The sequence below is a fragment of the Nuphar pumila genome, chromosome 16 (genome assembly GCF_984573655.1).
Source record: "Nuphar pumila chromosome 16, dmNupPumi1.hap1.1, whole genome shotgun sequence".
NCBI lineage: Eukaryota > Viridiplantae > Streptophyta > Magnoliopsida > Nymphaeales > Nymphaeaceae > Nuphar > Nuphar pumila.
The window spans coordinates 53,568,504-54,721,936 of record NC_143264.1 but is presented as its reverse complement, the minus strand read 5'-3'; the positions used below and the strand labels follow the sequence as shown (position 1 = coordinate 54,721,936).

Genomic DNA, 1,153,433 nt, shown 5'->3' with positions numbered 1-1,153,433 from the left:
AATTACTACAGTAGTCATCTTTGGCAATGGTTCACAAAGAACCTCTGTAATCCTTCTCGACTATAGTAGTTCATTAAGAACTACTATAGTAGTTTTTCTTTCACAAGTGGTTCACAACGGACCACTAGATCCTTTCTTTTCTATGGTGGGCCATCAGGAACTACCTTATTTTAGACTGACTCATCTTGGACTAACCTGGTTCTTGATTTCATCCATTGAATACGCCTTTCTCATTCAACATAAACATAGTATCTGGTATTAGAATCAACACATTCATATACAATTCTGCTCTCAACAAAGTATTTTCTCCTACATTATGCTAATTCGTTTCTTTGCAGGGAAGTCATGGAAAATCATCTCGGATTAGAGAAGTTGTTTTCAAATTTCAACTTCAAAGATTGTAATAACTTAGATATCAATGAGAAATTCGTATTTCTAGCCTAAATTAGAATGAATGAACATTGTAAATATCATTGAATTACTTGTTTTTCATGCATTTTTATTTCTCAAATTCTCACCAATGGTGAAACACGAATGGCACGTGCACCATTTCGTAAGAGGTAATCGATACTAAGTCGATGATCCACATCAATGGCCATAGTCAGGGTGTGGACAAAACTTAGCATTTTTATCTTTTACAAAATAACATTGGATCCCCACTCGATCCATTTTCAAAATTCATCATATTTTACTAAAATATTTTCTTATTTTATCAGAATTTAACTTAAAATTAACTCAAAATATATACCAATGGCCATAGTCAGGGTATATTGAGGGTTAATTTCATTTTAAATTCTATAAAAGCACCAAAAAAATGTATTTTATTCTTCACTTGAATTTAAATGTGATTATTATATAATATATCCAATGACCATAGTCAGGGATATATTATATCTTCAATCTCATTCTTATTTCATTTAAAGAATGAAATAGCTTTTCAAAATCCAAATTCAAAACTTACTCAAATTCATTCATCATATAGGGTAGAATTACATCATATTTTTCAAAATTCTTTCAAAAATCCAAGTGATTTTGAACATCTTTTCTATTTTCCAAACCTATCTCAATTTCAAAGTCCAAATTTGACTTTGAAATTTCAAAATCACTTCACATTCAAACTTCAAAAAAATTCCAAACTCAATTCAAAACTCAAAATTCAATTTAACTTTGAAGTTTCTAAATTCATCTTCTGATTCAAAATCCAGTTTTTTCTTTAAAGCTTTGGATCAAAGTTGAGATTAACTTTGAATCTCAAAAACCCAAAACCAAAAATCAAATCCTAGTCTCAACTTGGATACAGATTTCCAAGTATAGGGCTCCATTCCACTTTGGATCTTCAATCACGGAACCAAATTCCATTTTCAAATCCTTATTCTACTCCGGATCTCCCATCATAGATCCAAAGTCCATTTAGGATTCAAATCCTTATTCTACTCCGGATCTCCCATCATAGATCCAAATTCCATTTAGGGTCCAAGCCCTTATTTCACTTTGGATCTCCAATCACATATCCAAATTCCATTCAGGATCCAGATCCTCATTCCACTTTGGGTCTCAGATTCAGATCCAAATTTCAATTCTTAGGATCCAAAACCCAATCCTATATTTGGATCTCAGACTTCAGATCCAAATCCATTCTAGGATCCAGATCCTCATTCTACCATTGGATCTCAGATTCGGATCCAAATTCCAATTCTTAGGATCCAGAATTCAATCCCTACTTTGGGTCTCAGATTCGGATCCAAATTCCAATTTCCTAGGATCCAGAATCCAATTCTACTTTGGATCTCAGACTTCAGATCCAATTCCCTCTTAGGATCCAGGGCCCAACCCTATCTTGGATCTCCAACTTCATGTCCCAATTCCATTCCAAATCTTGAATCTGATCCCATTCAAAATCCCAAAATCCAAATTCCACTTTAAATTCCAATTCTTAAAGCCAATTCCATTTCATTCAAAACAAGTTCCTATTTCGGACCCTAAATCCAAAATCAACTCAAAACTCTATTCAGAATCCAGAACTTGGATTCAGATTTCATCTTGAAATTCCAACTGTTACAAATCCCATTTCCTTTAGATTTCCCACATTTCCTTCTAAAATCAAAACTTCAAAAGTGGAATTCAATTCCATTCCAAATATTCATCCAAGTTCAAACTTATAAATTCAAAGTCCATTTATGACTTTGAAAAATTTCCTTCGTTCTCTTTTTATTTCAAGACTTCAAGATTAATTTTCAAATTCCAGATTTATTTTCCCAAGCCCCTGATTATTCTAAAAACTTAGAACTTTAATCTTAAGTTCTAAGTTAGAAAACATTTCTTCACTTTATCGGATTCACTTGGGATTTCTTCAAAACATTTTTTAAAAAAAGAGCATACATCTTTGCATTTGCACAAGCATGATTCATTGTGCATTTTAGACTTAGGATAAATACTTAGATAAATTCTTAGCAAAGCAAAAGGCATTAATTCGACCCTTGGTTCGATTACCCCTGGTAAAGGCGTCAGGAACGGTCGAACCTCGTACCGACGAGCGGATCCCGTCTCCCAGTTTTCCCGCAAATATTTCAAAAACGGAGGCGAGTTATTTCAAAATATTTTCAAAATTAAGGTCAAGTGAGACCCGCAAAAGAATTCCTCTTCTCTTCTCTTCTTTCTTTTTCTCTCTTTCTTTCCATCTTTTTATCTTTTTCCCTTCAAAAAGGAGGAAAATAAGAGCTTAGAAAGGAAAAGAGAAGGAAGAGAGAGAATATTACGAGAGGAAAATTTTTGCGATTGTTGCCCTCTATATTCTGGTCTCTGTGACTCCACTTATCCTCACAACAGTTGCTGAAGCAACGGTTGATGTAACATAACAAGCTTGCTTCAGCCGAACATACCCTTTTGAAGGAAAAAATACAGAGTTCTCAGGTTTGTTTGTGGGTCATAAGCTAGACTATTCTAAAGATCTTTAATGCTCAAAGTAGAACATCCATTTGAACTTCAGCTTCAACAAATGGGAACCCTGACGACCACAGCATTGATGTCCACTTGCTACCACTTCATTCACTGAAGTTACAGTATCATTTGCCCAAACTATTAAGATCGACCACTTTTGCGTAGTTGGGTTTACATATTCTATGCTCATTGTTTCTTAGCACAGCAGGGTTTTCAGAAGGCCAGATAAAATGAAGAGTTAGTACCGTGGTGGCATCCATATTCCAGTTTGCAGAAAACTCTTATATCTTCCAAACACCAGGTATTTTATACACGGTGGTTATTCACTTGTTTGTTATTTAGTTTAGTTGACTGTTTATTCCATGGACTGATTCACATTATTAGTTGTGATTCCGTCGATATAGACTAATGTTTTCCACAGTTTGTGGGCCAAATGTTTGATCCTCTCAGCTCATCAGCCCATTTGTTGATCACCTACTAGATACAACAGGCACCCCTTTCGTTATCCTGAGATCAAGATACAATTATAGATTCCCTGTTATTTGGAAAGCAAAGGATCTGCGGTATATAAATTACCTCAGCACAGATGCATGCTTCATCCTAAATTCTGGCGTGAAATAACTTTTGTTTGATTTCTGTTACAGTCTAATTGTAGGTCTGGTTTTGAAACGAATAAGCAAGATGTTTGATGAAATCCATGAATGCTATGTTCTGCCTAAGAGAATTAGAATCCTGCTGAAATAATTGCTTATATTTGCATCCAGAATATCAGCTGGTCGTGGTGATAAAGCCTTCTAGTCGTGGGATTTGGTAAGTACCCATCTTATTGAAAACTAACGGATGGCTGTGTGATTTTAACAAGTTGATCAATGCTAATGTCACAGCTATTTAGGAACACTAGCTACATCTCTGATGTGATGAATATATATGTTGCCTCTAGTATCTTGTTGCTCCACTATTGCCTGTTGATTGTTTTGTCAAAATTATATATATATATATATATATATATATATATATATATATATATATATATATATATATATATATATGTGTGTGTGTGTGTGCACATGGATATGTCCTGTTAAACCTCGATGATGCATGTTAAATCAAAAACACTGATCTCTGATTGCTGTCACAGGCGGTTAGCAATGCAATTGGTTTTTGCTAAGCAGTACGAACCCCTTGGAGAAGCATATTATCTATCCACCTTGTTAAACACCCATTGTCACCACGAAGCCTCTTGTTTCATCAGTACAAGCACCTTTCTCATCTCACAAACATAGCCAAAGACCCTGGTTCAGGATATGGTAACCTTCTTGAGTCATCACATCTGAAAGATTCAGTTTCAGAAGTTCAAAATGTCACTCATACAGTTACCTGCAGTACTCTTGAATTCTAATCTAGTTTTTTTTTTTTTTTTGCAAATTAAGTTCCTCTGTGAGTAGCTTTTCATCATCGGATGTTTTGGGAGCGTCAGTTACTCTCAGAATCAGATATTCAAAGAGAATCAAGCTTGTTTTCTCCAGACTTACCCCTAATTGGCTCATTGTGTGGTCTCAGCAGATTGGTTGACTTAGGAGTAAAAGGGGTCAACAAACTCTCGGGTGGTTATTGGGATGTTACCATTTTCCAAAAACTGAGGTCATGCTTGACCAGAAGGTATGGAGTACCTCCCCACCTCCCCTGTCGGAGCAGGTTTATGATTCTAGACCTGTGAGAGGAAGCTCAAACTCGGTAACCAGGTTATATGATGACAGAACTAATATGCTGGACCTGACTGCAAATTGAATTTATGTTACAGAAATGACTATTAAATTGCAGCATCCTTGCCATTTGTGATAACACACCACATTGAGCACTTTTAATATATCCCCACTCGTAAACATTTATGCTGTTATTCAAATGCATTTTGCTGAGTGTTTCTCAGTTTTGTATATTAACAATCTACTTAAATTCATTGGCTGTGAAATTTATTTTCATTAGTGGGTTAGCAATGTATTTACATTTATTAAATTGTTGAATTTAGCAATGCATTTTGCTAGTCATTAATTATTTTCAGTTATATATATATTTTTTTTTTTCATATCCCTTTTGCTAATCATTATACCCATCGTGTTTGGGCATGATAATAATACATGGTCACTATATTCTTTCTTTTCTATGGTGGTCCATCAAGAACCACCGTAGTTGCTACATGTTTCATGGTGGTTCACCATGAACCACCATGGCCCCTTTCATTTTATAACAATTTGTCAAAAATTACTACAGTAGTCATCTTTTGCAATGGTTCACAAAGAACCTCTGTAATCCTTCTCGACTATAGTAGTTCATTAAGAACTACTATAGTAGTTTTTCTTTCACAAGTGGTTCACAACGGACCACTAGATCCTTTCTTTTCTATGGTGGGCCATCAGGAACTACCTTATTTTAGACTGACTCATCTTGGACTAACCTGGTTCTTGATTTCATCCATTGAATACGCCTTTCTCATTCAACATAAACATAGTATCTGGTATTAGAATCAACACATTCATATACAATTCTGCTCTCAACAAAGTATTTTCTCCTACATTATGCTAATTCGTTTCTTTGCAGGGAAGTCATGGAAAATCATCTCGGATTAGAGAAGTTGTTTTCAAATTTCAACTTCAAAGATTGTAATAACTTAGATATCAATGAGAAATTCGTATTTCTAGCCTAAATTAGAATGAATGAACATTGTAAATATCATTGAATTACTTGTTTTTCATGCATTTTTATTTCTCAAATTCTCACCAATGGTGAAACACGAATGGCACGTGCACCATTTCGTAAGAGGTAATCGATACTAAGTCGATGATCCACATCAATGGCCATAGTCAGGGTGTGGACAAAACTTAGCATTTTTATCTTTTACAAAATAACATTGGATCCCCACTCGATCCATTTTCAAAATTCATCATATTTTACTAAAATATTTTCTTATTTTATCAGAATTTAACTTAAAATTAACTCAAAATATATACCAATGGCCATAGTCAAGGTATATTGAGGGTTAATTTCATTTTAAATTCTATAAAAGCACCAAAAAAATGTATTTTATTCTTCACTTGAATTTAAATGTGATTATTATATAATATATCCAATGACCATAGTCAGGGATATATTATATCTTCAATAACATTCTTATTTCATTTAAAGAATGAAATAGCTTTTCAAAATCCAAATTCAAAACTTACTCAAATTCATTCATCATATAGGGTAGAATTACATCATATTTTTCAAAATTCTTTCAAAAATCCAAGTGATTTTGAACATCTTTTCTATTTTCCAAACCTATCTCAATTTCAAAGTCCAAATTTGACTTTGAAATTTCAAAATCACTTCACATTCAAACTTCAAAAAAATTCCAAACTCAATTCAAAACTCAAAATTCAATTTAACTTTGAAGTTTCTAAATTCATCTTCTGATTCAAAATCCAGTTTTTTCTTCAAAGCTTTGGATCAAAGTTGAGATTAACTTTGAATCTCAAAAACCCAAAACCAAAAATCAAATCCTAGTCTCAACTTGGATACAGATTTCCAAGTATAGGGCTCCATTCCACTTTGGATCTTCAATCACGGAACCAAATTCCATTTTCAAATCCTTATTCTACTCCGGATCTCCCATCATAGATCCAAAGTCCATTTAGGATTCAAATCCTTATTCTACTCCGGATCTCCCATCATAGATCCAAATTCCATTTAGGGTCCAAGCCCTTATTTCACTTTGGATCTCCAATCACAGATCCAAATTCCATTCAGGATCCAGATCCTCATTCCACTTTGGGTCTCAGATTCAGATCCAAATTCCAATTCTTAGGATCCAGAACCCAATCCTATATTTGGATCTCAGACTTTAGATCCAAATCCATTCTAGGATCCAGATCCTCATTCTACCATTGGATCTCAGATTCGGATCCAAATTCCAATTCTTAGGATCCAGAATTCAATCCCTACTTTGGGTCTCAGATTCGGATCCAAATTCCAATTTCCTAGGATCCAGAATCCAATTCTACTTTGGATCTCAGACTTCAGATCCAATTCCCTCTTAGGATCCAGGGCCCAACCCTATCTTGGATCTCCAACTTCATGTCCCAATTCCATTCCAAATCTTGAATCTGATCCCTTTCAAAATCCCAAAATCCAAATTCCACTTTAAATTCCAATTCTTAAAGCCAATTCCATTTCATTCAAAACAAGTTCCTATTTCGGACCCTAAATCCAAAATCAACTCAAAACTCTATTCAGAATCCAGAACTTGGATTCGGATTTCATCTTGAAATTCCAACTGTTACAAATCCCATTTCCTTTAGATTTCCCACATTTCCTTCTAAAATCAAAACTTCAAAAGTGGAATTCAATTCCATTCCAAATATTCATCCAAGTTCAAACTTCTAAATTCAAAGTCCATTTATGACTTTGAAAAATTTCCTTCGTTCTCTTTTTATTTCAAGACTTCAAGATTAATTTTCAAATTCCAGATTTATTTTCCCAAGCCCCTGATTATTCTAAAAACTTAGAACTTTAATCTTAAGTTCTAAGTTAGAAAACATTTCTTCACTTTATCGGATTCACTTGGGATTTCTTCAAAACATTTTTTAAAAAAAGAGCATACATCTTTGCATTTGCACAAGCATGATTCATTGTGCATTTTAGACTTAGGATAAATACTTAGATAAATTCTTAGCAAAGCAAAAGGCATTAATTCGACCCTTGGTTCGATTACCCCTGGTAAAGGCGCCAGGAACGGTCGAACCTCGTACCGACGAGCGGATCCCGTCTCCCAGTTTTCCCGCAAATATTTCAAAAACGGAGGCGAGTTATTTCAAAATATTTTCAAAATTAAGGTCAAGTGAGACCCGCAAAAGAATTCCTCTTCTCTTCTCTTCTTTCTTTTTCTCTCTTTCTTTCCATCTTTTTATCTTTCTCCCTTCAAAAAGGAGGAAAATAAGAGCTTAGAAAGGAAAAGAGAAGGAAGAGAGAGAATATTACGAGAGGAAAATTTTTGCGATTGTTGCCCTCTATATTCTGGTCTCTGTGACTCCACTTATCCTCACAACAGTTGCTGAAGCAACGGTTGATGTAACATAACAAGCTTGCTTCAGCCGAACATACCCTTTTGAAGGAAAAAATACAGAGTTCTCAGGTTTGTTTGTGGGTCATAAGCTAGACTATTCTAAAGATCTTTAATGCTCAAAGTAGAACATCCATTTGAACTTCAGCTTCAACAAATGGGAACCCTGACGACCACAGCATTGATGTCCACTTGCTACCACTTCATTCACTGAAGTTACAGTATCATTTGCCCAAACTATTAAGATCGACCACTTTTGCGTAGTTGGGTTTACATATTCTATGCTCATTGTTTCTTAGCACAGCAGGGTTTTCAGAAGGCCAGATAAAATGAAGAGTTAGTACCGTGGTGGCATCCATATTCCAGTTTGCAGAAAACTCTTATATCTTCCAAACACCAGGTATTTTATACACGGTGGTTATTCACTTGTTTGTTATTTAGTTTAGTTGACTGTTTATTCCATGGACTGATTCACATTATTAGTTGTGATTCCGTCGATATAGACTAATGTTTTCCACAGTTTGTGGGCCAAATGTTTGATCCTCTCAGCTCATCAGCCCATTTGTTGATCACCTACTAGATACAACAGGCACCCCTTTCGTTATCCTGAGATCAAGATACAATTATAGATTCCCTGTTATTTGGAAAGCAAAGGATCTGCGGTATATAAATTACCTCAGCACAGATGCATGCTTTATCCTAAATTCTGGCGTGAAATAACTTTTGTTTGATTTCTGTTACAGTCTAATTGTAGGTCTGGTTTTGAAACGAATAAGCAAGATGTTTGATGAAATCCATGAATGCTATGTTCTGCCTAAGAGAATTAGAATCCTGCTGAAATAATTGCTTATATTTGCATCCAGAATATCAGCTGGTCGTGGTGATAAAGCTATCTAGTCGTGGGATTTGGTAAGTACCCATCTTATTGAAAACTAACGGATGGCTGTGTGATTTTAACAAGTTGATCAATGCTAATGTCACAGCTATTTAGGAACACTAGCTACATCTCTGATGTGATGAATATATATGTTGCCTCTAGTATCTTGTTGCTCCACTATTGCCTGTTGATTGTTTTGTCAAAATATATATATATATATATATATATATATATATATATATATATATATATATATATATATATATATATATATGTGTGTGTGTGTGTGCACATGGATATGTCCTGTTAAACCTCGATGATGCATGTTAAATCAAAAACACTGATCTCTGATTGCTGTCACAGGCGGTTAGCAATGCAATTGGTTTTTGCTAAGCAGTACGAACCCCTTGGAGAAGCATATTATCTATCCACCTTGTTAAACACCCATTGTCACCACGAAGCCTCTTGTTTCATCAGTACAAGCACCTTTCTCATCTCACAAACATAGCCAAAGACCCTGGTTCAGGATATGGTAACCTTTTTGAGTCATCACATCTGAAAGATTCAGTTTCAGAAGTTCAAAATGTCACTCATACAGTTACCTGCAGTACTCTTGAATTCTAATCTAGTTTTTTTTTTTTTTGCAAATTAAGTTCCTCTGTGAGTAGCTTTTCATCATCGGATGTTTTGGGAGCGTCAGTTACTCTCAGAATCAGATATTCAAAGAGAATCAAGCTTTTTTTCTCCAGACTTACCCCTAATCGGCTCATTGTGTGGTCTCAGCAGATTGGTTGACGTAGGAGTAAAAGGGGTCAACAAACTCTCGGGTGGTTATTGGGATGTTACCATTTTCCAAAAACTGAGGTCATGCTTGACCAGAAGGTATGGAGTACTTCCCCACCTGTAAGACCCATAATTTTTCAGTATCTTTCTGAAGAAATTCACGAGGCATTTTCAAGTAAAAATAGCATCTGAACCCGAAATACGAATCAGATCGATTTGTACGAGCCAGTTATACTTAAGATATTCGTCGCTTTGCGAATATATGCTCAAACACTCTAGAAGCCATAACTTCCTACCTAAACAAAATCAAAGGATTTCCTCGAGCCAACTTTCTTAGTTACGTCAATACGAAGAGAATGGTGTACTCAGAATTTTTCGGAAAAAAATCGCCGAAAACCCAAAATTTTTGCGGGACCCACAGAAATGTTGGTGGGACCCACAAAAATATTCCTTAGAAAATAACTTGTGGGACCCATAAAATATCCTATGGAAATATCTAGTGGGCCCCACCTCAAAAGGAACCTCCAGGAATTAAAATATAGCTCAGGGGTAAAAGGGGCATGGAAAAACCCAAGAGGAGGTGGGCTTGGGCTATAAATAGCCCTCCCCACTCTCTCTCTTCTCATAATTTCGACCCCCCTTCTCTCTCTTGCCTTCTCTCTCTCTCCAAAACCTCCCCTAGTGAGCCCAAGTGAGTCTGAGCCCACCTGACCTGGCCTGAACCCACCTGACCTGGTCTGAGCCTGCCTGACCTGGTCCTAGCTCACCTGACCTGGGTCTGAACCCACTTGACCTAGTCCTAACCTAGTTGACTTGACTTGAACCTAGTTGGGTTTAAAGTCAAAGTCAAAGTCCCTTTTTGTCCAGATTCCGGTTTGGATTTTTGAACCCAGACTTAGCCTACTTGAGCTGAGTTCGAACCTGCTGAACCCAGTTGACTTGGACTGAACCCTGTTTGGTTCAAACCACTTAGGTTGAGTAGCTTGACCTACTCTCCCTCTTTCTCAACTAAGTCAGCTTCATCTGACTTAGTCTGACCTCTCGAAGGAAGGCTCGAAGCCAAAGAAGCAACCCGGAGCCGTTTCTTCCACGATTTGAAGTAAGTTCGCTTCGTTGATCCATCTCTCTCAAGTATTTGATTGTTTGTATATAGAATATACTTTCTGAAGTAGTATCTTGCTTTAGTTCTTGGTTGAGCCCTCTAGGACGCTTCGGTGTTCACGCGCTCGCCTCGTAACTATCGTCGGATATATATGTTCGAATGCGCAGTATATGCGTTCTTCAAAAATAGTATCTAACCCTAGTTCTTGGTTGAGCCCTCTAGGACACTTCGGTGTTCACTCGCTCGCCTCGTAACTATCGTTGGATACAGATCTAGGTGTATATCTGCTGATTCTGCCGACGCGTCTTATATCGCACAGGCTATGTAATTTACCTTTGCCGTCGCGTCGTATGATGCCAAGGCTCCCTGTTTTCTGCACTTCCGATTACTGCACTTCCGATTATGCATTTACTTACGCCGTCGCGTCGAACAATGCCAAGGCTCCTGCTTTCTGCAATGTATTTACTTACGCCGTCGCGTCGAACGATGCCAAGGCTTCTGCTTTGTTATATATGTAGAATATTTCGTTCAGTTACACACCCTGAACAATAGTATATGCATTTCTTTACGCCGCCGCTGTATAAAGCACAGGCTTCTGCTTATACTACATATATAGCGCATAAATGAGCGTTCAAATGGAGATCAACTCCAAATCGCCCATGCGATTCCTTGACCGCTCCTCGTTCAAGATTCTGCTTGACGAATGAAGCCCCTATTGGAAAGGCTTCGCTTTTTGGCAAAATGCTCTTTACGTAAAGACTAAGTTAATTACGTATGGCCTGGCTATGGCCCAGGGTTCCTGCAACCTTGATGGATGCAAAGTACGCACAACGGTGCGCATCCATTTCCCGAATTAAGCGTGGTGATTTCCTACCAAAGAGGGGAGATGCTGCTGAAATGGATAAAAGAAACGCACACTTTCTCCGTAAAAGAGAGGAAGTGCTGCTAAAATTTCTGAAGAAGCTAAGATAGCTCAGAAAGAACGTAGCAGGATACTCTGACATATAGCAGAGTGCTACCCAGTTCATGGTTTGCCCTCTACAACGTAGAAGGGTTCGTCGCACCACTGCCGGTAGAGCAGGGGAGGTGCAGACGAAATGGTTGGCAGAAGAGCTGCCTGAACCAATGGAACGGCATAATGATGTCCGTTGATGGAACGATGCCAGATCGGCTCGTATCCTTGTGCCTACAAGGGCACCTTGCTCGTAAGGGCCGCTGAGCCGGAGTAGAGGTTGCGCCTTGGCTAGGTTTGGACTCGTTGCGTAAAAATACGCCGAGTAGCCGATCTATTTAGATCGAGTCATATGCATGCTCATTGAGAACGGTTACACAACCAGACTCGTAAGGGCCGAAGAGCCAGAGTGTGTTGTTTCCACCCAAAGAGGTGTGATGCTCGTGGTGGCCGAAGTGCCAAAGAGCGGTGTTCTGCATGCATATGAATAAGACTTAAGGTCGCACATACCCCGCGGTTGAAGATCGTGTTAGGGGTACCCCCTCAGTAATGACTGTGTTGGGGAAGACTGAATGGGGTCGGGTACATACTCCCGTAGTGCTGAAAGCACGGGCTGCCTAAATGGCATGCAGATTCTGTCCAAGTAATTGTAAGACTGGCAGACCCCTTCAGGAATTATGCTCACTGTGGAATGACAGTGATGGTATAGCCTTGAGTGACATGTATTTTACTTTGGACCTGATAGAGTCCACGATGGCCTCAGTCACTCATGGGTTTTGGGGTCGTGGTTATCCTTAAGATCTAAGGATTGAACCCAACTACTGCAAGTAGAGGATGCATCCGAATATGGGCCTAGTAGGATTGTCCCAGTTGAAACACACTGCCCTACTATGGATAGGGTCAACAGGCCTCTGGGGTATCTAAAATACATAGAATAATCAACCCCCAGAACGTCGCGTTGATGCCCGGACAATAGCTCTACCTGCGTACCAAAGGCGGGAGCGGTTAATTATCAAACAATGCATTAGTTCTAGGTACAGCGATGCTTTGAATGTATGAGTGGATGACGTGTTGAGTCAGTCCTGCATAACCTTTGTGAAGGTGTCATGTTCGGTATACTACTGGACCGATTGGGCAAAGACCCGTGTTGTATCCGCACGACTAAGCGAAGCTCGATGAGTTGTCCTTAGATGCGTGGGATACGGATGTGCCAAGTATGAAGACTTGAGCTAGACATCACTTTGAGACCCGGAAGAGGTCATGGCTAAGTCATGGAGACTTAAGCGGCTATTCAAATCACAGCCCTGAAAAGGCTTGCTCTAAGTCATGAGGACTCGAGCGGATGTTCAACTCATAGCCCTGAGGAGGCTCTTGCGATATACGCTAAGTCTTGGAGGCTTGAGCGTCGTTATTGCGCATTGCGACCCTGAGTGATCATTATTGTATTTGAGTTGAATGGATGTATGACTGCATGCTTACCAGACCATCAGTGGTTCTGACCCCGTTTTATGGGGATTTCAGGTGTTGAACCTGCGTGGCGATATGCGGAGCAAGGCGGCATCGAGTTCCAGGGTTTCTCTAGACAGAGTTGTACTGCTTCCTTTTTATTGAACCTACACTGCTTTTCTAAGCAGTGGTGTTGTAATAAACAAGTGGTTTTCGATAAATGGAATACTTTGGTGGTCAATGAGTTGCTTGGCCACATACCTGCAACGTGCTCGGAGTTTTCTAAAACTGACGACTCATTATCGTCTGATTCCACTGCTAAAAGCTTTTCTAAATTGCGCTGCAAAGAAAAAAAAAAAGAAATTCATGAAAATTTTAACTTAGCTTTGTTTTGGAAATCCGGGGCGTTACAGAATTGGTATCAGAGCATGAGTCTGAGAAACCTGGTTCAAGATCCGTCATGGTCCCGATATCGCACTGTAAGTATAAATTTTATACTTTCTCTGATTTGGGTGTATTTGTGTGAATAGATAAAATGGCTCTTAGGACAAGGAGAACCATGGCGAGCGAGGAGTCCCATACGCAGGACTTCCTCCTAGAGACACTCAACAGGCTTGTGTCTGCCATTCGTGAATCAAGGCAAACACCAGCCCCACCTCGCAATGAGAACCTTGGAGGAATAACATATGAAAGGTTCCTCAAACTCGACCCACCTGTTTTCATTGGTAGTGCCGATCCAGAGCTTGCAGAAAGCTGGATCGATGAAACAGAGCGGGCATTCCTGGTATTGGGAGTACCAGAGGATAGAAAGACTAACTTCGGCACATATAGGCTGAAGGATAATGCACGAAAGTGGTAGGATACCACTAAGCTTATCCAGTTCTCACAAGTCGAAGTCGTTCCTTGGACTGACTTTCGGAGAACTTTCTTGGATAACTACTTCCCGTTGCACTCCAGAAATAAGAAAAAGATGGAGTTTCTGGAACTAGAGCAGGGTGGTATGAGTCTTATCGACTATACTACCAAGTTTCAGAACCTTGAGCGGTACTGCTCTCGGTTATTCGATACTGACCAAGAGAGGGCCGATAAATATATCAATGGATTTCGGGAAGGGCTACGATCTCGAGTCATAACTAGCATGCCCCAAACATTTCAAGCCGCTGTGGCAGCAGCTTCAAAGATTAGTGCAGACTGGGAGCGATGCAAAGGGGTCGTAGTGAAGCGACCGGTAGCAAGTAATGGGAATAACAAGAGGACGTTCCCCGGTGGCCAAGAATCACGACCAACTTTTTATAAGAGGGATTTTCAGGAGAACAACTTTACTCCTCCGGCCGAGCGGCCATTACAGATGGTAGAAGCCAATCAGCCCTACCAACAGTCTAATTTTCGATGCCCGAGGTGTAGCTCAGATCATCCCGGAGGGGTTTGTCCTCGCGATACGGGAGGTTGCCTGTATTGCGGCAAACCCGGGTATCATGTAAGAGAATGCCGCAAGAAGGCCTCAGATCTTCAACGAAGAAATATGGGATCTGGAGGACCCTCTCAACAAATACAACAACAACGACTGCCACTACCCAGGTAGAGCAGAAACCTGTGGCAGGTCGTGTCTATGCGGTGACAGCCGAACAACTCACGGATAATGATCGTATCAAGGAATCTGAATACCTTGATAGATAGAGTTGTGTTGGGTAAGAAGCAATTGAAAGACAAGATCCAATGAATGCTTGAGACAAGTGGCTTATGACCTTGTGTACGGTCATCTGGATAGATATGTATCCTTGCTCTGTAAAGTAATTTTGGATTTGTCAAATAAAAATCTTAAGTGCTTATGCCCAAAATTTATGGCTATAGACCCCATGATTGAAAAATTAAGTTTGCGTAATTAGAACGTTAAAAGTTACTTAATAAAATAAACCATCGAGGAATTGTTCCCAAGAAGAGAGTCCTGTGAGGTTTTACATATTCAAGATCAGATCGTCTAGCCAGAGTGAGCCTGTGAGGGTATACAGCTCCGTGCGAGTGTATATGTTCCAAAATCAGTAGCTTAGCTAGTATGATTCTGTGAGGGTGTACTGATCCAATATCAGGTGAGTCTGACGAGGGCGAACCTGTGAGGAGGTACGTTTCCAATACCAGGTAGTCTGACAGGGGACTTATTCCAATATGGTTAATCTCTAGAAGAATGATCTGTGTGCACAAAATAGTTACACAGGATGGCTATGATAATAGCCGGTTGGAAGAACATTGATTCAACAAACTATCGTGGTTGTAGCATAATTTGAACTCAGATATGAGAAACATACCTCATTGATCACAAATCATGATATGAGGTTATGATTGGAATAAATGCGATGTTGAACTAAGTGAACAACATTATGAATCTAACATATGGGAGAAATATCCCGAGTTACGCACTTAGTACTCTTAACTGAATTTTGCGGACGAAATTCCTTTAAGGGGGTAACGATGTAAGACCCATAATTTTTCAGTATCTTTCTGAAGAAATTCACGAGGCATTTTCAAGTAAAAATAGCATCTGAACCCGAAATACGAATCAGATCGATTTGTACGAGCCAGTTATACTTAAGATATTCGTCGCTTTGCGAATATATGCTCAAACACTCTAGAAGCCATAACTTCCTACCTAAACGAAATCAAAGGATTTCCTCGAGCCAACTTTCTTAGTTACGTCAATACGAAGAGAATGGCGTACTCAGAATTTTTCGGAAAAAAATCGCCGAAAACCCAAAATTTTTGCGGGACCCACAGAAATGTTGGTGGAACCCACAGAAATATTCCTTAGAAAATATCTTGTGGGACCCACAAAATATCCTATGGAAATATCTAGTGGGCCCCACCTCAAAAGGAACCTCCAGGAATTAAAATATAGCTCAGGGGTAAAAGGGGCATGGAAAAACCCAAGAGGAGGTGGGCTTGGGCTATAAATAGCCCTCCCCACTCTCTCTCTTCTCATAATTTCGACCCCCCCTCTCTCTCTTGCCTTCTCTCTCTCTCCTAAACCTCCCCTAGTGAGCCCAAGTGAGTCTGAGCCCACCTGACCTGGCCTGAACCCACCTGACCTGGTCTGAGCCTGCCTGACCTGGTCCTAGCTCACCTGACCTGGGTCTGAACCCACTTGACCTAGTCCTAACCTAGTTGACTTGACTTGAACCTAGTTGGGTTTAAAGTCAAAGTCAAAGTCCCTTTTTGTCCAGATTCCGGTTTGGATTTCTGAACCCAGACTTAGCCTACTTGAGCTGAGTTCGAACCTGCTGAACCCAGTTGACTTGGACTGAACCCTGTTTGGTTCAAACCACTTAGGTTGAGTAGCTTGACCTACTCTCCCTCTTTCTTAACTAAGTCAGCTTCATCTGACTTAGTCTGACCTCTCGAAGGAAGGCTCGAAGCCAAAGAAGCAACGCGGAGCCGTTTCTTCCACGATTTGAAGTAAGTTCGCTTCGTTGATCCATCTCTCTCAAGTATTTGATTGTTTGTATATAGAATATACTTTCTGAAGTAGCATCTTGCTTTAGTTCTTGGTTGAGCCCTCTAGGACGCTTCGGTGTTCACGCGCTCGCCTCGTAACTATCGTCGGATATATATGTTCGAATGCGCAGTATATGCGTTCTTCAAAAATAGTATCTCACCCTAGTTCTTGGTTGATCCCTCTAGGACACTTCGGTGTTCACTCGCTCGCCTCGTAACTATCGTTGGATACAGATCTAGGTGTATATCTGCTGATTCTGCCGACGCGTCTTATATCGCACAGGCTATGTAATTTACCTTTGCCGTCGCGTCGTATGATGCCAAGGCTCCCTGTTTTCTGCACTTCCGATTACTGCACTTTCGATTATGCATTTACTTACGCCGTCGCGTCGAACGATGCCAAGGCTCCTGCTTTCTGCAATGTATTTACTTACGCCGTCGCGTCGAACGATGCCAAGGCTTCTGCTTTGTTATATATGTAGAATATTTCGTTCAGTTACACACCCTGAACAATAGTATATGCATTTCTTTACGCCGCCGCTGTATAAAGCACAGGCTTCTGCTTATACTACATATATAGCGCATAAATGAGCGTTCAAATGGAGATCAACTCCAAATCGCCCATGCGATTCCTTGACCGCTCCTCGTTCAAGATTCTGCTTGACGAATGAAGCCCCTATTGGAAAGGCTTCGCTTTTTGGCAAAATGCTCTTTACGTAAAGACTAAGTTAATTACGTATGGCCTGGCTATGGCCCAGGGTTCCTGCAACCTTGATGGATGCAAAGTACGCACAACGGTGCGCATCCATTTCCCGAATTAAGCGTGGCGATTTCCTACCAAAGAGGGGAGATGCTGCTGAAATGGATAAAAGAAACGCACGCTTTCTCCGTAAAAGAGAGGAAGTGCTGCTAAAATTTCTGAAGAAGCTAAGAATAGCTCAGAAAGAATGTAGCAGGATACTCTGACATATAGCAGAGTGCTACCCAGTTCATGGTTTGCCCTCTACAACGTAGAAGGGTTCGTCGCACCACTGCCGGTAGAGCAGGAGAGGTGCTGACGAAATGGTTGGCAGAAGAGCTGCCTGAACCAATGGAACGGCATAATGATGTCCGTTGATGGAACGATGCCAGATCGGCTCGTATCCTTGTGCCTACAAGGGCACCTTGCTCGTAAGGGCCGCTGAGCCGGAGTAGAGGTTGCGCCTTGGCTAGGTTTGGACTCGTTGCGTAAAAATACGCCGAGTAGCTGATCTATTTAGATCGAGTCATATGCATGCTCATTGAGAACGGTTACACAACCAGACTCGTAAGGGCCGAAGAGCCAGAGTGTGTTGTTTCCACCCAAAGAGGTGTGATGCTCGTGGTGGCCGAAGTGCCAAAGAGCGGTGTTCTGCATGCATATGAATAAGACTTAAGGTCGCACATACCCCGCGGTTGAAGATCGTGTTAGGGGTACCCCCTCAGTAATGACTGTGTTGGGGAAGACTGAATGGGGTCGGGTACATACTCCCGTAGTGCTGAAAGCACGGGCTGCCTAAATGGCATGCAGATTCTGTCCAAGTAATTGTAAGACTGGCAGACCCCTTCAGGAATTATGCTCACTGTGGAATGACAGTGATGGTATAGCCTTGAGTGACATGTATTTTACTTTGGACCTGATAGAGTCCACGATGGCCTCAGTCACTCATGGGTTTTGGGGTCGTGGTTATCCTTAAGATCTAAGGATTGAACCCAACTACTGCAAGTAGAGGATGCATCCGAATATGGGCCTAGTAGGATTCTCCCAGTTGAAACACACTGCCCTACTATGGATAGGGTCAACATGCCTCTGGGGTATCTAAAATACATAGAATAATCAACCCTCAGAACGTCGCGTTGATGCCCGGACAATAGCTCTACCTGCGTACCAAAGGCGGGAGCGGTTAATTATCAAACAATGCATTAGTTCTAGGTACAGCGATGCTTTGAATGTATGAGTGGATGACGTGTTGAGTCAGTCCTGCATAACCTTTGTGAAGGTGTCATGTTCGGTATACTACTGGACTGATTGGGCAAAGACCCGTGTTGTATCCGCACGACTAAGCGAAGCTCGAGGAGTTGTCCTTAGATGCGTGGGATACGGATGTGCCAAGTATGAAGACTTGAGCTAGACATCACTTTGAGACCCGGAAGAGGTCATGGCTAAGTCATGGAGACTTAAGCGGCTATTCAAATCACAGCCCTGAAAAGGCTTGCTCTAAGTCATGAGGACTCGAGCGGATGTTCAACTCATAGCCCTGAGGAGGCTCTTGCGATATACGCTAAGTCTTGGAGGCTTGAGCGTCGTTATTGCACATTGCGACCCTGAGTGATCATTATTGTATTTGAGTTGAATGGATGTATGACTGCATGCTTACCAGACCATCAGTGGTTCTCACCCCGTTTTATGGGGATTTCAGGTGTTGAACTTGCGTGGCGATATGCGGAGCAAGGCGGCATCGAGTTCCAAGGTTTCTCTAGACAGAGTTGTACTGCTTCCTTTTTATTGAACCTACACTGCTTTTCTAAGCAGTGGTGTTGTAATAAACAAGTGGTTTTCGATAAATGGAATACTTTGGTGGTCAATGAGTTGCTTGGCCACATACCTGCAACGTGCTCGGAGTTTTCTAAAACTGACGACTCATTATCGTCTGATTCCGCTGCTAAAAGCTTTTCTAAATTCCGCTGCAAAGAAAAAAAAAAGAAATTCATGAAAATTTTAACTTAGCTTTGTTTTGGAAATCCGGGGCGTTACACCACCTCCCCTGTCGGAGCAGGTTTATGATTCTAGACCTTTGAGAGGAAGCTCAAACTCGGTAACCAGGTTATATGATGACAGAACTAATATGCTGGACCTGACTGCAAATTGAATTTATGTTACAGAAATGACTATTAAATTGCAGCATCCTTGCCATTTGTGATAACACACCACATTCAGCACTTTTAATATATCCCCACTCGTAAACATTTATGCTGTTATTCAAATGCATTTTGCTGAGTGTTTCTCAGTTTTGTATATTAACAATCTACTTAAATTCATTGGCTGTGAAATTTATTTTCATTAGTGGGTTAGCAATGTATTTACATTTATTAAATTGTTGAATTTAGCAATGCATTTTGCTAGTCATTAATTATTTTCAGTTATATATATATTTTTTTTTCATATCCCTTTTGCTAATCATTATACCCATCGTGTTTGGGCATGATAATAATACATGGTCACTATATTCTTTCTTTTCTATGGTGGTCCATCAAGAACCACCATAGTTGCTACATGTTTCATGGTGGTTCACCATGAACCACCATGGCCCCTTTCATTTTATAACAATTTGTCAAAAATTACTACAGTAGTCATCTTTTGCAATGGTTCACAAAGAACCTCTGTAATCCTTCTCGACTATAGTAGTTCATTAAGAACTACTATAGTAGTTTTTCTTTCACAAGTGGTTCACAACGGACCACTAGATCCTTTCTTTTCTATGGTGGGCCATCAGGAACTACCTTATTTTAGACTGACTCATCTTGGACTAACCTGGTTCTTGATTTCATCCATTGAATACGCCTTTCTCATTCAACATAAACATAGTATCTGGTATTAGAATCAACACATTCATATACAATTCTGCTCTCAACAAAGTATTTTCTCCTACATTATGCTAATTCGTTTCTTTGCAGGGAAGTCATGGAAAATCATCTCGGATTAGAGAAGTTGTTTTCAAATTTCAACTTCAAAGATTGTAATAACTTAGATATCAATGAGAAATTCGTATTTCTAGCCTAAATTAGAATGAATGAACATTGTAAATATCATTGAATTACTTGTTTTTCATGCATTTTTATTTCTCAAATTCTCACCAATGGTGAAACACGAATGGCACGTGCACCATTTCGTAAGAGGTAATCGATACTAAGTCGATGATCCACATCAATGGCCATAGTCAGGGTGTGGACAAAACTTAGCATTTTTATCTTTTACAAAATAACATTGGATCCCCACTCGATCCATTTTCAAAATTCATCATATTTTACTAAAATATTTTCTTATTTTATCAGAATTTAACTTAAAATTAACTCAAAATATATACCAATGGCCATAGTCAGGGTATATTGAGGGTTAATTTCATTTTAAATTCTATAAAAGCACCAAAAAAATGTATTTTATTCTTCACTTGAATTTAAATGTGATTATTATATAATATATCCAATGACCATAGTCAGGGATATATTATATCTTCAATCTCATTCTTAATTCATTTAAAGAATGAAATAGCTTTTCAAAATCCAAATTCAAAACTTACTCAAATTCATTCATCATATAGGGTAGAATTACATCATATTTTTCAAAATTCTTTCAAAAATCCAAGTGATTTTGAACATCTTTTCTATTTTCCAAACCTATCTCAATTTCAAAGTCCAAATTTGACTTTGAAATTTCAAAATCACTTCACATTCAAACTTCAAAAAAATTCCAAACTCAATTCAAAACTCAAAATTCAATTTAACTTTGAAGTTTCTAAATTCATCTTCTGATTCAAAATCCAGTTTTTTCTTCAAAGCTTTGGATCAAAGTTGAGATTAACTTTGAATCTCAAAAACCCAAAACCAAAAATCAAATCCTAGTCTCAACTTGGATACAGATTTCCAAGTATAGGGCTCCATTCCACTTTGGATCTTCAATCACGGAACCAAATTCCATTTTCAAATCCTTATTCTACTCCGGATCTCCCATCATAGATCCAAAGTCCATTTAGGATTCAAATCTTTATTCTACTCCGGATCTCCCATCATAGATCCAAATTCCATTTAGGGTCCAAGCCCTTATTTCACTTTGGATCTTCAATCACAGATCCAAATTCCATTCAAAATCCAGATCCTCATTCCACTTTGGGTCTCAGATTCAGATCCAAATTCCAATTCTTAGGATCCAGAACCCAATCCTATATTTGGATCTCAGACTTCAGATCCAAATCCATTCTAGGATCCAGATCCTCATTCTACCATTGGATCTCAGATTCGGATCCAAATTCCAATTCTTAGGATCCAGAATTCAATCCCTACTTTGGGTCTCAGATTCGGATCCAAATTCCAATTTCCTAGGATCCAGAATCCAATTCTACTTTGGATCTCAGACTTCAGATCCAATTCCCTCTTAGGATCCAGGGCCCAACCCTATCTTGGATCTCCAACTTCATGTCCCAATTCCATTCCAAATCTTGAATCTGATCCCATTCAAAATCCCAAAATCCAAATTCCACTTTAAATTCCAATTCTTAAAGCCAATTCCATTTCATTCAAAACAAGTTCCTATTTCGAACCCTAAATCCAAAATCAACTCAAAACTCTATTCAGAATCCAGAACTTGGATTCGGATTTCATCTTGAAATTCCAACTGTTACAAATCCCATTTCCTTTAGATTTCCCACATTTCCTTCTAAAATCAAAACTTCAAAAGTGGAATTCAATTCCATTCCAAATATTCATCCAAGTTCAAACTTCTAAATTCAAAGTCCATTTATGACTTTGAAAAATTTCCTTCGTTCTCTTTTTATTTCAAGACTTCAAGATTAATTTTCAAATTCCAGATTTATTTTCCCAAGCCCCTGATTATTCTAAAAACTTAGAACTTTAATCTTAAGTTCTAAGTTAGAAAACATTTCTTCACTTTATCGGATTCACTTGGGATTTCTTCAAAACATTTTTTAAAAAAAGAGCATACATCTTTGCATTTGCACAAGCATGATTCATTGTGCATTTTAGACTTAGGATAAATACTTAGATAAATTCTTAGCAAAGCAAAAGGCATTAATTCGACCCTTGGTTCGATTACCCCTGGTAAAGGCGCCAGGAACGGTCGAACCTCGTACCGACGAGCGGATCCCGTCTCCCAGTTTTCCCGCAAATATTTCAAAAACGGAGGCGAGTTATTTCAAAATATTTTCAAAATTAAGGTCAAGTGAGACCCGCAAAAGAATTTCTCTTCTCTTCTTTCTTTTTCTCTCTTTCTTTCCATCTTTTTATCTTTTTCCCTTCAAAAAGGAGGAAAATAAGAGGTTAGAAAGGAAAAGAGAAGGAAGAGAGAGAATATTACGAGATGAAAATTTTTGCGATGATCACAGGTTTGGCGACCGTGATGGGACCCGTCTTCGTCCGGTTGAATCTATGCCTTTTCTTTTGCTTCGATATTATCTAAAGTCTTTATTCTTCATATGTCAGCTTCATTTCCATGCAAACCTTAGGAAGCCTAGATTCTGTCCTAAGCTGACATCATTGCATATAGGATCTAAGTATGGTTTGATAGGACCATATTGAGGAGATTATTCCATGTTCACATTAGACTTAGGTTTGAAATACAACTCTCCTCAATTTTTAGGGATTGAATGCAAAACAATGTATGCAAGTGTATGCTTCTCTTCATTTTAATCTATCTCTTTAGGACTTGCATTAGAGCCTTCTGATTTCTTGCATGTTGCACATTTTTTGAAAACCTCCTTACCTATATTGTCCCGGTCTTCACGTTGCTGGGCTGTCTCACTGAACCATAGTTCGGGAGAGAGCCTCACAACTGGACCACTTATTTGGGTTCGCGCCCCCCTACCACGTACCTAAGGGCCATAGTCCGAGGTATATCGGTAGGTGCTCAAGGATGTTGGGAAGCCGTTACCTTAAAACCGGAGAAATATTTCTATGCCACGTACTTCGAGCTTCGGCTTGGGTATATCGGCGTACCTTGATTGGAATCAGATGATTTGAACCCTAGAGTTAGGATTAAGGTCCTACAAGCCATTTCAAATATTGCATTTAGAGTCAGCCTTTAGGGAGTGCTGTATGCGCATCCTTGTTTATGCAGCTTTGGTTGTGTGATATTTCTCTTATTCTCTCATATATATGTATCAGACCCTTTTCAAAAACCCTGGGTGTATTATTCAAAACTTACCCTTATTTTCAAAAACCCCAGGTGTATATTTTTATCTACCTACATTTCTTTTTCTCTTTTAGATCAAATTTTCTTCAAAACCCTAGAAAATTCTTTTAAAATCTCCTCAATCTTTCAAAATTTCCAGGTCTATCCGTAAGTCCTACATTCTATCTGACTCTCTTCCTCTTTTTGCCTCAGTATCACTCCGATGGTATCCGAATCTCCCGATACTATCTTTCCTTGGGATCATGTCTTCTATCAAATAAGGGATGGAACCCCAGATCTGCGGGTCATCCAGTCTCGTCCTTTCTTCCCTCGGTGGTATTATTCTTGGTTCGCCACCTTCTCACGTATGTTCCCAGACCACTTGGATGACTGTGGGTTGGAAATGGCATCAGTGGTAGGCAAGCGAACTATCAACGGAGCTCTGATTCAGGCTATGGCAGAATGGTGGAATCCGCGTACCTGCACCTTCTGGTTCCCCTGGGGAGAGATGACTCTGCTGATGGACGAATTCAATGATATTATGGGATTGCCCGAACCAGCCGGTCAGCCAGATGATCCTGTCGAGCAGCAGTTTTTTATCAACATCAAAGGGGTGGATGTTCGAGAAGCCTTGGCCAGAGCAACAGGAGCAGATCTTGGCCTCTCACTGAAATTGGTGGAAATCAGTTCATCGACCTATTTGAACTATATCAAAAGTATGGAGCCTACAAAGAGGTTGACACTCTGTCTCGAGCAGCGAAGGACAGGATTCAACATGCCATGATCCTGTGTACAGTGGGGTTAGTTTTCTTCCAAGATGGTCAGAATTTCATAGATATCAGAGTCGCTCAACTCTTTCGAAGATGGGGAAATAAGCAGACCCGCCAACTTTCAGTCTCCATGGCCGCATTAGCCTTCCTTTACAGAGGCTTGGCTCGATTTGCTCTTGGGGAGACCATTCTGGTAGAAGGATGCACTTACGCCTTGCAGTCATGGTTCCTACGTCACGTTCCTTCGAAGGCCAATTCTTTCAGGTTCAACAGTAAGCAGCCGAAGACGGTCATCAAATGCCGAGCTCTGATCGAGAAGCTGCATCAGGAGGAGATCACCTGGGATTTCTTTGACAAAAGAGAGACTGCTCCTCGATACACTTATGCTCGTGACAAGCGCTACAAATTGATGGGCCCTTTCTTTTGTGTTGATTATCAGCCGGAACGATGTCTGAGGCAGTTTTCGCAGCGGCAAGTTCGTGCCAAAACCCGTTTCTCGACAGGCAATGTGTCAGAATTCAACCTGCGGTCGGATCAGTGGTCTGGGGCATATCATGTCGCAAAATATACCTGGAACTCCTTTATTTCTCTGTCTATATTTCCTGGACCAAATGTATCATCTGAATATCAGGAGTGGTGGCAAACTGTCTGTCCACCCTCTCTTTGTCTTTGAAAGTTAAAAATATCAATAAAATTTTACTTTTCTGGCAAAAAATGTTGTTCTCTATATTTTGTTTATAGCACAAATAAAAGTCACAAATTTTGGATGACGACCTAATCCCGGGAAAAAAGGATATTCCTTCCGCATTTCTTCAATATATCTTATCATGGTTGACGACCTCGCCTAGGTAACAAGGCACATTTCTCTGTTATCATCAAATGGTAACACAATTATCACAAATCATGTGATGACCCAATCCCGGGTAATGGGATAATCTCTTGAAATTGTCTACCAAATCCCCTTATTTCTTGCTTTCTCTCAAAGAAATTATGATTTTCAAAAAAGCTTCTCCATACTCTAACCATTCCCATATTCTGCAGGGAAGCTTAGGCATCTGAAAATGGTTCAGACAAGAGCTGATAAGAGGGCCGCTCAACCGCACAGTGACAGCGAATCAGAGGAGATGAATTCTCCGAGATTGTCCAAGAAGAATAACTCCGGGGATGAAAGCGACGTTGATCCGGCCATGTATCGGATCTTCCAAAAAATTATGACTAAGATGATGGCTGAGCAGGCCAAAGCTGCTCCCAAGAAGGCAGCTTCTAAGAGCAAAGCGAAGAAAAAGCCCATGAAGAAGCCAGTCAAGATCAGCAAGCAGAAGAAGCAGCGTGACAGTACTTCTGAGGATTCTGGGTCAGCAGGAGAAGTCTCTGAAGAAGAAGAACAGTTGATCTACATTCCAAAGCACCTGCGGCAGTCCAAGAGGCCAGTGGAAGAGCCAGTATCAGTAAACAAGCCCAAATATGGGGCCCCCGCAGAGGATTCAATTCAAGCTTTAACCAAGATAGTCAAGGACCTGAAAATCCGTGACAAAGGAAAGAGGTCGTACACCAGGCAGGATTTCTATCTCGGTTTAGAAGGGGACAAGGATCTGGAGAATCTCCCCCGGAAGTTCATCAAGTTTGACAGAACCGACGATCCAAAAGCCCATTTGGCAATGTTCTTCGCAGAATGTGCCCGGTTCAGTGAAGATAATCGCGCCCTTTTTCTTTGTTTTCCCCGCAGCCTGGACGGGATAGCAGCAAAGTGGTACGCTGAGCATGTCAATCCCATCGAACTGAGGGATTTCGACAAGGTTGTTAATATGTTCGTTGAACGCTTCCTGTTCAACACGGAGGCTCTGCCTACCCTGAACCACCTATGCAACTTGAAGCAAGAGCCCAACGAAAAGGTCAGGGATTTCATCCACAAGTGGAGGAGCATTTGCAATAAAATGAGAAATCCCATTTCTGAGGAGCACGCCCTCCAGGTCATCCTCAACAATTTCTGTCATCCCCTGAAAAGCCTCCTCTTCCCATATCCCTCTAAGTCCTTCATCGAGCTAACAGAGCGAGCCGAATGGCTCGAAATGGGGGTAGAAAATGGGATGTACGAAGGTGTCTCTTCGGCAAAGAACATCTTGGACCCGAAGAAGAAGGCCCATTTTACCTACTCCGCTGATATCCCCGAAGACCATCCGGGAAGTAGTAGCAGGAATGACAGTGGCAGCGGGTCGAAACCTGAGCAGAACAGGGGAAGAAAGGGCAAATTCTTTAAGAGCAATGACAAATCTCTCCCAACCGGTCCTCAACAAAAAGGGGACTTTCAAGAAAAACCAAAACACATCAATTGGAGCAAAGATAGGAAATTCACTCCTTTGGACCAGCCTTTGGAGAAAGTGCTGGAATACCTGCTGTCCCACGGGATGGTGAAGTTGCCCAAAATTTCGGATCCCCCAGTCTTCATGGGTAAGTACAGAGAACAATACTGCAAATTCCATAGAGCCATGGGGCATGATACAGAACACTGCTTCGTCTTGAAGCATTTGGTCCAAGACTGTATCGACAAAAGCATCCTCGTAGAAGATGAAGAGGAAGGCAAAATGGAAATATTGTCTGCTCCATTCCCGAAGCACTCGGCATCAACCATCTCCGAGCACTCTTTTCTCCCACAGAGTCATATCCACCCATGCTCTAGTGAAGAGCTAAAACTCCAGCACCAGGTAATGGTCCTACATCAGGATCAGCCTGTGTATCAGAAAATAGATATCTTCTCGCTTCTTGACCAAGCTGGTGTGCCAGTCAAGAATGAAAGAATTCAAATCTTCCCCAAGAGTTTTCTTAAGAAAGAAGCCTGCGCAGAGAAAGCAGAAACCTCTAAAGCAGCAGAGGAACAGGCTGATGGTTTCCAGAAGCCCATTACGGCACTCTCCAACATTTCCATCTTTGAATTAACTCATGATTCTCCCAAGCATCAGGAAAAGCTAGATGATCTACTAAGAAAGATCAAAGTAAAACCGGGCACCACGCCCGAAGATATGGCGCAGATTGTAAATCAAGCAATGACAAACGCGCCTATTACCTTTTCAGATGAGGACTTGCCTAAGCCTCATTCATTCCACAACAATGCATTATACATCATGGTCAGGACCAGGGGCATGACTGTCCCGCACGTACTTGTTGATGGGGGCAGCAGTCTGAATATTTGCCCAGAAATGACAGCGAAAGCATTGGGATTAAAAGAAGAAGAATATGTGCCTGATCCCATCACCATCTATGGCTTCGATAATCATGGGCAAACTGCCAAAGGCAAAGTCTTTTTGGAGATCTTCATCAATTACTCCGTGCACACGGTATTGTTCCATGTCGTCAATGTGCCGCCAACTTACAATCTGTTGTTGGGACGAACATGGATCCACAATGCCAATGTCGTTCCATCAACTCTTCACCAGTGCATCAAGTGGTCCAAGGGCGGCATGATTACTACTATCTTAGGCGAAGATCCTGAAGAAAGGCTGCCACAGCCGATGATTCCTCGACCGACATTTACAGCAGATATTCCAAGCATTCGAGAAGCAGATGAGATCAACCTCAGCGACAGTCTAGAGATGCTGAAACTGAAAGATGTCATGGAAGAGAAAAACATAGCAGCCACGGTCCAATGGCAGGGACCTTGTTTCTTCAAGTTAGGAGGGCGCATCAACTACGCCTCCTTCAAAGATCATCCCTTATTTCCTCAGTTTTCTAAAGCGAGAAAGGGATTCGATCTGTTGATAAAACATGGATACCAGCCATTCCGAGGCATGGGGAAAGATGAAGACGGCATGATAGAGCCCATCATTCCAGTTCGGCATGCGGACAGTTCAGGGTTGGGGTTCACCGGCCAGGATTCCAGCAAAAAGACAATTTTTGTCAAAGGAAACAAGTGAAGATGATGCCTTGGTTTTCCTGCTTTCTTTTATTCTCTTTTTATCTTGTAGGGACAATACAGTCCCATCTTTTGTTAAAGTCTTGTAAATACTTTACTTCAATCAATGAAAAATCAAAATTTTCTCTTCAAGTATCCATCAATTCCTTCTTATGCTTTGTCTGTGTCATTATTCTTTGCTTTATATAAAAAATTTGATTTGGCTCGTATATTTTCTCAAAACAACCTCTTTTGACATTTTCAGGACCTTTTAACTCCTGAATCAATGACAAGATTTGTTATCAATCCCAAGTATCTAAAATTGGCAAGGTTTCCTGAGATGAAAAACAGAGCAGAGGTCAGTCAGACAGCGGAACAGACTGAAGAGCCAGCTGAATTTGATTCCACTATCCAGGATTTGCCAGAATTTGCTCACATTCAGAAGCAGGATGAACCCTCATCTTTTGTTCAAGATCCAACCGAGGATATCAACATTGGGTCAGAAGATGATCCGAAGATTCTCAAAATCGGGTCGAGTCTAAGCGAAGTCGAAAAGGCTAGACTCATCCAATTCCTCAAAGAGCATCAGGAAGTATTCGCCTGGACTTACGAAGATATGCCAGGATTGGATATCAAGCTGGTTGAACATCGACTCAAGTTGAAACCGGAAGCCAGACCAATCAAGCAGAAACTGAGGAAATTAGACCCTCGAATTGAGCAGCAAGTCAAAGAAGGACTTGAAGATCTATTAAAAGCAGGCTTCATCCGGGCCATTGATTACCCAGATTGGTTGGCAAATATCGTGGCAGTCCCTAAAAAGAACGGAAAAGTTCGGATTTGCATCGATTTCAGGGATCTAAATAAGGCCACCGCGAAAGATGATTATCCACTTCCTAATATTGACCTGTTGATCGATAGCACAGCAAGTCATGCCATGTTTTATTTCATGGACGGATATTCAGGTTATAATCAGATTAAGTTGGTCGTTCGTGATCAGTCGAAGACTTCATTTACTACCCCATGGGGAACCTTCTGCTATACAGTGATGCCATTCGGGCTCAAAAATGCCAGGGCAACTTACCAAAGGGCGATGGCCGTCATTTTCCACGATCAAATGCACAAGAATATGGATGCATATGTGGATGACATTTTGGTTAAGTCTAAAGAAGAAGAGGATCACCTTGATGCTCTTAGTCAAGTTTTTGAAAGACTTATTCTTTACAAATTGAGACTTAACCCTCAGAAATGTGTTTTTGGAGTAGAGTCCGGCAAACTGCTCGGCTTTATTATCAGCAAGAAAGGGATCGAGGTGGATCCGGCTAAAGCAAAAGCCATTATTGACATGCCGCCTCCAACTAATCTGAGAGAACTGCGAAGACTTCAAGGGCGTATTCAGTATATTCGCAGGTTCATCTCCAATTTGGCTATGAGATGTGAACTTTTTAACCATTTGCTAAGAAAAGGAGTTAAATTTGAATGGGGATCAGAATGCCAGCTCTCGTTTGAGCGCATCAAGCAGTATCTCCTTAATCCACCAGTTTTGAAGTCGCCAAAGCTGGGAAAGCCTCTCTTGCTATACATTTCTGTCAATCAGAATGCCTGTGGTGGATTCCTCGCTCAGTATGAAGAAGGCAGCCTGATAGAGCACGCCATCTACTACGTGAGCAAAACATTCATTGATTATGAAAAGAAGTATTCTCAGATGGAGAAAACTTGTCTAGCTCTGGTCTGGATGTGCCAGAAATTGAGACATTACTTGTTGGCTTCTGAAATTAAGTTTCTTTCAAAGCTCAATCCGCTCAGATACATTCTTGAACAACCTTTTCTCACTGGATGAATCGCAAAGTGGCAAGTCCTGCTGATGCAATATGACTTAGAGTATGTTTCTCAAAAGTCGATTAAGGGCCAAGCGATCGCAGATCAGTTGGCAGATTTCCCTCTGACAGAAGAAATTAAAGCAGAAGATGATTTTCCTGATGAGCACATTTGTAATATACAACAGCCCCCAGTTTGGAACTTGTTCTTCGATGGCTCTAAAAACATGTCTGGCATCGGGATTGGAGTCCTGTTGATCACTCCAGAAAAAGAAATGATCCCTTATTCTCTCAAGCTTGGTTTCCAATGTACTCATAATATGGCCGAATATGAAGCTCTAATACAAGGCCTCAAGATTTTGAAGAATTTCAATGTCAAGAGAGTGCATGCCTTTGGTGATTCATTACTTGTTGTCAGTCAAGTTAACACTGAATGGCAAGTGAAAGATTCCAAATTAATTCCATATCAGAAGATCGTCTTAGCCCTTGTGGACAGCTTCAAAGAATTTCAGCTCAATCATATCAGAAGAGAGCACAATCAGATAGCCGATGGTTTAGCCAGTCTGGGCTCCATTCTATCCTTTAAAGATAGTGAGTCATGTTGTTCTTTCGAAGTTGGCAGACTCGAACAACCTGCTTTCGATTCAATTATGCAAGTAAACCAGGTCAATCAGAAAGAGAAGCCTTGGTATCAAAATATCAAGAATTTCATTGAGTCTGGTGAATTCCCACCAGAGATGCCAAAAAGGGAGCAACGCGCGATTCAGCGTATGTCTACCCGTTATTTCATTCTTGCCAATGTCCTCTACCGCCGTGGGTTCAGTTCTGAATATGCCAGATGTTTAGACAAAGAAGAAGCTATGGAAGTCATCCAAGAGGCACATGAAGGGATTTGTGGTGGTCATGTCGGCTATCAAACTCTCATCAAACAGATCGTTCGAGCAGGGTACTATTGGAACACCATGCAGCAGGACTGCCATCGATTTGTGCGAAAGTGGGTCAAGTGCCAATTGCACGCGCCTTACATTCATGCTCCGGCCACATATCTACAATCAGTTGTTTCTCCTTGGCCATTTTCTATGTGGGCTTTTGACGTTGTCGGCCCAATTACCCCTTCTGCTTCCAACGGCCACAAATACTTTCTGGCTGCGACAGAGTACTTCACAAAATGGGTTGAAGCTGTTACTCTACGCACAATAGAAGGCCGCCATGTGGTTTCTTTCATTCACAAGAACATTCTTTGCCGCTTCGGCATACCACATGACATTGTTTCAGACAATGGAACTCACTTTAAAAATGAGAGGATGAAAACCTTCTGTTCTAAATTCAGAATTTACCATCATTTCTCAGCTCCCTATTATCCTCAAGGGAATGGCCAAGCAGAAGCCACCAACAAGATCTTGATTCGTATTCTGAAAAGGACTGTGAAGACAGGTCGAGACTGGCATGAGAAGATTCATGACGCACTTTGGGCATATCGGACCACCATTCAGACTCCGACTAATGCCACTCCTTCAGAACTTGTTTACGGGACTGAAGTAGTATTGCCTCTCCATGTCCAAAAGCCCACTCTCAAATTCGCTTCTCTCATAGAATTGCCACTTGATCAGTATCAGCAGCAGAGATTGGTGCAGCTAGAGTTACTGGATGAAAAGAGGCTTAAAGCAGCAGAGCACGCTCAAGCTTATCGTCAGAGGATAGCTCGACATTATGCCAAGTCTGTCATTGAGAGAAAATTTCGAGTTAACGATTTGGTGCTCAAATCGACAACTCATCTCAAGCATCGACCACGGGGCAAGTGGTCACCCAATTGGGAAGGCCCTTATGTGGTTAAGGAAGCTTTGCCTCGCAATTCGTATCGTCTAATCAACGCAGATGGAGTGGAGATGCCAGATCCCATCAATGCTCTACATCTGAAGAAATATTATACCTAGAATTTTCATTCTAAAGCCTTTGTACTCTTCAAAGAGCCATTTTCAATAAAATAATGATCTTCTATCAATTCTTACATTTCTCTCCATGATACTGGGGCATTTTATTTTGATCTATAATCATCTTCTTTCATCATATGCAGGCAGGATTAGACAAAAAGCTTTTTTTCTCAAATTTTGTTAATTCTCATTTTGACCTTATGATCTTTATTTTCATTTCATTTGATTTACTTTTTGGTTTGAGCAAATGTTCTTCAAGCTATTGCTCATTTATGTCAAGTTTTAAACAAATTTTCGTCAATCTTATTAAAATTTTCATCTACCTTTATCTTTAAAATTTACCCCTTCAGGATAAGGGATAAACCTGATGCCTCCTTTCAATGAGGTATTCTTTTTATTATTTCCCCCGTTCAGGACAAGGGGACAAAATCCTGAAAGTCGGCCACATACAAATAAACTATGATGGTCCATTAATTTTTACCAAAGAAATCTTTATTTTTCTCAAAAATCCACTTTGTTTAGCTCATCTTTACAACCCGATCCTCGCACTAGGGTATTTCCATAAATCTCCAATCATATATTGGGCTCATTTGGAGGATCCAATCCTCGCACCAATAACTTTCTACATTTAATCTTTTGATCAAAATCCTTCATTCTACAAAATTCAAGTTCTGATTTAAAATCTCCCAAAAGCTGATGTATTCCAAAAACGTCCCAGTTTTACTGGTCAGGTATTTCAAACGTCCCAGTTTTTACTGGTCAGGTATTTCCGAAAAGATCCAACAATCTGTTGGTCATATATTTCAAAAGTTCCAGCTTCTCGTTGGTCAGGTATTTCAAACGTCCCAGCTTTTGCTGGTCATGTATTTCAAAAAGATCCAACACTCGTTGGGCATGTATTTCAAACGTTCTAGCTTCTTGCTGGTCAGGTATTTCAAACGTTCCAGCTTTTTGCTGGTCAGACCCAACACTCGTTGGTTATTTATTTCAAAAGTTCCAGCTTCTCGCTGGTCAAGTATTTCAAACGTCCCAGCTTTTTCTGGTCAGGTATTTCAAAAAGATCCAACACTCGTTGGGCATGTATTTCAAACGTTCTAGCTTCTTGCTGGTCAGGTATTTCAAACGTTCCAGCTTTTTGCTGGTCAGACCCAACACTCGTTTGTTATGTATTTCAAAAGTTCCAGCTTCTCGCTGGTCAAGTATTTCAAACGTCCCAGCTTTTGCTGGTCAGGTATTTCAAAAAGATCCAACACTCGTTGGGCATGTATTTCAAACGTTTCAGTTTCTTGCTGGTCAAGTATTTCAAATGTTCCAGCCTTTGCTGGTCAAGTATTTCCAAAAAAGATCCAACACTCGTTGGTCATATATTTCAAACGTTCCAGTTTTACGCTGGTCAGGTATTTCAAACGTTCCAGCTTTGCTGGTCATGTATCCCCAAAAAAGAACTCAGCTTTTGGTCATGAATTTTCAAAAGACCCAGCTCTCGCTGGTCATATATTTCAAAAAGTCCCAACTCATAATTCTCGAGCTCCCAAATCGACCTATTTTCCATAAATCAAACCTTCAGGTTGCAATTTCTTCATTCTCTCATTACCAAACCTTCGGGTTTCAATCTCTCAAAATCTATCATTTCCAAACCTTCATATCTCCAAATCTCTCAAGATTATCAATTCTCTGAACCTCTGGATACAATGTTTTCAAAAAAAAAAAAAAATCACCATTTTCTCAACCCTCGGGTTATAATCTCCCAATTTCTATCACTCTCAACCCTTTTATTAAAACCCAGTTTTTCATAACCATTTGTGTATTTCCCAAAAGACCCAACACTCGTTGGTCATGTATTTCCAAAATGTTCCAGCATCATTACTGGTCATGTATTTTAAATGTTCTAGTTTTACTGGTCAAGTATTCCAAAAATTTCCAGCTCCTCGCTGGTCACGTATTTCAAAAATTCCAGTTTTCGCTGGACAGGTATTTCAAAAAGATCTCAACATCTACTTGTCATGTATTCCAAAAGGTTCCAGCTTCGCTGGTCATGTATCTCGAAAAGGTTCCAGCTTTCGCTGGTCACGTATTTCAAAGGTTCCAGCTTTTGCTGGAAATGTATTTCAAAAGTCCCAACTTTTTGCTGGTCATGTATTTTCGGAATCGAAGATACAACTCAAGGTTTCATCAAAATCTATATTGAGTGATTATTTCACCAAGAATTCGTGAAAACTTTGCCAATTTGCTAAAAACATTTGTTGATTCTAAATGTTCTGACTGCACGAAAAGAATTTTCTCAGATTACCTCTTGTATTTCCTTTCAAAAGGTGAAACTTTTTGCGAAAAAGAGGTAAAATTCAAATCTTTTCCTGTTGATCAACCAAAAGGATGTAAGAAATATCCTCGATATGATCAATAAAAGAAATCTTCAATGATATTGAAAAGCCAGAAGCGAATTGATATTGATCTTGGCTATGGCACGTGTTTTAAAATGACTTTCTGGCAATCAGGCAGTGAAAATATCTGGAGTTATAAAAGAATCCACTCAACCCATATCTTCTCATTGTCGTTTAAAAAGTTGCAATCAAATATCCGCAAAAGGGATCTCTCAATTGTCGTCAAGATGAAGGCGAATTAAGCGAGTGGATCCCTGGGGCCAAAGAAGATTTGAAACATCTCCAAGATGACGGAGTTTGTGACGGATCCTTCCAGGGAAAGTTTGGATCACTGTTGAGATGAAGGCAGATGCAATGAATCTACCAACAAACCCTAAAAGATATTTGATTTCTGCTGTCATTTGAAGACCTTTTTGAGCCAATGTCATCACATATAATCCCTGAGAGAAAGAAGGATCGGAGCATCTCCAAGATGAAGGAGTTTGTGACGTACCCTTCCCTGAAAAAGAAGAGAGAAAAGTCAGGACATCCAAATGAAAGATGATGTGAAAAACCAAAGAAAGCCCAATGACTCAAAAGAGCGCAAAAAGATCATCGTGGGAAAACACCCAGATATCAAACTACCGAAGTTGCCAGAAGTCATCTTTTCTCGTGCAAAATTCTTTTATCAATATCTCTTCACTTCCTGCTTTTATGAAATTAAGAATATTTCTTTTATTCTCATATCAGGGAAATGGATAGCTTCATTGAAGAAAATCATCAGTGCTAAAATTTTGAATTTAACTCTTAAAACTGAAGAGTTAACCTCATTGAAGGAAATACTCTAGGTAAAAGAGAGAATATCTTTCGCACATACGTGCATATTTCCAAGCGTTTGAATCTACTATGATTTTATCTTATTGGCAAAATTTTCTAGTTATTCCAAGAATAAAATAAACATTCAATATCCATTTTGATGCAACCTAGCGTTGTTTATATTTCCAAAAAGAGTTACCTCTGAAGAAAGTATCTCTTCCTGTCCCATCATGGTTTTCTCATTGAAGAATTCCGTATGAACGACCCCACTCAGGATAAGGGTCAAACCCGAACCATTTGCGAAAGATCATTTAATTTCAAAAGCTATTTCAGTCTCGGCAATGTCCCATCCAGGTTAAGGGCTAAACCTGAATCATTGCAAAAAGAGTATCTTGTCTCACCCATGAGACCTGATCAAAATTTTCATTCCCCCACCATTTCAGAATTTCCATCTAAAAGTTCCATCACGATTTCCTCATTTTCAACCCAATCATATCATCTTCGAGGATTTCGCCTCCCCAAAACCATTCAGGATAAGGTTTCAAAGCCTAAAAAAACATGTTTTCAAAATAATTCTTCCACACCCAGTTCAGACCTGCTGACTGGGGCAGTTTCAAAATTTGGAGTGTTGTCTTTTCGACTAAGCTCGGCTCTCAACCGGCTTAGTAGCAAAGAGGGGCATCTGTGAACACCCCAAATTTTTCGAAATTTTGTAAAGATGACCCTTTTGCCCCTAACCTCGTTTTCTGAGAAAATCAAGTCATTTCTTCAGATTCTCTGAATTAAAATTCATATTGATATATTCAAAATCAACTCCGGATCCGAATCCAGCACTTTAAATCCATATTTCCTCAAAATCCGGATCAAAACCCATTTCTGAAGAAATTTTCTCAAAATAGCTTTGAAATTCTCAAAAAAAAAAAAATCCCTTTTGTAAATATTTTTACAAAAACACAAAAAAAAATTAGTTTTAAAATCTTTAACTTCTCGTAAAGCTTTAGGATTATTCTAAAAATACAAAAAATCGGAAAATAACATAAAAAACCAAAAAATTGGAAAAATTACAAGAAAAGCGAATGATTCTCAAGGTTTTTAGAAACTTCCTGCTGAAAACCTCAACTCTGAACTATTTTACAAAAATTTCTTTTTAAAGGGAGCCTCTTTTAGGAAATATCACAAAAATTCCAACAACCCGCTCCCGCGCTTCTTCCTTCTCCTCTCCACCGTCCGATTGCTAACAGTCGGCCTGTTCTTCCATCCTCCATCTCCAACGATTTTTTGTTCACGAACCTTCTCTCCCCTCTATAAAAAAAGAGGAACAATGGTAAGAGAGGGATCCATTTTTTTTCTGGTGCCGATCATTCCCCTCCACATTCCATTTTCTCTGATATTCCTTTCTTTTTTGGAGATCGATCTTTCTGCAAGAGCACCTCCCTTTTACCCATTACCGATCGAGTTTTCTCTGCAAAAGATCATTACAATCCACCTTCATCGAGTTGCCCGGTAAAATCCATCATCGACTTCATCCATCCAACCTCACTCGCTCACCTGGCAGCCATTTCACTTCGAAAAAGAAAAGAGAAAACATCAATCGGTGCTCCATCCCTCTGGTGCTTCCCCTTCAACCAACGGGAGATCGATCAGCGAAATCACAAAAAAAGAAAACTGAAGAACGATTCCTCTCCAAGGCATCACTTCTGTATTTGCCTAAAAGAACTTGAAATCTCTGCAAGAGACAGGTAAGAACATCTCTTCCATTTCCAATTCTCTGCAAATACTTTTTCATATTGTCGTTTTTTTTTATCATCTCCCGTTTGACTTTATATTCTAGTTTTAATCCATTTTTTTTTTACGCACTACAGAGTATGTGGGGTCGCTCATAGCGATGCCCACCTCTCTTGTGCAACAACCACGGAACAATCATGTTCCAACATATTGATCTCGTGCTTGCATTGCTATTTCTTTTCTATTTTCTATTTATTTTATTGATTTTTGATTTATATCTGAACGTTGTGGGGTTCATTCGTTGATTAGTTGGTTCAATCAGGTAATTCTTTAAATGGTTCATCTGATCCATTGATTTAATTCGTCCAATTGACATATTGGTTAGATATCTATCACACCATTACAGGACCGCTTCATGTTTCAGTTGAGTCACCTGTTACCATATATGTGTCACTATGATTCAAGGTTTGCATCCTGAATTTGACTTCATGTACCTCTTAGGCATGCCCCCCCCCCCCCCCTCCATATCCCATTTATCCACAACCTTGTCATACATCCAGTAATTTCTCTCTAAAGTCTCAACAAGTCCTACCTCAGAATGAATGATATCTATTGTGAATGTGATTTCAGTAGAATTCTAGAGGAATGATGCTAGAAAGGGGTATCATATCCCCTTAAGCTATCGGGTGGATTCTGACCTACGCTGGAAGAAGGGTCTCATGACATCCCTTGATGTCGTTGAGTCTATGTTTTGGGGTTTTGAACTCGCATATCTGTCATATCGTACCTGTTATATTAAGCTCATCCCTCATTTACTAGAAGCAGATGGCATACTTAGCCTTTACGTCTGAAGTATAAACATCATTCACATCTGATTATATTAAAGGAGTTAGCTCAAATACATGATGGAAAATGGTATTTTGGTGTTTCACTGTCAAGCACTGTTGACAATCTCATTAGAATAATCTCTGCTGTATCTCATTTTCTTTTCTTTATTTTTCTTTTTTTTTCTTTTGTCCTCTCTTTTTCCTCTTTTAATTCTCTGGATCCATTGAGTAATAGCAGCAGAAATGGTATGATAGTTGGTCATCCTGTTGTCCAAGTTGAAGCAGTGGGTGACTTTCATAGGCCAGACCATGGTTACATTGGCAATATAGATATGGAAATTCTTGGGAATATTCCAAGGGATAGGTAAATATACCTCAAACTTTAGCTGGTAATATGGGATTACAGGAACAATTAACGATGGGTCCATCTCTTCAGCGACCTCTTTCGGAAAATGGTGGGTTGAAAGAACGTTTCCCATGGGCTCCATTGTATATCCATTCCTGATCTCATATTTGAGAAGTTGCACTTTTTTGCCTGTAACATTTTTTTTTTTTACTTTTCTGATAATTCTGGTTGGCACCTTGTTCATTTGTATCATAATTCATTATCATTATGCGATTGTAATATGTCCCTGCACTAGCATCAGCCACTTTCCTGTACATGTAAATATATAGCGTTTGTCACCCTTCGTAACACATGTTGTAGCCATCAGCACCATCATGCCACTACACAATTACATCTTCCACATACTTCATTTGCTGCAAGTGGTACTGTTCACAGTCACCATCTGTTGGTACCAATTACATTCCCTCTTAGCACCAGTAATATCAATATGATATATCACTATAAGCCAAAACCCAACAAATAGGCCTCACAGTCATGAATAAATCCATTTGCCTGCAAATCTCAGACTCATATTTGGTCTGAAAATGCTGTGAAGTGATGCGTGTGAATGTCACCTGATAAGTCTGGTTTGTCTCCATGATGAACAAATTTTGGTCTCATGTTTTCTTAACTGTTTTCAAATAGATGTTTCTTTCTAAGATTCAGCAATGGTGGGTTTAATCGATAGATGGTGGATTAAAGGTGATTGGTTCATAAATATGTCATTACTAACATGGGCATGATTTAGAAGAAAACTTTATAGCCTGTAGCTGCAGGCAATCTGCGTTTTGTTGTTTCCTTTCTTTTCTCTTTGGTAGTACATTTTCAGTATCAATTATAGTCTTGTGGTACAGAGGCAATAACGCCTGTTTCATCTCCATATCACCTATGGGCCTTCTTATACCTACAACCTAGGCATCCCTTTAACCCCTTTTTTTTTTACTGTCGTAATTACAACAGTAGTCATACCTACATTTCTGTACTTGTGTCCACTACTGGCATAGTGTTTAGGTATCTTTCATAAACTGTACATGCCATAACAATCATCACTTACTGTTGTGTCCAGGACCCCCGCTTCCAGCAGCCTTCTTATCCCCTATACTTGCATATCTTCACTCTTTGCAAATATGGTTCACTAAGCCATTTTCATTGTATCTACAGCATCCCATTTGTTGTGTATTGGGCATCATATCGACCCTCCAGCTACTGCTCTTCCAACCTATTCATCTACCAACATTTCTCTACCAGATTCACTCTGTCACCTAGGCCACCATGGCATCAAGCCTCCCTAATTAGGTTAGGAGACACTTGATTTACTGCACCCTACAACATAGCCTTGCCACTGCCTCATTAGCTACTCCCTATCCTCCATCACCATTCCCGTTTTGTCACATCCCACCTTCATTCTCACCCACAGCAATGCGTGGCACTGCTGTAGTGTTTCACAGACTCATAGTAGTGCCTACGCACGACTGTGGTACTCTCTTTTGCATCTGCAGTCATGCCGGGTATTGTCACACCCTGTAACAAAAAAAAATGCCTATAACAACATTAAGGCATTGCTGTGGTTCACCTTTTCAAACGTGCTATACATTAGCTACCCTCATAACATTCAATCTTTTAGCAAATTTCTGCACAAAGTATGCAGTTTACCATCTTGTTGTTTCTCAAAGTCTTGTATATATTTCTCCTCACTTGCTCATGGTATCTATTCACATATATAAACATCTCTATATGCATATATACATTTTCTCGTAAGTAAAGAATGTGCAATGTGTCTCTTTAACCTTATATGACCTCTTAAATTAGAATTAGCATAAATCATCTATATTTGCATTCACAGCCTAGTTTCTACAATCTTCTTTTTTTTTTCTTCCTTTTGCTTGGTATTAATTCTTCTTATATGCAGGAACATCCAGAAGTGTTGATGTCCTTCTTAGATTAGGATTTCAAAATTCAGTTTAAATCATTGTAATAGCTAGATTGGAATAAGAATTTATCTTTCCTGCTTTAGGTAGAATGAACGAGCATTGTAAATATCATTGAATTACTCGTTTTTCATGCATTTTGCCTTTATTTGTCAAATTCTCACAAATGGGAACACGAATGGCACGTGCACCATTTCATAAAAGGTAAGTTAATTCTAAGTTGATGATTTACACCAACGGCCATAGTCGGGGTGTAAACAAGACTTAGTATTCTTATCTTTTATGAAATAATACTGGATCCACACTGGATCCTCTTTCAAAAATCATCATATTCTTCAAATATTTCCCCTTTTATCAGAATTTGACTTAAAATTAACTCAAAATATATACCAATGGCCATAGTCAGGGTATATTGAGGGTTGATTTCATTTTAAATTCTATAAAAGCACTAAAAATGTATTTTATTCTTCTTTTGAATTTAAATATAGATTATCATATAATACATTCAATGACCATAGTCAAGGATGTATTATATTTTCAATCTTATTTTAATTCATTTAAAGAATGAAATAGCTTTTCAAAGTCCAAATCTCAAAATTATTCAAATTCATTCATCATATAGGGTAAAATTGCATCATATTTTTCAAAATTCTTTCAGAAACCCAAGTGATTTTGAACATCTTTTCTATTTTCCAAACCTATCTCAATTTCAAAGTCCAATTTGACTTTGAAATTTCAAAATTATTTCATATTCAAACTTCAAATTTCCAAACTCAATTCAAAACTCAATTTCAAAGTTCAATTTAACTTTGAAGTTTCTAAATTCATCTTCTGGTTCTAAATCCAGTTTTCTTCAAAGTTTTAAATCAAAGTTGAGATTAACTTTGAATCTCAAAACCTTCTCAAGTTCAAATCTGGATCTTCAAAAATCCAGATCATCTTTAAAAGTCCTATTTTGGACTTCTCAAAAACCCAAATCCAAAATCGAATCCTAGTCTCAACTTGGATCCAGATTTCCAAGTATAGGACTCCATTCCACTTTGGATCTCCAATCACGGATCCAAATTCCATTTAGGATCCAGATTTCCAAGTATAGGACTCCATTCCACTTTGGATCTCCAATCACGGATCCAAATTCCATTTAGGATCCAGATCATCATTCCACTTTGGATCTCAGATTACAGATTCCATTTCTAGGATCCAGAATCCAATCTACTATTGGATCTCAGATTCAGATCCAAATTCCATTTCTAGGATCCAGAATCCAATCTACTATTGGATCTCAGATTCAGATCCAAATTCCATTTCTAGGATCCAGAATCCAATCTACTATTGGATCTCAGATTCAGATCCAAATTCCATTTTAGGATCCGGAACACAATTCTACTTTGGATCTCTGACTTCAGATCCAAATTCTTCTTAGGATCCAGAACCCAATTCTACTTTGGATCTCAGACTTCAGATCCAAATCCATTCTAGGATCCAGAATCCAACTCTACATTGGATTTTTAGATTTCAGATCCAAATCCATCTTAGGATCCAAAGTCCAACCCTGTCTTGGATCTCAGATTTCAGGTCCAAATACCATCTTGGATTCCAAATATTGAATCCAATTTCATTCAAAATTCCAAATCCAAATTCCACTTTAAATTCCAATTCTCGAAGCCAGTCCCATTCTTTCATTTCAAACCAAAGTTCCTATTTCAGATCCTAAATCCAAAAATCAACTCAAAACTCTATTCAGAATCCAGAATTTGGATTCGGATTTCATCTTGAAATTCCAACTGTTCCAAATCCCATTCCTCAATTCCTTTAGATCCCCCACATTTCTTTCTAACTTCAAAACTTCAAAGTTAGAATTCAATTCCATTCCAAATATTCATCCAAGTTCAAACTTCCAAATTCAAAGTCCATTTATAACTTTGAGATTTTCTTTCTTTCAGTTTCAGGATCATTTCTCTCAAAGATCCAAATTCATTTTCCTAAAGCTCTGATTATTCTAAAAACTTAGAACTTCAAATCTTAAGTTCTAAGTTAGAAAACATTTCTTCACTTTATCTGATTCACTTGGAAATTCTTCAAAATATTTTCAAAAAGAGCATACATCTTTGCATTTGCACAAGCATGATTCATTGTGCATTTTTAAGACTTAGGATAAATACTTAGATAATTTCTTAGCAAAGCAAAAGGCATTAATTTGACCCTTGGTCCGATTACCCCTGGTAAAGGCGCCAGGAACGGTCGAACCTCGTACCGACGAGCGGATCCCGTCTCCCAATTTTCCCGCAAATATTTCAAAAACGGAGGCGAGTTATTTCAAAATTTTTTAAATTAAGGTCAAGTGAGACCAGCAAAAGAGTTCCTCTTCTCTCCTCTTCTTTCTTTTCTCTTCTCTCTTTTCTTTCCGTTCTTTTTTTTTTCTCCCTTCAAAAAGGAGGAAAATAAGAGGTTGGAAAGAAAAAGAGAAGGAAGAGAGAGAACATGAGAGGAAAATTTTTGCGATGATCACAGAATGATAGTGACCACTTATGCAAAAATGGGGGAATAAAACATTACTAAAAACATAACACAATGTAGATATTGTTAAACTAAGTCATTCATTTACTTAAGTGCTGATTAACATAAGCCATTATCTACAAAATTGAACTATAATGTGATAATGAATATCGAGAATCCATAACTTTATACAGTGAATGCACATGTACGTTATATAGAACACATGCAGGCCAACAGAAACTCACCAAGGATATGCATTGGAGTGCACAGAAACTATGAGTTACCATGCAGGGAGTGTCGAGTTGCTGTTGATGATGAAAATGCAGCTAAAGAGGTGCGGCAGTAGGGCAACAGTGGGTGCCAGCATGGTGTGATGTATAATGGTGAGCACCTTCACCGATGTGCAGTGAGATGGATACTTGAGCAGTGAAAATGATGTTATCCTGTGGCATAATGAGGATATACAGGGGATGCAATAGTGTTGTGCTGAAGATACATGCAAAATGGTGTTGAAGTGGGAACATGCAGATGCTATACATTGGTGAAATGTATGTGATTGTGAGGATGCCTTACAGCAAAATGTTGTTGTAAAAAAAAAAAGGTATGTATTGTTATAGCAGAGTGAGATGCATTATTACCCTATTCATGACAGCATGTTAAAAATATCATCATCTGGGTAATTCCTATCAAGTATTAACAGATGATATATATATATATACATATATATATATATATATATATACATATATATATATATATGTGTGTGTATACATTTGGCAATAGTGAGCCGATGGGTACATGACAAATCAACTTCTGCAAAACAAGTTATTTGCGAAACAATGAATGTTGTGTCTGTAAACCATGTCAAATTGATCCAAGACAACCAACAACTTCACAAGAGATTCCCAGACCATGCATAATTAGGACTTAGTCTTATCTGGCCCACCTTCTAAAGAAAAAAAAAATCTTCAGTTTAGCATCATATCTTCTATCTTTTGTTCACCGCAAGCAATTTTGCTCATCAGTGATACTGATGGAATTCCCTTGGAATGTTCAAACGCAGGAACAAGATGAAAGATGGTTGTCAGCAGGTGGTACATGGACAATTTTAGCATATGTCCATTCAGATGGAGCCTTAGGGAGGCCTTCAAAGCCGCTGACATCTATTCACCTTAACAGGGATAGTCAATGTGTAACTCTTGCATAAAGGGTACAGGGGAAACCAAGCAGATTAAGACACATAATAGTAAACAAAATTAAACCGATGAATCAGGTGGAACACAGAACGTAAGCTTTTAGGCTATGTGCACTTAAACAAAGAGACGGGGGGGGGGGGGGGGGTACAGGACATAGGTAATATACATAGGCTGATGTTGAAGTAAGACTTAAACAAACCAGAGGAGACAAGCAATGAAACCCTACAATGCTGATATTATGGGTTAAAAAAAAGCATAGAAAACATGGGTCATGAAAATGAGGGAAATGGAAATTGAACTTGCAGCAGAAATATACATACGTGATGAAGCATAGATGGATATGCAAAACTACATCCTGACGAGAACTTATAAGATATAAATAATGACACAAAATGGTATCTCAAATAGCAATTCCAGCAAATCTGAACGATCCACATGGATAAGGAAGGAAAACAAGTACATACCAATCAACGAGGTGGACTACCAAAAGTGAAGTCAAGGCTAAAATGCCAAATGAGCAGATTTTTAACACCAAATAGGAACGAATGTAGTGTGTGTGGAAATTCCAGGACCCTCAGGTGCTGATTGCCAGATGATGCCAATCCTGAAAACATACAATCATTGTATTAGAAATGAGAAGGAAAATTTGCTGTGAAAGATACCCCTATTTCAGCCTGAAATTCACAGATATATATATATATATATATATATATATATATATATATATATATATATATATATATATATATATATATATATATATATATATATATATATATATATATATATTTTGAGAGAAAAGGAAAGAAAAAAAAAACTATGTTACTCATGACCACCTATGTTACTCAAATGCCAAGCTCGAGACCCATGTATTAAAAAAAATTTTTTTATCTGAAAATAGGAAATGATATCTCGCAAGTCCAACACATGAAACCGTCAGCGCCGATGAGATCCGATGAATAGTAATACAAAGGAATCTGCGCATAAAGGTGAGTAATGCGATAACAAGTTATGAATACGTACATGGTGAACTGAGAACAGTTCGGCTCTGAGAAGCCTAGATTGCATACATCTCAAACTCTTTTGGTAGGCTGATATCTTGGTGTTGAATCCACCAGCACGGGGATTGGATCAATGACCAAAACAACTTAATGGGTTGAATAAACAACCAACAGGTTATACTGAGTGATCTAAGTAAAAAATGAATTAATGGATCAAACAACAGTCGACAACTCCAACGCATGAACCTATCAAATAGATTTAAACAACAGCTAATGAACTGAAATCAATGGACTAACAAGAGGAGGGATCATTAGGCTTGACGATCAGTAAAACAACAAACAAATATAGATAGTGGGGATATCCCTCAGCATGTTAAAATCACAAAGAGATAATCAAAGGCAAAGGAGATGAAGCTGAATTTTCGAGGGAATCCTTGGCTCGAGACAGCCATTTGAGGCCATCTCATACCAACGGAATTTTAACAAATAATAATAAAAAAAAAGAAAAGAAAAGGGGTTAACCACTCGAAATGTCGGGGATTCAGGCATATCAAAGCCAAAGGAATATGACCTAGAAGCCATAAAACTTGCAGGTTCTTGCCATTTAACAATAATGTCGGTCCAAGTAAAAGTAAATATCCCCAAATGCCAGAAATCGCAATGCTAATAAAAAATAAATAAATAAAAAAAAGAAAGATCTCCAACGCTAAGGGCAGAGATCGTAATGTCAACAGGAAATATAAAAATCCTATGAAAACAAAGATGGGAATTAATGAGAAGATCAAATTGGGGTTTTAACTGAACCATAGGGAAGTGTCGAACCCGATAGCACGAGCCAAAGTAAATAGCCAAGCAAACTAAGGGAGTAACGATGGTAATATGACAGAGATATCGGAATTTAGGAAATTCCCTTTTACTATGGCACAAGAGAGAGATTGGTGTTGCTAAAGAGCAACCCAACTTCCCCAAAGGTGCGTAGACGGAGATCGAAAACGAAAAGGAAGGAAGTGGACAGAAAGCTAAAAAAAAATGAAAGAGGGAGAATACTCACCAAAGCACTGCAAAAACTCCAAAAAAAAAGAGGGCGGCGATGCCTGAACCTTGAGGAATGAAGACGGATGATGCTAACCAATGATGGATGGATTGCGAGAATGGATGGATTCCTTCCAATCTTTTTTTCTCCTCCCTTTTTTTTTTCTGCGTGCTTTCCTTTTAAAGGAGAAGGGGAGCCTTCGAGAGAGGGGAGAGTCTGTTGAGGATGAACGGGTGAGAGAGAGGCAAATGATCGAAGGGTCGACCCTTTTGGAAGGATCGAGAAGAAGCCTCTGTCAGAGATGAAGGGTAGATGGTTGCTCGTCGAGGGAAGAAGAAGAGGATCGAAGGGCAGAGATGGAGGATGTGATGGAGGTCGCACATGGGGCTGGCGGGGAAGCTTCGTGAAGGAGAGGGGTGTGCGAGTTTGTTGGAGATGGACGAAGGCGGAGGAAGTGAGATGATCGGAGGGTTCATGGAGGGGAAACGCACATGGGGATGGTCGGCCATGAAGGGTTTCGGTGAGAGGAAGAAGGAGACTGAGAGAGGGAGAGAGGCGGCTGAGGGAGGAAGGCGAGTTAGGGTTTTCAAAACCCTAACTCAACCCTTAAACCTTGAAAATTAGTTTTTTCAAAAAAAGGCCTCCTTTTCAAGTTTTTCTAAAAAGATGGTTAAAGGTGAGTTTTTCGGCGAAAATCTTCAAAAACCACGTAGTTTTTTCTAATTTCTTTGGTTTTTTTTGCATGATTTTTCCATTTTTTTGTATTTTTGGAACAAAATCTAAGTTTTTTACATGAAAACAAAGATTAAACACTAATTTTTTTTTATTTTACTGAGAAATATTTACAAAAGTATTTTTCTGAGAATTTTAGACCATTTCAGGGAAATTTCTTCAGAAGAATGGGTTTGGACCCAGGTTTTGAGAAAATATTCAAGTTTTGATACTCGAATCGAGAAATATAACGAGATGGATCCAAACGGATACCGGACGAAGTGTCTGAGCTTTTCAGAAAGTTATTTTTGATAATTTTGAGAATTTGATTGGATAATGAAGCTCAGATTTGGATTTTGATGTAGATCCGAATCCGAAATTGAGTCAGATATGTAAAATGAATTTAATTTCAACGAAATTTGAGAAACAAAATGGAATTTAGATTTAAAACTGACTGAATTACCCAAAGAATGGGGGAAAAGGGCAAAAAGGGGATATTTACAACATTTTGAAAAATTTGGGGTGTTCATAGTGAAACATGAATGGCACGTGCACCATTTCGTAAGAGGTAAATTAATACTAAGTTGATGATCCACATCAATGGCCATAGTCAGGGTGTGGACAAAACTTAGGATTTTTATCTTTTACGAAATAACACTGGATCCACACTGGATCCATTTTCAAAATTTATCATATTTCCTTAAATATTTTCTCCTTTTATTAGAATTTAACTTAAAATTGACTCAAAATATATACCAATGACCATAGTCAGGGTATATTGAGAGTTAATTTCATTTTAAATTCTATAAAAACACCAAATGTATTTTATTCTTCTCTTGAATTTAAATATAGATTATTATGTAATACATTCAATGACCATAGTCAAGGATGTATTATATCTTCAATCTTATTTCAAATTCATCTAAAGAATGGAATAGCTTTTCAAAATCCAAATTTCAAAAATTCAAATTCATTCATCATTTAGGATAGAACTGTATCACATTTTCAAAATTCCTTCTTCAAAAACTCCAAGTGATGTAAATATCTTCCTCAATCTATCTTTAATTCTTATAAAATCCAATTCATCCTTTTGTTTTCAAATTCAATTTCATTTTCGATCTCAAAGTTCAATTTAACTTTGAGATTTCAAAGTCATTTATATATTCAAATTCAAATCAGATTTCAAAGTTCAATTTGACTTTGAAATTCCAAATTTAAACTTTGAGATCCTTGATTCATTTTTCTAAAATTCAAATTCAAACTTCAAATCCAAGGTCAAAATTGACTTTGGGAATCATTTGTATATTCAAGATTCAATTTCTAAATTTCATTTTCCAAATTCAATTCAAACTTGGAAATTCTTGATTCATCTTCTAAATTCCAGATTCAAGCTTCAAATTCAAAATCCAATTTGACTTTGAAGTTCATTTTGTATAGTTCAAATTCAATTCCCAAATCAATTTTGGAAATTCCAAATCCAAAATCAGATCAATTTGGATCCAGTTTTCTAAAATACAATTCTACCTTTGGATCTTAAACTCCAGATCCAAAAGTACACCTTGAATTCCAGACCTTGGATCCAAATCCATCTTAGGATCCAGAGTCCAAATCTACATTGGATCTCAGACTTCAGATCCAAATCCATCTTAGGATCCAGAGTCCAGTTCTACTTTGGATCTCAGGTTTCAGATCCGAATCCATCATAGGATCCAGACTCCAACTCTACCATGGATCTCAGACTTCAGATCCAAACCCATCTTAGGATCCAGAGTCCAATTCTACATATTGGATCTCAGACTTCAGATCCAAATCCATCTTAGGATCCAAAATCCAATTTTAAGATTCTAAAACTCAAATCCATTTTCAAACCTAATCTGAATCTCTTTCCATTTCTATTTTAAATACCATTTGATTTTCTCAGATCCATTCTAAATTTCAAAACTTCAAAATCTAAATTCAAATTCCATCTAAGTATTCATTTCCTTTCCTAAATTCAAAGTTCAAATTCAAAGTCCATTTCTGACTTTGAAACTTCATTTTAAAGCTTTAAGTCATTCTTTCTCATTTATTCTTCCAATCCTGATTTACTTCAAAAACTTAGAACTCCTCTGATCTATCCCAAGTCCTAAAAGTTAGATTCAATCATTTCTTCACTCCCTTATCAAGTTCATCTCAGAATACTTGGAAATTTCTAAATCAATTTTCAAAAGAGCATACATCCTTGCATTGCACAAGTATGATTCTTTATGCATTTAGAGTTAGAATAAATTCTTAGATTATATTTAGGCAAAGCAAAAGGCACATATTCGATCCTTGGTTCGATTATCCCTGGTAAAGGTGCCAGGAACGGTCGAACCTCATACCGACGAGCGAATCCCGTCTCTCCATTTTCCCGCAAATATTTTCAAAACGGAGGCGAGTGATTTTCTAAATATTTTCAAATCAAGGTCAAGTGAAAACCCGCAAAAGAGTTCCTCTTCTCTCTTTCTTTCTTTTCTCTTCTCTCTCTCTTTTCTTTCTTTTATTTTTCTCCCTTCAAAAAGGAAGAAAATAGAGGTTAGAAAAGGGAAAGAGAAGGAAGAGAGAGACACCACAAGAGAGGAAAAATTTTGCGATGATCACAGCCGCTTAGTGCGTTAGTTAGGTAGAAACCCCAAAGTTAGGACGTGTGTTACATCGGTCTACTCCAAGGTGTACGCAATGGCTGACGATCATCAATTGATCCGTCCTTTGAGGGAGTACTTCATGCCAAATACGTATACTCCCGCCTCCTGCATCACGAGACCTAATGTAGGAGCGAGCCATTTTGAGATTAAGGCCAGTGTGATTCAAATGTTACCTTCGTTTTATGGCCTTAGCAATGAAGACCCATATCATCATCTCGACGAATTCCTTGAGATTTTCTCGACTGTGCGAATCAATAATTTTGGAGACGACGCTATGAGGTTGACTTTGTTTTCGTTCTCTCTCAAAGATAAAGCCAAGCACTGGCTAAAATCTCTTGAGATGGTTCGTATTACTACTTGGAAAGGAATGCAGCGCGAATTTCTTAAAAAGTACTTCCCAATTGGTAAAACAAATCAGTTCCGTAAAGCTATAACCAGTTTTTCTCAAATTGAGGGAGAACAGTTTCACGAGTCTTGGGAGAGATTGAAAGATCTTCTCCGCAAGTGTCCCCATCACCAGGTGCCTCGTTCGCAGTTGGTGCAGTATTTCTATGACGAGCTTACTAAGAAGCATCGTCAAATGGTTGATTCGTCTTGTAGGGGCACTTTTATGCTCAAGAGTGAGGACGAGGCGTGGTCTCTATTCGAGACCTTGAGTGAAAACACGATGCATCATACCTTGTCTTCACGGCTCGATAGGACTACATCTCTTTCTAGTGGTCCTAGGAAAATAGGGATTTCTGAAGTTGGGTCCGAGTTAGAATTGCGTATCAAGGTTGACCAGTTGACTAGGAAGTTAGATCAATTCCTAGCCAATTCTTCGAGAAGTCCAGTACAAAGAGTGTGTGAGCTATGTGCTAGCCCTGCACATTGTGTTTCGGATTGTCCGGCAGCGCCATTATATTCTGAATTCATTCAGGAGCAGGTGAATGCTGCCCAAGATTTCGCTAAACCCATGCCTGATTTATTTGCACCATCATATAACCCAGGTTGGCGAAACCAGTCCATTTCCCTATCCCATCAGCTGTCCCAGACACAGTATAGACCCAGTAACCCTTCACAAGGTTACTCGCATCCCATTTTTTCACAGGTTCATCCCCAGTCTAGTCTACCTTCTCTTCAGGAGCCCATTCCAAGTTTATCATTTCAGGAGAAGATGTTAGAAGCCTTTTTTGATATCAAGGCCACTCTTTGCTCCCATACGCAGTCAATAGCCAAGCTAGAGACTCAAATGGGACAGTTAGCTCAGACATTGGGTAGACAAAGTCAGGGGAACCTTCATAGTCAGTCTGTTGTCACATCCAAGGGAGAGGATTCCATGTCATTTGACTTGCAACCCACTGCTTCACATCATGAGCAAGTCAAATCTGTTACATCCCGTCAGTATGGGAAGGCGTGTCACCCCACTCAGGAATCGACTCATGAACCCCATATCATTTCTACTGACGAGTCGATCTCCATGATACCTCAACAGAAGGGGCCTGACCCACAGCATGCATTATCATCATATAAAGCCCCATTTTCTCAGCCTTTAGGATCACCAATTGTTTTTAGTAAGCAAGAGGTGCAGATGCAGAAGGTGCTTGACCAAGTCAAGCCTGATCATATTCACCACTTGTCTGAAGTTGCATTCATTGATAGTCAGTCGGTCCTAGACTCTCGATTCTTGACCAGTCTCTCAGATGAGACTAATCTCTGTTCTTCATGTCGAGAGAGTTATGATCCTACAGTTAGAGGTAGACGGGATGGAAACATAGTGCGTAGTGTCACAGATGACACTCTTTTCTTTATAGAGCCTCATTGAGCGATACTTCATGTCCATTGATCTCATGGACAATGAAGGATTTTTTCAGGGATCCATCTGGCTGGGGACATAAAACTTAGCGCTTTATGGGAGGCAACCCATATTTTGTACAGTATTACATTTGTTGTTAGGATTTGTAGATTTTTTTTTGTTTTATTTTTTGTTTTTTATCTCTTTCTATGAGTTTCATGTTTTGTCATGTATACATTGCATTCATAGAACGTGCATTTTTAATTCATGTCAGGTTATTCTACTCTTTTCCCTCATTTATTTCCTCTCATGTGCATTCACTTAGTTTCATATAAGCATGGGGGAGTGTCACTCGGACAGTGTCATTCAAGCATGGGGGAGGGTGTAGTTTGCACACCTTGATATTTCTGTTTACGTTCTTGCACATGTTTACACATCTCTCATGAAAAGTAGATTTTTAAAGAAAAAGTTTGAACTTATATGAATGTTATTTCAAATCTGATGTTTTTAGAGGATTTTTAAGCCCCACGAAATTTTTTTCTGACATAGATCTAAAAATTATGGTTGTTTATGAGAATTTCAAAGAAATGATGATAGATACATGTTAGAATTTATTTTGAATTACAAATATGAATATGCACAGTTCTATTTTTGAAAAACTAAGCAAATGAACAAAAGCGTAAAAAAAAGCTCAAAAGTGAAAAAAAGAAGCATGCGTTAGGTTGTTTGGATAATTCCATAATCCTTAGTAGATGGAACTTAGATGTAAGTTGAAACTTTTAATTCCATTTCGAAAAGGAGAGTGGAAAACTTCGTGATCCTAAGTAGCTGAGAACAGATACAAGTTGAAATGTTTGACTCTCATGTTATAAAGGTGAATGAAGGAAGTCACTTTTATGTCTTAGTTGATATCTTTTGGTACGCATTGCAAAAAGTATAGAAGATATTGACATTGCACAAGACATAAAAGAAGACCACACGCAAGCTATAAGAAAAGAATGAATACGCAAAAAGAAAAAGCGTGAAAAAAATAAAAAAATCGAGAAAAGAGCTGAAAAAGAGAAAAAAGTTCAGTGCTTAGAAGTGTGATTGAGAAAACCTGTGTAGAAAACATATGAGTGAGGATAAGTAAATAATAACTTGTTTTTATTGGATTTTCTAAGAATAAAACATAAATAATTGTGATATTTAGAAAAGTGAAAGAAATTCTTTTCTGTGGTGGTATATAAAAGACTTTAATTATATTTTGATTTTGAAATAACAGGAAATATTTGTGGAAATAAAGTCTTTGATTATCTACTACTTATGAGGATGTGTAATATTATGCATACATGACAGAGATGTTTGTGGGTAGCATCACTGCAAACCCTCATGAGACCTTACTCATCCACTGGGGTAACTCAGGGGTTGAAAGGGCTTGTTGCATGAGCTAAATGCAACCGTGATTCCTACGAAAGTGAGTTAGGTGATAGTTTGATTTCATGCATTTGTCTAGTTTGCTCGAGGACTAGCAAAACATAAGCATGGGGGTATTTGATCATGCATATATTTTAGGGTTATTTTATATAAAAAATATGCGTGATTTCATAAAAAAATGATTTAAAACCCAATTTTATGCTGGTTTTGAGTAATTGAGCTAAAATGAATTAAAATTAGAAAATGCTTGAAAAAGTAGCTTTATTTTGCAATTTAGTTAATAAAATAATTTTGGTTTTCTTTATAGAAAAGAAAAAAAATATATAGATTAGAATAGTTATATTTTTTAGAAAAAAATAATAATCAAATGAGGTTTTGAGGTTTTTAGCAAATAAAATCTTTTAAATAGTTTATTTTAGATTTTTGAAAAAAAAAAAATCAAACCATTACACTGTTTGTGATTTTTGAAAACTAAAAAAAAAAAATCTGAAAAAAAAATTATAATAACAAACCGGTTTAACCGGTTTTTTTTTTTTTAAAAAACTGAAAAAAATAATCACAAACCGGTTTAACCGGTTTGCAGTTCTTTCAAAACTAAAAAAAACAAACAACAACAAACCGGTGAACCGGTTTGTTTGCTGTTAAAAACCCAAAAACAAGAAAAAAATAGGCGTCTCCCCTGTAAGCCAGAACTTCCCTCTTTCCCCTCTCTTCCCTCTCTTCTCACCCGTCTCCATTGCCGGGTCTCCCTTTACCCCTTATTTTCCCTCTCTTTCTTCTTCCTCCTTTTCATCTTCCTCAATCCGGTGGTGGAGGTGCTTCAGTCCGGCGGCGGCATGTAGGTGGATGGCCATTCTTCCCTAATCCTTTCGGCTACGGTAAGATCTGTTTCTTCTTCTTCCGATCTGTTTCTTCCTATTCTTCTTCTCCTTTCTCTTCTCTTTTTCCTGTAATATTCTTCTTTTTCTGTTTGATTAGTCTGAATTCTTGTAACAGTCGATATAATGTTTGCTTTCAATTCCATCTTACATTTTAAATTCATCATACCTAGCATTAGCCTCTGAATTTTATGCATTGTGCTTTATTAGATTTCTTTTGTACATTATTTCTATTTTGTTTTTGTTTTTGTTTTTGTTTTTTTGTTTTTTTTTCTTTTTCTCTGTTTGTTGATTGTTTGTTGTTTTTGTGAAATATCAAAAAGTCGGTTCACTTTGATCTTCAAGCTGATGTGCTTTTGCTTCTATCAGTATGATTTTGTTAACTAAGCCAGAGTAATTAAGCATAATTCATTAGATCTGTGTGCATCCGTTGGATTTCAATTTTTTTTAGATTCCTTGATTTTAAAATCTGTCGCCCGATTCCAAAACATTTCTATAAATAGTTGATCGATCATCTGGATTGATATTTTTTTCTTCGGAGACAGATTTGTGATTTGTTACTTTGATCTGAATGTTTAAACTGATAATCTGATCTGAATGTCGTTTTAATCTGATTTTGAAGTTGTCGATACTCTGATTTGAAATTCCGGTTCATCGTGACCTGAATCTGTCATCGAATTTAATTCATTTTAGCAAGAATTAGTGCATCTAAATCATCTGGATTTGGATCGATTCTTTGTCCTGTTTTTGGTTCATCTGAATTTAGATCATCTGGATCATTTGACTGAGAAATCTAGCAAGTATTGTGTCCAAAGCTGATCGAATTTGATTTCTGGTTTTTGAACTTTGAAATGAGTTCGGTCTATCAGAATTATGTAATGTTTTGAGTTGATTAAAGATCTGATTTGTGATTAGTTGACCCGAATAATATTTGATGGATCATCTATTGGCTAAGTTTTTCGGTTAGTGATTACAGTGATGCTACTGATCGCTGTCACTGTTCAATGATCATCATTGCTGCTGGAATTTTTGGTGACCATTGATCACATGATCTCAGGATTTTAGGGTGAATGCCTAGATTATTTTTATGTTTACATTCTGGACTTGGTTTAAGTACTATCAGATTTTAGTGCACTATCCGACTTCTGATAATTGGGTGTTATCATTCGAGTTTTTCAGCTAGATGTTAGCTAGTATAATTGCTACTTCTTTCTCTGGTACTGCTCGTGTTCATTTAATTTGTGCAGGATTGCACGGGACTGGAGCGGAAGTGATTACGTGACACGAAGTACGAAGATAGAAGATTTTTACTTTTCAGTTTAGAATTAGGAATTTAATTGGGTTTGTAAATATTGCACTTTACGCCCTCTGCGAAGGGTATTCATTTGTTGTAATAGTTAGTTGTTTTTACCTTTCTTGAACATTTTACATTTCAATAATTCGGCAATAAAGGTTAGTTTAGATTTGTGTATTTAAATACGAAATATTCCCGTTCCCTGAGTTCGACCCGGTCTCATCCACTAGTGAGAACCGGTTTTTATTATTTAATGTCTGGTTTTCACATGTTTTACATATAAAAATCTTTTCAAAATTACAACGATTTAAAAGAAGACATCACCTGTCCACTGGTCTGCGGATGATACGGAGTGGTGAATCTATGATTGACAAAATATCTTCTCAGCAGAGAAGCTATATGTACATTCCTAAAATGCTTGCCACCATCGCTAATCATCGCACGTGGCACACCAAAACGACTGAAAATGTTGTGCTTAATGAACTTAAGCACCACTCTATGATCATTGGTCTTGGTTGCCACAGCTTCGACCCACTTGGACACATAATCAACCACCACAAGAATGTATAAATTTCCGAATGAAGGCGAAAATGGTCCCATGAAATCAATGCCCCAAACATCAAAAATCTCGACAATCAAGATCGGAAGCAAGGGCATCATGTCCCTCTTGGACATGTTCCCAATCTGCTGACATCAAATACATCTCCTGCAGAACTCATGAGCATCCCTGTGGAGTGTGGGCCAATAAAATCCAGACTGCAAAACCTTTCCAGCTGTCTTCTTACTGCTAAAATGCCCTCCACAAGCTAAAGAATGGGAAAAACTCAAAATGGACTCGTACTCTTCCTCCGGCACACATCTCCTGATGATCTGGTCTGCGCAATATCTGAACAACTCTGGTTCGTCCCAATAATAGTGCCTCACCTGAGATAGGAATCTCTCTCGCTCATTCTTATTCCAGTGCTCAGGTATCTGTCTCGAAACCAGATAGTTCACAATATCTGCAAACCAGGGTAATTGCGATGTCCTGACTGACATGATCTGCTCGTTGGGAAAAGAATCACTAATCGGCCTCTGATCCTGCGTGGTCTCCACGATCAGTCTAGAAAGGTGGTCTGCTACTACATTCTCGCTTCCCTTCTTATCTTGAATCTCGAGATCAAACTCCTGTAGTAGCAGAACCCAACAAATGAGTCTCGGTTTAGTATCTTTCTTATATTTCAATACAGCATGGTCAGAATAGACAACCACCTTCGAACCGAGCAAGTAGGACCTAAACTTGTCCAATGCGAATACTACAACAAGTAGCTCCTTCTCTGTCATGGTATAATTCATCTGAGCATCAGACAGAGTTCTACTTGCGTAGTAAATCACATAGGGTTTCCTATCAATCCGCTGTACTAATATAGCCCCCATAGCATAGACAGAAGCATCGCACATAATCTCAAATGGGAGTGTCCAATCCGGAGGTCTCAGAATGGGCACAGTAATCAAGGCCTCTTTGAGAATCTCAAAGGCCTTCATGCAATCCTCGCTAAAAACAAAGGGCTGGTCTTTCTCTAATAAAGTATAAAGCGGTTGAGAGATTTTGTTGAAATCTTTTATGAACCGCCTATAAAATCCTGCATGCCCTAAAAATGACCTAATTTGCCTCAGAGTGGTAGGTGAAGTCAAACGCGAAATGGATTCCACCTTCGCTCTGTCAACCTCAATGCCTCTCTTGGACATAATGTGTCTAAGCATAATCCCCTCCTGGACCATAAAATGACTCTTTTCCCAACTCAGGATAAGATTTGTCTCTTCACACCTACTAAGTACTCGAGTAAGTTTTTGGAGGCAATCTTCAAATGAAGAGCCATACACTGAAAAATCGTCCATGAAAACCTCCATAACATCATCTATCATGTTCGAGAAGATAGCAAGCATGCACCTCTGAAAAGTTGTTGGGGCATTGCAGAGCTCGAACGGCATACGTCTGAATGCGAAGGTGCCATAAGGACATGTAAATGTCATCTTCTCTTGGTCGTCAGGATGGACAGCTACTTGATTGTATCCTGAATATCTATCTAGAAAGCAATAGTAGCTCTGTCCCGCGAGTCTCTCTAATATCTGATCGATGAACGGCAACGGAAAATGATCTTTCCTAGTTGCCACGTTTAGCTTCCTATAATCGATGCAGACTCGCCATCCTGTAGTGGTCTTCATCAGAATTCTTTCACCCTTCTCGTTCTCCACAACAGTGAGTCCTGACTTCTTCGGTATAACTTGAATCGGACTAACCCACTGGCTATCAGAAATAGGGTAAATAATCCCGGCATCCAACCACTTCATTGTTGAGAAACTATATTTTGATGACACACAATATGATACACTGTCATATTTGATTTAATATAATATGATAATATGTCTTCTTGAAAAATGTTATATTATGACTGAATATGCTTTGCCATGTATCTAACGAGTATTTGATGCAAGGATATCTCACCTAAAAGGATGGAGACCTCCTGTTCAAGTACAGCCGTGGTGCAATCATACTTCTTGAAGAAAAAACTTGATGAGCCATGCATTCTTAAAGATCACCTAAAGAGATCGGCTTCCTCAAGATGAAGATTTTTTTCTTCTTTAGAGTCATATGTAACAGAACCTTCAGAAGCATGCATATTGCATATTACATACTTTATCATAAAAGTCACTCATTCCCAAAAGCTATATTTCATAAAAGTATACGAAAGTTTCAAAAAGCACCTTTTTGAAAACCAATAATTGTACCTTCTTACAAACCTTTATGGAAAAGGTATTTTGACATGATATATTAGCTCATGATTTCAAAGAGCAATAATTGTACCTTCTATCATGTATAAGACAACTTGAAAAGAAATAAAAAGAAATGATTTCAAGTATGTAAGAAAAAGACAAAACATAGAAATCGGCTAGACAAAGAAAAACAAATATAATATGTTTAGAAAAGACTTTAGTTACCTTTTTACAAGTCAAGAATGTCGACTTACTTAAAGTCATCATTCTCTTTGTAAAACATTTGATACCTCCTCTAAAAATCTTTTTAGAAATAACTATTTTAATCCCACTCAAGAATGTCGACTTGCTTAAAGTCTTCATTATCTCTGTAGACATTAAATAGCACATCATAAAGCAATTCTTGATATGACTATTTAGAAATAAAGATCTCAAAGCATTTATTGTACTTACACTCATTTAAGTAAAAAAGTGACAATTTCTAAATAAAATACTTAAGTACTACAAATCATTAATTAGAATAAAGACAAAACTACATGATGGCTTACACATCCAACGTTCAATGTGCTATTATAAGAAAAAGACTTTTTACATAAAATATATCATACCTAAAATATTATAACGACTAGTGTACCCCAAATACTACTTTTATGGAAAGAAGACTTTTTCGAAAATCCATAAAGATGTTTTTTGAAACGACTTGACATCTCACATCCCAAAAATACTATCATTTCAAAAAGGCAACGACTATTTTTCTAAGGCTATATAAACACAGTCAAATTAATTATTTCACAAGGACATGTGAGCTTACAACAAGAAAAATTCTTATTCGATATTTGAAAGAGAGCCTTGAAAAAGAAAAAGAAAAGAAAGAGAAAAAGTCAAGAATAACTCTTTGACAAAGAGTATCTTCTGAGTGAAAAGAACAGAACATTCTGAGAATCCTTCATTCGTGCATTCATATCATTCTAAAGGTTCTATAGGAAGTATTGTAAACTTTTTGTTATTCACGGTATTCCTTCTTCGTTGAAAGAAGTAGACCTCTGAGAAAGAGGGTGTTGTCCTTCTCTGTTGAGAGAAGAAGACCTCTGTGAAAGAGGGTGTGCTCCTTCTCTGTTGATAGAAGAAGACCTCTGTGAAAGAGGGTGTGCCTCTTCTCTATTGAGAGAAGAAGACCTCTGAGGAAAAAGGTGTTGTACTATTTATCCGGTAACTCGGATGTTATAGTGGAAAGCTCAAGTGGTTTGCTTGGGGACTAGATGTAGGTCAGGGTTTTGACCGAACCAGTATAAATTCTGTGTTTTATGTGTTGTGCCTTATTGCATTTTATTTTTAATTTATCGATCTATTTAGTATTTCACTATTCACCCACCCTCTAGTGAAATTTCATTTGGTATTTGAGTAGGTTTGCTGGTTTCGACATAACAAGTTTTCCAGCACAAATGGCATCTACCTTTTATACTCGTGATATTGAAGGTCAACACGCATCTCGTCCTCCTTTCTTCAACGGCTTCAACTATGGATACTGGAAATGCAGAATGGATATATTTCTCAAGTCCATAGATTTTGTTGTATGAAAAATTGTTGAGCATCCATACACATCTCCATCCGCAGACTATAGCTTATGGTCTGATGAAAAAAGAAAATGGAAAATCTAAATGCAAAGGCTATGAATGCCTTATATTGTGTCATTGATCAGAATGAATTCAACATAATATTCATTTGTGAATCTGCTTATGATATTTGGCATTCTTTAGAGGTTATTTATGAAGGAACCAACAAAGTAAAAGAAGCCAAAATCTCATCTCTGGTTCGAAAATATGAGATGTTCAAGATGAACAAAGATGAACTCATCAAAGAGATGTTTACTAGATTCACCAACATCACCAACGACCTGAAATCTCTCGGAGAAACCTATTCTCAGACAGATAAGGTGAAGAAAATCTTGAGATCTCTCACAACTGATTGGGAGAAAAAGACTACAGCTATTGAAGAAGCTCAACATTTATCCAAGCTTACCCTGGACGACTTAATAAGCAATCTTATGGCCTATGAAGTCCATATGAAGGAAAGAAGGGAAGAGAAACAATCTACAAAGAAAACTCTAGCCTTTTCTGCTCTTTCTGAGAATGAGGACTCAGAAAAAGAATCTGAAATTGAGCTACTCACCAGAAAATTCGAGCGCTTCATGAGAAAGAACCGGCTTCCAAATAAGCACAAGGAAAGAAAAGACTTTAAAGAAGATTCCATGTGCTATCAGTGTAATAAGCCAGGTCACTTGAGATGTGACTGTCCTCTTCTCAAAAGAAAATCCAAAACTGAGGAACCAAAGAAGAGGTTCTTCAAGAAAAAGGCTCTGCATGCTCAATGGGATGATTCAGAACCATCCACAAGTGAAGAGTCAAGTGATGATGAAGCTGAAACTGCCAACATGTGCTTCATGGAAGAAAGCTCTGTAAGTGAATCCCTTGACTTCTCCTTTGAAGATCTTCAAAATGCTTTTCAGGAACTTTTTGAAGAATCAAGAAAAACGATTCTCAAAAATAAATATTTGAAATCTGAAAATCTAGAGCTTATGTTGAAAAATGAAAAACTCAGTATTGAAAATTCTGAGTTACAAAAGAAAAATTTTCTGATTACTTCTAAAATCTCTTCTACTAGCTCCAAGACTAAAAATCTTCAAGTAGAAATTTCAGAATTAAAAAGTAAAACTGAGAACCTTATGAAAACGGTTTTCAAGTTTACTAAAGGAAAAGAGAACCTGGATAAACTCCTATCCTCTCAAAAAGTTTCTTTTTACAAGAATGGTATTGGCTACTCTCATTTTAACAAACCTTCTTGTATGAATCAAAAGACCACTTTTGTCAAAGGTTCTTCTGAACCTAAAAAGGAGTATTATTTTAATTCCTTGTACTCCTCTAAAGTTATAGACAAACCTAAATCAAAATGGATATGGGTTCTTAAGTCTAACAAAAAGGGACCCGATTGGGTACCACAAAGGATTTTTACTTTATATTTTGCAGGCTCCAAAAAAGAAGAACAAATGGATACTAGACAGTGGATGTTCAAAACATATGACAGAACATTCAGATCTTTTTGTTGTTCTTCATCATAAAGGAGGAACTGTCACCTTTGGAGATAACAACAAAGGTTTGATAATTGGTATTGGTAATATTGGCAACATTGATAAACCTCATATCAAAGATGTTCTCCTTGTTAAAGGCTTAAAACATAACCTTCTAAGTATAAGTCAAATGTGTGACACAGGTTATAATGTTAGCTTTAAACATGATGCATGTCTTATAGCAGACACCAACGAAAATATCATTTTAAAAGGTATAAGAAGAAATAATATATATGAATCATACCTAGAAAACATTATTGAACATTGCCTTATAGCTAATAATGACACTCAACATTTATGGCACATGAGAATGGGTCATGTCAACTCCAAATACATGTCTAAATTAGCTAAAAACAAGTTAGTACGTGGGTTACCTAAAATATCTTTTAAAAATGACTATTTTTGTGATGCATGTCAACTAGGAAAATTATCAAAATCATCTTTCAAATCAAAGGAGGAGGGTTGCGGTAGGATTGTGACAGCCCGGATAAAGGAGGAGGGTTGCGGTAGGCCTGTGACAGCCAGCATAAAAACTTTGTCATATCCTATGAAAATGAACCAATATGAGAATTTCGTTGGGGCGTTCCCTACTGAGCGGCGCGCTGTACTCTCTAGGCCCAGAGGCAGTGATAAATGGGCAAGGGTTGCTAGGTCGTCGCCCAGAAGCGACGCGTCACATCGGCACCCGGGTGTGGTGTCAAATAGGCAAGGGTTCCCTCACTTTGTTGGACGGGTGGGGGTAAAGAAGTTAGTCCAAGACCATAAAATTAGGTTAGCCACTTGGAACATAGGGTCTTTAACTGGTAAGTTGGTAGAGTTAGTAGATGTTATGTGTAGGAGAAAGATTGATATTTTATGTCTTCAAGAGACCAAATGGGTAGGTGAGAAAGCTAAAGTGGTAGAACCTTGGGGATATAAGATTTGGTATACAGGAATAAATAGGAATAGGAATGGAGTAGGGATTGTTATGAGTCGTCAGTTTATAGATAATGTAGTTGAGGTCCGTAGGAAGGGTGATAGAATTTTACTTATTAAATTAGTATTAGGTACGGATATTATTAATATTATTAGTGTTTATGCACCTCAAGTAGGTTTAGATGATTCCATTAAGCAGCAATTTTGGGAAGATTTAGATGGAGTAGTACAAGGGATATCTTATGGAGAAAAGCTTTTCAACGGCGGTGACCTTAATGAACATGTAGGCATTAGTAGGGATGGATTTGAGAGTATCCATGGAGGCTATGGTATAGGAGAAAGAAATGATAGTGGAGAAAGGATTTTAGATTTTTGTTTGTCCTATGATATGATCTTAGCAAACACTTGGTTTAGGAAGAGGGAGTCTCACCTAGTAACATTTAAAAGTGGGGTTAATACGAGTCAGATAGATTTTTTCCTACTTAGAAAGAGAGATAGGGGTTGTTGCATCGATTGTAAGGTTATACCGGGAGAAAGTGTAGCTACACAACATAGAGTCTTAATTTTAGATCTTAGAATTAGACAATGTCGCAAAAGGGATAGACATAGGATAGATCCTAGAATTAAGTGGTGGGCACTGAAAGGAGCTAAACAAGAAATGTTTGTAGAGCAGGTAGTTAAGGAAGCTAATTGGTGTCTCGAGGAGGATTCAGAATCAATGTGGAATAAGATAGCGGGTGGCATGAGAAAAGTGGCTAAGGAGGTATTGGGTGAGTCTAAAGGCGGTGCACCACTAGGTAAGGATACATCATGGTGGAACGAGGATGTCAAATTAGCTATTAAGGTTAAAAGAGAGTGTTATAGAAATCTAAGTAAGAGTCGTGATAATGAGAATTTGGAGAAGTATATGATAGCAAAGAAGAAAGCTAAAAAAGTTGTTCGAAATGCGAGGGCTAAAGTATATAAGGAGGTTTATGACAAGTTGGATACCAAAGAAGGCGAGAAGGATATTTATAGGCTTGCAAAGATGAGAGATAGGAAATCAAAGGATTTGGGTATGGTTAGATGTATCAAAGATGAAACGCAAAGGGTTTTAGTCAAAGATGAGGAGATTAAGGAGAGATGGAAAGATTATTATGATAAGCTATTTAATGATAGTCATGCTCAAGATCTTGGAGACTTCTCCATTCCTTTTGATGAGATTAATCGTGACTTCAATGCCAAGATTCAAAAAAAAGAAATTGCAGAGGCTTTGAAGAAAATGAAATCAAGAAGGGCAGTTGGCCCAGATGGTATACCTATCAAGGCTTGGAAATGCTTGGGAGAGAAAGGTTTAGAATGGTTGACAAATCTTTTTAACTTGATTTGGCGAACAAATAAGATGCCTAATGAGTGGAGGAAGAGTACTTTGGTGCCTTTATATAAGAATAAGGGTGATATACAAGATTGCACAAACTATCCTGGTATAAAACTCATGAGTCATACTATGAAACTTTGGGAGAGGGTGATTGAGTCTAGGTTGAGGAAGGTTGTCATGATATCGGAGAATCAATTTGGTTTTATGCCTAGAAGATCAACTATGGAAGTTATACATCTTCTTAGACAACTTATTGAAAGATATAGAGAGAGGAACAAAGATTTGCATTGGTTTTTATTGATTTAGAGAAGGCATACGATAGAGTACCTAGGGACGTTCTCTGGTGGACAATGATGAGGAAAGGTGTTTCTCTCAAGTACATTAGTATAATTAAAGATATGTATGAAGGAGTAGTAACCAATGTCCGCACTTGTGGAGGGGTGACAACCAATTTTCCGATAACGGTTGGGTTACATCAAGGATCTGCTTTAAGCCCTTTCCTATTTGCGATAGTGATGGATGAGCTTACGAGATCAATTCAAGAAAATGTACCGTGGTGTATGTTGTTTGCTGATGATATTGTTTTGATTGATGAGTCTAGAGCTGGGGTTAATGCTAAGTTAGAATTATGGAGACAGACATTGAAAGCTAGAGGTTTTAAGTTGAGTAAGAGTAAGACTGAATATATGGAATGTCGGTTTAGTAAGCAACGAAGTAGTGATGGGAGTGTAGTGAAGCTTGGTGAGCAAGAAATACCGGTGAATGATTATTTCAAATATTTGGGATCCATCATTCAAAAGTATGGAGAAATTGATGGAGATGTAAATCATAGGATAAAGGTTGGGTGGATGAAATGGAAAAGTGCAACTGGAGTGTTGTGCGATCGTAGAATGCCATTGTGGTTGAAGGGAAAGTTTTATAGGACGACTATTAGACCCGCTTTACTATATGGTACAGAATGTTGGGCTGCCAAGAGACATCATATTCAAAAAATGAGTGTAGTTGAGATGCGGATGCTTAGATGGATGTGTGGAAATACAATAAAAGATAAGATTCAGAACGAGGAGATACGTAAGAAGGTAGGTGTTGCGCCCATTGAAAATAAGATGTGAGAGAATCGTTTACGGTGGTTTGGACATATTCGGCGAAGGCCTAATGATGCTTCAGTTAGAAGGTTGGAGAAATGGGAAAATATATTAGTTAAAAGAGGTTGGGGTAGGCCTAGGAAGACTTGGATGGAGATGATAGGAAAGGATATGAATGCTTTGAACCTCACCGAGGACATGGCATTGGATAGAAATGATTGGAGGAAAAGGATTCATGTGGAAGACCCAAAATGAATTTCTTTTTTGGTTCATATCGCTGACCCCAATTGTTTTGGGATGAAGGCGTAGTTGTTGTTGTTTGTTGTATCTTTCAAATCAAAAAATATTGTTTCAAGTAAAAGACCTTTAGAGCTTCTCCACCTGGATCTTTTTGGCCCTTCTAGAGTAGCTAGTCTTAATCATAATAAATATGCTTTTGTCATTGTAGATGATTACTCAAGATTTACTTGGGTTATATTTTTGAAAAACAAAAGTGATACGTTTTGTGAATTTGAAATTTTATGTAAAAAGTTACAAAATGAAAAATCTTGTTCTATTATAAAAATCCGTAGTGACCATGGAGGAGAATTTGATAATGAACTTTTTATAAATTTTTGTAACTTGCATGGTATTTCTCATAACTTTGTCTTTCCTAGAGCTACACCTCAAAATGGTGTAGTAGAAAGAAAGAATAGAACCCTTCAGGAATCTGCTAGAACTATGCTCCAACATAATAATCTTGCTAAATCGTTTTGGGCAGAAGCTGTTAATACTGCATGTTATATAACAAATAGAGTTCTTATTAGGCCCTTATTAAATAAAACTCCTTATGAATTATTCTATGACAGAACGCCAAGAATAGACTATTTTAAAGTCTTTGGATGTAAATGCTTGTTATCATCGCAAAATTTTACTTTTGCAAATCAAACTGACCTTTGAAAAAGATTTTGAAAATAACTCGCCTCCGTTTTAAAATGCGGGAAAATTCCGTAGAATGGGACTCGCCTGTCGGTACGAGGTTCAACCGTTTCTGCCACCTTTAACAGGGGTAATTGAACCAAGGATCAATCTTATGCTCTACTCTATTCAACTTGTCTAAATCATATTCTAATTTCTAAATGCACATAGAATCAGGCATGTGCTATGAATTTTCAGAAAATGTATATTTGAAAACATGATGTTTGCTTTGAATGATCGAAATATTTAGAAAATGTAAATCTTGGAAATGATATCACATGAAAAATCGTGAATTGGGATTTGAAATGTACTTCTGAGAGAAGTAAAAATCGATTTTGAGGAACCCTTGACATTTGGTGCAAATCGATTCTGAGAAACTTGGTTTCTCTGAATTCAAACTTTGAAATTGAAATTCTAACTTAGAAAATTTGAATTTGGAACTTGGGAAATACTTGAAATATCATTGGCAAATCCATATTTTGAGAAAATCGATTTTTGAATAAGACTTAGAAAAATTTTGATTTTTCTAACTTCAAACTTTGAAATTGACTGCATAACTTGGAAAATTGAATTTATGAACTTGAGAAACACTTGAAATATTCTTTGAAATTCAATGCTTTTGGGAAAATCGATTTTGCTATAAGACTTAGGAGATTTTGAGGAATTCAATTTCCTTGACTTAGAATTTGAATTGGAATTGACAAATGCATGAAATGAATGAATATGAATTTGAGGATTTGAGAAATACTTTTTGTATTTTTGAGAAATGCAGTGCATTTTGAAGTTAGCCTAAGAGTGTAGGCTGAATATGGCTAATGTGAAGATCATAAATCTAGGTATCATTCGTATTCTGACTATGGCCATAAATACAAATTCCACCAAGTTTATAAACTTCATAAAAGCTAGTGCATGTGCCATTCGTGTAGACCATGGTGAGTTTGAATATGCATGAATCATTATCCATCACACATTGACATTAAAAAAAATAAACTATATGCAATGCAACCTAAGCTAAGCAGGAAATGTAAATTCTTATTCCAAAGTTTACATTTAGTTTACATCACTATTGAAATACATGAAAAATAAAATCTTCAATGTACCTGCAAAACTAGAAAACTTGGTTAGTGAATATATGTTGGCTTTTCTAGGTTTATGCAGTAATATCTAGAAATTACTGGATTTTGCTAGATATAAGCCTTTTCCTTGATTCCCTTAAATAAAAATGATAAAGATATGAAATCAAATTGAACAAATAATGAATATAAGATATGGAATTTCGAAATTGGGGTCAAAATGACCAAAATACCCCTAATAACAAGACTATGGCCTTGAAATTAGGGTTTTTAGAAAGATATTTTGATAAAATGCAAGTTTTGAAATTTGAATGGAATAAGCTAAGCTAAATATGATGTGACATGATTAAAAATATAGAAATTAGGGTTAAGGATTTCGAAATTGAGGTCAAATGACCAAATTGCCCCCGATAGCAAGACTATGGCCTTGAAATCAGGGTTTTCTGAAATAGATTTTGGTAAAAACTTAGGTTTTATGCACTAAATGAAATCAAATGAGCATCAAATTAAACCTAAATCATCCTAATATGATTTTGAACATGATTAAACCCTAAAAATATATGCTTATGCACGAAAATCCATTAATATCACAAAAAATATGATTTTAACAGTGTTTTTGGAATTCTTCGGGTACCCTGTTTTGCAATTTTATTAATTCATCCATCAATCGGATTCCAAAATTCATAAAATTCGGTACCTGAACTTGTTATAACCCTAATGTCGGATTGGAATTATAAAAATATTTTTTTTACATTGAATTAATCCGAAAATTGCATCAAACCCTAAAAATATGCTATTTTTGACCTAATTTATCAACCAGTTTCAATCCAAGACCCGAACCAGGGGCCAATCTCCATGAAAATTTATGAAATTTTACAAAGATTAACTAAAAATAAAAACAGAGATTTCCCAATTTACAGATCGGAAAAAAAATCTCCGGTTAGGGAGAAACCCTTCCGGCAATCTGAGCTAAAATATATCACTTTCAACAGGGATTAAAACGGCTACTTCAGATTGAAAATACAGACATAAATAGCACTTTTAAACAAAAATCTCTGAAATTTTAGTGGTGAACAGTAGACACAAAAATAAAAATACTTACTTTTTACAGATCATGAATCGAATCTGTGGTTTGGGATTTATGACTAACACAAGTCTGATCAGGGTTTTGGTAAACCCTAACGAGTTCTAAATTTAAAAACAGATTCTTTGAAAGAGAAAAGATACTAAACAGTGATAAAAAAATCCTAAAATTTCACAGCAGACAGATCTACTCAATGTGAATCCATAGCACTTTACAGATCTAAAATCGGATATAAGATGAGAGAAATATCATAACAGCAAGTTACCTTCTTGATTTTAACCATGATTTTAAAGCTTTAAAAACCCGATTTGATGTCTGATTTTTTTGACAGGGTTCCCGAAATCCAAAACCTCTGATTTTTCTACAGTAACTCAATAACTCATGCATGCATCACATATAAAAAAATCAGAAATAAACAATGAATACTTCAATCCGAAATAACATTATCTTTACTGTTCTAAACCTAAAACACACAGAAATTTAAGAAACTTGAAAAACCATGCATTAACTAATGTAAATCAATAAAATAAACCATAAAATAGTAAATAAAAATTATTTCTATGCTATATAACGTAAAACAAACATGAATAAACATAAAAAATAAAATAAAATCAGGGAATCAATGGCTGGAATTCAATATTACCTTTAAAACATAGATTTAACCCATGAAAAGGGTAAATAATGTATTTTATTGGTTAATAATGTAAAGAATCATGATTAAATCACTTTTAACGGATTAAAATCCCTGTAAATCACATAAAACAGGGTTAGATCACCTTCTTGGATCGTTCTTGCTGATTCTTGATGGTTCTTGAGGTTAAATCATGATTGATCTTCCATGAGGAGGGGTATCCAAGCCTAGATCTAGGTTTAGAACATTGAAATCATTAAATAAAATATGAAAAAGCAAAGGAATTCATACCTTGGAGTTGCAGCAATGGAGGAAGGGCTGGAGAGGAGAGAGAAGCTCCAAGAATTGAAGGTAAGTGAATAGTAAAAATCGTCCCCCCCTATGCTCCCTTTTATAATAAAAAAATTAGGTTTAGTCTTGGATTTTCAAATTACTTTTTTTGCCCTTTTTAAAACCTATCCAAAGTCATTAGGGCCCCCCTATGCTCCCTTTTTTTGCCCTTTTTAAAACTTTTTTTGCCCTTTTTTTAGAGACTCCTAATCCTAATTAACACCTAATGACACCCCTAATTAACCCTAGAGACTCCAAATGTGGTGCCACTTGGCACTTTCCACATTTGATTTTGAAAATCTTAATTAAAACCTTTAAAAACAATAGTTTGAAATCAAGTTTTTAGAAATGGGTTTTCAAAATGGATTTTGACTTTTCTAAATTTCTAAAACTAACCAAGACAATAACTTGACCTAGTTTAGCCCTGACTTACTCGAATATGGCGCCACCCCGAGTGGGCCCTACTTGAGTTTTTCAAAAAGCGATTTTAAAACTTGAAATTGAAGGAGTTTTCAAAAGGATTTTCAAAGACAAATTTCAAAGTTATAATTTTTGAAATGGCATAGGGTCCTAACTAGGTTAGAACTCCTCTGGATATGGTGCCAACTGAGTGGGCCCACATCGAATTTTAAAGAATTTTGAAATAAACACTGAAAATGGCTTTGAAAAGGGGTTAAAATTGACATTTGAAATTCAAGATCTTTGAAAATAGGGTCTCAAGCAAACTGGAACTCCGAGTTAGAGTCCTGAACTCTTAGGACTCTGAGATCTTAGATTTTAAAAGCCAAATGAAAGATTTTATCAAGAAATGATGAAATAAGTCAGAAAACACAGTCAGGGTTAGACTCCTAACTCGACCGAACTCTAAAATAGAGTTTTGAACTAACTAGACTCTGTAAAATGACCTAAATTTTGAAAATAATAAAAAAAACTGAAAATAGAAGTAAAACAGACTTCAAAACAGACTCCTGACTGGATTAGGACTCTGGGACAGAGTCCTGATCGGACTGAAACTTTCAAAACTTTGAGAAATTTGATGAATAGAGGAATTCAGAAGCGACACCACCTCAATGGGTCTCATCTGTGAATTGAAATCGATTAAAATTTGAATTTGAAATGAATCCAGATTGTTTTCTTGAGAAAATATTTCGAAATATAAAGTCCTGGGGTTGGAAAATGACAGAGTATTGAATAAAAACCCAGGTTTTGAAATTGATTTTGAAATAAAAGCTTTAAAATTCAAATCTGGATTGAATGTTTTGAAATAGGAGTGCTGGATCTCGAAAATGAGATGCAATGACATGCAATGCTATGCAATGCGATGGAATGATATGCAGAATACATGCAATGATATGCAATGATCTGTAATGACCTATGAAATGGACAAACACTGGATGAGGGTGAAAATTTGGGGTGTTTACAGATGCCCCTCTTTGCTGCTAAGCCGGTTAGAAGCCGAGCTTAGTGGCAAAGAAAACATACCAAATTTGAACCATAAAAAAATGCCCCAGTTAGATGAGTCTGATTGGGTATGAAAGAATTTATTCAAATGATGATGGTAGATATGAAATGGAGAATAAGGAGAAAATTTTACTTCAAAAAGAAATGAGATTCATGTTTTGCCCTTAACCTGGATGGGACGGGAAATACCTCGTATGGAACGAAGCTCAGGCTTAACCCTTAACCTGATTGGGAAATGAAATACCTCATCACGTGAGGCTCAGGTTTGTACCCTTGACCTGATTGGGTGGAAATGGAATACCTCATCAAAGGAGGCCCAGGTTTATACCCTTAACCTGATTGGGAAATGAATGGACGGGATCCTCGAAAGAAGAGACCGTGATGGAACCCTCGGATTTCCGCACAATGAATCCGATAGGGGTTTTGCAAAAGGAAGAAAATTGGGGTCCCTAAAGCTCGAAAAGGATTTGATTTTGTGCGCCTCATTGCTGAGACTAAATAACTTTTGAAATTGCCTTTTGCTGGAATTGGTGACTTAACCTCAAGCCGAAATTGGACTGTCTATGGTGGGACAGTGGGGACACAGGGAAGTGTGCGAATCTGAGAGCCCGTGCGCTCAGATTATACCAAAGAAGGGAAGGAATCTTGAAAACTCCCGTTATCAAGTCCTAAAAGGGATGGTGTCAGGATGCGCCAAAGATGAACCTCAAGCTCTCGCTTCATGCTAGGATAACTAGAAAATATTGTCAAAATGTTGAAAATTGTTGTTGATTCAAAATAATTGAAAATGATGCACTTTGTTTTGAAAGTATTCCCTCTTTTCTACCTGAAGTATTACTTCCGACTGGGCTTAACTTCGTAGAATCAAGATTCGAATTCAAATTGCTTGCGATTGACTTTCTTTCAAGGAAGCTATCAATTCCCTTGATATGGACGGAAAAGAAAGTATTCTTGATATTGCGAGAGCTATTGCTGAAAGAATATTGATAAAAGAATTTCACAAAATTAAAGAAGATTCTTGATAGATTCGGCAGTCTGATATCCTGGGATTCTTTTCTCATGATGATCTTTCTGCACTCTTTTTGACAGAATTGGAGCTCTCTTGGATTTTTGGGAATTACATCATCCTTCATTTTGGAGATGTCCTGACTTGTGAATCTATTGATCAATCTGTTCTTAAACAGACTAACAATGATGATGTTGAAAGTACATATTTATTCCTAGATAACACAACTAAATCTAATGAAGATGATCATCAAAGAACATTTGTTGAAATCAGAGATCATCCTCAAAAGCAGATTTTGGGTGACCTGACCAAGGGGGTTCAAACTAGAGCTCAACTGGAACGGATTGCAAACATGGCATTCATTTCGCAACTTGAACCAAAGAAGATTGATGAAGCCATCATCGATGAGTTTTGGATGCTAGCCATGACTGAAGAACTGAATCAATTCCAAAGAAATGATGTTTGGGATCTTGTACCAAGACCAAAGAATCATCAGATCATTGGGACAAGATGGATCTTCAGAAACAAGCTAGATGAAACAGGTAATGTTATAAGAAACAAGGCAAGACTAGTAGCTCAAGGATACAACCAGAAGGAAGGTATTGACTTTGATGAAACATTTGCTCCTGTTGCTAGACTTGAATCTATTAGAATGTTTTTAGCATATGCAAGCTATATGGATTTCAAACTATATCAAATGGATGTTAAAAGTGTTTTTCTAAATGGTTTTATAAATGAAGAAGTTTATGTAAAACAACCTCCAGGCTTTGAAAATGAACAATATCCAGATCATGTTTTCAAACTAAAATGTGCCTTATATGGATTAAAATAAGCACCTCGTGCTTGGTATGACAGACTCAAAACCTTTTTATTAAAAACTGGTTTTTCTGTAGGCAAAGCAGACTCTACTCTATTTGTGAAAAGAGTGAATAATCATACCCTAATTGTTCAAATTTATGTAGATGATATCATCTTTGGATCTACTAACAGCACTCTCTGTGAAGATTTTTCTAAGTCCATGTAGAAAGAATTTGAAATGAGTATGATGGGAGAACTCACCTACTTTCTTGGACTGCATATTAAGCAAACCAAGGATGGAGTCTTCATCAATCAATCTAAGTATGCTCATGAACTTCTGAAGAGGTTCATCATGAACTCAACTGCGTCAAAGAATACTCCTATGAGCACAACTACTGTTTTGGACAAAGATGAAGATAGTAAGTCTGTGGACACAAAGGTATACCGAGGTATGATAGGATCACTACTCTATTTAACTGCTAGCCGTCCAGATATCATGTTCAGTGTTTGCTTGTGTGCTAGATTTCAGTCAAATCCAAAAGAATCACATCTTAAAGCTGTAAAAAGAATAATGAGATATTTAAAAGACAGTTGATTTTGGATTATTTTATTCAAAATCTTCTACATTTGATTTAATCTCATACAGTGATGCTGACTTTGCTGGAAGTAAATCTGACAGAAAAAGCACAAGTGAAACATGTCATATGCTAGGGCACTCACTAGTTTCATGGTTCAGTAAGAAACAAAACTGTGTATCATTATCAACTACTCAAGCTGAATACATAGCTGCTAGCCTAGCATGCACTCAAGTCATCTGGATGAAACAAACCTTAAAAGATTTTGGTCTAAAATTTGAAAATACAACTATTTTATGCTATAATACTAGTGCTATAAATTTATCTAAAAATCCTATTTTACACTCATGAACTAAGCATATTCAAATAAGACACCACTTCTTAAGAGAACAAGTCTTAAACAACATAATTAAAGTCGAATTTATATCCACTAATCAACAGTTAGCAGACATCTTCACTAAACCTTTAAAACACGAATTAGAAGAGAATTAGGAATATGAAATTAAGTGACTTATAATTAATCACACTTATATGGATTAAAACATCTTATGAGTTCTTATAAAGTTTTTATTTTAAAACTGATTCCTTCTTATCGATCTTTTTCGTTTATATACATTTTCTTTAGAGTCAAACTGTGTCTCCATATTCACGTATACTCTAAACACATTCATTATGACACATTCTTTATGTCTTTTAACTTGTCATCTTTCAAGTACACATCAATAATAACTCCTTGTCCTATTTCCTTTCACACATATCCATAAGAACCATTTACATTAAGTAAAACTATCATGACATTATCCACATCACTCATCTCATAACACTTTTTATCAATTTTGTCTTTTTGTGAAAACCTCTCTTACGATAAGCTAGCCCATCTTCAACATGATATTGCATTACTCACTTATTTTATTAGACCTTTACTGATCATTTCTTTTTTTTTTCTTACATTCAAATGATATATCCCTTTTCATGACTTCCTTTCCTCCTATCAAGACACTTTACTAAACTTTATGTTAACAAACTTAAGTAAAGAATAGCATGATAAAACCACTTTATGAGAAATATTGCTTTTCAAACTTGAGTCATAATCCTTCTTATTTTTTTATTTTATTCACCACCTTTTTCAAAGTTAAGCTCTTCAATATTTCACGTATAAGTTTTACTATATCATCTTTTATATCATATCTTAAGTACAATCTATTCTTGTCCTTTCATCCTTCACACCTTTTATGAAAAACTATTATATAAACTCATTCTCGACAACTTCTCCTTCATTTTTTATTATTATTCTCATAAGTACTATTAGTACCACCCTTTCTTTTTCTCTTTCTCATACGAAGTAAGCCTCCATCCGTAACCATTAACCCCTTTACATTTTTAAAATTCATCTTTTTCAAAAACCATGAACTCCCTCCAAACGAGATTCATTAAAACCATGTCCTTTAAGCAAAACATCAATTCATGTCAATCATAACCTTACTTTATGTCATACATCTCATATCTAACCTGAAGTGGTTGTTGTCCTTTATGACTATTCTCACTCCTTCCATGCATATCCATAAAAACATTTCTTAAATAAGAAATTATTGCATCTCTCACTCATATATCCTTTTTGTCTTATTCCAAACTCCTTCTTCACGGATTTAGAATGCTTTCACCTAAAGTAAAAACATCATATAAAAAGTTTGTTTTATTAGGCCATTATTTCTTTCACTCTATAACAATCCTTACATCTCTTCACTTCCTCACACGAAAATCTTTGAAATCCATAGATTATTCACCTTCTTGACTTTATTCATTCATCACACATAAAGTCTAATAGGACACTCCATACTCAATACATGACATATCTCACAATTCGATAAACTCTCCCATAGTAAATTTTTCTCTATATAGAAAAATTATTTAAAACTATGTCCTTCTTGACATACATACTAATATAATACACTATCTTCCAAAAATTGATTTGATTTATCATTCACAAGCTACAACTCACGAATTTCCTTATTCAACTAAAATCTAAAAATCATTCACTTCAAACGTCATCCATTTCTTATCACAATTATTTTCTTCCTTCTATTTAATAGAGTGGTTCATCCCTCACCATTCCACTCGAATTTCACTATCCAAGCTATCTTCTTTCTAAGTTTCTATTCGACCAAAGTACTTGCAAATGGCATCCTCTACCGCATCCGACATTAACATGCTTGCAGCTTCGGAGTTGAGATTTCCAGATCTCATTCACACATATCACTCCATAAACTCCATGACCATTCAACCAGGCACGTTAGTTCATCTAGAAGACTTTCCTTCTTTTGATTTACAAACTTCTTTGTCTGAATTTATTCATGTTCTAGCCTCTCCAAAATTAATGCTCATCTATCCACATCTCATCAAAGTGTTATACACAAACCTTTCTGTTGACCATGATCACTCTACTATCACTTCCATGATTCATGGAAAAGTCTTCTCCTTCGACATATCTAAGTTAGGCCACATTCTGAACATATCTTCCTACGGGATTGAGCTCCCCCACATTGTTCCTCTCGACCAATCCGTGTTTAAGAAAGTCCTCCTCTCCACTCGCTCCACCCACTTTCTGTGGCATGAAAGCAACTTAAAGCCTCATGCTCTGTTGTTGTCCAAAATTCTTTCCTCCAATGTAGTCCCTAAGTTGCCCTCTAGGGGATTTATTGCCAATGAAATCTCTCTTCTTCTTTATGCAATCTTCTGTGCCTTTCTCATCAACTGGTCCAGTGTCATCTTCCATAACATGATTAACTTTCGTTCCTTTCACTCTCTTCCCTTCGGGTACTTCATCACCCTCATTCTTGAATTCTTCCAAATACCTCTTGCAACCGATGTCGTCTATCACTCCAACTGCACGTTTGATGACTCCTCTCTCCATGAGGAAGAGTCCTCTTACCTAAACTCTGACGACGATGGCCCTCAAGAAGCAGATCAAGCAACAACTTCTGACCTTGACATCTTCTTAGCACTTGTCAATGTCCAGAACACCCAGGATCTCCTTCTCAAGAGTCAAACTTCACTGCAAATCGGCCAAGATGCATTACTTAGGAAGTTTCACCCCTCATCCGGCTCAAAATGAACTCTTCATTCATGTCGTCTATAATAACTTTAACTACTTTTTTCCATTTGGTCTGTAATAACTCTACTTACTCTGATCCCCTCCTTTTTGTCCATGACAAAGGGGGAGAAAAACCTGTCTCCAACAGTGGAGAAAAATACTCTTTGACATTTTTCAATATTCTTATGATATTATTATTACTATGCATAATATTTTTTTTGATAGGGGGAGCATATTTTATCAACATAAAAAAGAGAGAGAATGTTGAAAAACTATATTTTGATGACACACAATATGATACACTGTCATATTTGATTTAATATGATATTATAATATGTCTTCTTGAAAAATGTTATATTATGACTGAATATGCTTTGCCATGTATCTAACGAGTATTTGATGCAAGGATATTTCACCCAAGAGGATGGAGACTTCCTGTTCAAGTACAACCGTGGTGCAATCATACTTCTTGAAGAAAAAACTTGATGAGCCATGCATTCTTAAAAATCATCTAAAGAGATCGGCTTCCTCAAGATGAAGATTTTTTTCTTCTTTAGAGTCATATGTAACAGAACCTTCAGAAGCATGCATATTTCATATTACATACTTTATCATAAAAGTCACTCATTCCCAAAAGCTATATTTCATAAAAGTATACGAAGTTTCAAAAAGCACCTTTTTGAAAACCAATAATTGTACCTTCTTACAAACCTTTATGGTAAAGGTATTTTGACATGATATATTAGCTCATGATTTCAAAGAGCAATAATTGTACCTTCTATCATGTATAAGACAACTTGAAAAAAAATAAAAAGGAATGATTTCAAGTATGTAAGAAAAAGACAAAACATAGAAATCGGCTAGACAAAGAAAAACAAATATAATATGTTTAGAAAAGACTTTAGTTACCTTTTTACAAGTCAAGAATGTCGACTTACTTAAAGTCATCATTCTCTTTGTAAAACATTTGATACCTCCTCTAAAAATCTTTTTAGAAATAACTATTTTAATCCCACTCAAGAATGTCGACTTGCTTAAAGTCTTCATTATCTCTGTAGACATTAAATAGCACATCATAAAGCAATTCTTGATATGACTATTTAGAAATAAAGATCTCAAAGCATTTATTGTACTTACACTCATTTAAGTAAAAAAGTGACAATTTCTAAATAAAATACTTAAGTACTACAAATCATTAATTAGAATAAAGACAAAACTACATGATGGCTTACACATCCAACGTTCAATGTACTATTATAAGAAAAAAACTTTTTACATAAAATATATCATACCTAAAATATTACAACGACTAGTGTACCCCAAATACTACTTTTATGGAAAGAAGACTTTTTCGAAAATCCATAAAGATATTTTTTGAAATGACTTGACATCTCACATCCCAAAAATACTATCATTTCAAAAAGGCAACGACTATTTTTCTAAGGCTATATAAACACAATCAAATTAATTATTTCACAAGGACATGTGAGCTTACAACAAGAAAAATTCCTATTCGATATTTGAAAGAGAGCCTTGAAAAAGAAAAAGAAAAGAAAGAGAAAAAGTCAAGAATAGCTCTTTGACAAAGAGTATCTTCTGAGTGAAAAGAACAGAACATTCTGAGAATCCTTCATTCGTGCATTCATATCATTCTAAAGGTTCTATAGGAAGTATTGTAAACTTTTTGTTATTCACTGTATTCCTTCTTTGTTGAAAGAAGTAGACCTCTGAGAAATAGGGTGTTGTCCTTCTCTGTTGAGAGAAGAAGACCTCTGTGAAAGAGGGTGTGCTCCTTCTCTATTGAGAGAAGAAGACCTCTGTGAAAGAGGGTGTGCCCCTTCTCTGTTGAGAGAAGAAGACCTCTGAGGAAGAGGGTGTTGTACTATTTATCCGGTAACTCGGATGTTATAGTGGAAAGCTCAAGTGGTTTGCTTGGGGACTAGATGTAGGTCAGGGTTTTGACCGAACCAGTATAAATTATGTGTTTTATGTGTTTTGCCTTATTGCATTTTATTTTTAATTTATCAATCTATTTAGTATTTTACTATTCACCCCCCCCCCCCCTCTAGTGGAATTTCATTCACCACCTCATTCTTCACCACTTCCTTCATGTTGGGATTTAACCTTCTCTACATATCCCTCACTGGCTTAACTTCCTCATCGCAATGGATTCTATGCATGCAGAATAAAGGATCAATCCCCTTCAAATCAGTCACTCCCCAGCCAATCGCTGCCTTGTGCTCTCGAAGAATAGTCAGCAATTTTTGTTCCTGCTCCTCAGTGAGCAGTGACGAGATGATCACAGACAAGGTCTTATCACCTCCAAGATATGCATACTTGAGTGAATCTGGTAAGGGTTTCAACTCAAGTTTCGGAGGAGACTCGATTGAAGATTTGGCGGGGGTCTCCGCAAGTGGTTGGAGAGGTTCAATGATAGCTCTCCAAGGTGGGAACTCTGACGACACTCTAGACACATCTACGCTAACTGCACAACTATTCTTCTCTATATGGTACAAATCTAATGAATCCTCAGTAATGTACAAATCGGGCTGCTCCTCCAATAACTCTTGTGCAATATCTACATGAAAGCAGTCCAAGTCTCCCGTTGGACCCATCACGACATTGAAAATATTCATCTTAACCTTCCTATTGCCGAATGAGAGATCCATGGCTCCGGTCATATAGTTGATACATGCATTGGCAGTCACCAAGAATGGTCTGCCCAAAATGATTGGAGTCTGGTGCTGACTATCCACTCCTTCCATATCGAGGATGATGAAATCGATGGGAAAATAGAAGTTATCCACCTTAACTAGCACATCCTCCAAGACACCTCTCGGTACCTTGACAGAACGATCTGCCAGCTGAAGTGTGATTAGAGTCGATCTCATCTCTCCTAGCCTGAAAGAATCATAGAAATATCTGGGCAGAATATTCACGCTTGCCCCAAGATCGAGCAATGCGCGTTCTATCCGGATGTTCCCTATCGTACAAGCAATGATGGGGGCTCCAGGATCCTTGAGCTTTGGTGGTGTCTGATGCTAAAGTACTGAACTCACTTGCTCCGTCAGATGGACCCTGTTAGGAACTCTCTCTCTGGATTTCCTCTTCTGCGTACATAGTTCCTTCAAGAATTTGGCATAAGCCGGCACCTGCTGAATCGCATCTAGCAAAAGCAGGTTGATCTGTACATGCTTGAAGATGTCAAGCATGTCCTGGATCTTTGTGCCCTGCTTTCCTCTGAATCCGAGAGACTCTAATGCTTTGGGATAGGGTGGTGGGGGAATATACATGGGTGGCTACTCCTCTTTGTGAGAAGGCTCACTCCCATCCTTCTTCGGAACTGAGGATGATGATGGTGAAGGAGATGATGGTGATGAAGATGGGGTTGATAATGATGGCTGAGCCGACGAAGGTGAAACACTGGTCTCTGGCTCCTCGATCCTCTCTCTACTCTCTCTGCTCTTGACGTGATACTCACGTCCACTCCTTAAGGTCATAACAGATTTGGCCTGCTGTTATGACTCAGCATGAAACAAGCCGCCAGTCATCTGGTCCTTGCCCTTCGGGTTCATGACAGCCTGGCTCGGCAACGTACCCTTGGGTCTCCTACTGATAGCCTCAGCTAATTGTCCCATTTGCGACTCTAACTTCGCAATGGACTACGTATGCGAACTCAATATCTGGCTACACTTCTCAAAGGCATTCTGATTAGAGGTTTTCACCTCTTGGAATGCCTGGAGAAGTCTCTCCTCAAAAGATGTCTGCGGGACAGACTGCTGCGGAATAGGGGGAGAAAATGAAGAGGATGACTAAGGATAACTCGGCCTCGGAAATGTCTGAGTAAATGATGGCAGTTGAGCTGGCTGAGAGGATGTAGGCATCTGAATGGAAGACTGTGGATTCTTCCATGAAAAATTGGGATGGTTACGCCGACCCGGATTATATGTAGAGGAGAATGGGTTGTTCTGTGGTCTGGCATAACCCTGGGCTACCTGAACTTGTTCTTGAACAAATTCAGGGTACTAAGCTGCCGAAGGGCACTCAGTAATCTCATGTGCCGGACTGGCACATAGAGTACTGTTATCATCGCAAAATTTTTACTTTTTGCGAGTCAAACTGACCTTTGAAAAAGATTTTGATAACTCGCCTCCGTTTTTAAAATGCGGGATTATTCCGAAGAATGGGACTCGCCTGTCGGTACGAGGTTCGACCGTTCCTGCCACCTTTAACAGGGCTAATCGAACCAAGGATCAATCTACTGTTCTGCTCTATTCAACTTGTCTAAATCATATTCTAATTTCTAAATGCACATAGAATCAGGCATGTGCTATGAATTTTCTGAAAATGCATATTTGAAAACATGATGTTTGCTTTGAATATTGAAAATAATTGGAAAACAAACTCTTTGAAAATCATGAATCAAGGTTGAGATACTGTATTTGAGAAAGTGAAAATCGATTTCTGAAGAATCTAGAGATTTTGTGAAAATCAATTTTGAGAAATGTGAAATAACTTTGGAAAACTTGATTTCTTTGAATTCAAACTTTGAAATTGAATATATAACTTGGAAAATCAAATTTGGAACTTGGGAAATACTTGAAATATCATTGGCAAATCCATATTTTGAGAAAATCGATTTTTGAATAAGATTTAGAGAATTTTGAGAAAATGATTTCTCTGAATTGAAATTTGAATTGGAATTGGCAAATGCATGAAATGAATGAATATGGATTTGAAATACTTGATTTTGAGGAATTGATAAAATCCTTTTTGTATTTTTGAGAAATTCAGTGCATTTTGAAATTAGCCTAAGAGTGTAGGCTGAATGTGGCTAATATGAAGATCATAAATCTAGATATCCTTCATATTCTGACTATGGCCATAAATACGAATTCCACCAAGTTTATAAACTTCATAAAAGCTAGTGTATGTGCCATTCGTGTAGACCATAGTGAGTTTGAATATGCATGAATCATCATCCATCACACATTAACATTATTTAAAAAAATAAACTATATGCAATGCTGCCTAAGCTAAGCAGGAAATGTAAATTCTTATTCCAAAGTTTAATTTAGTTTACATCACTATTGAAAATTAAATACATGAAAAATAAAGTCTTCAATGTACCTGCAAAACTAGAAAACTTTGTTAGAGATGATATGTTGGCTTTTCTAGATTTATCCAGCAATATCAGGAAATTGCTGGATTTTGCTAGATATAAGCCTTTTTGCCATGATTCCCTTAAATCAAAATGATGAAATATGAAATAAAATTGAATAAATAAGGAAGATAAGATATGAAATTTTGAAATTGGGGTCAAAATGACCAAAATACCCCTAATAACAAGACTATGGCCTTGAAATTAGGGTTTTCAGAAAGATATTCGATAAAATGCAAGTTTTTAAAATTCAAATGAAAATAAATCAAACCAAATATGATATGACATGATTAAAAATATGAAAATTAGGGTTAGGAATTTCGAAATTGAGGTCAAATGACCAAATTGCCCCTGATAGCAAGACTATGGCCTTGAAATCAGGGTTTTTACAAAATATTTTGGTAAAACTTAGGTTTTATGCACTAAATGAAACCAAATGAACATCAAATTTAACCTAAAATATCCTAATATGATTATGAATATGATTAAACCTTAAAAATATATGCTTATATACGAAAATCCAAGAATATCACAAATTTTGTGATTTTTGCAATGTTTTGGAATTCTTCGGGTGCCCTGTTTTGCAATTCAAGCCATTCAAGCATCAAACGGATTCTAAAAATCCTCAAAATTGGTACATGCACTTTTTATAACCCTAATATAAAATTAAAATTATAAAAATATTTTTTTGAAATTAAATTAATACGAAAATAGCATCAAACCCTAAAAATATGTTATTTTTGACCTAGTTCACCAACCAGTCTCAGTCCAAGACCCGAACCAGGGGTCAAATATCCATGAAAATCCATGAAATTGTACAGAGACTAAATAAGATATAAAACAGAGATTTCCCAATTTACAGATCGGAAAAATCATCTCCGGTTAGGGAGAAACATTTCCGGCAATCTGAGCTAAAATATATCACTTTTAACAGGGATTAAAACAGCTGTTTCAGATTGAAAATACAAACATAAATAGCAAACCTAAACAAAAATCTCTGAAATTTTAATAGTAAACATTAGACAGAAAAATAGCAATACTCACTTTTTACAGATCATGAATCGAATCTGTGGTTTGGGATTTATAAACAACACAAGTCAGATTAGGGTTTTGGTAAACCCTAACGAGTTTTAAATTGAAAATCAGAGTCTCTGACAAAGGAAAAATAATAAAAAGTAATAAAAAATTCTGAAAATTTCACAGTAGCTATATCTAGTCAATATGAATCCATGGCACATTACAGATCTAGAATCGGATATAAGATGAGAAAAATATCATCACAACAAGTTACCCTCTTGATTTTAACAACGATTTTAAAGTTTTAAAACCCCGATTTGATGTCTGATTTTTCTGATAGGGTTCCCGATGTTCAAAAACTCTGATTTTTTTACAGTAGATCAATAACATATGCATTCATCACATATAAAAAAATCAGAAATTAACAGCACATATTTTAATCCAAAACAGCATGCTCTTTTCTGTTCTAAACTAAAAAATACACAAAAATCTAAGAAACTTGGGAAACCATGCATTAACTAATGAAAAACAATAAAATAAACACTAAAACAGTAAAATAAAATTGATTTCTATGCTGGAAAACGTGTAATAAACATGAATAAGCAAATAAATAAATAAAATACAGGGAATCCATGGCTAAATATTGCTTTCACCTTTGAAATCATGGATTTAACCCATTTAATGGGTAAATCTCACGTTTCGTCAGTTAAGAACATGAAAAACGTACCTCTCATCGATTCTAATGGATTAGAATCCTTGAAATCACCCTCAAACTGAGTTAGATCATCTTCTTGGGTCTATTTTGGGGTTCTTGGATGAAATCCATGGTTAAATCCATGAACACAAGAGTTTCCATGGTGAAATCTATTGAAAAATCATAAAAAAACTAATAAAATAATATTAAATAAACTCACCTTGGGGCTGCAGCTGCAATGGAGGAAGGTGGAGGTGCTGGAGAGGAGAGAGAAGCCACGAAAATTTGAGAGAAAAAAGCTCCTTTTGACCTCTTTTAGTCCCCTATTTATAGGTTTTCAAAACCTCCTTAATTAGGGTTAATTAAGAGGTTTTTCATTTTTTCAGGACTCTTTCTAATAAATTCACTAAGGGCAACAATTTTTTGGAGAATTATAGCCTAAGTGGGACTCTAATTAATCCCTAATTAGCCCCTAACTAAACCTAGAAAACCCCCAAATGTGATGCCACTTGGCATCTTCCACATTTGGTTTTTTTTAAAACCTTTAAAAACACTAGTTTTAAAAACACTAGTTTTAAAAACTAAACTTCAAAATGGGTTTTCAAAATGATATTAACTCTTCTAAACCCCTAACACTAATCAAGACTCTGACTAAACCTAGTCTAGCCCTGACTTACTCGAATATGGCGCCACCCCGAGTGGGCCCTACTTGAGTTTTTCAAAAAGCGATTTTAAAACTTGAAATTGAAGGAGTTTTCAAAAGGAATTTCAAAAGCAATCTTAAAATTAGAATTTTTGAAATGGCATAGGGTTCTAACCAAGTCATACCTCCTCTGGATATGGTGCCAACTGAGTGGGCCCGCATCGAGTTTTGAAGAATTTTGAAATAAACACTGAAAATGGTTTTGAAAAGGGGTTAAAATCAGTATTTGAAATTCAAGATCTTTGAAAAATAGAGTCTCAGGCGAACTGGAACTCCGGGTTAGAGTCCTGAAATCTTAGGACTCTAAGATTTTGGGTTTTAAAAGCCAATAGAAAGGTTTTTGAAAGATTTTATCAGAAAATGGTGAAATGAGTTAAAAAAACACAGTCAGGGTTAGACTCCTAACTCGATCAGAACTCTGAAATAGAGTCCTGAACTAACTGGACTCTGCAAAATGACCTAATTTTTGAAAACAAATGGAAATAAATGAAAATGGAATAAAAACAGACTTCAAAACAAACTCCTGACTGGACTAGGACTCCGGGACAGAGTCCTGATCGGATTAAAACTCTAGATTTTTTTGGTATTTTCTGAAAAACAGTTGAAAGAACTTGTCAAAACAGTGAAAACAATAACGAATATTGGAATAAAACAGAGTTTTGATTCAATTGAGACTCTAAGGACAGAGTCCTGATTGAACTAGGACTCTGAGATTTTTGGATTTTCTGAGAAAACAAATGAGAGAATTTTGAAAAACAGTTAAAAACAGGATGAAATTGAATTTTGGTTCAGAGTCCTGATCTGATTAGGACTCTAAGAAAGAGTTCTGATTCGATCAGAAATCTAAGCATTTTGGTTTTTCTGGTAGGCAAATGATGAAATTTGGGCAAAGCTTTTGAAAACCAGTAAAAATGAAGTGAGAAAATCAATTTTGGATAGAGTCCTACTTCGATCAGGACTCTGGGGTAGAGTCCTGATTTGATCAGGACTCTGAGATAAAATCTCAGAATTTTGAAATTCTTTGATAAAAGTGTAATAGTTTTGGTAGATTGAAAGATTTCTAAAAGATTCTCTCAAAATTGAAATCAGGATCAGAGTCCTGATCCAACTAGGACTCTCTGAACAGAGTCCTGTTTTGACTAAAACTCTGAGTTTCTAACTCTTTTTGAAAGATTTTGAAAGATTTGATTGAAAATGGATAAAAATAGTTATAAAAGATTAGAGTCCCAATCCAATTGAAACTCTGAAGAAGAGTCCTGATCCGACTGGACTCTTGAAGAAGAGTCCTGATCCAACCAGGACTCTAAGATTTTGGCCAAAACAGAAGATTTTAAAAGGTTTTCTTCAAAGACAGGTAAAAAGGTAGTGAAAAGTAGAGTTTTGATCCGACTAAGACTCTGGAAAAAGAGTCATGATCCAATTAGGACTCTAAGATTTTTGAGATTTTTGATAAGTGAAGGAATCCAGAAGCGACACCACCTGAATGGGCCTCATCTGAGAATTAAAATCAATTAAAATTGAGTTTGAAATGAATCCAGATCGTTTTCTAAGGAAGTATTTCAAAATATAAGGTCCTGGGGGTTAGAAAATGACAGAATGTTGAATAAAAACCCAGGTTTTGAAATGGATTTTTGAAAGAAAAAGTTTTAAAACTCAAATCTGGATTAAATATTTTAAAAACAGGAGTGCTGGATCTCGAAAATGAGATGCAATGACATGCAATGCTATGCGATGCAATGAAATGGTATGCCGAATGCATGCAATGATATGCAATGACACATGAAATGTAAGTACTGGATGAGGGTGAAAATTTGGGGTGTTTACAGATGCCCCTCTTTGCTGCTAAGCCGGTTGAAAGCCGAGCTTAGTGGCAAAAAAAACACACCAAATTTGGATTATAAAAATGCCCCAGTTAGATAAATCTGACTGGGTATGAAAGGATTTATTCAAATGATGATGGTAGATATGAAATGGAGAATAAGGAGAAAAATTTATTTCAAAAGAAGTGAGATTCAGGTTTTGCCCTTAACCTGGATGGGACGGGAAATACCTCGTATGGAACGAAGCTCAGACTTAACCCTTAACCTGACCGGGTTGAAAATGGAATACCTCATCAAAGGAGGCTTAGGTTTGTACCCTTAACCTGATTGGGTGGAAAATGAAATACCTCATCAAACGAGGCCCAGGTTTATACCCTTAACCTGATTGGGCAGAAAATGGAATACCTCATCAAAGGAGGCCCAGGTTTATACCCTTAACCTGATTGGGCAGAAAATGGATGGAATCCTCGAAAGAAGAGACCGTGATGGAACCTTCGGATTTCCGCACAATGAATCCGATAGGGGTTTTGCAAAAGGAAGGAAATTGGGGTCCCTAAAGTTTGAAAAGGGATTGATTTTGGGCGCCTCATTGCTGAGACTAATTAACTTTTGAAATTGCCTTTTGCTGAAATTGGTGGCTTAACCTCAAGCCGAAATTGGACTGTCTATGGTGGGACAGTGGGGACACAGGGAAGTGTGCGAATCTGAGATTTCGTGCGCTCAGATTATACCAAAGAAGGGAAGGAATCTTGAAAACTCCCGTTATCAAGTCCTAAAAAGGGATAACAACTGATGTCAGGATGTACCAAAGATGAACCTCAAGCTCTCGCTTCATGCCAGGATAGCTAAAAAATATTGTCAAAATGTTGAAAATTGTTGTTGATTCAAAATAATTGAAAATAATGCACATTGTTTTGAAAGTATTCCCTCTTTTCTACCTGAAGTATTACCTCCGACTGGGCTTAACTCTGTAGAATCAAAATTCAAATTCAAATTGCTTGCGATTGACTTTCTTTCAAGGACGCTATCAATTTCCTTGATATGGACGGGAAAGAAAGTATTCTTGATATTGCGAGAGCTATTAGTGAAAGAATATTGATAAAAGAATTTCACAAAATTAAAGAGATTCTTGATAGATTTGGCAGTCTGATATCCTGGGATTCTTTTCTCATGATAATCTTTCTGCACTCTTTTTTTTAGCAGATTGGAGCTCTCTTGGATTTTTTTGGGAATTACATCATCCTTCATTTTGGAGATGTCCCGACTTTTCTCTCTCTTTTTTCTTGGGAAGGGTACGTCACAAACTCCTTCATCTCAGAGATGTTCCGATCCTTCTTTTCTCTCAGGGATTATCTTGATAGTTATTGGCTCATTGGTTGGGAATCTCTTGATGATAGCTGGAATCAAATATCTTTTAGGGTTTGTCGGTAGGCTCATCACACTCGCCTTCATCTCGACGGTGATCTGAACTTTCCCTGGAAGGATCCGTCACAAACTCCATCATCTTGGAGATGATCCAAATCTTCTTTGGCCCCGGGGGTCGACTCGCTTAATTCGCCTTCATCTTGACGATAATTGAGAGATCCCTTTTGCAGATATTTAATTGCAGCTTAGGTGATTGAGGAGATATGAAAATTGAGTGGATTTTTCTGTATCACCCAGGATATTTCGACTGCTTTATTTTTCAAGAATGGTCTTTAAAAATGTGCCATTGACTGCGATCAATATCAATCACTCATGGCTTTGCAACAACATTGAATTCTCTTTGCTGGCCATATCGCGGATTTATTTTTCATCCTTTTGGTTGGCCAATAAAAAGATTTTGAACTTTGAATCCTTTTTCGTGAAAGCATTGCCCTTTCGGAAGTAATAGTGGAGGTATTCTGAAGTAATAATTTTGTGCAATAAAGATTTTTGAAATCAACAAATATTTAATGACAAATTGGCAAAAATTTTCTTGAAATCCTTTGTGAAAGCGAGCATTTGAAGCACAACGCAACACATCCATGACAGAAATTCTCTTCTCTTTTCCCCAAAGGAGAAGATTCAAAAATTAGAATTGGGAATTACTCTTTTCTTCCCTGAAGAGGAGGTGTTTGCAAAATGAACTTTCTAAGAGAAATTAAGCTTTCGTCAAAACTTCCTAACATTAGGCTTCTCTTATGGAAAGGGGGCCGGAATTGGTGAGGTTGGTAAATTGGTCATGAAGGAACGAGTTCATCACACTCTCCCGGAAAAGAGGGTCCTTTATGATGAAATAGCCTAGTCTGAAATTATGGGGCCACAAGGAAAGCAAGCCTCCGTCGAGTCTCTCCCTATAAAAAGGGTTCCTTGTGTGAAATTTGGAATTTTGTTTTGCAAACGGTTCACAAAGACACGAGTCCCTTTAAACTCTCTCTGAAAAGGGGCTAAGTGAACGAATTGGATAGCATGCGAAAAGAGCAAGCTCCCTCGAACTCTCCCTATAAAAAGGGTCTCTCGCAAGAGAAAATAATTGAAATTGGGTATTGGGTGACTCAAAAGGGTCAAATTTTGGAAATTGGAATTTTGAAATTTGATATTTGAAATTGGACATTGGAAATTTGGAAATTGATAATTGAAAATTGGAAATTGATTGACCCGAAGGTCGAAATTGTGAATTGGTTTACCGAGAATGACATGGGTTCTATAGGGATTCAGCCTAAGAACGACATTGGTTCAATTGAGAACGGCATTGGTTCGATTGAGAACGACATTGGTTCAATTAAGAACAACATTGATTCACTGGGAACAACATGAGTTCAATAGGGATTCAGCCTAAGAACGACATTGGTTCAATTGAGAACAACAGTGGTTCACTGGGAACGACATGGGTTCAATAGGGATTCAGCCTAAGAACGACATTGGTTCAATTGAGAACAACCTTGGTCCCGCAAAGGTTCGACCTACGAACTATCAATTACATAGGAATTCAACCTAAGGATCATAGCTTAAGAAGGAATGATTCCAACTTGTGAGCTTTGAATGGACCAGGTGCTAAACTGGGTTTTTGAGGGAAGATTCGAATCGGAATTCAATTCTTCAAGGAAAACTAGATGAATTGGATTTTGAAAGACAATTCGAGTCGGAACTTGGATCTTCTAGACCAACTCGCAGGATAGTTTGAGTAGAAGTTCAAACTTGTAAAAGAAAGCTAAGCGAATTGGATTTGAAAAAAAATTCAAGTCGGAACATGGATTTGAAAGAAAATTCAAGTCGGAACTTGGATTTTCTAGACCAATTCTGAATTGGATTTGGAAGAAGATTCGAATCAGAGCTCGACTCTTCTAGACCAATTCTAGAATCTAGAGGAAAGAAAATTATACGAATTGGATTTGTAAGAAAATTCAAGTCGGAACTTTGATTTTTCTAGACCAATTCTGAATTGGATTTGGAAGAAGATTCGAATCGGAACTCGACTCTTCTAGACCAATTCTAGAATCGAGAGGAAAGAAAATTATACGAATTGAATTTGTAAGAAAATTCAAGTCGGAACTTGGATTTTCTAGACCAATTCTGAATTGGATTTGGAAGAAGATTCGAATCGGAACTCGACTCTTCTAGACCAATTCTAGAATCTAAAGGAAAGAAAATTATACGAATTGGATTTGTAAGAAAATTCAAGTCGGAACTTGGATTTTCTAGACCAATTCTGAATTGGATTTGGAAGAAGATTCGAATCGGAACTTGACTCTTCTAGACCAATTCTAGAATCTAGAGGAAAGAAAATTATACGAATTGGATTTGTAAGAAAATTCAAGTCGGAACTTGGACTTTCTAGACCAATTTTGAATTGGATTTGGAAGAAGATTCAAATCGGAACTTGACTCTTCTAGACCAATTCTAGAATCTAGAGGAAAGAAAATTATACGAATTGGATTTGTAAGAAAATTCAAGTGAGAATTTGGATTTTCTAGACCAATTCTGAATTGGATTTGGAAGAAGATTTGAATCGGAACTCGACTCTTCTAGACCAATTCTAGAATCTAGAGGAAAGAAAATTATACGAATTGGATTTGTAAGAAAATTCAAGTTGGAACTTGGATTTTCTAGACCAATTCTGAATTGGATTTGGAAGAAGATTCGAATCGGAACTTGACTCTTCTAGACCAATTCTAGAATCTAGAGGAAAGAAAATTATACGAATTGGATTTGTAAGAAAATTCAAGTCAGAACTTGGACTTTCTAGACCAATTCTGAATTGGATTTGGAAGAAGATTCGAATCGGAACTCGACTCTTCTAGACCAATTCAAGACATTTAAAGGAAAGAAAAGTTGATAAGTATAAAGATGACATTTGGGACTAGTTCAACTAGCACGAGCATCAGATTTTGGAAGAGTACCAGTACGAGCACTGGATTTTGAAAGATTACCAGTACGAGCACTGGATTTTAAATGGTTACCAGTACGAGCACTGGGTTTTAAATGATTACCAGTACGAGTACTGGGTTTTGAAATTTTACCAGAACGAACACTGGATTCTGAAGAATTACTAATTGATTTTGATGGAAAATTTTCAGTCTTCACCCTTATGACAACTTGGGCGACTGTCGGGGCCTCAGGATTTATCCCTTATCCTGAATGGGGAGTTCAATGCAAATTGATGTAGATGAATGCAGATGAATGCGAATGAATGCATGCAAATGCAAATGAATGTAAATGGGTGCACATGCGTGCAAAATGAGAGATTTGTTTGATCCTGCCTGCATACAGAAAGTTTTGAAGCCAATTTTCAAAATAATGCCCCAGTATAACTGGGGAGTGAGAGTTTGGATGAAAGGATAAGTAGTTGATATTTGATGAGAATTCTCTGAGAATAACGAGGTAAAAACTGACAATGAACTTCTTGGTTGATCAGAGAGGCACTTTGAAAAAGGTTACCCCTTATAAGAAGACATTTAAACATTTGCAAATGAGAAATATAAAAGATGACGCGAGGCCATAAGAAAGATTGACAAATTTATTAATGCATTGAAGAAGGAAATAACAAATTGATAGAAGAACTGGGACTACATTGTCCCTTCAAAATGACAAAATGATGAAAGTGACATAGTCTTGACATTGTCAAGTTTTAGAAAACTTGCTCAGGATGGTCGACTGGTATCTTCCTCATCTTCAATAAGAATATTCTTGTCGATGCAATCTTGAATGATATTCTTCAGGACAAAACAATTCTCAGTGTCATGTCCCACTGCCCGATGAAATTTGCAAAATTTTCCTTTGAATCTGCCCATGATTGTTGCGGGATCAGCTGCTTTAGGTAAACGGATCATATCTTTCGCGAGCATGTATTCCAAAACACTCTCTAGTGTCTGGTCCAAAGGGGTGAACTTTCGATCCGTACTCCAATCCTTGCGCTTTGGCTTTTCTTGATCTTTCTCTTTATACTGAGGACTAGATTGAAGATGCCTATCATTGTTGGAGAACTTTCCTTTTTGGCCCTTGGATCCCTCTGAATAGTGATCATGATTCTTTTTATTGCTTTTGCTATCATTGGCAGAAAGAGTGAAGTGAGCCTTCAGAGATTTTACTGTATCTTTCGCGAGCATGTATTCCAAAAAACTTTCAAATATTTGATCCAAAGGGGCCATCTTGCGGTCCTGATTTCGATCATCATGTTGTACCTCTTGCCGAGTGCTTGATTTCTGCTGAGACTTGGCAAAGACAGTCGACTGGTATTCTTTCTCACCCTTAACAAAGAAATTCTTGTCGATATAATCTTGGACGATATTCTTAAAGATGAAACAATGTTCAATATCGTGCCCCGTTGTTTGGTGGAATTTGCAGAAGCGGTCTTTCCATTTCCCTAGGGCGACCAGAGGATTAGCAATTCTTGGAAGCTTAACCATTCCTTTGCTCAGCATGTATTCAAGGACCTCTTCGAGGGGCTGATCTAGAGGAGTGAATTCGCGATCGTAACCCCAACCGTCATGTTTTTTCTTCTCTTTTTGTTGACTCAATTTTTCACTCTGCTTTAAAGATTTCTCTTTCTGACTTGTACGATTGCCTTTGTTATCCTTGCACCCCTCGCGGTGGGCCTTGACAGAATTTGTCTTTTTTGAATCTTGATCATCCTGACGGGAGTGATGCTCTTGTAGAAATCTTTGCTCGTGAAGACCTTCTTGCCCTTGTCGCAGGCCTGCAAATCTTTAATCCTTTTGCCATTTCCTTCAGCTGTGTTTGGACCGGATCATCCATTGCTTGATTTTTCAATTTATAGGTTGTCCCTTGCCTATGAGGAGATCTTTGAAGTGCTTGCCAGACTTCATACTCTTCATCAGTGCCACCTACCGATTCTGATTCATCAGATGCATCCTCGTGTTGGATATATTTCTTGGATAGTTTTAAAACTTTCTTGAATGACCGGCCTTTTGCCCTCTGCTTGACCTGGATCTTTTCTATACTAGCTTCAGCTTGTTCTGTCAACATTTTGGTCATCATCTCTTTGAACATAACATATATCTGAGGATCAACATCATCCTCTGCTTGCTGACCTTGACTTCTGACTGATCGGGGTGAGTCAATTTCCTCTTCTGAAGTGACTGAGTATGCAACGCCTTCAACTGATGAGGTTTTCTTTTCGGACCTTGTCTGACCCATCGAGTATCACAAATGCTCTCCTGAATGTTACTGATGCTCTCTGCAAGGTAGAAGTGATGATTAGGTTCTTCAAAGGAAATTTGATTGGAGAAAAATATTTGTCGAGAATTTTGATAGACAATTGAAATAATATCCCATTACTAGGGATTGAGTCATCGTTGGAATTACGACAATTGTGTTGCTATTCTTTGCAAAATAAACATCTGGAAATATGCCTTGTTAACTAGGCGAGGTCGTCAAACCAAGGTGAAATGTAGAATAAAGGAATTTTATTGAGGGGAAAAACATGATTTTATCAATAATACACTTGAGAAAGGGGAGGGGGTCAGACAATTTTCCACCATTCCGGATAATCAGAAGACACACGAGGGCCAAGAAAAATAGTAAGATTGACAAAGGAATCCCAGCCATGTCTGGCAGAATGGTATGCTCCGGACCACTGATCTGATGCGAGGTCGAATTCTGGCAGAACCCCTGCTAGTGGACGAATCTCTACACGCTTCTGCCTCTGAGAGAACTGCCTGACGTACCGCTCTGGATGATAGTATGCGCAGAAGAACGGGCCAAGTAGCCTGAACCGCTTGCCATAAGCGTAGGTATATCTGGGAGGCGCTTCCTGACGATCAAAGTAATCCCATACGACTTCTTCCTCCTAAAGGTTGTCGATCAAGAACCGGTATCGCACAACTGGCAAAATCTTTTTTCCATTGTATCTGAATGAACTGGCTCGGACTGGCACATGACGGAGGTACCAAGACTGCAAGGCATAGGTGCACCCTTCGACTAGGATCGACTCTCCGAGTGTGAAATGGGTCAACCCTCGGTATAGAAAGGCGAGTGCAGCCATGGCTATCGAGAGGCGGCTGGTCTGTCGACTTCCCCACCTCCTTAAAAGCTGAACTATTCTGATATCCATATAATTCCGTCCATCGGGAAAGAAAGCCAATCCCACCGTGCACAGAACCATTGCATGCTGAATTCTTTCTCGAGTTGTCCTGGACAACGAGCTGACTTCTACGAATGTCTCATACTGTTTGTAGATCTCGATCAGACTCACGTATTCATTTCCATCTTCTTCGATCTGTGGCCAAGACTTACGCCCTGTCATGCGAGCTAAAGCGTCTCGGGGGTCCAGACCCTTGACATTAATCAGAAACTGTTTGTCCAATGGATCTCCAGGCTGACCGACTGGCTCGGGCAATCCCATAATCTCTGAAAATTCATCTATCAACACCGTCATCTCGCCCCATGGGAACCAGAAGGTAGAAGTGCTCGGATTCCACCGCTCTGCTAGTGCATGGATCAAATTGCCGTTGACTGTCTGCTTTCCCACTGCGAACGCCAGTTCTAACCCACAATCGTCCAAGTGGTCCGGAAACATACGAAAGAAATTCTTGAACCATAAATAGTACCACCGGGGAAAGAAGGATCCGGTGCTGAAGACTCGATGCTCAGGAAGACTTTGTCGCACCTCGTAGGAGATGTGACCCTCAGGGAAGACTGAATCAAGCTGACTGGATGCCATCAGACTGGAAAACATGGAAAATTGGAATAAGACTTGGGAAAATACAGGAAATTTGAGGAAAATGCAGGTAGGATAAAAATAAAGCAGGAAATTTGAGATCCAGAAGACAGGAAAGATGGGAAATCACCTGGAGTTTTGAGGAAAATGGAGGAATTTTATGAAAATTGTCCAGGGTTTAATGAAATATAAGGAAGTACTTCATAAAATGAAGTATTTTGAAAACCGTCCAGGGTTTAAAACATGGACAGTACATGGACATGGATTGGGGATTTTTGGAAAAATCATCCAGTATTTTTTTAGAAAATTGAGAAAATATGGAAAATAAAAAGGACATGACTACAACACATTTAATCACATCCTGCACAAACAAGTATGCACATACAACATTCCCTAAAAGTTGACTCTAGATGCACAAATTTTGAAATGGCTGTAGGATCTTAATCCTAACTCTAAGGTTCAGATCAACTGTATCCAATCCAGTTATGCCTATATACTCGAGCCAAGGCCCGATGTACGTGGCATAAAATCAATTTCTCCGGTTCTAGGTTCAAGTTTCCCAACATCCTTGAGCACCTGCCGATATACGTTGGACTATGGCCCTTGGTACGTGGCAGGGGGGGTTTCACCCAAATAGGTGGCCCAGTTGTGAGGCTCTGTCCCGAACTATGGTTCTGGAAGAGAGCCCAGCAACGTGAAGACCGGGACAATATAGGTAGGGTGATTTTTGAAATATAAGCACATGCAAGAAAACAGAGGGCTCTAAGTCCTATAGAGATAGATTTTGAAAAAATTTGAAGAAGCAAACATTGTTTTCATACAATTCCTAAATTGAGGAGGGTTGTATTAGACCTAAGTCTATGTGAGCATGAAAATTTCCTCCTCAATATGGTCCTACCAAACCATACCTAGTCTATATGCATTCCATGTCAGCTTGGTTCAAGCCTAGGCTCCTAGGTTCACATGATAGCATAAATTAAAAGCTGACATTCCATGGAAATCGATTTTGACAATTTGAACTAAGTAGAGCATTAGATTGATCAGGCGAAGACAGGTCCCATCTCGGTCGCCAAACCTCTTATCATCGCAAAATTTTTACTTTTTGCGAGTCAAACTGACCTTTGAAAAAGATTTTGAAAATAACTCGCCTCCGTTTTTAAAATGCGGGATTATTCCGAAGAATGGGACTCGCCTGTCGGTACGAGGTTTGACCGTTCCTGCCACCTTTAACAGGGGTAATCGAACCAAGGATCAATCTACTGCTCTGCTCTATTCAACTTGTCTAAATCATATTCTAATTTCTAAATGCACATAGAATCAGGCATGTGCTATGAATTTTCTGAAAATGCATATTTGAAAACATGATGTTTGCTTTGAATATTGAGAATAATTGGAAAATAAACTCTTTGAAAATCATGAATCAAGGTTGAGATACTGTATTTGAGAAAGTGAAAATCGATTTCTGAAGAATCTAGAGATTTTGTGAAAATCAATTTTGAGAAATGTGAAATAACTTTGGAAAACTTGATTTCTTTGAATTCAAACTTTGAAATTGAATATATAACTTGGAAAATCAAATTTGGAACTTGGGAAATACTTGAAATATCATTGGCACATCCATATTTTGAGAAAATCGATTTTTGAATAAGATTTAGAGAATTTTGAGAAAATGATTTCTCTGAATTGAAATTTGAATTGGAATTGGCAAATGCATGAAATGAATGAATATGGATTTGAAATACTTGATTTTGAGGAATTGATAAAATCCTTTTTGTATTTTTGAGAAATGCAGCGCATTTTGAAATTAGCCTAAGAGTGCAGGCTGAATGTGGCTAATGTGAAGATCATAAATCTAGATATCCTTCATATTCTGACTATGGCCATAAATACGAATTCCACCAAGTTTATAAACTTCATAAAAGCTAGTGTATGTGCCATTCGTGTAGACCATAGTGAGTTTGAATATGCATGAATCATCATCCATCACACATTAACATTATTTAAAAAAATAAACTATATGCAATGCTGCCTAAGCTAAGCAGGAAATGTAAATTCTTATTCCAAAGTTTAATTTAGTTTACATCACTATTGAAAATTAAATACATGAAAAATAAAGTCTTCAATGTACCTGCAAAACTAGAAAACTTTGTTAGAGATGATATGTTGGCTTTTCTAGATTTATCCAGCAATATCAGGAAATTGCTGGATTTTGCTAGATATAAGCCTTTTTGCCATGATTCCCTTAAATCAAAATGATGAAATATGAAATAAAATTGAATAAATAAGGAAGATAAGATATGAAATTTTGAAATTGGGGTCAAAATGACCAAAATACCCCTAATAACAAGACTATGGCCTTGAAATTAGGGTTTTCAGAAAGATATTCGATAAAATGCAAGTTTTTAAAATTCAAATGAAAATAAATCAAACCAAATATGATATGACATGATTAAAAATATGAAAATTAGGGTTAGGAATTTCGAAATTGAGGTCAAATGACCAAATTGCCCTTGATAGCAAGACTATGGCCTTGAAATCAGGGTTTTTAGAAAATATTTTGGTAAAACTTAGGTTTTATGCACTAAATGAAACCAAATGAACATCAAATTTAACCTAAAGTATCCTAATATGATTATGAATATGATTAAACCCTAAAAATATATGCTTATATACGAAAATCCAAGAATATTACAAATTTTGTGATTTTTGCAGTGTTTTGGAATTCTTCGGGTGCCCTGTTTTGCAATTCAAGCCATTCAAGCATCAAACGGATTCTAAAAATCCTCAAAATTGGTACCTGCACTTTTTATAACCCTAATATAAAATTAAAATTATAAAAATATTTTTTTGAAATTAAATTAATCCGAAAATAGCATCAAACCCTAAAAATATGTTATTTTTGACCTAGTTCACCAACCAGTCTCAGTCCAAGACCCGAACCAGGGGTCAAATCTCCTCGAAAATCCATAAAATTTTACAGAGACTAACTAAGGTAGAAAACAGAGATTTCCCAATTTACAGATTGGAAAAATCATCTCCGGTTAGGGAGAAACCTTTCCCGCAATCTGAGCTAAAATATATCACTTTTAACAGGGATTAAAACAGCTGTTTCAGATTGAAAATACAAACATAAATAGCAAACCTAAACAAAAATATCTGAAATTTAAATAGTAAATATTAGACAGAAAAATAGCAATACTCACTTTTTATATATCATGAATCGGATCTGTGGTTTGGGATTTATAAACAACACAAGTCAGATTAGGGTTTTGGTAAACCCTAACGAGTTTTAAATTGAAAATCAGAGTCTCTGACAAAGTAAAAGTACTAAACAGTAATAAAAAATTCTGAAAATTTCACAGTATCTAGATCTAATCAATATGAATCCATGGCATATTACAGATCTAGAATCGAATATAAGATGAGAAAAATATCATCACAGCAAGTTACCCTCTTGATTTTAACAATGATTTTAAAGTTTTAAAAACCCGATTTGATGTCTGATTTTTCTGACAGGGTTCCCGACGTCCAAAAACTCTGATTTTTTTACAGTAGATCAATAACATATGCATGCATCACATATAAAAAAATCAGAAATTAACAGTACATATTTCAATCCAAAACAGCATACTCTTTTCTGTTCTAAACTAAAAAACACACAGAAATCTAAGAAACTTGGGAAACCATGCATTAACTAATGAAAAAAAATAAAATAAACACTAAAACAGTAAAGTAAAATTGATTTCTATGCTGGAAAACGTGTAATAAACATGAATAAGCAAAGAAATAAATAAAATACAGGGAATCCATGGCTGGATATTGCTTTCACCTTTGAAATCATGGATTTAACCCATTTAACGGGTAAATCTCACGTTTCGTCGGTTAAGAACATGAAAAACGTACCTCTCATCGATTCTAATGGATTAGAATCCTTGAAATCACCCTCAAACTGAGTTAGATCATCTTCTTGGGTCTATTTTGGGGTTCTTGGATGAAATCCATGGTTAAATCCATGAACACCAGAGTTTCCATGGTGAAATCTATTGAAAAATCATAAAAAAACTAATAAAATAATAATAAAATAATATTAAATAAACTCACCTTGGGGCTGCAGCTGCAATGGAGGAAGGTGGAGGTGCTGGAGAGGAGAGAGAAGCCACGAAAAATTGAGAAAAAAAGAGCTCCTTTTGACCTCTTGTAGTCCCCTATTTATAGGTTTTCAAAACCTCCTTAATTAGTGTTAATTAAGAGGTTTTTCATTTTTTCAGGACTCTTTCTAATAAATTCACTAAGGGCAACGATTTTTTGGAGAATTATAGCCTAAGTGGGACTCTAATTAATCCCTAATTAGCCCCTAACTAAACCTAGAAAACCCCCAAATGTGATGCCACTTGGCATCTTCCACATTTGGTTTTTTTTAAAACCTTTAAAAACACTACTTTTAAAAACACTAGTTTTAAAAACTAAACTTCAAAATGGGTTTTCAAAATGATATTAACTCTTCTAAACCCCTAACACTAATCAAGACTCTGACTAAACCTAGTCTAGCCCTGACTTACTCGAATATGGCGCCACCCCGAGTGGGCCCTACTTGAGTTTTTCAAAAAGCGATTTTAAAACTTGAAATTGAAGGAGTTTTCAAAAGGAATTTCAAAAGCAATCTTAAAATTAGAATTTTTGAAATGGCATAGCGTTCTAACCAAGTCATACCTCCTCTGGATATGGTGCCAACTGAGTGGGCCCGCATCGAGTTTTGAAGAATTTTGAAATAAACACTGAAAATGGTTTTGAAAAGGGGTTAAAATCAGTATTTGAAATTCAAGATCTTTGAAAAATAGAGTCTCAGGCGAACTGGAACTCCGGGTTAGAGTCCTGAAATCTTAGGACTCTAAGATTTTGGGTTTTAAAAGCCAATAGAAAGGTTTTTGAAAGATTTTATCAGAAAATGGTGAAATGAGTTAAAAAAACACAGTCAGGGTTAGACTCCTAACTCGATCAGAACTCTGAAATAGAGTCCTGAACTAACTGGACTCTGCAAAATGACCTAATTTTTGAAAACAAATGGAAATAAATGAAAATGGAATAAAAACAGACTTCAAAACAGACTCCTGACTGGACTAGGACTCCGGGACAGAGTCCTGATCGGATTAAAACTCTAGATTTTTTTGGTATTTTCTGAAAAACAGTTGAAAGAACTTGTCAAAACAGTGAAAACAATAACGAATATTGGAATAAAACAGAGTTTTGATTCAATTGAGACTCTAAGGACAGAGTCCTGATTGAACTAGGACTCTGAGATTTTTGGATTTTCTGAGAAAACAAATGAGAGAATTTTGAAAAACAGTTAAAAACAGGATGAAATTGAATTTTGGTTCAGAGTCCTAATCTGATTAGGACTCTAAGAAAGAGTTCTGATTCGATCAGAAATCTAAGCATTTTGGTTTTTCTGGTAGGCAAATGATGAAATTTGGGCAAAGCTTTTGAAAACCAGTAAAAATGAAGTGAGAAAATCAATTTTGGATAGAGTCCTACTTCGATCAGGACTCTGGGGTAGAGTCCTGATTTGATCAGGACTCTGAGATAAAATCTCAGAATTTTGAAATTCTTTGATAAAAGTGTAATAGTTTTGGTAGATTGAAAGATTTCTAAAAGATTCTCTCAAAATTGAAATCAGGATCAGAGTCCTGATCCAACTAGGACTCTCTGAACAGAGTCCTGTTTTGACTAAAACTCTGAGTTTCTAACTCTTTTTGAAAGATTTTGAAAGATTTGATTGAAAATGGATAAAAATAGTTATAAAAGATTAGAGTCCCAATCCAATTGAAACTCTGAAGAAGAGTCCTGATCCGACTGGACTCTTGAAGAAGAGTCCTGATCCAACCAGGACTCTAAGATTTTGGCCAAAACAGAAGATTTTAAAAGGTTTTCTTCAAAGACAGGTAAAAAGGTAGTGAAAAGTAGAGTTTTGATCCGACTAAGACTCTGGAAAAAGAGTCATGATCCAATTAGGACTCTAAGATTTTTGATAAGTGAAGGAATCCAGAAGCGACACCACCTAAATGGGCCTCATCTGAGAATTAAAATCAATTGAAATTGAGTTTGAAATGAATCCAGATCGTTTTCTAAGGAAGTATTTCAAAATATAAGGTCTTGGGGGTTAGAAAATGACAGAATGTTGAATAAAAACCCAGGTTTTGAAATGGATTTTTGAAAGAAAAAGTTTTAAAACTCAAATCTGGATTAAATATTTTAAAAACAGGAGTGCTGGATCTCGAAAATGAGATGCAATGAAATGGTATGCCGAATGCATGCAATGACACATGAAATGTAAGTACTGGATGAGGGTGAAAATTTGGGGTGTTTACAAGTACACACCTGCTGAGTAGTGGGTGGTCCTGAGAGAAGCTGGTCCAGCTTCTGAGCAATCATGTCTACCTTGCACTGTAGTGCAGTGTGATCATCGCAAAATTTTTCCTCTCTTTTGGTTTCTCTCTCTTCCTTCTCTTTCCCTTTTCTAACCTCTATTTTCCTCCTTTTTGAAGGGAGTGAAATAAAAGAAAGAAAAAGAGGGAGAGAAGAGAAAAGAAAGAAAGAGAGGAGAGGAACTCTTTTGCGCGGTCTCACTTGACCTTGATTTGAAAATATTTAGAAAGTAACTCGCCTCCGTTTTGAAAATTTGCGGGAAAAATGGAGAGACGGGATTCGCTCGTCGGTACGAGGTTCGACCGTTCCTGGCGCCTTTACCAAGGGTAATCGAACCAAGGATCGAATCGATGCCTTTTGCTTTGCCTAAATATAATCTAAGAATTTATTCTACCTCTAAATGCACAAAGAATCATGCTTGTGCAATGCAAGGATGTATGCTCTTTTTAAACTTTTGATTTAGAAATTTCCAAGTATTCTGAGATGAACTTGGTAAAGGAATGAAGAAATGATTGAATCTAACTTAGAACTTGAAATAGATCAGAGAAGTTCTAAGTTTTGAAGTAAATCAGAGTTGGAAAAACAAATCTTGACTTCGAGAAAGAATGATTTAAAGATTTGAAATAAAAGGAAATGAAGTTTCAAAGTCGGAAATGGATTTTGAATTTGATCTTGAATTTAGGAAAGGAAATGAATACTTGAGATGGGATTGAATTTTAGATTTTGAAGTTTGAAATTTAGAATGGATCTGAGAAAATCAATTGGTATTTGAGAATGGATTCAGAATAGATCCGAAAATGGAATTGAAATCTAGAATTTGGAATTGGATTCCGGATCCTAAACAGAATGGGATCCGAGATCCGGAATCTAAGATGGACTTGAGTTTTGGATCCTAGAGTGGATTTGGATCTGAAGTCTAAGATCCAAGGTGAAATTGGTTCTGGATCCTATGAGAGAATTGGATCTGAAGTCTAAGATCCAAAGTAGAGTTGGACTCTGGATCCTAAGATGGATTTGGATATGAAGTCTGAGATCCAATGTAGAGTTGGACTCTGGATCCTAAGATGGATTTGGATCTGAAGTCTGAGATCCAATATGAAATTGGAGTCTAGATCCTAAGGTGGATTTGGATCTGAAGTATGAGATCCAACGTAGAGTTGGACTCTGGATCCTAAGATGGAGAATTGGATCCGAAATCTAAGATCCAAAGTGAAATTGGTTCTGGATCCTATGAGAGAATTGGATCTGAAGTCTGAGATCCAAAAGTGGAATTGGAGTTAAATTCAGAAGATGAATCAAGAACTTCCAAGTTTAAATTGAACTTGGAAAAGGAAATTTAGAATTTTGAATATACAAACGAATTTCAGAGTCAAATTAGACCTTGAATTTTTGGAATTTAGAAGATGAATCAAGAATCTCAAAGTTAAATTGAACTTTGAGTTTGATTGGAGTTTTGAATATAAAATGAATTGGAACTTCAAAGTCAAATTGAACTTTGAAATCTGTTTTAAATTTGAATATAAAAATGACTTTGAAATCTCAAAGTTAAATTGAATTTTGAGATTGAAAATGAAATTGAATTTGGAAATGAAAGGATGAATTGGATTTTATAAAAATTGAAGATAGATTGAGGAAGATATTTACATTACTTGGAATTTTTGGCAAGAGAATTTTGAAAATATGATGCAGTTCTATCCTAAATGATGAATGAATTTAAAGAATTTGAATTTAGATTTTGAAAAGCTATCTTATTCTTGAACTGAATTAAAATAAGATTGATGATATAATATATCCCTGACTATGGTCATTGAATGTATTATATAATAATCTATATTTAAATTCAGGTGAAGAATAAGACACATTTGGTGCTTTTATAGAATTTAAAATGAAATTTACTCTCAATATACCCTGACTATGGCCATTGGTATATATTTTGAATTAATTTTAAGTTAAATTCTGATAAAAGAAGAAAAATATTTAGGGAAAATATGATGAATTTTGAAAACGGATCCAGTGTGGATCCAGTGTTATTTTGTTAAAGATAAAAATACTAAGTTTTGTCCACACCCTGACTATGGCCATTGATATGGATCATCAACTTAGGATTAATTTACCTCTTACGAAATAGTGCACGTGCCATTCGTGTTTCACCAATGTGAGATTTTGAGAAATAAAGAAAAAATGCATGAAGAACAAGTAATTCATAATGCTCATTCATTCTATCTAAAACAGGAAATGTAAATTCTCATTAAAATCTAACTATTATAATGCACAAAATTGAATTTACAACTCCAAATAATGATATTTTTCATATATTCCCTGTAAAACACTTGGTTAGTATGAAAATAGAAGAAAATTGCACATATCACATGGAGGTTAATGGTAAGATGCTTATATGCCAAGATATTTATGATATAGAATATGAGAGGTGATATATACGTATATGCTTATAGGTATATATATACGAATATATATGTATGCATGTATGTATATATATATACATATACGTATATATATACGCACATATATATATACATACATATATGTATATATATATATACCTGTACATATATCATATGTGGCTTATATATATATATATATAATATAGATGGATGTAATGGGAGTTGAAGCCGACAAGGTTGTCAATAAAAAAAAATATCATGGTGGGAAAACATGGGCATGAGATGCTTGTGGGATATTTACAGTAGTAAGAGAAGCCATTTGCAGTGGGTATACTCACCAATTCCACTGAGAAAATCTATTGTTGCTTATTGGAAGATGAGAAGGAAGTGATGATACAGTCGTACACTTATAGTTAAAAAGAGGGTTCAACAAGAGATCACAACAGTAGGTTGTGAATACTATGCTGTATGTTATGAGAATATGATGGTAAATAAAGAAATTTAAGATAAAATGCAACTGTGCTGGAAATGATAAGTGAGATATAATGTGAACTTTTAAGTGCAGAGAACAGGGGTATAGGTGACTGACGGGTTGGGTAACAGCAGAGTATTGGAAACTACTACTACAAGTGCAGTGTTTGATGGTTGTTGAAGGTAAGTGGATATAAGTAAAGGGGCTGACTGCTGGGTGCTACAACAATGAAGGTGGGGACAAGGTGTTGTCAACATGATGTGTACAGGCCACTGCAAATGGCACTTTAGCAGTGACTGACCATAAATATGGTCGAAGATGGATCTTGTTACACCATGACAGCTCTCGGGAACAACCAAGGTTCTCCCAAACATCACAGAAATTGTACAGGAGATAGGTCTGCCTCCTATTTTGTCGATGACATCTTACCCCACTTTCTCAAATTCATTCAATGAATAGCTTTCCAACGATCAGAAATAGTGCTCCCTTCTAAGTCAAATAGTGTTTCTGTAGCACTTCCTTGAAACAGATTATCAATTGAAGAAGAAACGCACAAGTAAGACAATAATGGTGGTGAGGAGGTGCGTGCTGTGAAGGGTGTAAATGTGAGATGAAGTGGGTGAAGGTGAAACGCATATACAGGACCATGATATATTCAAATATGAATTTACTATACAAATCAAAATTGAGTAACTGACCCTTTTAGCTTAGCCATTTCACATCTACCACCCCTGTAACCACCATCAAACCCCGGATTACTGATAACAAATCTCCTGTACCTGTATAATATGCACAATCTACTATGTAGCCCAACCATGCCATAGGACTGTGGTGGGATCTTCTACAAGGAGAGAAAAAAAATGACCAAGTAAATTCAGTTACACCATAATATGTAAAATATTTAGCCAACACAGTGTTTATTCCTGAGAAATAAGAACATCATCATATAATATGAGAGACCATCACGTTTATTGCAACAGAGAAATGAGACAAACAGATTTCAGCAATTCTCTGTCTTCTGAAGGTGCTTTCTAGAGAAAATTTTATTCCTACAACAATAACATCGATTTTAATATCAGTAAGCAGTTCTTTGTGCTAATACTCTATTCATGTGCATTCCCTGCTAACGAATCAGACAGGATCCCCAAAAAAATGGTGATAAAAATACTTCAAATCCATCAGGCGATCTGTAAGTTTGTAAGACAACAGACATATGAACGTGAAACTCTAAAAAAAAGGTGACATTCAAATTTCAAATATAATGATGAAACAACCTCCAAAGAGAAATTGCAGATAGGGACTTCGACACTATAAAGCTTCCCAAAAATCTGTAGGAACTTTTTGCAAGATCAGTTCATGACAGGTTTAATTTTACTGTACCTTTCAGATGTCCTGCAGAGGTATATATGAAGATGGGTTCAGGGTATCCCAAAAAAATATGTTCAGGACCAGGCTCATATCAGAGGACAGAATAGATAGCAGAGTGGAAGATGTAAATTGTAAACACATTTAACAGAGGCTTGTGGCCAGCTCAAACTCTCAGAGAGGAAGCACATTACTGTGAAACTTTCATGAATGAATTTAATTACTGGAATATACAGACTTATAAAGTACTGGCTGGTCACCAATAAGCAATGACGATCCCCCAAATCCAAACAAAAGCATTTGGGCTGTTACCAAAGCGAGCCTTGAGGACAATATAGGAATTCATAAGATGGATCATGCTTCCTAACTCACCAGAGATAGATACCATTTTGATCAACATGAGAGATTGCCAAAATATCCATATTAGGAGACAATGACAATGCAGTAATGGGCACATCAATGTGCATTGCATCTATCTGCCTGGCCAGGATGACATCCCATAATCTGAGACTTTCGTCCATACTCGCAGATAACAGCCATTTTCCATCTTCACTAAAACACAAATCAGTTATACGATCTGTATGACCCACAAATCTCTGAACCATTCGTACAGCAATGAAATCAAATAACCTTATGACAATATCATCTGCCAGTATGATAAACTGACAGAACCCAAAATGCAGAACAACAAGCAATATAGATAATGATCTAAGAGATAATCTTGGCAGCTGAATCATGAACCCCATCGATGATTACACAAAACTTTGAAGCATCCAGAAATGGATAAGCAGAATGGCGTTCAAATAAACAATCAGATGTGAAATTATAATAATAAAAAAATGAATGAAAAATACTAAGGATGAGCAAAAAGCCATCAGAAATTATGAACCTCGAAAGTAAGATGCTATGTTAAATCGATCATGCAACGAGTAGAAATTGAACATGCTAATAAAAAAAAAAAAGGACTGGAAATATCAATAAGACGCAGAGATTGTAAAGGGGGTGACATTTTGAGCCATCAAGCATGAGAATAACGAATTCAGTATCAAAAAAAAAAATTCAAGATCTATATTGCTTCATCGGGTCGGAATAAGATTCCGATGTAGGCAGGGAATAGGAAACAAAACAACAACAAACCAAAAAGAAAATGATGGAAGAAAAGGAAAAAAATAGAGAAAGGGGAAGAAAAAAAAAATTGTTGGAATAGACATTCCATTGATGTTGCATAGGATGGGTCGATCCTGCTATAGGCAGGCCGACCCACCATTTTGCCTAAAAAAAAAAAGAAAACCAGAAGAAATACAGGACAATATTATGAGAGGAAGAGAGGAATTTCAAAAAGAATTAGATAGGGCAAGGTTACTTACCTGTAACTTTCGAGATTGATTGATCCCTTTCTGTCGGTTGGGGAAGAGCCGAAACGAAAATGTGAAGGAGAGGAAGAACATGGTATCTTTGAAGCGAGTTGCAGAAGCTTCAGAGTGGTCGACCCCCTGTAGCTGTAGGGATTCTGAAGGAGGAAGGATAACCTTCTATAGAAGAGGCACTGTGAAGGAGGAGTCAATGGCAGCCGCTTGCTATCCTTATTTCTTGAGGGTTTTATTTCATTCTCTTAATCAGAGGGAACATCCGAGAACCGAAAGAAGAGATAAAGGGGAAGACAAGAATGAAGGGAGAAGGATCGAGGATTGATCGTGAAAGAGGGGTGCTGGGGTGATAACGGGTCGTTAGGGTTTTCATTGTATGGTTTCTTTATAGGGGAGAAGGAGGAGGTTCGGTTAAAGATGGGAGGTTGGAGATGAGGTTGTTGGTGATGGGTGGCCGAGAAAGAGGGTGGTTGGCCGATGGATGAAGAAGAGAGAGGGTTTGAGGAGAGGAGACATGGAGGGCTCGGCTGAGGGTTTCGAGTGTGAAAGAGAGGGGCATTGTCTTCCTCATTTGAAAACCCTAAAAGGAAGTTTTACAATGGACCCATTTTATTTTTAAAATTTTACAAAGAGGGGCTCGATTTTCAACAAAAGTGTTTTAAAAAAAGATTGTTTTGCAAAATGATGGTTTTCAAAAAAGAGGTTTTTCAAAAACTATTTTTTTTTGTTTCTTTTCTATTTACATTTTCCATTTTTTTTGTATTTTTGTAATAGAAAAACTAAGAATTTATGAAAACAAAGTTTAAACACTAAATTTTCATATTTTTCAAAGAAATATTTAAAAAAATGTTTTCTCGAGAATTTCAGGCCATTTTGGGGAAAATTTCTTCAGAAAAGGGGTTTGGACCCAAGTTTTGAGAACATGTTTGAGTTTTGAAACTCGAATTGAGAAATACAACTCGATGGATCCAAACGGATACCGGATGAAATGTCTGAGCCTTTCAAAAGTTATTTTTGATAATTCAATTTAAAAATGGGACAAAGAAGCTCAGATTTGGATCTTTTATCTGGATCCGGATCCGAAATTGAGTCAGATATACAAAATGAATTTAATTTCAGAAGGATTTGAGAAATAAAATGGAATTTAGATTTAAAACTGACTCAATTACCCAAAAAAATGAAGATAAAGGGCAAAAAGGGAATATTTACAGACTTTTGAAAAATTTGGGGTGTTCACAGAGGCCCCTCTTTGCTACTAAGCCGGTTGAAAGCCGAGCTTAGTGGCAAAGAAAACACTCCATATTTTGAAAAATGTCCCAGTCAGCAGATCTGAACTGGGTGTGGAAGAATTTGATTTAAAAGACATGGTTTTTCAGATTTAAAACTTTATCCTTGAATGACTTTGGGAGGACGAAATCCTCGACAATGATATGACTGAATGATAGAGATGAGGAAATCGTGGTGGGACTTTTGGGTGAAGATCCCGAAATGATGAAAGGTAAGAATTTAGATCAAGTCTCATGGGCTAGACAAAATCAGCTTCTCAGAATGACTCAGGTTTAGCCCTTAACCTGAATGGGACGAATATATCTCAAAATAACCTGAATGGGGAAAGGAATATGCGAGGACATTGATGGGACATTTTTATGAGAATGCCTTGTGAGATGAAGCTCAAATAGGATCCTGTCCTGGATGGATATACAAAGCATGGATTCCTCGATGGGAAGAACCGTGATAGGACTGGAGGAAAACACCTCGTCGAAACGAGACTCAGGTTTAACCCAAACCTGAAAAAGGAAGATACCTCGAGGGGCGAGGTTCAGGCTTAACCCTTAACCTGAAGGGGACGACCATACGGAATCCTCGAGCGAAGAGACCATGATGGGACCTTCGGAGTTTGGACGAACAAATCCGAAAGGGGTTTGCGAAAGGAGGAAGAAAAATGGGGTTCCCTAAAGCTTTGAAAAAGGGATGAACTTGGGCGTCTCATTACTGAGACTGAAATCGGCTTTTGAATTTAATGACCTCTCGCAGGAAGTACAGGTTTTGACCCTTAACTTGAGTGGGAACAACCATACAGATTTCTCGAAACCGTGATGGGACAGGAGAGATACTTCAACTGAATGGGGTAACTCTTTTGGAAGATATAAACAACGCTAAGTTGCACCAAAATGGATATTGAATATTTATTTCATTCTTAGAATATCTAGAAAATTTTTGCCAATAAGATAAATTTATAGTTGACTTCAATGCTTGAAAACGTGCACATGTGTGCAAAGATATTCCCTCTTTTACCCAGAGAATTTCCTCCAACGAGGTTAACCTCTCGGTTTTAAGAGTCAAATTCAAAATTTTAGCGGTGATGATTTTCTTCAAGGAAGTTATCCATTTCCTTGATATGAGAAGAGAAGAAATATTCTCAACTTCATAAAATCAAGTAGTGAAAAAGACAATGATAAAAGAATTTCGCATAAGAAAAGATAACTTCTGGCAATTTTGGCAGTTTGATATCTGGGTGTTTTCCCATGATGATCTTTCTTGCACTCTTTTTGAGTCATTGAGCTTTTTCGGGCTTTTACATCATCCTTCATTTGGATATGTCCTAACTTTTCTCTCTTTTTCATGGAAGGGTACGTCACAAACTCCTTCATCTCGGAGATGCTCTGATCCTTCATTTTATCTCAGGGATTATATGTGATGGTATTGGCTCAAAGGTCTTTAAATGATAGCTGAAATCAAATATCATTTAGGGTTTGTCGGTAGGTTCATCGCACTCGCCTTCATCTTGATGGTGATCTGAACTTTCCCTAGAAGGATCTTTCACAAACTCTTTCATCTTGGTAGATGATCCAAATCTTCTTTGTCCCCGGGGGTCTACTCGCTTAATTCGCCTTCATCTTGACGACAATTGAGAGATCCCTTTTGCAGATATTTGATTGCAACTTTAGAATGAGAAGATATGGATTAAGTGGGTTTTTTTGTAGCTCAGGATATTTCCACTGTCTGATTGCCAGAAAATCATCTTTAAACACGCGCCATAGCCATGATCAATATCAATTCATTTCTGGCTTTTCAACATCATTGAATATTTATTTCACTAATCATACCAAGGATATTTCTTTCATCCTTTTGGTTGATCAATAGGAAAAAGATTTGAATTTTACCTCTTTTTCACAAAAGTTTCACCTTTTATGAAGAAAATACTAGAGGTAATTTGAGGTAATTCTTTTGTGCAGTAAGATTTATTTGGAATCAACAAATATTTTTAGCAAATTGGCAAAGTTTTCATGACTTCTATGTGAAATATTTACTCAATATAGATTTTGATACGACCTTTAGTTGCAATTTATGATTTTGGACTTTCTGACCAGTAAAACTGAGATATTTCAGTTAACGACCAGCGAAGTAGCTGGAACCTTTCATTTAATGACCAATAAAAACTGGGACCTTTTATTTAACGACCAGAGAAGTTGCTGGAACCTTTTATTTAATGACCAGTAAAAACTGGGACCTTTCATTTAACGACCAGCAAAGTAGCTGGAACCTTTTATTTAATGACCAGTGAAAACTGGGACATTTCATTTAACGACCAACGAAGGAGTTGGAACATTTCATTTAACGACCAGTGAAAACTGGGACATTTCATTTAACGACCAACGAAGGAGTTGGAACATTTCATTTAATGACCAGCGAAGTAGCTGGGACATTTCATTTAGCGACCAACGAAGTAGCTGGAACATTTCATTTAACGACCAGCGAAGTAGCTGGGACATTTCATTTAGCGACCAGTGAAGTAGCTGGAACATTTCATTTAACGACCAGCAAAGTAGCTGGGACATTTCATTTAGCGACCAGCGAAGTAGCTGGAACATTTCATTTAACGACCAGCGAAGTAGCTGGGACATTTCATTTAGCGACCAGCGAAGTAGCTGGAACATTTCATTTAACGACCAGCGAAGTAGCTGGGACATTTCATTTAATCATTTAACGACCAACGAAGTAGCTGGGACATTTCATTTAATCATTTAACGACCAGCGAAGTAGCTGGGACATTTCATTTAATCATTTAACGACCAGCGAAGTAGCTGGAACATTTCATTTAATCATTTAACGACCAACGAAGTAGCTGGGACATTTCATTTAATCATTTAACGACCAGCGAAGTAGCTAGGACATTTCATTTAATCATTTAACGACCAGCGAAGTAGCTGGGACTTTTCATTTAATGACCTGATTTAAGTTTGAAACTTTTGAAAGACAACCAGTACGAGGACTGAACTTGATCTTTAGATTTAAAAACTTTAGCAAAATAACCAGTGCGAGCACCGGGTTTTTCCAACTGAGAGTCGGGAAAGAGACCGACATTCTTAAGATATTTAGAGATTGAAGCAGGAATGATTGTCGGGGTTTTAGGATTATCCCTTATCCTTAAGGGGAAATAGAAGATTTTATGAAGAGATAACCTAAGACTTGAATGTAGAAGGGATATGACAAGATTTAGAATTTATGATCTATGATTTAGATGGACCAGGTATGCAGTCCAATTTTCAGGATTAAACCCTTATCTTGACGAGGAATATAGAAAGAATAAACTTTGAGAAGACAGAAGGATATAGAACTTTGAAAAAAATGTAGAACATTTGAGGAAATTGATTTATTTTTGTAAAAAAGAATTCTCACAGGTAGCATGGTTGTCCCTATGAGTGATCTCAGGATTATCCCTTATCCTGAATGGGAAAAAGAATAGAATTTGAAGAGAAATTGATATAAATTTAGAAATCAATAAAGATCGATAAAACTTGTATTTGCAAAAAAAAAGAATTCTCATAGGTAGCATTGTTGCCCCTACGAGAGGTCTCAGGATTATCCCTTATCCTGGATGGGAAAAAGAATTTAAGGAATTTTAATAAAGAGAAATGGATATAAATTTAGAAAATCAATGAAGGTTGACGAAACTTGTATTTACAAAAGAATCCCCATAGGTAGCGTTATTGCTCCTACGAGGGGTCTCAGGATTTTCCCTTATCCTGAATGGGAAAAAGAATAGAATTTAAGAAAATTTAATGAAGGAAAATTGATATAAATCTAGAAAATTAACAAAGATTGACAAAACTTGTATTTGCAAAAGAATCCTCATAGGTAGCGTTATTGCTCCTACGAGGGGTTTCAGGATTATAACTTATCCTGAATGAGAAAACCTCGGACAACGAGGGTCAGGTTTATCCCTTAACCTGAGCGGGAAACACCTCGGACAACGAGGGTCAGGTTTTATCCCTTAACCTGAAAGGGTAGAAGAATTGATAAAATTTAATAGAATTGATGAAATATTGATAAACTTGATAAAACTTGATAAAATTGATGTAAACTTGATAAAAATGCGAATAAAATGAGTGAAACTGATGAAGATATCAAAATTAACTGAAGATTTACAAGATTTGAGAAAAAGGAGTTTTTCTGATCCTGCCTGCATATGGGATCTTGGAAGGAAAATGTTTATTTAAAAGATAAATGAGAAATCATTTTTTTTTTGGGAAGAAAATACACCACAAGAAGAATGATCAACGCGAGATCTGATCCTTTAAATCAAACATGAGAGATCATCATGAGGGTTAATTTTTTTTTTTTTAAGGCAATGGTTTGAAAAATCTAATTTTTGAAAAAGAAGATCAACACTGGGTCGGATTTCTAAAAACAACAGTTCGAAATAAGATCAATACAAGGGTTGACCTTTGAAGATAATGTTTAAAAATCAATCTTGGAAGATAAGACCGACACAGGGGTTGATCTTTGAATATAATGATTTAAAACCCATTTTTGGAAGATAAGATCAATGCAAGGATTGATCTTTGAATATGACGGTTTTGAAAAACCAAACTTGGAAGACAAGACCAACATAGGGGTTGATCTTTGACTATAATGATTTAAAATCAATTTTTGGAAGACGAGACCAATGCCAGGATTGATCTCTGAATATAACGTTTTGAAAAACCACTTTTTGGAAAATATGATCAACACAAGATTTGAGACCTATTTTGGAAGATAAGACCAACACAAGGGTTGATCCTTCAATGCGATGGTTCAAAACCTATTTTGGAAAACATGATCAACATGAGGGTTGATTTTTGACAAAGCTTGGACCGAAGAATATTTGAACTCTTTGGTCATAATGAAGACTTTTTGAATTTTCATGATTTTTCAAAAAGCCCTCATAGGTAATATCATTTCTCTCGTGAATGATGTCAGGATTGTCCCACATTCTGAAAAGAATAAAAATTTAAATGCCCCTGTATGGCAAAGAAGTATGGAATATAAAAGATATGAAGGAAATTTGACATTTTATTAATAAGCCAAAGTTTGATAACAAACTAAATATTTACAAGAACTTCGAAAAGAAAGGATTCAAAAAGACTGGGCTGACTTGCCTCTACAAGACAACTGACAAAAAGAGACGAAAGCAAAACAAAAACTTTGGCTTTATCAATTCTTTGAGTGGTCCGGGAATGGTTCTGTCAGGACTGCTGGCTGCTTTTCTTCCTCATCCTCGATCAACTCACTTCTGTCGATGCAGTCTTGTATCATGTGCTTGAGGACGAAACAGTGCTCTGTGTCGTGCCCCGTTGCCCTGTGGTATTTACAAAATTGGTCCTTGAATTTTCCCAACATTACGGGAGGATCTGCGATCTTAGGGAGTTTGATCATCCCGTGCTTCAAAAGGTAATTCATAATCACTTCTAGACTCTCAGATAACGGAGTGAAGACTCGATCTTTCTCCCACTTGATGTACTTGGGCTTCTCTTGAAGATCATCCTTTTGCTGAAGGCCGATTGGAAGCGGTTTATTATTGTTTTTAAAGGATCCCTCCTTCTGCCCCTTGTTCTGATCTACTCTCGGACCACTGCCACTGTTGTTCTTGTTTCCTTTACTGCTGCTGCCAAGATCATTGCAGAAGGCATCAACTGAATGAGTGAACTGCGCCTTCCTCTTCTGGTCTTGGACATTCTTGACCAGAGGCGTGCCCTCGTAAAGTCCGCTTTCTATTCCTGCTTCGAGCCATTCAGCTCGCTCAATCAACTTGATGAAGGATTTCGCCGGGGAAGTGGCGATGAGGCTCCTTATGGGCTGAGAGAAATTGTTGAGGATCACCTGCAATGCGTGTTCCTCAGGAATGGGTACCTTCATCTTATTACAGGTGCTTCTCCACCTATGAATGAAATCACCTGCTCTTTCATTCTCTCCTTGCTTCAGGTTGTAAAGATGATTTAATGTAGGTGAGGCTTCAGTGTTGAATAAGAAGCGCTCGATGAACAAATTTACTACCTTATCGAACTCTCGTAGTTCGATAGGATTCACATGATCGGCATACCATCTGGCTGCTACACCCTCCAGACTGCGGGGAAAGCAAATAAACAACGCTCTGTTGTCTTTTCTGAAACGACTGCACTCTGCATAAAATGTCTTCAAGTGGGCTTTAGGGTTGCCAGTCCTGTCAAATTTGAGAAACTTGCGGGGAAGATTCTCCAGGTTATCGTCCCCATCTATACCATCATAAAAATCTTTGCCGGTGTAGGTCTGCTTGCCCTTACCCTTGGCTTGAATATCCTTAATAGCTCGATTTATCTCCTTCATCTGCTTGCTCATCAGGTCCTCTACTGGAGCCCCAGACTTGGGCTTGTTGACGGATTCAGGCTCTTCTGCAGCTATTTTTATGGACTGCCTTGGAGGATTCTGTTTGTAAACAATCTGCTATTCTTCTTCCAATTCTTCCTCGACTGACTCTGATTCCTCAGAAGTAGTGTCTGGCTGTACCTTCTTCCTGATGATTCTGACTTGCTTCTTTACAGGCTTCTTCCTCAGCTTGCTTTTAGGAACTGCCTCTTTCAGCTTGGCCTCAGCTTGCTCTGACATCATCCTTGCCATCATCTTTTGGAACATATCATACATAGCGGGGTCAATGTCATCTTTCTTGTTCTGACTCTGTCCCCTGACTGATTTAGGAGAGCTTATCTCTTCCGCCTCACTGTCGCTGAGTTGAGGAACTGTTTCTTTTCCCGCTCTTGTTGTAACCATTTTTCAGATATCAACACTCTCTCTGTAAAGGAAAATGGAGGTTTTTTAGACCAAAGAAACTTTTGGAGAAGTTTTGAAAAGAGGAAGGATTTAGGTTAAAATCTAAAAATTATATCCCATTACTAGGGATCGAGTTGCCACAAAATTTGTGACAATTGTGTTGTTTACTCTGCGAGGGGGAGTAACCAAAAAAATATGAAAAGGAAAATATTATTTTGAAAAGGATATCTCTTGACGGAAAGAGATTTTTATGAAAATATAAACAAGAATATAAAAACAGAAGAAAATAAAAGGAAAAATGGAATTTGAGAATAAATGGTAAGGATTTAAAATTTTGAAGAACTTGCAGGCAGGATCAGAAGAATTTTTGAAGAAATTTTTAGAAGAAGAAGAAGAAGAAGAAGAGAAAGAAAAATACACCTGAGTTTTAAAACAAAGGAGAAATTTTGAAAATATATACCCAGGTTTTTGGAAAATATAAGGAAGATATAAAATATCACACAATCATAGATATACAAGCAAGGATGCGCAGACAACACTCCCTAAAGCTGACTCTATATACAATATTTGAAATGGCTTGTAGGACCTTAATCCTAACTCTAAGATTTATATCATCTGTTTGCAATTAAGGTACGCCGATATACTCAAGCTAAAGCTCGAAGTACGTGGCATATAAGATATCTCTCCGGTTCTAAGGTAAAGGCTTCCCAGCATCCTTGAGCACCTACCGATATACCTCGGACTATGGCCCTTAGGTACGTGGTAGGGGGGCGCGAACCCAAATAAGTGGTCCAGTTGTGAGGCTCTTTCCCGAACTATGGTTCAGTGAGACAGCCCAGCAACGTGAAGACCGGGACAATATAGGTAGGGATGTTTTCAAAAATATGATCAACATGCAATAAAATCAGAAGACTCTAATGCAAGTCCTAAAGAGATAGATTTAAATGAGAAGAAGCATACACTTGCATACATTGTTTGCATTCAATCCCTAGAATTGAGGAGAGTTGTATTTAAGACTTAAGTCTAATGTGAGCATGGATATAATCTCCTCAATATGGTCCTACCGAACCATACTTAGATCCTATATGCAATGATGTCAGCTTTAGGACAGAGTCTAGGCTCCTAAGGTTTGCATGAAAATGTAGCTGACATAAGTTAGAATAAAGTCTTAGATTATATAAAAGCAAAGCAAAGGCATAGATTCAACCGGACGAAGACGAAGTCCCATCATGATCGCCAAAACTGTGATCATCGCAAAAATTTTCCTCTCTTTTGGTTTCTCTCTCTTCCTTCTCTTTCTCTTTTCAAACTTCTATTTTCCTCCTTTTTGAAGGGAGTGAAATAAAAGAAAGAAAAAGAGGGAGAGAAGAGAAAAGAAAGAAAGAGAGGAGAGGAACTCTTTTGCACGGTCTCACTTGACCTTGATTTGAAAATATTTAGAAAGTAACTCGCCTCCGTTTTGAAAATTTACGGGAAAAATGGAGAGACGGGATTCACTCGTCGGTAGGAGGTTCGACCGTTCCTGGCACCTTAACCAAGGGTAATCAAACCAAGGATCGAATCGATGCCTTTTGCTTTGCCTAAATATAATCTAAGAATTTATTCTAACTCTAAATGCACAAAGAATCATGCTTGTGCAATGCAAGGATGTATGATCTTTTTGAACTTTTGATTTGGAAATTTCCAAGTATTCTGAGATGAACTTGGTAAAGGAATGAAGAAATGATTGAATCTAACTTAGAACTTGAAATAGATCAGAGAAGTTCTAAGTTTTGAAGTAAATCAGAGTTGGAAAAACAAATCTTGACTTCGAGAAAGAATGATTTAAAGATTTGAAATAAAAGGAAATGAAGTTTCAAAGTCGGAAATGGATTTTGAATTTGATCTTGAATTTAGGAAAGGAAATGAATACTTGAGATGGGATTGAATTTTAGATTTTGAAGTTTGAAATTTAGAATGGATCTGAGAAAATCAAATGGTATTTGAGAATGGATTCAGAATAGATCCGAAAATGGAATTGAAATCTAGAATTTGGAATTGGATTTCGGATCCTAAACAGAATGGGATCCGAGATTCGAAATCTAAGATGGACTTGAGTTCTGGATCCTATATTTCCCCCACTCAGGATAAGGGTCAAACCTGAACCATTTGCGAAAGATCATTTGATTTCAAAAGCTATTTCAGTCTCAGCAAAGAGACGCCCAATTTCTTCCCCTTTTCGAAGTTTTAGGGGCCCTATATTTCCTCCTTTCGTAAAAACCCCTTTCGGATTTGTTCATCCAAATTCCGAAGGTCCAATCGTGCTTCTCCATTTTTGAGAAACCTGTATGGTAGATTTCCCCCACTCAGGATAAGGGTCAAACCTGAACCATTTGCGAAAGATCATTTGATTTCAAAAGCTATTTTAGTCTCACCAAAGAGACGCCCAATTTCTTTCCCTTTTCGAAGCTTTAGGGACCCTATATTTCCTTCTTTCGCAAAAACCCCTTTCGGATTTGTTCGTCCAAATTCCGAAGGTCCCATCATGCTTTCTCCATTTTTGAGAAACCTGTATGGTAGATTTCCCCCACTCAAGATAAGGGTCAAACCTGAACCCCCTACAAGAGGTCATAGATTTCAAAAGCTATTTTAGTCTCAACAATGAGACGTCCAATTTCTTCCCCTTTTCAGAGCTTTAGGGAACCCTATATTTTCTTCCTCTCGTAAAATCCCTTTCGGATTTGTTCGACCAAGTTCCGAAGGTCCCATTATGGTTTCTCCATTTGAGAAATCCGTATGGTAGATTTCCTATTCAGGTTAAGAGTTAACTCGAAACCTCGCATCGCGAGGTATTTTCCTTTCAGGTTTGGGTTAAACCTGAGACTCATTCCAAAGAGATTCCTCGTTCTAACGAGATGTTTTCTTCCAATCCCATCACGATTCTTCCCATTAGGGAACCCATGTTTTGTATATCCATCTAGGATAGGATCCTACTTGAGCTTCATTTCACGAGACATTCTCCAAAAATGTCCCATCAATGTCCTCGCATATTCCTTTCCTCATTCAGGTTATTTTGAGATATATTCATCCCATCCAGGTTAAGGGCTAAACCTGAGTCATTCTGAAAAGCTGATTTTGTCTCGCCCACGAGACTTGATCTAAATTCTTACCTTTCATCATTTCGGGATCTTCACCCAAAAGTCCCATCACGGTCGCCAAAACTGTGATCGTCGCAAAATTTTTCCTCTCTTTTGGTTTCTCTCTCTTCCTTCTCTTTCCCTTTTCTAACCTCTATTTTTCTCCTTTTTGAAGGGAGTGAAATAAAAGAAAGAAAAAGAGGGAGAGAAGAGAAAAGAAAGAAAGAGAGGAGAGGAACTCTTTTGCGCGGTCTCACTTGACCTTGATTTGAAAATATTTAGAAAGTAACTCGCATCCGTTTTGAAAATTTGCATGAAAAATGGAGAGATGGGATTCGCTCATCGGTACGAGGTTCGACCGTTCCTGGCGCCTTTACCAAGGGTAATCGAACCAAGGATCGAATCGATGCCTTTTGCTTTGCCTAAATATAATCTAAGAATTTATTCTAACTCTGAATGCACAAAGAATCATGCTTGTGCAATGCAAGGATGTATGCTCTTTTTGAACTTTTGATTTAGAAATTTCCAAGTATTCTGAGATGAACTTGGTAAAGGAATGAAGAAATGATTGAATCTAACTTAGAACTTGAAATAGATCAGAGAAGTTCTAAGTTTTGAAGTAAATCAGAGTTGGAAAAACAAATCTTGACTTCGAGAAAGAATGATTTAAAGATTTGAAATAAAAGGAAATGAAGTTTCAAAGTCGGAAATGGATTTTGAATTTGATCTTGAATTTAGGAAAGGAAATGAATACTTGAGATGGGATTGAATTTTAGATTTTGAAGTTTGAAATTTAGAATGGATCTGAGAAAATCAAATGGTATTTGAGAATGGATTCAGAATAGATTCGAAAATGGAATTGAAATGTAGAATTTGGATTTGGATTTCGGATCCTAAACAGAATGGGATCCGAGATTCGAAATCTAAGATGGACTTGAGTTCTGGATCCTATATTTCCCCCACTCAGGATAAGGGTCAAACCTGAACCATTTGCGAAAGATCATTTGATTTCAAAAGCTATTTCAGTCTCAGCAAAGAGACGCCCAATTTCTTCCCCTTTTCGAAGTTTTAGGGGCCCTATATTTCCTCCTTTCGTAAAAACCCCTTTCGGATTTGTTCATCCAAATTCCGAAGGTCCAATCGTGCTTTCTCCATTTTTGAGAAACCTGTATGGTAGATTTCCCCCACTCAGGATAAGGGTCAAACCTGAACCATTTGCGAAAGATCATTTGATTTCAAAAGCTATTTTAGTCTCACCAAAGAGACGCCCAATTTCTTTCCCTTTTCGAAGCTTTAGGGACCCTATATTTCCTTCTTTCGCAAAAACCCCTTTCGGATTTGTTCGTCCAAATTCCGAAGGTCCCATCATGCTTTCTCCATTTTTGAGAAACCTGTAAGGTAGATTTCCCCCACTCAGGATAAGGGTCAAACCTGAACCCCCTACAAGAGGTCATAGATTTCAAAAGCTATTTTAGTCTCAACAATGAGACGTCCAATTTCTTCCCCTTTTCAGAGCTTTAGGGAACCCTATATTTTCTTCCTCTCGTAAAATCCCTTTCGGATTTGTTCGTCCAAGTTCCGAAGGTCCCATTATGGTTTCTCCATTTGAGAAATCCGTATGGTAGATTTCCTATTCAGGTTAAGAGTTAACTCGAAACGTCGCATCGCGAGGTATTTTCCTTTCAGGTTTGGGTTAAACCTGAGACTCATTCCAAAGAGATTCCTCGTTCTAACGAGATGTTTTCTTCCAATCCCATCACGATTCTTCCCATTAGGGAACCCATGTTTTGTATATCCATCTAGGATAGGATCCTACTTGAGCTTCATTTCACGAGACATTCGCCAAAATATCCCATCAATGTCCTTGCATATTCCTTTCCTCATTCAGGTTATTTTGAGATATATTCATCCCATCCAGGTTAAGGGCTAAACCTGAGTCATTCTGAAAAGCTGATTTTGTCTCGCCCACGAGACTTGATCTAAATTCTTACCTTTCATCATTTCGGGATCTTCACCCAAAAGTCCCATCACGGTCGCCAAAACTGTGATCGTCGCAAAATTTTTCCTCTCTTTTGGTTTCTCTCTCTTCCTTCTCTTTCCCTTTTCTAACCTCTATTTTCCTCCTTTTTGAAGGGAGTGAAATAAAAGAAAGAAAAAGAGGGAGAGAAGAGAAAAGAAAGAAAGAGAGGAGAGGAACTCTTTTGCGCGGTCTCACTTGACCTTGATTTGAAAATATTTAGAAAGTAACTCGCATCCGTTTTGAAAATTTGCATGAAAAATGGAGAGATGGGATTCGCTCATCGGTACGAGGTTCGACCGTTCCTGGCGCCTTTACCAAGGGTAATCGAACCAAGGATCGAATCGATGCCTTTTGCTTTGCCTAAATATAATCTAAGAATTTATTCTAACTCTGAATGCACAAAGAATCATGCTTGTGCAATGCAAGGATGTATGCTCTTTTTGAACTTTTGATTTAGAAATTTCCAAGTATTCTGAGATGAACTTGGTAAAGGAATGAAGAAATGATTGAATCTAACTTAGAACTTGAAATAGATCAGAGAAATTCTAAGTTTTGAAGTAAATCAGAGTTGGAAAAACAAATCTTGACTTCGAGAAAGAATGATTTAAAGATTTGAAATAAAAGGAAATGAAGTTTCAAAGTCGGAAATGGATTTTGAATTTGATCTTGAATTTAGGAAAGGAAATGAATACTTGAGATGGGATTGAATTTTAGATTTTGAAGTTTGAAATTTAGAATGGATCTGAGAAAATCAAATGGTATTTGAGAATGGATTCAGAATAGATTCGAAAATGGAATTGAAATCTAGAATTTGGATTTGGATTTCGGATCCTAAACAGAATGGGATCCGAGATTCGAAATCTAAGATGGACTTGAGTTCTGGATCCTATATTTCCCCCACTCAGGATAAGGGTCAAACCTGAACCATTTGCGAAAGATCATTTGATTTCAAAAGCTATTTCAGTCTCAGCAAAGAGACGCCCAATTTCTTCCCCTTTTCGAAGTTTTAGGGGCCCTATATTTCCTCCTTTCGCAAAAACCCCTTTCGGATTTGTTCATCCAAATTCCGAAGGTCCAATCGTGCTTTCTCCATTTTTGAGAAACCTGTATGGTAGATTTCCCCCACTCAGAATAAGGGTCAAACCTGAACCATTTGCGAAAGATCATTTGATTTCAAAAGCTATTTTAGTCTCACCAAAGAGACGCCCAATTTCTTCACCTTTTCGAAGCTTTAGGGACCCTATATTTCCTTCTTTCGCAAAAACCCCTTTCGGATTTGTTCGTCCAAATTCCGAAGGTCCCATCATGCTTTCTCCATTTTTGAGAAACCTGTATGGTAGATTTCCCCCACTCAGGATAAGGGTCAAACCTGAACCCCCTACAAGAGGTCATAGATTTCAAAAGCTATTTTAGTCTCAACAATGAGACGTCCAATTTCTTCCCCTTTTCAGAGCTTTAGGGAATCCTATATTTTCTTCCTCTCGTAAAATCCCTTTCGGATTTGTTCGTCCAAGTTCCAAAGGTCCCATTATGGTTTCTCCATTTGAGAAATCCGTATGGTAGATTTCCTATTCAGGTTAAGAGTTAACTCGAAACCTCGCATCGCGAGGTATTTTCCTTTCAGGTTTGGGTTAAACCTGAGACTCGTTCCAAAGAGATTCCTCGTTCTAACGAGATATTTTCTTCCAATCCCATCACGATTCTTCCCATTAGGGAACCCATGTTTTGTATATCCATCTAGGATAGGATCCTACTTGAGCTTCATTTCACGAGACATTCTCCAAAAATGTCCCATCAATGTCCTCGCATATTCCTTTCCCCATTCAGGTTATTTTGAGATATATTCATCCCATCCAGGTTAAGGGCTAAACCTGAGTCATTCTAAAAAGCTGATTTTGTCTTGCCCACGAGACTTGATCTAAATTCTTACCTTTCATCATTTCGGGATCTTCACCCAAAAGTCCCATCACGGTCGCCAAAACTGTGATCGTCGCAAAATTTTTCCTCTCTTTTGGTTTCTCTCTCTTCCTTCTCTTTCCCTTTTCTAACCTCTATTTTCCTCCTTTTTGAAGGGAGTGAAATAAAAGAAAGAAAAAGAGGGAGAGAAGAGAAAAGAAAGAAAGAGAGGAGAGGAACTCTTTTGCGCGGTCTCACTTGACCTTGATTTGAAAATATTTAGAAAGTAACTCGCATCCGTTTTGAAAATTTGCATGAAAAATGGAGAGATGGGATTCGCTCATCGGTACGAGGTTCAACCGTTCCTGGCGCCTTTACCAAGGGTAATCGAACCAAGGATCGAATCGATGCCTTTTGCTTTGCCTAAATATAATCTAAGAATTTATTCTAACTCTAAATGCACAAAGAATCATGCTTGTGCAATGCAAGGATGTATGCTCTTTTTGAACTTTTGATTTAGAAATTTCCAAGTATTCTGAGATGAACTTGGTAAAGGAATGAAGAAATGATTGAATCTAACTTAGAACTTGAAATAGATCAAAGAAGTTCTAAGTTTTGAAGTAAATCAGAGTTGGAAAAACAAATCTTGACTTCGAGAAAGAATGATTTAAAGATTTGAAATAAAAGGAAATGAAGTTTCAAAGTCGGAAATGGATTTTGAATTTGATCTTGAATTTAGGAAAGGAAATGAATACTTGAGATGGGATTGAATTTTAGATTTTGAAGTTTGAAATTTAGAATAGATCTGAGAAAATCAAATGGTATTTGAGAATGGATTCAGAATAGATCCGAAAATGGAATTGAAATCTAGAATTTGGAATTGGATTCCGGATCCTAAACAGAATGGGATCCGAGATTCGGAATCTAAGATGGACTTGAGTTTTGGATCCTAGAGTGGATTTGGATCTGAAGTCTAAGATCCAAGGTGAAATTGGTTCTGGATCCTATGAGAGAATTGGATCTGAAGTCTAAGATCCAAAGTAGAGTTGGACTCTGGATCCTAAGATGGATTTGGATCTAAAGTCTGAGATCCAATGTAGAGTTGGACTCTGGATCCTAAGATGGATTTGGATCTAAAGTCTGAGATCCAATATGAAATTGGAGTCTGGATCCTAAGGTGGATTTGGATCTGAAGTCTGAGATCCAACATAGAGTTGGACTCTGGATCCTAAGATGGAGAATTGGATCCGAAATCTAAGATCCAAAGTGAAATTGGTTCTGGATCCTATGAGAGAATTGGATCTGAAGTCTAAGATCCAAAAGTGGAATTGGAGTTACATTCAGAAGATGAATCAAGAACTTCCAAGTTTAAATTGAACTTGGAAAAGGAAATTTAGAATTTTGAATATACAAACGAATTTCAGAGTCAAATTAGACCTTGAATTTTTGGAATTTAGAAGATGAATCAAGAATCTCAAAGTTAAATTGAACTTTGAGTTTGATTGGAGTTTTGAATATAAAATGAATTGGAACTTCAAAGTCAAATTGAACTTTGAAATCTGTTTTAAATTTGAATATAAAAATGACTTTGAAATCTCAAAGTTAAATTGAATTTTGAGATTGAAAATGAAATTGAATTTGGAAATGAAAGGATGAATTGGATTTTATAAAAATTGAAGATAGATTGAGGAAGATATTTACATTACTTGGAATTTTTGGAAAGGGAATCTTGAAAATATGATGCCGTTCTGTCCTAAATGATGAATGAATTTAAAGAATTTGAATTTAGATTTTGAAAAGCTATCTTATTCTTGAACTTAATTAAAATAAGATTAAAGATATAATACATCCCTGACTATGGTCATTGAATGTATTATATAATAATCTATATTTAAATTCAGGTGAAGAATAAGACACATTTGGTGCTTTTATAGAATTTAAAATGAAATTTACTCTCAATATACCCTGACTATGGCCATTGGTATATATTTTGAATTAATTTTAAGTTAAATTCTGATAAAAGAAGAAAAATATTTAGGGAAAATATGATGAATTTTGAAAACGGATCCAGTGTGGATCTAGTGTTATTTTGTAAAAGATAAAAATACTAAGTTTTGTCCACACCCTGACTATGGCCATTGATATGGATCATCAACTTAGGATTAATTTACCTCTTACAAAATAGTGCACGTGCCATTCGTGTTTCACCAATGTGAGATTTTGAGAAATAAAGGAAAAATGCATGAAGAACAAGTAATTCATAATGCTCATTCATTCTATCTAAAATAGGAAATGTAATTTCTCATTAAAATCTAACTATTATAATGCACAAAATTGAATTTACAACTCCAAATAATGATATTTTTCATATATTCCCTGCAGAACACTTGGTTAGTATGAAAATTGCACATATCACATGGAGGTTAATGGTAAGATGCTTATATGCCAAGATATTTATGATTTAGAATATGAGAGGTGATATATACGTATATGCTTATTGGTATATATATATACGAATATATATGTATGCTTGTATGTATATATATATACATATACGTATATATATACGCACATATATATATATATATATACGTACATATATGTATATATATATATACCTGTACATGTATCATATGTGGCTTATATATATATATAATATAGATGGATGTAATGGGAGTTGAAGCCGACAAGGGTGTCAATAAAAAAAAATATCATGGTGGGAAAACATGGGCATGAGATGCTTGTGGGATATTTACAGTAGTAAGAGAAGCCATTTGCAGTGGGTATACTCACCAATTCCGCTGAGAAAATCTATTGTTGCTTATTGGAAGATGAGAAGGAAGTGATGATACAGTCGTACACTTATAGTTAAAAAGAGGGTTCAACAAGAGATCACAACAGTAGGTTGTGAATACTATGCTGTATGTTATGAGAATATGATGGTAAATAAAGAAATTTAAGATAAAATGCAATTGTGCTGGAAACGATAAGTGAGATATAATGTGAACTTTTAAGTGCAGAGAACAGGGGTATAGGTGACTGACGGGTTGGGTAAAAGCGGAGTATTGGAAACTACTGCTGCAAGTGCAGTGTTTGATGGTTGTTGAAGGTAAGTGGATATAAGTAAAGGGGCTCACTGCTGGGTGGTACAACAATGAAGGTGGGGACAAGGTGCTGTCAACATGATGTGTACAGGCCACTGCAAATGGCACTGTAGCAGTGACTGACCATAAAGATGGTCGAAGATGGATCTTGTTACACCATGACAGCTCTCAGGAACAACCAAGGTTCTCCCAAACATCACAAAAATTGTACAGGAGATAGGTCTGCCTCCTATTTTGTCGATGACATCTTACCCCACTTTCTCAAATTCATTCAATGAATAGCTTTCGAACGATCAGAAATAGTGCTCCCTTCTAAGTCAAATAGTGTTTCTGTAGCACTTCCTTGAAACAGATTATCAATTGAAGAAGAAACGACACAAGTAAGACAGTAATGGTGGTGAGGAGGTGCGTGCTGTGAAGGGTGTAAATGTGAGATGAAGTGGGTGAAGGTGAAACGCATATACAGGACCATGATATATTCAAATATGAATTTACTATACAAATCAAAACTGAGTAACTGACCCTTTTAGCTTAGCCATTTCACATCTACCACCCCTGTAACCACCATCAAACCCCGGATTACTGATAACAAATCTTCTGTACCTGTATAATATGCACAATCTACTATGTAGCCCAACCATGCCATAGGACTGTGGTGGGATCTTCTACAAGGAGAGAAAAAAAATGACCAAGTAAATTCAGTTACACCATAATATGTAAAATATTTAGCCAACACACTGTTTATTCCTGAGACATAAGAACATCATCATATAATATGAGAGACCATCACGTTTATTGCAACAGAGAAATGAGACAAACAGATTTCAGCAATTCCCTGTCTTCTGAAGGTGCTTTCTAGAGAAAATTTTATTCCTGCAACAATAACATCGATTTTAATATCAGTAAGCAGTTCTTGGTGCTAATACTCTATTCATGTGCATTCCCTGCTAACGAATCAGACAGGATCCCCAACAAAATGGTGATAAAAATACTTCAAATCCATCAGGCGATCTGTAAGTTTGTAAGACAACAGACATATGAACGTGAAACTCTAAAAAAAAAGGTGACATTCAAATTTCAAATATAATGATGAAACAACCTCCAAAGAGAAATTGCAGATAGGGACTTCGACACTATAAAGCTTCCCAAAAATCTGTAGGAACTTTTTGCAAGATCAGTTCATGACAGGTTTAATTTTACTGTACTTTTCAGTTGTCCTGCATAGGTATATATGAAGATGGGTTCAGGGTATCCCAAAAAAATATGTTCAGGACCAGGCTCATATCAGAGGACGAAATAGATAGCAGAGTGGAAGATGTAAATTGTAAACACATTTAACAGAGGCTTGTGGCCAGCTCAAACTCTCAGAGAGGAAGCACATTACTGTGAAACTTTCATGAATGAATTTAATTACTGGAATATACAGACTTATAAAGTACTGGCTGGTCACCAATAAGCAATGACGATCCCCCAAATCCAAACAAAAGCATTTGGGCTGTTACCAAAGCGAGCCTTGAGCAGAATACAGGAATTCATAAGATGGCTCATGCTTCCTAACTCACCAGAGATAGATACCATTTTGATCAACATGAGAGATAGCCAAAATATCCATATTAGGAGACAATGACAATGCAGTAATGGGCACATCAATGTGCATCGCATCTATCTGCCTGGCCAGGATGACATCCCATAATCTGAGACTTTCGTCCATACTCGCAGATAACAGCCATTTTCCATCTTCACTAAAACACAAATCAGTTATACGATCTGTATGACCCACAAATCTCTGAACCATTCGTACAACAATGAAATCAAATAACCTTATGACCATATCATCTGCCAGTATGATAAACTGACAGAACCCAAAATGCAGAACAACAAGCAATATAGATAATGATCTAAGAGATAATCTTGGCAGCTGAATCATGAACCCCATCGATGATTACACAAAACTTTGAAGCATCCAGAAATGGATAAGCAGAATGGCGTTCAAATAAACAATCAGATGTGAAATTATAATAATAAAAAAATGAATGAAAAATACTAAGGATGAGCAAAAAGCCATCAGAAATTATGAACCTCGAAAGTAAGATGCTATGTTAAATCGATCATGCAACGAGTAGAAATTGAACATGCTAATAAAAAAAAAAGGACTGGAAATATCAATAAGATGCAGAGATTGTAAAGGGGGTGACATTTTGAGCCATCAAGCTTGAGAATAACGAATTCAGTATCAAAAAAAAAAATTCAAGATCTATATTGCTTCATCGGGTCGGAATAAGATTCCGATGTAGGCAGGGAATAGGAAACAAAACAACAACAAACCAAAAAGAAAATGATGGAAGAAAAGGAAAAAAATAGAGAAAGGGGAAGAAAAAAAAAATGTTGGAATAGACATTCCATTGATGTTGCATAGGATGGGTCGATCCTGCTATAGGCAGGCCGACCCACCATTTTGCCTAAAAAAAAAAAGAAAACCAGAAGAAATACATGACGATATTATGAGAGGAAGAGAGGAATTTCAGAAAGAATTAGATAGGGCAAGGTTACTTACCTGTAACTTTCGAGATTGATCGATCCCTTTCTGTCGGTTGGGGAAGAGCAGAAACGAAAATGTGAAGGAGAGGAAGAACGTGGTATCTTTGAAGCGAGTTGCAGAAGCTTCAGAGTGGTCGACCCCCTGTAGCTGTAGGGATTCTGAAGGAGGAAGGATAACCTTCTGTAGAAGAGGCACCGTGAAGGAGGAGTCAATGGCAGCCGCTTGCTATCCTTCTTTCTTGAGGGTTTTATTTCATTCTCTTGATCAGAGGGAACATCCGAGAACCGAAAGAAGAGATAAAGGAAAAGACAAGAATGAAGGGAAAAGGGAGAAGGATCGAGGATTGATCGTGAAAGTGGGGTGCTGGGGTGTTAACGGGTCGTTAGGGTTTTCGTTGTATGGTTTCTTTATAGGGGAGAAGGAGGAGGTTCGGTTAAAGATGGGAGGTTGGAGATGAGGTTGTTGGTGATGGGTGGCCGAGAAAGAGGGTGGTTGGTCCGATGGATGAAGAAGAGAGAGGGTTTGAGGAGAGGAGACATGGAGGGCTCGACTGAGGGTTTCGAGAGTGAAAGAGAGGGGCATTGTCTTCCTCATTTGAAAACCCTAAAAGGAAGTTTTACAATGGACCCATTTTATTTTTAAAATTTTACAAAGTGGGGCTCGATTTTCAACAAAAGTGTTTTCAAAAAAGATTGTTTTGCAAAATGATGGTTTTCAAAAAAGAGGTTTTTCAAAAACTAATTTTTTTGTTTCTTTTCTATTTACATTTTCCATTTTTTTTTGTATTTTTGTAATAGAAAAACTAAGATTTTTTGAAAACAAAGTTTAAATACTAAATTTTCGTATTTTTCTGAGAAATATTTAAAAAAATGTTTTCTCGAGAATTTCAGGCAATTTTGGGGAAAATTTCTTCAGAAAAAGGGGTTTGGACCCAAGTTTTGAGAACATGTTCGAGTTTTGAAACTTGAATTGAGAAATACAACTTGATGGATCCAAACGGATACCGGACGAAATGTCTGAGCCTTTCAAAAGTTATTTTTGATAATTTTGAGAATTCAATTTAAAAATGGGACAAAGAAGCTCAGATTTGGATCTTTTATCTGGATCTGTATCCGAAATTGAGTCAGATATACAAAATGAATTTAATTTCAGAAGGATTTGAGAAATAAAATGGAATTTAGATTGAAAACTGACTCAATTACCCAAAAAAATGAAGATAAAGGGCAAAAAGGGAATATTTACAGACTTTTGAAAAATTTGGGGTGTTCACATGCAGTAGATGGACCAATCTCAAGAACACCAGCTTTCTTCTGAATGCTGGATGTGGCTCTATCCGAATGAGAGCTCGAAGCATGGTGGAGGGAATTCTCGGCCAATGTATTGAACAACCTCCATGCTTCATCCTTGCTCTTCAACATGAATATCCCCCCCGCATGAAGAGTCGATCATCTGACGATTCCTGTCAGACAATCCATCGTAAAAACTCTGCACCAGCTGTCATCTCGGCACCTGATGATGGAGACACTTCCTGAGTAGATCCTTCATTCTCTCCCAGGTCTCATGAAAATGCTCACCATCTAGCTTAAAGAAGCTAGTGATGGCTCGCCTATACTGGTTCGTACGACCAATGGGGAAATACTTTCGAAGGAACTCCTGTTGTAACTGATCCCAAGACCCTATCTCTACAGAATCTAAGGATTTTAGCCAATACTTGGCCTTGTCCTTCAAAGAAAACGGAAATAAGGTCAACCTCAAAGCATCATCATCAAAATTATGTATCTTCACAGTAGAACAAATCTCGAGGAATTCGTCTAAATGCCGGTAGGGATCCTTGTGACTAAGGCTATAAAAAGATGGGAGCTTCTGAATAATGCTGGCCTTAATCTCATAGTGATGTGCTTCTACATTGGGTCTCCGAATGCAGGATGCCTGAACATAATCTGTGGGAATGAAGTATTCCCTCAGAGGACGGGGAGGAACTGGAGGTGGAGCTGGAGGATCCATATCAGCCATTGTTGTCGAACTTCGAGGAGAATGTAAAATTCTCTCTAGGTTGTCAACGAATGGATGTAATGGGGTTCCTAGAGCTCGTCGCCCCTGCATACACTGGTACTAAGACCAGATATAAGCACACGACCTAAATCTAAACTAAAACTAAAACTAACACAGATACTAAAATGTCAATAACACAAATCACGACACTAATAAGCAAATATGCTAAACTATCTATGTCAGAACAAATAAATGAAATAACAAAGTAAGCTACTCTAATTTACTGAAAATGAAAAATACAGGAATTCACAAACTAAGTTTTTCTAAAACCCACCTGTCTAATCGCTCCTTGCAGAATAAAAATGCAGTGAATCCTAGAAAAACAGTACGTGAATCCTATATTTACTAACTATGTTAAGCCTATATTTACTTACTAATCCTACTAACTAGAAAGTAAAAATAACTAACTAACTAATTAAAACAGATTAATAAATCAAACTCTAAGAAATAATAGAAGTAATTTGCCATTCCTCGGCAATGGCACCAAAATTTGATTGATATTTTGGAAGTGGTATTTTTAAAGCAATATTTTTTAATAAAATCTTTGGAAAATCGTCAACCAAAAGTAAATAACTGACTTTCCACGAAGTGGTAAGTACGGGTCGAATCCACAGGGAACGGGAGTTACTCAAATATTTCTAAGAAATTTTATTTATTAATCAATAAACATTAGTTATAAGTACAATGTTAAAACAATTAAAAATTAACACTACAACTAATGAGAAAAGCTCTTCAGTCTTCTGTTGCACGCCAAGGGTATTTCTATCTTTTCGCCACTGCTCAACTTTCACACTTGGACAAGAATCCCTGGAAAAAGGTTATGCTTTTCAACCTAAAAATACAGCAAAATACAAAGTTAGTAACTAATTTAATGAAACTAAACTAAAATATAAATTAAACCTAATTCTAAAGAATTTAAACAAATAAAACCTAATTACTAATAAAATAATAAAAAAAATATCAAACTAATTGTAAAATCAATTAACCTAAGTCTAACAATGCTGGATGATGCAGATGCAGCACTAAAAATGCAGAAACTGATGAAAACAAATCGAAAATAACTAAAAGAATGAAATTACGAAACTACCCCTAACTAGTGCAAAATAGACTTCTGACAGCTCTTCAAAAATGACTATTTGATAGGGAAAATGAGGTCTTATTTTCTCGAAATTTGTTCTATTCTGTAACTGACAGATTCAAGAATCTGACAATTTTTACAGAATTAAAAAATGTTATCTGTAACTCCAGATATAAGTGTTCCAAAACTGGGAAAAATCAGGATATCGCAGGTCCCGAAATTTTAAAATCCGAAAAAGCGGTTTTCACAAAACGCTTAAAAATCAGACCAAACCAACTCGGATCGAGCTGAAATTCGGTCTGCAGACAGCTAACACACCAATAAAGTGAATAAAAAATAATATTTGAAAAACTCAAAATTTTTGCACATAAAATGATGACAGTGCGACAGGGCAAAAATCGGGTTTTGCTTTCAATGCACTATTCACTTTGTAAGTCTATTTTAAACACTATGAATGCAATCTATGTGAAATGCAGACCTAAATGATACTGAATGATAGTTTTTTATGCAGATGCTACTACTTAAATCAAATACAATGAACAATCACACATTAATGCAACACGGATTTCTAAAATCTAACTAATGTAAACAAATGAAACACTATACTAAATTATACTATATCTAATATGGGTTAAACTAAAGTCAAATAGATCACTAAAAACCAAAATGGGGCGGTTTTAGGATATGACTAGGACTAGGTTCACGCCACATCTGCTTGGGTTAACTAGTTTGACTAGGTTAGGTTGACTATCTTAGACACTGACTAATTTAGATACTTAAAATTAATACCTAATCAATTAAAACTAACACTAATGACTCCACTACTTACACGCCTAATATATAAAACCCTAGTTAAGTACTTCCTAAACAATAATCTTAATTACTAACCTAAGGTTAACACTATTACTAAAATGATTAAAACCTAATATTAATATTTATCTAAGTCAATATCAAAAAATAGACAAGGGAGTTACTAATTTTTCAAATCTGAAATTGGCAATTGTAGAACCTCCAAATTCGTCCAACTCAAAAAGATATTATTTTCATTAAAACCTTCTGAACCCAACTTGGAAACTTTGAATAATTTAATTCATTCAGCCATGTAGGGTCTACATGAATTGGTCTTTCCTTAAAAGCAACCACAATCTCAAAACTCTCTCTCTTAAATCTTTGACAATATTTTAGGAAAAGATTTTTGAAATTCAAGTTTGGTTTCCAAAAACGTCTAAAGGAGGGAAGGATCTCTCCTTAATGAGATTGAAAATCACTTTAGGAAATTGTGAAAGGAGAAACCGTCCAACACACAGAGGACTACACGGTTGTGACTTTCTAAAAAAAAAAATTGAAAATAAGCAAATCCTTTCTTAAAACCGTGGATACTCAGTTGGAAGGTAAATGAGATTTTCAAACTTGGTTTCTAAAAAGGTAAAAGAAAACTTCCTAGGCTGGACACCAACTTTCAACATTGCTTAAAATATAATCCACGAATTTGAGAAGACTCAAGATTGCCAAATTCGAATTCCATCAATTAATGACCCTTATCTAGAATTTGATTTACCATAAAGTAAAAAATCAATCTATTACTAAATCAATGTTTAATATCTAATGAATATCAACTAAAAAATGTGGAAAATATCATATACTAACAATAAAGGAAATAGCTCCTAATTCAAACTTACCAAATCTTTCACTAAAAACGTCCAAAGTAGCCAATACCTAATACAATTGTTATCATCGCAAAATTTTTCCCTCTTCCCTTTCCAGCGGAAGAGAGAAGAAAATGCTTTCGTGATTCAAACTTGACCGGATTTTGGAAATTGTTTTAAAATACTCGCCTCCGTTTTAAAAATTGCGGGAAAATCCATGGGATAGGGCTCGACCTGTCGGTACGAGGTTCGACCGTTCCTGCCGCCTTTAACAGAGGTAATCGAACCAAGGACCAAAATTGTGCTTGACTTAGTGAAATTATCGAAATTGTGTTCTATCCTAAATGCACAGAGAATTCAGGCATGTGCCATGAAATTTTGTAAAATGTAAGTTGGAAAAAGATGATGTGTGCTTAGAAAACATTTGGAGTTGTAAAGCATTTCTCAGAAAATCAATCTCTCAGGAAACTCAGATGAAAGGATTTGGAAATCACCAGAAAGTTTATGATGTTTTGGGAAAATCGTGAATGGATGAAAGTCCTGGGAAAATGGAGAAGGTTTTTTGAGAAAAGATGAATATTTGAAAAAGAAAATATTTATCAGGAAAACTCTGACTTTGAAAATTTTCTTAGAAAAATGATGGAAAATTTATAGGAAATATCTTTGGAGATGGAAAATCAAAACTTAGAAAATTGAAATCCTGAGAATCTTGTCTTTGAAATATCGGGAAATCAACTTTGATTCTTGAGAAAGATGAGAAATTCATTTTGAAAATGAATCTTAAGAAAATAACATTTTCAGGGAAAATCACGAGAAAAATTGACTTGGGAAATCCAACTTCGAAAATCTTCATAGTTTCTTGAGGAATCGATTTCCATGAAGTGAAAATTTCTTGAGAAAATCATGAGAAAAACAAATGATGCAGATGATTTGAATGAATGAATGCACTTTGAAAAGATTCTCTGAGAAATTTGTTGGAAAATGTGTATTAAGTCAAAATAAATTCTTCACATATTCTGACTGTGGCCATGAATATGTTCAGAGTTTATTTGAGTTAATTCACAATATTTTGAAAAATTGAAAATATGATGTGCATTTCGAAGATAGCCTAAGAGTGTAAGCTCAGTGTGACTAGTAGAAAGATGATGGATCTGGGTCTCGTCCATATTCCGACTAGGGCTGTAAATATGGACTCCACCGAGTCCATCAACTCTCTAAGAATTGGTGCATGTGCCATTCGTGTTCATCTACAGTGAATTTTTGAAAATTGAGATATATGAATCATAGAATCAGGATATTGCAGGAATCAAACTACATGAGATGCATCCTAATCTAAGTAGTAAAGTAAATATTATTCCAAGTTTGATTATTACATCTCTGACGTGAGTCAAAATAAATGAAATAAACAAAATACATAGCGTAAAAGAATCAACATCCTCCAGCTTTTCCTGCAAAATGAGAATTAGTACAAGATAACCAAAGAAATGGGTATATATATAATACATACAACAAAGATATACACGTGTATATATAAATGTTTGAATTTGTGCTAAATGACATATGATAATAAAGATGTATTTACAAAAAGAAAAGGAAAAAGAAAAATATATGTGATAACAAGTGCACTTGAAGATATCTCTATACATACATATATATATATGTATATATATATATATATATATATATATATATATATATATATATATATATATACGTATAATGAGAAAATATATATAAGAATTAGAATTTCATATATAATGGGTAAAATCAGAAAATACAGGTATATACAGTTTCTGTAGGTGATTTCACAAAGCCGTAATTCCCAAATTATAATATAATTTTCAGTAAAAATGGGTATGGAGCTTCCCTATATATCCATAACAAAGCATATAAAAGATGGTCAAGAAATCATGAACAGATATGGATATATTCGTTCATGAACATGACCAATTATCAAGACTGGGTACCAGCAGAAGAAGAGATGGGTAAGAATACAAAGGTGATCCTGTAAGTGATGGCTGTGAAGGGTGATAGGTGGAGGCTGTTAAGACAACACAATGATAGTGCTGGATCGTACATAGTATTGAAATATGAGCCTTGATGATGCTAGGGGTTAGAACTAGATGGATAAGGATGATGATGGTTGGGCATCAAAGACAAGAAATGACAAAAAGGAGAAAAAAAACATGATCAAAAGAATGCTGTCAAATGAAAACCATGCTGTAAAATGATTACAAGAATGTAAAACAACACACAGGACATTAAGAAAATGATCAAAAGAATAGAAAACAGGGAAAACAGGAAAATCGTGGAATGAAAGAAAGGAAATTGAAATTGTAGTCAAATGACAACAAGACATCGGAGCAAGGATTGAAACAATACATCAAAAATTGTAAAAAAAAATACAAAACAGAAATGTAGGCTGATGAAATCATTCAGGCATTGATGTCCAGACATAGCTTCATCAAACAGAAATTTAGCATTAAGCTAAACAAAACATGATCTCATGACTCACGCAGTGATGTCCAGACATAGCTTCATCAAACAGAAATTTAGCATTAAGCTAAACAAAGCATGATCTCATAACTCAGATGGTGACATCTAACCACAGCTTCATCAAACAGGAATTTTAGCATTAAGCTATATAAAGCATAATCACATAAATCAAATGGTGATGTCCAGCCATAGCTTCATCAAACAGGAATTTTGCATTAAGCTAAACAAAAACATGATCTCATAACTCAGATGGGGAATCAGAAGAAAAGCAAAGCCAGACCTATAGGCAGCAAGTGGGAGCCTTTCCTCTGCTGCTGGGCTGAATGAAATGGGAAAAACGCTGGGTTCTCTGCTATGTGGGCTGAAGGAAAAGGGAAGCAGCTGCTGGATCTCTGCTGCGGCTGGGCTTGTAGATCCCCCTACACCAAATAAAACTTGTCAGCAAGAATGTTCCATAATGTATGATTGATTTTCGCTGTTCTAAATCCTAATTCCTTAGCTTTGCGTTTTGTTCTGGATCGTTGGATGGCATGTTACGATTTGATTTCCTGTTTATATCAGATTTTCCTTTTACTTACTTTAATACGTATATTTGGTTGATCTCTTAGTTCTATTCTTTTCCTGATTATTCTCTGCATTGTGTTCACGATTATTTACCGACCTTTAGCATCTAATCCATGTCATCGATTGATTTTGCTGGATTTCCTTGTTATTATGTCATTTCAGTCAGATGATCATTTTATTCCATCTCATTCCATTTCTCATTTATGTTGAACATAGTCGTTTGTTAATAATCACTATGTTCTGCCTCAGTGGTTCTGAATGATCTCGTTGCGGCTGGAATCTAGAATCATGTTCTGCATATCCATCCATGTGATCCGGCTTAGATCAACGTTGCATCAGATAAGCTGAAACCGTTAACTTATTAACTGATGGTTGCGAGCTGAATCGCAAGGGTGTATGCTTTGTCTACAGATGATGGTCACGCTTGTCTTGAGTTAAAATTCCACATGTTTTGACATATGATTTATGACATACTTTTCCTTGATTAAATCGCACCATTCAGGTTACTAGATTTCTGGGGCTGGCACTGGTGTCGAGCTTGAACAAAAACACCTAGGTGTTGTGAATAGTAGTTAGATGGATGACATCAATTACCTGCCTTCAAAGGGGTAATTAATCGCAGATGCCTGATGAAATTGATCAAACTGGCTGGAAGATCTATCTGATAGATGGGAGAGGAGCAAATGTTTCCTCGTTGGGGTCATGTGTTATCATAATGAGGACTGAGCCACGACCCATCATAAAAATCACCACAATTCCTTTGATTGATTGTTTTGTATTTCCTTTTTTTTTTTTCGTTTCTGATTCATCTGGATGCAGGTACGAAATAAGTTTACGGCTTGCAGCAACCCTTGCTGCACTACATGTATGGTTCGGGAATATTTTTGAGGAGTTTACAGCTTACTTAGTGTTGATATGTATTCATACGCATAATTACAAGGTTATAGTGCATAATTAAGTATATTTTGACTATGCCTTGTGTTGTGGCTTGGAACGCGCGACCCGAAAATCGCGTAAATATACTGTGTAAGTAAGAAGTGCCTAATTCTGGATGAATTAACCTTTGAAATTTTGAGGTTTAATTTATAATATGTTTTTATAGTTTTTCCCAGAATTTGGGATTTATACGACGTAAAAACCTTGTCAGTGCATGTGAATTATGAGTTTTGGACCCGAAATTTTAATACGCTTAATTCTCGCAAATGAAAGGCAATTTCCTTAAAGGGCCTTGACCATTTTGTATTAATTGAGGTTAATTAGAGCACTAAATGATTTATCGGGATTTATCTAATATTTTAGTGTGTAAATTAAGCATTGTTTTGAAAGCACAAACATAGGCGATTTTAGATTTGGAGCGGATCTACTGGGAAAGGACCCAAATCCATTGAGCGCCCTCTCTAGTGGACACTCTTGGTCATGGTTGACCAGCTGTTCAAGGTTTGACCAGCTGGGTGGCACTTTTGAAATATTTTGCATGGCATTTGAAAAAGAGACCTTGATTGGCCATAGATCTTTTCAAAATAGCTCATGATGAAGCTTCATGAGGGGCGACTTTTTAGAAAAAGGAGCATGGGGCTGGCACCCCATGGTAGTTTTGTAAAGTTTTTAAACCTATTCAAATGATGGAAAACGATTGGGCATACGGAAGGGCAGCCCTTGTAATATTTCAAAATAATAAAGGCTCTCTTAAGTGGCATTTTTTAAAAGACTTTTTAAAAGTTCAAAAGACCAACATGCATTGGGTGTGGGCTGGCTATGGGGGGGCGTGGAGCACCCCAGCCGTCCATCACCTCTCTTTTAATCCTAACCATTCAATCTAAAAGACCTAACCTATTTATAGATTGAAGAGAGAGAAAGAGGAGACCTCTTGGGCATTTTTCCTTGGAGCTTCTCTCTCCTCCTCCCCTTCTTTCTCCTAAAACGTGAGTGAGTATGAGCACTTAGTTCCAGCTCCAGCTGTGAACCACATTACCTCTAGCTCCACTAAAGCCTCGTAGGTGAGACACTCCTACTTATGTCCATAAGTGTGGTTTCCAATGGAACATTTGGGTTTCTCCCATTATCGATTTTCTTGAGCTAGTTGTATGCATGTTGAATAGGGTTTCGTTTTGAGCAAGTTTACATGTTCATGCATTCAAGAGAGTTTCCTCTTTGCATACCTCATTGTAGGTTCGTTTGAGCAAGGGTATGGGTGTTTCTATGTTTTTCGTGAGCTACTACATGTTTAGCTTGAAATGGTGGATTTTAATGGTGTGCTTGCATGCATGGAGATTGTGTTTTCGTTTTGACACGATTGCATGTATTTTCGATGTGCAACGGAGTATAGGTACCAAGTAATCTTTCCTTTTGGGTTCGGTGTGTCTTTATTATCCTTTGCATGGCCATACGTTATTCCCAATTGGTTTGTTTGGTATGTAGCAGCCACGGTTGTGACCTGTTATGGCAGAAAACCGTGCTGCCAAGGCTTTCACTATTTTTCCTCTTCGGTTGGCAAGGAGGCACCGCTTCGGCCTAAGCCCAACAAACTCTCTATTCGGGTTCACCCTTGTTGGGTGCTGCTGGTTGAGGTCAAGCAGGCCGAGCCATGCTTGAGAGGCCCATTTTCCCCTTTGGTTTTGGCCTTGCGCTTTGAGTTGCCGGGCCATGAAGGCCACGACCTTTCATGGTTCCATTTTTTGCTTGGTCCATGTTCTTTTAATTTTCTTTTTTTCTGTATGTGGGAATTTGTCCAGGCTGCTGGACGTGTCCAGCAGCTAGTGACAAGATGTAAACACCCCAAATTTTCCTCCTTATTCAGTATTCATCCATTTCATGTGTCATTGCTTATCATTGCATGAATTCAACATATCATTTCATTGCATTGCATAGCATTGCATCTCATTTTCGAGATCCAACACTCTTGTTTTCAAAATATTTAATCCAGATTTGAGTTTTAAAACTTTTTCTTTCGAAATCAAATTTAAAACCTGGGTTTTTATTCAACATTCTGTCATTTTCCAACCCCCGGGACCTTACATTTCGAAATGTTTTCTCAGAAAACAATCTGGATTCATTTCAAACTCAATTTCAATTGATTTCAATTCTCAGATGAGGCCCATTTAGGTGATGTCGCTTCTGGATTCCTTCATTTATCAAAAATCTCAAAAATTTTAGAGTCCTAGTTGGATCAGGACTCTCTTCCCGGAGTCTTAGTCGGATTAAAACTCTAATTTTCACTACCTTTTTACCTGTCTTTGAAGAAAACCTTTCAAAATCTTCTTTTTTGGCCAAAATTTCAGAGTCCTAGTTGGATCAGGACTCTTCTTCAAAGAGTCTAGTCAGATCAGGACCCTTCTTCAGAGTTTCAATTGGATTGGGACTCTAATCTTTTACAGCTATTTTTATCCATTTTCAATCAAATCTTTCAAAATCTTTCAAAATGAGTCAGAAACTCAGAGTTTCAGTCAAAACAGGACTCTGTTCAGAGAGTCCTAGTTGGATCAGGATTCTGATCCTGATTTCAATTTTGAAAGAATCTTTCAGAAATCTTTCAATCTACCAAAACTATTACACTTTTATCAAAGAATTTTAAAATTCTGAGGTTTTATCTCAGAGTCCTGATCAAATCAGGACTCTACCCCAGAGTCCTGATCGAAGTAGGACTCTATCCAAAATTGATTTTTATACTTCATTTTCACTGGTTTTCAAAAGCTTTACCCAAATTTCATCATTTGCTTATCAGAAAACTAAAATTCTTAGAGTTCTGATCAAATCAGGACTCTTTCTCAGAGTCCTAATCAGATCAGGACTCTGGACCAAAACTTCAATTTTATCTTGTTTTTAACTGTTTTTCAAAATTCTCTCATTTGATCTCTCAGAAAATCCAAAAATCTGAGAGTCCTAGTTCAATTAGGACTTTGTCCCCAGAGTTTCAGTTGAATCAGAACTCTGTTTTATTCCAATATTTATTATTGTTTTTGTTGTTTTCACAAGTTCTTTCAACTGTTTTTCAGAAAATACCAAAAAAAAAACCTAGAGTTTCAGATCGATCAGGACTCTGTCCCGGAGTCCTAGTCCAGTCAGGAGTCTATTTTGAAGTCTTTTTTATTCTATTTTCATTTATTTTCATTTGTTTTTCAAAAATTAGGTCATTTTGTAGAGTCCAGTTAATTCAGGACTCTATTTTAGAGTTCTGATTGAGTTAGGATACTAACCCTGACAATATTTTCTGACTTATTTCATCATTTTTGATAAAATCTTTTCAGAAACTCCTTCATTTGGCTTTCAAAACCCAAAATCTCAGAGTCCTATAAATCCAGGACTCTAGCTCAGAGTTCCAGTTTGCTTAGAACTCTATTTTCAAAACTTTGAATTTCAACTATTGATTTTAACCCTTTTTTTACGCCATTTTTAGTATTTATTTCAAGTTTTTCAAAACTTCGATGTGGGGCCCACCCCGTTGGCGCCGTATCTAGAAGAGTTTTGACTCAGTCAAGACTCTGTACCATTTCAAAACTTTCAATCTCAAAGTCTACTTTTGAATCTCTTTTGAAAAAACTCTCATTTTCAAGTTTTAAAATCATTTTTGAAAATTCAAGTGGGGCCCACTCAGGGTGGCGCTACATTTGAAGAAGTCAAGGTTAGACTGTGGTTAGTCATTGTCCTAGTTAGGCTAGGGGTTTAGAGGAGTCAAAAGCAATTTTAAAAATCTATTTTATTTAAGTTTTAAACCATTGGTTTTTAAAGGTTTTAAATTCAAGTTTTTAAAACCAAATGTGGGTCCATACTAGGTGGTGCCACATTTGGACTTTTTAGGGTTTAATTAGGTGTTAATTAAGGTTTAGTTAGAGTTCATTTAGGGTTAGGAAACCACAAAAAATCGTCCTCTCTTGGTGGTTTTAGATAGAGTTTGAAAAAGTCAAAGTTAGGTATTAATTAGTCCTAATTACATGGGTTTTGAAAAACTATAAATAGGGGACCTAAAGGGGGTCAAAAGGGGCTCTTTTTCTCTCAAATTTTCGTGGCCTCTCTCTCCTCTCCAGCACCTCCACCTTCCTCCATTGCAGCTGCATCCCCAAGGTGAGTTATTTAATATTATTTTATTATTATTTATTAGTTTTTATGATTTTTCAATAGATTTCACCATGGAAACTCTTGTGTTCATGGATTTCATCCAAGAACCCCAAAATCAATTCAAGAAGATAATCTAACAATATTTCATGCTGTTTTTCATGATTCTAATCCATTAGAATCGTTTATTGCATTATTTTTTATATTATTAACCAATAAAACATGTGATTTACCCTTTTAATGGGTTAAATGAATGCTTTTAAAGGTAACATCAAATTCCAGCCATTGATTCCCTGTATTTTATTTATTTATTTGTTTATCAATGTTTATTACACATTTTACAGCATACAAATAATTTTTATTTTACTGTTTTAGTGTTTATTTTATTGTTTTTCATTAGTTAATGCATGTTTTCTCAAGTTTCTTAGATTTCTGTGTGTTTTTAGTTTAGAACAGAAAAGAGCATGCTGTTTTGGATTGAAATATTCACTGTTAATTTCTGATTTTTTTATATGTAATACATGCATATGTAAACGAACTACTGTAAAAAAATCAGAGTTTTTGGAATTCGGGAACCCTGTCAGAAAAATCAGACATCAAATCGGGTTTTTAAAGCTTTAAAATCATTATTAAAATCAGGAAGGTAACTTGATGAGATAATATTTTTTTTATCCTACATCCGATTTGAGATCTGTAAAATGACATGGATTCATATTAATTATATCTATCTACTGTAAAATTTTAAGATTTTTTGATATCTGTTTAGTATTTTTCCTTTGACAGAAAGTGTGATTTTAAATTTAAAACTCGTTAGGGTTTACCAAAAGCCTAATCAGACTTGTGTTATTCATAGATCCCAAACCACAGATCCGATTCATGATCTGTAAAACGTGAGTATTATTATTTTTCTATCTACTGTTTACTGTTAAAATTTCAGAAATTTTTTATTAGGTTTTCTATTTATGTCTGTATTTTCAATATGAAGTAGTTGTTTTAACCCATGTTAGGTTTGTTAGATTCTAGTTCAAATTGCCGGAAAGATTTCTCCCTAACCAAAGATGCTTTTTCCGATCTGTAAATTGGGAAATCTCTGTTTTTCTTTCTAGTTTATCTTTGTAAAAATTCAGAAGTTTTCATGGAGAATTGACCCCTGATTCGGGTCTAACTCTGAAACTGGTTGGTGACCTAGGTTAAAAATAGCTTATTTTAGGTTATTAATGCAATTTTCGGATTAAAATAATGTCAAAAAATTATTTTTGAAATTCCAATCTGATTTTAGGGTTATAATAAGTGTCTGTGCCAATTTTTGTGAAATTTAGAATTCATTTGATGTCTGAATTAATAAAATTGCAAAACATGATACTTGAAAGATCCAAAAACACTGATAAAATCACAATTTTGGTGATATTTCTTGATTTTCGTATATAATTTCATGTTTTTAGGGTTTACTCATATCTATAATCATATTAGGGTGTTTCATGTTTTATTTTGTGTTATTTCAATCATAAATCTCAAATTTTTATCAAAATCTATTTCAGAAAACACTGATTTCAAGGCCATAGTCTTGCTATTGGGGGCAATTTGGTCATTTGACCTCAATTTTGAAATTCTAAACCCTAATTTCCATATTTTTAATTATGTCACATCATATTTAGTTTGATTTATCTTCATTTGAATTTCAAAACTTGCATTTTATAAAATATCTTTCTGAAAACCCTGATTTCAAGGCCATAGTCTTGCTATCAGGGGTATTTTGGTCATTTTGACCCCAATTTCGAAATTTCATATCTTATATTTCATATTTATTCAATCTTATTTCATATTTTATCAATTTTTATTTAAGGGAATCATGGCAAAAAGGCTTATATCTAGCAAAATCCAGTAATTTCTAGATATTGCTGGATAAACCTAGAAAAGCCAACATATTTTCATTAACCAGTTTTTCTAGTTTTGCAAGGACATTGAAGACTTTATTTTCAGTCATTTAAATTCAATAGTTATGTAAATTAAATTAAATTTGGAATAAGAATTTAAATTTCAGCTTAGACTAGGATTGCATTGCATATAGTTTAATTCTGCAAATATTAAATGTCTGATGAATGCATCATTCATGCACATTTTCATAAATTCACTATGGTCTACACGAATGGCACATGCACTAGCTCTTATGGAGTTGACAAACTTGGTGGAATTTGTATTTATGGCCATAGTTAGAATACGAATGATACCCAGATTTGTAATCTTCGTATTAGCCACATTCAGCCTACACTCTTAGGCTAACTTCAAAAATGCACTGCATTTCTCAAAAATACAAAAAGATTTTCTCAATTCCTTAAAATCAAGACTTTCAAATCCATATTCATTCATTTCATTCATTGGCAAATTCCAATTTCAATTCAGAGAAATCGATTTTATCAAAAATTCTAAGTATTATTCAAAAATTGATTTTCTTAAAACATGGATTTTCCAATGATATTTCAAGTATTTTTCAAAGTTCCAAATTCGATTTTCTAAGTTATATTTTCAATTTCAAAGTTTGAATTTAAAGAAATCAAGTTTTCCAAAGTTATTTCACCTTTCTCAAAATCGATTTTCACAAAACCCTTATATTTCTTCAGAAATCGATTTTCATTTTCTTAAAAATAGTATCTCAATCATGATTCACAATTTTCAAAGAGTTTATTTTCCAAATATTTTCCAATCTTTGAAGCAAACATCATGTTTTCAAATATGCATTTTCAGAAATTCATAGCACATGCCTGATTCTTTGTGCATTAAGGAAATAGAATACGATTTAGACAAGTTGAGCAAAGCTAAGCATACAATTGATCCTTGGTTCAATTACCCCTGGTAAAGGCGCCAGGAACGGTTGAACCTCGTACCGACAGGCGAGTCCCATTCTTCGGAATTATTCTGCATTTTAAAACGGAGGCGAGTTATTTTCAAAATCTTTTTCAAAGGTCAGTTTGACTCGCAAAAAGTAAAAAAAGTTGCGATGATAAACAGGTTTGGCGACCGTGATGGGACCTGTCTTCGCCTGATCAATTGTGTACTTAACTTAGTTCAAATTGTCAAAATCGTGTTCCATGAAATGTCAGCTTTTATTTCATGATATCATGTGAACCTAGGAGCCTAGACTTGAACCCAGCTGACATGGAATGCATGTAGACTAGGCATGGTTTGGTAGGACCATATTGAGGATAATTATTCATGCTCACATAGACTTAGGTCTAATACAACCCACCTCAATCTAGGCTTAATTGAAAACAATGTTTGCTTCTTCAAATTTTTCAGAATCTCTATCTCTTTAGGTTTTAGAGCCTTCTGATTTTCTTGCATGTGATCATGTTTTCAAAAATCACCCTACCTATATTGTCTTGGTCTTCACGTTGTTGGGCTCTCTTCCAGAACCATAGTTCGGGACAGAGCCTCACAACTGGGCCACCTATTTGGGTGAAAACCCCCCTGCCACGTACCAAGGGCCATAGTCCAACGTATATCGGCAGGTGCTCAAGGATGTTGGAAAACTTGAACCTAGAACCAGAGAAATTGATTTTATGCCACGTACATCGAGCCTTGGCTTGAGTATATAGGCATAGCATGATTGGACACAGATGATCTGAACCTTAGAGTTAGGATTAAGGTCCTACAGCTATTTCAAAATTTGTGCATCTAGAGTCAGCTTTTAGGGAATGTTGTATGTGCATACTTGTTTGTGCAGAATGTGTTATAGTTATTTCCTTTGTTATTTTCCATATTTTCCCAATTTTCCAAAATACTGGATGGTTTTTCAGAAATCCCCAATCCATCTCCATGTATTGTCCATGTTTTAAACCCTGGACGATTTTCAAAATACTTCATTTTATGAAGTACTTCATTATATTTCATTAAACCCTGGACGATTTTCATAAAATTCCTCCATTTTCCTCAAAACTCTAAGTGATTTCCCATCTTTCCTGCCTTCTGGATCTCGAATTTTCTGCTTTATTTTTATCCTGCCTGCATTTTTCTCAAATTTCCTGTATTCTCTTGAGTCTTACTCCAATTTTCCATGTTTTCCAGTCCGAGGGCATCCAGTCAGCTTGATTCAGTCTTCCCTGAGGGTCACATCTCCTACGAGGTGCGACAAAGTCTTCCTGAACATCGAGTCCTCAGCACTGGATCCTTCATTGCCCGATGGTACTATTCATGGCTCAAGAACTTCTATCGTATGCTTTCAGACCATTTGGACGATTGTGGATTGGAACTGGCGTCCGCAGTGGGAAAGCAGACAGTCAACGACAATTTGATCCATGCACTAGCAGAACGGTGGAATCCAAGCACTTCTACTTTCTGGTTCCCATGGGGCGAGATGACAATGCTGATAGATGAATTTTCAGAAATTATGGGATTACCTGAGCCAGCTGGTCAGCCTTGAGATTCATTGGAGAAGCAGTTTCTGGTTAATGTCAAGGGTCTAGACTCTAAGGATGCTTTAGCTCGCATGACAGGACACAAATCTTGACCCTTGATCGAGGAAAATGGAAACGAATATGTGGACCTGCTCGAAATCTACAGACAGTATGGGACATTTGTGGAAGTCAGTTCCTTATCTTGAACAGCTCGAGAAAGAATTCAGCATGCGATGGTTCTATGCACGGTGAGATTAGCTTTCTTTCCCGATGGACGAAATTATATGGATATCAGAATAGTTCAGCTTCTAAGGAGATGGGGAAGTCGACAGACCAGTCGCCTCTCAATAGCCATGGCCGCACTTGCTTTTTTATACCGAGGGTTGACCCGCTTCACACTTGGAGAATCGATTTTAGTCGAAGGGTGCACTTACGCATTGCAATCTTGGTTCATCCGGCATGTGCCAGCCCGAGCCAGTTCATTCAGATATAACGGTGAAAAGCTTCTGCCAGTTGTGCGATACCGGTTCTTGATCGATAACCTTCAGACGAAAGAAGTCGTATGGGACTACTTTGATCATCAGGAATCACCTCTCAGATATACTTATGCATATGGCAAGCGATTCAGGCTACTTGGCCCATTCTTCTATGCATACTACCATCCAAAGAGGTGTGTCAGGCAGTTCTCTCAGAGACAGAAGCACATAGAGATTCGCCCATTATCATGGGTCTTGCCAGAGTTCGATCTCACATCAGATCAGTGGTCCGGAGCATACCATTCTGCCAGACATGGCTGGGATTCTTTTGTTACTCTCACTATTTTTCCTGGTCCTCGAGTGTCCTCTGATTATTAGGAGTGGTGGAAAATTGTCTGTCCCCCTCCCTTTTGTCAAGTGTATTAATAAAATCATATTTTCAATAAAATTCTTTTAATCTTCGTTTCATCTTGGTTTGACGACCTCGCCTAGGTAACAAGGCATATTTTCAGTTGTTTATAGCAGCACAATTGTCGTAACTCCAGCGACGACTCAATCCCTAATAATGGGATACTCTTTCAATTCTCTACCAAAATTCTCAACAAATATCTTCCTCCAACCCAATTTCTTTCAAAAGCCTAATCATCAGTTTTGCCTTGTAGAGAACACTAGTGACATTCAGAAGAATATTTGTGATATTCGATGGTTCATACAAGGTCCGGAAAGAAAACTACATCAGTTGAAGGCATCGCGTACTCAGTCGCGTCAGAAGAGGAAATGGACTCACCTCGTAGTCAGGGTTTGCAAGCAGAGGATGACGTGGATCTCCAGATGTACGTCATGTTTAAGAAAATGATGACCAAGATGCTGACAGAGCAAGCTGAAGCCAGTGCTGAATAGACTCAGATCAAACAGAAGGATAGGGGCAATGTAACGCCCCGGATTTCCAAAACAAAGCTAAGTTAAAATTTTCATAAATTTCTTTTTTTTTTCTTTGCAGCGGAATTTAGAAAAGCTTTTAGCAGCGAAATCAGACGATAATGAGTCGTCAGTTTTAGAAAACTTCGAGTACATTGCAGGTATGTGGCCAAGCAACTCATTGACCACCAAAGTGTTCCATTTTATCGAAAACCACATGTTTATTACAACACTACTGCTTAGAAAAGCAGTGTAGATTCAATAAAAAGGAAGCAATACAACTCTGTCTAGAGAAACCCTGGAACTCGATGCCGCCTTGCTCTGCATATCGCCACGCAGATACAACACCTGAAATCCCCATAAAACGGGGTCAGAACCACTGATGGTCTGGTAAGCATGCAGTCATACATCCATTCAACTCAAATACAATAATGACCACTCAGGGTCGCAATGCGCAATAACGACGCTCAAGCCTCCAAGACTTAGCGTATATCGCAGAAGCCTCCTCAGGGCTATGAGTTGAACATCCGCTCAAGTCTTCATGACTTAGAGCAAGCCTTTTCAGGGCTGTGATTTGAATAACCGCTTAAGTCTCCACGACTTAGCCATGACCTCTTTCGGGTCTCAAGTGATGTTTAGCTCAAGTCTTCATACTTGGCACATCTGTATCCCACGCATCTAAGGACAACTCCTCGAGCTTCGCTTAGTCGTGCAGATACAACACGGGTCTTTGCCCAGTCGGTCCAGTAGTATACCGAACATGACACCTTCACAAAGGTTATGCAGGACTGACTCAACAACGGTCATCCACGCATACATTCAAGCATCGCTGAACCAAAGCTAATGCATTGTTTCGATAATTAACCGCTCCCGCCTTTGGTACGCAGGTAGAGCTATTGTCCGGGCATCAACGCGACGTTCTGGGGGTTGATTATTTTATGTATTTTAGATACCCCAGAGGCCTGTTGACCCTATCCACAGTAGGGCAGTGTGTTTCAACTGGGAGAACCCTACTAGGCCCATATTCGGATGCATCCTCTACTTGCAGTAGTTGGGTTCAATCCTTAGATCTTAAGGATAACCACGACCCCAAAACCCATGAGTGACTGAGGCCATCGTGAACTCTATCAGGTCCAAAGTAAAATACATGTCACTCAAGGCTGTACCATCACTGTCATTCCATAGTGAGCATAATTCCTGAAGGGGTCTGTCAGTCTTACAATTACTTAGACAGAATCTGCATGTCATTTAGACAGCCCGTGCTTTTAGCACTACGGGAGTATGTACCCGACCCCATTCAGTCTGCCCCAACACAGTCATTACTGAGGGGGTACCCCTAACACGATTTTCAACCGCGGGGTATGTGCGACCTTAAGTCTTATTCATATGCATGCAAAACACCGCTCTTGGCACTTCGGCCACCACGAGCATCACACCTCTTTGGGTGGAAACAACACACTCTGGCTCTTCGACCCTTACGAGTCGGGTTGTGTAACCGTTCTCAATGAGCATGCATATGACTCGATCTAAATAGATCGGCTACTCGGCGTATTTTTACGCGATGAGTACAAACCTAGCCAAGGCGCAACCTCTACTCCGGCTCAGCGGCCCTTACGAGCAAGGTGCCCTTGTAGGCACAAGGATACGAGCCGATCTGGCATCGTTCCATCAACGGACATCATTATGCCGTTCAACTGGTTCCGGCAGCTCTTCTGCCGACCATTTCGTCAGCACCTCCCCTGCTCTATCGGCAGCAGTGCGACGAACCCTTCTATGTTTGTAGAAGGCAATACATGAACCGGGTAGCACCTTGCTATATGTCAGAGTATCCTGCTATGTTCTTTCTGAGCTATTCTTAGCTTCTTCAGAAATTTCAACAGGACTTCCTCTCTTTTACGGAGAAAGCGTGCGCTTCTTTTATCCATTTCAGCGGCATCTCCCCTCTTTGGTAGGAAATCGCCACGCTTAATTCGGGGAAATGGATGTGCACCGTTGTGCGTACTTTGCATCCATCAAGGTTGCAGGAACCCTGGGCCATAGCCAGGCCATACGTAATTGACTTAGTTTTTTTACGTAAAGAGCATTTGCCAAAAAGCGAAGCCTTTCCAATAGGGGCTTCATTCGTCAAGCAGAATCTTGAACGAGGAGCGGTCAGGGAATCGCATTGGCGATTTGGAGTTGATCTCCATTTGAATGCTCATTTATGCGCCATATATGTAGTATAAGCAGAAGCCTGTGCTTTATACAGCGGCGGCGTAAAGAAATGCATATACTATTGTTCAGGGTGTGTAACTGAATGAAATATTCTACATATATAACAAAACAGAAGCCTTGGCATCGTTCGACGCGACGGCGTAAGTAAATACATTGCAAAAAGTAGGAGCCTTGGCATCGTTCGACGCGACGGCGTAAGTAAATGCATAATCGGAAGTGCAGAAAACAGGGAGCCTTGGCATCATACGACGCGACGGCAAAGGTAAATTACATAGCCTGTGCAATATAGGACGCGTCGGCAGAATCAGCAGATATACACCTAGATCCGTATCCAATGATAGTTACGAGGCGAGCGAGTGAACACCGAAGTGTTCTGAAGGGCTCAACCAAGAACTAGGGCGAGATACCATTTTAAAAACGCATATACTGCGTATTTGAGCATAGATATATCCGACGATAGTTCCGAGACGAGCGGCTGAACACCGAAGTGTCCAAAAAGGGCTCAATCAAGAACTAAAGCAAGATACTACTTCAGAAAGTATATTCTATATACAAACAATCAAATACTTGAGAGAGATGGATCAACGAAGCGAACTTACTTCAAATCGTGGAAGAAACGGCTCCGGGTTGCTTCTTTGGCTTCGAGCCTTCCTTCGAGAGGTCAGACTAAGTCAGATGAAGCTGACTTAGTTGAGAAAGAGGTAGACTAGGTCAAGCTACTCAATCTAAGTGGTTTGAACCAAACAGGGTTCGGTCCAAGTCAACTGGGATCAGCAGGTTCGAGCTCAGCTCAAGTAGGCTAAGTCTGGGTTCAGAAATCCAAACCGGAATCTGGACAAAAAGGGACTTTGACTTTGACTTTAAACCCAACTAGGTTCAAGTCAAGTCAACTAGGTTAGGACTAGGTCAAGTGGGTTCAGACCCAGGTCAGGTGAGCTAGGACCAGGTCAGGCAGGCTCAGACCAGGTCAGGTGGGTTCAGGCCAAGTCAGGTGGGCTCAGACTCACTTGGGCTCACTAGGGGAGGTTTAGGAGAGAGAGAGAAGGCAAGAGAGAGAGGGGGGGTCGAAATTATGAGAAGAGAGAGAGTGGGGAGGGCTATTTATAGCCCAAGCCCACCTCCTCTTGGGTTTTTCCATGCCCCTTTTACCCCTGAGCTATATTTTAATTCCTGGAGGTTCCTTTTGAGGTGGGGCCCACTAGATATTTCCATAGGATATTTTGTGGGTCCCACAAGATATTTTCTGAGGAATATTTATGTGGGTCCCACCAACATTTCTGTGGGTCCCGCAAAAATTTCGGGTTTTCGGCGATTTTTTCCGAAAAATTCTGAGTACGCTATTTTCTTCATATTGACGTAACTAAGAAAGTTGGCTCGAGGAAATCCTTTGATTTCGTTTAGGTAGGAAGTTATGGCTTCTAGAGTGTTTGAGCATATATTCGCAAAGCGACGAATATCTTAAGTATAACTGGCTCGTACAAATCGATCTGATTCGTATTTCGGGTTCAGATGCTATTTTTACTTGAAAATGCCTCGTGAATTTCTTCAAAAAGATACTGAAAAATTATGGGTTTTACAGGCCACACGGCCAGGAATGTGAAAATCAGTAAAAAGCAGAATCATCATGAGGAAATGTCTGATGAGTTAGAATCAACAGATGATACTGACAAAGAGTATGAAAACAAGCAAGAATTCAAAAGGTCGACTCAGGGGCAGGGGTCGGCCTACAAATCCAAGAATCAGTCTGTTGACGACCCTATGCAGTCACAACTCAAAGATGTGATGAAGATGGTTAAGGATCTTCAAGCTCGTGACAAGGGCAAAAGAGTCTTTACAAGTGAAGACTTCTATGATGGACTGGATGGGGATGATGATCTTGACAATCTCCCCAAGAAATTTATCAAGTTTGACGGTTCAGGTGATCCAAAAGCACATCTCGCCCTATTCTTCGCAGAATGTTCCAGGTTCAAGAGGAACAATCGTGCCTTATTTCTCTGCTTTCCTCGCAGTTTGGAAGGTATCGCAGCAAAGTGGTACTCAGAGCACATTAATCTGATAGAACTGAAAGAGTTTGACAAAGTGGTCAATTTATTTATTGAGCGCTTTCTATTCAATGATGAAGCACTCCCGACTCTCAGTCATCTCTGCAGTCTGAGGCAGAAGGAAAACGAGATGGCCAGGGATTTCATTCATAGATAAAGATCCGCTTGCAATAAGATGCGTGAGCCAATAGCAGAAAGACACACACTAACTTTAATCCTGAGCAACTTCTCGCAACCTCTGAGGGGACTGATTTCTACATCTCCATCGAAGAGCTTCATAGAACTGACAGAACGAGCCGAATGGCTCGAGTTGAGTATGGAGAATGGATCTTATGAAGGTTTTATGTTTACAAAGAATAACAGTCAACAAGAATCAAAGAAGAAATCCCATTTTACCTACTCTGTCAGTAACAGCAAGAATCAAAACAAAGGAAATGGGAAAAATCACAGTCATGCTTCAGGAGGGTCAAATCCCAACAAAAGTGATAAAAAAGGAAAGTCGATTATTCAATATGATAGGCAGCCACAGCAGACCCTCGAACAGAGATCAATACCACAGGAAAAGCCGAAGCGGGAAGGATGGAGTTATAACCGCAAGTTTACTCCTCTAGACCAGTCCCTCGAGACAATATTAGAATATATGCTCGACAGTGATATGATTAAGCTTCCAAGGGTAGCTAACCCGCCAGTGGTTATGGGAAAAATGAAAGACAGATTCTGCAAGTTCCACCGAACTGTGGGACATGATACCGAGAACTGTTTCGTCCTCAAAAACATCATACAAGATTATATTGACAAAAATCTGTTGGTAGAAGGGGCTGAAGATGAGAAAATGGGAATTCTAAATCAACCTTTCTTGCAGCACTCAACAGCAATGATATCTGATCATCCCTTTCAGCCACAAGATCATATCCAGCCATGCCCTAGCAGCGATATCAAGGTACAGCATCAGGTATTAGTGTTGCATAAGGCCCAGTCCAGTTCTCAAAAGATGGACCTCGTTTCAGCATTCAGTAAGCTGAAAGTTTCGAGAGAGCCCGCTGGAGTATCTCCAGAGGTAGCCAAAAGAATGCCGTGGTTACCTAAGAGCTTTGTCAAATCTACTTTGGAAAAAGAGAGAACATCAGAAGAAAAGGTCGATACAGTGCAAAGACCAATCACTGCCCTCTCTAATATCCCTATCCTTGAGTTGGCACGTGCCTCTCCTAAGCATCAGCAAGTCCTGGATGATTTACCGCGAAAAATCAAGGTCAAGCCAGGCACCACACCTGAAGACATGGCTCAGATCGTTAATCAGGCCATGACCAATGGTCCCATAACCTTCTCAGATAAGGATCTGCCAAAACCTCACGCATTTCATAACAATGCCCTGTACATTGTAGTGCGAACCCGGGGAATGACTGTACCCCACGTGCTTGTAGATGGAGGCAGTAGCCTCAACATTTGTCCTGAAATGACTGCCAAGGCTCTGAGGATAAAAGAAGAAGAGTATACACCGGATCCGATCATCATTTATGTGTTCAATAATCATGGACAGACAGCAAAGGGAAAGATCTTCCTCCTAGAAATATTTATCAACTACTCTGTTCATACAATGCTTTTCCATGTCGTCAACGTGCCACCAACGTATAATCTTCTACTAGGAAGAACATGGATTCATAATGCCAACGCCATACCATCCACTCTGCATCAGTGCATCAAATGGTCTAAAGGTGGCATGATAACTACTGTTTTGGGGGAAGATCCTGAAGAGAGGCTACCTCAGCCTATGATCCCTAGGCCAACTTATACTGCTGATATTCCCAGCATTAGGGAAAGTGAAGAGGTTGTTCTCAGTGAAAGCCTTGAAATGCTAAAGTTAGAAGCAGCATCAGAGACAAACCACACAGCAGCGATGGTCCAATGGCAAGGACCACATTTCTTTAAGATTGGAGGTCGTCTCAATTACAGTACTTTCAAGGACCATCCTCTTTTCCTGCAGTTTGTTAGAACCAAGAAAGAGTTTGACCTGTTACTGAAGCATGGTTATCAGCCTTTCAAAGGATTGGGCAAGAACGGAGATGGCCGACTAGAGCCAGTGGTCCCTGATCATCATCCGCGCAGGGCAGGATTGGGATTCATGGGCAAAAGATCTCACAAAGATATTGTCTTCATTAAAGGGATCCATTAAAAATTTTCTACCATCTGTCTTTTCTATTTCATTCATTTGATTTCGGCAGTTTGTAGGAACAATGTCCCATTTCAGTTCATTTTAAATGTCTTTATTTCATTTCAAGTCTTCAATAAAGTTATCAATTTTTTCGTCTATCTGGATGTCATCTTTCTCTTATTCCTCTGCAATTTGTCTTCAAAATTCATTATTCTTATCTTTTTTATTCTCATGCAATTTATGTCATAGTGAATGAACTTTTTCTAAAAGCTATTCCTTTTCAAAAATTTCAGAATGTCTTCTCAATCGATAAAAAGATTAGTCATCAATCCTTCAATCCTATCGAAACCGGCAAAGATACATCAGGTCCGGGCAAGAGCAGAGGACAGTAAGGTCACAAAGCAGTCATAAGAAATGGCAGAATTTGATTCGTCGCTTCCAGAGTTGCCAGAATTTGCAGCGATTCAGAAACAAGATGAACCATCGACCCTAGTCCAGGATCCGACTCAGGACATCAATATTGGTTCAGAAAATAGTTCAAAAATTCTCAAGATCGGCACCAGCCTAAGTACAGATGAGAAGGAAAGGCTCATCGACTTTCTCAAGCAGTACCAAGAAGTATTCGCATGGACTTATGAAGATATGCCAGGTTTAGATCCTAAATTGGTGGAACATCGACTTGTTCTGAAGCCTGATGCGAAACCTGTTAAGCAGAAGTTAAGAAAAATGGATCCTCGAATCGAGCAACAGGTCAAGGAAGGACTTGAGGACTTGTTTAAAGCAGGATTCATTCGAGCAATAGATTATCCGGACTGGTTGGCAAATATCATTGCAGTTCCCAAGAAAAACGGCAAAGTGCGAATTTGTATTGACTTTCGCGATCTCAATAAAGCTACTCTGAAGGATGACTACCCACTCCCAAATATTGATCTCCTAGTTGATAGCACGGCTAGGCATGCCATGTTCTTCTTCATGGATGGATACTTTAGATATAATCAGATCAAGTTGGTCACTCGTGACCAATCCAAAACATCCTTCACTACGCCATGGGGCACTTTCTGTTATACAGTCATGCCGTTTGGGCTCAAGAATGCTGGGGCAACCTATCAACGTGCAATGGCTGTCATTTTCTATGATCAGATGCACAAGACTATGGATGCATACATTGATGACATCCTGGTCAAATCTAAAGAAGAAGAAGATCATATTGATGCTTTAAGTCAAGTCTTCAAGCGACTCATTCTTTACAAAATGAGACTCAATCCTCAGAAATGTGTCTTCGGGGTTGAATCAGGCAAATTGCTAGGCTTCTTGGTCAGCAAAAGGGGGATAGAAATGGATCCCGCTAAAGCAAAGGCCATCATTGACATGCCACCTCCAACTACTCTTAAGGAATTGCGTAGTCTTCAGGGACGTATGCAATCAATTCGGAGATTCATATACAACCTTGCCATGAGATGTGAACCTTTCAATCATCTACTCAGAAAAGGAGTGAAATTTGAATGGGGACCAGAGTGTCAGCAATCGTTTGAACGTATCAAGAAATATCTTCTTAATCCGCCCATTCTGAAGCCACCAGAATTGGGAAAGCCTCTTTTGCTATATGTTTCAGTTAACCAAGCCGCTTGTGGCGTATTCTTGGCACAGTATGAGGAAGGTAGTTTGATTAAACATACCATCTATTATGTAAGCAAGACTTTCGTTGATTACGAGAAGAAATATTCTCAGATAGAGAAGACATGCCTAGCACTGGTATGGATGTGTCAGAAGTTGAGACATTACCTGTTAGCATCGGAAGTCAAGATTCTCTCAAAACTTAATCCTCTCAAGTATATTCTCGAACAACTATTTCTCAGTGGACGGATTGCTAAGTGGCAAGTCCTGTTAATGCAGTATGATCTGGGGTATGTTTCTCAGCAATCTATCAAAGGCCAAGCAATTGCGGACCAATTGGCAGATTTTCCATTGGCAGAAGATGTTAAAATCGAGGATAGTTTTCCCGATGAGCGGATCTGTAATGTCCAACAATCCCCAGTTTGGAATCTATTTTTCGATGGATCCAAGAACATGGCCGGCTTAGGGATCAGAATCTTGCTGATCACACCAGAGAAAGAGATGATCCCCTTTTTTCTGAAACTGGATTTTCAATGTACCCATAATATGGCTGAGTATGAAGCTTTAATACAAGGTATGAGAATTTTGCAAGACTTCAATGTTAAGAGGGTACACACTTTCGGCGATTCATTGCTCGTAGTCAGCCAAGTCAAAGCTGAATGGCACGTAAAAGATCAGAAGCTGCTCCCTTACCAAAAGATCGTTTTAGCCCTGATCAACAATTTCGATGAATTTCAACTTTTTCATATCAAAAGAGAGTTTAATCAAATAGCTGACGGTTTGGCCAGCTTAGGCTCCATTATGTCTTTCAGAAATGGATAATCCTGTCGCTCTTTTGAAATCGGTAGACTTGACTAACCTGCCTTCGTTCTGGTAATGCAAGTCAACCAGGCGGAACAGAAAAAGAAGCCTTGGTACCAAGATATTAAAAACTTTATTGAAACTGGTGAGCTTCCACCAGAACTATCAAAGAAGGAGCAAAAAGCAATCCAACATATGTTCGCCCGCTATTTTATCCTTGCCAATGTTCTTTATTGTCGTGGGTTCAGTTCTGAGTATTCCAGGTGCTTAGACGAAGAAGAAGCCAAAGAAATCGTGCGAGAAGCGCATGAAGGTATTTGCGGTGGTCATGTCGGCTACCAAACCCTTGTTAAACAAATCATTCGGGCAAGATACTATTGGAGAACTATGCAGCAGGACTGCTATCGTTTTGTGAAGAAGTGTGTTCAATGTCAGATGCACGCACCTTCCATTCATGCGCCAGCCACGTACTTGCAATCAGTCATGTCTCCATGGCCATTTTCTATGTGGGCCTTCGACGTCATAGGACCCATCACTCCTTCAGCTTCTAATGGTCATAAATATTTTCTTGCCGCAACAGAGTATTTCACCAAATGGGTTGAAGCCGTCACTCTGCGTACAGTGGAAGGTCGACATGTAGTCTCGTTCATTCATAAGAACATTCTTTGTCGTTTTGGTATACCGCACGACATCGTGTCAGATAATGGTACTCATTTCAAGAATGAGAGAATGAAGATCTTTTGTTCAAAATTCAGAATTCATCATCATTTTTCAGCTCCTTATTATTCACAAGGAAATGGTCAGGCAGAAGCAACCAACAAGAGTTTGATTCGCATCTTGGAAAGAACCGTTGAGACGGGTCGTGATTGGCATGAGAAAATCCATGATGCACTTTGGGCATATCGAACTACCATTCGAACCCCAACCAATGCGACTCCTTCAGAACTTGTTTACGGGACTGAGGTGGTGTTACCTCTTCATGCTCAGAAGCTCGCCCTTAAGTTTACATCTCTTTTAGAGTGACCACTCGATCAGTATCAGCAACAGAGATTGGTATAGTTGGATTTACTCGATAAGAAAAGACTCAAAGCAGTAGAGCATGCTCAGTCTTATCGTTAGAGGATAGCAAGGCAATATGCCAAGTCAGTCATCGAAAGGACCAAGTTAATGACTTGGTCCTTAGATCAACGGCTCATCTCAAGCATCGTCCATGTGGAAAATGGTCACCAAACTGGGAAGGTACCTACGTGATGAAAGAAGCGTTGCCCCGTAATTCATATCGTCTAATTAATGCAGACGGGGTAGAACTATCCGACCCCATTAATGCTCGACATTTGAAGAAATTCTATACCTAGAAAATCTCTATTCTATCTTTTGTATTCTTTAAAAATTCCCTTCGATAAATGATCAATTATTCTTTTATCAAAATATCTCTCTTCCCCAGAATATACTGGGGCATTCTTGTTATAAAGTTGCCTTTAATTCAAAACAACCTGTGTGCAGACAGGATCAAATAAATCTCTCATTTTTCATGCATGCGCATCCATTTACATCATTTTGCATTCATTTGCATTTGCATGCATTCATATGCACCAAATTCATAAGGTTCCCATTCAGGATAAGGGATACAATCCTGAGACCCCGGCAAGTCGTCCGAGCCATCGTCAATTGATAACCTTCTAAAAATCTAGTGCTCGTACTGGCAATCTTTTTAAAATCCAGTGCTCGTACTGGTAATCTTCCAAAATCCAGTGCTCGTACTAGCAAACCTTTTAAAATCCAGTGCTCGTATAGGTATTCTTCCCAAATCCGGTGCTCGTGCTGATACTTTTCTAAAATCCTGTTGAAACTCTTTTGGTTTTCTTCCTAGTCAACGTTTCCAAACACAAAACATATTGGTCTAGTTTTCTTTCCTCTAAATGTCTTGAATTGGTCTAGAAGATCCGAGTTCCGACTCGAATTTTCTTCCAAATCCAATTCATCTAGTTTTCTTTCCTTCAAATGTCTTGAATTGGTCTAGAAGATCCGAGTTCCGACTCGAATTTTCTTCCAAATCCAATTAAGAATTGGTCTAGAAAATCAGAGTTCCGACTCGAATTTTCTTTCAAATCCAATTCGCTTAGCTTTCCTTTAAAAGTTCAAACTTCTACTCAAACTTTCCTGCAAATTTGGCAATTGGTCTAGAAGATCCGAGTTCCGACTCGAATTTTCTTCCAAATCCAATTCATCTAGTTTTCTTTCCTTCAAATGTCTTGAATTGGTCTAGAAGATCCGAGTTCCGACTCGAATTTTCTTCCAAATCCAATTCAGAATTGGTCTAGAAAATCAGAGTTCCGACTCAAATTTTCTTTCAAATCCAATTCGCTTAGCTTTCCTTTAAAAGTTCAAACTTCCACTCAAACTTTCCTGCAAATTTGGCAATTGGTCTAGAAGATCCGAGTTCCGACTCGAATTCTCTTTCAAAATCCAATTCATCTAGTCTTTCCTTGAAGATTTGAATTCCGATTCAAAGCTTCCGACGAACCCAGTTTTCCACTGGTCTGGTTAAATCCAATTTTCAAATTGGTTCTTTTATGAAATCCAACATCGTCTTGATTGCTTTACCAAATCTTGTGTTTGTGTTGATGATCTTTCAAAATCCAGTGCTCGTACTGGTAACCTTTTAAAATCCAGTGCTCGTACTGGTAACCTTTTAAAATCCAGTGCTCGTACTGGTAGTCTTTTAAAATCCAGTGCTCGTACAGGTATTTTATTAAAATTCGGTCTTCATACTGGTCGCAACATAAATCTGATATTAGGGTTCAGACTCAATGTTAATCTTCAAACCTGCGAACCAAACAATCTGTATCAGACCCTTGGGTCATTCCATTCTGTTAATCTGACATTCGGGTTGCCGATTTTGTCAGACCTCTAGTCATTCGTGTTATCAAGCAGTTCTTTGAGTTATCAAAATCAATCGTTAAGTACTTCTCTTGCGAGGGACCCTTTTTCCAGGGAGAGTTCAAGGGAGCTCGTTTCTTTTCGCATGTCTTTATTGTTTATTCGTTGAACCCCTTTTTCTAGGGAGAGTTTGAAGGGACTTGTGCTTCACGAACAGTTTGCAAAATAATCTTTATTGTCACGTAAGGAACCCTTTTTCCAAGGAGAGTTTCGACGGAAGCTCGTCCTCCTTGTAATCTTAAATGTCTTTTGTTAGGCCACTCCCATCATCGAGGACCCTTTTTCCAGGGAGAGTGTGATGGACTCGCTCCTCTGTGATATCCTTCCAATCTTTGTTAGCGGCCCCCTTTCTATAAGAGAAGCCTAGAAATAGGGAGTTTTGACAAAAGCTTAATTTCTCTTCGAAAGTTCGTTTTGCAAACGCCTCCTCTTCAGGGAAGAGAGGAGTATCTTTTTATTACCCGTTCAGGTAAGGGTCAAGCCTGAGTCTCTCTTTTGGGGAAAGGAGAAGAGAATCTAGCCACGGATGTGTCATTTAGATCTCAAGTGATTTCTTTCACCAAGGATTCCAAGAATATTTTGCCAATTTGTCATGAAAAATAGTTGTTGATCTCAAAATCTTTATTGCATAAAATTGTACCTCGAAATACCTTCAGTATTACTTCCGAAAGGACAAATCTTTCGCAAAAAAGGATTCAAAGTTCAAAATCTTTCTATTGGCCAACCAAGAGGATGAAGAATAAATCCGCGATATGGCCAACAAAGAAAATTCAACGTTGTTGCAAAGCCAGAAGTGATTGATATTGATCGCAGTCAATGGCATATTTTTAAAGATCATTCTTGGAAAATAAGCAGTCGAAATATCCTGGGTGATACAGAAAAATCCACTCAACCTTCATATCTCCTCAATCACCTAAGCTGCAATTAACTATCTGCAAAAGGGATCTATCAATTGTCGTCAAGATGAAGACGAATTATGCGAGTCGACCCCCGGGGCCAAAGAAGATTTGGATCATCTCCAAGATGACGGAGTTTGTGACGGATCCTTCCAGGGAAAGTCCAGATCACTGTCGAGATGAAGGCGAGTGTGAAGGACCTACCGACAAACCCTAAAAGATATTTAATTTCTGCTATCATCAAGAGATTCCCAACCAATGAGCCAATAATCGTCAAGATAATCCCTGAGAGAAAAGAAGGATCAGAACATCTCTAAGATGAAGGAGTTTGTGACGTACCCTTCCAAAAAAAAGAAAGAAAGAGAGAAAAGTCAGGACATCTCCAAAATGAAGGATGATGTAATTCCCGAAAAATCCAAGAGAGCTCCAATTCTGTCAAAAATAGTGCAGAAAGATCATCATGAGAAAAGAATCCCAGGATATCAGACTGCCGAATCTATCAAGAATCTTTAATTTTGTGAAATTCTTTTATCAATATCCTTTCACCAATAGCTCTCGCAATATCAAGAATATATTTTTTTCCGCCCATATCAAGGAAATTGATAGCTTCCTTGAGAGAAAGTCAAAGGCAATGATATTTGAATTTGAATCTTGATTCTTCAGAGTTAAGCCCAGTCGAAGGTAATACTTCAGGTAGACAAGAGAGAATATTTTTCATATATATGCTTATCATTCTTGAGTTAACCACAATTTTTATCTTATTAGCAATCTTTTCAAGTTATCCTGACATGAAGTGAGAGCTTGATGTCTATTTTGATGTATCCAGGCGTTGTTGTTATCCCTTTTAGGATCGGATGATGGGAGTCATCCAAGATCCTTCCCTTCTTGTTTTAATTTGAGCGCCTGGGCTCTCAGATTAGCACACTTCTCTGTGTTCCCCACTGTCCCACCATAGACAGTTCCCGTTCAGGTTAAGGGTTAAACCTGAATTTTTCTGCAAAAGGTCATCTGTCTTAAAAGCCATACAGTCTCAGCAATGAGACACCCAAGATCAATCCCTTTTCAAGCTTTAGGGAAACCCCCTTTCTTCCTTTTGCAAACTCCTCTCGGATTTATTGTGCAAAATTTGAAGGTCCCATCATGGTTTCTTCATTTGATGATTCCGTTTATCGTCCCCTTTCAGGTTAAGGGTTAAGCCTGAGCCTCGTTTTTCCATGAGGTATTGTCCCCTTTCAGGTTAAGGGTTAAGCCTGAACCTCATTTTTCCACGAGGTATCATCCCCTTTCAGGTTAAGGGTCAAGCCTGAACCTCATTTTTCCATGAGGTATCGTCCCCTTTCAGGTTAAGGGTTAAGCCTGACCCTCGTTTTTCTACGAGGTATCATCCCATTTCAGGTTAAGGGTTAAGCCTGAGCCTTATTTTTCTACGAGGTATCATCCCCTTTCAGGTTAAGGGTTAATCCTGAACCTCATTTTTCCACGAGGTATCATCCCCGATCAGGTCAAGGGGTAAAACCTGAGCCTCATTTTGATGAGGTATTTCATTTGTCGTCCCATCCAGGTTAAGGGCTAAGCCTGAGCCTCATTTTGATGAGGTAAATCTTCTTCTTTATTCTTTATGCTATATCTACCACCATCATTTGAACTCATTCTTTCATACCCAGTCAAATTTATCTAACTGGGGCATTTTTATAGTCTGAATTTGGTGTGTTTTTCTTTGCCACTAAGCTTGGTCTCTAACCGGCTTAGCAGCAAAGAGGGGCATCTGTAAACACCCCAAATTTTCCTCCTCATTCAGTATTCATCCATTTCATGTGTCATTGTTTATCATTGCATGAATTCAACATATCATTTCATTGCATTACATAGCATTGCATGTCCTTGCATCTCATTTTCGAGATCCAACACTCTTGTTTTCAAAATATTTAATCCAGATTTGAGTTTTAAAACTTTTTTTTTCGAAATCAATTTCAAAACCTGGGTTTTTATTCAACATTCTGTCATTTTCCAACCCCTGGGACCTTACATTTCGAAATATTTTCTTAGAAAACAATCTGGATTCATTTCAAACTCAATTTCAATTGATTTCAATTCTCAGATGAGGCCCATTTAGGTGATGTCGCTTCTGGATTCCTTCATTTATCAAAAATCTCAAAAATTTTAGAGTCCTAGTTGGATCAGGACTCTCTTTCCGGAGTCTTAGTCGGATCAAAACTCTAATTTTCACTACCTTTTTACCTGTCTTTGAAGAAAACCTTTCAAAATCTTATGTTTTGGCAAAAATTTCAGAGTCCTAGTTGGATCAGGACTCTTCTTTAAAGAGTCCAGTCGGATCAGGACTCTTCTTCAGAGTTTCAATTAGATTGGGACTCTAATCTTTTACAGCTATTTTTATCCATTTTCAATCAAATCTTTCAAAATGAGTCAGAAACTCAGAGTTTCAGTCAAAACAGGACTCTGTTCAGAGAGTCCTAGTTAGATCGGGATTCTGATCCTGATTTCAATTTTGAGAGAATCTTTCAGAAATCTTTCAATCTACCAAAACTATTACACTTTTATCAAAGAATTTTAAAATTCTGAGGTTTTATCTCAGAGTCCTGATCAAATCAGGACTCTACCCCAGAGTCCTGATCGAAGTAGGACTCTATCCAAAATTGATTTTTATACTTCATTTTCACTGGTTTTCAAAAGCTTTACCCAAATTTCATCCTTTGCTTATCAGAAAACTAAAATTCTTAGAGTTTTGATCGAATCAGGACTCTTTCTCAGAGTCCTAATCAGATCAGGACTCTGGACCAAAACTTCAAATTTATCATATTTTTAACTGTTTTTCAAAATTCTCTCATTTGATCTCTTAGAAAATCCAAAAATCTGAGAGTCCTAGTTCAATTAGGACTTTGTCCCCAGAGTTTCAGTTGAATCAGAACTCTGTTTTATTCCAATATTTATTATTGTTTTCGCTGTTTTCATAAGTTCTTTCAACTGTTTTTCAGAAAATACCAATAAAAAAAACTAGAGTTTCAGTCCGATCAAGACTCTGTCCCGGAGTCCTAGTCTAGTCAAGAGTCTGTTTTGAAGTCTGTTTTATTCCATTTTCATTTATTTTCATTTGTTTTTCAAAAATTAGGTCATTTTGTAGAGTCCAGTTAATTCAGGACTCTATTTCAGAGTTCTGATTGAGTTAGGAGTCTAACCCTGACAATATTTTCTGACTTATTTCATCATTTTTTATAAAATCTTTTCAAAAACTCCTTCATTTGGCTTTTAAAACCCAAAATCTCAGAGTCCTATAAATCCAGAACTCTAGCCCAGAGTTCCAGTTTGCTTAGAACTCTATTTTCAAAAATTTGAATTTCAACTGTTGATTTTAACCCTTTTTTTTACACCATTTTAGTATTTATTTCAAGTTTTTCAAAACTTCGATGTGGGGCCCACCCTGTTGGCGCCGTATCTAGAGGAGTTTTGACTCAGTCAAGACTCTGTACCATTTCAAAACTTTCAATCTCAAAGTCTACTTTTGAATCCATTTTACGGTTGGTGGTTAAAAAAATTCTTTGATCCTTCCAAAGAAGAAGAGTTCGGATGGTTTGCAGACGTCTTCTCTGATTACCGTCGCTGGGGTTGAAGGGTCTTTGATCAATCAAAAGGAAGGGTTGAAAGGTCTTTGATCGATCAAAAGGAAGGGAAGCACCAGGGAAAGGGGAATGACGATCAATGGAAGCTTGCTGGATGGCGACTAATGGATGCCCGAACTCGATGAGCGATGATTGATCAAAAAAGGCATAGGGAACATGTGAACAACCGATGCGAGAATGATAGATGATCCACCGTCCTTCCTGCAGTTTGCTTTTATAGGCGATGGAGGAAAGATCGAGAAGAGGGGTGGTTGGCGATCGACGGGTGAAGAAGGAATGAGGAGGATCGAAGGGTTGAGGAAGGATGGGGATTCCGTTGGAGATGAAGGGTGGATGGATCGATCGAGGGAAGGCGATGGAGGAAGTCGGTGATGGAGGGTTTCCAGAGGGTAGCGCAGGTTTGAGAGAGCCTCCACGATGCCTTTTTCAGAATTTTCAGTAAAAGGGCCTTTTAAGGAAGTTTTCTCAAGAAGAAAATTTCAAAGAAGGGAATCTAAGACCCATTTTTTTGTATTTTTTTTTTCTATTTTGATTTTTTTGCTCTTTTTCTTTGCATTTCCTATTTTTTGGTGTTTTTGAAATAAAAATTTCTAAAACTAAGGGATTTTTAAACTAAATTGATAAATATTTACAAAAGAAGGATTTTCTGAGAATTCAGGGTTATTTTTAGAAAAATTTCTTCAGAAAACGGGTTAGGATCCAAATTTTGAGAAAATATTCGAGTTTTTAACCTCGAAACAAGAGATACAGATCATCGAATCCAAACAGACACTGGATCGACTGTCTGAGCCTTTCATAAATTCTTTATGGTATATTTTACTAATTTAATTTTGAAAATTGGATAATGAGGCTCCATCCTGGATTTTGGCAGTGGATCCGGATCTAAAATCGAGTCAGGCATAAAAATTGATTTGATTCCAGTAAATCCGAGGAATAAACTGGATTTTTGTTGTAAAATGACTCAATTTTGTCAGAAAATGAGAATCAGGGGCAAAAGGGGAAATATTTACAAGATTTTGAAAAATTTGGGGTGTTCACATATACCCAAGGTTTGAAAAGGTTTAATATATAGGAGAATACAAGGAAACATCGCATAATCACAGCTGCATAAACAAAGATGCACATACAGCACTCCCTAAAGGCTGACTCTAAAATGCAATATTTTAAAATGGCTTGTAGGACCTTAATCCTAACTCTATGGTTCAGATCATCTGATTCCAATCAAGGTATGCTGATATACTCAAGCCGAAGCTCGAAGTACGTGGCATATAAAATATTTCTCTGGTTCTAAGGTAATGACTTCCCAATATCCTTGAGCACCTACCGATATACCTCAGACTATGGCCCTTAGGTACATGGTAAGAGGGCGCTAACCCAAATAAGTGGTCCAGTTGTGAGGCTCTTTTCCGAACTATGGTTCAGTGAGATAGCCCAGCAACGTAAAGACCGGGACAATATAGGTAGGGATGTTTTCGAAAACATGTTCAACATGCAATGAAATCAGAAATCTCTAATGCAAGTCCTAAAATAGATAGAATTAAAATAAAGAGAAGCATACACTTGCATACATTGTTTACATTTAATCCCTAGAATTGAGGAGAGTTGTATTTCACACCTAAGTTTAAGTAAATATGGAATAATCTCCTCAATATGGTCCTACCAAACCATACTTAAATCCTATATGCATTATGTCAGCTAGGACAAAGTCTAGGCTCCTAAGGTTTGCATGGAAATGAAGCTGACATTTGTAGAATAAAGACTTAGATAATATCAAATCAAAGCAAAAGGCAAAAATTCGATCGAACGGAGACTACGTCCCATCACGGTCGCCAACTTCTGTGATACAACAACAACAACAACAACTACGCCTTCATCCCAAAACAATTGGGGTCAGCGATATGAACCAAAAAAGAAATTCATTTTGGGTCTTCCACATGAATCCTTTTCCTCCAATCATTTCTATCCAACGCCATGTCCTCGGTGAGGTTCAAAGCATTCATATCCTTTCCTATCATCTCCATCCAAGTCTTCCTAGGCCTACCCCGACCTCTTTTAACTAATATATTTTCCCATTTCTCCAACCTTCTAACTGGAGCATCATTAGGCCTTCGCCGAATATGTCCAAACCACCGTAAACGATTCTCTCGCATCTTATTTTCAATGGGTGCAACACCTACCTTCTTACGTATCTCTTCGTTCCGAATCTTATCTTTTATTGTATTTCCACACATCCATCTAAGCATCCGCATCTCAGCTACACTCATTTTTTGAATATGATGTCTCTTGGCAGCCCAACATTCCGTACCATATAGTAAAGCGGGTCTAATAGTCGTCCTATAAAACTTTCCCTTCAACCGCAATGGCATTCTACGATCGCACAGCACTCCAGTAGCACTTTTCCATTTCATCCACCCAACCTTTATCCTATGATTTACATCTCCATCAATTTCTCCATACTTTTGAATGATGGATCCCAAATATTTGAAATAATCATTCACCGGTATATCTTGCTCACCAAGCTTCACTACACTCCCATCACTACTTCGTTGCTTACTAAACCGACATTCCATATATTCAGTCTTACTCTTACTCAACTTAAAACCTCTAGCTTCCAATGTCTGTCTCCATAATTCTAACTTAGCATTAACCCCAGCTCTAGACTCATCAATCAAAACAATATCATCAGCAAACAACATACACCACGGTACATTTTCTTGAATTGATCTCGTAAGCTCATCCATCACTATCGCAAATAGGAAAGGGCTTAAAGCAGATCCTTGATGTAACCCAACCGTTATCGGAAAATTGGTTGTCACCCCTCCACAAGTGCGGACATTGGTTACTACTCCTTCATACATATCTTTAATTATACTAATGTACTTGAGAGAAACACCTTTCTTCATCATTGTCCACCAGAGAACGTCCCTAGGTACTCTATCGTATGCTGTCTCTAAATCAATAAAAACCATATGCAAATCTTTGTTCCTCTCTCTATATCTTTCAATAAGTTGTCTAAGAAGATGTATAGCTTCCATAGTTGATCTTCCAGGCATAAAACCAAATTGATTCTCCGATATCATGACAACCTTCCTCAACCTAGACTCAATCACCCTCTCCCAAAGTTTCATAGTATGACTCATGAGTTTTATACCACGATAGTTTGTGCAATCTTGTATATCACCCTTATTCTTATATAAAGGCACCAAAGTACTCTTCCTCCACTCATTAGGCATCTTATTTGTTCGCCAAATCAAGTTAAAAAGATTTGTCAACCATTCTAAACCTTTCTCTCCCAAGCATTTCCAAGCCTCGATAGGTATACCATCTGGGCCAACTGCCCTTCTTGATTTCATTTTCTTCAAAGCCTCTGCAATTTCTTTCTTTTGAATCTTGCGCATGAAGTCACGATTTATCTCGTGAAAAGGAATGGAGAAGTCTCCAAGATCTTGAGCATGACTATCATTAAATAGCTTATCAAAATAATCTTTCCATCTCTCCTTAATCTCCTCATCTTTGACTAAAACCCTTTGTGTTTCATCTTTGATACATCTAACCATACCCAAATCCTTCGATTTCCTATCTCTCATCTTTGCAAGCCTATAAATATCCTTCTCGCCTTCTTTGGTATCCAACTTGTCATAAACCTCCTTATATACCTTAGCCCTCGCGTTTCGAACAACTTTTTTAGCTTCCTTCTTTGCTATCATATACTTCTCCAAATTCTCATTATCACGACTCTTACTTAGATTTCTATAACACTCTCTTTTAACCTTAATAGCTAATTTGACATCCTCGTTCCACCATGATGTATCCTTACCTAGTGGTGCACCGCCTTTAGACTCACCCAATACCTCCTTAGCTATTTTTCTCATACCACCCGCTATCTTATTCCACATTGATTCTGAATCCTCCTCGAGACACCAATCAACTTCCTTAACTACCTGCTCTACAAACATTCCTTGTTTAGCTCCTTTCAGTGCCCACCACCGCCAACTTCTGTGATAATTGCAAAATTTTTCCTCTTATTCCTCTTTTTCTTCTCTTCGCCTTTCTAGCCTCCATTCTCTTTTAAGGGGGAATAAAAGATAGAAAAGAAGAGATAAGAGAGAAGAAAGAAGAGAGAGGAACTCCTTTGCAAGGTTTCATTTGACCAAAGAAACGTTTTGAAAATCACTCACCTCCGTTTTTTTAAAATATTTACTGGAAAAATGGAGAGACAAGATTCGCTCGTTGGTACGAGGTTCGATCGTTCCTGGCGCCTTTACCAGAGGTAATCGAACCAAGGATCAAATTTATGCCTTTTGCTTTGAAAAAATATTATCTAAAAATTTATTCTAAGTCAACAAAATGCACAAAGAATCATGCTTATGCAATGCAAATGCAGAAATGTATGCTTTTGAGAAAATAGTTTAGAAATTTAGGATTTTCCAAGTGATTCTGAAATAAATTTGATAATGTAGTGAAGAAATGATTTGAAATTGATTTTGAAAAAGTTAGATTTTGAATCTAACTTGTTACGACAATGAAGCCATACATGATACTTCAAGTACAAGGTTTTGATGATGAGCAAGTGGAATCAACTGCATTTCAGCTAAGGCCATGAAGAAATTGAAGAATTCAGTGAAGAATCTTTGAAGACTAGTGTGCAAATGTTTAATTCATTAAAAGTCTTAGATTCTTGTAAGAGCCTTACTTAGAGTGCATATTTAGGTTGCATTTCACCTTAAAAGTCTTTAAAAAAACTTTTCTAAAAAGAACCCTCGTGAAAATCTTTTTTGAAAACTCTTTTCTTAAATTTTCATGTTTATTAGTCGACCAATAGACTTACCAGTCGACTAATCCTTTCGCGCCATATTTTATAAAAAGTCATTTTTGTCAAACTAGTCGACCGAAGGTTTTATCAGTCGACTGGACAAAATGTCTGTTTTCTGGAAAATTAGCAGCAGTCGACTAATGGTTTTATCAGTCGACTGAACAGAACATGTGTTTTCTGAAAATTTAGCAGCAGTCGACTAATGCTTTTTATCAGTCGACCAAATAGAATGTTTGTTTTTCAGAAGATTTTAGCAGCAGTCGACTAAAAGGTTTTTCAGTCTACTGATGATATTATCAGTCGACTAACTTTTCTCAAGTCGACTAAGTTTCAAAAGTTCAGATTTAAAAAACGGCTCGATTAACAGATCAGTCGACCGACGATAACTGTCAGTCTACTAATAACTAACTATTAGTCGACTAACTGATGTTTCAATCGACTAATTTTGTCGTTTTTCCTAAAACTTCAAAAAGGCGTATCTTTTCATTTTTCAAACGTTTTGATCGTTCGAAATAGACAGTTTTGACACCCTTTCATACCCTCAACGTATGGAAAACTTTAACTATAAATATGAGTGCATTGTACACTCAAAAACAACAAGAATTCAATCGATTTGAATCATTTACTTATTGCTTTTCACTCCTATTCATTCAAGTATTTGTTTTCTCACTCACGTGATATTTTCACTTCAGTTTTTCACTCAAATCACTTTGAGAGATAGTGAATTCGTGAGTAGAGTGTTTCAACAACCTCAAAAGCCAATTGCATCTCATTTGCATTCAAAAGGAAGGCTCATAGGTTGTATTGTAAGTTGTTATTTCTTTTCTGTAAAAAGAAGGACTCCTTGGTTTAAAGGAGTTGTTTGCTTTCAATAGGGTTGTTACTGAAAGTGGTACCAGTTATGGTCTGTGTGATCTTGTAGTTTACAAGGTTGATAGTGGATAATCTCAAGCGGGTTTTGCTTGGGGACTAGATGTAGGTCGGGTTAGACCGAACCAGGATAAAATCTTGTGTTCTTTGTGTGTTTGCTTTGAGATTTGCAAAATCCTTCAATATTCCGCAGACAATCTTTAAAAGCACTATTCACCCCCCCTCTAGTGCTCGTTGCCTCGATCCTAGTGCACTTTCATTTGGTATCAGAGCACAGGTTTGCTATTACTTTGATTTGACCATCATCTAGCATGGCAAGTACAACATCTCAGCACAAAGAAGGAAGCTTCTCTGTTCGTCCTCCTCTCTTCGACGGAACAAACTATGGATACTGGAAAGTAAGAATGACAATATTCTTGCAATCCATGGATCTCGATATCTGGAGAGTTGTTTCATAAAAGTACCAAACTCCATCAACTGATTTCAGCCGATGGACCGATGATGAAAAGAAGACTGCTTCACTGAATGCCAAAGCCATGAATGCATTGTACTGTGGCGTTGACAAGGTAGAGTTCAATCACATCTCTCAATGCTCTACAACAAATGAAATCTGGCATACTCTTCTCGTGACTCACGAAGGTACGTCAAAGGTAGAAGAATCTAATGAAGAAGTCGCCAACATGTGTTTTGTAGCACAAGAAGATTCAGTAAGTCAATTTGACTATGATGAGTTATTTGAAGCATTTAATGATTTATATGCTAAATTTAAGAGTCTTAGTTCTAAAAATAATAAGTTAAAAACTGAAAATTTAACTCTTGACTCTCAAAATAAAGTGTTACTTCAAAAAATAGAAGATCTCAAGAAGGAAAATTCTTGCCAAGCACTTGAGATAAAAGAAATTGGAGTTAGAACCAATCTCTTACAAAAAGAAATATCTAGTCTTAAAGAAAAGTCAAATGATCTTCTTTCTATAGTGACCAAATTCACAAATGGTCAAGAGAATCTAGAAAAACTTCTTGGTTCTCAAAGATGCTCGGTTAATAAAACCGGATTGGGATATAGCTTCTTTGATACTTAAAATAGACCAAACTATGTGGTAAAAAATCAAAGACATTATTCTCAACCTTTTGTTCATAAAACTAAACTTTCTAGAAATGCATCTAGATATGATTATTCTAGACATGTTTATTCTAAATCCTTTTATAGAAAGAATATTTATTATCAAAGGAAACCAAAATCCAAATGGATATGGGTTCCTAAGACTAACTCTCATGGACCCGAAAATAAAAAGGGGTCAAATGCTCTGTTTTCTGATTTTGTTGTAGGTACACAACATAAGGAGCAAATGGATATTGGACAACGGCTGTTCCAAACATATGACTGGAAGGCCGGAGTTATTTTCCACCCTCCAAAATAAGGATGGAGGAACCGTCACCTTTGGTGACAATAACAAGGGAAAAGTGATAGGTATTGGTAATATTGGTAATCCAAAATTTCCCTTGATAGAAAATGTTCTTTTAGTAGTTGGTTTAATGCATAAGTTAATCTATCAGTCAATTATGTGATAAAGGTTTTCATGTTTCTTTTAAAAATGATTTATGCTTAATTCCTGATTTTCAATCTAAAAAGATCATTTTTAAAGGTAAAAGAAGAAACAATGTGTATGAACTATATCTAGATGAATTACCCTCTTTTAATGAAAAATGTCTTATTGTTTTAAATGAAATTCAATGGTTATGGCACAAGAGACTTGGACATGTTAACTTTAAAATTATTTCAAAATTATCCAAGAATGATCTTGTAAGAGGCCTACCTAGAATACCATATAAAAAGCATCACTTATGTGATGCTTGTCAAAGAGGTAAACAAATCAAGAGTTCTTTTAAAGCTAAAGATATAGTTTTAACAAAACGTCCTCTTGAACTTTTACATTTAGATCTATTTGGACCATCTAGAATTCAAAGTTTGAATGGTAGCAAGTATGCTTTTGTTATAGTAGATGATTATTCTCGGTTTACATGGGTGATTTTTCTAAAAAGCAAAAATGATGCTTTTTCAGAATTTTCTAAACTTTGTAGAAGAATTACAAATGAAAAATCTACATCCATTATTAAAATTCGTAGTGATCATGGTGGTGAATTTGAAAATGAATCTTTTCTAAAGTTTTGTGATTTACATGGTATATCTCACAACTTTGCTTTTCCTAGAGCGGCTCCACAAAATGGAGTTGTTGAAAGAAAGAATAGAACTTTACAAGAATGTGCTAGAACCATGCTTCAAGATAAAAATTTACCAAAATACTTTTGGGATGAAGCAATTAATACAACATGTTATGTTCTAAACCGTGTTCTTATTCGACCAATTTTACATAAAACATGTTTTGAATTGTATTATGATCGTATACCAAAGATCTCATATTTCAAAATTTTTGGTAGTAAATGTTTCTTGTTAAATACCAAAGATAATCTTGATAAGTTTGATTCAAAATCAGATGAATCAATATTTCTTGGATATTCTTCTAGAAGTAAAGCATATCGTATTTTCAATAAAAGAACATATTGTATTGAAGAATCTTTACATGTTGCATTTGATGAGAATTGTGAGCAGGTTATACCTCTAAGTGAAGAAGAAGAAGCAATACTTCAAGAAGAACCCTTGATAGAGAATACTTTTCAAGAAAATATTCCTCTTCAACCAGTTTGGAAAGAAGTTCCTAATCATTCACATGAACAAGTTATTGGTAAAATAAAGAGTGGTGTCCAAACTAGAAGGCAGTTAGAAAAATATATTGCAAATGTTGCTTTCATATCTAAATTAGAACCAAAGAATATCAATGAGGCTTGTGTTGATGAATTTTGGATTTTGGCCATGTCTGAAGAACTTAACCAATTTACTAGGAATGATGTTTGGGATCTAGTTGATAGACCAAAGGATCATCCGGTAATTGGAACAAGATGGGTCTTCCGAAATAAGCTGGATGAAAATGGTGAAGTCATTCGTAACAAAGCAAGGCTAGTAGCACAAGGCTATAATCAAGAAGAAGGCATAGATTTTGATGAAACCTATGCACTAGTGGCTCGATTAGAGTCAATTCGAATGATGCTTGCATTTGCTAGTTACATGAACTTCAAGTTATATCAAATTGATGTTAAGAGTGCATTCTTAAATGGACACATCAATGAAGAAGTTTATGTAGAGCAACCTCTAGGCTTTGAAAATGAGAAATATCCAGAAAAAGTCTACAAATTGAAAAGAGCTTTGTATGGACTCAAACAAGCACCAAGAGCGTGGTATGAAAGACTACGAAATTTTTTAGAACAATCTGGTTTTTCCATTGGTCGGGTAGACTCCACTTTATTTATTAAAAATCTTAATTCAGATATTCTTATTGTGCAAATTTATGTTGATGACATAATCTTTGGTTCTACTAATGATTCTCTTTGTAAAGAATTTGCTAAGTCTATGCAGGAAGAGTTTGAAATGAGCTTGATGGGCGAATTAAACTACTTCCTTGGACTTCAAATAAAGCAAACTGAAGAAGGAATCTTCATCAATCAGGCTAAGTATACAAAAGAACTTCTCAAGAGATTTGGGATGGACTCATCAAAATCAAGAAGGAATCCTATGAGTACAACTACTTCTCTTGATAAAGATGAAAATGGTAAAAGTGTAGATACTAAGCTCTACAGAGGTATGATCGGATCTCTATTATACTTAATTGCTAGTCGACCTGATATTATGTTTAGTGTTTGTATGTGTGCAAGATTTTAAGCTAATCCAAAGGAATCTCATTTAACTGCAGTAAAACAAATTCTTCGTTACTTGAAAGATACTTCAGATTTCGGTTTGTTTTACCCAAAATCATCTTCCTTTGATTTAGTTTCATATAGTGATGCAGATTTTGCAGGAAGTAAATCTGATCGCAAGAGTACTAGTGGAACTTGTCATTTCTTAGGAAATTCCTTAGTCTCTTGGTTTAGTAAAAAGCAAAATTCAGTATCACTCTCAACAACTGAAGCAGAATATATAGCGGCTAGTTTAGCATGTTCACAAGTACTATAGATGAAACAAACCTTAAAAGATTTCAGTTTGAATTACTCCACAACAACTATTTATTGTGATAACACTAGTGCTATAAATCTTTCGAAAAATCCTATTCAGCACTCAAGAACTAAGCATATTGAAGTTAGACATCATTTTTTAAGAGATCATGTGTTAAAAGGAGATATTTCATTAAATTTTATTTCCACTAAAGAACAACATGCCGATATCTTCACTAAACCTCTTAAAAATGAAGATTTTATGAGAATTAGGAGAGAACTAGGTATTTGCTCATTTTTGGATTTATAAAAATGTTGATTTTTGAACAAAATCTCAAAATCGCACTATATTAGTCGACCGATAAAATTTTAGTCGACTGGTGTTTTAAATTTTGGAATGTATTGCACCATATTAGTCGACCGATATATTTCTAGTCGACTGATAATATTTTTAGAATGAGTCGCACATTCTTAGTCGACCGATAAAGATTTAGTCGACTAAAATTTTTTAAATTTTTAAATGAAGGGACCCGATACCCCTTGGATTTTTAAAACACCCGTTCTTTTTAAAATAAGCATTGTTTCACTTCGTTTTCGTATCTTTTCGTTTTTCTTAAAAACGAAAGCCTTAAAAACGAAAACCTTAAAAACGAAAACCCCTTTTGGTCTCTTTCCTCTCTCTCTCTTCCGAAAAACCCTCAGAGTGCCGTTCAATCCCATCTTTGCCAGGATTTTTCTTGCCGTGACAAGGAGACGCCGGAGTCTTCTGGTTGTGATCTTGAAACGCCGGAATCCTCTTACAGTAACTGGTGCATCTTCAAAACATGCTGGAACCCTCTTGTGTGACAGTGCATTGCCGGAATCCCCTTGTGGCCGACTTCTCACTCACCGTCAGCCATTGTATCCTTCTTTGGTTCTGTTTCACATCGCTGGACAGTGTTCTACTTCTGCCGGAAATCATTTGGAAGTCGTCATTGTTTTTGGTAACTCTATTTTTTTTACCATGCCTCGTACGAAGTCTGCATCTGCAAAAGGGTTGTAATATTTTAAACTTGTATCTCTATTTTGCTTATGCTATTTCTGCCCTTACTCTTTTTGATTCTGACAAAGGGGGAGAAAAAGATGATAGCAATTACATTATAGGAGATCTTGCATGAGAAATGCAAAATTAAGAGAAAAAGAAAGCTTTGAATGAATGTATTTCTAAATGCATGAAAATTTGATGAATGGAAATGCAAACCAATCAATATGTGATATATGTGCTTTAAATGTGCTAACTTTTAATGTTTTACAGCATATTGATAGGGGGAGTAAAATCTCCATCTATGCATCTAAATGCTTCATCTTTGATTAAGTTTGTCATCATAAAAAAGGGGGAGATTGTTACGACAATGAAGCCATACATGATACTTCAAGTACAAGGTTTTGATGATGAGCAAGTGGAATCAACTGCATTTCAACTAAGGCCATAAAGAAATTGAAGAATTCAGTGAAGAATCTTTGAAGACTAGTGTGCAAATGTTTAATTCATTAAAACTCTTAGATTCTTGTAAGAGCCTTACTTAGAGTGCATATTTAGGTTGCATTTTACCTTAAAAGTCTTTAGAAAAACTTTTCTAAAAAGAACCCTCATGAAAATCTTTTTTGAAAACTCTTTTCTTAAATTTTCATGTTTATTAGTCGACCAATAGACTTACCAGTCGACTAATTCTTTCGCGCCATATTTTATAAAAAGTCATTTTTGTCAAATTAGTCGACCAAAGGTTTTATCAGTCAACTAGACAAAATGTCTGTTTTCTGGAAAATTAGCAGCAGTCGACTAATGGTTTTATCAGTCAACTGAACAGAACATGTGTTTTCTGAAAATTTAGCAGCAGTCGACTAATGCTTTTTATCAGTCGACCGAACAAAATGTTTGTTTTTCAGAAGATTTTAGCAGCAGTCGACTAAAAGGTTTTTCAGTCTACTGATGATATTATCAGTCGACTAACTTTTCTCAAGTCGACTAAGTTTCAAAAGTTCAGATTTTCAAACGGCTCGATTAACAGATCAGTCGACCGACGATAACTGTCAGTCTACTAATAACTAACTATTAGTCGACTAACTGATGTTTCAGTCGACTAATTTTGTCGTTTTTCCTGAAACTTCAAAAAGGCGTATCTTTTCATTTTTCAAACGTTTTGATCGTTCGAAATAGACAGTTTTGACACCCTTTCATACCCTCAACGTATGGAAAACTTTAACTATAAATATGAGTGCATTGTACACTCAAAAACAACAAGAATTCAATCGATTTGAATCATTTACTTATTGCTTTTCACTCTTATTCATTCAAGTATTTGTTTTCTCACTCACGTGATATTTTCACTTCAGTTTTTCACTCAAATCACTTTGAGAGATAGTGAATTCATGAGTAGAGTGTTTCAACAACCTCAAAAGCCAATTGCATCTCATTTGCATTCAAAAGGAAGGCTCATAGGTTGTATTGTAAGTTGTTATTTCTTTTCTGTAAAAAGGACTCCTTGGTTTAAAGGAGTTGTTTGCTTTGAGTAGGGTTGTTACTGAAAGTGGGACCAGTTATGGTTTGTGTGATCTTGTAGTTTACAAGGTTGATAGTGGATAATCTCAAGCGAGTTTTGCTTGGGGACTGGATGTAGGTCGGGTTAGACCGAACTAGGATAAAATCTTGTGTTCTTTGTGTGTTTGCTTTGAGATTTGCAAAATCCTTCAATATTCCGCAGACAAATTTTAAAAGCACTATTCACCCCCCCTATAGTGCTCGTTGCCTCGATTCTAGTGCACTTTCATAACTCAGATTCTGAAATGGATCTGGAACAAGAGACTTGAAATTCCAAGTCTTGAAGTAATCAGAGATTTGAAACTAAGATAGAATTTTCGAAGTAATGATGAATTTTTAAAGTGAGAATGGACTTTGAATTTGAATGGATTGATTCTAAAAAAGGAATTCTTAATTTCAGAACCTGAAAGAGGAATTGAATTTTGGGTTTGGACTTTGAGAAATAGATTTGAATTTGGTTTTTGAAAAATGAGTTTTGGAAATAAAATTAGATTTGAAATCTAGAATGGAATTTTGATCTGAAATCTGGAATGGATTTTTGATCTGAAATCTGGCATTCAAGATGGCACTAAATCCGGAATCCTATTTTAAATTGGATTCGAAGTTTGGAATCCAAGATAGAATTGAGTCTGGGATCTGGAATCCTAAATGGAATTGGATCCGAAGTCTGGGATCCAAGATGAAATTGAATCCGAATTCTGAATCCTAAATGAAACTGGATCCGAAGTTTGTGATCCAAGATGGAGTTGAATCTGAAATTTGGAACCCTAAATAGGATTGGATCTGAAGTCTGGAATCCAAAAATGGAGTTGAATCTGAAATCTGGAATCCTAAATGGAACTGGATCTGAAGTCTGGGATCCAAGAATGGAGTTGAATCCGAAATCTGGAATCCTAAATGGAATTGGATCTGAAGTTCTGGGATCTAAAATGGAGTCAGATCCAAAGTTTGGAATCCTAAATGGAATTGGATTTGAAAACCCGAATCCAAGGCGAAAATTGGGTTTTAAATCTAGAAGCCAAGATGGAGATTGGAAATCTGAATCCAAGGTGGAACTGGGTTCTAAATCTAGAATCTAAGATGGAATTGGATTTTGAAAATCCAAATAGGACTTGTTGATGGATCTGGATTTTGGAAATCCAGATTTGAATTTAAAACTTAAGAAAAATCAGATTTTGAGATTCAGAATTAATCTCAAGACTTTGATTTTGAATTGAGAATCAAGACTCAATGAAAATAAAGGATAAACTTGATTTAAAGCTTGAGTTTTGAAATAAGAAAATGAACCAGGAATTGAACTTTGAAAATCGGATCCAAAATGCGAAATTGAATTTGAATTTGAATCCTGGAAATGAAAATGAATTTAAACTTTCAAAGTCGAATTGAACTTTAAAATTGGAAATTGAATTTGGAATATAGAAGTGAATCTGAATTTTCAAAGTCAAATGGGACTTTGAAATTGAATTTTTGAAATGAGATGGGAAGATGAATTGAAATAAAAATTGAAGATTGATTTGAGAAATGAAGAAGATATTTGAAGAATTATCTCAAAATCACTTGGATTTTGAAATAATATAAAAAAGAATTTTGAAAATATGATGTAATTCTATCCTAAATGATGAAATGAATTAAAGAATTTTGAAATTGAATTTGAAAAGCATATTTCATTCTTTAAGTGAATTGAAATAAGATTGAAGATATAATACATCCCTGACTATGGTCATTGGATGTATTATATAATAATCATATTTAAGTTCAAGTGAAGAATAAAATGCATTTTTGGTGCCTTTATAGAGTTTAAAATGAAATTAACTCTCAATATATCCTGACTATGGCCATTGATATATATTTTGAGTTAATTTTTGAGTTAAACTCTAATAAAGGAAGAAAATATTTAGAAAATATGATGATTTTTAAGAAGAGTTCCAGTCAGTGTTATTTTATAAAAGATGAAAACCATAAGTTTTGTTCACACCTTGACTATGGCCATTGATGCAAATCGTCAACTTAGGATTTAATCACCTCTTATTAGAATGGTGCACGTGCCATTCGTGTTTCCCACTTGTGATTTTTTTTTAAGAAAAAAAAGAAATAAAGAAAATGTTATGAAAATGTATAATCCTGGAGAATATGCATGCTCATACCTTCTAATCTAGTGCAAGGAATGTAAATTCTCATTATATCTAGCTATTACATCATTACAAAATTTCTAAATTTAAGAAGAAAATGACATCTCTTTATATATTCCCTGTTGAAGTCATCGATCCTGTAGCATGAGCAGCATAGTTTACAGGATGGTTGACTGAAAGTCATTAAAACCAGTTCATGAGAGCCCAGACAGATTCACAACCATAACCGATTTTCACAGCAACGTTGACATATAACCCTTGATGGTTTTGACAGTGATAATGAGTGTGAATGGACAGTAATGACTGCAATGTAGGAGGTGAAGTGAAGCTGATATATAGGTACTATAGTGATAGCATGAATATGTGTAGCAGCTATGTTAGCAACAACTTTGGCATTCTCACAGTGATGAGACTGTACAACAGCACATATATGTTGCGAAGCACTACAGCAAATGAAATCACAAGGCAAGTAGTGGATTGGAATATGTCACTGAGACTGTGACTGTATCAATACCTACAACTGGGCCTGTATTTGTTGCAGAGCTTGAGGCTGCATCTATGAAAGGTGAGTTGCTTATGTGATTTTGGCAGTTGTGGGGAGGGATAACAGAAGCAACAATAGGTGTGGTGTTGTAGGAACTGTAGCAACGCCCTGCATCACTGTGAGTGTTTGAAAACCATGGTAGTGCCTTGGCACTGCTGTGGTGAAACATTTACAGCAATGCTTTAGCATTGTTGTAAGTTTTGTGAAAAAACTATAGGGGAAAATAATGAGGTGGTGAAAATGGAAGGTAAATGCTACTGGTGATGGGTGCAGGGATTGTTAACAGGTAAAAATTGAGGGTGAATGTAAATGCTAAGTGGGTGTATAGCAACAATGGATTACTATGGGTTGAATGATGAAGTGGTGAGGCTTCTACAATTTGGAGGGGCTAGGCTGTAGGTGGCAACAACCAATGTGGTCAGGAGTTTTGATAGGTGCTGACAAAGGCAGGTAAGATGGTGCGCATAGGGGATATGCAAGGTGGAGTTGCTGGGATGGGTTTGGTTGTGGAAATGGTGCTGGAGAAGTAACAAAAAAAGAAATGCAGTGCAATGGTAATAGTAGAGACTATGATAGTGGAAATGCACAAGATGTTGTAATTGCAGTAAGTGTGTAATGTTGCTGTAATTGCAGCAATGAGGTGAAGCATAATGAAGTATATTAGATAGAGTGCTATTGGTTGCAGGTAGTGTAGATGAAGTGAGTAGGCGGTCTCAGCAGGTAAAAGGTGTCAATCGAATTGGAATCTAACAAAGCCAACGCCACTAACAGGAAATTTTATAAAATGTTGCTGTCGTGGCATGGTGTTATGACAGGTACTGGGTGTGCAACAGATGCAGTTAGCAGAAGGGTGTAGTGATGGTATGCTGTGTTGAGATGTATAGCAGTAGATGATATTCTTTGAAATATCCCTCCTTTGTTAAACTCTCTTAGAACACAAATGGCAGGTCATGGCTCCTCTGGATTTCAATTGCATCAAGACAGACTATGTTGATCATGGGGGGGAATCCTGATGGAAATCTCAAAACATTCATAGCCATTTACTAGATTTTATACAGTGGTAGCATGTCTAAAACGACTGTATTCAAAACAAAACATAATCTGTCTAAAACCATAGATATGGATTAGCAAGCATGCTTAGAGATATCAACATCGTGCAAAATTATCTATATATGGAATACTAAAAAAAAACATAACCCTTTAATTTTCTGATCTTAACTAACACAATAGCTATTTGCAACCACTGGGATTAAAACAAACCCAACCAGCAATCAAGGGGCGAACTTGACTTGGGATGAGAGCATGAAAATCAAGCCCCCCTTTTTATTATCACCTTCTAGCGAGAACATCAATTCTTTCAATGCAGGAATAATGCACAGAACGCAGGCATCTCAGAACTTATATAATTCAAACTTTCCTGTCATGAATTGGGCATTTTCGGGTTCTGACACGTCTCTGAGTATGTTCTTCTGTTCTGCGAATTTTTATTAGGATCACCATAAAAATTGAGGTAGGTAACTCTCAAACCCAAGACAGAGACATCTAATGCTTATTTTCCCATGATTCGATTAATTTATGGGCAACCTTTTTTTAAGGTGATCAATCATACTGACAAGGATTTTCACAACAATATCTTTCGAGTCATTTAGCACCCCCTGTTTACGCTATTTACAAACGTAAAACTCTTCACGATATTCATCCATAGAATGATATTGTGGCCTTACAATAGAATACAGGATAGGCATTTCAGATCAACGACTATATTATTACAACTGATGTCTTGAGACGAAGCCGAGGGTTGGACATCATTTCTCAACAGACCTTAGGTATAGGCATTTTGGAGCTAAGCGCAGACATAGACAGATGCTATAATTGCTAATTGCAGACTTAATTTATAAAACAATCCTGGTAATGGGATGCAAAATTACAGGAGGCCTACATTGCTAATGACTAGCAATGAACTTGATGGAATTGCAAAATGGCAGAGATTAAATGGGATGATGACGAAAGGGGCACAAAGCATAATACGCTGAGAAGACTTCAAAATACGAGATTAATGAGCAAAATGACCATAGTCAAAAGGAAAACCAGGAATATGAGATTGATTGAAATCCTTTGCAAAATGAACCCGATCTGATACTGGATCAGATCAGGTATCATTATGGAAAACATTTCAACAAAAAAATTGCGAAAATAGAAATAAAACTAAATTGAAATAGGTAGATAAAGTTATGTGGATGAAGGAAAGGAAATGATATCATATTGAAAATAAAATACAAAAAATGCTATAAGGAATTGCAAAGGGGCATTGGATTTAAACAACACTAACAAAGATTAGCATGAACAAAAGAAATTCGACAAAAAATAAATGGATAAACTGAAGACAAATATCAGAATCTCTCATTCCGTTACTATTTCACAAGGATTTGTTAAAGTTGCTATAGGCAATTCAACGTCGTCCAGGGTGCGTTAACGGGGGCCAAAACAGAAAAACCAGAAAAACAAGAGAGGCGAGGGGTACTCACCGTGGTTTCTGTAAGGATTCTTAAATACGAGGGGTACTCACCGTGGTTTCTGTAAGGATTCTTAAATAACCTCTTTAAAAGGGGGAAGAAATTTTGCATCAAAATTTCCTCCTGAGAACCCAAAGAGAATGCTAGGTGGAGGAAGAGGGGAAGAAGGGATCAGTGAAGAAGAAGGAAGGCGATGGTGAGAAAGGATTGATCGATCGGTCCAGACGCTAATGGATGAAGGACCCCCCTCCCTGCGGCCTCTCTTTATAACGAGAGGCCGTTACGATTCTTTCACTTCGGGTCTGAAAGTTTTAAAAAAATTTAGAAGAAAGGCTCATTTTCAAAAGTTTTCTTAAAAGAGGTTTTAAGCAAAAGATGGTTTTCGAAAAAGGAGTTTTGCACCATTCTTTTTGTATTTTTCTTTTCTATTTTTATTTTTATTTTTTTTCTTCATGTTTTCTGTATTTTTTTTTGGTATTTTTGAAATAAAAACTATGAAACTAAGGGAAAATAAGGGTTTTTAAGAACCATTTTTTAATTTTTGAGAAATATTTACAAAAGAAGGGTTTTCAGAGAATCCGGGTTTGATCTTTGGGAATTTCTTCAAAAAATGGGTTTAGATCCAGTTTTTGAGAAAATATTCGAGTTTTGAACCTTGAACTGAGAAACACAGATTAAATGGATCCAAACGGACACTAGATGGACTATCTAAGCCTTTTAGAAAATATTTTTAGTATTTTTATAATTTAGTTTAAAAATTGGGTAACTAGGCTCAAATTTGGATTTTGGTACTCGATCCAGATCCAAAATCGAGTCAGATATAAAAAATGGATTTGATTCCAGTAGTTTTGAGAAAAAAACTAGAATTTGGATTGAAATTGACTCAATTTTCTCAGAAAAAGGGGGTCAGGGGCAAAAAGAGAATATCTATAAAATTTTGAAAAATTTGGAGTGTTCACAAGAGTTCAATCGCATCTCTTAATGTTCCACAGCAAATGAAATTTGGCATACTCTGAAAGTGCACTAGGATCGAGGCAACGAGCACTAGAGGGGGGTGAATAGTGCTTTTAAAAAAAATTCTGTGGAATATAGAATGATTTTGCAAATCGAAAAGCAAACACACAAAGAACACAAGATTTTATCCAGGTTCGGTCTAACCCGACCTACATGCAGTCCCCAAGCAAAACCCGCTTGAGATTTTCCACTATCAACCTTGTAAACTACAAGATCACACAGACCATAACTGGTCCCACTTTCAGTAACAATCCTACTGAAAGCAAACAACTCCTTTAAACCAAGGAGTCCTTCTTTTTACAGAAAAGAAATAACAACTTACAATACAACCTATGAGCCTTCCTTTTGAATGCAAATGAGATGCAATTGGCTTTTGAGGTTGTTGAAACACTCTACTCACGAATTCACTATCTCTTAAAGTGATTTGAGTGAAAAACTGAAGTGAAAATATCACGTGAGTGAGAAAACAAATACTTGAATGAATAGGAGTGAAAAGCAATAAGTAAATGATTCAAATCAATTGAATTATTGTTGTTTCTCTGTGTTTTTGAGTGTAAAATGCACTCATATTTATAGTTAAAAGATTTCATACGTTGAGAGTATGAAAGGGTGTCAAAATAGTCCATTTTGAATGATCAAAATGTTTGAAAAATGAAAAGACACGCCTTTGTGAAGTTTCAGGAAAACGGCAAAATTAGTCGACTGAAACATTAGTTAGTCGACTAATAGTTAGTTATTAGTAGACTGACAGTTATCGTCGGTCGACTGATCTGTTAATCGAGCCATTTGAAAATCTGAATTTTTTGAAACTTAGTCGACTTGAGAAAAGTTAGTCGACTGATAATATCATCAGTAGACTGAAAAACCTTTTAGTCGACTGCTGCTAAAATCTTCTGAAAAACAAACATTCTGTTCGGTCGACTGATAAAAAGCATTAGTCGACTGCTGCTAAATTTTTTCAGAAAACACATGTTCTGTTCAGTCGACTGATAAAACCATTAGTCGACTGCTGCTAATTTTCCAGAAAACAGACATTCTGTCCAGTCGACTGATAAAATCTTCGGTCGAATAATTTGACAAGAATGACTTTTTAGAAAATATGGCGCGAAAGGATTAGTCGACTGATAAGTCTATTGGTCGACTAATAAACATGAAAATTTAAGAAAAGAGTTTTCTAAAAAGATTTTCAAAAGTGTTTCTTTTAGAAAAGTTTTTCTAAAGACTTTTAAGGTGAAATGCAACCTAAATATGCACTCTAAGTAAGGCTCTTACAAGAATCTAAGACTTTTAATGAATTAAACATTTGCACACTAGTCTTCAAAGATTCTTCACTGAATTCTTCAATTTCGTCATAGCCTTAGCTGAAATGCAGTTGATTCCACTTGCTCATCATCAAAACCTTGTACTTGAAGTATCATGTATGGCTTCATTGTCGTAACAATCTCCCCCTTTTTGATGATGACAAACTTAATCAAAGATGAAGCATTTAGATGCATAGATGGAGATTTTACTCCCCCTATCAATATGCTGCAAAACATTAAAAGTTAGCACATTTAAAGCACATATATCACATATTGATTGGTTTGCATTTTCATTCATCATTTCTTCATGCATTTAGAAATACATTCATTCAAGGCTTTCTTTTTATCTTAATTTTGCATTTCTCATGCAAGATCTCCTGCAATGTAATTGATATCATCTTTTTCTCAAGATCTCCTACAATTTCAATGTAATGCTATCTTTATCTTTTTTCTCCCCCTTTGTCAGAATAAAAAAGAGTAAGGGCAAAAATAGCATAAGCAAAATAGAGATACAAGTTTAAAAATATTACAACCCATAAAATATGTATTTCAAAGATCAAAGGTCAGAAAAGAGAGTTTAGCAAATCCTTAATGGCAGTTACATCCTTCTGAATTGAAGCAAGTTGTTGAGTCACATCTTCACGAAAAGTGTGTTGATGCAGCTCCAAAGCTTCCAGTCTCTGCATAACTTCATCATGGTCTTGATTTGTTGAAAATTTCTTTCTTTTTGCATAAGATGAAGGTGTCGCAGAAGGTGAAGGTTCAGAAATAGATGGTTCATTAGGATCAGATGGTTCAGTTTGATCAACCTTTAAAGGAGGCAGATATTTAATTTTCATTCTTTTAAAAATTGTTTGATCAAAGAACTCTTTTTGCTCAATGTATTTTTTATTTGTTAAAGGAACTTTGAAATGTCTAAAAATATGGGTTAAAAGACAACCATAAGGAAGAAATGGTTTTTGTTTCCACAAGTTTGTAAAATACACATTGGCAGTGGCCAAAATAATTAAAAAAGTAACAATTCTGTAAACTGAGCCAAAATAATCAAAAGTATCATATAAAAGAGGATTGCGAAGTAATCTTAGTGAAAAACCATGTCTTGAAGAAGGTATAGGAGGAGGAGAACCTAAACCTTTTGCAGATGCAGACTTCGTGCGAGGCATGGTTAAAAAAAATAGAGTTACCAAAAACAATGACGGCTTCCAAATGATTTCTGGCAGAAGTAGAACGCTGTCCGGCGATGTGAAACAGAACCAGAGGAGGATACAATGGCTGACGGCGAGTGAGAAGTCGGCCACAAGGGGATTCCGGCAATACACTGTCACGGCAAGAGAGTTCCAACGTGTTTCAAGATCACGAACAGAAGATTCCGGCGTCTCCCTGTTACGGTAAGAAAATCCCGGCGAAGATGGAGTCGAATGGCACTCCGAGGGTTTTTCGGAAGAGAGAGAGGCAAGAGAGAAAGAGGGGTTTTCGTTTTTAAGAAAAACGAAAAGGTACAAAGTGAAACGATGCCTTTTTTTAAAAAAAATGGGTTTTAAAACAAATCCAAGGGGTGTCGGGTCCCTTCATTTAAAAAGTTTTTTAAAAAAAAATTTAGTCGACTAAAACTTTATCGGTCGACTAAAAAGTGCGACTTATTCTAAAAATATCATCAGTCGACTAGAAATATATCGGTCGACTAACATGGTGCGATACATTCCAAAATATAAAACACCAGTCGACTAAAATTTTATCGGTCGACTAATATAGTGCGATTTTGAGATTTTGTTCAAAAATCAGCATTTTTATAAATCCAAAAACGAGCAAATACCTAATTCTCATAAAATCTTCATTTTTAAGAGGTTTAGTGAAGATATCGGCATGTTGTTCTTTAGTGGAAATAAAATTTAACGAAATATCTCCTTTTAACACATGATCTCTTAAAAAATGATGTCTAACTTCAATATGCTTAGTTCTTGAGTGCTGAATAGGATTTTTCGAAAGATTTATAGCACTAGTGTTATCACAATAAATAGTTGTTGTGGAGTAATTCAAACCAAAATCTTTTAAGGTCTGTTTCATCCAAAGTACTTGTGAACATGCTAAACTAGCCGCTATATATTCTGCTTCAGTTGTTGAGAGTGATACTGAATTTTGCTTTTTACTAAACCAGGAGACTAAGGAATTTCCTAAGAAATGACAAGTTTCACTAGTACTCTTGCGATCAGATTTACTTCCTGCAAAATCTGCATCACTATATGAAACTAAATCAAAGGAAGATGATTTTGGGTAAAACAAACCGAAATCTGAAGTATCTTTCAAATAACGAAGAATTTGTTTTACTGCAGTTAAATGAGATTCCTTTGGATTAGCTTGAAATCTTGCACACATACAAACACTAAACATAATATCAGGTCGACTAGCAGTTAAGTATAATAGAGATCCGATCATACCTCTGTAGAGCTTAGTATCTACACTTTTACCATTTTCATCTTTATCAAGAGAAGTAGTTGTACTCATAGGATTCCTTCTTGATTTCGATGAGTCCATCCCAAATCTCTTGAGAAGTTCTTTTGTATACTTAGCCTGATTGATGAAGATTCCTTCTTCAGTTTGCTTTATTTGAAGTCCAAGGAAGTAGTTTAATTTGCCCATCAAGCTCATTTCAAACTCTTCCTGCATAGCTTTAGCAAATTCTTTACAAAGAGAATCATTAGTAGAACCAAATATTATGTCATCAACATAAATTTGCACAATAAGAATATCTGAATTAAAATGTTTAATAAATAAAGTGGAGTCTACCCGACCAATGGAAAAACCAGATTGTTCTAGAAAATTTCGTAGTCTTTCATACCACGCTCTTGGTGCTTGTTTGAGTCCATACAAAGCTCTTTTCAATTTGTAGACTTTTTCTGGATATTTCTCATTTTCAAAGCCTGGAGGTTGCTCTACATAAACTTCTTCATTGATGTGTCCATTTAAGAATGCACTCTTAACATCAATTTGATATAACTTGAAGTTCATGTAACTAGCAAAAGCAAGCATCATTCGAATTGACTCTAATCGAGCCACTGGTGCATAGGTTTCATCAAAATCTATGCCTTCTTCTTGATTATAGCCTTGTGCTACTAGCCTTGCTTTGTTACGAATGACTTCACCATTTTCATCCAGCTTATTTCGGAAGACCCATCTTGTTCCAATTACCGGATGATCCTTTGGTCTATCAACTAGATCTCAAACATCATTCCTAGTGAATTGGTTAAGTTCTTCAGACATGGCTAAAAGCCAAAATTCATCATCACATGCCTCATTGATATTCTTTGGTTCTAATTTAGATATGAAAGCAACATTTGCAATATATTTTTCCAACTGCCTTCTAGTTTGGACACCACTCTTTATTTCACCAATAACTTGTTCATGTGGATGATTAGGAACTTCTTTCCAAACCGGTTGAAGAGGAATATTTTCTTGAGAAGTACTCTCTATCAAGGGTTCTTCTTGAAGTATTACTTCTTCTCCTTCGCTTAGAGGTATAACCTGCTCACAATTCTCAGCAAATGCAACATGTAAAGATTCTTCAATACAAGATGTTCTTTTATTGAAAATACGATATGCTTTACTTCTAGAAGAATATCCAAGAAATATTGATTCATCTGATTTTGAATCAAACCTTATCAAGATTATCTTTGGTATTTAACAAGAAACATTTACTACCAAAAATTTTGAAATATGAGATCTTTGGTATACAATCATAATATAATTCAAAACACGTTTTATGTAAAATTGGTCGAATAAGAACACGATTTAAGACATAACATGCTGTATTAATTGCTTCAGCCCAAAAGTATTTTGGTAAATTTTTATCTTGAAGCATGGTTCTAGCACATTCTTGCAAAGTTCTATTCTTTCTTTCAACAACTCCATTTTGTGGAGCCGCTCTAGGAAAAGCAAAGTTGTGAGATATACCATGTAAATCACAAAACTTTAGAAAAGATTCATTTTCAAATTCACCACCATGATCACTACGAATTTTAATAATAGATGTAGATTTTTCATTTGTAATTCTTCTACAAAGTTTAAAAAATTCTGAAAAAGCATCATTTTTGCTTTTTAGAAAAATCACCCATGTAAACCAAGAATAATCATCTACTATAACAAAAGCATACTTGCTACCATTCAAACTTTGAATTCTAGATGGTCCAAATAGATCTAAATGTAAAAGTTCAAGAGGACGTTTTGTTGAAACTATATCTTTTGCTTTAAAAGAACTCTTGATTTGTTTACCCCTTTGACAAGCATCATATAAGTGATCCTTTTTATATGGTATTCTAGGTAGGCCTCTTACAAGATCATTCTTGGATAATTTTGAAATAATTTTAAAGTTAACATGTCCAAGTCTCTTGTGCCATAACCATTGAATTTCATTTGAAACAATAAGACATTTTTCATTAAAAGAGGGTAATTCATCTAGATATAGTTCATACACATTGTTTCTTCTTTTACCTTTAAAAATGATCTTTTTAGATTGAAAATCAGAAATTAAGCATAAATCATTTTCAAAAGAAACATGAAAACCTTTATCACATAATTGACTGATAGATATTAAATTATGCATTAAACCATCTACTAAAAGAACATTTTCTATCAAGGGAAATTTTGGATTACCAATATTACCAATACCTATCACTTTTCCCTTGTTATTGTCACCAAAGGTGACGGTTCCTCCATCCTTATTTTGAAGGGTGGAAAATAACTTCGGCCTTCCAGTCATATGTTTGGAACAACCGCTGTCCAATATCCATTTGCTCCTTATGTTGTGTACCTACAACAAAATCAGAAAACAGAGCATTTGACCCCTTTCTATTTTCGGGTCCATGAGAGTTAGTCTTAGAAACCCATATCCATTTGGATTTTGGTTTCCTTTGATAATAGATATTCTTTTTATAAAAAGATTTAGAATAAACATTTCTAGAATAATCATATCTAGATGCATTTCTATTAGAACTAGAAAGTTTAGTTTTATGAACAAAAGGTTGAGAATAATGTCTTTGATTTTTCACCACATAGTTTGGTCTATTTTGAGTATCAAAGAAGCTATATCCCAATCCGGTTTTATTAACCGAGCATCTTTGAGAACCAAGAAGTTTTTCTAGATTCTCTTGACCATTTGTGAATTTGGTCACTATAGAAAGAAGATCATTTGACTTTTCTTTAAGACTAGATATTTCTTTTTGTAAGAGATTGGTTCTAACTCCAATTTCTTTTATCTCAAGTGCTTGGCAATAATTTTCCTTCTTGAGATCTTCTATTTCTTGAAGTAACACTTTATTTTGAGAGTCAAAAGTTAAATTTTCAGTTTTTAACTCTTTATTTTTAGAACTAAGACTCTTAAATTTAGCATATAAATCATTAAATGCTTCAAATAACTCATCATAGTCAAATTGACTTACCGAATCTTCTTGTGCTACAAAACACATGTTGGCGACTTCTTCATTAGATTCTTCTACCTTTGACGACCTTCGTGAGTCACGAGAAGAGTATGCCAGATTTCATTTGCTGTAGAGCATTGAGAGATGCGATTGAACTCTACCTTGTCAACGCCATAGTACAATGCATTCATGGCTTTGGCATTCAGTGAAGCAGTCTTCTTTTCATCATCGTCCATCGGCTGAAATCAGTTGATGGAGTTTGGTACTTTTCTGAAACAACTCTCCAGATATTGAGATCCATGGATTGCAAGAATATTGTCATTCTTACTTTCCAGTATCCATAGTTTGTTCCGTGGAAGAGAGGAGGACGAACAAAGGAGCTTCCTTCTTTGTGCTGAGATGTTGTAGTTGCCATGCTAGATGATGGTCAAATCAAAGTAATAGCAAACCTGTGCTCTGATACCAAATGAAAGTGCACTAGGATCGAGGCAACGAGCACTAGAGAGGGGGTGAATAGTGCTTTTAAAGATTGTCTGCGGAATATTGAAGGATTTTGCAAATCTCAAAGCAAACACACAAAGAACACAAGATTTTATCCTGGTTCGGTCTAACCCGACCTACATCTAGTCCCCAAGCAAAACCCGCTTGAGATTATCCACTATCAACCTTGTAAACTACAAGATCACACAGACCATAACTGGTACCACTTTCAGTAACAACCCTACTGAAAGCAAACAACTCCTTTAAACCAAGGAGTCCTTCTTTTTACAGAAAAGAAATAACAACTTACAATACAACCTATGAGCCTTCCTTTTGAATGCAAATGAGATGCAATTGGCTTTTGAGGTTGTTGAAACACTCTACTCACGAATTCACTATCTTTCAAAGTGATTTGAGTGAAAAACTAAAGTGAAAATATCACGTGAGTGAGAAAACAAATACTTGAATGAATATGAGTGAAAAGCAATAAGTAAATGATTCAAATCAATTGAATTCTTGTTGTTTCTCTGTGTTTTTTAGTGTAAAATGCACTCATATTTATAGTTAAAAGATTCCATACGTTGAGAGTATGAAAGGGTGTCAAAACAGTCCATTTTGAACGATCAAAATGTTTGAAAAATGAAAAGACACGCCTTTGTGAAGTTTCAGGAAAATGGCAAAATTAGTCGACTGAAACATCAGTTAGTCGACTAATAGTTAGTTATTAGTAGACTGACAGTTATCGTCGGTCGACTGATCTGTTAATCGAGTCGTTTGAAAATCTGAATTTTTTGAAACTTAGTCGACTTGAGAAAAGTTAGTCGACTGATAATATCATCAGTAGACTGAAAAACCTTTTAGTCGACTGCTGCTAAAATCTTCTGAAAAACAAACATTCTGTTCGGTCGACTGATAAAAAGCATTAGTCGATTGCTGCTAAATTTTTTCAGAAAACACATGTTCTGTTCAGTCGACTGATAAAACCATTAGTCGACTGCTGCTAATTTTCCAGAAAACAGACATTCTGTCCAGTCGACTGATAAAATCTTCGGTCGACTAATTTGACAAGAATGACTTTTTAGAAAATATGGCGCGAAAGGATTAGTCGACTGATAAGTCTATTGGTCGACTAATAAACATGAAAATTTAAGAAAAGAGTTTTCTAAAAAGATTTTCAAAAGTGTTTCTTTTAGAAAAGTTTTTCTAAAGACTTTTAAGGTGAAATGCAACCTAAATATGCACTCTAAGTAAGGCTCTTACAAGAATCTAAGACTTTTAATGAATTAAACATTTGCACACTAGTCTTCAAAGATTCTTCACTGAATTCTTCAATTTCTTCATAGCCTTAGCTGAAATGCAGTTGATTCCACTTGCTCATCATCAAAACCTTGTACTTGAAGTATCATGTATGGCTTCATTGTCATAACATACTCTTCTCGTTACTCATGAAGGTACGTCAAAGGTAAAGGAATCTAAGATTGCTTCTTTAGTTCATAAATTTGAATTATTTAAAATGAAGCAAAATGAGTCTATATTGGACATGGTAACAAGGATGACCGATATTACTAACACTCTAAAATCCCTTGGAAAAGAATATTCACAAGTGGATTTAGTTAGAAAACTCCTAAGGTGTTTAACTCTTTAATGAGAGAGAAAAACCACAGTAATAGAGGAAGCAAATGATTTAAACACCCTTTCTCTTGAATATTTGGTTGGTAACTTAATGGCATATGAAGTCCAACTTCATGATAAACAAGAAGAACCCAAGAAGAAATCTCTTGCTTTCAAGGCTACTTCTGACTCTGAAGATTCAGAAGAAGATAAAGATATTGCCCTCATCACAAGACAATTCAAAAGATTTATCAAAAAGAGAAGATTTCAAAGAAAAGTAAAGATAACAGATTCTACTAATCCTAATGAAGTCAAGTGCTTTAACTGCAAAAATGCAGAACACATCAAGAAAGATTGTCCTCTTCTCAAAATCAAGCCCAAGGACCAATTTAAGAAGAAAAAGGCATTTCAAGCAAGATGGGATGATAGTGACTCCTCTTTCGATAAAGAATCAAATGAAGAAGTCGCCAATATGTGCTTTGTAGCATAAGAAGACTCGGTAAGTCAATTTGAATATGATGATTTATTAGAAGCATTTAATGATTTATATGCTAAATTTAGGAGTCTAAGTTCTAAAAACAAAGAGTTAAAAACTGAAAATTCAACTCTTGACTCTCAAATCAAAGTGTTACTTCAAGAGATAGAAGATCTTGAGAAAGAAAACTCTTGTCAAACATTTGAGATAAAAGAAATTGAAATTAGAACCAATCTCTTACAAGAAGAAATAACAAGTCTAAGAGAAAAATCAAATGATCTTTTTTCTATAGTGACCAAATTCACTAATGGACAGGAAAATCTAGAAAGACTTCTTGGTTCTCAAAGATACTCGGTTAATAAAACCGGATTGGGATATAGCTTCTTTGATACTCAAAATAGACCAAACTATGTGGTGAAGAATCATAGACAAAATTCTCAAAGAACTCAATTTTCTAGTTATAATAGAAATGCATCTAATCATGGTACTTATAAAACTTATAAGCCTAGACATGATTACTCTAGAAATGCTAAATCTTTTTATAGAAAGAATATTTATTCTCAAAGAAAACCAAAATCCAAATGGATATGGGTTCATAAGACTAACTCTCATAGACCCAAAAATAGAAAAGGGTCAAATGCTTTGTCTTTCAATTTTGTTGTAGGTATGCAAAATAAGGAGCAAATGGATCTTGGACAGCGGTTGTTCTAAACATATGACTGGAAGGCCGAAGTTATTTTTCACCCTCCAAAGTAAGGACAGAGGAACCGTCACCTTTGATGACAATAACAAGAGAAAAGTAATCGGTATTGGTAACTTTGGTAATAAAAAATTTCCCTTTATAGAATATGTTCTTTTAGTAGATGGTTTAATGCATAATTTATTATCCATTAGTCAATTATGTGATAAAGGTTTTCTCGTTTCTTTTGAAAATGATTTATGCTTAATTTCTGATTTTCAATCTAAAAAGATCATTTTTAAAGGTAAAAGAATGAATAATGTATATGAACTTTATCTAGATGAGTTAGCCACTTTTAATGAAAAATGTCTTATCGCTTCAAATGAAATTCAATGGTTATGGCACAAGAGAATTGGACATGTTAACTTTAAAATAATTTCTAAGTTATCCAAGAATTATCTTGTTAGGGGCCTACCTAGAATACCATATAAGAGGGTTCACTTATGTGATGCTTGCCAAATGGGTAAACAAATCAAGAGTTCTTTTAAAGCAAAAGATATAGTTTCAACAAAACGTTCTCTTGAACTTTTACATTTAGATCTATTTGGACCATATAGAATTCAAAGTTTGAATGGTAGCAAGTATGCTTTTGTTATAGTAGATGATTATTCTCGATTTACTGTGAACACCCCAAATTTTTCAAAATGATTATTAACATTTTCCTTTTGCCCTTAACCCTCATTTTCTGACAAAATTGAGTCATTTTAAAACAAAACTTCATTTTATTTCTCGAATTTACTATAATCAAATCCATTTTTGATATATGACTCAATTTCGGATCTGGATCCAGTTCAGAATCCAAACACGTTGTTGGAGAAAAATTTCAGAAGTTTTCTCAGAAAATTCCTCTTTTCATAAATATTTCTCAAAAATACAAAAAAAAATAGTTTTGTCTCTCATATTGCTTAGGTTTTGGAGTTTTATTTCCAAAATAACAAAAAAAATAAAAAAATATCGAGAAAAAAAATCAAAATACAAAGAAAATTGCAAAAACCCCTTTTTGAGAAAGTTTTAGAACCTTCTTTTGAAAAACTGGAGAACCCTTTTTTTGAAAAAAAACACAAAAAAATTTTGCAAACGACCTCTTCCTCGCTCTTTTCTCTCTGTCTCGGGTTCCCTCTCACAATCTCACCTTCTCCATAGCCATCGCCCATCGCGCGCTCCCTTCCTAAACCCTCCATCGCCAACGACCACCACCTTTCATCTCCAACAGAAGCCCCTTCCCGATCCTTCTTCTCTCTCGTTAAAAAGGCACGGAAGGGGAAGGAGGCGGATCATCGATCACATTGAACGGGACCCCAATCATCATCCTCTTTTCCTCTCCCTTTTACCCATTTTCCTACTGCCCTTTGCAAAGAAGACCTGATCTGCCATTAAAGGAAATTTGGCCCTGCAAGAGTAACATCCGGAGGAGAAGCCGCCCGCCCCCCATAAACTCTGCAAACTGCGGTACCTCATCTGCAGTCGTTGAAGGGAGATCAACATCCTCTACAAACAAGGATTCTTGCAAAAATCCTGCAGTAATACAAAAAGAAGGATCCATCACCTCCTCTGGTTCCCGATTCCCCCTTTTCAAGTCAACAGGGTTACGATAAAAGAGAGTCCCCACAGTAGAAGAAGGAGCTCTCTCCTCCGATCTCCAAAATTTCTGCAAAACTAAGGTAAAAACTACTTCTCCCATTTTCTAAATTTTGTTTTTCCCCTTTCTGCAACCGTTGTAGTGTCGATCTGCTCATTGCAAAATCGACCTACACACATGCTACATCAAAAGGAATAATTATATTCCAACAGCCTTTCGTTCCTGCATGATGCATTTTGAATTTCTTTAATAATTTGGCATTAGTTCTTTGTTTGCATCTGTGTTTTCTCATAGCATTTTGTCTGATATTCTCTGATTCCTTGCATCTTCTGTTTTCATCTTTTCTTTTCGTTGCATCTCGTTGATTTTTTGTTTTATTTTTCCCCTTTCATTTTGATTTTCCTACGGATTCTCGACTTCCTCTCTACATTTCAATCTCCTATTTGTATATGGTGTTCATCTGATTGTGGATTTGAGATTGACCCCCTGTTTGGATGATGGTTGATCATCCTTCTGATGGCATTTCTTTTCAGTCTGCTGTTTTCTTTTAGTTTCGCTTATCTAACTCTGTTATAGTTGATTGACCATAATAGTTTCGAATGTCTATATTTCCTTAACAAATGATCCTTTATTTCAGCATTTCAATTTGTTTTACTTGCAATGTCTATTTCGATGCTGCTTGGATTTATATTTTCCTCTTTCAGACGATGCATTCTTTCTCATGGCATCATTGTCTGTGTTTTAGCTTTTATGTTCCATATTTCATCACGTTACTCTTTCCTTTCCTTCATCCATATGATGTTATATGTCTAGTTCAATTTAATTTCACACCTTGATTGTGTTTCGAGTTTCATATTGTCCAAGTTGATGATGTCTGAGTCTAGGAAATGCCAGTAACACTTCGAACACCCTCGGGCGGGCATGTGATAAGTGGTGCTCCAAATGCTTTCCAACAGCTATTTTTGTGAAAATCAAAATGCACTTCACTCCTCCTATGAGATATCAATGAATTTGATGGTTATGAACCTCCACAAGCAATAAACTCTCATCAGCATTTAAAACAGCATGCAACACTCAATTCTTGGGTGAGATTCTCATAATGGCTCTGTCTTTTGCATATTTATAATAAAAGGTCTGGTAAGTCTGCTTTCATCTCTATAGAATAATGTAATTGCTATAGAACGAGCAGCCACTGAAGGCAATGGCAGTGAGAAGTACATACAGGGATCAAAAGTGGCGAAAATCTTGTTACAAACTGAACAGACCAATGTTGGCTTCTATTGACCCTGGTAAACATCTACAATAACAGAATCGTTTTGAGCCTTGTGGTTTGCCCAGTATTCAGCGGCAATTTTTCTCATCAGTCCATCCACGATAAGAGCCAGAAGTTCCTAAGAATCAATGCTGGTTGTATCTACTGGACATAGGGGAGAAGCGAGCAAGCTCTACTTTGAATGCACATGGAGCAATTGGAAACCAACCAGATGCCCATAGCTTCCTCAATGATTCACCAAATGCAAATGCTAGCTCACCATCCATCTCCAAAGATTTTTTGTTCAGCCATGAAATTTTTTTTGTCTTCACCTTGGTCTTTTGATTCTCTGCAGGTTCTATTTACTTTGATGAAACCCACTTCATACCTGCTACCCCAAATCATCTTCATCCATTGTACTTACCTGTGCGCGTGGTCACTATTGCACCATTTACTACATTCACGCCCCAAACCATTTCTATATACAACACCTGTCACCACCAATGCACTTCCCTTCACACACTTCCAGCACATCCATTCACCTCATGTAACATCATATTTCCACTTAGCTCCACAGTGATCCATATTTTCTTGCAAAAGTGACTACTCACCATACACATTTCGCCGTAGCACGATGTGGCATCTACATACATTTCAGCATGTTCATTAGCCCATTATCATAGCATTTTATAATTGGAGCATCCACTGTATTTGTAACGCCCCGGATTTCCAAAACGAAGTTAAGTTAAAATTTTCATGAATTTCTTTTTTTTTTCTTTGCAGCGGAATTTAGAAAAGCTTTTAGCAGCGGAATCAGACAATAATGAGTCGTCAGTTTTAGAAAACTCCGAGGACGTTGCAGGTATGTGGCCAAGCAACTCATTGACCACCAAAGTGTTCCATTTTATCGAAAGCACATGTTTATTACAACACTACTGCTTAGAAAAGCAGTGAAGGTTCAATAAAAGGAAGCAGTACAACTCTGTCTAGAGAAACCCTGGAACTCGATGCCGCCTTGCTCCGCATATCACCAGCAGGTACAACACCTGAAATCTCCATGAAACGGGGTCAGAACCACTGATGGTCTGGTAAGCATGCAGTCATACATCCATTCAACTCAAGTACGATAATGACCACTCAGGGTCGCAATACGCAATAACGACGCTCAAGCCTCCAAGACTTAGCGTATATCGCAAGAGCCTCCGCAGGGCTATGAGTTGAACATCCGCTCAAGTCTTCATGACTTAGAGCAAGCCTTTTCAGGGCTGTGATTTGAATAACCGCTTAAGTCTCCACGACTTAGCCATGACCTCTTTCGGGTCTCAAGTGATGTCTAGCTCAAGTCTTCATACTTGGCACATCCGTATCCCACGCATCTAAGGACAACTCCTCAAGCTTCGCTTAGTCGTGCGGATACAACACGGGTCTTCGCCCAGTCGGTCCAGTAGTATACCGAACATGACACCTTCACAAAGGTTATGCAGGACTGACTCAACACGTCATCCACTCATACATTCAAAGCATCGTTGTACCTAGAACTAATGCATTGTTTGATAATTAACCGCTCCCGCCTTTGGTACGCAGGTAGAGCTATTGTCCGGGCATCAACGCGACGTTCTGGGGGTTGATTATTCTATGTATTTTAGATACCCCAGAGGCCTGTTGACCCTATCCATAGTAGGGCAGTGTGTTTCAACTGGGAGAACCCTACTAGGCCCATATTCGGATGCATCCTCTACTTGCAGTAGTTGGGTTCAATCCTTAGATCTTAAGGATAACCATGACCCCAAAACCCATGAGTGACTGAGGCCATCGTGGACTCTATCAGGTCCAAAGTAAAATACATGTCACTCAAGGCTGTACCATCACTGTCATTCCACAGTGAGCATAATTCCTGAAGGGGTCTGCCAGTCTTACAATTACTTGGACAGAATCTGCATGCCATTTAGGCAGCCTGTGCTTTCAGCACTACGGGAGTATGTACCCGACCCCATTCAGTCCGCCCCAACACAGTCATTACTGAGGGGGTACCCCTAACACGATTTTCAACCGCGGGGTATGTGCGACCTTAAGTCTTATTCATATGCATGCAGAACACCGCTCTTTGGCACTTCGGCCACCACGAGCATCACACCTCTTTGGGTGGAAACAACACACTCTGGCTTTTCGGCCCTTACGAGTCTGGTTGCGTAACCGTTCTCAATGAGCATGCATATGACTCGATCTAAATAGATCGGCTACTCGGCGTATTTTTACGCAACGAGTCCAAACCTAGCCAAGGCGCAACCTTTACTCCGGCTCAGCGGCCCTTACGAGCAAGGTGCCCTTGCAGGCACAAGGATACGAGCCGATCTGGCATCGTTCCATCAACGGACATCATTATGTCGTTCCATTGGTTCCGGCAGCTCTTCTGCCGACCATTTCGTCAGCACCTCCCCTGCTCTACTGGCAGTGGTGCAACGAACCCTTCTACGTTGTAGAGGGCAAACCATGAACTGGGTAGCACTCTGCTATATGTCAGAGTATCCTGCTACGCACTTTCTGAGCTATTCTTAGCTTCTTTAGAAATTTCAGCAGCACTTCCTCTCTTTTATGGAGAAAGCGTGCGTTTCTTTTATCCATTTCAGCGGCATCTTCCCTCTTTGGTAGGAAATCGCCACGCTTAATTCAGGAAAATGGATGCGCACCGTTGTGCGTACTTTGCATCCATCAAGGTTGCTGGAACCCTGGGCCATAGCCAGGCCATACGTAATTGACTTAGTTTTTACGTAAAGAGCATTTTGCCAAAAAGTGAAGCCTTTCCAATAGGGGCTTCATTCGTCAAGCAGAATCTTGAACGAGGAGCGGTCAGGGAATCGTATTGGCGATTTGGAGTTGATCTCCATTTGAACGCTCATAATACGCGTCATATATATAGTATAAGCAGAAGCTTGTGCTTTATACAGCGGCGGCGTAAAGAAATGCATATACTATTGTTCAGGGTGTGTAACTGAACGAAATATTCTACATATATAACAAAACAGAAGCCTTGGCATCGTTCGACGCGACGGCGTAAGTAAATACATTGCAGAAAGCAGGAGCCTTGGCATCGTTCGACGCGACGGCGTAAGTAAATGCATAATCGGAAGTGCAGTAATCGGAAGTGCAGAAAACAGGGAGCCTTGGCATCATACGATGCGACGACAAAGGTAAATTACATAGCCTGTGCGATATAAGACGCGTCGGCAGAATCAGCAGATATACACCTAGATCCGTATCCAACGATAGTTACGAGGCGAGCGAGTGAACACCGAAGTGTTCTAAAGGGCTCAACCAAGAACTAGGGCGAGATACCATTTTAAAAAAATGCATATACTGCGTGTTTGAACATAGATATATCCGACGATAGTTACGAGACGAGCGGGTGAACACCGAAGTGTCCAAAAAGGGCTCAATCAAGAACTAAAACAAGATACTACTTCAGAAAGTATATTCTATATACAAACAATCAAATACTTGAGAGAGATGAATCAATGAAGCGAACTTACTTCAAATTGTGGAAGAAACAGCTCCGGGTTGCTTCTTTGGCTTCAAACCTTCCTTCGAGAGGTCAGACTAAGTCAGATGAAGCTGACTTAGTTGGGAAAGAGGTAGAGCAGGTCAAGCTACTCAACCTAAGTGGTTTGAACCAAACAGGGTTCGATCCAAGTCAACTGGGTTCAGCAGGTTCGAACTCAGCTCAAGTAGGCTAAGTCTGGGTTCAGAAACCCAAACCAGAATCAAGACCAAAAAGGACTTTGACTTTGACTTTAAACCCAACTAGGTTCAAGTCAAGTCAACTGGGTTTGGACCAGGTCAAGTGGGTTCAGACCCAGGTTAGGTGGGTTAGGACCAGGTCAGGCAGGCTCAGGCTAAGTCAGGCAGGCTCAGACCAGGTCAGGTGGGCTCAGGTGGGCTAGGCTAGGTAGGGGAGGTTTAGGAGAGAGAGAGAAGGCAAGAGAGAGGGGGTCGATTTTTATGAGAAGAGAGAGAGTGGGGAGGGCTATTTATAGCCCAAGCCCACCTCCTCTTGGGTTTTTCCATGCCCCTTCTACCCCCTTGGCTTCTTTTTAATTCCAAGAGGTTCCTTGGTGTGGGGCCCACTTGGATATTCCATGGGATATTTTTGTGGGTCCCACCAGATATTTTCTGAGGAATATTTCTGTGGGTCCCACCAATATTTCCGTGGGTCCCGCAAGAATTTCGGGTTTTCGGCGATTTTTTTCCGAAAAATTCTGAGTACGCCATTCCCTTCGTATTGACGTAACTAAGAAAGTTGGCTCGCAGGAATCCTTTGATTTCGTTCAGGTAGGAAGTTATGGCTTCTAGAGGGTTTGAGCATATATTCGCGATTCGACGAATATCCTAAGTATAACTGGCTCGCAGGAATTGATTCGTTTCGCATTCTGAGAAAAATGCTATTTTTATCGGTAAATGCCTCATGAATTTTATTCAGATATTTTCTGAAAAATTGCGGGTCTTACATCATTACCCCCTTAAAGGAATTTCGTCCGCGAAATTCAGCTAAGAGTACAAGGTGAAGAATTATAGATATTTATCCCGCATATCCGATTCAGGCTGCCAAATGAAATCATCGATTCCATGATGCTGCCACCTCACTTTAACAAGTGGAATGACCTTCGTTCTTAGCACTTGCTCCCGGCGGTCTATGATCTCCACTGGCCTTTCTTCTACCGTCATATCTTCTCGAATGTCAATATCTTCATGTTGAATGACGTGAGAAGGATCGTGAACGTATTTACGAAGCATTGATACGTGAAATACATCATGTATTTGCGCGTATTGTGGTGGCAATGCTACTCGGTAGGCAGTCTCTCCGATTTGGCTCAAAACTTCGAAGGGACCAACGAATATGGGGCTGAGCTTCCCCTTCTTTCCAAAATGAAACACACTCTTGGTTGGAGAGACCTTGATAAAAACCTTATCTCCAACCGCAAAAGTGAGTTCCCTACGCCGCTGATCGGCGTAGCTCTTCTGTCGACTCTGAGCAGTCAGTAGCTTCTTTTTGATCATGTGGACCTGCTCAGTATAATGCTGCAACACAATGGGCGAGTCCAAGGTTCGCTCACCCACTTCACCCCAATGGATTGGTGATCGACAGGGTCGCCCGTACAAGGCTTCATACGGTGCCATCCCAATGCTAGCGTGGTGGCTATTATTATAAGCAAATTCAGCCAACGCTAGGTGGGAATCCCAATCACATTTCCATTCCAGCATACAGGCTCTTAGCATATCTTCAAGAGTCTGTATGGTTCGTTCTGATTGCCCATCTGTTTGGGGATGGAATGTTGTACTGAACTTGAGTTTCGTCCCCAGGGCTCTCTGAAGTTGCTCCCAAAAGTGAGAGGTGAACTTCGGGTCACGATCAGATATAATCGAAATCGACACTCCATGGAGTCTAACGATTTCCCGAATGTAGATCTCTGCCAATCGTTCAGTTGAGTATCGAGTGTTGATTGGCAGGAAGTGAGCAGACTTGGTGAGTCTGTCCACGATCACCCATATCGAATCGTGTTGTCTCTTGGATCGAGGCAATCCAACGATGAAATCCATCGTAATGCCTTCCCATTTCCATTCTGGAATCTCGATCCGTTGCATCTTTCCACCAAGTCGCTGATCTTCGATCTTAACTTGCTGGCAGATCAAACACTTCGAGACAAACGTAGCCACATCACGCTTCATACCCTTCCACCAGTACTTTCTCTGTAAATCTCGAAACATCTTCGTACCCCTAGGGTGGATAGTATATTTGCTACTATGGGCCTCCTGGAGTACGTCCTGTCTTAGCTCAGGGTTATTTGGAACCCAAATTCTTTCTTCCATCCATATTCCTTCATCTTCTTTCAAATGGAAGAAAGTGTCATCTTTTTCAGCACGAGCTTTCAATTCCAAGTACTGGGGATCCTTGAACTGTTCGGCTACGATGCGATCGAGGAACTCAATGTGGATCGTCAAACATGACATTTGGATTCTACCTGAATCAGCCAAAAATGGCTTCCACTTGACGAAATCCTCCATCAACTTCCATTGTCCAGTTAGGCTGGCCAGAGTGCCAACAGTCTTGCGACTAAGGGCATCTGCTACAACATTCGCCTTTCCAGGGTGATAGGAAAGCGTGAATTCATAGTCTTTAAGGAATTCCAGCCATCGCCGTTGCCGCATATTGAGTTCTTTTTGAGAAAAGAGGTATTTTAGGCTTTTATGGTCCGACATGACCTCAAATTTCTCTCCATACAGGTAGTGTCGCCAGATTTTAAGCGCGAACACTACCGCGGCAAGCTCAAGATCGTGGGTTGGATAATTTTTCTCATGGACTCTCAACTGTCGTGACGCATAGGCGATTACTTTGCCATGCTGCATCAACACACAACCCAAACCTGTTCCTGAGGCATCGGTATATGCCACGACGCCTCCCTGACCAGAAGGTAAGGTAAGGACAGGGGCAGTGGTAAGCCTCTGTTTGAGAACCTCAAAGCACTCCTTACACTGGTCAGTCCATTCAAACTTGACTCCCTTTTTAAGTAATTTCGTCATCGGTACGGCGATTCGGGAGAAGTCTTGTATGAACTTCCGATAATATCCGGCAAGTCCAAGGAAGCTACGGACCTCAGTGATATTTTCTGGCTGCTTCCAGTCCATCACAACTTCCACCTTCGCAGGATCCACTGCGATTCCATCTTTTGAGATCACATGACCAAGGAACATCACTTTATCTAGCCAGAATTCACATTTTGAAAACTTAGCATAGAGTTGGTTATCTTGAAGGGTTTTCAAGATGATTTTCAAGTGCTCCACGTGTTGTTCCTTGTTCTCAGAATATACGAGAATGTCATCAATAAAGACGATGACAAAGCTATCCAAATATGGTCTGAATATTCGGTTCATTAGATCCATAAAGGCAGCAGGCGCATTAGTGAGTCCGAAGGGCATTACTACGAACTCATAATGGCCATATCTCGTTCTGAAGGCAGTCTTAGGTATGTCCTCTTCCTTTACTCTGAGTTGATGGTACCCTGACCTGAGGTCGATCTTGGAGAACACCCTCGCTGTTCTGAGTTGATCAAATAAGTCCTCAATCCGAGGCAACGGGTACTTATTTTTAACAGTTGTCTGGTTAAGCATCCGATAATCGATGCATAACCGAAGGGATCCATCCTTCTTCTTTACAAACAGCACTGGGGCTCCCCACGGTGACACACTAGGACGGATGAACCCTTGTTCCATCAGTTCTTCCAACTGACACTTCAACTCACTGAGTTCAGCTGGCGCCTGTGATCATCGCAAAATTTTTCCTCTTTCGTTGTTTCTCTCTCTTCCTTCTCTTTTCCTTTTCTAACCCCTATTCTCCTCCTTTTTGACGGGAGAAGAATAAAAGAAAGAAAAGAAAGAGAAAAGAGAAGAGAAAAGAGAAGAGAGAGAGAAGAGGAACTCTTTTGCGGGTTTTCACTTGACCTAAATTTGAAAAATATTTAGCAAATAACTCACCTCCGTTTTGAAAATTTGCGGGAAAAAAATGGAGAGACGGGATTCGCTCGTCGGTACGAGGTTCGACCGTTCCTGGCGCCTTTACCAGGGGTAATCGAACCAAGGATCGAATCTATGCCTTTTGCTTTGCCTAAATATAATCTAAGAATTTATTCTAAGTCTAAAAGATGCACAAAGAATCATGCTTGTGCAATGCAAGGATGTATGCTCTTTTGAAAATTGATTTAGAAATTTCCAAGTATTCTGAGATGAACTCGGTAAAGGGATGAAGAAATGATTTAATCTAACTTAGAACTTGAGATAGATCAGAGGAGTTTTAAGTTTTTGAAGTAAATCAGGATCGGAAGAATAAATGAGAAAGAATGACTTGAAGCTTTGAAATGAAGTAAAATGAATTTTCAAAGTCAGAAATGGATTTTGAATTTGAACTTGAATTTATGAAAGGAAATGAATACTTGAGATGGAATTGAATTTAGATTTTTAAATTTGGAATGGATCCGAGATAATCAAATGGTATTTCAGGATAGAAATGGATTTAGGGAGTTTAGATAATATCTGAAAATGGGATTGGATTTGAAATCTGGAATTGGGAATGGAATTGGATCTAAAGATGGATTTAATATCTGAGATCTGATATAAAATTGGGTTCTGGATCCTAAGGTGGATTTGGATCTGAAGTCTGAGATCCGAATCTAGAATTGGGTTCTGGATCCTAGAATGGATTTGGATCTGAAGTCTGAGATCCAAAGTAGAATTGGTTTCTCGATCCTAGGATGGATTTTGGATTTGTAATTTGAGATCCAAGGTGAAGTTGGATTCTGGATCCTAACACGGAATTGGATCTGAAGTCTAAGATCCAAAGTGAAATTGGAATCTGGATCCTGAAGGGGAATTGGATCTAAAGTCCGAGATCTAGAAAGTGGAATTGGACTCTGGATCCTAAAGAGAAATTGGATCTGAAGTCTGAGATCCAATATGAGTGTTGAATCCTGGATCCTAAAATGGATTTGGAGTTAAATTCAGAAGATGAATCAAGAACTTCCAAGTTTAATTTGAACTTGAAAAATGATTTTTAGAAATTGAATCTTGAATATACAAATGAATTTCAAAGTTTAAATTGGATTTTAAATTTAAGATAGAATTTGGAATTTGAAATACAAGATGTTTCTGAAGTTTCAAAGTCAAATGGGACTTTGAAATTGAATTCTTGAATCCTTTTGAGAAATAGAATTGAATTTGAATTTATAAATAGGATTTGATCCGAGAAATGAAGGAAAGAATTACTTGTATTTATGAAAAAGAAATTTTAAAAATATGATGCAATTCTATCCTAAATGATGAATGAATTTAAATTTTTGAAATTGGATTTTAAAAAGCTATTCCATTCTTTAAATGAGTTAAAATAAGATTGAAGATATAATACATCCTCGACTATGGTCATTGAATGTATTATATAATAATCTATATTTAAACTCAGGTGAAGAATGAAACACATTTGGTGCTTTTATAGAATTTAAAATGAAATTAACTCTCAATATACCCTGACTATGGTCATTGGTATATATTTTGAATTAATTTTAGGTTAAATTCTGATAAAAGAAGAAATATTTAAGGAAAATATGATGAATTTTGAAAATGGATCCAGTGTGGATCCAGTGTTATTTCGGAAAAGATAAAAATACTAAGTTTTGTCCACACCCTGACTATGGCCATTGATATGGATCATCAACTTAGGATTAATTTACCTCTTACGAAATGGTGCACGTGCCATTCGTGTTTCACCATTTGTGAATTTTGAGAAATAAAGGAGAAAATATGAGAACAAGTAATTCATGGTATTTATAATGCTCATTTATTCTATCTAAACAGGAAATAAAAAATTCTCATTAAATGGGATTATTACAATTCTAAAAGAAATGGATAATAAAATCTCCTAATCCAAGAGCAAAGACAATTTTTCGCACTTACCTGCAAAACAAGAGGCAAAAAGGGACAAGGACAACATAACAGTTACGAAGAAAGGAAGTAAAGGTAGGATTTAGATGTATGAGATAAAAGAGAAGAAATGTACTTAAATGAGAAATAATGATATCATGAGATTGAAAATGTGATGATAGAAATGTATAGATGATAGAAATGTAAAATATGATAGCTTATGACAGTAATACTAATGTGATCTCTTTGATCATGTCATAACAAGATCAAATGTTTCAGATTTACTATGTTGTTAGGCGATGAACCTAGAATAATGTAAAATAACTAGACCATTCATTTTGCTCACTTCGACTCAACATTTGAAAGATCAAATAGACAATAGCTTTGCAAACAACAATTAATAGACCAGAAGTCAAACCGACAGATTCATTAGACATCAATCAACAGTTTAGAATGCCACAGTGAAAAGTTATAAATGTAATATCAATGATAAAAGTTAGAACTCAGAAAGTAAAAGGTCCTGAATATGACATCAAAACATTAACAACTAGAACTTAAACAATCAACAGGAATTTGACATTCAGTGAATCGATTAACGCAGAGGATTAGTTGATTTACTTTCAAAACAGTACTCACAGGAGATCTCCATAGATGATGTCTAATTAAGCCGGAAAACTCAACAGGTCAATGGTTATTCACGCCAGAGATCAATAAACAATTGATCAAACACTCAGATTGTTATCAATTTATCTGTAATGCTCTTTAAAATAATCGCTTATCAGTAATCACATGTTCAAACAGTGAGGATCCGATCATCAGGATGAATCCAGAGATAAATCATTCTGATAAAAACAGAGTAAAATCAAGTTATTATTTACAAGTGATCAAAACAGGATAATCCTAAATAATTCTGATAAAGAAACACAATTAAAATTTACCTGGGAAGAAATCCCCTTTGTCAGAGGTTGAATAGTTGGTTCAGACATTTAGGTAGTCGTTTGATCGAAATCAAATGATCGATCACTTAATACCAGGGATGAATCATAGTTATGATATTATCTCAATTGCAGACAATCAAATGGTCAATGCCAGATTTTAAACAAACGAATTTGGAAATGAAGCACAAATCTGGTTTCAAATGTCAAGTTGGAATTCAGATGATCGAGTGCTGGAGTCCCGACGATCATCGATCAAACAGCTTGCCGGCAATCAAATTACTACCCAGCAATATGCAAATAATCAATGGTTCAAGCTTTAATCAGACTCCTACCTATCAGAATTGATCCAGGAACCTGAGCGATGCTGAAGGAAACCCAAAGTCAAAAGGATTCTGGCAGAGGTCCGGTAATACTCACCGGAGATTGATGGAGCTGGTAGAAACTTCAGGCGTCCGATTCCAAATTTCTGATGGCCTTTAATCAGGTAGAATATTAACAAAATTCCAGCAGAACTCCGTTCAGGTTGATCCAAACTTCCATTTGAATCGGAGATCAGTAGATCTGGTGATCATACTGTCACCGGATTCCACCATTTTATCGCCGGAAATGAGTAATAAAACGATCAGATGATTGATTACTCTTTTACAAATCAGATTTCAGTCACTGGAAATCTCATGGTCAATCACTGGAATTCCATAACTTGATTATTATAAATCAGGTCTTTGATGAATTATAGACAATCAACCGAACATTGAAACAGTTGATCTGTTTTTCCCCTTTTGAAACAAATTTAGAAAACATTTGCCGGAAAGATCACCACTCGATCAATCGTTATGATTTTGCAATCTTATCTTCTAAACTTGTTACAGAAAATAGGATGTGCTAAAGTTAATACGCCTAATATGATTGGAATTAGAAGTTTTATGTACAAATTGCAGGAAATCAGATTGAAGAAAGAACAGGAAAGAAAGAAAAAAAAAAAACTTACCGATTTAGCTCCAATCGATCTTGGGAAGAGAGGGCTCCTCTATTTACCAACCGGATTTCTTTCTCTTATCAGAAGAGAAAAGATGGGGACCCCAGGGAAAAGAGAAGCCGTAGATACTTGATGCGAGAGGGGATCCTCCAGAGAAAAAGCTCCTCCTCAGAAGAGGCTCGGGTGCCTCTTCTTAAAGAAGATGGGAAGCCCGATGGTTGAAGATGGAGGGTAAAAAAATGAGAGGGTTGTTTTGAGATCAACGGTGGGAGAGAGAGAAAAGAAATGCGCGGGAGATGGTTGTTGGAGATTTTCTAAAATTCCCAGGGGGGGCTCCTTTTCAGAACTTTTCTAAAAAATGGTAAAAAAGGAGGGTTTTCTCGCAAAAATTCCATTTTTCAAGTTTTAAAACCCTTTGCTTCCCTCAATTTTTGTTTTTTTTGTATTGTTTTTTCCATTTTTTTGTATTTTTGTAGTAGAAAACTAAGATTTTAAAAGAAAACTAAGTTTTAACTACTATTTTTTTGTATTTTTCTGAGAAATATTTACAAAAGTATTTTTCTGAGAATTTTAATCCATTTCGAGAGAATTTCTTCAGAAAAAGGGGTTTTTGACCCAGGTTTTGAGAAAATGTTCGAGTTTTGACACTCGAGTCGAGAAATACAATGTGATGGATCCAAACGGATGTCGAATGGATTGTCCGAGCTATTTAAAGGCTTTTTTTGGTATTTTCTATAATTTTGATTTAAAATTTGAACAAGGAGACTCAGATTTGGATTTGAACAATGGATCCAGATCCAAAATCAATTTAAACATATGAAATGAATTTAATTTCAATAAAACTAGAGGAATGAACTGGAATTTAGATTTGAAATGACCCATTTGCTCAGAAAATGAATTTAGGGGTAAAAAGGGAATATTTAAAAGATTTTGAAAAATTTGGGGTGTTTACAGATGCCCCTCTTTGCTACTAAGCCGGTTGAGAGCCGAGCTTAGTGGCAAAGACAACACTCCAAATTTTGAAAATGCCCCAGTCAGCAGATCTGAACTGGGTGTGGAAGAATTTGATTTAAAAAACATGGTTTTTCAAATTTTATCCTTGGATGGCTTTTGGAAGACGAAATCCTCGAACGTGATATGACTGATTAGAAAATGAGGAAATCGTGATGGGACTTTGGGTGATGATACTGAAATGATGAAGGATAAGGATTTAGATCAAGTCTCGTGGGTGAGACAAGATCAGTTTTTTGGAATGACTCAGGTTTTAGCCCTAAACCTGGATGGGGCAAAGATATATCAAAATAATCTGAATGGGGAAAGGAATATATGAGGACTTTGATGGGACATTTTTTGAGAAAACGTCTCATGAGATAAAGCGCAAGTAGGATTTTATTCCGGATGGATATACAAAGCGTGGACTCCTTGATGGAAAGAGTCATGATGGGACTTGGGAGGAAACACCTCGTCAAAACGAGAAATTTCTTTAGAACGAGACTCAGGTTTAACCCAAACCTGAAAAAGGAAGATACCTCGATGCACGAGGTTCAGGCTTAACCCTTAACCTGAAGGGGACGACCATATGGAATCTCGAGTGAAGAGACCATGATGGGACCTTCGAAGTTTGGACGAACAAATCTGACAGGGGTTTGCGAAAGGAGGAAGGAAATGGGGTTCCCTAAAGCTTGAAAAAGGGATGAACTTGGGCGTCTCATTGCTGAGACTGAAACCAACTTTTGAATTTAATGATCTCTCGCAGGAAGTACAGTTTTTGACCCTTAACCTGAGTGGGAACAACCATACAGATTTCTCGAAACCGTGATGGGACAGGAGAGATACTTCAACTGAATGGGGTAACTCTTCTGGAAGATATAAACAACGCTAGGTTGCACCAAAAATGGATATCGAATATTTATTTCAGTCTTTAGAATATCTAGAAAATTTTGCCAATAAGATAAATTTATAGTTGACTTCAATGCTTGAAAATGTGCATATATGTGCAAAGATATCCCCTCTTTTACCTAGAGTATTTCCTCCAACGAGGTTAACTTCTCGGTCTTAAGAGTCAAATTCAAAATTTTAGCGCTGATGATTTTCTTCAAGGAAGTTATCAATTTTCTTGGTATGAGAAGAGAAGAAATATTCTCAATTTCATAAAAGCAAGTAGTGAAAAGACATTTGATAAAAGATATTTTGCATAAGAAAAGATGATTTCTGGCAATTTAGGCAGTTTGATATCTGAGTGTTTTCTCATGATGATCTTCTTGCACTCTTTTTGAGTCATTGGGCTTTTTCGGGCTTTTTACATCATCCTTCATTTTGGAGATGTCCTAAATTTTCTCTCTTTTTCAGGGAAGGGTACGTCACAAACTCCTTCATCTTGAAGATGTTCCGATCCTTCATTTTCTCAGGGATTATATATGATATTGGCTCAAAAGTCTTTAGATGATAGCTGGAATCAAATATCATTTAAGGTTTGTCGGTAGGTCCATCACACTCGCCTTCATCTCGACGGTGATCTGAACTTTCCCTGGAAGGATCCTTCACAAACTCCTTCATCTTGGTAGATGATCCAAATCTTCTTTGGCCCCGGGGGTCTACTCGCTTAATTCGCCTTCATCTTGACGACAATTGAGAGATCCCTTTTGCCGATATTTGATTGCAGCTTTAAACTGGATAAGGTGATATGGATTAAGTGGATTCTTTTATGGCTCAGGATATTTCCACTGTCTAATTGCCAGGAAATCATCTTTAAACATGCATCATAGCTATGATCAATATCAATTCGCTTCCGGCTTTTCAATGTCATCGAATATTTATTTCACTAATCATACCGAGGATATTTCTTTCATCTTTTTGGTTGATCACCAGGAAAAAGACTTGAATTTTACCTCTTTTTCGCAAAGAGTTTCACCTTTTATGAAGAAAATACTAGAGGTAATCCGAGGTAATTCTTTTGTGCAGTAAGATTTATTTGGAATCAACAAATATTTTTAGCAGATTGGCAAAGTTTTCATGACTTCTATGTGAAATATTTACTCAATATAGATTTTGATGCGACCTTTAGTTGCAATTTATGATTTTGGACATTCTGATCAGTAAAACTGGAACCTTTCATTTAACGACCAGCGAAGGAGCTGAAACCTTTCATTTAATGACTAGTGAAAACTGGGACATTTCATTTAACGACCAACGAAGGAGTTGGAACATTTTATTTAACGACCAACGAAGTAGCTGGAACATTTCATTTAGCGACCAGCGAAGTAGCTGGAACATTTCATTTAGCGACCAGCGAAGTAGCTGGAACATTTCATTTAATCATTTAACGACCAGCGAAATAGCTGGGACATTTCATTTAATCATTTAACGACCAACGAAGTAGCTGGGACATTTCATTTAATCATTTAACGACCAGCGAAGTAGCTGGGATATTTCATTTAATCATTTAACGACCAGCGAAGTAGCTGGGACATTTCATTTAATCATTTAACGACCAACGAAGTAGCTGGGACATTTCATTTAATCATTTAACGACCAACGAAGTAGCTGGGACATTTCATTTAATCATTTAACGACCAGCGAAGTAGCTGGGACATTTCATTTAATCATTTAACGACCAGCGAAGTAGCTGGGACATTTCATTTAATCATTTAACGACCTGATTTAAGATTGAGACTTTTGAAAGACAACCAATACGAGGACTGAACTTGATCTTTAGATTTAAAATCTTTAGCAAAATAACCAGTGCGAGCACTAGGTTTTCCAACTGAGAGTCGGGAAGGAGATCGGCCTATTTAAAATATTTAGAGATCGAAGCAACAAGAATGGTCGGGGTTTCAGGATTATCCCTTATCCTAAAGGGGAAATAGAATAGACATTTTGAAGAGAATTTAGAAAAAGAATGATTCAGGTTTATCCCTTAACCTGAAGGGGAAATATAAGATTTTATAAAGAGATAACCTGAGACTTGAATTTAGAAGGGGTATGACAAGATTTAGAATTTATAATCTATGATTTAGATGGACCAGGTATGTGACGGGGAATATAAAAAGAATAAACTTTGAGAAGAGAAAAGGATATAGAACTTTGAAAAAAAATGTAGAACATTTGAGAAAATTGATTTATTTTTGTAAAAAGAATTCTCACAGGTAGCATGGTTGCCCCTATGAGTGATCTCAGAATTATCCCTTGTCCTGAAATGGGAAGAAGAATAGAATTTAAAGAGAAATTGATATAAATTTAGAAATCAATAAAGATCGATAAAAACTTGTATTTGCAAAAAGAATTCTCATAGGTAGCATTGTTGCCCCTACGAGAGGTCTCAGGATTATCCCTTATCCTGAATGGGAAAAGAATAGGATTTAAGGAAAATTTAATGAAGGGAAATTTATATAAATCTAAAAAATCAACAAAGATTGGCAAAACTTGTATTTACAAAAGAATCCTCATAGGTGGCGTTATTGCTCCTACGAGGGGTTTCAGGATTTTCCCTTATCCTGAATGGGAAAAAGAATAGAATTTAAAGAGATTTAATGAAGGGGAATTGATATAAATCTAAAAAAAAAATCAACAAAGATTGACAAAACTTGTATTTACAAAAGAATCCTCATAGGTAGCGTTATTGCTCCTACGAGGGGTTTCAGGATTTTCCCTTATCCTGAATGGGAGAAAAATTTAAGAAAATTTAGCGAAGGCAAATTGATATAAATCTAGACAGTCAATTAAGATTAACAAAAACTTGTATTTACAAAAGAATCCTTATAGGTAGCGTTGTTGCTCCTACAAGGGGTTTCAGGATTATCCCTTATCCTGAATGGGAACACCTCGGACAACGAGGGTCAGGTTTATCCCTTAACCTGAAAGGGGCTACAAAGAATATTTAGAAAATACCTCATGGGAAAGAGGCATCAGGTTTATCCCTTAACCTGAAAGGGTGATGGATTGATAAAATTTAATGGATTTGAGGAAGTATTGATAAATTTGATAAAACTTGATAAAATTGATGTAGACTTGATAAAAATATGAATAAAATGAATGAAACTGATAAAGGTATCAAAATTAGCTGAAGATTTACAAGATTTGAGAAAAAAAAAGTTTTTCTGATCCTGCCTGCATATGGGATCTTGGAAGGAAAATGTTTATTTAAAAGATAAATGAGAAATCATTTTGGGAGAAGAAAATCCACCACAAGAAGAATGATCAGCGCGAGATTTGATCCTTTAAATCAAACATGAGAGATCATCATGAGGGTTAATTTTCGAAGGCAATGGTTTTGAATACCTAATTTTGAAGAAGAAGATCAACAATAGACCTGATTTCTAAAAAATAATAGTTTGAAATTGATAATAAGATCAATACCAGGGTTGATCTTTAAAGGTAATACTTAAAAACCAATCTTGGAAGATAAGACCAACACAGGGTCGATCTTTGAATATAATGATTTAAAACCCATTTTTGGAAGATAAGACCAATGCAATGATTGATCTTTGAATATGATGATTTATAACCCATTTTAAAAGATAAGAGCAACGCCAGGGTTGATCTTTGAAAAGTTTTGAGATCAATTTTGGAGGATAAGACCAACGCAAGGGTTGATCTTTTGAATAAAAAGATTTGAAATCTATTTTGGAAGATAAGATCAAATACAAGGATTGATCTTTGAATATAAAGGTTTTGAAATCCACTTTGAAAGATAAAGGTTGGTCTATAAAGATTTGAAATCCATTTTGAAAGATAAGACCAACACAAAGGTTGATCTTTGAATATAAAGATTTAAACTCCATTTTGAGAGATAAGATCAACACAAGGATTGATCTTTGAATATAAAAGTTTAAATTTCATTTTGGAAGATAAGACCAACACAAGGGTTGATCTTTCAATATAATGGTTTGAAAAACTTATTTTTGAAGACATGATCAACACGAGGGTTGATTTTTTTTGTCAAAGGTTAGACCAAGGAATATTTGAACTCTTTGGTCATAATGAAGATTTTTTTAAAATTTCATGATTTTTGAAAAAGCCCTCATAGGTAATATCATTTCTCTCATGAATGATGTCAGGATTGTCTCGCATTCTGAAAAGAACAGGAATTTAAATGCTCCAGTATAGCGAAAGAAGGAAGTATTTGAATAAAGAGAAATTGACATTTCATTGATAAGCAAAAGGTTCGATGACAACTGAATATTTACAAGAACTTGAAAAAGGAAAGGACTCATAGAAGACTGGGCTGACTAGCCCCTACAAGACAACTGACAAAAAGAGACAAAAGCAAACAAAAACTTTGGCTTTATCAATTCTTTGAGTGGTCCGGGAATGGTTCTGTCAGGACTGCTGGCTGCTTTTCTTCCTCGTCCTCTATCAGCTCACTTCTGTCAATGCAGTCTTGTATCATGTGCTTGAGGACGAAACAGTGCTCTGTGTCGTGCCCCGTTGCCCTATGGAACTTGCAGAATTGATCTTTGAATTTTCCCAACATTACAGGAGGATCTGCGATTTTAGGGAGTTTGATCATCCCGTGCTTCAAAAGGTAATTCATAATCACTTCTAAACTCTCAGATAACGGAGTGAAGACTCGATCTTTCTCCCACTTGATGTACTTGGGCTTCTCTTGAAGATCATCCTTTTGCTGAAGGCCAATTGGAAGCGGCTTATTATTGTTTTTAAAGGATCCCTCCTTCTGCCCCTTGTTCTGATCTACTCTCGGACCACTGCCACTGTTGGTCTTGTTTCCCTTGCTGTCGCTGCCAAGATTATTGCAGGAGGTATCAACTGAATGAGCAAATTGCGCCTTCTTCTTCTGGTCTTGGACATTCTTGACCAGAGGCGTGCCTTCGTAAAGTCCGTTTTCTATTCCTGCTTCGAGCCATTCAGCTCGCTCAATCAACTTGATGAAGGATTTCGCCGGGGAAGTGGCGATGAGGCTCCTTATGGGCTGAGAGAAAATGTTGAGGATCACCTGCAATGCGTGCTCCTCAGGAATGGGTACCTTCATTTTATTGCAGGTGCTTCTCCACCTGTGAATGAAATCACCTGGTCTCTCATTCTCTTCTTGCTTCAGGTTGTAAAGATGATTTAATGTAGGTGAGGCTTCAGTGTTGAATAAGAAGCGCTCGATGAACAGATTTACTACCTTATCGAACTCTCGTAGTTCGATAGGATTCACGTGATCAGCATACCATCTGGCTGCTATACCCTCCAGACTGCGGGGAAAACAGATGAATAAAGCCCTGTTATCTTTCCTGAAACGGCTGCACTCTGCATAAAATGTGGCCAGGTGGGCTTTAGGGTTGCCAGTCCCGTCAAATTTGAGAAACTTACGGGGAAGATTCTCCAAGTTATCATCCCCATCTAGACCATCATAAAAATCTTCGCCGGTGTAGGTCTGCTTGCCCTTACCCTTGGCTTGAATGTCCTTGATTGCTCGACTCATTTCCTTCATCTGCTTGCTCATCAGGTCCTCTGCTGGAGCCCCAGACTTGGCCTTGTTGACAGATTCAGGCTCTTCTGCAGCTATTTTTACGGACTGCTTTGGAGGATTCTGTCTGTAGAAATCTGCTCTTCCTCTTCTGACTCTTCCTCGACTGACTCTGATTCCTCAGAAGTAGTGTCTGGCTGCACCTTCTTTTTGATGATTCTGATTGTCTTTTTCACAGGCTTCTTCTTCAGCTTGCTATTAGGAGCTGCCTCTTTCAGCTTGGCCTCAGCTTGCTCCGACATCATCCTTGCCATCATCTTTTGGAACATGTCATACATAGCGGGGTCGATGTCATCTTTCTTGTTCTGACCCTGTCCCCTGACTGATTTAGGAGAGCTTATCTCTTCCGCCTCACTGTCGCTGAGTTGAGGAACTATTTCTTTTCCCCCTCTTGTAGTGACCATTTTTGAAATATCAGAACTCTCTGTGGAGGAAAAGTGGAGGTTTTTAGACCAAAGATACTTTTTGGAGATATTTTGACAAAGAGGAAGGATTTAGTTTGAAATTTAAAAAAATTGTATCCCATTACTAGGGATTGAGTCACCACAAGATTTGTGACAATTGCGCTGTTTACTCTACGAGGGAGAGTAACCAACTAAAGATATGAAGGAAGATACCATTTTGAAAAAGGATATCTCTTGACGGAAAGAGATTTTTATGAAAATATAAACAAGAATAAAAACAGAAGAAAATAAAAGGAAAAATGGAATTTGAGAATAAATGGTAAGGATTTAAAAAATTTGAAGAACTTGCAGGCAGGATCAGAAGAATTTGGAAGAATTTTTAGAAGAAGAAGAAGAAAAGGATAAAGAAAAATACACCTGGGTTTTAAAAATAAAGAGGACATTTTGAAACATATACCCAGGGTTTTGGAAAATATAAGGAAGATATAAAATATCACACAATCACAGATATACAAGCAAGGATATACAAACAACACTCCCTAAAGCTGACTCTATATGCAATATTTGAAATGGCTGATAGGACCTTAATCCTAACTCTAAGATTTATATCATCTGATTCCAATCAAGGTACGCTGATATACTCAAGCCGAAGCTCGAAGTACGTGGCATATAAAGTATTTACTCCGGTTCTAAGGTAAAGGCTTCCCAACATCCTTGAGCACCTACCGATATACCTCGGACTATGGCCCTTAGGTACGTGGTAGGGGGGCGCGAACCCAAATAAGTGATCCAGTTGTGAGGCTCTCTCCCGAACTATGGTTCAGTGAGACAGCCCAACAACGTGAAGACCGGGACAATATAGGTAGGGATGTTTTCAAAATATGATCAACATGCAATGAAATCAGAAGGCTCTAATGCAAGTCCTAAAGAGATAGATTTAAATAAAGAGAATCATACACTTGCATACATTGTTTTGCATTCAATCCCTAAAAATTGAGGAGAGTTGTATTTAAAACCTAAATCTAATGTGAACATGGAATATTCTCCTCAATATGGTCCTACCAAACCATACTTAGATCCTATATGCAATGATGTCAGCTTTAGGACAGAGTCTAGGCTCCTAAGGTTTGCATGAAAATGAAGCTGACATAGAAGAATAAAGACTTAGATAATATTAAAGCAAAGCAAAGGCATAGATTCAACCAGACAAAGATGAGTCCCATCACGATCGCCAAAACTGTGATCATCGCAAAATTTTTCCTCTTTCGTTGTTTCTCTCTCTTCCTTCTCTTTTCCTTTTCTAACCCCTATTCTCCTCCTTTTTGACGGGAGAAGAATAAAAGAAAGAAAAGAAAGAGAAAAGAGAAGAGAAAAGAAAGAGAGAGAGAAGAGGAACTCTTTTGCGGGTTTTCACTTGACCTAAATTTGAAAAATATTTAGCAAATAACTCGCCTCCGTTTTGAAAATTTGCGGGAAAAAAATGGAGAGACGGGATTCGCTCGTCGGTACGAGGTTCGACCGTTCCTGGCGCCTTTACCAGGGGTAATCGAACCAAGGATCGAATTTATGCCTTTTGCTTTGCCTAAATATAATCTAAGAATTTATTCCAAGTCTAAAAGATGCACAAAGAATCATGCTTGTGCAATGCAAGGATGTATGCTCTTTTGAAAATTGATTTAGAAATTTTCAAGTATTCTGAGATGAACTCGGTAAAGGGATGAAGAAATGATTTAATCAGGATCGGAAGAATAAATGAGAAAGAATGACTTGAAGCTTTGAAATGAAGTAAAATAAATTTTCAAAGTCAGAAATGGATTTTGAATTTGAACTTGAATTTATGAAAGGAAATGAATACTTGAGATGGAATTGAATTTAGATTTTTAAATTTGGAATGGATCCGAGATAATCAAATGGTATTTCAGGATAGAAATAGATTTAGGGAGTTTAGATAATATCTGAAAATGGGATTGGATTTGAAATCTGGAATTGGGAATGGAATTGGATCTAAAGATGGATTTAATATCTGAGATCTGATATAAAATTGGGTTCTGGATCCTAAGGTGGATTTGGATCTGAAGTCTGAGATCCGAATGTAGAATTGGGTTCTGGATCCTGGAATGGATTTGGATCTGAAGTCTGAGATCCAAAGTAGAATTGGTTTCCGGATCCTAGGATGGATTTTGGATTTGTAATTTGAGATCCAAGGTGAAGTTGGATTCTGGATCCTAACACGGAATTGGATCTGAAGTCTAAGATCCAAAGTGAAATTGGAATCTGGATCCTGAAGGGGAATTGGATCTAAAGTCCGAGATCTAGAAAGTGGAATTGGACTCTGGATCCTAAAGAGGAATTGGATCTGAAGTCTGAGATCCAATATGAGTGTTGAATCCTGGATCCTAAAATGGATTTGGAGTTAAATTCAGAAGATGAATCAAGAACTTCCAAGTTTAATTTGAACTTGGAAAATGATTTTTAGAAATTGAATCTTGAATATACAAATGAATTTCAAAGTTTAAATTGGATTTTAAATTTAAGATAGAATTTGGAATTTGAAATACAAGATGTTTCTTAAGTTTCAAAGTCAAATGGAACTTTGAAATTGAATTCTTGAATCCTTTTGAGAAATAGAATTGAATTTGAATTTATAAATAGGATTTGATCCGAGAAATGAAGGAAAGAATTACTTGTATTTATGAAAAAGAAATTTTAAAAATATGATGCAATTCTATCCTAAATGATGAATGAATTTAAATTTTTGAAATTGGATTTTAAAAAGCTATTCCATTCTTTAAATGAGTTAAAATAAGATTGAAGATATAATACATCCTTGACTATGGTCATTGAATGTATTATATAATAATCTATATTTAAACTCAAGTGAAGAATGAAACACATTTGGTGTTTTTATAGAATTTAAAATGAAATTAACTCTCAATATACCCTGACTATGGTCATTGGTATATATTTTGAATTAATTTTAGGTTAAATTCTGATAAAAGAAGAAATATTTAAGGAAAATATGATGAATTTTGAAAATGGATCCAGTGTGGATCCAGTGTTATTTCGGAAAAGATAAAAATACTAAGTTTTGTCCACACCCTGACTATGGCCATTGATATGGATCATCAACTTAGGATTAATTTACCTCTTACGAAATGGTGCACGTGCCATTCGTGTTTCACCATTTGTGAATTTTGAGAAATAAAGGAGAAAATATGAGAACAAATAATTCATGGTATTTATAATGCTCATTTATTCTATCTAAACAGGAAATAAAAAATTCTCATTAAATGGGATTATTACAATTCTAAAAGAAATGGATAATAAAATCTCCTAATCCAAGAGCAAAGACAATTTTTCGCACTTACCTGCAAAACAAGAGGCAAAAAGGGACAAGGACAACATAACAGTTACGAAGAAAGGAAGTAAAGGTAGGATTTAGATGTATGAGATAAAAGAGAAGAAATGTACTTAAATGAGAAATAATGATATCATGAGATTGAAAATGTGATGATAGAAATGTATAGATGATAGAAATGTAAAATATGATAGCTTATGACAGTAATACTAATGTGATCTCTTTGATCATGTCATAACAAGATCAAATGTTTCAGATTTACTATGTTGTTAGGCGATGAACCTAGAATAATGTAAAATAACTAGACCATTCATTTTGCTCACTTCGACTCAACATTTGAAAGATCAAATAGACAATAGCTTTGCAAACAACAATTAATAGACCAGAAGTCAAACCGACAGATTCATTAGACAGCAATCAACAGTTTAGAATGCCACAGTGAAAAGTTATAAATGTAATATCAATGATAAAAGTTAGAACTCAGAAAGTAAAAGGTCCTGAATATGACATCAAAACATTAACAACTAGAACTTAAACAATCAACAGGAATTTGACATTCAGTGAATCGATTAACGCAGAGGATTAGTTGATTTACTTTCAAAACAGTACTCACAGGAGATCTCCATAGATGATGTCTAATTAAGCCGGAAAACTCAACAGGTCAATGGTTATTCACGCCAGAGATCAATAAACAATTGATCAAACACTCAGATTGTTATCAATTTATCTGTAATGCTCTTTAAAATAACCGCTTATCAGTAATCACATGTTCAAACAGTGAGGATCCGATTATCAGGATGAATCCAGAGATAAATCATTCTGATAAAAACAGAGTAAAATCAAGTTATTATTTACAAGTGATCAAAACAGGATAATCCTAAATAATTCTGATAAAGAAACACAATTAAAATTTACCTGGGAAGAAATCCCCTTTGTCAGAGGTTGAATAGTTGGTTCAGACATTTAGGTAGTCGTTTGATCGAAATCAAATGATCGATCACTTAATACCAGGGATGAATCATAGTTATGATATTATCTCAATTACAGACAATCAAATGGTCAATGCCAGATTTTAAACAAACGAATTTGGAAATGAAGCACAAATCTGGTTTCAAATGTCAAGTTGGAATTCAGATGATCGAGTGCTGGAGTCCCGACGATCATCAATCAAACAGCTTGCCGGCAATCAAATTACCACCCAGCAATATGCAAATAATCAATGGTTCAAGCTTTAATCAGACTCCTACCTATCAGAATTGATCCAGGAACCTGAGCGATGCTGAAGGAAACCCAAAGTCAAAAGGATTCTGGCAGAGGTCCGGTAATACTCACCGGAGATTGATGGAGCTGGTAGAAACTTCAGGCGTCCGATTCCAATTTTCTGATGGCCTTTAATCAGGTAGAATATTAACAAAATTCCAGCAGAACTCCGTTCAGGTTGATCCAAACTTCCATTTGAATCGGAGATCAGTAGATCCGGTGATCATACTGTCACTGGATTCCACCATTTTATCGCCGGAAATGAGTAATAAAATGATCAGATGATCGATTACTCTTTTACAAATCAGATTTCAGTCACTGGAAATCTCATGGTCAATCATTGGAATTCCATAACTCGATTATTATAAATCAGGTCTTTGATGAATTATAGACAATCAACCGAACATTGAAACAGTTGATCTGTTTTTCCCCTTTTGAAACAAATTTAGAAAACATTTGCCGGAAAGATCACCACTCGATCAATCGTTATGATTTTGCAATCTTATCTTCTAAACTTGTTACAGAAAACAGGATGTGCTAAAGTTAATACGCCTAATATGATTGGAATTAGAAGTTTTATGTACAAATTGCAGGAAATCAGATTGAAGAAAGAACAGGAAAGAAAGAAAAAAAAAAAAACTTACCGGTTTAGCTCCAATCGATCTTGGGAAGAGAGGGCTCCTCTGTTTACCAACCGGATTTCTTTCTCTTATCAGAAGAGAAAAGATGGGGACCCCAGGGAAAAGAGAAGCCGTAGATACTTGATGCGAGAGGGGATCCTCCAGAGAAAAAGCTCCTCCTCAGAAGAGGCTCGGGTGCCTCTTCTTAAAGAAGATGGGAAGCCCGATGGTTGAAGATGGAGGGTAAAAAAATGAGAGGGTTGTTTTGAGATCAACGGTGGGAGAGAGAGAAAAGAAATGCGCGGGAGATGGTTGTTGGAGATTTTCTAAAATTCCCAGGGGGGGCTCCTTTTCAGAACTTTTCTAAAAAATGGTAAAAAAGGAGGGTTTTCTCGCAAAAATTCCATTTTTCAAGTTTTAAAACCCTTTGCTTCCCTCAATTTTTGTTTTTTTTGTATTGTTTTTTCCATTTTTTTGTATTTTTGTAGTAGAAAACTAAGATTTTAAAAGAAAACTAAGTTTTAACTACTATTTTTTTGTATTTTTCTGAGAAATATTTACAAAAGTATTTTTCTGAGAATTTTAATCCATTTCGAGAGAATTTCTTCAGAAAAAGGGGTTTTTGACCCAGGTTTTGAGAAAATGTTCAAGTTTTGACACTCGAGTCGAGAAATACAATGTGATGGATCCAAACGGATGTCGAATGGATTGCCCGAGCTATTTAAAGGCTATTTTTGGTATTTTCTATAATTTTGATTTAAAATTTGAACAAGGAGACTCAGATTTGGATTTGGACAATGGATCCAGATCCAAAATCAATTTAAAAGTATGAAATGAATTTAATTTCAATAAAACTAGAGGAATGAACTGGAATTTAGATTTGAAATGACCCATTTGCTCAGAAAATGAATTTAGGGGCAAAAAGGGAATATTTAAAAGATTTTGAAAAATTTGGGGTGTTTACAGCGCCATTCGATACGGGGCTTTGGATATCGGCGCTGTTCCAGGTAAGGATTGAATTCCAAATTCAACCTCACGAAGTGGCGGAAGTCCTGGCAATTCCTCAGGAAATACATTGGGAAACTCCCGTACCACTTCCAAACTCTCAACGGGTTGGTCGTTGGATCTTTCCACCGAGAGACTCAACAGGAAGGCCACACAACCCTTCCTAAGGTATTTTTGTACCTTAAGTGCTGATATGAGCCTTTTCTGTGGAACTGGTTTGGATAACCGGTACTCCATCTTAGGCAATCCGGGTCGAGATAGAATCACTCTGCCCTCGCGGCACAGAATCTTGGCATTATTCTGAGCCAACCAATTCATTCCCAGAATGACATCGTACTGTATCATATCGATCAGGATGGCGTCAGCAAGTGTTGCCCTGCTATCTCAATATCTAAATTTTTCACACACCGGATACATTTGGTGCGTGAACCCAACGGGTTATATACTTCGATCATTTTATCAATCGGTTGCACCGAGGCATGGAGTTGTTCGGTGAAATCGTCAGAGATGAACGTATGAGTAGCACCACAATCAAACAAGACGTAAGCTGCATGTCCATTAACAGGTACGGTGCCTTCAATCAGGTCACCATTTTCGACTTGTTCAGTCGTTACAGCGTATACACGACCTGCAGCAGGCCTTTGTTCTACTCTAGGTGGAGGTCGTTGAAACTGAGAACGTTGTGGCGCTGGTCGAGAGGGTCCGACAGATCCGACATTACTCCTCTGTTCATCTGCAGCCTTCTTGACGCAATCCCTTATAAAGTGGCCCATCTTGCCACAATACAAGCACCCACCAATGTCACGAGGACATGGCTTTCCAGGGTGGTTCATACGACACCTTGGGCAGCTGAAGTTAGACTGCTGACCATTCAGAGTTGGGTTCTGTCTTGGCCTCACGACTTGCTGAGTGTTGTTCCCTCCTTGGAACTTCTTCTTTTGAAAGGGTTGTCGTGAACCCTGGCCACTTAGGAACGTCCTTTTACGATTCCCACCATTCACTATGGGCTTCTTTGCTATGATCACTTTAGATCGCGCCCAATCCTCTTGGATTTTTGAAGCCGCTGCTACCGCAGCCTGAAAAGTCGAAGGCATGCTTGTTATCACTCGAGATCGCAGCCCTTCGCGCAGACCATTCACATATTTGTCGGCCCTTTCTTGGTCTGTTTCGAACAATCGAGAGCAGTAGCGCTCTAGATTCTAAAATTTGGTGGTATAGTCCATTAGACTCATACCGCCCTGTTCCAACTCCAGAAACTCCATCTTTTTCTTGTTTCTGGAATGCAACGGGAAGTAGTTATCCATAAAAGTCCTCCGAAAGTCAGTCCAAGGAATGACTTCGACTTGTGAGAACTAGATAAGTTTAGTGGTATCCCACCACTTCCGTGCATTATCTTTCAACCGATACGTGCCAAAGTTGGTCTTCTTTTCCTCTGGTACTCCCAGTACTGAGAAGGCACGTTCTGTCTCTTCGATCCAACTCTCCGTGAGCTCAGGATCGGCTCTGCCAATGAAAACTGGCGGGTCAAGCTTGAGGAACTTCTCATAAGTCACTCCTCCCAGGTGCTCGTTTCATGGTGCGACTGGTTCTGGCCTCGTTTCACAGATGGCTGTAACCAGGTTGTTGAGTGTCTCCAACAGGAATCCTTGCGTATGGGACTCCTCGCTTGGTATGGTTCTCCTCGTCGTAGGAGTCATTTATCTATGCACACACAAGCACTTGTTTTTAGTTTCTCGATGTATATATGGAAGTAAAAAGCTTTATTTACTTAATATACATCATATTTACACAAGCATCGCCTTAAACAAAACGTCACGCCGCATTGGCAGACTTTAGGCGTTGAAAAACTATATACATGAGTCTACTGACTCCAAAACATCACCAGTCTCTTTAAGACCTGGATTTCTTTGATGAAGACGAACTCAAAAAGGTCCATCTATTGCCACATGGCCTTGGAGCAGGCACTACTAGCTTTGGCTTGGGCGGCACTTCCGCACTAGCAAGCGAATATTGGGGATATATGAGGGACTCCAGTCCACTTTCCCAGTCAGCAAGATCAAGACTCTAGGAGTCTGGAATAATGATCGGCGAACAGAAAGAATCCCCTCTTTTGTTCCTGTCATTTAAGCTCGACGTATGTGATGCCGGATGGTAGCTTGGCGAGTGATAGACCTCCGCAGGGAAGTTCAAATCAAAATCCCTCAACCTTGGTAATTCATCAGAAGATGTTGGAGTATGGTTGCTCCCAACACTAGAGTGATGCGGTCCACTGACACGCGAAGTCTCATCCCTGAGACCCTTTGAAGCCCGCCGACCCATATCGGTGGTATATTTCCTTTGGCACTCGTTGGCGGAATGCCCATCTTCGCCACAGTATTGGCAGCCTTGGACTTCATACGGGCATATCCACTCATCGTGCATGACCTTGCAGCGATAGCAGTATCCACGCGAGTCATGAGTTGCCATCTATACAAAGATGCATCCAGATCAGAACAAAAGTATAAAAACATATACTTACAGTGCGATATCGGGACCATGACGGATCTTGAACCAGGTTTCTCAGACTCATACTCTGATACCAATTCTGTAACGCCCCGAATTTCCAAAACGAAGCTAAGTTAAAATTTTCATGAATTTCTTTTTTTTTCTTTGCAGCGGAATTTAGAAAAGCTTTTAGCAGCGGAATCAGACGATAATGAGTCGTCAGTTTTAGAAAACTCTGAGCACGTTGCAGGTATGTGGCCAAGCAACTCATTGACCACCAAAGTGTTCCATTTTATCAAAAGCACATGTTTATTACAACACTACTGCTTAGAAAAGCAGTGAAGGTTCAATAAAAGGAAGCAGTACAACTCTGTCTAGAGAAACCCTGGAACTCGATGCCGCCTTGCTCCGCATATCGCCACGCAGGTACAACACCTGAAATCCCCATGAAACGGGGTCAGAACTACTGATGGTCTGGTAAGCATGCAGTCATACATCCATTCAACTCAAGTACGATAATGACCACTCAAGGTCGCAATACGCAATAACGACGCTCAAGCCTCCAAGACTTAGCGTATATCGCAAGAGCCTCCGCAGGGCTATGAGTTGAACATCCGCTCAAGTCTTCATGACTTAGAGCAAGCCTTTTCAGGGCTGTGATTTGAATAACCGCTTAAGTCTCCACGACTTAGCCATAACCTCTTTCGGGTCTCAAGTGATGTCTAGCTCAAGTCTTCATACTTGGCACATCCGTATCCCACGCATCTAAGGACAACTCCTCGAGCTTCGCTTAGTCGTGCGGATACAACACGGGTCTTCGCCCAGTCGGTCCAGTAGTATACCGAACATGACACCTTCACAAAGGTTATGCAGGACAGACTCAACACGTCATCCACTCATACATTCAAAGCATCGTTGTACCTAGAACTAATGCATTGTTTGATAATTAACCGCTCCCGCCTTTGGTACGCAGGTAGAGCTATTGTTCGGGCATCAACGCGACGTTCTGGGGGTTGATTATTCTATGTATTTTAGATACCCCAGAGCCCTGCTGACCCTATCCATAGTAGGGCAGTGTGTTTCAACTAGGAGAACCCTACTAGGCCCATATTCGGATGCATCCTCTACTTGCAGTAGTTGGGTTCAATCCTTAGATCTTAAGGATAACCACAACCCCAAAACCCATGAGTGACTGAGGCCATCGTGGACTCTATCAGGTCCAAAGTAAAATACATGTCACTCAAGGCTGTACCATCACTGTCATTCCACAGTGAGCATAATTCCTGAAGGGGTCTGCCAGTCTTACAATTACTTGGACAGAATCTGCATGCCATTTAGGCAGCCCATGCTTTCAGCACTACGGGAGTATGTACCCGACCCCATTCAGTCTGCCCCAACACAGTCATTACTGAGGGGGTACCCCTAACACGATTTTCAACCGCGGGGTATGTGCGACCTTAAGTCTTATTCATATGCATGCAGAACACCGCTCTTTGGCACTTCGGCCACCACGAGCATCACACCTCTTTGGGTGGAAACAACACACTCTGGCTCTTCGGCCCTTACGAGTCTTGTTGTGTAACCGTTCTCAATGAGCATGCATATGACTCGATCTAAATAGATCGGCTACTCGGTGTATTTTTACGCAACGAGTCCAAACCTAGCCAAGGCGCAACCTTTACTCCGGCTCAGCGGCCCTTACGAGCAAGGTGCCCTTGCAGGCACAAGGATACGAGCCGATCTGGCATCGTTCCATCAACGGACATCACTATGCCGTTCCATTGGTTTCGGCATCTCTTCTACCGACCATTTCGTCAGCACCTCCCCTGCTCTACTGGCAGTGGTGCGACGAACCCTTCTACGTTGTAGAGGGCAAACCATGAACTGGGTAGCACTCTGCTATATGTCAGAGTATCCTGCTACGCTCTTTCTGAGCTATTCTTAGCTTCTTCAGAAATTTCAGCAGCACTTCCTCTCTTTTATGGAGAAAGCGTGTGTTTCTTTTATCCATTTCAGCGGCATCTTCCCTCTTTGGTAGGAAATCGCCACGCTTAATTCAGGGAAATGGATACGCACCGTTGTGCGTATTTTGCATCCATCAAGGTTGCAGGAACCCTAGGCCATAGCCAGGTCATACGTAATTGACTTAGTTTTTACGTAAAGAGCATTTTGCCAAAAAGTGAAGCCTTTCCAATAGAGGCTTCATTCGTCAAGCAGAATCTTGAACGAGGAGCGGTCAGGGAATCGTATTGGCGATTTGGAGTTGATCTCCAATTGAACGCTCATATTACGCGTCATATATATAGTATAAGCAGAAGCCTGTGCTTTATACAGCGGCGGCGTAAAGAAATGCATATACTATTGTTCAGGGTGTGTAACTGAACGAAATATTCTACATATATAACAAAACAGAAGCCTTGGCATCGTTCGACGCGACGGCGTAAGTAAATGCATAATCGGAAGTGCAGAAAACAGGGAGTCTTGGCATCATACGACGCGACGGCAAAGGTAAATTACATAGCCTGTGCGATATAAGACGCGTCGGCAGAATCAGCAGATATACACCTAGATCCGTATCCAACGATAGTTACGAGGTGAGCGGGTGAACACCAAAGTGTTCTAAAGGGCTCAACCAAGAACTAGGGCGAGATACCATTTTAAAAAAACGCATATACTGCGTGTTTGAACATAGATATATCCGACGATAGTTACTAGACGAGCGGGTGAACACCGAAGTGTCCAAAAAGGGCTCAATCAAGAACTAAAGCAAGATACTACTTCAGAAAGTATATTCTATATACAAACAATCAAATACTTGAGAGAGATGGATCAATGAAGCGAACTTACTTCAAATCGTGGAAGAAACGGCTTCGGGTTGCTTCTTTGGCTTTGAGCCTTCCTTCGAGAGGTCAGACTAAGTCAGATGAAGCTAACTTAGTTGAGAAAGAGGTAGAGCAGGTCAAGCTACTCAACCTAAGTGGTTTGAACCAAACAGGGTTCGATCCAAGTCAACTGGGTTCAGCAGGTTCGAACTCAGCTCAAGTAGGCTAAGTCTGGGTTCAGAAACTCAAACCAGAATCAGGACCAAAAGGGACTTTGACTTTAAACCCAACTAGGTTCAAGTCAAGTCAACTGGGTTTGGACCAGGTCAATTGGGTTCAGACCCAGGTCAGGTGGGTTAGGACCAGGTCAGGCAGGCTCAGGCTAAGTCAGGCAGGCTCAGACCAGGTCAGGTGGGCTCAGATGGGCTAGGCTAGGTAGGGGAGGTTTAGGAGAGAGAGAGAAGGCAAGAGAGAGAGGGGGTCGATTTTTATGAGAAGAGAGAGAGTGGGGAGGGCTATTTATAGCCCAAGCCCACCTCCTCTTGGGTTTTTCCATGCCCCTTCTACCCCCTTGGCTTCTTTTTAATTCCAAGAGGTTCCTTGGTGTGGGGCCCACTTGGATATTCCATGGGATATTTTTGTGGGTCCCACCAGATATTTTCTGAGGAATATTTCTGTGGGTCCCACCAATATTTTCGTGGGTCCCGCAAGAATTTCGGGTTTTCGGCAATTTTTTTCGAAAAATTCTGAGTACGCCATTCCCTTGGTATTGACGTAACTAAGAAAGTTGGCTCGCAGGAATCCTTTGATTTCGTTCAGGTAGGAAGTTATGGCTTCCAGAGTGTTTGAGCATATATTCGTGATTCGACGAATATCCTAAGTATAACTGGCTCGCAGGAATTGATTTGTTTCGCATTCTGAGAAAAATGCTATTTTTACCGGTAAATGCCTCATGAATTTTATTCAGATATTTTCTGAAAAATTGCGGGTCTTACAGTATTTGCCTTTACACCTATGTTTCACTGTATTTCCCTGCAACAACATCTAAGCACATGGAAAATAGCAATAGTCAATATTTGTATGGATTTTGGTGCTACATTCAATGTTTGTTTTATTTCCAGTTCGTGAAGTTCAATTATCATTTTGCTCATGTTAGCTGTGATTTAATGAAGATAATGGCACTTGTTGAAGATTCAATAGAATACAACTGCTATTATGAAAATGGTGAAATCTATAGAGATTAGTGTTAAATTTTATATATGCCTTTGTGTTAAACTGTGGAAATAAAGCAAGGTGGATGCAAGAATCATTTAGCACCATGGGTATTTCTATGTTCAGTAGTGTCATGCTTGTCAAACTTGCAGATGTAATAAACTTTTTCTAAAGTTTTTTTTTATGGTTTATTACTTCCAAATATTCCTTGCTCTCATGCTTGTTGGATTTCTTTGCATGGCTTCATCATCTTGCTGATTAATCATATTTTGAGTACCACTAGCAGTAGCTAGGCATATGACTCATAATCGCTATCATAAGGATCTTTATCAAGAATATCAGCAGATATATTTCATCCTCATATGCCTCTGATGCACTATCTATAGACAAGTCTTGTGCCAAAGGACAAGAGAGAATTTCGGCAGCCTCACCTGAGGAAACGAATAGAGGAATACCATTTGCACAGGTCTTCTGTGCTGCATCTAAAGCATTGTTATCAATTACAGATTTTTTTTTTAGCCACCGGTACCCCCAGTTGAGACATCACAACTTCATCACTACATGACCCCATATTCTGCAGTGAGTCATTAGAGGAATTAGAAGAATGAGATTCTGCACGAATGGATGCCTCTTCCACTTTCATGGTTCCCTTTTGAACATTCAGCTACTTCAGATTGACTTGTTCTACTCTTTCCCAACTTCTCTGAATTGTTTCCATCAAACAGTGAATTAGTAACCTGATCAACCAGAGAACCCACAGTGGCAAGTCCATTAGAATCATCAACATGGCTCCAGCTCTTCCATGATCACATAGTTGACATAAGAGATGGCTGGATGAAATGGTTCTCAACCGATATCAAAATTGATTAGCAGCTGACTTAAAGTTCAGAGATGGGGTTTTGATGATCTCATTTTCCCTTTTAAGAATCATGTTTGTCATCTCTGCAGCCGCTATAAAGTCATGATTTTATATTACTTTCTGCGTTGTCCATCATTTTATCTCCCTTGCTACACCAGCTACCATCATTTCCTGTACATTCATTACATGAATGTTGTATTCACACCTTGCTGCCTCTGTGCACAACACCACCTTGCCACTTGCACCGGCTGTATATTATCTTAATGACACACCTGTTATCACTGTTACCATGTGTCATCTACAGCCCCACCTCACTAACCATCACACCCACAACAACACTCTTCACTCATTATCAGTATCTTCACTCTCATGGCAAATGTCATTCATTTGCTAACACAATAAGTCACACATACTGAATATAAGCATATGTATATAAATATCATGCTTGGATATATATATGCACATGTATCTCCCTCTCTCTCTCTCTCTCTCTCTATCTATCTATCTATCTATCTATCTATCTATATATATATATATATATATATATATATATATATATACATATATATGTATATACATAGGTACTCCTTTCATTAGCCTAGAATGTACATCTTTCTTCATGTTATGAGCATTCCTTTACATATGTATTTTCCCCTGTAGCATGAATGCTTGCCTATACACTTCGTTAATCAATGTATATATCTGCATATGTTTCTCTCATTAGCATACGTACATATATCAGAGGTAAAGGCCACACTTAGCTATAAATATGCAATTTTGCCATGACATATTCCATATCTTTAGCCTATTGTTTTTACATTAACCTTGTTTTGCAGGGATATATAGAAAATGTTGATTTCCTCTCTTAAATTAGAATTCTATCATCCCAAATCTCCTTTCAATGATTGTAATAGCTAGATATAATGAAAATTTACATTCTTTGTCTTAGAATAGAATGCATAAGCATGTACATATCTTCTAGAATGGCTTGATTCATGACATTGTCCTCTTTTATTTCAAAACTATACAAATGGTGAAACACGAATGGCATATGCACCATTTTAATAAGAGGTGATTAAATCCTAAATTGATGATTTGCATCAATGGCCATAGTCAGGATGTGAACAAAACTTAGGATTTTCATCTTTTATGGAATAACATTGGATCCACACTGGATCTCTTTCCAAAAATCATCATATTTTTAAATATTTTCTTCTTTTATCAGGGTTTAAATTAAAATTAACTCAAAATATATCAATGGCCATAGTCAGGATGAGTTAATTTCATTTTAAACTCTATAAAAGCACCAAAATATGTTTTATTCTTCATCTGAATTTAAATATAGACTATTATATAATGCATTCAATGACCATATTCAGGAATGTATTATATCTTCAATCTTATTTTTAGTTCACCTAAAGAATGAAATATGCTTTTCAAATCAAAATTTCAAAATTCTTTAAATTCATTCATCATTTAGGATAGAACTGCATCATATTTTCAAAAATCCTTTTCAAAATCTAAGTGATCTTGAATATATCTTCAATTTCCATTTCAACTCATCAATTTTATTTCATTTCAAAAGTTCAAAATCCAAATTTAGAGTACAATTTGACTTTGGAATTTCAAATTCATTTTTGTATTCAAAATTCAATTTCCAATTCAAATTCAATTCAGTAATATCAAGAATTCAATTTCAAAGTTCAATTTAACTTTGAAATTCCTGATTCATCTTCTGATTCCAAATTCAAACTTTAAGTTTAAAGTCCAATTTGAATTTGAAATTCATTTGTATATTCAAAGCTTAATTTCTAAATTTCAAATTAAATTTCAAATTAAATTTCAAAGTTCAATTCAACTTTGGAATTCTAAATTTATTTTTAGGATTCAAATTCAAAATCAAATTAACATCTCAGATCTTCAAAGCTCAATTTAAACTTAGAAATTCCTGGTTCATCTTCTAAAATTTAAATCTTCAAAAATCCAATTCTAAAATTAGAATCCAACTCCATGTAGTGATCCAGATTTCTAAATCCAATCTTCATTGTGGATCCCAGACTTCGGATCCAATTCCATTTAGGATTCCAGAATTCAACTTCATTTTTGGATCCCAGACCTCGGATCCAATTCCATTTAGGATTCTAGAAATCAACTTCATTTTGGATCTCAAACTTTGGATCCAATTCCATTTAGGATTCTAGAACTTCAAACCTCATCTTTGGATTTCAGACTTCAGATCCAGATTCCATTTAGAATTCCAGACTTCAGATCCAAATCCTTTTAGGATTCTAGATTTTGGATCCAATCCCATTTAGGATTCCATATTTTAAAACCAAATCTATCTTGATTTCCAGACTTCAAAAACTAATTACATTTTTTTCATATCCCATCTAGAACCCAATTCTACTTTTCAAACTCAATTTGGATTTCTCATTTCAAACTTTGAATCTAGAATTCAATTCCATTTCAAATCTCATCCAGGTTCAAAATTCAAATTCAGAGTCCATTTCTGACTCTGAAAACTTCATTTCTCTTTCTCTGAGCTTCAAAATCATTCTTTTTCAAATCAAGATTTATTTTCCCAACTCTGATTATTTCAAAGACTTAGAACTTCAAACATCTTTTCAGATCTATCTCAAGTTCTAAGTTAGATTCAACTATTCAAAAATCATTTCGTCATTTCCATTATCACATTCACTTCAAAATCACTTGGAAAATCTCAGATTTCCAAAAGTATTTTCTCAAAAGCATACATTCCTACATTTGCATTACACAAGCATGATTCTCTGTGCATTTTTTTTGACTTAGAATACATTCTTAGATAATATTTAGGCAAAGCAAAAGGGCATAAATTCGATCCTTGGTTCGATTACCTCTGGTAAAGGCGCCAGGAACGGTCGAACCTCATACCGACGAGCGAATCCCGTCTCCCAATTTTTCCGCAAATATTTTCAAAATGGAGGCGAGTAATTTTTCTAAATATTTTCAAAATTAAGGTCAAGTGAGACCTTTGCAAAAGAGTTTCTCTCTTCTTTCTTTTATTTTTCTTCTCTCTACTTTTATGTCTTTTATTTTTCCCTTTCCAAAAAGGAGGAAATAGAGGTTAGAAAGGAAAAGAGAAGGAAGAGAGAGCAATACCAAGAGAAAAAAAAATTTGCGATGATCACAGAGTTGGCGACCGTGATGGGACCTGTCTCTGTTCGGTTGAATTTGTGTCTTTTGCTTTGCTTTAATATCATCTAAGTCTTTATTCTACAAATGTCAGCTTCATTTCCATGCAAACCTTAGGAGCCTAGACTCTGTCCTAGCTGACATACTGCATATAGGATCTAAGTATGGTTTGGTAGGACCATATTGAGGAGATTATTCCATGTTCACATTAGATTTAGGTCTGAAATACAATTCTCCTCAATTCTAGGGATTGAATGCATACAATGTAAGCAAGTGTATGCTTCTCTTCATTTAAAATTCTATCTCTTCAGGACTTGCATTAGAGCTTTCTGGTTTTATTTGCATGATGAACATGTTTCCGAAAACATCCCTACCCATATTGTCCCGGTCTTCACGTTGCTGGGCTGTCTCACTGAACCATAGTTCGGGAGAGAGCCTCACAACTGGACCACTTATTTGGGTTCGTGCTCCCCTACCACGTACATAAGGGCCATAGTCTGAGGTATATCAGTAGGCACTCAAGGATGTTGGGAAGCCATTACCTTAGAACCGAAGAAATATTTCTATGTCACGTACTTCGAGCTTCGGCTAGAGTATATCGGCATACCTTGATTGGAATCAAATGATCTGAACCATAGAGTTAGGATTAAGGTCCTACAAGCCATTTCAAATATTGCATTTAGAGTCAGCCTTTAGGGAGTGCTGCGTGCGCATCTTTGATTATGCGATGTTTCCTTGTATTCTTCTATATATCAAATGTAAGACCCGCAATTTTTCAGAAAATATCTGAATAAAATTCATGAGGCATTTACCGGTAAAAATAGCATTTTTCTCAGAATGCGAAACAAATCAATTCCTGCGAGCCAGTTATACTTAGGATATTCGTCGAATCGCGAATATATGCTCAAATCCTCTGGAAGCCATAACTTCCTACCTGAATGAAATCAAAGGATTCCTGCGAGCCAACTTTCTTAGTTACGTCAATACGAAGGGAATGGCATAGTCAGAATTTTTCGGAAAAAAAAATCGCCAGAAACCCGAAATTCTTGCGGGACCCACGGAAATATTGGTGGGACCCACAGAAATATTCCTCAGAAAATATCTGGTGGGACCCACAAAAATATCCCATGGAATATCCAAGTGGGCCCCACACCAAGGAACCTCTTGGAATTAAAAAGAAGCCAAGGGGGTAGAAGGGGCATGGAAAAACCCAAGAGGAGGTGGGATTGGGCTATAAATAGCCCTCCCCACTCTTTCTCTTCTCATAAAAATCGACCCCCCCTCTCTCTCTTGCCTTCTCTCTCTCTCCTAAACCTCCCCTACCTAGCCTAGCCCACCTGAGCCCACCTGACCTGGTCTGAGCCTGCCTGACTTAGCCTGAGCCTGCCTGACCTGGTCCTAACCCACCTGACCTGGGTCTGAACCCACTTGACCTGGTCCAAACCCAGTTGACTTGACTTGAACCTATTTGGGTTTAAAGTCAAAGTCAAAGTCAAAGTCCTTTTTGGTCCTGATTCCGGTTTGGGTTTCTGAACCCAGACTTAGCCTACTTGAGCTGAGTTCGAACCTGCTGAACCCAGTTGACTTGGATCGAACCCTGTTTGCTTCAAACCACTTAGGTTGAGTAGCTTGATGTAACGCCTCGGATTTCCAAAACAAAGCTAAGTTAAAATTTTTCATGAATTTCTTTTTTTTTTCTTTGCAGCGGAACTTACAAAAGCTTTTAGCAGCGGAATCAGACGATAATGAGTCGTCAGTTTTAGAAAACTCCGAGCACGTTGCAGGTATGTGGCCAAGCAACTCATTGACCACCAAAGTGTTCCATTTTATCTAAAACCACATGTTTATTACAACACTACTGCTTAGAAAAAGCAGTGTAGGTTCAATAAAAAGGAAGCAGTACAACTCTGTCTAGAGAAACCCTGGAACTCGATGCTGCCTTGCTCCGCATATCGCCACGTAGGTACAACACCTGAAATCCCCATAAAACGGGGTCAGAACCACTGATGGTCTGGTAAGCATGCAGTCATACATCCATTCCACTCAAGTACGATAATGACCACTAAGGGTCGCAATGCGCAATAACGACGCTCAAGCCTCCAAGACTTAGCGTATATCGCAAGAGCCTCCTCAGAGCTATGAGTTGAACATCCGCTCGAGTCTTCATGACTTAGAGCAAGCCTTTTCAGGGCTGTGATTTGAATAACCGCTTAAGTCTCCACGACTTAGCCATGACCTCTTCCGGGTCTCAAAGTGATGTCTAGCTCAAGTCTTCATACTTGGCACATCTGTATCCCACGCATCTAAGGACAACTCCTCGAGCTTCGCTTAGTCATGCGGATACAACACGGGTCTTTGCCCAGTCGGTCCAGTAGTATACCGAACATGACACATTCACAAAGGTTATGCAGGACTGACTCAACACGTCATTCACTCATACATTCAAAGCATCGCTGTACCAAGAACTAATGCATTGTTTGATAATTAACTACTCCCGCCTTTTGTACGCAGGTAGAGCTATTGTTCGGGCATCAACGCGACGTTCTGAGGGTTGATTATTCAATGTATTTTAGATACCCCAGAGGCCTGTTGACCCTATCCATAGTAGGGCAGTGTGTTTCAACTGGGAGAATCCTACTAGGCCCATATTCGGATGCATCCTCTACTTGCAGTAGTTGGGTTCAATCCTTAGATCTTAAGGATAACCACGACCCCAAAACCCATGAGTGACTGAGGCCATCGTGGACTCTATCAGGTCCAAAGTAAAATACATGTCACTCAAGGCTGTACCATCACTGTCATTCCACAATGAGCATAATTCCTGAAGGGGTCTGCCAGTCTTACAATTACTTAGACAGAATCTGCATGCCATTTAGGCAGCCCGTGCTTTCAGCACTACGGGAGTGTGTACCCGACCCCATTCAGTCCGCCCCAACACAGTCATTACTGAGGGGGTACCCCTAACACGATTTTCAACCGCGGGGTATGTGCGACCTTAAGTCTTATTCATATGCATGCAGAACACCGCTCTTGGCACTTCGGCCACCACGAGCATCACACCTATTTGGGTGGAAACAACACACTCTGGCTCTTCGGCCCTTACGAGTCTGGTTGTGTAACCGTTCTCAATGAGCATGCATATGACTCGATCTAAATTGATCGGCTACTCAGCGTATTTTTACGCGACGAGTACAAACCTAGCCAAGGCGCAACCTCTACTCCGGCTCAGCGGCCCTTACGAGCAAGGTGCCCTTGTAGGCACAAGGATACGAGCCGATCTGGCATCGTTCCATCAACGGACATCATTATGCCGTTCCATTGGTTCCGGCAGCTCTTCTGCCGACCATTTCGTCAGCACCTCCCCTGCTCTATCGGCAGCGGTGCGACGAACCCTTCTACGTTTGTAGAAGGCAATACATGAACCGGGTAGCACTCTGCTATATGTCAGAGTATCCTGCTACGTTCTTTTTGAGCTATTCTTAGCTTCTTCAGAAATTTCAGCAGCACTTCCTCTCTTTTACAGAGAAAGCGTGCGTTTCTTTTATCCATTTTAGCGGCATCTCCCCTCTTTGGTAGGAAATCGCCACGCTTAATTCGGGGAAATGGATGCGCACCGTTGTGCGTACTTTGCATCCATCAAGGTTGCAGGAACCCTGGGCCATAGCCAGGCCATACGTAATTGACTTAATTTTTACGTAAAGAGCATTTTGCCAAAAAGTGAAGCCTTTCCAATAGGGGCTTCATTCGTCAAGCAGAATCTTGAACGAGGAGCGGTCAGGGAATCGCATTGGCGATTTGGAGTTTGATCTCCATTTGAACGCTCATTTATGCGCTATATATGTAGTATAAGCAGAAGCCTGTGCTTTATACAGCGGCGGCGTAAAGAAATGCATATACTATTGTTCAGGGTGTGTAACTGAACGAAATATTCTACATATATAACAAAGCAGAAGCCTTGGCATCGTTCGACGCGACGGCGTAAGTAAATACATTGCAGAAAGCAGGAGCCTTGGCATCGTTCGACGCAACGGCGTAAGTAAATGCATAATCGAAAGTGCAGTAATCGGAAGTGCAGAAAACAGGGAGCCTTGGCATCATACGACGCGACGGCAAAGGTAAATTACATAGCCTGTGCGATATAGGACGCGTCGGCAGAATCAGCAGATATACACCTAGATCCGTATCCAACGATAGTTACGAGGCGAGCGGGTGAACACCGAAGTGTTCTGAAGGGCTCAACCAAAGAACTAGGGCGAGATACCATTTTGAAAACGCATATACTGCGTGTTTGAACATAGATATATCCGACGATAGTTACGAGATGAGCGGGTGAACACCGAAGTGTCCAAAAAGGGCTCAATCAAGAACTAAAGCAAGATACTACTTCAGAAAGTATATTCTATATACAAACAGTCAAATACTTGAGAGAGATGGATCAACGAAGCGAACTTACTTCAAATCGTGGAAGAAACGGCTCCGGGTTGCTTCTTTGGCTTGGAGCCTTCCTTCGAGAGGTCAGACTAAGTCAAATGAAGCTGACTTAGTTGAGAAAGAGGTAGAGCAGGTCAAGCTACTCAACCTAAGTGGTTTGAACCAAACAGGGTTCGATCCAAGTCAACTGGGTTCAGCAGGTTCGAACTCAGCTCAAGTAGGCTAAGTCTGGGTTCAGAAACCCAAACCGGAATCAGGACTAAAAAGGACTTTGACTTTGACTTTAAACCCAAATAGGTTCAAGTCAAGTCAACTGGGTTTGGACCAGGTCAAGTGGGTTCAGACCTAGGTCAGGTGGGTTAGGACCAGGTCAGGCAGGCTCAGGCTAAGTCAGGCAGGCTCAGACCAGGTCAGGTGGGCTAGGCTAGGTAGGGGAGGTTTAGGAGAGAGAGAGAAGGCAAGAGAGACAGAGGGGGTCGATTTTTATGTTTAGAGAGAGAGTGGGGAGGGCTATTTATAGCCCAAGCCCACCTCCTCTTGGGAATTTTTATCCCCCCCTTGCCCCCTTGGCTTCTTTTTAATTCCAAGAGGTTCCTTGGTGTGGGGCTCACTTGGATATTCCATGGGATATTTTTGTGGGTCCCACCAGATATTTTCTGAGGAATATTTCTGTGGGTCCCACCAATATTTTCGTGGGTCCCGCAAGAATTTCGGGTTTCCGACGATTTTTTTCCGAAAAATTCTAAGTACGCCATTCCCTTCGTATTGACGTAACTAAGAAAGTTGGCTCGCAGGAATCCTTTGATTTCATTCAGGTAGGAAGTTATGGCTTCCAGAGTGTTTGAGCATATATTCGCGATTCGACGAATATCCTAAGTATAACTGGCTCGCAGGAATTGATTCGTTTTGCATTCTGAGAAGAAATGCTATTTTTACCGGTAAATGCCTCATGAATTTTATTAAGATATTTTTTAAAAATTGTGGGTCTTACACTTGACCTGCTCTACCCCTTTCTCAACTAAGTCAGCTTCATCTGACTTAGTCTGACCTCTCGAAGGAAGGCTCGAAGCCAAAGAAGCAACCCGGAGCCGTTTCTTCCACGATTTGAAGTAAGTTCGCTTCGTTGATCCATCTCTCTCAAGTATTTGATTGTTTGTATATAGAATATACTTTCTGAAGTAGTATCTTGCTTTAGTTCTTGATTGAGCCCTTTTTGGACACTTCGGTGTTCACCCGCACGTCTCGTAACTATCGTCGGATATATCTATGTTCAAACACGCAGTATATGCGTTTTTAAAATGGTATCTCACCCTAGTTCTTGGTTGAGCCCTTCAGAACACTTCGGTGTTCACCCGCTCGCCTCATAACTATCGTTGGATACGGATCTAGGTGTATATTTGCTGATTCTGCCAACGCGTCTTATATCGCACAGGCTATGTAATTTACCTTTGTCGTCGCGTCGTATGATGCCAAGGCTCCCTGTTTTCTGCACTTCCGATTACTGCACTTTCGATTATGCATTTATTTATGCCATCGCGTCGAACGATGTCAAGGCTCCTGCTTTCTGCAATGTATTTACTTACGCTGTCACGTCGAACAATGCCAAGGCTTCTGTTTTGTTATATATGTAGAATATTTCATTCAATTACACACCCTGAACAATAGTATATGCATTTCTTTACGCCGCCGCTGTATAAAGCACAGGCTTCTGCTTATACTACATATATGACGCGTAATATGAGCGTTCAAATGGAGATCAACTCCAAATCGCCAATGCGATTCCCTGACCGCTCCTCGTTCAAGATTCTGCTTGACGAATGAAGCCCCTATTGGAAAGGCTTCACTTTTTGGCAAAATGCTCTTTACGTAAAAACTAAGTCAATTACGTATGGCCTGGCTATGGCCCAGGGTTCCTGCAACCTTGATGGATGCAAAGTACGCACAACGGTGCGCATCCATTTCCCCGAATTAAGCGTGGCGATTTCCTACCAAAGAGGGGAGATGCCGCTGAAATGGATAAAAGAAACGCACGCTTTCTCCGTAAAAGAGAGGAAGTGCTGCTGAAACTCCTGAAGAAGCTAAGAATAGCTCAGAAAGAACATAGCAGGATACTCTGACATATAGCAGAGTGCTACCTGGTTCATGTATTGCCTTCTACAAACGTAGAAGGGTTCGTCGCACCGCTGCCGATAGAGCAGGGGAGGTGCTGACGAAATGGTCGGCAGAAGAGCTGCCGGAATCAATGGAACGGCATAATGATGTCCGTTGATGGAACGATGCCAGATCGGCTCGTATCCTTGTGCCTACAAGGGCACCTTGCTCGTAAGGGCCGCTGAGCCAGAGTAGAGGTTGCTTCTTGCCTAGGTTTGTACTCGTCGCGTAAAAATACGCCGAGTAGCCGATCTATTTAGATCAAGTCATATGCGTGCTCATTGAGAACGGTTACACAACCAGACTCGTAAGGGCCGAAGAGCCAGAGTATGTTGTTTCCATCCAAAGAGGTCTGATGCTCGTGGTGGCCGAAGTGCCAAGAGCGGTGTTCTGCATGCATATGAATAAGACTTAAGGTCGCACATACCCCGCGGTTGAAAATCGTGTTAGGGGTACCCCCTCAGTAATGACTGTGTTGGGGCGGACTAAATGGGGTCGGGTACACACTCCCGTAGTGCTGAAAGCACGGGCTGCCTAAATGGCATGCAGATTCTGTCTAAGTAATTATAAGACTGGCAGACCCCTTCAGGAATTATGCTCACTGTGGAATGACAGTGATGGTACAACCTTGAGTGACATGTATTTAACTTTGGACCTGATAGAGTCCACGATGGCCTCAGTCACTCATGGGTTTTGGGGTCGTGGTTATCCTTAAGATCTAAGGATTGAACCCAACTACTGCAAGTAGAGGATGCATCCGAATATGGGCCTAGTAGGGTTCTCCCAGTTGAAACACACTGCCCTACTATGGATAGGGTCAACAGGCCTCTGGGGTATCTAAAATACATAGAATAATCAACCCCCAGAACGTCGCGTTGATGCCCGGACAATAGCTCTACCTACGTACCAAAGGCGGAGCGGTTAATTATCAAACAATGCATTAGTTCTAGGTACAGCGATGCTTTGAATGTATGAGTGGATGACGTGTTGAGTCAGTCCTGCATAACCTTTGTGAAGGTGTCATGTTCGGTATACTACTGGACCAACTGGGCGAAGACCCGTGTTGTATCCGCACGACTAAGTGAAGCTCGAGGAGTTGTCCTTAGATGCGTGGGATACGGATGTGCCAAGTATGAAGACTTGAGCTAGACATCACTTGAGACCCGAAAGAGGTCATGGCTAAGTCGTGGAGACTTAAGCGGTTATTCAAATCACAACCATGAAAAGGCTTGCTCTAAGTCACGAAGACTTGAGCGGATGTTCAACTCATAGCCCTGTGGAGGCTCTTGCGATATACGCTAAGTCTTGGAGGCTTGAGCGTCGTTATTGCGTATTGCGACCCTGAGTGGTCATTATCGTACTTGAGTTGAATGGATGTATGACTGCATGCTTACCAGACCATCAGTGGTTCTGACCCCGTTTCATGGGGATTTCAGGTGTTGTACCTGCGTGGCAATATGCGGAGCAAGGCAGCATCGAGTTTTAGGGTTTCTCTATACAGAGTTGTACTGCTTCCTTTTATTGAACCTTCACTGCTTTTCTAAGCAGTAGTGTTGTAATAAACATATGCTTTCGATAAAATGGAACACTTTGGTGGTCAATGAGTTGCTTGGCCACATACCTGCAACGTGCTCGGAGTTTTCTAAAACTGACGACTCATTATCGTCTGATTCCGCTGCTAAAAGCTTTTCTAAATTCCGCTGCAAAGAAAAAAAAAAGAAATTCATGAAAATTTTAACTTAGCTTCGTTTTGGAAATCCGAGGCATTACAGAATTGGTATCAGAGCATGAGTTTGAGAAACCTGGTTCAAGATCCATCATGGTCCTGATATCGCACTGTAAGTATATGTTTTTATACTTTTGTTCTGATCTGGGTGCATCTTTGTATAGATGGCAACTCATGACTCGCGTGGATACTGCTATCGCTGCAAGGTCATGCACGATGAGTGGATATGCCCGTATGAAGTCCAAGACTGCCAATACTGTGGCGAAGATGGGCATTCTGCCAACGAGTGCCAAAGGAAATATACCGCCGATATGGGTCGGCGGGCTTCAAAGGGTCTCAGGGATGAGACATCGCGTGTCAGTGGACCGCATCACTCTAGTGTTGGGAGCAACCATACCCCAACATCTTCTGATGAATTACCAAGGTTGAGGGATTTTGATTTGAACTTCCCTGCGAAGGTCTATCACTCGCCAAGCTACCATCCGGCATCACATACGTCGAGCTTAAACGGCAGGAACAAAAGAGGGGATTCTTTCTGTTCGCCGATCATTATTCCAGACTCCCAGAGTCTTGATCTTGCTGACTGGGAAAGTGGACTGGAGTCTCTCATATATCCCCAATATTCGCTTGCTAGTGCGAAAGTGCCGCCCAAGCCAAAGCTAGTAGTGCCTGATCCAAGGCCATGTGGCAATAGATGGACCTTTTTGAGTTCGTCTTCATCAAAGAAATCCAAGTCTTAAAGAGACTGGTGATGTTTTGGAGTCAGTAGACTAATGTATATAGTTTCTCAACGCCTAAAGTCTGCCAGTACGGCGTGACGTTTTGTTTAAGGCGATGCTTGTGTAAATATGATGTATATTAAGTAAATAAAGCTTTTTACTTCCATATATACATTGAGAAACTAAAAACAAGTGCTTGTGTGTGCATAGATAAATGGCTCCTACGACGAGGAGAACCATACCAAGCGAGGAGTCCCATACGCAAGGATTCCTGTTGGAGACACTCAACAACCTGGTTACAGCCATCCGTGAAACGAGGCCAGAACCAGTCGCACCACGAAACGAGCACCTGGGAGGAGTGACTTATGAGAAGTTCCTCAAGCTTGACCCGCCAGTTTTCATTGGCAGAGCCGATCCTCAGCTCGCGAAGAGTTGGATCGAAGAGACAGAATGTGCCTTCTCAGTACTGGGAGTACCAGAGGAAAAGAAGACCAACTTTGGCACGTATCGGTTGAAAGATAATGCACGGAAGTGGTGGGATACCACTAAACTTATCCAGTTCTCACAAGTCGAAGTCATTCCTTGGACTGACTTTCGGAGGACTTTTATGGATAACTACTTCCCGTTGCATTCCAGAAACAAGAAAAAGATGGAGTTTCTGGAGTTGGAACAGGGCGGTATGAGTCTAATGGACTATACCACCAAATTTCAGAATCTAGAGCACTACTGCTCTCGATTGTTCGAAACAGACCAAGAAAGGGCCGACAAATATGTGAATGGTCTGCGCGAAGGGCTGCGATCTCGAGTGATAACAAGCATGCCTTCGACTTTTCAGCCTGCGGTAGCAGCGGCTTCAAAAATCCAAGAGGATTGGGCGCGATCTAAAGTGATCATAGCAAAGAAGCCCATAGTGAATGGTGGGAATCGTAAAAGGGCGTTCCCAAGTGGCCAGGGTTCACGACAACCCTTTCAAAAGAAGAAGTTCCAAGGAGGGAACAACACTCAACAAGTCGTGAGGCAAAGACAGAACACAACTCTGAATGGTCAGCAGTCCAACTTCAGCTGCCCAAGGTGTCGTATGAACCACCCTGGAAAGCCATGTCCTCGTGACATTGGTGGGTGCTTGTATTGTGACAAGATAGGCCACTTTATAAGGGATTGCGTCAAGAAGGCTGTAGATGAACAGAGGAGTAATGCCGGATCTGCCAGACCCTCTCGACCAGCGCCACAACATTCTCAGTTTCAACGACCTCCACCTAGAGTAGAACAAAGGCCTGCTGCAGGTCGTGTATACGCTGTAACGACTGAACAAGTCGAAAATGGTGACCTGATTGAAGGCACCGTACCTGTTAATGGACATGCAGCTTACGTCTTGTTTGATTGTGGTGCTACTCATACGTTCATCTCTGACGATTTCACCGAACAGCTCCATGCCTCGGTGCAACCGATTGATAAAATGATCGAAGTATATAACCCGTTGGGTTCACGCACCAAATGTATCCGGTGTGTGAAAAATTTGGATATTGAGATAGCAGGGCAACACTTGCCTACTGACGCCATCCTGATCGATATGATACAGTACGATGTCATTCTGGGAATGAATTGGTTGGCTCAGAATAATGCCAAGATTCTGTGCCGCGAGGGCAGAGTGATTCTATCTCGACCCGGATTGCCTAAGATGGAGTACCGGTTATCCAAACCAGTTCCACAGAAAAGGCTCATATCAGCACTTAAGGTACAAAAATACCTTAGGAAGGGTTGTGTGGCCTTCCTGTTGAGTCTCTCGGTGGAAAAATCTAACGACCAACCCCTTTTGAGTTTGGAGGTGGTGCGGGAGTTTTCCGATGTGTTTCCTGAGGAATTGCCAGGACTTCCGCCACTTCGTGAGGTTGAATTTGGAATTCAATCCTTACCTGGAACAGCGCCGATATCCAAAGCCCCGTATCGAATGGCGCCAGCTGAACTCAGTGAGTTGAAGTGTCAGTTGGAATAACTGATGGAACAAGGGTTCATATGTCCTAGTGTGTCACCGTGGGGAGCCCCAGTGCTGTTTGTAAAGAAGAAGGATGGATCCCTTCGGTTATGCATCGATTATCGGATGCTTAACCAGGCAACTGTTAAAAATAAGTACCCGTTGCCTCGGATTGAGGACTTATTCGATCAACTCAGAACAGCGAGGGTGTTCTCCAAGATCGACCTTAGGTCTGGGTACCATCAGCTCAGAGTAAAGGAAGAGGATATACCCAAGACGGCCTTCAGAACGAGATACGGACATTATGAGTTCGTAGTAATGCCCTTCGGACTCACTAATGCGCCTGCTGCCTTTATGGATCTAATGAACCAGATATTCAGACCATATTTGGATAGCTTTGTCATCGTCTTTATTGATGACATTCTCGTATATTCTGAGAACAAGGAACAGCATGTGGAGCACTTGAAAATCGTCTTGAAAACCCTTCAAGATAACCAACTCTATGCTAAGTTTTCAAAATGTGAATTCTGGCTAGACAAAGTGATGTTCCTTGGTCATGTGATCTCAAAAGATGGAATCGCAGTGGATCCTGCGAAGGTGGAAGCTGTGATGGACTGGAAGCAGCCAGAAAATATCACTGAGGTCGGTAGCTTCCTTGGACTTGCCGGATATTATCAGAAGTTCATACAAGACTTCTCCCGAATCGTCGTACCGATGACAAAATTACTTAAAAAGAGAGTCAAGTTTGAATGGACTGACCAGTGTAAGGAGTGCTTTGAGGTTCTCAAACAGAGGCTTACCACTGCCCCTGTCCTTACCTTACCTTCTGGTCAGGGAGGCTTCGTGGCATATACCGATGCCTCAGGAACAGGTCTGGGTTGTGTGTTGATGCAGCATGGCAAAGTAATCGCCTATGCGTCACGACAGTTGAGAGTCCATGAGAAAAATTATCCAACCCACGATCTTGAGCTTGCCGCGGTAGTGTTCGCACTTAAAATTTGGCGACACTACCTTTATGGAGAGAAATTTGAGGTCATGTCGGACCATAAAAGCCTAAAATACCTCTTTTCTCAAAAAGAACTCAATATGCGGCAATGGCGATGGCTGGAATTCCTCAAAGACTATGAATTCACGCTTTCCTATCACCCTGGAAAGGCGAATGTTGTAGCAGATGCCCTTAGTCGCAAGACTGTTGGCACTCTGGCCAGCCTAACTGGACAATAGAAGTTGATGGAGGATTTCGTCAAGTGGAAGCCATTTTTGGCTGATTCAGGTAGAATCCAAATGTCATGTTTGATGATCCACATTGAGTTCCTCGATCGCATCGTAGCCGAACAGTTCAAGGATCCCCAGTACTTGGAATTGAAAGCTCGTGCTGAAAAAGATGACACTTTCTTCTATTTGAAAGAAGATGGAGGAATATGGATGGAAGAAAGAATTTGGGTTCCAAATAACCCTGAGCTAAGACAGGAAGTACTTCAGGAGGCCCATAGTAGCAAATATACTATCCACCCTGGGGGTACGAAGATGTTCCGAGATTTACAGAGAAAGTACTGGTGGAAGGTTATGAAGCGTGATGTGGCTACGTTTGTCTCGAAGTGTTTGATCTGCCAGCAAGTTAAGATCGAACATCAGCGACCTGGTGGAAAGATGCAACGGATCGAGATTCCAGAATGGAAATGGGAAAGCATTACGATGGATTTCATCGTTGGATTGCCTCGATCCAAGAGACAACACGATTCGATATGGGTGATCGTGGACAGACTCACCAAGTCTGCTCACTTCCTGCCAATCAACACTCGATACTCAACTGAACGATTGGCAGAGATCTACATTCGGGAAATCGTTAGACTCCATGGAGTGCCGATTTCGATTATATCTGATCGTGACCCGAAGTTCACCTCTCACTTTTGGGAGCAGCTTCAGAGAGCCCTGGGGACGAAACTCAAGTTCAGTACAGCATTCCATCCCCAAACAGATGGGCAATCAGAACGAACCATACAGACTCTTGAAGATATGCTAAGAGCCTGTATGCTGGAATGGAAAGGTGATTGAGATTCCCACCTAGCGTTGGCTGAATTTGCTTATGATAATAGCCACCACGCTAGCATTGGGATGGCACCGTATGAAGCCTTGTATGGGCGACCCTGTCGATCACCAATCCATTGGGGTGAAGTGGGTGAGCGAACCTTGGACTCGCCCATTGTGTTGCAGCATTATACTGAGCAGGTCCACATGATCAGAAAGAAGCTACTGACTGCTCAGAGTCGACAGAAGAGCTACGCCGATCAGCGGCGTAGGGAACTCACTTTTGCGGTTGGAGATAAGGTTTTTATCAAGGTCTCTCCAACCAAGATTGTGTTTCGTTTTGGAAAGAAGGGGAAGCTCAGCCCCAGATTCGTTGGTCCCTTCCAAGTTTTGAGCCGAATCAGAGAGACTGCCTACCGAGTAGCATTGCCACCACAATACGCGCAAATACATGATGTATTTCACGTATCAATGCTTCGTAAATACGTTCACGATCCTTCTCACGTCATTCAACATGAAGATATTGACATTCGAGAAGATATGACGGTAGAAGAAAGGCCAGTGGAGATCATAGACCGCAGGGAGCAAGTGCTAAGAACGAAGGTCATTCCACTTGTTAAAGTGAGTTGGCAGCATCATGGAATCGATGATTGCACTTGGGAGCCTGAATCGGATATGCGGGATAAATATCTACAATTCTTCACCTTGTACTCTTAGCTGAATTTCGCGGACGAAATTCCTTTAAGGGGGTAATGATGTAAGACCCGCAATTTTTCAGAAAATATCTGAATAAAATTCATGAGGCATTTACCGGTAAAAATAGCATTTTTCTCAGAATGCGAAACGAATCAATTCCTGCGAGTCAGTTATACTTAGGATATTCGTCGAATCGCGAATATATGCTCAAACCCTCTAGAAGCCATAACTTCCTACCTGAATGAAATCAAAGGATTCCTGCGAGCCAACTTTCTTAGTTACGTCAATACGAAGGGAATGGCATACTCAGAATTTTTCGGAAAAAAATCGCCGGAAACCTGAAATTCTTGCGGGACCCACGGAAATATTGGTGGGACCCACAGAAATATTCCTCAGAAAATATCTGGTGGGACCCACAAAAATATCCCATGGAATATCCAAGTGGGCCCCACACCAAGGAACCTCTTGGAATTAAAAAGAAGCCAAGGGGGAAAGAGGGGCATGGAAAAACCCAAGAGGAGGTGGGCTTGGGCTATAAATAGCCCTCCCCACTCTCTCTCTTGCCTTCTCTCTCTCTCCTAAACCTCCCCTTCCTAGCCTAGCCCACCTGAGCCCACCTGACCTGGTCTGAGCCTGTCTGACTTAGCCTGAGCCTGCCTGACCTGGTCCTAACCCACCTGACCTGGGTCTGAACCCACTTGACCTGGTCCAAACCCAGTTGACTTGACTTGAACCTAGTTGGGTTTAAAGTCAAAGTCAAAGTCCTTTTTGGTCCTGATTCCGGTTTGGGTTTCTGAACCCTGACTTAGCCTACTTGAGCTGAGTTCGAACCTGCTGAACCCACTTGACTTGGATCGAACCCTGTTTGGTTCAAACCACTTAAGTTGAGTAGCCTGACCTGCTCTACCTCTTTCTCAACTAAGTCAGCTTCATCTGACTTAGTCTGACCTCTCGAAGGAAGGCTCGAAGCCAAAGAAGCAACCCGGAGCCGTTTCTTCCACGATTTGAAGTAAGTTCGCTTCGTTGATCCATCTCTCTCAAGTATTTGATTGTTTGTATATAGAATATACTTGCTGAAGTAGTATCTTGCTTTAGTTCTTGATTGAGCCCTTTTTGGACACTTCGGTGTTCACCCGCTCGTCTCGTAACTATCGTCGGATATATCTATGTTCAAACACGCAGTATATGCGTTTTTAAAATGGTATCTCACCCTAGTTCTTGGTTGAGCCCTTCAGAAAACTTCGGTGTTCACCCGCTCGCCTCGTAACTATCGTTGGATACAGATCTAGGTGTATATCTGCTGATTCCGCCGACGCGTCTTATATCGCACAGGCAATGTAATTTACCTTTGCCGTCGCGTCGTATGATGCCAAGGCTCCCTGTTTTCTGCACTTCCGATTACTGCACTTCCGATTATGCATTTATTTATGCCATCACGTCGAACGATGCCAAGGCTCCTGCTTTCTGCAATGTATTTACTTACGCCGTCGCGTCGAACGATGCCAAGGCTTCTGTTTTGTTATATATGTAGAATATTTCGTTCAATTACACACCCTGAACAATAGTATATGCATTTCTTTACGCCGCCGCTGTATAAAGCACAGGCTTCTGCTTATACTACATATATGACGCGTAATATGAGCGTTCAAATGGAGATCAACTCCAAATCGCCAATGCGATTCCCTGACCGCTCCTCGTTCAAGATTCTGCTTGACGAATGAAGCCCCTATTGGAAAGGCTTCACTTTTTGGCAAAATGCTCTTTACGTAAAAACTAAGTCAATTACGTATGGCCTGGCTATGGACCAGGGTTCCTGCAACCTTGATGGATGCAAAGTACGCACAACGGTGCACATCCATTTCCCCGAATTAAGCGTGGCGATTTCCTACCAAAGAGGGGAGATGCCGCTGAAATGGATAAAAGAAACGCACGCTTTCTCCGTAAAAGAGAGGAAGTGCTGCTGAAACTCCTGAAGAAGCTAAGAATAGCTCAGAAAGAACATAGCAGGATACTCTGACATATAGCAGAGTGCTACCCGGTTCATGTATTGCCTTCTACAAACGTAGAAGGGTTCGTCGCACCGCTGCCGATAGAGCAGGGGAGGTGCTGACGAAATGGTCGGCAGAAGAGCTGCCGGAATCAATGGAACGGCATAATGATGTCCGTTGATGGAACGATGCCAGATCGGCTCGTATCCTTGTGCCTACAAGGGCACCTTGCTCGTAAGGGCCGCTGAGCCAGAGTAGAGGTTGCTTCTTGCCTAGGTTTGTACTCGTCGCGTAAAAATACGCCGAGTAGCCGATCTATTTAGATCAAGTTATATGCGTGCTCATTGAGAACGGTTACACAACCAGACTCGTAAGGGCCGAAGAGCCAGAGTATGTTGTTTCCACCCAAAGAGGTCTGATGCTCGTGGTGGCCGAAGTGCCAAGAGCGGTGTTCTGCATGCATATGAATAAGACTTAAGGTCGCACATACCCCGCGGTTGAAAATCGTGTTAGGGGTACCCCCTCAGTAATGACTGTGTTGGGGCGGACTAAATGGGGTCGGGTACACACTCCTGTAGTGCTGAAAGCACGGGCTGCCTAAATGGCATGCAGATTCTGTCTAAGTAATTATAAGACTGGCAGACCCCTTCAAGAATTATGCTCACTGTGGAATGACAGTGATGGTACAACCTTGAGTGACATGTATTTTACTTTGGACCTGATAGAGTCCACGATGGCCTCAGTCACTCATGGGTTTTGGGGTCGTGGTTATCCTTAAGATCTAAGGATTGAACCCAACTACTGCAAGTAGAGGATGCATCCGAATATGGGCCTAGTAGGGTTCTCCCAGTTGAAACACACTGCCCTACTATGGATAGGGTCAACAGGCCTCTGGGGTATCTAAAATACATAGAATAATCAACCCCCAGAACGTCGCGTTGATGCCCGGACAATAGCTCTACCTACGTACCAAAGGCGGGAGCGGTTAATTATCAAACAATGCATTAGTTCTAGGTACAGCGATGCTTTGAATGTATGAGTGGATGACGTGTTGAGTCAGTCCTGCATAACCTTTGTGAAGGTGTCATGTTCGGTATACTACTGGACCGACTGGGCGAAGACCCGTGTTGTATCCGCACGACTAAGCGAAGCTCAAGGAGTTGTCCTTAGCTGCGTGGGATACGGATGTGCCAAGTATGAAGACTTGAGCTAGACATCACTTGAGACCCGAAAGAGGTCCTGGCTAAGTCGTGGAGACTTAAGCGGTTATTCAAATCACAGCCCTGAAAAGGCTTGCTCTAAGTCACGAAGACTTGAGCGGATGTTCAACTCATAGCCCTGCGGAGGCTCTTGCGATATACGCTAAGTCTTGGAGGCTTGAGCGTCGTTATTGCGTATTGCGACCCTGAGTGGTCATTATCGTACTTGAGTTGAATGGATGTATGACTGCATGCTTACCAGACCATCAGTGGTTCTGACCCCGTTTCATGGGGATTTCAGGTGTTGTACCTGCGTGGCGATATGCGGAGCAAGGCGGCATCGAGTTTCAGGGTTTCTCTAGACAGAGTTGTACTGCTTCTTTTTATTGAACCTTCACTGCTTTTCTAAGCAGTAGTGTTGTAATAAACATGTGCTTTCGATAAAATGGAACACTTTGGTGGTCAATGAGTTGCTTGGCCACATACTTGCAACGTGCTCAGAGTTTTCTAAAACTGACGACTCATTATCATCTGATTCCGCTGCTAAAAGCTTTTCTAAATTCCGCTGCAAAAAAAAAAAAAAAAGAAATTCATGAAAATTTTAACTTAGCTTCGTTTTGAAAATCCGGGGCGTTACATCAAACCTCTTTTTTAAAACCCTGGGTATATTATTAAAAAATTCTCCTTATTTTCAGAAACCTCAGGTGTATATTTTCCTTTACCTACATTCTTTTTCTCTTTTATATCAAATTTTCTATAAAAACCCTAGAAATCCCTTTTCTAAATTTCCTTGATCTTTCAAAATTTCCAGGATTTATGTCTATCCTCTTCTTTTTCATCAAATGTCCATCTGTAAGTCCAGCATTCTATCTAAATTCTCCTCATTTTTTTCCTCAGTATCATTCTAATGGCATCCAATTCCCTTGATGATGTCCTTCTCAGAGATCATGTCTTCTATCAAATAAGGGATGGCGGATCTTCGGGTTATCTAGTCTTATTTCTTATTCTCTCGGTGGTATTATTCTTGGTTCGCCACCTTCTCGCGTATGTTCCCAGACCACTTGGATGACTGTGGATTGGAGATGGCATCGGCAGTGGGCAAGCAAACCATCAACGACAGTCTGATTCAGGCTATGGCAGAACGGTGGAACCCACGTACCTGCACATTTTGGTTTCCATGGGGAGAGATGACTCTACTAATGGACGAGTTCAGTGACATCATGGGATTGTCAGAGCCAGCTGGTCAGCCAGATGATCCGGTCGAGCAGCAATTCCTGATCAATGCCAAGGGGATAGATGTTCGAGAAGCATTAGCCAGAGCAACAGAGAGCAGATCTTGGCCTCTCACTGAGATCAACGGAAGTCAATTCATCGACCTGTTTGGGCTCTATCGCAAATATGGAGCCTACGAGGAAGTTGATACCTTGTGTCGAGCAGCGAAACAAAGAATCCAGCATGCCATGGTCCTATGCATAGTGGGATTAGCATTCTTTCAAGACGGTTAGAATTTCATCGATGTCAGAGTCGCCCAACTCTTTCGAAGATGGGGAAGCAAGCAGACCCATCAACTTTCAGTGTCCATGGCAGCTTTAGCCTTTCTCTATTGAGGCTTAGCTCGTTTCGCCCTTGGAAAGACCATTCTGGTAGAAGGATGCACTTATGATTTGCAGTCGTGGTTCCTGCGACATGTGCCATCAAAAGCCAGTTCCTTCAGGTTCAACAACAAAAAGCCAAAGTCTTCCATTCAGTATCGAGCTTCGATCGAGAGTCTGCATCAGAAGGAGATCCTTTGGGATTAGTTCGACAAACAAGAATCAGTTCCTCGCTACACTTATGCTCGTAGCAAGTGCTACAGACTGCTTGGTCCCTTCTTTTGTGTCGACTATCAGCCAAAGAGGTGTCTCAGACAGTTCTCGCAGTGGCAAGTTCACGCCAACACTCGCTTCCCGGCGGGTCACATACCAAAATTCGATCTGCAGTCGGATCAGTGGTCTGGGGCATACCATGTAACCAAATACACTTGGGATTCCTTCGTTCCTTTGTCTATATTTTATGGGTCCAATGTATCTTCTGAATATCGAGAATGGTGGCAAACTGTCTGCCCACCTTCACTTTGTATTTGAATTTGTCATCAATAAAGTTCAACTTTTGTTCTGTTAAAAAACTCTGTTTAGGCCAAAATTTTATTCTTTTGTTTTAAATAGTCACAATTCTTGTGACGACCTCATCCCTAGTGATGGGACATTCCTTCTATTCTTCTTCGAATATCTCTTATCATGATGGACAACCTCGCCTAGGTAATAAGGCGCATTTTTCGTTATCGCAAAATGGTAACACAATTATCACAAGCTTTGTGGTGACCCGATCCCTGGTGATGGGATAACCTGTTTAATTGTCTATCAATTTATTTGTTCTTGTCTTTTTTCAAAAAGTTGTGTTTTAAAAAGACTCTTCAGCACTCTAACCATTCCCTTATTTTGCAGAAATCATTGGCATTGTCAGAATGGTTCAGACAAGAGTTGAAAAGGAAACAGTACCTCAGCACAGTGACAATGAGATTGAAGCTATGGACTCTCCCAAGTCAGTTAGAGGGCAGGGTCAGAGCAAAGGCAATGACATCGACCCCGCTATGTACAGTCTGTTCCAGAAAATAATGGCAAAAATGATGTCAGAGCAAGCTGAGGCCAATCTCAAGAAGGCTGTTGCAAAAAGCAAACTGAAAAAGAAGGCCGTGAAAAAGCAAGTCAGGATTGTCAGAAAGAAAGTCCATCCTGACACTACTTCTGAGGAATCAGAATTAGCCGAGGAAGAATCAGAAGAGGAAGAGCAGTTTGTCTACAATCAGAATCCTCCGCGACAGTTTGTGAAGATCGCTGCAGAACCCGAATCGATAAACAAACCCATTCCAGTTGAGGATCCAATGCACGAGCAAATGAGAGAAATGACTCAGGCAATTAAGGACATCCAGGCCAAGAGAAAAGGAAAGCAGACCTATTCTGGTGAAGATTTCTATAATGGCCTAGACGGGGATGACAATCTAGAAAATCTCCCTCGCAAATTCCTCAAGTTTGTTGGAACAGACAATCCAAAGGCTCATTTGGCTACATTCTACGCAGAATGTAGTCGTTTCAGGAAAGACAACAGGGCATTATTCATTTGCTTTCCTCGAAGCTTAGAGGGAACAACGGCCAGATGTTATGCGGACCACATTGATCATGCATATATTTTAGGGATATTTCATATAAAAATATGCATTCACTTAGTTTCATAAGCATGGGGGAGTGCCACTGGGACAGTGTCATATAAGCATGGGGGAGGGTGTAGAATGCACACCTTGATATTTCTGTTTACGTTCTTGCACATGTTTACACATCTCTCATAAAAAGTAGATTTTTAAAGAAAGAGTTTGAACTTATATGAATGTTATTTCAAATCTGATGTTTTTAGAGGATTTTTAAGCCCCAAGAAATTTTTTTCTGACATAGATCTAAAAATTATGGTTGTTTATGTGGATTTCGAGGAAATGATGATAGATACATGTTAGAGTTTATTTTGAATCATAAATATGAATATGCACAGTTTTATTTTTGAAAAACTAAGCAAATGAACAAAAGCATAAAAATGAGCTCAAAAAGTGAGAAAAGCATGCGTTAGGTTGTTTGGATAATTCCACAATTCTTAGTAGATGGAATTTAGATGTAAGTTGAAACTTTTAATTCCATTTCCGAAAAGGAGAGTGGAAAACTTTGTGATCCTAAGTAACTGAGAACAGATACAAGTTGAAATATTTGACTCTCATGTTATAAAGGTGAATGAAGGAAGTCACTTTTATGTCTTAGTTGATATCTTTTGGGATGTATTGAAAAAGTATAGAAGATATTGACATTGCACAAGGCATAAAAGCAGACCACACGCAAGCTATATGAGAAAAATAAGTGCGCAAAAAGAAAAAGCGTGAAAAAATGAAAAAAAATCGGGAAATGAGCTGAAAAAGAGAGAAAAGTTCAGTGCTTAGAAGTGTGATTGAGAAAACCTGTGCAGAAAACATATGAGTGAGGATAAGTAAATAATAATATGTTTTATTGGATTTTCTAAGAATAAAACATAAATAATTGTGATATTTTAGAAAAGTGAAAGAAATTCTTTTCTGTGGTGGTGCATAAAAGACTCTAATTATATTTTGATTTTGAAATAACAGGAAATATTTGTGAAAACAAAGTCTTTAATTATTTACTAATTGTGAGGATGTGTAATATTATGCATACATGACAGAGATGTTTGTGGGTAGCATCACTGTAAACCCTCACGAGACCTTACTCGTCCACTGGGGTAACCGAGGGGTTGAAAGGGATTGTTGCATGAGCTAAATGCAACCGTGATTCCTACGAAAGTGAGTTAGGTGATAGTTTGATTTCTTGCATTTTTCCGGTTTGCTCGAGGACTAGCAAAACATAAGCATGGGGGTATTTGATCATGCATATATTTTAGGGATATTTCATATAAAAATATGCATGATTTCATGAGAAAATGATTTAAAAACCCAATTTTATGTTAGTTTCGAGTAAATATGCTAAAATGATTTAAAAATAGAAAATGCATGAAAAATAGTGTTATTTTACATTTTAATGCCTATTTTAGTGTTTGTCATAATTGTAGTTGTTTAGTTTTTGAAAATCATAAAAAAATTTAGATTTAGAATAGACTTAGTTTTTGTATTTTCTAAAACATAGTCATTTTGAGTTGCTTTGTAAATAACTTTTTGAAGAGAGGTTTTGAAATGGAATTCTTTGAAATAAGATGGACTTATGGAAAAACTTTCAAAATTATAAATACCATACGTAGGGGGAAGAGAGGCTTGTCTTCTCTTTTATGCTTTTGCCTTCTCTTCTAACCCTTCCCCTTCACCTTGTTTCTTTCCTCCTTCTTCTCCTTCTCCCTTGATCTCTCTTCTTTCTCAATCCGGTGGAGGCATCCAGCTACGGTAATGGCATATAGGAGGATTCCAACTCTTTTCTAATCCCTCCGGTAAGTGCTTCTTCTTCTTCTTCTTCTCTTCTTCTCTTCTTCTTCTTCTTCTTCTTCTCTTCTTCTTCTTCTTCTTCTTCTTCTTCTTCTTTTTCTTTTTTTTCTGAAATTTTCATTTTCATTTCTGTTAAGCATTCATAACTCATGATTAAAGAAATTTGAGTTAACTTCTTGTTTTTGTTTCAGTAATTGTTAGAATAGATTTTAAGTGTAGATCGTATTAATTTTTTCTCTTTAAATAAAAATAAAAATAAAAATAAAAAATGTTAAAACATCAAACGTGTTTTTTTTTAATCGATCAACCTGTAGCTTTTTCAGTTTTCTTAGAGTTGAAATCTTGATAAAACATCAGTTTTACAACAGTAAAAACGAAAAAATTGTTTCAGCAATCGGTGAATTCAAAATTTTCTACAGGAACTGACCTGAAATCTACCGCCGGAATTCAAAATTTTCTACAGAATCTTGATCGATCATCTGGATCGATTTTCAATTTTTTCGGCGATCGAATATAAGAATCCGATTGATTAATTGATCAAAAATCCTGTAGAGTTTTGATTTAATGGAATTGAGTCTGCTAATTCTTAATCGATCATCCGATCGAATGTCATTGGACTCCCGATGATTGAAGCGTGTTTTGTATGAGCCGTTGCCGGAGATTACTTTCAGCCGCCGGAACTTACTTTCAGTCGCCAGAATTCATCTTTAGCCTACTGAGAAGTTGCAGATCTGTAAGTTCTGCTAGAATCACCATTGCTTCTTCCGGTGGAGCCTTCTTCCGCTGTAATCCTGCCGGAATTCCCTGTGAAATTACAGATCGTTCCCTTCAGCTGGCCGGAATCCCTCTGCTATCCGGTAGGAGTTTAAAAGCAAACAAAAATCCTCTTCTGGTTGGAATCCCATTCTACTTCAGCCGAATTCCCTTCACATTCACTGTGAAAACCAGGAATCCGACGTTTTCCTGTCTAAGCTCTCTGTCCATTTGCCGAAACTTATATTGCCGCTGTTGTGAAAATTGATCGGATTTCTAGATTATTATTTCCATCCGATCAGAATATTGTTGATTGCTATGACTGTTAATGTTTTTCAGCGATTATTGTTTTGAAAGTCGATTGAATTAAATCAGAGGACTGAAGCAATTCCAGCTAATCAGAATTTTGTTAATGATTTGCATCTGATTGAATCCATTGCACTTTGCATAGGAGAATTAACATCATCAGAGGATAATACTTTGAAATCTGATCGATTGATCAAATTGCAGTTTACTAATTTTTCCAGCAATCAATTGTTTGGAATCTGAGTGATTGTTTAGATTTCAGCGAGTGAATATCTGAATTGGAATATCAACTGCCTGAATGTCAATTGAATTTCTGCAGTTTTAATCGGTTGTTACTATTTTCCGGCAAGTGTTACTCTTACTGATAGCCGTGTTGCTAAATTGGTTTGATCGGATATCCGGATCTGGTTTGAGATATCGAATTATCGGATGATAATGCTTTGCTGAATTTTTTTTTAGATATTACTTAACACTTAGATTACTTAGTGTGTTGATAGGAGATTACTTAGTTAATTGATTCACTCATTGTTAGATTACTTAGTTGTTAGTCATTTTGCTATAAAAAAAAATAGTTTAGTTAAGAAAGATAATTAGCATTATCAATTACTTTCCAATTAGTTAGTTTGAATTAATAAAAATAAAAAAATATATCATTTGCATTTAAAATTGTCATTTAGATTTCTTTAATGATTTCTTTCGTATTCTTAGCATTTAGTTAGTATATTCTATTTCTTCTTTTTCTGGTACTGCTCGTGTTTCGTTTGATTTGTGCAGGATTGCAAGGGAGTGGAGCTGAAGAGACTACGTGACACGAGGTGCAAGAATAGAAGAATTTTTACTTTTTAGTTTATAATTAGGAATTTTAATTGGGTTTGTAAATATTGCACTTTACGCCCTCTGCGAAGGGTATTCATTTGTTGTAATAGTTAGTTGTTTTTACTTTTCTTGAATATTTTACATTTCAAATAATTCGGCAATAAAGATTAGTTTAGATTTGTGTACTTGAATACGATATATTCCCGTTCCCTGAGTTCGACCCGGTCTCATCCACTAGTGAGAACCGGTTTTTATTATTTGATGTCTGGTTTTCACATGTTTTTCATTTAAAAATCTTTTCAAAATTACAACGATTTAAAAGAAGACATCAAATTTTTGGCGCCGTTACCGGGGAACGGCGTAATATTAGTATTCACTTTATTGCCTAGTGTTTGCTTTGCATTTAGGTTTAGAACCACGTATGTGCATATCTTAGAGAAGAGCTTACTTTTCTGCACAGCCCACCTATTAAGATTCCCTTAGATGTGACTGTGTATGATTGGTACCGTACACATAGATTTTATATTTCTTTGCATAATCTCTGTTATGTGTAACTACGTGGTGTTTGTTTAGTTTTTGTTGTTTTTAGTTTACTCGCTTTGTGGTTTGCGTGGTTTGGCCGCTTAGTGCGTTAGTTAGGTAGAAAACCCAAAGTTAGGACGTGAGCTACACCGGTCTACTCTAAGGTGTATGCAAGGGCGACGCTCACTTGACCCTGAGCTGGTAGAGTCGATTGAGGACCCCGAGTCCCTTATTAGAAGAGCCCAGAGATCTGCAACCATGGCTGAGAATCAGCAGATTACCCGTCCTCTGAGGGAGTATTTCATGCCCAACACTTACACTCCCGCCTCCTGCATCACAAGACCTGATGTAGGAGCAAACCATTTTGAGATAAAGGCCAGTGTGATCCAAATGTTACCCTCGTTTTATGGCCTTAGTAATGAAGACCCATATCGTCATCTAGATGATTTTTTAGAGATTTGCTCGACAGTGCGAATCAACAACTTTGGAGATGACGCGATGAGGTTGACCCTGTTCCCCTTCTCTCTGAAGGACAAAGCGAAGAGTTGGTTAAAATCATTAGATACTATTCGAATTACCACTTGAGAACATATGCAAAGAGAATTTTTAAAGAAATATTTCCCAATTGGTAAAACGAACCAGTTTCGTAAAGCGATAACCAATTTTTCCCAAATTGAGGGAGAACAGTTTCATGAGTCTTGGGAGAGATTGAAAGATCTTCTCCGCAAGTGTCCCCACCACCAGGTGCATCGCTGGCAACTGGTGCAATATTTCTATGACGGTCTTATTGAGAAGAATCGTCAAATGGTTGATGCCGCATGTGGGGGCACTTTCATGCTCAAGAGTGAGGATGAAGCGTGGTTGCTCTTTGAGACATTAAGCGAGAATTCGATGCACCACGCGACAGCTTCACGGTTCGATAGGGCTGCACCTGCACAAGATAGCATTAAGAAGGCAGGTATTTTCGAGTTAGGGATGAACCTTGAGTTGAGCAACAAGGTAGACCAACTGTCCCAGAAATTAGATCAGTTTTTGTTGGGTCCCTCCCCTGCCATGCAGGTGTGCGCGTTGTGTGCGAGTCCTGCACACCATGTCTTCGAGTGCCCAGTTGCGCCACAATATCCTGAGTTTGTCCAAGAGCAAGCTCAGATGGCTCAAAACTTCGCTAGGCCCGTACCTAATCCATTTTCCAACACTTATAACCCGGGCTGGCGAAATCATCCCAATTTCTCATGGCGCAACTCACAGATCCAACCCCCCAACCCTTCCCATAGTCAACCAAGTCAAGGCGGTTATGCGCCTGGATTTCAAAGATCCAGTTATCCCCAGTCCAACCTTTTTATACTCAACCCCAGTCTCATGAGCCTTTACATAGTCAATCTTTTGAGGATAAGATTTTGCAAGCTTTGAGCTCACATACCCAGTCTATTGCAAAATTAGAGACTCAAATGGGGCAGCTTGCCGAAGCACTTAGCAGGCGAAGTGAGGGGACATTACCTAGCCAGCCTATTGTCAACCCTAAGGGAAAGGAACCCATGCGTAGCTTGCATATGACTGATGCACATAAAGAGCAAGCTCAAGCAGTACCAAGCGAGGGAGACTGCAGAAGAAAGAGAGAACATAAGTGAAAAGCAGTCTGTCCCTAATAACTCACCTCAGGAAAGCGAGAAGGTTCTTCCATCTGAGCCTTCACCATCCTACATTCCCAAAGCCCCCTTTTCTGAGGCGTTAGAAAGACCAAGAGCATTAGGTAAGTCCGGAGTGAACATGCAAGAGATGCTTGAGATATTCAAGCACGTTCAGATAAACCTCCCCTTACTAGATGTTATTCAACAGGTCCCTGCATATGCAAAGTTCCTCAAAGAACTTTGTACGCAGAAAAGGAAGTCGAAGTCCCATGTGCAGAAAAAGATTTATTTAACCGGGCAGGTGAGCGCAGTATTGCAACATCAAACCCCACCTAAGCTCAAGGACCCAGGGACTCCTATCATCTCTTGCGTCATAGGAAACATCACTGTTGGGCGTGCATTGCTCGACCTTGGGGCAAGTGTTAACATCTTGCCGGGTTTCTTTTATGACCAATTTGGATTGAAAGAGATGAAACCTACACCTATGACTCTTCAGCTCGCAGATAGATCTATCAAGATCCCAAAAGGGATACTTGAAGATGTTTTAGTCAAGGTGGAGGATTGTTATTTCCCTGTCGACTTCGTGATATTAGATATGGAGGGAGTTGATAGTCCACAGCAGACTCCTATTATTCTCGGTCGCCCCTTCCTAGCTACCGCCAATGCGTGCATCAATTGCCGCACTGGTGCGATGGATGTGTCATTCGGAAATAGGAAGATACGGCTAAACATTTTTCGTGCTGCTATAGGGCCTACTGTTGAGGAGGCTTCTTTCGAGGTTGATGTCATTCAAGACCTCGTAGAAGCAGAATATGCTTGGTTATTGAGTGATCCACCTCATGAGGAGGATAAGGAATCACTAGAAGAGGATCACCTAGAATTACGTGAAAATCAGATAGGTGAGTTGAGTTGGATCGGGCACTTTGAGCCATTTAGAGGTAAACAGGATGCGAACATAGTGTGCAATGTCACTGATGACATTATTTTTCATAGAGAGCCCGATTGAGTCTGACTTCATGTCCATTGATCTCATGGACGATGAAGGATTTTTCCAGGGATCCGTCTGGCTGGGGACGTGAAACTTAGCGCTTTATGGGAGGCAACCCATATTCTGTACAGTTTTACATTTGTTAGGATTTGAAGATTTTATTTGGTTTTATTTTCCATTTTCTATTTTTTCATGAGTTTCAGGTTTTGTCATGTATACATTGCATTCATTACATTCATAGAACGTGTATTTTTAATTCATGTCAGGTTATTCTACTCTTTCCCTCATTTATTTCCTCTCATGTGCATTCACTTAGATTCATTCAAGCATGGGGGAGTGCCACTGGGACAGTGTCATATAAGCATGGGGGAGGGTGTAGAATGCACACCTTGATATTTCTGTTTACGTTCTTGCACATGTTTACACATCTCTCATAAACAGTAGATTTTTAAAGAAAGAGTTTGAACTTATATGAATGTTATTTCAAATCTGATGTTTTTAGAGGATTTTTAAGCCCCACGAAAATTTTTTCTGACATAGATCTAAAAATTATGGTTGTTCATGTGGATTTCGAGGAAATGATGATAGATACATGTTAGAGTTTATTTTGAATCATAAATATGAATATGCACAGTTTTATTTTTGAAAAACTAAGCAAATGAACAAAAGCATAAAAATGAGCTCAAAAAGTGAGAAAAGCATACATTAGGTTGTTTGGATAATTCCACAATTCTTAGTAGATGGAATTTAGATGTAAGTTGAAACTTTTAATTCCATTTCCGAAAAGGAGAGTGGAAAACTTTGTGATCCTAAGTAACTGAGAACAGATACAAGTTGAAATATTTGACTCTCATGTTATAAAGGTGAATGAAGGAAGTCACTTTTATGTCTTAGTTGATATCTTTTGGGATGTATTGAAAAAGTATAGAAGATATTGACATTGCACAAGGCATAAAAGCAGACCACACGCAAGCTATATGAGAAAAATAAGTGCGCAAAAAGAAAAAGCGTGAAAAAATGAAAAAAATCGGGAAATGAGCTGAAAAAGAGAGAAAAGTTCAGTGCTTAGAAGTGTGATTGAGAAAACCTGTGCAGAAAACATATGAGTGAGGATAAGTAAATAATAATATGTTTTATTGGATTTTCTAAGAATAAAACATAAATAATTGTGATATTTTAGAAAAGTGAAAGAAATTCTTTTCTGTGGTGGTGCATAAAAGACTCTAATTATATTTTGATTTTGAAATAACAGGAAATATTTGTGAAAACAAAGTCTTTAATTATTTACTAATTGTGAGGATGTGTAATATTATGCATACATGACAGAGATGTTTGTGGGTAGCATCACTGCAAACTCTCACGAGACCTTACTCGTCCACTAGGGTAACCCAGGGGTTGAAAGGGCTTGTTGCATGAGCTAAATGCAACCGTGATTCCTACGAAAGTGAGTTAGGTGATAGTTTGATTTCTTGCATTTTTCCGGTTTGCTCGAGGACTAGCAAAACATAAGCATGGGGGTATTTGATCATGCATATATTTTAGGGATATTTCATATAAAAATATGCATGATTTCATGAGAAAATGATTTAAAAACCCAATTTTATGTTAGTTTCGAGTAAATATGCTAAAATGATTTAAAAATAGAAAATGCATGAAAAATAGTGTTATTTTACATTTTAATGCCTATTTTAGTGTTTGTCATAATTGTAGTTGTTTAGTTTTTGAAAATCATAAAAAAATTTAGATTTAGAAGACTTAGTTTTTGTATTTTCTAAAACATAGTCATTTTGAGTTGCTTTGTAAATAACTTTTTGAAGAGAGGTTTTGAAATGGAATTCTTTGAAATAAGATGGACTTATGGAAAAACTTTCAAAATTATAAATACCATACGTAGGGGGAAGAGAGGCTTGTCTTCTCTTTTATGCTTTTGCCTTCTCTTCTAACCCTTCCCCTTCACCTTGTTTCTTTCCTCCTTCTTCTCCTTCTCCCTTGATCTCTCTTCTTTCTCAATCCGGTGGAGGCATCCAGCTACGGTAATGGCATATAGGAGGATTCCAACTCTTTTCTAATCCCTCCGGTAAGTGCTTCTTCTTCTTCTTCTTCTCTTCTTCTTCTTCTTCTTCTTCTCTTCTTCTTCTTCTTCTTCTTCTTCTTTTTCTGAAATTTTCATTTTCATTTCTGTTAAGCATTCATAACTCATGATTAAAGAAATTTGAGTTAACTTCTTGTTTTTGTTTCAGTAATTGTTAGAATAGATTTTAAGTGTAGATCGTATTAATTTTTTCTGTTTAAATAAAAATAAAAATAAAAATAAAAAATGTTAAAACATCAAACGTGTTTTTTTTTAATCGATCAACCTGTAGCTTTTTCAGTTTTCTTAGAGTTGAAATCTTGATAAAACATCAGTTTTACAACAGTAAAAACGAAAAAATTGTTTCAGCAATCGGTGAATTCAAAATTTTCTACAGGAACTGACCTGAAATCTACCGCCGGAATTCAAAATTTTCTACAGAATCTTGATCGATCATCTGGATCGATTTTCAATTTTTCCGGCGATCGAATATAAGAATCTGATTGATTAATTGATCAAAAATCCTGTAGAGTTTTGATTTAATGGAATTGAGTCTGCTAATTCTTAATCGATCATCCGATCGAATGTCATTGGACTCCCGATGATTGAAGCGTGTTTTGTATGAGCCGTTGCCGGAGATTACTTTCAGCCGCCGGAACTTACTTTCAGTCGCCAGAATTCATCTTTAGCCTACTGAGAAGTTGCAGATCTGTAAGTTCTGCTAGAATCACCATTGCTTCTTCCGGTGGAGCCTTCTTCCGCTGTAATCCTGCCGGAATTCCCTGTGAAATTACAGATCGTTCCCTTCAGCTGGCCGGAATCCCTCTGCTATCCGGTAGGAGTTTAAAAGCAAACAAAAATCCTCTTCTGGTTGGAATCCCATTCTACTTCAGCCGAATTCCCTTCACATTCACTGTGAAAACCAGGAATCCAACGTTTTCCTGTCTAAGCTCTCTGTCCATTTGCCGAAACTTATATTGCCGCTGTTGTGAAAATTGATCGGATTTCTAGATTATTATTTCCATCCAATCAGAATATTGTTGATTGCTATGACTGTTAATGTTTTTCAGCGATTATTGTTTTGAAAGTCGATTGAATTAAATCAAAGGACTGAAGCAATTCCAGCTAATCATAATTTTGTTAATGATTTGCATCTGATTGAATCCATTGCACTTTGCATAGGAGAATCAACATCATCAGAGGATAATACTTTGAAATCTGATCGATTGATCAAATTGCAGTTTACTAATTTTTCCAGCAATCAATTATTTGGAATCTGAGTGATTGTTAGATTTCAGCGAGTGAATATCTGAATATCTGAATTGGAATATCAACTGCCTAAATGTCAATTGAATTTCTGCAGTTTTAATCGGTTGTTACTATTTTCCGGCAAGTGTTACTCTTACTGATAGCCGTGTTGCTAAATTGGTTTGATCGGATATCCGGATCTGGTTTGAGATATCGAATTATCGGATGATAATGCTTTGCTGAATTTTTTTTAGATATTACTTAACACTTAGATTACTTAGTGTGTTGATAGGAGATTACTTAGTTAATTGATTCACTCATTGTTAGATTACTTAGTTGTTAGTCATTTTGCTATAAAAAAAAATAGTTTAGTTAAGAAAGATAATTAGCATTATCAATTACTTTCCAATTAGTTAGTTTGAATTAATAAAAATAAAAAAATATATCATTTGCATTTAAAATTGTCATTTAGATTTCTTTAATGATTTCTTTCATATTCTTAGCATTTAGTTAGTATATTCTATTTCTTCTTTTTCTGGTACTGCTCGTGTTTCGTTTGATTTGTGCAGGATTGCAAGGGAGTGGAGCTGAAGAGACTACGTGACACGAGGTGCAAGAATAGAAGAATTTTTACTTTTTAGTTTATAATTAGGAATTTTAATTGGGTTTGTAAATATTTCACTTTACGCTCTCTGCGAAGGGTATTCATTTGTTGTAATAGTTAGTTGTTTTTACTTTTCTTGAATATTTTACATTTCAAATAATTCGGCAATAAAGATTAGTTTAGATTTGTGTACTTGAATACGATATATTCCCGTTCCCTGAGTTCGACCCGGTCTCATCCACTAGTGAGAACCGGTTTTTATTATTTGATGTCTGGTTTTCACATGTTTTTCATTTAAAAATCTTTTCAAAATTACAACGATTTAAAAGAAGACATCACACATCAACCCTATCGAACTACGAGAGTTCGATAAAGTTGTGAAACTATTCATTGAGCGTTTCATGTTCAACATTGATGCCTCACCAACTCTCAACCATTTGTACAATTTGAAACAAAATGAGAATGAGAGAGCTGGCGAATTCATCCATAGGTGAAGGAGCACCTGTAACAAAATGAAAGTCCCCATCCCAGAGGAGCACGCCCTGCAAATTATCGTGAACAACTTTGCTCAGCCTCTAAGGAATCTAATCTCTACATCTCCGGCGAAATCATTCATTAAGCTGATTGAGAGAGCCGAATGGCTCAAAACAGGATTGAACAATGGCCTATATGAAGGTTACCCTTTCGTCCGAGGAAACCCTGAGCAGAAGAAGAAAGCACACGTTGCTTATTCTACAGATTTCTCAGGCCACAACAACAGTTCTGGCAGCAAGAAGAGCAAAAAAAATCGCAACAAGAATTCAGAGCACTCCAAGGCTGAAAGAACAAACTCTGCAGCCTCGAAAGGGAAATTTGTTAAGCCACAGCCCGTCCAGCCAGTACAGCAGCCTGAAGCAAGACAATAAGAGAAGCCAAAGCATGAAGGATGGAGTTATGATCGGGAATTCACTGCTTTGGAGCAATCCCGAGAAGACATCCTCGAATACATGCTATCAAAAGGGATGATTGTGAACACCCCAAATTTTTCAAAATGTTGTAAATATTTCCTTTTTGCCCCTGACCCCATTTTCTGGGTAATTGAGTCAGTTTTAAATCTAAATTCCAGTTCGTTTCTCAAGTTTTGCTGAAATTAAATTCATTTTATATATCTAACTCAATTTCGGATCCGGATCTAGATAAAAGATCCAAATCTGAGCTTCGTTGTCTAATTTTTTTCTTAAAATTACCAAAATAACCTTTTAAAAGGCTCAGACAGTTCATCTGGTATCCGTTTGGATCCATCGCGTTGTATTTCTCGATTCGAGTTTTAAAACTCGAACATTTTCTCAAAACTTAGGTCCAAACCCATTTTCTGAAGAAATTTCCCCAAGACAACCCAAACTTTTAGAAAACCCTTATTTTGTAAATCCTTATTTAGAAAACTTTTAGAAAAATTGCAAAAATGTGGTTTTCTAAAAACCCGTTTTAGAAAAGTGTTTTCTTTAGGAAACCCCTTTTGGAAAATCTCGGAAAAGCCCCCCCCCCCCGTAAACAAAATCCCCTATCACATGCCCTCTCATTCGAGAAACCCTCTCTCTCCATGGCGATCTCCCCTCTCACAGACCCTTCCTCTAGAAGGTTCCTGATCGCACACCCTCATCCGCCATCTTCCATCAACATCCACCCATGTGCTTACAACCTCCATCTCCTCCTCCCTAAACCCTTCATCTCTAACGGAAGCTCTTCTGGAGTTTTCCCCTTCTTCTTTAAAAGGAGGGATCCACCATCCATCTTGGGCATCAATTACGTCCATTGTTCGCCTTTGTCTAGTCTTCCATTTCTTCGTCTCGGGTTTTGAAAGCCACCCAACAACCAGAAGAGATCCTTCCATCCTTCGGCCCTCCTCAGTGGAATCTCAGCAACGAAGAATCCCTGTAACAAGAGACAAAAGGCATCTACAGTGGAGGGGAAGAGTTTGGCTCCCTCATTTAGGTTCTCTGCATAATCCAATAAGCCCATCCCCTTTCCTCTCTATTTTCTCTGAATCTCCCTTTTCTCCTATTTCAAATCTCTATTCACGCACCTTGGGTGGTATTGAATTGCTTATTGCAATTTCAAACCATCTCGCGCAACGGCAAATGGAAGTCCCAATTCCAACATTTTTTTTCTTTCTTCTTGTCTTTTCCTTTTGTTGTTCTGCTATTTCGCCTTTTTTTTTTGTTCACGGTTGCCAGATTCAATAGACCCTCATGGTTTGTTGGGATCTCAATACGATCCTCTCACTAATTCCCAACTTTACTTTCGGATTAGTTTTTTTTTTAGGATCTTGGGTTTTCCGTTTAATTTTTCTCTTTCATATACAAGTTGTTTCGTTTTGATTCCTGTTGGCATTATTATTTCAAACATTGGATCATTCGCTTTTGATTAAATCCTCATTATCATCTGGTTAAACCATAGGTCTGCAAGCTTCCTAGCTTCAGACCTGCGTTAAAGCCATATTCCCTGGTGTTTTCTCATTTTCTTTGTATAAATAGGATCCCTGTTTCATTACATTTTGCTGAGGAATCTACATCCAGGATCAATACAGCAAGAATGTTCCATAATGTATGATTGATTTTCGTTGTTCTAAATCCTAATTCCTTAGCTTTGCGTTTTGTTCTGGATCGTTAGATGGCATGTTACGATTTGATTTCCTGTTTATATCATATTTTCCTTTTACTTACTTTAATACGTATATTTGGTTGATCTCTTAGTTCTATTCTTTTCTTGATTATTCTCTGCATTATGTTCACGATTATTTACCGACCTTTAGCATCTAATCCATGTCATCGATTGATTTTGCTGGATTTCCTTGTTATTATGTCATTTCAGTCAGATGATCATTTTATTCCATCTCATTCCATTTCTGATTTATGTTGAACATAGTCGTTTGTTAATAATCTCTATGTTCTGCCTCGGTGGTTCTGAATGATCTCGTTGCGGCTGGAATCTAGAATCATGTTCCGCATATCCATCCATGTGATCCGGCTTAGATCAACGTTGCATCAGATAAGCTGAAACCGTTAACTTATTAACTGATGGTTGCAAGCTGAATCGCAGGGGTGTATGCTTTGTCTACATATGATGGTCACGCTTGTCTTGAGTTAAAATTCCACATGTTTTGACATATGATTTATGACATACTTTTCCTTGATTAAATCGCACCATTCAGGTTACTAGATTTCTGGGGCTGGGGCTGGCGCTGGTGTCGAGCTTGAACTAAAACACCTAGGTGTTGTGAATAGTAGTGAGATGGATGACATCGATTACCTGCCTTCAAAGGGGTAATTAATCGCAGATGCCTGATGAAATTGATCAAATTGGCTAGAAGATCTATCTGATAGATGGAAGAGGAGCAAATGTTTCCTCGTTGGGGTCATGTGTTATCATAATGAGGACTGAGCCACGATCCATCATAAAAATCACCACAATTCCTTTGATTGATTGTTTTGTATTTCCTTTTTTTTTTTTTTTTCGTTTCTGATTCATCTGGATGCAGGTACGAAATAAGTGATTACATCTTCAAAAGCTGTAGCCGAGTCTGTTGGTTGCTGAAAAAAAAGAGGAAAGGCTTATGGCACAACCTCTCCATAAAATTCACATCGCATCCACCTGAAATGTTCTAGTTCAGTGGGTCCAGGGAACACCTGGCAATACATTCGTTGTTCTGCAACAGATTCAAGTAAGTATTCGACGAGCTGTGTTAATGTCAGGGGAGATATTAGTCTGACTACAAGTCAATGCCCTTTGCCAATGAATCTATCATCTGTTTAGACAATGGGTTTGTTGTGATCACCTCCCAAAGTATCGCGGCAATATGACAACAATTTTTGTGAAGAATATTAGGTTGAGATAAACTGAAGTCCTTGCTCTTTTTGTGTTTCTGTGAAAGTTTGCCAATAGATGATGAATATAAGCATATATATATATATATCAACATATATATTTTGATAACGTTGATTGAGTTCATTTTATAAGTTGAATAAGTTCAATCTTTTACGTTTTTTTTAGTTTCCTCACATTTTACCCGTGTTGTTTTATCTCTGCCTTTAGGAATTAGTTTTATCAGGTCTATGAGTATTGGGTATTATATAATGGAGATTATCATTTTGGGCTTAGGTCTCAAACAACCAGTGGTTTTAAAACTGTAAACACCCCAAATTTTCACCCTTATCCAGTGCTTACATTTCATGTGTCATTGCTTATCATTGTATGAATTCAGCATATCATTGCATTGCATAGCATAGCATTGCATGTCATTACATCTCATCTTCGAGATCCAACACTCCTGTTTTCAAAATATTCAATCCAGATTTGAGTTTTAAAACTTTTCTTTCAAAAATCAATTTTTAAAACCTGGGTTTTTAATCAACATTGTGTCATTTGCCAACCCCCAGGACCTTATATTTTGAAGTATTTTCTCAGAAAACAATCTGGATTCATTTCAAACTCAATTTCAATTGATTTCAATTCTCAGATGAGACCCATTTAGGTGGTGTCGCTTCTGGATTCCTTCATTTATCAAAAATCTCAAAAAATTTAGAGTCCTAATTGGATCAGGACTCTTTTTCCAGAGTCCTAGTCGGATCAAAACTCTACTTTTCACTACCTTTTTACCTGTTTTCGGAGAAAACCTTTCAAAATCTTCTGTTTTGGCCAAAATCTTAGAGTCCTAGTTGGATCAGGACTCTTCTTCAAGAGTCCAATCGGATCAGGACTCTTCTTCAGAGTTTTAATCGGATTAGAACTCTAATCTTTCACAACCATTTTCAATCAAATATTTCAAAATCCTTCAAAATGAGTCAGAAACTCAGAGTTTTAGTCAAAACAGGACTCTGTTCAGAGAGTCCTAGTTGGATCAGGACTCCGATCCTGATTCCAAATTTTGAAAGAATCTTTCAAAAATCTTTTCATCTATCAAAATTGTTGCGCTTTTATCAAAGAATTTTAAAATTCTGAGGTTTTATCTCAAAGTCCTGATCAAATCAGGACTCTACCCCAGAGTCCTGATCGAAGTAGGATTCTATCCAAAATTGATTTTCTCACTTCATTTTCACTGGTTTTCAAAAGCTTTGCTTAAATTCCATCACTTACTTATTAGAAAATCCAACAATATAAGAGTCCTAGTTCAATCAGGACTCTGTTCTCAGAGTCTCAGTTGAATCAGAACTCTGGTTTATTCCAATATTTGTTATTATTTTAATTGTTTTCACAAGTTCTTTCAACTGTTTTTCAGAAAATACCAAAAAAATCTAGAGTTTTAGTCCGATCAGGACTCTGTCCCAGAGTCCCAGTCCCAGTCCAGTCAGGAGTCTGTTTTTATTCCATTTCCATTGTTTCCATTCGTTTTCAAAAAAATTAGGTCATTTTGCAGAGTCCAGTTAGTTCAGGACTCTATGTCAGAGTTCTGATCGAGTTAGGAGTCTAACCCTGACTGTATTTTCTGACTTGTTTCACCATTTTCTGATAAAATCTTTCAAAAAACCCTTCATTTGGCTTTTAAAATCCAAAATCTCAGAGTCCTATAAATCCAGGACTCTAGCCCAGAGTTCCAGTTTGCTTAGAACTCTATTTTTAAAACTTTGAATTTCAAATACTGATTTTAACCCCTTTTCAAAACCATTTTCAGTGTTTATTTCAAAATTCTTCAAAACTCGATGTGGGCCCACTCAGTTGGCACCATATTCAGAGGAGTTATGACTTGGTTAGAACCCTATGCCATTTCAAAAATTCTAATTTTAAGATTGCTTTTGAAAATCTTTTTGAAAACTCCTTCAATTTCAAGTTTTAAAATCGCTTTTTGAAAAACTCAAGTAGGGCCCACTCGGGGTGGCGCTATATTCGAGTAAGTCAGGGCTAGACTAGGGTTAGTCAGTGTCTTGGTTAGTGTTAGGGGTTTAGAAGAGTTAATATCATTTTGAAAACCCATTTTGAAGTTTAGTTTTTAAAACTAGTGTTTTTAAAGGTTTTTAAAGGTTTTTAAAAAAACCAAATGTGGAAGATGCCAAGTGGCATCACATTTGGGGGTTTTCTAGGTTTAGTTAGGGGCTAATTAGGGATTAATTAGAATCCCATCTAGGCTATAATTCTCCAAAAAATTGTTGCTCCCTTTATTGGATTTATTAGAAAGAGTTCTAAAAAAATAAAACTCCTTAATTAACCCTAATTAAGGAGGTTTTGAAAACCTATAAATAGGGGACTTCAAGAGGGCAAAAGGAGCTCTTTTTCTCTCAAATTTTCGTGGCCTCTCTCTCCTCTGCAGCACCTCCACCTTCCTCCATTGCAGCTGCAGCCCCAAGGTGAGTTTATTTAATATTATTTTATTATTATTTTATTAGTTTTTATGATTTTTCAATAGATTTCACCATGGAAACTCTTGTGTTCATGGATTTAACCATGGATTTCATCCAAGAACCCCAAAATCGACCCAAGAAGATGATCTAACTCAGTTTGAGGGTGATTTAAAGGATTCTAATCCATTAGAATCGATGAGAGGTACATTTTTCATGTTCTTAACCGACGAAACGTGAGATTTACCCGTTAAATGGGTTAAATCCATGATTTCAAAGGTGAAAGCAAATTTCAGCCACGGATTCCCTGTATTTTATTTTTTTATTTGCTTATTCATGTTTATTACACGTTTTCTTAGCATATAAATAATTTTTATTTACTGTTTTAGTGTTTATTTTATTGTTTTTTATTAGTTAATGCATATTTTCTCAAGTTTCTTAGATTTCTGTGTGTTTTTAGTTTAGAACAGAAAAGAGCACGCTGGTTTGGATTGAAATATGTGTTGTTAATTTCTGATTTTTTTATATGTGATGCATGCATATGTGATTGAACTACTGTAAAAAAATCAGAGATTTTGGATTTCGGGAACCCTGTCAGAAAAATCAGACACCAAATCGGGTTTTTAAAACTTTAAAATCGTTGTTAAAATCAGAAAGGTAACTTGCTGTGATGATATTTTTCTCATCTTATATTCGATTTGAGATCTGTAAAATGCCATGGATTCACGTTGATTAGGTCTATCGACTGTAAAATTTTCGGATTTTTTTACTACAGTGTAGTATTTTTCTTCTGTCAGAGAGTCTGATTTTCAATTTAAAACTCGTTAAGGTTTATCAAAACCCTAATCAGACTTGTGTTGTTTATAAATCCCAAACTACAGATCCGATTCATGATATGTAAAAAGTGAGTATTGTTATTTTTATGTCAAATATTCACTATTAAAATCTCAGATATTTTGAATGAGTTATGCTATTTATTCCGGAATTTTCAATTGAAAGTATCAGTTAGGACCAAAGTTAAAATCAATATATTCAAGTCCGGATTGTCGGATGGTGATCTCCCTGGTTTTAAAAGATTTTTCAGATCTGTAAAAAAGAAAAGTTCTGTTTTTTTGTCTATTTGTTTTCTGTAAAATTGCATAGTTTTCCATGGATGTTTGACCCCTGGTTCGGGTCTTGGACTAAGACTGGTTGGTGAACTAGGTCAAAATAGCATGTTTTTAGGGTTTGATGCTATTTTCGGATTAATTTAATGCCAAAAAAATATTTTTATAATTTTAATTTGATATTAGGGTTATAAAAAGTGCAGGTACCAATTTTGAGGATTTTTAGAATCCATTTGATGCTTGAATGGCTTGAATTGCAAAACAGGGCACCCGAAGAATTCCAGAACACTGCAAAAATCACAAAATTTGTGATATTCTTGGATTTTCGTGTATAAGCATATATTTTTAGGGTTTAATCATATTCATAATCATATTAGGATGCTTTAGGTTTAATTTTATGCTCATTTGATTTCATTTAGTGCATAAAACCTAAGTTTTACCAAAATTTATTTCAAAAAAACCCTGATTTCAAGGCCATAGTCTTGCTATCAGGGGTAGTTCGGTCATTTGACGTAAATTTCAAAATCCCTAACCCTAATTTTCATATTTTTGATCATGTCATATCATATTTGAGTTAATTTATCATTATTTGTATTTCAAAACTTGCATTTTATCCAAATATCTTTCTAAGAACCCTAATTTTAAGGCCATAGTCTTGTTATTAGGGGTATTTTGGTCATTTTGATCCCAATTTCGAAATTTCATATCTTATCTTTGTTATTTATTCAATTTTATTTCATATTTTATCAATTTTGATTTAAGGGAATCATGGAAAAGGCTTATATCTAGCAAAATCCAGTACTTTCTAGATATTACTGGATAAACCTAGAAAAGCCAACATATCATCATTAACAAAGTTTCCTAGTTTTGAAGGTACATTGAAGATTTTATTTTTCATGTATTTAAATTCAATAGTGATGTAAATTAAATTAAATTTGGAATAAGAATTTAAATTTCAGCTTAGACTAGGATTGCATTGCATATAGTTTAATTCTGCAAATATTAAATGTCTGATGAATGTATCATTCATGCACATTTTCATAAATTCACTATGGTCTACACGAATGGCACATACACTAGCTTTTATGAAGTTTATAAACTTGGTGGAATTTGTATTTATGGCCATAGTCAGAATACGAATGATACCCAGATTTGTAATCTTCGTATTAGCCACATTCAGCCTACACTATTAGGCTAATTTCAAAAAAATGCACTGCATTTCTCAAAAATACAAAAAGTATTTCTCAAATCCATATTCATTCATTTCATGCATTTGCCAATTCCAATTCGAATCTCAATTCAAAGAAGTTCATTTTCTCAAATTTTTCTAAGTCTTATTCTAAAATCGATTTTCTCAAAACTCTAAGTTTTAAAAATGATATTTCAAGTATTTCCCAAGTTCCAAATTCGATTTTCTAAGTTATATTTTCAATTTCAAAGTTTGAATTCAAAGAAATCAAGTTTTTCAAAGTTATTTCATATTTCTCAAAATCGATTTTCACAAAACCTCTAGATTCTTCAGAAATCGATTTTTACTTTTCTCAGAAGAACATTTCAAATCCCAATTCACGATTTTCCATGTGATATCTATTCTATATGTTTCAGTTATTCAAAGCAAACATCATGTTTTCAAATATGCATTTTCAGAAAATTCATAGCACATGCCTGATTCTTTGTGCATTTAGAAATTAGAATATGATTTAGACAAGTTGAATAGAGCAGAGCAGTAGATTGATCCTTGGTTCGAATACCCCTGTTAAAGGTGGCAGGAACGGTCGAACCTCGTACCGACAGGCGAGTCCCATTCTACGGAATTTTCCCGCATTTTAAAAATGGAGGCGAGTTATTTTCAAAAACTTTTCAAAGGTCAGTTTGATTTGCAAAAGTAAAATTTTGCGATGATAACAGGTTTGGCGACCGTGATGGGACCTGTCTTCGCCAGATCAATCTAATGCTTTGCTTAGTTCAAATTGTCAAAATCGATTTCCATGGAATGTCAGCTTTGCTTTATGATATCATGTGAACCTAGGAGCCTAGACCTGAACCCAGCTGACATGGAATGCATATAGACTAGGTATGGTTTGGTAGGACCATATTGAGGAGAATTATTCATGCTCACATAGACTTAGGTCTAATACAACCCTCCTCAATCTAGGTTTGATTGAAAATAATGTTTGTTTCTTCAAATATTTCAAAATTTCTATCTCTTTAGGACTTAGAGCCTTCTGATTTGATTGTATGTGCTCATATTTTTCAAAAACCACCCTACCTATATTGTCCCGGTCTTCACGTTGCTGGGCTCTTTTCCAGAACCATAGTTCGGGACAGAGCCTCACAACTGGGCCACTTATTTGGGTGAAAACCCCCCTGCCACGTACCAAGGGCCATAGTCCAACGTATATCGGCAGGTGCTCAAGGATGTTGGAAAACTTGAACCTAGAACTGGAGGAATTGATTTTATGCCACGTACATCTGGCCTTGGCTCGAGTATATAGGCATAACTGGATTGGATACAGTTGATCTGAACCTTAGAGTTAGGATTAAGGTCCTACAACCATTTCAAAATTTATGCATCTAGAGTCAGCTTTTAGGGAATGTTGTATGTGCATACTTGATTGTGTAGGATGTGTTTAAATGTGTTAAAGTCATTTCTTTTTTATTTTCCATATTTTCCCAATTTTCTAAAATACTGGACGATTTCCAATCCATGTCCATATACTGTCCATGTTTTAAACCCTGGATGATTTTCAAATACTCCATTTTATGAAATATTAAAACCCTGGACGATTTTCATAAAATTCCTCCATTTTCCTCAAAACTCCAGGTGATTTTCCATCCTTTCTCTCTTCTGGATCTCGAATTTCCTACTTTATTTTATCTTGCCTGCATTTTTTCAAAATCTCTATATTTTCCCAAGTCTTATTCCAAATTTTCCATGTTTTCTAGTCTATTCTTATGGCATCCAATCAACTCGATTCAGTCTTTTCGAGGGTCACATCTCCTACGAGGTGCAACAAAGTCTTTCTGAACATCGAGTCCTCAGCACCGGATCCTTCATTCCCCGGTGGTATTATTCCTGGCTCAAGAACTTCTCTCGTATGTTTCTGGACAATTTGGACGGTTGTGGGTTAGAACTGGCGTCCGCAGTGGGAAAGCAGACAGTCAACGTCAATTTGATCCATGCACTAGCAGAACGGTGGAATCCGAGCACTTCTACCTTCTGGTTTCCATGGGGAGAGATGACAGTACTGATAGATGAATTTTCAGAGATTATAGGATTGCCCGAGCCAGTCGGTCAGCCTGGAGATCCACTGGAGAAACAATTTTTGATTAAGGGTCTGGACCCTAAAGATGCTTTAGCTCGCATGACAGGACGTAAGTCGTGGCCCTTGATCGAGGAGGATGGAAATGAATATGTGGACCTGCTCGAAATCTACAAGAAATATGGAACATTTGCAGAGGTCAGCTCATTGTCCAGGACAGCTCTAGAGAGAATCCAGCACGCGATGGTTCTGTGCACGGTGGGATTAGCCTTCTTTCCTGATGGGCAGAATTATATAGATATCAGAATAGTTCAGCTTCTAAGGAGATGGGGAAGTTGACAGACCAGCCACCTCTCCATAGCCATGGCCGCACTCGCCTTTCTATACCGACGGTTGACTCGTTTCGCACTCGGAGAATCAATTCTAGTCGAAGGGTGCACCTACGCCCTGCAATCCTGGTTCCTCCAGCATGTACCAGCCCGAGCCAGTTCCTTTAGATACAATGGTAAAAAGCTTCTGCCAGTTGCGCGATACCGATTCTTGATCGACAACCTTCAGGAGGAAGAAGTCGTATGGGACTACTTTGATCGTCAGTTATCACCTCCCAGATATACTTACGCTTATGGCAACGGTTCAGGCTACTTGGCCCCTTCTTCTGCGCATACTATCATCCAGAGAGGCGTGTCAGGCAGTTCTCTCAGAGACAAAAACGTGTAGAGATTCGTCCACTATCGGGGGTCTTGCCAGAGTTCGATCTCACATCAGATCAGTGGTCCGGAGCATACCATTCTGCCAGACATGGCTGGGATTCCTTTATTACTCTTACTATTTTTCCTGGTCCTCGAGTGTCCTCTGATTATCAGGAGTGGTGGAAAATTGTCCGTCCCCCTCCCCTTTGTCGAGTCTATTATTAATAAAATCATGTCTTTTTTTTTCTTCAATAAAATTCTTTTAAATTTCATCCTATCTTGGTTTGACGACCTCGCCTAGGTAACAAGGCATATTTTTCAGTTGTTTATTTTTGCAAAGGAATAGCAGCACAATTATCGTAATCCCAGCGACGACTCAATCCCTAATAATGGGATACTCTTTCAATTGTCTACCAAAATTCTCAATAAATATTTTCCTCCAAACCAAATTTCCTTCAAAAACCTAATCAATCAGTTCTACCTTGCAGAGAGCATCAGAGACAAACCACACAACAACGATGGTCTAATGGCAAGGACCACATTTCTTTAAGATCGGAGGTCGTCTCGATTACAGTACTTTCAAAGACCATCCTCTTTTCCCGCAGTTTGTTAGAACCAAGAAAGGATTTGACCTATTACTGAAGCATGGTTATCAGCCTTTCAAAGGATTGGGCAAGAACGGAGATGGCCGGCTAGAGCCAGTGATCCCTGATCATCATCCGCGCAGAGCAGGACTAGGATTCATGGGCAAAAGATCTCACAAAAATATTGTCTTCATTAAAGGGATCCATTAAAAATTTTCTACCATCTGTCTTTTCTATTTCATTCATTTGATTTCTGCAGTTTGTAGGGACAATGTCCCATTTCAGCTCATTTTAAATGTCCTTATTTCATTTCAAGTCTTCAATAAAGTTATCAATTTTCTCGTCTATCTGGATGTCATCTTTCTCTTATTCTTCTGCAATTTATCTTCAAAATTCATTGTTCTTATCTTTTTTATTCTCATGCAATTTATGTTATAGTGAATGAACTTTTTCTAAAAGCTATTCCTTTTCAAAAATTTCAGAATGTCTTCTCAACCTATAAAAAGATTAGTCATCAATCCTTCAATCCTATCAAAACCGGCAAAGATACATCGGGTCCGGGTAAGAGCAGAGGACAGTAAGGTCACAAAGCAGTCAGAAGAAATGACAGAATTTGATTCGTCGCTTCCAGAGTTGCTAGAATTTGCAGCGATTCAGAAACAAGATGAACCATCGACCCTAGTCCAGGACCCGACTAAGGACATCAATATTGGTTCAGAAGATAGTCCGAAAACTCTCAAGATTGGTACCAGCCTAAGTATAGATGAGAAGGAAAGGCTCATTGACTTTCTCAAGCAGTACCAAGAAGTGTTCGCATGGACTTATGAAGATATGCCAGGTTTAGATCCTAAATTGGTGGAACATCGACTCGTTCTGAAGCCTGATGCGAAACCTGTTAAGCAGAAGTTAAGAAAAATGGATCCTCGAATCAAGAAACAGGTCAAGGAAGGACTTGAGGACTTGCTTAAAGCAGGATTCATCCGAGCAATAGATTATCCGGACTGGTTGGCAAATATTGTTGCAGTTCCCAAGAAAAATGGCAAAGTGCGAATTTGTATTGACTTTCGCGATCTCAATAAAGCTACTCCGAAGGATGACTATCCACTCCCAAATATTGACCTCCTAGTTGATAGCACGGTTGGGCATGCCATGTTCTTCTTCATGGACGGATACTCCGGATATAATCAGATCAAGTTAGCCGCTCGTGACCAATCCAAAACATCCTTCACTATGCCATGGGGCACTTTCTGTTATACAGTCATGCCGTTTGGGCTCAAGAATGCTGGGGCAACCTATCAGCGTGCAATGGCTGCCATTTTCCATGATCAGATGCACAAGACTATGGATGCATACGTTGATGACATCCTGGTCAAATCCAAAGAAGAAGAAGATCATATCGATGCTTTAAGTCAAGTCTTCAAGTGACTCATTCTTTACAAAATGAGACTCAATCCTCAGAAATGTGTCTTCGGGGTTGAATCAGGCAAATTGCTAGGCTTCTTGGTCAGCAAAAAGGGGATAGAAATGGATCCCGCTAAAGCAAAGGCCATCATTGACATGCCACCTCCAACTACTCTTAAGGAATTGCGTAGTCTTCAGGGACGCATGCAATCAATTCGGAGATTCATATCCAACCTTGCCATGAGATGTGAACCTTTCAATCATCTACTCAGAAAAGGAGTGAAATTTGAGTGGGGACCAGAGTGTCAGCAATCGTTTGAATGTATCAAGAAATATCTTCTTAATCCGCCCGTTCTGAAGCCACCAGAATTGGGAAAGCCTCTCTTGCTATATGTTTTAGTTAACCAAGCCGCTTGTGGTGGATTCTTGGCACAGTATGAGGAAGGCAGTTTGATTGAACATGCCATCTATTATGTAAGCAAGACCTTCATTGATTACGACAAGAAATATTCTCAGATAGAAAAGACATGCCTAGCACTAGTATGGATGTGTCAGAAGTTGAGACATTACTTGTTAGCATCAGAAGTCAAGATTCTCTCAAAACTTAATCCTCTCAAGTATATTCTCGAACAACCATTTCTCACTCGACGGATTGCTAAGTGGCAAGTCCTGTTAATGCAGTATGATCTGGGGTATGTTTCTCAGCAATCTATCAAAGATCAAGCAATTGCAGACCAATTGGCAGATTTTCCTTTAGCAGAAGATGTTAAAATCGAGGATAGTTTTCCCGATGAGCGGATCTGTAATGTTCAACAATCCCCAGTTTGGAATCTATTTTTCGATGGATCCAAGAACATGGCCGGCATAGGGGTCGGAATCTTGCTGATCACACCAGAGAAAGAGATGATCCCCTTTTCTCTGAAACTGGATTTTCAATGTACCCATAATATGGCTGAGTATGAAGCTTTAATACAAGGTATGAGAATTTTGCAAGACTTCAATGTTCAGAGGGTACACGCTTTCAGCGATTCATTGCTCGTCGTCAGCCAAGTCAAAGCTGAATGGCAGGTAAAAGATCAGAAGTTGCTCCCTTACCAAAAGATCGTTTTAGCCCTTATCAACAATTTCGAGGAATTTCAGCTTTTCCATATCAAAAGAGAGTTTAATCAAATAGCTGATGGTTTGGCCAGTTTGGGCTCCATTATGTCTTTCAGAAATGGATAATCATGTCGCTCTTTTGAAATCGGTAGACTTGACCAACCTGCCTTCGTTCCGGTAATGCAAGTCAACCAGGCGGAACAGAAAAAGAAGCCTTGGTACCAAGATATTAAAAACTTTATTGAAACTGGTGAGCTTCCACCAGAACTATCAAAGAAGGAGCAAAAAGCAATTCAGCATATGTCCGCTCGCTATTTTATCCTTGTCAATGTTCTTTATCGTCGTGGGTTCAGTTCTGAGTATTCGAGGTGCTTAGACGAAGAAGAAGCCAAAGAAATCATACGAGAAGCGCATGAAGGTATTTGCGGTGGTCATGTCGGCTACCAAACCCTTGCTAAACAAATCATTCGGGCAAGATACTATTGGAGAACCATGCAGCAAGACTGCTATCGTTTTGTGAAGAAGTTCGTTCAGTGTCAGATACACGCACCTTCCATCCATGCGCCAGCCACGTACTTGCAATCAGTCGTGTCTCCATGGCCATTTTCTATGTGGGCCTTCGACGTCGTAGGACCCATCTCTCCTTCAGCTTCTAATGGTCATAAATATTTCCTTGCCGCAACAGAGTATTTCACCAAATGGGTTGAAGCCGTCACTCTGCGTACAGTGGAAGGTCGACATGTAGTTTCGTTCATTCATAAGAACATTCTTTGTCGTTTCGGTATACCGCACGACATCGTGTCAGATAATGGTACTTATTTCAAGAATGAGAGAATGAAGATCTTTTGTTCAAAATTCAGAATTCATCATCATTTTTCAGCTCCTTATTATCTACAAGAAAATGGTCAGGCAGAAGCAACAAACAAGAGTTTGATTCGCATCTTGGAAAGAACCGTTGAGACGGGTCGTGATTGGCACGAGAAAATCCATGATGCACTTTGGGCATATCGAACTACCATTCGAACCCCAACCAATGCGACTCCTTCAGAACTTGTTTATGGGACTGAGGTGGTGTTACCCTTTCATGTTCAGAAGCCCGCCCTTAAGTTCGCATCTCTTTTAGAGTTACCACTCGATCAGTATCAGCAACAGAGATTGGTACAGTTAGATTTACTCGATGAGAAAAGACTCAAAGCAGCAGAGCACGCTCAGTCTTATCGTCAGAGGATAGCAAGGCAATATGCCAAGTCAGTCATCGAAAGGAGATTCCAAGTTAATGACTTGGTCCTTAGATCAACGGCTGTGATCATCGCAAAATTTTTCCTATTCTCTTGTGGTTTCTCTCTCTTCCTTCTCTTTTCCTTTTCTAACCTCTATTATCCTCCTTTTTGAAGGGAGAAGAATAAAAGAAAGAAAAGAGAAAGAGAAGAGAAAAGAAAGAAAGAAAGAGAGAAGAGGAACTTTTTCGAGGGTTTTCACTTGACCTTGATTTGAAAAGAATTTAGAAATTTAACTCGCCTCCGTTTCGAAAATTTGCGGGAAAAATGGAGAGATGGGATTCGCTCGTCGGTACGAGGTTCGACCGTTCCTGGCGCCTTTACCAGGGGTAATCGAACCAAGGATCAAATATATGCCTTTTGCTTTGCCTAAATATAATCTAAGAATTTATTCTAACTCTAAATGCACAAAGAATCATACTTGTGCAATGCAAGGATGTATGCTCTCTTTTGAAATATTTGATTTGGAAATTTTCAAGTATTCTGAGATGAAATTTGATGAGGGAGTGAAGGAATGATTGAATCCAACTTTAGAACTTGAGATAGATCAGAGGAGTTCTAAGTTTTTGAAGTAAATCAGAGTTGGTAAAATAAACGAGAAAGAATGACTTGAAGCCTTGAAATGAAAGGAAATGAAGTTTTAAAGTCAAAATCGATTTTAAATTTGAATTTGAATTTAGGAAAGGAAATGAATATTTGAGATGGAATTGAACTTGGATTTCTGAAGCTTGGGATGGATCTGAGATAATCAAATGGTATTTAGGAAAAAAAAATGGATTTAGGGAGTTCAGATGAGATCTGAAAATGGAATTGGATTTGAAATCTAGAATTGGGAATGGAGTTGGATCTAAAGATGGATTTAAGATCTGAGATCCGAGATAAAATTGGGTTCTGGATCCTAAGATGGATTTGGATTTGTAATTTGAGATCTAAGGTGAAGTTGGATTCTGGATCCTAACATGGATTTGGATCTGAAGTCTGATATCCAATGTAGAGTTGGATTTTGGATCCTAATATGGATTTTGGATCCTAATATGGATTTTGGATCTGAAGTCTGAGATCCAAAGTAGAGTTGGATTCTGGATCCTAACATGGATTTGGATCTGAAGTCTGAGATCCAAAGTGAAATTGGAGTCTGGGTCCTAAAGGAGAATTGGATCCGAAGTCTGAGATCCAAAAGTGGAATTGGACTCTGGATCCTAAAGAGGAATTGGATCTGAAGTCTGAGATCCGAAGTATAATTGGGTTCTGGATCCTGAGATGGATTTGGATCTGAAATCTGAGATCCAAAATGGAGTTGGACTCTGGATCCTAAAAGGGAATTGGATCTTGAAGTCTGAGATCCAATATGAGTGTTGAATCATGGATCCTAAAAGTGGATTTGGAGTTAAATTCAGAAGGTGAATGAAGAGTTCCCAAATTTGAATAAAATGAATTTTCAAGTCAAACTGGACTTTGAATTTGGGGCTTGAATTCGATTCTTAGAAGGTGAATCAAGGACCTCAAAGTTAAATTGAACTTTGAGTTGGATTGGAGTTGGAGTTTCAAAGTCAAATTGAACCTTAAAATCTGATTTGATTTTGAATATAAAATGAGTTTGAAATCTCAAAGTTTAAATTGAACTTTGAGATTTGAAAAATGAAATAGAATTTGAAAAATTGAAAGGATGAATTGGATTTACAGAGATTGAAGATTGATTGAAGAGGATATTAATATCACTTGGAGTTTTTGAAAAGGATTTTTTTTTAAAAAATATGATGCAATTCTATCCTATATGATGGATGAATTTAAATTTTTGAAATTGGATTTTGAAAAGCTATCTGATTCTTGAAATGAATTAAAATAAGACTGAAGATATAATACATCCTTGACTATGGTCATTGAATGTATTATATAATAATCTATATTTGAATTCAAAAGAAGAATAAAATACATTTGGTGCTTTTATAGAATTTAAAATGAAATTAACTCTCAATATATCCTGACTATGGCCATTGGTATATATTTTGGGTCAATTTTAAGTTATATTCTAATAAAAGGAGAAGATTTTTAAGGAAAATATAATGAATTTTTGAAAATGGATCCAGTGTGGATCCGACGTTATTTCGTAAAAGATAAAAATCCTAAGTTTTGTCCACACCCTGACTATGGCCATTGATGTGGATCATCAACTTAGGACTGATTTACCTCTTACGAAGTGGTGCACGTGCCATTCGTGTTTCACCCATGTGAGATTTTGAGAAATAAAGGGGAAAATGCATGAAGAACAAGTAATTCATGATATTTGCAATGCTCATTCATTCTATCTAAACAGGAAATGTAAATTCTCATTATATCTAGCTATTACAATACATGAAATCAAATATACAACTTTAAATGATGATATTTTCCACCCATTTCCTGCAAAAACACTTGGTCAGTAGAAGAAAGTGTCACCTTGACTTCAAAGATATAAAATGTGATGTTCATATGAACATATGGAAAATGATATATGCCTCTGTGTACATATGTATATACGTACATGTACACGTATATGTGCGTATATACATATATATAGTATAGATACATATGGCCCATATACCAAGTAGATGAAACCTGCCAACCATGCATATAATAAAATGTCTAAGAAGTGGCAGGGAGTGTTAATGAAAGTAGAGTTTGTGAAGGGAAGTTGTCATATGTTTGCTACGAAGGCAACAACCAATGGGGGAGACTGGGAAGCTATGACTGGAAATGTGGTTGATATGTAGGGATGCCAATGAATGTGGTTGTGGATTTTAGATAACTTGGAAAAGTCTGGCCGATTCCGAACCATATATGCCCACTTCCCTGGGTTACCTTCAGCTGAATTGGACTAGCTGAAGAAAATCGCAAACCCAACTGAATCCACAGGTTCAGATAAGGGCATAGTAGCATATTATGAACCAGATGGGTCCTGATCAACCAAAGATGAAACCTGCTGGAGGCTAACCACCAAGGAATGACTTAGTCAAAGAACCCTGAACCAGGTCTCTACTTGACTGAAGGTTGGCATCTTGGGACAAGCTGATGTCCCAAGGAGGTTTTGAGGGAATGTTATCAATTATCAGAAAACACATCAGATTCTACTATGAAGCAGTAGTGGCCAAAGCATATACTCTTCACCCCATGCTGATCGTCCAAGGCAACTCTACTTAACAATCAAAAGGACTGTTATGACAAACATAGTTGAATTCATGTTTGCAGTATCCCTATTGCTAGCACTATGACCTGCAGTGATATGCCAACAGAGACATTTACTGGTAGACCTGGAGACAGAGATATAGAAATATCGTGACGAGTATTCATCATACACCTGTATCTTAGAATGTCCATGAAACAATAAAGCAGATTAATGCAATCATACAGTTGGGACTAGGTGAAGATGGAACAACCCATGTAAAGCAATTGGCAAGTTAATTCAAACAAAAGGGAAAATGGGGGGAGATACAGGGTATCGTGGGATCATGTAATAGCAAAACACCCACTGAAAGATTGACTCCACATCACGATTTTATGTAATAAGGCATACACATGGTGAACCAGATCATAGTGATTCATATGGTGAACACTTGATTTCCTTAACATGATTGAAATAGGGAAATAATGCCAGCAAAATCTGTGCAAGAAGAAAAAGGAAACGAAAGAAAAAGAAAAAAAAAAAAACTGGGCACTATTACATATAATGCTACTAGATCAATTTTTCCTAAATTAGAGTTAAATCCTGAATGCATGGTAAGTAGGCATGATAGGGAAAAGGAAAATAAAGGGGCAGTTAATCCTCCTGATAGGCCTATGATTGTTCTCAACAACCACAGAAACAATGAAGTAAATATAGCTCCTCACGTGGTCTGTACAATGCACCATCATTTGTATGGCAAAAGGGTTCACCTGAACCGATGCCAAATTCTCTGAAACTCACTTACAGGAGATCTCTATCACAGACTGGGATTTTCCTGAGGTAAGTTACTAGCAAGAAATCACAGGATGGTGGATGGGTATCCACGGTGTTCCTTCACATAAGCATAAATGGATTTATAAATGATTTTTTTTTTAACAAGAAATGAATAATATAATAAAAAAAAAATCTCAAAAGGTTGGATAGTTCTCATTATCTTATCAGTAGAGTGACCAGAAAACCCATTAGAAACGCAATACCAAGGCTACTCTTTACCAGCATTCAGGTTTTAAGTAATAAAATGGTAATGTAGTGGCAAGCAAAATTCTGCAACAGAATCGCTCAACCATCGATGAGGTATAACAATGGTAAATGATTCTGATGAAACAATGTAACATGTTAGACTTATTGATGGACTGAGGCAAATGGATGGTATGCCATGGTAAACGATGGTTGAACTTGCTTAAGCAATGCTGCACCCTGGATGAGGGGTATGGGCGATGAAATGCAAGGCGAAGGAAAACATATGCAGACAAGACCACCTGAGGATTCACACTTAATGAGAAACTAAATTAAAAGGACTCAGAGCAAATACAAAGCAATGGATGAAACGAATTTCAACAGATCGCAGCATGAACTATGAACTATGGGACTGACAAGAAATCATGGTATAAACGAGAGTTTCACGATGGGATTGCTCCAAAACTACCAAACACTGAAACCAAACTTGAAATCCCATGGCAAATCAGGTGTAAACCTGATTGTGGCCATTTTATGTCACAGAGAACCATGAGGTGCTTACGTTCGTTGATTTTTAAATTGATCCGAACATGGATGCTTGAATGCCAACAAAACTTATCAATGACGTTAATACTGGAACAAATGAAGGTTTGAAAAAAAAAAAACGAGCGTACATGTATACATGATATGGGATGCAGTGGAATAAGACGTAAAGAAGAAACTATATTGAAACATGAGATCTGAATAAACAAAAGAAACAGTGAATTGAAAATCAGGGGGGCAATCACTAAAAAAAAAAAGAAAGGGGAAGAATGTAAGCCAACTAACGGCGAATATAAAACAGTAAATCTAACACAAAAGGAATTTCAAACAAGAAATCAGAAACCTGGAACAAGATAGACACATACAGGGATTTGAGAATCATCCTTCGTCTCATAGCGAAAGTCACAAGGGATTGGTAGAATGAAATTAATAAAATGCCCTGTTAAACATCCTCGACAAACTGAGTGAAACTCAGTAAGACTCCGTTTATGGTATTCAAATCCGACCCCGGCATCCAAACAAACTTGTCGAAGGATGATTCACCGGACATCAATTAAAAGTAGATGAAAGGAACACTTCCATGCATTTGATCCCTTGGAAATTGCTTGGTAATCCAGTGATTACCCAACTGAATACCAGGAATCATTATGCTTTAGAGGACAAAAAGAGAAAAAAAAAAAGTAATCTCAGACTGAACAGAACAGGAATTAAGTAAATGTAAAGTAAAATGAAAGACATAAATCATAAAGAAAAGAGGAATGGGAGTCTCGACTTAAACGAAGACAGAGACTAAATAAGTGCAAAATAAGATGAAAGACAAATATGATCAAGGGTTTCCTATGTTGGGATGTCGTGATCCCATTAATTTTGCACACGAGAGGGGTCGGTATTGCTACCAGCGAACCGAAGCCCTCAATGGTGCGTTAATGGGGGAAAAACGGGAAGACTTCAAAGAAAATCCAAAGAGGAATCAAAATGGAGTTTGAATGGCTACTTACCGAGATTCTATCGAAGTTCTGAAAGAGGGGCTTCTCTTCCTTCTGCGATGGAAGTCTCCTATTTCTGCAGGAGAGGAGGTGGCCGGTATGGATGAGCTGGATCAAATCGTCTGGTGGATCGAAGATTCGCCGCTGCAATAGATGCCTTGGATGAAGACTCGATGCTGAAGTTGATGAATCTTTTGCAGTTGATTATTCCTTCCGCCAATGGGGAGGATCAGGAAGAGGAGACGATAGGAAGGGACAAGGGAAGAAGGGTTGCAGAGGGATTGTGGGTGTCGATAATGGTTGCCAATGGGTTAATTCTCGATCCTTTTTCCCCTCCCTTTGCGCCTCTTTTATAGAGAGAAGAGGAAAGGTCTGGAAGCGGGGGCGACAGTTGGTAATCGAGGGTGGAGCGAGAGGGTAACTGATCCAAGGGTTAAGGATGCAGGGAGCTCAATGGGGAAGAGGGTTCTGGAAGGAGGACGGCGGTTTTTGCTTTGATGGACTGGGGCCAATGGGGATGATCGAAGGGGGATTCCATTGGCGATCAAGGGTGAGGAAGTGGAGGAGTTCGGTGATGAAGGGTTTGGAGGAGGTGGATTGCACATGGGGGGGGCTTTCCAGAGGATACGGTAGAGAAGGAGAAGGTTTTTGGGCCAGAAAAGGGGAAGCCCAGAGAGAGGTTTCGAGAGAGAGTGAACCGGGAGAGAGTGAACCGAGACAGAGAGAGAACCGGGATAGAGAAAGAAGCGATGAGAGAAAAAGGATCGTGAAGTTGTCATATTTTCCATTTTTTTTTTTTCAAAGAGTTTTAAACTGTATATTTTTTTTGATTTTTTTGTTGTTTTCTTCATTTTCTGATTTTTTTGTCATTTTGGAAATAAAATCCTAAAATTAAAAAAAAAAAATTGTATTTCACTGAGAAATATTTACAAAAGAAAGTTTTCAAGGCTATTTTGAGGAAATTTCTTCAGAAAATGGGTTTGGACCCAAGTTTTAAAAAAAAATGTTCGAGTTTTGAAACTCGACTCGAGAAACACAACATGATGGATTCAAACGAACACCGGACGAAGTGTCTGAGCTTTTCAAAAAGTTATTTTTGGAAATTTCGAGAATTTGATTTTAAACATTAGACCACAAAGCTTAGATTTGGATCTTTTATCTGGATCCGGATCCGAAATCGAGTCTGATTTATAAAATGAATTTAATTTCAATAAATCTTGAGAAATAAAGTGCAATTTGGATTTAAAACTGACTCAATTACCCAGAAAATGAAGATAAAGGGCAAAAGGAGAATATTTACAAACTTTGGAAAATTTTGGGGTGTTCACAGATGCCCCTCTTTGCTACTAAGTCGGTTGAAAGCCGAGCTTAGTGGCAAAGAAACACTCCAAATTTTGAAAAAAATGTTTCGGTTAGCCAACCTTAACTGTGCGTGGAAGAATTATTTTGAACATGACTTTTCAGGCTTAAAAACCTTATCCTGAATGGTTCCGGGGGGTGAAATCCTCGACAATTATACGATTGAATGATAAGAGTGTCCTCGTGATGGGACTTGTGGGCGAGGATCCCGCAGTGATGAAAGGTAAGAAATTAGATTAAGTCTCGTGGGTGAGACAAGATCAACTTTTGAAATGACTCAGGTTTAACCCTTAACCTGGATGGGAAAAAGATATATCAAGATAATTCGGATGGGGAAAGGAAACATAAACGGATCTCGATGGGACATTTTGAGAGAAATGTCTCATGAGATGAAACTCAAGGATGATCCTTTCCTGGATGGATATACAAAGAGCACGGATTCCTTTGTGGGGAAAACCATGATGGGACAAGAAGGATTACCTCGTCTAAACAAGGCTCAGGTTTAACCCAAACCTGAAAGGAAGGTGCCTCGCGAAGCGAGGTTCAGGCTTCGCCCTTATCCTGAGAGGGACGACCATACAAAATCTTTGAGTAAAGAAACTGTGATGGGACAACAAATGCATCGCCGAAGCGAGATTCAGGTTTAACCCTTGACCTGAGTGGGAGATGATGCAGAATCTTTGGATGAAGAAACCGTGATGGAACCTTCAGAATTTGGACGAACAAATCCGAAAGGGGTTTGCGAGAAGAGAAAATCAAGGGATTCCCTAAAGCTCAGAAAGGGGATGATCTTGGGCGCCTCATTGCTGAGACTAAAATCAGCTTTCTAAAAAAAGACGACCTCTCGCAGAAGGTTCGGGTGGTTACACCTCGAGGAGCGAGGCGACAGGTTTAATCCTTAGCCTGAATGGATACAGAATCCTCGAGGAGCGAGGAAAACTGTGATGGGCCTCTAGACTTTGCACAACAAGTCCAAGAGGGGTTTTCGCAAAAGGATAAAAATGGGGGTCCCTAAAACTTGAAAAGGGGTTGTTTTTGGGCGCCTCATTGCTGAGACTGAAAATAGCTTTTGACAATAACAGATCTTTTGCAAAAAGTTCAGGTTTGGCCCTTATCCTGAGCGGGAACTGTCCATGGCGGGACAGTGGGGAGCACAGGGAAGTGTGCGGATCCGAGAGCGCTCAGATCAGACGGAAGGGAAGGACTTTTCAGTCCTAAGGAGGGATGATGTCAGGATACGTCAAAACGATCTTCAAGTTCACACTTCATGTTGGGATAACTAGAAAATATTGCCAATAAGATGCCAAAAATTGTAGTTGATTCAGAATGATTGAATTGTGCTCATGTGTGAAAATATCACCTCTTTCTACCTAGAGTATTAGCTTCAATTGGGCTAACTCTGTAGATTTTTAGAACTAAAATTCAAATTTGTTGCTGTTGAGTTTCTTCAAAGAATATATCAATTTCCTTGATATGAAAGAGAGGAAACATTCTTAGCTTCATAAAAGCAATTAAGTGAAAAGACATTGATAAAGAATTTCACATAGATAAAGATGATTCTTTGATAGTTTCGGGCAGTTTGATATCCTGGGTATTTCCCATGATGATCTTTTGCACTGTTTTGAACCATGGATCTTTTCTGGTTTCTTTTACATCCTCCTTTATTTTGGAGATGTTCTGACTTTTCTCTCTTTTTCGAGGAAGGGTACGTCACAAACTCCTTCATCTTGGAGATGATCCGATCCTTCTTTTTCTTTCTCAGGGATTATGACATTGGCCCTAGGGTTGAGATCTATAAATAGTAGCGGAAATCAAATATCTTTTAGGGTTTGTCGGTAGGTTCATCGCATCCGCCTTCATCTTGGCGGTGCTCTGAACGTTCCCTGGAAGGATCCGTCACAAACTCCGTCATCTTGGAGATGTTTCAAATCTTCTTTGGCCCCGGGGGTCCACTCGCTTAATTCGTCTTCATCTTGACGACAATTGAGAGATCCCTTTTGCAGATATTTGATTTGCAGCTCAGACGACTGGGGAGATATGGATTGGGTAGGTTCTTTTTTACTGCCCAGGATATTTCCACTGTCTTACTGCCAAAGAATGGTCTTTAAGAATGTGCCATAGCTATGACCAATATCAATTCGCTCATGGCTTTTCAATATCGTTGAATTTTCCTTTTGCCGATCATATCGAAGATTTTTCTTCATCCTCTTGGTTGATCAACAGAAAAAGCTTGAATTCAGTTCTTATTTCGCAAAAGTCTTGCTCTTTTGGAAATAATACTAAAGGTAGTTTGAGATAATTCTTTGTGCGATGAAAACTTTGAGATCAACAATGACTTTTGATAGCAAATTGGTAACGTATTCTAGAAATCCTTGACGAAAGAAATCACTTGATATCGAATCGACATGTCTATGACAAAATTCTCCTCTCTTTTCCCCAAAAAGAGAGACTCAGGCTTAAGCCCTTACCTGAATGGGAAGTTGAAAATACTCCTCTCTTCCCTGAAAGAGGAGGTGTTTGCAAAACGGAACTTTCGAAGAGAAATTAAGTTTTCGTCAAAACTCCCTGTCTCTAGGCTTCTCTTATGGAAAGGCGGCCGAAAAACAAAGTTGAGAAAGTATCACAGAGGAACGAGTCCATCACACTCTCCCTAGAAGAGGGTCCTCTGTGAAGGGGTTGGCCAAAGATGATAAAAATAGGGGCCACAAAAGAAACGAGCTTCCGTCGAAGCCCTCCCTAGAAAAAGGGTTCTTTTGTGTAAAGTAGGTTGTTGTTTTGCAAACTGTTCACGAAGAAAACGAGTTCTTTCAAACTCTCCCTGGAAGAGGGTTCTTGCGAACGGAATATGGTTGCATGCGAAAGGAACGAGCTCCCTCGAACTCTCCCTGAAGAGGGTCCTTCGCCAGAGAAAAAGATTGATTTTTTTGATAAAATGATGACCTGGAGGTCGAAATTGAGAATTTAGAACCTGAAATGATGATGCTTGGTTAGCACACAGACTGAACCTGGAGGGCTAACTGATTAGTCAGCCAAACACTAGCGCAAGCGCTAGATGCACCAACACAAGCACTGGATTTCAAGAAGAAAGCCCTAGTACGAGCGCTGGGTTTTTGAAAAATGCGCACCAGTACGAGCATTGGATTTTCTAAAAGGAGGATTTGAAAAATGAGACCGACATTCGAAGATATTTGAGAATTGAGCGAGAATGATTGCCGGTGTTTCAGGATTATCCCTTATCCTGAAGGGGAAGAAATGAGTGAGTATGAAAACTTGAATTCACAATAATCTGTCCAATACGAGCATTGGAAAATGGAAGTTCAAGTCGGGACTTGAGGCTTTTTAAAAATATAAAAAAAAGGAAAATCTGAGTCGGAACCCGTTTTTTTTTTTTAAAATATAAGAAAGAAAGTGAGAATCGGGTTCGAAAACTCGAATTCTCAAAACAATGCATTGTCTAACATGAGCATTGGATTCAAAAGGAAGTTCAAGTTGGAACTTGAGACTTCAAAAATAAGAATATACAAAAAGGAAAATCCGAGTCGGAACCCGGTTTTTAAATACAAGAAAGAAAGTGAGAATCTGGTTCAAAAACTCGAATTCTCAAAAACAATGAATTGTCCAACACGAGCATTGGATTCAAAAGGAAGTTCAAGTCGGAACTTGAGACTTCAAAAATAAGAATATACAAAAGAAAAATCCGAGTCGGAACCCGATTTTTAAATACAAGAAAGAAAGTGAGAATCAGGTTCGAAAACTCGAATTCTCAAAACAAAGAATTGTCCAACACGAGCGTCGGATTCAAAAGGAAGTTCAAGTCGGAACTTGAGACTTCAAAAATAAGAATATACAAAAAGGAAAATCTGAGTCGGAACCCGGTTTTTAAATACAAGAAAGAAAGTGAGAATCTGGTTCGAAAACTCGAATTCTCAAAAACAATGAATTGTCCAACACGAGCATTGGATTCAAAAGGAAGTTCAAGTCGAAACTTGAGACTTCAAAAATAAGAATATACAAAAAGGAAAATCCGAGTCGGAACCCGGTTTTTAAATACAAGAAAGAAAGTGAGAATCGGGTTCGAAAACTCGAATTCTCAAAACAAAGAATTGTCCAACACGAGCGTCGGATTCAAAAGGAAGTTCAAGTCGGAACTTGAGACTTCAAAAATAAGAATATACAAAAAGGAAAATCCGAGTCGGAACCCGGTTTTTAAATACAAGAAAGAAAGTGAGAATCTGGTTCGAAAACTCGAATTCTCAAAAACAATGAATTGTCCAACACGAGCATTGGATTCAAAAGGAAGTTCAAGTCGGAACTTGAGACTTCAAAAATAAGAATATACAAAAAGGAAAATCCGAGTCGGAACCCAGTTTTTAAATACAAGAAAGAAAGTGAGAATCGGGTTCAAAAACTCGAATTCTCAAAACAAAGCACGAGCGTTGGATTCAAAAGGAAGTTCAAGTCGGAACTTGAGACTTCAAAAATAAGAATATACAAAAAGGAAACTCTGAGTCGGAACCCAGATGAGAAGGAGATAATTCCTACCCAAGAGTCGGATTGAAAGGATTGACAAAAAGCATGAATAGATTCCGCCGATTACAAAGATTTATTAAAGATTCTTGACCCAAGATGGTCTGAATTTTGATGACTTCAGGATTTTCCCTTATCCTGAAGAGGAATGAATAAAGGTTGGTATGAATTGAAAAGTTTATGGGAAGTAGTTCAGGTTTTAACCCTTAACCTGAAAGGGTTGTAAAATAAAAGATCGATAAAATTTAAAAGCTTGATAAAAACTTGATAAAACTTGACAAAATGATAAGAACGGATAACAAATCGATGAAAATTAAATCGGAAAATGAAATAGATGCAATTTTAAATAAAAATAGATTAACTGAAAAATTGATAAGTTTTTCAGAAAAAGAGTTCGTCTAATCCTGCCTGCATTATGATGAAGGAAAATAAGTATAGATCAAAATAAAATGCCCCAGTATTAGGGAGAGGAATGTGAGAATTTAATAGAAAATCGTCGCTTTATTGAGAGAGATTTTTGAAGAGTACAAAAGGCTAGGAATTTAAGTGTAAAATCTCTTCAAATGCAGGGCATTAATAGGATCTGGCAGTTCTACCCCATCTGCGTTGATCAGACGATAGGAATTGCGAGGCAATGCTTCTTTAACCACATAAGGGCCTTCCCAATTGGGTGACCACTTGCCTTTCGGCCGGTGCTTGAGATGAGCTGTCGATCTGAGCACAAGATCATTAACTCGAAACCTTCTCTCAATAACTGATTTGGCGTAGTGCCTAGCTATCCTCTGACGATAGGCCTGAGCGTGCTCTGCTGCCTTGAGTCTTTTCTCGTCTAATAGATCAAGCTGTACCAATCTCTGCTGCTGATACTGATCAAGCGGAAGTTCAATGAGTGACACAAACTTGAACGCGGACTATGAACATATAGAGGTAACACCACCTCCGTCCCATAAACAAGCTCTGAAGGCGTAGCATTGGTCGGGGTCCGAATGATGGTTCGGTATGCCCAAAGTGCATCGTGCATCTTCTCGTGCCAATCACGGCCCGTCTCCACAGTTCTTTCCAGAATGCGGATCAAAATCTTGTTGGTGGCCTCTGCCTGACCGTTCCCTTGGGGATAGTAAGGAGCTGAGAAGTGGTGATGAATCCCGAACTTCGAGTAGAAGGTCTTTATCTTCTCATTCTTGAAATGGCTGCCATTATCTGACACAATATCATGTGCGACGCCGAAGCGACAGAGAAGATTTTTATGAATAAATGAAACCACATGCCAGCCTTCTACTGTTCGCAGAGTTACAACCTCAACCCATTTGGTGAAGTATTCTGTAGCTGCGAGGAAGTATTTGTGGCCATTAGATGCAGAAGGAGTGATCGGACCCACCACGTCGAAGGCCCACATCGAAAAGGGCCAAGGAGAGACCACGGATTGCAAGTATGCGGCTGGCGCGTGAATGGAAGGCGCGTGCATCTGACATTTGACGCACTTCCTTACAAATTGATGGCAATCCTGCTGCATAGTTTTCCAGTAATACCCTGCATGGATAATCTGCTTGACGAGTGTTTGGTAGCTGGCGTGGCCACCACAAATTCCCTCGTGTGCCTCTTGGACAACTTCCAAAGCTTCATCCTTATCTAAGCATCTAGCATACTCAGAACTGAACCCACGACGGTAGAGAGTATTGGCAAGGATGAAATAGCGGACTGACATGCGTTGAATTGTATGTTATTCCCTTCTCGGCATGTCTGGTGGGAATTCACCAGTTTCGATAAAGCTTTTGATGTCTTGGTACCAAGGCTTTTCTTTCTGGGTGGCTTGGTTCACTTGTTCAGTTGGAATGTAGGCAGGTTGATCAAGTCTGCCGATCTCGAAGGAACAACAGGATTCACTGTCTTTGAAAGACAAAATAGAGCCTAAGCAGGCTAAGCCATCGGCTATGCGATTGTATTCCCTCTTGACATGATTGAGCTGAAATTCTTCAAGGTTGCCTATGAGGGCTAAGGCAATCTTCTGATAAGGGATTAACTTTGAATCCTTGACTTGCCATTCAGCATTAACTTGACTGACAACAAGTAATGAGTCGCCGAAGGCGTGTACTCTCTTGACATCAAAGCTTTGCAAAATTTTGAGGCCTTGTATTAGAGCTTCATACTCGGCCATGTTATGAGTACATTGGAAATTGAGCTTGAGGGAATAAGGGAGCATCTCCTTTTCAGGAGTGATCAACAAGATCCCAATCCCTATACCAGACATATTTCTGGCTCCATCAAAGAATAGAGTCCAAACTGGAGATTCCTGAATACTGCAAATTCGATCGTCAGGAAAATCATCTTCCGCTTTGATTTCTTCTGTTAACGGAAAATCTGCCAACTGATCTGCGATGGACTGACCCTTGACTGACTTCTGAGAAACATATTCCAGGTCATACTGCATCAGGAGGACTTGCCATTTCGCAATCCGTCCAGTAAGAAAAGGCTGCTCAAGGATGTACTTGAGAGGATTGAGCCTTGACAAAATTTTGATTTCTGATGCCAGGAGATAATGTCTCAGCTTCTGACACATCCATACTAAGGCTATACATGTCTTCTCCATCTGAGAATATTTCTTCTCATAATCGATGAAAGTCTTGCTGATGTAGTAGATGTCATGCTCAATCCGGCTGCCTTCCTCATACTGCGCAAGAAATCCGCCACAAGCATTGTGGTTGACAGAAATATACAAGAGCAGCGACTTTCCGAGTTCTGGTGGCTTCAGAACTGGTGGATTGAGAAGATACTTCTTGATGCGCTCAAATGAGAGCTGGCATTCTGATCCCCATTCAAATTTCACTTCTTTTCTTAATAAGTGATTGAAGGGCTCGCATCTCATGGCCAAATTTCAGATGAAACGTCGAATAGACTGAATGCGCCCCTGAAGGCTCCTTGATTCTTTGAGGTTGGTGGGAGGCGGCATGTCAATGATTGCCTTTGCCTTGGCAGGATCCACCTCTATGCCTTTCTTGCTGATCATGTAGCCAAGCAGCTTGCCTGACTCCACTCCGAAGACGCATTTTTGTGGATTGAGCCTCAGCTTGTAGAGAATAAGTCTTTCGAAGACTTGGCCGAGAGCATCAAGATGATCCTCTCCTTCTTTGGACTTGACCAGGATGTCATCCACATAGGCATCCATGTTTTTGTGCATCTGATCATGAAAGATCACTGCCATAGCCCTCTGATAGGTTGCCCCAGCATTCTTGAGTCCAAACGACATGACTGTATAGCAAAAGGTACCCCAAGGCGTGGTGAAGGAAGTTTTGGATTGGTCACGAGCGGCCAATTTGATTTGATTGTAGCCTAAGTATCCATCCATGAAGGAGAACATGGCATGGCCTGCCGTGCTATCGATCAGAAGATCGATATTGGGGAGTGAATAATCATCCTTTGGGGTGGCTTTATTCAGATCTCTGAAATCAATACAAATCCGAACTTTGCCATTCTTTTTGGGGACTGCCACAATGTTCGCCAACCAATCTGGGTATTCGATGGTCCGAATGAACCCTGCTTTTAATAACTCTTCAAGTCCTTCTTTAACTTGTGGTGCTACTCGAGGATCCATTTTTCTTAGTTTCTGCTTGATTGGTTTGCAATCCGGCTTCAACATATGGCGATGCTCGACTAACTTGGAGTCTAAACCTGGCATATCTTCATAAGTCCAAGCAAAAACTTCCTGATGCTGCTTGAGGAAGTAGATGAGCCTTTTCTTCTTATCTAAACTTAGACTGGAACCAATTTTGAGGATTCTTGGATCGTCTTCCGAACCAATATTGACATCCTCTGTTGGATCTTGAACTAATGGCGATGGTTCATCCTGCTTCTGAATGCTGGCAAATTCTGGCAAACCTTGAATTGTCGAGTCGAATTCTGCCAACTCTTCAATCTGCTCTGTCATTTTGCTGACTTCTGCCCTTGCCTTTGCTTTGCATGCTCTGGCTGGTTTATTTTGAAAAAGGTTGGTATTGATGACGAGCTTTTTGAACGATTTAGGAGCCATGATCCTGGCAATCCTGATAGCGAAAAAGAAGGCCTTTGAGAAAAAGGTAAAATGTTCGAAAAATAGCCTTTTGTAAAAAAAAACAGAGAATGACAACATAGATATGGATATAAGCAAAGAATTTGTGTACACCAAGATGAACAGAGCAAACAAACTTTTCCTTGATTGAGTGAACTTTGATATTTACAAGCGATTGTTTGAGAAAAAGAAAGAAACTGGGGCGGATCTTGCCCTTACAAGATGACAGAAAGGAAAGAGAACAGAAAACACTGGCATTGTCTTCATTACTGAGCTCCCTTGACGAAGATGGTCTTTCTGCCGGATGACTGACCTGTGAAACCCAAGCCTGTGCCGGTGTCATGCTGAGCAGGGACGATCGGCTCCAGGATGCCGTCTTCATCTTTGCCCAGGCCCCTGAAGGGCTGATACCCGTGCTTCATTAGGAGATCAAATCCTTTCCTTGATTTTGAGAATCGAGGAAACAGAGGGTGATCTTTAAATGAGGTGCAATCGAGGCGTCCTCCTAGCTTGAAGAAGCGAGGTCCCTGCCACTGAACAACTGCGGTGACATTTTCTGTTGGCTGGATTTCTTTCAAATTTAGCATATTCAGACTTTCACTCAGATCAATCTCTTCGGCTTCCCGGATGCTCGGGATGTCGGCAGTGAAAGTGGGACGGGGAATCATCGGCTGCGGGAGTCGTTCTTCCGGATCCTCTCCTAGGACCGTAGTGATCATGCCCCCCTTCGACCATTTGATGCACTGGTGCAGGGTTGATGGGACCGCATTGGCATTGTGGATCCAGGTGCGCCCCAGCAACAGATTGTATGTTGGCAGTACATTGACCACATGGAAGAGTACAATATGCACCGAATAGTTGATGAAGATCTCGAGAAATATCTTCCCCTTGGCTGTCTACCCATGGTTATCAAAACCGTAGATCGTGATCGGATCTGGGGTGTATTCCTCTTCTTTTAAACCCAACGCCTTGGCTGTCATTTCTGGACAGATATTTAGGCTGCTGCCTCCATCGACGAGCACATGAGGGACTGTCATGCCCCTGGTTCGTACTACTATGTATAGGGCATTGTTATGAAACGAATGAGGCTTTGGCAAATCCTCATCAGAAAAGGTGATCGGTGCGTTTGTCATGGCCTGATTGACGATTTGAGCCATGTCTTGCGGAGTGGTGCTAGGCTTGATTTTGATCTTTCTGAGCAGATCTTCTAGCACTTGCTGGTGCTCAGGTGAAGCGCGGGTCAGGTCCAAGATAGAGATGTTGGATAATGCAGTAATCGGCTTCTGAACTGACCCTGAAGCCTCTTCTTTCTTCGAAGCTGCCTTGATAAAGCGCTTCGGGATCCTGGGGACCACTTTGGTAATTTCTGTTGTTGCCTTTGTTGTTTTACTGGAAAATGCGGTGACATCCGCCCTCTTGGCGGAGGACTGTGCTTGGCGAAGGACTAGGACCTGATGTTGATCCTGAATGTCTTGCCTAGAACATGGTTGGATACTGCCTTGCAGAGAGAATGCCTGCTCTGTGATGACCGAAGCTGAATGTTTAGGGAATGGTTTGGACAAGATTTCTGGCTGCTGCTCATCCTCGTCCTCAATCAGCATGTTTTTGTCAATACAATCTTGAATGATGTTTTTGAGGACAAAACAGTGCTCGGTGTCGTGTCCGACAGTCCGATGGAACTTGCAGAATTTATCAGTCCATTTACCCATAGCGACGGGAGGATCCGCTACCTTGGGAAGTTTGATCATTCCTTTCGACATCATATATTCTAAGATGTCTTCGCGGGACTGCTCTAAAGCCAAAAATTCCCGATCATAGCTCCAACCTTCGTGCTTCGGCTTTGCTGGCTGCTTTGCTTCTGGCTGAGGCACTGATTGGACAGGCTGTGGCTTAACAAATTTTCCCTTCTGGGCTGCAGAGTTTGTTCTTTCGGCCCTGGGATGCCCTGAGTTCTTGCTGCGATTCTTCTTGCTTTTCTTTTTGCCGGAACCACTGCTGCCCTGATCTGTCAATCCTGCGGCATAGGCGACATGTGCCTTTTTCTTTTGGTCAGGATTTCCTCTGACAAAAGGATATTCTTCGTATAGACCATTGTCTAGGTCAGTCTCGAGCCACTCGGCTCTCTCAATCAATTTGATGAATGACTTGGCAGGCGAAGTGGAAATGAGGTTCCTTAAAGGCTGGGCGAAATTATTCAGAATAATCTGCAGGGCATGCTCCTCTGGGATGGGAACTTTCATTCTGTTACAGGTGCTTCTCCACCTGTGGATAAATTCGCTAGCTTTCTCATTCTCCATCTGTTTTAAATTGTACAGATGATTGAGGGTTGGTGAGGCTTCGACATTAAACATGAAGCGCTCAATGAACATGTTTACGACTTTATCGAACTCTCGTAGTTCGATAGGATTAATGTGGTCTGCATACCACCTGGCCGCTACCCCTTCTAGGCTGCGAGGAAAGCAGATGAATAACGCCCGATTATCTTTCCTGAAACGGCCGCATTCGGCATAAAAGGTGGCCAAATGAGCCTTGGGATTGCTTGTTCCGTCAAATTTAAGGAACTTGCGAGGGAGGTTTTCCAGATTGTCATCCCCATCTAGGCCATGGTAAAAATCTTCACCGGAGTAGGTCTGCTTGCCCTTGCTTTTGGCCTGGATATCCTTGATAGCCCGATTCATTTCTTTCATCTGCTCTTGCATTGGGTCATTAGCCGGAACAGACTTGTTGATTGATTCGGGCTCTACAGCGGTTTTTACAAACTGCGGTGGAGGATTCTGATAAACAAGTTGCTCTTCCTCTTCCGATTCCTCAACTGATTCTGCTTCTTCAGAAGTGGTGTCGGGCTGTACTTGCTTTCTAACAATCCTGACTGGCTTCTTTACAACCTTCTTCTTTGGCTTGATTTTGGAGCAGCTTCTTTCTGACTATCCTCGGCCTGCTCGGCCATCATTTTGGTCATCATTCTTTTGAACAGATTATACATGGCTGGATCTATATCATCTGCTTGATTCTGACTCTGTCCCCTGACTGATTTGGGGGAGTCCACCCCTCCGGCCTCATTGTCGCTGTGTTGAGGAACTGTTTCTTTTCCTGCCCTTGTTACAACCATTTTGCCAATGCCAGTGATTTCCTGTGTAGGTGAAAGGAATGGTTAGGGTTTGAAGGAAATTTTTGAAAATGCGATCTTTCTAAGGAAAAGACATGAAGGAAGGAATTGATAGACATTTTTAGATAAGTTATCCCTTCACCAGGGATTGGGTCATCACAAATTTTTGCAATGATGGCGAAAAAAATGCGCCTTATGACCTAGGCGAGGTCGTCTATCATGACGAGAGATAATCGAAGAAGGAATATATATAAAAAAAATGGGTCTCATCACTGGGGATGAGTTCGTAACTACATAAAACAAAGATAAGATTTGGCCATAAAAAGCTTTTTATCCGAACAAAAGTTTGCATTTTCACTAATGACAAAATTTAAATACAAAGAGAAGGTGGGCAGATAGTTTTCCACCATTCTCGATACTCTGATGATACATTAGGACCGGGAAATATAGACAAAGGAATAAAAGAGTCCCAAGTGTATTTGGCGACGTGGTATGCTCCAGACCACTGATCCGACCGTAGATCGAACTCTGGCATGCGGCCTGTTGGGAAACGAGTGTTGACACGAACCTGCCGCTGCGAAAACTGTCTGAGACATCTCTCTAGCTGATAGTCGACGCAGAAGAAAGGGCCGAGCAGTTTGTAGCACTTGTCACGAGCATAGGTGTAGCGAGGAACGGTCTCTCTTCTGTCGAAGAAATCCCAAACGATTTCCTCTTGATGCTGTTTCTCAATCAAGGCTCAATACTGGATGGCTGACTTTGGCTGCTTACTGCTGAATCTGAAAGAACTGGCTTTTGACGGCACATGTCGCAGGAACCACGACTGTAAGGCATACGTGCATCCTTCTACCAAAATGGTCTCTCCGAGGGCAAATCGAGCCAAACCTCTGTAGAGAAAAGCTAGAGCTGCCATGGATACTGAAAGCTGACGGGTCTGCTTGCTTCCCCATCTTCGAAAGAGTTGGGCGACTCTTATATCAATGAAATTCTGACCATCCTGAAAGAATGATAATCCTACTGTGCATAGGACCATGGCATGCTGAATTCTTTCTTTTGCTGCTCGAGATAAGGTATCAACTTCTTCGTAGGCCCCATATTTGTTGTAGAGTTCGAACAGATCGATGAACTGACTTCCGCTGATCTCTGTGAGAGGCCAGGATCTGCTCCCTGTAGCTCTGACCAATGCTTCTCGAACATCTACTCCTTTGACATTGATCAAGAATTGCTGCTCGACCGGATCATCTGGCTGGCCAGCTGGTTCTGGCAACCCCATGATGTCACTGAACTCGTCCATTAGCATAGTCATCTCTCCCCATGGAAACCAAAACGTGCAGGTACACGGGTTCCATCGCTTTGCCATAGCTTGAATCAGACTGCCGTTGATGGTTCGCTTGCCCACTGCCGATGCCATCTCCAATCCACAATCGTCCAAGTGGTCTGGGAACATACGCGAGAAGGCGGTGAACCAAGAATAGTACCACCGAGGGAAGAAGGTACGAGACTGGATGACCCGATGATCTGGGGTTCCATCCTTTATTTGATAGAAGACATGATCCCAAGGAAAGATAGCATCGGGAGATTCAGATGCCATCGGAGTGATACTGAGGCAAAAAAGGAAAAAGAGTCAGATAGTATGCAGGACTTACGGATAGACTTTTGATGATGGAAAAAAAAGGATAGACACAAATCCTGGAAATTTTCGAAAGATCAAGGGGCTCAGGAAAAGACTTTCCAGGGTTTTTAAGAAAAATTCTGACACAAAAGAGAAAAGAATGTAGGTAAAGGGAAAAGTATACACCTGGTGTTTTTGAAAAATAGAGGAAATTTTTTGAATAGTACACCCAGGGTTTAAAAGAGGTTGATATACATAGGAGAACACAAGAAAAACATTGCATAATCATAGCTGCATAAACAAGGATGCGCACACAGCACTCCCTAAAGGCTGACTCTATATGCAATATTTGAAACAGCTTGTAGGACCTTAATCCTAACTCTATGGTTCAGATCATCTGATTCCAATCAAGGTACGCCGATATACTCAAGCCGAAGCTCGAAGTACGTGGCATATAAGATATCTCTCCGGTTCTAAGGTAAGGGCTTCCCAACATCCTTGAGCACCTACCGATATACCTCAGACTATGGCCCTTAGGTACGTGGTAGGGGGGCGCAAACCCAAATAAATGGTCCAGTTGTGAGGCTCTCTCCCGAACTATGGTTCAGTAAGACAGCCCAGCAACGTGAAGACCGGGACAATATAGGTAGGGATGTTTTCAAAATATGATCAACATGCAATAAAATCAGAAGGCTCTAATGAAAGTCCTAAAGAGATAGATTTAAATAAAGAGAAGCATACACTTGCATACATTGTTTTGCATTCAATCCCTAAAATTGAGGAGAGTTGTATTTAAGACCTTAAGTCTAATGTGAACATGGATGTAATCTCCTCAATATGGTCCTACCAAACCATACTTAGATCCTATATGCAATGATGTCAGCTTAGGACAGAGTCTAGGCTCCTAAGGTTTGCATGGAAATGAAGCTGACATATGAAGAATAAAGACTTAGATTATATAAAAGCAAAGCCAAGGCATAATTCGACCAGACGGAGACGAGTCCCATCACGGTCGCCAAAACTGTGATCATCGCAAAATTTTTCCTATTCTCTTGTGGTTTCTATCTCTTCCTTCTCTTTTCCTTATCTAACCTCTATTCTCCTCCTTTTTGAAGGGAGAAGAATAAAAGAAAGAAAAGAGAAAGAGAAGAGAAAAGAAAGAAAGAAAGAGAGAAGAGGAACTTTTTTGCGGGTTTTCACTTGACCTTGATTTGAAAAGAATTTAGAAATTTAACTCGCCTCCGTTTCGAAAATTTGCAGGAAAAATGGAGAGACGGGATTCGCTCGTCGGTACGAGGTTCGACCGTTCCTGACGCCTTTACCAGGGGTAATCGAACCAAGGATCGAATCTATGCCTTTTGCTTTGCCTAAATATAATCTAAGAATTTATTCTAACTCTAAATGCACAAAGAATCATACTTGTACAATGCAAGGATGTATGCTCTCTTTTGAAAGATTTGATTTGGAAATTTCCAAGTATTCTGAGATGAAATTTGATGAGGGAGTGAAGGAATGATTGAATCCAACTTTAGAACTTGAGATAGATCAGAGGAGTTCTAAGTTTTTGAAGTAAATCAGAGTTGGGAAAATAAACGAGAAAGAATGACTTGAAGCCTTGAAATGAAAGGAAATGAAGTTTCAAAGTCAAAATCGATTTTAAATTTGAATTTGAATTTAGGAAAGGAAATGAATATTTGAGATGGAATTGAACTTGGATTTCTGAAGCTTGGGATGGATCTGAGATAATCAAATGGTATTTAGGAAAAAAAAAATGGATTTAGGGAGTTCAGATGAGATCTGAAAATGGAATTGGATTTGAAATCTAGAATTGGGAATGGAGTTGGATCTAAAGATGGATTTAAGATCTGAGATCTGAGATCCGAGATAAAATTGGGTTCTGGATCCTAAGATGGATTTGGATTTGTAATTTGAGATCTAAGGTGAAGTTGGATTCTGGATCCTAACATGGATTTGGATCTGAAGTCTGAGATCCAATGTAGAGTTGGATTTTGGATCCTAATATGGATTTTGGATCCTAATATGGATTTTGGATCTGAAGTCTGAGATCCAAAGTAGAGTTGGATTCTGGATCCTAACATGGATTTGGATCTGAATTCTGAGATCCAAAGTGAAATTGGAGTCTGGGTCCTAAAGGAGAATTGGATCCGAAGTCTGAGATCCAAAAGTGGAATTGGACTCTGGATCCTAAAGAGGAATTGGATCTGAAGTCTGAGATCCGAAGTATAATTGGGTTCTGGATCCTGAGATGGATTTGGATCTGAAATCTGAGATCCAAAATGGAGTTGGACTCTGGATCCTAAAAGGGAATTGGATCTTGAAGTCTGAGATCCAATATGAGTGTTGAATCATGGATCCTAAAAGTGGATTTGGAGTTAAATTCAGAAGGTGAATGAAGAGTTCCCAAATTTGAATAAAATGAATTTTCAAGTCAAACTGGACTTTGAATTTGGGGCTTGAATTCGATTCTTAGAAGGTGAATCAAGGACCTCAAAGTTAAATTGAACTTTGAGTTGGATTGGAGTTGGAATTTCAAAGTCAAATTGAACCTTGAAATCTGATTTGATTTTGAATATAAAATGAGTTTGAAATCTCAAAGTTTAAATTGAACTTTGAGATTTGAAAAATGAAATAGAATTTGAAAAATTGAAAGGATGAATTGGATTTACAGAGATTGAAGATTGATTGAAGAAGATATTAATATCACTTGGAGGTTTTGCAAAGAAATTTTTTTTAAAAAATATGATGCAATTCTATCCTATATGATGGATGAATTTAAATTTTTGAAATTGGATTTTGAAAAGCTATCTGATTCTTGAAATGAATTAAAATAAGACTGAAGATATAATACATCCTTGACTATGGTCATTGAATGTATTATATAATAATCTATATTTGAATTCAAAAGAAGAATAAAATACATTTGGTGCTTTTATAGAATTTAAAATGAAATTAACTCTCAATATACCCTGACTATGGCCATTGGTATATATTTTGGGTCAATTTTAAGTTATATTCTAATAAAAGGAGAAGATTTTTAAGGAAAATATGATGAATTTTTTAAAATGGATCCAGTGTGGATCCGGCGTTATTTCGTAAAAGATAAAAATCCTAAGTTTTGTCCACACCCTGACTATGGCCATTGATGTGGATCATTAACTTAGGACTGATTTACCTCTTACAAAGTGGTGCACGTGCCATTCGTGTTTCACCAATGTGAGATTTTGAGAAATAAAGGGAAAAATGCATGAAAAACAAGTAATTCATGATATTTGCAATGCTCATTCATTCTATCTAAAGCAGGAAATGTAAATTCTCATTATATCTAGCTATTACAATACATGAAATCAAATATACATCTTTAAATGATGATATTTTCCACCCATTTCCTGCAAAAACACTTGGTCAGTAGAAGAAAGTGTCACCTTGACTTCAAAGATATAAAATGTGATGTTCATATGAACATATGGAAAATGATATATGCCTCTGTGTACATATGTATATATGTACATGTACACGTATATGTGCGTATATACATATATATAGTATAGATACATATGGCCCATATACCAAGTAGATGAAACCTGCCAACCATGCATATAATAAAATGTCTAAGAAGTGGCAGGGAGTGTTAATGAAAGTAGAGTTTGTGAAGGGAAGTTGTCATATGTTTGCTATGAAGGCAACAGCCAATGGGGGAGACTGGGAAGCTATGACTGGAAATGGGGTTGATATGTAGGGATGCCAATGAATGTGGTTGTGGATTTTAGATAACTTGGAAAAGTCTGGCCGATTCCGAACCATATATGCCCACTTCCCTGGGTTACCTTCAGCTGAATTGGACTAGCTGAAGAAAATCGCAAACCCAACTGAATCCATAGATTCAGATAAGGGCAGAGTAGCATATTATGAACCAGATGGGTCCTGATCAACCAAAGATGAAACCTGCTGGAGGCTAACCACCAAGGAATGACTTAGTCAAAGAACCCTGAACCAGGTCTCTACTTGACTGAAGGTTGGCATCTTGGGACAAGCTGATGTCCCAAGGAGGTTTTGAGGGAATGTTATCAATTATCAGAAAACACATCAGATTCTACTATGAAGCAGTAGTGGCCAAAGCATATACTCTTCACCCCATGCTGATCGTCCAAGGCAACTCTACTTAACAATCAAAAGGACTGTTATGACAAACATAGTTGAATTCATGTTTGCAGTATCCCTATTGCTAGCACTATGACCTGCAGTGATATGCCAACAGAGACCTTTACTGGTAGACCTGGAGACAGAGATATAGAAATATCGTGACGAGTATTCATCATACACCTGTATCTTAGAATGTCCATGAAACAATAAAGCAGATTAATGCAATCATACAGTTGGGACTAGGTGAAGATGGAACAACCCATGTAAAGCAATTGGCAAGTTAATTCAAACAAAAGGGAAAATGGGGGGAGATACAGGGTATCGTGGGATCATGTAATAGCAAAACACCCACTGAAAGATTGACTCCACATCACGATTTTATGTAATAAGGCATACACATGGTGAACCAGCTCATAGTGATTCATATGGTGAACACTTGATTTCCTTAACATGATTGAAATAGGGAAATAATGCCAGCAAAATCTGTGCAAGAAGAAAAAGGAAACGAAAGAAAAAGAAAAAAAAAAAACTGGGCACTATTACATATAATGCTACTGGATCAATTTTTCCTAAATTAGAGTTAAATCCTGAATGCATGGTAAGTAGGCATGATAGGGAAAAGGAAAATAAAGGGGCAGTTAATCCTCCTGATAGGCCCATGATTGTTCTCAACAACCACAGGAACAATGAAGTAAATATAGCTCCTCATGTGGTCTGTACAATGCACCATCATTTGTATGGCAAAAGGGTTCACATGAACCGATGCCAAATTCTCTGAAACTCACTTACAGGAGATCTTTATCCCAGACTGGGATTTTCCTGAGGTAAGTTACTAGCAAGAAATCACAGGATGGTGGATGGGTATCCACGGTGTTCCTTCACATAAGCATAAATAGATTTATAAATGATTTTTTTTTTTAACAAGAAATGAATAATATAATAAAAAAAAAAAATCTCAAAAGGGTGGATAGTTCTCATTATCTTATCAGTAGAGTGACCAGAAAACCCATTAGAAACGCAATACCAAGGCTACTCTTTACCAGCATTCGGGTTTTAAGTAATAAAATGGTAATGTAGTGGCAAGCAAAATTCTGCAACAGAATCGCTTAACCATCGACGAGGTATAACAATGGTAAATGATTCTGATGAAACAATGTAACATGTTAGACTTATTGATGGACTGAGGCAAATGGATGGTATGCCATGGTAAACGATGGTTGAACCTGCTTAAGCAATGCTGCACCCTGGATGAGGGGTATGGGCGATGAAATGCAAGGCGAAGGAAAACATACGCAGACAAGACCACCTGAGGATTCACACTTAATGAGAAACTAAATTAAAAGGACTCAAAGCAAATACAAAGCAATGGATGAAACGAATTTCAACAGATCGCAGCATGAACTATGAACTATGGGACTGACAAGAAATCATGGTATAAACGAGAGTTTCACGATGGGATTGCACCAAAACTACCAAACACTGAAACCAAACTTGGAATCCCATGGCAAATCAGGTGTAAACCTGATTGTGGCCATTTTATGTCATAGAGAACCATGAGGTGCTTACGTTCATTGATTTTTAAATTGATCCGAACATGGATGCTTGAATGCCAACAAAACTTATCAATGAGGTTAATACTGGAACAAATGAAGGTTTGAAAAAAAAAAATGAGCGTACATGTATACATGATATGGGATGCAGTGGAATAAGACGTAAAGAAGAAACTATAGTGAAACATGAGATCTGAATAAACAAAAGAAATAGTGAATTGAAAATCAGGGGGGCAATCACTAAAAAAAAAAAGAAAGGGGAAGAATGTAAGCCAACTAACGGAGAATATAAAACAGTAAATCTAACACAAAAGGAATTTCAAACTAGAAATCAGAAACCTGGAACAAGATAGACACATACAGGGATTTGAGAATCATCCTTCGTCTCATAGCGAAAGTCACAAGGGATTGGTAGAATGAAATTAATAAAATGCCCTGTTAAACATCCTCGACAAACTGAGTGAAACTCAGTAAGACTCCGTTTATGGTATTCAAATCCGACCCCGGCATCCAAACAAACTTGTCGAAGGATGATTCACCGGACATCAATTAAAAGTAGATGAAAGGAACACTTCCATGCATTTGATCCCTTGGAAATTGCTTGGTAATCCAGTGATTACCCAACTGAATACCAGGAATCATTATGCTTTAGAGGACAAAAAGAGAAAAAAAAAAGTAATCTCAGACTGAACAGAACAGGAATTAAGTAAATGTAAAGTAAAACGAAAGACATAAATCGTAAAGAAAAGAGGAATGGGAGTCTCGACTTAAACGAAGACAGAGACTAAATAAGTGCAAAATAAGATGAAAGACAAATATGATCAAGGGTTTCCTGTGTTGGGATGTCGTGATCCCATTAATTTTGCACACGAGAGGGGTCGGTATTGCTACCAGCGAACCGAAGCACTCAATGGTGCGTTAATGGGGGAAAAACGGGAAGACTTCAAAGAAAATCCAAAGAGGAATCAAAATGGAGTTTGAATGGCTACTTACCGAGATTCTATCAAAGTTCTGAAAGAGGGGCTTCTCTTCCTTCTGCGATGGAAGTCTCCTATTTCTGCAGGAGAGGAGGTGGCCGGTATGGATGAGCTGGATCAAATCGTCTGGTGGATCGATGATTCGCCGCTGCAATAGATGCCTTGGATAAAGACTCGATGCTGAAGTTGATGAATCTTTTGCAGTTGATTATTCCTTCCGCCAATGGGGAGGATCAGGAAGAGGAGACGATAGGAAGGGACGAGGGACGAAGGGTTGCAGAGGGATTGTGGGTGTCGATAATGGTTGCCAATGGGTTAATTCTCGATCCTTTTTCCCCTCCCTTTGCGCCTCTTTTATAGAGAGAAGAGGAAAGGTCTGGAAGCGGGGGCGACAGTTGGTAATCGAGGGTGGAGCGAGAGGGTAACTGATCCAAGGGTTGAGGATGCTGGGAGCTCAATGGGGAAGAGGGTTCTGGAAGGAGGACGGCGGTTTTTGCTTTGACGGTGTAAGACCCGCAATTTTTCAGTATCTTTCTGAAGAAATTCACGAGGCATTTTCAAGTAAAAATAACATCTGAACCCGAAATACAAATCAGATCGATTTGTACGAACCAGTTATACTTGAGATATTCGTCGCTTTGCGAATATATGCTCAAACACTCTGGAAGCCATAACCTCTTAACTAAACAAAAACAAAGGATTTCCTCGAGCCAACTTTCTTAGTTACGTCAATACAAAGAGAATGGCGTACTCAGAATTTTTCGGAAAAAAAAATCGCCGGAAACCCGAAATTCTTGCGGGACCCACGGAAATATTGGTGGGACCCACAGAAATATTCCTCAGAAAATATCTTGTGGGACCCACAAAATATCCTATGGAAATATCTAGTGGGCCCCACCTCAAAAGGAACCTCCTTGAATTAAAATAAAGCTCAGGGGCAAAAGGGGGATAAAAATTCCCAAGAGGAGGTGGGCTTGGTCTATAAATAGCCCTCCCCACTCTCTCTCTTCTCATAAAAATCGACCCCCTCTCTCTCTTGCCTTCTCTCTCTCTCCTAAACCTCCCCTACCTAGCCTAGCCCACCTGAGCCCACCTGACCTGGTCTGAGCCTGCCTGACTTAGCCTGAGCCTGCCTGACCTGGTCCTAACCCACCTGACCTGGGTCTGAACCCACTTGACCTGGTCCAAACCCAGTTGATTTGACTTGAACCTAGTTGGGTTTAAAGTCAAAGTCAAAGTCCTTTTTGGTCCAGATTCCGGTTTGGATTTCTGAACCCAGACTTAGCCTACTTGAGCTGAGTTCGAACCTGCTGAACCCAGTTGACTTGGATCGAACCCTGTTTGGTTCAAACCACTTAGGTTGAGTAGCTTAACCTACTCTACCTCTTTCTCAACTAAGTCAGCTTCATCTGACTTAGTCTGACCTCTCGAAGGAAGGCTCGAAGCCAAAGAAGCAACCCGGAGCCGTTTCTTCCACGATTTGAAGTAAGTTCGCTTCGTTGATCCATCTCTCTCAAGTATTTGACTGTTTGTATATAGAATATACTTTCTGAAGTAGTATCTTGCTTTAGTTCTTGATTGAGCCCTTTTTGGACACTTCGGTGTTCACCCGCTCGTCTCGTAACTATCGTCGGATATATCTATGTTCAAACACGCAGTATATGCGTTCTTCAAAATGGTATCTCGCTTTAGTTCTTGGTTGAGCCCTTTAGGACACTTCGGTGTTCACCCGCTCGCCTCGTAACTATCGTTGGATGCGGATCTAGGTGTATATCTGGTGATTCTGCCGACGCGTCTTATATCGCACAGGCTATGTAATTTACCTTTGCCGTCGCGTCGTATGATGCCAAGGCTCCCTGCTTTCTGCACTTCCAATTATGCATTTACTTACGCCGTCGCGTCGAACGATGCCAAGGCTCCTGCTTTCTGCAATGTATTTACTTACGCCGTCGCGTCGAACGATGCCAAGGCTTTTGCTTTGTTATATATGTAGAATATTTCGTTCAGTTACACACCCTGAACAATAGTATATGCACAGGCTTCTGCTTATACTACATATATGGCGCATAAATGAGCGTTCAAATGGAGATCAACTCTAAATCGCCAATGCGATTCCTTGACCGCTCCTCGTTCAAAACTCTGCTTGACGAATGAAGCCCCTATTGGAAAGGCTTCGGTTTTTGGCAAAATGCTCTTTACGTAATGACTAAGCAAATTTCGTATGGCCTGGCTATGGCCAAGAGTTCCTGCAACCTTGATGGATGCAAAGTACGCACAACGGTGCGCATCCATTTCCCGAATTAAGCGTGGCGATTTCCTACCAAAGAGGGGAGATGCCGCTGAAATGGATAAAAGAAACGCACGCTTTCTCCGTAAAAGAGAGGAAGTGCTGCTGAAATTTCTGAAGAAGCTAAGAATAGCTCAGAAAGAACGTAGCAGGATACTCTGACATATAGCAGAGTGCTACCCAGTTCATGGTTTGCCCTCTACAACGTAGAAGGGTTCGTCGCACCACTGCCGGTAGAGCAGGGGAGGTGCTGACGAAATGGTTGGCAGAAGAGCTGCCGGAACCAATGGAACGGCATAATGATGTCCGTTGATGGAACGATGCCAGATCGGCTCGTATCCTTGTGCCTGCAAGGGCACCTTGCTCGTAAGGGCCGCTGAGCCGGAGTAGAGGTTGCGCCTTGGCTAGGTTTGGACTCGTTGCTTAAAAATACGCCGAGTAGCCGATCTATTTAGATCGAGTCATATGCATGCTCATTGAGAACGGTTACGCAACCAGACTCGTAAGGGCCGAAGAGCCAGAGTGTGTTGTTTCCACCCAAAGAGGTGTGATGCTCGTAGTGGCCGAAGTGCCAAAGAGCGGTGTTCTGCATGCATATGAATAAGACTTAAGGTCGCACATACCCCGCGGTTGAAAATCGTGTTAGGGGTACCCCCTCAGTAATGACTGTGTTGGGGCAGACTGAATGGGGTCGGGTACACACTCCCGTAGTGCTGAAAGCACGGGCTGCCTAAATGGCATGCAGATTCTGTCTAAGTAATTGTAAGACTGACAGACCCCTTCAGGAATTATGCTCACTGTGGAATGACAGTGATGGTACAACCTTGAGTGACATGTATTTTACTTTGGACCTGATAGAGTCCACGATGGCCTCAGTCACTCATGGGTTTTGGGGTCGTGGTTATCCTTAAGATCTAAGGATTGAACCCAACTACTGCAAGTAGAGGATGCATCCGAATATGGGCCTAGTAGGATTCTCCCAGTTGAAACACACTGTCCTACTATGGATAGGGTCAACAGGCCTCTGGGGTATCTAAAATACATAGAATAATCAACCCCCAGAACGTCGCGTTGATGCCCGGACAATAGCTCTACCTGCGTACCAAAGGCGGGAGCGGTTAATTATCAAACAATGCATTAGTTCTAGGTACAGCGATGCTTTGAATGTATGAGTGCATGACGTGTTGAGTCAGTCCTGCATAACCTTTGTGAAGGTGTCATGTTCGGTATACTATTGGACCGACTGGGCAAAGACCCGTGTTGTATCCGCACGACTAAGCGAAGCTCGAGGAGTTGTCCTTAGATGCGTGGGATACGGATGTGCCAAGTATGAAGACTTGAGCTAGACATCACTTTGAGACCCGGAAGAGGTCATGGCTAAGTCGTGGAGACTTAAGCGGCTATTCAAATCACAGCCCTGAAAAGGCTTGCTCTAAGTCATGAGGACTCGAGCGGATGTTCAACTCATAGCCCTGAGGAGGCTCTTGCGATATACGCTAAGTCTTGGAGGCTTGAGCGTCGTTAATGCGCATTGCGACCCTGAGTGGTCATTATCGTATTTGAGTTGAATGGATGTATGACTGCATGCTTACCAGACCATCAGTGGTTCTGACCCCGTTTTATGGGGATTTCAGGTGTTAAACCTGCGTGGCGATATGCGGAGCAAGGCGGCATCGAGTTCCAGGGTTTCTCTAGACAGAGTTGTACTGCTTCCTTTTATTGAACCTACACTGCTTTTCTAAGCAGTAGTGTTGTAATAAACATGAGTTTTCGATAAAATGGAACACCTTGGTGGTCAATGAATTGCTTGGCCACATACCTGCAACATGCTCAGAGTTTTCTAAAACCGACGACTCATTATCGTCTTATTCCGCTGCTAAAAGCTTTTCTAAGTTCCGCTGCAAAGAAAAAAAAAAGAAATTCATGAAAATTTTAACTTAGCTTTGTTTTGGAAATCCGGGGCGTTACAGAATTGGTATCAGAGCATGAGTCTGAGAAACCTGGTTCAAGATCCGTCGTGTTTGCGGTATCGCACTGTAAGTATAAATTTTATACTTTCTCTGATTTGGGTGTATTTGTGTGAATAGATAAAATGGCTCCTAGGACGAGGAGAACCATGCCGAGCGAGGAGTCCCATATGCAGGGCTTCCTCCTAGAGACACTCAACAGGCTTGTGTCTGCCATTCGTGAATCAAGGCAAGCACCAGCCCCACCTCGCAATGAGAACCTTGGAGGAATAACATATGAAAGGTTCCTCAAACTCGACCCACCTGTTTTCGTTGGCAGTGCCGATCCAGAGCTTGCAGAAAGTTGGATCGATGAAACAGAGCGGGCATTCCTGGTATTGGGAGTACCAGAGGATAGAAAGACTAACTTCGGCACATATAGGCTGAAGGATAATGCACGAAAGTGGTGGGATACCATTAAGCTTATCCAGTTCTCACAAGTCGAAGTCATTCCTTGGACTGACTTTCGGAGAACTTTCTTGGATAACTACTTCCCGTTGCACTCCAGAAATAAGAAAAAGATGGAGTTTCTGGAACTAGAGCAGGGTGGTATGAGTCTTATCGACTATACTACCAAGTTTCAGAACCTTGAGCAGTACTGCTCTCGGTTATTCGATACTGACCAAGAGAGGGCCGATAAATATATCAATGGATTTCGGGAAGGGCTACGATCTCGAGTCATAACTAGCATGCCCCAAACATTTCAAGCCGCTGTGGCAGCAGCTTCAAAGATTAGTGCAGACTGGGAGCGATGCAAAGGGGTCGTAGTAAAGCGACCGGTAGCAAGTAATGGGAACAACAAGAGGACGTTCCCCGGTGGCCAAGAATCACGACCAACTTTTTATAAGAGGGATTTTCAGGAGAACAACTTTACTCCACCAGCCGAGCGGCCATTACAGATGGTAGAAGCCAATCAGCCCTACCGACAGTCTAATTTTCGATGCCCGAAGTGTAGCTCAGATCACCCCGGAGGGGTTTGTCCTCGCGATACAGGGGGTTGCCTGTATTGCGGCAAACCAGGGCATCGTGTAACAGAATGCCGCAAGAAGGCCTCAGATCTTCAACGAAGAAATATGGGATCTGGAGGACCCTCTCAACAAATACAACAACAACGACTGCCACTACCCAGGATAGAGCAGAAACCTGTGGCAGGTCGTGTCTATGCGGTGACAGCCGAACAACTCACGGATAATGATCGTATCAAGGAATCTGAATACCTTGATAGATAGAGTTGTGTTGGGTAAGAAGCAATTGAAAGACAAGATCCAATGAATGCTTGAGACAAGTGGCTTATGACCTTGTGTACGGTCATCTGGATAGATATGTATCCTTGCTCTGTAAAGTAATTTTGGATTTGTCAAATAAAAATCTTAAGTGCTTATGCCCAAAATTTATGGCTATAGACCCCATGATTGAAAAATTAAGTTTGCGTAATTAGAACGTTAAAACTTACTTAATAAAATAAACCATCGAGGAATTGTTCCCAAGAAGAGAGTCCTGTGAGGTTTTACATATTCAAGATCAGATCGTCTAGCCAGAGTGAGCCTGTGAGGGTATACAGCTCCGTGCGAGTGTATATGATCCAAAATCAGTAGCTTAGCTAGTATGATTCTGTGAGGGTGTACTGATCCAATATCAGGTGAGTCTGACGAGGGCGAACCTGTGAGGAGGTACGTTTCCAATACTAGGTAGTCTGACAGGGGACTTATTCCAATATGGTTAATCTCTAGAAGAATGATCTATGTGTATGGAATAGTTACACAAGATGACTATATTGATAGCCGGTTGGAAGAACATTGATTCAACAAAACTATCGTGGTTGTAGCATAATTTGAACTCAGATATGAGAAGCATACCTCAATTGATCGAGAATCATGATATGAGGTTATGATTGAAATAAATATGATGTTGAACTAAGTGAATAACATTATGAATCTAACATATGGGAGAAATATCCCGAGTTACGCACTTAGTACACTTAACTGAATTTCGGGGACGAAATTCCTTTAAGGGGGTAATGATGTAAGACCCGCAATTTTTCAGTATCTTTCTGAAGAAATTCACGAGGCATTTTCAAGTAAAAATAACATCTGAACCCGAAATACAAATCAGATCGATTTGTACGAACCAGTTATACTTGAGATATTCGTCGCTTTGCGAATATATGCTCAAACACTCTGGAAGCCATAACCTCTTAACTAAACAAAAACAAAGGATTTACTCGAGCCAACTTTCTTAGTTACGTCAATACAAAGAGAATGGCGTACTCAGAATTTTTCGGAAAAAAAAATCGCCGGAAACCCGAAATTCTTGCGGGACCCACGGAAATATTGGTGGGACCCACAGAAATATTCCTCAGAAAATATCTTGTGGGACCCACAAAATATCCTATGGAAATATCTAGTGGGCCCCACCTCAAAAGGAACCTCCTTGAATTAAAATAAAGCTCAGGGGCAAAAGGGGGATAAAAATTCCCAAGAGGAGGTGGGCTTGGGCTATAAATAGCCCTCCCCACTCTCTCTCTTCTCATAAAAATCGACCCCCTCTCTCTCTTGCCTTCTCTCTCTCTCCTAAACCTCCCCTACCTAGCCTAGCCCACCTGAGCCCACCTGACCTGGTCTGAGCCTGCCTGACTTAGCCTGAGCCTGCCTGACCTGGTCCTAACCCACCTGACCTGGGTCTGAACCCACTTGACCTGGTCCAAACCCAGTTGACTTGACTTGAACCTAGTTGGGTTTAAAGTCAAAGTCAAAGTCCTTTTTGGTCCAGATTCCGGTTTGGATTTCTGAACCCAGACTTAGCCTACTTGAGCTGAGTTCGAACCTGCTGAACCCAGTTGACTTGGATCGAACCCTGTTTGGTTCAAACCACTTAGGTTGAGTAGCTTAACCTACTCTACCTCTTTCTCAACTAAGTCAGCTTCATCTGACTTAGTCTGACCTCTCGAAGGAAGGCTCGAAGCCAAAGAAGCAACCCGGAGCCGTTTCTTCCACGATTTGAAGTAAGTTCGCTTCGTTGATCCATCTCTCTCAAGTATTTGACTGTTTGTATATAGAATATACTTTCTGAAGTAGTATCTTGCTTTAGTTCTTGATTGAGCCCTTTTTGGACACTTCGGTGTTCACCCGCTCGTCTCGTAACTATCGTCGGATATATCTATGTTCAAACACGCAGTATATGCGTTCTTCAAAATGGTATCTCGCTTTAGTTCTTGGTTGAGCCCTTTAGGACACTTCAGTGTTCACCCGCTCGCCTCGTAACTATCGTTGGATGCGGATCTAGGTGTATATCTGCTGATTCTGCCGACACGTCTTATATCGCACAGGCTATGTAATTTACCTTTGCCGTCGCGTCGTATGATGCCAAGGCTCCCTGCTTTCTGCACTTCCGATTATGCATTTACTTACGCTGTCGCGTCGAACGATGCCAAGGCTCCTGCTTTCTGTAATGTATTTACTTACGCCGTCGCGTCGAACGATGCCAAGGCTTTTGCTTTGTTATATATGTAGAATATTTCGTTCAGTTACACACCCTGAACAATAGTATATGCATTTCTTTACGCCGCCACTGTATAAAGCACAGGCTTCTGCTTATACTACATATATGGCGCATAAATGAGCGTTCAAATGGAGATCAACTCCAAATCGCCAATGCGATTCCTTGACCGCTCCTCGTTCAAAACTCTGCTTGACGAATGAAGCCCCTATTGGAAAGGCTTCGGTTTTTGGCAAAATGCTCTTTACGTAATGACTAAGCCAATTTCGTATGGCCTGGCTATGGCCAAGGGTTCCTGCAACCTTGATGGATGCAAAGTACGCACAACGGTGCGCATCCATTTCCCGAATTAAGCGTGGCGATTTCCTACCAAAGAGGGGAGATGCCGCTGAAATGGATAAAAGAAACGCACGCTTTCTCCGTAAAAGAGAGGAAGTGCTGCTGAAATTTCTGAAGAAGCTAAGAATAGCTCAGAAAGAACGTAGCAGGATACTCTGACATATAGCAGAGTGCTACCCAGTTCATGGTTTGCCCTCTACAACGTAAAAGGGTTCGTCGCACCACTGCCGGTAGAGCAGGGGAGGTGCTGACGAAATGGTTGGCAGAAGAGCTGCCGGAACCAATGGAACGGCATAATGATGTCCGTTGATGGAACGATGCCAGATCGGCTCGTATCCTTGTGCCTGCAAGGGCACCTTGCTCGTAAGGGCCGCTGAGCCGGAGTAGAGGTTGCGCCTTGGCTAGGTTTGGACTCGTTGCGTAAAAATACGCCGAGTAGCCGATCTATTTAGATCGAGTCATATGCATGCTCATTGAGAACGGTTACGCAACCAGACTCGTAAGGGCCGAAGAGCCAGAGTGTGTTGTTTCCACCCAAAGAGGTGTGATGCTCGTGGTGGCCGAAGTGCCAAAGAGCGGTGTTCTGCATGCATATGAATAAGACTTAAGGTCGCACATACCCCGCGGTTGAAAATCGTGTTAGGGGTACCCCCTCAGTAATGACTGTGTTGGGGCAGACTGAATGGGGTCGGGTACACACTCCCGTAGTGCTGAAAGCACGGGCTGCCTAAATGGCATGCAGATTCTGTCTAAGTAATTGTAAGACTGGCAGACCCCTTCAGGAATTATGCTCACTGTGGAATGACAGTGATGGTACAGCCTTGAGTGACATGTATTTTACTTTGGACCTGATAGAGTCCACGATGGCCTCAGTCACTCATGGGTTTTGGGGTCGTGGTTATCCTTAAGATCTAAGGATTGAACCCAACTACTGCAAGTAGAGGATGCATCCGAATATGGGCCTAGTAGGATTCTCCCAGTTGAAACACACTGTCCTACTATGGATAGGGTCAACAGGCCTCTGGGGTATCTAAAATACATAGAATAATCAACCCCCAGAACGTCGCGTTGATGCCCGGACAATAGCTCTACCTGCGTACCAAAGGCGGGAGCGGTTAATTATCAAACAATGCATTAGTTCTAGGTACAGCGATGCTTTGAATGTATGAGTGGATGACGTGTTGAGTCAGTCCTGCATAACCTTTGTGAAGGTGTCATGTTCGGTATACTATTGGACCGACTGGGCAAAGACCCGTGTTGTATCCGCACGACTAAGCGAAGCTCGAGGAGTTGTCCTTAGATGCGTGGGATACGGATGTGCCAAGTATGAAGACTTGAGCTAGACATCACTTTGAGACCCGGAAGAGGTCATGGCTAAGTCGTGGAGACTTAAGCGGCTATTCAAATCACAACCCTGAAAAGGCTTGCTCTAAGTCATGAGGACTCGAGCGGATGTTCAACTCATAGCCCTGAGGAGGCTCTTGCGATATACGCTAAGTCTTGGAGGCTTGAGCGTCGTTAATGCGCATTGCGACCCTGAGTGGTCATTATCGTATTTGAGTTGAATGGATGTATGACTGCATGCTTACCAGACCATCAGTGGTTCTGACCCCGTTTTATGGGGATTTCAGGTGTTAAACCTGCGTGGCGATATGCGGAGCAAGGCGGCATCGAGTTCCAGGGTTTCTCTAGACAGAGTTGTACTGCTTCCTTTTATTGAACCTACACTGCTTTTCTAAGCAGTAGTGTTGTAATAAACATGAGTTTTCGATAAAATGGAACACCTTGGTGGTCAATGAATTGCTTGGCCACATACCTGCAACGTGCTCAGAGTTTTCTAAAACCGACGACTCATTATCGTCTTATTCCGCTGCTAAAAGCTTTTCTAAGTTCCGCTGCAAAGAAAAAAAAAAGAAATTCATGAAAATTTTAACTTAGCTTTGTTTTGGAAATCCGGGGCGTTACAGACGGACTGGGGCCAATGGGGATGATCGAAGGGGGATTCCATTGGCGATCAAGGGTGAGGAAGTGGAGGAGTTCGGTGATGAAGGATTTGGAGGAGGTGGATTGCACATGGGGGGGGCTTTCCAAAGGATTTGGTAGAGAAGGAGAAGGTTTTTGGGCCAGAAAAGGGGAAGCCCAGAGAGAGGTTTCGAGAGAGAGTGAACCGGGAGAGAGTGAACTGAGACAGAGAGAGAACCGGGATAGAGAAAGAAGCGATGAGAGAAAAAGGATCGTGAAGTTGTCATATTTTCCATTTTTTTTTTTCAAAGAGTTTTAAACTGTATATTTTTTTTGATTTTGTTGTTGTTTTCTTCATTTTCTGATTTTTTTGTCATTTTGGAAATACAACAACAACAACAACAACAACTACGCCTTCATCCCAAAACAATTGGGGTCAGCGATATGAACCAAAAAAGAAATTCATTTTGGGTCTTCCACATGAATCCTTTTCCTCCAATCATTTCTATCCAACGCCATGTCCTCAGTGAGGTTCAAAGCATTCATATCCTTTCCTATCATCTCCATCCAAGTCTTCCTAGGCCTACCCCGACCTCTTTTAACTAATATATTTTCCCATTTCTCCAACCTTCTAACTGGAGCATCATTAGGCCTTCGCCGAATATGTCCAAACCACCGTAAACGATTCTCTCGCATCTTATTTTCAATGGGTGCAACACCTACCTTCTTACGTATCTCTTCGTTCCGAATCTTATCTTTTATTGTATTTCCACACATCCATCTAAGCATCCGCATCTCAGCTACACTCATTTTTTGAATATGATGTCTCTTGGCAGCCCAACATTCCGTACCATATAGTAAAGCGGGTCTAATAGTCATCCTATAAAACTTTCCCTTCAACCGCAATGGCATTCTACGATCGCACAGCACTCCAGTAGCACTTTTCCATTTCATCCACCCAACCTTTATCCTATGATTTACATCTCCATCAATTTCTCCATACTTTTGAATGATGGATCCCAAATATTTGAAATAATCATTCACCGGTATATCTTGCTCACCAAGCTTCACTACACTCCCATCACTACTTCGTTGCTTACTAAACCGACATTCCATATATTCAGTCTTACTCTTACTCAACTTAAAACCTCTAGCTTCCAATGTATGTCTCCATAATTCCAATGTTTGTCATTTTGGAAATAAAATCCTAAAATTAAAAAAAAAAAAAAAATTGTATTTCACTGAGAAATATTTACAAAAGAAAGTTTTCAAGGCTATTTTGAGGAAATTTCTTCAGAAAATGGGTTTGGACCCAAGTTTTAAAAAAAAATGTTCGAGTTTTGAAACTCGACTCGAGAAACACAACATGATGGATTCAAACGAACACCGGACGAAGTGTCTGAGCTTTTCAAAAAGTTATTTTTGGAAATTTCGAGAATTTGATTTTAAACATTAGACCACGAAGCTTAGATTTGGATCTTTTATCTAGATCCGGATCCGAAATCGAGTCCGATTTATAAAATGAATTTAATTTCAATAAATCTTGAGAAATAAAGTGGAATTTGGATTTAAAACTGACTCAATTACCCAGAAAATGAAGATAAAGGGCAAAAGGAGAATATTTACAAACTTTGGAAAAATTTGGGGTGTTCACAACGGCTCATCTCAAGCATCGTCCACGTGGCAAATGGTCACCAAACTGGGAAGGTCCCTACGTGGTGAAAGAAGCGTTGCCCCGTAATTCATATCGTCTGATTAATGCAGACGGGGTAGAACTATCCGACCCCATTAATGCTCGACATCTGAAGAAATTCTATACCTAGAAAATCTCTATTCTATCTTTTGTATTCTTCAAAAATTCCTTTCAATAAATGATCAATTATTCTTTTGTCAAAATATCTCTCTTCCCCAGAATATACTGGGGCATTCTTGTTAAAGTTGCCTTTTATCCAAAGCAATCTGTGTGCAGGCAGGATCTAATAAATCTCTCATTTTGCACGCATGTGCACTCAATTGCATCCATTTGCATTTGCATGCATTCATTCGCATTCATCTGCATCAATTTGCATTGAATTTCCCATTCAGGATAAGGGATAAATCCTGAGACCCCGGCAAGTCGTCCAAGTCCTCGTCAATTGATGACCCTTCAAAACCCAGTGCTCGTACTGGTAATCCTTCAAAACCCAGTGCTCGTACTGGTAATCCTTTAAAACCCAGTGTTCGTACTGGTAATCTTTTAAAACCCAGTGCTCGTACTGGTAATCTTTTAAAACTCAGTGCTCGTACTGGTAATCTTTTAAAACCTAGTGCTCGTACTGGTAATCTTTTAAAACCCAGTGCTCGTACTGATAATCTTTTAAAACCCAGTGCTCGTACTGGTAATCTTTTAAAACCCAGTGCTCGTACTGATAACCTTTTAAAACCCAGTGCTCGTACTGGTAACCTTCAAAACCCAGTGCTCGTACTGGTAATCCTTCAAAATCCAGTGCTCGTATTGGTAATCCTTTAAAACCCAGTACTCGTACTGTTATTTTAATTCGGTCTTCATATTGGTCGCAACATGACTCTCACATTGGGGTTCAGACTCGATGTTAATCTTCAAACCTGCGAACCAAACAATCTGTATCAGACCCTTGGGTCGTTCCATTCTGTTAATCTGACATTCGGGTTGCCAATTTTGTCAGACCTCTAGTCATTCGTGTTATCAAGTAGTTCTTTGAGTTATCAAAAGCTATCAAAATCAATCGTCAAGTATTTCTCTTGCAAGGGACCCTTTTTCCAAAGAGAGTTCGAGGGAGCTCGTTTCTTTTCGCATGTCTTTATTGTTCGTTTGTTGAACCCCTTTTTCTAGGGAGAGTTTGAAGGGACTCGTGTTTCACGAACAGTTTGTAAAACAATCTTTATTGTCACACACGGAACCCTTTTTCCAGGGAGAGTTTCGACGGAAGCTCGTCCTCCTTGTATCCCTAAATGTCTTTTGTTAGGCCACCCCCGTCGTCGAGGACCCTTTTTCCAGGGAGAGTGTGATGGACTCGTTTCTCTATGATATCCTTTCAATCTTTGTTAGCGGCCCCCTTTCCATAAGAGAAGCCTAGAAATATGGAGTTTTGACGAAAACTCTATTTCTCTTCGAAAGTTCGTTTTGCAAACACCTCCTCTTTAGGGAAGAGAGGAGTATCTTTTGTTACCCGTTCAGGTAAGGGTCAAGCCTGAGTCTCTCCTTTGGGGAAAGGAGAGGAGAATCTAGCCACGGATGTGTCATTTAGATCTCAAGTGATTTCTTTCACCAAGGATTTGAGGAATATTTTGCCAATTTGTCATGAAAAATAGTTGTTGATCTCAAAATCTTTACTGCATAAAATTGTACCTCAGAATACCTTTAGTATTACTTCCGAAAGGACAAAGCTTTTGTGAAAAAGGATTCAAAATTCAAAATCTTTCTATTGGCCAACCAAAAGGATGAAGAATAAATCCGCGATATGGCCAGCAAAGAAAATTCAATGTTGTTGCAAAGCCATGAGTGATTGATATTGATCGCAGTCAATGGCACACTTTTTAAGATCATTCTTGGAAAATAAAAGCAGTCGAAATATCCTGAGTGATACAGAAAAATTCACTCAATCTCTATGTCTCCTCAATGACCTAAGCTGCAATTAAATATCTGCAAAAGGGATCTCTCAACTGTCGTCAAGATGAAGGCGAATTAGATGAGTCGACCCCTGGGGCCAAAGAAGATTTGGATAATCTCCAAGATGACGGAGTTTGCGACGGATCCTTCCAGGGAAAGTCCAGATCACCGTCGATATGAAGGCGAGTGTGATGGACCTACCGACAAATCCTAAAAGATATTTAATTTCTGCTATCATCAAGAGATTCCCAACCAATGAGCCAATAACCGTCAATATAATCCCTGAGAGAAAAGAAGGATCGGAACATCTCTGAGATGAAGGAGTTTGTGACGTACCCTTCCAAAAAAATAAAGAGAGAAAAAGCTAGGACATCTCCAAAATGAAGGATGATGTAATTCCCGAAAAATCCAAGAGAGCTCCAATTCTGTTAAAAAGAGAGTGTAGAAAGATCATCATGAGAAAAGAATCCCAGGATATCAGACTACCGAATCTATCAAGAATCTTCTTTAATTTTGTGAAATTCTTTTATCAATATCCTTTCACTAATAGCTCTTGCAATATCAAGAATACATTCTTTTCCGTCCATATCAAGGAAATTGATAGCCTCCTTGAAGGAAAGTCAATTGCAAGTAATTTGAATTCGAATCTTGATTCTACGAAGTTAAGTCCAATTGGAGGTAATACTTCAGGTAGAAAAGAGGGAATATTTTTCATATATATATATATATATATATATATATATATATGTGTGTGCTTATCATTCTTGAATTAACTACAATTTTTTATCTTATTGGCAATCTTTTCAAGTTATCCTGACATGAAGTGAGAACTTGATGTTTATTTTGATGTATCCAGGCGTTGTTGTTATCCCTTTTAGGATCGGATGATGGGAGTTGTCCAAGATCCTTCCCTTCTTGTTTTAATCTGAGTGCTTGGGCTCTCAGATTCGCACACTTCCCTGTGCTCCCCACTGTCCCACCATAGACAGTTCCCGTTCAGGTTAAGGGTTAAACCTGAATTTTTTGCAAAAAGGTCATCTGTCTTAAAAGCCATTCAGTCTCAGCAATGAGACATCCAAGATCAATCCCTTTTCAAGCTTTAGGGAACCCCCTTTCTTCCTTTTGCAAACCCCTCTCGGATTTATTGTGCAAAATTCGAAGGTCCCATCATGGTTTCTTCATTCGAGGACTCCGTATATCGTCCCCTTTCAGGTTAAGGGTTAAGCCTGAGCCTCGTTTTTCCACGAGGTATCGTCCCCTTTCAGGTTAAGGGTTAAGCCTGTGCCTCATTTTTCCACGAGGTATCGTCCCCTTTCAGGTTAAGGGTTAAGCCTGAGCCTCATTTTTCCATGAGGTATTGTCCCCTTTCAGGTTAAGGGTTAAGCCTGAGCCTCGTTTTTCCACGAGGTATCGTCCCCGTTCAGGTTAAGGGTTAAGCCTGAGCCTCGTTTTTCCACGAGGTATCGTCCCCTTTCAGGTCAAGGGGTTAAACCTGAGCCTCATTCTGATGAGGTATTTCATTTGTCGTCCCATCCAGGTTAAAGGCTAAGCCTGAGCCTCATTTCGATGAGGTGAATCTTCTTCTTTATTCTTTATGCTATATTTACCACCATCATTTGAACTAATTCTTTCATACCCAGTCAAATTCATCTAACTGGGGCATGTTTATAGTCTGAATTTGGTGTGTTTTTCTTTGCCACTAAGCTCGGCTTACAACCGGCTTAGTAGCAAAGAGGGGCATCTGTAAACACCCCAAATTTTCACCCTTATCCAGTGCTTACATTTCATGTGTCATTGCTTATCATTGCATGAATTCAGCATATCATTGCATTGCATAGCATAGCATTGCATGTCATTACATCTCATCTTCGAGATCCAACACTCCTGTTTTCAAAATATTCAATCCAGATTTGAGTTTTAAAACTTTTCTTTCAAAAATCAATTTTTAAAACCTGGGTTTTTAATCAACATTGTGTCATTTGCCAACCCCCAAGACCTTATATTTTGAAGTATTTTCTCAGAAAACAATCTGGATTCATTTCAAACTCAATTTCAATTGATTTCAATTCTCAGATGAGACCCATTTAGGTGGTGTCGCTTCTGGATTCCTTCATTTATCAAAAATCTCAAAAATTTTAGAGTCCTAATTGGATCAGGACTCTTTTTCCAGAGTCCTAGTCGGATCAAAACTCTACTTTTCACTACCTTTTTACCTGTTTTCGGAGAAAACCTTTCAAAATCTTCTGTTTTGGCCAAAATCTTAGAGTCCTAGTTGGATCAAGACTCTTCTTCAAGAGTCCAGTCGGATCATGACTCTTCTTCAGAGTTTTAATCGGATTAGAACTCTAATCTTTCACAACCATTTTCAATCAAATCTTTCAAAATCTTTCAAAATGAGTCAGAAACTCAGAGTTTTAGTCAAAATAGGACTCTGTTCAGAGAGTCCTAGTTGGATCAGGACTCCGATCCTGATTTTAAATTTTGAAAGAATCTTTCAAAAATCTTTTCATCTATCAAAATTGTTGCACTTTTATCAAAGAATTTTAAAATTCTGAGGTTTTATCTCAGAGTCCTGATCAAATCAGGACTCTACCCTAGAGTCCTGATCGAAGTAGGATTCTATCCAAAATTGATTTTCTCACTTCATTTTCACTGGTTTTCAAAAGCTTTGCTTAAATTCCATCACTTACTTATCAGAAAATCCAACAATATAAGAGTCCTAGTTCAATCAAGATTCTGTTCTCAGAGTCTCAGTTGAATCAGAACTCTGGTTTATTCAAATATTTGTTATTATTTTAATTGTTTTCACAAGTTCTTTCAACTGTTTTTCAGAAAATACCAAAAAAATCTAGAGTTTTAGTCCGATCAGGACTCTGTCCCAGAGTCCCAGTCCAGTCAGGAGTCTGTTTTTATTCCATTTCCATTGTTTCCATTCGTTTTCAAAAAAATTAGGTCATTTTGCAGAGTCCAGTTAGTTCAGGACTCTATGTCAGAGTTCTGATCGAGTTAGGAGTCTAACCCTGACTGTATTTTCTGACTTGTTTCACCATTTTCTGATAAAATCTTTCAAAAAACCCTTCATTTGGCTTTTAAAATTCAAAATCTCAGAGTCCTATAAATCCAAGAATCTAGCCCAGAGTTCCAGTTTGCTTAGAACTCTATTTTTAAAACTTTGAATTTCAAATACTGATTTTAACCCCTTTTCAAAACCATTTTCAGTGTTTATTTCAAAATTCTTCAAAACTTGATGTGGGCCCACTCAGTTGGCACCATATTCAGAGGAGTTATGACTTGGTTAGAACCCTATGCCATTTCAAAAATTCTAATTTTAAGATTGCTTTTGAAAATCTTTTTGAAAACTCCTTCAATTTCAAGTTTTAAAATCGCTTTTTGAAAAACTCAAGTAGGGCCCACTCGGGGTGGCGCTATATTCGAGTAAGTCAGGGCTAGACTAGGGTTAGTCAGTGTCTTGGTTAGTGTTAGGGGTTTAGAAGAGTTAATATCATTTTGAAAACCCATTTTGAAGTTTAGTTTTTAAAACTAGTGTTTTTAAAGATTTTTAAAGGTTTTTAAAAAAACCAAATGTGGAAGATGCCAAGTGGCATCACATTTGGGGGTTTTCTAGGTTTAGTTAGGGGCTAATTAGGGATTAATTAGAGTCCCACCTAGGCTATAATTCTCCAAAAAATCATTGCTGCCTTTATTGGATTTATTAGAAAGAGTTCTAAAAAAATAAAACTCCTTAATTAACCCTAATTAAGGAGGTTTTGAAAACCTATAAATAGGGGACTTCAAGAGGGCAAAAGAAGCTCTTTTTCTCTCAAATTTTCGTGGCCTCTCTCTCCTCTCCAGCACCTCCACCTTCCTCCATTGCAGCTGCAGCCCCAATGTGAGTTTATTTAATATTATTTTATTATTATTTTATTAGTTTTTATGATTTTTCAATAGATTTCACCATGGAAACTCTTGTGTTCATGGATTTAACCATGGATTTCATCCAAGAACCCCAAAATCGACCAAATAAGATGATCTAACTCAGTTTGAGGGTGATTTCAAGGATTCTAATCCATTAGAATCGATGAGAGGTACATTTTTCATGTTCTTAACCGACGAAACGTGAGATTTACCCGTTAAATGGGTTAAATCCATGATTTCAAAGGTGAAAGCAAATTTCAGCCATGGATTCCCTGTATTTTATTTTTTTATTTGCTTATTCATGTTTATTACACGTTTTCTTAGCATATAAATAATTTTTATTTACTATTTTAGTGTTTATTTTATTGTTTTTCATTAGTTAATGCATATTTTCTCAAGTTTCTTAGATTTCTGTGTGTTTTTAGTTTAGAACAGAAAAGAGCGTGCTGGTTTGGATTGAAATATGTGTTGTTAATTTCTGATTTTTTTATATGTGATGCATGCATATGTGATTGAACTACTGTAAAAAAATCAGAGATTTTAGATTTCGAGAACCCTGTCAGAAAAATCAGACACCAAATCGGGTTTTTAAAACTTTAAAATCGTTGTTAAAATCAGGAAGGTAACTTGCTGCGATGATATTTTTCTTATCCTATATCCGATTTGAGATCTGTAAAGTGTCATGGATTCATGTTGATTAGGTCTATCGACTGTGAAATTTTCGGATTTTTTTACTACTGTTTAGTATTTTTCCTCTGTCAGAGAGTCTGATTTTCAATTTAAAACTCGTTAAGGTTTATCAAAACCCTAATCAGACTTGTGTTGTTTATAAATCCCAAACTACAGATCCGATTCATGATCTGTAAAAAGTGAGTATTGTTATTTTTATGTCAAATATTCACTATTAAAAGCTCAGATATTTTGAATGAGTGCTGCTATTTATTTCGGAATTTTCAATTGAAAATATCAGTTAGGACCAAAGTTAAAATCAATATATTCAAGTCCGAATTGTCGGATGGGGATCTCCCTGGTTTTAAAAGAGTTTTCAGATCTGTAAAATAGAAAAGTTCTGTTTTTTTTTCTATTTGTTTTCTGTAAAATTGCAAAGATTTCCATGGAGGTTTGCCCCTGGTTCGGGTCTTGGACTGAGACTGGTTGGTGAACTAGGTCAAAAATAGCATATTTTTAGGGTTTGATGCTATTTTCGGATTAATTTAATGCCAAAAAAATATTTTTATAATTATAATTTGATATTAGGGTTATAAAAAGTGCAGGTACCAATTTTGAGGATTTTTACAATCCATTTGATGCTTGAATGGCTTGAATTGCAAAACAGGGCACCCGAAGAATTCCAAAACACTGCAAAAATCACAAAATTTATGATATTCTTGGATTTTCGTGTATAAACATATATTTTTAGGGTCTAATCATATTCATAATCATATTAGGATGCTTTAGGTTTAATTTGATGCTCATTTGATTTCATTTAATGCATAAAACCTAAGTTTTACCAAAATTTATTTCAAAAAAACCCTGATTTCAAGGCCATAGTCTTGCTATCAGGGGTAGTTTGGTCATTTGACCTAAATTTCAAAATCCTTAACCCTAATTTTCATATTTTTGATCATGTCATATCATATTTGAGTTAATTTATCATTATTTGTATTTCAAAACTTGCATTTTATCCAAATATCTTTCTAAAAACCCTAATTTTAAGGTCATAGTCTTGTTATTAGGGGTATTTTGGTCATTTTGACCCCAATTTCGAAATTTCATATCTTATCTTTGTTATTTATTCAATTTTATTTCATATTTTATCAATTTTGATTTAAGAAAATCATTGAAAAGGCTTATATCTAGCAAAATCCAGTAATTTCTAGATATTACTGGATAAACCTAGAAAAACCAACATATCATCATTAACAAAGTTTCCTAGTTTTGTTGGTACATTGAAGATTTTATTTTTCATGTATTTAAATTCAATAGTGATGTAAATTAAATTAAATTTGGAATAAGAATTTAAATTTCAGCTTAGACTAGGATTGCATTGCATATAGTTTAATTCTGCAAATATTAAATGTCTGATGAATGTATCATTCATGCACATTTTCATAAATTCACTATGGTCTACACGAATGGCACATACACTAGCTTTTATGAAGTTTATAAACTTGGTGGAATTTGTATTTATGGCCATAGTCAGAATACGAATGATACCCAGATTTGTAATCTTCGTATTAGCCACATTCAGCCTACACTATTAGGCTAACTTCAAAAAAATGCACTGCATTTCTCAAAAATACAAAAAGTATTTCTCAAATCCATATTCATTCATTTCATGCATTTGCCAATTCCAATTCGAATCTCAATTCAAAGAAGTTCATTTTCTCAAATTTTTCTAAGTCTTATTCTAAAATCGATTTTCTCAAAACTCTAAGTTTTCAAATGATATTTCAAGTATTTCCCAAGTTCCAAATTTGATTTTCTAAGTTATATTTTCAATTTCAAAGTTTGAATTCAAAGAAATCAAGTTTTTCAAAATTATTTCATATTTCTCAAAATCGATTTTCACAAAACCTCTAGATTCTTCAGAAATCGATTTTTACTTTTCTCAAAAGAACATTTCAAATCCCAATTCACGATTTTTCATGTGATATCTATTCTAAGTGTTTCAGTTATTCAAAGCAAACATCATGTTTTCAAATATGCATTTTCAGAAAATTCATAGCACATGCCTGATTCTTTGTTCATTTAGAAATTAGAATATGATTTAGACAAGTTGAATAGAGCAGAGCAGTAGATTGATCCTTGGTTCGATTACCCCTGTTAAAGGTGGCAGGAACGGTCGAACCTCATACCGACAGGCGAGTCCTATTCTACGGAATTTTCCCGCATTTTAAAAACGGAGGCGAGTTATTTTCAAAAACTTTTCAAAGGTCAGTTTGATTTGCAAAAGTAAAATTTTGCGATGATAACAAAAACATAAGTAGATGTATCTGTATGATTCACATGATCTTTCCTGCATAACCAGTATATTAATGCCCTTTAGGTAGCATTTGTAATCTCTGCTTATCTATGATTTCTGTGGAAAAGAAAGTGTGTCTGATAACTTTAACATGTTGGGAGATGATTTCAAGACTTGCCAAGATAAATATATACATGGCTGTGATAAGTTCGTAGGATGTTTTCTTTAAGTCTGAAAGTGTGTAAGTTTTTTTTTTTAGATATTATAGATGCAGATCTGGAAAATCCATAAGGTTTAATAAATTTTGAGAGAGCTTGAGTCTCGATTTATGTATCTGTGCACATTGTTGCTTGATTATTTCACTTCCTATATGCTATCACCCTTCACTGTTACTTGCTGCATTAGCATTTCAATGATTCATCTATGACTCTCATTTGTTCATCGGTCGTTTATTTAACTCAGTTGTTTAGCTCATTTATTATCTACTCAGCACATTCATTGTTTATCTAATTCACTGACTCATTTGTTATATGTCTGATTCTCTGTCATCTCTTATATCAAACTGCACATTTGCATTTTACTCACCTCATTCACTATAATGATATATCACATATGCATGCCTAGCGCTGAGCATTTACAATACCTTATGAATTATCATAGCTTCACATGCATTTGTTGTAACTTTATAAAGCAGTCCACGTACTGCTAAGGTTTCATTTGCATGCATAGCAGTCCATAGACTGCTATAATGTTGTTTGTATGCATAAACTGTCTATAGACTGCTAGGGATCTATTTGTATATAGCAGTCCATGAACTGTTACATTTCATTGACATACATGATAGCCCATAAATTACTATAGTTTACCTGCAGTCTCAGCAGCCTAAAGGCTATTGTTAGTTCGTTCGCACCCACAGTGGCTCTTGAGTTGCTGTAAACCCATTTATATGCACCAATAGCCCCTGAGTTGTTACGGCTTCACATGTACAAGTATTCTCCACTAACATAGGCATTTAGGTAATTCTTTGTACCTCTCTTCATGTATTGTATACAGGCATTGTATATGCATTTTTATTCTTTTATTTAGCATAAGTACATTCAAGCCAATGCATGAATATTCATATATTAGGCATTGGCATTGCATTCTCATTAACATGTGCATTTCCATCATGACTTAGATATAACCATAGGCATATTAACCTTAAAATACGATATTCTCAAACCTCCTTCTACATTCATCTTTTATCTTGTGTTAACTTTAAATGTTGCAGGAATTAGGTAGAAAAGGGATATGTTCTTTTTCTTAGCTTAGTAATTGTAATTTCTATTTCAAATTCAGACTTGTAATAGCTAGATATAATGAGAATCATTTACCATTCCTGTTTTAGATAGAATGAATGAACATATCATAAATTGCTTATTTTCATGCTTTTACCTTCATTTTCCCAAAATCTTCACAATGGTGAGACACGAATGTCACGTGCACCATTTTGTAAGAGGTAATTAATCCTAAGTTGATGATTTACATCAATGGCTATAGTCAGGATGTAAACAAAACTTAGAATTTTTATCTTTTATAAAATAAACACTGGATCCACACTGGATCCTTTTTAAAATTCATCATATTTTCTTTAAATATTTTTTTCTTTTATCAAAGTTTAATTTAAAATTAATTCAACATATATACCAATGGCCATAGTTAGGGTATATTGAGAATTAATTTCATTTTAAACTCTATAAAAGCACCAAAATGTATTTTATTCTTTAGTTGAATTTAGATATGATTATTATATAATACGTTCAATGACCATAGTCAGGAGTGTATTATATCATTAATCTTATTTACATTCATTTAAAGAATGAAATATGATTTTCAAAATCCAATTTCAAAATTATTTAAACTCATTCATCATTTAGGATAGAATTGCACCATATTTTCAAAATTTCCTTTTCAAAATTCCAAGTGATTCTTTTTCTTCATTTCTCAGATCAAATCTTATTTATAGATTCAAATTCAATTCTATCTCATTTCAAGATTTAAAAATTCAATTTCAAAGTCCAATTTGACTTTGAAATTTCAAAATCATTGTGTATTTAAAACTTCAAATTTCCAATTTAATTCAAAATTCAAGTTCAAAGTTTAATTTAAATTTTGAAGTTTATGATTCATCTTCAAAATCAAGTTTATCTTCCTATCTTCAAATTCAAAATCAAAATTTAAGATTGATTCTGAATCTCAAAACTTGACTCTTCCTAAAATTTAAAATTCAATTTGGGTTTTCAAAACCCAGATCCATCTTCAAAAGTCCCATTTGGACTTTCAAAATCAAAATTCAAAGTTAGAACCCAATCCCATCTTGGATTCCAGATCTTGGATCCAATTCCATCTTTAGGATCCAGAAATCCAACTTCATCTTGGATCTTAGATTTCAGATCCACAATCCATTTTAGGATCCAGAATCCAACTTTATCTTGAATCTTAGACTTCAGATCCACAATACATTTTAGGATCCAGAATCCAACTTCATCTTGGATCTTAGACTTCAGATCCATAATCCATTTGAGGATCCAGAATCCAATTTCACTTTGGTTCTCAGATTTCATATCCAAATTCCATTTAGGATTCAGAACCCAATTTCATCTTGGATCTCAGATTTCAGATCCAAATTCCATTCCAAATTTCGGATCCAATTCCACCTTGGATCTCAGACTTCAGATCCAAGTTCCATCTTGAATTCCAAATCTTGGATTCCAAATCTTGGATTCCAAATCTTGGATGCAATTCCATTTAAAATTCAGAATTCAACTTTATCATTGGATCTCAAATTTTAGATTAAATCCCCATTTAGGATTCTAAATCCATAATTCAATTTCATCTTGAATCTCAACTCTATTTAGAATCCAGACTTTGGATTCAAATTTCATCTTGAATTCCAGATTTCAAATCAACTTCTATTCTCAATTCTTAAATCCAATTTCATTTCATCCCAGATTTCAAAATCCAAGTTTTGATTCCCAAAAAATTCCAAAAACCAAATTCGTCTCTCAATTCTATTTGGATTTCTTAAATCTTACTCTGATTTCAAACTTTAAACTGAAATTCAAATCACATACCATCTCTATGCTGATTCAAAATCCTAATTCAAAGTCCATTTATGACTTTGAATTTCCCTTTCTTCTCATTTTATCTCAACTTCAAAACCATTTCTTTCAAAGTCAAGATCTGATTATTCCAAAAAAAAACTTAGAACTTTAAATCTTAACTTCTAAGTTAAAAACCATTTCTTCACTCCATTTATAAGAAATACTTGGAAATTTCCAAAATCATTTTCAAAAGAGCATACATCCTTGCATTGCACAAGCATGATTCTTTGTGCATCTAGACTTAGAATAAATTCTTAGATAATCTTTTAGCAAAGCAAAAGGCATGAATTCGATCCTTGGTTTGATTACTCCTGGTAAAGGCGTCAGGAACGGTCGAACCTCGTACCGACGAGTGAATCCCGTCTCTCCATTTTCCCGTAAATTTTCAAAATGAAGGCGAGTAACTTTCCAAATATTTTCAAATCAAGGTCAAGTGAGGCCCCGCAAAAGAGTTCCTCTTCTCTTTTCTTTTCTTTTCTCTTCTCTCTTCTTTTCTGTCTTTTCATTTCTCCCCTCAAAAGGGAGAAATAGAGGCCAGAAAGAAAAAAGAGAAGGAAGAGAGAGAAACCATAAGAGAGGAAATTTTTTGCGATGATCACAGTTTTGGCGATCGTGATGGAACCCGTCTTCGTCCGGTTGAATCTATGCCTTTGCTTTGCTTTGATATTATCTAAGTCTTTATTCTATAAATGTCAGCTGCATTTCCATGCAAACTTTAGGAGCCTAGACTCTGTCCTAAAGCTGACATCATTGCATATAGGATTTAAGTATGGTTTGGTAGAACCATATTGAGGAGATTATTCCATGTTCACATTGGACTTAGGTCTTAAATACAACTCTCCTCAATTCTAGGGATTGAATGCAAACAATGTATGCAAGTGTATGCTTCTTTTCATTTAAATTCTATCTCTTTAGGACTTGCATTAGAGCTTTTCTGGTTTTATCTGCATGTTGAACATGTTTTTAAAAACATCCCTACCTATATTGAACCGGTCTTCACGTTGCTGAGCTGTCTCACTGAACCATAGTTCGAGAGAGAGCCTCACAACTGAGCCACTTATTTGGGTTCGCGCCCCCCTACCACGTACCTAAGGGCCATAGTCCGAGGTATATCGGTAGGCGCTCAAGGATGTTGGGAAACCTTACATTAGAACCGAAGAATTATTTCTATGCCATGTACTTTGAGCTTCGGCTTGAGTATATTGGCATACCTTGATTGGAATCAGATGATCTGAACCATAGAGTTAGGATTAAGGTCCTACAAGCCATTTCAAAATATTACATTTAAAGTCAGCCTTTAGGGAGTGCTGTGTGCACATCTTTGTTTGTGCTGCTCCGATTGTGCGATGTTTCTTTGTATTCTCCTATATATATCAAACTTTCTCAAAACCCTGGGTATATTATTCAAAATTTCTTCTTATTTTCAAAAACCCCAGGTGTATATTTTTCCCTTTTCCTACATTTTTTTTTATCAAATTTTCTTTAAAAACCCTGAAAATTCTTTTTCTAAATCCCTTGATCTTTTAAAAAGTTCCAGGAGTTGTGTCTATCCTTTCTTTTATCAAGAGTCTATACGTAAGTCCTGCACTCTATCTAATTCTCTTCTTCTTTGCCTCAGTATCATTCCGATGGCATTCGATTCCCTCGATGTTGTCTTTCCCAGGGATCATATCTTCTATTAAATGAGGGATGAAATCCCGGATCATCGGGTCATCCAGTCTCATTCCTTCTTCCCTCGGTAGTATTATTCCTGGTTCACCACCTTCTCGCGTATGTTCCCAGACCACTTGGATGATTGTGGATTGAAGATGGCATCGACAGCGGGCAAGCGAACCATCAACGGCAGTCTGATTCAAGCTATGGCTGAACGATGGAACCCGCATACCTGCACGTTCTGGTTTCCATGGGGAGAGATGACTCTGCTAATGGACGAGTTCAGCGACATCATGGGATTGCCAGAGTTAGCTGGTCAGCCAGATGATCCGGTCGAGCAGCAATTCCTGATCAATGTCAAGGGAATAGACGTTCGAGAAGCATTAGCCAGAGCGACAGGGAGCAGATCTTGGCCTCTCACTGAGATCAACGAAAGTCAGTTCATCGACCTGTTCGGACTCTATCACAAGTAGGGAGCCTACGAGGAAGTTGACACCTTGTCCCGAGCAGCGAAAGAAAGAATTCAGCACTCCATGGTCTTATGCACAATAGGATTAGCGTTCTTTCAAGACGGTTAGAATTTCATTGATGTCAGAGTCGCCCAACTCTTTCGAAGATGGGGAAGCAAGCAGACCCGTCAGCTTTCAGTGTCCATGGTAGCTCTAGCCTTTCTCTACAGAGGCTTAGCTCGTTTTGCTCTCGGAGAAACCATTTTGGTGGAAGGATGCACGTATGCTTTGCAGTCTTGGTTCCTGCGACATGTGCCATCAAAAGTCAGTTCCTTCAGATTCAGCAACAAGAAGTCGAAGTCTGTTGTTCAGTATCAAACTTTGATTGAAAGTCTGCATCAAGAAGAGATCATTTGGGATTACTTCAGCAGGCAAGAATCAGTTCCTCGCTACACTTATGCTCGTAGCAAGCATTACAGATTGCTTGGCTCTTTCTTCTGTGTCGACTATCAGCCAGAGAGGTGTCTCAGACAGTTCTCGCAGCGACAGGTTTGTGTCAACACTCGCTTCCCGACGGGCCACATGCCAGAGTTCGATCTGCAGTCGGATCAGTGGTCTGAGGCATACCATGTAACCACATACACTTGGGACTCCTTCATTCCTTTGTCTGTGTTTCCTGGTCCTAATGTATCTTCAGAATATCGAGAATGGTGGCAAACTGTCTGCCCACCTTCTCTTTGTATTTAAATTTTTTCATCAATAAAAATGCAACTTTGTGTTCTGTTAAAAAGCTCTTTGTGGCCAAAATTTTATTCTTTTATTTTTTTTTATGTGGTCACGATCCTGTGATCATCGCAAATTTTTTTCTTACTTGTGGTTTCTCTCTCTTCCTTCTCTTTTCTTTTTCTAATCTCTATTTTCCTCCTTTTTGAAGGGAGAAAAATAAAAGACAGAAAGGAAAGAGAGAAGAGAAAAGAAGGGAAGAGAAGAGAAGAAGAGGAACTCTTTTGCGGGGTCTCACTTGACCTTAATTTGAAAATATTTAGAAAATTACTCGCCTCCATTTTGAAAATATTGCAGGAAAATGAAGAGACAGAATTCGCTCGTCGGTACGAGGTTCGACCGTTCCTGGCGCCTTTACCAAGGGTAATCGAACCAAGGATCAAATTTATGCCTTTTTGCTTTGCCTAAATATTATCTAAAAATTTAATTAAGTCTAAATGCACAAAGAATCATGCTTGTGCAATGCAAGGATGTATGCTCTTTTGAAAGATATTTTTGAAAAGTTCCCAAGTGTTAAAATAAAGTGAAGAAATGGTTTTTTAACTTAGAACTTAAGATTTAAAGTTCCAAGTTTTTGGAATAATTAGGGTTTGGGAAAATAAATTTTCATTTGAAAAGAATGATTTTGAAGCTGAGAAAAAAAAGGAAAAATAAGGAAATTTCAAAGTCAGAAGGTGGATTTTTTAACTTAGATTTAGGAGAAGAGATAAAATTTGAAATGGATTTTGAATTTTAAAATTTGAAATCAGGATGGATTTTGAGAGAATCATATGGTATTTAAAAATAGAAATGGATTTAGGAAGTTCAGATGAGATCTGAAGATGGAATTGGCTTTGAAATCTAGAATTGGGAATGGAATTGGATTCTGGATCCTGAAATGGAATTTGGATCCAAAAATGGATTTAGGATTTGAAATCTAAGAACATAGAGTTGAACTCTGGATCCTAAGATGGATTTTGGATCTGAAGTCTGAGATCCAGAATGAAGTTGAATTCTGGATCTAAATGGATTGTGGATCTGAAGCCTAAGATCCAAAAAGTGAAGATCATACTTTGAAATCTGGATCCAAGTTGGGATTAAAAAATCTAACTTCGGATTTGGATTCTGAAAGTCCAAATGGGACTTTTGAAGATGGATTTGGGTTTTGAAAACCAAGATAAAATTTTAAAACTTAGAAAAGGACTTGAATTTGGAATCAATCTCAAAACTTGGATTTTGAAGATAAGAGAATAAACTTGATTTTGAATTTAAAATCAGAAGATGGATAAGAGGTTTCAAAGTTACATTGAACTTTAAAAATTAAATTTTGAGATATTGAATTGAATTTGAATTTGAATTTGAATCTTAACAACGAATTTGGAATTTGATTTGAAAATTGAATTTTGAGTATACAAATGAATTTCAAAGTCAAATTGGACTTTGAATTTTAAAGTTTTGAATTGGGAATCAGAAGATGAATTAGAAATTTCAAAGTTTAAATTGAACTTTGAAATTTGATTTGAATTAGAATTTGAATTTTGGATATACAAATGAATTTCAAAGTCAAATTGGACTTCGAATTTAAGGTTAGAATCTGAAAATGATATTTGAATTTACAAGAGTTGAAAATTGATTCGAGAGGTGAAGAAGATATCTGAAGGAAGTCACTTGGATTTATGAAAAAGAATTTTGAAAATATGATGCAATTTTATCCTAAATGATGAATAAATTTGAAGAATTTTGAAATTGGATCTTGAAAGCCATATTTCATTCTTTACATGAATTGAAATAAGATTAAAAATATAATACATCCTTGACTATGGTCATTGCATGTATTATATAATAATCTATATTTAAATTCAGGTGAAGAATAAAACATATTTTGGTGCTTTTATAGAGTTTAAAATGAAATTAACTCTCAATATACCCTGACTATGGCCATTGATATATATTTTGAGTCAATTTTAAGTTAAACTCTGATAAAAGAAGAAAATATTCAAAAATATGATGATTTTTAGAAAAAGATCGAGTGTGGATCCAATGTTATTTCATAAAAGATGAAAATCCTAAGTCTTTTTCACATCCTGACTATGGCCATTGATGTAAATCATCAACTTAGGATTTAATCACCTCCTATAAAATGGTGCATGTGCCATTCGTGATCCCATTTGTGGATTTTTGATAAATAAAGAGAGAAATGATATGAAAACAGACAATTCATAATATTTACATGCTCATACATTCTATTCTAAGCTAGAAATGTAAATTTTCTCATTATAATCCAACTATTACAATTCTGAGATTAATATTTACAATTTCTAAGCTAAGAAGAAGTATGACATTTTTCATATATTTTCATGCAAAAGTAGAGTTAGCAGAAGATAACAGGCAATATATATATATATATATATATATATATAATAGATCTTAGAATTGTCATATTAAAACTAAAAGACATACCTAAAAATGTTCATTCCGATGAAGGATGGAAGTACTAGATGTGAAGCTTCAACTAAGATACACACACACACACACACACACACACACACACATATATATATATATATATATATATATATATATATATATATATATATATATATATATATATATATATATGGTATACCCTATATATATGAAGCTGATCTGGAGAAGGTGCTGCGACTGTACAAGAGCTGAAATATTATGGGATATGTAGATGGAGGTGGAACAGGGTCACAACAGATAGGGTTGAGTGCTTGTAGATGGGAAAGTATACAATAGGTGGAATAAAGGGAGGGGAAGGTTGATACCTATGTGCACATCTAAAGTGAAGCTATAGCAGTGTCTAAACACTGCTGTAGCTATGTGAAAGACTATCACAATGCATAGGCACTATTGTAGATGCATGAGGGGGGACAGCCATAAGAAATGGCACTGGAAATGAGCTCCCAGCAAATGACACATAGCGAGGTTTATGTATTGCCGCAACAATGAAAGGGGCATGTAGGTGTTTGAAGAGATAGCTATGAAGATTAAAACGGTACTGTAAGTATAGAAAGTGGTGGTACTTGTAAGATGAAAAAAAAATGGCTACAGCAAGGTGGAATAAGGGTGTCGTTATGTAACAGGTGGGATGATGATATGCTATGACATATGAAGAATGTGCAAGGGGAACATAGAAATTGCTGTGAAAGATGGTTGGCAGATGTGGAATGTGAAAGGTAGTGGCTGGTAGATATATAGAAATGTAGTGGGCATTACATAGCAAATGACATGTAGTGAAATTCAGGAAAACTATTTGGTGGAAGATGGGATGGGAGATAGTGACAACCATGGGTGCTGTGGCTGTGGGTTTAGGTGAATGAAATATGAGTGCTGGGAAGAGCTGAATGCGGGTTGACAACAATCACAGGTGATTGCAGCTACCAGAATATGTAAAGGGAATGAGAACAGAGATACCAAAGGGTGCAGATGCTGCCATGTGATGCCTGATGGCAGGTAATAGATAATAGTAATTGCAGCAAAAGCGAAGTGGAATGGGCACTGGGGGTGCTAAAAGCAGGATGCAGGAAATGATGATATGTAATAGGTGGCTGGAACTGGAATGTTGAAATGGCCTGTGATGAAGGGTACACAGGACCTTAATAGATTAGACTCACAGATTTAGCGAAGTGTTGGATCTACACACTGCTGGGCCTATACAGGCCTGGCCGTATGTAATGGACACAGTTGTGGGTTATATTGACCTCCAAAGGGGATAACAAGCCGTAGGGATGGTGACAATATGAGGTTGTGAAAACAACAAATGAGGTGTAATATGGTGGAGGTGATAAATGTAAGAGGGTGTGAAGCTTAATGTGTTATATACAAGTGAATTGATGATAGAAGCTAGTGATTATGGACGTTGGATTGCAGGTGCAACAGGGTAGTTGAGTGAAAACTTGCAAGAAATGCTGTTGGAGTATGCACACAGGGTGTATGCAGACTATGGGAGGTTGATGAATTTTATAACAGCAAAGCATAAGGTATGAAGTGGTGAGATGGTGTTGAAGTAATAGCAATGAGATCTGATATGCTCTACATGATGAGTACCCAGAGGTGAGTGCATAAATGTCAATATGATGACTATGTTGTGTGATGAATGTGAGTAATGGCATATGTAAACACCCCAAATTTTTCAAAATCTTTTAAATATTCTCTTTTTGCCCCTGATATCATTTTCTTAGCGATTGAGTCACTTTTAAATCTACATTTCAGTTCATTTCTCAAGTTTTACTAAAATTAAATTCATTTTATATATCTGACTTGATTACGGATCCGGATCCATTGTCCAGATCCAAATCTGAGTCTCGTTGCCCAACTTTTAAATTAAAATTACAGAAAATACCAAAAACAGTTTTTAAATAGCTCAGATAGTCCATCCGGCATCTGTTTGGATCCATCACGTTGTATTTCTCGATTCGAGTTTTAAAATCGAATATTTTCTCAAAACTTGGGTCCAAACCCATTTTCTGAAGAAATTTCCCCAAAAGATAAACCCAAATTCTCAGAAAATACTTCTTTGATAAATATTTATAAATTTTTGCCAAATTAATTTAAAAACCCTTTAGTTTTCAAAATTTTATAGAAAATGCAAGGAAAAAGAATAAAAAATTCAAAAATAGAAAAAGAAACTCGAAAAAAAATAGCTTTTAAACACCCTTTTTGGAAAAGAGAGCGAGAGAACCCCTGTTTTGAAATTTTGAAAACATAAAAGGCCAGCTTTTTAAAAAAAATCGAATTTAAGGGGGACCTCCTTTGAAAGAAACCTAACGGCCTCCTGTTATAAAACAGGAGGCGCATCTCCCCGATTGATCATCCATCTCCTACCCTTCCATGCGCATCTTCCTCTTCTACTCAATTTCTTCTTCCCCTGGTGTTCCTTCCCCCTCCACAGAAGAAGATCCTTCTTTCCTCCCTCAGGATTCCTCCAAAACTAAGGTAAGAAACCCCTTTCATTTGTGTTTTATTTCCTTCTTTTCTCTTCTCTTTTCTTATGGATTTCTTTTAATTTCAACGTATATCTAAAGCCTGATTTACCCTATATTCTCCTCCATCATCTAAAGTTTTAACCTCCAATGTCTAATTTTGTAGATGTTCGATGTTTTCTTTTTATTGAAATTGTTCCCTATGTATCGATGATCGACGATGCCTCGCAATGGCAGCGTCGATCCATCCAAGTTTACTCTTTCCCTTCTCCCTCTGTTTTACTTCTGATTTTTCTTTTTTTTCTTTTTTTTTTTATTTATTCTTTGATTTTTTTTCCATTAAAAGCATCCAAGTAATATCGGTTTGCTCATGGCAAAATCCGATTTAAAAACATGCGACAACAAGAGAATAATTCCAACATTCTTTTACTTTTGGCAATTTCCCTGATCCTCACGAGTTTAAGGTGAGTTCATTTTTTTTTTTTCTGCAGTTTATTCTGTGCTCATATTTGTATAATGCTATTTCTATCGTTTGCATGGTTTACTCTCTGTTTGGCTTTGTCTCATCCATATTCACTAATATATATATATATATATATATATATATATATATATATATATATATATATATATATATATATATATATATATATATTCGTTCATCTGTTTCTATCAATTCATTGCGTTAAACAATTTCATTCCTATGTTTCACTCCTCTCGCCTCACCATATGACGCCTATTTCTTTCCCATTTCTCTGTTCAAACTTCCATAATATTACAGGAATGTGTTGGTTTGCTGTGGTCTTTTCCATTTGTTCTTTTTTTTTTTTTGAGTAAAACGTCTGACCTGATCTAATATTAGATTAGGCTTTGCTCTAAGTAATCTTACGTTTTATCTGTTATTTGCATGGTGATATTCATCTTTTGTGCTTGGATTTCCTTGATGCAAAAGCAATCGGTATGCCCTAGCCCTATCCCAAACAGAAGACAAAAGAGAGGCAAAGGCACGATGATGCAATGAAAGTTTATAATCATCTGTAAGAGAGGATCTGTAGACAGGTACCAACCAAAAAAAAATAAAAATAAATATAAAGTAAAATAAAGCCAGATGCTAGATCCGTTAGCTGTGGAGATAATAGGGACTCAGAAGGTAATCTGTTTGCTGAATTTGAGTAAATCCTGAAGCAGAAGGTAACTTCCAAGGGTGCGTTTAATCATTTGTCAGGGTCTTTGCACTCAAGGACCACTGATTTTCTCAAGGTTGATGTAAAATGCAATCCTGATAAGAGTGACACAACTATTTGGGAATAATGATGATTTAATGTGAGAATCAGAGGGCGTTGGCAAACAGCCGTGTGATTGGGAACACATCAAATTCCCTTGTTCTCTCATCTGCATCTGATGATATTCGTGAGTTATTAACAGAGATTGCAGAAGATGTGCATGAACAGAGCGTTAACACATGGTTTTGCGTCTCAGAGTGAGATTTCAATGTTGAGCTCACTATTGTAAGGGCAATGGATATCATTGATCCCTGTTTGATTCTCTGATTAGATTTTTTTTTTGTCACATAGCATCTAGATATCTTTCTTTTTCTTTCTTTTGTCTTTATTGTTTAGAGCTTGTTATTTCATTAATTATTTCAGCATTCATCTATTTTCTTTCCATTTTGTTGTAATTACTTCACAGAATATAGGCTGTTGTATTTTCTGCATCAATTATTTGTTCCATTATAGGTAGCTCATGATATATCTTCATTTCCTTCACATCCTACCTCCAGCCTCACTTTTTCTGTAGAGTAGTTAGTTCAATCTTCATTGTTTTGTTGTTTCCTAAATATAATCTGTTCAAACTTCTGTATGGCAGGTGTGTATCATGAAAACAAGAATGCAGATATACTGTTATGAAATTTTTTTTTAGCTATATTCTCCATGCTTTCATAGATTCAGTGTTTTATTTCTCTCTTACTGTTAATTTGTGCATTTCTTTTCTTATAAATTCATTTAATATAACTTGTTCATTCCTGCATATCATATTCCCACCAAGCTGTCAAGTCTTGACAGCCCTGATAAATAGTCGGTTAGCCGAGAGCATGCATTGTACATATTCTTGCCGTTATGGTTAAGGAGGGCAATGATAAAACAGGCTAAAAGGTTGAGGCTTCAGAAGATGCTGATTGAATACTGTGAGAAGAGCAAGGCATCTAGCTCCTCTTCCATTGATGCAACCTCAATGAGACCAGTAGATGCTCATATAGTTCCATTTGCTTACAGCACCATCTCCAGGCCTTCTTGTAATTATCACCATATTAGCACTAGCTACACTTGTGCTCCGCAGCACAAACACTTGCCTTCCACACCATATCTGCGGCTTCTCATACCCAATCAACATCCACACTTCCACCTACAGCCTTACTCCACTTGCATTTATTACTTATCACCTAACATTACCCACTGCCCAACACATTGCCCTGTGCACAACCAGCCATCACCCACTTGCAGCAACCCTTGCTGCACTACATCACCATCACGTCCTATCATTGTAAAGGCAATTGCAGATTCACGACTGCTGCACTTATCTCCAGCCCTCACTCATTCAGCTCTCTGCAGCCACAGCCTTCCCTGCATCATCAGCATGCCATTCTCTTGTCATTCATCCACACACATCACTTGTCACAAGCACCTGAGGTGCACTACTTCCACAGCAACACTATTGTAAGAGCATAGGTTCTCATTTCATTACTACCCTTGTCATCCACCATTAGAAACTTACACAGCATTGCCAGTATGGCCTCATCCATATTGTTATTTCTACCTCCCCATATACATTTCACCCTTTTCTCCACCAGATATCACATAGAATTCTTCACATTCACAACAACACTTGTCTCTGTATATCTTCACTTTCAATAAATGCATGGCATTTATCTCACACCTTTTCACTTTCAAATACATTAATTCATTCATTTTTGCTGCTAAAGGTACTGTTCATTACAACCCTTTGCACTTAGCAGCAGAATTTCCTTAAAAACTATGTCTCTCATTCATTTGTACTGTTATTGCTCTCATTTCTGGACACCGGCAGCAGTGCTAGGCCCTGTCGCAGCCCTCATATATTCACAAGCAGTGCCAACCACTGCTGTGATTCCATTATCACTCTATCACTGCAGCCTCCCACCGTTACAGTACCAGTTGCGGTATATCTTACTGCACCTTCAGCACTGCCCATATTGCTTCTCCATTTACCTATAGCTGTAACACTCCATAACACCCTATTACATTATGACTGAAGCATCTGCATCTTCTGAACTCCCTTCACCATATTGTTTCATGATATCATTCACAACCTACTCCAACACCATGCTAACCGTCATATATAGCCATCTCCATTACCTGCTGAGTGCCTCCATTAGCACTTCGCATGCACATTTCTTCTTTTTCCACAATTGGGTTCAACAGCACTTCCATATATATACCTGCACGTAACTTTGTCATTTTGCCACCCATTGCATCCATCATTAGCCGAAAAGAACCTTGGTGAAAGCAGTCTCGTTATCAAGGAAGGAGTTCTGGATCCATTGTTGTCAGGAAGAGAAGAGTTGTTGAACTGATTTCATAAGAAATTCGATTCCTGGTGTATGATTACCTTGATCCATTGATCGGCTATTAAAATTTTCAGCTAAGGGTTGTCATGTGAAATACAATTATACAGGTTTGCAGAAACTCTTTAAGTGATTTTGAAGGTAACCCACTAGGTCATTGTGCTAGGGTATATCGATTTGAGATATATATCACCACTACCTACAACTCATTAGTTCATCTTCTCTCTCATGCTCTATATCTCTCTCTCTCTCTCTCTCTATATATATATATATATATATATATATATATATGTATATATATATATATATATATATATATATATGTATATATATATATATATATATATATATATATGTATATATACACTTATACATATGATATATGCATGTATATATATGTATGTATAGGCATATATATCATGTCTTCTATCTTTTCATCATTCATATCTTAATATATGAACATTTTCTTAGATATCCACATGATATATGCCATTCTTCTTCTATTTTCATATTAATCCAGTTTGTTTTGCAGGAAATATGAGGGGAATATCATCATTTGAGATTTGTATTTTCAAAATTCAAACCTTGTAATAAGTTAGGCCTTAATGAGAATTTACATTCCCTGTTTTAGATAGAATGAATGAGCATTGTAAATATCATGAATTGCTTGTTTTCATGCATTTTGCCTTTTATTTCTCAAATTCTCACAAATGGCAACACGAATGACACATGCACCATTTCGTAAGAGGTAATTAATTCTAAGTTGAGGATTTACATCAATTGCCATAGTCAGGATGTAAATAAAACTTAAGATTTTTATCTTTTATAAAATAACACTGGATCCACACAGGATCCTTTTCAAAATTCATCAATTTTCCTTAAATATTTTTTTCTTTTATCAGAATTTAACTTAAAATTAACTCAAAATATATACCAATGGCCATAGTCAGGGTATATTGAGATTTAATTTCATTTTAAATTCTATAGAAGCACCAAAAATGTATTTTATTCTTCTTTTGAATTTAAATATAGATTATTATATAATACATTCAATGACCACAATCAGGGATGTATTATATTTTCAATCTTATTTTAATTCATTTAAAGAATGGAATATGGTTTTCAAAATCCAATCTCAAAATTCTTAAAATTCATTCATCATTTAGGATAGAATTGCATCATATTTCCAAAATTCCCTTTTCAAAAACCCAAGTGATGTTAATATCTTCTTCAATCAATCTTCAATTCTTATAAAATCCTATTCATCTTTTCATTTTCAATTCTATTTATTTTCAATCTCAAAGTCCAATTTAACTTTGAGATTTCAAATTCATTTTATATTCAAAAATTCCAATTCAAATCAGATTTCAAAGTTCAATTTGACTTTGAAATTCCAAATTCATCTTATATTCAAAACTCCAATCAAATTCAAAGTTCAATTTAAACTTTGAAACCTCTGATTCATCTTCTCATTTGAAAATCAGGTTTATTTTTTTCTTAAAATCCAAGTTTTGAGATTGGTTCTGAATCTCAAGATTCAAGTCTTCTTCTAAGTTTTAAATTCAATCTGGGTTTTCAAAGACCCAGATCCATCTTCAAAGGCCCATTTTGGATTTTCAAAAGTCCAAAATCCAAAGTTAGAATTCAATCTCAATCCATTCTCAGGATCCAGAATCCAATGCCATTATGGATCTCAGACTTCAGATAAAAATTCCATTTTAAGGACCAGAATCCAATTCCACTTTGGATCTCAAGACTCCAGATCCAAATTACATCTCAGATTCCAGACCTTGAATCCAATTTTTCGTTTAGGATTCAGAATCCATCTCCACTTTTGGGATCTCAGACTTCAGATCCAATTTCATTTTAGGATCCAGAATTCAACTCTATCTTGGATCTTAGACTTCAGATCCAAAATCCATCTTAGGATTCAGAATCCAATTCCATCCTGGGTTCCAGATCTTGGATCCAATTCTATTTAGTATCTGGAATCCAATCTCATTCCCAATTCTAGATTTCAAATCTAAATTCCATTTTCAGACTTCATCCGAACTTCCTAAATCCATTTCTATTTTTAAATATCATTTGGATTTCTCAAATCCATCCTGATTCCAAATTTTAAATTCAATTCCATTTCAAATTTTATCTTTCCTTCTAAATCTAAGTTCAAAATTCATTTTCTGACTTTGAAATTTCCTTCCTTTTTCCTCAGCTTTAAATCAATCTTTCTCAAAAATCAAGATTTATTCTTCCAACTCTGATTTACTTCAAAGACTTAGAACTTCTCTGATCTATCTCAAGTTTTAAGTTAGATTTTACCATTCAAAAACCAATTCTTCACTCCATTATCAAATTCATCTCAGAATACTTGGAAATTTTCAAAACATTTTTCAAAAGAGCATACATCCTTGCATTGCACAAGCATGATTCTTTGTACATTTAGACTTAGGATAAATTCTTAGATAATATTTAGGCAAAGCAAAAGGCATAAATTCGATCCTTGGTTCGATTACTCCTGGTAAAGGCGCCAGGAACGGTCGAACCTCGTACCGACGAGCGAATCCCGTCTCTTTATTTTCCCGCAATATATTTCAAAACGGAGGCGAGTAATTTTCTAAATATTTTCAAATCAAGGTCAAGTGAGACCCCGCAAAAGAGTTCCTCTTCTCTCTTCTTTCTTTTTTTTTCTCTTCTCTCTTCTTTTTCTGTCTTTTATTTTTCTCCCTTCAAAAAAGAGGAAAATAGAGGCTAAAAAAGGAAAAGAGAAGAAAGAGAGAGAAACCACAAGAGAGAGGAAAACTTTTGCGATGATCACAGTTTTGGCGACCATGATGGGACTTCGTCTTCGTCCGGTTGAATCTATGCCTTTGCTTTGCTTTGATATTATCTAAGTCTTTATTCTATAAATGTCAGCTTTATTTCCATGCAAACCTTAGGAGCCTAGACTCTGTCGTAAGCTGACATCATTGCATATAGGATCTAAGTAAGGTTTGGTAGGACCATATTGAGGAGATTATTTCATGTTCACATTAGATTTAGGTCTGAAATACAACTCTCCTCAATTCTAGGGATTGAATGAAAACAATGTATGCAAGTGTATGCTTCTATTTCATTTAAATTCTATCTCTTTAGGACTTGCATTAGAGCCATTTGATTTCTTGCATGGTGAACATGTTTTTGAAAACATCCCTACCTATATTGTCTCGGTCTTCACGTTGCTGGGCTGTCTCATTGAACCATAGTTCGGGAGAGAGCCTCACAACTGGACCACTTATTTGGGTTCGCGCCCCCCTACCACGTACCTAAGGGCTATAGTCCGAGGTATATCGGTAGGTGCTCAAGGATATTGGGAAGCCATGACCTTAGAACTGGAGAGATATTTTTATGCCATGTACTTTGAGCTTCGGCTTGAGTATATCGACATACCTTGATTGGAATCAGATGATATAAATCTTAGAGTTAGGATTAAGGTCCTATCAACCATTTCAAATATTGCATTTAGAGTCAGCCTTAGGGAGCGCTGTTTTGTGTATCCTTGTTTGTATATTTGTGATTGTGTGATATTTTATATCTCTTATATTTTCCAAAACCCTGGGTATATATTATTCAAATTTTCCTTTTTTTTAATTTTTGAAACTCATGTGTATTTTTCCTTCTCTTCTTCTAAATTTCTTCAAAATTCTTCTGATCCTGCCTGCAAGTTCTTCAAATTTTAAATCTTTACCATTTATTCTCAAATTTCATTCTCTCTTATTTTCTTCTGATTTTATATTCTTGTTTATATTTTCATAAAAAACTCTTTCCGTCAAGAGATATCCTTTTTGATATTTTCTTTCATATTTTTAGTTGGTTACTCTCCCTCGTAGAGTAAACAACACAATTGTCACAAAATTTGTGGCGACTCAATCCTTAGTAATGGGATACAATTTTTAATAGACTTTAACCTAAATCCTTCCTTTTGTCAAAACTTCTTGAAAAAGTTTCTTTGGTCTAAAAATCTCCACTTTCCTCCACTGAGAGAGCGCTGATATTCAAAATGGTTCAGACCAGAGCTGGAAAAGAAACAGTTCCTCAATACAGCGACAGTGAGGCAGAAGGGATGAGCTTTCCTAAATCAGTCAGGGGACAGGGTCAGAACAGAAAAGATGACATCGACCCCGCTATGTATGATATGTTCCAAAAGATGATGGCAAGAATGATGTCGGAGCAAGCCGAGGCCAAGCTGAAAGAGGCAGTTCCTAAAAGAAAGTTGAGGAAGAAGCTTGTAAAGAAGCAAGTCAGAATCATCAGAAAGAAGGTACAACCAGACACCACTTCTGAGGAATCAGAGTCAGTCGAGGAAGAGTCAGAAGAGGAAGAGCAGATTGTCTACAAACAGAATCCTCTGAGGCAGTCTGTAAAAATAGCTGCAGAAGAGCCTAAATCCGTCAACAAGCTTAAATCTAAGACTCTAGCAAAGGACCCAATGAGCAAGCAGATGAAGGAGATGAATCGAGCAATTAAAGACATTCAAGCCAAGGGTAAGGGCAAACAGACCTACACCGGCGAGGATTTTTACGATGGTCTAGATGGGGATGATAATCTGGAGAACCTTCCTCGTAAATTTCTCAAGTTTGATGGAACTGACAACCCTAAAGCCCACTTAGCCATATTTTATGTAGAGTGCAGCTATTTCAGAAAAGACAACAGAGCGTTGTTTATTTGCTTTCCTCGCAGTCTGGAGGGTGTAGCAGCCAGATGGTATGCCGATCACATCAATCCTATCGAACTACGAGAGTTCGATAAAGTAGTAAATCTGTTCATCGAGCGCTTCATATTCAACACTGAAGCCTCACCTACATTAAATCATCTTTACAACCTGAAGCAAGGAGAAACTGAAAGAGCAGGTGATTTCATTCACAAGTGGAGAAGCACCTGTAATAAGATGAAGGTACCCATTCCAGAGGAGCACACATTGCAGGTAATCCTCAATAATTTCTCTCAGCCCATAAGGAGCCTCATCGCCACTTCCCCGAAGAAATCCTTCATCAAATTGATTAAGCGAGCCGAATGGCTCGAAGCAGAAATAGAAAGTGGGCTTTACGAGGGCATGCCTCTGGTCAAGAATATCCAAGACCAAAAAAAGAAGGCGCAGTTCGCTCATTCAGTTGATGCCTCCTGCAATAATCTTGGCAGTAGCAGCAAAGGAAACAAAAACAACAGTGGCAGTGGCCCGAAAATAGATCAGAGCAAGGGGCAGAAGGAGAGATCCTATAAGAACAATGACAAACCGCTTCCAATTGGCCTTCAGCAAAAGGGTGATCTTCAAGAGAAGCCCAAGTATATCAAGTGGGAGAAAGATCGAGTCTTCACCCCGTTAGCTCAAAGTTTAGAAGTGATTATGGATTACCTTTTAAAGCATGGGATGATCAAACTCCCTAAAATTTCCAGATCACTCCAAGAATTGAGGATGCCCAAGTTTTTCTGCGCTGTCATTTTCTTTTGTTAGTCATCTTGTAGGGGCAACTCAGCCCAGTCTTTTTGAATCCTTTCCTTTTAAAATTCTTGTAAATATTTAGTTTTGTTATCAGACCTTTTGCTTATCAATGAAATGTCAATTTCCTTTATATATCTTTTATATCCAATACTTCTTTTTTTCCTTTTCCATACTGGGGCATTTAAATTCTTGTTCTTTTCAAAATGCAGTACAATCCTGACATCATTTATGAGAGAAATGATATTACCTATGAAGGCTTTTCAAAAATCATGAAATTTTAAAAAAGTCTTCGTTATGACCAAAGTGTTTAAATATTCTTTGGTCCAACCTTTTGTCAAAAATCAACCCTCATGTTGATCATATTTTCAAAAATAAGTGTTTGAACCATTGCATTAAAAATTCAAAACTCGTGTTGATCCTATCTTCCAAGATCAGTTTCAAAACATTATATTCAAAGATCAACCCCTGTGTTGGTCTTATCTTCCAAAAATGGATCTCAAATCTTTATTCAAAGATCAACCCTTGTGTTGGTCTTATCTTCCAAAATGGATTTCAAATCTTTATATTCAAAGATCAACCCTTGTGTTGGTCTTATCTTCCAAAATGGGTTTCGAATCATTCAAAGATCAACCCCTGTGTTGATTATATTTTCAAAAAAATAAGTTTTTCGAACCATTGCATTGAAAATTCAACCATCGTGTTGATCCTATCTTCCAAAAATCAGTTTCGAAAGGTTATATTCAAAGATCAACCCTTGTGTTGATCCTATCTCCCAAGATCAGTTTCAAAACATTATATTCAAAGATCAACCCCTGTGTTGGTCTTGTCTTCCAAAATGGGTTTTAAATCATTATATTCAAAAGATCAACCCTTGTGTTGATCTTATCTTCCAAGATTGGTTTTTAAACATTTTATTCAAAGATCAACCCTTGTGTTGGTCTTATCTTCCAAGATTGATTTTAAAAATATCATATTCAAAAAATCAACCCTTGTGTTGATCTTATTTTGGACTGTTATTTTTATAAATTAGATCTATTGTTGATCTTCTTCTTCAAAAATAGGTTTTCAAACCATTGCCTTCAAAAATTGACCCTCATGATGATCTCTCATGTTTGATTTAAAGGATCAGATCTTGCGCTGATCATTCTTCTTGTGGTGGATTTTCTTCCCCAAAATGATTTCTCACTTATCTTTTAAATAAACATTTTCCTTTCCAGATCCCATATGCAGACAGGATCAGAAAAACTCCTTTTTCTCAAATCTTATAAATTTTGAGTTAATTTTGATATCTTTATCAGTTTCATTCATTTTATTCATATTTTTATCGATTTTTATCAAATTTTATCAATTTCTCCTCAATTCTATTAAATTTTATCAAGATCTGTGCCCTTTCAGGTTAAGGGATAAACCTGACCCTCGTTGTCCGAGGTGTTTCCCATTCAAGATAAGGGATAATCCTAAAACCCCTCATAGGAGCAATAATGCTACCTATGAGGATTCTTTTGTAAAGACAATTTTTCAATTCTTCCCGATTTTGTAAATGTTTATCAATTTCTCTTTTAAATTCCCCCAAAATTCTATTCTTTCAAATTACCCTTTCAGGTTAAGGGATAAACCTGATGCCTCTTTTCCCATGAGGTATTCTTTTATTCTTTGCCCGCTCAGATTAAGGGATAAACCTGACCCTCGTTGTTCGAGGTGTTCCCATTTAGGATAAGGGATAATCCTGAAAACCCTCATAGAAGCAACAATGCTATATGTGAGAATTCTTTAAAAAAAAAAACAAAATTTTCATAAATCTATTCAAATTTTCTCCACTTTTATAAATATTATTCTTTCCCACTCAGGATACGGGATGATCCTGTGATCACTCATAGGAGCAACAAATGCTACTTGTGAGAATTCTTTTTACAAAATAAATCAATTTCCTCATATTTTCTCCATTTTTATCAATTTTTAAATAAAATTCTATCTCCTTCTTCTCAAATATTATTCTTTCTTTTTTTTTCTTGTTCAGGATAAGGGGTTAATCCCGTAAATTGGATCGCATACCTGGTCTGTCTAAATCATAGATCATAAATTCTAAATCTTGTCATATCCCTTCTAAATTCAAGTCTCAGGTTATCTATTCACAAAATCTTCTATTTCCCCTTCAGGTTAAGGGATAAACCTGAATCATTTTTTCTAAATTCTCTTTAAATGTCTATTCTATTTTTCCCTTAAGGATAAGGGATAATTCTGAAACTTCGACAATCATTCCTGCTTCGATCTCTAAATGTCTTATAAATGCCTGTCTCCTTCCCGACTCTCAGTTGGAAAACCCAGTCCTCGCTCTGAACACCCCAAATTTTTCAAAATGTTGTAAATATCCCCTTTCTGCCCTTTGTCCCCATTTTCTGGGTAATTGAGTCAGTTTTAAATCTAAATCCCCTTTTGTTTCTAAAAATTTGGTTGAAATTAAATTCATTTTCCATATCTGACTCAATTTCGGATCCGGATCCATTATCAAAATCCAAATACTGAGCTTCATTATCCAATTTTAAATTAAATTCTCAAAATTACCAAAATAATCTTTTGAAAAGCTCAGACACTTCGTCCGGTATCCGTTTGGATCCATCGAGTTGTATTTCTCGATTCGAGGTTTAAAACTCGAACATTTCCTCAAAACCTGGGTCCAAACCCCTTTTTCTGAAGAAATTTTCCCCAAGATGGCCCAAAATTCTCGAGAAAACATTTTTAAATATTTCTTAGAAAAATACAAAATTTTAGTGTTTAAACTTTAAATCTTAGTTTTTCTATTACAAAAATACAAAAAAATGAAAAAATACAAAAAAATGAAAAAATACAAAAAAATTAGTTTTAATCCTTGTTTTCTTACAAACTTTAGGATTTTATTACAAAAATACAAAAAAATGAAAAAATACAAAAAAAATAGTTTTAATCCTTGTTTTCTTACAAACTTTAGCATTTTATTACAAAAATACAAAAAAATGAAAAAATACAAAAAAAATAGTTTTAATCCTTGTTTTCTTACAAACTTTAGGATTTTATTCTAAAAATACAAAAAAATGGAAAAATCATGCAAAAAATCAAAGAAATTAGGAAAAACTACGTGGTTTTTGAAAAACTTTTTCCGAAAAACTCACCTTTAACCACCCTTTTTAGGAAAACTTGAAAAGAAGGCCCCTTTTTTGGAAAAACCGATTTTTCGATGTTTAAAGATCAAGTTAGGGTTTTGAAAACCCTAACTCGCTTTCCCCCCTCACTTTCGCCTCTCTCCCTCCATGGCTGACCACCCCCATGTGCATCCCTCTTCTTCAGCCACCTTCGATCACCATGGCCTGGGGCCTCCTCCGTTTATCTTCAAACGGTCTCGCAGGCCTTCTGCCTTTCCATGCCAGCCCCATGTGCGATGTCAAGCTCCTCCCCTCTCACGGAACGGCTTCCCCATCCTCAACCCTCGATCAACAACAAACTGCCCTTCGATCGTCGATCGCCCCCATCAGCCTCAGCCCTCCTTCACCTTCAACTTCCCTCCACCTTCACGAAGCTTCCCCCAACAGCCCCATGTGCGACCTCCATCCAAAACCCTCCATCTCGCTCGATTACTTCCACCGTTGATCCTCAACCAACCTTCACCCTCTCGAGCCTTCCATTCTTCCTTTAAAGAGAGGCCTTCAGGCTCCCTGGAGGCATCGAGTTTTCTTTCATGGTCGCCCCATTCTTTTTTTTTAAGCTTTGAAATCACGCAACAGAACTTCAGCCTTCGGATGGTCTTGGCCTTTTCCCTTCAAACATCCAGCCTCTCATCCATCTAGTTTTACACCACCGATCAATTTCTTCCTCTAATATCGGTTTCACTCTGAGCAAGGAAGGACCTTTCTTCTGAAGCATCCGTCCATTCTCGTCATCAGACTGGGCCTCTGGAGGATCAATCACCTGCAGAATAAAGAGGAGGCTCTCCCCATCCTACAAAAACCCCTGCAGAACAAGGTGAGGATATCTCTAGCCCTCGTTTCTAATTTCTTTGGGATTTGCTTTCGTTTCTATCCCACCAAAGCACTGCCGTGGATGTCAGTTTTGTATATAACGAACACTGATCCATGTATATTGTGTGATAACAAACGGAATTCCCTCATTCCGACATTCCTTCTGTATTTCCCCCTTTTTATTTTGATCGATATACCCTGAATTTTGTTAGATTTTTTTTTTTTGTTAATCCTGTGTTTACTTCTGAATTCTACTTTCGATGGCCGATTTATGTTTAAGGTTAATTCCTCTGCTTACAATCTGAATTTGATTTCTTAGTGTTTTCTTGTCAATTCCATCGTCTTTCATAAATCATTTTTAGTTCCCCTCAGTTTTTCGCACATTCTGTCTTATGCTTCTTGCATCTCGGAAATATCCTCCTCTTTCCCCATTACGCACCATCACCCTAACTACCGTGTATTGGTTAGGAATTCGGTGGTTAGGTCGAGGTTGATCAGAAGGGAGGAAGGGTCGAATGTCAAAATTTTGTAAAATTCTAATACCCATTATGAAATAGATTCTATTATTTCAACTCTTTTTACCAAGGATCGCTCCTTTGGTTTGTCATAAGATTGGATTTATTCAAAGCTGGATATCACTGTGTATTCTATTTCCTGTTTTGGGTTTAAACTGTCAGCCATGGATGTCTCACTCACTCTGTTATCGCCTTTTCTTGCATGCTAAAAAAAAAATTATTTTTCTTTTTCTTCGTCTGCTTATATCATTTTGTCTTTCATTATAATTGGATCTCAGTGAGGGAAAGAATTTACGAAGTAGCTTGATTGGCGTTTCAGTGTGATCTGAGACATTTGAACTAATTCAGTGAGTCATCTTTTGAAGGTAGAATACCTTAGTAATCAAGTTAGCGTGGCTGTAGGTTATTAATATTTGTTCCCCTTGGTTGAACATTCATTTGCTATATTTGCTTTCTGATGAAACTTTAGAGGATACTTGAAGAGCAGTCGATCACTAACCGACCACCTGTTGTCCCCTTGAGGATGCAAATTTGGATTAAGTGAAAGTCTGAGTTAAAAAAAAAAAAAAAAAAAAAAAAAAAAATATGGAGTAACTCTTCAAATCAAATTTAGGTTTATGAAATACTTGCCAGACATCAGAAAATGTGCTGACCGAATTGTTAGGAAAAGTTTTCTGAGTTCTATGATGTGTATGAATTTACTATTTTCTCTCTTTCTGAAGATTTGAGAGTTTTTGTTTCAATGACTTCGTTTCATCCCTGCTAGATGGTTGTCGATTATTGGAATCATGAGAAATTATTGAATGCTGCCATGAAATTCCTACAATTACTGAAGTTCATTGATATCGAAGTCAAATTACACTATCAATCTTTCTTTTTTACATATCACTGGTTCATAAACGGGTCCCTGGATTCACTGCAAAGTTAGTGCCGTCGATTTTGAAGCTAGCATCTCCTTTTTGAAGTTGATCTCATGGATTCGTTTGAAGAATCGCCACCCATTTCTCGGTAAGTTGGTCGATCGCAGTGAGGCCATTCTCTTCAGGATCTACATGGTGGCTGCTTTGTTGTCTCTGTTATCAGACTTTACCTTGGTTTGTTCCCTCTAACGTTAATTTTGAAGATTAACAGTTTCTACAGCATGAGGTTTGTTTGGTCTATCTATATCTTTGGCTTTTGGAGAAATAGTATATGTGCTCTGCATCTCTGTAATATCTGTTAACAGGTAATCTAAGGTGTCATGGTATTCACCTGCCGTGTTACTCATGCATCTTGGACTTTGGCGTAATCCAAAGACTCCCCATGTGAAGGGAAGTCCTAAAATTTGATTCTGTGTCTCTAAAAAAAAAAAAAAAAGAAGAAAAAGAAAACTTTACCTTTCAAAAAATTGTTTTGTGTCGCACCCCAATCGACCTCAATTGCTGTTGCTTCATGCTTTGTCTAAATCATTGTTTTTTTTTTTTACAGGAAGTTCCCCGGTGTTTCAGATTGGGAGAAGTTTTTTTTTTGGGGGGGGGCAGTTGTATGGAATTCCTGTCAGCTGTACAGTGAATCAAGGCATCGTCTACTGAGGTTTGAAGTAATCCATTGAATTTTATCTGCCGAAATTTGTGATATTTCATATCTGTCAAAATATATTTGATCTTGCATAATGAATGAATATTTGAATATGTATGTCAAAGTATTATATTCGGATTTTAGTTACCATTCATTTTAGGTAAATATCATTCTTACTGATAGACACTTTATTAGAATCAGAGTTGATGCTTAAATCATTGAATTCAGCTCGGATAATAGATATTAGACCTGGAATGAAAGTCATCCTTTGAATCTTTGAATAAAATGCAGTCAATAGACTTGTTGAGTATTGAATTACTTAGTGTATACTGCCTGATAAGTCAGGATGGTTTGTATCAGCAGGTTAATGATTAAATTTAAAATCACAAAGGAATTAGCAGTAGGGGTGTTGGTCCTCATTGAAATAATCTGGGCTTGATAATCATGTTAATACATGTTGATGGTTACTCTAATATCAGTTAGCATTTGTTATTTTCAACAAATTGCATCAGTGATAGGGTCTTTGTCGATAATCAGGAACGGTCGGTTAATGTAAATATTAGCAATTAAACACCTAAACATTAGGATATGATACATCTTAACTGTATAATTGGTGCTATGTCTGCTACTTTCATACTCAGTTAAGTTTTCCCTGACTGATATTTCAGTCTGCTACGTGTATCATCGTCCTAAAGGATCTAATGACATCCCACTAGAGCCAGACAGATCTTTAGGTCGAAAACTCCTCAGCAGAATTCATTCATTTACAGTAAAAGCTCCCCAAACATCAATGGACATTAATGGAGAAACCTGTTAGAAAAACCCTCGTTTGATAGAATCAGTATTCATGGCGTTCCCAATCCACGTCCGGTCCTTAGCCGCAAGTAATACTAAGCCTACACATACCAGAGCAGCTACACTCACAGGGCTGTTACCCTGTTATATGTGCGCCCCCCCCCCCAGCATCACCACCCTACATGTTATATTCCCCGTATATACACCATAATAGCTGTTGTCAGCCCATTTAGTAGTATTCAGCAGTCTCCTAGTTGGATCTTTTGCATCTCCATGAAATCATATCTTGTATTCATAATAGTCCATAATTGCACCATTTGTATATAACATGATTTCTCTTTGCCCATGAATCTTTCAGCTAATTTGGATTTTGCAAGGAATGTGTGGAGGATGTTATTACTTGGATTTGAAAATGCAATTTTATATGTTGTAATAAGGTAGGACTTAATGAGAATTTACATCTTCTTGTTTTAGATAGAATGAATGAGCACCATAACCATCATGAATTGTTTGTTTTCATTTATTTTACTTTCATTTCTTAAATCTCACAATGATGAAACACGAATGGCACGTGCACCATTTTGTAAGAGGTAAATTAATCCTAAGTTGATGATCCATATCAATGGCCATAGTCAGGGTATGGACAAAACTTAGGATTTCTATCTTTTACGAAATAACACTGGATCCACACTGGATCCATTTTCAAAATTCATCATATTTCCTTAAATATTTTCTCCTTTTATTAGAATTTAACTTAAAATTGACTCAAAATATATACCAATGGCCATAGTCAGGGTATATTGAGAGTTAATTTCATTTTAAAGTCTATAAAAGCACCAAATGTATTTTATTCTTCTCTTGAATTTAAATATAGATTATTATATAATACATTCAATGACCATAGTCAAGGATGTATTATATCTTCAATCTTATTTTAATTCATCTAAAGAATGAAATAGCTTTTTCAAGATCCAATTTCAAAATTCTTCAAATTCATTCATCATTTAGGATAGAACTGCATCATATTTTCAAAATTTCTTTTTCAAAAACTCCAAGTAATGTAAATACCTTCCTCAATCTATCTTCAATCCTTCTCAAATCCAATTCATTCTTTCAATTTCCAAAATTCTATTTCATTTTCAAACCTCAAAGTTCAATCTAACTTTGAGATTTCAAACTCATTTTATATTCAAATCAGATTTCAAAGTTCAATTTAACTTTGAAATTCCAAATTCATTTATATTCAAAAATTCCAAATCAAATCCAAAGTTCAAATTAACTTTGAGATTCCTTCTATCTTCATTTCAAATTCCAAATTCAAAAATTCAAGACTTTGAAATTCGTTTGTATATTCGAATTCTAAATTTCAAGTTCAATTTTAAAAGTTCTTGATTCATCTTCTGGATTTAAATCCAATCCCTCTTTAGGATCCAGACCCCAAATTTCACTTTGGATCTTAGACTTCAGATCCAATTCCTCTTTAGGAATCAAAACTCCAAATTCCACTTTTGGATCTCAGACTTCAGATCCAATTTTCTTATAGGATCCAACACCAATTTCACTTTAGGATCTTAGACTTTAGATCCAAATCCATTCTAGGATCCAGAACCTAACTCTACATTGGATCTTAGACCTCAGATCCAAATCCATTTTTAGGATCCAGAACCCAATTTTATCTCGGATCTCAGATCTCAGATCTCAGATCTTAAATCCATCTTTAGATCCAACTCCATTCCCAATTCTAGATTTCAAATCCAATTCCATTTTCAGATCTTATCTGAACTCCCTAAATCAATTTATATTCTTAAATACCATTTGAGTTCCTCAATCTATTCCAAATTTCAAACTTCAGAAATCCAAATTCAATTCCCACTCAAGTGTTCATTTCCTTTCCTAAATTCAAGATTCAAATTCAAAGTCCATTTTGACTTTGAAACTTCATTTCAAAAGCTTCAAGTCTTTCTTTCTCATTTATTCTTCCAATCCTGATTTACTTCAAAAACTTAGAACTCCTCTGATCTATCTCAAGTTCTAAGTTAGATTAAAACATTTTCTTCACTCCTTTACCAAGTTCATCTCCGAATACTTGGAAATTTCCAAATCAATTTTCAAAAGGAGCATACATTTTTGCATTGCACAAGCATGATTCTTTGTGCATTTAGAGTTAGAATCAATTTTTAGATTATATTTAGGCAAAGCAAAAAGGCATGGATTCGATCCTTGGTTCGATTACCCCTGGTAAAGGCGCCAGGAACGGTCGAACCTCGTACCGACGAGCGAATCCCGTCTCTCCATTTTTCCCGCAAATTTTCAAAACGGAGGCGAGTTATTTTCTAAATATTTTTTAAATCAAGGTCAAGTGAAAACCCGCAAAAGAGTTCCTCTTCTCTTCTTCTTTCTTTTCTTTTCTCTTCTCTTTCTCTTTTCTTTCTTTTATTCTTCTCCCTTCAAAAAAAGGAGGAAAATAGAGGTTGGAAAAGGAAAAGAGAAGGAAGAGAGAGAAACAGAGAATAGGAAAAATTTTGCGATGATCACACTCGCATAGGGTTACTTCTTAAAATCTTCAAATCTAAAGACCAAGTCCATTCACAAAACTCAGTCCTCGTACTGGTTGTCTTTCAAAAGTTTCGAACTTAAATCAGGTCATTAAATGAAAAGTCTCAGCTACTTCGCTGGTCGTTAAATGATTAAATGAAAAGTCCCAGCTACTTCGTTGGTCATTAAATGATTAAATGAAAAGTCCCAGCTACTTCGTTGGTCGTTAAATGATTAAATGAAATGTCCCAGCTACTTCGCTGGTTGTTAAATGAAATGTCCCAGCTACTTCACTGGTCGTTAAATGAAAGGTCCCAGTTTTTATTGGTCATTAAATAAAAGGTTCCAGCTACTTCGCTGGTCGTTAAATGAAATGTCCCTGCTAATTCGTTGGTCGTTAAATGAAATGTCTCAGCTACTTCGCTGGTCGTTAAATGAAAGGTCCCAGTTTTTACTGGTCATTAAATGAAAGGTCCCAGTTTTTACTGGTCATTAAATGAAATGTCCCAGCTACTTCGTTGGTCGTTAAATGAAAGGTCCCAGTTTTTACTAGTCGTTAAATGAAAGGTTTCAGCTTCTTCGCTGGTCGTTAAATGAAAAGTCCCAATTTTACTGGTCAGAATGTCCAAAATCATAGATCCAACTCAAGGTCGCATCAAAATCTATATTGAGTGATTATTTCATACAGAATTCGTGAAAACTTTGCTGATTTGCTAAAAGTATTTGTTGATTCCAATAAATTTTACTGCACAAAAGAATTACCTCAGATTACCTCTAGTATTCTTTCCAAAAAGGTGAAACTTTTTGCGAAAGAGAGGTAAAATTCAAATCTTTTCCCTGTTGATCAACCAAAAGGATGAGATAAATATCCTCAGTATAATTGGCGAAAGAAAAATTCGATGACGTTGAAAAGCCAGAAGCAAATTGATATTGATCATGGCTATGACGCATGTTTAAAGATGATTTTCTGGCAATCAGACAGTGGAAATATCCTGAGCTACAAAAAGAATCCACTTAATCCATATCTTCTCATTTCTAAAGCTGCAATCAAATATCTGCAAAAGAGATCTCTCAATTGTCGTCAAGATGAAGGCGAATATGTGAGCAGACCCCTGGGGCCAAAGAAGATCTGGATCATCTACCGAGATGAAGGAGTTTGTGAAGGATCCTTTCAGGGAAAGTTCAGATCACCATCGAGATGAAGGCGAGTGTGATGAACCTACCGACAAACCCTAAATGATATTTGATTTCTGCTATCATCAATAGACCTTTTGAGCCAATATCATCAATAGAATCCCTGAGATAAAAGAAGGATCGAAACATCTCCAAGATGAAGGAGTTTGTGACTTACCCTTCCCTGAAAAAGAGAGAAAAGTCATGACATCTCCAAAATGAAGGATGATGTAAAAAGCCCAAAAAAGTTCAATGACTCAAAAAGAGTGCAAAAAGATTATCATGAGAAAACACTCAGATATCAAACTGCCAAAATTGCCAGAGATCATCTTTTCTTATGCAAAATATCTTTTATCAATATCTTTTTACTACTTACTTTTATGAAAGTGAGAATATTTCTTCTCTTCTCATATCAGGGAAATGGATAGCTTCCTTGAAGAAAGTCATCAGTGCTAAAATTTTGAATTTGACTCTTAAGACCAAGAGGTTAACCTCGTTGGGGGAAATACTCTGGGTAAAAGAGGGAATATCTTTGCACATATGTGCACATTTTCAAGCGTTGAAGTCAACTATAAATTTATCCTATTGGCAAAATTTTCTAGATATTCTAAGAATAAAATAAATATTCAATATCCATTTTGATGCAACCTAGCGTTGTTTATATCTTCCAGAAGAGTTACCCCATTCAGTTGAAGTATCTCTTCTGTCCCATCACGGTTTCGAGAAATCCGTATGGTTGTTCCCACTTAGGTTAAGGGTCAAAACCTGAATTCTCTACGAGAGGTCATTTGATTTCAAAAGCTATTTCATTCTCAGCAATGAGACGCCTCCAAATTATCCCTTTTTCAAAGCTTTAGAGAACCCCATTTCCTTCCATCTTTCGCAAAACCCCTTTCGGATTTGTTCATCCAAATTTCGAAGGTCCCATCATGGTTTCTTCGTTCGAGGATTCCATTTGGTCGTCCCCTTCAGGATAAGGGTTAAGCCTGAACCTCGCCCCTCGAGGTATCTTCCTTTTCAGATTTGGGTTAAACCTAAGTCTCGTTTCGATGAGATTCTGCATTTTTAATGAGGTGTTTCCTTCCAGTCCCATCATGGTTCTTCCCATCGAGGAATCTTTGCTTTGTACATCCATTCAGGACAGGATCCTACTTAAGCTTCATCTCACGAGACATTTTTCCAAAAATGTTCCATCAAGGTTCACTTTTATTCCATTCTCCATTCAGGTTATCTTGATATATCTTGGTCTCATCCAGGTTAAGGGCTAAACCTGAGTCGTTCCAAAAGTTGATCTTATCTCACCCATGAGACCTAATCAAAATTCTTATCTTTCATCATTTCGGGATCTTCACCAAAAGTTCCATCGCGATTTCCTCATTTTTGTTATCAAGTTATATCATTGTCGAGGATTTCGTCTCCCCAAGCCATTTAGGACAAGGCTTTAAGCCTGAAAAGCCATAATTCTTCCACACCCAGTTCAGATATGCTGACTGGGGCATTTTTCAAAATTTTGAGTGTTATCTTTGCCACTAAGCTTGGCTTTTTACTGGCTTAGTAGCAAAGAGGGGCATCTGTAAACACCCCAAATTTTTCAAAATCTTTTAAATATTCCCTTTTTGCCCCTGATATTATTTTTTGAGCGATTGAGTCACTTTTAAATCTACATTCCAGTTCATTTCTCAAGTTTTACTGAAATTAAATTCATTTTATATATCTGACTTGATTACGGATCCGGATCCATTGTACAGATCCAAATTTGAGTCTCATTGCCCAACTTTTAAATTAAAATTACAAAAATACCAAAAATAGTTTTTAAATAGCTCGGATAGTCCATCCGGCATCTGTTTGGATCCATCACGTTGTATTTCTCAATTTGAGTTTTAAAATCGAATATTTTCTCAAAACTTGGGTCCAAACCCATTTTCTGAAGAAATTTCCCCAAAAGACAAACCCAAATTCTCAGAAAATACTTCTTTGATAAATATTTATAATTTTTTGCCAAATTAATTTAAAAACCATTTAGTTTTCAAAATTTTATAGAAAATGCAAGGAAAAAGAATAAAAAATTCAAAAATAGAAATAGAAACTCAAAAAAAATAGCTTTTAAACACCCTTTTTGGAAAAGAGGGCGAGAGAACCCCTGTTTTGAAATTTTGAAAACATAAAAGGCCAGCTTTTTAAAAAAAAATGAATTTAAGGGGGGCCTCCTTTGAAAGAAACCTAACAACCTCCTCTTATAAAACAGGAGGCGCATCTCCCCGATTGATCATCCATCTCCTACCCTTCCATGCGCATCTTCCTCTTCTACTCAATTCCTTCTTCCCCTGGTGTTCCTTCCCCCTCCACAGAAAAAGATCCTTCTTTCCTCCCTCAGAATTCCTCCAAAACTAAGGTAAGAAGCCCCTTTCATTTCTGTTTTATTTCCTTCTTTTCTCTTCTCTTTTCTTATGAATTTCTTTTAATTTCAACGTATATCTAAAGCCTGATTTACCCTATATTCTCCTCCATCATCTACAGTTTTAACCTCCAATGTCTAATTCTGTAGATGTTCGATGTTTTCTTTTTATTGAAATTGTTCCCTATGTATCGATGATCGACGATGCCTCGCAATGGTATCGTCGATCCATCCAGGTTTACTCTTTCCCTTTTCCCTTTGTTTTACTTCTGATTTTTTTTTTCCCATTAAAAGCATCCATGTAATATCGGTTTGCTCATGGCAAAATCCGATTTACAAACATGCGACAACAAGAGAATAATTCCAACATTCTTTTACTTTTGGAAATTTCTCTGATCCTCACGAGTTTAAGGTGAGTTCATTTTTTTTTTCTTTTCTGCAGTTTATTCTGTGCTCATATTTGTATAATGCTATTTCTATCGTTCGTATGGTTTACTCTCTGTTTGGCTTTGTCTCATCCATATTCACTATATATATTCGTTCATCTATTTCTATCAATTCATTGTGTTAAACAATTTCATTCCTATGTTTCACTCCTCTCGCCTCACCATATGACGCCTATTTCTTTCCCATTTCTCTGTTCAAACTTCCATAATATTACAGGAATGTGTTGGTTTGCTGTGGTCTTTTCCATTTGTTCTTTTTTTTTTTTTGAGTAAAACGTCTGACCTGATCTAATATTAGATTAGGCTTTGCTCTAAGTAATCTTATGTTTTATCTGTCATTTGCATGGTGATATTCATCTTATGTGCTTGGATTTCCTTGATGCAAAAGCAATCGGTATGCCCTAGCCCTGTCCCAAACAGAAGACAAAAGAGAGGCAAAGGCACGATGATGCAATGAAAGTTTATAATCATCTGTAAGAGAGGATCTGTAGACAGGTACCAACCAAAAAAAAATAAAAATAAATATAAAGTAAAATAAAGCCAGATGCTAGATCCGTTAGCTGTGGAGATAATAGGGACTCAAAAGGTAATCTGTTTGCTGAATTTGAGTAAATCTTGAAGCAGAAGGTAACTTCCAAGGGTGCGTTTAATCATTTGTCAGGGTCTTTGCACTCAAGGACCACTGATTTTCTCAAGGTTGATGTAAAATGCAATCCTGATAAGAGTGACACAACTATCTGGGAATAATGATGATTTAATGTGAGAAGCAGAGGGCGTTGGCAAACAGCCGTGTGATTGGGAACACATCAAATTCCCTTGTTCTCTCATCTGCATCTGATGATATTCGTGAGTTATTAACAGAGATTGCAGAAGATGTGCATGAACAGAGCGTTAACACATGGTTCTGCGTTTTAGAGTGAGATTTCAATGTTGAGCTCACTACTGTAAGGGCAATGGATATCATTGATCCCTGTTTGATTCTCTTATTAGATTTTTTTTGTTTGTCACATAGCATCTAGATATCTTTCTTTTTCTTTCTTTTGTCTTTATTGTTTAGAGCTTGTTATTTCATTAATTATTTCAGCATTCATCTATTTTCTTTCCCTTTTGTTGTAATTACTTCACAGAATATAGGCTGTTGTATATTCTGCATCAATTATTTGTTCCATTGTAAGTTGCTCATGATATATCTTCGTTTCCTTCACATCCTACCTCCAGCCTCACTTTTTCTGTAGAGTAGTTAGTTCAATCTTCATTGTTTTGTTGTTTCCTAAATATAATTTTTTCAAACTTCTGTATGGCAGGTGTGTATCATGAAAACAAGAATGCAGATATACTGTTATGAAATTTTCTTTTAGCTATATTCTCCATGCTTTCATAGATTCAGTGTGTTATTTCTCTCTTACTGTTAATCTGTGCATTTCTTTTCTTATAAATTCATTTAATATAACTTGTTCATTCCTGCATATCATATTCCCACCAAGCTGTCAAGTCTTGACAGCCCTGATAAATAGTCGGTTAGCCGAGAGCATGCATTGTACATATTCTTGCTGTTATGGTTAAGGACGGAAATGTTAAAACAGGCTAAAAGGTTGAGGCTTCGGAAGATGCTGATTGAATACTGTGAGAAGAGCAAGGCATCTAGCTCCTCTTCCATTGATGCAACCTCAATGAGACCAGTAGATGCTCATTTTCAGTAGCAGTCAAGTAGGAGATCTAGCTTGGAGAGCCTTAAAACTGATGTGAACCAAAGACACAACCCACCTCACTGCTATAGTTCCATTTGCTTACAGCACCATCTCCAAGCCTTCTTGTAATTATCACCATATTAGCACCAGCTACACTTGTGCTCTGCAGCACAAACACTTGCCTTTTGTGTACAACACTCTGCACCACACCATATCTGTGGCTTCTCATACCCAATCAACATCCACACTTCCACCTACAGCCTTACTCCACATGCATTTATTACTTATCACCTAACATTACCCACTGCCCAGCACATTGCCTTGTGCACAACCAGCCATCACCCACTTGCAGCAACCCTTGCTGCACTACATGTAAGGTCCGGGAATATTTTTGAGGAGTTTATGGCTTACTTAGTGTTGATATGTATGCATACGCATAATTACAAGGTTATATTGCGTAATTAAGTATATTTTGACTATGCCTTGTGTTGTGGCTTGGAACGCGCGACCCGAAAATCGCGTAAATATACTGTGTAAGTAAGAAGTGCCTAATTCTGGATGAATTAACCTTTGAAATTTTGAGGTTTAATTTATAATATGTTTTTATAGTTTGTCCCCAAATTTGGGATTTATACGACGTAAAAACCTCGTCAGTGCATGTGAATTACGAGTTTTGGACCTGAAATTTTAATACGCTTAATTCTCGCAAACGAAAGGCAATTTCCTTAAAGGGCCTTGACCATTTTGTATTAATTGAGGTTAATTAGAGCACTAAATGATTTATCGGGATTTATCTAATATTTTAGTGCGTAAATTAAGCATTGTTTTGAAAGCACATACATAGGCGATTTTAGATTTGGAGCGGATCTACTGGGAAAGGACCCAAATCCATTGGGCGCCCTCTCTAGTGGACACTCTTGGTCATGGTTGACCAGCTGGTCAAGGTTTGACCAACTGGGTGGCACTTTTGAAATATTTTGCATGGCATTTGAAAAAGAGACCTTGATTGGCCATAGATCTTTTCAAAATAGCTCATGATGAAGCATCATGAGGGGCGACTTTTTAGAAAAAGGAGCATGGGGCTGGCACCCCATGGTAGTTTTGTAAAGTTTTTAAACCTCTTCAAATGCTGGAAAACGATTGGGCATACAGAAGGGCAGCCCTTGTAATATTTCAAAATAATAAAGGCTCTCTTAAGTGGCATTTTTTAAAAGACTTTTTAAAAGTTCAAAAGACCAACATGCATTGGGTGTGGGCTTGCTATGGGGGGGCATGGAGCACCCCAGCCATCCATCACCTCTCTTTTAATCCTAATCATTCAATCTAAAAGACCTAACCTATTTATAGATTGAAGAGAGAGAAAGAGGAGACCTCTTGGGCGTTTTTCCTTGGAGCTTCTCTCTCCTCCTCCCCTTCTTTCTCCTAAAACGTGAGTGAGTATAAGCACTTAGTTCCAGCTCCAGCCGTGAACCACATTACCTCTAGCTCCACTAAAGCCTCGTAGGTGAGACACTCCTACTTATGTCCATAAGTGTGGTTTCCAATGGAACATTTGGGTTTCTCCCATTATCGATTTTCTTGAGCTAGTTGTATGCATGTTGAATAGGGTTTCATTTTGAGCAAGTTTACATGTTCATGCATTCAAGAGAGTTTCCTCTTTGCATACCTCATTGTGGGTTCGTTTGAGCAAGGGTATGGGTGTTTCTATGTTTTTCGTGAGCTACTACATGTTTAGCTTGAAATGGTGGATTTTAATGGTGTGCTTGCATGCATGGAGATTGTGTTTTCGTTTTGACACGATTGCATGTATTTTCGATGTGCAACGGAGTATAGTTACCAAGTAATCTTTCCTTTTGGGTTCGGTGTGTCTTTATTATCCTTTGCACGGCCATACGTTATTCCCAATTGGTTTGTTTGGTATGTAGCAGCCACGATTGTGACCCGTTATGGCAGCAAACTGTGCTGCCAAGGCTTTCACTATTTTTCCTCTTCGGTTGGCAATGAGGCACCGCTTCGGCCTTAGCCCAGCAAACTCCCTATTCGGGTTCACCCTTGTTGGGTGCTGCTGGTTGAGGTCAAGCAGGCCGAGCCATACTTGAGAGGCCCGTTTTCCCCTTTGGTTTTGGCCTTGCGCTTTGAGTTGCTGGGCCATGAAGGCCACGACCTTTCATGGTTCCATTTTCTGCTTGGTCCATGTTCTTTTAATTTTCCTTTTTTCTGTACGTGGGAATTTGTCCAGGCTGCTGGACGTGTCCAGCAGCTAGTGACCAGACCGTTCCAGCCGAGCCACCTTCCTCTTCCTTTTTCCTTGTGGTGCGGCATGAGCATGGCCAAACCCACCAAACCGAGTGGGTGTGGGTCGGTTCGTTGTTTGGTTTGACATGGTCTGGACCAAAATGGTCCAGACCTGTCAAAGGCCGCCCCATGCAGGTTCATTTGGGGTGTTGCCCCTCTTTTACCTTTTCAGTTTTGGCGCCTTTGTGCCAACACCCAATCCGGGTGGTTGGTGCGTTAGCTCTGGCCTAACATGGCCTGGACTGGGTTCAGTCCAGACTTGTTAGAGGCCCCTAACCGAACCCAGTTTCGGTTCAGGACTCTTTTGTTTTGTGCCCAGCTTAGAGCTGGTGATGTTCGGGTTTGCCGCAGCCTGGCTGCAGTAAGTAGGCGCAGCTGGGAGCAAGCCAAAGGCTTGCATCCCTTTGTTTTGGTGGCAGCAGTGCCACGGTTTGGGTCTGGATATTAGTCCAGTCCCTACCCTTGGTAGTACAGCCCGTATGTGGGTTTGGACCAGTCGGTTCAGACCTGGGCCCTTGCCCTTTCTCGGCTATAGCCGATACGTATACGCGTGTGGGCTCTTTTTCCGAGCCCAGCACACCTAGCCCTATTATTTCGGCCTTGTAATAGGTTATTTTTGGTGCTTGGTGACAGCATAGTTGCTGTCTTCTTTTCGGTTTTGCAGCGCTGCCCAAAGCGGAGCTTGCATTATGAGGGTTGTGGTGCCTCATGGCGCCGGGTGTCTAGCGAGCTGGCCGACCCATGTCCAGCCTCCCTGACGCTTTAGTGCTAGACTTTTGACAGGCTTTGCGTGTAGTTAGCAAACCTTCGGGCTGCAGCCTATGGAGCTGCAAGGACACTCGTAGCACGGGGTCCAATACCTCTACGGTTTTGATTCGTTGCGTCGCAACGAATAGTGCGCACCGACCAAAGCAACATATGTATTTTTGGTTACGAATGTATAAAGTAATGCTGAATTCATCGTCATGGTGTGATGGACTCCTACTTGCGTATGTATGTTCGCTTTGCTATAGAATGCAATTTTCATGCTAATGGCACCCTATCAAAGGTTTCTAAATAAAATAAGAGGGTTTGCGTAGTTAAGGAATCATTGACTCATGTCAATGGAATAAGTATAGCATTGGCTATTCCCTTGCCATACGTAATTGACATTTTGACACCTTGTTTTATGCCTTTGTAAAATTAAGGTTTTTACGATAATGAGAGATTGACAACACTTCTCTTGTCCTATACGGCACGGCCAACCACGTGTCTGTTTATGCAATCATCACGAGTTAATGTTTGCAAGAGATCGTAACGAACTACGTACTATATAGGTTGATAAACCCATCAATACGGGTAATGTCAATACCTACTCTCATGCGTAGGTTTGTGTGGCATAGAACACAATATATAAATACATATATATATTCGCAAAACGAATACCTTGTTAAACACCTTCAAGTAAATGAGGTGTTACTTAGGTATGAAAACTCGGGCATATGTCATCGAATGGATGCTATCATCATATTCATTGTATTTGAATGCATGATTCAGTTTGACAAAGGTTAGTGTACTTTTCCCTACGTATGAAGGGAGTTTGAGGCACCCTTATGTATAGTCGCAGTCTTATGAGACTTATGCGACTGTTAGAACTCCTTGGCGAGTCCTGTTGCGGGCAATGGCCCCACTTAGCGAGATAAGCTCGCTTATGGTTGCGATGCATGGTTTTACAGACATTGGCACAGCTTGTGAGTCACGTGTCACCGTGACAAATGTTTCTACTATTCAATCATCGCGTGCAATGTTTGCATTGTCGTTAGTTTAGTTCTCGCACGTATGACACGATGCACATCCATGTCCACTGGTACCTGGACCCAGTTTACGATATAACATCAGTAACTTTTATGTTCTGTGATGCATACCTCTTCTTGGTGTTGAGACTATCCTTGATAGTTCTTTCTGGGTCAAACCCATTTGGTCCAGGGGATTCAGTCCCAGTAGTATGCGGATTTTCGGGACAGTGTGGCTGACTATCCCTCTTTGTCTCTTTCCTTAGTTAGACCCTTGTTGTGACTGATTTGCTTTCACCTCGATGTGGGAGCTGTCGCAGTTCGGCAGCATAGCCCAAATCGGGCATACGTGTGTACGCTTAGTGCCTTTTACATTAGTGTGGTTGGTATGGCGGCCGACTCCTTTTGGGAATTGTTCCAACACAACTGTTGGATTTTCTTCCCTTTCGTCCCGTTTTCCCACTTCGATAAAGAGCTTTGGACTGCAACCTATGGGGCTGCATCAGTGCCTACGAGACAAGTCCCGATGATCCTGTTGCCTAGGTCAGTACCGTAGTCTAGACCAACGGGCCACATAGGTTCGCATAGTAGTATCACCTTTATAGTTGTTTTGGAGACTTCATCCTTGTATTTTCGTAGTCCTTTGCACAAGATAGCTAGTTTACTAGCCGTACCTTCCCGATCGTACGGCGTAGATGCCGCTTTACCCTTTTACACTGACTGTCTTTGTCGCCGCCTGGATAGCAACAATAAGTAGTTGAACATGTATTTTGTTACGTGTGCGTTGTTATGTTAAATGCATCGGAGTTAGCACTCTCCGTTATGTGTGGTTCGCCAATGGTATAGCATAAGTAACGCTTGTGTATGATGCGATTCAGTGTAAACCAAGTAGAATCGTGTGCTCATTGGCTTGCATGAGGTAAGATTATCCGAATACATCGGTTCGATGATTCGATCACCTTGTCTTCGCCTAAGTGTTTATGACGCTTGGCTTTTGCACATTTTCCGATGTACATGTCCCTCGTTGTGTGGTTGTGGGATTCACGAGACTTGAGTGTTCGTACGACTATACTTGATCTATCCATGTCGTAGAACTCTATGGTGAGTTTTTCGAGCTATAGTCTCACCTTGCGAGATGAGCTTGCTTATATTAAAGATACATGCTTTGTATGTTGTCTTGATTTGTTCGAGAGCGGTTTTACAGTGGCCACATGTTTCTATCTGTCTCATCGTGAGGTACGTTGTTCTGTAATGTTGCATTAGCTTGATTGTGTACTTATCGTAGTCTGCACATGCGTGACTACTTGCACTTGAGGTTTACTTGCTTAGATCGTACTATTTCTTTGAAGAATGATACTTGTTCACACTTGATTGTTCAGTACACACTCGTGTTGTTTTGCCTTGTTGTGGATATGCGAGTGCCAATGTTAATGTTTTAGAGACAATGCTTATGTAATGAAATATTGATGAAAGATCATATGCATATGAATGTGTATTTGCTTGTACACTTAATGGTCTCTCAGAAGTGATATATGCAATGCCTCTTTGTTTATACTTGTGCAAAAGATAGAATCATGTGATACTCTTACACTTTGCACTTGGCACATCCTGACATAGTTATTGAGTAGAACGTACCCTGAGGAGGTACATTGCTTGAGGCTTTGGTAAGCGCACCACGTGCCCTTACTTCATGAAATGAAAAGACTGAACACCATAGGGTATGAATAATGATATGACTTGATATGGGCTCAGTTGGAGTCTTTGGGCAGTGGCCCTTTTGTTGTATGGAGTCTTGTGTGATATACCCTAAAACAGAAATGAATAATATGGTGTTATGACTGCTTTCATGAGCAGTGTGCTCTGTTGGCCGCGTGAGGCTGAGCACGTGAATGGGCAGGCCAAGTCCTCGTTTTGCGTACCTTGCGGGGACCACGAGGCAGATTCCTCATTATGAGGTATGACCGAACATGAGCCTTAAGAAAGATAAACCTGCTTCGCCCCATTCACAAAATGGTTCACCTTGGGAGAGGGTGGATGGTACAGCTCTGAGTGACTTGTCGTTACTACGACACATGTTTTGACAGGAGCCGTAGCACCCTTTGGCCTCCAGTCACTCAGAGTTAGGGAGGTCGAGGTTACCTTTTTAGGACCTCACTACTGCAGTAGTATGGATTGCAATCCTTGCCTATGCGAGTATTTTCTCCTAGCCATGTGCTGCTCGCATGAGGTTGACTCGGTCTGTAGCTTCCCCGGTTACCACACTTTAAGTTGAATAATAGACGCCGGGTGCATGTCTCACAGAATGCGAGGTTCCTTCGCGTACCCGAAGGAGTAATCAGAAGAACTTAAAGACTAACCAATCAGCTGACTTACTGTAGTTGTACTTTACTTGTTCTGTAGTCTGTGCTTCAGTTGCCATTCTTGTTCAGTTGTTACGTTGGTTGCCTTGTCGTTCAGTACTTGGTGCAGTTTGTTACGGCCTCTTGCGCCTGCTTTACAGTTAAATCAGTTGTTACTATAGTTGCTTGCTGTTGGTACTCATTACAGTTCAGATTGCCGTTTTAGTTACTGGTTGTACGTTTACTTTAGTTACTGGCTCGTTTCCAACACTTGTTACGGTTGCTACAGTTCGTACCTTTCAGTTGACTTGTACTTATCCCCCTCGTACTTACCTGATACTATTCACAGCACATTTGATTATTTATGTTCCTTGATGCATGCTTTACCATTTGATATGGATTATGAAATGAAGTAGCGTAGTTACTGTTCATGAATTCCTGCTAGTTACTTCCACTTATAGTTTTGTACTCTTGCTCGTGCTGTAACTACTTAATTATAGTAAATATGCATGCCATGTATAGCTTCGCTTCGTTTTCCACACTTTGGTATTTTGAGTTTGGTTTGTCTCACCAGCTCGAAAGAGTACTGACCCCGTTTTATGGGGATACAGGTTGCTTAGGCGTGTGATGGAGCTCGATGTGCTGCAGCAGACTTTGGACCCACACTTCTGACACTTGCTGGATCTTGGCAGTTCTGGTTTTTGTATAAGGAAAATGAGATTTGTACACTTTGTAAATGTATTAAATAAAAAGTTGTTTCATTTTCTGTTGTTCTCTACTGTGACCCGCCCAGAGTTTCCACTTGTTCTTCCCTTTCGGTTTTCCGCACTTGTGCTCTCTGGTTTTCAAAAAAAAAAAATTTAGAAATCCAAAGGATTTTTCATGTAGGGATTCTGGGGCGCCACAGTTATGGTATCAGAGCAGTGTTTTAAAAGAGTTAAAGAAGTGTGGTTCAAGTCTCTACAAGCAATCGACCATCACACTGTAAGTATTTCTAATTCAGTTCTGTTGTTTCATGACTTGTTCTGCTTGATTTGATAATTTTGTGTGCTTTTCGGGTGTCTTCCGAAGTAAGACCCAGTTTTGTGTTTAAGCCTCGTATATCGGGCTTAAGATATCGATTGTCGGAACCTAAGGGTTCATTCGCACTTGTGTAACTAGTTTCCCAAGCTGTTTCGAGTAGACTCTTGCGAGAGTTGAAGCTTTTGAGTTGGATTGAGGGGACTACTTGCGTGGTTCGCCCTTCTCGTTCCACATTGTATGGTGGGGACGATTTATTTATCGTAGCAAGGATCAAACTATTATCCTAGTCATGTTAAGCTTGAGATGACTTGTTTACGCATGCTTTTTGTAATGCTTATAGTGGCAGTGATAAATAGCATAGTGTGAATCTCCTTTATGATATGATTGTGTTGCTATCTGAATAAAATTATTGAGAGCATGCAACGGATGATTAGATCCAATGTGTGATTTTGGTTCATGGAACCTTGATTTAAGGAATGTGTGATTCCTTGTTCTGTTGTGCCATGTGAAGTGGTGTGATGCATGATGCTATGTTATGTGCCTAAACCCGTGTCAGTGGTTTCTGACCCTAAGTGCAGTCAACGATCTTGATCAATCAATTGCATTGATGTATCACTGCATATGTATCTGTGAGGGTAGGTATGACCAAGATCAGGTAATCCGACTAGCATGGTGAATCTCTGTGAGGAAACACTGTCCAAGACCGAGTAGCCGCGGAGCTGGTGAACTGTGAGGAAGTGTACTGACCAAGACCAGATAAGCCATCTAGGGCGGTAAATCCGTGTGAGGTTGTACGTTTCCCAGATCTGGCGATCCGATGAATAACTTGTGTGATTTTGGTCCTTCTGATATTGATGGATATAGCTAGTTGTGATCTATAAGTTGATCTTTCTAGCGATAGCGGCCTGATATGGTGTCACTCAAGATTGTTGAGGGAACATACTTGCTTGTTTTATTGTTGCCCAATTTTGTTGCAATGTGACTTTTGTTTGAAATGTGATGAATATTGTCCGATTATTTGTGTTGTGTGCTCATGATTTCTGTATGATTGTGGCGATTATTGCTTCGCGAGCATGGTTGATAGACCTACCGATTGATTTGTTGTGTCTTTTTGTCATGATAGATGACTCATAAGACTAGTTGCAACGATGTTTCGAGTGTTGTGAACAACCTTGCAGAGGTTGTGCAACAACAAACGGTAGCGATTCAACAGTTGGATGCGAATCTTCAGCGCGTAGCCCAAGATGGGCAGGATAATAGTGCAGAAACCTATAAGCTATCCATAGATTTGAATCTTCCTGCTTTTGAGAATGAGACATACCTCGAGACTGCCAAACCATTGATACATGAGAGAGAGCAGAAGCGCCAGAAAGTATCTCAGAACCGCCAGCGTAAGCGATCCCAATGATCATATGTCCAGCGAAAGCGACCGCAGCGACTAGAAGTTCAACGGAAGTGTCGACGATGCGACGTAGATCACCGTCTTGGAACTTGTCCTCTCTTCGATGGCAAGTGTTTCAAGTGTGGAAAACCTGGGCATGTTGCCAAGTTTTGTCCCCAAAAGTCTACGGGAGAGTTAGTTGTAGCCGATTAGGCGTTGTCAAACGAGATCTGACAATTTTGTTGTTACTCCTTGTTTTGCGATTTCGCGGACGAAATCCTTTTAAGGAGGGTAGGATGTAAGGTCCGGGAATATTTTTGAGGATTTTACGGCTTACTTAGTGTTGATATGTATGCATACGCATAATTACAAGGTTATACTGTGTAATTAAGTATATTTTGACAATGCCTTGTGTTGTGGCATGGAACGCGCGACCCGAAAATCGCGTAAATATACTGTGTAAGTAAGAAGTGCCTAATTCTGGATGAATTAACCTTTGAAATTTTGAGGTTTAATTAATAATATGTTTTTATAGTTTGTCCCCAAATTTGGGATTTATACGACGTAAAAACCTCGTCAGTGCATGTGAATTACGAGTTTTGGACCCGAAATTTTAATACGCTTAATTCTCGCAAACGAAAGGCATTTTCCTTAAAGGGCCTTGACCATTTTGTATTAATTGAGGTTAATTAGAGCACTAAATGATTTATCGGGATTTATCTAATATTTTAGTCTGTAAATTAAGCATTGTTTTGAAAGCACATACATAGGCGATTTTAGATTTGGAGCGGATCTACTGGGAAAGGACCCAAATCCATTGGGTGCCCTCTCTAGTGGACACTCTTGGTCATGGTTGACCAGCTGGTCAAGGCTTGACCAGCTGGGTGGCAGTTTTGAAATATTTTGCATGGCATTTGAAAAAGAGACCTTGATTGGCCATAGATCTTTTCAAAATAGCTCATGATGAAGCATCATGAGGGGCGACTTTTTAGAAAAAGGAGCATGGGGCTGGCACCACATGGTAGTTTTGTAAAGTTTTTAAACCTATTCAAATGCTGGAAAACGATTGGGCATACGGAAGGGCAGCCCTTGTAATATTTCAAAATAATAAAGGCTCTCTTAAGTGGCATTTTTTAAAAGACTTTTTAAAAGTTCAAAAGACCAACATGCATTGGGTGTGGGCAGGCTATGGGGGGGCATGGATGTAAACACCCCAAATTTTCGCTCACCTCCACGACATTTTCACCAAACATCATCATCCAGCCTTTTGAAATCGCCGGAGGGCAAAATGGTTATTTTCTGAGCCCGGACCTTGCAAAAGTCTAAATTTCATCTGCAACTCCCAAAAATTTCTCTATTTTTAGCTAAGATGTTCGAAATTTTATTCCTGACAGAAAACAGGAATCTCCAAGTCTTCGTTCAAGATTATATTGCATAAGACATGGCATTGCATATCATTGCATGAGCATCCCATATCACTGCACTGCACAGCATGTCATTTCGAGATCCAGAACTTTTGATTTCAAAATTTTCAATCCAGATTAGAATTTCAACTATTTTTAAAATCGATTTCAAAACCCTGGGTCTTCAAAATTATCAATTCTTCCCATTTTACCCCCAGGACTCTGAATTTCAAAATATTTTCTCAGGAAAACGATTTGGATAGTTTTCAATATGGATTTCAGCCACTTCACCTCAGATTTTGCCCTTTTGACAATTTCAAATATCTTCCTTTTACAAAATTGCCCTACAGGGGCCAACTCTTTTCAAAATTTTTGTTTTGCCAATTAGTCTAGGTGTTATGAAAATTCCAAAAAGAGGTTTTGTTGTCTTGTCTTTATAAAGAAGCAATGTGGGACCCACATTAAGGTGGTGTCACATAGGCTTTTCTTTTGAAAAACCTGAATTTTGAAAAAACCCAAAAATATAGGAGCCATGTCCCTTGGATTGGTGCCACTTGTCTTTTTCTCTCTCCTGCCATTTACCTGCCAAGGGTCAGCGTGGGGTTCACCTAGAGGTGGCACCACATGTCATTTTCTCTCTCCTTCCATCCTCCGACACGTGTCAGTGTGGGGGCCATCTTAAGATGCGCCACATGTCATTAGACATCCTCTTCATTTTATGCCACGTGTCAGTGTCCACCATCTTCACCCTGTGCCATGTGTCATTCCAAGGTCACCATGAGATGCCACGTGTCATGTGTTGTCCTGTTCACAAAAAGTAGAGCTTGTCTCCCCTGAGGTGGCACCATTTGAATTATGTCTCCTGCAAGTGACACATGTCACTCTCTCCTTTCCTTAGGAAAAGTAGATGACACATGTCACCCTCTGCTCTTCTCAGAAAAGCAAATGACACATGTCATTCTCTACTCTTCTCAGAAAAAGCAAATGACACATGTCATTCTTTGCTTTTCTCAGAAAAAGCAAATGACACATGTCATTCTCTGCTCTTCTTAGAAAAAGCAAATGACACATGTCATTCTCTGCTCTTCTTAGAAAAAGCAAATGACACATGTCATTCTCTGCTCTTCTTAGAAAAAGCAAATGACACATGTCATTCTCTGCTCTTCTTAGAAAAAGCAAATGACACATGTCATTTTCTGCCTCCTTCAGAAAAAGCAACAATTCAAATATTCAAACTCCAGGCTGAGGTGGCGCAAATCCTGAAGTCTCCTCCCTAAATTCATTTTTTGAGATGGTGCCACGTGTCCCTTTTCCTCCCTCTTGCCACATGTCATTGTAGGAGCCACCCTGAGATGGCGCAACATGTCAGTCTCTCCTTTCCTCTAGAAAAAGCAGAAATTTAAATTTTAAACTCTCTCTGAGGTGGCATCTTCTGCTTCCTCTGCTCCTACCTTCTGACACATGGCAGTGTGGAGCCACCCTGAGGTGGCGCCACATGGCAATCTCTCCTTCTTTTAGGAAAACCAAGCTTTGAATTTCAAACTCCAAGAAGACATCCTCTGAGGTGGCGCCATTTGGGAGACTTCTGCAGAGAAAATCAAGCAAGCTTTTTGAAAAATTCCAGATTCCCCTGCTGAGGTGTCTCACTCACAAAATTCTTATTTTTATTTTCTCAAAAAATCAAAATGGCATGCCCAGAGATGGGTCCACATGGAAGGTCCAGATTCACTGTGTTTGAATTTTGAAAATCTCCAAAATTTCTACAAATACCCTAGCCCATGCCCAGCTCAGGGGAGCCCTGTTTGAGAATTGAACTTCTGAATTCCATTTTCTTTCTTTCTTGGTTTCCTCTAGATTCATGCCCCTCTGGAGCCCATTGTCAAGGTAGTCGTTCATTTTGAAAGTTCAAAAACCGCAGGAGAACACAAGGTAAGCCCCTATTCCAATCGATTTCATCATGATTTGATTCGTGTTGTCGTTTGAAGAAAGAGCTCATCCGAGGGATGGATAGAGCTATTCTCATAAAACGACATATATAAAAATATTCAATTATGCTTCCTTGATGATTTTTAGCATTCATGCATTTATCTAAATTTAATTTGCATTTTATTTTATTAATTTAGCATGTTTCATGAGTTAATTAGGATTAATTTAACATTTATTTCAATTATGTTCAGTTTCAGTAGTTCTCTATTTCTGTCAGTCAGTCCACACGTCATTTCATGCATGTAATTTTTGTTAAAAAATCCAAACAAATCATAGAATTCTCCCTTAGGTGTCCCTAGAAATATTCAAAAAATTCGGAAGCATTTGAATTCGTTTATTGTGGTAAACGTTCAAAATGGCAAGTCGGATTTTGTTACCCGGGATGCATTTTAAAAACTCTTTTCCGACTTGTAAAATCAAGATCTCCCTCATGGGAGATCCGATTTTCGATCCGAAAAATGTTATGAACTCGATTAGATGTCTAGTTTTTAATTTGATTTTATTATGTTTTTATGATTTTTTGTAATATCTGAAAAAATCCGAGAGTTCGGGACACGTGTCAGAGCCTGATTTGGGCCTCTGAGATTTTGGATCGACTTAGGGCTATGAGTTCTCTTTGTGTGTTGCTCCAAATCCAAAACTGTAAAAAGTGAATGTTATGTCCGAGATGTCCTATGTTTGCATCTGAAAGCCTGTGATTTTTAGAATAGTTGGGACATCCGTTTCGGATTTTTCTTGTCAGTCACCTGTTTGGTCACATTTGTCTGTTCTGTCGATTTAGGAATAAAACGTTATATTTTTATCCATGTTTTTGTTGATCAAATGCCAAAGTCATAAACATGAAAGTTGTCTATATAGGTGTCGTGAGTAGCTCTGTTAAATATCAGAAATTTCCATGGCTGTTTTCCATTTTTTTAGCATTGTAAATTAAATTAGGTTGATTTTTACCTTCGTCAGAACACAATCCTTGTTACCGAATTCACCATGGCTCAAATCCTGAGGCTGTAAAAACCAAAAATGTTCCATTTCGGGTCCTTTAGCAGTCTGCAAAATATTAGAAGTTTTTATGGTGTAAATTGTGCATTATCATATTAAGCATTGCATTTGGTTCGGATCCGTAGGCGAAATCCACCCTTTTTAGGACTTTCTTTAAATTTTAGCATTCAAATCATATCATTTCGTAAATTTTAGCATTCTAGTCTGTTTATCAGAGTATGTATATGATTCATACCGAATTTGGTGTAATTTAGAATCTATTTGAGGTTCGGTTTAGCCATAATATCAAAACAGGGCCCCACGGGACCCGGATCCAAGCGAAAAACAAGCAAAATTCGTTATTTTGGATAAATTGCAAAATGTCAAATTGTGATTTTACAGTACTAATATGTTTAGCAGCATGTCATAATGTATCATACTGCATTTCATCATCATTTGATTCAATTTGAATTTCAAAATCTCAATTTTATCAAAATTTCCTTCAAATACCCTGATTTTAAAGGTATAACTTTAATTTTAGGGGTATTTTGGTCATTTTGACCTCAATTCTGAATTTCAAACAATTTTCTACTGAATTTCTTGCATTTCCACCATTTTCCTAAGAAAATTCTCAAAGTCCGAGTTTTCCCGAGAAGTGTTTCCCTTTTCAAATGTTCACCTTTTTCTCAAGAATCACTTCTATTTCGCCAGGACTTTCAACTATTCATGATTTTCCCACAACTTTATGAACTTTCCCAAGATTTTAAATCTTTTCCATCTGAGTTTTCTTGAGAAATTGATTTCCATCATTTGCCTTAGAACTATTTTCAACTCCAAAGCATTTTCCAAGCATACATCATGTTTTTCCAACTTCCATTTTCTAAAATCTCATAACACATGCCTGAATTCTCTGTGCATTTAGGATAGAACACAATTTCGATAATTTCACTAAGTCAAGCACAATTTTGGTCCTTGGTTCGATTACCCCTGTTAAAGGCGACAGGAATGGTCGAACCTCGTACCGACAGGTCGAGCCCCATCCCATGGATTTTCTCGCAATTTTCAAAACGGAGGAGAGTATTTCAAAAACAATTTTCAAAATCCGGTCAAGTTTGAATCGCGAAAGAGTTTCCCTTTCTCTTCCGCAAGGTAGGAAAGACGGGAAAAATTTTGCGACGAGAACAGGTTTGGGGACCGAGATGGGACTTGTCCTTGTCTGGTCAAAATTGTGCTTGACTTAGTTCAATTATCAAAATTATGTTCACAAAATGTGAGCTCTTTTACTTTTGATATCATATGAGCCTAGGAGCCTAGATTCTGACCTAGCTGACATTGACTGCATATAGACTAGGCATGGTTTGGTAGGATCAGATTGAGGAAATATTTTCATGCTCACATAGACTTAGGTCTAAATACAACTCTCCTCAATTTAGGATCTGAATGCAAACAATGTATGCTTCTTCAAAGTTTTCAAAAATCTATCTCTCTAGGATTTAGAGCCCTCTATTTCTTGCATGTGATCATTTTTCCAAACCTCCCTTACCTATCTTTACCCGGTCTTCACGTTGCTGGGCTCTCTTCCAGAACCCTAGTTCGGGACATAGCCTCACAACTGGGCCACCTATTTGGGTTAACACCCCCCTACCACGTACCACGGGCCACAGTCCGAAGTATATCGGTAGGCGCTCAAGGATGTTGGAAAACCTTACCTTAGAACCGGAGTTGAAATTATATGCCACGTACCTCGGATTTTGATTCGGGTATATCGGCATAACTGGATTGGACAAAGATAATCTGAACCTAGAGTTAGGATTAGGATCCTACATCTGTTTTCAAAATAATGCATCTAGAGTCAGCCTTTTAGGGAGTGTTGTATGTGCATAAATGTTTGTGCAGGATGTGATTGTTCGTATGTTACCTCTATTTTCTTACATTTTCCCAAAAATATTTTTCAAGTTTCCATATTTCTCACTTTTTCCTTTATTTTCTCAAACCCTGGATGATTTTCTCAAATATCCAATTTCTTTCAAAACTCCAGGTGATTTTCTATTCTCCCGTTCTACTGGATCTTGAATTTCCAGCTTCATTTTTATCCTACCTGCAATTTTCAAAAACCATATGTTTTCTCTCATTGGATTTTCAATCCTTTTGTCTATTTGCAAAATTCTTCACCTTATTTTCCTCATGCATACCTTGATTATTGTGGTGGAAATTATTTGCTCATTTGCCTTCTCCTTATTCTAAATCCGTTTGCGGATTATTTTTCCAAGAGATATCTCTTTCCTTTAAAATGGTGTTTTTCTCGTGGTTGACGACCTCACCTAGGTAACAAGGCACATTTTCCGTTGTTTTTTTCCCTTGCAAAAGAATGACAACACAATTGTCATAATCCTTATGACGACTCAACCCCTAGTAATGGGATACTCTTCCAATGGTCTACCATATTTTCCTCCAAAAATCCAAAAATTTTCCTCGAAATTTGATCATGTCTTTGCCCTGCAGAGAGCCTTCTTTAAATTTTATTCTCTCTTCCCAGTTACACTGGGGCATCTTTTGAAAATTTGTTTTCAAACATTCTGTATGCAGGCAGGATAAACCAATCTCTCATTTTGCATGTATATGCACCCACTTGCATTAATTTTGCATTCATTTACATTTCATGTGCATTTGCATTTCATTTTGTATTAAATTTGCATCCATTTTTTTTATTCCCCTTCAGGTTAAGGGATAAACCTGAGATTTCCCCTTCAGGTTAAGGGATAAACCTGAATCATTTTTCCATAATTCTTCAATTTTGACACTCGGGTCATTCAATTCTTCAATTTTGACCTCCAGGTCACCCAATTTCCAATTTTCAAATTACAAAAATTACGACCGCCAGGTCATCCAATTTTCATTCCCCTTCAGGTTAAGGGATAAACCTGAATCATTTTCCATGATTTCCCCAAAATTCTTCAATTTCTATTCATATTCCCCTTTAGGTTAAGGGATAAACCTGAATCATTTCCCATAATTCTTCGATTCCGACCTTTGGGTTATCCAATTTCCAATTTTTAAATTACCAAAATTCTCAATTTCGACCGCCAGGTCATCCAATTTCCATTCCCTGTTCAGGATAAGGGGATAATCCTGAAACCATTCATAGAAGCGATCCAACTCTCTATAATGGTTCTCGTTCTTCATTGAACTGATATTGTTCCCAGCGAACTGATAGTCGTTCTTCATTGAACTGATAGTGTTCCAAGCAAACTGATAGTCGTTCTTCATTGAACTGATAGTGTTCCAAGTGAACTGATAGTCGTTTTTCATTGAACTGATAGTGTTCTGTTATCATCGCAAAATTTTTTCCCCTCCCTTGCGAGAGAGAAACGAATTCCGCGAGTCAAACTCGACCAAAGTTTTGAAAATTGTTTTGAAAATTTACTCGCCTCCGTTTTGAAAATTTGCGGGAAAATTCCATGGAATGGGATCCGCCTGTCGGTACGAGGTTCAACCGTTCCTGGCGCCTTTACCAGGGGTAATTGAACCAAGGATCAATTACGTGCTTTAACTCGACTCAAATATCTAAATTATGCTCTATTTTTCCTAGAATGCACAAAGAATCAGGCTTGTGCTATGGAATTTTGAAAAAATGCAAGTTTGAGAAAATATGATGTTTGCTTTGGAAAATTGAAATGCATTTGAAAAATGATTGGAAAAGTGCTTGAAATTAGAATTCCTAGGAAAATTCTTGAACTTTATGGGAAATCAGAAATTTACATTGGAAAATAAATTCTCAGGAAAATTTGAACTTTAGAAAAACGATTTTTGAAATTTGGAATTGCTTTTCTGAGAAAATGGATTTGAGAATTCTAAGAAAATCTAAGAAATTCATTGGAAAATGACTTCTCAGGAAAACTAGAAAATATGAGAAAATCGATTTCTAAAAACTTGGGATTTTGAAATTTGGGAATTTGAAAACATAGGAAAATCTTGGTTTGAAATCGGGAAATGCTTTGAAATCTCTTTTGAAAACTCAGGATTTTGAGAAAATCAGATCCTGAGAAAGACTTGAAAATTCTTGAGAAAGCTGAATTTTCTGAAATTGAAATTGGAAAATGAATTTGAGAATAATGCAATTTGAATGATATGAATGAATGAATATGAATTTGAAAAGGGAATTTCGATTGAGAAATTGGGAAATCCTTTTAAAACTTTTAAAAAATGCAGTGCATTTTGAAGTTAGCCTATGTGTGTAGGCTGAATGTGGCTAATACGAAGATCATAAATCTTGGTTTTCTTCGTATTCTGACTATGGCCATAAATACGAATCCCACCGAGTTTATAAACTCCATAAGAGCTTGTGCACGTGCCATTCGTGTAAACCATGGTGAATTTGAAATAAATATGCATGAATCATACATCACATATTAAAATTTGCATAAATTAAACTATATGCAATGCAGCCCTATTCTAAGCAGAAAAGTAACTCTTATTCCAAATTATTACATTTGAGATTACATTGAATTGAAATAAAGAAAATAAAATCTAAGTCTTCTTTCTTGAATGTTCCTTGGGCTGGCTGAAGGTAAGCTATGGCAATGGTGTTACTATTAACTTGAAAAAGATGGAGGTTTTGCCGTCGTGAATGGAGGTGTGGCTTGGAGGATGTTGCTGCTACCAAATACTCAAACGTTTGGGAGAGAGGAGAAGTGGTGCTGCCTTGTTGCCAAGAAGGGTGGCTGACGTGAAGGAAGTGGCTGAAGCTGTGTTGAAGGTGGCTGCAGCTTGGTGCTCCCCTTTGGTGGCTGCCTTGATGCTGGAGATGGGCTGCAATGGAGGCTGTCAAGGAAGGGAGGCTGCTTTGGTTGGGCAATGATGGAGATGTGGCTGGAATAATGGCCTGCGGTGGTGCTAAGTGAGAGGAGTGGCTGCTGGTTGGTGCTCCCCTCCGGTGGCTGCTGCCTTGGCTGGAAGAAGTTGCTGGACTGCTTGAAGGAATGCTCAAAGTGCAGCAATGGAGACTGCAACCCAAAAGAGAGAGAGAGAGAGAGAGAGAGAGAGAGAGAGAGAGAGACGTCCCTTGAGATCAACCGTAGCTTCCTCTTTTGTTTTTTTTTTTGGTTTTCTTAACTTAGGGAAGATTATATCTTTCCCTAAGTTCTTAGCTTTAATTAGGGAAGGAAAGGAAAACAGCCTTTACGTGAATGGCTGGGCAAGAGGGAGGAAGGAAGGGAGAAAGGGAAGAAGGAAAGAAAGGGAAGAAAGAAGAAAAAGAAAAAGAAAAGGAAAGAAAGAAAAGGAGGGAAAAAGGAAAAGGGAAAGAAAAACATGGGGAAAAAAAATGGAAAGTGGGGCTGGAGGCTTGGGTGACCACCTTGTGGGTCCCACCTCCTCTCTAAAAAAAAATAAAAATAAAAAATAAATAAAAATCAATAAAAACAAAAAATAAACAAATAAAAAGAAGCATCTTTTTTTTTTTTTAATAAAATAAAAATGCAAATGAATGGGCCATCTCAGAGCGGGTCCAAATTTCAATTTTGAAATTCATTTTGAAGATTAGAGGGGTAAAATAGTCTTTTCAGAAAAATTTCCAGACGAAACGAGCTATTTTTGGCAGTTTTTGAAACAAGCTCGGATTTTGAAGTTCAATACCCCGTTGCGAAGCAAATCCAATGTAGAATTTAAAAATATAATTTTGAAAGAAATCCAGATTGTTTTTCTTGAGAAAATGCTTCCAAATCTATTTTTAGACAAAACGAGCTATTTTTGGTAGTTTTTGAAATGAGCTCGGATTTTGAAGTTCAATACCCCGTTGCGAAGCAAATCCAATGTAGAATTTAAAAATTTGATTTTGAAAGAAATCCAGATTATTTTTCTTGAGAAAATATTTCCAAATTTAGACTCCTGGGGTGAAAATGTCAATTTTGGAAACCTGAGGTTTGAAATTGATTTCTGAAAACTTTTAAAACTCAATCTGGATTGAAATTTATAAATCTGGAGTTTTGGACTTCGAAAATGAAATGAAATGTGATGAAATGTTATGAAATGCTGAGAAATGATATGAAATGATGAGAAATGACATGAAATGCTATGCAAAATGCTAACCCTGAATGAAGAATTTTGGATGTTAGACCCCGATTGACACTCGTACCAGTTCAAAAAGTGTTAAAATTGACAAAATTTGCAAAAATGGTTGAAGAAATGATTTTCGAGCTCTGCCAAGCTAGAGTAATGCTGAAAATTAGGGTTTGAGCTGGATTCAACTGAAATGAACTGGATTGAGCTGGGTTTTAGAGTTTCAGAACTCAAATGAACTCAACAAACACTGACTCAACTGACCTTTCCAACTGAATTTTCAAGAAAAGCTGCCATTTTTAGAGAAATGGTATGGAATGGTCATTGGAATGAAGTGAATTACGAACCTAAACTGTGTTTGAGCTAAAACAAAGGTCAGTAATACTGAGATGAACTAAAATCAAGTCTCAAACACTAACTCAACTGACTGAACTCGGCTCAATTTCAGCTGAAAGAGCTGAAATGGACTAAAATGGGCTCCTAGACACTTGGAAATGGTTTTGAACTGAAATTGGAGCACTTGAACTTCTGGTGAGCTCAAGTTAGACTCTGGGGAACATGACTGACTGGGAATGACTGACTTTGAGACAATTGGCTTGGATTCGAGTGAGAAATGAGCTCATTTTTGAAGAAATGATCCCATTTTGGCAGGAATGGTCAGAAATGAAAATGGTCTGTTCATTGTGAGCTCAGATGAGCTTGAGATGACTGATATTCTAACTGTCTTGAACTGACCAATGAGCTTGGTTGACTCCGACTGACTGGGGTCCGGGATGACCTAGGGGTAAAATGGTAATTTTCCTAATGAAAATGGGTAAAATGGTGCTTTTCTGAAACTGACTCGGGGTTTGACTCCTACACTGACCTAACAGGGTTGGCACTGAACAAGGAGGATTGTTTGAGAATGAGTGAGGAAAATTTGGGGTGTTTACATGTTCCAAGTGAACTGATAATCGTTCTTCATTGAACTGATAGTCGTTCTTAATTGAACTGATAGTGTTTCAAGCGAACTGATAGTCGTTCTTCATTGAACTGATAGTGTTCTAAGTGAACTGATAGTCGTTCTTCATTGAACTGATAGTGTTCCAAGCGAACTGATAGTCGTTCTTCATTGAACTGATAGTGTTCCCAAGTGAACTGATAGTCGTTCCTCATTTAACTGATAGTGTTCCAAGTGAACTGATAGTCGTTCTTCATTGAACTGATAGTGTTCCAAGTGAACTGATAGTCGTTCTTCATTGAACTGATAGTGTTCCAAGTGAACTGATAGTCGTCCTTCATTGAACTGATAGTGTTCCAAGCGAACTGATAGTTGTTCTTCATTGAACTGATAGTGTTCCAAGCGAACTGATAGTGGTTCTTCATTGAACTGATAGCGTTCTCAAGTGAACTGATAGTCGTTCTTCATCGAACTGATAGTGTTCCAAAGAACTGATAGTCGTTCTTAATTGAACTGATATTATTCCCACCGATGGTCGTTCTTAATTGAACTGATATTTTTCCCAGAGAACTGATAGTCGCCTCCTTTGGGGAAAAGAGAGGAGAATTTTTGTCATGGATGTATTGAGCCGAATTTCAAATACTCACTTTCACCAAGGATTTCAAGAAAATTGTGTCAATTTGTTAAATCAATTATTTGTTGATTTCAGAATCTTTACAGCACAAATCTTTATTTCAGTTTGCCTTTAGCATTACTTCCAAAAGAGCGAAGCTTTTGCGAAAAAAAGATTCAAAATTCAAATTCTTTCTATTGGCCGACCAAAAGGATGAAGGATAAATCCTCGATATGGCCAGAAAAGAAGATTCAATGTTAGTGAAAAGCCATGGATGATTGATATTGATCGCAGTCAATGGCACATTTTTAAAGACTATTCTAGAGAAAATGAGGCAGTGGAAATATCCTGAGTGCTAGAAAAGAGAGCATTTACCCAAGCCCCGTCTCCTCAAAATCACCTAAGCTGCAATTAAATATCCGCAAAAGGGATCTCTCACCTGTCGTCAAGATGAAGGCAAATTAGGCGAGTAGGCCCCCGGGGCCAAAGAAGATTCGAAACATCTCCAAGATGACGGAGTTTGTGACGGATCCTTCCAGGGAAAGTCCAAAGCACTGTCGAGATGAAGGCAGATGCAATGAACCTCTCGACAATCCCTAAAAGATATTTAATTTCAGCTATCATCCAAAAATCTCTAAACCCATGAGCCAACATTATCCAAGAAGGATCAAAACATCTCCAAGATGAAGGAGTTTGTGGCGTACCCTTCCCAAAAGAGAGCAAGAGAGGAAAAAGAAAGAGAGAAAAAGTCAGAACATCTCCAAAATGAAGGAGAATGTAGCCAAAACACCAGAGAGCCAAAAGAGTGCAAAAAGATGATCATGAGAGAAGCTCTCAGGATATCAAACTGCCAGATCTATCAAGAATTCTCTTTAAATTTGTGAAATTCTATTATCAATACTCTTTCATCAATTGCTTTCATAATATCAAATTCTCTTTCCTGCTCATATCAAGGAAATTGATAGCTTCCTTGAAGAAGGTCAATTGCAAGTAATTTGGGTTTCCAATCTCGATTCTACGAAGTGAACCTTGTTTGGAGGTAATGCTTTGGGTAGAAACAAAAAAGAATATCTTTGCAACCATGTGCAACATTTTAAAAAATTTTGAATCAACAGCAAAATTTTCAAAATTTCTAACATTTTGACAATATTTTCTAGCTATCCTGACGTGAAGTGAGAGCTTGATGTTCGTTTTCAATGCATCCAGACACCAATTTTAAATCTCTCTTAAGGACTTGACTCCTTCCCATCTTTGAGAGCATGAACTCTCAGATTGCACACTTCCCTGTGTCCCCACTGTCCCACCATAGACAGTCCCATTTCGGTTCGAGGTCGAACCACCAATCATTTCCCGTAAAAGGCAATTTCAAAAGCTATTTAGTCTCAGCAATGAGGCGCCCAAAATCAATCCCTTTTCAAGTTTTAGGGACCACATTTTCCTTCCTTTTGCAAAAATCCATGTCAGATTTATTGTGCAAAATCCGAAGGTTCCATCATGGTCTCTTCTTTGAGGATTCCATCCATTTTCCGCCCGATCAGGATAAGGGTACAAACTTGAGCCTCAATCAAAGAGGTATTTCATTTTCCGCCCGATCAGGATAAGGGTACACACCTGAGCCTCTGTCGAAGAGATATTCCATTTTCCGCCTGATCAGGATAAGGGTACAAACCTGAGCCTCAATCAAAGAGGTATTTCATTTTCCGCCCGATCAGGATAAAGGTACAAACCTGAGCCTCCGTCGAAGAGGTATTTTATTTTTCGCCCGATCAGGATAAGGGTACAAACCTGAGCCTCAATCAAAGAGGTATTTCATTTTTCGCCCGATCAGGATAAGGGTACAAACCTGAGCCTCAATCAAAGAGGTATTTCATTTTCCGCCCGATCAGGATAAGGGTACAAACCTGAGCCTCAATCAAAAAGATATTTCATCTTCCGTCCGATCAGTTTAAGGGTACAAACCTGAGTCTCATTTCGATGAGATATTCCATTCCCCAATCAGGTTAAGGGTTAAAACCTGAGCTTCGCTCCATGCGAGGTATTTCTGTCCCATCCAGGATAAGGGCAAAAACCTGAATTTCACTCTCACAGAGTGAATCTTTCCTCTTCATTTTCCATTTCATATCTACCATATTCATCGGGCTAATTTCTTCACACCCAGTCAGATTCTTTTAACTGGGGCATTTTTTTATGTATAGCCCAAATTTGGTGTGTTTTTCTTTGCCACTAAGCTCGGCCATGAGCCGGCTTAGTAGCAAAGAGGGGCATCTGTAAACACCCCAAATTTTCACTCACCTCCACGACATTTTCACCAAACATCATCATCCAGCCTTTTGAAATCGCCGAAGGGCAAATGGTCATTTTCTGAGCCCGGACCTTGCAAAAGTCTAAATTTCAACTGCAACTCCCAAAATTTCTCTATTTTTAACTCAGATGTTCAAAATTTTATTCCTGACAGAAAACAGAAATCTCCAAGTCTTGGTTCAAGATTATATTGCATAAGACATGGCATTGCATATCATTGCATGAGCATCCCATATCACTGCACTGCACAGCATGTTATTTCGAGATCCAGAACTCTTGATTTCAAAATTTTCAATCCAGATTAGAATTTCAACTATTTTTAAAATCGATTTCAAAACCCTGGGTCTTCAAAATTATCAATTCTTCCCATTTTATCCCCAGGACTCTGAATTTCAAAATATTTTCTCAGGAAAACGATCTGGATAGTTTTCAATATGGATTTCAGCCACTTCACCTTAGATTTTGCCCTTTTGACAATTTCAAATATCTTCCTTTTACAAAATTGCCCTACAGGGGCCAACTCTTTTCAAAATTTCTGTTTTGCCAATTAGTCCAGGTGTTATGAAAATTCCAAAAAGAGGTTTTGTTGTCTTGTCTTTATAAAGAAGCAATGTGGGACCCACATTAAGGTGGTGTCACATAGGCTTTTCTTTTGAAAAACCTGAATTTTGAAAAAACCCAAAAATATAGGAGCCTTGTCGCCTGGATTGGTGCCACTTGTCTTTTTCTCTCTCCTCCCATTTACCTGCCAAGGGTCAGCGTGGGGTTCACCTAGTGGTGGCACCACATGTCATTTTCTCTATCCTTCCATCCTCCGACACGTGTCAGTGTGGGGGCCATCTTAAGATGTCGCCACATGTCATTAGACATCCTCTTCATTTTATGCCACGTGTCAGTGTCCACCATCTTCACCCTACGCCATGTGTCATTCCAAGGTCACCATGAGATGCCACGTGTCATGTGTTATCCTGTTCACAAAAAGTAGAGCTTGTCTCCCCTGAGGTGGCACCATTTGAATTATGTCTCCTGCAAGTGACACATGTCACTCTCTCTTTTCCTTAGGAAAAGTAGATGACACATGTCACCCTTTGCTCTTCTCAGAAAAGCAAATGACACATGTCATTCTCTGCTCTTCTTAGAAAAAGCAAATGACACATGTCATTCTCTGCTCTTCTCAGAAAAAGCAAATGACACGTCATTCTCTGCTCTTCTTAGAAAAAGCAAATGACACATGTCATTCTCTGCTCTTCTCAGAAAAAGCAAATGACACATGTCATTCTCTGCTCTTCTTAGAAAAAGCAAATGACACATGTCATTCTCTGCTCTTCTTAGAAAAAGCAAATGACACATTTCATTTTCTGCCTCCTTCAGAAAAAGCAACAATTCAAATATTCAAACTCCAGGCTGAGGTGGTTGTGATCATCGCAAAATTTTTCTTCTCATGGTTTCTTTCTCTTCCTTCTCTTTCCCTTTTCTAACCTCTATTTTCCTCCTTTTTGAAGGGAGTAAAATAAAAGAAAGAGAGAAGAGAAAAGAAAGAAAGAGAAAAGAGGAACTCTTTTGCGGGTTTTCACTTGACCTTAATTTTGAAAATTTTTGAAATAACTCGCCTCCGTTTTTGAAATATTTACGGGAAAAATCGGGAGACGGGATCCGCTCGTCGGTACGAGGTTCGACCGTTCCTGGCGCCTTTACCAGGGGTAATCGAACCAAGGGTCGAATCTATGCCTTTTGCTTTGCCTAAATATAATCTAAGAATTTATTCTAACTCTAAAAAAAATGCACAAAGAATCATGCTTGTGCAATGCAAGAATGTATGCTCCTTTTGAAAGATGTTTTGAAAATTTCCAAGGGAATCTAATAAAGTGAAGACATGATTCCTAACTTTAGAACTTAAGATTAAAGTTCTAAGTTTTTAGAATAATCAAGAGTTTGGGAAAATAAATCTGGAATTCGGAAACTGATTTTGAAGTTTTGAGATAAAAGGAATTTTTCAAAGTCATAAATGGACTTTGAATCAGAAAAAAATGAAAATGGAATTGAATCAGGAGGAAAGGCAGAATTGGGAAATGTAATTGATTTAAAAGTTGAATTTTCAGGATGAAATCCGAATCCAAGTTCTGTATTCTGAATAGAGTTTTGAGTTGATTTTTTTGATTTTAGGATCTGAAATGGGAACTTGATCTGAAATCTGGAATGAAATGGAATTGGTTTAAAGTGAAATTTGGATTTTTGGAATTTTGAATGGAATCGGATTCAAGATTTGGAATCCAAGATGACATTTGGATCCGAAATCTAAGATTCAAGATAGGGTTGGACTATGGATCCCAAGATGGAATTGGATCTGAAGTCTGAAATCCAATGTAGGATTGGGTTCTGGATCCTAGAATGGATTTGGATCTAAAGTCTGAGATCCAATGTAGAATTGATTTCTAGATCCTAAGAATTGGAATTTGGATCTGAATCTGAGATCCAATGGTAGAATGAAGATATGGATCCTAAAAGAAATTTGGACCTATGATTGGAGATCCAAAGTGGAATAAGGATTTGGATCCTAAATGGAATTTGGATCCCTGATGGGAGATCCAAGGTGGAATAAGGATTTTGGATGGAATTCAGATCTGTGATGGGAGATCCAAAAATGGGATAAAGATTTGGATCCTAAATGGAATTTGGATCTGTGATGGGAGATCCAAAATGAGATAAGGATTTGGATCCTAAGAATTTGGAATTTGGATCTGAATCTGAGATCCAAAGCAGAGTTGGATTCTGAATCCTAAGAATTGGAATTTGGATCTGAATCTGAGATCCAAAGCAGAGTTGGATTCTGGATCCTAAGAATTGGATGTTGGATCTGAATCTGAGATCCAATGGAATGAGGATCTGTATCCTAAATGGAATTTGGATCTGCAACTGGAGATCCAAATGGAATGGAGTTTCATACTTGAAAATCTGGATCCAAGTTGAGACTAGGATTTGATTTTGGATTTGGGTTTTGAGAATTCCAAATAGGACCTTTAAAGATGGATCTGGGTTTTTAGAAACCCAAATTAAAACTTGAGATTCAAACCCAAACCTTGATTGAAGATAAGGGGGATGAATTTGATTTTGAAATCAGAAGATAACTTCAAAGTTAAATTGAACTTTGAATTTTTGAATTTTTGATTTGGAAATTTGAAATTTGAATATAAAATGATTTTGGAATTTCAAAGTCGAATTGGGATTTGAAATTGAATTTTTGAATATTGAAATGAAATAGAATTGGATTTGAATAAGATTTGATCTGAGAAATGAAGAGGGAGAATCACTTGGAATTTTGAAAAGGAAATTTTTGAAAATATGATGCAATTCTATCCTATATGATGAATGAATTTGAATAAGTTGAAATTGGATTTTGAAAAATCATATTTCATTCTTTAAATGAATTTAAATAAGACTAATGATATAATACACCCCTGACTATGGTCATTGAGTGTATTATATAATAGTCGTATCTAAATTCAAATGAAGGATAAGATATCTTTTTGGTGCTTTTATAGAATTTAAAATGAAATTAACCCTCAATATACCTTGACTATGGCCATTGGTATATATTTTGGGTTAATTTTAAGTTAAATTCTGATAAAAGAAGAAAATATTTAAGGAAAATATGATGAATTTTGAAAATGGATCCAGTGTTATTTTGTAAAAGATAAAAATGCTAAGTTTTGTCCACACCCTGACTATGGCCATTGATATGGATCATCAACTTAGTATCAATTACCTCTTACGAAATGGTGCACGTGCCATTCGTGTTCCACCATTGTGATAATTTTTGAGAAATAAAGAAAAGTGTATGAAAACAAACAATTCATGATATTCTACAATGCTCATTCATTCTACCTAAAGCAGGAAACATAATTTTTTATTCAAATCTAGCTATTACAACATGTGAAATCAAATTTTACAACTCTAACTAATAGCCTTTTCAACAGATTTCCTGCAAAACAACCTGATTAGTAATGAAAAGAGAAAGAAGATGTAAACACCCCAAATTTTCACTCACCTCCCCTATATCTCCACCAAACATCATCATTCAACCTATGAAATCGCCGGAGGGCAAAATGGTCATTTTCTGAGCCGGACCTTGCAAAAGTCCAAATTTCATCTGCAACTCTCAAAATTTCTCTAATTTTAACTCAGATGTTCAAGATTTTATTCCTGACAGGAGACAGACATCTCCAAGTCTTGATTCAAGATTGCATTGCATAAGACATGACATTGCATATCATTGCATGAGCATTTCAAATCACTGCACTGCACAGCATGTCATTTCGAGGTCCAGAACTCTCGATTTCAAAATCTTCAATCCAGATTAGAATTTCAACTCTTTTCAAAATTGATTTCAAAACCCTGGGTCTTCAAAATCATCAATTTTTCCCATTTTACCCCAGGACTCTGAATTTCAAAATATTTCCTCAGGAAAACAATCTGGATAGTTTTCAATATGGATTTCAGCCAATTCATCTCAGATTTTGCCATTTTGTCAACAATTTCAAATATCTCATTTTTACAAAATCACCCCACAAGAGCCAACTCTTTCCAAAAAATTTTTATTTTACCAATTATTCCAGATTTTATGAAAATTCCAAAAAAAGAAAAGGTTTTGTTATTTTATCCTTATTTCAGTAAATAAGCAATGTGGGACCCACATTGAGGTGGTGTCACACAAGCTTTCCTTTTGAAAATTTGAATTTTGAAAAACCCAAAAATATAGGAGCCTTGCCCCCTGGATTGGTGCCACTTGTCATTTCTCTCTCCTTCCATTTACATGCCATGTGTCAGCATAGGGTTTACCTAGAGTCGGTGCCACATGTCACCCTCCCTCTTCTACCACGTGTCAGTGTGGGGCTACCTTCAGAAGCCGCCACATGTCATCCCAATTATCTGCCATGTGTCAGTATCCATCCTGCGCCATGTGTCAATCCAAGATTACCAGGAGATGCCAAGTGTCATAGGTTGTCCTGTCTAGAAAAAGTGGAGCTTGTCTCCTCTGAGGTGGCGCCACTTGAAGTGTGTCTCCTGCAGGGGACACGTGTCAACCTCTCCCTCCTTCTAGAAAAGTAGCCTGACACATGTCTCTTCCTACTTTTCTCAGAAAAGTAGGAGACATGTGTCACTCCTAAATTCCTACAGAAAAGGTAGGCTTGTCTCCTCTGAGGTGGCGCCATCTGGAGAGTGTCTCCTGCAGAGGACACGTGGCAAGCTCTCATTTCCTCAGAAAAAGCAAGTGCCATGTGTCATTTCCTGCTTTCTTCAGAAAAACTAGAATTCAAAAGTTCAAAACTCCTCATAGGTGGCGAAAATCCTGAACTTCTACCTTTTTCATCTTGTCTGAGATGGCGCCACTTGGCTTGGCCCACCTTCTCTCCCCTATGCCACGTGTCATTCTCTGCTTCTTTCAGAAAAAGTAGAGGACACATGTCTTCTCCCTACCTCTTTCAGAAAAGTAGGAGACACATGTCACTCCTGGCCTTCTTCAGAAAAAGCAAACCATTTAAAATTCAAACAAGGCACTAGGTGGCAAAAATCCAGAGCTCTGATTTCCCAGATGGCCTATGAGAGCGCCACATGTCCCTTCCCTCCTTCTCATCCCTCTGCCACGTGTCATCTTCTGCTTCTTTCAGAAAAAGAAGGTGACACATGTCTCCTTCTCACTCCTTCAGAAAAAGTAGAGGACACATGTCCTCTCCCTACTTTTTTCAGAAAAGTAGGAGACACATGTCACTGCCCTCTTTTTCCTCCCTCTTGCCACATGGCATTGTAGGAGCCACCCTGAGGTGGCGCCACATGTCCATCCTCCATTCCTCCAGGGCCAACCTCCATTTGAAATTCGAATTCTCCTCTGAGGTGGCGCCATCTGAAGAACCTCCTCCAGCAGGCTGACACTTGGAACCATCCTGGACTGCCACATGTCCAGATCTCCTTTCACCAGAAAAAGCAAAATTCAAATTCCTCTGAGGTGGTGCCTTCTGAGCCCACTGCTCTGACCTTCTGACATGTGTCAAACACCTTTGAGGTGGCACTATTCCAGGACTCCACTTGGCTCCATTTTCATTTTTTATTTTATTTTTAATAAAGGTAGCCCACCATGAGGTGGCGCCACCTGAGGACTCCCTACAAAAAGTGAATTTGAAATTCAAACTCCAAGAGAGCACCCTCTGAGGTGGCGCCTTCTGGGAGTTCCCTGCAGAGAGAATCAAGCAAACTTTTGAAAAATTCCAAATTCCCCCTGCTGAGGTGTCTCACCCACAAAATTTCCATTTTCTTTTATTTTTCTCAAAATCAAAACACCTTTTGAGGTGGCGCCACCTGAGGGTTCCCTGCAAAAGACAAATTCGAATTTCAAACCCCTCAGATGACACCCCCTGAGATGGCGCCACATGGAGGGCTCAGATTGAGCCTGTTTGAATTTCAAATTTCTTCAGAAAAGTTATAAAAACAAGGCTCCATGCCCAAGAGAGGGAGATCTTTTTTTGGAGACCATTTTTTTGAACTGGAGAATTCGACCTAGCCTTCCTAACATCTGATTTTGAACCTTGGAAATTGTGCCCCCTTTGGCTCATTGGAGAAGGTGGAGTAAAGCTCGTGCAGTGGCCAATTCGATTCCAACAGAGGTCGATTTTTGTGAACCATCTGAAGCCCGGAGCGAAGAACGAAGGAAGCTCGTGATAGCTGCCCCTTTCAAAAGCTCCTACGCTGCGTAACGAAACAAGGTGCACTTCTTTTCCCCATTGATTTGATTCTATAATTCGAATCGGGAGTCGTTTGAAGAAAGAGCTCATCCGAGGGATGGATTGAGCTATTCTCATAAAACGACATATATCAAATGTTTCATTATGCTTCCTTGATGATTTTTAACATTCATGTAGTTAGCTAGGTTTAATTTGCATTTTATTTCATTCATTTAGTACATTTCATGAATTAATTTGGATTAATTTAGCCTTTATTTCAATTCTGCTTATTTTCAGTAGGTCTCTGTTTTTGTCAGTCAGTCCACACGTCATTTCATGCATTTGTTTTTTATTAAAAATCCCAATAAAATCACGGAATGCGCCCTTAGGTGTCCCTATAATTTTGCCAAAAATTCGGAGCCATTTGAATTTGTTTACTGTGGTAAACATTCAAAATGGCAAGTCGGGTTTTGTTACCCGGGATACGTTTTGAAAATCATTTGCCGACTTGTCAAATCGAGATATCCCTCATGGAAGATCCGATTTTCGATCCTAATGATGTTCTGAACTCGGGAGAATGTCTAGTTTTTAATATGCTTTTTTCAGATTTTTCGGATTTTTTTTATGTCTGACAAAAATCTGAGAGTTTGGGACACGTGTCAGAGCCTAATTTGGGCCTCTGAGATCTTGGATCGACTTAGGGCTATGGTTTATCTTTGTGTGTTGCTCCAAATCCAAAACTGTAAAAAGTGAAAGTTATGTCCGAGGTGTCCTATATTTGAATCTGAAAGACTGTAATTTTTAGAACAGTGTTGACCCTTCTTCGGATTTTTTTCGTCAGTCCCCTGTTTTGCTACATTTGTCTGTTCTGTTAGTTTAGGTAGAAATAGTTATATTTTTATCTGTGTTTCCGTTGATCAAATGCCAAAGTCATAAACATGAAAGTTGTTCATGTAGGTGTCTTGCATAACTCTGATTAATTTTATAAATTTCCATGGCCGTGTTTGTATTTATTTAGCATTTTTTATCAGATTAGTGTGATTTTTACCTCTGTCAGAACTAAATCTCTGTTATTGAACTCACCATGGCTCCAATACCGAAGCTATAAAAACAAAAAATGTTCCATTTCTTGTCTTTTAGCAGTCTGCAAAATAGCAGAAGTTTCCATGGTGTAAATCTTGCATTATCATATTAGGCATTGCATTTGGTTCGGATCCATAGGCAAAATCCATCATTTTTAGGACTTTCCTTGAATTTTAGCATTTAAATCATATCATTTCGTGATTTTTAGCATTCTAGGTTGTTCATCAGAGTGTTTAGATGCTTCATACCGAATTTGGTGCAATTTGGAATCCATTTGAGGTTCGGATCATCCATAATACCAAAATAGGGTCCCGCAGGACCCGGATCCAAGCGAAAACAAGCGAAAATCGTTATTTTTGATAAATTGCAAAATACCAAATTCTGATTTTACAGTCTTAATGTGTCTAGCAGCATGTCATCATATCTCTTACTGCATTTTATCATCATTTGATTCAATTTGAACTTCAAAATCTCAATTTTACCAAGTTTTCCTTCAAAAAACCCTGATTTTAAAGGTATAACTTTATAATTAGGGGTATTTTGGTCATTTTGACCACCATTCCGAACTTTAAACTATTTTCCACTGAATTCCCTGCATTTACATCATTTCAAATATCAAGGAAGCATGATCATAGGGTTTATATCCAATTAAATCCAATAATTTCATAATATTATTGGAAAATCTTGGAAAAACCCACATATTTGAGCTAACCTTATTTCAAGTTTGGCAGGGACATTCAAAAGAAGGAGCTGAAGTCTGCAAATTTCTTTTATTTTCATTTATTTAGTGATGTAATAATGTAAATTTTGGAATAAGAGAGTTAATTTCTGCTTAGACTAGGATGCATATCATATAGTTTGAATTTATGCAAATATCCTGCTTATGTGATGCATACATCTTATTTCAAAAGCACTATGGATGTTCACGAATGGCACGTGCACCAACTCTTAGGGAGTTGATGGACTCGGTGGGATCCATATTTACGGCCCTAGTCGGAATATGGACGAGACCCAGATCCATCATCTTTCTACTAGTCACATTGAGCCTACACTCTTAGGCTATCTTAAAATGGACATCATATTTCCAAAGTTTTCAAAATCATGTGCATCAAATCAACTAAATTCTGAACATATTCATGGCCACAGTCAGGATATGTGAAGGATTTATCTTGACTTAATGCATATTTTTTCAACAAATCTCTTAGAAAATCTTTTCAAAGTGCATTCATTCACTTATGTCATTTGCATCATAGAATCATTGATTTTCTCAAGATTTTCTTAAGAAAACTTCATTCTCAAGAAATCGATTTCTCAAGAAATTCTAAGGATTTTTCAAAATCGGTTTTCCAAAGACAAGTTTTTCCACAGTTTTCCCAGGAAAATGATATTTTCTTAAGATATTCAAAAGAGTTTTCCAATCTTTCTTCAAGATCCAAAATCGATTTCCAAGTATTTCAAAAGGTAAAATTCCCAGGATTTCGATTCCCCAAGTTTTGAATTTCCTTCTCCAATGAGTTTTCCTATAAATTTTCCGTCATTTTCCTAAGAAAACTCTCAAAGTCCAAGTTTTCCTAAGAAGTGTTTCCCTTTTCAAAAGGTTCATCTTTTCTCAAGAATCATTTCCATTTTCCCAAGATTTTCAACTATTTCTGATTTTTCCACATCTTTATAAGCTTTCTCATGTTTTCAAAAAACCCTTTTTTTCACATGAGTTTTCCTGAGAAATTGACTTTCATCTTTTTCCTAAGAGAATCTTTTCAACTCCAAATATTTTCCAAGCATACATCATGTTTTCCCAAGCTGCATTTTCCAAAATCTCATAGCACATGCCTGAATTCTCTGTGCATTTAGGATAGAACATAACTTTGATAATTTCTCTAAGTCAAGCACAATTTTGGTCCTTGGTTCGATTACCCCTGTTAAAGGCGGCAGGAACGGTCGAACCTCGTACCGACAGGTCGAGCCCCATCCCATGGATTTTCCCGCAATTTTCAAAAACGGAGGCGAGTATTTCAAAATAATTTCCAAAATCCGGTCAAGTTTGAAGCGCAAAAGCGTTTCCCCTCTCTCTCTTCCGCAAGGAAGGGAAGATGGGGGAAAAATTTCGCGACGATAACAGGTTTGGCGACCGTGATGGGACCTGTCCTTGTCTGACCTAAATTATGCTTGACTTAGTTCAATTATCAAAATTATGTTCATAAAATGTCAGCACTTTTACTTTCAATATCATGTGAGCCTAGGAGCCTAGATTCTGACCCAGCTGACATTAAATGCATATAGCTTAGGCATGGTTTGGTAGGACCATATTGAGGAGATATTTTCATGCTCACATAGACTTAGGTCTAAATACAATCCTCCTCAATTTAGGATCTGAATGCAAACAATGTATGCTTCTTCAAAATTTTCAAAATCTATCTCTCTAGGACTTAGAGCCCTCTATTTCTTGCATGTGATCATTTTTTCAAATCTCCATTACCTATCAATACCCGGTCTTCACGTTGCTGGGCTCTTTTCCAGAACCATAGTTCGGGACAGAGCCTCACAACTGGGCCAACTATTTGGGTTAACACCCCCCTACCACGTACCGCGGGCCACAGTCCGAAGTATATCGGTAGGCGCTCAAGGATGTTGGAAAACCTTACCTTAGAACCGGAGTTGAAATTCTATGCCACGTACCTCGGATTTCGATTCGGGTATATCGGCGTAACTGGATTGGACAAAGATGATCTGAACTTAGAGTTAGGATTAAGGTCCTACAACTGTTTTCAAATTGATGCATCTAGAGTCAGCCTTTTAGGGAGTGCTGAATATGCATAAATGTTTGTGCAGGATGTGATTGTATGTATGATTTTCTCAATTCTTTATATTTCCCTAATGTTTTTCAACTCATTAGGCCTTTTTCAAAATATCCTTATTTTCCACGAGATCTTTTCTCAAACCCTGGATAATTTTCTCAAATATCCAATTTCTTCCAAAACTCTAGGCGATTTTACATTCTATCTTTCTACTGGATCTCGAATTTCTAGCTGCATTTTTATCCTGCCTGCAAAATTTTTCAAAATTTCTCACATTTTCCTAAGTCTCATTCTGAGTCTTTCTCTGTTTTCAGTTCGATGGCATCCAGCCAAGTCGATCCTATCTTTCCTGAAGGTCACATCTCCTTCGAGGTGCGACAAGGTCGTCCTGAACATCGAGCCCTTAGCACCGGAACTTTCATTCCCCGGTGGTATTATTCTTGGCTAAAGAGCTTTTCCCGAATGTTCCCGGACCATTTGAGCGAGTGCGGATTAGAGCTGGCGTCGGCAGTCGGAAAGCAGACCATCAATGGCAACCTGATCCATGCAATGGAGGAGCGATGGAATCCTCGGACGTGTACCTTCTGGTTCCCGTGGGGAGAGATGACCGTTTTAATGGATGAATTTTCAGAAATCATGGGGTTGGCAGAACCAGCCGGTCAACCAGGAGACCCCTTAGAGCATCAATTCCTTATCAATGTCAAGGGTTTGGCCCCCGAGACTCCTTAGCTCGTATGACAGGCCGCCGATCTTGGCCCCTGATCCAGTTAGAAGGAGATGAATATGTTGACCTACTTGAGTTGTACCGCCAGTACGGGACCTTCGTCGAAGTCAGCTCGCTTTCAAGAACAGCCAAAGAAAAGATTCAGAATGCAATGGTTCTATGCACTGTAGGACTGTCCCTTTTCCCAGATGGACAGAACTACATGGACATCAGGATAATCCAACTTATGAGAAGATGGGGAAGTCGGCAAACCAATCGCCTCTCCATAGCCATGGCAGCGCTCGCCTTCCTATATCGAGGTCTGACTCGATTCTCACTTGGAGAATCCATTTTAGTTGAAGGATGCATCTACGCACTTCAGTCCTGGTTTTTCCAACACGTTCCAGCCCGAGCAAGCTCTTTCAGATACAATGGTCAAGAACTCCTTCCAGTGGCGCAGTACCGATCTACGATCAACAACATTCAAGAGGATGACGTTGTTTGGGACTATTTTGATCGGCAAATATCTCCTCCCAGATATACCTACGCTTATGGCAAGCGGTTCAAGTTGCTAGGACCATTCTTCTGCACTTACTACCAACCAGAGAGATGTGTTCGACAGTTCTCCCAGAGGCAGCAGTATGTCGAAGCCCGACTGTTATCAGGAGCTATGGCAGAGTTTGACCTCACTTTCGCACAATGGTCCGGGGCATATCATTCTGCCCGCTACGGCTGGGATTCCTTTGTCTCTCTTAAAATCTTTCCAGGTCCTAGAGTGTCTGCCGACTATCGTGAATGGTGGCAAATTGTTTGTCCCCCACCTCTTTGTCAAGATCAATAAAATCTTATTCTTCTCATTTTAATAAAATTCTCTTTCCTTCTATTGTGGTTTGACGACCTCGCCTAGGTAACAAGGCATATTTTCGTTGTTTATTTCTTTTGCAGAAGGAATGGCAACACAATTGTCGTGATTCCCACGACGACTCAGTCCCTAGTAATGGGACATCTTTTCCAAATTGTCTACCATATTTTCAGCAAATATTTCTTCCAAAAGCTAATTCCCTCATAATCTAATCAGGTCTTTGCCCTGTAGAGAGCATCCATATCATTTGATGGTTGAGACAAGATCAGGCAAAAGAACCACAGCATCCCAGTACTCGTCAGCCTCGGAAGAAGAGATGGGTTCCCCTCGGTCTGAGAAGAGTCAAGAGCAGCAGCAAGAGGACGATGGCATAGACCCTCAAATGTATGCCATGTTCAGAAAAATGATGAACAAAATGATGAATGAGCAGCCCGGGACCAGCTCAGAAAGAAATCCATTCAGAGAAAGGTTCCATGGTCGCAGGGGTAAGAAGGCTCCCAAGAAATAGATCCAACCAGAAGAGATTTCAGATGAATCAGATTCCACTGAAAACACAGATGAAGAATATGAGGTGCCTCCGGCATTTCAGAAGCGTGGCCAAAGTAAAAGCCGCAGATAAAAAAGCAGAGATAAAGAAGAGCCTTTGCAAGCGCAGTTTAAAGAAATGGCCCGAGTTGTCAAGGATCTCCAAGCCCGCGACAAGGGCAAGAAAGTCTTCACCAGTGAGGACTTCTATGACGGCTTAGAAGGGGATGACGATCTGGAGAATCTCCCTCGTAAATTCATCAAGTTCGATGGTTCTGGCGACCCAAAAGCTCATCTCGCCACATTCTTCGCAGAATGCTCGAGGTTCAGAAGGGATAACCGAGCATTGTTTCTATGCTTCCCCCGCAACTTGGAAGGAGTTGCAGCCAAGTGGTATGCTGAGCATATCAACCCCATCGAGCTCAAGGAGTTCGACAAAGTTGTAAATCTCTTTATTGAACGCTTCTTGTTCAACACAGAGGCGCTTCCTACATTAAGTCATCTCTGCAATTTAAGGCAGAATGAGAATGAAAAAGCACGGGACTTCATTCACAGGTGGAGATCAGCCTGTAATAAGATGAGAGATCCTATCTCGGAAAGGCATGCATTGTCCCTGAACCTCAACAATTTCTCGCAGCCGTTAAGAGGATTAATCTCCACAGCGCCGTCCAGGACCTTCATTGAGTTGACTGAACGAGCCGAATGGCTCGAGCTGAGTGTGGAAAATGGAGTCTATGAAGGCTTCACCTTTTCCAAGAGCAACTCCCATGGTGAGCAGAAGAAGAAAGCTCACTTCACTTATTCTGCTAACAACAACAACAAAGGCCGAAATCAGCACAAAGGGCAGAAGAAAGATTACTGCTAAAGCTCAGGCAGTTCGAACCACAAAGATCAGAAAGCAAAGCCTGCTCCTCAGTTCAGCAAGCCTCCTCAGCAGGATCAAGGGCCAAAACTGCGTGAGAAGACCAAACATGAAGGATGGAGTTACGACAGAAAGTTTACTCCTCTTGACCAATCACTCGAGGATGTGCTCGAGTACATGCTATCAAAAGAGATGGTCAAATTGCCCAGATTAGCCGATTCCCCTGTGCCCATGGGGAAATGGAAAGATCAGTTCTGCAAGTTCCACAGGACAGTGGGGCACAACACCGAGAACTGCTTTGTTCTCAAAAATATCGTACAAGATCTCATTGAAAAGAATCTATTGGTAGAAGGAGAAGAAGAAGAGAAAACGGACATTCTCAACCACCCCTTCCCTTCGCACACCACAGCAGTAGTGTCTGCACAACCATTTCTACCGCATGAGCATATCAAGCCATGTTCTGCGCAAGATCTCCAAGTTCAGCATCAGGTGACGGTGCTACGACAAGCAGCTCCAGATTCTAAGAAGATGGACTTAATTTCAGCATTCGGTAAAATGAAAGTTGCAGAAGCACCTGTGAAGTCAGTTCCCAAATCAAAAGGAACTCCTGACTTCTTCAAGCAAATCGTTAGACCAAGGCCAGAGAATTCAAGTCAGAAGACTCTGACCGCTCTATCCAATGTCTCCATCCTTGACTTGGCCAAGAATTCTAGCAAGCACCAGCAAGTACTGGATGATCTGCTCAGAAAAATCAAAGTTAAGCCCAGTACCACTCCAGAAGACATGGCACAGATTGTGAACTCTGCCATGACCAATGCACCAATCACTTTTTCAGATGAGGACCTTCCAAAGCCTCATTCCTTTCACAATAATGCTCTTTACATTGTCGTTCGGGTCAGAGGAATGACAGTACCGCATGTGTTGGTCGATGGAGGCAGTAGCCTCAATATTTGCCCTGAAATGACCGCAAAGGCATTAGGGATCAAGGATGAAGAATATATTCCGGATCCCATCACTATCTATGGGTTTGACAACCATGGTCAAACGGCAAAAGGGAAGATATTCCTGGAGGTGTTTATCAACTATTCAGTACATTCAGTGCTTTTTCACGTGGTTAACGTACCACCAACCTACAACTTGCTGCTCGGAAGGACATGGATTCACAATGCTAATGCAGTGCCTTCCACCCTACATCAATGCGTGAAGTGGTCAAAAGGTGGAATGATTACCACAATACTGGGAGAAGACCCAGAAGAAAGGCTCCCGCAGCCCATGATTCCTTGGCCATCATTCAATGCAGATATTCCCAGCATCAGGGAAAGTGAAGAGATCAATCTCGGGGAGAATCGAGAAATACTTCAGGCACTATCAGAGCCATCTCTGCACACAGTAGCCACGACACGATGGAAAGGTCCTCAATTCTTCAAGGTTGGAGGTCGAATCGACTACAGCACCATTAAGGATCATCCCTTGTTTCCTTAATTCATGAAGTCAAGAAAGGGATTCGATTTACTCCTGAAGCATGGCTATCAACCCTTCAAGGGACTCGGCAAGAATGATGATGGCCGCATCGAGCCAATGATCCAGAAACATTGTCCCCACAGGGCAGGACTGGGGTTCTCTGGAGGAAGCTCATCAAGGAAGACTGTTTTTGTCAAAGGGGCACAATGAAGACCATTTGTTATTTTCTTTCTATTCTTTTCCAAATAAGTGTCTCATTTTACCAATGTCATTGATCAATTCAATCAATAAAATTCCAAGTTTCTTTGTCTATCCGGATGCCATCTACTCCCTTTTTGTCTGTCTCATCATTTTTCAATGCCATTTTATGCATGGTTCTCTTCAAATGATTGCTTGTCTTACTATAGGCCGATTTGTCTGAACCAGATTTCTTCTCCAAAATTTCAGAATGACTTCTCGGACAATCAAGAAGCTCGTTCTCAATCCCAAGGCCTTTCAGAAGCCGACAGCAATTCACAGAATCAAAGCAAGCACCGGAAATGATAAGATTGCAAAGCAGTCAGATGATTCTGCCGAATATGATCAGTCTCTTCAGGAATTACCGGAGTTCGCCGCAGTTCAGAAGCAGGACGAACCATCTCCTCTAGTACAAGATCCAACTGAAGGTGTCAATATCGGTTCAGAGGAAGATCCAAAAATTCTCCAGATCGGAACCAGTCTGAGTTCAGAAGAAAAGAAAAGGCTTACAGATTTTCTCAAGCGGCATGAAGAAGCGTTCGCATGGACATATGAAGACATGCCGGGCTTAGACCCCAAATTAGTCGAACACCGTCTTGTCTTAAAGCCGGATGCTAAGCCAGTCAAGCAGAAGCTGAGAAAAATGGATCCCAGAATAGAACAACAAGTCAAGGAAGGACTCAAAGATTTGCTCAAAGCAGGATTTATTCGAGCTATTGACTACCCGGATTGGTTAGCCAATATCGTCGTTGTCCCAAAGAAAAGTGGCAAAGTGAGGATCTGCATAGACTTCAGAGACCTCAACAAGGCAACTCCGAAGGATGACTATCCACTTCCAAGCATCGATCTTCTAGTCGATAGCACGGCAGGACATGCCATGTTCTCTTTCATGGACGGATATTCCGGCTGCAATCAGATTAAGTTGGCCGCCCGCGACCAATCAAAAACTTCCTTCACTACGCCTTGGGGCACTTTCTGCTATACGGTTATGCCTTTTGGGCTCAAGAATGCTGGAGCAACGTATCAACGGGCAATGGCTGTCATCTTTCACGATCAGATGCGCAAAATCATGGATGCGTATGTTGATGATATTCTCGTGAAATCTAAAGAGGAAGAAGATCACCTCGAAGCACTTGATCAAGTCTTTAAAAGACTTATTCTTTACAAGTTAAGGCTTAACCCGCAAAAATGTGTCTTTGGAGTTGAGTCAGGCAAACTGTTGGGTTTTCTGGTAAGCAAAAAGGGAATTGAAGTTGACCCAGCCAAAGCAAAGGCTATCATTGATATGCCACCCCCGAAGAATCTCAAAGAACTACGTAGCCTTCAAGGACGTATGCAGTCAATCCGGCGATTCATTTCCAATTTGGCGATGAGATGTGAGCCTTTCAACCACTTACTCAGAAAAGGAGTTAAGTTCGAATGGGGACCAGAATGTCAGCAATCGTTCGATCGAATCAAGAAGTATCTTCTCAATCCTCCCATCTTGAAGCCGCCAGAATTGGGAAAACCTCTTTTATTATACATCTCAGTTAATCAAGTCGCATGCAGTGGGTTCTTGGCACAATACAAAGAAGGCAGCTTGATAGAGCACGCCATTTATTACGTGAGTAAGACTTTCATAGATTATGAAAAGAGATACCCTCAAATAAAGACGACCTGCCTAGCTCTGGTATGGATGTGTCAGAAGCTAAGACACTACCTGTTGGCATCAGAAGTCAAAATTTTGTCTAAACTCAATCCCCTCAAGTATATCTTAGAACAACCTTTCCTCAGCGGACGAGTCGCCAAATGGCAAGTCTTACTGATGCAGTATGACTTAGAATATGTCTCGCAGCAATCAATCAAAGGCCAAGCAATCGCAGATCAATTGGCGGATTTTCCTCTGGCCGAAGAAGTGAAAGCCGAAGATGACTTCCCTGATGAGCAGATTTGCAATATCCAGCAATTTCCAGTCTGGAATTTATTTTTCGACGGTTCTAAGAACATGGCCGGAATAGGCATCGGAATCTTATTAATCACTCCTGAGAAGGAGATGATTCCATTTTCTCTCAAGTTAGATTTTCAATGTACCCACAATATGGCTGAATATGAAGCCCTGATTCAAGGTTTAAAGATTCTACTAGATTTCAATGTTAAGAGAGTGCATGCCTACGGTGACTCATTACTCGTTGTCAATCAAGTTCGAGCCGAATGGCAAGTCAAAGATCAGAAGTTATTTCCCTATCAGAAAATTGTTTCAGCTCTCGTCAGCAAGTTCGAAGAATTTCAGTTATTTCACATCAAGAGAGATTTTAATCAAGTGGCCGATAGCCTAGCCAGTTTAGGCTCCATTATGGCATTCAAGAATGGAGAATCTTGTCGCTCTTTTGAAATTGGCAGACTTGACCAACCTGCTTTCATTCCAGCGGAACAGGTAAACCAGGCTGAGCAAAAGAAGAAGCCTTGGTATTACAACATCAAAACTTTCATAGAAACCGGTGAATTTCCTCCAGAACTCTCAAAGAAAGAGCAGCGAGCAGTCCAGCGTATGTCTACTCGATACTTTATTTTGGCCAATGTCCTCTATCGTCGTGGATTCAGTTCAGAGTATTCCAGATGTTTAGATGAAGATGAATCCAAAGAAGTCGTGCGAGAAGCACATGAAGGCATTTGTGGCGGCCACGTCGGCTACCAAACCCTTGTCAAGCAAATCATAAGAGCAGGGTACTACTGGAAGACTATGCAACAAGACTGTTATCATTATGTGAAGAAGTGTGTGCAATGTCAAATACACGCACCTTCTATCCATGCGCCAGCAACATATTTACAATCTGTTGTTTCTCCATGGCCGTTCTCCATGTGGGCCTTCGATGTTGTAGGTCCCATCACTCCTTCAGCTTCAAATGGCCATAAATACTTCCTTGCCGCAACAGAATACTTCACCAAGTGGGTAGAAGCCATCAGTCTCCGCACAGTAGAAGGCCGACACGTGGTCTCTTTTATTCACAAGAACATCCTTTGCCGTTTCGGCATCCCACATGACATTGTGTCAGACAACGACAGTCATTTCAAGAATGAAAAGATGAAGACATTCTGCTCAAAATTCAAGATCTATCACCATTTTTCAGCTCCATATTATCCTCAAGGGAATGGTCAGGTAGAGGCCACCAACAAGATTTTAATTCGTATCTTGGAGCGAACTGTGGAAACAGTCCGTGACTGGCATGAGAAGATCCACGATGCACTATGGGCCTATCGGACCACCATTTGTACACCAACAAATGCTACTCCATCAGAACTGGTCTATGGAACAGAAGTAGTATTGCCGCTACATGTTCAGAAGCCCGCTTTGAAATTTGTTTCACTTCTGCAATTACCTCTTGATCAATACCAGCAGCAGCGACTATTGCAACTAGACTTACTCGACGAGAGAAGGCTAAAAGCAGCAGAGCATGTTCAATCCTATCGCTAGAGAGTAGCCAGGCAATATGCGAAGTCTATCATCGAAAGAAGATTCAAAGTCAATGATTTAGTACTTCGATCCACAACTTATCTCAAGCATCGTCCTGGCGGCAAATGGTCGCCAAATTGGGAAGGTCCCTATGTTGTCAAAGAAGCATTACCCCGCAACTCATATCGGCTCATCAATGCCGATGGAGTAGAATTGCCACATCCTATTAATGCTCGACACTTGAAAAAGTTTTATACTTGAAACATTTATCCTTCTCTTGTAATCCTTCCTGTTTCCTTCAAATAATGATCCAACTTTCTTTCCCAGTTACACTGGGGCATTTTAAAATTTTGTTTTGTATGCAGGCAGGATATACAAATTCCTCATTTCATGCACATATGCATTCATATGCATCAACTCATATTCATTTGCATTCAATTGCATTAATAACAATCCGGTCGGTATTGGGATCTCAACAAACAGTCCCATCACAATTCCTAATGATCCAAAGATCATCGCCAATACTGAACCAAAACCCAGCACTCGAACTGGTATTATTTCAAAATCCAGCATTCAAGCTGGCACATTTTCAACTTTTTGGAAAACCGAGTTCCGACTCGGGTTTTTATTCAAATCATTTTCTTTTGTTGATCCGGGTTCCGACTTGTGATCTCTCTACTTTACTCGAGCCTTGACTCGAACAAATCATTTTCCTTTGTTGATCCGGGTTCCGACTCGTGATCTCTCTACTTTATTCAAGCCTTGACTCGAACCAATCATTTTCCTTTGTTGATCCGGGTTCCGACTCGAGATCTCTTCGAGCTTGTCATTCTCTTTTGTTGATCCGGGTTCTGACTCGTGATCTCATCACCTTACTCGAACCCTGAATTGAGTTCATCATTTTCTTTTGTTGATCCGGGTTCCGACTCGAGATCTCTTTATCTTATCCAAGCTCTAATTCAAGCATTTCATTTTCCTTTGTTGATCCGGGTTCCGACTCATGATCTCATTATCTTATTTGAGCTCTAACTTGAGCTCTTCATTTTCCTTTGTTGATCCGAGTTTCGACTCGAGATCTCTTTATTCACTCGAGCTCTGATTCGAGCTCTTCATTTTCTTTTGTTGATCCGGGTTCCGACTTGTGATCTCTCTACATCATTCGAGCTCAAAGGCGAGCTCTTCATTTTCTTTTGTTGATCCGGGTTCCGACTCGTGATCTCTTTATCTTACTCGAACTCTGATCTGAGCTCTTCATTTTCTTTTGTTGATCCGGGTTCCGACTCGTGATCTCTCTACATCACTCGAGTTCTGATTTGAGCTCTTTTTTTTTTTCTTGTTAATCCGGGTTCCGACTCGAGATCTCTTTACTCGAGCTCTTCATTTTCTTTAGTAATCCGAGTTCCGACTCGAGATCTCTTTATTCATTCGAGCTCAGATGCAAGCTCTTCATTTCTTTTATTAATCCGGGTTCCTACTCGAGATCTCTTTATTCAGTCAAGCCCAGATTCGAGCTTGTCATTTCTCTGTTGATCAGGGTTCCGACTCGTGATCTCATTACATCATTCGAGCTCTTCATTTTCTTTTGTTGATCCGGGTTCCGACTCGTGATCTCATTACATCATTCGAGCTCTAGTTCGAGCTCTTCCATTTTCTTTTGTTGATCTGGGTTCCGACTCGAGATCTCTTTAGTTACTCGAGCCTTGACTCGACTCTTCATTTTCTTTTGTTGATCCGGGTTCCGACTCGAGATTTCTCTATTTATTTGAGCTCAGATGCGAGCTCTTCATTCTCTTTTGTTGATTCGGGTTTCGACTCGTGATCTCTCTATTCATTTGAGCTCAGATGCGAGCTCTTCATTTTCCTTTGTTGATCCGAGTTCCGACTCATGATCTCTGTATTTTATTCGAGCTCTGACTCGAACTCATTATTCTCCTTTGTTAATCCAAGTAATTTCAATCATCAGGGTCCGTCAATTGCTCGAATTTGATATTTTGTCCTCCAAATTCCAATTTAAATCTTCAAATCAGGCAATTCTCCAATTTCGACCTCTGGGTCACCCAATTTTCAATTCTCAATTTCAATTACCAATCTCAATTTCGACCTTCGGGTCTATCAATTTCCAATTTTCGACCTTCGGGTCAATCAAACTCTCAATTTCGACCTTCGGGTCTATCAATTTCCAATTTTCGACCTTCGGGTCAATCAATTTCCAAATTTCGACCTTCGGGTCAATCAATTTCCAATCTTTGACCTTCATTTCCAAATTTCGACCTTTAGGTCAATCAATTCTCAATTTCGACCTTCGGGTCACCCAATTTTGACCTTTCGGTCAATCAATTCTCAATTTTGACCTTTTTGGTCAAATCAATTCTCAATTTCGACCGTCAGGTCATCCAAATTTGTGACCTTCGGGTCATTCAATTTTCAACAACCAATTTCCAATTTCCAGTTTCGACCTTCGGGTCAATCAATCTCAATATCCAATTTCAATCATTTTCTCTTGCGAAAGACCCTTTTTAGGGAGAGTTCGAGGGAGCTTGTTCTTTTCGCATGCTATCCAATTTGTTCACTTAGCCCCTTTCAGGGAGAGTTTGAAGGGACTCGTGCCTTTGTGAACCGTTTGCAAAACAATTTCCAATTTCACACGAGAAACCCTTTTTAAGGGACAGGCTCGATGGAGGCTCGCTTTTCTTGTGACCCCCCAATTTCATACTAGGCCATTTTTCGTCATGAAAGACCCTCTTTGCAGGGAGAGTGTGATGGACTCGTTTCTTTCATGACCCAATTTTCAGACCTCACTATTATCGGCCCCCTTTCCATAAGAGAAGCCTAATATTAGGGAGCTTTGACGAAAGCTCAATTTCTCTTCGAAAGTTCGTTTTGCAAACACCTCCTCTTTAGAGAAGAGAGGAGTATTTCCCATTTCCCATTCAGGTAAGGGCTAAGCCTGAGTCTCTCTTTTTGGGGAAAAAGAGAGGAGAATTTTCGTTACGGATGTATTGAGCCGGATTTCAAATACTCACTTTCACCAAGGATTTCAAGAAAATTTTGTCAAATTTGTCAATCAATTGTTGATTTCAGAATCTTTTATTGCACTAAATCTCTATCTCAATTTACCTTCAGCATCACTTCCAAAAGAGTGAAGCTTTTGCGAAAAGGGATTCAAACTTCAAATTCTTTCTATTGGCCAACCAAAAGGAGGAAGGATAAGTCCTCGATATGGCCAGAAAAGAAGATTCAATGTTATTAAAAAGTCATAGATGATTGATATTGATCGCAGTTATGGCACACCTTTAAGGATTATTCTTGTAAAGACAAGGCAGTGGAAATATCCTGAGCGCTAGAAAAGAGAGCATTTACCCAAGCCCCGTTTCCTCAAAATCACCTAAGCCGCAATTAAATATCCACAAAAGGGATCTCTCACCTGTCGTCAAGATGAAGACGAATTAGGCGAGTAGACCCCCGGGGCCAAAGAAGATTCGAAACATCTCCAAGATGACGGAGTTTGTGACGGATCCTTCCAGGGAAAGTCCAAAGCACTGTCGAGATGAAGGCAGATGCAATGAACCTCTCGACAATCCCTAAAAGATATTTAATTTCAGCTATCGCCCAAAGATCTCCGAACCCATCATCCAAGAAGGATCGAAACATCTCCAAGTTGAAGGAGTTTGTGACGTACCCTTCCCAAAAGAGAGAAAGAGAGGAAAAAGAAAGAGAGAAAAAGTAAGAGCATCTCCAAAATGAAGGAGAATATAGCCAAAAAATTCACAGAGAGCCAAGAGAGTGCAGAAAGACTATCATGAGAGAAGCTCTCAGGATATCAAACTGCCAGATCTATCAAGAATCCTCCTTAATCTTGTGAAATTCTATTATCAATATTCTTTCATCAATTGCTTTCATAATATCAAATTCTCTTTCCTGCTCATATCAAGGAAATTGATAACTTCCTTGAAGAAGGTCAATTGCAAGGAATTTGGATGCTAAATCTTGATTCTACGAAGTGAACCTTATTTGGAGGTAATGCTTTGGGTAGAAAAGAAAGAATATCTTTGCAAAAATGTGCAACATTTTCAAATATTTGGAATCAACAGCAAAATTTCCAACATTTTGACAATATTTTCTAGCTATCCTGACATGAAGTGAGAGCTTGATGTTCGTTTTCAATGCATCCTGACACCAATTTTAAATCCCTCCTAAGGACTTGATTCCTTCCCTTCTTTGAGAGCATGAACTCTCAGATTGCACACTTCCCTGTGTCCCCACTGTCCCACCATAGACAGTCCCATTTCGGCTTGAGGTTAAGCCACCAATTCCAGCAAAAGGCAATTTCAAAAGCTGATTTTAGTCTCAGCAATGAGATGCCCAAAACCAATCCCTTTTCAAGCTTTAGGGACCCCATTTTCCTTCCTTTTGCGAAACCCCTGTCGGATTTACTGTGCAAAATCCGAAGGTTCCATCATGGTCTCTTCTTTCGAGGATTCCATTCATTTTCCGCCCGATCAGGATAAGGGTACAAACCTGAGCCTCATTCAAAGAAGTATTCCATTTTCCGCCCGATCAGGATAAGGGTACAAACCTGAGCCTCTGCCAAAGAGGTATTTCATTTTCCGCCCGATCAGGATAAGGGTATAAACATGAGTCTCAATCAAAGAGGTATTTCATCTTCCGCCCAATCAGGTTAAGGGTACAAACCTGAGTCTCATTTCAATGAGATATTCCATCCGCCCAATCAGGTTAAGGGTACAAACCTGAGTCTCATTTCAATGAGATATTCCATCCCCCAATCAGGTTAAAGGGTCAAACCTGAGCTTCGTTCCATACGAAGCATTTTCTGTCCCATCCAGGGTAAAGGCATAAAACCTGAACTTTGCTCTCACAAAGCAAATCTTTCCTCTCCATTCTTCGCTTCATATCTACCATCTTCCTCAGGCTAATTTCTTCACACCCAGTCAGATCCTTCTAACTGGGGCATTTTTTTATGTATAGCCCAAATTTGATGTGTTTTTCTTTGCCACTAAGCTCGGCCATGAGCCGGCTTAGTAGCAAAGAGGGGCATCTGTAAACACCCCAAATTTTCACTCACCTCCCCTACATCTCCACCAAACATCATCATTCAACCTATGAAATCGCCGGAGGGCAAAATGGTCATTTTCTAAGCCGGACCTTGCAAAAGTCCAAATTTCATCTGCAACTCTCAAAATTTCTCTAATTTTAACTCAGATGTTCAAGATTTTATTCCTGACAGGAGACAGACATCTCCAAGTCTTGATTCAAGATTGCATTGCATAAGACATGACATTGCATATCATTGCATGAGCATTTCAAATCACTGCACTGCACAGCATGTCATTTCGAGGTCCAGAACTCTCGATTTCAAAATCTTCAATCCAGATTAGAATTTCAACTCTTTACAAAATTGATTTCAAAACCCTGGGTCTTCAAAATCATCAATTTTTCCCATTTTACCCCCAAGACTCTGAATTTCAAAATATTTCCTCAGGAAAACAATCTGGATAGTTTTCAATATGGATTTCAGCCAATTCATCTCAGATTTTGCCATTTTGTCAACAATTTCAAATATCTCATTTTTACAAAATCGCCCCACAAGGGCCAACTCTTTCCAAAAAAAATTTATTTTACCAATTATTCCAGATTTTATGAAAATTCCAAAAAAAGAAAAGGTTTTGTTATTTTATCCTTATTTCAGTAAATAAGCAATGTGGGACCCACACTGAGGTGGTGTCACACAAGCTTTCCTTTTGAAAATTTGAATTTTGAAAAACCCAAAAATATAGGAGCCTTGCCCCCTGGATTGGTGTCACTTGTCATTTCTCTCTCCTTACATTTACATGCCATGTGTCAGCATAGGGTTCACCTAGAGTCGGTGCCACATGTCACCCTCCCTCTTCTGCCACGTGTCAGTGTGGGGCTACCTTCAGAAGCCGCCACATGTCATCCCAATTATCAGCCATGTGTCAGTATCCATCCTGCGCCATGTGTCAATCCAAGATTACCAGGAGATGCCAAGTGTCATAGGTTGTCCTGTCTAGAAAAAGTGGAGCTTGTCTCCTCTGAGGTGGAGCCACTTGAAGTGTGTCTCCTGCAGGGGACACGTGTCAACCTCTCCCTCCTTCTAGAAAAGTAGCCTGACACATGTCTTTTCCTAGTTTTCTCAGAAAAGTAGGAGACATGTGTCACTCCTAAATTCCTACAGAAAAGGTAGGCTTGTCTCCTCTGAGGTGGCGCCATCTGGAGAGTGTCTCCTGCAGAGGACACGTGGCAAGCTCTCATTTCCTCAGAAAAAGCAAGTGCCATGTGTCATTTCCTGCTTTCTTCAGAAAAACTAGAATTCAAAAGTTCAAAACTCCTCATAGGTGGGGAAAATCCTGAACTTCTACCTTTTTCATCTTGTCTGAGATGGCGCCACATGGCTTGGCCCACCTTCTCTCCCCTCTGCCACGTGTCATTCTCTGCTTCTTTCAGAAAAAGTAGAGGACACATGTCTTCTTCCTACCTCTTTCAGAAAAGTAGGAGACACATGTCACTCCTGGCCTTCTTCAGAAAAATCAAACCATTTAAAATTCAAACAAGGCACTAGGTGGCGAAAATCCGGAGCTCTGATTTCCCAGATGGCCTATGAGAGCGCCACATGTCCCTTCCCTCCTTCTCATCCCTCTTCCACGTGTCATCTTCTGCTTCTTTCAGAAAAAGAAGGTAACACATGTCTCCTTCTCACTCCTTCAGAAAAAGTAGACGACACATGTCCTCTCCCTACTTTTTTCAGAAAAGTAGGAGACACATGTCATTGCCCTCTTTTTCCTCCCTCTTGCCACATGGCATTGTAGGAGCCACCTTGAGGTGGCGCCACATGTCCATCCTCCATTCCTCCAAGGCCAACCTCCATTTGAAATTCGAATTCTCCTCTGAGGTGGCGCCATCTGAAGAACCTCCTCCAGCAGGCTGACACTTGGAACCATCCTGGACTGCCACATGTCCAGATCTCCTTTCACCAGAAAAAGCAAAGATCAAATTCCTCTGAGGTGGCGCCTTTTGAGCCCACTGCTGTGACCTTCTGACATGTGTCAAACACCTTTGAGGTGGCACCATTCCAGGACTCCACTTGGCTCCATTTTCATTTTTTATTTTATTTTTAATAAAGGTAGCCCACCATGAGGTGGCACCACCTGAGGACTCCCTACAAAAAGTGAATTTGAAATTCAAACTCCAATAGAGCACCCTCTAAGGTGGCGCCTTCTGGGAGTTCCCTGCAGAGAGAATCAAGCAAACTTTTGAATAATTCCAAATTCCCCCTGCTGAGGTGTCTCACCCACAAAATTTCCATTTTCTTTTATTTTTCTCAAAATCAAAACACCTTTTGAGGTGGCGCCACCTGAGGGTTCTCTGCAAAAGACAAATTTGAAATTCAAACCCCTCAGATGACACCCTTTGAGATGGCGCCACATGGAGGGCTCAGATTGAGCCTGTTTGAATTTCAAATTTCTTCAGAAAAGTTATAAAAACAAGGCTCCACGCCCAAGAGAGGGAGCTCTTTTTTTGGAGACCATTTTTGTGAACTGGAGAATTCGACCTAGCCTTCCTAACATCTGATTTTGAACCTTGGAAATCGTGCCCCCTTTGGCTCATTGGAGAAGGTGGAGTAAAGCTCGTGCAGTGGCCAATTCGATTCCAACAGAGGTCGATTTTTGTGAACCATCTGAAGCCCGGAGCGAAGAACGAAGGAAGCTCGTGATAGCTGCCCCTTTCAAAAGCTCCTACGCTGCGTAACGAAACAAGGTGCACTTCTTTTCCCCATTGATTTGATTCTATAATTCGAATCGGGAGTCGTTTGAAGAAAGAGCTCATCCGAGGGATGGATTGAGCTATTCTCATAAAACGGCATATATCAAATGTTTCATTATGCTTCCTTGATGATTTTTAACATTCATGTAGTTAGATAGGTTTAATTTGCATTTTATTTCATTCATTTAGTGCATTTCATGAATTAATTAGGATTAATTTAGCCTTTATTTCAATTCTGCTTATTTTCAGTAGGTCTCTGTTTTTGTCAGTCAGTCCACACGTCATTTCATTCATTTGTTTTTTATTAAAAATCCCAAAAAAATCACGGAATGCGCCCTTAGGTGTCCTTATAATTTTGCCAAAAATTCGGAGCCATTTGAATTTGTTTACTGCGGTAAACATTCAAAATGGCAAGTCGGGTTTTGTTACCCGGGATACATTTTGAAAATCATTTTCCGACTTGTAAAATCGAGATATCCCTCATGGGAGATCCGATTTTCGATCCTAAAGATGTTCTGAACTCGAGAGAATGTCTAGTTTTTAATATGCTTTTTTCAGATTTTTATGATTTTTTTTATGTCTGAAAAAAATCCGAGAATTCGGGACACATGTCAGAGCCTAATTTGGGCCTCTGAGATCTTGGATCGACTTAGGGCTATGGTTTCTCTTTGTGTGTTGCTCCAAATCCAAAACTGTAAAAAGTGAAAGTTATGTCCAAGGTGTCCTCTATTTGAATCTGAAAGCCTGTAATTTTTAGAACAGTGTTGACCCCTGCTTTGGATTTTTTTTGTTAGTCTCCTGTTTTGCTACATTTGTCTGTTCTGTTAGTTTAGGCAAAAATAGTTATATTTTTATCTATGTTTCCGTTGATCAAATGCCAAAGTCATAAACATGAAAGTTGTTCATGTAGGTGTCGTGCATAACTCTGATTAATTTCATAAATTTCCATGGCCGTTTTTGTATTTATTTAGCATTTTTTATCAGATTAGTGTGATTTTTACCTCTGTCAGAACTAAATCTCTGTTATTGAACTCACCATGGCTCAAATCCCAAGGCTATAAAAACAAAAAATGTTCCATTTCGGGTATTTTAGAAGTCTACAAAATAGCAGAAGTTTCCATGGTGTAAATATTGCATTATCATATTAGGCATTGCATTTGGTTCGGATCCATAGGCAAAATCCATCATTTTTAGGACTTTCCTTGAATTTTAGCATTTAAATCATATCATTTTGTGATTTTTAGCATTCTAGGTTGTTCATCAGAGTGTTTAGATGCTTCATACCGAATTTGGTGCAATTTGGAATCCATTTGAGGTTCGTATCATCCATAATACCAAAATAGGGTCCCGCAGGACCCGGATCCAAGCGAAAACAAGCGAAAATCATTATTTTTGATAAATTGCAAAATACCAAATTCTGATTTTACAGTCTTAATGTGTCTAGCAGCATGTCATCATATCTCTTACTGCATTTTATCATCATTTGATTCAATTTGAACTTCAAAATCTCAATTTTACCAAGTTTTCCTTCAAAAAACCCTGATTTTAAAGGTATAACTTTATAATTAGGGGTATTTTGGTCATTTTGACCACCATTCCGAATTTCAAACTATTTTTCACTGAATTCCCTGCATTTACATCATTTCAAATATCAAGGAAGCATGATCATAGGGTTTATATCCAATTAAATCCAATAATTTCATAATATTATTGGAAAATCTTGGAAAAACCCACATATTTGAGCTAACCTTATTTCAAGTTTGGCAGGGACATTCAAAAGAAGGAGCTGAAGTCTGCAAATTTCTTTTATTTCCTTTATTTAGTGATGTAATAACGTAAATTTTGGAATAAGAGAGTTAATTTCTGCTTAGACTAGGATGCATATCATATAGTTTGAATTTATGCAAATATCCTGCTTATGTGATGCATACATCTTATTTCAAAAGCACTATGGATGTTCACGAATGGCATGTGCACCAACTCTTAGGGAGTTGATGGACTCGGTGGGATCCATATTTACGGCCCTAGTCGGAATATGGACGAGACCCAGATCCATCATCTTTCTACTAGTCACATTGAGCCTACACTCGTTGGCTATCTTAAAATGCACATCATATTTCCAAAGTTTTCAAAATCATGTGCATCAAATCAACTAAATTCTGAACATATTCATGGCCACAGTCAGGATATGTGAAGGATTTATCTTGACTTAATGCATATTTTTCCAACAAATCTCTTAGAAAATCTTTTCAAAGTGCATTCATTCACTTATGTCATTTGCATCATAGAATCATTGATTTTCTCAAGATTTTCTCAAGAAAACTTCATTCTCAAGAAATCGATTTCTCAAGAAATTCTAAGGATTTTTCAAAATCGGTTTTCCAAAGACAAGTTTTTCCACAGTTTTCCCAGGAAAATGATATTTTCTTAAGATATTCAAAAGAGTTTTCCAATCTTTCTTCAAGATCCAAAATCGATTTCCAAGTATTTCAAAAGGTAAAATTCCCAGGATTTCGATTCCCCAAGTTTTGAATTTCCTTCTCCAATGAGTTTTCCTATAAATTTTCCATCATTTTCCTAAGAAAACTCTCAAAGTCCAAGTTTTCCTAAGAAGTGTTTCCCTTTTCAAAAGGTTCATCTTTTCTCAAGAATCATTTCCATTTTCCCAAGATTTTCAACTATTTCTGATTTTTCCACATCTTTATAAGCTTTCTCATGTTTTCAAAAAACCCTTTTTTTCACATGAGTTTTCCTGAGAAATTGACTTTCATCTTTTTCCTAAGAGAATCTTTTCAACTCCAAATATTTTCCAAGCATAAATCATGTTTTCCCAAGCTGCATTTTCCAAAATCTCATAGCACATGCCTGAATTCTCTGTGCATTTAGGATAGAACATAACTTTGATAATTTCTCTAAGTCAAGCACAATTTTGGTCCTTGGTTCGATTACCCCTGTTAAAGGCGGCAGGAACGGTCGAACCTCGTACCGACAGGTCGAGCCCCATCCCATGGATTTTCCAGCAATTTTCAAAAACGGAGGCGAGTATTTCAAAATAATTTCCAAAATCCGGTCAAGTTTGAAGCGCGAAAGCGTTTCCCCTCTCTCTCTTCCGCAAGGAAGGGAAGACGGGGGAAAAATTTCGCGACGATAACTGAAGATAATATATATCGTATGGATGTTAATGGTAGAAAGGCTCATATAGCAAGATATTTACAATGAAAAGAATAAAAATGACATACATATCAACATGCTTACATATATATGTATATGTTTGAATAATAAAATATGAGATATATGAAAACCTTGCAGCTAAAACACCTAAAACTTTCTAAATCTGGAGTTGTAACATTCCTCACAAAGTTCTGCAGGTAGGATTAGATGCAAGCATCCATTACTGACCCTAATTCTATGCACAACTGCTGATACTACTGCACTACACACAGCTATAAGGTATTGACTGAGGATCCTTGCTGAAAATAAAAAACTACTCACAAGGCCATACTGATGAAGACATTATTCTGGAATGGAAGGACTGATGATTGCAGATTCTGCAAACCAAACTTAAATTTCAATTCTCATTTTAGAAAGAAAATACAAACCTTTTAACTCATCTGATAGCCCAGCAAGTGCTAAATATTGTGTCCAACTCTTGTTTAGAAATCTCCAAGTATGCCTACCAAGAGGACAGGAAGGGTTGCTCAGAGCTGGGAGCTCTGAGGTATGTATTAGAGCTGGAATTCCTTCTTCTAACATGGAACTTTACGCCAAAGAGCCAACCAAACCTAAATCTAAGTGCGAATGGAAGTGAGAATGTGCTGTGCTTAATGAAGGCATGGAATTGCAACGATTTTCGTGGAGTGCAGAAATTAAAGCCACAGTGGAGGGGGCTGTAAGTGTTGAATACAGTGGAATGACAATAAAAAATGAAGGGTACTAATATTTTATACAGCTGGTATTAAGGAAAGGTAGAGCCGGTTTAAGTGGCTGTGATAAACAGATGAAGACTTTGCTGCTATATGGTATAGTGGTGATGTGTAAGAAGTCACTGCTGTGAGCCTACAGGATGGGGCTACAGTGTACACTGTAAGCAATGTTATAGTGGATAGGGGTGAATGATATGGTTTGCAGGAAGTGCGAATGGTGGGAGTTATTGTAGCAGTGATGACATGAGATATTATCCTACGAACAATAGGTAATATCTACAAGCGAGATGGCTGGACAGCAAAGGTGTTGTGTACAGGAGACCATAGATGCTACTTGGAAGCAGTTGGGAACTGATAGTGAAGTGGGATGCTGTATAACATGCAGGGTATATGAAACATAGTATATGTTTGGAAATGATATATGGATCACATAGGTAAATAATACACCCAAGCTGAAACTATAGCAGTATATGCATAACTTATGGCACCCCTATATGCAGGAGATAAAGTTAGCGTGCAGGTGAAAAATGAATAGTGAATGACTAAAAGCGAATGCAAGGATGTTGTGTTTGATAAAGCAAGGTGATGACAGGTGGAGATGGATACAGTGATGGAAGCAACTGTGCTCAGGGGATATGCTAGTACAGAGAATGCATACAGAAGTTGATATGTAAATGCTCCAAGAAGGACCCTTATTTAGGAGTTTGTGAAAATGATCATTATAGCATGGCCAGTATGGCTCTAGACATCATCCTAGAACTAACCATCTCAACATTTCCCTTTAATGAATGAAAAAAAATCTCTAGCTGGCAAGGTGGTCGAGCCATCATAACAGTCACTTTTGCAAAATCGCAAATGCCTTTCTTCAACAAATTTATTGAAGGCAATATGAATCCAATCATGTTCTCTGCAACAAACCCTTTTCCTACTGCATATCAAATGTGTGAGAATGAAATGTGATTTCGTTAATTGTGTTGGTGTGTTGGGATTGGTTAAGATGGGGAGATACATATATATTCTGCAAAACAATGGGCACCAAGCATAACTAAAAAAAAAAAGAAAAGCAAGTGCAAAACATACCTGTAGTGGTCCGATCAAAAAAAAATCTAACCTTCTCTCCCCCTTTGATATCAAACGTTGAATGGTTATGCAGGCAAGCATGCTGGAGGGTGAAATAAAAGCAAAGCACCAGTGGCCGGCTTATGAAAACAGGGGCTTTCCCTGCAGCTTTAAGACTGCCATGCTATGAATACCTTAGTGATCCTAACAGCCTAATGTTCCATAGCAGCAACTTCTACTGCTGCAGGTATTTTTGCAGTAACTGGAGCTGAAAAATAGATAACGCTCCCAACACGGATTTGACCATGTGGCAAAACAAAAGGGAATGGGTTTCCCCTCTCTAAACCTCTGACTGGGAATTGCAAAAGTTCGGGCGATCTGGAGGTAATAGTGTACTTGTGTCAGGAGCGTGCAACTCCATATCAGAGCCTTTGACAACTGCAAGTCAAATTAATACACCTGAAATGCATCATTAGATATGCCATTTTGTGGTACATATGCTTAAACCTGGTAAATCTGCTCAAGTCAGCAGATAAACCTGCATCACGCATAACTTACCGACCTACTATCAACTATTTGATTGGGCAATTGCCAAATTGTCAATCTGACACTGCAACCAACACCATAGCTCCCTTATGTTGATTTCTCTTAAAAAAAAACGCCAAAATGTGGCAACTCATGACTAATGGGACACCCAGCCTCTGCACTATATTCCAGGGCAACTTTTCCTGTTTCTCTTAAATAATAATAAAAAAAACCTGTTGGTAGTGTTGCCATATAACCTGCTTCCGGAATGGGGAAGAACAGAGGAGAGGTAGATATCGGCATAGATACACTCAATCCACCACCCTTATGTATGCCCTTGCCAAAGAAATCTTGAATGAAAATAACGCTGATGACCACTTGTGATAGCTAAAGCTAACAAAAGTTTGTTTTGCAATGAAATAAATACAAAAAGCAAACAGAAATGAACGCAACACAGAGAATAATAGGGAAAGATGTAATTGATAGATCGATCAAACGTGGCCCGGAATAAGTAAGAAAGAAGAGAAAGAAAAAAAAAGAAAAGGTCTAATGCAAACTGAGAAATGGTATGTGATAAATCGTCCAAACAGTTAGAGAAAATGCATAGGAATGCGATGCAACACACAGAATAAAACAGGAGGAGCCAAAATGTACATTATAAACAATCTGAACGTAAGAAATTATAAGTGCTTGATGATCGATAACGAATAGAGGAAAAAGAAAAATGATGAGGACTTAAGCAAACTGAAGAAAAATTGCAACAAGAAGGAAAGGATGTTGGAATCTAGAGATTCCTATTGATGTCGCACAGAGATGGATTGACGTTGCACAGGCAACTCAATATCACCGATAGTGCATAACGAAATTCTAAATAGGGAAAACCAGAATAAATTGGAAATAATCGAAGGGAAAGAGAGCTACTTACTGAATTGCTTCACGCCAAAGGGGTCGGAGGAAGTGAGGCTTCTGATTTGCTTGTTTTCTAAAACTGAGAGCCCTTCGATCCAAAAAAAGAGAAAATGCTCGATAATGGGATGGATACCTCAGAAGATCAGGAGATAATCGATGTCTAAACAAAAACAATGAAACTGATGGATGGTAGAAGAGATGCCGATAAGGGATGCTTGAAGGGAAAAAGCCGATCTCAATGAAAATAATGGGTGAATGGGCGCTCTTGCAGAAAGACCAATCTCCAGGAAAATAAGGGATGCCGAGAAGAAGCTGGGAGGCCTCTTCTTAAAGGCGCTGTGGAGGGTTCGAGAATGGAGGTTGTTGTTGATCGAAGGCTGAGAGAGAGGGGAGGTTGTTGGAAGATCAACGGTGGTGCATTGAGAGAGAGCATGCGCGGGAAGGGTTCGTTAGGAATTCTCTGTTTTTTCCAAAAGGAGGCTTCCTTTTTAGGGAACTTTAAAAAAAAAATGGTTATAAAAATGAGGTTTTCAGAAAATTGTTTTAAAAAGATCTCAAAAAGTTCGAAAGTCACTCGTTTTCTTGTAACTTTTCTTTAGGTTTTTGTGTTGTTTCTCAATCAATTTTTTTTGTATTTTTATAATAAAATCCTAAAGTTTGTGAGAAAACAAAGGTTAAAACTAATTTTTTTGGTGTTTTTATAAAAATATCTACAAAAGGAGTTTTTCTGAGAACTCGAGACGATTTCTGAGAAAGTTTCTTCAGGAAGTGGATTTATATCCGGATTTTTAGGAAATATTCGAGGTTTTACAACCTCGAACTGAGAGATATAGGATTGTGAATCCGACAGAGTGCCAGATGAATTGCCCGAGCCATTTTAGAACTATTTTTGGTATTTTTGTAATTAATTTTGGAAATGGGACAACGGGGCTCAGATTTGGATTTAAGACACTGGGTTCAGACCCGGAGTTGAATTTGAGTATATCACTGTGGAATTTAATTCAGAAAATCTGAAGAATGACTGAAATTTAGCTTTGAAATCGCCTTGATTTTCTCAGAAGATGGAGTCAGGGGCGAAAGGGGTCATTTTGCAAATCTTTGAAAAATTTGGGGTGTTCACAGATGCCCCTCTTTGCTACTAAGCCGGTTGAGAGCCGAGCTTAGTGGCAAAGACAACACTCCAAATTTTGAAAATGCCCCAGTCAGCAGGTCTGAACTGGGTGTGGAAGAATTATTTTGAAAATATGGTTTTTCAGGCTTAGAACCTTATCCTGAATGGTTTTGGGAAGACGAAATCCTCGAAGATGATATGATTGAGTAGAAAATGAGGAAATCGTGATGGGATTTTAGATGAAAATTCTGAAATGGTGGGAAATGAGAATTTTGATCAGGTCTCGTGGGTGAGACAAGATACTCTTTTTGGAATGATTCGGGTTTAGCCCTTAACCTGGATGGGACGAAGATATATCAAAAATGAATTTGGAAATGAGGAAAGGAATACATGAGTACCTTGATGGGACATTTTGAAAAATGCCTTATGAAATGAAGCCCGAGTATGATCCTTCCTTGGATGAATGTATGAAGTATGGGTTCCTTGATGGGAGGAGCCATGATGAGACTGGAAGAAATCATCTCGTCCAAACGAGGAATCTCGTTGGAATGTGACTCAGGTTTAACTCAAACCTGCAAGGAAGATACCTCGCGAAGCGAGGTTCTGGGTTAACTCTTAATCTGGATAGGAAATCTACCATATGGGTTTCTCAGAAATGAAGAAAGCACGATGGGACCTTCGGAATTTGGACGAACAAATCCGAGAGGGGTTTTCGCGAAAGGAGGAAATATAGAGTCCCTAAAGCTTTGAAAAGGGAACGAAATTGGGCGTCTCATTGCTGAGACTGAAATAGCTTTTGAAATTAAATGATCTTTCGCAAATGGTTCAGGTTTGACCCTTATCCTCAGTGAGGGAAATCTACCATACAGGTTTCTCAAAAATGGAGAAAGCACGATGGGACCTTCGGAATTTGGACGAACAAATCCGAGAGGGGTTTTTGCGAAAGGAGGAAGTATAGAGTCCCTAAAGCTTTGAAAAGGGGAAAGAATTGGGCGTCTCATTGCTGAGACTGAAATAGCTTTTGAAATTATATGATCTTTCGCAAATGGTTCAGGTTTGACCCTTATCCTGAGTGAGGGAAATCTACCATACAGGTTTCTCAAAAATGAAGAAAGCACGATGGGACCTTCGGAATTTGGACGAACAAATCCGAGAGGGGTTTTTGCGAAAGGAGGAAATATAGACTCCCTAAAGCTTTGAAAAGGGGAAGGAATTGGGCGTCTCATTGCTGAGACTGAAATAGCTTTTGAAATCAAAGAATCTTTCGCAAATGGTTCAGGTTTGACCCTTATCCTGAGTGGGGGAAATCTACCATACAAGTTTCTCAAAAATGGAGAAACCATAATGGGACCTTCGGAATTTGGACGAACAAATCCGAGAGGGGTTTTTGCGAAAGGAGGAAATATAGAGTCCCTAAAGCTTTGAAAAGGGGAAGAAATTGGGTGTCTCATTGCTGAGACTGAAATAGCTTTTGAAATCAAAGAATCTTTCGCAAATGGTTCAGGTTTGACCCTTATCCTGAGTGGGGGAAATCTACCATACAGGTTTTTCAAAAATGGAGAAAACCATAATGGGACCTTCGGAATTTGGACGAACAAATCCGAGAGGGGTTTTTGTGAAAGGAGAAAATATAGAGTCCCTAAAGCTTTGGAAAGGGGAAGAAATTGGGCGTCTCATCGCTGAGACTGAAATAGCTTTTGAAATCAAAGAATCTTTCGCAAATGGTTCAGGTTTTACCCTTATCCTGAGTGGGTAATCCATACGGAATTCGTTAATGAGAAAACCGTGATGGGACAGGAAGAGATACTTCTTCTGAGGCAACTCTTTTTGGGAAATACAAACAACGCTAAGTTGCATCAAAATGAGTATTGAATGTTTATTTAATTCTTGGAATGGCTAGAAAATTTTGCCAATAAGATAAAATTATAGCTGATTCAAATGCTTGAAAATGTGCACGTATGTGCGAAAATATTCCCTCTTTTACCTAGAGTATTTCCTCCAATGAGGTTAACTCCTCAGTTTTAAGAGTCAAATTCAAAACTTTAGCGCTGATGATTTTCTTCAAGGAAGCTATCCATTTCTCTGATATGAGAATAAAAGAAATATTCTTAATTTCATAAAAGCAAGAAATGAAGAGATATTGATAAAAGAATTTTACATGAGAAAAGATGACTTCTGGCAACTTTGGCAGTTTGATATCTGGGTGTTTACCCTACGATGATCTTTTTGCACTCTTTTAGAGTCATTGGGCTTTCTCGGTCTTCCACATCATCTTTCATTTGGATGTCCTGACTTTTTCTCTTTTTCAGGGAAGGGTACGTCACAAACTCCTTCATCTTGGAGATGTTCTGATCCTTCTTTTATCTCAGGGATTCTATATGATATTGGCTCAAAAGGGTCTTTAGATATGGCTGAAATCAAATATCTTTTAGGGTTTGTCGGTAGGTTCATCGCACTCGCCTTCATCTTGACGGTGATCTGAACTTTCCCTGGAAGGATCTGTCACAAACTCCGTCATCTTGGAGATGTTTCGAATCTTCTTTGGCCCCGGGGATCTACTCGCTTAATTCGCCTTCATCTTGACGACAATCTTAAGACCCCTTTTGCGGACATTTGATTGCAACTTTTAAATGAATGAGAAGATATAGGTTGAGTGGATTCTTTTTATAGCTCAATATATTTCCACTGCCTGATTGACAGAAAGTCGTTTTAAAACATGCATCATAGCCAAGATCAATATCAATTCGCTTCTGGCTTTTCAACATCATCGAAGATTTCTTTTATTGATCATATCGAGGATATTTCTTACATCCTTTTGGTTGATCAACGGGAAAATATTTGAATTTTACCTCTTTTTCGCAAAAAGTTTCACCTTTTGAAAGGAAATACAGGAGGTAATCTGAGAAAATTCTTTTTGTGCAGTAAGATTATTTAGAATCAACAAATGCTTTTTAGCAAATTGGCAAAGTTTTCATGAATTTCTTGTGAAATAATCACTCAATATAGATTTTGATGAGACACTTAGCTGTAATTTAAAGAAATGGTGTAAGAATCAGACTGATGAAATACATTAGGTTTTAGAAATACCGACCAGTTTATGAGAAACTGGATTTTTGATAATCCCGACCAGTGAAAACACTGGATTTCAAATCCCGACCAGTGAAAAATACTGGATTTCAAATCCCGACCAGTTATGAAAACTGGATTTCGAATCCCGACCAGTGAAAAATACTGGATTTCAAATCCCGACCAGTTATGAAAACTGGATTTCAAATCCCGACCAGTGAAAAATACTGGATTTCAAATCCCGACCAGTTATGAAAACTGGATTTCAAATCCCGACCAGTAAAAATACTGGATTTCAAATCCCAACCAGTTATGAAAACTGGATTTCAAATCCCGACCAGTAAAAAATACTGGATTTCGAATCCCGACCAGTTATGAAAACTGGATTTCGAATCCCGACCATTTATGAAAACTGGATTTCAAATCCCGACCAGTGAAAAATACTGGATTTCAAATCCCGACCAGTTATGAAAACTGGATTTCAAATCCCGACCAGTGAAAAATACTGGATTTTTAATCCCGACCAGTTATGAAAACTGGATTTCAAATCTCGACCAGTGAAAAATACTGGATTTCAAATCCCGACCAGTGAAAAATACTGGATTTTAAATCCCGACCAGTGAAAAATACTGGATTTCAAAAATGAAGGATTTAATCTAATGGTTTGAAAGTGATTGAATTTGGGAGATTATAACCCGAGGGTTGAGAAAATGATAAGATTTTGAGGATATTACAACCGGAGGTTGGGAAACTGATAGAATTGTGAGATTGAAGATCTTGGAAATGATAGGATTGAGGAGTCGCACCCTAAGGGCTTGATCTTTTGGAATACATGACCAGTGGGAGCTGGATCTTTTGGAAGATATGACTAACGAGTGTTGGATCCTTTTGGAAATACATGATCAGCGAGATGCTGGATCTTTTGGAAATATATGACCAACGAGTGTTGGATCTTTTGGAAATACATGAAATTTTGAGAGATTTAAGTCAGAACTTGAATTTTTAGAAGGAGAAAGGTCTTTGGTCAGAAGACTGATTTTAAAAGGTTACCGGTGTGAGAACCGGGTTTTTCAAATGTGCTTTATATATGATTGAAAAGTTTAAAAAACAACCAGTGCGAGAACTGGGTTTTGAAGATGAGCTTAGATTTTCAAAATGAGTTTTTAGAAGATAATTCAGGATTTATCCCCTTATCCTGAACGGGGGAAATAATAAAAAGAATACCTCATTGAAAGGAGGCATCAGGTTTATCCCTTATCCTGAAAGGGTATTTTGAAGATAAAAGTAGAGGAAATTTTAATAAGATTGGAAAATTTGTTAAAACTTGACATAAACGAGCATTAGCTTGATGTAAATTTGATCAAAGCAAAATGAATCAAATGAAATGAAAAATAAAGATCACAAGACAAATTAAGAACTAACAAAATTTGAGGAGAAGAGCTTTTCGTCTAATCCTGCCTGCATATGATGGAAGGAGATGATTATAGATCAAAATAAAATGCCCCAGTATCATGGAGAAGAATGTAAGAATTGATAGAAGATCATTATTTTATTGAAATGGCTTTTTTGAATAGTACAAAGGCTTTAGAATGAACATTTCAGGTGTAAAACTTCTTCAAATGCAGAGCATTGATGGGATCTAGCATTTCCACTCCATCTGCGTTGATTAGACGATACGAATTGCGAGGAAGTGCTTCCTTAACCATATAAGGGCCTTCCCAATTGGGTGACCACTTGCCCCCTGGTCGGTGCTTGAGATGAGCTGTCGATCTGAGCACCAAATCGTTAACTTGAAATTTTCTCTCAATGACAGACTTGGCATAGTGTCGAGCTATCCTTTGTCGATAAGCTTGAGCATGCTCTGCTGCCTTGAGTCTCTTTTCATCCAGTAAATCTAACTGCACCAATCTCTGCTGCTGATACTGATCAAGTGACAATTCTATAAGAGAAGCGAATTTGAGAGCAGGCTTCTGGATATGGAGAGGTAACACCACTTCAGTCCCGTAAACAAGTTCTGAAGGAGTGGCATTAGTCGGAGTCTGAATAGTGGTCCGATATGCCCAAAGTGCGTCATGAATTTTCTAATGCCAATCTCGACCTGTCTTCACAGTCCTTTCCAAAATACGAATCAAGATCTTATTGGTAGCCTCTGCTTGGCCGTTCCCTTGAGGATAATAGGGAGCTGAGAAATGATGGGAAATTTTGAATTTAGAACAGAAGGTTTTCATTCTCTCATTCTTGAAATGGGTTCCATTATCTGAGACAATATCATGTGGTATGCCAAAGCGGCAAAGGATGTTCTTATGAATGAAAGAAACCACATGGCGGCCTTCTACTGTGCGTAGAGTAACAGCTTCAACCCATTTCGTGAAGTACTCTATCGCAGCCAGAAAGTATTTGTGGCCGTTGGAAGCAGAAGGGGTAATCGGGCCGACGACATCAAAAGCCCACATAGAAAATGGCCAAGGAGAAACAACTGATTGTAGACATGCGGCCGGAGCATGAATATAAGGTGCGTGCAATTGGCACTTGATGCACTTCTTCACAAATCTATGACAATCCTGCTGCATGGTATTCCAATAGTACCCTGCTTGAACGATCTGTTTGACGAGAGTTTGATAGCCGACATGGCCACCACAAATCCCTTCATGTGCTTCTTGGATAACTTCCATAGCTTCTTCTTTGTCTAAACATCTGGCATATTCAGAACTGAACCCACGGCGGTAGAGGACATTGGCCAGAATGAAATAACGAGTAGACATACGTTGAATCGCACGTTGCTCCCTTTTTGGCATCTCTGGTGGAAATTCACCAGACTCAATGAAATTTTTGATATTTTGGTACCAGGGCTTCTCCTTCTGATTGACCTGGTTTATTTGCATAGTTGAATCGAAAGCGGGTTGCTCGAGTCTGCCAACTTCAAAAGAACGACATGACTCACCATTTTTGAAGGATAGAATGGAGCCCAGACTGGCTAAACCATCAGCTATCTGATTATGCTCCCTTCTGATATGACTGAGCTGAAATTCTACGAAGCTGTCTACAAGAGCTAAGACGATCTTTTGATAAGGAATGAATTTGGAATCTTTCACTTGCCATTCAATGTTAACTTGACTGACAACAAGTAGTGAGTCACCAAAGGCATGTACTCTCTTGACATTGAAATTTTGCAGAATTTTGAGGCCTTGTATTAAAGCTTCATACTCGGCCATATTATGAGTACATTGGAAACCAAGCTGGAGAGAATAAGGGATCATTTCTTTTTCTGGAGTGATCAACAGGACTCCAATCCCGATGCCAGACATATTTTTAGAGCCATCGAAGAACATATTCCAAACTGGGGGCTGTTGGATATTATAGATGTGCTCATCAGGAAAATCATCCTCTGCTTTAATCTCTTCTGTCAGGGGAAAATCTGCCAACTGATCTGCGATCGCTTGGCCTTTAATTGACTTTTGAGAGACGTACTCTAAGTCATATTGCATCAGAAGGACTTGCCACTTTGCAATTCGTCCAGTGAGAAATAGTTGTTCTAAAATATATCTGAGAGGATTAAGCTTCGATAGGAATTTGATTTCAGAAGCCAATAGGTAATGCCTCAATTTCTGGCACATCCAGACCAGAGCTAGACAAGTTTTCTCCATCTGAGAATACTTCTTTTCATAATCAATGAATGTTTTGCTCACGTAGTAGATGGCATGCTCTATCAGACTGCCTTCTTCATACTGCGTGAGGAATCCACCACAAGCATTCTGATTGACTGAAATATATAGCAAGAGAGGCTTTTCCAGCTTAGGCGGCTTCAAAACTGGTGGATTAAGGAGATACTGCTTGATGCGCTCAAACGAGAGCTGACATTCTGATCCCCATTCAAATTTAACTCCTTTTCTTAGCAAATGGTTGAAAGGCTCGCATCTCATGGCCAGATTAGAGATGAATCTGCGAATAGACTGAATACGCCCTTGAAGGCTTCGCAGTTCCCTGAGATTAGTTGGAGGCGGCATGTCAATCATGGCTTTTGCTTTAGCTGGATTCACCTCAATCCCTTTCTTGCTGATAATGAAGCCGAGTAATTTGCCAGACTCAACTCCAAAAACACATTTCTGAGGGTTAAGTCTTAACTTGTAAAGAATAAGTCTTTCAAAAACTTGACTAAGAGCATCGAAGTGATCCTCTTCTTCTTTAGACTTTACCAGAATGTCATCCACATACGCATCCATATTCTTATGCATTTGATCATGGAAAATGATGGCCATCGCCCTTTGATAGGTTGCCCCGGCATTTTTGAGTCCAAATGGCATTACCGTATAGCAAAAAGTTCCCCATGGGGTAGTAAATGACGTCTTCGACTGATCACGAACGGCCAACTTGATCTGATTATAACCTGAATATCCGTCCATGAAGGAAAACATGGCATGACCTGTTGTGCTATCGATCAATAGGTCAATATTGGGAAGTGGATAATCATCTTTCGGGGTTGCCTTATTGAGATCCCTGAAATCGATGCAAATCCGAACTTTTCCGTTCTTTTTGGGGACTGCTACGATATTTGCCAACCAATCTAGATAATCAATGGCCCGGATGAAGCCTGCTTTCAATAAATCTTCAAGTCCTTCCTTGACTTGCTGCTCAATTCGAGGGTCTAACTTCCTCAGTTTCTGCTTGATTGGTCTGGCTTCTAGCTTCAATTTGAGTCGATGCTCAACCAGTTTGATATCCAATCCTGGCATATCTTCATAAGTCTAGGCGAATACTTCCTGATGCTTTTTGAGGATTTGGATGAGTCTAGCTTTTTCAACTTCGCTTAGACTTGATCCGATTTTGAGAATTTTCGGATCATCTTCCGACCCTATGTTGATATCCTCAGTTGGATCTTGAACTAAAGATGAGGGTTCATCCTGCTTCTGAATGTGAGCAAATTCTGGCAATTCCTGAATGGTGGAATCAAACTCGGTTGGCTCTTCGGTCTGTTCTACTGCCTGACTGACCTCTGTTCTGTCCTTCATCTCAGGAAATCTTGCCAATTTCAGATATTTGGGATTGATAACAAATCTTGTCATTGATTCAGGAGTTAATGGTCCTGTAAACGCAAAAAGAGGTTGTTTTTAAGAGAAAGTACGAGCCAAATCAAAATTTTTGTATAAATCAAGAGCAATGACATAGACAAAGTATGAGAAGGAAATGATAGATGCTCGAATATGAGAGAAAAAAAAAAGATTGATCTTTCATTGATTGAAGCAAAGTATTTACAAGACTCTGACAAAAGATGGGACTGTATTGTCCCTACAAGATTTAAACAAAGAAATGAAAAGAAAGCAGGAAAACTAAGGCATCATCTTCACTTGTTTCCTTTGACAAAAACTGTCTTTTTGCTGGAATCCTGGCCGGTGAACCCCAACCCTGAACTGTCCGCATGCCGAACTGGAATGATGGGCTCTATCATGCCGTCTTCATCTTTCCCCATGCCTCGGAATGGCTGGTATCCATGTTTTATCAGCAGATCAAATCCCTTTCTGGCTTTGGAGAACTGGGGGAATAAAGGGTGATCTTTGAAGGAGGCGTAATCAATGCGTCCTCCTAACTTGAAGAAACAAGGTCCCTGCCATCGGACCGTAGCTGCAACATTTTCCTCTTCCATGACATCTTTTAATTTTAGCATCTTCAGGCTATCACTAAGATTGATCTCATCTGCCTCTCGGATGCTGGGGATATCTGCTGTAAATGTGGGACGAGGAATCATAGGCTGTGGCAGCCTTTCTTCAGGGTCTTCGCCCAAAACAGTGGTAATCATTCCGCCCTTAGACCACTTTATGCATTGGTGGAGGGTCGACGGAACTGCATTGGCGTTGTGGATCCATGTTCGTCCTAACAACAAGTTGTAAGTCGGCGGCACATTGACGACATGGAATAATACTGTATGCACTGAGTAGTTTATGAAAATCTCTAAAAAGATTTTGCCTTTTGCAGTCTGCCCGTGATTATCAAAGCCGTAAATGGTGATAGGGTCAGGCACATATTCCTCTTCCTTCAATCCCAAGGCTTTTGCTGTCATCTCTGGGCAAATATTGAGGCTGCTGCCTCCATCAATGAGTACATGCAGGACAGTCATGCCCCAGGTCCTTACTACGATGTATAATGCATTGTTGTGGAATGAATGAGGCTTTGGCAAGTCCTCATCTGAAAAGGTAATAGGCGCGTTTGTCATTGCTTGATTTACAATCTGCGCCATGTCTTCGGGCGTGGTGCCCGACTTTACTTTGATCTTTCTTAGTAGATCATTGAGTTTTTCCTGATGCTGGGGAGAGTCGTGAGTCAACTCAAAAATGGAGATATTGGAGAGCGCTGTAATAGGCTTCTGAAGGCTTTTGGCCCGCTCTTCTGCTGCTTCTGAGGTTTCTGCTTCCTCTGTGCAGATCTCCTTTTTTACGAATCTCTTTGGAAAAACTTGGATTTTCCCATTTTCTACCGACGTATTTCTGATGTTTAAAAATGAGAGGATATCCCCTCTCAGAGATGCAGGCTGATCCTGGCGTAGAACCATTACCTGATGCTGCAGACTCATCTCCTCTTCGGAACAAGGATGTATGTGACTCTGTGGTAGGAAGGGATGTTCAGAAACGGTTGATGTGGAATGCTTTGGGAATGGGGCAGACAAGATGTCCATTTTGCCCTCTTCTTCATCCTCGATGAGGATGCTTTTATCAATGCAGTCCTGGATCAGATGCTTCAGGACGAAGCAATAGTCAGTGTCATGGCCCATTGCCCTGTGGAACTTGCAGTACTGTTCCTTAAATCTACCCATGAGCACTGGCGGATCTGCAACCTTGGGAAGTTTTACCATCCCGTGAGATAGCAAGTATTCCAGAATTTTCTCTAAAGGCTGGTCGAGGGGAGTAAACTTCCGATCCCTGCTCCAGTTTATATGTTTGGGCTTTTCTTGAAGGTCCCCCTTTTGTTGAGGACCGGCCGGAAGAGGCTTATCATTGTTCTTGAAGAATTTTCCTTTCCTTCCTCTGCTCTGCTCGGGCTTTGTGCCACTGCCACTACCCTGTTTACTGCTACTGCCGTGATCATCCCCTGGAACCTCGGGGGAGTAGGTGAAGTGTGCCTTCTTCTTTGGGTCTGGGATATTCTTGGCCAATGTGACACCTTCATACATTCCGTTCTCCACCCCCATCTCGAGCCATTCTGCTCGCTCTGTCAGTTCGATAAAGGATTTGGAGGGGTACGGAAAGAGGAGGCTTTTTAGAGGCTGGGAGAAGTTGTTAAGGATGACTTGGAGGGCATGTTCCTCAGAGATAGGGTTCCTCATTTTGTTGCAAAGGCTTCTCTATTTGTGAATGAAATCCTTGGCCTTCGCATTGGGCTCCTGTTTCAGGTTGCACAGGTGGTTCAGGGTGGGCAGAGCTTCTGTGTTGAATAAGAAGCGTTCAACGAACATGTTAACAACTTTGTCAAAATCCCTTAGTTCAATGGGATTGACGTGCTCGGCGTACCATTTGGCAGCTATCCCCTCCAGACTGCGGGGAAAACAGAGAAATAGGGCACGGTTCTCTTTGTTGAACCAGGCGCATTCTGCAAAGAACATGGCAAGATGGGCCTTGGGATCTCCGAATCCATCAAATTTAATGAATTTTTGGGGGAGGTTCTCCAAATTGATGTCTCCTTCCAAACCAAGATAGAAATCCTGCCTAGTGTATGACCTTTTCCCTTTATCCCGGACTTGCAGGTCTTTAACAATTTTGGTCAGTACTTGGATTGAGTCCTCTGCAGGGGCCCCATACTTGGGCTTATTCACTGACACAGGTTCTTCCACTGGCTTCTTTGATGATCGCAGATGCTTTGGGATGTAGATCAGCTGCTCTTCTTCAGAATTCTCTTCCGCTGACTCAGAATCTTCAGAAGTACTGTCACGCTGTACTTTCTGCTTGCTGATCTTAACGGGCTTTTTTATGGGCTTCTTTTTAGTCTTGGCTTTAGAAGCTGCCTTCTTTGGAGCCGCCTTAGCCTGCTCGGCCATCATTTTAGTCATCATTTTCTGGAAAACCCGGTACATGGCCGGATCAACATCACTCTCATCTCCGGAGTCATGTTTTTTGGAATGTCTAGGAGAATTCATCTCTTCTGGCTCGCTGTCACTGTGCTGTTGAGCAGCCCTCTTATCAGCCCTTGTCTGAACCATTTTCAGATGCCAAAGCTTTCCTGCAGAATATGGGAATGGTTAGAGTATGGAGAAGCTTTCAAAAATCATAATTTCTTTGAGAAAAAGCAAGAAATGAGGGGATTTGGTAGACAATTTCAAGAGATTATCCCATTACCCGGGATTGGGTCATCACACGATTTGTGATAATTGTGTTACCATTTGATGATAACAGAGAAATGTGCCTTGTTACCTAGGCGAGGTCGTCAACCATGATAAAATATTTTGAAGAAATGCGGAAGGAATATCCCTTTTACCCAGGATTTAGGTCGTCACCCAAAATTTGTGACTTTTGTTTGTGCTATAAACAAAAATACAGAAAACAACATTTTTGGCCAAAAAGTAAAATTTTTATTGATATTTTTTAACATTCAGAGACAGAGAGAAGGTGGGCAGACAGTTTGCCACCATTCTTGATATTCAGATGATACATTTGATCCAGGAAATATAGACAGAGAAATAAAGGAGTTCCAGGTATATTTAGCGACATGATATGCCCCAGACCACTGATCCGACTGCAGGTTGAATTCTGACACGTTACCTGTCGGAAAACGGGTGTTGGCACAGACCTGCCGCTGTGAAAAACTGCCTCAGACATCGTTCCGGCTGATAATCAACACAAAAGAAAGGTCCCATCAACTTGTAGCGCTTGTCACGAGCATAAGTGTATCGAGGAACAGTCTCTCTTCTGTCAAAGAAATCCCAGGTAATCTCCTCCCGATGCAGCTTCTCGATCAGAACTCTGCATTGGATGAGCGTCTTTGGCTGCTTACTGTTGAATCTGAAAGAATTGGCCTTCGAGGGAACGTGTCGCAGGAACCACGACTGCAGGGCGTAAGTGCATCCTTCTACCAGAATGGTCTCCCCGAGAGCAAATCGAGCCAAGCCTCTGTAAAGAAAGGCTAATGCGGCCATGGAGACTGAAAGTTGGCGGGTTTGCTTGCTTCCCCATCTTCGAAAGAGCTGAGCGACTCTGATATCTATGAAATTCTGACCATCTTGGAAGAAAGCTAACCCCACTGTACACAGAATCATGGCATGTTGAATCCTGTCCTTCGCTGCTCGAGACAAAGTGTCAACCTCTTTGTAGGCTCCATACTTTTGATATAGTTCGAAGAGGTCGATGAATTGATTTCCACCAATCTCAGTGAGAGGCCAGGATCTGCTCCCTGTTGCTCTGGACAAGGCTTCTCGAACATCTACCCCTTTGATGTTGATCAAAAACTGCTGCTCGACAGGATCATCTGGCTGACCAGCTGGTTCGGGCAATCCCATAATATCATTGAACTCATCCATTAGTAGAGTCATCTCTCCCCAAGAAAACCAGAATGTGCAGGTACGTGGATTCCACCGTTCTGCTATGGCTTGAATCAGGGCTCCATTGATGGTTCGCTTGCCTACCGCTGATGCCATCTCCAACCCACAGTCATCCAAGTGGTCTGGGAACATACGTGAGAAGGTGGCGAACCAAGAATAATACCACCGAGGGAAGAAAGGTCGAGACTGAATGACCCGCAGATTCGGGGGTCCATCCTGAATCTGATAGAAGACATGATCTTGGGGAAAGACAACATCGAGGGAATTTGACGCCATTGAGATGATACTGGGGTAAAGAAGGAACAAGGAGAATTAGATAAAATGCAGGACTTATGGATAGACTCTTTAAATGATCAAACCTGGAAATTTTTGAAGAGGTTGATGAAATTTTAAAGGAATTTTCCAGGGTTTTTGAAGAAAATTTGATCTAAAAGAAAAAAAGAAATGTAGGTAGAGAGAAATATACACCTGGGGTTTTTTAAAATAAGGGTAAGTTTTGAATAATACACCCAGGATTTTGAAAAAAAGGGTTTGATATGTATAAATAAGAGAATTATCATACAACTAAAGCTGCACAAACAAGGATGCGCATTCAGCACTCCCTAAAGGCTGACTCTAAATGCAATATTTTGAAATGGCTTGTAGGACCTTAATCCTAACTCTAGGGTTCAAATCATCTGATTCCAATCAAGATATGCCGGATATACCCAAGCCGAAGCTCGAAGTACGTGGCATAGAAATATTTCTCCGGTTCTAAGGTAATAGCTTCCCAACATCCTTGAGCACCTACCGATATACCTCGGACTATGGCCCTTAGGTACGTGGTAGGGGGGCGCAAACCCAAATAAGTGGTCCAGTTGTGAGGCTCTCTCCCGAACTATGGTTCAGTGAGACAACCCAGCAACGTGAAGACCGGGACAATATAGGTAAGGAGGTTTTCAAAATATGCTCAACATGCAAGAAATCAGATGGCTCTAATGCAAGTCCTAAAGAGATAGATTAAAATGAAGAGAAGCATACACTTGCATACATTGTTTAGCATTCAATCCCTAGAATTGAGGAGAGTTGTATTTAAGACCTAAGTCTAATGTGAGCATGGAATAATCCCCTCAATATGGTCCTACCAAACCATACTTAAATCCTATATGCAATGATGTCAGCTTAGGACAAAATCTAGGCTCCTAAGGGTTTGCATGGAAGTGAAGCTGACATATGTAGAATAAAGACTTAGATAATGTCAAAGCAAAAGAAAATGAATAATTCGACCGGACGAAGACGGGTCCCATCACAGTCGCCAAAACTGTGATCATCGCAAAATTTTTCTTCTCATGGTTTCTTTCTCTTCCTTCTCTTTCCCTTTTCTAACCTCTATTTTCCTCCTTTTTGAAGGGAGTAAAATAAAAGAAAGAAAAGAAAGAGAGAAGAGAAAAGAAAGAAAGAGAAAAGATGTAAGACCCATAATTTTTCAGTATCTTTCTGAAGAAATTCACGAGGCATTTTCAAGTAAAAATAGCATCTGAACCCGAAATACGAATCAGATCGATTGGTACGAGCCAGATATACTTAGGATATTCGTCGAATCGCGAATATATGCTCAAACACTCTGGAAGCCATAACTTCTTACCTGAATGAAATCAAAGGATTCCTGCGAGTCAACTTTCTTAGTTACGTCAATACGAAGGGAATGGCGTACTCAGAATTTTTCGGAAAAAAATCGCCGGAAACCCGAAATTCTTGCGGGACCCACGGAAATATTGGTGGGACCCACAGAAATATTCCTCAAAAAATATCTTGTGGGACCCACAAAATATCCTATGGAAATATCTAGTGGGCCCCACCTCAAAAGGAACCTCCTAGAATTAAAATAAAGCTCAGGGGCAAAAGGGGGATAAAAATTCCCAAGAGGAGGTGGGCTTGAGCTATAAATAGCCCTCCCCACTCTCTCTTCTCATAATTTCGACCCCCCCTCTCTCTCTTGCCTCCTCTCTCTCTCCTAAACCTCCCCTAGTGAGCCCAAGTGAGTCTGAGCCCACCTGACCTGGCCTGAACCCACCTGACCTGGTCTGAGCCTGCCTGACCTGGTCCTAGCTCACCTGACCTGGGTCTGAACCCACTTGACCTAGTCCAAACCTAGTTGACTTGACTTGAACCTAGTTGGGTTTAAAGTCAAAGTCAAAGTCTGTTTTGGTCCAGATTCCGGTTTGGATTTCTGAACCCAGACATAGCCTACTTGAGCTGAGTTCGAACCTGCTGAACCCAGTTGACTTGGATTGAACCCTGTTTGGTTCAAACCACTTAGGTTGAGTAGCTTGACCTACTCTCCCTCTTTCTCAACTAAGTCAGCTTCACCTGACTTAGTCTGACCTCTCGAAGGAAGGCTCAAAGCCAAAGAAGCAACCCGGAGCCATTTCTTCCTCGATTTGAAGTAAGTTCGCTTCGTTGATCCATCTCTCTCAAGTATTTGACTGTTTGTATATAGAATATACTTTCTGAAGCAGTATCTTGCTTTAGTTCTTGATTGAGCTCTTTTTGGACACTTCGGTGTTCACCCGCTCGTCTCGTAACTATCGTCGGATATATCTATGTTCAAACACGCAGTATATGCATTTTTAAAATGGTATCTCGCCCTAGTTCTTGGTTGAGCCATTCAGAACACTTCGGTGTTCACCCGCTCGCCTCGTAACTATCGTTGGATACGGATCTAGGTGTATATCTGCTGATTCTGCCGATGCGTCTTATATCGCACAGGCTATGTAATTTACCTTTGCCGTCGCGTCGTATGATGCCAAGGCTCCCTGTTTTCTGCACTTCTGATTACTGCACTTTCGATTATGCATTTACTTACGCCGTCGCGTCGAACGATGCCAAGGCTCCTGCTTTCTGCAATGTATTTACTTACGCCGTCGCGTCGAACGATGCCAAGGCTTCTGCTTTGTTATATATGTAGAATATTTTGTTCAGTTACACACCCTGAACAATAGTATATGCATTTCTTTACGCCGCCGCTGTATAAAGCACAAACTTCTGCTTATACTACATATGTAGCGCATAAATGAGCGTTCAAATGGAGATCAAACTCCAAATCGCCAATGCGATTCCCTGACCGCTCCTCGTTCAAGATTCTGCTTGACGAATGAAGCCCCTATTGGAAAGGCTTCACTTTTTGGCAAAATGCTCTTTACGTAAAAATTAAGTCAATTACGTATGGCCTGGCTATGGCCCAGGGTTCCTGCAACCTTGATGGATGCAAAGTACGCACAACGGTGCACATCCATTTCCCCGGATTAAGCGTGGCGATTTCCTACCAAAGAGGGGAGATGCCGCTGAAATGGATAAAAGAAACGCACGCTTTCTCCGTAAAAGAGAGGAAGTGCTGCTGAAATTTCTGAAGAAGCTAAGAATAGCTCAGAAAGAACGTAGCAGGATACTCTGACATATAGTAGAGTGCTACCCAGTTCATGGTTTGCCCTCTACAACGTAGAAGGGTTCGCCGCACCACTGTCGGTAGAGCAGGGGAGGTGCTGACGAAATGGTCGGCAGAAGAGCTGCCGGAACCAATGGAACGGCATAATGATGTCCGTTGATGGAACGATGCCAGATCGGCTCGTATCCTTGTGCCTGCAAGGGCACCTTGCTCGTAAGGGCCGCTGAGCCGGAGTAGAGGTTGCGCCTTGGCTAGGTTTGTACTCGTCGCGTAAAAATACGCCGAGTAGCCGATCTATTTAGATCGAGTCATATGCATGCTCATTGAGAACGGTTACGCAACCAGACTCGTAAGGGCCGAAGAGCCAGAGTGTGTAATTTCCACCCAAAGAGGTGTGATGCTCGTGGTGGCCGAAGTGCCAAAGAGCGGTGTTCTGCATGCATATGAATAAGACTTAAGGTCGCACATACCCCGCGGTTGAAAATCGTGTTAGGGGTACCCCCTCAGTAATGACTGTGTTGGGGCAGACTGAATGGGGTCGGGTACATACTCCCGTAGTGCTAAAAGCACGGGCTGCCTAAATGGCATGCAGATTCTGTCCAAGTAATTGTAAGACTGGCAGACCCCTTCAGGAATTATGCTCACTGTGGAATGACAGTGATGGTACAGCCTTGAGTGACATGTATTTTACTTTGGACCTGATAGAGTCCACGATGGTCTCAGTCACTCATGGGTTTTGGGGTCGTGGTTATCCTTAAGATCTAAGGATTGAACCCAACTACTGCAAGTAGAGGATGCATCCGAATATGGGCCTAGTAGGGTTCTCCCAGTTGAAACACACTGCCCTACTATGGATAGGGTCAACAGGCCTCTGGGGTATCTAAAATACATAGAATAATCAACCCCCAGAACGTCGCGTTGATGCCCGGACAATAGCTCTACCTGCGTACCAAAGGCGTGAGCGGTTAATTATCAAACAATGCATTAGTTCTAGGTACAACGATGCTTTGAATGTATGAGTGGATGACGTGTTGAGTCAGTCCTGCATAACCTTTGTGAAGGTGTCATGTTCGGTATACTACTGGACCGACTGGGCAAAGACCCGTGTTGTATCCGCACGACTAAGCGAAGCTCGAGGAGTTGTCCTTAGATGCGTGGGATACGGATGTGCCAAGTATGAAGACTTGAGCTAGACATCACTTTGAGACCCGGAAGAGGTCATGGCTAAGTCGTGGAGACTTATGCGGCTATTCAAATCACAGCCCTGAAAAGGCTTGCTCTAAATCATGTGGACTTGAGCGGATGTTCAACTCATAGCCCCGAGGAGGCTCTTGCGATATACGCTAAGTCTTGGAGGCTTGAGCGTCGTTATTGCGTATTGCGACCCTGAGTGGTCATTATTGTACTTGAGTTGAATGGATGTATGACTGCATGCTTACCAGACCATCAGTGGTTCTGACCCCGTTTAATGAGGATTTCAGGTGTTGGACCTGTGTGACGATATGCGGAGCAAGGCGGCATCGAGTTCCAGGGTTTCTCTAGACAGAGTTGTACTGCTTCCTTTTTATTGAACCTATACTGCTTTTCTAAGCAGTGATGTTGTATTAAACAAGTGGTTTTCGATAAAATGGAACACTTTGGTGGTCAATGAGTTGCTTGGCCACATACCTGCAACGTGCACGGGGTTTTCTAAAACTGACGACTCATTATCGTCTTATTCCGCTGCTAAAAGCTTTTCTAAGTTCCGCTGCAAAGAAAAGAAAAAAAAAAGAAATTCATGAAAATTTTAACTTAGCTTTGTTTTGGAAATCCGGGGCGTTACAAAAGAGGAACTCTTTTGCGGGTTTTCACTTGACCTTAATTTTGAAAATTTTTGAAATAACTCGCCTTCGTTTTTGAAATATTTGCGGGAAAAATCGGGAGACGGGATCTGCTCGTCGGTACGAGGTTCGACCATTTCTGGCGCCTTTACCAGGGGTAATCGAACCAAGGGTCGAATCTATGCCTTTTGCTTTGCCTAAATATAATCTAAGAATTTATTCTAACTCTAAAAAAAATGCACAAAGAATCATGCTTGTGCAATGCAAGAATGTATGCTCCTTTTGAAAGATGTTTTGAAAATTTCCAAGGGAATCTAATAAAGTGAAGAAATGATTCCTAACTTTAGAACTTAAGATTAAAGTTCTAAGTTTTTAGAATAATCAAGAGTTTGGGAAAATAAATCTGGAATTCGGAAACTGATTTTGAAGTTTTGAGATAAAAGGAATTTTTCAAAGTCATAAATGGACTTTGAATCAGAAAAAAATGAAAATGGAATTGAATCAGGAGGAAAGGCAGATATGGGAAATGTCATTGATTTAAAAGTTGAATTTTCAGGATGAAATCCGAATCCAAGTTCTGGATTCTGAATAGAGTTTTGAGTTGATTTTTTTGATTTTAGGATCTGAAATGGGAACTTGATCTGAAATCTGGAATGAAATGGAATTGGTTTAAAGTGAAATTTGGATTTTTGGAATTTTGAATGGAATCGGATTCAAGATTTGGAATCCAAGATGACATTTGGATCCGAAATCTGAGATTCAAGATAGGGTTGGACTATGGATCCCAAGATGGAATTGGATCTGAAGTCTGAAATCCAATGCAGGATTGAGTTCTGGATCCTAGAATGGATTTGGATCTAAAGTCTGAGATCCAATGTAGAATTGGTTTCTGGATCCTAAGAATTGGAATTTGGATCTGAATCTGAGATCCAATGGTAGAATGAGGATATGGATCCTAAAAGAAATTTGGACCTATGATTGGAGATCCAAAGTGGAATAAGGATTTGGATCCTAAATGGAATTTGGATCCCTGATGGGAGATCCAAGGTGGAATAAGGATTTTGGATGGAATTTGGATCTGTGATGGGAGATCCAAAAATGGGATAAAGATTTGGATCCTAAATGGAATTTGGATCTGTGATGGGAGATCCAAAATGAGATAAGGATTTGGATCCTAAGAATTTGGAATTTGGATCTGAATCTGAGATCCAAAGTAGAGTTGGATTCTGAATCCTAAGAATTGGAATTTGGATATGAATCTGAGATCCAAAGCAGAGTTGGATTCTGGATCCTAAGAATTGGATGTTGGATCTGAATCTGAGATCCAATGGAATGAGGATCTGTATCCTAAATGGAATTTGGATCTGCAACTGGAGATCCAAATGGAATGGAGTTTCATACTTGAAAATCTGGATCCAAGTTGAGACTAGGATTTGATTTTGGATTTGGGTTTTGAGAAGTCCAAATAGGACCTTTAAAGATGGATCTGGGTTTTTAGAAACCCAAATTAAAACTTGAGATTCAAACCCAAACCTTGATTGAAGATAAGGGGGATGAATTTGATTTTGAAATCAGAAGATAACTTCAAAGTTAAATTGAACTTTGAATTTTTGAATTTTTTATTTTGAAATTTGAAGTTTGAATATAAAATGATTTTGGAATTTCAAAGTCGAATTGGGATTTGAAATTGAATTTTTGAATATTGAAATGAAATAGAATTGGATTTAAATAAGATTTGATCTGAGAAATGAAGAGGGAGAATCACTTGGAATTTTGAAAAGGAAATTTTTGAAAATATGATGCAATTCTATCCTATATGATGAATGAATTTGAATAAGTTGAAATTGGATTTTGAAAAATCATATTTCATTCTTTAAATGAATTTAAATAAGACTAATGATATAATACACCCCTGACTATGGTCATTGAGTGTATTATATAATAGTCGTATCTAAATTCAAATGAAGGATAAGATATCTTTTTGGTGCTTTTATAGAATTTAAAATGAAATTAACCCTCAATATACCTTGACTATGGCCATTGGTATATATTTTGGGTTAATTTTAAGTTAAATTCTAATAAAAGAAGAAAATATTTAAGGAAAATATGATGAATTTTGAAAATGGATCCAGTGTTATTTTGTAAAAGATAAAAATGCTAAGTTTTGTCCACACCCTGACTATGGCCATTGATATGGATCATCAACTTAGTATCAATTACCTCTTACGAAATGGTGCACGTGCCATTCGTGTTCCACCATTGTGATAATTTTTGAGAAATAAAGAAAAGTGTATGAAAACAAACAATTCATGATATTCTACAATGCTCATTCATTCTACCTAAAGCAGGAAACATAAATTTTTATTCAAATCTAGCTATTACAACATGTGAAATCAAATTTTACAACTCTAACTAATAGCCTTTTCCACAGATTTCCTGCAAAACAACCTGATTAGTAATGAAAAGAGAAAGAAGATCATATATATTGTATGGATGTTAATGGTAGAAAGGCTCATATAGCAAGATATTTATAATGAAAAGAATAAAAATGACATACATATCAACATGCTTACATATATATGTATATGTTTGGATAATAAAATATGAGATATATGAAAACCTTGCAGCTAAAACACCTAAAACTTTCTAAATCTGGAGTTGTAACATTCCTCACAAAGTTCTGCAGGTAGGATTAGATGCAAGCATCCATTACTGACCCTAATTCTATGCACAACTGCTGATACTACTGCACTACACACAGCTATAAGGTATTGACTGATGATCCTTGCTGGAAAAAAAAAACTACTCACAAGGCCATACTGATGAAGACATTATTCTGGAACGGAAGGACTGATGATTGCAGATTCAGCAAACCAAACTTAAATTTCAATTCTCATTTTAGAAAGAAAATACAAACCTTTTAACTCATCCGATAGCCCAGCAAGTGCTAAATATTGTGTCCAACTCTTGTTTAGAAATCTCCAAGTATGCCTACCAGGAGGACAGGAAGGGTTGCTCAGAGCTGGGAGCTCTGAGGTATGTATTAGAGCTGGAATTCCTTCTTCTAACATGGAACTTTACGCCAAAGAGCCAACCAAACCTAAATCTAAGTGCGAATGGAAGTGAGAATGTGCTGTGCTTAATGAAGGCATGGAATTGCAACGATTTTCGTGGAGTGCAGAAATTAAAGCCACAGTGGAGGGGGCTATAAGTGTTGAATACAGTGGAATGACAATAAAGAATGAAGGGTACTAATATTTTATACAGCTGGTATTAATGAAAGGTAGAGCCGGTTTAAGTGGCTGTGATAAACAGATGAAGACTTTGCTGCTATATGGTATAGTGGTGATGTGTAAGAAGTCACTGCTGTGAGCCTACAGGATGGGGCTACAGTGTACACTGTAAGCAATGTTATAGTGGATAGGGGTGAATGATATGGTTTGCAGGAAGTGCGAATGGTGGGAGTTATTGTAGCAGTGATGACATGAGATATTATCCTACGAATAGTAGGTAATATCTACAAGCGAGATGGCTGGACAGCAAAGGTGTTGTGTACAGGAGACCATAGATGCTACTTGGAAGCAGTTGGGAACTGATAGTGAAGTGGGATGCTGTATAACATGCAGGGTATATGAAACATAGTATATGTTTGGAAATGATATATGGATCACATAGGTAAATAATACACCCAATCTGAAACTATAGCAGTATATGCATAACTTATGGCACCCCTATATGCAGGAGATAAAGTTAGCGTGCAGGTGAAAAATGAATAGTGAATGACTAAAAGCGAATGCAAGGATGTTGTGTTTGATAAAGCAAGGTGATGACAGGTGGAGATGGATACAGTGATGGAAGCAACTGTGCTCAGGGGATATGCTAGTACAGAGAATGCATACAGAAGTTGATATGTAAATGCTCCAAGAAGGACCCTTATTTAGGAGTTTGTGAAAATGATCATTATAGCATGGCCTGTATGGCTCTAGACATCATCCTAGAACTAACCATCTCAACATTTCCCTTTAATGAATGAAAAAAAATCTCTAGCTGGCAAGGTGGTCGAGCCATCATAACAGTCACTTTTGCAAAATCGCAAATGCTTTTCTTCAACAAATTTATTGAAGGCAATATGAATCCAATCATGTTCTCTTCAACAAACCCTTTTCCTACTGCATATCAAATGTGTGAGAATGAAATGTGATTTCGTTAATTGTGTTGGTGTGTTGGGATTGGTTAAGATGGGGAGATACATATATATTCTGCAAAACAATGGGCACCAAGCATAACTAAAAAAAAAAAGAAAAGCAAGTGCAAAACATACCTGTAGTGGTCCGATCAAAAAAAAATCTAACCTTCTCTCCCCCTTTGATATCAAACGTTGAATGGTTATGCAGGCAAGCATGCTGGAGGGTGAAATAAAAGCAAAGCACCAGTGGCCGGCTTATGAAAACAGGGGCTTTCCCTGCAGCTTTAAGACTGCCATGCTATGAATACCTTAGTGATCCTAACAGCCTAATGCTCCATAGCAGCAACTTCTACTGCTGCAAGTATTTTTGTAGTAACTGGAGCTGAAAAATAGATAACGCACCCAACAAGGATTTGACCATGTGGCAAAACAAAAGGGAATGGTTTCCCCTCTCTAAACCTCTGACTGGGAATTGCAAAAGTTCGGGCGATCTGGAGGTAATGGTGTACTTGTGTCAGGAGCGTGCAACTCCATACCAGAGCCTTTGACAACTGCAAGTCAAATTAATACACCTGAAATGCATCATTAGATATGCCATTTTGTGGTACATATGCTTAAACCTGGAAAATCTGCTCAAGCCAGCAGATAAACCTGCATCACGCATAACTTACCGACCTACTATCAACTATTTGATTGGGCAATTGCCAAATTGTCAATCTGACACTGCAACCAACACCATAGCTCCCTTATGTTGATTTCTCTTAAAAAAAAACGCCAAAATGTGGCAACTCATGACTAATGGGACACCCAGCCTCTGCACTATATTCCAGGGCAACTTTTCCTGTTTCTCTTAAATAATAATAAAAAAAACCTGTTGGTAGTGTTGCCATATAACCTGCTTCCGGAATGGGGAAGAACAGAGGAGAGGTAGATATCGGCATAGATACACTCAATCCACCACCCTTATGTATGCCCTTGCCAAAGAAATCTTGAATGAAAATAACGCTGATGACCACTTGTGATAGCTAAAGCTAACAAAAGTTTGTTTTGCAATGAAATAAATACAAAAAGCAAACAGAAATGAACGCAACACAGAGAATAATAGGGAAAGATGTAATTGATAGATCGATCAAACGTGGCCCGGAATAAGTAAGAAAGAAGAGAAAGAAAAAAAAAGAAAAAGTCTAATGCAAACTGAGAAATGGTATGTGATAAATCGTCCAAACAGTTAGAGAAAATGCATAGGAATGCGATGCAACACACAGAATAAAACAGGAGGAGCCAAAATGTACATTATAAACAATCTGAACGTAAGAAATTATAAGTGCTTGATGATCGATAACGAATAGAGGAAAAAGAAAAATGATGAGGACTTAAGCAAACTGAAGAAAAATTGCAACAAGAAGGAAAGGATGTTGGAATCTAGAGATTCCTATTGATGTCGCACAGGGATGGATTGACGTTGCACAGGCAACTCAATATCACCGATAGTGCAAAACGAAATTCTAAATAGGGAAAACCAGAATAAATTGGAAATAATCGAAGGGAAAGAGAGCTACTTACTGAATTGCTTCACGCCAAAGGGGTCGGAGGAAGTGAGGCTTCTGATTCGCTTGTTTTCTAAAACTGAGAGCCCTTCGATCCAAAAAAAGAGAAAATGCTCGATAATGGGATGGATACCTCAGAAGATCAGGAGATGATCGATGTCTAAAAAGAAACAATGAAACTGATGGATGGTAGAAGAGATGCCGATAAGGGATGCTTGAAGGGAAAAAGCCGATCTCAATGAAAATAATGGGTGAATGGGCGCTCTTGCAGAAAGACCAATCTCCAGGAAAATAAGGGATGCCGAGAAGAAGCTGGGAGGCCTCTTCTTAAAGGCGCTGTGGAGGGTTCGAGAATGGAGGTTGTTGTTGATCGAAGGCTGAGAGAGAGGGGAGGTTGTTGGAAGATCAACGGTGGTGCATTGAGAGAGAGCATGCGCGGGAAGGGTTCGTTAGGAATTCTCTGCTTTTTCCAAAAGGAGGCTTCCTTTTTAGGAAACTTTTAAAAAAAAATGGTTATAAAAATGAGGTTTTCAGAAAATTGTTTTAAAAAGATCTCAAAAAGTTCGAAAGTCACTCGTTTTCTTGTAACTTTTCTTTAGGTTTTTGTGTTGTTTCTCAATCAATTTTTTTTGTATTTTTATAATAAAATCCTAAAGTTTGTGAGAAAACAAAGGTTAAAACTAATTTTTTTGGTGTTTTTATAAAAATATCTACAAAAGGAGTTTTTCTGAGAACTCAAGACGATTTCTGAGAAAGTTTCTTCAAGAAGTGGATTTATATCCGGATTTTTAGGAAATATTCGAGGTTTTACAACCTCGAACTGAGAGATATAGGATTGTGAATCCGACAGAGTGCCAGATGAATTGGCCGAGCCATTTTAGAACTATTTTTGGTATTTTTGTAATTAATTTTGGAAATGGGACAACGGGGCTCAGATTTGGATTTAAGACACTGGGTTCAGACCCGGAGTTGAATTTGAGTATATCACTGTGGAATTTAATTCAGAAAATCTGAAGAATGACTGAAATTTAGCTTTGAAATCGCCTTGATTTTCTCAGAAGATGGAGTCAGGGGCGAAAGGGGTCATTTTGCAAATCTTTGAAAAATTTGGGGTGTTCACAGATGCCCCTCTTTGCTACTAAGCCGGTTGAGAGCCGAGCTTAGTGGCAAAGACAACACTCCAAATTTTGAAAATGCCCCAGTCAGCAGGTCTGAACTGGGTGTGGAAGAATTATTTTGAAAATATGGTTTTTCAGGCTTAGAACCTTATCCTGAATGGTTTTGGGAAGACGAAATCCTCGAAGATGATATGATTGAGTAGAAAATGAGGAAATCGTGATGGGATTTTAGATGAAAATTCTGAAATGGTGGGAAATGAGAATTTTGATCAGGTCTCGTGGGTGAGACAAGATACTCTTTTTGGAATGATTCGGGTTTAGCCCTTAACCTGGATGGGACGAATATATATCAAAAATGAATTTGGAAATGAGGAAAGGAATACATGAGTACCTTGATGGGACATTTTGAAAAATGCCTTATGAAATGAAGCCCGAGTATGATCCTTCCTTGGATGAATGTATGAAGTATGGGTTCCTTGATGGGAGGAGCCATGATGAGACTGGAAGAAATCATCTCGTCCAAACGAGGAATCTCGTTGGAATGTGACTCAGGTTTAACTCAAACCTGCAAGGAAGATACCTCGCGAAGCGAGGTTCTGGGTTAACTCTTAATCTGGATAGGAAATCTACCATATGGGTTTCTCAGAAATGAAGAAAGCACGATGGGACCTTCGGAATTTGGACGAACAAATCCGAGAGGGGTTTTCGCGAAAGGAGGAAATATAGAGTCCCTAAAGCTTTGAAAAGGGAAAGAAATTGGGCGTCTCATTGCTGAGACTGAAATAGCTTTTGAAATTAAATGATCTTTCGCAAATGGTTCAGGTTTGACCCTTATCCTCAGTGAGGGAAATCTACCATACAGGTTTCTCAAAAATGGAGAAAACCATAATGGGACCTTCGGAATTTGGACGAACAAATCCGAGAGGGGTTTTTGTGAAAGGAGAAAATATAGAGTCCCTAAAGCTTTGGAAAGGGGAAGAAATTGGGCGTCTCATCGCTGAGACTGAAATAGCTTTTGAAATCAAAGAATCTTTCGCAAATGGTTAAGGTTTTACCCTTATCCTGAGTGGGTAATCCATACGGAATTCGTTAATGAGAAAACCGTGATGGGACAGGAAGAGATACTTCTCCTGTTTACGGCCCTAGTTGGAATATGGACGAGACCCAGATCCATCATCTTTCTACTAGTCACTTTGAGCCTACACTCTTAGGCTATCTTAAAATGCACATCATATTTCTAATATTTTCAAAGTATTGTGCATTAAATCAATTAAACTCTGAACATATTCATGGCCACAGTCAGAATATGTGAAGGTTTTACTTTGATTTAATACACATTTTCCAACAAATTTCTTAGAAATCTTTCAAAGTGCATTCATTCACTCATATCATTTGCATCATGAAATCATTGGTTTTCCCATGATTTTCTAAATAAAACTTCTTTCTCAAAGAAATCGATTTCTCAAGAAACTATGAGTATTTTCCAAAATCGGTTTTCCCAAGTCAAGTTTTCACAGTTTTCCATGGAAACCAGTCTCTTAAGAAACTTCTAAGTTGGATTTCCATGATCAAAGTTTCCCTCGTTTTTCATTGGAAATGTTATTTTCTTAAGATTTTCAAAAAGAGTTTTTCAATCTTCCTCAAAAGATCAAAATCGATTTCCAAGTATTTCAAGGGTAAGATTCCCAAGATTCCAATTTCCCAAGTTCAGTTTTTCTTCTCCAATGAGTTTTCCTATAAACTTTCCACCATTTTCCTAAGAAAATTCTCAAAGTCCGAGTTTTCCCGAGAAGTGTTTCCCTTTTCAAATGTTCACCTTTTTCTCAAGAATCACATCTATTTTGCCAGGACTTTCAACTATTCATGATTTTCACACAACTTTATGAACTTTCCCGAGATTTCAAATCTTTTCCATCTGAGTTTTCTTGAGAAATTGATTTCCATCATTTGCCTTAGAACTATTTCCAAATCCAAAGCATTTTCCAAGCATACATCATGTTTTTCCAACTTCCATTTTCTAAAATCTCATAACACATGCCTGAATTCTCTGTGCATTTAGGATACAACACAATTTCGATAATTTCACTAAGTCAAGCACAATTTTGGTCCTTGGTTCGATTACTCCTGTTAAAGGTGGCAGGAATGGTTGAACCTTGTACCGACAGGTCGAGCCCCATCCCATGGATTTTCCCACAATTTTCAAAACGGAGGTGAGTATTTCAAAAACAATTTCCAAAATCCGGTCAAGTTTGAATCGCGAAAGAGTTTCCCTTTCTCTTCCGCAAGGTAGGAAAGACGGGAAAAATTTTGCAACGAGAACAGGTATGGCGACCGAGATGGGACTTGTCCTTGTCTGGTCAAAATTGTGCTTGACTTAGTTCAATTATCAAAATTATGTTCACAAAATGTCAGCTCTTTTACTTTTGATATCATATGAGCCTAGGAGCCTAGATTCTGACCTAGCTGACATTGACTGCATATAGACTAGGCATGGTTTGGTAGGACCAGATTGAGGAAATATTTTCATGCTCACATAGACTTAGGTCTAAATACAACTCTCCTCAATTTAGGATCTGAATGCAAACAATGTATGCTTCTTCAAAGTTTTCAAAAATCTATCTCTCTAGGATTTAGAGCCCTCTATTTCTTGCATGTGATCATTTTTCCAAACCTCCCTTACCTATCTTTACCCGGTCTTCACGTTGCTGGGCTCTCTTCCAGAACCCTAGTTCGGGACAGAGCCTCACAACTGGGCCACCTATTTGGGTTAACACCCCTCTACCACGTACCACGGGCCCTTACCTTAGAACCGGAGTTGAAATTATATGCCACGTACCTTGGATTTCGATTCGGGTATATCGGCATAACTGGATTGGACAAAGATAATCTGAACCTAGAGTTAGGATTAGGATCCTACATCTGTTTTCAAAATAATGCATCTAGAGTCAGCCTTTTAGGGAGTGCTGTATGTGCATAAATGTTTGTGCAGGATGTGATTGTTCGTATGTTACCTCTATTTTCTTACATTTTCCCAAAAATATTTTTCAAGTTTCCATATTTCTCACTTTTTCCTTTATTTTCTCAAACCCTGGCTGATTTTCTCAAATATCCAATTTCTTTCAAAACTCCAGGTGATTTTCTATTCTCCCGTTCTACTGGATCTTGAATTTCCAGCTTTATTTTTATCCTGCCTGCAATTTTCAAAAACCATATGTTTTCTCTCATTGGATTTTCAATCCTTTTGTCTATTTGCAAAATTCTTCCCCTTATTTTCCTCATGCATACATTGATTATTGTGGTGGAAATTATTTGCCCATTTGCCTTCTCCTTATTCTAAATCCGTTTGCGGATTATTTTTCCAAGAGATATCTCTTTCCTTTAAAATGGTATTTTTCTCGTGGTTGACGACCTCGCCTAGGTAACAAGGCACATTTTCCGTTGTTTATTTTCCTTGCAAAAGAATGGCAACACAATTGTCATAATCCTTATGACGACTCAACCCCTAGTACTGGGATACTCTTCCAATGGTCTACCATATTTTCCTCCAAAAATCCAAAAATTTTCCTCAAAATTTGATCATGTCTTTGCCCTGCAGAGAGCCTTCTTTAAATTTTATTCCCTCTTCCCAGTTACACTGGGGCATCTTTTGAAAATTTGTTTTCAAACATTCTGTATGCAGGCAGGATAAACCAATCTCTCATTTTGCATGTATATGCACCCACTTGCATTAATTTTGCATTCATTTACATTTCATGTGCATTTGCATTTCATTTTGCATTAAATCTGCATCTATTTTTTTTATTCCCTTTCAGATTAAGGGATAAACCTCAGATTTCCCCTTCAGGTTAAGGGATAAACCTGAATCATTTTTCCATAATTCTTCAATTTTGACACTCGGGTCATTCAATTCTTCAATTTCCACCTCCAGGTCACCCAATTTCCAATTTTCAAATTACAAAAATTTCGACCGCCAGGTCATCCAATTTTCATTCCCCTTCAGGTTAAGGGATAAACCTGAATCATTTTCCATAATTCTTTGATTCCGACCTTTGAGTCATCCAATTTCCAATTTTTAAATTACCAAAATTCTCAATTTCGACCGCCAGGTCATCCAATTTCCATTCCTCGTTCAGGATAAGGGGATAATCCTAAAACCATTCATAGAAGTGATCCAACTCTCTATAATGGTCCTCGTTCTTCATTGAACTGATATTGTTCCCAGCGAACTGATAGTCATTCTTCATTGAACTGATAGTGTTCCAAGCGAACTGATAGTCGTTCTTCATTGAACTGATAGTGTTCCAAGTAAACTGATAGTCGTTCTTCATTGAACTGATAGTGTTCCAAGTGAACTGATAATCGTTCTTCATTCAACTGATAGTGTTCTAAGTGAACTGATAGTCGTTCTTAATTGAACTGATAGTGTTCCAAGCGAACTGATAGTCGTTCTTCATTGAACTGATAGTGTTCTAAGTGAACTGATAGTCGTTCTTCATTGAACTGATAGTGTTCCAAGCGAACTGATAGTCGTTCTTCATTGAACTGATAGTGTTCCCAAGTGAACTGATAGTCGTTCTTCATTGAACTGATAGTGTTCCAAGTGAACTGATAGTCGTTCTTCATTGAACTGATAGTGTTCCAAGTGAACTGATAGTCGTTCTTCATTGAACTGATAGTGGTCCAAGCGAACTGATAATTGTTCTTCATTGAACTGATAGTGTTCCAAGCGAAGTGATAGTTGTTCTTCATTGAACTGATAGTCGTTCTTCATCGAACTGTTAGTCGTTCTTCATCGAACTGTTAGTCGTTCTTCATCGAACTGATAGTGTTCCAAAGAACTGATAGTCGTTCTTAATTGAACTGATATTATTCCCACCGATGGTCGTTCTTAATTGAACTAATATTGTTCCCAGAGAACTGATAGTCGCCTCCTTTGGGGAAAAGAGAGGAGAATTTTCGTCACGGATGTATTGAGCCGGATTTCAAATACTCACTTTCACCAAGGATTTCAAGAAAATTTTGTCAATTTGTCAAATCAATTATTTGTTGATTTCAGAATCTTTACGGCACAAATCTTTATTTCAGTTTGCCTTTAGCATTACTTCCAAAAGAGCGAAGCTTTTGCGAAAAAAAGATTCAAAATTCAAATTCTTTCTATTGGCCAACCAAAAGGATGAAGGATAAATCCTCGATATGGACAGAAAAGAAGATTCAATGTTAGTGAAAAGCCATGGATGATTGATATTGATCGCAGTCAATGGCACATTTTTAAAGACTATTCTTGAGAAAATGAGGCAGTGGAAATATCCTGAGTGCTAGAAAAGAGAGCATTTACCCAAGCCCCGTCTCCTTAAAATCACCTAAGCTGCAATTAAATATCCGCAAAAGGGATCTCTCACCTGTCGTCAAGATGAAGGCAAATTAGCCGAGTAGACCCCCGAGGCCAAAGAAGATTCGAAACATCTCCAAGATGACGGAGTTTTTGACGGATCCTTCCAGGGAAAGTCCAAAGCACTGTCGAGATGAAGGCAGATGCAATGAACCTCTCGACAATCCCTAAAAGATATTTAATTTCAGCTATCATCCAAAAATCTCTAAACCCATGAGCCAACATTATCCAAGAAGGATCGAAACATCTCCAAGATGAAGGAGTTTGTGGCGTACCCTTCCCAAAAGAGAGCAAGAGAGGAAAAAGAAAGAGAGAAAAAGTCATAACATTTCCAAAATGAAGGAGAATGTAGCCAAAACACCAGAGAGCCAAAAGAGTGCAAAAAGATTATCATGAGAGAAGCTCTCAGGATATCAAACTGCCAGATCTATCAAGAATTCTCTTTAAATTTGTGAAATTCTATTATCAATATTCTTTCATCAGTTGCTTTCATAATATCAAATTCTCTTTCCTGCTCATATCAAGGAAATTGATAGCTTCCTTGAAGAAGGTCAATTGCAAGTAATTTGGGTTTTCAATCTCGATTCTACGAAGTGAACCTTGTTTGGAGGTAATGCTTTGGGTAGAAAAAAAAAAGAATATCTTTGCAACCATGTGCAACATTTTAAAAAAATTTGAATCAACAGCAAAATTTTCAAAATTTCCAACAATTTGACAATATTTTCTAGCTATCCTGACGTGAAGTGAGAGCTTGATGTTCGTTTTCAATGCATCCAGACACCAATTTTAAATCCCTCTTAAGGACTTGATTCCTTCCCATCTTTGAGAGCATGAACTCTCAGATTGCACACTTCCTTGTGTCCCCACTGTCCCACTATAGACAGTCCCATTTCGGTTCGAGGTCGAACCACCAATCATTTCTTGCAAAAGGCAATTTCAAAAGCTATTTAGTCTCAGCAATGAGGCGCCCAAAATCAATCCCTTTTCAAGCTTTAGGGACCCCATTTTCCTTCCTTTTGCAAAAACCCCTGTCGGATTTATTATGCAAAATCCGAAGGTTCTATCATGGTCTCTTCTTTGAGGATTTCATCCATTTTCCGCCTGATCAGGATAAGGGTACAAACCTAAGCCTCAATCAAAGAGGTATTTCATTTTCCGCCCGATCAGGATAAAGGTACAAATCTGAGCCTCCGTCGAAGAGGTATTCCATTTTCCGCCCGATCACGATAAGGGTACAAACCTGAGCCTCAATCAAAGAGGTATTTCATTTTCCGCCCGATCAGGATAAGGGTACAAACCTGAGCCTCCGTCGAAGAGGTTTTTCATTTTCCGGCCGATCAGGATAAGGGTACAAACCTGAGCCTCAATAAAAAAGGTATTTCATTTTTCGCCCGATCAGGATAAGGGTACAAACCTGAGCCTCAATCAAAGAGGTATTTCATTTTCCGTCCGATCAGGATAAGGGTACAAACCTGAGCCTCAATCAAAGAGGTATTTCATCTTCCGCCCGATCAGGTTAAGGGTACAAACCTGAGTCTCATTTCGATGAGATATTCCATTCCCCAATCAGGTTAAGGGTTAAAACCTCAGCTTCGCTCCATGCGAGGTATTTCTGTCCCATCCAGGATAAGGGCAAAAACCTAAATTTCACTCTCACAGAGTGAATCTTTCCTCTTCATTTTCCATTTCATATCTACCATCTTCCCCGGGCTAATTTCTTCACACCCAGTCAGATCCTTCTAACTGGGGCATTTTTTTATGTATAGCCCAAATTTGGTGTGTTTTCCTTTGCCACTAAGCTCGGCCATGAGCCGGCTTTGTAGCAAAGAGGGGCATCTGTAAACACCCCAAATTTTCACTCACCTCCACGACATTTTCACCAAACATCATCATCCAGCCTTTTGAAATCGCTGGAGGGCAAAATGGTCATTTTCTGAGCCCGGACCTTGCAAAAGTCTAAATTTCATCTGCAACTCCCAATATTTCTCTATTTTTAGCTCAGATGTTCAAAATTTTATTCCTGACAGAAAACAGGAATCTCCAAGTCTTGGTTCAAGATTATATTGCATAAGACATGGCATTGCATATCATTGCATGAGCATCCCATATCACTGCACTGCACAGCATGTCATTTCGAGATCCAGAACTCTTGATTTCAAAATTTTCAATCTAGATTAGAATTTCAACTATTTTTAAAATCGATTTCAAAACCCTGGGTCTTCAAAATTATCAATTCTTCCCATTTTACCCCCAGGACTCTGAATTTCAAAATATTTTCTCAGGAAAACGATCTGGATAGTTTTCAATATGGATTTCAGCCACTTCACCTCAGATTTTGCCCTTTTGACAATTTCAAATTTCTTCCTTTTACAAAATTGCCCTACAGGGGCCAACTCTTTTCAAAATTTCTGTTTTGCCAATTAGTCCAGGTGTTATGAAAATTCCAAAAAGAGGTTTTGTTGTCTTGTCTTTATAAAGAAGCAATGTGGGACCCACATTAAGGTGGTGTCACATAGGCTTTTCTTTTGAAAAACCTGAATTTTGAAAAAACCCAAAAATATAGGAGCCTTGTCCCCTGGATTGGTGCCACTTGTCTTTTTCTCTCTCCTCCCATTTACCTGCCAAGGGTCACCGTGGGGTTCACCTAGAGGTGGCACCACATGTCATTTTCTCTCTCCTTCCATCCTCCGACACGTGTTAGTGTGGGGGCCATCTTAAGATGTCGCCACATGTCATTAGACATCCTCTTCATTTTATGCCACGTGTCAGTGTCCACCATCTTCACCATGAGATGCCACGTGTCATGTGTTGTCCTGTTCACAAAAAGTAGAGCTTGTCTCCCCTGAGGTGGCACCATTTGAATTATGTCTCCTGCAAGTGACACATGTCACTCTCTCCTTTCCTTAGGAAAAGTAGATGACACATGTCACCCTCTGCTCTTCTCAGAAAAGCAAATGACACATGTCATTCTCTGCTCTTCTCAGAAAAAGCAAATGACACATGTCATTCTCTGCTCTTCTCAGAAAAAGCAAATGACACATGTCATTCTCTGCTCTTCTTAGAAAAAGCAAATGACACATGTCATTCTCTGCTCTTCTCAGAAAAAGCAAATGACACATGTCATTCTCTGCTCTTCTTAGAAAAAGCAAATGACACATGTCATTCTCTGCTCTTCTTAGAAAAAGCAAATGTCACATGTCATTTTCTGCCTCCTTCAAAAAAAGCAACAATTCAAATATTCAAACTCCAGGCTGAGGTGGCGCAAATCCTGAAGTCTCCTCCCTAAATTCATTTTTTTAGATGGTGCCACGTGTCCCTTTCCCTCCTTTTCCTCCCTCTTGCCACATGTCATTGTAGGAGCCACCCTGAGATGGGGCTACATGTCAGTCTCTCCTTTCCTCTAAAAAAAGCAGAAATTTAAATTTCAAACTCTCTCTGAGGTGGCATCTTCTGCTTCCTCTGCTCCTACCTTCTGACACATGGTAGTGTGGAGCCACCCTGAGGTGGCGCCACATGGCAATCTCTCCTTCTTCCAGGAAAACCAAGCTTTGAATTCAAACTCCAAGAGGACATCCTCTGAGGTGGCACCATTTGGGAGACTCCTGCAGAGAAAATCAAGCAAGCTTTTTGAAAAATTCCAAATTCCCCTGATGAGGTGTCTCACTCACAAAATTCTTATTTTTATTTTCTTAAAAAATCAAAATGGCATGCCCTAAGATGGGTCCACATGGAAGGTCCAGATTCACTGTGTTTGAATTTTGAAAATCTCCAAAATTTCTACAAATACCCTAGCCCATGCCCAGCTCAGGGAGCCCTGTTTGAGAATTGAACTTCAGAATTCCATTTTCTTTCTTTCTTGGTTTCCTCTGGATTCACGCCCCTCTGGAGCCCATTGTCAAGGTAGTCATTCATTTCGGGAGTTTGAAAACCGCAGGAGAACATAAGGTAAGCCCCTATTCCAATCGATTTCATCATGATTTGATTCGTGTTGTCGTTTGAAGAAAGAGCTCATCCGAGGGATGGATCGAGCTATTCTCATAAAACGACATATATAAAAATATTCAATTATGCTTCCTTGATGATTTTTAGCATTCATGCATTTAGCTAAATTTAATTTTTATTTTATTTTGTTAATTTAGCATGTTTCATGAGTTAATTAGGATTAATTTAACATTTATTTCAATTTTGCTCAGTTTCAGTAGTTCTCTATTTATGTTAGTCAGTCCACACGTCATTTCATGCGTATAGGTTTTGTTAAAAAATCCAAAAAAAATCATGGAATGCGCCCTTAGGTGTCCCTAGAAATGTTCAAAAAATTTCGAAGCATTTGAATTCGTTTACTGCGGTAAACGTTCAAAATGGCAAGTCGGGTTTTGTTACCCGGGATGCGTTTTAAAAACTCTTTTCCGACCTGTAAAATCGAGATCTCCCTCTTGGGAGATCTGATTTTTTATCAGAAAGATGTTCTGAACTTAGGAGAATGTCTAGTTTTTAATATGATTTTATGAGATTTTTCTGATTTTTTATAATATCTGACAAAATCCGAGAGTCTGGGACATGTGTCAGAGCCTAATTTGGGCCTCTGAGATTTTGGATCGAATTAGGGCTATGGGTTCTCTTTGTGTGTTGCTCCAAATCCAAAACTGTAAAAAGTGAATGTTATGTCCGAGATGTACTCTGTATGCATCTGAAAGACTGTGATTTTTAGAACAGTTGGGACATCTGTTTCGGATTTTTCTTGTCAGTCACCTGTTTGGTCACATTTGTCTGTTCTGTCGATTTAGGAATAAAAAAGTTATATTTTTATCCATGTTTTTGTTGATCAAATGCCAAAGTCATGAACATTAAAGTTGTCTCTATAGGTGTCGTGAGTATCTCTGTTAAATATCAAAAATTTCCATGGCTGTTTTCCATTTTGTTAGCATTTTATATTAAATTAGGTTGATTTTTACCTCCGTCAGAACCAAATCCTTGTTATCGAATGCACAATGGCTCAAATCCCAAGGCTGTAAAAACCAAAAATGTTCCATTTCGAGTCCTTTAGCAGTCTGCAAAATATTAGAAGTTTTTATGGTGTAAATTTTGCATTATCATATTAAGCATTGCATTTGGTTCGGATCCGTAGGCGAAATCCACCCTTTTTAGGACTTTCTTTAAATTTTAGCATTCAAATCATATCATTTCGTGAATTTTAGCATTCTAGGTTGTTTATCAGAGTATGTAGATGCTTCATACCGAATTTGGTGTAATTTGGAATCCATTTGAGGTTCGGTTTAGCCATAATATCAAAATAGGGCCCCGCGGGACCCGGATCCAAGCGAAAAACAAGCGAAATTTGTTATTTTGGATAAATTGCAAAATGTCAAATTCTGATTTTACAGTCCTATTATGTTTAGCAGCATATCATAATGTATCATACTGCATTTCATCATCATTTGATTCAATTTGAATTTCAAAATCTCAATTTTATCAAAATTTCCTTCAAATACCCTGATTTTAAAGGTATAACTTTAATTATAGTGGTATTTTGGTCATTTTGACCCCAATTCCGAATTTCAAACTGTTTTCTACATAATTTCTTGCATTTACATCATTTCAAATATCAAGGAAGCATGAGAATGGGGTTTATATCCAATTAAATCCAATAATTTCATTATATTATTGGAAAATCTTGGAAAAACCCACATATTTGAGCTAACCCCATTTCAAGTTTGGCAGGGACATTCAAAAGAAGGAGCTGAAGTCTGCAATTTCCATTTATTTCATTTATTTAGTGATGTAAAAATGTAAATTTTGGAATAAGATTTTAATTTCCTGCTTAGACTAGGATGCATATCATATAGTTTAAATTTATGCAATATCCTGTTTCTATGATTCATGTATTTTATTTCAAAAGCACTATGGATGTTCACGAATGGCACGTGCACCAACTCTTAGGGAGTTGATGAACTCGGTGGAATCCATATTTACAGCCCTAGTCGGAATATGGACGAGACCCAGATCCATCATCTTTCTACTAGTCACATTGAGCCTACACTCTTAGGCTATCTTAAAATGCACATCATATTTCTAATATTTTCAAAGTATTGTGCATTAAATCAATTAAACTCTGAACATATTCATGGCCACAGTCAGAATATGTGAAGGTTTTACTTTGATTTAATACACATTTTCCAACAAATTTTTTAGAAATCTTTCAAAGTGCATTCATTCACTCATATCATTTGCATCATGAAATCATTGGTTTTCCCATGATTTTCTTAAGAAAACTTCATTCTCAAAGAAATCGATTTCTCAAGAAACTATGAGTATTTTCAAAAATCGGTTTTCCCAAGTCAAGTTTTCACAGTTTTCCATGGAAACCAGTCTCTCAAGAAACTTCTAAGTTGGATTTCCAAGATCAAAGTTTTCCTCATTTTTCCTTGGAAATGTTATTTTCTTAAGATTTTCAAAAAGAGTTTTTCAATCTTCCTCAAAGATCAAAATCGATTTCCAAGTATTTCAAGGGTAAGATTCCCAGGATTTCAATTTCCCAAGTTCAGTTTTTCTTCTCCAATGAGTTTTCCTATAAACTTTCCACCATTTTCCTAAGAAAATTCTCAAAGTCCGAGTTTTCCCGAGAAGTGTTTCCCTTTTCAAATGTTCACCTTTTTCTCAAGAATCACTTCTATTTTGCCAGGACTTTCAACTATTCATGATTTTCCCACAACTTTATGAACTTTCCCGAGATTTCAAATCTTTTCCATCTGAGTTTTCTTGAGAAATTGATTTCCATCATTTGCCTTGGAACTATTTTCAACTCCAAAGCATTTTCCAAGCATACATCATGTTTTTCCAACTTCCATTTTCTAAAATCTCATAACACATGCCTGAATTCTCTGTGCATTTAGGATAGAACACAATTTCGATAATTTCACTAAGTCAAGCACAATTTTGGTCCTTGGTTCGATTACCCCTGTTAAAGGCGGCAGGAATGGTCGAACCTCGTACCGACAGGTCGAGCCCCATCCCATGGATTTTCCCACAATTTTCAAAACGGAGGTGAGTATTTCAAAAACAATTTCCAAAATCCGGTCAAGTTTGAATCGCAAAAGAGTTTCCCTTTCTCTTCCGCAAGGTAGGAAAGACGGGAAAAATTTTGCGACGAGAACAGGTTTGGCGACCGAGATGGGACTTGTCCTTGTCTGGTCAAAATTGTGCTTGACTTAGTTCAATTATCAAAATTATGTTCACAAAATGTCAGCTCTTTTACTTTTGATATCATATGAGCCTAGCAGCCTAGATTCTGACATAGCTGACATTGACTGCATATAGACTAGGCATGGTTTGGTAGGACCAGATTGAGGAAATATTTTCATGCTCACATAGACTTAGGTCTAAATACAACTCTCCTCAATTTAGGATTTGAATGCAAACAATGTATGCTTCTTCAAAGTTTTCAAAAATCTATCTCTCTAGGATTTAGAGCCCTCTATTTCTTGCATGTGATCATTTTTCCAAACCTCCCTTACCTATCTTTACCCGGTCTTCACGTTGCTGGGCTCTCTTCCAGAACCCTAGTTCGGGACAGAGCCTCACAACTGGGCCACCTATTTGGGTTAACACCCCCTACCACGTACCACCGGCCATAGTCCGAAGTATATCGATAGGCGCTCAAGGATGTTGGAAAACCTTACCTTAGAACCAGAGTTGAAATTATATGCCACGTACCTTGGATTTCGATTCGGGTATATCGGCATAACTGGATTGGACAAAGATAATCTGAACCTAGACTTAGGATTAGGATCCTACATCTGTTTTCAAAATAATGCATCTAGAGTCAGCCTTTTAGGGAGTGCTGTATGTGCATAAATGTTTGTGCAGGATGTGATTGTTCGTATGTTACCTCTATTTTCTTACATTTTCCCAAAAATATTTTTCAAGTTTCCATATTTCTCACTTTTTCCTTTATTTTCTCAAACCCTGGATGATTTTCTCAAATATACAATTTCTTTCAAAACTCCAGGTGATTTTCTATTCTCCCATTCTACTAGATCTTGAATTTCCAGCTTTATTTTTATCCTGCCTGCAATTTTAAAAAACCATATGTTTTCTCTCATTGGATTTTCAATCCTTTTGTCTATTTGCAAAATTCTTCACCTTATTTTCCTCATGCATACATTGATTATTGTGGTGGAAATTATTTGCCCATTTGCCTTCTCCTTATTCTAAATCCGTTTGCGGATTATTTTTCCAAGAGATATCTCTTTCCTTTAAAATGGTGTTTTCCTCATGGTTGACGACCTCGCCTAGGTAACAAGGCTCATTTTCCGTTGTTTATTTCCCTTGCAAAAGAATGACAACAAAATTGTCATAATCCTTATGACGATTCAACCCCTAGTAATGGGATACTCTTCCAATGGTCTACCATATTTTCCTCAATATTTTCCTCCAAAAATCAAAAAATTTTCCTCGAAATTTGATCATGTCTTTGCCCTGCAGAGAGCCTTCTTTAAATTTTATTCCCTCTTCCCAGTTACACTGGGGCATCTTTTGAAAATTTGTTTTCAAACATTCTGTATGCAGGCAGGATAAACCAATCTCTCATTTTGCATGTATATGCACCCACTTGCATTAATTTTGCATTCATTTACATTTCATGTGCATTTGCATTTCATTTTGCATTAAATCTGCATCCATTTTTTTATTCCCCTTCAGGTTAAGGGATAAACCTCAGATTTCCCCTTCAGGTTATGGGATAAACCTGAATCATTTTTCCATAATTCTTCAATTTTGACACTCGGGTCATTCAATTCTTCAATTTCGACCTCCGGGTCACCCAATTTCCAATTTTCAAATTACAAAAATTTCAACCGCCAGGTCATCCAATTTTCATTCCCCTTCAGGTTAAGGGATAAACCTGAATCATTTTCCATGATTTCCCTAAAATTCTTCAATTTCTATTCATATTCCCCTTCAGGTTAAGGGATAAACCTGAATCATTTTCCATAATTCTTCGATTCCGACCTTTGGGTCATCCAATTTCCAATTTTTAAATTACCAAAATTCTCAATTTCGACCGCCAGGTCATCCAATTTCCATTCCCCGTTCAGGATAAGGGGATAATCCTGAAACCATTCATAGAAGCGATCCAACTCTCTATAATGGTCCTCGTTCTTCATTGAACTGATATTGTTCCCAGCGAACTGATAGTCGTTCTTCATTGAACTGATAGTGTTCCAAGCGAACTGATAGTCGTTCTTCATTGAACTGATAGTGTTCCAAGTGAACTGATAGTCGTTCTTCATTGAACTGATAGTGTTCCAAGTGAACTGATAATCGTTCTTCATTGAACTGATAGTGTTCCAAGTGAACTGATAGTCGTTCTTAATTGAACTGATAGTGTTCCAAGCGAACTGATAGTCGTTCTTCATTTAACTGATAGTGTTCTAAGTGAACTGATAGTCGTTCTTCATTGAACTGATAGTGTTCCAAGCGAACTGATAGTCGTTCTTCATTGAACTGATAGTGTTCCCAAGTGAACTGATAGTCGTTCTTCATTGAACTGATAGTGTTCCAAGTGAACTGATAGTCGTTTATCATTGAACTGATAGTGTTCCAAGTGAACTGATAGTCGTTCTTTATTGAACTGATAGTGTTCCAAGTGAACTGATAGTCGTTCTTCATTGAACTGATAGTGTTCCAAGCGAATTGATAGTTGTTCTTCATTGAACTGATAGTGTTCCAAGCGAACTGATAGTTGTTCTTCATTGAACTGATAGCGTTCTCAAGTGAACTGATAGTCGTTCTTCATCGAACTGATAGTCGTTCTTCATCGAACTGATAGTGTTCCAAAGAACTAATAGTCGTTCTTAATTGAACTGATATTATTCCCACCGATGGTCGTTCTTAATTGAACTGATATTGTTCCCAGAGAACTGATAGTCGCCTCCTTTGGGGAAAAGAGAGGCGAATTTTCGTTACGGATGTATTGAGCCGGATTTCAAATACTCACTTTCACCAAGGATTTCAAGAAAATTTTGTCAATTTGTCAAATCAATTATTTGTTGATTTCAGAATCTTTACGGCACAAATCTTTATTTCAGTTTTCCTTTAGCATTACTTCCAAAAGAGCGAAGCTTTTGCGAAAAAAACATTCAAAATTCAAATTCTTTCTATTGGCCAACCAAAAGGATGAAGGATAAATCCTCGATATGGACAGAAAAGAAGATTCAATGTTAGTGAAAAGCCATGGATGATTGATATTGATCGCAGTCAATGGCACATTTTTAAAGACTATTCTTGAGAAAATGAGGCAGTGGAAATATCCTGAGTGCTAGAAAAGAGAGCATTTACCCAAGCCCCGTCTCCTCAAAATCACCTAAGCTGCAATTAAATATCCGCAAAAGGGATCTCTCACCTGTCGTCAAGATGAAGGCAAATTAGCCGAGTAGACCCCCGAGGCCAAAGAAGATTCGAAACATCTCCTAGATGACGGAGTTTGTGACGGATCCTTCCAGGGAAAGTCCAAAGCACTGTCGAGATGAAGGCAGATGCAATGAACCTCTCGACAATCCCTAAAAGATATTTAATTTCAGCTATCATCCAAAAATCTCTAAACCCATGAGCCAACATTATCCAAGAAGGATCAAAACATCTCCAAGATGAAGGAGTTTGTGGCGTACCCTTCCCAAAAGAGAGCAAGAGAGGAAAAAGAAAGAGAGAAAAAGTCATAACATTTCCAAAATGAAGGAGAATGTAGCCAAAACACCAGAGAGCCAAAAGAGTGCAAAAAGATTATCATGAGAGAAGCTCTCAGGATATCAAATTGTGAAATTCTATTATCAATATTCTTTCATTAATTGCTTTCATAATATCAAATTCTCTTTCCTGCTCATATCAAGGAAATTGATAGCTTCCTTGAAGAAGGTCAATTGCAAGTAATTTGGGTTTTCAATCTCGATTCTACGAAGTGAACCTTGTTTGGAGGTAATGCTTTGGGTAGAAAAAAAAAAGAATATCTTTGCAACCATGTGCAACATTTCAAAAAAATTTGAATCAACATCAAAATTTTCAAAATTTCCAACATTTTGACAATATTTTCTAGCTATCCTGACGTGAAGTGAGAGCTTGATGTTCGTTTTCAATGCATCCAGACACCAATTTTAAATCCCTCTTAAGGACTTGATTCCTTCCCATCTTTGAGAGCATGAACTCTCAGATTGCACACTTCCCTGTGTCCCCACTGTCCCACCATAGACAGTCCCATTTCGGTTCGAGGTCGAACCACCAATCATTTCCCGCAAAAGGCAATTTCAAAAGCTATTTAGTCTCAGCAATGAGGCGCCCAAAATCAATCCCTTTTCAAGCTTTAGGGACCCCATTTTCCTTCCTTTTGCAAAAACCCCTGTCGGATTTATTGTGCAAAATCCGAAGGTTCCATCATGGTCTCTTCTTTGAGGATTCCATCCATTTTCCGCCTGATCAGGATAAGGGTACAAACCTGAGCCTCAATCAAAGAGGTATTTCATTTTCCGCCCGATCAGGATAAGGGTACAAACCTGAGCCTCCGTCGAAGAGGTATTCCATTTCCCGCCCGATCAGGATAAGGGTACAAACCTGAGCCTTAATCAAAGAGGTATTTCATTTTCCGCCCGATCAGGATAAGGGTACAAACTTGAGCCTCCGTCGAAGAGGTATTTTATTTTCCGCCCGATCAGAACAAGGGTACAAACCTGAGCCTCAATCAAAGAGGTATTTCATTTTTCGCCCGATCAAGATAAGGGTACAAACCTGAGCCTCAATCAAAAAGGTATTTCATTTTCCGCCCGATCAGGATAAGGGTACAAACCTGAGCCTCAATCAAAGAGGTATTTCTTCTTCCGCCCGATCAGTTTAAGGGTACAAACCTGAGTCTCATTTCGATGAGATATTCCATTCCCCAATCAGGTTAAGGGTTAAAACCTGAGCTTCGCTCCATGCGAGGTATTTCTGTCCCATCCAGGATAAGGGCAAAAACCTGAATGTCACTCTCACAGAGTGAATCTTTCCTCTTCATTTTCCATTTCATATATACCAGTCAGATCCAGTCAGATCCTTCTAATTGGGGCATTTTTTTATGTATAGCCCAAATTTGGTGTGTTTTTCTTTGCCACTAAGCTCGGCCATGAGCCGGCTTAGTAGCAAAGAGGGGCATCTGTAAACACCCCAAATTTTCACTCACCTCCATGACATTTTCACCAAACATCATCATCCAGCCTTTTGAAATCGCCGGAGGGCCAAATGGTCATTTTCTGAGCCCGAACCTTGCAAAAGTCTAAATTTCATCTGCAACTCCCAAAATTTCCCTATTTTTAACTCAGATGTTCAAAATTTTATTCCTGACAGAAAACAGGAATCTCCAAGTCTTGGTTCAAGATTATATTGCATAAGACATGGCATTGCATATCATTGCATGAGCATCCCATATCACTGCACTACACAATATGTCATTTCGAGATCCAGAACTCTTGATTTCAAAATTTTCAATCCAGATTAGAATTTCAACTATTTTTAAAATCGATTTCAAAACCCTGGGTCTTCAAAATTATCAATTCTTCTCAAAAAATCAAAATGGCATGCCTTGAGATGGGTCCACATGGAAGGTCCAGATTCACTGTGTTTGAAATTTGAAAATCTCTAAAATTTCTACAAATACCCTAGCCCATGCCCAGCTCAGGGGAGCCCTGTTTGAGAATTGAACTTCAGAATTCCATTTTCTTTCTTTCTTGGTTTCCTCTGGATTCACGCCCCTCTGGAGCCCATTGTCAAGGTAGTCGTTTATTTCAGGAGTTCGAAAACCGTAGGAGAACACAAGGTAAGCCCCTATTCCAATCGATTTCATCATGATTTGATTCATGTTGTCGTTTGAAGAAAGAGCTCATCCGAGGGATGGATCGAGCTATTCTCATAAAACAACATATATAAAAATATTCAATTATGGTTCCTTGATGATTTTTAGCATTCATGCATTTAGCTAAATTTAATTTGCATTTTATTTTGTTAATTTAGCATGTTTCATGAGTTAATTAGGATTAATTTAACATTTATCTCAATTCTGTTCAGTTTCAGTAGTTCTCTATTTCTGTCAGTCAGTCCACACGTCATTTCATGCGTGTAATTTTTGTTAAAAAATCCAAATAAATCATGGAATGCGCCCTTAGGTGTCCCTTGAAACGTTCAAAAAATACAGAAGCATTTGAATTCGTTTACTGTGGTAAATGTTCAAAATGGCAAGTCGGGTTTTGTTACCCGGGATGCGTTTTAAAAACTCTTTTTCGAATTGTAAAATCGAGATCTCCCTCATGGGAGATCTTATTTTTGATCCGAAAGATGTTCTGAACTCGAGAGGATGTATAGTTTTTAATCTGATTTTATGAGAGTTTTCTGATGTTTTGTAATATCTGACAAAATCCGAGAGTTCGGGACACGTGTCAGAGCCTGATTTGGGCCTCTGAGATTTTGGATCGACTTAGGGCTATGGGTTGTCTTTGTGTGTTGCTCCAAATCCAAAACTGTAAAAAGTGAATGTTATTTCCAAGATGTCTTCTGTTTTCATCTGAAAGCCTGTGATTTTTAGAACAGTTAGGACATCTGTTTCGGATTTTGCTTGTCAGTCACCTGTTTGGTCACATTTGTCTGTTCTGTTGATTTAGGAATAAAAAGTTATATTTTTATCCATGTTTCTGTTGATCAAATGCCAAAGTCATGAACCGGAAAGTTGTCCCTATAGGTGTCGTGAGTAGCTCTGTTAAATATTAGAAATTTCCATGGCTGTTTTTCATTTTGTTAGCATTTTATATTAAATTAGGTTGATTTTTACCTCCGTCAGAACCAAATCCTTGTTACCGAATTCACCATGGCTCAAATCCCGAGGCTGTAAAAACCAAAAATGTTCCATTTTGGGTCCTTTAGCAGTATGCAAAATATTAGAAGTTTTTATGGTGTAAATTGTGCATTATCATATTAAGCATTGCATTTGGTTCGGATCCGTAGGCGAAATCCACCCTTTTTAGGACTTTCTTTAAATTTTAGCATTCAAATCATATCATTTCGTGAATTTTATCATTCTAGGCTGTTTATCTGAGTATGTAGATGCTTCATACCGAATTTGGTGTAATTTGGAATCCATTTGAGGTTCGGTTTAGCCATAATATCAAAACAGGGCCCCGCGGGACCCGGATCCAAGCGAAAAACAAGCGAAATTCGTTATTTTGGATAAATTGCAAAATGTCAAATTCTGATTTTACAGTCCAAATATGTTTAGCAGCATGTCATAATGTATCATACTGCATTTCATCATCATTTGATTCAATTTGAATTTCAAAATCTCAATTTTATCAAAATTTCCTTCAAATACCCTGATTTTAAAGGTATAACTTTAATTTTAGGGGTATTTTGGTCATTTTGACCCCAATTCCGAATTTCAAACTATTTTCTACTGAGTTTCTTGCATTTACATCATTTCAAATATCAAGGAAGCATGAGAATGAGGTTTATATCCAATTAAATCCAATAATTTCATAATATTATTGGAAAATCTTGGAAAAACCAACATATTTGAGCTAACCCCATTTTAAGTTTGGCAGGGACATTCAAAAGAAGGAGCTGAAGTCTGCAATTTCCATTTATTTCATTTATTTAATGATGTATTAATGTAAATTTTGGAATAAGATTTTAATTTTCTGCTTAGACTAGGATGCATATCATATAGTTTAAATTTATGCAATATCCTGTTTCTATGATTCATGCATTTTATTTCAAAAGCACTATGGATGTTCACGAATGGCACGTGCACCAACTCTTAGGGAGTTGATGAACTCGGTGGAATCCATATTTACAGCCCTAGTCGGAATATGGACGAGACCCAGATCCATCATCTTTCTACTAGTCACATTGAGCCTACACTCTTAGGCTATCTTAAAATGCACATCATATTTCTAATATTTTCAAAGTATTGTGCATTAAATCAATTAAACTCTGAACATATTCATGGCCACAGTCAGAATATGTGAAGGTTTTACTTTGATTTAATACACATTTTCCAACAAATTTTTTAGAAATCTTTCAAAGTGCATTCATTCACTCATATCATTTGCATCATGAAATCATTGGTTTTCCCATGATTTTCTTAAGAAAACTTCATTCTCAAAGAAATCGATTTCTCAAGAAACTATGAGTATTTTCAAAAATCGGTTTTCCCAAGTCAAGTTTTCACAGTTTTCCATGGAAACCAGTCTCTCAAGAAACTTCTAAGTTGGATTTCCAAGATCAAAGTTTTCCTCATTTTTCCTTGGAAATGTTATTTTCTTAAGATTTTCAAAAAGAGTTTTTCAATCTTCCTCAAAGATCAAAATCGATTTCCAAGTATTTCAAGGGTAAGATTCCCAGGATTTCAATTTCCCAAGTTCAGTTTTTCTTCTCCAATGAGTTTTCTTATAAACTTTCCACCATTTTCCTAAGAAAATTCTCAAAGTCCGAGTTTTCCCGAGAAGTGTTTCCCTTTTCAAATGTTCACCTTTTTCTCAAGAATCACTTCTATTTTGCCAGGACTTTCAACTATTCATGATTTTCCCACAACTTTATGAACTTTCCTGAGATTTCAAATCTTTTCCATTTGAGTTTTCTTGAGAAATTGATTTCCATCATTTGCCTTAGAACTATTTCCAACTCCAAAGCATTTTCCAAGCATACATCATGTTTTTTCAACTTCCATTTTCTAAAATCTCATAACACATGCCTGAATTCTTTGTGCATTTAGGATAGAACACAATTTCGATAATTTCACTAAGTCAAGCACAATTTTGGTCCTTGGTTCAATTACCCCTGTTAAAGGCGGCAGGAATGGTCGAACCTCGTACCGACAGGTCGAGCCCCATCCCATGGATTTTCCCGCAATTTTCAAAACGGAGGCAAGTATTTCAAAAACAATTTCCAAAATTCGGTCAAGTTTGAATCGTGAAAGAGTTTCCCTTTCTCTTCCGCAAGGTAGGAAAGACGGGAAAAATTTTGCGACGATAACAATGGAGCACCTGAGCCGTCCATCACCTCTCTTTTAATCCTAACCATTCAATCTAAAAGACCTAACCTATTTATAGATTGAAGAGAGAGAAAGAGGAGACCTCTTGGGCGTTTTACCTTGGAGCTTCTCTCTCATCCTCCCCTTCTTTCTCCTAAAACGTGAGTGAGTATGAGCACTTAGTTCCAGCTCCAGCCGTGAACCACATTACCTCTAGCTCCACTAAAGCCTCGTAGGTGAGACACTCCTACTTATGTCCATAAGTGTGGTTTCCAATGGAACATTTGGGTTTCTCCCATTATCGATTTTCTTGAGCTAGTTGTATGCATGTTGAATAGGGTTTCGTTTTGAGCAAGTTTACATGTTCATGCATTCAAGAGAGTTTCCTCTTTGCATACCTCATTGTGGGTTCGTTTGAGCAAAGGGTATGGGTGTTTCTTTGTTTTTCAGGAGCTACTACATGTTTAGCTTGAAATGGTGGATTTTAATGGTGTGCTTGCATGCATGGAGATTGTGTTTTCGTTTTGACACGATTGCATGTATCTTCGATGTGCAACGGAGTATAGGTACCAAGTAATCTTTCCTTTTGGGTTCTGTGTGTCTTTATTATCCTTTGCACGGCCATACGTTATTCCCAATTGGTTTGTTTGGTATGTAGCAGCCACGGTTGTGACCCGTTATGGCAGCAAACCGTGCTGCCAAGGCTTTCACTATTTTTCCTCTTCGGTTGGCAATGAGGCACCGCTTCGGCCTAAGCCCAGCAAACTCCCTATTCGGGTTCACCCTTTTTGGGTGCTGCTGGTTGAGGTCAAGCATGCCGAGCCATGCTTGAGAGGCCCGTTTTCCCCTTTGGTTTTGGCCTTGCACTTTGAGTTGCTGGGCCATGAAGGCCACGACCTTTCATGGTTCCATTTTCTGCTCGGTCCATGTTCTTTTAATTTTCTTTTTTTCTATATGTGGGAATTTGTCCAGGCTGCTGGACGTGTCCAGCAGCTACTGATGAGATGTAAACACCCCAAATTTTCCTCCTTATTCAGTATTCATCCATTTCATGTGTCATTGCTTATCATTGCATGAATTCAACATATCATTTCATTGCATTGCATGCATTGCATGTCATTGCATTTCATTTTCGAGATTCAGCACTCTTATTTTCAAAATATTTAATCCAGATTTGAGTTTTAAAACTTTTTCTTTCGAAATCATTTTCAAAACCTGGGTTTTTATTCAACATTCTTTCATTTTCCAACCCCCGGGACCTTACATTTCGAAATGTTTTCTCAGAAAACAATCTGGATTCATTTCAAACTCAATTTCAATTGATTTCAATTCTCAGATGAGGCCCATTTAGGTGATGTCGCTTCTGGATTCCTTCATTTATCAAAAATCTCACAAATTTTAGAGTTCTAGTTGGATCAGGACTCTCTTTCCGGAGTCTTAGTCGGATTAAAACTCTAATTTTCACTACCTTTTTACCTGTCTTTAAAGAAAACCTTTCATAATCTTCTGTTTTGGCCAAAATTTCAGAGTCCTAGTTGGATCAGGACTCTTCTTCAAAGAGTCCAGTCGGATAAGGACTCTTCTTCAGAGTTTCAATTGGATTGGGACTCTAATCTTTCACAGCTATTTTTAGCCATTTTCAATCAAATCTTTCAAAATCTTTCAAAATGAGTCAGAAACTCAGAGTTTCAGTCAAAATAGGACTCTGTTCAGAGAGTCCTAGTTGGATCAGGATTCTGATCTTGATTTCAATTTTGAGAGAATCTTTCAGAAATCTTTCAATCTACCAAAACTATTACACTTTTATTAAAGAATTTTAAAATTCTGAGGTTTTATCTCAGAGTCCTGATCAAATCAGGACTCTACCCCAGAGTCCTGATCGAAGTAGGACTCTATCCAAAATTGATTTTTATACTTCATTTTCACTGGTTTTCAAAAGCTTTACCCAAATTTCATCATTTGCTTATCAGAAAACTAAAATTCTTAGAGTTCTGATCAAATCAGGACTCTTTCTCAGAGTCCTAATCAGATCAGGACTCTGAACCAAAACTTCAATTTTATCCTGTTTTTCAAAATTCTCTCATTTGATCTCTCAGAAAATCCAAAAATCTGAGAGTCCTAGTTCAATTAGGACTCTGCCCCCAGAGTTTCAGTTGAATCAGAACTCTGTTTTATTCCAATATTTATTATTGTTTTCGCTGTTTTCACAAGTTCTTTCAACTGTTTTTCAGAAAATACCAAAAAAAAAACCTAGAGTTTCAATTCGATTAGGACTCTGTCCCGGAGTCCTAGTCCAGTCAGGAGTCTGTTTTGAAGTCTGTTTTATTCTATTTTCATTTATTTTCATTTGTTTTTCAAAAATTAGGTCATTTTGTAGAGTCCAGTTAATTCAGGACTCTATTTCAGAGTTCTGATTGAGTTAGGAGTCTAACCCTGACAATATTTTCTGACTTATTTCATCATTTTTTATAAAATCTTTTCAGAAACTCCTTCATTTGGCTTTTAAAACCCAAAATCTCAGAGTCCTATAAATCCAAGACTCTAGCCCAGAGTTCCAGTTTGCTTAGAACTCTATTTTCAAAATTTTGAATTTCAACTGTTGATTTTAACCATTTTTTTTACGCCATTTTTAGTATTTATTTCAAGTTTTTCAAAACTTCGATGTGGGGCCCACCCCATTGGCGCCGTATCTAGAAGAGTTTTGACTCAGTCAAGACTCTGTACCATTTCAAAATTTTCAATCTCAAAGTCTACTTTTGAATCTCTTTTGAAAAACCTCTCATTTTTAAGTTTTAAAATCGTTTTTGAAAATTCAAGTGGGGCCCAATCGGGGTGGGGCTACATTTGAAGAAGTCAAGGTTAGACTGGGGTTAGTCATTGTCCTAGTTAGGCTAGGGGTTTAGAGGAGTCAAAAGCAATTTTAAAAATTCATTTTATTTAAGTTTTAAACCATTGGTTTTTAAAGGTTTTAAATTCAAGTATTTAAAACCAAATGTGGGTCCATACTAGATGGTGCCACATTTGGTCTTTTTAGGGTTTAATTAGGTGTTAATTAAGGTTTAATTAGAGTTCATTTACGGTTAGGAAACCACAAAAAATCGTCCTTCCTTGGTGGTTTTAGATAGAGTTTGAAAAAGTCAAAGTTAGGTATTAATTAGTCCTAATTACATAGGTTTTGAAAAACTATAAATAGGGGACCTAAAGGGGGTCAAAAGGGGCTCTTTTTCTCTCAAATTTTCGTGGACTCTCTCTCCTCTCCAGCACCTCCACCTTCCTCCATTGCAGCTGCATCCCCAAGGTAAGTTATTTAATATTATTTTATTATTTGTTATTAGTTTTTTATGATTTTTCAATAGATTTCACCATGGAAACTCTTGTGTTCATGGATTTAACCATGGATTTCATCCAAGAACCCCAAAATCAAATCAAGAAGATGATATAACTCTATTTCATGCTGTTTTTTCATGATTCTAATCCATTAGAATCGTTTATTGCATTATTTTTTATATTATTAATCGATAAAACATGTGATTTACCCTTTTAATGGGCTAAATCCATGCTTTTAAAGGTAACATCAAATTTCAGCCATTGATTCCCTGTATTTTATTTATTTATTTGTTTATCCCTGTTTATTACACGTTTTCCAGCATATAAATATTTTTTATTTTACTGTTTTAGTGTTTATTTTATTGTTTTTCATTAGTTAATGCATGTTTTCTCAAGTTTCTTAGATTTCTGTGTGTTTTTAGTTTAGAACAGAAAAGAGCATGCTGTTTAGGATTGAAATATTCACTGTTAATAGCTGATTTTTTTATATGTGATACATGCATATGTAAATGAACTACTGTAAAAAAATCAGAGTTTTTGGAATTCGGGAACTCTGTCAGAAAAATCAGACATCAAATCGGGTTTTTAAAGCTTTAAAATCGTTGTTAAAATCAGGAAGGTAACTTGATGAGATGATATTTTTCTCATCCTATATTCAATTTGAGATCTGTAAAGTGCCATGGATTCATATTAATTAGATCTATCTACTGTGAAAGTTTGAGATTTTTTGATATCTGTTTATTATTTTTCCTCTGACAGAAAGTGTGATTTTAAATTTAAAACTCGTTAGGGTTTACCAAAACCCTAATCAGACTTGTGTTATTCATAGATCCCAAACCAAAGATCTGATTCATGATCTGTAAAACGTGAGTATTATTATTTTTATGTCTACTATTTACTGTTAAAATTTCAGAAATTTTTGATTAATTTTTCTATTTATGTCTGTATTTTTATTCTGAAGTAGTTGTTTTAACCCCTGTTAGGTTTGTTAGATTCTAGTTCAGATTGCCGGAAGGCTTTCTCCCTAACCAAAGATGTTTTTTCCGATCTGTAAATTGGAAAATATCTATTTTTTTTTTTAGTTTATCTCTGTAAAAATTCAGAAGTTTTCATAGAAGATTGACCCCTGATTCGAGTCTAACTCTGAAACTGGTTGGTGACCTAGGTTAAAAATAGCTTATTTTAGGTTGTTAATGCATTTTTCGGATTACAATAATATCAAAAAATTATTTTTGCAATTCCAATCTGATTTTAGGGTTATAATAAGTGTCTGTGCCAATTTTTATGAAATTTAGAATTCATTTGATGTCTGAATTAATAAAATTGCAAAACAGGATACCTGAAAGATCCAAAAACACTGATAAAATCACAATTTTGGTGATATTTATTGATTTTCGTATATAATTTCATGTTTTTAGGATTTACTCATATCTAGAATCATATTAGGGTGTTTCATGTTTTATTTTGTGTTATTTCAATCATAAATCTCAAATTTTTATCAAAATCTATTTCAGAAAACCCTGATTTCAAGGCCATAGTCTTGCTATTGGGGGCAATTTGGTCATTTGACCTCAATTTCGAAATTCTAAACCCTAATTTACATATTTTTAATCATGTCACATCATATTTAGTTTGATTTATCTTCATTTGAATTTCAAAACTTGCATTTTATAAAATATCTTTCTGAAAACCCTGATTTCAAGGCCATAGTCTTGCTATCAGGGGTATTTTGGTCATTTTGACCCCAATTTCGAAATTTCATATCTTATCTTTCATATTTATTCAATCTTATTTCATATTTTATCAATTTTTATTTAAGGGAATCATGGCAAAAAGGCTTATATCTAGCAAAATCCAGTAATTTCTAGATATTGCTGGATAAACCTAGAAAAGCCAACATATTTTCATTAACCAGTTTTTCTAGTTTTGCAGGGACATTGAAGACTTTATTTTCAGTCATTTAAATTCAATAGTGATGTAAATTAAATTAAATTTGGAATAAGAATTTAAATTTCAGCTTAGACTAGGATTGCATTGTATATAGTTTAATTCTGCAAATATTAAATGTCTGATGAATGCATCATTCATGCACATTTTCATAAATTCACTATGGTCTACACGAATGGCACATGCACTAGCTCTTATGGAGTTGACAAACTTGGTGGAATTTGTATTTATGGCCATAGTCAGAATACGAATAATACCCAGATTTGTAATCTTCGTATTAGCCACATTCAGCCTACACTCTTAGGCTAACTTCAAAAATGCACTACATTTCTCAAAAATACAAAAAGATTTTCTCAATTCCTCAAAATCAAGACTTTCAAATCCATATTCATTCATTTCATTAATTGGCTAATTCCAATTTCAATTCAGAGAAATCGATTTTCTCAAAATTTCTAAGTATTATTCAAAAATTGATTTTCTTAAAACATGGATTTTCCAATGATATTTCAAGTATTTTTCAAAGTTCCAAATTTGATTTTCTAAGTTATATTTTCAATTTCAAAGTTCGAATTCAAAGAAATCAAGTTTTTCAAAGTTATTTCACCTTTTTCAAAATCGATTTTCACAAAATCCTTATATTTCTTCAGAAATCGATTTTCATTTTCTTAAAAACAGTATCTCAATCATGATTCACGATTTTCAAAGAGTTTATTTTCCAAATATTTTCCAATCTTTGAAGCAAACATCATGTTTTCAAATATGTATTTTCAGAAATTCATAGCACATACCTGATTCTTTGTGCATTTAGGAAATAGAATACGATTTAGACAAGTTGAGCAAAGCTAAGCATACAATTGATCCTTAGTTCAATTACCCCTGGTAAAGGCGCCAGGAACGGTTGAACCTCGTACCGACAGGCGAGTCCCATTCTTCGGAATTATCCTACATTTTAAAACGGAGGTGAGTTATTTTCAAAATCTTTTTCAAATATCAGTTTGACTCGCAAAAAGTAAAAAATTTTGCGATGATAAATAGGTTTGGCGACCGTGATGGGACCTGTCTTTGCCTGATCAATTGTGTGCTTAACTTAGTTCAAATTGTCAAAATCATGTTCCATGGATTGTCAGCTTTTATTTCATGATATCATGTGAACCTAGGAGCCTAGACTTGAACCCAGCTGACATGGAATGCATGTAGACTAGGCATGGTTTGGTAGGACCATATTGAGGAGAATTATTCATGCTCACATAGACTTAGTGTGATCATTGCAAAAATTTTCCTCTCTTGTGGTTTCTCTCTCTTCCTTCTCTTTTCCTTTTCTAACCTCTATTTTCCTCCTTTTTGAAGGGAGAAAAATAAAAGAAAGAAAAGAAAGAGAGAAGAGAAAAGAAGAGAAAGAAAGAGAAGAGGAACTCTTTTGCGGGTTTTCACTTGACCTTTATTTGAAAATATTTAGAAAATTACTCGCCTCCGTTTTAAAAATTTGCGGGAAAAATGGAGAGACGGGATTCGCTCATCGGTACGAGGTTCGACCGTTCCTGGCGCCTTTACTAGGGGTAATCAAACCAAGGATCGAATCTATGCCTTTTGCTTTGCCTAAATATAATCTAAGAATTTAATCTAACTCTAAATGCACAAAGAATCATGCTTGTACAATGTGAAGATGTATGCTATTTAAAAAAAACACATTTTAGAAAATTTCCAAGTGTTCTGAGATGAACTTGGTAAGGGAGTGAAGAAATGTTTGAATCTAACTTTAGAACTTGAGATAGATCAGAGAAGTTCTAAGTTTTTGAAATAAATCAGGATTAGAAGGATAAATCTTGATTTTGAGAAAGAATGATTTGATGTTTTGAAATGAAAGGAAAGGAAATTTCAAAGTCGGAAATGGACTTTGAATTTTGAACTTGAATTTAGGAAAGGAAATGAATACTTGAGATGGAATTGAATTTAGACCTTGAAGTTTGCAATTTAGAATGGATCTGAGAAAATTAAATGGTATTTAAGAATAGAAATGGAATTGAAATCTAGAATTGGAATTGGATTCTGGATCCTAAACAGAATGGGATCCGAGATTTGGAATCTAAGATGGACTTGGGTTCTGGATCCTAAAATGGAGTGGATCTGAAGTCTGAGATCCAAATGTAGAATTGGGTTCTTGATCCTAAGATGGGTTTTTGGATCTGAAGTCTAAGATCCAATGTGGAATTGGATTCAGGATCCTAAGATGAATTTGGATCTGAAGTCTGAGATCCGATGTAGAGTTGGACTCTGGATCCTAAGATGGATTTGGATCTGAAGTCTGAGATCCAATGTGAAATTGGATTCTGGATCATATAAGAAAATTGGATTTGAAGTCTAAGATCCAAAGTGAAATTGGATTCTGGATCATATAAGGAAATTGGATTTGAAGTCTAAGATCCAAAATGAAATTGGATTCTGGATCATAAAATTGGATTTGAAGTCTAAGATCCAAAGTGAAATTGGAGTCTGGATCCTAAGGAGGAATTGGATATGAAATCTGAGATCCAATTTGAGTGTTGAATCCTGGATCCTAAAATGAATTTGGAGTTAAATTCAGAAGGTGAACGAAGAGTTTCCAAATTTGAATAAAATGAATTTCCAAGTCAAATTGGACTTTGAATTTGGGACTTGAATTCGATTTTTAGAAGGTGAATTTGAGGACCTCAAAGTTAAATTGAACTTTGAGTTGGATTGGAGTTGGAGTTTCAAAGTCAAATTGAACCTTGAAATCTGATTTGATTTTGAATATAAAATCTCAAAGTTTAAATTGAACTTTGATATTGAAAAGTGAAATAGAATTTGAAAAATTGAAAGGATGAATTGGATTTACAGAGATTGAAGATTGATTGAAGAAGATATTAATATCACTTGGAGTTTTTGAAAAGGAATTTTGAAAATATGATGCAATTCTATCCTAAATGATGGATAAATTTAAATTTTTGAAATTGGATTTTGAAAAGCTATCTTATTCTTGAAATGAATTAAAATAAGACTGAAGATATAATACATCCCTGACTATGGTCATTGAATGTATTATATAATAATCTATATTTAAATTCAGGTGAAGAATAAAATACATTTGGTGCTTTTATAGAATTTAAAATGAAATGAACTCTCAATATACCCTGACTATGGCCATTGGTATATATTTTGAGTTAATTTTAAGTTAAATTCTTATAAAAGGAGAAAATATTTAAGGAAAATATGATGAGTTTTGGAAACGGATCCAGTGTGGATCCAGTGTTATTTCGTAAAAGATAAAAATCCTAAGTTTTGTCCACACCCTGACTATGGCCATTGATATGGATCATCAACTTAGTATTAATTTACCTCTTACGAAATGGTGCACGTGCCATTCGTGTTTCACCATTGTGAGATTTTGAGAAATAAAAAAAAAAAAAATGCATGAAGAACAAGTAATTCATGATATTTACAATGCTCATTCATTCTATCTAAAGCAGGAAATGTAAATTCTCATTCAGTCCTAACTTATTACAACAAATGAAATTGAATATACCACTCCCAGTAATGATATTTTCCATATATTCCCTGCAAAACACTCTAGTTAGCAAAATAGAATGTCACATCGATTTCGAAGATGCAGATGATGAGGTGCTCACATGCCATGGTATTTATGATGAAAAGATGGAAAATGGCATATACATATATATATATATATATATATTCATGCATATATGTATATATATATCCATATAGATAGGTACGTATATATGTACATATGTATATATTATGTAGGGCATATGCAATAGCTTATGAAATGTGAGATGTGGTAAGGGACTCTAGCAACGAATGATAAAGTGGGTAATGTAAAGTTGGTTATGAAGGTATGGACTGTAGCAATGAATATAATGTTACAGGGTGGCTGGAGTTGCAATAGATATATTTGAATATAAATGAGATATAGTTTAATCCATCTAATGTTGAATAACCAATGCATAGTACCATTATAAGGTGCCAAGTACCAATGCATGCTGCTTTATTCATATAGGAGTTAGAATTTCAGCAAATAAGTAATTGGAGCCAGCAAATTCTAGTGGGAAAGAGGAACTTCTCCAAGTTGCCCAATCACAAACATTGTCAACCATCATGGATTAATGAGCAACTATCTATTTATAAGTACGATTATCACACCATTGATTTCTGTAATGTTGCTCAAGACACTAATTTGGTTTTGATAGAGAGATTGCATAAAGCTTTGGGCTACAATCCAGTCTGTTTCAAATCTGGAAATTGTCCAACAATGAAGTTGATGCTAAACAAGGACAGATTCATGTTTTTTGTGTCACTGCTATCTGCAAGAGCAAGAGTGTCATAGTACCCAACTAGCACCTTCCATCCCCTGGGTATATGAACCCATCTGATGGATTCTCTCGATTCTTCTCAAGTGTACGTATCCTGATTTACAGTCAGTAAACAACCTACCTTTGTGGGGTAATTTTCAGCAATAGTTAACAAAGAACTTTTTGCAGAGCAAATATCCCCTGAATGCTAACAGGGTGCAGGGGCAAAGTAATGTACATGGAATTTATAGAAAATGGAGGCTGTGCATAGTGAGTATGAGCTAGTGATGACAGCCATGGGTGAGTGTGATTGTGGCAAAAATGATGATGAAATGGGGAACAGAATGCTTGCAATGTGGTGACAACAACGAGGTGTTGTAGGTGCATATAGTAGTGTGTGCAATGGGATGCTAGAGGCTTACGCTATTGGTAGATTTGGTACAGTGCTGAGAGCACAGTGGTGAAGCCTAATGGGTCATGCCTTGGTGATGAATACAGTAGATGAATGAAAAAGTCAGTGTGGGTTATATGATGAGAAGGTGCAGATGGAAGAGACGAGCTCACAAGCCTGCTATAGGTGGTGATACACACAAAACTGTGTACAGAGGGATGGTAGATGTGCTATGTGATGAAGTTGGAGAATGCCAATGTGCAGAAAAGTGCATATAGGTGGGGTGAATAATTTGTTTTGCAGAGGCAGGAAGCTTCCCACAAGAGCCTTGAGATGGCTATTTGGTATCCACACGATAATGAGATAGCCTGAAACAAGTGGATATCATGAAAATATCCATCTGTAGAATTATTATTCTATCAATGAGAGCATCTATTAGGTCTCAACCAGATTTTTATTGGTATTAATTCAATTAGATATATAAAAGGGGCGACCATTAATGACATAAAACATAGAGATGATATTGAATCCTTGAGTGTTACCTTGGTTATACCTGACTTTTCAGATCGACCTGTATGGCGTTGTCTGGTTATCTTGAAAGTTTTGTCCATGACCCTAAATGTTTAACCCCCATATCATTGCCGGATTGCTCAGAGCTTTGAAGGAGGGAGCTGAATTCTTCTTCTTTGCTGTAGAAGTCCTCTGCTATTATAACCCACGATGATGAATCCATTAGAGAAAATGTCGATGTCTTCAAGAAGATGGGGAATCGACCATGGATTCACAGGAGAAACTCAATGGTTTGAGGTGGAGAGGGAGGAGACAGATCAAGAAGAAGAGGATGGAGGGGTCGAAGATGGATCCCGAAGACCCTCTGCGCCTCCTGTTTTATAACAGGAGGCCGTTACATTTTTTACAAGGGAGGTCCAAAAAATCTTTTAAAAACTTTGAAAAGGGGTTCTCTGTTAAGAATTTTCTGGAAAGATGGCTTTAAGAGAGAGGGTTCTCAAAAACAAGGTTTCTAAATAATTTTCAAAAGAGGTTAACTGCATATTTTCTGAAATTTTTGGATTTTTCTTTGATTTTCTTATTTTTTTGTTCTTTTTCTTGAAATTTTAAACATATTTTTGTATTTTTGAAAACAAAACTCTAAAACTAAGAAAATTAATACTAATTTTACAAAATTTCAAAATATTCATAACAGAAAGGTTTTTCTGAAAATCAGGGTTATTTTGGAGAAATTTCATCAAAAGAATGGGTTTGGACCCAAGTATTGAGGAAATGTTTGAGTTTTGACACTCGAATCGAGAAATACAATGTGATGGATCCAAACGGATGTCGGATGGACTGTCCGAGCTATTTAAAAACTATTTTTTGGTATTTTCTATAATTTTAATTTAGAATTTGAACAATGAGACTCAGATATGGATCTGGACAATGGATCCAGATCCGAAATCAATTTAAACATATAAAATGAATTTAATTTAAGTAAAACTTGAGAAATGAACTGAAATTTAGATTTAAAAATGACTCATTTGCTAAAAAAATGAATTTAGGGGTAAGAAAGGAATATTTAAAAGATTTTGAAAAATTTGAGGTGTTCACAGATGCCCCTCTTTGCTACTAAGCCGGTTGAAAGTCGAGCTTAGTGGCAAAGAAAACACTCCAAATTTTGAAAAAAATGCCCCAGTCAGTAGATCTGAACTGGGTGTGGAAGAATTTGATTTAAAAGACATGGTTTTTCAGATTTAAAACTTTATCCTTGAATGACTTTTGAAAGACGAAATCCTCGAAAGTGATATGACTGAGTAGAAAATGAGGAAATCGTGATGGGACTTTGGGTGATGATCCCGAAATGATAGGAGTTTCGATCTAGTCTCATGGGTGAGACAAGATCAGCTTTTTTGAGTGACTCAGGTTTAGCCCTTAACCTGGATGGGACAAAGATATATCAAGATAATCTGAATGGGGAAAAAGGAATGTATAAGAACTTTGATGGGACATTTATGAGAGAAGGCCTTGTGAGATGAAGCTCAAGTAGGATTTTATTCCGGATGGATATACAAAGCATGGATTCCTCGATGGGAAGAATCATGATGGGACTGGAGGAAAACATCTCATCAAAACGAGGAACCTCGTCAAAACGAGACTCAGGTTTAACCAAAACCTGAAAAAGGAAGATACCTCGATGCACGAGGTTCAGGCTTAACCCTTAACCTGAAGGGAACGACCACATGGAATCCTCGAGTGAAGAGACCATGATGGGACCTTCGGAGTTTGGACGAACAAATCCGAAAGGGGTTTGCGAAAGGAGGAAGGAAATGGGGTTCCCTAAAGCTTGAAAAAGGGATGAACTTGGGCGTCTCATTGCTGAGACTGAAACCAACTTTTGAATTTAATGACCTCTCGCAGGAAGTACAGGTTTTGACCCTTAACCTGAGTGGGAACAACCATACGGATTTCTCGAAACCGTGATGGGACAGGAGATATACTTCAACTGAATGGGGTAACTCTTCTGGAAGATATAAACAACGCTAGGTTGCACCAAAAATGGATATCGAATATTTATTTCATTCTTTAGAATATCTAGAAAATTTTGCCAATAAGATAAATTTATAGTTGACTTCAACGCTTGAAAAATGTGTACATGTGTGCAAAGATATTCCCTTTTTTACCTAGAGTATTTCCTCCAACGAGGTTAACTTCTCAGTCTTAAGAGTCAAATTCAAAATTTTAGCGCTGATGATTTTCTTCAAGGAAGCTATCTATTTCCCTGATATAAGAAGAGAAGAAATATTCTCAATTTCATAAAAGCAAGTAGTGAAAAGACATTGATAAAATATATTTTGCATAAGAAAAGATGATTTCTGGCAATTTAGGCAGTTTGATATCTGAGTGTTTTCTCATGATGATCTTCTTGCACTCTTTTTGAGTGATTGGGCTTTTTCGGGCTTTTTACATCATCCTTCATTTTGGAGATGTCCTGACTTTTCTCTCTTTTTTCAGGGAAGGGTACGTCACAAACTCCTTCATCTCGGAGATGCTCTGATCCTTCTTTTTCTCAAGGATTATATTGGCTCAAAGGTCTTTAGATGATAGCTGAAATCAAATATCATTTAGGGTTTGTCAGTAGATCCATCACATCCGCCTTCATCTCGACGGTGATCCGAACTTTCCCTGGAAGGATCCGTCACAAACTCCGTCATCTTGGAGATGTTTCAAATCTTTCTTTGGCCCCGGGGGTCTACTCGCTTAATTCGCCTTCATCTTGACGACAATTGAGAGATCCCTTTTGCAGATATTTGATTGCATCTTTAAAATGGATAAGGAGATATGGATTGAGTGGATTCTTTTTATCGCTCAGGATATTTCCACTGTCTGATTGCCAGAAAATCATCTTTAAACATGCGTCAAAGCTATGATCAATATCAATTTGTTTATGGCTTTTCAACATCATTGAATATTTATTTCACTAATCATACCGAGGATATTTCTTTCATCCTTTTGGTTGATCAAATAGGGAATAGATTTGAATTTTACCTCTTTTTCACAAAAAGTTTCACCTTTTTTGGAAAGAAATACTAGAGGTAATCTAAGGTAATTTTTTTGTGCAATAAGAATATTGAAATCAACAAATACTTTTAGCAAATTGGCAAATTTTTCATGACTTCTATGTGAAATATTTACTCAATACAGATTTTGATGCGACCTTTAGTTGCAATTTCTGATTTTGGATATTCTGACCAGTGAACTGAGATATTTCATTTAACGACCAGCGAAGTAGCTGGAACCTTTTATTTAATGGCCAGTAAAAACTGGGACCTTTTATTTAATGACCACCGAAGTAGCTGGAACCTTTCATTTAATGACCAGCGAAGTAGCTGGGACATTTCATTTAACGACCAGCGAAGTAGCTGGGACATTTCATTTAACGACCAGCGAAGTAGCTGGGACATTTCATTTAACAACCAACGAAGGAGTTGGAACATTTCATTTAATGACCAGTAAAAATTGGGACCTTTCATTTAATGACCAGCGAAGTAGCTGGAACCTTTCATTTAATGACCAGCGAAGTAGCTGGGACATTTCATTTAACGACCAGCGAAGTAGCTGGGACATTTCATTTAACGACCAGCGAAGTAGCTGGGACATTTCATTTAACGACCAACGAAGGAGTTGGAACATTTCATTTAATGACCAGTAAAAACTGGGACCTTTCATTTAACGACCAGCAAAGTAGCTGGAACCTTTCATTTAGCGACCAGCGAAGTGGCTGGGACATTTCATTTAACGACCAACGAAGGAGTTGGAACATTTCATTTAACGACCAGCGAAGTAGCTGGGACATTTCATTTAATCATTTAACGACCAATGAAGTAGCTGGGACATTTCATTTAATCATTTAACGACCAGCGAAGTAGGTGGGACATTTCATTTAATCATTTAACGACCAGCGAAGTAGCTGGGACATTTCATTTAGTCATTTAACGACCAGCGAAGTAGCTGGGACATTTCATTTAGTCATTTAACGACCAACGAAGTAGCTGGGACATTTCATTTAGTCATTTAACGACCAGCGAAGTAGCTGGGACATTTCATTTAATCATTTAACGACTAACGAAGTAGCTGGGACATTTCATTTAATCATTTAATGACCAGCGAAGTAGCTAGGACATTTCATTTAATCATTTAACAACCAGCGAAGTAGCTGAGACATTTCATTTAATCATTTAACGACCAGCGAAGTAGCTGGGACATTTTTAACGTCCTGATTTAAGATTGAGACTTTTGAAAGACAACCAATACGAGGACTGAACTTGATCTTTAGATTTAAACACTTTAGCAAAATAACCAGTGAGAGCACCGGGTTTTTCCAACCGAGAGTCGGGAAGGAGATCGGCCTATTTAAGATATTTAGAGATCGAAGCAAGAAGAATGGCCGGGGTTTCAGGATTATCCTTTATCTTTAAGGGAAAATAGAATAGACTCTTGATGAGAATTTAGAAAGGAATGATTCAGGTTTACCCCTTGACCTGAAAGGGAAAAGAATATACATTTGATGAGAATTTAAGAAAAGAATGATTCAGGTTTATCCCTTAACATGAAGGGGAAATAGAAGATTTTATGAAGAGATAACCTAAGATTTGAATTTAGAAGGGATATGACAAGATTTAGAATTTATGATCTATGATTTAGATGGACCAGGTATGTGACGGGGGAATATAAAAAAAATAAACTTTGAGAAGACAAAAGGATATAGAAGTTTGAAAAAAATGTAGAACATTTGAGGAAAATTTGATTTTATTTTTGTAAAAAGAATTCTCACAGGTAGCATGGTTGCCCCTATGAGTGATCTCAGGATTATCCCTTATCCTGAAGGAGGAAAAGAATAGAATTTAAAGAGATTTAATGTAGGGAAATTCATATAAATCTAGAAAATCAACAAAGATTGACAAAACTTGTATTTACAAAAGAATCCTCATAGGTAGCGTTATTGCTCCTACGAGGGGTTTCAGGATTATCCCTTATCCTGAATGGGAACAAGAATAGAATTTAAGAAAATTTAGCGAAGGCAAATTGATATAAATCTAGAAAATCAATAAAGATTGGCAAAACTTGTATTTACAAAAGAATCCTCATAGGTAGCGTTATTGCTCCTACGAGGGGTCTCAGGATTTTCCCTTATCCTGAATGGGAGCACCTCGGACAACGAGGGTCAGGTTTATCCCTTAACCTGAGCGGGAACACCTCGGACAACGAGGGTCAGGTTTATCCCTTTACCTGAAAGGGGCACACCTCGGACAACGAGGATCAGGTTTATCCCTTAACCTGAAAGGGGCTACAAAGAATATTTAGAAAATACCTCATGGGAAAGAGGCACCAGGTTTATCCCTTAACCTGAAAGGGTGCAGAATGGATAAAATTGAATAGAATTGAGGAAATATTGATAAACTTAAAAATTGATGTAAACTTGATAAAAATATGAATAAAATGAATGAAATTGATGAAGATATCAAAATTAACTGAAGATTTACAAGATTTGAGAAAAGGAGTTTTTCTGATCCTGCCTGCATATGGGATCTTGGAAGGAAAATGTTTATTTAAAAGATAAATGAGAAATCATTTTGGGGAAGAAAAATCCACCACCAGAAGAATAATCAGCGCGAGATCTGATCCTTTAAATCAAACATGAGAGATCATCAAGAGGGTCAATTTTTGAAGGCAATGGTTTGAATACCTAATTTTGAAGAAGAAGATCAACAATAGATCTGATTTCTAAAAATAACAGTTCGAAATTGATAATAAGATCAACACAAGAGTTGATCTTTGAAGGTAATGCTTAAAAACCAATCTTGGAAGATAAGACCAACACAGGGTCAATCTTTGAATATAATGATTAAAAACCCATTTTTGGAAGATAAGATCAATGCAATGATTGATCTTTGAATATGATGATTTATAACCCATTTTAAAAGATAAGAACAACGCCAGGGTTGATCTTTGAAAAGTTTTGAGATCAATTTTGGAGGATAAGACCAACGCAAGGGTTGATCTTTTGAATAAAAAGATTTGAAATCCATTTTGGAAGATAAGATCAATACAAGGATTGATCTTTGAATATAAAGGTTTTGAAATCCACTGTGAAAGATAAGGGTTGATCTATAAAGATTTAAAATCCATTTTGAAAGATAAGACCAACACAAAGGTTGATCTTTGAATATAAAGATTTAAAATCCATTTTGAAAGATAAGATCAACACAAGGATTGATCTTTGAATATAAAAGTTTAAAATTCATTTTGGAAGATAAGACCAACACAAGGGTTGATCTTTCAATATAATGGTTTGAAAAACTTATTTTTGAAGACATGATCAACACGAGGGTTGATTTTTTGTCAAAGGTTGGACCAAGGAATATTTGAACTCTTTGGTCATAACGAAGATTTTTTTTAAAATTTCATGATTTTTAAAAAAGCCCTCATAGGTAATATCATTTCTCTTATGAATGATTTCAGGATTGCCCCGCATTCTGAAAAAGAACGGGAATTAAAATGCCCCAGTATGGCAAAGAGAAAAGAAGCATTGGATATAAAAGATATAAAGGAAATTGACATTTCATTTGATAAGCAAAGGTTTGATAACAACTGAATATTTACAAGAACTTAAAAAGGAAAAGGCTCATAGAAAACTGGGCTGACTAGCCCCTACAAGACAACTGACAAAAAGAGATGAAAGCAAAACAAAAAACTTTGGATTTATCAATTCTTTGAATGGTCCGGGAATGGTTCTGTTAGGACTGCTGGCTGCTTTTCTTCCTCGTCCTCTATCAGCTCACTTCTGTCAATGCAGTCTTGTATCATGTGCTTGAGGACGAAGCAGTGCTCTGTATCATGCCCCGTTGCCCTGTGGTACTTGCAGAATTGGTCCTTGAATTTTCCCAACATTACGGGAGGATCTGCGATCTTAGGGAGTGATCATCCCGTGCTTCAAAAGGTAATTCATAATCACTTCTAAACTCTCAGATAACGGAGTGAAGACTCGATCTTTCTCCTACTTGATGTATTTGGGCTTCTCTTGAAGATCACCCTTTTGCTGAAGGCCAATTGGAAGTAGTTTATCATTGTTTTTAAAGGATCTCTCCTTTTGCCCCTTGCCCTGACCTACTCTCGGACCGCTGTCATTGTTATTCTTATTTCCTTTGCTGCTACTGCCAAGATTATTGCAGGAGGCATCAATTGAATGAGCAAACTGTGCCTTCTTCTTTTGGTCTTGGACATTCTTGACCAGAGGCGTGCCCTCGTACAGTCCGCTTTCTATTCCTGCTTCGAGCCATTCAGCTCGCTCAATTAACTTGATGAAGGATTTCGCCAGGGAAGTGGCGATGAGGCTCCTTATGGGCTGAGAGAAATTGTTGAGGATCACCTGCAATGCGTGTTCCTCAGGAATAGGTACCTTCATCTTATTACAGATGCTTCTCCACCTGTGAATGAAATCATCTACTCTTTCAGTCTCTCCTTGCTTCAGGTTGTAAAGATGATTTAATGTAGGTGAGGCTTCAGTGTTGAATAAGAAGCGCTCGATAAACAAATTTACTACTTTATCGAACTCTCGTAGTTCGATAGGATTCACATGATCAGCATACCATCTGGCTGCTACACCCTCTAGACTGCAGGGAAAACAGATGAACAGAGCCCTGTTATCTTTCCTGAAACGGCTGCACTCTGCATAAAATGTGGCCAGGTGGGCTTTAGGGTTGCCAGTCCCGTCAAATTTGAGAAACTTGCGGGGAAGATTTTCCAAGTTATCATCCCCATCTAGACCATCATAGAAATCTTCACCGGTGTAGGTCTGCTTGCCCTTACCCTTGGCTTGAATGTCTTTAATAGCTCGATTCATCTCCTTCATCTGCTAGCTCATCAGGTCCTCTGCTGGAGCCGCAGACTTGGGCTTGTTGACGGATTCAGGATCTTCTGCAGCTATTTTTACGGACTGCCTTGGAGGATTCTGTTTGTAGACAATCTGCTCTTCCACTTCTGACTCTTCCTCGACTGACTCTGATTCCTCAGAAGCAGTGTTTGGCTGCACCTTCTTCCTGATGATTCTGACTTGCTTTTTCACAGGCTTCTTCTTCAGCTTGCTTTTAGGCACTGACTCTTTCAGCTTGGCCTCGGCTTGTTCTGACATCATCCTTGCCATCATCTTTTGGAACATATCGTACATAGCGTGGTCGATGTCATCTTTCTTGTTCTGACCCTGTCCTCTAACTGATTTAGGAGAGCTTATCTCTTCCGCCTCACTATCGCTGAGTTAAGGAACTGTTTCTTTTCCCCCTCTTGTCGTAACCATTTTTAAAATATCAGAGCTCCCTCTGTGGAGAAAAGAGGAGGTTTTTAGACCAAAGAAACTACTTGGAGAAATTTTGACAAGAGAAAGGATTTAGGTTGAAATCTAAAAAAATGTATCCCTTTACTAGGGATTGAGTATTGTGACAATTGCGCTGTTTACTCTACGAGGGAGAGTAACCAACTAAAATATGAAAGAAAATACCATTTCGAAAAGGATATCTCTCGACGGAAAGAGATTTTTATGGAAATATAAACAAGAATATAAAAACAGAAGAAAATAAAAGAAAAAATGGAATTTGAGAATAAATGGTAAGGATTTAAAATTTGAAGAACTTGCAGGCAGGATCAGAAGAATTTTTGAAGAAATGTAGAAGAAGAAGAAACCTGGGTTTTTAAAAACAAAAGAGGAAAATATATACATAAGAAGGATATACCCAGGGTTTTGGAAAATATAAGGAGGATATATATATACATAATATTATTCAATCACAGACATACAAGCAAGGATACACAAACAGCACTCCCTAAAGCTGACTCTATATGCAATATTTGAAATGGTAAATAGGATCTTAATCCTAACTCTAAGATTTAGATCATCTGATTCCAATCAAGGTACGCCGATATACCCAAGCCGAAGCTCGAAATACGTGGCATATAAGATATCTCTTCGGTTCTAAGGTAATGGCTTCCCAGCATCCTTGAGCACCTACCGATATACCTCGGACTATGGCCCTTAGGTACGTGGTAGGGGGGCACAAACCCAAATAAGTGGTCCAGTTGTGAGGCTCTCTCCCGAACTATGGTTCAGTGAGACAGCCCAGCAACGTGAAGACCGGGACAATATAGGTAGGGATGTTTTCAAAATATGATTAACATGCAATAAAATCAGAAGGCTCTAATGCAAGTCCTAAAGAGATAGATTTAAATGAAAAAGAAGCATACACTTGCATACATTGTTTACATTCAATCCCTAAAATTGAGGAGAGTTGTATTTAAGACCCAAATCTAATGTGAACATGGAATGTTCTCCTCAATATGGTCCTACCAAACCATACTTAGATCCTATATGCAATGATGTCAGCTTTAGGACAGAGTCTAGGCTCCTAAGGTTTGCATGAAAAATGTAGCTGACATATGTTAGAATAAAGACTTAGATTATATAAAAGCAAAGCAAAGGCATCAATTCGACCAGACGAAGACGAGTCCCATCACGGTCGCCAAAACTGTGATCATCGCAAAATTTTTCCTCTCTTGTGGTTTCTCTCTCTTCCTTCTCTTTTCCTTTTCTAACCTCTATTTTCCTCCTTTTTGAAGGGAGAAAAATAAAAGAAAGAAAAGAAAGAGAGAAGAGAAAAGAAGAGAAAGAAAGAGAAGAGGAACTCTTTTGCGGGTTTTCACTTGACCTTTATTTGAAAATATTTAGAAAATTACTCGCCTCCGTTTTGAAAATTTGCGGGAAAAATGGAAAGACGGGATTCGCTCGTCGGTACGAGGTTCGACCGTTCCTGGTGCCTTTACCAGGGGTAATCGAACCAAGGATCGAATCTATGCCTTTTGCTTTGCCTAAATATAATCTAAGAATTTAATCTAACTCTAAATGCACAAAGAATCATGCTTGTGCAATGTGAAGATGTATGCTATTTAAAAAAAAAACACATTTTAGAAAATTTCCAAGTGTTCTGAGATAAACTTGGTAAGGGAGTGAAGAAATGTTTGAATCTAACTTTAGAACTTGAGATAGATCAGAGAAGTTCTAAGTTTTTGAAATAAATCAGGATTGGAAGGATAAATCTTGATTTTGAGAAAGAATGATTTGAAGTTTTGAAATGAAAGAAAATGAAATTTCAAAGTCGGAAATGGACTTTGAATTTTGAACTTGAATTTAGGAAAGAAAATGAATACTTGAGATGGAATTGAATTTAGACCTTGAAGTTTGCAATTTAGAATGGATCTGAGAAAATTAAATGGTATTTAAGAATAGAAATGGAATTGAAATCTAGAATTGGAATTGGATTCTGGATCTTAAATAGAATGGGATCCGAGATTTGGAATCTAAGATGGACTTGGGTTCTGGATCCTAAAATGGAGTGGATCTGAAGTCTGAGATCCAAATGTAGAATTGGGTTCTTGATCCTAAGATGGGTTTTTGGATCTGAAGTCTAAGATCCAATGTGGAATTGGATTCAGGATCCTAAGATGAATTTGGATCTGAAGTCTGAGATCCGATGTAGAGTTGGACTCTAGATCCTAAGATGGATTTGGATCTGAAGTCTGAGATCCAATGTGAAATTGGATTCTGGATCATATAAGAAAATTGGATTTGAAGTCTAAGATCCAAAGTGAAATTGGATTCTGGATCATATAAGGAAATTGGATTTGAAGTCTAAGATCCAAAATGAAATTGGATTCTGGATCATAAAATTGGATCTGAAGTCTAAGATCCAAAGTGAAATTGGAGTCTAGATCCTAAGGAGGAATTGGATATGAAATCTGAGATCCAATTTGAGTGTTGAATCCTGGATCCTAAAATGAATTTGGAGTTAAATTCAGAAGGTGAACGAAGAGTTTCCAAATTTGAATAAAATGAATTTCCAAGTCAAATTGGACTTTGAATTTGGGACTTGAATTCGATTTTTAGAAGGTGAATTTGAGGACCTCAAAGTTAAATTGAACTTTGAGTTGGATTGGAGTTAGAGTTTCAAAGTCAAATTGAACCTTGAAATCTGATTTGATTTTGAATATAAAATGAATTTGAAATCTCAAAGTTTAAATTGAACTTTGATATTGAAAAGTGAAATAGAATTTGAAAAATTGAAAGGATGAATTGGATTTACAGAGATTGAAGATTTATTGAAGAAGATATTAATATCACTTGGAGTTTTTGAAAAGGAATTTTGAAAATATGATGCAATTCTATCCTATATAATGGATGAATTTAAATTTTTGAAATTGGATTTTGAAAAGCTATCTTATTCTTGAAATGAATTAAAATAAGACTAAAGATATAATACATCCCTGACTATGGTCATTGAATGTATTATATAATAATCTATATTTAAATTCAGGTGAAGAATAAAATACATTTGGTGCTTTTATAGAATTTAAAATGAAATGAACTCTCAATATACCCTGACTATGGCCATTGGTATATATTTTGAGTTAATTTTAAGTTAAATTCTTATAAAAGGAGAAAATATTTAAGGAAAATATGATGAGTTTTGGAAACGGATCCAGTGTGGATCCAGTGTTATTTCGTAAAAGATAAAAATCCTAAGTTTTGTCCACACCCTGACTATGGCCATTGATATGGATCATCAACTTAGTATTAATTTACCTCTTACGAAATGGTGCACGTGCCATTCGTGTTTCACCATTGTGAGATTTTGAGAAATAAAAAAAAAAAAAAAAATGCATGAAGAACAAGTAATTCATGATATTTACAATGCTCATTCATTCTATCTAAAGCAGGAAATGTAAATTCTCATTCAGTCCTAACTTATTACAACAGATGAAATTGAATATACCACTCCCAGTAATGATATTTTCCATATATTCCCTGCAAAACACTCAAGTTAGCAAAATAGAATTTCACATCGATTTCGAAGATGCAGATGATGAGGTGCTCACATGCCATGGTATTTATAATGAAAAGATGGAAAATGGCATATACATACATATATATTCATGCATATATGTATATGTATATCCATATAGATAGGTACGTATATATGTACATATGTATATATTATGTAGGGCATATGCAATAGCTTATGAAATGTGAGATGTGGTAAGGGACTCTAGCAACGAATGATAAAGTGGGTAATGTAAAGTTGGTTATGAAGGTATGGACTGTAGCAATGAATATAATATTACAGGGTGGCTGGAGTTGCAATAGATATATTTGAATATAAATGAGATATAGTTTAACCCATCTAATGTTGAATAACCAATGCATAGTACCATTATAAGGTGCCAAGTACCAATGCCTGCTGCTTTATTCATACAGGAGTTAGAATTTCAGCAAATAAGTAATTGGAGCCAGCAAATTCTAGTGGGAAAGAGGAACTTCTCCAAGTTGCCCAATCACAAACATTGTCAACCATCAGGGATTAATGAGCAACTATCTATTTATAAGTACGATTATCACACCATTGATTTCTGTAATGTTGCTCAAGACACTAATTTGGTTTTGATAGAGAGATTGCATAAAGCTTTGGGCTACAATCCAGTCTGTTTCAAATCTGGAAATTGTCCAACAATGAAGTTGATGCTAAACAAGGACAGATTCATGTTTTTTGTGTCACTGCTATCTGCAAGAGCAAGAGTGTCATAGTACCCAACTAGCACCTTCCATCCCCTGGGTATATGAACCCATCTGATGGATTCTCTCGATTCTTCGCAAGTGTACGCATCCTGATTTATAGTCAGTAAACAACCTACCTTTGTGGGGTAATTTTCAGCAATAGTTAACAAAGAACTTTTTGCAGAGCAAATATCCCCTGAATGCTAACAGGGTGCAGGGGCAAAGTAATGTACATGGAATTTATAGAAAATGGAGGCTGTGCATAGTGAGTATGAGCTAGTGATGACAGCCATGGGTGAGTGTGATTGTGGCAAAATGATGATGAAATGGGGAACCGGATGCTTGCAATGTGGTGATAGCAACAAGGTGCTGTAGGTGCATATAGTAGTGTGTGCAATGGGATGCTAGAGGCTTACGCTATTGGTAGATTTGGTAGAGTGTTGAGAGCACAGTGGTGAAGCCTAATGGGTCATGCCTTGGTGATGAATACAGTAGATGATTGAAAAAGTCAGTGTGGGTTATATGGTGAGAAGGTGCAGATGGAAGAGACGAACTCACAAGCCTGTTATAGGTGGTAATACACACAAAACTGTGTATAGAGGGATGGTAGATGTGCTATGTGATGAAGTTGGAGAATGCCAATGTGCAGAAAAGTGCATATAGGTGGGGTGAATAATTTGTTTTGCAGAGGCAAGAAGCTTCCCACGAGAGGCTTGAGATGGCTATTTGGTATCCACACGATAATGAGACAGCCTGAAACAAGTGGATATCATGAAAATATCCATCTGTAGAATTATTATTCTATCAATGAGAGCATCTATTAAGTCTCAGCCAGATTTTTATTGGTATTAATTCAATTAGATATATAAAAGGGGCGACCATTAATGACATAAAACATAGAGATGATATTGAATCCCTGAGTGTTACCTTGGTTATACCTGACTTTTCAGATCGACCTGTATGGTGTTGTCTGGTTATCTTCAAAGTTTTGTCCATGACCCTAAATGTTTAACCCCCATATCACTGCCAGATTGCTCAGAGCTTTGAAGGAGGGAGCTGAATTCTTCTTCTTTGCTGTAGAAGTCCTCTGCTATTATAACTCACGATGATGAATCCCTTAGAGAAAATGTCGATGTTTTCAAGAAGATGGGGAATCGACCATGGATTCACAGGAGAAACTCAATGGTTTGAGGTGGAGAGGGAGGAGACAGATCAAGAAGAAGAGGATGGAGGGGTAGAAGATGGATCCCGAAGACCCTCTGTGCCTCCTGTTTTATAACAGGAGGCCGTTACATTTTTTACAAGGGAGGTCCAAAAAATCTTTTAAAAACTTTGAAAAGGGGTTCTCTGTTAAGAATTTTCTGGAAAGATGGCTTTAAGAGAGAGGGTTCTCAAAAACATGGTTTCTAAATAATTTTCAAAAGAGATTAACTGCATATTTTCTGAAATTTTTGGATTTTTCTTCAATTTTCTTATTTTTTTGTTCTTTTTCTTGAAATTTTAAACATATTTTTGTATTTTTGAAAACAAAACTCTAAAACTAAGAAAATTAATACTAATTTTACAAAATTTCAAAATATTCATAACAGAAAGGTTTTTCTGAAAATCAGGGTTATTTTGGAGAAATTTCATCAGAAGAATGGGTTTGGACCCAAGTATTGAGGAAATGTTCGATTTTTGACACTCGAATCGAGAAATACAATGTAATGGATCCAAACGGATGTCGGATGGACTGTCCGAGCTATTTAAAAACTATTTTTTGGTATTTTCTATAATTTTAATTTAGAATTTGAACAATGAGACTCAGATTTGGATCTGGACAATGGATCCAGATCCGAAATCAATTTAAACATATAAAATGAATTTAATTTCAGTAAAACTTGAGAAATGAACTGAAATTTAGATTTAAAAATGACTCATTTGCTAAAAAAATGAATTTAGGGGTAAGAAAGGAATATTTAAAAGATTTTAAAAAATTTGGGGTGTTCACACTTAGGTCTAATACAACCCTCCTCAATCTAGGCTTAATTGAAAACAATGTTTGCTTCTTCAAATTTTTCAAAATCTCTATCTCTTTAGGTTTTAGAGCCTTCTGATTTTCTTGCATGTGATCATGTTTTCAAAAATCACCCTACCTATATTGTCCTGGTCTTCACGTTGCTGGGCTCTCTTCCAGAACCATAGTTCGGGACAGAGCCTCACAACTGGGCCACCTATTTGGGTGAAACCCCCCCTGCCATGTACCAAGGGCCATAGTCCAACGTATATCGACAGGTGCTCAAGGATGTTGGAAAACTTGAACCTAGAACCAGAGAAATTAATTTTATGCCACATACATCGAGCCTTGGCTTGAGTATATAGGCATAGCATGATTGGACACAGATGATCTGAACCTTAGAGTTAGGATTAAGGTCCTACAGCTATTTCAAAATTTGTGCATCTAGAGTCAGCTTTTAGGGAATGCTGTATGTGCATACTTGTTTGTGCAGAATATGTTATAGTTATTTCCTTTGTTATTTTCCATATTTTCCCAATTTTCCAAAATACTGGACGATTTTTCAGAAATCCCGAATCCATCTCCATGTACTGTCCATGTTTTAAACCCTGGACGATTTTCAAAATACTTCATTTTATAAAGTACTTCATTATATTTCATTAAACTTTGGACGATTTTCATAAAATTCCTCCATTTTCCTCAAAACTCCAAGTGATTTCTCATCTTTCCTATCTTCTGGATCTCGAATTTCCTGCTTTATTTTTATCCTGCCTGCATTTTTCTCAAATTTCATGTATTCTCTTGAGTCTTACTCCAATTTTTCATGTTTTCCAGTCTGATGGCATCCAGTCAGCTTGATTCAGTCTTCCCTGAGGGTCACATCTCCTACGAGGTGCGACAAAGTCTTTCTGAACATCGAGTCCTCAGCACCGGATCATTCATTCCCCGGTGGTACTATTCATGGCTCAAGAACTTCTATCGTATGTTTTCGGACCATTTGGACGATTGTGGATTGAAACTGGCATCCGCAGTGGGAAAGCAGACAGTCAACGGCAATTTGATCCATGCACTAGCAGAACGGTGGAATCCGAGCACTTCTACTTTCTGGTTCCCATGGGGCGAGATGACAGTGCTGATAGATGAATTTTCAGAAATTATGGGATTACCTGAGCCAGCTGGTCAGCCTGGAGATCCATTGGAGAAGCAGTTTCTGATTAATGTCAAGGGTCTGGACCCTAAGGATGCTTTAGCTCGCATGATAGGACGCAAATCTTGACCCTTGATCGAGGAAAATGGAAACGAATATGTGGACCTGCTCGAAATCTACAGACAGTATGAGACATTTGTGGAAGTCAGTTCCTTATCTCGAACAACTCAAGAAAGAATTCAGCATGTGATGGTTCTGTGCACGGTGGGATTAGCTTTCTTTCCCGATGGACGGAATTATATGGATATCAGAATAGTTCAGCTTCTAAGGAGATGGGAAAGTCGACAGACCAGCCGCCTCTCAATAGCCATGGCCGCACTTGCTTTTCTATACCGAGGGTTGACCCGCTTCACACTTGGAGAATCGATTTTAGTCGAAGGGTGCACTTATGCATTGCAGTCTTGGTTCCTCCGGCATGTGCCAGCCCGAGCCAGTTCATTCAGATATAACGGTGAAAAGCTTCTGCCAGTTGCGCGATACCGGTTCTTGATCGATAACCTTCAGGCGAAAGAAGTCGTATGGGACTACTTTGATCGTCAGGAATCACCTCCCAAATATACTTATGCATATGGCAAGCGATTCAGGCTACTTGGCACATTCTTCTGCGCATACTACCATCCAAAGTGGTGTGTCAGGAAGTTCTCTCAGAGACAGAAGCACATAGAGATTCCCCCATTATCAGGGGTCTTGCCAGAGTTCGATCTCACATCAGATCAGTGGTCCGGAGCATACCATTCTGCCAGACATGGCTGAGATTCTTTTGTTACTCTCACTATTTTTCCTGGTCCTCGAGTGTCCTCTGATTATTAGGAGTGGTGGAAAATTGTCAGTCCCCCTCCCTTTTGTCAAGTGTATTATTAAAATCATATTTTCAATAAAATTCCTTTAATCTTCATTTCATCTTGGTTTGACGACCTCGCCTAGGTAACAAGGCATATTTTCAGTTGTTTATAGCAGCGCAATTGTCGTAACTCCAACGACGACTCAATACCTAGTAATGGGATACTCTTTCAATTGTCTACCAAAATTCTCAACAAATATCTTCCTCCAACCCAATTTCTTTCAAAAGCCTAATCATCAGTTCTGCCTTGTAGAGAGCACCAGTGACATTCAGAAGAATATTTGTGATATTCGATGGTTCATACAAGGTCCGGAAAGAAAACCACATCAGTTGAAGGCATCACGTACTCAGTCGCATTAGAAGAGGAAATGGACTCACCCCGTAGTCAGGGTCAGCAAGCAAAGGATGACGTGGATCTCCAGATGTACGTCATGTTCAAGAAAATGATGACCAAGATGCTGGCAGAGCAAGCTGAAGCCAGTGCTGAACAGACTCAGATCAAACAGAAGGATAGGGGCCATGGTTGTACTTTTGGATGTGATATTTTTAAACAATATTTTTCAATGAAATACATGGGAAAATCGTCAACAAAAGATATAAAACCGACTTTCCACCGAAGTGGCGAGTACGGGTCGAATCCACAGGGAACAGGATATTTCTGAATTAATTCTAAAATAACACTTTATTAACATAAAAAGTTTACAATCTATGTCAATGTTTACAAATTACATTAAATAACATTCTAACTATGAAAATAAACTACAATATGCGGCTAAGTCTTCAGCAGGTCTCCAAGGGCAAAATTGTCTTTTCACATCAAGTGCAGTCGCACATCACAATTGAATTGCATCTGTAACCTGTTCTAACTTACCAACCTACATAATAAAAACACAAAGTCAGTAACTAAATCAATAATTAATCTAAATTACATCTACAACTATTTCTAAATTATTTCTAAATTAAACTATAGTTAAATTAAACATATAAAACTAAAGTTATACTAACTAAGTGAACTAACTAATCTAAGCAACTCTAATTACTCTAAATACTGTTAATATACTAACTACAATATTAGAAAACAGTAAAACTACACGAAATCAGACAAATAAGTAAAAGACTGTTTTGTCCCTAAGGAAGGCAAAAATGGATTCTGACAGCTTTTCGCAAAATAACTGTTTGAGGGGTCAAACAAATTTCAAAATTAGTCAAATCTCTTCTATTCTGTAAAAGACATATCCATGAAGCTGACACATTTTACAGAAGTGAAAAATACGTTCTGGATCTCCAGAACGAAGCGTTTCAAAATCAGGATAATTTGGGAAATCGCAGGACCCGAAATTTCAAAATCCGAAAAAGCTGTTTTCGTAATACGCTTAAAAACCAGACCAAATCAACTCGGATCGAGCTGAAATTTGGTCTTCAGACAGTTAACACACCAATGTGGAAAAAAGAAAAATAATATTCAGAAAACTCATGAAAAATCCACATGAAATAACTAGTGTACGATCGGGTAAAAATTAGGGTTTTGGTTCAGTGCACTATTCATCCCTTTGAATCCACAATTGACATTTGGACATTGAACCACATACAAAAACAGTCCTAACTGAACCTAACCTACTGTTAAACTACAGCAAACAATAACAATTAAACTAAGTTATAAAATCTAAGAAATAACCTAACCTAAACTCACTAATACTCTAAATAAGATACCTAAATAAATATAAACTCTAATTAAACCTAATGCATAATATCTAATATCACTAACTTAACTATCTATTCTAATATTAATTCTAACCAACTAAAACAACTACTAACCTACGGTTAGGCTAACTAGCTAAGATTACTCATTAACTAAATTAAACACTAATGATATTAACTAACTATCTAGGGTTAATTAATTAACTACAATTAGACACTAACTATTGTTAACCTAATAACTAGGGTTAGTCGACTAACTATAGTTAGTTAGGGCTAACTAAGGGAAATTAGGGTTACATAGGGTTTAGTTAAACTAATTACGGTTAGTACCTAAGGTTAGCTAAGGTCGACTAAGGGTAAACAATTAATTATGGTTAGATACCTAAAGTTAGTCTAACTAGGGTTAGTAGGGGCCGGTTAAGACTAACTAGGGTTAGGCTAACTAGACTAATGACTAACTATAGTTAGTTGACTAAGGTTACTAGGTTAATCGACTAATTAACTAGAGTTAGGTAAGGTTGGTCATTTGAGTTAAACTAGGGCTAACTATTGATAGGGTTTAACTACTAGGGTTGCTAACATTGACTAGGGTTAGTTTAATAACTATGGTTAGTCTAGGGGGTCGGTTTAGGATAACTAAGGTCGGTTAGGGTTAACTAAGGTCGGCTATGTTTGGGTAAGGGTTAACTATGGTTCGGATAAGGTGATTAGGATTAATTAAGGGTAAGGTTAGTCTAACTAACTATGCTTAGATTAGGGGGTCGGTTATGGATATGGAATTGAAATGGGTCCACGCCACCCTAGATTGGGGTAGTTACTATACTAATAACTAACTAGAGTTAGAATTAACTACTTAAGGTAGGGTCGACTAGGGTATTTGGGTTCTAACTAAGGTTTGTTCTAACTAGGGTTAGGTTTAACTAACTAGGGTTAGTCTAGGTGGCAGTTTTAGAATAGGATTTGAATAGGGTCCACGCCAACCTAGATTGATTTAATTAGGCTAATAACTAATTGATATTTCCTAATACACTAAAGTAAACCTAGATTAATTCCTAAATTAAATATACACTAGATTTAACACCTACCTAAATAGGTATACACGGTTTTTACAAACCTAATTTAATTCAATAACTTACTCTAATTAAATACACACGATTTTCTAAAATCTAATTCTAATGCTACATTACTAATTTAATTAACACCTAATTAATGCTAATTCAAATAACGAAAGTAGTAAATAAGGCTTTCAATGATAGACCACGAATTTGGTATGAGTTACCTCCTCTCATTATTGCCTTAATTGCACTTAGGAAAAGTGTTTGATTTCAGAAACCGTCCAACCATTTAAGACCCACACGTTTTTCCAAATTGGCATTAAAAGCTATTGAACCCATTTTGAAAACCTTCCAAAATAACAAGGCACGTTTTTGGGGTTAGCTTTAAATACACATTTCGAATTTCAAATCTTTCCCCAAAACGTGTAGACATAATTAGAAGGACCTTTGGAATTCCAAACTTTGAAAATGTAACTCATTTATAGCTGGGCTAGGAAATAGAAATTTCCTTAAATGCAATCCACAAATTTGAATGAAGGTCATCTCTTTTCTTAATTGCCTTAAATGCATATTGGGAAAGTGTAATTTTCAAAAACCGTCCAACTAATGATTCACACGTTTTTCCATTTTGGCATTAAAAGCAAGAGCCCTTTTTAAAATCTTCCCCAAAACGTGTCACATGATTTTTTGAGTTTGCTTTAAATGATAACTTAACACTTCAACTCTTGCCCTAAAAATCGTGTAGACCCTTTTAGAAAACCTAGGGAATTTGAAAAGGTTGCCTCATTGGAAAAAGATACTCATTTAAAACTTAGCTGGAAAATAGAACTTTCCCAAATTGAAATTCGTGGAATTGAAGGAGGTGCCTCATACCAAAACCGTTTTCTCAATACAATGACCACATTACCCCTTGACTAAAATCTACACTAATTTACATACCTAGACTAAAATAAAATTAATCTAACTAAATTAATATATATACAAATCAAACAAAGGGCATAAAGAGGAAACACGAAATGACTATCTAGCCTATTAAATCCTACACATAAGATTAAAACACTAAAGTAATGCTATACATTAAATTAAATTACTACATTAATACTAAATTACTTCAAACGAAAATTAAAGATTATAGCTATTCTAATGAACACATGCTTAACTTAATTACCAAAATACGTTAACCAATAATCTATGAACTGCTATCTACCAAAATTTACACTAACAATGAATTGCATACTATCTAATTTGAAATCTATAGTAAATTAACAACTAAAAATTATAAACTAAATACTCTAAACGAAATCTAATTTATATTCTAAATTAATACACGTTAAAACTGGAATTGTAAAACTAAAAAAACATGAAAACTAACCTACTATGATGTACAAAAAAATCAAAACAGAAAAACGTTAGATCAAGAACATAATGCAATCAACTCCCTAAATCTAAAATGAAAATACACCAACAACTAATATTACGACCAGATTAAATCTATTGACATCTAAACAAAAATTAATGAATCTAAACTAATCTAACAATATGCTGAACAAAAAATAGAAATCACAGAAATCGAATTCTAACAAACCCCTACAATCGGCTACTAAGAACAAAACAGAAATTCCATTATCTAAATCGACTCTTATGCTAAATCGACATAACTCTACAAAGTAATTTAACTACACAACTAAGCAAAATACAGAAAATGCTACAGCTGAATGAAATTAAAACTAAACACCATATAGAATCTATCTAAATAGCTATTCACCGAAATCAATCAAATGTTCTAGAATTCAAAAACGTCAACTACTAGAAAAGGACCTACATAATCTAATGCTAATAAGAACGCATTCAAACCTAAATACTAATAGCAGACTAATGGAGAAAACGCAGACATATGGCAGAAATTTTAGATAACACGCACACACCCAAAATAGACCAACGTTGGATGAAAAAAACATTATTTTAATAACACCAAAACCTAAACACTCTACATGCTGGTTTATGCATGAACAAAAGCTATTTTAAGGCTGACGAAAATACAGAAAAACACCACAAACAAAACTCACACACAAACTAGGTTTTAACTAGAAGCAATGGATGAGAAGACCTACCTCCAGGGAGATCCGAGGACTGAGGGGAAGAAGAGAAGAGCGGACTTTGCTTGACTCCATGCCACGAGGAACCTCGGTGATGCTGTCTAATCCTTTTGTTGTCTTCTTTGCAGGGATTCGCAAGTGGCAATGCTTCGGGGTTCAGAGCCGGCCGACCATGGAGGAGCGGAACCTCCACCATGATGGATACACTCCAGCTGCAGCTGCAAATAAACAAAACAAAAGTTAGTTTCAGCAGGGTGATAAGCAAGACAAGATCTGAAAAGAGAAGAAGGGGAGAAGAAAATGGCATCTCCATTGATTTGGCATGGCTTCCATAGCCAACCATGGATGAGGAAGAAGGCGGATGAGAGGGGAGGCTGGGTGGAAGGGGAGTTGAGCTAGAATCGTGCCTTTAGGGCACGAAAATCAAAGCAAAGACAGATGGAATGGGCGCCCCCTCTCCCTTTTGACGTTTTGGCTTCTTTTGGCTATTTTACAAAAACAGGTTTAAAATAAAAATATTTACTGGGCGCCTCATGTAGGAGGGGGTTTTTAGAAAATGTTTTTACAAAACTTAAGTGGGTTGGAGCTGGGTTGATTCCCTGTGTTTTGACCCAAATCCAGGATCCAAATGGGCGTCTGGATCCAAATCTCTCACATCAGATCCGATATTTGACCCGTTACACTGTAAATGCCATAATTCCTTCAAATTAACTCCGATTTTGATGAATTCGAACCAGAGCTCCCTAACATCATTATGCACCTAAGTATATGCTTTAAATCTATAGATGATGCATTTATGCAGTGAAATTGTATTAATAAAATGTGATATTTATGCATCATCAGGCCACACGGCCAGGAATGTGAAAATCAGTAAAAAGCAGAATCATCATGAGGAAATGTCTGATGAGTCAGAATCAGCAGATGATACTGACAAAGAGTATGAAAACAAGCAAGAATTCAAAAGGTTGACTCAGGGGCAGGGGTCGGCCTACAAATCCAAGAATCAGTCTGTTGACGACCCTACGCAGTCACAACTCAAAGATGTGATAAAGATGGTTAAGGATCTTCAAGCTCGTGACAAGGGAAAAAGAGTCTTTACAAGTGAAGACTTCTATGATGGACTGGATGGGGATGATGATCTTGACAATCTCCCCAAGAAATTTATCAAGTTTGACGGTTCAGGTGATCCAAAAGCACATCTCGCCCTATTCTTCGCAGAATGTTCCAGGTTCAAGAGGAACAATCGTGCCTTATTTCTCTGCTTTCCTCGCAGTTTGGAAGGTGTCGCAGCAAAGTGGTACTCAGAGCACATTAATCCGATAGAACTGAAAGAGTTCGACAAAGTGGTCAATTTATTTATTGAGCGCTTTCTATTCAATGCTAAAGCACTCCCGACTCTCAGTCATCTCTGCAGTCTGAGGCAGAAGGAAAATGAGAAGGCCAGGGATTTCATTCATAGATGAAGATCCGCTTGCAATAAGATGCGTGAGCCAATAGCAGAAAGACACGCACTATCTTTAATCCTGAGCAACTTCTCGCAACCTATGAGGGGACTGATTTCTACATCTCCATCGAAGAGCTTCATAGAACTGACAGAACGAGCCGAATGGCTCGAGTTGAGTATGGAGAACAGATCTTATGAAGGTTTTATGTTTACAAAGAATAACAGTCAACAAGAATCAAAGAAGAAAACCCATTTTACCTACTCTGCTAGTAACAGCAAGAATCAGAACATAGGAAATGGGAAAAAACACAGTCATGCCTCAGGAGGGTCAAATCCCAACAAAAGTGATCAGAAAGGCAAGTCGATTATTCAATATGATAGGCAGCCACAGCAGACCCTCGAACAGAGATCAAGACCACAGAAAAAGCCGAAGCGGGAAGGATGGAGTTATAACCGCAAGTTTACTCCTCTAGACCAGTCCCTCGAGACAGTATTAGAATATATGCTCGGCAGTGATATGATTAAGCTTCCAAGGGTAGCTGACCCGCCAGTGGTTAAGGGAAAAATGAAAGACAATTTCTGCAAGTTCCACGGAACTCTGGGACATGATACCGAGAACTGTTTCGTCCTCAAAAACATCATACAAGATTATATTGACAAAAATCTGTTGGTAGAAGGGGCTGAAGATGAGAAAATGGGAATTCTAAACCAGCCTTTCTTGTAGCACTCAACAATAATGATATCTGATCATCCCTTTGAGCCACAAGATCATATCCAGCCATGCCCTAGCAGCAATATCAAGGTACAACATCATGTATTAGTGTTGCATAAGGCCCAGTCCAGTTCTCAAAAGATGGACCTCGTTTCAGCATTCAGTAAGCTGAAAGTTTCGATAGAGCCCGCTGGAGTATCTCCAGAGGTAGCCAAAAGAATGCCGTGGTTACCCAAGAGCTTTGTCAAATCTACTTCGAAAAAAGAGAGAACATCAGAAGAAAAGGTCGATACAGTGCAAAAACCAATCACTGCCCTCTCTAATATCCCTATCTTTGAGTTGGCACGTGCCTCTCCTAAGCATCAACAAGTCTTGGACGATTTACCGCAAAAAATCAAGGTCAAGCCAGGCACCACACCTGAAGACATGGCTCAGATCGTTAATCAGGCCATGACCAATGCTCCCATAACCTTCTCAGATGAGGATCTGCCAAAACCTCACGCATTTCATAACAATGCCCTGTACATTGTAGTGCGAACCCAGGGAATGACTGTACCCCACGTGCTTGTAGATGGAGGCAGTAGCCTCAACATTTGTCCTGAAATGACTGCCAAGGCTCTGGGTATAAAAGAAGAAGAGTATACACCGGATCCGATCATCATTTATGGGTTCGATAATCATGGACAGACAGCAAAGGGAAAGATCTTCCTAGAAATATTTATCAACTACTCTATTCATACAGTGCTTTTCCATGTCGTCAATGTGCCACCAACGTATAATCTTCTACTGGGAAGAACATGGATTCATAATGCCAACGCCGTACCATCTACTCTGCATCAGTGCATCAAATGGTCTAAAGGTGGCATGATAACTACTGTTTTGGGGGAAGATCCTGAAGAGAGGCTACCTCAGCCTATGATCCCTAGGCCAACTTATACTGATGATATCCCTAGCATTAGGGAAAGTGAAGAGGTTGTTCTCAGCGAAAGCCTTGAAATGCTAAAGTTAGAAGCAGCATCAGAGACAAACCACACAGCAGCGATGGTCCAATGGCAAGGACCACATTTCTTTAAGATCAGAGGTTGTCTCGATTACAGTACTTTCAAGGACCATCCTCTTTTCCCGCAGTTTGTTAGAACCAAGAAAGGGTTTGACCTGTTACTGAAGCATGGTTATCAGCCTTTCAAAGGATTAGGCAAGAACGGAGATGGCCGACTAGAGCCAGTGGTCCCTGATCATCATCCGCGCAGGGCAGGATTGGGATTCATAGGCAAAAGATCTCACAAAAATATTGTCTTCATTAAAGGGATCCATTAAAAAATTTCTACCATCTGTCTTTTCTATTTCATTCATTTGATTTCGGCAGTTTGTAGGAACAAGGTCCCATTTCAGTTCATTTTAAATGTCTTCATTTCATTTCAAGTCTTCAATGAAGTTATCAATTTTCTCGTCTATCTGGATGTCATCTTTCTCTTATTCCTCTGCAATTTGTCTTCAAAATTCATTATTCTTATCTTTTTTATTCTCATGCAATTTATGTCATAGTAAATAAACTTTTTCTAAAAGCTATTCCTTTTCAAAAATTTCAGAATGTCTTCTCAACCGATAAAAAGATTAGTCATCAATCCTTCAATCCTATCGAAACCGGCAAAGATACATCGGGTCCGGGCAAGAGCAGAGGACAGTAAGGTCACAAAGCAGTCAGAAGAAATGGCAGAATTTGATTCGTCGCTTCCAGAGTTGCCAGAATTTGCAGCGATTCAAAAACAAGATGAACCATCGACCCTAGTCCAGGATCCGACTGAGGACATCAATATTGGTTCAGAAAATAGTCCGAAAATTCTCAAGATCGGCACCAGCCTAAGTACAAATGAGAAGGAAAGGCTCATCGACTTTCTTAAACAGTACCAAGAAGTATTTGCATGGACTTATGAAGATATGCCAGGTTTAGATCATAAATTGGTGGAACATCGACTCGTTCTGAAGCCTGATGTGAAACCTGTTAAGCAGAAGTTAAGAAAAATGGATCCTCGAATCGAGCAACAGGTCAAGGAAGGACTTGAGGACTTGCTTAAAGCAGGATTCATTCGAGCAATAGATTATCCGGACTGGTTGGCGAATATCGTTGCAGTTCCCAAGAAAAATGGCAAAGTGCGAATTTGTATTGACTTTCGCGATCTCAATAAAGCTACTTCGAAGGATGACTATCCACTCCCAAATATTGATCTCCTAGTTGATAGCACGGCTGGGCATGCCATGTTCTCCTTCATGGATGGATACTCTAGATATAATCAGATCAAGTTGGCCACTCGTGACCAATCCAAAACATCCTTCACTACGCCATGGGGCACTTTCTGTTATACAGTCATACCGTTTGGGCTCAAGAATGCTGGGGCAACCTATCAGCGTGCAATGGCTGTCATTTTCCATGATCAGATGCACAAGACTATGGATGCATACGTTGATGACATCCTGGTCAAATCCAAAGAAGAAGAAGATCATATTGATGCTTTAAGTCAAGTCTTCAAGCGACTCATTCTTTACAAAATGAGACTCAATCCTCAGAAATGTGTCTTCGGGGTTGAATCAGGCAAATTGCTAGGCTTCTTGGTCAGCAAAAAGGGGATAGAAATGGATCCCGCTAAAGCAAAGGCCATCATTGACATGCCACCTCCAACTACTCTTAAGGAATTGCGTAGTCTTCAGGGACGTATGCAATCAATTCGGAGATTCATATCTAACCTTGCCATGAGATGTGAACCTTTCAATCATCTACTCAGAAAAGGAGTGAAATTTGAATGGGGACCAGAGTGTCAGCAATCGTTTGAACGTATCAAGAAATATCTTCTTAATCCGCCCGTTCTAAAGCCACCAGAATTGGGAAAACCTCTTTTGCTATATGTTTCAGTTAACCAAGCCGCTTGTGGCGGATTCTTGGCACAGTATGAGGAAGGTAGTTTGATTGAACATGCCATCTATTATGTAAGCAAGACTTTCATTGATTACGAGAAGAAATATTCTCAGATAGAGAAGACATGCCTAGCACTGGTATGGATGTGTCAGAAGTTGAGACATTACCTGTTACCATCAGAAGTCAAGATTCTCTCAAAACTTAATCCTCTCAAGTATATTCTCGAACAACCATTTCTCAGTGGACGGATTGCTAAGTGGCAAGTCCTGTTAATGCAGTATGATCTGGGGTATGTTTCTCAGCAATCTATCAAAGGCCAAGCAATTGCGGACCAATTGGCAGATTTTCCTTTCGCAGAAGATGTTAAAATCGAGGATAGTTTTCCTGATGAGCGGATCTGTAATGTCCAACAATCCCCAGTTTGGAATCTATTTTTCGATGGATCCAAGAACATGGCTGGCATAGGGATCGGAATCTTGCTGATCACACCAGAGAAAGAGATGATCCCCTTTTCTCTGAAACTGGATTTTCAATGTACCCATAATATAGCTGAGTATGAAGCTTTAATACAAGGTATGAGAATTTTGCAAGACTTCAATGTTAAGAGGGTACACGCTTTCGGCGATTCATTGCTCGTAGTCAGCCAAGTCAAAGTTGAATGGCAGGTAAAAGATCAGAAGTTGCTCCCTTACCAAAAGATCGTTTTAGCCCTCATCAACAATTTCGATGAATTTCAACTTTTTCATATCAAAAGTGAGTTTAATCAAATAGCTGACGGTTTGGCCAGCTTAGGCTCCATTATGTCTTTTAGAAATGGAGAATCCTGTCGCTCTTTTGAAATCGGTAGACTTGACCAACCTGCCTTCATTCCGGTAATGCAAGTCAACCAGGCGGAACAGAAAAAGAAGCCTTGGTACCAAGATATTAAAAACTTTATTGAAACTGGTGAGCTTCCACCAGAACTATCAAAGAAGGAGCAAAAAACAATCCAGCATATGTCCGCTCGCTATTTTATCCTTGCCAATGTTCTTTATCGTCGTGGGTTCAGTTCTGAGTATTCCAGGTGCTTAGACAAAGAAGAAGCCAAAGAAATCGTGCGAGAAGCGCATGAAGGTATTTGTGGTGGTCATGTGTAAACACCCCAAATTTTCCACATCCATTCTCAAACAACCCCCCTCATGCAGTGCCAACCTTGTTAGGTCAGTGTAGGAGTCAAACCCTGAGTCAGTTTCAGAAAATCACCATTTTACCCATTTTCACTAGGAAAATTACCATTTTACCCCTAGGTCATCCCAGACCCCAGTCAGTCGGAGTCAACCAATCTCATTGGTGAGTTCAAAACATTTAGAATATCAGTCATTTCAAGCTCATTTGAAATCATAGTGAGAAAGCCATTTTCATTTCTGACCATTCCTGCCAAAATGGGATCATTTCTTCAGAAATGAGCTCATTTCTCACTCAAATCCAAACAAATTGTCTTTGAGTCAGTCATTCCCAGTCAGTCATGTTCCCCAGAGTCTAACTTGAGCTCACCAGGAGTTCAAGTGCTCCAGTTTCAGTTCAAAACCATTTCCAAGTGTCTAGGAGCCCATTTTAGTCCATTTTAGCCTTTTCAGCTGAAATTGAGCTGAGTTCAGCCAATTGAGCTAGTGTTCGCGCTTCGATTTTAGTTCATGTCAGTATTATTGACCTTTTTTTTAGCTCAAAGTCAGCTCAAGTTCGTAATTCACTTCACTCCAGTGACCATTCCGTACCATTTCTCTAAAAATGACAGCTTTTCTTGAAAATTCAGTCGGAAAGGTCAGTTGAGTCAGTGCCTGGTCAGTTCATTTGAGTTCTGAAACTCTAAAACTCAGCTCAATCCAGCTCATTTCAGTTCAATCCAGCTCGAACCTCAATTTTCAGTGTCACTCTGATCTAGTAGAGTCCCGAAAACCATTTCTTGAGCTATTTTGCAAATTTTATCAATTTTAATGCTTTTTAAACTGGTACAGCTGCCAATCGGGGTCTAACATCTAAAATTCTCCATTCAGGGTCTGCATTTCGCATGTCATTTCTCATCATTTCATATCATTTCTTAGCATTTCATAACATTTCATCACATTTCATTTCATTTTCGAAGTCCAGAACTCCAGTTTTATAAATTTCAATCCAGATTGAGTTTTAAAAGTTTTCAGAAATCAATTTCAAACCTCGGGTTTCCAAAATTGACATTTTCACCCCGGGAGTCTAAATTTGGAAATATTTTCTCAAGAAAAATAATCTGGATTTCTTTCAAAATCAAATTTTCAAGTTTTACACTGGATTTGCTTCGCAATGAGCTATTGAACTTCAAAATCCGAGCTCGTTTTAAAAACTGCCAAAAATAGCTCGTTTCGTCTAAAAATTTTCTAAAAAGACTATTTTACCCCTCTAATCGTCAAAATGAATTTCAAAATCAAAATTTGGACCCGCTCTGAGATGGCCCATTCATTTGCATTTCTATTTTATTCAAAAAAAAAAAATGCTTCTTTTTATTTGTTTTTATTGATTTTTATTTATTTATTATTATTATTATTAGTATTATTTTTTTTAGAGAGGTGGGACCCACAAGGTGGTTGCCCAAACCTCCAGCCCCATTTCTTTCTTTCTTTCCTTTTCCTTTTTCCCTCCTTTTCTTTCTTTCCTTTCTTTTTCCCTTTTCTTTCTTTTTCTTTCTTTTCTTCTTCCTTCTTTCTTTCCTTCTTCCCTTCCTTCCTCCCTTCCTTTCCATAGCCTCCAGCCATTCACGTATGGCTTTTCATAAAGGTCATTTGATATTATTAGAAACTTAGGTCTTAGTTGATTAAGACCTAAGTTAGCAAATACCAAAAAAAAAAAGAGGAAAAGAACGGCTCCTCTCCCATCTCACGCCTTTCTCCTATTCTCTCTCATATTCTCTCTCTTTACCTCCCTTCTTCTCTCCTTAGCTGCTACAGCCACAGCAGCCTTCCAACCTCTTTGAAGCTCCATGCCCAGCAGCTCCAGATCATCTTCAACCTCCGACATCCTCTTTGCAGCTGCAGCAACATTCAACCATCTTCTTCAGATACACTAGCTCCAGCCAGCTCTCCATTCCAGCCACCATCCTTGCCGCAGCCCACCTCCAAGATACTTGCTCCAGCCAACAGCCACCAGCCAACGGCTTCTTCCACCGGTTCCACTCTCACTGCTCCAGCCAACAGCCACGCCAAGGTGCAGCCATCTTCCACACAGCTTGCAGCCATCAAGGAGCAACTCCAACCATTGTTGCAGCTGACACCTTCCATTGCTCATCATCACCACCTCCAGTCGGCTCCTTTGCAACAAGACGCCCCAGCTACTCCCCTATTTGCCCCAACCTCCATCACTATTGAATCCTTGGTGAAGCTCCAACCGAGCCCCTCCTTCAACACATCAAGGTTCAGCCACAGCCACCATTTCCAAATCAGCTCCACCTTGCTTCAGCCGGTCTCCACCTGGAAGCACCATCCTCACCACCTTCAAACAGCCACCTCTTTGCCGATCCAAGGTAGGACCCTTAAGTCTGCTAAACTCTTCCGTTTGAGGTTAGATTTAATACTTTAGATTCGTTATTATTTATTTAGTCTCATTTCAAGCATCCCTCTATATCGAACATATGATTATTATGTGCGTGGGCTAAATAAGCGATAAAATCCATCCGTTCAATGGATTGGATCTTTCGTTTTGCAAGCCAACAACAAAAATAGTTTATGCCCTTTATTGGTTCTCATTTTTTATGTCATTTCATATTAAAATGTGCATTTAGGATAAGCTATCATTCGTTTTATACGTTTTATGGTTATTTAATTTAGGATTCATAAATTGTCATTTATATATAAAGTCCATGCATCATTTTATGTGAGTTTTTGCATTTAAAAAATTCTGTAAATTTTAGAGTAACTAGGTTTATATGTATTTGTTGTACTGTCGAAAATTTGATTCATTTTGTGTTTCGGAATCCATCTAAACCAATCAAATCCCAAACTGGGATTCTGTATTTCTGGAACTTTCAGTTTCTTCCTTAGCAGACTAAAACCTCCGGCACCACCATCGTGGGAGATTCGGATCATTCTCCAAAAATCACAGTAGATTCATGATTGAATCTACTAATGATCTGGAAATTTTGAGATTTTTCCAATTAGTTTTGACCTCTGTAAAAAATCGGATTTCTCAGACCCCTGGGAAAATATCGATTTTCTTTTGTCAGGGTATAGACAGACCTTAATGCACCAAGTCCATCCAATCTATAACCCTTCTGCAAAAACTTTCAACACGAAAGTTGTTCATAACATAATTTCCTATCATTTCCCAAAATTTGGGAATTTTTAGATCTGTTCCATTATTTTGCCCGGATTTTCTATTTCTGTCTAACAGATTCCAATGTCCAGAAATCTCAGAGATTTAGGTCTCTGATAACAGTATGGCCTTTTCCAAACCGTAACCCGAATCCCAATAGTGTCAAAATATCAAATCTTCCTCTGTTTGTCAGGGACATTTTCCCACAATTTCAGCCATTTTCCCATCTGTCTACCATTTGTACCACATTTTCTACCAAAACCTGTCTATTTCCTTCATTTACTAGAGTCGCCGGATTCCGATCCGACTTGCCGGAGTGGTACAGCTCCGACCATAGGTCAAAAACAGAAAGTGTAAAAGGCAAAAATCCTTGCTTTACTGTCCTCTGTCACCCCATAAAATTTGGGAAATTTTTATGGAAGTTTGATATCGTAAATCCCCTTTAGAATCAATATTTTAGGCAAAAATCATGAAATTTAGGGTTTTTACTTAAATTTCTATGTCTAAAAATACAAAAAAATTAGATTTTCGAGCTCCATTCTGTTTTTAGGGTTATTTTGGGGTGTCCATGCCAAATTTGGTTTAATTCCAAGTTCATTTGCTCCATGTGTTAGTTTATCTTTAAATTCAGAAGCGAAAATCAAGCGAAAATCAGGTTAAATTCAATATTTTGTGATATTTTCGCCATTTTAGGGTTTTTATCATGTACATAAGCATGTAAAATTGTATTAGGGTTAATTGCAATGTCCTTTGCATTTCATATTTTTCAATTTTGCAAAATTTATTTCAGAAAACCCTGGTTTCAAGGCCATAGTCTTGTTATCGGGGGTATTTTGGTCATTTTGACCATAATTTCGAAATTTCAATTTCTAATTTCATAAATTTTCATGCATATCATCATGTTTTATCATATTATGTTTGATTTATTTCATTTGATTTTCAAAATTCCAAAATTTATAAAAATTCTTTCAGAAAACCCTGATTTCAAGGTCATCAGGGGTATTTTGGTCATTTTGACCCCAATTTCGAATTTTCAAGTTTATTTTCAAAATTTATTCATTATTTATCATGTTTATATCAAATGGGGTATGATTTGGGGTTTATATCTGAATAATATCCGATAATTTCCCATATTTTCGGATAAATTCAGAAAAACCTACATTTTTGTGCTAACCTTGTTTTCTAGTTTTGCAGGAACATTCAAGAAGAAGACTTAGATTTTATTTTTCTTTTTATTTCAATTCAATGTAACATCAAATGTAATAATTTGGAATAAGAGTTACATTTCTGCTTAGAATAGGGTTGCATTGCATATAGTTTAATTTATGCAAAATTTTAATATGTGATGTATGATTCATGCACATTATTTCAAATTCAGTATGGTTTACACGAATGGCACGTGCACAAGCTTTTATGGAGTTTATAAACTCGGTGGGATTCGTATTTATGGCCATAGTCAGAATACGAAGAAAACCAAGATTTATGATCTTCGTATTAGCCACATTCAGCCTACACACTTAGGCTAACTTCAAAATGCACTGCATTTTTTTAAAGTTTTAAAAGGATTTCCCAATTCCTCAATGAAATTCCCTTTTCAAATTCATATTCATTCATTCATATCATTCAAATTGCATTATTTTCAAATTCATTTTTCTAATTTCAATTTTAGATAAATCAGTTTTCCCAAAAATTTCCAAGTTTCTCAGGATTGGATTTTCTCAGAATTCCAAACTTTCAAACGAGATTTCAAGGCATTTCCCAAGTTCAAATCAAGATTCTCCAATGTTAACATTCTCAAATTTCAAAAAAAAAATCCCAAGTTTTCAGAAATCGATTTTCTCAGAGTTCTCATGTTCTTGAGAATCCATTTTCCATTTCACAAGTCATTTTCCAATGAATTTCTTGATTTTCTCAGAATTCTCAAATCCATTTTTCTTAGAGAAAGCAAATTCCAAATCTCAAAAAAATCGATTTTTCAAAGTTCAAGTTTTCCTGAGAAAGCACTTTCCAATGCAAAATTCTGATTTCCAATAAAATTCAATGATTTTCCCAGGAATTCCATTTTCAAGCATTTTCCAGTCCTTTTCTAAATGCATTTCAATTTTCCAAAGCAAACATCATATTTTCTCAAACTTGCATTTTTAAAAATTTCATAGCACAAGCCTGATTCTTTGTGCATTCTAGGAAAAATAGAGCATAATTTAGCTATTTGAGTCGAGTTAAAGCACATAATTGATCCTTGGTTCAATTACCCCTGGTAAAGGCGCCAGGAACGGTTGAACCTCGTATCGACAGGCGGATCCCATTCCACGGAATTTTCCCGCAAATTTTCAAAACGGAGGCGAGTAATTTTCAAAACCATTTTCAAAACTTTGGTCGAGTTTGACTCGCAAAATTCATTTCTCTCTCGCAAGGGAGGGGAAAAATTTTGCGATGATAACAGGTTTGGCGACCGTGATGGGACCTGTCCTCGCCTGATCAATTATGTGCTTTAACTTAGCCCAATTGTCAAAATTATGTTCTATGAAATGTCAGCTTTAATTTCTGATATCATGTGAACCTAGGAGCCTAGACTTGAACCCAGCTGACATGGATTGCATGTAGACTAGGCATGGTTTGGTAGGACCATATTGAGGAGAATTATGCATGCTCACATAGACTTAGGTCTGAAATACAACACTCCTCAATCTAGGACTTGTATGAAAACAATGTTTGCTTCTTCAAAAGTTTTCAAAATTCTATCTCTTTAGGACTTAGAGCCTTCTGTTTGCCTGCATGTGATCATATTTCAAAAACCACCCCACCTATGTCTACCCGGTCTTCACGTTGCAGGGCTCTCTTCCAGAACCATAGTTCGGGACAGAGCCTCACAACTGGGCCACTTATTTGGGCTAACGCCCCCCTGCCACGTACCAAGGGCCATAGTCCAACGTATATCGGCAGGCGCTCAAGGATGTTGGGAAAACACAAGCCTAGACCCGGAGATGAGTTTTATGCCACGTACATCGAGCCTCGGCTCGAGTATATCGGCATAGCATGATTGGACACAGTTGATCTAAGCCTAGAGTCAGGATTAGGGTCCTAAAGCTCTTTCAAAATCAATGCATTTAGAGTTGGCTTCTTAGGGATTGCTGTATGTGCATAATTGTTTGTAATTGAATTTATGATATTCATTTTCGCCTTATTTTTCCCAATTTTTCCAAAATACCAAACAATTTTCCAAAATACCTCATTTTTCATCTTTTATGAAATATCTCCTTTTTCTCAAAAACCCTGGACGATTTTTCTAAATTATCCATCTTTTCCTTCAAAACTCCAGGAAATTTTCCATTCTTTCGTTCCTCTGGACTTCGAATTTCCAGCTTTCATTTTATCCTGCCTGCAATTTTCAAATTTCTTATATTTTTCCAAAGTCTAATTCCAGTCTTCTTGTCTTTCAGTCCAATGGCATCCAGTCAGCTCGATTCTGTTTTTCCTGAGGGTCACATCTCCTATGAGGTGCGACAAAGTCTTCCTGAGCATCGATCTCTTAGCACCGGACCCTTCTTCCCCCGGTGGTACTATGTCTGGTTCAAAAATTTCTCTCGTATGTTTTCGGACCACTTGAGCAATTGTGGTTTGGAATTGGCATCTGCAGTGGGAAAGTTGACAGTCAACGGCAATCTGATTCATGCACTGGCGGAGCGGTGGAATCCGCGCACTTGCACGTTCTGGTTCCCGTGGGGCGAGATGACAATACTGATGGATGAATTCTCAGAGATTATGGGACTGCCTGAGCCAGCCGGTCAGCCTGGAGATCCGTTAGAGCAGCAGTTTCTGATCAATGTCAAGGGTCTGGACCCCAAAGATGCCGTAGCTCGCATGACAGGGCGCAAGTCTTGGCCACTGATTAAAGAAAATGGGAATGAATACGTGAGTCTGATCGAGATCTACCGACAGTATGGAGAATTCGCAGAAGTCAGCTTGTTGTCCAGGACAGCTCGAGAGAGAATTCAGCATGCGATGGTTTTGTGTACTGTGGGACTTGCTTTCTTTCCAGATGGACAAAATTATGTGGATGTCAGAATAGTTCAACTTTTGAGAAGATGGGGAAGTCGACAGACCAGCCGTCTCTCGATAGCCATGGCCGCGCTTGCTTTTCTATACAGAGGACTGACCCGCTTCATACTTGGAGAGTCCATCTTAGTCGAGGGATGTACTTATGCTCTTCAATCTTGGTTCCTTCAGCATGTACCAACCAGAGCTAGTTCATTCAGATACAACGGTAAGGAGCTCCTTCCAGTTGCGCGGTACCGATTCCTGATCGACTATCTGCAGGAAGAAGAAGTGGTGTGGGACTATTTTGATCGAGAATTATCGCCTCCCAGATACACCTATGCATATGGCAAGAGATTCAAGTTGCTTGGTCCATTCTTCTGTGCTTACTATCATCCGGAGCGGTGTGTTCGACAGTTTTCTCAGAGACAGAAGCACATAGAGATGCGGCTGCTATCAGGAGTCTTGCCAGAGTTCGACCTTACATCAGCACAGTGGTCCGGAGCATACCATTCTGCCAGATATGGCTGGGACTCTTTTGTTACTCTTCCGCTTTTTCCCGGTCCTCGTGTCTCTGCTAGTTATAAAGAGTGGTGGCAAATTGTCTGTCCGCCCCCTCTTTCTCAAGTTTATTATTGATGCAATCATGTTTTCTTCCAATAAATAAAAATCTTGCAAATTCTTCAATTCTTGGTTTGACGACCTCGCCTAGGTAACAAGGCTTAAATTTTCAGTTGTTTATTTTCTTTGCAAAGGAATGACAACGCAATTGTCGTAATCCCCGCGACGACTCAATCCCTAGTAATGGGATATTCTTTCAAATTGTCTACCAAAATTCTCAGCGAATATTTTCTTCCAATCAAAATCTCTCTCAAAAGCCTAACCATCGATTTTGCCCTGCAGAGAGCATTCGTGACAGTCAATGGTTCAAACAAGGTCAGGGAAGAAGACTGCACCAGTCGAGGGAATCGCATATTCGACAGCTTCAGACGAAGAAATGGATTCCCCGCGCTCAGGCAAAAATCAAGGGCAACAGGTTGAGGATGACATTGATCCTCAAATGTATGCCATGTTTAAGAAGATGATGACTAAAATGCTGGCAGAACAAGCTGAAGCCAGTACAGAGAAAGCACAGGTGAAGCAAAAGACAAAAGGCCGGGCAGTCAAGAAAGCCTTGAAGATATCCAAGAAGCCTGCCCAGCATGTTGATGCAACTGATGAAGAGGAATCAGTGGAAGATTCAGATGAAGAGTTTGAGACCCATCAGGCATTCCGCAAGTCTACCCAGGGGCAGGGGTCAGCCCACAAATTCAAAGAGCAATCTCTCAATGACTCTGACCAGCCGCAGTTCAAAGATGTGGTCAGAATGCTTCGAGACTTGCAGGCCCGCGACAAGGGCAAGAAAGTCTTCACCAGCGAAGACTTCTATGATGGTTTGGATGGGGACGACAATCTCGAGAATCTCCCCAGAAAGTTTATCAAATTCGATGGTTCTGGCGATCCTAAAGCTCATCTCGCCATGTTCTTCGCTGAATGCTCCAGATTCAAACGAGACAATCGTGCACTTTTCCTATGTTTCCCTCGCAGTCTGGAGGGAACCACAGCTAAATGGTACTCGGAGCATGTGAATCCAATTGAGTTGAAGGAATTTGACAAAGTGGTAAACATGTTCATTGAGCGATTTCTCTTCAATGCTGAGGCACTTCCCACCCTCAGCCATCTTTGCGGCCTTAAACAGAGAGAAAATGAGAAGGCCAGAGATTTTATCCACCGATGGAGGTCAGCTTGCAACAAGATGAGGGACCCCATATCAGAGGTACATGCTTTGTCCCTAATTCTGAGTAACTTCTCACAGCCTCTAAGAGGTCTCATCTCTACTGCACCATCAAGGACATTCATTGAACTGACAGAGCGAGCCGAATGGCTCGAGCTGAGTATGGAAAATGGTTTCTATGAAGGTTTCACCTTTACTAAGAACAACGGCCAAACTGAGCAGAAGAAGAAGACTCACTTCACTCATTCTGTCAGAAATAATAATTGGAACCACTGTAAGGGGCAGATCAAAGATTTCTGTTATGGGGCAGGAAGTTCCAACAAGAACGATCAGAAAGGCAAGTCAGTGCCTCAATTCAATAAGCCACTTCAATTAGAACAGGGACCGAAGCCCCGAGAAAAAGTAAAGCATGAATGGTGGAGTTATGACAGGAAATTCACTCCACTAGACCAATCCCTCGAGACTGTGCTCGAGTATATGTTGACCAAGGAGATGGTCAAACTGCCTAGGCTGGCCGATCCCCCTGTTCCCATGGGAAAATTCAAAGATCAATTTTATAAATTTCACAGAACAGTGGGGCACAATACTGAGAACTGCTTCGTTCTCAAGAATATTGTTCAGGATCTCATCGACAAGAATCTTCTGGTAGAGGGTGCCAAAGATGAAAATATGGATATTCTAAAGAAACCCTTTCCCCATCATTCTACGACGGTCGTCTCTGAACAGCCTTTTCAGCCGCAGGAGCATATTAGGCCATGCTCTAAAAGGGATATGCAAGTCCAACATCAGGTCCTTGTGCTGCAGCAGGCTCAGTCCAAAGCTCAGAAAATGGATCTCATTGCAGCTTTTGGTAAAATGAAAGTATCTGATAAACCCACTGGGGTATCTCCTGAGGTGGCTAAAAGAATGCCATGGCTCTCTAAGCACTTTATTAAGCCCGCTCCGGAGAAAGGTGAGACATCGGCACCAAAGCCGATTACTGCATTATCCAATGTCTCAATCTTGGATTTAGCCCAAGCTTCCGCCAAGCACCAGCAAGTGTTGAATGATCTGTTGCGGAAAATCAAAGTGAAACCGAGCATAACTCCTGAAGACATGGCCCAGATAGTCAATCAGGCCATGACAAATGCTCCAATCACTTTCTCAGATGAAGATCTTTCTAAGCCGCATGTGTTTCACAACAACGCTTTGTATGTTGTGATTCGAGTTAGAGGAATGACTGTTCCTCATGTGCTGATAGATGGAGGCAGCAGCCTCAATATATGCCCAGAAATGACAGCCAAAGCTTTGGGCATTAGAGAAGAGGAATATATCCCAGACCCGATCACTATCTACGGGTTTGATAATCATGGCCAGACAGCTAAAGGGAAAGTTTTCTTGGAAATTTTCATTGACTACTCGGTCCACTCTTTCCTTTTTCATGTGGTCAACGTACCCCCAACGTATAATCTGTTGTTGGGACGACCGTGGATTCACAACACGAACGCGGTGCCGTCTACTTTGCATCAGTGTGTCAAGTGGTCAAAAGGTGGAATGATCACAACAGTCTTGGGTGAGGATCCGGAGAAGAGGCTTGCGCAACCCATGGTTCCTAGGCCCACTTTCACTACTGATATCCCTAGCATTAGGGGCATTGATGAGGTCAGCTTTGAAGAAAATTCGGGAATACTGCAGACGGCTGAACAACCAGCACATACAGTGGCCATGACTCGATGGAGAGGCCCACAGTTTTTCAAAATTGGAGGACGAATTGACTATAGTACATTCAAAGATCATCCACTGTTCTCCCAATTTATGAAGGCCAAAAAGGGATTTGATCTGTTAGTAAAGCATGGTTATCAGCCTTTTCAAGGCCTGGGAAAAAATGGGAATGGTCGTCTCGAGCCAGTAATTCCTCAGCACTATCCTCAGAGGGCCGGATTGGGCTTTAGTGGCAGAAGATCTCAGAAGGGCACTATCTTTATCAAAGGGACGCACTAAGGGCATCTGCTTGTCTTTCATTTCTATTCTTTTGTTTTCACATTTAGGATGATATCCCGTTTCATTTCAATCATTGTCCTCAATTCAATCTTTCAATAAAGTTGCAAATTTCCTTTGTCTATCTGGATGTCATTTGTCTCTTTACTTCTCGTTATCAAATCTTTGAAAATTTGCCATTATTCTTCTCTTTTATCTTTCAAATTATTTTCTTAACAAAAGTAATTTGTTTTATGATAGGAGATTTTCCTGAATCGATTTATTCTCCAATTTTCAGAATGTCTTCCCGATCTATCAAGAAGCTCGTTCTTAATCCAGAGGCCTTTTCAAAGCCAACAGTGATTCATCAGGTTAAAATAAGAGCAGAATGTAGTCAGATTACAAAGCAGTCAGAAGAACTTGCAGAATTTGATTCAGCTCTTCAAGAATTACCAGAATTTGCAGCAATTCAGAAACAAGATGAGCCATCATCCTTAGTTCAGGATCCGACTGAGGATATCAATATTGGATCAGAAGACGATCCTAAAATTCTCAAGATTGGCAGCAGTTTGAGCCCGGAAGAGAAAGAAAGGCTCACCCGTTTTCTCAAGCAACATGAAGAAGTGTTTGCGTGGACGTATGAGGACATGCCAGGTCTAGATACCAAATTGGTTGAGCATCGTCTCATCCTAAAACCAAATGTCAAGCCGGTTAAGCAGAAACTGAGAAAGATGGATCCTCGAGTGGAACAACAAGTTAAGGAAGGTCTAGAAGACCTACTCAAAGCAGGGTTCATTCGAACCATTGACTATCCAGATTGGCTAGCAAATATTGTTGCTGTTCCCAAGAAAAATGGTAAAGTTCGAATTTGCATCGACTTCAGAGATCTCAATAAAGCGACTCCTAAGGATGATTATCCACTTCCTAATATTGATCTTTTGATTGATAGCACAGCAGGTCACGCTATGTTCTCTTTTATGGATGGATATTCCGGATATAATCAGATCAAGTTGGCCGCTCGTGATCAGTCCAAGACATCTTTCACTACTCCTTGGGGCACTTTTTGTTATACAGTCATGCCATTTGGGCTTAAGAATGCTGGAGCCACTTATCAGCGTGCTATGGCCGTCATTTTCCATGATCAGATACACAAAATCATGGATGCCTATGTCGATGATATTCTGGTAAAATCCAAAGAAGAAGAAGATCACATCGAAACTCTCAATCAAGTTTTCAAGCGGCTCATTCTTTACAAGCTAAGACTCAATCCACAAAAATGTGTTTTTGGAGTCGAATCTGGCAAATTGTTAGGCTTCTAGTCAGCAAAAAGGGGATAGAAGTTGATCCCGCTAAGGCCAAAGCTATCATTGACATGTCTCCCCCGACTAATCTGAAAGAATTGCGTAGCCTTCAGGGACGCATGCAATCAATTCGGCGATTCATATCCAATTTGGCCATGAGATGTGAGCCTTTCAATCATTTGCTGAGGAAAGGAGTGAAATTCGAATGGGGACTAGAGTGTCAGCAATCGTTCGAACGCATCAAGAAATATTTGCTCAATCCTCCTGTGTTAAAGCCGCCAGAATTAGGGAAACCCCTACTGCTATACATTTCAGTTAATCAAGTGGCTTGTGGCGGATTCTTGGCGCAATACAAAAAAGGCAGTCTGGTAGAGCATGCCATTTACTATGTGAGTAAAACCTTCATTGATTATGAGAAGAAATACTCTCAGATAGAGAAGACATGTCTAGCTCTGGTTTGGATGTGTCAGAAATTGAGACACTATCTGTTGACATCTGAAGTCAAGATCCTATCCAAATTAAATCCTCTCAAGTATATTCTAGAGCAACCCTTCCTCAGTGGACGGATTGCCAAATGGCAGGTTTTATTGATGCAATACGATTTGGAATATGTCTCTCAGCAATCTATCAAGGGCCAAGCAATTGCAGATCAATTAGCAGATTTTCCTTTAGCAGAAGATGTTAAAATCGAGGATGATTTCCCCGATGAGCGGATCTGCAATATTCAACAATATCCAATTTGGAATTTATTCTTTGACGGTTCCAAGAATATGGCAGGCATAGGAATCGGGATTCTGTTGATCACACCTGAGAAGGAGATGATCCCCTTTTCTCTCAAATTAGATTTTCAGTGCACTCATAATATGGCCGAGTATGAAGCTTTGATACAAGGTCTGAAAATTCTACGAGACTTCAATGTCAAAAGAGTGCATGCTTATGGCGACTCTTTGCTCGTCGTCAATCAAGTTTTAGTTGAATGGCAAGTGAAGGATCAGAAGTTACTTCCTTATCAGAAGATCGTCTCAGCTCTTGTTAGCAATTTCGAAGAATTCCAACTTTTTCATGTCAAGAGAGATTTCAATCAAATTGCAGACAGTTTAGCCAATCTGGGATCCATCATGTCTTTCAGGAACGAAGAATCTTGTCGCTCCTTTGAAATTGGCAGACTTGATCAACCTGCTTTCGTCCCAGTAGAGCAGGTAAACCAGGCGGAGCAAAAGAAGAAGCCCTGGTATCATGACATCAAGAATTTCATTGAAACTGGCGAATTTCCTCCAGAACTCTCAAAGAAAGAGCGGCGAGCAATTCAGCGCATGTCTGCGCGATATTTTATTCTTGCTGACGTCCTTTATCGTCGTGGATTCAGCTCTGAATATTCTAGATGTTTGGACGAAGAAGAAGCCAAAGAAGTTGTGGAAGAAGCACATGAAGGTATCTGCGGTGGTCATGTTGGCTACCAAACTCTTGTCAAACAAATCATCCAAGCAGGCTATTACTGGAGAACTATGCAACAAGATTGTTATCATTTTGTGAAGAAGTGCGTTCAATGCCAGATGCATGCACCTTCCATTCATGCGCCAGCGACATATTTGCAATCTGTCGTCTCACCATGGCCATTTTCTATGTGGGCTTTTGATGTTGTTGGCCCCATTACTCCTTCTGCTTCAAATGGCCATAAATATTTTCTTGCTGCAACAGAATATTTTACTAAATGGGTAGAAGCAGTCACTCTACGCACAGTAGAAGGTCGACATGTGGTCTCGTTCATCCATAGGAATATCCTATGTCGTTTCGGCATACCACATGATATTGTGTCAGATAATGGCAGTCATTTCAAGAATGAGAAAATGAGGACTTTTTGTTTGAAGTTCAAAATTCATCATTTCTCCTCTCCTTATTATCCTCAAGGAAATGGCCAAGCAGAGGCCACCAATAAGATTTTGATTCGAATCCTGGAGCGAACTTTGGAAACAGGTCGTGACTGGCATGAGAAGATTCATGATGCATTGTGGGCATATCGAACCACCATTCGAACTCCAACTAATGCTACTCCGTCAGAACTTGTCGACGGAACCGAAGTAGTATTGCCTCTACATGTTCAGAAACCTGCTCTGAAATTTGCATCACTTCTCGAATTACCTCTTGATCAGTATCAGCAACAGCGGCTGGTACAGCTTGATTTGCTAGATGAAAGAAGACTCAGAGCAGCAGAGCACGCTCAATCATATCGTCAGAGGATAGCCAGACAATATGCAAAATCAGTCATTGAAAGAAAATTTCGAGTCAATGATCTAGTGCTCAGATCAACGGCTTATCTCAAGCACCGCCCAGGTGGCAAGTGGTCACCAAATTGGGAAGGTCCCTATGTTGTCAAAGAGGCATTACCTCGTAATTCATATCGGCTCATAAATGCTGATGGAGTGGAATTACCAGATCCCATCAATGCTCGGCATTTGAAAAAATTCTATACTTAAACCATGTCTTATTCTTTGTAATTCCTCCAAATTTTGTTCAATAATGGTTAAATTCTCCTTTCCCAGTTATACTGGGGCATTTTTTAAAATTTTTTTTTTTTTTATCTACAAATATCCTGTATGCAGGCAGGATAAACAAATCTCTCATTTTGCACGCATGTGCATTCATTTATATCATTTTCATATTTGCATACATTTGCATTCATTGGCATGCATTTGCATCAAGTTCGCTACCCATTCAGGATAAGGGATAATCCTGAGACCCCGACAATCATTCTCGTTACAATTCCCAAATACTTTAAGAGCATAAGTCTCTTTTAAAAATTCAAATTTCAAATTAAAAACAAGGTATATTTTCAAAACTCAGTGCTTGAACTGGTACAATTTTGAAAGCCAGTGCTCAAACTGGTACACTTCCAAAATCCAGTGCTCGAACTGATATATTTTTAAAATCCAATGTCTATGTTGACATATTTTCAAAACTCGATATTCATGTTGGTGTTCTTTCAAGATTGAGCGCTTGTGTTAGTGTCTCACTGGTGGGTCGTATCAGTCAACCTCTCGGGTTCAGTTTTTGTGCTGATCATTCATCAAAGTTCAAATTTCAATTACCAATTCGGCCCTCGAGCCACCCAATTTCCAAATTTCCAATTTCGACCTCCGGGTCAACCAATTTTCAAATTCGATCTTCGGGTCACTCAATTTCCCATTTTGACCTTCGGGTCAATCAATTTCCAAAATTTCCAATTTCGACCTTCGGGTCAATCAATTTCCCAATTTCCAATTTCCAATTTTTAAATTCCAAATTTCCAATTTCGACTTTTGGGTCAACCAATTTTGACCTTCGAGTCAATCAATTTCCAGTTTCCAAATATCAATTTCCAAATTTCCAAAATTTCAAATTTCAAATTTCAAATTTCAAATTTCAAATTTCAAAATTTCAAATTTTCCAAATTCCAATTTCATACCAATTCCAATCATTTCCTGTTGCGAGAGACCCTTTGTACAGGGAGAGTTCAAGGGAGCTCGTTCTTTTCGCATGCTATCCTTTGTTCACCTAGCCCCTTTTCAGGGAGAGTTTGAAGGGACTCATGTCTATGTGAACCGTTTGCAAAACAAATTTCCAATTTCATACAAGGAACCCTTAATTCAGGGAGAGCTTCGACGGAAGCTCGCTTTCCTTGTGACCGCAATTTCAAACTAGGCCATTTCATCATGAAGGACCCTCTTTTCAGGGAGAGTGTGATGGACTCGTTCCTTCATGACCAATTCACCGACCTCATCATTACCGGCCCCCTTTCCATAAGAGAAGCCTAATGTTAGGAAGTTTTGACGAAAGCTTAATTTCTCTTCGAAAGTTCGTTTTGCAAACACCTCCTCTTCAGGGAAGAGAGGAGTAATTTCTATTTCCAATGTCTGAATCTTCTCCTTTGGGGAAAGGAGAAGAAAATTTTTGTCATGGATGTGTTACGTTGTGCTTCAAATACTCGCTTCCACAAAGGATTTCAAGAAAATCTTGTCAATTTGTCATTAAATATTTGTTGATTTCAAAATTTTTATTGCACAAAAACATTACCTCAGAATACCTTCAGTATTATCTCTGAAAGGTCAAAGCTTTCGCAAAGAAGGATTCAAAATTCAAATTCTTTCTATTGGCCAACCAACAGATGAAGAATAAATCCTCGATATGGCTAGCAAAAGGAAATTCAATGTTGTTGCAAAACCATAAGTGATCGGTATTGATCGCAGTCAATGGCACATTTTTAAAGACCATTCTTGGAAAATAAAGCAGTCGAAATATCCTGGGTGATACAAAAAAATCCATTCAATCCCTATATCTCCTCAATCACCTAAGCTGCAATTAAATATCTGCAAAAGGGATCTCTCAATTGTCGTCAAGATGAAGGCGAATTAAGCGAGTCGACCCCCGGGGCCAAAGAAGATTTGGATCATCTCCAAGATGACGGAGTTTGTGACGGATCCTTCCAGGGAAAGTTCAGAGCACCGTCAAGATGAAGGCGACTGCGATGAGCCTCCCGACAAACCCTAAAGGATATTTAATTTCCGCTATCATCAAGAGATTTCCAACCAAAGAGCCAATAACCGTCAATATAATCCCTGAGAGAAAAGAAGGATCGAAGCATCTCTGAGATGAAGGAGTTTGTGACGTACCCTTCTAAAAAAAAAAAAAAAGAGAGAGAGAAAAGTCAAGACATCTCCAAAATGAAGGATGATGTAATCTCCAAAAACCCAAGAGAGCTCTAATTCTGCCAAAAAAAAAAAAAGAGTAGGCAGAAAGATCGTCATGAGAAAGAATTCTAGGATATCAGACTGCCAAATCTGCCAAAGAATCCTCTTTAAATTTTGTGAAATTCTATTATCAATATTCTTTCACAAATTGCTTTCACAATATCAAGAATACTCTCTTTTCTGCTCATATCAGGGAAATTGATAGCTTCCTTGAAAGAAAGCCAATTGCAAGCAATTTGAATTCGAATCTTGATTTTACGAAGTTAAGCCCAATCAGAGATAATACTTCAGGTAGAAAAGAGGGAATATTTTCAAAGCAATGTGCATCACTTTCAATTATTTCGAATCAACAATAATTTTCAACATTTTGATAATATTTTCTAGCTATCCTGGCGTGAAGCGAGAGCTTGAGGTTCATCTTTGGCGCATCCTGACATAAGTTGTTATCCCTTTTAAGGACTTGATAATGGGAGTTTTCAAGATTCCTTCCCTTCTGTTGGTATAATCTGAGCGCATGGGCTCTCAGATTCGCACACTTCCCTGTGTCCCCACTGTCCCACCATAGACAGTCCAATTTCGGCTTGAGGTTAAGCCACCAATCATTTTCTCGCAAAAGGTCACCAATTTCAAAAGTTATTTAGTCTCAGCAATGAGGCGCCCAAAATCAAACCCCTTTTCAAGCTTTAGGGACCCCAATTTCATCCTTTTGCAAAACCCCTATCGGATTCATTGTGCGGAAATCCGAAGGTTCCATCATGGTTTCTTCCTTCGAGGATTCTATTCATTTTTTGCCCAATCAGGATAAGGGTACAAACCTGAGCCTCCTTTGATGATGTATTTCATTTTCTACCCAATCAGGATAAGGGTACAAACCTGAGCCTCCTTTGATGAGGTATTTCATTTTTCCTCCCAATCAGGATAAGGGTACAAACCTGAGCCTCCTTTGATGAGGTATTTCATTCCCCGATCAGGTTGAGGGTTAAACCTGAGCTTCGTTTCTACACGAGGTATTTTCTGTCCCATCCAGATTAAGGGTAAAACCTGAATATCACTTCTTTTGAAGTAAATTCTTTCCTCTTCATTCTCCATTTCATATCTACCATTTTCATCAGGGTTAAATCTCTTCATATCCAGTCAGATCCTTCTAACTGGGGCATTTTTATAGCCCAAATTTGGTGTGTTTTTCTTTGCCACTAAGCTCGTCTTCAAGCCGGCTTAGTAGCAAAGAGGGGCATCTGTAAACACCCCAAATTTTCCACATCCATTCTCAAACAACCCCCCTCATGCAGTGCCAACCTTGTTAGGTCAGTGTAGGAGTCAAACCCTGAGTCAGTTTCAGAAAATCACCATTTTACCCATTTTCACTAGGAAAATTACCATTTTACCCCTAGGTCATCCCAGACACCAGTCAGTCGGAGTCAACCAATCTCATTGGTGAGTTCAAAACATTTAGAATATCAGTCATTTCAATCTCATTTGAAATCATAGTGAGAAAGCCATTTTCATTTCTGACCATTCCTGCCAAAATGGAATCATTTCTTCAGAAATGAGCTCATTTCTCACTCAAATCCAAACAAATTGTCTTTGAGTCAGTCATTCCCAGTCAGTCATGTTCCCCAGAGTCTAACTTGAGCTCACCAGGAGTTCAAGTGCTCCAGTTTCAGTTCAAAACCATTTCCAAGTGTCTAGGAGCCCATTTTAGTCCATTTTAGCCTTTTCAGCTGAAATTGAGCTGAGTTCAGCCAATTGAGCTAGTGTTCGCGCTTCGATTTTAGTTCATGTCAGTATTATTGACCTTTTTTTTAGCTCAAAGTCAGCTCAAGTTCGTAATTCACTTCACTCCAGTGACCATTCCGTACCATTTCTCTAAAAATGACAGCTTTTCTTGAAAATTCAGTCGGAAAGGTCAGTTGAGTCAGTGCCTGGTCAGTTCATTTGAGTTCTGAAACTCTAAAACTCAGCTCAATCCAGCTCATTTCAGTTCAATCCAGCTCGAACCTCAATTTTCAGTGTCACTCTGATCTAGTAGAGTCCCGAAAACCATTTCTTGAGCTATTTTGCAAATTTTATCAATTTTAATGCTTTTTAAACTGGTACAGCTGCCAATCGGGGTCTAACATCTAAAATTCTCCATTCAGGGTCTGCATTTCGCATGTCATTTCTCATCATTTCATATCATTTCTTAGCATTTCATAACATTTCATCACATTTCATTTCATTTTCGAAGTCCAGAACTCCAGTTTTATAAATTTCAATCCAGATTGAGTTTTAAAAGTTTTCAGAAATCAATTTCAAACCTCGGGTTTCCAAAATTGACATTTTCACCCCGGGAGTCTAAATTTGGAAATATTTTCTCAAGAAAAATAATCTGGATTTCTTTCAAAATCAAATTTTCAAGTTTTACACTGGATTTGCTTCGCAATGAGCTATTGAACTTCAAAATCCGAGCTCGTTTCAAAAACTGCCAAAAATAGCTCGTTTCGTCTAAAAATTTTCTAAAAAGACTATTTTACCCCTCTAATCGTCAAAATGAATTTCAAAATCAAAATTTGGACCCGCTCTGAGATGGCCCATTCATTTGCATTTCTATTTTATTCAAAAAAAAAAAAATGCTTCTTTTTATTTGTTTTTATTGATTTTTATTTATTTATTATTATTATTATTAGTATTATTTTTTTTAGAGAGGTGGGACCCACAAGGTGGTTGCCCAAACCTCCAGCCCCATTTCTTTCTTTCTTTCCTTTTCCTTTTTCCCTCCTTTTCTTTCTTTCCTTTCTTTTTCCCTTTTCTTTCTTTTTCTTTCTTTTCTTCTTCCTTCTTTCTTTCCTTCTTCCCTTCCTTCCTCCCTTCCTTTCCCTAGCCTCCAGCCATTCAGGTATGGCTTTTCATAAAGGTCATTTGATATTATTAGAAACTTAGGTCTTAGTTGATTAAGACCTAAGTTAGCAAATACCAAAAAAAAAAAGAGGAAAAGAATGGCTCCTCTCCCATCTCACGCCTCTCTCCTATTCTCTCTCATATTCTCTCTCTTTACCTCCCTTCTTCTCTCCTTAGCTGCTACAGCCACAGCAGCCTTCCAACCTCTTTGAAGCTCCATGCCCAGCAGCTCCAGATCATCTTCAACCTCCGACATCCTCTTTGCAGCTGCAGCAACATTCAACCATCTTCTTCAGATACTCTAGCTCCAGCCAGCTCTCCATTCCAGCCACCATCCTTGCCGCAGCCCACCTCCAAGATACTTGCTCCAGCCAACAGCCACCAGCCAACGGCTTCTTCCACCGGTTCCACTCTCACTGCTCCAGCCAACAGCCACGCCAAGGTGCAGCCATCTTCCACACAGCTTGCAGCCATCAAGGAGCAACTCCAACCATTGTTGCAGCTGACACCTTCCATTGCTCATCATCACCACCTCCAGTCGGCTCCTTTGCAACAAGACGCCCCAGCTACTCCCCTATTTGCCCCAACCTCCATCACTATTGAATCCTTGGTGAAGCTCCAACCGAGCCCCTCCTTCAACACATCAAGGTTCAGCCACAGCCACCATTTCCAAATCAGCTCCACCTTGCTTCAGCCGGTCTCCACCTGGAAGCACCATCCTCACCACCTTCAAACAGCCACCTCTTTGCCGATCCAAGGTAGGACCCTTAAGTCTGCTAAACTCTTCGGTTTGAGGTTAGATTTAATACTTTAGATTCGTTATTATTTATTTAGTCTCATTTCAAGCATCCCTCTATATCGAACATATGATTATTATGTGCGTGGGCTAAATAAGCGATAAAATCCATCCGTTCAATGGATTGGATCTTTCGTTTTGCAAGCCAACAACAAAAATAGTTTATGCCCTTTATTGGTTCTCATTTTTCATGTCATTTCATATTAAAATGTGCATTTAGGATAAGCTATCATTCGTTTTATACGTTTTATGGTTATTTAATTTAGGATTCATAAATTGTCATTTATATATAAAGTCCATGCATCATTTTATGTGAGTTTTTGCATTTAAAAAATTCTGTAAATTTTAGAGTAACTAGGTTTATATGTATTTGTTGTACTGTCAAAAATTTGATTCATTTTGTGTTTCGGAATCCATCTAAACCAATCAAATCCCAAACTGGGATTCTGTATTTCTGGAACTTTCAGTTTCTTCCTTAGCAGACTAAAACCTCCGGCACCACCATCGTGGGAGATTCGGATCATTCTCCAAAAATCACAGTAGATTCATGATTGAATCTACTAATGATCTGGAAATTTTGAGATTTTTCCAATTAGTTTTGACCTCTGTAAAAAATCGGATTTCTCAGACCCCTGGGAAAATATTGATTTTCTTTTGTCAGGGTATAGACAGACCTTAATGCACCAAGTCCATCCAATCTATAACCCTTCTGCAAAAACTTTCAACACGAAAGTTGTTCATAACATAATTTCCTGTCATTTCCCAAAATTTGGGAATTTTTAGATCTGTTCCATTATTTTTCCCGGATTTTCTATTTCTGTCTAACAGATTCCAATGTCCAGAAATCTCAGAGATTTAGGTCTCTGATAACAGTATGGCCTTTTCCAAACCGTAAGCCGAATCCCAATAGTGTCAAAATATCAAATCTTCCTCTGTTTGTCAGGGACATTTTCCCACAATTTCAGCCATTTTCCCATCTGTCTACCATTTTTACCACATTTTCTACCGAAACTTGTCTGTTTCCTTCATTTACTAGAGTCGCCGGATTCCGATCCGACTTGCCGGAGTGGTACAGCTCCGACCATAGGTCAAAAACAGAAAGTGTAAAAGGCAAAAATCCTTGCCTTACTGTCCTCTGTCACCCCATAAAATTTGGGAAATTTTTATGGAAGTTTGATATCCTAAATCCTCTTTAGAATCAATATTTTAGGCAAAAATCATGAAATTTAGGGTTTTTACTTAAATTTCTATGTCTAAAAATACAAAAAAATTAGATTTTCGAGCTCCATTCTGTTTTTAGGGTTATTTTGGGTGTCCATGCCAAATTTGGTTTAATTCCAAGTTCATTTGCTCCATGTGTTAGTTTATCTTTAAATTCAGAAGCGAAAATCAAGCGAAAATCAGGTTAAATTCAATATTTTGTGATATTTTTGCCATTTTAGGGTTTTTATCATGTACATAAGCATGTAAAATCGTATTAGGGTTAATTGCAATCTCCTTTGCATTTCATATTTTTCAATTTTGCAAAATTTATTTCAGAAAACCCTGGTTTCAAGGCCATAGTCTTGTTATCGGGGGTATTTTGGTCATTTTGACCATAATTTCGAAATTTCAATTTCTAATTTCATAAATTTTCATGCATATCATCATGTTTTATCATATTATGTTTGATTTATTTTATTTGATTTTCAAAATTCCAAAATTTATAAAAATTCTTTTAGAAAACCCTGATTTCAAGGTCATCAGGGGTATTTTGGTCATTTTGACCCCAATTTCGAATTTTCAAGTTTATTTTCAAAATTTATTCATTATTTATCATGTTTATATCAAATGGGGTATGATTTGGGGTTTATATCTGAATAATATCCGATAATTTCCCATATTTTCGGATAAATTCAGAAAAACCTACATTTTTGTGCTAACCTTGTTTTCTAGTTTTGCAGGAACATTCAAGAAGAAGACTTAGATTTTATTTTTCTTTTTATTTCAATTCAATGTAACATCAAATGTAATAATTTGGAATAAGAGTTACATTTCTGCTTAGAATAGGGTTGCATTGCATATAGTTTAATTTATGCAAAATTTTAATATGTGATGTATGATTCATGCACATTATTTCAAATTCAGTATGGTTTACACGAATGGCACGTGCACAAGCTTTTATGGAGTTTATAAACTCGGTGGGATTCGTATTTATGGCCATAGTCAGAATACGAAGAAAACCAAGATTTATGATCTTCGTATTAGCCACATTCAGCCTACACACAGGCTAACTTCAAAATGCACTGCATTTTTTTAAAGTTTTAAAAGGATTTCCCAATTCCTCAATGAAATTCCCTTTTCAAATTCATATTCATTCATTCATATCATTCAAATTGCATTATTTTCAAATTCATTTTTCTAATTTCAATTTTAGATAAATCAGTTTTCCCAAAAATTTCCAAGTTTCTCAGGATTGGATTTTCTCAGAATTCCAAACTTTCAAATGAGATTTCAAGGCATTTTCCAAGTTCAAATCAAGATTCTCCAATGTTAACATTCTCAAATTTCAAAAAAAAAATCCCAAGTTTTCAGAAATCGATTTTCTCAGAGTTCTCATGTTCTTGAGAATCCATTTTCCATTTCACAAGTCATTTTCCAATGAATTTCTTGATTTTCTCAGAATTCTCAAATCCATTTTTCTTAGAGAAAGCAAATTCCAAATCTCAAAAAAATCGATTTTTCAAAGTTCAAGTTTTCCTGAGAAAGCACTTTCCAAAGCAAAATTCTGATTTCCAATAAAATTCAATGATTTTCCCAGGAATTCCATTTTCAAGCATTTTCCAGTCCTTTTCTAAATGCATTTCAATTTTCCAAAGCAAACATCATATTTTCTCAAACTTGCATTTTTAAAAATTTCATAGCACAAGCCTGATTCTTTGTGCATTCTAGGAAAAATAGAGCATAATTTAGCTATTTGAGTCGAGTTAAAGCACATAATTGATCCTTGGTTCAATTACCCCTGGTAAAGGCGCCAGGAACGGTTGAACCTCGTATCGACAGGTGGATCCCATTCCACGGAATTTTCCCGCAAATTTTCAAAACGGAGGCGAGTAATTTTCAAAACCATTTTCAAAACTTTGGTCGAGTTTGACTCGCAAAATTCATTTCTCTCTCGCAAGGGAGGGGAAAAATTTTGCGATGATAACATCATGTCAGCTACCAAACCCTTCTTAAACAAATCATTCGGGCAGGATACTATTGGAGAACCATGCAGCAGGACTGCTATCGTTTTGTGAAGAAGTGCGTTCAACGTCAGATGCACGCACCTTTCATTCATGCTCCAGCCACGTACTTGCAATCAGTCGTGTCTCCATGGCCATTTTCTATGTGGGCCTTCGACGTCGTAGGACCCATCACTACTTCAGCTTCTAATGGTCATAAATATTTCCTTGCCGCAACAGAGTATTTCACCAAATGGGTTGAAGCCGTCACTCTGCGTACATTGGAAGGTCGACATGTAGTCTCGTTCATTCATAAGACATTCTTTGTTGTTTCGGTATACCGCACGACATCGTGTCATATAATGGTACTCATTTCAAGAATGAGAAAATGAAGATCTTTTGTTCAAAATTCAGAATTCATCATCATTTTTCAGCTCCTTATTATCCACAAGAAAATGGTCAGGCATAAGCAACCAACAAGAGTTTGATTCGCATCTTGGAAAGAACTGTTGAGACAGGTCGTGATTGGCACAAGAAAATCCATGATGCACTTTGGGCATATCAAACTACCATTCGAACCCCAACCAATGCGACTCCTTCAGAACTTGTTTACGGGACTGAGGTGGTGTTACCTCTTCATGTTCAGAAGCCCGCCCTTAAGTTTGCATCTCTTTTAGAGCTACCACTCGATCAGTATCAGCAACAGAGATTGGTATAGTTGGATTTACTCGATGAGAAAAGACTCAAAGCAGCAGAGCACGCTCAGTCTTATCATCAGAGGATAGCAAGGCAATATGCCAAGTTTGTCATCGAAAGAAGATTCCAAGTTAATGACTTGGTCCTTAGATCAACGGCTCATCTCAAGCATCGTCCACGTGGAAAATGGTCACCAAACTGGGAAGGTCCCTACGTGGTGAAAGAAGCGTTGCCCCGTAATTCATATCGTCTGATTAATGCAGACGGGGTAGAACTATCCGACCCCATTAATGCTCGACATTTGAAGAAATTCTATACCTAGAAAATCTCTATTCTATCTTTTGTATTCTTCAAAAATTCCCTTCAATAAATGATCAATTATTCTTTTATCAAAATATCTCTCTTCCCCAGAATATACCGGGGCATTCTTGTTATAAAGTTGCCTTTTATTCAAAACAACCTGTGTGCAGGCAGGATCAAATAAATCTCTCATTTAGCATGCATGCGCATACATTTACATCATTTTGCATTCATTTGCATTTGCATGCATTCATTCGCATTCATATGCACCAAATTCATAAGGTTCCCATTCAGGATAAGGGATAAAATCCTGAGACCCCGGCAAGTCGTCCGAGCCATCGTCAATTGATAACCTTCTAAAAATCAAGTGCTCATACTGGCAATCTTTTTAAAATCCAGTGCTCGTACTGGTAATCTTCCAAAATCCAGTGCTCGTACTGGCAATCTTTTAAAACCCAGTGCCTGTACTGGTGACTTTTTTTGAAAATCCAGTGCTCATACTGGAAACCTTTTAAAACTCAGTGCTCGTACTGGCAAACCTTTTAAAATCCAGTGCTCGTACAGGTATTCTTCCCAAATCCGGTGCTCGTGCTGATACTTTTCTAAATTCTTGTTGAAACTCTTTTGGTTTTCATCCTAGTCAACGTTTCCAAACACAAAACATATTGGTCTAGTTTTCTTTCCTCCAAATGTCTTGAATTGGTCTAGAAGATCCGAGTTCCGACTCGAATTTTCTTCCAAATCCAATTCATCTAGTTTTCTTTTCTTCAAATATCTTGAATTGGTCTAGAAGATTTGAGTTCCGACTCGAATTTTCTTCCAAATTCAATTCAGAATTGGTCTAGAAAATCAGAGTTCCGACTCGAATTTTCTTTCAAATCCAATTCGCTTAGCTTTCCTTTAAAAGTTTAAACTTCTACTCAAACTTTCTTGCAAATTTGGCAATTGGTCTAGAAGATCCGAGTTCCGACTCGAATTTTCTTCCAAATCCAATTCATCTAGTTTTCTTTCTTTCAAATGTCTTGAATTGGTCTAGAAGATCCGAGTTCCGACTCAAATTTTCTTCCAAATCCAATTCAGAATTGGTCTAGAAAATCAGAGTTCCGACTCGAATTTTCTTTCAAATCCAATTCGCTTAGCTTTCCTTTAAAAGTTCAAACTTCCACTTAAACTTTCATGCAAATTTGGCAATTGGTCTAGAAGATCCAAGTTCCGACTCGAATTCTCTTTCAAAATCCAATTCATCTAGTCTTTCCTTGAAGATTTGAATTTCGATTCAAAGCTTCCGACCAAACCCAGTTTTCCACTGGTCCGGTTAAATCCAATTTTCAAATTGGTTCTTTTATGAAATCCAACATCGTCTTGATTGCTTTACCAAATCTTGTGTTTGTATTGATGATCTTTCAAAATCCAGTGCTCGTACTGGTAACCTTTTAAAATCCAGTGCTCGTACTGGTAACCTTTTAAAATCCAGTGCTCGTACTGGTAGTCTTTTAAAATCCAGTGCTCGTACTGGTATTTTATTAAAATTCGGTCTTCATACTGGTCACAACATAAATCTCATATTGGGGTTCAGACTCAATGTTAATCTTCAAACCTGCGAACCAAACAATCTGTATCAGACCCTTGGGTCGTTCCATTCTGTTAATCTGACATTCTGGTTGCCGATTTTGTCAGCCCTCTAGTCATTCGTGTTATCAAGCAGTTCTTTGAGTTATCAAAATCAATCGTTAAGTACTTCTCTTGCGAGGGACCCTTTTTTCAGGGAGAGTTTGAGGGGGCTCGTTTCTTTTCGCTTGTCTTTATTGTTCGTTCGTTGAACCCCTTTTTCTAGGGAGAGTATGAAGGGAATCGTGCTTCACGAACAGTTTGCAAAATAATCTTTATTATCACGCAAGGAACCCTTTTTCCAGGGAGAGTTTCGACGGAAGCTCGTCCTCCTTGTAATCTTAAATGTCTTTTGTTAGGCCACCCCCGTCATCGAGGACCCTTTTTCCAGGGAGAGTGTGATGGACTCGCTCCTCTATGATATCCTTCCAATCTTTGTTAGCGGCCCCCTTTCTATAAGAGAAGCCTAGAAATAGGGAGTTTTGACGAAAGCTTAATTTCTCTTCGAAAGTTTGTTTTGCAAACACCTCCTCTTCAAGGAAGAGAGGAGTATTTTTTTATTACCCATTCAAGTAAGGGTCAAGCCTGAGTCTCTCCTTTGGGGAAAGGAAAGGAGAATCTAGCCACGGATGTGTCATTTAGATCTCAAGTGATTTCTTTCACCAAGGATTTCAAGAATATTTTGCAAATTTGTCATAAAAAATAGTTGTTGATCTCAAAATCTTTATTGCATAAAATTGTACCTCGAAATACCATCAGTATTACTTCCGAAAGGACAAAGCTTTCGCGAAAAAGGATTCAAAGTTCAAAATCTTTCTATTGGCCAACCAAGAGGATGAAGAATAAATCCGCGATATGGCCAGCAAAGAAAATTCAACGTTGTTGCAAAGCCAGAAGTGATTGATATTGATCGCAGTCAATGGCATATTTTTAAAGATCATTCTTGGAAAATAAGCAGTCGAAATATCCTGAGTGATATAGAAAAATCCACTCAACCTTCATATCTCCTCAATCACCTAAGCTGCAATTAACTATCTGCAAAAGGGATCTCTCAATTGTGGTCAAGATGAAGACAAATTATGCGAGTCGACCCCCGGGGCCAAAGAAGATTTGGATCATCTCCAAGATGACGAAGTTTGTGACGGATCCTTCCAGGAAAAGTCTAGATCACCGTCGAGATGAAGGAGAGTGTGATGGACCTACCGACAAACCCTAAAAGATATTTAATTTCTGCTATCATCAAGAGATTCTCAACCAATGAGCCAATAATCGTCAAGATAATCCTTGAGAGAAAAGAAGGATCGGAACATCTCTGAGATGAAGGAGTTTGTGACGTACCCTTCCAAAAAAAAAAAAAAGAGAGAAAAGTCAGGACATCTCCAAAATGAAGGATGATGTAATTCCCGAAAAATCCAAGAGAGCTCCAATTCTGTCAAAAAGAGTGCAGAAAGATCATCATGAGAAAAGAATCCCAGGATATCAGACTGTTGAATCTATCAAGAATCTTCTTTAATTTTGTGAATTTTTTTTATCAATATCCTTTCACCAATAGCGCTCGCAATATCAAGAATATATTCTTTTCCGCCCATATCAAGGAAATTGATAGCTTTCTTGAGAGAAAGTCAAAGGCAATGATATTTGAATTCGAATCTTGATTCTACGGAGTTAAGCTCAGTCGAAGGTAATACTTCAGGTAGACAAGAGGGAATATTTTTCATATATATGCTTATCATTCTTGAATTAACTACAATTTTTATCGTATTGACAATCTTTTCAAGTTATCCCGACATGAAGTGAGAGCTTGATGTCTATTTTGATGTATCCAGGCGTTGTTGTTATCCCTTTTAGGATCAGATGATGGGAGTCATCCAAGATCCTTCCCTTCTTGTTTTAATTTGAGCGCCTGGGCTCTCAGATTAGCACACTTCTCTGTGTTCCCCACTGTCCCACCATAGACAGTTCCCGTTCAGGTTAAGGGTTAAACCTTAATTTTTCTGCAAAAGGTCATCTGTCTTAAAAGTCATACAGTCTCAGCAATGAGACGCCCAAGATCAATCCCTTTTCAAGCTTTAGGGAAACCCCCTTTCTTCCTTTTGCAAACCCCTCTCGAATTTATTGTGCAAAATTCGAAGGTCCCACCATGGTTTCTTCATTTGCAGATTCCGTTTATCGTCCCCTTTCAGGTTAAGGGTTAAGCCTGAGCCTCGTTTTTCCACAAGGTATTGTCCCCTTTCAGGTTAAGGGTTAAGCCTGAACCTCATTTTTTCATGAGGTATCGTCCCCTTTCAGGTTAAGGGTCAAGCCTGAACCTCGTTTTTCCATGAGGTATCGTCCCCTTTCAGGTTAAGGGTTAAGCCTGAGCCTCATTTTTCTACGAGGTATCATCCCCTTTCAGGTTAAGGGTTAAGCCTGAGCCTCGTTTTTCTATGAGGTATCATCCCCTTTCAGGTTAAGGGTTAAGCCTGAACCTCATTTTTCCACTAGGTATCGTCCCCGATCAGGTCAAGGGGTAAAACCTGAGCCTCATTCTGATGAGGTATTTCATTTGTCGTCTCATCCAGGTTAAGGGCTAAGCCTGAGCCTCATTTCGATGAGGTAAATCTTCTTCTTTATTCTTTATGCTATATCTACCACCATCATTTGAACTAATTCTTTCATACCCAGTCAAATTTATCTAACTGGGGCATTTTTATAGTCTGAATTTGGTGTGTTTTTCTTTGCCACTAAGCTCGGCCTCTAACCGGCTTAGTAGCAAAGAGGGGCATCTGTAAACACCCCAAATTTTTCTCCTCATTTAGTATTCATCCATTTCATGTGTCATTGTCTATCATTGCATGAATTCAACATATCATTTCATTGCATTGCATAGCATTGCATGTCATTGCATCTCATTTTCGAGATCCAGCACTCTTGTTTTCAAAATATTTAATCCAGATTTGAGTTTTAAAACTTTTTCTTTCGAAATCAATTTCAAAACATGGGTTTTTATTCAACATTCTGTCATTTTCCAACCCCCAGGACCTTACATTTGGAAATGTTTTCTCAGAAAACAATCTGGATTCATTTCAAACTCAATTTCAATTGATTCCAATTCTCAGATGAGGCCCATTTAGGTGATGTCGCTTCTGGATTTCTTCATTTATCAAAAATCTCAAAAATTTTAGAGTCCTAGTTGGATCAGGACTCTCTTTCCGGAGTCTTAGTCGGATCAAAACTCTAATTTTCACTACCTTTTTACCTGTCTTTGAAGAAAACCTTTCAAAATCTTCTGTTTTAGCCAAAATTTCAGAGTCCTAGTTGGATCAGGACTCTTCTTCAAAGAGTCCAGTCGGATCAGGACTCTTCTTCAGAGTTTTAATTGGATTGGGACTCTAATCTTTTACAGCTATTTTTATCCATTTTCAATCAAATCTTTCAAAATGAGTCAGAAACTCAGAGTTTCAGTCAAAACAGGACTCTGTTCAGAGAGTCCTAGTTGGATCAGGATTCTGATCCTGATTTTAATTTTGAGAGAATCTTTCATAAATCTTTCAATCTACCAAAACTATTACACTTTTATCAAAGAATTTTAAAATTCTGAGGTTTTATCTCAGAGTCCTGATCAAATCAGGACTCTACCCCAGAGTCCTGATCGAAGTAGGACTCTATCCAAAATTGATTTTTATACTTCATTTTCACTGGTTTTCAAAAGCGTTACCCAAATTTCATCATTTGCTTATCAGAAAACTAAAATTCTTAGAGTTCTGATCGAATCAGGACTCTTTCTCAGAGTCCTAATCAGATCAGGACTCTGAACCAAAACCTCAATTTTATCCTGTTTTTAACTGTTTTTCAAAATTCTCTCATTTGATCTCTCACAAAATCCAAAAATCTGAGAGTCCTAGTTCAATTAGGACTCTGCCCCCAGAGTTTCAGTTGAATCAGAAATCTGTTTTATTCCAATATTTATTATTATTTTCGCTGTTTTCACAAGTTCTTTCAACTGTTTTTCAGAAAATACCAAAAAAAAAACCTAGAGTTTCAGTCCGATGAGGACTCTGTCACGGAGTCCTAGTCCAGTCAGGAGTCTGTTTTGAAGTCTGTTTTATTCTATTTTCATTTATTTTCATTTGTTTTTCAAAAATTAGGTCATTTGTAGAGTCCAGTTAATTCAGGACTCTATTTCAGAGTTCTGATTGAGTTAGGACTCTAACCCTGACAATATTTTCTGACTTATTTCATCATTTTTTATAAAATCTTTTCAGAAACTCCTTTATTTGGCTTTTAAAACCCAAAATCTCAGAGTCCTATAAATCCAGGACTCTAGCCCAGAGTTCCAGTTTGCTTAGAACTCTATTTTCAAAACTTTGAATTTCAACTATTGATTTTAACCCTTTTTTTACGCCATTTTAGTATTTATTTCAAGTTTTTCAAAACTTCAATGTGGGGCCCACCCCATTGGCGCCGTATCTAGAAGAGTTTTGACTCAGTCAAGACTCTGTACCATTTCAAAACTTTCAATCTTAAAGTCTACTTTTGAATCTCTTTTAAAAAACCTCTCATTTTCAAGTTTTCAAATCGTTTTTGAAAATTCAAGTGGGGCCCACTCGGGGTGGGGCTACATTTGAAGAAGTCAAGGTTAGACTGGGGTTAGTCATTGTCCTAGTTAGGCTAGGGGTTTAGAGGAGTCAAAAGCAATTTTAAAAATTCATTTTATTTAAGTTTTAAACCATTGGTTTTTAAAGGTTTTAAATTCAAGTTTTTAAAACCAAATATGGGTCCATACTAGGTGGTGCCACATTTGGACTTTTTAGGGTTTAATTAGGTGTTAATTAAGGTTTAGTTAGAGTTCATTTAGGGTTAGGAAACCACAAAAAATCGTCCTCCTTTGGTGGTTTTAGATAGAGTTTGAAAAAGTCAAAGTTAGGTATTAATTAGTCTTAATTACATGGGTTTTGAAAAACTATAAATAGGGGACCTAAAGGGGGTCAAAAGGGGCTCTTTTTCTCTCAAATTTTCGTGGCCTCTCTTTCCTCTCAAGAACCTCCACTTTCCTCCATTGCAGCTGCATCCCCAAGGTGAGTTATTTAATATTATTTTATTATTTGTTATTAGTTTTTTATGATTTTTCAATAGATTTCACCATGGAAACTCTTGTGTTCATGGATTTAACCATGGATTTCATCCAAGAACCCCAAAATCAATTCAAGAAGATGATCTAACTCTATTCCATGCTGTTTTCATGATTCTAATCCATTAGAATTGTTTATTGCATTATTTTTTATATTATTAACCGATAAAACATGTGATTTACCCTTTTAATGGGTTAAATCCATGCTTTTAAAGGTAACATCAAATTCCAGCCATTGATTCCCTGTATTTTATTTATTTATTTATTTAAACATGTTTATTACATGTTTTCCAGCATAGAAATAATTTTTATTTTACTGTTTTTGTGTTTATTTTATTGTTTATCATTAGTTAATGCATGTTTTCTCAAGTTTCTTAGATTTCTGTGTGTTTTTAGTTTAGAACAGAAAAAAGCATGCTGTTTTGGATTGAAATATTCACTGTTAATTTCTGATTTTTTTATATGTTATACATGCATATGTAAATGAACTACTGTAAAACAATCAGAGTTTTTGGATTTCGGGAACCCTGTCAGAAAAATCAGACATCAAATCGGGTTTTTAAAGCTTTAAAATCGTTGTTAAAATCAGGAAGGTAACTTGATGAGATGATATTTTTCTCATCCTATATTCGATTTGAGATCTGTAAAATGCCATGGATTCATATTAATTATATATATATACTGTGAAATTTTGATATTTTTTTATATCTGTTTAGTATTTTTCCTATGACAGAAAGTGTGATTTTAAATTTAAAACTCGTTAGGGTTTACCAAAACCCTAATCAGACTTGTGTTATTCATAGATCCCAAACCACAGATCCGATTCATGATCTGTAAAACGTGAGTATTATTATTTTTTTGTCTACTGTTTACTGTTAAAATTTCAGAAATTTTTTATTAAGTTTTCTATTTATGTCTGTATTTTCAATCTAAAGTAGTTGTTTTAACCCCCGTTAGGTTTGGTAGATTCTAGTTCAGATTGCCGGAAAAGTTTCTCCCTAACCGGAGATGTTTTTTCCAATCTGTAAATTGGAAAATTTCTGTTTTTATTTCTAGTTTATCTCTGTAAAAATTCAGAAGTTTTAATAGAGGATTGTCCCCTGATTCGGGTCTAACTCTGAAACTGGTTGGTGACCTAGGTTAAAAATAGCTTGTTTTAGGTTGTTAATGCAATTTTCAGATTAAAATAATGTCAAAAAATTATTTTTGCAATTCCAATATGATTTTAGGGTTATAATAAGTGTTTGTGCCAATTTTTATAAAATTTAGAATTCATTTGATATCTGAATTAATAAATTTGCAAAACAGGATACCTGAAAGATCCAAAAACACTGATAAAATCACAATTTTGGTGATATTTCTTGATTTTCGTATATAATTTCATGTTTTTAGGGTTTACTCATATCTAGAATCATATTAGGGTGTTTCATGTTTTATTTTGTGTTATTTCAATCATAAATCTCAAATTTTTATCAAAATCTATTTCAGAAAACCTTGATTTCAAGGCCATAGTCTTGCTATTGGGGGCAATTTGGTCATTTGACCTCAATTTCGAAATTCTAAACCCTAATTTCCATATTTTTAATCATGTCACATCATATTTAGTTTGATTTATCTTTATTTGAATTTCAAAACTTGCATTTTATAAAATATCTTTCTGAAAACCCTGATTTCAAGGCCATAGTCTTGCTATCAGGGGTATTTTGGTCATTTTGACCCCAATTTCGAAATTTCATATCTTATCTTTCATATTTATTCAATCTTATTTCATATTTTATCAATTTTTATTTAAGGGAATCATGGCAAAAAGGCTTATATCTAACAAAATCCAGTAATTTCTAGATATTGCTGGATAAACCTAGAAAAGCCAACATATTTTCATTAATCAGTTTTTCTAGTTTTGCAGGGACATTAAAGACTTTATTTTCAGTCATTTAAATTCAATAGTGATGTAAATTAAATTTGGAATAAAAATTTAAATTTCAGCTTAGACTAGGATTGCATTGCATATAGTTTAATTCTGCAAATATTAAATGTCTGATGAATGCATCATTCATGCACATTTTCATAAATTCACTATGGTCTACACGAATGGCACATGCACTAGCTCTTATGGAGTTGACAAACTTGGTGTAATTTGTATTTATGGCCATAGTCAGAATACGAATGATACCCAGATTTGTAATCTTCGTATTAGCCACATTCAGCCTACACTCTTAGGCTAACTTCAAAAATGCACTGCATTTCTCAAAAATACAAAAAAAAATTCTCAATTCCTCAAAATCAAGACTTTCAAATCCATATTCATTCATTTCATTAATTGGCAAATTCCAATTTCAATTCAGAGAAATCGATTTTCTCAAAATTTCTAAGTATTATTCAAAAATTGATTTTCTTAAAACATGGATTTTCCAATGATATTTCAAGTATTTTTCAAAGTTCCAAATTCGATTTTCTAAGTTATATTTTCAATTTCAAAGTTTGAATTCAAAGAAATCAAGTTTTCCAAAGTTATTTCACCTTTTTCAAAATCGATTTTCACAAAATCCTTATATTTCTTCAGAAATCGATTTTCATTTTCTTAAAAACAGTATCTCAATCATGATTCACGATTTTCAAAGAGTTTATTTTCCAAATATTTTCCAATCTTTGAAGCAAACATCATGTTTTCAAATATGCATTTTCAGAAATTCATAGCACATGCCTGATTCTTTGTGCATTTAGGAAATAGAATACGATTTAGACAAGTTGAGCAAAGCTAAGCATACAATTGAACCTTGGTTCAATTACCCCTGATAAAGGCGCCAAGAACGGTTGAACCTCATACTGACAGACAAGTCCCATTCTTCGAAATTATCCTGCATTTTAAAACGGAGGCGAGTTATTTTCAAAATCTTTTTCAAAGGTCAGTTTGACTCGCAAAAAGTAAAAATTTTGCGATGATAACACCAGACCGTTCCAACCAGGCCACCTTCCTCTTCCTTTTTCCTTGTGGTGCGGCATGAGCACGGCCAAACCGACTGGGTGTGGGTCGGTTCGTTGTTTGGTTTGACATGGTCTGGACCGAAATGGTCCAGACCTGTCAAAGGCCGCCCCATGCAGGTTCGTTTGGGGTGTTGCCCCTCTTTTACCTTTTCAGTTTTGGTGCCTTTGTGCCAACACCCAATCCGGGTGGTTGGTGCGTTAGCTCTGGCCTAACATGGCCTGGACTGGGTTCAGTCCAGACCTATTAGAGGCCCCTAACCGAACCCAGTTTCGGTTCAGGACTCTTTTGTTTTGTGCCCAGCTTAGAGCTGGTGATGTTCGGGTTTGCCGCAACCTGGCTGCAGTAAGTAGGCGCAGTTGGGAGCAAGCCAAAGGCCTGCACCCCATTGTTTTGGTGGCAGCATTGCCACGGTTTGGGTCTGGATATTAGTCCAGTCCCTACCCTTGGTAGTACAACCCGTATGTGGGTGTGGACCAGTCGGTCCAGACCTGGGCCCTTGCCCTTTTTCGGCTATAGCCGGTATGTATAAGCGTGCGGGCTCTTTTCCCGAGCCCAGCACACCTAGCCCTATTATTTCGGCCTTGTAATAGGTTATTTTTGGTGCTTGGTGACAGCATAGTTGCTATCTTCTTTTCGGTTTTGCAGCGCCCAAAGCGGGGCTTGCATTATGAGGGTTGTGGCGCCTCATGGCGCCGGGTGTCTAGTGAGCTGGCCGACCCATGTCCAGCCTCCCTGACGCTTTAGTGCTAGACTTTTGACAGCCTTTGCGTGTAGTTAGCAAACCTTCGGGCTGCAGCCTATGGAGCTGCAAGGACACTCGTAGCACGGGGTCCAATACCTCTACGGTTTTGATTCGTTGCGTCGCAACGAATAGTGCGCACCGACCAAAGCAACATATGTATTTTTTGTTACGAATGTATAAAGTAATGCTGAATTCATCGTCATGGTGTGATGGACTCCTACTTGCGTATGTATGTTCGCTTTGCTATAGAATGCGATTTTCATGCTAATGGCACCCTATCAAAGGTTTCTAAATAAAATAAGAGGGTTTGCGTAGTTAAGGAATCATTGACTCATGTCAATGGAATAAGTATAGCATTGGCTATTCCCTTGCCATACGTAATTGACATTTTGACACCTTGTTTTATGCCTTTGTAAAATTAAGGTTTTTACGATAATGAGAGATTGACAGCACTTCTCTTGTCCTATACGGCACGGCCAACCACGTGTCTGTTTATGCAATCATCACGAGTTAATGTTTGCAAGAGATCGTAAGGAACTACGTACTATATAGGTTGATAAACCCATCAATACGGGTAATGTCAATACCTACTCTCGTGCGTAGGTTTGTGTAAGACCCGTAATTTTTCAGAAAATATCTGAATAAAATTCATGAGGCATTTACCGGTAAAAATAACATTTCTTCTCAGAATGCAAAACGAATCAATTCCTGCGAGCCAGTTATACTTAGGATATTCGTCGAATCGCGAATATATGCTCAAACACTCTGGAAGCCATAACTTCCTACCTGAATGAAATCAAAGGATTCCTGCGAGCCAACTTTCTTAGTTACGTCAATACGAAGGGAATGGCGTACTCAGAATTTTTCGGAAAAAAATCGCCGGAAACCCGAAATTCTTGCAGAACCCACGGAAATATTGGTGGAACCCACAGAAATATTCCTCAGAAAATATCTGGTGGGACCCACAAAAATATCCCATGGAATATCCAAGTGGGCCCCACACCAAGGAACCTCTTGGAATTAAAAAGAAGCCAAGGGGGTAGAAGGGGGATGAAAATTCCCAAGAGGAGGTGGGCTTGGGCTATAAATAGCCCTCCCCACTCTCTCTCTTCTCATAAAATTCGACCCCCCTCTCTCTCTTGCCTTCTCTCTCTCTCCTAAACCTCCCCTACCTAGCCTAGCCCACCTGAGCCCACCTGACCTGGTCTGAGCCTGCCTGACTTAGCCTGAGCCTGCCTGACCTGGTCCTAACCCACCTGACCTGGGTCTGAACCCACTTGACCTGGTCCAAACCCAGTTGACTTGACTTGAACCCAGTTGGGTTTAAAGTCAAAGTCAAAGTCCTTTTTAAGCCTGATTCCGGTTTGGGTTTCTGAACCCAGACTTAGCCTACTTGAGCTGAGTTCGAACCTGCTGAACCCAGTTGACTTGGATCGAACCCTGTTTGGTTCAAACCACTTAGGTTGAGTAGCTTGACCTGCTCTACCTCTTTCTCAACTAAGTCAGCTTCATCTGACTTAGTCTGACCTCTTGAAGGAAGGCTCGAAGCCAAAGAAGCAACCCGGAGCCGTTTCTTCCACGATTTGAAGTAAGTTCGCTTCGTTGATCCATCTCTCTCAAGTATTTGACTGTTTGTATATAGAATATACTTTTTGAAGTAGTATCTTGCTTTAGTTCTTGATTGAGCCCTTTTTGGACACTTCGGTGTTCACCCGCTCGTCTCGTAACTATCGTCGGATATATCTATGTTCAAACACGCAGTATATGCGTTTTTAAAATGGTATCTCACCCTAGTTCTTGGTTGAGCCCTTCAGAACACTTCGGTGTTCACCCGCTCGCCTCGTAACTATCGTTGGATACGGATCTAGGTGTATATCTGCTGATTCTGCCAACGCGTCTTATATCGCACAGGCTATGTAATTTACCTTTGTTGTCGCGTCGTATGATGCCAAGGCTCCCTGTTTTCTGCACTTCCGATTATGCATTTACTTACGCCGTCGCGTCGAACGATGCCAAGGCTCTTGCTTTCTGCAATGTATTTACTTACGCCGTCGCGTCGAACGATGCCAAGGCTTCTGCTTTGTTATATATGTAGAATATTTCGTTCAGTTACACACCCTGAACAATAGTATATGCATTTCTTTATGCCGCCGCTGTATAAAGCACAGGCTTCTGCTTATACTACATATATAGCGCGTAAATGAGCGTTCAAACGGAGATCAAACTCCAAATCGCCCATGCGATTCCTTGACCACTCCTCGTTCAAGATTCTGCTTGACGAATGAAGCCCCTATTGGAAAGGCTTCGCTTTTTGGCAAAATGCTCTTTACGTAAAGACTAAGTCAATTACGTATGGCCTGGCTATGGCCCAGGGTTCCTGCAACCTTGATGGGTGCAAAGTACGCACAACGGTGCGCATCCATTTCCCGAATTAAGCATGGCGATTTCCTACCAAAGAGGGGAGATGCCGCTGAAATGGATAAAAGAAACGCACGCTTTCTCCGTAAAAGAGAGGAAGTGCTGCTGAAATTTCTGAAGAAGCTAAGAATAGCTCAGAAAGAACGTAGCAGGATACTCTGACATATAGCAGAGTGCTACCCAGTTCATGGTTTACCCTCTACAACGTAGAAGGGTTCGTCGCACCACTGCCGGTAGAGCAGGGGAGGTGCTGACGAAATGGTTCGCAGAAGAGCTGTCGGAACCAATGGAACGGCATAATGATGTCCGTTGATGGAACGATGCCAGATCGGCTCGTATCCTTGTGCCTGCAAGGGCACCTTGCTCGTAAGGGCCGCTGAGCCGGAGTAGAGGTTGCGCCTTGGCTAGGTTTGGACTCGTTGCGTGAAAATACGCCGAGTAGCCGATCTATTTAGATCGAGTCATATGCATGCTCATTGAGAACGATTACGCAACCAGACTCGTAAGGGCCGAAGAGCTAGAGTGTGTTGTTTCCACCCAAAGAGGTGTGATGCTCGTGGTGGCCGAAGTGCCAAAGAGCGGTGTTCTGCATGCATATGAATAAGACTTAAGGTCGCACATACCCCGCGGTTGAAAATCGTGTTAGGGGTACCCCCTCAGTAATGACTGTGTTGGGGCAGACTGAATGGGGTCGGGTACATACTCCCGTAGTGCTAAAAGCACGGGCTGCCTAAATGGCATGCAGATTCTGTCCAAGTAATTGTAAGACTGGCAGACCCCTTCAGGAATTATGCTCACTGTGGAATGACAGTGATGGTACAGCCTTGAGTGACATGTATTTTACTTTGGACCTGATAGAGTCCACGATGGCCTCAGTCACATATGGGTTTTGGGGTCGTGGTTATCCTTAAGATCTAAGGATTGAACCCAACTACTGCAAGTAGAGGATGCATCCGAATATGGGCCTAGTAGGATTCTCCCAGTTGAAACACACTGCCCTACTATGGATAGGGTCAACAGGCATCTGGGGTATCTAAAATACATAGAATAATCAACCCCCAGAACGTCGCGTTGATGCCCGGACAATAGCTCTACCTGCGTACCAAAGGCGGGAGCGGTTAATTATCAAACAATGCATTAGTTCTAGGTACAACGATGCTTTGAATGTATGAGTGGATGACGTGTTGAGTCAGTCCTGCATAACCTTTGTGAAGGTGTCATGTTCGGTATACCACTAGACCGACTGGGCGAAGACCCGTGTTGTATCCGCACGACTAAGCGAAACTCGAGGAGTTGTCCTTAGATGTGTGGGATACGGATGTGCCAAGTATGAAGACTTGAGCTAGACATCACTTTGAGACCCGAAAGAGGTCATGGCTAAGTCGTGGAGACTTAAGCGGTTATTCAAATCACAGCCCTGAAAAGGCTTGCTCTAAGTCATGAAGACTCGAGCGGATGTTCAACTCATAGCCCTGAGGAAGCTCTTACGATATACGCTAAGTCTTGGAGGCTTGAGCGTCGTTATTGCGCATTGCGACCCTGAGTGGTCATTATCATACTTGAGTTGAATTGATGTATGACTGCATGCTTACCAGACCATCAATTGTTCTGACCCCGTTTTATGGGGATTTCAGGTGTTGGACTTGCGTGGCGATATGCGGAGCAAGGCGGCATCGAGTTCCAGGGTTTCTCTAGACAGAGTTGTACTGCTTCCTTTTTATTGAACCTACACTGCTTTTTCTAAGCAGTAGTGTTGTAATAAACATGTGGTTTTAGATAAAATGGAACACTTTGGTGGTCAATGAGTTGCTTGGCCACATACCTGCAACGTGCTCGAAGTTTTCTAAAACTGACGACTCATTATCGTCTGATTCCGCTGCTAAAAGCTTTTGTTAGTTCCGCTGCAAAGAAAAAAAAAAGAAATTCATGAAAAATTTTAACTTAGCTTTGTTTTGGAAATTCGGGGCGTTACAGAATTGGTATCAGAGCATGAGTCTGAGAAACCTGGTTCAAGATCCGTCATGGTCCCGATATCGCACTGTAAGTATATGTTTTTATACTTTGGTTCTGATCTGGGTGCATCTTTGTATAGATGGCAACTCATGACTCGCGTGGATACTGCTATCGCTGCAAGGTCATGCACGATGAGTGGATATGCCCGTATGAAGTCCAAAACTGCCAATACTGTGGCGAAGATGGGCATTCCGCCAACGAATGCCAAAGGAAATATACCGCCGATATGGGTCGGCGGGCTTCAAAGGGTCTCAGGGATGAGACTTCGCGTGTCAGTGGACCGCATCACTCTAGTGTTGGGAGCAACCATACCCCAACATCTTTTGATGAATTACCAAGGCTGAGGGATTTTGATTTGAACTTCCCTGCGGAGGTCTATCACTCGCCAAGCTACCATCCGGCATCACATATGCCGAGCTTAAATGGCAGGAACAAAAGAGGGGATTCTTTCTGTTCGCCAATCATTATTCCAGACTCCCAGAGTCTTGATCTTGCTGACTGGGAAAGTGGACTGGAGTCCCTCATATATCCCCAATATTCGCTTGCTAGTGCGGAAGTGCCGCCCAAGCCAAAGCTAGTAGTGCCTGCACCAAGGCCATGTGGCAATAGATGGACCTTTTGGAGTTCGTCTTCATTAAAGAAATCCAAGTCTTAAAGAGACTGGTGATGTTTTGGAGTCAGTAGACTCATGTATATAGTGTCTCAACGCCTAAAGTCTGCCAGTGCGGCATGACATTTTGTTTAAGGCGATGCTTGTGTAAATGTGATGTATATTAAGTAAATAAAGCTTTTACTTCCTCATATACATCGAGAAACTAAAAACAAGTGCTTGTGTGTGCATAGATAAATGGCTCCTACGATAAGGAGAACCATACCAAGCGAGGAGTCCCATACGCAAGGATTCCTATTGGAGACACTCAACAACCTGGTTACAGCCATCCGTGAAACGAGGCCAGAACCAGTCGCACCATGAAACGAGCACCTGGGAGGAGTGACTTATGAGAAGTTCCTCAAGCTTGACCCGCCAGTTTTCATTGGCAGAGCCGATCCTGAGCTCGCGGAGAGTTGGATCGAAGAGACAGAATGTGCCTTCTCAGTACTGGGAGTACCAGAGGAAAAGAAGACCAATTTTGGCACGTATCGGTTGAAAGACAATGCACGGAAGTGGTGGGATACCACTAAACTTATCCAGTTCTCACAAGTCGAAGTCATTCCTTGGACTGACTTTCGGAGGACTTTTATGGATAACTACTTTCCGTTGCATTCCAGAAACAAGAAAAAGATGGAGTTTCTGGAGTTGGAACAGGGCGGTATGAGTCTAATGGACTATACCACCAAATTTCAGAATCTAGAGCGCTACTGCTCTCGATTGTTCGAAACAGACCAAGAAAGGGCCGACAAATATGTGAATGGTCTGCGCGAAGGGCTGCGATCTCGAGTGATAACAAGCATGCCTTCGACTTTTCAGGCTGCGGTAGCAGCAGCTTCAAAAATCCAAGAGGATTGGGCGCGATCTAAAGTGATCATAGCAAAGAAGCCCATAGTGAATGGTGGGAATCGTAAAAGGACATTCCCAAGTGACCAGGGTTCACGACAACCCTTTCAAAAGAAGAAGTTCCAAGGAGGGAACAACACTCAACAAGTCGTGAGGCCAAGACAGAACACAACTCTGAATGGTCAGCAGTCCAACTTCAGCTGCCCAAGGTGTCGTATGAACCACCCCGGAAAGCCATGTCCTCGTGACATTGGTGGGTGCTTGTATTGTGGCAAGATGGGCCACTTTATAAGGGATTGCGCCAAGAAGGCTGCAGATGAACCGAGGAGTAGTGCCGGATCTGCCGGACCCTCTCGACCAGCACCACAACGTTCTCAGTTTCAACGACCTCCACCTAGAGTAGAACAAAGGCCTGCTGCAGGTCGTGTATATGCTGTAACGACTGAACAAGTCAAAAATAGTGACCTGATTGAAGGCACCGTACCTGTTAATGGACATGCAGCTTACGTCTTGTTTGATTGTGGTGCTACTCATACGTTTATCTCTGACGATTTCACCGAACAACTCCACGCTTCGGTGCAACCGATTGATAAAATGATCGAAGTATATAACCCGTTGGGTTCACGCACCAAATGTATCCGGTGTGTGAAAAATTTGGATATTGAGATAGCAGGGCAACACTTGCCTACTGACGCCATCCTGATCGATATGATACAGTACGATGTCATTCTGGGAATGAATTGGTTGGCTCAGAATAATGCCAAGATTCTGTGCCGCGAGGGCAGAGTAATTCTATCTCGACCCGGATTGCCTAAGATGGAGTACCGGTTATCCAAACTAGTTCCACAAAAAAGGCTCATATCAGCACTTAAGGTACAAAAATACCTTAGGAAGGGTTGTGTGGCCTTCCTGTTGAGTCTCTCGGTGGAAAAATCCAACGACCAACCCCTTGAGAGTTTGGAAGTGGTACGGGAGTTTCCCGATGTGTTTCCTGAGGAATTGTCAGGACTTCCGCCACTTCGTGAGGTTGAATTTGGAATTCACTCCTTACCTGGAACAACGCCGATATCCAAAGCCCCGTACCGAATGGCGCCAGCTGAACTCAGTGAGTTGAAGTGTCAGTTGGAAGAACTGATGGAACAAGGGTTCATCAATCCTAGTGTGTCACCGTGGGGAGCCCCAGTACTGTTTGTAAAGAAGAAGGATGGATCCCTTCGATTATGCATCGATTATCGGATGCTTAACCAGGCAACTGTTAAAAATAAGTACCCGTTGCCTCGGATTGAGGACTTATTCGATCAACTCAGAACAACGAGGGTGTTCTCCAAGATCGACCTCAGGTCTGGGTACCATCAGCTCAGAGTAAAGGAAGAGGATATACCTAAGACTGCCTTCAGAACGAGATATGGCCATTATGAGTTCGTAGTAATGCCCTTCGGACTCACTAATGCGCCTGCTGCCTTTATGGATCTAATGAACCGGATATTCAGACCATATTTGGATAGCTTTGTCATCGTCTTTATTGATGACATTCTCGTATATTCTGAGAACAAGGAACAGCACGTAGAGCACTTGAAAATCGTCTTGAAAACCCTTCAAGATAACCAACTCTATGCTAAGTTTTCAAAATGTGAATTCTGGCTAGACAAAGTGATGTTCCTTGGTCATGTGATCTCAAAAGATGGAATCGCAGTGGATCCTGCGAAGGTGGAAGCTGTGATGGACTGGAAGCAGCCAGAAAATATCACTGAGGTCCGTAGCTTCCTTGGACTTGCCGGATATTATCGGAAGTTCATACAAGACTTCTCCCGAATCGCCGTACCCATGACGAAATTACTAAAAAAGGGAGTCAAGTTTGAATGAACTGACCAGTGTAAGGAGTGCTTTGAGGTTCTCAAACAGAGGCTTACCACTGCCCCTGTCCTTACCTTACCTTCTGGTCAGGGAGGCTTCGTTGCTTATACCGATGCCTCGGGAACAGGTCTGGGTTGTGTGTTGATGCAGCATGGCAAAGTAATCGCCTATGCATCACGACAGTTGAGAGTCCATGAGAAAAACTATCCAACCCACGACTTGGAGCTTGCCGCGGTAGTGTTCGCGCTTAAAATCTGGCGACACTACCTGTATGGAGAGAAATTTGAGGTCATGTCGGACCATAAAAGCCTAAAATACCTCTTTTCTCAAAAAGAACTCAATATGCAGCAACGGCGATGGCTGGAATTCCTCAAAGACTATGAATTCACGCTTTCCTATCACCCTGGAAAGGCGAATGTTGTAGCAGATGCCCTTAGTCGCAAGACTGTTGGCACTCTGGCCAGCCTAACCGGACAATGGAAGTTGATGGAGGATTTCGTCAACTAGAAGCCATTTTTGGCTGATTATGGCAGAATCCAAATGTCATGTTTGACGATCCACATTGAGTTCCTCGATCGCATCGTAGCCGAATAGTTCAAGGATCCCCAGTACTTGGAATTGAAAGCTCATGCTGAAAAAGATGATACTTTCTTCCATTTGAAAGAAGATGGAGGAATATGGATGGAAGAAAGGATTTGGGTTCCAAATAACCCTGAGCTAAGACAGGAAGTACTCCAGGAGGCTCATAATAGCAAGTACACCATTCACCCTGGAGGTACGAAGATGTTCCGAGATTTACAGAGAAAGTACTGGTGGAGGGGTATGAAACGTGATGTGGCTACGTTTGTCTCGAAGTGTTTGATCTGCCAGCAAGTTAAGATCGAACATCAGCGCCCTAATGAAAAGATGCAACGAATCAAGATTCCAGAATAGAAATGGGAAGGCATTACGATGGATTTCATCGTTGGATTGCCTCGATCCAAGAGACAACACGATTCGATATGGGTGATCATGGACAGACTCACCAAGTCTGCTCACTTCCTGCCAATCAACACTCGATACTCAACTGAACGATTGGCGGAGATCTACATTCGGGAAATCGTTAGACTCCATGAAGTGCCGATTTCGATCATATCCGATAGTGACCCGAAGTTCACCTCTCACTTTTGGGAGCAGCTTCAGAAAGCCCTGGGGACGAAACTCAAGTTCAGTACAACATTCCATCCCCAAACAGATGGGCAATCAAAACGAACCATACAGACTCTTGAAGATATGCTAAGAGCCTGTATGCTTGAATGGAAAGGTGATTGGGATTCCCACCTAGCGTTGGCTGAATTTGCTTATAATAATAGCCACCACGCTAGCATTGGGATGACGCCGTATGAAGCCTTGTATGGACGACCCTGTAGATCACCAATCCATTGGGGTGAAGTGGGTGAGCGAACCTTGGACTCGCCCATTGTGTTGCAGCATTATACTGAGCAAGTCCATATGATCAGAAAGAAGCTACTGACTGCTCAGAGTCGACAGAAGAGCTACGCCGATCAGCGGCGTAGGGAACTCACTTTTGCGGTTGGAGATAAGGTTTTTATCAAGGTCTCTCCAACCAAGAGTGTGTTTCGTTTTGGAAAGAAGGGGAAGCTCAGCCCCAGATTCGTTGGTCCCTTCGAAGTTTTGAGCCGAATCGGAGAGACTGCCTACCGAGTAGCATTGCCACCACAATACGCGCAAATACATGATGTATTTCACGTATCAATGCTTAGAAAGTACGTTCATGATCCTTCTCACGTCATTCACCATGAAGACATTGACATCCGAGAAGATATGACGGTAGAAGAAAGGCCAGTGGAGATCATGGACCGACGGGAGCAAGTGCTAAGAACGAAGGTCATCCCACTTGTTAAAGTGAGGTGGCAGCATCATGGAATCGATGATTTCACTTGGGAGCCTGAATCGGATATGCGGGATAAATATCCTGAACTCTTCACCTTGTACTCTTAGCTGAATTTTGCGGACGAAATTCCTTTAAGGGAGTAATGATGTAAGACCCGCAATTTTTCAGAAAATATCTGAATAAAATTCATGAGGCATTTACCGGTAAAAATAGCATTTCTTCTCAGAATGCAAAACGAATCAATTCCTGCGAGCCAGTTATACTTAGGATATTCGTCGAATCGCGAATATATGCTCAAACACTCTGGAAGCCATAACTTCCTACCTGAATGAAATCAAAGGATTCCTGCGAGCCAACTTTCTTAGTTACGTCAATACGAAGGGAATGGCGTACTCAGAATTTTTCGGAAAAAAATCGCCGGAAACCCGAAATTCTTGCAGGACCCACGGAAATATTGGTGGGACCCACAGAAATATTCCTCAGAAAATATCTGGTGGGACCCACAAAAATATCCCATGGAATATCCAAGTGGGCCCCACACCAAGGAACCTCTTGGAATTAAAAAGAAGCCAAGGGGGTAGAAGGGGGATGAAAATTCCCAAGAGGAGGTGGGCTTGGGCTATAAATAGCCCTCCCCACTCTCTCTCTTCTCATAAAAATCGACCCCCCCTCTCTCTCTTGCCTTCTCTCTCTCTCCTAAACCTCCCCTACCTAGCCTAGCCCACTTGAGCCCACCTGACCTGGTCTGAGCCTGCCTGACTTAGCCTGAGCCTGCCTGACCTGGTCCTAACCCACCTGATCTGGGTCTGAACCCACTTGACCTGGTCCAAACCCAGTTGACTTGACTTGAACCTAGTTGGGTTTAAAGTCAAAGTCCTTTTTAGTCCTGATTCCGGTTTGGGTTTCTGAACCCAGACTTAGCCTACTTGAGCTGAGTTCGAACCTGCTGAACCCAGTTGACTTGGATCGAACCCTATTTGGTTCAAACCACTTAGGTTGAGTAGCTTGACCTGCTCTACCTCTTTCTCAACTAAGTCAGCTTCATCTGACTTAGTCTGACCTCTCGAAGGAAGGCTCGAAGCCAAAGAAGCAACCCGGAGCCGTTTCTTCCACGATTTGAAGTAAGTTCGCTTCGTTGATCCATCTCTCTCAAGTATTTGACTGTTTGTATATAGAATATACTTTCTGAAGTAGTATCTTGCTTTAGTTCTTGATTGAGCCCTTTTTGGACACTTCGGTGTTCACCCGCTCGTCTCGTAACTATCGTCGGATATATCTATGTTCAAACACGCAGTATATGCGTTTTTAAAATGGTATCTCACCCTAGTTCTTGGTTGAGCCCTTCAGAACACTTTGATGTTCACCCGCTCGCCTCGTAACTATCGTTGGATACGGATCTAGGTGTATATCTGCTGATTCTGCCGACACGTCTTATATCGCACAGGCTATGTAATTTACCTTTGCCGTCGCGTCGTATGATGCCAAGGCTCCCTGTTTTCTGCACTTCCGATTATGCATTTACTTACGCCGTCACGTCGAACGATGCCAAGGCTCCTGCTTTCTGCAATGTATTTACTTACGCCGTCGCGTCGAACGATGCCAAGGCTTCTGCTTTGTTATATATGTAGAATATTTCGTTCAGTTACACACCCTGAACAATAGTATATGCATTTCTTTACGCCGCCACTGTATAAAGCACAGGCTTCTGCTTATACTACATATATAGCGCGTAAATGAGCGTTCAAACGGAGATCAAACTCCAAATCGCCCATGCGATTCCTTGACCACTCCTTGTTCAAGATTCTGCTTGACGAATGAAGCCCCTATTGGAAAGGCTTCACTTTTTGGCAAAATGCTCTTTACGTAAAGACTAAGTCAATTACGTATGGCCTGGCTATGGCCCAGGGTTCCTGCAACCTTGATGGGTGCAAAGTACGCACAACGGTGCGCATCCATTTCCCGAATTAAGCGTGGCGATTTCCTACCAAACAGGGGAGATGCCGCTGAAATGGATAAAAGAAACACACGCTTTCTCCGTAAAAGAGAGGAAGTGCTGCTGAAATTTCTGAAGAAGCTAAGAATAGCTCAGAAAGAACGTAGCAGGATACTCTGACATATAGCAGAGTGCTACCCAGTTCATGGTTTACCCTCTACAACGTAGAAGGGTTCGTCGCACCACTGCCGGTAGAGCAGGGGAGGTGCTGACGAAATGGTTGGCAGAAGAGCTGCCGGAACCAATGGAACGACATAATGATGTCCGTTGATGGAACAATGCCAGATCGGCTCGTATCCTTGTGCCTGCAAGGGCACCTTGCTCGTAAGGGCCGCTGAGCCGGAGTAGAGATTGCGCCTTGGCTAGGTTTGGACTCGTTGCGTGAAAATACGCTGAGTAGCCGATCTATTTAGATCGAGTCATATGCATGCTCATTGAGAATGGTTACGCAACCAGACTCGTAAGGGCCGAAGAGCCAGAGTGTGTTGTTTCCACCCAAAGAGGTGTGATGCTCGTGGTGGCCGAAGTGCCAAAGAGCGGTGTTCTGCATGCATATGAATAAGACTTAAGGTCGCACATACCCCGCGGTTGAAAATCGTGTTAGGGGTACCCCCTCAGTAATGACTGTGTTGGGGCAGACTGAATGGGGTCGGGTACATACTCCCGTAGTGCTAAAAGCACGGGCTGCCTAAATGGCATGCAGATTCTGTCCAAGTAATTGTAAGACTGGCAGACCCCTTCAGGAATTATGCTCACTGTGGAATGACTGTGATGGTACAGCCTTGAGTGACATGTATTTTACTTTGGACCTGATAGAGTCCACGATGGCCTCAGTCACTCATGGGTTTTGGGGTCGTGGTTATCCTTAAAATCTAAGGATTGAACCCAACTACTGCAAGTAGAGGATGCATTCGAATATGGGCCTAGTAGGATTCTCCCAGTTGAAACACACTGCCCTACTATGGATAGGGTCAACAGGCCTCTGGGGTATCTAAAATACATAGAATAATCAACCCCCAGAACGTCGCGTTGATGCCCGGACAATAGCTCTACCTGCGTACCAAAGGCGGGAGCGGTTAATTATCAAACAATGCATTAGTTCTAGGTACAACGATGCTTTGAATGTATGAGTGGATGACGTGTTGAGTCAGTCCTGCATAACCTTTGTGAAGGTTTCATGTTCGGTATACCACTGGACCGACTGGGCGAAGACCCGTGTTGTATCCGCACGACTAAGCGAAACTCGAGGAGTTGTCCTTAGATGCGTGGGATACGGATGTGCCAAGTATGAAGACTTGAGCTAGACATCACTTTGAGACCCGAAAGAGGTCATGGCTAAGTCGTGGAGACTTAAGCGGTTATTCAAATCACAGCCCTGAAAAGGCTTGCTCTAAGTCATGAAGACTCGAGCGGATGTTCAACTCATAGCCCTGAGGAAGCTCTTACGATATACGCTAAGTCTTGGAGGCTTGAGCGTCGTTATTGCGCATTGCGACCCTGAGTGGTTATTATCATACTTGAGTTGAATTGATGTATGACTGCATGCTTACCAGACCATCAGTGGTTCTGACCCCGTTTTATGGGGATTTCAGGTGTTGGACTTGCGTGGCGATATGCGGAGCAAGGCGGCATCGAGTTCCAGGGTTTCTCTAGACAGAGTTGTACTGCTTCCTTTTTATTGAACCTACACTGTTTTTTCTAAGCAGTAGTGTTGTAATAAACATGTGGTTTTAGATAAAATGGAACACTTTGGTGGTCAATGAGTTGCTTGGCCACATACCTGCAACGTGCTCGGAGTTTTCTAAAACTGACGACTCATTATCGTCTGATTCCGCTGCTAAAAGCTTTTGTAAGTTCCGCTGCAAAGAAAAAAAAAGAAATTCATGAAAATTTTTAACTTAGCTTTGTTTTGGAAATCCGGGGCGTTACAGTTTGTGTGGCATAGAACACAATATATAAATACATATATATATATATATATATATATATATATATATATATATTCGCAAAGCGAATACCTTGTTAAACACCTTCAAGTAAATGAGGTGTTACTTAGGTATGAAAACCCGGACATATGTCATCGAATGGATGCTATCATCATTTTCGTTGTATTTGAATGCATGATTCAGTTTGACAAAGGTTAGTGTACTTTTCCCTACATATGAAGGGAGTTTGAGGCACCCTTATGTATAGTCGCAGTCTTATGAGATTTATGCGACTGTTAGAACTCCTTGGCGAGTCCTGTTGCGAACAATGGCCCCACTTAGCGAGATAAGCTCGCTTATGCTTGCGATGCATGGTTTTACAGACTTTGGCACAGCTTGTGAGTCATGTGTCACTGTGACAAATGTTTCTACTATTTCATCATTGTGTGCAATGTTTGCATTGTCGTTAGTTTAGTTCTCGCACGTATGACACGATGCACATCCGTGCCCACTGGTACCTGGACCCAGTTTACGATATAACATCAGTAACTTTTATGTTCTGTGATGCATACCTCTTCTTGGTGTTGAGACTATCCTTGATAGTTCTTTCTGGGTCAAACCCATTTGGTCCAGGGATTCAGTCCCAGTAGTATGCGGATTTTTGGGACAGTGTGGCTGGCTATCCCTCTTTGTCTCTTTCCTTAGTTAGACCCTTGTTGTGACTGATTTGCTTTCACCTCGATGTGGGTGCTGTCGCAGTTCGGCAACATAGCCCAAATCGGGCATACGTGTGTACGCTTAGTGCCTTTTACATTAGTGTGGTTGGTATGGCGACCGACTCCTTTTGGGAACTGTTCCAACACAGCTGTTGGATTTTCTTCCCTTTCGTCCCGTTTTTCCACTTCGATAAAGAGCTTTGGACTGCAGCCTATGGGGCTGCATCAGTGCCTACGAGACAAGTCCCGATGATCCTGTTGCCTAGGTCGGTACCGTAGTCTAGACCAACGGGCCGCGTAGGTTAGCATAGTAGTATCACCTTTATAGTTGTTTTGGAGACTTCATCCTTGTATTTTTGTAGTCCTTTGCACAAGATAGCTAGTTTACTAGCCGTACCTTCCCGATCGTACGACATAGATGCCGCTTTACCCTTTTACACTGACTGTCTCTGTCGCCGCCTGGATAGCAACAATAAGTAGTTGAACATGTATTTTGTTACGTGTGCATTGTTACGTTAAATGCATCGGAGTTAGCACTCTCTATTATGTGTGGTTCGCCAATGGTATAGCATAAGTAACGCTTGTGTATGATGCGATTCAGTGTAAACCAAGTAGAATCGTGTGCTCATTGGCTTACATGAGGTAAGATTATCCGAATACATCGGTTCAATGATTCGATCACCTTGTCTTCGCCTAAGTGTTTATGACGCTTGGCTTTTGCACATTTTTCGATGTACATGTCCCTCGTTGTGTGGTTGTGGGATTCACGAGACTTGAGTGTTCGTACGACTATACTTGATCTATCCATGTCATAGAACTCCTTGGCAAGTTTTTCGAGCTATAGGCTCACCTTGCGAGATGAGCTTGCTTATATTAAAGATACATGCTTTGTATGTTGTCTTGATTTGTTCGAGAGCGGTTTTACCGTGGCCACATGCTTCTATCTGTCTCATCGTGAGGTACGTTGTTCTGTAATGTTGCATTAGCTTGATTGTGTACTTATCGTAGTCGGCACATGCGTGACTACTTGCACTTGAGGTTTACTCGCTTAGATCGTACTATTTCTTTGAAGAATGATACTTGTTCATACTTGATTGTTCAGTACACACTCGTGCTGTTTTGCCTTGTTGTGGATATGCGAGTGCCAATGTTAATGTTTTAGAGACAATGCTTATGTAATGAAATATTGATGAAAGATCATATGCATATGAATGTGTATTTGCTTGTACACTTAATGGTCTCTCAGAAGTGATATATGCAATGCCTCTTTGTTTATACTTGTGCAAAAGATAGAATCATGTGATACTCTTACACTTTGCACTTGGCAAATCCTGACACAGTTATTGAGTAGAACGTACCCTGAGGAGGTACATTGCTTGAGGCTTTGGTAAGCGCACCACATGCCCTTACTTCATGAAATGAAAAGACTGAACACCATAGGGTATGAATAATGATATGACTTGATATGGGCTCAGTTGGAGTCTTCGGGCAGTGGCCCTTTTGTTGTATGGACTCTTGTGTGATATACCCTAAAACAGAAATGAATAATATGGTGTTATGACTGCTTTCACGAGCAGTGTGCTCTGTTGGCCGCGTGAGGCTGAGCACGTGAATGGGCAGGCCAAGTCCTCGTTTTGCGTACCCTGCAGGGACCACGTGGCAGATTCCTCGTTGTGAGGTATGACCGAACATGAGCCTTAAGAAAGATAAACCTGCTTCGCCCCATTCACAAAACGGTTCACCTTGGGAGAGGGTGGATGGTACAACCCTGAGTGACTTGTCGTTACTACGACACGTGTTTTGACAGGAGCCATAGCGCCCTTTGGCCTCCAGTCACTCAGAGTTAGGGAGGTCGAGGTTACCTTTTTAGGACCTCACTACTGCAGTAGTATGGATTGCAATCCTTGCCTATGCGAGTATTTTCTCCTAGCCGTGTGCTGCTTGCATGAGGTTGACTCGGTCTGTAGCTTCCCCGGTTACCACACTATAAGTTGAATAACAGACGCCGGGTGCATGTCTCATAGAATGCGAGGTTCCTTCGCGTACCCGAAGGAGTAATCAGAAGAACTTAAAGACTAACCAATCTGCTGACTTACTGTAGTTATACTTTACTTGTTCTGTAGTCTGTGCTTCAGTTGCCATTCTTGTTCAGTTGTTACGTTGGTTGCCTTGTCGTTCAGTACTTGGTACAGTTTGTTACGGCCTCTTGCGCCTGCTTTACAGTTAATTTAGTTGTTACTATAGTTGCTTGTTGTTGGTACTCATTACAGTTCAGATTGTTGTTTTAGTTACTGGTTGTACGTTTACTTCAGTTACTGGCTCGTTTCCAGCACTTGTTACGGTTGCTACAGTTCGTACCTTTCAGTTGACTTGTACTTATCCCCCTCATACTTACCTGATACTATTCACAACACATTTGATTATTTATGTTCCTTGATGCATGCTTTACCAGTTGATATGGATTGTGAAATGAAGTAGCGTAGTTACTGTTCATGAATTCCTGCTAGTTACTTCCACTTATAGTTTTGTACTCTTGCTCGTGCTGTAACTGCTTAATTATAGTAAATATGCATGCCATGTATGTCATGTATAGCTCCGCTTCGTTTTCCACACTTTGGTATTTTGAGTTTGGTTTGTCTCACCAGCTCGAAAGAGTACTGACCCCGTTTTATGGGGATACAGGTTGCTTAGGTGTGCGATGGAGCTCGATGTGCTGCAGCAGACTCTGGACCCACACTTCTGACACTTGCTGGATCTTGGCAGTTCTGGTTTTTGTATAAGGGAAATGAGATTTGTACACTTTGTAAATGTATTAAATAAAAAGTTGTTTCCTTTTCTGTTGTTCTCCACTGTGACCCGCCCAGAGTTTCCACTTGTTCTTCCCTTTCGATTTTCCGCAATTGTGCTTTCTGGTTTTCAAAAGAAAAAATTTTTAGAAATCCAAAGGATTTTCCAAGTAGGGATTCTGGGGTGCCACACTACATCACCATCACATCCTATCATTACAAAGGCAATTGCAGTTTCACCACTGCTGCACTTATCTCCAGCCCTCACCCATTCAACTCTCTGCAGCCATTGCCTTCCCTGCATCATCAGCATGCCATTCCCTTGCCATTCATCCACACACATCACTTGTCACAAGCACCTGAGGTGCACTACTTCCACAACAACATTGTTGTAAGAGCATAGGTTCTCATTTCATTACTACCCTTGTCATCCACCATTAGAAACTTACACAGCACTGCCAGTATGGCCTCATCCATATTGTTATTTCTACCTCCCCATATACATTTCACCCTTTTCTCCACCAGATATCACATAGAATTCTTCACATTCACAACAACACTTGTCTCTGTATATCTTCACTTTCCACAAATGCATGGCATTTATCTCACACCTTTCCACTTTCAAATACATTAATTCATTCATTTTTGCTGCTAAAGGTACTGTTCATTACAGCCCTTTGCACTTAGCAGCAGAATTTCCTTAAAAACTATGGCTCTCATTCATCTGTACTGTTATTGCTCTCATTTCTGGACACCGGCAGCAGTGCTAGGCCCTGTCGTAGCCCTCATATATTAACAAGCAGTGCCAACCACTGTTGTGATTCCATTATCACTCTATCACTGCAGCCTCCCACCGTTACATTACCAGTGGCGGTATATCTTACTGCACCTTCAGCACTGCCCATATTGCTTCTCCATTTACCTATAGCTGTAACACTCCATAACACCCTATTACATTATGACTAAAGCATCTGCATCTTCTGAACTCCCTTCACCATATTGTTTCATGATATCATTCACAACCTACTCCAACACCATGCTAACAGTCTGAGTGCCTTCATTAGCACTTCACCTGCACATTTCTTCTTTCTCCACAATTGGGTTCAACAGCACTTCCATATATATACCTGCATATAACTTTGTCATTTTGCCACCCATTGCATCCATCATTAGCCGAAAAGAACCTTGGTGAAAGCAATCTTGTTATCAAGGAAGGAGTTCTGGATCCATTGCTGTCAGGAAGAGAAGAGTTGCTGAACTGATTTCATAAGAAATTCGATTCCTGGTGTATGATTACCTTGATCCATTGATCGGCTATTAAAATTTTCAGCTAAGGGTTGTCATGTGAAATACAATTATTCAGGTTTGCATAAACTCTTTAAGTGATTTTAAAGGTAACTCTCTAGGTTATTGTGCTAGGGTATATCGATTTGAGATATATATCACCACTACCTACAACTCATTAGTTCATCTTCTCTCTCATGCTATATATATCTATATATCTATATATATATGTATATATACACTTATACATATGATATATGCATGTATATATATGTATGTATAGGCATATATATCATGTCTTCTATCTTTCCATCATTCATATCTTAATATATGAACATTTTCTTAGATATCCACATGATATATGCCATTCTTCTTTTATTTTCATATTAATCCAGTTTGTTTTGTAGGAAATATGAGGAGAATATCATCATTTGAAATTTGTGTTTTCAAAATTCAAACCTTTTAATAAGTTAGGCCTTAATGAGAATTTACATTCCCTGTTTTAGATAGAATGAATGAGCATTGTAAATATCATGAATTGCTTATTTTAATGCATTTTGCCTTTTATTTCTCAAATTCTCACAAATGGCAACACGAATGACATGTGCACCATTTCGTAAGAGGTAATTAATTCTAAGTTGAGGATTTACATCAATTTTAATAGTCAGGATGTAAACAAAACTTAAGATTTTTATCTTTTATAAAATAACACTGGATCCACAATGGATCCTTTTCAAAATTCATCAATTTTCCTTAAATATTTTTTTCTTTTATCAAAATTTAACTTAAAATTAACTCAAAATATATACCAATGGCCATAGTCAGGGTATATTGAGATTTAATTTCATTTTAAATTCTATAGAAGCACCAAAAATGTATTTTATTCTTCTTTTGAATTTAAATATAGATTATTATATAATACATTCAATGACCATAGTCAGGGATGTATTATATTTTCATTCTTATTTTAATTCATTTAAAGAATGAAATATGGTTTTCAAAATCCAATCTCAAAATTCTTTAAATTCATTCATCATTTAGGATAGAATTGCATCATATTTCCAAAATTCCCTTTTAAAAAACTCAAGTGATGTTAATATCTTCTTCAATCAATCTTCAATTCTTGTAAAATCCTATTCATCTTTTCATTTTCAATTCTATTTTATTTTCAATCTCAAAGTCCAATTTAACTTTGAGATTTCAAATTCATTTTATATTCAAAAATTTCAATTCAAATCAGATTTCAAAGTTCAATTTGACTTTGAAATTCCAAATTCATCTTATATTCAAAACTCCAATCAAATTCAAAGTTTAATTTAAACTTTGAAACCTCTGATTCATCTTCTCATTTGAAAATCAGGTTTATTTTTTCCTCAAAATCCAAGTTTTGAGATTGGTTCTGAATCTCAAGATTCAAGTCTTCTTCTAAGTTTTAAATTCAATCTGGGTTTTCAAAGACCAAGATCCATCTTCAAAGGCCCATTTTGGATTTTCAAAAGTCCAAAATCCAAAGTTAGAATTCAATCTCAATCCATTCTCAGGATCCAGAATCCAATGCCATTATGGATCTCAGACTTCAGATCCAAATTCCATTTTAGGGACCAGAATCCAATTCCACTTTGGATCTCAAGACTCCAGATCCAAATTACATCTCGGATTCCAGACCTTGAATCCAATTTTTCGTTTAGGATTCAAAATCCATCTCCACTTTTGGGATCTCAGACTTCAGATCCAATTTCAATTTAGGATCCAGAATTCAACTCTATCTTGGATCTTAGACTTCAGATCCAAAATTCATCTTAGGATTCAGAATCCAATTTCATCCTGGGTTCCAGATCTTGGATCCAATTCTATTTAGGATCTGGAATCCAATCTCATTCTCAATTCTAGATTTCAAATCTAAATTCCATTTTTAGACCTCATCCGAACTTCCTAAATCCATTTCTATTTTTAAATATCATTTGGATTTCTCAAATCCATCCTGATTCCAAATTTTAAATTCAATTCCATTTCAAATTTTATCTTTCCTTCTAAATCTAAGTTCAAAATTCATTTTCTGCCTTTGAAATTTCCTTCCTTTTTCCTCAGCTTTAAATCATTCTTTCTCAAAAATCAAGATTTATTCTTCCAACTTTGATTTACTTCAAAGACTTAGAACTTCTCTGATCTATCTCAAGTTCTAAGTTAGATTTTACCATTCAGAAACCAATTCTTCACTCCATTATCAAATTTGTCTTAGAATACTTGGAAATTTTCAAAACATTTTTCAAAAGAGCATACATCCTTGCATTGAACAAGCATGATTCTTTGCGCATTTAGACTTAGGATAAATTCTTAGATAATATTTAGGCAAAGAAAAAGGCATAAATTTGATCCTTGGTTCGATTACCCCTGGTAAAGGAGCTAGGAACGGTCGAACCTCGTACCGACGAGCGAATCCCGTCTCTCCATTTTCCCGCAATATATTTCAAAACAGAGGCGAGTAATTTTCTAAATATTTTCAAATCAAGGTCAAGTGAGACCCCACAAAAGAGTTCCTCTTCTCTCTTCTTTCTTTTCTTTTCTTTTCTTTTCTCTTCTCTCTTCTTTTTCTGTCTTATATTTTTCTCCCTTCAAAAAGAAGGAAAAAAGAGGCTAGAAAAGGAAAAGAGAAGGAAGAGAGAGAAACCACAAGAGAGAGGAAAATTTTTGCAATGATCACAGCATACTATGAGTGCAATGACAATAGGGAGCTGTTGTATAAGCATACTGTGAACAAATGATGGTATGATCCTAAAGAGATATATATAACAACTGGACATAAGCACTGCTACAGTGGAGTTTACAGGAAACAATTAAGAATGACTACAGTGGGTGATGTACATACCATTGTTTAAAAAGATAGAGAAAGAAAAAGTGCACAGATGGTATGAAAGTGTTGATGTCATTGAGATCCCATTGGGATTTAATTCATAAAGTGATCAATTAGAAGATGCATCAAAAAAATGCACAGGCAGTGAGTGCATTCGCAGGGATGCTTCATGATCCTACAGTCACAAATTGTCATTTTTTTTTGACTGATGCTCTTCCAACCACATCATATTCTAATGTAATGCAACCAATGACGCTCAGAATTCTAATCCAAATTGAAGTCTTGTTTTTTTCACTAAAAATTTAGTGATGCCGAAGCCACCAAAGTGTGCCAACAAATCGTCATCTGAAATATTGTAAACACCCCAAATTTTCACTCACCTCCCTGACATCGCCCTCAATCATCACATTTCAGTCCTCCAGAAGCAATAAAGGGCAAAATGGTCATTTTATGAGATTGAACCTTGCAAAAAGTCTAAAATTTGATTCTTGAGCCTCCAAATTTCTATATTTAGGTTCAGAGACATCTTCAAATTGCAAAATTTCAAAATCCTTTTTCTGGACAAAAAGCTAAAATTTTTCAAGTCCGAGCTCAGAGTGACATTTCATAGAACATGTCTTTGCATAGCATTGCATCATTTCACTGCACAGCATGTCATTTTGAGATCTAGAACTCCTGATTTTCAAAATTGTCAATCCATATTTGATTTTTAAACTTTTCAAAATTGATTTTCAAAACCCTGAGTATTCAAAATTACCAATTTTTCCCATTTTTACCCCCAGGACTTTTGAATTACAAAAGTTTTTCTCAGGAAAATAGTCTGGATATTTGGATATTGATTTTAAAGATTTTATCTCAAAACTTTTTGCAAAAAGATTTTAAATCTCTTTACAAAATTTCTGTATTTTCTTTATCCATATTTTTGCCCTGAAAAACCATTTTTTCCAAATTCTTGAAAATAAACAAAGTTTTATCTTGTGTTATAAAAATTCCAAAAAAAAAAGAGAAGTTTATTTCTTTTGTCTTTATTTTCAAATAAATGGAGCGGGACCCGCCTTTGAACTAGCATCATACTCAGATTCCCAGGTAAGCTTCTTATTTTCAAGCGGGACCCACCCGGAGATCGTACCAATTTGCAAATTTTTCTTTTTAATTTCTCAATATTATTTATTTATTTATTTTTAGTTAGTGGGCCCACACACATGTGGCACCCCAATTGAAAATAAAAGATTTGCAAAAACAAAATAAAACTTTATTTTCCAAAAGGATTTTAAAAGTAGGTTGAGGTGGCATTTCCATAAAAGCCTCTCATTTATTTCAATACTCATTTTTTTATTTTATTCCTTTTATTGATTTGTTTAAATAAATTTTTTTTTTAAAGAAGGATGCAGCCTTAAATGGCACAGTCGAACTTCCCTAAAAAAAATAAAAAAATAATAAATTTCATTTTACCTAAAACTTAGGTAAATGAAACAAAGTTTTGAAAAGCATAGGATGTGCCCCTCTTGAAACGGTTGTTTCAAAATTCAAAAGAGGTAACGGAACCTCAATCCTTGGTGGGCTGCGATTTTTTTGGAAAAGGTGGTTCAAAATCTTTAAAAAGGGGGCTTTTGGTTCTTATCGAGAACGGGGGATTCACCAAAGAGAGAAAGTTTTTTTCCTACAGTCAAAGAGGGGAGGAAGTAGAGAGAGCTGATTGATTGTTTTTTTTATTTTGCAGGTGTTTCCTTCTCAGCGTGGAGTCCTCTTCCACCTCCAACGGCTGTTGCCCATCTTCCTTTAGCCCAGCCAACTTCTTCACCCTGCCTTTAGTCCAGTCGCAGGGAATCCAGCAGATCCATTGGTGCAGAAAAAACCCAAACAGCTATTGCAAATATAACATTTAGAGAGCTTCTCCTTCCAATCTCTGCAAAATCAGGACATTGGCCTTCCTGGGCAACGTTTCATCCCAGCAGAAAACCAACCGCCCTTCTTGTTGTCTACCGTGTCAAGCTGATGCAGGAGATCTAGCCGACGTCTTCCATTTCCTTCAGCATAGCCACAGGAAACCGCCCCTCCCTTGCTGATGCAGAGGATCCACAAGCCCATCCAAGAGGGGCATAGCCCAACGATCAGTTTTGTTGGAAATGGACGATGCCGGGTTTGGGAGGAGGTCCACGTTCTGCATCAGCTAATGCAACGCTAGACTTCATTACAGAAGTGCTTGTTGATATATTGACAAAGCAAATTAAAGCCGCACAGGTTATTGAAGTCATTTTGGAAACTAATTTTTTTACGAGCTTGTATTCTGTTGGCTATTCGTGTTGAATTTTTGCAATGGGTCACTATCATTCTAGCTGATACAACATCAACTTACTTTGTTGCTCTGAACATAAAGCATGAAGGAAACAATTTGATTTTGCTGGTTATAATCTCTTTGGTGTTGCAATTTGCATTATCCTTGTTTATCAAAAACTACTTCTTTGCATAGGAAGATTAGGACATCTTATGAATACTTTCCTTAGTATTAGTTTTTTTTATTTTGTCATATGATGGTCTGTGATTTGAATAAAAAAAAAAAGAAAATCATTCCCAGGCATGGACATGTATCCTGATATTTCTGTATATGCTATAAAACTTCTTTTGATATTTTTAGTTTCCTCTTACTTCTGTATTCCAGGATGAACAAATGAATTCATGCTACAGCCTGGAAATGCCTGTACATCCTTATATTTTGCCAACAAACACCTTCCTGCATATCACCTATTATCCCATACTTACCTACACCATGATCATGTTTCACCATCACCTACAACAGTGCTTGGCACTGTTGTAGCCTTCTTTTATCCTTACAACAGTGCCAAAGCACTGCTGTGTTCCTTTTATTCACCACCTACAACAATGTTGTGCATTGTTGTAGCCCTATTGCACATGAGCACATCTTATCCCCATTACATTCACCATTATCCTTTCCCCTCATTGTTACAATCACAACAATATCCACTCCAGCTGCCATACCTGTTCACCACAGCCCAACCTCCTGCAACACCTACATTTCCATTTGCAGCATCAATTACATATTTTATTTTATCACCTTCCACAACATCTTCACCTCCACCTATCACCCTTCACAGCCATCACTTACAGGATCACCTTTGTATCCTTACTCATTCTCTTTTCTGCTGCAGGTACCTAGTCTTGATAATCAGCCTTGTTCATGGATGGATATTTTAATATCCATTCATGATTTCTTGATCATCTTTTGCATGCTTTGTTGTTGATATATAGGGAAGCTCCATACCCAATTTTACTGAGAAATATGGTATAGTTTGGAAACTACGGCTTTGTGAAATCACCTACAGAAACTGTATATACCTGTATTTTCTGATTTTACCCATTATATGGAATTTCCATTAATATATATATTTTCTCATTATATGTATATATATATATCTATATATATATGTATATCTATGTATATCTATCTATATGTATACGTATATATGTATATATATATATATGTATATATATATATATATATGTATATATATATATATGTATATATATATGTATATATATATATATATATATATGTATATATATATATACATATATATATATACTTATATATATATATATCCCTTCATGTGCACTTATTATCACATATATTTTTCTTTTCTTTTTCTTTTTGTAAATATATCTTCATTATCACATATCATAAATTCAAGCATTTAGATATAACCATGTATATCTTCGTTGTATATATTATATATATACCCATTTTGTTGGTTATCTGGTACTAACTCTCATTTTGCAGGAAAATTTGGAGGATGTTGATTCTTTCTACACTATGTATTTCATCTATTTTGATTTATGTCAGAGATGTAATAATCGAACTTGGAATAATATTTACTTTTACTGCTTAGATTAGGCTGCATCTCATATAGTTTGATTTCAGTAATATCCTGATTCTATGATGCATGTATCTCAATTTTCAAAATTCACCGTGGATGAACACGAATGGCACGTGCACCAACTCTTAGAGAGTTGATGAACTCGGTGGAATCCATATTTACGGCCCTAGTCGGAATATGGACGAGACCCAGATCCATCATCTTTCTACCAGTCACATTGAGCCTACACTATTAGGCTATCTTAAAAATGCACATCATATTTTCAATTTATCAAAATATTGTGAATTAACTCAAATAAACCCTGAACATATTCATGGCCACAGTCAGAATATGTGAAGGATTTACTTTGGCTTAATCCACATTTTTCCAACAAATTTTTCAGAAATCTATTCAAAGTGCATTCATTCATTCAAATCATCTGCATCATCTGTTTTTCTCATGATTTTCTCAAGAAATTTTCACTTCATGGAAATCGATTCCTCAAGAAACTATGAAGATTTTCGAAGTTGGATTTCCCAAGTTAAAGTTTTCTCGTGATTTTCCCTGAAAATATTATTTTCTTAAGATGCTTTCAAAAGGAATTTCTCATCTTTCTCAAGAATCAAAGTTGATTTTCAGATACTTCAAAGACAATATTCTCAGGATTTCAACTTCCTAAGTTTTGAATTTCCTTCTCCAATGAGTTTTCCTATAAATTTTCCATCATTTTCCTAAGAAAATTCTCAAAGTCCGAGTTTTTCTAGCATGTGTTTTCCTTTTGAAATGTTCATCTTTTCTCAAGAATTCTTACCATTTTCTCGAGATTCTCATTTCTTCAAGATTTTCCAAATCTTTATAAACTTTCTTGAGATTTCAAATCTTCTTTGTCTGAGTTTTCTGAGAGATTAATTTCCATCTTTTTTTCTGAGAAATGCTTTTAAACTCCAAATGTCTTCTAAGCATACATCATATTTTTCCAACTTACATTTTTCAAAATTTCATAACACATGCCTGAATTCTCTGTGCATTTAGGATAGAACACAATTTCGATAATTTTACTAAGTCAAGCACAATTTTTGGTCCTTGGTTCAATTACCCCTGTTAAAGGCGGCAGGAACGGTTGAACCTCGTACCGACAGGTCGAGCCCCATCCCATGGATTTTCCCACAATTTTCAAAATGGAGGCGAGTATTTCAAAACAATTTCCAAAATCCGGTCAAGTTTGAATCGCGAAAGCATTTTCTTCTCTCTTCCGCAAGGGAGGGAAGACGGGAAAAATTTTGCGACGATAACAAATATCTTGCCAAGTTTTTGACAATTAGCTCCATGGACCCTCGCTGAAGATGTTCCATTGTGCAAGCCGCATCCACCATTATGCCAAGCCTCTGAAGTGGTTTTAGAAACCTGTAGCGATGATCATAACAATGTTTCTCTTGTCTTTTTTTTATCTGTTTCTACCCCATATTCTGCATTCGGTATGGGATGTCTTCTATGCTCTTTGCTCCGATCGGATATCCACGGCCGTTACTGTGGCCTGAGTAAGCTTTGATATGAACTCATTAGTGGCCCTTTATCAATATTTATTCAACATCCAATGAAACCGTAATGTGACGTGAAACAGAGAGAGTTCATAGATGCTTGTCATTGCAATTTCTTAGGCAAGCTTTTAGAGAGGGTATTCTAAGAAGCAAGGGAATACTAGCAAACAGAAATATAACACTTCGGGCTTTTGAGAAAAGGAAAACTCTTTAAAGTGAAAAAGACCCTGCCTAAAAACCATCATTCAGAAATATGTGATTTGTACCCCTTATCACCTCCCAATAAACGGAATATCTCATAACAGCATGGGATCCAAATTTCTCTAAAATCTGGGAAACATATTTTATGATGCAATGAAGAAAATCAATCTCAGGCTCAAACAAACTTACTGGACCTACTCTGCTAGCTTTATCAGCCGATGAAAGGCTGATAACAGGCTGTGAATATAACCCCTGCTGGACCCACTAAATACAAAGGAGAAGTCGCGTCAAAACAAGAATTCAAAAGATTAAATTCACATGACCCATAAGTTAACCTATTATTCTTGAAGGGTTCTATTCTTTTTTTCTACTACACCATTTTGATGTGCAGCTCTAGGAAAGACAAAGTTATGAGAGATACCATGCAAGTTACAGAAATTTACAAAAAGGTCATTATCAAATTCTCCTCCATGGTCACTACAAATTTTGATAATTGTAGAATATTTTTCATTTTGTAGCTTTTTATATAAAATTTCAAATTCATAAAATGTATCACTTTTATTTTTCAAAAATATTACCCAAGTAAATCTTGAGTAATCATCTATAATGACAAAAGCATATTTATTATCATTAAGACAAGCTACTCTAGAAGGACCAAAAAGATCCAGGTGGAGAAGCTCTAAAGGTCTTTTACTTGAAACAATATTTTTTGATTTGAAAGATGATTTTGACAATTTTCCTAATTGACAAGCATCACAAAAATAGTCTTTTTGAAATGATATTTTAGATAACCCTCATACCAAGTTATTCTTAGCTAATTTAGACATATATTTAGAGTTAACATGTCCCATTCTCATATGCCATAAATTTTGAGAGTCATTATTAGCTATAAGACAGTGTTCAGTAATATTCTCTAGGTATAATTCATATATATTATTTTTTCTTATACCTTTTAAAATAATATTTTCGTTGGTGTCTGCTATGAGGCATGCATCATGTTTGAAGCTAACGTTATAACCTGTGTCACACATTTGACTTATACTTAAGAGGTTATGTTTTAAACCTTTAACAAGGAGAACATCTTTGATAAGAGGTTTATCGATATTACCAATATTGTCAATACCAATTATCAAACCTTTGTTGTTATCTCCAAAGGTGACAGTTCCTCCTTCTTTATGATGAAGAACAACAAAGAGATCTGGATGTCCTGTCATATGTTTTGAACATCCACTGTCTAGTATCCATATGTTCTTCTTCTTTAGAGCCTGCAAAAGATCAAGTAAAACTTCTTTTTGGTACTCGATCGGGTCCCTTTTTGTTAGACTTTGGAACCCATATCCATTTTGATTTGGGTTTGTCTACAGATTTAGAGGAGTACATGGTATTAAAATTGAAGTTGTAATACTCCTGAGCAAAGTTTCATTACGATGAGTTCCCTATCTCTGTTTCTTCATTTTTTTTTAGATTTTCCTGTTAAGCTTCATTCCTCCTCAATTCGATCCTTTTTTTTATGCACTATCGAGGGCAGTGATTTGCTTTTAGCAAACTAAATCCCTCTTATGTGCGACAATAAATGGAATCTCATCATTCCAATACATTTTTTTTCCTTTCTTCTTCTTTCCCTTGCAAATCATTTCTGAGTCCCTTTGATTTTTCGTGGGTTTTGAATATTTACTTGTATCTGATTTTTTGTTTTATTGCATTCTAATCGTCTCATTGTTTGCGATTTCTCATTTTGCGTTTATGATTCTCATGTTCCTTCTAATTTATGATTTACGTTTTATTCCTAGTTTCATTTATACATAGCATCAGATGCTGAAAATCCATCACATCTATTGATATGATTCACATCGCCTTATATGTTGGAGGTGCCTCGTAATGATATTTATCATTTTATTTGGGCATTGTACTCCAATCTATATCTGGCTTCATCTTATTTCCTTTTTTTTTATTCTTTTCTTTTGTTCTGAGTTCTCTTTTGATCTTCGGTTTCCTGTCTATACCTTAACTCCTCTTCTAGTTTTCAACTTCATGTTTACGTTTTGATCCTTCGTAAAATGTTGATTTCTGGTTTTTGTTAATTATCTTTTAATTTTGATTATCTGTTTATACTTTTGATTCCCTATTTTTACCCCCTTTTTTTTTCCTTCTTCCTCCTTCACGGCAACTAATCACATTCATTTCATTGTATCTCTCTACCTGCGTGTGCTGAACCTTGTAGCAATGGAATTTGATTGTCCACCATTGATCAGACGATAGTTGTATAACTGTAGACCTAAGAATTCTGGTTCACTCGTTTGGCTGTTTCCCTATCATAAATCTGATATAATGCATATGTTTCTCATTTTTTTTTTACATATACTGCGATCATTGCATTTACGCTTACTATGCTTGCATACATCGGTTGCAGCAACACAGCGTGTCTTCATTGTCATTTGTGGCATTTTCATCATCTAGTTGGTGGCATGCTTCCACCTATTGCATCGACTGCATAGCATGTTCATCACATTTCCATCATATTCCTTGTTACATCATCTCATGGCATTAGTCATTTCTTCACTATATTTGGATTTGTCTCTGTTTGCAAATTTATTCTGTATTTTTTTTTCTTTTTTTTTATTATTATGTTGTAGTATATCTGGGTTTGAATCAACACATGCCACATGTCCATTGGTTTTATTTTCATCTTGGGATATGACATGTCTATTAGCTTCATTTTTCATCTTAGGCATGCGTAGATTCCCTAATCAGTTGTTCTCCATCCCAAATTGAGAAACAGAGAAGTGCCAGACTTGTATAAAGTAGTCCCACAAGGATTATGGATGAGGAAGGAGCCCGATCAGAAGACTCCCCAAAGACTATTAGAGAATACAGGCTTCGAAAATGGTATTGATTGTCAGCATTGTGTCATAAAAAAATATATAAGTTGTTGCCTACAAGACTTCAAAAAAAATTGATTAATTAGTGGATTCAGCCATTTCCCGATAACTATGGATCTTCCACTAAGGAACTCGAATGGGTGCCTCAGCTTCATCGCACACACAGTAATGGGTTGGTGTCTGATTTTGATTTTTCATTGCACGCCATCATTTAGGAGCAACCATTTTATGTTTTTCACCATCATTCATCTCCCATTATTCCACCTAATGCACCACAACTTCATTTATTCATTTACCTTTTTTTTTTCTCTTTGTTCTGTGTATGTTTGATCAACTACATTTCTGTGAAATGAGGTTTGAGCTAAGTTTTTGGGGCATTTGAACGATCATGCTTCAACCCCTATTGTGAGTTTCGATGTATTTGGAGAGGTTTGGGTGAAAATGGCTATCTTTAAGGTGAATCAATAATTCATTTCATTCAGACATAGTCTCCATGACCTTTTTCCTGATTCTAGAGACGTGGGTGCTCTAGAAGCTGGACGTCCAGCGTAATTAGAACCCCCAATTGGCCCAAGCATTCATGTATCATCGCTTTGCGCTACAGTTCCTAGAGCAATAGGAGAGCCGGTCAGGAATAAGAATTCTGGATGTGGTGTCATCATTGGCTGAAAATCTTCAAGCTGGAAGAGGGAAGCAGAAATACAGAATCGACCATGTGCTGAGAAGAAATATCATTGAAAATTTCACCATTCTGAGATTTTTTTTATCTAGTCCTTGAGCTATCGTGGAGCCGAATTTACCTGTGCAATATTCAGATCATTTTATTTGAGGATTGGGGAACGACATCAAGAGAAGTGGCATGTTGATGTGCCAAATGGTTATAAGAGACACTGCCCCTCAGTTTGTCCACTACAAAGGGGTTCACTACAACATTTTTGATATTTGTACTGCTGTAGATTTTTTTTTTAACAGACATATTCTCACTAAGCATTCACAAACCATTCCCATGGTCACCCTTCACTACCTACAGCAGCATTACTGCCATCCTTTTTGCAAAAAATTGTCCCCACCCAACTCATCTCCATCACTCATCAATACTGCTGCGTCTGTAGCAGTCCTTCATTACCCCTTTCATGTCGCCACCACCATAGCGTCATCATGCAATAATGGGTATATACCCTATTCAGACCTCATTGTGCCGTCCTTTCCCGAATTACCTGCAAAATAAAGAGGTTCAGAAGCAACTCTTGATTAAAATGTTAAAATATCTTTAGTGAAAATATTGGAGTAATCCCACTTTGGCAATGATGAAATTTCTGTAAGTAGGTTATCATTGCATCATTGAGTCGAAAGGAGTCATTTTGTAGATATAATGGATGGCAGTGACTTATTGGCCTCAACACCAACGATTCCTCACCACTCACTGTGCACAGTGTTATTTTCTTCCACCACTACCTCCATGTTTCTACACCTCTTTCATAAGTATCTCACAGCACAACACTTATCATTTGTTCATCATATAACATTGCCTATCTGCAACATTTATTCCTCACACTGCTGAACCATCAGCCGTGTTTCTCCACATAACATCCACCTGCTGAAGGTGTATCTTCTGTAAATATTCCATCATGAGGTAGGCATCCCTTTCATAATATGCCATCCCCAATAACATTCATGTTGCCATTTCAGCAACCCCATATCATCCACTATATTAATCCTTCACATTCACTATCCCACCTATACACCTATATATATATATATATATATATATATATATATATATATATATATATATTCATATATATACATATATGTATATAGATATACATATATATGCATGTATATATGCACATAGATATATGTTATTCCATATTTTTAAATCTTGAATACCTTGACATGTGAGTATTCTTTTACCATTAAATGTGCAATTTTTCTTCTCTTCTCACACTAATCAAGTGCTTTGCAGGGAACATGTGGAAAATATCATTACTTGGGGGTTGTAAATTCAAATTTTGTAATAAATTAGATCTTAATGAGAATTTACATTTCCTGCTTTAGATAGAATGAATGTGCATTGTAAATATCATAAATTGCTTGTTTTCATGCTTTTTGCCTTTATTTCTCAAATTCTCACAAATGGCAACACGAATGGCACATGCACCATTTCGTAAGAGGTAAATTAATCCTAAGTTGATGATTTACATCAACGGCCATAGTCAGGATGTAAACAAGACTTAGTATTTTTATCTTTTATAAAATAACATTGGATCCACACTGGATCCTTTTCAAAATCATAATATTTTCAAATATTTTTTTCTTTTATTAAAGTTTAACTTAAAATTGGCTCAAAATATATACCAATGGCCATAGTCAGGGTATATTGAGAGTTAATTTCATTTTAAACTCTATAAAAGCACAAAAATATGTTTTATTCTTCACCTGAATTTAAATATAGATTATTATATAATACATTCAATGACCATAGTCAAGGATGTATTATATTTTCCATCTTATTTCAATTCATATAAAGAATGAAATATGATTTTCAAAATCCAATTTCAAAATTCTTTAAAGTCATTCATCATTTAGGATAGAATTGCATCATATTTTCAAAATTCCTTTTCAAAATCCAAGTGATTTTGAACATCTTTCTTCAAATTTCTATTTCAAATTTCAATTCTATCACAATTCCAAAGACCAATTTGATTTTGGAATTTCAAGATCATTTTATCTTCAAAATTCCAATTCAATTCAAAATTTCAAAGTTCAATTTAACTTTGAAATTTCTGATCTATTCTAAAAGAACGAGTTTTATCTTCTTATCTTCAATCACAGTTTGAGATTGATTGTGAATCTCAAAAACTTGGTTCTTCTTAAAATTTTAATTCAATCAGGGTTTCCAAGACTCAGATCCATCTTCAAAAGCCCCATTTGGGCTTTAAGAATCCAATTCTACTTTTGGATCTTAAACTTTAGATCCAATTCTATTTTAGGATCCAGAATTCAACTCCCATAATTAGATCTCAGGCTTCAGATCCACAATCCATTTAGGATCCAGAATTCAACTTTCATTTTGGATCTCAGACTTCATATCTAAATCCATTTTAGGATCCAGAACCCAATTCTACTTTGGATATCAGACTTCAGATCCAAATCCATTTTAGGATCCAGAAACCAATTATACTTTAGATTTCAGACTTCAGATCTAATTCCATTTAGGATATAGTATTATAAACACCCCAAATTTTCATCATTCATTCTCAAATAACCCTCTTCATGCAGTGCCAACCCTGTTAGGTCAGTGTAGGAGTCAAACCCTGAGTTAGTTTCAGAAAATTACCATTTTACCCATTTTCATTAGGAAAATTACCATTTTACCCCTTGGTCATCCTGAACCTCAGTCAGTCGGAGTCAACTAAACTCATTGGTTAGTTCAGAACATTTAGAATATCAGTCATTTCAAATTCATTTGAGCTCACAGTGAGAAAGTCATTTTCATTTCTGATCATTCCTCCCAAATTGGGATCATTTCTTCAGAAATGAGCTCATTTCTTGCTCAAATCCAAGCCAATTGTCTCTGAGTCAGTCATTCATAGTTAGTCATACTCCCCAGAGTCTAACTTGAGCTCACCAGAAGTTCAAGCACTCCAGTTTTAGTTCAAAACCATTTCCAAGTGTCTAGGAGCCCATTTTAGTCCATTTCAGCTCTTTCAGCTGAAATTGAGCTGAGTTCAGCCAATTGAGCTAGTGTTCGAGCTTCAATTTTAGTTCATGTCAGTATTATTGACCTTTTTTTTAGCTCAAAGCCAGCTCAAGTTCGTAATTCACTTCACCCCAGTGACCCTTCGGTACCATTTCTCTAAAAATGGCAGCTTTTCTTGAAAATTTAGTCGAAAAGGTCAGTTGAGTCAGTGCCTGGTCAGTTCATTTGAGTTCTGAAACTCTAAAACCCAGCTCAATCCAGCTCATTTCAGTTCAATCCAGCTCGAACCCCAATTTTCAGTGTCACTCTGACCCATTAGAGTCCCGAAAACCATTTCTTGAGCTATTTTGCAAATTTTATCAATTTTAATGCTTTTTAAACTGATACAAGTGTCAATCGGGGTCTGACATCCAAAATTCTGTATTCAAGGTTAGCATTTCGCATAGCATTTCATGTCATTTCTCATCATTTCATATCATTTCTCAGCATTTCATAACATTTCATCACATTTCATTTCATTTTCGAAGTCCAAAACTCTAGTTTTATAAATTTTAATCCAGATCAAGTTTCAAAAGCTTTCAGAAATCAATTTCAAACCCCGGGTTTTTCAAAATTGACATTTCTACCCCGGGAGTCTAAATTTAGGAAATATTTTCTTAAGAAAAACAATCTAGATTTCTTTCAAAATTAAATTTTCAAGTTTTACACTGGATTTGCTTCGCAATGAGCTATTGAACTTCAAAATCTGAGCTCGTTTCAAAAACTGCCAAAAATAACTCGTTTTGTTTTGAAAATATTTTTCTCGAGAAAAACAATCTGGATTTCTTTCAAAATTAAATTTTCAAATTTTACACTGGATTTGCTTCGCAATGAGCTATTGAACTTCAAAATCCGAGCTCATTTAAAAAACTGCCAAAAATAGCTCGTTTCGTTTTGAAAATATTTTCTAGAGAAAACAATCTAGATTTCTTTCAAAATTAAATTTTCAAATTCTACACTGGATTTGCTTCGCAACGAGGTATTGAACTTCAAAATCTGAGCTCATTTCAAAAACTGCAAAAAATAACTCGTTTCATTTGAAAAAAATTTGAAAAGACTATTTAACCCCTCTAATCGTCAAAATGAGTTTCAAAAGTGGAATTTGGACCTGCTTTGAGATGGCCCGTCCATTTGCATTTTCTTGTTTTAATTTATAAGAAAAGAAAAAAAATGTATCTTTTTCTTTATTTTTTTTTGTTGTTTGTTTTATTTTATTTTATTATTTTATTCTTCCTAAGGTGGGACCCACAAGGGGGTCAACCACCCTAGCCCATCTTCCAGCCCACTTCCTTTCCTTTTTTTCCTCCATTTTCTTTTTTTTATTTTTATTTTTTTTATTTTCTTCTTTCTTTCTTTTCTTTCTTTTCTTTCTTTTTTTCTTCCCTTTTCTTTCTTTTTGTTTTTTTTTTTTCTTTCTTTCTTTCCTCCTTTTTCTTTCCTCTCCCTCCACTCACGTATGGGTGTCCAGCTTCCCTTTTCCTTCCTCTTTCCCTCTCCTTTCTTTCTTTCTTTCCTTTTCCTTCTTCCCCTCTTCTTTCCTTTTCCTTCCCTTCCTTCCTTCCTTCCTTTTCCCTCTTGCCCAACCATTCACGTAGATGGCTGTTCATCCTATTAACCATAATATTAGGAAACTTAGGTTGAAAAAAGATTAGACCCTAAGTTATGGTAAAAAGAAAAGAAAAAAAAAGAATGGTGGCAGCCTATTCCTCTCAACTCACCTCTCTCTCTCTCTCTCTCTCTCTCTCTCTCTCTCTCTCTCTCTCTCTCTTTTGAGTTGCAACCTCCATGGCTGCATTTTCAACCTTTCTTCAGCCACTCCCTCTTGCATCCCTTTGAAGTCCAGCATCTTCAAGACTCACAGCACCACCAAGGAGCTTCTCTCTCCAACCAAGGCAGCAGCATTTCCAGCTCTTCAACACCATCAGCCACCTTCACCAAAAAGCTTCAGACTTGTCACCATCTTCAAGTGATCCTTCTCAGCCTCTTATCACCTCCACCCAGTTCACAAGCCACAGCATCCATCCAGCCTCCTTGGTAGCAGCTGATACTACCCTAACCTTCAGCCATGTTCAAGCAGCACTCCTTCAACCTTCACCCCCCTTGCAGCCACTTGCAGCAACCGACCCATTTCATCAAGTTTGCAGCTGCGTGCCTCCTCCACCTCCAGCAGCAACCTCTCCACCTTGCTCCAGCAGCTAACCCCAACCAACAAAACAAGTTGCAGCCACCGCCATTTCCAGCAACAACAAAGGTTTTTTTCGTAGTGGCAGCCTTGAACCAGCTACCCCAGCCGGCGTCATCTCTTCTAGCTCCTTCCCTTTTGCAGTCATCGGTCCAGCCAGCGCAAGAATCCAACTTCCGACTCCCTACCTCCGGCCATTGCTATTTCCAATACCCTTAATTAGGTGCAGTGACCTCAGCCTTGAAATATTTCTCCAATCGAATCCAAACGAACTTAAGGTAATCTCCTTTGCTCACTTGGGCGTTATTATTGAATTTTATCAAGATCACACATTTTTCACCATTATCATCCATCGGATTTTAGATTCTTAGGCTTGATGCCTATGATGGTTATGTGAAATCAGCCCAAAAGGGGTAAGCCTACCGCAAAGAGAATGGTTTGGTTGCCCTTGAACGACCAAAATGGCTAGATTTTCATCTTATGGGTTTATGCCATCTAAGAGAGGGGATTCATCCACTCAATGGATTGAATCCCCCTTTTTTAGAGAGCCAACATAAAAAAACGAATCATATCCCCATTGGATTTTGTTTTAAGCTTTATATTTTATGAAATTTCATTAAAAACATGCATTTAGGTCACTTTGTTAGTCGTTTCATTCATTTTATATGTTTCATTGTCATTTAACTTAGAATTCATTAGATTTCATTCTTATACAAAGTCCATAGGTTATTTCATGTAAATTTTTGCGTCTTTAAATTCTGTGAATTTTATTACTGTTAGATCTGTATGACTTTTAGTTACTGTAAAATTTTTGATCTAATTTTAAATCATTATTATCATAAAAAAAAGGGTGACAATGGGTTTTGGACCTGCCTAGAATTTCCAATTTATACTTTAGCAGACAAGAATCTTTGGAATCACCCCTGTGGGAGATTCAAATAAGTTTTCAAAAATCACAGTGGATTCATGATTAAATTTACGAAGGATCTGGAAAATTTGAGGTTTTTTCAAGTAGTTTTGACCTTTGTAAAAAATCGGATTTCTCAGACCTCTGGGAAAATCTCGATTTTCCTTCGTCAGGGTATAGACAGACCCTAATGCATCGAGTCCATCCAATATGTAACCTTTATGCAAAAACTTTCAACATGAAAGTTGTTCCTAACATGTTGTCCTGTCATTTCCCAAAATTTGGGAATTTTGGGAACTATTTCAGTATTTTTTCTAAAATTTTATTTTCTATCTGACATATTTCAATATCTCGAAATTCTAGAGATTTAGGTGACTGATAACAGTGTGCCCTTTTTCAAACCGTAACCCGAATCTAAATGGTGTCAAAAGATAAACTTTTCCCCTATTTGTCAGTGACATTGTTCCACAATATCAGCCTTTTTCCCATCTGTTTACTTTTTTTCCTACATTTTATACCGAAACATGTCTGTTTCCTTCATTTACTGGAGTCACCGGATTCCCATCCGACTTGCCGGAGTGGCACAGCTCCGACCATAGGTCAAAACCAGAAAGTGTAAAAGGCAAAAATACTTGCATTACTGTCCTATGTCACCCCATAAAATTTGGAAATTTTTTATGGAAGTTTGATATCCTAAATCCCCTTTAGAATCAACATTTTAGGCAAAAATCACAAAATTTAGGGTTTTTACTTGAATTTCCATATTTAAAAAAAAAAAAAAATATTTTCGAGCTGAATTCTGTTTTTAGGGATATTTTAGGTGTCCATGCCAAATTTAGCTTAATTCCAAGTTCATTTGCTCCATGTGTTAGTTTATCTTTAAGTTTAGAAGCGAAAATTAGGCGAAAATCAGGTTAAATTTGATATTTTATGATATTTTCGTCATTTTAAGGTTTTTATCATGTACATGAGCATATAAAATTATATTAGAGTTAATTTCAATGTCATTTGCATTTCACATTTTTCATTTTTGCAAAATTTATTTCAGAAAACCCTGGTTTCAAGGCCATAGTCTTGTTATCGGGGGTATTTTGGTCATTTTGACCTAAATTTCGAAATTTCAATTTCTAATTTTCCAAAATTTCATGCATATCATCATATTTTATCATATTATGTTTGATTTATTTTATTTGATTTTCAAAATTCCAAAATTTACAAAAATTCTTTCAGAAAACCCTGATTTCAAGGTCATCAGGGGTATTTTGGTCATTTTGACCCCAATTTCGAATTTTAAAGTTTATTTTCAAAATTTATTCATTATTTATCATTTTTATATCAAAGGGGGTATGATTTTGGGTTTATATCTAAATCAAATCTGATAATTTCCCATATTTTTGGATAAATTCAGAAAAACCTACATTTTTGTGCTAACCTTATTTTCTAGTTTTGCAAGAACATTCAAGAAGAAGATTTAGTATTTATTTCTTTTATTTCAATTCAATGTAAAAATCAATGTAATATTTGGAATAAGAATTTACATTTTCTGCTTAGAATAGGATTGCATTGCATATAGTTTAATTTATGCAAATTTCAATATGATGTATGCTTCATGCACATTATTTCAAATTCACTATGGTTTACACGAATGGCACGTTCACAAACTCTTATGGAGTTTATAAACTCGGTGGGATTCGTATTTATGTCCATAGTCAGAATATGAAGAAAACCAAGATTTATGATCTTCGTATTAGCCACATTCAGCCTACACTCTTAGGCTAACTTCAAAATGCACTGCATTTCCCAAAGTTTTAAAAGGACTTCCCAATTCCTCAATTGAAATTTCCTTTTCAAATTCATATTCATTCATTCATATCATTCAAATTGCATTATTCTCAAATTCATTTTCCAATTTCAATTTCAAAAAAAATCAGTTTTCTCAAGAATTTCCAAGTCTTTCTCAGGATCTGATTTTCTCAAAATTCTGAGTTTTCAAAAGAGATTTCAAAGCATTTCCCAAGTTCAAACCAAGATTTTCTAATGTTCTAAAATTCTCAAATTTCAAAGTCTCAAGTTTTCAAAAAGATCGATTTTCTCAGATTTCCCATTTTCCTGAGAATCCATTTTTCATTTCAAAAGTCATTTTCTAATGAATTTCTTAGATTTTCTCAGAATTCTCAAATCCATTTTCTCAGAAAAGCAATTCCAAATTTCAAAATCGATTTTCCAAAGTTCAAGTTTTCCTGAGAAATCACTTTCCAATGCAAATTTCTGATTTTCAATGAACTTCAATGATTTTCCCAGGAATCTCAATTTCAAGTACTTTTCCAATCATTTTTCCAGCATATTTCAATTTTCCAAAGCAAACATCATGTTTCTCAAACTTGTATTATTTTCAAAATTTTATAGCACGAGCCTGATTCTCTGTGCATTTTAGGAAAAATAGAGCATAATTTAGCTATTTGAGTTGAGTTAAAGCACATAATTGGTCCTTGGTTCAATTACCCCTGGTAAAGGCGCCAGGAACGGTTGAACCTCACACCGACAGGTGGATCCCATTCCACGGATTTTTCCCACAAATTTTCAAAACGGAGGCGAGTAATTTTCAAAACCATTTTCAAAACTTTGGTCGAGTTTGACTAGCGAAATTCGTTTCTCTCTCGCAAGGGAGGGGAAAAATTTTTGCGATGATAACAGGTTTGATGACCGTGATGGGACCTGTCTTTGCTTGATCAATTATGTGCTTTAACTTAACTCAATTATCAAAATTATGTTCTATGGAATGTCAGCTTTAATTCCTGATATCATGTGAACCTAGGATCCTAGACTTGAACCCAGCTGACATGGATTGCATGTAGACTAGGCATGGTTTGGTAGGACCATATTGAGGAGAATTATGCATGCTCACTTAGACTTAGGTCTGAAATACAACACTCCTCAATCTAGGACTTGTATGAAAACAATGTTTGCTTCTTCAAATATTTCAAAATTCTATCTCTTTAGGATTTAAAGCTCTCTATTTGTCTGAATGTGATCATTTTTCAAAAACCACCCCACCTATGTCTACCCGGTCTTAACGTTGCTGGGCTCTCTTCCAGAACCATAGTTCGGGACAGAGCCTCACAACTGGGCCACTTATTTGGGCTAACGCCCCCCTGTCATGTACCAAGGGCCATAGTCCAACGTATATCGGCAGGCGCTCAAGGATGTTGGGAAATCACAAGCCTAGACCCGGAGATGAGTTTTATGCCACGTACATCGAGCCTCGGCTTGAGTATATCGGCATAGCATGATTGGACACAGTTGATCTGAGCCTAGAATCAGGATTAGGGTCCTAAAGCTCTTTCAAAATTAATGCATTTAGAGTTGGCTTCTTAGGGATTGCTGTATGTGCATAATTGTTTGTAATTGAATGTATGATATTCATTTTCGCCTTATTTTCTCATATTTTTCCCAATTTTTCCAAAATACCGAACAATTTTCCAAAATACCTCATTTTTCATCTTTTATAAAATATCTCCTTTTTCTCAAAAACCTTGAATGATTTTTTTCAAATTATCCACCTTTTCTTCAAAACCCCAGGAGATTTTCCATTCTTTTGTTTCTTTGGACTTCGAATTTTCAGCTTTTATTTTATCCTGCCTGTAATTTTCAAAATTCTTATATTTTTCTCAATGTTAAATTCCAATTTTCCTATCTTTCAGTCCAATGGCATTCAGTCAACTCGACTTCGTTTTTCCTGAGGGTCACATCTCCTACGAGGTGCGACAAAGTCTTCTCGAGCATCGAGCTCTCAGCACCGGACCCTTCCTCCCCCGGTGGTATTACATTTGGTTCAAAAACTTCTCTCGTATGTTTTCGGACCATTTTAGCGACTATGGGTTAGAACTGGCATCTGCAGTGGGAAAATTGACAGTCAACAACAATCTGATCCATGCACTGGAAGAGCGGTGGAATTCGCGCACTTGCACGTTCTGGTTCCCATGGGGCGAGATGACCCTGTTGATGGATGAATTTTAAGAGATTATGGGATTGCCCAAGCCAGCCGGTCAGCCTGAAGATCCATTGGAGCAGCAATTTTTTTGATCAATGTCAAGGGTCTGGACCCTAAAGATGCTGTAGCTCGCATGACAGGACGCAAGTCTTTGCCACTGATTGAAGAAAATGGAAATGACTATGTGAAACTGATCGAGATCTACCGACAGTATGGGGCATTTGCAGAAGTCAGCTCATTATCCAGAACAACTCGAGAAAGAATTCAGTATGCGATGGTCATATGCACTGAAGGGCTCGCCTTCCCAAATATACATATGCGTATGGCAAGCAGTTCAAGCTACTTGGCCCATTTTCCTATACCTACTACTATCCAGAGTGATGCGTCAGGCAATTTTCTCAGATACAGAAGCGTGTAGAAGCTCGGCTACTATAAGGGGTTATGCTAGAGTTCAACCTTGTATCAGCGCAGTGGTCCGGAACATACCATTCTGCCAAATATGGCTGAGATTCTTTCATCATTCTCACTCTTTTCTCCAGTCCTCGTGTCTCTACTGATCATAAAGAGTGGTGGCAAATTGTCTGTCTGCCCCCTCTTTCTCAAGTTTATTATTAATGCAATCATGTTTTCCCTTCAATGAATAAAAATCTTTCAAATTCTTCATTCTTGGTTTGACGACCTTGCTTAGGTGATAAGGCATATTTGCAGTTGTTCGTTCTCCTCGCAAAGAATGGCAACACAATTGTCGTGACTCCAGCGACGACCCAATCCCTAGTAATGGGATGTTCTTTCAATTATCTACCAAATTCTCATCAAATATTTTTCCTATATTCATTTCTATCCTGAATCTTCATCATTGAAATATAATCATCCATCTCATTTTGCAGAGAATATCGGTATTTCCAAGTGGTTCAGGTCAGATCAAGCAAGAAGACACCACTGTGTCAGTGCATTAGTGATTTTAGAAGCAGGCAAGAAGAAATGGATTCTCCAAGATCTGCCAAAAGACAGAGTCTGAATGATAGGGATGACATTGATCCTGCTATATATCAGATGTTCAAGAAAATGATGATTAGGATTATGTCTGAGCAAGCTGAAGACAGTCTCAGAAGGGCTCCCATCAAGGAGAAGACATATGTCTCCTTCTCTTAGAATATCATTGGCAAGAGCAACAAGTGATTCGGCACGTGTCTGCTCGATATTTCATTCTCTCTGATGTCCTCTATCATCGTGGATTCAGTTCTGAATATTCCAGATGCCTAGACGAAGATGAAGCCAAAGAAGTCATGTGGAAAGTACACTATGGCATTTGCGGTGGTCACGTCGGCTACCAAAATCTTATCAAGCAAATCATCCGAGCAGGATATTACTGGAGAACTATGCAACAAGATTGCTAACATTTTGTGAAGAAGTGCGCTCAATGCCAGATGCATGCACCTTCTATTCATGCGCCGATGACATATTTGCAATCTGTTGCTTCGCCATGGTCATTTTCTATGTGGGCTTTTGATGTTGTAGGCCTCATTACCCATTCTGCTTCAAATGGCCACAAATATTTTCTTGCCGCAACAAAATATTTTACTAAATGGGTAGAAGTAGTCACTCTACGCACAATAGAAGGTCGACACGTGGTCTCGTTCATCCACAAGAATATCCTATGTCGTTTCGGCATACCACATGATATTGTGTCAGATAATGACAGTCATTTCAAGAATGAGAGAATGAGGACTTTTTATTCGAAGTTCAAAATCCATCATCATTTCTCCGCTACTTATTATCCTCAAGAGAATGGCCAAGCAGAGGCCACCAATAAGATTTTGATTTGAATCCTGGAACGAACTTTAGAAACAGGCCGTGATTGGCATGATAAGATCCATGATGCGTTGTGGGCATACAGAACCACCATTCGAACTCCAACCAATGCTACTCCGTCAGAACTTGTCTACGGAACTTAAGTAGTACTGCCTCTACATGTTCAGAAACCTGCTCTGAAATTTGCATCACTTCTAGAATTACCTCTTGATCAGTATCAGCAACAACGGCTAGTGCAACTTGATTTGCTCAATGAAAGAAGACTCAGAGCAGCAGAGCACGCTCAATCATATCGTCAGAGAATAGCCAGACAATATGCAAAATTTGTCATTGAAAGGAAATTCTGAGTCAATGATCTAGTACTTAGATCCATGGCTTATCTCAAGCGCCGCCCAAGTGGCAAATGGTCACCGAATTGGGAAGGGCCCTATGTTGTCGAGGAAGCATTACCTCATAATTCATATCTGCTCATCAATGCTGATGGTGTGGAATTATCAGACCCCATCAATGCTCAACATTTAAAAAATTTCTATACTTAAATCTTCTATTCCATCTTTTGTAATTCCTCAATATATTTTCTTCAATAATGGTCAAATTCTTCTTTCTCAGTTACACTGGGGCATTATTTTGAAAATTATTTTCAAAACATCCTGTATGCAGGCAAGATCAAACAAATCTCTCATTTTGCATGCATGTGCATTCATTTACATCATTTTGTATACATTTGCATTCATTTGCATACATTTGCAATTGCATGCATTCATTCGCATTCATTTGCATCCATTTGCATCAAATTCATTTCCCCTTCAGGTTAAGGGATAAACCTGAACTACCCATTAAGGATAAGGGATAAATCCTGAGACCCCGACAGTTGTCTAAGTCATCGTGAGGATGAAGACAGAAAATCTCTCATCAGACTCAGTTGGGTAAATTTTCAAAAATCCAGTCTTCGTGCTGATAAGATTTTCAAAAACCAGTGTTCGTACTGGTAAAATTTTCTAAATCCAGTGTTCGTGCTGGTAAATTTTCACAAATCCAATGTTCGTGCTGGTAACATTTTCAAAAGCCAGTGTTCATGCTGGTAAATTTTCTAAATCCAGTGTTCGTGCTGGTAAAATTTTCTAAATCCAGTGTCCGTATTGGTAAATTTTCTAAATCCAGTGTTGGTAAAATTTCGAAATCCAATGTTTGTACTGGTAATTCTTCAAAATCCAAGTGTTCGTACTGGTAATTCTTCCCAAAACAGTATTCGTACTAATCCATTTTCAAAATCCAGTACTTATACTGGTTCATTTCCAAAATCCAGTATTCACATTGGTACATCTTTCAAAATCCAATTGTTATTGGTCGTACTTTCAAAATCCAATTTTTATTGGTCAAACTTTCTAAATCCGGTTTACTGGTTAATGTTTTCAAATCTAATCTAGGTTAGTCTAGTTTTCCTTCGAAGATTAGAGTTCCGACTCGAATTTTCTTTCCTTCTAATTAATCTAGTTTTCCTTCGGGATTCGAGTTTCGACTCGAATTTTCTTTCCTTCTAATTAGTCTAGTTTTCCTTTGGGATTTGAGTTCCGACTCGAATTTTCTTTCCTTCTAACCGGTCTAGTTTTCCTTTGGGATTCGAGTTCCGACTCGAATTTTCTTTCCTTCTAATTAGTCTAGTTTTCCTTCGGGATTCGAGTTCCGACTCAAATTTCCTTTCCTTCTAACCGGTCTAGTTTTCCTTCAGGATTCGAGTTCCGACTCGAATTTTCTTTCCTTCCAATGGATCTAGTTTTCCTTCGAAGATTCGAGTTCCGACCCGAGTTTTCTTTTCCTAGAATTAGTCTAGAAGATTAGAGTTTCGACTCAAATTTTCTTCCAAACCCAATTCAATTGCCTAGAATCTGTCTAGAGAGTTAGAGTTCCGACTCGAATTTTCTTCCAAATTCAATTTGCTTAGCTTTCCTTTAAAGGTTTGAACTCCTACTCAAACTTTTCTACAATTTAGTAATTGGTCTAGAAGATCCAAGTTCCGACTTGAATTTTTTTTCAAAACCCAATTCATTTAGTTTTTCCTTGAAGATTTGAATTCCGATTCGAATCTTCCCTCAAAACCCAGTTTAGCACCTGGTCCATTCAAAGCTCACAAGTTGAATCCTTTCTTCTTAAACTATGATCCTTAGGTTAAATCCCTATGGAATTGATAGTTCGTTGGTTGAACTTCTGCTGAACCAATGTGATCCCTAGGTTAAATTCCTATGGAATTGATAGTTCTTAGGCTGAATCCCTATTGAACCCATGTCGTTCCCAGTGAACCAATGTCGTTCTCAATAGAACCAATGTCATTCTTAGGCTGAATTCCTAGTGAACCCATATTGTTCCCAGTAAACCAATTTCCAATTTTGACTTCCAGGTCAACCAATTTCGACCTCTAGGTCAACCAATTTCCAAATTTTCAATTTCGACCTTCGGGTCAATCAATTTCCAAATTTTCAATTTCGACCTTCGGGTCAATCAATTTCCAAATTTTTAATTGCGACCTTTGGGTCAATCAATTTCAAATTTCTAATTTCCAATTTCCAATTTCCAATTTCCAATTTCCAATTTTCAAAATTCCAATTTCCAATTTCGACCTTCGGGTCCATCAATTTCCAATTTCCAATTTCCAATTTCCAATTTCCAAATATCAATTTTCAAATTCCAAATTTCCAATTTCAAATATCAAATTTCAAATTTCAAAATTTCAAAATTTCAAAATTTCAAAATTTCAAATTTCCAATTTTGACCTTTTGGTCATCCAATACCAATTCGAATCATTTCCTCTTGCGAGAGACCCTTTTTACATGGAGAGTTCGAGGGAGCTCATTCTTTTCGCATGCTATCCTTTGTTCACCTAGCCCCTTTTCAGGGAGAGTTTGAAGGGACTCGTGTCTTTGTGAACCGTTTGCAAAACAAAATTCCAATTTCATACAAGGAACCCTTAGTTCAGGGAGATCTTCGACGGAAATTCGCTTTCCTTGTGACCACAATTTCATACTAGGCCATTTCATCATGAAGGACCCTCTTTTTAGGGAGAGTGTGATGGACTCGTTCCTTTATGACCAATTCACCGACCTCACCATTACTGGCCCCCTTTCCATAAGAGAAGCCTAATGTTAGGAAGTTTTGACGAAAGCTTAATTTCTCTTCGAAAGTTCATTTTGGAAACACCTCCTCTTCAGGGAAGAGAGGAGTAATTCCTATTTCCAATTTCTGAATCTTCTCTTTTGGGGAAAGGAGAAGAAATTTTTTGTCATAGATGCGTTGCGTTGTGCTTCAAATGCTCGCTTCCACAAAGGATTTCAAGAACACTTTGCCAATTTGTCATTAAATATTTGTTGATTTCAAAATTTTTATTGTACAAAAATATTACTTCAGAATACCTTCAGTATTACTTCCGAAAGGACAAAGCTTTCGCGAAGAAGGATTCAAAATTCAAATTCTTTCTATTGGCCAACCAAAAGGATGAAGAATAAATCCCCGATATGGCCAGCAAAGGAAATTCAATATTGTTGCTAAGCCATAAGTGATCGGTATTGATCGCAGTTAATGGTACATTTTTAAAGATCAATCTTGGGAAATAAGGCAGCTTAAATATCCTGGGTGACACAGAAAAATCCATTCAATTTTCATATAAGCTGCAATTAAATATCTGCAAAAAGGATCTCTCAATTGTCGTCAAGATGAAGACGAATTATGCGAGTAGACCCCCGGGGCCAAAGAAGATTTGAATCATCTCCAAGATGATGGAGTTTGTGACGGATTCTTCCAGGGAAAGTTCAGAGCATCGTCAAGATGAAGACGACTGCGATGAGCCTCCCGACAAACCCTAAAGGATATTTAATTTCCGCTATCATCAAGAGATTTTCAACCAATGAGCCAATAGCCATCGATATAATCCATGAGAGAAAAGAAGGATCAGAACATCTTCAAGATGAAGGAGTTTGTGACGTACCCTTCTAAAAAAAAAACAGAGAAAAGTCAGGACATCTCCAAAATGAAGGATGATGTAATAAAATTCCCAAAAGCCTAAGAGAGCTTTAATTCTGCCAAAAAAAAGAAAAAAAAAAGTGGGCAGAAAGATCATCATGAGAAAAGAATCCCAGGATATCAGACTGCCGAATTTGTCAAGAATCTTCTTTAAAATTTATGAAATTCTATTATCAATATTTTTTTCACCAATTGCTTTCACAATATCAAGAATACTCTCATTTTTGTTCATATCAAGGAAATTGATAGCCTCCTTGAAAGAAAGTCAGTTGCAAGAAATTTGAATTCGAATCCTGATTCTACGAATGTTAAGCTCAGTCGGAGGTAATACTTCAGGTAGAAAAGAGGAAATATTTTCAAAACAATGTGCATCACTTTCAGTCATTTTGAATCAACAATAATTTTCAACATTTTGACAATATTTTCTAGCTATCCTGGCGTGAAACGCGAGTTTGAGGTTCATCTTTGGCGCATCCTGGCATCAGTTATTATCCCTTTTAGGACTTGATAATGGGAGTTTTCAAGATTCCTTCCCTTCTGTTGGTATAATCTGAGCGCCTGGGCTCTCAGATTCGCACACTTCCTTGTGTCCCCACTGTCCCACCATAGACAGTCCAATTTCGGCTTGAGGTTAAGCCACCAATCATTTTCTCGCAAAAGGTCACCAATTTCAAAAGTTATTTAGTCTCAGCAACGAGACGCCTAAAATCAAACCCCTTTTCAAGCTTTAGGGACCCCAATTTCATCCTTTTGCAAAACCTCTATCGGATTCATTGTGCGGAAATCCGAAGGTTCCATAATGGTTTCTTCCTTCGAGGATTCCATTCATTTTACGCCCAATCAGGATAAGGGTACAAACCTGAGCCTCCTTTGCTGAGGTATTTCATTTTTCGCCCAATCAGGATAAGGGTACAAACCTGAGCTTCCTCTGAGGAGGTATTTCGTTTCCCGGTCAGGTTAAGGGTTAAACCTGAGCTTTGTTTCTACACGAGGTATTTCCTGTCCCATCCAGGTTAAGGGCAAATCCTGAATCATACTTCTTTTGAAGTAATTTTTTTTCCTTTATTCTCCATTTCATATCTACCATTTTCATCAGGGCTGATTTCTTCATACCCAGTCAGATCCTTCAAACTGGGGCATTTCTATAGCCCAAATTTGGTGTGTTTTTCTTTGCCACTAAACTCGTCTTCAAGCCGGCTTAGTAGCAAAGAGGGGCATCTGTAAACACCCCAAATTTTCATCATTCATTCTCAAATAACCCTCTTCGTGCAGTGCCAACCCTGTTAGGTCAGTGTAGGAGTCAAACCCTGAGTTAGTTTCAGAAAATTACCATTTTACCCATTTTCATTAGGAAAATTACCATTTTACCCCTAGGTCATCCCGAACCTCAGTCAGTCGGAGTCAACTAAACTCATTGGTTAGTTCAGAACATTTAGAATATCAGTCATTTCAAATTCATTTGAGCTCACAGTGAGAAAGTCATTTTCATTTCTGATCATTCCTGCCAAAATGGGATCATTTCTTCAGAAATGAGCTCATTTCTTACTCAAATCCAAGCCAATTGTCTCTGAGTCAGTCATTTATAGTCAGTCATACTCCCCAGAGTCTAACTTGAGCTCACTAGAAGTTTAAGCACTCCAGTTTTAGTTCAAAACCATTTCCAAGTGTCTAGGAGCCCATTTTAGTCCATTTCAGCTGAAATTGAGCTGAGTTCAGCCAATTGAGCTGAGTTCAGCCAATTGAGCTAGTGTTCGAGCTTCAATTTTAGTTCATGTCAGTATTATTGACCTTTTTTTTAGCTCAAAGCCAGCTCAAGTTTGTAATTCACTTCACCATAGTGACCTTTCCGTACCATTTCTCTAAAAATGGCAGCTTTTCTTGAAAATTCAGTCGGAAAGGTCAGTTGAGTCAGTTCCTTGTCAGTTCATTTGAGTTCTGAAACTCTAAAACCCAGCTCAATCCAGCTCATTTTAGTTCCATCCAGCTCGAACTCCAATTTTCAGTGTCACTTTGACCCATTAGAGTCCCAAAAACCATTTCTTGAGCTATTTTGCAAATTTTATCAATTTTAATGCTTTTTAAACTGATACAAGTGTCAATCGGGGTCTGACATCCAAAATTCTTTATTCAAGGTTAGCATTTCGCATAGCATTTCATGTCATTTCTCAGCATTTCATATCATTTCTCAGCATTTCATAACATTTCATCACATTTCATTTCATTTTCGAAGTCCAGAACTCCAATTTTATAAATTTCAATCCAGATCAAGTTTCAAAAGCTTTCAGAAATCAATTTCAAACCCCGGGTTTTTCAAAATTGACATTTCTACCCCGAGAGTCTAAATTTAGGAAATATTTTCTTAAGAAAAACAATCTAGATTTCTTTCAAAATTAAATTTTCAAGTTTTACACTGGATTTGCTTCGCAATGAGCTATTGAACTTCAAAATCTGAGCTCGTTTCAAAAACTGCCAAAAATAGCTCGTTTTGTTTTGAAAATATTTTTCTCGAGAAAAACAATCTGGATTTTTTTCAAAATTAAATTTTCAAATTTTACACTGGATTTGCTTCGTAATGAGCATTGAACTTCAAAATCCGAGCTCATTTAAAAAAATGCCAAAAACAGCTCGTTTCGTTTTGAAAATATTTTCTAGAGAAAAACAATCTAGATTTCTTTCAAAATTAAATTTTCAAATTCTACACTGGATTTGCTTCGCAACGAGGTATTGAACTTCAAAATCCGAGCTCATTTAAAAAACTGCCAAAAATAACTCGTTTCGTTTGAATTTTTTTTTAAAAGACTATTTTATCCCTCTAATCGTCAAAATGAGTTTCAAAAGTGGAATTTGGACCCGCTCTAAGATAGCCCATCCATTTGCATTTTCTTGTTTTAATTTATAAGAAAAGAAAAAAAAATGTATCTTTTTCTTTATTTTTTTTGTTGTTTGTTTTATTTTATTTTATTATTTTATTCTTCCTAAGGTGGGACCCACAAGGGGGTCAACCACCCTAGCCCATCTTCCAGCCCACTTCCTTTCCTTTTTTTCCTCCATTTTCTTTTTTTTATTTTTCTTTTTTTTATTTTCTTCTTTCTTTCTTTTCTTTCTTTTTTTCTTCCCTTTTCTTTCTTTTTGTTTTTTTTCTTTCTTTCTTTCTTTCCTCCTTTTTCTTTCCTCTCCCTCCACTCACGTATGGGAGTCCAGCTTCCCTTTTCCTTCCTCTTTCCCTCTCCTTTCTTTCTTTCTTTCCTTTTCCTTCTTCCCCTCTTCTTTCCTTTTCCTTCCCTTCCTTCCTTCCTTCCTTTTCCCTCTTGCCCAACCATTCACGTAGATGGCTGTTCATCCTATTAACCATAATATTAGGAAACTTAGGTTGAAAAAAGATTAGACCCTAAGTTATGGTAAAAAGAAAAGAAAGAAAAAGAATGGCGGCAGCCTATTCCTCTCAAACTCACCTCTCTCTCTCTCTCTCTCTTTTGAGTTGCAACCTCCATGGCTGCATTTTCAACCTTTCTTCAGCCACTCCCTCTTGTTTCCCTTTGAAGTCCAGTATCTTCAAGACTCACAGCACCACCAAGGAGCTTCTCTCTCCAGCCAAGGTAGCAGCATTTCCAGCTCTTCAACACCATCAGCCACCTTCACCAAAAAGCTTCAGACTTGTCACCATCTTCAAGTGATCCTTCTCAGCCTCTTATCACCTCCAGCCAGTTCACAAGCCACAGCATCCATCCAGCCTCCTTGGTAGCAGCTGATACTACCCTAACCTTCAGCCATGTTCAAGCAGCACTCCTTCAACCTTCACCCCCCTTGCAGCCACTTGCAGCAGCCGACCCATTTCATCAAGTTTGCAGCTGCGTGCCTCCTCCACCTCCAGCAGCAACCTCTCCACCTTGCTCCAGCAGCTAACCCCAACCAACAAAACAAGTTGCAGCCACCGCCATTTCCAGCAACAACAAAGGTTTTTTTCGTAGTGGCAGCCTTGAACCAGCTACCCCAGCCGGCGTCATCTCTTCTAGCTCCTTCCCTTTTGCAGTCATCGGTCCAGCCAGCGCAAGAATCAAACTTCCGACTCCCTACCTCCGGCCATTGCTATTTCCAATACCCCTAATTAGGTGCAGTGACCTCAGCCTTGAAATATTTCACCAATCGAATCCAAACCAACTTAAGGTAATCTCCTTTGCTCACTTGGGCGTTATTATTGAATTTTATCAAGATCACACATTTTTCACCATTATCATCCATCGGATTTTAGATTCTTAGGCTTGATGCCTATGATGGTTATGCGAAATCAGCCCAAAAGGGGTAAGCCTACCGCAAAGAGAATGGTTTGGTTGCCCTTGAACGACCAAAATGGCTAGATTTTTATCTTATGGGTTTATGCCATCTAAGAGAGGGGATTCATCCACTCAATGGATTGAATCCCCCTTTTTTAGAGAGCCAACATAAAAAAATGAATCATATCCCCATTGGATTTTGTTTTAAGCTTTATATTTTATGAAATTTCATTAAAAACATGCATTTAGGTCACTTTGTTAGTCGTTTCATTCATTTTATATGTTTCATTGTCATTTAACTTAGAATTCATTAGATTTCATTCTTATACAAAGTCCATAGGTTATTTCATGTAAATTTTTGCGTCTTTAAATTCTGTGAATTTTATTACTGTTAAATCTGTATGACTTTTAGTTACTGTAAAATTTTTGATCTAATTTTAAATCATTATTATCATAAAAAAAAAGGGTGACAATGGGTTTTGGACCTGCCTAGAATTTCCAATTTATACTTTAGCAGACAAGAATCTTTGGAATCACCCTTGTGGGAGATTCAAATAATTTTTCAAAAATCACAGTGGATTCATGATTAAATTTACTAAGGATCTGGAAAATTTGAGGTTTTTCCAAGTAGTTTTGACCTTTGTAAAAAATTGAATTTCTCAGACCTCTGGGAAAATCTCGATTTTCCTTCGTCAGGGTATAGACAGACCCTAATGCATCGAGTCCATCCAATATGTAACATTTATGCAAAAACTTTCAACATGAAAGTTGTTTCTAACATGTTGTCCTGTCATTTCTCAAAATTTGGGAATTTTGGGAACTATTTCAGTATTTTTGCCAAAATTTTATTTTCTGTCTGACAGATTTCAATATCTCGAAATTCTAGAGATTTAGGTGACTGATAACAGTGTTCTTTTTTTCAAACCGTAACCCGAATCTAAATGGTGTCAAAAGATAAACTTTTCCCCTATTTGTCAGTGACATTTTCCCACAATATCAGCCATTTTCCCATTTGTTTACTTTTTTTCCTACATTTTATACCGAAACCTGTCTGTTTCCTTCATTTACTGGAGTCACCGGATTCCGATCCGACTTGCCGGAGTGGCACAGCTCCGACCATAGGTCAAAACCAGAAAGTGTAAAAGGTAAAAATACTTGCATTACTGTCCTCTGTCACCCCATAAAATTTGGAAATTTTTTATGAAAGTTTGATATCCTAAATCCCCTTTAGAATCAACATTTTAGGCAAAAATCACAAAATTTAGGGTTTTTACTTGAATTTCCATATTTAAAAATAAAAAAAAATATATATTTTCGAGCTGAATTCTGTTTTTAGGGATATTTTAGGTGTCCATGCCAAATTTATCTTAATTCCAAGTTCATTTGCTCCATGTGTTAGTTTATCTTTAAGTTCAGAAGCGAAAATTAGGCGAAAATCAGGTTAAATTTGATATTTTATGATATTTTCGTCATTTTAAGGTTTTTATCATGTACATGAGCATATAGAATTATATTAGGGTTAATTTCAATGTCATTTGCATTTCACATTTTTCATTTTTGCAAAATTTATTTCAGAAAACCCTGGTTTCAAGGCTATAGTCTTGTTATCGGGGGTATTTTGATCATTTTGACCTAAATTTTGAAATTTCAATTTCTAATTCTCCAAAATTTCATGCATATCATCATATTTTATCATATTATGTTTGATTTATTTTATTTGATTTTCAAAATTCCAAAATTTACAAAAATTCTTTCAGAAAACCCTGATTTCAAGGTTATCAGGGGTATTTTGGTCATTTTGACCCCAATTTCGAATTTTAAAGTTTATTTTCAAAATTTATTCATTATTTATCATTTTTATATCAAAGGGGGTATGATTTTGGGTTTATATCTAAATCAAATCTGATAATTTCCCATATTTTCGGATAAATTTAGAAAAACCTACATTTTTGTGCTAACCTTGTTTTCTAGTTTTGCAAGAACATTCAAGAAGAATATTTAGTATTTATTTCTTTTATTTCAATTCAATGTAAAAATCAATGTAATATTTGGAATAAGAATTTACATTTTCTGCTTAGAATAGGATTGCATTGCATATAGTTTAATTTATGCAAATTTCAATATGATGTATGCTTCATGCACATTATTTCAAATTCACTATGGTTTACACGAATGGCACGTGCACAAACTCTTATGGAGTTTATAAACTCGGTGGGATTCGTATTTATGTCCATAGTCAGAATATGAAGAAACCCAAGATTTATGATCTTCGTATTAGCCACATTCAGCCTACACTCTTAGGCTAACTTCAAAATGCACTGCATTTCCCAAAGTTTTAAAAGGACTTCCCAATTCCTCAATTGAAATTTCCTTTTCAAATTCATATTCATTCATTCATATCATTCAAATTGCATTATTCTCAAATTCATTTTCCAATTTCAATTTCAAAAAAATTCAGTTTTCTCAAGAATTTCCAAGTCTTTCTCAGGATCTGGTTTTCTCAAAATTCTGAGTTTTCAAAAGAGATTTCAAAGCATTTCCCAAGTTCAAACAAAGATTTTCCAATGTTTTAAAATTCTCAAATTTCAAAGTCTCAAGTTTTCAAAAAGATCGATTTTCTCAGATTTCCCATTTTCCTGAGAATCCATTTTTCATTTCAAAAGTCATTTTCTAATGAATTTCTTAGATTTTCTCAGAATTCTCAAATCCATTTTCTCAGAAAAGCAATTCCAAATTTCAAAATCGATTTTCCAAAGTTCAAGTTTTCCTGAGAAATCACTTTCCAATGCAAATTTCTGATTTTCAATGAACTTTAATGATTTTCCCAGGAATCCCAATTTCAAGTACTTTTCCAATCATTTTTCCAGCATATTTCAATTTTCCAAAGCAAACATCATGTTTCTCAAACTTGTATTATTTTCAAAATTTTATAGCACGAGCCTGATTCTCTGTGCATTCTAGGAAAAATAGAGCATAATTTAGCTATTTGAGTCGAGTTAAAGCACATAATTGGTCCTTGGTTCAATTACCCCTGGTAAAGGCGCCAGGAATGGTTGAACCTCATACCGACAGGTGGATCCCATTCCACGGAATTTTCCCACAAATTTTCAAAACGGAGGCGAGTAATTTTCAAAACCATTTTCAAAACTTTGGTCGAGTTTGACTCGCGAAATTCGTTTCTCTCTCGCAAGGGAGGGGAAATTTTTTTGCGATGATAACAGGTTTGGCGACCGTGATGGGACCTGTCTTTGCTTGATCAATTATGTGCTTTAACTTAACTCAATTATCAAAATTATGTTCTATGGAATGTCAGCTTTAATTCCTGATATCATGTGAACCTAGGATCCTAGACTTGAACCCAGCTGACATGGATTGCATGTAGACTAGGCATGGTTTGGTAGGACCATATTGAGGAGAATTATGCATGCTCACTTAGACTTAGGTCTGAAATACAACACTCCTCAATCTAGGACTTGTATGAAAACAATGTTTGCTTCTTCAAATATTTCAAAATTCTATTTCTTTAGGATTTAAAGCTCTCTATTTGTCTGCATGTGATCATTTTTCAAAAACCACCCCACCTATGTCTACCCGGTCTTAACGTTGCTGGGCTCTCTTCCAGAACCATAGTTTGGGACAGAGCCTCAAGGATATTGGGAAATCACAAGCCTAGACCCGGAGATGAGTTTTATGCCACGTACATCGAGCCTCGGCTTGAGTATATCGGCATAGCATGATTGGACACAGTTGATCTGAGCCTAGAATCAGGATTAGGGTCCTAAAGCTCTTTCAAAATTAATGCATTTAGAGTTGGCTTCTTATGGATTGCTGTATGTGCATAATTGTTTGTAATTGAATGTATGATATTCATTTTCGCCTTATTTTCTCATATTTTTCCCAATTTTTCCAAAATACCGAACAATTTTCCAAAATACCTCATTTTTCATCTTTTATAAAATATCTCCTTTTTCTCAAAAACCTTGAATGATTTTTTTCAAATTATCCACCTTTTCTTCAAAACCCCAGGAGATTTTCCATTCTTTTGTTTCTTTGGACTTCGAATTTTCAGCTTTTATTTTATCCTGCCTGTAATTTTCAAAATTCTTATATTTTTCTCAATGTTAAATTCCAATTTTCCTATCCTTCAGTCCAATGGCATCCAGTCAACTCTACTCTGTTTTTCCTGAGGGTCACATCTCCTACGAGGTGCGACAAAGTCTTCCCGAACATCGAGCTCTCAGCACCGGACCCTTCTTCCCCCGGTGGTATTACATTTGGTTCAAAAAATTCTCTCGTATGTTTTCGGACCATTTTAGCGACTATGGGTTAGAACTGGCATCTGCAGTGGGAAAATTGACAGTCAACAACAATCTGATCCATGCACTGGCAGAGCGGTGGAATTCGCGCACTTGCACGTTCTAGTTCCCATGGGGCGAGATGACCCTGTTGATGGATGAATTTTCAGAGATTATGGGATTGCCCAAGCCAGCCGGTCAGCCTGAAGATCCATTGGAGCAGCAATTTTTTTGATCAATGTCAAGGGTCTGGACCCTAAAGATGCTGTAGCTCGCATGACAGGACGCAAGTCTTTGCCACTGATTGAAGAAAATGGAAATGACTATGTGAAACTGATCGAGATCTACCGACAGTATGGGGCATTTGCAGAAGTCAGCTCATTATCCAGAACAACTCGAGAAAGAATTCAGTATGCGATGGTCATATGCACTGAAGGGCTCGCCTTCCCAAATATACATATGCGTATGGCAAGCAGTTCAAGCTACTTGGCCCATTTTCCTGTACCTACTACTATCCAGAGTGATGCGTCAGGCAATTTTCTCAGATACAGAAGCGTGTAGAAGCTCGGCTACTATAAGGGGTTATGCTAGAGTTCAACCTTGTATCAGCGCAGTGGTCCGGAACATACCATTCTGCCAAATATGGCTGAGATTCTTTCATCATTCTCACTCTTTTCTCCAGTCCTCGTGTCTCTACTGATCATAAAGAGTGGTGGCAAATTGTCTGTCTGCCCCCTCTTTCTCAAGTTTATTATTAATGCAATCATGTTTTCCCTTCAATGAATAAAAATCTTTCAAATTCTTCATTCTTGGTTTGACGACCTTGCTTAGGTGATAAGGCATATTTGCAGTTGTTCGTTCTCCTCGCAAAGAATGGCAACACAATTGTCGTGACTCCAGCGACGACCCAATCCCTAGTAATGGGATGTTCTTTCAATTATCTACCAAATTCTCATCAAATATTTTTCCTATATTCATTTCTATCCTGAATCTTCATCATTGAAATATAATCATCCATCTCATTTTGCAGAGAATATCGGTATTTCCAAGTGGTTCAGGTCAGATCAAGCAAGAAGACACTACTGTGTCAGTGCATTAGTGATTTTAGAAGCAGGCAAGAAGAAATGGATTCTCCAAGATCTGCCAAAAGACAGAGTCTGAATGATAGGGATGACATTGATCCTGCTACATATCAGATGTTCAAGAAAATGATGATTAGGATTATGTCTGAGCAAGCTGAAGACAGTCTCAGAAGGGCTCCCATCAAGGAGAAGACATATGTCTCCTTCTCTTAGAATATCATTGGCAAGAGCAACAAGTGATTCGGCGCGTGTCTGCTCGATATTTTATTCTCTCTGATGTCCTCTATCATCGTGGATTCAGTTCTGAATATTCCAGATGCCTAGACGAAGATGAAGCCAAAGAAGTCATGTGGAAAGTACACTAAGGCATTTGCGGTGGTCACGTCGGCTACCAAAATCTTATCAAGCAAATCATCCGAGCAGGATATTACTGGAGAACTATGCAACAAGCTTGCTAACATTTTGTGAAGAAGTGCGCTCAATGCCAGATGCATGCACCTTCTATTCATGCGCCGACGACATATTTGCAATCTGTTGCTTCGCCATGGTCATTTTCTATGTGGGCTTTTGATGTTGTAGGCCTCATTACCCCTTCTGCTTCAAATGGCCACAAATATTTTCTTGCCGCAACAGAATATTTTACTAAATGGGTAGAAGTAGTCACTCTACGCACAATAGAAGGTCGACACGTGGTCTCGTTCATCCACAAGAATATCCTATGTCGTTTCGGCATACCACATGATATTGTGTCAGATAATGACAGTCATTTCAAGAATGAGAGAATGAGGACTTTTTGTTCGAAGTTCAAAATCCATCATCATTTCTCCGCTACTTATTATCCTCAAGAGAATGGCCAAGCAGAGGCCACCAATAAGATTTTGATTTGAATCCTGGAACGAACTTTGGAAACAGGCCGTGATTGGCATGATAAGATCCATGATGCGTTGTGGGCATACAGAACCACCATTCGAACTCCAACCAATGCTACTCCGTCAGAACTTGTCTACGGAACTTAAGTAGTACTGCCTCTACATGTTCAGAAACCTGCTCTGAAATTTGCATCACTTCTAGAATTACCTCTTGATCAGTATCAGCAACAACGGCTAGTGCAACTTGATTTGCTCAATGAAAGAAGACTCAGAGCAGCAGAGCACGCTCAATCATATCGTCAGAGGATAGTCAGACAATATGCAAAATTTGTCATTGAAAGGAAATTCTGAGTCAATGATCTAGTACTTAGATCCATGGCTTATCTCAAGCGCCGCCCAAGTGGCAAATGGTCACCGAATTGAGAAAGGCCCTATGTTGTCGAGGAAGCATTACCTCATAATTCATATCTGCTCATCAATGCTGATGGTGTGGAATTATCAGACCCCATCAATGCTCAACATTTAAAAAATTTCTATACTTAAATCTTCTATTTCATCTTTTGTAATTCCTCAATATATTTTCTTCAATAATGGTCAAATTCTTCTTTCTCAGTTACACTGGGGCATTATTTTGAAAATTATTTTCAAAACATCCTGTATGCAGGCAAGATCAAACAAATCTCTCATTTTGCATGCATGTGCATTCATTTACATCATTTTGCATACATTTGCAATTGCATGCATTCATTCGCATTCATTTGCATCCATTTGCATCAAATTCATTTCCCCTTCAGGTTAAGGGATAAACCTGAACTACCCATTCAGGATAAGGGATAAATCCTGAGACCCCGACAGCTGTTTAAGTCATCGTGAGGATGAAGACTGAAAATCTCTCATCAGACTCAGTTGGGTAAATTTTCAAAAATCCAGTCTTCGTGCTGGTAAGATTTTCAAAAACCAGTGTTCGTACTGGTAAAATTTTCTAAATCCAGTGTTCGTGGTGATAAATTTTCACAAATCCACTGTTCGTGCTGGTAACATTTTCAAAAGCCAGTGTTCATGCTGGTAAATTTTCTAAATCCAGTGTTCGTGCTGGTAAAATTTTCTAAATCCAGTGTCCGTATTGGTAAATTTTCTAAATCCAGTGTTGGTAAAATTTCGAAATCCAATGTTTGTACTGGTAATTCTTCAAAATCCAAGTGTTCGTACTGGTAATTCTTCCCAAAACAGTATTCGTACTAATCCATTTTCAAAATCCAGTACTTATACTGGTTCATTTCCAAAATCCAGTATTCACATTGGTACATCTTTCAAAATCCAATTGTTATTGGTCGTACTTTCAAAATCCAATTTTTATTGGTCAAACTTTCTAAATCCGGTTTACTGGTTAATGTTTTCAAATCTAATCTAGGTTAGTCTAGTTTTCCTTCGAAGATTAGAGTTCCGACTCGAATTTTCTTTCCTTCTAATTAATCTAGTTTTCCTTCGGGATTCGAGTTTCGACTCGAATTTTCTTTCCTTCTAATTAGTCTAGTTTTCCTTTGGGATTTGAGTTCCGACTCGAATTTTCTTTCCTTCTAACCGGTCTAGTTTTCCTTTGGGATTCGAGTTCCGACTCGAATTTTCTTTCCTTCTAATTAGTCTAGTTTTCCTTCGGGATTCGAGTTCCGACTCAAATTTCCTTTCCTTCTAACCGGTCTAGTTTTCCTTCAGGATTCGAGTTCCGACTCGAATTTTCTTTCCTTCCAATGGATCTAGTTTTCCTTCGAAGATTCGAGTTCCGACCCGAGTTTTCTTTTCCTAGAATTAGTCTAGAAGATTAGAGTTTCGACTCAAATTTTCTTCCAAACCCAATTCAATTGCCTAGAATCTGTCTAGAGAGTTAGAGTTCCGACTCGAATTTTCTTCCAAATTCAATTTGCTTAGCTTTCCTTTAAAGGTTTGAACTCCTACTCAAACTTTTCTACAATTTAGTAATTGGTCTAGAAGATCCAAGTTCCGACTTGAATTTTTTTTCAAAACCCAATTCATTTAGTTTTTCCTTGAAGATTTGAATTCCGATTCGAATCTTCCCTCAAAACCCAGTTTAGCACCTGGTCCATTCAAAGCTCACAAGTTGAATCCTTTCTTCTTAAACTATGATCCTTAGGTTAAATCCCTATGGAATTGATAGTTCGTTGGTTGAACTTCTGCTGAACCAATGTGATCCCTAGGTTAAATTCCTATGGAATTGATAGTTCTTAGGCTGAATCCCTATTGAACCCATGTCGTTCCCAGTGAACCAATGTCGTTCTCAATAGAACCAATGTCATTCTTAGGCTGAATTCCTAGTGAACCCATATTGTTCCCAGTAAACCAATTTCCAATTTTGACTTCCAGGTCAACCAATTTCGACCTCTAGGTCAACCAATTTCCAAATTTTCAATTTCGACCTTTGGGTCAATCAATTTCTAAATTTTCAATAGCGACCTTTGGGTCAATCAATTTCAAATTTCCAATTTCCAATTTCAAATTTCCAATTTTCAAAATTCCAATTTCCAATTTCGATCTTCGGGTCCATCAATTTCCAATTTCGACCTTCGGGTCCATCAATTTCCAATTTCCAATTTCCAATTTCCAATTTCCAAATATCAATTTTCAAATTCCAAATTTCCAATTTCAAATATCAAATTTCAAATTTCAAAATTTCAAAATTTCAAATTTCCAATTTTGACCTTTTGGTCATCCAATACCAATTCGAATCATTTCCTCTTGCGAGAGACCCTTTTTACAGGGAGAGTTCGAGGGAGCTCATTCTTTTCGCATGCTATCCTTTGTTCACCTAGCCCCTTTTCAGGGAGAGTTTGAAGGGACTCGTGTCTTTGTGAACCGTTTGCAAAACAAAATTCCAATTTCATACAAGGAACCCTTAGTTCAGGGAGATCTTCGACGGAAATTCGCTTTCCTTGTGACCACAATTTCATACTAGGCCATTTCATCATGAAGGACCCTCTTTTTAGGGAGAGTGTGATGGACTCGTTCCTTTATGACCAATTCACCGACCTCACCATTACCGCCCCCCTTTCCATAAGAGAAGCCTAATGTTAGGAAGTTTTGACGAAAGCTTAATTTCTCTTCGAAAGTTCATTTTGCAAACACCTCCTCTTCAGGGAAGAGAGGAGTAATTCCTATTTCCAATTTCTGAATCTTCTCTTTTGGGGAAAGGAGAAGAATTTTTTTGTCATAGATGCGTTGCGTTGTGCTTCAAATGCTCGCTTCCACAAAGGATTTCAAGAACATTTTGCCAATTTGTCATTAAATATTTGTTGATTTCAAAATTTTTATTGCACAAAAATATTACTTCAGAATACCTTCAGTATTACTTCCGAAAGGACAAAGCTTTCGCGAAGAAGGATTCAAAATTCAAATTCTTTCTATTGGCCAACCAAAAGGATGAAGAATAAATCCCCGATATGGCCAGCAAAGGAAATTCAATATTGTTGCTAAGCCATAAGTGATCGGTATTGATCGCAGTTAATGGCACATTTTTAAAGATCAATCTTGGGAAATAAGGCAGCTTAAATATCCTGGGTGACACAGAAAAATCCATTCAATTTTCATATAAGCTGCATTTAAATATCTGCAAAAAAGATCTCTCTATTGTCGTCAAGATGAAGACAAATTATGCGAGTAGACCCCCAGGGCCAAAGAAGATTTGAATCATCTCCAAGATGACGGAGTTTATGACGGATTCTTCCAGGGAAAGTTCAGAGCATCGTCAAGATGAAGGCGACTGCGATGCGCCTCCCGACAAACCCTAAAGGATATTTAATTTCCGCTATCATCAAGAGATTTTCAACCAATGAGCCAATAGCCATCGATATAATCCATGAGAGAAAAGAAGGATCAGAACATCTTCAAGATGAAGGAGTTTGTGACGTACCCTTCTAAAAAAGAAAGAGAGAAAAGTCAGGACATCTCCAAAATGAAGGATGATGTAATAAAATTCCCAAAAGCCTAAGAGAGCTTTAATTCTGCCAAAAAAAAGAAAAAAAAAAGTGGGCAGAAAGATCATCATGAGAAAAGAATCCCAGGATATCAGACTGCCGAATCTGTCAAGAATCTTCTTTAAAATTTATGAAATTCTATTATCAATATTTTTTTCACCAATTGCTTTCACAATATCAAGAATACTCTCATTTTTGTTCATATCAAGGAAATTGATAGCCTCCTTGAAAGAAAGTCAGTTGCAAGAAATTTGAATTCGAATCCTGATTCTACGAATGTTAAGCTCAGTCGGAGGTAATACTTCAGGTAGAAAAGAGGAAATATTTTCAAAACAATGTGCATCACTTTCAGTCATTTTGAATCAACAATAATTTTCAACATTTTGACAATATTTTCTAGCTATCCTGGCGTGAAACGCGAGTTTGAGGTTCATCTTTGGCGCATCCTGGCATCAGTTATTATCCCTTTTAGGACTTGATAATGGGAGTTTTCAAGATTCCTTCCCTTCTGTTGGTATAATCTGAGCGCCTGGGCTCTCAGATTCGCACACTTCCCTGTGTCCCCACTGTCCCACCATAGACAGTCCAATTTCGGCTTGAGGTTAAGCCACCAATCATTTTCTCGCAAAAGGTCACCAATTTCAAAAGTTATTTAGTCTCAGCAATGAGACGCCCAAAATCAAACCCCTTTTCAAGCTTTAGGGACCCCAATTTCATCCTTTTGCAAAACCTCTATCGGATTCATTGTGCGGAAATCCGAAGGTTCCATAATGGTTTCTTCCTTCGGGGATTCCATTCATTTTACGCCCAATCAGGATAAGGGTACAAACCTGAGCCTCCTTTGCTGAGGTATTTCATTTTTCGCCCAATCAGGATAAGGGTACAAACCTGAGCTTCCTCTGAGGAGGTATTTTGTTTCCCGGTCAGGTTAAGGGTTAAACTTGAGCTTCGTTTCTACACGAGGTATTTTCTGTCCCATCCAGGTTAAGGGCAAAACCTGAATCATACTTCTTTTGAAGTAAATTTTTTTCCTTTATTCTCCATTTCATATCTACCATTTTCATCAGGGCTGATTTCTTCATACCCAGTCAGATCCTTCAAACTGGGGCATTTCTATAGCCCAAATTTGGTGTGTTTTTCTTTGGCACTAAACTCGTCTTCAAGCCGGCTTAGTAGCAAAGAGGGGCATCTGTAAACACCCCAAATTTTCATCATTCATTCTCAAATAACCCTCTTCGTGCAGTGCCAACCCTGTTAGGTCAGTGTAGGAGTCAAACCCTGAGTTAGTTTCAGAAAATTACCATTTTACCCATTTTCATTAGGAAAATTACCATTTTACCCCTAGGTCATCCCGAACCTCAGTCAGTCGGAGTCAACTAAACTCATTGGTTAGTTCAGAACATTTAGAATATCAGTCATTTCAAATTCATTTGAGCTCACAGTGAGAAAGTCATTTTCATTTCTGATCATTCCTGCCAAAATGGGATCATTTCTTCAGAAATGAGCTCATTTCTTGCTCAAATCCAAGCCAATTATCTCTGAGTCAGTCATTCTCCCCAGAGTCTAACTTGAGCTCCCCAGAAGTTCAAGCACTCCAGTTTCAGTTCAAAACCATTTCCAAGTGTCTAGGAGCCCATTTTAGTTCATTTCAGCTCTTTCAGCTGAAATTGAGCTGAGTTCAGCCAATTGAGCTAGTGTTCGAGCTTCAATTTTAGTTCATGTCAGTATTATTGACCTTTTTTTTAGCTCAAAGCCAGCTCAAGTTTGTAATTCACTTCACCCTAGTGACCTTTCCGTACCATTTCTCTAAAAATGGCAGCTTTTCTTGAAAATTCAGTCGGAAAGGTCAGTTGAGTCAGTTCCTTGTCAGTTCATTTGAGTTCTGAAACTCTAAAACCCAGCTCAATCCAGCTCATTTCAGTTCCATCCAGATCGAACCCCAATTTTCAGTGTCACTTTGACCCATTAGAGTCCCGAAAACCATTTCTTGAGCTATTTTGCAAATTTTATCAATTTAAATGCTTTTTAAACTGATACAAGTGTCAATCGGGGTCTGACATCCAAAATTCTTTATTCAAGGTTAGCATTTCGCATAGCATTTCATATCATTTCTCAGCATTTCATAACATTTCATCACATTTCATTTCATTTTCGAAGTCCAGAACTCCAGTTTTATAAATTTCAATCCAGATCAAGTTTCAAAAGCTTTCAGAAATCAATTTCAAACCCCAGGTTTTTCAAAATTGACATTTCTACCCTGGGAGTCTAAATTTAGGAAATATTTTCTTAAGAAAAACAATCTAGATTTCTTTCAAAATTAAATTTTCAAGTTTTACACTGGATTTGCTTCGCAATGAGCTATTGAACTTCAAAATCTGAGCTCGTTTCAAAAACTGCCAAAAATAGCTCGTTTTGTTTTGAAAATATTTTTCTCGAGAAAAATAATCTGGATTTCTTTCAAAATTAAATTTTCAAATTTTACACTGGATTTGCTTCGTAATGAGCTATTGAACTTCAAAATCCGAGCTCATTTAAAAAACTGCCAAAAACAGCTCGTTTCGTTTTGAAAATATTTTCTAGAGAAAAACAATATAGATTTCTTTCAAAATTAAATTTTCAAATTCTACAAAGAAAACAAATATAATATGTTTTAAAAAGACTCTAGTTACCTTCTTTAAAGAAATGATTTCAAATATAGGAAAAAAACAAAACATGAAATCGGCTACACAAAGAAAACAAATATAATATGTTTTGAAAAGACTCTTGTTACCTTCTTTAAAGAAATGATTTCAAATATAGGAAAAAGACAAAACATGAAATCGGCTACACAAAGAAAACAAATATAATATGTTTTGAAAAGACTCTAGTTACCTTTTTACAAACTCATAGAATGTCGACTTACTTAAAGTCATCATTCTCTTTGTATAAGCATTAAATACCTTCTGTAAAGAATTCTTGTTAAATATCCTTCTCAAGAATGTCGACTTACTTGTAGTTTTCATTCTCTCTGTAGACTTTGAAAAACACAACATAAAGAAAACACTTGATATGACTATGTACAAATAAATATCTCAAAGCATTTATTGTACTTACACTCATTTAAAGTAAAGAAGTACCTATGTTTCACAAATCATTAATTAGGATAAAGACAAAACCACATGACAACCTACAATCCAACGTTCAATGTACTATTGTAAGAAACAGACTTTTTACATAAAATATGTATTACCTAAAATATTACAACGACTAGTGTACCCTATATTTTACTTTTATGGAAAGAAGACTTTCTCGAATTTCTCTAAAGATGTTTTTTGAAATGACATGACATTTCACATCTCAAAAAGGCTACGATTTCAAAAAGCCAACGACTATTTTTTTAAGCTATAAAAACACACTCAAATGAAATATTCAAAACAGAAGGGAATGGAATAGACAAGTGAGCTTACAACGAGAAAAATACCTATTCGATATTTGAAAGAGAGCCTAGAAAAAGAAAGAGAAAAAGAAAGAGAAAAAGTCAAAAATAACTCTTTGACAAAGAGTATCTTCTGAGTGACAAACAGAACATTCTGAGAATCCTTCATTTGTGCATTCATATCATCCTGAAGGTTCTATAGGAAGTATTGTAACTTTCTGTTATTCACTGTAATCCTTTTTTGTTGAAAGAAGTAAACCTCTGTGAAAGAGGGTGTTGCCCTTCTCTGTTGAGAGAAGAAGACCTTTGTGAAAGAGGGTGTTGTCCTTCTCTGTTGAGAGAAGAAGACCTCTGTGGAAGAGGGTGTGCCCCTTCTCTGTTGAGAGATGAAGACCTCTGAGGAAGAGGGTGTTGTACTATTTATCTGGTGACTCGGATGTTATAGTGGAAAGCTCAAGTGGTTTGCTTGGGGACTGGATGTAGGTCAGGGTTTTGACCGAACCAGTATAAATCCTGTGTTTATTGTGTTGTGTCTTATTGCTTTATTTTTTATTATATCAACTTGCATCGTATTTCACTATTCACCCCCCCTCTAGTGGAATTTCATTTGGTATCAAAGCAGGTTTGCTGGTTTCGACATAACAAGTCTTCCAGCACATATGGCATCTACCTTTTATGCTCGTGATATTAAAGGTCAACACGCATCTCGTCCTCCTTTCTTCAACGGCTCCAACTATGGATACTGGAAGTGCATAATGACTATATTTCTCAAATCCATAGATTTTGCTGTATGGAAAATTGTTGAGCATCCATACACATCTCCTTCCGCAGACTATAACTTATGGTCTGATGAAAAAAAGAAAATGGCAAACCTAAATGCAAAGGCTATGAATGCCTTATATTGTGCCATCGATCAGAATGAATTCAATAGAATATCTATATGTGAATCTACATATGATATTTGGCATTCTTTGGAGGTTATTCATGAAGGAACCAACAAAGTGAAAGAAGCCAAAATCTCATCTCTTGTCAAAAAATATGAGTTGTTCAAAATGAACAAAGATGAACCCATCACAGAGATGTTCACCAGATTCACCAACATCACCAACGATCTGAAATCTCTAGGTGTAACCCACTCTCAAACAGAAAATGTGAAGAAAATCTTGAGATGTCTCACAACTGATTGGGAGAAAAAGACTACTGCTATTGAAGAAGCTCAAGATTTATCCAAACTTTCCCTAGACGATCTAATAGGAAATCTTATAGCATATGAAGTCCACATGAAGGAAAGAAGGGAAGAAGAACAACCTTTGAAGAAAACTCTAGCCTTCCCAGCCCTTTCTGAGGATGATGACTCAGAAAAAGAAACCGAGATTGCGCTACTCACCAGAAAATTTCAGCACTTTATGAGAAGGAACCGGCTTCCAAATAAGCACAATGAAAGAAAAGACCCAAAAGAAGATTCTATGTGCTACCAGTGTAATAAGCCAGGTCACCTGAGACGTGACTGTCCTCTTCTCAAAAGAAAATCCAAGACTGAGGAACCAAAGAAAAGGTTCTTCAAGAAAAAGGCTCTGCATGCTCAATGGGATGATTCAGAACCATCCACCAGTGAAGAGTCAAATGATGATGAAGCAGAAACCGCCAACATGTGCTTCATGGCAGAAAGCTCTGTAAGTGAATCTCTTGATTTCTCCTTTGAAGATCTTCAAAATGCTTTTCAGGAACTTTTTGAAGAATCAAGGAAAACGATTCTAAAAAATAAACAGTTAAAATCTGAGAATCTAGAGCTCCTTTTGAAAAATGAAAAACTCAGTATTGAAAATTCTGAGTTACAAAAGAAAAATCTTCTTATTACTTCTGAAATCTCGTCTACTAGCTTCAAGACTAAAAATCTGCAAGTAGAAATTTCAGAATTAAAAAATAAAACTGAGAACCATATGAAAACGGTTTTCAAGTTTACTAAAGGAAAAGAGAACTTGGATAAACTCCTATCCTCTCAAAAAGTCTCTTTCTACAAGAATGGTATTGGCTACTCTCATTTCAACAAGCCTTCTTGTATGAATCAAAAGACCACTTTTGTGAAAAGTTCTTCTGAACCAAATAAGGAGTATTATAATTTCAATTTTTTGAACTCCTCTAAGGCTGTAGACAAACCCAAATCCAAATGGATATGGGTTCCAAAGTCTAACAAAAAGGGACCCGATTGGGTACCAAAAAGAAATTTTACTTAATGATTTGTAGGCTCCAAACAAGAAGAATAGATGGATTCTAGATAGTGGATGTTCAAAACACATGACTAGACATTCAGATCTCTTTGTTGTTCTTCATAAAAAAGAAGGAGGAACCGTCACCTTTGAAGATAACAACAAAGGTTTGATAAAAGGTATTGGTAATATTGGAAATATAGATAAACCTCTTATCAAAGACGTTCTCCTGGTTAAAGGCTTAAAACATAACCTTCTAAGTATTAGTCAAATGTGTGATACAGGTTATAATGTTAGCTTTAATCATAATGTTTGTCTTATAGCAGACACCAACGAAAATATTATCTTAAAAGGTATAAGAAAAAATAATATATATGAACTATACCTAGAAAACATCACAGAACATTGCCTCATAACTAATAATGACTCTCAACATCTATGGCAATTGAGAATGGGTCATGTCAATTCTAAGTACATGTCTAAATTAGCTAAAGACAAGTTAGTACGTGGGTTACCCAAAATATCTTTTAAAAAGGATTATTTTTGTGATGCATGTCAATTAGGAAAACTGTCCAAATCATCTTTTAAATAAAAAAATATCATTTCAAGCAAAAGACCTCTAGAGCTTCTCCACCTGGATCTCTTTAGTCCTTCTAGAGTAGCTAGTCATAATCACAATAAATATGTTTTTGTCATTGTAGATGACTACTCAAGATTTGCTTGGGTAATATTTTTGAAAAACAAAAGTGATACGTTTTGTCAATTTGAAATTTTATGTAAAAAATTACAAAATGAAAAATCTTGTTCTATTGTTAAAATCCGTAGTGACCATGGAGGAGAATTCGAAAATGAACTTTTTGAAAATTTTTGTAACTTGCATGGTATTTCTCATAACTTTGCCTTTCCTAGAGCTGCACCTCAAAATGGTGTAGTAGAAAGAAAGAATAGAACCCTTCAGGAATCTGCTAGAACTATGCTCCAACACAATAATCTTGCTAAATCTTTTTGGGCAGAAGCTGTTAATACTGCATGCTACATAACAAATAGAGTTCTCATTAGACCCTTATTAAATAAAACTCCCTATGAACTATTCTATGACAGAACTCCAAGAATAGACTATTTCAAAGTCTTTGGTTGTAAATGCTTTATCCTAAACACACAAGATAGCCTAGATAAATTTGATGCTAAATCTATTAAAGGCATATTTTTAGGATATTCAAGTCATAGTAAAGCGTACATGGTTTTCAATAAGAGTTCTAAGTCTATTGAAGAATCTATGCATGTTAGTTTCTGTGTATCTATTGATCAATCTGTTCATAAGCAAACTAATGATGATGATGTTGAAAGTACAGATTTATTTTTAGATAACACAGCTAAGTCTAACGAAGATGATCATCAAAGAACATTTGTCGATATCAAAGATCATCCTCAAAAGCAGATTTTGGGAGAACTGACAAAGGGGGTTCAAACTAGATCTCAGCTAGAACGGATTGCAAATATGGCATTTATTTCTCAACTTGAACCAAAGAAGATTGATGAAGCCATTATCGATGAGTTCTGGATGCTAGCCATGACTGAAAAACTGAATCAATTTCAAAGGAATGAAGTTTGGGATCTTGTAACAAGACCAAAGGATCATCCGATCATTGGGACAAGATGGATCTTTAGAAACAAGCTAGATGAAACATGTAATGTTATAAGAAACAAAGCAAGACTAGTAGCTCAAGGATACAACCAGGAGGAAGGTATTGATTTTGATGAAACATTTGCTCCTGTTGCTAGACTTGAATCTATTATAATGTTTTTAGCATATGCAAGCTATATGGATTTCAAATTATATCAAATGGATGTTAAAAGTGCCTTTTTAAATGGTTTTATAAATGAAGAAGTTTATGTAAAACAACCTCCAAGATTTGAAAATGAACAATATCCAGATCATGTTTTCAAACTCAAACGTGCTTTGTATGGATTAAAACAAGCACCTCGTGCTTGGTATGATAGACTTAAAACCTTTTTATTAAAAACTAGTTTTTCTGTAGGCAAAACAGACTCTACTTTATTTATGAAAATAGTGAATAATCATACCCTAATTATTCAAATATATGTGGACGATATTGTTGAGAAACTATGTTTTGATGATACATGATAAATATGATATGCTTTCATGATGCATATATATGATACATGATAAATACATGATATGCTTTCATGAGATATGATAAATATGATATGCTTTCATATGTGAAACTGAATATGTTATATTATGACTGGATATGATGTGCTATGTATTTAACGAGTATTTGATGCAAGGTTATTTCACTTAAGAAGAGTGAAGACAACTTGATCAAGTGCAACTATTTGATGCAATCATACTACTTTGAAGAAAAAGCTTGATGGGCCATACATTCATAAAGATTATCCAAGAAGATCGGCTTCCTCAAGATGAAGACTTTTTTCTTCTTTAGAGTCATATGTAACAGAACCTTCAGAAGCATGCATATTTCATATTAGACTATATGCTTTGAAATCATACAAGCCATTTATTTACAAAAAGTTAAGCTTTCATAAAAGGATACGTTATGTATATTGTAGCATTTAAAAAACACCTTTTTGAAACAAATCATTGTACTTCCTACAAGCATTTATGAAAAAGACATATTGACAAGATATAATATCTCATGATTTCAAAAGCATTAATTATACCTTCTAACATGCATTTATGAAAAAGACAACTTGAAAAGATATAAAAGCTAATGATTTCAAATATGAAAGAAAAAGACAAAATGAATTAATTCATAATACACAAACATTTACGTAAAAAATTTTGGTTCATAATACATAAGCATTTATGTAAGAAAAGACAAAATGTGAAAAGATGTATTGGTTCATAATACATAAGCATTTATGTAAGAAAAGACAAAATGTGAAAAGATGTATTGGTTCATAATACATAAGCATTTATGTAAGAAAAGACAAAATGCATTAGTTCATAATACACAAATTTTTACGTAAGAAATTTTTGTTCATAATACATAAACATTTATGTAAGAAAAGACAAATTATGAAAAGATAATACACAAGCATTTATTTGAGAAATGACTATTTGTAATATAAGTATTACTCAAGCATTTAGTGTACTTTACAACCATTCATTTTAAAATTGACGATTTGAGAAAATAAATATTATTTTATTAAAATAAGAAATGACCATTTCTTTCTGTAAGCATTAAATGCCACCTCAAAAAGCATTTGAGAATTAACTATTTATTTATAAATAAAACCCATACTCAAGAATGTCGACTTACTTAAAGTCATCATTCCTTCTGTAAACATTAAATGCTATTCCAAAAAGCTTTTAAGAAATGACCATTTATAAATAAAGTACTCAACAAACATTTATCACACTTACATACATTTATTATAAGTGACGACTTGTAAGAAAAATATTAATATAATAATATTCATTAAATTGAGTAAAGACAAAATTACATGATAGAATATATTCCAACGTTCAATGTACTACAAACCATTAAATTGAGTAAAGACAAAACTACATGATAAACTACACTTCAACGTTCAAAAATCCTATAGAACATTTATTATGAGAAAAGACCTAATACAAAGAATAACTCATTTAAAATACACCAACGAATAGTGTACTCCAAAAATGCTTCGTATGGAAAGAAGACTTTTTGAAAAAGCAATATAGTACACTTATCTTTTTCACACTAAGTTGTTTTTGAAATGACCTGACTTCTCATATCCCAAAAGGACAATCATTTCAAAAAGACAACGACTAGTTTTCTAAAGACTATATATACAAACACAACAGTGTGAAAAGACAAGCAAGCTTTCAACGAGAAAAATTCTTGCTCGACACTCTGAGAAAAGAGCTTAGAAAAAGAAAGAGAAAAAGAAAGAGAAAAAGTCAAGAAAAGCTCTCAGAAAAATACAAGAGTGTGTAAGAAAAGAAAAAGATCATTCTGAGAATCTTCATACGTGCATTCATACTTTGCATATCATTCTGAAGGTTCTATAGGAAAATGTTGTAACTTTCTGATTTCTGATTGTATCCCTTCTCTGTTGAGAGAAGTAGACCTCTGAGGAAGCGGGTGTTTTCCCTTCTCTGTTGAGAGAAGTAGACCTCTGAGGAAGAGGGTGTTTCCCTTCTCTGTTGAGAGAAGTAGACCTCTGAGGAAGAGGGTGTTTCCCTTCTCTGTTGAGAGAAGTAGACCTCTGAGGAAGAGGGTGTTTCCCTTCTCTGTTGAGAGAAGTAGACCTCTGAGGAAGAGGGTGTTGTACTATTTATCCGGTGACTCGGATGTTATAGTGGAAGGCTCAAGTGTTTTACTTGGGACTGGATGTAGGTCGGTAACTCGGCCGAACCAATATAAATCCTGTGTTTGTTGTGTTGTGCCTTATTGCCTTATTTTTTATTTTATCGATCTGCATCGTATTTCACTATTCACCCCCCTCTAGTGGAATTTCAGATATCATCTTTGGATCTTCTAACAACACTCTTTGTGAAGAATTTTCTAAGTCCATGCAAAAAGAATTTGAAATGAGTATGATGGGAGAACTCACCTACTTTCTTGGACTGCATATTAAGCAAACCAAGGATGGAGTTTTCATCAATCAGTCTAAGTATGCTCGTGAACTTCTGAAGAGGTTCAACATGAACTCAACTGCTTCAAAATCTACTCCTATGAGCGCTACTACTATTTTTGACAAAGATGAAGATGGTAAGTCTGTTGATACAAAGGTATACCGAGGTATGATAGGATCACTTCTCTATTTAACTGCTAGCCGTCCAGATATTATGTTCAGTGTTTGCTTGTGTGCTAGATTTCAGTCAAATCCAAAAGAATCACATCTTATAGCTGTAAAAAGAATAATGAGATATTTAAAAGACACAATTGATTTTGGATTATTCTATTCAAAATCCTTTACATTTGATTTAATCTCATACAACGATGCTGACTTTGCTGGAAGTAAATCTGACAGAAAAAGCACAAGTGGAACATGTCATATGCTAGGGCACTCACTTGTATCATGGTTCAGTAAGAAACAAAACTGTGTATCCTTATCAACTACTGAAGCCAAATACATTGCTGCTAGCCTAGCCTGTACACAAGTTATCTGGATGAAACAAACCTTAAAAGATTTTGGTTTAAATTTTAAAAATACAACTATTTTCTGTGATAATACTAGTGCTATAAGCTTATCTAAGAATCCGATTTTACACTCACGAACTAAGCACATTCAAATAAGACACCACTTCTTAAGAGAACAAGTCTTAAACAACATAATTAAACTCGAATTCATACCCACTAATCAACAGTTAGCAGACATATTCACTAAACCATAGAAACTTGAAGACTTTACACGAATTAGAAGAGAACTAGGAATATGCAAACTAAGTGACTTATAAATTAATCACACTTATTATAATACTTCTTATAAGTTTTGTTAAAATCTTATTTTAAAAGTTTTTTCCTCTTATCGGTTTTTTTTGTCAAACTAGGTTTCCATATTCACGTATACTCTAAACTCTTATAAGACACGTTCTTTATGTCTTTCAACTTGTCATCTTTCAAGTATACATCCATAATGACTCCTTGTCCTATCTCCTTTCACTCATATCCATAAGAACTAATTATATTAAAAGCTATCATGACATTGATCATATCACTCATCTCATAACTCCTTTATTATTTTTGTCCTTTTGTGAAAACTTCTCTTACGATAAGATGATTCACCTTCAACATGATAACATATTAGTTTATGAGAAATCTTGCTTTTCAAATTTTAGTCAAAATCGAATAAATATTTTGGTTCTTTTACCGTCTTCTAAAGATCTAGTTGCTATGTTTTTAAGTAAAATTTTTACTATATCATTTGTTATATCATATATTATGTACACTCTATCTCTATCATGTCTTCCTTTTCTTCCTATCGAGACACATCACTAAAACATTAATGTCTTTCATGAAAAATTCAAATGATTATCCTCTCGTACCACCTTTTAAGTTATTATATCTCACGTAAATTTTTACTATATTATCTATTATATCATAGCCTAAGAACAATCTATTATCATCTCTTCATGCTTTACATCTTTTACAAAAAGTATTGTAAAAATTCTCTTTTCAAAAACTTGTACTCCACTCATTAGTACGTTTTGTATCACCTTTTTATCTCTCTCTCTCTCTCTCTACATTATACGAAGTTCCTTTTCATCCGTGACCATGACTCTCTCATATATTTTATATCTCTCTCCAATCGAAACTCATTAAAACCTTGTCCTTCACTCCACTTTATGTCATACATCTCCTATCCAACTTCAAGTGAATTGTGTCCTTTATGACCACTCTCATTTCTTCACACATCCGTATCACCCTCCTTTATATCTATTCACACTCCTTTCACGTATATCAAAATATACACTTCTTAAATAAGAAATTATTGCATTTCATCATATTCTCATGTTTGTCCGATTCCAAACTCCCTCTTCACGATTTTGGAATGCTTTCACATAATGTAAATCCTTGAAAAAGTTGTTTATTCTTATTAGGCCATTATTCACTCTCTATCTATTCTCCATGATCTTCACGAAAACCTTTAAAAACTCTTGAATCATTCTTTCTCTTACGTTTGAAATGACACTACATACTCAATTCATGACTCTTCTCACTATCCAACAAGATTGCCCATAGAAAATTTGTTACATATTATTTCGAAACTATGTCCTTCTTAATATCTTCACTAATATAATACACTATCTTCCGAAATTGATTTGATTTATCATTCACAAGCTTCTAAACTTACAACTCACGCATTTCCTCTTTCCACTATAATCTAAAAATCTTTCACTTCCAATGTCATTCATTTCTTATCACCATTATTTTTCTTCTTCTATTTATTAGATTGATTCATATCTCTTTCCCACGATTTTCTCTATTCTCTTACAAACCCTTACTCTTTCCAAGATCTTCTCTCTTGCTCATTTTTTTTGCTCTTGCAATGGCATTCTCTGGCACATCCGACTTACTCCAAGCTTCGGAGTTGAGATTTCCGGATCTCATTCACACTTATCACTCCATAAAATCTTTGACAATCCTACCAGGCAGCTTGGTTCACCTTGAAGCCCTTCCAGCGTTTGACTTACAAACTTCTCTTTCTGAACTTATTCATGTTCTAGCCTCTCCAAAACAAATGCCCATCTATCCTCACCTTATCAAAGTTTTCTACACCAACCTGTCTATCGACCATGATCAGTCTTCTATCACTTCCGTGGTATATTTAAAATTTTTCTCCTTTGACATATCTCAGTTAGGCAATATTTTGAATATTTCTTCTTACGGTATTGAACTTCCCAACATTGTTCCTCTCGACCACTCTGTGTTTCAGAAAATCCTCCTCTCCACTCGCTCCACTCACTTCCCATGGCATGAGAGCAATCTCCAACCTCATGCTCTATTGTTGTCCAAAATTCTTTCCTCCAATATCGTCTCCAATTCGCTTTCCAGGGGATTTATTGCAAATGAAGTCTCCCTTCTTCTTTATGCCATCTTCTCTGCCTTTCCCATCAACTGGTCCAGTGTCATCTTCCACAACATGATCAACTTTCGTTCTTTTAAGTCTCTTCCCTTCGGATATTTCATCACACTCATTCTTGAATTCTTCCAGATTCCTCTTGCAACCGATGTCGTCTACTACTCAAACAATATAATTGATGACCCCTCTCTCCATGAAGAAGAGTCCTCTCCTCTAAACTTTGACGACGAAGGCCCTCAAGAAGAAGATCAAGCAGCAACTTCTGACCTTGACATCTTCACAGCTATTGTCAATATCCAGAACACCCAGGATCTCCTTCTGAAGAATCAAGTTTCACTACAACTCGGCCAAGATGCATTACTCCGACAGTTTCACCCTTCCTCCGGCTCAAAATAAACTTATTTTTTTGTCTGTAATAACTTTTAATTAATTCTGGTCTGTAATAACTTTACATTTTTTTTGGTCGGTAATAACTCTGCTTACTCTGATCCCCTCCTTTTTCTCCATGACAAAGGGGGAGACAAATCCTGTCTCCATTATTGGAAAAAAATACTCTCTTTAACATTTTTTTCAATAGTTTTATGATATTATTATTTCTATGCATAATGTATTTTTGACAGGGGGAGCATATTTTGTCATCATCAAAAAGGGGGAGAATGTTGAGAAACTCTGTTTTGATGTCACATAATATGATACACTGTCTTATTTGATTTCATATGATATGATAATATGTCTTCTTGAAAAATGTTATATAATGACTGGATATGTTTTGCCATATATCTAACGAGTATTTGATGCAAGGATATCTCACTCAAATAGGATGGAGACCTCTTGTTCAAGTACAACTATGATGCAATCATACTCCTTGAAGAAAAAGCTTGTTGAGCCATGCACTCCTAAAGACCATCTAAAAGAGATCGGCTTCCTCAAGTTGAAGATTTTTTCTTCTTTAGAGTCATTTGTAACAGAACCTTCAGAAGGATGCATATTGCATATTGCATATTACATACTCACTCATAAAAGCTATTTCATAAAAGTATACGATAGTTTCAAAAAGCTTCTTTTTGAAAACAAATAATTGTACCTTCTTACAACCCTTTATGAAAAAGGTATTTTGACATGATTTCAAAATGTAATAATTGTACCTTATATCATATACAAGACAACATGAAAAGAAATATAGGAAAAAGACAAAACATGAAATCGGCTACACAAAGAAAACAAATATAATATGTTTTAAAAAGACTCTAGTTACCTTCTTTAAAGAAATGATTTCAAATATAGGAAAAAGACAAAACATGAAATCGGCTACACAAAGAAAACAAATATAATATGTTTTGAAAAGACTCTAGTTACCTTCTTTAAAGAAATGATTTCAAATATAGGAAAAAGACAAAACATGAAATCGGCTACACAAAGAAAACAAATATAATATGTTTTGAAAAGACTCTAGTTACCTTTTTACAAACTCATAGAATGTCGACTTACTTAAAGTCATCATTCTCTTTGTATAAGCATTAAATACCTTCTGTAAAGAATCCTTGTTAAATATCCTTCTCATGAATGTCGACTTACTTGTAGTCTTCATTCTCTCTGTAGACTTTGAAAAACACAACATAAAGAAAACACTTGATATGACTATGTACAAATAAATATCTCAAAGCATTTATTGTACTTACACTCATTTAAAGTAAAGAAGTACCTATGTACCACAAATCATTAATTAGGATAAAGACAAAATGACATGACAACCTACAATCCAACGTTCAATGTACTATTGTAAGAAACAGACTTTTTACATAAAATATGTATTACCTAAAATATTACAACGACTAGTGTACCCTATATTTTACTTTTATGGAAAGAAGACTTTCTCGAATTTCTCTAAAGATGTTTTTTGAAATGACATGACATTTCACATCTCAAAAAGGCTACGATTTCAAAAAGCCAACGACTATTTTTTTAAGCTATAAAAACACACTCAAATGAACTATTCAAAACAGAAGGGAATAGAATAGACAAGTGAGCTTACAACGAGAAAAATACCTATTCGATATTTGAAAGAGAGCCTAGAAAAAGAAAGAGAAAAAGAAAGAGAAAAAGTCAAAAATAACTCTTTGACAAAGAGTATCTTCTGAGTGACAAACAGAACCTTCTGAGAATCCTTCATTTGTGCATTCATATCATCCTGAAGGTTCTATAGGAAGTATTGTAACTTTCTGTTATTCACTGTAATCCTTCTTTGTTGAAAGAAGTAGACCTCTGTGAAAGAGGGTGTTGGCCTTCTCTGTTGAGAGAAGAAGACCTCTGTGAAAAAGGGTGTTGTCCTTCTCTGTTGAGAGAAGAAGACCTCTGTGGAAGAGGGTGTGCCCCTTCTCTGTTGAGAGAAGAAGACCTTTGAGGAAGAGGGTGTTGTACTATTTATCCGGTGACTCGGATGTTATAGTGGAAAGCTCAAGTGGTTTGCTTGGGGACTGGATGTAGGTCAGGGTTTTGACCGAACCAGTATAAATCCTGTGTTTATTGTGTTGTGCCTTATTGCTTTATTTTTTATTATATCAACTTGCATCGTATTTCACTATTCACCCCCCCTCTAGTGGAATTTCATTTGGTATCAAAACAGGTTTGCTGGTTTCGACATAACAAGTCTTCCAGCACATATGGCATCTACCTCTTATGCTCGTGATATTGAAGGTCAACACGCATCTCGTCCTCCTTTCTTCAACGGCTCCAACTATGGATACTGGAAGTGCAGAATGGCTATATTTCTCAAATCCATAGATTTTGCTGTATGGAAAATTGTTGAGCATCTATACACATCTCCTTCCGCAGACTATAACTTATGGTCTGATGAAGAAAAGAAAATGGCAAACCTAAATGCAAAAGCTATGAATGCCTTATATTGTGCCATCGATCAGAATGAATTCAATAGAATATCTATATGTGAATCTGCATATGATATTTGGCATTCTTTGGAGGTTATTCATGAAGGAACCAACAAAGTGAAAGAAGCCAAAATCTCATCTCTTGTCAGAAAATATGAGTTGTTCAAAATGAACAAAGATGAACCCATCACAGAGATGTTCACCAGATTCACCAACATCACCAACAATCTGAAATCTCTGGGTGTAACCCACTCTCAGACAGAAAAGGTGAAGAAAATCTTGAGATCTCTCACAACTGATTGGAAGAAAAAGACTACTGCTATTGAAGAAGCTCAAGATTTATCCAAACTTTCCCTAGACGATCTAATTGGAAATCTTATGGCATATGAAGTCCACATGAAGGAAAGAAGGGAAGAAGAACAATCTTTGAAGAAAACTCTAGCCTTCCCAGCCCTTTCTGAGGATGAAGACTCAGAAAAAGAAACCGAGATTGCGCTACTCACCAGAAAATTTCAGCGCTTTATGAGAAGGAACCGGCTTTCAAATAAGCACAAAGAAAGAAAACACCCAAAAGAAGATTCTATGTGCTACCAGTGTAATAAGCCAGGTCACCTGAGACGTGACTGCCCTCTTCTCAAAAGAAAATCCAAGACTGAGGAACCAAAGAAAAGGTTCTTCAAGAAAAAGGCTCTGCATGCTCAATGGGATGATTCAGAACCATCCACCAGTGAAGAGTCAAATGATGATGAAGCAGAAACCGCCAACATGTGCTTCATGGCAGAAAGCTCTGTAAGTGAATCTCTTGATTTCTCCTTTGAAGATCTTCAAAATGCTTTTCAGGAACTTTTTGAAGAATCAAGGAAAACGATTCTAAAAAATAAACAGTTAAAATCTGAGAATCTAGAGCTTCTTTTGAAAAATGAAAAACTCAATATTGAAAATTCTGAGTTACAAAAGAAAAATCTTCTTATTACTTCTGAAATCTCGTCTACTAGCTTCAAGACTAAAAATCTGCAAGTAGAAATTTCAGAATTAAAAAGTAAAACTGAGAACCTTATGAAAACGTCTTTCAAGTTTACTAAAGGAAAAGAGAACTTGGATAAACTCCTATCCTCTCAAAAAGTCTCTTTCTACAAGAATGGTATTGGCTACTCTCATTTCAACAAGCCTTCTTGTATGAATCAAAAGACCACTTTTGTGAAAAGTTCTTCTGAACCAAATAAGGAGTATTATAATTTCAATTTTTTGAACTCCTCTAAGGGTGTAGACAAACCCAAATCCAAATGGATATGGGTTCCAAAGTCTAACAAAAAGGGACCCGATTGGGTACCAAAAAGTAATTTTACTTAATGATTTGCAGACTCCAAACAAGAAGAACAGATGGATTCTAGACAGTGGATGTTCAAAACACATGGCTGGACATTCAGATGTCTTTGCTGTTCTTCATAAAAAAGGAGGAACCGTCACCTTTGGAGATAACAACAAAGGTTTGATAATAGGTATTGGTAATATTGGAAATATAGATAAACCTCTTATCAAAGACGTTCTCCTGGTTAAAGGCTTAAAACATAACCTTCTAAGTATTAGTCAAATGTTTGATACAGGTTATAATGTTAGCTTTAATCATAATGCTTGTCTTATAGCAGACACCAACGAAAATATTATCTTAAAAGGTATAAGAAAAAATAATATATATGAACTATACCTAGAAAACATCACAGAACATTGCCTCATAGCTAATAATGACTCTCAACATCTATGGCACATGAGAATGGGTCATGTCAATTCTAAGTACATGTCTAAATTAGCTAAAGATAAGTTAGTACGTGGGTTACCCAAAATATCTTTTAAAAAGGATTATTTTTGTGATGCATGTCAATTAGGAAAACTGTCCAAATCATCTTTTAAATCAAAAAATATCATTTCAAGCAAAAGACCTCTAGAGCTTCTCCACCTGGATCTCTTTAGTCCTTCTAGAGTAGCTAGTCATAATCACAATAAATATGTTTTTGTCATTGTAGATGACTACTCAAGATTTGCTTGGGTAATATTTTTGAAAAACAAAAGTGATACGTTTTGTCAATTTGAAATTTTATGTAAAAAATTACAAAATGAAAAATCTTGTTCTATTGTTAAAATCCGTAGTGACCATGGAGGAGAATTCGAAAATGAACTTTTTGAAAATTTTTGTAACTTGCATGGTATTTCTCATAACTTTGCCTTTCCTAGAGCTGCACCTCAAAATGGTGTAGTAGAAAGAAAGAATAGAACCCTTCAGGAATCTGCTAGAACTATGCTCCAACACAATAATCTTGCTAAATCTTTTTGGGCAGAAGCTGTTAATACTGCATGCTACATAACAAATAGAGTTCTCATTAGACCCTTATTAAACAAAACTCCCTATGAACTATTCTATGACAGAACTCCAAGAATAGACTATTTCAAATTCTTTGCTTGTAAATGCTTTATCCTAAACACAAAAGATAGCCTAGATAAATTTGATGCTAAATCTATTGAAGGCATATTTTTAGGATATTCAAGTCATAGTAAAGCATACATGGTTTTCAATAAGAGTTCTAAGTCTATTGAAGAATCAATGCATGTTAGTTTCTGTGAATCTATTGATCAATCTGTTCATAAGCAAACTAACGATGATGATGTTGAAAGTACAGATTTATTTTTAGATAACACAGCTAAGTCTAATGAAGATGATCATCAAAGAACATTTGTCGATATCAAAGATCATTCTCAAAAGCAGATTTTGGGAGAACTGACAAAGGGGGTTCAGACTAGAGCTCAGCTAGAACGAATTGCAAATATGACATTCATTTCTCAACTTGAACCAAAGAAGATTGATGAAGCCATTATCGATGAGTTCTGGATGCTAGCCATGACTGAAGAACTGAATCAATTTCAAAGGAATGAAGTTTGGGATCTTGTACCAAGACCAACGGATCATCTGATCATTGGGACAAGATGGATCTTCAGAAACAAGCTAGATGAAACATGTAATGTTATAAGAAACAAAGCAAGACTAGTAGCTCAAGGATACAACCAGGAGGAAGGTATTGATTTTGATGAAACATTTGCTCCTGTTGCTAGACTTGAATCTATTATAATGTTTTTAGCATATGCAAGCTATATGGATTTCAAATTATATCAAATGGATGTTAAAAGTGCCTTTTTAAATGGTTTTATAAATGAAGAAGTTTATGTAAAACAACCTCCAAGATTTGAAAATGAACAATATCCATATCATGTTTTCAAACTCAAACGTGTTTTGTATGGATTAAAACAAGCACCTCGTGCTTGGTATGATAGACTTAAAACCTTTTTATTAAAAACTAGTTTTTCTGTAGGCAAAGTAGACTCTACTTTATTTGTGAAAATAGTGAATAATCATACCCTAATTATTCAAATATATGTGGACGATATCATCTTTGGATCTTCTAACAGCACTCTTTGTGAAGAATTTTCTAAGTCCATGCAGAAAGAATTTGAAATGAGTATGATGGGAGAACTCACCTACTTTCTTGGACTGCATATTAAGCAAACCAAGGATGGAGTTTTCATCAATCAGTCTAAGTATGCTCGTGAACTTCTGAAGAGGTTCAACATGAACTCAACTGCTTCAAAATCTACTCCTATGAGCACTACTACTGTTTTGGACAAAGATGAAGATGGTAAGTCTGTTGATACAAAGGTATACCGAGGTATGATAGGATCACTTCTCTATTTAACTGCTAGCCGTCCAGATATTATGTACACTGTTTGCTTGTGTGCTAGATTTCAGTCAAATCCAAAAGAATCACATCTTATAGCTGTAAAAAGAATAATGAGATATTTAAAAGACACAATTGATTTTGGATTATTCTATTCAAAATCCTTTACATTTGATTTAATCTCATACAGCGATGCTGACTTTGCTGGAAGTAAATCTGACAGAAAAAGCACAAGTGGAACATGTCATATGCTAGGGCACTCACTTGTATCATGGTTCAGTAAGAAACAAAACTGTGTATCCTTATCAACTACTGAAGCCGAATACATTGCTGCTAGCCTAGCATGTACACAAGTTATCTGGATGAAACAAACCTTAAAAGATTTTGGTTTAAATTTTAAAAATGCAACTATTTTCTGTGATAATACTAGTGCTATAAACTTATCTAAGAATCCGATTTTACACTCACGAACTAAGCACATTCAAATAAGACACCACTTCTTAAGAGAACAAGTCTTAAACAACATAATTAAACTCGAATTCATACCCACTAATCAACAGTTAGCAGACATATTCACTAAACCATTGAAACTTGATGACTTTACACGAATTAGAAGAGAACTAGGAATATGCAAACTAAGTGACTTATAAATTAATCACACTTATTATAATACTTCTTATAAGTTTTGTTAAAATCTTATTTTAAAAGTTTTTTCCTCTTATCGGTTTTTTTTGTCAAACTAGGTTTCCATATTCACGTATACTCTAAACTCTTATAAGACACATTCTTTATGTCTTTCAATTTGTCATCTTTCAAGTACACATCCATAATGACTCCTTGTCCTATCTCCTTTCACTCATATCCATAAGAACTAATTATATTAAAAGCTATCATGACATTGATCATATCACTCATCTCATAACTCCTTTATTATTTTTGTCCTTTTGTGAAAACTTCTCTTACGATAAGATGATTCACCTTCAACATGATAACATATTAGTTTATGAGAAATCTTGCTTTTCAAATTTTAGTCAAAATCGAATAAATATTTTGGTTCTTTTACCGTCTTCTAAAGATCTAGTTGCTATATTTTTACGTAAAATTTTTACTATATCATTTGTTATATCATATATTACGTACACTCTATCTCTATCATGTCTTCCTTTTCTTCCTATCGAGACACATCACTAAAACATTAATGTCTTTCATGAAAAATTCAAATGATTATCCTCTCGTACCACCTTTTAAGTTATTATATCTCATGTAAATTTTTACTATATCATCTATTATATCATAGCCTAAGAACAATCTATTATCATCTCTTCATGCTTTACATCTTTTACAAAAAGTATTGTAAAAATTCTCTTTTCAAAAACTTGTACTCCACTCATTAGTACGTTTTGTATCACCTTTTTATCTCTCTCTCTCTCTCTACATTATACGAAGTTCCTTTTCATCCGTGACCATGACTCTCTCATATATTTTATATCTTTCTCCAATCGAGACTCATTAAAACCTTGTCCTTCACTCCACTTTATGTCATACATCTCCTATCCAACTTCAAGTGAATTGTGTCCTTTATGACCACTCTCATTTCTTCACACATCCGTATCACCCTCCTTTATATCTATTCACACTCCTTTCACGTATATCAAAATATACACTTCTTAAATAAGAAATTATTGCATTTCATCATATTCTCATGTTTGTCCGATTTCAAACTCCCTCTTCACGATTTTGGAATGCTTTCACATAAAGTAAATCCTTGAAAAAGTTGTTTGTTCTTATTAGGCCATTATTCACTCTCTATCTATTCTCCATGATCTTCATGAAAACCTTTAAAAACTCTTGAATCATTCTTTCTCTTACGTTTGAAATGACACTACATGCTCAATTCATGACTCTTCTCACTATCCAACAAGATTGCCCATAGAAAATTTGTTACATATTATTTCGAAACTATGTCCTTAATATCTTCACTAATATAATACACTATCTTCCGAAATTGATTTGATTTATCATTCACAAGCTTCTAAACTTACAACTCACGCATTTCCTCTTTCCACTATAATCTAAAAATCTTTCACTTCCAATGTCATTCATTTCTTATCACCATTATTTTTCTTCTTCTATTTATTAGATTGATTCATATCTCTTTCCCACGATTTTCTCTATTCTCTTACAAACCCTTACTCTTTCCAAGATCTTCTCTCTTGCTCATTTTTTTTGCTCTTGCAATGGCATTCTCTGGCACATCCGACTTACTCCAAGCTTCAGAGTTGAGATTTCCGGATCTCATTCACACTTATCACTCCATAAAATCTTTGACAATCCTACCAGGCAGCTTGGTTCACCTTGAAGCCCTTCCAGCGTTTGACTTACAAACTTCTCTTTCTGAACTTATTCATGTTCTAGCCTCTCCAAAACAAATGCCCATATATCCTCACCTTATCAAAGTTTTCTACACCAACCTGTCTATCGACCATGATCACTCTTCTATCACTTCTGTGGTACATTTAAAAATTTTCTCTTTTGACATATCTCAGTTAGGCAATATTTTGAATATTTCTTCTTACGGTATTGAACTTCCCAACATTGTTCCTCTCGACCACTCTGTGTTTCAGAAAATCCTCCTCTCCACTCGCTCCACTCACTTCCCATGGCATGAGAGCAATCTCCAACCTCATGCTCTATTGTTGTCCAAAATTCTTTCCTCCAATATCGTCCCCAATTCGCCCTCCAGGGGATTTATTGCAAATGAAGTCTCCCTTCTTCTTTATGCCATCTTCTCTGCCTTTCCCATCAACTGGTCCAGTGTCATCTTCCACAACATGATCAACTTTCGTTCTTTTAAGTCTCTTCCCTTTGGATATTTCATCACACTCATTCTTGAATTCTTCCAGATTCCTCTTGCAACCGATGTCATCTACTACTCAAACAATATAATTGATGACTCCTCTCTCCATGAAGAAGAGTCCTCTCCTCTAAACTCTGACGACGAAGGCCCTCAAGAAGCAGATCAAGCAGCAACTTCTGACCTTGACATCTTCACAGCTATTGTCAATATCCAGAACACCCAGGATCTCCTTCTGAAGAATCAAGTTTCACTACAACTCGGCCAAGATGCATTACTCCGACAGTTTCACCCTTCCTCCGGCTCAAAATAAACTTATTTTTTTGTCTGTAATAACTTTTAATTAATTCTGGTCTGTAATAACTTTACATTTTTTTTGGTCTGTAATAACTCTGCTTACTCTGATCCCCTCCTTTTTCTCCATGACAAAGGGGGAGAAAAATCCTGTCTCCATTATTGGAAAAAAATATTCTCTTTAACATTTTTTTCAATAGTTTTATGATATTATTATTTCTATGCATAATGTCTTTTTGACAGGGGGAGCATATTTTGTCATCATCAAAAAGCGGGAGAATGTTGAGAAACTCTGTTTTGATGTCACATAACATGATACACTGTCTTATTTGATTTCATATGATATGATAATATGTCTTCTAGAAAAATGTTATATAATGATTGGATATGTTTTGCCATATATTTAACGAGTATTTGATGCAAGGATATCTCACTCAAATCGGATGGAGACCTTTTGTTCAGGTACAACTATGATGCAATCATACTCCTTGAAGAAAAAGCTTGTTGAGCCATACACTAATAAAGACCATCTAAAAGAGATCGGCTTCCTCAAGTTGAAGATTTTTTCTTCTTTAGAGTCATTTGTAACAGAACCTTCAGAAGGATGCATATTACATATTACATACTCACTCATAAAAGCTATTTCATAAAAGTATACGATAGTTTCAAAAAGCTCCTTTTTGAAAACAAATAATTGTACCTTCTTACAACCCTTTATGAGAAAGGTATTTTGACATGATTTCAAAATGTAATAATTGTACCTTATATCATATACAAGACAACATGAAAAGAAATATAGGAAAAAGACAAAACATGAAATCGGCTACACAAAGAAAACAAATATAATATGTTTTAAAAAGACTTTAGTTACCTTCTTTAAAGAAATGATTTCAAATATAGGAAAAAGACAAAACATGAAATCGGCTACACAAAGAAAACAAATATAATATGTTTTGAAAAGACTCTAGTTACCTTCTTTAAAGAAATGATTTCAAATATAGGAAAAAGACAAAACATGAAATCGGCTACACAAAGAAAACAAATATAATATGTTTTGAAAAGACTCTAGTTACCTTTTTACAAACTCATAGAATGTCGACTTACTTAAAGTCATCATTCTCTTTGTATAAGCATTAAATACCTTATGTAAAGAATCCTTGTTAAATATCCTTCTCAAGAATGTCGACTTACTTGTAGTCTTCATTCTCTCCGTAGACTTTGAAAAACACAACATAAAGAAAACACTTGATATGACTATGTACAAATAAATATCTCAAAGCATTTATTGTACTTACACTCATTTAAAGTAAAGAAGTACCTATGTACCACAAATCATTAATTAGGATAAAGACAAAACCACATGACAACCTACAATCCAACGTTCAATGTACTATTATAAGAAACAGACTTTTTACATAAAATATGTATTACCTAAAATATTACAACGACTAGTGTACCCTATATTTTACTTTTATGGAAAGAAGACTTTCTCGAATTTCTCTAAAGATGTTTTTTGAAATGACATGACATTTCACATCTCAAAAAGGCTACGATTTCAAAAAGCCAACGACTATTTTTTTAAGCTATAAAAACACACTCAAATGAACTATTCAAAACAGAATGGAATGGAATAGACAAGTGAGCTTACAACGAGAAAAATACCTATTCGATATTTGAAAGAGAGCCTAGAAAAAGAAAGAGAAAAAGTCAAAAATAACTCTTTGACAAAGAGTATCTTCTGAGTGACAAACAGAACATTCTGAGAATCCTTCATTCGTGCATTCATATCATCCTGAAGGTTCTATAGGAAGTATTGTAACTTTTTGTTATTCACTGTAATCCTTCTTTGTTGAAAGAAGTAGACCTCTATGAAAGAGGGTGTTGCCCTTCTCTGTTGAGAGAAGAAGACCTCTGTGAAAGAGGGTGTTGTCCTTCTCTGTTGAGAGAAGAAGACCTATGTGGAAGAGGGTGTGCCCCTTCTCTGTTGAGAGAAGAAGACCTCTAAGGAAGAGGGTGTTGTACTATTTATCCGGTGACTCGGATGTTATAGTGGAAAGCTCAAGTGGTTTGCTTGGGGACTGGATGTAGGTCAGGGTTTTGACCGAACCAGTATAAATCCTGTGTTTATTGTGTTGTGCCTTATTGCTTTATTTTTTATTATATCAACTTGCATCGTATTTCACTATTCACCCCCCTCTAGTGGAATTTCATATTCTTCCTAAGGTGGGACCCACAAGGGGGTCAACCACCCTAGCCCATCTTCCAGCCCACTTTCTTTCCTTTTTTTCCTCCATTTTCTTTTTTTTATTTTTATTTTTTTTATTTTCTTCTTTCTTTCTTTTCTTTCTTTTTTTCTTCCCTTTTCTTTCTTTCTTTCCTCCTTTTTCTTTCCTCTCCCTCCACTCACGTATGGGAGTCCAGCTTCCCTTTTCCTTCCTTTTTCCCTCTCCTTTCTTTCTTTCTTTCCTTTTCCTTCTTCCCCTCTTCTTTCCTTTTCCTTTCCTTCCTTCCTTCCTTCCTTTTCCCTCTTGCCCAACCATTCACGTAGATGGCTGTTCATCCTATTAACAATAATATTAGGAAACTTAGGTTGAAAAAAGATTAGACCCTAAGTTATGGTAAAAAGAAAAGAAAAAAAAAGAATGGCGGCAGCCTATTCCTCTCAACTCACCTCTCTCTCTCTCTCTCTCTCTCTCTCTCTCTCTCTCTCTCTCTCTTTCTTTTGAGTTGCAACCTCCATGGCTGCATTTTCAACCTTTCTTCAGCCACTCCCTCTTGCATCCCTTTGAAGTCCAACATCTTCAAGACTCACAGCACCACCAAGGAGCTTCTCTCTCCAGCCAAGGCAGCAGCATTTCCAGCTCTTCAACACCATCAGCCACCTTCACCAAAAAGCTTCAGACTTGTCACCATCTTCAAGTGATCCTTCTCAGCCTCTTATCACCTCCAGCCAGTTCACAAGCCACAGCATCCATCCAGCCTCCTTGGTAGCAGCTGATACTACCCCAACCTTCAGCCATGTTCAAGCAGCACTCCTTCAACCTTCACCCCCCTTGCAGCCACTTGCAGCAGCCGACCCATTTCATCAAGTTTGCAGCTGCGTGCCTCCTCCACCTCCAACAGCAACCTCTCCACCTTGCTCCAGCAGCTAACCCCAACCAACAAAACAAGTTGCAGCCACCACCATTTCCAGCAACAACAAAGGTTTTTTTCGTAGTGGCAGCCTTGAACCAGCTACCCCAGCCGGCGTCATCTCTTCTAGCTCCTTCCCTTTTGCAGTCATCGGTCCAGCCAGCGCAAGAATCGAACTTCCGACTCCCTACCTCTGGCCATTGCTATTTCCAATACCCCTAATTAGGTGCAGTGACCTCAGCCTTGAAATATTTCTCCAATCGAATCCAAACCAACTTAAGGTAATCTCCTTTGCTCACTTGGGCGTTATTATTGAATTTTATCAAGATCACACATTTTTCACCATTATCATCCATCGGATTTTAGATTCTTAGGCTTGATGCCTATGATGGTTATGCGAAATCAGCCCAAAAGGGGTAAGCCTACCGCAAAGAGAATGGTTTGGTTGCCCTTGAACGACCAAAATGGCTAGATTTTCATCTTATGGGTTTATGCCATCTAAGAGAGGGGATTCATCCACTCAATGGATTGAATCCCCCTTTTTTAGAGAGCCAACATAAAAAAACGAATCATATCCCCATTGGATTTTGTTTTAAGCTTTATATTTTATGAAATTTCATTAAAAACATGCATTTAGGTCACTTTGTTAGTCGTTTCATTCATTTTATATGTTTCATTGTCATTTAACTTAGAATTCATTAGATTTCATTCTTATACAAAGTCCATAGGTTATTTCATGTAAATTTTTGCGTCTTTAAATTCTGTGAATTTTATTACTGTTAGATCTGTATGACTTTTAGTTACTGTAAAAATTTTGATCTAATTTTAAATCATTATTATCATAAAAAAAAGGGTGACAATGGGTTTTGGACCTGCTTGGAATTTCCAATTTATACTTTAGCAGACAAGAATCTTTGAAATCACCCCTATGGGAGATTCAAATAATTTTTCAAAAATCACAGTGGATTCATGATTAAATTTACTAAGAATCTGAAAAATTTAAGGTTTTTCCAAGTAGCTTTGACTTCTGTAAAAAATCATATTTCTCAGACCTCTGGGAAAATCTCGATTTTCCTTCGTCAGGGTATAGACAGATCCTAATGCATCGAATCCATCCAATATGTAACCTTTATGCAAAAACTTTCAACATGAAAGTTGTTCCTAACATGTTGTCCTGTCATTTCCCAAAATTTGGGAATTTTGGGAACTATTTCAGTATTTTTGCCAAAATTTTATTTTCTGTCTGACATATTTCAATATCTCAAAATTCTAGAGATTTAGGTGACTGATAACAGTGTGCCCTTTTTCAAACCGTAACCCGAATCTAAATGGTGTCAAAAAATAAACTTTTCCCCTATTTGTCAGTGACATTGTCCCACAATATCAGCCTTTTTCCCATCTGTTTACTGTTTTTCCTATATTTTATACCGAAACATGTCTGTTTCCTTCATTTACTGGAGTCACCGGATTCCCATCCGACTTGCCGGAGTGGCACAGCTCCGACCATAGGTCAAAACCAGAAAGTGTAAAATGCAAAAATACTTGCCTTACTGTCCTCTGTCACCCCATAAAATTTGGAAATTTTTTATGGATGTTGGATATCCTAAATCCCCTTTAGAATCAATATTTTAGGCAAAAATCATAAAATTTAGGGTTTTTACTTGAATTTCCATATTTAAAAATACAAAAAAATAGATTTTCGAGCTGCATTCTGTTTTTAGGGATATTTTAGGTGTCCATGCCAAAATTTAGCTTAATTCCAAGTTCATTTGCTCCATGTGTTAGTTTATCTTTAAGTTTAGAAGCGAAAATCAGGTTAAATTTGATATTTTATGATATTTTCGTCATTTTAAGGTTTTTATCATGTACATGAGCATATAGAATTATATTAGGGTTAATTTTAATGTCATTTGCATTTCACATTTTTCATTTTTGCAAAATTTATTTCAGAAAACCCTGGTTTCAAGGCCATAGTCTTGTTATCGGGGGTATTTTGGTCATTTTGACCTAAATTTCGAAATTTCAATTTCTAATTCTCCAAAATTTCATGCATATCATCATATTTTATCATATTATGTTTGATTTATTTCATTTGATTTTCAAAATTCCAAAATTTACAAAAATTCTTTCAGAAAACCCTGATTTCAAGGTCATCAGGGGTATTTTGGTCATTTTGACCCCAATTTCGAATTTTCAAGTTTTTTTTCAAAATTTATTCATTATTTATCATTTTTATATCAAAGGGGTTATGATTTTGGGTTTATATCTGAATAATATCCGATAATTTCCCATATTTTTGGATAAATTCAGAAAAACCTACATTTTTGTGCTAACCTTGTTTTCTAGTTTTGCAGGAACATTCAAGAAGAAGATTTAGTATTTATTTTTTTTATTTCAATTCAATGTAAAAATCAATGTAATATTTGGAATAAGAATTTACATTTTCTGCTTAGAATAGGATTGCATTGCATATAGTTTAATTTGTGCAAATTTCAATATATGATGTATGATTCATGCACATTATTTCAAATTCACTATGGTTTACACGAATGGCACGTGCACAAGCTCTTATGGTGTTTATAAACTCGGTGGGATTCGTATTTATGGCTATAGTCAGAATATGAAGAAAACCAAGATTTATGATCTTCGTATTAGCCACATTCAGCCTACACTCTTAGGCTAACTTCAAAATGCACTGCATTTCCCAAAGTTTTAAAAGGGCTTCCCAATTCCTCAATTGAAATTCCCTTTTCAAATTCATATTCATTCATTCATATCATTCAAATTGCATTATTCTCAAATTCATTTTCCAATTTCAATTTCAAAAAATTCAGTTTTCTCAAGAATTTCCAAGTCTTTCTCAGGATCTGATTTTCTCAAAATCCTGAGTTTTCAAAAGAGATTTCAAAGCATTTCCCAAGTTCAAACCAAGATTTTCCAATGTTTTAAAATTCTCAAATTTCAAAGTCTCAAGTTTTCAAAAAGATCGATTTTCTCAGATTTCCCATTTTCCTGAGAATCCATTTTTCATTTCAAAAGTCAATTTCCAATGAATTTCTTAGATTTTCTCAGAATTCTCAAATCCATTTTCTCAGAAAAGCAATTCCAAATTTCAAAATCGATTTTTCAAAGTTCAAGTTTTCCTGAGAAATCACTTTTCAATGCAAATATCTGATTTTCAATGTACTTCAATGATTTTCCCAGGAATCCCAATTTCAAGTACTTTTTCAATCATTTTTCCAGCATATTTCAATTTTCCAAAGCAAACATCATGTTTGTCAAACTTGCATTATTTTCAAAATTTCATAGCACAAGCCTTATTCTCTGTGCATTCTAGGAAAAATTGAGCATAATTTAGCTATTTGAGTCGAGTTAAAGCACATAATTGGTCCTTGGTTCAATTACCCATGGTAAAGGCGCCAGAAACGGTTGAACCTCGTACCGACAGGCGGATCCCATTCCACGGAATTTTCCCACAAATTTTCAAAACGGAGGCAAGTAATTTTTAAAACCATTTTCAAAACTTTGGTCGAGTTTGACTTGCGAAATTCGTTTCTCTCTCGCAAGGGAGGGGAAAATTTTTTGCGATGATAACAAGTATCCAATTCCCTCTCAGATCTTAAATTTCGGGTTCAACTCCCATTTCAGATTCTAAATCCAGAAATTCAATTTCAAAACTCAACTCTATTTAGAACCCAGACTTTGAATTCAAATCCCATTTTGAATTCCTAATTTCAAAATCAACTTCTATTCTCAATTCCAATTCTTGAATCTAATTCCATTTTATCTTAGATTTCAATTCCCATTTTTTAATTCTAAATCCAGAATTCAATTTTTCTAGAAATCCAGACTTTGGATTCAAATCCCATCTTGAATTCCAACTTTCAAATCAATCCCATTTTTTTTTTCTATTTAGATTTCCCACATTTCATTTTGATTTTAAACTTCAAAGTTAGAATTCAATCCCCTTTCATCTCTATTCTGATTCAAAGTCCATTTATGACTTTGAAGTCTCCTTTCTTCTCCCTTTTATCTCAATTTCAAGATCCTTCCTTTCAAAAGTCTATATTATTTTCCCCAAACTCTGATTATTCCAAACAACTTAGAACTTTAAAATCTTAAGTTCTGAGTTAAAAACCATTTTCTTCACTCTATCATCAGATTTATCTCAGAAACACTTGTAAAATTTCAAATCATTTTCGAAAGAGCATACATCCTTGCATTGCACAAGCATGATTCTTTGTGCATTTAGACTTAGAATAAAATTCTTAGATAGTTTCTTAGCAAAGCAAAAGGTGTAAATTCGACCCTTGGTTCGATTACCTCTGGTAAAGGTGCCAGGAACGGTCGAACCTCGTACTGAATAGCGGATCCCGTCTCCCAGTTTTCCCGTAAATATTTCAAAACGGAGGCGAGTTATTTTCTCAAATATTTTCAAAATTAAGGTCAAGTGAGACCCCGCAAAAGAGTTCCTCTTTCTCTTCTTTCCTTTTCTGTCTTTTATTTTCTCCCTTCAAAAAAGAGGAAATAGAGGAAAGAAAGGAAGAAAAGAAGGAATAGAGAGAATATTACGAGTGGAAAAATTTTACGATGATCAGAGGTTTGGCGACCGTGATGGGACTCGTCTCCGTCCGGTCAAATTTTTGCCTTTTGCTTTGCTTTGATATTATCTAAGTCTTTATTATTCAAATGCCAGCTTCATTTTCATGCAAACCTTAGGAGCCTAGACTATGTCTTAAGCTGACATCATTGCATATAGGATTTAAGTATGGTTTGATAGGACCATATTGAGGAGATTATTTCATGCTCGCATTAGACTTAGGTCTGAAATACAACTCTCCTCAATTCTAGGGATTGAATACAAAACAATGTATGCAAGCGTATGCTTCTTTTCATTTTAATCTATCTCTTTAGGACTTGCATTAGAGCCTTCTGATTTTTATTTCATGCTGAACATGTTTTCAAAAACATCCCTACCTATTCATTGTCCCGGTCTTCACGTTGCTGGGTTGTCTCACTGAACCATAGTTCGGGAGAGAGCCTCACAACTGGACCACTTATTTGGGTTTGTGCCCCCCTACCACATACCTAAGGGCCATAGTCCGAGGTATATCGGTAGGTGCTCAAGGATGTTGGGAAACCATTACCTTAGAACCAGAGAAATATTTCTATGCCACGTACTTCGAGCTTCGGCTTGAGTATATCGGCGTATCTTGATTGGAATCAGATGATCTGAACCTTAGAGTTAGGTTTAAGGTCCTACGAGCCATTTCAAATTATTGCATTTTAGAGTCAGCCTCTAGGGGGTGCTGTTTGTGCATCTTTTGTACATTTGTGATTGTATGATATTGTATATTCCTTATATTTCCTAAAAAAAAACCCTGGGTATGTATTATTTAAAATTTCCTCTTTGTTTTTAAAGCCCAGGTGTATTTTTTTCTTCTTCTGATTTCCTCAAATTTCTTTGATCCTGCCTGCAAATTCTTTTTTCAAATCTTTTGCCGTCTACTTTCGAAATTCTTTTTTTTCTTACCTTCTTTTTTCAATAAAACATCTTTTGTCAGAAGATGTCCTTTTTCAAAATTAATCTTTGTCCATATTTTAAAATTGCTTATCCTTTTTCACAGAAAAAACAATGCGGTTGTTGCAAATTTCGGTGACAACCCGATCCCTCGTAATGGGATATTTTCATTTTCAAATTGTGATTTCTTCCTTTATTAAAATTTCCTCTTAGATCTTTTCTAAAAAAAACCCATTTTTGCTCAACAGAGAGAGCATTGGCATCTTCAGTTGATTTAGGGCAAAGATCAAAGATTGCACTGCTCTAACATCCCAGTTACAAGTAGAGAAAGTAAGGAATGGATTATCAAAAATCTGTCAAAGAGGGAGTTCACGACAACAAAAGCGAGATCGATCCCGCGATATATCGATTATTCAAAAAAATGATGGTTGAGATATTATCTGAGCAAGCTGAAGCCAGTTGCGGAAAAGCTCCCACCAAAGGAGAGACACCTGTCACCTTTCCCATGAATAAACACATCCATATCAGTGCAGGAAACCCTAAAGCCAGCAGGGGCAGCAACCAGGGCAGCAACTTGGGAGAGTGTAAAGGCCAGATTGGGAAATATTGTGAAAACCAGGATAGACTTCTTCAAAACAGTCCTCAGCAAAAAGGCAAGAAGTAAGAAGGACCAAAGCGCAAGGATTGGAGCAAGGATCGGGATTTCACTCCTTTAGATGAGCCGCTCGACAAAGTCCTTGAATACATGTTGTCTAGCGGATTACTCAGGCTCCCAAAAGCTGTCGGCCCTTCCACAATCATGGGAAAATACATAGACCAGTTCTGCGGATACCATCAAGCAACAGAGCATGACACTGAGCATTGCTTTATCTTCAAGAATATCATTCAGGACTGCCTTGATAAGAATCTCTTTGCCAAAAACGAAGAAGAAAAGCATCCAGATCTCCTAAACATGCAAGCCCAGTCCAGCTACCAGATAGGGGTCAGTGCTCAGTAGAAGTCAAACAAGCCGAAGAAAGCAAAGCATGAGGGTTGGGGTTATGATCGTCAGCTTACCCCTCTAGGTCAGCCAATCGAAGAAGTTCTCCAATACTTGCTCAAGAAAGAAATGATCAAACTCCCAAAGCAGGATGATCCTTCTGTCACCAAAGGGAAATGGAAGAATCGTTTTTGCAAGTTTCATCGAGCGAGGAGGCATGACACGGAGCTCTGCTTCGTCCTCAAAAATATTGTGCAAGACTACATTGACAAAGAGCTTCTGGTGCCAGAGGAAGGAGAAGAGCAGACTGCAGTTCCGCCCAAACCTTTTCCAGATCACTCAGAGAGTTGAGAATGCCACAAGTTGTTCGCTTTCATCCCTTTTCTATCAGTTGCTTTATAGGGGCAAGCTAGCCCAATCTTTCGTAATTTCTGGTTAAAATACTTGTAAATATTCAGTTTTGTTATCAACTTTTGCTTATCAATGAAATGTCAATTCTCTTTTTATCTTTACTTCTTTCTTTTTGCCATATTGGGGCATTAAATTCCTTTTCTTTTTCAAAATGTTGGACAATCCTGACATCATTCATGAGAGAAATGATATTACCTATGAGGGTCTTTTAAAAATCATGAAAAATTTTCATATTTTTCCAACCCTTTTAAAGATCAACCTTCGTGTTGATCAACTTTTCCAAAAAATAAATTTTCAACCATTTCAAACATCAACCCTTGTGTTGTTGATCATATTTTTCCAAAATTGGTTTTTTGAATCAATATATTCCAAGATCAACCCATATGTTGATCATATTTTCTGAAAATTGGTTTTCGAACCATTGCGTTCAAAAGATCAACCCTTGTGTTGATCATATTTTCTAAAAAATGGATTTCAAACCATTGCATTTAAAAATCAACCTTTGTGTTGATCATGTTTTTCTAAAGAATTGGTTTTTCGAACCATAGCATTCAAAGATCAACCTGCGCGTTGATTATATTTTCTAAAAATTGATTTCGAACCTTGGTATTCAAAAAATCAACCCTTGTGTTGATCATACTTCCCAAAAATTTGGTTTTTGATCATTACATTCAAAGATCAACCCTTGTGTTGATCATATTTTCCAAAAAAAATCGGTCTCGAACCATTGCATTTGAAGATCAACCCTTGTGTTGATCACATTTTTTAAAAAAAAGTTGGTTTCGAATCATTACATTCAAAGATCCACCCTTGCGTTGATCATATTTTCTAAGAAAATTGGTCTCGAACCATTGTGTTGATCATATTTCCTAAAAAAATTTGATTTTGAATCATTGCATTCAAAGATCAACCCTTGTGTTGATCATATTTCCTAAAAAATTAATTTCAAATCATTGCATTCAAAGATCAACCCTCATGTTGATCATATCTTCTAAAAATTGGTTTTCAAATCATTGCTTCAAAAAAATTAACCCCCATGATGATCTCTCGTGGATGATCCCTTTTTAAAGATCAACTCTCACACTTTCCAAAAAAATGATTTTTCTCATATTCTTTAAAGATCCCACATGCAGGCAGGATCAAATAAAACTCTTTTTCTCAACTTTTTTTTTTCATTTATAAAATCTTCTTTCAATCTTATCAGTTTTATTCATCTTTATCAAATTTTATTAAATTTTATTCATCCATTTTTTTTATTCTTCTTGCCAATTCTTATTTCAAAATTTACCCTTTCAGGTTAAGGGATAAACCTGATGCCTCTTTCCCATGAGATATTTCTTTCTCCTTCTTTGCCTACCCTTTCAGGTTAAGGGATAAACCTGATGCCTCTTTCCCATGAGGTATTTCTTTCTCCTTCTTCTTTCCCCCCCTTCAGGTTAAGGGATAAACCTGAAACCTCATCCTACGAGATCCTTCTTGCTTCAGGATAAAGGATAGTCTTGAATGACTTTCTTCTTCTTTTAAAAGCTTCATTAATCTATGCCAAAACTTTTTCTTTATCCAGTTTTATCAGTTTTATTTTCTTTTTCAAATTTTGTCGATTCTTCTCTTTATCAAGCCTTTTTATTAATTTCCCTTCCCATTCAGGATAAGGGATAATCCTGAAACCCCTCATAGGAGCAACAATGCTACTTATGAAAATTCTTTACAATGATAAATTCCATAAAATTTCCTTGATTCTTCTCTTTTGTCAAATCTTTCGACAATTTCTATCTCTTCTCGTCAGTTCTTCTCAAATTTGATTTTCTCCCCATTTAAGATAAGGGGGAAATCAGATCACATGCAAATAAATTCATTCCTCTAAATGGTCATTCTCAATCCCAGGTTTGGTCCTCGCACTGACAAATTTTCAAAACTCAATCTTTTGGTTAAAAACTTTCTGTCAAAAACCCGAGTTTCCACTCGGGCTTCTCCCTCTATTCTTTCATTTGAAGTTCTGAGTTCCGACTCGGACTTCCTTTTGAATCCAATCCCCGCATTGGAAATCAGTCATTTCTTTAGAAATTCGAGTTTTCGAAACTCGGCTTTCTCTTTATCTTTTATCCGAGTTCCAGCTCGGGTTTTTCCTCTATTATTTTTGTTTGAAGTTCTGAGTTCCGACCAGGACTTCCTTTTGAATCCAATCCTCGCATTGGAAATCAGACATTTCTTTAGAAATTCGAGTTTTCGAAACTCGGCTTTCTCTTTATCTTTTATCCGAGTTCTAGCTCGGGTTTTTCCTCTATTATTTTTGTTTGAAGTTCTGAGTTCCAACCAGGACTTTCTTTTGAATCCAATCCTTGCATTGAAAATCAGTCATTTCTTTAGAAATTTGAGTTTTCGAAACTCAACTTTCTGTTTATCTTTTATCCGAGTTCCAGCTCGAGTTTTTCCTCTATTATTTTCATTTGAAGTTCTGAGTTCCGACCAGGACTTCCTTTTGAATCCAATCCTCGCATTGGAAATCAGTCACTTCTTTAGAAAATTCGAGTTTTCAAAACTCAGGTTTCTCTTTATCTTTCATCCGAGTTCCAGCTCGGGTTTTTCCTCTATTATTTTCGTTTGAAGTTCTGAGTTCCGACCAAGACTTCCTTTTGAATCCAATCCTCACATTGGAAATCAATCATTTCTTTAGAAATTCGAGTTTTCAAAAATCGGGTTTCTCTTTATCTTTTATTTTATTTTCTGAAGATCCGAGTTCCAGCTCAGGTTTTTCCTCTATTATTTTCATTTTAAGTTTCAAGTTTCGACTAGGACTTCCTTTTGGATCCAATGCTTACGTTGGGACCAATTGATTGCGTTGAGAATTCGAGTTTTCCAAACTCAAATTTTCTCTCTTATCTTTTATCTTGAACATCCGGGTTCTGACTCGAGATTCTCCCCTTATTTCATCTTCCTTTTTAAATACACGAGTCCCGACTTGGACTCTCTCCTTTTTCAAAAACCCCAAACTGCCAGGCGGGACCTTCTTTCAAAATCCAGCCTTCTGGCTAATCCATTTCAAATTTCAAAAATTCAGGTATATTCTCTTTGAAAATCCTTCTATACCCTTTCAGGTTAAGGGATAAACCTGATACCTCATGCTAACGAGGTATTTCTTTCCTTCTTCCCCCGTTCAAGATAAGGGGATAAATCCTGAAAGCAGACCACATATAGTTCAAACTATGATGGTCCATTAATTTTCACCAAAGATCCTTGATTCCTCAATTCTTTTCGAAAATTTAGCTCTTTTCAAAATTCGGTCCTCACATCGGTAACCTTCTAAATTCAGTGTTCTGATCAAATTCTTTCCTTTTACAAAATTCAAGTTCTGACTTAAATCTGATGTATTTTCAAAAGATTCAGCATCTCACTGGTCATGTATTTCCAAAAGATCCAACTTTCGTTGGTCATGTATTTCCAAAAAGATCTAGCATCTCGCTTGTCATGCATTTCCAAAAGATCCAACTTTCGTTGGTCATGTATTTCCAAAAGATCCAGCTTTTGCTGGTCATGTATTTCAAATGTTTCAGCTTTTGCTGGTCATGTATTTCAAACGTTCCAGCTTTCGCTGGTCATGTATTCCAAATGTTCCAGCTTCTGCTGGTCATGTATTTCAAAGGTTTTAGCTTTTTGCTGGTCATGTATTTTCAAAATCAAAGATTGCAACTCAAGGTCTCATCAAAATCTATATTGAGTAATTATTTCATAAAGAATTCATGAAAACTTTGCCAATTTGCTAAAAGCGTTTGTTGATTCTAAAAATCTGATTACACAAAAGAATTTCCTCAGATCACCTCTAATATTCTTTCCAAAAAGGTGAAACTTTTTGCGAAAAAGAGGTAAAATTCAAATCTTTTCCTGTTGATCAACCAAGAGGATGTAAGAAATGTCCTCGATATGATTTGTGAAAGAAATGTTCAATGATATTGAAAGGCCAGAAGTGATTTGATATTTATCATGGCTATGACTGTTATCATCGCAAAATTTTTAACTTTTGCAGGTCAAACTGACCTTTGAAAAAGATTTTGAAAATAACTCACCTCCGTTTTAAAATGCAGGATAATTCCGAAGAATGGGACTCGCCTATCGGTACGAGATTCAACCGTTCCTGGCGCCTTTACCAGGGGTAATTGAACCAAGGATCAATCAAATGCTTTGCTTTGTTCAACTTGTCTAAACCATATTCTAATTCCTAAATGCACAAAGAATCAGGCATGTGCTATGAATTTCTAAAAATGCACATTTGAAAACATGATGTTTGCTTCAAAGATTGGAAAATATTTGGAAGATTCTTGGAAAATAAATTCTTTGAAAATTGTGAATTATTTTTGAGATGCTGTATTTGAGAAAGTGAAAATCGATTTCTAAAGAAATATAAGGATTTTGTGAAAATCGATTTTGAGAAATGTGAAATAACTTTGAAAAACTCGATTTCTTTGAATTCAAACTTTGAAATTGAAAATCTAACTTAGAAAAATCGAATTTGGAACTTGGGAAATACTTGAAATATCATTGGCAAATCAATATTTTGAGAAAATCGATTTTTGAATAAGACTTAGAAGATTTTGAGAAAATGAACTTCTTTGAATTGAGATTTGAATTGGAATTGGCAAATGCATGAAATGAATGAATATGTATTTGAGGAATTGAGAAATACTTTTTGTATTTTTGAGAAATGCAGTGCATTTTTGAAGTTAGCCTAAGAGTGTAGGCTGAATGTGGCTAATGTGAAGATCATAAATCTGGGTATCATTCATATTCTGACTATGGCCATAAATACGAATTCCACCAAGTTTATAAACTTCATAAAAGCTAGTGTATGTGCCATTCGTGTAGACCATAGTGAATTAATAAAATGTGCATGAATGATACATTTATTAGACATTTAATATTTGCAGAATTAAACTATATGCAATGCAATCCTAGTCTAAGCTGAAATTTAAATTCTTATTCCAAATTTAATTTAATTTACATCACTATTCAAATTTAAATACATGAAAAATAAAATCTTCAATGTACCTGCAAAACTAGAAAGCTTGGTTAGTGAATATATGTTGGCTTTTCTAGGTTTATCCAGTAATATCTAGAAATTACTGGATTTTGCTAGATATAAGCCTTTTTGCCATGATTCCATTAAATCAAAATGATAAAGTATGAAATAAAATTGAATAAATAAGGAAGATAAGATATGAAATTTCGAAATTGGGGTCAAAATGACTAAAATACCCCTAATAACAAGACTATGGCCTTGAAATTAGGGTTTTTAGAAAGATATTTGGTAAAATGCAAGTTTTGAAATTCAAATGCAAATAAACTAGGCTAAAATATGATATGACATACTTAAACACATGAAAACTAAGGTTAAGGATTTCGAAATTGAGGTTAAATGACCAAATTGCCCCTGATAGCAAGACTATGGCCTTGAAATCAGGGTTTTCTAAAATAGATTTTGGTAAAAACTTGGGTTTTAAGGACTAAATGAAATCAAATTAGCATCAAATTTGACCTAAAGTATCCTAATATGATTATGAATATGATTAAACCCTAAAAATATATGCTTATGCACGAAAATCCAAGAATATCACAAAAACTGTGATTTTGGCAGTGTTTTTGGATCTTTCAGGAACCCGGTTTTGCAATTTGCTTAATTCAGCCATCAATCAGATTTCAAAATTCATAAAATTTGGTACCTATACTTGTTATAACCCTAATTTTGAATTAGAATTATAAAAATATTTTTTTGACATTAAATTAATCCGAAAATAGCATCAAAGCCTAAAAATATGCTATTTTTGACCTAGTTCACCAACTAGTCTCAGTCCAAGACCCGAACCAGAGGTCAAACCTTCATGGAAAACTATGAAATTTTACAGAGAACAAATAGACAAGAAACCAAAACTTTTCCTATTTACAGATCTGAAAAAGCCTTTAAAACCAGGGAGATCACAATCCGACAATCTGGACTTGAATATATTGATTTTAACTTTGGTCCTAACTGATACTTTCAATTTAAAATTCCGGGATAAAAAGCAGTACTCATTGAAAATATCTGCGATTTTAACAATGAACAGCTGACAGAAAAATAACAATACTCACTTTTTACAGATCATGAATCGGATCTGTATTTTGGGATTTACGAATAACACAAGTCTGATTAGGGTTTTGGTAAACCCTAACGAGTTTTAAATTAAAAATCAGAGTTTCTGACAGAGGAAAAATAATAAACAGTGGTCAAAAATTCTGACAATTTCACAGTAGATATATCTAATTAACATGAATCCATAACAATTTACAGATCTAAAATCGAATATAGGATGAGAAAAATATCATCACAGCAAGTTACCCTCTTGATTTTAACAACGATTTTAAAGTTTTAAAAACCCGACTTGATTTCTGATTTTTCTGACAGGGTTCCCGAAGTCCAAAAACTTTGATTTTTTTACAGTAGTTCAATCACATATGCATTCATCACATATAAAAAAATCAGAAATAAACAACACATATTTCAATTCGAAACAGCATAGTCTTTTCTGTTCTAAACTAAAAACACACAGAAATCTAAGAAACTTGAGAAAATATGCATTAACTAATGAAAAACAATAAAATAAACACTCAAACAGTAAAATAAAAATTATTTCTATGCTGGAAAACGTGTAATAAACATGGATAAACAAAAAAATAAATAAAATACGGGGAATCAATGGCTGGAATTTGATGTTACCTTTAAAAGCATGGATTTAACCCATTAAAAGGGTAAATCACATGTTTTATTGGTTAATAATATAAAAAATAATGCAATAAATGATTCTAATGGATTAGAATCCTTGAAATCACCCTCAAACTGAGTTAGATCATCTTCTTGTGTCGATTTTTGGGTTCTTGGATGAAATCCATGGTTAAATCCATGAACACAAGAGTTTCCATGGTGAAATCTATTGAAAAATCATAAAAAATAATAAAATAATAATAAAATAATATTAAATAAACTCACCTTGGGGCTGCAGCTGCAATGGAGGAAGGTGGAGGTGCTGTAGAGGAGAGAGATTCCACGAAAATTTGAGAGAAAAAGAGCCCCTTTTTGACCCCCCTTAGGTCCCTTTTTATAGTTTTTCAAAAAGTCACTTAATTAGGGTTAATTAAGAGGTTTTTCATTTTTTCAGGACTCTTTCTAATAAATCCACTAAGGGAAAATTTTTTTTGGAGAATTATTGCCTAGGTGGGACTCTAATTAATCCCTAATTAGCCCCTAACTAAACCTAGAAAACCCCCAAATGTGATGCCACTTGGCATCTTCCACATTTGGTTTTTTTAAAAACCTTTAAAAACACTAGTTTTAAAAACTAAACTTCAAAATGGGTTTTCAAAATGATATTAACTCTTCTAAACCCCTAACACTAACCAAGACACTGACTAACCCTAGTCTAGCCCTGACTTACTCGAATATGGCACCACCCCGAGTGGGCCCTACTTGAGTTTTTCAAAAAGCGATTTTAAAACTTGAAATTGAAGGAGTTTTCAAAAGGATTTTCAAAAGTAAACTTAAAAATAGAATATTTGAAATGGCATAGGATTCTAACCGAGTCAGAACTCTTCTGGATATGGTGCCAACTGAGTGGACCCCACATCAGAGTTTTGAAAATTTGAAATAAATACTGAAAATGGCTTTGAAAAGGGGTTAAAATCAATAGTTGAAATTCAAAGATTTTTAAAAATAGAGTCTCAAGCGAACTGGACTCTGGGCTAGAGTCCTGGATTTTTAGGACTCTGTGATTTTGGTTTTTAAAAGTCAAATAAAGAAATTTTTGAAAAGATTTCATCTAAAATGGTGAAACAAGTCAGAAAATACTGTCAGGGTTAGACTCCTAACTCGATCAGGACTCTGAAATAGAGTCCTGGATTAACTGAACTCTACCAAATGACCTAATTTTTGAAAACAAATGGAAATAAGTGAAAAAGGAATAAAAACAGACTTCAAAACCGACTCCTGACTGGACTAGGACTCTGGGACACAGTCCTGATCGGACTGAAACTCTAGATTTTTTTGGTATTTTCTAAAAAAAACAAATGAAAGAACTTGTCAAAATAGTGAAAACAATAATGAATACTGGAATAAAAGAGAGTTCTGATTCAACTAAGACTCTAAGGACAGAGTCCTGATTGAACTAGGACTTTTAGATTTTTGGATTTTCTAAGAAAACAAATAAGAGAATTTTGAAAGACAGTTAGAAACAGGATGAAATTGAAGTTTTGGTTCAGAGTCCTGATCTGATTAGGACTCTAAGAAAGAGTCCTGATTCGATCAGAACTCTAAGAATTTTGGTTTTCTGATGAGCAAATGATGAAATTTGGGCAAAGCTTTTGAAAACCAGTGAAAATGAAGCGAGAGCATCAATTTTGGATAGAGTTCTTCTTCGATCAGGACTCTGGGGTAGAGTCCTGATTTGATCAGGACTCTGAGATAAAACCTCAGAATTTTGAAATTCTTTGATAAAAGTGTAACAAATTTGATAAATGAAAAGATTTTTGAAGGATTTTCTCAAAATTGAAATCAGGATCAGAGTCCTGATCCAACTAGGACTCTCTGAACAGAGTCGTGTTTTAACTGAAACTCTGAGTTTCTGACTCATTTTGAAAGATTTTGAAAGATTTGATTGAAAATGGATAAAAATAGCTGTAAAAGATTAGAGTCCCAATCCAATTGAAACTATGAAGAAGAGTCCTGATCCGACTGGACTCTTGAAAAAGAGTCCTGATCCAACTAGGACTCTGAGATTTTGGCCAAAACAGAAGATTTTGAAAGGTTTTCTTCAAAAACAGGTAAAAAGGTAGTGAAAAGTAGAGTTTTGATCCGACTAGGACTCTAGAAAAAGAGTCCTGATCCAATTAGGACTTTAAGATTTTTGAGATTTTTGATAAGTGAAGGAATCCAGAAGCGACACCACCTAAATGGGCCTCATCTGAGAATTAAAATCAATTGAAATTGAGTTTGAAATGAATCTAGATCGTTTTCTAAGAAAGTATTTCAAAATATAAGGTCCCGGGGGTTGGCAAATGACACAATGTTGATTAAAAACCCAGGTTTTAAAATTGATTTTGGAAGAAAAGTTTTAAAACTCAAATCTGGATTAAATATTTTGAAAACATGAGTGTTGGATCTCGAAGATGAGATGTAATGACATGCAATGCTATGCAATGCGATGAAATGATATGCAAAAATGTATGCAGTGATATGCAATTACATATGAAATGGACAAACACAGGATGAGGGTGAAAATTTGGGGTGTTTACAGATGCCCCTCTTTGCTGCTAAGCCGGTTGAAAGCCGAGTTTAGTGGCAAAGAAAACACACCAAATTTGGATTATAAAAATGCCCCAGTTAGATAAATCTGACTGGGTATGAAAGAATTAATTCAAATGATGATGGCAGTTATAAAATAGAGAATGTTATTTCAAAAGAAGTGAGATTCAGGTTTTGCCCTTAACCTGGATGGGACGGGAAATACCTCGTATGGAACGAAGCTCAGGCTTAACCCTTAACCTGACCGGGTTGAAAATGGAATACCTCATCAAGGGAGACTCAGGTTTGTACCCTTGACCTGATTGGGTGGAAAATGGAATACCTCATCAGAATGAAGCCCAGGTTTATACCCTTAACCTGATTGGGCAGAAAATGGAATACCTCATCAAAGGAGGCCCAGGTTTATACCGTTAACCTGATTGGGCAGAAAATGGAATACCTCATCAAAGGAGGCCCAGGTTTATACCCTTAACCCGATTGGGCAGAAAATGGACGAAATCCTCGAAAGAAGAGACCGTGATGGAACCTTCGGATTTCCGCACAATGAATCCGATAGGGGTTTTTGCAAAAGGAAGGAAATTGGGGTCCCTAAAGCTTGAAAAGGGTTTGATTTTGGGCGTCTCATTGCTGAGACTAAATAGCTTTTGAAATTGCCTTTTGCTGGAATTGGTGGCTTAATCTCAAGCCGAAATTGGACTGTCTATGGTGGGACAGTGGGGACATAGGGAAGTGTGCGAATCTGAGAGCCCGTGCGCTCAGATTATACCAAAGAAGGGAAGGAATCTTGAAAACTCCCGTTATCAAGTCCTAAAAAGGGATAACAACTGATGTCAGGATGTACCAAAGATAAACCTCAAGCTCTCGCTTCATGCTAGGATAGCTAGAAAATATTGTCAAAATATTGAAAATTGTTGTTGATTCAAAATAATTGAAAATGATGCACATTGTTTTGAAAGTATTCCCTCTTTTCTACCTGAAGTATTACCTCCGACTGGGCTTAACTCTGTAGAATCAAAATTCAAATTCAAAGTGCTTGCGATTGACTTTCTTTCAAGGAAGCTATCAATTTCCTTGATATGGCGGGAAATAAAGTATTCTTGATATTGCGAGAGCTATTAGTGAAAGAATATTGATAAAAGAATTTCACAAAATTAAAGAAGATTCTTGATAGATTTGGCAGTCTGATATCCTGGGATTCTTTTCTCATGATGATCTTTCTGCACTCTCTTTTTAGCAGATTGGAGCTCTCTTGGATTTTTTTGGGAATTACATCATCCTTCATTTTGGAGATGTCCTGACTTTTCTCTCTTTTTTTCTTGGAAAGGGTACGTCACAAACTCCTTCATCTCAGAGATGTTCCGATCCTTCTTTTCTCTCAGGGATTATCTTGATAGTTATTGGCTCATTGGTTGGGAATCTCTTGATGATAGCTGGAATCAAATATCTTTTAGGGTTTGTCGGTAGGCTCATCACACTCGCCTTCATCTCGACGGTGATCTGAACTTTCCCTGGAAGGATCCGTCACAAACTCCGTCATCTTGGAGATGATCCAAATCTTCTTTGGCCCCGGGGGTCGACTCGCTTAATTTGCCTTCATCTTGACGACAATTGAGAGATCCCTTTTGCAGATATTTAATTGCAGCTTAGGTGATTGAGGAGATATGGAAATTAAGTACATTTTTCTGTATCACCCAGGATATTTCGACTGCTTTATTTTTCAAGAATGGTCTTTAAAAATGTGCCATTGACTGCGATCAATATCGATCACTCATGTCTTTGCAACAACATTGAATTCTCTTTGCTGGCCATATCGCGGATTTATTCTTCATCCTCTTGGTTGGCCAATAGAAAGATTTTGAACTTTGAATCCTTTTTCGCGAAAGCATTGCCCTTTCAGAAGTAATAGTGGAGGTATTCTGAAGTAATAATTTTGTGCAATAAAGATTTTTGAAATCAACAAATATTTAATGACAAATTGGCAAAATTTTCTTGAAATCCTTTTGTGAAAGCGAGCATTTGAAGCACAACGCAACACATCCATGACGAAAATTCTCTTCTCCTTTCCCCAAAGGAGAAGATTCAGAAATTAGAATTGGGAATTACTCCTCTCTTCCCTGAAGAGGAGGTGTTTGCAAAACGAACTTTCGAAGAGAAATTAAGCTTTCGTCAAAACTTCCTAACATTAGGCTTCTCTTATGGAAAGGGGGTCGGAATTGGTGAGGTTGGTAAATTGGTCATGAAGGAACAAGTTCATCACACTCTCCCTGAAAAGAGGGTCCTTCATGATGAAATGGCCTAGTCTGAAATTATGGGGCCACAAGGAAAGCAAGTCTCCGTCGAGTCTCTCCCTATAAAAAGGGTTCCTTGTGTGAAATTTGGAATTTTGTTTTGCAAACGGTTCACAAAGACACGAGTCCCTTCAAACTCTCCCTGAAAAGGGGCTAAGTGAACGAATTGGATAGCATGCGAAAAGAACGAGCTCCCTCGAACTCTCCCTATAAAAAGGGTCTCTCGCAAGAGAAAATGATTGAAATTGGTATTGGATGACCAAAAGGGTCAAATTTTGGAAATTGGAATTTTGAAATTTGATATTTGAAATTTGAAATTTGAAATTGGGAATTTAAAAATTGGAAATTGGAAATTGGAAATTGGAAATTGGAAATTGGAAATTGGAAATTGGAAATTGGAAATTGGAAATTGGAAATTGGAAATTGGAAATTGGAAATTGGAAATTGGAAATTGGAAATTGATTGGCTAAAAAGGTCGAAATTGTGAATTGGTTTACTGAGAATGACATGGGTTCTATAGGGATTCAGCCTAAGAACGACATTGGTTCTATTGAGAACGGCATTGGTCCCGTAGGGGTTCGACCTACGAACTATCAATTCCATAGGAATTCAACATAAGGATCATAGCTTAAGAAGGAATGATTCCAACTTGTGAGCTTTGACTGGACCAGGTGCTAAACTGGGTTTTTGAGGGAAGATTCGAATCGGAATTCAACTCTTTAAGGAAAACTAGATGAATTGGATTTTGAAAGACAATTCGAGTCGGAACTCGGATCTTCTAGACCAACTCGCAGGATAGTTTGAGTAGAAGTTCAAACTTGTAAAGGAAAGCTAAGCGAATTGGATTTGAAAGAAAATTCGAGTTGGAACTCTGATTTTCTAGACCAATTCTGAATTGGATTTGGAAGAAGATTCGAATCGGAACTCTACTCTTCTAGACCAATTCTAGAATCTAGACGAAAGAAAATTATACGAATTGGATTTGTAAGAAAATTCAAGTCGGAACTTGGATTTTCTAGACCAATTCTGAATTGGATTTGGAAGAAGATTCGAATCAAAACTCGACTCTTCTAGACCAATTCTAGAATCTAGAGGAAAGAAAATTATACGAATTGGATTTGTAAGAAAATTCAAGTCGGAACTTGGATTTTCTAGACCAATTCTGAATTGGATTTGGAAGAAGATTCGAATCGGAACTCGACTCTTCTAGACCAATTCTAGAATCTAGAGGAAAAAAAATTATACGAATTGGATTTGTAAGAAAATTCAAGTCGGAACTTGGATTTTCTAGACCAATTCTGAATTGGATTTGGAAGAAGATTCGAATCAAAACTCGACTCTTCTAGACCAATTCTAGAATCTAGAGGAAAGAAAATTATACGAATTGGATTTGTAAGAAAATTCAAGTCGGAACTTGGATTTTCTAGACCAATTCTGAATTGGATTTGGAAGAAGATTCGAATCGGAACTCGACTCTTCTAGACCAATTCTAGAATCTAGAGGAAAGAAAATTATACGAATTGGATTTGTAAGAAAATTCAAGTCGGAACTTGGATTTTCTAGACCAATTCTGAATTGAATTTGGAAGAAGATTCAAATCAGAACTCGACTCTTCTAGACCAATTCAAGACATTTAAAGGAAAGAAAAGTTGATAAGTATAAAGATGAGATTTGGGACTAGTTCAACTAGCACGAGCATCAGATTTTGGAAGAGTACCAGTACGAGCACTGGATTTTGAAAGATTACCAGTACGAGCACTGGATTTTAAATGGTTACCTGTACGAGCACTGGGTTTTAAATGATTACCAGTACGAGTACTGGGTTTTGAAAGTTTACCAGCATGAACACTGGATTTTGAAAGTTTACCAGCACGAACACTGGATTCTGAAGAATTACTAATGAATTTTGATGGAAAATTTTCAGTCTTCACCCTTACGACAACTTGGGCGACTGTCGGGGCCTCAAGATTTATCCCTTATCCTGAATGGGTAGTTCAATGCAAATTGATGTAGATGAATGCAGATGAATGCGAATGAATGCATGCAAATGCAAATGAATGTAGATGGGTGCACATGTGTGCAAAATGAGAGATTTGTTTGATCCTGCCTGCATACAGGAAGTTTTGAAGCCAATTTTTAAAATAATGCCCCAGTATAACTGGGGAGTGAGAGTTTGGATGAAAGGATAAGTAGTTGATATTTGATGAGAATTCTCTGAGGATAACGAGGTAAAAACTGACAATGAGCTTCTTGGTTGATCAGAGAGGCACTTTGAAAAAGGTTACCCCTTATAAGAAGACATTTAAACATTTGCAAATGAGGAATATAAAAGATGACGCCAGGCCATAAGAAAGATTGACAAATTTATTAATGCATTGAAGAAGGAAATAACAAATTGATAGAAGAACTAGGACTACATTGTCCCTTCAAAATGACAAAATGATGAAAGTGACATAGTCTCGACATTGTCAATTTTTAGAAAACTTGCTCAGGATGGTCGACTGGTATCTTGCTCATCTTCAATAAGGATATTCTTGTCGATGAAATCTTGAATGATATTCTTCAGGACGAAACAATTCTCAGTGTCATGTCCCACTGCCCGATGAAATTTGCAAAATTTTCCTTTGAATCTGCCCATGATTGTCGCGGGATCAGCTGCTTTAGGTAAACGGATCATATATTTCGCGAGCATGTATTCCAAAACACTCTCTAGTGTCTGGTCCAAAGGGGTGAACTTTCGATCCGTACTCCAATCCTTGCGCTTTGGCTTTTCTTGATCTTTCTCTTTATGTTGAGGACTAGATTGAAGAGGCTTATCATTGTTGGAGAACTTTCCTTTTTGGCCCTTGGATCCCTCTGAATAGTGATCATGATTCTTCTTATTGCTTTTGCTATCATTGGCAGAAAGAGTGAAGTGAGCCTTCGGAGATCTTACTGTATCTTTCGCGAGCATGTATTCCAAAAAACTTTCAAATATTTGATCCAAAGGGGCCATCTTGCGGTCCTGATTTCGATCATCATGTTGTACCTCTTGCCGAGTGCTTGATTTCTACTGAGACTTGGCAAAGACAGTTGACTGGTATTCTTTCTCACCCTTAACAAAGAAATTCTTGTCGATATAATCTTGGACGATATTCTTAAAGATGAAACAATGTTCAATATCGTGCCCCATTGTTTGGTGGAATTTGCAGAAGCGATCTTTCCATTTCCCTAGGGCGACCAGAGGATTAGCAATTCTTTGAAGCTTAACCATTCCTTTGCTCAGCATGTATTCAAGGACCTCTTCGAGGGGCTGATCTAGAGGAGTGAATTCGCGATCGTAACCCCAACCGTCATGCTTTTTCTTCTCTTTCTGTTCACTCAATTTTTCACTCTGCTTTAAAGATTTCTCTTTCTGACTTGTATGATTGCCTTTGTTATCCTTGCACCCCTCGCGGTGGGCCTTGATAGAATTTGTCTTTTTTGAATCTTGATCATTCCTGACGGGAGTGATGCTCTTATAGAAATCTTTGCTCGTGAAGACCTTCTTGCCCTTGTCGCGGGCCTGCAAATCTTTAATCCTTTTGGCCATTTCCTTCAGCTGTATTTGGACTGGATCATCCATTGCTTGATTTTTCAATTTATAGGTTGTCCCTTGCCTATGAGGAGATCTTTGAAGTGCTTGTCAGACTTCATACTCTTCATCAGTGCCACCTACCGATTCTGATTCATCAGATGCATCCTCGTGTTGGATATATTTCTTGGATAGTTTTAAAACTTTCTTGGCTGACCGACCTTTTGCCCTCTGCTTGACCTGGATCTTTTCTGTACTAGCTTCAGCTTGTTCTGTCAACATTTTGGTCATCATCTCTTTGAACATAGCATATATTTGAGGATCAACATCATCCTCTGCTTGCTGACCTTGACTTCTGACTGATCGGGGTGAGTCCATTTCCTCTTCTGAAGTGACTGAGTATACAGCGCCTTCAACTGATGAGGTTTTCTTTTCGGACCTTGTCTGACCCATCGAGTATCACAAATGCTCTCTTGAATGTTACTGATGCTCTCTGCAAGGTAGAACTGATGATTAGGCTTTTGAAGGAAATTTGGTTGAAGGAAAATATTTGTTGAGAATTTTGGTAGACAATTGAAATAATATCCCATTACTAGGGATTGAGTCGTCGCTGAAATTACGACAATTGCGCTATTATTCTTTGCAAAATAAACAACTGGAAATATGCCTTGTTACCTAGGAGAGGTCGTCAAACCAAGATGAAATGAAGATTAAAGGAATATGATTTTAATAATACACTTGACAAAAGGGAGGGGGACAGACAATTTTCCACCACTCCGGATAATCAGAAGACACTCGAGGGCCAGGAAAATATTAAGATTGACAAAGGAATCCCAGCCATGTCTGGCAGAATGGTATGCTCCGGACCACTGATCTGATGTGAGATCGAATTCTGGCAGAACCCCTGCTAGTGGACGAATCTCTACGTGCTTCTGCCTCTGAGAGAACTGCCTGACACACCGCTCTGGATGATAGTATGCGTAGAAGAATGGGCCAAGTAGCCTGAATCGCTTGCCATATGCATAAGTATATCTGGGAGGTGATTCCTGACGATCAAAGTAGTCCCATACGACTTCTTCCTTTTGAAGGTTGTCGATCAAGAACCGGTATCGCGCAATTGGAAGAAGCTTTTCACCATTGTATCTGAATGAACTGGCTCAGGCTGGTACATGCCAAAGGAACCAAGATTGCAACGCGTAGGTGCACCCTTCGACTAGAATTGATTCTCCGAGTGCGAAACGAGTCAACCCTCAGTATAGAAAGGCGAGTGCGGCCATGGCAATGGAGAGGCGGCTGGTCTGTCGACTTCCCCATCTCCTTAGAAGCTGAACTATTCTGATATCCATATAATTCCGTCCGTCAGGAAAGAAAGCTAATCCCACCGTGCACAGAACCATCGCATGCTAAATTCTTTCTCGAGCTGTCCTGGACAACGAGCTGACTTCTACGAATGTCCCATACTGTCTGTAGATTTCGATCAGGCTCACGTATTCATTTCCATCTTCTTCGATCAGTGGCCAAGACTTACGCATTGTCATGCGAGCTAAAGCATCTTTAGGGTCCACACCCTTGACATTAATCAAAAATTGTTTCTCCAATGGATCTCCAGGCTGACCGGCTGGCTCAGGTAATCCCATAATCTTTGAAAATTCATCTATTAGCAACGTCATTTCTCCCCATGGAAACCAGAAAGTACAAGTGTTCGGATTCCATCGTTCTGCTAGTGCATGTATCAAATTGCCGTTGACTATCTGCTTTCCCACTGCGGACGCCAGTTCTAACCCACAACCGTCCAAGTGGTCCGGAAACATACGAGAGAAGTTCTTGAGTCAGGAATAATACCACCGGGGAATGAAGGATCCGGTGCTAAGGACTCGATGTTCAGGAAGACTTTGTCGCACCTCGTAGGAGATGTGACCCTCGGGAAAGACTGAATCGAGTTGACTGGATGCCATCAGAATAGACTGGAAAACATGGAAAATTTGGAATAAGACTTAGGAAAATATAGAGATTTTGAAAAAAATGCAGGCAGGATAAAATAAAGTAGGAAATTCGAGATCCAGAAGAGAGAAAGGATGAAAAATCACCTGGAGTTTTGAGGAAAATAGAGGAATTTTATGAAAATCGTTCAGGGTTTAATATAAGGAAGTACTTCATAAAATGAAGTATTTTGAAAATCGTCCAGGGTTTAAAACATGGACAGTACATGGACATAGATTGGGGAATTTTGAGAAAATCGTCCAGTATTTTAGAAAATTGGGAAAATATGGAAAATAAAAAGGAAATAACACATTCAATCACATTCTGCATAAACAAGTATGCACATACAGCATTCCCTAAAAGCTGACTCTAGATGCACAAATTTTGAAATAGTTGTAGGACCTTAATCCTAACTCTAAGGTTCAGATCAACTGTATCCAATCCAGTTATGCCTATATACTCAAGCCAAGGCTCGATGTACGTGGCATAAAATCAATTTCTCCGGTTCTAGGTTCAAGTTTTCCAACATCCTTGAGCACCTGCCGATATACGTTAGACTATGGTCCTTGGTACGTGGCAGGGGGGTTTTCACCCAAATAGGTGGCTCAGTTGTGAGGCTTTGTCCCGAACTATGGTTCTGGAAGAGAGCCCAGCAACGTGAAGACCGAGACAATATAGGTAGGGTGATTTTTGAAATATGAGCACATGCAAGAAAACAGAGGGCTCTAAGTCCTAAAGAGATAGAATTTTGAAATATTTGAAGAAGCAAACATTGTTTTCATACAATTCCTAAATTGAGGAGTGTTGTATTAGACCTAAGTCTATGTGAGCATGAATAATTCTCCTCAATATGGTCCTACCAAACCATACCTAGTCTATATGCATTCCATGTCAGCTGGGTTCAAGTCTAGGCTCCTAGGTTCACATGATATCATAAAGCAAAGCTGACATTCCATGGAAATCGATTTTGACAATTTGAACTAAGTAGAGCATTAGATTGATCAGGCAAAGACAAGTCCCATCTCGGTCGCCAAACCTGTTATCATCGCAAAATTTTTAACTTTTGCGGGTCAAACTGACCTTTGAAAAAGATTTTGAAAATAACTCGCCTCCGTTTTAAAATGCGGGATAATTCCGAAGAATGGGACTCGCCTATCGGTACGAGATTCAACCGTTCCTGGCGCCTTTACCAGGGGTAATTGAACCAAGGATCAATCAAATGCTTTGCTTTGTTCAACTTGTCTAAACCATATTCTAATTCCTAAATGCACAAAGAATCAGGCATGTGCTATGAATTTCTAAAAATGCACATTTGAAAACATGATATTTGCTTCAAAGATTGGAAAATATTTGGAAGATTCTTGGAAAATAAACTCTTTGAAAATTGTGAATTATTTTTGAGATGCTGTATTTGAGAAAGTGAAAATCGATTTCTGAAGAAATATAAGGATTTTGTGAAAATCGATTTTGAGAAATGTGAAATAACTTTGAAAAACTCGATTTCTTTGAATTCAAACTTTGAAATTGAAAATCTAACTTAGAAAAATCGAATTTGGAACTTGGGAAATACTTGAAATATCATTGGCAAATCAATATTTTGAGAAAATCGATTTTTGAATAAGACTTAGAAGATTTTGAGAAAATGAACTTCTTTGAATTGAGATTTGAATTGGAATTGGCAAATGCATGAAATGAATGAATATGGATTTGAGGAATTGAGAAATACTTTTTGTATTTTTGAGAAATGCAGTGCATTTTTGAAGTTAGCCTAAGAGTGTAGGCTGAATGTGGCTAATGTGAAGATCATAAATCTGGGTATCATTCATATTCTGACTATGGCCATAAATACTAATTCCACCAAGTTTATAAACTTCATAAAAGCTAGTGTATGTGCCATTAGTGTAGACCATAGTGAATTAATAAAATGTGCATGAATGATACATTTATTAGACATTTAATATTTGCAGAATTAAACTATATGCAATGCAATCCTAGTCTAAGCTGAAATTTAAATTCTTATTCCAAATTTAAATTAATTTACATCACTATTCAAATTTAAATATATGAAAAATAAAATCTTCAATGTACCTGCAAAACTAGAAAGCTTGGTTAGTGAATATATGTTGGCTTTTCTAGGTTTATCCAGTAATATCTAGAAATTACTGGATTTTGCTAGATATAAGCCTTTTTGCCATGATTCCATTAAATCAAAATGATAAAGTATGAAATAAAATTGAATAAATAAGGAAGATAAGATATGAAATTTCGAAATTGGGGTCAAAATGACTAAAATACCCCTAATAACAAGACTATGGCCTTGAAATTAGGGTTTTTAGAAAGATATTTGGTAAAATGCAAGTTTTGAAATTCAAATGCAAATAAACTAGGCTAAAATATGATATGACATACTTAAACACATGAAAACTAAGGTTATGGATTTCGAAATTGAGGTCAAATGACCAAATTGCCCCTGATAGCAAGACTATGGCCTTGAAATCAGGGTTTTCTGAAATAGATTTTGGTAAAAACTTGGGTTTTAAGGACTAAATGAAATCAAATTAGCATCAAATTTGACCTAAAGTATTCTAATATAATTATGAATATTATTAAACCCTAAAAATATATGCTTATGCACGAAAATCCAAGAATATCACAAAAATTGTGATTTTGGCAGTGTTTTTGGATCTTTCAGGAACCCGGTTTTGCAATTTGCTTAATTCAGCCATCAATCAGATTCCAAAATTCATCAAATTTGGTACCTACACTTGTTATAACCCTAATTTTGAATTAGATTTATAAAAATATTTTTTTGACATTAAATTAACCCGAAAATAGCATCAAACCCTAAAAATATGCTATTTTTGACCTAGTTCACCAACTAGTCTCAGTCCAAGACCCGAACCAGATGTCAAACCTCCATGGAAAACTATGAAATTTTACAGAGAGAAAATAGACACGAAAACAGAACTTTTCTTTTTTACAGATCTGAAAAAGCCTTTAAAACCAGGGAGATCCCAATCCGACAATATGGACTTGAATATATTGATTTTAACTTTGGTCCTAACTGATACTTTCAATTTAAAATTCCGGGATAAATAGCAGTACTCATTGAAAATATCTTTGATTTTAACAGTAAACATTTGACAGAAAAATAACAATACTCACTTTTTACAGATCATGAATCAGATCTGTATTTTGGGATTTACGAATAACACAAGTCTGATTAGGGTTTTGGTAAACACTAACGAGTTTTAAATTAAAAATCAGAGTTTCTGACAAGGGAAAAATAATAAACAGTGGTCAAAAATTCTTAAAATTTCACAGTAGATAGATCTAATCAACATGAATCCATAGCAATTTACAAATCTAAAATCGGATATAGGATAAGAAAAATATCATCACAGCAAGTTACCCTCTTGATTTTAACAACGATTTTAAAGTTTTAAAAATCCGACTTGATGTCTGATTTTTCTGACAGGGTTCCCGAAGTCCAAAAACTCTGATTTTTTTACAGTAGTTCAATCACATATGCATGCATCACATATAAAAAAATCAGAAATAAACAACACATATTTAAATTCGAAACAGCATAGTCTTTTCTGTTCTAAACTAAAAACACACAGAAATCTAAGAAACTTGAGAAAATATGCATTAACTAATGAAAAACAATAAAATAAACACTAAAACAGTAAAATAAAAATGATTTCTATGCTGGAAAACGTGTAATAAACATGAATAAACAAATAAATAAATAAAATACAGGGAATCAATGGCTGGAATTTGATGTTACCTTTAAAAGCATGGATTTAACCCATTAAAAGGGTAAATCACATGTTTTATTGGTTAATAATATAAAAAATAATGCAATAAATGATTCTAATGGATTAGAATCCTTGAAATCACCCTCAAACTGAGTTAGATCATCTTATTGGGTTTATTTTTGGGTTCTTGGATGAAATCCATGGTTAAATCCATGAACACAAGAGTTTCCATGGTGAAATCTATTGAAAAATCATAAAAACTAATAAAATAATAATAAAATAATATTAAATAAACTCACCTTGGGGCTGCAGATGAAATGGAGGAATGTGGAGGTGCTGGAGAGGAGAGAGAGGCCACGAAAATTTGAGAGAAAAAGAGCCCCTTTTTGACCCCCCTTAGGTCCCTTTTTATAGTTTTTCAAAAAGTCACTTAATTAGGGTTAATTAAGAGGTTTTTCATTTTTTCAGGACTCTTTCTAATAAATCCACTAAGGGCAAATTTTTTTTGAAGAATTATAGACTTGGTGGGACTCTAATTAATCCCTAATTAGCCACTAACTAAACTTAGAAAACCCCCAAATGTGATGCCACTTGGCATATTCCACATTTGGTTTTTTTAAAAACCTTTAAAAACACTAGTTTTAAAAACTAAACTTCAAAATGGGTTTTCAAAATGATATTAACTCTTCTAAACCCCTAACACTAACCAAGACACTGACTAACCCTAGTCTAGCCCTGACTTACTCGAATATGGCGCCACCCCGTGTGGGCCCTACTTGAGTTTTTCAAAAAGCGATTTTAAAACTTGAAATTGAAGGAGTTTTCAAAAGGATTTTCAAAAGTAAACTTAAAATTAGAATTTTTGAAATGACATAGGGTTCTAACCGAGTCAGAACTCTTCTGGATATGGTGCCAACTGAGTGGACCCCACATCAGAGTTTTGAAAATTTGAAATAAATACTGAAAATGGCTTTGAAAAGGGGTTAAAATCAATAGTTGAAATTCAAAGATTTTTAAAAATAGAGTCTCAAGCGAACTGGACTCTGGGCTAGAGTCCTGGATTTTTAGGACTCTGTGATTTTGGTTTTTAAAAGCCAAATAAAGAAATTTTTGAAAAGATTTCATCTAAAATGGTGAAACAAGTCAAAAAATACTGTCAGGGTTAGACTCCTAACTCGATCAGGACTCTGAAATAGAGTCTTGAATTAACTGAACTCTACCAAATGACCTAATTTTTGAAAACAAATGGAAATAAGTGAAAAGAGAATAAAAACAGACTTCAAAACCGACTCCTGACTGGACTAGGACTCCGGGACAGAGTCCTGATCGGACTGAAACTCTAGATTTTTTTGGTATTTTCTAAAAAAAACAAATGAAAGAACTTGTCAAAACAGTGAAAACAATAATGAATACTGGAATAAAAGAGAGTTCTGATTCAACTGAGACTCTAAGGAAAGAGTCCTGATTGAACTAGGACTTTTAGATTTTTGGATTTTCTGAGAAAACAAATAAGAGAATTTTGAAAGACAGTTAGAAACAGGATGAAATTAAAGTTTTGGTTCAGAGTCCTGATCTGATTAGGACTCTAAGAAAGAGTCCTGATTCGATCAGAACTCTAAGAATTTTGGTTTTCTGATAAGCAAATGATGAAATTTGGGCAAAGCTTTTGAAAACCAGTGAAAATGAAGCGAGAGCATCAATTTTGGATAGAGTTCTTCTTCGATCAGGACTCTGGGGTAGAGTCCTGATTTGATCAGGACTCTGAGATAAAACCTCAGAATTTTGAAATTCTTTGATAAAAGTGTAACAAATTTGATAAATGGAAAGATTTTTGAAGGATTTTCTCAAAATTGAAATCAGGATCAGAGTCCTGAGCCAACTAGGACTCTCTGAACAGAGTCGTGTTTTAACTGAAACTCTGAGTTTCTGACTCATTTTGAAAGATTTTGAAAGATTTGATTGAAAATGGATAAAAATAGCTGTAAAAGATTAGAGTCCCAATCCAATTGAAACTCTGAAGAAGAGTCCTGATCCGACTGGACTCTTGAAAAAGAGTCCTGATCCAACTAGGACTCTGAGATTTTGGCCAAAACAGAAGATTTTGAAAGGTTTTCTTCAAAAACAGGTAAAAAGGTAGTGAAAAGTAGAGTTTTGATCCGACTAGGACTCTGGAAAAAGAGTCCTGATCCAATTAGGACTGTAAGATTTTTGAGATTTTTGATAAGTGAAGGAATCTAGAAGCGACACCACCTAAATGGGCCTCATCTGAGAATTAAAATCAATTGAAATTGAGTTTGAAATGAATCCAGATCGTTTTCTAAGAAAGTATTTCAAAATATAAGGTCCCAGGGGTTGGCAAATGACACAATGTTGATTAAAAACCCAGGTTTTAAAATTGATTTTGGAAGAAAAGTTTTAAAACTCAAATCTGGATTAAATATTTTGAAAACATGAGTGTTGGATCTCGAAGATAAGATGTAATGACATGCAATGCTATGCAATGCGATGAAATGATATGCAAAAATGTATGCAGTGATATGCAATTACATATGAAATGGACAAACATAGGATGAGGGTGAAAATTTGGGGTGTTTACAATGACACATGTTTAAAAATAGCTTTCTGGCAATTAGGCAGTGGAAATGTCCTCAGCGATAAGAAGAATCCACTTAACCTATATCTTCTCATTTGTTTTAAGCAGCAATCAAATATCTGCAAAAGGGATCTCTCAACTGTCGTCAAGATGAAGACGAATATGCGAGCTAGACCCACGGGGCCAAAGAAGATTTGAATCATCTTCGAGATGAAGGAGTTTGTGAAGGATCCATCCAAGGAAAGTTCAGATCACCGTCGAGATGAAGGCGAGTGTGATGAACCTACAGACAAACCCTAAAACATATTTGATTTCTACTATCATCTAAAGACCTTTTGAGCCAATATCATCAATAGAATTCCTGAGATAAAAAAAGGATCGAAACATCTTTAAGATGAAGGAGTTTGTGACGTACCCTTTCCTGAAAAAGAGAGAAAATTCAGGACATCCCCAAAATGAAGGATGATATAAAAAGCCCGGAAAGCCCAATGACTAAAAAAGAGTGCAAAAAGATCTTCGTGGGAAAACACCCATATATCAAACTGCCAAAGTTGTCAGAAGTCGTCTTTTCTCATGCAAAATTCTTTTATCAATATTTTTTCATTACTTGCTTTTATGAAATTAATGTTGAGAAACTCTGTTTTGATGTCACATAATATGATACACTGTCGGATTTGATTTTATATGATATGATAATATGTCCTCTTGAAAAATGTTATATTATGACTGGATATGTTTTTCCATAAATCTAACGAGTATTTGATGCAAGGATATCTCACCCAAAAAGGATGGAGACTTCTTGTTCAAATACAACTATGGTGCAATCATACTCCTTGAAGAAAAAGCTTGATGAGCCATGCATTCCTAAAGATCAACTGAAGAGATCGGCTACCTCAAGATGAAGATTTTCTTCTTCTTTAGAGTCATATGTAACAGAACCTTCAAGAACATGCATATTGCATATTACATACTCATTCATAAAAGCTATTTCATAAAAGTATATGATAGTTTCAAATAGCTCCTTTTTGAAAACTAATAATTGTACCTTCTTACAACCATTTATGAAAAAGGTATTTTGACATGATTTCAAAATGTAATAATTGTACCTTATATCATATACAAGACAACTTGAAAAGTAATGTTTTTAAAAGTAGGAAAAAGACAAAACATGAAATCGGCTACACAAAGAAAAACAAATATAATATGTTGTGAAAAGACTCTAGTCACCTTCTTTAAAGAAATGATTTCAAATATAGGAAAAAGACAAAAACATGAAATCGGCTACACAAAGAAAAACAAATATAATATGTTTTGAAAAGACTCTAGTTACCTTCTTTAAAGAAATGATTTCAAATATAAGAAAAAGACAAAACATGAAAATCGGCTACACAAAGAAAACAAATATAATAAAGGTTTTGAAAAGACTCTAGTTACCTTTTTACAAACCCATAGAATGTCGACTTACTTAAAGTCATCATTCTCTTTGTATAGCATTAAATACCTTATGTAAAGAATCCTTATTAAATATCCTTCTCAAGAATGTTGACTTTCTTGTAGTCTTCATTCTCTCTGAAGACTTTGAAAAATACAACATAAAGAAAACACTTGACATGACTATGTACAAATAAATATCTCAAAGCACTCATTGTACTTACACTCATTTAAAGTAAAGAAGTACTTATGTACCTCAAATCATTAATTAGAATAAAGACAAAACTACATAATAGCCTACAATCCAACGTTCAATGTACTATTGTAAGAAATAGACGTTTTACATAAAATATGCATTACCTAAAATATTACAACGACTAGTGTACCCTACATTTTACTTTTATGGAAAGAAGACTTTCTCGAATTTCTCTAAAGATGTTTTTTGAAATGACATAACATTTCACATCTCAAAAAGGCTACGATTTCAAAAAGTAACGACTACTTTTTTAAAGCTATATAAACACACTCAAATAAACTATTCAACATGGAATGGACATGTGAGCTTACAACGAGAAAAATTCCTATTCAATATTTGAAAAGAGAGCCTTGAAAAAGAAAGAGAAAAAGAAAAGAAAGAAAAGAGAAAAAGTCAAGTCTAGCTCTTTGACAAAGAGTATCCTCTGAGTGACAAACAGAACATTCTGAGAATCCTTCATTTGTGCATTCATATCATTCTGAAGGTTCTATAGGAAGTATTGTAACTCTGTTATTCACTGTTATCCTTCTTTGTTGAAAGAAGTAGACCTCTGTGAAAGAGGGTGTTGCCCTTCTCTGTTGAGAGAAGAAGCCTCTGTGAAAGAGGGTGTTGTCCTTCTCTGTTAAGAGAAGAAGACCTCTGTGGAAGATGGTGTGCTCCTTCTCTGTTGAGAGAAGAAGACCTCTGAGGAAGAGGGTGTTGTACTATTTATTCGGTGACTCAGATGTTATAGTAGAAAGCTCAAGTGGTTTGCTTGGGGACTGGATGTAGGTCTGGGTTTTGACCGAACCAGTATAACTTCTGTGTTTTATGTGTTGTGCCTTATTGTCTGATTATTTTATTTTATCGATCTGTATCGTATTTCACTATTCACCCCCCCTCTAGTGGAATTTCATTTGGTATCAGAGCAGGTTTGCTGGTTTCGACATAACAAGTCTTCCAGCACAAATGGCATCTACCTCTTATGCTCGTGATATTAAACGTCAACACGCATCTCGTCCTCCTTTCTTCAACGGCTCCAACTATGGATACTGGAAGTGCAGAATGGCTATATTTCTCAAATCCATAGATTTTGCTGTATGGAAAATTGTTGAGCATCCATACACATCTTCATCCGCAGACTATAACTTATGGTCTGATGAAGAAAAGAAAATGGCAAACCTAAATGCAAAGGCTATGAATGCCTTATATTGTGCCATTGATCAGAACGAATTCAATAGAATATCTATATGTGAATCTACATATGATATTTTGCATTCTTTAGAGGTTATTCATGAAGGAACCAACAAAGTGAAAGAAGCCAAAATCTCATCTCTTGTCAGAAAATATGAGTTGTTCAAAATGAACAAAGATGAACCCATCACAGAGATGTTTACCAGATTCACCAACATCACCAACGATCTGAAATCTCTGGGTGTAACATATTCCCAGACAGAAAAGGTGAAGAAAATCTTGAGATCCCTCACAACTGATTGGGAGAAAAAGACTACAGCTATTGAAGAAGCTCAAGATTTATCTAAGCTTACTCTGGACGACTTAATAGGCAATCTTATGGCCTATGAAGTCCACATGAAAGAAAGAAGGGAAGAAGAACAACCGATAAAGAAAACTCTAGCTTTCCCAGCTCTATCTGAGAATGAAGACTCAGATAAAGAATCCGAAATTGCGCTACTAACCAGAAAATTCCAGCGCTTCATGAGAAGGAACCGGCTTCCAAACAAGCACAAGGAAAGAAAAGATCCTAAGGAAGATCCCATGTGCTATCAGTGTAATAAGCCAGGTCACTTGAGGCGTGACTGTCCCCTTCTCAAAAAAAAGTCCAAGACCGAGGAACCAAAGAAGAGGTTCTTCAAGAAAAAGGCTCTGCATGCTCAATGGGATGACTCAGAACCATCCACCAGTGAAGAGTCAAGTGATGATGAAGCCGAAACTGCAAACATGTGCTTCATGGCAAACGAAAGTTCTGTAAGTGAAATTTCTGATTTTTCCTTTGAAGAACTTCTAGATGCTTTTCAAGAACTATTTGAAGAATCTAGAAAATTAAGCTTCAAAAATAAAACTTTAAAATCTGAAAATTTAGAGCTTTCCCAGAAAAACGAAAAACTTAGTAGTGAAAACTTTGAGTTGAAAAAGAAAAATCTTCTTATTACTTCTGAAATCTCATCTACTAGCTTCAAGACTAAAAATCTGCAAGTAGAAATTTCAGAATTAAAAAGTAAAACTGAAAACCTTATGAAAAGGGTTTTCAAGTTTACTAAAGGAAAAGAAAACTTGGATAAACTCCTATCTTCTCAAAAAGTCTCTTTCTACAAGAATGGTATTGGCTACTCTCATTTCAACAAGCCTTCTTGTATGAATCAAAAGACCACTTTTGTAAAAAGTTCGTCTGAACCAAATAAGGAGTATTATAATTTTAATTTTTTTAACTCCTCTAAGGCTGTAGACAAACCCAAATCCAAATGGATATGGGTTCCAAAGTCTAACAAAAAGGGACCCGATTGGGTACCAAAAAGAAATTTTACTTAATGAAGAACAGATGGATTCTAGACAGTGGATGTTCCAAACACATGACTGAACATTCAGACCTCTTTGCTGTTCTTCATAAAAAGGAAGGAGGAACCGTCACCTTTGGAGATAACAACAAAGGTTTGATAATAGGTATTGGTAATATTGGAAATATAGATAAACCTCTTATCAAAGACGTTCTCCTGGTTAAAGGCTTAAAACATAACCTTCTAAGTATTAGTCAAATGTGTGATACAGGTTATAATGTTAGCTTTAATCATAATGCTTGTCTTATAGCAGACACCAACGAAAATATTATCTTAAAAGGTATAAGAAAAAATAATATATATGAACTATACCTAGAAAACATCACAGAACATTGCCTCATAGCTAATAATGACTCTCAACATCTATGGCACATGAGAATGGGTCATGTCAATTCTAAATACATGTCTAAATTAGCTAAAGATAAGTTAGTACGTAAGTTACCCAAAATATCTTTTAAAAATGATTATTTTTGTGATGCATGTCAATTAGGAAAACTGTCAAAATCATCTTTCAAATCAAAAAATATCATTTCAAGCAAAAGACCTTTAGAGCTTCTCCACCTGGATCTTTTTGGTCCTTCTAGGGTAGCTAGTCATAATCACAATAAATACGTTTTTGTCATTGTAGATGACTACTCAAGATTTACTTGGGTGATATTTTTGAAAAACCAAAGTGATACGTTTTGTCAATTTGAAATTTTATGTAAAAAATTACAAAATGAAAAATCTTGTTCTATTGTTAAAATCCGTAGTGACCATGGAGGAGAATTTGAAAATGAACTTTTTGAAAATTTTTGTAACTTGCATGGTATTTCTCATAACTTTTCCTTTCCTAGAGCTGCACCTCAAAATGGTGTAGTAGAAAGAAAGAATAGAACCCTTTAGGAATCTGCTAGAACTATGCTCCAACACAATAATCTTGCTAAATCTTTTTGGGCAGAAGCTGTTAATATTGCATGCTACATAACAAATAGAGTTCTCATTAGACCCTCCCTATGAACTATTCTATGACAGAACTCCAAGAATAGACTATTTCAATGTCTTTGGTTGTAAATGCTTTATCCTAAACACAAAAGATAGCCTAGATAAATTTGATGCTAAATTTATTGAAGGCATATTTTTAGGATATTCAAGTCATAGTAAAGCATACAGGGTTTTCAATAAGTGTTCTAAGTCTATTGAAGAATCTATGCATGTTAGTTTCTGTGAATCTATTGATCAATCTGTTCATAAGCAAACTAACGATGATGATGTTGAAAGTACAGATTTATTTTTAGATAACACAGCTAAGTCTAATGAAGATGATCATCAAAAAACATTTGTCGATATCAAAGATCATCCTCAAAAGCAGATTTTGGGAGAACTGACAAAGGGGGTTCAAACTAGTGCTCAGCTAGAACGGATTGCAAACATGGTTTTTATTTCTCAACTTGAACCAAAGAAGATTGATAAAGCCATCATTGATGAGTTTTGGATGCTAGCCATGACTGGAGAACTGAATCAATTCCAAAGGAATGAAGTTTGGGATCTTGTACCAAGACCAAAGGATCATCAGATCATTGGGACAAGATGGATCTTCAGAAACAAGCTAGATGAAACAGGTAATGTTATAAGAAACAAGGCCAGACTAGTAGCTCAAGGATACAACCAGGAGGAAGGTATTGATTTTGATGAAACATTTGCTCCTGTTGCTAGACTTGAATCTATTAGAATGTTTTTAGCATATGCAAGCTATATGGATTTCAAACTATATCAAATGGATGTTAAAAGTGTTTTTCTAAATGGTTTTATAAATGAAGAAGTTTATGTAAAACAACCTCCAGGATTTGAAAATGAACAATATCCGGATCATGTTTTCAAACTCAAACGTGCTTTATATGGATTAAAACAAGCACCTCGTGCTTGGTATGATAGACTTAAAACCTTTTTGTTAAAAACTGGTTTTTCTGTAGGCAAAGCAGACACTACATTATTTGTAAAAATAGTGAATAATCATACCCTATTTGTTGAAATATATGTAGACGATATCATCTTTGGATCTACTAACAACACTCTTTCTGAAGAATTTTCTAAGTCCATGCAGAAAGAATTTGAAATGAGTATGATGGGAGAACTCACATACTTTCTTGGACAGCATATTAAGCAAACCAAGGATGGAGTTTTCATCAATCAGTCTAAGTATGCTCGTGAACTTCTGAAGAGGTTCAACATGAACTCAACTGCTTCAAAATCTACTCCTATGAGCACTACTAATGTTTTGGACAAAGATGAAGATGGTAAGTCTGTTGATACAAAGGTATACCGAGGTATGATAGGATCACTTCTCTATTTAACTGCTAGCCGTCCAGATATTATGTTCAATGTTTGCTTGTGTGCTAGATTTCAGTCAAATCCAAAAGAATCACATCTTAAGGCTGTAACAAGAATAATGAGATATTTAAAAGACAGTTGATTTTGGATTATTCTATTCAAAATCCTCTACATTTGATTTAATCTCATACAGCAATGCTGACTTTGCTGGAAGTAAATCTGACAAAAAAAGCACAAGTGGAACATGTCATATGCTAGGGAACTCACTTGTATCATGGTTCAGTAAGAAACAAAACTGTGTATCCTTATCAACTACTGAAGCCGAATACATTGCTGCTAGCCTAGCCTGTACACAAGTTATCTGGATGAAACAAACCTTAAAAGATTTTGGTTTAAATTTTAAAAATACAACTATTTTCTATGATAATACTAGTGCTATAAACTTATCTAAGAATCCTATTTTACACTCACGAACTAAGCACATTCAAATAAGACACCACTTCTTAAGAGAACAAGTCTTAAACAACATAATTAAACTCGAATTCATACCCACTAATCAACAGTTAGCAGACATATTCACTAGACCATTGAAACATAAAGACTTTACACGAATTAGAAGAGAACTAGGAATATGCAAACTAAGTGACTTATAAATTAATCACACTTATTATAATACTTCTTATAAGTTTTGTTAAAATCTTATTTTAAAAGTTTTTTTTTTCTTATCGATTTTTGTTAGTCAAACTAGATTTTCATATTCACGTATACTCTAAACTCATATAAGACACATTCTTTATGTCTTTCAACTTGTCATCTTTCAAGTACACATCCATAATGACTCCTTGTCCTATCTCCTTTCACTCATATTCATAAGAACTAATTATATTAAAAGCTATCATGACATTGTTCACATCACTCATCTCATAACTCCTTTATTATTTTGTCCTTTTGTGAAAACTTCTCTTACGATAAGTTGATTCACCTTCAACATGATAACATATTAGTTTATGAGAAATCTTGCTTTTCAAATTTTTAGTCAAAATCGAATGATTATTTTTTTTGGCTCTTTTACCTTCTTCTAAAGATCTAGTTGCTATGTTCTCACGTAAATTTTTACTATATCATTTGCTATATCATATATTACATACACTCTATTATATCTCACGTAAATTTTTACTATATCATCTTTTATATCATAGCCTAAGAACAATCTATTATCATCTCTTCATGCTTTACATCTTTTACAAAAAGTATTATAAAATTCTCTTTTCAAAAACTTGTACTCCACTCATTAGTACGTTTTGTATCACCTTTTTATCTCTCTCTCTCTCTCTATTATACGAAGTTCCTTTTCATCCGTGACCATGACTCTCTCATATATTTTATATCTTTCTCCAATCGAGACTCATTAAAACCTTGTCCTTCATTTTTTATTCTCATTAGTACCTTTAGTACTTTCTCTCTCTCATACGAATTGAGCCTCCATTCTTGTCAAGCCGTGTTTTTGACTCCTTTACTAGTTTAAAACTTAACTTTATTCTCTAAAAACTATGAACTTCCTCCAATCGAGTTTCTTTAAAAATATGTTTATCAAATAAACATTAATTCATGTCATTCATAACTTTATTTTATGTCTTTTATCTCATATCAATCATCAATTTTTTTCTTGTTTTTTATTCCTATCCTACTCGAAAATCCATATATGTCATCTCACTTTTCTCTATGACTACTCTTACTCCTTCCACGCATATCCATAAAAACATTTCTTATATAAGCAATTATTACTCTTCACTCATGAATATCTTTTGTCTCATCATCTCTCTCACCACTATTCAAAGTCAAAGTGTGTCCTCATATTTACGTATACTCATAAAAATTACAAATGTGAAAACACATTAATCATGACACATTTTTTAAGTCATTCTTTTCCTTCAAAAAATGTCATATCTTTCAAAGTACACATCACATGATCACCCTTCTTTATGTCTATTCATTCTTCTTCCACGCATATCAAAATATATACTTCTTAAATAACAAATTATTGCCTCTCACTCACTTATCTTTGTTTGACTTATTCCAAAATCACTCTTCACGATTTTGGAATGCTTCCACATAAAGTAATATCTTGTAGAAAAAGTTGTTTGTTTTATTAGGCCATTATTTTATTCACTCTCTTCAATATGACACTCCATACTCAATTCATGACACTTCTCACTACTCGATAAACTCTCCCATAGTATATTTGTTCAAAACTGTCCTTCTTAACATACATACCAATATAATACACTATCTTCCACCATTGATTTGATTTTTCATTCACAAGCCCCTTAACTTATAACTCACAAATTTCCTTATTCAAACTACAATCCAAAAATCATTCACTTCCATTGTCATTCAATTCTTATCACAATTATTTTCTCTCTTCTATTTAATCGATTGGTTCATTCCTCACCAATACCACTCGTATCCCACTATCTTCATACATACTTTCAAACTCGTTCCTTCTCTCTCAACTCCCTTTTGCAATGGCTTCCTCCTCAAACAAGGTAATCACTGCCGCCGATCTAAGGTATCCAGATCTATTTCACTTCTACAACTCCCTTTGTTCTCGACCAATTCATGAAGGAAAGTTGGCTCACTATGAAGACTTCATGTTATTTGACCTAGACAGATCTCTCCCCGAACTCAAACACCTACTAGGATCTTCATCCCAAGCTGCCTACTATCCTGAACTCGTTCGACTATTCTACACAAATTTTTCCTCTGATCATGAGCAAACTACCATCACCACCAAAGTATGTGGATGCCTGATGTTCTTCGATGCTTCCGACCTAGGTAGAATTCTAAACCTTCCTTCCACCGGCACAGACCTCAACAACATAGTACCACTCGAACAATCGGTACTTCGAAAAATTCTTCTCTGCACCAACTGCTTACAACTTCCCTGGCACATGAGGAATCTCCAACCTCATGCTCAACTGCTTGCCCAGATTCTTCTCCACAACATCTATCCCAAGCCTCCACGCAAGGGATTAGTGCCAAGAAAAATCTCTCTCCTTATCTATGCAATTTTTTCCTCTACTCAGATAAATTGGTCCTCCATTATTTTCAACCTTTTTATTCGTTATCAAAAATTCCAGCCTCTTCTTTTTGGGTGTTTTATTGTAACGCCCCGGGGTTTTAAAACTTTTAAAAATGCAGATTTTTTTTTTTTTTTAAACAGCGGAAATAACTTTTGATTTTCGGTTTCCTAAACCTCAGGCACGTCACATTCCAATTAACAACAAAAACAACAATAATTTATATTAACATTATAACATAGTCTTTTTACAAGGTTAAAAAATGAAAACATTTAGGATTAAATTCAAAATAAATCCTAAATTAATCTCAGGATCTTGGGAATCTGGATTCTTCGATGCCACACTTGTCCAACATCCATTGTAAGATTTCCTATTCCATATCTGAACCTGAAATCCACATAAAACGGGGTTAGACTTATGATAGCAAAGTAAGTCATTAATTAAAACCATACAAATCAAATATTAAGCATGATTTCAATAATTTACAAATCAAAATGCATACATTCAAGAACAATTATGCAATTATAAATATGACAATTAAAAATAATTTAAAACATGATTATGTATTATATCAACAATGCATAATTTCAGATCAAATTCTGTGAAAGAAAAAGGTCATTGTTTCGATATTAACGCCCTCCTGGTACGGTGGAGAGTACTCCGATCTCAAACTAAGTATTCCGAGGGTATATTATTCTATTGTGGATTACCCGGATACCTGAGTGAAATGGGCTCCCATGCGAGCGGTCAATGACCGAGAAGATTCTCAGCAATGGCGAGCAAACAAGGAGAGTTGGATGCATCCACTGGCATGCGGCAGCCTTGAGACCCGTTGTCTCGACCTCCTCAACCCGAGTGACAGGAGGTCCAGGGAATCTATCGCTCCCAACAATCATCATCTTCACAATGTCACTCCTGGTTGTACCACTACCCCTTCCAGGGTAGGCTAAACCTAGATGGGCTTGAAGGATTCTTTTATAGGACTTTTCATCTTTTCAAAAACTAGGCTCAATAGCCAAATCATTCCTTTCAAATAAACACGGTTCATATGTATCCAGCCCATCCAGAATTTTGCTCTATCACAACGAGCATTCGCCTATGAAGGCGAGAATTAAGTTTGTATAGACATGACTCCCGCAACAATAAAATCTTTCGAAAATCAACATGCTATACAAAATTCTTTTATCAAAATCAAAGTTTTGATCATAGTATCCATCCAAATTTTATTCAAATCATAAGATTGAAAATCTTGTCATTCAAAACAAATATTTATTCATGCGGATATTAAAATATGCATTTGATCAAGAATTAAATTTAGATAATCATGCATGAATTAAAAACATGAATCAAAAGCATGTCTAATATAAAATTATAAGATTTTGATAGAATAACTTACTTGGATTTTGATAGAACTTAAGGAGAACAGGATAAAGCGCTCGTGCTTTAATTTAATCTGATAGAATTCATTATATTAGTTAATATTTTTATATCGAATTTCGAGTAGTATTTGCCCTATATTTTAAAGAAGTATCTTTTGAAGAAATTATTAAAAATCTAAAAATTTATTTGTAATTGACTTTAAAACTTTTATAAGAATTTTCACAGAGTTTCCTCTGTAATAACTCAAATGTTCGAAAAAGGGTTTGAACTTGAATTCGAGTTGTAAGAATTCGAACATGACTTTGCGTCACAAATATTTTTATAAAGGTTTTTCAAAAAAATTGATTTAAATATTTAAAAGGATTTTTGAAAATTTTAACAGAATTTCCTTTAAAAAAATCGATTTTTTTTCTGAAATAGTTATAAAAATTTTAATATAACTTCTACTAAATAAACTGAAAATTTCTAAACTATCTGAAAAACTTTTGCCAGAATTCTAATTAAAATAATTAATCTTTTTCAGAAATTATTTAAAAATTTGGTCAGAATTACTGCTATACTAATTCTACTTTTTTCAAAAATCTTTAAATCATTTTGACAGAACTTCGGTTATAAAAACTCAAATTTTCAAAAGTCTTTTATAAAATTTTGCCAGAACTACTGCTAAAGTAGTTCGAAATACTTAAAAATATTTAGAAAAATTTGAACAGAGCTTCCCCTATGTAAAGGCTGGGTTGGATTAAATTTTGGCAAAATTGCCAAAATTTAAATCCAAAAGAAATAGAGTTGGGGTTCAGAAAGAGAATAGGGAAGCTCAGAAAGTATAAATTCAAATTTAGAAGAGGGTTTCTAAATACTAACCTTGTTTAGTTGATTTGAGCAGCGCTTCCGCTATCCAAATCCGACCTTTCTGCTAAGTTTAGCAAAACTCCTGCAGGCAGCGCTTCCGAGGCTGTTTCTGATCTGACGAAGCTTCTTGCAGAAGAACGAACTTCGCTTAAGGGAAGAGGAAAAGGGATAGAATAGGTTTCTCAGAAAAAATCTGAGATTCTATGGAGTTTTTAAACTAAAATCTAGAGAGAGAAAGTAGGAGAGAGAGAGAGAGAGATCTTAGAGAGAGAAGGAGTCTTGGACTTGGGTAGAGAGAGAGGGGGTGAGGGGTATTTATAGGAGAGAGAAGGGAGGTCGCCCCCCCCTGTGGGGCCCATTTTGGTGACATTTGTCACCTAATTTAATTAAAATATTAATTTATTTTGACACTTGTCATTTCTTTAATATTTTATTCATTTTTTTGACATGTGTCAGAGAGAGAAAAGGGATGGGTGTCACCTCCTCATTGTGAGGTGACACTTGTCAGCTCATGGTTTTGGAAAAACCATGGCTGCCCTTGGTTTTGGGCCAGTGGTTTTCCAAAACCATGGTCTCTTGAATATTTTAATATAAAATATTATATTTTATTTGATTGCTAATTTTTTTATACCTTTTATACCCTAATTCAAATCCCATCTTTCAGAACTGCCATAAGGGAATTTAGAATTACTTGAGTGTCCTTCTGTAGTTCAATAAATTACATAGCCTGCCATTGAGAATGGTAAATTACCATTTTCGTCCTTTACAATTTTATTAATTCCCTGAAAATATCCTAAAAGAAAGATTACTATTTTGACCTTATATAGTTGGGTATTTTACCGAAAAATGCCACTGAATTGGCAAATTACTAAGCTACCCTTTGACAATTTGATTAATGACTAGAATGTCCTTGAATTCTGATTTTTTTGAACAAGCCTCAACAAAATTTTATTAGAACTTCAAATATAGATTCAGATCTTTACTTTGAACAGTACTAACCATAAAATTCAGGGTTTTAACACTATAATTCAGATTCAGAATAAATAAAAATTAAAACTTGAATTTTCTTCAGAATTTATAAATCATTAAAAATTTTGGGTATTATATTCTACCCCCCTAAAAGAAAAATTTCATCCTCGAAATTTATGTACAATTTAAACAAACAATTCTGGATACTTCTCTGTGATGTTGTTTTCAGGTTCCCAAGTACATTCTTCAATTCCGTGATGCTGCCATCTGACTTTAACCAGAGGAATAGTCTTTGTTCTCAAAATTTGATCTCTTCTATCCATAATTTCTATAGGCTTTTCCTCAACAGTCATGTCTTCTCGAATTGCTATATCTTGATGCTGGATAATATGAGATGGATCATAAACATATTTTCGCAGCATTGAAACATGAAATACATTATGAATCTGTGCATACTGAGGAGGCAATTCGATTCTATAAGCAGTTTCACCGATTCGTTCTAGAATCTTAAAAGGTCCTACAAATCTAGGACTTAACTTTCCCTTCTTTCCAAATCTGAACACACTTTTGGTTGGAGATACTTTGACGAAGACCATATCATCAACTTCAAAAGCGAGTTCTTTCCGTCTTTGATCAACATATCCTTTTTGTCGGCTCTGGGCAGCGCGTAGTCTGTCTCGGATCAAATTTACTTGCTGAGTATAATGTTGTAGTATCATTGGTGACTCTAACTTTCGTTCACCAATTTCATTCCAATAGAGTGGCGATCGACAAGGTCTTCCATATAAAGCTTCGTATGGCGCCATTCCAATACTGGTATGATAACTATTATTATAAGCGAATTCAGCTAGCATAATATGAATATCCCAATCTCCTTTCCATTCTAGCATACAGGCGCGTAACATATCTTCCAGAGTTTGAATAGTACGCTCTGATTGTCCATCAGTTTGGGGATGAAATGCAGAACTGAACTTTAACTTTGTTCCCAAAGCCTGCTGAAGTTGGTTCCAGAATCGAGAAGTAAACCTGGGATCACGATCAGAGATAATTGAAAATGGTATTCCATGTAGTCTTATAATCTCTTGAATGTATAAATCTGACAGACTTTCCAAAGATTGACTTGTACGAATAGGTAGAAAGTGAGCTGATTTAGTTAATCGGTCAATAATAACCCAAATTGCATCATGCTGTTTTCGAGTTTTTGGTAAACCCACTATGAAATCCATAATAATTTCTTCCCATTTCCATTATGGAATTTCAATTTGTTGCATCATTCCACCTGGCTTCTGATGTTCTGCCTTAACTTGTTGGCAAATCAAACACTTTGAAACATAATTTGTCACATCTCTCTTCATACCAGTCCACCAGTACTTTCTTTGCAAATCTTTGAACATCTTTGTACTTCCTGGGTGGATAGTATACTTGCTTTTATGGGCTTCTTCAAGGATTTCATTTCTCAAATCAGGGTTATTTGGTACCCATATTCGATCATTCATCAAAATACTCCCATCTTCTTTAAGTCGAAAAGAAACATCATCTTCCTATTGGGCTCGAGCTAAAAATTCTTCATGTTGAGAATCCTTACTTTGTTCAGAAATAATTCGGATGAGGATTTCTGGTCGAACAATTAAGTTTGATAATAAAATCCTTCTTGTATCAGTTGCAAAGGGTTTCCAATTAATGAAATCTTCAATAAGTTTCCATTCTTTGTCTATGAGACTTGCCAAAGTGTCTCTAGTTTTGCGACTAAGAGCATCAGCTACAATATTCGCCTTTCCAGGATGATAAGAAAGTGTGAACTCATAGTCTTTAATAAATTCTTGCCAACGTCGCTGTCTCATATTCAATTCTTTCTGCGAGAACAAATATTTGAGGCTCTTGTGATCACTGAATACTTCAAATTGTTCTCCATATAAATAATGTCTCCAGATCTTTAGTGCAAAAACAACTACCGCAAGTTCTAAGTCATGGGTTGGATAATTTTTCTCATGATTTTTCAACTATCTTGATGCATAAGCAATAACTTTTCCGTGTTGCATCAATACACAACCTAGACCAGTACCAGAAGCATCTGCATATACCTCAAATCCACCATGTCCCGAGGGTAAAGTAAGCACTGGAGATGTAGTGAGCTTTTCTTTCAAAATTTGGAAACTTTCTTCACATTTAATGTCCCAATCAAATTTAACACCCTTCTTCAGAAGTCTAGTCATTGGTGATGCTATACGGGAGAAATCTTGAATGAATCTTCGGTAGTATCCAGCAAGTCTAAGAAAACTTCGAATATCTGTAATATTCTTAGGTTGTTTCCATTCTAATACTGCTTCCACTTTAGCAGGATCCACTGAGATTCCATCTTTTGAAATTACATGACCCAAAAACATAACTTTTTCCAGCCAAAATTCGCACTTAGAAAATTTGGCATATAACTGATTTTTATTCTTTATGGTAACTTGATTAAGAAGTCTGTAATCTATACATAATCTTAATGACCCATCTTTCTTCTTTACAAATAATACTGGTGCACCCCAGGGAGACATACTTTGTCTAATAAATCCCAGCTCCATTAATTCCAATAATTGCTTTTTTAATTCTGTGAGTTCTACTGGAGCCATCCTATAAGGAGCTTTAGAAATTGGTGCAGTTCCTGGCATTAACTCAATACCGAATTCTATCTCTCTATGTGGAGGAGGTCCTGGTAATTCATCAGGAAAAACATCTAAAAATTCATGAACAATATCCAGACTTTCAAGAGAAATTTCTGCTGGCCTGGCAAGAGTAATGCTGACTAGAAAGGCCGTATATCCATTCCTCAAATATTTCTGGGCCTTTAAAGAAGAAATAACTCGATTTTTAGGAGTAGAATTGGATAATCTAAATTCTACCTTAGGAATACCTGGTTGAGAAAAAGTAACTTTTCCTTCCTGACAAAATATTCTTGCATGATGTTGATGTAGCCAATCCATACCCAATATAATATCAAAATCTGACATGTCTAATAAAATTGGGTCAGCAGGTAAATTCTGTCCTTCAATATATACTTCTAGATTTGGCAAGTATAACCCACAAAAAGATTTACATCCTACTGGGTTGACTATTTCCAGAGCACAGTTCAAAGACTTGATAGGCATATTAAGTAAAGTAGTAAACTTCTTGGAAATAAAAGAATGAGTTGAACCACAATCAAATAGAGTAAACGCAGCATGTCCAGCTATAGATAAAGTACCTTGAATCAGGTCACCCTTAGGTAGTTGATCAATATTGGCGGCATAAACGCGACCTGGTACTTTTTTATTCTGCGGTCGTTGTTGTTGTTGTGGTTGTTGTTGTTGCTGCTGTTGTTGATGTTGCTGGTACGAATACTGGGGTTGTTGTTGAGGGCGAGGTCTAATAAGGCCTCGAGCATGTTCATCCATTTCCTTTTTATAGCAGTCTTTAATAAAATGGCCTGACTTACCACAATATAAACAACCACCAGTTGTTCGGGGGCAGGGTTGTCCTGGATGGGATCGATAGCAATTCTGACACGATCTAGCTGGTAGTTGTGGTTGATTGACTTGAAACTGCTGTCGTGGCCTCTTTGCTGGAGGGATGAACCTTCTTCCTTCAAAATTTCTTTTAGGCCAACTCTTTTGGCCTCTGAATTGAGAAACCGTTCTGCCAGATTGATTCTTCTGTATTTCTTCCCAATCTTCTTGTATCAATGTAGCTATTTCCACCGCCTTGTCTAAAGTTTCTGGCCTACTAGTGAGGACTTTGGTTCGTAGAACTGGTTTCAATCCTCTAGTAAATTTCATTGCCCTCTCGTCTTCCGTATTATAGACATTTGGGCAATACTTCTCTAAATTTCTGAATTTAGTAATGTATTCAGATAAAGAGAGTCCTCCTTGTAGTAATTCAAGGAATTCCCTCATCTTACGGCTTCTTTCATGCTTGGGGAAATATGCAGCATAGAAAACTTCAACAAATTGCTCCCAAGTAACGGATCCATTGCTAAATTTAATTTCTAAGGTGGATGCTCACCATCTTTCTGCATCTCCCTTTAATCTGTATGCTGCATAGTTGACCTTATAATCTTTAGGTACGGTCAGAACACGAAAAATCTTTTCTATTTCTCGGATCCAAACCTCTGCAGCTTCTGGATCCATCTTTCCTGAGAATGTAGGTGGATCTAATTTGAGAAACTTCTCATAAGAAACTTCATTATGGCTTTGACAGGATTTTGAAGATGTAGTTGAGTCTTGCCTATTCTGATTCTGATCTCTTATAACAGCTGCCAAATTATTTAATGTTTCCATAATGAATTCTTGTTGGCCATTATGCTCCTTGGATTGCTTCTTTGATGCTTGACGAGGCATCCTTGATAAATAATGATCAGACTTAGATTAAAGTAGAAAGAACATTTATTCATATGAACATATATATACATCAAAACCCAAATTTACAAGAATTTACATATTTAACAAAAGTTAACAAAAGATATCCTATGGAAGCTTGAGGAATTTTCCCAAATAATTCCTCTTGTTCCTAATCCGCCCTGGTGGATGAGAAGGTCCTGCAACATTTGGATCTATATTATAAATTTGTTTATCTGGATTTCCTAAATATAAGCTAAGATCATCCATAGGTTCTCTTGGGGTATATATAGGATCAGGGGGTTGGACTGAAAATACAAAGTCCAAAGGAGTTAAAGTGGGTGCAGAAGCAGGTACTATGGGTGAGTCAGATGAAATGACAATAGGTTCCATTGGAGGAGGAGGAGCAAGAATAACCACACGAGATTGTTCATCTGGTAGGTTTTCAACGGATTGCTGTCTTTTAATGCAACCCATCTTCACTTGGCATTCTTTTTCTATATGACCAACTTCTCCACAAAATAAACATTCTTCCAATTCCAGTGGGCAAGGTTGTGATAAATGGGTTTGTAAACACCTATGACATTTTTCTAAGTTTTCTTTTTCTTTTGTGAGACTTCGAACTTGATTTTCTAAATTATCCACCACCCGTTTTTGTACTGTCTGTGATTCTTCTAGCTTTTGAACATCCTTGACAAGTTCTTTAATGATATTGACCAGATCTTGAGGAGTCATCTATAAGAAGAATAATGATTTAACAATAATAATAAAATAAAAATCTAAAGTACTGTAAACACCCCAAATTTTTACTCACCTCCCCGACATCTTCACCAAGCATCATCATCCAGCCTCTGAAATCGCTGGAGGGCAAAATGGTCATTTTCTGAGCTCGGACCTTACAAAAGTCTAATTTCATCTGAAACTCTCAAAATTTCTCAGATGTTCAAAATTTTATTCCTGACAGGAGACAGACATCTCCAAGTCTTGATTCAAGATTGCATTTCATAAGACATGACATTGCATATCATTGCATGAGCATTTCAAATCACTGCACTGCACAGCATGTCATTTCGAGGTCCAGAACTCTTGATTTCAAAATTTTCAATCCAGATTAGAATTTCAACTCTTTCCAAAATTCCTGTTTTACCCATTAGTCCAGATTTTATGAAAATTCCAAAAAGAAGTTGTTTTATCCTTATTTCAATAAAGAAGCAATGTGGGACCCACACTGAGGTGGTGTCACACAAGCTTTTCTTTTAAAAAAAAAAAAAAAATTGAATTTTGAAAAACCCAAAAATATAGGAGCCTTGTTCCTTGGATTGGTGCCACTTGTCATTTCTCTCTCCTCCCATTTACATGCCATGTGTCAGCATAGGGTTCACCTAGAGTTGGTGCCACATGTCACCTTCCCTCTTCTGCCACGTGTCAGTATGGGGCTACCTTCAGAAGCCGCCACGTGTCATCCATCCTGTGCCATGTGTCATTGCAAAGACTACCAGGAGATGCCAAGTGTCATAGGTTGTCCTGTCTAGAAAAGTGGAGCTTGTCTCCTCTGAGGTGGCGCCACTTGAAGTGTGTCTCCTGCAGGGGACACGTGTCAACCTCTCCCTCCTTCTAGAAAAGTAGCCTGACACATGTCTCTCCCTACCTTTCTCAGAAAAGTAGGAGACACATGTCACTCCTAAATTCCTACAGAAAAGGTAGGCTTGTCTCCTCTGAGGTGGCGCCATCTGGAGTGTCTCCTGCAGAGGACACATGGCAAGCCCTCATTTCCTCAGAAAAAGGCAAGCGCCATGTGTCATTTTCTGCTTTCTTCAGAAAAGCTAGAATTCAAATATTCAAAAATCCCCATAGGTGGCGAAAATCAAGAACTCCTACCTTTTTCATCCTGTCTGAGATGGCGCCACATGGCTTGGCCCACCTTCTCTCCCCTCTGCCACGTGTCATTCTCAGCTTCTTTCAGAAAAAGTAGAGGACACATGTCTTCTCCCTACCTCTTTCAGAAAAGTAGGAGACACATGTCACTCCTGGCATTCTTCAGAAAAAGCAAACCATTTAAAATTCAAACAAGGCACTAGGTGGCAAAAATCCTGAGCTCTGATTTTTCCAGATGGCCTGAGATGGCGCCACATGTCCTTTCCCTCCTTTTCCTCCCTCTTGCCACATGGCATTGTAGGAGCCACCCTGAGGTGGCGCCACATGTCCATCCTCCATTCCTCCAGGGCCAACCTCCATTTGAATTTCAAACTTCCCCCTGAGGTGGCGCCATTTGAGAAAGCCTCTCCAGACAGCTGACACTTGTCCGCCACATGTCCAGATCTCCTTTCTTCAGAAAAGGTAGAATTCAAATTCCTTTGAGGTGGCGCCTTCTGAGCCCACTGCTCTGACCTTCTGACATGTGTCAAACACCTTTTGAGGTGGCACCATTCCAGGACTCCACTTGGCTCCATTTTTATTTTTTATTTTATTTTTAATAAAGGTAGCCCACCATGAGGTGGTGCCACCTGAGGACTCCCTACAAAAAGTGAATTTGAAATTCAAACCCCTCAGATGACACCCCCTGAGATGGCGCCACATGGAGGGCTCAGATTGAGCCTGTTTGAATTTCAAAAATTTTCAGAAAATTTATAAAAACAAGGGTTCACGCCCAGCCTAAGGGGAGATCATTTTTTTATAGCTCTTGTGAACTTGGAGAATCTGACCTAGCCTTCCTAACATCTGATTTTGAACCTTGAAAATCGTGCCCCCTTTGGCGCATTGAAGAGGGTGGAGTAAGGTTCGTGCCGTGGCCAATCCGATTCCAACAGAGCTCGATTTTGGTGAACCATCCGAAGCTCGGAGCGAAGGACGAAGGAAGCTCGTGATAGCTGACCCTTTCAAGAGCTCCTATGCTGCGTAACGAAGCAAGGTGCACTTCTTTTCCCCTTCATGTAATTCCATAATCCGATTCGGGAGTCGTTTGAAGAAAGAGCTCATCCGAGAGATGGATTGAGCTATTCTCATAAAATGACATATATAAAAATGTTTAATTATGCTTCCTTGATGATTTTTAACATTCATATAGTTATCTAGGTTTAATTTGCATTTTATTTCATTCATTTAGCATATTTCATGAATTAATTAGGATTAATTTAGCCTTTATTTCAATACTGCTTATTTTCAGTAGGTCTCTGTTTTTGTCAGTCAGTCCACACGTCATTTCATGCATTTTTTTTTTTAAAAATCCCAAAAAAATCACGGAATGAGACCTTAGGTGTCCCTAAAATTTTGCCAAAAATTAGGAGCCATTTGAATTTGTTTACTGCGGTAAACATTCAAAATGGCAAGTGGGGTTTTGTTACCCAGGATACGTTTTGAAAATCATATGCCGACTTGTAAAATCGAGATATCCCTCATGGGAGATCCGATTTTCGATACAAAAGATGTTCGGAACTCGGGAGAATGTCTAGTTTTTAATATGATTTTCTCAGATTTTTCAGATTTTTTTTATGTCTGACAAAAATCCGAGAGTTTGGGACACGTGTCAGAGCCTAATTTGGGCCTCTGAGATCTTGGATCGACTTAGGGCTATGGTTTCGCTTTGTGTGTTGCTCCAAATCCAAAACTGTAAAAAGTGAAAGTGGTGTCCGAGATGTCATATGTTTGAATCTAAAAGCTTGTAATTTTTAGAATAGTGTTGACCCCTGATTCGTATTTTTCTTGTCAGCCCCTTGTTTTGCTACATTTGTCTGTTCTGTTAGTTTAGGCAGAAATAGTTATATTTTTATCTGTGTTTCCGTTGATCAAATGCCGAAGTGATAAACATGAAAGTTGTTTATGTAGGTGTCTTGCATAACTATGATTAATTTAATAAATTTCCATGGCCGTTTTGTATTTCTTTAGCATTTTTCATCAGATTAGTGTGATTTTTACCTCTATCAGAACTAAATCTCTGTTATTGAACTCACCATGGCTCAAATCCCGAAGCTATAAAAACCAAAAATGTTCCATTTCGGGTCTTTTAGCAGTCCGCAAAATATCAGAAGTTTCCATGGTGTAAATTTTGCATTATCATATTAGGCATTGCATTTGGTTCGGATCCATAGGCAAAATCCATCATTTTTAGGACTTTCCTTGAATTGTAGCATTTAAATCATATCATTTCGTGATTTTTAGCATTCTAGGATGTTTATCAGAGTACGTAGATGCTTCATACCGAATTTGGTGCAATTTGGAATCCATTTGAGGTTCGGATTAGCCACAATACCAAAACAGGGTCCCGCAGGACCCGGATCCAAGCGAAAAACAAGCGAAATTCGCTATTTTGGCTAAATTTCAAAATGTCAAATTCTGATTTTACAGTCATAATGGGTTTAGCAGCATGTCATCATGCCTCATACTGCATTTTATCATCATTGGATTCAATTTGAATTTCGAAATCTCGATTTTACCTAGTTTTCCTTCAAAAAACCCTGATTTTAAAGGTGTAACTTTAATTTTAGGGGTATTTTGGTTATTTTAACCTCAATTCCGAATTTCAAATTGTTTTCTACTGAATTTCTAGCATTTTCATCATTTCAAAATATCAAGGAAGCATGAGAATAGGGTTTATATCCAATTAAGTCCAATAATTTCATAATATTATTGGAAAATCTTGGAAAAACCCACATATTTGAGCTAACTTTATTTCAAGCTTGGCAGGGACATTCCAAAGAAGGAGCTGAAGTCTGCAAATTTCTTTTATTTCCTTTATTTAGTGATGTAATAATGTAAATTTTGGAATAAGAGAGTTAATTTCCTGCTTAGACTAGGATGCATATCATATAGTTTGAATTTATGCAATATCCTGCTTATATGATTCATGCATTTTATTTCAAAAGCACTATGGATGTTCACGAATGGCACGTGCACCAACTCTTAGGGAGTTGATGAACTCGGTGGAATCCATATTTACGGCCCTAGTCGAAATATGGACGAGACCCAGATCCATCATCTTTCTACTAGTCACATTGAGCCTACACTCTTAGGCTATCTTGAAAATGCACATCATATTTCCAATGTTTTCAAAATCTTGTGCATTAAATCAATTAAACTCGGAACATATTCATGGCCACAGTCAGAATATGTGAAGAATTTACTTCGACTTAATACACATTTTTCCAACAAATTTCCCTAGAAAACCTTTCAAAGTGCATTCTTTCATTCATATCATTTGCATCATGAAATCATTGGTTTTCTTATGATTTTCTTAAGAAAATTTCATTCTCAAGAAATCGATTTCTCAAGAAACTCTAAGAATCTTTCAAAATCGGTTTTCCCAAGTCAATTTCCCCATAGTTTTCCCTGGAAAATGTTATTTTCTTAAGAGCTTCAAAAGAGTTTTCTGATCTTTTTCCAAGATCAAAATCGATTTCCAAGTATTTCAAGGGTAAAATTCCCAGGATTTCAATTTCCCAAGTTTTGAATTTCCTTCTCCAATGAGCTTTCCTATGAATTTCCATCATTTTCCTAAGAAAACTCTCAAAGTCCAAGTTTTCCTAAGAAGTGTTTCCCTTTTCAAAGGTTCACCTTTTTCTCAAGAATCACTTCTATTTTCCCAAGATTTTCAACTATTTCTGATTTTTCCACACCTTTATGAACTTTCTTGTGATTTCAAAACCCCTTTCATTTGAGTTTCCTGAGAAATCGATTTTCACCTTTTCCCAAGAAATGCTTTTCAACTACAAAAGTTTTCCTATGAATTTTCAATCCTCTTTCCAAATAAAATTTTCAGAGCTGGAGTTTTCCTGACAAGCATTTCCCTTCAAATGTTCACACTTTTCCTAAGAATTACTCACATTTTCTCAGGACTTCCAATCATTCATGATTTTCCCAAGTCTTTATAAACTTTCTCAAGATTTCAAATCTTTTCATCTGAGTTTCCTGAGAAATTTACTCTTTTTCTGAGAAATCTTTTCAACTTCAAATATTTTCCAAGCATACATCATGTTTTCCCAAGTTGCATTTTTCAAATCTCATAGCACATGCCTAAATTCTTTGTGCATTTAGGATAGAACATGATTTTGATGATTTAACTAAGTCAAGCACAATTTTGGTCCTTGGTTCGATTACCCTTGTTAAAGGCGGCAGGAACGGTCGAACCTCGTACCGACAGGTCGAGCCCCATCCCATGGATTTTCCCGCAATTTTCAAAACGGAGGCGAGTATTTCAAAACAATTTCCAAAATCCGGTCAAGTTTGAAGCGCGAAAGCGTTTCTCTCTTTTTCTCTTTCGCAAGGAAGGGAAGACGGGGGAAAACTTTCACGACGATAACAGGTTTGGCGACCGTGATGGGACCTGTCCTTGCCTGATCAAAAGTGTGTTTGAATTAGTTCAATTATTGAAACCGTGTTCACAAAATGTCAGCTCTTTACTTTCTATCATGTGAGCCTAGGAGCCTAGATTCTGACCTAGCTGGCATTGAATGCATATAGCTTAGGCATGGTTTGGTAGGACCATATTGAGGAGAAATTTTCATGCTCACATAGACTTAGGTCTAAATACAACTCTCCTCAATTTAGGATCTGAATGCAAACAATGTATGCTTCTTCAAAATTTTCAAAATCTATCTCTCTAGGACTTAGAGCCCTCTATTTCTTGCATGTGATCATTTTTCAAAATCCCAATTACCTATCATTACCCGGTCTTCACGTTGCTGGGCTCTCTTCCAGAACCATAGTTCGGGACAGAGCCTCACAACTGGGCCAACTATTTGGGTTAACACCCCCCTACCACGTACCGCGGGCCACAGTCCGAAGTATATCGGTAGGCGCTCAAGGATGTTGGAAAACCTTACCTTAGAACCGGAGTTGAAATTCTATGCCACGTACCTCGGATTTCGATTCGGGTATATCGGCATAACTGGATCGGACAAAGATGATTTGAACCTAGAGTTAGGATTAAGGTCCTACAGCTGTTTTCAAATTGATGCATCTAGAGTCAGCCTTTTAGGGAGTGCTGAATGTGCATAAATGTTTGTGCAGGATGTGATTGTATGTATGATTTTCTCAATTCTTTATGTTTCCCAATGTTTCTCAACTTATTAGGCCTTTTTCAAAATATCTTTATTTTCCACGAGATCTTTTCTCAAACCCTGGATGATTTTCTCAAATATCCCATTTCTTTCAAAACTCCAGGTGATTTTCCATTCTCTCGTTCTACTGGATCTCGGATTTCCAGCCTTATTCCAATCCTGCCTGCAAATTTTTGAAATTTCAAATTTTGCTTCAAAAACTTTTCCATATCTCCCAGTATATCTTCCAAATTTTATCCAAATTTTTGACATGTCCTTCCAATTCCATCATTTGTTTTTCCCTCAAGAGTGTTGGTTTCAAAATTCTTTTTTCCATCATGCTAAACATCCCATGTGGTTCTGCAGAGGGCATTGGCATAGTTGTATGATCCTGACAAGATCAAAGACCACACTACTCCAGCACATTAGTTACAGACAGTGAGTGAGAGATGGATTCCCTAAAGTCTGTTAAAGAGGGAGCTCAGACCATCAAGGAGGAGATTGATCCCACCATATATCGGTTGTTCAAAAGAATGATGATTGAGATATTATCCGAGCAAGCTGAAGCCAATTTCGGAAAAGTTCCTGTTAAAGAAGGGGCATCGATCACCATCCCTATGAGCATCATTGGAGACCACAACAGGGCAACCAGTTCTAAACCCAGCAACAACAAAAACAGAGGCAGTCAAAGCAGCAAGTTAGAAGAGTCTAAAGATTTGAAAGGAAAGTATTCTAGAATCCAGAATAGACCTTTTCAATCCAGCCCTCAGCAAAAGAAAAAAAATCAAGGAAAACCAAAGCGCCGAAACTGGAGCGGCGATCGAGATTTCACTCCTATAGACAAGCCACTCGACGAAGTCCTTGAATACATGTTAATTAAGGGATTAGTGAAGCTCCCAAAGGCCACAACTCCTCCCACCATCATGGGAAGGTTCAAGAATCAGTTTTGCAAATTCCATCGGGCAGTAGGGCATGACACGGATCATTGTTTTGTCCTCAAAAATATTGTACAAGACTGTATTGATAAGAACCTCTTTGTTGAAGGCAGAGAAGAAGAACATCCAGTAGCCCTAACCAAGAAAGAAGTCAGCATTCAACAGAAATCCAACAATCCGAAGAAGATAAAGCGTGATGGTTGGAGTTATGATCACGAGTTTACTCCTTTAGGTGAGCCAATCGAAGAAATTCTTGGATATCTGCTCGCGAAGAATATGATCAAACTTCCAAGGATTGTGGATCCTCCCGTCACCATGGGGAAATGGAAAGATTGTTTCTGCGAGTTCCATCGGGCAATGGGGCACGATACTGAACGTTGCTTCGTTCTAAAAAATATTGTACAGGACTACATCGATAAAGAGCTTTTGGTGCCGGAAGAAAGGGAGGGACGAGTTGCAGTCCTGACCAAGCCTCTCCCAGATCACCCTGGAGAATGACAATGCCAATGCCAATGCCTTCTCATTTTGTCATATTTATTTTTGTCAGGACGATATAGTCCTAGTGGTTTTCCTTTTTCAAGTTGTCATCCCTTTTTAAAGCATCAATAAAATCATCAACTTTTCTCGTTTAATTATGACATTCTCCTTTTGGTTGTTCTGTTTTGTTATTATTCTCTCTCCCCCATTACACTGGGGCATCTTTTTGAAAATTTGTTTTCAAGCATTCTATATGCAGGCAGGATAAACAAATTCCTCATTTTATGCACTTGTGCATTCATATGCATCAACTCATATTCATTTGCATTCAATTGCATTAATAACAATCCGGTCGGTATTGGGATTTCAACAAACAGTCCCATCACAATTCCTAATGATCCAAAGATCATCGCCAATACTGAACCAAAACCCAGCACTCGAACTGGTATTATTTCAAAATCCAGTATTCAAGCTGGTACATTTTCAACTTTTTGGAAAACCGAGTTCCGACTCGGGTTTTTATTCAAATCATTTTCCTTTGTTGATCCGGGTTCCGACTCGTGATCTCTCTACTTTACTCGAGCCTTGACTCGAACTCTTCATTTTCCTTTGTTGATCCGGGTTCCGACTCGTGATCTCTCTACTTTACTCGAGCCTTGACTCGAACTCTTCATTTTTCTTTGTTGATCCGGGTTCCGACTCGTGATCCCTCTACTTTACTCGAACCTTGACTCGAACTCTTCATTTTCCTTTGTTGATCCGGGTTCCGACTCGTGATCTCTCTACTTTACTCGAGCCTTGACTCGAACTCTTCATTTTCCTTTGTTGATCCGGGTTCCGACTCGTGATCTCTCTACTTTACTCGAGCCTTGACTCGAACTCTCCATTTTCCTTTGTTGATCCGGGTTCCGACTCGTGATCTCTTTACCTTATTCGAGCCTTGACTCGATTTCTTCATTTTCCTTTGTTGATCCGGGTTCCGACTCGTGATCTCTCTACCTTATTCGAGCCTTGACTCGAACTCTTCATTTTCTTTTGTTGATCCGAGTTCCGACTCGTGATCTCTATACCTTAATCGAGCTCAGATTAGAGCTCTTCATTTTCTTTTGTTGATCCGAGTTCCGACTCGTGATCTTTATACCTTGTTCGAGCTCAGATTAGAGCTCTTCATTTTCTTTTGTTGATCCGAGTTCCGACTCGTGATCTCTATACCTTGTTCGAGCTCAGATTCGAGCTCTTCATTTTCTTTGTTGATCCGGGTTCCGACTCGTGATCTCATTACCTTACTCGAACCCTGAATCGAGTTCTTCATTTTCTTTTGTTGATTCGGGTTCCGACTCGAGTTCTCCTTATCTTATCCAAGCTCTAATTCAAGTCCTTCATTTTCCTTTGTTGATCCGGGTTCCGACTCGTGATCTCATTATCTTATTTGAGTTATGATTCGAGCCTTCCATTTTCCTTTGTTGATCCGAGTTCCGACTCATGATCTCTGTATTTTATTCGAGCTCTGACTCGAACTCATTATTCTCCTTTGTTAATCCAAGTAATTTCAATCATCAGGGTCCGTCAATTGCTCGAATTTGATATTTTGTCCTCCAAATTCCAATTTAAATCTTCGAATCATGCAATTCTTCAATTTCAACCTACGGGTCACTCAATTCTCAAATTTTTGACCTTCGGGTCATCCAATTCTCAATTTCGACCTTCGGGTCACTCAATTCTTCAATTTCGACCTTCGGGTCAACCAATTTCCATGTTTCGACCTTCGGGTCATGCAATTTCCAATTTTTGACCTTCAAGTCAATCAATTTCCAATTTTCGACCTTCGGGTCATCCAATTTCCAATTCTCAATTTCAATTTCCAATTTCCAATTTTCGACCTTCGGGTCAATCAATTTCCAAATTTCGACCTTTAGGTCAACCACTTCTCAATTTCGACCTTTTTGGTCAAATCAATTCTCAATTTCGACTGCCAGGTCATCCAAATTTGTGACCTTCGGGTCATTCAATTTTCAGCAACCAATTTTCCAATTTCCAATTTCCAATTTCGACCTTCGGGTCAATCAATCTCAATACCCAATTTCAATCATTTCCTCTTGCGAGAGACCCTTTTTAGGGAGAGTTCAAGGGAGCTCGTTCTTTTCGCATGCTATCCAATTCGTTCACTTAGCCCCTTTTTAGGGAGAGTTTGAAGGGACTCGCATCTTTGTGAACCGTTTGCAAAACAATTTCCAATTTCACACAAGAAACCCTTTTAAAGGGAGAGGCTCGACGGAGACTCGCTTTTCTTGTGACCCCCCAATTTCATACTAGGCCATTTTTCGTCATGAAAAACCCTCTTTGCAGGGAGAGTGTGATGGACTCGTTCCTTTCATGACCCAATTTTCAGACCTCACTATTATCGGCCCCCTTCCCATAAGAGAAGCCTAATATTAGGGAGCTTTGACGAAAGCTCAATTTCTCTTCGAAAGTTCGTTTTGCAAACACCTCCTCTTTAAGGAAGAGAGGAGTATTTCCCATTTCTCATTCAGGTAAGGGCTAAGCCTGAGTCTCTCTTTTTGGGGAAAAAGAGAGGAGAATTTTTGTCACGGATGTGTTGAGCCGGATTCCAAATACTCTCTTTCACTCAGGATTTCAAGAAAATTTTGTCAATTTGTCAATCAAATTATTTGTTGATTTAAGAATCTTTATTGCACTAATCTCTATCTCAATTTACCTTCAGCATCGCTTCCAAAAGAGTGAAGCTTTTGCGAAAAGAGATTCAAAACTCAAATTCTTTCTATTGGCCAACCAAAAGGATGAAGGATAAATCCTCGATATGGCCAGAAAAGAAGATTCAATGTTAGTGAAAAGCCATGGATGATTGATATTGATCACAGTCAATGGCACATCTTTAAAGATTATTCTTGTAAAAATGAGGCAGTGGAAATATCCTGAGCGCTAGAAAAAGAGAGCATTCACCCAAACCCTGTCTCCTCAAAATCACCAAAGCTGCAATTAAATATCCGCAAAAGGGATCTCTCACCTGTCATCAAGATGAAGGCAAATTAGGCGAGTAGACCCCCGGGGCCAAAGAAGATTCGAAACATCTCCAAGATGACGGAGTTTGTGACGGATCCTTCCAGGGAAAGTCCAAAGCACTGTCAAGATGAAGGCAGATGCGATGAACCTCTCGACAATCCCTAAAAGATATTTAATTTCAGCTATCACCCAAAGATCTCCAAACCCATCGCCCAAGAAGGATCGAAACATCTCCAAGTTGAAGGAGTTTGTGACGTACCCTTCCCAAAAGAAAGAAAGAGAGGAAAAAGAAAGAGAGAAAAAGTCAAAATATCTCCAAAATAAAGGAGAATGTAGAAAAAACCCAGAGAGCCAAAAGAGTGCAGAAAGAGTATCATGAGAGAAGCCCTCAGGATATCAAACTGCCAAATTTATCAAGAATCCTCTTTAAATTTGTGAAATTCTATTATCAATACTCTTTCATCAATTGCTTTCATAACATCAAATTTTCTTTCCTACTCATATCAAGGAAATTGATAGCTTCCTTGAAGAAGGTCAATTGCAAACAATTTGGGTTTCCAATTTCGATTCTACGAAGTGAACCTTGTTTGGAGGTAATGCTTTGGGTAGAAAAGAAGAAATATCTCTGCAACAATGTGCAACATTTTCAAAAATTTTGAACCAACAGCAGCAACATTTTGACAATATTTTCTAGCTATCCTGACGTGAAGTGAGAGCTCGATATCCGTCTTCGATGCATCCTGACACCAATTTTAAATCCCTCCTAAGGACTTGATTCCTTCCCTTCTTTGAGAGCATGAACTCTCAGATTTGCACACTTCCCTGTGTCCCCACTGTCCCACCATAGACAGTCCCATTTCGGTTCGAGGTCGAACCACCAATCATTTTCTCGCGAAAGGCAATTTCAAAAGCTGATTTTAGTCTCAGCAATGAGACGCCCAAAACCAATCCCTTTTCAAGCTTTAGGGACCCCATTTTCCTTCCTTTTGCAAAACCCCTGTCGGATTTACTGTGCAAAATCCGAAGGTTCCATCATGGTCTCTTCCTTCGAGGATTCCATTTCATTTTCCGCCCGATCAGGATAAGGGTATAAACCTGAGCCTCCTTTGATGAGGTATTTCATTTTCCGCCCGATCAGGATAAGGGTACAAACCTGAGCCTCATCCAAAGAGGTATTTCATTTTCCGCCCGATCAGGATAAGGGTACAAACCTGAGCCTCATCCAAAGAGGTATTTCATTTTTCGCCCGATCAGGATAAGGGTACAAACCTAAGCCTCATCCAAAGAGGTATTTCATTTTCCACCCGATCAGGATAAGGGTACAAACCTGAGCCTCAATCAAAGAGGTATTTCATTTTCTGCCCGATCAGGTTAAGGGTACAAACCTGAGCCTCATCCAAAGAGGTATTTCATTTTCCGCCCGATCAGGATAAGGGTACAAACCTGAGCCTCATCCAAAGAGGTATTTCATTTTCCACCTGATCAGGATAAGGGTATAAACCTGAGCCTCATCCAATGAGGTATTTCCATTGTCCGCCCGATCAGGATAAGGGTACAAACCTGAGCCTCATCCAAAGAGGTATTTCATTTTTCCGCCCGATCAGGATAAGGGTACAAACCTGAGCCTCAACCAATGAGGTATTTCATTTTCCGCCCAATCAGGTTAAGGGTATAAACCTGAGCCTCACTCAAAGAGGTATTTCATTTTCCGCCCGATCAGAATAAGGGTACAAACCTGAGCCTCAATCAAAGAGGTATTTCATCTTCCACCCGATCAGGTTAAGGGTACAAACCTGAGTCTCATTTCAATGAGATATTCCATCCCCCAATCAGGTTAAAGGGTCAAACCTGAGCTTCGTTCCATACGAAGCATTTTCTGTCCCATCCAGGTTAAGGGCATAAAACCTGAACTTCGCTCTCATAGAGCAAATCTTTTCTCTTCATTTTTCGCTTCATATCTACCATCTTCCTCGGGCTAATTCCTTCACACCCAGTCAGATCCTTCTAACTAGGGCATTTTTTTTATATAGCCCAAATCTGGTGTGTTTTTCTTTGCCACTAAGCTCGGCCATGAGCCGGCTTAGTAGCAAAAAGGGGCATCTGTAAACACCCCAAATTTTCACTCACCTCCCCGACATCTTCACCAAGCATCATCATCCAGCCTCTGAAATCGCTGGAGGGCAAAATGGTCATTTTCTGAGCTCGGACCTTAAAAAGTCTAATTTCATCTGAAACTCTCAAAATTTCTCAGATGTTCAAAATTTTATTCCTGACAGGAGACAGACATCTCCAAGTCTTGATTCAAGATTGCATTTCATAAGACATGACATTGCATATCATTGCATGAGCATTTCAAATCACTGCACTGCACAGCATGTCATTTCGAGGTCCAGAACTCTTGATTTCAAAATTTTCAATCCAGATTAGAATTTCAACTCTTTCCAAAATTCCTGTTTTGCCCATTAGTCCAGATTTTATGAAAATTCCAAAAAGAAGTTGTTTTATCCTTATTTCAATAAAGAAGCAATGTGGGACCCACACTGAGGTGGTGTCACACAAGCTTTTCTTTAAAAAAAAAAAAAAAAATGAATTTTGAAAAACCCAAAAATATAGGAGCCTTGTCCCTTGGATTGGTGCCACTTGTCATTTCTCTCTCCTCCCATTTACATGCCATGTGTCAGCATAGGGTTCACCTAGAGTTGGTGCCACATGTCACCTTCCCTCTTCTGCCACGTGTCAGTATGGGGCTACCTTCAGAAGCCGCCACGTGTCATCCATCCTGTGCCATGTGTCATTGCAAAGACTACCAGAAGATGCCAAGTGTCATAGGTTGTCCTGTCTAGAAAAGTGGAGCTTGTCTCCTCTGAGGTGGCGCCACTTGAAGTGTGTCTCCTGCAGGGGACACGTGTCAACCTCTCCCTCCTTCTAGAAAAGTAGCCTGACACATGTCTCTCCCTACCTTTCTCAGAAAAGTAGGAGACACATGTCACTCCTAAATTCCTACAGAAAAGGTAGGCTTGTCTCCTCTGAGGTGGCGCCATCTGGAGTGTCTCCTGCAGAGGACACATGGCAAGCCCTCATTTCCTCAGAAAAAGGCAAGCGCCATGTGTCATTTTCTGCTTTCTTCAGAAAAGCTAGAATTCAAATATTCAAAAATCCCCATAGGTGGCAAAAATCAAGAACTCCTACCTTTTTCATCCTGTCTGAGATGGCGCCACATGGCTTGGCCCACCTTCTCTCCCCTCTGCCACGTGTCATTCTCAGCTTCTTTCAGAAAAAGTAGAGGACACATGTCTTCTCCCTACCTCTTTCAGAAAAGTAGGAGACACATGTCACTCCTGGCATTCTTCAGAAAAAGCAAACCATTTAAAATTCAAACAAGGCACTAGGTGGCAAAAATCCTGAGCTCTGATTTTTCCAGATGGCCTGAGATGGCGCCACATGTCCTTTCCCTCCTTTTCCTCCCTCTTGCCACATGGCATTGTAGGAGCCACCCTGAGGTGGCGCCACATGTCCATCCTCCATTCCTCCAGGGCCAACCTCCATTTGAATTTCAAACTTCCCCCTGAGGTGGCGCCATTTGAGAAAGCCTCTCCAGACAGCTGACACTTGTCCGCCACATGTCCAGATCTCCTTTCTTCAGAAAAGGTAGAATTCAAATTCCTTTGAGGTGGCGCCTTCTGAGCCCACTGCTCTGACCTTCTGACATGTGTCAAACACCTTTTGAGGTGGCACCATTCCAGGACTCCACTTGGCTCCATTTTTATTTTTTATTTTATTTTTAATAAAGGTAGCCCACCATGAGGTGGCGCCACCTGAGGACTCCCTACAAAAAGTGAATTTGAAATTCAAACCCCTCAGATGACACCCCCTGAGATGGCGCCACATGGAGGGCTCAGATTGAGCCTGTTTGAATTTCAAAAATTTTCAGAAAATTTATAAAAACAAGGGTTCACGCCCAGCCTAAGGGGAGATCATTTTTTTATAGCTCTTGTGAACTTGGAGAATCTGACCTAGCCTTCCTAACATCTGATTTTGAACCTTGAAAATCGTGCCCCCTTTGGCGCATTGAAGAGGGTGGAGTAAGGTTCGTGCCGTGGCCAATCCGATTCCAACAGAGCTCGATTTTGGTGAACCATCCGAAGCTCGGAGCGAAGGACAAAGGAAGCTCGTGATAGCTGCCCCTTTCAAAATCTCCTACGCTGCGTAACGAAGCAAGGTGCACTTCTTTTCCCCTTCATGTAATTCCATAATCCGATTCGGGAGTCGTTTGAAGAAAGAGCTCATCCGAGAGATGGATTGAGCTATTCTCATAAAACGACATATATAAAAATGTTTAATTATGCTTCCTTGATGATTTTTAACATTCATATAGTTAGCTAGGTTTAATTTGCATTTTATTTCATTCATTTAGCATATTTCATGAATTAATTAGGATTAATTTAGCCTTTATTTCAATACTGCTTATTTTCAGTAGGTCTCTGTTTTTGTCAGTCAGTCCACACATCATTTCATGCATTTGTTTTTTATTAAAAATCCCAAAAAAATCACGGAATGCGACCTTAGGTGTCCCTAAAATTTTGCCAAAAATTCGGAGCCATTTGAATTTGTTTACTGCGGTAAACATTCAAAATGGCAAGTCGGGTTTTGTTACCCGGGATACGTTTTGAAAATCATTTGCCGACTTGTAAAATCGAGATATCCCTCATGGGAGATACGATTTTCAATACGAAATATGTTATGTACTTGGGAGAATGTATAATTTTTAATATGATTTTGTCAGATTTTTCGGATTTTTTTTATGTCTGACAAAAATCCAAGAGTTCGGGACATGTGTCAGAGCCTAATTTGGGCCTCTGAGATCTTGGATCAACTTAGGGCTATGGTTTCTCTTTGTGTGTTGCTCCAAATCCAAAACTGTAAAAAGTGAAAGTGGTGTCCGAGATGTCCTATGTTTGAATATAAAAGCTTGTAATGTTTAGAATAGTGTTGACCCCTGATTCGGATTTTTTCTTTCAGCCTCTTGTTTTGCTACATTTGTCTATTCTGTTAGTTTAGGCAGAAATAGTTATATTTTTATCTGTGTTTCTGTTGATCAAATGCCGATGTCATAAACATGAAAGTTGTTCCTGTAGGTGTCGTGCATAACTCTGATTAATTTCATAAATTTCCATGGCCGTTTTGTATTTATTTAGCATTTTTCATCAGATTAGTGTGATTTTTACCTCTGTCAGAACTAAATCTCTGTTATTGAACTCACCATGGATCAAATCCCGAAGATATAAAAACCAAAAATGTTCCATTTCGGGTCTTTTAGCCGTCCGCAAAATATCAGAAGTTTCCATGGTGTAAATCTTGCATTATCATATTAGGCATTGCATTTGGTTCGGATCCATAGGCAAAATCCATCATTTTTAGGACTTTCCTTGAATTGTAGCATTTAAATCATATTATTTCGTGATTTTTAGCATTCTAGGATGTTTATCAGAGTACGTAGATGCTTCATACCGAATTTGGTGCAATTTGAAATCAATTTGAGGTTCGGATTAGCCACAATACCAAAACAGGGTCCCGCAGGACCCGGATCCAAGCGAAAAACAAGCGAAATTCGCTATTTTGGCTAAATTTCAAAATGTCAAATTCTGATTTTACAGTCATAATGGGTTTAGCAGCATGTCATCATGCCTCATACTGCATTTTATCATCATTGGATTCAATTTGAATTTCGAAATCTCGATTTTACCTAGTTTTCCTTCAAAAAACCCTGATTTTAAAGGTGTAACTTTAATTTTAGGGGTATTTTGGTCATTTTAACCTCAATTCCGAATTTCAAATTGTTTCCTACTGAATTTCTAGCATTTTCATCATTTCAAAATATCAATGAAGCATGAGAATAGGGTTTATATCCAATTAAGTCCAATAATTTCATAATATTATTGGAAAATCTTGGAAAAACCCACATATTTGAGCTAACTTTATTTCAAGCTTGGCAGGGACATTCCAAAGAAGGAGCTGAAGTCTGCAAATTTCTTTTATTTCCTTTATTTAGTGATGTAATAATGTAAATTTTGGAATAAGAGAGTTAATTTCCTGCTTAGACTAGGATGCATATCATATAGTTTGAATTTATGCAATATCCTGCTTATATGATTCATGCATTTTATTTCAAAAGCACTATGGATGTTCACGAATGGCACGTGCACCAACTCTTAGGGAGTTGATGAACTCGGTGGAATCCATATTTACGGCCCTAGTCGAAATATGGACGAGACCCAGATCCATCATCTTTCTACTAGTCACATTGAGCCTACACTCTTAGGCTATCTTGAAAATGCACATCATATTTCCAATGTTTTCAAAATCTTGTGCATTAAATCAATTAAACTCGGAACATATTCATGGCCACAGTCAGAATATGTGAAGAATTTACTTCGACTTAATACACATTTTTCCAACAAATTTCCCTAGAAAACCTTTCAAAGTGCATTCTTTCATTCATATCATTTGCATCATGAAATCATTGGTTTTCTTATGATTTTCTTAAGAAAATTTCATTCTCAAGAAATCGATTTCTCAAGAAACTCTAAGAATCTTTCAAAATCGGTTTTCCCAAGTCAATTTCCCCATAGTTTTCCCTGGAAAATGTTATTTTCTTAAGAGCTTCAAAAGAGTTTTCTAATCTTTTTCCAAGATCAAAATCGATTTCCAAGTATTTCAAGGGTAAAATTCCCAGGATTTCAATTTCCCAAGTTTTGAATTTCCTTCTCCAATGAGCTTTCCTATGAATTTCCATCATTTTCCTAAGAAAACTCTCAAAGTCCAAGTTTTCCTAAGAAGTGTTTCCCTTTTCAAAGGTTCACCTTTTTCTCAAGAATCACTTCTATTTTCCCAAGATTTTCAACTATTTCTGATTTTTCCACACCTTTATGGACTTTCTTGTGATTTCAAAACCTCTTTCATTTGAGTTTCCTGAGAAATCGATTTTCACCTTTTCCCAAGAAATGCTTTTCAACTACAAAAGTTTTCCTATGAATTTTCAATCCTCTTTCCAAATAAAATTTTCAGAGCTGGAGTTTTCCTGACAAGCATTTCCCTTCAAATGTTCACACTTTTCCTAAGAATTACTCACATTTTCTCAGGACTTCCAATCATTCATGATTTTTCCAAGTCTTTATAAACTTTCTCAAGATTTCAAATCTTTTCATCTGAGTTTCCTGAGAAATTTACTCTTTTCCTGAGAAATCTTTTCAACTTCAAATATTTTCCAAGCATACATCATGTTTTCCTAAGTTGCATTTTCCAAATCTCATAGCACATGCCTAAATTCTCTGTGCATTTAGGATAGAACATGATTTTGATGATTTAACTAAGTCAAGCACAATTTTGGTCCTTGGTTCGATTACCCCTGTTAAAGGCGGCAGGAACGGTCGAACCTCGTACCGACAGGTCGAGCCCCATCCCATGGATTTTCCCGCAATTTTCAAAACGGAGGCGAGTATTTCAAAACAATTTCTAAAATCCGGTCAAGTTTGAAGCGCGAAAGCGTTTCTCTCTTTTTCTCTTTCGCAAGGAAGGGAAGACGGGGGAAAAAGTTCGCGACGATAACAAGTACATACTTACAGTGTAATGTATGAACAAGGTGGATCTCGAACCAGATTTCCCAAAACTCTGCTCTGATACCAACTGTAACGCCCCGGGGTTTTAAAACCTTTAAAAATGCAGATTTTTTTTTTTTTTAAACAGCGGAAATAACTTTTGATTTTCGGTTTCCTAAACCTCAGGCACGTCACATTCCAATTAACAACAAAAACAACAATAATTTATATTAACATTATAACATAGTCTTTTTACAAGGTTCAAAAATGAAAACATTTAGGATTAAATTCAAAATAAATCCTAAATTAATCTCAGGATCTTGGGAATCTGGATTCTTCGATGCCACACTTGTCCAACATCCATTGTAAGATTTCCTATTCCATATCTGAACCTGAAATCCCCATAAAACGGGGTTAGACTTATGATAGCCAAGTAAGTCATTAATCAAAACCATACAAATCAAATATTAAGCATGATTTCAATAATTTACAAATCAAAATGCATACATTCAAGAACAATTATGCAATTATAAATATGACAATTAAAAACAATTTAAAACATGATTATGTATTATATCAACAATGCATAATTTCAGATCAAATTCTGTGAAAGAAAAAGGTCATTGTTTCGATATTAACGCCCTCCTGGTACGGTGGAGAGTACTCCGATCTCAAACTAAGTATTCCGGGGGTATATTATTCTATTGTGGATTACCCGGATACCTGAGTGAAACGGGCTCCCATGCGAGCGGTCAACGACCGGGAAGATTCTCAGCAATGGCCAGCAAACAAGGAGAGTTGGATGCATCCACTGGCATGCGGCAGCCTTGAGACCCGTTGTCTCGACCTCCTCAACCCGAGTGACAGGAGGTCCAGGGAATCTATCGCTCTCAACAATCATCATCTTCACAATGTCACTCCTGGTTGTACCACTACCCCTTCCAGGGTAGGCTAAACCTAGATGGGCTTGAAGGATTCTTTTATAGGACTTTTCATCTTTTCAAAAACTAGGCTCAATAGCCAAATCATTCCTTTCAAATAAACACGGTTCATATGTATCCAGCCCATCCAGAATTTTGCTCTATCACAACGAGCATTCGCCTATGAAGGCGAGAATTAAGTTTGTATAGACATGACTCCCGCAACAATAAAATCTTTCGAAAATCAACATGCTATACAAAATTCTTTTATCAAAATCAAAGTTTTGATCATAGTATCCATCCAAATTTTATTCAAATCATAAGATTGAAAATCTTGTCATTCAAAACAAATATTTATTCATGCGGATATTAAAATATGCATTTGATCAAGAATTAAATTTAGATAATCATGCATGAATTAAAAACATGAATCAAAAGCATGTCTAATATAAAATTATAAGATTTTGATAGAATAACTTACTTGGATTTTGATAGAACTTAAGGAGAACAGGATAAAGCGCTCGTGCTTTGATTTAATCTGATAGAATTCATTATATTAGTTAATATTTTTATATTGAATTTCGAGTAGTATTTGCCCTATATTTTAAAGAAGCATTTTTTGAAGAAATTATTAAAAATCTAAAAATTTATTTGTAATTGACTTTAAAACTTTTATAAGAATTTTCACAGAGTTTCCTCTGTAATAACTCAAATGTTCGAAAAAGGGTTTGAACTTGAATTCGAGTTGTAAGAATTCGAACATGACTTTGCGTCACAAATATTTTTATAAAGGTTTTTCAAAAAAATTGATTTAAATATTTAAAAGGATTTTTGAAAATTTTAACAGAATTTTCTTTATAAAAATCGGTTTTTTTTTCTGAAATAGTTATAAAAATTTTAATATAACTTCTACTAAATAAACTGAAAATTTCTAAACTATCTGAAAAACTTTTGCCAAAATTCTAATTAAAATAATTAATCTTTTTCAGAAATTATTTAAAAATTTGGTCAGAATTACTGCTATACTAATTCTACTTTTTTCAAAAATCTTTAAATCATTTTGACAGAACTTCGGTTATAAAAACTCAAATTTTCAAAAGTCTTTTATAAAATTTTGCCAGAACTACTGCTAAAGTAGTTCGGAATACTTAAAAATATTTAGAAAAATTTGAACAGAGCTTCCCCTATGTAAAGGCTGGGTTGGATTAAATTTTGGCAAAATTGCCAAAATTTAAATCCAAAAGAAATAGAGTTGGGGTTCAGAAAGAGAATAGGGAAGCTCAGAAAGTATAAATTCAAATTTAGAAGAGGGTTTCTAAATACTAACCTTGTTTAGTTGATTTGAGCAGCGCTTCCGCTATCCAAATCCGACCTTTCTACTAAGTTTAGCAAAACTCTTGCAGGCAGCGCTTCCGAGGCTGTTTCTGATCTAACGAAGCTTCTTGCAGAAGAACGAACTTCGCTTAAGGGAAGAGGAAAAGGGATAGAATAGGTTTCTCAGAAAAAATCTGAGATTCTATGGAGTTTTTAAACTAAAATCTACAGAGAGAAAGTAGGAGAGAGAGAGAGATCTTAGAGAGAGAAGGAGTCTTGGACTTGGGTAGAGAGAGAGGGGGTGAGGGGTATTTATAGGAGAGAGAAGGGAGGTCGCCCCCCCTGTGGGGCCCATTTTGGTGACATTTGTCACCTAATTTAATTAAAATATTAATTTATTTTGACACTTGTCATTTCTTTAATATTTTATTTATTTTTTTGACATGTGTCAGAGAGAGAAAAGGGATGGGTGTCACCTCCTCATTGTGAGGTGACACTTGTCAACTCATGGTTTTGGAAAAACCATGGCTGCCCTTGGTTTTGGGCCAGTGGTTTTCCAAAACCATGGTCTCTTGAATATTTTAATATAAAATATTATATTTTATTTGATTGCTAATTTTTTTATACCTTTTATACCCTAATTCAAATCCCATCTTTCAGAACTGCCATAAGGGAATTTAGAATTACTTGAGTGTCCTTCTGTAGTTCAATAAATTACATAGCCTGCCATTGAGAATGGTAAATTACCATTTTCGTCCCTGACAATTTTATTAATTCCCTGAAAATATCCTAAAAAAAAAAAGATTACTATTTTGACCTTATATAGTTGGGTATTTTACCGAAAAATGCCACTGAATTGGCAAATTACTAAGCTACCCTTTGACAATTTGATTAATGACTAGAATGTCCCTGAATTCTGATTTTTTTGAACAAGCCTCAACAAAATTTTATCAGAACTTCAAATATAGATTCAGATCTTTACTTTGAACAGTACTAACCATAAAATTCAGGGTTTTAACACTATAATTCACATTCAGAATAAATAAAAATTAAAACTTGAATTTTCTTCAGAATTTATAAATCATTAAAAATTTTGGGTATTACATTTATAACTCTCATTCTAAAATACTTCAAAATACCTCTTCAAAACGAAGTTATCCTCCATCCCTCTCAGGTCCTCGATGCTACTTCCTTCAATCTCAGGTCCCTGCACCTGCCCGGCTCTGATGAAGATGCTCCAACATCCAACAACTTATCTTTTAGACTGTACTAGCTGTATTTTTTTTGGGACTGTAATAACTTTAATCACTTTTTGGTCTGTAATAACTCTCTTACTCTGATCCCTTCCTTTTTGTCTATGACAAAGGGGGAGAAACCTGTCTCCATTATTGGAGAAATACACTCTTTAAACATTTTTCAATATTTTATTATTTCTATGCATAATGTCTTTTTGACAGGGGGAGCATATTTTGTCATCATCAAAAAGGGTGAGAATGTTGAGAAACTCTGTTTTGATGTCACATAATATGATACACTGTCGGATTTGATTTTATATGATATGATAATATGTCCTCTTGAAAAATGTTATATTATGACTGAATATGTTTTGCCATAAATCTAACGAGTATTTGATGCAAGGATATCTCACCCAAAAAGGATGGAGACTTCCTGTTCAAGTACAACTATGGTGCAATCATACTCCTTGAAGAAAAAGCTTGATGAGCCATGCATTCCTAAAGATCAACTAAAGAGATCGGCTACCTCAAGATGAAGATTTTTTTCTTCTTTAGAGTCATATGTAACATAACCTTCAGGAACATGCATATTGCATATTACATACTCATTCATAAAAGCTATTTCATAAAAGTATACGATAGTTTCAAAAAGCTCCTTTTTGAAAACTAATAATTGTACCTTCTTACAACCATTTATAAAAAAGGTATTTTGACATGATTTCAAAATGTAATAATTGTACCTTATATCATATACAAGACAACTTGAAAAGTAATATTTTTAAAAGTAGGAAAAAGATAAAACATGAAATCGGCTACACAAAGAAAAACAAATATAATATGTTGTGAAAAGACTCTAGTCACCTTCTTTAAAGAAATGATTTCAAATATAGGAAAAAGACAAAAACATGAAATCGGCTACACAAAGAAAAACAAATATAATATGTTTTGAAAAGACTCTAGTTACCTTCTTTAAAGAAATGATTTCAAATATAGGAAAAAGACAAAACATGAAAATCGGCTACACAAAGAAAACAAATATAATCAAGGTTTTGAAAAGACTCTAGTTACCTTTTTACAAACCCATAGAATGTCGACTTACTTAAAGTCATCATTCTCTTTGTATAGCATTAAATACCTTCTGTAAAGAATCCTTGTTAAATATCCTTCTCAAGAATGTCGACTTTCTTGTAGTCTTCATTCTCTCTGAAGACTTTGAAAAACACAACATAAAGAAAACACTTGACATGACTATGTACAAATAAATATCTCAAAGCACTCATTGTACTTACACTCATTTAAAGTAAAGAAGTACTTATGTACCTCAAATCATTAATTAGAATAAAGACAAAACTACATAATAGCCTACAATCCAACGTTCAATGTACTATTGTAAGAAATAGATGTTTTACATAAAATATGTATTACCTAAAATATTACAACGACTAGTGTACCCTACATTTTACTTTTATGGAAAGAAGACTTTCTCGAATTTCTCTAAAGATGTTTTTTGAAATGACATAACATTTCACATCTCAAAAAGGCTACGATTTCAAAAAGTAACGACTACTTTTTTAAAGCTATATAAACACACTCAAATAAACTATTCAACATGGAATGGACATGTGAGCTTACAACGAGAAAAATTCCTATTCAATATTTGAAAAGAGAGCCTTGAAAAAGAAAGAGAAAAAGAAAAGAAAGAAAAGAGAAAAAGTCAAGTCTAGCTCTTTGACAAAGAGTATCCTCTGAGTGACAAACAGAACATTCTGAGAATCCTTCATTTGTGCATTCATATCATTCTGAAGGTTCTATAGGAAGTATTGTAACTCTGTTATTCACTGTTATTCTTCTTTGTTGAAAGAAGTAGACCTCTGTGAAAGAGGGTGTTGCCCTTCTCTGTTGAGAGAAGAAGACCTCTGTGAAAGAGGGTGTTGTCCTTCTCTGTTGAGAGAAGAAGACCTCTGTGGAAGAGGGTGTGCCCCTTCTCTGTTGAGAGAAGAAGACCTCTGAGGAAGAGGGTGTTATACTATTTATCCGGTGACTCGGATGTTATAGTGGAAAGCTCAAGTGGTTTGCTTGGGGACTGAATGTAGGTCTGGGTTTTGACCAAACCAGTATAACTTCTGTGTTTTATGTGTTGTGCCTTATTGTCTGATTATTTTATTTTATCGATCTGTATCGTATTTCACTATTCACCCCCCCTCTAGTGGAATTTCAATTAAGAATATTTCTTCTATTCTCATATCAGGGAAATGGATAGCTTCCTTGAAGAAAATCATCAGCGCTAAAAATTTGAATCTGATTCTTAGAACTGAGGAGTTAACCTCATTTGGGGGAAATACTCTAGGTAAAAGAGGGAATATCTTTTGCACATACGTGCACATTTCGAGGCGTTTGAATCAGCTATAATTTTATTTTATTGGCAAAATTTTCTAGCAATTCCAAGAATGAAATAAACATTCAATATCCATTTTGATGCAACCTAGCATTGTTTATATTTTCCAAAAGAGTTACCTCTGAAAGAAGTATCTCTTCCTGTCCCATCACGGTTTTCTAGTTGAAGAATTTCGTATGGACGACCCACTCAGGATAAGGGTCAAAACCTGAAATTTCTTGCGAAAGATCATTTGATTTCAAAAGCTATTTCAGTCTCAGCAATGAGACACCCCATTTCTTCCCCTTTTCAAAGCTTTAGGGAGCTCTATATTTTTCCTTTCGCAAAAACCGCTTTTGGATTTGTTCGTCCAAATTCTGAAGGTCCCATTATGGTTTCTCCATTCGAGAAAGCCATATGGTAGATTTTTCCACTCAGGATAAGAGTCAAACCTGAACCTTCTGCGAAAGGTCATTAATTTTAAAAGCTATTTCAATCTCAGCAATGAGATGCCCCATTTCTTCCCCTTTTTAAAGCTTTAGGGAACCCTATATTTCTCCTTTCGCAAAAACCCCTTTCGGATTTGTTCGTCCAAATTCCAAAGGTCCCATTATGGTTTCTCCATTCGAGAAAGCCGTATGGTAGATTTCCCCACTCAGGATAAGGGTCAAACCTGAACCTTCTGCGAAAGGTCAATAATTTCAAAAGCTATTTCAGTCTCAGCAATGAGACACCCCATTTCTTCCCCTTTTCAAAGCTTTAGGGAACCCTATATTTCTCCTTTCGCAAAAACCCTTTTCGGATTTGTTCGTCCAAATTCCGAAGGTCCCATTATGGTTTCTCCATTCGAGAAAGCCGTATGGTAGATTTCCCACTCAGATTAAAGATCAAACCTAAATTTTCTGCGAGAGGTTATTGATTTTAAAAGCTATTTCAGTCTCAGCAATGAGATGCCCAATTTCTTCCCCTTTTCAAAGCTTTAGGGAACCCTATATTTTCCTCCTCTCGTAAAACCCCTTTCGGATTTGTTCGTCCAAATTCCAAAGGTCCCATTATGGTTTCTCCATTTGAGAAACCTGTATGGTAGATTTCCTATTCAGGTTAAGAGTTGACCTAGAACCTCGCCTCGCGAGGTATCTTCCTTTCTTAGGTTTGGGTTAAACCTAAGCCTCGTTCCGACGAGATTCCTCGTTTTGACGAGATGTTTTCTTCTAAGTCCCATCATGGCTCTTCCCATCGAGGAGTCCATGCTTTGTATATCCATCCAGGATAGGATCCTACTTGAGTTTCATCTCACGAGGCATTTTCCAAAAATGTCCCATCAAGGTCCTCATGTATTCCTTCCCTCATTCAATTCATCTTGATATATCTTCGTCCCATCCAGGTTAAGGGCTAAACCTGAATTATTCCAAAAAGCGTATCTTGTCTCACCCATGAGACTTGATCAAAATTCTCATTTTCACCATTTTGGGATTCTCACCCAAAGTCCCATCATGATTTCCTCATCCTCTATTATTCAGTCATATCATTTTCGAGGATTTCATCTCTCCAAAACCATTCAGGTTAAGGTTTTAAGCCTGAAAAGTCATATTTTCGAAATAATTCTTCCACACCCAGTTCAGATCTGCTGACTGGGGCATTTTCAAAATTTGAAGTGTTATCTTTGCCACTAAGCTCGGCTTTCAACCGGCTTAGTAGCAAAGAGGGGCATTTGTGAACACCCCAAATTTTTCAAAGTTTTGTAAAAATGGCCCTTTTTGCTCGTGACCCCATTTTCTGAGAAAATCAAAGCAATTTCAAAGCTAAATTTCAGTCATTCTTCAGATTTTCTGAATTAAATTCCATATTGGTATATTCAAAATTAATTCCGGATCCGAATCTAGTACTTTAAAAACATATTTCCTCAAAATATGGATCCAAACCCATTTCTGAAGAAATTTTCTCAAAATAGCTTTTAAATTCTCAGAAAAATTCCCTTTTGTAAATATTTTAGCAAAAACACAAAAAAATTAGTTTTAATCTTTGTTTTCTCACAAACTTTAAGATTTTATTCTAAAAATACAAAAAAATTGAAAGATAACGCAAAAACCAAAAAAAATTGGGAAAATTATGAGAAAAATGAATGAGTTTAAACCTTTTAAGTCAATTTTGCTAAAAAAATCATTTTAAAAACACTTTTTATGAAAAACTTTTGAAGGATCCTCTTTTTGAAAAATCTAGAAAGATGCAACGGCCTCGTCCATGCGCACTCCTCCCCTCTCACTCGGACCTTTGATCTGCAACAGAAACCTGCTTCCTCAAGGTTTCTCCTTTCCTCTATAAAGGAAGACCAGTGAGAAATGAAGGGGGATTAATTCTTTTTATCGCATTCATCCATTATCGACACTCCATTTTCCTTCACGCTTGATCAAGTTCTCTGCTAATCCACCAGAGCACCATCCATTGATTCTTCTCAGCATCCATCACCCGTTGCCTGCCGAACACTGTGAGCAATTCCTTCTGATCGATTGGAGAAGATCCATCCAGCCTCAAATTTCAAAGGAAACAGCACCATTCGATCAATCAAAGCAAAGTTTTATTACGGTGAGTTCCCTATCTCTGTTCCTTTCATTTTTTTTTTAGATTTTCCTGTTAAGCTTCTTTCCTCCTCAATTCGATCCTTTTTTTTTTATGCACTATCGAGGGCATTGATTTGCTTTTAGCAAACTAAATCCCTCTTTTGTGCGACAATAAATGGAATCTCATAATTCCAATACATTTTTTTTTCCTTTCTTCTTCTTTCCCTTGCAAATCATTTCTGAGTCCCTTTGATTTTTCGTGGGTTTTGAATATTTACTTGTATCTGATTTTCTGTTTTATTGCATTCTAATCGTCTCATTGTTTGCGATTTCTCATTTTGCGTTTATGATTCTCATGTTCCTTCTAATTTATGATTCACGTTTTATTCCTAGTTTCATTTATACATAGCATCAGATGCTGAAAATCCATCGCATCTATTGATATGATTCACATCGCCTTATATGTTGGAGGTGCCTCGTAATGATATTTATCATTTTATTTGGGCATTGTACTCCAATCTATATCTGGCTTCATCCTTTTTCCTTTTTTTTATTCTTTTCTTCTGTTCCGAGTTCTCTTTTGATCTTCGGTTTCCTGTCTATACCTTGACTCCTCTTCTAGTTTTCAACTTCATGTTTACGTTTTGATCCTTCGTAAAATGTTGATTTCTGGTTTCTGTTAATTATCTTTTAATTTTGATTATTTGTTTATACTTTTGATTCCCTATTTTTATCCCCTTTTTTTTTCCTTCTTCCTCCTTCACGACAACTAATCACATTCATTTCATTGTATCTCTCTACCTGCGTGTGCTGAACCTTGTAGCAATGGAATTTGATGGTCCACCATTGATCAGACAATAGTTGTATAACTGTAGGCCTAAGAATTCTGGTTCACTCGTTTGGCTGTTTCCCTATCATAAATCTGATATAATGCATATGTTTCTCATTTTTTTTATATATACTGCGATCATTGCATTTACGTTTACTATGCTTGCATACATCAGTTGCAGCAACACAGCGTGTCTTCATTGTCATTTGTGGCATTTTCATCATCTAGTTGGTGGCATGCTTCCACCTATTGCATCGACTGCATAGCATGTTCATCACATTTCCATCATATTCCTTGTTACTTCATCTCATGGCATTAGTCATTTCTTCACTATATTTGGATTTGTCTCTGTTTGCAAATTTATTCTGTAAATTTTTTATTCTTTTTTTTTTATTATTATTATGTTGTATTATATCTGGGTTTGAATCAACACATGCCACATGTCCATTGGTTTCATTTTCATCTTGGGATATGACATGTCTATTAGCTTCATTTTTCATCTTAGGCATGCGTAGATTCCCTAATCAGTTGTTCTTCATCCCAAATTGAGAAACAGAGAAGTGCCAGACTTGTATAAAGTAGTCCCACAAGAATTATGGATGAGGAAGGAGCCCGATCAGAAGACTCCCCAAAGACTATCAGAGAATACAGGCTTCGAAAATGGTATTGATTGTCAGCACTGTGTCATAAAAAAATATATAAGTTGTTGCCTACAGGACTTCAAAAAAAATTGATTAATTAGTGGATTCAGCCATTTCCCGATAACTATGGATCTTCCACTAAGGAACTCGAATGGGTGCCTCAGCTTCATCGCACACACAGTAATGGGTTGGTGTCTGATTTTGATTTTTCATTGCATGCCATCATTTAGGAGCAACCATTTTATGGTTTTCACCATCATTCATCTCCCATTATTCCACCTAATGCACCACAACTTCATTTATTCATTTACCTTTTTTTTTCTCTTTGTTCTGTGTATGTTTGATCAACTACATTTCTGTGAAATGAGGTTTGAGCTAATTTTTTGGGGCATTTGAACGATCATGCTTCAGCCCCTATTGTGAGTTTCAATGTATTTGGAGAGGTTTGGGTGAAAATGGCTATCTTTAAGGTGAATCAATAATTCATTTCATTCAGACATAGTCTCCATGACCTTTTTCCTGATTCTAGAGACGTGGGTGCTCTGGAAGCTGGACGTCCAGCGTAATTAGAACCCCCAATTGGTCCAAGAATTCATGTATCATTGCTTTGCGCCACAGTTCTTAGAGCAATAGGAGAGCCGGTCAGGAATAAGAATTCTGGATGTGGTGTCATCATTGGCTAAAAATCTTCAAGTTGGAAGAGGGAAGCAAAAATACAGAATCGATCATGTGCTGAGAAGAAATATCATTGAAATTCCACCATTCTGAGATTTTTTTTTATCTGGTCCTTGAGCTATCGTGGAGCCGAATTTACCTGCGCAATATTCAGATCATTTTATTTGAGGATTTGGGAACGACATCAAGAGAAGTGGCATGTTGATGTGCCAAATGGTTATAAGAGACACTTTCCCTCAGTTCGTCCACTACAAAGGGGTTCACTACAACATTTTTGATATCTGTACTGCTGTAGATTTTTTTTTTAACAGACATATTCTCACTAAGCATTCACAAACCATTCCCATGGTCACCCTTCACTACCTACAGCAGCATTACTGCCATCCTTTTTGCAGAAAATTGTCCCCACCCAGCTCATCTCCATCACTCATCAATACTGCTGCATCTGTAGCAGTCCTTCATTACCCCTTTCATGTCGCCACCACCATAGCGTCATCATGCAATAATGGGTATATACCCTTTTCAGACCTCATTGTGCCGTCCTTTCCCGAATTACCTGCAAAATAAAGAGGTTCAACAACAACTCTTGATTGAAATGTTAAAATATCTTCGGTGAAAATATTGGAGTAATCCCACTTTGGCAATGATGAAATTTCTATAAGTAGGTTATCATTGCATCATTGAGTCGAAAGGAGTCATTTTGTAGATATAATGGATGGCAGTGACTTATTGGCCTCAACACCAACGATTCCTCACCACTCACTGTGCACAGTGTTATTTCCTTCCACCACTACCTCCATGTTTCTACACCTCTTTCATAAGTATCTCACAGCACAACACTTATCATATGTTCATCATATAACATTGCCTATCTGCAACATTTATTCCTCACACTGCTGAACCATCAGCCGTGTTTCTCCACATAACATCCACCTGCTGAAGGTGTATCTTCTGTAAATATTTCATCATGAGGTAGGCATCCCTTTCATAATATGCCATCCCCAATAACATTCATGTTGTCATTTCAGCAACCCCATATCATCCATTATATTAATCCTTCACATTCACTATCCCACCTATACACCTATATATATATATATATATATATATATATATATATATATATATATATATATATATATATATATATTCATATATATACATATATGTATATAGATATACATATATATGCATGTATATATGCACATAGATATATGTCATTCCATATTTTTAAATCTTGAATACCTTGACATGTGAGTATTCTTTTACCATTAAATGTGCAATTTTTCCTCTCTTCTCACACTAATCAAGTGCTTTGCAAGGAACATGTGGAAAATATCATTACTTGGGGGTTGTAAATTCAAATTTTGTAATAAATTAGATCTTAATGAGAATTTACATTTACTGCTTTAGATAGAATGAATGAGCATTGTAAATATCATAAATTGCTTGTTTTCATGTTTTTTGCCATTATTTCTCAAATTCTCACAAATGGCAACACGAATAGCACGTGCACCATTTCGTAAGAGGTAAATTAATCCTAAGTTGATGATTTACATCAACGGCCATAGTCGGGATGTAAACAAGACTTAGTATTTTTATCTTTTATAAAATAACACTAGATCCACACTGGATCCTTTTCAAAATCATCATATTTTCAAATATTTCTTTCTTTTATTAAAGTTTAACTTAAAATTGGCTCAAAATATATACCAATGGCCATAGTCAGGGTATATTGAGAGTTAATTTCATTTTAAACTCTATAAAAGCACAAAAATATGTTTTATTCTTCACCTGAATTTAAATATAGATTATTATATAATACATTCAATGACCATAGTCAAGGATGTATTATATTTTCCATCTTATTTCAATTCATATAAAGAATGAAATATGATTTTCAAAATCCAATTTCAAAATTCTTTAAAGTCATTCATCATTTAGGATAGAATTGCATCATATTTTCAAAATTCTTTTTAAAAATCCAAGTGATTTTGAACATCTTTCTTCAAATTTCTATTTCAAATTTCAATTCTATCACAATTCCAAAGACCAATTTGACTTTGGAATTTCAAGATCATTTTATCTTCAAAATTCCAATTCAATTCAAAATTCAAAATTTTAAAGTTCAATTTAACTTTGAAATTTCTGATTCATTCTAAAAAAATGAGTTTTATCTTCTTATCTTCAATCACAGTTTGAGATTGATTGTGAATCTCAAAAACTTGGTTCTTCTTAAAATTTTAATTCAATCAGGGTTTCCAAGACTCAGATCCATCTTCAAAAGCCACATTTGGGCTTTCAGAATCCAATTCTACTTTTGGATCTCAGACTTTAGATTCAATTCTATTTTAGGATCCAGAATTCAACTCCCATTATTAGATCTCATGCTTTAGATCCACAATCCATTTAGGATCCAGAATTCAACTTTCATTTTGGATCTCAGACTTCAGATCCAAATCCATTTTAGGATCCAGAACCCAATTCTACTTTGGATCTCAGACTTCAGATCCAATTCCATTTAGGATCTAGTATCCAATTCCATCTCAGATCTCAAATTTCGGGTTCAACTCCCATTTCAGATTCTAAATCCAGAAATTCAATTTCAAAACTCAACTCTATTTAGAACCCAGACTTTGAATTCAAATCCCATTTTGAATTCCTGATTTCAAAATCAACTTCTATTCTCAATTCCAATTCTTGAATCTAATTCCATTTCATCCCAAATTTCAATTCCCATTTTTCGATTCTAAATCTAGAATTCAATTTTTCTAGAAATCCAGACTTTGGATTCAAATCCCATCTTGAATTCTAACTTTCAAATCAATCCCATTTTTTTATTCTATTTAGATTTCCCACATTTCATTTTGATTTTAAACTTCAAAGTTAGAATTCAATCCCCTTTCATCTCTATTCTGATTCAAAGTCCATTTATGACTTTGAAGTCTCCTTTCTTCTCCCTTTTATCTCAATTTCAAGATCCTTCCTTTCAAAAGTCTAGATTATTTTCCCCAAACTCTGATTATTCCAAACAACTTAGAACTTTAAAATCTTAAGTTCTGAGTTAAAAACCATTTTCTTCACTCTATCATCAGATTCATCTCAGAAATACTTGGAAAATTTCAAATCATTTTCAAAAGAGCATACATCCTTGCATTGCACAAGCATGATTCTTTGTGCATTTAGACTTAGAATAAAATTCTTAGATAGTTTCTTAGCAAAGCAAAAGGTGTAAATTCGACCCTTGGTTCGATTATCCCTGGTAAAGGCGCCAGGATCGGTCGAACCTCGTACTGACGAGCGGATCCCGTCTCCCAGTTTTCCCGCAAATATTTCAAAACGGAGGCGAGTTATTTCTCAAATAATTCCAAAGACGATATTTAAAAGCACTATTCACCCTCCCTCTAGTGCTCGTTGCCTCGATCCTACTGCACTTTCAGTGAAAGACCTGGAAGTGTTGGCTTTTTGACAAACGGTGCTGCCTCATTTTCAATATGGATAATGCTCACTCTCCCACATTCACAACCAAACTTCAACTCCACCAAGCATGTTGTCCCATGCCAATTTTGATACTCAACATAATGTGTCCAACTCCATTCCATATCTAGAGGTGGACAATGCTGTGCTGGAAACAACACCTGCTCTGATCGTGGAACCTGTTGAACCTGTGAAGCAAACCTATGCTTCCATTCTGCGGGTTGCAAAAGGCCTCTCAGCTACAACTCCTCAGGCTTCTCTAAACTAGAGCACTTTAGTAAATACAGAATGACAGAATGCTCTGCAACCTGTGTCTTACTCATCAAATCAATCATATACTGCAGTGTCAGCAATACCAGATAAGTTTGTCCCTGAAGTAACTGAAGAAATTGTTGTAGCAGAAGAAGAAGATAGTTCTCATATGATGGCTGGAGACACTAGTGAATCAGAATCTGCCTACTGTTGTATTAGCTTTAGAAATTGAGCAGGAGTTTAAGGCATTTGGTAAAATCAAGCCAGAGGGTGCTGTTGTCAGAAGTCGGAAGGATATTAGTATACGTTATGCCTTTGTTGAATTTGAAGATATATCATCTATTAAGAATGCAATCAAGGCATCCTCAGGGCAGATTGGTGAAAGGCAAGTGCACATTGAGGAGCGGAGACAAAATAGCAGTTCATCTCGCAGAACAAATACATTCACTTGCTTTTACAGTATAGTCCACATAACCTTCACATCCATCCACTTTCCCATACTTTCAGTTTTATTTCCAGCCCATTCCATAATCCATGGCTCATCATCTGCTGTACCGCCTCCATCTACCACTCCATTTCAACACATATCCTCTCACTAGCTCAAGGCCTTGCACATATATCTCAACATTCATTTCCTGATATCCTATATATTTTCATACATATTTGGATATAGGCCTTCTTACATATCTGCTTGGGTTTTCATGGGACATCCTTCATTTTCTCATATATTTTCTATGTTTTGCTTTATACTAACCTTGTTTTGCAGGAAACACATGGAAAATGTTATTTCCATTCTTAGCTTAGAAGTTGTAATTTCAATTTCAATCTCAGAATTGTAATAGCTAGATTATAATGCGAATTTTACTTTTTCTGTATTAGATTAGAATGTATGAGCAAGTAAATATCATAAATTGCTTGTTTCATATCATTTTGCCTTTATTTTTCAAAAATCCACAAATGGGAACACGAATGGCACGTGCACCATTCTAATAAAAGGTGATTAAATCCTAAGTTGATGATTTTCATTTATGGCCATAGTCAAAATATGAACAAAACTTAGGGTTTTCATCTTTTATGGAATAACATTGGATCCACACTAGATCTCCTTAAAAAATCATCATATTTTTCTAAATATTTTCTCAGAGTTTTACTTGAAATTAACTCAAAATATATATCAATGGCCATAGTCATGATATATTGAGAGTTAATTTCATTTCAAACTCTATAAAGGCACCAAAATGTGTTTTATTCTTCATCTGAATTTAAATATAGATTATCTTATAATACATTTTATGACCATAGTCAGAAACATATTATATCTTCAATCTTATTTCAATTCTCCTAAAGAATGAAATATGCTTTTCAATATCCAATTTTCAAAATTCTTTAATTCATTCATCATTTAAGATAGAATTACATCATATAATTTCAAATTATTTTAAATTTTCTTCAAAAATCCAAGTGATTTTGAGATGATTCTTTAAATATCTTTTTCATTTCTCAAATCAATCTTCCATTCCTATATATCCCCATTCATCTTTCTATTTCATCTTATTTTCAAAAATTCAAACTTCAATATCCCAATTTCAAAGTTCAATTTTGGAATTTTCATATTCATTTCCAAGATTCAAAAGTTCAATTTCAAAATCCATTCAAATCAATTTTCAAAGTTCAAATTTAACTTTGAAGTTCATCTTCTGATCAAGTTTTCTATTCTTCACTTCAAATTCTCAAAATATCCAAGTTCTTTCTGAAATCTTTTGAGTTTCTAATCTTCAAATCACTTTGAAATCAAAGATCAAAATTCTAAAGATTAGTGCTAAATCCAAATCCATCTTCAAGTTCTATCTGGATTTCTTGAATCCAATTCCAAATTCTTTCTGGATTTTCAAAATCTAGATCTATCTTCAAATCTCATCAAGATTTCTCAATATCCAAATCCATCTTCTAATTCCATATTGGATTCCAAATTTTGAATCCAATTCCATCTTGGATCCCAGATTGCAAAATTCAAATTCCATCTAGGATTCCAGAATTTCAAATCCAAATCCATCTAGGATTTCAGATTTCAATTCCAAACTATCCAAATTCCATCTAAGATTCTAGAATTTCAAATCCAATTCCCTCTAGGATTCTAGATTTCAAATACAATTTCACCTTGGATTTAGATTTTCAAATCCAAATCCATCTTGGATTCCAGATTGCAAAATCCAATTCCATCTAGGATTCTAGATTTTAAATCCAATTCCATTTTGGATTCAGATTTTCAAATTCAATCCCATTTTCAAATTTGATTTTCAATTCCAAACTCAATTCTATTTTTGAACCTCATCTGGATTTCAATTTTCAATTTTTTATTTCCAAAACCATTTCCAAGTCTAAATTCCATTTCCAAATTCAAATTCCTATTTCAGGTTCTGAATTCAAAACTCAAGATCAAAGATCCCTTTTCAAAATCGATTTTTGAGAATCAAATTCAAATTCAAAGTTCATTTTAACTTTGAAATCTCGTTCTTACTTCAAATTCTACCTCAGTTCCAAATTCTCCTTTTCTCTTGATTTCTTCAAATCCAAGAGCTATTTTCAAATCTTTGACTATTCTAAGACTTAGAATTTCAAATCTTCTGGGTCTATTTCAAGTCTCAAGTTAGATTCAAAATATAACTTTTCCAAGTCAATCTTCAACTTTCAAAAATCATTTCTTTACCATATTCTCAAATTTATTTCAAAATCACTTGGAAAATCCCAAAACTTTTGAATTATTCTTCTTCAAAGCATATATCTCTGCATTTGCATTGCACAAGCATGATTCTTTGTGCATTTTTAGACTTAGAATAAATTCTTAGACAATATTTAGGCAAAGCAAAAGGCATAAGTTCGATCCTTGGTTCGATTACCCCTGGTAAAGGTGCCAGGAACGGTCGAACCTCGTACCGATGAGCGAATCCCGTCTCTTCATTTTCCCATAAATTTTCAAAAATGAAGGTGAGTAATTTCAAAATATTTTCAAAATTAAGGTCAAGTGAGACCTTTGCAAAAGAGTTCCTCTCTCTTCTTACTTTTCTTTTCTCTTCTCTCTTCTTTTATATTTTTTATTCCCCTTCAAAAAGAGAATGGAGGTTAGAAAGGCAAAGAGAAGAAAAAGAAGAACCAGAGGAAAAATTTTGCAATGATCACATGGTCTCTTTCTGAAAAATTCAAGTCTCGATTGAAAAATAATGTTGATTTTCAAAATCCAGTTTTTATACTGGTTTATTTCTAAAATCCAGTGTTCGTGCTAGTATATTTTCAAAATCCAATGCTTATATTGATACATTTTTAAAACCTGGTACTCATACTAGTATTCTTTCAAAATTTAGCACTTGTGTTAGTGTCTCGCTGATTAGTCGTGTTAGTTGACCCCTTAGGTTCAGTCTTCATACTAACCTTTCATCAAAACTCAAATTCTATACTAATTTCAACCTTCGGGTCACCAAATTTCTGATTTCCAATTTCGACCTTCGGGTCACTCAATTCTCAATTTCAACCTTCAAATCATCAATTTTTCAATTTTCAATTTCCAATTTTGACCTTTTTGTCACTCAATACCAATTTCAATCATTTTCTCTTGCAAGAGACCCTTTTTACAAGGAGAGAGTTCGAGGGAGCTCATTCTTTTCGCATGCTATCCTTTGTTCACTTAGCCCTTTTTCAGGGAGAGATTGAAGGGACTCGTGTCTTTGTGAACCGTTTGCAAAACAATTTTCAATTTCATACAAGGAACCTTTATTTCAGGGAGAGCTTCAACGGAGGCTCGCTTTCCTAGTCCCCCCCCCCCCCCAAAATTTTCATACTAGGCCATTTCATCATGAAGGACCCTTTTTTCAGGGAGAGTGTGATGGACTCGTTCTTTCATGACCAATTCACCGACCTCACCATTACCGGCCCTAAGAGAAGCCTAATGCTAGGGAGCTTTGACAAAGCTTAATTTCTCTTTGAAAGTTCATTTTGCAAACACCTCCTCTTTATGGAAGAGAGGAGTATTTTCTATTTCCTATTCTGAATCTTCTCCTTTAGGGAAAGGAGAAAAGAATTTTGTCACAGATGCGTTAAGTCAGACTCTAAATACTCGCTTTCACACATGATTTCAAGAACATTTTGTCAATTTATCGTCAAATACTTGTTGATTTCAAAATTTTTATTGCATAAAATCTTTACCTCAGAATACCTTCAGCATTACTTTTGAAAAAGTGAAGCGTTTGCGAAGAAGGATTCAAAATTCAGAATCTTTCTCTTGGCCAACCAAAAGGATGAAGAATAAATCTTCGATATGGCTAGCAAAGAAAATTCAATGTTGTCACAAAGGCATAAGTGATTGATATTGATCGCAGTCAATGACACGTTTTAAAGACTATTCTTGTAAAGACAAGGCAATCGAAATATCCTGGGTAAAAAAGAAAAATCTATTCAATTTCATATCTCCTCAATCATTTAAGCCGTAATTAAATATCTGCAAAAGCGATCTCTCAATCATCATCAAGTTGAATACTGGTGGATGAGTTAGACCCCCAGGGCTAAAGAGGATTGGGATCATCTCTAAGATGAAGGAGTTTGTGACAGATCCATCCAGGGAAAGTTCAGATCATCACCAAGTTGAAGGTGAATGCGATGAACCTCCCGACAAACCCTAAAAGATATTTGATTTCTGCTATCGTCAAGAGATTCCTAGCCATAGAGACAATATCGTCAGTATGATTCCTAAGAGAAGAAGAAGGATCAAAACATCTCCAAATTGAAGGAGTTTGTGACGTATCCTTCCCCCCAAAAAAGAGAGAGAGAGAGAGAGAAGTCAGGACATCTCCAAAATAAAAGATGATGTAATAAACTCCCAAAAAACCCGAGAGAGCTCCAATTTTGTCAAACCATCATGAGAAAAGAATCTCAGGATATCAAACTATTGAATCTGCCAAGAATCTTCTTTAATTTTGTGAAATTCTTTTATCAATATCCTTTCACCAATTGCTTTCACAATGAAAATTCTTTCATTTCTGTTCATATCAAGGAAATTGATAACTTTCTTGAAAGAAAGTCAATTACAAACAATTTGAATTTGAATCTTGATTCTACAAAGTTAAGCCCAATTGGAGGTAATACTTCAGGTAGAAAAGAGGGAATATTTTTACACCAACGCACACCATTTTCGATCATTTTTAAGTCAACAACAAATTTCAACATTTTGGCAACATTTCCTAGTTATCCTGGCATGAAGTAAGAGCTTGAGGTTCATCTCTGATGCATCCTGGTACCATCCCTTTTAGAACTTGATAACGGGAGTTTTCAAGATTTCTTCCCTTCTGTTTATATAATCTGAGCGCCTAGGCTCTCAGATTCGCACACTTCTCTGTGTCCTCACTGTCCCAACATAGACAATTCAATTTTGTCTTGAGGCTAAGCCGCCAATTATTTTCTCGCAAAAGGTCAACCATTTCAAAAGTTATTTAGTCTTAGCAATGAAGCACCCAAAATCAATCCAATTTCAAGCTTTAGGGACCCCCAATTTCATCATTCTGCAAAACCCCTATCAGATTCATTGTGCGGAAGTTCGAAGAACCCATCATGGTCTCTTCTTTTGAGGATTCCTTCATTTTCTGATCAGGTTAAGGGTTAAACCTGAGCCTCATTTTGATGAGGTATTTCATATCCCCTTCAGGATAAGGGCTAAACCTGAATCATTTTTCGTAAAAGGCCATTTTTCAAAAGCTATTTAGTCTCAGTCATGGGATGCCTAAATCACTCCTTTTTCCAAAGCTTTTAGGGAAAACCATTTTCATTGCCTTCTTTGTGACCTCTCGTTCCTACACGAGACATTTTTTGTCCCATCCAGCTTAAGGGCTAAGCCTGAGCCTCATCTCGATGAGGTGATTTTTCCTCTTTATTTTTCATCCCATATCTATCATAATCACGAGAGCTAATTCTTTCACACCTAGTCAGATTCTCTTAATTGGGGCATTTTTATAGTCTAAATTTGGTGTGTTTTTCTTTGTCACTACTCGGCTTTCAATTGGCTTAGTAGCAAAGAGGGGCATATGTAAACACCCCAAATTTTCACCCTCATCCAGTGTTTATATTTCATATGTCATTCCATATCATTGCATACATTTGGCATATCACCTCATTGCATTGCATAGCATTGCATGTCAATTCATATCATTATCGAGATCCAATACTCTTATTTTCAAAATATTTCAATCCGGATTCGATTTTAAAACTTTTCTTTTAAGATCAATTTCACAAACCTGGATTTTTGCATCAATATTTTCTAATTGTTAACCCCATGATCTTGTTTTCTTCAGAAAAATAATCTGGATTTTTTTTTAACTCAATTTCAATTGATTTTAATCCTCAGATGAGACCCATTTAGGTGGTGTCGCTTTTGGATTCCTTCATTTATCAAAATTTCTCAAAAAACTTAGAGTCCTAGTTGGATTAGGACTCTGTCTTTTCATCTTTTTGAATCTTTTTGAATCTTTTTGAATCTTTTTAAAACTCCATTTTTTATTCTATACCAGATGTAGTCATATCCCTTGCCCATTCTTGTCATTTTTGGTCAAAATCTCAGTCCAATCAGAACTCTTTTTCCAAAGTCCTAGTTAGATCAAGACTCTTTTTTCAAAGTCCCAGTCGGATCAGGACTCTGCCTTTTATTACCATTTTACCTATTTTTGAGAAAATCTTTCAAAATCCTTCATTTTGGCCAAAATGCTAGAGTCCCAGTCGAATTAGGACTCTTTCTCAGAGTCCTAATTGAATCAAGACTCTATCCTGATTTCATCATTTATTCTTGTTCCTCACTTGTTTTCAAAACCTTCTTATTTGATTTTCAAAATCTTCCGTCTTAGCCAAAATTCTAGAGTTCTAACCGGATCAGGATTCTTTCTTCAGAGTTTCAGTCAGATTAGAACTCTATCTTTCATCGCTATTCTACCTGTTTTTAACCAAATCTTTCAAAATCTTTCAAAGAGAAGTCAAAAACTCAGAGTTTTAGTTGAACCAGGACTTTATTCAAAGAGTCCCAGTTGGACCTGGACTCTAACTCTGATTTCAATTTTGAAAGAATCTTTCCAAAATCTCTTCATTTATCTTTCCAAATTTCAAAATTGTTGCATTTCTATCACATAGTTTCAAAATTCTGGGATTTTATCGTAGAGTCCTGATCGAATCAGAACTCTGTCTCAAAGTCCTTATCGAATCAGGACTCTATCTTGAGTTCATTTTCTCACTTCATTTTCACTAGTTTTTAAAAGTTTCTTTTAAAGTCTCATTATCTATTTTATAGAAAACTAAAATTTCTCAGAATCTTAGTCGAATTAGGACTCTTCCTTAGAGTCCTAATCAGATCAGGACTTTGAACCAGACTTCAATTCTATCTTATTTTCACTTGTTCAAAATCCTTTCATTTGTTTTCTCAGAAAATCCAAAATTCTGAGAGTCCTAGTTCAATTAGGACTCTGTCCCCAGAGTCTCAGTTGGATCAGAACTCTGTTTTGATTTCAATACTTGTTGCTATTATCACTATTTTCACAAATTTTTTTATCTGTTTTTCAAAAAATACCAAAAAAATCTAGAGTTTCAGTCTGATCAGGACTCTGTCCTAGAGTCCTAATCCAGTTAAGAGTCTATTTTGAAGTTTGTTTTTACTTTCATTTTTATCTTTTCCACTTGTTTTTCTAAAAATTAGTCTATTTTGTAGAATCCCAGTTGATTCAGAACTCTCTTTTAGAATTTTGGTTGAGTTAGGACTCTAACCCTGACTACATTTTTCGACTTATTTTACCAATTCTGATGAGATATTTCAAAAACTTCTTCATTTGGCTTTCAAAAATCTAAAATCTTAGAGTCCTAATTGGTTCAGGACTCTGGTCTAGAGTTTTAGTTCGCTCAGAACTCTATTTTCAAAACCTTTGAATTCCATATGTCAATTTTAACCCCTTCTCAAAGCTTTTTTCAGTCTTTATTTCAAAATTTTCAAAAACTTCGATGTGGAACCCACTCAGTTGGCACCATATCTGGAGGTGTCTGACCCAGTCAGGACTCTGTGCCATTTCAAAACTTTCAAATTCTAAGTGTGCTTTTGAATCTCTTTTGAAAAACCTCTCATTTTCAAGTTTTAAAATCATTTTTGAAAATTCAAGTGGGGCCCACTCGGGGTGGCGCCACATTGGCAGAAGTTAGGGTTAGACAGTATCCTACTTAGGTTAGATGTCTAGGTGAGTCAAAGTTTGTTTTTAAAACTTCCATTTTTACTTTTTTTTTAACTTTGATTTTAAAGCTTTAAAAATTAGGGTTTTTAAAAACCCAAATGAGGCTGACAATGGGTGGCACCACATTTGGAGGATTTTAGGGTTTAATTAGGACTCCTAATAGGTAATTAGGGCTAGGGGTAGCATAGTTATCTCCCATAGAAAATCCCCCCCCCCCCCCTAGCAAACCCAATTAAGGAGTCTAGATGCCCATACGGGGGTTGACCCCTATTCCTCTCTCACCTCTTTCTTGGAGCTTTTCTCTTCTCTCTACAACCCTCTCCTTTCTGCATTGCAGATGCAGCCCCCAAGGCAATTTTTTATAACTTATTTCATGTTTAATTAATCATTTTTTTATGATTTCACCATGGGCGCCCTTTTTTCATAGTTTTTAACCATGGGTTTTATCCAAGAACTCTAAAATCAACCCAAGAAGATGATCTAACTCAGTTTGGGGATGTTTTTCAGGATTCTAATCTGTTAAAATCGTTTAGAGGTATGTTTTTTACATTCTTAACCAATGAAATATGAGATTTACCCGTTAAATGGGTTAAATCCATATTTTCAAAGGTAAAATCAATTTCAACCATGGATTCCTGTATTTTTTTTATTCTCTTATCATATTAATGTTTATTTTATATATTTCAGCATTAAAATAAATTTCATTATGCTGTTTATGTATTTTCTTATTATTTTTCATGTTTAAATCATAGTTTTTAGTGTTTTATTAGATTTTCATGTGTTTTGATTCTAGATCTGTAGAAATCATGTTATTTTTGCATTTAAATCTCTTTTAGAAAATTTTAATTTTTTTATATTTAGTTCATAGATTTGTCAGTAACTCTGTGTAAAAAATCAGAGGTTTTTGGATTCGGGACCCTATTAGAAAAATAAAAGGTCAAATCGTGATTCCTGTTACTTAAAATCGTTATTGATATTTAGATATAACTTGCAGATGCGATATTTCTGTCATTCAAGGTTGGATTTGTGATCCATAAATTGCAGTAGCTTTGTGTTAATGCCTAGTATTTTCTATAAATTTTTTATATTTTTCTGTCATTGTCTGCTATTTTTTCTCTGTTAGAAAGTTAAATCAACTTTTTAGAACTCATTATGCTTTATTAAAACCCTAATTCAACTTGTGTTGATCGTATCTTCCTAACCGAAGATCCGATTGGTTGATATTTTGAAATGATCTTTTTAAAACAAGTATTTGCAATAAACTTTGGAAAATCGTCAACCAAAAATATAAAAACCGACTTTCCACAAAGTGGTAAGTTCGGGTCGAATCCTCAGGGAACAAGAATTAATCAAGATATTTCTAGAAAATTTGATTTATTAATTACAAATATCAATCTACAATTATAAAGTTAATACAACTACAATTAATCACTAAAGAGAAAATAAAAAAAATAATTAAATTTTCTGCTCCACACCAAGGGTATTTTCGTCTTTTCACTAACTAGTCGTTCTTCGCACTTGGAAAATAACCCTGAAAAATAATTATGCTTTTCAACCTAAAAATGCAGAAAAATACAAAGTTAGTATTCTATTCTAAGAAGTAAAACTATAAATGAAACTAAATCTAATTTTATAAAATTAATAAAACAAATGCTACTTATCAATCAAAAATTAAATAAAATACTAAACTAATTCTAAAATTAGCTAAATTAATTTTACTAATGCTGTATGATGATTATGCAGCAACTAAAATGCAGCAACTACTGAAAACAGGCCTAAAATGCCGAATCTAAGGAAATTACGAAAATGCCCCTAACTAGTGCAAAATAGCTTTCTGACAGGTCATCGGAAAACCACTGTTTGACAGAGCAAACGTGGTCCGATTTTCCCGAAATTTGTTCTGTTCTGCAACTGACAGATTAAACAATCTGACAGTTTTTAAAGAATGGAAAAACAGTATCTGTAACTCCAGATATAAGCGTTTCAAATCTGGGAAAAATTAGGATATCGAAAGTCCTGTAATTTGAAATCCAGAAAAAGCGGTTTTCACAAAACGCTTAAAAATCAGACCAAATCAACTCCGAAAGAGCTGAAATTTGGTCTGCAGTCAAATAACACGTCAATAAAGTGAATAGAACAAAAATTTTTGGAAAACACGAATTGTTTGCACAGAAAATAACGCTTGTGCGACAGGGCAAAAATCGGTTGTTTCTTTGAGTGCACTATTCACTTTATGGGTTTATTTAAACACTATAGAAGGCAAAGTAAACCTAATGCAATCTAAATGACACTGTATAACAGTGAATATGCAGATGAGTATTACAATTATGCTAAATGCATGACGAATGAAATACGCTAAGCAAGTTATGACTAAAACTACGTTAAATAACGATGCAAATGCAACTATGCTACGCAATAAAATGCAATTCGACTACTAAGTTAAATAATAACTAACGACCAATCAAACAATCACCAAACACATCTCACACACAAAAAAACAAATACAATCCACACACACACACTTCTACACTATATTAAATCAAATAAATGAACTACGTAAACTAAAATCAAAATAAATAAATCTAAATGGCATTAAATACACTAAAGAACAAGGATAGGGTTAGGGTTCACTCGGTTGACTCACTAAGCTCGGTTTTGGCTTGGGTAAGTTCGGATTGATTTGGGTGAACTCAGTTTGGATTAGGTTGGGAGATATAGGCTCGAGCTAAGGTTGACTCGACTAGGACTAATGTTGACTCGGCTAGGCTTGACCTAACTAGTTGGGTTCGGTTGACTTAAGATTGGGTTCGGTTTTGACTCACCCTGGGTTGGACTAAAACTTGACTTAGGTTTGGGTTTTGACTCACCCTCGGTTGGACTAAAACTTGACTAGGGTTAGGTCTAAGTCTTTGACTAGGCTCGAGTTGGGTTAAGTAGGGCTTAGGTTTGACTCGACTAGGCTTGGCTTAGTTTAAGTTAGGTAGACTCGGTTGACCTAAACTTAGGTTAATGTTGACTCAACTAGGCTTGACTAGAGTTGGGTCTTGGTCTTGGACTCGACCTAGGTTTGGTCTATGCTTTGACTTAGGTTAGGGTCGGTTTTGACACGGTTAGGTAGACTCGGTTTTGACTAGGTTCACGACTCACCTAACCAAGTCAATTTAATTGACTAGGTTAGATTAGGTTCAATAGGTAGGATCGATTGACTCAAGCTGAGGGTCGACTTGACTAGACTCAAGTGGTTTTAGACTAGGGTTTGACTCGATCTAGGCTCGATTTTTGACTAAGTTAGGTAGACTAAAGTAGTAACCTCTTAATTAACCTACAATTAATTCAAAGTTAACGATTTTAATGGAGGAGGTTAGGAAAATAAAGTAATAATTATCAATGCTCAACTTGGAAATGGTTTGGATTCTCCAAAAATCGCCCCACTTAATGAGGGGGTTACACTCCTTAATTGCCTTTAAAGCTCATTTTAGAAAAATGAAAAGGCCAATCTAGAAATCCACGATTTTTGCTTTTCAAGCTAGAATTGAATTGCCTTTAATTCTTTAGGGAAATCGTGGAGTCTAAATTAGAATTTTTGTTTAAATGCAAAAACACTTTCCAAAGTGAAAGAGTAACTCCTTCTTTAATGCATATTCAAAATTCAAATTTTCCTTAAATGCCTCACACGATTTTTGAAGAACCTCCTTTTTCCAAAAGCTTTCCAAATTTCAATTACTTTAATTACCTCCCTTCTCAAAAATCGCCAACATTAATTTAAGACTCTACTACCAAAGAATTTAAGACTCACCTAGGTAATGAAAAGACCTAATTGAAAAACACGACTTTCTAAAATTAAATGCTGCCCTAATTACCAAAACCTACTTAAATGACCCCTAAAAACGGCTATGAGATAAAACCTTAATACATTGAACCTAGACACATTCCTAACCTACCTACTTACAATGAATGCTTTCTAAAAAAAAATCGACCTAGAGCTCAATTGGAGCTCTAATGGCTGCCGCCCCCACCTTGGGGAAGAAGAGGACCAACAAAAATAAAATATAAACTAACAAAAATCGATTAAACTAAATAATCACTATTTTGATAAAACTAAATGAAAATATAATCAAAAGAACTCCTAATTACACAAATGCAAACATGAACAGCACTATGCTGGAATTTATTTAAAAACATAAAGAAATGAAAATTTGACTTTTGTAATTTTTTGTTTTTCAATAGATCCAAAACACCAAAAACACAAAATGCTAAAAATGATTCTCTAGAACAATCCGAAAATAATGAAATGAACTAACACAAGTTTACGTTACTGTTAACATACAAAATACACAGCAAACCACACGACTTACCAACCTAAACCCACACTTTTAATGAAAATGCAAAGATCGGCTAGAATAAATCTAGCCGATTTTTTTTTTTCTTTTTCAAAATTGAAACCAAAACAAGACACAATCAAATCCACGAATAAGATGAATCAAAATGACTTTTATAATTGGATTTGCAGTAGAACAGACCCAAGAATACCTATGACAAACTACAAATGAAATAGAAGAAATCGACTAGATGAGATTCTAGCCGATTTTCAAAGTTTGAGTGAAGAATCCTTAAAAACAAGGACAAACAAAACAAGCAATGGCTCAAACCTCAATAGATCTACAGTAAACTCATTATAATCGGATCTATGTAGGGTCACTAATCCAGCCTTGCTGCCAAAAACTGAACTAAGGCAAAAATTGAAAATAAATCAAAATCGGCTAGAATTGATCTAGCCGATTTATGAATTTTTAATAGAAAAACGCCTTTGTTCAAGACCCCAACTCAAAATAAATCCAAATGAATCGTTTAAAACAAATTTTTATTGAAATTATTGTAGAACAGAACCACAAACACAATGTAAACCCCTTTGGAAAAGTCGACTAGATGAAATTCTAGCCGATTTTCACAAGTTGGTTGAAAAATCAAGAAAAACGAGAGGTAAACGCATCAAACAATCAAGCAAACCTAATTCTGACGTGCTGGTCTTTGCACGAATACTATTCTAAGGCTGAAACAATAAATAAAAATAAAAGAAACACACAGAAATAATAAAAGAAAACCAACACACAATTCGGTTTTAGCTAGAAGAGAAGGAAGAAGAAGACCTACCTTTTGGAAGATCCGATGACCGAGGGGATGAAGAAGAGCGGACCGTGGCTGGAGATGGACGTCCTACACAGTTCGAGAATGCTGGTCTTCACCAAAAAAACAGCATCTTTGCAGCTGCTACACGTTGGAGATCCATCGACGATGGAATATGAGCCGATTCTCGATCGGAGGGTGTAGAAAGCCGGATGGAGGTAGGGTCGGCTCACCTTGTTGGTGTGTTTCGCACTCCCGCACAAGGTTAATGGTCTCTACCTCTGCTACACCTGCAAAAATACAGAAAAGTGGTGAAACTACAACAAGGAGAATGAAAGAAATGGAAAGGAACACAAGAGAGATCGAAAATATGCTTGAAAATCAAGCATAGACCGGTCTTCAATGGCCAAAACGTGGGGGGAGATGGAGAGGAAGGAGCTGCTGGAGTAGAATCACTGTAGGGGGCGTCCAAACACAGCCAAAGACGCCTAGGGTTTTCTGGAATATTTAATTTATACTTTTGATAATTTTCAGAAACACTGTTAAAAAAAAAATATTTTCTATGCGCCTCTTTCTGGGGGGTTTTCAGAAAAACTTTTTGAAATGGATATGGATAGGCGTGTGGGTTGGGTTTTGGGCTTTCTAAGAGTTGATCCAAGGTCCAATTAACCTAATTGGGTCGGATATGGATCCGATCCACCTCGAAATTCGTGCCCAAACACTGAAATAGCCATAACTTTCTCATTTTAACTCCGATTTTTCTGAAATTCGAACCATAACACCTTACTATCAAAATACATCTAAACATGGGTTTAAAACCTTAAACTTGATACAAAATGCATGAAAAACTTGTTTACATGATGTGCATTTCATGCATCATCAAATACCCCCATGCTTGAATGTTTGTTAGTCCGTTAACAAACCCTAATTATGATATGCCACAGAGACAAAAAATGCTAAACATGAATGCATAATACTAACTCACTTTCGTAGGAATCACGGTTGCATTTAGCGTATGCAACAAGCCCTTTAAACCCCTAACTCACACTAGTGGACGAGTAAGGTCTCTGTAAACACCCCAAATTTTCACTCACCTCCCCGACATTTCCACCAATCATCATCATTCAACCTCTGGGATCGCCATAGGGCAAAATGGTCATTTTTTGAGCATGGAACCTGCAAAATTTCAGATTGCATCTACAACTCTCAATTTTTCTCTATTTTTATCTAAGATGTTCAAAATTTTACTCCTGACAGGAGACATACATCTCCAAAGACTTGGTTCAAGATTCTATTGCATAAGACATGACATTGCATATCATTGCATGAGCATTTCAAATCACTGCACTGTACAGCATGTCATTTCGAGGTCCAGAACTCTTGATTTCAAAATTTTCAATCCAGATTAGAATTTCAACTCTTTTCAAAATTGATTTCAAAACCCTGGGTCTTCAAAATTATCAATTCTTCCCATTTTACCCCCAGGACTCTGAATTTCAAAATATTTTCTCAGGAAAACGATCTGGATAGTTTTCAATATGGATTTCAGCCACTTCACCTCAGATTTTGCCCTTTTGACAATTTCAAATATCTTCCTTTTACAAAATTGCCCTACAGGGGCCAACTCTTTCCAAAAATTCCTGTTTTACCAATTAGTCCAGATTTTATGAAAATTCCAAAAAGAAGTTGTTGTCTTATCCTTATTTCAGTAAAGAAGCAATGTGGGACCCACACTAAGGTGGTGTCACACAAGCTTTTCTTTTGAAAATTGGAATTTTGAAAAACCCAAAAATATAGGAGCCTTGTCCCCTGGATTGGTGCCACTTGTCTTTTCTCTCTCCTCCCATTTCCATGCCAAGTGTCAGTATGGGGCTACCCTAGGAAGCCGCCACATGTCATCCCATTTATCTGCCATGTGTCACCCTATCCATCCTGCGCCATGTGTCATTCCAAGATTACCAGGAGATGCCAAGTGTCATAGGTTGTCCTGTCTAGAAAAAGTGGAGCTTGTCTCCTCTGAGGTGGCGCCACTTGAAGTGTGTCTCCTGCAGGGGACACGTGTCAACCTCTCCCTCCTTCTAGAAAAGTAGCCTGACACATGTCTTCTCCCTACCTTTCTCAGAAAAGTAGGAGACGCGTGTCACTCCTAGCTTCCTCCAGAAAAGGTAGGCTTGTCTCCTCTGAGGTGGCGCCATTTGGAGTGTGTCTCCTGCAGAGGACACATGTCAATCTCTCATTTTCTCAGAAAAAGCAAATGCCATGTGTCATTCTCTTCTCTTCTCAGAAAAAGTAGATGCCATGTGTCATTTCCTGCTCTCTTGAGAAAAGCTAGAATTTAAATATTCAAATCTCCTCATAGGTGGCGCAGATCCTGAACTTCACCTTTTCCATGTTCTCTGAGATGGCGCCACATGGCTTGGCCCTCCTTCTCTCCCCTCTGCCACGTGTTATTCTCTGCTTCTTTCAGAAAAAGCAGGTGACACATGTCTCCTTCTACCTCCTTCAGAAAAAGTAGAGGACACATGTTTTCTCCCTACTTTTCTCAGAAAAGTAGGAGACACATGTCACTCCTGGCTTTCTTCAGAAAAAGCAAACCATTCAAAAATTCAAACAAGGCCTAGGTGGCGCAAATCCTGAGCTTTGATTTTTCCAGATGGCCTATGAGGGCGCCACATGTCCCTTGCCTATCCCTCCTGCCACATGGCATTGTAGGAGCCACCCTGACACCTCTTTTTTTGCTTGATTTGATGTCATAGTTCGATTCGAGAGTCTTTTGAAGAAAGAGCTCATCCGAGAGATGGATTGAGCTATTCTCATAAAACGACATACATAAAAATACTCAATTATGCTTCTTTGATGAGTTTTTACATTCATGCATTTAGCTAGATTTAATTTGCATTTTATTTCATTCATTTAGCATATTTCATGAATTAATTAGGATTAATTTAGCATTTATTTCAATTCTGCTCATTTTCAGTAGGTCTCTATTTTTGTCAGTCAGTCCACACATCATTTCATGCATTTATGTTTTATTAAAAATCTCAAAAAAATCATGGAATGCGCCCTTAGGTGTCCCTAAAATTGTGGCAAAAATTTAGAAGCATTTGAATTTGTTTACTGCGGTAAACATTCAAAATGGCAAGTCGGGTTTTGTTACCCGGGAGGCATTTTGAAAATCATTTGCCGATTTGTAAAATCGAAATCTCCCTCATGGGATATCCGATTTTCGATCCGAAAGATGTTTTGAACTCGAAAAAATATGTCTAGTTTTTAACCTGATTTTCTCAGATGTTTTTGATTTTTTTTATGTCTGACAAAAATCCGAGAGTTCAGGACATGTGTCAGAGCCTGATTTGGGCCTCTGAGATCTTGGATCGACTTAGGGCTATGGTTTCTCTTTGTGTGTTGCTCCAAATCCAAAACTGTAAAATGTGAAAGTTATGTCCGATGTGTCTTCTGTTTGCATATGAAAGCCTGTAATTTTTAGAACAGTGTTGATACCTGCTTCAGATTTTTCTTGTCAGTCCCCTGTTTGGTCACATTGGTCTGTTCTGTCAACTTAGGAACACAAAGTTATATTTTTATCCATGTTTCTGTTGATCAAATGCAGAAGTCATGAACATAAAAGTTGTTCCAGTAGGTGTCGTGAGTAGCTCTGATTAATTTCATAAATTTCCATGGCTGTTTTATATTTTTTTAGCATTTTACATCAGATTAGGGTGAGTTTTACCTCTGTCAGAACAAAATCTCTGTTATTGAACTCACCATGGCTCAAATCCCGAGGCTGTAAAAACCAAAAATGTTCCATTTCGGGTCCTTTAGCAGTTTGCAAAATATCAGAAGTTTTCATGGTGTAAATTTTGCATTATCATGTTAAGCATTGCATTTGGTTCGGATCCATTGGCAAAATCCACCATTTTAGGACTTTCTTTAAATTTTTAGCATTTAAATCATATCATTTCGCGAGTTTTAGCATTCTAGGCTGTTTATGAGAGTATGTAGATGCTTCATACCAAATTTGGTGCAATTTGGAATCCATTTGAGGTTCGGATTTGCCATAATATCAAAACAGGGTCCCGCAGGACCCAGATCCAAGCGAAAAACAAGCGAAATTCGTTATTTTGGATAAATTGCAAAATGCCAAATTCTGATTTTACAGTCTTAATGTATTTAGCATCATGTCATCATGCCTCATACTGCATTTCATCATCATTGGATTCAATTTGAATTTTGAAATCTCAATTTTACAAAGTTTTCCTTCAAAAAAACCCTGATTTTAAAGGTATAACTTTATAATTAGGGGTATTTTGGTCATTTTGACCACCATTTCGAATTTCAAACTATTTTCCATTGAATTTCTTGCATTTACATCATTTCAAATATCAAGGAAGCATGAGGTTAGGGTTTATATCCATTTAAATCCAATAATTTCATAATATTATTGGAAAATCTTGGAAAAACCCACATATTTGAGCTAACCCTATTTCAAGTTTGGCAGGAACAATCAAAAGAAGGAGCTGAAGTCTGTAAATTTCTTTTATTTCCTTTATTTAGTGATGTAATAATGTAAATTTTGGAATAAGAGAGTTAATTTCCTGCTTAGACTAGGATGCATATCATATAGTTTGAATTTATGCAATATCCTGCTTATATGATTCATGCATTGTTATTTCAAAAGCACTATGGATGTTCACGAATGGCACGTGCACCAACTCTTAGGGAGTTGATGAACTCGGTGGAATCCATATTTACGGCCCTAGTCGGAATATGGACGAGACCCAGATCCATCATCTTTCTACTAGTCACATTGAGCCTACACTCTTAGGCTATCTTAAAATGTACATCATATTTCCAAAGTTTTCAAAATCATGTGCATTAAATCAAATAAACTCTGAACATATTCATGGCCACAGTCAGAATATGTGAAGGATTTATTTTGACTTAATACACATTTTTCCAACAAATTTCTTAGAAAATCTTTCAAAGTGCATTCATTCATTCATATCATTTGCATCATGAAACCATTGGTTTTCCCATGATTTTCTTAAGAAAACTTCATTCTCAAGAAATCAATTTCTCAAGAAACTCTGAGTATTTTCCAAAATCGGTTTTCCCAAGTCAAGTTTTTCCACAGTTTTCCCTGGAAAATGTTATTTTCTTAAGAGCTTCAAAAGAGTTTTCCAATCTTTCTCTAAGATCAAAATCGATTTCCAAGTATTTCAAGGGTAAAATTCCAAGGATTTCAATTTCCCAAGTTTTGAATTTCCTTCTCCAATGAGTTTTCCTATAAATTTTCCATCATTTTCCTAAGAAAACTCTCAAAGTCCAAGTTTTCCTAAGAAGTGTTTCCCTTTTCAAAGGTTCACCCTTTTCTCAAGAATCACTTCCATTTTCCCAGGATTTTCAACCATTCATGATTTTCCCACAACTTCATGAACTTTCCCGTGATTTCAAAAACCCTTTTTCACATGAGTTTTCCCGAGAAATTGACTTTCGGCTTTTTCCTGAGAGAATCTTTTCAACTCCAAATATTTTCCAAGCATACATCATGTTTTCCCAAGCTGCATTTTCCAAAATCTCATAGCACATGCCTGAATTCTCTGTGCATTTAGGATAGAACATAACTTCAATAATTTCGCTAAGTCAAGCACAATTTTGGTCCTTGGTTCGATTACCCCTGTTAAAGGGGGCAGGAACGGCCGAACCTTGTACCCACAGGTCGAGCCCCATCCCATGGATTTTCCCGCAATTTTCAAAACGGAGGAGAGTATTTCAAAACAATTTCCAAAATCCAGTCAAGTTTGAAGCGCGAAATCATTTTCCTTTCTCTCTTCCGCAAGGAAGGGGAAGACGAGAAAAATTTCACGACGATAACAGTCTCGTGAGGGTTTGCAGAGATGCTACCCACAAACATCAATAAAATGCGAGGATGATTTTTCAAAAATATTAGGCTCTTAAGAATGCAGTTGGAACAAATATTTCATGTAATTGACATTCTCCAAACAAGTTTAAAAATCTCATGCCACCACAGTAAAAATTCTTTTCCTTCACTTTTCTAATATTGTAGCAAGTTCATGATTTTTCTCAGAAAGTCAAGTATTCTCATGTTTTACTCATTTATTCTCACTTGTATATTTTCTGCACAGTAATACACATATATGCCTAAGCAATGAAAATTTTCTCATTCAGTACATTCTTTTTCTTTCATTTTCACTCTTTTTTTTCAACTTTTGATCTCTTGAGCATTCTTCTCATATGAGCACTATTTCGAATAGTCAGTTTTCGTGACCCGTGTAGCGAGCTTTAGGTCAGTGACTCCCAAGCCCCTTAGGGCACTAGATACAAAGTATCCCTCGGACTTAATTGCTCGAGTCACAAGACCTTCTATTCTAATAGTTTACGTATAGTCTTCCTCTCGTCCTGTGCAATGTCTCTATCTCTTAGGCTTTCTATGCAGTCCATGTAACAAGCTTTCGAACCGGTGGCTCTCAAACCAGCTGACTTTAGGGCACCAGGTGTAAAACACCCTTCAGATTCTACTTACTCAAACTACAAAAGGCCACAGATATTAACTAGACAAGAAGATGATCTCCTTCGTTATCCTTTTCGTTAAGATACTCAAACACTTCATCTTGTGTCTGAGTTCCACTACTAGGATTCACGAAGACATCAACAACTAAACATAGCTCTATTCTTTTAAACTCATTTTTCAAACACATATTTCCATTGCTTATTTCTTTCACAAAACATACTGTGCATACTTATACTAAAGTGATTCAAAATTTTCTAACAATCAAATACTATCTTTTCTTTGAATTATCTCATAAACAACTACTCTATTTGACTCAGTTCAGAAAATAAATTTTTTATGGGGCTTAAAAATTTATAACTGTTAGATTATGCCAAAAACAATCATATAAGCTACAACTTGTTCTCAAATGCCTACTTTAATTACCAGTCAGAAAAAAAAAATTGAAATTTTTGTGTGCATGCATCTAAACCACCCTTGATGTCTTCTTTTAAATCGTTGTAATTTTGAAAAGATTTTTATATGAAAAACATGTGAAAACCAGACATCAAATAATAAAAACCGGTTCTCACTAGTGGATGAGACCGGGTCAAACTCAGGGAACGGGAATATATCGTATTCAAGCACACAAATCTAAATTAATCTTTATTGCCGAATTATTGAAATGTAAAATGTTTCAAAAGAGTAAAACAACTAACTATTACAACAAATGAATACCCTTCGCAGAGGGCGTAGAGTGCAATATTTACAAACCCAATTAAATTTCTAATTCTAAAAAAAAACAAAAAGAAGCTTTATTCTTCGTACTTCGTGTCACGTAATCGCTTCCACTCCAGTCTGTGCTATCCTGCACAATTCAAATGAACACGAGCAGTACCAGAGATAGAAGTAAACACAATATTAAACTAGCTAAATGCTAAAAACACTGAAATATAGCATCAAAAGAAACTAATGAACATTAAAACGATATTAAACTAATGTTAATGAACTATGTAATTCTAAAATTAAGAGTAAAATAAAAGACACTAAGCAATTTTCACAAACCGAATTTACTGAACTAAAACTGAAAACATGAATCGGAAATGAAAGAAACAAAAACAACTAGAAATTACTTGAAATTGATTAAGAGAAACTGAAACATGAAATAAAGCAAAAAAACAGGAAATGATTAAACCGAACTATGTAAAAACATGAAATTACAATATTGAAAACATGAAGAAATCGGAAGGTGCAGCCATTAGTAAAACTGTTTTTTTTTAAAAAAACAAACAGGAAATTACAAAATTAAAAACTTAATGAAAGAAGACAATTCACGAAAACTAATGAAATGCACACAAAACACATAATGCAATGAATTAACAGAAGAAAACTACAGAAAAGAAAATAAAATAAAATCAAATGATGAATGAACAAAACAACAAATGAAGATCAATACAGAAAATTGTAAAATCAAAGGAACATTCGACTGATGCAAAAACAGAAATTCATAGAATGAAAAAAATACAGACTTTACTCTAATGCTTTTCTGTTTTTTTTTTATTTTCTCTTTTTTTTTTTTTCTTTTCTTTTTGTTTTTACACAGGATTAATGGAAAAAGAAGAAGACGAAGAAGAAGAATCGGAGGAAGAAGAAGAAGAAGAAGAAGAAGAAGAAGAAGAAGAAGAAGAGATCGGAAGAAGAAGAGGAAGAAGAAGAAGAAGAAGAAGAAGAGATCGGAAGAAGAAGAGGAAGAAGAAGAAGAAGAAGAAGAAGAAGAAGAAGAAGAAGAAGAAGAAGAAGAAGAAGAAGATTCAGAGTTTACCGTGAAATGGAAGAAATCGAGGAAGAGGTGGCGGCTTCCTCCACCACCGCTGTCACCGGACTGAAGCTCCACCACTGCTGTCGGCTGGAATGTAGACAGAGAAAGAGGGAGAAGGGGAAGGTAGGGAAAAGGAGAGGCCGGTGTTGGTGGAGGAGGGTGAGAAAAGAGGGAAAGAGAGGGAAAGAGGGGAAAACAAGAGGGCTTCAGCCGTATGGGGGAGGCGCCCTCTCTTTCTCTGTTTTGGGGTTTTTAAAAACAAGCAAACCGGTTTTGAACCGGTTTGCTGTTTGTTTTAACAAAATCCAAACCGGTTCCACCGGATTGTTTTCTTTATTTTGAAATGCAAACCGGTTAAACCGGTTTGTGATTATTATATATTTTTTTTCAGTTTAAAAACCAAATGCAAACCGGTTTGAACCAGTTTGGTTTATTTTTTTTTTTTCTTTTTAAAAAAAATCTAAAAAAACAAACTATTTAAAAGAGTATTTAAAAAAAACAAACTATTTACTAAAAACCTCTAACTAACTAACTACTCTAAAAATTTATTTACACTAACCTTATTTCAAAATATATCTAACTCTATTTTTAACTCTAATTTTTATTTAATTTTTATTTTTATTTTTATTATTTTTATTGAAAACTAAAACTAAAACTAAAACTACTATGACTATAACAAAAACTAAAATATGCATAAAAATGTAAAATAAAACTATTTTTCATGCATTTTCTATTTTTAAATCATTTTACCACATTTACTCGAAAACTATCATAAAATTGGGTTTTTGAAACATTCTTTTATAAAATCATGCATATTTTAATATTAATAAACCCTGAATTATATGCATGATCAAATACCCCCATGCTTATGTTTTGCTAGTCCTCGAGCAAACTAGACAAATGCACGAAATCAAACTATCAACTAACTCACTTTCGTAGGAATCACGGTTGCATTTAGCTCATCCAACAAGCCCTTTCAACCCCTGGGTTACCCCAGTGGACGAGTAAGGTCTCGTGAGGGTTTGCAGTGATGCTACCCACAAACATCTCTGTCATGTATGCATAATATTACACATCCTCACAATCAGTAGATAATCAAAGACTTTATTTTCACAAATATTTCCTGTTATTTTAAAATCAAAACATAATTAGAGTCTTTCATATACCACCACAGAAAAGAATTTCTTTCACTTTTCTAAATATCACAATTATTTATGTTTTATTCTTAGAAAATCCAATAAAAACATATTATTATTTACTTATCCTCACTCATATGTTTTCTGCACAGGTTTTCTCAATCACACTTCTAAGCACTGAACTTTTCTCTCTTTTTCAGCTCTTTTCTCGATTTTTTCATTTTTTTCACGCTTTTTCTTTTTACGCACTTATTCTTCTCTTATAGTTTGCGTGTGGTCTGCTTTTATGCCTTGTGCAATGTCAATATCTTCTGTACTTTTTCAATACATATCAAAAGATATCAACTAAGACATAAAAGTGACTTCCTTCATTCACCTTTATAACATGAGAGTCAAATATTTCAACTTGTATCTGTTCTCAGTTACTTAGGATCACGAAGTTTTCCACTCTCCTTTATGAAAATGGACTTAAAAGTTTCAACTTACATCTAAGTTCCATCTACTAAGAATTGTGGAATTATCCAAACAACCTAACGCATGCTATTTTTTCTTTTGAGCTCATTTTTACGCTTTTGTTCATTTGCTTAGTTTTTTTAAAAATACAACTGTGCATATTCATATTTATGATTCAAAATAAATTCTAACATGTATCTATCATCATTTCTTTGAAATCCGCATAAACAACCATAATTTTTAGATCTATGTCAGAAAAAATTTTCGTGGGGCTTAAAAATCCTCTAAAAACATCAGATTTGAAATAACATTCATATAAGTTCAAATTCTTTCTTTAAAAATCTACTTTTCATGAGATATGTGTAAACATGTGCAAGAACGTAAACAGAAATATCAAGGTGTGCAAACTACACCCTCCCCCATGCTTGAATGACATTGTCCTAGTGGCACTCCCCCATGCTTGAATGAAAATAAGTGAATGCACATGAGAGAAATAAATGAGGGAAAAGAGTAGAATGACCTGACATGAATTAAAAATATACGTTCTATGAATGTAATGAATGCAATGTATACATGACAAAACATAAAACTCATGAATGAAACAAAAACAACATGAAAAACTCATGAAAAAGTAAAAATAAAATCTATAAATTCTAAGCAATTCTAATAATATACAAGATATGGGTTGCCTCCCATAAAGCGCTAAGTTTCACGTCCCCAGCCAGACGGATCCCTGGAAAACCCTTCATCGTCCATGAGATCAATGGACATGAAGTCAGACTCAACCGGGCTCTATGTAGAAAAGAGTGTCATCTGTGACACTACGCACTGTGTTTCCATCCCTTCTACCTCCAAATGTAGCACCATGACTCTCTTGACATGAAGAACGGAGATTAGTCTCATCTGAGAGACTCGTCAAGAATCGAGAGTCTAGGACCGACCGAGTACCAATGAATGCAACTTCAGACAAGTGGTGAATATGATCTGGCTTGACTTGGTCAAGCACCTTCTGCATCTGTACCTCTTGCTTACTAAAAATTGGTGATCCTAAAGGCTGAGAAAATGGGTCTTTATATGATGAAAATGTATGTTGTGAGTAAGGCCCCTTCTGTTGAGGTATCATGGAGATCGACTCGTCAGTAGAAATGATATGAGGTTCATGAGTCGATTCCTGAGTGGAGTGACACGCCTTCCCATACTGGAGGGATGTAACAGATTTGACTGGCTCATGATGTGAAGTAGGTTGCAAGTCAAATAACATGGAATCCTCTCCCTTGGATGTGACAACAGACTGACTATGAAGGTTCCCCTGATTTTGTCTACTCAATGTCTGAGCTAACTGTCCCATTTGAGTCTCTAGCTTGGCTATTGACTGCGTATGGGAACACAAAGTGGCCTTGATATCAGAAAATGCTTCTAACATCTTCTCTTGAAATGATGAACTTGGAATGGGCTCCTGAGGAGAAGGTAGACAATACTGGGGATGAACCTGTGGAAATATAGGATGCGAGTAACCTTGTGAAGGGTTACTGGGTCTATACTGTGTCTGGGAGGGCTGATGGGATGGGGAAATAAACTGGTTTCACCAACCTGAGTTATATGAGGATGTAAATGAATCGGGCATGGGTTTAGCGAAACCTTGGGCAGCATTCACCTGCTCCTGAACGAATTCAGGATATAATGGTGCTGCCGGACAATCCGCAACATAGTGTGCAGGGCTAGTACATAGCTCGCACACTCTTTCTACTGGATTTCTCGAAGAATTGGCTAGGAATTGATCTAACTTCCTAGTCAATTGGTCAACCTTGGTACGCAATTCTAATTCGGACCCAACTTCGGAAATCCCAACCTTCCTAGGACCACTAGACAAAGATGTAGTCCTATCGAGCCGTGAAGACAAGTTATGATGCATCGTGTTTTCACTCAAGGTCTCGAATAGAGACCACGCCTCGTCCTCACTTTTGAGCATAAAAGTGACCCCACAAGATGAATCAACCATTTGACGATGCTTTTCAGTAAGCCCGTCATAAAAATACTGCACCAACTGCCAACGAGGCACCTGGTGATGGGGACACTTGCGGAGAAGATCTTTCAATCTCTCCCAAGACTCGTGAAATTGTTCTCCCTCAATTTGAGAAAAACTGGTTATAGCTTTACGAAACTGATTCGTTTTACCAATTGGGAAGTATTTTTTTAAAAATTCTCTTTGCATTCCTTCCCAAGTAGTAATACGAACCGTCTCAAGAGATTTTAACCAGTGCTTGGCTTTATCTTTGAGAGAGAACGGAAACAAGGTTAACCGCATAGCATCTTCTCCAAAATTATTGATTCGCACAGTCGAGCAAATCTCAAGGAATTCGTTGAGATGACGATATGGGTCCTCATTACTAAGGCCATAAAACGAGGGTAACATTTGAATCACACTGGCCTTAATCTCAAAATGGCTCGCTCCTACATCAGGTCTCGTGATGCAGGAGGTGGGAGTATACGTATTTGGCATGAAGTACTCCCTCAAAGGACGGATCAATTGATGATCGTCAGCCATTGCGTACACCTTTGAGTAGACCGGTGTAGCACACGTCCTAACTTTGGGTTTTCTACCTAACTAACGCACTAAGCGGCCAAACCACGCAAACCACAAAGCGAGTAAACTAAAAACCACAAAACTAAACAAACACCACGCAGTTACATATAACAGAGATTATGAAAAAAAATAAATATAAAATCTATGTGTACGGTACCAATCGTACACAGTCACCTCTAAGGGGTCCTAAGAGGTGGGCTGTGCAGAAAAGTAAGCTCGTCTCTAAGATATGCACATACGTGGTTCTAAACCTAAATGCATACACAAACACTATACAATAAAGTGAATACTAATATTACGCCGTTCCCTGGCAACGGCGCCAAAAATTTGATGTCTTCTTTTAAATCGTTGTAATTTTGAAAAGATTTTTATATGAAAAACATGTGAAAACCAGACATCAAATAATAAAAACCGGTTCTCACTAGTGGATGAGACCGGGTCGAACTCAGGGAACGGGAATATATCGTATTCAAGCACACAAATCTAAATTAATCTTTATTGCCGAATTATTGAATTGTAAAATGTTTCAAAAGAGTAAAACAACTAACTATTACAACAAATGAATACCCTTCGCAGAGGGCGTAGAGTGCAATATTTACAAACCCAATTAAATTTCTAATTCTAAAAAAAAACAAAAAGAAGCTTTATTCTTCGTACTTCGTGTCACGTAATCGCTTCCGCTCCAGTCTGTGCTATTCTGCACAATTCAAATGAACACGAGCAGTACCAGAGATAGAAGTAAACACAATATTAAACTAGCTAAATGCTAAAAACACTGAAATATAGCATCAAAAGAAACTAATGAACATTAAAACGATATTAAACTAATGTTAATGAACTATGTAATTCTAAAATTAAGAGTAAAAAAAGGATACTAAGCAATTTTCACAAACCGAATTTACTGAACTAAAACTGAAAACATGAATCGGAAATGAAAGAAACAAAAACAACTAGAAATTACTTGAAATTGATTAAGAGAAACTGAAACATGAAATAAAGCAAAAAAACAGGAAATGATTAAACCGAACTATGTAAAAACATGAAATTACAATATTGAAAACATGAAGAAATCGGAAGGTGCAGCCATTAGTAAAACTGATTTTTAAAAAAAAAAACAAACAGGAAATTGCAAAATTAAAAACTTAATGAAAGAAGACAATTCACGAAAACTAATGAAATGCACACAAAACACATAATGCAATGAATTAACAGAAGAAAACTACAGAAAAGAGAATAAAATAAAATTAAATGATGAATGAACAAAACAGCAAATGAAGATCAATACAGAAAATTGTAAAATCAAAGGAACATTCGACTGATGCAAAAACAGAAATTCATAGAATGAAAAAAAATATAATGCACGATCAGACTTATAAAACTAATCTCTAATTTTAAATTTGTTGAAAACAGGAATCCGATACTAAATATACAAACTTTACTCTAATGCTTTTCTGTTTTTTTTTTTATTTTCTCGTTTTTGTTTTTTTTTCTTTTCTTTTTGTTTTTACACAGGATTAATGGAAAAAGAAGAAGACGAAGAAGAAGAATCGGAGGAAGAAGAAGAAGAAGAAGAAGAAGAGATCGGAAGAAGAAGAAGAAGAAGAAGAAGAAGAGATCAGAAGAAGAAGAGGAAGAAGAGGAGGAAGAAGAAGAAGAAGAAGAAGAAGAAGAAGAAGAAGAAGAAGAAGAAGAAGAAGAAGATTCGGAGCTTACCGTGAAATGGAAGAAATCGAGGAAGAGGTGGCGGCCTCCTCCACCACCGCTGTCACCGGACTGAAGCTCCACCACTGCTGCCGCCTGGAATGTAGACAGAGAAAGAGGGAGAAGGGGAAGGTAGGGAAAAGGAGAGGCCGGTGTTGGTGGAGGAGGGTGAGAAAAGAGGGAAAGAGAGGGAAAGAGGGGAAAACAAGAGGGCTTCAGCCGTATGGGGGAGGCGCCCTCTCTTTCTCTGTTTTGGGGTTTTTAAAAACAAGCAAACCGGTTTTGAACCGGTTTGCTGTTTGTTTTAACAAAATCCAAACCGGTTCCACCGGATTGTTTTCTTTATTTTGAAATGCAAACCGGTTAAACCGGTTTGTGATTATTATATATTTTTTTTCAGTTTAAAAACCAAATGCAAACCGGTTTGAAACAGTTTGGTTTATTATTTTTTTTTCTTTTTAAAAAAAATCTAAAAAAACAAACTATTTAAAAGAGTATTTAAAAAAAACAAACTATTTACTAAAAACCTCTAACTAACTAACTACTCTAAAAATTTATTTACACTAACCTTATTTCAAAATATATCTAACTCTATTTTTAACTCTAATTTTTATTTAATTTTTATTTTTATTTTTATTATTTTTATTGAAAACTAAAACTAAAACTACTATGACTATAACAAAAACTAAAATATGCATAAAAATGTAAAATAAAACTATTTTTCTCGCATTTTCTATTTTTAAATCATTTTAGCACATTTACTCAAAAACTATCATAAAATTGGGTTTTTGAAACATTCTTTTATAAAATCATGCATATTTTAATATTAATAAACCCTGAATTATATGCATGATCAACCCCCCCATGCTTGAATGACACTGTCCCTAGTGGCATACAAAATATATCACAATACGATGCACATGCATACTAAAGGACAATAGAATATGGGAGAAAGGATAGATACAACCTGATCTGCTCTTGAGCTTCTGAAGTTGAATTTCATCTGATCTTTGAATTCTTTGAAAGCTCTGCTCTGTACCTGGTAATTGATAAACTAAGTGTTAAATTCATCCTGCATATATCAAAACAAAAGTTAGCAAATATGAAATAAAATAAAGAATAAAGAAAATACTGAAATGACAAACAAACTAATGTACATATGATACATCCCTCTGGTTGAATACTCATGTCTTCGTGAGATGCACTATCTCACACTCACCATCCTGCAGGGCATCTGAAATAAAGGGCTTCAATCTTTGCCCATTCACCTTGAATGTACCTTGGGTCATAGGATCGAATAATGTTACTGCTCCATGGGGAAATACTTCTTTCACAATGTAAGGACCTGTCCATCTCGATCTCAATTTCCCTAGGAATAAATGCAAACGAGAATTGTATAGCCACACTTTCTGATCTGGCTCAAACACTTTCCTGACAATATGCTTATCATGAAATGCTTTCGTGCGAGCTTTGTATAATTTGGCATTCTCATACGCATCCTTCCTGAGTTCCTCTAATTCTGAGAGCTGCAATGCTCTCTCTTTGCCAGCCTGGGTGAGGTCAAAATTCAATTTCTTGATAGCCCAGTACGCTCTATGCTCTAGCTCGACAAGAAGATGGCATGCTTTCCCGAATACAAGGCGATACGGTGACATGCCAATGGGAGTCTTGAATGCAGTTCTATATGCCCAAAGTGAATCATCTAAGCGCTGGGACCAATCCTTGCGGTCCGGGCGAACTGTCTTTTCTGAAATTCGCTTAATCTCTTTATTGGACACTTCAACCTGTCCACTAGTCTGCGGATGATACGGCGTGGTGAATCTGTGATTGACAGAATATCTTCTCAGTAGAGAAGCTATTTGTACATTCCTAAAATGCTTGCCACCATCGCTAATCATCGCACGTGGCACACCAAAATGACTGAAAATGTTGTGCTTAATAAACTTAAGCACTACTCTATGATCATTGGTCTTGGTTGCCACAGCCTTGACCCATTTGGACACATAATCAACCGCCACAAGGATGTATAAATTTCCGAATGAAGGCGAAAATGGTCCCATGAAATCAATGCCCCAAACATCAAAAATCTCGACTATCAAAATCGGAAGCAAGGGCATCATGTCCCTCTTGGACATGTTCCCAATCTGCTGACATCGAAGACATCGCCTACAGAACTCATGAGCATCCATGTGGAGTGTGGGCCAATAAAATCCTAACTGCAAAACCTTTGCAGCCGTCTTCCTACTACTAAAATGCCCTCCACAGGCTAATGAATGGGAAAAATTAAGAATGGACTGGTACTCCTCCTCCGGAACACATCTCCTAATGATCTGATCTACACAGTATTTGAACAACTCTGGTTCATCCCAATAATAGTGCCTCACCTGAGATAGGAATCTCTCACGCTCATTCTTGTTCCAATGCTCAGGTATTTGCCTCGAAACCAGATAGTTCACAATATCTGCAAACCTGGGTAACTGCGATGTCCTGACTGACATGATCTGCTCGTCGGGGAAAGAATCACTGATCGGTCTCTGATCCTGCGTGGTCTCCACGATCAGTCTGGACAGGTGATCTGCTACTACATTCTTGCTTCCCTTCTTATCTCGAATCTCGAGATCAAACTCTTATAGTAGTAGAACCCAACGAATCAATCTCGGTTTGGTGTCTTTCTTATTCAACATATATTTCAATGCAGAATGTCAGAATAGACAACCACCTTCGAACCGAGTAAGTAGGACCTAAATTTGTCCAATGCAAAAACTACCCAAGTAGCTCCTTCTCTGTCATAGTATAATTCATTTGAGCATCAGACAGAGTTCTACTCGCATAGTAGATCACATAGGGCTTCCTATCAATGTGTTGTCCTAAAATGGCCCCCATAGCGTAATCAGACGCATCGCACATAATCTCAAATGGGAGAGTCCAATCCGGAGGTCTCAACATGGGCGCAGTAATCAAGGCCTCTTTGAGAATCTCAAAGGCCTTCATACAATCCTCACCGAAAACAAAGGGCTGGTCTTTCTCCAGTAAAGTGCAAAGCGGTCGAGAGATTTTACTGAAATCTTTTATGAACCGCCTATAAAAACCCGCATGCCCTAAAAATGATCGAATCTGCCTCACAGAGGTGGGTGGAGTCAAACGGGAGATGGATTTCACCTTAGCTCTGTCAACCTCAATGCCACGCTTGGACACAATGTGTCCGAGCACAATCCCCTCCTGGACCATAAAATGGCTCTTTTCCCAACTCAGGACGAGATTTGTCTCCGCACACCTACTCAGTACTAGAGTAAGTTTTTGGAGGCAATCTTCAAAAGAAGAGCCATATACTGAAAAGTCATCCATGAAAACTTCCATCACATCATCTATCATGTCCGAGAAGATAGCAAGCATACACCTCTGAAAAGTAGCCGGGGCATTACAGAGCCCGAACAACATACGTCTAAACGCGAAGGTGCCATAAGGACATGTAAACGTAGTCTTCTCCTGGTTGTCAGGATGGACAGCTACCTGATTGTATCCTGAATATCCATCTAGAAAGCAGTAGTAGCTCTGCCCTGCGAGTCTCTCTAAGATCTGATCAATGAATGAAAATGGGAAATGATCTTTCCTAGTTGCCACATTCAGCTTCCGATAATCGATACAGACTCGCCATCCTGTAGTGGTCCTTATCGGAATTCTCTCACCCTTCTCGTTCTCAACCACAGTGAGTCCTGACTTCTTTGGCACAACCTGAATCGGACTGACCCACTGGCTATCAGAAATAGGGTAAATGATTCTGGCATTCAACCACTTCACCACCTCGTTCTTCACCACTTCCTTCATGTTGGGATTTAGCCTTCTCTGCATATCCCTAAATGACTTGACTTCCTTATTATAATGGATCCTATGCATGCAGAATGAAGGATCAATCCCCTTTAGATCAGCAACTCCCCATCCAATCGCTGCCTTGTGCTCTCGAAGAATAGTCAGCAATTTCTGTTCCTGCTCCTCAGTGAGCAAAGACGAGATGATCACAGGCAGAGTCTCATCATCTCCGAGGTATGCATACTTGAGTGAATCCGGTAAGGGTTTCAGCTTAAGTTTCGGAGGTGACTCGATCGAAGACTTGGCGGGGGTCTCAGCAAGTGGTGGGAGATTCTCAATGGCGGTTCCCCAAGGTGGTCTCTCCGACGACACTCTAGACACATCTACACTATCTACACCGCTATTCTTCTCTATATGGTACAAATCTAAAGAATCCTCAGTAATGTACAACTCAGGCTGCTCCTCCACTAACTCATGTGCAATGTCTACATGAAAGCAGTCCATGTCTCCCGCTGGTCCCATTGCGGCATTGAAAATATTCAGCTTGACCTTCCGATTGCCGAATGAGAGATCCATGGCTTCGGTTCTACAGTTGATGCACGCATTGGCAGTCGCCAAGAATGATCTGCCTAAAATAATCGGAGTCTGGTGTTGGCTGTCTACTCCTTCCATATCAAGAATAATGAAATCGACTGGAAAATAAAAGTCATCCACCTTAACTAGCACATCCTCTAAGACACCTCTCGGTACCTTGATAGAACGATCTGCCAGTTGAAGTGTAATCGGGGTCGATCTCATCTCTCCTAGCCCAAAAGAATCAATGAATTACCCAGGCAGAATGTTCACGCTTGCTCCAAGATTGAGCAATGCGCGTTCTATCTGCATGTTCCTTATAGTACACACAATGATAGGGGCTCCAGGGTCCTTGAGCTTTGGTGGTGTCTGATGCTGAAGTACTGAACTCACCTGCTCAGTCAGATGGACCTTGTTAGGAACTCTCTCTCTAGATTTACGCTTCTGCATACATAGCTCCTTCAAGAATTTGGCATATGCCGGCACCTGCTGAATCGCATCAAGCAAAGGTAAGTTGATCTGCACATGCTTGAATATGTCAAGCATGTCCTGGATCTTTGCACCTTGCTTCCCTCTATATCCAGGAGACTCTAATGCTTTGGGATAGGGTGGTGGGGGAATATACTCGGGTGGTTCCTTCTCTTTGTGAGAAGGCTCACTCCTATCCTTCTTCTGCTCTGAGGATGAAGATGATGATGATGATGATGAAGATAATTAAGATGATGATGGAGATGGGGAAGATAATGATGGCTGAGCCGAAGTAGGTGAAACAATGGTCTCTGGCTCCTCTATCCTCTCTCTACTCTCTCGCTCTCTTCTCTCGACGTGATACTCATGTCCACTCCTCAGGGTCATAACAAATTTGGCCTGCTATTGTGTCTCAGTATGAAACAGGCCTCCAGTCATCTGGTCCTTGCCCTTCGGGTTCATGACAGCATGACTCGGTAATGTACCCTCAGGTCTCCTACTGATAGCCTCAGCTAACTGTCTCATTTGCGACTCTAACTTCGCAATGGACTGCGTATGTGAGCTCAATATCTGGCTACACTTATCGAAGGCATTCTGATTAGAGGTTTTCACCTCTTGGAATGCCTGGAGAAGTCTCTCCTCAAAAGATGTCTGCGGAGCAGACTCCTGCTGAATCGGGGAGTGACTGAAGAAGAAGACTGAGAATAGCTCGGCCTCTGGAATGACTGATTAAAAGATGGCTGCCGAGCTGGCTGAGAGGTTGTAGGCATCTGCATGGAAGATTGTGGATTCTTCCATGAAAAATTGGGATGGTTACGCCAACCCGGATTATATGTAGATGAGAATGGGTTGTTCGGCGGTCTAACGTAACCCTGAGCTGCCTGAACTTGTTCTTGAACAAATTCAGGGTACTGAGATGCCGAAGGGCACTCAGTGATATCGTGTGCCGGACTGGCACAAAGAGTACACACCTGCTGTGTAATGGATGGTCCTGAGAGAAGCTGGTCCAGCTTCTGAGCAATCATGTCTACCTTGCACTGTAATGCAGTAGATGGACCAATCTCAAGAACACCAGCTTTCTTCTGAATGCTGGGTGTGACTCTATCCGAATGTGTAAGAACCGCAATTTTTCAGAAAATATCTGAATAAAATTCATGAGGCATTTACCGATAAAAATAGCATTTTTTTCTGAGAATGCGAAACGAATCAATTCCTGCGAGCCAGTTATACTTAGGATATTCGTCGAATCGCGAATATATGCTGAAACACTCTGGAAGCCATAACTTCCTACTAATGATGCATGAAATGCACATCATGTAAACAAGTTTTTCATGCATTTTGTATCAAGTTTAATGTTTTAAACTCATGTTTAGATGTGTTTTGATAGTAAGGGGCTATGGTTCGAATTTCAGAAAAATCGGAGTTAAAATGTGAGAGTTATGGCTATTTCAGTGTTTGGGCATGGATTTCGAGGTGGATCGGATCCATATCCGACCCAATTAGGTCAATTGGACCTTGGATCAATTCTTAAAAAGCCCAAAATCCAACCCACACACATATCCATACCCATTTCAAAAAGTTTTGCAGAAAACCCCTCAGAAAGTGGCGCCTAGTAAAATATTTTTTTATAACCTTGTTTCTGAAAACTATCAAAAGTATAAATTATAGTTTCCAGCAAACCCTAGGCGTCTTTGGCATTGGGATTGGCGCCTCCTACAGTGATTCTAGCTCCAACACCTTCCAACCTCTCATCCCATTTCATTTCCATCGAAAATTGGGTTTTTGCTTGGAAATCAAGCATTACTCTATCTCTCTTTCCATTCTTTTTCGTTTCTTTAGTATCCTTGCTGCGTTTTCTCACCATTTGCTGTGTTTTTGCAGGTGTAGCAGAGGTGGAGACCATTAATCTTGCTTGGAAGTGCGAAACACCCCAACAAGATGAGCCGGCCCTACCTCCATCCGGTTTTCTAAGCCCTCCGATCGCGAATCGGCACCCGTTCCATCTTCGGTGGATCTCCAACGTGTTGCAGCTGTAGATATCCTGTTCGTGGTGACATTCCAGCATTCTCAAACCGTTCGGGACGTCAATCCAAGGCCATTGTCCGCTCTCTTCTTCCCCACGATCGTCGGATCGCCCTAGAGGTAGATCTTCTCTCTTTTCTTCTAGCTAAAACCCAAATCGTGTGTGCTTGTTTTTTGTGTTTTCTTTTCTGTGTGTTTGCTGTATTTTTCGTGTTTCAACCTTAGTATAGCATTCGTGCACTGACCAGCATGTTAGATCTAGGTGTTGTTTCATTGTTTCATGATTCAAGGATCGATTTTTATTGTTTTTATGCAAAACGTGTAAATCGGCTAGAGGTTCTTCTAGCCGATTTGTTTATTTTTGTTTACAGCGTGTTCTACAATGTCTTTTTACAGAAAACTTGTTTTAAAAAGTTTATTTTGATTTATTTTGGGCGTTGGGGCTGGATCAAAGAACGTTTTTATTGAAAACCAATAAATCGGCTAGATCCATTCTAGCCGATCTTGGTTCATTTTGAGTTTGAGCCTTTGATCGGTTTTTGCAGAAAAACTGGGTTAGCAGACCTCATTTAAATTATATTCAAGTTGAGTTTGCTGAAGATTCATGTGGGTTTGATTCTATGTTGTCGTGTGATTTGTCTTTCGAACCCTCTTTGAATTAGGAGTTCCTTTGTGTTAAGTGCGTGTGTTTAGATTGAGTAATTCGTGTGTGTTGCTGTATGTGTTGCAGTTTAACAGCCTCATCAAATCCATGTTGGTCAATATCATTAGCTTAGGATTAGTCTAAATATTGTTTTAGTCATTTTGTGTTTTGGGTGTTGATTGTTATTGAAAATATAAAAATCAAGGTTATCGTTTCCTAGTTGTGGTGTCGTTCGTTCTTGGTAGGGTCTTTCATAAATTGTTATAGTGGAAATTCTTGTCTTTTTAGTTCTTCATGCTATGATAGTTTAGATCTTGTTTTTGAAATTGATTTTCGATAGTTTAGGTTGTTAGTTCTAGTTGGCTGTAAATTTAGATGCATGATTTTCATGATAGTCTTAGTGTAACTTGTTCTTTGTCATTTTGATTTTAATTCAGTTTTAGGTATTCTTCTTCCCCAAGGTGGGGCAGCAGCCATTAGAGCTCCATTCGAGCTCTAGGCTACTTTTGGTAGTCGTAGCATTGTGGTAAGTTTTAGAATTTAGGCAAGTGTTTTTAGTGTGTCTAGATACATTGTATTAGGGGAGTTAGTTTTAGACGTTTTAGTGGTAGTTTTAGGAAGGTTGAAATAGTAGAGTAAATGTTTCAAAAAGAAAAGCATTTTGACAAACAATGATTGCTCCAAATTCGTTGGATTTTCTTTTAGGTAAGTTTGCAAATTGGTTCAAAGAAGGAAATTCAAGATAGCATCAAGAATTTTTGGAAAGTTGAATTGAATATCAAATCTTTTCTAAAAAGGAGTTTACGTTTTTGGATAGAGGAATTTAATTGCTTTCCAAACACGTTTGGAAAGTCGAATTCATTGAGACTCTCTTGATTTGGATGTTTTCAATTAGCCTTGAAAGATTTCCAATAAGATAACTGCTCCTAGCTGGACGGTTTTACCTTTTTACTTTTTTTTTAAAATTGCAAATTAATGCAATTCAAGGCAAGCAATCAGGATTTGGACAGTTTTTGGATTTAGAAAGTTTTTCAAACTTCTATTTGAGCATTTATTCTCTCTTGATCTTCTAACCGTTCATATTTAGTGAGTCAAGATTTAGATTTATTTAATTTAGTTAAGTATACTAATCTTAGTTAGGCATTAGATGTGTAATTAATTAAGTTTTAATTAAGTCTTGTCTTTTAGGCGTGTAATTAATAGAGTCATAGTTTATTAGTTTTAATTATTTAGATATTGACCTTAAGTGTTTAACTTAGTCCTTGTTTACAATAATTGACCTAACTTAGTCAACCTAGTTGACCCAAGTAAGTGAGTCGTGCCCATAGTCTAGGTCGAGTACACCTAGTGAACCCAGTCATTCTAGCCAAGTGTGGCGTAAACCTAATCCTATCTTAAACCCACCACTATTTGGTAATTAGAGATTTAGTATGTTTATTTTTAAGTTAGATTAATTTCAGTATAAGTTAGTGTCAGTTTTCATTCAATCGATTTAGTAGATTTTACATTGCATGTTTAATGTGTGTTAGATAATTGTCTTTGGTAGTTATTCAATTGGCTCAACTGCATTTAGTTTGTATTAACTGTATTCATTCATTCATATAGCTAAGTGCATTTTTAGGTATATTAGTTACAATTGCATTATTAGTTCATTCAATTCTTAGTCATAAAGTGCATATCATATTTCATTCACCTCTCATTTAACATCATTGCATTTAACATCAGCATATAAATTGTCATTCAGTACCATTTAGGATTGCATTAGGGGTAGATTGCATTTTTAGTGTTTAAAATAGCTTTATAAAGTGAATAGTGCATTGAATCCGAAACCCGATTTTTGTCTTGACGCACTATCATCATTTCATGTGCAACAATTTCGAGTTTTCAAAATATTATTTTTCTATTCACTTTATTGGTGTGTTAAATGTATGCATACCAAATTTCAGCTCAATCCGAGTTGGTTTGGTCTGATTTTTAAGCGTTTTGTGAAAACCGCTTTTTCGGGATTTTAAATTACAGGACTGGCGATATCCTGATTTTTCCCAAATTTGAAACGCTTATATCTGGAGTTCCAGATTCTTTTTTTCAATTCTGTAAAAACTGTCAGTTTGTTTAATCTGTCAGTTGCAGAACAGAACAAATTTTGGGAAAATCGGACCTCGTTTGTCCTGTCAAACAGTGGTTTTCTGATAACCGGTCAGAATGCTATTTTACACTAGTTAGGAGCAGTTTCGTAATTTTCTTAGTTTCGGCATTTTAGAGTGGTTTTCAGTAGTTTCTGCATTTTAGGAGTTGCATCATCATCATACAGCATTAGTAGAGTTAAATTGGTTAATTTTAGAATTACTTTGGTATTTTATTTAATTTTTGCTTGATAATTAGCATTTGTTTTATAATTCTCATAAAATTAGAAATAGTTTTAGTTATTGTTTTCATTGTTAGAATAGAAAACTAACTTTGTATTTTTCTGCATTTTTTTTTAGGTTGAAAAGCATATTTATTGTCCAGGGTTATTGTCCAAGTGAGAAGATTCTCTAAGTGGCGAAAAGACTGAAATACCCTTGGCGTGGAGCAGAAGACTGATTGTGTAACGCCCCGGATTTCCAAAATAAAGCTAAGTTAAAATTTTCATGGATTTCTTTTTTTTTTTTTTTTTCTTTGCAGCGGAACTTAGAAAAGCTTTTAGCAGCGGAATAAGACGATAATGAGTCGTCGGTTTTAGAAAACTCCGAGCACGTTGCAGGTATGTGGCCAAGCAACTCATTGACCACCAAAGTGTTCCATTTTATCGAAAGCACATGTTTATTACAACATTACTGCTTAGAAAAGCAGTGAAGGTTCAATAAAAAGGAAGCAGTACAACTCTGTCTAGAGAAACCCCGGAACTTGATGCCGCCTTGCTCCGCATATCGCTACGCAGGTTCAACACCTGAAATCCCCATTAAACGGGGTCAGAACCACTGATGGTATGGTAAGTAGGCAAACACCTATCTATTCAACTCAAGTAAATGCATAGACCACTCAGGGTCGCAGTTCGTAATACGACGCTCAAGCCTCCATGACTTAGCGTATATCGCAAAAGCCTCATCAGGGCTATGAGTTGAACATCCACGCAAGTCGTCATGACTTCGCATAAGCCTCTTCAGGGCTGTGAGTTAGAATAACCTCTCAAGTCTCTACGACTTAGCCTTGACTTCCTCAGAGTCACAAATGGATGTCTAGCTCAAGCCTTTATGCTTGGCACATCCGTATCCTACGAATCTAAGGACAGCTCTCCGAGCTTCACTTAGTCGTACGGATATCAATGGGGTTCTTTCCCAATCGGTCCAGTAGTATACCGACCATGACACCTTCACAAAGGTTATGCAGGACTGACTCAACAACGTCATCCACTCATACATTCAAAGTAGCGCTGTACCTAAGCTAATGCTTTGTTTCGATAATTGCACCTCCCCCTGGGCTTAGGGGACTCATATCTGGGCGACAACGCGACGATCTGGGGGTTGATTATTCTATGTATTTTAGATACCCCAGAGGCCTGTTGACCCCATCCCCCTAGTAGGACGGTACAACATACCGGAAGAGATCCTTACTAGGTATCTGAATGCATTCTGCTACTGCAGTAGTTGGGTTCAATCCTTAGATATTTAAGGATAACCACGACCTCCATACCTCTGAGTGACGAAGGCCATCAATGAACTCTATCAGGTTCGGGTGAAATATATGTCACTCAAGGCTGCGCCATGACCGTCTTCCTCGGTGAGAAATTCTGAAAGGGGCCTGCCGGTCTTACAATTACTTGACGAACATTGCATGCCTATAGGGCAGCCTTTGAGAAGTATGTACCCGACCCCAATCAACCACACGGTTTTCACCGTGGAACAAAGGTTTTATTCATATGCATGCTTAACTCTGCTCTCGGCACTTCGGCCTTGACGAGCACTTCACTTCTTTCGGTGGAAACAACACACTCCGGCTCAGCGGCCCTTACGAGTCTGGTTGTCTGATAATTCTCAATGAGCATGCACATGACTCGATCTCTACGGATCGGCTACTCGGCGTATTTTTACACAACGAGCTCAGGACCTCGTCAAGGCGCTACCACTACTTTGGCGCAACGGCTCTTACAAGTATGATGCCCTTGCAGGTGTCAGGGAGACGAGTCATTCTGACATCGTTCCAACAAAGGACATCATTGTGCCACTTAACTGGTTTTGGCAGCTCTTCTGCCAACCATTCTGTCAACACCTTCTCTGCTCTACCGGCAGTGGTGCGACGAATCTTTCTACATTGTAGAAGGCGTTCCATAACTGGGTAGCACTTCTGCTACGTTCTTTCTGAGCCATTCTTAGCTCCTTCAGGAATTTTAGCAGCACTTCCTCTCTTTTACGGAGAAAGCGTGCGTTTCTTTTATCCGTTTCAGCGGCATCTCCCCTCTTTGGTGGGAAATCGCTACGCTTAACTCGGGAAATAGATGCGCACCGTTGTGCGTACTTTGCATCCATCAAGGTTGCAGGAACCTTGGGCCATAGCCAGGCCATACGTAATTGATTTAGTCTTTACGTAAAGAGCATTTTGCCAAAAGGCGAAGCCTTTCCAATAGGGGCTTCATTCGTCAAGCAGAATCTTGTACGAGGAGCGGTAAGGGAATCGCATGGGCGATTTTGGAGTTGATCTCCGTTTGAACGCTCACTTACGCGCCATATATGTAATATAAGCAGAAGCCTGTGCTTTATACAGCGGCGGCGTAAAGGAAATGCATATACTATTGTTCAGGGTGTGTAACTCAACGAAATATTCTACATATATAACAAAACAGGAGCCTTGGCATCGTTCGACGCGACGGCGTAAGTAAATACATTGCAGAAAGCAGGAGCCTTGGCATCGTTCGACGCGACGGCGTAAGTAAATGCATAATCGGAAGTGCAGTAATCGGAAGTACAGAAAGCAGGGAGCCTTGGCATCATACGACGCAACGGCAAAGGTAAATTACATGGCCTGTGCGATATAAGACACGTCGGCAGTATCAGCAGATATACACCTAGATCTGTATCCAACGATAGTTACGAGGCGAGCGAGTGAACACCGAAGTGTCCTAGAGGGCTCAACCAAGAACTAGGGTGAGATACTATTTTGAAGAACGCATATACTGCGTATTCGAACATATATATATCCGACGATAGTTACGATGCGAGCGCGTGAACACCGAAGTGTCCTAGAGGGCTCAACCAAGAACTAAAGCAAGATACTACTTCAGAAAGTATATGCTATATACAAACAATCAAATACTTGAGAGAGATGGTTTAATGAAGCGAACTTACTTCAAATCGTGGAAGAAACGACTCCGATTGCTTCAAATGCTTTGAACGAGGCTCGACTTCGAAAAATGATCAACTTCGAACTTCGGACGAAAAAGGACTTGGACTTTGACTTTGAACCAAACCAGGTTCAAGTCAAGTCAACTGGGTTCCGACTTAGGTCAAGTAGGTTCAGACCTAGGTCAGGTGGGTTAGGACCAGGTCAGGCAGGCTCAGACCAGGTCAAGCAGGCTCAGGCTAAGTCAGGCAGGCTCAGACCAGGTTAAGCAGGCTCAGGCTAAGTCAGGCAGGCTCAGACCAGGTCAGGTGGGCTCAGGTGGGCTAGGCTAGGTAGGGGAGGTTTGGAAAAGGAGGAGAGAGAGAGGGGTTGGCGATTTTCTAAAGGAGGGGGGTCCTCTATTTATAGGTTCTGAAACTTGGGCCCCAAGTTTCAGAATCCCCTCTTTACCCTTGGGCTTTTCTGAGAATCCCTTCCATGGAAGGTACTGGAAGGAGCTGGAAGGCTCTGGAAGGTGCTGGAATATTCTAGAATCTTCTAGAATATTTTCTGAGAAATATTTCTGTGGGTCCCACCCATATTTCTGTGGGTCTCGCAAGAATTTTGGGTTTTCGGCGATTTTTTTCCGAAAAATTCTGAGTACGCCATTATCTTCGTATTGATGCCACTAAGAAAGTTGGCTCGCAGGAATCCTTTGATTTTGTTCAGATAGGAAGTTATGGCTTCCAGAGTGTTTGAGCATATATTCGCGATTCGACGAATATCCTAAGTGTAACTGGCTCGCAGGAATTGATTCGTTTCGCATTCTGAGAAAAATGCCATTTTTACCGGTAAATGCCTCATGAATTTTATTCAGATATTTTCTGAAAAATTGCGGGTCTTACATCATTACCCCCTTAAAGGAATTTCGTCCGCGAAATTCAGCTAAGAGTACAAGGTGAAGAGTTCAGGATATTTATCCCGCATATCCGATTCGGGCTCCCAAGTGCAATCATCGACTCCGTGATGTTGCCATCTTACTTTGACAAGTGGAATGACCTTTGTCCTTAGCACTTGCTCCCGTCGGTCCATGATCTCTACTGGCCTTTCTTCCACCGTCATATCCTCCTGGATGTCAATATCTTCATGTTGGATGACGTGGGAAGGGTCGTGAACGTATTTTCTAAGCATTGACACATGAAATACATTGTGTATCTGTGTATACTGCGGTGGCAATGCTACTCTGTAGGCGGTCTCTCCTATCCGGCTCAAAACCTCGAAGGGACCAACGAATCTGGGGCTGAGCTTCCCCTTCTTTCCGAAACGAAACACACTCTTGGTTGGGGAGACTTTGATAAAAACCTTATCTCCAACCGCAAAAGTGAGTTCCCTACGCCGCTGATCAGCGTAGCTCTTCTGTCGACTCTGAGCAGTCAGTAGCTTCTTCCTGATCATGTGGACCTGCTCAGTATAATGCTGCAACACTATGGGCGAGTCCAAGGTTCGCTCACCCACTTCACCCCAATGGATTGGTGATCTACAGGGTCGCCCGTACAAGGCTTCATACGGTGCCATCCCAATGCTAGCGTGGTGGCTATTATTATAAGCAAATTCAGCCAACGCTAGGTGGGAATCCCAATCACCTTTCCATTCTAGCATACAGGCTCTTAGCATATCTTCGAGAGTCTGTATGGTTCGTTCTGATTGCCCATCTGTTTGGGGATGGAATGCTGTACTGAACTTGAGTTTCGTCCCCAGGGCTCTTTGAAGCTGCTCCCAAAAGTGAGAGGTAAATTTCGGGTCACGATCGGATATGATCGAAATCGGCACTCCATGGAGTCTAACGATTTCCCGAATGTAGATCTCCGCCAATCGTTCAGTTGAGTATCGAGTGTTGATTGGCAGGAAGTGAGCAGACTTGGTGAGTCTGTCTACGATCACCCATATTGAGTCATGTTGTCTCTTGGACCGAGGCAATCCAACGATGAAATCCATCGTAATGCCCTCCCATTTCCATTCTGGAATCTCGATCCGTTGCATTTTTCCACCAGGTCGTTGATGCTCAATTTTTACTTGCTGGCAGATTAAACACCTTGAGACAAATGTAGCCACATCCCGTTTCATACCCCTCCACCAGTACTTTCTCTGTAAGTCCCGAAACATTTTCGTACCTCCAGGGTGAATGGTGTATTTGCTGTTATGAGCCTCCTGGAGTACTTCCTGTCTTAGCTCAGGGTTATTTGGGACCCAAATCCTTTCTTCCATCCATATTCCTCCATCTTCTTTTAAATGGAAGAAAGTGTCATCTCTTTTGGCACGAGCTTTTAATTCCAAGTACTGGGGGTCCTTGAACTGTTCGACTATAATGCGATCGAGGATCTCGATATGGATTGTCAGGCATGACAATCGAATCTTTCCTGGGTCAGCCAGGAATGGCTTCCAACTGACAAAATCCTCCATCAGCTTCCATTGTCCGGTGAGGCTGGCCAGAGTGCCAACAGTCTTGCGACTAAGGGCATCTGCTACAACATTCGCCTTTCCAGGGTGATAGGAAAGCGTGAATTCATAGTCTTTGAGGAATTCCAGCCATCGCCGTTGCCGCATATTGAGTTTTTTTTGAGAAAAGAGGTATTTTAGGCTTTTATGGTCCGACATGACCTCAAATTTCTCTCCATACAGGTAGTGTCGCCAGATTTTAAGTGCGAACACTACCGCGGCAAGCTCCAGATCGTGGGTTGGATAGTTTTTCTCATGAATTCTTAACTGACGGGATGCATAGGCGATTACTTTGCCATGCTGCATCAATACACAACCCAGACCCGTTCCTGAGGCATCGGTATAAGCAATGAAGCCTCCCTGACCAGAAGGTAAGGTAAGGACAGGGGCAGTGGTAAGCCTCTGTTTGAGAACCTCAAAGCATTCCTTACACTGGTCAGTCCATTCAAACTTGACTCCCTTTTTCAGTAATTTCGTCATTGGTACGGCGATTCGGGAGAAGTCCTGTATGAACTTCCGATAATATCCGGCAAGTCCAAGGAAGCTGCGGACCTCAGTGATATTTTCTGGCTGCTTCCAGTCTATCACAGCTTCGACCTTCGCAGGATCTACTGCGATTCCATCTTTTGAGATCACATGGCCAAGGAACATTACTTTGTCTAGCCAGAATTCACATTTTGAAAACTTGGCATATAACTGATTATCTTGAAGGGTTTTCAAGACGATTCTCAAGTGCTCCTTGTGTTGTTCCTCATTTTCTGAATACACGAGAATGTCATCAATGAAGACGATGACAAAAGTGTCTAAGTATGGTTTGAACACTCGGTTCATCAGGTCCATAAAGACAGCAGGCGCATTTGTAAGTCTGAAGGGCATTACTACGAACTCATAATGGCCATATCTCGTTCTGAAGGCAGTCTTAGGTATATCCTCCTCCTTAACTCTGAGCTGATGGTATCCAGACCTGAGGTCGATCTTGGAGAACACTCTCGCTGTTCTGAGCTGATCGAATAAGTCCTCAATCCGAGGCAACGGGTACTTATTTTTAATGGTTGCCTGATTAAGCATCCGATAATCGATGCATAACCGAAGGGATCCATCCTTCTTCTTTACAAATAGTACCGGGGCTCCCCATGGTGACATACTTGGTCGGATGAACCCTTGTTCCATCAGTTCTTCCAACTGACACTTCAACTCACTGAGTTCAGCTGGTGCCATACGATAAGGGGCTTTGGATATCGGCGTTGTTCCAGATAAGGATTGAATTCCAAATTCAACCTCACGAAGTGGCGGAAGTCCTGGCAATTCCTCAGGAAACAGATCGGAAAACTCCCGCACTACTTCCAAACTCTCAAGGGGTTGGTCGTTGGATTTTTCCACCGAGAGACTCAACAGGAAGGCCACACAACCCTTCCTAAGGTATTTTTGTACCTTAAGTGCTGATATGAGCCTTTTTTGTGGAACTGGTTTGGATAACCGGTATTCCATCTTAGGTAATCCAGGTCGAGATAGAATCACTCTGCCCTCGCGGCACAGAATCTTGGCATTATTCTGAGCCAACCAATTCATTCCCAGAATGACATCGTACTGTATCATATCGATCAGGATGGCGTCAGTAGGCAAGTGTTGCCCTGCTATCTCAATATCCAAAATTTTCACACACCGGATACATTTGGTGCGTGAACCCAACGAGTTATATACTTCGATCATTTTATCAATCGGTTGCACCGAGGCGTGGAGTTGTTCGGTGAAATCGTCGGAGATAAACGTATGAGTAGCACCACAATCAAACAAGACGTAAGCTGCATGTCCATTAACAGGTACGGTGCCTTCAATGAGGTCACCGGTTTCGACTTGTTCAGTCGTTACAGCGTATACACGACCTGCAGCAGGCCTTTGTTCTACTCTAGGTGGGGGTCGTTGGACTTGTGTTCGTTGTGGTACTTGTTGAGAGGGTCCGGCAGATCCGGCATTCCTCCTCTGCTCATCAATAAGCTTCTTCCTGCATTGTCTTGCAATGTGGCCCACTTTGCCACAATAGAAGCATCCACCTGTGTCACGTGGACATGGTCCTCTTGCGTGATTAACATGGCATTTTGGGCAGTTTGGGTTGGACTGCAGGTTGTTTGGAGCCATGTTCTGCCTTGGCCTTACAACTTGTTGAGTGTTGTTCCCACCTTGGAACCTTTTTTTCTGAAAGGGTTGTCGTGAACCCTGGCCACTTGGAAAAATTCTCTTCTTGTTCCCACCATCAACTATGGGCCTTTTTGCTATAATCACCTTAGATCGCGCCCAATCCTCGCTAATCTTTGAAGATGCTGCTACAGCAGCTTGAAAATTCGAGGGCATACTTGTTATTACACGAGATCGCAACCCTTCTTGCAATCCATTTATATATTTATCGGCCCTTTCTTGGTCAGTATCGAATAACGTGGAGCAATATCGTTCAAGATTTTGAAATTTAGTGGTATAGTCCATCAGACTCATAACACCTTGCTCCAATTCCAGAAACTCCATCTTCTTCTTATTTCTGGAGTGTATCGGAAAGTAATTATCCAATAAAGTTCTCCGAAAATCATCCCAAGGGATGACTTCAAGCTGAGAGAACTGGATTATCTTAGTGGTATCCCACCACTTTCTTGCATTATCCTTCAGCCTATATGTGCCGAAGTTAGTCTTTCTATCCTCTGGTACTTCCAATACCAGGAATGCCCGCTCTGTTTCATCGATCCAGCTTTCTGCAAGCTCTGGATCGGCACTGCCAACGAAAACAGGTGGGTCGAGTTTGAGGAACCTTTCATATGTTATTCCTCCAAGGTTCTCATTGCGAGGTGGGGCTGGTGCTAGCCTTGATTCACGAATGGCAGACACAAGCCTGTTGAGTGTCTCTAGGAGGAAGCCCTGCATATGGGACTCCTCGCTCGGCATGGTTCTCCTCGTCCTAGGAGCCATTTTATCTATTCACACAAATACACCCAAATCAGAGAAAGTATAAAATTTATACTTACAGTGCGATACCGCAAACACGACGGATCTTGAACCAGGTTTCTCAGACTCATGCTCTGATACCAATTCTGTAACGCCCCGGATTTCCAAAATAAAGCTAAGTTAAAATTTTCATGGATTTCTTTTTTTTTTTTTTTCTTTGCAGCGGAACTTAGAAAAGCTTTTAGCAGCGGAATAAGACGATAATGAGTCGTCGGTTTTAGAAAACTCCGAGCACGTTGCAGGTATGTGGCCAAGCAACTCATTGACCACCAAAGTGTTCCATTTTATCGAAAGCACATGTTTATTACAACATTACTGCTTAGAAAAGCAGTGAAGGTTCAATAAAAAGGAAGCAGTACAACTCTGTCTAGAGAAACCCTGGAACTTGATGTCGCCTTGCTCCGCATATCGCTACGCAGGTTCAACACCTGAAATCCCCATTAAACGGGGTCAGAACCACTGATGGTCTGGTAAGTAGGCAAACATCTATCTATTCAACTCAAGTAAATGCATAGACCACTCAGGGTCGCAGTTCGTAATACGACGCTCAAGCCTCCATGACTTAGCGTATATCGCAAAAGCCTCATCAGGGCTATGAGTTGAACATCCACGCAAGTCGTCATGACTTCGCATAAGCCTCTTCAGGGCTGTGAGTTAGAATAACCTCTCAAGTCTCTACGACTTAGCCTTGACTTCCTCAGAGTCACAAATGGATGTCTAGCTCAAGCCTTTATGCTTGGCACATCCGTATCCTACGAATCTAAGGACAGCTCTCCGAGCTTCACTTAGTCGTACGGATATCAATGGGGTTCTTTCCCAATCGGTCCAGTAGTATACCGACCATGACACCTTCACAAAGGTTATGCAAGACTGACTCAACAACGTCATCCACTCATACATTCAAAGTAGCGCTGTACCTAAGCTAATGCTTTGTTTCGATAATTGCACCTCCCCCTGGGCTTAGGGGACTCATATCTGGGCGACAACGCGATGATCTGGGGGTTGATTATTCTATGTATTTTAGATACCCCAGAGGCCTGTTGACCCCATCCCCCTAGTAGGACGGTACAACATACCGGAAGAGATCCTTACTAGGTATCCGAATGCATTCTGCTACTGCAGTAGTTGGGTTCAATCCTTAGATATTTAAGGATAACCACGACCTCCATACCTCTGAGTGACGAAGGCCATCAATGAACTCTATCAGGTTCGGGTGAAATATATGTCACTCAAGGTTGCGCCATCACCATCTTCCTCGGTGAGAAATTCTGAAAGGGGCCTGCCGGTCTTACAATTACTTGACGAACATTGCATGCCTATAGGGCAGCCTTTGAGAAGTATGTACCCGACCCCAATCAACCACACGGTTTTCACCGTGGAACAAAGGTTTTATTCATATGCATGCTTGACTCTGCTCTCGGCACTTCGGCCTTGACGAGCACTTCACCTCTTTCGGTGGAAACAACACACTCCGGCTCAGCGGCCCTTACGAGTCTGGTTGTCTGATAATTCTCAATGAGCATGCACATGACTTGATCTCTACGGATCGGCTACTCGGCGTATTTTTACGCAACGAGCTCAGGACCTCGTCAAGGCGCTACCACTACTTTGGCGCAACGGCTCTTATAAGTATGATGCCCTTGCAGGTGTCAGGGAGACGAGTCATTCTGACATCGTTCCAACAAAGGACATCATTGTGCCACTTAACTGGTTTTGGCAGCTCTTCTGCCAACCATTCTGTCAACACCTTCTCTGCTCTACCGGCAGTGGTGCGACGAACCTTTCTACATTGTAGAAGGCGTTCCATAACTGGGTAGCACTTCTGCTACGTTCTTTCTGAGCCATTCTTAGCTCCTTCAGGAATTTTAGCAGCACTTCCTCTCTTTTATGGAGAAAGCGTGCGTTTCTTTTATCCGTTTCAGCGGCATCTCCCCTCTTTGGTGGGAAATCGCTACGCTTAACTCGGGAAATGGATGCGCACCGTTGTGCGTACTTTGCATCCATCAAGGTTGCAGGAACCTTGAGCCATAGCCAGGCCATACGTAATTGATTTAGTCTTTACGTAAAGAGCATTTTGCCAAAAGGCGAAGCCTTTCCAATAGGGGCTTCATTCGTCAAGCAGAATCTTGTACGAGGAGCGGTAAGGGAATCGCATGGGCGATTTTGGAGTTGATCTCCGTTTGAACGCTCACTTACGCGCCATATATGTAATATAAGCAGAAGCCTGTGCTTTATACAGCGGCGGCGTAAAGGAAATGCATATACTATTGTTCAGGGTGTGTAACTCAACGAAATATTCTACATATATAACAAAACAGGAGCCTTGGCATCGTTCGACGTGACGGCGTAAGTAAATACATTGCAGAAAGCAGGAGCCTTGGCATCGTTCGACGCGACGGCGTAAGTAAATGCATAATCGGAAGTGCAGTAATCGGAAGTACAGAAAGCAGGGAGCCTTGGCATCATACGACGCGACGGCAAAGGTAAATTACATGGCCTGTGCGATATAAGACGCGTCGGCAGTATCAGCAGATATACACCTAGATCTGTATCCAACGATAGTTACGAGGCGAGCGAGTGAACACCGAAGTGTCCTAGAGAGCTCAACCAAGAACTAGGGTGAGATACTATTTTGAAGAACGCATATACTGCGTATTCGAACATATATATATCCGACGATAGTTACGAGGCGAGCGCGTGAACACCGAAGTGTCCTAGAGGGCTCAACCAAGAACTAAAGCAAGATACTACTTCAGAAAGTATATGCTATATACAAACAATCAAATAATTGAGAGAGATGGTTTAATGAAGCGAACTTACTTCAAATCGTGGAAGAAACGACTCCGATTGCTTCAAATGCTTTGAACGAGGCTCGACTTCGAAAAAGGATCAACTTCGAACTTCGGACGAAAAAGGACTTGGACTTTGACTTTGAACCAAACCAGGTTCAAGTCAAGTCAACTGGGTTCCGACTTAGGTCAAGTAGGTTCAGACCTAGGTCAGGTGGGTTAGGACCAGGTCAGGCAGGCTCAGACCAGGTCAAGAAGGCTCAGGCTAAGTCAGGCAGGCTCAGACCAGGTTAAGCAGGCTCAGGCTAAGTCAGGCAGGCTCAGACCAGGTCAGGTGGGCTCAGGTGGGCTAGGCTAGGTAGGGGAGGTTTGGAAAAGGAGGAGAGAGAGAGGGGTTGGCGATTTTCTAAAGGAGGGGGGGTCCTCTATTTATAGGTTCTGAAACTTGGGCCCCAAGTTTCAGAATCCCCTCTTTACCCTTGGGCTTTTCTGAGAATCCCTTCCATGGAAGGTGCTGGAAGGCTCTGGAAGGCTCTGGAAGGTGCTGGAATATTCTAGAATCTTCTAGAATATTTTCTGAGAAATATTTCTGTGGGTCCCACCCATATTTCTGTGGGTCCCGCAAGAATTTCGGGTTTTCGGCGATTTTTTTCCGAAAAATTCTGAGTACGCCATTATCTTCGTATTGATGCCACTAAGAAAGTTGGCTCGCAGGAATCCTTTGATTTTGTTCAGATAGGAAGTTATGGCTTCCAGAGTGTTTGAGCATATATTCGCGATTCGACGAATATCCTAAGTGTAACTGGCTCGCAGGAATTGATTCGTTTCGCATTCTGAGAAAAATGCCATTTTTACCGGTAAATGCCTCATGAATTTTATTCAGATATTTTCTGAAAAATTGCGGGTCTTACAGATTGCTTGATTACTTTTCTTTTAGTGATTATTTGCAGTTGTATTAACTTTATAATTGTAGGTTGACATTTGTCATTAATAAATTGAATTTTATAGAAATATTGTGTTTAATTCCTGTTCCCTGTGGATTCGACCCGTACTTACCACTTTGTGGAAAGTCGGTTTTTAAATTTTTGGTTGACGATTTTCCAAAGTCTTATTGAAAATACTTGTTTTAAAAAGAGCATTCCAAAATATCAACCAAATTTTGGCGCCGTTGCCAGGGAACGGCGAATTAATTACTTTATTTCTTAGAGTTTAATTTATTAATTTGTTTTATTTAGTTAATTAGTTGTTTTCTTTTTAGTTAGTAGGATTAGTAAGTGAATATAGGATTAACATAGTTAGTAAATATAGGATTCACATATTGTTATTTTTAGGATTCACTTCATTATCATTCTGCAAGGAGCGATTAGACAGGTGGGTTTTAGAAAAACATAGTTTGTGATTTCCTGTATTTATTTGTTTTAGCATTTTAGAATAGTTTACTTTGTTACTTAATCATTTAGTATAGAATTCTGACATAGCTAGATAGCATATCTGTTTGTTTTTAGTACGGTTATTTGTTTATTTACATTTTAGTATCTATGTTAGTTATTTTTTTTTTTTTTAGATTTAGGTCATTTGCTTACATCTGGTCTTAATACCAGTGTATGCAGGGGCGACGAGGTCTAGGAACCCCGTTACACCCATTTGTTGACAACCCAGAGAGAATTTTACATTCTCATCGAAGTTCGGCAACAATGGCTGACATGGATCCTCCACCTCCACCCCCAGTTCTTTCACGCCCTCTACGGGAATACTTCATTCCCACAGACTATGTTCAGGCATCCTGCATTCGGAGACCCGATGTAGGAGCGCCACATTATGAGATTAAGGCCAGCATTATTCAAATGCTTCCATCCTTTTATGGCCTTAGTCATGAGGATCCCTACCGACACTTAGATGAATTCCTCGAAATCTGTTCTACTGTTAAGATACAGAATTTCGATGATGATGCGTTGAGGTTGACTCTATTCCCCTTTTCATTGAAGGACAAAGCCAAGTATTGGCTAAAGTCCTTAGATTCTGTAGAAATAGAGTCCTGGGATCAGTTGCAACAAGAGTTTCTTCGGAAATACTTTCCCATTGGTCGCACGAACCAATATCGCAGAGCCATCACTAGCTTTTCAGAGCTAGATGGTGAGCGCTTTCATGAAACCTGGGAGAGAATGAAGGATCTCCTCAGGAAATGTCCCCATCATCAGGTGCCGAAATGGCAACTGGTGCAGAGCTTCTATGATGGATTGTCTGACAAGAATCGTCAGATGATCGACTCTTCATGTGGAGGGACATTCATGCTGAAGAGCGAGGACGAAGCGTGGAGGCTATTTGATACATTGGCTGAGAATTCACTCCACCATGCTTCGAGCTCTCATTCTGATAGAGCCACACCCAGCATTCAGAAGAAAGCTGGTGTTCTTGAAGTTGGTCCATCTACTGCACTACAGTACAAGGTAGACATGATTGCTCAGAAGCTGGACCAGCTTCTTTCAGGACCATCCACTACACAGCAGGTGTGTACTCTTTGTGCCAGTCCAGCACACGAGATCACTGAGTGCCCTTCGGTAGCTCAGTACCCTGAATTTGTTCAAGAACAAGTTCAGGCAGCTCAGGTTTACGTCAGACCGCTGAATAACCCATTTTCATCGACATATAATCCGGGTTGGCGTAACCATCCCAATTTTTCATGAAAGAATCCACAGTCTTCCATGCAGATGCCTACATCCTCTCAGCCAGTTCGGCAACCATCTTTTACTCAGTCATTTCATAGACCGAACTATTCGCAGTCTTCTTCCTCTTCAGTTCCTTCCCCGATTCAGCAGGAGTCTACCCCGCAGACATCTTTTGAGGAGAGACTTCTCCAGGCATTCCAAGAGGTGAAAACCTCTAATCAGAACGCCTTCGAGAAGTATAGCCAGATTTTGAGCTCACATACGCAGTCCATTGCGAAGTTAGAGTCACAAATGGGACAGTTAGCTGAGGCTATTAGTAGGAGACCCGAGGGTACATTGCCGAGTCAGGCTGTCATAAATCCGAAGGGTAAGGACCAGATGACTGGAGGCCTATTTCATACCGAGACACAGCAGCAGGCCAAATCGGTTATGGCCTTGAGGAGTGGACGTGAGTATCATGTCGAGAGCAGAGAGCGAGAGAGTAGAGAGAGGATACAGGAGCCAGAGACCATTGTTTCACCCACGTCGGCTCAATCATCATCACATCCCCATCATCATCTTCACCATCTTCATCATCTTCATCCTCAGAGAAGAAAAAGAAGGATAGGAGTGAGCCTTCTCACAAAGAGGAGGAGCCAGCAGAGTATATTCCCCCACCACCCTATCCCAAAGCATTAGAGTCTCCTGGTTATAGAGGGAAGCAAGGTGCGAAGATCCAGGACATGCTTGACATCTTCAAGCATGTGCAGATCAACCTACTTTTGCTCGATGCTATTCAGCAGGTACCAGCATATGCCAAATTCCTGAAGGAACTATATACGCAAAAGCGTAAATCTAGAGAGCGAGTTCCTAACAGGGTCCATCTGACTGAGCAGGTGAGTTCAGTACTTCAGCATCAGACACCACCAAAGCTCAAGGACCCTGGAGCCCCTATCATTGCGTGTACCATAGGGAACATCCGGATAGAATGCGCATTGCTCGATCTTGGAGCAAGCGTGAACATTCTGCCTGGATATTTCTTTGATTCTTTCGGGCTAGGAGAGATGAGATCGACTCCGATTACACTGCAGCTGGCAGATCGTTCCGTCAAGGTACCGAGAGGTGTCTTGGAGGACGTGCTAGTTATGGTGGATGACTTTTATTTTCCAGTCGATTTCATTATTCTTGATATGGAAGGTGTAGATAGCCAACACCAGACTCCGATTATTTTACGCAGACCATTCTTGGCGACTGCCAATGCATGCATCAACTGTAGGACCGGAGCCATGGATCTCTCATTCGGCAATAGGAAGGTAAAGCTGAATATTTTCAATGCCGCAATGGGACCAGCAGGAGACATGGACTGCTTTCATATAGACATTGCACATGAGTTAGTGGAGGAGCATCCCGAGTTGTACATTACTGAGGATTCTTTAGATTTGTACCATATAGAGAAGAATAGCGGTGTAGATAGTGTAGATGTGTCTAGAGTGTCGTCAGAAAGACCACCTTGGGGAGCGGTCAGGGAGCCTCTTCCACCACTTGCTGAGACCCCCGCCAAGTCTTCGATCGAGTCACCTCCGAAACTTGAGCTGAAACCCTTACCGGATTCACTCAAGTATGCATACCTCAGAGATGATGAGACTCTGCCTGTGATCATCTCGTCTTTGCTCACTGAGGAGCAGGAACAGAAATTGCTGACTATTCTTCGAGAGCACAAGGCAGCGATTGGATGGGGAGTTGCTGATCTAAAGGGGATTCATCCTTCATTCTGCATGCATAGGATCCATTATAATGAGGAAGTCAAGCCATTTAGGGATATGCAGAGAAGGCTAAATCCCAACATGAAGTAAGTGGTGAAGAAAGAGGTGGTGAAGTGGTTGGATGCCGGAATCATTTACCCTATTTCTGATAGCCAGTGGGTCAGTCCGATTCAAGTTGTGCCGAAGAAGTCAGGACTCACTGTGGTGGAGAATGAGAAGGGTGAGAGAATTCCGATGAGGACCACTACAGGATGGCGAGTCTGCATCGATTATAGGAAGCTGAATATGGCAACTAGGAAAGATCATTTCCCATTGCCATTCATTGATCAGATCTTAGAAAGACTCGCAGGACAGAGCTACTACTGCTTTTTAGATGGATATTCAGGATACAATCAGGTAGCTGTCCATCCTGACGACCAGGAGAAGACCACGTTTACATGTCCTTATGGCACCTTCGCGTTTAGACGTATGCCTTTTGGGCTCTGTAATGCCCCGGCTACTTTTCAGAGGTGCATGCTTGCTATTTTCTCGGACATGATTGATGATGTGATGGAAGTTTTTATGGATGACTTTTCAGTGTATGGCTCTTCTTTTGAAGATTGCCTCTAAAAACTTGCTCGAGTACTGAGTAGGTGTGCGGAGACCAATCTCGTTCTGAGTTGGGAAAAGAGCCATTTTATGGTCCAGGAGGGGATTGTGCTAGGACACGTTGTGTCCAAGTGTGGTATTGAGGTTGACAGAGCAAAGGTGGAATCTATTTCTCGTTTGACTCCACCCACCTCTGTGAGGCAAATTCGATCATTTTTAGGGCATGCAGGATTTTACAGGCGGTTCATAAAAGATTTAAGCAAAATCTCTCGACCGCTTTGCACGTTATTAGAGAAAGACCAACCCTTTGTTTTCGGTGAGGATTGTATGAAGGCCTTTGAGATTCTCAAAGAGGCCATGATTACTGCACCTATTTTGAGACCTCCAGATTGGACTCTCCCATTTGAGATTATGTGCGATGCATCAGATTATGCTATGGGGGCCATTTTAGGACAACGCATTGATAGGAAGCCCTATGTGATCTACTATGCGAGTAGAGCTCTGTCTGATGCTCAGATGAATTATACTACGACAGAGAAGGAGCTACTTGCGGTAGTTTTCGCATTGGATAAATTTAGGTCCTATTTACTCGGTTCGAAGGTGGTTGTCTATTCTGACCATTCTGCATTGAAATATTTGTTGAATAAGAAAGACACCAATCCGAGATTGATTCGTTGGGTCCTACTACTACAGGAGTTTGATCTCGAGATTCGAGATAAAAAGGGAAGCGAGAATGTAGTAGCAGACCATCTTTCCAGACTGATAGTGGAGACCACGCAGGATCAAAGGCTGATCAGTGATTCTTTCCCCGACGAGCAGATCATGTCAGTCAGTACATCGCAGTTACCCTGGTTTGCAGATATTGTGAACTATCTGGTTTCGAGGCAGATACCTGAGCATTGGAACAAGAATGAGCGCGAGAGATTCCTATCTCAGGTGAGGCACTATTATTGGGATGAACCGGAGTTGTTCAAATACTGTGCGGATCAGATCATTAGGAGATGTGTTCCGGAGGAGGAGTACCAGTCCATTCTGAATTTTTCCCATTCGTTAGCCTGTGGAGGGCATTTTAGTAGTAGGAAGACGGCTGCAAAGGTTTTGCAGTCAGGATTTTATTGGCCCACACTCCACAGGGACGCACATGAGTTCTGTAGGCGATGCCTGCGATGTCAGCAGATTGGAAACATGTCCAAGAGGGACATGATGCCATTGCTTCCGATTTTGATAGTCGAGATTTTTGATGTTTGGGGCATTGATTTCATGGGACCATTTCCGCCGTCATTAGGAAATGTATACATTCTGGTGGCGGTTGATTATGTGTCCAAATGGGTCGAGGCGGTGGCAACCAAGACCAATGATCATAGAGTAGTGCTTAAGTTCATTAAGCACAACATTTTCAGTCGTTTTGGGGTGCCACGTGCGATGATTAGCGATGGCGGCAAACATTTTAGGAATGTACAGATAGCTTCTCTTTTGAGAAGATATTCTGTCAATCATAGATTCACCACTCCGTATCACCGGCAGACTAGTGGACAGGTTGAAGTGTCCAATAGGGAGATTAAGCGAATTTTAGAAAAGACAGTTCGTCCGGACCGCAAGGATTGGTCCCAGCGCTTAGATGATGCACTTTGGGCATATAGAACTGCATTCAAGACTCCCATTGGCATGTCCCCGTATCGCCTTGTATTCGGGAAAGCATGCCATCTTCTTGTTGAGCTAGAGCATAGAGCGTACTGGGCTATCAAGAAATTGAATTTTGACCTCACCCAGGCTGACAAAGAGAGAGCACTGCAGCTCTCAGAATTAGAGGAACTCAGGAATGATGCATATTGATGATGCATGAAATGCACATCATGTAAACAAGTTTTTCATGCGTTTTGTATCAAGTTTAAGGTTTTAAATCCATGTTTAGATGTGTTTTGATAGTAAGGGGCTATGGTTCGAATTTCAGAAAAATCGGAGTTAAAATGAGAGAGTTATGGCTATTTCAGTGTTTGGGCACGGATTTCGAGGTGGATCGGATCCATATCCGACCCAATTAGGTCAATTGGACCTTGGATCAACTCTTAGAAAGCCCAAAACCCAACCCACACACCTATCCATACTCATTTCAAAAAGTTTTTCTAAAAACCCCTCAGAAAGTGGCGCCTAGCAATATTTTATTTTTTAACACTCTTTCTGAAAAATGTCAAAACTATAAATAGTTTTTTTTCAAGAACCCTAGGCGTCTTTGGCTGTGTTTGGACGCCCCCTACAGTGACTCTACAGCAGCAGCTCCTTCCTCTCCATCTTCCCCAAGTGTTGGCCATTGAAGATCGACCTATGCTTGATTTTCAAGCATATTTTCAAGCTTTCTTTGGTTTCTTTTCCTTTCTTTCTTATTCCTTGCTGTCTTTTCACCATTTTTCTGTACTTTTGCAGGTGTAGCAGAGGTGGAGACCATTAACCTTGGGAGGGAGTGCGCAACACACCACCAAGGTGAGCCGGCCCTACCTCCATCCGGCTTTCTACACCCTCCGATCGCGAATCGGCTCACATGCCATCATCGGTGGATCTCCAACGTGTAGCAGCTGCAATAGGTGCCGTTTTTGGTGAAGTACAGCATCCTTGAACTGTAGAAGACGTCTACATCCAGCCACGGTCCGCTCTTCTTCACCCCCCCGGTCGTCGGATCTTCCAAAAGGTAGGTCTTCTTCTTCCTTCTCTTCTAGATAAAACCGATTTGTGTGTGTGGTTTTTGTTTTGTTATTTTCTGTATGTTTCTTGTTTTTATTTTTATTTCAACCTTAGAATAGCATGTGTGCACAGACCAGCACGTTAGATTAGGTTTTCTTTCATTGGTTGTGTATTCGATTTGTGTTTTTCCATCGTTTTTATCTAAAACGTGCAAATCGGCAAGAGGCTTTTCTAGTCGATTTGGGTTTTTGTTTCCAGCGTGTTATAGGTGTTTTCTTTTTAGAAAATCTCAGACACAAATTTCATTTTGATTCATCTTAGTCGTTAGGTTTGTTTGTGTGTTGTTTTTGCTTGAAAAGAAGAAAAATCGGCTAGACTTTTTCTAGCCGATTCTTGATTTCTACAAAAATATTTTTCTGTTTTGCTATTTTTGTTTTGTCCAGCTTGTGTCTTGTATTGTGTTGCTGAAAATCTCATTCGGAAATTTCATTTTAGTTTATTCTAAGTCGTGGGTTGTGCGTGTGGTTCGTTTTGATTTTATTTTTGAAAAAAGAAAAAAAAATCGGCTAGGGATATTCTAGCCGATCTTTATATTTTTGTTAAAAGGGGGTTTAGAGTGGTAAGTTGTGTTGCTTGCTGTGTGTTTAGTGTGTTAACAGTAGCATAAATTGGTGTTAGTCGTTCCATTGTTTTAGGATTGATTTACTTAATTGTTTTAATCATTTTTCGTTTTGGTGTTTGAGTGTATTATTGAAAATTATAAAAATCAAGTTTTCTTTAATTTTTTTATGATTTTAAGTCCAGCATAGTGATGTTATTGTTAGCCTTTGTGTAATTAGGAGTCATTTTTAATATTTTCTAACTTAGTTTTATCAAAATAGTAGTTACTTGGTTTTATTGCTTTTCGTTAGTTTATAATTTTATATATTTTTTTATTTTTTTTATTTTCGTGTAGTTCTTCTTCTTCCCCGAGGTGGGCGGCAGCCATTAGAGCTCCCCTGGAGCTCTTGGTCGATTTTTTTAGCAAGTCTTAATGGTCATTAGTTGAGTTAGGAAGGTGTCTAGGTTCAATGTATTAGGTCTTTCTTTTCTAGCCGTTTTTAGGGTTGCATTTAGGTAAGTTTTGGAATTAGGTTAGCATTAACTCCTAGGAAATCGATTTTCCATTTAAGTTCTTTTGTTCCCTAGGTATAATTAAGTCTATTAGTTTAGAAAGTAGTATCCATTGAAGTTGGCGATTTTTGGAGAAGGGAGGTAATTAAAGTAATTGAAAATTGGAAAGCTTTTGGAAAAAGGATATTCTTCAAAAATCGTGTGAGGCATTTAAGGAAAATTTGAATTTTGAATGTGTATTAAAGAAGGAGTTACTCCTTAACTTTGGAAAGTGTTTTGCAATTAAACCAAAATTCCAATCTAGGTTACACGATTTCCATAGAGCATTAAAAGCATTTTAATTCCATCTTGAAAAGCAAAAATTGTGGATTTCTAGATTGGCCTTTTCAGATTTCCAAAAAGGCATTAAAGGCAATTAAGGAGTGTAACTCCCTCTTTAAATGGGGCGATTTTTGAGAATCCAAAGCATTTCAAAGTTTGAACATTGGTAATTATTACATTCTTTTTTCAACCTCCTCCATTAAAATCGTGAACTTTGGATTAATTGTAGCTTAATTAGGAGGTTACTACTTTAGTCTAGACCTAACCTAGTCAAACCGAGCCTAGGTCGAGTCAACCCCTAGTCTACACCCCCTTTGAGCCTAGTCAAAACCTAGCCTAGCCCAAGTCAAAGCCTAAACCGCATTTAGGTCGAGTCTAAGACCAAAGCCCAACCTTAGTCAAGCTTAGTGGAGTCAACCCTAACCTAAGTTAGGTCAACCTAGTCTACCTAACCTATCTAAGTCAAACCTAGTTGATTCCACTTAGTTCAAGCCTACCTAAACCGAGTTCATCCTAGTCTTGCTAGACCTAAATCCAAAACCCAACCTTGGTCAAACCTAGTCAAAGACCTAACTCGGGTAAAAACTTAGTCTAAACCTAGTGAGTCAAACCGAGCTTACCTTAGCCCATTCGAGCCTAGTCGAACCTAAGTTGAGTCCAACTTAGTTGAGTCTAAGTCAACCCGAATCTAGTTGACTAAGTCTATCCTAAACCAAGTTCAAACCCTAGCCTAGCCTAGCCTAAGTCCAAGTCAAGACCAATCCGAGATCGAGTCAACCTTAGCCAAACCCAACCCAACCTTAACTAAGGTCAAACCGAGTCCACCTAAGTCAACCGAACCTAGTTGATTAAGGTAACTCAAAACTGAATCCAATTAGTGAGTCAACCTTAGCTCGAACCTATCTCTTTCAACCTAGTCAAATCGAGCCTACCTAATCCCATCCGAGTGCATCCAAATCCAAACTGAACCTACTCAAGTCGAAACCGATCCTAGTCGAGTCAACCAAGTGAAACCTAACCTTTGCCTTCGTTCTTTAGTTAAGTAAGTCATTTCTTATTATTTCTTTTGATTTCTATATTAATTAGTTTATTTATCTAATTTAGTTTTAGTGTAGAAGTGTGTGTACGTATAGCGTATTTATTTAGTATGTATGAAATGTGTTTCATTGTGGTTTGAATGATAGTTAGATATTAGTTAACTTAGTAGTTAGATTGTATTTTATTATTGAGCATAGTTGCATTTCCATTGTTATTAACGTGTTATTTAACTGCAGACCAAATTTCAGTTCATTCGGAGTTGATTTGGTCTGATTTTTAAGCGTTTTGTGAAAACCGCTTTTTCTGGATTTTAAATTACAGGACTGACGATATCCTGATTTTTCCCAGATTTGAAACGCTTATATCTGGAGTTCCAGATACTGTTTTTCAATTTTGTAAAAACTGTCGTTTTGTTCAATCTGTCAGTTGCAGAACAGAACAAATTTCGGGAAAATCGGACCTCGTTTGCCCTGTCAAACAGTGGTTTTCCGATAACCTGTCAGAATGCTATTTTACACTAGTTAGGGGCAGTTTCGTAATTTTCTTAATTTCGGTCTTTTAGATTTGTTTTTAGTAGTTTCTGCATTTTAAGAGTTGCATCATCATCATACAGCATTAGTAGAGTTACATTGGTTAATTTTAGCATTAATTTAGTATTTTAGTTAATTTTTGCTTGATAAATAGTATTTGCTTTACAATTTTCGTAAAATTAGAACTAGTCTTAGTTATTGTTTTCGTTATTAGAATAGAAAACTAACTTTGTATTTTTCTGCATTTTTAGGTTGAAAAACATATTTAGTGTCCAGGGATATTGTCCAAGTGAGAAGATTCTTTAAGTGGCGAAAATACGGAAATACCCTTGGTGTGGAGCAGAAGACTGATTGCTTGTTTACTTTTCTTTTAGTGTTTAATTGCAGTTGTATTAACTTTGTAATTGTAGGTTGACATTTGGCATTAATAAATTGAATTTTATAGAAATATTGTGTTTAATTCCTGTTCCCTGAGGATCGACCCATACTTACCACTTTGTGGAAAGTCGGTTTTTATATATTTTTGGTTGACGATTTTCCAAAGTTTTATTGAAAATAATTGTTTTAAAAAAGAGCATTCCAAAATATCAACCAAATTTTGGCGCCGTTGCCGGGGAACGGCGAATTAATTACTTATTTCTTAGAGTTTAATTTATTATTATTTTGTTTTAGTTAGTTAATTAGTTGTTTTCTTTTTAGTTAGTAGGATTAGTAAGTGAATATAGGATTAACATAGTTAGTAAATATAGGATTCACATATTGTTCTTTTTAGGATTCACTTAATTATCATTCTGCAAGGAGCGATTAGACAGGTGGGTTTTAGAAAAACATAGTTTGTGATTTCCTGTATTTATTTGTTTTAGCAATTTAGAATAGTTTACTTTGTTATTTAATTATTTAGTATAGAATTCTGACATAGCTATATAGCATATTTGTTTGTTTTTAGTTACTGTTATTTGCTTATTTACATTTTAGTATCTGTGCTAGTTTAATTTTTTAGTTAGGTCGTTTGCTTACATCTGGTCTTAGTACCAGTGTATGCAGGGTCGACGAGGTCTAGGAACCCCATTACACCCATTTGTTGACAACCCAGAGAGAATTTTACATTCTCATCGAAGTTCGGCAACAATGGCTGACATGGATCCTCCACCTCCACCCCCAGTTCTTTCACGCCCTCTGCGGGAATACTTCATTCCCACAGACTATGTTCAGGCATCCTGCATTCGGAGACCCGATGTAGGAGCGCCACATTATGAGATTAAGGCCAGCATTATTCAAATGCTTCCATCCTTTTATGGCCTTAGTCATGAGGATCCCTACCGACACTTAGATGAATTCCTCGAAATCTATTCTACTGTTAAGATACAGAATTTCGATGATGATGCGTTGAGGTTGACTCTATTCCCTTTTTCATTGAAGGACAAAGCCAAGTATTGGCTAAAGTCCTTAGATTCTGTAGAAATAGAGTCCTGGGATCAGTTGCAACAGGAGTTTCTTCGGAAATACTTTCCCATTGGTCGCACGAACCAATATCGTAGAGCCATCACTAGCTTTTCAGAGCTAGATGGTGAGCGCTTTCATGAGACCTGGGAGAGAATGAAGGATCTCCTCAGGAAATGCCCCCATCATCAGGTGCCGAAATGGCAACTGGTGCAGAGTTTCTATGATGGATTGTCTGACAAGAATCGTCAGATGATCGACTCTTCATGCGGTGGGACATTCATGCTGAAGAGCGAGGACGAAGCATGGAGGCTATTTGATACATTGGCCGAGAATTCACTCCACCATGCTTCGAGCTCTCATTCTGATAGAGCCACACCCAGCATTCAGAAGAAAGCTGGCGTTCTTGAGATTGGTCCATCTACTGCACTACAGTGTAAAGTAGACATGATTGCTCAGAAGCTGGACCAGCTTCTCTCAGGACCATCCACTACACAGCAGGTGTGTACTCTTTGTGCCAGTCCGGCACACGAGATCACTGAGTGCCCTTCAGCAGCTCAGTACCCTGAATTTGTTCAAGAACAAGTTCAGGCAGCTCAGGGTTACGTCAGACCGCCAAATAACCCATTTTCATCGACATATAATCCGGGTTGGCGTAACCATCCCAATTTTTCATGGAAGAATCCACAGTCTTCTATACAGATGCCTTCTTCCTCTCAGCCAGTTCGGCAGCCATCTTTTACTCAGCCATTTCAAAGACCGAACTATGCTCAGTCTTCTTCTTCTTCAGTTCCTTCCCCGATTCAGCAGGAGTCTGCCCCGCAGACATCTTTTGAGAAGAGACTTCTCCAGGCATTCCAAGAGGTGAAAACCTCTAATCAGAACGCCTTCGAGAAGTGTAGCCAGATTTTGAGCTCACATACGCAGTCCATTGCGAAGTTAGAGTCGCAAATGGGACAGTTAGCTGAGGCTATTAGTAGGAGACCCGAGGGTACATTGCCGAGTCAGGCTGTCATGAACCCGAAGGGTAAGGACCAGATGACTGGAGGCCTATTTCATACTGAGACACAGCAGCAGGCTAAATCAGTTATGGCCTTGAGGAGTGGACGTGAGTATCACGTTGAGAGTAGAGAGAAGATAGAGGAGCCAGAGACCATTGTTTCACCTAAGTCGGCTCAATCATCATCCCCATCCCCATCATCACCTTCATCATCTTTATCCTCAGAGAAGAAGAAGGATAGGAGTGAACCTTCTCGCAAAGAGGAGGAGCCAGCAGAGTATATTCCCCCACCACCCTATCCCAAAGCATTAGAGTCTCCTGGTTATAGAGGGAAGCAAGGTGCGAAGATCCAGGACATGCTTGATATCTTCAAGCATGTGCAGATCAACCTACCTTTGCTCGATGCTATTCAGCAGGTGCCGGCTTATGCCAAATTCCAGAAGGAGCTATGTACGCAAAAGAGGAAATCCAGAGAGCGAGTTCCTAACAGGGTCCATCTGACTGAGCAGGTGAGTTCAGTACTTTAGCATCAGACACCACCCAAGCTCAAGGACCCTGGAGCACCTATCATTGCTTGTACTATAGGGAACATCCGGATAGAACGCACATTGCTCGATCTTGGAGCAAGCGTGAACATTCTGCCCGGATATTTCTTTGATTCTTTCGGGTTAGGGGAGATGAGATCGACTCTGATTACACTTCAACTGGCAGATCGTTCCGTCAAGGTACCGAGAGGTGTCTTGGAGGACGTGCTAGTTAAAGTGGATGACTTTTATTTTCCAGTCGATTTCATTATCCTTGATATGGAAGGAGTAGACAGCCAGCACCAGACTCCGATTATTTTAGGCAGACCATTCTTGGCGACTGCCAATGCGTGCATCAATTGTAGAACTAGAGCCATGGATCTCTCATTTGGCAATAGGAAGGTAAAGCTGAATATTTTCAATGCCGCGATGGGACCAGCAGGAGACATGGACTGCTTTCATGTAGACATTACACAGGAGTTAGTGGAGGAGCAGCCCGAGTTGTACATTAATGAGGATTCTTTAGATTTGTACCATATAGAGAAGAATAGCGGTTTAGATAGTGTAGATGTGTCTAGAGTGTCGTCGGAGAGACCACCTTGGGGAGCAGTCAGGGAACCTCTTCCACCACTTGCGGAGACCCTCGCCAAATCGTCGATCGAGTCGCCTCCGAAACTTGAGTTGAAACCCTTACCGGATTCACTCAAGTATGCATACCTCGGAGATGATGAGACTCTGCCTGTGATCATCTCGTCCTTGCTCACTGAGGAACAGGAACAGAGATTGCTGACTATTCTTCGAGAGCACAAGGCAGCGATTGGATGGGGAGTAGCGGATCTAAAGGGGATTGATCCTCCATTCTGCATGCATAGGATCCATTGTAATGAGGAAATCAAGCCATTTAGGGATATGCAGAGAAGGCTAAATCCCAACATGAAGGAAGTGGTGAAGAAAGAGGTGGTGAAGTGGTTGGATGCCGGAATCATTTACCCTATTTCTGATAGTCAGTGGGTCAGTCCGATTCAAGTTGTGCCGAAGAAGTCAGGACTCACTGTGGTTGAGAATGAGAAGGGTGAGAGAATTCCGATGAGGACCACTACAGGATGGCGAGTCTGCATCGATTATAGGAAGTTGAATGTGGCAACTAGGAAAGATCATTTCCCATTGCCATTCATTGATCAGATCTTAGAGCGACTCGCAGGACAGAGCTACTACTGCTTTCTAGACGGATATTCAGGATACAATCAGGTAGCTGTCCATCCTGACGACCAAGAGAAGACCACGTTTACATGTCCTTATGGCACCTTCGCATTTAGACGTATGCCTTTTGGGCTTTGTAATGCCCCGGCTACTTTTCAGAGGTGCATGCTTGCTATCTTCTCGGACATGATTGATGATGTGATGGAAGTTTTTATGGACGACTTTTCTGTGTATGGCTCTTCTTTTGAAGATTGCCTCCACAAACTTGCTCGAGTACTGAGTAGGTGTGTGGAGACCAATCTCGTCCTGAGTTGGGAAAAGAGCCATTTTATGGTCCAGGAGGGGATTGTACTTGGACACATTGTGTCCAAGCGTGGTATTGAGGTTGACAGAGCGAAGGTGGAATCCATTTCTCGTTTGACTCCACCCACCTCTGTGAGGCAGATTCGATTATTTTTAGGGCATGCGGGATTTTACAGGCGGTTCATAAAAGATTTCAGCAAAATCTCTCGACCGCTTTGCACGTTATTGGAGAAAGACCAGCCCTTTGTTTTCGGTGAGGATTGTATGAAGGCCTTTGAGATTCTCAAAGAGGCCTTGATTACTGCACCTATTTTGAGACCTCCAGATTGGACTCTCCCATTTGAGATTATGTGCGATGCTTCTGATTATGCTATGGGGGCCATTCTAGGACAACGCATTGATAGGAAGCCCTATGTGATCTACTATGCGAGTAGAACTCTGTCTGATGCACAGATGAATTATACTACGACAGAGAAGGAACTACTTGCGGTAGTTTTCGCATTGGATAAATTTAGGTCCTATTTACTCGGTTCGAAGGTGGTTGTCTATTCTGATCATTCTGCATTGAAATATTTGTTGAATAAGAAAGACACCAAACCGAGATTAATTCGTTGGGTCCTACTACTACAGGAGTTTGATCTCGAGATTCGAGATAAGAAGGGAAGCGAGAATGTAGTAGCAGACCATCTTTCCAGACTGATCGTGGAGACTACGCAGGATCAGAGACCGATCAGTGATTCTTTCCCCGATGAGCAGATCATGTCAGTCAGTACATCGCAGTTACCCTGGTTTGCAGATATTGTGAACTATCTGGTTTCGAGGCAGATACCTGAGCATTGGAACAAGAATGAGCGTGAGAGGTTCCTATCTCAGGTGAGGCACTATTATTGGGATGAACCGGAGTTGTTCAAATACTGTGCAGATCAGATCATTAGGAGATGCGTTCCGGAGGAGGAATACCAATCCATTTTGAATTTTTCCCATTCGTTAGCCTGTGGAGGGCATTTTAGTAGTAGGAAGATGGCTGCAAAGGTTTTGCAGTCAGGATTTTATTGGCCCACACTCCACAGGGACGCTCATGAGTTCTGTAGGCGATGCCTGCGATGTCAGCAGATTGGAAACATGTCCAAGAGGGACATGATGCCCTTGCTACCGATTTTGATAGTCGAAATTTTTGATGTTTGGGGCATTGATTTCATGGGACCATTTCCGCCCTCATTCGGAAATTTATATATTCTGGTGGCGGTTGATTATGTGTCCAAGTGGGTCGAGGCTGTGGCCACCAAGACCAATGATCACAGAGTAGTGCTTAAGTTCATTAAGCACAACATTTTCAGTCATTTTGGAGTGCCACGTGCGATGATTAGCGATGGTGGCAAGCATTTTAGGAATGTTCAGATAGCTTCTCTGCTGAGAAGATATTCTGTCAATCATAGATTCACCACTCCATATCATCCGCAGACTAGTGGACAGGTTGAAGTGTCTAATAGGGAGATTAAGCGAATTTTAGAAAAGACAGTTCGTCCGGACCGCAAGGATTGGTCCCAGCGCTTAGATGATGCACTTTGGGCATATAGAACTGCATTTAAGACTCCCATTGGCATGTCCCCGTATCGCCTTGTATTCGGGAAAGCATGTCATCTTCCTGTCGAGTTAGAACATAGAGCGTACTGGGCTATCAAGAAATTAAATTTTGACCTCACCCAGGCTGGCAAAGAGAGAGCACTGCAGCTCTCAGAATTAGAGGAACTCAGGAATGATGCATATGAGAATGCCAAATTATACAAGGCTCACACAAAAGCATTTCATGATAAGCATATTGTCAGAAAAGTGTTTGAGCCAGATCAGAAAGTGTGGCTATACAATTCTCGTTTACATTTATTCCCAGGGAAGTTAAGATCGAGATGGACAGGTCCATACATTGTAAAAGAAGTATTTCCCCATGGAGCAGTGACATTATTCGATCCTATGACCCAAGGTACATTCAAAGTAAATGGGCAAAGACTGAAGCCATTCATTTCAGATGCCTTACAGGATGGTGAGTGTGAGATAGTGCATCTCACGAAGGCATGAAGATTCGACCAGAGGGATGTATCATATGTACATTATTTATTTTTCATTTTAGAGTTTTTATTTATTTAGTATTTCATTTCACATGTGCTAATTTGTGTTTTGATGTATGCAGGATGAACTTAACAATTAGTGTATCAATTACCAGGTACAGAGAAGAGTTTTCAAAGAATTCAAGAATCAGAGGAAAATCAACTTCAAAAGCTCAGAGCAAATCAGGTTGTATCTATCCTTTCTCCCATATTTTTGTTGGTGTCTTTTAATGTGCATTTGCATTACATTTTTATTCATTTTGTATGCCACTAGAGACAGTGTCATTCAAGCATGGGGGGGTGGTTTAGATGCATGCACACAAAAATACAAATTTTTTTTTTTATGACTGGTAATCAAAGTAGGCATTTAAGAACAAAGTGTAGCATATATGATTGTTTTTGGCATAATCTAACAGTTTAAAAATTTTTTAAGCCCCATAAATTTTTTTTTTCTGAACTGAATCAAATATAGTAGTTGTTTATGAGATAATTCAAAGAAAAGATAGTATTTGATTGTTAGAAAATTTTGAATCACTTTTGTATAAGTATGCACAGTATGTTTTGTGAAAGAAATAAGCAATGGAAAGATGGGTTTGAAAAATGAGTTTAAAAGAATAGAGTTATGTTTAGTTGTTGATGTCTTTGTGAATCCTAGTAGTAGAACTCAGACACGAGATGAAGTGTTTGAGTATCTTAACGAAAAGGATAACGAAGGAGATCATCTCTTGTCTAAGTCGATATCTGTGGCCTTTGTAGTTCGAGTAAGTAGAATCTGAAGGGTGTTTTACATCTGGTGCCCCAAAGCCAGCTGGTTTGGGAGCCACCGGTTCGAAAGCTTGTTACATGGACTGCATAGAAAGCCTAAGAGATAGAGACATTGCACATGACAAGAGGAAGACTATACGTAAACTATTAGAATAGAAGGTCTAGTGACTCGAGCAATTAAGTCTGAGGGATACTCTGTATCTAGTGCCCTAAGGTCGGCCGACTTGGGAGTCACTGACCCAAAGCTCGCTACACGGGTCACGAAAACTGACTATTCGAAATAGTGCTCATATGAGAAGAATGCGCAAGAGATCAAAAGTTGAAAATGAAAGAAAAAGAATGTGCTGAATGAGAAAATTTTCATTGCTTAAGTATATATGTGCATTACTGTGCAGAAAATATACAAGTGAGAATAAATGAGTAAAACATGAGAATACTTGACTTTCGGAGAAAAATCATGAACTAGCTACAATATTAGAAAAGTGAAGGAAAAGAATTTTTACTGTGGAGGCATGAGATTTTTAAACTTGTTTTGAGAATGTCAATTACATGAAATATTTGTTACAACTGCATTCTTAAGAGCCTAATATTTTTGAAAGATCATCCTTGCATTTTATTGATGTTTGTGGGTAGCATCGCTGCAAACCCTCACGAGACCTTACTCGTCCACTAGTGTAAGCAAGGGGTTTAAAGGGCTTGTTGCATACGCTAAATGCAACCGTGATTCCTACGAAAGTGAGGTAGTATTATGCATTCATGCTTAGCATTTCTTGTCTTCAGTGCATATCATGATTAGGGTTTGTTAAGGGACTAACAAACATTCAAGCATGGGGGTATTTGATGATGCATGAAATGCACATCATGTAAACAAGTTTTTCATGCGTTTTGTATCAAGTTTAAGGTTTTAAACCCATGTTTAGATGTGTTTTGATAGTAAGGGGCTATGGTTCGAATTTCAGAAAAATCGGAGTTAAAATGAGAGAGTTATGGCTATTTCAGTGTTTGGGCACGGATTTCGAGGTGGATCGGATCCATATCCGACCCAATTAGGTCAATTGGACCTTGGATCAACTCTTAGAAAGCCCAAAACCCAACCCACACACCTATCCATACTCATTTCAAAAAGTTTTTCTAAAAACCCCCCAGAAAGTGGCGCCTAGCAATATTTTATTTTTTAACACTCTTTCTGAAAAATGTCAAAACTATAAATAGTTTTTTTTCAAGAACCCTAGGCGTCTTTGGCTGTGTTTGGACGCCCCCTACAGTGACTCTACAGCAGCAGCTCCTTCCTCTCCATCTTCCCCAAGTGTTGGCCATTGAAGATCGACCTATGCTTGATTTTCAAGCATATTTTCAAGCTTTCTTTGGTTTCTTTTCCTTTCTTTCTTATTCCTTGCTGTCTTTTCACCATTTTTCTGTACTTTTGCAGGTGTAGCAGAGGTGGAGACCATTAACCTTGGGAGGGAGTGCGCAACACACCACCAAGGTGAGCCGGCCCTACCTCCATCCGGCTTTCTACACCCTCCGATCGCGAATCGGCTCACATGCCATCATCGGTGGATCTCCAACGTGTAGCAGCTGCAATAGGTGCCGTTTTTGGTGAAGTACAGCATCCTTGAACTGTAGAAGACGTCTACATCCAGCCACGGTCCGCTCTTCTTCACCCCCCGGTCGTCGGATCTTCCAAAAGGTAGGTCTTCTTCTTCCTTCTCTTCTAGATAAAACCGATTTGTGTGTGTGGTTTTTGTTTTGTTATTTTCTGTATGTTTCTTGTTTTTATTTTTATTTCAACCTTAGAATAGCATGCGTGCACAGACCAGCACGTTAGATTAGGTTTTCTTTCATTGGTTGTGTATTCGATTTGTGTTTTTCCATCGTTTTTATCTAAAACGTGCAAATCGGCAAGAGGCTTTTCTAGTCGATTTGGGTTTTTGTTTCCAGCGTGTTATAGGTGTTTTCTTTTTAGAAAATCTCAGACACAAATTTCATTTTGATTCATCTTAGTCGTTAGGTTTGTTTGTGTGTTGTTTTTGCTTGAAAAGAAGAAAAATCGGCTAGACTTTTTCTAGCCGATTCTTGATTTCTACAAAAATATTTTTCTGTTTTGCTATTTTTGTTTTGTCCAGCTTGTGTCTTGTATTGTGTTGCTGAAAATCTCATTCGGAAATTTCATTTTAGTTTATTCTAAGTCGTGGGTTGTGCGTGTGGTTCGTTTTGATTTTATTTTTGAAAAAAGAAAAAAAAATCGGCTAGGGATATTCTAGCCGATCTTTATATTTTTGTTAAAAGGGGGTTTAGAGTGGTAAGTTGTGTTGCTTGTTGTGTGTTTAGTGTGTTAATAGTAGCATAAATTGGTGTTAGTCGTTCCATTGTTTTAGGATTGATTTACTTAATTGTTTTAATCATTTTTCGTTTTGGTGTTTGAGTGTATTATTGAAAATTATAAAAATCAAGTTTTCTTTAATTTTTTTATGATTTTAAGTCCAGCATAGTGATGTTATTGTTAGCCTTTGTGTAATTAGGAGTCATTTTTAATATTTTCTAACTTAGTTTTATCAAAATAGTAGTTACTTGGTTTTATTGCTTTTCGTTAGTTTATAATTTTATATATTTTTTTATTTTTTTTATTTTCGTGTAGTTCTTCTTCTTCCCCGAGGTGGGCGGCAGCCATTAGAGCTCCCCTGGAGCTCTTGGTCGATTTTTTTAGCAAGTCTTAATGGTCATTAGTTGAGTTAGGAAGGTGTCTAGGTTCAATGTATTAGGTCTTTCTTTTCTAGCCGTTTTTAGGGTTGCATTTAGGTAAGTTTTGGAATTAGGTTAGCATTAACTCCTAGGAAATCGATTTTCCATTTAAGTTCTTTTGTTCCCTAGGTATAATTAAGTCTATTAGTTTAGAAAGTAGTATCCATTGAAGTTGGCGATTTTTGGAGAAGGGAGGTAATTAAAGTAATTGAAAATTGGAAAGCTTTTGGAAAAAGGATATTCTTCAAAAATCGTGTGAGGCATTTAAGGAAAATTTGAATTTTGAATGTGTATTAAAGAAGGAGTTACTCCTTAACTTTGGAAAGTGTTTTGCAATTAAACCAAAATTCCAATCTAGGTTACACGATTTCCATAGAGCATTAAAAGCATTTTAATTCCATCTTGAAAAGCAAAAATTATGGATTTCTAGATTGGCCTTTTCAGATTTCCAAAAAGGCATTAAAGGCAATTAAGGAGTGTAACTCCCTCTTTAAATGGGGCGATTTTTGAGAATCCAAAGCATTTCAAAGTTTGAACATTGGTAATTATTACATTCCTTTTTCAACCTCCTCCATTAAAATCGTGAACTTTGGATTAATTGTAGCTTAATTAGGAGGTTACTACTTTAGTCTAGACCTAACCTAGTCAAACCGAGCCTAGGTCGAGTCAACCCCTAGTCTACACCCCCTTTGAGCCTAGTCAAAACCTAGCCTAGCCCAAGTCAAAGCCTAAACCGCATTTAGGTCGAGTCTAAGACCAAAGCCCAACCTTAGTCAAGCTTAGTGGAGTCAACCCTAACCTAAGTTAGGTCAACCTAGTCTACCTAACCTATCTAAGTCAAACCTAGTTGATTCCACTTAGTTCAAGCCTACCTAAACCGAGTTCATCCTAGTCTTGCTAGACCTAAATCCAAAACCCAACCTTGGTCAAACCTAGTCAAAGACCTAACTCGGGTAAAAACTTAGTCTAAACCTAGTGAGTCAAACCGAGCTTACCTTAGCCCATTCGAGCCTAGTCGAACCTAAGTTGAGTCCAACTTAGTTGAGTCTAAGTCAACCCGAATCTAGTTGACTAAGTCTATCCTAAACCAAGTTCAAACCCTAGCCTAGCCTAAGTCCAAGTCAAGACCAATCCGAGATCGAGTCAACCTTAGCCAAACCCAACCCAACCTTAACTAAGGTCAAACCGAGTCCACCTAAGTCAACCGAACCTAGTTGATTAAGGTAACTCAAAACCGAATCCAATTAGTGAGTCAACCTTAGCTCGAACCTATCTCTTTCAACCTAGTCAAATCGAGCCTACCTAATCCCATCCGAGTGCATCCAAATCCAAACTGAACCTACTCAAGTCGAAACCGATCCTAGTCGAGTCAACCAAGTGAAACCTAACCTTTGCCTTCGTTCTTTAGTTAAGTAAGTCATTTCTTATTATTTCTTTTGATTTCTATATTAATTAGTTTATTTATCTAATTTAGTTTTAGTGTAGAAGTGTGTGTACGTATAGCGTATTTATTTAGTATGTATGAAATGTGTTTCATTGTGGTTTGAATGATAGTTAGATATTAGTTAACTTAGTAGTTAGATTGTATTTTATTATTGAGCATAGTTGCATTTCCATTGTTAGTTAACTTCGTTCTAGTCATAAACTGCTTGTAGTGTTTTGTTCGTCGTGCATTTAGTGTTTTCCTAATATTCATCTGCATATACACTGTTATACAGTGTCATTTAGATTGCATTAGGTGTAGATTACATTTGATAGGGGGTAAATAGGTTCATAAAGTGAATAGTGCACTCAAATAAAAACCAGATTTTTGCCCTGTCGCAACAGAATTATTTTCTGAGCAAAAATTCTGTGTTTTCCAAATTTTTTTCTTCTATTCACTTTATTAACGTGTTATTTAACTGCAGACCAAATTTCAGTTCATTCGGAGTTGATTTGGTCTGATTTTTAAGCGTTTTGTGAAAACCGCTTTTTCTGGATTTTAAATTACAGGACTGACGATATCCTGATTTTTCCCAGATTTGAAACGCTTATATCTGGAGTTTCAGATACTGTTTTTCAATTTTGTAAAAACTGTCGTTTTGTTCAATCTGTCAGTTGCAGAACAGAACAAATTTCGGGAAAATTGGACCTCGTTTGCCCTGTCAAACAGTGGTTTTCCGATAACCTGTCAGAATGCTATTTTACACTAGTTAGGGGCAGTTTCGTAATTTTCTTAATTTCGGTCTTTTAGATTTGTTTTTAGTAGTTTCTGCATTTTAAGAGTTGCATCATCATCATACAGCATTAGTAGAGTTACATTGGTTAATTTTAGCATTAATTTAGTATTTTAGTTAATTTTTGCTTGATAAATAGTATTTGCTTTACAATTTTCGTAAAATTAGAACTAGTCTTAGTTATTGTTTTCGTTATTAGAATAGAAAACTAACTTTGTATTTTTCTGCATTTTTAGGTTGAAAAACATATTTAGTGTCCAGGGATATTGTCCAAGTGAGATGATTCTTTAAGTGGCGAAAATACGGAAATACCCTTGGTGTGGAGCAGAAGACTGATTGCTTGTTTACTTTTCTTTTAGTGTTTAATTGCAGTTGTATTAACTTTGTAATTGTAGGTTGACATTTGGCATTAATAAATTGAATTTTATAGAAATATTGTGTTTAATTCCTGTTCCCTGAGGATCGACCCGTACTTACCACTTTGTGGAAAGTCGGTTTTTATATATTTTTGGTTGACGATTTTCCAAAGTTTTATTGAAAATAATTGTTTTAAAAAAGAGCATTCCAAAATATCAACCACATATGAGAATGCCAAATTATATAAAGCTCGCACAAAAGCATTTCATGATAAGCATATTGTCAGAAAAGTGTTTGAGCCAGATCAGAAAGTGTGGCTATACAATTCTCGTCTACATTTATTCCCAGGGAAATTAAGATCGAGATGGACAGGCCCGTATATTGTAAAAGAAGTATTTCCCCATGGAGCAGTAACATTATTCGATCCTATGACCCAAGGTACATTCAAGGTAAATGGGCAGAGACTGAAGCCATTCATTTCAGATGCCTTGCAGGATGGTGAGTGTGAGATAGTGCATCTCACGAAAGCATGAGGATTCGACCAGAGGGATGTATCATATGTACATTAAATTATTTTTCATTTCAGTGTTTTTCTGTCCTTAGTATTTCATGTCACATGTACTAACTTGTGTTTTGATGTATGCAGGATGAATTTAACATTTAGTGTATCAGTTACCAGGTGCATGGAAGAGCTTTCAAAGAATTCAAGGATCAGATGAAAATCAACTTCAGAAGCTCAAAGCAAATCAGGTTGTATCTATCCTTTCTCCCATATGTTTGTTAGTGTTTTTTTAGGGTGCATTTGCATTACATGTTTATTCATTTTGTATGCCACTAGGGACAGTGTCATTCAAGCATGGGGGGTGGTTTAGATGCATGCACACAAAAAAAATACAATTTTTTTTTTTTTTTATGACTGGTAATCAAAGTAGGCATTTGAGAACAAAGTGTAGCATATGTGATTGTTTTTGGCATAATCTAACAGTTTATAAATTTTTAAGCCCCATAAAAATTTTATTTTCTGAACTGAGTCAAATAGAGTAGTTATTCATGAGAAAATTCAAAGAAAAGATAGTACTCGATTGTTAGAAAATTTTGAATCACTTTTGTATAAGTATGCACAGTATGTTTTGAGGAAGAAATAAGCAATGGAAAGATGTGTTTGAAAAATGAATTTAAAAGAATAGAACTACGTTTAGTTGTTGATGTCTTTGTGAATCCTAGTAGTGGAACTCAGACACGAGATGAAGTGTTTGAGTATCTTAACGAAAAGGATAACGAAGGAGATCATCTTCTTGTCTAAGTCTATATCTGTGGCCTTTGTAGTTCGAGTAAGTAGAATCTGAAGGGTGTTTTACACCTGGTGCCCCAAAGCCAACTGGTTTGGGAGCCACCGGTTCGAAAGCTTGTTACATGGATTGCATAGAAAGCCTAAGAGATAGAGACATTGCACATGACAAGAGGAAGACTATACGTAAACTATTAGAATAGAAGGTCTAGTGACTCGAGCAATTAAGTCCGAGGGATACTCTGTATCTAGTGCCCTAAGGTCAGCCGACTTGGGAGTCACTGACCCAAAGCTCGCTACACGGGTCACGAAAACTGACTATTCAAAATAGTGCTCATATGAGAAGAATGCGCAAGAAATCAAAAGTTGAAAAAAAAAGAGTGAAAATGAAAGAAAAAAGAATGTGCTGAATGAGAAAATTTTCATTGCTTAGGCTTATATGTGTATTACTGTGCAGAAAATATACAAGTGAGAATAAACGAGTAAAACATGAGAATACTTGACTTTCAGAGAAAAATCATGAACTAGTTACAATATTAGAAAAGTGAAGAAAAAGAATTTTTACTGTGGCGGCATGAGATTTTTAAACTTGTTTGGAGAATGTCAATTACATGAAATATTTGTTCCAACTGCATTCTTAAGAGCCTAATATTTTTGAAAAATCATCCTCGCACTTCATTGATGTTTGTGGGTAGCATCTCTGCAAACCCTCACGAGACCTTACTCGTCTATTAGTGTAAGCTAGGGGTTTAAAGGGCTTGTTGCATACGCTAAATGCAACCGTGATTCCTACGAAAGTGAGTTAGTATTATGCATTCATACTTAGCATTTATTGTCTTCGTTGCATATCATAATTAGGGTTTGTTAAGGGACTAACAAACATTCAAGCATGGGGGTATTTGATGATGCATGAAATGCACATCATGTAAACAGGTTTTTCATGCATTTTGTATCAAGTTTAAGGTTTTAAACCCATGTTTAGATGTATTTTGATAGTAAGGTGTTATGGTTCGAATTTCAGAAAAATCGGAGTTAAAATGAGAGAGTTATGGCTATTTCAGTGTTTGGGCACGGATTTCGAGGTGGATCGGATCCATATCCGACCCAATTAGGTCAATTGGACCTTGGATCAATTCTTAAAAAGCCCAAAATCCAACCCACACACATATCCATACCCATTTCAAAAAGTTTTGCAGAAAACCCCTCAGAAAGTGGCGCCTAGTAAAATATTTTTTTATAACCTTGTTTCTGAAAACTATCAAAAGTATAAATTATAGTTTCCAGCAAACCCTAGGCGTCTTTGGCATTGGGATTGGCGCCTCCTACAGTGATTCTAGCTCCAGCACCTTCCAACCTCTCATCCCACTTAATTTCCATCGAAAATTGGGTTTTTGCTTGGAAATCAAGCATTACTCTATCTCTCTTTCCATTCTTTTTCGTTTCTTTAGTATCCTTGCTGCGTTTTCTCACCATTTGCTGTGTTTTTGCAGGTGTAGCAGAGGTGGAGACCATTAATCTTGCTTGGAAGTGCAAAACACCCCAACAAGATGAGCCGGCCCTACCTCCATCCGGTTTTCTAAGCCCTCCGATCGCGAATCGGCACCCGTTCCATCTTCGGTGGATCTCCAACGTGTTGCAGCTGTAGATATCCTGTTCGTGGTGACATTCCAGCATTCTTGAACCGTTCGGGACGTCAATCCTAGGCCATTGTCCGCTCTCTTCTTCCCCACGATCGTCGGATCGCCCTAGAGGTAGATCTTCTTCTCTCTTTTCTTCTAGCTAAAACCCAAATCGTGTGTGCTTGTTTTTCGTGTTTTCTTTTCTGTGTGTTTGCTGTATTTTTCGTGTTTCAACCTTAGTATAGCATTCGTGCACTGACCAGCACGTTAGATCTAGGTGTTGTTTCATTGTTTCATGATTCAAGGATCGATTTTTATTGTTTTTATGCAAAACGTGTAAATCGGCTAGAGGTTCTTCTAGCCGATTTGTTTATTTTTGTTTACAGCGTGTTCTACAATGTCTTTTTACAGAAAACTTGTTTTAAAAAGTTTATTTTGATTTATTTTGGGCGTTGGGGCTGGATCAAAGAACGTTTTTATTGAAAACCAATAAATCGGCTAGATCCATTCTAGCCGATCTTGGTTCATTTTGAGTTTGAGCCTTTGATCGGTTTTTGCAGAAAAACTGGGTTAGCAGACCTCATTTAAATTATATTCAAGTTGAGTTTGCTGAAGATTCATGTGGGTTTGAGTCTATGTTGTCGTGTGATTTGTCTTTCGAACCCTCTTTGAATTAGGAGTTCCTTTGTGTTAAGTGCGTGTGTTTAGATTGAGTAATTCGTGTGTGTTGCTGTATGTGTTGCAGTTTAACAGCCTCATCAAATCCATGTTGGTCAATATCATTAGCTTAGGATTAGTCTAAATATTGTTTTAGTCATTTTGTGTTTTGGGTGTTGATTGTTATTGAAAATATAAAAATCAAGGTTATCGTTTCCTAGTTGTGGTGTCGTCCGTTCTTGGTAGGGTCTTTCATAAATTGTTATAGTGGAAATTCTTGTCTTTTTAGTTCTTCATGCTATGATAGTTTAGATCTTGTTTTTGAAATTGATTTTCGATAGTTTAGGTTGTTAGTTCTAGTTGGCTGTAAATTTAGATGCATGATTTTCATGATAGTCTTAGTGTAACTTGTTCTTTGTCATTTTGATTTTAATTCAGTTTTAGGTATTCTTCTTCCCCAAGGTGGGGCGGCAGCCATTAGAGCTCCATTCGAGCTCTAGGCTACTTTTGGTAGTCGTAGCATTGTGGTAAGTTTTAGAATTTAGGCAAGTGTTTTTAGTGTGTCTAGATACATTGTATTAGGGGAGTTAGTTTTAGACGTTTTAGTGGTAGTTTTAGGAAGGTTGAAATAGTAGAGTAAATGTTTCAAAAAGAAAAGCATTTTGACAAACAATGATTGCTCCAAATTCGTTGGATTTTCTTTTAGATAAGTTTGCAAATTGGTTCAAAGAAGGAAATTCAAGATAGCATCAAGAATTTTTGGAAAGTTGAATTGAATATCAAATCTTTTCTAAAAAGGAGTTCACGTTTTTGGATAGAGGAATTTAATTGCTTTCCAAACACGTTTGGAAAGTCGAATTCAATGAGACTCTCTTGATTTGGATGTTTTCAATTAGCCTTGAAAGATTTCCAATAAGATAACTGCTCCTAGCTGGACGGTTTTACCTTTTTACTTTTTTTTTTTAAATTGCAAATTAATGCAATTCAAGGCAAGCAATCAGGATTTGGACGATTTTTGGATTTAGAAAGTTTTTCAAACTTCTATTTGAGCATTTATTCTCTCTTGATCTTCTAACCGTTCATATTTAGTGAGTCAAGATTTAGATTTATTTAATTTAGTTAAGTATACTAATCTTAGTTAGGCATTAGATGTGTAATTAATTAAGTTTTAATTAAGTCTTGTCTTTTAGGCGTGTAATTAATAGAGTCATAGTTTATTAGTTTTAATTATTTAGATATTGACCTTAAGTGTTTAACTTAGTCCTTGTTTACAATAATTGACCTAACTTAGTCAACCTAGTTGACCCAAGTAAGTGAGTCGTGCCCATAGTCTAGGTCGAGTACACCTAGTGAACCCAGTCATTCTAGCCAAGTGTGGCGTAAACCTAATCCTATCTTAAACCCACCACTATTTGGTAATTAGAGATTTAGTATATTTATTTTTAAGTTAGATTAATTTCAGTATAAGTTAGTGTCAGTTTTCATTCAATCGATTTAGTAGATTTTACATTGCATGTTTAATGTGTGTTAGATAATTGTCTTTGGTAGTTATTCAATTGGCTCAACTGCATTTAGTTTGTATTAACTGTATTCATTCATTCATATAGCTAAGTGCATTTTTAGGTATATTAGTTACAATTGCATTATTAGTTCATTCAATTCTTAGTCATAAAGTGCATATCATATTTCATTCACCTCTCATTTAACATCATTGCATTTAACATCAGCATATAAATTGTCATTCAGTACCATTTAGGATTGCATTAGGGGTAGATTGCATTTTTAGTGTTTAAAATAGCTTTATAAAGTGAATAGTGCATTGAATCCGAAACCCGATTTTTGTCTTGACGCACTATCATCATTTCATGTGCAACAATTTCGAGTTTTCAAAATATTATTTTTCTATTCACTTTATTGGTGTGTTAACTATATGCATACCAAATTTCAGCTCAATCCGAGTTGGTTTGGTCTGATTTTTAAGCGTTTTGTGAAAACCGCTTTTTCGGGATTTTAAATTACAGGACTGGCGATATCCTGATTTTTCCCAAATTTGAAACGCTTATATCTGGAGTTCCAGATTTTGTTTTTTAATTCTGTAAAAACTGTCAGTTTGTTTAATCTGTCAGTTGCAGAACAGAACAAATTTCGGGAAAATCGGACCTTGTTTGCTCTGTCAAACAGTGGTTTTCTGATAACCGGTCAGAATGCTATTTTACACTAGTTAGGGGCAGTTTCGTAATTTTCTTAGTTTCGGCATTTTAGAGTGGTTTTCAGTAGTTTCTGCATTTTAGGAGTTGCATCATCATCATACAGCATTAGTAGAGTTAAATTGGTTAATTTTAGAATTACTTTGGTATTTTATTTAATTTTTGCTTGATAATTAGCATTTGTTTTATAATTCTCATAAAATTAGAAATAGTTTTAGTTATTGTTTTCATTGTTAGAATAAAAAACTAACTTTGTATTTTTCTGCATTTTTTTTAGGTTGAAAGGCATATTTATTGTCCAGGGTTATTGTCCAAGTGAGAAGATTCTCTAAGTGGCGACAAGACTGAAATACCCTTGGCGTGGAGCAGAAGACTGATTGCTTGATTACTTTTCTTTTAGTGATTATTTGCAGTTGTATTAACTTTATAATTGTAGGTTGACATTTGTCATTAATAAATTGAATTTTATAGAAATATTGTGTTTAATTCCTGTTCCCTGTGGATTCGACCCGTACTTACCACTTTGTGGAAAGTCGGTTTTTAAATTTTTGGTTGACGATTTTCCAAAGTCTTATTGAAAATACTTGTTTTAAAAAGAGCATTCCAAAATATCAACCACCTACCTGAATGAAATCAAAGGATTCCTACGAGCCAACTTTCTTAGTTACGTCAATACGAAGGGAATGGCGTACTCAGAATTTTTCGAAAAAAATAGTCGGAAACCCGAAATTCTTGCGGGACCCACAGAAATATTGGTGGGACCCACAGAAATATTCCTCAGAAAATATCTGGTGGGACCCACAAAAATATCCCATGGAATATCCAAGTGGGCCCCACACCAAGAAACCTCTTGGAATTAAAAAGAAGCCAAGGGGGTAGAAGGGGCATGGAAAAACCTAAGAGGAGGTGGGCTTGGGCTATAAATAGCCCTCCCCACTCTCTCTCTTCTCATAAAAATCGACCCCCCCTCTCTCTCTTGCCTTCTCTCTCTCTCCTAAACCTCCCCTACCTAGCCTAGCCCACCTGAGCCCACCTGACCTGGTCTGAGCCTGCCTGACTTAGCCTGAGCCTGCCTGACCTGGTCCTAACCCACCTGACCTGGGTCTGAACCCACTTGACCTGGTCCAAACCCAGTTGACTTGACTTGAACCTAGTTGGGTTTAAAGTCAAAGTCAAAGTCCTTTTTGGTCCAGATTCCGGTTTGGATTTCTGAACCCAGGCTTAGCCTACTTGAGCTGAGTTCGAACCTGCTGAACCCAGTTGACTTGGATCGAACCCTGTTTGGTTCAAACCACTTAGGTTGAGTAGCTTGACCTACTCTACCTCTTTGTCAACAAAGTCAGCTTCATCTGACTTAGTCTGACCTCTCGAAGGAAGGCTCGAAGCCAAAGAAGCAATCCGAAGCCGTTTCTTCCACGACTTGAAGTAAGTTTGCTTCGTTGATCCATCTCTCTCAAGTATTTGATTGTTTGTATATAGAATATACTTTCTGAAGTAGTATCTTGCTTTAGTTCTTGATTGAGCCCTTTTTGGACACTTCGGTGTTCACCCGCTCGTCTCGAAACTATCGTCGGATATATCTATGTTCAAACACGCAGTATATGCGTTTTTAAAATGGTATCTCGCCCTAGTTCTTGGTTGAGCCCTTCAGAACACTTCGGTGTTCACCCGCTCGCCTCGTAACTATCGTTGGATACGGATCTAGGTGTATATCTGTTGATTCTGCCGACGCGTCTTATATCGCACAGGCTATGTAATTTACCTTTGTCGTCGCGTCGTATGATGCCAAGGCTCCCTGTTTACTGCACTTCCGATTATGCATTTACTTACGCCGTCGCGTCGAATGATGCCAAGGCTCCTGCTTTCTGCAATGTATTTACTTACGCCGTCGCGTCGAACGATGCCAAGGCTTCTGTTTTGTTATATATGTAGAATATTTCGTTCAGTTACACACCCTGAACAATAGTATATGCATTTCTTTACGCCGCCGCTGTATAAAGCACAGGCTTTTGCTTATAATAGATATATGGCGCATAAATGAACGTTCAAAATGGAGACCAAACTCCAAATCGCCAATGCGATTCCCTGACCGCTCCTCGTTCAAGATTCTGCTTGACGAATGAAGCCCCTATTGGAAAGGCTTCACTTTTTGGCAAAATGCTCTTTACGTAAAGACTAAGTCAATTACGTATGGCCTGACTATGGCCCAGGGTTCTTGCAACCTTGATAGATGCAAAGTACGCACAACAGTGCACATCCATTTCCCCGAATTAAGCCTGGCGATTTCCTACCAAAGAGGGGAGATGCCGCTGAAATGGATAAAAGAAACGCACGCTTTCTCCATAAAAGAGAGGAAGTGCTGCTGAAATTTCTGAAGAAGCTAAGAATAGCTCAGAAAGAACGTAGCAGGATACTCTGACATATAGCAGAGTGCTACCCGGTTCATGTATTGACTTCTACAAACATAGAAGGGTTCGTCGCACCGCTGCCGATAGAGCAGGGGAGGTGCTGACGAAATGGTCGGCAGAAGAGCTGCCGGAACCAGTTGAACGGCACAATGATGTTCGTTGATGGAACAATGCCAGATCGGCTCGTATCCTTGTGCCTGCAAGGGCACCTTGCTCGTAAGGGCCGCTGAGCCGGAGTAGAGGTTGCGCCTTGGCTAGGTTTGTACTCGTCGCGTAAAAATACGCCGAGTAGCCGATCTATTTAGATCAAGTCATATGCATGCTCATTGAGAACGATTACACAACCAGACTCGTAAGGGCCGAAGAGCCAGAGTGTGTTGTTTCCACCCAAAGAGGTGTGATGCTCATGGTGGCCAAAGTGCCAAGAGCGGTGTTCTGCATGCATATGAATAAGACTTAAGGTCACACATACCCCGCGGTTGAAAATCGTGTTAGGGGTACCCCCTCAGTAATGACTGTGTTGGGGCAGACTGAATGGGGTCGGGTACATACTCCCGTAGTGCTAAAAGCACGGGCTGTCTAAATGGCATGCAGATTCTGTCCAAGTAATTGTAAGACTGGCAGACCCCTTCAGGAATTATGCTCACTGTGGAATGACAGTGATGGTACAACCTTGAGTGACATGTATTTTTACTTTGGACCTGATAGAGTTCACGATGGCCTCAGTCACTCATGGGTTTTGGGGTCATGGTTATCCTTAAGATCTAAGGATTGAACCCAACTACTGCAAGTAGAGGATGCATCCAAATATGGGCCTAGTAGGGTTCTCCCAGTTGAAACATACTGCCCTACTATGGATAGGGTCAACAGGCCTCTGGGGTATCTAAAATACATAGAATAATCAACCCCTAGAACGTCGCGTTGATGCCCGGACAATAGCTCTACCTGCGTACCAAAGGCGGGAGCGGTTAATTATCAAACAATGCATTAGTTTTAGGTATAGCGATGCTTTTAATGTATGAGTGGATGACGTGTTGAGTCAGTCCTGCATAACCTTTGTGAAGGTGTCATGTTTGGTATACTACTGGACCGACTGGGCAAAGACCCGTGTTGTATCCGCACGACTAAGCGAAGCTCGAGGAGTTGTCCTTAGATGCGTGGGATACAGATGTGCCAAGTATGAAGACTTGAGCTAAACATCACTTTGAGACCCGGAAGAGGTCATGGCTAAGTCATGGAGACTTAAGCGGCTATTCAAATCACAGCCCTGAAAAGGCTTGCTCTAAGTCATGAGGACTCGAGCGGATGTTCGACTCATAGCCCTGAGGAGGCTCTTACGATATACGCTAAGTCTTGGAGGCTTGAGCGTCGTTATTGCGCATTGCGACCCTGAGTGGTCATTATTGTACTTGAGTTGAATGAATGAATGACTGCATGCTTACCAGACCATCAGTGGTTCTGACCCCGTTTAATGGGGATTTCAGGTGTTGGACCTGCGTGACGATATGCGGAGCAAGGCGGCATCGAGTTCCAGGGTTTCTCTAGACAGATTTTGTACTGCTTCCTTTTATTGAACCTATACTGCTTTTCTAAGCAGTAGTGTTGTAATGAACATGTGGTTTTCGATAAAATGGAACACTTTGGTGGTCAATGAGTTGCTTGGCCACATACCTGCAACGTGCTCGGAGTTTTCTAAAACCGATGACTCATTATCGTCTTATTCCGCTGCTAAAAGCTTTTCTAAGTTCCGCTGCAAAGAAAAAAAAAAAGAAATTCATGAAATTTTTAACTTAGCTTTGTTTTGGAAATCCGGGGCGTTACAGAATGAGAGCTCGAAGCATGGTGAAGTGAATTCTCGGCCAATGTATCAAATAGCCTCCATGCTTCGTCCTCGCTCTTCAGCATGAATGTCCCTCCACATGAAGAGTTGATCATCTGACAATTCTTGTTAGACAATCCATCATAGAAGCTCAGCACTAGTTGCCATTTCGGCACCTGATGATGGGGACATTTCCTGAGGAGATCCTTCATTCTCTCCCAGGTCTCATGAAAGCGCTCACCATCTAGCTCTGAAAAGCTAGTGATGGCTCTACGATATTGTTTCGTACGACCAATGGAAAAATATTTCCAAAGAAACTCATGTTGCAATTGATCCCAGGACTCTATTTCTACAGAATCTAAGGACTTTAGACAATACTTGACTTTGTCCTTCAATGAAAAGGGAAATAGAGTCAACCTCAAAGCATCATCATCAAAATTCTGTATCTTAACAGTAGAACAGATTTCGAGGAATTCATCTAAATGTCGGTAGGGATCTTCATGACTAAGGCCATAAAAGGATGAAAGCATCTGAATAATGTTGGCCTTAATCTCGTAATGAGGCGCTCCTACATCGGGTCTCCGAATGCAGGATGCCTGAACATAGTCTGTGGGAATGAAGTATTCTCGCAAAGGACGTGGATGAACTGGGGGTGGAGGTGGAGGATCCATATCAGCCATTGTTGTCGAACTTTGATGAGAATGTAAAATTCTCTCTGGGTTGTCAACAAATGGGTGTAATGGGGTTCCTAAACCTCGTCGCCCCTGCATACACTGGTACTAAGACCAGATGTAAGCAAACGACCTAACTCTAAATCTAAACTAACACAGGTACTAAAATGTAAATAAACAAATAACAGTAACTAAAAACAAACAGATATGCTATCTATCTATGTCAGAATTCTATAAATAAATAAATAACAAAGTAAACTATTCTAAAATGCTAAACAAATAAATACAGGAAATCACAAACTATGTTTTTCTAAAACCCACCTGTCTAATCGCTCCTTGTAGAATGAAAATTAAGTGAATCCTAGAAAGAACAGTACATGAATCATATATTTACTAACTATGTTATTCCCATATTCACTTACTAATCCTACTAACTAAAAAGAAACAGCTAATTAACTAACTAAAACAAATTAATAAATCAAACTCTAAAAAATAAAGTAATTAATTCGCCGTTCCCCGACAACGGCGCCAAAATTTGGTTGATATTTTGAAATGATCTTTTTAAAACAAGTATTTGCAATAAACTTTGGAAAATCGTCAACCAAAAATATAAAAACCGACTTTCCACAAAGTGGTAAGTTCGGGTTGAATCCTCAGGGAACAGGAATTAATCAAGATATTTCTAGAAAATTTGATTTATTAATTACAAATTTCAATCTACAATTATAAAGTTAATACAACTACAATTAATCACTAAAGAGAAAAAAAAATAATTAAATTTTCTGCTCCACACCAAGGGTATTTTCGTCTTTTCACCAACTAGTCGTTCTTCGCACTTGGAAAATAACCCTGGAAAACAATTATGCTTTTCAACCTAAAAATGCAGAAAAATACAAAGTTAGTATTCTATTCTAAGAAGTAAAACTATAAATGAAACTAAATCTAATTTTATAAAATTAATAAAACAAATGCTACTTATCAATCAAAAATTAAATAAAATACTAAACTAATTCTAAAATTAGCTAAATTAATTCTACTAATGCTGTATGATGATTGTGCAGCTCCTAAAATGCAGCAACTACTGAAAACAGGCCTAAAATGCCGTATCTAAGGAAATTACGAAAATGCCCCTAACTAGTGCAAAATAGCTTTCTGACAGGTTATCGGAAAACCACTGTTTGACAGGGCAAACGAGGTCCAATTTTCCCGAAATTTGTTCTGTTCTGCAACTGACAGATTAAAAAATATGGCAGTTTTTACAGAATAGAAAAACAGTATCTGGAACTCCAGATATAAGCGTTTCAAATCTGGGAAAAATCAGGATATCGAAAGTCCTGTAATTTGAAATCCAGAAAAAGCAGTTTTCACAAAACGCTTAAAAATCAGACCAAATCAACTCCGAAAGAGCTGAAATTTGGTCTGCAGTCAAATAACACGTCAATAAAGTGAATAAAACAAAATTTTTTGGAAAACACGAAATGTTTGCACAGAAAATAACGCTTGTGCGACAGGGCAAAAATTGGTTGTTTCTTTGAGTGCACTATTCACTTTATGGGTTTATTTAAACACTATAGAAGGAAAAGTAAACCTAATGCAATCTAAATGACACTGTATAACAGTGAATATGCTGATGAGTATTACAATTATGCTAAATGCAGGACGAATGAAATACGCTAAGCAAGTTATGACTAAAACTACGTTAAATAACGATGCAAATGCAACTATGCTACGCAATAAAATGCAATTTGACTACTAAGTTAAATAATAACTAACGACCAATCAAACAATCACCAAACAAATCTCACACACAAAAAAACAAATACAATCCACACACACACACTTCTACACTATATTAAATCAAATAAATGAACTACGTAAACTAAAATCAAAATAAATAAATCTAAATGACATTAAATACACTAAAGAACAAGGATAGGGTTAGGGTTCACTCGGTTGACTCACTAAGCTCGGTTTTGGCTTGGGTAAGTTCGGATTGATTTGGGTGAACTCGGTTTGGATTAGGTTGGGAGATATAGGCTCGAGCTAAGGTTGACTCGACTAGGACTAATGTTGACTCGGCTAGGCTTGACCTAACTAGTTGGGTTCGGTTGACTTAAGATTGGGTTTGGTTTTGACTCACCCTGGGTTGGACTAAAACTTGACTTAGGTTTGGGTTTTGACACACCCTGGGTTGGACTAAAACTTGACTAGGGTTAGGTCTAAGTCTTTGACTAGGCTCGAGTTGGGTTAAGTAGGGCTTAGGTTTGACTCGACTAGGCTTGGCTTAGTTTAAGTTAGGTAGACTCGGTTGACCTAAACTTAGGTTAATGTTGACTCAACTAGGCTTGACTAGACTTGGGTCTTGGTCTTGGACTCGACCTAGGTTTGGTCTATGCTTTGACTTAGGTTAGGGTCGGTTTTGACACGGTTAGGTAGACTCGGTTTTGACTAGGTTCACGACTCACCTAACCAAGTCAATCTAATTGACTAGGTTAGATTAGGTTCAATAGGTAGGATCGATTGACTCAAGCTGAGGGTCGACTTGACTAGACTCAAGTGGTTTTAGACTAGGGTTTGACTCAATCTAGTTTTGATTTTTGACTAAGTTAGGTAGACTAAAGTAGTAACCTCTTAATTAACCTACAATTAATTCAAAGTTAACGATTTTAATGGAGGAGGTTAGGAAAATAAAGTAATAATTATCAATGCTCAACTTGGAAATGGTTTGGATTCTCCAAAAATTGCCCCACTTAATGAGGGGGTTACACTCCTTAATTGCCTTTAAAGCTCATTTTGGAAAAATGAAAAGGCCAATCTAGAAATCCACGATTTTTGCTTTTCAAGCTAGAATTGAATTGCCTTTAATTCTTTAGGGAAATCGTGGAGTCTAAATTAGAATTTTTGTTTAAATGCAAAAACACTTTCTAAAGTGAAAGAGTAACTCCGTCTTTAATGCATATTCAAAATTCAAATTTTCCTTAAATGCCTCACACGATTTTTGAAGAACCTCCTTTTTCCAAAAGCTTTCCAAATTTCAATTACTTTAATTACCTCCCTTCTCAAAAATTGCCAACTTTAATTTAAGACTCTACTACCAAAGAATTTAAGACTCACCTAGGTAATGAAAAGACCTAATTGAAAAACATGATTTTCTAAAATTAAATGCTGCCCTAATTACCAAAACCTACTTAAATGACCCCTAAAAACGGCTATGAGATAAAACCTTAATACATTGAACCTAGACACATTCCTAACCTACCTACTTACAATGAATGCTTTCTAAAAAAAAATCGACCTAGAGCTCAATTGGAGCTCTAATGGCTGCCGCCCCCACCTTGGGGAAGAAGAGGACCAACAAAAATAAAATATAAACTAACAAAAATCGATTAAACTAAATAATCACTATTTTGATAAAACTAAATGAAAATATAATCAAAAGAACTCCTAATTACACAAATGCAAACATGAACAACACTATGCTGGAATTTATTTAAAAACATAAAGAAATGAAAATTCGACTTTTGAAATTTTTTGTTTTTCAATAGATCCAAAACACCAAAAACACAAAATGCTAAAAATGATTCTCTAGAACAATCCAAAAATAATGAAATGAACTAACACAAGTTTACGTTACTGTTAACATACAAAATACACAGCAAACCACACGACTTACCAACCTAAACCCACACTTTTAATGAAAATGCAAAGATCGGCTAGAATAAATCTAGCCGATTTTTTTTTTTTTTCAAAATTGAAACCAAAACAAGACACAATCAAATCCACGAATAAGATGAATCAAAATGACTTTTATAATTGGATTTGCAGTAGAACAGACCCAAGAATACCTATGACAAACTACAAATGAAATAGAAGAAATCGACTAGATGAGATTCTAGCCGATTTTCAAAGTTTGAGTGAAGAATCCTTAAAAACAAGGACAAACAAAACAAGCAATGGCTCAAACCTCAATAGATCTACAGTAAACTCATTATAATCGGATCTATGTAGGGTCACTAATCCAGCCTTGCTGCCAAAAACCGAACTAAGGCAAAAATTGAAAATAAATCAAAATCGGCTAGAATTGATCTAGCCGATTTATGAATTTTTAATAAAAAAACGCCTTTGTTCAAGACCCCAACTCAAAATAAATCCAAATGAATTGTTTAAAACAAATTTCTATTGAAATTACTGTAGAACAGAACCACAAACACAATGTAAACCCCTTTGGAAAAGTCGACTAGATGAAATTCTAGCCGATTTTCACAAGTTGGTTGAAAAATCAAGAAAAACGAGAGGTAAACGCATCAAACAATCAAGCAAACCTAATTCTAACATGCTGGTCTTTGCACGAATACTATTCTAAGGCTGAAACAATAAAGAAAAATAAAAGAAACACACAGAAATAATAAAAGAAAACCAACACACAATTCGGTTTTAGCTAGAAGAGAAGGAAGAAGAAGACCTACCTTTTGGAAGATCCGACGACCGAGGGGATGAAGAAGAGCGGACCGTGGCTGGAGATGGACGTCCTACACAGTTCGAGAATGCTGGTCTTCACCAAAAAAACAGCATCTTTGCAGCTGCTACACGTTGGAGATCCACCGACGATGGAATATGAGCCGATTCTCGATCGGAGGGTGTAGAAAGTCGGATGGAGGTAGGGTCGGCTCACCTTGTTGGTGTGTTTCGCACTCCCGCACAAGGTTAATGGTCTCCACCTCTGCTACACCTGCAAAAATACAGAAAAGTGGTGAAACTACAGCAAGGAGAAAGAAAGAAATGGAAAGGAACACAAGCGAGATCGAAAATATGCTTGAAAATCAAGCATAGACCGGTCTTCAATGGCCAAAACGTGGGGGGAGATGGAGAGGAAGGAGCTGCTGGAGTAGAATCACTGTAGGGGGCGTCCAAACACAGCCAAAGACGCCTAGGGTTTGCTGGAATATTTAATTTATACTTTTGATAATTTTCAGAAACACTGTTAAAAAAAAATATTTTCTATGCACCTCGAAATCCGTGCCCAAACACTGAAATAGCCATAACTTTCTCATTTTAACTCCATTTTTTCTGAAATTCGAACCATAACCCCTTACTATCAAAATACATCTAAACATGGGTTTAAAACCTTAAACTTGATACAAAATGCATGAAAAACTTGTTTACATGATGTGCATTTCATGCATCATCACCGATCAATGATCTGTAAAAAGGGAAATTCTTTATTTGCATGTTTTCTATTCACTTCTAAATTTTTAGAATTTTCTGATGGGTTGCCTATTTTTCCCTGAATTTGAAACTGGAAGCATCGGTTTTGATAGATTTTATATTCGTCATAATTGATCAAATATTGCCGGAATGATATCTCCCTAACCGGAGATGATTTTTCTGATCTGTAAATAAGATAATCTCTGTTTTTTGTCTATTAGTTCTCTAGAAAATTTTATGAATTTTTATGGTGAATTGCTCTTGATTCGGGTCTGACACCGAAATAAGTATGTGCCCACGGGTAAAAATAGCATATTTTAGGTTTTTTTTGCAATTTTTGTGTTAAAATTATGTCAAAATTTGATCTTTCTATTTCTAATTTAATTTTAGGGTTATAAGGAGTACAGGTGTGGATTTTTTTTTTATTTTGAATCTCATTTGATGCTTGAATTGATTATATTGCAAAACAGGATGCCCGTAGGATCCTGAAACATTGGCAAAATCACAGTTTTTGTGATATTTTTAGTTTTTTATATAAAATTCCATGCTTTTAGGGTTTGTTCATGTTTAGAATCATGCTAGGACACCTCATATTCGATTTGGCTTTGTTTTGAGTATTTTTAAACCCTAAATCTCAAATTTTACCAAAATATTTTCTGAAAAACTCTTATCTCAAGGCCATAGTCTTGTTTTTAGGGGTATTTTTATCATTTTTCCCAAAATTCCAAATTTCAAAGTTATTTATTTTTAATATTTCTTCAATTTTACATTATTCTTCATTATGTTTATATCAGAAAAACATGGAAAAGGCTTATATCTAGATAAATCATGTAATTTTCAGATATTACTGGATAAATCTAGAAAAGCCAACATATCTTCACTAACAAGTTTTCTAGTTTTGCAGGTATATTTCAAGGTTGTATTTTCATTTATTTAAATTCAATTAGTGATGTAAATTGTAATTAAATTTGGAATAAGAATTTGAATTCCTGCTTAGAATTAGGGTTTGCATTGCATATAGTTTAAACTTTGATATATAACTGTTATGTTTGTCATTCATGCATATATTTTAATTCCACCATGGTCTACATGAATGGCACGTGCACTAGCTTCTAGGGAGTTGGTAAACTCGATCGAGTTTGTATTTATGGCCATAGTCAGAATACGAACAAAATCCAGATTTACCATCTTCTTTTAAGCCACAATCAGCCTACACTCTTAGGCTATCTTTAAAATCGTTGCATATTTCAAAGTTTTATAAACATTTTCTCCTTCTAGAATCAAATGAGATATGTTTAATCCATATCTGTGGCCATAGTCAGGGATATGAGGCAAATTTATTTAATTAAAGTTCTACAAGGCACATAAAATCTCTTTTTCAAGCAATCTTCTCAAAATTTCTTCAGAAAATATCTTTGATAAATTGCATTTATGCATTCTCTAAGTTTAGATGGCATCATAAACATATTTCACAAGGCAACATGCCCCTTTTTTGATGTATTCTCCAAATTCCATTTCAGAGAATCGATTTCTCTCAAATCTGCCATAATTTTCCTCAAAATCGATTTTCTTAAAACCCCTTTGGTTTTTCAAAGATCTTTTAAGTATTTCTCAATCTCAATTCATGATTTCCCAAGTTATATTCTTAATTTCAAAGTTCAAATTCAGATAAATCAACTTTCTCTAAGTCATTTTGAGTTTTCTCAGAAATCGATTTTCTCAAAACTTCAAGATTTCTTCAGAAATCGGTTTTCCTTTCCTTCAGAAATGTTCTCTCACCGTGATTCATGATTTTCAAAGTATTATCTTTTCCAAGATTTTTCTAAGTATTCCAAATCTCTGAAGCATACACCATATTTTCAAACCTGCATTTTCAGAAATTCATAGCACATGCCTTATTCTTTGTGCATTTAGGAAATAGAACATTGATTTAGATAAATTGAGCAAAGCAAAGCACTAGATTGATCCTTAGTTCAATTACCTCTGGTAAAGGTGCCAGGAACGGTTGAACCTCATACCGACAGGCGATTCCCATTTTTTAGAATTATCCCGCATTTTAAAACGGAGGTGAGTTATTTTCAAAATCTTTTTCAAAGGTCAGTTTGACTTGCAAAAGTAAAATTTTGCAATGATAACAGGGACGTGGTGTGTCACTCCAACAAAGAGAAGTGGTTGCAGCCACGCCATCGCGAGACTCCAAAGATGTAAGTGGCATTTTATTTGTGTGTGGTTGATCAGGGTTTTGTGACCCCAAATATGGTTAACGCTCCATCATTTCCCCTTGATGGTACCACCAGCATGAGTAGTGTGTTCACCATCACGAGGGTTGCAAATATGGGGATTGAACCCTCCATTGTGGTGGAACCAAGTAATGAGGGTTTTACTTCATATGCTTGTGTTCGATGCCTTTCAACGCGGATACGTGCAATGCTATCGATGTGGGGTTCGGCAACGCCGACGACCAGGCAGGTGGTCGACAGCAGGAGGCCTAGTTGGGCGCGGGTGGTCCGACCCCAATAGGGGGGGGGGGGACACCGACCATCACCACATAGGCATTGTCCTTTTTGCCTTAGCATTACATACAGACTGGAAGAAGGACTGAATTATAATGGTGATTTGATATATATAATAGGTTCATATCTATTTCATAGTAAAGCTCTTACATGCTAAGTATCATACACTATGATTGGGCACATGATTCGTAATGGCAGAATGGTTACACACCCATGGTTCGATGCATAAAACAAATTTGATATCCTGCATACATGTCAAACCTGTAAATCACTTGTAGCTAAGGAAAAGACATTGTTTGTTGAGTTGATCTTGTTGAGTATGATTAAATAGCTATATAAAAAAAATATGAGGTCTGTTTAGATTGTGATCGCATGTATATAGTGGCTGGATCAGTTGACAGAATCAATTACATGTTTATTTTATTTTATTTTGGCATTAGCAAATATGTTATACATGCTTAATCTACGTTATTTGCTGCACCTCAGATTATAGATTTCTGGGTGATATTTCCTTTTATTGCAGTTTTTCGTAGGAAAATCATAGACTATAGTTTTAACCATATGTAAGCACACAAGCACTATGGTGTTTACACTGGGAATCTGAAACGAGCAGGGGTCGACTTGACCCTAGCCAACAACTTTGTTATTATGACAGTTTTATCCAACCGATTGGGGTGGTTCAGGCATTATTAGCATGTTCAGTGTCATTCAGCATGAACCAGGAAGGCAGTTATGAAGGGACACCCAACACTTGATCATTTGGGATGGTTTCACTGTTATAATTCAAGGTACGGCAGATCACCAGTCTGCTTAAGTCCTGGTCACGGTTTACCATTATTGGTAACTGATAGCTATGGAGCAAGTCGGCTAGCTACACCTCGTGCTCCACCGAATTGCCTTACCCCAATAGTCGGCACTATTGTTCATAGCTGGACCGTTATGTATGCCAACTTATCCTAGACGTTGTCTAGCAAAGTAGAACAACTTGCTTTCCCCTATGATATTAGCCATTGACAACCCCATGTTCTTGAAGCTCCCATGTTGTTGTAAATGATTGCCATCATTGTATATTTCCATCAACAATCCCAACAAATCACCTTTCCTGGCATTCCCAATTTCTCATGTTCTTAAGTGTTTTTGTTTATCAAATCTTGAGGATGATCCTTGCATTGCCATTGAGTTTCTTCACCCTGATGTGTTCTTTTGTTGAAAAAAATATGTATTATTTAAATATCATTATCAGTATGCATGAATCAAAAGCATCTCAACTTTTGTACAGTAGCACTAATCAACACATAAAGTGGTGACACTTTAATTGTGCAAGCACAAAGAGTACATCTTAATTATATTCAAAATTCATCGCAAAACACATGGATGTGTTTTACCAGGGATTTACCATATTCAAAGTACCATAAGATTGAATTTCTAAGATGATGAAATATTGGTAGGTCATGGTTAATGAAGATAACGATTGTCTTTTAACATATGTAAATAGTTCTTAGAACATGACAAACATGATTGTTTGTTGTTGGAGATCACATTTATGTAAACTTATAATTTACCACCATGAGTTATCATGGTTCAATATCACAATAGAAGCATTATATATATGTAAGGAGAGACGCCACATGGATGGCAATATTATGGGAGGTACAAATGTGTACACCCTCACTCAGAACTTAGATGTACATTGGTGTAACACTCAGAATTTTTCAGTAAGTTTCTGAATAAATTCACAAGGCATTTCCATGTGAAAATAGCATCTGAATTCAGAATACGAATCAAATTGATTTGTATGAACCAGTTGTGCTTAGGATGTTCGTATCTTCACAAATTTATGCTCAAACTATCAGGGAGTCATAACTTTCTCCCTGAATAAAACCAAGAGATATGTACAAGCCAACTTTGTTAGTTACGTCAATACGAAGAGAATTGCGTACTCATAATTTTTCTGAAAAAAATCACCAAAAACCTAATTTTTTTGTGGGACCCACAAAAGTATTGGTGGGACCCATGAAAATATTTCTCAGAAAATATCTGGTGGGACCCACAAAATATCCCATGTGGGCCCCACTTGGAAAGGAACCTCTTGGAATTTCTGTAAAGCTAAGGGCAAAAGAGTAAAAGGAAAACTTGGGGCCCAAGTTTGGATTACTTGGAAACCAAGTAATCTTGGCTATAAATAGCCATGCCCCCCTCTCTCTAAAATCATAAAAATTGACCCCCCCCTCTCTCTCTTTCCTTCTTTCTCTCCTAAACCTCCCCCAGTGAGCCCAAGTGGGTCTGAACCCACCTGACCTGGTCTGAACCTGCCTGACCAGGTCCTGGCTCACCTGACCTAGTCCAAACCCAGTTGACTTGACTTGAACCTAGTTGGGTTTGAAGTCAAAGTTAGAGTCCTTTTTTGTCCTAAACCTTAGTTTGATTTTCTAAACCCAGACCCATCCAGCTTGGGCTAAGTTCGAACCTGCTGAACCCAGTTGACTTCGATCGAACCCAGTTTGGTTTAAACCACTTGGGTTAAGCAACTTGACTTGCTCTTCCTCTTTCTCAACTAGGTCGACCTCATCTGACCTAGTTTGACAGTTCGAAAGGAGGATCGAAGCCTTCTAAGCAGACATAGCATCTCACAACCGTTTCTTCTATGATTTGAAGTAAGTTGACTTTGTTGATCCATCTCTCTCAAATATTTGTTTGTTTGTATATAGCATATACTTTTTGAAGTAGTATCTGATCCTAGTTCTTGGTTGAGCTCTTTAGAACACTTCGGTGTTCACCCACTCTCCCTGTAACTATCATCGAATATATATGTTTGAATACGCAGTATATGCGTTCTTAAAAATGGTATCTCGACCTAGTTCTCAATTGAGCCCTCTAGGACACCTCGGTGTTCACTCTCTCACCTTATAATTATCGTTGGATACCAATCTTGGTGTATATCTTTTGGAAATGGTCATCGCGTCTTATATCGCCAAGGCTCGTGTAATTTACCATTTGCTGTCGGGTCATATGATGCCAAGGCTCCCTGCTTTCTACAATTTCCGATTATGTACTTCCAATTATGCATTTAAATTATGCCATCGCGTTGAATGACGCCAAGGCTCCTACTTTCTGCAAATATATATGTAGAATATTTTGTTCGGTTACACACCCCAAATAATAAGTATATGCATTTCCTCTATGTCGCCGTCATATAAAGCACAGGCTTCTGCTTATACTACATATATGGCACGTAAGTGAGCATTCAAATGGAGATCAACTCCAAATCACCAATGCGATTCCTTTGCCGCTCCTCGATCAAGATTTTGCTTGACGAATCAAGCTCCTATTGGAAAGGCTTTGCTTTTGCGCAAAATCACTTTTTTGTAAAGACTAAATCATTTGCATATGGCCTGACTATGGCCCAAGGTTTCAGTCAACCTTGATGGATGCGAGGTAAGCACGATGATGTGCATCCATCCCCGAGTTAAGCGTAGCGATTTTTCCGCCAAAGAGGGGAGATGCCGTAAAAATGGTTAAAAAGGAATGCACGCTTTCTTCGTTAAAAAGAGGAAGTGCTGATGAAATTTCTAAAGAAGCTAAAAATAACTCAGAAAGAACGTAGCATGTTACTCCGTCATACAGAGGAGTTGCTACCCAGTTCATTGAACACTTTTCTACAATGGAGAAAGAATCATCGCACTCCTGCCGTTAGAGCAGAGGAAGTGTTGGCAAAATGGTTGGCAGAAGAGCTGCCAGAACCGGTTAAGTGATACAACGATGCTTGTTGTTGAAATGATGCCAGAATGGCTCATCTCTCTGATACCTGTAAAGGCACCATACTCGTAAGGGCTGCTGCGTCAGAGTAATGGTTGTGCCTTGACTAGGTTAAAAGCTCATTGCGTAAAAATACGCCAAGCCACCGATCCATCGAGATCGAGTCATATGCATGCTCATTGAGACTGTTACACAACCAAACTCGTAAGGGCCGCAGAGCCAGAGTGTGTTGTTTCCACCCAGAAGAGGTGAGATGCTCATGATGGCCACAATGTTAAGAGTAGAGTTAAGCATGCATATGAATAAGACTTAAAGACACATATACTCCACGGTTGATGATCGTGTTAGGGGTATCCCCCTTGGTTGATGACCATGATTGGGGCATACTGAATGAGGTCGGGTACATATCTCCATAGTGCTGAGGCACGGGCTGCCTAAAATGGCATGTAATGTCTGATAAAATAATTAAAAGATTGGCAGACCGTTTCAAGAATTATGCTCACTGTGGAAGACAATGATGGTACAACCTTGAGTGACACGTATTGACTTTAGACCTGATAGAGTCCACGATGACCTTAGTCACTCATGGGTTTTGAGGTCATGGTTATCCTTAAAATCTAAGGATTGAACCCAACTACTGCAAGTAGAGGATGCATCCAAATTGGGCCTAGTAGGGTTCTCCCCGTTGAAATACACTACCCAACTATGGATAGGGTCAACAGGCCTCTGAGGTATCTAAAATATATGGTATAATTAACCCCAGAATGTCGCGTTGATGCCCAGACAATGCTTCACCCGCGTACCAAGGGTGAAAGAGGTTAATTATCGAAACAAAACATTAGCTTAGGTTTAGCGATGCTTGAATTTATGAGTGAATGGACATTGTTGAGTCAGTCCTGCATAACCTTTGTAAATATGTCATGATCAATATACTACTGGACTGATTGGGCAAAGACCCGTGTTGTATCTGCACGACTAAGCGAAGCTCAAGGAGTTGTCCTTAGACACGTGGGATACGAAAGCGCCAAGTATGAAGACTTGAGTGAGAGATCCAAATCACAACCCTGAAGAGGCTTGCGCTAAGTTATGAGGACTTGAGCGAATGTTCAACTCATAGCCCTTAGGAGGCTCTTGCAATATATGCTAAGTCATGGAGACTTGAGCATCGTTATTGCGAATTACGACCCTAAGTGGTCAATGTTTTTACTCAAGTTGAATGGATGTATGATTGCTTGCTTACCAGATCATCAGTGTTTCTGACCCCGTTTAATGGGGATTTCAGGTGTTGGACCTGCATTGCGATATGCGGAACAAGGCGGCATCGAGTTTCAAGGTTTCTTTAGACAGAGTTGTACTACATCCTTTTTATTGAACCTACACTGCTTTCCCAAGCAGTGATGTTGTAATAAACATGTGGTTTTTGATAAAATGAAACACTTTGGTGGTCAATGAGTTGTTTGGCCACATACCTGTAATGTGCCTGGAGTTTAAAAAAACTGACGACTCATTATCGTTTGATTCCGCTGCTAAAACCTTTTCTAAGTTTTGTTGCAAAGAAAAAAAAAGGAAATTCATGTAAATTTTAACTTAGCTTTGTTTTGAAAATCTGAGGCATTACAGAATTGGTATCAAAGCATGTGTTTGAAAAACCTGGTTCAAGATCTGTCATGTTTCCGGTATCGCACTGTAAGTATATCTTTTTTTATACTTTTTCTAATTTGAGTGCATCTGTGTGAATAGATAAATGGCTCCTACGACGAGAAGAACCATGCCAAGCGAGAAGTCCCATACACAGGGGTTCTTGCTAGAGACACTCAACAGGCTTGTGTCTGTCATTCGTGAATCAAGGCAAAAAACAGCTCTGCCTCGCAACGAGAACCGCAGAGGAATAACTTATGAAAAGTTCCTTAAACTTGACCCACTGGTTTTCGTTGGCAATGCCGATCCAGAGCTTGCAAAAAGCTGGATCGAGAAAACAGAGCATAGATTCCTGTTATTGGGAGTACCAGAAAAAAAAAGACTAACTTTGGCACATATAGGGTGAAGGATAATGCACAGAAGTGGTGGGTGTGAACACCCCAAAATTTTCAAAATGTTGTGAATATCTCCTTTTTGCCCTTTTCCCCCATTTTCTGGATAATTGAGTTAGTTTCTAATCTAAATTCTATTTTATTTCTCAAATTTTTCTGAAATTAAATTCATTTTACATATCTAACTCAATTTCGAATCCGGATCTAGATCAAAATTCAAATCTGAGCTTCATTATCCAATTTTTTTAATCAATTTCTAAAAATTACCAAAATAACTTTTGAAAAGCTCAGACACTTCGTCCGGTATCCGTTTGGATCCATCGAATTGTATTTCTCAATTCGAGGTTTAAAACTCAAATATTTTCTCAAAAACTTGGGTCCAAAACCCTTTCTTCTGAAGAAATTTCCCCGAAATGGTCTGAAATTCTCAGAAAAATACTTTTGTAAATATTTCTCAGAAAAATACAAAAAAAAATAGCGTTTAATCTTTGTATTCATGTAAAAAACTTAGATTCTGTTCCAAAAATACAAAAAAATGGAAAAATCATGCAAAAAACCAAAAAAAATAGGAAAAACTACGTGGTTTTTGAAGATTTTGCCGAAAAACTCACCCTTAACCACCTTTTTAGAAAAACCTGAAAAGGAGGCCCCTTTTTGGAAAAACTGATTTTCAACGTTTAAGAGTCGAGTTAGGGTTTTGAAAACCCTAACTCGCCTTCCTTCCCCCGCCATCCTCATGTGCGATACCCCCTCTCGAAGCCCCCATGGCCTCCAGTCGCCCTTCATTTGCAACGGCTTCGCACGCCCCGTTTCCATTAACCGCTCATCCCCCTTCTGCTTCAGGGCAACCCTTGATCGCCAACATCATCTTCAACTTCCCCCACCTTCACGAAGCTTCCCCCGGCCAGCCCCATGCGCGACATCCATCACAGCCTCCACCCTTCGCCCATCTGCAACAACCTCCTTCTCCGCCCTTGATCCCCAACTTCCTCTTGATCCTTCTATGGTTCTCCTTCCCTGTTATAAATACGAGGGACCCCCTTTCTGCGAGGGGGATCAGACCCTTTGTCGAGCACTCTTGTCATTAGCAACCAGAGACCCTGACTTCCCCATTTTTCCTAAAAAAAAAAAAAACTCATAATCTCTTCTCCTCCTCTAGTGTATCGCATTCAAGAAATTGAAGATAGATCTCTTATCCACAGAGCTGCAGAGGATTCTCCTCTCCCTTCCGGTGACAAGAGGTCTTCGCAATCGAAGGAAAAGAATCTGACTCCCTCCTTGAGAATATCCGCAGGATTAAGTAAGTCCATCTCCTTTACATTTCTCAGTTCTCTCTAGATCCCTCTCTTCGTAGCCTATCTTCTTCTTCATTTTTTTTTTCTTTTCTTTCTTCCTTTTTTTTTTTCTTTCTCTTTTCTTTCTTTCCTTTTTTCTTTCTTTTCGTGTTTATTTCTAATTTTGGGGCCTTGAAGATGTGATCGGCCTGCATATATCAGGACCGATCCATCGGTGGCTACAGCAAAGAGGATAATCCTATCCCGACATTCTCGCGATCCTTCCTAACCCCTTTGTTTTTTTTTTTCATTGGTGAACGTTTATGCGCGTTGAGTATATGCTCTAGACCACCACATTTTATACAGTATCTATTCCTCTTTTCTTTCATTTTTTTTTTTTTACAGCATTCTACCTTCGTTTCCTTTCATGACTTCTGTAGTTACCTTATTGCATTGCTAAGTTGTCTCCCTGAGTCCTATTTTATTTTAATAGTGGATAAACATCTAGCTGCTTTTCGTTCGATTTGTCTCACATATTTTGGTCATCTCCACTGTAATTTCGATCGATCATAGCATCTAAGAGCTTTCCCAGCCTTCATTCGGATAATCATCTTACCGATTTACTGATCCTCGGTATCACCTGAGATATTACAATTCTGAAATGTGAATGGATGCCATCGATAGGACTGGTCCGGATGGTATTCTGTGTATAGAATCTTCATGTAAGACAATTGTTGGTACAAAAGAGTGCAGATTAGCTCAAGACTCCTCCAGATTCATTGATGCCTTCAATGAAATTCTGAAAACATTCATGGTGGCCTAATACTGTCAACCCAAGGAAGAATCGCCCTGATAAAATTGTGACGAAGGAAGGATGCGACCTATGTTGAGGGCGATGGAGCGAGGGTTATCGCATTTCAGAAGATATTCTAAACCCCTCCGTATTTAGTATGAATAAAGAATCATGATTTTCATAATGAAGATTAGCTGAGGCTTTGGAAGAAAATCGTCACTTCATTTGTTATTTTTTTTAGCATGCCCATATTTATATTCTGTAAAGCACATTTGTATAGTTAGTTTTTTATCAAAGACCATACTGTGTTGCCGTTATATGATTCCACCAGCGATTGAATTTACAGTGCTCAGTAAGTCATGGAGCCTCAGAAGCCTTATGTCAATGAGAGGTGATTCATGTAATGGGATTTACACCTCTGGAGTCTTGTCTGTAGAACGGCAAAGCTGAGGGAGTTGGGTCATGCCAACATATACTTTTCCTTTTCACTTTTTTTTTTTAGCTCTCAGGGATTGACCCATTTCCAGCAGCTCACGTAGGATATTTAGTACCCCTGACATACGCATGCTAATGTAGCCCTTATGCATGTTCATATCGTTTATACTTTCTCTGCAGGTGCACCCGGTAAGCCCATTTTCCTGAGCTCATTCTCTACTTATATCATCTCTACATGGGCATATCCACTTTTACTGTCACCTTACCCATTGTATTTCATTTTTTTTATTTTTTTTCATGATATTGAGCATCAGTAATTGTGTATGCAATGTTCTCCACAAACACATTTTCTGATTAAACTCTGCAAAATAGTGGGAAACCGATTGCTATTTCATGATAACCATAGGAAGTTGATGTCGGTCCAGATTTTTTTTTACTGAGAACAGGTGATTCGAGAACCTGAATCCAACGGTACATCGCCATCAGGTCTGTGTGTATCAGTCATGAAATTCTGTTATGATTCTTGGTACCTGGATAACCTGGACATTGATCATCATAATGTGTATACCCATTCCAAATGGGATCTCAAAAGAATTCTTATTCTTATATGTTCAAATTATCTCTACACGTAGAAATTATTTGTGATAAAATTTCATTTAAGGGCTGATCGGTGGAAAGGAAGCTCTACATGGTGGTTTATTCTTCATATATCATCCTACATCACCTTCTTTAGCTGAGGAAAGTCAAATATGTAATAGGATATGACTGAGGGACTGAACAGTTTCCTTGTCGTTGGTAGAAATGTCAATATCATGGTTATTAATGCATCCATTACAAGCCCTCAACCTCTTAACCATAGTCTATCGTTACACTCATCTGTTATAAAACATGATTCATCCCCTACATGCCCAGAATTGTTCATCATGCTGTTACCTCTCAACAACCTTCAGCAGGTATGACACCTCCTGCACCCACACCATCCCCCATTAACATTTCACGATCATATATTTTCATTATATCACCAAAAACCCACCTGTTAATGCTATTGGAACCCATCTTGATAAAATTTGCTAAATGACTTCTGATTGAATGAATATTGATTTATTACAGGTTGTCAGCGAACTCCTAACCACATCAGCTTACGCAGGTTTGAAAATTTCTTTTTCCTTCTTCTTCTTCCAGCACCCATTTTACCAATTGCTAGATCTAATTAAAATTCCTGTTATAGAAACTTGCTTAAATTTCCCTATGAATTGTGTAGAAGATTTTTTTTTTCTCTTTCACTAAATTGAATATGACTGAGAAACTTAGAAAGTGATAACTAGGTATCATTAATTCAATTGAAGTCTCCCTCATTGAGTCCTAGTGAACAGTTAGTCTTCAGCTGAATGTTATCGATCGGCTGGGATTTTCCTATAACTGGCATTCATTCAGCATTCACCATGCGTTGTTGTGTCACCCTTTTCAAACCATATCGAAATTTTGAAGCTGTACATATGATATAATCGAGGTTGTTAGCTGGCCGTGACTTCACAGTGATAATCCTTCCATAAGTTGTCGCTATGTGAAATTTTGTCAGGATACATATCTGGAAGTAATAGAGTTCGAATTTTGGCATTCAGATTTCGCTAACAAAGTCGGTCTCCGTTAGCATAAGTATAGATATACTGCTGTGTTAGCAATATAGGAGTATCAGGAAAATCACCATATGGGTCTATACAGGCTGTTGGATAAGACCAGAGGGTCATTGATTACAGGTAATAAGTGGGTTAAGTAGTAAGTTGGGGTGGGCTGTCAAAATATTATCAGTTAAATACAGACGTGGGTAATCAATGTTAGCATCTTAGCAGTACACGTGATTGAAAACCTGGGCCAGCAAATGGTAGTTGAATGGTGTATGGGTCATATAGATAGTATGGAGTACAACAAATAATACAGCATTAGGCCATATTAGCGGGAGGAGTTAGCAGTCAGTCCTAATATCCTTTGGGATCAGGTATATCATGAAGATAGGTGCTAGCCACGAAAAGGGTCCACTGATTGGTACATACTTCGGTGGTGGTCCTTTTTGAATCAAGTAGAAAGCAATAAAACTCTCAGTGGTTATAACTACCTCCAATTTCATATTCCCTGTAGCATGGCCACATTGGTTTTGCTGTTTATTTTATCTTTCTTTCTTTTTTTTAGTACGAGGCATTAAAATGTCCTATAGATTTCCTGTTGGTCATGCTCTGCATCTGTACATTGTCTGTCACAATCCATGGCAATAACCCAATCTCCTGTTTGACGGGATATGGTCATCACTAACCTAACCCAGCTGTGGTTAAATAACCCATGGCACAGAGGTACAGTTCACCTCACCCAGCCTTCGCTACCATCAATGCACACCCTCTTGCTGAAGTGCCTCCTTTAGCACTTCACCTGCATCTTCCCAGAGTTTCTCTCCACAATGTGCATATACTCATTCAACATCACAACCCTTGTATCATGTTGGTTTATGTTTTTTTTTTTTTTTGGCATTAGGCCCAAGACTGATCCTTCTAGGTATATACATTATATCTCTCTGAGAGTATACACATCTCTATGTCAAATACTTGCATTCCACTTGGGCTAACTTATAAAACATCTCTTCATTAATGGGGGTAGGGTCACACATCTTCCATTTCTCTCATATTTGATATCTTATCATATGCTGACCCTGTTTTGCAGGAGATGCATATTTTTCTTTCTTCGAATCTGGGGTTTGTAAATACAAACTCAATTCCAAAGTTGTAATAAATTAGGTATAAATAAAAATTTACATTTCTTAGATAGAATGAATGAGCATCGTAAATATCATAACTTGCTTGTTTTCATACATCTTTTGCTTTATTTCTCAAATTCTCACGAATGGCTACACGAATGGCACGCGCACCATTTCGTAAGAGGTAAATTAATCTTAAGTTGATGATTTACACCAACGGCCATAGTCGGGATGTAAACAAGACTTAGGAATTTTATCTTTTATCAAATAACAACTGGATCCATTTTCAAAAACTCATCATATTTTCTTTAAATATTTTCTTCTTTTATTAGAATTTAACTTAAAATTAATTCAAAATATATACCAATGGCCATAGTCAGGGTATATTGAGAGTTAATTTCATTTTAAATTCTATAAAAGCACCAAATGTGTTTCATTCTTCACCTGAATTTAAATATAGATTATTATATAATACATTCAATGACCATAGTCAAGAATGTATCATATCTTCAATCTTATTTTGATTCATTTAAAGAATGGAATAGCTTTTCAAAAATCCAATTTCAAAATTATTCAAATTCATTCATCATTTATGATAGAATTGCAACATATTTTCCAAAATTTCTTTTTCAAAACTCCAAGTAAATGTAAATATCTTCCTCAATATATCTTCAATCCTCATCAAATCCGATTCATCCTTTCATTTTCAAATTCAATTTCATTTTCAATCCCAAAGTTCAAATTAACTTTGAGATCTCAAAATCATTTTTGTATTCAAATTCAAATCAGATTTCAAAAGTTCAATTTTGACTTTGAAATTCCAAATTCAATTTATATTCAAAAATTTTAATCCAACTCAAAGTTCAATTTTAGCTTTGAGACTCTTGATTCATCCTCTGAATTTAAACTCCAAATCCATTTTAGGATCCAGGATTCAGCAATCATATTGGATTTTAGACTTCAGATCCAAATCCTCTTTCGGATCCAGAGTCCAATTCTATTTTGGATCTCCGACTTCAGATCCAAAATTCCACTTAGGATCTAGATTCTCATTCTACTTTGGGATCTCAGACTTCAGATCCAATTCCTCCTTAGGATCCAGACTCCAATTTCACTCTGGACCTTAGACTTCAGATCCAAATTCATGTTAGGATCCAGAATCCAACTTCACCTTGAATCTCAAATTACAAATCCAAAATCCATCTTAGGATCCAGAACCAATTCTACCTTGGATCTTAGACTTCAGATCCAAATCCATCTTAGGATCCAGAACCCAATTCTACATTTGGATCTCAAACTTCAAATTCAAACCCATTCTAGGATTCAGAACTCAAGTCCATCTCGGATTCCAAATCTCGGATCCCATTCTGTTTAGGATCCAAAATCCAATTCCAAATTCTGAATTTCAATTCCATTGTCGGATCTAATCTAAATCCATTTCTATTCTAAAATACCATTTAATTTTCTCAGTCCATTCCAAATTTCAAAACTTCAAAAATCTAAATTCAATTTCATCTCAAGTATTCATTTCCCTTCCTAAATCCAAAGTTCAAATTCAAAGTCCATTTCTGACTTTGAAATTTCATTTCAAAAAGTTTCAAATCATTCTTTCTCATTTATTTTCCCAACTCTGATTCACTTCAAAGACTTAGAATTTCTCTAATCTATCTCAAATGCTAAGTTAGATTCAACCATTTCTTCATTCCCTTATCAAGTTCATCTCAGAATACTTGGAAATTTTCAAAACATCTTTTCAAAAAGAGCATATATCCTTGCATTGCACAAGCATGATTCTTTGTGCATTTAGAGCTAGAATAAATTCTTAGATTATATTTAGTCAAAGCAAAAGGCATAGATTCGATCCTTGGTTCGATTACCCCTGGTAAAGGCGCCAGGAACGGTCGAACCTCGTACCGACGAGCGAATCCCGTCTCTCCATCTTTTTCCCGCAAATTTTCAAAACGGAGGCGAGTTAAATTTCTAAATATTTTTCAAATAAAGGTCAAGTGAGACTACGCAAAATAGTTCCTCTTCTCTGTCTTTCTTTTTTTCTTTTCTCTTCTCTCTTTTCTTTTCTTTCTTTTATTCCACTCCCTTCAAAAAAGGAGGAGAATAGAGGTTAGAAAAGGAAAAGAGAAGGAAGAGAGAGAAACCAACAAGAGAGGAAAATTTTTGCGATGATCACAGTTTTAGCGACCGAGATGGGACCCGTCTTCGTCCGGTTGGATCTATGCCTTTGCTTTGCTTTTATATAATCTAAGTCTTTATTCTAACATATGTCAACTACATTTCCATGCAAACCTTAGGAGCCTAGACTCTGTCCTAAGCTGACATTATTTGCATATAGGATCTAAGTATGGTTTGGTAGGACTATATTGAGGAGATTATTCAATGTTCACATTAAACTTAGGTTTTAAATACAACTCTCCTCAATTCTAGGGATTGAATGTAAACAATGTATGCAAGTGTATGCTTCTCTTTATTTAAATCTATCTCTTTAGGACTTGCATTAGAGCCTTTTGATTTTATTGCATGTTGATCATATTTTGAAAACATCCCTACCTATATTGTCCCGGTCTTCACGTTCCTGGGCTGTCTCACTGAACCATAGTTCGGGAGAGAGCCTCACAACTGGACCACTTATTTGGGTTCGCGCCCCCCTACCACGTACCTAAGGGCCATAGTCCGAGGTATATCGGTAGGTGCTCAAGGATGTTGGGAAGCCATTACCTTAGAACCGGAGAAATATCTTATATGCCACGTACTTCGAGCTTCGGCTTGAGTATATCAGCATACCTTGATTGAAATCAGATGATCTGAACCGTAGAGTTAGGATTAAGGTCCTACAAGCTATCTCAAATATTGCATATAGAGTCAGCCTATAGGGAGTGCTGTGTGCACATCCTTGTTTGTGCAGCTATGATTATGCGATGTTTTCCTTGTGTTCTCCTATGTATGTCAACCTCTTTTAAAAACCCTGGGTGTACTGTTCAAAATTTTCCTCTATTTTCCAAAAACACCAGGTGTATACTTTTCCTTTTACCTACATTCTTTTCTCTTTTGTGTCAGAACTTTTCCTAAAAACCCTAGAAAGTCTTTTCCTGAGCCCCTTGATCTTTCGAAAATTTCCAGGATTTGTGTCTATCCTTTTTCCATCATCAAAAGTCTATCCGTAAGTCCTGCATTCTATCTGACTCTTTTCCTTTTTGCCTCAGTATCACTCCGATGGCATCTGAATCTCCCGATGCTATCTTTCCTTGGGATCATGTCTCCTATCAAATAAGGGATGGAACCCCAGATCATCGGGTCATCCAGTCTCGTACCTTCTTCCCTCGGTGGTACTATTCTTGGTTCACCGCCTTCTCGCGTATGTTCCCAGACCACTTGGATGATTGTGGATTGGAGATGGCATCGGCAGCGGGCAAGCGAACCATCAACGACAGTCTGATTCAAGCTATGGCAGAGCGATGGAATCCGCGTACCTGCACGTTTTGGTTTCCATGGGGAGAGATGACTTTGCTAATGGATGAGTTCAGTGATATCATGGGATTGCCAGAACCAGCTGGTCAGCCAGATGATCCGGTCGAGCAGCAATTCTTGATCAATGTCAAAGGGGTAGATGTTCGAGAAGCATTGGCCAGAGCTACAGGGAGCAGATCCTGGCCTCTCACAGAGATCAACGGAAGTCAGTTCATCGATATGTTCTATCACAAGTATGGGGCCTACGAAGAAGTCAATACCTTATCTCGAGCAGCGAAAGAAAGAATTCAGCATGCCATGGTCCTATGCACAGTGGGGCTGGCATTCTTTCAGGATGGTCAGAATTTCATCGATGTCAGAGTCGCCCAACTTTTTCGAAGATGGGGAAGCAAGCAGACCCGTCAGCTTTCAGTATCCATGGCAGCTCTAGCCTTTCTCTATAGAGGTTTAGCTCGTTTCGCCTTCGGAGAAACCATTTTGGTGGAAGGATGCACTTATGCCTTGCAGTCTTGGTTCCTGCGTCATGTGCCATCAAAAGCCAGCTCTTTCAGATTCTGCAGCAAGCAGCCGAAGTCAGCCATTCAGTGCCGAGCTTTGATCGAGAAACTGCATCAGGAGGAAATCGTTTGGGATTTCTTTGACAGAAGAGAGACCATTCCTCGCTACACCTATGCTCGTGACAAGCGCTACAAACTGCTCGGCCCTTTCTTCTGCGTCGACTATCAGCCAGAGAGGTGTCTCAGACAGTTTTCGCAGCGACAGGTTCGTGTCAACACTCGCTTCCCGACAGGCCGCATGCCAGAGTTCGATCTACGGTCGGATCAGTGGTCTGGAGCATACCATGTCGCCAAATACACTTGGGACTCTTTCATTCCTTTGTCTATATTTCCCGGTCCTAATGTATCATCAGAGTATCGAGAATGGTGGCAAACTTTCTGCCCACCTCCCCTTTGTATTTAAATTTCATCATTAATAAAAATGCAAACTTTTATTCTGATAAAAAACTTTTGTGGCCAAAAATCTTATTTTATTTCATATAGTTACGAATTCATCCCCAGTGATGAGACCCATTTTCTGTGTATTCTTTCTTCGATTATCTCTCGTCATGATAGACGACCTCACCTAGGTCATTGTGATCATCGCAAAATTTTTCCTCTCTCTTGTGGTTTCTCTCTCTTCCTTCTCTTTTCCTTTTCTAACCTCTATTTCCCTCCTTTTTGAAGGAAGAAGAATAAAAGAGAGAAAAGAGAAAGAGAAGAGAAAAGAAAGAAAAGAAAGAGAGAAGAGGAACTATTTTGCGCGGTCTCACTTGACCTTAATTTGAAAATATTTAGAAATTTAACTCGCCTCCGTTTTGAAAATTTGCGGGAAAATGGAGAGATGGGATTCGCTCGTCGGTACGAGGTTCGACCGTTCCTAGCACCTTTACTAGGGGTAATCGAACCAAGGATCGAATCTATGCCTTTTGCTTTGCCTAAATATAATCTAAGAATTTATTCTAACTCTAAATGCACAGAGAATCATGCTTGTGCAATGCAAAAATGTATGCTCCTTTTGAAAGATGTTTTGAAAATTTCCAAGTGTTCTGAGATGGACTTGATAAGGGAGTGAAGAAATGATTTGAATCTAACTTAGAATTTTTGAGATGGATCAGAGTAATTCTAAGTCTTTGAAATGAATCAGAATTGGAAGAATAAATGAGAAAGAACGATTTGAAGCTTTTTGAAATGAAGGAAAGTGAAGTCTCAAAGTCAAAAATGAACTTTGAATTTGAACCTGAATTTAGGAAAAGAAATGAATGCTTGAGATGGAATTGAATTTAGATTTCTGAAGTTGGAAATTTGGAATGGATCTGAGAAATCCGGATGGTATTTAAGAATAGAAATGGATTTAAGAGATTCAGATTAGATCCGAAAATGGAATTGAAATCTAGAATTGGAATTGGATTCCGGATCCTAAACAGAATGGGATCCGAGATTTGGAATCCAAGATGGACTTGGGTTCTGGATCCTAAAATGGAGTGGATTTGAAGTCTGAGATCCAAATGTAGAATTGGGTTCTGGATCCTAAAAATGAATTTGGATCTGAAGTCTAAGATCCAATGTAGAGTTAGGTTCTGGATCCTAGAATGGATTTGGATCTAAAGTCTAAGATCCAAAGTGAAATTGGTGCTGGATCCTATAAGAAAATTGGATCTGAAGTCTGAGATCCAAAAGTGGAATTTGGAGTTTTGATCCTAAAGAGGAATTGGATCTGAAGTCTAAGATCCAAAGTGAAATTGGGGTCTGGATCCTAAAGAGGGATTGGATCTGAAGTCTGAGATCCATTTTGAGTGTTGAATCCCTGGATCCTAAAAGTGGATTTGGATTTAAATTCAGAAGATTAAATTGAACTTGAAATTTATAATTTGAATATACAAACGAATTTCAAAGTCAAATTAGACCTTGAATTTTTGGAATTTGGAATTTAAAAGATGAATCAAGAGTCTCAAAATTGAAATTGAACTTTGATTTTGATTTAGAGTTTTGAATATAAAATGAATTTGGAATTTCAAAGTCGAATTGAACTTTGAAATCTGATTTGAATTTGAATTTGAACTTTGAGATTTGAAAATGAATTTGAATTTGAAAATGAAAGGATGAATTGGATTTTATAAGGATTGAAGATAGATTGAGGAAGATATTTACATCACTTGGAGTTTTTTTTGAAAAAAGAAATTTTGGAAATATGATGCAATTCTATCCTAAATGATGAATGGATTTGAAGAATTTTGAAATTGGTTTTTGAAAAGCTATTCCATTCTTTAAATGAGTTAAAATAAGATTGAAGATATAATACATCCTTGACTATGGTCATTGAATGCATTATATAATAATCTATATTTAAGCTCAGGTGAAGAATAAAACACATTTGGTGCTTTTATAGAATTTAAAATGAAATTAATTCTCAATATACCCTGACTATGGCCATTGGTATATATTTTGAATTAATTTTAAGTTAAATTCTGATAAAAGAAGAAAATATTTGAGTAAATATGATGAATTTTGAAAACGGATCCAGTATGGGTCCAGTGTTATTTCGTAAAAGATAAAAATCCTAAGTTTTGTCCATACCCTGACTATGGCCATTGATATGGATCATCAACTTAGGATTAATTTACCTCTTACGAAATGGTGCACGTGCCATTCGTGTTTCACCATTGTGAGATTTTGAGAAATAAAGGAAAAATGCATGAAGAACAAGTAATTCATGATATCTACAATGCTCATTCATTGTATCTAAAGCAGGAAATATAAATTTTCATTAAGATATTACAACTCATAAAATTGGATTTTCAATTCCAAGTAATGACCTTTTCTATATATCCCCTGCAAAACGACTTGGTTAGTATAAACATGTAAGAACATTGCATATATCATATGGAGGTTAATGGAAAATTGCTCATGTGCCAAGACTTTGAAGGTCTAAAATATAGAAAGATGAAAATGATATGTACCTATGCACATGTATATATATATATATATATATATATATATATATATATATATATATATATATATATATACATATATATTCCTATAATGATTAAACCAAATGAAAAGTGCCTATATACATCAGATTAGTGAGAGAGGGTGTAGACACAGGGGATCTATAGCTATATTTGCATTGCTATGAAGAGGATGAATGCTGTAATCAAGGGGTGCTAGTGATAGTGAAGTGCAATGAGATGAACAAAATTTGTAGCAGCATAATATATGATTATAAGGATAAAAGATGCAAGACACAGGGAATTATTATATACACAGGCTGACTGAAAATGTACATACATGAAAAAGAGTCAAATTTCACCAAATTTGACAGACACTTTGTAGCAAAAAGTCATACTAGAACTGACCCTCCTGCTTCCACAATCACGTTATCAGCCATATCCGATAACAGGGTCACATATATAATTTAGCAATTAGTGCCTGTATGAAAAACCATATCCTTCAGATAGCCAATTCCTTCTAAACAAAACATCCACGAATTAATGTATATATATATATACAGATATATGCATATATATACCTATACACATATATACACATATATGTGTATACATATATATATATATATATACATATATATATATATATATATATATATATATATATATATATATATCAGCAAACATCGATCAATACCCGGGATGTCATCAAAGTGACATTCTTATCAGAGATACGTCGAACAACCTTTCCAACTAGACAGCCCTTTATAAAGCTGGGCGATGCTGCCTCTGCATATGGAAGTCTTTTCAGGGCATTTACCCTGCATCTGTAATAACAAGTTCTGACCAGTTTTACCCTTTTGCTTAAGATGGCCTGATTTCCTTTTGGCAGTTAACTCAAAATCCAAGATACCACACAATATGTCTCACATATGATTTAAAACAGACAACAACCTGTATGTGAAATGATCATGACAGGTAAAAAAAAAAATAATAATGTGATGATGAATGTTAAGATAGGCTGTAGCTACCGGTATGAATTACAAAAGGAGCTGTTATGATGCACAGTGCCTCTTGCAGAAAATGTAGATGGAGAGATGTGTAAAGTGGGCTGTGTGCACGAAGTGTTGGGAGGCAGCTACATGAAGCTATAGTGCTGAAAGGTGTATTGCTTATGACATGTAATGTGATGAGGATGGAGATGAAGTACAGTGGGTAGTGTTGTTATGGTGATGCATTGAGTGTGCTTCATACAAACAAATAGGGGAATAGAATACATCTTCTTCAATGCATTTAGAACAAATTTGCTGATGTTACCTCCTTTGTCAGTTGGTGTGCCAAGCACTTTAATGATCTCAACAAGCTGGTCTACTACACTTTCTCTAGGAAACAGTGGTTGTCCAAGAAGTAACCCAACTAAAATGCCTTCTGCTGACTATATATCAATGGGAGTGGTATATTCTGTAGCTCCAAATATGAGTTCTGGAAGCCGATAGTAATGGGAATAAATGTATGAGATGTTAGCTCCCCCTCTTACCAGAACCTTAGCACTTCCAAAGTTACAAAGATTAAGAGGATCAACCAGAAGATTTTGGGGTTTAACATCTCTGTGACAAACCCCAGCTATAAGACTCTAAACCCTCTAACAGAAAAAAAAAGGAAAAAAAAAAATGATGCTAACTGAAATGATGATACATCATCATCAAACTCTAACATAGGAGAGTTTGATGATAATGTAGGACAAATGATGCAATGAGTGCAAAGGGAATGCAGATGTTTATCTAAAACATGATCCAGTAAAAGACGTTGAAAAAGATGTTTGCAGGAAATGCTTTAAATGGAACATGAGATGTGACACGCAGAGCAGCTTTCAGGACTTCTGGTGGGCAAAATGGCTTCACTATGCTGTTCGCCTTATCTAGATATTTCTGCAACTTCTTGATCCACCTTATATAGTACTGATCTTCTACATAGAATGTTGCGATCCTTGAATCAGAGTTTGAACCTTCAAACTAAAGGAGACCAAGGGTCCTGCAAATGTCGATGCTGAATTTTGCCTCACGTTCCAATTTTGAAACTGGAATTTTAGATTTCCTGTTAAGAGTGAGATGATAATGAATGCCTTTACAACTAGAAATAGGCATCATCCTGTGGCTAGGACCCTCATGGCACAGAGCTATGTCTTCTCAGGGGGACATTGGCTATCTTTAGGGGTTCCGTAAGACTGTAACATAGAAAAGGTCTATAAAAACTTTACTGACTTGGCTGGAACAAAACTCTCACCTGTTTGATGAGTGCCTCACACTGATCTCCTTGGTAACCATCACATCTTGCATGGCATTCACAGACATTTTGGGTCAGTTCAACCCACGGTATCCTTATTTATTAGTGTTACCTCACATTTCTCACACATATTGATCAGTCCTCTCATTTGCCTTCAGTATAAGAATTGGGAACACAAGAATGGTTTATGATGAACAGCCTGTTTGAATTATAACTTGCAGAAACATACCCCAAAAGGGTGGAAATCATCAAAACAGCTTGCAAATCGCACAGATGGGATTTGAGAGAAAATATAAATCACAAAATCAAACGATATCGCTATTCACAAATTACATAAACATCAAAGGAATAACAGAGATAAATACGCTGGACTAATTAATATTCAAATCATTTTAAACTACAAAAATTTCAAAAGGAAAAATGAATATTGGAATCAGAGATTCCAGTTGCTGTAGCACAGGGGAAGATCGAAGTTGCTACAAGCAACCCAACGATCATCTGTAGTGCGTTGTTGGAGGAGAAAATAGAAAATTTAGAAATAAGACAGAGAAAAGTAAATGACAATGATAAAACAAATAGGAAGATGAAACTGAAGTTTAGATGGATCGACGATGCTATTGCGAGGCATCATCGAACATCAACGTATAAGGAAGAGATTTAATCAAAAATTTGAGATCTACAGAAATAAACACAAAAAATGTCGATCAGGAATTACCTAGAGAAATTGAAAATAGAGGAAATCTGGTTTTGAATATACGCTAAAATTCAAAGAGATCCATAAAAGAAGAAAAAGAAGAAAAAAAAAAAGGGGAAAACAACAAAAGGAAGAAGGGATTCCTTACCTTAGTTTCACAGAAACTCTGAAGGATGAAGGAGGATTTTCTTTGTTTTTGCAGAGTTTTGCTGGAGAATTGAGAGGGAAGAAGAAGCTGAAAGGGAAAAGAGGGGTGCGGGGGTGAAGAGGCGGTCCTTTGCTTCCCCTGAGTGATCTCTTCTTAAAGCTGAAGAAAAGCCTTCGAGAGGGGATTTTGGTTGAAGATGGAAGGCTGAGGGATGAAGCAGCCGTTTGAAGATGGAGGGTAGCAAAGTGAGAGGGAGCATGTGCGGGAGATGGCCGTTTGCCATTTTCCCAAATTTACAAAGAGGGGGCTCCTTTTCTAAAGTTTTTTTGAAAAATGGCTCAAGGTGAGTTTTTCGGCAAAATCTTCAAAAACCATTTATTTTTCTCGTAGTTTTCCCTATTTTTTTTTGGTTTTTTGCGTGATTTTTCCATTTTTGTATTTTTGGAACAAAATCTAAGTTTTTACATGAAAACAAAGATTAAACACTAATTTTTTTGTATTTTTCTGAGAAATATTTAAAAAAAATGTTTTCCCGAGAATTTCAGGCCATTTTGGGGAAATTTCTTCAGAAGAAGGGGTTTGGACCCAGGTCTTGAGAAAATGTTTGAGTTTTGACACTCGAATCGAGAAATACAACGTGATGGATCCAAATAGATGTCGGATGGACTATCCGAGCTATCTAAAAACTATTTTTGGTATTTTCTATAATTTTAATTTAAAATTTGAACAAGGAGACTCAGATTTGGATCTGAACAATGGACCCAGATCCGAAATCAATTTAAACATATAAAATGAATCTAATTTCAATAAAGCTTGAGAAATGAACTGGAATTTAGAAAAAAATGACTCATTTGCTAAAAAAAAATGAATTTAGGGGCAAAAAGGGAATATTTAAAAGATTTTGAAAAATTTGGGGTGTTCACAGTCATAAGGCGCATTTTGTTGCCACAAAAGGTGACACAATCATTGCAAAAATGTGTGATAACCCATTCCCTGGTGGTGGGATAACTTACCTAAAAAGTTGTCTATCAATTCCTTCCATCATGTCTTTTCCTAAAAGAAATCACATTTTCAAAAAAAAAAAAATTCTGAACCCTAACCATTCCTTTCACCTACGCAGGAAATCACTGGCATTGGCAAAATGGTTGTAACAAGAGCATGAAAAGAAACAGTTTCTCGACACAGCGACAGTGAGGCCGAAGGGATGGATTCTCCCAAATCGGTCAGGAGACAGAATCAAGCAGATGATATAGATCCATCCATGTATAATCTGTTTAAAAGAATGATGACCAAAATGATGGCTGAGCAGGCCGAGGCTAGTCAAAAAGAAGCTGCTCCAAAAAGCAGGCCAAAGAAGAAGGATGTAAAGAAGCCAGTCAGGATTGTTAGAAAGCAAGTACAGCCCGACACCACTTCTAAAGAAACAGTATCAGCTGAAGAATCGGAAGAGGAAGAGCAGTTTGTTTATCATCAGAATCCTCCACCTCAGTTTGTAAAAACCGCTGCAGAGCCCGAATCAATCAATAAGCCCGTTCCCGTTAATGACCCAATGCAAGAGCAGATGAAAGAAATGAATCGGGCTATCAAAGATATCTAGGCTAAAAGCAAGGGCAAGCAGACCTACTCCGGTGAAGACTTTTATCATGGTCTGGACGGGGATGACAATTTGGAGAATCTCCCCCGCAAGTTCCTTAAATTTGACGGAACTAGCAACCCTAAGGCTCATTTGGCCACCTTTTATGCCGAATGCAGCCGTTTCAGGAAAGACAACCGGGCATTATTCATCTGATTTCCTCGCAGCTTAGAAGGGGTAGCAGCCAGGTGGTATGCAGACCACATTAATCCTATCGAACTACGAGAGTTCGATAAGGTCGTAAACTTGTTTATTGAGCGCTTCATGTTTAATGTCGAAGCCTCACCAACCCTCAATCATCTGTACAATTTAAAACAGATGGAGAATGAGAAAGCCAACAAATTTATCCACAAGTGGAGAAGCACCTGTAACAGAATGAAAGTTCCCATCCCAGAGGAGCACGCCCTGCAGATTATTCTGAATAATTTTGCCCAGCCTCTCAGGAACCTCATTTCTACATCGCCTGCTAAGTCATTCATCAAACTGATTGAGAGAGCCGAGTGGCTCGAGACTGGCCTGGATAATGGCCTGTATGAGGGTTACCCTTTCGCCCGAGGAAACCCTGAGCAGAAGGAAAAGGCTCATGTTGCTTATTCCACGGATTTTCCCGACAACAGCAGTAGCTCTGGCAAAAAGAAAAGCAAGAAGAATCGTAGCAAGAACTCAGGGCATCCCAGGGCCGAAAGGACAAACTAGGCAGCCCAGAAGGGAAAATTTGTTAAGCCACAGCCTGTTCAGTCAGCACCCCAGTCAGAAGCAAAGCAGCCAGAAAAGCCGAAGCACGAAGGGTGGAGTTATGATCGGGAGTTTTCAGCTTTAGATCAGTCCCGCGAAGACATCTTGGAATATATGATGTCGAAAGGAATGATCAAACTTCCCAAGGTAGCAGATCCTCCCGTTGCTATGGGAAAATGGACTGACAAGTTCTGCAAGTTTCACCGGACTGTGGGACATGACACCGAGCATTGCTTTGTTCTTAAGAACATCATCCAGGACTGCATTGACAAGAACCTGTTCATTGAGGATGAAGAAGAACAACCGAAAATTCTATCCAAGCCATTTCCCAAGCACTCAGCTTCGGTCATCACGGAGCAGCCATTCTCTCTTCAAGATAGCATCCAACCATGTTCTAAACAGGACATTCAGGATCAGCATCAGGTCCTAGTCCTTCGCCAGGCACAGTCTTCCGCCAAGAGGGCGGATGTCACTGCATTTCCCAGTAAACCAACAAAGGCAACGGCAGAAACTGCCAAGCTAGTTCCCAGGATCCCGAAGCGCTTTATCAAGATAGCTTCGAAGAAAGAAGAGGCTTCAGGGTCAGTTCAGAAGCCGATTACTGCTTTATCCAACATCTCTATCTTGGACCTGACTCACGCTTCATCTGAGCACCAGCAAGTGCTAGAAGATCTGCTCAGAAAGATCAAAGTCAAGCCTAGCACGACTCCGCAAGACATGGCTCAGATCGTCAATCAGGCCATGACAAATGCACCGATCACTTTTTCTGATGAGGATTTGCCAAAACCTCATTCGTTTCATAACAATGCCCAATATATAGTCGTGCGAACCAGGGGCATGACAGTCCTTCATGTGCTCGTTGATGGAGGCAACAACCTAAATATCTGTCCAGAAATGACAGCCAAGGCTTTGGGACTAAAAGAAGAGGAATATACCCCGAATCCGATCACGATCTATGGTTTTGACAACCACGGACAGACAGCCAAGGGGAAGATATTTCTCGAAATCTTCATCAACTATTCGGTACATACGGTCCTGTTTCATGTAGTGAATGTGCCACCTACGTACAATCTGCTCCTCGGGCGCACTTGGATTCACAACGCCAATGCGGTCCCATCAACCTTGCACCAATGCATCAAATGGTCGAAGGGAGGCATGATCACCACGATCCTAGGAGAGGATCCGGAAGAACGACTCCCGCAGCCGATGATTCCTCGTCCTACTTTCACTGCCGACATCCCGAGCATCCGGGAAGCCGAAGAAATTGATCTAAGTAAAAGTCTGGATATGCTAAATTTGAAAGAAATCCAACCAACAGAAAATGTCACCGCGGTTGTTCAGTGGCAGGGACCTCGCTTCTTCAAGCTAGGAGGACGCCTCGATTGCACTTCATTTAAAGATCACCCTCTGTTTCCTCGATTCTCAAAGTCCAGGAAAGGATTTGATCTTCTAATAAAGCACGGGTATCAGCCCTTCAGGGGTTTGGGCAGAAATGAAGACGACATCTTAGAGCCGATCGTCCCCGCTCAGCATGTCACCGGCACGGGCCTGGGTTTCACAGGTCAGTCATCAGGAAGATCTACCATCTTCGTCAAGGGAGCCCGGCAATGAAGACAATGCCAGTGTTTTCTGTTTTCTTTCCTTTCTGTCATCTTGTAAGGGCAAGATCCGCCCCAACTCCTTTCTTTTTTCCAACAATCACTTGTAAATATCAAAGTCTACTTAAATCAATGAAAAGTTTGTTTGCTCTATTCATCTCGGTGTACACGAATTCTTTGCTTATATTTTTGTCTATATTGTCATTTTCCGTTTCTGTACAAAAGGCTATTTTTTCGAACATTTTACTTTTTTCTCAAAGGCCTCCTTTTCGCTTTCAGGATTGCCAGGATCATGGCTCCTAAATCGTTCAAAAAGCACGTTATCAATACCAACCTTTTTCAAAATAAACCGGCCAAAACATGCAAGGCGAAGGCAAGAACAGAAGTCAGCAAAATGACAGAGCAGATTGAAGAGTCGGCAGAATTCGACTCGACAATTCAAGATTTGCCAGAATTTGCCAGCATTCAGAAGCAGGATGAGCCATCGCCGTTAGTTCAAGATCCAACGGAGGATGTCAATATTGGTACGGAAGACGATCCAAGAATCCTCAAAATTGGTTCCAGTCTAAGTTTAGATGAGAAAGAAAAGCTCATCTACTTCCTCAAACAGCATCATGAAGTTTTTGCTTGGACTTATGAAGATATGTCAGGTTTAGACTCCAAGTTAGTCGAGCATCGCCTTATGTTGAAGCCGGATTGCAAACCAATCAAGCAGAAACTAAGAAAAATGGATCCTCGGGTGGCACCGCAAGTCAAAGAAGGACTTGAAGAATTGTTAAAGGCAGGATTCATTCGGACTATTGAGTACCCAGATTGGTTGGCGAACATCGTGGCGGTTCCCAAAAAGAATGGCAAAGTTCGAATCTGCATCGATTTCCGAGATCTGAACAAAGCAACCCCGAAAGATGATTATCCACTCCCCAACATCGATCTTCTGATCGATAGCACGGCAGGCCATGCCATGTTCTCCTTTATGGATGGATACTCAGGCTATAATCAGATCAAATTGGCCACTCGTGACCAATCCAAAACCTCTTTTACTACACCTTGGGAGACATTTTGCTATACGGTCATGCCATTTGGGCTCAAGAATGCTGGAGCAACCTATCAGAGAGCTATGGCCGTTATCTTTCATGACCAGATGCACAAGAACATGGATGCCTATGTGGATGACATCTTGGTCAAGTCCAAAGAAGGAGAACATCATCTTGATGCTCTTGGCCAAGTCTTTGAAAGACTTATTCTCTACAAGCTGAGGCTCAATCCACAGAAATGCGTCTTCGGAGTGGAGTCAGGCAAGCTGCTTGGCTACATGATCAACAGGAAAGGCATAGAGGTGGATCCTGCCAAGGCAAAGGCGATCATTGACATGCCGCTGTGATCATCGCAAAATTTTTCCTCTTTTGTGTATTTCTCTCTCTTCCTTCTCTTTCCCTTTTCTAACCTCTATTTTCCTCCTTTTTGAAGGGAGAAGAATAAAAGAAAAGAAAGAGAGAAGAGAAAGAAAGAGAAAAGGAACTCTTTTGCGCGGTCTCACTTGACCTTGATTTGAAAACTATTTAGAAAATAACTCGCCTTCGTTTTGAAATATATTGCGGGAAAATAGAGAGACGGGATTCACTCGTCGGTACGAGGTTCGACCGTTCCTGGCGCCTTTACCAAGGATAATCAAACCAAGGATCGAATCTATGCCTTTTGCTTTGCCTAAATATAATCTAAGAATTTATTCTAACTCTAAATGCACAAAGAATCATGCTTGTGTAATGCAAAATGTATGCTCCTTTTGAAAATTGATTTAGAAATTTCCAAGTATTCTGAGATGAACTTGGTAAAGGAGTGAAGAAATGATTGAATCTAACTTAGAACTTGAGATAGATCAGAGGAGTTCTAAGTTTTTGAAGTAAATTAGGATTTGGAAGAATAAATGAGAATGAATGACTTAAAGCTTTGAAATGAAAGGGAATGAAGTTTCAAAGTCCAAATCGACTTTGAATTTGGATTTGAATTTAGAATACTTGAGATGAAATTGAATTTGGATTTTTAAATTTGGAATGGATCTGAGATAATCAAATGGTATTTAAGAATAGAAATGGATTTAAGGGATTCGGATTAGGTCCGAAACTGGATTTAGAATCTAAAATTGGAATTGGATTCCGGATCCTAAACAGAAAGGGATCCGAGATTTGGAATCTCAGATGGACTTGAGTTCTGGATCCTAGAATGGGCTTGGATCTGAAGTCTAAGATCCAAATGTAGAATTGGGTTCCTGATCCTAAGATGGATTTTGGATCTAAAGTCTGAGATCCAAAGTGAAATTGGAGTCTGGATCCTAGGATGGATTTTGGATTTGTAATTCGAGATCCAAGGGGAAGTTGGATTCTGGATCCTAACATGGATTTGGATCTGTGTTCTGAGATCCAATGTGGAGCTGAATTCTGGATCATAAAATGGAATTGGATCTGAAGTCTAAGATCCAAAGTGAAATTGGAGTCTGCATCCTAAAGGGGAATTGGATCTGAAGTCTGAGATCCAAAAGTGGAATTGGACTCTGGATCCTAAAAGGGAATTGGATCTGAAGTCTAAGATCCAATATGAGTGTTGAATCTTGGATCCTAAAATGGATTTTGTTAAATTCAGAAGAGGAATCAAGAACTTCCAAGTTTAAATTAAACTTGAAAAAATGAATTTTAGAAATTGAATCTTGAATATACAGATGAATTTCAAAGTTAAATTGGACTTTGAATTTTGAGATAGAATTTGGAATTTGAAATACAGGATGATTCTGAAGTTTCAAAGTCAAATGGGACCTTGAAATTGAATTTTTTGAATCCTTTTGAGGAATAGATTTGAATTTGAATTTATGAATAGGATTTTGATCTGAAAAATGAAGAAAGAATTACTTGGATATATGAAAAAAAAATTTAAAAATATGATGCAATTCTATCCTAAATGATGAATGGATTTAAATTTTTGAAATTTGGATTTTAAAAAGCTATTCCATTCTTTAGATGAATTTAAAATAAGATTGAAGATATAATACATCCTTGACTATGGTCATTGGACGTATTATATAATAATCTATATTTAGATTCAAGAGAAGAATAAAATATATTTTGGTGCTTTTATAGAGTTTAAAATGAAATTAACTCTCAATATACCCTGACTATGGCCATTGGTATATATATTGAATTAGTTCTAAGTTAAACTCTAATAAAAGAAGGAAATATTTGAAAATATGATGATTTTTTGAAGAGGATCCAGTGTGAATCCAATGTTATTTTATAAAAGGTAAAAATCCTAAGTCTTGTTTACATCCCGACTATGGCCGTTGATGTAAATCGTCAACTTAGGACTAGTTTACCTTTTATGAAATGGTGCACGTGCCATTCGTGTTTCACCAATATGAGAATTTGAGAAATAAAGAACAAAATGTATGAAGAACAAGTAATTCATGATATTTACAATGCTCATTCATTCTATCTAAGGCGGGAAATGTAAATTTCTCATTAATATCAAAGTTGTTACAATCCTTGAAACTTGGAGTAATAACATCCCTAATCTAAGAAAGTAATACAAGTCTCCCATGACTTCCCTGCGGGGGAATGAGTCAGTACAATATAGGAGAAGATACTTTATTGAAAGCAAAATTGTATATGATTTGTATTGTTCCTAATGCAAGATGTTATGTTCATGCTGAATGAGAAAAAGTATCGGGCCTACCCTGCATTTGTTTAGGAAATGTACATATCTATATGGGTATACATATATATTTATGTATGTATAATACGCAAGGCCCTAGCTAAGTGGCTTCTATATGTAATAAATGAAGACGGGGGCCGGGATGGCCCAAAATGACTGCTAGTGATGAACCATTCATGGGAGGTCATTGAACTAATATGAGAAATCATAGTTTTTCGGCAAATCTCTATGCCATGAATATACTCTAACACCTTATTTATGAATTGCTAAGGAAAAAGATATTTTAACCCTGTGATGCTTCTTAGGCTGGGAGTACAATGTTGATAGGGGTTGCTAAGACACCCACATCCAATGGTATGAGATAATAGTATCTAAGCCGTGCTGTTGATGTGCAACAGGTAGTATAAAGATGTCGATTCCAAAGAAGTATAGCATCCCTGGGGCTGTTGCTGCAGAGGTTCGACCATTATCAAGTTTCGACCGACAACCATGGCAGTTTAGAGTTAAATCTGTGTAACCGCTGTAAGAGGTAAGGTATGCTGGAACTATACATGAAGCGCATCTACTATGTGCTGTTGATGGACCTGAACATGAACTACAGGTAGGTGGACCTGAAATTCCCTATAGTAACTTTAGCCATGTGACTGGGTCAGAGCAACTCACTGTTTAAAGTCAGATAAGGGGATGAGAGCATTACTTCCTACAATATATGACTTCTTCTAAGCTTAGATGAGCTAATCAGATATCATAAATGTGCAATGTGTTTCTTCTTACAAACAAGGTATTTCAGTGCTCAGAGGCACTTACTGTCATTCCATCACACGCCAGCACATATGCATGAGCCCATGTTCAAACATATACAAGAGAGAGTTTTGCACATATGTGAGCATAAGCATGCTTGTGGATGATGATCATGAGATGAATAAGTAAAGCATCTAAAATTAAGGCGAAAGCATGTGTACGATATATGTAAAAACAATTTCGCATGCATGTTAATCAAAAGAACCAAAAAGCATAAGTATCTAAATAACTGTGGGATAAAGTAGCAAGAACTTCGTTTTGTAGTTTCTTCAGGTGTCCGAACAGCTGAGGATATCTCCTGATATTTTCTCCTTTTATTCGCACATCAAAAGGGCATCAACCATTTGTATCCTATCTAGCATACAACTGCCATGTTGAGAACAACTCAATGAATATTCTTATTGGAAACAGATTAGATCGCGCACAGCCACTGCAGAGAGGACTCAAACTCAGAGGTATACCAATCCTCTGTCAGAAGCGATTTCACTGAAAATGGAGAATACTGCCAGTCAAAGATCTTGAATAACCCAGATCCAAAGTGACGATTATATTATTATACCAACTCATGAATGAAGCAACTTCAATAGAAACTTTCCAGAAAACGCTTCTCCCAGTAACAGACATCCAAAATAATGGTCAGTGAGATAACAGACGGAAGGTGATTTGGCGTAAGAGCCTCGACCACCGCATCTACCATTGGTACCTCACAAAATTACAGGATATTGACAGATATAATGAAATCAGGTAATGATGATTTACAAATTGGAGAAGTTATACTGCTTATCTAAGAACTAAGGACTGGTGTTGGGTTTTCACAAAACAACTCTTGAAGCCGGCAAGTAAACCAGATGGTGACATATATATTTGTATATCAAAGCCTAGATTCATTACTGATTCAAGGTGCTAATGACTGCCATTTTTTTTTTTTTTGAACCTATCAGGGATTTGTACATAGTTTAGACTGATTTTGAGTTACTAACCAATTAATCCCAATGAAAATCTTATTGTATTCCTGTATCTACCTTCAAAATATCACTTATAGTGAACCAGTATGAAGATACTTGAAACAACGTATGTCAAAACAGACATGATTGCCTGAGGTGGAGGCACTTATGTAAAGAATCACATATTCGCAGAAAGAAAGAAAACAGAAGGGGAGGGGACCACGGATATTCAACACCATGCATAAGCGATTTACTTAGTAAGTGCACCATACCTCAGAATAACTAATCATCATACAGATTCCTGCAGAGAAAAGAGTAACCAAGTTAGCTTTTCTGCATTTTTAAATTCTATAATAATCTCCAAATGCATTAAATCACATATCCACCGAGAGGGCTTGAGGTAAGAGAGAAAAACAATTTCGGTTATCGCAAATGGCAGATACAACAATGATGATCCAAGATAGAAAGCGCTAGCAATCATGACTTTACAAAAAAAAAAAAAACAATGCCAGCATCATTCCCTTGTTCCTGAACTCTTTTGATGGGGATGAAATGAAAAGAGGGTGCTCTGAATCATTAATTATGCTAAGTTAGAGTTTCAATTCCCAGATCTTTGGTTAATAAGATCGATACCATCCATTATGAGCGCTGGCGATAATTTTCTTATGCTTGCCTCCCTTCCAAAAAGGTTGTTCAGAAGGATTTTTAATCAGATATTTGCAATTTTAGAAGCCTGTATATGGCTTACAGGGCACCTAATCACATTCCTCATCTGCAAAGAGCCTTGTACCTTTCTTCTGCCATGATAATAAGTCCACTGTATGTCATCTGTTGAAGCTTGCGGGAAAGACTGATGGAAAGGATGATCTCTTGCCTATCCTCTGTGCGTAGCCTAACATGGGTGAGTGAATATAGCAGACACAAAATATAATAACTACGGCATAATTAGCCAGTGATGCAAAGTGACAATGGCTAGTGAGAGTGGCAATGGTATGATCGCATATCAAGATGGGTATTTAGCCCATTTAACACAGAATTTCCAACACAAACAAACCTCAACAATGCCGATATTTAAGATGTAATGATCATAACTGAAGAACAGTGGATTCTTCTTTTAGGAAAAGCCTTCCCATCCTTAACAGCGACCACCTCCAGAAATGCTTAAAGTCACTTACATCGTGGTGAACCCCGGATTAATAAAAAAAAATGAACACCAAACAACGTATCATAGATTTCAACTGAAAATGAACATTAATCTATTGAATGTATCCTGACTATATTGGACATGAATAGCAGAGATGAAGCTTTAGCAGAACGAAACAACGAACAAATTACCGAATGTCATGTCAAGAGAAAAAAAAAAACCGAAACGCAGAGATGGTTGCACAGAGTGAGTGATAAACGAAATGTGAGATAAATCAAAGATCACGACAGAATAAAAACCCGATCTGATGTTGGATCCACTCGAATGTTCACTTTATTGAATTCAAAAGAGGCCATCATGAAGAAAGAAAAGAAAGGGAAAAGAAAAAGAAAGAAAGAAAAAAAAATGATGAAGATCAGAAGAACGATAACCGAAAGAAAATGAAAACCGAAAGTAAAGAATTACATTCTAACAAAATTTGCTGTGGATTAAAACAAATGGCTCGATCATGAGGACATCAACAGAAATTGAATATAAACTAGCAAAACTCGACGTTAGATCGCAAATAAAAAAAGAAAATCAATGTAGGAGTCAGGGACTCCGTCAGTTTTGCACTGCTATGGACCGATTTGCTATAGACAAATCGGTGGCATAGGGGGGTGCTCGGGTGAACCAAAATAAAATCAAAAGTAAACAGGAGAAATTAACAAAAATCCATGAGAAGGAGGAGGGTTCACTGTTTATTTAATGGAGAATTCAAAGGAAAGAAAAAAAAAGTGGTAGACACTTACCAAAATGGGGCTTCCTTTTAGAACCGGAATGAAGAGGAAGGAGGAAAGAGGCGCAGTGGTCCAAGAAGCTCCCCTTTTGCTTCCCAGGAGTAATGAACGCCCGATGAGAGGAATTGATATATGCTGAAGGTGGATTGTTTGTCTTTCTTCCTCCTCTTTCTCTCCCCCCTTTGCGTCCCTTTTATAGAGAGGGGGCTTCTGGAATGTGCGATGTGGTTGGAGATGAACGAAGGAGGAGGAGATTGTTCGTGATGGAGGGTCCATGAAGGATGAAAATGGGGGTCGCACATGGCGTCAGCTGTTGGCGATGGGGAACATTCTTCTGGAAGGAGGGCGGCGGAAGAGAGGGTTTTCGTAACCCTAAACCCGACTTTTGTTAAGGGGGTCTTCTTATAAAAGTTTCCAAAAGGCTGGTCCTCTTTTTAAAGATTTTCAAAAAAGTGGTTTTAAATAGTTCTAGCAAAAACAAGTTTCAAAAGAATTTTGAACAACATAGTTCCTGATTTTTTTTTTGTGTGTTATTTTTACATTTTTTTGTATTTTTGGAATAGAAACTAAGTTTTTTACACGAAAACAAAGATTAAACACTAGTTTTTTGTATTTTTCTAAGAAATATTTACAAGGGTATTTTTCTGAGAATTTCAGACCATTTTGGGGAAATTTCTTTAGAAGAATGGGTTTGGATTCAAGTTTTGAGAAAACATTCGAGTTTTAAACCTCGATTTGAGGACTATAATACGATGGATCCAAACGGATACCGGACGAAGTGTCTGAGCTTTTCAAATAGTTTTTTTTTATAATTTTGAGAATTTGATTTAAAATTGGATAATGAAGCTCAGATTTGGATTTTGATGTAGATCCGGATCCGAAATTGAGTCAGATATGTAAAATAAATTTAATTTCAACAAAATTTGAGAAATAAAAAATGGAATTTAGATTTAAAACCGACTCAATTACCCAAAAGATGGGGGAAAAGGGCAAAAAAAGGGGATATTTACAATATTTTGAAAATTTTGGGGTGTTCACAGATGCCCCTCTTTGCTACTAAGCCGGTTGAAAGCCGAGCTTAGTGGCAAAGAAACACTCCAAATTTTGAAAAATGCCCCAGTCAGCTGATCCGAGCTGGGTGTGGAAGAATTATTTTGAAAATACGGCTTTTCGGGCTTGAAACCTTATCCTGAATGGTCCCGGGGGGATGAAATCCTAGACAATGATACGACTGAATGATAGAAATGAGGAAATCGTGATGGGACTTTGGGTGAAAATCCCAGGGATGGTGAAAGATAAGAATTTTGATCAAGTTTCATGGGTGAGATAAGATCATCCCTTTGGAATGACTCAGGTTTAGCCCTTAACCTGGATGGGACGAAGATAGATCAGGATAATTTGGATGGGGGATGGTGAACATAAACGGACCTCGATGGGACATTTTGAGAGAAATGCCTCGTGAGGTGAAACTCAAGGACGATCCTTTCCTGGATGGATGTACAACGAACACGGATTCCTTTGTGGGGGGAAAACCATGATGGGACAGGGAGGATTACCTCGTCGAAGCGAGGCTCAGGTTTAACCCAAACCTGAAAGGAAGGCACCTCACGGAGTGAGGTTCAGGCTTCACCCTTATCCTGAAAGGGATGACCATACGGACTCTTTAAACAAAGAAACCGCGATGGGATAGGAAGGAATATATCATCAGAAGAAGATTTAAGATTTTAATCCTTGACCTGAGTGGGGGATGATACGGAATCTTCGGATGAAGAAACCGTGATGGAACCTTCAGAATTTGGACGAACAAATCCGAAAGGGGTTTGCGAGAAGAGAAAAACAAGGGATTCTCTAAAACTTGGAAAGGGGATGATCTTGGGCGCCTCATTGCTGAGACTAAAATCAGCTTTCTAAAAACAGACGACCTCTCGTGGAAGGTTTGGGTGGTACCTCGAGAAGCGAGGTAACAGGTTTAATCCTTGGCCTGAATGGATACAGAATCCTCGAGGAGCGAGGAAACGGTGATGGGACTAGAAAGGATATCTAGTCGGAATGGGACTCAGGTTTAACCCTAACCTGAACAGAAGGTACCTCGTGGAGCGAGGTTTAGGCTTAACCCTTAACCTGAAAGGGACGACCATACGGAATCCTCGGATGAAGAAACCATGATGGGGCCTTCGGAATTTGGACGAACAAATCCAAAAGGGGTTTGCGAGAAGAGAAAATCAAGGGATTCCCTAAAGCTTGGAAAATGGATGATCTTGGGTGCCTCATTGCTGAGACTAAAATCAGCTTTCTAAAAACAGACGACCTCTCGCAGAAGGTTTTTGGGTTACACCTCGAGGAGCGAGGTGACAGGTTTAATCCTTAGCCTGAATGGATACAGAATCCTCGAGGAGCGAGGAAAACTGTGATGGGCCTCTAGACTTTGCACAACAAATCCAAGAGGGGTTTTTGTAAAAGGATAAAAATGGGGGTCCCTAAAGCTTGAAAAGGGGTTGTTCTTGGGCGCCTCATTGTTGAGACTGAAAATAGCTTTTGACAATAACAGATCTTTTGCAAAAAGTTCAGGTTTAACCCTTATCCTGAGCGGGAACTATCCATGGTGGGACAGTGGGGAGCACAGGGAAGTGTGCGGATCCGAGAGCGCTCAGATCAGACAGAAGGAAAGGACTTTTCAGTCCTAAGGAGGGATGATGTCAGGATACGTCAAAACGATCCTCAAGTTCACACTTCATGTTGGGATAACTAGAAAATATTGCCAATAAGATGCCAAAATTTGTAGTTAGAATTGTGCTCATGTGTGAAAATATCACCTCTTTCTACCTAGAGTATTAGCTTCAATTGGGCTAACTCTGTAGAACTTAAGAATCAATTTCAAATTTGTTGTTGTTGAGCTTCTTTAAGGAAGACATCAATTTCCCTGATATGAAAAGAAGAGGAAATATTCTTAGCTTCATAAAAGCAATTAAATGAAAAGATATTGATAAAGAATTTCACATAGATAAAGATGATTCTTGACAGTTTCAGGCAGTTTGATATCCTGGGCATTTCCCATGATGATCTTTTTGCACTCTTTTGAACCATGGATCTTTTCTGGGTTCTTTTACATCCTCCTTCATTTTGGAGATGTCCTGACTTTTCTCTCTTTTTCGAGGAAGGGTACGTCACAAACTCCTTCATCTTGGAGATGATCCGATCCTTCTTTTTCTTTCTCCAGAATTATGACATCGGTTCTTGGGTTGAAATCTCTAAATGGTAGCAGAAATCAAATATCTTTTAGGGTTTGTTGGTAAGTTCATCGCATCCGCCTTCATCTCGACGGTGATCCGAACTTTCCCTGGAAGGATCCGTCACAAACTCCGTCATCTTAGAGATGTTTCAAATCTTCTTTGGCCCCGGGGGTCTACTCGCTTGGTTCGCCTTCATCTTGATGACAATTGAGAGATCCCTTTTGCGGATATTTGATTGCAGCTTAGCTTGGATGATTGAGGATATATGGATTGGGTAGGTCTTTTTTTTTACTGCCCAGGATATTTCCACTATCTTACCGCCAAAAGAATAATCTTTAAGAATGCACCACAGCTATGATCAATATCAGCTCACTTATGGCTTTTCAACATCATTGAATTTTCCTTTGCCGGTCATATCGAAGATTTTTCTTCATCCTCTTGGTTGATCAACAGAAAAAGCTTGAATTTAGCTCTTATTTCGCAAGAGTCTTGCTCTTTTGAAAATGATACTGAAGGTAGTTGGAGATAATTCTTTGTGCGATGAAAACTTTGAGATCAACAATGACTTTTGATAGCAAATTGGCAACGTATTCTAGAAAATCCTTGACGAAAGAAATCACTTGATATCGAATCGACACGTCCATGACAAAATTCTCCTCTCTTTTTCCTCAAAAAGAGAGACTCAGGCTTAAGCTCTTACCTAAATGGGAAGTTGGAAATACTCCTCTCTTCCCTGAAAGAGGAGGTGTTTGCAAAACAGAACTTTCGAAGAGAAATTAAGTTTTCGTCAAAACTCCCTATCTCTAGGCTTCTCTTATTGAAAGGCGGCCGAAAAACAAAGTTGAGAAAGTATCACAGAGGAACGAGTCCATCACACTCTCCCTAGAAGAGGGTCCTCTGTGAAGGGGTTGGCCAAAGATGATAAAAACAGGGGCCACAAAAGAAACGAGCTTCCGTCGAAGCTCTCCCTGGAAAAAGGGTTCTCTTGTGTAAAGTTGGTTGTTGTTTTGCAAACTGTTCGCGAAGAAAACGAGTCCCTTCAAACTCTCCCTGTCCTTGCGAACGAAAGATGGTTGCATGCGAAAAGAACGAGCTCCCTCGAACTCTCCCTGAAGAGGGTCCTTCGCAAGAGAAAAAGATTGATTCTTGATAAAATGGTGACCTGAAGGTCGAAATTGAGAATTTATAGCTTGAAATGATGATGTTTGGTCAGCACAAAGACTGAACCTGGAGGGCTAACTGATTAGTCAGCCAAACACTAGCGCAAGCGCTAGATGCACCAGCACTGGATTTCAAAAAGAAAGCCCCAGTACGAGCGCTGGGTTTTTGAAAAATGCACACCAGTACGAGCACTGGGTTTTTCAAAAGGAGGATTTGAAAAATGAGACCGACATTCGAAGATATTTGAGAATTGAGCGAGAATGATTGCTGGTGTTTCAGGATTATCCCTTATCCTGAAGGGGAAATTTAAGGAGGAACTTTGAGAAAATAAAGATATACAAAAGCGAAAATCCAAGTCGAAACTCGGTTTTTCAAATATAAGAAAATGAGTGAGAATCGAGTTTGAAAACTCGAATTCTCAACCCAACAATTTTGTCCAACACGAGCATTGGATTCAAAAGAAAGTTCAAGTAGGGACTTGAGACTTAATATGGTATATAAAAGGAAAAACCCGAGTCGGAACCCGGATCTTTTAAAAACGATGATAAAGATGGGGAATCCGAGTTTCGAAAACTCGAATCTTCAAGGGTACGATCGGTTCCAACACGAGCGTTGAATCCGATAGGAAGTCCGAGTCGGAACTCGAAACTTCAAACGATATATAAAGAAGGGAAAACCCGAGTCGGAACCCGGATCTTTAAAAATAATTATAAATAATGGAAGAACCCGAGTTTTGAAAAACTCGAATCTTCAAGGGTACGATCGGTTCCAACACGAGCGTTGAATCCGATAGGAAGTCCGAGTCGGAACTCGAAACTTCAAACGATATATAAAAAGGGAAAACCCGAGTCGGAACCCGGATCTTTAAAAATAATTATAAAAAAATGGAAGAACCCGAGTTTTGAAAAACTCGAATCTTCAAGGGTACGATCGGTTCCAACACGAGCATTGAATCCGATAGGAAGTCCGAGTCGGAACTCGAAACTTCAAACGATATATAAAAAGAGAAAACCCGAGTCGGAACCCGGATCTTTAAAAAAATAATGATTAAAAAAATGGAAGAACCCGAGTTTTGAAAAACTAGAATCTTCAAGGGTACGATCGGTTCCAACACGAGCGTTGAATCCGATAGGAAGTCCGAGTCGAAACTCGAAACTTCAAGCGATATATAAAGAAGGGAAAACCCGAGTCGGAACCCAGATCTTTAAAAATAATGATAAAAATGGAAGAACCCGAGTTTTGAAAAACTCGAATCTTCAAGGGTACGATTGGTTCCAACACGAGCGTTGAATCCGATAGGAAGTCCGAGTCGGAACTCGAAACTTCAAACGATATATAAAGAAGGGAAAACCAGAGTCGGAACCCAGATCTTTAAAAAAATAATGATTAAAAAAATAGAATAACCCGAGTTTTGAAAAACTCGAATCTTCAAGGGTACGATCGGTTCCAACATGAGCGTTGAATCCGATAGGAAGTCCAAGTCGGAACTCGAAACTTTAAACGATATATAAAGAAGGGAAAACCCGAGTTGGAACCCATATCTTTAAAAATAATGATAAAAATGGAAGAACCCGAGTTTTGAAAAACTCGAATCTTCAAGGGTACGATCGGTTCCAACACGAGCGTTGAATCCGATAGGAAGTCCGAGTCGGAACTCAAAACTTCAAACGATATATAAAGAAGGGAAAACCCGAGTCGGAACCCAGATCTTTAAAAATAATGATAAAAATGGAAGAACCCGAGTTTTAAAAAACTCGAATCTTCAAGGGTACGATCGGTTCCAACACGAGCGTTGAATCCGATAGGAAGTCCGAGTCGGAACTGGAAACTTCAGACGATATATATAAAAAAAAGGGGAAACCCGAGTCGGAACCCGGATCTTTAATATAAAAATGAAAACAAAAACAAAAACCTGAGTCGGAACTCAGACGGGAAGGAAATAATTTCTACCCAAGAGTCGAAACTTGAAGGATTGACAGAAGCATGAGTAGATTTTGACAATGAAGATGAGGGATTTATTCGAGATCCTTGACCCAAGATGGCCTAAGATTCGAACGGCTTCAGGATCTCCCCCTATCCTAAAGGAGTATGGAATAAAATTTGATGAGAATTGAAGATTTTTTTTTTTTTTTTGGGGAATAATCCAGATTTATTCCTTAATTTGAAGAAGAATAAAATTTATAAACATGGAGAAGAATTTAAATAGATTTATTTGGAAATTTGTTTTGAAAAAGAATTCTCACGGGTAGCAGCGATGCTCCTATGAGGGGTATCAGGATTATCCCTTATCCTGAATGGGAAAAGAATAGAATTTAAGGAAAATTTAAATGAAGAGAAATTGATATAAATTTAGAAAATCAAATGAAGGTTGATAAAACTTGTTATTTACAAAAGAATCCTTATAGGTAGCACTATCGCTCCTGCGAGGGGTTTCAGGATTATCCCTTATCCTGAATGGAAAGAAGAATAGAATTTAAAGAGATTTAATAAAGAGAAACTGATATAAATCTAGAAAATCAACAAAGATTAAAAAAAACTTGTATTTACAAAAGAATCCTCATAGGTAGCATTGTGGCTCCTACGAGGGGTCTCAGGATTTTTCCCTTATCCTGAATGGGAAAAAGAATAGAATTTAAAGAGATTTAATGAAGAGAAATTGATATAAATCTAGAAAATCAACAAAGATTAAAAAAACTTGTATTTACAAAAGAATCCTCATAGGTAGCGTTATGGCTCCTACGAGGGATTTTCAGGATTTTCCCTTATCCTGAATGGGGGCACCTCGGACAACGAGGGTCAGGTTTATCCCTTAACTTGAAAGGGTAAAACACCTCGGACAACGAGGGTCAGGTTTATCCCTTAACCTGAAAGGGCGAAAAAAGAAGATTTAGAAAATACCTCATGGGAAAGAGGCATCAGGTTTATCCCTTAACCTGAAAGGGTTAAAGAATAAAAATTGATAGAATTTAATGACATTGATGAAAACTTGACAAAAAAATTGATAAAGATAATGAACTGACGAAAATTTGATTAAATTGAAGATGAAATGAATGCAACTAATAAAGATAACAAGATTAACTGAAAAGTTGAGAAGATTTTTTGAAAAAGAGTTTGTCTGATCCTGCCTGCACATGGGATCTTTAAAGGAAAATGTTTATTTAAGTGAAAAATCATTTTTTGGAAGAAAATCCACCGCAAGAAGAATGATCAGTGCGAAGACTGATCCTTCGAATCAACATGAGAGATCATCATGAGGGTCAATTTTTGAAGGTAATGGTTTTTTTAAAACCTATTTTTGAAGAAGAAGATCAACAATAGATCTGATTTCTAAAAATAACAGTTCGAAATTGATAATAAGATCAACACAAGGGTTGATCTTTGAAGGTAATGCTTAAAAACCAATCTTAGAATATAAGACCAACACAGGGTCGATCTTTGAATATAATGATTTAAAACCCATTTTTGGAAGATAAGACCAATGCAATGATTGATCTTTGAATATGATGATTTATAACCCATTTTAAAAGATAAGAACAACGCCAGGGTTGATCTTTGAAAAGTTTTGAGATCAATTTTGGAGGATAAGACCAACGCAAGGGTTGATCTTTTGAATAAAAAGATTTGAAATCCATTTTGGAAGATAAGGGTTGATCTATAAAGATTTGAAATCCATTTTGAAAGATAAGACCAACACAAAGGTTGATCTTTGAATATAAAGATTTAAAATCCATTTTGAAAGATAAGATCAACACAAGGATTGATCTTTGAAAAGTTTAAAATTCATTTTGGAAGATAAGACCAACACAAGGGTTGATCTTTCAATATAATGGTTTGAAAAACTTATTTTTGAAGACGTGATCAACACGAGGGTTGATTTTTTGTCAAAGGTTAGACCAAGGAATATTTGAACTCCTTGGTCATAACGAAGATTTTTTTAAAATTTCATGATTTTTGAAAAAGCCCTCATAGGCAATATCATTTCTCTCATGAATGATGTCAGGATTGTATCGCATTCCGAAAAGAACAAGAATTTAAATGCCCCAGTATGGCAAAAGAAGAAAGTATTTGAATACCAAAGATATAAAGAAAACTTGACATTTCATTGATAAGTAAAGGTTTGATGACAAAAACTAAATATTTACAAGAACTTTTTTTAAAAAGGAAAAGATCTATAGAAGGCTGAACTGACTTGCCCCTACAAGATAACTAAAAAAAAAGAGACGAAAGCAGGAAACTTTGGCTTTATCAATTCTTCGGGTGATCCGGAAGAGTCTTAGGTTGGAACTGCAGGTTGTTCCCCTCCTTCATCTGGTACCAAAATTTCTTTGTCGATGAAATCCTGTATGATGTTTTTGAGGACGAAGCAATGCTCTGTATCGTGCCCCCTTACTTGATGAAATTTGCAAAAACACTCTTTCCATTTTCCCATGGTGACTGAAGGATCAACTCCCCTGGGAAGCTTGATCATATCTTCCGTGAGCAGGTATTCGAGAGCCTCCTCGACTGGCTGACCTAAAGGGGAAAATTTGCGATCATAACTCCAGCCAACATGCTTTGCCTCCTTTGGCTTGCCTGATTTTTGTCGAGAGTCGTCCCTTTCCTGAGAGCTAGACTGAGCATGCTTGGTTAGGGGGATCGGGCACTTTTCTTCTTCGTCTTCAACAAAAAGATTCCTATCAATGCAGTCTTGAATAATATTTTTGAAGACAAAGCAATGATCAGTGTCATGTCCTGTTGTCCGATGGAATTTGCAGAATTGGTTCTTGTATTTTCCCAAGATAGTGGAAGGACTTGTGGCTTTTGGGAGCCTGACTAGTCTCTTGGTCAACATGTATTCAAGAATTATATCCAGCGGCTCATCCAAGGGAGTGAAATCTCGGTTGCTACTCCAATCTTTACACTTTAGCTTTTCCTGATTCTTCTCCTTCTGCGGAGGATTGGATTGAAGTGGTTCATCTTGGTTTCTGCTGAACTTTCCCTTCTGGTTTCTAGATGACTCCAAATTGCTGTTTTGATTGCCCGGGTCGCCTTTGTAGCTGCCCCCGCTGGTTTTAGAACTTCCTGTACTGCCATCGTTGTGCCTGCTCATTGGGAAGGTGACAGGTTTCTCTTCCTTGGTGGGAGCTTTTCCAAAACTGGCTTCAGCCTGCTCGGATAATATCTCAACCATCATCTTTTTGAACAATCGATATATGGTAGGATCAATCTCATTCTGGCTGTCCTGACCTCCTTCTCTGGCAAACCTCTGAGAGTCCATTTCTCAATTCTTGCTTCTGACTGGTGCGGTCTCTGATCTCAGTCTGAACCACCCGTTAATACAAAATGCTCTCTCTGTAGGACAAAATGGGACCCTTTTAGAAAGATTTTGGAGGAAACTTTGATAAAGGAAGAAATCGAATTTGACAAAGAGATATCCCACTACTAGGGATTGAGCCCGCACGAGAGGCACGACAGTCGTATTATTTTCCCGTGAGAAGAAATAAACAATTTAGAATATGATTAAAATGACATCTCTTGATGAAATAGATTTAGAAGATATGTAGAAGAAAATTTTAGAATAATAGATGGTAAATTTTGAAAAGTTGTAAAAATTGCAGGCAGGATCAGAAAAGAATTTAAAGAAATCAAGAAAAGAAGAAGAAAAACAGATACACCTGGGGTTTTAAAAGAGGAAATTTTAAATAATATATACCCAGGGTTTTGGAAAGGTTTGATATATATATGAAAACATGAGAGGCGTTGCATAACCAAAATCCGCACAAACAAGGATATGCATACAGCATTCCCTAAGGGCTGACTCTAAATGCAACATTTGAAAATAGTTGGTAGGACCTTAATCCTAACTCTATGGTTCAGATCATCTGATTCCAATCACGGTATGCCGATATACTCAAGCCGAAGCTCAAAGTACGTGGCATATAAGATATCTCTCCGGTTCTAAGGTAAAGGCTTCCCAGCATCCTTGAGCACCTACCGATATACCTCGGACTATGGCCCTTAGGTACGTGGTAGGGGGGCGCGAACCCAAATAAGTGGTCCAGTTGTGAGGCTCTCTCCCGAACTATGGTTCAGTGAGACAGCCCAGCAACGTGAAGACAGGGACAATATAGGTAGGGATGTTTTCAAAATATGATCAACATGCAATAAAATCAGAAGGCTCTAATGCAAGTCCTAAAGAGATAGATTTAAATAAAGAGAAGCATACACTTGCATACATTGTTTTGCATTCAATCCATAAAATTGAGGAGAGTTGTATTTAAGACCTAAGTCTAATGTGAACATGGATATAATCTCCTCAATATGGTCCTACCAAACCATACTTAGATCCTATATGCAAATAATGTCAGCTTAGGACAGAGTCTAGGCTCCTAAGGTTTGCATGGAAATGTAGCTGACATAAAAGAATAAAGACTTAGAAAATATTTAAGCAAAGTAAAGGCATAAATCCAACCGGACGAAGACGAGTCCCATCACGGTCGCCAAAACTATGATCATCGCAAAATTTTTCCTCTTTTGTGTATTTCTCTCTCTTCCTTCTCTTTCCCTTTTCTAACCTTTATTTTCCTCCTTTTTGAAGGGAGAAGAATAAAAGAAAAGAAAGAGAGAAGAGAAAAGAAGAGAAAGAAAGAGAAAAGGAACTCTTTTGCGCGGTCTCACTTGACCTTGATTTGAAAAATATTTAGAAAATAACTCGCCTCCGTTTTGAAATATATTGCGGGAAAATAGAGAGACGGGATTCGCTCGTCGGTACGAGGTTCGACCGTTCCTGGCGCCTTTACCAGGGATAATCGAACCAAGGATCGAATCTATGCCTTTTGCTTTGCCTAAATATAATCTAAGAATTTATTCTAACTCTAAATGCACAAAGAATCATGCTTGTGCAATGCAAAATGTATGCTCCTTTTGAAAATTGATTTAGAAATTTCCAAGTATTCTGAGATGAACTTGGTAAAGGAGTGAAGAAATGATTGAATCTAACTTAGAACTTGAGATAGATCAGAGGAGTTCTAAGTTTTTGAAGTAAATTAGGATTTGGAAGAATAAATGAGAATGAATGACTTAAAGCTTTGAAATGAAAGGGAATGAAGTTTCAAAGTCCAAATCGACTTTGAATTTGGATTTGAATTTAGAATACTTGAGATGGAATTGAATTTGGATTTTTAAATTTGGAATGGATCTGAGATAATCAAATGGTATTTAAGAATAGAAATGGATTTAAGGGATTCGGATTAGGTCCGAAAATGGATTTAGAATCTAAAATTGGAATTGGATTCCGGATCCTAAACAGAAAGGGATCCGAGATTTGGAATCTCAGATGGACTTGAGTTCTGGATCCTAGATTGGGCTTGGATCTGAAGTCTAAGATCCAAATGTAGAATTGGGTTCCTGATCCTAAGATGAATTTTGGATCTAAAGTCTGAGATCCAAAGTGAAATTGGAGTCTGGATCCTAGGATGGATTTTGGATTTGTAATTCGAGATCCAAGGTGAAGTTGGATTCTGGATCCTAACATGGATTTGGATCTGTGTTCTGAGATCCAATGTGGAGCCGAATTCTGGATCATAAAATGGAATTGGATCTGAAGTCTAAGATCCAAAGTGAAATTGGAGTCTGGATCCTAAAGGGGAATTGGATCTGAAGTCTGAGATCCAAAAGTGGAATTGGACTCTGGATCCTAAAAGGGAATTGGATCTGAAGTCTAAGATTCAATATGAATGTTGAATCTTGGATCCTAAAATGGATTTTGTTAAATTCAGAAGAGGAATCAAGAACTTCCAAGTTTAAATTAAACTTGAAAAAATGAATTTTAGAAATTGAATCTTGAATATACAGATGAATTTCAAAGTTAAATTGGACTTTGAATTTTGAGATAGAATTTGGAATTTGAAATACAGGATGATTCTGAAGTTTCAAAGTCAAATGGGACCTTGAAATTGAATTTTTTGAATCCTTTTGAGGAATAGATTTGAATTTGAATTTATGAATAGGATTTTGATCTGAGAAATGAAGGAAAGAATTACTTGGATTTATGAAAAAGAAATTTAAAAATATGATGCAATTCTATCCTAAATGATGAATGGATTTAAATTTTTGAAATTTGGATTTTAAAAAGCTACTCTATTCTTTAGATGAATTTAAAATAAGATTGAAGATATAATACATCCTTGACTATGGTCATTGGACGTATTATATAATAATCTATATTTAGATTTAAGAGAAGAATAAAATACATTTTGGTGCTTTTATAGAGTTTAAAATGAAATTAACTCTCAATATACCCTGACTATGGCCATTGGTATATATATTGAATTAATTCTAAGTTAAACTCTAATAAAAGAAGGAAATATTTGAAAATATGATGATTTTTTGAAGAGGATCCAGTGTGAATCCAATGTTATTTTATAAAAGGTAAAAATCCTAAGTCTTGTTTACATCCCGACTATGGCCGTTGATGTAAATCGTCAACTTAGGACTAGTTTACCTTTTATGAAATGGTGCACGTGCCATTTGTGTTTCACCAATGTGAGAATTTGAGAAATAAAGAACAAAATGTATGAAGAACAAGTAATTCATGATATTTACAATGCTCATTCATTCTATCTAAGGCGGGAAATGTAAATTTCTCATTAATATCTAAGTTGTTACAATCCTTGAAACTTGGAGTAATAACATCCCTAATCTAAGAAAGTAATACAAGTCTCCCATGACTTCCCTGCGTGGGAATGAGTCAGTACAATATAGGAGAAGATACTTTATTGAAAGCAAAATTGTATATGATTTGTATTGTTCCTAATGCAAGATGTTATGTTCATGCTGAATGAGAAAAAGTATCGGGCCTACCCTGCATTTGTTTAGGAAATGTACATATCTATATGGGTATACATATATATATATATATATATGTATGTATAATACGCAAGGCCCTAGCTAAGTGGCTTCTATATGTAATAAATGAAGACGGGGGCCGGGATGGCCCAAAATGACTGCTAGTGATGAACCATTCATGGGAGGTCATTGAACTAATATGAGAAATCATAGTTTTTCGGCAAATCTCTATGCCATGAATATGCTCTAACACCTTATTTATGAATTGCTAAGGAAAAAGATATTTTAACCCTGTGATGCTTCTTAGGCTGGGAGTACAATGTTGACAGGGGTTGCTAAGACACCCACATCCAATGGTATGAGATAATAGTATCTAAGCCGTGCTGTTGATGTGCAACAGGTAGTATGAAGATGTCGATTCCAAAGAAGTATAGCATCCCTGGGGCTGCTGCTGCAGAGGTTCGACCATTATCAAGTTTCGACCGACAACCATGGCAGTTCAGAGTTACATCTGTGTAACCGCTGTAAGAGGTAAGGTATGCTGGAACTATACATGAAGCGCATCTACTATGTGCTGGTGATGGACCTGAACATGAACTACAGGTAGGTGGACCTGAAATTTCCTATAGTAACTTGAGCCATGTGACTGGGTCAGAGCAACTCACTGTTTAAAGTCAGATAAGGGGATGAGAGCATTACTTGCTACAGTATATGACTTCTTCTAAGCTTAGATGAGCTAATCAGATATCATAAATGTGCAATGTGTTTCTTCTTACAAACAAGGTATTTCAGAGCTCAGAGGCACTTACTGTCATTCCATCACACGCCAGCACATATGCATGAGCCCATGTTCAAACATATACAAGAGAGAGTTTTGCACATATGTGAGCATAAGCATGCTTGTGGATGATGATCATGAGATGAATAAGTAAAGCATCTAAAATTAAGGCGAAAGCATGTGTACGTTATATGTAAAAACAATTTCGCATGCATGTTAATCAAAAGAACCAACAAGCATAATTATCTAAATAACTGTGGGATAAAGTAGCAAGAACCTCGTTTTGTAGTTTCTTCAGGTGTGCGAACAGCTGAGGATATCTCCTGATATTTTCTCCTTTTATTCGCACATCAAAAGGGCATCAACCATTTGTATCCTATCTAGCATACAACTGCCATGTTGAGAACAACTCAATGAATATTCTTATTGGAAACAGATTAGATCGCGCACAGCCACTGCAGAGAGGACTCAAACTCAGAGGTATACCAATCCTCTGTCAGAAGCGATTTCACTAAAAATGGAGAATACTGCCAGTCAAAGATGTTGAATAACCCAGATCCAAAGTGACGATTATATTATTATACCAACTCATGAATGAAGCAACTTCGATAGAAACTTTCCAGAAAACGCTTCTCCCAGTAACAGACATCCAAAATAATGGTCAGTGAGATAACAGACGGAAGGTGATTTGGCGTAAGAGCCTCGACCACCGCATCTACCATTGGTACCTCGCAAAATTACAGGATATTGACAGATATAATGAAATCGGGTAATGATGATTTACAAATTGGAGAAGTTATACTGCTTATCTAAGAACTAAGGACTGGTGCTGGGTTTTCACAAAACAACTCTTGCAGCCGGCAAGTAAACCAGATGGTGACATATATATTTGTATATCAAAGCCTAGATTCATTACTGATTCAAGGTGCTAATGACTGCCATTTTTTTTTTTTTTTGAACCTATCAGGGATTTGAACATAGTTTAGACTGATTTTGAGTTACTAACCAATTAATCCCAATGAAAATCTTATTGTATTCCTGTATCTACCTTCAAAATATCACTTATAGTGAACCAGTATGAAGATACTTGAAACAACGTATGTCAAAACAGACATGATTGCCTGAGGTGGAGGCACTTATGTAAAGAATCACATATTCGCAGAAAGAAAGAAAACAGAAGGGGAGGGGACCACGGATGTTCAACACCATGCATAAGCGATTTACTTAGTAAGTGCACCATACCTCAGAATAACTAATCATCATACAGATTCCTGCAGAGAAAAGAGTAACCAAGTTAGCTTTTCTGCATTTTTAAATTCTATAATAATCTCCAAATGCATTAAATCGCATATCCACCGAGAGGGCTTGAGGTAAGAGAGAAAAACAATTTCGGTTATCGCAAATGGCAGATACAACAATGATGATCCAAGATAGAAAGCGCTAGCAATCATGACTTTACAAAAAAAAAAAAAACAATGCCAGCATCATTCCCTTGTTCCTGAACTCTTTTGATGGGGATGAAATGGAAAGAGGGTGCTCTGAATCATTAATTATGCTAAGTTAGAGTTTCAATTCCCAGATCTTTGGTTAATAAGATCGATACCATCCATTATGAGCGCTGGCGATAATTTTCTTATGCTTGCCTCCCTTCCAAAAAGGTTGTTCAGAAGGATTTTTAATCAGATATTTGCAATTTTAGAAGCCTGTATATGGCTTACAGGGCACCTAATCACATTCCTCATCTGCAAAGAGCCTTGTACCTTTCTTCTGCCATGATAATAAGTCCACTGTATGTCATCAGTTGAAGCTTGCGGGAAAGACTGATGGAAAGGATGATCTCTTGCCTATCCTCTGTGCGTAGCCTAACATGGGTGAGTGAATATAGCAGACACAAAATATAATAACTACGGCATAATTAGCCAGTGATGCAAAGTGACAATGGCTAGTGAGAGTGGCAATGGTATGATCGCATATCAAGATGGGTATTTAGCCCATTTAACACAGAATTTCCAACACAAACAAACCTCAACAATGCCGATATTTAAGATGTAATGATCATAACTGAAGAACAGTGGATTCTTCTTTTAGGAAAAGCCTTCCCATCCTTAACAGCGACCACCTCCAAAAATGCTTAAAGTCACTTACATCGTGGTGAACCCCGGATTAATAAAAAAAAATGAACACCAAACAACGTATCATAGATTTCAACTGAAAATGAACATTAATCTATTGAATGTATCCTGACTATATTGGACATGAATAGCAGAGATGAAGCTTTAGCAGAACGAAACAACGAACAAATTACCGAATGTCATGTCAAGAGAAAAAAAAAATGAAACGCAGAGATGGTTGCACAGAGTGAGTGATAAACGAAATGTGAGATAAATCAAAGATCACGACAGAATAAAAACCCGATCTGATGTTGGATCCACTCGAATGTTCACTTTATTGAATTCAAAAGAGGCCATCATGAAGAAAGAAAAGAAAGGGAAAAGAAAAAGAAAGAAAGAAAAAAAAATGATGAAGATCAGAAGAACGATAACCGAAAGAAAATGAAAACCGAAAGTAAAGAATTACATTCTAACAAAATTTGCTGTGGATTAAAACAAATGGCTCGATCATGAGAACATCAACAAAATTTGAATATAAACTAGCAAAACTCGACGTTAGATCGCAAATAAAGAAAGAAAATCAATGTAGGAGTCAAGGACTCCGTCAGTTTTGCACTGCTTTGGACCGATTTGCTATAGACAAATCGGTGGCATAGGGGGGTGCTCGGGTGAACCAGAATAAAATCAAAAGTAAACAGGAGAAATTAACAAAAATCCATGAGAAGGAGGAGGGTTCACTGTTTATTTAATGGAGAATTCAGAGGAAAGAAAAAAAAAGTGGTAGACACTTACCAAAATGGGGCTTCCTTTTAGAACCGGAATGAAGAGGAAGGAGGAAAGAGGCACAGTGGTCCAAGAAGCTCTCCTTTTGCTTCCCAGGAGTAATGAACGCCCGATGAGAGGAATTGAGATATGCTGAAGGTGGATTGTTTGTCTTTCTTCCTCCTCTTTCTCTCCCCCCTTTGCGTCCCTTTTATAGAGAGGGGGCTTCTGGAATGTGCGATGTGGTTGGAGATGAACGAAGGAGGAGGAGATTGTTCGTGATGGAGGGTCCATGAAGGATGAAAATGGGGGTCGCACATGGCGTCGACTATTGGCGATGGGGAACATTCTTCTGGAAGGAGGGCGGCGGAAGAGAGGGTTTTTGTAACCCTAAACCCGACTTTTGTTAAGGGGGTCTTCTTATAAAAGTTTCCAAAAGGCCGGTCCTCTTTTTAAAGATTTTCAAAAAAGTGGTTTTAAATAGTTCTAGCAAAAACAAGTTTCAAAAGAATTTTGAACAACATAGTTCCTGATTTTTTTTGTGTGTGTTATTTTTACATTTTTTTGTATTTTTGGAATAGAATCTAAGTTTTTTACACGAAAACAAAGATTAAACACTAGTTTTTTGTATTTTTCTGAGAAATATTTACAAGGGTATTTTTCTGAGAATTTCAAACCATTTTGGGGAAATTTCTTCAGAAGAATGGGTTTGGATCCAAGTTTTGAGAAAACATTCGAGTTTTAAACCTCGATTTGAGGACTATAATACGATGGATCCAAACGGATACCGGACGAAGTGTCTGAGCTTTTCAAAAAGTTGTTTTTGATAATTTTGAGAATTTGATTTAAAATTGGATAATGAAGCTCAGATTTGGATTTTGATGTAGATCCAGATCCGAAATTGAGTCAGATATGTAAAATGAATTTAATTTTAACAAAATTTGAGAAATAAAAAATGGAATTTAGATTTAAAACCGACTCAATTACCCAAAAGATGGGGGAAAAGGGCAAAAAAAGGGGATATTTACAATATTTTGAAAAATTTGGGGTGTTCACAGCCGCCTCCCACCAATCTTAAAGAGCTGCGAAGCCTTCAAGGTCGTATTCAGTCTATACGGCGCTTCATCTCCAATTTGGCCATGAGATGCGAGCCCTTCAATCACTTATTAAGAAAAGAAGTGAAATTCGAGTGGGGACCAGAATGTCAGCTGTCATTTGAGCGCATCAAGCAACACCTTCTTTGATGGCGCTAGGAATATGTCTGGTATAGGGATTGGGATCTTGTTGATCACTCCCGAAAAGGAGATGCTCCCTTATTCCCTCAAGCTCAATTTCCAATGTACTCATAACATGGCCGAGTATGAAGCTCTAATACAAGGCCTCAAAATTTTTCAAAGCTTTGATGTCAAGAGAGTACACGCCTTCGGAGACTCATTACTTGTTGTCAGCCAAGTTAATGCTGAATGGCAAGTCAAGGATTCAAAGTTGATCCCTTATCAGAAGATTGCCTTAGCTCTCATAGGCAACCTTGAAGAATTTCAGCTCAATCATGTCAAGAGGGAATACAATCACATAGCCGATGGCTTAGCCTGCTTAGGCTCTATTTTGTCTTTTAAAGACGGTGAATCCTGTCGTTCCTTCGAGATCGGCAGACTTGATCAACCTGCCTACATTTCAACTGAACGAGTGAACCAAGCCAACCAGAAAGAAAAGCCTTGGTACCAAGATATCAAAAGCTTTATTGAAACCGGTGAGTTTCCAGCAGAAATGCCAAGAAAGGAGCAACACGCGATTCAACGCATGTCAGTCCGCTATTTCATCATTGCCAATACTCTCTACCATCGTGGGTTCAGTTCTGAGTATGCCAGATGCTTAGATAAGGACGAAGCCATGGAAGTTGTCCAAGAGGCACACGAGGGAATTTATGGAGGTCACGTCGGCTATCAAACGCTCGTCAAAAAGATTATCCGGGCAGGATACTACTGGAAAACCATGCAGCAGGATTGCCATCAATTGGTAAGGAAATGCGTCAAGTGTCAAATGCACACACCTTCCATTCATGCGCCAGCCGCATACTTACAATCCGTGGTCTCTCCTTGGCCCTTTTCGATGTGGGCCTTTGATGTAGTCGGTCTGATCACTCCTTCGGCTTCTAATGGCCACCGATATTTCCTCGCAGCTACAGAATACTTCACCAAATGGGTCAAAGTTATCACTCTGCGAACGGTAGAAGGCCGACATGTGGTCTCGTTTATCCATAAGAATCTTCTTTGCCATTTCGGCGTCCCACACGATATTGTGTCAGACAATGACAGTCATTTCAAGAATGAGAAGATGAAGACCTTCTGCTCAAAATTCGGGATTCATCACCACTTCTCAGCCCCTTACTATCCCCAAGGGAACGGCCAAGCAGAGGCCACCAACAAGATTTTGATCCGCATTCTGGAAAGAACTGTGGAGACAGGCCGTGATTGGCACGAGAAGATGCACGACGCACTTTAGGCGTACCGAACCACCATTCGAACACCAACCAATGCTACGCCTTCAGAGCTTGTTTATGGGACAGAGGTAGTGTTACCTCTCCACGTTCAGAAGCCCGCACTCAAGTTTGCGTCGCTCATTGAACTTCTGCTTGATCAGTATCAGCAGCAGAGATTGGTACAGCTTGATCTATTAGATGAAAAAAGGCTTAAGGCATCAGAGCACGCTCAAGCCTATCGTCAAAGGATAGCTCGACACTACGCCAAATCGATCATTGAGAGAAGATTTCGAGTCAATGATCTTGTGCTCAGATCGACAGCTCATCTCAAGCATCGGCCGAAGGGCAAGTGGTCACCCAATTGGGAAGGCCCTTATGTGGTTAAAGAAACACTGCCTCGCAATTCCTATCGTCTGATCAACGCAGATGGAGTAGAACTGCCCGATCCTATTAATGCTTTACATTTGAAAAGATTTTACACTTAAGTTGTTCGTCATAGCCTTTTGTGCCCCTCAAAAGTCTTTTCAAATAAAGCAATATTCTTCTCACATTCCTCTCCCTCATACTGGAGCATTTTATTTTGATCTATACTTATTTTCCTTCATCATGATGCAGGCAGGATCAGACGAATCCTTTTCCTAAAAACCTTACTAATTCTTTGCTAACAATGGTTATCTTTATTAAATTGCGTTCATTTCATTCTTTTTTCAAATTTTATCAGTTTGTCGAAATTTCATCAAGTTTTATCAATTTTACTAAATTTTATTCCTTAAAGCCCCCTTCAGGTTAAGGGATAAACTGATGCCTCTTTCCAATGAGGTATTCTTTTATTTTCCCCCTCAAGTTGAGAAAAAAACCTGACCCCCGTTGTCCAAAGTATTCCCATTCAGGATAAGGGATAATCCTGCTACCAGTGAGAATTCTTTTTCAAGATAAATTTTCAATAAATCTCTTTAAATCCTTCTCCATTTTTATTCTTCTTCAGGTTAAGGGATAAACCTGAATTATTTCCCATAAATTCTTCAATCCATCTCCAATTTTGTTCTATGCTCCCTTAGGATAGGGGAAAACCCTGAGGCCATCATAAATAAATTCGGATCTTAGGCCACCGTGGATCAAGGATCTCGAATGAATCTCTCATCTTCATCGTCAAAATCTATTCATGCTTTTGTCAATCCTTCGAGTTTTGACTTCTCGATTGGAGTTATTTCCTTCCAAACCGGGTTCCGACTCGGATTTTCCTTTTTGTATATATTCTCATTTCTGAAGTTTCAAGTTCCGACTTGAACTTCCTTTTGAATCCAATGCTCGTGTTAGACAAATTGTTGTGTCGAGAATGCGAGTTTCCAAACTCAATTCTCATTCATTTTCTTATATTTAAAAACCGGGTTCCGACTCGGATTTTCCTTTTTTGTATATTCTCATTTCTGAAGTTTCAAGTTCCGACTTGAACTTCCTTTTGAATCCAATGCTCGTGTTGGACAAATTGTTGTGTCGAGAATGCGAGTTTCCAAACTCAATTCTCATTCATTTTCTTATATTTAAAAAAACCGGGTTCCGACTCGGATTTTCCTTTTTTGTATATTCTCATTTCTGAAGATTCAAGTTTCGACTTGAATTTCCTTTTGAATCCAATGCTCGTGTTGGACAATTCATTGTTTTGAGAATTCGAGTTTTCAAACCTGATTCTCACTCATTTTCTTGTATTTAAAAACCGGATTCCGACTCGGATTTTCCTTTTTTGTATATTCTTATTTTGAAGTCTCAAGTTCCGACTTGAACTTCCCTTTTTCCAATGCTCGTGTTGGACAATTCATTGTTTTGAGAATTCGAGTTTTCAAACCCGATTCTCACTTTCTTTCTTGTATTTAAAAACCGGGTTCCGACTCGGATTTTCCTTTTTGTATATTCTTTTTGAAGTCTCAAGTCCCGACTTGAACTTCCTTCTTCCAATACTCGAATTGGACAAGTTATTCGAGTTTTCACACTCACTCATTTCATCCCCTTCAGGATAAGGGATAACCCTGAAACACCGACAATCATTCTCGCTTAATTCTCAAATATCTTTGAATGTCGGTCTCATTTTCAAATTCCCCTGTTAAAGCATCCAGTGCTCGTGCTAGTGTGCATTTCGCATTCAGTGCTCGTGCTGGTGTGCATTTCGAAAATCCAGTACTCATGCTGGTGTGCATTTCGAAAATCCAGTACTCGTGCTGGTACATCTAGCGCTCGTGCTAGTGTCTGGCTGACTGATCAGTTAGCCCTCCAGGTTCAGTCTTTGTACTAACCAAACATCATCATTCAAGCTCTAAATTCTCAATTTCAACCTTCGGGTTATCATTTTGTCAAAAATTCAAATCATTTTTCTTGCGAAGGACCCTCTTCAGGGAGAGTTCGAGAGAGCTTGTTCCTTTCGCATGCAACCATCTTTCCTTCGCAAGAACCCTTTTTCCAGGGAGAGTTCGAAGGGACTCATTTTCTTCGCGAACAGTTTGCAAAACAACAACCAACTTTACATAAAAGAGCCCTTTTTTAGGGAGAGCTTCGACGGAAGCTCGTTTCTTTTGTGGCCCTTGTTTTCTCATCTTTGGCCAACCCCTTCACAGAGGACCCTCTTCTAGGGAAAGTGTGATGGACTCGTTCCTCTGTGATACTTTCTCAACTTTGTTTTTCGGCCGCCTTTCCATAAGAGAAGCCTAGAGATAGGGAGTTTTGACGAAAGCTTAATTTCTCTTCGAAAGTTCCGTTTTGCAAACACCTCCTCTTTGGGGAAGAGAGGAGTATTTCCAACTTCCCATTAAGGTAAGGGCTTAAGCCTGAGTCTCTCTTTTTGGGGAAAAAGAGAGGAGAATTTTGTCACGGACATGTCAGTTCGATATCAAGCAATCTCTTTCATCAAGGATTTCTAGAATACGTTGCCAATTTGCTATCAAAAGTCATTGTTGATCTCAAAGTTTTTATCGCACAAAGAATTATCTCAAACTACCTTCAGTATCATTTTTAAAAGAGCAAGACTCTTGCGAAATAAGAACTAAATTCAAGCTTTTTCTTTGGTCAACCAAGAGGATGAAGAAAAATCTTCGATATGACCGGCAAAGGAAAATTCAATGATGTTGAAAAGCCATGAGTGAACTGATATTGATCATAGCTGTGGCGCATTCCTAAAGATTATTCTTTTGGCGGTAAGACAATGGAAATATCCTGGGCAGTAAAAAGAACCTACCCAATCCATATATCCTCAGTCGCCTAAGTTGCCATCAAATATCCGCAAAAGGGATCTCTCAATTGTCGTCAAGATGAAGGCGAATTAAGCGAGTAGACCCCCAGGGCCAAAGAAGATTTGAAACATCTCCAAGATGACGGAGTTTGTGACGGATCCTTCCAAGGAAAGTTCGGATCACCGTCGAGATGAAGGCGGATGCGAATTAGGATTAATTTAGCCTTTATTTCAATTCTGCTTATTTTCAGTAGGTCTCTGTTTTTGTTAGTCAGTCCACACGTCATTTCATGCATTTGTTTTTTATTAAAAATCCCAAAAAAATCACGGAATTCGCCCTTAGGTGTCCCTGAAATTTTGCCAAAAATTCGGAGGCATTTGAATTTGTTTACTGTGATTTTTACCTCTGTCAGAACTAAATCTCTGTTATTGAACTCACCATGGCTCAAATCCCGAGGCTGTAAAAACCAAAAATGTTTCAGTTTGGGTCTTTTAGCAGTCTGCAAAATATCAGAAGTTTCCATGGTGTAAATCTTGCGTTATCATATTAAACATTGCATTTGGTTCGGATCCATAGGCAAAATCCATCATTTTAGGACTTTCTTTGAATTTTAGCATTTAAATCATATCATTTTGTGATTTTTAGCATTCTAAGTTGTTTATCAGAGTGTTTAGATGCTTCATATCGAATTTGGTGCAATTTGGAATCCATTTGAGGTTCGGATCATCCATAATACCAAAATAGGGTCCCGCAGGACCTGGATCCAAGCGAAAAACAAGCGAAAATCGTTATTTTTGATAAATTGCAAAATACCAAATTCTGATTTTACAGTCTTAATGTGTTTAGCAGCATGTCATCATGTCTCTTACTGCATTTTATCATCATTTGATTTTGAACTTCAAAATCTCAATTTTACCAAGTTTCCTTCAAAAAACCCTGATTTTAAAGGTGTAACTTTAATTTTAGGGGTATTTTGGTTATTTTGACCCCAATTCCGAATTTCAAACTGTTTTCCACTGAATTCCCTGCATTTACATCATTTCAAATATCAAGGAAGCATGATCATAGGGTTTATATCCAATTAAATCCAATAATTTCATAATATTATTGGAAAATCTTGGAAAAACCCACATATTTGAGCTAACTTTATTTCAAGCTTGGCAGAGACATTCCAAAGAAGGAGCTGAAGTCTGCAAATTTCTTTTATTTCCTTTATTTAGTGATGTAATAATGTAAATTTTGGAATAAGAGAGTTAATTTCCTGCTTAGACTAGGATGCATATCATATAGTTTGAATTTATGCAATATCCTGCTTATATGATTCATGCATTTTATTTCAAAAGCACTATGGATGTTCACGAATGGCACGTGCACCAACTCTTAGGGAGTTGATGGACTCGGTAGGATCCATATTTACGGCCCTAGTCGGAATATGGACGAGACCCAGATCCATCATCTTTCTACTAGTCACATTGAGCCTACACTCTTAGGCTATCTTAAAATGCACATCATATTTCCAAAGTTTTCAAAATCATGTGCATCAAATCAACTAAGTTCTGAACATATTCATGGCCACAGTCAGGATATGTGAAGGATTTATCTTGACTCAATGCATATTTTTCCAACAAATCTTTTAGAAAATCTTTTCAAAATGCATTCATTCACTCATGTCATTTGCATCATGAGATCATTGATTTTCTCAAGATTTTCTCAAGAAAACTTCATTCTCAAGAAATCGATTTCTCAAGAAATTCTAAGGATTTTTCAAAATCGGTTTTCCAAAGACAAGTTTTTCCACAGTTTTCCCAGGAAAATGATATTTTCTTAAGATATTCAAAAGAGTTTTCCAATCTTTCTTCAAGATCCAAAATCGATTTCCAAGTATTTCAAAAGGTAAAATTCCCAGGATTTCGATTCCCCAAGTTTTGAATTTCCTTCTCCAATGAGTTTTCTTATAAATTTTCCATCATTTTCCTAAGAAAACTCTCAAAGTCCAAGTTTTCCTAAGAAGTGTTTCCCTTTTCAAAAGGTTCATCTTTTCTCAAGAATCACTTCCATTTTCCCAAGATTTTCAACTATTTCTGATTTTTCCACATCTTTATAAGCTTTCTCATGTTTTCAAAAACCCCTTTTTTATCTGAGTTTTCTAAGAAATTGACCTTTTTCCTGAGAGATTCTTTCCAACTCCAAATGTTTTTCTAAGCATACATCATGTTTTCCAACTTGCATTTTCCAAAATCTCATAGCACATGCCTGAATTCTCTGTGCATTTAGGATAGAACATAACTTTGATAATTTCGCTAAGTCAAGCATAATTTTGGTCCTTGGTTCGATTACCCCTGTTAAAGGCGGCAGGAAAGGTCGAACCTCGTACCGACAGGTCGAGCCCCATCCCATGGATTTTCCCGCAATTTTAAAAAACGGAGGCGAATATTTCAAAAGCAATTTTCAAAATCCGGTCAAGTTTGAAGCGCGAAAGCGTTTTCCCTCTCTCTCTTCTGCAAGGAAGGGAAGACGGGGAAAAATTTCGCGACGACAACAGGTTTGGCGACCGTGATGGGACCTGTCCTCGTCTGATCAAAGTAATGCTTGACTTAGTTCAATTATCAAAATTATGTTCACAAAATGTCAGCTCTTTACCTTTGATATCATGTGAACCTAAGAGCCTAGATTCTGACCTAGCTGACATCGACTGCATATAGCTTAGGCATGGTTTGGTAGGACTATATTGAGGAGAAATTTTCATGCTCACATAGACTTAGGTCTAAATACAACTCTCCTCAATTTAGGATCTGAATGCAAACAATGTATGCTTCTTCAAAGTTTTCAAAATCTATATCTCTAGGACTTAGAACCCTCTATTTCTTGCATGTGATCATTTTTCAAAACCTCAATTACCTATCATTACCCGGTCTTCATGTTGCTGGGCTCTCTTCCAGAACCCTAGTTCGGTACAGAGCCTCACAACTGGGCCACCTATTTGGGTTAACACCCCCCTACTACGTACCGCGGGCCACAGTCCGAAGTATATCGGTAGGCGCTCAAGGATGTTGGAAAATCTTACCCTAGAACCGTAGTTGAAACTCTATGCCACGTACCTCGGATTTCGGTTCGAGTATATCGGCATAACTGGGTTGGACAAAGATGATCTGAACTTAGAGTTAGGATTAAGGTCCTACAGCTGTTTTCAAAATGATGCATCTAGAGTCAGCCTTTTAGGGAGTGCTGAATGTGCATAAATGTTTGTGCAGGATGTGATTGTATGTATGATTTTCTCCATTCTTTATATTTCCCAATGTTTTTTTTTTTTTCTCTCTCATTAGGCCTTTTTCAAAATATCCTTATTTTCCACAAGATCTTTTTCTCAAACCCTGGATGATTTTCTCAAATATCCAATTTCTTTCAAAACTCCAGGTGATTTTCCATTCTCTCGTTCTACTGGATCTCGGATTTCCAGCCTTATTCCAATCCTGCCTGCAAATTTTTGAAATTTCAAATTTTGCTTCAAAAACTTTTCCATATCTCCCAGTATATCTTCCAAATTTTATCCAAATTTTTGACATGTCCTTCCAATTCCATCATTTGTTTTTCCCTCAAGAGTGTTGGTTTCAAAATTCTTTTTTCCATCATGCTAAACATCCCATGTGGTTCTGCAGAGGGCATTGGCATAGTTGTGAGATCCTGACGAGATCAAAGACCGTGCTACTTTAGCACATTAGTTACAGACAGTGAGTGAGAAATGGATTCCATAAAGTCTGTCAAAGAGGGAGCTCAGACCATCAAGGAGCAGATTGATCCCGCTATATATCGGTTGTTCAAAAGAATGATGATTGAGATATTATCCGAGCAAGCTGAAGCCAATTTCAGAAAAGTTCATGTTAAAGAAGAGGCATTCATCACCATCCCTATGAGCATCATTGGAGACCACAACAGTGCAACCAGTTCTAAACCCAGCAACAACAGAGGCAGTCAAAGCAGCAAGTTAGAAGAGTCTAAAGATTTGAAAGGAAAGTATTCTAGAATCCAGAATAGACCTTTTCAATCCAGCCCTCAGCAAAAGGAAAAAAATCAAGGAAAACCAAAGCGCGGAAACTGGAGCGGCGATCGAGATTTCACTCCTATAGACAAGCCACTCGACGAAGTCCTTGAATACATGTTGATTAAGGGATTAGTGAAGCTCCCAAAGGCCACAACTCCTCCCACCATCATGGGAAGGTTCAAGAATCAGTTTTGCAAATTCCATCGGGCAGTAGGGCATGACACGGATCATTGTTTTGTCCTCAAAAATATTGTACAAGACTGTATTGATAAGAACCTCTTTGTTGAAGGCAGAGAAGAAGAACATCCAGTAGCCCTAACCAAGAAAGAAGTCAGCATTCAACAGAAATCCAACAATCCGAAGAAGATAAAGCGTGATGGTTGGAGTTATGATCGCGAGTTTACTCCTTTAGGTGAGCCAATTGAAGAAATTCTTGGATATCTGCTCGCGAAGGATATGATCAAACTTCCAAGGATTGTGGATCCTCCCGTCACCATGGGAAAATGGAAAGATTGTTTCTGCGAGTTCCATCGGGCAATGGGGAACGATACTGAACGTTGCTTCGTTCTAAAAAATATTGTACAGGACTACATCGATAAAGAGCTTTTGGTGCCGGAAGAAAGGGAGGGACGAGTTGCAGTCCTGACCAAGCCTCTCCCAGATCACCCTGGAGAATGACAATGCCTTCTCATTTTGTCATATTTATTTTTGTCAGGACGATATAGTCCTAGTGGTTTTCCTTTTTCAAGTTGTCATCCCTTTTTAAGGCATCAATAAAATCATCAACTTTTCTCGTTTAATTATGACATTCTCCTTTTGGTTGTTCTGTTTTGTTATTATTCTCTCTCCCCCATTACACTTGGGCATCTTTTTGAAAATTTGTTTTCAAGCATTCTATATGCAGGCAGGATAAACAAATTCCTCATTTCATGCACTTGTGCATTCATATGCATCAACTCATATTCATTTGCATTCAATTGCATTAATAACAATCCGGTCAGTATTGGGATTTCAACAAACAGTCCCATCACAATTCCTAATGATCCAAAGATCATCGCCAATACTAAACCAAAACCCAGCACTCAAACTGGTATTATTTCAAAATCCAGTATTCAAGCTGGTACATTTTCAACTTTTTGGAAAACCGAGTTCCGACTCGGGTTTTTATTCAAATCATTTTCCTTTGTTGATCCGGGTTCCGACTCGTGATCTCTCTACTTTATTCGAGCCTTGACTCGATTTCTTCATTTTCCTTTGTTGATCCGGGTTCCGACTCGTGATCTCTCTACTTTATTCGAGCCTCGACTCGAACTCCTCATTTTCCTTTGTTGATCCGGGTTCCGACTCGTGATCTCTCTACCTTATTCGAGCCTTGACTCGAATTCTTCATTTTCCTTTGTTGATCCGGGTTCCGACTCGTGATCTCTCTACTTTACTCGAGCCTTGACTCGAATTCTTCATTTTCCTTTGTTGATCCAAGTTCCGACTCGTGATCTCTCTACTTTACTCGAGCCTTGACTCGAACTCTTCATTTTCCTTTGTTGATCCAGGTTCCGACTCGTGATCTCTCTACTTTATTCGAGCCTCGACTCGAACTCCTTATTTTCCTTTGTTGATCCGGGTTCCGACTCGTGATCTCTCTACCTTATTCGAGCCTTGACTCAAACTCTTCATTTTCCTTTGTTGATCCGGGTTCCGACTCGTGATCTCTCTACTTTATTCGAGCCTTGACTCGAACTCTCCATTTTCCTTTGTTGATCCGTGTTCCGACTCGTGATCTCTCTAACTTATTCGAGCCTTGACTCGAACTCTTCATTTTCATTTGTTGATCCGGGTTCCGACTCGAGATCTCTTTATTCATTCAAGCTCAGATGCGAGCTCTTCATTTTCTTTATTGATCCGGGTTCCGACTCGAGATCTCCCTATTCATTCGAGCTTTGATTCGAGCTCTTCATTTTCTTTGTTGATCCGGGTTCCGACTCGTGATCTCATTATCTTACTCGAGCCTTGACTCAATCTCTTCGTTTTCTTTATTGATCCGAGTTCCGACTCGTGATCTCTTTATCTTCATTCGAGCTCTTCATTTTTCTCTGTTGATTCGGGTTCCGACTCGTGATCTCTATTCATTTGAGCTCAGATGCGAGCTCTTCATTTTCTTTTGTTGATCCGGGTTCTGACTCGTGATCTCTGTATCTTATTCGAGCTCTGACTCGAACTCATCATTCTCCTTTGATTAATCCAAGTCATTTCAGTCATCAAAGTCTGTCAATTGCTCGAATTTGACATTTTGACTTCCAAATTCCAATTTAAATCTTCAAATCAGGCAATTCTCCAATTTCGACCTTCGGGTCACACAATTTCGACCTTCGGGTCAATCAATTTCCAATTCTCGACCTTCGGGTCAATCAATTTCCAATTCTCGACCCTCGGGTCTATCAATTTCTAATTCTCGACCTTCGGGTCAACCAATTTCCAATTTTCAACCTTCGGGTCAATCAATTTCCAAATTTCGACCTTCGGGTCAATCAATTTCCAAACTTTGACCTTCATTTCTCAATTTCGACCTTTAGGTCACTCAATTCTCAATTTCGACTTTCGAGTCACAAAATTTCGACCTTTTTGGTCAAATCAATTCTCAATTTTGACCTTCGGGTCACACAATTTCGACCTTTCGGTCAACCAATTTTCAATTTCGACCTTTTTTGGTCAAATCAATTCTCAATTTCGACCGCCAGGTCATCCAATTTCGACCTTCGGGTCATTCAATTTTCAGCAACCAATTTTTCAATTTTCAATTTCGACCTTTGAGTCAATTAATCTCAATATCCAATTTCAATCATTTTCTCTTGCGAGAGACCCTTTTTAGGGAGAGCACGAGGGAGCTCGTTCTTTTCGCATGCTATCCAATTCGTTCACTTAGCCCCTTTTTAGGGAGAGTTTGAAGGGACTCGCGTCTTTGTGAACCGTTTGCAAAACAATTTCCAATTTCACACGAGGAACCCTTTTTAAGGGAGAGGCTCGACGGAGACTCATTTTTCTTGTGACCCCCCCCCAATTTCATACTAGGCCATTTTTCGTCATGAAGGACCCTCTTTGCAGGGAGAGTGTGATGGACTCGTTCCTTTCATGACCCAATTTTCAGACCTCACTATTATCGGCCCCCTTTCCATAAGAGAAGCCTAATATTAGGGAGCTTTGACGAAAGCTCAATTTCTCTTCGAAAGTTCGTTTTGCAAACACCTCCTCTTCAGGGAAGAGAGGAGTATTTCCCATTTCCCATTTCCCATTCAGGTAAGGGCTAAGCCTGAGTCTCTCCTTTTGGGGAAAAAGAGAGGAGAATTTTCGTCACAGATGCATTGAGCCAGACTTCAGATACTCACTTTCACCAAGGATTTCAAGACAATTTTGTCAATTTGTCAAATTATTTGGTGATTTCAGAATCTTTATTGCACTAATCAGTCTACCTTCAGCATTACTTCCAAAAGAGTGAAGCTTTTGCGAAAAGAGATTCAAAATTCAAATTCCTTTTATTTGCCAACCAAAAGGATGAAGGATAAATCCTCGATATGGCTAGAAAAGAAGATTCAAGGTTATTGAAAAGCCGTAGATGATCGATATTGATCGCAGTCAATGGCGCATTGTTAAAGGCTATTCTTGTAAGGACGAGACAGTGGAAATATCCTGAGTGCTAGAAAAGAGAGAATTCACCCAAACCCTGTCTCCTCAGAATCACCTAAGCTGCAATTAAATATCCGCAAAAGGGATCTCTCACCTGTCGTCAAGATGAAGGCGAATTAGGCGAGTAGACCCCCAGAGCCAAAGAAGATTCGAAACATCTCCAAGATGACGGAGTTTGTGACGGATCCTTCCAGGGAAAGTCCAAAGCACTGTCGAGATGAAGGTAGATGCGATGAACCTCTCGACAATCCCTAAAAGATATTTAATTTCAGCTATCGCCCAAAGATCTCCAAACCCATCATCCAAGAAGGATCGAAACATCTCCAAGTTGAAGGAGTTTGTGACGTACCCTTCCCAAAAGAGAGAAAGAGAGGAAAAAGAAAGAGAGAAAAAGTAAGAATATCTCCAAAATAAAGGAGAATATAGAAAAAACCCAGAGAGCCAAAAGAGTGCAGAAAGATTATCAAGAGAGAAGCTCTCAGGATATCAAACTGCCAGATCTATCAAGAATCCTCTTTAACTTTGTGAAATTCTATTATCAATATTCTTTCATCAATTGCTTTCATAATATCAAATTCTCTTTCCTGCTCATATCAAGGAAATTGATAACTTCCTTGAAGAAGGTCAATTGCAAGCAATTTGGATTTCAAGTCTCGATTCTACAAAGTGAACCTTGTTTGAAGGTAATGCTTTAGGTAGAAAAGAAGGAATATCTTTGCAACAATGTGCAACATTTTCAAATATTTTGAATCAACAGCAAAATTTCCAACATTTTGACAATATTTTCTAGCTATCCTGACATGAAGTGAGAGCTCGATATTCGTCTTCGATGCATCCTGACACCAATTTTAAATCCCTCTTAAGGACTTGATTCCTTCCCTTCTTTGAGAGCATGAACTCTCAGAATTGCATACTTCCCTGTGTCCCCACTGTCCCACCATAGACAGTCCCATTTCAGTTCGAGGTCGAACCACCAATCATTTCCCGCAAAAGGCAATTTCAAAAGCTAATTTTAGTCTCAGCAATGAGACGCCCAAAACCAATCCCTTTTCAAGCTTTAGGGACCCCATTTTCCTTCCTTTTGCAAAAACCCTATTGGATTTATTGTGCAAAATCCAAAGGTTTCATCATGGTCTCTTCCTTCGAGGATTCCATTTCATTTTCCGCCCAATCAGGATAAGGGTATAAACCTGAGCCTCCTTTGATGAGGTATTCCATTTTCCGCCCAATCAGGATAAGGGTACAAACCTGAGCCTCCATCGAAGAGGTATTTCATTTTCCACCCGATCAGGATAAGGGTACAAACCTGAGCCTTAATCAAAGAAGTATTTCATTTTCCGCCCGATCAGGATAAGGGTACAAACCTGAGCCTCGATCAAAGAGGTATTCCATTTTCCGCCCGATCAGGATAAGGGTACAAACCTGAGCCTCAATCAAAGAGGTATTTCATTTTCCACCCGATCAGGATAAGGGTACAAACCTGAGCCTCAATCAAAGAGGTATTTTATTTTCCGCCCGATCAGGATAAGGGTACAAACCTGAGCCTCAATCAAAGAGGTATTTCATCTTCCGCCCGATCAGGATAAGGGTACAAACCTGAGCCTTAATCAAAGAGGTATTTCATTTTCCACCCGATCAGGATAAGGGTACAAACCTGAGCCTCACTCAAAGAGGTATTTCATTTTCCGCCCGATCAGGATAAGGGTACAAACCTGAGCCTCAATCAAAGAGGTATTCCATTTTCCGCCCGATCAGGATAAGGGTACAAACCTGAGCCTCACTCAAAGAGGTATTTCATTTTCCGCCCGATCAGGATAAGGGTACAAACCTGAGCCTCATTCAAAGAGGTATTTCATTTTCCGCCCGATCAGGATAAGGGTACAAACCTGAGCCTCATTCAAAGAGGTATTCCATTTTCCGCCCGATCAGGATAAGGGTACAAACCTGAGCCTCAATCAAAGAGGTATTTCATCTTCCGCCCGATCAGGTTAAGGGTACAAACCTGAGTCTCATTTCGATGAGATATTCCATTCCCCAATCAGGTCAAGGGTCAAAACCTGAGCTTCGTTCCATGCGAGGTATTTCTGTCCTATCAGGTTAAGGGTCAAAAACCTGAGCTTCGCTCCATGCGAGGTATTTCTGTCCCATCCAGGTTAAGGGCGTAAACCTGAACTTCACTCTCATAGAGTGAATCTTTTCTCTCCATTCTTCGCTTCATATCTACCATCCTCCTTGGGCTAATTTCTTCACACCCAGTCAGATCCTTCTAACTGGGGCATTTTTTTCGTATAGCCCAAATTTGGTGTGTTTTCTTTGCCACTAAGCTCGGCCATGAGCCGGCTTAGTAGCAAAGAGGGGCATCTGTAAACACCCCAAATTTTCACTCACCTCCCCAACATTTCCACCAAGCATCAACATCCAGCCTCTGAAATCGCTGGAGGGCAAAATGGTCATTTTCTGAGCTCGGACCTTGCAAAAGTCTAAATTTCATCTGCAACTCTCAAAATTTCTCTATTTTGTCTCAGATAGTCAAAATTTTATTCCTGACAGGAGACAGACATCTCCAAGTCTTGATTCAAGATTGCATTTCATAAGACATGACATTGCATATCATTGCATGAGCATTTCAAATCACTGCACTGCACAGCATGTCATTTCGAGGTCCAGAACTCTTGATTTCAAATTTTTCAATCCAGATTCGAATTTTAACTATTTTCAAAATTGATTTCAAAACCCTGGGTCTTCAAAATTATCAATTCTTCCCATTTTACCCCTAGGGCTCTGAATTTCAAAATATTTTCTCAGGAAAACGATCTGGATAGTTTTCAATATGGATTTCAGTCACTTCACCTCAGATTTTGCCCTTTTTGACAATTTCAAATATCTTTCTTTTACAAAATCGCCCTACAAGGGCCAACTCTTTCCAAAATTCCTGTTTTGCCCATTAGTCCAGATTTTATGAAAATTCCAAAAAGAAGTTATGGTTTTATCCTTATTTCAATAAAGAAGCAATGTGGGACCCACACTGAGGTGGTGTCACACAAGCTTTCCTTTTGAAAATTTGAATTTTGAAAAACCCAAAAATATAGGAGCCTTGTCCCCTGGATTGGTGCCACTTGTCATCTCTCTCCTCCCATTTCCATGCCAAGTGTCAGTGTGGGGCTACCTTCAGAAGCCGCCACATGTCATCCCAATTATCTGTCATATGTCACCCTATCCATCCGGCGCCATGTGTCAATCCAAGACTACCAGGAGATGCCAAGTGTCATAGGTTGTCCTGTCTAGAAAAAGTGGAGTTTGTCTCCTCTGAGGTGGCGCCACTTGAAGTGTGTCTCCTGCAGAGGACACGTGTCAACCCCTCCTTCCTTCTAGAAAAGTAGCCTGACACATGTCTCTTCCTACTTTTCTCAGAAAAGTAGGAGACATGTGTCACTCATAAATTCCTACAGAAAAAGTAGGCTTGTCTCCTCTGAGGTGGCGCCATCTGGAGTGTCTCCTGCAGAGGACACATGGCAAGCTCTCATTTCCTCAGAAAAAGCAAGTGCCATGTGTCATTTTCTGCTTTCTTCAGAAAAGCTAGAATTCAAATATTCAAAAATTCCCATAGGTGGCGAAAATCAAGAACTCCTACCTTTTTCATCCTGTCTGAGATGGCGCCACATGGCTTGGCCCACCTTCTCTCCCCTCTGCCACGTGTCATTCTCTGCTTCTTTCAGAAAAAGTAGAGGACACATGTCTTCTCCCTACCTCTTTCAGAAAAGTAGGAGACACATGTCACTCCTGACCTTCTTCAGAAAAAGCAAACCATTTAAAATTCAAACAGGGCACTAGGTGGCGAAAATCCAGAGCTCTGATTTCCCAGATGGCCTATGAGAGCGCCACATGTCCCTTCCCTCTTTTTCCTCCCTCTTGCCACATGGCATTGTAGGAGCCACCCTGAGGTGGCGCCACATGTCCATCCTCCATTCCTCCAGGGCCAACCTCCATTTGAATTTCAAACTTCCCCCTGAGGTGGCGCCATTTGAGAAAGCCTCTCCAGACAGCTGACACTTGTCCGCCACATGTCCAGATCTCCTTTCACCAGAAAAAGAAAAATTCAAATTCCTCTGAGGTGGCGCCTTCTGAGCCCACTGCTCTGACCTTCTGACATGTGTCAAACACCTTTTAAGGTGGCACCATTCCAGGACTCCACTTGGCTCCATTTTTATTTTTTATTTTATTTTTAAAAAAGGTAGCCCACCATGAGGTGGCGCCACCTGAGGACTCCCTACAAAAGGTGAGTTTGAATTTCAAATTCCAAGAGAGCACCCTCTGAGGTGGTGCCTTCTGGGAGTTCCCTGCAGAGAGAATCAAGCAAACTTTTGAAAAATTCCAAATTCCCCCTGCTGAGGTGTCTCACCCACAAAATTTCCATTTTTTTTATTTTTCTAAAAAATTAAAACACCTTTTGAGGTGGCGCCACCTGAGGGCTCCCTGCAAAAGACAAATTCGAATTTCAAACCCCTCAGATGGCACCCCCTGAGATGGCGCCACATGGAGGGCTCAGATCGATCCTGTTTGAATTTCAAAAATTTTTCAGAAAATTTATAAAAACAAGGGTTCACGCCCAGCCTGAAGGAGATCATTTTTTAGCTCTGGTGAACTTGGAAAATCCGACCTAGCCTTCCTAGAATCAGATTTTGAACTGTGGAAATCGTGCCCCCTTTGGCGCATTGAAGAAGGTGGAGTAGAGCTCGTGCTGTGGCCAATTCAATTCCAACAGAGGTCGATTTTTGTGAACCATCTGAAGCCCGGAGCGAAGAACGAAGGAAGCTCGTGATAGCTGCCCCTTTCAAGAGCTCCTACGCTGCGTAACGAAACAAGGTGCACTTCTTTTCCCATTGATTGGATTCCATAATTCGAATCGGGAGTCGTTTGAAGAAAGAGCTCATCCGAGGGATGGATTGAGCTATTCTCATAAAACGACATACATAAAAATGTTTCATTATGCTTCCTTGATGATTTTTAACATGCATGTAGTTAGCTAGATTTAATTTGCATTTTATTTCATTCATTTAGTACATTTCATGAATTAATTAGGATTAATTTAGCCTTTATTTCAATTCTGCTTATTTTCAGTAGGTCTCTGTTTTTGTTAGTCAGTCCACACGTCATTTCATGCATTTGTTTTTTATTAAAAATCCCAAAAAAATCACGGAATTCGCCCTTAGGTGTCCCTGAAATTTTGCCAAAAATTCGGAGGCATTTGAATTTGTTTACTGTGATTTTTACCTCTGTCAGAACTAAATCTCTGTTATTGAACTCACCATGGCTCAAATCCCGAGGCTGTAAAAACCAAAAATGTTTCAGTTTGGGTCTTTTAGCAGTCTGCAAAATATCAGAAGTTTCCATGGTGTAAATCTTGCGTTATCATATTAAACATTGCATTTGGTTCGGTTCCATAGGCAAAATCCATCATTTTAGGACTTTCTTTGAATTTTAGCATTTAAATCATATCATTTCGTGATTTTTAGCATTCTAGGTTGTTTATCAGAGTGTTTAGATGCTTCATACCGAATTTGGTGCAATTTGGAATCCATTTGAGGTTCGGATCATCCATAATACCAAAACAGGGTCCCGCAAGACCTGGATCCAAGCGAAAAACAAGCGAAAATCGTTATTTTTGATAAATTGCAAAATACCAAATTCTGATTTTACAGTCTTAATGTGTTTAGCAGCATGTCATCATGTCTCTTACTGCATTTTATCATCATTTGATTTTGAACTTCAAAATCTCAATTTTACCAAGTTTTCCTTCAAAAAACCCTGATTTTAAAGGTGTAACTTTAATTTTAGGGGTATTTTGGTTATTTTGACCCCAATTCCGAATTTCAAACTGTTTTCCACTGAATTCCCTGCATTTACATCATTTTAAATATCAAGGAAGCATGATCATAGGGTTTATATCCAATTAAATCTAATAATTTCATAATATTATTGGAAAATCTTGGAAAAACCCACATATTTGAGCTAACTTTATTTCAAGCTTGGCAGAGACATTCCAAAGAAGGAGTTGAAGTCTGCAAATTTCTTTTATTTCCTTTATTTAATGATGTAATAATGTAAATTTTGGAATAAGAGAGTTAATTTCCTGCTTAGACTAGGATGCATATCATATAGTTTGAATTTATGCAATATCCTGCTTATATGATTCATGCATTTTATTTCAAAAGCACTATGGATGTTCACGAATGGCACGTGCACCAACTCTTAGGGAGTTGATGGACTCGGTGGGATCCATATTTACGGCCCTAGTCGGAATATGGACGAGACCCAGATCCATCATCTTTCTACTAGTCACATTGAGCCTACACTCTTAGGCTATCTTAAAATGCACATCATATTTCCAAAGTTTTCAAAATCATGTGCATCAAATCAACTAAGTTCTGAACATATTCATGGCCACAGTCAGGATATGTGAAGGATTTATCTTGACTCAATGCATATTTTTCCAACAAATCTTTTAGAAAATCTTTTCAAAATGCATTCATTCACTCATGTCATTTGCATCATGAGATCATTGATTTTCTCAAGATTTTCTCAAGAAAACTTCATTCTCAAGAAATCGATTTCTCAAGAAATTCTAAGGATTTTTCAAAATCGGTTTTCCAAAGACAAGTTTTTCCACAGTTTTCCCAGGAAAATGATATTTTCTTAAGATATTCAAAAGAGTTTTCCAATCTTTCTTCAAGATCCAAAATCGATTTCCAAGTATTTCAAAAGGTAAAATTCCCAGGATTTCGATTCTCCAAGTTTTGAATTTCCTTCTCCAATGAGTTTTCCTATAAATTTTCCATCATTTTCCTAAGAAAACTCTCAAAGTCAAAGTTTTCCTAAGAAGTGTTTCCCTTTTCAAAAGGTTCATCTTTTCTCAAGAATCACTTCCATTTTCCCAAGATTTTCAACTATTTCTGATTTTTCCACATCTTTATAAGCTTTCTCATGTTTTCAAAAACCCCTTTTTTATCTGAGTTTTCTGAGAAATTGACCTTTTTCCTGAGAGATTCTTTCCAACTCCAAATGTTTTTCTAAGCATACATCATGTTTTCCAACTTGCATTTTCCAAAATCTCATAGCACATGCCTGAATTCTCTGTGCATTTAGGATAGAACATAACTTTGATAATTTCGCTAAGTCAAGCATAATTTTGGTCCTTGGTTCGATTACCCCTGTTAAAGGCGGCAGGAAAGGTCGAACCTCGTACCGACAGGTCGAGCCCCATCCCATGGATTTTCCCGCAATTTTAAAAAGCGGAGGCGAGTATTTCAAAAGCAATTTTCAAAATCCGGTCAAGTTTGAAGCGCGAAAGCGTTTCCCCTCTCTCTCTTCCGCAAGGAAGGGAAGACGGGGAAAAATTTCGCGACGACAACAATTGCCCAGTAAGCTCTGTGTTCCAACTCGACAGGGAGGTGGCACGCTTTCCCGAAAATAAGACGATATGGGGACATGCCAATGGGGGTTTTAAATGCAGTCCTATATGCCCAAAGAGCATCATCTAATCGCTGGGACCAATCCTTGCGGTCCGGGTGGACTGTCTTTTCTAAGATCCGCTTGATTTCTCTATTAGAAACCTCGACCTGTCCACTAGTCTACGGATGATAAGGAGTGGTAAACCGATGATTGACAGAATATTTTCTCAGAAGAGAAGCTACCTGCACATTCCTGAAATGCTTTCCACCATCACTTATCATCGCACGTGGCACACCAAAACGACTGAAAATATTGTGCTTAATGAACTTAAGCACAACTCTGTGATCGTTGGTCTTGGTTGCCACAGCCTCGACCCACTTGGACACATAATCAACCGCCACTAAGATATATAAATTGCCGAACGATGGTGGGAATGGGCCCATAAAATCTATGCCCCAAACATCAAAAATCTCAACAATTAAGATCGGTAGCAAGGGAATCATGTCCCTCTTGGACATATTCCCAGTCTGCTGACAACGAATGCACTTCCTACAGAACTCATGTGCATCTCTGTGGAGTGTCGGCCAAAAAAAAACAGACTGCAAAACCTTTGCAGCTGTCTTCCTACTACTAAAATGCCCTCCACAAGCTAGTGAATGACAAAAACTGAGGATGGACTCATACTCTTCCTCCGGGACGCACCTTCTAATGATCTGGTCTGCACAATATCTGAACAACTCTGGTTCATCCCAATAGTACCGCCTCACCTGTGATAAGAATCGCTCACGCTCATTTTTATTCCAATGCACAGGAATCTGCCTCGAAACCAGATAGTTCACAGTATCTGCGAACCAAGGTAATTGCGATGTTCCGACGGCCATAATTTGCTCATCGGGGAAAGAATCACTGATCGGCCTCTAATCCTGAGTAGACTCCACGATCAGTCTAGAGAGATGGTCTGCTACTACGTTTTCACTTCCCTTCTTATCTCGAATCTCGAGATCAAACTCCTGTAGTAGCAGAACCCAGCGGATGAGCCTCGGTTTGGTGTCTTTCTTGCTGAGAAGGTACTTCAATGCAGCGTGATCAGAATAGACAACCACCTTCGAACCGAGAAGATAGGACCTAAACTTATCTAAAGCGAATACTACTGCGAGCAGTTCCTTCTCTGTCGTGGTGTAGTTCATCTGAGCATCGGCCAGAGTTCTGCTCGCATAGTATATCACGTAAGGCTTCTTGTCGACCCGTTGTCCTAAAATGGCCCCCATCGCATAGTCGGAAGCATCGCACATGATCTCAAATGGAAGTGTCCAATCTGGAGATCTCAGAATGGGCGCAGTGGTCAAGGACTCTTTGAGTATCTCAAAGGCCTTCATGCAATCATTATCAAACTCAAAGGGCTGATCCTTTGCCAATAATGAGCAGAGCGGTCGAGAGATTTTGCTAAAATCTTTGATGAACCGTCTGTAAAATCCGGCATGCCCTAAGAATGAACGTACTTGCCTAACAGTGGTGGGTGGAGTTAATCGTGAAATTGACTCAGCCTTCGCTCGATCAACCTCTATCCCTCTTTTGGACACAATGTGTCCAAGTACAATCCCCTCTTGGACCATAAAATGGCTCTTTTCCCAACTCAATACTAGATTCGCCTCTATACACCTACTCAGTACTCGAGTAAGTTTCTGAAGGCAATCCTCAAAGGAAGAGCCATAGACAGAAAAATCGTTCATAAAAACTTCCATGACGTCGTCCACCAAGCCAGAGAAGATAGCAATCATGCACCTCTGAAAAGTTGTCGGGGCATTGCAGAGCCCAAACGGCATACGCCTAAACGCGAAGGTGCCATACGGACAGGTAAATGTGGTTTTCTCCTGGTCGTCAGGATGGACAACTACTTGATTATATCCAGAATATCCGTCCAAGAAACAATAGTAGCTCTGTCCGGCGAGTTTTTCCAAAATCTGATCAATGAATGGCAACGGGAAGTGATCCTTCCGTGTTGCCCCATTCAGCTTCCTATAATCAATACAGACTCGCCACCCCGTGGTGGTCCTCATCGGAATGCTCTCCCCCTTTTCATTCTCCACAACAGTGAGTCCGGATTTCTTCGGCACGACCTGGATCGGACTGACCCACTGACTATCAGAAATGGGGTATATAATCCCAGAATCCAACCACTTGACCACTTCATTTTTCACCACTTCCTTCATATTGGGGTTTAATCTCCTTTGCGTGTCACGCACCGGTTTTGATTCGTCATTACAATGAATCCGATGCATGCAGAATAAAGGATCAATCCCTTTCAAATCCGCGACCCCCCAACCAATCGCTGCCTTGTGCTCTCGCAAGATGTCTAGCAGTCTCTGTTCCTGCTCCTCTGTGAGCTGTGACGAGATGATCACAGACAGAGTCTCACCAACTCCGAGATATGCATACTTGAGTGAATCCGGCAAGGGTTTCAACTCAAGTTGTGGGGGAGACTCTATCGATAATTTGGCTGGGGTCTCAGCAAGTGGTGGGAGAGGCTCAATGCTCCTTCTCCAAATATGGGATCCTGACAATGCTAACGACACATCTACACTATCTCTATAACTATCATCTACTGCATAATACATATCAAGGGACTCCTCTATCATGTACAACTCTGGATGTGCCTCAACTAAATCCTGAGCTATATCAACCTGGAAGCACTCCGTATCTCCCACTGGACCCATCGCGGCATTGAAGATGTTCAGCCTGACCTTTCGGTTGCCGAACGACAAGTCCATGGCTCCGGTTCTGCAGTTGATGCAGGCATTGGCAGTCGCCAAAAATGGTCTGCCCAAAATGATCGGAGTCTGGTGCAGGCTATCAATTCCCTCCATGTCAAGGATAATGAAATCGACCGAAAAGTAGAACTCATCCACTTTCACTAGCACATCTTCCAAGATACCTCTCGGCACTTTGACGGAGCGATCGGCTAGTTGGAGTGTAATCGGGGTCGTTCTCATTTCTCCTAGCCCAATTGAATCATAGAAATATTCGGGCAGAATGTTCACGCTTGCTCCAAGGTCGAGCAAGGCACGTTCTATCCTGATGTTTCCTATGGTGCAAGAGATGATCGGGGCTCCAGGGTCCTTGAGCTTGGGTGGAGTCTGGTGCTGAAGCACTGAACTCACATGCTCAGTCAGATGGACCTTGGTAGGAACTCTTCCTCTAGATTTCCTCTTCTGAGTACAGAGTTCCTTGAGAAATTTGGCATAAGCCGGCACCTGCTGGATGGCATCTAGCAATGGCAGGTTGATCTGTACATGTTTGAAGATCTCAAGCATATCCTGAACCTTGGTGCTTTGCTTTCCTCTGCCAATGGGAGATTCTAATGCTTTGGGATAGGGTGGCTTGGGGATGTACATCAGGGGGTCCTCCTCTTTGTGAGAAGGCTCACCTCTATCATGCTTCTGAACTGGGGCTGAGGACTGAGCCGCAGAAGATGGTATGATCGGTTCTGGCTCCTCTGTCCTTGCTTTACTCTCGAAGTGATACTCAAGTCCGCTCCGAAGGGCCATAACAGCTTTGGCTTGTTGTTGTGAATCTGTAATGTACAAGCTTCCTGTAATTGGTTCCTTGCCCTTCGGGTTCATTACGGCCTGACTCGGCAAACTGCCCTCAGGTCTCCGACTTATTGTTTCTGCTAACTGCCCCATTTGCGATTCTAACTTCGCAATGGATTGAGTATGAGAACTCAAGATCTGGCTGCACTTCTCGAAGGCATTCTGATTAGAGGTTTTCACCTCCTGGAATGCCTGGAGAAGTCTCTCCTCGAAAGAAGTCTGTTGTGCAGGCTCTTGTGAGGGCTGGGAAGAATAAGGAGGAATGATCTAAGGAAAACTCGGCCTCTGAAGTGTCTGAGTGAATGGTGGCGGCTGAGCAAGATGAGAGGGGGGAAACTGGGTGGAAGTCTGGGGATTCTTCCACGAGAAGTTAGGATGATTACGCCACCCCGGGTTATATGTAGATGAATATGGGTTGTTCTGGGGTTTGGCGTAACCCTGAGCGGCCTGAACTTGCTCTTGCATAAATTCAGGATACTGAGCTGCTGAAGGGCACTCAGTGACAACGTGTGCCGGACTGGCACATAATGCACACACTGGCTGAGGTTGTGATGGGCTTGAGAGAAGTTGGTCCAACTTCTGAGAAATCATATCCACTTTGCTTTGCAGCTCAGTAGACGGACCAATCTCCAAGACACCACCCCGCTTGGGTCCACTGGGTGTGGCTTTCTCAGAGCGAGAGGTAGAGGCATGGTGCAAAGAGTTCTCAGAAAGAGTATCAAATAGATGCCAAGCCTCATCCTCGCTTTTTAACATAAAAGTCCCCCCACATGAAGCATCGATCATCTGACGATTCCGGTCAGACAATCCATCGTAAAAACTTTGCACCAACTGCCATCTGGGCACTTGATGGTGGGCACATTTCCTAAGGAGTTCTTTCATCCTTTCCCACGTCTCATGAAATTGCTCGCCATCCATTTCAGAGAAACTGGTGATGGCTCGCCGAAATTGGTTCGTCCGACCGATAGGAAAGTATTTCTTCAGGAACTCCTGCTGAAGTTGATCCCATGACCCTATTATTATCGTATCCAAGGATTTTAGCCAATACTTGGCTTTATCCTTCAATGAGAATGGGAAGAGGGTCAATTTCATGGCATCATCCCCAAAATTTTGAATTTTCACTGTAGAACATATTTCAAGGAACTCGTCAAGGTGCCTATAGGGATCCTCGTGACTAAGGCCGTAGAAAGATGGAAGCATCTGAATCACACTGGCCTTAATCTCGTAGTGTGGCGCCCCAATAGTTGGTCTGCGAATACACGACGCCTGGGTGTACTCCGTGGGGAGGAAGTACTCCCTGAGAGGGCGCACCGGAGCTTCGGGTTCTAAGTCCCCCATTTCGGATCGGTTCCGAGAAGAACGTATAATTCTCTCTGGATCCTCAACGAACGGTTGGAGCGGGACACCCAAATTCCTGCGCCCTTGCATACACTGGGACTAAGTCCAGATGTGTGCAAAGTAACCTAACTAACTATGCGACCTGACTACGTAAATGAAAAGAAAGCAGTAAACAATGAAGAAAAGCAAGGAATTAAAACTAAATGCAATTAAACTATGCTAATCATGCTAAAAGGGAAATTCAACTTCAAAATTAAATCTATTCTAAATATACTTAAGTACAGAAATGGAAATTCAAGCTATGTTATCTAGAACTCACCTGTCTAAGCGCTCCAGAAGGATGAAAATTTATGAATCCTAGAGAAATAACCGTGAATCCTATATGTACTTACTATGTGAATCCTATATTTACTAACTAATCCTATTGACTAGAAAAATAAACTGCAGTTAATCTAACTAACTAAACAGATATCAACAAATTACAAAATTAGAATTAACAAAGTATAATCGCCGTTCCCCGGCAACGGCGCCAAAAACTTGATCGGATTTTTGCAATGGTATTTTTTTAAACACTATTTTATCATTGAAAATGTTTCGGAAAATCACCAATCAAGTAATAAAAATCGACTTTCCACGAATGTGGCGAGTACGGGTCGAATCCACAGGGAATGGGATATACTGAGATTAATTCTAAACTTTGCACTTTATTGATATTGAATCTGCTCAATTACAGAAAATATTACAACGAATTCAAAATTGAGCAAGAACAGAAATGAGGCACGCAATGACTTAAGCCTGCGAACACAAGGGCATTTTCGTCAAATCACTTGGTATGACAATCTATCATCGAGACGAGATGCTCTTACTGCAACTTAATATCACCTATTTAGGCCGTTCGACGAGGGTGGAGGTGGAAGAGAGTGGAATTAGCCCAAGAAATGCACCCTGCTGCCTTCAATGATGCTGAAGATGTTCTTCCCTTGCTGCATCCTGCTGGAGTACCTGCAAAATGCCACAAACAACATCAACACCAGCAAGTTGTGAGAAGAAGAGGAAGATATGGCTAACGAGACAAGAGATGGGAAGGGAAGAAGGGGCGGTTTCCGGCATCTGCAAGCATTTTTCCTACAGTAACCGGACTGGATTGAAGGTGGAAGGCGTGGTGGCTAAGGGAGGCGTATGAAGGAACGAGAATCAGGCTGGAGAGAGGCGTGTTTTCTTAAGGCTAAGACAGAATTTTTCTAGGGTTTTGTGCCCTTTTTATAGCTACATTCTCATTTTTCACAATTTCCCAAAGAAGGATTAAAAAAAAACTTTATTGCTAAGCGCCTTTTCTGAGGGGGTTTTAGTAAATAAAAATCAAAATAGGTTTGGATCTAGATTGGGGTTGGATTTGGTGTATTTTTCCCCAGATCCAAGGCCCAAAATGGGCGTTTGGATCCACTTCTGACCCGCTTCACTCCAAGGTCTGACCCGTTTCACTAAAAATGCGATATCTCTCTCGTTTTAACGAAATTCGAACCGTAGCTCAATGACATCTATATGCATCTAAGTGTGGGTTCTAAATCTATAAATGATGCATTTATGTAATAAAAATATATTATATTTATGCGTAATTAATGTATCATCATTTGGCATTCAGATTTCGCTAACAAAGTCGGTCTCTGTTAGCATAAGTATAGATATACTGTTGTGTTAGCAATATAGGAGTATCAGGAAAATCACCATATGGGTCTATACAGGCTGTTGGATAAGACCAGAGGGTCGTTGATTGCAGGTAATAAGTGGGTTAAGTAGTAAGTTGGGGTGGGCTGTCAAAATATTATCAGTTAAATACAAGCGTGGGTAATCAATGTTAGCATCTTAGCAGTACACGTGATTGAAAACCTGGGCCAGCAAATGGTAGTTGAATGGTGTATGGGTCATATAGACAGTATGGAGTACAACAAATAATACAACATTAGGCCATATTAGCGGGAGGAGTTAGCAGTCAGTCCTAATATCCTTTGGGATCAGGTATATCATGAAGATAGGTGCTAGCCACGAAAAGGGTCCACTGATTGGTACATACTTCGGTGGTGGTCCTTTTTGAATCAAGTAGAAAGCAATAAAACTCTTAGTGGTTATAACTACCTCCAATTTCATATTCCCTGTAGCATGGCCACATTGGTTTTGCTGTTTATTTTATCTTTCTTTCTTTTTTTTAGTACGAGGCATTAAAATGTCCTATAGATTGCCTGCTGGTCATGCTCTGCATCTGTACATTGTCTGTCACAATCCATGGCAATAACCCAATCTCCTGTTTGACGGGATATGGTCATCACTAACCTAACCCAGCTGTGGTTAAATAACCCATGGCACAGAGGTACAGTTCACCTCACCCAGCCTTCGCTACCATCAATGCACACCCTCTTGCTGAAGTGCCTCCTTTAGCACTTCACCTGCATCTTCCCAGAGTTTCCCTCCACAATGTGCATATACTCATTCAACATCACAACCCCCCCTTGTATCATGTTGGTTTATGTTTTTTTTTTTTTTGGCATTAGGCCCAAGACTGATCCTTCTAGGTATATACATTATATCTCTCTGAGAGTATACACATCTCTATGTCAAATACTTGCATTCCACTTGGGCTAACTTATAAAACATCTCTTCATTAATGGTGGTAGGGTCACACATCTTCCATTTCTCTCATATTTGATATCTTATCATATGCTGACCCTGTTTTGCAGGAGATGCATATTTTTCTTTCTTCGAATCTAGGGTTTGTAAATACAAACTCAATTCCAAAGTTGTAATAAATTAGGTATAAATAAAAATTTACATTTCTTAGATAGAATGAATGAGCATCGTAAATATCATAACTTGCTTGTTTTCATACATCTTTTGCTTTAGTTCTCAAATTCTCACGAATGGCTACACGAATGGCATGCGCACCATTTCGTAAGAGGTAAATTAATCTTAAGTTGATGATTTACACCAACGGCCATTGTCGGGATGTAAACAAGACATAGGAATTTTATCTTTTATCAAATAACAACTGGATCCACACTGGATCCATTTTCAAAAACTCATCATATTTTCTTTAAATATTTTCTTCTTTTATTAGAATTTAACTTAAAATTAATTCAAAATATATACCAATGGCCATAGTCAGGGTATATTGAGAGTTAATTTCATTTTAAATTCTATAAAAGCACCAAATGTGTTTCATTCTTCACCTGAATTTAAATATAGATTATTATATAATACATTCAATGACCATAGTCAAGAATGTATCATATCTTCAATCTTATTTTGATTCATTTAAAGAATGGAATAGCTTTTCAAAAATCCAATTTCAAAATTATTCAAATTCATTCATCATTTAGGATAGAATTGCATCATATTTTCCAAAATTTCTTTTTCAAAACTCCAAGTAAATGTAAATATCTTCCTCAATCTATCTTCAATCCTCATCAAATCCGATTCATCCTTTCATTTTCAAATTCAATTTCATTTTCAATCCCAAAGTTTAAATTAACTTTGAGATCTCAAAATCATTTTTGTATTCAAATTCAAATCAGATTTCAAAAGTTCAATTTTGACTTTGAAATTCCAAATTCAGTTTATATTCAAAAATTTTAATCCAACTCAAAGTTCAATTTTAGCTTTGAGACTCTTGATTCATCCTCTGAATTTAAACTCCAAATCCATTTTAGGATCCAGGATTCAACAATCATATTGGATCTTAGACTTCAGATCCAAATCCTCTTTAGGATCCAGAGTCCAATTCTATTTTGGATCTCCGACTTCAGATCCAAAATTCCACTTAGGATCTAGATTCTCATTCTACTTTGGGATCTCAGACTTCAGATCCAATTCCTCCTTAGGATCCAGACTCCAATTTCACTCTAGACCTTAGACTTCAGATCCAAATTCATGTTAGGATCCAGAATCCAACTTCACCTTGAATCTCAAATTACAAATCCAAAATCCATCTTAGGATCCAGAACCAATTCTACCTTGGATCTCAGACTTCAGATCCAAATCCATCTTAGGATCCAGAACCCAATTCTACATTTGGATCTCACACTTCAAATTCAAACCCATTCTAGGATTCAGAACTCAAGTCCATCTCGGATTCCAAATCTCGGATCCCATTCTGTTTAGGATCCGAAATCCAATTCCAAATTCTGGATTTCAATTCCATTGTCGGATCTAATCTAAATCTATTTCTATTCTAAAATACCATTTAATTTTCTCAGTCCATTCCAAATTTCAAAACTTCAAAAATCTAAATTCAATTTCATCTCAAGTATTCATTTCCCTTCCTAAATCCAAAGTTCAAATTCAAAGTCCATTTCTGACTTTGAAATTTCATTTCAAAAAGTTTCAAATCATTCTTTCTCATTTATTTTCCCAACTCTGATTTACTTCAAAGACTTAGAATTTCTCTGATCTATCTCAAATGCTAAGTTAGATTCAACAATTTCTTCATTCCCTTATCAAGTTCATCTCAGAATACTTGGAAATTTTCAAAACATCTTTTCAAAAAGAGCATACATCCTTGCATTGCACAAGCATGATTCTTTGTGCATTTAGAGCTAGAATAAATTCTTAGATTATATTTAGGCAAAGCAAAAGGCATAGATTCGATCCTTGGTTCGATTACCCCGGGTAAAGGCGCCAGGAATGGTCGAACCTCGTACCGACGAGCGAATCCCGTCTCTCCATCTTTTTCCCGCAAATTTTCAAAACGGAGGCGAGTTAAATTTCTAAATATTTTTCAAATAAAGGTCAAGTGAGACTACACAAAATAGTTCCTCTTCTCTCTCATTCTTTCTTTCTTTTCTCTTCTCTCTTTTCTTTTCTTTCTTTTATTCCACTCCCTTCAAAAAAGGAGGAGAATAGAGGTTAGAAAAGGAAAAGAGAAGGAAGAGAGAGAAACCAACGAGAGAGGAAAAAATTTGCGATGATCACAGTGGGATGCCACTAAGATCATCCAGTTTTCTTAGCTTGAAGTCATCCCTTGGAATGATTTTCGGAGAGTGTTCATGGATAACTATTTTTCGTTGAACTCCAGAAACAAGAAAAAGATGGAGTTTCTGAAGCTAGAGTAGGGTGGTATGAGTCTCATCGACTATACTACCAAGTTCCAGAACCTTGAGCGATACTGCTCCAGGTTATTTAACACTGACCAGGAAATGACCGATAAATATATAAATGGATTGCAGAGAGTGTTACGGTCTCGTGTGATAACCAGTATGCCCCAAACATTTTAGGCTGTTGTGGCAGCATCTTCGAAGATTAGCGCAGACTAGGAGCGATCCAAAGGGGTCGTAGGAAATAGACTGGTAACCAGTAATGAGAACAACAAGAGGACGTTCCCACGTGGCCAAGAATCACGACCACCTTTTTATAAGAGGGATGTTCAAGAAAAGCACTTTACTCCACAAGTCGAGCTGTCATTACAGATGGTAGAAGCCAATCAACCCTACCAACAGTTTAATTTCTGATGCTCGAGGTATAGTTCAGATCACCCTAGAGGGGTTTGTCCTCGCGATATGGGAGGTTGCTTATATTGTGGCAAACTAGGGCATCGTATAAGTGAATGTCATATAAAGGTTTTAGATCTTTAACAGAGAAATATGGGATCTGTAGGACCCTCTCAACAAACACAAACACAATGACTACCACTACCCAGGATAGAGTAGAAACCCGTGGCAGGTCGTATCTATACGGTGACAACCAAACAACTCACGGATAATGATCGTATCAAAGAATCTGAATACCTTGATAGATAGAGTTGTGTTGGGTAAAAAGCAATCGGAAGACAAGATCTAATAAATGCTTAAGACAAGTGGCTCATGACCTTGTGTACAGTCATCTAAATTGATATGTATCTTGTTCTCTAAAGTGATTTTTGAATTTGTCAAACTGAATTTTATGTGCTTATGCCCAAAATTGATGGCTATAGACCACATGATTGAGAAATTAAGTTTGCGTAATTAGAATGTTAAAAATCACTTAATAAAATAAACCATTAAGGAATTATTCTCAAGAAGAGAGTCATGTGAGGTTTTATATATTCAAGATCAGATAGTCTAGTCAGGGCGAGCCTGTCAGAGTATACGATTCCGTGCGAGTGTTTATATTTCAAAATCAGTAGCTTGGCTAGTATGATTCTGTAAGAAAGTATTGATCCAATATCAGGTAAGTCTGACGAGGGCGAACATGTGAGGAGGTACGTGTGATCATCGCGAATTTTTTCCTCTCGCAATATTCTCTCTCTTCCTTCTCTTTTCCTTTCCAACCTCTATTTTGTGCTTTTTGAAGGGAGAGAATAAAAGACGGAAAGAAAGAGAGAAGAGAAAAGAAAAGAAAAGGAGAGAAGAGGAACTCTTTTGCGGGGTCTCACTTGACCTTAATTTTGAAAAATATTTGAGAAAATAACTCGCCTCTGTTTTAAAATATTTGCGGGAAAACTGGGAGACGGGATTCGCTCGTCGGTACGAGGTTCGACCGTTCCTGACGCCTTTACCAGGGGTAGTCAAACCAAGGGTCGAATTCATGCCTTTTGCTTTGCCTTAATATTACCTAAGAATTTATCCTAAGTCTAAATGCACAAAGAATCATGTTTGTGCAATGCAGAGATGTATGTTCTTTTTGAAAAACTGATTTTGAAAATCTCCAAGTATTTTGAGATGAAGAAATGATTTCTAAATGGTAGAATCTAACTTAGAATTTGAGATAGATCAGAGAAATTCTAAGTCTTTTGAAATAATCAAAGTTTGGAAGAATAAATCTTTGAATTTGAAAAGAATGAAGATGAGATAAAAAGGGAGAAGAAAGGAAATCTCAAAGTCATGAATGGACTTTGAGTTTAGAATTTTGAATTAGGATAGAGATGAATAACTCTGGTTTTGAAGTTTTAAAATCAGAATGAATTTTGGGAAATCTAAATAGAATTGGGAAGTGGAATTGATTTGAAAGTTGGAATTCAAGATGGAATTTGAATCCAAAGTCTGGATTTAAGATCAAAATTGAATTCTGGATTTAGAATCCAAAAAATGGGAATTGGATTTGAAATCTGGGATGAAATGGAATTGGAATTGAGAATAGAAGTTGATTTTGAAATCAGGAATTCAAAATGGGATTTGAATTCAAACTCTGGATTCTAAATATAGTTGAGATTTAAAATTGAATTCTGGATTTAGAATCCGAAATGGGAGTTGAACCCGAAATTTGAGATCTGAGATGGAATTGGATACTATACCCTAAATGGAATTGGATCTGAAGTCTGAGATCCAAAGTAGAATTGGGTTCTAGATCCTAAAATGGAGTTTTGGACTTGAGATCCAATATGGGACTAGATTCTAGATCCTAAAATGGATGTGGATCTGAAATCTGAGATCCAAAGTGAAATTGGGTTCTGGATCCTAAAAATGGGTTTGGATCTGAAGTCTGAGATCCAAAAGTGGAAATTGAATTCTGGATCCTAAAACGGATTTTGGATCTGGAGTCTAAGAACCAAGGTGGAGTTGGATTCTGGATCTGGATTCCTAAATGGGAATTAGATCCGAAATCTGGAATCCTAGATGTAATTTGGATCTAACCTTGGACTTGGAATTTCAAAATTGATTTGAAAATTTTGAACTTTGAATGAATTTCAAAGTCAAATTGAACTTTGAATTTGAAACTTGATTTTAGAATTTAAGAAATAAGTCAAGAATTTCTAAGTTAAATTGAACTTTGAATTTGATTTCAAAGTCAAATTTTGGACTTTGAAGATGAGATAGAATTGATGAAATCGAAATAGAAATTGAAGAAAAGATATTCACAATCACTTGGGTTTTTAAAAGGGGAATTTTGAAAACATGATGCAATTCTATCCTAAATGATGGATAAATTTAAATAACTTTGAAATGGGAATTTGAAAATCATATTTCATTCTTTAAATGAATGTAAATAAGATTAATAATATAATACACTCCTGACTATGGTCATTGAACGTATTATATAATAATCATACCTAAATTCAAATGAAAAATCAAACATATTTTGGCGCTTTTATAGAGTTTAGAATGAAATTAACTCTTAGTATACCCTGATTATGGCCATTGGTATACGTATTGAATCAATTTTAAACTAAACTCTAATAAAAGAGAAAAAAATGTTTAAAGAAAACATGATGAATTTTGAAAATGATCCAGTGTTATTTTATAAAAGATAAAAATACTAAGTCTTGTTCACATTCTGACTATGGCCATTGATGTAAATCATCAACTTAGGATTAATTACCTCTTACGAAATGGTGCACGTGCCATTCGTGTTTCACCATTGTGAGATTTTGAGAAATAAAGGAGAATGATGCAACAAATGATATTTATATGCTCATCCATTCTAATCTAAGACTGGAATGAAAAAAAAAAGGTTCTTATTTACAGAATTTACTTTTACAAGAATGTCTAAATCTAAGAAAGAAAATGAAGGTTTTCATGTATCTCCTGCAAAACATTTAGTTAGTACCAAAAGATAGAAGTAGTAAAGAATTTGCGAAACATTGTATTGAATATAGAACATGATGAGGAAATACCTTTTCATGACTTTATTGAGAACTTACCTTGGGATAATATATCAGACGAATGAGGAGCCCTAACCTAATGGGATGAATCCACAGGTATTCATGTGAGAAAGATAAACAAAATAAAAAGATGTGCATACCTTGGCCTAAATGTCATATACAATGCCAATGAAATGCTTTATGCCCAATACAGCTACACATGCAGTGGAAAGGAAAGAGTTGTGGCTCATTCTGCAGGTTACTATGGACAATCCCCTTGTTGTAGCAGTTGACACACGTATTGTGCAGGCTTAAAATCTCAACTGTATAATCTCCAAATGTATGTTCACGTTGGTCACAAACTTGACCCCTGGCTTTCAAAATTGTCTGTCTCTACAAATTATCCTGAGAGTTTCCTTCAGCATTTCATCGACTTTTATTTTCTGAGTCAGTCCTCAAACTCGTTGGAGAGCAATTCTCAGTAAGAAAAACCTCAGTCAAACAAACACTCTCAGCTCTTTATTTCTTCTGTGGGGTCTTTTTCAACCGATCATTTAGACACATTTTATCTATTGGAGGTCTGGTGCTGGATTGGTAGTTCCACATTGGGTCTTCTGTGTAAGCTCCATCCTTGGCTTCACATGCGATTGATATGGATCTACAGGGATCACAAAAAAATAGTTTTTGCTTCATCACCACAGGTCATTGTATAAACCAGATGACCTTTTCCAATGGGTTTAATCTTGATGTGGCTCTCCAGCAGTTGCCTTATTGGGACAAGTCTCTATGTCATTGAAAACCAGAAATGATATATGATGATGCCTATGTAATGGTGTGTGCATAACATGTGTGTGTACATCAGATTGGTAGAGCCCTGCGAAGATGCATTTAACAAAGCATCATTGATATAGCCATAATCCTATACATAAGATGCGACAGTATAACGAAGTTAACAATATTACAATAAGTGATTAATCAACTGCTACAGTAAGAAAGAAAATCAGAGATTTGGAAAATGCTAATAGTGATTCCAGAAATATCACACGATGCAAGTGACCTTCATAACTAAGCAGGTGCATATGAAGCTGGTATTGCATGAAAACATACCTGTGATGCTGTATTGAACTTCATTTTTATTTGAAAATACGCAAGTGCATATCATCAAATTGTGGTGCCAATGATATCACATATCATCAATTTTTAGCATATGCCTTTGTGATCATCATTCCAGATTGCAGAAGACCGATCAAAGGAGACTGAAAGAACATACAAGCGACATACTGGATCGACATATCCAAGTGAGTCTATAATGTATAAAGTGCTGAAATGGAAAGGGGCATGCTAAACACGAATTTGGATAACACCTTAGTTCATTGAATGTATTTGAAGTTTGCATCTAACAGAACGCGCATCTGGCACCAAAACCATGCATTCTTTCCTTTAACGAATGCGAAGATATCCAAACTCAGGTAGGAGGTAACAGGTGGATGTTACTGTGGATCAAATTCACACGGTAGCTACCTCAAAACGTACATGGCAGCAATTTGATGCCATCCTCTTGGCAGTAGAAAATGATTTGCAGCAAATCACTTATTTGCAACCAATTGATTTACTGCAAACCAACTTCTACAGACGATCATTGTTATGACTGATTACAAACAAAACTAAGCATTTTAAACCAAAATGCATGATGTGATAATGCAGATAAAAGTATAATGAGGTGGGCTACTAAACATGAAATAGCATGCTGTGAAGATCAGCTCAATTCTGAACAAATCAATCTCTATTGTTTCAGATATGTAGAAACTCTGCCAGTAGATGCAGAATCTTTGTGGCTCCATAATGAAATGAATGTGAATCTTACCGACCTGATCATCTGTATGGATCAAAGTTAAGTTTTTCTCCTAGCTTCTGAGATTTCAAACGATCAAGGTTATATTTGCTAGTTTTATATCAGAGAATATTCTACAAACCCAACAACCCAGGCCGCATAAATCGACCTTTTATGGTGGAGTTTTCTGACTGCCATCCAATCAGATTCGACCAATTCCAGTTTGTACTAACTGTCATTCTTATTGCAATATGAGATCGGTAGGGGATTCATCATTTTCATTGAATCCAGACAATACATCAAATGCGTGAGACTCTCATTCTGGAACCAATGTCATATACTGCCACGAATCAATTGGCAATCACTATTCATGAGGCTAGCAAATCTAGCTAATTGGTGCCAGGAGGACATGAAGGGACAATCCAGGTAAGTATTCGTTAAATCATAATGCAGGAAACTAAATCACTCGGATGCATGGTTACAACTGTGAGTGAAAATGGCATATGATGTCGGATCTAAACGACCAAATTATAATAGGGAAATGACAGAAGAATCAGCTGAATCAATAAACCACCAAAATCTAAAGAAATGCGTGGAATACAGAGAAGGATGAATAATAAAATAAAAAAACACACAAAACGATGATACAGATGACTAACCGAAATAAAATGAATGAACGCCGAGATGTTGGTAATGTCACGCAGATGAAATGATGCCATGATCTGGATAAATAGAGACCTATAGGTAAAGTGCGTTGCAGAATTGAAGAACGATGATGAAATGCCAGACATTATACATAAACAGATATTCAAAGCAAGAGAACCCCAAAATAAATTGCAAAGAAAGGGAGAGAGAAAACAGAGAATGTTGGAATCCATATATTCCATTGATGTTGCCAGATGTAGGCCGATCCTGCTATCCGCAGATCGACGCTTACAAAAGAGGCTTCACTTGTTAAAAGATGAAGATCAATTCAGAAATTCGTAAAAACAGAAAAGAAATAAAGTAAGTAAATAATAAGAACGAAAGGAAGCACATAGAGATTTACTCACCTTAGATTCATAAGATATTGATATCAAGAAGAAGTGATTCCTCTACCCGTTACTACCGGATATGGCAGGGTTCGTTGATCGAAGCAGGAGCTTTGGCTGGCTTATTATTCTCGGCTCATGAGGTCGACCTTCAGTCGACAAGGAAGGAATTGGTGGCTTATGATTCGGGATTGAGACTCCCGATTGTGAGATTTCAACAGAAGAGGGAGTGACGCCCCTCTGTAGGCTGTTATAGTATGAGATCTACCCTCTTCTTCAGCCAATTGGGAGAAAAGTACAGAAGAAGAAGACAGGGGGAAGGAAGAAGGCAGAGGAAGAAAATAGGAGAAGGAGGAAAACGAGAAGCGTGAAGATGCTATGGAGGGGTGAAGACGGATGAAGATTGGGAGCCCTGCGTGCTCTTTTTTTAAAGAGAAAAAGGGGAAAGTTTGGGAGGGTGGTCGGTTGGAGATGAACGAAGGAGGAGGGTTTCGGTGGATTCGTTGGAGATGGGCGGCGACGGAGAGAGGCGATGGGAAAAGGGGTTTCAAGGGTTTCGTGAAAGGGAAGCCAAGAGGGGGAGAGAGGGAGAAGGAGAAAGAAAGGGTTTGGAAGAGGGTTTGTGAAGGGTTTATTTGTAAAAAAAAATTGTTTTTCCAAAAAGAGGCTCTTTCAACGAGATTTTTCATAAAAATGGTTTTTAAAAATGATATTTTTAGCAAAATTGACTTAAAAAGTTTAAACTCATTTGTTTTTCTCGTAATTTTTCCAATTTTTTTGGTTATTGAGTTATTTTTCCATTTTTTAGAATAAAGTCCTAAAATTTTTACGAGAAGACAAAGATTAAAACTAATTTTTTGTGTTTTTGCAAAAATATTTACAAAAGGGAATTCTTCTGAGAATTCAAAGCTATTTCTCTGAAAAATTTCTTCAAAAGGTGAATTTGGACCCTGAATTTGAATTTGAATATATCACTATGGAATCCAATCCAGAGAATCTGAAGAACGATTAAAATTTAGCTTTGGTTTTCTCAAAAAATGGAACCAGGGGAAAAAAGGACATTTTTACAAAACTTTGAAAAATTTGGGGTGTTCACAGATGCCCCTCTTTGCTACTAAGCTGTTTGAAAGCCGAGCTTAGTGGCAAAGAAACACTCCAAATTTTGAAAATGCCCCAGTCAGTAGATTTGAACTGGTTGTGGAAGAATTATTTTAAAAAATATGGCTCTTCAGGCTTAAAACCTTATCTTGAATGGTTTTAGGTGGACGAGATCCTTGAAGATGATGTTATCAAATAATAGAAATGAGGAAATCGTGATGGGATTTTGGGTGAACATCTCGAAATGGTGGAATAAGAATTTTGATCAAGTCTCGCGGGTGAGACAAGATACGCTTTATGGAATGATTCAGGTTTAGCCCTTAACCTGGATGGGACAAAGATATATCAAAATGAATGGAATGCGGAAAGGAATACATGAGAACCTTGATGGGGCATTTTTGGAAAATGCCTCGTGAAATGAAGCTCAAGTAGGAATCCTATCTTGGATGAATATACAAAGCATAGGTTCCTTGATGAGAAGAACCATGATGGGACTAGAAGGAAACATCTCGTCATAACGAGGAATCTCGTTGGAACGAGACTCAGGTTTAACCCAAACCTGCAAGGAAGATATCTCGCAAAGCGAGGTTCCGGGTTAACTCTTAACCTGAATAAAAAATCTACCATACGGGTTTCTCAAATGGAGAAACCATAATGGGACCTTCGGAACTTGGACGAACAAATTCAAAAGGGGTTTTACGAGAGGAGGAAAATAAAGTTCCCTAAAGCTTTTGAAAATGGGAAAAAATGGGTCGTCTCATCGCTGATACTTAAATAGCTTTTGAAATCGAATGACCTCTCGCAGAAGGTTCGGGTTTGACCCTTTACCTGAATAGGAAATCTACCATACGGATTTCTTAAATGGAGAAACCATAATGGGACCTTCGGAACTTGGACGAACAAATCCGAAAGGGGTTTTACGAGAGAAGGAAAATAAGGTTCCCTAAAGCTTTGAAAAGGGAAAGAAATGGGTCGTCTCATCGCTGAGACTGAAATAGCTTTTGAAATCAAATGACCTCTCGCAGATGGTTTGGGTTTTACCCTTTACCTGAATAGGAAATCTACCATACGGATTTCTCAAATGGAGAAACCATAATGGGACCTTCGGAACTTGGACGAATAAATCCGAAAGGGGTTTTACGAGAGGAGGAAAATAAGGTTCCCTAAAGCTTTGAAAAGGGGAAGAAATTGGGCATCTCATTCCTGAGACTGAAATAGCTTTTGAAATCAATGACCTCTCGCAGAAGGTTCAGGTTTGACCCTTATCCTGAGTGGGTCGTCCATACGGAATTCTTCAATGAGAAAACCGTGATGGGACAAGAAGAGATACTTCCTTCAGAGGCAACTCTTTTGGGAAATATAAACAACGCTAGGCTGCATAAAATGGATATTGAATATTTTATTCTTGGAATAGCTAGAAAATTTTGCCAATAAGATAAAATCGTAGTAGATTCAAACGCTTGGAAATGTGCACGTATGTGCAAAGATATTCTCTCTTTTACCTAGAGTATTTCCCCCAACGAGGTTAACTTCTTGGTCTTAAGAGTCAAATTCAAAAATTTAGCGCTGATGATTTTCTTCAAGGAAGCTATCCATTTCCCTGACATGAGGAAAGAAGAAACATTCTTAATTTCATAAAAGCAAGTAATGAAGAGATATTGATAAAAGAATTTTACATGAGAAAAGATGACTTCTGGCAACTTTGACAGTTTGATATCTGGGTGTTTTCCCATGATGATCCTTTTGCACTCCTTTTGAGTCACTAAACTTTCTCGATTTTTCACATTATCCTTCATTTTAGAGATGTCCTGACTTTTCTCTCTTTTTTGGGGAAGGGTACGTCACAAACTCCTTCATCTTGGAGATGTTCCGATCCTTCTTTTATCTCAGGGATTCTATTGATGACATTGACTCAAAAGGTCTTTAGATGATAGCTGGAATCAAATATATTTTAGGGTTTGTCTGTAGGTTCATTGCACTCGCCTTCATCTCGACGGTGATCTGAACTTTCCCTAGAAGGACCCTTCACAAACTCCTTCATCTCGGCGATGATCCAGATCTTCTTTGGCCCCGGGAGTCTAGCTCGCATATTCGTCTTCATCTTGACGACAGTTGAGAGATCCCTTTTGCAGATATTTGATTGCAACTTTTAAATGAATGTGAAGACATGGGTTGAGTGGATTCTTTTTATAGCTCAAGATATTTTCACTGCCTGATGGCCAGAAAGTCATTTTTAAACATGCGCCATAGCCAAGATCAATATCAATTCGCTTGTGGCTTTTCAACATCATTGAATATTTCTTTCATAAATCATACCGAGGATATTTCTTTCATCCTTTTGGTTGACCAACAGGAAAAGATTTGAATTTTACCTATTTTTTGCAAAAAGTTTCGCCTTTTTGGAAGGAATACTAGAGGTAATCTGAGAAAATTTCTTTTTGTGTAGTCAAATTTTTTTTTTCTTAGAATCAGCGAATGCTTTTATCAAATTGGCAAAGTTTCCATGAATTCTTTGTGAAATAATCGCTCAATATAGATTTTGATGAGACCTTGAGTTGTATTTTTTTTTTTGGAAATACATGACCAACAAAAGCTGGAACCTTTGAAATATATGACCAGCGAAAGCTGGAACCTTTGAAATACATGACCAGCAGAAGCTAGAACCTTTGAAATACATGACCAGCAGAAGCTGAAACTTTTGAAATACATGACCAACAGGTGTTGGATCTTTTGGAAATACCTGACCAGCAAAAGCTGGAACGTTTGAAATACCTTACCAGCAAAAGCTGTAAAGTTTGAAATACTTGACCAAGGAGTCTTAATCTTTTAGAAATACCTGACCAGCAAAAGCTGGAACGTTTGAAATACCTGACCAACAAAAGATAGAACGTTTGAAATACCTGACCAGCAAAATGCTAGAACGTTTGGAAATACATGACCAACGAGTGTTGAATCTTTTGGGAAATACGTGACTGCTTATGAAAAACTGGGTTTTAATAGAAAAGGTTCTGAAGGTTTTGAGAATGGTCAAAATTGGGAGATTATAACCTGAGGGTTTGAGAAAATGATGAAATTTTGAAAACATTGCATCCAGAGGTTAAAGAATTGATAGAATTGAGAGATTTGGAGATCTGAAGGTTTGGAAATGATAGATTTGAGAGATTGAAACCCGAAGTTTTGGAAATGAGAGAATGGAGAAATCGCACCTGTGAACACCCCAAATTTTCCAAAAAATCCAAAAATTCCTTCTTTGCCCATGACCTGAGTGCAGAAAGATTATCATGAGAGAAGCTCCTAGGATATCAAACTGCCCCATTTATCAAGAATCTTCTTTAAATTTGTGAAATTCTATTATCAATATTCTTTCATAATATTAAATTCTCACTTTCTTATTCATATCAAGGAAATTGATAACTTTTTTGAAGAAGGTCAATCGCAAGCAATTTGGATTCCAAATCTTGATTCTATGAAGTCAATCCTGTTTGGAGGTAATACTTCAGGTAGAAAAGGAAGAATATTTTCACAACAATGAGCATCATTTTCAATTACTTTGAATCAACAATAAATTTTTAACATTTTGACAATATTTTCTAGCTATCCTGACGTTAAGTGAGAGCTTGATGTCCATATTGATGTATCTTGACCCCTTTGAGAGATTTTCCTTTATCGTCTTTCACATTGTTGAAAGATTAGCTTTATCTCCGAAGGGATTGCCTTTGTCATCTTTCGCGTTGTCGAAAGAATCGCTTTACTCCTTTGGATTACCTTTGTCATCTTTCGCGGTGTCGAAAGAATCGCCTTATTCCTTTGGATTACCTTTGTCATCTTTCGCGGTATCAAAAGAATCGCTTTATTCCTTTGGATTGCCTTTGTCATCTTTTGCGGTATCGAAAGAATCGCCTTATTCCTTTGGATTGCCTTTATCATCTTTCGCATTGTCGAAAGAATCACCATATTCCTTTGGATTGCCTTTGTCATCTTTCGCGTTGTCGAAAGAATTGCTTTACTCCTTTGGATTACCTTTGTCATATTTCGCGGTGTCGAAATAATCGCCTTATTCCTTTGGATTACCTTTGTCATCTTTCGCGGTGTAGAAAGAATCACCTTATTCCTTTGGATTGCCTTTGTCATCTTCCGCGTTGTCGAAAGAATCGTCTTACTCCTTTGGATCGCTTTATCATCTTTCGCGTTGTCGAAACAACCGCCTTTCTTCTTTGGATTGCCTTTGTCATCTTTTGCATTGTCGAGAGAATCACCTTGCTCCTTTGAATTACCTTTGTCATCTTTCGCGTTGTCGAAAGAATCGCCTTACTCCTTTAGATTGCCTTGTCATCTTTCGCGTTGTCGAAAGAATCGCCTTGCTTCTTTGGATTGCCTTTTGTCATCTTTTGCGTTGTCGAAAGAATCGCCTTACTCCTTTGGATCGCCTTATCCATCTTTCGCGTTGTCGAAAGAGTCGTCTTACTCCTTACCTTATTCATATTTCACGATGATGAAAAATTCACCGGATCGTCTTGATCATTTTCGAAAATTGCCTCTTACAATTCCATTTCCATCGCCTCGTTCATCTTCAAGAAAAGTTTTCTTATTTACCTTCCAATATTCCATTTTCTGCCCGATCAGGATAAGGGTATAAACCTGAGCCTCATTCAAAGAGGTATTCCATTTTCTGCCCGATCAGGTTAAGGGTATAAACCTGAGCCTCATTCAAAGTGGTATTTCATTTTCCGCCCGATCAGAATAAGGGTACAAACCTGAACCTCATTCAATGAGGTATTCCATTTTCTGCCCGATCAGGATAAGGGTACAAACCTGAGCCTCATTCAAAGAGGTATTTCATTTTTCCGCTCGATCAGGATAAGGATATATACCTGAGCCTCATTCAATGAGGTATTTCATTTGTCGCCCGATCAGGATAAGGGTATAAACCTGAGCCTTCTTTGATGAGGTATTCCATTTTCCACCCGATCAGGTTAAGGGTACAAACCTGAATCTCATTTCAATGAGATATTTCATTCCTCAATCAGGTTAAGTGTCAAACTTGAGCTTCGTTCCATACGAAGCATTTTTTGTCCCGTCCAGATTAAAGGCAAAAAAAACCTGAACTTCGCTCTCACAGAGCAAATCTATTTTCTTTTTGTTCTCTATTTCATATCTACCATCTTCCTCGGGCTAATTTCTTCATACCCAGTCAGATCCTTCTAACTGGGGCATTTTTTTATATATAGCCCAAATTTGGTGTGTTTTCTTTACCACTAAGCTCGGCCATAAGCCGGCTTAGTAGCAAAAAGGGGAATCTGTAAACACCCCAAATTTTCAGTCACCTCACTGATATCGCCCTCAATCATCACATTTCAGTTCTCCAGAAGCAATGTAGGGCAAAATGGTCATTTTCTGAGATTGAACCTTGTAGAAAGTCTAAAATTTCATTCTTGAGCCTCAAAATTTCTATATTTAGGTTCAGAGACATCTTCAAACTGTAAATTTTCAAAATCCTATTCCTGACAAAAAGTTAGAATTTCCAATTCTAGATTCAGAATGACATTTCATAGAACATGTCTTTTGCATAGCATTGCATGAAAACTTTGCATCATTTCACTGCACAACATGTCAGTTTGAGATCCAGAACCCCTGATTTTCAAAATTGTCAATCCAGATTTGATTTTTAAACTTTTCAAAATTGATTTTTAAAACCCTGGGTTTTCAAAATTACCAATCTTTCTCATTTTACCCCCAGGACTTTTTAATTACAAAAGTTTTTCTCAAGGAAAACAATCTGGATATTTGGATATTGATTTTAAAGATTTTATCTCAAAACTTTTTGCAAAAAGATTTTAAATCTCTTTACAAAATTTTTTACATTTACTTTATCCATATTTTTGCCCTGAAAAACCAATTTTTTCAAATTCTTGAAAATAAACAAAGTTTTATCTCGTGTAATAAAAATTCCAAAAAAAAAAAAGTTTATTTCTTCTGTCTTTATTTTCAAATAAATGGAGCGGGATCCGCCTTTGAACTAGCATCATACTCAGATTCCCAGGTAAGTTTCTTATTTTCAAGCGGGACCCACCCGGAGATCGAACCAATTTGCAAATTCTTCTTAATGTTATTTGTTTATTTATTTTTTTAGTTAGTGGGCCCACACACATGTGGCACCCCAATTGAAAATAAAAGATTTGCCAAAAAAAATAAAACTTTATTTTCTAAAAGGATTTTAAAAGTAGGTTGAGGTGGCATTTCCATAAAAGCCTCTCATTTATTTCAATACTCATTTTTTATTTTATTCCTTTTTATTGATTTGTTTACATAATATTTTTTTTTTTAAGAAGGATGCAGCCTTAAATGGCACAGCCGCACTTCCAAAAAATAAAAAAATAAAATAAATTTCATTTTACCTAAAAATTAGGTAAATGAAATGAAATTTTTTTGAAAAATACAAGATGCGCCCTTTTGAAAACGGCAGCATTGAAGTTTCAATTTGAAAAAAAAATCAAAAATCGTAAAGGAAGCTCAAGCCTGCGTTTTCTTCAAGGGGCTGAAGGTTTTTAAAAAGGGGAAAAAGCTGGTCGATGGAGGGTTTTTTTGAGGTGCTTATCGCAGGGGATTCACCAAAGAGAGAAAAAGATTTTTCCTACCCCCAAAGAGGGGAGGAAGTAGAGGTAGCCGATTGTTTTTTTTTTGTTTTGCAGGATTCTTCTTCTTAAAACATGAGGCTGCCCATCCAACGGCTGCTGCCATCCTTCTTCAACCTACCAGCAGCTGCTGTCCATCCACCTTAAACCCAACTGAGATCCAACAGCTGCTGCTCAACCCTTCTTCAACCTACCAGCAGGCTGCCGTCCCCTTTCATTCAGCCCAGCCGCAGGAAACTCCAGCCATCCCTCTCATCCCCTTCTTCTGCAGCCTACCAGTCGTGTGATACAAGAGATCAAGCCATCACATTGCCTTCAGACAACGTTTGCTACATCTACTTCAGCCCAACCCAGGAGAAGAGGATCAACCTCTTGATCGGTGGCTACAAGTCGTTGGGGTGCAGGGGATATTAAAGTTTTATTTGGTGCAGGGGATATACAAGTTTTATTTGGTGCAGGGGGATCTACAAGCCCAGCCGCAACAAAGATCCAGCAGCTGCTTCCCTTTTCCTTCAGCCCACACAGTAGAGAACCCAGCGTTTTCCCCATTTCATTCAGCCCAGCAGCAGAGGAAAGGCTCCCACTTGCTGCCTATAGGTCTGGCTTTGCTTATCTTCCAATTCACCATCTGAGTTATGAGATCATGCTTTTGTTTAGGTTAATGCAAAATTCTTGTTTGATGAAGCTATGGCTGGACATCACCATTTGATTTATGTGATTATGCTTTATATAGCTTAATGCTAAAATTCCTGTTTGATGAAGCTATGGCTGGATGTCACCATCTGAGTTATGAGATCATGCTTTGTTTAGCTTAATGCTAAATTTCTGTTTGATGAAGCTATGTCTGGACATCACTGCCTGAGTCATGAGATCATGTTTTGTTTAGCTTAATGCTAAATTTTTGTTTGATGAAGCTATGTCTGGACATCAATGCCTGTATGATTTCATCAGCCTACATTTCTGTTTTGTATTTTTTTTTTACAATTTTTGATGTATTGTTCCAATCGTTGCTCCGATGTCTTGTTGTCATTTGACTACAATTTCAATTTCCTTTCTTTCATTCCACGATTTTCCTGTTTTCCCTGTTTTCCATTCTTTTGATCATTTTCTTAATGTCCTGTGTGTTTTTTACATTCTTGTAATCATTTTACAGCATGGTTTTCATTTGACAGCATTCTTTTGATCATGTTTTTTTTCTCCTTTTTGTCATTTCCTGTCTTTGATGCCCAATCATCATCATCCTTATCCATCTGGTTCTAACTCCTAGCATCATCAAGGCTCATATTTCAATACTCTGTACGATCCAGCACTATCATTGTGTTGTGTCTTAACAGCCTCCACCTATCACCCTTCACAGCCATCACTTACAGGATCACCTTTGTATCCTTACCCATCTCTTCTTCTGCAGGTACCCAGTCTTGATAATTGGTCATGTTCATGAACGGATATATCCATATCCGTTCATGATTTCTTGACCATCTTTCATATGCTTTGTTATGGATATATAGGGAAGCTCCACACCCATTTTTACTGAAAATTATATTATAATTTGGGAATTACGGCTTTGTGAAATCACCTACAGAAACTATATATACCTGTATTTCCTGATTTTACCCATTATATATGAAATTCTAATTCTTATATATATTTTCTCATTATACGTATATATATCCATATATATATATAGGTAAATATATATATATATATATATATATATATATATATATATATATATATATATATGTATATATATATATATGCTTATATGTATAGAGATATCTTCAAGTGCACTTGTTATCACATATATTTTTCTTTTTCTTTTTCTTTTTGTAAATACATCTTCATTATCACATGTCATTTAGCACAAATTCAAGCATTTACATATACATGTGTATATCTTCGTTGTATATATTATATATATACCCATTTCTTTGGTTATCTTGTACTAATTCTCATTTTGCAGGAAAAGCTGGAGGATGCCGATTCTTTTACACTATGTATTTTGTTTATTTCATTTATTTTGACTCACGTCAGATATGTAATAATCAAACTTGGAATAATATTTACTTTACTGCTTAGATTAGGATGCATCTCATGTAGTTTGATTCCTACAATATCCTGATTCTATGATTCATATATCTCAATTTTCAAAAATTCACTGTGGATGAACACGAATGGCACATGCACCAACTCTTAGAGAGTTGATGGACTCAGTGGAGTCCATATTTATGGCCCTAGTCGAAATATGGACGAGACCCAGATCCATCATCTTTCTACTAGTCACACTGAGCCTACACTCTTAGCCTATCTTCGAAATGCACATCATATTTTCAAATTTTCAAAATATTGTGAATTAACTCAAATAAACTCTGAACATATTCATGGCCATAGTCAGAATATGTGAAGGATTTATTTTGACTTAATACACATTTCCAACAAATTTCTCAGAGAATCTTTTCAAAGTGCATTCATTCATTCAAATCATCTGCATCATCTGTTTTTCTCAAGAAATTTTCACTTCATGGAAATCGATTCCTCAAGAAACTATGAAGATTTTCGAAGTTGGATTTCCCAAGTCAAGTTTTCCCATGATTTTCCCTGAAAATGTTATTTTCTTAAGATTCTTTTCAAATGGAATTTCTCATCTTTCTCAAGAATCAAAATCGATTTTCAGATATTTCAAGGGCAAGATTTTCAGAATTTCAATTTCCTAAGTTTTGAATTTCCTTCTCCAATGAGCTTTTCTATAAAATTTCCATCATTTTTCTAAGAAAATTCTCAAAGTCCGAGTTTTCCTGACAAATGTTTTCCTCTTCAAGTGTTCATCTTTTCTCAAAAATTCTTACCATTTTCTCGAGATTCTCATTTCTTCAAGATTTTCCAAATCTTTATAAACTTTCTCGAGATTTCAAATCTTCTTCGTCTGAGTTTCCTGAGAGATTGATTTTCATCTTTTTTCTGAGAAATGCTTTTCAACTCCAAATGTTTTCTAAGCATACATCATAGTTTTCCAACTTATATTTTACCAAATCTCATAGCACATGCCTTAATTATCTATGCATTTAGGATAGAACACAATTTCGATAATTTCGATAATTTCACTAAGTCAAGCACAATTTTGGTCCTTGGTTCGATTACCCCTATTAAAGGCAGCAGGAACGGTCGAACCTCGTACCGACAGGTCGAGCCCCATCCCATGGATTTTCCTGCAAATTTTCAAAACGGAGGCGAGTATTTCAAAACAATTTCCAAAATTCGGTCAAGTTTGACTCTCGAAAGCATTTTCCTTTCTCTTCCGCAAGGAAGGGAAGACGGGAAAATTTTTTCGACGATTACAGGTTTGGCGACCGTGATGGGACCTATCCTTGTTTGATAAAAAATGTACTTGACTTAGTTCAATTATCGAAATTATATTCACAAAATGTCAGCACTTTACTTTTGCTATCATGCGAACCTAGGAGCCTAGATTTTGACCTAGCTGACATTGACTGCATATAGACTAGGCATGGTTTGGTAGGACCAGATTGAGGAGAAATTTTCATGCTCACATAGACTTAGGTCTAAATACAACTCTCCTCAATTTAGATTCTGAATGCAAACAATGTATGCTTCTTCAAAGATTTTCAAAATCTATCTCTCTAGGACTTAGAGCCCTCTATTTCTTGCATGTGATCATTTTTTTTAAATCCCCCTTACCTATCTTTACCCGGTCTTCACGTTGCTGGGCTCTCTTCTAGAACCCTAGTTTGGGACAGAGCCTCACAACTGGGCCACTTATTTGGGTTAACGCCCCCCTACCACGTACCGCGGGCCACAGTCCGAAGTATATCGGTAGGCGCTCAAGGATGTTTGAAAACCTTACCTTAGAACCGGAGTTGAAATTATATGCCACGTACCTCGGATTTTGATTCAGGTATATCGGCATAACTGGATTGAACAAAGATGATCTGAACCTAGAGTTAGGATTAAGGTCCTACAACTGTTTTCAAAATGATGCATTTAGAGTCAGCCTTTTAGGGAGTGTTGTATGTACATAAATGTTTGTGCAGGATGTGATTGTTTGTATGTTACCTCTATTTTCTTACATTTTTTCCAAAATATTTTCAAATACCCACATTCTCATCCTTTTCGTTTATTTTCTCAAACCCTGGATGATTTTCCCAAATATCCAATTTCTTTCAAAACTCGAGGTGATTTTTCATTCTTCCGTTCTACTGGATCTTGAATTTCCAGCTGCATTTTCATCCTGCCTGCAATTTTTCAAAATCATATGTTTTCTCTCATTGGACTTTCAATCCTTTTGTCTATTTACAAAATTCTTCATCTTATTTTCCTCGTGCATACATTGATTATTGCGGTGGAAATTGTTTACCCACTTGCCTTCTTCTTATTCTAAATCCATTTGCTTTTCCAAGAGATATCTCTTTCCTTCAAAAATGTTGTTTTCCTCGTGGTTGACGACATCGTCTAGGTAACAAGGCACATTTTACGTTGTTTATTTCTCTTACAAAGAATAACAACACAATTGTCGTGATTTCAGCGGCGACTCCATCCCTAGTAATGGGATATTCTTCCAATTGTCTACCATATCGTCAATAATCATTTTTCTCCCAATCCAAAGTTTCCTCAGAGTCTAATCAAGACTTCATCATGTAGAGAGCATTCGCAACATTTGATGGTTCGAACAAGGTCAGGAAGAAGAACCACATCATCACAACACTCCTTAGCCTCAGAAGGAGAAATGGATCCCCCCGGAAGTCAAGATCAGCAGCAAGAAGATGATGGTATATATCCACAAATGTATGCTATGTTCTGGAAGATGATGAACAAAATGATGGGTGAACAGGCTGGGACTAGTTCAGAAAAAAATCCATTCAGAGAGAAGTTCCACGGACACAAGGATAAGAAGACTTCCAAGAAGCAAGTTCAGCCAGAGGAAACTTCAGATGAATCAGAATCAGCGGAAGACACCGATGAAGAATATGAGGTGCCTCCGGCATTTCAGAAACATAGACAAGAACAAAGAAGGAGTCGCAAATCAAAAGTTGTAGAAGAGCTCTTGCAGACACAGTTCAGGGAAATGGCCAAAGTGGTTAAAGATCTGCAAGCCCGCAACAAGGGCAAGAAAGTCTTCACTAGCGAGGACTTCTATGATGGCCTAGAAGGAGACGAAGATCTGGAGAACCTTCCCCACAAGTTCATCAAATTCGATGGTTCTGGTGATCCCAAAGCCCACCTCGCCATGTTCTTCGCCGAATGCTCCAAATTCAAGAGAGACAATAGAGCCCTATTTCTCTGTTTTCCCCGTAGCCTAGAAGGCACTGCCGCCAAGTGGTACTCCGAGCATATCAATCCAATCGAGCTGCGAGAATTCGATAAAGTGGTCAATCTATTCATCGAGCGATTTCTGTTCAATACTGAAGCGCAACCAACGTTAAATCACCTTTGTAATCTGAAGCAGGGAGATAGTGAAAAAGCCAAGGACTTCGTTCGCAGATGGAGAGAGACCTGCAACAAAATGAGGGATCCTATATCAGAGAGACTTGCTTTATCGCTGATCCTGAACAATTTCTCGCAACTTTTGAGAAGTCTTATCTCCACCTCGCATTTCAAGTCTTTCATAGAGCTTACCGAACGAGCCGAGTGGCTCGAGATGGGGTTGGAGAATGGTGTCTATGATGGTATCACCCTCGTCAAGAACAATCTAAATCCAAAGAAAAAGGCAAATTTCACCTCATTCGCCAACATCAGTCGCAATGATAACAAAGGTAGTAAGGGCAACCATGCAGATCGAGAGGAAAGACAGAATAGCAAGCTATCTCAACCCAACTTTCCACAAAAGGAAAAGATAAAGCGTGAAGGTTGGAGTAATGATCGTGTGTTCACTCCTCTCAAACAAACACTCGAAGAAGCCCTTGAATTCATGCTCACCAAGGGATTAGTGAAGCTCCCAAAGGCCACAACTCCCACCATCATGGAAAGGTTCATGAATCAGTTTTGCAAGTTCCATCGGGCAGTGGGGCATGACATTGATCATTGTTTTGTCTTCAAAAATATTGTTCAGGATTGCATTGACAAGAGCCTCCTTGCTGAAGATGAAGAAGAAGACGAGATGGCCATCTTGACCAAGCCTTTCCCAGATCATTCAGAAAATTGATGATGCTAAAGTTTTCTGCTTTCTTCCTTTCGTTTTACCAGTCATCTCGTAGGGGAAAGTCCGCCCAGTTTTTGCAACCTTTTGGTTGAGTGCTTATAAATATGCAGTTTTTTTTTTGTTATCAATTCTGCTTATCAATAAAATGTCAATTTTCTTCATCCAATACTTCTTTCTTTTTGCCCCATTAGGGCACCTGTTTTCGTTTTAAAAGAATCTTCTTTGCCCATTCTTTTCAAGATGAGGGGCAATCCCAACATCATTCATGAGAGAAATGAAATTACCTATGAGGGTTTTTCAAAAATCATGAATTTTTTCAAAAAATTTTACAAACATCTTCATTATGATCACCCAAAAGTTTAATGTTTCGGTCCAATCTTTTTCAAAAATCAACCATTGCGGTGATCTTCATTTCTTAAATTGGTTTCAAACCATTATCTTTAAAATCAACCCTTGTGTTGATTTTCTTTTCCAAAACTATTGTTAAACCAATTCGTTTTCAAAATCAACCCTCATGATGATCTCTCTTCAAAATCAACCCTCGTGTTGATTCCCCTTTTAAAGACTAGCTCTCACGCTGATCATTCTTCAAAATCAACCTTGCAGTTGATTTTCTTCCCAAAACGATTTCTCACTTTCAAAATAACATTCTCCTTTTAATTTAAAGATCCCATGTGCAAGCACTTTCTTCATGTCAAAGGGATAATATAATTTTGTTTTCTTTCCTCGATTTTTAAGCATCAATAAAATTATTAAATTTGCCAATAGTTTGGCACCATTTTATTTGCATCTCTTTCTTGTTCACAAATATGTCTCTTGTAAGGAACGATCTTGAATCAAGAAGCCAGTCACCTTATTCCTCGATTATTCCTCTTTGTATTCAAAATTTTCCTCCCTAGTTACACTGGGGCATTTTTTTTTGAAAAATCTATCTTTACCTCAAAATATCTTGTATGCAAGCAGGATAAACCAATCTCTCATTTTGCATGTATATGCACCCACTTGCATTAATTTTGCATTCATTTACATTTCATGTGCATTTGCATCTCATTTTTCATTAATTCTGCATCCATTTTCTTCCCCTTCAGGTTAAGGGATAAACCTGAATCATTTTCCATGATTTTCCAATTTCTATTCATATTCCCATTCAGGATAAGGGGTTAATCCTGAAAATTAGACCACATACATCTAAATATGATGGTCTTTTTCATTGCAAGTCAAATAATCCAGTCCTCGAACTGGCCATTCTCAAAACTTTCAATCCCAGTCCTCGCACTATCGATTTTAAAAATTTTAATCTTCTGATTAAAGATTTTTCTTTAAGATTCGAGCCCTCACTCGAACTTTCCAGCTTTCCTTTGAAGATTTGAGTTTTTAACTCAAGTTTTCTTTCCTTTAAAATCTAAACTTTCCAGTTTCTTTTTGAGATTTGAGCTCTGACTCGAACTTTCCTGCTTTCCTTCAAAGATTTGAGTTTTAACTCAAGTTTTCTTTCTTTCAAAATCTGAGCTTCCTAGTTTTTCTTTGAGATTAGAGCCTAACTCGAACTTTCCAACTTTCCTCTGAATATTTGAGTTTCGACTCAAAAATCTGAATTGGCCTAGTTTTTCCTTTGAAGATTTGGGTTTCGACCCGAACTTTCGCTCCTTAGAAACCAAACTTCCTAGTTTATTTCGAAAGCTCGAGTTTCGACTCGAATCTTCCATCTTTCCTTGTAAAAACCTGAGTCCTGATTCAGATGGTATTTCAATACCAACTTTTGAGTTAGGCTTACCTTCAAAATCCAGCATTATGCTAGGACTTACCTTCAAAATTCCAACTTCGTATTGGATTTACCGTCAAAATTGAGTACCATCTCAGAGATGTGTCAATTCGGATGTCAAGTGATCTCTTTTACTAAGGATTTCAAGAACACTTTGTCAATTTGTCAATCAATTACTTGTTGATTTCAGAATTTTATTGCATAACATTTTACCTCAGTTTACCTTCAGTACTACTTCTAAAAGGGCAAAGCTTTTGTGAAGAAGGATTCAAAATCCAAATTCTTTCTATTGGCCAACCAAAAGGATGAAGGATAAATCATCGATATGGCCAGAAAAGAAGATTCAATGTTTTGCAAAGCCATATATGATGGATATTGATCGCAGTCAATGACACATTTTTAAAGACCATTTTTGTGAAAATGAGGCAGTGAAAATATCCTGAGCGCTAGAAAAAGAGAGAATTCATCCAAGCCCTGTCTCCTTAAAATCACCTAAGCTACAATTAAATATCCGCAAAAGGGATCTCTCACTTGTCGTCAAGATGAAGGCGAATTAAGCGAGTAGACCCCCGGGGCCAAAGAAGATTTGAAACATCTCCAAGATGACGGAGTTTGTGACGGATCCTTCCAGGGAAAGTCCAAAGCACTGTCGAGATGAAGGCAGATGCGATGAACCTCCCGACAATCCCTAAAAGATATTTAATTTCCACTATCATCCAAAGATCTCTAACCCATGAGACAATATCGTCCAAGAAGGATCGAAACATCTCCAAGTTGAAGGAGTTTGTAACGTACCCTTCCCAAAAGAGAGCAAGAGAGGAAAGAGAAAGAGAGAAAAGTCAGGACATCTCCAAAATAAAGGATGATGTAATATACTCTCCTGAAGCCCAAAAGAGCCCAAATGAGTGCAGAAAGATTATCATGAGAGAAGCTCCTAGGATATCAAACTGCCCCATTTATCAAGAATCTTTTTTAAATTTGTGAAATTCTATTATCAATATTCTTTCATCAATTGCTTTCATAATATTAAATTCTCACTTTCCTGTTCATATCAAGGAAAATGATAACTTCTTTGAAGAAGGTCAATCGCAAGCAATTTGGATTCCAAATCTTGATTCTATGAAGTCAATCCTGTTTGGAGGTAATACTTTAGGTAGAAAAGAAGGAATATTTTTACAACAATGAGCATCATTTTCAATTACTTTGAATCAATAATAATTTTTTAACATTTTGAGAATATTTTCTAGCTATCCTGACGTTAAGTGAGAGCTTGGTGTCCATATTGATGCATCTTGACCCCTTCGAGAGATTTTCCTTTATCATCTTTCACATTGTTGAAAGATTAGCTTTATCTCTGAAGGGATTGCCTTTGTCATCTTTCGCATTGTCGAAAGAATCGCTTTACTCCTTTGGATTACCTTTGTCATCTTTCGCGGTGTCGAAAGAATCGCCTTATTCATATGGATTACCTTTGTCATCTTTCGCGGTATCGAAAGAATCGCCTTATTCCTTTGGATTGCCTTTGTCATCTTTCGCGGTATCGAAAGAATCACCTTATTCCTTTGGATTGCCTTTATCATCTTTCGCATTGTCGAAAGAATCACCTTATTCCTTTGGATTGCCTTTATCATCTTTTGCGTTGTCGAAAGAATCACTTTACTCCTTTGGATTACCTTTGTCATCTTTCGCGGTGTCGAAAGAATCGCCTTATTCCTTTGGATTACCTTTGTCATCTTTTGCGGTGTCAAAATAATCGCCTTATTCCTTTGGATTGCCTTTATCATCTTTCGCGTTGTCGAAAGAATCACCTTATTCCTTTGGATTGCCTTTGTCATCTTTTGCGTTGTCGAAAGAATCGTCTTACTCCTTTGGATCGCCTTATCATCTTTCGCGTTGCCGAAAGAATCGCCTTTCTCTTTTGGATTGCCTTTGTCATCTTTCGCATTGTCGAGAGAATCGCCTTGCTTCTTTGGATTACCTTTGTCATCTTTCGCGTTGTCGAAAGAATTGCCTTACTCCTTTGGATCGCCTAGTCATCTTTCGCGTTGTCGAAAGAATCGCCTTGCTCCTTTGGATTGCCTTTTGTCATCTTTCGCATTGTCGAAAGAATCGCCTTACTCTTTTGGATCGCCTTATCCATCTTTCGCGTTGTCGAAAGAGTCGTCTTACTCCTTACCTTATTCATATTTCACGATGATGAAAAATTCACTGGATCGTCTTGATCATTTTCCAAAATTGCCTCTTACAGTTCCATTTCCATCGCCTCTATCATCTTTAAGAAAAGTTGTCGTATTCACCTTTCAATATTTCATTTTCTGCCCGATCAAGATAAGGGTATAAACATGAGCCTCATTCAAAGAGGTATTCCATTTTCTGCCCGATCAGGTTAAGGGTATAAACCTGAGCCTCATTTAAAGAGGTATTTAATTTTCCGCTCGATCAGGATAAGGGTACAAACCTGAACCTCATTTAATGTGGTATTCCATATCCACCCGATCAGGATAAGGGTACAAACCGGAGCCTCATTCAAAGAGGTATTTCATTTTTCCGCCTGATCAGGATAAGGATATAAACCTGAGCCTCATTCAATGAGGTATTTTATTTTTCGCCCGATCAGGATAAGGGTATAAACCTGAGCCTTCTTTGATGAGGTATTCCATTTTCCACCCGATCAGGTTAAGGGTACAAACCTGAATCTCATTTCAATGAGATATTTCATTCCCCAATCAGGTTAAGTGTCAAACTTGAGCTTCGTTCCATACGAAGCATTTTTTGTCCCGTCCAGATTAAAGGCAAAAAAAACCTGAACTTCGCTCTCACAGAGCAAATCTATTTTCTTTTTGTTCTCCATTTCATATCTACCATCTTCCTCGGGCTAATTTCTTCATACCCAGTCAGATCCTTCTAACTGGGGCATTTTTTTAGATATAGCCCAAATTTGGTGTGTTTTCTTTACCACTAAGCTCGGCCATAAGCCGGCTTAGTAGCAAAAAGGGGCATCTGTAAACACCCCAAATTTTCACTCACCTCACTGACATCGCCCTCAATCATCACATTTCAGTTCTCCAGAAGCAATGTAGGGCAAAATGGTCATTTTCTGAGATTGAACCTTGCAGAAAGTCTAAAATTTCATTCTTGAGCCTCAAAATTTCTATATTTAGGTTCAGAGACATCTTTAAACTGCAAATTTTCAAAATCCTATTCCTGACAAGAAGTTAGAATTTCCAATTCTAGATTCAGAATGACATTTCATAGAACATGTCTTTTGCATAGCATTGCATGAAAACTTTGCATCATTTCACTGCACAACATGTCAGTTTGAGATCCAGAACCCCTGATTTTCAAAATTGTCAATCCAGATTTGATTTTTAAACTTTTCAAAATTGATTTTTAAAACCCTGGGTTTTCAAAATTGCCAATCTTTCCCATTTTACCCGCAAGACTTTTTAATTACAAAAGTTTTTCTCAAGGAAAACAATCTGGATATTTGGATATTGATTTTAAAGATTTTATCTCAAAACTTTTTGCAAAAAGATTTTAAATCTCTTTACAAAATTTTTTACATTTACTTTATCCATATTTTTGCCCTGAAAAACCAATTTTTCCAAATTCTTGAAAATAAACAAAGTTTTATCTCGTGTTATAAAAACTCCAAAAAAAAAGTTTATTTCTTCTGTCTTTATTTTCGAATAAATGGAGCGGGATCCACCTTTGAACTAGCAACATACTCAGAGTCCCAGGTAAGTTTCTTATTTTCAAGCGGGACCCACCCGGAGATCGAACTAATTTGCAAATTCTTCTTAATGTTATTTGTTTATTTATTTTTTTAGTTAGTGGGTTGTAAACACCCCAAATTTTCACTCACCTCCCAGACATTTTCACCAATCATCATCATCCAGCCTCTGAAATCGCCGAAGGGCAAAATGGTCATTTTCTGAGCTCGAAACTTGCAAAAGTCCAAATTTCATCTGCAACTATCGAAATTTCTCTATCTTAACACAGATGTTCGAAATTCTACCCCTGACAGGAGATGAGAATCTCCAAATCCTGGTTCAGGATTACATCTCATAAGACATGTCATTGCATATCATTGCATGAGCATTTCATATCACTGCACTGCACAACATGTCATTTCAAGGTCCAAAACTCTCGATTTCAAAATTTTCAATCTAGATTCGAATTTCAACTCTTCTCAAAATTGATTTCAAAACCCTGGGTCTTCAAAATTATCAATTCTTCCCATTTTACCCTCAAGACTCTGCATTTCAAAATATTTCCTCAGGAAAACGATCTGGATAGTTTTCAATATGGATTTCAGCCACTTTATCTCAGATTTTACACTTTTGTCAGCAATTTCCAATATCATTCTTTCTGTTTTGCCAATTAGTCCAGATTTTTATGAAAATTCCAAAAAGAGGTTTTCTGTCTTGTCTTTATTTCAATAAAGAAGCAATGTGGGGCCCACACTGAGGTGGTGTCACATAGGCTTTTCTTTTAAAAAACCCAAAAATATAGGAGCCTTGTCCCTGAATTGGCGCCACTTGTCTTTTCTCTCTCCTCCCATTTTTTTGCCATGTGTCAGCGTGGGGTTCACCTAGGGGTGGCGCCATGTGTCACTTTCTCTCTCCTTCCATCCTCTGACATGTGTCAGTGTGGGACCTCTTTAAGATGGTGCCACATGTCATTAGCTACCCTCTTTATTCTATGCCACGTGTCAATGTCCACCACCTTCATCCCTTGCCATGTGTCATTCTAATGTCACCCTGAGACACCACGTGTCATGTTCTGCCTTGTCTAGAAAAAGTAGATCTTGTCTTCCCTGAGGTGGCACCATTTGAGGTATTTCTCCTGCAAGTGACACATGTCACTCCCTCCTTTCCTCAGAAAAAGCAGACTGACACATGTCTCTCCCTACTTTTCTCAGAAAAGCAAGTGACACATGTCACCTTCTGCTCTTCTCAGAAAAAGCAAGGGACACATGTCTCTCTCTGCTTTTCTCAGAAAAAGCAAGTGACACATGTCACCTTATGCTCTTCTCAGAAAAAGCAAGGGACACATGTCTGTCTCTGCTTTTCTCAGAAAAAGCAAGTGACACATGTCACCTTCTGCTCTTCTCAGAAAAAGCAAGGGACACATGTCTCTCTCTGCTTTTCTCAGAAAAAGCAAGAGACACATATCACTCTTTGCCTCCTTCAGAAAAAGAAACAATTCAAATATTTAAAACTCCAGGCTGAGGTGGCGCAAATCCTGAACTTTACCTTTTCCATCTAGTCTGAGATGGCGCCACATGTTCAGATCTCCTTTCATCAGAAAAAGTAGAATTCAAACCCCTCTGAGGTGGCATCTTTTGCTTTCTCTGCTCCTACCTTCTAACACATGGCAGTGTGGAGCCACCCTGAGGTGGCGTCACATGGCAGTCTCTCCTTCTTCCAGGAAAACCAAGCTTTGAATTTCAAACTCCAAGAGGACATCCTCTGAGGTGGCGCCATTTGGGAAACTCCTGCAGAGAAAATCAAGCAAACTTTAATTTTGAAAATTTTCAAATCCAGCTGAGGTGTCCTATTCACAAAATTTACATTTTATTTATTTCAAAAATCCAAAATGGCATGCCTTGAGATGGTGCCACATGGAGGGTCCAGATTCATTTTGTTCGAATTACAAAAATCTCTAAAAATGCTATAAATACCCTTGCCCATGCCCAGAGAAAGAGGCTCCTGTTTGAGATCTGAACTTCAACTTAGAATTCCCCTTTTCCTTTCTTTTGTTTTCCTCTGAATTCACGCCCTCTCTGGAGTCCATTATCAAGGTAGTCGTCCATCTCTGAGGTTTTAGAACATCAAAAGAATACAAGGTAGGTTTTTATTCTAATCGGTTTTGTTAAAGTAATGTCCTTGTCTCGATTTGCATGTTGAACTTTCGTTTTGAAGAAAGAGCTCATCCGAATGATGGATCGAGCTATTCTCATAAAACGACATATATCAAATATAGAATTATGCTTCCTTGGTGATTTTTAACATCCATGCATTAATTAGATTTACTTCATATTTCATTTCGTTGATTTAGCATATTTTAGGAATTAATTAGATTTTTTTTAGCTTTTATTTCAATCCTGCATAAATTCTATAATTCTCTGTTTTTGTCAGTCAGTCCACACATCATTTCATGCATTTATTTTTTCTTAAAAATGTTAACAAAATCATAGTACGTGCCCCTAGGTATCCCTAACGATCTGCCAAAAATTTGGAAGGATTTGAATTTTTTTACTACGTTAAAAGTTCAAAATGGTAGGTCAGGTTTTGTTACCTAGGATACGTTTTGAAAATTTATTTCTGACTTGTAAAATTGAGATCTCTCTCATATGAGATCTGATTTTCGATCCGAAAGATGTCTAGTTTTTAATCAATTTTTTTCCGAGTTTTATAAATTTTGTGATGTCTGACAAAAATCCGATAGTTCGGGACACGTGTCAGAGCTTGATTTGAACCTCTGAGACTCAGGATCGACTTAAGTCGATGGGTTCTCTTTGGGTATTGCTCCAAATCCGAATCTGTAAAAGGTGAATGTCATGTTCTGGATGTCCTTTGTTTTCATCTGAAAGCTTATGATTTTTAGAACAGCTTTAATATCCGTTTCGTATTTTTCTTGTCAGTCTCCTATTTTGTGATATTTATCTGCTCTGTTGATTTAGGCATGAAAATTCGTATTTTTATCTCTGTTCCTGCTGATCAAATGCCAAAATCATAAAAATAAAAGTTGTTTCTGTGTGTGTCGTTTGTTTCTCAGTTAAATATCAGAAATTTCTATGGTCGGATGCTATTTTTTATGCAATTTTATATCGGATCAGGTTGATTTTGCCTCCGTCAGAACCAAATTCTTGTTACCAAACTCACCGTAGTTCAAATCCCGGGGCTGTGATCATGCATATAATTCAGGGTTTATTAACATTAAAATATGCATGATTTTATGAAATAATGTTTCAAAAACCCAATTTTATGTTAGTTTTTGAGTAAAAGTGCTAAAATGATTTAAAAATAGAAAATGCATGAAAAATAGTTTTATTTTACATTTTTATACATATTTTAGTTTTTGTTATATTCATAGTAGTCTAGTGTTAGTTTTCAATTAAAAATAAAAATAAAAATAAAAAAAATAATAAATAGAGAAAATAGTTTTATATTCATTTTAAGTGTTTGTTTTTTTTAGAAAAGAAAAAAAATATATAGTTAGATTAGTTTTTGAAGTTTCTTTATAAATAAATAGTTTTGTTATTGAAAATTTTCATAATAAACCGATTTATACGGTTTTCTTGATTTTTGAAAATGAAAAAAAAATACTAATAAACACAAACCATTACATGGTTTGTAATTTTTGAAAATTGAAAAATAACTGAAAAAAAAATAATAACACAAACCGGCTTGAACCGGTTTGCATTTCTGAAAACTAAAACTATAATAAGCAAACCGGTTCTAGCCGGTTTGGATTTTGTTAAAACAAACAGCAAACCGTTTCAAAAACCGGTTTGCTTGTTTATAAAAAACAGAAAAAACGAGAAGGGGGGCGTCTCCCCTGTACGCCTGAACCTTGCCCTCTTTCCCTTCTTTCCCTCTCTTTCCCTCCTTTCTCCTTCTCCTCCACCAACACCGGCTCCTTCTTACCTCTTTCTTCCTCTTCTACCTATTTCTCTCATCTTCCTCAACCAGTGGTGGTGATGGAATCTCAATCCGGTGATGGCGCACGGTGGATGACCGACTTCTTTTCTAACCATTCCAGGTGTGATTCACGGTAAGTTCTTCTTCTTCTCCTTCAGATCTCCTTCTTCTTCTTCTTCTTCTTTATTTCTTCTTCATCCGAATCTTCATCTTCTGTAGCTTCTTCTTCTTCTACTTCTTCGTATCTTCTTCTTCTTCCAATTTCTGCAGTTTCTTTTTCTTCTTCCTCCGATTTTTCTTCATCCGATCCTCTTCTTCTTCTTCTACTTCTTCCTCCTCTTCATCTTACTCCAATTCTTCATCTTCTTCTTCTTCTTTGTTTTTTTTTTCTGTTTTCTTTTTCAATCGATCATCTGTGTGTTTCTGTTTTGTTTCAAAAAGAAAAAAATTGGTAGTTGTTTCAAATTTGTCTTCATCATCCGATCTGCTGTTTCTTTTATTTGGATTTCTTTAATGCATTAGATTTAATTGTGTGTTAACATTTACGTTTCATTAGTTTAGTTCATTAAGTAATTGTTAAATCATGTCTTTGTTCATTGCATTAAGTAAATTTCTGTGTTCAGTTTTTTTTAATTTCCTGCTACCGATTATTCATGTTGTGTTACATTTTTCATTGTAATTTCCTGTTTTTTTTTATTGCATCTTTTATTTTCTTTTTAGTGTAATCAATCATTTTCTGTATTTCCTGTTTTGCTTACTATTCTTTGTTTTTCTATTTGTTTTTTTTTACTTACGAATTTCTTGTTTCAAGTGTTCTTCATTTTCTGTATTTCCTGTTTGATTTGTTTGTTACAACATTGCAGTTTATCTTCATAATTTTCATTCATTAGTTGTTTGCATCATGTTTTCATTATCACATTAAATTTCTGTTTTGCATCATGATAAATCTTTCATTATATTGTTTTAGTTTTAATATAGATTTCATTTTACTGTTTTAGCTTTTGCACTGCATTGCATCTAGGTTCTTGAGTTGATTACATATAGTATAGTTGTTGTATAACGTTTCATCATATCTTAGATCTTTGGTCAGTTCTAGATTTACATTGTTCATAGTACACTTTTTAGTATCTTGTACTGCTTGTGTTCATCTGAATTGTGCAGGATAGCACAGGACTGGAGTGGAAGCGATTACGTGACATGAAGTACGATGAATAAAGCTTCGTTTACTTTTTAGTTTAGAATTAGAAATTTGAAATTGGGTTTGTAAATATTGCACTTTACGCCCTCTGCGAAGGGTATTCATTTGTTGTAATAGCTAGTTGTTTTTACTTTTCTGAACATTTTACATTTCAATAATTCGGCAATAAAGATTAGTTTAGATTTGCGTGTTTGAATACGAAATATTCACGTTCCCTGAGTTCGACCCGGTCTCATCCACTAGTGAGAACCGGTTTTTATTATTTGATGTCTGGTTTTCACATGTTTTTCATTTAAAAATCTTTTCAAAATTACAACGATTGCAAAAAGACATCAAATTTTTGGCGCCGTTGCCGGGGAACGGCGTAATATTAGTATTCGCTTTATTGCCTAGTGTTTGTGTGCATTTAGGTTTAGAACCACGTATGTGCATATCTTAGAGACGAACTTACTTTTCTGCACAACCCACCTATTAGGATTCCCTTAGAGGTGACTGTGTACAATTGGTACCGTACACATAGATTTTATATTTCTATGCATAATCTCTTTTATTTGTAACTGCGTGGTGTTTGTTTAGTTTTTGTTGTTTTTAGTTAACTCGCTTTGTGGTTTGCGTGGTTTGGCCGCTTAGTGCGTTAGTTAGGTAGAAAACCAAAGTTAGGACGTGTGCTACACCGGTCTACTCTAAGGTGTAAGCAATGGCTGACGCTCATCAATTGATCCGTCCTTTGAGGGAGTACTTCATGCCAAATACGTATACTCCTGCCTCCTGTATCACGAGATCTGATGTAGGAGCGAGCCATTTTGAGATTAAGGCCAGTGTGATTCAAATGTTACCTTCGTTTTATGGCCTTAGCAATGAGGACCCATATCGTCATCTCGACGAATTCCTTGAGATTTGTTCGACTGTGCGAATCAATAATTTTGGAGACGACGTTATGAGGTTAACTTTGTTTCCGTTCTCTCTCAAAGATAAAGCCAAGCACTGGTTAAAATCTCTTGAGACGGTTCGTATTACTACTTGGGAAGGAATGCAAAAAGAATTTTTAAAAAAATATTTCCCAATTAGTAAAACAAATCAGTTTCGTAAAGCTATAACCAGTTTTTCTCAAATTGAGAGAGAACAATTTCACGAGTCTTGGGAGAGATTGAAAGATCTTCTCCGCAAGTGTCCCCAACACCAGGTGCCTCGTTGGCAGTTGGTGCAATATTTTTATGATGGGCTTACTGAAAAGCATCGTCAAATGGTTGATTCGTCTTGTGGGGGCACTTTTATGCTCAAGAGTGAAGATGAGGCGTGGTCTCTATTTGAGACCTTGAGTGAAAACACGATGCATCATAATTTGTCTTCACGGCTCGATAGGACTACATCTCTGCCTAGTGGTCCTAGGAAGGTTGGGATTTTCGAAGTTGGGTCCGAATTAGAATTGCGTACCAAGGTTGACCAATTGACTAGGAAGTTAGATCAATTCCTAGCCAATTCTTCGAGAAATCCAATAGAAAGAGTGTGCGAGATATGTGCTAGCCCTGCACACTGTGTTTCAGATTGTCCGGCAGCGCCATTATATCCTGAATTCGTTCAGGAACAGGTGAATGTTGCCCAAGGTTTAGCTAAACCCATGCCCGATTCATTTACATCATCATATAACCCAGGTTGGCGAAACCAATCTATTTCCCCATCCCATCAGCCCTCCCAGACACAATATAGACCCAGTAACCCTTCACAAGGTTACTCGCATTCAATTTTTCAACAAGTTCATCCCCAGTATTGTCTACCTTCTCCTCAGGAGCCCATTCCAAGTTCATCATTTCAAGAGAAGATGTTAGAAGCCTTTTCTGATATCAAGGCCACTCTTGGTTCCCATACGCAGTCAATAGCCAAGCTAGAAACTCAAATGGGACAGTTAGCTCAGACATTGAGTAGACAAAGTCAGGGAAACCTTCATAGTCAGTCTGTTGTCACATCCAAGGGAGAGGATTCCATGTCATTTGACTTACAACCCACTGATTCACATCATGAACAAGTCAAATCTATTACATCCCTTCAGTATGGGAAGGTGTGTCACTCCACTCAGGAATCGACTCATGAGCCTCATATCACTTCTACTGACGAGTCAATTTCCATATTACCTCAGCAGAAGGGGCAAGGCCCTCAGTTGTTACAGTCTTCATATAAAGCCCTATTTTCTCAGCCTTTAGGATCATCAATTTTTAGTAAGCAAGAGGTACAGATGCAGAAGGTGCTTGATCAAGTCAAGCCTGATCATATTCACCACTTGTCTGAAGTTGCATTAATTGATACTCGGTCGGTCCAAGACTCTCGATTCTTGACCAGTCTCTCAGATGAGACTAATCTCTGTTCTTCACGTCGAGAGAGTTATGATCCTACATTTGGAGGAAGAAGGGATGGAAACACAGTGCGTAGTGTCACAGATGACACTCTTTTCTTCATAGAGCCCGGTTGAGTCTGACTTCATGTCCATTGATCTCATGGACGATGAAGGTTTTTCCAGGGATCCGTCTGGCTGGGGACGTGAAACTTAGCGCTTTATGGGAGGCAACCCATATTCTGTATAGTATTACATTTGTTGTTAGGATTTGTAGATTTTATTTGGTTTTATTTTTCGTTTTTCTATCTTTTCTATGAGTTTCATGTTTTGTCCTGTATACATTGCATTCATTACATTCATAGAACGTGTATTTTTAATTCATGTCAGGTTATTCTACTCTTTTCCCTCATTTATTTCTCTCATGTGCATTCATTGAGTTTCATTCAAGCATGGGGGAGTGCCACTGGGACAGTGTCATTCAAGCATGGGGGAGGGTGTAGAATGCACACCTTGATTTTTCTGTTTACGTTCTTGCACATGTTTACATATCTCTCATGAAAAGTAGATTTTTAAAGAAAGAGTTTGAACTTATATGAATGTTATTTCAAATCTAATGTTTTTAGAGGATTTTTTAAGCCCCACGAAATTTTTTTCTGACATAGATCTAAAAATTATGGTTGTTTATGCGGATTTCGAAGAAATGATGATAGATACATGTTAGAATTTATTTTGAATCATAAATATATGCACAGTTCTATTTTTGAAAAACTAAGCAAATGAACAAAAGCATAAAAATGAGCTCAAAAAGTGAGAAAAAGCATGCGTTAGGTTGTTTGGATAATTTCACAATCCTTAGTAGATGGAACTTAGATGTAAGTTGAAACTTTTAATTCCATTTTCGAAAAGGAGAGTGGAAAACTTTGTAATCCTAAGTAACTGAGAACAGATACAAGTTGAAATATTTGACTCTCATGTTATAAAGGTGAATGAAGGAAGTCACTTTTATGTCTTAGTTGATATCTTTTGGTATGTATTGAAAAAGTATAGAAGATATTGACATTGCACAAGGCATAAACGCAGACCACACGCAAGCTATATGAGAAAAATAAGTGCGCAAAAAGAAAAAGCGTGAAAAGAAAAAAAAAAAAAGATAAAAGAGCTTAGAAAGAAAGAAAAGTTCAATGCTTAGAAGTGTGATTGAGAAAACCTGTGCAGAAAACATATGAGTGAGGATAAGTAAATAATAATATGTTTTTATTGGATTTTCTAAGAATAAAACATAAATAATTGTGATTTTTAGAAAAGTTAAAGAAATTCTTTTTCTGTGGTAGTGCATAAAAGACTCTAAATATATTTCGATTTTGAAATAACAGGAAATATTTGTGAAAATAAAGTCTTTAATTACCTACTGCTTATGAGAATGTGTAATATTATGCATACGTGACAGAGATGTTTGTGGGTAGCATCACTGCAAACCCTCACGAGACCTTACTCGTCCACTGGGGTAACCCAGGGGTTGAAAGGGCTTGTTGCATGAGCTAAATGCAACCGTGATTCCTACGAAAGTGAGTTAGGTGATAGTTTGATTTTGTGCATTTTTCTAGTTTGCTTGAGGACTAGCAAAACATAAGCATGGGGGTATTTGATCATGCATATAATTCAGGGTTTATTAACATTAAAATATGCATGATTTTATGAAATAATGTTTCAAAAACCCAATTTTATGTTAGTTTTTGAGTAAAAGTGCTAAAATGATTTAAAAATAGAAAATGCATGAAAAATAGTTTTATTTTACATTTTTATACATATTTTAGTTTTTGTTATATTCATAGTAGTCTAGTGTTAGTTTTCAATTAAAAATAAAAATAAAAATAAAAAAAATAATAAATAGAGAAAATAGTTTTATATTCATTTTAAGTGTTTGTTTTTTTTAGAAAAGAAAAAAAATATATAGTTAGATTAGTTTTTGAAGTTTCTTTATAAATAAATAGTTTTGTTATTGAAAATTTTCATAATAAACCGATTTATACGGTTTTCTTGATTTTTGAAAATGAAAAAAAAATACTAATAAACACAAACCATTACATGGTTTGTAATTTTTGAAAATTGAAAAATAACTGAAAAAAAAATAATAACACAAACCGGCTTGAACCGGTTTGCATTTCTGAAAACTAAAACTATAATAAGCAAACCGGTTCTAGCCGGTTGGATTTTGTTAAAACAAACAGCAAACCGTTTCAAAAACCGGTTTGCTTGTTTATAAAAACCAGAAAAAACGAGAAGGGGGGCGTCTCCCCTGTACGCCTGAACCTTGCCCTCTTTCCCTTCTTTCCCTCTCTTTCCCTCCTTTCTCCTTCTCCTCCACCAACACCGGCTCCTTCTTACCTCTTTCTTCCTCTTCTACCTATTTCTCTCATCTTCCTCAACCGGTGGTGGTGATGGAATCTCAATCCGGCGACGGCGCACGGTGGATGACCGACTTCTTTTCTAACCATTCCAGGTGTGATTCACGGTAAGTTCTTCTTCTTCTCCTTCAGATCTCCTTCTTCTTCTTCTTCTTCTTCTTCTTCTTCTTCTTCTTCTTTATTTCTTCTTCATCCGAATCTTCATCTTCTGTAGCTTCTTCTTCTTCTACTTCTTCAGATCTTCTTCTTCTTCCAATTTCTGCAGTTTCTTTTTCTTCTTCCTCCGATTTTTCTTCATCCGATCCTCTTCTTCTTCTTCTACTTCTTCCTCCTCTTCATCTTACTCCAATTCTTCATCTTCTTCTTCTTCTTTGTTTTTTTTTTCTGTTTTCTTTTTCAATCGATCATCTGTGTGTTTCTGTTTTGTTTCAAAAAGCAAAAAATTGGTAGTTGTTTCAAATTTGTCTTCATCATCCGATCTGCTGTTTCTTTTATTTGGATTTCTTTAATGCATTAGATTTAATTGTGTGTTAACATTTACGTTTCATTAGTTTAGTTCATTAAGTAATTGTTAAATCATGTCTTTGTTCATTGCATTAAGTAAATTTCTGTGTTCAGTTTTTTTTAATTTCCTGCTACCAATTATTCATGTTGTGTTACATTTTTCATTGTAATTTCCTGTTTTTTTTTATTGCATCTTTTATTTTCTTTTTAGTGTAATCAATCATTTTCTGTATTTCCTGTTTTGCTTACTATTCTTTGTTTTTCTATTTGTTTTTTTTTACTTACGAATTTCTTGTTTCAAGTGTTCTTCATTTTCTGTATTTCCTGTTTGATTTGTTTGTTACAACATTGCAGTTTATCTTCATAATTTTCATTCATTAGTTGTTTGCATCATGTTTTCATTATCACATTAAATTTCTGTTTTGCATCATGATAAATCTTTCATTATATTGTTTTAGTTTTAATATAGATTTCATTTTACTGTTTTAGCTTTTGCACTGCATTGCATCTAGGTTCTTGAGTTGATTACATATAGTATAGTTGTTGTATAACGTTTCATCATATCTTAGATCTTTGGTCAGTTCTAGATTTACATTGTTCATAGTACACTTTTTAGTATCTTGTACTGCTTGTGTTTATCTGAATTGTGCAGGATAGCACAGGACTGGAGTGGAAGCGATTACGTGACATGAAGTACGATGAATAAAGCTTCGTTTACTTTTTAGTTTAGAATTAGAAATTTGAAATTGGGTTTGTAAATATTGCACTTTACGCCCTCTGCGAAGGGTATTCATTTGTTGTAATAGCTAGTTGTTTTTACTTTTCTGAACATTTTACATTTCAATAATTCGGCAATAAAGATTAGTTTAGATTTGCGTGTTTGAATACGAAATATTCACGTTCCCTGAGTTCGACCCGGTCTCATCCACTAGTGAGAACCGGTTTTTATTATTTGATGTCTGGTTTTCACATGTTTTTCATTTAAAAATCTTTTCAAAATTACAACGATTGCAAAAAGACATCAGGCTGTAAAAGATAAAATTGCTTATTTTCATGTCATTTAGCAGTCTGATAAATCTCATATGTTTCTATGGTGGAATTCTCGTATTAGCGGATTAAGTGTTACATTTGGTTCGGGTCCGCAGGCAAAATTCGCCCATTTTAGGATTTTTTGTAAATTTTTGCATCTAAACCATGTCATTTCATGAGTTTTTGCATTCTAAGCTGTCTATAAAAATAGGTAGATGCTCCATATCGAATTTGACAGCATTCGGAATTTGTTTGATGCTCGGTTTAGCCGTATCATCAAAATAGGGCCCCGCGGGACACTGATCCAAGCGAAAATCAAGCAAAATTCGTTATTTTTGATGAATGATAGCATGTCAAAATTCTGATTTTACAGTCCTAATGTGTTTAGCATCATGTCATCATGCCCCATATTGCATTTCATCATTATTTGGTTCAATTCGAATTTCAAAAACTCAATTTTACCAAAATTTCCTTCAAAAAACTCTGATTTTAAAGGTGTAACTTCAATATCAGGGGTATTTTGGTCATTTTGACCACAATTTCGAATTTCAAACTATTTCTTACTGAATTTCTTGCATTTACATCATTTTAAATATCAAGAAAGCATGATAATAGGGTTTATATCCAATTAAGTCCAATAATTTCAGAATATTATTGGAAATCTTGGAAAAACCCACATATTTGAGCTAACCCCATTTCAAGTTTGGCAGAGACATTCAAAAGAGGGAGCTGAAGTCTGCTATTTCTATTATTTCATTTAATGAGTGATGTAATAATGTAAATTTTGGAATAAGAGATTTAATTTTCTGCTTAGACTAGGATGCATATCATATAGTTTGAATTCATGCAATATCATGATTATGTGATTCATGCATTTTATTTCAAAAGCACTATGGATGTACACGAATGGCACGTGCACCAACTCTTAGAGAGTTGATGAACTCAGTGGAGTCCATATTTACGACCCTAGTCGGAATATGGACGAGACCCAGATCCATCATCTATCTAACAGTCACATTGAGCCTACACTCTTAGGCTATCTTCCAAAATTTCACTGCATGTCTTCAACAATTATATAATATTTTAGAGTTAGCTAAGTAAAATTACAAACATATTTATGGCCATAGTCGGAATATGTGGTAATATTACCTTAGTTTAATTCTAGAATTGCATATTTTCTTAAAAGGACATCTTTTCCAAAGTGCACTCATACATTCAAATCATCTGCACCATGAAGTCACTTGGTTTTCCCATGATTTTCTCAAGAAAACTTCATTCCAAGGCAATCGATTTCTCAAGAAACTCTGAGAATTTTCAAAATTGGTTTTCCCAAGTCAGGTTTTTCCACAGTTTCATGGAAAAGGTTATTTTCTCAAGACTTTCAAAAGGAGTTTCTCATCTTTCTCAAAGATCAAAACCGATTTCCAAGTGTTTCATGGCTAAAATTCTCAGGATTTCAGTTTTCCGAGTTTTGATTTTTCTTCCTCAAAGAATTTTCCAATGAATTTCAATCATTTTCCAAAGAGAGTTTTCAAAGCTGGGATTTTCCCTGACAAGCATTTTCCCTTCAAATGTTTACCCTTTTCCTAAGAATTACTTCTATTTTCCCAGGATTTTCAACCATTCATGATTTTCCCAAAACTTCATAAATTTTCTCGAGATTTCAAATAATTTTCATCAGAGTTTCCTGAGAGACGGATTTCCACCTTTTCTCTGAGAAATATTTTTCAACTCTAAATGTTTTCTAAGCATACATCATGTTTTCCCAACTTACATTTTCCAAAATCTTATAGCACATGCCTGAATTCTCTGTGCATTTAGGATAGAACACAATTTCGATGATTTCACTAAGTCAAGCACATTTTTGGTCCTTGGTTCGATTACCCCTATTAAAGGCGTCAGGAATGGTTGAACCTCGTACCGACGGGTCGAGCCCCATCCCATGGATTTTCCCGCAATTTTTAAAAATGGAGGCAAGTATTTCTAAACAATTTCCAAAACTCTGGTCAAGTTTGAATCACGAAAGCATTTTTCCCCTCTCTCTCGCAAGGGAATGGAAGACGGAAAAATTTTGCGACGATAACAGGTTTGGCGACCGAGATGGGATCTGTCCTTGTCTGATCAAGAGTGTGCCTAATTTAGTTCAATTATCAAAACTGTGTTCACAAAATGTCAGCTCTTTTACTTTCTGATATCATGCAAACCTAGGAGCCTAGATTCTGACCTAGCTGACATTGACTGCATATAGACTAAGCATGGTTTGGTAGGACTAGATTGAGGAGAAATTTTTATGCACATATAGACTTAGGTCTAAATACAACTCTCCTCAATTTAGGATCTGAATGCAAACAGTATATGCTTCTGCAAAGATTTTCAAAATCTATCTCTCTAGGACTTAGAGCCCTCTATTTCTTGCATGTGATCATTTTTTTTAAATCCCCCTTACCTATCTTTACCCGGTCTTCACGTTGCTGGGCTCTCTTCCAGAACCCTAGTTTGGGGCAGAGCCTCACAACTGGGCCAATTATTTGGGTTAACACCCCCATACCACGTACCGCGGGCCACAGTCCGAAGTATATCGGTAGGCGCTCAAGGATGTTGGAAAACCTTACCTTAGAACCAGAGTTGAAATTATATAGCACGTACCTCGAATTTTGGTTCGGGTATATCGGCATAACTGGATTGGATAAAGATGATCTGAACCTAGAGTTAGGATTAAGGTCTTATAACTGTTTTTCAAAATGATGCATCTAGAGTCAGCCTTTTAGGGAGTGCTATATGTGCATAAATGTTTGTGCAGGATGTGATTGTATGCTACTTTTATTTTCCTCATATTTTCCTAATTTTTTTTTCAAATTTCCATATTCTCATCCTTTCCCTTTACTTTCTCAAACCCTGGATGACTTCTCAAAATATCCAATTTCTTTCAAAACTCCAGGTGATTTTCCATTCTCCCGTTCTACTGGATCTCGAATTTACAACTTCATTTTTATCCTGCGTGCAATTTTCCAAAATCATATGTTTTCTTTCATTGGATTTTCAATCCTTTTGTCTATTTGCAAAATTCTTCACCTTATTTTCCTCATGCATACCTTGATTATTGCAGTGGAAATTGTTTACCCACTTGCTATTTCCTTATTCTAAATACGTTTGCGGATTGTTTTTCCAAGAGATATCTCTTTCCTTCAAAAATAGTGTTTTCCTCGTGGTTGACGACCTCGCCTTGACCTCTTTCGGGTCTCAAAGAGATGTCTAGCTCAAGTCTTCATACTTGGCACACCCGTATCCCATGCATCTAAGGACAACTCCTCGAGCTTCGCTTAGTCGTGCGGATACAACACGGGTCTTTGCCCAGTCGGTCCAGTCGTATACCGATCATGACACCTTCACAAAGGTTATGCAGGACTGATTCAACAACGTCCATACACTCATACATTCAAGTATCGCTGAACCTAGAACTAATGCATTGTTTCGATAATTAACCTCTTCTATCCTTGGTACGCAGGCAAAACAATTGTCCAGGCATCAACTCGACGTTCTGGGGGTTGATTATTCTATGTATTTTAGATACCGCAGAGGCCTGTTGACCTTATCCATAGTAGGGCAGTGTGTTTCAACTGGGAGAACCCTACTAGGCCCATATTCGAATGCATTCTCTACTTGCAGTAGTTGGGTTCAATCCTTAGATCTTAAGGATAACCATGACCCCAAAACCCATGAGTGACTAAGGCCATCGTAGACTCTATCAGGTCCAAAGTAAAATACGTGTCACTCAAGGCTGTACCATCACTGTCATTCCACAGTGAGCATAATTCCTGAAGGGGTCTGTCAGTCTTACAATTACTTGGACAGATATTTGCATGCCATTTAGGCAGCCCGTAACTCAACACTACGGGAGTATGTACCCGACCCCATTAAGTCTGCCCCAACACAGTCATTAACTGAGGGTGTACCCCTAACACGATTTTCAACCGCGGGGCAAGTGCGACCTTAAGTCTTATTCATATGCATGCAGAACATTGCTCTTGGCACTTCGGCAACTACGAGCATCACACCTCTTTTGGGTGGAAACAACACACTCTGGCTCTTCGGCCCTTACGAGTCTGGTTGTGTAACCGTTCTCAATGTGCATGCATATGACTCGATCTAAATAGATCGGCTGCTCGGCGTATTTTTACGCAATGAGTCCAAACCTGGTTAAGGCGCAACCTCTACTCTAGCTCAGCGGCCCTTACGAGCAAGGTGCTCTCGCAGGCACAGGAATACGAGTCGTTCTGGCATCGTTCCTTCAACGGACATCATTTATGTCGTTCAACTGGTTCTGGCAGCTCTTCTGCCAACCATTTCGTCAACACCTCCTCGGCTCCATCGACAGTGGTGCGACGAACCTCTCTACGTTGTAGAAAGCATTCCATGAACTAAGTAGCACTCTGATATATGACAGAGTATCCTGCTACATTCCTTCTGAGCTATTCTTAGCTTCTTCAGAAATTTCAGCAACACTTCCTCTCTTTAACAGAGAAAGTGTGTATTTCTTTTATCCATTTCAGTGGCATCTCCCCTCTTTGACGGGAAATCGCTATGTTTAACCCAAGAAATGGATGTGCACCGTTGTACGTACCTTGCATCCATCAAGGTTGCAGAAACCCTGCGCCATAGTGTGAACACCCCAAATTTTTCAAAAATCTTTTAAATATTCCCTTCTTGCCCCTAAATTCATTTTTTGAGCAAATGTGTCATATTTTAATATTCCAGTTCATTTCTCAAGTTTTACTGAAATCAAATTCATTTTATATGTTTAAATTGATTTCGGATCTAGATCCATTGTCCAGATCCAAATCTAAATCTCCTTGTTCAAATTTTAAATTTAAATTATAGAAAATACCAAAAATAGTCTTTAAATAGCTCGGACAGTCCATTTGACATCCGTTTGGATCCATCACATGTATTTCTCAATTCGAGCTTCAAAAACTCAAACATTTTCTCAAAACTCGGGTCCGAACCCATTTTCTGAAGAAATTTCCTCAAAATAGCCTTGAAAACCTTCTTTTTGTAAATATTTCTCAAAAATACAAAAAAAATTAGTTTAAGTCCTTGTTTTGCCGTACATTTTAGGATTTTGTATTTCCCAAAATACAAAAAAATAAAAATACTCGGAAAAGAACCAAAAATAAATCAAAAATAAATGAAGAAAATTGCAAAATAGTTTTTAAAAACTCGTTTTAGAGAAAACTTTTCAAAGAGGCCTTTTTTTGGAAAATCTGATTCTTGATGTTTAAGAAAAAATCGAGTTAGGGTTTTGAAAACCCTAACTCTCGCTTCTCTCTCCCTCAGCCCCCATCAGTCGCCTCTCTCTCGACCTCTCACCCTTGAACCTCCATGGCCGATGGCCCCTCTCCATAGCCTTCTGGAGGCACCCATGTGCCTCCAACCCCTTCTTGAGGCCTCCAGCCACCCATCGCCAACAAACTTCTTTTCCAGCCTCTCATCCCCCAACCGAAACCCTCTCCTCCTCCTTAAAAGGGCATGCAGGACGCCCCATTCTGGACCGCTTCTTCACCCCTCCATCCTTCTATACATTTGATTTTTTTTCCTCTGCTTCTTCAGGATGAATCCTTCTTTTCCTCTCTCAACTTCTCCTTTTCCTTTTATTTTCACATCCAATCGATTGAAAGAATTTATTAGCCTTTGCGAATGAGAACACCAGCGCCACCTCTCCTGTTTCAATTAAAATAAAATTATCAGGTAAATCCTTCTCTCCTTTCTGATTTCTGTTTTTATTTTGGTTTTATTGTTCATCACCCTCTCTTCATTTTCTGCAAGATTTCTTCATCCTCTATGCTACGATTTGGTTTCTTTCACATTTTTCCTTTATTTATTTACCAAGAAGAATCGTCCGTAATGCCGAATTGCCTATAGCAATATCGGTCTACGTATTGCGACATAGATGGAACCGTCATGTTCCCACATCTGCTTTTCCTTTTCTTTGATTTTCCACTTATAATCTTTTTTGGGGTTTTGCTTTCCTGTTTCCATCGTCTTTTAATCTTGATTCTCCGTTGATTTTATCAATTTTCCATTTCATCTCTTCTTTACAGTTCGTTTTCTAACTTTTCTTTTTTTTTTTTACGACTCTGCACCTTTTCTCTTTAGTGTTAAGTTTGATGTGCATTCTTTCTTTTTATATATGATGGGCCTTTGTTCACCTCCGCTTTGAAAACATGAGAACAGTGGAGATCGACTTGCTTCACGGATGGGTGTAGTATCTGATGATCTGAAATCAGATCATACAAGTGATCGTGTTTTTATTGGTTCAGACCTGCATGAGTCGTGAAATCTGAAAGAGTTTGTTTTAAAGTTCTGTTGTAGGTGTTCATTTTTATATTCATCTTCGCCTCGTCTATCAACAAACATCACCAGGTTGCTTGAGCATTCTTTTAACTGTGTTATCGTGCTGTTACTGTATCACTCCCCCAGAAACCTGACCCACAGGGGAGGGTCGTCGTCCCAGACTCCAAAAGGAAGGTCTGGGATTACTTTGAAGCTTCCATCGATGATCATGGTAGCACCTTTGATGCCCCCATTCAGCATATAATGAATTGCGAAGGAGTTAATGTAAATCTGTAACAGCAGAAACATCGTCCAATAGAGAAGAAGAGGGCCTCTGCAACACTTATAACTCAATCATCCAATCTGTCCCTGTTGGCTCCTCTACCTGCACATTTTGTTCTATAGTTAAGAAATAAATCTGGATGGCTTAAAATTCTTGGAAATGGGTATAACATAAAGTCATGACCCCAGATATCTCCTTCAGCTGGGAGAATTAGCCATGCTCTTTCTTTCTATTTGAGGTCCTGAATTGAGGTGCTGGAGGTTATTCACTGTAAGTAAATCTCTGCATGGGTTTTCCATGTTTACATTATATTATTTCAAATTTCCATATCTTGTCCCTGAAATTATGGCTATTTTCTTAGGTATTATTGGGTACCCCCGTTCATATGCTTTTCCATTTATATTTCCACTAGTTCATTAATTCCATCAGCTTCAGGATTTTGTTGTCTTTGCTGCTCTAATTCGCCCAAATAAACCATGATCAGAATCATATTCAGGTGTTTTTGAAGTTTAGAGAGTCGGGACGAGGAAGCCTTACAGTGGAAGAGGAGGGCAACGTGTGGAAAACTGAGATTTCATTGGTCAAGATCGTGAAAGTTGCAGCATTAGTGTTTCATTTGCGTGTTTCCACAGCTCTCGAATTTTGATAGAAGTTTTTTTGCAGGATACAGAGAGTGAGTGAGGCTACAAGGCTTTGGAACCAAATGCTGAGGCAGAAACTAGTTCCCGAAGGCCGGCCAAATGATGCTTCGTTGGTCTTGGATGCTATGTTGGAGATGGGTGATCATGCATATAATTCAGGGTTTATTAATATTAAAATATGCATGATTTTATAAAAGAATGTTTCAAAAACCCAATTTTATGATAGTTTTCGAGTAAATGTGCTAAAATGATTTAAAAATAGAAAATGCATGAAAAATAGTTTTATTTTACATTTTTATGCATATTTTAGTTTTTGTTATAGTCATAGTAGTTTTAGTTTTAGTTTTAGTTTTCAATAAAAATAATAAAAATAAAAATTAGAGTTAAAAATAGAGTTAGATATATTTTGAAATAAGGTTAGTGTAAATAAATTTTTAGAGTAGTTGGTTAGTTTGAGGTTTTTAGTAAATAGTTTGTTTTTTTTAAATACTCTTTTAAATAGTATGTTTTTTTAGATTTTTTTTAAAAAGAAAAAAAATAATAAACCAAACCGGTTCAAACCGGTTTGCATTTGGTTTTTAAACTGAAAAAAATATATAATAATCACAAACCGGTTTAACCGGTTTGCATTTCAAAATAAAGAAAACAATCCGGTGGAACCGGTTTGGATTTTGTTAAAACAAACAGCAAACCGGTTCAAAACCGGTTTGCTTGTTTTTAAAAACCCCAAAACAGAGAAAGAGAGGGCGCCTCCCCCATACGGCTGAAGCCCTCTTGTTTTCCCCTCTTTCCCTCTTTTCTCACCCTCCTCCACCAACACCGGCCTCTCCTTTTCCCTACCTTCCCCTTATCCCTCTTTCTCTGTCTACATTCCAGCCAGCAGCAGTGGTGGAGCTTCAGTCCGGTGACAGCGGTGGTGGAGGAGGCCGCCACCTCTTCCTCGATTTCTTCCATTTCACGATAAGCTCTGAATCTTCTTCTTCTTCTTCTTCTTCTTCTTCCTCTTCTTCTTCCTCTTCTTCTTTCGATCTCTTCTTCTTCTTCTTCTTCTTCTTCCTTCGATTCTTCTTTTTCGTCTTCTTCTTTTTCCATTAATCCTGTGTAAAAACAAAAAGAAAAGAAAAAAAAAACAAAAACGAGAAAATAAAAAAAAAACAGAAAAGCATTAGAGTAAAGTCTGTATATTTAGTATCGGATTCCTGTTTTCAACAAATTTAAAATTAGAGATTAGTTTTATAAGTCTGATCGTGCATTATATTTTTTTTCATTCTATGAATTTCTGTTTTTGCATCAGTCGAATGTTCCTTTGATTTTACAATTTTCTGTATTGATCTTCATTTGCTGTTTTGTTCATTCATCATTTGATTTTATTTTATTTTCTTTTCTGTAGTTTTCTTCTATTAATTCATTGCATTATGTGTTTTGTGTGCATTTCATTAGTTTTCGTGAATTGTCTTCTTTCATTAAGTTTTTTATTTTGCAATTTCCTGTTTGTTTTTTTTTTAAAAATCAGTTTTACTAATGGCTGCACCTTCCGATTTCTTCATGTTTTCAATATTGTAATTTCATGTTTTTACATAGTTCGGTTTAATCATTTCCTGTTTTTTGCTTTATTTCATGTTTCAGTTTCTCTTAATCAATTTCAAGTAATTTCTAGTTGTTTTTGTTTCTTTCATTTCCGATTCATGTTTTCAGTTTTAGTTCAGTAAATTCGGTTTGTGAAAATTGCTTAGTGTCTTTTATTTTACTCTTAATTTTAGAATTACATAGTTCATTAACATTAGTTTAATATCGTTTTAATGTTCATTAGTTTCTTTTGATGCTATATTTCAGTGTTTTTAGCATTTAGCTAGTTTAATATTGTGTTTACTTCTATCTCTGGTACTGCTCGTGTTCATTTGAATTGTGCAGGATAGCACAGACTGGAGCGGAAGCGATTACGTGACACGAAGTACGAAGAATAAAGCTTCTTTTTGTTTTTTTTTAGAATTAGAAATTTAATTGGGTTTGTAAATATTGCACTCTACGCCCTCTGCGAAGGGTATTCATTTGTTGTAATAGTTAGTTGTTTTACTCTTTTGAAACATTTTACATTTCAATAATTCGGCAATAAAGATTAGTTTAGATTTGTGTGCTTGAATACGATATATTCCCGTTCCTTGAGTTCGACCCGGTCTCATCCACTAGTGAGAACCGGTTTTTATTATTTGATGTCTGGTTTTCACATGTTTTTCATATAAAAATCTTTTCAAAATTACAACGATTTAAAAGAAGACATCAAATTTTTGGCGCCGTTGCCGGGGAACGGCGTAATATTAGTATTCACTTTATTGTCTAGTGTTTGTGTGTGCATTTAGGTTTAGAACCACGTATGTGCATATCTTAGAGACGAGCTTACTTTTCTGCACAGCCCACCTATTAGGTCCCCTTAGAGGTGACTGTGTACGATTGGTACCGTACACATAGATTTTATATTTTTTTTCATAATCTCTGTTATATGTAACTGCGTGGTGTTTGTTTAGTTTTGTGGTTTTTAGTTTACTCGCTTTGTGGTTTGCGTGGTTTGGCCGCTTAGTGCGTTAGTTAGGTAGAAAACCCAAAGTTAGGACGTGTGCTACACCGGTCTACTCAAAGGTGTACGCAATAGCTTACAATCATCAATTGATCCGTCCTTTGAGGGAGTAATTCATGCCAAATACGTATACTCCCACCTCCTGCATCACTAGACCTGATGTAGGAGCGAGCCATTTTGAGATTAAGGCCAGTGTGATTCAAATGTTACCCTCGTTTTATGGCCTTAGTAATGAGGACCCATATCGTCATCTCGACGAATTCCTTGAGATTTGCTCGACTGTGCGAATCAATAATTTTGGAGAAGATGCTATGCGGTTAACCTTGTTTCCGTTCTCTCTCAAAGATAAAGCCAAGCACTGGTTAAAATCTCTTGAGACGGTTCGTATTACTACTTGGGAAGGAATGCAAAGAGAATTTTTAAAAAAATACTTCTTAATTGGTAAAACAAATCAGTTTCGTAAAGCTATAACCAGTTTTTCTCAAATTGAGGGAGAACAATTTCACGAGTCTTGGGAGAGATTGAAAGATCTTCTCCGCAAGTGTCCCCATCACCAGGTGCCTCGTTGGCAGTTGGTGCAGTATTTTTATGACGGGCTTACTGAAAAGCATCATCAAATGGTTGATTCGTCTTGTGGGGGCACTTTTATGCTCAAAAGTGAGGATGAGACGTGGTCTCTATTCGAGACCTTGAGTGAAAACACGATGCATCATAACTTGTCTTCACGGCTCGATAGGACTACATCTTTGTCTAGTGGTCCTAGGAAGGTTGGGATTTCCGAAGTTGGGTCCGAATTAGAATTGCGTACCAAGGTTGACCAATTGACTAGGAAGTTAGATCAATTCCTAGCCAATTCTTCGAGAAATCCAGTAGAAAGAGTGTGCGAGCTATGTACTATCCCTGCACACTGTGTTGCGGATTGTCCGGCAACACCATTATGTCCTGAATTCGTTCAGGAGCAGGTGAATGCTGCCCAAGGTTTCGCTAAACCCATGCCCGATTCATTTACATCCTCATATAACTCAGGTTGGCGAAACCAGTTTATTTCCCCATCCCATCAGCCCTCCCAGACACAGTATAGACCCAGTAACCCTTCACAAGGTTACTCGCATCCTATATTTCCACAGGTTCATCCCCAGTATTGTCTACCTTCTCCTCAGGAGCTCATTCCAAGTTCATCATTTCAAGAGAAGATGTTAGAAGCTTTTTCTGATATCAAGGCCACTTTGTGTTCCCATACGCAGTCAATAGCCAAGCTAGAGACTCAAATGGGACAGTTAGCTCAGACATTGAGTAGACAAAATCAGGGGAACCTTCATAGTCAGTCTGTTGTCACATCCAAGGGAGAGGATTCCATGTTATTTGACTTGCAACCTACTTCACATCATGAGCCAGTCAAATCTGTTACATCCCTCCAGTATGGGAAGGCGTGTCACTACACTCAGGAATCGACTCATGAACCTCATATCATTTCTACTGACGAGTCGATCTCCATGATACCTCAACAGAAGGGGCCTTACTCACAGCATACATTTTCATCATATAAAGCCCCATTTTCTCAGCCTTTAGGATCACCAATTTTTAGTAAGCAAGAGGTACAGATGCAGAAGGTGCTTGACCAAGTCAAGCCAGATCATATTCACCACTTGTCTGAAGTTGCATTCATTGGTACTCGGTCGGTCCTAGACTCTCGATTCTTGACCAGTCTCTCAGATGAGACTAATCTCTGTTCTTCACGTCGAGAGAGTTATGATCCTACATTTGGAGGAAGAAGGGATGGAAACACAGTGCGTAGTGTCACAGATGACACTCTTTTCTTCATAGAGCCCGGTTGAGTCTGACTTCATGTCCATTGATCTCATGGACGATGAAGGTTTTTCCAGGGATCCGTCTGGCTGGGGACGTGAAACTTAGCGCTTTATGGGAGGCAACCCATATCTTGTATATTATTAGAATTGCTTAGAATTTATAGATTTTATTTTTACTTTTTCATGAGTTTTTCATGTTGTTTTTGTTTCATTCATGAGTTTTATGTTTTGTCATGTATACATTGCATTCATTACATTCATAGAACGTATATTTTTAATTCATGTCAGGTCATTCTACTCTTTTCCCTCATTTATTTCTCTCATGTGCATTCACTTAGTTTCATTCAAGCATGGGGGAGTGCCACTGGGACAGTGTCATTCAAGCATGGGGGAGGGTGTAGTTTGCACACCTTGATATTTCTGTTTACGTTCTTGCACATGTTTACACATATCTCATGAAAAGTAGATTTTTAAAGAAAGAGTTTGAACTTATATGAATGTTATTTCAAATCTGATGTTTTTAGAGGATTTTTAAGCCCGGATTTTTAAGCCCCACGAAAATTTTTTCTGACATAGATCTAAAAATTATGGTTGTTTATGCGGATTTCAAAGAAATGATGATAGATACATGTTAGAATTTATTTTGAATCATAAATATGAATATGCACAGTTGTATTTTTAAAAAAACTAAGCAAATGAACAAAAGCGTAAAAATGAGCTCAAAAGAAAAAATAGCATGCGTTAGGTTGTTTGGATAATTCTACAATTCTTAGTAGATGGAACTTAGATGTAAGTTGAAACTTTTAAGTCCATTTTCATAAAGGAGAGTGGAAAACTTCGTGATCCTAAGTAACTGAGAACATATACAAGTTGAAATATTTGACTCTCATGTTATAAAGGTGAATGAAGGAAGTCACTTTTATGTCTTAGTTGATATCTTTTGATATGTATTGAAAAAGTACAGAAGATATTGACATTGCACAAGGCATAAAAGCAGACCACACGCAAGCTATAAGAGAAGAATAAGTGCGCAAAAAGAAAAAGCGTGAAAAAAATGAAAAAATCGAGAAAAGAGCTGAAAAAGAGAGAAAAGTTCAGTGCTTAGAAGTGTGATTGAGAAAACCTGTGCAGAAAACATATGAGTGAGGATAAGTAAATAATAATATGTTTTTATTGGATTTTCTAAGAATAAAACATAAATAATTGTGATATTTAGAAAAGTGAAAGAAATTCTTTTCTGTGGTGGTATATGAAAGACTCTAATTATGTTTTGATTTTAAAATAACAGGAAATATTTGTGAAAATAAAGTCTTTGATTTTCTACTGATTGTGAGGATGTGTAATATTATGCATACATGACAGAGATGTTTGTGGGTAGCATCACTGCAAACCCTCACGAGACCTTACTCGTCCACTGGGGTAACCCAGGGGTTGAAAGGGCTTGTTGCATGAGCTAAATGCAACCGTGATTCCTACAAAAGTGAGTTAGTTGATAGTTTGATTTCGTGCATTTGTCTAGTTTGCTCGAGGACTAGCAAAACATAAGCATGGGGGTATTTGATCATGCATATAATTCAGGGTTTATTAATATTAAAATATGCATGATTTTATAAAAGAATGTTTCAAAAACCCAATTTTATGATAGTTTTCGAGTAAATGTGCTAAAATGATTTAAAAATAGAAAATGCATGAAAAATAGTTTTATTTTACATTTTTATGCATATTTTTGTTTTTGTTATAGTCATAGTAGTTTTAGTTTTAGTTTTCAATAAAAATAAAAATTAAATAAAAATTAGAGTTAAAAATAGAGTTAGATATATTTTGAAATAAGGTTAGTGTAAATAAATTTTTAGAGTAGTTAGTTAGTTTGAGGTTTTTAATAAATAGTTTGTTTTTTTTAAATACTCTTTTAAATAGTTTGTTTTTTTAGATTTTTTTTAAAAAGAAAAAAAGCAATAAACCAAACTGGTTCAAACCGGTTTGCATTTGGTTTTTAAACTGAAAAAAAATATATAATAATCACAAACCGGTTTAACCGGTTTGCATTTCAAAATAAAGAAAACAATCCGGTGGAACCGGTTTGGATTTTGTTAAAACAAACAGCAAACCGGTTCAAAACCGGTTTGCTTGTTTTTAAAAACCCCAAAACAGAGAAAGAGAGGGCGCCTCCCCCATACGGCTGAAGCCCTCTTGTTTTCCCCTCTTTCCCTCTTTTCTCACCCTCCTCCACCAACACCGGCCTCTCCTTTTCCCTACCTTCCCCTTATCCCTCTTTCTCTGTCTACATTTCAGCCGACAGCAGTGGTTGAGCTTCAGTCCGGTGACAGCGGTGGTGGAGGAGGCCGCCACCTCTTCCTCGATTTCTTCCATTTCACGGTAAGCTCCGAATCTTCTTCTTCTTCTTCTTCTTCTTCTTCTTCTTCCTCCTCTTCTTCCTCTTCTTCTTCCGATCTCTTCTTCTTCTTCTTCTTCTTCTTCTTCTTCCTCTTCTTCTTCCTCTTCTTCTTCCGATCTCTTCTTCTTCTTCTTCTCCTTCTTCTTCTTCTTCTTCTTCTTCTTCCTCCGATTCTTCTTCTTTGTCTTCTTCTTTTTCCATTAATCCTGTGTAAAAACAAAAAGAAAAGAAAAGAAAAAAAAACGAGAAAATAAAAAAAAAAAAACAGAAAAGCATTAGAGTAAAGTCTGTATATTTAGTATCGGATTCCTGTTTTCAACAAATTTAAAATTAGAGATTAGTTTTATAAGTCTGATCGTGCATTATATTTTTTTTCATTCTATGAATTTCTGTTTTTGCATCAGTCGAATGTTCCTTTGATTTTACAAATTTTTGTATTGATCTTCATTTGCTGTTTTGTTCATTCATCATTTGATTTTATTTTATTTTCTTTTCTGTAGTTTTCTTCTGTTAATTCATTGCATTATGTGTTTTGTGTGCATTTCATTAGTTTTCATGAATTGTCTTCTTTCATTAAGTTTTTAATTTTGCAATTTCCTGTTTGTTTTTTTTAAAAAAATCAGTTTTACTAATGGCTGCACCTTCCGATTTCTTCATGTTTTCAATATTGTAATTTCATGTTTTTACATAGTTCGGTTTAATCATTTCCTGTTTTTTGCTTTATTTCATGTTTCAGTTTCTCTTAATCAATTTCAAGTAATTTCTAGTTGTTTTTGTTTCTTTCATTTCCGATTCATGTTTTCAGTTTTAGTTCAATAAATTCGGTTTGTGAAAATTGCTTAGTGTCTTTTATTTTACTCTTAATTTTAGAATTACATAGTTCATTAACATTAGTTTAATATCGTTTTAATGTTCATTAGTTTCTTTTGATGCTATATTTCAGTGTTTTTAGCATTTAGCTAGTTTAATATTGTGTTTACTTCTATCTCTGGTACTGCTCGTGTTCATTTGAATTGTGCAGGATAGCACAGACTGGAGCAGAAGCGATTACGTGACACGAAGTACGAAGAATAAAGCTTCTTTTTGTTTTTTTTTAGAATTAGAAATTTAATTGGGTTTGTAAATATTGCACTCTACGCCCTCTGCGAAGGGTATTCATTTGTTGTAATAGTTAGTTGTTTTACTCTTTTGAAACATTTTACATTTCAATAATTCGGCAATAAATATTAGTTTAGATTTGTGTGCTTGAATACGATATATTCCCATTCCCTAAGTTCGACCCGGTCTCATCCACTAGTGAGAACCGGTTTTTATTATTTGATGTCTGGTTTTCACATGTTTTTCATATAAAAATCTTTTCAAAATTACAACAATTTAAAAGAAGACATCAATGGGATAATTGCCTTAGTGAATTTGTCGAACATGCCTATGAGCTTTGCCCAAGTTCTGCACAGAAAGTGTTCCCTGTGGCGGTTGCTTCAACTAGTAGCTGCTGCACTGTTACCACGAACTTTTCTGCTACCTGATAGCCCCTCCAATGAAAGATATTTCAACAAATGGCCTTACGAGAAGTTCTCCAAGGAAGATTGATCCTCAGGCTGAATCTGCTGAAAATAGGTCATCGGAGTTCCCATCTAAGCCGAATTGGTTGATTCCTGCTCCATTTCAATTTTCTCTGGATCTGAAAGGTAGGTTGGTTCTATTTGGCCTTAGATATTTTGTTGCATAAATTGCATGCATGTCTTGTCAGATTTGGACTTCTTGGAAAAGAAGTGCAAGGATGAACCATTTGTAGTTATTGGAGTTCATTCAACAAAGTTCGACAATGAGAAAGACCTGGGACCATTGTTGAAGCCGTGATAAAGGGGTTTTCCTATTTTTCTAAATGATTACATTGCTGGTCAGGAGGCTGGTAATGTGCCTTATGTTGTAGATGATGGAATTGGAAGATTATCTAAAAATCACCAAAAGAGAGAGAAAAGATTGTTGCTCAATGTTTTGGTTCAAAATTTGATGAGCTAAGAACCATGTCTCCGAATGCATAGAAGCTTATACCTCCAGGTACATCCAAGATGGTTAATGATCTCCATGAACTGGTGAGGGCAGAGAAGTCTGCTAACGGTCCAGGGTGCTTTTAAATAGCTGATTGCCTTTCCAATTTTTGTAAGTTGTCTGTTATTGCCTCACCCCAAGCCACGAGTATTCACCCGCTAATGATTGTTGTTCATTTTCCTTTTGCTTTCACTGTTGTCTTCTTGCTGCTTTGTGGGGTGTGCATTTTATTCATTTTTGTTCTTTGGCTGTTAGTTCCAGCGGTCCCATGATCCTGTAGGGCTTAGATGGACATATAAGCCCATGTGAAGGTTTTGGTCACCATCATTATGGTCAGTTTTAGTGACATGCTTGCAGATGTTATGACTGGTTGGATGTCTATCAGAGAGCTTCCTGGTCATGCACGACATGGTCCATCTAGCACAACCCAAGATACGATGAATTGATTTTGAGCCTTGGAACAGATTCTGCTGGTAACTTGTGGTTGCTTCTGGGCTACTGGCTGGATGATGCACACAGTTTACTTTAACAAACAGAGATTCCAATGGTGACATCGCCTGAGAAAATTCTGCTTCTCTATTGATAAATATGGGGACAGGATAAATACTGACCTTTGGAGTCACATACTGCAAACGCATCAATTCCTGTAAAATAAGATGCCTTATAATCTACAAAATCATCATCTCATGTTGGTGAAGGGTCTTCCCAAAGCGGCAATTTGCTACAAGAAGCATCATGTGGCGTTCCTGATAGAAAAGATTCGGATGCACAAATCACTGCGGGCAGAGGAATAAAAGCAGGAATACCAGGTTCAGTGTCTCATACCTTCCCCTTGTGTCATTTCCCTGCGTATGTTACTTCATCTACATGATCTCATCATATCAAACACACTGTTGGAAGACTCATCCACTGCTGTCATTCCTGTTGCATAACACTTCACTTGATCACCCGTGCACATTGCTACCACTGCACTTACAACAATGCATGTGCTGTCACCTTTGTCTATTACTCACAGCATGTAACATACCAACCTCTTCCTCAAGAAGCAGCTAGCTGGCTGAGAAAAATCGAATAACTAGCTGGAAGCAGTTGCTGAGAATAAAGGGGGTCAATGAAGATACAATATTTTTGATACAAGGCAACATTTGTGGCATTCATAAGGTTACATGATGATGTTACAGTTTCCAAAATCGAGCTCTTTGGCAATCATTTACAGGTTTTGGAAAGTAGTCTTCCTATAGATGATATGTTCAAGTCAAAAGAAGTTTTTTTTCTTCTTTATTTTATACCCTTCATTTAGTATAATTATCACATTTAGATAGGTATACACCCATTTCATTATGATTACATATACATTAAAATAGCATTTTTTTTCATATCATCACATCCAGTCCTGTGCTAACTCTGTTTTGTAGGAATATACCAGAAGTTTGAATTTCTCTGTTAGACTAGAAATTTCTAATATTTGCAATTCAAAGTTGTAATAAATTAGGTATAAATAAAAATTTACATTTCCAATTCTTAGATAGAATGGATGAGCATTGTAAATATCATGAATCATTTGTTCTTCATGCATTTTTCTTTTATTTCCAAAATCTCACTCTGGTGAAACACGAATGGCACGTGCACCATTTCGTGAGAGGTAAATCAATCCTAAGTTGATGATCCACTTCAATGGCCATAGTCAGGGTGTGGACAAAACTTAAGATTTTTATCTTTTACGAAATAACACTGGATCCACACTGGATTCATTTTCAAAATTCATCATATTTCCTTAAATATTTTCTCCTTTTATTAGAATTTAATTTCAAATTAACTCAAAATATATACCAATGGCCATAGTCAGGGTATATTGAGAGTTAATTTCATTTTAAATTCTATAAAAGCACCAAATGTATTTCATTCTTCACCTGAATTTAAATATAGATTATTATATAATACATCCAATGACCATAGTCAAGGATGTATTATATCTTCAATCTTATTTTAATTCATTTAAAGAATGGAATAGCTTTTCAAAATCCAATCTCAAAAATTTAAATTCATTCATCATTTAGGATAGAACTGCATCATGTCTTCAAAAATTTCTTTTCCAAAACTCCAAGTAATGTAAATATCTTCTTCAATCTATCTTCAAAAAAACCAATTCATCCTCTTCATTTTCAAATTCAATTTCGTTTTCAATCTCAAAAGTTCAAATTTAACTTTGAGATTTCAAAGTCCTTTTTATTCAAATTCAAATCAGATTTCAAAGTTCAAATTAACTCTGAAATTCCAAATCCATTTTTCCAATCAAAATCAAAGTTCAATTTAACTTTGAGATTCTTGATTCATCTTCTGAATTTAACTCCAATTCCATCTTAGGATCCAGAGCTCAAAATCTACTTTGGATCTCAGACTTCAGATCCAATTCCTCTTTAGGATCCAGAGTCCAATTCCATTTTTGGATCTCAGACTTCAGATCCAATTCTCCTTTAGGATCCAGACTCCAATTTCACTTTGGATCTTAGACTTCAGATCCAATTTCCTTATAGGATCGAGAATCCAATTTCACCTTGGATCTCAGATTTTAGATCCAAAATCCATCTTAGGATCCAGAACCCCATTCTACATTTGGATCTCAGACTTCAGATCCAAATCCATCTTAGGATCAGGAACCCAATTCTACATTTGGATCTTAGACTTCAGATCCAAACTCATTCTAGGATCCAGAACTCAAGTCCATCTTGGATTCCAAATCTTGGATCTCATTCCGTTTAGGATCCGGAATCAAATTCTAAATTCTAGATTTCAATCCCATTGTCGGATCTAATCTAAATCCATTTCTATTCTTAAATACCATCCGGACTTCTCAGATCCATTCCGAATTTCAAACTTCAAAATCCAAATTCAATTCCATTTCAAGTATTCATTTCCTTTCCTAAATCCAAGTTCAAAATTCAAAGTCCATTTCTGACTTTGAAACTTAATTTCCTTTCCTTTCAAAGCTTTAAATCATTCTTTCTCAAAATCAAGACTTATTCTTCCAACTCTGATTATTTCAAACACTTAGAACTTCTCTGATCTATCTCAAGTTCCAAAGTTAGATTCAAAACATTTCTTCACTCCTTTACCAATTTTCATCTAAGAATACTTGGAAATTTCTAAATCAAATTTTCAAAAGAGCATACATCCTTACATTGCACAAGCATGATTCTTTGTGCATTTAGAGTTAGGATAAATTCTTAGATTATATTTAGGCAAAGCAAAAGGCATAGATTCGATCCTTGGTTCGATTACCCCTGATAAAGGCGCCAGAAACGGTCGAACCTCGTACCGACGAGCGAATCCCGTCTCTCCATCTTTTTCCCGCAATATTTTCAAAACGGAGGCGAGTTATTTTCTAAATATTTTTCAAATAAAGGTCAAGTGAGACCGCGCAAAATAGTTTCTCTTCTCTCTTTCTTTTCTTTCTTTTATTCTTCTCCCTTCAAAAAGGAAAAAAATAGAGGATAGAGAAGGAAGAGAGAGAATATTACGAGAGGAAAAATTTTATGATGATCACACATAGTCAGGCCATATGTAATTGACTTAGTCTTTACGTAAAGAGCATTTTGCCAAAAAGCAAAGCCTTTCCAATAGGGGCTTCATTCGTCAAGCAGAATCTTGAACGAGGAGCGGTAAAGAAATCGCATTGGCGATTTGGAGTTGATCTCCATTTGAATGCTCATTTACGCGTCATATATTTAGTATAAGCAGAAGCCTATGCTTTATACAGCGGCGGCTTAAGGAAATGCATATACTATTGTTCAGGGTGTGTAACTGAACGAAATATTCTACATATATATTTGCAGAAAGCAGGAGCCTTGGTGTCTTTCAACACGATGGCGTAAGTAAATGCGTAATCGAAAATGCATTAATCAGAAATTGCAGAAAGCATGAGCCTTGACATCATACGACGCGATGGCAAAGGTAAATTACATAGCCTATGCGATATAAAACGCGTCGGCAGAATCAACAGATATACACCTAGATCCCTATCCAACGATAGTTACGAAGCGAGCGGGTGAACACCGAAGTGTTCTGAAGGGCTCAACCAAGAACTAAGGCGAGATACCATTTTTAAGAACACATATACTGCGTAGTCAACATATATATCCAATGATAGTTACAAGACGAGTGGGTGAACACCGAAGTGTTCTGAAGGGCTCAATCAAGAACTAAAGCAAGATACTACTTTAGAAAGTATATGCTATATACAAACAAGCAAATACTTGAGAGAGATGGATCAACGAAACGAACTTACTTCAAATCGTGGAAGAAACGACTCCTAGATGCTTCAAATGCTTTGATCCGTCCTTCGAGAGGTTTGACTTCAAAAGGAATCAAATCTAAACTTTGGACGAAAAAAGACTTGGACTTTGACTTCAAACCTAACTAGGTTCAAGTCAAGTCAACTGGGTTTGGACTAGGTCAGGTGGGTTCAGACCTAGGTCAGGTGGGTTAGGACCAGGTCAGGTGGGTTAGGACCAGGTCAGGCAGACTCAGACTAGGTCAAGTAGGCTCAGACCTACTGGGGGAGGTTCTAGAGAGAGAAAGGGCTAGAGAGAAGGCGGGGGTGTGGATTTTTTCTAAGGGGGGGTCTATTTATAGGAAATGAAACTTGAGCCCCAAGTTTCATTTTTACCCTTTTACCCTTGGCTTTTGCAGAAATTCCTAAAGCATATTCTATGGAATATTCCATGGAAGGTGCTGGAACATTCTGGAATATTTTTCTGAGAAATATTTCTGTGGGTCCCACCAATATTTCCGTGGGTCCCGCAAAAATTTTAGGTTTTCGGCAATTTTTTCTGAAAAATTCTGAGTACGCCATTCTCTTCGTATTGACGTAACTAAGAAAGTTGGATCGAGGAAATCTTTTGATTTCGTTTAGGCAGGAAGTTATGGCTTCCAGAGTGTTTGAGCATATATTCGCAAAGTGACGAATATCCTAAGTATAACTGGCTCGCAAGAATTGATTCGTTTCACATTTCGAGAAAAATGCTATTTTTATCGGTAAATGCCTCATGAATTTTATTCATAAATCATCTGAAAAATTGCGGGTCTTACATCATTACCCCCTTAAAGGAATTTCGTCCGCGAAATTCAGTTAAGAGTACAAAGTGAATAGATGAGGATACTTATCCTGTATATCAGCTTCGGGCTCCCAAGTGCAATCATCTATTCCATGATGTTGTCATTTCACCTTCACCAGTGGAATGACCTTTGTTCTTAGCACTTGCTCCCGATGGTCCACGATCTCTACTGGCCTTTCTTCCACAGTCATATCTTCTTGAATGTTAATATCTTCATGTTGAATGACGTGAGAAGGATCATGAACATATTTTCTAAGCATTGATACGTGAAATACATCATGTATTTGCGTGTATTGCGGTGACAATGCTACCCGGTAGGCTGTCTCTCCGATCAGGTTCAAAATTTCGAAGGGACCAACGAATGTGGGGCTGAGCTTCCCCTTTTTTCCAAAATGAAACACACTCTTGGTTGGAGCGACCTTGATAAAAACCTTATCTCCAACTGCAAAAGTGAGTTCCCTACGTTGTTGATCTGCGTAGCTCTTCTGTCGGCTCTGAGCAGTCAGCAACTTTTTTCTGATCATATGGATCTGCTCAGTATAGTGCTGCAACACAATGGGTGAGTCCAAGGTTCGCTCACCAACCTCACCCCAATGGATTGGTGATCGATAGGGTCGTCCGTACAAGGCTTTATACGGTGTCATCCCAATGCTAGCGTAGTGGCTATTATTGTAAGCAAATTCAGCCAACGCTAGGTGGGAATCCCAATCACCCTTCCATTCGAACATACAGGCTCTTAGCATATCCTCAAGAGTCTGTATGGTTCATTTTGATTGCCCATCTGTTTGGGGATGGAATGTTGTACTGAACTTGAGTTTCGTCCCCAGAGCTTTCTGAAGCTGCTCCCAGAAGTGAGAGGTGAACTTCGGGTCATGATCAGATATGATTGATATCGGCACTCCATGGAGTCTGACGATTTCCCGAACGTAGATTTCTGCCAATCGTTCAGTTGAATACCGAGTGTTGATTGGCAGAAAGTGAGCAGACTTGATGAGTCTGTCCACAATCACCCATATTGAATCGTGTTGTCTCTTGGATCGAGGCAATCCAATGATGAAATCTATCGTAATGCCTTCCCATTTCTATTCTGGAATCTCGATCCATTGCATTTTCCCACCAGGTCGTTGATGTTCGATTTTAACTTGCTGGCAGATCAAACACTTTGAGACAAACATAGCCATATCACGTTTCATACCCCTCCACCAGTACTTTCTCTATAAGTCTCGGAACATTTTTGTACCTCCAGGGTGGATAGTGTACTTGCTACTATGAGCCTCCTGGAGTACTTCCTTTCTTAGCTCAGGGTTATTTGGAACCAAAATCCTTTCTTTCATCCATATTCCTTTATCTTCTTTCAAATGAAAGAAAGTATCATCATTTTCAGCACGAGCTTTTAATTCCAAGTATTGGGGGTCCTTGAACTGTTCGACTACGATGCGATCGAGGATCTCGATATAGATCGTCAGGCATGACAATCTGTGAACACCCCAAATTTTTCAAAATGTTGTAAATATCCCCTTTCTTTGCCCCTGACAGCATTTTCGGGGTAATTGAGTTAGTTTTAAATCTAAATAACATTTTATTTCTCAAGTTTTGTTGAAATTAAATTCATTTTACATATCTGACTCAATTTCGGATCCGGATCCGGATAAAAGATCAAAATTTGAGCTTCTTTGTCCAATGTTTAAAATCAATTTTTTTTTAAAAATAACTCTTTGAAAAGCTCAGACACTTCGTCCGATGTCCGTTTGGATCCATCATGTTATATTTCTCGATTCAAGTTTCAAAACTCAGACATTTTCTCAAAACTTGGGTCCAAACCCATTTTTTTTTTAAAAAAAAAAATCCCCCAAAATAGCATTGAAAACCTTCTTTTGTAAATATTTCCCAAAAATACAAAAAAATTAGTTTAAATACTCGTTTTCTCGTAAATTTCAAAGTTTTATTCCAAAAATACCAAAAAAATGGAAAAATGTAAAGGAAAAGAAAAACATGTATATATCTAACAAAAATCATTTTTTTTTTTTAGAAAACCTCTTTCTGAAAAATATCGCTTTTTAAGGAAAACCACCTTTTCGAAAAATCTCGAAAAGAGCCCCCTGGTTATAAATATTTTAAGCCAAGAGGTGCTCGGGGAAAAAGTTTTTAGGGTTTTTGAGAACCCCTGGCGAGAGAGGGTCGGAGGTCCAGGGGCGGCGCCCCTCTTCCCCTTTCAGATGGTTTCTCCCCATCGAACGGCCCCACGAACCTTCCCCCTTTCTCAACCATGGATCTGCAACAAACCTCCATCGCACACCCCCATTGCCCTCCAATCCTTCATGGCCTCCTCCTTTCGTTCATCGCCAACGCCTTTTTTTTTCTCCACCTTTCATCCTTAACCGCTCCACCTTCTCGAGGATTCTAATCGGTCTTTAAGAAGAGGCCTTCCTGCCTCTTCTAGGGGGGTCCATCCATTGGTTGTCGATCTCATCCACCCTCACACAATACTCTCTGTCTCTGGCGTCTATCGCTTTAGATCGACCTTCTATCATCACTCAAACATCTTCTGAAGAGAAGGCTTCAGATCGGGCACCCATCTTTCCCACGCTCACTTGCCAGCCTTCCTTGGAAATCCCCTCTTTCGGGGTCCCAGCAAATAAACCGAGAGAAGCCGAGTTTTACAGTAGGGCCGTGGTCTTCTCTCGCTTCAGCCTTCCTGATCCCCTGCAAGCAAGGTAAGACCCCCCCTCATTTCTTTTTTTATTATTTATTCCTGAGTTTTCTTTGATTTTCGTAGAATTTTAATATATATTCACATTTCTTTTCTTCTGTTCTTTACTTTTATTATTTGTTTACAAATAACTCTTCACCTGCATTTCAATCTCTTGTGTTTATCTCGGTTTCATAATGGATTTTTTTTTTTTACTTTTCTCCTTTTCTATCTTTGAATTTTCGATCGAAGCTTTATCATATAGTCTCCATTTTGTTTCCACCCACCCTCGTTTCAATACAAGGCATCGAAGGTGGGGATTGTTCAGCATATAGCCGGGTTGATCCTCCCCCCCCCCTTTTTTTTTTTTTGATGCAACATTAACGGAACATCTATGTTCCAACATTTGCTCTAAGTTCTTTACGATTCCTTTTAGAATCTCTTTAAGTCCTCTTTATAAGTTTTTAGCGTGATTTGTCAGATGGTTTCCCTGCATCAGTGTCTCTTCTACATCAGCAGTTTAACGTTTATATCAATGCTTCTGGTTTGACTTGCCTTCATACTTTCGTTTCATTTTTTTCTTTTCTCTCTTTTTTTTCTCTTCTTTTCCTTTTTTTCTTCTTACTTTTCTTTCCCTCTTGCTGTTATCAGCCACATTTGTTTTATTTTCACCTATGTTATGCCTTTATTTCCATCATTGTATTTGGCATTTTTTTTATTTTATTTTATATACATAATCTCTTGCACATCTTTGTGGTTCACCTTTGCACAAGATCCATAATTCTGTATTAGAAAGGCTATATGATGGGTAGCTGTCATCCTCATCCTCAATCCATTCTACCTCCAGAGCATGAATCATGCATTTCGTTGCGTTTGGATTTAAATCAATGTATCTTGCATTAAGGTATATACCTAATCTGTCGTTCATTATAACTATGCCTCTGTTGTATAATATGTTCAGATTCTACAGATGTATTTCGTATCAGGCATGTGAAGGCATTTGCGGTTGCGCCAACCCCTCCCCTCTGTTTTAACCTAGAAATTGCATTTTGGATCCTTAATTTATCTGACTTGATCCAACCGCAGATCGCGTCAGATTTCATGTAGTCGGATCTCTATATTGAATTAGAGTTTATTTAGGAATCATCAAGCACTCTGTGTTTATTGAATGGTTACCTCTCTGTTATGTTGAAGAAGCTTATTACTTTGTTGGTTGTAAATCCTATGATGTCCTGTGTATGTATTTTTTTTTTAAGACCGTGTATTACTCTCTTTAATTCTTATGGACGCTGACCAAGTCTTTGTTATAAAAACCAGTATGCTAGCATGTTAACTCAGGTAACACTGGTAGTGATCATAACTACACATTGTTTGTGTGTCACAAAAGCACCAGTTTCTAGCTAGTGTATTTTAAATCTTCTCTAAAGGTGGTCTTGAGTCCATTATGAAGACCTGATATCCCTCCCTTACCAAAACACCTATGCCAGAGGTTTGAATTCATCATTGTGATCATTTAATCCCAAATTGGATAATCTTATACTGTTGCTCGGTTATATCTACTATGGGCTTTACATCAATTGGCTCTTTATTAGTGGGTATATCAAATCAAGGATTTGCCAAATACACGGTTTGTATAAGACTTGGGTAAAGTGATCCATCAACGTGTAAATATTAATGGTCAGCCATAACATGTGACCAATGATCCAGCTACCTGCACATTGGCTCCCAAGGTGCGTTCTGGTCTGATTCAGACACTGAGTCTGCATACATGAATAGCACAAGCTCACCATTGCACCATCCCCATTTTACAGCAACATTGCTGCCACTATTTTTTTTGCAGGAAATCATCTCACTACCATATCATAGCATCAACCCTGTATAGTTCAGCTTTATAACCAATACCCAACTCACATTATTCATATACCACACTATATTTTCCACAAATTGTGCACCACTAGTTTAACATAGTTTCCATTCCCACCATCTGAATTCCTGACTTTCACTACATGATATACTCATCAGTAATAACATTTAGGTCACCCTATGATACTTTACCCCACTTGAAGTCACTATGGAAATCCATCTTGTCGATATTATTTCAAAACTGATTTCTAATTAAGTGGATGGTTGTTCAATGCAGGTCATTAATTCACAGATAATACCGGTTTGCCGCAGGTACAATATTTTCCTTCCAACATCTCCTTGTATATCATGCAAATATTGCTATTCACAACACCAATGTCACACTGTACAGACAATAATGCCATTGAAAAATTTAGTATGTTCATCTTGTTAATTCTACTGATGGGTCCTTGGTTGTGTCCTTTCCTCGCTAATAGAAGACAAGAATAGCAGATTGGTCTAAACAATTCTGATATCCGTAAGAATCCTCATAAGCTTGAGGAAGCTGTAACACTTTGCTAGAAAGAAGGCTCGAAAAATCGTGGAACACCAAGGATATAACATGGTATCTTGCTTCGGCGTATCCTGCGTCTAACACAGATTTTGGCAGTTGCTGCTGATGGGAGGGTTGATAGCTTTGTAAATGGGTCCACCAACGCTGGGCTAGAAAGGATACAACTTAAGCTTGCAATATTAATTGAGGTTGCTAGCACATTGATTGCCGCTGGTGGAGATTATCTGGCTGATACTTGAAGAATTTACTCCTGAAAAGCTTCAATACAGGTTTCACGACATCCTTTATTTCTCAACTGTGTTTTATAAGCATTCAATACCGTAGGGCGTCAATTCCAATATATCATTTGCCTTGACTCCATCACTCTGTACATTGGAGTTAATTTATATATTTTTTTTTTAGCATCACTGCATACCCTATATTTGCTAGATGTTGCTTAAATCAAAATGCTCATGAGGTTCTATGTCAATTTCTTTTCTTTCACAGTTTACATGTTGAAGTTTACCTCTGCAATTCTTGTGATATTACCTCCATCCCTAATTATAGCCTCTGTATTTTCTACAACCCTGCGCCATTGACTGTAAGGAATAAGCTAAAAAAAAAAGAAAAAAAAAAGAAAAAAAAAGGAAAAAAAAAAGGAAAAAAAAAAAGGAAGGCTATCCTCAAAATCGTTTTTGTTGGGTGCATTGCCAACTTTCACATGTATCAGGTGATTTTGGCTTGTTAGTATAACTAACTTAAGGATCTGACCCTACGGTCTTGAAAATCATATTAGGATTCATAAGCTATTATTGGGTTGTAGAAAATCATTCGTGAATGATTGAAGGTTTGAGCTAAGTTCATGGTGGGCAGCCGTGTTAATCTTTTGCTGTTCATTGGACCAGATTTGAATGGGATTATCTTGTATGGTCCAAAAATAAGGCCATCTGATATAGTTTCACCGGTTGTGTTTTAACTTGGTCACATGCATGGCACCCGCAGGTATGTTCGTATTTTCCCTCTTAGTAGCTCAAACATTTTCCCACTCTAGCATTTAACCCAACTCTGGTTAGAGCATGGGAAAATTGAACAACATCTAGGTAGTCCACTGGCTAGCATATGTACTCATAACAGCACCCTTAACAACACCCATCGTGTGCTCTGCTTTAGTTCCCAGCCTCTACCCTGTTGTAAAATTTTCACAGGGGCATAGCAGTACCCATAAGCTTAGTGTGCAGTCCATGCTAATACCCAACTATACTTAGATTGTTGCCATTTCACCATGTCTAGCACTTACAGCTCCTTTACCATGATAAACTCCTACATTTATCCATTTATTCAAGGCTTGTAGACTCCAGCATTCTTCTCATCTACTTATATTGCATGTAGGTCATATGTGGTTTATATATAGATATACATATATATATATACATACCTATATATATACACGTATATATACATATATATACTCATGTGTTGGTAGGTAGGTATGTGTATATGCATGAAGATGTGTACATATCACTCCTTACATCTTGAATCATAAATATCTTGACATATGGGCACCTCACATTTGGTATATTTTAAATGTGCAATTCCCTTTTACTTTCATACTAACTGTATTATTTTGCAGGGAATATATGTGGAAAAAAAAATTATATATCATTACTTGGAGTTGTAAATTCATCTTTATGTGTTGTAATAGTTAGATCTTAAATGAAAATTTACATTTCCTGTTTTAGATAGACTGAATGAGCATTGTAAAATACCATGAATTACTTGTTTTCATGCTTTTTGCCTTTATTTCTCAAAATCTCACATTGGTGAAACACGAATGACACGTGCATCATTTCGTAAGAGGTAAGTTAATCCTAAGTTGATGATCCACATCAATGGCCATAGTCAGGGTGTGGACAAAACTTAGTATTTTTATCTTTTACAAAATAACATTGGATCCACACTGGATCCGTTTTCAAAATTCATTATATTTTTCTTAAATATTTTTTTTCTTTTGTCAGAATTTAACTTAAAATTAATTCAAAATATATACCAATGGCCATAGTCAGGGTATATTGAGAGTTAATTTCATTTTAAATTCTATGAAAGCACCAAATGTGTTTCATTCTTCACCTGAATTTAAATATAGATTATTATATAATACATTCAATGACCATAGTCAATGATGTATTATATCTTCAATCTTATTTTAATTCATCTAAAGAATGAAATAGCTTTTCAAAATCCAATTTCAAAAATTTAAGTTCATTCATCATTCAGGATAGAATTGCATCATATTTTCAACATTCTTTTTCATAAATCCAAGTGATTCTTTCCTTCATTTCCCAGATCAAATCCTATTCATAAATTCAAATTCAACTCGATTTCTCAAAAGGATTCAAGAATTCAATTTCAAGGACCCATTTGACTTTGAAACTTCAGAATCAGCTTATATCCAAAATTCAAATTCTAACTTCAAATCCAAAGTCTAAATTGACTTTGAAATTCATTTGTATATTCAAGATTCAAATTCTAAATTTCATTTTCCAAGTTTAAATCAAACTTGGAAGTTCTTGATTTAAAAAACTCCAAATCCATCTTAGGATCCAGAACTCAAATTCTACTTTGGATCTCAGACTTCAAATCCAATTCCATTTTAGGATCTAGAATCCAATTCTACTTTTGGATCTTAGACTTCAGACCCAATTCCATCTTAGGATCCAGAACTCAAAATCTACTTTGGATCTCAGACTTCAGATCCAATTCCATTTTAGGATCTAGAATCCAATTCTACTTTTGGATCTTAGACTTCAGATCCAATTCCATCTTAGGATCCAGAACTCAAATTCTACTTTGGATCTCAGACTTCAGATCCAATTCCACTTTAGGATCTAGAATCCAATTCTACTTTGGATCTTAGACTTTGGATCCAATTCCATCTTAGGGTCCAGAGTTCAATTCTACATTGGATCTCAGACTTTAGACCCAAATCTATCTTAGGATCCAGAACTCAATTTTACATCGGATCTCAGATCTTAAAACCATTCTAAGATCCAAGTCTACTTCAAAATCTGGATTTTAAATCCAAGTCCATTTTCAGATCCCATTTGAACTCCTAAATCCGTTTCTATTTTTTAAATACATTTGATCCTCTCAGATCCATTCTAAGATTCAAATTCAATATCACTTCAAAACTTCATCTTCTTCTCCTAAATCCATGATTAAACTCAAAGTCCATTTTCTTTCATTTCAAAGCTTTAAATCATTCTTTCTCGAAGTCAAGATTTATTTTTCCAACTCTGATTTACTTAAAAAACTCAGAACTTCTCTGATCTATCTCAAAGTTCTAAGTTAGATTCAACCATGTCTTCACTCCATTACCAAGTTCATCTCAGGACACTTGGAAATCTTCAAAACATGTTTTTCGAAATAGCATACATCCTTGCATTGCACAAGCATGATTCTTTGTGCATTTAGATCTTTAGGATAAATTCTTAGATGATATTTAGGCAAAGCAAAAGGCATAGATTTGATCCTTGGTTCGATTACCTCTGGTAAAGGCGCCAGGAACGGTCGAACCTCGTACCGACGAGCGAATCCCGTCTCTCCATTTTTCCCGCAAATTTTCAAAACGGAGGTGAGTAATTTTCTAAATATTTTCAAATCAAGGTCAAGTGAGTCCGCGCAAAATAGTTCCTTCTCTTTTTCTTTCTTTTTTTTTTTCTTTCTTTTATTCTTCTCCCTTCAAAAAGGAGGAAAATAGAGGTTAGAAAAGGAAAAGAGAAGGAAGAGAGAGAAACCACAAGAGAGGAAAAATTTTGCGGTGATCACACAATCGAATCTTTCCTGAATCAGCCAAGAATGGCTTCCATCTGACTAAATCCTCCACCAGCTTCCATTGTCCTGCGACGCTAGCAAGAGTGCCAACAATCTTTCGACTAAGGGCATCCGCTATGACATTCTTCTTTCCATAGTGATAGGAAAGCATGAATTCATAGACCGTAAGGAATTCCAGTCATCGTCGTTGCCGCATATTGAGTTCTTTTTGAGAAAAGAGGTATGTTATGCTTTTATGGTTCGACATGACCTCAAATTTCTCTCCATACAGGTAGTGTCGCGAGATTTTAAGTGCAAACACCACCGCGGCAAGCCTCAGGTCGTGGGTTGGGTAATTTTTCTCATGAATTCTCAACTGACGGGATGCATAGGTGATTACTTTGCCATGCTGCATCAGTACACAACCCAGACCCATTCCCGAGGCATCGGTATAAGCCGCAAAGCCTCCCTGACCAGAAGGTAAGGTAAGGACGGGGGCAGTGGTAAGCCTTTGCTTGAGAACCTCAAAGCACTCCTTACACTGGTTAGTCCATTCGAACTTGACTCCCTTTTTCAACAGTTTTGTCATTGGTACGGCGATTCTGGAGAAGTCTTGTATGAACTTCCGATAATATCCAGCAAGTCCAAGGAAGATACGGACCTCAGTGATATTTTTTAGCTGCTTCTAGTCCATCACAGCTTCCACTTTTGCAGGATCTACTGCGATTCCATCTTTTGAGATCACATGGCCAAGGAACATCACTTTGTCTAGCCAAAATTCACATTTTGAAAACTTAGCATAGAGTTGGTTATCTTGAAGGGTTTTCAAGACGATCCTCAAGTGCTCCACGTGTTGTTCCTTGTTCTCTGAATATACGAGAATGTCATCGATGAAGACAATGATAAAGCTATCCAAATATGGACTGATTATCCGGTTCATTAGATCCATAAAGGCAGCAGGCGCATTAGTGAGTCTGAAGGGCATTACCACGAACTCATAATGGCCATATCTCGTTCTGAAGGTAGTCTTAGGTATATCTTCTTCTTTAACTCTGAGATGATGATACCCAGACCTGAGGTCGATCTTTGAGAATACTCTAGCAGTTCTGAGTTGATCGAACAAGTCCTCAATCCGAGGCAACAGGTACTTATTTTTAACAGTTGTCTGGTTAAGCATCCGATAATCGATGCATAACCGAAGGGATCCATCCTTCTTCTTTACAAACAGCACCGGGGCTACCTACGGTGATACGCTAGGACGGATGAACCCTTGTTCCATCAGTTCTTCCAACTGACATTTCAACTCACTGAGTTCAGCTAGCGCCATTTGATACGGGGCCTTGGATATTGGCGTTGTTACAGGTAAGGATTGAATTCCGAATTCAACCTCACGAAGTGGCAGAAGTCTTGGCAATTCCTCAGAAAACACATTGGAAAACTCCCGCACCACTTCCAAACTCTTAAGGGGCTGGTCGTTGGATTTTTCCACCAAGAGACTCAATAGAAAGGCCACGCAACCCTTCCTAAGGTATTTTTGTACTTTGAGTGCTAATATGAGTCTTTTTTATGGAACAGGTTTGGATAACCGGTATTCCATCTTAGGTAATCCCGATCGAGATAGAATCACTCTGCCCTCACAGCACAGAATCTTGGCATTATTCTGAGCCAACCAATTTATTCCCAGAATGACATTGTACTGTATCATATCGATCAGGATGGCGTCAGTATTCAAGTGTTGCCCTGTTATCTCAATATCCAAGTTTTTCATGCACTGGATACATTTAGTGCGTGAACCCAACGGATTATACACTTCGATTATTTTATCAACCGGTTGCACCGAGGCATGGAGTTGTTCGGTGAAATCGTTAGAGATAAAGGCATGAGTAGCACCATAATCAAACAAGATGTAAGTTGCATGTCCATTAACAGGTACAGTGCCTTCATTAAGGTCACCATTTTTTACTTGTTCAGTCGTTACAGCATATACACGACCTGCAGCAGGCCTTTGCTCTACCCTAGGTGGAGGTCGTTGGAACTGCTAGCGTTGCGGTGCTTGTCGAGAGGGTCTGGCAGATTCGGTATTACTCCTCTGCTCATCTGCAGCCTTTTTGGTGCAATACCTTATAAAGTGGCCCATCTTGCCACAATAAAGGCAACCACCAATGTCACGAGGACATGGCTTCCCAGGGTGGTTTACACGATACTTCGGGTAGTTGAAACTGGACTGCTGATCATTTGGAGTCGTGTTCTGTCTTGGCCTCACGACTTGTTGAGTATTGTTCCCAACTTAGAACTTCTTCTTTTGAAAGGGTTGTCGTGAGCTTTGTCCAATTGAGAACGTCCTCTTTCGATTCCCACCATTTACTATGGGTTTCTTCGCTACGATCACTTTAGATCGCGCCCAATCCTCTTGGATTTTTGAAGCTGCTGCCACCGCAACCTGAAAAGTTGAAGGCATGCTCGTTATCACTCGAGATCGCAACCCTTCGCGCAGACCATTGTAAACACCCCAAAAATTTCAAAAGTTGGTAAATATCCCCTTTTTGCCCTTTATCTTCATTTTCTGGGTAATTGAGTCACTTTTAAATCTAAATCCCATTTTATTTCTCAAGTTTTCCGAAATTAAATTCATTTTGTATATCTGACTCAATTTCGGATTCGGATCCAGATAAAAGATCCAAATCTGAGCTTCGTTGTCCAATGTTTAAAATTAAATTCTCAAAATTTCCAAAATAACCTTTTAAAAAGCTCAGACAGTTCATTCGGTATCCATATGGACCCATCGTGTTATATTCCTCAATTCGAGGTTTAAAACTTGAATATTTTCTCAAAACTTGGGTCCAAACCAATTTTCTGGAGAAATTTCCTCCGAATAGCCTTGAAAACCTTCTTTTGTAAATATTTCTCGATAAAAACACAAAAAATTAGTTTTTCCGTAAAATATTAGGATTTTATTTCAAAAAATACAAAAAAATGGAAAATACCGAGAAAAGAACAAAAAATCAAATGAAGGAAATTGCAAAAAAAAAATGGTTTTTGGAAACCCGTTTTAGAAAAAACTTTTTAAAAAGGCCCTTTTGTGGAAAAACCTTATTTTCGATGTTTAAGAGTTGAGTTAGGGTTTTAAAAACCCTAACTCTTGCCTTCTTCCCTCCGCTTCCCCTTCAGAAGCTTCTCCCTTCTCCTCCATTGCCCTCCCAAAAGTTTCTTTCACCTCTCATCTCCCGTCCATCGTTAACAAACTCGCTCTCCTCCACCCATCTTCAATCAAACCCTCCTCCTTTTCTTTAAAAGAACCATTTGCATCCCCTCTCAATATCATCTGTTTTCACCCCAGCACCTTCCTTCCTTCTTCACTACCGCTTCTTCACCTCTCTATTCCCTCCTTCACAATTGTAAACACCCCAAATTTTCCTCATCCATTCTCAAACAACCCTTCTCGTGCAGTGCCAACCTTGTTAGGTCAATGTATGAGTCAAACCCTGAGTTAGTTTCAGAAAATTACCATTTTACCCATTTTTCATTAGGAAAATTACCATTTTACCCCTAGGTCATCCCGAACCCCAGTCAGTCAGAGTCAACAAAGCTCATTGGTCAGTTCAGAATATTTAGAATATCAGTCATTCCAAAGCTCATTTGAGCTCACAGTGAGAAGACCATTTTCATTTCTGACCATTCCTGCCAAAATGGGATCATTTCTTCAGAAATGAGCTCATTTCTTGCTCAAATCCAAGCCAATTGTCTCTAAGTCAGTCATTCACTGTCAGTCATATTCCCTTGAGTCTAGCCTGAGCTCACCAGGAGCTCAAGTGCTCCAGTTTCAGTTCAAAACCATTTCCAAGTGTCTAGGAGCCCATTTTAGCCAGTTTTAGCTCTTTCAGCTGAAGTTGAGCTGAGTTCAGCCAGTTGAGCTAGTGTTCGAGCTTCAATTTTAGTTCATGTCAGTATTACTAACCTTTGTTTAAGCTCAAACCCAGTTCAGATTCGTAATTCACTTCGCTATAGTGACCATTCTGTACCATTTCTCTAAAAATGACAGCTTTTCTTGAAAATTCAGTCAAAAAGGTCAATTGAGTCAGTGCCTAGTCAGTTCATTTGAGTTCTGAAACTCTAGAACCTCGCTTATCTTAGTTCAATCCAGCTCGAACCCCAATTTTCAGTGTCACTCTAACCCAGTAGAGTCTCGAAAACCATTTCTTGAGCTATTTTGCAAATTTTATCAATTTTAATGCTTTTTAAACTGGCACAACTGCCAATCGGGGTCTAAAATCCAAAATTCTTCATTCAAGGTTTGCATTTCGCATGTCATTTCTTATCATTTCATATCATTTCTCAGCATTTCATAACATTTTATTTCATTTTCAAAGTCCAGAACTCCAGTTTTATAAATTTCAATCCAGATTGAGTTTTAAAAGTTTTCAGAAATCAATTTCAAGCCCCAGGTTTCCAAAATTGACATTTTTACCCCCAGGAGTCTAAATTTGGAAATATTTTCTCAAGAAAAATAATCTGGATTTATTTTAAACTCAAATTTTTAAATTCTACACTGGATTTGCTTCGCAATGGGGTATTGAACTTCAAAAACCGAGCTCGTTTCAAAAACTGCCAAAAATAGCTCGTTTCGCGTAAAAATTTTCTGAAAAGACTATTTTACCCCTCTAATCATCAAAATGAATTTCAAAAGTGGAATTTGGACTTGCTCTGAGATGGCCCACTCATTTACATTTTTGTTTTATTAAAAAAAATATTCTTTTATTTGTTTCAATTTTCTTTTATTTGTTTATTTTTTTTATTTATTTATTTTGCATTTTAGAGAGGTGGGACCCATAAGGTGGTCGCCCAAGCCTCCAGCCCCACTTTCCATTTTTTTTCCTCATTTTCTTTCCCTTTTCCTTTTACCCTCCTTTTCTTTCTTTTCTTTCTTTCCTTTCTTTTTCTCTTTTCTTTCTTTTTCTTCCTTTTCTTCTTCCTTCTTTCTTCCCTTCCTTCCTTCTTTTTCCCCAGCCATAGCCATTCACGTATGGCTCTTTAGATAATAATAGAAACTTAGGTTTTGATGAAATCAAAACCTAAGTTCCATACAAAAAGAAAAAGCTACGGCTGGCTCAACTCATTCAACGCCTCCCTCTCTCTCTCTCTCTCTCTCTCTCTCTCTCTCTTGGCTGCAGCTATCCTTGGCTGCAACTCCCAGCCATTGAAGCCACTTTGAAGCACCATCCTCACCACCTGCACCAGCCTTCTAGCAGCCCACCTTGCTGCACCTTTAGCTGCACCAAGGCAGCCACCACCTTGAACCAGAACCACCACCTTCAACCACCACAGCTACTTTGAAGCAGTCTTCAGCATCATTGGCATCTCCCTTCTAGCCTTCCTTCAGCCCATCTCAAGGCAACTCCAACCACAGCTGCAACTCCTCCATTACGGAAGCTCCCCAACCACAATATCTCCTCATTCCAGCCACCTCCACCACAGTACCTTCAAAGACCATTTGCTGCAGCCTCCAAACGCCACAGCTTCATATCCAACCACAGCTGCAGCCACTCCTTCAACCTTGCTGCCATCCCCTCCAAAGTCTTCAACGGCTGCTTCAGACCCCCAATCGGTGCAGGTAAAGATCAAGACAAGGTTATGTGTTTTTTTTTATATATCAGCTGAAGAATATAGCATGAAATCCAGATAGAGGCTAGACTCCCATCACTGTAAAACTCACATTGTGAGTTCAATGGTGGCAAACTTCACTTTATCACCACAGGACCATGTGAAAAGGGTGATCCATCCGTCGGATGGATTGGATCCCCCTTTTTAATGGTGAACATCAAAAGCAACAAAGTGAATCACATCTCCTTGCTAGTTTATTTTCATTTTGTTTTCATATTCCATATATTTTCATGCTGCACCTAAGTTAGTTTTTTTGATTTTTTTTTACTCATCTTATGTAGCTTCATTCATGTCTAGCTTAGAGCTTGTAAATTTTCATTTAAGTATCGTTTAGATGATGTTACATGAGATTGTTTTTTTTATCAATAAATTCTTGAAATTTTAATATTGTTAGATTTATATGTTCTCAATTCCCTATAAAAAAAAATTGGTTTCATTTGAGTTTGGTAACCCCATAAAAAAAGCGAAATCCTAATTCGGGTTTTGGACTTCTCAAAAATTCCAATTTCTGCTTTAGCAGACAAGAACCTCCGGCACCACCCTTGTGAAAGATTCGGATTGTCTTCCAAAAATCACAGTATATTCTTGATTGAATCTACTAAGGATCTGGAGATTTTTAGGTTTTTCAAAATAGTTTTGATCTCTGTCAAAAATCGGATTTCCCAGACCTCTGAGAAAATCTCAATTTTCCTTTGTCAGGGTATAGACAGACCTTAATGCATCAAGTTCGCACAATCTGTAGTTTATTTTCAAAAACTTTCAACACAAAAGTTATTTCTAACATTATTACCTGTCATTTCCCAAAATTTGAAAATTTTTGGATCTGTTTCAGTATTTTTCCTGGATTTTCTCTTTCTGTCTAACAGATTCCAATGTCCAGAAATTCCAGAGATTTAGGTCTATGATAACAGTGTCGCCTTTTCCAACCCGTAACCCGAATCCCAATTGTGTCAAAATATAAAACTTTTTCTTATTTGTCAGGGATATTTTCCCACAATTTTAGACTTTTTTCTCATCTGTTTACTATTTTTCCCACATTTTCTACCGAAACCTGTCTGTTTCCCCTAAATCCTAGAGTCGCCGGATTCTGATCCGACTTGCCGGAGTGGCACAGCTCCGACCATAGGTCAAAACCAGAAAGTGTAAAATGAAAAAATCCTTACCTTACTGTCCTCTGTCACCCCATAAAATTTGGTAATTTTTTATGGAAATTTGATATCCTAAATCCCCTTTAAAATCAACATTTTAGGCAAAATTCACAAAATTTAGGGTTTTTAATTGAATTTACATATTTAAAAATACAAAAAAATAGATTTTCGAGCATCATTCTGTTTTTAGGTATATTTTAGGTGTCCATGCCAAATTTGGCTTAATTCCAAGTTCATTTGCTCCATGTGTTAGTTTATCTTTAAGTTCAGAAGCGAAAATCAGGCGAAAATCAGGTTAAATTTGATATTTTAGGATATTTTCGTCATTTTAAGGTTTTTATCATGTACATGAGCATATAGAATTATATTAGGGTTAATTTAAATGTTATTTGCATTTCACATCTTTTAATTTTGCAAAATTTATTTCAGAAAACCCTGGTTTCAAGGCCATAGTCATGTTATCAGGGGTATTTTGGTCATTTTGACCTAAATTTCGAAATTTCAATTTATAATTCTCCAAAATTTCATGCATATCATCATATTTTATCATATTATGTTTGATTTATTTCATTTGATTTTCAAAATTCCAAAATTTACAAAAATTCTTTCAGAAAACCCTGATTTCAAGGTCATCAGGGGTATTTTGGTCATTTTGACCCTAATTTCGAATTTTCAAGTTTATTTTCGAAATTTATTCATTATTTATTATGTTTATATCAAAGGGGTATGATTTTGGGTTTATATCTGAATAATATCTGATAATTTCCTATATTTTCGGATAAATTCAGGAAAACCTACATTTTTGTGCTAACCTTGTTTTCTAGTTTTGCAGAAACATTCAAGAAGAAGATTTAGCTTTTATTTATTTTATTTCAATTCAATGTAAAAATCAATGTAATATTTGAAATAAGAGTTACTTTTCTGCTTAGAATAGGGTTGCATTGCATATAGTTTAATTTCTGCAAATTTCAATATTTGATGTATGATTCATGCACATTTATTTCAAATTCACTATGGTTGACACGAATGGCACGTGCACAAGCTATTATGGAGTTTATAAACTCAGTGGAATTCGTATTTATGGCCATAGTCAGAATACGAAGAAAACCAAGATTTATGATCTTTATATCAAGCACATTCAGCCTACACTCTTAGGCTAACTTTAAAATGCACTTCATTTCTCAAAGTTTTAAAAGGATTTCCCAATTCCTCAATGAAATTCCCTTTTCAAATTCATATTCATTCATTCATATCATTCAAATTGCATTATTTTCAAAGTCATTTTCCAATTTCAATTTCATAAAAAACCAATTTTTTCAAGGATTTACCAAGTCTTTCTAAAGATTGGATTTTCCCATAATTCTAAATTTTCAAATGAGATTTCAAAGTATTTCCCAAGTTCAAATCAAGATTTTCCTATGTTTTAACATTCTCAAATTTCAAAATCCCAAGTTTTCAGAAATCCATTTTCTCAGAATTCCCGTTTTCCTGAGAATTCATTTTCCCTTTCAGAAATCCCTTTTCCAATGAACTTTCTGATTTTCTCAGAATTTTCAAATCCATTTCCTCAGAAAAGCAATTCCAAATTTCAAAATTAATTTTCTAAAGTTCAAATTTTCTTGAGAAATCACTTTCCAATGCAAATTTCTGATTTCTAATGAAATTTAATGATTTTCTCAAGAATTCAATTTTCAAGTACTCTTCCAATCAATTTTCAAGCATATTTCAATTTTCCAAAGCAAACATCATATTTTCTCAAACTTGCATTATTTTCAAAATTTCATAGCACAAGCCTGATTCTTTGTGCATTTTAGGAAAAATAGAGCATAATTTAGCTATTTGAGTCGAGTTAAAGCACATAATTGGTCCTTGGTTCAATTACCCCTGGTAAAGGCGCCAGGAACGGTTGAACCTCGTACCGACAGGCGGATCCCATTCCACGAAATTTTCCCGCAAATTTTCAAAACGGAGGCGAGTTAATTTTCAAAAACCGTTTTCAAAACTTTGGTCGAGTTTGACTTGCGAAATTTGTTTCTCTCTCGCAAGGGAGGGGGAAAATTTTTGCGATGATAACAACGATCCAGCTTCACCCTTTCACCTTCTCCATTACGATCCGTCTTCATTCATCCATTGTCAATATCATCCACAATTCGCCTCCCCTCTCGAAGCATCTGTTACCATCCGTTCCAGGCTTTTCCTCTTCTCCGACTCTCCATCACGAAGCCACGGTAAGTAGCCATTCTACCTTTTCTTCTTTACTTTTTCTGTAAATATGCAATCCTTCATTTTGATCCTATATTTCTTTATCTTTAATCTTCACAATTCATCACGAAGCATAGATTGCAGCGTTGATCTGCCTATAGCAGCATCAACTTGCTTGTTGCAACATCAAAGGGGATAATCGTATCCCAACATTTTTTTTGTTTTCGCTGAAATTTTGTTTTCTTCAATCTGTTTAAGTCTTCAGCATTTTTTTTTACATGTTATATTTATTTGTTATTACATTCTTGTTACCAGAGGTAATTTGTCTAAAAGTCTGATTCACCGTCTATGAATCCCTCTGATTTTTGCAAGTTTTAAATACCTTCTCACTCCTTTTTTTTTCTCTATCAATCGTTTGTTCTTTCTTTTTCTTTTTTTTTCTTCTTTTCTTCTAATGTCCTATTACGATTCATATTTTCCCCGCTTCTTTTTGTACCTAGCATCATCTGATTCATTGGGTTCAATCCCTGTCATGTTTTGTTTAAGCATTTCCTGCTTTATCCTGTGTATTATGATTCTGGTTCGGATTCTTGTTCTTGTTTTTTTTCTCATATTTCGTTATTCTGTTTCATATTGCACTCTAGGCTACGATTCATTCTGCTTTGGTTTCCTTTACTAATTTCAATTTCCGATTTATATATGTTTTCTGTTTTGTTTTGTTTTGTTTTATTTTATTTTATTTTTTTTTATAATTGGCTTACGCTTGTGATCCTTTAGTTTCTCATAAGCATTGTGATTTGAATTCTTATTGTTTCCTTGGTTATCTTCTGCTAATTACCTGTGGTTTCTTGTTTATATTCCTGACTCACTATGCTAATTTTTTCTTTATTGATGTTGCTCCTTTACCTTGCTTATCATTGTTGTTTTTTTACTGAGGATGATTACCACGTTTCATCATACTTGTTTTATTGTCTATCTTATCATTTGCCCTGAGAAACACTCAGAATCAACTGGATTTTGTTTATGGTTTCCCAACCCATCAAAAGCAACAATTACTTCCCTCAATCAGAATGATAGCCAAGGTTCAAAGCCTAAAATCCAGTTGATTTGGTTTCGGTTAGAGCTGCCTTTATAGCCCACATCGAAGGAAAGAATCATCTTTAGAACGATTCTTTTGGTGCGCCAGGATTTGTTGTGGGCATATCTACTTTACCAGATGTCGTGCCAAGTTCAGGTGGAAGCAAGCCCACAAATGAAAGATTTGTTGGTCTTAAGCAGGGTTTTGCCTTGCAAAAGCATCATCCCATTTGCTCTCCCATTACACTATCTCCTGCACTCCTTTCAGAGATTTGCCTGTGGTTTTCATAAGTTATCCATATCTTGTTAGCATGGAATCGACTTAAGGATGACAATTGCTGTTATAAAAAAAAAGGGAGATTACGTAATCCAATAGGAATCACTCTTAGTTGGAATCTTTTGGGAGTAACAGAAATTCTATTACCCATAGAATTCATGATCGATGGCTTTGGAAGGAGAAGTGCCTAAATCATTTCTGGATTTATAAAGCCACTCTAAAGCTTTATCTATGGTTAAAAGCAAACAGTTATTGATGCTCTCCTTTCTTGCGTCTGAAGAAAAACAACAATGCTGTTATGGAAATTCTCATGTTTTCTTAATATGTCTCATTTGAGATCCAAAAGGTGGGTGAATTCCATCTTGGTATACTGCGGTATTAATTATAACAAGGACTGCTTGGGTATCTGCGTATGAGATCTCCTTTCACTCCACCAGGTAAGATTTGGTATCTAATTATGGTTTCCTTTTGGGTGTCAGCAGCATGCAATCTCAGCTTTTATACTCTGTGAAATCCTTTGTTCGTAGGTTACATTAAAATATTAAGTGCTCTGTTCAGAATTTCAGTATAGGCTTGGTATTAATTTGCTGAGTAAAACACTTTTGTTTGTTAGCTTCGTTGTTCAAGTACCCATCATACTTACCATTTGGGATGCTTTCGTTAACATATGCCCAGCACCATCTTCCCTTTTACAGCAACATTGTTGTCGCCATCGTGCAACAAATCATCCCTTGCCGCCTCTCATATCCCTTACTGATGTTGCATCTCATATTACAAGTGTTCCCCTGTCTCTCTGTGTATTTCCTGTAAATGGCATATCATTTGTTCTTTTTTTTTTTATTCTTTATTATTCTGTAATATAGTTACTGTTAGATCATTTGACCCATTAATATTGGATTGGCATGGCTAAGTTGATGCTGGTGAATACTATATTGGTCATGTGGTAACCACTTTTCTTTTCTTTTTTTTTTGTCTTAAAATCAACCTACAGATCTGTTGGTTTCATATTTGAATATCCCTACGCCTCTTGATGAAAGGCATGAATAAAAAACTGGTCGCAAGGGAGGAGGATCTCTATCAGGGTCGGAATCAAACTTTATTATTCCCCCTGTGTTTATGAATCACTTCTAGAATCCTGAAGGTGTTGCATACCATTCAGAATCAATTTGTTATATCTGAACAGTCCTTTTTACAGGGATTGAGTTGCTGTTAAATTATTGTAACAGGGTATGAATCATTTATTTGCTTTATTTACTATTTGAAGCTTACGCTGTGTAATATTTTTATAAAACCTTGTATATATTGATCAATCTTTGTTAGGCATGTCATTACGTTAGCACATTAATTTGTACATCACTTATTACATCTTCTCCTGCACTTGCACTTACTCCCTCCACACCCATCATTTATATCCTGTATAATGATCTCCCTATCATCACCTTCACAGCACGTGCATTTCTACTTTCTGCATTGCTGAAATTCTTTTCCCTGTTACCTACACTTGTAGCACCGATATCATTATCACTTTTTCAGCAACAACACCCTGCTGTCATATAGTCACAATCACCACTTGCGGTAAATTGCAGCATGCATAGCAGCAACCTTCCACCTGCTGTAGTTTTTTCATAAGATCTGTGGCAGGATTAACACACTGCTATAATGCATCCCTTGGCACTACAATAGTGCTGGGCATGGCTGCAGCATCTAATATACCTACAGCAGTGCCAAGGCACTGCTGTGGTCTCTTCTTCCTACACTTACAACAGTGCAGGGTGAAAAATCTTTAAAAATCAAAAGACAAACGAATCAAGCAATGACAAAAACCTAAATAGATCTGCAGTAAACTCACTGAAATCTGATCTATGTAGGGTCTACTAACCCATCTTTGCTGCCAAAAATCGAACTAAGGCTAAAATTAAAAATAAACCAAAATCGGCTAGAATGGATCTAGCTGATTTATGTGTTTTCAATGAAAAACGCCTTTGTTCAAGACCCCAGCCCAAAATAAATCAAAATGAATTGTTTAAAACAAATTTTGTATTGGATTTTCTGAAGAACAGAACCACAAACACAATGGAAACCCTTGAAAAGTTGGCTAGATAAAGATCTAGCCGATTTTCACAAGTTGGGTGAAAAATCCAAAAAAACCCGAGATGAAAACACATCAACCAATCAAGCAAACCTAATCTAACGTGCTGGTCTCTGCACGAGATCTATGCTAAGGTTGAAAACAAAAAGAAAAATAAGAAACACTCAGAAAAATAAGAAAAAAATCAACACACAATTCAGTTTTAGCTAGAAGAGAAGGAAGAAGAAGACCTACCTCTTGGGTGATCCGACGACCGGGGGGATGAAGAAGAGCGGACCGTGGCTTGAACTTGACGTCTCAAACGGTTCGAGAATGCTGGACTTCACCAAAAAACAGCACTTTTGCAGCTGCTACACGTTGGAGATCCACCGAAGATGGAGTATGCGCCGATTCTCGATCGGAGGGTGTAGAAAACCGGATGGAGGTAGGGCCGGCTCACCTTGTTGGTGTGTTTCGCACTCCCAAACAAGGTTAATGGTCTCCACCTCTGCTACACCTGCAAAAGCACAAAAAATGGTGAAATAAACAGCAAGGAAAAAGAAAGAAATGCAAAGAAATCACAAGAGAGATCCAAATATGCTTGGAACCCAAGCATAAACCGGTCTTCAATGGCCAAAACGTGGAAGAATGGAGGGGAAGGAGGTGCTGGAGCTAGAGGCACTGCAGGGGGCGTCAATCCAAGCCAAAGACCTCTAGGGCTTCTCTAAAAATTGTATTTATAATTTTGACATTTTTTAGAAAGAAGGTTAAAAAATAAAATTTTGCTTGGCGCCACTTTCTGGGGGGTTTTCTGCAAAACTTTTTGAATTGGATACGGATAGGCGTGTGGGTTGGGTTTTGGGCTTTCTAAGGGTTGATACAAAGTCCAAATAACCTAATTGAGTCGGATATGGATCCGATCCACCTCGAAATCCATGCCCAAACACTGAAATAGCCATAACTTTCTCATTTTAACTTCGATTTTTCTGAAATTCGAACCATAACCCCTTACTATCAAAATACATCTAAACATGGGTTTAAAATCTTAAACTTGTTACAAAATGCATGAAAAACTTATTAACATGATGTGCATTTCATGCATAATCAAATACCCCCATGCTTGAATGTTTGTTAGTCCCTTAACAAACCCTAATTATGCTATGCAACAAAGACAAGAAATGCTAAGCATGAATACATAATACTAACTCACTTTCGTAGGAATCACGGTTGCATTTAGCGTATGCAACAAGCCCTTTAAACCCCTAGCTTACACCAGTGGACGAGTAAGGTCTCGTGAGGGTTTGCAGAGATGCTACCCACAAACATCAATGAAATGCGAGGATGTTTTTTCAAAAATATTAGGCTCTTAAGAATGCAGTTGGAACAAATATTTCATGTAATTGACATTCTCAAAACAAGTTTAAAAATCTCATGCCACCACAGTAAAAATTCTTTTTCCTTCACTTTTCTAATATTGTAGCTAGTTTATGATTTTTCTCAGAAAGTCAAGTATTCTCATGTTTTACTCATTTATTCTCACTTGTATATTTCTGCACAGCAATACACATATATGCCTAAGCAATGAAAAATTTCTCATTCAGCACATTATCTTTTTTCTTTCTTTCATTTTTCACCCTTTTTCAAATTTGTTCTCTTGAGCCTTCTTCTCACCTGAGCACTATTTCGAATAGTCAGTTTTCGTGACCCGTGTAGCGAGCTTTGGGTCAGTGACTCCTAGGCCGGCCGACCTTAGGGCACTAGATACAAAGTATCCCTCAGACTTAATTGCTCGAGTCACTAGACCTTCTATTCTAATAGTTTACGTATAGTCTTCCTCTCGTCATGTGCAATGTCTCTATCTCTTAGGCTTTCTATGCAGTCCATGTAACAAGCTTTCAAACCGGTGGCTCCCAAACCAGCTGGCTTTGGGGCACCAGGTGTAAAACACCCTTCAGATTTTACTTATTCGAACTACAAAGGCCACAGATATCAACTAGATAAGAGGATGATTTCCTTCGTTATCCTTTTCGTTAAGAGACTCAAACACTTCATCTTGTGTCTGAGCTCTACTACTAGGATTCACGAAGACATCAACAACTAAACGTAGCTCTATTCTTTTTAAACTCATTTTTCAAAAACATCTTTCCATTGCTTATTTCTTTTCATAAAATATACTGTGCATACTTATACAAAAGAGATTCAAAATTTTCTAACAATCAAATACTATCTTTTCTTTGAATTTTCTCACAAATAACTACTCTATTTGAATTAGTTCAGAAAAAAAAAATTATGGGGCTTAAAAATTTATAAACTGTTAGATTATGCCAAAAACAATCATATATGCTACAACTTGTTCTCAAATGCCTACTTTAATTACCAGTCATAAAAAAATTTTAAAATTTTTGTGTGCATGCATCTAAACCCCCCCCCCCCCCCCCCATGCTTGAATGACACTGTCCCTAGTGGCATACAAAATAATTAAAATGTAATGCAAATGCACACAAAAAGACACTAACAAAAATATGGGAGAAAGGATAGATACAACCTGATTTGCTCTGAGCTTCTGAATTTGAATTTCATCTGATCTTTGAATTCTTTGAAAGCTCTGCTCTGTACCTGGTAACTGATACACTAAATGTTAGATTCATCCTGCATAGATCAAAAACAAATGTCAGCACAATTGAGATAAAATATTGAATAAAGAAAATACTAAAATGAAAAACAATCTAATGTACATATGATACATCCCTCTGGTCGAATCCTCATGCCTTCGTGAGATGCACTATCTCACACTCACCATCTTGCAATGAATTTGAAATAAAGGGCTTCAGTCTTTGCCCATTCACCTTGAATGTACCTTGGGTCATAGGATCGAATAATGTCACTGCTCCATGGGGAAATACTTCTTTCATAATGTAAGGACCTGTCCATCTCGATCTCAACTTCCCTGGGAATAAATGCAAGCGAGAATTGTATAACCACACTTTCTGCTCTGGCTCAAACACTTTCCTGGCAATATGCTTATCATGAAATGCTTTCGTGCGAGCTTTGTATAATTTGGCATTCTCATACGCATCATTTTTGAGTTCCTCTAATTCTGAGAGCTGCAGTGCTCTCTCTTTGCCAGCCTGGGTAAGGTCAAAATTCAATTTCTTGATAGCCCAATACGCTCTATGCTCTAGCTCGACAAGAAGATGGCATGCTTTCCCGAATACAAGGCGATACGGGGACATGCCAATGGGAGTCTTGAATGCAGTTCTATATGCCCAAAGTGCATCATCTAAGCGCTGGGACCAATCCTTGCAGTCCGGACGAACTGTCTTTTCTAAAATTCGCTTAATCTCCCTATTGGACACTTCAACCTGTCCACTAGTCTGTGGATGATATGGAGTGGTGAATCTATGATTGACAGAATATCTTCTCAGCAGAGAAGCTATCTGTACATTCCTAAAATGCTTGCCACCATCGCTAATCATCGCACGTGGCACACCAAAACGACTGAAAATGTTATGCTTAATGAACTTAAGCACTACTCTATGATCATTGGTCTTGGTTGCCATAGCCTCGACCCATTTGGACACATAATCAACCGCCACCAGAATGTATAAATTTCCGAATGAAGGCGGAAATGGTCCCATGAAATCAATGCCCCAAACATCGAAAATCTCGACTATCAAAATCGGAAGCAAGGGCATCATGTCCCTCTTGGACTTGTTCCCAATCTGCTGACATCGAATACAACGCCTACAGAACTCATGAGCATCCCTGTGGAGTGTGGGCCAATAAAATCCAGACTGCAAAATCTTTGCAGCCGTCTTCCTACTGCTAAAATGCCCTCCACTGGCTAACGAATGAGAAAAACTAAGAATGGACTGGTATTCCTCTTCCGGAACACATCTCCTAATGATCTGATCTGCACAGTATTTAAACAATTCTGGTTTATCCCAATAATAGTGCCTCACCTGAGATAGGAATCTCTCACGCTCATTCTTGTTCCAATGCTCAGGTATCTGCCTCGAAACCAGATAGTTCACAATATCTGCAAACCAGGGTAACTGCGATGTCCTAATTGTCATGATCTGCTCATCGGGGAAAGAATCACTGATCGGCCTCTGATCCTGCGTGGTCTCCATGATCAGTCTGGAAAGATGGCCTGCTACTACATTCTCGCTTCCCTTCTTATCTCGAATCTCGAGATCAAACTTCTGTAGTAGTAGAACCCAACGAATCAATCTCGGTTTGGTATCTTTCTTATTCAACAGATATTTCAATGCCGCATGGTCAGAATAGACAACCACCTTCGCACCGAGTAAATAGGACCTAAACTTGTCCAATGCAAAAACTACCGCAAGTAGCTCTTTCTCTGTCGTAGTATAATTCATCTGAGCATCAGACAGAGTTCTACTCGCATAGTAGATCACATAGGGCTTCCTATCAACGCGTTGTCCTAAAATAGCTCCCATAGCATAATCAGATGCATCACACATAATCTCAAATGGGAGAGTCCAATCCGGAGGTCTCAAGATAGGTGCAATAATCAAGGCCTCTTTGAGAATCACAAAGGCCTTCATACACTCCTCGCTAAAAACAAAGGGCTGATCTTTCTCTAATAAAGTACATAGCGGTCGAGAGATTTTACTGAAATCTTTTATGAACCGCCTATAAAAGCCCACATGCTCTAAAAATGACCGAATCTGCCTCACAGAGGTGGGTAGAGTCAAACGGGAAATGGATTCCACCTTCGCTCTGTCAACCTCAATACCTCGCTTGGACACAATGTGTCCAAACACAATCCCCTTCTGGACCATAAAATGGCTCTTTTCCCAACTCAGGACAAGATTTGTCTCCGCACACCTACTCAGTACTCGAGTAAGTTTTTGGAGACAATCTTCAAAAGAAAAGCCATAAACTGAAAAGTCGTTGTGAACACCCCAAATTTTTCAAAATCATCTTAAATATTCCTTTTTTGCCCCTAAATTCATTTTTTGAGTAAATGAGTCATTTTAAATCTAAATTCCAGTTCATTTCTCTAGTTTTATTGAAATTAAATTCATTTCATATGTTTAAATTGATTTCGGATCTGGATCTATTGTCCAGATCCAAATCTGAGTCTTTTTGTTCAAATTTTAAATTAAAATTATAGAAAATATCAAAAATAGTTTTAAATAAGCTCGGACAGTCCATCCAACATCCGTTTGGGTCCATCACATTGTATTTCTCGATTCGAGTGTCAAAATTGAACATTTTCTCAGTACTGGGTCCAAACCCATTCTTTTGAAGAAATTTTCCTCAAAATAACCCTGATCTTTAAGAAAAACAATCATATATGCTACAACTTGTTCTCAAATGCCTACTTTAATTACCAGTCATAAAAAAATTTTAAAATTTTTGTGTGCATGCATCTAAACCCCCCCCCCCCCCCCATGCTTGAATGACACTGTCCCTAGTGGCATACAAAATAATTAAAATGTAATGCAAATGCACACAAAAAGACACTAACAAAAATATGGGAGAAAGGATAGATACAACCTGATTTGCTCTGAGCTTCTGAATTTGAATTTCATCTGATCTTTGAATTCTTTGAAAGCTCTGCTCTGTACCTGGTAACTGATACACTAAATGTTAGATTCATCCTGCATAGATCAAAAACAAATGTCAGCACAATTGAGATAAAATATTGAATAAAGAAAATACTAAAATGAAAAACAATCTAATGTACATATGATACATCCCTCTGGTCGAATCCTCATGCCTTCGTGAGATGCACTATCTCACACTCACCATCCTGCAATGAATTTGAAATAAAGGGCTTCAGTCTTTGCCCATTCACCTTGAATGTACCTTGGGTCATAGGATCGAATAATGTCACTGCTCCATGGGGAAATACTTCTTTCATAATGTAAGGACCTGTCCATCTCGATCTCAACTTCCCTGGGAATAAATGCAAGCGAGAATTGTATAACCACACTTTCTGCTCTGGCTCAAACACTTTCCTGGCAATATGCTTATCATGAAATGCTTTCGTGCGAGCTTTGTATAATTTGGCATTCTCATACGCATCATTTTTGAGTTCCTCTAATTCTGAGAGCTGCAGTGCTCTCTCTTTGCCAGCCTGGGTAAGGTCAAAATTCAATTTCTTGATAGCCCAATACGCTCTATGCTCTAGCTCGACAAGAAGATGGCATGCTTTCCCGAATACAAGGCGATACGGGGACATGCCAATGGGAGTCTTGAATGCAGTTCTATATGCCCAAAGTGCATCATCTAAGCGCTGGGACCAATCCTTGCAGTCCGGACGAACTGTCTTTTCTAAAATTCGCTTAATCTCCCTATTGGACACTTCAACCTGTCCACTAGTCTGTGGATGATATGGAGTGGTGAATCTATGATTGACAGAATATCTTCTCAGCAGAGAAGCTATCTGTACATTCCTAAAATGCTTGCCACCATCGCTAATCATCGCACGTGGCACACCAAAACGACTGAAAATGTTATGCTTAATGAACTTAAGCACTACTCTATGATCATTGGTCTTGGTTGCCATAGCCTCGACCCATTTGGACACATAATCAACCGCCACCAGAATGTATAAATTTCCGAATGAAGGCGGAAATGGTCCCATGAAATCAATGCCCCAAACATCGAAAATCTCGACTATCAAAATCGGAAGCAAGGGCATCATGTCCCTCTTGGACTTGTTCCCAATCTGCTGACATCGAATACAACGCCTACAGAACTCATGAGCATCCCTGTGGAGTGTGGGCCAATAAAATCCAGACTGCAAAATCTTTGCAGCCGTCTTCCTACTGCTAAAATGCCCTCCACTGGCTAACGAATGAGAAAAACTAAGAATGGACTGGTATTCCTCTTCCGGAACACATCTCCTAATGATCTGATCTGCACAGTATTTAAACAATTCTGGTTTATCCCAATAATAGTGCCTCACCTGAGATAGGAATCTCTCACGCTCATTCTTGTTTCAATGCTCAGGTATCTGCCTCGAAACCAGATAGTTCACAATATCTGCAAACCAGGGTAACTGCGATGTCCTAACTGTCATGATCTGCTCATCGGGGAAAGAATCACTGATCGGCCTCTGATCCTGCGTGGTCTCCACGATCAGTCTGGAAAGATGGCCTGCTACTACATTCTCGCTTCCCTTCTTATCTCGAATCTCGAGATCAAACTTCTGTAGTAGTAGAACCCAACGAATCAATCTCGGTTTGGTATCTTTCTTATTCAACAGATATTTCAATGCCGCATGGTCAGAATAGACAACCACCTTCGCACCGAGTAAATAGGACCTAAACTTGTCCAATGCAAAAACTACCGCAAGTAGCTCTTTCTCTGTCGTAGTATAATTCATCTGAGCATCAGACAGAGTTCTACTCGCATAGTAGATCACATAGGGCTTCCTATCAACGCGTTGTCCTAAAATAGCTCCCATAGCATAATCAGATGCATCACACATAATCTCAAATGGGAGAGTCCAATCCGGAGGTCTCAAGATAGGTGCAATAATCAAGGCCTCTTTGAGAATCACAAAGGCCTTCATACACTCCTCGCTAAAAACAAAGGGCTGATCTTTCTCTAATAAAGTACATAGCGGTCGAGAGATTTTACTGAAATCTTTTATGAACCGCCTATAAAAGCCCACATGCTCTAAAAATGACCGAATCTGCCTCACAGAGGTGGGTAGAGTCAAACGGGAAATGGATTCCACCTTCGCTCTGTCAACCTCAATACCTCGCTTGGACACAATGTGTCCAAACACAATCCCCTTTTGGACCATAAAATGGCTCTTTTCCCAACTCAGGACAAGATTTGTCTCCGCACACCTACTCAGTACTCGAGTAAGTTTTTGGAGACAATCTTCAAAAGAAAAGCCATAAACAGAAAAGTCGTTGTGAACACCCCAAATTTTTCAAAATCATCTTAAATATTCCTTTTTTGCCCCTAAATTCATTTTTTGAGTAAATGAGTCATTTTAAATCTAAATTCCAGTTCATTTCTCTAGTTTTATTGAAATTAAATTCATTTCATATGTTTAAATTGATTTCGGATCTGGATCTATTGTCCAGATCCAAATCTGAGTCTTTTTGTTTAAATTTTAAATTAAAATTATAGAAAATACCAAAAATAGTTTTAAATAAGCTCGGACAGTCCATCCAACATCCGTTTGGGTCCATCACATTGTATTTCTCGATTCGAGTGTCAAAATTGAACATTTTCTCAGTACTGGGTCCAAACCCATTCTTTTGAAGAAATTTTCCCCAAAATAACCCTGATCTTTAAGAAAAACCTTTCTCTTATGAATATTTTGAAATTTTATAAAATTAGTATTAATTTTCTTAGTTTTAGAGTTTTGTTTTTACAAATATATGTTTAAAAAGAAAAAAAAATAAGAAAATCAAAAATCCAAAAATTTCAGAAACTATGCAATCTACCTTCCTTTTTAAACCTTTTTGATAAAACCCTCTCTTGAAACCTCTTTTTGAAAACAAAAACTATTTTTTTAGGAAATTTCTGAAAAGTAGACCCCTGTAGGGAATTTTAGAAAAATTACAACGACTCCCTCCGCTTCCCACCATTGATCTTCAACCAACCTCCCTGGAGTCTCCCTCAACCTTCCATCTGCAACAAAATCTCCTTCTCGCGAACTCTCCTTTGGCTCTTTAAAAGGGGAGCATACAGACGAAGCCAAGGGTCGTCTTCTACCCCTCCACCTGCTTCTCCTTCACGGATCCGTTTTTCAACCCTTCCATTTGTGCTTCTTCTTCCCTTCGAGTGGTTCCTTTTCTCTTCCTCCCTGGTTCTTCTTTCCCATCACCTGAAGGAAGTCGATCCACCCCCAAGAACTCCAGGCGATAAGCGAGGCCACCAACGACCAATCTTTCAGCCATCCAGACTAAAAGGATTTCTATCTTCGCTAAATCTCTGTTGATCTCAGGTAAGTAACCATTTTCCTCTCATTTCTGATCCGCTGTAAATATTTTCCTTGTTTCCTTTTTTTTTAGCATTTCCTTATTCTACCTTCGTTATTTTCCATTTCTTTCTGCATCATAAAGCACAAATGGTGGGAATCGACTACATGTAGTAGGATCGATCCACCCTATGCGACATTAATGGAATTTTACATTCCAACATTCTTTTTTTTTATATATATAGCTTTTTTTTTTTCTGAATTTCTTCAGTTGATTTATGCAATATGCTCAGCATTTTGCTTCTCATTCATATCATTTTTTTTATAGTTATTGTTCTTTTCCCTAATCGTTTGTTGATTCCTTTTTTTTTTTCTCCTTTGATTGTAGCGTAGATTTAAATTCCTATCTATATCTTAGCTTCCTTTCTGATTTTCAAGCCCATGTCTATATTTTAATCTCTCTTATTACTCATTTTTCTGGTGGATGTCTTGATTTCTTTTGACGATTTCCTATCTTCGTTGTTGACTGCGTGTTGCGTATCCATCCAAATCCCTACAGCATCATATAGCTACAATTTACATCATCTTCAGAATGTTCATCATCATTCGCTCCTTGTGTTTTGATTTAATCCTCATATTAGTTATGCTTTCTAGATCATGATTTCGATACATTTTCTGTAAGGTTGACTTTCTATCGACCACAGTTAGAATGTTATGTAAAACCCTCCATTCCCTGCATATAATTTACTTCCTGTCCAGCACCTTTGAATCTCCAACATGTCGTTTAAACACTCATAGCACGCCATCCATACCATAGGTGCCTTGAGTTTTCATCTCTGTTTCATGTTGATTTCATTAGCAGCATGTTGAAATTCTGCTTCATTATTAGCAGACCCATTACCCTTACAGAATGAGTTTAGACCTCCATCGTCATAAGCATTTTAGCATCATCTATGGCCCTGTGTTGCCTGTTTCATAATGCATTTTTTTTAATTTAATTTGATTCCACCATCATATCTGTTCATTTTCTTTGCGAACAAGTTGTGGTCCACCTATGTCTTTTGTTGTGGCAATGGTCTCTGGAGTTTATCATCTTCAATGCTTTGTTCCACCATTTAAGCATGCTCTTCTCGGAAGGTGACTACGTCTTGCCTGCTATAATGAAAGAGTCCGGAAAGCCTTTACAGCAACAAACATCTGAGGCAAGGAGAGGAAAGTGACCCAATCATATTAAAAGATTACCAATTGCATCCCATTTTCGGAAATTTTTGTTAATAAATGGCCCTGATGTTCACTCACCTAATGAGAGAGAAAGGCAAATATCCCTTTCAAAAGATATATAAGTTGGAGAATCTGACTTTATTCCATTAGAGCTAAGCAACAAACAAGTATCCTGATAGTGGAATTGCCAAAAAGAATTTTGCTTCTCTGTTGATAAATGTGGAGATAGAGAAGTACTATCCTCTAAGATTCACCTGCTGCAAATATGCCTATCCCTGCAAAAACCAGAGGCCTCACGTATTGGGTCTCTTCCCAAAATTGTGATTTGCTACAAGAAGTCACCATGTGTTGTTCCTGATGGAAAAGACTCTGGTGCACAATCACTGCGGGCAGACGAACAAAAAAAAAAGGAATATCAGATTCAGGTAATTTTCAATCCTGCTATACATTTTTTTTTTCATTTATCTGTAGCATCATTGTCCTTTTATCATGTATCATTTGAATGTTATCATTTCATAGTCTCTTAATTCTCACAATAGCCTACCTTATGTCTCACACTTCCATTCATGCTCTTTTCAACATAAAACCCCCAGTGGCCAACATTTTTACTCTTGCATAATACAAGCATATTGTATATAACTGTACAACTTTTTGTCACAGCCTTCAGCGCCCTACACACCCTAACCTCCACCATCCACGTCAATTCCCATTTATACCTCCCCTGCTTTTCATCATAAGAAGCATTTTTTTTTTAGAAGTTCATGCACCTACTCCTGAAGCTCATCACACTCCTTTCCTCTAATGTTAACCTTTTTCATATTTTCCCAGCCGTGTGAGGACACCAAGCCATAGTCTACAGAAGCTGAGCAATGGAGACAGCTTGCTCAACGATTGGAGAAAAACTCTTGATAAACAGTTTCAACGCTAGAATCATAGAGCTTTTCCATATTCTTATAATCTTTTATAGAATGCCCCTGGGCAATCTCAAGCAAGTTGTCAGGTAGAGAAGATATAACTTGATCACAGCAGTGCAACCATGAAGTTGGAATGACCCCAATTTCATCCATGACACATCATTTACATAGCATTCATCATTGTCGAACACATCTACAGCAGTTATCATTCTAATTTGTTTTTCACCTACATTAACCCCTTTCAACACCAGCAATCCTATCCCCATTGGTCATTTTGGTATATTTCAGTATTACCTACAGCAATAACATCCATATCTGTCACATATCCATCCTCGCCTAACTGTTACCATCTCTTGGGTTTCTATTCTGCAACATCTACCGCTGCATCTACTGCAGTATCCATACCTTGTTACATAATTCCTCCACATTACAATTGCATCCTCAAACTTGGAGTTCTTGAAAACACCTCCACTCACAGTCACATATGACACTGTTGTAACCCCTCACCTTTATGTTCTTCATGCTCAGTACATTACACTCCCCAGCTACATCCTCCAGCACTTACATAGCACCCTGCGCTCCTCACTGTTATGGCTCGATATCCAGCTCACGACAGCACCACATTATCTTTTTTTTTTACTGTTGTATACCATTAGTCCACACAGCAGCACACATTTTCACATCCCACCTACGGGACGATAATGCTGGCTGCAACTCACAAGTCGCCACTGCATCCCTTTTTCATCTGTAGAATATTAGGTACCCATAGCAGCCCACCTACCTGTCATTTTATCTCTTTCTGCACTTTGCCACCCTGGTCATTGATTATTTTTACTGCTACAGTATTATTTGCAGCAGCCTGGATATAACCAGCTCTTTCATTCACAACATACTTACATTTGCCACCTGTGTATATCCCCTTTGGCTATCTCTCTCATATCTCTTCATGCCTACTGTAGTCCACTAACACTCTTTCATTCTCCACTTCATATATACAGTATGTCTTACTACATTTCCCTTCACTATTTCATTTACCCTCTTCATTCTATTCCACAACATCCATCTGTTGTGCACTCACAACCCGTTCATTATCACTTCAGTTTCCGCACTACATTTGTCAAGCACAGCATATCTATGTGTTGCTCCCAGCAACAATATATTGACACCACACCCTCATTTGATATCATTACTATTGTAAAGCATGTACTCATATTTTGCATTAGATGTAGGTAAATACATGAATGAGTTTTGGTCTGTGTTGTATACAAATCTCATCTAGTAGATAGATATCAATGTAGGCATTTTCGGTTTTCCATTGAAATACAAGCATATACCCTCCCTGTACCCATATGTATATATATATGCATATATTGCTTATATGAATGAACATGGGCTCTTGATATGTCACTTTCTTTCTTCATTTCTATTATATTTTGCACCTTATACCCTCTATCTGGTACTAACTTGAGTTTTGCAGGAAATATGTAAAAAAATATCATTATTGGGAGTTGTAAATTCAACTTCGTGCATTGTAATAGTTAGACCTTAAATGAGAATTTACATTTTCTGTCTTAGATAGAGTGAGTGAGCATTGTAAATATCAAGAATTGCTTGTTTCCATGCATCTTTGTTTTTATTTCTCAAATTCTCACAAATGGTGAAACACGAATGGCACGTGCACCACTTCGTAAGAGGTAATTGATCCTAAGTCGATGATTCACATCAATGGCCATAGTCACGGTGTGGACAAAACTTAGGATTTTTATCTTTTACGAAATAACATTGGATTCACACTGGATCCGTTTAAAAAATCATCATATTTTCAAATATTTCATCTTTTATCAGAGTTTAACTTAAAATTAATTCAATATATATACCAATGGCCATAGTCAGGGTATATTGAGAGTTAATTTCATTTTAAATTCTATAAAAGCACCAAATGTGTTTTATTCTTCACCTGAATTTAAATATAGATTATTATATAATACATTCAATGACCATAGTCAGGGGTGTATTATATCTTCAATCTTATTTTGATTCTGTTCAAGAATAAGATAGCTTTTTCAAAATCCAAATTCAAATTCTTTAAATTCATTCATCATATAGGGTAGAATTGCATCATATTTTTAAAATTTCCTTTTCATAAATCCAAGTAATTCTTTCCTTCATTTCTCAGATCAAATCCTATTCATAAATTCAAATTCAATTCTATTTCTCAAAAGGATTCAAGAAATCAATTTCAAAGTCCCATTTGACTTTGAAACTTCAGAATCATCTTGTATTTCAAAATCCAAATTCCAACTTAAGTTTAAAATCCAAATTGACTTTGAAATCCATTTGTATATCTAAAATTCAAATTCAAAGTCTAAATTGACTTTGAAATTCATTTTATATATTCAAAACTCCAATCAAATCCAAAGTTTAAATTAAACTTTGAGATTCTCTTTATCTTCTAAATTTCAAATTCAAACTTCAAATTCAAAGTCTAAACTTGACTCTGAAATTCATTTGTATATTCAAGATTCAATTCCTAAAATTTATTCAAACTTGGAAATATGGATTCATCTTCTAAATTCCAGATCCAAGCTTCGAAGTCCAATTTGACTTTGAAATTCATTTGCATATTCAAAATTCAAATTCTCAAATCAATTTTGGAAATTCCAAATCCAAAATCGGATCAACTTGGATCTAGCCTTCTAAATACAATTCTTCTTTGGATCTCAGACTTGAGATCCAATTCCATCTTAGGGTTCCAGAATCCAACTCTACATTGGATCTCAGACTTCAGATCCAATTCCCCTTTAGGATCCAGATTCCAATTTCACTTTGGATCTTAGACTTCAGATCCAATTCCATGTCAGGATCCAGAATCCAACTTCACCTTGGATCTCAGACTTCATATCCAAATCCATCTTAGGATCCAGAATCCAACTTCACCTTGGATCTCAGGCTTCAGATCCAAATCCATCTTAGGATCCAGAGTCCAACTCTACATTGGATCTCAGGCTTCAGATCCAAATCCATCTTAGGGTCCAGAACCCAATTTTACATCAGATCTCAAATCCCAAATCTTAAATCCATTTTAAGATCCAATTCTATTCCCAATTCTAGATTTCAAATCCAAGTCTATTTCCAGATCTCATTTTGAACTCCCTAAACCCATTTCTATTTTAAATACCATTTGATTTTCTCAGATCCATTCTAAAATTTAAATTCAATATCACTTCTAAATTTCATCTTCTTCTCCTAAATCCATGATTAAATTCAAAGTCCATTTCTGACTTTGAAACTTCATTTCCTTTCATTTCGAAGCTTTAAATCATTCTTTCTCCAAAATCAAGATTTACTTTTTCCAACTCTGATTTACTTCAAAAAAACTTAGAACTCCACTGATCTATCCCAAGTTCTAAATTAAATCATTTCTTCACTCCTTTACCAAGTTCATCTCAGAATACTTGGAAATTTCTAAATCAATTTTCAAAAGAGCATACATCCTTGAATTGCACAAGCATGATTCTTCGTGCATTTAGAGTTAGAATAAATTCTTAGATTATATTTAGGCAAAGCAAAGAGGCATAGATTCGATCCTTGGTTCGATTACCCCTGGTAAAGGCGCCAGGAACGGTCGAACCTCGTACCGACGAGCGAATCCCGTCTCCCCATCTTTCCCGTAATATTTTCAAAAACGGAGGCGAGTTAAATTTCTAAATATCTTTCAAATCAAGGTCAAGTGAGACCGCGCAAAAGAGTTTCTCTTCTCTTTTTTCTTTCTTTCCTTTTCTCTTCTCTTTCTCTTTTCTTTCTTTTATTCTCCCTTCAAAAAGGAGGAAAATAGAGGTTAGAAAAGGAAAAGAGAAGGAAGAGAGAGAGAAACCACAAGAGAGAGAAGAAAAATTTTGCGATGATCACAGTTTTGGCGACCGTGATGGGACCTGTCTTCGTCCGGTTGGATCTATGCCTTTGCTTTGCTTTTATATAGTCTAAGTCTTTATTCTAAACATATGTCAGCTTCATTTTCATGCAAACCCTAGGAGCCTAGACTCTGTCCTAAAGCTGACATTATTTTCATATAGGATCTAAGTATGGTTTGGTAGGACCATATTGAGGAGATTATCCATGTTCACATTAGATTTAGGTTTTAAATACAACTCTCCTCAATTTTAGGGATTGAATGCAAACAATGTATGCAAGTGTATGCTTCTTTTCATTTAAATCTATCTCTTTAGGACTTGCATTAGAACCTTCTGATTTTATTGCATGTTAATCATATTTTGAAAACATCCCTACCTATATTGTCCCGGTCTTCACGTTGCTGGGCTGTCTCGCTGAACCATAGTTCGGGAGAGATCCTCACAACTGGACCACTTATTTGGGTTCGCGCCCCCCTACCACGTACCTAAGGGCCATAGTCCGAGGTATATCGGTAGGTGCTCAAGGATGTTGGGAAGCCATTACCTTAGAACCGAAGAGATATCTTATATGCCACGTATTTCGAGCTTCGGCTTGGGTATATCGGCGAACCTTGATTGGAATCAGATGATCTAAATCTTAGAGTTAGGATTAAGGTCCTACAAGCCATTTCAGATATTGCATATAGAGTCAACTTTAGGGAGTGTTGTTTGTGTATCCTTGCTTATATATCTGTGATTGTGTGATATTTTATATCTTCCTTATATTTTAAAAACCCTGAGTATATATTTCAAAATTTCCTCTTTGTTTTTAAAACCCAGGTGTATTTTTCTTTATCCTTTTCTCCTTCTTCTAAAAATTCTTCAAAAAATTCTTCTGATCCTGCCTGCAAGTTCTTAAAATTTTAAAATCTTTACCATTTGTTCTCAAATTTCATTTATTCTTTCATTTTCTTCTGATTTTATATTCTTGTTTATATTTCTATAAAAATCTATTTCCGTCGAGAGATATCCTTTTCAAAATGGTATTTTCTTTCATATTTTAGTTGGTTACTCTCCTTCGTAGAGTAAACAACGCAATTGTCACAATACTCAATCCCTAGTAAAGGGATACATTTTTTAGATTTCAACCTAAATCCATCCTCTTGTCAAAACTTCTCCAAGAAGTTTCTTTGGTCTAAAAAAACTCCTCTTTCCTCCGCAGAGGGAGCTCTGATATTTCAAAAATGGTCACGACAAGAGGGGGAAAAGAAACAGTTCCTCAACTCAACGACAGTGAGGCGGAAGAGATAAGCTCTCCTAAATCAGTCAGGGGACAGGGTCAGAACAAGAAAGATGACATTGACCCTGCTATGTATGATATGTTCCAAAAGATGATGGCGAGGATGATGTCGGAACAAGCCGAGGCCAAGCTGAAAGAGACAGTTCCTAAAAGCAAGCTAAGGAAGAAGCCTGTAAAGAAGCAAGTCAGAATCATCAGAAAGAAGGTGCAGCCAGACACTACTTCTAAGGAATCAGAGTCAGTCGAGGAAGAATCGGAAGAGGAAGAGCAGATTGTCTACAAGCAGAATCCTCCAAGGCAGTCCGTAAAAATAGCTGCAGAAGAGCCAGAATCTGTCAACAAGCCCAAGTCTGGGGCTTCAGCAGAGGACCTGATGAGCAAGCAGATGAAGGAGATGAATCAAGCTATTAAGGACATTCAAGCCAAGGGTAAGGGCAAGCAGACCTACACCGGCGAAGATTTTAATGATGGTCTAGATGGGGACGATAACCTGGAGAATCGTCCTCGTAAATTTTTCAAGTTTGACGGGACTGGCAACCCTAAAGCCCATTTAGCCACATTTTATGCAGAGTGCAGTCGTTTCAGAAAAGACAACAGTGCTCTATTCATTTGCTTTCCCCGCAGTCTGGAGGGTGTAGCAGCCAGATGGTATGCTGATCATGTGAATCCTATCGAACTACGAGAGTTCGATAAGGTAGTAAATCTGTTCATCGAGCGCTTCTTATTCAACACTGAAGCCTCACCTACATTAAATCATCTTTACAACCTGAAGCAAGGAGAGAATGAAAGAGCAGGTGATTTCATTCACATGTGGAGAAGCACCTGTAATAAGATGAAGGTTTCCATTCCAGAGGAGCACGCATTGCAGGTGATCCTCAACAATTTCTCTCAGCCCATAAGAAGCCTCATCGCCACTTCCCCGGCGAAATCCTTCATCAAGTTGATTGAGCGAGCTGAATGGCTCGAAGCAGGAATAGAAAGCGGACTTTATGAGGGCACGCCTCTGGTCAAGAATGTCCAGGACCAGAAGAAAAAGGCGCAATTCGCTCATTCAATTGATGCTTCCTGCAATAATCTTGGCAGCAGCAGCAAAGGAAATAAGAACAGTGGCAGTGGTCCGAGAGTAGATCAGGGCAAGGGGCAGAAGGAGAGATCTTATAAGAACAATGACAAGCCGCTTCCAATTGGCATCCAACAGAAAGGGGATCTTCAAGAGAAGCCCAAGTACATCAAGTAGGAGAAAGATCGAGTCTTCACTCTGTTATCTGAGAGTTTAGAAGTGATTATGAATTACCTTTTGAAGCATGGGATGATCAAACTCCCTAAGATCGCAGATCCTCCCGTAATATTGGGAAAGTTCAAGGACCAATTCTGCAAGTATCACAGGGCAACAGGGCATGATACAGAACATTGTTTCGTCCTCAAGCACATGATACAAGACTGCATCGACAGAAGTGAGCTGATAGAGGACGAGGAAGAAAAGCAGTCAGCAGTCCTGACAGAACCATTCCCGGACCACTCGAAGAATTAATGAAGCCAAAGTTTTGTTTGCTTTCGTCTCTTTTTGTCAGTTGTCTCGTAGGGGCTAGTTAGCCCAGTCTGTTATGAATCTTTTCCTTTTTAAGTTCTTGTAAATATTCAGTTGTTATCAAACCTTTGCTTATCAAATGAAATGTCAATTTCCTTTATAACTTTTATATCCAATGCTTCTTTTCTCTTTGCCATACTGGGGCATTTTAATTCCCGTTCTTTTTCAGAATGCGGGGCAATTCTGAAATCATTCATGAGAGAAATGATATTACCTATGAGGGCTTTTTCAAAAATCATGAAATTTTAAAAATCTTCGTTATGACCAAGGAGTTCAAATATTCCTTGGTCTAACCTTTGACAAAAAATCAACCCTCGTGTTGATCATGTCTTCAAAAATAAGTTTTTCAAACCATTATATTGAAAGATCAACCCTTGTGTTGGTCTTATCTTCCAAAATGAATTTTAAACTTTTATATTCAAAGATCAATCCTTGTGTTGATCTTATCTTTCAAAATGGATTTTAAATCTTTATATTCAAAGATCAACCTTTGTGTTGGTCTTATCTTTCAAAATGGATTTCAAATCTTTATAGATCAACCCTTATCTTCCAAAGTAGATTTCAAATCTTTATATTCAAAGATCAACCCTTGTGTTGGTCTAATATTTCAAAATGGGTTTTCGAATCATTCAAAAATCAATCCTTATATTGATTTTAAATCACTATATTCAAAAATCGACCCTGTGTTGGTCTTATCTTCCAAGATTGGTTTCTAAAATATTATATTCAAAGATCAACCCTTGTATTGATCTTATTATCAATTTCGAACTATCATTTTTTTTTTTTCAGATCCAGTGTTGATCTTCTTCTTTAAAAATAGGTTTTCCAAACCATTGCCTTCAAAATTTGACCCTCATGATGATCTCTCATGTTTGATTTAAAGGATCAGTTCTCGCACTGACCATTCTTCTTGTGGTGGATTTTCTTCCCCCAAAATGATTTCTCACTTATCTTTTAAATAAACATTTTTTCCTTTCAAAGATCCCATATGCAGGCAGGATCAGAAAACTCCTTTTTCTCTTAAATCTTATAAATTTTCAGTTAAGTTTGATATTTTTTGAGTTTCATTCATTTTATTCAAGTTTATATCAATTTTATCAAGTTTTATCAAAGTTTATCAATATTTCCTTAATTCCATTAAATTTTATCAATCTTTATACCCTTTCAGGTTAAGGGATAAACCTGATGCCTCTTTTCAATGAGGTATTCTTTTTATATCTGCCCCTTTCAGGTTAAGGGAAAAACCTGACCCTCGTTGTCCGAGGTGTCCCCCCTCAGGTTAAGGGATAAACCTGACCCGCGTTGTCCGAGGTGTTTCCATTCAGGATAAGGGATAATCCTAAAACCCCTCGTAGGAGCACAACGCTACCTATGAGGATTCTTTTATAAATACAAGTTTGGTTAATCTTTGTTGATTTTCTAGATTTATATCAATTTCCCTTCATTAAATCTCTTTAAATTCTATTCTTGTTCCCATTCAGGATAAGGGAAAATCCTGAAACCCCTCATAGGAGCAACAATGCTACCTGTGAGAATTCTTTTTCAAAATAAATTTATTTTCTTCTTCTCCATTTTTATAAATTTTATTCTTTTTCCCCTTTCAGGTTAAGGGGTAAACCTGAATCATTCCTTTCTAAATTCTCATCAAAAGTCTATTCTATTTTCCCTTCAGGATAAAGGATAAATCCTGAAACCCCGGCCATTCTTCTTGCTTCGATCTCTAAAATAGGCCGATCTTCTTCCCGACTCTCAGTGGGAAAACCTAGTGTTCTTATTGGTTGTTTTGCTAAATTTTCAAATCTAAAGATCAAGTTCAGCCACGAAACTCAGTCCTCGTACTCGTTTTCTTTCAAAAAGTCTCAATCCTAAATCAGGTCGTTAAATGATTAAATGAAATGTCCCAGCTACTTCGCTGGTCGTTAAATGATTAAATGAAATGTCCCAACTACTTCGTTGGTCGCTAAATGAAATGTCCCAACTACTTCGTTGGTCGTTAAATAAAATGTCCCAGCTACTTCGCTGGTCGTTAAATGAAATGTCCCAGCTACTTCGCTGGTCGTTAAATGAAATGTTCCAACTCCTTCGTTGGTCGCTAAATGAAATGTTCCAGCTACTTCGCTGGTCGCTAAATGAAATGTCCCAGCTACTTCGCTGGTTGTTAAATGATTAAATGAAATGTCCCAGCTACTTCGCTGGTCGTTAAATGATTAAATGAAATGTCCCAGCTACTTCGCTGGTCGTTAAATGATTAAATGAAATGTCCCAGCTACTTTGCTGGTCGCTAAATGAAATGTCCCAGCTACTTTGCTGGTCGTTAAATGAAATGTCCCAGCTACTTCGCTGGTCGCTAAATGAAAGGTTCCAGCTACTTCGCTGGTCGTTAAATGAAAGGTCCCAGTTTTTACTGGTCATTAAATAAAATGTCCCAGCTACTTCGCTGGTCGTTAAATGAAATGTCCCAGCTACTTCGCTGGTCGTTAAATAAAAGGTTCCAGCTCCTTCGCTGGTCGTTAAATGAAAGGTTCCAATTTTACTGATCAGAATGTCCAAAATCATAAATTGCAACTAAGGGTCGCATCAAAATCTATATTGGGTGAGTATTTCACATAGAATTCATGAAAAAATTGCCAATTTGCTAAAAGTATTTGTTGATTTCAATATTCTCATTGCACAAAAGAATTACCTTAGATTACTTCTAGTATTTCTTTCCAAAAAGGTGAAACTTTTTGCGAAAAAGAGGTAAAATTCAAATCTTTTCCCTGTTTGATCAACCAAAAGGATGAAAGAAATATCCTCGGTATGATTGGCGAAAGAAATATTCGATGACATTGAAAAGCCAGAAATGAATTGATATTGATCATGGCTATGACGCATGTTTAAAGATGATTTTCTGGCAATTAGACAGTAGAAATATCCTGAGCTATAAAAGAATTCACTTAATCCATATCCTCTCATTTTAAAGCTGCAATCAAATATCTGCAAAAGAGATCTCTCAATTGTCGTCAAGATGAAGGCGAATTAAGCGAGTAGACCCTCGGGGCCAAAGAAGATTTGGATCATCTACCAAGATGAAGGAGTTTGTGAAGGATCCTTCCAGGGAAAGTTCATATCATCGTCGAGATGAAGGCGAGTGTGATGGACCTACCGACAAACCCTAAATGATTTTTGATTTCTGCTATCATCTAAAGACCTTTGAGCCAATACCATCATATATAATCCCTGAAGAAAATGAAGGATCGGAGCATCTCCAAGATGAAGGAGTTTATGACGTACCCTTCCCTGAAAAAGAGAGAAAAGTCAGAACACATTCAAATGAAGGATGATGTAAAAAGCCTGAAAAAGTTCAAAGACTCAAAAAGAGTGCAAAAAAATCATCATGGGAAAACACCCAGATGTCAAACTGCCAAAATTGTCAAAAGTTATCTTTTCTTATGCGAAATTCTTTTATCAATGTCTTTTCACTACTTGCTTTTATGAAATCGAGAATATTTCTTCTCTTCTTATATCAAAGGAAATGGATAGCTTCCTTGAAGAAAATCATCAGCCTAAAATTTTGAATTTGACTCTTAAGACCAAGAAGTTAACCTCGTTGGAGGAAATACTCTAGGTAAAAAAGGGAATATCTTTGCAAACATGTGCACATTTTCAAGCATTGAAGTCAATTATAAATTTATCTTATTGGCAAAATTTTCTAGATATTCTAAAGAATGAAATAAATATTCGATATCCATTTTTGGTGCAACCTAGCGTTGTTTATATCTTTCAGGAGAGTTACCCCATTCAGTTGAAGTATCTCTCCTGTCCCATCACGGTTTCGAGAAATCCGTATGGTTGTTCCCACTCAGGTTAAGGGTCAAAACCTGTACTCCTTGCGAGAGGTCATTAAATTCAAAAGCTGATTTAGTCTCAGCAATGAGACGTCCAAGTTCATCCCTTTTTCAAAGCTTTAGGGAACCCCATTTCCTTCCTCCTTTCGCAAACCCCTTTCGGATTTGTTCGTCCAAACTCCGAAAGTCCCATCATGGTCTCTTCACTCGAGGATTTCATATGGTTGTCCCCTTCAGGTTAAGGGTTAAGCCTGAACCTCGTGCATCGAGGTATTTTCCTTTTTCAAGTTTGGGTTAAACCTGATTCTCGTTTCGACGAGGTATTTCTTCCTCCAGTCTCATCATGGTTCTTCCCATCAAGAATCCATGCTTTGTATATCCATCCGGAATAAAATCCTACTTGAGCTTCATCTCGTGAAACATTTGCCAAAATGTCCCATCAAGGTCCTCATATATTCCTTTCCCCATTCAGCTTATCTTGATATATCTCTGTCCCATCCAGGTTAAGGGCTAAACCTGAGTCATTTCAAAAGATTGATCTTGTCTCGCCCACGAGACTTGATCTAAATTCTTACCTTTCATCATTTCGGGATCTTCACCCAAAATCCCATCACGATTTCCTCATCTTCTACTCAGTCATATCACTTTCGAGGATTTCGTCTTCCAAAAACCATTCAAGGATAAAGTTTTAAATTTGAAAAACATGTCTTTTAAATCAAATTCTTCCACACCCAATTCAGATCTGCTGACTGGGGCATTTTTTCAAAATTTGGAGTGTTTTCTTTGCCACTAAGCTCGGCTTTCAACCGGCTTAGTAGCAAAGAGGGGCATCTGTGAACACCCCAAATTTTTCAAAATCTTCTTAAATATTCCCTTTTTGCCCCTAAATTCATTTTTTGAGTAAATGAGTCATTTTAAATCTAAATTCCAGTTCATTTCTCTAGTTTTATTGAAATTAAATTCATTTCATATGTTTAAATTGATTTCAGATCTGGATCTATTGTCCAGATCCAAATCTGAGTCTTTTTGTTCAAATTTTAAATTAAAATTATAGAAAATACCAAAAATAGTTTTAAATAAGCTCGGACAGTCCATCCGACATCCGTTTGGGTCCATCACATTGTATTTCTCGATTCGAGTGTCAAAATTGAACATTTTATCAGTACTGGGTCCAAACCCATTCTTTTGAAGAAAATTTCCCCAAAATAACCCTGATCTTTCAGAAAAACCTTTTTCTTATGAATATTTTGAAATTTTGTAAAATTAGTATTAATTTTCTTAGTTTTAGAGTTTTGTTTTTACAAATATATGTTTAAAAAGAAAAAAAAATAAGAAAATCAAAAATCCAAAAATTTCAGAAACTATGCAATCTACCTTCCTTTTTAAACCTTTTTGATAAAACCCTCTCTTGAAACCTCTTTTAGAAAACAAAAACTATTTTTTTAGGAAATTTCTGAAAAGTAGACCCCTGTAGGGAATTTTAGAAAAATTACAACGACTCCCTCCGCTTCCCACCATTGATCTTCAACCAACCTCCCTGGAGTCTCCCTCAACCTTCCATCTGCAACAAAATCTCCTTCTCGCGAACTCTCCTTTGGCTCTTTAAAAGGGGAGCATACAGACGAAGCCAAGGGTCGTCTTCTACCCCTCCACCTGCTTCTCCTTCACGGATCCATTTTTCAACCCTTCCATTTGCGCTTCTTCTTCCCTTCGAGTGGTTCATTTTCTCTTCCTCCCTGGTTCTTCTTTCCCATCACCTGAAGGAAGTCGATCCACCCCCAAGAACTCCAGGCGATAAGCGAGGCCACCAACGACCAATCTTTCAGACATCCAGACTAAAAGGATTTCTATCTTCGCTAAATCTCTGTTGATCTCAGGTAAGTAACCATTTTCCTCTCCTTTCTGATCCGCTGTAAATATTTTCCTTGTTTCCTTTTTTTTTAGCATTTCCTTATTCTACCTTCGTTATTTTCTATTTCTTTCTGCATCATAAAGCACAAATGGTGGGAATCGACTACATGTAGTAGGATCGATCCACCCTATGCGACATTAATGGAATTTTACATTCCAACATTCTTTTTTTTTATATATATAGCTTTTTTTTTTCTGAATTTCTTCAGTTGATTTATGCAATATGCTCAGCATTTTGCTTCTCATTCATATCATTTTTTTTTATAGTTATTGTTCTTTTCCCTAATCGTTTGCTGATTCCTTTTTTTTTTCTCCTTTGATTGTAGCGTAGATTTAAATTCCTATCTATATCTTAGCTTCCTTTCCGATTTTCAAGCCCATGTCTATATTTTAATCTCTCTTATTACTCATTTTTCTGGTGGATGTCTTGATTTCTTTTGACGATTTCCTATCTTCGTTGTTGACTGCGTGTTGCGTATCCATCCAAATCCCTACAGCATCATATAGCTACAATTTACATCATCTTCAGAATGTTCATCATCATTCGCTCCTTGTGTTTTGATTTAATCCTCATATTAGTTATGCTTTCTAGATCATGATTTCGATACATTTTCTGTAAGGTTGACTTTCTATCGACCACAGTTAGAATGTTATGTAAAACCCTCCATTCCCTGCATATAATTTACTTCCTGTCCAGCACCTTTGAATCTCCAACATGTCGTTTAAACACTCATAGCACGCCATCCATACCATAGGTGCCTTGAGTTTTCATCTCTGTTTCATGTTGATTTCATTAGCAGCATGTTGAAATTCTGCTTCATTATTAGCAGACCCATTACCCTTACAGAATGAGTTTAGACCTCCATCGTCATAAGCATTTTAGCATCATCTATGGACCTGTGTTGCCTGTTTCATAATGCATTTTTTTTAATTTAATTTGATTCCACCATCATATCTGTTCATTTTCTTTGCGAACAAGTTGTGGTCCACCTATGTCTTTTGTTGTGGCAATGGTCTCTTGAGTTTGTCATCTTCAATGCTTTGTTCCACCATTTAAGCATGCTCTTCCCGGAAGGTGACTACGTCTTGCCTGCTATAATGAAAGAGTCTGGAAAGCCTATACAGCAACAAACATCTGAGGCAAGGAGACGAAAGTGACCCAATCATATTAAAAGATTACCAATTGCATCCCATTTTCGGAAATTGTTGTTAATAAATGGCCCTGATGTTCACTCACCTAATGAGAGAGAAAGGCAAATATCCCTTTCAAAAGATATATACGTTGGAGAATCTGACTTTATTCCATTAGAGCTAAGCAACAAACAAGTATCCTGATAGTGGAATTGCCAAAAAGAATTTTGCTTCTCTGTTGATAAATGTGGAGATAGAGAAGTACTATCCTCTAAGTTTCACCTGCTGCAAATGTAAGAACCGCCATTTTTCAGAAAATATCTGAATAAAATTCATGAGGCATTTACCGGTAAAAATAGTATTTCTTCTCAGAATGCAAAATGAATCAATTCCTGCGAGCCAGTTATACTTAGGATATTCGTCGAATCGCGAATATATGCTCAAACACTCTGGAAGCCATAACTTCCTACCTGAATGAAATCAAAGGATTCCTACGAGCCAACTTTCTTAGTTACGTCAATACGAAGAAAATGGCGTACTCAGAATTTTTTCAGAAAAAATCGCCGGAAACCCGAAATTCTTGCGGGACCCACGGAAATATTGGTGGGACCCACAGAAATATTCCTCAGAAAATATCTGGTGGGACCCACAAAAATATCCCATGGAATATCCAAGTGGGCCCCACACCAAGGAACCTCTTGGAATTAAAAAGAAGCCAAGGGGGTAGAAGGGGCATGAGAAAATCCAAGAGGAGGTGGGCTTGGGCTATAAATAGCCCTCCCCACTCTCTCTCTTCTCATAAAAATCGACCACCTCTCTCTCTTGCCTTCTCTCTCTCTCCTAAACCTCCCCTACCTAGCCTAGCCTACCTGAGCCCACCTGACCTGGTCTGAGCCTGCCTGACTTAGCCTGAGCCTTCCTGACCTGGTCCTAACCCACCTGACCTGGGTCTGAACCAACTTGACCTGGTCCAAACCCAGTTGACTTGACTTGAACCTAGTTGGGTTTAAAGTCAAAGTCAAAGTCCTTTTTGGTCCAGATTCCGGTTTGGATTTCTGAACCCAGACTTAGCCTACTTGAGCTGAGTTCGAACCTGCTGAACCCAGTTGACTTGGATCGAACCCTTTTTGGTTCAAACCACTTAGGTTGAGTAGCTTAACCTACTCTACCTCTTTCTCAACTAAGTCAGCTTCATCTGACTTAGTCTGACCTCTCGAAGGAAGGCTCGAAGCCAAAGAAGCAACCCGGAGCCGTTTCTTCCACGATTTGAAGTAAGTTCGCTTCGTTGATCCATCTCTCTCAAGTATTTGACTGTTTGTATATAGAATATACTTTCTGAAGTAGTATCTTGCTTTAGTTCTTGATTGAGCCCTTTTTGGACACTTCGGTGTTCACCCGCTCGTCTCGTAACTATCGTCGGATATATCTAAGTTCAAACACGCAGTATTTGCGTTCTTCAAAATGGTATCTCGCTTTAGTTCTTGGTTGAGCCCTTTAGGACACTTCGGTGTTCACCCGCTCGCCTCGTAACTATCGTTGGATGCGGATCTAGGTGTATATCTGCTGATTCTGCCGACGCGTCTTATATCGCACAGGCTATGTAATTTACCTTTGCCGTCGCGTCGTATGATGCCAAGGCTCCTGCTTTCTGCAATGTATTTACTTACGCCGTCGCGTCGAACGATGCCAAGGCTTCTACTTTGTTATATATGTAGAATATTTCGTTCAGTTACACACCCTGAACAATAGTATATGCATTTCTTTACGCCGCCGCTGTATAAAGCACAGGCTTCTGCTTATACTACATATATAGCGCATAAATGAGCATTCAAATGAAGATCAAACTCCAAATCGCCCATGCGATTCCTTGACCGCTCCTCGTTCAAGATTCTGCTTGACGAATGAAGCCCCTATTGGAAAGGCTTCGGTTTTTGGCAAAATGCTCTTTACGTAATGACTAAGCCAATTTCGTATGGCCTGGCTATGGCCAAGGGTTCCTGCAACCTTGATGGATGCAAAGTACGCACAACGGTGCGCATCCATTTCTCGAATTAAGCGTGGCGATTTCCTACCAAAGAAGGGAGATGCCGCTGAAATGGATAAAAGAAACGCACGCTTTCTCCGTAAAAGAGAGGAAGTGCTGCTGAAATTTCTGAAGAAGCTAAGAATAGCTCAGAAAGAACGTAGGAGGATACTCTGACATATAGCAGAGTGCTACCCAGTTCATGGTTTGCCCTCTACAACGTAGAAGGGTTCGTCGCACCACTGCCGGTAGAGCAGGGGAGGTGCTGACGAAATGGTTGGCAGAAGAGCTGCCGGAACCAATGGAACGGCATAATGATGTCCGTTGATGGAACGATGCCAGATCGGCTCGTATCCTTGTGCCTGCAAGGGCACCTTGCTCGTAAGGGCCGCTGAGCCGGAGTAGAGGTTGCGCCTTGGCTAGGTTTGGACTCGTTGCGTAAAAATACGCCGAGTAGCCGATCTATTTAGATCGAGTCATATGCATGCTCATTGAGAACGGTTACACAACCAGACTCGTAAGGGCCGAAGAGCCAGAGTGTGTTGTTTTCACCCAAAGAGGTGTGATGCTCGTGGTGGCCGAAGTGCCAAAGAGCGGTGTTCTGCATGCATATGAATAAGACTTAAGGTCGCACATACCCCGCGGTTGAAGATCGTGTTAGGGGTACCCCCTCAGTAATGACTGTGTTGGGGAAGACTGAATGGGGTCGGGTACATACTCCCGTAGTGCTGAAAGCACGGGCTGCCTAAATGGCATGCAGATTCTGTCCAAGTAATTGTAAGACTGGCAGACCCCTTCAGGAATTATGCTCACTGTGGAATGACAGTGATGGTACAGCCTTGAGTGACATGTATTTTACTTTGGACCTAATAGAGTCCACGATGGCCTCAGTCACTCATGGGTTTTGGGGTCGTGGTTATCCTTAAGATCTAAGGATTGAACCCAACTACTGCAAGTAGAGGATGCATCCGAATACGGGCCTAGTAGGATTCTCCCAGTTGAAACACACTGCCCTACTATGGATAGGGTCAACAGGCCTCTGGGGTATCTAAAATACATAGAATAATCAACCCCCAGAACATCGCGTTGATGCCCGGACAATAGCTCTACCTGCGTACCAAAGGCGGGAGCGGTTAATTATCAAACAATGCATTAGTTCTAGGTACAGCGATGCTTTGAATGTATGAGTGGATGACGTGTTGAGTCAGTCCTGCATAACCTTTGTGAAGGTGTCATGTTCGGTATACTACTGGACCGACTGGGCAAAGACCCGTGTTGTATCCGCACGACTAAGCGAAGCTCGAGGAGTTGTCCTTAGATGCGTGGGATACGGATGTGCCAAGTATGAAGACTTGAGCTAGACATCACTTTGAGACCCGGAAGAGGTCATGGCTAAGTCGTGGAGACTTAAGCGGCTATTCAAATCACAGCCCTGAAAAGGCTTGCTCTAAGTCATGAGGACTCGAGCGGATGTTCAACTCATAGCCCTGAGGAGGCTCTTGCGATATACGCTAAGTCTTGGAGGCTTGAGCGTCGTTATTGCGCATTGCGACCCTGAGTGGTCATTATTGTATTTGAGTTGAATGGATGTATGACTGCATGCTTACCAGACCATCAGTGGTTCTGACCCCGTTTTATGGGGATTTCAGGTGTTGAACCTGCGTGGTGATATGCGGAGCAAGGCGGCATCGAGTTCCAGGGTTTCTCTAGATAGATTTTGTACTGCTTCCTTTTATTGAACCTATACTGCTTTTCTAAGCAGTAGTGTTGTAATAAACATGTGGTTTTCGATAAAATGGAACACTTTGGTGGTCAATGAGTTGCTTGGCCACATACCTGCAACGTGCTCGGAGCTTTCTAAAACCGACGACTCATTATCGTCTTATTCCGCTGCTAAAAGCTTTTCTAAGTTCCGCTGCAAAGAAAAAAAAAGAAATTCATGAAAATTTTAACTTAGCTTTGTTTTGGAAATCCGGGGCGTTACAGAATTGGTATCAAAGCATGAGTCTGAGAAACCTGGTTCAAGATCCGTCATGGTCCCGATATCGCACTGTAAGTATATGTTTTTATACTTTTGTTCTGATCTGGGTGCATCTTTGTATAGATGGCAACTCATGACTCGCGTGGATATTGCTATCGCTGCAAGGTCATGCACGATGAGTGGATATGCCCGTATGAAGTCCAAGACTGCCAATATTGTGGCGAAGATGGGCATTCCGCCAACGAATGCCAAAGGAAATATACCGCCGATATGGGTCGGCGGGCTTCAAAGGGTTTCAGGGATGAGACTTCGCGTGTCAGTGGACCGCATCACTCTAGTGTTGGGAGCAACCATACCCCAACATCTTTTGATGAATTACCAAGGCTGAGGGATTTTGATTTGAACTTCCCTGCAGAAGTCTATCACTCGCCAAGCTACCATCCGGCATCACATATGCCGAGCGTAAATGGCAGGAACAAAAGAGGGGATTCTTTCTGTTCGCCAATCATTATTCTAGACTCCCAGAGTCTTGATCTTGCTGACTGGGAAAGTGGACTGGAGTCTCTCATATATCCCCAGTATTCGCTTGCTAGTGCGGAAGTGCCGCCCAAGCCAAAGCTAGTAGTACCTGCACCAAGGCTATGTGGCAATAGATGGACCTTTTGGAGTTCGTCTTCATCAAAGAAATCCAAGTCTTAAAGAGACTGGTGATGTTTTGGAGTCAGTAGACTCATGTATATAGTTTCTCAACGCCTAAAGTCTGCCAGTGCGGCATGACGTTTTGTTTAAGGCGATGCTTGTGTAAATGTGATGTATATTAAGTAAATAAAGCTTTTTACTTCCTTATATACATCGAGAAACTAAAAACAAGTGCTTGTGTGTGCATAGATAAATGACTCCTACGACGAGGAGAACCATACCAAGCGAGGAGTCCCATACGCAAGGATTCCTGTTGGAGACACTCAACAACCTGGTTACCGCCATCCGTGAAACAAGGCCAGAACCAGTCGCACCACGAAACGAGCACCTGGGAGGAGTGACTTATGAGAAGTTCCTCAAGCTTGACCCGCCAGTTTTCATTGGCAGAGCCGATCCTGAGCTCGCGGAGAGTTGGATCGAAGAGACAGAACGTGCCTTCTCAGTACTGGGAGTACCAGAAGAGAAGAAGACCAACTTTAGCACGTATCGATTAAAAGATAATGCACGGAAGTGGTGGGATACCACTAAACTTATCCAGTTCTCACAAGTCGAAGTCATTCCTTGGACTGACTTTCGGAGGACTTTTATGGATAACTACTTCCCGTTGCATTCCAGAAACAAGAAAAAGATGGAGTTTCTGGAGTTGGAACAGGGCGGTATGAGTCTAATGGACTATACCACCAAATTTCAGAATCTAGAGCGCTACTGCTCTCGATTGTTCGAAACAGACCAAGAAAGGGCCGACAAATATGTGAATGGTCTGCGCGAAGGGCTGCGATCTCGAGTGATAACAAGCATGCCTTCGACTTTTCAGGCTGCGGTAGCAGCAGCTTCAAAAATCCAAGAGGATTGGGCGCGATCTAAAGTGATCATAGCAAAGAAGCCCATAGTGAATGGTGGGAATCATAAAAGGACATTCCCAAGTGGTCAGGGTTCATGACAACCCTTTCAAAAGAAGAAGTTCCAAGGAGGGAACAACACTCAGCAAGTCGTGAGGCCAAGACAGAACACAACTCTGAATGGTCAGTCGTCCAACTTCAGCTGCCCAAGGTGTCGTATGAACCACCCCGGAAAGCCATGTCCTCGTGACATTGGTGGGTGCTTGTATTGTGGCAAGATGGGCCACTTTATAAGGGATTGCGCCAAGAAGGCTGCAGATGAACAGAGGAGTAGTGCCGGATCTGCCGAACCCTCTCGACCAGCACCACAACGTTCTCAGTTTCAACGACCTCCACCTAGAGTAGAACAAAGGCCTGCTGCAGGTCGTGTATATGCTGTAACGACTGAACAAGTCGAAAATGGTGACCTGATTGAAGGCACCGTACCTGTTAATGGACATGCAACTTACGTCTTGTTTGATTGTGGTGCTACTCATACGTTTATCTCTGACGATTTCACCGAACAACTCCATGCTTCGGTGCAACCGATTGATAAAATGATCGAAGTATATAACCCGTTGGGTTCACGCACCAAATGTATCCGGTGTGTGAAAAATTTGGATATTGAGATAGCAGGGCAACACTTGCCTACTGACGCCATCCTGATCGATATGGTACAGTACGATGTCATTCTGGGAATGAATTGGTTGGCTCAGAATAATGCCAAGATTCTGTGCCGCGAGGGCAGAGTGATTCTATCTCGACCCGGATTGCCTAAGATGGAGTACCGGTTATCCAAACCAGTTCCACAGAAAAGGCTCATATCAGCACTTAAGGTACAAAAATACCTTAGGAAGGGTTGTGTGGCCTTCCTGTTGAGTCTCTCGGTGGAAAAATCCAATGACCAACCCCTTGAGAGTTTGGAAGTGGTGCGAGAGTTTCCCGATGTGTTTCCTGAGGAATTGCCAGGACTTCCGCCACTTCGTGAGGTTGAATTTGGAATTCAATCCTTACCTGGAACAGCGCCGATATCCAAAGCCCCGTATCGAATGGCGCCAGCTGAACTCAGTGAGTTGAAGTGTCAGTTGGAAGAACTGATGGAACAAGGGTTCATCCGACCGAGTGTGTCACCGTGGGGAGCCTCGGTACTATTTGTAAAGAAGAAGGATGGATCCCTTCGGTTATGCATCGATTATCGGATGCTTAACCAGGCAACTGTTAAAAATAAGTACCCGTTGCCTCGGATTGAGGACTTATTCGATCAACTCAGAACAGCGAGGGTGTTCTCCAAGATCGACCTCAGGTCTGGGTACCATCAGCTCAGAGTAAAGGAAGAGGATATACCCAAGACAGCCTTCAGGACTTTTTCATATTTTCCCAGCCGTGTGAGGACACCAAGCCATAGTCTACAGAAGCTGAGCAATGGAGACAGCTTGCTCAACGATTGGAGAAAAACTCTTGATAAACAATTTCAACGCTAGAATCATAGAGCTTTTCCACATTCTTATAATCTTTTATAGAATGCCTCTGGGCAATCTCAAGCAAGTTGTCAGGTAGAGAAGATATAACTTGATCACAGCAGTGCAACCATGAAGTTGGAATGACCCCAATTTCATCCATGACACATCATTTACATAGCATTCATCATTGTCGAACACATCTACAGCAGTTATCATTCTAATTTGTTTTTCACCTACATTAACCCCTTTCAACGCCAGCAATCCTATCCCCATTGGTCATTTTGGTATATTTCAGTATTACCTACAGCAATAACATCCATATCTGTCACATATCCATCCTCGCCAAACTGTTACCATCTCTTGGGTTTCTATTCTGCAACATCTACCGCTGCATTTACTGCAGTATCCATACCTTGTTACATAATTCCTCCACATTACAATTGCATCCTCAAACTTGGAGTTCTTGCAAACACCTCCACTCACAGTCACATATGACACTGTTGTAACCCCTCACCTTTATGTTCTTCATGCTCAGTACATTACACTCCCCAGCTACATCCTCCAACACTTACACAGCACCCTGCGCACCTCACTGTTACGGCTCGACATCCAGCTCACGACAGCACCATATTATCTTTTTTTTTACTGCTGTATACCATTAGTCCACACAGCAACACACATTTTCACATCCCACCTACGGGACGATAATGCTGGCTGCAACTCACAAGTCTCATGCCAAGCCACTGCATCCCTTTTTCATCTGTTGAATATTAGGTACCCATAGCAGCCCACCTATCTGTCATTTTATCTCTTTCTGCACTTTGCCACCCTGGTCATTGATTATTTTTGCTGCTACAGTATTATTTGCAGCAGCCTGGATATAACCAGCTCTTTCATTCACAACATACTTACATTTGCCACCTGTGTATATCCCCTTTGGCTATCTCTCTCATATCTCTTCATGCCTACTGTAGTCCACTAACACTCTTTCATTCTCCACTTCATATATACAGTATGTCTTACTACATTTCCCTTCACTATTTCATTTACCCTCTTCATTCTATTCCACAACATCCATCTGTTGTGCACTCACAGCCCGTTCATTATCACTTCAGTTTCCGCACTACATTTGTCAAGCACAGCATATCTATGTGTTGCTCCCAGCAACAATATATTGACACCACACCCTCATTTGATATCTTTACTATTGTAAAGCATGTACTCATATTTTGCATTAGATGTACGTAAATACATGAATGAGTTTTGGTCTGTGTTGTATACAAATCTCATCTAGTAGATAGATATCAATGTAGGCATTTTCGGTTTTCCATTGAAATACAAGCATATACCCTCCCTGTACCCATATGTATATATATATGCATATATTGCTTATATGAATGAACATGGGCTCTTGATATGTCACTTTCTTTCTTCATTTCTATTATATTTCGCACCTTATACCCTCTATCTGGTACTAACTTGAGTTTTGCAGGAAATATGTAAAAAAATATCATTATTGGGAGTTGTAAATTCAACTTCGTGCATTGTAATAGTTAGACCTTAAATGAGAATTTACATTTTCTGTCTTAGATAGAGTGAGTGAGCATTGTAATATCAAGAATTGCTTGTTTCCATGCATCTTTGTTTTTATTTCTCAAATTCTCACAAATGGTGAAACACGAATGGCACGTGCACCACTTCGTAAGAGGTAATTGATCCTAAGTCGATGATTCACATCAATGGCCATAGCCAGGGTGTGGACAAAACTTAGGATTTTTATCTTTTACGAAATAACATTGGATTCACACTGGATCCGTTTCAAAAATCATCATATTTTCAAATATTTCATCTTTTATCAGAGTTTAACTTAAAATTAATTCAATATATATACCAATAGCCATAGTCAGAGTATATTGAGAGTTAATTTCATTTTAAATTCTATAAAAGCACGAAATGTGTTTTATTCTTCACCTGAATTTAAATATAGATTATTATATAATACATTCAATGACCATAGTCAGGGGTGTATTATATCTTCAATCTTATTTTGATTCAGTTCAAGAATAAGATAGCTTTTTCAAAATCCAAATTCAAATTCTTTAAATTCATTCATCATATAGGGTAGAATTGCATCATATTTTTAAAATTTCCTTTTCATAAATCCAAGTAATTCTTTCCTTCATTTCTCAGATCAAATCCTATTCATAAATTCAAATTCAATTCTATTTCTCAAAAGGATTCAAGAAATCAATTTCAAAGTCCCATTTGACTTTGAAACTTCAGAATCATCTTGTATTTCAAAATCCAAATTCCAACTTAAGTTTAAAATCCAAATTGACTTTGAAATCCATTTGTATATCTAAAATTCAAATTCTAAACTTCAAATTCAAAGTCTAAATTGACTTTGAAATTCATTTTATATATTCAAAACTCCAATCAAATCCAAAGTTTAAATTAAACTTTGAGATTCTCTTTATCTTCTAAATTTCAAATTCAAACTTCAAATTCAAAGTCTAAACTTGACTCTGAAATTCATTTGTATATTCTAGATTCAATTCCTAAAATTTATTCAAACTTGGAAATATGGATTCATCTTCTAAATTTCAGATCCAAGCTTCGAAGTCCAATTTGACTTTGAAATTCATTTGCATATTCAAAATTCAAATTCTCAAATCAATTTTGGAAATTCCAAATCCAAAATCGGATCAACTTGGATCCAGCCTTCTAAATACAATTCTTCTTTGGATCTCAGACTTCAGATCCAATTCCATCTTAGGGTTCCAGAATCCAACTCTACATTGGATCTCAGACTTCAGATCCAATTCCCCTTTAGGATCCAGATTTCAATTTCACTTTGGATCTTAGACTTCAGATCCAATTCCATGTCAGGATCCAGAATCCAACTTCACCTTGGATCTCAGACTTCATATCCAAATCCATCTTAGGATCCAGAATCCAACTTCACCTTGGATCTCAGGCTTCAGATCCAAATCCATCTTAGGATCCAGAGTCCAACTCTACATTGGATCTCAGGCTTCAGATCCAAATCCATCTTGGGGTCCAGAACCCAATTTTACATCAGATCTCAAATCCCAAATCTTAAATCCATTTTAAGATCCAATTCTTTTCCCAATTCTAGATTTCAAATCCAAGTTTATTTCCAGATCTCATTTTGAACTCCCTAAACCCATTTCTATTTTAAATACCATTTGATTTTCTCAGATCCATTCTAAAATTTAAATTCAATATCACTTCTAAATTTCATCTTCTTCTCCTAAATCCATGATTAAATTCAAAGTCCATTTCTGACTTTGAAACTTTATTTCCTTTCATTTCGAAGCTTTAAATCATTCTTTCTCCAAAATCAAGATTTACTTTTTCCAACTCTGATTTACTTCAAAAAAACTTAGAACTCCACTGATCTATCCCAAGTTCTAAATTAAATCATTTCTTCACTCCTTTACCAAGTTCATCTCAGAATACTTGGAAATTTCTAAATCAATTTTCAAAAGAGCATACATCCTTGCATTGCACAAGCATGATTTTTCGTGCATTTAGAGTTAGAATAAATTCTTAGATTATATTTAGGCAAAGCAAAGAGGCATAGATTCGATCCTTGGTTCGATTACCCCTGGTAAAGGCGCCAGGAACGGTCGAACCTCGTACCGACGAGCGAATTCCGTCTCCCCATCTTTCCTGTAATATTTTCAAAAACGGAGGTGAGTTAAATTTCTAAATATCTTTCAAATCAAGGTCAAGTGAGACCGCGCAAAAGAGTTCCTCTTCTCTTTTTTCTTTCTTTCCTTTTCTCTTCTCTTTCTCTTTTCTTTCATTCTCCCTTCAAAAAGGAGGAAAATAGAGGTTAGAAAAGGAAAAGAGAAGGAAGAGAGAGAGAAACCACAAGAGAGAGAAGAAAAATTTTGCGATGATCACAGTCGTCCATGAAAACTTCCATCACATCATCAATCATGTCCGAGAAGATAGCAAGCATGCACCTCTGAAAAGTTGTCGGGGCATTGCAGAGCCCAAACGACATACGTCTAAACGCGAAGGTGCCATACGGACATGTAAATGTAGTCTTCTCCTGGTCGTCAGGATGGACAACTACCTGATTGTATCCTGAGTATCCATTTAGAAAACAGTAGTAGCTATGTCCTGCGAGTCTCTCTAAGATCTGATCAATGAATGACAATGGGAAATGATCTTTCCTAGTTGCCACATTCAGCTTCCGATAATCGATACAGACTCGCCATCCTGTAGTGGTCCTCATCGGAATTCTTTCACCCTTCTCGTTCTTGACCACAGTGAGTCCTGACTTCTTCGGCACAACCTGAATCGGACTGACCCACTGGCTATCAGAAATAGGGTAAATGATTCTGGCATCTAACCACTTCACCACCTCGTTCTTCACCACTTCCTTCATGTTGGGATTTAGCCTTCTCTGCATATCTCTCACTGGCTTAACGTCCTCATCGCAACGAATTTTATGCATGCAGAATGAAGGATCAATCCCCTTCAGATCTGCCACTCCCCAACCAATCGCTGCCTTGTGCTCTCGAAGAATAGTCAGCAATCTCTGCTCCTGCTCCTCAGTGAGCAGGGACGAGATGATCACAGGCAGAGTCTTATCATCTCCGAGATATGCATACTTGAGTGAATCCGGTAAGGGTTTCAACTCAAGTTTCGGAAGTGACTCGATCGAAGATTTGGCGGGGGTCTTCGCAAGTGGTGGGAGAGTCTCAATGATGGCTCCCCAAGGTGGTCTCTCGGATGCCACTCTAGACACATCTACGCTATCTATACAATTATTCTTCTCTACATGGTACAAATCTAAAGAATCCTCAGTAATATACAACTCGGGCTGCTCTTCCACTAACTCATGTGCAATGTCTACTTGAAAGCAGTCCATGTCTCCCGCTGGTCCCATCGCGACATTGAAAATATTCAGCTTGACCTTCCTATTGCCGAATGAGAGATCCATGGCTCCGGTCCTACAGTTGATGCACACATTGGCAGTCGCCAAGAATGGTCTGCCCAAAATGATCGGAGCTTGGTGCTGGCTATCCACTCCTTCCATATCCAGAATAATGAAATCGATTGGAAAATAAAAGTCATCCACCTTAACTAGCACGTCCTCCAAGACACCTCTCGGTACCTTGACAAAACGATCTGCCAGCTGCAGTGTAATCAGAGTCGATCTCATCTCTCCTAGCCCGAAAGAATCAAAGAAATACCCGGGCAGAATGTTCACGCTTGCTCCAAGATCGAGCAAAGCACGTTCTATCCGGATGTTCCCTATGGTACAAGCAATGATCGGGGCTCCAGGGTCCTTGAGCTTTGGTGGTGTCTGATGCTGAAGTACTGAACTCACCTGCTCAGTCAAATGGACCCTGTTAGGAACTCTCTCTCTAGATTTTCGCTTCTGCGTACATAGCTCCTTCAGGAATTTGGCATATGCCGGCACCTGCTGAATCGCATCAAACAGAGGTAAGTTGATCTGTACATGCTTGAAGATGTCAAGCATGTCCTGGATCTTTGCACCTTGCTTCCCTCTATATCCAGGAGACTCTAATGCTTTGGGATAGGGTGGTGGGGGAATATACTCGGGTGGTTCCTTCTCTTTGTGAGAAGGCTCACTCCTATCCTTCTTCTGCACTGAAGATGAAGATGATGATGGGGATGATAATGATGGCTGAGCCGACGTAGGTGAACCAATGATCTCTGGCTCCTCTATCCTCTCTCTACTTTCTCTCTCTCTGCTCTCAACGTGATACTCACGTCCACTCCTCAGGGCCATAACAGATTTGGCCTGCTGCTGTGTCTCAGTATGAAACAGGCCTCCAGTCATCTGGTCCTTGCCCTTCGGGTTCATGACAGCCTGACTCGGTAATGTACCCTCGGGTCTCCGACTAATAGCCTCAGCTAACTGTCCTATTTGCGACTCTAACTTCCCAATGGACTGCGTATGTGAGCTCAATATCTGGCTACACTTCTCGAAGGCATTCTGATTAGAGGTTTTCACCTCTTGGAATGCCTGGAGAAGTCTTTCCTCGAAAGATGTCTGCGGGGCAGACTTCTGCTGAATCGGGGGAGGGACTGAAGAAGAAGATTGAGAATAGCTCGGCCTCTGGAATGGCTGAGTAAAAGATGGCTGCCGAGCTGGCTGAGAGGATGTAGGCATCTGCATGGAAGACTGTGGATTCTTCCATGAAAAATTAGGATGGTTACGCCAACCCGGATTATATGTCGATGAAAATGGGTTATTTGGCGGTCTGACGTAACCCTGAGCTGCCTGAACTTGTTCTTGAACAAATTCAGGATACTGAGCTGCTGACGGGCACTCAGTGATATCGTGTGCCGGACTGGCACAAAGAGTACACACCTGATGTGTAGTGGCCGGTCCTGAGAGAAGCTGGTCCAGCTTCTGAGCAATCATGTCTATTTTGCACTGTAGTGCAGTAGATGGACCAATCTCAAGAACACCAGTTTTCTTCTAAATGCTGGGTGTGGCTCTATCAGAATGAGAACTCGAAGCATGGTGGAGGGAATTCTCGGCCAATGTATCAAATAACCTCCATGCTTCGTCCTCGCTTTTCAACATGAATGTCCCTCCACATGAAGAGTCAATCATCTGACGATTCTTGTTAGACAATCCATCGTAGAAGCTCTGCACCAGTTGCCATTTCGGCACCTGATGATGGAGACATTTCCTGAGGAGATCCTTCATTCTCTCCCAGGTCTCATGAAAGTGCTCACCATCTACTTCCACAAAACTAGTGATGGCTCGACGATACTGGTTCGTACGACCAATAGGAAAGTATTTCCGAAGAAACTCCTGTTGTAACTTCTCCCAAGACTCTATTTCAACAGAATCTAAGGACTTTAGCCAATACTTGGCTTTGTCCTTCAATGAAAAAGGGAATAGAGTCAACCTCAAGGCGTCATCATTGAAATTTTGTATCTTTACCGTAGAACAAATTTCGAGGAATTCATCTAAATGGCAGTAGGGATCCTCGTGACTAAGGCCATAAAAAGATGGGAGCATCTGAATAATGCTGGCCTTAATCTCATAATGAGGCTCTCCTACTTCGGGTTTCCGAAAGCAGGATGCCTGAACATAATCTGTGGGAATGAAGTATTCCCTCAGAGGACGTGGATGAACTGGGGGTGGAGGTGGAGGATCCATGTCAGCCAATGTTGTCGAACTTCGATGAGAATGTAAAATTCTCTCTAGGTTGTCAATAAATGGGTGTAATGGGGTTCTTAGACCTTGTCGCCCCTGCATACACTGGTACTAAGACCAGATGTAAGCAAACGACCTAAATCTAAATCTAAACTAACACAGGTACTAAAATGTAAATAAAATAAATAACAGTACTAAGAAACAGATATGTTATCTATCTATGTCAGAATTCTACAACTAAATAAATAAATAACAAAGTAACTAGTCTAAAATATTAAAACAAATAAATACAGGAAATCACAAACTAAGTTTTTCTAAAACCCACTTGTCTAATCGCTCCTTGCAGAATGAAAAATTAAGTGAATCCTAGAAAGAACAGTACGTGAATCCTATATTTACTAACAATGTTAATCCTATATTCACTTACTAATCCTACTAACTAAAAATAAAACAATTAATTAACTAACTAACTAAAACAAATTAATAAATCAAAATCTAAGAAATAAAGTAATTAATTCGACGTTCCCCGGCAACGGCGCCAAAATTTGGTTGATATTTTGAAATAATCTTTTTAAAACAATTATTTTCAATAAAACTTTGGAAAATCGTCAACCAAAAGTATAAAAACCGACTTTCCACAAAGTGGTAAGTACGGGTCGAATCCTCAGGGAACGAGAATTAATCAGAGTATTTCTTAAAATCTAATTTATTAATTACAAAAATCAATATACAATTACACAATTACTTAAATTACAAAAAAACAACTTGAAATAGCACTCTAGTCTTCAGTTACATGCCAGGGGGTATTTTGGTCTTTTCACCACTTAAACGATATTTGCACTTGAACAAAGAATCCTGAAAAAAATGAAGATGCTTTTCAACCTAAAATGAAGAAAAATACAAAGTTAGTATTTTATTCTAATAATGAAAACGATAAATAAAACTAAGTCTAATTTTACAAAATTAATAAAACAAATGCTAATTATCAGACAATAATTAAATAAAATACTAAACTAATTCTAAAATTAGCTAAATTAATTCTACTAATGCTGTATGATGATTATGCAGCACCTAAAATGCAGAAATTACTGAAAACAGGTCTAAAATGCCGAAGCTAAGGAAATTACAAAAATGCCCCTAACTAATGTAAAATAGATTTCTGACAGGTTATCAAAAAACCATAGTTTGACAAGGCAAACGATGTCCAATTTTCTTGAAATTTGTTCTGTTCTGTAACTAACAAATTAAATAATCTGACAGTTTTTACAGAATGAAAAAACAATATCTGGAACTCCATATATAAGTGTTTCAAAACTAGGAAAAATCAGGATATTGAAAGTCCTGTAATTTAAAAACCAGAAAAGCGGTTTTTGCAAAACGCTTAAAAATCAGACCAAATCAACTCCGAAAGAGCTGAAATTTGGTATGCAGTCAGATAACACGTCAATAAAGTGAACAGAAAAAGAATTTTTGGCAAACTCAAAATTTTTGCACATAAAATAACGCTTGTGCGACAGGGAAAAATCCGGGTTTTTCTTTGAGTACACTATTCACTTTATAAATCTATTTAAACTCTAAAAAATGCAAATTAAACCTAATGCAATCTAAATGACACTGAATGACAGTGTATATGCTACTACAGAATGCACTATCACTACATGAATTAAAGAATAATCATAAATTGCAAACTATGACTAACACTACTAAATTAACGATGCAAATGCACTTAAGCTACTCAATGAAATGCAATTCTAATTAACTATGTTAAATACTAATGAACTACGAGTCAAATAAGCACAATGCACCACTCACACACACTTCTAAACTATAACTAAATCAAATAACTAAACTAATTAACCTAAAATCAAAATAAATAACACCTAAATGAAATTAAATCCACTAAAGATCCAAGGCTGCGGGTTTAGGATAGGGTTAGGGTTAGGTTTACTCGGTTGACTCAACTAGGCTCGGTTTTGACTTGACTAAGTTCGAGTTGGCTTGGGTGAGCTCGGTTTGGGTTAGGTAGGCTCGGTTTGGGTTAAGTTGGGTGAGATAGGCTCGAACTAAGGTTGACTCGACTAGGCTTGATTTAGATTAGGTTAGGCTAGGTTAGTTAGACTCGGTTGACCTAAGCTTAGGTTAGGTTTGACTTGACTAGGCTTAACCTAGGGTTTTGACTTGGGCTAGGATTCGAGTTGACTTAGACACACGGCACACCTAACTAAGTCAACTGGGTTGACTAGGTTAGGTTAGGTTTCAATAGGTAGGTTCGGTAGACTCAAGGTTGGGTGAGGTTTGGGCTATGATTTGACTTAGGCTAGGCTCGGTTTTGACTAGACTCAGGTGGGTAGACTAGGTTTTGACTCACTTAATTAGGTCGACTAAATTAGTAATCTATTAATTATCCTAAAATTAATTCAAAGCTAACGATTTTAATGGAGAAGGTTGGAAAAATAAGGTAATAATTATCAATGCTCAAAATTTGAAATTATTTGGATTCTCAAAAATCGCCAACTTAATGAGGGAGTTACACTCCTTAATTATATTTAAAGGCTCACTTTGGAAAACGAAAAATCCAACTTAGAAAGCCCCACGATTTTTGCTTTCCCAGATTGAGTAAATGGTATTTATTTCTTTCTGAAAATCGTGGAACCTAAATTGGAAATTTAGTTTAATTTCAAAAACACTTTCCAAAGCTAAATAATAACTCCTTCTTTAATGCACACTCAAAATTTAAATCTCCCTTAAATGCTCCACACGATTTTTGAAGAATCTACTATTTCCAAAAACTTTTCAAATTCAATTACCTTAATTACCTTCCTTCTCAAAAATCGCCAACCCTAATGGTGCTACTTTCTAAGCTAATGCAATTAAAACTACCTAGGGAATAAAAGGACTTAAATAGAAATACGATTTTCTAGGAATAAATGCTACCCTAATTCCCAAAACTTACTTAAATGACCCCTAAAAACGGCTAAGGCAATAAACCCTAATACATTGAACCTAGACACCTTCCTAACCTACCTAATTGGAATTAATACCTTCTAAAAAAATCGACCTAGAGCTCAATTGGAGCTCTAATGGCTGCCGCCCCACCTTGGGGAAGAAGAAGACCAACAAAAACAAAAATACAAGCTAAAAAAAAACGATTACACTAAGTAACAAATATTTTGATAAAGTCAAATTAATATATAATCAAAAACTCCTAATTACACAAATGCAAACATGAACCACACTATGCTGGAATTCATTAAAAACATAAAGAAAATAAAACTCAATTTTTTTTTGTAATTTTTTCAATAGACACAAAACACAAAAACACAAAATGCTTAAAACAATTATTTAGAACAATCCTAAAATGCTAAACTCTACCACAACACACTTTGCAACACTGTAAAATCAACAAAAGATGCAGACATGCAGCATGAAGTAGAAGATTACACGCACATCACTAACTTCCTAAACACAAGGATCGGCTAGAAGTAGTCTAGCCGATATTTAATTTTTTTATTGATTAAACCAATACTCAATCACAACTAATGACTAAACGAATTCAACATAAACTTTTTTTTGACAGTTTTTTCTGTAAAATAAATCATTGCAACACGCTGGACAAAAAAGAAGAAGAAAAATAAAATAAAAGAAATCGGCTAGATGAGGATCTAGCCGATTTTCACAAATTGAGTGAAAAATCTTTAAAAATCAAAAGACAAACGAATCAAGCAATGACTCAAACCTAAATAGATCTGCAGTAAACTCACTGAAATCTGATCTATGTAGGGTCTACTAACCCAGCTTTGCTGCCAAAAATCGAACTAAGGCTAAAATTAAAAATAAACCAAAATCGGCTAGAATGGATCTAGCCGATTTATGTGTTTTCAATGAAAAACGCCTTTGTTCAAGACCCCAGCCCAAAATAAATCAAAATGAATTGTTTAAAACAAATTTTGTATTGGATTTTCTGAAGAACAAAACCACAAACACAATGGAAACCCTTGAAAAGTCGGCTAGATAAAGATCTAGCCGATTTTCACAAGTTGGGTGAAAAATCTAAAAAAAACCGAGATGAAAACACATCAACCAATCAAGCAAACCTAATCTAACGTGCTGGTCTCTGCACGAGATCTATGCTAAGGTTGAAACCAAAAAGAAAAATAAGAAACACTCAGAAAAATAAGAAAAAAATCAACACACAATTCGGTTTTAGCTAGAAGAGAAGGAAGAAGAAGACCTACCTCTTGGGTGATCCGACGACCGGGGGGATGAAGAAGAGCGGACCGTGGCTTGATCTTGACGTCCCAAACGGTTCGAGAATGCTGGACTTCACCAAAAAACATCACTTTTGCAGCTGCTACACGTTGGAGATCCACCGAAGATGGAGTATGCGCCGATTCTCGATCGGAGGGTGTAGAAAACCGGATGGAGGTAGGGCCGGCTCACCTTGTTGGTGTTTTTCGCACTCCCAAACAAGGTTAATGGTCTCCACCTCTGCTACACCTGCAAAAGCACAGAAAAATGGTGAAATAAACAGCAAGGAAAAAGAAAGAAATGCAAAGAAATCACAAGAGAGATCGAAATATGCTTGGAACCCAAGCATAAACCGGTCTTCAATGGCCAAAACGTGGAAGAATGGAGGGGAAGGAGGTGATGGAGCTAGAGGCACTGCAAGGGGCGTCAATCCAAGCCAAAGACCTCTAGGGCTTCTCTAAAAATTGTATTTATAATTTTGACATTTTTCAGAAAGAAGGTTAAAAAATAAAATTTTGCTAGGCGCCACTTTTTGGGGGGTTTTCTGCAAAACTTTTTGAATTGGATATGGATAGGCATGTGGGTTGGGTTTTGGGCTTTCTAAGGGTTAATACAAAGTCCAAATAACCTAATTGGGTCGGATATGGATCCGATTCACCGCGAAATTCGTGCCCAAACACTGAAATAGCCATAACTTTCTCATTTTAACTCTGATTTTTCTGAAATTCGAACCATAACCCCTTACTATCAAAATACATCTAAACATGGGTTTAAAACCTTAAACTTGTTACAAAATGCATGAAAAACTTATTAACATGATGTGCATTTCATGCATCATCACAGGGCATTGCAGCATCCTCTGTTCAAAATGATTTCTAAATACAACAGGCCAATATTCTGCTGTGAAGGAATCAACAAATATCAGGGTTACAAGGCAGCTGGAATAATGTTGATGATCCATGTATGAAATTGAGCAAAATTCTGCTCCCCTTTGCTAATAGGACTAAGTCAGCATATCACACATGCATCTTTGGACATTCATTTCTTCGTTTCAATATATGTGTTTTCTCATCCATAATATGTTGAAATTACGTTAATTCAAGAGCATAGACATAACATTCCACCATCCTGTGTCTTGAATGCAATATGATGTTTCCATTATATATACATATATTCTCTTATACTAACTCTGCCCCTTTTTGCAGGAAATATATGGAAAATGCAATTCTCTTCTTAGCCTAGAAATTCTTTATTTAATTCAACATTGTGATAGTTAGACCATAATGAGAATTCTATATTTCGAGTACTAGAATAGAATGAATGAGCATTGTAAATATCATAAATTGCTTACTTTCATGCATTTTTGCCTTTATTTCTCAAACTCTCACAAACGGCAACACGAATGGCACGTGCACCATCTCGTAAGAGGTAATTAATCCTAAGTTGATGATTTACATCGATGGCCATAGTCAGGATGTAAACACGACTTAGGATTTTTATCTTTTATGAGATAACACAGGATCCACACTGGATCCGTTTTCAAAATTCATCATATTTTCCTTAAATATTTTCTTCTTTTATCAGAATTTAACTTAAAATTAACTCAAAATATATACCAATGGCCATAGTCAGGGTATATTGAGAGTTCATTTCATTTTAAATTTTGTAAAAGCACCAAATGTATTTTATTCTTCTCTTGAATCTAAATATAGATTATTATATAATATATTCAATGACCATAGTCAATGATGCATTATATCTTCAATCTTATTTTAATTCATTTAAAGAATGGAATAGCTTTTTAAAATCCAATTTCAAAATTCTTCAAATTCATTCATCATTTAGGATAGAACTGCATCATGTTTTCAAAATTCCTCTTTCAAAACTACAAGTAATGTAAATATCTTCTTCAATCAATCTTCAATTCTTGTAAAATCCAATTCATCTTTTTATTTTCAATTCTATTTCATTTTCAATCTCAAAGTTCAATTTAACTTTGAGATTTCAAATTCATTTTATATTCAAAAACTCCAATCAAATTCAAGGTTAAATTTAACTTTGAAATTCTTCATTCATTTTCTAAATTCTAAATTCAAGTTTCAAATTCAAAATCCAATTTAACTTTGAAATTCATCAATTTTTGAAATTCCAAATCCAAAGTTAGATCCGAATTACATCTTGGATTCCAAATTTCGGATTTAATTCCTATTTAGGATTTAGGATCCAGAATCCAATTTCACCTTGGATCTCAGACCTCAAGATTCAAATCCATTTTAGGATCCATAACCCAATTCTACATTGGATCTCAGACTTCAGATCCAAAATCCATCTTAGGGTCCAGAGTCCAACTCTACATTGGATCTCAGACTTCAGATCCAAAATCCATCTTAGGGTCCAGAGTCCAACTCTATTTTGGATCTCAGATTTCAGCTCCTAAACCCATTTTTAAGATCCAAAATCTATTTTAGGATTCAGAATCTAATCCCATCTTGGATTCCAGATCTTGGATCCAATTCTATTCAGGATTCAGAATCCAATTCCATTCCCAATTCCAACTTTCAAATCCAATTCCATTTCATTTCCAGATGTCAAATCTAATTCCATTTACAGATTACATCTGGATTTCCTAAATCCATTTCAATTTTTAAATACCATTTGGATTTCTCAGATCCATCCTGATTTCAAACTTCAAAATTTGAAATTCAATTCCATTTCAAGTATTCATTTCCTTTCATAAATCCAAGATTAAAACTCAAATTCAACTTCAAAGTCCATTTCTGACTTTGAAGCCTCATTTCTTTATCTCTCATTTTCAAATCTTTCTTTTCAAAAACCAAGATTTATTTTCCCAACTCTGATTATTTCAAAGACTTAGAACTTCTCTGATATATCTCAAGTTCTAAGTTAGATTTTACCATTTTAAACCATTTTCTTCACTCCATTATCAAGTTCATCTCAGAAAACTTGGAAATTTTCAAAACAATTTCTCAAAAGAGCATACATTCTTGCATCGAACAAGCATGATTCTTTGTGCATTTAGACTTAGGATAAAATCTTAGATGATATTTAGGCAAAACAAAAGGCATAAATTCGATCCTTGGTTCGATTACCCCTGGTAAAGGCGCCAGGAACGGTCAAACCTCGTACCGACGAGCAAATCCTGTCTCTCTATTTTCCCGCAATATATTTTCAAAACGGAGGTGAGTTATTTACTAAATATTTTCAAATTAAGGTCAAGTGAAATCCCGCAAAAGAGTTTGTAAACACCCCAAATTTTCCTCCTCATTCAGTATTCATCCATTTCATGTGTCATTGCTTATCATTGCATGAATTCAGCATATCATTGCATTGCATAGCATAGCATTGCATGTCATTACATCTCATCTTCGAGATCCAACACTCCTGTTTTCAAAATATTCAATCCAGATTTGAGTTTTAAAACTTTTCTTTCAAAATTCAATTTTAAAACCTGGGTTTTTAATCAACATTGTGTAATTTGCCAACCCCCAGGACCTTATATTTTGAAGTATTTTCTCAAAAAACAATCTGGATTCATTTCAAACTCAATTTTAATTGATTTCAATTCTCAGATGAGACCCATTTAGGTGGTGTCGCTTCTGGATTCCTTTACTTGTCAAAAATCTCAAAAATCTTAGAGTCCTAATTGGATCAGGACTCTTTTTCCAGAGTCCTAGTCGGATCAAAACTCTACTTTTCACTACCTTTTTATCTGTCTTTGAAGAAAACCTTTTAAAATCTTCTGTTTTGGCCAAAATCCCAGAGTCCTGGTTGGATCAGGACTCTTCTTCAAGAGTCCAGTCGAATCAGGACTCTTCTTCAGAGTTTTAATCGGATTAGAACTCTAATCTTTCACAACCATTTTCAATCAAATCTTTCAAAATCTTTCAAAATGAGTCAGAAACTCAGAGTTTTAGTCAAAACAGGACTCTGTTCAGAGAGTCCTAGTTGGATCAGGACTCCGATCCTGATTTCAAATTTTGAAAGAATCTTTCAAAAAATTTTCATCTATTAAAATTGTTGCGCTTTTATCAAAGAATTTTAAAATTCTGAGGTTTTATCTCAGAGTCCTGATCAAATCAAGACTCTACCCTAGAGTCCTGATCGAAGTAGGATTCTATCCAAAATTGATTTTCTCACTTCATTTTCACTGGTTTTCAAAAGCTTTGCTTAAATTCCATCACTTACTTATCAGAAAATCCAACAATATAAGAGTCCTAGTTCAATCAGGACTCTGTTCTCAGAGTCTCAGTTGAATCAGAACTCTGGTTTATTCCAATATTTGTTATTATTTTAACTGTTTTCACAAGTTCTTTTAACTATTTTTTTAGAAAATACCAAAAAAAAATCTAGAGTTTTAATCCGATCAGGACTCTGTCCCGGAGTCCTAGTCCAGTCAGGAGTCTGTTTTGAAGTCTTTTTTTATTCCATTTTCATTTATTTCCATTTGTTTTCAAAAATTAGGTCATTTTGCAGAGTCCAGTTAGTTCAGAACTCTATTTCAGAGTTCTGATCGAGTTAGGAGTCTAACCCTGACTGTGTTTTTTTGACTCATTTCACCATTTTCTGATAAAATCTTTCAAAAACCTTTCATTTGGCTTTTTAAAATCTAAAATCTCAGAGTCCTGAGAGTTCAGGACTCAAACTCAGAGTTCCAGTTCGCTTGAGACCCTATTTTCAAAGATTCTGAATTTCAATTATTGATTTTAACCCCTTTTGAAAGTTATTTTTAGTGTTTATTTCAAAATTCTTCAAAACTCGATGTGGGCCCACTCAGTTGGCACCATATCCAGAGGAGTTATGACTTGGTTAGAACCCTATTCCATTTCAAAAATTCTAATTTTAAGATTGCTTTTGAAAATCCTTTTAAAAACTCCTTCAATTTCAAGTTTTAAAATCGCTTTTTGAAAAACTCAAGTAGGGCCCACTCGGGGTGGTGCCATATTCGAGTAAGTCAGGGCTAGACTAGGGTTAGTCAGTGTCTTGGTTAGTGTTAGAGGTTTAGAAGGGTCAAAAGTTATTTTAAAAACTCATTTTTGAAGTTTGGATTTTAAAACTAGTGTTTTTAAAGGTTTTTAAAGAACTTTAAAAACCCAAATGTGGAAAATGCCAAGTGGCATCACATTTGGGGATTTTTTAGGATTAGCTAGGGGTTAATTAGGCATTATTTAGGATAATTTAGGCTAGGGGTATATAGGTCATTCCACCCCAAAATCTCCCCCCCCTTTAGAAGTCCAAAAATTTCAAAATTGCTAATTTTCAAAACCTAAAAAGTTTCTATAAATTGAGACCCATAGGTGGTCGATTTTTCCAGCCACCTTTAGAGCAAGTCTTGGAGCTTCTCTCTCCTCTCCAGCCCTTCCTCCATTGCTGCAACTCCAAGGTGAGAAATTTTATTAATTTCTTTAGTTTTATTTAATATTTTTCATGATTTAATGCTAGTTTAACCATTGGTACCATCTATTTCATGGATTCAACCATGATTCAACCTCAAGAACCATCAAGAACGGTCCAAGAAGATGATCTAACACTGTTTTGAGTGTTTTCCAGGGATTCTAATCCATTAGAATTGATTTTATCACTATTCTTTTTAGTATTAACCAATAAAACATGTGATTTACCCTTTTTATGGGTTAAATCCATGTCTTTAAAGGTAAAATCAAATTCCAGCCATTGATTCCTTGATTTTATTTTATTTATTTGTTTATTTATGTTTATTTTACGTTTTCCAGCATAGAAAAAAAATTTATTTACTGTTTTATGGTTTGTTTTATTGTTTTTCATTAGTTAAGGCATGTTTTCTCAAGTTTATTAGATTTCTGTGTGTTTTTAGTTTAGAACAGAAAAGAGCATGATGTTTCGGATTGAAATATGTGTTGTTAATTTTTAATTTTTTTATATGTGATACATGAATATGTAAATGAACTACTGTAAAAAAAATAAAGATTTTGAAATTCGGGAACTCTGTCAGAAAAATCATACATCAAATCGGGTTTTTAAAACTTTAAAATCGTTGTTAAAATCAAGAAGGTAACTTGCTGTGATGATATTTTTCTCATCCTATATTCGATTTTAGATATGTAAAGTGCCATGGATTCATATTGATTAGATCTATCTACTGTGAAAGTTTCAGAATTTTTTATCACGGTTTAGTATTTTTCCTCTGTCAGAGACTCTGATTTTCAATTTAAAACTCGTTAGGGTTTACCAAAACCCTAATCAGACTTGTGTGGTTTATAAATCTGAAACCACAGATCCGATTCATGATCTGTAAAAAGTGAGTATTGTTATTTTTCTGTCAAATGGTCACTGTTAAAATCTAAAATATTTTGAATGAGTACTGCTATTTATACTAGAATTTTCAATTGAAAGTATCAGTTAGGACCAAAGTTAAAATCAATATATTCAAGTCCGAATTGTCGGATGGGTATCTCCCTGATTTTAAAGGATTTTTCAGATCTGTAAAAATGAAAAGTTCTGTTTTCTTGTCTATTTGGTCTCTGTAAAATTTCATAGATTTCCATGGAGGTTTGACCCCTGGTTTGGGTCTTGGACTGAGACTGGTTGGTGAACTAGGTAAAAATAGCATATTTTTAGGGTTTGATGCTATTTTCGGATTCATTTAATGCCAAAAAATTATTTTTATAATTCCAATTTGATATTAGGGTTATAACAAATGTGGGTACCAATTTTGAGGATTTTTAGAATCTGTTTGATGTTTGAATGGCTTGAATTGCAAAACAGGGCACCCGAAGAATTCCAAAACACTGCAAAAATCACAAAATTTGTGATATTCTTGGATTTTCATGCATAAGCATATATTTTTAGGGTTTAATCATATTCATAATCATATTAGGATGCTTTAGGTTTAATTTGATGCTTATTTGATTCCATTTAGTGCATAAAACCTAAGTTTTTAACAAAATCTATTTCAAAAAACCCTGATTTCAAGGCCATAGTCTTGCTATCGGGTGCAATTTGGTCATTTGACCTCAATTTAGAAATCCATAACCCTAATTTTTATATTTTTAATCATGTCACATCATATTTAGTTTGATTTATCATTATTTGTATTTCAAAACTTGCATTTTACCAAATATCTTTCTGAAAATCCTGATTTCAAGGCCATAGTCTTGCTATCAGGGGTATTTTGGTCATTTTGACCCCAATTTCGAAATTTCATATCTTATCTTTCTTATTTATTCAATTTTATTTCATATTTAATCATTTTAATTTAAGGGAATCATGGCAAAAAGGCTTATATCTAGCAAAATCCAGTAATTTCTAGATATTACTGGGTAAACCTAGAAAAGCCAACATATCATCACTAACAAAGTTTTCTAGTTTTGCAGGTACATTAAAGATTTTAATTTCATGTATTGAAATTTCAATAGTGATGTAAATTAAATTAACTTTGGAATAAGAATTTACATTTCCTGCATAGAATAGGATGCACTACATATAGTTTAATTCTGCCAATATTAAATGTCTGATGAATGCATTATTCATGCACATTCTTTATAAATTCACTATGGTCTACACGAATGGCACGTGCACAAGCTCTTATGGAGTTGACAAACTTGGTGGAATTTGTATTTATGGCCATAGTCAAAATACGAATGATACCCAGATTTGTAATCTTCGTATTAGCCACATTCAGCCTACACTCTTAGGCTAACTTCAAAATGCACTGCATTTCTCAAAAATACAAAAAGTATTTCTCAATTCCTCAAATCCATATTCATTCATTTCATGTATTTGCCAATTCCAATTCAAATCTCAATTCAAAGAAGTTCATTTTCTCAAATTTTTCTAAGTCTTATTCAAAAATCGATTTTCTCAAAATATTGATTTGCCAATGATATTTCAAGTATTTTCCAAGTTCCAAATTCGATTTTATAAGTTATATTTTCAATTTCAAAGTTTGAATTCAAAGAAATCAAGTTTTGCAAAGTTATTTCATATTTCTCAAAATTGATTTTCACAAAATCCTTATATTTCTTCAGAAATCGATTTTCACTTTCTCAAATACAGTATCTCAATCATGATTCATGATTTCAAAAGGGTTTATTTTTCAAAAATTTTCAAATCTCAAAGCAAACATCATGTTTTCAAATATGCATTTTCAGAAATTCATAGCACATGCCTGATTTTTTGTGCATTTAGGAATTAGAATATGGTTTAGACAAGTTGAACAAAGCAAAGCATTTGATTGATCCTTGGTTCAATTACCTCTGGTAAAGGCGCCAGGAACGGTTGAATCTCGTACCGACAGGCGAGTCCCATTCTTCGGAATAATCCCACATTTTAAAAACGGAGGCGAGTTATTTTCAAAATCTTTTTCAAAGGTCAGTTTGATTTGCAAAAGTAAAATTTTGCGATGATAACAGGTTTGGCGACCGTGATGGGACCTGTCTTTGCCTGATCAATCTAATGCTCTACTTAGTTCAAATTGTCAAAATCGATTTCCATAGAATGTCAGCTTTGCTTTATGATATCATGTGAACCTAGGAGCCTAGACTTGAACCCAGCTGACATGGAATGCATATAGACTAGGTATGGTTTGGTAGGACCATATTGAGGAGAATTATTCATGCTCACATAGACTTAGGTCTAATACAACACTCCTCAATTTAGGAATTGTATGAAAACAATGTTTGCTTCTTCAAATATTTCAAAATTCTATCTCTTTAGGACTTAGAGCCTTCTATTTGCTTGCATGTGCTCATATTTTTCAAAAACCACCCCACCTATATTGTCTCGGTCTTCACGTTGCTGAGCTCTCTTCCAGAACCATAGTTCGGGACAGAGCCTCACAACTGGGCCACCTATTTGGGTGAAAACCCCCTGCCACGTACCAAGGGCCATAGTCCAACGTATATTGGCAGGTGCTCAAGGATGTTGGAAAACTTGAACCTAGAACCGGAGAAATTGATTTTATGCCACGTACATCGAGCCTCGGCTTGAGTATATAGGTATAGCATGATTGAACACAGTTGATCTGAACCTTAGAGTTAGGATTAAGGTCCTACAGCTATTTCAAAATTTGTGCATCTAGAGTCAGCTTTTAGGGAATGCTGTATGTGCATACTTGTTTATGCAGAATGTGATTGAATGTGTTATTTCCTTTTTATTTTCCATATTTTCCCAATTTTCTAAAATACTGGACGATTTTCTCAAAATTCCCCAATCTATGTCCATGTACTGTCCATGTTTTAAACCTTGGACGATTTTCCAAATACTTCATTTTCCATTTATTTCTTCATATTTCATCAAACCCTGGACGATTTTCCAAATTTCCCTTAATTTCCTTCAAAACTCCAGGTGATTTCCCATCTTTCCTGTCTTCTGGATCTCGAATTTCCTACTTTATTTTTATCATGCCTGCATTTTCCTCAAATTTTCTGTATTTTCCCAAGTCTTATTCCAATTTTCCATGTTTTCCAGTCTGATGGCATCCAGTCAGCTTGATTCAGTCTTCCCTGAGGGTCACATCTCCTACGAGGTGCGACAAAGTCTTCCCGAACATCGAGTCCTCAGCACCGGATCCTTCTTTCCCCGGTGGTACTATTTATGGTTCAAGAATTTCTCTCGTATGTTTCTGGACCACTTGGACGATTGTGGGTTAGAACTGGCGTCCGCAGTGGGAAAGCAGGCAGTCAACGGCAACTTGATCCATGCACTAGCAGAGCGGTGGAATCCGAGCACTTCTACCTTCTGGTTCCCGTGGGGCGAGATGACGGTGCTGATAGATGAATTTTCAGAGATTATGGGATTGCCCGAGCCAGCCGGTCAGCCTGGAGATCCATTGGAGAAACAATTTTTTATTAATGTCAAGGGTCTGGACCCTAAGGATGCCTTAGCTCGCATGACAGGACGTAAGTCGTGGCCATTGATCGAGGAGGATGGAAATGAATATGTGGACCTGCTCGAAATCTACAGACAGTATGGAACATTTGCAGAGGTCAGCTCATTGTCCAGGACAGCTCGAGAAAGAATTCAGCATGCGATGGTTCTGTGCACGGTGGGATTGGCTTTCTTTCCTGATGGACGGAATTATATGGATATCAGAATAGTTCAGCTTCTAAGGAGATGGGGAAGTCGACAGACCAGCCACCTCTCCATAACCATGGCCGCACTCACCTTTCTATACCGAGGGTTGACCCGCTTCACACTCGGAGAGTCGATCCTAGTCGAAGGGTGTACCTATGCCTTGCAATCTTGGTTCCTTCGGCATGTGCCAGCCCGAGCCAGTTCATTCAGATATAATGGTGAAAAGCTTCTGCCAGTTGCTCGATACCGATTCTTGATCGATAATCTTCAGGAGGAAGAAGTCGTATGGGACTACTTTGATCGTCAGGAATCACCTCCTAGATACACTTATGCATACGGCAAGCGGTTCAGGCTACTTGGTCCATTCTTCTGTGCATACTACCATCCAGAGCGGTGTGTCAGGCAGTTCTCTCAGAGACAAAAACGTGTAGAGATTCGTCCACTATCGAGGGTCTTGCCAGAATTCGATCTCACATCAGATCAGTGGTCCAGAGCATACCATTCTGCCAGACATGGCTGGGATTCCTTTATTACTCTTACTATTTTTCCTGGTCCTCGAGTGTCCTCTGATTATCAGGAGTGGTGGAAAATTTTCCGTCCCCCTCCCCTTTGTCGAGTCTATTATTAATAAAATCATGTCTTTTCTTCTTCAATAAAATTCCTTTAAATTTCATCCTATATTGATTTGACGACCTCGCCTAGGTAACAAGGCATATTTTCCAGTTGTTTATTTTGCAAAGAATAGAAACGCAATTGTCGTAAATCCAGCGATGACTCAATCCCTAGTAATGGGATATTATTTCAATTGTCTACCAAAATTCTCAACAAATATTTTCCTCCAAACCGAATTTCCTTCAAAATCCTAATCATCAGTTCTGCCTTGCAGAGAGCGTTAGCAATCTCCAGAGAGCGTTAGCAATCTCCAGAGAGCGTTAGCAATCTCCAGAGAGTTGTCGTGACATTCAATGGTTCATACAAGGTCCGGAAAGAAAACTGCAGCAGTTGAAGGCGTTGCGTACTCAGACACTTCAGAAGAAGAAATGGACTCCCCCCGATCAGCCAAAAGTCAAGGACAGCAGGTGGAGGATGACGTGGATCCCCAGATGTACATCATGTTCAAGAAAATGATGACCAAGATGCTTGCAGAGCAAGCTGAAGCCAGTACTGAGCAGACTCAGACCAAGCAGAAGGATAGGGGTCACGCGGCCAGAAATGTGAAGATCAGTAAAAAGCAGAATCGTCATGAGGTAATGTCTGATGAGTCAGAATCAACAGATGATACTGATAAAGAATATGAAAACAAGCAAGAATTCAGAAGGTCGACTCAGTGGCAGGGGTCGGCCTACAAATCCAAGAATCAGTCTGTTGACGACCCTACACAATCACAACTCAAAGATGTGATGAAAATAGTTAAGGATCTTCAAACTCGTGACAAGGGCAAAAGAGTCTTTACAAGAGAAGACTTCTATGATGGACTGGATGGGGATGATGATCTTGATAATCTCCCCAAGAAATTTATCAAGTTTGATGGTTCGGGTGACCCAAAAGCACATCTCGCCCTATTCTTCGCAGAATGTTCCAGGTTCAAGAGGAACAATCGTGCCTTATTTCTCTGCTTTCCTTGCAGTTTGGAAGGTGTCGCAGCAAAGTGGTACTCAGAGCACATTAATCCGATAGAACTGAAAGAATTCGACAAAGTGTTCAATTTATTTATTGAGCGCTTTCTATTCAATGCTGAAGCACTCCCGACTCTCAGTCATCTTTGCAGTCTGAGGCAGAAGGAAAACGAGAAGACCAGGGATTTCATTCATAGATGGAGATCCGCTTGCAATAAGATGTGTGAGCCAATAGCAGAAAGACATGCACTATCTTTGATCCTGAGCAACTTCTCACAACCCTTAAGGGGACTAATTTCTACATCTCCATCGAAGAGTTTCATAGAACTGACAGAACGAGCCGAATGGCTCGAGTTGAGTATGGAGAACGGATCTTATGAGGGTTTTATGTTTACAAAGAATAACAGTCAACAAGAATCAAAGAAGAAAGCCCATTTTACCTACTCTGCCAATAACAGTAAGAATCAGAACAAAGGAAATGAAAAAAATCACAGTTATGCTTCAGGAGGGTCAAATCCCAACAAAAGTGATCAGAAAGGCAAGTCGATTATTCAATATGATAAGCAACCACAGCAGACCCTCGAATAGAGATCAAGACCACAAGAAAAGCCGAAGCGGGAAGGATGGAGTTATAACCGCAAGTTTACTCCTCTAGACCAGTCCCTCGAGACGGTATTAGAATATATGCTCGGCAGTGATATGATTAAGCTTCCAAGGGTAGCTGACCCGCCAGTGGTTATGGGAAAAATGAAAGACAGATTCTACAAGTTCCACCGAACTGTGGAACATGATACCGAGAACTGTTTCGTTCTCAAAAACATCATACAAGATTATATTGACAAAAATCTGTTGGTAGAAGGGGCTGAAGATGAGAAAATGAAGATTCTAAAACAGCCTTTCTTGCAGCACTCAACAGCAATGATATATGATCATCTCTTTCAGCCACAAGATCATATCCGACCATGCCCTAGCAGTGATATCAAGGTGCAGCATCAGGTATTAGTGTTGCATAAGGCCCAGACCAGTTCTCAAAAGATGGACCTCGTTTCATCATTCAGTAAGCTGAAAGTTTCGAGAGAGCCCGCTAGAGTATCTCCAGAGGTAGCCAAAAGAATGCCGTGGATACCCAAGAGCCTTGTCAAACCTACTTCAGAAAAAAGGGAGAACATCAGAAGAAAAGGTCGATACAGTGCAAAGACCCATCACTGCCCTCTCTAATATCCCTATCCTTGAGTTGGCACGTGCCTCTCCTAAGCATCAGCAAGTCCTGGACGATTTACTGCAAAAAATCAAGGTCAAGCCAGGCACCACACCTGAAGACATGGCTCAGATCGTTAATCAGGCCATGACCAATGCTCCCATAACCTTCTCAGATGAGGATCTGCCAAAACCTCACGCATTTCATAACAATGCTCTGTACATTGTGGTGCGAACCCGGGGAATGACTGTACCCCACGTGCTTGTAGATGGAGGCAGTAGCCTCAACATTTGTCCTGAAATGACTGCCAAGGCTCTGGGTATAAAAGAAGAAGAGTATACACCGGATCCGATCACTATTTATGGGTTCGATAATCATGGACAGACAACAAAGGGAAAGATCTTCTTGGAAATATTTATCAACTACTCTGTTCATACAGTGCTTTTCCATGTCGTCAATGTGCCACCAACGTATAATCTTCTACTGGGAAGAACATGGATTCATAATGCCAACGCCGTACCATCCACTCTGCATCAGTGCATCAAATGGTCTAAAGGTGGCATGATAACTACTGTTTTGGGGGAAGATCCTGAAGAGAGGCTACCTCAGCCTATGATCCCTAGGCCAACTTATACTGCTGATATCCCCAGCATTAGGGAAAGTGAAGAGGTTGTTCTCAGTGAAAGCCTTGAAATGCTAAAGTTAGAAGCAGCATCAGAGACAAATCACACAGCAGCGATGGTCCAATGGCAAGGACCACATTTCTTTAAGATCGGAGGTCGTCTCGATTACAGTACTTTCAAAGACCATCCTCTTTTCCCGCAGTTTGTTAGAACCAAGAAAGGATTTGACCTATTACTGAAGCATGGTTATCAGCCATTCAGAGGATTGGGCAAGAACGGAGATGGCCGGCTAGAGCCAGTGATCCCTGGTCATCATCCGCGCAGGGCAGGACTAGGATTCGTGGGCAAAAGATCTCACAAAAATACTGTCTTCATTAAAGGGATCCATTAAAAATTTTCTACCATCTGTCTTTTCTATTCCATTCATTTGATTTCTGCAGTTTGTAGGGACAATGTCCCATTTTAGCTCATTTTAAATGTCCTTATTTCATTCCAAGTCTTCAATAAAGTTATCAATTTTCTCGTCTATCTGGATGTCATCTTTCTCTTATTCCTCTGTAATTTGTCTTCAAAATTCATTATTCTTATCTTTATTATTCTCATACAATTTATGTCATAGTGAATGAACTTTTTCTAAAAGTTATTCTTTTTAAAAAAATTCAGAATGTCTTCTCAACCGATAAAAAGATTAGTCATCAATCCTTCAATCCTATCGAAACCGACAAAGATACATCAGGTCCGGGTAAGAGCAGAGGACAGTAAGGTCACAAAGCAGTCAGAAGAAATGACAGAATTTGATTCGTCGCTTCCAGAGTTGCCAGAGTTTGCAGCGATTCAGAAACAAGATGAACCATCGACCCTAGTCCAGGATCCGACTGAGGACATCAATATTGGTTCAGAAGATAGTCCAAAAATTCTCAAGATCGGCACCAGCCTAAGTACAAATGAGAAGGAAAGGCTCATTGACTTTCTCAAGCAGTACCAAGAAGTGTTCGCATGGACTTATGAAGATATGCCAGGTTTAGATCCTAAATTGGTGGAACATCGACTCGTTCTGAAGCCTGATGCAAAACCTGTTAAGCAGGAGTTAAGAAAAATGGATCCTCGAATCGAGCAACAAGTCAAGGAAGGACTTGAGGACTTGCTTAAAGCAGGATTCATTCGAGCAATAGATTATCCAGACTGGTTGGCAAATATTGTTGCAGTTCCCAAGAAAATGGCAAAGTGCGAATTTGTATTGACTTTCGCGATCTCAATAAAGCTACTCCGAAGGATGACTATCCACTCCCAAATATTGATCTCCTAGTTGATAGCACGGCTGGGCATGCCATGTTCTCCTTCATGGACGGATACTCCGGATATAATCAGATCAAGTTAGCCGCTCGTGACCAATCCAAAACATCCTTCACTACACCATGGGGCACTTTTTGTTATACAGTCATGCCGTTTGGGCTCAAGAATGATGGGGCAACCTATCAGCGTGCAATGGCTGCCATTTTCCATGATCAGATGCACAAGACTATGGATGCATACGTTGATGACATCCTGGTCAAATCCAAAGAAGAAGAAGATCATATCGATGCTTTAAGTCAAGTCTTCAAGCGACTCATTCTTTACAAAATGAGACTCAATCCTCAGAAATGTGTCTTCGGGGTTGAATCAGGCAAATTGCTAGGCTTCTTGGTCAGCAAAAAGGGGATAGAAATGGATCCCGCTAAAGCAAAGGCCATCATTGACATGCCACCTCCAACTACTCTTAAGGAATTGCGTAGTCTTCAGGGACGTATGCAATCAATTCGGAGATTCATATCCAACCTTGCCATGAGATGTGAACCTTTCAATCATCTACTCAGAAAAGGAGTGAAATTTGAGTGGGGACCAGAGTGTCAGCAATCGTTTGAACGTATCAAGAAATATCTTCTTAATCCGCCCGTTCTGAAGCCACCAGAATTGGGAAAGCCTCTCTTGCTATATGTTTCAGTTAACCAAGCCGCTTGTGGTGAATTCCTGGCACAGTATGAGGAAGGCAGTTTGATTGAACATGCCATCTATTATGTAAGCAAGACCTTCATTGATTACGAGAAGAAATATTCTCAGATAGAAAAGACATGCCTAGCACTAGTATAGATGTGTCAGAAGTTGAGACATTACTTGTTAGCATCAGAAGTCAAGATTCTCTCAAAACTTAATCCTCTCAAGTATATTCTTGAACAACCATTTCTCAGTGGATGGATTGCTAAGTGGCAAGTCCTGTTAATGCAGTATGATCTGGGGTATGTTTCTCAGCAATTTATCAAAGGTCAAGCAATTGCAGACCAATTGGCAGATTTTCCTTTAGCAGAAGATGTTAAAATTGAGGATAGTTTTCCCGATGAGCGGATCTGTAATGTTCAACAATCCCCAGTTTGGAATCTATTTTTCGATGGATCCAAGAACATGGCCGACATAGGGGTCGGAATCTTGCTGATCACACCAGAGAAAGAGATGATCCCCTTTTCTCTGAAACTGGATTTTCAATGTACCCATAATATGGCTGAGCATGAAGCTTTAATACAAGGTATGAGAATTTTGCAAGACTTCAATGTTAAGAGGGTACACGCTTTCGGTGATTCATTGCTCGTAGTTAGCCAAGTCAAAGCTGAATGGCAGGTAAAAGATCAGAAGTTGCTCCCTTACCAAAAGATCGTTTTAGCCCTTATCAACAATTTCGAGGAATTTCAGCTTTTCCATATCAAAAGAGAGTTTAATCAAATAGTTGATGGTTTGGCCAGTTTGGGCTCCATTATGTCTTTCAGAAATGGAGAATCCTGTCGCTCTTTTGAAATCGGTAGACTTGACGAACCTTCCTTCATTCCAGTAATGCAAGTCAACCAGGCGGAACAGAAAAAGAAGCCTTGGTATCAAGATATCAAAAACTTTATTGAAACTGGTAAGCTTCCACTAGAACTATCAAAGAAGGAGCAAAAAGCAATTCAGCATATGTCCGCCCGCTATTTTATCCTTGCCAATGTTCTTTATCGTCGTGGGTTTAGTTCTGAGTATTCCAGGTGCTTAGACGAAGAAGAAGCCAAAGAAATCGTGCGAGAAGCGCATGAAGGTATTTGCGGTGGTCATGTCGGCTACCAAACCCTTGTTAAACAAATCATTCGGGCAGGATACTATTGGAGAACCATGCAGCAAGACTGCTATCGTTTTGTGAAGAAGTGCGTTCAGTGTCAGATACACGCACCTTCCATTCATGCGCCAGCCACGTACTTGCAATCAGTCGTGTCTCCATGGCCATTTTCTATGTGGGCCTTCGACGTTGTAGGACCCATCTCTCCTTCAGCTTCTAATGGTCATAAATATTTCCTTGCCGCAATAGAGTATTTCACCAAATGGGTTGAAGTCGTCACTCTGCGTATAGTGGAAGGTCGACATGTAGTTTCGTTCATTCATAAGAACATTCTTTGTCGTTTCGGTATACCACACGACATCGTGTCAGATAATGGTACTCATTTCAAGAATGAGAGAATGAAAATCTTTTGTTCAAAATTCAGAATTCATCATCATTTTTTAGCTCCTTATTATTCACAAGGAAATGGTCAGGCAGAAGCAACAAACAAGAGTTTGATTCGCATCTTGGAAAGAACCGTTGAGACGGGTCGTGATTGGCACGAGAAAATCCATGATGCACTTTGGGCATATCGAACTACCATTCGAACCCCAACCAATGCGACTCCTTCAGAACTTGTTTATGGGACTGAGGTGGTGTTACCCCTTCATGTTCAGAAGCCCGCCCTTAAGTTCGCATCTCTTTTAGAGTTACCACTCGATCAGTATCAGCAACAAAGATTGGTACAGTTAGATTTACTCGATGAGAAAAGACTCAAAGCAGCAGAGCACGCTCAGTCTTATCGTCAGAGGATAGCAAGGCAATATGCCAAGTCAGTCATCGAAAGGAGATTCTAAGTTAATGACTTGGTCCTTAGATCAACGGCTCATCTCAAGCATCGTCCACGTGGCAAATGGTCACCAAACTGGGAAGGTCCCTACGTGGTGAAAGAAGCGTTGCCCCGTAATTCATATCGTCTGATTAATGCAGACGGGGTAGAACTATCCGACCCCATTAATGCTCGACATCTGAAGAAATTCTATACCTAGAAAATCTCTATTCTATCTTTTGTATTCTTCAAAAATTCCTTTCAATAAATGATCAATTATTCTTTTGTCAAAATATCTCTCTTCCCCAGAATATACTGGGGCATTCTTGTTAAAGTTGCCTTTTATCCAAAACAATCTATGTGCAGGTAGGATCTAATAAATCTCTCATTTTGCATGCATGTGCACTCAGTTGCATCCATTTGCATTTGCATGCATTCATTTGCATTCATCTGCATCAATTTGCATTGAATTTCCCATTCAGGATAAGGGATAAATCCTGAGACCCCGACAAGTCGTCCAAGTCATCATCAATTGATGACCCTTCAAAACCCAGTGCTCATACTGGTAATCTTTTAAAACCCAGTGCTCGTACTGGTAATCTTTTAAAACCCAGTGCTCGTACTGGTAATCCTTTAAAACCCAGTGCTCGTACTGGTAATCTTTTAAAACCCAGTGCTCGTACTGGTAACCTTTTAAAACCCAGTGTTCGTACTGGTAATCTTCCAAAATCCAGTGCTCGTACTGGTACTCCTCCAAAATCTGATGCTCGTACTAGTTGAACTAGTCCCAAATGTCATCTTTATACTTATCAACATTTCCTTCCTTTGAATGTCTTGAATTGGTTTAGAAGAGTCGAGTTCCGATTCGAATCTTCTTCCAAATCCAATTCAGAATTGGTCTAGAAAATCCAAGTCCCGACTTGAATTTTCTTACAAATCCAATTTGTATAATTTTTTTTCCTCTAGATTTCAGAATTGGTCTAGAAGAGTCGAGTTTCGATTGAAATCTTATTCCAAATCCAATTCAGAATTGGTCTAGAAAATCCAAGTCCCGACTTGAATTTTCTTACAAATCCAATTCGTATAATTTTCTTTCCTCTAGATTCTAGAATTGGTCTAGAAGAGTCGAGTTCCGATTCAAATCTTCTTCCAAATCCAATTCAAAATTGGTCTAGAACATCAGAGTTCCGACTCGAATTGTCTTTCAAAATCCAATTCATCTAGTCTTTCCTTGAAGATTTGAATTTCGATTCGAACCTTCAAACCGAACCCAGTCTTACACCGGTCCGGTTAAATCCAATTTTCAAAATTGGTCCTTTTATGAAATCCAATCTCGCCTTGGTTGCTTTACCAAATCTCGTATTGGTAATCTTTTAAAATCCAGTGCTCGTACTGGTAATCTTTTTAAATCCAGCACTCGTACTGGTAAATCTTTTGAAATCCAATGCTTGTATTAGTGATCTTCCAAAATCCAGTGCTCGTATTGGTAATCCTTTAAAACCCAGTACTCGTACTGGTATTTTAATTCGGTCTTCATACTGGTCGCAACATGACTCTCATATTGAGGTTCAGACTCGATGTTAATCTTCAAACCTGCGAACCAAACAATCTGTATCAGACCCTTGGGTCGTTCCATTCTGTTAATCTGACATTCGGGTTGCCGATTTTGTCAGACCTCTAGTCATTCGTGTTATTAAGCAGTTCTTTGAGTTATCAAAAGCTATCAAAATCAATCGTCAAGTATTTCTCTTGCGAGGGACCCTTTTTCCAAGGAGAGTTCGAGGGAGCTCGTTTATTTTTGCATGTCTTTATTGTTCGTTCGTTGAACCCCTTTTTCTAGGGAGAGTTTGAAGGGACTCATGCTTCATGAACAGTTTGCAAAACAATCTTTATTGTCACACAAGGAACCCTTTTCCAGGGAGAGTTTCGACGGAAGCTCGTCCTCCTTGTAACCCTAAATGTCTTTTGTTAGGCCACCACCGTCGTCGAGGACCCTTTTTCCAGGGAGAGTGTGACGGACTCGTTCTTCTATGATATCCTTTCAATCTTTGTTAGCGGCCCCATTTCCATAAGAGAAGCCTAAAAATAGGGAGTTTTGACGAAAACTCTATTTCTCTTCGAAAGTTCGTTTTGCAAACACCTCCTCTTCAGGGAAGAGAGGAGTATCTTTTGTTACCCGTTCAGGTAATGGTCAAGCCTGAGTCTCTCCTTTGGGGAAAGGAGAGGAGAATCTAGCCACAGATGTGTCATTTAGATCTCAAGTGATTTCTTTCACCAAGGATTTCAGGAATATTTTGCCAATTTGTCATGAAAAATAGTTGTTGATCTCAAAATCTTTACTGCATAAAATTGTACCTCAGAATACCTTTAGTATTACTTCCGAAAAGACAAAGCTTTTGTGAAAAAGGATTCAAAATTCAAAATCTTTCTATTGGCCAACCAAAAGGATGAAGAATAAATCCGCGATATGGCCAGCAAAGAAAATTCAATGTTGTTGCAAAGCCAGAAGTGATTGATATTGATCGCAGTCAATGGCATATTTTTAAAGATCATTCTTGGAAAATAAGCAGTCAAAATATCCTGGGTGATACAGAAAAATCCACTCAATCTCCATGTCCCCTCAATCACCTAAGCTGCAATTAAATATCTGCAAAAGGGATCTCTCAACTGTCGTCAAGATGAAGGCGAATTAGACGAGTCGACCCCCGGGGCCAAAGAAGATTTGGATCATCTCCAAGATGACGGAGTTTGTGACGGATCCTTCCAGGGAAAGTTCAGATCACCGTCGAGATGAAGGCGTGTGATGAGCCTACCGTCAAACCCTAAAAGATATTTAATTCCAGCTATCATCAAAAGATTTCATACCAATGAGCCAATAATTGTCAAGATAATCCCTGAGAGAAAAGAAGGATCGGAACATCTCTGAGATGAAGGAGTTTGTGACGTACCCTTCCAAAAAAATAAAGAGAGAAAAAGCTAGGACATCTCCAAAATGAAGGATGATGTAATTCCCGAAAAATCCAAGAGAGCTCCAATTCTGTTAAAAAGAGAGTGCAGAAAGATCATCATGAGAAAAGAATCCCAGGATATCAGACTGCCGAATCTATCAAGAATCTTCTTTAATTTTGTGAAATTCTTTTATCAATATCCTTTCGCTAATAGCTCTCGCAATATCAAGAATACATTCTTTTCCGTCCATATCAAGGAAATTGATAGCCTCCTTGAAGGAAAGTCAATTGCAAGTAATTTGAATTTGAATCTTGATTCTACGGAGTTAAGCCCAGTTGGAGGTAGTACTTCAGGTAGAAAAGAGGGAATATTTTTCATATATATATGTGCTTATCATTCTTGAATTAACTATAATTTTTTATCTTATTGGCAATCATTTCAAGTTATCCTGACATGAAGTGAGAACTTGATGTTTATTTTGATGTATCCAGGCGTTGTTGTTATCCCTTTTAGGATCGAATGATGGGAGTTGTCCAAGATCCTTCCCTTCTTGTTTTGATCAGAGCGCCTGGGCTCTTAGATTAGCACACTTCTCGGTGCTCCTCGTTGTCCCACCATAGGCAGTTCCCGTTCAGGTTAAGGGTTAAACCTGAATTTTTTGCAAAAAGGTCATCTGTCTCAAAAGCCATTCAGTCTCAGCGATGAGACGTCCAAGATCAATCCCTTTTCAAGCTTTAGGGAACCCCCTTTCCTCCTTTTGCAAACCCCTCTCGGATTTATTGTGCAAAATTCGAAGGTCCCATCATGGTTTCTTCATTCGAGGACTCCGTATATCGTCCCCTTTCAGGTTAAGGGTTAAGCCTGAGCCTCGTTTTTCCACGAGATATCGTCCCCTTTTAGGTCAAGGGTTAAGCCTGAGCCTCGTTTTTCCACGAGGTATTGTCCCCTTTCAGGTTAAGGGTCAAGCCTGAACCTCATTTTTCCATGAGGTATCGTCCCCTTTCAGGTTAAGGGTTAAGCCTGAGCCTCGTTTTTCCATGAGGTATCGTCCCCTTTCAGGTTAAGGGTTAAGCCTGAGCCTCGTTTTTCCACGAGGTATCGTCCCCTTTTAGGTTAAGGGTTAAGCCTGAGCCTCATTTTTCCATGAGGTATCGTCCCCTTTCAGGTTAAGGGTTAAGCCTGAGCCTCATTTTTCCATGAGGTATCGTCCCCTTTCAGGTTAAGGGTTAAGCCTGAGCCTCGTTTTTCCATGAGGTATCGTCCCCTTTCATGTTACGGGTTAAGCCTGAACCTCGTTTTTCCACGAGGTATTGTCCCCTTTCAGGTCAAGGGTTAAGCCTGAGCCTCGTTTTTTCACGAGGTATCGTCCCCCTTCAGGTTAAGGGTTAAGCCTGAGCCTCATTTTTCCACGAGGTATCGTCCCCTTTCAGGTCAAGGGGTTAAACCTGAGCCTTATTCTGATGAGGTATTTCATTTGTCGTCCCATCCAGGTTAAGAGCTAAGCCTGAGCCTCATTTTGATGAGGTGAATCTTCTTCTTTATTCTTTATGCTATATCTACTACCATCATTTGAACTAATTCTTTCATACCCAGTCAAATTTATCTAACTGGGGCATTTTTATAGTCTGAATTTGGTGTGTTTTTCTTTGCCACTAAGCTCGGCCTCTAACCGGCTTAGCAGCAAAGAGGGGCATCTGTAAACACCCCAAATTTTCCTCCTCATTCAGTATTCATCCATTTCATTTGTCATTGCTTATCATTGCATGAATTCAGCATATCATTGCATTGCATAGCATAGCATTGCATGTCATTACATCTCATCTTCGAGATCCAACACTCCTGTTTTCAAAATATTCAATCCAGATTTGAGTTTCAAAACTTTTCTTTCAAAATTCAATTTTAAAACCTGGGTTTTTAATCAACATTGTGTCATTTGCCAACCCCCAGGACCTTAAATTTTGAAGTATTTTCTTAGAAAACAATCTGGATTCATTTCAAACTCAATTTCAATTGATTTCAATTCTCAGATGAGACCCATTTAGGTGGTGTCGCTTCTGGATTCCTTTACTTGTCAAAAATCTTAGAGTCCTAATTGGATCAAGACTCTTTTTCCAGAGTCCTAGTCGGATCAAAACTCTACTTTTCACTACCTTTTTATTTGTCTTTGAAGAAAACCTTTTAAAATCTTCTGTTTTGGCCAAAATCCTAGAGTCCTGGTTGGATCAGGACTCTTCTTCAAGAGTCCAGTCGGATCAGGACTCTTTTTCAGAGTTTTAATCGGATTAGAACTCTAATCTTTCACAACCATTTTCAATCAAATCTTTCAAAATCTTTCAAAATGAGTCAGAAACTCAGAGTTTTAGTCAAAACAGGACTCTGTTCAGAGAGTCCTAGTTGGATCAGGACTCCGATCCTGATTTCAAATTTTGAAAGAATCTTTCAAAAATCTTTTCATCTATTAAAATTGTTGCGCTTTTATCAAAGAATTTTAAAATTCTGAGGTTTTATCTCAGAGTCCTGATCAAATCAAGACTCTACCCCAGAGTCCTGATCGAAGTAGGATTCTATCCAAAATTGATTTTCTCACTTCATTTTCACTGGTTTTCAAAAGCTTTGCTTAAATTCCATCACTTACTTATCAGAAAATCCAACAATATAAGAGTCCTAGTTCAATCAGGACTCTGTTCTCAGAGTCTCAGTTGAATCAGAACTCTGGTTTATTCCAATATTTGTTATTATTTTAACTGTTTTCATAAGTTCTTTTAACTGTTTTTTTAGAAAATACCAAAAAAAATCTAGAGTTTTAATCCGATCAGGACTCTGTCCCGGAGTCCTAGTCCAATCAGGAGTCTGTTTTGAAGTCTTTTTTTATTCCATTTTCATTTATTTCCATTTGTTTTCAAAAATTAGGTCATTTTGCAGAGTCCAGTTAGTTCAGGACTCTATTTCAGAGTTCTGATCGAGTTAGGAGTCTAACCCTGACTGTGTTTTTTTGACTCATTTCACCATTTTCTGATAAAATCTTTCAAAAACCTTTCATTTGGCTTTTTAAAATCTAAAATCTCAGAGTCCTGAGAGTTCAGGACTCTAACTCGGAGTTCCAGTTCGCTTGAGACCCTATTTTCAAAGATTCTGAATTTCAATTATTGATTTTAACCCCTTTTGAAAGTTATTTTTAGTGTTTATTTCAAAATTCTTCAAAACTCGATGTGGGCCCACTCAGTTGGCACCATATCCAAAGGAGTTATGACTTGGTTAGAACCCTATTCCATTTCAAAAATTCTAATTTTAAGATTGCTTTTGAAAATCCTTTTAAAAACTCCTTCAATTTCAAGTTTTAAAATCGCTTTTTGAAAAACTCAAGTAGGGCCCACTCGGGGTGGTGCCATATTCGAGTAAGTCAGGGCTAGACTAGGGTTAGTCAGTGTCTTGGTTAGTGTTAGAGGTTTAGAAGGGTCAAAAGTTATTTTAAAAACTCAGTTTTGAAGTTTGGATTTTAAAACTAGTGTTTTTAAAGGTTTTTAAAGAACTTTAAAAACCCAAATGTGGAAAATGCCAAGTGGCATCACATTTGGAGATTTTTTAGGATTAGCTAGGGGTTAATTAGGCATTATTTAGGATAATTTAGGCTAGGGGTATATAGGTCATTCCACCCCAAAATCACCCCCCCCTTTAGAAGTCCAAAAATTTCAAAATTGCTAATTTTCAAAACCTAAAAAGTTTCTATAAATTGAGACCCATAGGGGGTCGATTTTTTCAGCCACCTTTAGAGCAAGTCTTGGAGCTTCTCTCTCCTCTCCAGCCCTTCCTCCATTTCTGCAACTCCAAGGTGAGAAATTTTATTAATTTCTTTAGTTTTATTTAATATTTTCATGATTTAATGCTAGTTTAACCATTGGTACCATCTATTTCATGGATAAAACCTCAAGAACCATCAAGAACGGTCCAAGAAGATGATCTAACACTGTTTTTAGTGTTTTCCAGGGATTCTAATCCATTAAAATTGATTTTAGCACTATTCTTTTTATTATTAACCAATAAAACATGTGATTTACCATTTTTATGGGTTAAATCCATGTCTTTAAAGGTAAAATCAAATTCCAGCCATTGATTCCTTGATTTTATTTTATTTATTTGTTTATTTATGTTTATTTTACGTTTTCCAGCATAGAAATAATTTTTATTTACTGTTTTATGGTTTGTTTTATTGTTTTTCATTAGTTAAGGCATGTTTTCTCAAGTTTATTAGATTTCTGTGTGTTTTTAGTTTAGAACAGAAAAGATCATGATGTTTCAGATTGAAATATGTGTTGTTAATTTCTAATTTTTTTATATGTGATACATGCATATGTAAATGAACTACTGTAAAAAAAACAGAGATTTTGGGATTCGGGAACTCTGTCAAAAAAATCATACATCAAATCGGGTTTTTAAAACTTTAAAATCGTTGTTAAAATCAAGAAGGTAACTTGCTGTGATGATATTTTTATCATCCTATATTAGATTTTAAATCTGTAAAGTGCCATGGATTCATATTAATTAAATCTATCTACTGTGAAAGTTTCAGAATTTTTTATCATGGTTTAGTATTTTTCGTCTGTCAGAGACTCTGATTTTCAATTTAAAACTCGTTAGGGTTTACCAAAACCCTAATCAGACTTGTGTGGTTTATAAATCTGAAACCAAAGATCTGATTCATGATCTGTAAAAAGTGAGTATTATTATTTTGCTGTCAAATGGTCACTGTTAAAATCTCAAATATTTTGAATGAGTATTGATATTTATCATAGAATTTTCAATTGAAAGTATCAGTTAGGACCAAAGTTAAAATCAATATATTCAAGTCCGGATTGTCGGATGGGTATCTCCCTGATTTTAAAGGCTTTTTCAGATCTGTAAAAAGGAAAAGTTCTGTTTTTTGTCTATTTGGTCTCTGTAAAATTTCATAGATTTCCATGGAGGTTTGACCCTTGGTTCGGGTCTTGGACTGAGACTGGTTGGTGAACTAGGTCAAAAATAGCATATTTTTAGGGTTTGATGCTATTTTCGGATTCATTTAATGCCAAAAAATTATTTTTATAATTCCAATTTTATATTAGTGTTATAACAAATGCAGGTACCAATTTTAAGGATTTTTAGAATCTGTTTGATGTTTGAATGGCTTGAATTGCAAAACAGGGCACCCGAAGAATTCCAAAGCACTGCAAAAATCACAAAATTTGTGATATTCTTGGATTTTCGTGCATAAGCATATATTTTTAGGGTTTAATAATATTCATAATCATATTAGGATGCTTTAGTTTTAATTTGATGCTCATTTGATTCCATTTAGTGCATAAAACCTAAATTTTTACCAAAATCTATTTCAGAAAACCCTGATTTCAAGGCCATGGTCTTGCTATCGGGGGCAATTTGGTCATTTGACCTCAATTTCGAAATCCATAACCCTAATTTTCATATTTTTAATCATGTCACATCATATTTAGTTTGATTTATCATTATTTGTATTTCAAAACTTGCATTTTACCAAATATCTTTCTGAAAACCCTGATTTCAAGGCCATAGTCTTGCTATCAGGGGTATTTTGGTCATTTTGACCCCAATTTCAAAATTTCATGTAAGACCCACAATTTTTCAGAAAATATCTGAATAAAATTCATGAGGCATTTACCGGTAAAAATAGCATTTCTTCTCAGAATGCAAAACGAATCAATTCCTGCGAGTCAGTTATACTTAGGATATTCGTCGAATCGCGAATATATGCTCAAACACTCTGGAAGCCATAACTTCCTACCTGAATGAAATCAAAGGATTCCTGCGAGCCAACTTTCTTAGTTACGTCAATACGAAGGGAATGGCGTACTCAGAATTTTTCGGAAAAAATCGCCGGAAACCCGAAATTCTTGCGGGACCCACGGAAATATTGGTGGGACCCACAGAAATATTCCTTAGAAAATATCTGGTGGGACCCACAAAAATATCCCATGGAATATCCAAGTGGGCCCCACACCAAGGAACCTCTTGGAATTAAAAAGAAGCCAAGGGGGCAAGGGGGGGATAAAAATTCCCAAGAGGAGGTGGGCTTGGGCTATAAATAGCCCTCCCCACTCTCTCTCTTCTCATAAAAATCGACCCCCTCTCTCTCTCTTGCCTTCTCTCTCTCTCCTAAACCTCCCCTACCTAGCCTAGCCCACCTGAGCCCACCTGACCTGGTCTGAGCCTGCCTGACTTAGCCTGAGCCTGCCTGACCTGGTCCTAACCCACCTGACCTGGGTCTGAACCCACTTGACCTGGTCCAAACCCAGTTGATTTGACTTGAACCTAGTTGGGTTTAAAGTCAAAGTCAAAGTCCTTTTTAGTCCTGATTCCGGTTTGGGTTTCTGAACCCAGACTTAGCCTACTTGAGCTGAGTTCGAACCTGCTGAACCCAGTTGACTTGGATCGAACCCTGTTTGGTTCAAACCACTTAGGTTGAGTAGCTTGACCTGCTCTACCTCTTTCTCAACTAAGTCAGCTTCATCTGACTTAGTCTGACCTCTCGAAGGAAGGCTCGAAGCCAAAGAAGCAACCCGAAGCCGTTTCTTCCACGATTTGAAGTAAGTTCGCTTCGTTGATCCATCTCTCTCAAGTATTTGACTGTTCGTATATAGAATATACTTTCTGAAGTAGTATCTTGCTTTAGTTCTTGATTGAGCACTTTTTGGACACTTCGGTGTTCACCCGCTCGTCTCGTAACTATCGTCGGATATATCTATGTTCAAACACGCAGTATATGCGTTTTCAAAATGGTATCTCGCCATAGTTCTTGGTTGAGCCCTTCAGAACACTTCGGTGTTCAACCGCTCGCCTCGTAACTATCGTTGGATACGGATCTAGGTGTATATCTGTTGATTCTGCCGACGCGTCCTATATCGCACAGGCTATGTAATTTACCTTTGCCGTTGCGTCGTATGATGCCAAGGCTTCCTGTTTTCTGCACTTCCGATTACTGCACTTCCGATTATGCATTTACTTACGCCGTCGCGTCGAACGATGCCAAGGCTCCTGCTTTCTGCAATGTATTTACTTACGCTGTCGCGTCGAACGATGCCAAGACTTCTGCTTTGTTATATATGTAGAATATTTCGTTCAGTTACACACCCTGAACAATAGTATATGCATTTCTTTACGCCGCCGCTGTATAAAGCACACGCTTCTGCTTATACTACATATATAGCGCATAAATGAGCGTTCAAATGGAGATCAAACTCCAAATCGCCAATGCGATTCCCTGACCGCTCCTCGTTCAAGATTTTGCTTGACGAATGAAGCCCCTATTGGAAAGGCTTCACTTTTTGGCAAAATGCTCTTTACGTAAAAATTAAGTCAATTACGTATGGCCTGGCTATGGCCCAGGGTTCCTGCTACCTTGATGGATGCAAAGTACGCACAACGGTGCGCATCCATTTCCCCGAATTAAGCGTGGCGATTTCCTACCAAAGAGGGGAGATGCCGCTGAAATGGATAAAAGAAACGCACGCTTTCTCCGTAAAAGAGAGGAAGTGCTGCTGAAATTTCTGAAGAAGCTAAGAATAGCTCAGAAAGAACGTAGCAGGATACTCTGACATATAGCAGAGTGCTACCCGGTTCATGTATTGCCTTCTACAAACGTAGAAGGGTTCGTCGCACCGCTGCCGATAGAGCAGGGGAGGTGCTGACGAAATGGTCGGCAGAAGAGCTGCCGGAACCAATGGAACGGCATAACGATGTCCGTTGATGGAACGATGCCAGATCGGCTCGTATCCTTGTGCCTACAAGGGCACCTTGCTCGTAAGGGCCGCTGAGCCGGAGTAGAGGTTGCGCCTTGGCTAGGTTTGTACTCGTCACGTAAAAATACGCCGAGTAGCCGATCTATTTAGATCGAGTCATATGCATGCTCATTGAGAACGGTTACACAACCAGACTCGTAAGGGCCGAAGAGCCAGAGTGTGTTTTTTCCACCCAAAGAGGTGTGATGCTCGTGGTGGCCGAAGTGCCAAGAGCGGTGTTCTGCATGCATATGAATAAGACTTAAGGTCGCACATACCCCGCGGTTGAAAATCGTGTTAGGGGTACCCCCTCAGTAATGACTGTGTTGGGGCGGACTGAATGGGGTCGGGTACACACTCCCGTAGTGCTGAAAGCACGGGCTGCCTAAATGGCATGCAAATTCTGTCTAAGTAATTGTAAGACTGGCAGACCCCTTCAGGAATTATGCTCACTGTGGAATGACAGTGATGGTACAGCCTTGAGTGACATGTATTTTACTTTGGACCTGATAGAGTCCACGATGGCCTCAGTCACTCATGGGTTTTGGGGTCGTGGTTATCCTTAAGATCTAAGGATTGAAACCAACTACTGCAAGTAGAGGATGCATCCGAATATGGGCCTAGTAGGATTCTCCCAGTTGAAACACACTGCCCTACTATGGATAGGGTCAACAGGCCTCTGGGGTATCTAAAATACATAGAATAATCAACCCCCAGAACATCGCGTTGATGCCCGGACAATAGCTCTACCTGCGTACCAAAGGCGGGAGCGGTTAATTATCAAACAATGCATTAGTTCTAGGTACAGCGATGCTTTGAATGTATGAGTGGATGACGTGTTGAGTCAGTCCTGCATAACCTTTGTGAAGGTGTCATGTTCGGTATACTACTGGACCGACTGGGCAAAGACCCGTGTTGTATCCGCACGACTAAGCGAAGCTCGAGGAGTTGTCCTTAGATGCGTGGGATACAGATGTGCCAAGTATGAAGACTTGAGCTACACATCACTTTGAGACCCGGAAGAGGTCATGGCTAAGTCGTGGAGACTTAAGCGGTTATTCAAATCACAGCCCTGAAAAGGCTTGCTCTAAGTCATGAAGACTCGAGCGGATGTTCAACTCATAGCCCTGAGGAGGCTCTTGCGATATACGCTAAGTCTTGGAGGCTTGAGCGTCGTTATTGCGCATTGCGACCCTGAGTGGTCATTATCGTACTTGAGTGGAATGGATGTATGACTGCATGCTTACCAGACCATCAATGGTTCTGACCCCGTTTTATGGGGATTTCAGGTGTTGTACCTACGTGGCGATATGCGGAACAAGGCGGCATCGAGTTCCAGGGTTTCTCTAGACAGAGTTGTACTGCTTCCTTTTTATTGAACCTACACTGCTTTTTCTAAGCAGTAGTGTTGTAATAAACATGTGATTTTAGATAAAATAGAACACTTTGGTGGTCAATGAGTTGCTTGGCCACATACCTGCAACGTGCTCGGAGTTTTCTAAAACTGACGACTCATTATCGTCTAATTCCGCTGCTAAAAGCGTTTGTAAGTTCCGCTGCAAAGAAAAAAAAAGAAATTCATGAAAATTTTTAACTTAGCTTTGTTTTGGAAATCCGGGGTGTTACAGAATTGGTATCAGAGCATGAGTCTGAGAAACCTGGTTCAAGATCCGTCATGGTCCCGATATCGCACTGTAAGTATATGTTTTTTTTTACCTTGGTTCTGATCTGGGTGCATCTTTGTATAGATGGCAACTCATGACTTGCGTGGATACTGCTATCGCTGCAAGGTCATGCACGATGAGTGGATATGCCCGTATGAAGTCCAAGACTGCCAATACTGTGGCGAGGATGGGCATTCCGCCAACGAATGCCAAAGTAAATATACCGCCGATATAGGTCAGCGGGCATCAAAGGGTCTCAAGGATGAGACTTCGCGTGTCAGTGGACCACATCACTCTAGTGTTGGGAGCAACCATACCCCAACATCTTCTGATGAATTACCAAGGTTGAGGGATTTTGATTTAAACTTCTCTGCGGAGGTCTATCACTCGCCAAGCTACCATCCGGCATCACATACGCCGAGCTTAAACGGCAGGAACAAAAGAGGGGATTCTTTCTGTTCGCCGATCATTATTCCAGACTCCCAGAGTCTTGATCTTGCTGACTGAGAAAGTGGACTGGAGTCCCTCATATATCCCCAATATTCGCTTGCTAGTGCGGAAGTGCCGCCCAAGCCAAAGCTAGTAGTGCCTGCACCAAGGCCATGTGGCAATAGATGGACCTTTTGGAGTTCGTCTTCATCAAAGAAATCCAAGTCTTAAAGAGACTGGTGATGTTTTGGAGTCAGTAGACTCATGTATATAGTTTCTCAACGCCTAAAGTCTGCCAGTGCGGCATGACGTTTTGTTTAAGGCGATGCTTGTGTAAATGTGATGTATATTAAGTAAATAAAGCTTTTACTTCCTCATATACATCGAGAAACTAAAAACAAGTGCTTGTGTGTGCATAGATAAATGGCTCCTACGACGAGGAGAACCATACCAAGCGAGGAGTCCCATACGCAAGGATTCCTGTTGGAGACACTCAACAACCTGGTTACCGCCATCCGTGAAACGAGGCCAGAACCAGTCGCACCACGAAACGAGCACCTGGGAGGAGTGACTTATGAGAAGTTTCTCAAGCTTGACCCGCCAGTTTTCATTGGCAGAGCCGATCCTGAGCTCGCGGAGAGTTGGATCGAAGAGACAGAACGTGCCTTCTCAGTACTGGGAGTACCAGAGGAAAAGAAGACCAATTTTGGCACGTATTGGTTAAAAGACAATGCACGGAAGTGGTGGGATACCACTAAACTTATCCAGTTCTCACAAGTCGAAGTCATTCCTTGGACTGACTTTCGGAGGACTTTTATGGATAACTACTTCCCGTTGCATTCCAGAAACAAGAAAAAGATAGAGTTTCTGGAGTTGGAACAGGGCGGTATGAGTCTAATGGACTATACCACCAAATTTCAGAATCTAGAGCGCTACTACTCTCGATTGTTCGAAACAGACCAAGAAAGGGCCGACAAATATGTGAATGGTCTGCGCGAAGGGCTGCAATCTCGAGTGATAACAAGCATGCCTTCGACTTTTCAGGCTGCGGTAGCAGCAGCTTCAAAAATCCAAGAGGATTGGGCGCGATCTAAAGTGATCATAGCAAAGAAGCCCATAGTGAATGGTGGGAATCGTAAAAGGGCATTCCCAAGTGGCCAGGGTTCACGACAACCCTTTCAAAAGAAGAAGTTCCAAGGAGGGAACAACACTCAGCAAGTCGTGACGCCAAGACAGAACCCAACTCCGAATGGTCGGCAGTCCAACTTCAGCTGCCCAAGGTGTCGTATGAACCACCCCGGAAAGCCATGTCCTCGTGACATTGGTGGGTGCTTGTATTGTGGCAAGATGGGCCACTTTATAAGGGATTGCGCCAAGAAAGCTGCAGATGAACAGAGGAGTAATGCCGGATCTGCCGGACCCTCTCGACCAGCACCACAACGTTCTCAGTTTCAACGACCTCCACCTAGAGTAGAACAAAGGCCTACTGCAGGTCGTGTATACGTTGTAACGACTGAACAAGTCAAAAATGGTGACCTGATTGAAGGCACCGTACCTGTTAATGGACATGCAGCTTACGTCTTGTTTGATTGTGGTGCTACTCATACGTTTATCTCTGACGATTTCACCGAACAACTCCACGCTTCGGTGCAACCGATTGATAAAATGATCGAAGTATATAACCCATTGGGTTCACGCACCAAATGTATCCGGTGTGTGAAAAAATTGGATATTGAGATAGCAGGGCAACACTTGCCTACTGACGCCATCCTGATCGATATGATACAGTACGATGTCATTCTGGGAATGAATTGGTTGGCTCAGAATAATGCCAAGATTCTGTGCCGCGAGGGCAGAGTGATTCTATCTCGACCCGAATTGCCTAAGATGGAATACCGGTTATCCAAACCAGTTCCACAGAAAAGGCTCATATCAGCACTTAAGGTACAAAAATACCTTAGGAAGGGTTGTGTGGCCTTCCTGTTGAGTCTCTCGGTGGAAAAATCCAACGACCAACCCCTTGAGAGTTTGGAAGTGGTACGGGAGTTTCTTAATGTATTTCCTGAGGAATTGCCAGGACTTCCGCCACTTCGTGAGGTTGAATTTGGAATTCAATCCTTACCTGGAACAGCGCCGATATCCAAAGCCCCGTATCGAATGGCGCCAGCTGAACTCAGTGAGTTGAAGTGTCAGTTGGAAGAACTGATGGAACAAGGGTTCATCCGACCGAGTGTGTCACCGTGGGGAGCCCCAGTGCTGTTTGTAAAGAAGAAGGATGGATCCCTTCGGTTATGCATCGATTATCGGATGCTTAACCAGGCAACTGTAAAAAATAAGTACCCGTTGCCTCGGATTGAGGACTTATTCGATCAACTCAGAACAGCGAGGGTGTTCTCCAAGATCGACCTCAGGTCTGGGTACCATCAGCTCAGAGTAAAGAAAGAGGATATACCCAAGACAGCCTTCAGAACGAGATACAGCCATTATGAGTTTGTAGTAATGCCTTTCGGACTCACTAATGCGCCTGCTGCCTTTATGGATCTAATGAACCGGATATTCAGACCATATTTGGATAGATTTGTCATCGTCTTTATTGATGACATTCTCGTATATTCTGAGAACAAGGAACAACACGTGGAGCACTTGAAAATCGTCTTGAAAACCCTTCAAGATAACCAACTCTATGCTAAGTTTTCAAAATGTGAATTCTGGCTAGACAAAGTGATGTTCCTTGGTCATGTGATCTCGAAAGATGGAATCGCAGTAGATCCTGCGAAGGTGGAAGCTGTGATGGACTGGAAGCAGCCAGAAAATATTACTGAGGTCCGTAGCTTCCTTGGACTTGCCGGATATTATCGGAAGTTCATACAAGACTTCTCCCGAATCGCCGTACCCATGACGAAATTACTAAAAAAGGGAGTCAAGTTTGAATGGACTGACCAGTGTAAGGAGTGCTTTGAGGTTCTCAAACTGAGGCTTACCACTGCCCCTGTCCTTACCTTACCTTCTGGTCAGGGAGGCTTCGTGGCTTATACCGATGCCTCGGGAACAAGTTTGGGTTGTGTGTTGATGCAGCATGGCAAAGTAATCGCCTATGCGTCACGACAGTTGAGGGTCCATGAGAAAAACTATCCAACCCACGATCTTGAGCTTGCCGCGGTAGTGTTCCCACTTAAAATTTGGCGACACTACCTTTATGGAGAGAAATTTGAGGTCATGTCGGACCATAAAAGCCTAAAATACCTCTTTTCTCAAAAAGAACTCAATATGCAGCAACGGCGATGGCTGGAATTCCTCAAAGACTATGAATTCACGCTTTCCTATCACCCTAGAAAGGCGAATGTTGTAGCAGATGCCCTTAGTCGCAAGACTGTTGGCACTCTGGCCAGCCTAACTGGACAATGGAAGTTGATGGAGGATTTCGTCAACTGGAAGCCATTTTTGGCTGATTCTGGCCGAATCCAAATGTCATGTTTGACGATCCACATTGAGTTCCTCGATCGCATCGTAGCCGAACAGTTCAAGGATCCCCAGTACTTGGAATTGAAAGCTCGTGCTGAAAAAGATGACACTTTCTTCCATTTGAAAGAAGATGGAGGAATATGGATGGAAGAAAGGATTTGGGTTCCAAATAACCCTCAGCTAAGACAGGAAGTACTCCAGGAGGCTCATAATAGCAAGTACACCATTCACCCTGGAGGTACGAAGATGTTCCGAGATTTGCAGAGGAAGTACTGGTGGAAGGGTATGAAGCGTGATGTGGCTACGTTTGTCTCGAAGTGTTTGATTTGCCAGCAAGTTAAGATCGAACATCAGCGACCTGGTGGAAAGATGCAACGGATCGAGATTCCAGAATGGAAATGGGAAGGCATTACAATGGATTTCATCGTTGGATTGCCTCGATCCAAGAGACAACACGATTCGATATGGGTGATCGTGGACAGACTCACCAAGTCTGCTCACTTCCTGCCAATCAACACTCGATACTCAACTGAACGATTGGCAGAGATCTACATTCGGGAAATCGTTAGACTCCATGGAGTGCCAATTTCGATCATGTCCGATCGTGACCCGAAGTTCACCTCTCACTTTTGGGAGCAGCTTCAGAAAGCCCTGGGGACGAAACTCAAGTTCAGTACAGCATTCCATCCCCAAACAGATGGGCAATCAGAACGAACCATACAGACTCTTGAAGATATGCTAAGAGCCTGTATGCTGGAATGGAAAGGTGATTGGGATTCCCACCTAGCGTTGGCTGAATTTGCTTATAATAATAGCCACCACGCTAGCATTGGGATGGCGCCGTATGAAGCCTTGTATGGACGACCCTGTAGATCACCAATCCATTGGGGTGAAGTGGGTAAGCGAACCTTGGACTCGCCCATTGTGTTGTAGCATTATACTGAGCAAGTCCACATGATCAGAAAGAAGCTACTGACTGCTCAGAGTCGACAGAAGAGTTACGCCGATCAGCGGCGTAGGGAACTCACTTTTGCGGTTGGAGATAAGGTTTTTATCAAGGTCTCTCCAACCAAGAGTGTGTTTCGTTTTGGAAAGAAGGGGAAGCTCAGCCGCAGATTCGTTGGTCCCTTCGAAGTTTTGAGCCGAATCGGAGAGACTGCCTACCGAGTAACATTGCCACCACAATACGCGCAAATACATGATGTATTTCACATATCAATGCTTCGTAAATACGTTCATGATCCTTCTCACGTCATTCAACATGAAGATGTTGACATCCGAGAAGATATGACGGCAGAAGAAAGGCCAGTAGAGATCATGGACCGACGGGAGCAAGTGCTAAGAACGAAGGTCATCCCACTTGTTAAAGTGAGGTGGCAGCATCATGAAATCGATGATTGCACTTGGGAGCCTGAATCGGATATGCGGGATAAATATCCTGAACTCTTCACCTTGTACTCTTAGCTGAATTTCGCGGACGAAATTCCTTTAAGGGGGTAATGATGTAAGACCCACAATTTTTCAGAAAATATCTGAATAAAATTCATGAGGCATTTACCGGTAAAATTAGCATTTCTTCTCAGAATGCAAAACGAATCAATTCCTGCGAGCCAGTTATACTTAGGATATTCGTCGAATCGTGAATATATGCTCAAACACTCTGGAAGCCATAACTTCCTACCTGAATGAAATCAAAGGATTCCTGCGAGCCAACTTTCTTAGTTACGTCAATACGAAGGGAATGGCGTACTCAGAATTTTTCGGAAAAAATCGCCGGAAACCCGAAATTCTTGCGGGACCCACGGAAATATTGGTGGGACCCACAGAAATATTCCTCAGAAAATATCTGGTGGGACCCACAAAAATATCCCATGGAATATCCAAGTGGGCCCCACACCAAGGAACCTCTTGGAATTAAAAAGAAGCCAAGGGGGCAAGGGGGGATAAAAATTCCCAAGAGGAGGTGGGCTTGGGCTATAAATAGCCCTCCCCACTCTCTCTCTTCTCATAAAAATCGACCCCCTCTCTCTCTCTTGCCTTCTCTCTCTCTCCTAAACCTCCCCTACCTAGCCTAGCCCACCTGAGCCCACCTGACCTGGTCTGAGCCTGCCTGACTTAGCCTGAGCCTGCCTGACCTGGTCCTAACCCACCTGACCTGGGTCTGAACCCACTTGACCTGGTCCAAACCCAGTTGATTTGACTTGAACCTAGTTGGGTTTAAAGTCAAAGTCAAAGTCCTTTTTAGTCCTGATTCCGGTTTGGGTTTCTGAACCCAGACTTAGCCTACTTGAGCTGAGTTCGAACCTGCTGAACCCAGTTGACTTGGATCGAACCCTGTTTGGTTCAAACCACTTAGGTTGAGTAGCTTGACCTGCTCTGCCTCTTTCTCAACTAAGTCAGCTTCATCTGACTTAGTCTGACCTCTCGAAGGAAGGCTCGAAGCCAAAGAAGCAACCCAGAGCCGTTTCTTCCACGATTTGAAGTAAGTTCGCTTCGTTGATCCATCTCTCTCAAGTATTTGACTGTTTGTATATAGAATATACTTTCTGAAGTAGTATCTTGCTTTAGTTCTTGATTGAGCCCTTTTTTGACACTTCGGTGTTCACCCGCTCGTCTCGTAACTATCGTCGGATATATCTATGTTCAAACACGCAGTATATGCATTTTCAAAATGGTATCTCGCCCTAGTTCTTGGTTGAGCCCTTCAGAACACTTCGGTGTTCACCCGCTCGCCTCGTAACTATCGTTGGATACGGATCTAGGTGTATATCTGTTGATTCTGCCGACGCGTCCTATATCGCACAGGCTATGTAATTTACCTTTGCCGTCGCGTCGTATGATGCCAAGGCTCCCAGTTTTCTGCACTTCCGATTACTGCACTTCCGATTATGCATTTACTTACGCCGTCGCGTCGAACGATGCCAAGGCTTCTGCTTTGTTATATATGTAAAATATTTCGTTCAGTTACACACCCTGAACAATAGTATATGCATTTCTTTACGCCGCCGCTGTATAAAGCACAGGCTTCTGCTTATACTACATATATAGCGCATAAATGAGCGTTCAAATGGAGATCAAACTCCAAATCGCCAATGCGATTCCCTGACCGCTCCTCGTTCAAGATTCTGCTTGACGAATGAAGCCCCTATTGGAAAGGCTTCACTTTTTGGCAAAATGCTCTTTACGTAAAAATTAAGTCAATTACGTATGGCCTGGCTATGGCCCAGGGTTCCTGCAACCTTGATGGATGCAAAGTACGCACAACGATGCGCATCCATTTTCCCGAATTAAGCGTGGCGATTTTCTACCAAAGAGGGGAGATGCCGCTGAAATGGATAAAAGAAACGCACGCTTTCTCCGTAAAAGAGAGGAAGTGCTGCTGAAATTTCTAAAGAAGCTAAGAATAGCTCAGAAAGAACGTAGCAGGATACTCTGACATATAGCAGAGTGCTACCCGGTTCATGTATTGCCTTCTACAAACGTAGAAGGGTTCGTCGCACCGCTGCCGATAGAGCAGGGGAGGTGCTGACGAAATGGTCGGCAGAAGAGCTGCCAGAACCAATGGAACGGCATAACGATGTCCGTTGATGGAACGATGCCAGATCGGCTCGTATCCTTGTGCCTACAAGGGCACCTTGCTCGTAAGGGCCGCTGAGCCGGAGTAGAGGTTGCGCCTTGGCTAGGTTTGTACTCGTCACGTAAAAATACGCCGAGTAGCCGATCTATTTAGATCGAGTCATATGCATGCTCATTGAGAACGGTTACACAACCAGACTCGTAAGGGCCGAAGAGCCAGAGTGTGTTTTTTCCACCCAAAGAGGTGTGATGCTCGTGGTGGCCGAAGTGCCAAGAGCGGTGTTTTGCATGCATATGAATAAGACTTAAGGTCGCACATACCCCGCGGTTGAAAATCGTGTTAGGGGTACCCCCTCAGTAATGACTGTGTTGGGGCGGACTGAATGGGGTCGGGTACACACTCCCGTAGTGCTGAAAGCACGGGCTGCCTAAATGGCATGCAGATTCTGTCTAAGTAATTGTACGACTGGCAGACCCCTTCAGGAATTATGCTCACTGTGGAATGACAGTGATGGTACAGCCTTGAGTGATATGTATTTTACTTTGGACCTGATAGAGTCCACGATGGCCTCAGTCACTCATGGGTTTTGGGGTCGTGGTTATCCTTAAGATCTAAGGATTGAACCCAACTACTGCAAGTAGAGGATGCATCCGAATATGGGCCTAGTAGGATTCTCCCAGTTGAAACACACTGCCCTACTATGGATAGGGTCAACAAGCCTCTGGGGTATCTAAAATACATAGAATAATCAACCCCCAGAACGTCGCGTTGATGCCCGGACAATAGCTCTACCTGCGTACCAAAGGCGGGAGCGGTTAATTATCAAACAATGCATTAGTTCTAGGTACAGCGATGCTTTGAATGTATGAGTGGATGACGTGTTGAGTCAGTCCTGCATAACCTTTGTGAAGGTGTCATGTTCGGTATACTACTGGACCGACTGGGCAAAGACCCGTGTTGTATCCGCACGACTAAGCGAAGCTCGAGGAGTTGTCCTTAGATGCGTGGGATACAGATGTGCCAAGTATGAAGACTTGAGCTAGACATCACTTTGAGACCCGGAAGAGGTCATGGCTAAGTCGTGGAGACTTAAGCGGTTATTCAAATCACAACCCTGAAAAGGCTTGCTCTAAGTCATGAAGACTCGAGCGGATGTTCAACTCATAGCCCTGAGGAGGCTCTTGCGATATACGCTAAGTCTTGGAGGCTTGAGCGTCGTTATTGCACATTGCGACCCTGAGTGGTCATTATCGTACTTGAGTGGAATGGATGTATGACTGCATGCTTACCAGACCATCAGTGGTTCTGACCCCGTTTTATGGGGATTTCAGGTGTTGTACCTACGTGGCGATATGCGGAGCAAGGCGGCATCGAGTTCCAGGGTTTCTCTAGACAGAGTTGTACTGCTTCCTTTTTATTGAACCTACACTGCTTTTTCTAAGCAGTAGTGTTGTAATAAACATGTGGTTTTAGATAAAATGGAACACTTTGGTGGTCAATGAGTTGCTTGGCCACATACCTGCAACGTGCTCGGAGTTTTCTAAAACTGATGACTCATTATCGTCTGATTCCGCTGCTAAAAGCTTTTGTAAGTTCTGCTGCAAAGAAAAAAAAAAGAAATTCATGAAAAATTTTAACTTAGCTTTGTTTTGGAAATCCGGGGTGTTACATTTCATATCTTATCTTTCTTATTTATTCAATTTTATTTCATATTTAATCATTTTAATTTAAGGGAATCATGGCAAAAAGGCTTATATCTAGCAAAATCTAGTAATTTCTAGATATTACTGGGTAAACCTAGAAAAGCCAACATATCATCACTAACAAAGTTTTCTAGTTTTGCAGGTACATTGAAGATTTTAATTTCATGTATTGAAATTTCAATAGTGATGTAAATTAAATTAACTTTGGAATAAGAATTTACATTTCCTGCATAGAATAGGATGCATTGCATATAGTTTAATTCTGCCAATATTAAATGTCTGATGAATGCATTATTCATGCACATTCTTTATAAATTCACTATGGTCTACACGAATGGCACGTGCACAAGCTCTTATGGAGTTGACAAACTTGGTGAAATTTGTATTTATGGCCATAGTCAAAATACGAATGATACCCAGATTTGTAATCTTTGTATTAGCCACATTCAGCCTACACTCTTAGGCTAACTTCAAAATGCACTGCATTTCTCAAAAATACAAAAAGTATTTCTCAATTCCTCAAATCCATATTCATTCATTTCATGAATTTGCCAATTCCAATTCAAATCTCAATTCAAAGAAGTTCATTTTCTCAAATTTTTCTAAGTCTTATTCAAAAATCGATTTTCTCAAAATATTGATTTGCCAATGATATTTCAAGTATTTTCCAAGTTCCAAATTCGATTTTATAAGTTATATTTTCAATTTCAAAGTTTGAATTCAAAGAAATCAAGTTTTGCAAAGTTATTTCATATTTCTCAAAATCGATTTTCACAAAATCCTTATATTTCTTCAGAAATCGATTTTCACTTTCTCAAATACAGTATCTCAATCATGATTCATGATTTCAAAAGGGTTTATTTTCCGAATATTTTCAAATCTCAAAGCAAACATCATGTTTTCAAATATGCATTTTCAGAAATTCATAGCACATGCCTGATTCTTTGTGCATTTAGGAATTAGAATATGGTTTAGACAAGTTGAACAAAGCAAAGCATTTGATTGATCCTTGGTTCAATTACCCCTGGTAAAGGTGCCAGGAACGGTTGAATCTCGTACCGACAGGCGAGTCCCATTCTTCGGAATAATCCCGCATTTTAAAAACGGAGGCGAGTTATTTTCAAAATCTTTTTCAAAGGTCAGTTTGGTTTGCAAAAGTAAAATTTTGCGATGATAACAGAGTTCCTTTTCTCTCTTTCTTTCTTTCTTTTCTCTTCTCTCTTTCTTTTCTTTCTTTTACTTTTCTCCCTTCAAAAAGGAGGAAAATAGGGGTTAGAAAAGGAAGAGAGAAAAACAACAAGAGAGGAAAAATTTTGCGATGATCACAGTTTTGGCGACCGTGATGGGACCTCATCTCCGTCTGGTCGAATTATGCCTTTGCTTTGCTTTAATATTTTCTAAGTTTTTATTCTATAAATATCAGCTTCATTTCCATGCAAACCTTAGGAGCCTAGACTCTGTCCCAAGCTGACATTATTTGCATATAATATCTAAGTATGGTTTGGTAGGACCATATTGAGGAGATTATTCCATGCTTATATTAGACTTAGGTTTGAAATACAACTCTCCTCAATTCTAGGGATTGAATGCAAAACGGTATATGCAAGTGTATGCTTCTCTTCATTTTAATCTATCTCTTTAGGACTTGCATTAGAGCCTTCTGATTTCTTGCATGATAAGCATATTTTCGAAAACATCCCTACCTATATTGTCTCGGTCTTCACGTTGCTGGGTTGTCTCACTGAACCATAGTTCGGGAGAGAGCCTCACAACTGGACCACTTATTTGGGTTCGCGCCCCCTACCATGTACCTAAGGGACATAGTCCGAGGTATATCGGTAGGCGCTCAAGGATGTTGGGAAGCTGTGAACACCCCAAATTTTTCAAAATCTTTTAAATATTCCCTTTTTGCCCCTAATATCATTTTCTGAGCAATTGAGTCATTTTTTAATCTAAATTCCAGTTCATTTCTCAAGTTTTACTGAAATTAAATTCATTTTATATGTTTAAATTGATTTCGGATCCGGATCCATTGTCCAGATTCAAATCTGAGTCTCATTGTCCAACTTTTAAATTAAAATTTTAGAAAATACCAATAATAGTTTTTAAATAACTCAAACAGTCCATCCGATATCCATTTGGATCCATCATGTTGTATTTCTCGATTCGAGTGTCAAAACTCGAACATTTTCTCAAAAACCTGGGTCCAAACCCATTCTTCTGAAGAAATTTCCCCAAAATAAACCTGACTTTTCAGAAAAGCTCTGCTTTTGTAAATATTTTTGAAATTTTGTAAAAAAATAGTCAAAATCCTTAGTTTCTAGAATTTTGTCTTCAAAAAGTACAAAAAATATATATTTAAGAAAAGAACAAAAAAAAAATAAGAAAATCAAAAAATCCAAAAACTATGCAATCTACCCTCCTTTTTAAACTTTTTGTTAAAACCCTCTCTTGAAACCTCTTTTTGAAAACAAAAACCATTTTTTAGAAAAGTTCTGAAAAGGAGACCCCTCTTGGGAATTTGAGAAAAACTGCAACGGCCACCCCCGTTCGCACCCTTCATCTTCAACAGTTTCTTCTTCTCTCGGCCTTCCATCTTCAACCAACGAGCTAGCGATTCTCTTTAAAGAAGAGGCATCCAAGCCTCTAGAAAGGGGGAGAAGCATCGATCGAGCATTCATCCATTTCATCGCCATTTTCATCCAAGATCCGTCCTCACCCCTCCTGGCTTGGGCATCATCAAGTTTTCAGCATCTCCTTCCCCCTTTCCTCAGGACCTCTGCAAATCGGGTAAGCCCTTTTCCTTCTTTTCTAATCTTCCTCCTTGTTTACTAGTTTTTTTTTAGCTGCCATGGATGCATCATTGATGGTGTCGGTCTGCTTATCGCAGTACCGACCCACCATATGCTATAGCCACAGGAATCAAGGGATTCCAACATTTTTTTTTGTTTGTTTCGTGTTTTCATTTTGTTATCTGAGTTATTTTCATTATCCTGTTCGATGTTATATCTTATTGCATTTTTTTTTTTTTGATTTCTGTATGATTTTGTTTTGAATTATGCACTGCTCCCTGTTTGGAAGCTTGTTCTGATGCCCAATTTTCATTTTCCTATTCCACCATTGTTATCAATATCATCTCTCTCCATTATGATTTCTCTAATTTCTTCACTTATTTTCTTCGATTATAAAGCCAAATGGATAGAATCGACCTGCATGACAGCAGGACCGACCCATCCATGGCGACAGCATTGGGATCCTTGTGTTCCAACATCGTTTCTTGGCTTTGTTTTGTCTTCCCTTTCGTTTTTTTCCTTTGTTTGCAAATTATCTTGGGTTTCTTCATTTTATATGAATCTAAATGAGTATTGAATAATCTGATGATCTCTTGTAACTTATTTGAATCTATCCCTCTGCTGATATGTTTTGGTCATTTCTTTTACTTTTATTTGATCTTTATTCGATGTTTTCCTTCTGCCTTTTGTTTAAATGTTTTGTGGAATACCTTTGCTCCTAGTCTTTGCATTTCATGATCTATTAGATTTCCCCATTTAATCATCCTTTGCTTCACTGCGTTTTGTGGTGCTTTTCTCTCACTTAGTTTATTACGTTGTTTCATTTAGATATCTGGTTACCCTAGTAGTTTATTTGCTGATCAACACCATTCATACCGATCATTTCCTGGTGGGTGTTAAATCTTCACCTGTAAACAGAGAAACCAGAAGCCAGGTGAGATTATTTGAAATAAATCAAGGTCGCATCAGTATGTCAATAAAGATCTTGGCTAAAGTTTTTTAGATAAATAAGCTATAATGTGGAGTATCTATCCTATCGATAAAACACCCTTGTAATATCCCCTGTGCTTCTTATGTGCTTTAGCATTAGGTTCACATCATCAACCTCATGCATGTTCCACTTGCTATTTTTTTTTTACATCTCACATCACGGCATAGAATTCGTTGAGTTCAGGAGTTCAGCGAGAGGAAATCATCTCTCGTCTGTTATTAAAGGCCCAGCATCACTTCACCTCTTGAGATGAGCTTTTTCGGCTATAGATAATGCCAGTGGTTGAATTGCAGAAAATTTTGATTTACGAAGGAGGAGCTCATGATCTTTGGAAAATGGGGGCATTGAGAAATCTGCCTCAATTTTGGGTAATAATGTGTCCCCTTCTTCATCCTAGATTCCCTAAAGAAGCACAAGGAAGGGTTGATCTCCCATTATCTTGAGAATATTTCAATTCAAGTGTATTGCTGTTAAGTCTAATGTTTCTCTTGAATAAACAAACACCTCATCACGCCCCTCCCAGCAGACCCATTGCAGGGTTATTGTTGAATTACCTTTCAAAATTACAAGGTCATAGGTGTTGTGGCCTTAAAAGCTATTGATATTTACCAGGCAGTGATATGGGGGTTAAAAACATTTAGGGTCATGGATAAAGCTCTGAAGATAACCAGGCAATGCCATACAGATCTATCTGAAAGGTCAGGTATAACCAAGGTAACGCTCAGTAGGTTCAAGGTTATTTCTATGTTTTATGTTATTAATGGTCGTCCCCTTTACATATCTAATTGAATTAATACCAATGTAAGTTTGGCTGAGACCTAATTGATGCTCTAATTGATAGAACAATAAGTCTACAGATGGATATTTTCATGATATCCACTTGTTTCAGGCTGCCTTATTGTCGGGTGGATACCAAATAGCCATTATAAGTCTCTCGTTGGAAGTTTTCTGCCTCTGCAAGTGATGCCAAGAAGGTGGAAAAGGGTAAAGAACCTATTGGATCAGCTACAACCAGTTTGCAGGAATCAATCCGCTGCTAATAATCCATCTCAATCTCAAAAAGACTCCCATTGGTAGGAATTGATTATGGCGTTCAATCCACTTGGGACTAAATCAATTATATAAGTTTCCCTCTGTTTCCTGCATGCACACCCATAATGTCACCTTCATCCTTAGTATATTTAATCCATGTTTCCTAGATATAACCTCCCATCTCTGATTTGCTTCCAGTACACGTTACAACTTTTTTTTTTATCTCCTTTCACCTGATATAGCTACCACAATAGCTATTATACTTTCATAACCATTTCAGACCCCTTATCTGCAAAACACCATTATATTGCAGCAACTTTCCACTTTGCACTATATATATATATATATATATATATATATATATATATATATATATATATATATATATATATATATATATATATATATATACATTTTTACTGCTCACCACTCTCACAACACAGTACGTTTTACTATCCCTGCATATTATTTTTTTTTTTTACCTATGTTCTGCTGTGCTAACTCCCTATCATTACTCCATCACAGCAGCCGTGTACCTACGACCCACTGCTACATGCCCATGTTGCATTACACATTTACAGTCATACCATAGCCACACTGTTGCATCCTATTACACTTCTATTATGCATTTCCCATATTTTGCACAGGTAACCCCTATATCATCCACACCAATTTTTCCCTGCCATATAGCCACCCTTCACACCATTGTCATGTGTACTCCAGTGCATTTCCAACTACCCTTCTTCAACCTATATATTCAATTTCACAAGCTGCCAGTACATGCTACATCATCCACCTGCCAATTTCCATCCACTGCACAACAATCCTCACGCTGGTGGTGCTTATCCACCCATTCATGGTATCCATTATAGCATATTTCCTTTTACAATCCACCAATGTCCTATTATCATTACCTTGATATCCTGCACTTACCTCATCTTCATTCACCATGACACCTTACTGATCACCAGCATGCATCTTTCATCTTCTACACTACATCTTACCTTCTCTGTGAACACCCCAAATTTTTCAAAATCTTCCTTATTCCTTTTTTGCCCCTAAAATCATTTTTTGAGTAAATAAGTCATTTTAAATCTAAATTCCAGTTCATTTCTCTAGTTTTATTGAAATTAAATTCATTTCATATGTTTAAATGGATTTCGGATCTGGATCTATTGTCCAGATCCAAAATCTGAGTCTTTTGTTCAAATTTTAAATTAAAATTATAGAAAATACCAAAAATATTTTTAAATAAGCTCGGATAGTCTATCCGACATCCGTTTGGATCCATCACATGTATTTCTCAATTCGAGCTTCAAAAACTCGAACATTTTCTCAAAACTCGGGTCCGAACCCATTTTTTAAAGAAATCTCCTCAAAATAGCCTTGAAAACCTTCTTTTTGTAAATATTTCTCAAAAATACAAAAAAATTAGTTTAAATCCTTGTTTTGCCGTGCATTTTAAGATTTTGTATGTCCCAAAATACAAAAAAAAATAAAAAATCATACAAAAAACCAAAAAAATTAAGAAAAACTATAAGGAAAGTAAGTGGTTTTTGAAGATTTTACCGAAAAAAAAAAACTCACCTTGAACCATTTTTACAAAAACCTTTAGAAAAGGAGCCTCCTCTTTGTAAATTTTCGAAATGACAAGGGATCCCTTTTGCAAATAGTTTTTTTTAGGGTTTTCTTTTACCTTTCGTAAAGAAGGAGATGGCGAGGACAGCGCCCCTTTTTTTTTCACTCAGCCGCACTCCTCCATGGCTCCTCCTCAACCCTCTCCATTCTCATCGCTCAGCCGCCCGATCGCCTTCCTGAGCCACCCATCTGCAACAACCTTCATCCAGCCATCCATCTTCAACCGAACCTCCTCCTTCTCTCCCTTTAAGAGAAGCCCGCAGGGGATTTCCAATGGACCGCCTTCACCCCTCCCCTTTCATGTACATAGCATCCTGCCTTTTTCCTTCATCGCACCCAGTTTCACCCTACCACTTCTTCTTTCATCGCTTCTTCACCACCGCACCCCCCTTCTCTTCTTCTTCCCTCTGGTTTCTTTTTTTTGGGGCTTAAGAAAGCAGATCACTCTGGCAGCAAAATTACAGATAAGCATTCCCCTTCCTTTACTTTTATTAAGGCTTTCTTTTTGTTGATTTTTTTTAGCATTCCTCTGTTCTAATTTTATTCCTCTTCATATCCTTTTCTGTTATTACAAAGCAAAATGATGGAATCGATCGGCAATATATGTCGAATCGATCCATCCATTGCTACATTAACAGAATCCATCGATTCCAACACCTAATTTCTTCTTTCCTTTTTTTTCTCCTTTTGTTTTCCTGTTTATCGCCTTTTAAAGCATCCCCTGTGGCGTTGAATCACTTATTGCAATATCAACCCACGGATGTGTGATATCCTCAGGAACAACGACACTCCAACATTGATTTTTCCTTGCCAAACTCCCTGTAAGTTTTACATAATTCACGATTCACCTACACATAGTACAGTAGATCCTTTTCTTTGGTTTTCGTTTCAGTAGTTTAATGTTCAAATATAATGCCACAGATGTTCTCCATTTCAGATTTTAATTTGTATCTGGGTCTTATTTTCATCGATTTTTCATTTTATTTCAGTTGTCCCGATCTCTCCTTTACTAGGTATTGCATTTTCCTTGAATCTATATATCTCATGCGAATTTGATGTTTCCCCCAAGATGCGGGTCTTTCTTTTTCAGTGTCATCTGCATCAGGCCGACGCCCAAAAGCACATCTACCTGGATATGTGTATTTGCCTCCTCATTCATCGTGGATTGACACACCAATTCCCCCAAAAGATCGATCGTCAATTTGCTGATAAGATCATTCATACACCCAGGTGGATATAAAAGGGGCGACAAGTCTAGAGAAGAAACGATTCCACTATCAGAGCAGTTTGTGAATAGAATCTCTCTTTCAGAGTGCCAGCACCAAGAATGTTTCGTGAATGACATGGTTACAGGTTTGATTTCTTTTTCTTTTTCTTTTTTTTTTCTCTTTCTTCTTTCTTTTCTTTCTTTTTAAGGGATGGTTAACGATTATTTGTTCTCCTGTTACAACAATATGTCGGCCCTGGGTGTTATCAAAATAATGGCTACCTATGCTCTCACATGGAATCTCATGAATAGATCATGCATTGTTAGAGGAACAACTCACGTTCCATGGATTTTACTAAGTTTTCATGTGGAAGATCCCGCCAAGGTTTGTCTGCAAAGTTCTGTGCCAATTAGCCATGACATTGTAATTTGGTGTTACATATGATTGGATGTGGTCTATACACAGTGGCTCACGAAGGAGCCATCCATACACAACAAAGAAAAATTCATCTGGGGACTGTGTTAGGTTTATCTGCAAAAGATAGCCCTATAAATAAATAAAAAAAAACAAACAAAGAAAATGGCCACTGTCTTTGGCTACATTTGTTCGCAACTAGAACGAAGCGTTGTCTGAAGCAATCAATGTTAAAAAGTGATTTCAATAAGAAATTTCAAAGTATCGAGGAATGCTTAATCTGTGCCAGTGCTGTGCACATATCAAAGTATAATTTCCTAGGTCTTGCCAACAAGATATGAAGACGCCAGCTCCATTCATTTTTCCTCTGCAGGTGATCCTTTACACCCCGCCAATCCACACTCGTTGTGGATTCCTGAATTTTCTTTTCTCTGCATTATGAAATTCAGACCTCATTTATCTGCTAATAATTTCACCTTTTTTTTTATGTTCTGTTGCAGAAAAGTCATCTGTACTGAGATCCAATTCTGATTTATAGCAATTTCGATTAGCATTATTAATTATCTTTTGAATTTATTAATTACCATCTTGTTTGGGTTTTGCATTTGACACCTAAGTCATTTCTGTTTTGGCATATTTACAGGATTAGCATGCAGACAATGGATATATCGCAGGGTTTGTGAGGTCCTGTCTTAACCAGAGGGGTACTAGAATTTACAAGAGGACATCCGTTAAGGGAAATCAGGATTCATCTTAGTATACATGACAGATATATATGCTGGTGGTATGGACAGGCTATTATCTGATAGCTAATTAGTTTCATTAAGAATCATTTGATAATATGCTTGATTCAATAGATATAATTATGCAACAACATGTTTCATGTAATTACCTTCCCTCACACCATTTGTTTTTTTTACTCCCCGCTGCCCTATCTACCTCTTTACAATTGTTGCAACAACAATTTCCTACATACCATCACCCAGCACAACATATCCCCTTCACCATCTGTTATAACACTCACTCACTTTTCACTCATACTTGCCTTCTCATTTCCAGCGTCACTTTTATCACCTTCCCTGCAGCAAGGCTCCCCACAAAATTATTTGCAATAATCCCCTGTTTGTCCCTGCGGTTATCCTTGTCTTGTTGAAAAGGATTTGTCTTCATAATTATGTTGATCACCTTTACTGTGCATACAATAATTTTTACCTTGTGCTGTTCACAATAATACATATAGGATAAGGTTTTAGGATGGGAATTGGAAAATCAAGTACATTATAAAATGCTTAATCTGTACCATTAAGAAACAAGAGTTGGCTATTGGCGACCGACCAATTTTGCTCCATCTTTGGGGCATGTTTATTAGCACATCATTGAGAGTGGTGATAGATATTGGCATGAGCAGAACTTCTAACTGATTCCTCATTCTTCTGTTGAGAGCCCAACAGGTGGGAGATTCAAAGCTATATACTTGAAAAGTCATTCATAACTTGCAGTTGTTTCCTCTCTTTTCTATTGAGAGCCCAGCAGAGCCCGGCAGCCATCTCTCGAAAGGACCAATCATCCTTTTGCTTAATAAGGGACAGTAGATTCAGAGGTTTCGTCAGATAGTGCATCCTGACATGGCAGCAATCAAAGGGGCAGGTGAGTTTTTCTTTTTTATATTACCACAAACCAGCAGGTAAACAAAGGCAGTTGCAGTTCGTGGAGTGCCCGAATGACATTAATGGCATGCTTGATGCTGTAAAGTTTGTCGATATTGCATTGCTTCTGACTGATGGAAGTTATGGATTTGAAATGGCATCCGTTCAGCAAACAGGAGAGTTGTTTAACAAACTCAGTTTTTTTTTTTTTTGACATGTACCATTATTAATTCATTAGCCGTTTTTAGCAGAAATTGCAAAATTAACTATGCCCGAAGTGAAAACTGATGAGTCTGAAAATTTGAATTATTGAAAGTCATCTGCGGACTTAAGGAAATCCTGGGATGCTCCATCCAGGCAATACACTGAGGGGTACGAATAATGTCTGCAAGACACTATTCATGCTGAAAAAGTTCTGTTGTACCTATGATATGAGACCAATTGGCTGGAACCCATTCATGGATTCATTTATCAAATAGCGCCAGAGGTCTGTCATTATACTAGTCCATCGAGAACCACATATTGGCTGAAGGTAAGTCATGGTTATCCGGTTTGACTGTCAAAGGTAAGCTGGGATATTTTAGCCATTGAATTTTCTGATCATATAGCCACCTACAGCCTAGCCCTTCCAACTTATAGCAGCAACACCACTGCAGTCTCTTTGAACCTACAGCAGTGAAGCACCATTGTGCTTCTTCTTGCACCTGCAGCCATATAAAACACTCCAAGCTACCCCTTAGACACCAACATCATACATATCATATATATATATATTTAGAGCTTATGTAGATTTTTTTTTTTTTTTTTAGTCATAGGAATGTACACATATGTCTCCATATATTCTTAGATATTTAGATAGGCCCACCCTCATGTATATACATTTAGCTCTAGGCCTCTCATATGTATTTTCTTTAGACATGTAAATATTTCATTACATTGTAGATAGAATGTTATTTCTTTTCTAGATACATTTCTCTACTTTATGCCAGAATTTACTTTTGCAGGAGATATGTAAAGAGTGTTATTAAGGTAACTCCAATCCCATTAAAAGAAGTGATAGTTAGATCAATGAGAAATTTTCATTTCTAGCTTAGATTAGAATGTGTGGGCATGTATATATCTTCTAAAAATTACTTGATTCATGACATGTTCCTCTTTTATTTTCCAAAATCTCACAATGGAAAAACACGAATGGTACGTGCACAATTTCGTAGGAGGTAAATTAATTCTAAGTTGATGATTTACATCAACGGCCATAGTCGGGATGTAAACAAGACTTAGGACTTTTATCTTTTACGAAATAACACTGTATCCACACTGGATCCGTTTTCAAAATTCATCATATTTTCCTTAAATATTTTCTTCTTTTATCAGAATTTAACTTAAAATTAACTCAAAATATATGCCAATGGCCATAGTCAGGGTATATTGAGAGTTAATTTCACTTTAAATTCTATAAAAGCACCAAATGTGTTTCATTCTTCACCTGAATTTAAATATAGATTATTATATAATACATTCAATGACCATAGTCAAGGATGTATTATATCTTCGATCTTGTTTTAATTCATTTAAAGAATGGAATGGCTTTTCAAAATCCAATTTCAAATTCTTTAAATTCATTCATCATTTAGGATAAAATTTCATCATATTTTTAAAAATTTCTTTTTCATAAATCCAAGTAATTCTTTCCTTCATTTCTCAGATCAAATCCTATTTATAAATTCAAATTTAATTCTATTTCCCAAAAGGATTCAAGAATTCAATTTCAAAGTCCCATTTGACTTTGAAACTTCAGAATCATCTTGTATTTCAAATTCCACACTCTATCTTAAATTTAAAATCCAATTTAACTTTGAAATTCATTTGTATATCCAAGATTCAATTTCTAAAATTCATTTTCCAAGTTCAAATTAAACTTGGAAGTTCTTGATTCATCTTCTGAATTTAACTCCAAATCCATTTTAGGATCCATGATTCAACACTCATATTGGATCTCAGACTTTAGATCCAATTCCTCTTTAGGATCCAGAGTCCAATTCCACTTTTGGATCTCAGACTTCAGATCCCATACCCCTTTAGGATCCAGACTCCAATTTCACTTTGGATCTTAGACTTCAGATCCAATTCCATTTTAGGATCCAGAATTCGACTCCACATTTGGATCTCAGACTTCAGATCCAAATCCATCTTAGGATCCAGAACCCAATTTTATATCGGATCTTGGATCTCAGATCTCAGATCTTAAAATCCATTTTTAGATCCAATTTCATTCCCAAATCTAGATTTCGAATCCAATTCCCTTTTCAAATCTCATCTGAATTCCATAAATCCACATCTATTTTTAGATCCAGTTTAAAGATCCAATTCCATTTCATCTCCAGATTCCAAATCTAAATCCACTTACAGATCATATCTGGATTTCTTAAATTCATTTCTACACCATTTAGATTTCTCAGATCCATTCCAAATTTCCAACTTCAGAAATCTAAATTCAATTCCATCTCAAGTGTTCATTTCTTTTCCTAAATTCAGGTTCAAATTCAAAGTTCAATTTTGACTTTGAGACTTCACTTTCCTTCATTTCAAAAAAGTTTCAAATCATTCTTTCTCAAAGCCAAGATCTATTCTTCCAAACTCTAAATTACTTCAAAGACTTAGAACTTCTCTGATCTATCTCAAATTCAAAGTTAGATTAAATCATTTCTTCACTCCTTTACCAAGTTCATCTCAGAATACTTGGAAATTTCTAAATCAATTTTCAAAAGAGCATACATCCTTGCATTGCACAAGTATGATTCTTTGTGCATTTAGAGTTAGAATAAATTCTTAGATTATATTTAGGCAAAGCAAAAGGCATAGATTCGATCCTTGGTTCGATTACCCCTGGTAAAGGCGCCAGGAACGGTCAAACCTCGTACCGACGAGCGAATCCCGTCTCTCCATTTTCCCGCAATATTTTCAAAAATGGAGGCGAGTAATTTTCTAAATGTTTTCAAATAAAGGTCAAGTGAAAACTGCGCAAAAGAGTTCATCTTCTCTTTCTTTCTCTTCTTTTCTCTTCTCTCTTTCTTTTTCTTTCTTTTATTCTTCTCCCTTCAAAAAGGAGGAGAATAGAGGTTAGCAAAGGGAAAAGAGAAGGGAGAGAGAGAAACCAATAAGAGAGGAAAAATTTTGCGATGATCACAGGTTTGGCGACCGTGATGGGACACGTCTTCGTCCGGTTGGATCTATGCCTTTGCTTTGCTTTTATATAATCTAAGACTTTATTCTTCATATGTCAGCTTCATTTTTCCATGCAAACCATAGGAGCCTAGACTCTGTCCTAAAGCTGACATCATTACATATAGGATCTAAGTATGGTTTGGTAGGACCATATTGAGGAGATTATTCCATGTTCACATTAGACTTAGGTCTTAAATACAATTCTAGGGATTGAATGCAAACAATATATGCAAGTGTATGCTTCTCTTTATTTAAATCTATCTCTTTAAGACTTGCATTAGAGCCTTCTGATTTCATTGCATGTTGATCATATTTTGAAAACATCCCTACCTATATTGTCCCGGTCTTCACGTTGCTGGGCTGTCTCACTGAACCATAGTTCGGGAGAGAGCCTCACAACTGGACCACTTATTTTGGGTACGCGCCCCCCTACCACGTACCTAAGGGCCATAGTTCGAGGTATATCGGTAGGTGCTCAAGGATGTTGGGAAGCCTTTACCTTAGAACCGAAGAGATATCTTATATGCCACGTACTTCGAGCTTTGGCTTGAGTATATCGGCATACCTTAATTGGAATCAGATGATCTAAATCTTAGAGTTAGGATTAAGATCCTATTTGCCATTTCAAATATTGCATATAGAGTCATCTTTAGGGAGTGCTATTTGTGCATCCTTGCTTGTATGTCTGTGATTGAATGATATTACATATATATATCTTCCTTATATTTTCCAAAACCCTGGGTATATATTATTCAAAATTTCCTCTTTTGAAACCCCAGGTGTATTGCCTTTTCTTTCTGATTTCTTCAAAAACTTTTTGATCCTGTCTGCTATTTTTCAAAAATTTTCGTCATCTATTTTCAAAATTTGTTTTCCTTCATCATGAGAGAAATGATATTGCCTATGAGGATTTTCAAAAATGATAAAATTTATTTTTAAGTCTTCAAATGATTCAAATGTTTTGATCTAAATCCCTTTTAAATAAACTAACATGTTGATTTTTTCTTTTTTAGGTTTTGAAAATCATTTGTCTTCAAAATCATCACCTCGTGTTTTGTTTTCTCTTTCAAAATTAGGTTTTTTAAATCACTATCCTCGAAATCAAACCTCATGATGATCTCTCATGATGATTCCCTTTTTAAAGGATCAGACCTTGCATTGATCATTCTTCTTGCAGTAGATTTTCTTCCCAAAAATGATTTCTCACTTATCTTTTAAATAAATATTTTCAAGATCCCATATGCAGGCAGGGTCAGAAAAACTCTTTTTTCTCTTAAATCTTATAAATTTTTCAGTTAATTTGGATATCTTCTTCATTCATTTTATTTTTATCAAGTTTATATCAATTTTATCAAGTTTTATCAAAATTTTCTCAATTCTATTAAATTTTATCCATTCTTTTACCCTTTCAGGTTAAGGGATAAACCTGACCCTCGTTGTCCGAGGTATTACCCTTTCAGGTTAAGGGATAAACCTGACCCTCGTTGTCCGAGGTGACCCCTTTCAGGTTAAGGGAAAAACCTGACCCTCGTTGTCCGAGGTGTTTCCCGCTCAGGTTAAGGGATAAACCTGACCCTCGTTGTCCGAGGTGTTCCCATTCAGGATAAGGGAAAATCCTGAGACCCCTCGTAGGAGCAATAACGCTACCTATGAGGATTCTTTTGTAAATACAAGTTTTGCCAATCTTTATTGATTTTCTAGATTTATATCAATCTCCCTTTATTAAATCTCTTTAAATTCTATTCTTTTTCCCATTCAGGATAAGGGAAAATCCTGAAAACCCTCGTAGGAGCAATAATGATACCTACGAGAATTCTTTTGTAAATACAAGAATGGTTAACCTTTATTGATTTTCTAAATTTATATCAATTTCTCCTCACCTTCTTAAATTCTATTCTTTCTCCCATTCAGGATAAGGAAAAATCCTGAAACCCCTCGTAGGAGCAATAACGCTACCTATGAAGATTCTTTTGTAAATACAAGTTTTACCAATCTTTATTGATTTTCTAGATTTATATCAATCTCCCTTTATTAAATCTCTTTAAATTCTATTCTTTTTCCCATTCAAGATAAGGGAAAATCCTGAAAACCCTCGTAGGAGCAATAATGCTACCTACGAGAATTCTTTTGTAAATACAAGAATGGTTAACCTTTATTGATTTTCTAAATTTATATCAATTTCTCCTCACCTTCTTAAATTCTATTCTTTCTCCCATTCAGGATAAGGGAAAATCCTGAAACCCCTTGTAGGAGCCACAACACTACCTATGAGGATTCTTTTGTAAATACAAGTTTTGTTAATCTTTATTGATTTTCTAGATTTATATCAATTTCCCTTCGTTAAATTTTCTTAAATTCTACTCTTTTTCCCATTCAGGATAATGGATAATCCTGAAACCCCTCGTAGGAGCAATAATGCTACCTACGAGAATTCTTTTAAATGCAAGTTTTGTCAACCTTTATTTTCTAAATTTATATCAATTTCTCTTCACCTTCTTAAATTCTATTATTTTCCCATTCAGGATAAGGGAAAATCCTGAAACCCCTCGTAGGAGCAATAATGCTACCTACGAGAATTCTTTTTGTAAATACAAGTTTTCGTCAACCTTTATTGATTTTCTAAATTTATATCAATTCCTTAAATTCTTTTTCCCATCCAGGATAAGGGATAATCCTGAGACCTCTCGTAGGGGCAACAATGCTACCTATGAGAATTCTTTTTGCAAAATACAAGTTTTATCGATCTTTATTGATTTCTAAATTTATATCAATTTTTCTTTAAAGTTCTATTCTTTTCCCATTTAGGATAAAGGATAATCCTTAGATCACTCATAGGGGCAACCATGCTACCTGTGAGAATTCTTTTTACAAAAATAAATCAATTTTCTCAAATATTCTACATTTTTTTCAAAGTTCCATGACCTTTTGTCTTCTCAAAGTTTATTCTTTTTTCCCCATCACATACCTGGTCCATCTAAATCATAGATTATAAATTCTAAATCTTGTCATACCCCTTCTAAATTCAAGTCTCAGGTTATCTCTTCATAAAATCTTCTATTTCCCCTTCAGGATAAGGGATAATCCTGAAACCCCGGCCATTCTTCTTGCTTCGATCTCTAAATATCTTAAATAGGCCGATCTCCTTCCTGACTCTCAGTTGGAAAACCTAGTGCTCGCACTGGTTATTTTGCTAAAGTTTTTAAATCTAAAGATCAAGTTCAGTCCTCGTACTGGTTGTCTTTCAAAATTCTCAATCTTAAATCAGGTCGATTAAATGAAATGTCCCAGCTACTTCGCTGGTCGTTAAATGATTAAATGAAATGTCCCAGCTACTTCGCTGGTCGTTAAATGATTAAATGAAATGTCCCAGCTACTTTGCTGGTCGTTAAATGATTAAATGAAATGTCCCAGCTACTTCGCTGGTCGTTAAATGATTAAATGAAATGTCCCAGCTACTTCGCTGGTCGTTAAATGATTAAATGAAATGTCCCAGCTACCTCGCTGGTCGTTAAATGATTAAATGAAATGTCCCAGCTACTTCGCTGGTCGTTAAATGAATAAATGAAATGTCCCAGCTACTTTGCTGGTCGTTAAATGATTAAATGAAATGTCCCAGCTACTTCGCTGGTCGTCAAATGATTAAATGAAATGTCCCAGCTACTTCGCTGGTCATTAAATGATTAAATGAAATGTCCCAGCTACTTCGTTGGTCGTTAAATGAAATGTCCCAGCTACTTCGCTGGTCATTAAATGATTAAATGAAATGTTCCAGCTACTTCGCTGGTCGCTAAATGAAATGTCCCAGCTACTTTGCTGGTCGTTAAATGAAATGTCCCAGTTTTCACTGGTCATTAAATGAAATGTCCCAGCTACTTCGCTGGTCGTTAAATGAAATGTTCCAAATCATAAATTGCAACTAAAGGTCGTATCAAAATCTATATTGAGTGATTATTTCACAAAGAATTCATGGAAAACTTTGCCAATTTGCTAAAAATATTTGTTGATTCCAATATTCTTAAAGGCACAAAAGAATCACCTCAGATTACCTCTAGTATTTTTTTCCAAAAGGTGAAACTTTTTGTGAAAAGAGGTAAAATTTAAATCTTTTTCCTGTTGATCAACCAAAAGGATGAAAGAAATATCCTTGGTATGATTAGTGAAATAAATATTCAATGACATTGAAAAGCCGGAAGCGAATTGATATTGATCATAGCTATAATGCATGTTTAAAGACGATTTCCTGGCAATTAGACAGTGGAAATATCCAGAGCCATAAAAGAATCCACTTAATCCATATCACCTTATCCAGCTTAAAGCTGCAATCAAATATCGGCAAAAGGGATCTCTCAATTGTCGTCAAGATGAAGGCGAATTAAGCGAGTAGACCCCTGGGGCCAAAGAAGATTTGGATCATCTACCAAGATGAAGGAGTTTGTGAAGGATCCTTCCAGGGAAAGTTCAGATCACCGTCGAGATGAAGGCGGATGTGATGGACCAAACGACAAACCCTAAATGATATTTGATTTCAGCTATCATCTAAAGACCTTTGAGCCAATATCATATATAATCCCTGAGAAAAATGAAGGATCAGAACATCTCCAAGATGAAGGAGTTTGTGATGTACCCTTCCCTGAAAAAGAGAGAAAAGTCAGGACACATCCAAATGAAGGATGATGTAAAAAGTCCGAAAAAGCCCAATGACTTAAAAGAGTGCAAGAAGATCATCTTGAGAAAACACTCAGATATCAAACTGCCTAAATTGCCAGAAGTCGTCTTTTCTCATACGAAATTCTGTTATCAATATCTTTTCACTACTTGCTTTTATGAAATTGAGAATATTTTCTTCTCTTCTCATATCAGGGAAATGGATAGCTTCCTTGAAGAAAGTCATCAGCGCTAAAATTTTGAATTTGACTCTTAAAACTGAGGTGTTAACCTTGTTTAAGGAAATACTCTAGGTAAAAGAGGGAATATCTTTCGCACATACGTGCACATTTTTAAGCGTTGAAGTCAACTATAAATTTATCCTATTGGCAAAATTTTCTAGATATTCTCAGAATGAAATAAATATTTGATATCCATTTCGACACGACCTAGAGTTGTTTACATTCCCCGTTTTTCGCTTTGTCGAGAGACTTGCCTTCTCCTTGATAAAAGGATTGTCTTCTCCGTCTTTCGCTTTGTCGAAAGACTTGCCTTCTCCTTGATAAAAAGATTGCCTTCCCCGTCTTTCGCTTTGATGAGAGACTTGCGAAGTCCTTGATAAAAGGATTGCCTTCTCCGTCTTTCGCTTTGTCGAGAGTCTTGCCTTATATTGCCTTCTCCGTCTTTCGCTTTGTCGAGAGACTTGCCTTCTCCTTGATAAAAGGATTTTCTTCCCCGTCTTTCGCTTTGACGAGAGACTTGCCTTCTCCTTGATAAAAGGATTGCCTTCTCCGTCTTTCGCTTTGTCGAGAGACTTGCCTTCTCCGTCTTTCGCTTTGACGAAAGACTCGCCTTCTCCTTGATAAAAGGATTGCCTTCTCCGTCTTTTTTTTTTTGCATTGTCAAAAGATTTGCCTTTTTCCTTGATTAAATGATTGCCTTCCCCGTCTTTTGCGTTGTCAAAAGATTTGCCTTTCTCCTTGATAAAAGGATCGCCTTCCCTGTCTTTTTGCGTTGTCAAAAGATTTGCCTTTTTCCTTGATTAAATGATTGCCTTCCTCGTCTTTCGCTTTGTCGAGAGACTTGCCTTCTCCTTGTTAAAAGGATTGCCTTCTTCATATCTTACATCTTACATTCTCTTTGTTAAAAGGATTGCCTTCTTCATATTTCACGTCTTACATTATCCTTGTTAAAAGGATTGCCTTCTTCATATTTCATATCTTACATTCTTCTTGTTAAAAGCATCACCTTCTTCATATTTCACATTTCGCCTTTTCTTACTATTGCTATCTTCATATCTTCATATTTTACCTTCTCCTTGCTAAAAGGATTACCATCTTCATCACCATCTTCATATTTTGCTTTTACCTTCTCCTGTCTAAAGGATTTGTCCTCTTCTATCTTTTTGCCTTGTCAATAGATTCATTTTCTTGATAAAAAGTTCGCCTTATTCATCTTTCACCCCGTCGAAAGATTCATCTCCTGTTACCTTATTCATCCTTCATTTTGTCTCACATCTCCTTACTTTCCATTTCCAGAAGAGCTACCCCATTCAGTTGAAGTATCTCTCCTGTCCCATCACGGTTTCAAGAAATCCATATGGTTGTTCCCACTCAGGTTAAGGGTCAAAACCTGTACTCCCTGCGAGAGGTCATTGAATTCAAAAGCTGATTTAGTCTCAGCAATGAGACGCCCAAGTTCGTCCCTTTTTCAAGCTTTAGGGAATCCCATTTCCTTCCTCCTTTCGCAAACCCCTGTCGGATTTGTTCGTCCAAACTCCGAAGGTCCCATCATGGTCTCTTCACTCGAGATTCCATATGGTCGTCCCCTTCAGGTTGTGGTTAAACCTGAATCTCGTTCCAACGAGTTTCCCTCGTTTCGACGAGGTGTTTTCCTTCAGTCCCGTCATGGTTCTTCCCATCGAGGAATCCATGCTTTGTATATCCATCCGGAATAAAGTCCTACTTGAACTTCATCTCATGAGGCGTTTTCTCAAAAATGTCCCATCAACGTCCTCACATATTCCTTTCCCCATTCAGATTATCTTGATATATCTCTGTCCCATCCAGGTTAAGGGCTAAACCTGAGTCACTCAAAAAGCTGATCTTGTCTCACCCATGAGACTAGATCGAAACTCCTATCGTTTCAGGATCATCACCCAAAGTCCCATCACGATTTCCTCCTCTATATTATTCAGTCATATCACTTTCGAGGATTTCGTCTTCCAAAAGCCATTCAAGGATAAAGATTTAAATCTGAAAAATCATGTCTTTTAAATCAAATTCTTCCACACCCAGTTCAGATCTGCTGACTGGGGCATTTTTCAAAATTTGGAGTGTTTTCTTTGCCACTAAGCTCGGCTTTCAACCGGCTTAGTAGCAAAGAGGGGCATCTGTGAACACCCCAAATTTTTCAAAATCTTCCTTATTCCCTTTTTGCCCCTAAAATCATTTTTTGAGTAAATAAGTCATTTTAAATCTAAATTCCAGTTCATTTCTCTAGTTTTATTGAAATTAAATTCATTTCATATGTTTAAATGGATTTCGGATCTGGATCTATTGTCCAGATCCAAAATCTGAGTCTTTTGTTCAAATTTTAAATTAAAATTATAGAAAATACCAAAAATAGTTTTAAATAAGCTCGGATAGTCCATCCGACATCCGTTTGGATCCATCACATGTATTTCTCAATTCGAGCTTCAAAAACTTGAACATTTTCTCAAAACTCGGGTCCAAACCCATTTTTTAAAGAAATCTCCTCAAAATAGCCTTGAAAACCTTCTTTTTGTAAATATTTCTCAAAAATACAAAAAAATTAGTTTAAATCCTTGTTTTGCCGTGCATTTTAAGATTTTGTATGTCCCAAAATACAAAAAAAATAAAAAATCATACAAAAAACCAAAAAAATTAAGAAAAACTATAAGGAAAGTAAGTGGTTTTTGAAGATTTTACCGAAAAAAAAAAAACTCACCTTGAACCATTTTTACAAAAACCTTTAGAAAAGGAGCCTCCTCTTTGTAAATTTTCGAAATGACAAGGGACCCCTTTCGCAAATAGTTTTTTTTAGGGTTTTCTTTTACCTTTCGTAAAGAAGGAGATGGCGAGGACAGCGCCCCTTTTTTTTTCACTCAGCCACACTCCTCCATGGCTCCTCCTCAACCCTCTCCATTCTCATCGCTCAGTCGCCCGATCGCCTTCCTGAGCCACCCATCTACAACAACCTTCATCCAGCCATCCATCTTCAACCGAACCTCCTCCTTCTCTCCCTTTAAGAGAAGCCCGCAGGGGATTTCCAATGGACCGCCTTCACCCCTCCCCTTTCCTGTACATAGCATCCTGCCTTTTTCCTTCATCGCACCCAGTTTCACCCTACCACTTCTTCTTTCATCGCTTCTTCACCACCGCACCCCCCTTCTCTTCTTCTTCTCTCTGGTTTCTTTTTTTTGGGGCTTAAGAAAGCCGATCACTCTGGCAGCAAAATTACAGATAAGCATTCCCCTTCCTTTACTTTTATTAAGGCTTTCTTTTCGTTGATTTTTTTTAGCATTCCTCTGTTCTAATTTTATTCCTCTTCATATCCTTTTCTGTTATTACAAAGCAAAATGATGGAATCGATCGGCAATATATGTCGAATCGATCCATTCATTGCTACATTAACGGAATCCATCGATTCCAACACCTAATTTCTTCTTTCCTTTTTTTTCTCCTTTTGTTTTCCTGTTTATCGCCTTTTAAAGCATCCCCTGTGGCGTTGAATCACTTATTGCAATATCAACCCACGGATGTGTGATATCCTCAGAAACAACGACACTCCAACATTGATTTTCCCTTGCCAAACTCGCTGTAAGTTTTACATAATTCACGATTCACCTACACATAGTACAGTAGATCCTTTTCTTTGGTTTTTGTTTCAGTAGTTTAATGTTCAAATATAATGCCACAGATGTTCTCCATTTCAGATTTTAATTTGTATCTGGGTCTTATTTTCATCGATTTTTCATTTTATTTCAGCTGTCCCGATCTCTCCTTTACTAGGTATTGCATTTTCCTTGAATCTATATATCTTATGCGAATTTGATGTTTCCCCCAAGATGCGGGTCTTTCTTTTTCAGTGTCATCTGCATCAGGCCGACGCCCAAAAGCACATCTACCTGGATATGTGTATTTGCCTCCTCATTCATCATGGATTGACACACCAATTCCCCCAAAAGATCGATCGTCAATTTGCTCATAAGATCATTCATACACCCCAGGTGGATATAAAAGGGGAGACAAGTCTAGAGAAGAAACAATTCCACTATCAGAGCAGTTTGTGAATAGAATCTCTCTTTCAGAGTGCCAGCACCAAGAATGTTTCGTGAATGACATGGTTACAGGTTTGATTTCTTTTCTTTTTTTCTCTTTCTTCTTTCTTTTCTTTCTTTTTAAGGGATGGTTAACGATTATTTGTTCTCCTGTTACAACAATATGTCGGCCCTGGGTGTTATCAAAATAATGGCTACCTATGCTCTCACATGGAATCTCATGAATAGATCATGCATTGTTGGAGGAACAACTCACGTTCCATGGATTTTACTAAGTTTTCATGTGGAAGATCCCACCAAGGTTTGTCTGCAAAGTTCTGTGCCAATTAGCCATGACATTGTAATTTGGTGTTACATATGATTGGATGTGGTCTATACACAGTGGCTCACGAAGGAGCCATCCATACACAACAAAGAAAAATTCATCTGGTGACTGTGTTAGGTTTATCTGCAAAAGATAGCTCTATAAATAAATAAATAAAAAAACAAAGAAAATGGCCACTGTCTTTGGCTACATTTGTTCGCAACTAGAACGAAGCGTTGTCTGAAGCAATCAATGTTAAAAAGTGATTTCAATAAGAAATTTCAAAGTATCGAGGAATGCTTAATCTGTGCCAGTGCTGTGCACATATCAAAGTATAATTTCCTAGGTCTTGCCAACAAGATATGAAGACGCCAGCTCCATTCATTTTTCCTCTGCAGGTGATCCTTTACACCCCGCCAATCCACACTTGTTGTGGATTCCTGAATTTTCTTTTCTCTGCATTATGAAATTCATACCTCATTTATCTGCTAATAATTTCACCTTTTTTTTTATGTTCTGTTGCAGAAAAGTCATCTGTACTGAGATCCAATTCTGATTTATAGCAATTTCGATTAGCATTATTAATTATCTTTTGAATTTATTAATTACCATCTTGTTTGGGTTTTGCATTTGACACCTAAGTCATTTCTGTTTTGGCATATTTACAGGATTAGCATGCAGACAATGGATATATCGCAAGGTTTGTGAGGTCTTGTCTTAACCAGAGGGGTTCTGGAATTTACAGGAGGACATCCGTTAAGGGAAATCAGGATTCATCTTAGTATACATGACAGATATATATGCTGGTGGTATGGACAGGCTATTATCTGATAGCTAATTAGTTTCATTAAGAATCATTTGATAATATGCTTGATTCAATAGATATAATTATGCAGCAACATGTTTCATGTAATTACCTTCCCTCACACCATTTGTTTTTTTTACTCCCCGCTGCCCTATCTACCTCTTTACAATTGTTGCAACAACAATTTCCTACATACCATCACCCAGCACAACATATCCCCTTCACCATCTGTTATAACACTCACTCACTTTTCACTCATACTTGCCTTCTCATTTCCAGCGTCACTTTTATCACCTTCCCTGCAGCAAGGCTCCCCACAAAATTATTTGCAATAATCCCCTGTTTGTCTCTGCGGTTATCCTTGTCTTGTTGAAAAGGATTTGTCTTCATAATTATGTTGATCACCTTTACTGTGCATACAATAATTTTTACCTTGTGCTGTTCACATTAATACATATAGGATACGGTTTTAGGATGGGAATTGGAAAATCAAGTACATTATAAAATGCTTAATCTGTACCATTAAGAAACAAGAGTTGGCTATTGGCGACCGACCAATTTTGCTCCATCTTTGGGGCATGTTTATTAGCACATCATTGAGAGTGGTGATAGATATTGGCATGAGCAGAACTTCTAACTGATTCCTCATTCTTCTGTTGAGAGCCCAACAGGTGGGAGATTCAAAGCTATATACTTGAAAAGTCATTCATAACTTGCAGTTGTTTCCTCTCTTTTCTATTGAGAGCCCAGCAGAGCCCGGCAGCCATCTCTCGAAAGGACCAATCATCCTTTTGCTTAATAAGGGACAGTAGATTCAGAGGTTTCGTCAGATAGTGCATCCTGACATGGCAGCAATCAAAGGGGCAGGTGAGTTTTTCTTTTTTATATTACCACAAACCAGCAGGTAAACAAAGGCAGTTGCAGTTCGTGGAGTGCCCGAATGACATTAATGGCATGCTTGATGCTGTAAAGTTTGTCGATATTGCATTGCTTCTGACTGATGGAAGTTATGGATTTGAAATGGCATCCGTTCAGCAAACAGGAGAGTTGTTTAACAAACTCAGTTTTTTTTTTTTGACATGTACCATTATTAATTCATTAGCCGTTTTTAGCAGAAATTGCAAAATTAACTATGCCCAAAGTGAAAACTGATGAGTCTGAAAATTTGAATGATTGAAAGTCATCTGCGGACTTAAGGAAATCCTGGGATGCTCCATCCAGGCAATACACTGAGGGGTACGAATAATGTCTGCAAGACACTATTCATGCTGAAAAAGTTCTGTCGTACCTATGATATGAGACCAATTGGCTGGAACCCATTCATAGATTCATTTATCAAACAGCGCCAGAGGTCTGTCATTATACTAGTCCATCGAGAACCACATATTGGCTGAAGGTAAGTCATGGTTATCCGGTTTGACTGTCAAAGGTAAGCTGGGATATTTTAGCCATTGAATTTTCTGATCATATAGCCACCTACAGCCTAGCCCTTCCAACTTATAGCAGCAACTCCACTGCAGTCTCTTTGAACCTACAGCAGTGAAGCACCATTGTGCTTCTTCTTGCACCTGCAGCCATATAAAACACTCCAAGCTACAACTTAGACACCAACATCATACATATCATATATATATATTTAGAGCTTATGTAGATTTTTTTTTTTTTTTTTAGTCATAGGAATGTACACATATGTCTCCATATATTCTTATATATTTAGATAGGCCCACCCTCATGTATATACATTTAGCTCTAGGCCTCTCATATGTATTTTCTTTAGACATGTAAATATTTCATTACATTGTAGATAGAATGTTATGTCTTTTCTAGATACATTTCTCTACTTTATGCCAGAATTTACTTTTGCAGGAGATATGTAAAGAGTGTTATTAAGGTAACTCCAATCCCATTAAAAGAAGTGATAGTTAGATCAATGAGAAATTTTCATTTCTAGCTTAGATTAGAATGTGTGGGCATGTATATATCTTCTAAAAATTACTTGATTCATGACATGTTCCTCTTTTATTTTCCAAAATCTCACAATGGAAAAACACGAATGGTACGTGCACAATTTCGTAGGAGGTAAATTAATCCTAAGTTGATGATTTACATCAACGGCCATAGTCGGGATGTAAACAAGACTTAGGACTTTTATCTTTTACGAAATAACACTGTATCCACACTGGATCCGTTTTCAAAATTCATCATATTTTCCTTAAATATTTTCTTCTTTTATCAGAATTTAACTTAAAATTAACTCAAAATATATGCCAATGGCCATAGTCAGGGTATATTGAGAGTTAATTTCACTTTAAATTCTATAAAAGCACCAAATGTGTTTCATTCTTCACCTGAATTTAAATATAGATTATTATATAATACATTCAATGACCATAGTCAAGGATGTATTATATCGTCGATCTTGTTTTAATTCATTTAAAGAATGGAATGGCTTTTCAAAATCCAATTTCAAATTCTTTAAATTCATTCATCATTTAGGATAAAATTGCATCATATTTTTAAAAAAAAAATTTCATAAATCCAAGTAATTCTTTCCTTCATTTCTCAGATCAAATCCTATTTATAAATTCAAATTCAATTCTATTTCCCAAAAGGATTCAAGAATTCAATTTCAAAGTCCCATTTGACTTTGAAACTTCAGAATCATCTTGTATTTCAAATTCCACACTCTATCTTAAATTTAAAATCCAATTTAACTTTGAAATTCATTTCTATATCCAAGATTCAATTTCTAAAATTCATTTTCCAAGTTCAAATTAAACTTGGAAGTTCTTGATTCATCTTCTGAATTTAACTCCAAATCCATTTTAGGATCCAGGATTCAACACTCATATTGGATCTCAGACTTTAGATCCAATTCCTCTTTAGGATCCAGAGTCCAATTCCACTTTTGGATCACAAACTTCATATCCCATACCCCTTTAGGATCCAGACTCCAATTTCACTTTGGATCTTAGACTTCAGATCCAATTCCATTTTAGGATCCAGAATTCGACTCCACATTTGGATCTCAGACTTCAGATCCAAATCCATCTTAGGATCCAGAACCCAATTTTATATCGGATCTCGGATCTCAGATCTCAGATCTTAAAATCCATTTTTAGATCCAATTTCATTCCCAAATCTAGATTTCGAATCCAATTCCCTTTTCAAATCTCATCTGAATTTCATAAATCCACATTTATTTTTAGATCCAGTTTAAAGATCCAATTCCATTTCATCTCCAGATTCCAAATCTAAATCCACTTACAGATCATATCTGGATTTCTTAAATTCATTTCTACACCATTTAGATTTCTCAGATCCATTCCAAATTTCTAACTTCAGAAATCTAAATTCAATTCCATCTCAAGTGTTCATTTCTTTTCCTAAATTCAGGTTCAAATTCAAAGTTCAATTTTGACTTTGAGACTTCACTTTCCTTCATTTCAAAAAAGTTTCAAATCATTCTTTCTCAAAGCCAAGATCTATTCTTCCAAACTCTAAATTACTTCAATAACTTAGAACTTCTCTGATCTATCTCAAATTCAAAGTTAGATTAAATCATTTCTTCACTCCTTTACCAAGTTCATCTAAGAATACTTGGAAATTTCTAAATCAATTTTCAAAAGAGCATACATCCTTGCATTGCACAAGTATGATTCTTTGTGCATTTAGAGTTAGAATAAATTCTTAGATTATATTTAGGCAAAGCAAAAGGCATAGATTCGATCCTTGGTTCGATTACCCCTGGTAAAGGCGTCAGGAACGGTCAAACCTCGTACCGACGAGCGAATCCCGTCTCTCCATTTTCCCGCAATATTTTCAAAAATGGAGGCGAGTAATTTTCTAAATGTTTTCAAATAAAGGTCAAGTGAAAACCGCGCAAAAGAGTTCCTCTTCTCTTTCTTTCTCTTTCTTTCTCTTCTTTTCTCTTCTCTCTTTCTTTTTCTTTCTTTTATTCTTCTCCCTTCAAAAAGGAGGAGAATAGAGGTTAGAAAAGGGAAAATTGAAGGGAGAGAGAGAAACCAATAAGGGAGTTAAGAAATGATTGAATCTAACTTTAGAACTTGAGATAGATCAGAGAAGTTCTAAGTCTTTGGAAGAATAAATCTTGACTTTGGAAAGAGAATAATTTAAAGCCGAGATAAAGGGGAAGGAAAGGAAAATTTTCAAGGTTTTTGAACTTGGATTTAGGAAAAGAGGTAAGATAAAAAGTGGAATTGAATTTAAGATTTGAAATTTGGAATGGATCGGTGAAATCCAAATGGTATAGAAATGAATTTAAGAAATCTAGACATGATTTGTAAAGGGATCTGGAAATGAACTAAAATTGGATTTGAAAGTTGGATTTGAGAATAAAATTTGATTTGAAATCTGGAATTCAAATCCGAAGTTTGGATCTTAAGATGGATTTAGATCTGAAATCTAAGATCCAAAGTAGAATTGGATTGTGGATCCTGAAAATGGATTTGGATCTGAAGTCTAAGATCCGAAGTAGAATTGGGTTATGGATCCTAAGATGGATTTGGATCTGAAGTCTGAGATCCAATGTAGAGTTGGATTCTGGATCCTAAGATGGATTTGGATCTGAAGTCTAAGATCCAATGTAGAGTTGGACTCTGCATCCTAAAATGGATTTGGATCTGAAGTCTAAGATCCAATGTAGAGTTGGACTCTGGATCCTAAGATGGATTTGGATCTGAAGTCTAAGATCCAAAGTCAAATTGGTTCTGGATCCTATAAGGAAATTGGATCTGAAGTCTGAGATCCAAAAGTGGAATTGGAGTTTGGATCCTAAAGTGGAATTGGATCTGAAGTCTGAGATCCAATATGATTGTTGAATCCTGGATCCTAAAATGGATTTGGAGTTAAATTCAGAAGATGAATCAAGAATTTCTAAGTCTGATTTGAATTTGAGAGAAGGAATTTTAGAAATTGAATCTTGAATATACAGATGAATTTCAAAGTTAAATTGAACTTTGGATTTGATTTGGAGTTTTGAATATAAATTGGATTTTGAGTTTCAAAGTCAAATTGAACTTTGAAATTGAAATTTAAATCTTTGAAATAGGATAGAAGAATGAATTTAAAATAGAGATTTGAAGAAAGATATCTGAGATCACTTGGATTTTTGAAAGGAATTTTGAAAATATGATGCAATTCTATCCTAAATGATGAATGAATTTAAAGAATTTAAAATTTGGATTTTGAAAAGCTATTCCATTCTTTAAATGAATTAAAATAAGATTGAAGATATAATACATCCCTGACTATGGTCATTGAATGTATTATATAATAATCTGTATTTAAATTCATATGAAGAATGAAACACATTTTGGTGCTTTTATAGAGTTTAAAATGGAATTAACTCTCAATATACCCTGACTATGGCCATTGGTATATATTTTGAGCCAATTCTAAGTTAAACTCTAATAAAAGAAGGAAATATTTGAAAATATGATGATTTTTGAAGAGGATCCAGTGTGGATTCAATGTTATTTTATAAAAGATAAAAATCCTAAGTTTTGTTTACATCCTGACTATGGCCATTGATGTAAATCATCAACTTAGGGTCAATTACCTCTTATGAAATGATGCGCGTGCTATTCGTGTTTCACCATAGTGAGATTTTGAAAAATAAAGGTAAAAAGCATAAAAATGAGCAAATCATGATATTCTCAATGCTCATTATCATTACCTTGATATCCTGCACTTACCTCATCTTCATTCACCATGACACCTTACTGATCACCAGCATGCATCTTTCATCTTCTACACTACATCTTACCTTCTCCTGCCATTGTGATCATCGCAAAATTTTTCCTCTCTTGTGGTTTTCTCTCTCTTCTTCTCTTTTCCTTTTCTAGCCTCTATTTTCCTCTTTTTTGAAGGGAGAGAAATAAAAGACAGAAAAGAAAGAGAGAAGAGAAAAGAAAGAAAGAAAGAGAGAAGAGGAACTATTTTGCGCGGTCTCACTTGACCTTGATTTGAAAATATTCAGCAAATAACTCGCCTCCGTTTTGAAATATTGCAGAAAAAAATAGAGAGACGGGATTCGCTCGTCGGTACGAGGTTCGATCGTTCCTGGCGCCTTTACCAGGGGTAATCGAACCAAGGATCGAATCTATGCCTTTTGCTTTGCCTAAATATAATCTAAGAAATTATTCTAACTCTAAATGCACAAAGAATCATACTTGTGCAATGCAAGGATGTATGCTCTTTTTGAAAAGAATGTTTTGAAAATTTCCAAGTATTCTGAGATGAGCTTGATAAGGGAGTTAAGAAATGATTGAATCTAACTTTAGAACTTGAGATAGATCAGAGAAGTTCTAAGTCTTTGGAAGAATAAATCTTGACTTTGGAAAGAGAATAATTTAAAGCCGAGATAAAGGGGAAGGAAAGGAAAATTTTCAAGGTTTTTGAACTTGGATTTAGGAAAAGAGGTAAGATAAAAAGTGGAATTGAATTTAAGATTTGAAATTTGGAATGGATCGGAGAAATCCAAATGGTATAGAAATGAATTTAAGAAATCTAGACATGATTTGTAAAGGGATCTGGAAATGAACTAAAATTGGATTTGAAAGTTGGATTTGAAAATAAAATTTGATTTGAAATCTGGAATTCAAATCCGAAGTTTGGATCTTAAGATGGATTTAGATCTGAAATCTAAGATCCAAAGTAGAATTGGATTGTGGATCCTGAAAATGGATTTGGATATGAAGTCTAAGATCCGAAGTAGAATTGGGTTATGGATCCTAAGATGGATTTGGATCTGAAGTCTGAGATCCAATGTAGAGTTGGATTCTGGATCCTAAGATGGATTTGGATCTGAAGTCTAAGATCCAATGTAGAGTTGGACTTTGCATCCTAAAATGGATTTGGATCTGAAGTCTAAGATCCAATGTAGAGTTGGACTCTGGATCCTAAGATGGATTTGGATCTGAAGTCTAAGATCCAAAGTCAAATTGGTTCTGGATCCTATAAGGAAATTGGATCTGAAGTCTGAGATCCAAAAGTGGAATTGGAGTTTGGATCCTAAAGTGGAATTGGATCTGAAGTCTGAGATCCAATATGAGTGTTGAATCCTGGATCCTAAAATGGATTTGGAGTTAAATTCAGAAGATGAATCAAGAATTTCTAAGTCTGATTTGAATTTGGGAGAAGAAATTTTAGAAATTGAATCTTGAATATACAGATGAATTTCAAAGTTAAATTGAACTTTGGATTTGATTTGGAGTTTTGAATATAAATTGGATTTGGAATTTCAAAGTCAAATTGAACTTTGAAATTGAAATTTAAATCTTTGAAATAGGATAGAAGAATGAATTTAAAATAGAGATTTGAAGAAAGATATCTGAGATCACTTGGATTTTTGAAAGGAATTTTGAAAATATGATGCAATTCTATCCTAAATGATGAATGAATTTAAAGAATTTAAAATTTGGATTTTGAAAAGCTATTCCATTCTTTAAATGAATTAAAATAAGATTGAAGATATAATACATCCCTGACTATGGTCATTGAATGTATTATATAATAATCTGTATTTAAATTCATATGAAGAATGAAACACATTTTGGTGCTTTTATAGAGTTTAAAATGGAATTAACTCTCAATATACCCTGACTATGGCCATTGGTATATATTTTGAGCCAATTCTAAGTTAAACTCTAATAAAAGAAGGAAATATTTGAAAATATGATGATTTTTGAAGAGGATCCAGTGTGGATCCAATGTTATTTTATAAAAGATAAAAATCCTAAGTTTTGTTTACATCCTGACTATGGCCATTGATGTAAATCATCAACTTAGGGTCAATTACCTCTTATGAAATGATGCACGTGCTATTCGTGTTTCACCATAGTGAGATTTTGAAAAATAAAGGTAAAAAGCATGAAAATGAGCAAATCATGATATTCTCAATGCTCATTATCATTACCTTGATATCCTGCACTTACCTCATCTTCATTCACCATGACACCTTACTGATCACCAGCATGCATCTTTCATCTTCTACACTACATCTTACCTTCTCCTGCCATTGTGATCATCGCAAAATTTTTCCTCTCTTGTGGTTTTCTCTCTCTTCCTTCTCTTTTCCTTTTCTAGCCTCTATTTTCCTCTTTTTTGAAGGGAGAGAAATAAAAGACAGAAAAGAAAGAGAGAAGAGAAAAGAAAGAAAGAAAGAGAGAAGATGAACTATTTTACGCGGTCTCACTTGACCTTGATTTGAAAATATTTAGCAAATAACTCGCCTCCGTTTTGAAATATTGCAGAAAAAAATAGAGAGACGGGATTCGCTCGTCGGTACGAGGTTCGATCGTTCCTGGCGCCTTTACCAGGGGTAATCGAACCAAGGATCGAATCTATGCCTTTTGCTTTGCCTAAATATAATCTAAGAAATTATTCTAACTCTAAATGCACAAAGAATCATACTTGTGCAATGCAAGGATGTATGCTCTTTTTGAAAAGAATGTTTTGGAAATTTCCAAGTATTCTGAGATGAGCTTGATAAGGGAGTTAAGAAATGATTGAATCTAACTTTAGAACTTGAGATAGATCAGAGAAGTTCTAAGTCTTTGGAAGAATAAATCTTGACTTTGGAAAGAGAATAATTTAAAGCCGAGATAAAGGGGAAGGAAAGGAAAATTTTCAAGGTTTTTGAACTTGGATTTAGGAAAAGAGGTAAGATAAAAAGTGGAATTGAATTTAAGATTTGAAATTTGGAATGGATCGGAGAAATCCAAATGGTATAGAAATGAATTTAAGAAATCCAGACATGATTTGTAAAGGGATCTGGAAATGAACTAAAATTGGATTTGAAAGTTGGATTTGAGAATAAAATTTGATTTGAAATCTGGAATTCAAATCCGAAGTTTGGATCTTAAGATGGATTTAGATCTGAAATCTAAGATCCAAAGTAGAATTGGAATGTGGATCCTGAAAATGGATTTGGATCTGAAGTCTAAGATCCGAAGTAGAATTGGGTTATGGATCCTAAGATGGATTTGGATCTGAAGTCTGAGATCCAATGTAGAGTTGGATTCTGGATCCTAAGATGGATTTGGATCTGAAGTCTAAGATCCAATGTAGAGTTGGACTCTGCATCCTAAAATGGATTTGGATCTGAAGTCTAAGATCCAATGTAGAGTTGGACTCTGGATCCTAAGATGGATTTGGATCTGAAGTCTAAGATCCAAAGTCAAATTGGTTCTGGATCCTATAAGGAAATTGGATCTGAAGTCTGAGATCCAAAAGTGGAATTGGAGTTTGGATCCTAAAGTGGAATTGGATCTGAAGTCTGAGATCCAATATGAGTGTTGAATCCTGGATCCTAAAATGGATTTGGAGTTAAATTCAGAAGATGAATCAAGAATTTCTAAGTCTGATTTGAATTTGGGAGAAGGAATTTTAGAAATTGAATCTTGAATATACAGATGAATTTCAAAGTTAAATTGAACTTTGGATTTGATTTGGAGTTTTGAATATAAATTGGATTTGGAATTTCAAAGTCAAATTGAAGTTTGAAATTGAAATTTAAATCTTTGAAATAGGATAGAAGAATGAATTTAAAATAGAGATTTGAAGAAAGATATCTGAGATCACTTGGATTTTTGAAAGGAATTTTGAAAATATGATGCAATTCTATCCTAAATGATGAATGAATTTAAAGAATTTAAAATTTGGATTTTGAAAAGCTATTCCATTCTTTAAATGAATTAAAATAAGATTGAAGATATAATACATCCCTGACTATGGTCATTGAATGTATTATATAATAATCTGTATTTAAATTCATATGAAGAATGAAACACATTTTGGTGCTTTTATAGAGTTTAAAATGGAATTAACTCTCAATATACCCTGACTATGGCCATTGGTATATATTTTGAGCCAATTCTAAGTTAAACTCTAATAAAAGAAGGAAATATTTGAAAATATGATGATTTTTGAAGAGGATCCAGTGTAGATTCAATGTTATTTTATAAAAGATAAAAATCCTAAGTTTTGTTTACATCCTGACTATGGCCATTGATGTAAATCATCAACTTAGGGTCAATTACCTCTTATGAAATGATGCGCGTGCTATTCGTGTTTCACCATAGTGAGATTTTGAAAAATAAAGGTAAAAAGCATGAAAATGAGCAAATCATGATATTCTCAATGCTCATTATCATTACCTTGATATCCTGCACTTACCTCATCTTCATTCACCATGACACCTTACTGATCACCAGCATGCATCTTTCATCTTCTACACTACATCTTACCTTCTCCTGCCATTGTGATCATCGCAAAATTTTTCCTCTCTTGTGGTTTTCTCTCTCTTCCTTCTCTTTTCCTTTTCTAGTCTCTATTTTCCTCTTTTTTGAAGGGAGAGAAATAAAAGACAGAAAAGAAAGAGAGAAGAGAAAAGAAAGAAAGAAAGAGAGAAGAGGAACTATTTTGCGCGGTCTCACTTGACCTTGATTTGAAAATATTTAGCAAATAACTCGCCTCCGTTTTGAAATATTGCAGAAAAAAATAGAGAGACGGGATTCGCTCGTCGGTACGAGGTTCGATCGTTCCTGGCGCCTTTACCAGGGGTAATCGAACCAATGATCGAATCTATGCCTTTTGCTTTGCCTAAATATAATCTAAGAAATTATTCTAACTCTAAATGCACAAAGAATCATACTTGTGCAATGCAAGGATGTATGCTCTTTTTGAAAAGAATGTTTTGGAAATTTCCAAGTATTCTGAGATGAGCTTGATAAGGGAGTTAAGAAATGATTGAATCTAACTTTAGAACTTGAGATAGATCAGAGAAGTTCTAAGTCTTTGGAAGAATAAATCTTGACTTTGGAAAGAGAATAATTTAAAGCCGAGATAAAGGGGAAGGAAAGGAAAATTTTCAAGGTTTTTGAACTTGGATTTAGGAAAAGAGGTAAGATAAAAAGTGGAATTGAATTTAAGATTTGAAATTTGGAATGGATCGGAGAAATCCAAATGGTATAGAAATGAATTTAAGAAATCCAGACATGATTTGTAAAGGGATCTGGAAATGAACTAAAATTGGATTTGAAAGTTGGATTTGAGAATAAAATTTGATTTGAAATCTGGAATTCAAATCCGAAGTTTGGATCTTAAGATGGATTTAGATCTGAAATCTAAGATCCAAAGTAGAATTGGATTGTGGATCCTGAAAATGGATTTGGATCTGAAGTCTAAGATCCGAAGTAGAATTGGGTTATGGATCCTAAGATGGATTTGGATCTGAAGTCTCAGATCCAATGTAGAGTTGGATTCTGGATCCTAAGATGGATTTGGATCTGAAGTCTAAGATCCAATGTAGAGTTGGACTCTGCATCCTAAAATGGATTTGGATCTGAAGTCTAAGATCCAATGTAGAGTTGGACTCTGGATCCTAAGATGGATTTGGATCTGAAGTCTAAGATCCAAAGTCAAATTGGTTCTGGATCCTATAAGGAAATTGGATCTGAAGTCTGAGATCCAAAAGTGGAATTGGAGTTTGGATCCTAAAGTGGAATTGGATCTGAAGTCTGAGATCCAATATGAGTGTTGAATCCTGGATCCTAAAATGGATTTGGAGTTAAATTCAGAAGATGAATCAAGAATTTCTAAGTCTGATTTGAATTTGGGAGAAGGAATTTTAGAAATTGAATCTTGAATATACAGATGAATTTCAAAGTTAAATTGAACTTTGGATTTGATTTTGAGTTTTGAATATAAATTGGATTTGGAATTTCAAAGTCAAATTGAAGTTTGAAATTGAAATTTAAATCTTTGAAATAGGATAGAAGAATGAATTTAAAATAGAGATTTGAAGAAAGATATCTGAGATCACTTGGATTTTTGAAAGGAATTTTGAAAATATGATGCAATTCTATCCTAAATGATGAATGAATTTAAAGAATTTAAAATTTGGATTTTGAAAAGCTATTCCATTCTTTAAATGAATTAAAATAAGATTGAAGATATAATACATCCCTGACTATGGTCATTGAATGTATTATATAATAATCTGTATTTAAATTCATATGAAGAATGAAACACATTTTGGTGCTTTTATAGAGTTTAAAATGGAATTAACTCTCAATATACCCTGACTATGGCCATTGGTATATATTTTGAGCCAATTCTAAGTTAAACTCTAATAAAAGAAGGAAATATTTGAAAATATGATGATTTTTGAAGAGGATCCAGTGTGGATTCAATGTTATTTTATAAAAGATAAAAATCCTAAGTTTTGTTTACATCCTGACTATGGCCATTGATGTAAATCATCAACTTAGGGTCAATTACCTCTTATGAAATGATGCGCGTGCTATTCGTGTTTCACCATAGTGAGATTTTGAAAAATAAAGGTAAAAAGCATAAAAATGAGCAAATCATGATATTCTCAATGCTCATTATCATTACCTTGATATCCTGCACTTACCTCATCTTCATTCACCATGACACCTTACTGATCACCAGCATGCATCTTTCATCTTCTACACTACATCTTACCTTCTCCTGCCATTGTGATCATCGCAAAATTTTTCCTCTCTTGTGGTTTTCTCTCTCTTCTTCTCTTTTCCTTTTCTAGCCTCTATTTTCCTCTTTTTTGAAGGGAGAGAAATAAAAGACAGAAAAGAAAGAGAGAAGAGAAAAGAAAGAAAGAAAGAGAGAAGAGGAACTATTTTGCGCGGTCTCACTTGACCTTGATTTGAAAATATTCAGCAAATAACTCGCCTCCGTTTTGAAATATTGCAGAAAAAAATAGAGAGACGGGATTCGCTCGTCGGTACGAGGTTCGATCGTTCCTGGCGCCTTTACCAGGGGTAATCGAACCAAGGATCGAATCTATGCCTTTTGCTTTGCCTAAATATAATCTAAGAAATTATTCTAACTCTAAATGCACAAAGAATCATACTTGTGCAATGCAAGGATGTATGCTCTTTTTGAAAAGAATGTTTTGGAAATTTCCAAGTATTCTGAGATGAGCTTGATAAGGGAGTTAAGAAATGATTGAATCTAACTTTAGAACTTGAGATAGATCAGAGAAGTTCTAAGTCTTTGGAAGAATAAATCTTGACTTTGGAAAGAGAATAATTTAAAGCCGAGATAAAGGGGAAGGAAAGGAAAATTTTCAAGGTTTTTGAACTTGGATTTAGGAAAAGAGGTAAGATAAAAAGTGGAATTGAATTTAAGATTTGAAATTTGGAATGGATCGGAGAAATCCAAATGGTATAGAAATGAATTTAAGAAATCCAGACATGATTTGTAAAGGGATCTGGAAATGAACTAAAATTGGATTTGAAAGTTGGATTTGAAAATAAAATTTGATTTGAAATCTGGAATTCAAATCCGAAGTTTGGATCTTAAGATGGATTTAGATCTGAAATCTAAGATCCAAAGTAGAATTGGATTGTGGATCCTGAAAATGGATTTGGATATGAAGTCTAAGATCCGAAGTAGAATTGGGTTATGGATCCTAAGATGGATTTGGATCTGAAGTCTGAGATCCAATGTAGAGTTGGATTCTGGATCCTAAGATGGATTTGGATCTGAAGTCTAAGATCCAATGTAGAGTTAGACTCTGCATCCTAAAATGGATTTGGATCTGAAGTCTAAGATCCAATGTAGAGTTGGACTCTGGATCCTAAGATGGATTTGGATCTGAAGTCTAAGATCCAAAGTCAAATTGGTTCTGGATCCTATAAGGAAATTGGATCTGAAGTCTGAGATCCAAAAGTGGAATTGGAGTTTGGATCCTAAAGTGGAATTGGATCTGAAGTCTGAGATCCAATATGAGTGTTGAATCCTGGATCCTAAAATGGATTTGGAGTTAAATTCAGAAGATGAATCAAGAATTTCTAAGTCTGATTTGAATTTGGGAGAAGGAATTTTAGAAATTGAATCTTGAATATACAGATGAATTTCAAAGTTAAATTGAACTTTGGATTTGATTTGGAGTTTTGAATATAAATTGGATTTGGAATTTCAAAGTCAAATTGAACTTTGAAATTGAAATTTAAATCTTTGAAATAGGATAGAAGAATGAATTTAAAATAGAGATTTGAAGAAAGATATCTGAGATCACTTGGATTTTTGAAAGGAATTTTGAAAATATGATGCAATTCTATCCTAAATGATGAATGAATTTAAAGAATTTAAAATTTGGATTTTGAAAAGCTATTCCATTCTTTAAATGAATTAAAATAAGATTGAAGATATAATACATCCCTGACTATGGTCATTGAATGTATTATATAATAATCTGTATTTAAATTCATATGAAGAATGAAACACATTTTGGTGCTTTTATAGAGTTTAAAATGGAATTAACTCTCAATATACCCTGACTATGGCCATTGGTATATATTTTGAGCCAATTCTAAGTTAAACTCTAATAAAAGAAGGAAATATTTGAAAATATGATGATTTTTGAAGAGGATCCAGTGTGGATTCAATGTTATTTTATAAAAGATAAAAATCCTAAGTTTTGTTTACATCCTGACTATGGCCATTGATGTAAATCATCAACTTAGGGTCAATTACCTCTTATGAAATGATGCGCGTGCTATTCGTGTTTCACCATAGTGAGATTTTGAAAAATAAAGGTAAAAAGCATGAAAATGAGCAAATCATGATATTCTCAATGCTCATTATCATTACCTTGATATCCTGCACTTACCTCATCTTCATTCACCATGACACCTTACTGATCACCAGCATGCATCTTTCATCTTCTACACTACATCTTACCTTCTCCTGCCATTGTGATCATCGCAAAATTTTTCCTCTCTTGTGGTTTTCTCTCTCTTCTTCTCTTTTCCTTTTCTAGCCTCTATTTTCCTCTTTTTTGAAGGGAGAGAAATAAAAGACAGAAAAGAAAGAGAGAAGAGAAAAGAAAGAAAGAAAGAGAGAAGAGGAACTATTTTGCGCGGTCTCACTTGACCTTGATTTGAAAATATTTAGCAAATAACTCGCCTCCGTTTTGAAATATTGCAGAAAAAAATAGAGAGACGGGATTCGCTCGTCGGTACGAGGTTCGATCGTTCCTGGCGCCTTTACCAGGGGTAATCGAACCAAGGATCGAATCTATGCCTTTTGCTTTGCCTAAATATAATCTAAGAAATTATTCTAACTCTAAATGCACAAAGAATCATACTTGTGCAATGCAAGGATGTATGCTCTTTTTGAAAAGAATGTTTTGGAAATTTCCAAGTATTCTGAGATGAGCTTGATAAGGGAGTTAAGAAATGATTGAATCTAACTTTAGAACTTGAGATAGATCAGAGAAGTTCTAAGTCTTTGGAAGAATAAATCTTGACTTTGGAAAGAGAATAATTTAAAGCCGAGATAAAGGGGAAGGAAAGGAAAATTTTCAAGGTTTTTGAACTTGGATTTAGGAAAAGAGGTAAGATAAAAAGTGGAATTGAATTTAAGATTTGAAATTTGGAATGGATCGGAGAAATCCAAATGGTATAGAAATGAATTTAAGAAATCCAGACATGATTTGTAAAGGGATCTGGAAATGAACTAAAATTGGATTTGAAAGTTGGATTTGAGAATAAAATTTGATTTGAAATCTGGAATTCAAATCCGAAGTTTGGATCTTAAGATGGATTTAGATCTGAAATCTAAGATCCAAAGTAGAATTGGATTGTGGATCCTGAAAATGGATTTGGATATGAAGTCTAAGATCCGAAGTAGAATTGGGTTATGGATCCTAAGATGGATTTGGATCTGAAGTCTGAGATCCAATGTAGAGTTGGATTCTGGATCCTAAGATGGATTTGGATCTGAAGTCTAATATCCAATGTAGAGTTAGACTCTGCATCCTAAAATGGATTTGGATCTGAAGTCTAAGATCCAATGTAGAGTTGGACTCTGGATCCTAAGATGGATTTGGATCTGAAGTCTAAGATCCAAAGTCAAATTGGTTCTGGATCCTATAAGGAAATTGGATCTGAAGTCTGAGATCCAAAAGTGGAATTGGAGTTTGGATCCTAAAGTGGAATTGGATCTGAAGTCTGAGATCCAATATGAGTGTTGAATCCTGGATCCTAAAATGGATTTGGAGTTAAATTCAGAAGATGAATCAAGAATTTCTAAGTCTGATTTGAATTTGGGAGAAGGAATTTTAGAAATTGAATCTTGAATATACAGATGAATTTCAAAGTTAAATTGAACTTTGGATTTGATTTGGAGTTTTGAATATAAATTGGATTTGGAATTTCAAAGTCAAATTGAACTTTGAAACTGAAATTTAAATCTTTGAAATATGATAGAAGAATGAATTTAAAATAGAGATTTGAAGAAAGATATCTGAGATCACTTGGATTTTTGAAAGGAATTTTGAAAATATGATGCAATTCTATCCTAAATGATGAATGAATTTAAAGAATTTAAAATTTGGATTTTGAAAAGCTATTCCATTCTTTAAATGAATTAAAATAAGATTGAAGATATAATACATCCCTGACTATGGTCATTGAATGTATTATATAATAATCTGTATTTAAATTCATATGAAGAATGAAACACATTTTGGTGCTTTTATAGAGTTTAAAATGGAATTAACTCTCAATATACCCTGACTATGGCCATTGGTATATATTTTGAGCCAATTCTAAGTTAAACTCTAATAAAAGAAGGAAATATTTGAAAATATGATGATTTTTGAAGAGGATCCAGTGTGGATTCAATGTTATTTTATAAAAGATAAAAATCCTAAGTTTTGTTTACATCCTGACTATGGCCATTGATGTAAATCATCAACTTAGGGTCAATTACCTCTTATGAAATGATGCGCGTGCTATTCGTGTTTCACCATAGTGAGATTTTGAAAAATAAAGGTAAAAAGCATGAAAATGAGCAAATCATGATATTCTCAATGCTCATTATCATTACCTTGATATCCTGCACTTACCTCATCTTCATTCACCATGACACCTTACTGATCACCAGCATGCATCTTTCATCTTCTACACTACATCTTACCTTCTCCTGCCATTGTGATCATCGCAAAATTTTTCCTCTCTTGTGGTTTTCTCTCTCTTCTTCTCTTTTCCTTTTCTAGCCTCTATTTTCCTCTTTTTTGAAGGGAGAGAAATAAAAGACAGAAAAGAAAGAGAGAAGAGAAAAGAAAGAAAGAAAGAGAGAAGAGGAACTATTTTGCGCGGTCTCACTTGACCTTGATTTGAAAATATTTAGCAAATAACTCGCCTCCGTTTTGAAATATTGCAGAAAAAAATAGAGAGACGGGATTCGCTCGTCGGTACGAGGTTCGATCGTTCCTGGCGCCTTTACCAGGGGTAATCGAACCAAGGATCGAATCTATGCCTTTTGCTTTGCCTAAATATAATCTAAGAAATTATTCTAACTCTAAATGCACAAAGAATCATACTTGTGCAATGCAAGGATGTATGCTCTTTTTGAAAAGAATGTTTTGGAAATTTCCAAGTATTCTGAGATGAGCTTGATAAGGGAGTTAAGAAATGATTGAATCTAACTTTAGAACTTGAGATAGATCAGAGAAGTTCTAAGTCTTTGGAAGAATAAATCTTGACTTTGGAAAGAGAATAATTTAAAGTCGAGATAAAGGGGAAGGAAAGGAAAATTTTCAAGGTTTTTGAACTTGGATTTAGGAAAAGAGGTAAGATAAAAAGTGGAATTGAATTTAAGATTTGAAATTTGGAATGGATCGGAGAAATCCAAATGGTATAGAAATGAATTTAAGAAATCCAGACATGATTTGTAAAGGGATCTGGAAATGAACTAAAATTGGATTTGAAAGTTGGATTTGAGAATAAAATTTGATTTGAAATCTGGAATTCAAATCCGAAGTTTGGATCTTAAGATGGATTTAGATCTGAAATCTAAGATCCAAAGTAGAATTGGATTGTGGATCCTGAAAATGGATTTGGATATGAAGTCTAAGATCCGAAGTAGAATTGGGTTATGGATCCTAAGATGGATTTGGATCTGAAGTCTGAGATCCAATGTAGAGTTGGATTCTGGATCCTAAGATGGATTTGGATCTGAAGTCTAATATCCAATGTAGAGTTAGACTCTGCATCCTAAAATGGATTTGGATCTGAAGTCTAAGATCCAATGTAGAGTTGGACTCTGGATCCTAAGATGGATTTGGATCTGAAGTCTAAGATCCAAAGTCAAATTGGTTCTGGATCCTATAAGGAAATTGGATCTGAAGTCTGAGATCCAAAAGTGGAATTGGAGTTTGGATCCTAAAGTGGAATTGGATCTGAAGTCTGAGATCCAATATGAGTGTTGAATCCTGGATCCTAAAATGGATTTGGAGTTAAATTCAGAAGATGAATCAAGAATTTCTAAGTCTGATTTGAATTTGGGAGAAGGAATTTTAGAAATTGAATCTTGAATATACAGATGAATTTCAAAGTTAAATTGAACTTTGGATTTGATTTGGAGTTTTGAATATAAATTGGATTTGGAATTTCAAAGTCAAATTGAACTTTGAAACTGAAATTTAAATCTTTGAAATATGATAGAAGAATGAATTTAAAATAGAGATTTGAAGAAAGATATCTGAGATCACTTGGATTTTTGAAAGGAATTTTGAAAATATGATGCAATTCTATCCTAAATGATGAATGAATTTAAAGAATTTAAAATTTGGATTTTGAAAAGCTATTCCATTCTTTAAATGAATTAAAATAAGATTGAAGATATAATACATCCCTGACTATGGTCATTGAATGTATTATATAATAATCTGTATTTAAATTCATATGAAGAATGAAACACATTTTGGTGCTTTTATAGAGTTTAAAATGGAATTAACTCTCAATATACCCTGACTATGGCCATTGGTATATATTTTGAGCCAATTCTAAGTTAAACTCTAATAAAAGAAGGAAATATTTGAAAATATGATGATTTTTGAAGAGGATCCAGTGTGGATTCAATGTTATTTTATAAAAGATAAAAATCCTAAGTTTTGTTTACATCCTGACTATGGCCATTGATGTAAATCATCAACTTAGGGTCAATTACCTCTTATGAAATGATGCGCGTGCTATTCGTGTTTCACCATAGTGAGATTTTGAAAAATAAAGGTAAAAAGCATGAAAATGAGCAAATCATGATATTCTCAATGCTCATTATCATTACCTTGATATCCTGCACTTACCTCATCTTCATTCACCATGACACCTTACTGATCACCAGCATGCATCTTTCATCTTCTACACTACATCTTACCTTCTCCTGCCATTGTGATCATCGCAAAATTTTTCCTCTCTTGTGGTTTTCTCTCTCTTCCTTCTCTTTTCCTTTTCTAGCCTCTATTTTCCTCTTTTTTGAAGGGAGAGAAATAAAAGACAGAAAAGAAAGAGAGAAGAGAAAAGAAAGAAAGAAAGAGAGAAGAGGAACTATTTTGCGCGGTCTCACTTGACCTTGATTTGAAAATATTTAGCAAATAACTCGCCTCCGTTTTGAAATATTGCAGAAAAAAATAGAGAGACGGGATTCGCTCGTCGGTACGAGGTTCGATCGTTCCTGGCGCCTTTACCAGGGGTAATCGAACCAATGATCGAATCTATGCCTTTTGCTTTGCCTAAATATAATCTAAGAAATTATTCTAACTCTAAATGCACAAAGAATCATACTTGTGCAATGCAAGGATGTATGCTCTTTTTGAAAAGAATGTTTTGGAAATTTCCAAGTATTCTGAGATGAGCTTGATAAGGGAGTTAAGAAATGATTGAATCTAACTTTAGAACTTGAGATAGATCAGAGAAGTTCTAAGTCTTTGGAAGAATAAATCTTGACTTTGGAAAGAGAATAATTTAAAGCCGAGATAAAGGGGAAGGAAAGGAAAATTTTCAAGGTTTTTGAACTTGGATTTAGGAAAAGAGGTAAGATAAAAAGTGGAATTGAATTTAAGATTTGAAATTTGGAATGGATCGGAGAAATCCAAATGGTATAGAAATGAATTTAAGAAATCCAGACATGATTTGTAAAGGGATCTGGAAATGAACTAAAATTGGATTTGAAAGTTGGATTTGAGAATAAAATTTGATTTGAAATCTGGAATTCAAATCCGAAGTTTGGATCTTAAGATGGATTTAGATCTGAAATCTAAGATCCAAAGTAGAATTGGATTGTGGATCCTGAAAATGGATTTGGATATGAAGTCTAAGATCCGAAGTAGAATTGGGTTATGGATCCTAAGATGGATTTGGATCTGAAGTCTGAGATCCAATGTAGAGTTGGATTCTGGATCCTAAGATGGATTTGGATCTGAAGTCTAATATCCAATGTAGAGTTAGACTCTGCATCCTAAAATGGATTTGGATCTGAAGTCTAAGATCCAATGTAGAGTTGGACTCTGGATCCTAAGATGGATTTGGATCTGAAGTCTAAGATCCAAAGTCAAATTGGTTCTGGATCCTATAAGGAAATTGGATCTGAAGTCTGAGATCCAAAAGTGGAATTGGAGTTTGGATCCTAAAGTGGAATTGGATCTGAAGTCTGAGATCCAATATGAGTGTTGAATCCTGGATCCTAAAATGGATTTGGAGTTAAATTCAGAAGATGAATCAAGAATTTCTAAGTCTGATTTGAATTTGGGAGAAGGAATTTTAGAAATTGAATCTTGAATATACAGATGAATTTCAAAGTTAAATTGAACTTTGGATTTGATTTGGAGTTTTGAATATAAATTGGATTTGGAATTTCAAAGTCAAATTGAACTTTGAAATTGAAATTTAAATCTTTGAAATATGATAGAAGAATGAATTTAAAATAGAGATTTGAAGAAAGATATCTGAGATCACTTGGATTTTTGAAAGGAATTTTGAAAATATGATGCAATTCTATCCTAAATGATGAATGAATTTAAAGAATTTAAAATTTGGATTTTGAAAAGCTATTCCATTCTTTAAATGAATTAAAATAAGATTGAAGATATAATACATCCCTGACTATGGTCGTTGAATGTATTATATAATAATCTGTATTTAAATTCATATGAAGAATGAAACACATTTTGGTGCTTTTATAGAGTTTAAAATGGAATTAACTCTCAATATACCCTGACTATGGCCATTGGTATATATTTTGAGCCAATTCTAAGTTAAACTCTAATAAAAGAAGGAAATATTTGAAAATATGATGATTTTTGAAGAGGATCCAGTGTGGATTCAATGTTATTTTATAAAAGATAAAAATCCTAAGTTTTGTTTACATCCTGACTATGGCCATTGATGTAAATCATCAACTTAGGGTCAATTACCTCTTATGAAATGATGCGCGTGCTATTCGTGTTTCACCATTGTGAGATTTTGAAAAATAAAGGTAAAAAGCATGAAAATGAGCAAATCATGATATTCTCAATGCTCATTATCATTACCTTGATATCCTGCACTTACCTCATCTTCATTCACCATGACACCTTACTGATCACCAGCATGCATCTTTCATCTTCTACACTACATCTTACCTTCTCCTGCCATTGTGATCATCGCAAAATTTTTCCTCTCTTGTGGTTTTCTCTCCCTTCCTTCTCTTTTCCTTTTCTAGCCTCTATTTTCCTCTTTTTTGAAGGGAGAGAAATAAAAGACAGAAAAGAAAGAGAGAAGAGAAAAGAAAGAAAGAAAGAGAGAAGAGGAACTATTTTGCGCGGTCTCACTTGACCTTGATTTGAAAATATTTAGCAAATAACTCGCCTCCGTTTTGAAATATTGCAGAAAAAAATAGAGAGACGGGATTCGCTCGTCGGTACGAGGTTCGATCGTTCCTGGCGCCTTTACCAGGGGTAATCGAACCAATGATCGAATCTATGCCTTTTGCTTTGCCTAAATATAATCTAAGAAATTATTCTAACTCTAAATGCACAAAGAATCATACTTGTGCAATGCAAGGATGTATGCTCTTTTTGAAAAGAATGTTTTGGAAATTTCCAAGTATTCTGAGATGAGCTTGATAAGGGAGTTAAGAAATGATTGAATCTAACTTTAGAACTTGAGATAGATCAGAGAAGTTCTAAGTCTTTGGAAGAATAAATCTTGACTTTGGAAAGAGAATAATTTAAAGCCGAGATAAAGGGGAAGGAAAGGAAAATTTTCAAGGTTTTTGAACTTGGATTTAGGAAAAGAGGTAAGATAAAAAGTGGAATTGAATTTAAGATTTGAAATTTGGAATGGATCGGAGAAATCCAAATGGTATAGAAATGAATTTAAGAAATCCAGACATGATTTGTAAAGGGATCTGGAAATGAACTAAAATTGGATTTGAAAGTTGGATTTGAGAATAAAATTTGATTTGAAATCTGGAATTCAAATCCGAAGTTTGGATCTTAAGATGGATTTAGATCTGAAATCTAAGATCCAAAGTAGAATTGGATTGTGGATCCTGAAAATGGATTTGGATATGAAGTCTAAGATCCGAAGTAGAATTGGGTTATGGATCCTAAGATGGATTTGGATCTGAAGTCTGAGATCCAATGTAGAGTTGGATTCTGGATCCTAAGATGGATTTGGATCTGAAGTCTAATATCCAATGTAGAGTTAGACTCTGCATCCTAAAATGGATTTGGATCTGAAGTCTAAGATCCAATGTAGAGTTGGACTCTGGATCCTAAGATGGATTTGGATCTGAAGTCTAAGATCCAAAGTCAAATTGGTTCTGGATCCTATAAGGAAATTGGATCTGAAGTCTGAGATCCAAAAGTGGAATTGGAGTTTGGATCCTAAAGTGGAATTGGATCTGAAGTCTGAGATCCAATATGAGTGTTGAATCCTGGATCCTAAAATGGATTTGGAGTTAAATTCAGAAGATGAATCAAGAATTTCTAAGTCTGATTTGAATTTGGGAGAAGGAATTTTAGAAATTGAATCTTGAATATACAGATGAATTTCAAAGTTAAATTGAACTTTGGATTTGATTTGGAGTTTTGAATATAAATTGGATTTGGAATTTCAAAGTCAAATTGAACTTTAAAATTGAAATTTAAATCTTTGAAATAGGATAGAAGAATGAATTTAAAATAGAGATTTGAAGAAAGATATCTGAGATCACTTGGATTTTTGAAAGGAATTTTGAAAATATGATGCAATTGTATCCTAAATGATGAATGAATTTAAAGAATTTAAAATTTGGATTTTGAAAAGCTATTCCATTCTTTAAATGAATTAAAATAAGATTGAAGATATAATACATCCCTGACTATGGTCATTGAATGTATTATATAATAATCTGTATTTAAATTCATATGAAGAATGAAACACATTTTGGTGCTTTTATAGAGTTTAAAATGGAATTAACTCTCAATATACCCTGACTATGGCCATTGGTATATATTTTGAGCCAATTCTAAGTTAAACTCTAATAAAAGAAGGAAATATTTGAAAATATGATGATTTTTGAAGAGGATCCAGTGTGGATCCAATGTTATTTTATAAAAGATAAAAATTCTAAGTTTTGTTTACATCCTGACTATGGCCATTGATGTAAATCATCAACTTAGGGTCAATTACCTCTTATGAAATGATGCCCGTGCTATTCGTGTTTCACCATAGTGAGATTTTGAAAAATAAAGGTAAAAAGCATGAAAATGAGCAAATCATGATATTCTCAATGCTCATTATCATTACCTTGATATCCTGCACTTACCTCATCTTCATTCACCATGACACCTTACTGATCACCAGCATGCATCTTTCATCTTCTACACTACATCTTACCTTCTCCTGCCATTGTGATCATCGTAAAATTTTTCCACTCTTGTGGTTTTCTCTCTCTTCCTTCTCTTTTCCTTTTCTAGCCTCTATTTCCCTCCTTTTTGAAGGGAGAGAAATAAAAGACAGAAAAGAAAGAGAGAAGAGAAAAGAAAGAGAGAAGATGAACTATTTTGCGCGGTCTCACTTTACCTTGATTTGAAAATATTTAGGAAATAACTCGCCTCCGTTTTGAAATATTGCAGAAAAAAATAGAGAGACGGGATTCGCTCGTCGGTACGAGGTTCAATCGTTCCTGGCCCCTTTACCAGGGGTAATCGAACCAAGGATCGAATCTATGCCTTTTGCTTTGCCTAAATATAATCTAAGAAATTATTCTAACTCTAAATGCAGAAAGAATCATACTTGTGCAATGCAAGGATATATGCTCTTTTTGAAAAGAATGTTTTGGAAATTTCCAAGTATTCTGACATGAGCTTGATAAGGGAGTTAAGAAATGATTGAATCTAACTTTAGAACTTGAGATAGATCAGAGAAGTTCTAAGTCTTTGGAAGAATAAATCTTGACTTTGGAAAGAGAATAATTTAAAGCCGAGATAAAGGGGAAGGAAAGGAAAAGTTTCAAGGTTTTTGAACTTGGATTTAGGAAAAGAGGTAAGATAAAAAGTGGAATTGAATTTAAGATTTGAAATTTGGAATGGATCGGAGAAATCCAAATGGTATAGAAATGAATTTAAGAAATCTAGACATGATTTGTAAAGGGATCTGGAAATGAACTAAAATTGGATTTGAAAGTTGGATTTGAGAATAAAATTTGATTTGAAATCTGGAATTCAAATCCGAAGTTTGAATCTTAAGATGGATTTAGATCTGAAATCTAAGATCCAAAGTAGAATTGGATTGTGGATCCTGAAAATGGATTTGGATCTGAAGTCTAAGATCCGAAGTAGAATTGGGTTATGGATCCTAAGATGGATTTGGATCTGAAGTCTGAGATCCAATGTAGAGTTGGATTCTGGATCCTAAGTTGGATTTGGATATGAAGTCTAAGATCCAATGTAGAGTTGGACTCTGCATCCTAAAATGGATTTGTATCTGAAGTCTAAGATCCAATATAGAGTTGGACTCTGGATCCTAAGATGGATTTGGATCTGAAGTCTAATATCCAAAGTCAAATTGGTTCTGGATCCTATAAGGAAATTGGATCTGAAGTCTGAGATCCAAAAGTGGAATTGGAGTTTGGATCCTAAAGTGGAATTGGATCTGAAGTCTGAGATCCAATATGAGTGTTGAATCCTGGATCCTAAAATGGATTTGGAGTTAAATTCAGAAGATGAATCAAGAATTTCTAAGTCTGATTTAAATTTGGGAGAAGGAATTTTAGAAATTGAATCTTGAATATACAGATGAATTTCAAAGTTAAATTGAACTTTGGATTTGATTTGGAGTTTTGAATATAAATTGGATTTGGAATTTCAAAGTCAAATTGAACTTTAAAATTGAAATTTAAATCTTTGAAATAGGATAGAAGAATGAATTTAAAATAGAGATTTGAAGAAAGATATCTGAGATCACTTGGATTTTTGAAAGGAATTTTGAAAATATGATGCAATTCTATCCTAAATGATGAATGAATTTAAAGAATTTAAAATTTGGATTTTGAAAAGCTATTCCATTCTTTAAATGAATTAAAATAAGATTGAAGATATAATACATCCCTGACTACGGTCATTGAATGTATTATATAATAATCTGTATTTAAATTCATATGAAGAATGAAACACATTTTGGTGCTTTTATAGAGTTTAAAATGGAATTAACTCTCAATATACCCTGACTATGGCCATTGGTATATATTTTGAGCCAATTCTAAGTTAAACTCTAATAAAAGAAGGAAATATTTGAAAATATGATGATTTTTTAAGAGGATCCAGTGTGGATCCAATGTTATTTTATAAAAGATAAAAATCCTAAGTTTTGTTTACATCCTGACTATGGCCATTGATGTAAATCATCAACTTAGGGTCAATTACCTCTTATGAAATGATGCACGTGCTATTCGTGTTTCACCATAGTGAGATTTTGAAAAATAAAGGTAAAAAGCATGAAAATGAGCAAATCATGATAGTCTCAATGCTCATTATCATTACCTTGATATCGTGCACTTGCCTCATCTTCATTCACCATGACACCTTACTGATCACTAGCATGCATCTTTCATCTTCTACACTACATCTTACCTTCTCCTACCATTGTGATCATCGCAAAATTTTTCCTCTCTTGTGGTTTTCTCTCTCTTCCTTCTCTTTTCCTTTTCTAGCCTCTATTTCCCTCCTTTTTGAAGGGAGAGAAATAAAAGACAGAAAAGAAAGAGAGAAGAGAAAAGAAAGAGAGAAGATGAACTATTTTGCGCGGTCTCACTTGACCTTGATTTGAAAATATTTAGCAAATAACTCGCCTCCGTTTTGAAATATTGCAGAAAAAAATAGAGAGACGGGATTCGCTCGTCGGTACGAGGTTCAATCGTTCCTGGCCCCTTTACCAGGGGTAATCGAACCAAGGATCGAATCTATGCCTTTTGCTTTGCCTAAATATAATCTAAGAAATTATTCTAACTCTAAATGCACAAAGAATCATACTTGTGCAATGCAAGGATGTATGCTCTTTTTGAAAAGAATGTTTTGGAAATTTCCAAGTATTCTGAGATGAGCTTGATAAGGGAGTTAAGAAATGATTGAATCTAACTTTAGAACTTGAGATAGATCAGAGAAGTTCTAAGTCTTTGGAAGAATAAATCTTGACTTTGGAAAGAGAATAATTTAAAGCAGAGATAAAGGGGAAGGAAAGGAAAAGTTTCAAGGTTTTTGAACTTGGATTTAGGAAAAGAGGTAAGATAAAAAGTGGAATTGAATTTAAGATTTGAAATTTGGAATGGATCGGAGAAATCCAAATGGTATAGAAATGAATTTAAGAAATCTAGACAAGATTTGTAAAGGGATCTGGAAATGAACTAAAATTGGATTTGAAAGTTGGATTTGAGAATAAAATTTGATTTGAAATCTGGAATTCAAATCCGAAGTTTGAATCTTAAGATGGATTTAGATCTGAAATCTAAGATCCAAAGTAGAATTGGATTGTGGATCCTGAAAATGGATTTGGATCTGAAGTCTAAGATCCGAAGTAGAATTGGGTTATGGATCTTAAGATGGATTTGGATCTGAAGTCTGAGATCCAATGTAGAGTTGGATTCTGGATCCTAAGATGGATTTGGATATGAAGTCTAAGATCCAATGTAGAGTTGGACTCTGCATCCTAAAATGGATTTGGATCTGAAGTCTAAGATCCAATGTAGAGTTGGACTCTGGATCTTAAGATGGATTTGGATCTGAAGTCTAAGATCCAAAGTCAAATTGGTTCTGGATCCTATAAGGAAATTGGATCTGAAGTCTGAGATCCAAAAGTGGAATTTGAGTTTGGATCCTAAAGTGGAATTGGATCTGAAGTCTGAGATCCAATATGAGTGTTGAATCCTGGATCCTAAAATGGATTTGGAGTTAAATTCAGAAGATGAATCAAGAATTTCTAAGTCTGATTTGAATTTGGGAGAAGGAATTTTAGAAATTGAATCTTGAATATACAGATGAATTTCAAAGTTAAATTGAACTTTGGATTTGATTTGGAGTTTTGAATATAAATTGGATTTGGAATTTCAAAGTCAAATTGAACTTTGAAATTGAAATTTAAATCTTTGAATTAGGATAGAAGAATGAATTTAAAATAGAGATTTGAAGAAAGATATCTGAGATCACTTGGATTTTTGAAAGGAATTTTGAAAATATGATGCAATTCTATCCTAAATGATGAATGAATTTAAAGAATTTAAAATTTGGATTTTGAAAAGCTATTCCATTCTTTAAATGAATTAAAATAAGATTGAAGATATAATACATCCCTGACTATGGTCATTGAATGTATTATATAATAATCTGTATTTAAATTCATATGAAGAATGAAACACATTTTGGTGCTTTTATAGAGTTTAAAATGGAATTAACTCTCAATATACCCTGACTATGGCCATTGGTATATATTTTGAGCCAATTCTAAGTTAAACTCTAATAAAAGAAGGAAATATTTGAAAATATGATGATTTTTGAAGAGGATCCAGTGTGGATCCAATGTTATTTTATAAAAGATAAAAATCCTAAGTTTTGTTTACATCCTGACTATGGCCATTGATGTAAATCATCAACTTAGGGTCAATTACCTCTTATGAAATGATGCACGTGCTATTCGTGTTTCACCATAGTGAGATTTTGAAAAATAAAGGTAAAAAGCATAAAAATGAGCAAATCATGATATTCTCAATGCTCATTATCATTACCTTGATATCCTGCACTTACCTCGTCTTCATTCACCATGACACCTTACTGATCACCAGCATGCATCTTTCATCTTCTACACTACATCTTACCTTCTCCTGCCATTGTGATCATCGCAAAATTTTTCCTCTCTTGTGGTTTTCTCTCTCTTCCTTCTCTTTTCCTTTTCTAGCCTCTATTTCCCTCCTTTTTGAAGGGAGAGAAATAAAAGACAGAAAAGAAAGAGAGAAGGGAAAAGAAAGAAAGAAAGAGAGAAGATGAACTATTTTGTGCGGTCTCACTTGACCTTGATTTGAAAATATTTAGCAAATAACTCGCCTCCGTTTTGAAATATTGCGGAAAAAAATAGAGAGACGGGATTCGCTCGTCGGTACGAGGTTCGATCGTTCCTGGCGCCTTTTCCAGAGGTAATCGAACCAAGGATCGAATATATGCCTTTTGCTTTGCCTAAATATAATCTAAGAAATTATTCTAACTCTAAATGCACAAAGAATCATACTTGTGCAATGCAAGGATGTATGCTCTTTTTGAAAAGAATATTTTGGAAATTTCCAAGTATTCTGAGATGAGCTTGATAAGGGAGTTAAGAAATGATTGAATCTAACTTTAGAACTTGAGATAGATCAGAGAAGTTCTAAGTCTTTGGAAGAATAAATCTTGACTTTGGAAAGAGAATAATTTAAAGCCGAGATAAAGGGGAAGGAAAGGAAAAGTTTCAAGGTTTTTGAACTTGGATTTAGGAAAAGAGGTAAGATAAAAAGTGGAATTGAATTTAAGATTTGAAATTTGGAATGGATCGGAGAAATCCAAATGGTATAGAAATGAATTTAAGAAATCTAGACATGATTTGTAAAGGGATCTGGAAATGAACTAAAATTGGATTTGAAAGTTAGATTTGAGAATAAAATTTGATTTGAAATCTGGAATTCAAATCCGAAGTTTGGATCTTAAGATGGATTTAGATCTGAAATCTAAGATCCAAAGTAGAATTGTATTGTGGATCCTGAAAATGGATTTGGATCTGAAGTCTAAGATCCGAAGTAGAATTGGGTTATGGATCCTAAGATGGATTTGGATCTGAAGTCTGAGATCCAATGTAGAGTTGGATTCTGGATCCTAAGATGGATTTGGATATGAAGTCTAAGATCCAGTGTAGAGTTGGACTCTGCATCCTAAAATGGATTTGGATCTGAAGTCTAAGATCCAATGTAGAGTTGGACTCTGGATCCTAAGATGGATTTGGATCTGAAGTCTAAGATCCAAAGTCAAATTGGTTCTGGATCCTATAAGGAAATTGGATCTGAAGTCTGAGATCCAAAAGTGGAATTGGAGTTTGGATCCTAAAGTGGAATTGGATCTGAAGTCTGAGATCCAATATGAGTGTTGAATCCTGGATCCTAAAATGGATTTGGAGTTAAATTCAGAAGATGAATCAAGAATTTCTAAGTGTGATTTGAATTTGGGAGAAGGAATTTTAGAAATTGAATCTTGAATATACAGATGAATTTCAAAGTTAAATTGAACTTTGGATTTGATTTGGAGTTTTGAATATAAATTGGATTTGGAATTTCAAAGTCAAATTGAACTTTAAAATTGAAATTTAAATCTTTGAAATAGGATAGAAGAATGAATTTAAAATAAAGATTTGAAGAAAGATATCTGAGATCACTTGGATTTTTGAAAGGAATTTTGAAAATATGATGCAATTCTATCCTAAATGATGAATGAATTTAAAGAATTTAAAATTTGGATTTTGAAAAGCTATTCCATTCTTTAAATGAATTAAAATAAGATTGAAGATATAATACATCCCTGACTATGGTCATTGAATGTATTATATAATAATCTGTATTTAAATTCATATGAAGAATGAAACACATTTTGGTGCTTTTATAGAGTTTAAAATGGAATTAACTCTCAATATACCCTGACTATGGCCATTGGTATATATTTTGAGCCAATTCTAAGTTAAACTCTAATAAAAGAAGGAAATATTTGAAAATATGATGATTTTTGAAGAGGATCCAGTGTGGATCCAATGTTATTTTATAAAAGATAAAAATCCTAAGTTTTGTTTACATCCTGACTATGGCCATTGATGTAAATCATCAACTTAGGGTCAATTACCTCTTATGAAATGATGCACGTGCTATTCGTGTTTCACCATAGTGAGATTTTGAAAAATAAAGGTAAAAAGCATGAAAATGAGCAAATCATGATATTCTCAATGCTCATTATCATTACCTTGATATCCTGCACTTACCTCGTCTTCATTCACCATGACACCTTACTGATCACCAGCATGCATCTTTCATCTTCTACACTACATCTTACCTTCTCCTGCCATTGTGATCATCGCAAAATTTTTCCTCTCTTGTGGTTTTCTCTCTCTTCCTTCTCTTTTCCTTTTCTAGCCTCTATTTCCCTCCTTTTTGAAGGGAGAGAAATAAAAGACAGAAAAGAAAGAGAGAAGAGAAAAGAAAGAAAGAAAGAGAGAAGATGAACTATTTTGTGCGGTCTCACTTGACCTTGATTTGAAAATATTTAGCAAATAACTCGCCTCCGTTTTGAAATATTGCGAAAAAAAATAGAGAGACGGGATTCGCTCGTCGGTACGAGGTTCGATCGTTCCTGGCCCCTTTACCAGGGGTAATCGAACCAAGGATCGAATATATGCCTTTTGCTTTGCCTAAATATAATCTAAGAAATTATTCTAACTCTAAATGCACAAAGAATCATACTTGTGCAATGCAAGGATGTATGCTCTTTTTGAAAAGAATGTTTTGGAAATTTCCAAGTATTCTGAGATGAGCTTGATAAGGGAGTTAAGAAATGATTGAATCTAACTTTAGAACTTGAGATAGATCAGAGAAGTTCTAAGTCTTTGGAAGAATAAATCTTGACTTTGGAAAGAGAATAATTTAAAGCCGAGATAAAGGGGAAGGAAAGGAAAAGTTTCAAGGTTTTTGAACTTGGATTTAGGAAAAGAGGTAAGATAAAAAGTGGAATTGAATTTAAGATTTGAAATTTGGAATGGATCGGAGAAATCCAAATGGTATAGAAATGAATTTAAGAAATCTAGACATGATTTGTAAAGGGATCTGGAAATGAACTAAAATTGGATTTGAAAGTTGGATTTGAGAATAAAATTTGATTTGAAATCTGGAATTCAAATCCGAAGTTTGAATCTTAAGATGGATTTAGATCTGAAATCTAAGATCCAAAGTAGAATTGGATTGTGGATCCTGAAAATGGATTTGGATCTGAAGTCTAAGATCCGAAGTAGAATTGGGTTATGGATCCTAAGATGGATTTGGATCTGAAGTCTGAGATCCAATGTAGAGTTGGATTCTGGATCCTAAGATGGATTTGGATATGAAGTCTAAGATCCAATGTAGAGTTGGACTCTGCATCCTAAAATGGATTTGGATCTGAAGTCTAAGATCCAATGTAGAGTTGGACTCTGGATCCTAAGATGGATTTGGATCTGAAGTCTAAGATCCAAAGTCAAATTGGTTCTGGATCCTATAAGGAAATTGGATCTGAAGTCTGAGATCCAAAAGTGGAATTGGAGTTTGGATCCTAAAGTGGAATTGGATCTGAAGTCTGAGATCCAATATGAGTGTTGAATCCTGGATCCTAAAATGGATTTGGAGTTAAATTCAGAAGATGAATCAAGAATTTCTAAGTGTGATTTGAATTTGGGAGAAGGAATTTTAGAAATTGAATCTTGAATATACAGATGAATTTCAAAGTTAAATTGAACTTTGGATTTGATTTGGAGTTTTGAATATAAATTGGATTTGGAATTTCAAAGTCAAATTGAACTTTGAAATTGAAATTTAAATCTTTGAAATAGGATAGAAGAATGAATTTAAAATAGAGATTTGAAGAAAGATATCTGAGATCACTTGGATTTTTGAAAGGAATTTTGAAAATATGATGCAATTCTATCCTAAATGATGAATGAATTTAAAGAATTTAAAATTTGGATTTTGAAAAGCTATTCCATTCTTTAAATGAATTAAAATAAGATTGAAGATATAATACATCCCTGACTATGGTCATTGAATGTATTATATAATAATCTGTATTTAAATTCATATGAAGAATGAAACACATTTTGGTGCTTTTATAGAGTTTAAAATGGAATTAACTCTCAATATACCCTGACTATGGCCATTGGTATATATTTTGAGCCAATTCTAAGTTAAACTCTAATAAAAGAAGGAAATATTTGAAAATATGATGATTTTTGAAGAGGATCCAGTGTGGATCCAATGTTATTTTATAAAAGATAAAAATCCTAAGTTTTGTTTACATCCTGACTATGGCCATTGATGTAAATCATCAACTTAGGGTCAATTACCTCTTATGAAATGATGCACGTGCTATTCGTGTTTCACCATAGTGAGATTTTGAAAAATAAAGGTAAAAAGCATAAAAATGAGCAAATCATGATATTCTCAATGCTCATTATCATTACCTTGATATCCTGCACTTACCTCGTCTTCATTCACCATGACACCTTACTGATCACCAGCATGCATCTTTCATCTTCTACACTACATCTTACCTTCTCCTGCCATTGTGATCATCGCAAAATTTGTCCTCTCTTGTGGTTTTCTCTCTCTTCCTTCTCTTTTGCTTTTCTAGCCTCTATTTCCCTCCTTTTTGAAGGGAGAGAAATAAAAGACAGAAAAGAAAGAGAGAAGAGAAAAGAAAGAAAGAAAGAGAGAAGAGGAACTATTTTGCGCGGTCTCACTTGACCTTGATTTGAAAATATTTAGCAAATAACTCGCCTCCGTTTTGAAATATTGCAGAAAAAAATAGAGAGACGGGATTCGCTCGTCGGTACGAGGTTCGATCGTTTCTGGCGCCTTTACCAGGGGTAATCGAACCAATGATCGAATCTATGCCTTTTGCTTTGCCTAAATATAATCTAAGAAATTATTCTAACTCTAAATGCACAAAGAATCATACTTGTGCAATGCAAGGATGTATGCTCTTTTTGAAAAGAATGTTTTGGAAATTTCCAAGTATTCTGAGATGAGCTTGATAAGGGAGTTAAGAAATGATTGAATCTAACTTTAGAACTTGAGATAGATCAGAGAAGTTCTAAGTCTTTGGAAGAATAAATCTTGACTTTGGAAAGAGAATAATTTAAAGCCGAGATAAAGGGGAAGGAAAGGAAAATTTTCAAGGTTTTTGAACTTGGATTTAGGAAAAGAGGTAAGATAAAAAGTGGAATTGAATTTAAGATTTGAAATTTGGAATGGATCGGAGAAATCCAAATGGTATAGAAATGAATTTAAGAAATCCAGACATGATTTGTAAAGGGATCTGGAAATGAACTAAAATTGGATTTGAAAGTTGGATTTGAGAATAAAATTTGATTTGAAATCTGGAATTCAAATCCGAAGTTTGGATCTTAAGATGGATTTAGATCTGAAATCTAAGATCCAAAGTAGAATTGGATTGTGGATCCTGAAAATGGATTTGGATCTGAAGTCTAAGATCCGAAGTAGAATTGGGTTATGGATCCTAAGATGGATTTGGATCTGAAGTCTGAGATCCAATGTAGAGTTGGATTCTGGATCCTAAGATGGATTTGGATCTGAAGTCTAAGATCCAATGTAGAGTTGGACTCTGCATCCTAAAATGGATTTGGATCTGAAGTCTAAGATCCAATGTAGAGTTGGACTCTGGATCCTAAGATGGATTTGGATCTGAAGTCTAATATCCAAAGTCAAATTGGTTCTGGATCCTATAAGGAAATTGGATCTGAAGTCTGAGATCCAAAAGTGGAATTGGAGTTTGGATCCTAAAGTGGAATTGGATCTGAAGTCTGAGATCCAATATGAGTGTTGAATCCTGGATCCTAAAATGGATTTGGAGTTAAATTCAGAAGATGAATCAAGAATTTCTAAGTCTGATTTGAATTTGGGAGAAGGAATTTTAGAAATTGAATCTTGAATATACAGATGAATTTCAAAGTTAAATTGAACTTTGGATTTGATTTGGAGTTTTGAATATAAATTGGATTTGGAATTTCAAAGTCAAATTGAACTTTAAAATTGAAATTTAAATCTTTGAAATAGGATAGAAGAATGAATTTAAAATAGAGATTTGAAGAAAGATATCTGAGATCACTTGGATTTTTGAAAGGAATTTTGAAAATATGATGCAATTCTATCCTAAATGATGAATGAATTTAAAGAATTTAAAATTTGGATTTTGAAAAGCTATTCCATTCTTTAAATGAATTAAAATAAGATTGAAGATATAATACATCCCTGACTATGGTCATTGAATGTATTATATAATAATCTGTATTTAAATTCATATGAAGAATGAAACACATTTTGGTGTTTTTATAGAGTTTAAAATGGAATTAACTCTCAATATACCCTGACTATGGCCATTGGTATATATTTTGAGCCAATTCTAAGTTAAACTCTAATAAAAGAAGGAAATATTTGAAAATATGATGATTTTTGAAGAGGATCCAGTGTGGATCCAATGTTATTTTATAAAAGATAAAAATCCTAAGTTTTGTTTACATCCTGACTATGGCCATTGATGTAAATCATCAACTTAGGGTCAATTACCTCTTATGAAATGATGCACGTGCTATTCGTGTTTCATCATAGTGAGATTTTGAAAAATAAAGGTAAAAAGCAAGAAAACGAGCAAATCATGATATTCTCAATGCTCATTCATTCTATCTAAAACAGGAAATTTAATTCTCATTAAAAATCCAATTATTACATCTTTCATTGGAAATCAAAGTCCTACCCTAAGAACAACGAGTAGCACCTCTCTACATGTTTTCTTCAAAATTGAGTCAGCACAGGACAACAGAAGGCAAAATATATAACAGAAAAAATGTTATATTAGAACTAAAGATATGCTTAAAAAAAAAATACCTATTCTAATAAAGAAAAGAATGTACCAAATGAAATATTTAACCTAAAGGGAAAATGCATATGTATATATCTTATGCTATCAAGGACATATATATGTATATATATAGGTAATACTTTAGGCCAATGAAACCTGTATGTGAAGAGGCATACACAATGCCCTAGATTAATGAAAATTTGTACAATAAATGATGAGCTTTGCAAGTCACTGAAAAGGTGAGTGGTATGTTGTACATTTGCACAACAATATTCTAAAAAGGTGAATGATGTGCTGTACAGTGAGGGTGTAGCAAGCTACAACCATGCTTGGTACTGCTGTACCTACTAAGAGGAAGGCCACAACAATGCTTGTCACTGTTATAGGCATATAGGAAATTGCAACATTAAATGAGAATAAACAAGGCTTGACACTGTAATGGAGGTGCAGAGAATACACGATGCTAACATTGGTGGTTAGGTGATTAGTGCAGATATCACTGTGAGTTGTTATAACACTATACAGGGTGAAGGTGATATACAGCAGCACAAACAAAGGTATTGGTTGTGATGGGATGCAGCGGTGTTGGCGAGTAATAGGCAATGGGATGGTGCTGTAGAGGAATGTGTGACAGCAGTGGTGACTGGGATGTGATACTGAGGATGGTCGGAAGGGCTGTTGTTGTAGGTAGAGAGATAGGAATGGCTAAAAAGGGGGTGAGTGAGCAATGCATGGCATTGCTGTAGGAGTCTGAAGGGGTAGGAACACATAGCAATGTCTTGGCATTGCTGTGAACACATAAAAGGCTACAGCAGTGCCAAGCACTGCTGTAGGTTATGGTTATTAGATGGGAAAATCAAGCCAAACGTGCTGCTCCTGTGGTAACAGTGAACAAGGGAAGAAAGTGATGTACAATGTATGGCGAAAGGATGGTATGAGCAAGACATGAGATGACGACAATAACGCCCTGCGCTGTGTGGAGGAAAATGACTGGAATGGCTGTGATATATGACACAACAGTGTTTTGCCATGAAGGAGAGATTTGAGGTGTATGGATGAACCTGGAAACAGGTTTTTTTTTTTTTAGGTGCACAGGAGCGGATGAGAGAAAGGGGCACATCCACAACATGGCGATATAAGTGATCTATATAACAAGACAATAAGTATCTAACATAGGGTACATTAAAAATAGGCTAAAGATAAACATCAAAATGCCAGAAGATATTCAACAATTTTACTGCACAAAGACATTCAACCATGTTACTGTAAGAAGGAAAGAAAAAAAATGACTAGTGTAATTTAGCTAGTTTGGATCTATTGCATTTTGTCTTGCTCTTGCCTTAAAGAATGGATATTATAACCCATTTACCCGTGAGATCATCCACCAAATTTTCTACGAAATAAGTCTATTAGCTTATCTTAAATGAGTCATGCTAGCTCATACCTTGGATTCCATCAACCATTTAATAGATGTTCTGCTGTAACTATTGGAGTTCATGACCAGATGTAGATGACCATTGCTACAGGGGAAAGAATGTATATATAATTTGCAGACTTTTGCGAGATTTAGGGTAAGATGTCACAACAGACCACCATGAATGCTATTAACGAGAGCTATGAATGACGCTGGGAGATGATATGTTGTAACAAGTGGGGCTATAGATGAGTGACCTGAGTGGTGATGTTGGAAAAGACAAGGGTAAATGTGCAAATAGTTTGGGTTATAAGATGCAGCTATGTGTGAATGGAAATGGGTATTAAGGTATTGGAGGTAGCCATGAGACTGTACAGGAATTGCGTCAGCTACAGGTTACTTTATCATCCATATGCAGAGACAAAAAAACAGTGTTACTTCATCTAACCTACATACTCAAACATACATTGATTTCACAAGCAGGAATGAGACATTCCACTACCAACCTAATCAACATCTGTGAAAATATAATAACAATGATTTTGCAGGAACAAAAATACATTCTGCAGGAAAGTAAAAGAACATTATATCCTCTCACTAGATGCAAAAGTCTGTTATAGAACTGATGATAGGTTAGGAAGTGATTGTATAAAAATATATATATATATATATATATATATATATATATATATATATATATATATACATATATATTTATATTTATATTTATATAAAGATATGAGGATGCATAGACATACATAGGATTATGAGATATGATGAAGCATATCATAAGATTAAATAAAGGCAACTATTTAGGAGATGTAAAATACACAGCATAACCCAAATGAAGGAAGAGCATATCACGATTTAGGAGCCATAACATGATGATGTTGATGCTATAGGAATGAAGCAGATAATACGAGGGGATGATGGACTGCCATTTGATTATAGGGGGTGCGAAAAATGTGCTTGATATACCATAGATAATCTACCTTAACAAGAAATCATTAGGACAATCAACAAGAAAATCATAACTGCTATGACAATGGAAATCGACAGATGGCCAAAATAAGAACAGAGATTCGAAAATTGTAGGAAGAAAAGAAGGAGAAGGAAAGTAGATAAATAACTGAATATTGGAATCAAAGAATTCGTATTGCTATTGCAGCAGGTGGGCCGATCCTGCTACCTGCAGGTCAATCCCACCTGCAATGCTTTCTGGGAAATAAAACGTAAGCAAAACTAACAATAAGATAAAAAGAAAAATTCTACCGAAAATCAAAAGGGATAAAAACTCCTAAAAGAAATGTGGTAAAGCAGCAGCTAAGATGAGACATCTGAAAGAAAGAAAAGAAAAAAAAATTATGGAAATTCAATAAACACCAAAGATTTGTTGGAATGTACATTCCATGGATGTAGCAGCAGGTGGGTTGACGCTGCTGTAGCAGCATCTACCTCACCATTTGTGCATTTAGACGAAGGAAAGAGATCAAAGAATGAAAAAAAGAAAAAAAAAGGATTAAGTATGGAGAAATTTTACGAAAGATCAAAGAAGAAAGAGATCACTTACTTGAGATCGCAGACGCCTTCGATCCTTAGCTCTATTTTGTGTGGTTCCGAAGGAAAAAGGCGGGGGAGGAGATGCTGAAATCTTGATGATGCCCAAGCCAGAAGGGGTGAAGACCGATCCTCGTGAAGGAGAAGAAGAAGAAGAAGAAGAAGAGGCTGTAACTTTGTAAAGGTCCTGGGCGAGAGGGGAGCCCGGCTGCGAGAGGTGAATCGAAAAAAATGGATGAAGCGGATGGATTGTTGGCGTTAATGGCTTCTTCCCAAGAAATCTTCCCCCCCCCCCTTTCAGAGGCTGGGATGCCTCTTCTTTAAAGAGAGTCGCTGGCCCGTTTGTTGAAGATGGAGGGCTGACAGAGGAAGAAACTGTTGAAGATGAAGGGTAGGAAATGAGAGGGAGGATGCGCGGAAGATGGCCGTTTGCCATTTTCCCAAATTTACAAAGAGGCGCCTTTTCTAAAAGTTTTTGTAAAATGGTTCAAGGTGAGTTTTTCGGCAAAATCTTCAAAAACCACTTATTTTTCTCATAGTTTTTCCTTTTTTTTTTTTGTTTTTTGCATGATTTTTCCATTTTTGTATTTTTGGAACAAAAATCTAAGTTTTTACACGAAAACAAAGATTAAACACTATTTTTTTTGTATTTTTCTGAGAAATATTTACAAAAGTATTTTTCTGAGAATTTTAATCCATTTCGAGAGAATTTCTTCAGAAAAAGGGTTTTTTTTTTTACCCAGGTTTTGAGAAAATGTTCAACTTTTGACGCTCGAATCGAGAAATACAATGTGATGAATCCAAACGGATGTCGAATGGACTATCCGAGCTGTTTAAAGGCTATTTTTTATATTTTCTATAATTTTAATTTAAAATTTGAACAAGGAGACTTAGATTTGGATCTGGACAATGGATCCAGATCCGAAATCAATTTAAACATATGAAATGAATTTAATTTCAATAAAACTAAAGAAATGAACTGGAATTTAGATTTGAAATGACCCATTTACTCAGAAAATGAATTTAGGGGCAGAAAGGGAATATTTAAAAGATTTTGAAAAATTTGGGGTGTTCACAGCCATCACCATTTTTCATTCCCATTACCACCACCTTCATCCAGCCTCATTACCTACAGTCCATTAGCTCATTATCTCTCCCATGTCATATATATCTATATACATATATGTATATATATACTTATATATATAACATATGCCTGTATATATACATATGTATAAGCATATACATCATCTTTCCATCATTCATGTCTTGGTATATGAATATTTTTTTTAGATATACATAAGAGATAGGCCATTTTTTTCTATTTTCATGTTAACCCAGTTGTTTTGCAGGGAATATGTGGGAGACATCATTATTAAGAGTTGTAAATTCCAATTCATATATTGTAATAGTTAGATCTTAATGAGAATTTACATTTCTTGTTTTAGATAGAATGAATGAGCATTGTAAATATCATGAATTGCTTGTTTTTCATGCTTTTTACCTTTATTTTTTCAAATCTCACAATGGTGAAACACGAATGACACGTGCACCATTTCATAAGAGGTAAATAATCTTAAGTTGATGATTTACATCAATGGCCATAGTCAGGATGTAAACAAAACTTAGGATTTTTATCTTTTATAAAATAACACTGGATCCACACTGGATCCTCTTCAAAAATCATCATATTTTCAAATTTTCAAAATTTCCTTCTTTTATTAGAGTTTAATTTAAAATTAATTCAATATATATACCAATGGCCATAGTCAGGGTATATTGAGGGTTAATTTCATTTTAAACTCTATAAAAACACAAAAATATGTTTTATTCTTCACCTGAATTTAAATATAGATTATTATATAATACATTCAATGACCATAGTCAAGGATGTATTATATTTTTTAATCTTATTTCAAATTCATGTAAAGAATGAAATATGGTTTTAAAAAAACCAATCTCAAAATTTTTTAAATTCATTCATCATTTAGGATAGAATTGCATCATATTTCCAAAATTCCCTTTTCAAAAACCCAAGTGATGTTAATATCTTCTTCAATCAATCTTCAATTCTTGTAAAATCCTATTCATTTTTTCATTTTCAATCTCAAAGTCCAATTTAACTTTGAGATTTCAAATTCATTTTGTATTCAAAAATTCCAATTCAAATCAGATTTCAAAGTTAAATTTCAAATTCATTTTATATTCAAAAATTCCATTTCAAAGTTCAATTTGACTTTGAAATTCCAAATTCATCTTATATTCAAAACTCCAATCAAATTCAAAGTTCAATTTAACTTTGAAATTTTTGATTCATCTTCTGATTCAAAATTCAAACTTCAAATTCAAGATCTAATTTGACTTTGAAATTCATTTGTATATTCAAGATTCAAATTCTAAATTTCATTTTTCAAGTTCAATTCAAAACTTGGAAGTTCTTGATTCATCTTCTGAGTTAAAACTCCAAAAATCCAATTCTAGATTTAGAACCCAGTTCCACCTTGGATCTCAGACTTCAGATTCAAATCCATTTTAGGATCCAAAACCCAATTCTACTTTGAATCTCAGACTTCAGATCCAATTCCATTTTAGGGTCCAGAATCCAATTCCATCTTGGATCTCAGACTTCAGATCCAAATCCATTTTAGGATCCAGAACCCAATTCCACTTTGGATCTCAGACTTCAGATCCAAATTCTATTTAGGATCCAGAATCCAATTCCATATTGGATCTCAGACTTCAGATTCAAATTTCATCTTAGGATCCAAAATCCAATTCCACTTTGGATCTCAGACTTCATATCCAATTCCATTGTAGGATCCATAATCCAATTCCACTTTGGATCTCAGACTTCAGATCCAGTTCCATTTTAGGATCCAGAATCCAATTCTACTTTGGATCTCAGATTTCATATCCAAATCCATCTTAAAGATCCAGACTTCAGATCCTAAAATCCATCTTTAAAGATCCAAAATCTATTTAGGATTCAAAGTCCAACCCTACCTTAGATTCCAGACCTTGGATCCAATTCTATTTAGGATCTAGAATCCAATTCTATTCCCAACTCTAAATTTCAAATCCAATTTCATTTTCAGATCTCATCTGAACTTTATAAATCCACTTCTATTTCTAAATACCATTTGGATTTTTCAAAACCATCTTGATTTCAAATTTTAGATTCAAATTTCATTACAAGTTTTATCTCTTCTCCTAAATCTAAGTTCAAAGTCTATTTTCTGACTTTGGAATTTCTTTTCTTTTTTCTTTTTATCTCATCTTCAAACCATTTTTTCCCAATTCAAAAGATCTATTTTCCCAACTCTGATCATTTCAAAGACTTAGAACTTCTCTGATCTATCTCAAAGTTCTAAAGTTAGATTCAAACATTTCTTCACTCCCTTATCAAATTCATCTTAGAATAATTTGGAAATTTTTCAAAATGTCTTTAAAAAAGAGCATACATCCTTGCATTGCACAAGCATGATTCTTTGTGCATTTAGATCTTTTAGAGTTAGAATAAATTCTTAGATTATATTTAGGCAAAGCAAAAGGCATAGATTCGATCCTTGGTTCGATTACCCCTGGTAAAGGCGCCAGGAACGGTTGAACCTCGTACCGACGAGCGAATCCCGTCTCTCCATTTTTCCCGCAAATTTTCAAAACGGAGGCGAGTTAAATTTCTAAATATTTTTTTCAAATTAAGGTCAAGTGAGACCGTGCAAAAGAGTTCCTCTCTCTCTCTTTCTTTCTTTTCTGTTTTCTTCTCTCTCTCTTTTCTTTCTTTTATTCTTCTCCCTTCAAAAAGGAGGAAAATAGAGGTTAGAAAAGGGGAAGAGAAGGAAGAGAGAGAAACCCACAAGAGAGGAAAAATTTTGCAATGATCACAGTTTTGGAGCCTTTACCTTAGAACCGGAAAAATATTTCTATGCCATGTACTTCGAGCTTCGACTTGAGTATATCGGCATATCTTGATTGGAATCAGATGATCTGAACCATAAAGTTAGGATTAAGGTCATACAAGCCATTTTAAAATATTGCATTTAGAGTCAGCTTTAGGGAATGCTATTTGTAAATCCTTGTTTGTACATCTGTGATTATATGATATATTATATTCCTTATATTTTCCAAAACCATGGGTATATATATTACTCAAAAATTTCATTTTTGCTTTCTAAACCCAGGTGTATTTTTCTTTTCTTCTCCTAATTTCATCAAATTCTTTTGATCCTGCCTGCAAATTCTTCAAATCTTTAAATCTTTGTCATCTACTTTCGAAATTCTTTTTCTTCAAAATATTCTATTCCTTACCCTCATTTGCAATAAAACATCTTTTTGTCAGGAGATGTCCTTTTTAAAATTAATCGTTGTTCATATTTTACTTGTTTAGCCTTTTTTAGAAAAACAATGTGGTTGTCGTAAATTTTGGCGACAACCCGATCCCTCGTAATGGGATATTTTCATTTTCAAAATTATGATTTCCTCCCTTATTAAAATTTCTTCCTAGATCTCTTCTAAAAAAGCCCCATTTTTGCCCTATAGAGAGAGCATTAGCATTATCAGTTAATTTGGGGCAAAGATCAAAGATTGCACTACTCTAAAGGAATGAATTCTCAAAAGTTTGTCAGAGAGGGAGTTCAGGGCAGCAAATGTGAGATCAATCCCACCATATATCGATTGTTCAAAAAGATAATGGTTGAGATATTGTCTAAGCAAGCGGAAGCCAGTTTCAGAAAAGCTCCCACCGCTGAAAAAGCGCTTGTCACTGCCCCAATGAGCAAACAAAGTGATAGCAGTGCAAGAAACGCTAAGGTCAGCAGGGGAAACAACAAAGGCACTCAAGGAAATCAAAGCAGCAATTCAGAGGAATCTAGGGATCAGAAGGAAAAGTTTCACATGACCCAGGACCAACCACTTGCATCCACTCAGCTGTGATCATCGCAAAATTTTTCCTCTCTTGTGAGTTTCTCTCTCTTCCTTCTCTTTCCCTTTTTCTAACCTCTATTTTCCTCCTTTTTGAAGGGAGAAAAATAAAAGAGAGAAAAGAAGAGAGAGAAGAGAAAAGAAAGAAAGAGAGAGAGAAGAGGAACTCTTTTGCGGGTTTTCACTTGACCTTTATTTGAAAATATTTAGGAAATTACTTGCCTCCGTTTTGAAAATATTGCGGGAAAAAAAATGGAGAGACGGGATTCGCTCGTCGGTACGAGGTTCGACCGTTCCTGGCGCCTTTACCAGGGGTAATCGAACCAAGGATCGAATCTATGCCTTTTGCTTTGCCTAAATATAATCTAAGAATTTATTCTGACTCTAAATGCACAAAGAATCATGCTTGTGCAATGTAAGGATTTATGCTTTTTTGAAAAATTTGATTTAGAAATTTCCAAGTATTCTGAGATGAAAATTGGTAAAGGAGTGAAGAAATGATTTGAATCTAACTTTGGAACTTGAGATAGATTAGAGAAGTTCTAAGTCTTTGAAATAATCAGAGTTGGAAGAATAAGTCTTGATTTTGAGAAAGAATGATTTAAAGCTTTGAAAGGAAAGGAAATTAAGTTTCAAAGTCAGAAATGGACTTTGAATTTTGAACTTGGATTTAGGAAAGGAAATGAATATTTGAGAAAGAATTGAATTTGGATTTTTAAGTTTGGAATGGATCTGAGATAATCAAATGGTATTTAAGAATAGAAATGGATTTAAGAGATTCAGATTAGATGAAATTGAAATCTAGATTTGGAATTGGATTTCGGATCCTAGGCAGAATGGGATCCGAGATTTAGAAATCAAGATGAACTTGGGTTCTGGATCCTAAAATGTAGTGGATCTGAAGTCTGAGATCCAAATGTAGAATTAGATTCTGGATCCTAAGATAGATTTGGATCTGAAGTCTGAGATCCGAAATGAAATTGGAGTCTGGATCCTAAAGAGGAATTGGATCTGAAGTCTGAGATCCAAAAGTGGAATTGGACTCTGGATCCTAAAGAGGAATTGGATCTGAAGTCTGAGATCCAATATGAGTGTAGAATCCTGGATCCTAAAGAGGAATTGGATCTGAAGTCTGAGATCCAATATGAGTGTTGAATCATGGATCCTAAAGAGGAATTGGATCTAAAGTCTGAGATCCAATATGAGTGTTGAATCCTGGATCCTAAAATGGATTTGGAGTTAAATTCAGAAGATGAATCAAGAACTTCCAAGTTTAATTTGAACTTGGAAAATGAATTTTAGAAATTGAATCTTGAATATACAAATGAATTTCAAAGTTGAATTGGATTTTAAATTTAAGATAGAATTTGGAATTTGAAATACAAGATGATTCTGAAGTTTCCAAGTATTCTGAGATGAACTTGGTAAAGGAGTGAAGAAATGATTGAATCTAACTTAGAACTTGAGATAGATCAGAGAAGTTCTAAGTTTTTGAAGTAAATCAGAGTTGGAAAAATAAATCTTGACTTTGAGAAAGAATGATTTGGAGCTTTGAAATGAAAGGAAAATGAAGTTTCAAAGTCGGAAATGGACTTTGAATTTGAACTTGAATTTAGGAAAGGAAATGAATACTTGAGATGGAATTGAATTTGGATTTTGAAGTTTGAAATTTAGAATGGATCTGAGAAAGTCAAATGGTATTTAAAAATAGAAATGGATTTAGGAAGTTCAGATGAGATCTGGAAATGGACTTGGATTTCAAATCTAAATTTTGAAATGGAATTGGATCTTAAAATGGATTTAAGATCTGGGATCTGAGATCCAATGTAAAATTTGGGTTCTGGATCTTAAAATGGATTTGGATCTAAAGAAAGTAGAATTGGATTCCGCATCCTAAGTGGATTTGAATCTGAAGTCTAAGACCCAAAGTAAAATTGGATTATGGATCCTGAAAATGGAACGGATCTGAAATCTGAGATCTAAGATGAAGTTGGATTCTGGATCCTAAAATGAACTTGGATCTAAAGTCTGAGATCAAAAGTGGAGTTGTACTTGGAAATCCGGATCCAAGTTGGGATTTAGGATCTAATTTTAGATTTGGATTCTAAAAGCCCAAAGTGGGACCTCTAATGATGGATCTGGGTTTTGAAAACCCAGATTGAATTTAAAATTTCAAGTTTTGAGATTCAAATCCAAACTTTGATTGAAGATAAGAGGATGAATTTGATTTTGAAATCAGAAGATAACTTCAAAGTTAAATTGGACTTTGAAGTTTGATTTTGAAATTTTGGGACATACAAATGAATTTTCAAAGTCGAATTGGACTTTGAATTTAAAGTTTTGAATTGGGAATCAGAAGATGAATCAGAATTTCCAATTGAATTTGGAAGATGAATTTTAGAAATTGAATCTTGAATATACAAATAAATTTAGACTTTGAATTTTGAAGTTTGAATTTGGAATTTAGAAGATGAAAAGAATCTCAAAGTTAATTTGAACTTTGGATTTGATTGGAGTTTTGAGTATAAAATGAATTTCAAAGTCAATTTGGACTTTGAATTTGAAGTTAGAATTTGAATTTTGGATATAAGCTGATTCTAAAGTTTTCAAAGTCAAATGGGACCTTGAAATTGAATTCTTGAATCCTTTTGAGAAATAGAGTTGAATTTGAATTTATGAATAGGATTTGATCTGAGAAATGAAGGAAAGAATCACTTGGATTTATGAAAAAGAAAAAGTATGATGCAATTCTATCGTAAATGATGAATGAATTTAAATTTTTGAAATTGGATTTTGAAAAGTTATTCCATTCTTTAAATGAATAAAAATAAGATTGAAGATGTAATACATCCTTGACTATGATCATTGAATATATTATATAATAATCTATATCTAAATTCAGGTGAAGAATGAAACACATTTGGTGCTTTTATAGAATTTAAAATGAAATTAACTCTCAATATACCCTGACTATGGCCATTGGTATATATTTTGAGTTAATTTTAAGTTAAATTCTGATAAAAGAAGAAATATTTGAAAATATGATAATTTTTTAAAAGGATCCAGTGTGGATCCAATGTTATTTTATAAAAGATAAAAATACTAAGTCTTGTTTACATCTCGACTGTGGCCGTTGATATAAATCATCAACTTAGTATTAATTTACCTCTTACAAAATGGTGCACGTGCCATTCGTGCTGCCATTTGTGAGAATTTGGGAAATAAAGGAAAAATGCATGAAGAACAAGTAATTCATGATATTTACAATGCTCATTCATTCTATCTAAGACAGAAAATATAAATTCTCATTAAGATCTAACTATTACAACACATAATGTTGAATCCAGAGCTCCAAGTAATGAGATTTTCCACATATTCCTTGCAAAATAATTGGTTAGTATGCAAAGGGGAAGAAAAATTTGTATATGCCATATGGATGTGAATAGTAAAAGAATGCTCACATGCCGAAACATTTGAGACCTAAAAGTGTGGAAACATGATGTATGTTATATATATATATATATATGTATGTATATATATACCTATATACATATATGCACATGAATGTATATATACATATATATCTATATATATATAGGAGGAATGGTATGGAAAACAGGTGTTTCATATTTAAGCCATAGAAGTGTTGCCGAGCGGGCCCAAAATCCGATTTTTCCTATGAAAGGCTGATGCTCAGTAGCTTCCGGGTTGAGTCCAATTCCTCATAGAAGTTGGGTTTGACACAATTAGTGGCTAAAATTACTACCTGGTATGGTGACTCTTACTTATTGATTCATTGTTTCAACAATGGATGAATCAGTGAATCAGGCAATTGTAAACACCCCAAATTTTCCACATCCATTCTCAAACAATCCTCCTCAGGCAGTGCCAACCCTGTTAGGTCAGTGTAGGAGTCAAACCCCGAGTCAGTTTCAAAAAATCACCACTTTACCCATTTTCATTAGGAAAATTACCATTTTACCCCTAGGTCATCCCAGACCCCAGTCAGTCGGAGTCAACCAAGCTCATTGGTCAGTTCAGAACATTTAGAATATCAATCATTTCAAGATTATCTGAGCTCACAATGAACAGACCATTTCCATTTCTGACCATTCCTGTCAAGATGGGATCATTTCTTCAAAAATGAGCTTATTTCTCACTCAAATCCAAACCAATTGTCTCTGAGTCAGTCATTCATAGTCAGTCATACTCCCCAGAGTCTAACTTGAGCTCACCACGAGTTCGAGTGCTCCGGTTTCAGTTCAAAACCATTTTCAAATGTCTAGGAGCCCATTTTAGTCCATTTTAGCTCTTTCAACTGAAATTGAGTTGAGTTCAGTCAATTGAGCTAGTGTTCAAGCTTTGATTTCAGTTCATGTCAGTATCACTGACCTTTGTTCTAGCTCAAACCTAGCTCAGGTTCGTAATTCACTTCGCTCCAGTAATCATTCCGTACCATTTCTCTAAAAATGGCAACTTTTCTTGAAAATTCAGTCGGAAAGGTCAGTTGAGTCAGTGCCTGGTCAGTTCATTTGAGTTCTGAAACTCTAAAACCCAGCTCAATCTAGATCATCTTAGTTCAATCCAGCTCGAACCCCAATTTTCAGTGTCACTCTGACCCAGTAGAGTCCCGAAAACCATTTCTTGAGCTATTTTGCAAATTTTATCAATTTTAATGCTTTTTAAACTGATACAATTGTCAATCGGGGTTTGACATACAAAATTCTTTATTCAAGGTTAGCATTTCGCATAGCATTTCATGTCATTTCTCATCATTTCATATCATTTCTTAGCATTTCATAACATTTCATCACATTTCATTTCATTTCATTTTCGAAGTCCAGAAATCCAGCTTTATAAATTTCAATCCAGATTGAGTTTTAAAAGTTTTAAGAAATCAATTTCAAACCTCGGGTTTCCAAAATTGACATTTTCACCACGGGAGTCTAAATTTGGAAATATTTTCTCAAGAAAAATAATCTGGATTTCTTTCAAAATCAAATTTTCAAATTTTACACTGGATTTGCTTCGCAATGAGCTATTGAACTTCAAAATCTGAGCTCGTTTCAAAAACTGCCAAAAATAGCTCATTTTGTTGAAAGCATTTTCTCGAGAAAAACAATCTGGATTTCTTTCAAAATTACATTTTCAAATTCTACACTGGATTTGCTTCGCAACGGAGTATTGAACTTCAAAATCCGAGCTCGTTTAAAAAACTGCCAAAAATAGCTCGTTTCGTCTGGAAACTTTCTGAAAAGACTATTTTACCCCTCTAATCTTCAAAATGAATTTCAAAATTGAAATTTGGACCCGCTCTGAGATGGCCCATTTATTTGCATTTCTATTTTATTAAAAAAAAAAAAGATGCTTCTTTTTATTTGTTTATTTTTGTTTTTATTGATTTTTTTTTTTTTAGAGAGGTGGGACCCACAAGGTGGTCGCCCAAACCTCCAGCCCCTCTATTTCTCCATTTTCTTTCTCTCCTCCTCTTCTTTCCCTTTCCTCCTTCCTTTCTTTCCTTCTTTCTTTCTTTTCTTTCTTTCTTCTTCCTTTTTCTTTTCTTTCTTTCTTTCTTTATTTCCTCCTTTCTTTCCTCTCTCTCCACTCACGTATGGTTCTTCCAGCCCCCTCTTCTTCTTTCCCTCTCCTTTCTTCCCTTTTCTTTCCTTTTCCTTCTTCCCCTCTTCTTTCCTTTCCTTCCCTTCCTTCTTTCCCCTTTCTTCCTTACCCCTTTCTATTTCCTCCAAAAACCAAACGGTTGCAGCCATTTTTTTTCACGTATAGCCACTTCATCAAGGCTATTGGATATCATTAGAAACTTAGGTCTTGGCAAATCAAAGACCTAAGTAATTAAAACCAAAAACAAAAAAAGAACGGGGGCCCATTTTTTTCCCCTTAACGCACCTCTCTCTCTCTCTCTCCCTTGAACTCTCTCTTTCTCACCCCTTGGCTGCAGCTTCCAGCCATTGAAACAACACCCTTGCAGCCCTCAGCAGCACCAACTGGAAGCCTCCACGCACAGCACCATTGCAGCCATCGATCACAGCATCTGCATCCTCCAACTCCTTTGCTTCAGCAACTCCCTTAGAGTATCAACCGGCTCCATCATTGTTTTTGGTAGCAGCTGACCTCCACCAGCCATTACAGTATGTGAAGGCCTTTCATTGGGTGCAAACACCTCCGATTTTCAAACTGTTGTAGCCAGCTCCACCAGGGATCCACAACAGCCACCAGCTTGTAGCCACAGCAAACAGCACCTCCCTTCTCCAGCCACCTGCGTCAACCACACTTTGACAGCCACCTTCATCTCCCATTAACCCATTTTTTTCATTAGAAACTTAGGTCTTTGGTTTTATTTTTCCTAAGTTATAACAAAAAGGGCACATACGGCTGTGCATCTTGACCTCTATCCTCAGCTCCCTCTCTCCTTCACAAGCTGCCATCCTTAGTCTCCTCCAACAACTATAACATCTTCCAGCCACCTTGAAGCCCAGCAACATCCTTCAGCCTCCTCCGGATCCAACCAGTTTCAAGCTTTGCGGCATCAAAGGGAGCCTCCAGCCATCTACAACCGCCTTTATCATAGCTTCTTTATTGCAGCCGAGTCCAGTCCCCTTCAAGCTTCGCAACATCAAAGGAAATCTTCAAGCAAATCCAGTCACTTCCTTCAACAACTGCAGCCTTCTACCTTCACCACCAGTCCAGCACCATCAAGATACTACTTGCAGCCCAACCTTCCTTGCAACCTTGTTCCAGCTAGCCCTTTTCATTGCAGCAGACTCCTCCTCAAGGTGAGCCACTATTCTCTTGATTTGTGATTTCTATTAGCTATTAATAAAGCCCCTACGATGTTCATCCATGGAATCCGTGGATTGGGGGTCTTTGGATTTCCTTTTGTATAAATGTCATGGAATCAAGTTAAAAGTCAGATTCGAAATCACATGAATGTCTCTTTCCTAGTTTTAAATCAAGTAGATGTGATAATCACCTTGTCTATTGAGGCTAGTGAAATAAGAGGTTCATCCACCGGTTGGATCGAATCTCTCATTTTAGAGCCAACATCGAAACGGAATCATATCCCTGTCAATTTTTATTTTTTATTTTTATTTTCATATTCCATGTAGGTTCATATTTAAGTATTGCATTTATTCTAGTCTCATTATTCATGTTGTTCATTTTGTATGGTTTTGGTTTGTATTTAATTTAGAATCTATAAGTTGTAGCCATAATACTATCATTATTTCATGTGCGAGTTCTCATTCATAAATCTCAAAAAATTTAGGTTAATTAGGTTTACTTGTTGTTAATTCTTTGCCAAAAATTTGATTTCCTTTGAATTTTATAGTCCCATTAAATAAATCCAAAACTGAGTTTGGATTTCGAACTCACTGGGAATTCCAGATCCATCTTTAGTAGACAAAAACCTCCGGCACCACACTTGTGGGAGATCCGGATCATCATCCAAAAATCATAGTGGATTCATAATTGAATCTACTTGTGATCTGGAAATTTTTATGTTTTTCCAAGCAGTTTTGCCCTCTTACAAAAATCGGATTTCCCAGACCCCTGGGAAAATCTCGATTTTCCTTTGTCAGGGTATAGACAGGCCCTAATGCATCAAGTCCGCCAAATCTGTAACCTTTATGCAAAAAATTTCAACATGAAAGTTGTTCCTAACATAATTTTCTATCATTTCCCAAAATTTGAGAATTTTTGGATCTGTTTCATTATTTTTCCCGGATTGCCTCTTTCTGTCTAACAGATTCCAATGTCCAGAAATTCCAGAGATTTAGGTCTCTGATAACAGTGTGGCCTTTTCCAAACCGTAACCCAAATCCCAAAGGTGTCAAAAGATAAAATCTTTCTATGTTTGTCAGAGACAGTTTCCCACAATTTCAACCTTTTTCCCATCTGTTTGCTATTTTTCCCACATTTTCTCCCAAAACCTGTATGTTTCCCCTAAATCCTAGAGTTGCCGGATTCTGATCCGACTTGCCAGAGTGGTACAGCTCCGACCATAGGTCAAAACCAGAAACTGTAAAAGGCAAAAATCCTTTCCTTACTGTCCTCTGTCACCCCATAAAATTTGGGAAATTTTTATGGAAATTTGATATCCTCAATCTCCTTTAGAATCAATATTTTAGGCAAAAATCATAAAATTTAGGGTTTTTATTTGAATTTTCATATTTTAAAAATACAAAAAAATTAGATTTTCGAGATCCATTCTGTTTTTAGGGTTATTTTAGGTGTCCATGACAAATTTGGTTTAATTACAAGTTCATTTGCTTCATGTGTTAGTTTATCTTTAAATTCAGAAGCGAAAATCGGGTTAAATTTGATATTTATGATATTTTCTCCATTTTAGGGTTTTTATCATGTACATAAGCATGTAGAATCATATTAGGGTTAATTTCAATCTCCTTTTCATTTCATATTTTTCAATTTTGCAAAATTTATTTCAGAAAACCCTGGTTTCAAGTACATAGTCTTGTTATCGGGGGTATTTTGGTCATTTTGACCTAAATTTCGAAATTTCAATTTATAATTATCCAAAATTTCATGCATATCATCATATTTTATCATATTATGTTTGATTTATTTCATTTGATTTTCAAAATTCCAAAATTTATAAAAATTCTTTCAGAAAACCCTGATTTCAAGGTATTCAGGGGTATTTTGGTCATTTTGACCCTAATTTCGAATTTTCAAGTTTATTTTCGAAATTTATTCATTATTTTTCATGTTTATATCAAAGGGGGTATGATTTGGGGTTTATATCTGAATAATATTCGATAATTTCCCATATTTTCGGATAAATTCAGAAAAACCTATATTTTTGTGCTAACCTTGTTTTCTAGTTTTGCAGGAACATTCAAGAAGAAGACTTAGTTATTTCATTTATTTATCTTATTCAATTCAATGTAAAAAGCAATGTAATATTTGGAATAAGAGTTACATTTTCTGCTTAGAATAGGACTGCATTGCATATAGTTTAATTTCTGCAAATTTCAATATGTGATGTATGATTCATGCATAGTTATTTCAAATTCACTATGGTTTACACGAATGGCACGTGCACAAGCTCTTATGGAGTTTATAAACTCGGTGGGATTCGTATTTATGGCCATAGTGAGAATACGAAGAAAACCAAGATTTATGATCTTCATATTAGCCACATTCAGCCTACACTCTTAGGCTAACTTCAAAAATGCACTGCATTTTTCAAAGTTTCAAAAAGATTTCCCAATTCCTCAATGAAATTATCTTTTCAAATTCATATTCATTCATTCATTCATTCATATCATTCAAATTGCATTATTTTCAAACTCATTTTCCAATTTCAATTTCAGAAAATTCAGTTTTCTCAAGAATTTCCAAGTCTTTCTCAAGATCTGGTTTTCTCAAAATTCAAAGTTTTCGAATGACATTTAAAAGCATTTACCAAGTTCAAATCAAGATTTTTCTATGTTTTCAAATTCTCAAATTTCAAAATCCCAAGTTTTCAGAAATCGATTTTCTCATATTTTCCAGTTTTCCTGAGAATTCATTTTCCATTTCAAAAGTCATTTTCCAATGAATTTCTTAGATTTTCTCAGAATTCTAAAATCCATTTTCTCAAAAAAGCAATTCCAAATTTCAAAATCGATTTTCTAAAGTTCAAATTTTCCTAAGAAATCACTTTCCAATGCAAATTTCTGATTTCCAATAAAATTCAATGATTTTCCCAGGAATTCCATTTTAAGCATTTTCTAGGCCTTTTCTAAATGCATTTCAATTTTCCAAAGCAAACATCATATTTTCTCAAACTTGCATTTTTCAAAATTCCATAGCACAAGCCTGATTCTTTGTGTATTCTAGGAAAAATAGAGCATAATTTAGATATTTGAGTCAAGTTAAAGCACATAATTGGTCCTTGGTTCAATTACCCCTGGTAAAGGCGCCAGGAACGGTTGAACCTCGTACCGACAGGCGGATCCCATTCCATGGAATTTTCCCGCAAATTTTCAAAACGGAGGCGAGTAAATTTTCAAAACAATTTTCAAAACTTTGGTCGAGTTTGACTCGCAAATTCGTTTCTCTCTCGCAAGGGAGGGGAAAAATTATGCGATGATAACAACAATGAATGTGTCACTGTGAAAATATGGATGGACCAATGGGAATTGTTGCTGCCAGGAAATCCTAGAACACAGGAAAATGAATAATAGAAAACTGAGGGAAGGGCATCGACCACAGGGGATGGCCATGGAGCCGTGGGCAAGGGCAACTCTTGGATTGCTGGGAGTGTACAGTGGAGTGGAAATTGGTATGCTTATGTGCATAAGGAGACTACAACAATACTCGGTATTGCCATGAGTGATGAAATAAGATGAACACAGCAATACCTTGGTATTGCTATAAGCAAAACAAAAAGGCTACAGCAGTGCCGAGTGACTGCTATGGATGAGGCACATATGTTATGTGCATGTGAATGAAGATGTTGGGTGGTCTCGAAGTGCTGAAAGCAGCTCCAGCAGGTATAGATAAATGAGATGGCAGGGATACAGCCAGGATATAGTAGGTAAGATGTATATGGACCATCTGCAATGGTGAGGTACAGTGGGGATTGCTGCAATGGATGGAGGGTAGTGAAAGCACTGTGTGTGGATGTGGCAAGTGCAGTAAGGTGTAAAAGTGATGTTGGAAAAAAAAAAAAAAGATGAGTGATGGTGTGTAGATAACCTAAATGAAAACCCAGGAGATGAAGCAAGATATATATATATATATATACATATGTATACATATATGTATATATATATATACTTTATTTTTATTTTTGTTTGACCCTTTGCTCAACCGGGCTTCAAGTTTGTTGCCCTTCAAACTATTGATAATAAGAAGCACCCTTTAATCTGTACCTGTTATTTTGCAGAGATGATCATTTTGCAGAAAATAGTTACCAACCAAAACTTACCAATGATCAAAATTTACAACCTGTAGTTGTTCTAATCTAATTCTAATAGCATACAGTTGTGCGTGGATCTACATGTGATACATGGGCGCAAATATGTAGCTTCACTTTGGGAGTAATCTTGTTGCACGAGTTAACGGAAATTGCTTACCTTAGGCGTGCACATTATGCCTTCTCATACAACTTTTGTCTGTAATCTTTTGCACCTTCACTAATAGATATTAAAAAAAAGAAACATGTGAGTACTGTGCAAAAACATGAAAATTTTATTGAACAACCAAACATTTATGCAAAACATGAAACAAGGGCATATACTGCAAAAGGAATATAGAGTGAGATTCATTGTCTACACACCGTTAAAATTATATATATATATATATATATATATATATATATATATATATATATATATATATATATATATATATATATATATATATATATATATATATATATATATATAATATATCAGGATTCATGAGCCATGGCTGTTAAACATGATATTTAGCAAGAAAAACTGTATGATGGAGCTCCAGACTTTGCATCAACTTTGGGCTCTTAAAAGAAATTAAACTTCCAGTACCCTGTAGAAATACCCATCCTCGGTTAAACCCACTCTCAGATGGGATAAACCCATCTTTGTTGTTGAAGATTCAGATTTAACTGAATATCTTATCTCATACTGTGATAAACCACCGATGCTCACTTCTTGATTGATAGTCACATCTGAATTCTACTGACTGCATAGCAACAGTTTTTTTTTTTTCGTTGTTGTTCTGTATGACTTTCAGATACTCAAAATTTCTTATACTTGGATGTACAACTCTTTGGAGTATATCAATGTCACCCTCATTCGGTCCTTGAGTCTTCACAGCCCAAAAGTAAGCAAGATTGGGGCTCACTTTTATAGAATCATTCATGTCCCATGTTCTGATGATATAGCTGCTGGAGCAGTTTTGGCGGTAGTCGCTGTGGCTGAAACAAGTGCTTGAGCACATATCAAAGAGGAAGTGAAGGTGGACTTACAACTTGGATGGTAGCAGGGAATATACACATAGCCGTGAATAGTGCCGTTTGCAGGCCCCCCCCCCCTTTTTTTTTATACAATGTGATGAACAAAAGATGGGGTGCGATGGGCCTGTGTTTATAACCAAAGAAGCTTGCAATGGATGATCTGTATCCCTCTACTATCAGGAGTAAAAAAAAAATGGCATGATCTATGAATATAAAAGCGTCACAAAAAAAAAAGCAAAGATCCTCTTACCAAGAGTCTATATGAACAACGACATGCATCAGAGAACAGACTGGAATGTAAACAGTATAATGTAGAGAAAAAGACCAAATATTAAGGAAAAAGAGGAAATATGTCTGGTGTCATGAACAATTTAAATTCGCAGAAACATAATCAAGACGAACAAAATTCAGAAATGAAATGACTAAATGCTACCAAAATTAGGAATCGGATGGATTTTGATGCTTAAGAGATGGAATGTGATGCGGTAGACATCAAAGGATCAGAGCATGAATATGAAAAGGAAATTGGAAACTAAATGTGAAAGAGTAAACAGAAACGAGGAAGGAAATTAAAACAAGATATAACCTATAGTGCGATAACAAGAGGATGAGTATGCATGAATTCACTGACATTCGATGATCAACAGAAAGGAAAAAAAAATAAAAGATAAAAGAAATAAAATAAAATAAACAAGAAAAAGAAAAAAAAATATATCGAAACGATTAATCCCTTTTGCTATTGCAACAAGTGGATCGATTCTGCTATATGCAGGTCGATCTCACCCTTTATGCATTTTGGTGAAACAAATGAGGGGATTAAAATGATAAAATGAAATTTCTATGGGAGATTAAAGCAAAAAGGAAGGAGAGCTCGGAAGGGAAAAATTTAGAGAAGAATAATGTAAAACTGGGATGGAGATTAATAGTGTAAAAGAACAGGGAAGCAGAAGGGCTACTTACCGTGATTTGATGGAAGATTCAGTCGCAGAGGGATAGAGTTGATCTTTCGCTACTCTCTGCAATCGTGGTCTATGCTTTGACTAAAAGGGGAGAAGTGCTTCTGTATAGTGCTGCGGGAAAGGGCGGTTGATCGACTTCTGGTTGCTTGAGGTTTCTGTAGGGGTAGCCGACCTCCTTCAGCTTACTTGGGAAGACGATATCAGGAGAAGAAGCAGAAGAAGAGAAAATGAAGAAGAAGGGGTATGGGCGATCGTGAAAAGGGAAAGTGGAGAGGTGAAAACGGATCAAGAAGAAGAGGATGAAGGGGTCGAAGATGGATCCATTGAAGAGGCTCAGAGGCCTCTTCTTAAAGGGGAAATCGAGAGTTTGAGCGGGGGATTAGTTGAAGATGGAAGGCTCAGAGAAGAAGAAGTTGTTGAAGATAGACGCTTCAGAAGGGACGATCGAAGGAGATGGAGCTGAGAGAGAGAGAGAGAGAGAGAGAGCTGGAAGAGGGAGCCACTCGACTTTCTCAGAACGAGCATGGTTAGGGTTTTCTCTCTTTTGAAGTTTCTCAAAACAATGGTTCTTTTTGTAAGGATTTTTCTGAAATAAGGTTTTCACTAAAACAACTTTCCTAAAAAGGGGTTTCTCAACCATTTTTTTCGTATTTTTCTTTCATTATTTTTTTTTTATTATTTTTTTTTGTGATTTTCTCAGTATTTCTACATTTTTTTGTATTTTTGGAATAAAAATCCTAAAATGTACGACAAAACAAGGATTTAAACTATTTTTTTTTGTATTTTTCTACAAAGAATATTTACAAAAGTATTTTTCTGAGAATTTCAGACCATTTAAAAAAATTTCTTCAAAAAAGAGGGTTTGGACCCAGGTTTTGAGAAAATGTTCGAGTTTTGACACTCGAATCGAGAAATACAATGTGATGAATCCAAACGGATGTCGGATGGACTGTCCGAGCTATTTAAAAACTATTTTTGGTATTTTCTGTAATTTTAATTTAGAAGTTGGACAATGAGACTCAAATTTGGATCTGGACAATGGATCCAGATCCGAAATCAATTTAAACATATGAAATGAATTTAATTTCAATAAAACTTGAGAAATGAACTGGAGTTTAGATTTGAAATGACCCATTTGCTAAAAAAAAAAAAGAATTTAGGGGCAAAAAGGGAATATTTAAAAGATTTTGAAAAATTTGGGATGTTCACAGATGCCCCTCTTTGCTACTAAGTCGGTTGAAAGCCGAGCTTAGTGGCAAAAATAACACTCCAAATTTTGAAAGAAATGCCCCAGTCAGCAGATCTGAACTGGGTGTGGAAGAATTATGGCTTTTCAGGCTTAATACCTTATCATGAATGGCTTTGGGAAGATGAAATCCTTGAAAAGGATATGATTGAATAGAGAATGTGGAAATCGTAATGGGACTTTGGGTGATGATCCCAAAATAATGAAAGATAGAAGTTTTGATCAAGTCTCATGGATGAGACAGAATCAGCTTTTCAGAATGACTCAGGTTTAGCCCTTAACCTGGATGGGACAGAGATATATCAAGATAATCTGAATGGGGAAAGGAATATGCGAGGACCTTGATGGGACATTTTGGCAAATGTTTCACGAGATGAAGCTCGAGTAAGATCCTATCCTAGATGGATATACAAAGCATGGATTCCTTGATGGGAAGAACCATGATGGTACTGGAGGAAAACACCTTGTCGAAACGAGACTCAGGTTTAACCCAAACCTGAAAAAGGAAGATACCTCGAGGTACGAGGTTCAGGCTTAACCCTTAACCTAAAGGGGATGACCATACGGAATCCTCGAGTGAAGAAACCATGATGGGACCTTCGGAGTTTGGACGAACAAATCCGAAAGGGGTTTGCGAAAGGAGGAAGATGAGATTCCCTAAAGCTTTGAAAAAGGGAATAGCTTTTGAATTTAATGACCTCTCGCAAAAGGTGCAGGTTTGACCCTTAACCTGAGTGGGTACAACCATACGGATTTCTCGAAACCGTGATGGGACAAGAGAGATACTTCAGCTGAATGAGGCAACTCTTCTGGGAACGTGAGAGATGGAAAATAAGGAGATGTGAGAAAAAAATGAATGATGAATAAGGTAACAAGAGGCGAATCTTTCGAATGTGTGAAAGATAATAAGGTGATTCTTTTAGTAAGGAGACGAATCTCTTGACAAGGCGAAAGATGGAAGAGGTAAAATCCTTTGGACAGGAGAAGGTGAAAGCGAAGTATGAAGATGGCAATGAAGACGGCAATCCTTTTAGCATAGAGAAGGTAAAATATGAAGATATGAAGATGGCAATAGTAAGGAGAAGGCGAAATGTGAAATATGAAGAAGGCAATCCTTTTAACATGGAGAAGGCAAGATGTGAAATATGAAGAAGGCGATCCTTTTGGTAAGGAGAAGGCAAAATGTAAAATATGAAGATGGCAATCCTTTTAGCAAGGAGAAGGCAAGATGTGAAATATGAAGAAGGCAAAATGTAAAATATGAAGATGGCAATCCTTTTAGCAAGGAGAAGGCAAAAACGTAAAATATGAAGAAGGCAATCCTTTTGGGAAGGAGAAGGTAAAATGTAAAATATGAAGAAGGCAATCTTTTTTATAAGGAGAAGGCAAAATGTAAAATATGAATATGGCAATCCTTTTAGCAAGGAGAAGGCAAAAATGTAAAATATGAAGAAGGCAATCCTTTTGGTAAGGAGAAGGCAAAATGTAAGATATGAAGAAGGCAATCCTTTTAACAAGGAGAAGGCAAAATGTAAGATATGAAGAAGGCAATCCTTTTAACAAGGAGAAGGCAAGTCTCTCGACAAAGCGAAAGACGAGGAAGGCGATCATTTAATCAAGGATAAAGGCAAATCTTTTGACAACGCAAAAAGACGGAAAAGGCGATCCTTTTATCAAGGAGAAGGCGAGTCTCTTGACAAAGCGAAAGACGAAGAAGGCAATCCTTTCATCAAGGAGAAGGCGAGTCTCTCGACAAAGCGAAAGACGAAGAAGGCAATCCTTTTATCAAGGAGAAGGCGAGTCTCTCGACAAAGCGAAAGATGAAGAAGGCAATCCTTTTATCAAGGAGAAGGCGAGTCTCTCGACAAAGCGAAAGACGAAGAAGGCAATCCTTTTATCAAGGAGAAGGCGAGTCTCTCGACAAAGCGAAAGACAAAGAAGGCAATCCTTTTATCAAGGAGAAGGCGAGTCTCTCGACAAAGTGAAAGACGAGGAGACAACTCTTATGAAAGAGGGGAAGGCAACTCTTTCGACTACGCGAAAGAAGCGAAAAGCAACACCAAGATATATCAATAACAAATGTCAAGTTCTTATTTCTCATCAGGAAAGCTGGAAAAATATTGCCAAAGTGATAAAATTGCAGTTATTTCAAGGTAATCGTAGGTAAGCACTTTCGAAAGATGTTCCTTCTTCCACCTAGAATATTACCCCCAACTAGGTTAACTCTATAGAATTCAGAATCAAAGCCAAATTTTTGTTAGTTTTTCTTCAAGGATGCTATCAATTTCCTTGATATGAAAGGAGAGGAGATATTCTTAGCTTCATAAAAGCAATTAAATGAGCAGATATTGATAAAAGAATTTCAGATAGATAAAGAAGATTCTTTGCAGTTTGGGCAGTTTGATATCCTGGGCATCCTCCCATGATGATCTTTTTGCACTCTTTTGAGTCACGATGCTTTCTTGGGCTTTTACATCATCCTTCATTTTAGAGATGTCCTGACTTTTCTCTCTTTTCAGGGAAGGGTACGTCACAAACTCCTTCATCTTGGAGATGCTTCGATCCTTTATTTTCTCAAGGATTATACGTGATATTGGCTCAAAAAGGTCTTTAGGTGATAGCAGAAATCAAATATCTTTTAGGGTTTGTCGGTAGGTCCATCACATCCGCCTTCATCTCGACGGTGATCCAAACTTTCCCTGGAAGAATCTGTCACAAACTCCATCATCTTGGAGATGTTTCAATTCTTCTTTGGCCCCGAAGGTCTACTCGCTTAATTTGCCTTCATCTTGACGACAATTGAGAGATCCCTTTTGCGGATATTTGATTTGCAACTTAGCTGACTTGAGGAGACATGGATTGGGTAGGTTCTCTTTTTTTACTGCCGAGGATATTTCCACTGTCTTACTGTCAAAGACTAATCTTTAAGAATGTTCCATAGTTATGATCAATATCAGCTCATTTATGGCTCTTCAGCATCATTGAATGTTTCCTTTACCGGTCATGTCGAAGATTTTTCTTCATCCTCTTTGTTGACCAACAGAAAATTTGAAGTTTGAGTCTTTCTTCATAAGAGCTTCACCCTTTTGGAAGGAATACTAAAGGAGATCTGGGGAAATTCTTTATGTAATAAAAGCTTTGAGATCAACAACTATTTTATGGCAATTTGGCAAGATATTCTTGAAATCCTTGATGACGAAACCTTTGCTTAACATCGAATTTTGACATATCAGTGGAATTCTGGGGAAGAATCCAACATGAGGCTGAATTCTGAAGGTAAATGTAAATTTAAAGTTCTGAAGGTAAATGTGAATTTAAAGTTCTGAAGGTAAGCTTGGCATAAAACAAGATTTTGAAGGTAAGCTTTTGAAAGGGTATCCGAATCAGGACTCAGATTATACAAGGAAAATAGGGAAATTTTAAAATTCGAGTTTTCAAAGAAAAACTGGGAGGTTCACATCGGGGCTCGAATCTCAAGGGAAAACTTGAAAATTCATTTATTGAAGGCAAGAAAAACTCGAGATAAAACTCGAATTTTCGAAGGGCTGCATAAAGGTTTGAGTCAGGGCCCGAATCTTGAAGGAAAACTTGAAAGTTCATTTATTGAAGGCAAGAAAACTTGAGACAAAATTCAAATTTTTGAAGGAAAGTAGGAAAGTTCAAGTTAGAGCTCGAATCTTGAAGGAAAAAACTTGGAAATTTATTGAAGGCAAGAAAACTCGAGATAAAACTCAAATTTTCGATAGGAAACAGAAAAATTCGAGTCAGGGCTCAAATCTCAAAGGAAAACTTGAAAGTTCATTTATTGAAGGCAAGAAAACTTGAGACAAAACTCAAATTTTTTGAAAGAGAGCAAGAAAATTCGAGTCAGGGCTCGAATCTGAAAGAAAAACTTGAAAGTTTAGATTTTGAAGGAAAGAAAACTCGAGTTAAGACCCAAATCTTCAAAGGAAAGCTGGAAAATTCGAGTCAGGGCTCGAATCTCAGGGAAAGAGTTGGAAGTTCGAGTCGAAACTCGAATCTCAAAGGAGAATTGATGAGAAGGGGTAGGAGAAGATTGGCAGAATTTAAGGAAAATTGAGGAAAGATTGTAACATGAAGGCTTGCTGATCGATCAGCCAAACACTAGCACGAGTGCTAGGCTTACCTGTATGAGTACTGGATTTTTCAAAAAATGCCCCAGTGTGAGTACTGGGTTTTCTGATGGAGATTTGAAGAAAAAAGGGACACCGACATTCTTTAAGATACTTGAGATTTGAGCAAGAATGATTGTCGGCGTTTTCAGGATTTTCCCTTATCCTGAAGGGGAAATGGAATAGACATTTTGATGAGAATTTAGAAAGGAATGATTCAGGTTTACCCCTTAACCTGAAAGGGGAGAAGAATAAGATTTATAAAAATGGAGAAGAGAAAAGGAAAGAAATTTTGAAAATTTATTTTGGAAAAGAATTTTCACAGGTAGCATTGTTGCTTCTATGAGGCGTTTCAGGATTGCCCCTTATCCTGAATGAAAAAAAAAAGATAGAATTTAAGAAAATTTAATGAAGGGAAATTGATATAAATCTAGAAAATCAATAAAGATTGGCAAACCTTGTATTTACAAAAGAATCCTCATAGGTAGCATTGTGGCTCCTACAAGGGGTCTCAGGATTTTCCCTTATCCTGAATGAGAGCACCTCGGACAACGAGGGTTAGGTTTATCCCTTAACCTGAGCGAGAAAATAAGAATAAAGGAAATACCTCATGGGAAAGAGGCATCAGGTTTATCCCTTAACCTGAAAGGGTAGAAAGATTGATAAAATTTAATGGAATTGAGGAAATATTGATAAACTTGATAAAATTGATATAAACTTGAATGAAACTGATAAAAATATCAAACTTAACTGAAAATTTATAAGATTTAAGAGAAAAAGGAGTTTTTCTGATCCTGCCTGCATATGGAATCTTGAAAGGAAAATGTTTATTTAAAAGATAAGTGAAAAATCATTTTTGGGAAGAAAATCTACCATAAGAAGAGTGATCAGTGCGAGAACTGATCCTTCAAATCAAACATGAGAGATCATCATGAGGGTCAAATTTTGAAGGCAATGGTTTGAAAATATATTTTTGAAGAAGAAGATCAACAATAAATCTGATTTCAAAAAAACAACAGTTCGAGACTGATAATAAGATCAATACAAGGGTTGATCTTTGAAGATAATGTTTAAAAATCAATCTTGGAAGATAAGACCAACACAGGGGTTGATTATTGAATATAATGATTTAAAACCCATTTTTAGGAGATAAGACCAATGCAAGGATTGATCTTTAAATGTAATGATTTATAACCCATTTTGGAAGATAAGATCAACGCGAGGGTTGATCTTTAAATGTAATGATTTATAACCCATTTTGGAATATAAGATCAACGCAAGGGTTAATCTTTAAATGTAATGGTTTGAAAAACCACTTTTGGAAAATATGATCAACACAAGATTTGAGATCTATTTTTGGAAGATAAGACCAACACAAGGGTTGATCATTCAATGCAATGGTTCAAAACCTATTTTGGAAAACATGATCAACACGAGGGTTGATTTTTCAATGCCATGGCTCGAAAACCTATCTTTGAAAACATGATCAACACGAGGGTTGATTTTTGACAAAGGTTGGACCAAAGAATTTTCGAGCTCTTTGATCATAACAAAGACCTTTTGAAATTTTATGATTTTTTTTTTTTTGAAAAGCCCTCATAGGTAATATCATTTCTCTCATGAATGATGTCAGGATTGGTCCCGCATTCTGAAAAGGACAAGAATTAAAATGTGATTTTAATAGAAGTCGATGAAGAGTTTTCTGAAATATATAGATTTTCAAAAAAGCAAATGCCCCTACATGGCAGAGGAAGAAAGTATTGGGATATTAGAGATATAAAGGAAAATTGACATTTCATTGATGAGAAAAACTGATAACAAAGAACTGAAATATTTACAAGTATTTTGACCAAAAGGTCATAAAAGGACTGGGCTGACTGGCCCCCTACAAGGTGACTGGCAAAAAGGGAAAAAAAAGTAGGAGAATTCTGACATCTTCAGTCTTCTGAGTAGCCCAGGAGAGACTTGGTCATGACGGCTAGGTCATCTTCCTCTTCGTCTTCAACAAAGAGACTCTTGTCGACGCAATCCTGAACAATATTCTTGAAGACGAAGCAGTGATCGGTGTCATGCCCCACTGCTCTATGGAACTTGCAGAATTGATTTGTGAACCTTCCCATGACTGTGGGAGGATCTGTGACTTTTGGGAGTTTAACCAATCCCTTGGCCAGCATGAATTCAAGGGCTTCTTCAAGCGTTTGCTTCAGAGGAGTGAACTCACGATCATTACTCCAACCTTCGCGCTTTATCTTTTCTTTCTGCGGAAAGTTAGACTGAGACGACTTGTTATTCTGCTTGGAAGACTTTTCCCTTTGAGCTGCGTCGTGGTTCTAACCATTCTTGCTGTCATTTCTGTTTCTTCTGCTATTGTTAAGATCATTGCCAGAGGTATCAGTCGCATGAGTGAACTGTGCTTTCTTCTTCTGGTCTTGGATATTTTTGGACAGAGGCATGCCCTCGTAAAGCCCACTTTCTATACTTACCTCGAGCCATTCGGCTCGTTCAATCAACTTGATAAAAGATTTTGCTGGAGAAGTGGCAATGAGGCTTCTTAGGGGCTGAGAGAAATTGCTGAGGATTATTTGCAACGCATGCTCCTCTGGAATGGGAACTTTCATCTTGTTGCAGGTGCTTCTCCACCTGTGGATGAATTCTCCTGCTCTTTCAGTCTCATTTTGCTTCAGGTTGTAAAGGTGATTGAGCGTAGGGGAAACCTCAGTATTGAATAGGAAGCGCTCAATGAACAAATTTACCACTTTATCGAACTCTCGTAGTTCGATAGGATTGATGTGGTCAGCATACCACCTGGCTGCTACACCCTCTAAACTACGGAGAAAACAGATGAACAGAGCCCTGTTGTCTTTCCTGAAACGGCTGCACTCTGCATAAAATGTGGCTAAATGGGCTTTAGGGTTGCCAGTTCCATCAAACTTGAGAAATTTACGAGGAAGGTTTTCCAGGTTATCATCCCCATCTAGACCATCGTAAAAATCCTCGCCGGTGTAGGTCTGCTTGCCCTTACCCTTGGCTTGAATGTCTTTAATTGCTCGATTCATCTCCTTCATCTGCTTGCTCATCAGGTCCTCTGCTGGAGCCCCGGACTTGGGCTTGTTGACGGATTCGGGCTCTTCCGCAGCTATCTTTACGGACTGTTTTGGAGGATTCTGCTTGTAGACAATCTGCTCTTCTTCTTTTGACTCTTCCTTGACTGACTCTGATTCTTCCGAAGTAGTGTCCGACTGTACCTTCTTTCTGATGATTCTGACTTGCTTCTTTACAGGCTTCTTCCTCAGCTTGCTTTTAGGAATTGCCTCTTTCAGCTTGGCTTCGGCTTGCTCCGACATCATTCTTGCCATCATCTTTTGGAAGATATCATACATAGCGGGGTCGATGTCATCTTTCTCGTTCTGACTCTGTCCCCTGATTGATTTAGGAGAACTCATCCCTTCTACCTCACTGTCGCTAAGTTGAGGAACTGTTTCTTTTCCAGCTCTCGTCTGAACCATTTTCAAATATCAGAACTCTCTGTAGAGGAAAAGTGGAGGTTTTTAGACCAAAGAAACTTTTTGGAGAAATTTTGACAAAGAGGGAGGATTTAGGTTAAAAATCTAATTGTATCCCATTACTAGGGATTGAGTCGCCACCAAATTTGTGACAATTGCGTTGTTTACTCTGCGAGGGGGAGTAACCAACTAAAAATATGAAAAAAAAGAAAATATTATTTTGAAAAGGATATCTCTTGACAGAAAGAGATTTTTATGAAAATATAAACATGAATATAAAATCAGAAGAAAATAAGAGGGAAAATGGAATTTTGAGAGGAAATAGTAAAGATTTAAAATTTGAAGAACTTGCAGGCAGGATCAGAAGAATTGTTGAAGAAATTTTTAGAAGAAGAAGGAGAAAAAGAAGAGAAAGAAAAATACATCTGGGTTTTAAAAACAAAGAAGAAATTTTGAAGATATATACCCAGGTTTTTGGAAAATATAAGGAAGATATAAAATGTCACGCAATCATAGATATACAAGCAATGATGCGCAAACAGCACTCCCTAAAGCTGACTCTATATGCAATATTTGAAATGGCTTGTAGGACCTTAATCCTAACTCTAAGATTTATATCATCTGATTCTAATCAAGGTACGCCGATATACTCAGGCCGAAGCTCGAAGTACGTGGCATATAAAGATATCTCTTCGGTTATAAGGTAATGGCTTCCCAACATCCTTGAGCACCTACCAATATACCTCGGACTATGGCCCTTAGGTACGTGGTAGGGGGGAGCGAACCCAAATAAGTGGTCCAGTTGTGAGGCTCTCTCCCGAACTATGGTTCAGTGAGACAGCCCAGCAACGTGAAGACCAGGACAATATAGGTAGGGATGTTTTCAAAAACATGATCAACATGCAAATAAAACCAGAAGGCTCTAATGCAAGTCCTAAAGAGATAGAATTTAAATGAACAGAAGCATACACTTGCATACATTGTTTTGCATTCAATCCCTAAAATTGAGGAGTGTTGCATTTCAGTCCTAAATCTAATGTGAACATGGATATAATCTCCTCAATATGGTCCTACCAAACCATACTTAGATCCTATATGCAAATAATGTCAGCTTAGGACAAAATCTAGCCTCCTAAGTTTTGCATGGAAATGAAGCTGACATAGAAGAATAAAGACTTAGAAAATATTAAGGCAAAGCAAAGGCATAATTCGACCAGACAGAGACGATGTCCCATCAAGGTCGCCAAAACTGTGATCATCGCAAAAAAAAAATTCTCTTGTGGTTTCTCTCTCTTCCTTCTCTTTTCCTTTTTCAGCCTCTATTTTCCTCCTTTTTGAAGGGAGAGAAATAAAAGACAGAAAAGAAAGAGAGAAGAGAAAAGAAAGAAAGAAAGAGAGAAGAGGAACTATTTTGCGCGGTCTCACTTGACCTTGATTTGAAAAAATATTTAGCAAATAACTCACCTCCGTTTTGAAATATTACGGGAAAAAATGGAGAGACGGGATTCGCTCGTCGGTACGAGGTTTGACCGTTCCTAGCGCCTTTACCAGGGGTAATCGAACCAAGGATCGAATCTATGCCTTTTGCTTTGCCTAAATATAATCTAAGAATTTATTCTAACTCTAAATGCACAAAAAATCATGCTTGTGCAATGCAAGGATGTATGCTCTTTTGAAAATTGATTTGGAAATTTCCAAGTATTCTGAGATGAACTTGGTAAAGGAGTGAAGAAATGATTGAATCTAACTTAGAACTTGAGATAGATCAGAGAAGTTCTAAGTTTTTGAAGTAAATCAGAGTTGGAAAAATAAATCTTAACTTTGAGAAAGAATGATTTGGAGCTTTGAAATGAAAGGAAAATGAAGTTTCAAAGTCGGAAATGGACTTTGAATTTGAACTTGAATTTAGGAAAGGAAATGAATACTTGAGATGGAATTGAATTTGGATTTTGAAGTTTGAAATTTAGAATGGATCTGAGAAAGTCAAATGGTATTTAAAAATAGAAATGGATTTAGGAAGTTCAGATGAGATCTGGAAATGGACTTGGATTTTAAATCTAAATTTTGAAATGGAATTGGATCTTAAAATGGATTTAAGATTTGGGATCTGAGATCCAATGTAAAATTTGGGTTCTGGATCCTAAAATGGATTTGGATCTAAAGAAAGTAGAATTGGATTCCGCATCCTAAGTGGATTTGAATCTGAAGTCTAAGACCCAAAGTAGAATTGGATTGTGGATCCTGAAAATGGAACGGATCTGAAATCTGAGATCCAAGATGAAGTTGGATTCTGGATCCTAAAATGAACTTGGATCTAAAGTCTGAGATCAAAAGTGGAGTTGTACTTGGAAATCCGGATCCAAGTTGGGATTTAGGATCTAATTTTAGATTTGGATTCTAAAAGCCCAAAATGGGACCTCTAATGATGGATCTGGGTTTTGAAAACCCAGATTGAATTTAAAATTTCAAGTTTTGAGATTCAAATCCAAACTTTGATTGAAGATAAGAGGATGAATTTGATTTTGAAATCAGAAGATAACTTCAAAATTAAATTGGACTTTGAAGTTTGATTTTGAAATTTTGGGACATACAAATGAATTTTCAAAGTCGAATTGGACTTTGAATTTAAAGTTTTGAATTGGGAATCAGAAGATGAATCAGAATTTTCAATTGAATTTGGAAGATGAATTTTAGAAATTGAATCTTGAATATACAAATAAATTTAGACCTTGAATTTTGTAGTTTGAATTTGGAATTTAGAAGATGAAAAGAATCTCAAAGTTAATTTGAACTTTAGATTTGATTGGAGTTTTGAGTATAAAATGAATTTCAAAGTCAATTTGGACTTTGAATTTGAAGTTAGAATTTGAATTTTGGATATAAGCTGATTCTAAAGTTTTCAAAGTCAAATGGGACCTTGAAATTGAATTCTTGAATCCTTTTGAGAAATAGAGTTGAATTTGAATTTATGAATAGGATTTGATCTGAGAAATGAAGGAAATAATCATTTGGATTTATGAAAAAGAAAAAGTATGATGCAATTCTATCCTAAATGATGAATGAATTTAAATTTTTGAAATTGGATTTTGAAAAGCTATTCCATTCTTTAAATGAATAAAAATAAGATTGAAGATGTAATACATCCTTGACAATGATCATTGAATATATTATATAATAATCTATATCTAAATTCAGGTGAAGAATGAAACACATTTGGTGCTTTTATAGAATTTAAAATGAAATTAACTCTCAATATACCCTGACTATGGCCATTGGTATATATTTTGAGTTAATTTTAAGTTAAATTCTGATAAAAGAAGAAATATTTGAAAATATGATAATTTTTTAAAAGGATCCAGTGTGGATCCAATGTTATTTTATAAAAGATAAAAATACTAAGTCTTGTTTACATCCCGACTGTGGCCGTTGATATAAATCATCAACTTAGTATTAATTTACCTCTTACAAAATGGTGCACGTGCCATTCGTGCTGCCATTTGTGAGAATTTGGGAAATAAAGGAAAAATGCATGAAGAACAAGTAATTCATGATATTTACAATGCTCATTCATTCTATCTAAGACAGAAAATGTAAATTCTCATTAAGATCTAACTATTACAACACATAATGTTGAATCCAGAGCTCCAAGTAATGAGATTTTCCACATATTCCTTGCAAAATAATTGGTTAGTATGCAAAGGGGAAGAAAAATTTGTATATGCCATATGGATGTGAATAGTAAAAGAATGCTCACATGCCGAAACATTTGAGACCTAAAAGTGTGGAAACATGATGTATGTTATATATATATATATGTATGTATATATATATACCTATATACATATATGCACATGAATGTATATATACATATATATCTATATATATATAGGAGGAATGGTATGGAAAACAGGTGTTTCATATTTAAGCCATAGAAGTGTTGCCGAGCGGGCCCAAAATCCGATTTTTCCTATGAAAGGCTGATGCTCAGTAGCTTCCGGGTTGAGTCCAATTCCTCATAGAAGTTGGGTTTGACACAATTAGTGGCTAAAATTACTACCTGGTATGGTGACTCTTACTTATTGATTCATTGTTTCAACAATGGATGAATCAGTGAATCAGGCAATGAATGTATCACTGTGAAAATATGGTTGGACCAATGGGAACTGCTGCTGCCAGGAAATCCTAGAACACAGGAAAATGAATAAAAGAAAACTGATGGAAGGGCATCGACCACAGGGGATGGCCATGGAGCCGTGGGCAAGGGCAACTCTTGGATTGCTGGGAGTGTACAGTGGAGTGGAAATTGGTATGCTTATGTGCATAAGGAGACTACAGCAATACTCGGTATTGCCATGAGTGATGAAATAAGATGAACACAACAATACCTTGGTATTGCTATAAGCATAACAAAAAGGCTACAGCAGTGCCGAGTGACTGCTGTGGATGAGGCACATATGTTGTGTGCATGTGAATGAAGATGTTGGGTGGTCTCGAAGTGCTGAAAGCAGCTCCAACAGGTATAGATAAATGAGATGGCAGGGATACAGCCAGGATATAGTAGGTAAGATGTATATGGACCATCTGCAATGGTGAGGTACAGTGGGGATTGCTGCAATGGATGGAGGGTAGTGAAAGCACTGTGTGTGGATGTGGCAAGTGCAGTAAGGTGTAAAAGTGATGTTGGAAAAAAAAAAGATGAGTGATGGTGTGTAGATAACCTAAATGAAAACCTAGGAGATGAAGCAATATATATATATATATATATATATATATATATATATATATATATATATATATATATATATATATATATATATGTATGTATACATATATGTATATATTTGTATATATATATATATACTTTATTTTTATTTTTGTTTGACCCTTTGCTCAACCGGGCTTCAAGTCTGTTGCCCTTAAACTATTGATAATAAGAAGCACCCTTTAATCTGTACCTGTTATTTTGCAGAGATGATCATTTTGCAGCAAATAGTTACCAACCAAAACTTACCAATGATCAAAATTTACAACCTGTAGCTGCTCTAATCTAATTCTAATAGCATACAGTTGTGCGTGGATCTACATGTGATACATGGGCGCAAATATGTAGCTTAACTTTGGGAGTAATCTTGTTGCACGACTTAATGGAAATTGCTTACCTTAGGCGTGCACATTATGCCTTCTCATACAACTTTTGTCTGTAATCTTTTGCACCTTCACTAATAGATATTAAAAAAAAGAAACATGTGAGTACTGTGCAAAAACATGAAAATTTTATTGAACAACCAAACATTTATGCAAAACATGAAACAGGGGCATATACTGCAAAAGGAATATAGAGTGAGATTCATTGTCTACGCACCGTTAAAATTATATATATATATATATATATATATATATAAAAGTTATCAGGATTCATGAGCCATGGCTGTTAAACATGATATTTAGCAAGAAAAACTGTATGATGGAGCTCCAGACTTTGCATCAGCTTTGGGATCTTAAAAGAAATTAAACTTCCAGTACCCTGTAGAAATACCCATCCTCGGTTAAACCCACTCTCAGATGGGATAAACCCATCTCTGTTGCTGAAGATTCAGATTTAACTGAATATCTTATCTCATACTGTGATAAACCACCGATGCTCACTTCTTGATTGATAGTCACATCTGAATTCTACTGACTGCATAGCAACAGTTTTTTTTTTTCGTTGTTGTTCTGTATGACTTTCAGATACTCAAAATTTCTTATACTTGGATGTACAGCTCTTTGGAGTATATCAATGTCACCCTCATTCGGTCCTTGAGTCTTCACAGCCCAAAAGTAAGCAAGATTGGGGCGCACTTTTATAGAATCATTCATGGCCCATGTTCTGATGATATAGCTGCTGGAGCAGTTTTGGCAGTAGTCGTTGTGGCTGAAACAAGTGCTTGAGCACATATCAAAGAGGAAGTGAAGGTGGACTTACAACTTGGATGGTAGCTGGGAATATACACATAGCCATGAATAGTGCCGTTTGCAGGCCCCCCCCCCCCCTTTTTTTTATACAAGGTGATGAACAAAAGATGGGGTGTGATGGGCCTGTGTTTATAACCAAAAAAGCTTGCAATGGATGATCTGTATCCCTCTACTATCAGGAGTAAAAAAAAATGGCATGATCTATGAATATAAAAGCGTCACAAAAAAAAAAGCAAAGATCCTCTTACCAAGAGTCTATATGAACAACGACATGCATCAGAGAACAGACTGGAATGTAAACAGTATAATGTAGAGAAAAAGACCAAATATTAAGGAAAAAGAGGAAATATGCTTGGTGTCATGAACAATTTAAATTCGCAGAAACATAATCAAGACGAACAAAATTCAGAAATGAAATGACTAAATGCTACCAAAATTAGGAATCGGATGGATTTTGATGCTTAAGAGATGGAATGTGATGCGGTAGACATCAAAGGATCGGAGCATGAATATGAAAAGGAAATTGGAAACTAAATGTGAAAGAGTAAACAGAAACGAGGAAGGAAATTAAAACAAGATATAACCTATAGTGTGATAACAAGAGGATGGATATGCATGAATTCACTGACATTCGATGATCAACAGAAAGGAAAAAAAATAATAAAAGATAAAAGAAATAAAATAAAATAAACAAGAAAAAGAAAAAAAAAATATATCGGAACGATTAATCCCTTTTGCTATTGCAACAAGTGGATCGATTCTGCTATATGCAGGTCGATCTCACCTTTTATGCATTTTGGTGAAACAAATGAGGGGATTAAAATGATAAAATGAAATTTCTATGGGAGATTAAAGCAAAAAGGAAGAAGAGCTCGGAAGGGAAAAATTCAGAGAAGAATAATGTAAAACTGGGATGGAGATGAATAGTGTAAAAGAACAGGGAAGCAGAAGGGCTACTTACCGTGATTTGATGGAAGATTCAGTCGCAGAGGGATAGAGTTGATCTTTTGCTACTCTCTGCAATCGCGGTCTATGCTTTGACTAGGAGGGGAGAAGTGCTTCTGTATAGTGCTGCGGGGGAGGGCGGTTGATCCACTTCTGGTTGCTTGAGGTTTCTGCAGAGGTAGCCAACCTCCTTCAGCTTACTTGGGAAGAAGATATCAGGAGAAGAAGCAGAAGAAGAGAAAATGAAGAAGGGGTATGGGCAATCGTGAAAAGGGAAAGTGGAGAGGTGAAAACGGATCAAGAAGAAGAGGATGGAGGGGTCGAAGATGGATCCATTGAAGAGGCTCAGAGGTCGCTTCTTAAAGGGGAAATCGAAAGTTTGAGCGGGGGATTAGTTGAAGATGGAAGGCTCAGAGAAGAAGAAGTTGTTGAAGATGGACGCTTCAGAAGGGACGATCGAAGGAGATGGAGCCAAGAGAGAGAGAGAGAGAGAGCTGGAAGAGGGAGCCACCCGACTTTCTCAGAACGATCATGGTTAGGGTTTTCTCTCTTTTGAAGTTTCTTAAAACAATGGTTCTTTTTGTAAAGATTTTTCTGAAATAAGGTTTTCACTAAAACAACTTTCCTAAAAAGGGGTTTCTCAACCATTTTTTTTTCGTATTTTTCTTTCATTGTTTTTTTTTTATTTTTATTTTTGTTCTTTTCTCGGTATTTCTACATTTTTTTGTATTTTTGGAATAAAAATCCTAAAATGTACGGCAAAACAAGGATTTAAACTAATTTTTTTTTTATATTTTTCTACAAAGAATATTTACAAAAGTATTTTCCTGAGAATTTCAGACCATTTAAAAAAATTTCTTCAAAAAAGAGGGTTTGGACCCAGGTCTTGAGAAAATGTTCGAGTTTTGATACTCAAATCGAGAAATACAATGTGATGAATCCAAACGTATGTCGGATGGACTATCCGAGCTATTTAAAAACTATTTTTGGTATTTTCTGTAATTTTAATTTAGAAGTTGGACAATGAGACTCAGATTTGGATTTGGACAATGGATTCAGATCCAAAATCAATTTAAACATGTGAAATGAATTTAATTTCAATAAAACTTGAGAAATGAACTGAAGTTTAGATTTGAAATGACCCATTTGCTCAAAAAAAATGAATTTAGGGGCAAAAAGGGAATATTTAAAAGATTTTGAAAAATTTGGGAAGCCATTACCTTAGAACCGAAGAAATTTTTATGCCATGTACTTCGAGCTTCGGCTTGAGTATATCGGCGTACCTTGATTGAAATCAGATGATCTGAACCATAGAGTTAGGATTAAGGTTTCATATAAGCATGGGGGAGTGCCACTGGGACAGTGTCATTCAAGCATGGGGGAGGATGTAGTTTGCACACCTTGATATTTCTGTTTACGTTCTTGCACATGTTTACACATCTCTCATGAAAAGTAGATTTTTAAAGAAAGAGTTTGAACTTATATGAATGTTATTTCAAATCTGATGTTTTTAGAGGATATTTAAGCCCCGCGAAAATTTTTTCTGACATAGATCTAAAAATTATGGTTGTTTATGCGGATTTCGAAGAAATGATGATAGATACATGTTAGAATTTATTTTGAATCACAAATATGAATATGCACAGTTCTATTTTTGAAAAACTAAGCAAATGAACAAAAGCGTAAAAAATGAGCTTAAAAGAAAAAAAATAGCATGCGTTAGGTTGTTTGGATAATTCCACAATCCTTAGTAGATGGAACTTAGATGTAAGTTGAAACTTTTAATTCCATTTCGAAAAGGAGAGTGGAAAACTTTGTGATCCTAAGTAACTGAGAACAGATACAAGTTGAAATGTTTGACTCTCACGTTATAAAGGTGAATGAAGGAAGTCACTTTTATGTCTTAGTTGATATCTTTTGGTATGTATTGAAAAAGTATAGAAGGTATTATCATTGCACAAGGCATAAAAGCAGACCACACGCAAGCTATAAGAGAAGAATAAGTGCGCAAAAAGAAAAAAAAGTGTGAAAAAATGAAAAAATTGAGAAAAGAGCTGAAAAGGAGAGAAAAGTTCAGTGCTTAGAAGTGTGATTGAGAAAACCTGTGCAGAAAACATATGAGTGAGGATAAGTAAATAATAATATGTTTTTATTGGATTTTCTAAGAATAAAACATAAATAATTGTGATATTTAGAAAAGTGAAAGAAATTCTTTTTCTGTGGTGGTGCATAAAAGACTCTAATTATATTTCGATTTTGAAATAATAGGAAATATTTGTGAAAATAAAGTCTTTGACTATCTACTACTTGTGAGGATGTGTAATATTATGCATACATGACAGAGATGTTTGTGGGTAGCATCACTGCAAACCCTCACGAGACCTTACTCGTCCACTGGGGTAACCCAGGGGTTGAAAGGGCTTGTTGCATGAGCTAAATGCAACCGTGATTCCTACGAAAGTGAGTTAGGTGATAGTTTGATTTCTTGCATTTTTCTACTTTGCTCGAGGACTAGCAAAACATAAGCATGGGGGTATTTGATCATGCATATAATTCAGGGTTAATTAACATTAAAATATGCATGATTTTATAAAATAATGTTTCAAAAACCCAATTTTATGTTAGTTTTTGAGTAAATGAGCTAAAATGATTGAAAATTAGAAAATGCTTGAAAAAGTAGCTTTATTTTGCATTTTAGTACATATTTTAATGTTTGTATTTACGTAGTAGTTTTAGTTGTTAATAAAAAATTAAAATTAAAAATAAAAAAATAGAGAAAATAGTTTTATATTGTTAATAAAATCATTTTAAATGTTTGTTTTTTAGAAAAGAAAAAATTAAATATAAATATAAATAGTTAGAATAGTTTTTAAGTTTCTTTATAAATAAGTTTTGATTTTAATTTTTGAAAACTTTATAATAAACTAGTTTACATAGTTTTTGTTTTTTTTTTAAAAACTGGAAAAAAATATATATAAAATAACCAACCCGTTTACACGGTTTGGGTTTCTTGAAAAAAACTAAAAAAAATAATAAGCAAACCGGCTTGAACCGGTTTGCATTTTTTCAAAACTGAAAAAAATTTGTTTCAAATCGGTTCCAGCCGGTTTGGGGTTTTTAAAACCCAAAACTTGAAAAAAAATCGGCGCCTCCCTCACACGGCTGAAGCCTCCCCCTTTCCCCTCTTTCCCTCTATTCCCTCTCTTCTCTCCTTCCTCCACCATCGCCGGTGGCTACTCCTCTTCCCTACCTTCCCCTTCTCCCTTTTCCTCTAATGAAATTCCAGCAGCCGGCGGTGGTGGATTCTTCTGTCCGGTGACAGCACGGTGGAGGTCGCCACAATCTCTTCCCCGATTTCTTCCAGCTCCATTTCATGGTAAGTCAATTTCTTCTTCTTCTTCTTCTTCTTCTTCTTCTTCCTCCGATTCTTCTTCTTCTTCTTCTTCCTCCGATTCTTCTTCTTCTTCTTCTTCCGATCTGTATCTTCTTCTTCTTCTTCTTCAATAAATTCTGCCATGCTGTGTGTTTGTTTTTTTTAAAAACCGAAAAGAAAATCGAACTTTATATTTGTTGTTTTCCAAAAAATTTCTTCATTTGTTGCATGATTTGTTGTATTCTGTATTAATCGTCTGCATATTTCTAATGTTCTTCATCGTTTCTTCATTTTTTTTCATAATAGAAAAAAAAAAACAGTAGATCGCATGTTTCTTCTTCTTTTCGATTTTTAGATTTGATTTTGCTATTCTGATTTTCCTGTTCCTCATTCTTTTGATTTTCTGTTTATTCATTTGTTGATTTGATTTTTGATTCTGATTCATCCTAATTTTTTTGTTGTTTTACATTCACTGTAGGATTTCTTGTTTTGCATTGTTAATTTCCTGTTTTCTTTGTTCATTCTGAATTCCTGTTTGCTTAATCCATGTAATTTTTTTCATGTTTCTACATAGTTTAGTTTAATAATTTCTTGTTTCAAGGTTAGTTATTTCTTGTTGTTAATTCTGTTTTGATTCATCGTCATTTTCTATTTTTTTTGCATATCAGATTTCATGTTATGTTTTGTTTTTTTTTAGCATTACATTTAATGTTTTTCACTCATTACATTTCTTCTTTATCTGAATTTCTTTTCTTCTGTCATTCATTCATCTGATTTCTTATTTTGCAGTTTCTGTTTTAATTGTTTTCAATTTCTTTTCCTGCATAGTTCATTGTCTCCTTGTTCTGCTGTTTTGAATTTCTTGTTTTGCATTTTCTGATTTCCTTAATTTTTCTTTTGTTTTGTTTGTTTTACAGTAATACATTTTCTGTTTTTCATTTGATTGCATTTCATGTTTTTATTTGATTAAATTTCCTGCTTGTTTTCATTCTAATTTTCTGTTTGTTTCATTCTTTAAATTCATGTTTTTACATTACAGTTAGTTTCTTTTTTTTAATGCATTAAATTTCCTGTTTTCTTTAATTTTTTTTTTAGTTAATGTTGTTTTTCAAATTCCTGAATTCTTGTTCTTTTAATATAGTCAATTCATGTTTCCTTCATTGATTTCTTGTTTTGTTTTCATAGTTAGTTCATTGTCTTGTTAGTTAATTGAGTTAGTCATTAGTCAAGTTGATTTGTTAAAAATTGTTTAGTTAGTTAAGTGATTAATTAGCTATTAGTTAAGAAGTAACTGTTAGTCATTTAGTTGCATCTTAGTTAATTAGTTTTATTTAGTTAAGAGAATGTTGTCAGTTAGTTTTGATTTTAAATTTAGTTCGTAAAATTGCTTAGTGAATTACTTAGTCATAATATTTTTAGCATTTAAATAAGCTGTTTAGTATAGTTTCTATTTCTATATCTTGTACTGCTCGTGTTCATTTATTTGTGCAGAATAGCACAGGACTGAAGCGGAAGCGATTATGTGACACGAAGTACGAAGAATAAAGCTTCTTTTTACTTTTTAGTTTAGAATTAGGAATTTAAATTGGGTTTGTAAATATTGCACTTTACGCCCTCTGCGAAGGGTATTCATTTGTTGTAATAGTTAGTTGTTTTTACTTTTCTTGAACATTTTACATTTCAAATAATTCGGCAATAAAGATTAGTTTAGATTTGTGTACTTGAATACGAAATATTCCCGTTCCCTGAGTTCGAACCGGTCTCATCCACTAGTGAGAACCGGTTTTTATTATTTGATGTCTGGTTTTCACATGTTTTACATATAAAAATCTTTTCAAAGTTACAACGATTTAAAAGAAGACATCATGTGTTAAGTTGATAAGCTTTCTACAGATTACGAGGGTAATCTTGTCAAGTGCAAAAAAGTATATTTGGCAAAGGACAAAATTGCCCTTGGCAATCTGAAGAAGAGTTTAGATTTGTGTTTATAGTTCATTGTAATCTTAGTTGTAAATTTCTTTGGAATTGTATTTATTAACTTAGACTAATAGTTGATATCAATAAATTGAAATTTTTAGAAGTAATTTGGATAGTTCCCATTCCCTGTGGATTCGACCCGTACTTGCCACATTGGTGGAAAGTCGGGTTTTTTATTACTTTTGATTGATGATTTTCCAACTGTTTTATTGAAAAATATTGTTTTAAAAATATCGCTTATAAAAATCCAACCAAATTTGGCGCCGTTGCTGGGGAACGGCGAATATATTCTGTTATTTCTTTAATTTCAGTTTATTAATCATTGTTTAGTTAGTTGATTTTATTTATTGTTTTAGTTAGTAGGATTAACATAGTTAGTAAATATAGGAGTCACTTACTATTTTTTTAGGATTCACTGAAATTCATTCTTCACGGAGCGATTAGACAGGTGGGTTTTAGAGAACATAGTTTGTGATTTCCTGCATTTTTTATTTTGGTAATTTAGATTAAGTTTTGTTCTGTTATTTCATTTAGCATAGTTATTTAAGTCTGACATAGTTAGCATAGCATTGTTAGTTAGTCTTTGCTTTTGTCATCTGAATTGCTGTATTTAACTTAGTCTAGTTTAGATTTAGGTCATTTCATACATCTAGTCTTAGCACCAGTGTATGCAGAGGCGAAGAACTTTGCGTACTCCATTGCATCCATTTGTTGACAACCTAGAGAGAATTTTACATTCTCCTCGAAGTTCGACAGCAGTGGGTGATATGGATCCTCCAGTTCCAGTTCCTCTTCGTGCTCTGAGGGAGTACTTTACTCCCACAGACTATGTTCAGGCATCCTGCATTCGGAGACCTGATGTAGGAGCGCCTCATGGCGAGATTAAGGCCAATATCATTCAGATGCTTCCATCTTTCTATGACCTTAGTCATGAGGATCCCTATAGGCATTTAGATGAATTCCTCGAAATCTGTTCTATAGTGAAGATACAAAATTTCGATGATGATGCGTTGAGATTGACCCTGTTCTCATTCTCATTGAAGGACAAGGCCAAGTATTGGCTAAAGTCCTTAGATTCCATAGAAATAGGGTCTTGGGATCAGTTACAGCAAGAGTTCCTAAGAAAATACTTTCCCATAAGTAGGACGAATCAGTATAGGCGAGCCATCACTAGCTTTTTAGAGCTAGATGGTGAGCAATTTCATGAGACATGGGAGAGAATGAAGGATCTCCTTAGGAAGTGTCCCCACCATCAGGTGCCGAGATGGCAACTGGTGCAGAGTTTCTACAATGGATTGTCTGACAGGAATCGTCAGATGATCAATTCTTCTTGCGGAGGGACCTTCATGTTGAAGAGTAATGATGAAGCATGAAGACTGTTTGATACATTAGCAGAAAATTCCGTCCATCATGCTTCTAGCTCTCATTCTGATAGAACCGCACCTAGCATTCCTAAGAAAGGTGGTGTTCTCGAGATTGGTCCATCTACTGCATTACAATGCAAAGTGGATATGATTGCTCAGAAGTTGGATCAACTTCTCACACAGGTGTGTACTCTCTGTGCCAGTCTGGCACATTGGATCACTGAGTGCCCTTCGGCAGCTCAATATCCTAAATTTGTGCAAGAACAAGTTCAGGTTGCTCAGGGTTACGCCAGACCCCCGAACAATTCATATTCACCTACATATAATCCGGGGTGGCGTAACCATCCTAACTTTTCATGAAAGAATCCTCAGCCTTCCACTCAACTTCCATCTTCTCAGCCTGCTCGGCCGCCACCATTCACTCAGATTTCAGAGGTCGAGCTATCCTTAGAATACTCCTTCTTTTCCTCCTCAGATCCCATAAGAGTCTGCTCAGTAGACCTCTTTTGAGGAGAGACTTCTCCAAGCAATCCAAGAGGTGAAAACTTCTAATCAGAATGTTTTCAAGAAGTGCAGTAAGATCTTGAGCTCACATACTAAGTCCATCGCGAAGTTAGAGTCGCAGATGGGACAGTTAGCAGAAGCGATCAGTAGGAGACCTGAGGGTAGTCTACCGAGTCAGGCAATGATGAACCCAAAGGGCAAGGAATAAATGACGGGAGGCCTGTACATTACTGAGTCACAACAACATGCCAAATCTGTTATGGCCCTTAGGAGCGGACGTGAGTATCACGTCGAGAGTAGAGAGAGAACAGATGAGCCAGATTTGAGCATACCATCTTCTACAGCTCAGTCCTCTACCCCAGTTCAGGAGCAGGATAGGAGTGAGCCTTCTCACAAAGAGGAGGACCCTCAGATGTATATCCTCAAACCACCCTATCCCAAAGCGTTAGAATCTCTCGATGTCAGAGGAAAGCAAGACACGAAGGTCCAGGACATGCTTGAGATTTTCAAGCATGTGCAGATCAACTTGCCTTTGCTAGATGTCATTCAGCAGGTGCCGGCTTATGCCAAATTTCTGAAGGAACTATGTACCCAGAAGAGGAAATCTAGAGGAAAAGTTTTTACCAAGGTTCATCTGATTAAGCAGGTGAGTTCAGTGATTCAGCATCAGACTCCACCAAAGCTCAAGGACCCTGGAGCCTCTATCATTACATGTACCATAGGAAACATTTGGATAGAACGCGCTTTGCTCAACCTTGGAGCAAGCGTGAACATTCTGCCTGGATATTTCTATGATTCATTTGGGCTAGGAGAAATGAGATCGACCCTGATCACACTTCAGCTAGCAGATCATTCTGTCAAGGTACCGAGAGGTATCTTGAAAGACGTGCTAGTTAAAGTGGATGAGTTCTACTTTTCAGTCGCTTTTATTATCCTTGACATGGAAGGAGTAGATAGCCAGATGTGATCATCGCAAAATTTTTCTTCTTGGTTTCTCTCTCTTTCTTCTTTTTTCCTTTCTAACCTCTATTCCCTTTTTGAAGGGGAATAAAAGATAGAAAAAGAAGAGAGAAGAAAAAAGAAAGAAGAGAGGAACTCTTTTGTGAAGGTCTCACTTGACCTTAATTTTGAAAATATTTAGAAAAATTACTCGCCTCCGTTTTAAAAATTTGCGAGAACATGGAGAGACGAGATTCATTCATCGGTACGAGGTTCGACTGTTCTTGGCGCCTTTACCAAGGGTAATCGAACCAAGGATCGAATCTATGCCTTTGCTTTGCCTAAATATTATCTAAGAATTTATTCTAAGTCAAAAAATGCATAGAGAATCATGCTTGTGCAATGTAAATGCAGAAATATATGCTTTTTTGAGAAAACACTTTTGGAAATCTGAGATTTTCTAAGTGATTCTGAAGAAAATGTGATAAGGGATTGAAGAAATGATTTTTGAATAGTGGAATTTAACTTAGTACTTGAGATAAATCTGAAAAGATGTTTGAAGTTCTAAGTCTTTGAAATAATCAGAGTTGGGAAAATAAATCTTGAATTTTGAAAAGAATGATTTAAAGCTGAGAGAAAAAGAAATGAAGTTTCAGAGTCCAAAATGGACTTTGAATTTGAATTTTGAACCTAGATCTAGGAGAGGAGATGAAATCTGAAATGGAATTGAATTCTAGTTTCGAAGTTTGAAATCAGAATGGAATTTGGATTTGAGAAATCCAAACGGAGTTTGAAAATAGAATTGGGTTTAAGAGATCAAGATGGGATATGAAAAATGGTATTGGTTTTTGGAATCCGGAAATTAAGATAGACTTGGATTTGAAATCTGACATCATAAATGGATTTGGATCTGAAGTCTGAGATCCAAGATGGAGTTGGATCCGAAATCTAGAGTCCTAGATGGAATTTGGATCCGAGATCTGAGATCCAAGATGGAGATTGGATTTAGAAATCAGAAGACGAATCAGGAATTTCAAAGTTTTAATTTGAACTTTTGAAATTGAATTTGAGGTATTTGAATTTGAACTTGAATTTGAATCCTGAAAATGAATTTGGCATTTCAAAGTTGAATTGTTGAATTTTGATAAGAATTAGAAATTGGGTTTTGAATATAAAAATGAATTTCAAAGTCAAATTGGACTTTGAATTTGAAATCAGAAGATGAATCAAAAATTTCAAAGTTAAATTGAACTTTGAAATTGAATTTTGAGATGTTGAATTTGAATTTTGAATTTGGTTTTGAATTGGAAATTGAATTCTGAATATAGAAATAAATTTGAGATTCCAAAGTCAAAATTGGACTTTGAATTTAAAGTTAGAATCTGAAGATGGTATTTGAATTTACAAGAGCTGAAAATTGATTTGAGAAGTGAAGAAGATATTTGAAGGAAATCACTTGGCTTTTTGAAGAGTAATTTTGAAAATAATGATGTAATTCTACCCTAAATGATGAATGAAAAGGTTTTTAAAATTTGAATTTGAAAAGCATATTTCGTTCTTTAAATGAATTGAAATAAGATTGAAGATATAATGCATCCCTGACTATGGTCATTGAATGCATTATATAATAATCATATTTAAATTCAAAGGAAGAATAAAATACATTTTGGTGCCTTTATAGAGTTTAAAATGAGATTAACCCTCAATATATCCTAACTATGGCCATTGATATATTTTTTAGTTAATTTTAAATTTAAACTTTAATAAAGGAAGAAAATATTTGAAAATATGATGATTTTTGAAGGGGGATCCAGTGTTATTCCATAAGAGATGAAAATCTTAAGTTTTGTTCACATCCTGACTATGGCCATTGATGTAAATCATTGACTTAGGATTTAATCACCTCTTATAAAACGGTGCGCGTGCCATTTGTGTGCCCATTTGTGAATTTTTGAGATAAAGGAGAAAACTGACATAAAACAAACAATTTATGATATTTACATGTTCATACATTCTGGTTTAAGACTGAAAGAAAATATTGTCATTGATATCTAACTTATTACATTATTCCAAAATTAAAAGAGGGAATCAACTTGTTTCATATATTTCTGTAAAACAAGGTTAGTATGAAGCAAAATGTAAAATATGAAAGAACTAACTGCCAGAAGAGCACATGGCTATTTTATAATCCATAATCTAAAGTGCATGCCTTATACCTAAGATACAATGCCTTGCGAATATGCCATGACATGATGAAGATACACTAACATGTTGTAGAAATGATGCAATAGGGGATGAAAATACTGTATGACTATTTAAAACAAGCATCATTAAACAACACTTGAGTGACACCCATGATGACAAACTGAAAATATAGGGAAATGGTGGGTGTTGAATGTGGAATGTATGTGAATCATACAAATGAATTGACAAGGTATCCTTATGTATAACAGGTTACAACAGAGCTTGGTATTATTGTAGATACCCAAAGGGGAAAGAAAGTCGAGTAATGTACTGGCATTACTGTGAGCATCCCACAGTGGTGTCCAGCACTATTTATAGATGATGATCATTGGGTTGGTGAATGTACACAGGTGGTACTAATGAGATCAGCAAGTGTTTGGAGGAAGTGAACCAATAAATTAGGTAAATGGTTCATGAGTTAACTAAATAGCAAATAAACTAAGCAAATATGAATAATGGACTTAATGAGAATCAATAAAATGACCTTGACGGTAGTGACGGATCCTATTGAATTTCCCACTTCACGAGGCACTTTGGCAATCTGTGCAGTAAAACTATGCTCACCTCGGTCCTATAATGCCTGAGAGGATCATATGGAGAATCACCTATTAAGCTTATGCACCTGTTTGATGAAACCTATGCCATCGAAGCCTGGTGACAGTTGTGAGCCGTGAATTAGATTTCAGGAGTTAATTTTGTACCTGGATTGCTTTTGAAAGAAATGGCTAACTTAGTTGATCTACAGATCAGCCTCAAAACATAATGACAGGTTACAGTGTATGTCACTTTTCCTTCATCTATGAGAGAGACTCTCACGATTTTCATCCAAGAAGTGATGTTAATAGGAATACAACAGTAGCATCCCTGATGATGTTCAGGATATTTACTACAAACGTCTTGGATATAACTGCTTGTTGAGCCCATAAACCAAAGCCTTTAAGATTCACATCCCATGCATACAACCGACACAGGTACACACAAAAGCATCACCTCTATACTTCAGATTAACTTCAGAAATCGGTAAAAAAATAGTGATGCACATTATTGATAACAAATTTTAACCAAAAAAATGTAAACAACAATATAATTTGAATATTGTAATATGACACAAAAGAAACCACATGAAACTTTTAGCCCATTTAAGCATTTCATATTAATACGAACCGATACCTGCAGGGTTAAGATAGGAATCCGGCGAAAACTAGCAGCCACGAACTCTCTAATTTGATTCTTCTCAAAAAAAAAGAAACCTATCATAAAACAGATGAATCAAATATCTTAGGCAAATATTCAAAACATAATGATCTCAAATCTTATGAATGAGCCGCCTAAATAAAACTCTTAGACTTCACCATCAGCAGGCTGAAATATGGCATTTTTTTACCCCATGTCGCAAGGAATGAAACTAAAATTTTCTAGAAGGCTCTTTTTCCAAGGATATGCATAAGAAGGCTAAACAGGTTAGAATTCTGCACTGATTGAAGACCCTTACTTTATATACCTGGACCCATAACACTGATTATCCGAAAAGCCAAAACCCTAAATTTCAGAGGAATCAAATGAATGGGATCTTAAAAGTGGACCTTTAACCACCATAGGGTAAGGCAATGACTAAGCTAATCAAGTCCTTAATACATATAGAATGTTGCAAGTAACAGAGAAATCACAGATTTTGAGAAATATTAATTGAAACAGTTGTAACACCTTTGGACTAAAAGATCTTGTGAAATATAGGATGGAAAACGGAAATCATGATAAAAGATATGAATAGAAAGCAAATTATGCTATTGATCTTCACATATTTGATCTGGTCAAGATGGCATCGGCTACAGTTCTGCTAGTTGGGGGATGTACACATCTGTTTATTATTGATAATAGACAACAGAGCCAATTCCAATAAGTTGGTCATAACCATGGTTTTCCTTGATAAATCCACCCTGGATCTATCAGTTTATCGGCAACATATGACTGAGCTTTTATCACGAGACATGCCTTTACAGTTCTATCAGACCCTTTATTATATTTGATAGGCCCAGCAATCCAAAACTAGTTGGGGTGGCTGGGAGGCTATGCAAAATTGAAACTGAAATACGAATGCATTGGGGGAACAAAACCTGGCTAATCATAGAAATAAATCAAAACACAGAGAGACACAAATGAAAAGAGCATGTAACATGATATCACAGGGCCATATGAATGACAAAGCACCAGCAAAACGCAGGGATTGGTAACATATTGCAGAAAAATAACCGATAATGAAGTGCAAAAACCACAATGTAGAATGCAAACTATGGCACGAAGCATAATATTGAATAAGGAAATGCCATATGATGCAACCAGAAAATAATGAATAAAAAAAAAAGAAAATGGGAAAGTATGAATGAGATCGAATTCATACTGCTAAAATGAAATCAAACATGTAAAAAAAAATGTGGAATCATGAATGAAGTACCCTTAAGGGCGATCAAAATTTGGAAGTTGGTTCATCAGACATGCCAAAAATCAATGTATTATTAGCATACTTATCAAGATGGTACCCCACGAAACTTCATTCATCATTAGTTGATTTTAACAGACGTTGTAGCTCCGCAGGTGCTCTGAATGAGGGAGCAGAGGAGGGCGAACTCAATGAATCCCTTACGCAGTTTAGCAACAGTTCAAACAAGACAAGTGTTGCACCAGGCGATGTTCGATACTTACAATGAAATGCTTAACATGCTTATGGTTAGAGTTCAATGCAGTAGGCCAAACTCTGTTGCTCAGTGAATCAGAAGGAAATCTTACTAATTGGAGTTTCAGATATTCAATAATTTGAAATCCGAAAATTAACATTTAATCGACAGTAAATTTGTAATTCAGTCTGGTCCATAGATCAGCAGTTCAGTGAATAACCCATGCCTTTCACTCAGATATCAACAAACAAGCAGTAAGAATCCGATACAGACCCAAGAAAAAAACAAAAACAAATCAGATCAGCATTCTTATCATTCACATCATATTCAGAACCGACAAATAATGATATCAATCCAACGAAACTTGAACTGAATTTCAACGGCAATTGATTTCGATCAAAGTTCCACTCAGCACAAAGTGTTGCAAGATTCTTGCAGGCTCTCTTTAGTAAATAATTGCCAAAGGGCACTGAATTTCATATTTTCAAGCTGCAGGCATCCACCAGAATTTCAAACAATAGCAAAAAGCAATACAATGACAGGCCAGAATTTCAAATAATAAGCAATACAGTGACAAACCGAAATTCAGTCAGAATTTCAAACAGTGACAATTGGGTTTTCAATCATCGATCTGATTCAGAGTTTTGTAACTTTATTTCACGGATTGCTCAGAATTTTTTTTTAGCAATTGATCAGGCTTCAGCAATCAGCATTTGATCAGAATTGGATTAATAGGTATCAATCAGAAGTACCTTTTGAAATGGCAATCACCAGAAAAAAATAACAAAAAAAATGAGAATCGACCCAAATGATCAGTAAGAAAGATACTGAAATCTGGTGTATACAAACAAAACAACAAAACAAAAGAAAAAAAGAGAAAAAAAAAGGAATGACAAATAAAAATAAACAAAAGCTAGTGCGTAAAATGAACTAAGGAAGCATTTAGACAATATTGAGTCTATTGTAAACGATCTTTCATGATATACAGAAATCGCGGAGATTCAGAGATAAATCGCAAAGAAAAGGGAAGAAAAGAAATAAATAAATAACAAAGAAAAGGTATTGGAACGAGATCATTCCACTTGGTATAGCACAGGGAGGGGTCGATATCGCCATGAGCAAATCGACATCACTCATTCGTGTATCATGGGCAAAACAACGGAAAATAAGCAAATCTTCAAGGGGGGGGGGGGGGGGGGTAGAGCTTTTACCTGGCTTGTTGGTGGTGCTGGGATTAGAAGCCCTTTTGCCGATCAAAGGAGGAGCGTAGATGAAGCTGGCTTTTGCTGCAGGGCCGATCTTCCTTTGGTAATGGCGAGAAGGATCAAAAGAAAGGGAAAAGGGCTTGCGAGAGATGAGCAATGATGGGGTGAGGACAGATTTGAGGAAAAAGGGAAAAAAGGAGGAGAAATGAAGAAGCGTGGAGAATGCAATAAGGAGGTGAGTGGCGGATTGCGGGAAATCTTTGAGGAAAAAAAATGGAAGCCCCCCCCTCTTTTCTGCAATCTGCTTTTATAGGCGATGGAGGAAAGATCGAGAAGAGGGGTTGTTGGTGATCGACGGGTGAAGAAGGAACGAAGAGGATCAAAGGGTTGAGGAAGGAACGAGGAGGATTCCGTTGGAGATGAAGGGTGGATGGATCCATTGATCGACTGAGGGAAGGCGATGGAGAAACTCATGGAGGAAGTCGGTGATAGAGGGTTTTCAGAGGGTTTGTGAAGGACAGCTGAGAGAGAGAGAGAGCCACCCCGTTTTATGAAAAATCGAGTTAGGGTTTTCCCTTCTTTTTTTTCCAAAACGAGGCTCTTTTATAAGATTTTTTTCAAAAAAGATAGATTTAAAAAGACAATTTTTCAAAAGGTGGCTCTAAGAGCTTATTTTTGGTATTTTCTTTGTATTTTCTGATTTTTTTGTATTTTTGACAAAAAGACTAAAAAAACTGAGAATTTTAAACTAATTTTGCAAAATTTTAAAAATATTTACAAAAGAAGAGTTTTCTGAGAAATCGAGGTTATTTTTGGAAAATTTTCTTCAGAAAACAGGTTTGGATCTATGTTTTGAGAAAATATTCGAGTTTTGAACCTCGAATCGAGAAATACAACGTGGTGGATCTAAACGGATACCAGACGAACTGTCTGAGCCTTTCAAAAAGTTATTTTGGTAATTTTGAGAATTTGGTTTAAAAATTGGATGACAAAGCTCAGATTTGGATTCTGATATTAGATCTGGATCCGAAATTGAGTCAGATATATAAAAAATGAATTTAATTTCAATAAAATTTGAGAAATAAACTGGAATTTAGATTTAAAAGTGACTCAATTACTCAGAAAATGGAATCAGGGGCAAAAAGGGAATATTTATAACTTTTTGAAAAATTTGGGGTGTTCACAGATGCACCTCTTTGATACTAAACTGGTTGAAAGCCGAGCTTAGTGGCAAAGAAAACACTCCAAATTTTGAAAATGCCCCAGTCAGTAGATCTGAACCGGGTGCAAAAGAATTATTTTGAAAACATGGCTTCTGAGGCTTAAAACCTTATCCTGAATGGTTTTGGGGAGATGAAATCCTCTAAAATGATATGACTAAATAACAGAAATGAAGAAATCGTGATGGGACTTTGGGTAAAGGTCCCAAAAATGATTGAAGATAAGAATTTTGATCAAGTCTTATGGGTGTGACAAGATCAACTTCTCGGAAGTTCAACTCCTATATCTACCTCAACTCTTAAGTCTACTTGAAAGTAATGAAAAATGTAAATGTTTTTACACTAAACTATATAGTGGCATGATAAGATCACTATTATATTTAATTGCAAGTAGGCCTAATATTCTGTTTAGTGTGTGCTTGTGTGCAAGATACCATAGTAATCTTAAAGAATCTCATCTAATAGTTGTTAAGAGGATATTTAGATACCTAATGGACACTTTAGACCTTGGTCTTTGGTATCCAAAAGGATTCTCATGTGATCGAATCCACTGTTGAGGTTGAACAACATTATCCACTATTGAGGTTGAATATATAGCTGCAAGTAGTTGTTGTGCTCAAATCTTATGGCTTAAACATCAATTACATGATTTTGATGTTAATTTAGACCACATACATTTTTGTTATGATAATACAAGTGCTATAAATCTATCTAAGAACCCTATTAAGCACTATAGATCTAAGCACATTAAAGGAAGACATTATTTTATTGAAGATCATGTTAGCAAAGGTGATATAAAACTAAAATTTGTTGAAACAGATAAGCAATTAGCTGATATCTTTACAAAACCTTTGAGTGAAGAAAGATTTTCTAACATTAGAATAGAGTTTGCCATATGTAATTGCAGTTGATTATTTATGAAATTGCTTGCTCCTCAATGTATGATTTACTATAAAAAAAATATGTGTTTTATCTGTTATAAATCATATGAAGTTATGTGCTTTGATTATGTATTTTTCAAATAGAAAGTGAGCCAAAAAATAAATTTTATTAGAATTTTAGAAGTATCTCAGATCATCATCTTAATTCTTCAAGTTTCATCTTGAATCCTCTAAGGTTGTAACTCAAGTGCATATGAATCGACCTATTTCAAAGAAAAGTCGAATCTCCTTCAGAATCCACATTTATTATATTGGAAAATCTAATTTCAAAGACTAAATGTTGACCCATCTCTTGTTCATTAAAGAGTCATACATAGACTCGAATGTTGACCCATTGTATTTAGATGTCAACCTATCTTTTGTTCATTAAAGAGTCATACATAGACTCGAATGTCAACCCCTTGTATTTATATGTGGACCTCTCTTATCAAGTGTCTATTAAAAATCTTTGAACTCATGAGTATGTTGACCCCTTATTACATATGTTGACATCTTGGAGAGCGGTATAAATTCTTTTTGGAAACCGCAATGTTCTTTTGTCATCCATGTTTTATTTCCCGCTCCTCTCTCAATCATCCTCAAAGGCAATCATCACCCAACTGATACGTCCCTCCTCATTTGTCATTGAGAGGTTAAAAATGAACCATCCATTAGGAGCTTTTGCCTTTTCAACTCCATATCTTTGAAGAAATAAGGAAAATGAGGAAGAAGAGTTGTGCGGACAAGAATTGAATGGCCTCTCTGACCGCCAAGAAAGTCAGTGCATGCAATAAATGAACAATTTCTCCTTCCACCCGAGATCGTGAGGTTTGTTAAAAAAGTTCGAGCGATACATCGGTTCCTCCTTCTCTGCCAGTTTTTGACTCCCTACTTCTCTGAATCAAGGACGATCAAAAGCTATTTGAAGATAAGTTCAAGCATCGAAGGATCTTGAATAGCAAGGTAGTCAATTTTGATTTCTTGGATAATTTCTCTCTTTTGTTAGGAGAAAAAATCGATGTTCTAGGATGGACAAAATTTCTGACCCCTAAGAGACCCTCTTGCCCTTTTCTGATGGGGCTATTCTATGCCAATATAAAAGAATCCTCTGATGAATTCTCAACTTTTATTAAAGAGAAGGACATTGTGATCAACATAGAGATTTTGAGTAGCATTTTAAATATCCCAAACAATGGGATGAATGGCTTCAATGAGCATGATACGGATTTGAAGACCATTGTAAGCCTCATCACTAAAAATTCAGATGCTACAGGAAATAAAGACCTCAGTGCCCTGAAGTTCAGATTGGACTAATGGTTAATCCATTGCATCATGACCTCTATCATATTTCCTATAAGTGGTAATTATGTTGGAGTTTCTACCCTTCAACTGCAGTTTATGAATTGCATTATTAGGAAGATTTCTATAAATCTACCTGATTTCATCATCCACCATATGTTAAATGTACCCAAAACTTAAGGACCTTTACCATATGATATTGGAGAAGTATATAGTAAAATTCAAAGGAGAAAAAGGGAATAATTTGAAGATGATATATATTTTTTATGAGAGCACTCTTCGTAGAATGGGTTATGAATGGAATGGAACTTAGTGGGTTGCAAGGAGGAAGCAAGCCACAATTAAGGGGAAGAACATTGTTGAAGTACCTGCCTCAAGTGCATGGTTGATCTTTTGAAATGATATTTTTAAAACAATGATTTTTAATAAACTTTGGAAAATCGTCAACCAAAAGTATAAAAACCGACTTTCCACAAAGTGGTAAGTACGGGTCGAATCCTCAGAGAACAGGAATTAATCAGAATATTTCTGTAAAATTTAATTTATTAATTACAAAAATCAATCTACAATTACACAACTAATCAAATTACAAAAAAACTTGAAATAGCAATCTAGTCTTCAGTTGCCCGCCAGAGGTATTTTGGTCTTTTCACCACTTGGACGATCTTTGCACTTGGACAAGGAACCCTGGAAAAATGAATATGCTTTTCGACCTAAAAACGAAGGAAAATGCAAAGTTAGTATTTTATTCTAAGAATGAAAACTATAAATGAAACTAAGTCTAATTTTACGAAATTAATAAAACAAGTTCTAATTATCAGACAATAATTAAATAAAATATTAAACTAATTCTAAAATTAGCTAAACTAATTCTAATAATGCTGTATGATGCTTATGCAGCTTCTACAATGCAGAAAATACTGAAAACAGTCCTAAAATGCCGAAACTAAAGAAATTACAAAAATGCCCCTATCTAGTGTAAAATAGATTTCTGACAGGTTATCGGAAAACCACTGTTTGATAGGAAAAAATGGTCCGATTTTCCCGAAACTTGTTCTGTTCTGTAACTAACAGATTAAATAATCTGACAGTTTTTACAGAATGAGAAAACGATATCTGGAACTCCAGATATAAGCGTTTCAAAAATGAGAAAAATCAGGATATCGAAAGTCCCGAAATTTAAAAACCAGAAAAAGCGGTTTTCACAAAACGCTTAAAAATCAGACCAAACCAACTCGGATCGAGCTGAAATTTGGTCTGCAGTTAACTAACACGTTGATAAAGTGAATAAAAAAAGAATTTTATAAAAACTCAGAATTTTTGCATATGAAATTATGACAGTGCGATGCAGCAAAAATAAGACTTTTCTTTCAATGCACTATTCACTCTATGAATCTATTTTACACACTATGACTGTAATCTAAATGTAATGCAGACTTAAATGATCCTATATGACTGATTATATGCTGATATTAACTACGATGAAGCTAAATGAAGTCTAAATGAAGTATGATATGCATTTTATGACTATAAGCTAAATGAACTAATAATGTGATTACAACTAAGGCACTAAATCATGCATTTAACTATATGACTAAGTAATGCACCAAATATAAACTAAATGCACTATACTAACTAAATTATTAACATACAACAAACCAACAAGCACGCATCAAATCAACAAGTATAAATTTTAACTTAAACAATTAAATAAATAACTACACTAGCTATTCTAAAATCACTATGGATTAAATCTAAAAAGAATGAGACTACTAGGGAACAATAAGATACGGATTTGAAATAGGACTAGGGTTGACTCGACTAGGCTCGGTTGCCTTAGGTGGACTCGGTTTTGGTTTAGCTACGGTCGGTTTGGGTTGACTAGACTTGGGGGAAGTTAGGTACACGACTCCTATGCTTAGTCAAGGAGATTGACTATGTTAGGTTAGGTTAGGTTAGGTAGACTCAGTTGACCTAAGGTTGGGTTAGGTTTGACTTAGACTAGGTTGGACTCGGTCTAGGTTTGACTTAGCTAACTGGGTTCGGTTGACTCAACTAGGTTCGGTTTTGACTAGGTTAGGTTAGGTTAGGTTTGACTCAACTAATTAGGTCAACTAAATTAGTAACCTACTAATTAACCTAAAATTAATTCAAAACTAAACGAATTTAATGTAGAAGGTTGGAAAAATAAGGTAATAATTGTCAATGCTCGAATTTTGGAATGATTAGATTATAAAAAATCACCCCAATTAAATAGGGAGTTACACTCCTTAAATAGATTTAAAACTCACTTTGGAAAAACGAAAAGTCCAACCTAGAAAACCCACGATTTTTGCTTTCCAAGATTGAATTAAATTGCCTTTATTTCTTTCTGGAAATCGTGGAACCTAGATTGGAAGTTTAATTTAATTTCAAAAACACTTTTTAAAGCTAAATAGTAACTCCTTTTTTAATGCACACTCAAAATTTAATGCTCCTTTAAATGGTCCACACAATTTTTGAAGAATCTGCTATTTCCAAAAACTTTTCAAATTCAATTACCTTAATTGCCTTCCTTCTCAAAAATCGTCAACCCTAATTGAGCTACTTTCTAGTCTAAGACATTTAAAACTACCTAGGGAATGAAAAGACTTAAATAGAAACACGATTTTATAGAATTAAATGCTACACCTAATTCCAAAACTAACTTAAATGGCCCCTAAAAACGGCTAGGGCAATAAAACCTAATACATTGAACCTAGACACCTTACTAAACCTACCTAACTGCAATTAATACTTACCAAAAACAGTCGTGGAGCTCAAGGGGAGCTCTAATGGCTGCCACACGCAGCCTAGAGCTCGAATTGAGCTCTAATGGCTGCTGCCCCTCCTTGGGGAAGAAGACTACCTAAACAAAAATCTACTTTTCAATTAACTAACAATAAAAATTCAAAATCACACAAAGAATACTATGCGAATAACCTTAATTAACCTATCTATACTAGTGACATTCACATTAACTAAACATGATGCTGGAAATAAACATGATATAGAACATGAACAACACCCTACTACACGCCTAAAACAAAACACCACGGATTGAAAATACTTACCACTACAGTTACCACAAAATAAAAATCGACTACAACTAAATATTAATCACAACAATGTAAACTAATGGAACAAATGGAATTCAATTGAAACTTTCATACAACTGGCTGGACATACTACAATCAAGAAAACAAAGGATTCAGTTTTTTTCTTTTTTTAATAGAAACAAAACACAAAACACCAAATGATTAAAACGATTATTTAGAACAATCCTAAAATGCTAAACTCGACCACAAAACAATTTGCAACACTGTAAAATCAACAAAAGATGCAGGCATGCAGCATGAAGTTGAAGATTACACGCACATCACGAACACGAAATCTACTTCAACGATTATTGTAAAAGCACATCACATGACAAGCTTAGACTCAAACCTCACCTAAAACAAACATAAATGACACTGGAATAGCTACTACAAATCAGATTTCAGCCATGTACTCACAGGAACAAAAATTTTGCAGCAACTAACTTATTCAATCCCAAAGATCGGCTAGAAATAGTCTAGCTGATTTCCGCTTTTTTTTTCTTTTGTTAAGCAAAACAAGACACGAACAGATCCAATGATTATAGTGACTCAAAATGAATTTTTTTTTATTGAATTTTCTGTAGAAAGACTCAACATAACACGCTGGAAACAAAAACCCAAATCGGCTAGAAGAAACTTTAGCCGATTTACAAGTTTTTCTTTAAAAACAATGGGAATCGCTAATCAAACATGAAAACAATAAAACAAAACCTATATCTAACGTGTTGGTCTATACACGAATGCTACTCTAAGGTTGAACTAAAAATAAAAACAAGAAACACACCAAAAATAATAAAAGAAAAGCAACACACACAATTCGGTTTTAGCTAGAAGAAAAGGAAGAAGAAGACCTACCTCTCGGGTGATCCGACGATCGTGGGGATGAAGAAGAGTGGACCGTGGCTTGATCTTGATGTCCCAAACGGTTCGAGGATACTGGAACTTCTCCAAGAACAGCACTTTTGCAGCTGCAACACGTTGGAGATCCACCGATGATGGAATGTGCACCGATTCTCGATCAGAGGGCATAGAAAACCGGATGGAGGTAGGGCCGACTCACCTTGATGATGTGTTTCGCACTATCAAGCAAGGTTAGTAGTCTCCACCTCTGCTTCACCTGCAAAAGCACAGAAAAATGGTGAAAAACGCAGCAAGGAAAAGGAAGAAACATAAAGAAATCACAAGGGAGATCAAAAGATGCTTGGAAACCAAGCATAAACCGGTCTTCAATGGCCAAAACGTAGGAGAATGGAGGGGAAGAAGGTGATGGAGCTAGAGGCACTGCAGGGGGCATCAAATCCAAGCCAAAGATGCCTAGGGTTTCTCTAAAAAGTCTATTTATACTTTTTTAGAAATTCAGAAACAGGATTAAAAAAACTATTTTGCTAGGCGCCACTTTCTGGGGGGGTTTCTGCAAAACTTTTTGAAATGGATATGGATATGCGTGTGGGTTGGATTTTAGACTTTCTAAAGGTTGATCCAAGGTCCAAACAGCCTAATTGGGTCGGATATGGATCCGATCCACCTCGAAATCCGTGCCCAAACACTGAAATAGCTATAACTCTCTCATTTTAACTCTGATTTTTCTGAAATTCGAACCATAACCCCTTACTATCAAAATGCATCTAAACACGGGTTTAAAACCTTAAACTTGTTATAAAATGCATGAAAAACTTGTTAACATGATGTGCATTTCATGCATCATCAAATACCCCCATGCTTGAATGTTTGTTAGTCCCTTAACAAACCCTAATTATGCTGTGCAACGAAGACAACAAATGCTAAACATGAATGCATAAAACTAACTCACTTTCGTAGGAATCACGGTTGCATTTAGCGTATGCAACAAGCCCTTTAAACCCCTGGCTTACACCAGTGGACGAGTAAGGTCTCGTGAGGGTTTGCATAGATGCTACCCACAAACATCAATGAAATGCAAGGATGATAAAAAAAAATATTAGGCAATTAAGAAAGCAGTTGGAACAAATATTTCATGTAATTGACATTCTCAAAACAAGTTTAAAAATCTCATGCCACCATAGTAAAAATTCTTTTCCCTTCACTTTTCTAGCATTGTAGCTATTTTATGTTTTTTCTCAGAAAGTCAAGTATTCTCCTGTTTTACTCCTTTATTCTCACTTGTATATTTTCTGCACAATAATACACATATATGCCTAAGCAATGAAAATTTTCTCATTCAGCACATTCGTTTTCTTTCATTTTCACCCTTTTTCAACTTTGTTCTCTTGAGCATTCTTCTCACATGAGCACTATTTCGAATAGACAGTTTTCGTGACCCATGTAGCGAGCTTTGGGTCAGTGACTCCCAGGCTGGCCAACCTTAGGGCACTAGATACAAAGTATCCCTCGGACTTAATTGCTCGAGTCACTAGACCTTCTATTCTAATAGTTTACGTATAGTTTTCCTCTCGTCATGTGCAATGTCTCTATCTCTTAGGCTTTCTATGCAGTCCATGTAACAAGCTTTCGAACCGGTGGCTCCCAAACCAGCTGGCTTTGGGGCACCAGGTGTAAAACACCCTTCAGATTCTACTTACTCGAACTGCAAAGGCCACAGATATCAACTAGACAAGAGGATGATCTCCTTCGTTATCCTTTTCATTAAGAGACTCAAACACTTCATCTTGTGTCTGAGTTACACTACTAGGATTCACGAAGACATCAACAACTAAACATAGCTCTATTCTTTTTAAACTCATTTTTTTCAAAAACATCTTTCCATTGCTTATTTCTTTAACAAAACATACTGTGCATACTTATACAAAAGTGATTCAAAATTTTCTAACAATCAAATACTATCTTTTCTTTGAATTTTCTCATAAATAACTACTCTATTCGAATTAGTTCAGAAAAAAAAATCATGGGGCTTAAAAATTTATAAACTGTTAGATTATGCCAAAAACAATCATATATGCTACAACTTGTTCTCAAATGCCTACCTTAATTACCAGTCATAAAAAAAATTTAATTTTTGTGTGTGCATCTAAACCACCCCCCCATGCTTGAATGACACTGTCCCTAGTGGCATACAAAATAAATAAAAATGCAATGCAAATGTACACTAAAAGACAATAAAAAGAATATGGGAGAAAGGATAGATACAACCTGATCTGCTCTGAGCTTCTGAAATTGAATTTCATTTGATATTTTAATTCTTTGAAAGCTTTGCTTTGTACCTGGTAACTTGATATACTAAGTGTTAGATTCATCCTGCATACATCAAAACAAATGTTAGCACATATGAAATGAAATACTGAATAAAGAAAACTACTGAAATGAAAAATAAACTAGTGTACATATGATACATCCCTCTGGTTGAATCCTCATGCCTTCGTGAGATGCACTATCTCACACTCACCATCCTGCAAGGAGTTTGAAATAAAAGGCTTCAGTCTTTGCCCATTCACCTTGAATGTACCTTGGGTCATAGGATCAAATAATGTCACTGCTCCATGGGGAAATACTTCTTTCACAATGTAAGGACCTGTCCATCTCGATCTCAACTTCCCTGGGAATAAATGCAAGCAAGAATTGTATAGCCACACTTTCTGATCTGGCTCAAACACTTTCCTGACAATATGCTTATCATAAAACACTTTCGTGCGAGCTTTGTATAATTTGGCATTCTCATACGCATCATTCCTGAGTTCCTCTAATTCTGAGAGCTGCAGTGCTCTCTCTTTGCCAGCCTGGGTGAGGTCAAAATTTAATTTCTTTATAGCCCAATACGCTCTATGCTCTAGCTCGACAGGAAGATGGCATGCTTTCCCGAATACAAGGCGATATGGGGACATGCCAATGGGAGTCTTAAATGCAGTTCTATATGCCCAAAGTGCATCATCTAAGCGCTAGGACCAATCCTTGCGGTCCGGGCGAACTGCCTTTTCTAAAATTCGCTTAATCTCCCTATTGGACACCTCAACCTATCCACTAGTCTGTGGATGATACGGAGTGGTGAATCTATGATTGACAGAATATCTTCTCAGAAGAGAAGCTATCTGTACATTCCTAAAATGCTTGCCACCATCGCTAATCATCGCACGTGGCACACCAAAACGACTGAAAATGTTGTGCTTAATGAACTTAAGCACTACTCTATGATCATTGGTCTTGGTTGCCACAGCCTCGACCCACTTGGACACATAATCAACCGCCACAAGAATGTATAAATTTTCGAATGAAAGCGGAAATGGTCCCATGAAATTAATGCCCCAAACATCAAAAATCTCGACTATCAAAATCGGAAGCAAGGGCATCATGTCCCTCTTGGACATGTTCCCAATCTGCTGACATTGAATGCAACGCCTACAAAACTCATGAGCATCCCTGTGGATTGTAGGCCAATAAAATC

General features: G+C 37.6%; 3 non-coding genes across 3 annotated transcripts; 1 reads left to right on the top strand and 2 right to left on the bottom strand.

Moving 5' to 3' along the window:
* Positions 1–752,038: 752,038 nt before the first annotated feature.
* Positions 752,039–752,143, bottom strand: LOC149813246 (small nucleolar RNA R71). Its single transcript, XR_016428428.1, has one exon. It is a non-coding gene; the product is annotated as a small nucleolar RNA R71 (small nucleolar RNA).
* A 10,005-nt stretch (positions 752,144–762,148) lies between these two features.
* Positions 762,149–762,251, bottom strand: LOC149813245 (small nucleolar RNA R71). The gene has a single exon (XR_016428425.1). It is a non-coding gene; the product is annotated as a small nucleolar RNA R71 (small nucleolar RNA).
* A 21,187-nt stretch (positions 762,252–783,438) lies between these two features.
* On the top strand, positions 783,439–783,541 carry LOC149813244 (small nucleolar RNA R71). Its single transcript, XR_016428443.1, has one exon. It is a non-coding gene; the product is annotated as a small nucleolar RNA R71 (small nucleolar RNA).
* Positions 783,542–1,153,433: the final 369,892 nt, after the last annotated feature.